Here is a 1,102,693-nt window from a genome sequence, read left to right on the forward strand (position 1 = left end):
ATTATTATTACTACAAGTTGAATTGAATTTATTCTCTGTAAGATAAATACAAAGAAACTACAAATTTGAAACTAAATGTAAAAATAACACCTGTATTACAAATAACACTAACTAGCTGCAAGATAAATCTGACAGCTGGATATTCACAGCAAAAGCCAGTCCTCTTAAATATTCTTACACCCAGCCTGCTCCCATTGTTTTCAAGTGATTTGTTAAAATCAAAGACCACTGTCTTTGTTCTTTGCTGGTCTCCTGGCTAGCCTGCACTGCGGTTGCCGTATTTATTTCCAGATGACAATACTCTTTTCATGGGTGAAGTTATGACAATTAAGGTGGTATTGCTAGTTCTGATTTAGAGCAGTAGTATAGGAAAATGCAAAAATAGGAGTCCTAAAGACAAGATATAATACCATGCTTTCTAAAAGCACACTCCTTTATGCATCTGCATGCATATAACACATAATCTGTATACTATGTAATAAAAAGTGACACTGACATTCTTAAGCAACTTGGCATAAGAAAGATATTCCCTTGTATTTAAATAGCAAATTTAAATTTGCAATAATCGTCCTTCCCCCAAGCAAGTTGGACAATGTAGTGTGGAAGTTATCAACACTGATTAAAAAGTAACTGATAATGTATGTCTTTCTTTATTAATTATGTCTTCCAGTTAAATGTGAGACATTTTGCTTTGGAAGAAACCTGGCAACACATCATTCAAATCTTGGACTGTATCAAGTAAAAGCTTGACACTGATGGAGATGTATTTCATATAGAGGATATAGACACTCAGAGATGCACAGATGATGGATGCTCTTACCATGCTGCATTCAGATGTATTTTCAAGAAACCAGTGAGTGAAAAGAACATGCTGGATTGAGAGGACAGTCTGCAGCAATGAAAACTAAAGAACAAACAGATGAAAGAACAACACAACCGTGAGGCTCAGAAATTAATGTGCTATGTACAGTCTAGCACACCCTTGGGAAGTGGAAGTAGAAGAAAACCCCTTTCTCTTCCATGCAACAACATTTGACTCAGCTGGCATTGTGCCATTTTTCCAACATTAGATCATAATCCGGCAGGTGCTGCATGCACAGAACTCTTAGCTGAAATGGAAGCAAATTCCATGTCAGAAGGGACAGCCTAATCATTTTAGCAGTTATATAGACTGATCACTGTATTTTTAGCAAGTGCTCTTCATTTTTTAGCAACTCAAACCCACCTTACTTTCCCAAGTATGCTGCTCTTAGTGACAACTCAGCACTAAGTTGTGCCACTAAACTCAGGAGTTTCCTTATCTGTTAACAGGAGAACCATTGACAAAACCATAAAATTGTGAAAAGCTTTATTACAATCTTTTGTATTACAATAGCCAATACTTTATTGTTTTAAAAATGAAATAAAGTGAAGCACTTTGCAATTATACAACTCTCCACTAAAACAAAATGACCTTTTGTCTAGCATATGTGTTTTACTGATATACTGTGTAATGTACTTTCATCTAGGACAAGATGATTAATTGGGAAAGAAAACCCCTGTGCATTTACATGGATCCCACGTTTCTTTAGAAAACATGCCCAAAAGAACCTTGAAACTGGACTAGACATTTATTGTATGATTGTAATAAATACAGATTTTAAAAGTGCATTATATGGCAATAACCTTTGTGAAGAATTCACTTTTACAAACTCCTCCTTATAAGGGAAGTGCTCAGTTTGAACACAGTGCAAGCAGTCAAGTTGGCCTGAGAATGTATAAGGTGGTCAGAAACTGACCTTCACCATAGGTGTGTAATACCACTACTTAATGGCTTAATCCCTTTTTCTGTCAGCTAGAATCCTTTTGATATTCACTACTGAGTATGACAGGAAAACCGATGTGCAAATTTCATCTTTCATGACAGGTGCCAGCACTCGTGTGAATGTTCAGCAGCTTAACCCAGAGATCACTCAGTTCCGTTACAAGGCAGGACTGCTCAACTTTGCACCACCAGACAACCGGGTTAGTAACAACTCGGTCAGTTCTCCAGCAGTGTATGAGCGCAATCTCCAGCAAGCCAAGAGAGGAAAGGCAAACTTGGATTAATAATACAGTGTTCAAGATTTTGCACATGCAAACACCCTGAGAGGTCATGGAAGAAAGACAATGTAAGCCAAACTCATTTCCAAGTCATTAATTATTCACCTCTCTCTGACACTGTGGTACACATGACACTAATCTTCACACTGACAACCTCAGCTTTACATAATCAGTCCCTGCCTGCAGTAACACTCATATCTGACATCTGGTAGCACATGAAAGAGTCTCTCCCAGAAGGTGGCAACAGCATCTTTCTGCCAGTAAGACAAATATGGCACTGGGCTCCAGCAACAGCCACTGTAGAGTGGTGTCAAATACCAGTCTCATAAGAGAGGAATTTTTAATGGTGTGCTGAGAGGTGATTGAGTAGTTTTGCTAATGGAAGAAATACAGTAATTGGGAAGAGAGGAGGAGGACTACAACAATACTTTAAAATCATCACTCCTATAAGCCTGACACAGAAAACAATGCAGGTGGATTGAAAGCAGACAGCACCCCTTCCTCTCTGTAGTTTGCAACTGCACCTCAGTCTCACCTGATCCTTCAGAACAATTTTAACTTAAAACTTTCCACCTCACAATGCTCCAACACAAAGTTGAAGCAGACACACAGTTAAATCTCAATGGTTTCAAACAGGACTGAATTTTCTCAGTACTGCAAGTAACTGCTCAGAAGCTCATAGGATCATCTGCATGACTTCGGTTCCTTTGCAAGCCAAATGTCAATGGAACCAGGCAGCTTCTTCACTTGAAATCCGTGCTTTGCTAAATGGTTATCACAACTGAGGAGTAACATGAAGTTGCCAGACACATGAATTTTCTTGGGGTTTCTGCACTTTCAGAATTACTCAGTAAGCTTTCTGGACTAAGAAAGACTTGGCTGTGGGTTGCTTATAAAAGTGATTTTTAAAACAACTTGTGATTTTGATGAATAAGCAGCAATCCAAAATAAGATACCCAAATAAGTGGCCTAATTTTCTTAGTACAGTCCTAAAAAGCAGCTCTTATACAACCAGTTAGTTTTGAAAGTTTGTGCTACACATATAAAGCTAAACTTTCCATGCTGTTATGAATACATATGAAAAAAAGCATTTTAACTTTTTTTTGTTTTTTACAATCTTTTACTTACTAGATTTAAGCCTGATGCCAATCTTAAGTCACACTAAAACCACAGAGTGAAAGTAGTAGAGCAAGAAGCATGGGAAGACTGCATCTAACAGTGCTCCTGTGCTCTCCCAGCTGGAGAAAGGATTCTGTTTGTGGGTCTGTGGAAGTATCAGTTTACCAAGCATCATCTTGCTTTGAAGTGCCCTCTTTGTATTGCAAAGGGTGCAGTCTTGGAGTTCAACTGGTTTATAACGAGAAACAGTTGATTAAAGAATACAAAGGTACTACTGCAACAGTACTGGGATGCTGGGGAACAAGAAGCCAGGATTCAGGGTTCTGGCATGCTATTCCAAGGCCCTGCAACCAGCTCCCTGTAGTGGCTATTCATTATATATATATCTCTCTCTATATATATATCTATCTATATATATATATATCTCCTATATTAATTTTTTGATTTATAAATTTATCAGGAACACTGGTAAAATCACCAGCATTCATACAGCACTTTAAGATCTTCAACTGCAATTGCTACACAAGTACAAAATTGTTCTAGTTTCCCTTAGTAAAAACCAGGCACACAAGGAATGGACAATTCCTGTACCACCACCTAGAGAAAAAAGCCTACTTGTGCGTCATCTGAAAGAAATGAGAACTTCCCTGTGAAGATCTGCCTTGCACACACTTCGGGAACAGTCATTCCTGCTGCCTGCTGCAAACACTGGAGATAAGAAAAGGCACCTTTTTTTTTTTTCCTAAGGGAAACAGAGGGACTAATGGCACGTTTTCATGTATGTTCTGATCATAATACTATCTAATTTCCAACCCAAATATTAACGGAAATATTCAACATGGTTACAGTCTTACTAATATACATATAAAAATACAAGTACTCCCTGAAGTGTCTGCCATGCAAGTTATGCATAAATGGAAAAGTGCCCAGACTTGGTGAGATAATATAAACAAAATTAGAAACAAAACCAGTAAAGCCACACTCCATATTTAGGAAACAGACAGTACAAAATCGTAAAATAAATCAGTTAGAAATATTCTATGAAACCTAGAATATTGCTAGTCACATGAAGTGTCTTGTTTTGCTCTCTGGTAGTCCAACAGCATCCCCTGGGACCATTCTTCACCAACTCATACACTACAAGAAATCACAGGAGCTTTCAACAAATGTAACTCAATACACATTTTGGCCTTTTTTACTTGCTGAGAAGTTTAGAACAGTTTGTCCGGGTCATTGGCTACTTCCTTGCCCTGGAGCACTTCATCAGCTTTGGCAGGTTTCAAAAAGGAGACTGTTGCCATAGGAGCAGAGCACCATGCCAAGGAAGAGAGTGCCACCAGACTACTGACAAGCTGCTCTGTGCCCACTTCCTCTGTTAGATAAAGTGGATCCAGCTCTCCTCACATTCTCTAGGCATCTTAAGGGGGTGAGTCCGGCAGGTAAGACTGTAGTTATTCCCTTTGTTGTTATCCCAGTACTCCTGGCCGTTGACTTGGTACCTTGCTGCAAACTGGACTACAGAGCACAGCTGAAGGAGAAAAGGAGGCACAGGGAGAAAGAAAGTGAAAACATCAACCTGATCCTGCCCGCTTTTCTCATGGATGCTACTGTGCCAGTGAGCACACACTTCATGGAGGCTTTTCCACTGGTTGAAGGTGTATCGCACAGATACCTGCTTCTCAAAAGCAACGTTGCGAACCTGGATGGTGCCACTGAGCCCCAAATCTGAGCTGGTCACTCGTTCAAGACACACCTGCTGCTCCTGAAGTCGGGAGGAGAAATCCATACAGTCTGCAGGCTGCTGGAAGTCAGGGACCAAACACTGCATAGTAAACTCCAAGTCTGAGCTGCTGTACCAGAGGTCTGAGTTTATGGAGAGCCTGGAAAGGACATGCAAGGGGATCGATGGATCCTCCCCGCTCTGGAAGACTTTCACTTCAGTGAGCTCCAAGCCCAAAGCATCAGCAAATCTCACCCGGTTCATACGACTCTGGCATCCAGGAACTTGACACTGCACTCCGGCTCTCTTCCTTCTTTCGGGCGACGTAGGTAAAGATCTCGCCCGGCGGCGTATGATAGGCCGTAATGCTGGATCACAGCTGGAGGAAGTGCTGCTCTGTGGCTGGGGGCTCCCCTTAGCTGGGGTATTGCTCCAAAGAATCATATTGCTACTTGTATGGATTGCAGGGGACTGTTGCTGGCCACGTCTTGGCACTTCTTCAGCCCGTAATATGTTCTGATAGAGGTCAGAGAGATAGCTGGGATTCCTGCGAGGACCATGTACCTCCATTGTTAGTTGATGACAAAAATCTGTGTTTACACAGCAGGTAATACACACTGCCTCTCTGAAGCACTTAACTTGGGAGTGGCAGCCAGGGGCAGGAAGTGTTTGAGGTACTGCATGCAGCAAGAATCAACTGAAGCAATGCAGCCTTCTGAATGAAGGGCAGAAACCTGGAAGCTCTGACAGTAGCTGAAGTGAACCAGAAGCTAGTGCACGGTACAGGTCGATGAAGGCAGTGTCACTGGCTGGTAAGCTCGAGACTGCTGTGCTGGCTGTTGGTCCCGTTGCTCAGGCTGGAAAGGGATTCAAGACTATCACCGGTGATGCTGGAGGACCTGAAGCTCTCACACAGACTGGACACCGACTGGAGGCTGTCTTGCAGGACACCAAGGGACTCCAGGCTGTCGGAGAGGCCGCTGAATGCCTGAGGGTTGCAGCGGTGCACCCCACAGCACGCCAGCCCGCTGCAGAGGAGCAGAGGGGCCTGCAGGCTGTCCTCGCACGCTCCGGCCGACCCCGCGCTCCCGCAGCAGCAGCAGCAGGGACACTCCAGGCTGTCACACTGGATGCTGGGCGAGTCGCGAGGGCTGCCGAGACTGGGGAAGGCTTGGAGGCTGTCGGGCGGGAGGGAGCCGGAGCCGGAGCCGAGACCGGTACTGCTGCAGGGGCTGTCGCGGCGGAGGCTGTCGGGTGGGGCTGTGGAGGAAGGCTCGGTACTGCAGCTGGAGGAAGAACGATCCTCGCCTGGGGACTCTACAGCCCACATCAGCTGCACAGTCCTCCCTCCGTCCCGCGGCAGGCCTCTGCTCCGGCCGAGGGCAGGGCGGCAGCACAACACCGCACCCGGGACACCCAAACACGGACCCCGCTCTCCCGCCGCTGCGCCCGCGGCAGCGAAGTCGCCCTCGGTGGCGGCGCACGCGCGGGGCCGCCCCTCCAACCCACCCACCTCCGAGCGCCTGCGCACTGCCCACGTGACGCCGCAGCGGTTGGGATGCCCTTAGCTGCCTGCCGCGGCTGAGGTGGGTGCGGGTATCGGGAAGGGAAGGAGCGGGAGGGCGGTCCTGTCCTTTAACTAACGAGCTGCCCTCGGTCGTTGTCTCCAAGCAGCGCAGTTGGGGTCAGCATCGGGAGCTGTTGGGGCATCCCGGGAGGGAGGGAGGGAGGGAGGGAGGGAGCGAGGGAGGGAGCGGAGCGGAGCGGAGCGGGGCCGGGCCCGCCTGGGCCCCGGCTGCGGCTCTGAGCCGCGGAAGCTGCCTGCAGCAGCTGCTGTCAGATCGGCCCTTCCCGGCTGGTGAGCTGCCCCTGGGCGCCGTGGGCTGAGCCCCCGGATCCTGGCCCACCGGCATGTAGCGCTGGGAGCTCGGGTGGGGGATGGCGGAGAGAGGCACTGGAGGACCAGGACAGCATCAGATGAAAACAGACACTGATGTGGTTGTAAATATATAAACACCACTGCAGTGACATGGATATAGATATATAAACATCACTGCAACAAAAACAGAGGTGCGTGAGGTGTTCGGGTGCTCATCATCTGTCAGCTGTTGCAGGTTCTGTCTGTGCCCCCCCCCCCCCCCCGGGTATGGGAATGCAGATTCTGGAAAATAAAAGAATGCTGTGAATTCTGCTCTATTTTTAGTACGAATTTACAACACTGAGAGATTTGTTCTGGAAAAGAGAGAAAAAAAACCCTGATTTGATACAAAATTTGCATATATGAATATAGGAAGAGTGCATTTTCTGGGGCAAAAAAGACAACTCCCCATGCTCCAACCGCAGGCGGCTGATCATCTATTCTTGTTAAATTAGGAGCAGAAACACCCACCACCGTTTGACTGTGATACTTGGCTCCAGTCAATACATGGAATGCTGCGCAGGAGGAACAAAATGATGATGAGCATGTTACACAATGAAAAGTAGCTCTTCCAATGCTGCTGTACTGTCAGATCTTTTCCTGTATTTTACCAACAATCCTTCAGGGACTGGCTTGTGAACCTCATGGGAAGAGCTCAGTGGTTTGTTGTTCATTTGGTAGCTGATTATATATACCTTAATGCTTTAAAATTAAATCAAGTTGGGAGGACTCACGTTGTGTTTATTTCTTCTCTAGAAGATGGTGATGTTTGCATTTGATACACTGTGTCTTACAAACCCCAAAGACTGGAGCTGTTTGAAGATGATGTAAAAATAAAGGTGGCGTTACCCTTTAGAAAGAGTAATTATGGGACCAGGCATTCAAGAATATCCCTTATTACTGCACGGAGAGAGACAGAAAAAGGAGAGCCAAATCAATGAAAGCCACAAAGGAATGGTAAAGTAAGGAAATTATTTTCTCTCTTGTTACAGAATTTGGTACATACTGTAGATTGGTTAATAAGTGTGTGGCTGAACTGCTCAGATTGTCATCCTGTCCTCTGATTCACAGCAACAGAAGCAATTCTGCAGTGTGATTGTGCAGGTCACAAGGTGACAGAGGTGACTGCATCAGTGCTGGAGGCACAAGACTCATTTTCATTCTTTTATAATCTCTTCAATCGGTGACATCGTGGGTTTTAAAACAAAATCTGGCTATACTGACATAAAAACTGCCTGACAAATTAACTAAACTGCAGTCAAACTAGACTAGACTGGGAGGGCACAGTTTGCTTATTCCAATTCTAAAATGACATTTAAAAGGTTTCCTTTATTAAAATTAGTAATATTTCTTGTTTGTAGAACAAACACTTTTTCTGATTTTTATGGAATACACTGATTTAATGATTCTTTGTGTCTCATTTAATTTGGGAAATATGTATTCTGATTTTAAGCTGTTCAGATCAGTAATGCCATTCCCTTTGCTTGCATATGTGTTTTTCTCCTACTAGTTTTTCCACAACTTCATTATAACATGAAATAGTGAATTTTGTTTGTGTTTTTGTTGTAAAATAGTATTAATATCAGAATAGACTGTATGCTCCTTGCTTGCTTCCATTCCTTAACTTCGTAGGAATAATCCTTTAAATGTTGTTGAGAGTATGCACATGAGAAAGGCAGCCAGGATGTGACTTGCAGCGGCCTTCATACAGTAACTTATAATTCTTTTTGTTAAATTGAAGTAGGACCATGTATTAGGTACTATAGAAATTAGTAGTTGCGTATGTAGTCTCTAATGTTTACTATTTGTTATTCATGAAGTTACTTGCAAATGAAGATTAAATTCTGTTATTATACCATCTGATTGAATTACTCACTTTTGCATTAGTAGTATAAAAAATAAAAAGTGACCATGGCATAGTTCTGGTGAACTTCTAAGAGTAGTTGTAATCAACTGTCTCACTTTTAAAAACTGAATTGCACTCTACACAACTTCGGTTGTGTTTCTGTTCTGATGATTGTATATGTTGCTATTTAGATGTTTTATTCTGTTTAATCCTTGCTAATTACAGTAATGGAAAAAGCCATCTGAGCACCAAAGGACTAAATAAACCAATTTTGTGTATGAAACCTTCTCCTGGAAGATTAGACAAAAATGTATCAAGTGCCATTGAAAAGGTAAATATTTTTGGTTGGATGTTTTTTGCTTACAGAAAAAGGGTACTTAGTTTATGTCAGCTTCTTAATAACGTCATATATATTTTTTTCAGATTCCGCATGACACTCAAGATGGTAACCAACCAACTATTCTTAAGAAGGGAAGAAACATTCTGGATGACAGTACGCAGCCAAAGAGGTAGTTTCATGTTAAGATTGTTTAATCTGTAGTCATTTCAAGCTGGTATATAAAATGCTTGTGTTGAAATCATGGCTTCTGTGTTTTGTCTTTGACTTCACTGACCCAGAATTCAGCATTTATGAGGACAACAAATTTATCAATATGGAAACTTATTATCCTGCCCTAGTGAGTTCTCAGGCAAAATCAGAACAAAATAAAACAAAAAGTCTGTAGCAGGCAGTGTTACCTCTGCTAGCAAATATTAATTTTACCTCATTACCAAGCTTCATTCATGTAGATCCATGGCCTTGAAGGAAGTAGCAAGACCTTTATAGACTGATATTCAAAGGCATTAATTATTCTAACAAGATATGATCTTTTCTTTAATTTAGGACCACAAGTGTTTGCACGTCACTGCACAGAGTACAAGGACCAAAGAGGAGTCTCCCAGAAAGAAGGCAGAATGAATCTTTTCTGCACAGGATCCCTCTTAGCACAAAGGACAGCACACAAGGTAGCTTCTGCAGGGTTAAAGACTTCCCAGTGCAACATTTTTACTGCAGTAAAAAAGAACAGTTGGAAAAGAATCACAAAGAACATGTTGCTGTAGCTGGTCCATGCTCTTCTAAATGGCAAGAAGCATCTGTACATGAAATGTTTCTTGATTTTGAATCAGTACAAATTATTAAAGAAGATGCTGAAGATGATAGTGCCAGTGATCTCTCTGATTCAGAAAGGATTCCCATTCCCCCATCTCCCTGCACACCACCAGAACTCATTCTCAGAGCTGAAGAAATTGATCCAGTTTGTTTGGAACACGTCCCTGATACAGGTTTTAAAGAATCAGAATATTACTACCCAGACTTCCTCCCACCCCCTTTCAACTCATGGGACTTAAAGCAACTGGCCATCTTTGTTAACGTAGAGGGTAAAACTGAACTTCGACCAAAGCCAACAGGATTTCTTCAGAAATACATTGATCGCCTTTTGCAGCTGGAATGGCTGCAGATGCAGACTGTACAGAACGAGAAAGGAAAGGCAGCCAAAGCCAGGCCACAGACTGCTCCTGGCTCTGTCCGTACCCTAAAAAGCCCTGGCAAAGGCAAAGCATTGCTCAGCCCTTTGCCTAACAAGCAGCTGGTTCCCCAAGAAAGTGTTACAAAGCTTCCCAGAAGCTATTTGGGTCACAGGGGAGATTCATACTGTGAAAAAAGTCGCCAGTTATATTCTCATGCAGGTCACTTGAAGCTTTCAGAGAGAACGGGATGTGCAATGTCTTCTCAGAGACAATCTGGAGAAGTAAGGAGCGAACTGAAAAAAAAACCAACTGCAAAGCAACAGCTTCTCAATGTGGAACCCTCCGAGAATGGTTCTAAAATTCAAAGTGTTGGTAATATCAGACCCCCTAAGCAAACCCCAGTATTTCATGGTTCAGCTGCTCCCATCAGAGGTTTAAAAGCATATGCGTGTACAAATCCAAAGAAAAATGGCAATGTCAACAGTTACGTTCCTTCAAAAAAACCAATAGGGGACAGGAAAATAAATGGCACAAAGCAAACATCGTGCAAATTCAAATGAAGAAAAAATCATCAGTAAATCTTAATGATTCTTGACTGCTACAAAGCATTTGGCCAATGCGGGGGGGGGGGTCATATTTTCTTTATAGGAAGATCCTAAGAAACTATGTTCTTGATGCATGGCTCTAAGTCAGCGCTGTTCATTCTATGATTTCAGTACATGTGATCCTAAGCCAGCAAGGCCAGCAGGAAATCCTTTTCCTGAAGGCAGGTGTCTTCCACTGGTCTTTCCTCAAAAATATTTCCAGTTGCTCAATGAAGGTAACAATAGCAGAGTATGAAAGTTTAGTGAAATATGTAATTATAGCATGTCCTATTTGCACCAGTGGAAGTCTACTGAAGTCTCTAGTGTTTCTCACACTTACCATAGTATATTTGAAACAATAGGATTCATGCTCTTCCTGAAGAGATGTGTTATTTTGTGAGACAGGTTTGATGGTGTTTTCTGATGGAAAAGGGTTCAAACTGTTTTTATAAAACAATGGAGCATGCTTATCTATGCAAAGTCAAACTGATTCTCACAGAAGATGATGAATTGGATTTTTTTGATGAATTAGATATTTTTTATAAGGATGGAGATAATGTTTTGAAATATTTTAATGAAGAAAGGATTCTTTTTAGGACAAAAAATTAATAGGGAGCAGAAAGCTTCACTAGTGACAGGTTAAGAAAACTGAATGTGTATTTTTATACCCAGGAATTTTCACTGTGTTTACAGACAGCTTTTCTTGAGAAGTTTCTTTTGTAAGCTTTGTCATTCAGAGGGAATGACCAAATTTCAAATTGTACATGGATATGTATGACTAATGCAAAGTGAGGGTGTTCCTAGAGACTCTGTGGCCTAGTTTGCAGAATGGGTAGCCTCTCAAAACATAAAAAATGGACTCTTGGGGATGAAATTAAAGGCTTTTGTTAGTTCAAGTAAAGATATATTTTGGTAGAAAAGATACCTATTTTCAGTTACCCGAGATGATTATTATTTATCCCATGGACCAGCCTACTTCAGTTAGCATAGATTCTTTTTTCAAGGTTAGTGAACAAACATGGGGAAATACCCTACAGAAATAAATGGTACAACCAGGAGCAAGTCCTGTCTTCAGACCCTCTGTTTTCTCTTGTGTCCATGAGGTACAAGAGAATACAAAGGACGGTTCAGTGACTATTCAAGTTTCAGTTCATCTGCCACAGTTTCCAATCAATCACAGCAGCTGGAGGGACATTCTTGTTAAAACTGAAATTCCAGAGGAAGTTTTGTACTTTCGTTTTAGATTGAATTACTGAGCAGCATTAACTTCACCCTCAACAACCAGAGACAGTGAATTGTTCCTGAGAAGTGATCTGAGGTCTGACAGACCGGATTTTGCAAGTGGATCCTTCACATTATGATAGAAAATGAAAAAGTAGCAAATATTAAAGAGTACATTATGTATATAGTTAAATTGCACTTCTGTTGTTGATCTCATATGGGTTTTAAGATGCTTAGCTGTTTCTATTCTTTCATTGTGCCTACCAGATGTTCAGCTTTGTAAAATTTCAAAGCATGGGTTTATATGTAGTTTAAAATGTGAGAATGTAGTAATGAGTATTTTACAGTACATAAAAACATTGCTCAGGAATAGTCAGAGAAATATTTTTAGTGGGGTTTTTTTCCTAGCCTGCTGGAGACCAAATACGAAATTTTAAATTGGTAAAGGCAACAGATGTACAGTATTATATTTCCATATTCATTATTTGTGAAGTTACAGTTAAAATGAATTGTAGTTGCATGTACATTCAGCTCTATGCAATTAAAGTGAAACAATCTCACATGCTCACAGATCAAATAAATCAGCTGTGTCAGAGGTGTGGTGAAAGTCAAAGGATGGTATTCAACACCAGCAACTGTAGAGGACCAGCACATTCCATTGTTCCTATTTCATTCTTTTGTTCCAGACTCATCATCTATTTCAGCTTTTTTTAGATGAAAGGTTCTTGCATCCAGTACTAGAATTTCAAGCTGTGGCCAAATTCTGCAAGCCTTCATTAGTCACGTTTTTGATTAACAGTAGTGACAGGTAGTAGGCCTGCTCTTGCCAGTAAGCACTACTGTAGTGCATGATTTTAGCACACTGTTCTAGAGCACTGTTACAAGCACCAAAAACAAGGTGAGCAGGCTCAGTAGTCAGAGTAGCAAGGTTTTTAAACAAATTCTGTTAGATGCAGTTAATTTAGCATGTTACAGCACTGAATATTAGTGTGTGCTAAATTTTCCTCTGAAACGTTACTCTATATTGATGCTTTCCTAGGTTATAAGGAGGGTATATAGATACAGGCAGATTTTGCATGATCACTTCTTAAAGAACAAATAAACAGTGTTGCAAGTCCGAGTTCTGGTTCATCATTAAGCTCTGACTGTGATCTGGCCAAGTAAGTTTGTCTCACATGATAATCATACAACACTAATTTTTGTTCATTAATTTGATACTTCCATAGTCGTCTTGGTTCACATACAGAAACAGCTTCTAGACTGAGCAGACATGCAAGGGTTGGATTTTATCCTGCCGCACTTTTGCTTATGTTTTAACTTGATTATGTTCTGGGCTTATAAAGAGCTCTGCTTACGAATAGGACTCTGCTTTAGGTTTCCTTCATTTTGTATTGATGGACATTATCTTTACAAGCACTTCTGAATACAGCAGAAAAGTTTATTCCATCAAATACATTCAGCTTGGAATTAAAGTACTTCCACAGGACAGTATTTGTGTGGCCATTTATATTTTTTCACTATGTTTAGCAGTATGATTGTATGTGTGTCTAAGCCTAGCATTTACAATGCTTCTTGAAGAACAATTTACTGTGATGTGAGATATTTAAAGAGTGGTTTATTTTTTTTTTCTAGATAATTTAAGGGTTTAATGTTCTGCAGTACTATACAGAACAAATATGCTCAGGTTGCATTTTAAATAAATAGCCAAATTCTATGTCAGTTATATTAGTATAAACTTTGAACAACTCTAGTGTTTTCAATGAAATTACCCGGTTACAAAGATGTGAAGAAACAGAATTTTACTCCAATATGTACAAACTGTTTTCCTTAGTAAAGTTGAACTGTATTTTTAATGCATAACTTGAAATTTAAAACATTGTTTCTCTCTTGACATGGTTCTTTTTCTCCATTACTTGCATTTCTGCAGTGAAATAATGTGATCAGTTAATGTTTTATCTCCCTTGCACCCTCTGAGACCTTGTAGCTTTCAGTTATTTACAGCGGTTCTGAAGTTTCTGCACAATGTCTCCAGGTCCTTGCTGTGTTACCAGTACAGGTATCAAGCTTCTGCAGTGACTGAGAATTTATGCACCCAAGAGGGTTATCGCTGTGTGAGCAATGCCTACAATTCTGGGAAGAGGGGCTTCACGTCTTCCCCAGGTGGAAGAGCCTTGCAAGGGAGACTCAAGTCAATCCATGCTGCTGGTTCAGTATCGATCAAGAGGTGGCCCTTTGTTAAAGCTGATAAGGCGGACCGTGTTTTTCTTCCCAAATGAGAGATTACATTTGCTGGTACAAATTCATGGGTGATAGTGCTGCTCACAGAGGTGAAAAGGCTCAGCAGTGTTCGTTCTGACAAATCTGAGTTCGGAGCAGATGGGCTGCCACAAGCAGGGAGCTCATCTCCCACTGATGCCCCTCTCTCAAGATGCTGTGGCCATAGCTCTCAGCCATGCCCCAAGTGCTGCCATGCCCCTGGTGACCCGCAGAAGAGGGGTGTGATGCTGCACGGGGTGGTTGCACTTACTTAATTGGACTAAACTGCCTTGTTTGACTCCAGACTGCTCAGTTCTGCTGTAATCCCGCTATTGCTTGTGTGCTTTCTGTATTTCATTTATTGTTGTTTGAGGTAACTTTTATCTTGTATTCGCTGTTTAAAGGATCTTGTTAGAAGTTTGAGAATGTTTTGACAGAGTTTATTCAGTCAGTATGTGATACCTTTTTTGGAGTTGATATAGTTGAAATTGCTACAGTATGAAATTCCCTTAATGTACTATTTTTTGCCTTATTTTAAAGGTATTGAGCCTTTGTTGCTCCCGTTGGCATTAGTGGGTTTTCTTCTGAAAAATAAACAGACTGCTCTGTCTAGAAAGACTGGAACTCAACTGAGAACTTGCAGCCCAGCTTTTGATATTGGTGATCATGTGTTCTTATTTATTTTAACTTTTTGTGGGTATTTTTGCCAGTAATTTCATTGGAAAGTGATCTTGTCATTCAAAGTTACTATATATTTACTATATTAAAAATGCAATACTATTTGTTACTTGTATTTTTTTCATCACCCACAAGATGGCACCTCTGAATTTTTCTTTTAGAGAACCTCTGCCTTACATTGTAGGATAGAGCTTGTGGCTCAGCACCTCTCAGCTATATTGCTGCTGATGGCCAAGCTGGGCAATTTAAGCTGTGTGATTATTTCTTCTCCGTCTGGCAGCCACTTCTGTAATGGCTGTGTTAAGGCATCATAATAGGTAAAAATAACAGGAAAAACTTACTTCTTCATATTTATACCTTCTCTTTTAAATGCACTAATCAATGAGTTTCACATTCTCTATTGTAATCTCCAGGACACTCAGAACATGATCCAAAGAACAAGACGTGCTTGCAGAGAGCCACATATCCATGCTGCTAGTATATGTGAAGAAGTATGTTTAACTTAATTTCACACACAGTGTGTTCATACATTCAGATGAGACTAATCAAGAGGAAAATTAATGGAGAGAGGAAAAAAAAGGCATTTCCTGTTGCTGAAAATCCCTTTGCTTTCCTATTCTTGTAATCCTAATATCAAGCATTACAAAACTCTTCTGTGAGCTTATCGCACAAGTATTTTACGATCAGAATGTTCTGGTTTCCCACAGGGATGAGGGCTCTGGCTGCATGGAAGACACCATCAGTCCCCCTAAGGTGCCTCTGAGAATGGTGGCTCCTTTGTCCCTCAGTACTAGGCTCAGGTCTCCTGGAAACAGGTTTCCAGGCCCTCACTAGGGATACCAGGGTGTTCGTGCCTGATGTATCACACTGGTGCGTAGTGTTGGCCATACTAATTTGATGATCCCTCACAGTAACTCAGTGTATTTTCATGAGTATTTATGTGGGTTTCGTGGTCCTGAACTGGGTTGTTCCAGGGATAGATACAATTTAATCCAACGCTGTCAAAACTGGATCAGTATGTTTCTGTGAAGCCAAATTTCCCCTAGACAACATATCAATGTTTTCTAGTTAGCCACAGCTCTCACAATGACCTTTTTTTTTGTTTGTTTGTTTTTTTTTCACAAGGTTCCTACTGGCAACAGATTTTGTCATTAAACTGAAACCTGCAGTTTAAGACAAGACATCCAGAAGGGTTTTGAGCTCTATTCTCTACAGAATGTCTGTGTTTATTGTAAAGAAAGCCTGGAGGAAATTTTGGTCTACATCAGTAGGTGACTGCCATGTGTCCTGTTCATAAGTACATCGTGACCACTAGGAAACTCTCAACCTCTGTGTTACAGCAGGCAAAGAAAATGTAAACTAGTATGTAGGAACCCAATTCCACAATCCTTAAGACAATAGTTAGGAGCTAGGATTACCTGTGTGAGTAGGCATTATAAAGTTCTGTTGTCATGTTTGGTGCAATTAATGAAAAGGAATGCAATAAATTTAGAGGAAGAAAAGTATTTAACTACTGGAAATTATAAAGAATGCCTACAGTTGGTGACTCCATGTACACTGAGAAGTAGTACTCAGAAGAAGAAACAGTCCCTGAACCAAATAAGCTGGAATGTAACTGGAGAAGGCAGCATAAGATAAATTGATGTAACAGAAAGATAATTGGACTTATTTGTATCTGAAAGAAATGTTAGTAGGTAACTTCATGCTGGTCAAACCTGAGATACTGTGTCTGGCTTCTGGGATGACCTGTACGCTAATGAGACATACTGAGTAAGACACCTTCATTACCATCATCCGGACAGTGGACAAAATACTGGGTCAGGTAAGAAATGAATGCTGAATCTCTCCTTTGTCAAGCTGGCTTTTAAGAATAGGAAAAAAGACTTGCAAAATTGGGAAGCTGTTATGGCTTCAGCTACTCTCTCAGACCACATCAAAGAAGCGTTAACAATTGTCAGCCAAGAGTATGACATGCCTGGAAGGTCCACTCTACTCTGCAGAGATGATGAAGTGATTTTGGCATATTCTGAGCAGACTTAAACGTAAGTTCTGATATTAAGGATCTTTTATTTAGTATGCAACAGAAAAAACAGGTCTACTAGGCTAGAAATTCCAAAGTTCTGTATGGAAATAAGCCAGCTGCACCAGCAAAACACTCCTTTTGCCAGTGGTCTCTTTAAATCCAAGGTTAATGATAGTACAGTGCTGTGTGGATCAGACTTGATGATCAGATCTTTAATTTCTATAGGACACAGACTCAAAGAGAAAGTGCACTTCTACTCTTAGTGTGACTGTAACCACATAAAGACCGGGGGTGTCTGCACCATCCTTGCCTTCTAGCATAAACCAGGCATTTATTTAGTGCTTGCAAGCTTGTGCTGGCATCTGGTGGCGGTTAGTATTATCACACTATTTAGATCATTATTATAAATAATAATCTAAAAGATTATTAGAAATAGATTCGGATTTATTAGAAATAGATTATTATAAATAAGAATCTAAAAGCTAAGAAATTGTTGATAGAGGACAAGATATGGTTATTCCTTTCATTCAAATAAATTTGAACTTGAATAAATTTGTATTCTCTAAATTTGTTACAAGTGACCATGATGAGAAAATTCTCCTATTTCCTCAAGTACCATTCATAAATCAGATGAAATGGTAAAGGATAGCATCAGATTTCCCCATATGGAAACCACAGATCTGTTACTTTTAAATTCTGTGGTTTGTACATGTCTGAATGTGTGCAGTTGATCTATGCTCAGTTATAGCATGATGGCTATCCGGGTTACAATATGTGAACGAGGAAAGAATAGCTCAGAAGATAGTATTCAGCCATTAGGTAAGTTATACATGCAATACAAGATGGAATTAATCACAAATCTTACTTCTGCTCTATTACAATTCTGTGCTAAAAGAAAAATGCTTTGCTTAAGGCAAGCACTAAGTCTGGTATCTAAGGTACTGGTTTTCTGTTACAAAATTTACCTAATAAATTACACTTTTGCTCAGATATTATTAACTAGTAATTCAAGGCTGGAAACTTCAACCAAGTGTGATAAAAGAAGTTGGCTGAGTGGCAGGCAGGTCAGTTTTCCTAAATGCCAGTAACAAGATCTGTTTACACAACAAATCACTACTGATAAACCATCCTTAACTTCTAATTCCAGATGGAAGGCTTCAAGTCAGGCCAGGGATGTAGCAGCACTGCTAATAACAATTTTATTGCAGACTATAACCGTATTTTGTAAGGTTCGAACTGTGCCGTGTCCTGCTATTCCTTCTGAAAATTAGAGAAGATTAAAAATAACAATAAAGTATTCTGTGTGTTTATTTTTTGTCTAAGCTTGCCTATAGCACACCACGCTTCTAAACACCAAAACAGGAGATATGATCACACCCACAGTTGCTAATGCCAGAGAAAGCTGTCTCTCTCTTGCATAGGGAAAAAAAAAAGAACTGTTTTAAGGAAAAGCTACTGTAGAGCAAATGAGGATGTTCATTGGAGGTTTTTACAATCATCTACAATGTGCCCATACAGATAGCAGCAGTCATTATCTCACTGTTCAAGAAGACCTATACACACTGAGCTAATACAGCTTCCCAGCATCACTGCAAGAGGTGCACACGACTGCAAGAACTCCTGGGTTGACCAGTCATACACGGAGCTTGCAGCAAAAGAATGGCACTTAGCAGTTGTGCTGTGTGTATCTTGCCTTTCACAACATTGTTACGTTGACCTTTGCAGCAGGTTTTTACAGCGTTTCTTTTGGCCATACCTGAAGAATACACACTCTGCTATGGTCATATCAAACCAGTACAAAATCTGTAATATATACAGTCTCAGAGCAAACAGTGATGGAAGTAGCAAATTAAACCCTTCATTTTACAGATATGGGACTGATGCACAGAAATCATAAGTCAGCTCCCATCATCAAAAAGATGCTTGCAGAATAGATCTAGATTTTCAGAATCCCCTTTTGGCATTGCAATAATTGTAGTCATATTTCCCATCAAGCCCTGTCATTTATGCAATTACCTGGACAAAAAATATTTCTCTTTTTTTCTCACTAAGCATTTGCAGTCACAAATCTGGTGATGTGGCATTTGAACTCCTGTTAATGATCACAGTTTTCATTGATCTTTTAGCTAACTACGGTAGCTGTATATACCATGGAAGTGCATAATGTGTGTTCAGTTCATTTAAATGATTGCTCTAATATTTTTTGTGCCTTTTAATAGGAATGAGTACTTTTATGTAGGAATGACAAAGCATGCTATAAACACCTAAAAACCCACTCAAGCTGCTGAAAGCTATTATGATCCCCGATGCCAAAACATGGACAGTTAATCTGCCATGCATCGACTGGGGGTGTCTGGACAACAGCAAAACTCAACAGACGACCCAGAAAGTCTAGTGTCGTAGGTATGTGTCTCCATATGACACTTACTTCTTTCACCATCTGGGCATAAGATCTGAGTTGAAAATGGAAGTGAAGGAAACCTAAACTAGTTTATTAATCTCCCATTGTCTTAAAACCTAGAAACATCTGCTTGAGACACCAGTAACTTTTAAGTGGAGTTTGGCAGAAGGGAGGCTCAGGCTGATGAGGTACACATCCACTACTAAATGGCTACAGTCATAAAGGTTTCTTTAAAGGCTTTCAAGGGACACGATTGCCAAGTAGTGAAAATGAGGTGTAAATCAGCATTTCTCACCTACATCATACATTCGCATCAATCACACTTTTAAATACACTGTTGCAGGGAGCTACTCACTAAAGGGCTCTTATGGCATCTACATGTCTACATGCATCAGTGAACCACCCACTGAGGGACCTTTCAAACGTTCACATGAAGGTTGATGTGAGGTCTCTGCCTTACCCATACCCCTTCTTGGCCAGTGCCTTGCAGCAAACCTGGGCTGAGGGACAGGACATTTGGTCAAGGTGACTTGCCACATCTCTTCCCAAGGCCCGTCTACCTGGTGCAGACAACTTGCGCATGTCCCACAAACCACACGTGAACAGCCAGGGCTCAGGGGGCAGTACCAGCACTGGTGTCAGAGGAGTGCTGTCTACACAAACACACATGTATGTTATTTGTATCCCCAACTTATGTTTTGCTCATGCATGACAGAGGGAGAGTGTAAAGCCTCTGTTTTTTTCAAGGTCTGCTTTAAACTGAGTACCTCCATGGCTTGCTGTTTTGTAAATGCTGGTGATAGGCTATAGTCTTTCAATTACCTGTTCACAGTGAGAGGTCTAATCAGGATGCCTGTGAATCCCCTTTACTGCTGGCCCCTGCTGTGCCCAAGTCAGTGGGAGACCCAGCAGCACAAATGTTTATCTCCACACAATCTTCATCTCTGTCTTTGTTTTGCCTCATTTATAAAAATCTTACTTAAAAGTAAATGGCACAAAATCAGTAAAGGGGGAATTAATCACACTGGAACCAAACTTCTGACACTGAGGTTTAAAGGAAACAAGAGATACTGATCATAGGGTAGTCTTACAGAGAGTGGATGTCAGCACGTTAGCAATAAAATCTGTCTCAGACAGAAAGCATTTTCCCTGTCTGCTCTCTCCTCTACTCTGCTGCGCAATGGCAGATCCCCCGGGATCTTTGGGCTGCCACAGAAGGAGTATAAGTTTTAATCAAATCTTTCTGTGCCAGTTTGGGGTCATTTTCTCCCTTCTGGAAGATCCATTTGTCTTGATAAGGGTATACAAGAAGTCATTTAAAGGACAAATAAATGACAAGAGATTTTATAAGTGAAGGGTAAACCACGTGCTGAGTGGGCTATAATTAGTTCCTTCTATGAATGCCCTGGGTGTTCTTGCATTTCGCAATCCTAATAATTAAATGCTTAGTAACAGAGTGTTGGATTAGGGTTTTAAAAAATCCCACAGCCCAAGCTGGAGACTTTTCTTAAGGTTTTTGGAGAGCAAGCAGGGAACAGGTATTGTAGCATTTGCGGTAGTTGCAAGTTTCTTAACTCAGTTCAAAAGCTGCTATCACCTTCAAAGAAACTGAAAGTAGGCTTTTTCTTTCTTAGCATGTGCAGATGCTGAAGACTAAGTTCACAACTATGCCATTCCAGTGTGGCTTTCCATTTTAGCCCATAATTGCACCTGGATGGGAAAGACGGTGACTGGGGAAAAGTGAGCGAAGACACATGAAAAGCCCAGGCAAGCAGATGCTGCAGCATGGCTTCCTTGGGCCACTCCTGTTCTTTACACTGCTGTTATTTCACACATTTCAAAAGTGATAGGAAGTATTCAGAATGGAAACATCCACTCTCCTCTGCTCACCCTGTTGGTGAGACACAGCGCGTTGACCTAGATCTAACAGGATACTTTCTGATGTCGAGAATAGCATCATTTACAATGTCTTCTATAATGACTTAATTGTATCCTGAGTGCACATTTCTTAGGGACCATTACATTTCTCAAAAACAGAAGGCATTTGAAAATTGTGAATATTTAATATTTTAGATGTCTGCTTTGTTTTGCTTAATGTTTATGCTAGGAGTCCACTATTTCCAGTTACCAGCATTTCTTCTGCTCTGCCTGTGTCTGCTCTCTCCTGCTGAGGATGCTGCAGTAACCGCTAGTTTGCAAGATAACCATTCTGCACTCTAGTAAATAAAGCAAGCAGATGCTGCAGAAGACAGTGGAGGCCCTTCGGCCTTTTTCCCTGTCCCCTAGACAGAGGTAATTACCCAATGTGAGATTTAGCAAGAAGGATTAAATGAGTAAATAGAATAGCAAAGATCTCCAGAAAACTCATACAACATCATCTGCTATTTGCAGGTTCTTCTACCACTGGCATCAGAACAGTAAGTGTCAAACAGCACAGTTATCTCTAGCAATGTATTATGCAACATGATTAAAATCTATTCCTTCTTTCTGGTTATTCCCAAGAGATGAAAACCCAGTCTTTTGATGAGAAAATGGGGCTCTCATTAGTAAGATATCTGTATAAAAAAAGTACTCTTTTATAAAACAAAACTTCAATAAATATCTCAGTATTGTTGAGACCACACTTACAAAGATCTTTTTTGTACAATCTACTGATTATTCACAGTAGCCAAATATGAGACATGGTTAATAATTCAGTAGGCTTTGGGTTGTTCTAAATTCTATAAAATAAAAAAGAAATTACTTCAGGGATTCAATTAGCAAATTATTTCAAGGCACTGATAATTATTAATGCTTCCTGATAAGAGGCTTTTCCTGCATAAAGACAATTCTGTAATTATCCAGAAGATGGCATAAGTAGGCCAGTTATCGGTCTTCCAATACCATGAAGTAAAACTACAGGAGGTTTATTAACACCTTATTTGAAAACAAATATAGAAATCTGTATTTCAGTAAGGTCAGTGGAGAGGAGTTCTATTTCTTAAGACATAACCCTTTCCTCATCAGCGTCATGCAAGGAAAGTACCACTTAATAGCTATATAACTGTACTGAGAAAAAGGAATGTGAGGAGGCTAATATGAAAATCTTAAGCAGATGCTTATGATTTCTATTTCTTTTTGCATTAGGCTATTTAGAAATCTTTCTATTTGTCCACTGCTTCCTGCCATGAAGAGGCAGCAACAATGGCTGCTAAGACACGTACCTCTCTATTTTTGTATCTGTATCGTACTCTGTGTAGCCCATTTCAATGTTTGCTTTTCCAATGGGTTTTATTCAAATAATTTCTAAAAGTACAGAGCACGTGGGAGAATCCATTCACACCAGCAAATGAACACTTCTGAGCACAAACTGGGGATTTATGTTTGCAACTGGTCTTCAATATGTTACTTTCCATATGAACAATTTACATATTCTGATATATATTTTAAATATTCAAACCTCTAAATCCCATAAACAGAAGAGATGCTCTGCTCACTGTGGTAACTGATACCTCAAAGATGGAAAAAAATTATGGGAGATCAGTTTCTTTCTTTTCATTCATTGTTATTAAATGACTTAATCATTGCTCAGGGAGACATCTGATAGTGCCAAAGTGTAGCTCTTGACAATATAAGTGTACTTGGGATGGGTATGACATTTGCTAACTTGAAATCTGCTGTCACACTAAGGTTATTGCCCAGAAGTGAAACCATGGTGAAATGCAATTAAACAAGCAACACTTCTTGGACCTTGGGTCAAATCTTGATTATTCAGATGCTGAAAGTGACCTTGATAGACTCTGCATTCACATCTTTTTTTCCTAGGCATTTGCAAAGTGACACAGATGTCATAATTGAAGCCTCCCCTTATGAAAGGCCAAGAGCTGAGTTAGTAGAGTTGTTACAAATGAGCCCTGAGATGCAACAGTTCAGTTATGTAGGGAGACTTGTAAACAGCAGGCAAGGCAAGCGTCACATTCCTAAGTTCTGAATCAATTCCAAGGAAATGATAAGGGTAAAACGTCCAGGATTAAAAGAGATGAGCATATTGATACAAAAGAGAAGAAAAAATATTAAACCTACCTTTTTCTGTCAGAACTGTAGAGCATCACTTCACCATCCTTCCCGATCTCCACCAAACATAACCAGAAATCTCACATTTTAAAGAAAATATCCATGGTTTTGTTTTCAAATATTTATTTTAAGAAACATCAGCTATGGCCAGGACTATCATAAAAAACGCAGCCCAGTTCAGCTTGTTGTATTGCCAAGAATGCTGCTTAGGTTAATGCAAATATCAACAACCTATTTAACTGAGTTGCATTTAGAAGAGGTATGGAGAAGAAGAGGAGATGATTGTGGAAGCTGTACCAAGTCTTCCAAAGAACATGTTACAGATTTTATATGAAAAACAGTAATTACAAATGCATCAGAAGGCACTAGCACTCACAGTTGTTCCTAGCAGAAAGTTAACATAAAGAAATGGCTTTTAGTTTAGAAATTTGAGTGTATTCTGGATCCTGAAAAGCTGCTGACACCGGCTGTAAGCGATGGAAATCCAAGAGAACCTGTCATCTCCATGTTACAGTACTGACAGCATAAAAAGTATTTTCATTTAGAAATTCATTTGAAAGCAATAGTGACAAGCGAATTCCTAATTCCATCTACAATGGAATGAATTTCTCACTCCAGTGCCTGATTCTTCTTTCTGTTATGTTAGGGAAAATCAAGAATGATTCTAGTAAAGCCAGTGTGATCAAATGGAGCAAATTGAGAGGGTAGGGCCCCATATAGTTCTTGGTCAGAGTATTCATGTCAGTGACCAGGACATTCTACTTACAGATGCTAGCATTACACAGAAGGAACCATATCTCTTGTTGGAGAGAAGACATTTTGGAAAGTATATAGTCAAGAGGAGTCAAGCTTATGGAAATTGGAAAAGGAAGCTAAAAAACTTTCCCTGTGATGCCAGAAGTTGGGAAAGCCTGGACTGCAGAATCTGGGCAACTTCTTATTCAGATACTCTTAAAAATCGTAGTATAAAACAGTACCTCTTCAAATCCAAACTGGAATGAACAAGAATAAAGAATTCTGGAGTGACTGAACATTTAAAGGTTTAATATTGTTTGTTAGTGGAGCACCGTACTGGGAAGGGTACAATGCAAACCTAGATGTAACTGCACTAGAGAGGTGCTCTGTCCCCAGAGCAATTCCATACATGGATGAGTAGTCAAACTGCAAAATCCCTCTCCAGACACAGCAATGTCTTTTTGCAAGCAAACCAGGACCTCATGTGGAACAGACAGTTCAGGTTCGCATCTCGTAACTGGAGCATTCATCTGTCATAGGAGCTGGGAAGCACTGCCAAGGCCAATAATTAGGACAAGTTTTCTTCCTTGAACATTCAGGTGGCTTATTCCAAAACAGAGTCAGAGAGCAACCTACCACTATGGTATGATGGATAATGGGGAAGTTCCGGCTCAAGTTTGAGCTGAAAACCTAAGATAATACTGCTGTGTACCCTTAGTCCTGGTACTCAAAAGAAAGTACCCCCAGCATGAGAGGAAAACCAGGAAGTTAGGTGCATCAGTGGGTTGATTGCTGATGAGCAACTCTGAAAATCACGAGATTCCTCTGTGACTCCGGGTAGGTCATTTGCAGCCAGATTTTAACAAAGTATGTCAGCACCTACCTCCACTGGAATTAATGAAAATTAGAGGTCATAAATGTGTCTGCTACTTCTCTCCATCTGTGAAATGGGGAAAGTCCTTCCTGTCTTAAAAAAATACTTCGAGAGATGATGAAGTGCTTTGACAGGACCATAATGGCAAATGTGTAAGTATCCTAAACAGAAATATGATTTTTTTCCTTAAACGATGATATGCAGATGTGCTGAACAAATATTGTCTTTAGCTTTTTCACAATATTCAGGTTTATGAGCCAAATGAAAGCCAGGCATGGATGATATTTTTAATGTGCTGAATAAATATTCATCAGGACATGCATTTTTTAAGCTAAAGATCCAATATTGCTTAGAGTCTGTGCTTTCATGTAGAGGAGCTAGTTAGATCAGGAATAAGGAGGAAAACACACCACTATGATGTTGCTGGATATTTGGTAACAATACCATTACCAGGGTGAAAAAAACATGTCCTTGACTTGAATTGAGTGTGGGGGAGTTCAACACCTCTGAAAAATTGAGATTTATTTCAGTATTTTGTTGAATGTCAATGGTTAACTTCAGGCATTCAAATAGTTCATGTAAGATACTTGGCAAACATCACAGTGATACGTTGACAGAAACAGGCAAACCCCAGACACGTCTACTGATTTAAAATCCCAAGATCTTTCAATGTAGGTGGTTTTAACATGGCAAAGAGACATCATTATAGGAAATCTTGTCTAACACTCAAAACGCAGACTACATTCTTCCTGGATTACTGCAGGAGGTGGAAGGTGTGTTTGAACAGGAGTTAGTTTTCTCTGTTTTAACAGAAGGCAATCCCTAAATCAGCAAGTGGCAATTCATAACAAATGGAACAGCAAAGTTCCCAGTTTTCCTTTTTGGCTCTCATTTGGGTCATGGAAAAGTTTAGAACCATATTCTGGGAATTAAGTATATAGAATTTAATTTGGATACCTGGAAAGTCCTCAGAAAATGTACTTCCAGGTTTTGATTTCAGTTTATCAGGAAGGCTTATGTAAAGCCAATAGCAACAGTTGTTTCTCCTTCCCCCATGACTGTTCAGTCTATGCTAGTGCAAACATTCCATCATTATATGCCTCTAAAAATGAAAAATAGGTCAAGAAATTGCAAGGTGAATGAGTTAATACATAAACCATTATCACATTCAAGTGCTATACAACTGAATATCTTCTATTTAATTATGAGGCGGTAGAGGCAGTACAGCGTGCTGACATTAATCACTACAATACTGAAATTCTGTTACTATGCTGTGGGGTTTTTAAGAGGTAACTCTTTTAAGATGTAAATTAACTTTGTCTTAGAATTTCCTTCCTCACACCTTCAGTCAAGCAGTAATCACTGTTTATAGGCATCGTGTCAAAAGGATATGTTGAGTTTCTAGAGCAACTCAGAGACCTTATTAAGCATTCCCATAATAGTTACCACTACCCTTATTTTGGCCCTGTTTTAAAGGCATGCAGTTTCCTTGCTGTCTCTTTGGACTTTCCAACAGACATTTTAATAGTCAAGGAATGTTATGCAATGACAGCTATAGAGCTTAATATCCTTTATCTAATACAAAGAATTGCAGAACAGGCATTTGTCCCTGCTGTTGGCCAGCCCAACTATCAGAACAGCAAAATGTGTCTCTAAGCTCTGTTTGCCCCTTTCTCCAGGTCACAGACCAAGTGTAGCTCTGCAGCAGAGGGAGAATCCCTTTTGTGCACATACAGATATTTATCAGAATTTGTTCTCACAAATCTACCTACAAAGACCACAGGACAAACTGGATCTTCACCCAACACTCCAGACATGTCTCCATCACAACTAACTCTTGGTTTTATGTCCTAACACTTAGACTCTTAGAGCTGGACAGAGATGCTGGAGTGGGGTGTTTTCTGGAACCAGACCAGTTCCTGAGGAAAGGGAGCTGGGAATGAAGTCTGTGAGGCTTGGATCAGACCCAGGTTAGAGATGCTGAGGAAGCAATTCTGGGCTGGGCAGAAGGTCTGCTGGATAAACGTGGTCAGGGAGTAGACAAGAGGGAAAAGCTGGAGCAGGCAATAACATCTTTTAGCTAGGAACTTGTTATTGTAAATTTATAGTAAAGCCAGCATTCCCACATAACACAAAGCTGAATTTCCCATTGAGGTAACCTGTATCAATTATCCTGATTTTGGGCACAAAATAGTCTCTGGGAGACAGACTAGATTATTCTTATGGTTAGAAAACAAATACTCTGTTGTTGTGAAGGTAATAATTTTGTGCTTTCTGACTGAAAGACTATTGTCAGTAAGTTACAGTTTTAACTCATTATAGAGCCTAAGGGAGTCAGACACTGAAATGCCATTGAACTTCATAAACAGCTGAGTGCTTACATCCTTTAGGCTCCTCTTGTAAATCCTTCATTAGATTACAAATCTGGCCTATAAACACAAAAATCTATTAGATTGAAAGAAAGGTTTGCAATAAAGTATGGATCCATCCTAAATCCTTTGTTCATGAGATGCTGATCAATATGTATTAAACATACATAGCACTGTTGTGTTAGCTCACCACTTGTAAAATCTTTTGACCTTGAACTGTTTTCATTGCTTAATTTCATTTTTTTCATTTTTTATTGCCAACTATCTGAACCAAAGCTCTCTAAAATAAAAAAAAAAAACCCACATTATTAATTCTGTGGTCATTGGCTCAGACTCTAAGCAAGATACATAAATCAGTTTCTTTTTGCTTACAAATCCCTCTTGTAGAACAGTTGCAAAGTTTTCTGTGTAGTCATTTGAAGTACATTTTCCGCTTCAAATCTCCCACTGCAGTGAAATTCAAAGGACAAGGGGCTGCCTAGGATTCCTTTCTTGAATCTTGATTTTAGTCAAATTTCAGCATTTCTGCCTTTTGATTGGAATCACTTTGTCCTGACCTCATCAGAGAAGCCATGCCTACCTCCTTTTGGCACAGAGATACCATTTTGCCGTGAAAAAATGGACTGCATGCAAAACACTATGAATTTGCATAACCTCTTTAGTAGCACTTTGTCAAGAAACCTTCCCAGTATTATTTTCTGTGGCAACAGAGCTTTTGCTAATGATAGCTCTGTCTGGTATACTACAATATCTTAAATACATTATTAAATCCAGCTTCTCCTAACAGTATTCTTCTAGTATTTGTCTTCACACAGTCACTTAAGGGCTTGTTGAACCCCCACAAAGCACATTTTCTGAGAATTACCCATGAAGTTTCTCTTGGTAAAGAATTTTTGACAGATGCCTTATCATCTCTTGTCCTTGCTTAGGTTCACTGAGATGACCATCAGAAAAATAGCTATGTTTTATTAAATATCAATACTGCCAACTGCTTCAGTACTCTCACTTTCTGATCTTAACCAAGGTTTGACCAGCGCATAACTACGGAGACTTTAGTAAAAAAATCCACCCCAGTGCCTCGGTACTGGGAAGTGTCATGGTCACAGCTTTTAGATCCCTTGAAGCTCTCCACCTCCCGTTATTAAAACACTTGCATGGCTGTGTAGGATCACTGGTGGAAGAACCATTACTTACCAAATTTCCATACCTCATATGGAGATTTCAGTCTATTTTCTATCTATTCTATGAGATGATTTACATACTGTAGGTCAGAATTAAGACATTGGCTCTGATGAAGAAGTACTTTTTTGTATTACTGCATGGTATTCTCTTTGTTCGGATGTATTCACGTTACGAGTTCTTGGAGTTCCAAGGCAGTGAGTGTACAGTAGGTGGCACTCACTGTCTAGAGGAGGTAGACAGGATCAGCACCTCTTTAATTAGAAAAAAGAAGGCAGCTTATCTTCTCACTTGCAAAATTAACAGCTCAGAATAGGTAATCACTAACTGTGGATCAATTTAATTAGTGTCCTGTCAACATCTGCAGCCACCCTTCTGATCTATATCCATATGCATATACCTGACGCATCTCTCTTACGGTTTACAAAGTGGGCATTAAGAAAAATCAGATTATCTGACAGAAGCCCTGACTGTGCTCAGAATAGGGGTCATCATTCATGTTAAGCTTATTAAACACATATATATGCTATCGATGTTGTATTATTGCTCAGACATTAAAGTCATTCTCTATTATGTCTCCCCTGTCTGAGATACTTGCAATAAATGTAGACAACACTGGAATATAAAAGGATAAAAGCCCCTTGTTCAATATAAAGTGGGTGCCATTAAGCAATCATTACTTAACAACACACTGTTGGAAACCTGTAGACAACATTTAGCAGTGCATAAGTCACTTCCCAGTTTGAGCTGCTTTTGATTTAAGATACAACTGCTTCCATATCTCAGTGATCTTTGCCTGACAACTCATAGAACTGTTGGCAAAACATATTAGAGACCAGTAATGAACTCCATTTGCTCGCACTTAACTCAACTTTCCAGGAACCTAATGGAAAAACGAAACTGTATTATGTTTTATAGATTTTGTATTTTATTTGCTAGATTAACTGATAAGCCTGGTATGAAAATGAATGCACGCAGTTGTTCTGTTAAAAGTTCTGACATAAATTGGTTTTATAAATGTTGCATACAGGGTTAGTCAGAATGGGAGTTGACAGTGATATTGAAAAGGTAGTATCACTAAAGATTAAATCAGTAGGCATAGTTTGATTTGAGAGCAATGTACATGAAGATAATATGATCCCTCACACCCCGGAATTATTTAATGAAAATCTGGATTTTCAGAAGGATTCAATCACTTTGTGTATCAAACTTAGTAAGAGCTGAATTCTATCCGCTCTAGCTGTGTTTAAGAATGCCACTAGAGCAGCTGGACATGCAGCATACTTGTCGTTGATGAGAATGTCTTTCGTGCACTGCAAACACCAAGCCTGGTAACAGTGCAACAAGCATTCTTTAAAATCCATACTAAAACCAGGAAACAATTACTTGCCATATTATTTGTCCACAGAACTTAATTCAACTTCCGCCTACTGAGGAGTAAACCAGCAGTGCAAAACGAGTTCTCAACAAACTCTTAAGGAATTTACCCTTGGGCTTCTGGGTACTCATGTGCAACCTATGACAGCTGAAGAAGAAGGAATATGGGTTCTCTAAGCTCTCTCTTCTCCTAAAGAAAGGCTTCTGTAGTATTGGAAGACCCATTCCTCTCGTTATTTATGATGTGGTTTTTTAAAGGGAAAGGTGCACCAAAGGTACAGTATGGAAGATGGGATGAGATGAAGGAGCTGCAACCTGGCTATCATACAGCACATACATCTTCTCCACAGGCATTTGGGAGCATCTTTTTCTGACTGAACGAAGCACCCAGCTGAATTGTTAGGTGGGAGAGTAATCCCCTCTGGAGACTATCCAAGTTCTGATGTTTTACACAAACCTGATTATACTGTCTGACATTATTGATGTTGACAGCAACTGTAAAGTGAATTTGGAGAGATTAAGTGTACAGAGGTATTGTCTGTAATTTTTAATAATCCTCTTCTCTTAGTTCTGAAGAAAAGGAACATGATTGTTGTGGATGTATTACTGGAATCTGCCTGTCAAAATAATGAAATTGATAAAGCTTTTATTGGGTATGTATATCATAGAAACGTTAGCATCATATATGTCCCTTGAGTGAAATATTTTACCACAGCAATAAGTGGAGAAACATCAACAGGAATACAGTATATAACAATGCTTAAAAATCCCACATATATTGACACTGATATAAAAGTAACCAGGTGAATGAGCCACATTGCAGCAAATAAATTTCAACACTTTCTATTAGCATTTAACTTTTTTTTTTCTTCATTTCAGTACTATTCTAATAGGAAATTATTAAGAAGTCTGGAATACAAATAAGTCTTTTATGTCAGGTGCAGCATTACAGAACCCATTTCCTCCCCTTAGCAAACTTGCTCATGTGAGATATTATATATCATACAGCTCTTCAGCCTGAGGCTGAAATTTTCCATGAATGAATGGCCAGTCAAAGACAAATATAAGATGAAATCTAATCAAATAATTTCAAAGTATTGTAGTCACAAAAGTATGTAACAGGCATCATAACGCGGAAGGTTTGTGTGAGTTAAAGTGGAGGTCAGTAAGGCCATGTTACTACAAAAAAAATCAACAAATCCTGGTAGTAATGATTTATTTCCAACAAGCACTAATGCTTCAGGTCAAGTATATTACTTCTGGATCTGGAATCCATAGTTTGGGAAAGCTGTTTATAAAATGCAGAGAAGCCAGAGGAGAGGGACAAAAATGGCAGTAGATGTGAACAAAACACCTGGACTGGTTTGCTGAAGCAAAGAGAAGACTGAAGGGTATGTTGCAGCGGAACTGCTCTCCCTGTCTATGGAGACTAGAACAAGAAGTGTATTATTTCACTTTCAGTAAGGGAAAATGAAAAGGGTCAGTTTTCTGGATTGCTCAAGGAAACAGTGGAATCATCATCTTTGAATAATTTAAAACACATCAGTAAGAACTGTCAAAATGCATCTGATTATCAGAAGAGAAGGATGGACTAGATAACAGGTACCCGAACTGCCAGTTGCCTGCAGTTTGCAAGGCTTAAAGGAAATCTGGAATCCCAGAGCAAAGATGACTTTTTCATGTCCTAGTGCAAAGATATTTTTCATTAATAGTGGACACAGATTAAATAGATGCTAGAAATCAGGAATTGTTGCTAGGACAGGGAACTGACAAGGGCATTCCTCTTTTTTTCATTAACTTCTTGAATGAATTTTTGTGAGCAGTGACTCAACTATTTTCTGTGGTTTTAGTGTGCACGCACATAAACCAGATCGTATATCTGCAGGAAATTTGCATGCCTGAAGATGAAGGATTTAATACCAGTGTTACACAGCATGCAATGTATGACACCGCCGCCCTACCTGCAGAATTTATGTTCCAGTTAGGGAGTCTATGATCAGGAAATTCTAAACAATGTAGGAAGAAATGAATGGGTCAGCCCTTAAATATTGGGTTAGTGACTCAAAGTCAGCCTTGGGGAGGTAGGAGACACTTTTTTCTTATCAGACACTCCTACGAAAATAAAATCAAAAGTTTGTGCTGCAGCTGTAAATTGACAAGTTAAACAGTGCAGTAGGGCTGCAGAAACGCAGGAATGGAGAGGTAACATCTCCTTCACGGCATATCATGTAGCCCAGAGGCCGCTTGGAAGAAGAACGGTGTGAAACACTTCATAGTGTTTGCAGGTGGGTTTGCTTAGAGGTTCATTTATTTTTCTTTCCTTCCAAAAATGATTAATTTCTGTCTCTTAAATGTACAACATCTGTTGCTCTTCTTGTTTCATGACATGATGGCAAAGATCTGGGCCTGTGGTCTCTGTGGGCCAGGCTGGCACTGTGATGACTCCTGGTACACACACCTCTTCTTCATGCTGAACCTGAAGAGCTGGGAAAATCAGTGCAATGCAATTGTGCTTGCCTGGCTTTGGCTACCAAGGAGGAGAGGATGCACAGGCAAATTCTGAAGCTTTCCATTCAATTAGTGAACATCCCTGCCACTGGCAACAGGAATGAACTACAGCTAGTACCAAAGAAATGCCTAAAATACTTGAAACAGTTATTCTGCCTCCGCCTCGCTATAGCAGCTGGCAACCATTAGACTGTTTGTCTCTTCTTTGTTGAACTGGCATTGCTGGGAGCAACACCAGTGGCATGACAATGATTGACAGGAAATGCTGCTTTGGGAGGCACAAATTGGGTGAAATAGGAGCAGCTGACCACAGCTCACAGGGCACTCTTCACAAAAAGTGAAGGGACTTGTAAAGAGACCTGGACTCGCTGCTGATGGGAAAAGGGCAAGGCACGAAGGCTGAACAAGAGAGGAAGAAAATGCCTATGTGAATTTGTAACAAGCTCGCATGATCAAGTCAGCTCTTTGCCATGGCAGGAAATGATGCGACTGACTATTCTGTTTGGATTAAAAAATGAGAATTACTGTGGTGCCTAAAAGTATGAGAGACTTATTTGCATGCCCTGTCATCTGGAACATGTTACCTTCCTTCCCATCCTGGGTGCTGTCACATTTTTTAAACCATGGCTCAGTTCTTTCTACCTTCTGATGGACCACTTATTTCATTATTTATCCCTGCATGGACTACATTTTCTCTTTCTCTTGGGAAAACACTATTCAGACCCCTCTGGCAATTAGAACAGCTTATTAAAAGCAGCCAAGAAAATACCTCTTAAAATCCAGTTGTTTCGATTAAAAAAGTGGACTCTCCATTGCCATGACAAATATGAATGCACAGAAACAATGTAAAATGATACCTTCATCAAGAACAAGGCTTTGAGAACACCTGTACCTCATTTTGAACACAAATCTAAATGCTAGGCTTGTTATTCTTTCTCAGTTCATTGCAAAAACATGAGCAAGCAGTTCACCCTCACTGTGGGAAGAGAGATGTATGACACAGGAGAAACCCTGCTGTTCTCCAGTACTCAAACCCCATTTTCCTCCTGTGTGGACAAGCTTTCCTTCCACAGTACCACCATCATTTCTTTATTCACTTCAGATGGTAAATGTTTTTGCAGCACATAGTGCATCTTTGTATCTGCTAACAAGGTAGCAGGACAGATGGCACACCTAAAGCGCACCGTGAGACATATGCTTTTATGCAAGTGCTTAAAGATTTCCAGTACACAGGAACGTATATTTAGTTTTTTTAGTGAGAACTTTGTATGAACGTTGGTCAGCTGGTGATCTGGCACAGCAGCTATAACAACTCACAAGACAAATTTCTAAGGTGCACATTGATACCTAACTTTTTAAGGCTTAAATTGAAACCAGCTACGCTGCTCAGTAACAGGAGGTCGACGAGATATTTGTGGTCTCGTGTTAATATTCAGAGCCCTGTGGTATGACCTGAAGAATGAAAGAATCCTGTAGATAACTGATGTACAGACAATGAAGGATGATATTTAGCCTTGCCAGATTTCAAATACCTCTTGGTAGCTGAAAAACATGAAGGGCAGAAATGCTGTAAAATGGATTTGTGGCTGAGGATGAGATAGAAAGAGAAGGGGGAAAAAAGGACAAAACAAAATAAAACCACAACAGGCTTTTGGTTGAGGAAAACATCAAAGGTAAAGGCAGTGCTATTGCTTTTGGAAATCTCTTCAGGAGCAGCATTTCATGCAGACACCTGCTGGGTGCCGTCTGCTGCTCTCTGCGTTTCTGTGGTCTCTGCCAAGGAGATTTTTGGGGAATGCTTACAGAAATGTGCAACTTGTTGATATAACATACCACAAAGTGAAAAGTTTTGTTGCTTTATTTACATCAACCTTTTCTTTGCCTGGGTCATGTTTTCCTATGGATTCACAGCACCTCTGACATTGGATTCTGAGCACTAGCAGAACCTCAGAGTGTTGCTGCAGCACAAGGAATGACCAACTACAGGTTTTCTTCACTGATTGTTAAAACAAAACTAATGCCTTTCAAAATATCCTCAATGATCTCTAGACTCTTAATGGTTTACAAGTGGGAGATACTACAAACATCAGCTAGAGCTGTTGGGTTTTCACACAGCATGAATCTAGGCTGGGTTTAGGTACCTCTCTTCCAAGCAGAAAACAGAAGCTTCTGCAGAAAATGTTGAGAACTTCTGACATCATGTGAAATATTTGACCTGGATTGTGTGCAATCAAAGTGGCAAAACTAATTTGTCTTAGATTTTCCATATGCCTAGTTTATCCTATTACTAAAACACCCCATTTCAAACTACAAATGGTTAACAAGAAATAACATATTTATAAATAAGTTCTTTATCAGTGTCTTGCTTGTGATTATTATGCAGTATTTTAAAGACAATGTGAGATCTGGGAGCCATAAATTTTTTCAGCTCCTGGATGAAATGGAGACCCTGTGCAACAGGGATGCAATCCATGAATACAAAAACTCTTTTAAATTATAAAACAAAAGCTGGCCAAGCAACCAAGCCTCCTTTTCACCTTCTTGTCAGTCCAGCTCAAGATGTAAATACCCTGAGTGAGTAATACATCCTCAGAGTGACAGCACTGGGCCATCACTCACTTGTAAAAGCCACACAAACTGTAGCTCTGATGGGCTGCAAGAGGAGAATGAAGCACTGCAGTTCTGCTGAAGGGACTGCAGCAAAATGTCATCTGAACTACAGAGGAATGGATTGTCAAAGCAGTGTAGGAGTTTTGAGTTTTCATGCAGAATGGCAGCAGAATTTGTGAGAGATGTTCAAATGCTCCAAAAGGACACAAGATGCTAATGGTCTCTTTGGCTGCTAGGCTGAGTAACAGGAGGAATACACTACTGCAAAATGGTACACAGAGGAAAAAAAAGGCCTTAAATATGAATGGCCTTCAGTGGAATGTATTAAGGTTCAGGAGGAGAAATTAAATTTATTTTCTTTTTTAATACAACTCATTGTAAAATTGCACTGAAAGACCCAACGAACCTATCCACAGCCATAGAACCTATCTGATCACAGAACAGAACATTGGGCACCTGCCTGTCACTGAAGGAACCTCTCACAGCAGTGATGAAAGTTTCTTTAAGCTGGCTTCTGCTGGAAGGATGCATCTCAGCATGACTGGTATATCACAGTCCACTGTGTAGTTTATGCTAGCCCTTTCAAAGCAGCAGAATAGACTCATAATGTCAGAGAAGATTGTCCATTAATGACTTAGATGAGCAAAAGTCAGTCAGGGGCTAAAGGATCCTCAAAACAGATCAGAGCTGAGATTGTTCTGCAGGATTTGGCTGCAGGTGCCCAACTACAAACAGTGATCAGGTTCAGATTAACCAGTTGATGCAGACATCAGAGACTGAAAGATATTTGCAGCTAGGCAGATTTCTTGTATACAGTTTTGGCATCTTAGATATCTTGCTATTTTTTTTCCTCTCTGAAAAGAGCATTATAGCTCTTCCAACAATCACAGAGCATTATCTAAACTGCCACTTACAAACCTGCTAGGCCTCTGACATTCCTTTGCACAGAACCAGCACGGCCCCTATGTCTCTTACATTTTTAGGCTCCTTTCTGCTTCACTGAATGCTCTCACCATGCTCCTCTGCCAGCCTTGTGCTCCCATTTGTCTTGCAGAGTTCGGACTTCTTACCAGAGCAGACAGCAGAACAGCTGCCTCTACAGAAATCAGATTGATGCACATGATTACATGGACTGTTAACTTTGGTTTAAAAAAATTATTTAGCTGCCAATACTCAGACACCTTCACAAACCACTTGGTGATGACACTTCTGTTCACCTTGGAAAGGACATGAAAGGAAGAACACAGTGTGACATTCTTAATAGATTGCCTAGACTTTGCTGCAGCGCTCATGCTGTATGACGAATGTCATGTCCAAGAAATACAATATTTCTACAAAACGGAAAAGATTTACTAAGGAAATAGTCTGTATGTCTGTATTATTAAAGAAATTCCACCACAAAACACAAAAATTTAACAGAAGGTGGCAAATCAGCTACTCTGCAGTGCAACACAGCTTATGATTCAAGTTTTCCACGCTTTGTACAATAGTTTTAAAGGGACAATTTTGGCAACTAGTAGGAAACGGTACATTATTATTTTATTAGGATCTGTCAGTGCACACTTGTGTAATTGGACAACAACTCTCAGAAAATTCATCAGAGAAAAGAGCCTAGCAGAAAACTATGCTTTTGCACTGGGGAAAACATCCAGAAGTCTCCAAATCTGATGAATTACTCTTAGTCAAATAGCATCCACTGGAAATTCTACCTGGCTTTGGTAGCGTTTCCTGACTGAGACCACATATCTGACAGCTTCCCTATGCTCTCAAACCTCCTGTCTAGTGTTAGAGGATTTCTGTGGGCTTCATTACTATTGCCTATCACACGTGGTAAAAATTCCACGAGGAAACAAAAAATAGTGAGCTTTAAAAAATGAACTTCAGCTTCTCATGTTTTGAGCATAGGGACCATAGGCTCAAGATTCTGAAACTTTGAAGACTAGAATTCTTTTCTTTTGGTGAAAGCTGATACCCCCCCATTGACTCACAGGATGAGGGAGAAACACCCTCCCCCCAAAAAAAGAAGAGATGAGTCTCAGTCATAGTGAGTGTTGATAACCCTGGCTATTCTTTTGAAGTGGAAGAATAATTACTCACATGGAACTAATTTTGCATAAAGAAATAAATGCATGTAAGTGAATAGATATTCTGTCAGCCAACAGAGGGGAACACATCAATGACAACCTCATAAACTTTGTTCTAGTAAGTGACTTAACAGAAGCTCAGGGATATTGCACCATAAACTCGGGGCGTCTGCAAAGAATAGCTTCTACAACGCTGGAGTCAAGCATCCTAAAAAGGTGGAATTGATGCTTTCCAAATGTGCTCCATTTTTAGCACTATCTTATTTCAAACTTGTAAGAAACAGTTCTATTTATGGAAACTTACTGATCTTCTGAAAACGGGATGCATTCATTCTCTAGCTCAGACAAAACATGCCATGTTGGAAGATAAACGTCTAGGATCTAAGAGAAAACAAACAATTGTTTTGCTGTTTGAGAACACTGTTTCTTTGTCACAGAGAGATTGAGCTCTGTGGATCTTTTTAATCCCCATGAAGAATTTTGCAAATATTTGCAAGATGTCAAAAATAATTAGACAAAAGCAGTTTCCCCATCTCTGGTATAAATAGTACGTACATTGCAGAGATCAAAGGAATTCAGTTTCTCTCTTGTAAATCTAAAAAAAAGTTTCTTTGAGGAAAAAATAGGAATCAATAATGAAGAAAAAAGAATGCAATACACTCATCTATTAGAGTAACTGATTCTATTAAAACTGTGTCAGAAATAGGTCTGCATTAAAGGCAGTTGATCTCATATATGAACATAATGAAATCCTGAGCTCCTGAGGTGTTATTGTGTGCAGTGAGGTTTGCTGATTCTTAGCAAATACCTAGAATCACTCAAGATTTGCCCACTGATTCATTTGTTCAGGGTTAATATCAGAAATGATATTTGAATGATCTTTGAAATGATGCTTGCTGCTGTGAAATATTTCAACACAAACAGAAATGATTAAAATTGCACTTCTTTCAAAACTATTTCTGTTATGGTTACAAACAGTATCTACCCAAAATGAAACTGAAAAGGGGGAATCTATCGTGTCTGTCAGCTGACTCTGTACCTTTGGCAACACTCTGTGTCTAGCCTCATGTTTGTCCTGTACAGCCAGTCAGATCCCCTCTGTTTGTGTGGGAGCACTGCATACCCTCACATGATATGACCCCATTTTAACCAAATAGCATCCTACTGTTTATCATTGCTCAACTGGATACATACCACTAAAAAAGACAAAAAAAGTCCAAGGGTCGGTAGAGCATCTAAAGTCCCTTTTACACTCTTGCTTTTACTCCTTCAGCTCACTGTCTCCTCCCTGGTCTGTCAGTTTGCCAAAACATGGTTTCTCCCCACCAAGACACGGCTGTTACAAAAGCTGACAGTACATCTGCAGTCCTCTTGTAATAAATCAAGAAACTGAGACCACACAAAGAAATGATTAAAAAATACATGCTTCACACAAATAAATACAAAGGTAATTAATATGAGAGGGGAAAAAAATTAACATACTATCTGCCTGTTAGGGCATAGTGCCTACTCACAAGTGGTGTATTCAGGGCACATATGCAGGAAAAACATTTCTTTCTTTCCCTGATCCATGTTCATATTTGTGGAAATCAAACTAAAGTAGTCCTCTGCTTAAAGTTAAGCTGGGTACATACCTAAATGTTTGCAGGAACTAGTCCTCAAACTAGAAAGAATAAGCAGCTCTTCCTACAATACATTCAAGATCTCAGCCAGGCACCTCTTGTGTAACAACACTCACCATCAAAAAGATCTCGTTATAAAATATTGAATTGCAGTGTATTTCTAGCAACACTGCTACTAACACTCTGATGTTCGTGGTCAGCATCATTGAGTATTTTCTTTGTCTCCCATGTATAGACAATCTATCAGTTTTTAATGGAACATAATCTCTCATGTTCAGAGCACTTAGATGATGCAGGGTGCCATTTAATTTCTAAGTATTCTTACAAAACATAGAAGCTTCCAAGTGCCTGCAGCACAGTATGCTAATTCAGATACTACCCATTTAAGCAACGTTAATCATACACACAATTCTCAACTCATCTTCAGTACAGGGGTGGAGATACGTCAAATCTGTCAGCATAGTAATATATTACTACATCTGTTCTACTTATTTTCTATTAACTCACCTATCACAGCAACCTTATCAAGACAGAACAGAATCAAAATATCCACGAATTCACTTTTTCTTGTCAATATCAAGTGAAAGACCCTTCAAAAGCTGTAGTTATTTGAGTAACATGGGTCTAATGTTTCTGCTTTTAAAGTACAAGAAAAGATAGCAGAAGTGAAGGGCAGAAGAGCAATAGCAAACAAAATTTGCATAGAACTCTAAAGCTTTAATAAAAGATGACACTTCATTTTATAGAAGAAATAACAAGGTGGTCTGTTGGTGGAGCTACATGACAAACTAGTAGGTTCTCAAGGCTCTAACTCTTCTAAATGTTCACTTACCTGAAACCTTCAAATACATTTTATTGCACTTTGATCATCATGCTTGCATGCACAACTGGGATATGAGGCTGTGTTTTAACTCAAGCTAGAAAATAGTTCATAGAATAAATCATAGGATGGATTGGTTGGAAGGGACCTTAAAGCTCATCCAGTTCCAACCCATCTGCCATGGGAAGAGATACCTTCCATTAGACCAGATTGTTCAAAGCCCCATCCATCCTGGCCTTGAACACTGCAGGGATGGGGCAGCCACAGCTTCTCTAGGCAACTTAATAATCCCTCATTCACAATGAAGAGATGGGCAAAAGTGGGTGAGTAAAAATTGCTGTAAGTATTCCAAAGCTCTGCAAACAACTGCTCCGCAGTCTGACAAGTCCAATTGCAAATGATTCTTCAGTACACTCTACCAGTCCAACCCAAAGCCTAGTTAGCTCTTCATTCTGTTTCTCACAGGGAACAAGAACAGGCAAATGAGGAAGAGGGTAAGACCAAGGCAAGACAAAGATGCTCCCCCAGTGCATTATCTCCACTTCCAAGAAGTGATACTGTCAACTTTTATTCCTCTGTTGCAACCTGCTGAAATTGGACAGCACACGTAAATGTTACTAGGGGTCATCAATTGATACTACAGAGGTACAATGTACTTGCATGAGCTGCATTTCCTTCGGAATGCCCCACTGAACATGCAGCTTTAGTTAATGTGGAGAAATAATCACTTCTTTGTGCTTGCTCTGTAAGAAGGGGAGAAAAAAGGGATGTTTGGGCAGAAACGGTTACAAAGTATCTGCCCAGATCTGCTGTAATCATACAAATCAAGTTCTACCTTTAATTCAAAGAAGAGAAATGTCAACTTAATGACATAACAGTATCTTAAGAACACATTGGGATTAAACAAAAGCTGGCATACTTGGCAACTCCATGCAACTACTTAGCAACATTTACAAACATTTATGGAAAATTCTCACTAGGTGCACGTATGCTCATTTCAAGTCTATTTATTTATCCACACCAGGTTGTACCTCATGCTGCTGCACTGAGTATGAGCTTGGCTCAGGCACGACAGAGAAGTAGCGCAATAATAGTAAAAAGCATGATGCTCACTACTGCCCTTAGCTCTGGCATCTTAATTTATCCTTACTTGGTGAATTTTTAAATAGTCTTGCAGACAACCTGGCACACAATTAAAGCTATTATAGTTGGTATTCCCCGTCTCCATTTTCCTCTTGTTTTTCACTACTACTTCCCTTCTCCTCACATCCTACTCCCATTTAAGTGAAATCCCTTTTCCATTTATGAATGACATTTAAATTTGAACAGAAGATGCAACCCTGCACTTATGAAGTCACTGTCTACCTCCTGTGGCATAAATACAGAAAGTCTGAAGCGCAGGTCAGCAACTAGCAGGTACTATCCAGAAGAACAGGGAGAATATTGTGATTGTGTCATAATTTGCCATGGCTTTTCTTTCTTCTGGGGAAAAGGTGAACCCTCAGTTCCTCAGCTCATGAAGACTCCTGGTGTGTTCTACCCTTTGGACACAAAGCAGGATCAGAGAAGGTTTATTTACAGCCAGCCTCACACTAATGGTGAGGAAAAGCTTCTGGAATTTCTTTCCCCCATAATTTTCTTTAAACAATTACTAATTTGTTTTATTTGAAACTTTATCTTTAAAAATGATATTAAAATTACCCATTTTCTCAGCGGAAAGTGAACAAGGGCAAGTGACATTTCCACTTCTGACAAAAAAAAAGTAAAATATTTCTGCAAAATATATTTTTGTTACAAGCAGCATTTTTTCCCCTGAAATAAACTGACCAAATCTGTTTATGCTTCTTGTATTAATGAGACGTGTTTCTAGGTGCTCATCCTGCTGGCACTATTTTGCATATTAGGCAGAGACAGCCTGAGACTTGTGTCTCGCAGTGGAAGATCTAGATCCATTATTCCTTTTGCTTATTCACAGTACCCCAGGCCTATAACAATGAATCACTTATTAAAACAATCCAGTTGAAAACTATGCACATTTTCCCACTATAGTTTCTGTGCAGTCAGGCATGGCTGTACAGAGCCATATGGCAGGACATTTGTCGTGGTTTAACCCAGCAGGCAGCTAAACACCACACAACACTTTCCTCACTCCCTGCCACAGTGGGGTGGAGGAAAGACAGTTTAATAGGATAGAAAGGGAAGGGATAATAATAATAATGATAAAAGAATTAGACTAAAGAATTAGACTATACAAAGCAAGCAATGCACAATGCAATTGCTCACCACCCACTGACTGATGCCTAGCCAGTCTTCGAGCAGTGGCCCCAGCCATCTTTCCCCCTAGTTTACATACTGGACATGACACTCTATGGTCTGCAATATCCTTCTGGACAGTTGGAATCAGCTATCCCGACTGTGACTCCTGCCAGCTTCGTATGCCCACCTGCCTCCTCACTGTTAGGGCACTATGAGAAGCTGAAGAGCTGACCCGCAACAATTAAAACATCAGTGTGTGATCAGCATTATTCTCATCCTAAATCCAAACCACAGCACTATACCAGCTACTGGAAAGAAAATTAACTCTGCCCCAGCTGAAACCAGGACAACATCTGAAAAAAATAAGTTGCTGGTTTTAAACTTTTGCAGTACATTTCTTTTAATTAAAACCATGAGAACATGAGTAGATGAACAGATGCTTTATCAAGCACTTACCAACTACCCATATCCTGGGTAGATATCAGCAAAAACCACTAGAGGTTTAGCAAGTGCTTTCTGGAGTCACTTTAAATTCATAAGTAACAGCTTGCTTTTTTTCCTTTTCTCTGCTTCACTGATTTCTAATCACTTGTCACCAAATTGTGCATCTTTATTTTTTTCTGAATAGCTGAACTCCCTACTTCAACCAAAATATTTACAGGTACTTTGTGTGAGAATTCAGGGCAACTGCATAACCTTATCTGCTCTGAGTACTGGTGATGCGCAGTTGCGTTCCTGGGAATACAGAAGATAAAAAGAGGTGCAGTTACACCATAAAGAAAACTGCTTGCTATTCGTACAGATCAGTCTCAAATAACTTTCCTGTCTAAATGAATTTGCTATTGCTGGTCTAATTATACAGGTGTCCTGTCTAGAGTTTACCTCCAATGGTAAGTTAAATGAAATGATAACTCAGTTCTAGCTCCTTATTTGGTTCCCCTCAAAACAGAACATGCCTAAGCCTAAGTGTTTTCAACTTGCATTGGTTTACCTAAGACAGGTTACTAACTAAAGGGTCATGCAGAACAACTTCTCAATCTCTTACATAAGCATTGAGGAATCAAGCAGACTAGACTTGGCCTTGCTGCATTTCAGTGAGGCTCATCTTCAGTACCTTTCATACAAACCTCATTTGAGGAAGAACACGCACACTGCATCATGCAAGCAGACTAGAGAAATAAAAGAGCACAGCAGAAGTAACAGCCTTACTTATCCCTAATATATCTAAATAGAAGTAGAAATCAGAAATCTCTGAGCTTTATATTCCATAATATTTTATTGTACATTATCATTGTTTTATAAACTCAAAGATAATAATTTTTAAAAGTGGCTACATTTCAGTACGCTTTTTCACTGATGTTTTATTTCTGGAGCTTGTCCTGCTCTGTGTGGTTGTGAGTCCTGAATCCTGTATTTTTCACTGACACTGCAGAGAATTTCCAGCCAAGACTTGTAAATCCTGACTTCATGAGGGAAGATTGTGCTCTGTCAAAGTAGCAGTCTCTAGTCTCTAAAAGATTCTGTTTCCATAGTGACATTTCTGATGTACTCTTAAACCTTTTAAAGGTGTCCTTTGGCTACTTGGGTAAGCAAAGAGAAAACTGGAAGTGTGTCATGGTCACAATCTGTTCTGACTGGGGATATTCAGCTCTGCTGAATTATCTGTGATATAATTTGAGAGCTTTAATCAGAACTCCTAAAGAGGTGGCTATGTAAATATTATGCAGCGTCAAAACTAATCACAGAATCAGATACGAACTTACACCATGGTGTTTGATCCTCCAGGGCACACTGCCCTTGCAGTATGATTTCATAGACTATAAATGATCTTTGGTGTGAAAACAAGCTCCCTGGATTCTTTCCAGTCTTCCCTTACATATTACACTTGCTGTAGAACAACTGTAATTTAGCCAAGTCTTCATAGACTTTAAATGTCTTCAGAAACCATCTTGATTTTTGATAATGAAAGAAAAAAAAAGACCCCAACACCCTGAAATTGCTTAACCACCTACTGATTGCAGCATTTGGAGCTTGCTTTAGTTCTCACCCTTTATTCAGTCAATATCTTAGCTAAGGCAAACACAAAATATAATTGTGCTGTGTTAGAATTGCTAGCACAGGACTTGTCTCTGTGCAATGGTCTTTAGCAGCATGTGATTAACTCAGAACAGTTGTAAAGTTAATCTGTCACCATGGCACATTTAAACTGTACATCAACGCAAAGTGGGATGGTACAGAACTTGTCTGCATGAGAACATGGTGCCATGAAGTTTGCACTATAATTAATACAGTTCATTTAATTGTTAGGGCTTATCACTAAATTTCTAAGAGGGACAGCAATGACACAAATAATTCAGCTATGCTATCTGCAGTATCTTCTACCTACAAGTATCATTCACTGTAGAGTTAATTCATTAATTAAACCTCACATGAACATCAATGAGAGTGGGGAAATGTGTTCAAGACCATTACTGAAACCAGGGGAGCTTAAATGGTTGACGTGATTATCTGAGATCTTTGTGGCAGAAGTGAGAGCAGAAGGCAAAAGCCATAGTTCCCAGTCCAGGTTAGCACTCCAATGAGCAAAGGCCATTTTATTCTAAATAGAGCATTCAGTTTTCAAGAATCATCAGTATAACACTGCTGAATATCATCTAAGAGATGACATACCAAATCAGGTACATCTGTTTGCACTGTAGTTTAGTCCTGGGGTTGAAAGATCATTGTGTTAAGTAAGCCTTGCAGGTCTTCAGGGAAACGGAGGTCTTCCCATTTCCATCACAGATCATGGGAAAATATTCTAAGTAACCCCATGGCTCTGCAGCAGTAATCAAAATTTTACCACAGTTTATATAAACAATGTCCTCTGAATACTTCTAATGCTACATAAAGTCTCACGAGTAACTAATACACAGAAGTTTATATTAAAAAATTACCAGCTTCCTAATTTGATTGTTTTAAAGGAACATTTAGTGATATCTCTATTTGCTGTTCTCCCATGAATAGTTACCATATGTTGGAGTTAATAGGAACATTGCATCATCTTTTATGAGTACATCAACTTATCTGCAATTAACTTTAGACTGTCTAATAAAATTCTGTGACACTGTAGCCTATAATTTATTTTCCAATGAAAGGCTCCTCTGAATGTTATTGCCTTAAGAATTCCTGTAATGACTAAAGATAAACCATTTTATTTCAGGCTGGACAGACGAACATGTCAGCAGAAAACAAAACAGGTAATAAATGAATACACAGTCAGTGAGGCAACTGAGACAGGAAACTCTCTGAAGTTCAGCCAAAACTGCATGATCTAAGAAACTCCGGAAGAGTTTAACAATAAAAAAAAGAAATTGATGGAGTTAGCAGTTTTAGCTGTGTGTTCCTTCCAGTCTCTGTAGAAGAGCTTACTGTATATGAGAAAGACAATGAAGGGCAAAGAATTTGGTGAAGAAAGATTCAGATTCTCCTGGCAATTTAATTGTGCCCACACCTTTAGTTGCAAGAGATGACAGACTGAGACACTTAATTTAGAGCTCAATCTGAATTCCTATGCATTTGGAAGTTTGTTGTTACCCAGTTGAGTTTCTCAGAAAGCCTTACCACAACCTATCAGGTTCAACCTACTTTGAATTGGAGATTCAGTGAGGACTGTAATATTTTTTGGTTCCTCCCCAGCTCAGTAGAAAGTATGCACATAGTGTTTTATTTCCCCAAACAGAACACTTATTGGGTATGGATAAATTCAGTGTTCCAGTCAGACCTTGGCCCTGCTGAAAGCATACCCGAAATCACTAATTAATGCTTGTGCAGACAAAACTGTATTTCTGGATATGGATATCAAACATGGCAAGACTCCTAATTTCCCTAAGGATATTTAGACTCTGAAAGCACAGACTGTTCTAACAGACCATTCCTCAGCACTGTTCACTGTCCAATTTAAAAATTCTCCCTTTTGCTGTAAAATTCACATTAGCCTGCCTTTTCCTGAATGTTACACATTATTTATTTAATTTAAAACTCTTGTCTTCAAAAAGAAAAGGATGAGAGAGGAGGAAAATGGAGTTCTGGAAAGGTTGATAGACAAGGATGGATTGCAGCCAAAACCTAACTGAAGAAAATCTGTCAATTCTCCATTTAAAACTAAAAGCAACTTTCCAGCTGAGGATTCATCTTCAAACAGGAGCCTAGTTCTTTAATGAAAAAGAGAGCAAAACACACTTTAAAGAACAGTCCTGAGAGACTTTTCAAACACTTTGAATTTGTCACACCAACTTGGATTAACAAATGTCATGGATGAACCTTTTGTTATAAGACAGAACATGTGCAAACTCCTCCATGATTTGGGGTTTTTGAAAATCATCTCTGCCACTGTTTATGAAGCAAGTTCATACATAAAATACCCTCCTGATCCTCACCCAGTAGCACTTTTATTTTTACTTTAGACACCAATGTCTAATTTGGAGGCAACAGAAAGAAAGGACAAAGAGAGATGAACGATGAATTCATCAGGCTCTCAAAGTGAAAACAAAATGTCAACATTATGCTGAAAGTCTGCATGTAAAAAAACCCTAAAGCAGATACATGTGTGAACCTTCCAACCATATCACTGCATGGCCATTACTACTTTGGTTCTAGAAATTGAAAAGGGATGATTCAGACAAAAATGGCTGGCACTAAACTTTCCAAATCCCCTCTTTCTGCTTTGCCAGAGCATGACTTGAAGAAAACTTCACTAGAAACTGCTCACTGATACCTTCATGTGTCTTCAAGAATGAAATTATCACCAAAATTTTGAGGAAAGTTACATCCCAAGCAGTCTTTAAATGGAAAGTAAATGTAATCTTAAAATAGCTATTACCAGAATGAAATGATGTATTATTATGTATCCTTGTAGGTAATTTAATATATTTACTTTAATAAGGCATAATAGGTTTTTGAATCAGATATATGCTTTAATAATATTTGTTAACAAAAATGTTTACAAAGTGTAGCTATTTAGAGGGAAGATATATTGGCCATAAAATTAATAGACAGTCCCTTTCCTTTGCTTTATTCAATGCAAAATGACAAAAAGAATCTTCGTTTAGTTCTTTATCTGAAATACTCTGCTATTCAACTTGGAATAATGTATCCAAATGATTTTTATACAACAATGAGCCGCATAAGCCTAGCACTAATATTTAAAAGTGATGGATGTAAACAACCTGTCCATATTTCATCCTCTTGCAATATTTATTCAGCAGAAAAAAGATGCAGGGTGGGAAGTGAACTTTACAAAGTAATTACTTTTGATCTTGACGAAATCTATTCAAAGGCCTTCAGGTAAATATCAGCTTGATGGGTGCACTGTGGTTTGCAACAGTGATGTGCCGTGCTTAATGGAACTGTGATGCATGTTGAAACTAACAGCTGGGCCAGGCAACTACAGAAAATATTTACAAAAAAACAATGTGAGCCACTTGTAAGCTGTCCACTGGCAAAGCTGCAGGAGCTGCTTTCTATTTGCCTTCGTTTCTGTGAAAGTAAAGAGAATGACTTAAAGCAACAGGGAAAAAAAAAAACCCAAACCCAAACCCCAGCAATTCTGCTTCTAAATGCAACTTATAATAGATGAAGAATATATGAATTAAAAAGACAATGATAGGGCTAGGCTCCACAATAAAGCAGTTACCACATCTAACACATGCCTGTATCTAACCCCATCGTTTTCAAAAGGGCTACTTATATGCCTGTATATGACATATGTTCAAATATTTTGAAAGATGACTTGAAGAAGTCCTCTAAAGTTACAGATACAATCATTTTATAAACAGTAAAGACGCATTGGTTTTCATATCTCCTGAGCTCCTTCCCAATACAGAAAACTAAATGCTGTTGATGTTCAGAAAATGATCAGATCTCAGCCTTTTGGGGCTGAGAAAAGTCTTTTTTACCACTAGTCCTATTAATATTTCCATTAATTTTCATGACTGTCTGCTTATGTGAGTATCTGATTGTGTATTAGGAAGAGTTTGCAAAACTTGTCAACTAGATATGGCTATTAGAAAATCATTAACTTTATACAATAGCTTCAGAATAACTAAATTTTTACAAAGATAAATGATAAATCTACATCAGAGTAACAGTTTTCTCCCTCAAAATAACTATCTTCATTTTACAAGAGAAACCAAAATCGGATAAATACTACTTTTTCATAAAGTCACAATGCATATTCTTTTTCATCTGCTGGTCCCTAGCCACGCTGGTACTGGAATGCTGCACTAGCATTCTTGGAGTGGGATATCTGGATTGTTGTAGTTATGACTAGTGGACTGAAACCCCATGTTGTGTGGTTCCATTGCAGCTGTGGCTCAGCATTCATTATGCACTTAGAGATCTTGCTGCCAAAGGAGAGCAAAATCAATCTGTCTACCTGAGGCTCATGAGAAAAAGACAAGTGTGCTGTAGGAAGCAGTTCTGATGATTTTCAGATAGGAATGGGACTGTCCAAATTTTGAAGCAGGTGCTAAAAAGCAGACCGTGCTGCAGTTACTGTTCCAGAAAGACTGACAGAAAAAACAGGACAATCTAGCAGTTCTCTGCTCCTGACATGTAGAAAGTGCTGCTTCCCTCCCCTGGCTCCCCGCAGCACAATCAGGCTCATGTTGACCTGTCTCTGGTCCTTCAGTGACCTTTAACAAGTTAACTCAGTTCGCTTAACCACCAGAAAATTATACTACTGTTTTTTTTTCCTTTTGGATTGGTTTGCTGGCTTAACTCAGTGAACATGGTCGGCTCACCAAAGTGTTAGATGGGCATCCAAGCCAGTATAAAGGAAGCACTGCTAAAGTCTGCGATTAGGAACAAAGACTATGATTAGTGAGGTTTGTGCTTTTCATGGCAGTGAGCTGTGGGAGTTCAGTCCTTGCTGTGAAGTCACACCTTCAGTGCCATTGCCACTACAGACTTAGCAGTACTTCCATTAGAAAGGCATTACCTTGGAAACTATGAGTGCCATATCCATCCAACAAACATATGATGACATTGCTACTGGATACTCCCAGTTTGAAATCACATGTGTAACACTGCTGAATGCTTTCAAATAGTACAACAATCCACATAAAGTTGGCTGCATTCTACATTTCTTTATCTAAAAGTCTGAAAAGCACATCTGGATCAGAATGAAAGGCATTCTGTAAATGTGAGTGATTACAAATTGAGGCTGTTGAGTCTGAATAAAATTTACCATGAACAACAACAGACTTTACATCTCTCTCACACATGCAAGCACATATACATGCAAAGAAAACCGAGCATAATGGAGCATTCTAAGGGGAATAATTACTGTCAAATAGGACCACAAGAAATTGAAAGCTCCATATTACAGTAAGCAACACTGGAGAAGCTAGTAGGAAATGTTTTATATGCATATTTTCCTTATTATAGTTTAAGCACACAAAAAAAGTAAATTTTGTTGCAGCAGTGTACTTTGTATGGTAGCTGTTTTACTACTGTAATGATTTTATCTCCTCATTTCTTCATAGATAAACAGCAATAAAGAAAAACTGGTCAATAAAACATTACTCCTTCATTTTTTGTGTATGTTGCCTACTCTAGGCTACATTTTCAGTGTTCCTAAATAAAAACCTTCTGATTTAATGATCTCTGTTATTTGTTGTTATGTGAGGAAACAGAGCTGAGAATTCAAGAATGAAGAGTCTTCCAGATGGAGCTTGCACATTAACATTTAATATTTATGACACGGAAAGGCCACCATACAAAAATTTATACCAGCTGAATGAAAAATAAATCCAGAAATTAGGAGTAGCTGATGCTCAGTTCCTGCTGTGGATGTTGGAGGCTGGGAAGTGAAAAGGAAAATTTGGGCTTCAAGGGAACACAAAGAGATTCACACCTGGGGTAAGAATGTTGATGAAAATATTGTTTAACAACCTGCACTGTGCCATGGTAAGGACATTTTAATGAACTAGAACATTATCACACTGACTGCTGTACAACTGTAGAAAAAACACCCATGTCCAGTAGAACAGTGGATCTAAACAGTGGATAAAGTCAATAGAAACGGACAAATGACAAAGTTTAAGGAAACAGTAAAACTGCTGTTCAATAAGAAAAGTAGAAGTCTATGTTTATTAGCTATCTGCATGCTATCTCGTATTTTGAATTCTTATTATATGTACAGATGAGATATCAAGCATTTCACTGTGATTGTACTGAGTTCCAAGCAAGGCAGACTTGTCCTGGGCCAATGCTTTATGACTTGCAAGAGATGACAGATGGGAGTATAGACCTCAAATGCCGTGTCACTGAGATACACTCATACTGAACTGAGACCTGGAGTGGATGTCTGTGGAGAAAGAGCATGGACTTTGGAAAGAATGGTCAAAAAATTCTGAAGGCATTGCAGACTTATTTATTCTAAAATCTTATTGTTTTAAACCATGATATATTATCAATCAATTCTACTAAAAACACAAACCCAAAGTTATTAGAAGAATCTCACTTCAGGTTACTGTGGAAATGAAAGTAGGTTAAAAAGTAATGGTTCCCAAGCAGTGCTCTGTGGCGGTACAAATGCAACCTGGGAGAGGGTCCTGTGGCAGAAGTCCCTGAAAGCCTTTTTTTGCCTTTGTCTCTCTCTTTCCTCCACTCTCACTTGACATTTACTTTTCTTTGGCAGCCATGTGAATGCTATAACATTTACTTCGAGCTAGCTGGAAAAAAGAAGAATGGTAGTTTACAGGATTAGACTCTGGTCTAAATTTTCTGTTTCTATTTCCATTTTCTCCAGTTTATTTGCTTTTCTATCTTACATATAATTCCAGTTTGCTCAAGTTAAGCCTTGTAAAAGAAGAAAAAGTGATGGTTTTATATACAACTTCTAAGAAGTTCTTTCCTTTGTGCAAGGGATCTGGAATAAGCCAACAAGTACAATGATGTGTCTCAGTCGTTTCTCTATACAAAAGGGAAAGGTGAAAGTGAGCGGGGAAGCAAGGAAGAACATCAGAAAATAGCAGTGTTTTGTCTAGGAGAGTCTTTAAGTAATACTCAGAGTTAATGAAAAGCAATGATACGCAATATTCATGTAAGTGATCACTGTGACTTACTACCTGGACAAGTGAAAATTCCCCTTTAACACCACAGATGAGTCCTCAGGAAAGCTTTATCTGCTATGTAAAACAGCAGACTGCAAATAACCCTAAAAGGAATTTTAGAGTGGATATAGACATATCTGTAATGAGACAGTTGCTGATCTTGTGGTCTGTTTTGCTCTTACAGCTTGAGAAATCTTCTCTCCATGCCAAAATAAATAAGTATTGGTAAGATTTTTCATCTTCTCTGTATCAAACCTGCAAATATTGAGCACTGTACATGAAACTTCCCACCTTCATGCTTTCTGCCCACAGCGGAAACAGAGAGGGGCAGTGCCTGCAAACCACTACAGGTGAAGCAGTGACAAGCCCCACAGGACACACTGCACAGAGAGGTGTGAGAATGAATGTCACAGCATGAAAAGAGCCTTTCAGTCGTGATAAGAGCATTCTGGCTTCACATGTTTTGGGGATGCTGTTAAAAGGTGAAAAACACTGTGGTAGTTAGTGTTTCCCAGCATGCAATAAATATGCATATTATCAAGGGCATAAGAACATGCAGATGATGTATACTAACTATGGATAGGAATCACCTAGGCACACAGTAACAAACCTCTGTGAGGTTTGGGAAGAATACTGGGGATCCTCTTGATCTAGAGGAAGAATGAGTGTCACAGAAGTGATAGGGATTGCAAGAGAGCCGGCAGTGGGAGGTATGAAGAGTGGGAGGGAGAGACGGAGTGAGAGAAGAAGAAAGGGAGATGGAAAGACTGTACTGTAAAATCACATAATAAGATTGATATTAATTCATAATTCCAAAAATACGCCAATATCCTTAGGTAAACACTGCAAGACAATGATCAGGAAGTCATTCTCAGCTGTCATTTTTACGACTCTGATCAAACCAGGCCAGGTTGATAATCTGGCTTTCTCTGCTGGCTCACAAGTTTGCTTTTTTCCATTTAGTATTCTCTTAAACCTTGTGTTAAAAAGGAGGGACATACATGTTTCGCCTTTAAGCTAGATTCTGAACTCCTCAAACAAGAAGGTAGAGTTTTCCCTACAGAGTCACTTTTTCAGAAGGGTAACACTTTGAAGGATAAAAAGGTTTTCTCTCTACTGGGGACGTAAGAGCTTGCGGGTAGGAGCTGCAATGTGTATGTGATCAATCAAAGCATCCCATGCCGGCCCCCAAACCAATGCTACCTTAACCTCCCTCTGGTGGACTTTCTGTCTTGAATGCTGCTTTGTTCCAGTACCATCAAAATGAGAATATGGCCTTGTGGACATGTAATCCTCTGAAAGAGGTGATTACAGTTATTGCCATTTTCACAATCTACAGCAAAGGCCACAAATTTCTGATCATCTGGTTAAAAGAGACAGATCAAATTTTTTGTCAAGAAGCAAATGCAGTAAGTGAAGATACCCTGCTAATGCCATCCTTTCTGCTATTTAGGCACCCTTAGAAAACAACTTGCCATTGCGACGGGTTACCTGGGATGACTGTAGAGGATCTGGGGAAAATCAACCACATCTGAACCTATTCGATACCCCTTCTCCTAGGGTGTACCTAAGATAACGAACTGAGCAAACTCTATTCAGAATTGGCTTCAAAATTATATAGCAAATCAATCCATAATGTAATTGCAGTCCTCTTTTCCACTCCAGTGTTGCAGTGACATCTCCAGGTTACACTGAAGTGTGTATAGGTCTGTGTACACAAAGAACATCACTTCTGGCAACTACAATAGCCTAGTGGCTGGTATGTTAGAGCACAGTGTTAGCTCAGGTCCAGGATCAATACAGAAGCATTAGTAAGTTAATACAGATAACAAAGTGGTATGATGTCCAAATATAAAGCAACCTCATTTTAAGGTAACTGACACTTTTCAAGAGATGAAAATAATCAATTACAGAAGATAATAGTAAAGCATTAAGCTGCAGTGCTGCTCCTCTGTGCAGCTCACTCTAAATCTATAGGTTATAGGTTATCTCGCAGGTCACGTCCTCCCATTTACCTGCCTAGACTCACACTTCACCATTTCAACAGTCTATTGACATGGTGCTTATCAGCTTTTTTGCCCACTTGTCAGTATCTTGCACATGGTCAACTCTGGAGTCAGAGTGGAGACTAAAGCACTGAAAATCTGAACCCAAGTAGTGTTAAACATATACTCACGGGTGGAAATAAAACTTTTTTATTTCAATATTCAAAAAAAGTTTTATTTAGGGTCAATCCAAGCAGAATCTCTCGTTCCCTCTGTTTGGCAGCTGAACCAAAGAAAAAAATCAATTATTCACAGAGCCCTAAGAGTCTTGCTTAGCCCCCAGGGAACAGTGCTCCACTAATGATTTTTTTGAGTTATTTTGGTTTTATAGCAAAAAGGCTGCATCTGAGTTGAGCCAAGAGCATTTTGTAAGGTTTGTGTGTCAGCATTACACTGCTTTTATTTTCTCTTCTCTAAAGTAAGATTGTTTGAAGCCTAATACTGTGATCATTTATTTACACATAGCCCAGAAGGAGGCAGTTCTGGTTGTTTAATATGCAATAGAGATTTCTGCAAGTGATTGTCTGTGGGTTGCGTTTTCCACATTAGACATATGCTCTAAGTTTATTGTGCAGAAAAGGATGTTGTTTTCACCATGACATTATAATTTTGTAATGAACTAATTTTCATCTTAACCTACTCATGGATGATCTATTGGTAGTGAACAGAACTGTCAGGCCCTTCTGGGTTTTCCTAGAGCTATCACTTTACAAGTACTGAGACTTGTTTTCATGCAAGCCGTGCTAGCAGAAGAATGAATATTGGAAGAGGAATAATTCACATGTTACTTCCCAAGGAAAGAAAAGCCTTTTTAAGAAACAGAATAATTTGAAGATAAGAAACTATAATGAAAAACTTTTAAAGGGTATATGGCCAATATTTCATCCACTATATACTGAAACTAAAGGAGTTGTCTTGGTTAATTTTACATGCAGAACTCAATCCCAAAGCTGCTAGTTTGGATAAGTAACACAGGCTATGAGATGCTCCTGCCACTGACAAATCCTACCATTGTACAAACTACTGAATACAATTAAGTTTAGCTGCAGAAGATACCCCATTGATAACACAGAAGAACTCTTTGCAAGGACACATTCACCTATATTTAATGTTTGGATTAATTAAGAGAAACAAAATCAGTGAAATCTTCAATAGCTTGTTAGCTGTTAAGTCACTGACTGGTATGCAGCAGCACGATTTCTAATGGATTTCATGGTTGATGAATTTGGGGATTTTTGTTCTTCTTTTCTGCAAATGGAAAAATCAAGTTTCTAGCCCTGGTGAGAGTCACAGTTCAAGAGGAAGAGCACAGGGATGGGTTATCAGGCAAGAAATAAAAAGCTGAGTTCAGAACATTAGCTCTTTGCCTGCATACTGTTCTGGGCAGGAGAACAACTACGGGTGATACATGGATTATGTATCTCTGAGAATCCACACCCATCTCTCCCCTCCAATTTGCAAGGATAACAAAAATAATCTGCAGCAAAATGAGAATTCAAACTATGTTACCTTCTTTGCTCTATATATGTCAACTCTAGAAAACAAGAAGTTGGCCAGTAACTTAAGAGTCTAACTTGAGAGTAGCTGAAAAAATGGCTTTACATTTCTGTACTGCATGCAGGTTAGTGACATAATGCAGGTTTCACTGCTGTATCATTGGTAAGATGTTCTAATTTATCTTGAATCTTTTATTCAGTGTACTTGTCTTGTGGTATTTCCAAATGCAAAAATTGTCATAGCTGATGTTGGCTAAATGCAAATTATATGCAAGCTGTTAAAACAGAGCCTTAAGGCACGCATCAGGCTGTTGAGGGTTGTACATGTTTCGTTTGGTTTGAAAGAAGGGAGCAATTATGTATGGGATTGATTCAATTTATATACTACACTTAATACAGCATAACTGATATTTTATTAGCTATTTCAAGAGTGCATCTCACTAGTGAAAACAATGTGAATTCTAATCCCAAATCTTTTCTGCTTTCAATAGAGTTCTGAGTAAATCCTTTGAAGATTATTGTAAACTCTTTTTTTGGTGGAGTTCAGCAGCCTTGTGCAAACTGGCACGCAGATAATGTGTCTAAATATCCTCCCACCATTGAGTTCACTGAGAGAGACTGGAATATTATACATTAAGAAAAAGAGCAGCTTTGTTGTTTGCAGGAAGACAGTGGAATTAACTAGCTGTTAAAGGAGTGACTGTAAGCACACTGGTCATGGACATGTAAGCCTATATGAGCATGCACACATATTTACTTTACATAATTATTTCTTGGTAAAATTATAACCTTCACATGCCATGAGAATTATGGTTTAATCCAGGAATAAGTCAGCTCCTTGCCAGACATAACCAACTGTGCTTCCTGGAACTGCAATGCTGGACGAATTCAAAACACACAGCGTCACCAGGGATCTAACAAGAAGAGAGGATCAAGGCCACAAAACAGAAATCAAGTATTGGGGCCATATATTAAAATGCTTGCAGAAGCATTTTTGGACAATGTTATAATTCTGAGGTGAAGATTTAGGTTAGTTTATGATCATTCTGATGTTATGAAAGGCCATCTCTTGAGTAATCTTTTGCTTGTTCTGTTTAACCTTTTAAATTCCATTTCACTTCATCAAAAATACTGTTTCCTTAATTTATAACCCAATTCATATCATCCCCTCCATCTCTTTCCCACTCATGTCACGCCAGACAATTATTCTGACATGTATCTGTCGAGGATCTGGTTCATTATCTCCTGAAGAACATCTTTTTCTCAAATGTCAAAACAAAAGTTAGTATGCTCAGCTGTTCTGCAGAAATTTGCAAACTAATGGACCTTTCATTCTAGAAATAAAGGCCTGTAATTGACTATTGCAATGTAGTTGGGAGGATGTGGAAGATGGATGAATGAAAGTGTCTTGTACCAACAAAAAGTAATGTTGAAAGAATGTGGGGGAAGTGCATAATTAGTTTCTGTTTTCATCAGACAAGATACTTTGCTTCCAGAAGGTCTGAACTAAAATAATTTGGGTATGTAACATTTTCAGAAGAAATTTTTAATGTTCATCTACGGCACAAGTGTGGTGAAAGATGGTTTCCGCAACGCATATCAAAAGTACAACAACTGGATGTATTTTTGACAGACTTTTCTTTACCTAAAATATTTCTGTTTTCTTGTAAGGGTAAATTATTTTAAATTATATTCAAGTGCATTCTTATGGCTTTCAGGAACAGCATCTTTCTAATTTCCTGCTCTGGTAAGCCTTTGTCATGGGATCTCCTGCCCATGAAATGAATTGTGTTGTATGCTGCTACCAGCAGGCTTGATGTATCATAGCAACAACCACTAATGTGGAAAATTCAAACAGAAAAAAGACACTTGACAAACACTGAGGTGATATTCTAGAGACCTCAGACTATTTAAGTTACCGGGACCTTCTCCTCAGTACAGAACAAGGATGTGAGCAAAAGAGGCTTCCCATAGTTGGAGAGCAGGCTAAGTGTTGGAACCTGTATATGCATGCACCAAATATCTCAATGTTCAAAGTAATTTTGGGGAATAGATAGCTAGTTAAAATTGTCTCTGTCCTTTTCTCTGTTCTGAAACTGCCCAAGCTCTATGAAGTTCAGTTTTTGAGTTTTAAAAACTTAATCCATGTTTTTCTCTTACTGTTTTGCATGTTTTTGTACTTCATTCTGAAATAAATTTGAGCACAGGTGTGCTGATGTACAGCCAAAAGGAGGAGTTTTCTGAGTTGCTTCTTATCTGTGAGGCTGAAAGAATTTCCTTTAAAATTAAAATGTCATTTCTCCTGCAGATTTCAGAAGCTCCACCCGCCTCCCCCCCCCCAAAAAAAAAAAAAAACAACCCAAAACTAAAACCCACCCCTAGCACACAAATGACTTAAATAGTGGTAGGAAACTGGCGCAGGCAGAAATGGGAATCTTGTCTCCTGTAGTGCAAAATTCTAACCACCGAACCGAATTCCTATCTGTTTTTCTCACTAATTCTGTAGATTTTATATTCCTGATAACTTTGCAGAAATTCAGAATCCATCCACCCATAAGAATGGTAGAAATGATGGGAATTTGTGACTGATGCTATCAACTAAGACAGCAAATACAGAGAGAAAAAACAGCCTTTCTTCCAAAATCCTTCCAGCCATGTCCCTTGTCATAAATGCTTCCATGCCTGATTCACAGCAGCCCAGCGATAACTAGACAGACTATAGACCACTGCTGCAAAATCCAAGAAAACGCAATGAGAGACCCTTCTCACCAGTGCACCATCTGTTCTTTCTGTGCAAGGGTATAAAATTGCTTTGTTATTTACATTTAAAAAAAAGAAAACCCAGCAAGGATCCAAATGATGGTGATTTGTGTCTATTAAGAGCTGATGTATCGTCAAGGGGATTTTCAACATAGCTAGAATACAGATGTTCAAAATGCAATCTAGAAAAAGAGAGCCCTATATGGGTCAAGAACATACTACACAGAGCAGAAAGAGTCATTAATACATTTGGCTTGTATTTCATTACAACATGCTGGTTAAATAAGCTTGCTTATGCTTCATGCCTTTTTAATTTAGTGGGGCTTCTTTCCCCATCTTACAAATGCCTTTCAGTGGATCTACTAGAGGTCAAGACTGTCAAGTGGCCTAAGGTATAATATGAGTATACTGGGACTCCTGTATTCCTTGAACTGTTTTATCTGATTTTCACTCTAAGATCTCAAGTCCTAAAAATGCCTTGAACACTGATGAAAAGAGATGCAGTTCTATTTTTTGGCTTACGAATTCTTCATCAAAGAGCCGAATGAGTTGGTCCCTTATCCTGTAGCAAATTAATTTCTCATGCTACCATCATTTTAATAAAGGAAAACAAATGTAGAATTTGACCGTTTAAATGTGAAGTCTCAGGAACATCGTGGTAAAATGAAAGCGAACACGATTTGTTCGTCAACACCTAATGTTTTGAAATAATTTATCATATAAACATTTCCTGGGAAACAAAAGCAACTTATGTGCAGGCAACTTATAAAGTGTTGCTTGTTTATCTAATAAACTACCCTGGGGCCAACAACTACATTAGCATTGCATAAACTTTCTGACTTATTCATCATCACTATTTATTATTAAAACTTTATCTGTTTCAACTTAGTGAATAGCTGCCTTGGGATACGCTGCTCAGAGCAGAAGCAACAAAATAAAGTTTATGTGATTTGCATAATATTGTACAACGGATATTAGCTTAGAACAATATGAATTCCCTGGATCATTTGCACAGCCCCTTTGGTGTTTAATGTTGGTAAATATTTAAATAACAGCAAGCCTATATAATTATGGAGATCCCTCTTCCTAATCTGCACAGATTGTACAAAATGTTGTAAATCATGTCTATTACACAGTTTTAGCTAGACTAAGAATAGGCAGATGACTGGGATATGTTTGTTACCTTTTCTGGGAATTTTATGACCCGTCATTCAACAACATGTTGGCTTACAAGCAGAACAGACACACGACAGAGCACTGTGTAGTATGTACACCACATATGACTTCAGAGGGATGATTACAGAAGGCTTTAAAAGATGAGGACCATTTTTTCATTGTTCTGTTATGGTTTTTCGTTACTACAAATTGTATGTAAATCAGTACTATTCAGGTGTATGAAAATTGTACATTTCCTCTGTATTCATTTTGTACTGTTGTCAAAAGTGCTAGATAGAATGGGCTAGGATGAGGTGTTTTTTTTTTTCACAGAATTGGGATCTTTCTTGGAAGTGAGTGTCCCTTAGTCCAACCACTGCAAATGTTCCAGGGAAAAAAATACACCAATACATCCACCAAATACTTATAAAGATCCATATACCCAGAGAAGGTAGGAAATTCATTCAGCTATGGTGCAGTCTATGGTTTCACACAGAGTGTCATACAGGCAAACTTGACACTTCAGCGGGCCTCCACGCAAGGAGAAGGGGCAGCCTGTGCAGAGCTCACTGCCTGAATCCCTCTGCATAGCCACAGACCCTGTTATTTCATTAGCTCCTAACCTGTAATCTTATGTGACTTCATTACCCTGAACAGCTCCACTGATGTCAACTGACAGGAAAAATAAAATCCTCATGGCAATTAAGCATGCATGTAAGTATTTGGAGAGCTGTCCAAGGAACATTTTGCTGTCAGTAACACATACAAATGTTTTCTTCAGATACAACTTTACTGCTCATGCTCTTGTATGCATCACTAATCATTGTGATGCATATGAAAATACAGTATGTAACCAAGTGACAAATGAGCACTTAGAGTGGAGTAAAAGATGGAGGAAAAATAAGGGGGCAGATGTTGTGCAGAAACATTTTAAATGAATAGATAAAGTATCACAATAGAAACAGGACTGTCAGCTTAGAAAGATACTAGAGGGTAGGCAGAGATCGACCATGAGACTACCAAAGACATACACAAGTCAGCATCACAAAAAGCCATAAATGAGTGGTGAAGTCTGAGGAAATCAGCATTGTCCTTCTCTAATGCCTGTAAGCCCTCCAAGTTCTCTATGTCCACAATAAACTATAGGAGATGTATTAAGGTTTGGCTAAAGGTGTAAGACAGAATGTGTCTGGGTAGTCTCACACTGTTGCACACAGTTGTGGTCAGCATATCAGAAACCAGGAAATCTGTACAACAAAATAATACTAAATTAAAAGGAGAATCAGGGGTAAGGAAGAAAAGTTGAGAACCCTCATTGGATTCTACCAGTGTTATTCAGAAAGGGAAGAAGGCTGCATAAGCTCTTTCCCCACCTCCTTCAGATCAGGCAGAAGAAAAAAGATTAAATATTGTGTTCTTCTGCCTTTTCTTTCATTTATGGCATTTTTAAACAAGAGGTGAGTCAATGAAGGGCATCACTTGGTGGTGAGATAGAGGCAGAACTAGATGGACCATGAGTGATGGCAGAGAGATGAATTAACTCTGATCTAATAGACATGGGTATTGACCAGGAGCAAATTGTATTTCTTTTGTATTGAATGGCAAAGAAAGAAATTATAAAGTAAGGAGAAGGGACTGTGACCCCAAGGTTCCACATAAAAGATAGTAAATGAAGACTAAAGTGGTCTTCTTTGGTCCTACTTAATGGGATAAAATCGAAGGTTTTTTTCTCTGACGAGAATGGTAACAAAAGGAAGAAGAAGAAATGGAGGATTTGCTGAGAAAACAATATGATTTAGTTTTCTGAGGGCTGGAGAAAGTTAGATGAAGCAGAAACAAACCCTTCTTTTCTTATTTCCAACAAAAGAAAGGCTCCAAGAATATGCCACAGTCCTTGCAGAGTGCTCTGTTTAACTGGGAAATGACTATGATGGCCTGATGAGCTGAGAAGATCAAAATCCTTTTTTTTTTTTTTTAAATAAAAAGTGTTTAAAAAGAAGGCAGGCAGACTATGGTAGCATTTGCTTTTAACTAGGAAGGCTTTTGGCTCTCAAATTTTCCAGATTTTGTGGGAAAGCTCAACATACCATGTATTATATAGGAAATTTATTTAACTTTTTGGAATATTTACTCCTCAAACAAATTAGCAGAGTTTTCTGTAAACAGGAAAAGCAGCAAATGTTGCTTTGGCAAGATCTGAAAGGAAAATGGTAGTGATTCAGAAGCATCTTTTTGTATATATGAAGACTATGGCAAGAGTTGCATGCAACACTTCTAGTCCACTGTCTCTTAAGACATTATGCAGCTTAAGAGAATCTATGAAATAGTTGTTTGGTCTCATCTTCTGACTCTTATTCTATTGACTTACTGTATACTCTTTCTATACAATCACCAAAACAACACTCATTTCATTAACCTTCCTTTCATGAACTTTCTTGAAATAAAACCAACAGTATTATGTCCTGTAAGGAATATATATTATTCATGGATGTAGATTAGAGCAGGTAAAAGAATTGGAATTCCAGAAGAGGAGCTCATTTGGCACAACATTCTTTCTGCAAACCTGCCAGGAGCAACTTCTTCAGACACAGAGACAAGTAAGAAATTACCTTCCTCAAATATTATTTGCTCAAAGTTTGTTTCTTCCCAAATACATTAGATAGAGGTTAAACATATTATTTACCTTCTCTTGGGGAAAAACTCCTAGATGCAAATTCTTCTCATTTTGGCACGCACATAACATTTGTATTCTCAAGTGAGTGAGTCTTTTTAATGTGCAATGCAGGTGATACTGCATCGTACAGGATGGATAGATGAAGAATAACCATCCTTCATTCTTGTAGCATCCACAGCAAATGTGCTCTTTAGTACCATGATAATTGAATTTAAAGAGAGTGGCCACCTAGGACCAGAAGCCTATACCATTTCTAAAGGAAGCATATTGTGGGCATTTCAAGAGTGTACTTGAGAACATAAATGGATAACCAGCAACAGAATGTTATAAATCTGTGTCAGAAGTTCTGAAATAAAGTGCACACTGTAGAAAACAAAAAAAGTGAACCTAACAGAGAATTAGTGCAGATATTTCCATCCACAGAATGCTAAAGAAATGTAGAGTTATGGGTTCTTTTTTCTGTAATAAATTTTGTTTCATATATTAATTTCCAAATTATATATGTTTTGCAACACACTTACTAAAAATTATCTTAACTGAATTTTATTTTGGAAAATTCAGTTTATGTTTGATGACAGTTTCTCAAATACCAAGGAAAATTAAAAATATATTAGAAGAAAGTGAGCTGAAAGATTTCAAGCAGAATTGATCAAGTGCTTTGGTTTTGAAATGCAAACATTCTGATTTGCTAATTAAACAAACAAAAATGCTGGTGTGGGAAATTTAAAGAAACCATTGAAGAATAGAGCTGGGATGTGAAGGATGTATAATAATGTCAGTCCAACAATATTGGCAGTGGTTTAGCTGTATCTGAATGTGAAAAAATAAGCCTGGGCTTCCGGTTCACTGTCATCCATGGCTGCATTCTGAAACACTTGGAAGGATTTGCTCTGAAAGCTGCAGGTCTGTTCTTACTGATTGGAAACACCCAGGGAATGCAAAGGGCTTACAAAGACTAGGAGGTCTGGGAAGCTAAGCTCAGATGAAACTTTGAACACTTTCATCAGACTTCAGAACAAGTGGAGAAAAAAACCCTCAAACTCATGAGCCTTTTTTTTGCAATCATCTTACTTTCTGTAAAAGTCTCAGGGTGAATTCACATGCATCCCCTGTCGTCTTTTACTGAACTTTCTTGACATATCCTTTAATGAAGGGGATATGGAGTCTGTCCTAGAGATGGCACTGTTGCATTTCTGTGATTACTGGTAGTTTGGTAATGGAAAAGTCCTAACTTGGGGACGGGGAAGAGGGGAGGGACGAAGAGAAAATTCAACATGCATCAACTGTCATGTTACAGGAGTTTTACTGTTAAGTTGATTCTATGGATCAAAATCCCCTCACCTTTTTTCCTGTCACACTCAGATAACTTTACTGGTGTATCTAAACTAAGAAAAAAGGAAATTATTATATTTGATATGATAACAAATAATGGTATTTTGCTCTTTGAAAAACGAATTTCTTGAAGTAAGTACCTTAAGTTTTATTTTTATATCAAAAAAGTAACTTTAAAAAGATTGATTTAAATACCAAAACTCTAGTAACGTTTGTTCTACTTCTTAGATATTACATTTTATTTTTATGCATGTGTGGGAGTGGGCATGTAGCTATTAGATTCCGGGAGCAATACTGACTGAGCACAGTAAACATAAGACACTGCAGAACACCAGGAGCTAAGCTTCTCACCTTGGTGGTGTCATTGTGCGGCTGACAGAACAAGCAATGCAGCATCAAAACTTAACTTCAGCTCTTAAAACCCTTAAATCCCAAACGTAACAGTTTACATTCTTGTTCCGTGAGCTGCCCAGTTTTCCAAGGTGGGAAACTCTCCTTTCAGAAGTAGATACGTACTTAGATGGCTACAAAGAAAGTCCTCTCTCTGAAAGAGGTGATATCAAAGTATTCCCATAAAACCGTCCCACCTCACACTCTGAAGTGTTTCATAGATAGGAATAGGCTGAATGATAAATAAGGATAACGAAACATGCCAGAGTCAGAAACTAGTACCTAATAGAAACAGTGGGGGAAGTCCCCAATTCCAAGCTGTTTTCTCAGAAAGAGGAAAGATCAAAACCAGATCTCTGCCTCCTGGCTTGCATGAATAAATGTGACATAGCAGACAAACAGAGCAGATTATGTGAGATCTTGCTTTTGCCTGCTTGCCTGAAATGCAACATCTGACCTTGTGGCTTGTCTATTAGTTACTTTGATAAAACTGAGTTCAATTGCAAGCTGGAAGAGATGTACTGTGAGCATGAATTGATCAGCTCAACTGTCTCAACTCAGTCAAGGTATCTGCACAGGTATAGTTATCTCAGTAAGTTTCTTTAAATAAAATGTACTATTGTAGGCTTATATTTAAAAAGGAATTCAGTGGTGAGGTGACCTTGTACAACCAAGTCAAGAATATGAATCAGTTAAGAGTATTTAAATCCTTGGAGGACACACTTTTTCTTGCTCACATATGCTTACTTTTTTTTTGCTAAATATGATTTAATGGGGCACGTACAGACTGATAGCAGCTCTCTGTCACAACTCAGTGTACAAAAATGAAATACTTGATTAACTGCTCTGCAGGACCAGATCCTCAGTTTTATACTATTTAAAAGAAATAGCTCCTGTGGAGCAAAGAGATTAATTCAAAGATTTATCAAAATAAAGTTATGAAAAATTTGTTTACAAAATTACTATGCTAGAATCATACATTGTTGGATTGTAGATTTTTTAACATATACCTAGCACGTTACACCCATACAGTGCTTTAAAAAGTGATGGCTTTGTCAACCAAGCAATAGGGGGTTTTGCCAAAAGAACTTAGAAAAATGACTGCACAAAAACTTAGTTTTTTTTTAATATGACAACAGGGTACTGTCATTAAAGCCAAAATGTATCATGAAGTAGGCAAGTATAGAAAAGCAATCTGTGTTGTCTGGCAGACAGAAATTACTCTTCTGTGTCCTTTATCTTGTGCTCATGTTGGAAAGCAGCTGCATTGCTGTATCAAATGTGGACTCCTGAAGCCTCTGAAATAGACTGTTGGGCTCTAAAATGTAACATTATTAAATATGTTCTGAATATCAAGAAGATACGCTGCCATTATAACAAAGTTTGTAATAATATGGTTCCAAGATCTTGAACAGTGTGTCCTCTCAGAAGTTCATAGAAGGTCATGGTCCTGTATGAACAGCTATTCTACACGCCATGAAAAGTGGTGCCTACATACTCTCCTTGTAGGTGGAAGAGGGAACACATGCAAACATATATTAGGGAGCTCTGTGCTCTTTCCTTCCTATGTACAGATCAACGAGTGCAACGCTTGCATTTCAGGAGGGCCTGTAGCTGAAGTTTCATACCGAATTGTGTAAGACATTGCAGCTGAAAAGACACTGTCTTTAAAGAAAAAGCAGATGAATAGCTTCAAGGCACTCTGACCCCTCTAACCTGTATGTCCCCTATTCCCCTTCATTCTGTAGGCTATTTTGTCCATAACAGATAAATGCAACCAACTTGTTAGTCCCAGGAAGCAAGGCCAATTCAAAATAGCACCTGTAAAGTTATGCATTTCTATAGCAACTAATGTTTGCTGGTGTGACCAAAGAATTCCCTTTATTATAAAAACCCTGACCAGTAGGAGGGAAATACATTACTGAAGAAATAGCCAGTTCCAGGTAGAAAGGCCAAAATTGCTCCTGGGTTCTCAACACTGGATGTGCATGCCTTTGGGTGCTTCTGCAATCCACTTAAGAACTCACACTGCATTTTTTTAATATCACCACAGGCTGCTACTTCAAGAACATGATTTTTCATAGTCTTACAAAGAATGACAGAGTAAAACCCAATGGCCATGACCGTGTGTTTTTTCTCCACTTCTTAATGTTTCAGGGATTTTTGAAAGTGGTAAATACAAAACCTTCATTATAATGGGATAAGGCATCCTGTGATTGTAAAGTTTGGGGAGCCCCTCATGGTCAAAACCCTCATTGCTTTGTTTGGACACAGTACAAACCATCCTAGTTTAGTAGCATAGGTTACAAATGATGAGCCCCAGTACTTTAGCTGTTATCAATAAGGTTTCCATGGAGTTTAACACAGTGCATAGTAAAGTCCACAGAGAATACTAGGGGTGTTTTGTGGAAGCAGTGCAGTAGAAAAATAATAGGGGAGGTGTTCTAGTTGAGTTCAGAATTGGTACAAGTCCAGTAAGAAAATCATGATGCCATAACAGGTTACTCAGTATCTCCTTGCCTCACCTGTAGCCAGGAAAATATTGCAAAGCACAGGTCCTGCCAGTTCACGCAAATGAACTGTATTGCTGCTTCTTGTAGGTTAGGAAACAGCCATTCCATTATAATTAATAATTATGCCTTACCTATTTCCTGTTCCTGCTTTACTTGGAAATAGTTTTAATTAATCTGGTTTCCTTCTTGCACTGTACCTTTTAGCAGAATTGCTAGGCAGAGTAAAAATCACGTTACAAGTGTCTCTCTAGAGACTGCTTATTTAGAAGGCACTGCATATAATGGATGTGAATAATTTTCAGCACTTTTTGGATTCAGGATTCAGGTGAAAATGGTATTTGTTAGGAAAAAGAAAAACGGACTAAAGTGTCTGCATTGTCACAATCTGACAAAGAACTGTTGATAAATTAGCTGGGCAGCACTCATCAGAATAGGCTGACCCTTGCAGATTTGGTCACAGCTTGTGTTATTCAGTCCCAGCGATCTTGGAAAATGGAGGCAGAGGTCAGAACTGGTGCTGTACATTTGAACCGACAGTAGATCCATTGCTGAACTAATGGTGGTTTGTTATAGCATGCAGTATGCAGTTAAAAACACTATTTTGTGCAAGACCCCAGGAAGTCTTACCTCATTTCAACAGGACTATGAACATACCTATGCCTTGCAGAAGATCCTGGTGTAGGTGCAAAAGCAGCAGTTAAATCAGCATGGTGTCGCTAGTGGCTAATCTGTCTTATCAAAGCTGCCATCAAGCCCCATGATTTTGATATTTGAGCTAATTTGGAGAACTGTAAGACAGAAATGCTATGCACAGCACAGATAAATACTACACTTCACAGTTCCAAGTAGTTTTGGAGCTAGGAATCCAGAGAATACAAGCCTTTGCTTCAGTTTTCATGTCAGAAATTAGTTCAGCAACCTAAATAGTGTCAAGTATTTAGTTCTGCCACACTACAGTGGCAGAACACCCCTACAGTCATGCTGAACCCTCAGTGAAAGCAGGTAAAATGTGGACTAGGAATTTCTGTGGTAACTAACTGTAGAATAGGAATGCAAATCCAATGTACTTCATGCACTCAGCTCTCTTCGAATCTAAAAACTGGTGATAAAGACAACATTCTCCACATGGCCAAAGATGTACAAAGTATTCTTGGTGAGCTAAGGTGAAGGATGAAACATTGGACAACAGACTGGAAACTGTTTATAGTGGGACGTATCATAAACACAATTTGCAAGTGTTTCAGTAGCAAATACTTTGGCCCAAATTTTCAACCGTGCTCAACTCATTAAAAATCCAGTGATACTGAGCATACTTTGCTAAAATTGATATTGTTACCAATTTGGTTTATGATATTTCCTTTGCTAATAAATTAGGTTTTAAATCTAGAAACCTAAAATGATTCCAATCTAAGTTCAAGATTCCCTAACCTTATGATAAGAAACCACATTACAAATAGGGAACAGACAGAAGAAACCCAAACCAAACCCTTCAGTGAAACAATATAGAAGTCATACGCTTACAAGGTATTCCTACAAAGAACTACTTTGTCCCTTATAAATTGCCACGAAGATTCATCATGCTCTCCTGAAATGCCCCCGTAAGAAAATGCAGTTGTAAGAGTTGCCTGGTGTGAGATACTGCTACAAATAAATTTGACATGCAAACAACTACAGCAAAATGGATTGCATCTGATAGAGAGTCAGCCTGGTCTGTAATCTGACATCTTTTATGGCTGAGAAGAACAAAAGAACAATTTTTTGTGAAAGAGTAAGATAGCTCACACAGTCAGTCTTAGGTACAGCTATTTTAAAACACCCCCAGGTACTCAGTATTCTCTTAACTGCCTGGTCACAAAGTATGGTCAGTGAACCCTAGATACTGAGGTCTAAGTCTTAAGAGCAGATCTGATAGATCTCGGTCTTAGTCTGTGTATCCTGACCTCTATTTGAGAGAATGCTCTAGAGATACCAGAGCAGCCCATTTCATTATGCAAAGTGATACCTAAGGCCTTATTTGCAATAACTTCCCAGGAATTTTAACAAGTACTTTAAAATATTTATTAAAGTGACAAATGACCTCTGACACTTGGATAGTCTTTGTTTTGGAAAGATGAACCATTATTAGATGTATAACTGTGTGTTTACGGTGAGAACTGTCTTCTTTCCCTTTTTCCAGTTAAAAAAAATAAAAAGACTACTGGTTGATTGGTTTCTTCAATGAAACATGCCAAGCCAGAAGAGATGTTGCTATACTGGATTGAGCACATCCACTCTGAAGTGTCCGGTCAGTTTAGTATGACTGCTGTAGAACCACATCTCACATTCTTCTGGAATAACCTTCGTGTATGCGCCAGGATCTTCACAGTTATCTTGTGATATTAAAATAGATCACAAACCCCTATTAAAGCATAGAATATCAACTTTAAAGAGTAACCTTAAAGATACTTTTTAGACTGAATATGGTAATTGCTTCATTTTCTGTCTCGCTACCGTTCCTTATTTTGCAGGCACAATGGGGAAATCTCTTCTGGTTTGGAGCTATTGCCCTGTTCACATGAGTAGCAAAATGCTGAGCTGCATTTCAGAAATGATCAACACTTCCGGAACTGCTCTGTTCAAGGAGCCAGGCAACAATGTCCTGTGAAACTGGCTCCTCATGACATTTCCCGTACTGGTTACAGGTGGGCAGAAAGGAGCAATGTTGTGACTTCGAGGCTTTCATTTGTAGTTAAGAGAGACAACACAGACGTTAAAAAAGAGAAAATTAAGAGGCAGCATGAAACATTAAAGAAAGCTCCAGCCTTAGCTTCAGGAGAGCTCAAATTTGCTGTGGGCTCAGCTATTACTGGCCTTCACCCATGGCTGAAGACAGCTGCCTTCTATTTCTTTTGACTATTTAGATCTACACTCTGTGATCCTGATGTGTTTCTCATTATACCTTGACCTTAGCGCAGCAAGGCAATAATCTTGGATTAATGATACAACACTATAAATAAATAATATTTAAATATTGACTCTAATTAATGAATTTAAATCAACTAATTTGAGCTCGAAAGTCCATTCCGATATTAGAGAAATGAGCAAATATTCAAACTGGTGATTTTCAAAGCTGTCTTAAGTATAAGTTCAAGGTCTAACACCAAGGAAAATACTGTATATTAAAATGTCTTACAACACATTAGATAACAGATGTTGCACATGGTCATTTATGTAAAGAAAATTTATTCAAAAAATAAGTAATGTTTTAGTATTTTAATAAGTAATATATGTTATTCCAAAAAGTAAGTAATAATCAGGCTGTTGGAATATGTTGGATGTTTGTGCAACACTTCTTACATCATGACTGTGCATTTGTTCCTGTGATTACAGGAAATTATTGAAATATGTTAGATCAATATAAAATGTTTAAAGAAAGATCAAGGAAATTCAAACCAGCACCATTCTTAAAAAAAAAGAACCCTGGAAAACCATGTATCCTCACAGAAGATTAAGCGTCTAAAAGTATAGTATATAAACCCAATATAAGTTCTTGGCATAACTTTAGAGATTTGAATTTACCTAATTCAAGCTAGATCATACTTTAAATATTTTTTCATTGTGTTCTAGCAGCCAAAAATTAATTCAATGTGTGCAAATCTGCAAGACTATTTAACAAGAAGAAGCAGAGAAATAATTCAGATGACTGTGTTTTACTGGTTATTGTGTGCACAACATAACTGTGTGCAAAATGAACAAGCATTTCTGCTTTTGGGAAAACAGAGGTCCAGATTTCTAGTCTCTGAAATTAAATCTACATACACAATAATCTGGCCTTTTTTGGCTTTGCTTCATAAGCAGAAGATCATCCAGTTCCAACTCCCCTGCCATAGGCAGGGGTGCATCAAACTAGACAGTGTTGCCAGCCTGGCCTTGAACACTGCCAGGGATGGGGCCGCCACAGCTTCTCTGGGCACCCTGTGCCAGCGCTTCACCATCCTCACACTTAAGAACTTCTTCCTTATATCTAACCTGATATATAAAGAATATGCAAGATGAAAGTAATGTCTTCATGATAAAATTCTCATTCCTCTGGCAATAAATAGAAGATACTTGGTGTTTGAACAGTATTATGCTGTGCGCTCAAGATAAACATCTGGAAGCAGGTGAGGAGAAATACTTCAAAATAACATGAAGAACATCTGGGAAAGCATTCCTGAAAGATGTTACTTATAAATATTATAGTACAATACTCCCCAGAAGCATGTTCAGCTTTTATGTAAGAAATTACATCTGTGAATGGCTTTTTCTGTCTTTTTAAATTATTATTAATAATTTCTGTTTGCTGGATTCCATAGGCATACCACACATTTGACAGTATTAGGGTTAACTTTTTGTCTTTGGTCCTTATGCAACAGGTTTTCCATTTACAAGGTTAAATTTCCCTCTGTACAAAAGAGCAGGAATATAAAAATCTCTGGAAACATTATGATTGCACTGAACTCTGACAGCTGTTCTTGCTAACTTTGCTGCTTACCAGTGCTGAGGCTTTCTACTGAGCAGAGAATTAACATTTGCTGTCACAAGCTGATTCCAGAAGTGACAGTAAGTTGCAAACTGAAAAATGTTGGCACGATTTCTCTGTATCCCTTGCACTGAAGACAGTTTATGGAATTCACTATGTGCAAAGGAGGCAGTGTTCAGTAATTAATGGCATATTTAAAGTCTGTGGCCCACATTTGCATTTCTTTCTAGAGAAGATGACAGCATCTAGGTAAAAACTAAGCAGAATTTCACACAGAATTCTGTCTCAGTTACCGCTAAGCTTGCTGTAACCGACTGAGGAATGTATTTGCCCCACTGGATTACTGAATTCCTAGAAATTAAGGTTTTCTGACTTTTGTGCTATCCTATTTATTTTTTTCCCTTTAATCAATTTTCAATTCAGAAAAAGAATCTAAAAAAGATTAGAACCTCAACTTCCAGAGGTTGGCATAAGGTGAAGAAGTGTGTAGCTCATCCTCTGCCACTTTCACTTCCTATTTTGAAATCTGCTGGTGGTGAATGAATACTATTAGTTCCCTGTGAAATTGTCAGGTTTTCAGCAGCCAATAAAGCCTTCACTTCTTTCCATCTGAATAACTGATACAGAATGAGAAGTGAAGAAGTGACTTAAGTGATCAATGCCTAGAAGTAGAGCCAAATTTGAACACTGACATGTTTGTCTTATTGTGTTTGGCTCATTGACGCAACATGATTGGATCTCTAGGTAACATTAATAACTGACGAGAGCCATCTGTTCTGCCTATAGGAAAAGGATCAGTAGTTTTGAGCCTAGCTATAACTGCTCAAAATAGCTACACAAAGCTTCTATTAAAGAAATGAGGCAGTTGTAACCCCAAAAGGCTTCATGACTGTCAGAAATGCACAGGTATCTTATACCAGTTATTCAGCCAACTTGGACCACGCTGGAAGCAACATCAGTGAAAAACCTGACTAAGACTAAATCACATCTCCTCTGCCAGTGCAGCATTTCTCTTTGCTGCAGTTATTTTAAGAATATGGAGAAACATCCTCATCATTCCCATGGAAAAAGAGGGAAGTCCAGCTTCATCTGTTTGCTCTCAGAAGACATGGTAAAGCTGTCATTTCAAATCGTATTTTAGCTAAGTGTGTGGGAGTATGTGTGAGACAGGGGAAAGATAAGAGAACTCATACTTAGGTAAGACAAAGACAAGCTTTTCTTATGCAAAACCTGTTCTTTTGTTGTTCCTACTAGTTCTGCCTCCTTCCTTCTGAAGTTTCCACTTCCTTTCACTTGTTAACACTTCTTACATCCTCAGGTAATGCACTCTGGCAAAATGCTATGCTAACCGAGATCTAAACTTTAGGACACACAGAACACATCAGTAATTTCATACAGGAAAAACATATTCAACAGGCATCCTTCAACAATAAGTAGCATTAAGTAACAGCTTCAGAAACCTTCCTGGTAGAAGGAAATAAAAACTTAACCCTAACTGACAATTCATTCCTCATAACATGGCAAGATTGATTGCTGTAGCCTATGAAATCACATTCACAGTGATATTATTTAAAGGCTCTGTGTAATTCATCGACCACCCTGTCACGCATTGTGCATGTGATGTTATATTTTGGACACACTGAAAAGTATTAGACATAAAAATTACATTGCATTATGCAGCCCAAATGTAAAAAAGTGCATTGCTTGGGACTACATGATCCAGTGAGAAAATATAAATGGGGAATTACTGGATTTTATTTTTTGCAAAGTTTTTAATTTTATTGCAGATTTATTTATCTTCATTATTACTTTCTGAATCCTTTTGTGTTTATTGGTCGCTACAGCAGATAAAGCAACTCTTACCTATGCTTTAAGATGAGGATTACGAAGACTGAAGTAGTCACTGCATACCAAAAAAGGAGATTAACATGTGGTCCAAACTGGTGTTCATTCTCCTAATTCCTGAAATTGATTTTTTCACGTGGATGTATATATATGCTTATACATACGCACACGCACACTCTCACACACATAAATATCCATTCAGCCTGACAAAACGGTTCCAGAATTACACTGAACATCAATAGTGATGTATTATTTTAAGAGATAAAGATGTGAGAACTACCTGATTTTAAACAAAAGAAAGGATAAGAAAAACATTATACACACATATAGATGCCCCCGGCCCCCATAGATTTCTTACACATAGAGAGAGCTTCTAGTTCTGTAAAACACAGAGCAGGCTTTCAGTTTCTATCATTGTAACAGAAGCCTGTCTTAGGAGTTCAGTCAAGGTGCTTCCCATGTACAGTTCAGTCTATCCAGCTAATTTCATATTCATGTCTATAATTAGAGCACTGATCATCAAAAATTTCAAGAATGGGCTTTTATTTGCATTCTGAATGTGACCACTGAGTCATGACTCTACTTGTAAATCAGTCCTGTCATGGCACTACACGACCAGGTGTAGTAGATTTTAACTTTGGCCTGTGCCAACTTTAGTGTTGGATCATTTAAACTTCCGAAATGTCTTTTCATAAGACTGACAAATTACACGCAACAAGCTTGAGGAGCGCAAGTCATGAGAGAAACACACACAAAGTTTGCAGTAAGAAAACAATGAGGCATCAGCAGACTGCAGTATGCTCCCATAAAACATCTTTGCATCACTAATTCCTTATTTCTCTTTTATAAAGGTTCCCAGCATGTGATCCATCCCTCTGGAAGAAGCCAGAAAAGAAAAGGACATTCACATTTAAATATCATAATCTCCAACTGGATTTCACTATTGCTATGTGTAAAGGGAATTAGAGACTTACTAAGGAGGCTTCAGCACGATATAAATCTCCAAAGTCTTGCCCTTTGCTCCAGCTACTTCCCTGGTTGAAGCTGAGCAGACTATAACTAATGCTGGTTTAAAAGCATCTTCAACAAATATGAGAAAATGAATTAAAAACAGGACACAGATTCCCTTGTGGTGTAGACAGATGAGCTCTTTGCATTATTTCTTATTCTTTCTAGTCTGAAAGGATTACAATAATGCTAATTTTTGTGAATCCTCATCATGGCAAGGTGAGAAGGAAGCCTATACCACAGTGGTTTATGTGGCTATAACAAAACTTTCTGCAGCTCATAAAAACAACCTAAAGATCCCATGAACAGCACAGTTGTTCATATACAGGAAACCAGCAGAAGTCCTAAAATACATAGGGAACCAGATTTACCAGGAAGTGGTAAATATCCTGGGCAACACAGGATCTGGTAAGCACATAAAACATGAATAAAATGAAACAAGAAATCATAGCTCTATGTTTTAAACAAGATACTTGCAAAACTGTGCATGCTTACAGTTTCACAAATCAGAAACTTCCAGCTGGCAACTTTACTCTGTATTAACCTTTGCTCAATATATTGCTCTTAAATGTGGCAATATGACAATAATGTTAATTAAGTGATCATGTAATTTATCTCACAGAGGTATTTCTACGGATCTACATACTAGCATGGAAGTGATATTGCATTCCTGATAGGGATGGCTTGGAAATAAATCTAAAAGCGGTATTAAATCCTTACAGAGGAATATCTCTGTTTTAGGGAGAAGAAATCTGAGATGCTCAGAAATATGAAGTTTGGGTTTGTTTTTTTTTCCAGTAAAAAGGTCCAATATGCTGACTCAGAGTGGTTAATGAACAACTAAACAGATTCAGCTTGTAATTAGGGAATACATATTTGGTGTGAGAGGGTATTTTGAAGGTAAAGTGTAGAGGAGAGAACTTTTGATTTGAAGAAGGTAACATCATGTACTGCTTAGTAAAAAAAAAAAAATAGAAGGTTTTTCTAGCTTTTCTCTTTCCTCTCATTTTCCTGTGCATGTCAAGTTGTGTGCAAGCCTACATGTATCAGCTATAATAAAATCCAGCTCTCAGAAACAGTATCAAGCTATTTAAGCATGCCTAGAAAGAAGATACAGGAATGACAAATACTGCTTTTAACAAGGTAACATATTCATATTGGCCATTAATTGGTGCAAGTAATTATATTTTTATTAAAAAAGACATACTTACATCTGCATTTCCATTGTCTCAAATTCAAGTGGCATATAAAAAGACAGAGAAATGCCTGTGTTTGGTTAAGATACATAGTTTGCTCAGCTCTTTAACAAAGTATTAAACCAGAATTTCTTACAGTTCATTGCCATACTCCTTTTTGCTCAAAAACTCATCTCAGAAGTTTTACTCCCCACATATCTTCTGGAAAAAATGCATTAGTTTAATAAAAGGAAACTACTTGAACCTTTTGTAAAGTTAAACCCATTTTCCAAAGGTTAATATTTAACATGGAATGAGTACTGAACAAACTAAGATTTTACCCCAGCCACTGATGGCCATGTGTTTAAAATCCACCTTTTCTGCATGAAGGGATGATTCTGAGTGACTGAACCCCAGGTATTCACTAGTTATTTAAGTAAATTCTTCCATCTATCTTTACTGAGCAAAGAACTGAAACACACTTACACATGAAGTCATTTTAATAGCAGACTGTTCGCAGTGGTGAATTGCTGAATTGGAGCTTTTCCCACTCATCCCAAACGATACCTTTATGCTCATGCTGATACAATTTTTATTTGAACTGAAAGAAAATACATCTCCAGGACAACTTAACTATTTATTTTGTTACAGCAAACTATGCTTCAGTGTCCACAGGAAACAAAAGCTGGACCCTACATGGAATTTCCAATACTGTAAATATTCATTGCTATGTAAGATTAATTTCTTTTCTTTGCCCATGCACACAGAGCCTTTCAAAGTACATTCAAGCACCATGTAGCTAAAAAAATTAATTTATCCTTACCTTTCCTCTTTAGACTTGGATTTATTCCCCACCCACCCCCCAAAAATGACAATTTTAATTGGACTATCTCAGCATGGATTTTTTTCTCTATTGCTGCGGCCATGCAAGTGTTTGCCTTGTGAAAAATTGTCCTACATTAATCCAACCTGAGTTTGTGCTGACTTCTTTTGTATCATGAGCTAGACTGGCATCTTAACCTGAAGAGACATGTCCTCTAAATGTGTTCTTGCTGTTGATTGTATTAAACACTGCCCTGTACCAAGAACTGAGTAACATGCTCTCAAATCCCATCGAGCTCAGCCAGCCACCCTCATAAACTTTGACAGCTTTATGAAAGAGCCTTAACTTTTCATTATCTATCTACATCAGCTGTCTTCATAAACAGGAAACTTTATCTGTAATTCCTGTATTTTACAAAATGTTTCTGGGTCCATACCAACTTGTAACATTATTTTAAAGTAAGCAGTATTTGGAAAACACAACTAAAATCCATGTTAAAAAATGCCTCTTTGCAGCATTAGAGAGTTTCTGAAGTTTGTGATTGCCTGTAACTGAAGGATCAAGAAATTGGGCTGTAATCTGTATTCCTGGAGTTCACAGCCCTGTCTGTGCCTGTGTACCTGATTTAGCAGCTGACCAGTAAAACAGTTTCCTTTGTCTAGAACTGTACTTTCCCATTTCTGAAAGCACATGCTAGCAAAAAGCCCTAATTAAAGCTTCAGGAAAACTACCTGCACATCTCACACTAGACAGTCTGTGACTCACGTTTGAGATGTTATGATTTTGTGCAATGAAAAGCAATGGTTGCTCTAATTATGCTCTAATTGGTTCATTATTGACTGCAAAGGAAAGTGCATATGTCTGTGCATGTGCTCCTCTGACAGGTATAGGAAACACAAAAAGAGAAGAATAGAAGCACAATATTTTCAGATATTCCCAGACATACTAACCAATATATCATTCCAATACATTTCAGTTTTGAGATGAATATAAAAGCTGAACACATTCTATAGAACAGCTCCAGACAAACTGTCAGAAATAAAAGGATCTTGAATTCATAGTGCTTAATATATGATCACATCTCCAAGTACAGTAACTCAGAAGTGGGAGGGTACTAAGGGAATGTTAAATGTAGAGCATTATATATTACTATAATTTCTTTCTTTCCCAAGAAAAGAAATATTTTTCCTCACACAGCCTTAATTTAGCTGGCCTGTCAAGGCCTGCTTTCTGCAGTGTCACGATGAAAGACACTGATGGGGGCCAGCAAAGGCAGTTTCAACTATTACTGTATAAATGCTAATGAATCTCCTCCAATAAAAGACCCCAGCAAGCTCCCTCGTCTAGACCCTCCTTTATAACATCCATAAATTATCTGTTTGCTTGTGCTGAATCTCAGAACATTTTGGGATCCGCTGAAGCCACCGTAAGGACTGACACTGATTGAACATGGTGCTGTAGCAGTCCTTAATGACCAGATCCTGCTATGAATCCATGCTTGTAAACTGGATCTGCATTAAGCTCCATGGACTCCATATGAGCTCAGCAGTTTGTTTGTGCAGAGCCCAAGTAATGATAGTGGATCTATGGTGAAATGGAGGTGTGAGTTCAGCTTGGACTGTGCATACCCACCCTAGCTAACACACTTAAAGGTCACCCCTAGGCCTAGGGCGGGAGCCAGATGTTGGGAGGCAACAAAATTCCCTTGACGCTGCTACGTGTTTGTCTGTGTCAGAGCACCAAGAAGCAAGGCAAACCCAAACAGCTTTAGGCATAATCCATTTGGGTCTGTGCTGTGGTGGCAACCACTGTCACTGTGCGGGGACTAAGCATCATCAGTGAATGCCACCAACTATCTTTCCATTTCCACAGAAACCAATAATCTAGCTCTCCATGGTCTCTGTCTCACTTTCCATATTACTCCTACTGGGTGAAAGTCCATGTCTCAACCTGCCACATGATAGGCATGCTAGGGCCTTAGCTCCTCTGGGGTTCTTAATCCAATTTTGCCTATGCTGCTGAGAAAACCTGAGCCTGCTTGGTGCGGTTTGCAGTTCTAATACACTGAAAACTCTGCCTTTGTCTTCAGTTGTCATTACACAAATGTATTATCAGATTATGCTACAATCACACCTTTCTTTTTCAGAGGAGACACATCTCGATGTTTTTCCTCTCATATTGCATGAGACATTTTGACCATCCTAATTAAGCAGCTCCCTTATAGTAGTCACACATTGCCACAGTGCAAAGCAGTTTTAAGCTCTTCTACAAATAAAACAGTTTATCATAATTAACTGCACAATGGGATAGAGCTCCCTAAAGACAGCTATAAATATTGCTTCCCTGCTACTGACAGGCTGGCAATGAGGATTTGCCACTAGGCAAATGAAGCATCTATTTTTTACTACCTCAAGTAGCGAAGTGGGCTAACCAGAGTAGTAATTGCAATGATCGTACTCTTCACCTATTGATTCAATTGTGCAGAGAAATATGCAGTGACATCACTTGAGAGTGGTCTCTGCTGAGCGGGATCAGTGGTGATGCAGGAAGGACTGGAATGTTAATAAACTTGCAGTAAAAACAGCCTATTTATGCCTCATCAATCACCATCTCCACAGATACCAGAAATGTGCTGAAACAATTTCCATTGAAAGACCAGGTTTAATTAACTCTCGCCCTCACTCAACACAGTAAAAAAACGTGCCTGATTCAAACTGCTCTAAATGTGCTTTCTTATGCCTGCAAAGTGGTTCAATTTAGCAGTGCGCATGTCTCAGGTGGCTCATGCAGACCGGTGTTTCTCAGCTGAGAGCCCCACAAGAAGGAATCAGAAGGGTCAGGAAGCTTTGAAAATTTTACTGTAATCTAAATCAAAGGAAATCATGTTCATCCACTCCCTTTACATCTTTACACTTCAAGGTCAAGGATTTTCTGTAAACTTTTTCAGACGCACATAGAAAAAAAGATGCAGGATTATGCTTGCCACAGAACCACTTTAGGTCTCCCATGGTAAATGTAAAGAGTGCAATGAAAAATGCAATGAGGAAAATGGACAGACCATGGGATCAGGGGTGCTCCATCAATGTGTAGCATAACAGCTATTTTCAGCAGGAACTATTTCAAACTAGATCTCTCTGACCTTTGACACCTTCCTTTTCAGATGAAACTCTAAACTCCTACAGGATCTGGATGCAATGAGTACTTCTGAAAATAAGGTCCAGTGTGCTCAGACCTAGAGTGAACTTCCCTAAAAGGTAACTTTGAAAGAATAAGAAATTTTGTGATGCAGAATAGTAAACTGAGACAACCAGGAAAATGGACTGACAGACAGTGAAAGAGGCAGGAGGCTGAGCCTGGTCACAAACCATAGTGATGTTTTACCTCCAAGAAGGAAAGCACTAAAAACCAAATAAAATCTTAAGAATAGGAAAGCCATCGGCTCAACATAAATCATGTGTTCACTGATTCAGATCCTTTTCTTATTTTCATGCCACAACCCGTAATCCCTGGTGTCAAGAATCTCATCTAATTCTTTCATTTACATCCTGATGCTCCTTGAATATATTCTCTGACATTGTTACGCAGGGGTGCAGGCTCATTACTTGCTACATGAACCTGCTCTATATAGTTTGCATTTGACTCCTGATTTTGTAAGCCTTCAGATTAAGCCCTCTTATTGTTAGGCTCTTTTGGATCACCTTTATCAAGATTTTTATTTCTTCCTTGAGTTATTACTTTATTAAATTTGTATCTTTAATAAAGTCTTCTTTCCCCATGACAATAAACTTATCATGAATAAACTTTTCTCACAACTTTTGCAATTTTCCAAGCCCTTATTTTCTTGCTGAAATCTGACAGATTTCTACTTCAGATGCGTTATTTCTTTAGTGTACAAAGGAAACTAAAAATTCTAAACTGAAAGTATGAGTTGTGGGTGAAAATGTTACCGTTAGCATATTGTGTTCTAGGATTTACACATGATATCTGGCCTGTTACTGAAATGCCTGTGCTAGATTAGGGGCAACTACGTCTATGACAATGCGATTCCAATTCTCATTGATTATAACACTTGCATAAGCAAAAGCCAGCTCCTCGGTTATGATTTGCTTATGTATGCTTAGTGCAGAGTCCTTGTAACAGACTAGTATTTGTGCTGACAATGGCTTCATTTAGGTTGTGATAAAATAGAACAAAGCAACATCCTGAAATCTTCCTTACTTCCCCTACTAAATAATGAACTAGGGCTTTGTTTTGATTTATTCCTACTCTTTAGCAGCATCGAGTCGCACAATACAGCTTGGCTGCTGTGTTGGGAGGGGTGGTTCCTGATCAACCCAGGGGAGCAGGCAAAGATAGCCTTCTTTAAATTGCAAGCTTTAGTTCTTCAGAGCATAAAATCCATCTAAGGTCATAGAAGCAACACTTGCAGTGCTGAAGACTCCATTATCTTTTGGCTAGTTTCCCATCAGACTTGCAAGTTAACCTCTCAAGTATAAGCTAGTTGGAAATCGCCCATGAAGTCATCCAGACTGGTACCTCACATCTCTGTATTACTCCTTCAAGTACTCTTGAGAGTGTGTTGTCCAGACCTAGACCTAGTGTCTTTAATTAGTTCTGTGCCAAAGTATCTGTGTTCAATGGAGATGCCTAGCAGACAGCACTCCCTCCATTCCACTTCTATTTTAATGGTTTCATTACAGATGGATGTCCACAGTGATAGCCTGGTTACACATTACAGAACAGCTGATCTACTGAAGCGCTGCTGGGTTTGATTTGTGTCCCTGTTGCACTGTACCACGTTACAACACTTAAAAATCCCTGTTATGCTGGGCCACACAGCGAGTTGATGTGATATAATGTGGCATGACACTGTATAAGCAAATTAATAGCTTAATAACATGACACCTGGTGTCCGCAATTACAGTGGCCACTGCTCATAAGTTTGGCTCCTGGAAAAGGCAGGGATAATGAATTATTCATCAACTGCTCTGATCATCAGATAATTCAGAACTCACACCTCCTTTGGCCTTCAATAAGCCTTTTCACTGTTATTTATAATCATCCTTTTGCTTTGTAAAATAGATGCTAAGTAATTGATAAATATCTCTGCCATTTCCTGAATAAACTGAAGATACTGAAAAATACCTACTAATATATTTGCAATGTATTCATTTTTTCATGTTTGAATTAAGCTACAAGAAAGAAAAGGAGTGAATATTACTAAACAAGAAACCAAAAGGCCCTGATCAGTGTAAAAGTAATGCCTTGACCAAGCAAAATACTGATTTGTTGACATCAGTATTTCTTATATGTCAGTAATGGTATTATTGCATTCTAAATATTAATAAAAATTGCAGTGGCTCTTAGTCACAAATGGGATGAAATGTTAATGCCATCTGCTTTAAATTTCTGTAGCTCTTACTTGGTTGTTTAAACTAATACATAAGATTGAGATAAGGCCACTACCTGCTAGATATCCAGTTCCCACAGTGATTTATCAGGACCAGTTTTGCTATGCATATTAGACCAAAATACACTAATAAAAAAAAACCTCAGTCAAGGAACACTGCATGGGGAGTCTCCTAAAAGTTAGAGACAATTTTTTTCCAGCTCACTCTAGCTGTTTCTATGCTAATCTTTGATGCTATTGTGCCTCCTACTATATATCGTAAGCACATGTGCAGCTCAATGGAGATCTTGGGTAACAACAGGGATTGAAACACTACCTGCTGTGCTGAAAACACATCTTTGCCTTTTGAAAATCATATTCCTTCTGCCTTTAGTCTACACAGAATACATATAAGCCAGCTACAATGCATTAAAAATGCAGGTTTTCAGCTTTCTTTCCTTCTTTAAATTCCAAATTTAAGCAGCTATTTGAGTCGTACTGTTTTCAAAGTTACTGACCATCTAGAGCCCCCTCCATTTTGCTGTGAATATTTAATTCTTTGACATTGTTTTTGACTGAAGAGTCAAATTTTTAGCACTCAAGTTTCTAAATATTTGTCCAATTCTACTGGTCATGACCTGTCCTGAGTCTAATTTGCAATATAAACCTTCATTCAAAATCCATGGAAGCATAAGATAACGTTTTCATTGAGTTCTGTAAGCTCTGGATTAAGGCTATTGTGTAACATGATTTAAGTCATTTAACAATTCATAAGTTTCAGCCCATAAGAACTTTGATCAATGCAGGTCTGACTATAAGAAGTTCTGAGCAATTCTTGCTTGCTTCAAAATCAATAGGGGGCACAGCAGTTCTCAATCTCTGCTAATTTGATCCACAAGCAAGAGCTTAAGAATTTGACCCTACAGGCAGAACTTTTCCTACATAATCAATATGCAAGACAACAGTCATATCCAATATAGCTCTGCTGCCCTAAACCTGCTTAAAAATTGTATCAGTGTCTGTGCTGTAGATAACCTCAGGGTTTGTGGAAGTTCAGGAAAACAGGTGGAATTATTAAGTATAAGAAATGGTTTTCAGAAATGATACAATGGAGCCTTACATGAATAGGAAATTTCTGCAGTAGTGACCTATAAATTACTGTATAATCATATCTTCCTAAAGAAAATAGCACTCATTACTGTGTGTCTGTGGCTTGTTTATTCTGGTACCAGAATCAATAATGTCTTATCAAGCCTAGTAGAAAAAGGCAGGAATTTCCAGGACCCATAGCTGAGCTCTTTTCAGGGTGACAGCATTTGCTCTTTGATATGACAAAGTAATAAGGTTCTCTGCATTGATGCAAATGCATTCCTAAAGGTCACCTTAAGTTTAAAGAAAGCATCATGAGGAAAATCTGATTTCTCAGTGCTGATTCAATAGCACAATGTGTTAGCACTTTCACGATGTGCTAGCACTTTTTGGGAGACTTTGCCACTGGCACTTGCTATTTTTATCTACCCACCAGGCAGCTCAGCAAACCCAAGAAACAATTTAACTTTGTTCATTCTTCTCCCTTGTGTATATAATAATATAGGAAGAAGAAATAAGGGGAAAACATAAAATGATCATTAAAAATGTATGAGAAGAGTAGGGATAGAAGAATTATGGGTAAATGGACTATATCCTCATTGGCACATGACATGTTTCTTTTACTTTGCTGTAGAATAAACAGAATATTAACTATTTGCTCTGATTAAAGTGCATTATGTTGTTGCACTGGAGGAACAACAGAGGAATAAATTCTGAATAGAAGCTGCTGCTTCTCCCTTGCTCCAGGGGGAAGGGAATTCTGTATCTTTTGTTCTGCAACCTACCTTCATTCTGTGCTAACTCAGTTGTTACCTAGCACATTAGGGGGAGCTATGACTCTCCACTTAACTGCCTGCCTGCTCTTTACTTGCCAATGAAAGGTACCAAGAGGAATACAGAATGGTGTTTGGGATCTTCCACGTATGCAAGTGTTTGGTAGTTTACTGAGCTGATCTTGAAAAGATCACCATGTTTTGCCACTGACTTCTATGTTATTTTACAGAAAATTACTATTCTAATTCTAATATTACCACTGAAGTTTTTTTGCTAGAAAAGTACATAGGTACAAAGCATGCAGCTTCAACTGCACAACAGTTCTGCTGTCATCTATATGATTACCAGTGTCTTTTAAATGGTTTGTTGCATTACATGCTAAGGTTATAATCACCGATCAAAAAGGGATTTGAAATAGCCATCCCAGACTACACTACTCAATCCTTCTGGAATTGGACATCCACATCAAGCCTTAGTGTGCAATATTTTGTTCAAGTTCACATCTGAGCTCATTTCATGACTGTTTTCTCATATAGATAAGCGGAATTCACAAAGGAATTGAGGCAATGCTCTAATAGAATTAGGATATATGTAACTTAACAGCCTTTACACACCTTTATGGGAAAGAGGAAATTAAGGATGCCTTTAATATGATACCATTGAAAATTCAGGTACCTACATCTATCTTAGCATAGGAAACTTGACAAAATTTAGAAAGATCAATTTGCATCTCAAGTATCTCTCTGAAAGACATGGTCACCAAATGGCAACTATTTTGCTTTCTTTGCTTGTTTGCTGTGGGACTCTTGAATACAACTACTACCGTTCTCCTAATCTGATGTATAGCAGTTCAGGCACAAACTCTAAGCCAGGGAACTTTTCTAGTTCAATCTGTGCTACAACCACATGAACATATTTAACACTTACCCAGCATTTAGTTCTACAAAGTGACCTTGCCAATGCTGTTTCAGTGGTGTTCAGACAACACCAATATTACAAAGTAAAATGATAGCTCATGGAATACACTGGTAGCTTCTGAAGGCATTCACAAGAGCACTGAAACAATAGAGCATCGCCATAGAGAACCACCACAAAAAAAAACCAAACAACCCCATTTAAGGCTTCTGAACTGCAGAGCTGTAATTCCAGAATGATACTGAAACAACAGATGGTTTGACAAACATTTTCCAGAAGTGCAGTTAGCTGACGAAGCACATTTCTTCCCTCTCCCCTCCCACTACAACTTTACTGTCTTCTGGTCAATGTGAAAATAGCTAATAGCAGTACTCCACAGGAGAGCCCCTAAACAATACACCACATGCCAACACATTTATAAGGTGTGTTCATAATAAAGCTGCCATAAGCCTCCTTTTCTGCAAGTGAAGTAAGGGTCCACCTTCCTGTACTTCAGACCACACAGTATTAGGGCACCGCAAAGCCTTCCAACCAGTACATGGCCACCAGTACACACAGACTGCAAAAATGTTCTGTGTGGAGGAACTTATGCCCAAGCCGAGATCTCAGGAAAAGTTTCCAGGCATGCAGCAGTAGGATACAGAGCATTTCTGCTTTAGGTAGTAACCAGATGCCAGCAGTAGTTTGTCTCAGAAATAACTGACCAGAAAGGCTCAGTGCTAACCCTCTCTGGAGTATTCTACAAAGAGGAAATCACCCCAATCTTTACACATTTGTTATACTTATTTTTCAAGGAACAGCAAGAAGACACATAGGAGGGAAGAAGAGATGTTGCTTAGCAATGAGATGCTCATAGCATGGTTGATTTTTAATAGCTTTTGCTAAATATACACATACAAAACTGAGATAAAACCACCTCAAGTACAATGGAAAAGTAAAATTGTGTTCCTAAGAATGGAATTACTTAGGCCAAAAATGCCATTTCTGTCCATATGCAGTATCCAACAAAGTAAATACTAGGGGAAAGAGTGTAAGAAAAGCAGCAAGTATGAAAAAGGGTCATTTCTATGGTATTCTCTCCTACTTGTGACAGCAATTTCAGGACTTGCTGAGCCACGAAGCATATTCATACCATTACTGTATCCTCATGCAAGTATCCTCCATTAATTCACAGTGCAGTTATAGTAAGTGCTACAGATGATGCTTCCTTTTTTTTTTGGTGTGTTAAAAGTGCTTTCTGATGATCTTGTCCCCTGGCTCCTTCATTGTTGTTTATTCATCTTTTCCTAACTGGTAGTCCAGATACTGTCCTCTGACAAACTATTTCATCTGAATCCTTTTGGGGCTCAGGATTTGGGAATAGCCACACACTGGGCATGCAGAGAGGAAGGAAGCATGCCAGAGCATCTCCAGGGCAGATGCTTGGCTGCGATCTCCAGCTGCAAGACTGCTGTGCGGCAGCACCACTGGTAAATAGGAATTCCAAAGCTAAGATCCATCCACCAGATCTCCCAGCAGAATAACATGCAAAGATTTCCTGTCCAGCCCTTCACTTGCAAGTATATATTCAAATACTTAAGAAATACATAGATTTGACACCTAGAATTTGCTAAAAGACTGGAAGATCCTACCAGAAGATCCTGTCAGTTGCAAAGTATTTAAGAATGTCAGGTTTGGCAACCTGACAAAAGCATCTATATACCTGCAAAATTTTCTCTTTTCTGTAAAATTAAACAAAGTACTTATTTTTTACTTAAATGCATGAAAAATTAATTTATATTGAAATATCAGTGAAGATTTGGTTCTAGCTTGTAAACTTATTTTCTGAAACAAGGTGGGTTTTTTTGTTTTGACTTCTTTTTTTTATCTTAAAGTCAATAGAACTTACAAAACCCTAAGTTCATTACTTGTAATATGTTCCATAATATTCTTTTCTGCTAAGATTCACTAATATTCACGCTGATGAAAGAAAATTTTATCTACTTTTTCTGCCTAATTAAAATGTGCAGAATGCACAAAAAAATGAAGAAATAATCAAGCATATTTTTCTGGTTCTTTTTTTGCTGGAATAACATTTTCAGAAGAGGTCCTTCTTGTTTTTATGCTATTAATAATCCTCCATTTTCAAAATCATCAATGTCTGCACAATTATAAGACTGTAATTTCAATTACTGGAGTATGAACAAGTGGGATGAAAGCATGAGTTATGAGGGAGAAACACTGCTTTTTCTTCAACATTTCACTATTAAATCACGAAACTAACAATCTGTGAGCGGTAAATGGACTTATTTCTAAACAGAACATTGGGTAAAATTAGATTACACAGGCAAGTAATTTCTGAAGGTAAGCAGATTTGAAGTGCTATCAGGTGGATGGTCAAGTTGCACAGCTGGTGTTCTTATCAGAGATTCTAAGCACTAGCAAAGAAGAGATGCTCACGTGAACACACAGTACTTCAGTATTTTGGCTACTACTCTACTGTGATTTTCACCACATCTTTTGGCCTCTATAATGGAAAGGTGGGAGGTGAAATCTCTTCTTGGATTAGCAAAAGGCACTGTTACAAGTTAAGTCTGATTGAAAATAGCCTTCTAGACACTTAAACATCTTTTCTGCAAACAACAAATAGTTGCCACCATGTGAAGCACAACTGTACACCAGCCATTGTAGCTGACTTGCCATGCAAGTTGAGGATTTTCCAAAAGCTTGAAGTAGGAAACACAAAGGGCCTGTGCACAGATTAATGATGACAAAAGTGTCTGCCTAATGGGAGAAAGAGGAGAAAAGCGAAAGAAACAGTTAAAACAAAACACACCACCCAGATCCACCTTGGTTGGAGTTATTTATGGACTGGAAAGAGTGGGACTATGAGAAACTGACTCTAACTCAGTCCTGAACTGCTGAGGGAAAATGGGTTTTCATTGCACTTTGGAAGGACAAAGCACAGCATCTGTGAGACTCCTGTTCCACTGCTCTCTTTCTCTCAGCCGACAGAAAATGTTTTGTCTGAGATCTCTTAAGGAAGAGAATCACAGATCTCCAGAACTGTAGGAGCCCAGGACAATATAAGAAGTGATAAAAATATTTTATTTTCTTTACGTAACCCAATTTAGTTTCATAAAGATCTACAATACAGCCAAGCTACAGCACACGGTTTGCTAGTACTGGTTTACCTGCATTTGCTGCAGCAGCTTCTGAAAAAGAGACCAGTTTTATTTCGGAGTGCAATGAGCTATACACTCTCATAATCAAGCTCTTTCAAAGGCAAACAACTTCTGTGGGCAATTTATGAACAGATAATTTGAATAGCAGCTACATCTCAGACTTAGGTTCTGCAACTATTACAGATCTTAAACAAAAAAAAACCAACCTAAAAGGTAATGACAACCACTCCTGGCTGTAAGAGTCTGCCATCAGCAACTAGAAATATTTACTGGAACACATGCGATTTATAGTATCAAATCTTAAAGACTGAGCTATACTGGAGTAGCGTGAGTATTCCAGGAATGGGAAAAGATTTGACTGTTTCTGGAACTGCTGCTTTTGACATCAGAGGAGTACTAATTTCAGCAGGAAAAATGCTCTGAATATGATTCTTTCAAAACAGGTAAGTCACCGGTAAAACTATATTTCAGTCAGGCACAAAATGACAACATACAGTGCACAGAAACTGATGACACCAATTATCTCACAGCTTATTTTACTGAAGCAAGCATGACAAAACACATCAGCCATGAAGTGGTAATGCAAAAAGTTTTAACAGGTCTTTCAAAGACCTCTGAGACAAGTTTCCCAGCATAGCAGTTAGATTGATTATGGCATCAGTACTAATAACCTGCTCAAAAAAGAGGGTCTGTCTTCTTAGAAATAGGGCAAAAAGGTAAAAAATATATTAGGTACTTTCTATAGATGGATGTCATGGTTTAATCCCAGCTGGCAGCAAAGTACCACACAGCCACTTGCTCACTCATTTGCCCTGGACATACATTACAATAAATATTGTCTTGCACCCAAAAGACAGTATGCATCTGGCACTGAATTAAGTGGATGATATTCCTGGTTTTGAAGGTATGTTTGTCTTCTATTCCTAGTATGGTTAAAAAAAAATCTAGTTCTAAATAGCGTGAGTTATTTTAGTGCCAGCTTCCATTTTAACAATATCAAGAACCCAATAAGAAAAGTTACGGGGGGGGAAGCTACTGTGAATTTGGTTTAAGAGGAAACATCACTATTTTTAATCCCTCATCCTAACAACAAAACTTTGCATGTATTAAAATGAAAACTGCAGCTTTGCAAAACTGAGCTTACAACTTCCAGCCTTCTAAATTCTGCTTCTTCTTGTGCAGTGTTAATTATCATATAGGAGACAGATAATTAAGCCATAGAAATCAGTGCATTTCCACCTCCCATCCCCTTTTGGTTAAAAATGTAAGAAAAACACAGCAAATGAGATTTTGTCTCAAGTGTTTTCCCCCTGCTATTAAAGATACTTCTCTAAAAGCAGCACTTGCTGGCTTTTTGCTATTAATAATCCTCTATTTGTGACATCAGCCCATCCCCACAGCAACACACAGTGTTTCAGCTACTGGCTTAGATCCTCTGGCTGGTTTTAATGAGAAGATGGACTAAAATCATGGAAAGCTGCATCCATCTTATACTTGAGGATGGAAATTTGGCTAGTCTGTGTTTTTCATGAGTAGGTCAGTGTTTCTTTAGTAAGAGGAGTGTTCACCTATTTAATGGAGCAAATCTACATAAAAGTTTACTGATATTGTAGCCGTTTGCACTCACATAGAATCATAAAATCATAGAATAGTTAAGGTTGGAAAGGACCTTAAGATCATCCAGTTCCAACCCCCCTAAACACTAAACCATATCACTCAAGGCCTCGTCCAACCTGGCCTTGAACACTGCCAGGGATGGAGCATTCACAACCTCCCTGGGCAACCCATTCCAGTGCCTCACCACCAAAACAGGAAAGAATTTCCTCCTTATATCCAGTCTAAACTTCCCCTGTTTAAGTTTTAACCCGTTACCCCTTGTCCTATCACTACAGTCCCTAATGAAGAGTCTCTCCCCAGCATCCCTATAGGCCCCCATGAGTAGACATTAGTTGGATCAGCCCTATCATTTGCTAGTTCGTGCTAAATATAGTCTGGTAGTAGCAATGGGGAGAGGATTGATGTGCCTAAGTGGAAATTCAGACAGCCTGTCATGTGCAAACCTATTATGTTCTGGACAAACCTATCTCTCAGACAAAAAAGAAAAAGGAGGAATAAAAAAGAACAAACCCCTGTGTGATATTTAGACTATTTTCATGCTGCCACTGTTAAAATCTCTGAAATACTGTGTTCAGGAGTTCTCATTAACATGGATTTTAATGGAAGATATTTGTCTGAGCAACTAAGTCATTTACGCTTACATAAGGCTGCCATTTACAACAAGTATAATGGCATCTTTGAGCTTTTTAATTAAAAATTAATTAGGAGATTTAAGAACAAACTCATTGGGGGTTACTGTACAATAACATGTTTACAAAATTAGGTTTGGGCTTTTTGTTAAGTGTTTCAATCAATTCTGTGTCTATTAAATATAATTACGTATGACGCTTCCTCAAAATTATAATGTAGCATTTAAAGAGCAGCTGGGAAAAGTCTGTAATTTTAACTCCAGAACTAGGGTAACCATTAAAATGCAAATAGGTGGAAACAGCAGTTTGTTGATGAAGAGAACCCTCAGCATAACCATTTTATCCATTAATCCTGAGATTACAAAGATTCCTTCTGTTTTATTACTACTTATTACTTTTGCCAGTTAGGTTTCCTAGAAGATGTCAGATCGCCTCACGAATAAGTCACTGTTCAGAATAGACGCCTGTTCTCACTACACATGATACCACATATATAAACATTCACCTCTGTACATATACATATTCTAAGAACATATTATATGGAAATGTCTGTAGTATATTGAACAGGAAAAAAAAATTGTTCAATTTTCATAATAGATTTGCCACTTTGAAAAAGAATCCAGGTATTCAACTTCTACAGTAGCTTAAATAAGTAGCTTAAATGGATCAGACTTCAGTCTTCTGCCCTGATTTAGGAAGGTATTCAACCGTTTGCTTAATTTTATTTTAAACAAGGAAAAGAAAGAATGAGCTCAGGTTTCAGAGATGTATTTCTGGCTTGGGGATTTATTTATGCTAAATCTATTTATTCCAAAGCATTAAATGGAGTTATTCTAACTCGCTACTGCTTCTGTGGGAAGTGAATTTTAGCCACTGCATTCTTTGATGGAACTACATGTATGAGCAAATAAGTAAAGTATACTTGTTTCAAATAACTTATTTCACAAATGTAGGTAAATTGAGTTTAACATCAGTTTATCCAACAGAACTAAATTAGCATAGAAGATTGAATAAGATTACAGTTTTGAATGCCAACACTGTATTGCTATCTACAGAGAGAGATTTTTCTCAAAGGTGAAGGGTAGGAGTTGTGCACAGGTAAACAAGAAGCCTGGCCCTGCAGCAACACAGCTGAAGGTACAAGCAGAAAGCAAGAAGTAACTTAAACATGCCACTTCTGTGAATGATACCAACGCAAGTGAAGTATCATTCACTGTCATACTAGCATGGGCAAGCAGAGCTTCACCCACATTGTGGCTTCAAAGCTTTCCCTCCCAGGATACAGCAGGAGGATATGTTATTCTGTGGTTCTAGTCAGCCAGTTCCTACATTGGGATTCTACTGCCAGGCACAGAAACAACCAACCAGTCCCTCTGCACATACACCCCCTTGCCATTTGATAAGAGAGGACCACATACTTAGTGTTTAGAGTGTCTGCCAAGGCTGTCTGGTCTCTGTTTTCATTGTCAGCACCACATTTACACCATTCAGCCCATTTCTGGGAATTCTTCTCTTAAAGCCAAGACAAAGTATTCTACCTTCATTGTAACCTAAAAGAAAACAAAACCCACTATTCTTACAGTTGATAAAAAAAAAAAAAGGCCCTAAACAATCTACTGAAAATCAGATGATATCATAACTTCAGATTGCTCAAGGCTGCCTATAGCGTGTACCACACAGTGTCTTAAAGCAGTGGATTAATAGGTTACTCTGTTCATCCACATATGCTCTGCTTCAAGTTAACTAATTCATCCTAACAGTAACCTTTCTGCTTTCTTTTTATGTAACTGTTTTGTGTAACTACTTGGGTTTTTTTTTTTAATGTAGGTATTAGATATGGTTTGTCAACTACTCCATCCCACTGCCATACCTTGCCAGGATACTCATTCTTTGAGAAGTTGCCTCCTTGAAGGCATTGCTCAGATTTCTGATGTGCACAAGCTAAGTGAGAGCTGTGCAGCGAACAAAGAACTTAATTACTCAACTAAACCACAAAAGGATTCATATCTCGTCTGATAAGTTTGCAACCCAGCCAAACAATTCATTAACAGACAGATGTTTCTATTAGAGGTTTCTGGGGGACCATGAATCATTATTACGCTTATAATGACAATCTTGGCTTAAGGCAACCAGCCTTAAAACTTTAGGAGTTCTAGATTCAGAAATGTCACCCAAAAGGAAGAAAACAGATTTTGCTGATAGAAATCTAAATTTAGACTGACACTATGGCAGACAAACTTGTTCAGGGAGAAAACAGAACCATAAAGAAAAAGACTTCATTTCACTGAAGTCAGTTAGAGTTTTTCCAGATTTGGCAGCATGAAACCAGAAGAGTAATATTCTGGGATTGATTCCTCCACCCCTTTTTGCTCCCAAACCCATGAATTTTCCTGAAATTCATGATTTCAAAGTGAAGATCAAGAGGCAGCATGATGGACTGGGTAGTCAGTGGATGTTAATCTATAAGGAGAAATTCTCACAAGCAGAAGTTGGCTGCTGAATTTAAAGAGAAAACACAGGGGACTGTGGAGGTCAGGGGAGATACCTGAGGACTGGAAAAAAGCAAGAAGGACAAAGAGGAGGAGGTAAGTAACTGCAGACCAGTCAGCCTCACCTGAAGGACAAGAGCACAAACTGAAATGCACGGAATTCTGTTGTTAAGCTGCGAGTTTAGTCAAACATCAGAATAGTTGCTTAGGGAAGTTATGGAGTCCCCACCCTTGGAAATATTCACCTCCTGCATGCACACAGTCCTGAACACTCTGCTCTTGTTGACCTTGCTTTGAGCAGGGTGGTTGGACTAGGTGCATTCTAGAGAGAGATAAAATTTGAGATGTAAGGTATTCTGCAGCTGTCTTTTAGACTCCCTTATTTATGAGCTCTGTTACATACTTATGAAGAGATGACTTTATCCTCTCTGAATTTAGCACAAGATAGTTCCATATTATCAGCATTTTCAATAAAGTAACAATACTGAATAACATAGTGTTGTCCAAGTATGAGCCTCTGCTTGTCTTCAGATGAAGAATCAAATTACTTCAACACTTTCATTGAACTTTAAATGGGGCAGAAATAACAGAACCACTTAAAAAAAAATTGTTCTTTAAAACAGAGCACTTTCTTCATTCTTCCTTCAGTTTAAACTCTTATTGCAGACACTTGGAGAACAGAAATAAAATGAGAGCATTTACTCAAGCCAAGAAAAATCCTCTAAAAAAGGTAAAGAAAACTCAACCAATTTTATTGATGGAGAACAGAGTCAAAGAGATTCAAAGCCATACTTGGAACCTCAAAGGACAACAGAACTGGAACACAAAATTGAATTTCTGGAAGAGTCTTGGTCCAGTGCCTTTCCAGAAGTGACTCGAGAGTCGAGGTTGAATGTACCACAAAGAATGTGGTAAAACTAAGGTGATAAATGCCAATTGGCAGAAGAAGTGGAGTGTGGGCTCCTAGCAAGCAGCCTTTTAAACATTCTCCTTACTTTAAAATTCTGTGGAGTTTGTTTATCAGGCTTGGGACGCATTAAGTAACACAAGATTTGCAGGAAATATCTTTACTGCAAAATAAATTATTTGTCTGGCAATACTGAAGCTATAAACTCCTTTAAAGGTACGAAAAAACCTACACCATAATTTCTACTGGCAGTGAAATTGTACATTACTAAAAAATATCTGTTCCTATTTTTGGTAACAACTGTATTTTTTTGTTGTCATTTTAAAAGTAAAGCCATTGTCTCCCTAACATTCAAAGAAAACAAAAACTAATTAGAAAAATAAAGATAAAATTTTCTTTTTAAAATTTTGATTCCTTTAAAAGCAAATATTTTTAAATTTGCCATTTTTACCAATTTCACTATTTTTATACAGAAAAGGCTTGTCTAAATTTTTGGAAATTTGATAAAGAAAACAAATATGAAAATCTGGAATTGCCCATGTGTGAAAATGACTTTTTTCTTCTAGCTTGTTTCCGTGCAATAGTGTTGATTTTCATCTGGCTGTCACTTCCCTGTATACTGACCTTCACATTAGGATTCTTAGTTATTCCTTTAAAATAGTTGTAAGATGACATTAGTGTGAATGGTTTACAAAACCTTGATCAAGACACAAAACAGGGTAGGTGAGAAGAATAAAGAGAAGGAAGAGGTTATGTATAGGCCCCGTGCTGTGTGAAGCAAGTACTTTTTAACTGCAGTTTCACCAGGGGATGGAGCTTGTTGTTAAACATTCCATTTTCAGTGCAGTATCTTTAAACCAAGGCTGCGCTTCTCAAGGGTACTGAGTGACTTTGCCATATAGTCAACGTAATTTGTCACACTGAAATAGCTACCATAATTAATAGTTTAATTATAATTTGTAGAACCAGGGAACAAGAAGGAAAAAAGCAAAGTTTAATAGTTTTGCTACCAAAAGGTGATGAGCTTTGGTAAGTATTCAGCTGGTACAACCTGTCATGGGAAAGTAGTCTTCTAGAACAAATCACTGCACACAGAAAATTCTATACTCTTCTTTGCTGCAATCCTGATAGTATGAGAGAGTAAGCGAAATAAATCACAAGACATCACTAATGAGAGTCAAGACTGATAATGCAACATTTACTGAACTGAATCAGACTGCAGTGGTTAAGTGGCAGACAGTAGTTATCACAAGTGTTATCATGCCCTGGGCAGGAAGCAGATGTGGCCTCCAAGTCTAATTAGACATATATTAGACTGTAAGGCAAGATTCTATCAGATGATCCAAAAATACATGCACCTACCCAGATTTGGAAATTCTAAACCACAAGGTGCACAATATATATGAAATACTAAAAACAAAGATAAAATAATATCCTCCACAAAATAAAATAAACCTTGTATTTTATTTCCCATAAGATTTTCTGGGTCCCACCATATCTTTAGCACTATAGCAGCTCCAATAAACTATTTGGAGTCAGCTGCGAAAAAGATCTTTTATGCCTTGCATTTACATTTTGGGGGCACAGAAAGAGAGAATGAATATTAGTCAGCCTAGTTAATGTTCTGAAGAAAGTGTCAGTCCCAATGAAACTTAAGACTGCCACCTAATTTTCAGCAAAGAATCTGTGCAGGAAGAATCTTATCTTTTTCTTTTCAATAGTCTGCCATAATTAAGAAGAGTTATATCCTCTTATCAAAAGCTCAGTTTTCAGAAGTAGAAGATGGATCCACAGAAATGTTTGCAGCAGCCAAAAGCTATTCATTTACTGTTATTCACAGAAGTCAAAAGCATGCTTTTATTTAATAGTGTGAAGATAAAGCTGGTTGAGAGAAAGTTATTCTTCACCTTGAATCACCAAAAAACTTTTGTGAGGGAAAAAAAAAAAAAAAAGCCTACCTAGAACAAACTTCTATCATTTGTTGAAAAAAAAACCAAAACAACCAAACCCAAAGTTTTGCTATAAAAGTCTACAGCAAGTTTCCCTCTCCCCCTGCAAATAATTTTGGTTTAAAATGTATACTTTATTTGGTGAGGAAATACTTTCTGCAAAATACAGTTATTCCATATTGCAGATTTTCCACAGGAGCAGTGGAGGTGAAGCAGCCTTGAGTAAGACCTAGCTTTATACAGAGCCAAGCACTTGCAGTCTTTTGAAATGAATATAAATAGCAGCAGAAGGCATTGACCACCTTTGAATAGCAGACTTACAGAAAAATTGATACCTGCTGAGTTGTTAACACCCATCCCATTTACCTATTTGATTTCCCAAACATGACTTCTAGGTATGTCATCATTAACGGTTTTAACAACAAGGCTACTGATGCAACATGACCTAAGTACTAAAAATGCATTCTACTTGAATATTATTTGATAGACATTTCACTTCATACAGTTCTGCTATGCACAAAACCAGTGTGAGGTTAGAGGAAGATAAGACTGAAGATTGCAGCTTCATACACATAATTCATATTTTTGTGAGTGCTTAGTAAATGGTGGTGCCACTGATGTCAATATGAGGTCAGAGCACTCGAGGCTTGTAGAACTGAACTGCCGAAACACCATCTAGCAAAGTGTATTTCCTTGAGGTTCAGATCTGAAGTGTTCAGAATTTGTTAACGGTTCTATTCCTCTGCTAAATTCCCATTGGAAGCATTTATAAGAATACAGCAGAAAACCCAACCAACAAAGCTTTAAAACCTTAATAATCAACAAGGTCTCAAGCTACATTCACACCATAATAGCAGTGCAGTTACCAAGTCATTCCATTTAGCAAATATACTGCTCAGTTCTTTCCCCTACCATTTTGAGACTGTCATCTCCTCGTTCTCATTTCTGCATACATTAGGTGAAAAATTTCAGGATGCTGTGTGAATTTCTGCCTTCTGTACTTCAAAGTAGCAGAATTAATATCTGCCTCTAGATACTGACACTCACATTGCTGACCTGCTAATATAGCCTTTTAACCACTATCTTAGTAAGAGTGACTAGGACAGGTAGTTTCAAGACAGACATACCTGGTGCTGAATATATCTGTATTGCAGCAAAACAATGAAGGATGAAGTTGGTCACCCAAAGTTCAAAGCAAGCATCCTGCGATTTGAGCTTAAAGGACTTGCTGCGTACAGATGTCAGGAATGATTTATGCTTCATCTGGATTCAATTTCTCAACTCCTGCAAAGAAGAACAATAAGGATGTATGCTAGTTACACAAATATGAGTTATACAAAAACATCTACTTCTCTGATTTAGACACATTGAAATTGTTAACAAGTAACTGCAAGGGAACGGCATATCTTGTAACAAATGGTAGTCCTTGGTATGAAATTTGCAATGAAAAGGATTATGATGAAGCCATACGCTGCAACCCAGTAAACTATTCAAAATCATGGTAAGTTATTAGGAGGAAGAACCACACAGGGCAGGCACATTTACTTGTCTTGTAGCACTTTGTTTCTGCTAGATGATGTAACACAGTTTAATCACTGTTCTTAATATACGTTTGTACCCTTTGTTAAACAAACAATTTTAATAATATTGGAGTTTTACCACTTGGAATCATTCCAATATTCCACTTTCAGACCCGATGCAGCCTAAGTGTCTGGAAAATCTATTTTTTAGGAACCAAAATATTGCTTATGCTGAATATTTAATTTCATTTTTTTATTTCCCCCTCATAATAAAAAAAGATACACACAGCATTGAAATGCACAATTTATGGGAGCACATAAAAAGAAAACATTTTCCTAGCAAGCCACTGAACTTTAATTTAGTGATGGAGGACTAGATCAAGGAATACATTTTAAAGCCATATTTCTCTTTCTCAAGATTTACATGTTTTCTTTCTGGAAGCAGCTATGGTCAGTGCAAAGCTGTTTTTTAGCTTACTACACAGAGCTGGACAGAATTCACACGACTGCTTATATTATAACCAGGATAACTTTATGTATGAACTTGAGTTATGGATGCAGAGTTTCTATAACGTTCAGTGCTTAGAAGTCACCTATTAAGACTTATTTCAGCCAGAAATATTAGACTAATGGCATTTAACTGAACTAAAGAAGACTTAAAAGAGTCTGGCTGAACCTTCTTTATACCCTCCCACTGGGCAGCTGCAGAGAGCAATAAAATCTAATTCTCCCTATTTTACGATTTTTATTTAATACTTCTTTAGAGCCACTCCATATATATGTATGAGATGAATACATGCATGATATGTAACCATTTAGGAGCCTCATTAGAGACTGGAATAAAGATGTAAACAGAACTGAAACCTCAAACTTGGGCTGAAACTAACTTCTGAAACTCTGTAGAAAAAACTTCTGGAAACTAAAACCAGTGAAGAGAAAAACAGGAACTTCACTCAGGAACAGTAAACAGACAAAAGCTTTCAATGACTATTCAGAGACTGATTCTACAATCAGTGTGCTATGTGTTCGCAGAGCATTTACTCCAGCAAATGGCTGTAAGAATGCCATGAAGTATGAGCCGTCAGGAAAATGTGATTATGCCTTGAAGATTTTGATTTGTTCTCAAAAATACCACGCGAGGCACAGTAGTTTCCAAGTTCAGGTTATCTTCCCTAAAACTTCACTATTTGATTCATTGCCTTTTCTTTGCCACTACATTATCAGAGAAATAATTATATTTTCAGCATGCCCAAAGTGACATGCACTGCCATCTGCCTTAGTGAGGTCAGATGTTATGTCAACAGAACCAAATTAAGACGTGATTTTGGAGTGGCTTACACACCTAGTCAAATTTACTTAGATGAGTCTTGATTTTTGATTAAACCTATAGAAATGAGGTGAGGGATTAATGGAAGGAAATAATTTGGATGAAGCACAGTTATCATATTAGTGAAATCTGTAGGGGGTTTTAAAACTCCTTTTCCTGTTTGAGCCCTGCAAATATTTTTTTTAATATGACTTAGGCTGGAGATGAACATGCAAGGACCTCATGTAAACAAAATTCTCATGATTTCAAAGAATCAAGAATTCCAGATCTGCAATAATACAGAAGTTTTGACAGGTGCTAATACGACTGTTTTACTGAGCTGGGGATAGAACTTTGATGAAAAGTGTAATGAATTAAGGTGGCTAGAGCAATTTGCAAGAAATAGGAAAATAAGAAACAGTTTCATGATTTCCTGGTGCTTGATGGCTTTTATTAATTTCACATCACTTTGCTGCCAACACGTAGGCTGGTACAAATTAAAGCAGTCTCATAACTATGCTAAAATGTGCTCAGTTGTAGAAAGCCACAGAAGGTTTATAGGAGGGAGATATTCCAACCAAATGGCTCTTTCAGCACACTCTCCACTTAGGCTGTTCTTATGCAGAGAGTTAAGAAAGATACTCGGGTGGGCTGTTAACACCAAATCTCAGGGGATTGAGAGAAGCATATGCTGTTTTATAGCTCTCATCATTATTGTCCAAGCTAAATGAAGAATGCAGAAGTTTCCCTTTCCACCTCTTCTCTGCAAGCACATTTCTGTCAATTGTCAGGCCAGCTACTTCTCTGAATTTTCCAAATAGATGTTTTACTGCATCAAAGGACATCATGGCTCAGTTTGCTCTGATGTACCCTTGGAATGCCACTTCACACATTCTTGGCACAAATCATTTTGTGAGCTCAGTGTATAGCATAAATAAGCTATTAAATAGATCACCCCCAGGACCACTACGACACCTTCCAATATACCATTAGGGTATATTGTGTCAATCTGCCCTGTAGAGACATTTATAAAAGGCTCTTTCACAGAGTATAATGTAATGGCTCCTTCAGGGAGTGTAAAAGTGAATAAGATTAGTCACAGTATGGAGTCTTAATAGTATGAAAAGGTGATATATATTAATACATTATGATGAATTACCATGGAGGAAAAGCAGAGAATATCTAAACATGGCTCAGTTTATGTTACATTTTGGTAAAATGATTCCACAAGCATTAATAAAATCACCCATTTTCTTACAGTGGACTAAATCCTGGGGTTTGGGGGTTGAATTTGTGTGTTTGGTGTCTTTTTTAATGATTTTTTTTTTAAATCATTTTTTAAAGTGCTATCATTTTGCTCATTTTTTTTACCTCAGTCAGAGATTAACTAAGAAACCTAGGGGAAAAAAAAACCATCATTTGTTATGTCAACCACTATTAGACTGAGTCAGGAATCACACTGAAAGTACAAAGGAAAACCACCACTTGTTTGCTGGAAAATCTTCTGGCAGTGGTCTACTTGAGAATTGAGGGACTAATGGGGGGGGGGGGGGAGGGGGAGAACTGCAGTCTAGTAATTTCAAATTAGAGTTTTTGCATGCAATTTGCAGAGAAAAATGTTTATTTTAGCCTAAAACTTGTTGCCACTGGGATGGAACCTTTTCTTAGGGAGATTATGCATGAAATTCAAGTATCATGAAAAATTTCCTTTCACAGTTTATGCAAGCCATGCACAGAAACCTACATTTTCAGGTGTTAACTTATTCATAGATATTTTTAGCTTTTCATTGGATGTAGGGGAATGTTTTCAAAGCTGCAAGCAAGGTTTGTTATAAAATCCACCCAAAAAGTATCAGTACGTACTTTTGGGGGGTTGATGCAATAAGCAACGTGCCAATATCTTTGTGTGAAAGCATGTTAGTTTGAAATACTGCACAGAATTTCTGAAACCTAGGAAGGTTGTACTTCTCTGTATGTGGCAGAGAATCTACCCTTGAAGATGCAATAAGGGAGGCGGGGGGAGAAGCAACTTCCTATACAGTAGATGAGGTTAAAACAAGTTGCTAGATGCTACCTAAAAATACTACAGACATAAGACAGATGGCAAAGGTGAGGCATCTTCCCTTTCCTTCTCAGACCCATTCTGTAACACTAAAATTCACAGTACACATTTTCACGAAGCTGAGAGATCCTACACATATTGCTAAAATAAAAGCCCTAAAAGAAGAAATGGAGACTCTCAGCAGGCAGAGTAGGTTTTGCTTGAGCAGGTTTTCTTTTAGGGTATTCCTTACTCAAGCTCACATCTGGAAAGTACATCTGTTCAGAACAGGTCTTATACAGGAGATTTCTTAAGGAGGGAGCCTAGCTTGATAGAACTAGTTTCTCTATACCTACTTCCCCATCTATAAAAGTGCAGAAAAATGACAAGATGGAACGTGAAGTAACTGCAAAAAGCATTAACAGACATTGTCCTTTCTTATACATTAGAGGAAGTACATACAGCATTTCCAAGAGACATCAGTACAGTATGCTTTAGAAAAAAAAAAATCCAGTGACAGAATTTGTAACCTCCCTACTGAGGCCATTGCTCATCTATCCTTACCATTGAAGTTTTTCTGAATGTCTGCTCCTTGCTACAATTTAAGCCCATTATTTCTTGCCATTTCCATCATGCCTGTGAAAAGCCGTTTCTCTCCTTTTTGCAACATGTAAAGGCTAAACCCATCACTTTTCAGACTAAATAATTCCAAAAACCTTTCAATCTTTCCTGTACATTTTTGGTCATTCTTGCTCCTCTCTGGCCATAGGGGAGCATACACACTTTTTTCCTTTCTGAAAACAGAGACCTAGGATGCAGTTGATAAGGGTGAAAAATGCATTTCTCCACAGCAAAATGGGAGCCCTCTACATCAGAAACACAAAGGCAGAGTATGCCCCATGGAAACTAGCAGGTTCTGCTGATCCACATCTCCTCGTAACCCACACATTGTATTTCAACCTCCCCACCCTTTTGTTCCTTGGACACAACTGCTGCCCTAACATTTTAGACCTGACCCCCAGCCTGCTTCTGAAGGCTGTGGAAGCGTGAGCTCCCCCTCTGCTTCATCTTTCTGCTGTGAAGCTCCTACCTGGCAGAGGTGTGCCAGCAGAGTATAAAGCATACTCCTCTACAGAAATCTAGGCTGTGCTTCCATCTGATATAAAATCCCATTTGAGTTGCAACAGAACCAGCAGAACCCAGTTCATATTCCTGTTCTAGTTTCTTTGCTTTGCTGGAGTGTGCAAATGTGCACAAAATGAACACACTGATGGGTCAGCTAGCCTGCTCCTGTTAACTGCTAGAGCAACTTCTGTCTATACAGTTTTTCTTACAGAAGCAGCAAAAGGCAACTTTCATATACATGTACCTGTAAACGGCTTCATGCTAATGGTTTCTAATGACTGAGTTCCAGGTGGCAAGTTAGCAATTAGGAAAAAGGACTACAGGCAAAATAGTCTTCCTCTAGCTAAACATTAATTCCTATTAAATGAAGCATTTATGTGGGACAAAATCACATGAACTTAGAAACCAGTTTAGTTACTGTGCCTTACAAAAAATGGAAAACCAAACAATACCCCATTATTTTTCTCTCAGTAATAAAACCAGTCAGATAGCCTTTACATTTCCTATAGCTACAATTAAGTTGATGGTAGTCAGGGTGAGAGATATCTCTTCCTATATTGCTACAAATTAAACAAAAATCACTTACAGAAAATTGTGAACAGAGCCCTGGAGAGCTAAAAAGCAGCTTAGTACATTTGAGAAAGTAATTTTCTGCAAGAATATTGCATGGGATAATAAACCTGCAGATAAGAACCCCATTTTAGTGCATATCTTTTGCCTCTGCTGTGTTTTTACCTCAGGATTATGGTAGTGTTTTGAGAAGATAGGAGACAAAAAAAGTAACCCCAAAGAAGATGTGCATCCTCATTACTCAGACATTGTGAGGAGGGATGACATAAAAATGCCTCTACACAATGAATGAGATACTTGGTGAAACCCTTCTTGCAGGTGTTGTCAGGTTCAATTACCTGGAGGCTCCAGCTGGAAAAATTAAAGAACTCTGGCATGAGCCCCCACCCAGGAAACCTGAGAAAACCAAATCACCTCCCCCAGGTGCCCTTGACAAGTAACACTGCTGAAAGCTCTGGCTCTGCTGATTGAGAACAAGGCATGCTGTATTGAGAAGAAAAGAAGTTTCAGATAAACTACAGATAAAAATTAGCAGTTTCCCCTAGGTAAGACCCCAGCTCCCCAGAGTATCCTGCCCACAATTCTTACCTCCCTCCTTTTCTTACACTCTAGAGTAAAGAATGAATTAACACTTACAATGTTAGTCCTTCTCTTGTCACACCTTCTCATGCAGCTTGTCTGCCAGTGCTGCCTGAACTCATCACATGTCTGGGTTAGGGACAGTATGCCAGCTAGAAGTTACCTGCTCTGATGAAACTGTCTTGCTGGAGTAAGGCCAGCGATCATGTAGGTCTAGGCTAGCTCTGTAAATCTGGCCTGAAATACAGGCAAATCCATATCTTACCTCTAAGGCATAGGCTGCTTATCAGAGAGGAGGAAACTTTGATCTGTTTCTGCTTAGGTCCGTCGAGTTTAGAGCTTGATTCCAATTATATTAAAGCTCAAAGCAAAGGCTTCAATTGTTTCAGGTGTGTAGAATCAGACTCTCTCCACTCAAGAGACACTGGCTCCAAGAATCAGGTACACACATAAGGACATTTAGAACAGGACTGGGAGAAAAGACATGATGTTTGTCTCAAAGCCACAATATAGAAAAGGATTAAGAAAGACAAGCTTCCCCTCTTCTTTCTCCATCTGACCTTTTATTTCTGCTATCTCTGCTGTGCCACATATTGATGCAGGTGATGCAGAAGTGACATGAGCCTCAGCTGTACTGGAACATTGTTTGCCTCTGTGCAGAGCATTTCTTCCTCACTCTTCAATCCTTTTCTTTTTCCTTTTCCATCTCAAGGAATCAAAGCATCAGTTTTGTATAGCAGGACTGGTGAATAAGTCCTTTGAGCTTGGAGAGTGCTTACTGTCTCAGGACAATACTATTTTGTTCTTCAAGAGGTACCCTTTTACTATGCATTTCCATAATGGCAGCAGGCAAATTGGCAGCAGTAAAGGCTCACTAGCAGAATGCTTCTCACCTGAAAAGCATACAAGAATAAATCTCACAAAAAGCATCTGCTTTTTATTCTGATGGTTTGAGTCTTGATTCAGTTGTTGTGGTTAGTGAATGGTGTAAACTTTAGTGAAATACAGTGTAGAGATAAAGCATGTGTATCCCAAATTCTATAGACAACTGGGACTGTTTAAGTTCCTGTCCAGAGTACTGTATCTTTAAGATGTTTTTCTTCCTTTTCAGGCTTCTTGTTGTTGTGTCCCTGCATATCACAAGATGATACATAAACCACACTAAACTTCCCACGTTTGGGCTTGGAAACTGGTTTTTGCCTGTTGCTAGTTTATAAAATCCGTGTAAATCTTGAGTATCTAAACAGTGCCTCTGAAAGTATAAATCTCAAAGTACTGACAGATAACATAACTGTCCCCAAGTTTCACAGAACTGAGCAGCTACACCTTCTGAAACATCTAACATACCTCACTGTGCATGCTTTTACAACTGCACTACAAAATGCTGAAGGAAGGGTATGACAATAAGAAGAGCAAATAAGTTTTAGTAACAGTGAAAGTTCAAAAGAGAAACTGTCTCACATTGGTACCAAATAATGTAATTTTACTGAAAGCAGTTTGATTTTTAAAGCAAAACCATCGATTCAATGAAAATCTAAGCTTCTGTTAAATGGTATTCCTAGTTCTTGTCGCTAAGAAAGGCTTAAAAATAGGATAATAAAACCAGAATAATCATAAAGCAAATGAACGGAATGCAGACAAAAGAGAACATATATATTAATTTAAAGTAAAGCTCAGGATCTAAGGGAAATCTGGCTGGGATCATTAGCTCATTCTAGCCATGTTGTAACTGCATGTAGCCTTGGTGTCTGCAAAGGAAACTAAAAAAGTGTGCATGAAGCAAAGCTCCAATATGGCAATAAATAATCTTGCTGGAGTTGGCACAGATTTACAACTGTATTGCACAGGGGCCTGGAAACTGAGCAAATCTTCACTATCCCAGTAATCAGAAAAATGAACAGTGAGCTAGGCTACTAGTTTCCTAGTCTGAAACACCAATACAGGAGACTTTATGCAAGTGCCATAAAGCTCCTGCACAGAGGGGCAGGAGAGTCATGCTTTGACTAAATCATGCACAATATTTAAGGGATGAATAAAAATTTGGACCTGAACAAGAACTCAGGGTTTCATTTTAGGTAATGAAAATAATTCTAATTCAATGAGCAGTAAGGTAATATAAATAAAGGGTTATGTTACAGATAGAATGCTTTTCAGAAAAAGCCTAAATATAATATCCCATGCATTAGTATACATCTGCTTTAATTTTTGTTAAATTAAATACATGCTAAATTCATCTGACTTGATCTCCTGTTTGCTTTGAGAACTCCTTGACTGATAAGAAGAATAGTCACTTTTTGCATGTCTTCTGTTTTTTATCATGGGAGTAATTTATTATGTCAGGTTACATTGTAACACATCTATTGTGTGATTCTGTGCATCAGATTGTAACTTAATAATGTAAGTCAGGAAATTCAAGATACATGTAAGGTCTTTTGTGATTTGGCAATGTCTTATCTGTCAAGCTACTGGATATCTGAGCTGAAATAGAATGACAGGGAAAGGAAGACTGTAGGACAAAGATATGGTTTCCATAATGCTCATTTAGTAGATATTATCCTGCAGATTGCTCAGGTGAAGTCATTAGTGTTCCCAGGAGCGTAGGTTAAGTCTGCCAAACACAACAGAAAACCTGTGTTGCTCCTGTTGCTGCCCACAGCTGACAGACAGCATGAGGGACTGTGTCTGGAACCAAGGTATAAAGATGTAGGATGCTGGATTATGGCATTTGCACCATTGCCTTTAGCAGGGGAACAGAAAAGAAAGGATATCTGACCAGCCATTTCTTCCCCTTTTCTACCAATACTACTTAGGTATCCCCTTCCTTCAATAGAGCACTGAATGATGTTCCTTGTAGAACAGGAGTAATAGGAATTTGATGTCCTTGTATATCCATGCAGTAGGAGGTCCACAGTCTGCCCAGAGGAAGCAGAAACCTTTCCAGAACTGGTATTTTGTTTTGTGACTGAGATGGAAACTAATAATCCACAGTCCTCTTTCTGCCTGAAATACTGGCAAGCTGTCCTAACAGAGAAACAGTAGACAGGGCAGATGTATCATCCAAGCTATTTATTTTCATTTATAGCTCAGAAATAGAACAGTAATAAACAATATGCCAGCCTTAATAGAAGAAGTGTCTGAACTTCTGCTTTCTACAGCTTCACCTCCAGGCTATGTCAGTACTGCTAGCTGCCTATATAGAGAGATGTTGCCAAAGGTACATGAGGTTTTCTTGTTGGGTCAGCATTCTCCTAATGTAGAGGTCTGGCTCAATTTTATCACCTGGTTCAGAATAGCAGAATAGATGAAAGGAAGGAAGGTGGTGGATAAACTGACAGATGGATCAGCATAACTATAAAAAAAAAAAAACCTTAAAACTATGCTTTAAGATGCTGAGAGGGAAAATATAAACTATTTCTTCTGTTGTTAATCCAGAACTTCAGGATTATACATTAGAAATTTACTGATTAAGCCCATAGTTTATCACTGAATGAATGCTGCTTGTTGATTTAGCAAATTGTAGGTAGTCAAAACTGTGGATGACACACTTGCTCTTCCAACCCTGACCAGGAAACTGGAAGTAATATGCTTACTGCAAATGAGACTCGGAAGTTCATGTGGGAATCTATTATGGAAGGACAGATTGCTGAAGAATGTTTTCTAACTGATCCAATGACTATCTGTAGAATACCTATTTAAAGAAAGCTGCATCACTAACACCAGCGATGAATCTTAAGTAAAAGACGTGTTTATAGTTACTGAACAAACGATATAGTTCTAAACAAAAGGCTTTCAAGAAAAGTACATGACAGGACCTTCTAAGAAGAGGAAATTTGTATTTTGTTCCCTGGTGGATTTTTAAAACACAGACCTGACAACTACAGATTAACTGAACTAATAGTACAGATGAATGCTGCCTATTAAAATCCTCATCATTATGTGTCAATTGATAGATACCAAAAGGAAGGATACATACATTGAACCAAAAGGAAGGATACATACACTGAACAGCTCTCATTGGAGAGTGAGCTTGATTTCATGTTTCCTAAACTTCCTTACTCTACGTTGTCTCACAGCATTATACAGCTGACACAGTTTCTGTGTCTTTCATGGTTTAAAGACATTTTTCCTAGCAGGCACTAAATCTTTATTTTTATTTATTAAAAATGTATTTTCTTTGTGTGACATATCATCATAGTTAAGTCAGCTCTAGTACATGTACCAGTCTTAATGGAAAACATGGTTATTATGCATGAGAAAATACTTTCAGAATATGATTTCATGATACCCTAAATAACATTTTGCCTACAATTTGAGAAACAGTTATTCTTGGTAGAAATTCAAATTAAGATTAGTGACCAGCATTGCCAATAAAATAAATGAATAGTTGGGGAATATCTAGATCTATCAGTGGAGTGCATGCTGTACTGAAACAGCATTATGTCCTTGCAGGTATAGAATTTTAAATCAAAGTAACATTATTATCAGTGTCTAGCTTCATGCACTTTGCTTCACAGACACTATTATGCATTGAGCAGCAATTAGTGAGTCACCAGGGATACCTTACTAGACTCTTCAGGTCAGAAAAGCTAATTAACCTTCCTCCTGTATTCTGAACAGACTAACAATAACCAGTGCCAACTCTTACCCTGCTTTTTTTGAAAAACAAAAAAAACCCAAACCAACACAACACTTTTAAAATATTGGTGGCACATTAAGAAAAATGTAAAGAAGCTCTCCTGGTAAAAACATTAAATCCACTAAAGAGGTCAAAGAGCTGGAACTGTGACCCTGGTTCCTTTGTTTATACCAGTGATTCTTTGTTTAATAGATCTTTTACAAAGCTCCATGAAGGCAATTTAATTAAGTATCCATTTACACTACAGGTAACAGCAGAAACACGGTGCTGACTGACATGTGAAAACAGCTGTATTTGCTTTGACACAGTGTGCAAATGCAATGACATTTACAATAGCTGCCCATAGAAAGAAGCAGCATCTAACCACCCCTGCAGGTAACACAAAGGGATGAAGGAATTGCATTCTGCCAATATGCAGGACGTTATGACAGGTCAGGCGGGATGATGCCACTGGAAATGATATAACTCCATGCAGTGCTGTCATTCTGTATCTGCTAGCTTAAAGGAGATAGTATTTTGGAGGGATTTACCAATAGGTCACCTGAAGTTGCCACTGTCCCCAAACAAGTGGCCAGAATATGACTTCTAAACTGACAGGAACTTCTGGTTATGTTTACTGGAGTCAAGTGGAACATACATCCTTTTTGAGTAGTTAAATTCTATGTTTAATACCTCATGTAAAGAAATACAGTGCAAAAATACATGCTTGCACAGAAGCACTTACTCCAGAGAAGCAAACCTACAGCCTGAGACTTCTTCCATACAATGCCTGTATGAATTTCTTCATGGCCTCTTCCCTTGAATTTCAGTCTGAAAATGATGACACACATACATTTTCTTCTATACCTGCTGTTCAAGCCACTTTGCAGATCTTTCATTTAACTTATGACCATAATATACAATGGTCTTCCTGATGCAAGTGGAAAACCTCCCAGCATTTCAAAAGCAATGCTGTGCCACCATAAAAGAAGACTAGCACAGAATCTCATTCTGACCATAATTTCAGTTTTTCAAATACTATGGATTTTACTTATCTTTAAAAAACAGAGACACAAGTCAAAGCAAATCTGGCAAAACTTGTCTTGGCAAGTAGCTTTCTAACAATGGGCTACTGGATGAACCTATCAATGACTGACAGGAGTTGCAATTTTCCCCTGTTTCCCGAAATGTGAAACAGGATAGGAAACCATTACATTTCACTGCAGTTACATTAACCAGATCACAGCCACAGGGTGGATTTACAAGGGTAAAGTACATAGCACATCCCTTGAGCAGGTCAGAGGATATTGTCAACAGTTTGACAAAAAAGGAAGAAGTAGTGTACATGTGGGGAATAGGTTAGAACAGGTTTTCTGCTGCATTTAAATACAGGTAAAAAGTGTTCAGATCCCAGGGAAATGTGCCAGGTGAACTTCAGGAAGAGAATCAATTTAATGTTTCCAGTGTTTCCAGTTTTGTTATGCATCAAATAGCGTAAGTCTCAGGACTTGAATTATATTAGAACAGCCTGGCATATCTGTAAAACTAATATTTCAAATTCCTGTGTGATAAATTAAAACGATTCCACTCATCATAACACAAACAACTAGCTGTTCAGAAGCCTTTGAAAAAGGACTTTCAAGATAAAATACCGGCTTGTTGTTTCTGTGTCTTTTAAAATAATACTGTAACTTCTTCACAGCTTCAGTGGTAGAAAAACATTTCATGTAAAATGTGTTTTTCTCTGACATTTCAGTGCCTTGCAAAGTGGTTTATTATGGATCTTATGGACATTTGGGTATCTAATGAAATGTCAGAAACATATTCTCTGTCATCATATGAATGAATATGAAGAGTTTGTTTGTTCATAGTCTATTTGTTATTCTTTTTCTGTTTCTCACACAAAATTATCTGTTGGAGAGTAAGTCATCAGAGACACTTAAAATTTTTAGGGGTCAGAAATCTAATTAACCTCAGCAACTGTGCTTAAAATGCTGAATAATATTAGACAAGCTCTTACAGGAATCTACCGAACCCTTCAGATTTAGAGGCACACTTGCAGCTGGTTTTTCAACTGACCTTTAATTTAACTTTCAAAACATCCATGGAAGGCATGATGTAATAAGCTAAGAATACAGGAAACAGGCTAGCATTAATTTCAGTTCGTAGCCAACACTGCAGACCTCAGTGAGAATTTGGTTTACTTCCAGGAATAGCTCTGTTATTCTGTTGTGGGCCAATGCTGTAAGCCCTGCTAAGAGCAGAGTGTGATACACCTGAGAGCTCTCAGTAAGCTGTCATAAAATGAGGTATTTGCTGGTTTTTGTATTTAATGAATGAATGAAAAGAGAAGAAGCAATGAACTCTAGAAGACTGAAGAGAAAATTAATAATCATAGTATCACAAACTGGTTTATGTTGGAAAGGACCTTAAGATCATCCAGTTCCAGCCCCCTGCCATGGGTGGGAATGTCTCACCCTCAACCCTGTCACCCAAGGCTCTGTCCAACCTGGCCTTGAACACTGCTAGGGATGGAGAGTTTGCCACTTCTTTTGGCAGCCTGTTCCAGTTCCTCACCACCCTCACAATAACGAACTTCTTATGGAAGGATTTAATTTTATTTAGGTTAGGTAGATATGAAGTAGATTTTCTGTTTTAACTGTGAAAATTTTGACCAATTTGGATAAATCCTAAATTCTGTTGCACTGCAGAATGTACAGTGGGAAAGCATTCCTTTTATTTTCTGTTTTCATCATAATTGATCGCTCTGTAATGATGACATGGGAGAATATCTATATTTTTTACTTAGCAGCATAAAAAATGGCCTCTGGTTATTGCTGCCTGGTACCAGCCTGTAGGGAAGAACATCTCAGACCCGATAAGCTGACAAACATTAAATATTGATCAAAGTGGACTGTAAGAGACCATGTGATTGTAAATTTCCCAGTAGCATAGTGAAAGAATGTTTCTTACAATTTAAGGGGAAAATGTGCAGATAGAAAACTGAGCAATGTAGATAATGCTTTTGATTCAGGAGAAAGGGATAATACTACTGATGAATGCTTGGTTTTTCTAAATACCTGACATTAGATTGAGATAACACATGCTCATGCATCAAAATGAATTATATTGCATGTGAATATAACTCATGGCTTGGGCTCAGAAATGTGTATGAACCCCAGTGTACTCAGGCAAAATGCTCAGATATTTGCTGAACTGTTATGTGGCCAGTTAAGGACATCTGGTGTAACGACCAGTCCAGATCACACATGGCACTAACTTCAAAGACAATCAATTCTCAACAGTTTATCTAAGGGACCTTTTCTGTTTTACAGATCTTTTCCTCATTATATGGTGTGAAGCAGGATTAACCCTAAGGAGAGGAAACATACGTTTCCAGACTGAAAGGCCATTCTGATGAAACTGTCCATGAGTAAAGGTTTACACAATTTACACCAAGTAGGATAACAGTGCCAACAGGTATCTCCGGCATTGCAAAACAGAGATGATCACTGTCTGATCAAACAGATCACTGATCACTGATCAAACAGAAGAAAACTATTGTAAATAACATAAAAATTGTGTCAGAGATCCTGAAAAGAAAGACCATAGTTTTCCCTACTAACATCCAAAGCCAAGAGGTCCTTCAGATCGTCTGTTTCCTATATTCTTGAAACTCCTACTGAAAATGATTTCCACATTAATCCTTCCTTTTTACTGTCTGTAATGAAGCAAAATTCATTCTAATTTATGCAGCTACACCCAGAAAAAGCATTCAAAGTCTGCTGGGAATACTTGACTAGTTTTTGTATTATTTTCACCATCACGTTCAGTAAAATTTACAGCACAGCAGAAGACTTAATTGTATTGAACATTAAAATCTTGTATATGGTATATTATAATCTGCATTGTTTTTTAAGAGATCCTTTATGATCCTTTGCTATTTGTTTGTGTATGGGGTTTTTTGTTCTCAATGGTGCAGTAATTGTCTAAGATTGACAATTTTTAGTACTTGCTATTTTTATTACAGAAGTACTGAACAAAACCCAACGGAGCTAGACATACAGTTAGGTATAATTTCATTAATTCTTTTTCCATAGCAGCAGATGAAACTGTGAAAAGTAAAATTCTAACCGAGCATCTAATTGACAAGTCACTGGAGTGTGTATTTCTGAGGACATTCAGCTGCAAAAGGTAGGAATATATTACCTAAACTCTGTTCAGATGGGAATAACCTATCTTGTACACTTTGAGCTTGCTTTATCTTTTCAGGGGTAGTTAAACCTAGGAAGTGTCAGGCATGTCGGACCTATGATCTGAGCATAGCTGAGGATCAAAGGCTCAATCAAAAGAAGCTTTCTGCAAATTTTCCTTCAAGTCTTCCACCATCACAAGCTACATTTGTTACAATTTTGCATCTACTGTCAGTGTGGACATCACACTGATACCATTACATTGCCTCTCCCTGCAGATAATTTCAGATAAAAATGTTCATTATTGAATAATTAGCAAAAGCTATTAATTGGATGTTACTAAGGAATCCTGTTCGCTGTTCCCTACTAATTCCAGATGTGGAAACAAATGTCCATAGTTTTATGAAATAAGGAAAATAGAAGTAGATAATATTGGTATGAGTGTTTAAAAAAATCAAACCTAATGCCCACATTTATGTCATTTTGTCTGTTCTGAAAGCAGTAGCTGATCTTTGCCACTGTACCAGTGCCAGGAAAAGTTGCGCTGGTAACAGGATGCTCAGGCAACAAGATTCCACTCAAGGCAAAAAGTTTAACAGGGAAATTTTACCTGTGATATTTATAGCTAAAAATCTGAGCACACACTTAACTTTAAGCATCTAAGTAGTTACCATCGATTTTAGCTCTCTCTTCTCACAACGCTGTTCATTTACCTTGCCTAGAACAAAATAAAAACTACCCATAAGAAAAATTTATTCCTCTGGTTCCAGCAGAGTTACCCATCTGCTCACGTTAAATGCCTAGTTAGGGAATAACATTGCTGGAGGAATTCTTTTATGGATTAGTGTTAGGGATCATTTTATTTTACATTTTAATTACTAAGTCGACACAAAATCTTGGGACAATGCTTGTGATATTTGGTGTTGAAACCTGATTGGGAGATATCATCAATGTAAAGGAAAAGTGGAGTATCCTACAGGACAATGTGGATGCCATTCAGAACTGGAGTAATGGAAATAGGATGAAATGTAACAGCACAACCATTCACTTAGGGTTGAATAACAAGGATTTTTGGTACCTGGCTGTATTACCTGATCACAGAGTAACTATGAACCATCAATATGGCTGTGGCAAATTCATTTCAATGGCAAATGTTAGATCAAGACATATCAGGAAAAAAATGCCTGTAGGAGTATGAACATTGAACTTATTATGAGGAAGATATTAATCATAGTTGGCCAGAACCTGGTATTTTGCCCATTCTCTTTTAAATTATTTTTGTTATTTTTCATTGAGAAAGACATTTATTAATACCTTTTGTTTGTCATAGACAGATATTTATAAAATCATTAGACTAGAATAAAGCAACAAAAAAGCTAGCAAATAAGTTTCACACATGGGTCTCACCAAGACTAATGGAAAAAACTAAAATGAATGCTACTTAACATTGCCCACTCTCAGGTTGTCAAGCCCACTGACAACTGAAAGGGCATTGTGACAGTCTTCCCTTATAACATATAAGCTGTATCCAAGCTTAGTTTGAGGAATACAGGTTGATACATATCAAGTTAAACATTAAATACCTTCACCAGAAGAAGCAATCATGATACTAATGCATGGCTGAGCCTTCAGTTCTTTATTTCAGTCTCTTTATCAGAGCACGCACGCACCCCCTGCATACACAACATTCCACACTTCCACTAGGAAATGCATTTTGAGGACAATTTTTGAGGCAGATTTCATCACTGCAGGAAAAATGATACTGGAATTGATCCAACCTGGCCAGAAAAAGATGTATTACCACATGTTGTTTCCCAGTGACATAGCGAACATCAAGTGCTGTGTACATGAAGGAAAATTATTGTGTACTGAGGAAATTATTACACTTCTGCAAATGAAAATTGCCTCCAAGAACTGCTTTTTCCAGCCATGGACTTTGAATTCTTGACTATTTAGTCTCTTATTAATACAGAGCGACGATGAAGATAGAGATCAAGTTACAAGCTTGCTCATACACGTTGAAACATTCCAAAGGAATGATAGAACCCTGATAATGATGATTCATTTTCAGTTTTGATTCACAGTATTTATTTTTTTGACCACTATTATCTGGGTGATGAACTAAGTAAAAAGCAACCTTAAGTAGCTGAAACCTGCATACTTTAAGGTACAGTCTGGGAAAATAAGGCTACAATCAAAATAATGGTGGGAAACCTATAAAGTTTAATGATACAGATTATGGGTTAGACTGTTGGACTGTAAGATTTCACTGCATATGAATGCATGTAGTACTTCATGAAAGAAAGGCCAGTAGATGGCACTCAGCAGTATGTAGCGTGCTTCAGTTCTGTCTCATCACTAAACCCTGCTATTGCTGTTCATGACCAATGCTTTTCTTTATTCATTTCTTAGCATTAGTGTTAACAAAAGCTTTACTTTTTAGTTTCATTATATATACATAGAAAACAAGCAGTCAGAAAGAACACTACTCTATATAATGGCATTACAGTTCATACCAGAAAAAGCTAGGACTACAAATAAATTACCTGTCCAGTCTTTTTTACTATACTCTCTCACTTTGAAAATTCTACTCATGACATTCTAACCTTGTGGCCTAACAAGTTAATGGGCTATAACATAACCTGAATTACCAAAGTCTTCAGATTTGTTTCAGCGATTCAGCTTTCTACAAGAGGCATTTTTATCCTCTTTTTGAATGCCATTTTTCTTTTTTAAAAATTATTTTTACATATACATAACATTGACAACATAGCAAATGTTGACTTTGATCACTAAATTGCATTACTTACTCATTCCTGTGTATTAAGATTCAAGATCAGATCATGGCTAGGGCTAGACAATTTTTTTTGTTTCTAACCATGTAAATTAGTTAGAGTTAAGAAGAGAAATACAGGTAACTTGAGTCTGTGCCATAGAAATCTACATGCCACTTCAATAACATTGGTACTGTATTCAGTGAAGAGACATTGCAGAAAGTGGACCCCCAAGGTTATATGCTTATGGGTACTACTGCATTGGAAGGTGAGTAATGATGCAATCCACGTTAGGAATAGACCATGTAGAAGACATTAAATGTAGTCTTTGAGGAGAAAAAAAAACAACCCAAAACCAAAAAACACCCACCCCAAAAGCCCAAACCAACCAACCAAAAAACCTGCAAACCCCAACCAACCAAAAAACCCAATCAATCAAAACCCCCTCAAAACCCCCAAAGAAAGCAAACCAAAACCAAACAAAACCCACTCCAACAGAAAAAAAAACACCACAGGATTTAAAGGTAAATGTTGAAGAAAAAGTAAAGAGAGTTCATTAATAGATGAGTTGAGAATGTCTACATGAAAAGTTGAAGAAAGATGTAAAGCTTACATATTGCTTTCCTAAAGGCTGCTTGGAATGCTAGCTAAATACTTTTTCCCAGTGATACCTATTAAAATGTTTACCAGTTAAAAAACAAAGGATGAAAATAAATTTGCTTTTTTTCCACACACAGGAGTGGTACACAATAGCCAAAAGAAAGCCACAGTATGCTCTGAATTTTATTGAGGAGGATCTGGATTTTCAAAAGCTGGATTCAGTGTTCTGTGTGTAATGTGATACTCTGCTTCCTGGGGCTTAATCTTGTCCCAGTGTTGCAAAGGTTATAGCAACACTAAGATCATAGTGTAGATTCCTGGCAATATTCAGTAGATCTAGCTTTAACTGAGGTCAGCAAGAGAATAGCAGTTTGTGCAGTAAATAAATACATATCCAAGGTGTGGAATATATATTTTTACTGAAGTTCATATCACCATCATCAGTGAAGAAGGACAAACATGAATCTTTCTTATTTCTGTAGTAAAGCATGCACTGCCCTGCTGCAGGGATGTACCTATACTGCCAAAGCTAAGAGACTCTGACTCAGATTAGTGAACAAAAGCCATTTTCATGATAATGAGTGACTGAAGCATCCCATCCAGTAACTGCTGGTTCCACATCGAATACAGACATATAAACCATGCAAAACACAGCTGAAATGGAGGTTTAAGTTCTTAACAAAATTATAGACATTACATGTTAAATGAGCATTCAGATTTGGAGGTCTCAGTTATAACTTTCACTTTCATATTAATTTAATTGTGAGGTATCTTTGTTCATTTCAGTGATCAATCCACAAACTGAACTGTCCGGCCAGCACAGAAGGGAATCTAAAGGACAGGGTAGCAGAAATGTAAGACATTCGTGACTATGCTGATGCAGTCACCAGCTAAGCACCATGTCAGATTGAGAAGCAGCAGGTATGGGAGTAACAACAGTAATGCAAGCCATCTTCCTGAGGGGACAGCTCCATCCCACCTAATCATATTTGCTTGACTGCTTCCAAAAGAGCTCTATTCTGCACAGGGTGTGTTTCAATTTCATTTGTCCTTCAATAGGTAACATACCTTAGCTCTCAGAATTTGTGGGACTGTGCTATCAGGTGAACTATACAAAAAAAAGTCTGACAATTGTACTTCTCTTAGTTGAATTCTTTCATAAAAGTCAAAGCAATTTTATACACTTTGGTTCTGCTATGGTTTGATTCCTGCAGGTTATAGTCAGGTAAAATAGGTAGGTACTCCCCCCTCATTAACAAATGAGTAAAGGCACTAAAATGACTTTTATTCCACAACTGAATAAAACAATTGATCTGACAGAAATCAGCTAATTTAATTACTGGAAATGCACTGCATGCAATGCATACACATAGGGTATAAAGAAGAGAGCACAATCAATAAATCATTGTACTCAATAAACAACAACAAAAAATCTTAATTGTCCAGTTAGTACTGATGGGACTATAAAAAGAAGCTGCAAACAGTGTTGGATTCCTCCAAAGTGCTTTCAGTGCATTATAACTTCTTCGAGAACTGGTTAAATGGTAGAGAAAATTACTGAGATATATTTTCTTGTTTGTAATGTCATGTAGAATGTGTAAGGAGGTGGCAGCTAGCCATGATGTTGAAAGAATTGCAATTTTCAATGCAAAATTTTGAAAGAAGTAACTGCAATTTTACAGGAAGGTTCTGAGAATCAAAACAGGGTCTGTTTAGCTAAGAAACCCAGACATCCAAACCCAGTGTGTGATTTGGCTGCCACACGTCAAAATGTCACATCTTTTCCTAGTATCAATTCACTTCATCCATTATTTTTTTCCTTCTGGAGATTTTACTTTGCCCTATGCTGTTTTGCAGAAATATTCAGAAGGGCAAGAACATCATCTCTTTTCTCTTTAGTTCTTAATGTACGTTTCAAGGTCATCAGTATTACATTGGGGTAGCATGTTTCCTGGGCTTGAATTAGGACCTCCCTTTGCTACAGTGTGCAGGCACTGCTGAAAGGACTGTCTTTACCCCAAATCACAGCAGCATGATTTAAATTTCAAAAAAGCTCTTTTTCTATGATTTGATGAGCTTCAGCATTGCTTAGTCTCTGAAGAACGATCATCTCAGGGTGTCTACAGTGGGGAAATTACAGCAAAAAATCAGCTACTGTTTTGGAAGAATGTTTGCACAGACAGGCTATAGTGGGATGCAGGATATAACAGAACAGGTGTGAGAGAGAGAGATATCTTTGCATCTTTAGAGACCAGAATTGCTAGTCTTTGTATACATATTGGAATAAATGTGAGTGAATGTCTTATGTACTCCATCCTAGTCATTTTAACTCAGAGAAATTGACTGGAAAATCAACTCGTGTAGTAAATTGGGTTAGCAGATAATAACAATGCAGATTTTAAACACGTTTCATCATTCTGAACATGCCTAGATTACAGCAACTCTGGTTTCACTCTAATTATAAATCTGCATCTTTATGTTGTGCATTGTATTCTGGACCCTGCATTCAGAATTTAATTGTCCTGTGAACTCTGTCCGAGGGAGTTAATGTGCAAATCTGTTCTTTCCTCTCTTCCTGCTTATTGCTGATAGTGCTAATGGGGGTTACAGCTCTACCTTCCATACAGTTTATGAGGTATTGTAGGAACATTCAAATAGCACCAGACCCAGCAAGGCAAAACACTAACTACTCCTATTAACTGAGACTATATATTCAAGTCTTAGAACACAAAATTAGGCACCTATGCTGATATCCACTGGGTTTTGTTGGCACAGTTTAACCTCAATGGGCCCTGGGAGAGCTCTGCACTTCTAAAATCCTACATACAGATTAAGCCTCTAAATCTCAGTAACAACGCAGTCCCACCCCATTAGAAATTGAGGTCTGCTAACAATCACCTAGATGCTGATTGCTAAATAAATAGTTGGGGTTTTGCCTCTCCTGTTGATAGACTCTATAGATCAACCTCTTCCACTGACATCAAGAGGAAGTCAAGCAGTGACTTACATGTGAGCAGTCAGACGTTTACTAAAATTCTCTTCATAACCGTTTTAGTGGGACCAATCAGTAACAAGTACACATAAAAACATCTCTATATTTTTTTAAAAAAGCAAGATATTAACAATGCTGAGCAGCAGCTGAATCGTTAACAATTTACTCAACTTTACTAAGTGGCTGTTATTTATTTTTTATTAATACAAAATTTAATCCTAGACACGTGTTACTAGCAAGTCATGGCCTAAGTTTTAATAGGTGGGTTTTAAGCCCCTGGAAGCTGCAATTTATAATAGAAATGCAGACTAACTGACATGAATAGAGCCATATAATAGAAAAGAACTATTACTGAACGACATTTTTTTTATGACTAGCTCCTTATTTCGGCAACTTTTTCTTTCAAGTATCCCTTCTGTAGTGGAGTAATTTCATATTCAGCAGTAATCTTCATGAATCCACTTGGTATTCATGTAGATGTCACATGTATTTCCACTGATTTTCCACTGCTGTTTAGGATTAGTTAATGGGTACTTAAAATAGAGTGTTACCCCTGTGGGAATAAAATAACTTCAATCTTGGTGCACGTTTCCAAGTTGAAGTATAAATGATGACATTATATTGAGCACAGCTCAGTCAGTTGTTGGCTTTTCAAATAATATGCCAACAGCCTCTTTAAAAAAAAATAGGGGGAGAGCAAGTGAAAAGATAGCCTTTTATCTGAGACAAAACCCCACTTATGAATAAAATAGTTGCTTAGTCTGTAAGTACACAGGGACAGATGCTGCTGTAAATCAGTCTGGCTGCACTGTGGTCAATGAGGCTATGATAATTTACAACTATTTGTGAGGATATGTTTTGTTCAGTTTCAGATTGGGATGGCTAGTCTACAAGCAATTATCTTTTATAGTGGGTTCAGTCATTTTACTTGTTTTCTACCTTTCTTATTAGTGTGTATTGCAGTGGCAGCAAATACACTTTACAGCCAAGAAAAATGCAATCACTCGTGATTCATTGATTAGCTATTATAATTTGAATTCAAGTATGATGAAGAATTCTTTTCAGGCAACCCAAAATAACTAAGAAGCATAAATTTATCTCCCACCACATTTTTTAATAAATAATATGTGACCAATAACTGCTAGTTTGCCACCAGCTTTTTGCTCTTCTATTGAATGGTACAGCAGAAAATTTATACATGAAATGAAGCAATTCTAATATTCCTTTCATAAAAGATTTTAAGGCTAGTTGCTTTAAGCACTGCAGATGCAGTCTTTAAATAGGTCATCATTAAACACCAGAACATTCCAACAGTTTTGTAAAGTGCTATTTGAGACATCAGTCTGAATTCTGAAATAGCCTTTTAGTTTATAGTTCAAATTCCCCAATGAATAGTCCAGCACTCATTCAGGCTTATAAAAGGAGAAATATGCTGTAACAATAGATGTCCTAGGCACTGTAGCCTTCCTGGATGTGGCCATACATGTTCTTGTGTTCTGTTCACTCAGCTAAGGTGGGTGTCTTGCCAGGCCAGAGGAAGGCCCACACCACACAGGGTGTATGGAAGATGCACAGCTTTGTTTCCAGGGGCACTGGCTTTTCAGAGCAGACAGGCACAGACAGGTAGATTTCTGATTTGGCTTTTCAACATGTACTGCAAGCCATCTCCTCCCTTAGGTTCCTATGTCTTTGAACAGAGGCATGTGTACTCTAAACTGAACGTATCTACCTTAGGTCTCTGTGACTTCCCACACTGCCGATCTTTGCTTATAAGGACCTGCCTCAGAACTGCCTTAGATGCTCCTCAGCATAACAGGGACTATGGTAGTGCTCTAGCAAAAGGGATCACCTCTTACTCAATTCCTATTCTGAGAACAAGTAAAGCAATGTTGGCTCCTACTAAAGTACCCCAAATTGCCCATGGCCTGAAAAGGCATCGCCATGCCTCTAGTACACTCTGACAACCTTCCCTTTGGCTAAATTCTGCTTTTAGTTTCCACATTAAGAGCCACTGCTGACGTGAATAAGGCGGACAGGAGGGAATATAAGGATTTATTAATGTTTTGTGCTGAATTTCAAACAATCTTAGGAGTCCGGATGCTAGATGCCCATTAAAATTAATAGGAAATGGCATCCACCAAGTCTCTGTGGTTTTGATATCTCAGCTCTAACATTCTGTTTGTTTGTTGGCTTGTTTGAAGTTTATGTACCCTGGGCTGCATACTGCTGCAAGATCTAACATTGTTTTCACTGAGACATAATAACTGCTTCTGTATTTGCACTGATCTTTTCTTTTCCATCACACTGCATACCTTGGGTCAATTCTACCCCAAGAGTTCATTTCAGACCACAAGTCTTTTAAACTGACTCTTTTTCTCTTAATAGAGCAGCCTAAGGGAAGTCATTGTCCCAGAATTTTGTTACTAGAACCCTGTCATCAGTTTACACATTTGATAGATGAAGTTATGGAGAACTGTAAGATTATTCATATTCGCACCCCTGAGAGATACGAATTATGAATTGAGACAGGAAACTTCAAAAGCTCTCCCAAGAGGCAAAATCACTTATTTTTGCTGCTGAATATAAAGAAGATTGGCTGGCAGATGTTAATATTGGCAGTTACTCTCTGACAAATTTTCTCTAGGTACGGCTAATCAATTTTTTCTGCATGGAATGAGAAATGGTGCTTGAATATTCAGATGTCTAGACATGTAAATACATTACCTTTATAAATAGATTTAAATGATTAATATCCATAAAAAAATAAACATGAAAAATGGATAAACTAGTAGTGTTGGGTGAAGATTCATGGACTATTTATATGATGGATAGCAGAATTTGTCCATACATTAGGAGGATAAAATGACCTGTACAGTTAGCATATATGTATTTATAGACAACACGGGTCTTTCTAAAAATACTCTCTTAAAATCTTTCTAGCCCTAAAGACAGTTTAAGGGCCATTATTTGAAACAATCCTGTTCAAAGGTCTCAAATGGGCAGAGGTATTACCGATGCAATAAGAATAATGCAACTTGACCCATTAACAGTGTAGAAACAGATTCTTTCTCTGTAGAGGGTCCTGCAAATACTTTACTAATTCAACATACCCAAATGGGATGATCTGAGGGCTAACGTTTTGGAGAGCGACAGAAGTGATCCCGTAATTGCAACATGATTATTTCATTCATAAATGTTCTTACTTCATGGCAATTGAGTACAATTCTCTGGAGGAAAAAAGATGAAATTTTCTCCTCCTTAGAGATTAGCTGTATCATCAGAATGACCATTCCTTGATGTGTTATTAACTGCTTTGATCTGCCCATGGGAGAAGCTTCTAACACTATCATGCATCCCCAACCAAGCTACCCTGATAGTTTTACACACCAAATCTCATCTGATTCCCATAGGTGACTCTGACAATCCCTGGCGGACTGCCACAGAGCAATTGTATTATCTCCAGGTAACACAGAAGATACTACCTGCTTTACAAACATATCTGCTCACTTAGCTATGGTAACATGATTAACCTTATTATTTCTGAATCAGTCCACTGTGGCAAATGATAAGGCACCATATGGCTTTCTGAGAATGAAAGCAACATGTCCGTGTGGTGCAAGAAATTTTTCTGGATGGGTGGGTGAATTATGTATTATGATTCATAGTTAAATACCAACCTAAAAGAAAATTCTTTCTATGGAGACTATTTAGACTGTTTTATATTTTATAAAAGGCAATGGATCAAAGAACTCTGAAGCAGCAATGTGTACTTAATGACCTATTCCTAGGAGTAAATTATGGCTGGAATTGTCAGGGTATTAAACTTAGTAGAGCAGAGCTTAAGCAACAGGGATGGAAATCTTCAAAATATAGCTCATTCTTTCACAGTGACACAATAGTAAAATAAAGGAACCTCTGACAATATGATTTATTGAAGAAACTAAACAAAATATGCTGGAGCTGCTGTGTACCAAAGTTATTTAGCTGTTCTATTACTTTTAATGAATAGCCAAGATCAGTGAATATGTTCAGCAAGATAAGGCTCAGTGCATTTCTGATAAGGAGAAAAAGGTAAAAAAAGAAACCCTGCATCAATTTTTCATTCGGAATTTTATTTATTGGGGGTTTATATATATAAAATCTCAAACAAGCAACAAAATGAAACATCCTGTTCTCACTCTGGTCCTTTCATCCATTTAGAACCAAGGTCTGTCTGGAAAAATATGTTTGTGTGATAATGTTTCAGGAAAAGGTCAGATAAAAATGAGAGTTTCAGAAATTCACAGGTGTTTGTGGTATGTTTTGCTGTCCACAAATGAGACATAAGGCTAAGACAAATCATGGCCTTTACTTGAATCAAGGGGTTAATAAAGGCATTTTACAGCCGTTTACCTGAGCAATAACCTATGGGTTAATCAATAAAGGACTATCATTTTTATTAGGGCTAAGCCTTCAGTGACTGATCAGCCCGAGTAAGTGGTCTTGCTGTCCTCAGACTGTGCTGTATAAAAAAACCACAATGGCATTCATGATCTGGCTTATTTTGCCAATTTAAACTCGTGTAGCTTCCCCACTGTTAATGAGGGTGAGGACATGACCTGCCTCTTTCCCAAAGATGGCAGGACTATATACATTTTTTTGTATGAACCTACTTGAAAGTGGAACAGCCATTTCCTTATACTATATTTCCTTCTTTTCCTGCATCCCAGGGAATTACTTGTTGCAGATGCTAGGCAGAGTACTAGAAATGAAGCATTCCCATTGCTCTTAGATGCACAGCTGCATAGGATGTTCCAAGAGCTGACTCCAAAATTATTAACAATGAAGTTTTTGGTGACAGCTGAAAAAATACATCTGTTAGAACTCATTTGGGCCTCCTAAAAATATATGTGTTTATAAACATAGTACACTAATAACAGTTTTAAAACTGTTACGAGATAGTGAATAGCACATTGATGATAAATTTAATAAACTATGACATACTATTAATTTGATGACTAAAATCATCAATGATCACAATTTTAGTCATATATAATGGCTCTCTTTTCAGACTGAAACCACACAGTTCTTCAGCTACTGTACGTTTATATAATGAAATATGGTTTTTGCACAATGTAGAAGTGACAGGTTTAGTAAACGCAACAGGAATGACAGCACTGTCAAGCTCCTTACACAGAATCATAGCAGATGCAAGTTACAAGGAAGAGTTAGAGGAAGGCACTGTAGAAACTTCATATACTTTCACAGGAATCACATTCCAGGCATACAAGGAACTACGAAGATGCTTGTGGGAAATTCTACTAAAAAAACCCTTTAAGCTGACATTGTTGGTGAAACAGAGGGGGAATATGATGACAGCATGTAAGATCTGAATAGACTTTACTAATAATTCATTAAAGAGCCTCATAAATATATAAATAGCTATGCAAGACCTAGATTAATATAGTCCTTCCTCCAAAGAGATCATTCAAGTACCTCAACTCTTCTCGCAACTGCAGTAAATGGCAAAGCTCTTATGACTTCATGACCAGGCACATAAAAGCCAAAGCCTGTTACTGTGTTTTAGAAGAGGGAAAAAACCCCAAACCCACAACCAAGGCAAAAAAAAGAATCCTTGAGAGCCAGAACACTCCAAAAAATACCTGCAACAGGCAAAAAAGAGCATGAGGTAGGCTGAGTCACATGGTCTGCATAAAGACAGATCCTAAGGATAATCTGAAAGACAGTTTAAGAGGTTACACAGTTCAGATGTTGACCAGCCTGGTACATACTGTGTACTTATAGCAGTTCTCCTCCTTTAGGACTCCAACCAACATTCTGTTGTTATTACAGAATGAATTACCTATAACTTTATAATTAATCTTAACTCTGCATTGAGAATTGACTGTCAGTTCATTAGTTAAATGGCAGATCGGAGTATTTTTTCTGCTTAGGAAAAAAAGACTGGTAAAACCAGCGAGGAAGAAATACTGTGTAATGTTAAAGATGTGTAATGGAGAGCAATTAGCTGTAGTAAAGTCCTTGCAACTCTTCAATGCAGGAACTTGAAGGATCCTACATTCTTCAGTGACTTAAAGTTCAATGCCCGTCCACAGAAGCCAGTGGTTTAAGAGGTGACAACGTTAGGAAGCTCAGCATCAAGATACTTGTCTGAGCCTGTTCTGCTTGAATGCATCTCTGTGACATGGAACATGGGACTCCACTTTCAGTAAAGAGACTCCCTAGCTTGGGGCCAGCTAGGAAGCAAACAGACAGAGAACTCAGTGAACAAGAGAACATGCAGTTTCTTGTCTTGTCATCTTTCTCTTAGAAAGGCTGACTTGACTCAAACTATTCTGTGGTTTATTTTGTTTCTTTAAGGAGCTGCATTATTTCAGATGCTCTGCAAGAGCTGTGCCAGTGCTTATTGAATGCAAAATATACAGAATATATCAGTTGGGCCACTATTTGCTTAACTAGTTCATGAGGTCTCCTTAAAATGGCCCAAGTGCAACACAGAGATGCAATGCGGCTGGCAATGTCATACAGCACTCATTTAATGGCGGTAACACATCCCTCCTCTGCAATCAGATCTGTAACAAGTGGTAGTGTGTTTGGGAGAATTTGGGGTATGTTTGCAATTTACCAGAGTATGCCCATTGCTCTGATGCTGTGATTCTTCAACTTTTTGAACCTGTTATGTCCTTTCAGCTCACGTCTTTGTACAACTGCCTGAACTGTTGCCACCAATTAATGACAGCTAATAGGTCCCTGACTACTGAGAACACTTGATGCCAGTAATTACAGCCTGTTCACACACCTCTGCCTTGTAGGAGCAGAGCTGCTGAGGACTCTGCTGAGTAACATTTTATGACCCCTTTTAGAGACTTGGGAAGGCTGTGATTGAGTATTTCAGAAAATATTGATCTGGAATTTATAAAAAAAGGTATTTAGGAGTGTGTAAAAGTTTTGTGTCCATTTATACTCCTGCATAGTATGTGGTCTGCACCACATCTTAGTTTTATATTTATGAAATGGTTTGGCATATCTAAACTATGCCTCTTTTTCCTCCTTTCTGAATGCATCAAAAATAAGCAGTGGTGTCAAATTACATCATGTCCTGTCAATGAAGAGGGAGAGGAGAGAAAACTCTACTTTACATTTCTTCACTGCTTTAAAGCCAGATCATGAACCCTGGGGTACTACTTTGTGGTTAGCAAAAAGTTTTCTTCCTACGCTGTATTTAGTTCTTGCATGATAGGATGATGCTTAAGGAAGGGCGTAGATTATAGTTTTAGTAGCCATCCTCCCCAGAACGGTAGCAGTCTCAGATGGAGTAGTAAGCAGCACTAAGTAGGTTACTGGCAGAGCTTATTTCTCCTGCTACGGCAAGGAGATATCATGTAATAGTTGAGATTGGAAGAGATCTCTGGAAGTCACTTTATCCTGCTCTGCCTGCACAAGCAGGGCCAGCTCGAGCAAGTTTCCCGGGATTGTGTCCACATAGCTTTTGAATATTTCCAGGGATGGAGATATTCACAGCCTCCCTGGGCAACCTCTTCCAGTGGTCAGTCACTTTCACAGTAACAAATTATTTCAGGATGTTAAAACAAAACCACCTGTGTTTCAGTTTGTGCCCACTGCCTCTGTTCCTACCACTGGGCACCATTGAAAAGAGCTCTGTCCCTGCTTTCAAGTATTTAGGTGCATTAATAAGGTCCCAAAACATGACAGACATAGTTTTCTGTAGCTTTCTCTCTATAAACAAAGGTGAGTCCAATAAAGAGACGTCAGGACATACTGTCATTACCCACTGCTGATTTCTCCCCTTTTCCCTGCCGTCACTTATCCTCTCCTGAACTCCAAAGAAGTGCTGTCCACCTATATCCTCTGAATAGTATGCACTGCTTTCATTCTCAGTTGCACCATTATTATATCAATATTTTTAAGAATGTTGTACAGATCATAAAATATTGCCTCTGTTTTCCCTTTCTCTGGAGATATGAACTTTCTGGGCATCAGGAAAATACTACCAATATACATTTAATTAACAGAGGTACAGGCAGGCTAATGAAAGCAGTAGGTGTCCCATTTCCAATTACCCAAACATGTTCTGCCACAGAGGGCTTTACTTCCCCACAGCAGACAGAGAGATTGGGAGTCCTGAGGCTTTTGACAACCTTTCATTGCATGCTCTTTTTCCTTCCTTGTAATTACATGCTCCAGCAGCCACAATTGCAGTGACTGTGAAGGGAAGCAGTTTCCTTCAGGGTTATATTATCCTGCCTCTGGGTTCTAATGAGAAGAGGCAAAAGAACAAAACACCTTCTCTCTTACGATACATCTCTGGTGTCCACCTCCATGTTGCTCATAAACTCTGGTGTCCAACAGTACAACTGTTCACAGAGAAAACAAATTCTTTCTCACCCTGTGCACAGGGAATTTTTTAAACCTTGGATGTAATATCTTCAGGAGACTACAGGCACTAGTTAAAACTCAGAAAGTACTCTTTGTAGAACGAGAAAGACTACAAAAGTCACTTTCAGTTAACCAGAAGAACTAACAAGTGACTCAAAGATATTCACTATAAAAAAAAGTGATCTACACTGAGGATAGATTTCTTACTGCCTCAGTGCACATAATTCATCTTCATGATTTGCAAATATGGAACTCTGGGTAATTCGAAGTACAGACTGGGCTACTTCTGATTTAAACAATTTTGGCAGATTTATGAATTGTATAGATGTAAACTTTGGAAACTGGTTCATAGGTGAAAAGGCTTTTAGGAAGTCAGGATGTTCTTGGAGAGGTCTAGTGAAATAGATTAAAATTGGAAATAATTTTCCAGCAAGGCTGCATGGAAAGTTGCCTCAGGGTGAGCAGGCTGAGCATACCTCTCCAGCAGTCTGTCAGGAGGGATAAGCTATCTTCCTTACATGGCCCTATTTTTAACAAAGAGACAACTCTATTAAGAAATCAGTAACAAGTAAATTGCCACTTGGTCATTTCTGCTTTGCACTCATGGTAACAATGATCAATGAGTTATACAAGCTCTTTAAATCAACTGTTTATGCAGAAGCTCTCTCTGTTTCAGTGGGATTGCTCTTGGGACTGGGTACCATTCAGGAAGCAGTTGGTACAATCTACCAATCTAAAATTCACTTCTTTTACTCCAGAAAAACAACCTCATATGGCTGTCTGATAAAGATGTACACAATTAAAAAATTCTAATTCCATCCAGGGGAGGGCAGAGGAATACATATATGTATCAGAGGTATGCATACACATAAACATCAACACGAAAAAGACTGAGAATCCAGCCTGGAGTCTCCCCTGAAACTCAGTTCCCACAACAGCTATCATGGGCCAGACAAGAACAATGTTCATAAGACACAGCACAAAACAGCTGTTGTGCGCTGTTTAAGCATTTGATGTGTTAAGCTCCCTAGAAGTTTATTTCTGGAACAAGGAAGAAAAAAAAGGCCAAAACCACCTTCTGGATTTATTAACATATTTCTGCTTCTTAAAAAAAGTGCAATGAGTGCCCCCAAATCTCCACCAACGTGATATAATGAAGCATGAAATGGTGTTCATGTGTTCAGAGATGAAATCTATCTCATGAAAAGCTTTTGATGGACACGAATTAACTGTTTAAGCTAAAAAGGATCAGCCTTCAAAAGTAGTTTGTACAAGTTGATTGCTCAGTAGGTTTGCCATTAAGTGCCTATTTTTAAATTCCCTGAGGATCTGTGTCACCACAGAGCAAGCATAAAATTCTTCGTTACTAATTTCTTTCTTTCGAAGAACAGACAAAAGTAATCAAATTGTTTTGTTCTCCGAAAGACAAGTAATAAATTGGGGACACATATTTTCAAATCACCAGAAGCTGAGCTTTCCCTGGCAAATTCCTGTTTTGCATTTGGACGTTATTTCTAAATCATATTTAACAAAGTGAGTTTATCAACCTGTCTGTCCTTCACTCCTTTACATACCACTTCTGTTGCTGAATAGATGCAACAGAAATCATTAGCACCTAAAGTGTTAGTATTCTTACCTCACATACCACATTTATCCATATCCTTGTTTTTTCTAACAGACTTCTATACATGATGCCTATTCTGAGGAAACTGTTTCTTTACTACTACTATTAATAATAACCTTCTTATGATATTTATTCTATAAATACCTGTGCTATTATAAATATGATGTAAAAAAATACTCCCTGAACATGTCGGTTTACAGCTTGTCTGTTTTAAACTGTCTCCATCATTCTCTAAAACCGTGGGTAAAATAGGTTGATGCTGTGCAGCAGTGAGAGGCAGGCAGCCATGACATAGCTGCAGGAACAGGCTCTTTCATTTGCAGGAGCTAAATTAACTTTTTGTGGGTCCATGTAACTTGACCATGACATCTTCTTAATCCCTACATATAGTTTACCTGTGACTGCTGCTTAATATCAGAACCAGAACCACCTTATTGTTGCTTTGTGTGCTCACTGCACAGGTTGCTATCCAGGACCTGTTAGGAGCTTGTAAATAGGCTGTGTGGTATTCTGCTGTTCTGTTCCATATTCATAGCAGTGCTTTCTACAGTGAGACAATGTAGATAGCTGTTACTCACTGTAAGAAGATAATTTTTAGCTCTAAATCAGTCACAATAAATGAACACTATCATCTACGGGGAAATGAGTTGTGGACAGAGCTGCACAGGGGCTCAGCTGCTGCAGAGGAGAGACTGTAGGAAAGTTCTACCCATAGCAAGGGAAAACGGCAGGCAAAGCGTTTTTCACAGGGACACTTATTTTCAGTGCCTCGGCAGCCTAGTACTATCTACTGCTCTGTTCAGGTTAGCAACTGAAATCACCTTTCTATTCAATTTATTTGAGCCAAAAAATACCAAAGGTCTGTTTTACAATGCATTTTCTTTTACTTTAACAAGCCTTTTGATGAATATTTTGCAATGAATTTCAACCATAAAATAAAACCTAAAGGAGTGCTACTTTCACATCATTTAGCTCACAGAGAAGGTGCTATGCAAATATTTTACACAGCTCTCCCCCCAGACTTCAGTAATAGATTTTCATGAACACAACTTGCAGGGTTTTTCCTATGGAATCTGTGAGAAGAGACACAGGAGATGAATCACAAGTATCTTCCTGGGATATCAAAATGTGGGCATTTTTCTGAAATGCATTCAATAAATTATGTGACGAACAACAGCTTGACTTGCTAAATGCAAATGAAAGTGAGTCTCAAGTTGTCTCTCATCTAATAGTCATTTACTTCAATGATGCACAAATGTGTATTTCCCACTGTACAAAATTATGGATTGACAGAAAAACTTAATAAAACAGCCTACTCTATTAAGATGTCTAGGTAGCGTCATCTGTAATAAAACTGTTGATTTGATTTCCCCTTTTCAGTAAAGATTTTATGGTATCAAAATGGCAGCCAAACTTCAGACATTTAGATCCTTAGAATAAGCAGATCCCATACCTTCTTGGTTGGAATCAAATTCATCCACTCAATGATTCCTAATATAAAGCAGCTAGAGAATCAATTCTATAAATATACTTCAAAATCTCTTCCCAGTTTATTTCCATGTATCAAAGCCTATGCCCTGCTTCAAGGGGAAATATTTTCAGAGAGAAGTCTACTTAGCGGTTATACTTAGTTTGGAGCACAAATTCTTCCTAGGGAAGGGAGGAGCTCAGGCCATTTTGTTTTAGCAGCAAGTTTTCTTACACTGTCTCCAAATTAGGTTGTCACTGAAGGCCATTACGTTCTGCAACAGGACCAATGTTCTACCCATTCCTCATTCATACAGACCAGGGGTTGATGCCTGGTCTTTAAGTAAAGTTAAATATGTGCACAACAGGAACACAATGTAGGCTACATAGGGCAAGCTACAATGAGATTTCTTTTCAGTACAGAATTGGGTAAGATTGAAACTTTTTGTTTTATTTTGCTTGAAAAATAAAACATCAACACTTTCCAATAGGCAAGTTGTTTATGTGCACATTTGGTATTTCAGTCTAGTGGAACAGAAAATCCTTGAGTTCATGCACTGCAATATAATCTTGTCTACAGTAAAACCTTCATTAGGATAGTCTTGGTCCATAGTAGATACAGAAATACAGCTTCTCAGTCAGGATGTTTGCCACAGGATTAACCATTACATGGTGAGAGATGTTTGACAGAGGATCATCAAGAATCTTCTTCAATTTCTACGCAGCAATTCATCCACAGGGTTGATTGTGATGTCTTACTTTGTTTTAGAAAGAAAATCCCCCCCTGAAATACTGCTTGCTGCTGGAGCACATGTCATCTTGTCAATGTATTCATCACCATTATCATATTCTACTAAAAGATTGGCAAATTTGTTCAGCTGTGTAAAATAGATATTATGGCATTTGACAGATGATTTCAGTACTGAAATGAATTTTTTGGGTGTGTTGTATACTTTGGCACTCCATTATGCAGCACAAGAGTGAATTTTCTCATTGTTATCAGACAAACAAGCCTTGAGAACTGCGAGTCATCAGGGAAGAATTATTCCTAAAGCCTGAAAATGGATTTTCTGAACACTGTGGTTTCAGTTCTAATTCCCTTATTATAGTATGGCTTTGGTCACTAATTGTTCATATTCCTATTCCAATTGGCTGGAAATAGGTTTAAGATTATGTCTTCCCCTCTTAACTCTCTAGAGAAGATGCTGTTTAGGGAGGATGTCTCCTAGCTCATCAACTCATTTCCATAATGGGATTATGATGCCTAATGCAGCTAATGAGGAGGAAGAAGCAAGGAGAACAGCAAAATGGTAGAGAGAAAAGCTTCTAGAGGATTAGTGCTCACAAAGAAATATCATTTCACTATTTCTCCTGTTTGAAACCTGAGAAAGAAACCCAGCCTCCTATTAACTAAAACAGTTTTTACGATTAAAATCTCACATAGCAGCTACACAGCCTTGTCAGAGCCTCAGCATCTGCAGATTATGGTTTATGCAGTGGCTGGGATGACAGCTTTCGGACACCAGAATTCAACCTTAGTCCTACTGCAGATTTCCTAGACCTCAGTTACCTCCTCTGTACTGGGCTAAACACTGCTTCCCTACCTCCCTAGGGATTTATGATGGTAAATACATTAAACAGTAAGTGGTGCACAGGCACTGTGGTGAACTGCACAGACAAAAGATGACATAAGGACAGAAAATATCCACAGCAATCCTGTGAGGTAAACTGATTTGATGGTTACTGTAGATTTGCTATTCACCACTTGTGCGAAAACTGGAATATATGACTGTAAGAAATGACTGTCAGTTCCAGGAACTTGAAATTTGGCATTCATAAACTTTTCATGGCATCACGATAACTGCTAGAGTACAGAGAGGCAACTCCCCTCTCTGTGTTTTGGCTTTTGTTGAGGCAAATGAAAATAGACTCATTTGAGGTTGGAAGATGGAGACTGGAGTCAGCAAGAGCATTACATTGCCAGCTTTGGGGTTGTCGTGGTTTAAACCCAGTCAGGTAACTCGTTTGCTCACTTCCCCCCCTTTCTTGCCCTCCCCCTGCTCTCGGAGGGACGGAGAGGAGAATCGAAAAGAATGCAACTCCCACGGGTTGAGATAAGAACAGTTTAGTAACTAAGGTATAACACAGATCACTACTGCTACCACCAGTGATAATAATGATGAAGGAAATAACAAGGGAAGAGAATACAACACCTCACCACCAGCCGACCGATAACTCGCCCCCCAAGCCCGACCAAGCACCGACCCATACCTCCTCCAACCCTGCAGTCTCCCAGCCCTTCCGGCTAACTCCCAGTTACATCCTGGGCATGACGTGCTGTGGTATGGAATACCTCTTTGGTCAGTTTGGGTCAGGTGTCCTGTCTCTGCTTCCTCCTGGCTTCCCCTCCTCCCTGGCAGAGCATGAGGCTCACAAAGTCCTTGGCCAAACCAAAACATCCTTGTTATCAGCTCTGTTCCCGAGCTGAAAGTCAAAACACTGCACTACACTAGCTACCAAGAAGGAGAAAAAATGACTGCTACTGCTGAACCCAGGACATTATCCACCCCTTATTCCATACCATTCACGTCATGCTCAGATCCCACATTTTCAATATACCATCACTCTTATCTCAGTGCACTCTTATCTTAGTGCATGGACCAGTCCCTATAAAGCTGCTGAGTCCATCTGGTCCATGATATCAGGCTCCATCTCTTGTAACAGTCTTCCAGAGCAGGAGAGACTGTGTGCAGTGTTCACACTTGTGAATAACCTGGGCAATAGTGTCCATTGCTAAGTCCACCCCTCGATCATGAGTCCATCTCTATGTTGCATCTCTGCTCTGATGGCCTAAAGTGCCATGGGCCCACCAGGCTTAAAATAATATACCCAAAGGTAAATTTTAAGTATGTGGAAGAAAGGTCCACAGATCTGATGTCTCTCTCTGAGACATTTCTTCACAAAAACTGTATCTTTTAACAACAAAGTCTTGAATACAAACCTCATGAATATTTCCTGTGAAGTAGCCTTTTTCAGAAGCAGGATGTAAGGTGGGCAGCAGCATTAACATCTTCATTTTGACGTGTTCTATTACAGAAGAAGGAAGTTATACAGAGAGCAGATGTTCAACCTGTTTGTTAGTACCTTACATTTTCCAATGCAGGGTGCTCTAGCTCAAGTGATTCTTCAATTAGTTTCAAGACAGAGTGCTCTGCTTTGTTTGGTGTTTTCAGTGTTCCAGTAATTAACGAATGTGGCAGAACATTTGTCTTAATTGCACAATGAAAGCCCCTCACAATAGTAATTGTTCTATAAAAGCCCCATAAAACAAATCTACTTGGCTTGTGCAAAAGCATCCTCCAATAAAAAATTGATGAAAAAAAAATGTAAAAAGCCCATGTTTTTACCAGGAAGCTTCTGTGTGTAAACAACTGACCTTTTCAAAGACGACAAAGAAAAAGCAATCATAACAAAAAGTGGGTAGTAGGTTAGAATGTGAACCATAATTGAGATTCAGTTAAAAATGCTTTATGGGATGTCCCCAAATCACAGTTTTGTAGTCATGAAAGTGGAAATCAAGGCAACAATGAAAAAAGAGCCAACCCTACAATATGTAGAGGTAGAAAATAAGAAAACCAATCACAAAATATATTTCAAAAATGGTTACAATAAATTTCCAAAATTACCTTAGACATATCTGGAACTCAGAAATGGTGCCAGTAATTTTCAGCTGCTTTAAGGAATGATGCATACCACAGAAACACTCACTGAGGCTGCAAGGAATGTGCAGAGACTGTCTAGTCCGATCTCTCTCATCAAAGACAGAATACTTTGAGCAAGTTACTCAGGACTATCCAGTTTGGTTGCCAATATATCCCAGCACGGACACTCTACAACCTCTCTGGGAAACCTGTTTAATTGTTTGACCAACTGTATTAAAACAGATTATTTTTTGGTTTTTAGTATTTAAATGAAATTTTGCCTATTTTGGGTTTTGTCCATGTGTCTTGTCCTTTGGGCACCACTAAGAAAAGTCTGGCTCCATGTCCTTTTCTGTCCACCTTTTTGCTTGCCCACCTAGTCCTTCCGAAAGAGCCTATATAAATCCATTATAGCCTTCTAGTTATCCGACCTATCCTATCACATGAAACTTTTTGACCCTGCTTTGGATATAGCACAGCCTTCCTGAGCTAATCTTGAAATCGTAGCTTCCTTTATTTTTCCCTTTAAAATTACAACTTCTTTTTACATATCTTCCTGTGTTGATTGCATCTAATTTTTCATGAAAGATCTATTGGCCTAGCTTTCTCTAACCTTTCCTTCTACTCAAAGACAGGAACATTAAGAGAGACAGCTGGAAGAATAGATAAATCTTGGAAAATTTCTGTTAAGAAAGAAGTATTCAGTGGAAAGAAAGGTGATAATCTTTACTTAGAAATTACCTCCTTTTATTCTGAGATGCTAGGCTGCCAGGATAAATCAGCAGAACTGCTCTGCACTTTTGTGCGATACTCTGAGGAAGGCATCCTTTTAGAGGTTTCAAAAATTAAATGAGTGCACATTTCCCACCTTCCAAATCATCACTATAACTTCCATCTGTAAACTAGGGAAAAGTGAAGAACGATATTGAACAGGAAAGATTCACTGTAATTCTTTATTGCAACTGGAATTTAAGAAATTGTCCTGAGCACACACACTCTTACACTTCACCTCAATTTTGATGTTATACCCATAGTTGCTTCCATGAATTAATTGTAGTGGCAACAGCAACAACATGCAATATTGGTTATTTTGTTTGTAATATCAACTTTTAAAATAAAATATTAAATACCTAAAATGCATTTTTAAACCCTTCTTACTAACGTGATAAAACTCATCTCATCAGCACTGAGAGGAAAAGCCCCTATAACTGGACATTAACCAAACTTCTATATTCTTTCCTCTTAACGACCATTCCTTGCATGACTAAATTTCTCATTTAAGGCAGTGGAAATAAACAAGTGGAAGCTGCCAGCTGAAAACTGGACTACATGCAGCCAAGGCCCTGTACCTGTTTCTGAGGTAGTCAGTGCCAAACAAGAAAAGATATAAAATACCTGAAGTGTATAATTATGAAAACACCTGGCTCTTTAAAATGTTTCTGTTTGAACCTTCACTGAGATTTTCTTTACAGTGTGAAATAAGTGGGAATTCAGGTCCATATATTACACATACTCCTGTTCTTTTCCCTAGGATATATGGAACCAAAACTTAAAATTGTATTTACAAAAAGCAAGAGATTCTCTCTACTTAATTCCAGGTTTTCCAATGGAACTTCACAGTTGATGATCAAAGGGCCTTTTCTATGGGCTGGGTACATAACCATGGCATTTTGCACTAGAAACTCAACATCAGGTGTTAACATTATAGTAACAGAATACAAAGACTTCGTCTCATTAAGCAATTCAGGTTCACCAGTCCAGTGGTTCAGGTTGCATGACTTGCAATGTTGAAGAAAGAGAATCACTGACAGCTAAATAGTATTCTCCAAACATAATAGAAATATATCTATTGATTACAAAATTTTAGGAAGGAATTGACACTGCACTGATCATTCTAGAAAGCTGAACTTGGTAACATACAACTAGTAACTAGATTGTGATGATATTTTTCTTCTAAGAAGTCAGATATTCTTACATTGGATTTAATGGAAAATTCCCTTTGAAATAGAGGGAGAAGTAATCAGACCTTGCTGGCAAAGATGTTCCCAGCTGAAAAGCAAGAAAGATCTGAATGTTTCATTTTTTAATCTATAAGCCTACAGTGAAAATTCTGTTGTCTAATTTCTCATATATATTTTGTCTGGGGGGGGTTCCTCAAGTTGGAGTATCTGATTTGCCAACATAAGCAACTATTACCATAAACTTAGAAAGTTGTCATAAATTAAGAATCTCATAAGTAACTTTGAAAATACAACTGATACACAAGGAAAAAATGCTATCAAAAAAAATACAGAAGTCAAGACTAATGAGTTAATGTTGTATATTAATTCTGGTATGCTGTTCTAACAGTTCCAAGTAACTTATTACTTTATTAATAAGGACAATGTAATCTTCCTTATCCCATGTTGAATGCCTATGGTTATTTTGTTCTCAAATTCAAAGTCCAAGTGATCTCTAATCTCTTTTGCAAACTAATGATACTTTTTTAGTTAGATCGCTTAATAGATCAACTTTATATTTGTAGTAATTTCATTATAAATACAGTCAAAAGTGTAATGTTTCAACTGATAGAATTGGGCGAGATTGAGGATTTCCAAAAGCTACCCTTAGGGTGAAATTTCAGAGTTGCAGAATTAAAGTGTATATCGTACTATGGAATGGTATAAGATTTTGCAACACTCATTTGAGAAGGAAAATCAAAAGATGGAAAGACACCTGAAGAGCCCATGCAGAAAAGACAGACATGGTTCTTTAAGAGATGTGAGCTATCTGAATACACACAGCAGGTCTTCTTGAGCACTCATCCAAACCAATACAAACATAATATCACTCAATGGAAAAATTACCTTAAAGAACAAACACTGATCAATCTAAGGGGAGCATTTACTTATGAATAATAGAGAAACGTGAAGAAAATAGGGTTCCTTTTGATACCATTCTGAATGCAGAGGAAAAAAAGGTTAAATTTATTTTCTAAATTATTCATTCAGAAATACCGGCTCATTCAAAAGCATTGGGGTATTTGCATGGTAGGACCTGTCGCTTATATCTGCTGACTTTTTCTGAGCTTATGCATTGTCATTTTTTAACACAGGCCCCAGCCCAGCAGTCTGATCTGTACTGCAGAGCCACTGTCCTTCCCTTGATCTTGGCGACTCCTTCATCAAGAAAAATGCTACAGCTGAAAAGATAAAATAAAACAAGCTGCAAGTATGGCCTTCCTGTTTTCACATGAAAGAATTTCTTTAGATGCAGGAAAAATAGTTATCCATTAGGTAGCTGCAAGGACTGTAACCTAAACTGCATTTGAAGTATTTTCCATGATGCTGTTGCTCATGATTAGATGTGATTTCAAAACAATTATTTAACATAATTTGCACATAGATCTATGGTAAAATCGTACCTGATTATGATAATACCTAACTATAGGTTATCAAGTGTCATGAATCATGATTAAAACGTTCAACACACAAAATCGGAGACACAAAACAGACTTTAGCTGTGATACACCTATTTATCAAGTCAATTTTCCACTTTTAAAAACCACTATACGTTACATACCAAGATTGTATACAGAGGGTGGAGATGGAATGAACAAGCTGTATTTGGAGCATGAATTATATATGTGGGTAATTTATTCAGAGTCTTTCACTCCTATAATTTTTGCTGAAAGCCTCAGAAAGCTTATGCCAAAGTTTCTCATGCTGGTTTAAAGGAGTTACCTAAAAATATTCACTGGGTGGGGAAGAGGTACATTTGCAGTTGTTATACACCCATGCATGCAGCTTCCAGCACACTGAAAAAATGTAGCTCTGAATTGTTGATTACTGACTGTACAATACACAGATAGAATTCAGTTGAGGTGCCATCAAAATTCATGAAACCACTGCATTAAATTAGGTGCATTTAAGATCAGACTGACATTCTATTTAAAACCCAGCTGAAATTCTCAGGGCAAACAGCCACAACTTTGCATTTCTTAAAATACTTTTGAAAAATTTAAATGTTGACCTGCTTCCCATGATTTTATATTTATGGCTGGTTAGAGCAACATGCTAATAACTACTTTTTCTCTTTCTTTTGGATACTGAATTATTTCTATTAAATAGTCCAAACTAACAGATTATTCCTGCATTAACTATCCAAGCCTCAGTTCTTTTGAATGTCATGAAAACAACATAATTAACAAATCCAATAGCCAAGCCCTACTGAATACCAAAGCTGTACTTAACCTTTATTTACCTTATGGTATTCTGAATGCATGTTCTTCCAGCCACTAAGTACACACTTAGTGTGCACACAAAATTCACAAAGGTTAATTCATACACATGGAGATTAACTGGTTAAAAAAAACAATGGCTATAGCTACAGATAAGATTTTTTTTTGCCTGGAACACACAGGTACTTGGTTTATGGGAGCTTTCTAGCCTAGAGTTAACTAGGACACAGAACACTACGCAAAAGCTGGGGACCCTGAAGGACTAAAATGGAGGAGATAACAGTTAATAACCCCCATACTGATTAGAAAAGAAGTGTATAGCCTGTATTAGGAAAAGCCCAGATCACAGCAACATCAGAGATGTTGGGAAGCCAGTAACAAAGGTGAAAATGGCCGAGAAATTGAACGGATGCTAGATACTGGCAACATAGCAACATCTTGCCAACATCTGCATTAAAAACACAAATTTCATAGCAAAACCTTCTTACCTTCCTTACAGCAAGATGTATCCCAGAGTGTCATGGTCTATAAATCACAAGAAGATGAAATTTTCAATCATGTTGATATATTCGTGACTTGCAGTGAAATGGGAAATTGCATCAGATACTGCCATGTTACTGGTTTTTTCCTCTACATAATGAGCTACTATAATTTGTCTCTTAAATAAACTTACTCTTATCAAGTGAGCATATTTGTGCTGGCTTGCAGTCAGCTGCTGGCCATTTAATAGTTCTTTCAATCTATAGTTCTGTTCTTCACAAACTAATCCCTAGTATGATGATATTCCAGGAGTAATGCCTATTCAGTGAGTGTGAGAGTCAACTTATGCTCTCCTCATGAGCCCTACTTTGAGCATTTGTTGGCCTTAGTGATCCATATGGTACTGTAAAGCTGTAGGCAGCGTGATTAAAATACCCTGTTTTTACCAATAACTTTACTAAAAAGCTGATTTCCAAGGAAGACAGGTGAAGAAAATGGGTAAATGATTTAAAAAGCGTTTATCACATTGTCTAGAAACAATAGCTATCGCAAAAACAGTTTTGGGCCACATAGCTGTAGTTAAAATTTGTTTGCGCACCTCACAGACCTCAAATCTAGCTGAAAGAAACAACCTATTTCAGTGTTCAGAAATCACAAGAACAACATAGTTCAGCAATAAAGGCAGCTCGTCTGTCTTTCTGTTTCAAAACTCACACATAGTCACAGCTTTAGCCAAACTTCAAACCAAGATCTGTTCACACATTAAGTCTTGCATTAATTTAAAGGCATAAGTCACAGTTCTGAAGGACAGAGAAGTATCAGCAACTGAACCTTTTCAAGTATTAGGAGAAAAATATCCCCACAACATCTGTCTGTTCCAAATCAAAATGCATGCTGTAAATTAATACTATGTGGTGGAAACTAACACCTGCCCACAATACACACCCAGACATTTGTTCCATTTTGTAACACTATCATCTAAACCCTATTTCTTTGCAAGGAAATTCTGCAAAATTTCTATCACTGCTTCTATACCACTATATTTATAACATAAATGTAAATACTGCTATATAGTATCAGCCTGGAAGGATCACAATCTGCTGCTAACAATGATAATACCTGCATCAGTATCAGTGTGGCAGGCCTTCACACAAAAAACCAAAAACATTCAGTGATATACTCAGATTAGAAGTCTACACTCTTCCATAATCAGTGGAGGAACAGAGGCACATACAGGGCAGTAGTTAGATCTCCAACAAATCCAATACTTCAGTTGAAATGAAGCATTGGGTAACAGTCTAGGGTTATGTAAACCTTTCAATGGGATGTCAGAAAGCAAATGAAGTCTGGCTGATTTCTGAAGATTAAAATTAAAGTAGGCTAGATTGATTTAAATATCTTGGCATGACGGCTCTTCTGAAATATCAATTTATTGAAAGTTGACGGAGGACAGGAATAAAACACAATTTTGTAGCTATTTTAGCTGTTGTAAGCATGTCCTGAAGTACAGTTTTGCTGAAAAGAATCTGTTTTAATATTTATAGAGATGTGTATTCAGCACTGTAGTCCCTTCCGCGACCATCAACAAATTTTTCATACTTACAAGCCTTGCAGCTTTTTCATGGCTTATTTTCACTTTTTTTCCTGTGACAGAAGGAATTAATCATAGCTCTAATGGTTCTTTGGCAACTGCTGTTTAAAAAAAAATATGCATTTGAAAAATCATTACATTTGCCTATCCAGTTTAGAGTTAAAAAAAAAAGTAAAAAGCTATTGTCTCCTAAAGTGTTTAGGAATTGAAAAAGAAAAATAGGGAAAAAGGAACAAAGCTGTCGCTTACAAAAAATGCCCAGCAATTAGTGCATTCTCTAGAGAAGTAACCTGTGTTAATACAGTGACAGCAAAGTAGACTCGTTGGGAACAGCCTGGTACTGAGATCTCAGCACAGCATCGCAATTGCCTCTGTCTAAACACAAGCAACTGTCTTGCCTTTTTAGTGCTTCAGCTTCCTGATCTGTAAAACGGGACTGACGATATTTTAACAGCCCTGAGATTTGCTGATGAATATCTCTGTGTAAAGGGCAAACATTAGTGACTTTGCTTGTGTTTAATGTTGCTTTGTTTGGATGGCACAAAATACCAATGTCCATGTTTATGTGCTCCCACTTGCTCTCCTTGCAAAATGACAGTAACTGTGTATCTAAACTTCTTCACTATCCACTAACATTAATACTGGCAGCAGTCCTCAAATAAAACTTTTTTTTCCCCAAGTCTGTTTCTAAATAATTCTATTCAAATGAATGTGAGCTAATATATTGCATTCGATTAATAGGGTTTATTGAAACCTTTACCCTAACATACCACATGAGGGAAGTGCAGATACTCGACTTCTCCCTTGGAAAATAAGCACCCAATTTTATCTAGTTAATGGATTATGAATGACATGTAATTATTTTCCCTCTGAAAATGATGTTAATTTTCAAGAGAAAAGGCACAGCAATAGAATTAGCTATTGAAATGTGATAATGTAACACTGTTTATTGGTAAAACACAACAACATTTCCTAATCTCCTGTAAATCATTTCCAATCCAATCAAAGGTGACACTGCTATATTAAATGAGAACGTGCTCTGTCCTCCAGGCACAATGCGCACAGACGAGCATTTAAATTCTTGTGTTAGCAGCTTGAATCCAAGCAGTTCAAAAATGAATCATGCTTTTGGATGAGGACTTTAACTTGAGGTGGACACCAGAACGTGGTCTTGGCCTACTGCTAAAAGACTGAAAGACGCAGGAGGTATCAGTTAAGCACACTGAAAACGTATCTATAGCAAATGAAATCCTGAGTCCTCATAACCCAATTATTAATTCATTTGGTATAGCAGAGTAGATGGCTGATGTTAAATGTTATAAAGAAAAGTTTCTGCTGACATTTCTTCTAAACATCCCCAAATCAACACGTAATTCTTTACAGAGCTGTATATGGTCCTTGATAAACCAAATCATCATGTCATGTATTCACTGGTGCCCATTTTCAAAAAGCCCACGGCTGCAAACTGTCTTAAGGTGATAGCTTAAAGGCAGGTCTGGCCATTTCTGTTACATTATTTTAATTATCTTCTAACATTACGATCTTTAGTTCTTAAATTTTATATCATAGACTGGAAACAAAATCAGACTTGATATGCTGCATTTATTGACAAAACAAGTATCTCAGGTTGTTCTGCTGAAAATGGTTATTTAATAGGTAATTTTTACCATATAACAGTATAGGTGCATCAAACGAAATAACAACGATCCAGTTTCTAGTTGAGTCCTGCTGCAAGCAATGACTGGGAATACACTGATTACCATGGTATAATGCACGTTTTCTAATTTCCTCTGTCCAATATTCATTGACTTAAACAAAACCCCAAACTCTATTTATTTCTACCAATCAATCTTCATTATTTGATTTAAACTTTTCAGTATCATTGTTTTGTAGTAATCAATTACATTTTTATGTTAAAGTTCAAGTTTGTGGATCCACCTTTCCATACAAGGAGCAGAACTCTTGACAGAAGCAAATTTATGAATGAAATCAAATTATGCGGACTTCACACATTTATGGCCTATCCGTTTTTTTCAGCGCACTCCAAAAAACCCCTAAACTTCAACTTTTATAAGGCGCATGTTTTATAGCCTACCTCATTGCAAATCTAGATGTAAAGAGGTACAGTATTGTCTTATAGAGTTTTCAACCAGAAAGACTGAAACTATGAGCTGTGAACTTTCACATTCATTTCCCTTGGAATCAACTTTCTAACACTACCTATTAGTGGCAATTACAAAACAAACTGGCAGGCTTTGCAAAGACTATGAATTGGGAAGGCAGCTGAATTCTGGTGGTGTTAAAATTGGAAGCTTACGGAAGAATGACTGCTCAAATTTGGAAAACAAACTCCAGAAGTAGCATTAAACAGCTGCTTCTCACCAACAATTACAGAAGAGGGGAGCTGGAAGTTTGCGTCACGGATGACCAGGATGCTGGTATAAAGCAGCCCTGCACTACTTCCTAAGCCATAGCCTTGGCTGTCTTTGTTAGACACTTTTCTTCTGCTTTCCTTTTTCCTACTCTGCTCTTTCTACACTTTATTTTATTTTTTTAATAAAAGTATTTTTTTCATTCCTGAACTAGGACCCTGTTTTTAAGTTCTGGAAGAAATCCACCTACTACTTTATGGAAAGAATCAATTTCACCACCTGAAGTTCCATTGCAATTGACATTGTATTGCAATAAAGTTGCTTTTCTTAAAGTCAAAGAGATAGATACCAAATTCTAGACTTTAATCTAGAAACACGGAACAGAGAAATGGGATAAAAGGAAAGGAAGGTAGAAAGATAAAAGTAAAATATGCAGGAAAAGAGAACAGAAGAGTAAATTTGGTACAGGGAGAATGCAGATTCCCTGTCTACTCTCCTTTCAAAATCATCCATGTCATAAGCCAATTCTACATGTTATCATTGCCTTTCATATCTCTCTCCTTCCTTCTTTCAACACTGCAAATCCACACACAATAAGTAATAACAATAATAATCTGAATGTAAAACACAGTATATTTCTGCAGGATGTTCAAATTTCTTGTGTATGAGCACAATCAACTGTCCAGCCCCTCACCAGAAGCTGATTATGACAGAAAGGTTTTAATGTTCTATCTTCAGTTTCCCTTATTCACTGCCATCATGATGCTATGGAACTCTCCACTAATCTTCATTTAGTGTTTTGGATAATGCACTGAAGATAAATTTTGGAAACTATTCCTTACAAATGATCACATGCAGTAACATTTCACAACAGCACAAACAGTTAGAAAACTAATTTCCTGTGAAGTACAGTATGTTTTCTTTATTAATGGTGCTCCAAGTTGTATATATTACAATTCTTAAGTCATAATTCAGAATAGTGTTCTGTTTCTTTATTTTTAGATTTCAATAAACTTGACATTATTGAAGAGTATTCATGAATTTTGCTGAAATTCAATTACTATAGCAATTGGTTCTTACACAGTGTCCTGACTGAGCCACTGGTAAAACTATGAGGATTATATATCCTCACCTCATTTCACAGGCAATAATGAAAGAGGATGAGATTAAGTTCCTCCTATCTAGGTCTTTATTTAAAGAAATAACTAGGGATTTTGGAAGATTTTCTTTCCAGTCATAGTTGTTTCTCTGCTTTCAGGAAAATGAAAACAAAAGCACTGAATGTCTAATTAGGGAAAAAAATCTCAAAGGCAATTTCTTCCTATATGAATGTTAAAGGCTTATTTTAAGCACACCAATTGAAATTAGAACTAGATGGTTCCACGTGTGATCATCTGCTTTTCAGAAGTAGGAAACACCTTTCAAAAAAACCACTATGCTCTATGTGAAAACCTTAAGGTAAAATCCTCCAGCCTCCCCTTCCCTGTTATTATAAGGTCCAACTGCACAAGGTAGGCAGGATGAGCACCAGCACTATGCAATGGGATTCACTTCCCCATTCCTTTGGAAAGAAGCAGTTTATGCCTCTGGCTAGCATACAGGGAGGCTGCTCTATGGCTGCAGGCAACTTCAATAGCTCCTTTGTGTTCCCTGAGCTTCTTGGGCCTACCCTAGAGTTTGGAATAACATTATTCGGGGCTTGGAGAGTATTTTTACCTACTAGATAATCTATGTCAGAAAATGCTTGCATTTTTTGCCATTTACTTCTTTGGTAGGCATAATAAAAACCCTTATTATTGTCCTGCATTTTTAAAGAGCTTGCAGAAATGTGTTTGAGGTATTACAGGTTGATCTGAAAATATAGAAGACAATCATGTAGATAAGTTCAGGTTAGAATACTGTCCTGTAGCAGTCATTTTCCTCCTTCTCAGCAGCTGGCGCAGTGCTGTGTTTTTGACTTTAGTCTGAGAAAAATGCTGATAACACCAATGCTTTTAGTTGTTGCTAAGTAATGTTTACTCTGATCAAGGACTTTTCAGACTCATGCTCTGCCAGTGAGGAGGGCAAGGGAAGTCAGGAGGAAGCAGAGACAGGACACCTGACCCAAACTAACCTAAGGGGTATTCCATACAGCAGCACATCATGCCCAGTACAGAAAGTGGGGGGAGTTACCCAAAAGGCCCAGTTCACTGCTCAGGTCGGGCTGGGTATCGGTCAGCAGGTGGTGAGCAACTGTATTGTGCATCACTTGTGTTTATTGTTTTCCCCTTTTAGTTTCCTATACTCTTTCCTTGTTATTTCCCTTATCATTATTATTATTGGTGATAGCAGTAGAGATTTGTGTTATACCTTAGTTACTGGACTGTTCTTATCTGAATGTGGGAGTTACATTCTTTCGATTCTCCTCCCAGTCCCTTCGGTTCATTAGTGTATGCTAAATTAGGGTGAACTTTGAACCTTGGAAATGGAAGTAGTAGTACCCTATGTAACACTTAAACTGTAAGCAGTAAGGGGACTGGAGATACCAGTGTTAGAAGAGGGCACCATCTGAGTTTACTGCTCAGTTTTTATTACTCACCCTCTTGATAACTTTCCCCTTGTTTTTTTTAAAACAGATGCATGTAATCACAAGTACATTAGTTCATTCTAGAAGGACTATTTCAAAAAAATTGTTACTCAGTATATAGAAAAATATGCCCTAAGCACTTTAGGAACAAGGTGACATGATAAAAATTAAAGGTTATTACTGGGTATAGAAAATTCAGGCCATTTTAAGGTAACCCTATAAAGAACACCAGCTAAATTTGCTGAATATTATGACCCATTTTGGCAAGGAAGAGTGACAGTCTCAGCTTTTTATCAGTGGACACCCTTGAGAAAATCCTAAACCAAAAAACTTTTGGGGAATCTTACACTGAAGTTCATGTTTACTTACATACATATTAAATAAAATCAAAAACCACTCTAACATCACAAAGCAAGTGACAGAATAGTGCCTGTTCTGAGCTACTGAAATAAATATTAATTTTTTATTTTTGACATTAGATTTCATTTTTCAGTACATGCAGGTCACAGGAGGACTGTATTAATCTCGCTGCCTCTGAATGATAACTTTACCATTAGAGTGACAGGGAACAAAAGAGCCCATTTAAAAAAAAAATCTTATTTATTATTAGGATACTCTGTAATATTTTGTCAGAACAACTTAAAATATATGAGATACTATATGGTACCAAAACTCTACGGGAAGTTCATCTTTAACAACAGATATGTGAAACATCATTTTCTGTTTTATTAAATAATGTCTATTAACTTAGCTTTATTTTACTTTAAATGGTAAAGAATGTCTGACCTTTCAAAGCCTTTCATTTGCTGCAGTTTAAGAGAACATTATAAATGCCATAAGACACTGCTGAATGGGAAACAAAAAGGATTCAAAGAAATTAAACTTTTATATGAATACAAAAGACAACTCGAGCTGGCATATGTACACACTCCTTGCTATTGTATTAGTTTTCTATCAAAAAGCTGACATTCAGGACATTCAAGAAATATGACTGCCCTTTCAGACTTAAATTTGGATTTATTTCCTTCCCATGTGATGTTTATTTGACCTTGTATTAATGTCAGACAGCAAAATCATGTTGTGATGAAAATGAAATGTTATTTGACTTTTTATTCACATATACAGCACAAATGTCATTAGAAGAGAATGATATTCTAAATTTGCCAATATCCTACAGATATTCTGAGTATTCCAATAGCTATTTGGGATCTAAAGTTTCACACCCATGACAGTTCGAAGTGGATGTTTAGGTCTTTAAATGTCAATAAACTATAATCAAATAACAAACTTCCTTGAAAGATCTCCAAATGTTTTAAAAGAAGAGGATGCACTATTAAACCATTCCATAAAGGACACCAGGAAAAATCACACAGATATATATGTAGGGGTTAAAGCGTGGCCCACTCTGTACTCTTTACTTGAAATTGCTGGAGATTTTTCATCCATTTTTAGAATTCCAGCTTCACTTATTCCATGCTGTAAGCGCTCTGCTGTTCTACGGCCAGATTTTTTGACATCCTACTACCCAGGGGGGAAGTATTTCAATAAAAACATTTATTACAATCATTGCTTTGACTCAGAAGACTTAGTCATTGTTTTTCATTTATCATTGCTTAATAAAGTCATTTATGATGCTGACACAACATTCCATTGGCATTTTTCTCTATGTTAACGTAGTCATCCCAAATACACGTACTGAAGTTTCTGTTAAGGCCACTAAGTTGTCACATAATTGATATCCACCAGCATGAAATTCAGACAGAATAAATAAAAATACAAATTTTTCAATTACCATAGAAAAATAATCCACAGGCTATTTTCAGTATTGAGTTTACCAATTTTGTCACTTAGGGAAATGAAATGCCATTCCCATATTCTGCTGGTATAGGAACTCTGCATTTCGATGGCTGGAGCAAAATAATCAAATCTGTTTGGAATTCATAATTTCTCTATGAATGGCAACATATTCATCTTTTTCTGCATTTATCCTGAACTTTGTACAGTTTCAAATGCAAGATGTGCCACTTTAAATTCTCACTGCTGCATCAGCTGGCTTGGCAACTGTTTCTTCATTTCCATCTCAGTTTGCCAGGTATTAAAGCTGAGCAAATGACAATAACCTCAACAGAATGAGTTTGAGATGGATAGCGCAGGAGGTATTAATTGCAGTTTCTTAATTTGGTATTATTTAAAGGATAATATGCAAATGTAAGCTGACATAAATTGCACATTTTGTACAGGAACTATTGGAAAGATGTGTTTAAAAACATGTTATTTCTTAAACCCCGCAGTGCATCCAGTGCTCAGATGGTATTCTGTGAGCCATTCCTTCCTTACCAGAAGTAACAATTCCAATAATTCATTAAATTATATTTTTTATATTTTTGTAATTGTGATTTTGTAATTGTAATTAATAATTGCAATTGTATTTTGTAATTATATAAAATTGTAATTTCATATATTTTTTGTATTATAATGTTTATAATTTTTATAAATTATAAACATAATACAAACTAAAGAAAACAGCATAAAAAAACCTTGTAATGTCACAGTTTGCGTAAAAAATTAACAGTGAATGACATCAGCAATTTCTTCTGTTGCTGAAAACTCTAGGTCTACTTTACTCACTTGATACTCTGCTATGAACCACATCAGGGGTTTTGCTAAAGAAATGCAGTGCTTGACATTCTGTGCTCTGTTGATCATTCACAGTTCCTCCCAGCATGCATATTAGTTATTTATAAGTGAGCATGAATATGACATATCAGTAAATTCCTGCATGACATCTGACAACCCAGCTCAGCAGAGGAGATACCTGTCAGCTAGCTCGCGCATAGTGCATAGCTCTGAATATTGTGTGTGGCATAACTTCTCAAAGTTTCTTCGCAATTCATTGCTTATTCCAACATGATGTTAATTGACACACGTTTCAGAGGCTCAGATTTTTGAAGTTAAATAGGCTACTTCTGGTCTTTTGAACAAACGTTGGTTCAGACTACTGTACAGAGCACAGATAATGTACAGAAAACAAGAATAAAAGGCCAGAAGAGCCACAGAACTGTGATCTGCTTTTGCCTATGTGTTTGAGAAAACCAGCAGATCCATTCTGTCCATTTGTTTTAGCTGAGTTCCACTTTCTCAATGCTCCTGAGAAAGGTTATAAAAATTGCCCACTGACATCAAATCTCTGAAGGTAGTCATGGCTGAACAGCTACTGAGCATCACATGTATTAACAAACAACACCCTCTGCAATTTTGTACATTAGTCAGTTAACACAGTTGGTTTGTTATACGTTGATTTGGTAATTCCATGATGGACAAATAAGGACTGAAGAAAACATGCTCTTCAGACTAAGTTTTCTGGTCCAGCTTTATTTGCAGAGTAAAGAAGGAAAGGAGTATCAGCCTGTTCCTGGTCTTATCATCTCTGTTAACTCTTGAACACACGCGCTGCCTTGCGCACAAGTCTAACAGAGAGACTGGGTTTTAAAGGATATTTTATTTGCATTTCTCATTGTTGAAAACTGTGGTGCACAACTGGAAATTTCCAGAACATTGCAGGGAAGTGATAAACCCTTGGGTTTACACTTCAGTCCTGAGAAGTGTTAGTGCTGGTCTCTTCATCTTCAGGCATACTAATTTACAGTTAATTATTCACTCATTAATTTTGAATAGAGAGAATAAAGAAAGGTAATTTAAAAAAAATTGCTGAAGAAGAAATTAAGAGACAAAGAGAGATGTTAAAAGAGCGGGAGGCAGAGATACTGAGCTACAGCAAACTAATATATCCTGAGCAACTGCCTGATCTACCAGTATATAGTTAACTCCACTGAGCAAGTTCATTTTCTTTCTACAATGAATGACACCATTTATAAGAATTTCTCTATTCAGCCTTTTAAAATTTCCTTTTACTAAATAACTCCATAACTCTGTCCTCACTGATTTTTTTCTTCTCGCACTCTTAGTTAAAACACCACTGAAGGGTGCACCGGTGCTCCCACAATGGCAGGAGACCTTCCAAGATGCTTCAGAACATATCTAGTTATAGAACAGACCCACATGGAAACATGAGCTACACATCTTTAGTATGGCTATCTAATATACTGACAAACTTCAGCTAAAGGGTACCCAAGATGACAAATTCTTCAGGCTTTGCCAAAAGGATGGATCAAATAAAAAGTGTTTTGGAAAAAACAGGCAAAGGAGCCTGAGACTGCAAATATATTTTTCTCATTGTTCACTGCCTTTTCCACTGAAGGACAGGAAAAGTTCAAAAAGAAATGTATATTAGAGAAGTAACAGATAAATTATTAAAATGGATATCTTTGAAAGAAGGGAACTTTTACCCTTAAGAGCTTCAGGATCAATTAGAATGGCTTGAGGACCTTAAAACAGTGATATCAATGTAATTATAAACATGAAAAGAAAGCCCTTTACTTACAGAGTTACTTACAGAGTTAATAACCTTGAATAATTAAGTGCATGGTAGTACAATATTTATTTAAGAAACAGGACAATGATCATGTAATAAGAGAAGTAGTGTGATATACCAAGAACTAACTTATATGATACTATAATTGACCACAGCATTCTAGGTTAGTTCTTAAAACTGGAGTCAAATAAGACACTGTCTCCAATTGAATAGGATGTGCTGATGGAAGCAATTGAATGGCTGGTGGCATCCTTGACTTCAGTGTTTGAGAGAGCAGCCTATAAGAGGCAAAGGTACTGTACAGAGATAAACTAGCAAGAACGAATGGAAAAAAGCACATTGTGTGCATGACATTAAGGTTCTAGAAGGGGTAATTCTTGTGCAAGACAGGGCTTTTATAGCATAACTGAGTCGATCTATCCAAGCTAATCTTTGCTTGGCACTTTTGCCATATTAGAACTGGCATATCACCTTGTGAGCAGGAACTGTGCCATGGTAACAGATGGGAACAGTACAGCCATCCAAAAGCCTATGTCTGAGCATCAACTGTGTTTGTTGAAGACAAGATCCCCAGCCAGCATGTCAAATTCTGCCATTCAGGATCACTCTGTGATGGAGGAATAATAGCCTCTAGCCACAAACCTAGCTAAGTTTAACTCTAGTGAGTCAGCTTAAATCATGCGGAGGTATTACTAATGAAGGGACTGCCTGCCTTTGGTTTACCCTGTAACTCTCATACAGAAAACTTCTGCATATGAGTGAAGAGCTGCACTGCATGGAGCAAAAACAAATAGGAATTTTCTTGCTATTGGAAAAAGCTGTAAGAATTTCAACAGGACAGAAACATTAAAAAAACAAAACAAAAACCAACCGCCCAAGTTATTCCTTCCTCTTTCCCCCTTCCCCAGTAACCAAAACAAGAAAAATAGATGAAGGGACACAGAAATGGGACAAATCCTTCCAGACTGATTGAATAAGGAACCAAGGGACAGAGAAGACCAAAAATATAAAGCATTGAGCCCCCTATACTCATTGCAGATGGTGCACTCTGTTTTTCTGCAGGAAGTGTTAGGAATAGTTTTAAAGAAGAAACTGAGGCACAGGGAGCTGTAGTCACTAAGGTCAACCAGCAAATACTTGTCAGGTTTGGAAAGAAAACCTGTTCCTTTGAACTCCAAGAGAATGCAGACTACCACACTGTGTCTTCCCATCTCTTTAATGAATAAAAATATGGATCTTAGCATCAGCAGTAATTAAGACATACAGCTTTTGTTGGAGCGAATTTTACTATACCATCTTACAGGAAAGCAGCTAGTAAGCATAGTTTACCTCCAATGTATCCCCATGAAAGATACTGCTGCTGGTTTTGTGTAGAAACTTGAGAATGTGCTATCTTTACAGAATTAGAGCCTTAGTTTGCATGTGTTATCTTCCAAAATGCCAGTGGGAATCATGCACTCCTTGACAGGGCGATGACTAATTCCTACTCTACTTAGGCAACACATTTCAAGATAACCTTATTGGACAACCTGACAACACATTTGTGTCATAAAATGCAAAACCAAATTTAGGCAAAACTGATTCATTTTTAACCAAAACCTGCAGCAGCCTTTCAGCTTTCCATCAAGAGTTATTTAGAACAAAAGAACCTCTTCCCTCCCCAAAAAGCATAATATGAAAATATTTTTATTCCATATCTTTAAACATCAGTTTTAAATTCCCCATTCACAAAACGTTTTTTGACGTCATTTATATTACTTATATTTTAAAGTAATAACTTAGGAAACCCATCTTTCATTTGATCTGGAAATGAATTTGTGGTTTTCACATCGGGTTCAGACCAAAAAATATCCTATTATTTTGCCCAGAAACTTGAAACAGACTTTCTACAAAAAGTATGAGAAAAAGATAGAAAGGGAGTGAAAAATAACTGACCACTAGAAAAGTCATGAAAAATTTAAACAGCTGCATGCTTTGCAAAGCTCATCACTTTACAAAATTGCAAAGCTCATCACTTTACAAAACACCTATGAAGGAATACCTAACAGAACAAATAAGTATATTTTAAAAATCAGTAGTGGTGCTCATAATGATATCCCCAGCATTAACCCTTCAATTACAAGATTATCTATTCTTTAACCATCTATTTTCCACTCAAGCTTGGCAGTTTAGAGGTAAAATGTTATTTCTGGGAAACACACACAAAAAAAATCCTCACCCCAAAAAAGCCAACTCTCACAAGTAAGTGTACTTGACACCAGGGGGCATTAGATGACCCACAAAAGAGTCTGTATTCCTCATGTAATCCACCGCACAGTCACTAAACTTCCTTTTATGTAAGATACGTTTCTACATAAAAACATAGCTGAAGCTGAATCCAAACTGGACAAAGGCTATGGGGTAGACAGAAGGTAGGACTCTGAAAAGTTTCCAGTCACAAGGAAGATTTTTCTCACTGATGGAACAATTCAACTCACAGCTAATATGTGCTCTTGGATTTCTGAAGCATCCTGAGTTTTCATTCCTTATATCCATGCATAATCAGTAACTGGTGGAGTACTCCAACAATGGAAACAAAACTGTATCTGAGCTGCTGAGAACTGTGCATTTCCAGGGGTGTTTGAAAAGCTGTACCAATTGAAAGCATATTTAATTTACACTTTCCTGGCAGATCATCCTGAAAACAGTTTAAAGAAATATAATGCATTCACAAGACAGAAGTTCTCACCATTGTTTGATAAGGAGACACCATCTTACTCTGTCTGGTATGAAATTTGTCAAGTGACAGCACTGCAGTGTAAGTGGTAATGAAACCATCTGTCCTTCAGAAACACAGATCTCAGGTTTACCAAACCCTGAAGGTAAAAGCAAATGCAGAACTTCCCCAACTCAAACACTATGCTTTATCTCCTTTCATTCTGTTTACAGAAACATAGCTAATCTAGTGAAACCCAAATGACTTCCAACTATGCACCTTTGATTCACGTTTATCCCTATTTTGCTCAATTTCCTTGATAGTTTCAGTTCAGTACTACTCCACTTACCGTTTTAAAACTGCTGCAGCAAAGCAGTCAGAGCCAAAAGTTTTAGTTAAAATTCTGTGCTGATCCAGCTTTAAAAGCCCACGTTTCAACAATCAAGGCATAGATTACAACAAAGTACTACACATACCTATTCGCCTTCCTATCCCCTAAGTTATCTTCAGTAGCCTACAGTCAGTCAAAAGAATAACTGCAACTCACACTGACATACCCAAATGAGCTTCCAGCTAGCTTTGATTTGCCCATGTGGGATGTGGTCACACATTTGGACAGCTAATCTTTATGCCTAGGAAGGAAAGTGTTAAATCTGAAATTCTCTTGGCATAAAAGGGATATTGAGATGAAAGAATAATCAATCTTTCATAAATAATATACATGGGTGGATACATTATATATTCAAAGCTATAGTCAAATGGTTGGGGAGAATGATAATTTATTCTGATGAATTTCTTCAGAATGAATCCTGAAACAGATCAAACAAAAAAGTTATAAAATAGGAATTACAGGTAATGAAGGGCTCCCTGTTGCATAGGAGATCTGCTAGCTGTTATACATAATTAAAATATATGAGGTCAGGAGTAAGCTTAAAGGTGATTATGTCAGGAATCATTTTGCTATTCTTTTATTAAACAACACTAGACCTATATTTATTTTACCAATACACGTATATACACAATATGAAATGTCTGGGATTCAAATACATATTTTAAATTACTATGTTTTGATTAAACACAGAAGCAGCAGAGTACTTTAATATTTGTTCCCTGTATCTGTAGTGGGCTTGTTCTAGGTATCTTAATTATCTGCCTTATTGCAATTTTATTCCAGGGAGCAGCATTTTATAATCTTTTGGGCAATGCTGTGACAGATACAACCAAGTTCTGTCCCCATCCCAGCCCCAGAAAGATTTTAGCCATTGTAACTTGGTCAGCTGGAACCTGATTAAACAACAGTTGCTTGGCTGAGCAGCACTCGACATTTAAAGCATCTAATCTATCTAACTTCTGCTTTAGGCACTCTTATTATTTGACTACCCATTTATCATAGAATCATAGAATGGTTTGAGTAAGCAAGGACCTTAAGATCATCTAGTTCCAACCCCCCTGCCATGGACAGGGATGCCTTACACTTGACCATGTCACCCAAGGCTCTGCCCAGCCTGGCCTTGAACAGTGCCAGGAATGGAGCATTTACGACATCGTTGGGCAGCCTGTTCCAGTGCCTCACGACCCTCACAGTAAAGAACTTCTTCCTTATATCTAACCTGAACTTCCCCTGTTTAAGTTTGAACCCATTACCCTTTGTCCTGTCACTGCAGTCCCTGATAAAGAGTCCCTCCCCAGCATCCTTGCAGGCCCCCTTTGGATACTGGAAGGCTGCTCTGAGATCTCCATAGAGCTTCTCTTCTTGAGGGTGAACAGCATACTCAGTGTGCTGCATGTCTGTACCACAAAGACTACATAAACCAATATATATATATTTACATTTATACACATAATATTGCATGTATAGTTCTGGGCTACAGGCAAGCTCATGGGCCCCTAAATATGTGCATATGACTTGGACAAAATGAAAACAGGAACACATGTTTATTTTTACAATACCTGTTCTAGTAAACAACTGAAGTTCTGACAGGGAAATCAGATGTAGATGGGTAACTGGACAGCTACCACTAACATGTAAGTCTAATTTCCTCCTAAAAGCAAAAGGAGAATACAAAAAACATACAGGTAACACTGGAAGAAACCTAATTATACCTATCTGGGGGAATTCCCCTTTGGTGGAAGGTCTTGAAAAAGTTCTTCAAAAAACAGAATTAGGAAAGAAGCCAGGAAGGCTGGATAATGGGAGATGGACAACAGAGAAAGAGGGGAACCCTAAGTAACATCCTGTTATGAAGCGCAACTGTCAGGCAAAAGCAGAGATACTGCGTGAAAGTTCCACAGACATCGGCATCAAGCCTGACAATCCTTATCCTGTGGCAAATGTTCAGATGTGTTTGAGATAACAGTGCTGTGATGATTTGTCCCATTCAGTTTCTCAGAGAAAACAAAAAGAAGGAGAAAGTTTCTAATATGCCTCCCCTTATGGCTTTCAACCCAGATTACAGCCTCTTCAAAGACTAGTACACACTCAGTTTTTCAAATAGTTTTAAAGAAAATATATAAACGGAATTTTTAGAATTTGTGCGCTTTTGTTTGACAGGCTGTCAGAAAATTAAAGTAGCAAATTCAAGAAAGGTTTTGTCTTTGTTTTCTGTTTCTTCTTTCCTTGGCATTTACTCAGAAAAGCATAAACAATTCTGTTTGTACTGGCCACATAAGGGTTTTTTTTTCTGGGGGAGAAAAAAGCAACTTCCAGGAGATAAGGAACTCTTGGATCCATTTCCAGCATGGGGGAAAAAAAAAAAAAGTAATTTGAGAATGAGCATTTGTGAGCTAGTAACTGCCTTTTCCAGGTTTACCTTTGCATGGAATTACATTTCATTTGGAAACATTTATACTTAAATGCAAGTTAGGGGAAAGACCCGTCTCTATTTCAGATCTGGGTCATGCTCTTCTGAGAGTCAACTATTTCTGCCTGAACAAAGAGAAGAAAAAGGAACACAGGCTGTTGCACCTTTGGAGGCCTTTAAATTATTCCTGAAGTTTTGGGGGCTTCTTGAGTTCTCATAGGAACGTATTGACTTCCAGCATGGTGCTGAGAGTCAGCATGAGTTCAGAGAACAAATCAGGAGCAAGTGAAGGACACGTATAATAATTGAGCAAAAGTATAAGGTAATGAAAGTGTAAGGAAATGATAGGTAAATTAGACCAGTTATTCATGACTGCAACAATTCTACAGTATTAGACATATTTTTATATTAAAAATATATGGCAGGGGGGTTGGAACTAGATGATCTTAAGGTCCTTTCCAACCCTAACTATTCTATGATTCTGTGATTCTAAATTACAAGGAAGCTGCAAGTTTTTGACTGTGTTTAAACATTTGAGGAACTTGTATTTTCCTTGTTTTTTTCAACATAGACAAAACTCTGTAGACCTAATTAAAATGGGAAAATTAATTTACTGTTTGTGGGAAAAATAGTTTACTTTTACTTCACAGCTGAAAGTCAACAAAAAGGTTCAAAGAAAATTCTTATTTGCAGTAGAACTGGTTTATATATCACATTTTTGAATCTTGATAAACTATATTTCTATGAAAGAAAGTTCCATCTTAACATGCATCCTCTTGTGCCCTATCTTGTATCAGAGGCCAGATTCAATAGATCATAAACTGCCCCATTGTAAATAAAAATCCAAAATATTTGCTACTACTTCTGTTTTGCTTACATTCATGGATTCACATTCCAACCCTTTGGAATACAAGGATAAAAAAGTGATCTCCAGCTTTTTTTTTTGAATGCCTGTATTTAAGAACTGTCACTGAACAATATTGTATCTTTTCTTAGTACTTTTGTTATTCATAATCTCATTAGGGAAAGAGGCATTTTGAAAAGCCATCAGAAATTCTGGGTCTGATTTTAACACTTTTATGACATACTCATAATGGGACCACTTGCACTGTAAGAGTATTTTCTGGTTCAAGCTAAAAACTGAATAGAACATAGCATATTTCATGGGGTACATAATCACGCTAAGGAAAGAACCCCACACTCTTCTATATCAGATGTTGGTTAGTAAAGATGTCATTGCAATCTCAGTCCATGTCCTGTTACACAGCCTGCAAAACACTAGAGCTACAGGGATTTCATAGTACAAATCCAAATGCCACGGTGACAGATAAATAGCAATATAGAATGAGGAGAACAACTACAGAAAGTATGTTTTTGACATATACTTTAAGTAGAAATGTTTCAGAAGATTTTCATGAGCTGCTCTTTAAAGGTCACATTATATCGCTGCTATTTTCTCATCATTTAATCAGGTACTGTTCCTTTTTTTTAAGGTCGCCAAATCCTAGTAATTGAGTCCCAGGGTTTTTATGTTATTAGCCAAACCAGAGAATGATTGTTTCTTTCTCAAATCACAGCGTACTAAGAAGCAGAAGTAGCTACTGTGCTGACCTAACTCTGCTTATGAGCTCTCACACTGAAAATTCCTAAGCATGTAATTCACATATTTGAGTGAAATTGTGCTTGATGCAAGACATTCAAACCCTTACTAATACAAGCAAATGCAACAAGACTTTACATGGAAGGTGTCTGGGAGACAATTCAGAGTATCTCCTAAATGCTCCTGCGGCTCTCTTTTTTTAAAAGAGATCTCTCTCAGAATGAAAAGGAGTAAACATTGATAAAACTGAAAACCGCTGTATTTTGGTGCTTTTCAGGTGTGTTTTTGCAAAGGATCAAGACCTCCAAATCCACCAGTCTTGACATCCTTCGTATCCTTGTAAAGTGATATCCACTCTAAGTCACTAAGTCTGCTTACTGCTTCTTTCTGAACCAAAACTCACTACCCCTAAGCTTAGAAGCTAAAGAAAAAAAAAGGAAAAAATCCACAGCAAACACCTGTGCCAGGCTGGCTGCTGGCACCTAAATACAGCAAACAGGTAGAACATCCCCACACAAAGTCCTGTCTCAAGCACAATCTCTGAGCACTCAGAGCCTGTTCCCTGGGCTGTGCCAGGCAGACAGCAGGTTGAACACAAAGGGCAATGAAGGTATTCATTGGAAGTTCTGCACATGCGTTTTCTTCATCTATTGCATTCTGGCAAGTCAGTGATTCTCAAGCAGGGTGCATCTGCAAGCAACATGAGTGTTTTCCTTGTGAGCATTAGAAGTGGAGCACACATGATTTCAAAGGCAGCTTTTCTGCTGTTCCCTACGTAGAGCAAGAATTCTGACCCTCTCTCCTCCCCCCCCCCCCCTTTATTCTTACTACATCTCTTGAAATTGAGAGGAAAACCGCTCAATACAGGCTTTAAGAAACTGACAGTCTGAAGCAGGATTTGGAGAACTATAAAAACCAAAACACAACCCCCAACCCCCCACCCCCCCCCAAGAGCCAAAGGTGAGTTTGTCCATCATTTGCCATAAATCCCTTCAGGTTTGAAGATCCAAGAGACCCCTCATGCTGCAGTGATTCTTCTTGCACTACACTTCACTTTGACATGCTTTGTCTTCCAGACTGATGACTACTGGCACCAAGCACCTCTGTTTTTTCAGGATTCATTTCAGAATTTACTACCATGGTTTTACATGTTATTTCTGACTTTCTCACTTTTATATTCCAAATTGATTTTTATTAAATCCTACCATGCTAGAGATTTTTGCACAAGTTCCGCATCTTCTTTCTAAATAGTCTCCAGAGATGGGAAAAGATATTTATACTGCCCTTGCTTCCCCTTACAAACTGTTTCAGTTCTTGTGTCTTTTGGGTTTGTAAGAATTTTAGGGCCCAATCCAGTTCTCAATAACAAACACGTCTGACCCCTGGATTCCAAGAACAAGCGTGGTCAGTGTCACCCTATGATGCAGCCATTATTTGTGGCTATCACAGTGTTACTCCCAATTTATTCCTAATTTACATCACAAAAGAAGCAGATTCCACAAGCTTGAAAGTCAGTTAAAAAAGACATAGTTTATTTTGTAATTAAATAGCTAGGACCTGATATCAGGTTAGAGTAGAACGCTTCTATTCTGGGACTTCCTTAACTCTGCTGCTACTTTTCCCCATTGCCTTCTACCATGTCTCCAAACACTTATCAAATTATTTTCACTCACCAACTATCAGGTAAAACTATAGCAGTTAATAGAAAGTACAGCAATGAAAGACTTCACATATTTTTCTTCCCCTAGGCTCACTTACAAAGGCACTGGAATGGTCCCAGAATGCTACAAGCTTTCAAACTCCAGACTGTCATACTTCCAATGAATGCTTGGCTGTAAATGCTACCCAAGAGGAATTTAAAGATGATGTTGCATCACTGACAGTTATAATAACTGTTTTAATTAAAGAAATATATCTTTGAAGTAAATTGATGACATTGGAGAATAAATTAAACACATGAACTCTTGCAAGCATGAAAGGGTACATTAAAAAGTAGCGATTAGTTTTTTTTTTTTTTTAGAACATCTGTTCAATGCTAAATTCATGCACCTTTGCTAAAGCTTTTTAAAATTCTCAAGTCCTCAGTGATGTCTTTATCGGTTCTTAGTTCATACTGTTGCTGGTCTTAGGGGCAAAGGAACAAAAGTGATAACCTGGTTTGATGTTCAGAATCAAGAGGAAATGCTTCTATTCTACAAGGTGAGTGCAAGAATGCAAGAATTCAAGAAATCTGAAGCCTATGTAAAAAATAGCTGAGAAGGGGTTCAGTATTCATTGAATGAAAATACTCATTTTCTGAATAGTATTTTCCTGCTAACATTTAAGAATTATTCAGAAGAACTAACACAGGTTTTTCAATAGAATGGTGATGCAATGTGCCTCAGTGAAGCAATATAGGCTAATTTATTCAGAAATATTTACAAGACGGCTTCTCTTAGAGCTCCTGTCCTACAGGTTTTGAAGTTACTGAAATGTAAAAGCTTTGTTTCTCCATTTTCTAGCCCTTGTTTTTAAGGGATATGGGTATAATCAGTATTCCATGTATATGAGTGTGAAGCCAGGAAATATTTACTGGCACAGAGTTTACAGAGAGATCTTTAACCTAGAAAAAGATTCTGGTACTCAAAGGTGTTCAAGTATTACTCTGAAACTCAATACAGACTAGTCTATAAGTCTGAGGTATCTTTAATCAATCAGTTGACAACATTACTATAGCTGGGGTGCTTGTTACAGTCATGACAGAGGTATGAAACATGAGCCATGTTTCCTTCTGTGGGTTCAATCTAAAGCTTTCATAATTTTTTTCACCTCCTTAAATCCACCAAAGTATTGAACAGAGATCTAAGCTCCAATGCACTGCCCTTTATATAAACTCCCTACTATCATTTGCTCAGTTTTATATTTAAGTTCCTCTCAACATAATTTGTGCACACTTAGGCACATAAAACTGTTTAAAAGTAGCATTTACAAAATTTTATGGCAATTCTTAGCAGGCTAATGAATTCAGCCATCTTTGGGCAGGAAGCACTGTCAGCCACAAAGTTTTTATGTGACAATCTTCGCTGCTTCAAGATAACTAGAAGGCATTTTTTTTAGCTAAATGATTCTGTGGTGCTCTCACTGATGATGTATAACTCCATTTACAGTTGTAATCTGGGTAACAAAATGAATAATCCATCATTGTAATATGAATAGTAAATTAACCCAGATAAAAGTGTTGAACATCCAATCAGAATCATTAAGTAACCAGAAGACTAAGATTGGTGAGGACACATTGGAGGCAATTATAACTAATGAATACATTAACTTCAGGCTTGAGAACAGCATGGCTGATATTCTAGTCCATCAAAATAAAATTTGATTGGGGGTGAGCAGACACAATATGGAGCAGCCTCTGAAAATAAACAGTTATCCATGAATATAATCATTTCAAAGAGAAAGCTTCCTAGCAGTGATATGCACTACATCACAGAAGACCTAGTGGATTCACTGAAGGTGCTGTGTAAATAACAGAAGACAAGTGTTAAAGAATATGCTGCAGCAAGCAAACCCATCAGTATCACAAGGGATGGGGGAGAAGAAAAGATGAAATAAGTTACAAACACATATCCATATAATCCCAAAGTTCTTAATTTTTTGTTGTGAAGATCACAGGCTATGTAATTATGCTAATTACATTAGTTAACATACAATGTAATAATATAGTAGCATCCTGATTGAAAAGTCTTAGCAGAGTCAAACTGGTTGCCCAAACCCAAAGTATTTAAATGCTTCTGTCTGTACACATAAATAGAAGAGGATCACTGAACTCATTAAAACAATTAATTCCTCCCAAACACAAACCTTTCACATGTACATTATTGCTTTGTTGGTCTACAAAAAAGTGCTTCAGATTATATCAATATCTACTTATTCACCAAGTCTGCTACTACAGTCTAAAGCCCATCAATGTAACTACTTACTTTCTATGGGAAAATAAAGTAAAATCATTTTTAAGCTTGCATATGTAGCTCTTCTACTTATTCTAAGAAGCTGTGAAATCTCTGCCTACCAGAGCGGGTAATGTTTTTTGCATCCATGACACTGCAATATTCATTGACAAACTGAAGTAAGCTCCAAATTTGGCACAACTGTTGTGCCACGTTTCCCTAGCAGACCTCCCTTCCTATGACTGTATTCTGCAGGGTGCCTAGGGTTGAAACAGTTACCTGAGCATTGCATTAAATAATTCAGCCTTCCATCCAAATAAATGTCTGGCCCTTCCACACAAGTGCAGGCAACAGTTTGTTTACATAAAAATTACTAGATTAGGATTTGAAGTAATTTTATAACAATAATATTCAGTTTTCCAGCATTTAAAAAATGAGATGCTGTTTACTTGTTTATTATTCTAGACACTATAAAACACATCACAAAGATTGAACAAACACAGGGCGAGAATTAAAGCATAAGCTTCCACTTAGAAGAGACATAGTATATCTTCATACTTACAACATCTTAACTATGAATTAATTTAGCTCCATGAAGTCACATTTGTGGTAGGTGCCAAAAATTAGACATTAAAGCATGACTAATTTTGAATACACAAGGCATTTACTGTGAATACTGGAGTCATTATTTTCACCACAAAAGTAGATGCTCAGCAGTATGAAAACTGGAAATATAACCAGTGACTACTGCAAATATTGGCTGAGGTCACCGAAGTTGCGTTATGCATTAGTGGTAGATCGTTTCCAGTCTCTAGTTCTTTCAGAATAAAAGAAACCCACACTCAAACATAAGGTTTTTGAAAGTTTTAGAATTTGGCAGCTCTCAATCATGAGTCTACTCATGCAGGAAGATCTCCTAAAATCTAGCTCATATATTGTGCCTGAACACAATGGGAAGATTTTCATAAACATTGCCATCTGATGCCTTACATCTTCCTATGGACAGCCATTAACTATGAAGTATTCAGTTGCAAAGTGCTGTCTGTGCACTACAGCAGTATTGGTTTTTTTCCCAAGACTTATTTTTTCTGCATTCTAAATGAGCTTTACAAAAGAGCCAAGCTAGAACTACCTTAATTAAGAATAACAGCGAAGGATGGATTTTACTTAACTGAAATAACGTGACAATGCCTTTCTTGTAACTGGTTACCTCTCAGTTTTTAATGGGCTGGTAGTTACTCATCTTATCCTTACGCAAACAGTACTAATAAAGTTTTAAAAAACATTGTAACTGTGGAGCTATTATTTTTGTTGTGGGCCTAATACACAAGTAATTATGTCATAAAACTGGAAAAAACTCTCAACTTGATATATTATCTTATTCTGGTTTTGACAATATGATTAAAATAGCTATGAATCTTTCTCCCCCAACAATTTACTCCAAAATAAAAGTGCTGAGTATTGCTATTTATAATCTGAGATTTCTGTGAACAAAAATGAACAGTTTATAATATGTGAGGTGGTAAAAATGTCTAGAACAAGACAGAGGGAAAAGGCATTACTAATTTGAAGATGATTACAATGTAGCTGGAGTCTTTCAGGCTTCAGATCTCCCACAGAAACAGACATCAAAATCCTTAGAAGTTGATAAGTCTCCAAATCTCCTAACACTTGAATCTTTTGATTTTTTATTTTAATATTTTATAGATGAACTCCCAAAACAAAAAAATCCAGAGACTTAGCAGATATAATCAGACACAGATGTAAACAAAACTGGTTATATGAACTGGACATTGGTTAGTGTTTTGCTTCTGTGAGGCAATTAAAATACATGTTCTGGTCCCTTCTACCTTGTTATTAAGACTCTACATTTTGATTTTCAGTTTTAGCAATTACAAAAACCTGTTAGGTTTTATAGCCTTTTCTACCACAGCAAACTGGAACACTGGTGCAAAGCACTTTTCACTTTGGCCCATCAATGCAAATACAAAGCAGAAAGAACATACCTTAGTATTTAGATATACAATCAGTCTGTACAACTGTCACAAAAATCTTGACTTGCAAATGTTATAGATGTAATATGGCAGTCACTGACAGGGACTGAATACCAGACACTAAGATGTCATTTTTATAGTCAGTTTTTCATCGTTGTAATGTTTTAAAACTGGCAACCCATGGGTTTGGTTTGTTATTTTTTTTTGTTCTCAAGCTATTACAATTATATTTTTTTATGCCTAGCCTACACACATTTCCACTGATTTTGGGTTAGCATTTTCTTCCTCTCATTATGATTAATAACTTAAAATTCCTTAGTTTTGGTAGGCTATTCTTAGTATTTTTAGATTTCCTAAAGTATGATGAACTCAGTATGACAAACCCACTACTAAAGTGCAGCTACTTGGGCCTTTTATTTTCAAATATCTCTCCATCCAAAATGAGAAAATCAAATATATTTTATAGCAGAGATCACATCAAATTAAGAAATGCACATTATCTCAGAAAAGGGTAAGAAAGCTCAACAGCTGAGCCCATCCGTCACTCATGAACAACTGTCCTATAGTTACTAAGAAATGCATTTTCTTTTCACAACCAGAATTAGTTCTGATGTGTAAGAAGGAAGCCTTACATCATGAAGCAAGCAGAATAGCATGACTCTCCTAACATTTCCCATGCTCTGAGCCATCTTTCTTATGCTAACATCCCATTTAGAGGAAAGCACTCTCCTTCCATTGTCTGCCTTCACAGCAGCTGACATTCTAGCCTTTAAATACCATTATTTCAAGTATACCATACATTCACTGCTTACTGTAAGAAAGAGTCATTCAGGTGAAGGTCTTAGCATACCAAGGTGTGTTTGCATTTTTTACACAGTGATGAGCACAGCAGACTGCTGTAGCGAAAGAAAATATAGCCACTTCAGTTCAACACTTGTATAAGCTCTACTGATGGTTGACAAACTGTTCAAGGCTGAGTTTGACTGTTAAAGGGAAGGACATAACAGATTGGAGCTATCCACAGAGACATTATTACAGCATTGAATTTGTGAAAAAAAAAGAAACAACAAAAAAACAAAAAACCCTAAAAGTTAAAAAGCCACCCTTTTTCTTGTGAAGTGAAAATGGGAAGAAGCAAGCAATGAATTTATGTCTTTAAAATACAAGGTATCAGGCACCTTATTTTCAGCAGTGATTAAGCCATTGATATCAGACTTACAGAGGGAGAGTAAATGCAATGAAAGAAAAAAATGCTTATCTAAATTCTCATTAAGGAGACATTTCTCCTATTTAAAATAATCAACTGTTTCTTATTTTTCCTCCTGCAAATTATATTAGCACTAAAATACCATTGGATTAGGTCTGCTGAGCTGTAACTGCTCATTTTCTTACATACTTATTTTGAAAACAGATGAAATATCTATGTGGTTAATACATACCACGGAGAACAACAGAGCCATATTAAAGATCAGGTGAGTCCAAGGGATACTACTATTTCCTGATATAACTCTTAAATTCAGCAACAAGCTTGGTCCCACTGTGGTTGTTAAAAAACAAAAAAAGAAAAGAGAAATATATATATATAAACTTTCCCACCTGCCAGCATTGGCTGAACTAGATGCTTTCTCTGAACACAAACCTAACTGATGCACTGGAATATGTGAGAAATGCTTCATTTAGCCTTGCGTGCCTGCCATAGGTCTCTGTGGAAAGAGTTAATCACTAGTGTTTTCCTAGTAAGTAGTCCTAGGACTAGCAGTTCTTCGTATTTTCCTAATAGTGCTCATTAGCTTCACGTGTAGACTCAACACTTGCCAGTAGTGGGTCTACTAACCCTATTCTATACGGAAAAAGGCATCATATCACCTTAATTTAAGGACAAGCACAGCTTATTTTTTATTCCTTTCAGTGCGAGAGTGGTGATATTTTCAGACTCGAGATTGATATTCTTGCAAAAAAATCAGTGATCTAGTACACCACGCAAATCTGCCCTGGGGAATTATGGACCATCATTATCCTTTGCATAAGTAACAGACCAAAGCTTTTCACTATGTAGAAAAGACAGTAGCAGCACTTAACATTTATCTTCAAACCATTGCAGGAAAACTTACTATTTATCATTTCAGATTTCTTGTAACCTCAGGATAATGTAAACACGGAAAGTTTTGCAGCTGGAATTTACTTATCTCTTTCCACTGTAAAGAAAAACATTTGATAGCAATCTTATGGAGAGTTTAAGAAAACCTGAGATAATTTGCTTTTAAAATCCCAAATTTAAAAGTAGTTTTAACTACTTTAAACTCATACCCATCCCTTTTATATATGTAATTGTGATGAGGTTTTCCTACACTTTCTTCTGTAGAATATATATTTTGATTCAAGTTTATTACTTCTCCAAAAGCAAATGCAACTCTACAGTTTCAGTTCCCATGTAGTTCTACAAAACAAATAATGTTAGGGCTTCTCAAAGGCTCCTCTCACATGTGAATTAGGCATAGAAAACCTTCACAAAAGACACACACAACTGAAGCTGCTTGCAAAGATCCGTGTAAAAAATATTTACTTCAACATCCTTGAGATCCATGATTACACACTTCAGTACAAAACAAAAAATCCAAATCCTTTTGAAGTCAATTACAAGACTTTCACAGGTTTTAGTGAAATAGAGTTTATCTAGCCTTAAGTACTATGTTCACACTGTTTTGGACTACTGAATCAGGAACACTTAGGTTGAAGCTGCACTGATGTCAATGACGGCTCTTAATTTTTCACAATTTGAACTGACCCATTTTCAATTGCGAGGAATTCATTCAGACAAATCACTGCATGAACTGCATAGCCCTTTTCATGAATCATTTTAAGATTTCCATTTAAAATGTTGCCACTTGCTGAACATCATGCAGATGTTCTACTTGGAAGGGTAATTTAAAGTACACTTGATTGTTGATGTAGAAAAGAAAATGAAAATATCTAAATAGAAATAGCTCTGTGTCTACATTTTATTCCAATCAGCCAGAAACAAACAAGAGAAAACCGTATTTGTCTTTTCTATACTCCTAATCAAACAAACTGCCTTCATTTGAGGCCTCTACTTAACCTTTTGTATTATTGCAATTTGCTGAAAATCAGAAATATCGAAACATGAAATTGAGCTTATATGTTCTTGCTTATCTAAAAGGAATGCAACATGCAGCATCAGATATTTCATGATAGTAATATTTTTCTTCTTTCTTTTTAGATTTTTGCCCTTCTGTAATTATACAACATTAATTTCTCCTCAAACAAAAAGCCAGATGTTTGCAGGCTCCGATTTCAATCTGATATTCTGCTAAAAGCATCAAGTGCAGCACTAGCTACTAATGGGTTTCTTCCTCCCATTAACCCAGATACAGGTATCCCTCCTGGAAGAAGCTGTCAGCATCCAGTTTTGAACTGTATTTTCTAAGACGACATGAACCATTAGGCCACAGTCAGGGTGTAGACTCATGCTCAAATAAACACTAAAGACACATACAGATATCTGGTGGGGATTTTTACTGTTGCGATTTGTGGGTTTGTTGTTGTTTGGTTTGATTTGTGTGTATTTGGGGGGCAGAGGGTTATGCGTTTGTTTTGGTGTATTAGTTTTGTTACAAGCCAGTTCCAGAACAGCTAAAAGGCTACTTCTGTGAACTGGTTATCTTCTTGCTATACAAGCTCCAGTGGTGTGGAGAGTGCATCTCACCACTAGGATTTGAAGTGCATTCCTTTGTCTCTCCTGCTGAAATTTTTTCTTCCTTTATAAAAAGCTGAGTTTTTAGTCCGGGACAGACTTACAGGATGCTTATATGAGACACAGATTCAAATCCTGTCTGAATCTATGTCTTGAACTCAGATTTCTCATACATTTCATAAAAGTTTTTTTTTTCTCCATGTAGCCACAAAATTTTATAGACCATATTCTTTGCCCTAAAAATGGGAAGATTTCACACAATGAAAAGATGATTTCTGCTGATAAATACCAATGGTCTTCTCAGCATGTCTGCTTCCCATAACAACAGTCCATATATTACTATATTGCCTGCTACCAAGATTACTTCAGGCATGTTAAGGGAGCTCATATGAATATGTTATCAAGACCTCACCATACAATTCTGCAGGGAAATCATACAGTTGCCATAATTTCACTTAATTTTGATGTAAGCTCCATTTTATAGAAAAGATTGCCCTGACACTGAATTAGTGCATAGTATTTAAAATCTATACAATGGAAGTAAAGCCAAGAGTGACTGACATATGCACAGGAAGTCTGCTGTCATTAGTACTAAACCGGCTAGCACCTAAACATTACAGCTAACTGTAATTTTAGTGATCTTGAAATTCCTGACTAAATTGTTATCAAAATCTGAAGAGTGACTAAATGAATCTGAAATTCTTGTAAAAATCCAAATATAACATACCAATCAAGACTTACTGCCTAAAAATACCGATCTTGTTCAGACCTGCTTATTTAACAATGCTTATCATGTTAACTAGGATTATGTTGTTCCTACAAAAACGAGGATGCTCATTAAAAGATTAAAGAGATGCCTGGGGCCAAGCCTAAATACCATACTTGAATATCAACTGACCAAGCAGGAATGGCATGAAGGCAGCTGATAAATATCATGTAAGAACTAGACTTCTCTACCAAACCTGACCAAGAACTTCAGTTTACTTTTGTCCTGGGTTCAGCAGTAGCAGTCATTTTTCTCCTTCTTAGTAGCTGGCGCAGTGCTGTGTTTTTGACTTTCAGCCTGAGAACAGTGCTGATAACACCAATGGTTTTAGCTGGTGCTCAGTAACGTTTACTCTGACCAAGGACCTTCTCATCCTCTGCCAGGGAGGAGAGGAAGCCAGGAGGAAGCCAGAAGGAAGCAGAGACAGGACACCTGACCCAAACTAGCCAAAGAGGTATTCCATACCACAGCATGTCATGCCGAGTATATGCACTGGGGGCAGTTACCCAGAAGGCCTAGATCATTGCTTGAGTTGGGCTGGGTATCTGTTGGCGAGTGGTGAGCAGTTGTATTCTCTTCCCTTGTTATTTCCCTTATCATTATTATTATTGGTGGTAGCAGCAGTGGTTTGTGTTATACCTTAGTTATTGGGCTGTTCTTATCTCAACCCGTGGGAGTTACATTTTTTCGATTCTCCTCCCCATCTCTCTGGGAGCAAGATGGGGAAGAAGAGGGTGGGAAGTAAGCAAGCGGCTGCGTGGTTCTGAGTTACCAGCTGGGCTTAAACCACAACAACTTCTATATCTCTTTTCTGCATATGTCAAAAAACAGACTTTTGTTTAGAAAGTGGCATTTCCACCACCCACTTTCTAGAGCTTTCTTATTTGGCTATTAAAAATTAAAAAAAAAATAAACAATCACATTTAATCTTACCTACTGATCTATTTCTGAAAGATGTGAGGCACGACTTTGTTAATAGCAGTTTTTTAATGATACTGCAAGAAGTTGTTTCTGCTGTACTGGCATGTATAAAAACAATGGAACGCATCAGCAATAATAGAAATCTAAGGAAACGCAACTAAATTGTGGCAGATCCAGAGCAGACTAGTGCTTCTATTCCCTTTGGATACATTTGTAATATTTAATCTAATCATCATTCAGCAGTAGATACAATTCCAGTCTACATCAAAGCAACTGAAATACTGCTTTGATGGTTTAATATTAGCTAGCAGTATAATGACAGGTGGCCACAACCACAAGATAATTTGAAACAAGCTGTAGTGTTGAAGGCACTCTAAATTCTGTGAAGCATGTTTCTTTGAATGAAGTGAGAAATTCAATTGAGACCAGACTACAGTAAATTTTGAGTATAGGTGCTTGACACACCTTCCCTATCGACATTGCCTGTAGCTGCTGCTTCAGTGAGGATATTAAACAGCAGCAAAAATACTGCTGCTTGTTTAGCATTAATTTTCTGTTAATTCAAGAGAATGAATAAAAACTGTCCTTGTAAGAATTCTACAAGACATCACAAAATTGCATTAACCCTAAGCATGGGATCTTGAGAAACTGAATTAGGATAAACATAATGTCATAGGCTGCAACGGTGTGGCCTTCATTGCCATGCCCTCACCACTGGACACATTGGATTTTCCTTACTGGATAGGAAAAATCACCAACATCCACTTGAATGAGGAAAAAAAGAAAATACTTTTTCTGCAGTTTTCTAAGTGATCCGCTTTGGAAATTCTTCAGCAAAGTCTGTTACCATAACTGTAAGATTGCCAAAACAGGAAAAGATTAATTACATGCACTAGAAGCTAAAATTAAAAGGTGCAACAAAAATTGTTCATCTACCTCAAAGTTTCACAGTAGATGAGGCTTTCAAAATATTATCGGTTTGTTATGTAAAGAAATACCTTTTTTTTATGTGGCTATACACTTTAGAAATAGTACACATTGTTTCTAAGCTTAATTTCAATGAAGATGAGAATCATTCAGTAGTAAAAGCATTATCAAAATATTCAGAAAGCCAAAATTTAGCACTCTGCTATGAAAAAGAGGCTCTGAAGTCATGAGTGGTCCTTCATGTTTCTTGCCTCAGCTTTGTAATACGGATTCTCTGCACCTCAGGTTGCACAATAGGAGCAGTCATAGCAGCATGAGCACGTTCAGGAGATTATGGGCAATGAAAAAAGATGTAATTTTACAGGGCTATTTCAGCTATCCACCTTTACTGTGCAATCCAACAGGCTACTCAAAAATCTCTCCTGAATATGGCTGGAACAGAGAGGTGGGTGAAGGCAGGTTCCCCTGCAATCCAGCCCTTCTCATTTTACTTGCACAAGGCCAGAGTTTCACATTATTTTCCACAACCTGTCTGTAAAACCTTAGTGCAACATTAAAAGCAGCGTTTTTATTAGGAAGAGATATTCCCCTATCGCTAATAGTAGCAAAATATATTTACCCTTCAAAATATGATCCGTGTAGTATTAAAACATAACTGCTTTGAAATTCAGGATGTTTCTTCAGGGAAATAGTGTAAAAACATAATGGATTAACAGGCCCTTTCATGAAGGAATAAATCAGAGCTACTCGTTATCAAAATTCTGTGAGCATTCATGTAGTAGAAAAAAAAAATTACCAAGACTAATTGGTAGAAACAAAACTGGCTCTTAAAAATCCTATAAACTGAAGTGAATCAATTTCCTACATACACTTTATCCGAACAACATGGGCATATTTGTAGAAATAAGTGTTAAAGAATATATGATCTTGGAGGGTTATGTTACTTACTGGACAGTTTTTAAGGGTGTAATAATCAACTCTGAATGATATTTAAGAAAAGAATAACTGTCTAGCAACACAATAATTTCTACAGCAGAAAAATGTAGAGAATATTTAAATTGGAATAAAGATTAAACTTCAGTTAAATGAGTTGTCTCTAAAGTTCTTAGAAGAAGTAATGACTGAAGATTCTCTGCTTTTCCGAAGTTCTTTCTTTTGTGCAAATCATGACAGACCGCTTAAAAAATTAAGGATCTTCAGATTTTTACTGCATACCACATTTGATAAAGCCCTCCTCTTAATCAGATACTTTGCATTGTAGTAATTAAGTTTTGCCAAGGAGGCTAGAAAGAGCACTAGGTATTTTTCCTCTAGTTTGATTTTGAAGCTGTGTGGTTTAACATTTAGGAAAAAAAAAACCAAAGTATGGGCTGGTTAATATAATTACATACACCAGAAACAGTTCAAAGCATTCTACTTTAAAACATACTGGTTTGAAATATATATTATCCTTTGCAATGCTGCAAAACGCAAATCTACCTTGTAGCATTTTAAATGAGTTTATTGCACTGTGCTCATATAATACTAAGAAGGGTAATAATGGAATTTAAATTTGTTTAAAACTAAAATCCCAATAAATTACGAAGTGCCACAACAGAGTGCTTTGGCATTGTTATGCTGTGAATTACATTGCTTTCAAGTTCAGGGGTTTGTGACTAATTAAGAGAACTTTAGAAATGTAGAAAGGCCAGTAACATTGCACAGGATGCTGAGGGATCACTTTTGGGTTTTTCTGCATAGTTTCAAGTTGTGGGCAATTAGTGATCTTTCTTTTCCAAGGAGACTTACATATCACTTGGAAATGCTATTACACAGCTGCTGTTTTAGAGAAAGCCTGCACCTCTCTAACCCACAGCTGGAAGGCTGTACAATACTTCGGTTAATCCTCAACTAGAAATCCTTCCTACTGGCTCCTAATGGCTATTTTTCATTTTGGTTCTGACAAACTGGAGGACAGTAATAAACTGACTTATCCAGACAATGAAAAAGTGGAATGCCAATCTTATGTGACACACACACACACACACACCCCCCCCCCCCCCCCCCGTTAGAACATAGTTCAGTAGGTACCACACTTTGGAAAGTTTTAAATTTGCAACAAGTTGTACTGTATAGAGTCTTCAGGTGGATAGCGTACTATAGATCTACATAATGTTTTAGAGTGTCTCCCTCACTCACTATAAACCCTTACTGTATTTGCTCATCAGCAACGGAAACACTGAAGTACTTGCTAGGAGAGTTACTAGCAGCACTGCTTTCTCCCAAATGACAAAAGCCTGTATGTTGGTAACTTAATGGAGCTAAGCTGTCCCACCACACAAGTGTTCTGACATTTTTGTTGTATTTTGTTTGAACCTACAGCAGAAGGAAACAGACTTTGATAATCATTTATAATCCAGTCCCACTCATGCACAAGTGATACCATCCTTACATAGCTGGTCATACCAACATACAAAGTTACCACGAAATTAGAATGAAAGCTCTGCACACAAACCAAGTTTGCAATTCCAGCCATCAAAAGAAATTCATCACATGCAACAGATCTTGAAGCACATGGTAATTTTTTCATTCTGTTTTATGTTGCTTATGCTAAGCTTAAAAGACTGCCATCATAGACCTTCAGAAACCTCTGTCTTCAGTTAAATTCTGGAGTACAGCATGAAGGTTCAAGCCAAATTTTTTCACCTTTTAAACTGCTTTACTGCAGAACATTTACGAATGAAGGTGAACCACAGGGGTTCTAAAAAGAATTGGAAAAGTTTAATTGTTACTTAAAATGACCAATTAAAATAAAGCAGTTTCCTAAAGCCTCTCTCTTCTACTACACTGATATAATTAACTGTAACCCTGTCATGTGCCCTCATTTTCAACCTGGGAACCATAACCCAGATCCCAAGCCATTATCATCTTAGACAGCTTGTAACAGGGAACTTGTTCTTATGTGAAGCCATATATTTAATTCTTTACATAGAAGTCAGGAAATTATGATGTAAAATTTACATCCCCATGTTACTGGCAGGTACTTCATACAAATCTTACACTCCACAGAAAAGCACCTCAAAACAAAACCTAAGAACCTTGAACATTAGTTGTATATTCTTCACTTAATTTTTACGAGCACTTACCAGGTTACCCTTTGTTTTGATTTCCTTCTTGAAGTCTAATTATTCCATATGTCCTTTCACATTTTCTCTGATTTGCAATTGTATTTCTCATTATCATTTTGTGAGGATGTGCTACTATTTCCTCTCCTTTCATTCTCTTTTATGTTTCACTTGTACAAAATTAATTACATTGTACCTTCAAGCATAATTTTAACAGTGTCTCCATTGCACTGTCTGCCTTTAATTAATGCTCTTCTAATGTAGGTTTTAGAGCCAAATGGTGCAATATTCTGAGCATCAAAGAAACAAAAGATCTAACAAAGCTGAAATGACAGAACCAGACAATATATTCTCATTTGAAAAATATTACTTCAAATTTATTTTAGATATTAGAACCAAAGAAGATCGTTTTTACTTTTTCCTCAATCATCACCACACTTTGTGGTAAGGCTCACTCCAATCTGGGAGTAGATCTGTAATTTATGAAATGAAATTAGTTTCTCAATTGTCTGCCTATCTATTACGACTCCTAATCCACATCTCTCTGGTATGATTTTTTGTTTTAAAGACCCAGGAATTCATGGACCTCCCCCAGCAAACATAATGCTCACACACTCAAAAAAAACTGAGGCAAGTAACACTTGAGTTCTGTCTGTCTATTCAAGAGGGCAATAGGAAAGTAATTTTCCATGGATTGGCCCATTTACATGTTTTAAAATGCACAGTGCTCTCTAACCATTGATCTAATACATATTCAGCCAGGAACTTAAGCCTGCCACAGACACTGAGGTATACAGCTGTAGTTATATAGGACTTCAGATATTTTAAACTCATTGAGATACTTGGGCTTCAGGGACATCATTTTAAACCATTGAGACACTTGGGCTTCAGGGACATCAAAGCCCAAAGCCTTTTTGTTTCTGTGTTTCTGTTAGGCAGAAAATAGTTTTTACTGAGGTCAGGATTTTTCTTATAGTGTTAAGTTTCCAAAATTCATCTTCATATTCAATTATGAACAAAATAAAGCTTTTACAACTTTCTGAACAATAAAAACCAATCTGTCAACTGTAAACAGCTATTTACTTAAATGAACTCAAGTAAGCATCAAAATCTAAGCTGCACTTTCAGCTCAATATTTAGATAAAGGTGTCGGTAGGATTGGTTAAAAATACAGATCTTTCACAGCTGCAAAACCTTTTGAGCAACAGTGCTTGTATATATGATACTGACTTTGTTATGCACAAAGGTGGTACATGGTTTTCAATAAAACCACTTTCTGGGTTTTAATAAACAGAATATCTATGAAGGAGATCATTATAGGTAATTAAAACATTAGGGATTAATTTTGTTTGATGGAGGCACTCAGTTTTAAAACAAAAGTATATGTTTCAATTTTTGTTTCATGATTTGCATTTGTGATTGAAAGGGTTCAAATTAAAATTATTTTCACTGAAAAAGGAGGGGAGTTGTCTGATAATTATTGTAATGGAATATATTTTTAATGGGGACAAAGCCTGTCCTGGGATTCACATGAACAGCTATCACAGACTTTGATCAGCACTGTATCCACACATCAAAAGACATAACTCATTCTAAAACACTTTCATTGTTTGATAAGCACTAGTCAGTTGAAATGAAGTTTGCACACTGCAGTTACCTGCCTGCATTGATCTGAATTATACAGAAGTCACTTGAAATACAAGTTTCTGGATTTCCATTTGTTTTATTTTATGAAGAAAAGCAAGCTCTGAAGCACTGTATGTAGAAAAGAATCAAATAAGATTTGTAATACAGTATGAGGTAAAGGAAACAAAACTAGGTGGGTCATATTTAGAGCCTAGCAAACTCAACAATGTCCCTTTAAGATGAAGGGATAATATGGTTAGTCAAAGTTCTACTTTTCATGGTCTCCTAATGTCAAGAGAACAGTATTTCAAAGCATGACATTACACAGGCTCAGCCTTTTCAAGAACACAAAACCTTTGATTTCAGAAACAAATGAAAGGAAAAATGTGACTCTCTGAAACAAAGCACTCCACACATATATATTTTTAGTGCCATGTGTTCAGATTAAAGGGCCATATGCCCTCACATTAGTTAATACAAGAAAAAAAAGGTATTTCGAAATCACCTTTGAAATTTCAGTTCTTAGACAGTAAATCTGAAACCGGCCAGTAGGCAGGGGCAAGAACCACATTTTGATACATTAAATACCTTAAAACACCTTTTGTATCCCAATTTTTATTTCATCCTTGAATCTTTTTCTTTGAAGTTTTAACAATGTAACATCTTTTTTTTTTTCCTCCTGCAGCTTCCTTCTAAACCCAAAAGAGGAACTTTCCATACAGTCAAAAAGATGATAGTTACTTTTCATAAGCCAAAAGATGAAAATTTTCAGCAAAAAAAAAATCAATTCAATTTAAATACCTTGCATACATTGTACATGTGAATTATACCCTCTTCCCTCTAACCTCCACTAATACTTGCTCTTCTAACAAAGGCAATAGTTATAATAGCATTATGTCATTGTGACTACAGAATATACTCTTTTTTCCTCAACATCATAGCAATGAGCACTTTTATGCAAACATACTTTGTGCTCTAAATTTCATTGTTTATTCTGTGGGATGTTTAATTTATTACTGCTTGTCCCATAATGTTCTTCAGGTAGTATTACATTCCAGCCCCAGAGCGCTCACAGAACTTGTCAAAGTGAAGATAAGGCTAAAAGCCTCACATGATACATTATCAATGCTCTCTGCTACAATCTGACAAAGTAGCCAGGTCCTCTGGACATCTGTAATCATACTGTAGTAAGGACTATAATGCTGCAGAATAGATCAAAGACAGTAGAACACCTGGTTCCAGTGCATTCTCACTGGTTAAAGATCATAGATTCATGTGTCATTACTGGAAGAACAAAGTATCATTTCAGAGGCATTCATATGGCAGACCTTCATGAAGGAGGCACAGGTAAGTAGATACTTAGATATTTAAATATTTAGAAAGTATTAAATTCATATCAGTTTTTAGATTGGAAGGCAAATATGTGGAATTTCTATACCACAAAGACAGAGCATGGGAGAGATGTTAAGCAACAAAGAAAAGGGAAATATAGGCAAGATCTTGCTTGGAAATTGTTAAAACATTGATGGAGAGCATTTTGGGTAATTATACCATTTAATTTCAGTTTATTTTAACTTAGAGTAAAAATCTTTTACCAGTTGTACCATTCCTTTTGGCAAGTGCTCAGAACTATACACACACTACATGTAATTTGCATTGATACCTTAGGTTTAGTTTCTGCATGGACAAGCTTGGACTACCAAAATTTTTTTCATCTGGCTGTTCAGACATATGGACACATTTAAATTTAGGAGCTGTATACTTAAATGGCAAGACCTGGATCTTAATATTTAATTATTTTATACAGTCAAACATCGACCCACGTTCTCCAACACTGGTGGGTTTTTTGTTTGGGTTTTTTTGAGGGCAAAGGCTTCAGTTAATCTGAGGTAAATTTGATCTAAACCAAACTATTAAATGATCTAGATTAACTGGCCTGGCTCTTTGAAGATTTTGTTAGATAGGATCATCTTGGCAAGGTATTTATCTTTTTCTGATTAACAGATACTGCTTCCACTTCAAACAGGATTTCATCTTCCACAACAAAACATCTTCCTGCTTTCTCTTCTCCATGGTGCCAACCTTTATGACTCCTTCAATACCTGTTTCCCTGTGTCTAAAAGACTGTTTTGTTTGCTTAGGCTCATTGCACTAGTCAGCTTAACTTTCTAGGTCTCCCCTCAAGCAGGGCAATACTATTAACTGTTTTTCAAGACAAACTATTTTTCAAGTATTGCTGGTATTTAAACTTCAACTATTTCAAGTACTGTTGATGTTCAAGCTTCAAAGTTATTCCTGTGCTACAAAAATTCACAGCTCTCAAACTTTGCAGTGCCCATAAGAGACCAAATGTTCTTGATTTAAGCTTGATGGAACCTGTAGCATGTCATTGGACAAAACATCCAGTTGTCATCTACCATAAAATAAGGGGCTTAAGGTGAGAAAGTACAGTAATTCTGGCAAGTATTCCAATTCAGTCTTCGTGATCAAAAATGTCACAGTACTCTTCACAACAAAACTAAATACATAGTGATTTATCAGTGGTGTGGAATATAAATTTGTCACCTTTAGTGCTACTAATTTAAATGACTTAAACACCTGAAAATCCCTTGTGTCTAGCTTAAATTACGTGTTTGCAACTTAAGCCTTTAGTGTATTATTTAAATTTGGTGAATGTTCACTTATTCCAAAGCAGAGAAGGAAATTTTAAGTCTATGAGCTGTGTTAATCATGTATGGATAAGCTACTTATGTTTGCCAAAACACTAATGATTTGTGTATTGGTTGATGATTGATGAAACACTAATGATTGATGTGTTGCATTAATCTTATTTCTACCTGTAGAAGAGGCTGATATTTCACTGGTTCTCAGTTTCTCAAACTGAGAATGAATTTTGTGCCACCACTAATAATGTAGCACTATAGGCAATCTATGCCCTCCTCACTGAAGCCATGTTCTTCATGTAGGTGTCTTATTTTCAGCATAGAAGAACTTCCTAAGGTACCAAACCCACTATAGATACGAAACAAAATTCCCAAAACATTTCCAAAGAGAAATCAAACCTCTATTTAATCACAGACTTCTGTGTGCATTTAACTGGCAGACACCTATATCTCAGACAGGTTCAAACTAAGAAAAATCAGGTAGAGATCTTATAGCTTCATTTTGAGGTGTTTTTTTTTTTAATAACCATTTTTACCTGTATTATAGCCTTATGGATATGCCTTTCAGCTTTAATTTGGGTCTGTTTCTAAAGCGTTTTGTCTATTGCAGAAACACTTCAATTTTACTACTCATTTCCTTTAGTCAAGCATGCTACAAAAAGATCTTCTTAGCCATACCAGCAGTGGTGTGAACTCTTCCCAGCACCAACTCTTTGAACAACTCTAGACTACAGTGGATTGTCTCAGACTTGCTTAACTATTGTAGCTAAAATACAACCACAGAAAGAAGCTCTCTGTCGTTTCATGTTGCAGCCACAATGCAGCACAACTGACTTTGTTGGTACTGAGTAGTGACATTATGTCACTAAATAAAAGCCAGAGGATATAGACAGCTCAGTTCATGTTGAAACACAGAGAAAGAAAAGCCAGGAGAGTCACTACTTAAGCATACCTGCATGAGTACCTGTCTACACTGTCTACTCTTACAACATGTCCATTTCAATCTGTGGAATAGGCTGCCAAAAAGTTGAAGAACTTCATAGATGTATCACTGCAAAACAACAAAGCTTCAAAATGACTGCATTAGCAAACTCAACAGAACTGAACAACTTCAGCACAACTCAAAATGCTGTGAAAGGTATATTGAGTCTTGCTGCAGTGAACAACAATTGTGACTGTGCTCTGCGTCCAGCTAAAAGGGCATCTTAAAACAACCCCTCAGCATTAATTACTTTCAGATAGTTCAGAAAACTTACAGCACTGGGGAGTTAATCTCCAACTTTCTCACATTTAGCACATGCACATAAGCTCTGCTACGCTTTCATCTTTTCCTTTACATGATAGGGGCTGATATTCTACTGCACAATTTCTAAAAGAAAAAAATAAAGGAATTTAAAAGCACCACAAAAACATGTTGGTTTTTTTTTTTCTTTTACTAAAAGCTCAACTGAGATAAAACATCTCTTTGGCTCAAAATGGAGCTGATCGATTGTTCAACAGTTGGAATTCATGCAGTCTTATTTAATGATGTGCTCTAACAGCAGCTTTTTTATGCTTCATTTCCCAATGGCAATATATGATGACCCAGAGGAAAAGCCTTGTAATGTACAATAGCATGGATTGGTGCTAAGATTTAAGGGAAAGAAAGTAGTGCCAAAATGTTAACACTTCTAAGGAATCAGACTGATGGATGGGTGGTCTGTGCAAACTAACCCCTAGTGCATACAGCACACATTCTTCTGTAGCTGCACAAACACTTGCAGTTGAAAGCAAATTTATTTCAGACACTGGGGGTTGCTCTTCAAGACTGATACTGAACAATTTTAGAGGCACGGCTGTTCACATGTGATCATCTGCAATATATTCACAGCTGTACACATCAATAAAATGCTGTTTCCACATTTGGGTGTTCATCTGAAATATTCTGACTTGCTAACTACTACAAGGATTTCAATGCAAGTATAATATCAAAGACCAGTTTATTACAAAAAGACAAGCTTCTGATACTTGTGGGAGATTTCCAGGAGTCAGTTGAATTAACCAACATTACATACAATAAAGAGTATTTCTCATAAAATCAAGACACATAAACTCTTAAAATAAGAGTGATAAAGATACACGTATTTCCAAATAAAGATTGTTTACTTTCCAAACCTATATATAAAATCAAAATCCAAATTTTGATGCTGATACCTTAAGCTAAAACAAATAACCAACAAAAATGATCTAAGGTACAATTTTTTTTAAGTGGTGCAATATATACTTAGAAATACTAGCTAGCTTAGTACACAGATACAATAAGACCTGCTCATATTGCAGCAGGTTTATATATTGAGAACTACCAAGGAACTTTAAGTTTTATTACAATGGCCAATAGCAGTATCACATGAACGATCTTCATTTTTTCTTATATCTTACGCTGTTATTCAATTGCCTTTCCTCCCTGAAATGGTATGCACCAACCATTCCTCCATCTTACATGATGCTTTGATCTCTTGATAGAAGCCAAGCATTTACTGCTGCTTGCTTATAAGGGCACACTTACTTTAACTATGTAAAATAACAGCTTTCTGCCATTAGTGAAGTGCCCTCACTTTCCTCTGCAGAAGTACAAAAGGTCTTACAGCCTTTTTAGCATTTGCTTTTCCTTCAGGCTTTCTCCTTTTTGCCCCTGCCAGCTGAAGAAAGTAGTATGCATTTTCATATCCTTGAATAAAGTAAAACTGCAACTTCCTAAATACATGTGTAATGTATTCAGTAATGAAAGATGGACAGCTTCCCTAGTCCCTATGTCATAAACGCAAACATTATATGCACTGACTTTAATGCACATCAATATGTTCATATAAATGAATAGCCCCCACAAGGAATGAGTTTTCACTATGAAACTGCAAAATTAATTATCCCTTTGATAAATCAACTATACCACATAACTAAAGTCTCACATTTTTACTAAAAGAGGGTTTTTTACTTTTTTTTTCTTTTTTAAGATGACTTCTAATTGGCTATTAGGAGAAAGATACAAATCTCCTTTGTCAGTCTTAGATTTATATAACATTCTCCCATTCTAAATCCCTCTAAAGGTATCCTCACTCAAAGTCACAGTACATTTAACTAACAGTTTCATTCCAGCCTAAGATCTAAAGGAACTAACATATTTATTAAAGCATTTTGATCCTTCAGAGACAGATTAATAAGAAGCTTGTGACAGTTCAGCATGATAAAATGAGTCAATAAACAGAAACGTGTGCTGACGTTAGATATACTGATCCACAAATAATACAATACATTTGGTTTGTCACAAAGAAAAATCACTTGAAAAAGCCATTGCCATGATTAAATACTTTCTGCTATCTCACTATTTCTATATTCTATAGAAGTTCTCCTTAGAAATTCCCTTGACAAATAAACCCAGCAAGTTTTTTATACACAAAGAAATCACAGCTTTGTATGATATCAATATGGAATAATGAGTCATCAAAGTGAAGCATGAAAAGGGTTTAAATATTGTATGGATTTTTTTGTTAAAAATAGAACACTAGATGCCAGAAGTGCTCGATGTTCATTCACATGAACAGATGTTCAGGCTTGCCTGACTAGCTGTCATTTACCTATGAATTATATTTGTATTATGCATTTGTTTTTCAGTAACAACTCAAAAATTCAACTTATTTAATGTGGTTGTCAGTAACAATAGAGGCTTTAGAGTCAGACTTCAAATATCCTTTCCTGTCCAACATCTGTTTCTATTAGAATTAGAGCCTAAAATTCTAAGTATCAATTTAGTTCTCTAATAATCTGCATAAGCAATAGTTTATCCTACACTGCTTTGTAGGTGTCATGACCTAGCAGCCAGAAGTGACCCTGCAACACAGCTCACTGATTTCTTCATCAGTATAGGCATTACCTGAGCTATCTGTACACTTTATAGTGAAAACCAAAATATGTGCATGCATAGGTCATGTGAGTCATTATGCCTAATTTTTACATATAGGACAAATGCAAGAACTAGAAAAACAAAGATTTTAGACTAAAGGGTCAGACAGTGGTGAATATTGTCCTCTTTTTGTGAGGAAAAATTCGTTTTCCTCTCTCCCTGTTCTCATATACATCTGGTACGTATCTTCTATATACACATATACACTTCACACATTTCTGCTACTAAACGTTGAATAATGGAGTCAATTGTCTTCTTATTCCCACTGTTTATACACCAGTGCTGCCAAATGACTTTCCTGATGTCCATTATGATTTATGAAGCGAGAGAACACTAAAGCAAAGTTACACTAATAAATGTGAATGGCTTCATTAGCATCAATACATATTCTAGTTTATAATACTAAAGAAGCCATACTGGTATAATTAGAAATATTTCAGAGTATTGCCTAATGAAGATAAAGGTCATTGTGAAAACTAGCAGTGATGAAATGTTTACAGTATTTATCCTGAGGTTCTAACTACTGTGCATAAAACTTAATGTAGTGTACTACATTATACACTAATGCTTAAAATAACGGCTCCTGAGATTCTGGTTCTAATGCCCCTGATTTAAATGTTAAAATCCATTTTTTCCTCAGCCATTACTTCCTACTTAGACCAAAGTCTCTCTCTTCATCCAATCCATCAGACTGTTGGGAATTTATAGATAAGAGGAACTGGAATGCATCCTGCAAAGTGGGTCATTGCTTCACACAACTAGATTCACGCTTGCTTCTCTACCATGGATGTAACGCTACCAGTTAATCATGCTACACTGAAATACTTATGTAACAAAGAAATACACCATAAACAGAAGCATCAGCAAATTAAGGAGTAAAAGAATAAATACTCAAGGTAATTAAATCCCATTAAAAAATCCAGTTTTGTTCATTAGCCAGTGTTTTTGAACTCTGAAGCAAATGCCAAATTCACAATCTGTAACTTCAACTTTTTTGCCCATCAGAGTGTTTGAAAGAGCAGATAACCTAGAAGATGCAGACCTGATGCTGGCATACAAATGAAGCTGCCTTCTTAACTGACTACAGGTGTCACAAACTAGAGCCTTTTGATTTAAAAAGCTCACCACTGTAGTCTTGTTCTAGGTGAGGGTAAGAAAAGCCAGAGTACTGTTCAGACCTTACAAAGAATGCTTACTCCACACACATGTATTACCAACTATTATAAGCACCTTTGCTACTTAAGTTTCAGTTTAGATGCATATCAACATATTCTGTCTAGGGAAATGTGCAGCTTCAAAATATAAAACTCCCACACTTTCAACAGAAAAGTTGTAGCATCAAATAATTTTTTTCTTCAGTTACAACCTGACAACAGTAGTTTAGAAAGTTTAAACTTTAGAATATTTTTAATCCAATCATTTCATACCAAGAAACATGGGTATTACATGCAGTTAGCATATGTCAATAGCAATTAAGTGACTTACCTTTCAGAAGGTGGCAAAAATTTAACTTCTGGAATTTCCTGAAACCTCCATCACCTAGGAATGGGCATAATTTGCTGTCTACATTCTCTCCTCTTGCAGTAGTCATGCAATGAGTTTCTTCATTTATAGATGTCCTAAATTTAGAAAGGAAAAGCTGCAAACTGTGGAAACTCTGAAGTGTCTTTTTGCATAACAGAAACTAGATCCTGTTCCTACATAAACTTTCTTCAAATTCGTAATTCCAATGACTAGAAATACTTGGATGTATTTTATTGTCTTCTCATGATGACATAGAAAGTTAGAGATTTTAAGTTGAGATGGTGTCTCATACTTTAAAGACAACTTTAGAAAGCTGCAAAATTGTTACCTTAACAAATTAAGAAAACAGGACACCAGTACTAATAGTATGCTAATTTATGATAATAAATGTATTTCTTTACTTATACTATTCCCTTCTCTATAATATCACAGCAGTGCACAGTGCTAATTAATACACAGCTCCAACATCCATGTTTAGCAGAGAGCGTGCTTCCCCATACATATACATTTAGGAAACAGACAGATAAAAGGTCTCGTCCGAAGTCAACTGCAGCTAATGCAAAAAGTCCTACTAGTCCCATTGGCAATTTCTCAGCTGTGCTGTACTCATAATTAAAAGCAGATGGGTGCTGAAAAGCTAGCCCTGGTAACTTACACATAACCCAGGGTCACATAATGAGTCTAAGAATGGAACTCAAATCTACTGAATTTCTACCCAGGGATTTAATCACAAAACTACTATTCTTAATTTAAAATCAAGGAGGTTTGAAGGAAATATTAGTAAGGTGCTAATTTTTCACTTCAGGGGAACATATCATTACTCAGCTGACCATCTTTTATTTTTTTATCATACCAAATAAGAACCCAAAGGTCATTGCTATTGTGTTAATTAAAGATTTTTACTCATACCTCTAAGCAATGCACTAACCTCTAAATGATACCCAGCTATAGCCTGAACAGAAATAAAACTAAAGTACAATTAGGTTCACAGGTCTGCCTATACTGTAGCTTTCTAACTGTAACCTTTCCACCCTGTTCTGTAATTAGTGAACCAGCTCACACATTCTCCAGACACACGCACTTGTGGAGAGCTCAAAGCTTCTCCACAACTCTGGAACAACCATCCCAAGAAAGTAAAGCCATTCTGAACCAGAGGAACAGCAGTACTACATACAGCACCTATCTACCTGTACCCCCTTTGTGGTACTTTTCCCCCCTCACTCTTGCTTTTAAGAAGACAAGCACAGGCTTTTTTACCTTTCAAATTTCTTACACAGGCCAATTTTCATATATTTCCTTTTATTTCATGTTCCATACTCAGTAGACTAAATCAGATAAGCTTTCCTTCTGAACACAAAGCAGCTTCCCTCACACCTCAGCTTCTTTAGAAGTGAACTGAAACAAGGATCAATACCTCCTCAAAGGAAAATGTGAGTCAGACTTACCTGAAAAACGTTAGAAATCACACACAGGACTGGACATTCAACCACCGTCTATATTGTTTCTCTGACAGTCTAAAACTAAGACTTCTAGGTCCAAATCCAAACTCCTTTATTTCTCCAGACCCTGGAGCCTGTAGCCAGGGATTCCCAAAACAGTTCTCACGGAGCAGAGGCTCACCAGAAGCCAAACACCTGACAATCTCCTCAAGGGCTCTGCCTGCCTTCCTCTCCCCACAGCAGCGTGCATCCAACCCCGCCCGGAGGCGGCACACCTCACCCAGGCACACTGCGGCCATGGAACAGTCACCTGGATCCAGGGTTGCTACCCCTCACAGGCAGAGCTGAAACTGAACCATCAAGACACAGTCAGGAGACTGTGGCTCTACAAGGACTGGCTTACTTGAGGTAACAGAATGAGGGGAAACCCCTACTAACCCGGAAACACATCCGGAGAGGCCACCTTGGCTTTATTATCTCCTCACAGCTCGTTAAGTAGTGGGTAAACAACATCAGCCGGTCTGACAAAGAAAGCAATGGAGCTTTCCCTCAAACTGAGGGAAAAGGTGCTCTGTAGGTGCTCAGTCAAACCGGAGCCACACCTGGGGGAATGCAGTCAGCCTGTCCTCACCGTCCCGAAACAACACTCCTTTACTTTCCAGTTGAGTGAAGGCTGCTGCTGCTGCTATTTTTAGTACTACCACTATCAGTAATCTCTATTCTGTTGCTAAAACTTGTTGGGGTGTGACCTCCTGCCTTTTTACGTCCTGTTTTTCCCCAATTACTGCACTATAAATCCTGGAGGGGGAGGCCAGGCTAATTTTTGCCCAGAAAGCAAAGAGCCAGCTAAAGTAAGTCTGAGTGGGTCTTCTTTCAGGGGATAGGGAGGTTGCTGGCCAGTTGCGGTTTTAGTCCATGTTCTGCTAAAACTTTTATTGAAAAAAAGTAAAAGTAAACGTATAGGTGTATTTAGTAGCACTATGCTGTGCAAAAGGCAACGCAGACGAATAGGTTTGCTGTAGCTAATGGCAGAGTGGATGCTGCCCTTGCAGTTATTTTCCTGTGATGGGAAATGCATGAGAGAGATTTAGCTGGAGTATTTTTTGTTTGTTTGTTGTTGTTCTGAGGGACAAGGGCATGTTAAATTCCTCCAGGACAGAACAAAGACTCGGAGGTGATTTTAGGGGTGCACATGTGAATACCTTTGCCAGGCTGCAAAATTTGTGTGAGCAAATGGACTCTGTCACTAGAGCAAAACCGTGGTTTATCGCCTTTTATACATCACTGGTATGAGACAATCACGCAACTGAGATGGTTTCACTGGCCATTTAGTGTTAGTTCTCTGCTCATTCTAATAGTGCTTCTCAGAAATACTTGGCCTGTTACACGCTGCACCAGGTTGTGACACTTGCCTAAAATGTACATTTGTGATCAGAAGCGCAGCACTTACGCATAATTGCTTTATGAAACCTAGCAATTAAAAAGATCTCCAACAAGCAATTCTGAGAATACATCAAGAATGTATTCTCTGGTTTTTGTTTTGTTCAGAATAAACCTTTTCTTTTCACATAGAGCTTTTAGAGTGCACTTGAGCCATACTTTCATACTGTTCTCCATAACCCGAGAGCTAGCAATATGAGGATTTTTAAATTGAAGTTGGGATTCTGAAATAATCTTAAGAGCTGAAAATGGGGGCTGTAGGAGAAATAAACATCACCAGTCTAAATCTCATGAGCATGATAACACTGAAGAGGGGTAAGCCAGCTATTTCTATGTATATGGGGTAAAAGAAGAAAGTGCAAGATGAAAATAAAAATAGAACTTTCTAGTTATTCTTTCTTTTAAACTTACTGATTAGCTAAAAAGTGGAATTAGGAAGAGAGACTATAAAGGAAGAATTGAAGCACATATTTTTATTTTGGGACATTTATGATTATCAGAATGGGCAAGAAGTGGGTTGTTGTAATCAAAAGATAGCTGGCTGTAGCAGACTATCTGGCTGCTTGCTACTGTAGTTTGACTGCTGACACTTATTGTTACCACCTTAGATACGTGCTTGTATCTCTGAGAAAACAACTTCCTTAAATAGCCCTTTCTTTGCTGTCTCCAACTGCAAATACAGTATAATAGAAATCAGATCAAAGTGTATCATGTTGTTGATGTGCCTGCCACATTAACAAAGGAATAAAAATTCTACCAAGAACTAGGAAAAAGTTGTTAAAACCGCATATGTTGTTACTTGTTTTGGTTTTGTTTTGTTGGGTTTTTGGTAAACATAGATGTTTACTGAATGGGTAGCTTTATGTAAGCTGTTCTTTCAAACCTGTCAATATGCTGTTTGGATTTATGGTAACAACTGGAAAAGCAGAAGCACTCATTCCCCAAGTGCAGGCAAAGCAGATCTCTAGCAGGCTGCTTTATTCTGTGTGGCATCTACAGTCAAGATTTTATCATCAATCAGAGCTGGTTGAAATAAGCTCTGGATAAATGAGAAAACTTTTAAAATATTAATACAGCCATCATTGCATAAGCCTTTGATTTTACAAAACTGGCTCTTGATAATACTGCTTTCTGAGGAAACCACTGCAGATCCAGGCCAGTTATCTTAGCCTAAGATAATAATTTTTATATGGCTGAAAGTACTGCCCAAATAGCACTTAGACAAAACAATTTTATTGATCTTTGTTTAGAAATCATCCACTTTCGTCCATCTGTGAATTAACAGCAGTTGTGCAAAATGTAAGGTCGTTTTGAAATATTGAAGGTTCTATATTTTTTTTTTAAATAATCAAAAAACAGATGTTTCATTCTATGTGCTTCCAGATCAGCTACTGGAAAGTAACTTGAATCTTGATAGGGTGTCCTGAGGCAGATTCCTGCCAAGGCTGAGGGCAGTAAATGAGAACTGTCTGAGCAGCCTGAAGACAGGTCTTCCAAAACAGTTCGCTGCTTTTTGTTTGATTTTCTATAATTGCCTAAACAAATTATGAGGTTGTTGGCTCACCTGAATATAAAATTAGAATGTTAAGGGGCATCAGATATTTTTTGTGTGAATTTTAATTATTTAATGCTTTCAAGGTACTCTAAGAGGCTTTGGTATTTCTGTTGCAGTATTTTAAATGCTGAATTATTTTACTTGTACTGATTATGTAACTGTTTATAGGAGTGATATATCGAGACAAACACTGAAGCACTGAAGCATAACATGATTTAAATTTTACTTGACACAGTAGATATCTTTTTTTAACTCAGTGTTTTTGTTATTAATTTGATAATTTTCTATACTTGAACAATGTGATTTGCTATAAGTCAAGACTAAATTTTCTTGGTATGGGATTAAAAACTAAATGATACTTCTGGTGGTGGCTGTAGTGCTACACTGATGGCACTAGTTGATTTTGTGTTATTTCACTGTTAAAAGTGGATTGAAGAAGAAAAGTCTTGATGTTTTGCCAAGGCAACTTCATTTCTCCTGGCTTTTACACCTTTTCAGAGTGATTTCTAATAAGAGAACTACACCACACAAGATGTTTCACACTTAGGAACCAGCATACATCATAATAGGCTTTGCCTGTGTAAACTTGCATCTGATAAATGCAAATAACCCTCCTTTTCAAACACTAACACGAGCCAAAAGTCAACTTGGTGATCTGATGAGGTACTGACAAACTCTCATCCTAACCTGACATTTGTCACATTGAAGTAGAAACAATTATTAATAATTTTCCTTTCATTAGGAGCACTACAATGAAATGTCAACGACTTTAAACGTGTAGCAGAAGTGTACAAATTAATTTTGATTTTCTGAAGTGTAATTATTTTTATAAGTACCACACTATGTAATCACTTTGGGCGCTATTACTTGTGCAATCAATAATACTTAAATGTACTTTGCTGTTTTCAAACATTGTTTCCTAAGGTCAGCCCTTACTGATATGGATGTTTTAGTGGAAAAATGTAAGGAATCATTTTCCAACTGGTCAAAGATGTCGGGAAATTTTAAAAATTCATTTATGCATATTTCCGGTTTTCATTTGTTCACCAAAATGGGGCGTTTGACATACATACAGTTCTGAGATGAAGAAAGGCTGTGATGATTTACGTGGCAAGTCCATTTTTGTGCACTGGATGGCAGCATGAGCTCTTTCTCATTCCCGTGCACCTCCTGGGGCTCATCCTACTTCGAAAGCAGCCTGAGTGCAAACTTACTTATATTCCCTTGAGTCGGGCAGTCAGGCCAGATTTGGCCTCACATTAGCCAGATGAATGGCTGATAATCATCTAGAGAAGTACATCGTTCCCACAAGCTTAGTCAGTTCTCAAGTGCCAGCATTTGTGATAATTCACAAGCTTGTAGTGCTTGAATACAGAAAGACCACAAGAAGATATATCTTGATGGAAAGTTACTTTTCTGCTTTGTGGCTTAAGACCTATGCAGTTTTAGCTGACATTCTGATAGGTACACATCCATGATTGCCAATTCAGAACATTAATAGCAGCTACCCATACAGGCAGTATTCAGGTTGGTTTCTGGCCCTTAAAGGATCCATTTTCTAATGTAGCTTGAATGGCTCCTGGAGTCTTTTGCTGTAACCCAGCTTTCAATCCTAATTTAACTTCATCTGAAGAATTATATCAATCACCTATCTGTATTGGAAGATATCACTTAGAAACAGAGCTGGTGTAAACAGACCTAGGGATGGACGAATGTACTTAAACTATTTAAATTGCAGATCTCCCCATTAAAATTGAAAAAAATCAAAATATTAATTTCCTCTCTGATTATGAAAATATCCATTAACATTAAGGAGGAAAAGGAGGAAAATTGACTTTATGGCATGAGGAAAACAAAGCCAAAAAATGTACAAAGTCACAGTCAACAGTAACATATCTTGACATCTGTTGCTAAATGTCATTAATAATAGTATTTTAGCCATTTATAGTAACAATTCAAGAATGCAGCAGATAAAGCATTTTGGGGCTAACTTATTTAGAGGCTGAATATGCTAAAATCCAGAATAACATTAGCATAGAAGAAACAGTACACACTTTTACTTAGTGTTTCTAGTTTTCTTTCTGAAGATATCTGCATTTGTAATCTATATGGAAGAAAAGCTCCCTCAGTACATTGTGGGCAAGTTTTTATGCTCTTTAGAAGTGAAGTTTTAACACACATTGTAGGGGGAATGTAGTTAGAAATCGAGGAACTGCATGTGAGAATGTACTTACTTAGTAACTGTGCCTGAAAATTCCTGTTTGAATAATTCACTTTGGCTAACTTTGTGTACTATCTATCTATCTATCTATCTATCTATCTATCTATCTATCTATCTATCTATCTATCTATCTCAGATTTTGGTATCCTGAAATTTTGCTTGATTCCTGGGACAACTGAAACATTAAATTCTTTGCAAATACTCTACAGTCCACAATTTCTAGGCCATTATATTGGAACTGTGTAACTGGACTAGCTGCCAGGAAGCCATGTGAGTTTTGCTCTGCTTGAAACTGAGCTACTCTGCAAGAATGCCTGAATTTTGATGATGCAGCAAAGTATTTGTTATTTATTTTATTGGAATTCTCAACTAAATGCAAAGTACATACATTAGTCTGCTTACACCTCTATTTGACGTCATTACCAAAGAAAGCTGCTGATGCTTTTAGACAAGTACGTTTTAAGGTCTCAGTATCAGCATATGACTTTGTTGGTATTCAGGTTTTGTGTATTTTACTGTCATTCAAGTAATCAGCACTATATGCCAGTGACTTGGAAGTAAAAGAAATAATAGCAATTTGAAAACCCCTACCAGACTTGACCAGCTACACTCCACAGTCTTTGTTCATCATCAGTTCCATTGGAGCCTCTGACATACACAGCAGTGCTTTCCATGCCTGTTCTTGTTTCTCTGGAAGAAAATCTCCTGCAAGATAGACAGGCACAGGCTCAGCTGTTCTGAAACATACACGCAGCTATAAGGTCTTTTGTTTCTCTTCCAGTAAGAGGCAAACACAGAATTTGCTTTAAGTAGACAATTTTTATTAAATAAAAACAAACCCCCCAGAACTAAACGTCTTGCTGTTTTGAAATTGCTGGGTAATAATTTCATTCAGTTGTGTGCATCTTTAGTTGAGTTACTGTAAATGTGTTGGAAATACTGAAGTAGATAAAAATCTTAACTTCCATTTTGCCAGAAATACTGTTCTAATGAATTACAGCTTAATTTTCACAGCTCATCAGGTCTGGTTAGCTATAATGAATATACAGGATTGTGAGTAATTATCTCAGCTTAACTAGGTGGCATCTGGAAGTTGCACTATAATTCCGATTGGATTTTTCATTTTCTTTGGATTTTGGTTTTTATTGCATGAGCCAAAGCACTCAAGATTAAAGAAAGAGGGTGATATGCTCCTTCTTCTAGGAAGCAACAATATAATTGTCTCTTCTTACATGGATTTTATCTGTTTACTTGCCAACAAGTGACTGTGTGAACCGAAATGTTTCATGTACTGAAATGTAGTTTCAGGATAATAGCACTAATTAGTGAGTAAAACCAGGAACAGTTAACACTGGTCTGCCTACAGTCCACCAGACCACTCTGGAGAAGATGTCTGAACCATGGCCTGTAGATTAAACATAAATATTTTGTGACCTGCTAGAATACATCCTAAATCTTGCAAAATAACTGTGGGATTTTTTTTGATTTTTTTTTTTTTTTTCCCCACAGAATATTGTATTTGAAAGGTAGGATCACTAAGTCAAAATTGGAAAAGAAGAAAAAAGATAAGCAGGCCTTGTCAGCTGCAATTACATCTTCTAGTCACTGAAATGTAATATAATTCAATGTCTGTGTTAGCATTCAGCATCGTTAATTCATGGGTGAGTAATTTAGTTGATTTCTCAATGAGAAATTGAATTTGATGTGACTCAGCAGGAAAATCAGTGTATTCTATAACTGAATGGAAAATAGTTGCGTTATTATTTGCAGTGGGCTTGATGTAACAAGCCTTTATTACTTGTGTCATGAAGACACTTAGTGGTTTGACAAGTATTACATTTATTTCAGATAATGAAGCACAATAAAATGTACTTCTTTGCTTTAGGAGCTGCATCACAGTACCTTGCTTGTCTTACTCTGGCCTAGCATGCATTTTGCTCACAGCAGAAAATGTCTTCTGCATGGTGTGACTGCAACACTTTACAACGGGCAGCTCATTTCTGATGCAAGCATCCTTCCAAGAAAAAGGTGAGGTTCAGCTTTGTCTCATCCAAGTACAAGATGAAGAAACCAGCCTTCCAAGGCAATAGGCTTTTGGGGCACTTAATGACTAAATAAGTGTCTATAGTCAACATCAAAGCTTAAATATGAGGACTTTTGAAAAATATTTCATTCTACCATTCTATACCTTTTTTTAATGTATTTGTTTTTATTTTTTGTTTTTTTTTTTTTGTCAGGCCAAAGATAGCTCCTCTAAAATCAATGGTATCAGGTAATACTTAAATTCCTTGACATCACTTTCTCTAGGATCTCTTTTAGAATAAGTCCACAGAAGGTCTCTGAGCCTCCAGTGGTTTGGAAGTGATGTGGCTACAAGAGTGTTTTACATATGTATTTCTCTTCATGAGCAGGTGTTAAATCCCAACTGTAATCCAAAACTATTTCCTACTCGGGTCACCCCATCAGAAGATAGCTTGCTGGCCTTTGCAGAAGCAATTCTATGGTTGGAGCAACCACTGCTTTAGAATTACAATGCTTAGAAACGTGTGAGAACTTGAACAAATGTAGGAAGGCAATGGCTAAGAAAGCAGTGGAAAGGCTTGTATGAGTTGAAAGTCTGGATGTACCTATGCTTTTAAGCTAATGTCTTTTTCCTCTTGAACTATGTTTGTAGGATTGTGGACATATGTATTTTAAGGAAAGTCTTAACTGGTTATATAAGTAGATTTGTCCATTTAACACTAACCATTCTATGATCTATGATTTGTCTTGTCAAAGGATTTTGTACTCCAAATGCAGCTTTCGTAGGCTGGATAGTTAGGCAATTCTCTAAACAAAAAAACTTGTAGTACGTTCCCATAAATTTAGTTTTTCCCTAATATCCAAGTGTGTGTTACTGTTTGGAATGCCAGGCTCTCCCCTGTGAAATGCATGATTGTAAACCCTAGTGAAAAATATACTTAACTCCAGGGCAAATATCATAGCAAACAGATAATGTGTGACAGCTCTGCAGCTTTTGCAAAGGTGTGCAAGTAGCAGATGATTATCAATAACATTACAAGAAGTCTTTTGAATGTACAGGTGTCTGCCTTTTTAATTTGTCAAATGCTTTAAAAAGGATGCTAAAACCTGATTCAGACATAAAAGCAGCTGCATTCTTTTGAACAGGGATTAGAAAGCAAATAATTAATCATACATACCTGGGGATTTATGTAAGCAGCTGCTTAAATAAGAATCATAAACCTAAAAATGCAATCTCTCCACCTACTTTGCATTCTCTTACATTAAAAAAAAAAAAAGGTGTGGATTTGTTTTGTAGATAGTACTTGACATCAAAGAAAAATGCTAAAATATTCTCCTGGTACCTCATAAAAATAAAAATATTCTTAACAAACATGCTACACTGTTTTTAACTAGGTGGTAAATGCTTTACAAATGCTGGGGCTGTAAATCTGTAGTGCTGATTAGATAAATAAGACTGGGAGTAACTGTAGACCTTCTACAGCAATGAGGTTTACTTTCCATTCACTAGCAAGCTGGAAATTTGCGTGAGTGTCACAAAGAAAAGATTTGCTGGCTTGAACAGGGTTCTAATGTATGGGAAGTGTAGGAAACAGACTGGTTTTGACTTCAAGCCAGTGAAACCAAGTTGATTTCACGGTTACGTTTTCAAATCTGCACATCAAACCAAAATCAAAAGGTCTGGATCTGAGGGAAGTGAAAGAGAAAAACAATTTTTTGCATGAACAGCTACCAGATGAGATCACAAAAATGTCCCATACCTTTAGTGTTTAGTGCCGCTTCCTACCACATACTGGAAGAATGGTCTATACTTTTTGCTCAGCTGAGTGAGTTTCTAGAAGTTCATGGCTTGAAGCAAATTCCATGGGATAAAAGTGTTTTTTATGAATAAGGATATGTCATTCTGCCCAGATTTCTAGGATTCGAGGGACCAGTGCTTTACATACCAGTTTATTCAACTCGGACTGAGGTCCCAGAGCTATAATAAGTTTAAGCTTACAGCAATAATGCTACCTGTAGTAATACATTTGAGCATGAGCATTCAAACTCCTGAAAAGAAAACCTGACTCACTTTTGTTGAAAGTTTAGCTCACTGAATGCCTGTTACATCTCCTTTCAAACATATGCTTCATAACTCTTTTACTTTCTTTGCACTTCTCTGCCAGTTAGACACTAGAGACATAAGCAGAAGGAAGATGGGGTGCCTTGCCATCTACTCTGAGGGCTCCCAGCACATTCATGCTCTACTGTGCTCTTTCTCTTTCTTCTGTCAGCGACTTAAAATTGCTGTTTGCCTTTCCTGAGCAACATTTTAATCTTGTTGCTACCTTGTCACTTTTTCATGTATTGCAGCCTTGCCTTTTTTTTTTTGTGCTGAGCTTGTTTTCATGGGTTCCTTCTTCAGCATCTCTGCTGATGAAATTGAACACGTGGGTTTTTACATTCAACAGCTAGAAGAGGAGAGCTGATCCCAGCCTCCAGAGAATTCCCTCAGTGCCCCCTACATTGAAAGGCTTTAAATGTTTCTCTCCTTTGAATGTGTCATGCTGCTGACAGTAATGCTTTTGTAGTGCCTATAGCTGACTTTATCTTGTTCTAAGAACTGACAGTGCCCCTAGAATACTTGAATACTTTTAAAAGGAGAACTTTTTTGGATAAATTCTTCCACTTTTTTTTTTTTCCCCAAATTGCAACTTCTGAATATTTTCCTTGAATAGCTGATTACAATGGAACTTTTAATCCTGTACCTTGATAAAACAGCCTCTTTCAGGTAAACAGGCCTGTATAGGGTAGACATTCTGCAATTGTCTACTTTAATAAGTAGACATTAAAGTAGTGCTTTAACTAAAGATTAAAAATGGACTATGACAGTTCTGGTTTTTAATGCCTTTATGTGATTCTCAGCTTACAAAATCAGTGGGGTTAAAGTGCCACAGGATTCTGTCCTGTGGATCCACACAAATTTTAAGGTGACTTGTAATCTTCTCTTTCTCCTCTAAAGTTGTGAATTTTCATGTCATCTCATCAGATGCTAAGCAAGTCAAGGGTTCATCCTACCATCAGAGATGAAAGATTCAGTGGAAAGATTTGCATTGAAACCTTTGTAGTGATTGCTTGTGACTCACTGCAGTTCATTGAGCCGCTTCTTAAACTTCACAACTGTAAAACTATTTTTAAGCTTGTCACTTGGAAACAAGTCTACATGAGAAGGAAAAGGGAGCATTTTCTACAGCAGTCTGGTATATAACAGCTATTGAGAGGAGCAGAATGCTGCAACTGCTGTGAAAGACTCCAGTAAGTGTTTTCCAGCAGTCATTAAGTCTTGCATCTCAAGAGCTGCCATATAAAGTAGTAACTACCACTACTGCTCTGAACTTGGTTGATGAACAGCAGTTTGCCTTGCAGCCATTTAAGCTTTTACACACACTGGTACATGTACCTGAGCTGCTCTGATCTATATTGTTTTCCCAACCTGGAAAACCCATTTGGAATTGTAGCACTTCATGATCAAGCATGTGAAGAGCAAATAAATGGGGCACATCTTGATTCTGTCGGTACTAGAGGGTATTCATAAACCAACTGCGTACTGAAAGGACGAAAATGAATATTTGAGAATTGAATACTGCACTGAAGCATAAATTCTTGTATTTTATAGAGGAGCTAACAGGTGGTGCTTTTAATCCAACTCAAATTAACCCATGTTCAATAATTTTTGTACTCAAATTGACTCTAACAAATGCTGCTTAATTATGCATTCTTGGAAAGATGCTTTATGTTGGGCCTCAAATTGGAATTTGGCTTCAACTATAGTTATCTTTCTGCAGCAGTTTTAGTACGTAATGAAGTAAGGAATTCAGGATATAAAGAATATTTGAAGTAACTTGGAGTCCAGCTGTAGTTGTCTACATAGTGACAACAGTGTAATTGTCACATTTCCCAACAATGGAAATTAAACCCCCTATCTTTATAAAAAAGCTGTTCATGCCAAAGAATGTTCTCACAAAAAGGAAATAAAAACAGAGGCATTCATTAAATCTGTAGCTTGTCTCAGGAAAACATGAATACAGGAGTCAGTCTGAAGTAGAAAAAAGAAGGGCACATGCACAGGTCACCAGTAATCTTTAATACCTTTCGTCTGTCTCATTTTGAAGTGAAAACAACCAAAACAGTTGAAAGAAAGGTCCACCCAATTCATGTTAATGACTATCTCTTTCCTTCCCCTGATTAGTACTTGGAATACTTTTCCCTATTGATGTGCTATGCGCTTTTGTTTGTGCATATCTTGTTATTCTGCTCTGAAGCAAAAGTGTTCCTGCAGGATGATCAAATATAACTTTGCTGTGCAGTTTGAAGGAACTTTGAAACTGATTTTCTGCTCACACTGTTGTTATAAAGAACTATTTCTGTACTTCACAATTAGAAAAATGCTAGATGGAGTATTTTTCTTACACCACAAACTGGAATAATACTGCAGGAGTGAATTAGCGTTAGTTCTAATCTTGCTTGGAACAAAAAAAATCAGTCACTGATGTGAGACATCAGTGAGATTGTTCACATGAATAATGAAAACTTAAGGGGTTTAATACTTGCAAGGCTGATCAGTAATGCAGAGTTAGGGCCCCAGTCCCTGCAGCCTGTGCTGAAAATCCTAGTCTCTACTCAGGAGTTTTGGAGCAGTTTAGATATCAGTCTTGTGAATGTTCTATCTCTCACGTTGCAGTGGGCTTCTGGTGAAAGCAGAAATTTGAGCTTGAGGAGCAAGCAAGGTTTCCTCTGAGAGAATTTCAGCTGAGTCATCCTTGGAACCAGCTGAATGCTCATATCGCTGCCACCGCAGCTCTGGGACTCAGGAAAAGGCAATGCTTTCTCTTGAGCAGCCACTGTTGTCTCCTGAAGTATGTAACTTCTGGTGCTCAAGTATACAGAATTTTTGGGTTTCAGTCCTTAAAATGGGGAAGCTGTCTGCCATTTAAACCAGCTTGTTAGACACATCTTACTTTACAAGAAAATTCTTTAGTGCAGGAACCTGAAGGATGTTTGGGAAACCGAAGACAAGAATGAACTGAAACCTAACAGTTCCAACTTCCTCCTGATACTTAGCATATGTGAGATTTGTATTCTGATTCAAATATTGAAATGCAGTGAAACATTACTGTTTTAAAGAAGCACTCACTGAAGACCTCATGAAAGGTCATGAATTGTTAGCTTGAAGAATAGCATCAAAACAGAAGCCTGGATTTGCTTGTCATATCTTCTTACATTTTCTTGGCATATTTCTATACAGAAAGGTAGGCAAAACCTTCCTTCTGTCAAGGCATGTTGGTAGGCAATGAAAAAATAAGATCCTGGGTGATATTTAGGGGTTGTGGTAGGTAGATAACTAGATTGTGAAAAAGTAGGGAATGCAGATCACAAATCTGTAGGAACCCATGCTTCCTTATATTTGTATATATAAGCTCTTGCATTTGTATATGCTTATTTATGAATATAAAATAATGATGTACATGAAGAATATATTCATGAAGAAAACTCAAGTGACAATTTAGTTTACTGTCATAGGAAAACTGAGGTAGAAGGGAGTATAGAAATCAGTCACATAGTGTGTGTGCATCAGTCGGCAGCCTTCCAGTACCTAAAGGGGCTGACATGAAAGCTGGAGAGGGACTTTTTACAGGGACATATTGACATAGGAAAAGGAGGGATGGCTTTAAACTGACAGAGGAGAGATTGAGATTAGATACTAAGAAAAAATTCTTCTCTGTGAGGGTGGTTGGACACTAGCATGGGTTGTCCAGAGAAGCTGTGGCTGCCCCATCGCTGGCAGTGTTCAAGGCCAGGTTGGATGTGACTTGAAGCAAGCTGGTCTAGGGGAAGGTGTCCCTACCTGTGGCAGGGGGTTGGAACTGGATGAGCTTTAAGGTGCCTTCCAACACAAAACCTTTCTATGGTTCTTCTAGTAACTGTGAAAAAAGAGTACTTAAGGAAAACAAACCTTTCTGGGAAATGAGGCCGACCACAGCTTTCTCCTGTTGTTCCTGTGAACAGCTAGTAGTAAATACTACCCAAGCCACCTTGCCTCCGTAATGTGCTATAGTGTACAGTGCAGAAGTTTGGTTTTTAGAGCTCATTAATTGTTCAGCACATGCTGTTAATTACCAGGCAGTATGGGTCACTGAAGTCAGAACCTGACTCCTAAATGAGTTTTCCAAAAATCTGTTCTGTTCATTGGAGGTCAAATTGATAGCCGCTGAGAAGGAATATCAATTCTGCATATCATTCTATAAAGGTGCAATTATAACTAAAGAAAAAAAAAACCAACCATCCTCTCTCCCTCTGCTGTAGATATTTTAAATGTGGAATTGAAAACTCTCAAGTAACTGCTGTTTCTTAACAAGATGTCATAACAGCAGGAGAAGAAATGAAAAAACCCGGCAAAATCAGGATGTTTCTCAGTATCTTGTGCATCTATGAATAGAAATATAATGGTCTAAGCATATGCTTTGAAAAGCTTAAAAATTTATGACCAAACTTTTTTCTAAGTACATTATCTATTATAGCAGGTAGTTATGGACAAACTTCATCTTTGGAAGGGAACAATAGAAGGAATTGGTATCCACATTTAGATGCTCTATGAAGATGTATTCTTGCATCTTCATAATTCTAAGAAAGCCAACTTTTCTTCTAATTTGTAATGCTTGAATGCTTAGGAAAAGCCAGCAGTAATTCCCAAGTACTTTTTGCTGCTGGATATCTGGCAAAAATCACCCTTTCTTTGAAACTAATAGTCTAGAAAAAATTATACTGAAATGGTCTCATCATTTTTACAAATAACAGATGCTATCAGGAGTTAAGGTATGCTCATATCCAATTTGGCCATGAGTATAAAGTTGAAACCTATTTAGAACATTTGAAATTAGAACATTTTTCTGTGTATACCATAAGGTCACATAAATTTGAGTGAAGCTGCTGGTAAAATCAAATTATGAGCTAGAAATGTTATATAAACGTAGTCTGATACTAAATCATATACCTCATATATACCATAATTTTTTGAAAGTTCTATTTGTGAGCTTTCAATAATAAGTAGAATATAGTGGAACTTTTAGGAGCAGTTTTATTTTATCACTTGCAATATATATTTAACATAAACATGTGAGTTGTCTTTGGAAAAGGTATTGATTTAGACAGATTTAAACTTTTACTTCTGAGCCTTTCTTCCAAGGCTGTTGTCTTTAATATGTATATGTACTTATTGCTTCTCAGATGCAATATCCCAGTTGCATCCATTTCTCAAGCTCTGAAATTACACGGTCCTTAGTAAAAGAATGGAAGTATGTCATGTCACATCAGGCAGAAAAAAATGCATGCAGAAATAGTACTTCTGTCATTTAGACCTCCACTGAACAGCCTCATTGAGGACAGATTTAAAGCAATTCTGTGAATTGGGGGGTGGGGGTGTGTGTGGGGAAGTGTCAAAACCAGCATGCAAATAACCAAAACTGACTTTTGAGGTAAAAGGCATGTCATTTTCAGGTACTTAATTCTCATGTGATATGAAGTGCCACACTTCTGAAGTTAAATAATAAAGGCAAAAATTAACCCAGAAATTTTTCCTTTGGATAACAATTCTTTAATTTTTAATTGACTTAGGGACAGTTTTGTACCAAAGGGAGGTTTTTGAAACATTTATGGACAACTATTGGCTAATTTCTATATACCTGGTGGTTTTGCTGCTGCTATGAAATGAAATGCAAAACAGACATGTAGACATTTCATAACATCTGAAAGTTAGAAGGCATTGCTACTACATAACAAGATGTCTAGAAAATCACTGCTCATAACTAATGTTAAACTTTCATACATCTTGAGTCCCAATAGAATCATCAAATCCCAGTCTGGAAGGGATCTAATACAACCTTTCTAGGCAAAGTATGACTTAGACTACATGTCCCAGCACCCTCTCCAGCTGAATCTTAATGTCCAATGCTGGGGAGTCCACAACATTATTCCAATGGCTGATGATTCTCATTGTGAATAACCAATAGTTTGGTTACATTTTTTTAGACTAGTAATTTGATCTGAGATGAAAAGATATGAGACTCTTGCTCTGGTTCTCTTTCACTTTAAAACATTTACATATTAGGTGTTCAGAACTGTAAGCTTCCTCCTTTAAAACATAGAGCAAATATTGGCCAAAAAAAACCCTGTACTTAATTTGAGAGTAACTGAAGATGTACTTTCTTTTGATGTTTTTAATCTTAATTTCTGAACAGGTTTACAGTAACTGTAAAATATTTCTTGTATTATATGTTCATGTGTCCTACTCTGAAATTCATCAGAATAACTTGAAAGTCATTGGTTGAATTCAAGCAGGCTTTTAAATAATGCCCACAGTTTGTATCCTAGCTCTTCTCAATTTTGAATTTTAATCTTTAAATGCTGTGATGGACTGAATGTGCAGTCCTGAGATTTCAGAGCTTCTTCACCAGGCACTTCTTTTGGATATTTTAAATGATTTTGATCCTCCAGCACCGAGGGATCAGAATCCTTCAAATTTGAGCTGTGCTCTTTGGGAGAAGAAAAACTCATAACTTTTTTCTTTTACTTTTAGAATACTGTGAGAGAAGAACTAAGTGTTTTGAAATCCTGGCTCTGTCTTTAAAGAAGAGTTGAGAGGGCTATGGAACTTGATTGTTAACCTTAATGAGGTAACTGAGTACTGTTAAGGAGACAACAAAATTCTGTATTTTCTTAACCAGCTACAATCCATTATTTCAAGTCAATCGTTCCTGACCAATACCTGATTTATATATTTTTTTCTCAGTGTTATTTATAAGTTCTTATTCTTACTGTTGTCTTTAGTAATTGTTTGACCATATAGGAAGTAATGGTAGGTTTAGCAAAATACAAGTTCCAGGAAACTTATTTACATAACTAGATCTTGCTCACTTAAATTTTATGGTCCTTTGTACTTAGGTTAAGTGGCTTAGTCAAATCTATCTCCTACCTTCAGAAGGTTAAAACGCATGTTTAATAACTATTTATGCTTCTCTTTTCGAAGATGAGTTCCTTGAAAAAATATGTTGCATTTTAAATGGTCATCTGATAGCCATGGTGCTGCTTATCATCCAAACTCTATTTGTTAAGAATAAGCTGAAAAAATCCTGAGAATACTTGGGAAGTATGGTGAGTGGCACTGATTCTGCACTGCTGCAATAGTTTTGCCAGAACTGTAGGGAATCCTGCAAACACATGGAGTGCTCAGCTCAACAAACTTGAGCAGTCAGTAATGGCAGCCTTGAACTGACACAGATGTTTCAAAAGTCAAAAATTCCCTGTGAAACTGCCATATGGTAACATCAAGGTCTTAGAAATATATGGTTTCTCCAATTTGTTTTTAAGCATCTTATTGCTTTCAGAGGGCTGCAGGAAAAACAAATAGTAAGAGAGAGTGTGAGACCTGCTGTTAATTTCCTTCCAAGTTTGCAAACAAAACCCGCAGACTTATGCAATACACCAACGTACACAAGGTGACAAGTATTTGTATGCTTTGTAATTTGTATGTGTATTTTAACACTGATGAGGTTTGCCCGTATCTGAAACTTCTTTCCCTGTAGTGAGTTGCAGGACAATATTCTACTCTTCTACCACAATTCACTTCAAATTTATCCTGAGTTTCTGCTGAAGATTATAAATGTCCAGCTCAAATTTCAGGAAACCCTTTTCAGCTGAATTCTTGCACTGAGGAAAGTATCTCTGTATTTTGCTTCAGGTTTTTTTAGCCATCTATTATATATATTTTACAAAAGATGCTCCAAGGCCATCTTTAACCTCTTTCTCCTTTCACACTCTAGCTCCTGCACAGCAGGTAAGGGCTTTTTAAATGCATTCTATTAACTGTGGAAAAGTAATTCCTGACAAGGCTTTATGCATTCCATTTCTGTTCACGTAAATGGCTTGCAGTATTTTCACACTTTTCAGTATCAACAGTTACTGGTTTATGATGCATTTTTGAAAGTGAGCTGGGAATATTTGACTGGATTGGTCACTTATGTTGCATGTTGTGGTTTTATTCCAATTAGAACTAGGATAACGGTGTGAAATTCCCACAGAAAAGCCGCTCCATGTTTGCAGTTTGAATGCTTTCTAGCCCATCCAAAACTATTCCTCCTATATCTGTTCACTGGAGTTGTTCTGAGAAATTAACACTGGAGGTGGGAGACCAAATGAAACGCATGTTTAAAGTTCTACAAGTATTTTGTTATCCATTCCGGTCTAGCTGTATAGCAACTTCTCTACCACAAAGCAAACAGCATTTCTCAGAGGAAAATGAAACTAAGGAATTAGGAATAAGAGTTCTGTTTAATGAGCTACTAAGTATAGACATACATGCTTACTACTATAGGCTCCTACTTCTTATCTTGCAATAACTGGTGGTGGTGTTCCTAAAGGTTTAAGTTCAGGAGTCATTAAATGACTATGAATCATACCTCTGTTTCCAAGGAAATATCTGGCTGTGATGGCTGCAGAGGAAAATATGAATCTCCTCATACCCTGAAGTTAAAATAACAACCAAACAGGCCCTTAAAAAACAGGTGAAGAGAGATTAAAAGCACAAACTTTGAATTTTGATAGTTTTAAAAATATAAAATGGCTTTTCAGTTCTAATTGTTTTCTAAGCGTGGGGTTTATTAATACTGCTTGTGTTTGTATGCTGAAAACCATAGTGGTTTTGAACTCTTTGAAAATGAGTCATCTGAATTCCTATGGGATGCTGCTGTATTCCCACTACTAGCATGGGATCTTGTGTTGGGAGGTATTATAGATTGGGCATTGAAAAGGATTAAAGGGCTTAGAATTCTTGGTGTTCGTATAATCTAACTTGAGTAAATGCAGTTGCTCTATAACTATTGCACGTCTTCCTTTCTTTAATTTTAAAACATATTTTCCAGCAGTAAATATGCTGTCCTTCAGAGGCATTATTCTGTCTTTTGTCCACATCTTGTTTGTTGTGTACTTGAAAAATTTCTTTAAAACTCAATCCTTTTTATTCTTTTTTTGCCTTATTGTGTTTAAAATTCCTGTGAACCTCAGCCTGTCACTTGCCTGTTCCTCAAGGACTGTTATTTTCATACCTTCAGCTTTTCCTGTTTTTCCTTCACCTTTGCATCATTACTTTCCTAAAGTGCTTGCTCTGGGCCAGCGTATAGTCTGGGAACACACGTAACTCTTGAGAGTATGTTGTGTAGAAATACTTTCCTGGGACTAACACAATTCAAACCAGCATGATTGATAAACATTGAAAGAGCACTGTTTTCAGATAATGCCTAACAAAAAAGGTTACAGGCTAAAGGTTGAAGGCTAAAATGAATAATATCCCCCAAACCTCCTCCTGTAACGTACATGAAGAGATTGGAGATTGAGTACGGGTGCACTGTGATGAACTGAGTCATTCCAGTGGTATTTAGCTTTAGAGGTTATGATCCAAAGGTCATTGACTGGACAAGAGGAAATAGCTTTTCTGGGAACATCTGAAATAGTTTGAAAAATCAGATGTACTTTTGGGAGCAGAGACCCTGGTTCAGGTCATCTTAGAGGATTTTTATATTTTTAAAGGCATCCTTTGTCTGCTTTGGAAATAATCAGTGTCTAATTTGGGGGATACAGGAAGGATGTGGGGTGTGGCATTGCTCTTTGAAGACTTTCCTTCAGTATCAGGATCCCAAACTGCTCCCTGGGTTTTTCAAAACTGTACTATATGAATGTACCTAGGCTGTAAATTTGACTCTTTATTTTGCTCTCAGGCCCTGGTCTAGTGCTAACTTACATCTAGACTTCCCAAGCAACTAATTCTTTCTCAGTTGAACCTAGGCATGGCACAATGGATAAGAAGCCTCTCAAACTGGTAAACTGCAAGCGTTCTAATTGAAAACCATGCAAAAAATAGCATGCCTTGAGGCCTCAGGAGCAGCATCTGGGTTTGAGAGAGCACCTAGCCAAATCCCCTGTGATATGAATGTGGCCAGGCTATCCCGAATGTGCTAGCCCTGGTCTAGACATTTGCCAGATTATATATGCAGATTCATAGGTCAGCTTGTCCCCATAGAAAAACCAAAGGGCTGAAGTTATTGCTGAGAATATAAAGGATGCTGCTTTGCTGCACTCTAGCAAAATAATACAAATTGGACACAAAGAAGTCTATGAAATGCCACATGCTGAACAAATAGCCACAATCCGTATTTTATGATGTGTTTAAATTGAAAGATTAATTTAGCTTTACATTAAGTTGCTTTAATGTGAAAATAAAAGAAGCCTTTATCGCTGTTTTACAGGCTACAATGCTATTTTGGGTTTTGTATAGTTAGATCAGTAGAGTATGTATAGAGAAAAATAAAATATGTGGTCTTTAGATCTGTACATACAGAAATGAGGGCTGGATACCCCGTGATTTGCTTCATAAAAGACAGCTATTTTCAGACCTCAGCTCAGAGCACTAGTATGTGTGGAAACAGTAAAGGAGAAGGAAACTGATTAATGGCAGGTCAGTTGTGAAGCCTGTGGCCTTAAATAACAATTTGGGTAGTACTGTTCATATAGTAGTGACCAATGCATTGCCAATAGCTGAATTTGAGCTGCGTATTATCTTGTGAAGGGGGTAAGATATAACTAATGTAGATAAATCCGGGTGAAGTTACAGTTCCTTTTTTTCCCCAAAGTAAATAAAAGCAGAAACCCAAATGAAACCAAATGAACTTCCCAGTGGATGACAAATAAAATGGAAGCTGGAATTAATATTGTAGATAGTTTAGGATTTCTTGGTAGAATAATTTCAGTTTGTAGAGGGATGTGAGTATGTGTAAGACACAAACCTGTTTATTTTCTAGAAAACCAAAATCACCTCAGTTTAGTAGCATTGGCAGCATCTTAAAGTGTGAAAGTAATTGTTTAAGAATTCAGAAAATACCCAGTTGTACATAACAGAGGTGATTTTAGTAATATGGGAATTGAGTTGCATGTTTGTGTGTGTCTACATTTTTTGAAACCAGCACTTCAAGTAAATAAATTTGGTAGTCAAAATAAACTTTGAAATGAATGTTCGTTAATTATACAATTAAACAATGCTAACATTGTTTAACTAAAGGTAAATGGAATACTGCCCTACGTAATAAATTTTCTAGATTTTTTTTCACTGTAAACATAATTTTGGGGAGTATTGCCCCCTAAAATTAGTTTTTGTTAGGTTTTATTTCCTCATCAGTCACTCCAGAGTGGAGATTTAATCCTGCAAAATATGGCTCTATAGTATTGCTGTTGCTGCAAATTAACAGATATTAAAAGAGGGCTTCTGTTTGCTGTAGTTGAAGATTTCTGATGCTTTGTGATTATGCATATTTCAATAACCAGGCTGGGTTCATGGCCACCTTTGGGTGAAGCTTAAGTGTCAGGAGTCAGTCAGGTGTCAGCAGAAGTCTTTATCTTGGCTGCTCATGTTAGTTCTGCTATATTGACAGAAAAGGTGATGGCCTGGGGTAGAGGAACGTGTGATATTTGTCTCCTTGTCTTAAAGTGCTTCATAAAGAGGATATTCCTTGCTTACTCTAGGTCTGTCTTATGGAAATCTAGCCAACCGTTACTGATATTCCTGTCACTTAAAGTTTAAAAAGTCCAAAAATGTAGGTTACATTATCTTATTCTGAAAACACATTGCATTCACATGAATAAATTTGATTAATTCAGTGTAAATGTTAACAATGGCCAAACCCAAACTCTGCTATTTAAAGATTTGTCAGAGAAATCCACTAGCAGATTTGGAAAGAGGAGGCTGAACAAACAGTGTCTGTGGTGTATTTTAATGCAACTGAAAACTGCTGATGATTTGCATTATGGTTTTCTAAAATAATTTTAACAAACTTCTAAATACGTCAGGTCGTTGTAATGATCAAAATTGCAAATGTGTGTGAAATCTTTTGAAATCTAATAATGTTAAAATACACTAAGAATATAGTGTACTGTAGAAAACTATATCTGAAGATCTGTTCTATCATGATACAGCAGACCACAAGTCAATCAGAGGTCTTAGAACCTTCCAACAACCAAATATTTTCTGATGGGCACCTTTTAATGCAGTGATGCAACAAGGAAGTGCATGTGGTAGTAAGTTAAAGTGTATAGAAAATACTAGACTTCATTCTTCCTGTATGAGCATTCAGGAATAAAGACAAATGTTACTTGCAATACTCAGGTTAGCCAGACTTTTAGCAATATGTTCAGGTTTTGAGTCATCTGGAAGGTAGATTTGGGAAAAGCTGGTTTTACACTATGAACATCTGAAGTGTCTGAAGAACAGCTCTCAAGCTGATGAGATTGTAGCTAGCACAGGGTTATTCATATGATGAGGACTCCTTAAAAAAGGATAATCAATAAAATAGCTCCTTTCTGTAACTTAAAGGAAAATGAAAAGATGAGCGTGATTCTGTGATGCTGCTTTAAAGAATGTCACCCTCCAGCACTTACTCCATTTTATTAAGTCTGATGAAGTGGTCAGAATTGAAAGAACATAAATACAGTTTTTTAATCTAAGGTTTACATACATAGTTTTGAATTAGTATGATACTGAGGTTTGAACAATTTTAGGTTGGAAATGTTACTATACTGCCTCATGGGATTTGAAAATTATGTTGAAAATAAACCACACTGAATTCTGTGAAAGGGCAGTAAAGCTGATAAAACCATAATAAACCCCAGCCCTCTTCAGTGTTTTGTCTGTCACCCTTAAGAAAACTATGGATTCAAGATCCAAATTCAGTAGCAGTTTTGAAAAGAAGCAGCTTTGCATCTCCACTCCCAAACCAAGTGGAAAGATGCCCAAGTTCGGTTTGCTACCGGGGGCCAGAAGCTGTACTTTAGCCTACCTTATACACTTTGACCTGTAGTTTTGTTAGATCTATCTGTGAGTAGCCTTTTCCTGTTATTAGCTTCCCAATAGCTACTTGTTCCTGTTTTGTTTTGTGTTATTAAAAAAATACTCTGCATACATTCAGGATACTGTTTTCAAATGTGACTTGTAAAAAATGTAGGAACGCCTTCAGATCCTAGAAGTTGAATATTTTACATGAAAATGTCTCTGGACATCTTTTTAATAGGGTGGCACAGTACTAGCAAAAAGGCGCTAGTCCCTCATGCATTGCAGTCTTTGAGGATGACAAGTATATAGTGGCTTTTAGTATATCTTCAGTGTATTCCCAGCTCTCTTAAAGGATTGTTGCATCATGAAGGATATTTTTTCACTGAAACAATAGTGAATGACTTTCAGCACTGAAATGAAGAGAGACACTTCTAAGGTAGATCTGCTCAAAGGCAAAAAAACCCAAAGCAATTTCCCTGCTCATAGAGAGTTCTGTTAGCATTTTGCATTCTTTAGAACATACAAAAGCTAAATTGCCGTCAAAGATAATTGATGTCATCACAGGAGTGTTGAAGGCCAAAAGATGGTTGAAAAATTTGACAGGCTTTTTGTTAGTACCTTTAAGGTTACAGTGTTTGAAAGGAAAGCAGACATTGTCATCCTGCACAAGGAACATGTTCTTCATTGGAGTGTGGTAGCAGTGAAATCAGGTTTATATTCACCAGGAGATATATATATATATATATATATATATAGATATATATAGATATATATATATGTATATATATATATATATATATGTGCATGTGTGTGCGTGTGTGTGTGCTTGATAATTGGGGCTGTAACTACAAAGTTGTCAATGAACTTTGCCTTTCTGGCAAGTTTGAGGCTGGAAAAAAAAAAAGATGTAAAAAAGAAAAAGGCATAAAGTCTTAGCTTAACAACTAAAAACAAACCTAAAACTCTACCTTGTTGTGTGTTCATAGCACGTGCTGCATGCACGAGCCATACAGCCTGAGAATTATTATCGGTTTACCGCCTTCACATATGAACAGCTTCTTGCGATCATTATCCAAGCTTGTAGGATGCAGTCAGCTGTCCAATAAAAACAGGATAAGAAAACCCACATCTTTCACTAGATAATTTCACTGTATGCTTTAAGTACTCTGTAGGAGAAAGGCTCAATATACAGAGGCTTTGGACAGCTGGTGGCTTATCTGAAACTTTTCTAAAGAGTTGGTAAGAGTGCAGAATGGGAGTGTAAAAATCTGTGAATATGCCAAGGAATGCAACAGAATTTAACAGAAAACTGCCCAATTATGGACCTATATTTGTATGGCATGAGTTTTCTATGTATCAGTTTTCCTCTGTTCAGAAATAGTGGAATAGCTAAACCAGCTAAATCCTCAACTTGCAAAAGTGAGTGTTCCTTCTTAAATTCTACAGTGAATAAAGTGAATTCCAAATTTCATGTGAAGTTGTTACTTATTCATTTTGATTCTTTTTTTATTATTGAATATTATACTCTTATTCAGCAAACATTTTTGTTCCTAAGCTATTCTGTTGTGCATAACATCTGAAGTATTTCAGTATAGCATATAAAAGTTTTCTGAATAGTGGTATTCTAAATGTTCTCATGCTACAGTGCATCATGCTGAGTGCTCTCTTCAGATAAAGGTTACAGACCTAAGATTTCTATACACTGCTATTCAGCAGAAACTTTTCAGGGCATGAAAAAGTTTTTGCTAACTTTTCTTTACTCCTGTGGAGATGCAGAGAGCTGAAACAGCCTTGAAATACAGAATTTTCCATTCTCTTTCTCGAATGGCAGCTCAGTTTACATGCATTGCAACACCTTGAACTGTTTTCAGTTTGTTGAAATGGACATACCATTATTCTAAAGCCCCACTTGTAAAAAGTGTGATTCAGGAAGTTGCCTTTACAGAAAACTTGTTTGCTCTTCTCCTGATGTTTAGGCTATGTAGTAATTTAGTCTGGAGAGTGAGAACTGATGCCAAGCTGATCACAACACAAGGGTATGAAAACTGGGGGCTCCATGTGAACATTCAGGACAGTTTGAAAACTAATTACTATTAAAATGCCTTTTTCAGAAGGGCATAATTCCAAAGCTTAAGATTGGGATACAAAAGTGATGATTACATCATGCATGACAGGCTATTGACAGAAACCCCTACAACTTCTTCACTAGACCATTGAGTTCTGTTTGGCAATACAATCTTGATTTAAATACTGGTTAAAGTACTGAAACCAATGGGTTGAACACTAACAGATATTTAAGCCCAGTCAAGCATGTTTTTTGCCAATTCTAGAAGTCTGCTTATTGTGTTAATTTCCATCTCTAAATACAGGGAGATGCTCTACAGTTAAGTGTGTTTTATCTGCATTATGTGCCACAGTGAGCTGGGTGGTTCTATGTTAGAAAACAAAAGAAGTGAAGATGGTGGGTGTGAACTTTATTTCAGATGACTCCCTGTAAAGACTTCCATCTGTCTGTTAGAGCTGTCAGCCTGTTTTTTTTTCTGACAGTTGACTACATGAGTTTCCCTTGTTTCAGGCAGATCCGGAATCTCTTCCCAGCTCACAAAGTACCAACAAACTATAAAAATAGATGGATTTGCATGGTTTTGTTGTGCTAGAACATTGTCCAGAGATGAACAGAGGAGGTTTCTCCTGCAGGAGAAGTGATAGTCTGTTCATATCAAGAATGGACAAGTAGCATTGCAGGCTGTTCTGCAAATGAACATATGATGTCAAAGATGGAATATAATCTTAGATACTTCCTTTTTGAACCCCTCCATATTCTGAGGTAGGATTATTCTTTGGAAGCATCTTTGTTTCCAATCTTTGCAGAGCTCTGCCTTCATTGGCTTGATCTGACTATTGTCTGAAATCAAATGGGAGCTAACTTCATAGCAGTTGAGCACATGAAGTATCTGGGTGCTGAACCTAATAGATACTGAGATATGAACACAGGTTGAGCTGAGTACTGTGCTAATGTGACTTCCATAGCTTCTGGGTCAGAGCTGACTCCTATCCAGGCACCTTTAGTCACGTCCAAAGGCATGTATGCAGAATACACCTTGAAGACATCCTAAAAGATATTAGGGCAAGCAAAGTACTTATTTCCCTTTATTTGTTTTCTGGACCAAATAAATCATTTGCATGGATTTGCCTGTTTATACTGATTGATAAAAATTTACTTGACCAACCAAGATCATGTAGATTGGGGTACCAAAAATTAAAGACCTTGTACCTTTCATCACATGGTAGAGATATAGTTTTGCATTACCCTGTGCAGATAAATAGAATGAACACGAATGAACATTTGCTTTGTATTGAAAGATGAAGCTTCTTGGTTTATTTACAAAATAGTATATCTGCAAAAAATCAAGAGCTGCAAGGATCCAGTTAACTCAATGAAACATCAATTTGTGTGTCATGAAGTAGTCACAGAGAGGAAGGTAAAAGTTATGTTTAGAAAGGCTGAACTGGTAAAGTCTTGCAGAGTCACAGCTCGAAAACTGGGTGATGTAGATCTCATTAACATCAGCAACTTAAAACCATTCGTGATGATGAATAAAACTGATGCGAACTTCACACCACCAGGAGATCCTAGCCTTTTTCCTAAATGAAGCTATGAAGAGATGTTATACCATGTGAAGTGGATTTCCCATGTATGGAACACTGTCTTAAACAAGTGCTTTACAGCAGGGAGCTCTTATCCAACACCAGTGAAGATTTCCCTGGTGGAATGGCTGATAAAGTGAAAGCCATTGCACTTGCTCACTGTTTCCAGTGTGCTGAAAGTCTTTACTGCGCACATGCATTGATTTTTTTTTTTTTTAATTTTCTTTTTTTTTTAAGAAAGGAATCAATAACAGCTGCTAAAAACTTCAGATATTTGCTGAAGAACTGGATAGTTTGTGTTGGTGGAGATACTGCTCAGAGCTCAAAATTACCTGGCTAAGTAACATCTAGCAAAGTATTTATTGATAGCTGACAGGTCAGTGTGAAAAGTTGTTTTGTCTGGTTAATATAAACAAGACTAACCCATAATGACTTTTTCTTTTGTCACTCCCTTGAATGACAAATTATTTTCACTTACAATTTGAAGAATAATTCCCTAACCCTGCTGACCTCTACAGGCATTCTTCCACATAAGGAGTATTCTACAGTGCTCCCCATTCTCTTCCATTCCCCACATCCAAATATTGTATGTCATGTTATCAGCATTGCTGAGAAAATACAGCAGTTGTTCTCAGCTATGCTCTACACATTTCTGAATGGAAAGGCAAATAATACAGTGCAGGAAAGTACTAAAACCTACCTGTTAGAACCTACCTCTCTTAGAACAGAGTATCTGGAGTACTAAAAGGTATGATTGTAAAACAAATCAGTCATGATGATATAGGCAGAATGAAACAGAGTAAAATAAATCAATAAGATGGTTCAGCCACAATGGTTGTCGTTTGGGTTTTGGACGCATTGAAGCAATCTTTAAAATCAAACCCAAACCAAAAACTCTAACCCACCAACTACTGCTGCTTGAGGAGCTGCCTCTACCCCTGCCATACAGTGGCAGCTGCATTCAGGAGGTTAAAACTCACAGTTTTGAGAGGCAGATCTGAGTAGCATTTTCCATACTAATGGCTGGTAGCAACATTCTACATAGCCTGAAAATCCACTCATAAACTGAAAGATTCCTTAGCAGTGATCACTTTGGAGAGAGGAACTTTTTTTATATGTTTACTTGATTCTTATGACTTTGGGTTGACTTTGTGCATGACTGTGAACCTTGTCTGCACAAGGAAGGTGCTGGATTTCCAAAGTCAAAAGTTTCTTATTGTCCTTCTTGTTTCTGAAACTTTAGGTATAGCACTTAATACTTCCAAGTGGTTTTCTTGGTTTGTTTTTATTTTTATTTTTTTTTAACAACTAGGAGTACATCAATTAGGAAAAAAAAAAAAAAAAGAAGAAAAAAAGGCAGCAAATTTACATAGTAGCCTCATTTCTTTATCTGTTACTGTAGGAAGGATAATGAATACCTTGGAGGGAGGGGAGGCAAATTAAACATTCTGGCAGCAGGAGGTGGCAGGGTTGTAATCTTTGGTACGTATTTTTTTACATATTTTACACTTTACAGCTTGTCAGTGCCAGTAAAAATTTGCAGTATATGCTGTAGGAGACAAAAATTATGGCATTAATATGTTTAAGATACTGAATTTACATAGTTACCCAATTTGTGTGCCTAAGGCATCTTGCTAACTGCAAACAACACAGCAGTTACATGGAAGTTTGCTTATGCAGTTGCATGTCAAATTATATTTAAAAGTGAAGTGTGTTTTTCAGAATGTTTAATGCAGGTTAATTGCTTACTGCACATGAAAACAGGCTTCAAGTCAAAGGAAATAAATGACCAGAGAAGCAGAGGGAAAGGATTCTAAAGAAAGGCAGCAGAAGTGAGACATCTGTCCCTGTTCTGAAAAGCTGTGTGGGGTTATCAGCACCGAAGTAAGAACAGAAGTTAGGAGCTCATTACATCTGAATGGGTAATGTGGAGTCATTGGGGTTGGAAGCAATGCATAAAAGTGGTCTCCCATGACCTGCCATTGATTCTGATCTCTAGAAAACAGATTTGGGAAAAAGAAAAAAGGAATTAAGTGGGTTTTTTTTGAGGCAAGAAGTAATTAGTAGAGGAAAATAAAATACAGCTTTGAAACCAAAGGAAGAGGAAAAGAGGAATTGTAGCAATTTTCTAGGAGTGATGGGCAGATTTATAAATACAAGGGTCAGAGTGGGGGAGACAGATTAAACTAAAGATCGCCCTTCAACAAAACATGTTTTTGCAGTCTTTTACTCCTTCATAAAGAAAGAAGAAATACCAGGTTTTTCCCAAACATTTAAGCCTTTGTCTTGTGCCACTGTTCATGGAATAAACCACCCCATTAAACATTCCCATATTCTTATCCTTTTTTGTGGTTTTAAAAAATGGCTATTTCATATGCTCATGCATTACGCTGAAGATAAAATAGACCATACATGATCTGAAATAATAGGATTTGTCTTCCACTATAGTGTAAACCTTGTGCTTGAAGAAACTACAGGGACAGTGATACTTGCAGATTCTTCAGTTTTTAAATATTTAATTTTATCCTTGCAGTTTGTTAATTTCAAAAACCTTACAATGCACTTTATTATTTTAATTACAGAATGCTACTGTTCTGATTTATGTTATGGATTTGTCACATTATTTGCTGGTTCTAATGTCCCTGATAAAGGACAGGTATCGCTAATTTAGACTCTGCCTTTTTCTTTAGGTAAAAAGTCTAGTTTTACCTGTCTTTTGTTTTGCTAAAAACCACAAAATGGTTACAGTGGATCTTGGTGAACCTTTACTGTCCTCAGATAAAGTATTTTTTGTTTTTCTGTCTTTTTATTAAAAAAAAAAACAACACAACACAACAAAAACAAGAAAAAAACAACCCAGAAAAAACCAGACACAAAGAACAGGATTTATATGCTTTACAATTTTTTAAGGGCAATATGACTTATTTTAAAATGCTGGTATAGATTTATGTCATAAAACATCTTAATTTGCTGTTGGCCTGTATATTTCACAAACCTCTTCAAATACAGCTTGGAGATCAGCAAAGAACTACAACCTAGAATGTGGAGGCACAATTTGATCCACAGTGACACTTTTGGTCATTACTAGGCAGTTAGAGCCTTGTTAAAAGGTTCTTTCTGGTCCTTCAGTGTTTGAGTTGCATAGGCTCATTAAGTTACTATACCACTAAAAACAACAAAACTAAGCTCTGTTTCAGTTTATACCATTTAAAACTCCACCTAGAATGACCACTGTTTAGAAAGCTTGAGTTATTAAAATCCCAGGATTTTTGACCCATAATATTGTCGGTTAAAAGATTTCTCCAAGGACAGTAAAATATAGTGTATAATTTGGCTGATATTTCATAATCCTTGTTGTGAAGCATCTGTTACTGGTCCATTTAAAACAACATCTAGGAGTGAATGTGAAAATTAGTCTACTTTGTTAGGTTGTTGCTCTGAAATTCGAAGTAGTTGTCTATTATTTTGTGTTACGGAGATCTGTTATTTGCCTAAGTACAAGACTGACCTCTTTGCATTATGACATCCTTTTCTCAGTTGTCTAAAGCCTGGGCAAGTCATCCCACTCTGCCTTGAAGCTGCAATGTATTGCAACCTGTTTATAAACATGTCAGGTATAACTGGTGTAAATCCCAGAACAACTTTTTTTTCCCTACTTAATTGGTTAAAGGAAAGTTGCAATAGAGATACAGAAACTTCATTCTAAATGGCAAAAATATTCTATTTGATTTCCAGCACAATGCAAAAAGCAACGCCTATGCATTTTGAACAGAAAATGGGGCTTGACAATGCAATATGTATATGTATCTCATAAATACTTCATCAGTAGGTATGATTTCAGAATCAACTGATTTTAATGGGGCATGTTTTGTTGTTTTTTCTTAATATAGTTGCCATAGTTGAACAGATATATCGGGTCTAATGAAGACCAGAGCACAACAGAATAATATAATTCTTACTAGCAGTAAGATGTGGCTTTCATCGATACTCAAAAAATCATAAAAACGAAGCTTTATAATAAGAACTTTGTTAAACTTAGACAGAAATGATGATGTTTTTGATACTGAATTCAATTCCTCTTGAAAGTGGGAAAAATTATTTTGCATATTGTACAAGGAAGATACTTCTAAAAAGTATTTAAATATCTTTCTGGCTAAACCTTTCTGGTTGGCCAGGTTGGACAGGGCTTTGAGCAACCTCGTTTGGTGGAAGATGTCCCTGCCTGTTGCAGGGGGGTTGGAACTAGATGAGCTTTAAGGTCACTTTCAACCCTAACCTTTCTAGGATTCTTGTAGTAACAGTGTAAAAGGAGTATTTAAACCAACCCTTTCTGGAAATTTCCTTTAAAATATACTAAAACATCTTTGGAAAAGAAAATGAAGGTAAAAAGCAACATTGAATTTAAAAGACTAATAATTTATAATTCCAGTTCACAGAACAGAATAACAAACAAGTAATCAATTGGCAATTTCCCTCAGCAGTTGCCTATTTTGTGTTATCTAAGATAGTGCTGCATACACTTATTTGGTTTTTCAAGACAGGCAAAATCAGATGTTTTTGTTGTTTCCCTCTGTTGCTGAATCTTAATCATTCAGGCTTAGCATTTATTTGATCAGGCCTTTGTTACATTCTAAATTCAATTTCAAACATAATTTTGATTTCTTTTTTTCATTTCAACAATAGTAGTCCTCAGGTGTTTTTATTTCAAGTGAAGTCCTCTCAGTCCATCTCTTCACTGTTAGTCTTTGACCTACCATGAGAACTCTCCACAGTCATGACAGCAGTGAGGTTGTTTTTTGTCTTCCTGCACAAAATGAATCTTAAGTCATCAGCCATTTTTCAACAGAATCTCAGCTTTTATTCATAAATAACCAAGTTACCAAAATACAAAGCTTAAACTGAAACACAGAAGGTGCAATTATTCTAAGAGTCCTTTTCCTTTCTGCCTGCCTTTCATATTTCTTTCATATAAGCCTATCAGGTGCTTCTCCGAGTAAGAGTTGTGAACTCAGCAGGAAATGGAGACCAAAATATAAAATAAGTGATTGGAATCAAGTTACTGGGCATGAAAGTTCACTTGGACATTTGCAGGAACATAAATTTCAAACAGATAACAGCTGGTGTTTCAATAAATCTTTGAACTGCTCAAAGATAAGTTACTAACAGTTAAGACCAATGTTGCTGTTGACTAATAGAATTATACACTACTCCATACTGCCTCATGAGGGCGCACAGTGGGTGCAATAAGCTGCTTGTGAAACTTTACTAGGGCTTTTTATTCAGGTATCTGTTAGGGCCTGTGGTGTTTTACTGTTCCTTAAGTTGTCAATATTTATCTTCTCAAGCTTGGTCTGCATAGCAGGGAAAGGAGCTAATGTTCATAATAGACCAGAGTTGTGGTTAGGGCTTTTAATAACTGTAAAATAAATAATGGCTTTCACCCTGAAGTAAACCTATCCAGCAGGGCACTCCGAAGGAGCCATTGGTTGTTAAACTCTTATGCCTATTTTGCTTGGAAGAGACTGCTACTTTCACAAGGGTGCTCCCTCTCAAGCAGCCACTCTATGCTAGCAGAATTAAATTAGTTCTAATGAGCAGCAGATGAAAAGTTACATATATCATTGACTGTCTCAAGCCATCCAATTCTCACCCCAACTCTGCACATGTTAACATGTGGATAATGACATTTTCTCTGGGTTCAAGTCTTTCATTATCAAGATTAACCTTCATTTTATTCTTCATTCTAATATTGTATCTTCAATGATAAGTCTTCTTCAGGGATCTCTTGTAATTTCCTTAACCCTCAATTTAGTAAATGCTGCTTATTCATGCTCTATTCATTTCTTTTAAGGGTATCTATTCTTACCTAGAATTACCAAGGAAACTGCCACCTTTGGCTTAAAAGACATCCCCAGAGCTTGGAAGAGCACTGTTATTAGATGGAAGAGTGAAAATTATATTTTAATTCCCTTCATCAATTACATTAATTTATGTGAACTCTTTTGCTTAATGTATCCTTTAAATTAGAAAATTTAAATAGAACTGCTTTTCACTACTAATTTCCTAATAAGTAAGTGTATACTGACCTCTTTTAAAAAATGATTAAAGGTTGGAAGTAGAGTCCCTGGATCCCCAGATCTTGTAACAAAGGTCAGGAATACATCCCACCCTGTATCAATTATTATTTTAGTTATTTTACCATGAAATACCAGTCCAGTGCTGCTTCTCTTCTCACTTTATAGGCAGGACAATGATAGCACTTAACAAGAGAATAAGAAGTAATTATCTGGGAGTTCCTTCTCCCTTTGCTATATAAAGGAACATTGCCGCTTCCTGACCCCCAGCTGGAAAAAGCATTTGTCCTTTGATTAAAAAATAAAGAAAATCAACGACGAATCATCAGTTAATGCCATTTAAAATCCAGATAATAAATCAAATATACTAAATATGATTAATTAAAAACCGTAGGTGAGTAGAAATAGAGTGTATAAACTATTATAATGTTCTCAAGTTTTTCAGACATTTCATCTTCCTTATTAACATAGTTGTTTAAAATGTGGTAGCATAGTGAGACCAGCCAGGTGTCAGGCCCTCATTTCACTGAACTCTGTCCTTGTGTTTAAGGAACAAAGAGATTATAATGTAATGAACAGTGAAAGATGACTAATGGACACAAAGACCCAGGGGAAAGCAAAGAAGATTAAAGAGATCAAGGTATTGTAGGAACTTGATGGCAAGTTGGTCATTGGAGCATGTTTGTAGTATTTTATAAAGGGGAAATCTTTCTTCTCATGGCTTAATTGTAAATCATAATCTTTTATGCAAAGCAAAAGCAGAAACTAGTGTATTTAGGAATATTACCACTTAACTCCTTTCTTCTAATCCAGGCCCTGGCTGTGTCCTTGGGTTTATTGCTTCATCTGTCTTATACAATTCTCATGCTGTTTCTAGAGAACACTCTGGCAAAGCTTAGGGAACATCATTTGAAAATAGTGTCAGAAGTGACTTTTAAATTACTTTCTATATGCAGAGTATAGAAAGATGTTTTAACATCCCCTTGAACCCAGTTTTCTCTTTTTTCACTCATTTTTCTTGGTTTTGTTAAACTCTCTTGGTTTTATTAAACTAAAATTCATTTGGTCTTTAGCAAATCTCGATGCTCCAAATGTTTTGTGGAGGGGAGAAATGCATTTACATCTTTGTAATAACATTAAAAGAAGCAAGAGAAGGCTGCGTGGAGACCTCATAGCAACCTTCTAGTATCTGAAGGGGGCCTACAAGAATGCTGGGGAGGGACTTTTTGTTAGGGACTGTAGCAACAGGACAAGGCGGACTGGGTTCGAACTTAAACAGGGGAAGTTTAGGTTAGTTATAAAGAAGTTCTTTACTGTGAGAGTGATGCTTCACTGGAACAGGTTGCCCAAGGATGTTGTGAATGCTCCATCCCTGGCAGTGTTCAAGGCCCAGCTGGACAGAGTCTTGAGTGACATGGTTTAGTGCGAGGTGTTCCTACCCATGGCAGGGGGGTTGGAACTGGATGATGTTATGAGTCTAAGAGAAGTGACAAACCTCCCATTAGGTGTTATGATTAATACCTATCGCTTCTGCAACTGCACTTAGCTATTAATTTTTCTATTGTACTTCTTTTGCCAATCCTCCACTGGAGTGAGATCATCTACACCTGCACCCACAGAGGGAGCATAATGAAGTTATAGACATTCTCTTTCCAATTAAATAAGGAGTAACAGGTGTGTTATACAGATGGAACTTGGATTTTGTTACCTATAAGCATAAGAACTGTCTTAAGTTTAAGACAAGACTATTTTTCACAGCCTAATCTAAGCTACAGCCCACTTGAATGAATCATGGAACTACTTACTAGTGTTGAGAAAGGGCAGGAGTGACAAGTAATTGCAGCAATTTATTTTCTTTTGCTGATAATGCAGTAGCTAAGGACTAGGTGAAAATACTGTAGCCATCCAGGAACAAAAAATAAAACTTAAGTATGTGGTTAGAGAAGGTCTTAGGCAGTTACATTTTGCCATTGACTTTCTTTCATTGCTCATGAGTCACTTTGCTCCTAAAATGTTTCCTTTTCCATTGGCTTTGTAGTGCTAAACTGTACAAGTAGGGGGTGCAAAGATGAGGTTCAGAGTACCAAACAAAGGGGAATACTTGCATATATGTCTTTAATACTAGCCCTGACAGGATTAAAAATGAAACTGCTTCTGCACAGCTATTGTGAGCTACATTAATTTAAAAACAAAGCTTTCTTTAATCACAAGTAAAAGCCTTGTGTAAAGATTTACTGGAAAATAACATTCTAATAGTACAGTGGATACTAAAATCCTGATAGGACCTTAGTTCCTAATTTATTCAGTGGGTTGTCACTAACCTGTAGCTGCATGTGGAATTTATGATGTAACAAAGTTTTTACAAAAGATCTTAAAGTTGATTCTCTGGTTCAAAACATACAGAAAAGGGAGTGGAGAAACATCTTCCCCCACCTCTCCAGCCTCTCTTTATATTTATGTGGATGGTACCTTAGGGAGTTTACAGTTTAAAGCCCAGGATCTTGCTTTCTGCTGATCAGATTGTCCATGAGATCTCTCTTGGTTTGCTTCCTATCAGAAATATTCTAGAAACTGTCTGGGTTAGTCTGTAAAAATAAATTCTCCAAGAGCTCAGCTTTAAAGTTTGTAGCTCTGGGTCTTCTACTGTCCCACCAGGGTACTATTAACAGCATCAGAACTTTCACGGGTGCATTTGTCCCTCTCAGACACCAAGAGAAAGTGCCCTGAAGCTTTGTATTAGATACTCTGTACTGTAGAACCTGGAAGGGTAAGACACAGTGTGATCTGATGGAAGATGGATCAGAACACATGAGAAGAATATACTGTCAATATGTATTAGGGATGAAGAAACCAGATTACTTTTGTCTAATTTTATCTCCATCAAATGATTTTTTTATTTAATGAGAAGCAAGAGCCTGAAATGCATATTTACAGCTACAACTCCATTAACTTCCCTAGAAACAAGTTTAAACCTTAATCTTAAATAAATGGAATTAAGGCACCTGGGTCATGCTCATCAGCTTAGAAAGGCCATTAATCAAAAGCTTGAGTTTGGTTTCAGCAAAATAATCACCTGGTACTTGAAATTCCTGAAACAGGGCAAGTGAAATCTGACAGAAATTAAACTGTGATCTGGTAAAGAATTGTGTTAAATGCTTTACTGATTGTAACAGCTGAGCTTCTTGTAAAGTCCTTCAGTTCGCAGATGTCCCATTTAAGTTAAGTGGTGAGTACTTCTCATCTCTGGGGCTGTTTGCTCTGATTCCATCAGGTGGATTGGGAGGCTGGTGTGGGTACTCAGCACTTGGCTGGCAGCGTTGTGCCAGCAGTTGAGTGAGCCTATGTCCTGATGCAAACAGATCACAAATTCTTTAAGGTAATGAAACTATCCACTTTTGTAGGGTTTTTCTAAATCCTGTAATGCTAGTAGGGCTAAGCAATTATGTGTACTGTTGTCTTAGAAACCTTTTTTTCCCCTCACAAATCTGTTTTGTCTGTCATTCAAAGATACTAGCAATGACCTTCATTTTCTGTGTGTGTATTAGGAGATCTTACTGTTTATGTCTGCCCCTCAGCTTTCCCAGCATTCAGGTTAACCTATTAAATAGTCTTCTGAATATAACAAATACCTGCTGTATCAGTATCTCAACTTGGTATTCCTTATATCAGATATCCTCAAAAGCAATATCCCATCCCTTCGGATCACAATTCTCCCATTATACTTCCATTTCCTTTATTGGTGCTATCTTCAGAATCTTTTTTTGCACCTCCTGCTTAATTTTTTTTTCCTATTTTTTATCAGATTCTTGTTCCACCAAGAAGGGGATTTTTTTTTTTCTTTTTAGGTTTTTTGTTTGATGGGTTTTATTTGTACTTCTCATGCTGTCTTAATTTTAAAGATAACAATTAATTCAAGAATGAGAAGTTTCACTGGGTCTATATTATTCCATGGTATTTCTGAGTTAATCTATAGTTTAAAGTAATTTTGGAGAACAGAGTCTTTGTTTTGCTTTAGTGCTGCCTTCTAGAATTTTGTGTGCAAATTTTTCAAAATAAAGGCTATTTCTCTAAAACTCTTAGGAATAAGTTTACTCAGGTTTTCATGGTGGGGGGTTGTGTTGGTGTTTGGGATTTGCAAAATCATGTAAGGGAAAAGTCAGCAAGAACATTCTGAATAATGAATGCAATATCTATTTTTGAAGGGCATAGCCAGGATATTTTTCTTAACTGAAGGCAGACAAAAAACTCACTATCTGAGCCAGTGGGTGGAGGTCAGAACAACATCTGCTTTATCCAAGAGCCTTTTACAGCTTGCTGTTGTTCAGTGAATCAATTGAGCATGTAATAAGAGGAGCTCCAATATAGACAAGATGCATAGACCATATTGATTAGAGCCTGAGTAAATCTGGCCATGGAGCATGTGCAGAGGCTGACTGTACCTTGAGCAATTTAATGCCTGTGGAACACATATTAGCAGCAGCTTTCCTAAAATGTATAGGTATTAAAACCAGGTTGTAAAGTCTTGAGTTAACAAATGATGTTGTTTATCTCAGATTATTGTAAATCTGCTGGTGTGGAAGATCTGTATTTCCCTAACTAGTTGAACATGTAATTCTTGCAGTCTTATTAGATACTTCTATTTTACAGCATGTCATATATGGGGAAATATTCATTCTCTGGAATGTTAAATGATGTGAATTGCAGTAGAACTTGGATTTATCATGGTGAAAGTAATTCATAAATGCTCTTTTTTGCACCCAAACTGAATGTGTGTCCAGTATATAATTTATTTTTTGTTCCTGTACTTGTTCTCTGTTTAGGTGTTGTTGGAAGGAATGATGAATTGCAAGTTATGGAAAATATTTTGGGCAGCTGGTATTAAACTGACCATGTGCTCAGAGATTCTGAGCAGAATTAATTGCCTCATAGTTTTGCATTGCTGTTTGAGCATTACAAGCCTTTGTAGAGAAAATTACTTCTTTAAAGACAATAAACAAATTTGGTAATCCATGTATTTTTTTTTTCTGTAAAATCTTTATTTCCTTAATAATTTATTTTAGAAACCCTTTTACTTTTTGAGGCAACTTAAGGCACCTTTTCCCTATATTGAGAAATACCGTGTGTTTTTGTACAGAATTGACTAGTTAAACATTGTATCTCATTTGGCATCAATATGGAGTACCTGTGTCAAATTGTGTTGTAAGCAATAGTTAACAATAACAAAATCAGTATTTGAGCTAGCTGAAAAAAAACCCACTTGATTCTTTCAGTGAAGTTTTGGTTTTGATTCTGTTTCTGCACAGCTTATCATTTAAAATTCCTTTGTGGTTAGGGTAATGCTGCCAGGTAAACCTTACAGCTGAACATCATAGTCAAAAATGTGACAGAGCTGCAGGCCAGCCTGTTTTAAGATAACTGGATGAATTTGATTTGCTGTTTTAGAAGTTCAACTCTAGCTGGCAGTATCTCTACAGTCTTGGATATTAATCTTGGCTTTATTGGTTAAGTCTTGTGAGTGTCCCTTTGAGGAACTCACATTACTAGTATGGGGTTTAGTGTGCTCCCACTTGATATTAGTCCTCCTTCTAAGTCCCAAGCAAGAAGTTAGAACCAACTTGGCTTATTTTATTGCATTGTATATTCTGTTGAAACAACAGGGGCTTGGGGTGGACTGGAGGAAGGCATGTTACTACCTTAAGGTTGCATTAAGAAAAGTGAGGTGTAATTTTTAAATCTGATTACATGGACAGCTAGCTTCAGAAGCCATTTAACCCCCAAAATTGTTTCTCTTTTGCAGTTTCAGAAAACCAGTTTTAGCAAGGATCCTGTTAATTTTAGTTACAGAAATGTAAGGAAAGGTGCACACAGACTAAAGTTATTAAAGCGTAACTATGTATGAGTGCATGGTGCAAAAGCACTGGCAAATAGAACATGGAAATTTCTGATTTTTTTTTTTTTTTTTTAGTAACTTTTTACAAAATTGCCTAGGAAACAAACCTTGTAAACTGGAGCACTTAGGAAACCAATATCAAATAGCTAACACTTCAGAACTGGCTGGGTCTGGCAGAAGTGTGGATCTTGAAAGGGATTTCCTAGTGTGATTTTAACAAATACTGAAATATCAGAAACTTGCTGATTATTTTTCCAGAACACTGCTTTTGGCATAAATCCTCTAGAATATTTTAAATCTGTATCTTGTGCTGCTGGTGTTTAAAACAGATTTTTCTATTAGCTTTTTTGGGGGGGTCTGCCTTGTACCCTATATAACTTATCCAGCTTAGGGGACACAGGTGTTATAGGTACAATTTTAAAGCCTCATGTAATCTTTGCAAGGCAACACAGAGAAGCCTTTTCTTGTTACTGTCAGTGGAGCCAGAAAAAGAGAACCTCAGTCTGAGGTTTTTCCTTCTCGGGGGAAGATACCAGCTTCCACACCATGCACTGGATGCTCTTCAGCTTCCTGCTGCCAACATGGCAAAGCATGTTAGCTTTGACTGTAAAGATTAATTTATGGGAAATTAATTATGAAGCAGTTGTTCTGGGCAAGCAGTGTCTAATTCAAAGCCCATTTAATTAGTAGCAGGTTTTCTTTCATCTTTGAACCTGATGACTACAGATGGAAATGGGAGAAGGTAAATGCACCACTGATCCCCTCTTGTGTTCCTCTGGAGAGATAAATGAAAGCAACTGATAGAGGCAGTGCACAGTGCACCTAATTTGTACAAGGAGTTTGTGCAGAGCATGGCCAGTCTAGAATTTTTAGTCAATACCAGTTGCAGGTCTCTTGGGATCATCTCTGCAGCACCATGACTTCCAGTAAAGCTGCCTCATCACAGCCTCCTAGGTGCCAGTTCTGGAATGAGTTTTTAATCTTGTAATTTTCTGTGTGACTGCAATAGGTTCTTGTTACTTAGAATTAAACGATCAGTTGCCAAATGCATGTATCTCTAGCTAAACCCAAACACTGTAGAACTGAAAAATTAATTTTCCCTAATGACCACAATAAATGCTGTATGTTTTCCTGTTAAGGTATCTATAAAATGGGAGTGGCATAATACTCTTCGTTTCCTGAACACACACTTGTATGAATATCTTTCTCAGAATTACTTGTGCTCTATCATGAGAAGTGCTTTTGCTAAAAGGAAACAAGATTAGGTTTTAAATATTGAAATTTTTACCAAATTTTAAATATTGAAACATGACTTAATTAGCCCATTTTAGAGGCTGTTGTAATGGAATGATTTTTTTTTTTCCTCTGTATAAGTGCTTAATTTGGGTGAAGGGTTTTGAATGAAATCGGAAAGCAGTACCAGATATTTTATTGGAACTCAAAGAAAACTTCACCAGTGTCTAGTATGTGTTGTAGGCTTTCATTTTGAGTGACTATTTAGGTTCTTTTAAGGCTGACCCTGAACCGTAGCTACCTAATTCCATGAAAAAAGTTTTACCCATCCAAAAGGCAAGGAGACAAAGCATGAGAGGAACTAGTTCCTCTCTCTGGTGCAGCAGAGGTGAAGCAAGGGCTCAACCCAGGGTCTCTCACAAATTCAATCTGTTCAAAGGCTATCGCTGCTGCATATTTCAGGTCTTTGACTGCACCATAGCATTTATCTCTGCAATTGCAGTGTTCCTCATTATACCCTCTTTGATGTATAATTTCTGCATAATCTCAAGTTTGAGAACAGTCATTGCTGTCAGTAATTGTTCTATAAGGGCCACTTCAAGCTGGATAGAAATGGGATTTCTGCCTTCTGAAATTACTCTAGGTTTGTGTTTCTGGATGTTGCATATCTGATGTCATTATCTCAGTGCCATACCGTGATGTTTTCCTATCTCGTCCCTCTTATTGCCCCTCCTTCTCAGGTTAAAAAAGCCCAAGGTTCTGGCTTTCTATGTGTACCTTTTTTTTTTTTGTTTTGATTTGTATTAATTGAAGCAAGTTGAAGTTGGAATGTCACATACATGCCAGAAATCTATATGTTTAATACAGCAGTTGCAAACAAAACATCTGAGGGCACTAGAACATTACCAGGTGTGATGTATACTTCACATCTATATCTAAGTAGAAAAACAAAAATTTAAGCTCTAGCATATAATCGAGTTGTCAGGCTGTTGCCTTCTACTTCACATTTTTAGGATATGATGCAAATGAGCTTTTAAAATCTATTTGAATTTGTCAACACTGTTAATGAAAACGTTAATGCCTTGTTAGCTGTCGACTAATGATAGTGGAGGGTTTCATTCCTTACTTAATGGAGGTACTGAATGTAAGAACTCATGATTTATGGCCTGCAAATAAAATAACAGAGTAAGCTTTTCTGATCAGAGAACTCCCCAAGCTTACCTCATAACTGTGCTATACTGCAAAGGTGTGATATTGATGAATAGTTTTATGACTCATTTGGTAAGATCTATGAAGGCAGTTACTTCATAAGGTGGCATTTTATCACAGTTGCTTTTGACCTGCTGCAGTTGACACATTGATTGGAGCTAGTCAGGGGAAGCAAAAGCCAGACGCTTAGTGAATACTAGTGGAAGTGCTGGTATTTGTGTCTTTCTTATTTTTTCTAAAGACTATTTCTGATGCTGTGCCAATGACTGCTTTATGTATGCCTAATTATTCTGTTATTAGAGGAGGTTTTGTCGTTCTGTTTGGAGTGGCAGAGTCAGTTTATTATTAGCAGATGCTGTTTTCCCTGCATTTTGGTTGTGTTTGTTTTTTTTTTTTTTCTCCTCCAGGCCTGCTTTAGCAGTGCCTTCTGGATTTTTGATTGAAGAAATTGAACTTTGAATCTATACGCTTTCATGCATCATTTACTTAGTTTGCAGAACTCTGCTCGCTCAATTCAAATTCAGAGCTGAGAAGTAGATTTGTGTGAGGACTTCTTTCGCAAATAATATAGGTTTTAAATGCTGTTCTGTGGATGTAATTTGTGACTATTGGAAGATGAGCAATTTATACTACGTGTTCTGTTTGCTTTCAGAACTGCATCATACAAACTGAAGCATTTTTTGACTTTCATGCACTGAGGAATTCTTTTGGTCAGTGTTTGTACTTTGTTTTTAACAGTCAGTGATTGATTAGTTAACACCATGTATGTATGTGTAGCTAAGACCCACTTCTCAGCTCTGCCTAGGTCCTAAGTCTATTTTTGCCTTTGAGTTGGAAGATGACTTTTTTCATTTTGACATAAGGCTTTGGAATGAGAGTTTGGTGTGTGTGGTGTTTTGGGGTTTTGTTTGGTTTGGTGGTGCTTTGGGTTTGTTTGATTTATTTTTTAGACATATATCACTGTTCTAGGCTGTCTCTGGGATATTATAGACACAATAGAGTGTAGTCACACCAAGTTCATTGCTGTTAGTGTTTTGAAAAAGAAGCTATCTGTTTTCAAGGACTGAATGAAGATTTGCTGGATATTTCTTATTTCTTGATTCTTGAAAATGTGCCCATAGCTTGCAAATGTCTAAACTAAATCTGAAGCTTGTTTCTCAGCTCTTAAAACTACTATTTGGCATAAGGGACACCTAACTCCAGAAGTTCCTTCTGTGTGGACAGGACCCGGTAGACTGGCATTCCCTTCAGGAGTGGTGTTTGTCAGGAGAAATAACTATAGATATCCAATGCATATGTCCAGAACTTTTCACTGGAATCTTTATACAAAAACAAGACCTTTCCTATTTGTACTGAGAAATAATAATTTTAAAGATGTATTAGTAAAAAGCTGAATTCTTTTCTTCACTTGTCTTTCTTTTAAGCTCCTGTGGTACTGGAGCTGTGAAATTAACAAAGCAAAAAACATGCCTGCTCATAGTAAATTGATACAGAAAACATTTGATAAAAGAACAGATTTGTCCTTTTCCCTGCTGGGTTTAGATTTCAGTTAACAAAAAGCTGTGCTGAAGTAACTGGTCATATATCAAAGAGTTTAGATCTAATAGGTCTTTGAACAGCTAGAGTAAACATACGGGAATAGAGGTTGAAAGCAGAGATGTTCTGTAACAAGAGCTGCCTTTTAAATCTTGGTCGATGTCGTGAAATAGCTGTTGATAAGCAAAAACTTGCTGTAGCTGATGACTTTATTAAGCAGCGTCTTTGCCGCACACTTTATATTGTTATGTTAAATTCTCTTGAAATACACTTCTAAATAGTCATGGACTCCTAAATAGACAATATAAAGCCCTGAATATTTTGGTTAAAACTGTGTTTTACTAATAGTCCAGACTGGGTACACAAGAGTTCCTGTGTACAGGGTTTTTTATTGTTTGGTATTGTGTGTTTGGGTTCCCAGTGCGGGGCTAGAAGCAGCAGAACTGTCACTGAATTCACTAGAATCATAGAATCATAGAATCGGTAGGGTTGGAATGGACCTTAAGATCATCTAGTTCCAACCCCCCTGCCGTGGGCAGGGACACTTTACGCTTTCAATTCTCAGCTTAAGTAGAGAAGATTTGTGAGAACACAATGTTTTTCTTCTGTTTCTTGCAAAAAACTTAAGTTTACTTTTGGTCTGGAGAATTTATTAGCTGCTGAGTATTTACTTGCCTTTCACTTTCGTCAGTGGCATTATGTCCACTATACTTTGAAAAGTGGTTGTTAACATGATTTTTATACAGTTTGTCTCAAAGATAGTTAGTTATGGAGTGGGATGCAAAATAACTGAATGGGATAAATTATAATGAAAAGAAAGGAAGTTACTGTTATAGTTATTCTTAAAAAAAAGAATAATTAAGGACAAAGCCTGAAATATTTGAATGTTCTAGAATATCAGCCTCAAATTCTTATGGTTTGAGATTTAAAAAAACATAAGGCTTCTGAGGGCAGAGGTTTACCAGTGGAGTTTATCATTAAGACAGAAGTTTTGGTTGTGAGCTCACAGATAAGGCTTAATTAGCCTGTCCCAGCACAACACATGAAAGTAAAGATAGCAAATACCATTTTATAGTTTTGTTGTTTTGTTTTGTTTTTTTTTTTTTACTTGGTATTAGATTAGCAGATTTCATAACCCCAGTGAACTCATAATTGCTGCTGGTTATTTGATTGCTTTAGAGAAAATTAGGACAGCTAAGCCTGTGCGTATTTTACTCTGTATTACTCAAATTAAGGTAAAGTCTATTTGGATTGAAAAGACATTTGTTTTTATGAGGAAATGTTACGGCTGCTTAATGCTTAGATGAGAGGTTTACTGAACATGAGCTTCTGAAGAGAGGGTAAGTGAATTCATGAAGAAAACTAAAAGCAGCAGATTACTGTAACAGCAAATTGTATTTCTTAAAGGGAAAAGCGCATGTACTTACTGATTCCTAGTGTTGCCTCAAATACCTTCTCTGAACTTTGTTTTATTATGAAACCATTTTCTTAGTACTGTGGCCAAATCTTTTTCATCATTCTTTTAAGAATTCAATTTAACCTGACCACAGTTTTAACATAATATTTTGATCAAGGACATACACACTTTATTAAACTAGATGCCATAGCATTTTATCCAATTCCAGCACTTACCTGTTCTTGCTTGTCTGATGAGACTTGTTTAAAAGAAGTGATGCTACGGGTAACCTAAGAATGCAGAGTTATTTGTGACTTCTTGTCTTCTTCACGTTCTGGTCTCAAACACGGTTTGAGTCAGACCTAGTGCTGGCTTGGAGAATGCTGTTCAGATTCACAGCTCCCTCTGAAAACTGATTCTGGATCAGGTAGTTGTTTGTTTGGTTTTGGTTTTTATGTGGACAAAATGTATTTTAAAACAATACCATATTTAGAAAAGTTTGTCATTGTCCGTGCTATATTGGCTAGTAACTGATTTTTATGCAACAGAATGGAACAAGCTCTGTATTTGCCTTCAGGTGTTATATGTGACAGAATGGTTAGAATAATGGGTAAGTCCTTCCCTGAATGCTTCTATGGTTACTGATGGAAAAGCAGGAGAGGAGTGGAGCTGTGTTCCAGTGAGTGCTGAATACACATGCAGTAGGGGAGGGGGAGGGAAAGGGCAGTGGGAAGAAGGGGTTTGAACTGCACTGTCCCTAGATCATAAAATCATAGACTAGTTAGTGTTGGAAAGAACCTTAAGATCATCTAGTTGCAACCTCCTGCCATGGCCAGGGATGCCTCACGCTAGACCATGTCACCTAAGGCTCTGTCCAACCTGGCCTTGAACACTGCCAGGGATGCGGCAGCCACAGCTTCTCTAGACAACCCATTCCAGTGCCTCAGTACCCTCACAGGGAAGAACTTCTTCCTTATATTTAACCTGAACTTCCCCTGCTTAAGTTTGAACCATTCCCCCTTGTCCTATCACTACAGTCACTGCTGAAGAGTCCCTCTCCTGCATCCTTGTAGGCCCCCTTCAGATATTGGAAGACTGCTATAGAAGACTGACCTCTACTACATTGATTCTCAACTATTTTAAAGCTGCCCTGATGTCTCTTATTTTCTGTAATGGTGGCTGGCTTTCTGGCTACTTTTGTGTTTTGGCTTCTCACATCTTTGCTCCTGTTTGCCTCTGTTTCCCAGGCTCAGTTACTCTGCGTAGTTGTAAGACTAGGAAAGTTGAAAAGAGAGGCAGATGAAATTTGCTTTAGATGCATGATACACCACCCCTTGTTTGAGAGAGCCACTGTTTGAGCATGAAAATAATCTCAAGAGAGGGCAGCTGAGCCATTTGTAAAAAGAACCTAATTTTGATGCAATCCAAGTGATAATTGGACTACTCAGGAACAGCAAAGCACCAGGTGTTTGACAGTGTTCCTGCTGAATCAGTGAAAGCAGAAGGGGCTAAGGAAGTCAAAGACTTCACAAATTAGTTGTTGGTTTAGAAGTACTGGGGCCGTGGGGGGGGGAACCCAAACTAAGAAATGAAGGCAGGCAGATGTATACTGAAATACTTTTCTGTTACCTTGCCAAGTACTTCCCTTATAAAGGCCTGTGTTTGTAAAAACATACTTTTATTATTATTATTTATAGGAGATAAAGTCAAGGTTTCCAACATCCTAGATATAGGTGAGACAAAGGCTTTCAGTTAATCTAGACAGGGTGGAGACTGTTTGAATACACACTTTTCCCTTAAATTCTAATAAAAGACTTATTGTAGAGATGCTAAAGCCTACCCACAAAGAAAGAACAAAGTATTTAATTAAATAAAAAGAAAAAACAACCAAACACCACACACAGAGCTCTGAAGTACAGTTATAGCTTTTATTTCATAGTTGTTTTTTTTAATTAAAAGTATGTTGTAAAGTTACAATTCGTCATCTACAGGTAGCAGATTTTTCTGGTTAGAGGAGAATTTCTTTACATCTGTGAGTGTTAGTTATTCCAGGTCCAAACCATTAATGGCAGGTGGGCTCAACTTCATTATTTGGGGGTATCTACAACACATTAACTATTTCAGTGAGAAGAACAAACCCCAGCTATTAGATATTGTTCTTTCCCATTTGAAAACATGACTTTTACCTCTTTAGTAACTTAATAACATGTTGTCAGCCACTCACAGAAGGACACTGCTAAACAGTAAGATGTCTAGCAGTTGATATGACAGTTGTTGATTATCATACAAAATCAATTATTCTGGTTGTTGAAGCAAAATCATTCAAGTTATGATAGTGGCAGACTGTGAAAAGAGTTTTATTTGCCATTTACTGGAAAGCAGAAGTGCAGTTAGGGTTTTGCAGTACCATTTGGAATCACAGGATGAGCAAAAGCAGAGTTTGGGGGAAGTGGAATGTGCTGGAGGCTGTCTCCTTAGTAGATCTTAAGAGTGCAATTAGATGCACACAGTCAGATGTGAAGATCAGTGGACTGCTGTCGTTTAGTCCTAGCTGAGCATCTGGACCTCTATGTAAGGCCATTGCATTATCAAGTTTTGCAGCAAGGAAACAAAGTCCATGTCTGTTCCAGCAGAGTGTACAGCAGAGAGTTTGACTTTGGGGTGTTTCTTCCAAGTTGGGAAACACAGAAGATTCTGCATTACAGAAGAATCTGCATTTCTTAGAGTCATAAAATCATTTAATTTGGAAAAGACCTTTCTGTTGCTGTTGTTTGCCAAACGTTAACTGAGCACTGCTGAGTCCAACACTAAACCATGTCGCCAGGTGCTACATATATGCATCTTCTAAATGCCTACAGGGATGGTAACTCCACTGCTTGCCTGGACAGCCTGTTCCAGCACCTTAATGTTTGCCTTGTAGTGAGGGGTCCAAAACTGAAGACAGTATTCTTCCTTGCCTCTCCTCTGCTTGATTGACTGTTATATTATGCGTTAAAAATACACACATACACAGCTAATATTTTGAAAATAGGCTTTTATGAAATCAAAGACTCTGTCAGCTGGTATCTTCTAAGTACAGCATGTTCTGAGCTGCCTGTGTTGGGTATCATCAGATTTAAAATGTATGGCAAGTAAATAGGAATATAAAACTGATGAACCAGAAAATAAAAAAGGTCACATGCTGTATTTTGTTAGCACAGGAATAAAGTACCAAAGGATGTTGAGATGTTGTCTCCTGATACAAAAATGCACCAGTCATAATGATATCACAGGAAGGCAGAGAGAAGGTTAGTCCTCTGCACTGTATTTATATTTCACTTCTGACTTGACAGCATGAGATTATTTCAGTTTTGGTCAGGGAACAGTATTAAGATCTCTTCCTTTCTTCAGAGATTTGGACACTTAACCTATTCTCACTATGCACCAGTTGCTCAAAAATACCCTGTGCCTAAAGTAATGTGGCTCACCAGATCTGACACATTGAATGCGTAGCTTTGAATGCAAAGGCTTGATCAGGTGACATAGTACAGATCTCAACCAATTTTTGTGAAGAAAGGCTTTCAAACGCTTTTATATTCCTCGGTTTATGATTATTTTTTTTTTTTCTTTTCAAATCTTGGCCTTAACTGTGGTTGGTATTGGGGTGTAGATATGAGTATAAAGGTTTCACTTTGCCTGCTTAAAGATTTAATTGGCAAATTTAGATAGGTGATCCATTACAAACACATTTATGTTTCACCCCTGAAATTCTGCCTGCACAAGCCGATTGCTTTCTCTGGTAGCCATACAAAGGTATCTTTTTATTCTGCTACTTAGGGGGAAATTTAAGCCTGTGTGATTGTACTTCTGACCATTTAAAACAATGAAACCGTGGTGCCAATAAATTAACTGGTGCTGAACTCACAGAATCCTGGACTGTCCTTGTACCCTGAGCTCAAGGACAGTGGGAGGAGAGTAGACAGCATCAGATGTCAGGAGAGCAACTTTAGAGTGCCCATGGATATGTGATGCACTCTTAGTGTAGGTGAATGTCTATGAAGTCAATGTGATGGATAGATGGCTAAATACAGTTTACCTGATATCATATGTGGACATAATTACTCAAAGCAGAAAAAGTTTTCTGTCATAAAGTAGTTTCTAAGCAAAAAATGTATTTAAATGTTTGTAAATGGGTATTAAGAATTCTTCTGGCCTTAAACACACTGGCAAGTTATTGCTGTGTGCAAACATCCTTAGTAGAGGCAATGTTTGCTTTAAAATAAAGCCTCCCACTCTGTCTTGTGAGTGGTCCAAGACTCTCTTATGCAGTAAGAGTGGTGATCTGAGGAACCAATGTATAGTCACAAACTCTGTGATGTTTTGAATTGTTGGTATTAAAAATTGTGTTGATGCAAAGCCTGTAATTATTTTCTGATTGGATCATCTCAGTGGTGCTATCCTGATACCATAGATTAATAATCAGAAGAATCCATACCCTTCACATGTCCAGTAAATACTACATTTTTGACAGGCTTTGAGATTGTATGCTTAAAAAGGAAGTGTATTTGGGGGGGTGTAGGGGGGAGGCTTTAGATGTCTGTCCTGGATTAAGTAGAAGAGCAAGAGCAAGAGTAAAGATAATTCTGCGCTAGGAAAATCTTAATCTTTTGCTAGGAATAAATTTGTTCAGGAATGGTACTGTAGGTGTGGGGAAGGTTTTGAAAAATCTACTGGAATCTAACCTAAAGCTGTGTTAAACCCTGCTTGCTATTCATTCCAATAGCAACTTGTCCACACCTCTTAGCCGCTCATCTCTGCTTAGCCATGGCACTGGGTTGGAACTAGATAATTTTTAAGGTCCAGCCCCAATACCCTCTTAAGCTATCCAGGAAATGACTAAGATTCCCATACTGCATATTCTTGTGTTTTCCTGAAATTGGGCCAAATTTGGTCCTCTTTACTGTCCTCCCTTCTTTCATGTTCCCAGTCACCCACTTATACCTACATTTCTTGCTTAGGAGAGCTTCCTAGGTCTCTTACATGTCTTATGATACCATATTCTTGTCTGAAAGAACTTTGATGAAGAAATTTGTTACTGGAAGAATAGCCCCAGCTGGGACTGGTGTTTGTTTCCTTCAAATAATATTTTACAGGAATTCAAATCACCAGGTGGGTAAGTGCAGAGATTATGGCATTTTGCCCAATTGCAGGAATAGCTTTAGGTTTAGATCCAAAGTTTATTCTGGCATAATTCCTAACTCATTTACCAGCTGGTCAGCCAAACCCTTGATTGCTGTTTTTGCAGGTGCCAAATCCATCCCTGCTGCTGGTATCTCTATTTACTTACCTTTTTAAAGGTTCAGTTGCTTTAAGTATTTTCCTCTTGGGATGTGTTACTCATTTTGCAAGAGTGGTTACTTATGATTATAGAGAGCAACAGAGCCTGATACAAAGCCTATGGAACCCTTAGGAAGGATTGTGTTATTTCAAAATAGCAGTTGGATCGGGCCCAGAGAGTGATCAGGTGAAGGTTTTGCTCTAAATACAGATCTCATATGATTCTTCTGATCTTCTTGGTTAGACTAATGTGAATTTCTCAGGAAGGTTTTTAGGGCTGGGTTTTTTATCTGACTTGCTTTTGCTGCCTTCTTTTAAAAGAAGAGTTAAAAATAAACCCAAATGATTTTATCAACTTTATTCAAACTTTAATGATTTTATACAGTGAAACTCTAAAGTATCTGAAGCTGCTTATATTTGAAATGCAAACCTCTGCAATTTGTAAACTGTCAAACTTAATACAAGATCTTAGTGTTAATAGGATTTTATTGACTTCTACCATCAGCAGAGGAAGAGGTTGATAAAGTGCCACAAAGGAAATGAAGATACAATACTCATTTTACTTGCATCTCCAGAGCTCTATAAATTTGATTGCTGAATTTATGATAATCCAGCTCTTCTGGGGAAGTGGGGAGGAGAGGATTGCTGGAAGTGACTTTGCAGAGCTGGAAAAATCAGACTTTGTGGAGAAATGAAGTGTTGGTGTCCACTTACTGTGAGAGCACACAAGAATGCACTGTTAGCTATTTCATACGGGTTTGTTGCTACACTGCCAGTTTTCCTTTCTTCTGCTCCCATAGTCAGCTTCATTTGCACAGCTATTGTTGAGTGTTGTTGATATAATTAGTGCAGTAGAATGAACAAGTACAAGACTAAGAATGTTAAGAAAGTGAACTTCATGACTTTTCTTTTTGCATGTTCACTAAAGGCAAAACCAAATATTCATAGGCTCCAAGATACGTGGCTCTTGGGATGTAGGGGTAGCTTGTAAACTGAGTTAAGTACAGCATCAAGGTCCTTGGAGATTAGGAAGAAAAATGAGGTGACTGCTACTTACCATAACACCAGTGAATTCTGTTTTCCAGAGAAAAACATGATCCCTTGCATTTTCAAACAAGATGTTCTGTATTTAAAGTGACTGTTACAAGTCTTTAGTGTTTTAACCATTCTATAAATGTGAATTTAGGGAAAATAGGTAGTTCTAATAGCTTTGAGAAAATAAAAACACTGCATCTCTAATGGTTACCAGCTACTGAGACAGTCTTATCCTGAGACCACTGAAGTCTTCAAAACAACAGTAAGAAGCAAAAGAAACAATCACCCAGTTTCAGCTGCTATAGTGTTTCCCTTTCTCTTCCCTGTCTTGAATGTTTTCATTCCTTATTTGCAACACTTGAAACCTAATTGGTGGTATTTTCAAAATCCACTTTCTTCACATCCGTGATGAATTTCTTATGGAGAAAATCTGAAAATGCTGAATTTGCTCCAGCTCAAATGTTTTTTTAATAGTAATTTGTTTACTACTTTTTGTCAGTCTTTTGGACTAATTTCTAGATCGTTTAAGTATCAGATTATAAAATTATAGAACCCAAATTATCTCAGGTTAAAGGCAATCCTTACTAAATGTTTTCTGTTCTTGTGAGATAATTCAGGGAACTTTTCACACTATCCTCATTGTTTGCTGTGGATAGAACTGCACTAAAATTCTGCTGTTTCACTGGAAATCAAAATCTGAAAAGTTTCAGAAAAACCCTTAAACATTCTGGTAGTACAACACTGTAAAGGTGTAAATGGAATTTGTAGTTTGGGCTGTTGAAGTAACTGTTGAAGTATTGTCAGATGCCTCTGAATGTGCATCCCTTTACAGGATATGGGAAGAATGAAGTTGGGATATCATAGATCGGAAAAAGAACATGAGACATTTGAAATTAACTCTGTTCTGATGGTAGTCAGCTGTATTTACAGGAATTCTTGTTTTCATAGGAAGTCCAGAAAATTGTATAATCTCTGCTGATAACAGTAGCATTTAATGATCCATTTTTTTATATCAAGATGCAAGGTTTTTTGTTTCCTGTAATTTTGTCCATAGTTCTCTCAAAGTCTCTGGCTCTTATAATTTAATGTAAATGCAGAACCATAAGCTTTCCTTTCAAATAAAGCATCCAGATGCAAAGTTTGTGAAGGAACTGTACTCTTCTGAGGTTCTTGGAGGTATGTTTACAAAGGGACTGAACTGAAAGGTGGGGCTGGCTGGCATTTGCTTTGCTTGTGTCTCCAGATTTATTCTTCCCCTAGATGTGCATCTCAGAATCTCGCTGATTGTCCAGCTCTCAAATTTGCAGGAAGTGCAGCATGATCCTCAACAATATGTGAATATATCGAGGTGTTATTACAGATGTGTACTCTTCTCCCCAGTGTGATCTAAAAGCCAGAGTGGATTTGTTGTACCAGTTTTGTTTTGTGGGATAGGTTTATTTAACAAGGCTGAGAAATTAAAAAGGCAGCAGAGCAGGCACTTGACTAACCTGATTTCTGCAAGTTCTTACAGTAATTTCCTATATTTATGAAACTTCCACAAGTGATTTCCAGTATTAGTGAAGGAAAATGTATTTTACAGAATTAGTGAAGCCCCAAAAGCTTTTTACACTTCTTCCCATTTGGAAAAAAAAACCCACAAAACCAAATCTTTTAATGTTTAGATCAAATTATGGCAGAAAAACTGCAAGACTTGAAGAGCTAAACCACAATGACTTCTTCCCTTCTTATTCATCTTGCTTAAGTACAAAACGCAAGTGGCCTAGGCAGGAACTCCAGCATTTCTTGACTGATTTTTTTCCACCTGTCACATATGCATTTTGTGACAGTTTTGCCACTTGAAGTAAAATTACTGTTTGTAAATATTGGTACAAAAAACCTGTCATACTCTTCTAGAGTAGATGAAAACTTCTAAGAAGTATCATGGCATGAAGGACTTAGATCTGCTCATACAAAATATTCCTTCAGACCCCTGAGAGGAGGGAGTGAGCTGAGTACTAAACAGAAATGCATTTTCATAACAATGAACCAAATACAGGGGATGCTGAGGGATGAATTTGAAGGTTATTTACATCATTCTAACTCTAAAGGTCTCTACATGGAGCTTTTTAGGTCTACACAAGGAACTCTACATGTTGCTGTTTTCTTGCTGTTCAAATGATATAAAACTCATATGGTAATAGAAGTGATTATCAGTTTTGAAGAACTTCGAGCAAATGACTTTAACTACTTTTGGGTCAAACACATAGATTACCAATTAGAATATTTATATAGAACTGAACTATGTTGACAGCGGTAACTTAGAGCATAGCTTAAAAAGAGAAATTAGCAAAACAACTTCTGAATATGTGTTTTTTGGCAAAAGGAAAATTTCATCCAGCAACTACCTCACACTAGGGGAAAAAACAGCAAGTCATTACTTTTTAAACATTGAGACATTAGTAGTGTTTTAACTCAAAGGAGCATCTAGTAATCAGTAAATGGAGTGCTTTCATCTTCATTGATCCTTTCTTGACAAACATCAGTTTCATCTCTCCACCTAACATTTACTGTTTGATAAAAATGGAATTAGTCCTATAATGTGGAAGACTGGTAGACTAGATTTATTAACATTGAAGATCATGTTATTGCTTATCTCTTTAGAAGCTAAAAACCACTGTCATGCTCTCCTGTACTTGCTGGACTCTGACAAAGACAAAGCAGTCCTTTTGTCAACATTGATACAGAATATGGAAGTGTGAATGGCTGAGTCCTAATGGATGACAGACTGCATTTAAGTGATACTCTTGAACAACAATAGTATAAATAACTCGCCTACATCTAATCAATAACTTGCTTGCTGTGTATGAATGTGAATTCAATGGGATATAAGAGCTACATCTTTCTGAACTTACTGTAGTCCTAGTGCCCTGGCTAATATGGTGTTTATATTTCTGTTACATTGTGTTTTAAATGTCTTTGAACGTTATAATCTAGAGGAGGGATTGGTGGATTGCTTTTGAGAGCCTGTTTCCCATTCATCTCAGTTTTTAAAACAATTGAATATTGTGATATTTTAAAATAACAGAATTCTTAACAAAGGCTACATTTTGTAATTTGACAATACATATTCCTTTGAAGGCAAGCAGTCCTTCAACCCACACATGCCTTAACATGGTGCATTGTATGTTAGATTTATTCAGGGCAGTATTTATCTTGTTATAAGCATGATTCATAACCCTGAACTTGTCTCTGAGATTTGTTTTGAGAGATATGACAATACCTGCAGGTGATACATTGTCAGATCAAACAAAAGCATGGTAATGTTTCTGCAGGCATTTAGACAATATGAACAATGACTGTTTAATGGTTATTGTGGAGAGCGCATGGTGCTGTAGCACTGCTGTCAGGTGAACAGTAAGTGACTTCTCTGGCTGACTGCAAAGGTTAAAATTCTTCTATTTTTGTTGTGTACAGTGTTTATAGGTCCTAAACAGAACAATCTTAAGTGATGAAATCCAAATTATCTGAGGGATTTTTATGATCTTCTTTCTCCAAAGTACAGTTTATAAGAACTTCACATTTTATAACTGCATTTATAATTAATATATATATCATACGCTTGCAAGGTACATCAGTATTTATCTTGAAATACACTGTGGAGTATTGTGGGGAGCTGAAAGACTTGGTAATGAATCAGTAATTTTCCTCATGTTGTTTTTTCCAAAACTGTATACAGGAAAAGCTGCTGGCATCTTCTCCAGATTATGCAAACACTGAGTTAATGTTTTTGATACTAGAAGTCATAGATTAATACTATGCATTTTCAGAGGTGTAATATTCAGCATATGTTCTTAATTATCAGTAATTTTTGATACACAGTTGGGAGTTGAAAGCCTTTGTGTTCTGCTTTGTACAGACCCATAAAGAAGGCAGTATGAATTGGAAAAAACCTTTCTATTAAATATGAAGTAAATTAAACTCTTGAAAGGCAAGATTTGCTAGCCATCTATTGGAAAGTGTGGGCTGTGAACTCTCTGAAACAATGACCTGTGTCAGGAGGGACTATTCCAGTCCTTGTTGTTTGAGTTTTGGTAAACTCTGTTGTCATGGACATTTGTCTCGACTTAAAGAACATCTGAGAGGGAAGGCTGTGAGATTTTTATGTCAGACAGTAAGCCTAGAGCGAGTATCTGCCAAGTTACTCAAGTGCACATGTATCCAGTGACTCCCACTTCTGTCACTTCCATGCAGAAAAGGCAAGAAATCTAGTAATGCTTAAGTTGTGTTATATTTGGGTTAGTGTTTCAATTTGTTTCATTTCCCTGAGCAAGATTTTAAAACAGAATATGCATATCTATATATGTATATAGATATGCATACATTGACTTTCATCTTTTTAAATAAACAATATATTGCTCTAAAATTGAAAAATAGAGTGAATCACTGTTTGGAACACACAGCTTGAATCTGATGTAATCTGTGGGTGACTGGGTTTCCTTTATGCATTCCACAGTGTTTCCATCTGAAATTGCTTGTCTGAGAAGGGAGCACTTCTGTGTCTGTTTAATCTCTTGCCAGTAAAAGATTTTGAAAGTGCTGTAATAATGTTGCTTATGTCTCTGCTCTGTTCAGGTACTCCTGTAATCTGATACCTACATAACCATTTTAGGAAATTCCATTACAAATAATAATTCCTATGTAGAAAGTACTTAATAACACCAAATTACTTGTCGTTCCTGTATTCAGCAGAGCAATTGATAGGTCATACTCAGTCATTGCTGTAACATTGGGTACTGGTATGTTTGGTAGGCCTTGTTGTTCATTTTTTGTTTGTTTTCTGGTTATTGGATGTAAAGCTGGTAGCAGTGGAATTTTAGCTAGAATCAGGGTGTTCTAGACTAACCTCATTCTTTTGTCCCCCATTCTCCCTTTGGAAAATTATGGTATTGCCAAAGTCCCAGCATTTGTTTCCTTGACTTCAAGAAGCAAAGCTGCTCGAGTAGTTTGGAGTAAGTAGTTCAATGTGAGCTGCTAAATATTTGAAGGCTTGCTTCTTAGACAGAACTCATCCAAACGTAGGTCTAAGTGCGTCAAGTAAATGGAATAAAAGACTGTTATGGAAAAAGTATTTTCTCGGTGTTTTAGATTCCCACCTTACATTCTTCCTTTTCTGATAAAAACAGAACTCAGCAGTTGTTTCCCCATCTATTCATTATCATCCCCCTGCAATCCCCTAAAATAAGCTCCGGTATATGTTTTAAATAACCTTTTTTTTTTTTTTTTTCCCATTGCATTCTGGTTGAAGTTTAAAGCTGAACTTTGTACTAAAATTGTAGTTTCATTGAATCAATAAGCTTCTGTCTGCTTTTCATCTCCAGTTCTAAAGGAAGCTTGTTTGCACTGTTTGGTTTACTTTGAATGTTAAATATCAAATCAGCTTGACATACAAAGTAAAATGTGGATGACACCTCAATGTTTCTCAAAATGCGTTTTGCATCGTTTTCTTCAAGTGGAGACACAATTATTTTAGGATCATTGTTCTTTATACATATTTGCACTTTTTTCTTGATTCAAATCTGAGAGAATGGATTACAAAGATTACAAAAGAAATCAGAAAGTTTAAAAAAGACAGTGAATTATGTCTTGGGACATGTTTCACAAAGCATGAGCTCATTTTCATGAACACATGTATATAACAACTTAAATTTCTTCTGATTACTTATTAGGGTTTGATAAAAAATGATAAAAAACTCGTTTTGAGTTCTCTTAATATACTCTGCAATTACAAACTTCTGCCAAGTCTGTTTGAACTATTTGGCTCACAGCTTGTTCATGAACTTCACTATTGGCCAGGTTGCTTTCAGAACGTGAGCTTTGAAGACTAAGTCATATGACTCTTTGTTTTGTTTTTTTTTTTCCTGTGTTTTTAAGTTTCAGTTGCACGTGGCAGAACAAAACACAGCACAACATACTGTGTAACATGCAGGACACAATGTCTTCTAATAGCAGCTCCTAGAAAAATGTTCATCAAGGTTATTTTTTTCAAGCATGGGAAGCATTTTCCTTTAATATGAAATATTGTTGTTCTAATGTTCAGAAATAAGGATTAAAGTGGTATTAAATCAGATACAGGAGTTCCATGATAATAGAAACAAATGATGTACTGTTTCACCACTTATTAAGTGGGTGGGCCCTTTCAGGTCATGCTCTTAGCATGAAAAAACTTTTCCCAAGATATTCAGGAGACTGACATTCACTGCCTTATTTCCTCTGAGGTGCCTGATTTTTGGCAATATAAAAATTAAATCAGGTAATTTAGGAGTATAATCCTTAGAACTCATGGAGCAAATCCTCTGTGTCCTAGTGGAACAAATTATACTGCCTGATTAGGATATCACTTTCTGCTCATTGAGGCTAGATGAAAAATAAATGGTTCACGTAGACAGGGGAGTGTCCCTCAAGGCAAGGAAGAGAACCCAGCTCTGCAGTCAGCTACCCGGACGTAGCTGTTTCCTTAGCTGTCTGCCTTTCTGCAGCAAGGTTAGAGATAGTGCTGAGGAGGGGCCTTTCTCATCTCTCTGGTATTCCATTTGATGCATATTTTAGAAACTCATGTAATTTACAATACTGAAGATAGCTTTCTGGCTCTCTTCATCTCTCCCCGAAATGGTGCACAGCACCAGCCCTGCTTTAGGCATTTCCCTGCCCTCCATAAACTTCAGTAGATGTTCCAGTCCCAGCTTGTTCTGTCCCATATAGTAATGTTATTTATTGCATTATTTATTGTAGCACTAAATGTCCTATCAATACCATACCTTGCAAAATAATTAATGAACTCTATGCATATGTGCTTTTCTTTCCATTTCTCCTATTTCTTCTGTGTTAGATGGGTATATTTGAGTGACAGAGCACTGGAACGGGTTGCCCAGGGGGGTTGTGGAGTCTCGTACGTTGAAGATATTCAAGGCCTGCCTGGACAAGTTCCTGTGTGGTGTACTCTAGGTTACCCTGCTCTTGCAAGGGGGGTTGGACTAGATGATCTTTTGAGGTCCCTTCCAACACTTGGGATTCTGTGATTCTGTGATATGTCACTGTGGCTTATCACTATACTTAAAAAATGTAAGAGAAACAAAAGAACACTATTGCATCTGTGTTTTTCTTTTATTTTTTAATTATATATCCTCCCAGATTTGTTCTTCTTGTTCTAATATCTTCATTCTCTGTTTTAGCCAGATCCTCATTCACCGTTCTCTTTGTCCATTTTTTATAGTTCTCCCTAAATAATCTTTTTCTATCCTTATCTCCTAATCTCTTTCTTCATCCTTTCACTGAATTGAGATTTCCTTGCCTTTAGCGTGAAGAGGGTCTAGCCTTAGCAGGCATGCTCTTGGGAATTAGAATACTAGACCAGCAAAACTTGGGTTTGGCAAGTCAGTCAGCAGACCTGATGGAATGCACACAGAGAAGGGATCTGTTGAGTGAGCAGTTGCCATGCTGACTATTACTTTTCAGAAATGTATGATAAGCTTTTTAAAGAGTAGATAAATCAACCAGCATGAATTTACAGAACATATTTTCAGCTAATTTCATAAGATCTGGTCTTAAACTGACTGTGTGTAGTAAAGCTGATTTCACATCAGTAAATCCCAATGCCAAATGTCACTGTTGGGAATCTTTACCATACCATTTCATGCTCACTAAGTTTACCAATGTAATATTAAGGGAGGAAGGCAACACCTAATGTAATGGACTAAATGTCTACTATGATCCCTGTGCTCAATAGGGGAAAGTACTGAAGAGGAACCTAAAAAATAGTAATAATTTTAACTCCTAGTTTTGCTCTGATGTGTATAACATGGAGAACTTTGACCATCCCTACTTAGCAGATGAACTCATTCAATCAAATAGTAGCATCAATTTTCCATAGGAGAGAGAATTCTTACTGTTTGGAACAGTACATGGATACAGAAAAGTGTGTTTACATGAAAATTACTTGATACGGAAAATATTCTGTCTGAAAATAATTGGAAAAGAAGGTGACTTCCTGACTGTAATTGATGGAGTTCATCCGTATTTCATGCATATTAAGTAATCTAGACCTTGGATATATTTTTGGATCTCCTTTTTGGTTCTGTGTTTTATCATACCTGCTTTGGACAGCAGCAGATGCAGTCCAGAAGCCAATGCCATTGCTTATGGCAACAGAGAATTTGGCTGTCAACTGTGATTATAATTAGTGCTAGTATACTGCTTAAACATTAAAATTATGTGAAAATATCTGATTGCACAATTTTGGGATTGCACCAAATAAAATGTTTACTTCTTCCCTCAAATTTAGCAGACTTTTTGGTTAGAAATAACCTTGTCAAAGAGAAGACAGCACAATGAGTCCTTTTACACAATTTACCTAGAAATACACCTGTAAAATGGTGAGTGGTACAATAAAGATCCTATTTAATATACCTGATACTCTGCAGAAAGTGGAGATAAGAAAGCTTGCACAGGATCCCAAACTAGAAAATGTCTTGGATGTGTTGCATCTATTTAAATAATGCTCTGCAGTCTCAGCGGCCTCCCATGAGTGAGTAAGTCTCTTTCACAAGGTTGGAGATCTACCAGCCTCAAAGCCTGCTATGAAAACTGAGAGATTATCTCAAGCTTTTTGTAGTGCATCAATCCCATTTGAATGAAAGCAGAAGCATTTTCAACAGTAATTAACCAAGGAATTTCCACTCCTTCAGTGCTTTCGAAAAAACTACCTCAAGAAATGTAAAAATGAAGCGGGCAAACTTGGTGGTTCAGAAGTGAAGCAGCAGGTGATCTGAATGCAAGATGCACGATTTCTTCCCCTGTAGTAAAAAATCTAATCAATTTCCAGGAAATGTTGAATTTAATGAGAGTCATTTATACCTACAAGAAAACTGTGGGACTCAACATGTCTGCCCATCTTTGATTATGTACTTTTGCATGTACATTTGTAGCCTACTAGTACTTTGGACACTGAACTACTAGTCAAGGAAGGTGAAGCTGATTTCTTTTGACTTCTTACTAAGGTGTCACTGAGAGATGATTTGCTAGGCTGTCAGTTCTGTAACTTTTGGCAGGCATTTGAAAATCTCCTACAAGGCTCTGATTTAATTTAGTAATAATGAGGTCACGTCAAATTAGAAAGCTGAGTATTTTGGACAATGCAGCCCAAACACTTCTGGTCCCACAGCTGACTTCACCTGGACAGTGCTGCTTCATGAGATTAGGAACACAGTGCTGTTGAAATAACTTTGGTATGGATGGGTTATTGGGCTTCACTTTGATTCCAAAAGAGCAGGAAAACTGCAAGCTATTTTGCTGAATTTTTTTATCTCCTCTTCCTTCTGGAAACTCTGATTAAAACTCTTTCTAACCGTTCCTCCCTAGAGGTCTCATTTACTACTAAAAAATTTTAACATTACTTTTTGAAATGCAAAAATATTAGCAAAACAAGCAACATTTTAACTGTTACCTGCATACATTTAACATCCACAAAAATCCTTTTTTTTTTTTTTAAGAAGGTCAAAATAATTGAAAATATATTGGTTTTAAATTATGTATGGACTGTTGAAGTGCAATACAGTCAGGGAAGAATGCTTTTTGTAAACCAGCTCCAGCTGAAATAAGCCTCCCGTATTACACCATTTATCACATGCAATTTTGAACAGTACATCTGACCCATACGGTGTTGCACACAGAAAGGCTTTCGTTCAATTGCAGTAGATCCTCTGTATTTGGAGATAGGTTTCTGGATATCCAAAATCCAGCCACAAAAGGAACTAACAGTGTTTGTGTGAGCAGCAAAGTGGAGAGGGCAATTTTGGCTACTAACATCTCCCAACCCTCTTACTCATGTGCATGCACAATTCACTTTAAATTTCTTTATGTGTTAGACGTGTAATGCAATCCAGATCAATGGAGTTGAAATATCCTGATGAGATTATACCATATATATATATATATATGAGATTATACCCTTAGACATGTAATGCAATCCAGATCAATGGAATTGAAATATTCTGATGAGATTATACCCTATATATATGAGATTATACCCTTTTATGCTGTTAGCAAAATCTAGTATAATTCAGTGCGTGTCTTTGCATGGTGGGCTGTTATCACATAATCTTCAGTATGTCTCTTAAATGTATTCTGTTTCAACACTTAAAATGTGTAGATTAAGAGGCTGTAAGGTTTAAATTTGTGGTGCAGTTTGTTGGGACTTGGAGGACACATCACTATGTTCTGGCATAGGGACCAGTGGAAGGTTACATGGTTCATGTCGGTGTCTTTATGGCCTTGCTTGTAGCTGCCATATTTTGCTAACTGCCAGGATGATGATGCATCTGTCACAGCAGATGGAATGACATAAGTGTTTTTACAGAGAAACTTAACCTTTTGTACCGTGTTTGAACTCTTTTTTGCTGTGGGGTGGAGAAGATGGGAGGGAGAGACAGCAGAAGAAATGCTCTAGTGTGTGGAGCACTGACCAGGGCTGTAGGCACCTGCCATCAAAGTTTATTCCATCATATCCATAGCAGAAATTAACCTAGGTCTTCTACTTCTGAAACAGTGTGCTAACAGTTTCAGGCACGGGTTCTGGCTCTGTCTTTCAGGTTCTATCTCAATGAATGCTTAAGTAAAGTGAAGAAGCTGCAAGTATTTGGTTTGTCTTTTCCCTCAAAGTCCTTTTTGGAATATATTGATGTAAATAATGCATTTTGTTATCTCTTAGCTCATAGAGGTACATACAGTTTGAAATATTTTTGGCTGATGCAGTGTTATTTTAAGGAGGCAATATAGTCATCATTGCATATCTGTAAATATTTCAATTTGACAAAAGTAAACATATTGTTTACTTAAAAAAATTGCTGGTCATAAATCCCTTCTCTCTCTTTCAGTTGGAATGGAAAAATGGAATGATGTTCCTACTTTTCATGCAACCAGGACTTCATAGCATAGACCTTGGGAATGTTGCAGTTGAGACAGCTTTCCTTCTGTTTTGCCAGCTAAGTTGGGCACTGTTGTTACTATGATTTAAAGTGAGCAGCTTCTGTTTCTGATGAAGAGAACTTTTCAGGCAGACTAATGCACAGATAAAGTCAAGACAAAGTGACAGAGACAGCTTGCTCCTGAGGAAAGTTAAATTTTTTTTTCTGGCTAATTTATGTGACACCTAAAGGAAAGCTGTAGAATGAAGCATTCTGTAACATTGGGTCTGGCTACAACTACCACTAATAGAAAGGGACAGTGACTTGTACACTGTCTGATGCAATTTATTATTTTATTCTGCACTACGCAGATAGAAATATGTTTTTCCTGTGTATTTTGATTTCCTGTTTCATTGGAACAGCAATGTAGAAGAACTGTCCCAGTGGCATCTTTAAATTAGCTTTTTTTTTTTTGTCTTTTTAATGAAAAATATCAGTAGCCAAGCTTGTGAACATGTATTGAAATAATTATTCTCAATTCATACTTAGAAGGGAAATTCTCATGTGCTTTATCAACTTTACCAGTTACGCTGTTTGTACACGTGCTGACTTCTTGCTGAGCAGAGCTGGTATTACTTGGATTCAGAGCAGACACTGTGCTTTCGCCGCCCCTCAAAAAGGTACAAGGGGTAACTGGAACCAAGAGGAGTGGTAAGGAGGAAAGAGAGGTTAAAATACTCCTGGTCCTTCCCAAGGGATATGGTCACTTAAAATACCAATAAACACCCTACTCCTATGTGGCCAGTCAACTTTATTTTCCCATCAATAAGGACTGTGTTCATGAGGAGCTACCTTTTAGAAATAATTTGGCTGTTAGTATGCCGTGAATAAATGGAAGGCTTGTAGAGCCACTGCAAGCCGCCCTGGAGATTTGGCTACTGCCTGACATAATGGGAACACAGCTGAGTGACAGGAGACCTCAAACATCGTTTCAGCCTCTGAGTGTAGCTGTTAAATTCATCAGCAAGAGGAGGTTTAGGCAGTATGGGCAGGCCCCATGCTGCTGGGGAAAGGAACCGCTCTATTCTGCTGCCTCTTTCCCTCCCCTTTTGGTGAGACTTCAGCAGGAATGTGGAAGAGAAAAGCCATCCAACTTGCCCAAAATAGCACTTACGCTGATAGGCCTTAGTGCTCCTATTTTACTCCTAAAACACTGCCTGCATTCATTGAAATCTGAAAATCAGAACTTGCTTGTTAACTAATTGCCCTAAAATGTCTTTAAGGGTTGTTGAACTGGGAGAAAATACTGTCCAGCAGCTAGGTAATAGCTGCATTTTTTACATAGTTTTTACATTTAAATAGAGTAAATTGTGTTAGTGTGCTGTATATTTGGGTACAGAATGCTTATTACTGACAAGAAGCTTGTGGAAGGAGATTTTATTCTTTAATGTATTTCTGGAAGTGGGATAGCAGAACGATTTTTCATTTATATTGCTTTAAGGTAGCAAAATAAGGAATTGAAACTTTTCTTACTCTGTTACTCTGATTATCTGTAATTGTGTGTGTGTTGGCATTCTCTCAGTGCACTTTTGCTGAGCTTGAGAGTAAGAACTGGAACTTGCTAGGAGCCAGGCGCTATGACAAAGCTCTCCCAAACTGATTTTCCTCAAGTGCAACCACTGAAACCTGCATTTATTCATCTAAATGCAGATTTTAACAAAATCAGCCTGGTTTTAATAATGTCGTAATTGAAGACAAAATACAGGAGCTGTTGACAATCAGATTCTAGGAAGTGTGTGCAAATACAGCACTGGTTTGTGGGATTAATACCTATTAAAACATTTCACTGCCCTTCTGGTGTTTGTGCTCACATAGATTTTTATAGCCCACTCACTAAACCAATTGTTTGTATAGCTTATGCAGGTACATACTCCTAAACCCAGAGGTGCTCAACTGGAGATATTTGAAGCAAACAAGTTTTGTTTTGCATCCCAAATGTCTAGCAGATCAATCAGCCACCTCGTGTTATTTTAGTTGCTGAAAAAACCTTCGAGGGAGCAGACCCTGAACAAATGAATTATTCAACCCGATTGATAAGAGCATATTTGACTATGCACACGTATGTGCCCTTGCAGCCACATGACTAGGAGAGCACAAGAAGAACGTCACAGGGTTTTGTATAGTTTTGCAGTTCGTAACCATATAAAAATGTGCCTTAGACTTCCATGTGCTGAGTAACTGAAATAAGAAAGCCAACCTTTCAAGCTGTGAAGGTCAATTTATTAGCATTGGTGAGCTGCTTGCACTTGCACCAGCCTGGTGCAAAATGCCACCACTCTCTGCTAGTTTTATTCTGACTCATGTAAAATGTTTGCAGGACCTCCTGAGTTGTGTCCTGTCCTGAAGGCAGGAGAGCCATGGTGGGGCTTTAGCTGGGGAACATGATGGAAGTAAACAGAGGGAACAGGATGGCTGTGATGAAGCACAAAACTGTTCCATGTGATTCTCCACTAATGTAAATCACCCGGTTTTTGCTTATATTTTCTTGGAGTAGGCTTGGGTTTTTTTGGTGCTTTTTCTTGGTGATGGGTTGTTTTTTGTTTTTGTCTTTTTGGTTTTAATAAAGTAAATCTGTTCTTGTGTAAGTCTGTTTCTTATGCTCTGGCAAAGTGGGGAATCAGATCTTGGATTCCAAATGCCTTATTCATTTAGATACCGGCCATTATGTTGTTAAGTCTCACTTTTAGAAAAGTTGGCTATTACTGACATCTTATTTTGACAGAAAAAAAAACGTTTTTTACAAGCTTTTGCAGTCAGAACATTTCAGGTTCTGGCTTTGCTCTTTATTTCTCCAGCATTCCCTCACACAAATCATGTTAGGACAGCAAACACAGGGATGTGATTTATACCTTTATTTTTTTTATGTTCTCTTAAATTAAATCTAAGCTGGTGACAAGGGGCAAACGTCTTCTTTAGAGAATCTGAATTAGGGTCATTTCCATTACAGGACCTGAAATGAAAATTGAATTCATATCACAAGACACAATCATGTTCGGAGGCCTTTCTGAACCTGGTATTGTGATTGAGTAGGAAGCAATACTTAAGTGGCTTGAAAGTAATTTTTAAGGTGGGGGGCTTTTTTTGAGGTGCAGGGTTTGCGTTGCCATCTCTCCTGTTCCCTTTCAGTTTCGACATTAGTCTCAACCTTCCCCGGCACTCAGAATGGTTTGGGGTGTGCAGTGCAGGGGGTTGTTTGCTGCTTTGTTTCCAAATCCATCCAAGGAGAGAAATTAAAGCATTGGAACTGCGCAGATGTTAGAAAAGCATTCAAATGAAATGTTCCCATCTAAGACTTTCAAGCCGGAAGTTGGAAGAGCTCAGCAGAAGGGAGGTATTTGGCTCAGAATATTTCCTGTCATTGACTGAATTGTTAAATAAAGGCTGTTATAGAATATTCATAATAGAAACCTGCATGAGGAAATTGGTGAAAACACTATTTGCTGTACTTACTTGTTACCAAATGCAGACATTCCCCCTTGGGTACCTCAGCTGGAGAAAAGGAAACATGTAAAATTGCTTGGGGAATCCATATAGTAATTTATCTGAATGTATCACCACTGTTGCTTTTAGAAACACTTTTCCCAGATGGCCTGCTCTGCCCAGGAATCACTCGGATCTATCGGGGGATTTTCCCTGGGTACAGCCAGAAACATTTTGCTTTGTTGTTGTTCACAGAAGAACGAGGAATGGAAAATGAGACTAGAACAAGCCAAAGTGCATTCCCTCCTTAGCTTAGAGACTATGATAGAGTAAAAAGATTGCTGTGGACTGTCAAGATCCCATTCGTAATTTGTAGATCTGGCAAAACAGGAAGAAGCAAAGCACAGACAGATATTTTCCTTTCTTTCTCCCCTGTATGTTGTCAATAGTGTTTTGGGCTTTTTGTTCTTTAAAATATTTATTTCCCGAGACTAACTCCTCATTTTTGTGGCATTTTTTGTTTAGTGAAGATTCTGCATTCAGAGACTAGAAATAGCAGCTTGCTTTTCCCTCTCTAAAACAGGAACAGCAAAGGCTAGGACTAATGCTATGTTCACTGCACTGGGTTTGCTCTGAGCAAGGTAGGGGTGTGCTGTAGAACTTCTAAATGTTGCATTTGCCAGCAGATGGGAGAATGTGGGGGGGGGGAAAGATAGTGTTTACAGCTCCAGTGGTTTTTAATGCTCCAGTTCCTGGAGTTACAGAATAGTGTGAGAAATTAGACTCTAATTACTAAATAATAGTATATTGGTGACAGAGGAAAGCTTGAAGTGTGTAGTGGCACTTCATCTTTTCTGTAATCCCAACTCTTTAAAATGGTCCCTTCCTTTTTATCCCAGCTGTTATTCTTTTTTATTTGGTTGTCTTGATTTTGTTTTAATTCTTGTTCTCTTTCTTTGCTTTTTAAGCAAACCTTATTGGTTTTGTTTATCCTGGCTTAGCATTTCCAGAAGAGTAAGTTTCACTCTCACCCAATTCCTCTCAGGATACTGTGACAAAGTACTGCAGTTTGCACTTGAAGGTGGAGCTCTGGGGGCTGCAGTAGGAGTAGGACAAGCTAGAAATGAGCTTATTGAATGCATATTTCTGTCATTTTTATACTTGTGAAGCAACAACCAGGGCTATAGTTTTATTGCTGCAATTTTAAAACTGACATTGTGGATATTCACGTTTCCATGAATGGTTGAGTTCTTCCAGAAACACTACTTCCCTGTTCAATCAGGAACTGCACTGTGCAGTTATAACAGACAGATGTGAATGCAGTATCTCACAGAAGCATCAACTTTAGCAAATCCACTCTAATTCCGCAGAGAAAAGAATCCTGTAACGCTTGTTACCTCTGCACTGCTGAAGACTGTTACAGTATAAATAACAGGTGAGGTAAAAAGATAGTAAGCACATGAATGAATAAGTAATATCTGTCTAACCATCTCCGGCTTGAAGGATGATCTGGAAATGTCTTTTGTTGTTTTGGGGGTTTTGTTTTAATTATTCACTTTTATTTTGTCTTAAGAAAAATTTTCAAGAGTAGGTTCTTGGCCCAATTGATGTCAGTGAGAGTTCGGCTCAGGTGCAGAGGGGTGTTTTTGGAAATCACTTCCTTCAGCAGGATATTTATATCTTTTATGCAGGGATAAAGAAGTGAAGAAACTAAACTAATTCATAAGAGAAGTTTTTAAACTCTTTTTGAACTTTCAAACGCAATAAACGCAATTGTATTTGGCTCCTATCTGGTTTTGGAGGCAAATTAACTCATCCTAAAGAGATACAAATAGGAGGATTGTTGAGTTACAGTCAAAATTCAGTTGAAAATGGTCTTACTAATGCTGCTCTGAAGAATAAATATTCAATTAATGGAAAAATAATAATACTTTTATTAAACAAAAGAGCACCAGGAAAGAGTATTGCTGAAGCCCAAGGACAAGCATAATTCTTGTACCAACAGTAATGCAGATTTTGTGACTATATAATGGATTATATTCTTTTCAATGTACATACATTAACATTAATAAGCAAGCAGAAAATGGTAGATCCATTTGCACTGCTACCCAGTATCAGCCACAAAATTCATTACATTCACACACTCTGACTCTTCTGATTCCTTCTGAAATAAATCCAAATGTTCATCACTGAAGAATGGTAGGGAATGAATTATTTTCCATTTCTGGAATGTCCACAAAAAGATCAAAATTATTTCATTTGGTAGTATAATTTACTCAACTGTTTGCAGCTTATTTTGTTCTAATTCTGTTGGTTATTTGCTGCGAAGTCGGTGCTGCAAATGCTGTTTGGTAAAGATTGATCATGTAATATTGTTCTTCTCTCCATTTCCTTATCCAATGCAAATAAGAGGAATGATTTTATGATTTGATGCACTTCCCTCAGTGAGGCATCTGGCAAAAGTGCGGCTTTTTAGGGGGAATCACCTCTCTGCAGCCAGCACAAGAGAAGTTCCATCTGTTCAAAACCTCTCTAAGGTTATGCTGGTGAACCTCTGCAATTTGGTGACCTTCATAGTTAAAAGTGAAAGATCTTAATGTGCTGTTTCCTTCATGTGAAAAATCAAATTTTTATTAATGTTGATAAATGCTGAGGTCACTCACTGATGTTTTCACAAGAAGATGAATTGTAAGATTTCACTGCTGTGCTGGAGCAGCAGGCTGTTCCGTGTGAAGTTAGCTCTGCTTCTCTGAATGTGAGATTGAAACTTGTTTCCAGCAAAGCTCTTAAAGTCTGTCGAGCCCCTTTGCTGGCCCAGGTCTGGCTTAAAACTAAACTTCTTCCTAATTATGAAGAAAGAATAGAGTTTTTGTACTTAACTACCTGCAAAAAATGTTAAGAGGTTAATAGGTAGAAGACTGTAATTATGAAGTAAAATTTTGACTTGACTGAAGCATGAGTTAACTCGAGAGTTAACTGCAGCAATAATAATTATTATATAGCATAACATTGTTTAAAATGTAAGAGATAATGAATAAAAATGTTTGGCTTGAGAAAATACCACCTATTAGCATTGCTAATAATTTGGGTCATTGTTACATTCTCTTTTGTAGAGCTGAAGTGTATTACCCCAGGTCTTCGTTTAGACTGCACAGCACAGATGGAGAGGGGTGGACAGGAAGGTGTTCTGAGGAAGGAAAGCCAAGGCTGACTGGGCTTTGTGTAGGCAGATTATCCTTGCAGAATGCACCTCTGCAGGGGATTGCCCAAAATGGGATGGAAGGATTCAGGTGAGATGTGGGCAGAATTGAGTCTGACACTTGAGATCTGTTGGCGCTTTGCTGCCAAGGCTGCCACAAGGGTATTGAAATTACTTCAGTATATCAAGCTTTTGCTACAAATCCTCATCTTACAGGTATTAAGTATGTGGGACAGTCTGGCAAAGGCAAAAACATTGTTAGCATTGAAATGACTGCAGAGTTGAAAGGGTTAATCCACATTGTTTCCACCTCCAGGAATGCTTCACATGCATACATCTCCATCAGGACAGCAATTCAGATGTTAGAATTGTTTGATAAAGCACTCAGACCAAAGGAATCTATTCCTTACAAACCATAGCTTAGAAAGGTTTCCGTGGGTTCTGTCAGCTTGGCTTTGCTCTTTTGTCTCCTAGGACTCATGATGGTGCTGCCTTCATGTGGGGAGCATTTGTTAAAATGTACAGGTTTAGGAAAGAATGCAGGTCAATGTGCAGAGATTGTAAAGTGTTTTTATTACTAGAATAAGAATTTTTGAAGTTGCTTCTGGAATACAATATGTATTTATGTTTTTGACAAGCTAAGAAATTATTTGCTGTGAATTGATAAAAGCCAGACTACCTGTGCTGTATTTTTTCTTGTAAATGCCATGTTATAATACTTTACTTGAGGGGGAGATGTATCTTTATGCATAAATCCTCTGCTCAATTACAGCTTTTAAGTATGAGATGCCATCTTAACCATGCTGAATGTTTCCTTTTAAGCACTATGGTAAGAATACAAAAACCAATATTAATCAAGTTTTCCAAACATTTGTGTGGTGCTGTTATAGAGAAAGGGGAAAAATGAAGTGAATGTTATTTTAAACACAGATAGAACATGCCTTAGAGGTTTGCATTCTGTCTTTCTGTTGTCATAATAATACAAGTGAAGCTTAATTTGGATCTTTCTCAGGGGAGTAAGCCCCCATGCTTTGAAAATTCAAAAACTAGCTTAGAAACACCATGTGCTGCACACATGGATGTAATATGAAAGGGTAGTGTAAGATACTGTCTTGGGCACATGCCTATAGCTGTAGGAGACAAAAAGCTGGTGTGGTTAATGTGTAGAGATCCATAGACCTGTTGATGAAATAGCCCCTGAATTCACTGGGTATTTCCTCTCCAAAGGTCTCTCCAAATAAGCTTCCCAGTCAGTCTAGAAACAGATGCAGAGGGTTTCTTTTTTCTGATTTTCTTTTTTTCTTCTCTCCACGTGCTATCCAGGTAGAGGGCATCAATGAATTGTTTTTCTGTTCTAGACTTTTTTGGCTCTTCCGAAGACTGTTGGAGCCATTTCGATTTTCCTCTCACGCTGTTCTCCACTCTTCATCGATTCATGTTATCCTGCAATCTATGGAAGTTATTTGGCACTGAACCCTGTATCAAACTGCCATCTACATCAAAAAGTTAAGAATCCTGAGAGAAATTTCTATCATCTCCCTCAGAATGTGGCTGACTCACCTCCATACACAGACCACCTTATACCAGAGATGCTTGACATAATTTTTTCAGGTGTACAATGCAAAATTTCATTCAAAGAAAATCCTTTTCTGCCTCTGCTCTGAGTAATGACTTCTTTCTTTCCATGCAGGGAAGTCAGCAGTGTCATGCAATTTATGGAAATACAATTGCTTGGTATTTGTTTATTTCAGTTCTTGCCAAGCCTGTGGCAGTAGCACAAAACTAATTAGTTGACATTCTTGATCAGCCAAGAGGCAAAGTTCAGTCCATTTATATCTAGTATAATATTTTGAAGAGCTTTTAAAAACCATAATTATTTTTTTTTTGTGAAGTTAAAAATAAATAGTGCCTCCTGTGAGTAGCATAGGCCAAGATACAAATGCTCTGTAGCAGAAATGTTTGTTAGTGAAAGGAATGCTCAGCTTTAATAAAATACGAGAATAGTTTACTTCTGTTTTCCTACAGAGTTGAGACAGGTACCCCCACTTCAGAACTGAAGGATACTCTGGTACAATAGAGTATATTGCCCCATCACTGAACTGAAACCAAACTCCTTGTATCTGCATTCCTTGTTCCATCAGCTTAATCTTGGTGGATATGTGAACATTTTATTTAATATGGCTGGAAGAAATATTTGATTAGAATGATTAGAATAGAGTGCAAGTAAGTCATGGAAGAGAATGTCAGTCAATTGGAGCACAGGTCATCAGAAATTCCAACTTTAGTCCTTTCAAATGAAGTCAGGAAGAGGCAAGAGTGTACCCTACGTGATCTTCATGTGCTTTATTGTAATAACTAGTTCTTAGCCTTGCAGTATCATCTTATTAACATAATTCAAATAGAAACAGGACTGTAGTAGGTTATTAATACAAAAATGTACAGGAGAATCCAATTTTTTGCCGAACTCAGAGCTTCAACAGAGCAGAATTTGAAAAACTCTGCTTGCATGTGCCAGCAATATGATAATTCTGAATCATATTAAGTAATAGAGCTGCCATCACCCAGTGGTATGTAGTAACAGCAGTCAGAAATGGGAAGGCATGTTGTGTGTCTCTTCCTAGTTGTCAATGACTATAGCAAATTCCTCAGTTCCTTAATTGCTGAAACAAATGTTGCACCAGACTTTCCATATATGCATAACTTTTATCTGGTCTCTGTATAATGAAAGCTGCATTGAATCTGTTCCAGTTACAATATTCTATTTCTTAGTCTGTTCAGAGGAACAAAAATGTACCAAATCTATTCAGTAGAATTTCTTTATAGATGTGAAAATGCCTTTCTCTTGCACTATTTCACAATGCTCTGGGGGATATCTCAGGTCCAAAGAACAAAAAGGCCAATTTGATGAGTGACTTTGAGGATTCTTCTTCAACTTCAAACAATAGTTTCTGTCCTTAAAATGAAACAAATTAAACAGCATCTTTTGGAAAAAAACTATGTGGGTATTCTCTAAGTTGAAGAGAAAGCCACATAGCCTGTTAGTTCTGCATTGCAAGGTGAAGAAAATCTTAGTAATAAGTAAGACTGGTGGTGGAATGGAGGAGAGTTCCATGTTCCTCTTGCCACAAAACTACTTGAGACTGTTCCACTGTTGTTTATCACACAGTAAACCTGATCCTGCAGTTATGAAAATGCAGAATGCATGCCAAAAGTGTTGGTAATCCTCTGCCATTGTCAATGTTGTTAGATGAGTCAGTGTCTGAAACATCCATAAGAAGAACTGCTGGTAAATGAATACAGGAATTAAGGGGCACTTCCCAGTTTTTGCGCATATAAACCACAATTTTAATCCACTGGTATGCTAAAGCTTTTCATTTATTCATATTCAAACATCAGATAAGGATTCTTTTCCCAAAATGACAGGCAATTGCTCTTTTGAGCAGTTACAGGAATTTGTGTGTAGCACTGGGGGTTTTCTCATGGTGCCAGATGCTGATGGAGAAGCAAATTGGGAAGGAGAATATAAGATCTTTAATGGGGCAGTTTCTCGTGTCAGTGAGGCATAGTGCAGTAGAGGTGCAGTACCAGCAGGTCAGGGTTGCACTTACCCAATATCTTATTTATTACTGCCATTGGCAGCTGGAAAACTGGCAACATGCAAGTCTCACTCTAGGGAAGAAATACTACAGCTGAAAGGGAGATTTTTCAGGATACTTCTATCAGGATCCTCACATCCTCTCCTTTATAATTTTCCGTAGGAATGTGGAAGGCAGTGCGGGGATTGGCACATTACAGATGCACTTTAAAACTTTACAGGTTTGAAGTCAGTGGGTGTCTTTCTACAGTTTGGGATCCATCTGTTACTATATCAAAAATTAGGAAAAGAACTTACTGGTATGATTCTGGTTTATAAGAAAAGGTGTTGAGGTTGAAACATTGTAACAGCGGATATGAAAATATTTGCAACAAAAGCAAATAATGAAAGTTTAGCTTTTGGGTTACTTAATGTTGGGGAATAGAAAAATGCTAAAAACTGAGTCTTTGAAGACAATGCATCAGATGTTCTTACAGTGAGAGACTGGACTGGAAAGACATATAAAGAGGAAGTGGGAAGGCAGAGGTTAACTTCATGTGTTTTCTTACATAAATAACAGATTTCTTTGTTTAAAATACCCACTGGTGAGCAAGGGAGAGCTCCAGAACTGGAGATGGTATAAAAAATATAATTCAAAAAGCAGCAAGTAGAAAAGATGTGAACATTCTATAAAATTTTGTGTTTTTCAAGGTTTCTATCTCTTTCTTAGCAAAAATGTGTAATTTTTAAGTGATACAAGCCTCAGGCAACAAATATTTGGTGTCAACGAATTATGCAGGATTTATACATAATTTTTAAAATTTTCTGCTATTCAGTACAAATCTTTTGTGTTACTATGGCAACCTTGATACAATCTGAAATGTATACAGTATTAGATACAAAGGGGCAAATCAGACCTGGTATCTCTCAGGGGTTGAAAGTGCTTTCTTACACATCAATATTATTCCAGAGCAAAGGGACTGACCAGTGAAATAAAGTCAACCCATCAGCCTTTTTGTCACCTTCTTCACAGCTGTATGTGGATTGCTGTGAGGAAAAAGCCACATGCACCTAGGTTTAACATTTTTGTGCCCTCAGTGTAAGGGCCAGCCGTGTCGTAGTCATGTGTTAGAGGTGAGAGCACCCTTAAACCCATGAAGTTACTCTGTCTTCAGACCTGTATAGACATTGCATGCCACTATATGTAGGTTGTGTTCCTTCATGGCTAGTCAAACATGTAAAACTAATAAGTGACTTGTCCAAATCTGCCTCAGTCAGTGGCAAGCCCAGGGCAGGAATATGGGATTTCCTGGCATCCTGTCTCGTTCTTAATCAGCTAATCAGTCCCTTTCAGTATATCCCAAGTTTTTAATGACTGTGAATCTATTTATCGCATCTAAATAAGAATGCTTTCTGTTGCAAAGCATGAATAAGGGAAGAGCAAGGTTTAGTACTAACAGTGTGCCTTCCCTGTAACACAGAACGATCCATTTTAAAATTTTGCTATTAGGAAAGGAAACATCATAAACTCCTTTAGTTCTTATTATCTGGTTTTACTTTATTTAAATGTGTTTTTTTAAGCAAGCAAAACATAAAAACTTCCCATACTGTGATTGATGACCTTTCTCATAGAATCTGTGAACAGGAACAGCAGAAGAATATTGGAGCAATTAAGAAGTTTCTGCAGAGGCTGTACACATCAAAATGACTGGGACAGGCATTCAGCTGGATCATTGCCCCTTATACCTCAACTACTGTCAAATCAACTCTAACAGCACCCATGAAGACTGTTTTAGGCACATCAGCAAAATGCCACAGTGAACTTTGAGCAGCAATTAAAGGTATAAAATATATTGGCCTTGCAGTAACTTAAGTTGAGCTCCTCAGTAACATCTGTCCAGGCACTAATATCTTACCATTTACTATTTTTCTTGCCTTACAGATATTGGCTGTGAAGATAACACTCAAATTTTTTCACACAAGCCCCAGACTTTTTAATGTGTAAAAGCTAAACTAACCATAATGACATAGAACATTTGTGTGGACACTCTCCCTTTGAAATGCTAGTTAATAATGCAAGTAATTCAATGGAATGGAAAGAAATTTAGGCCAGATGGCAATGAAATGAATAAGTCAATTGTATATTAATATCTGCTGTTCTGGAATTGTTTTAACATCTTTTTTAGTAATGCAAGACTGGAAGACACCTTCTTGGGCACTGAGATGTGCTCTTTCTTGATGATATTGTCATCTACAGCCTCTTTCCTGTACTTACCATACTGTTTTGATGCAGTGAAGTTCTTGCCCTCATTGCTTCCATTACAGGGCTATCCTAAAAAAACATTGGCTTTAATCCTTAGAATGTTTTTAATAGAGCCCTAGAATAGCTGACTGAGAGAAGCCTCTGGAGGTTATCTGCTTGAGACCTCGTTTGGAGCAGGGCTAGCACGGAACAGGCTGCTCAGGGCCCTGCCCATCAAGTTTTTAATATCTCCAGGGATGAATATTCTTTCCATTGAAATCTGAAAATGTCAGTGCCAAAACTGTGCTCTAGCTTGAATAGGTCATCTTGTTGTCCAGAGCTTGTACCTTCATTTAATTTATAAAATAAAACCGTATTACTTCTCAGCTTTCATTTTTGTAAGAGGAGGATTCCCTCTTTCCACCTTGTCTCTATATTTGTTTTCATTTTTTCAGTCACTGACAACCAGCTCACTTCCAGATAATACCTGAAGAGTTTTAAAGTTAACTTCTTTGTATTTTGTGTTCTTGTGTCTTGTCTCTGACCTTATGGTGGCATCTCGTACATCACTGGTAACGTATGAATTCAGCCCAGTTACAGTTTGGGTAGTTCTGCCATGAACAATGCAGAACTTTGATTTTTCTCATTCTGAATGTAGTCTCTGGATAAATGCTTCTGTTTTGAGGATGCAAGGTGAATCGGTGATATTTTTCCAGGTAGCTACCCCTGCAGCTACTCCAGTATAAAGCAGTATATAACACCTTAAGCCAAAAAGTTTTATTTGTTTTCTTCTTTGTGGATTGAGATGTGGTTTGTTTTTGTAAAAAATGATATTTATTTGGACTGACAAGGTAAGAAACTTTCCAGGATCTTCTCATGTTCTTTGGTGCTGATATATTCTGTAAACTGAGATTTGAAGATACATTTTTCAAGGGGATGGAGTATTTCAGCCTAAAAAGGAGTTGGTGATACATATTATGCATAAAAGGGTTTCAGAAAAAGTTAAATAGCATCAAGTGGGTACTGGTAATGTATTTTAAAATCAGTTTGTTTTTTCTTCTTTTTGTCCCCTTACGACACTCCTACTTTCCTTTTAAATTTTATGGTTTCTCCTGTAAGTACAAGAATTGTTTCACTATATTTGAGTGGTTTCTAAAGCAGGCAAAATGACCAATCCCCATTTAATGAAGAGAAACATGAATTTCAGTTTATTTGTGCTCTTTAAATCCTCTTCTTCTCAAGCTAAAGTCTAATTGCAATTTATGAAAGAATGTTCTCTGAGTGTAGACAGAAGCCTGAAGCGGCAGGAAAGAAAAATAAACTCTGGGCTATAGAAAGCACAGTCTAGAAAGATCTTTGCTAGCTAAGTTATTAGCCAATTGAGGCAATCATGAGTGTCCTTGTTTCTGCAACCACATAGGAAAGCCACAATATGGACGAGGGACAGTTTTTCTTGAGGGAATGGTAAATGCAGAATTTGAATCAATGCTCACTGATGTCAAGGGCCAGAGAAGTGAGATGCAAATAGAACTGGCTATTGACTGGGTGACAGTGCTGCTGCTATCATTATGCATGTGATAACTGTACCATGATACTAGCAATGTTGTACATTTCTGTGCAATCCATACTGCTTGTTTTCAACTTAGTCTTTGTGATTGACCTCTTCTTTCTCTAAGGAGCTACAACCACAGGGCTTTTTTTTTGGCTGTTGATGCAGGTACCTCTCAGTAAATGTCTAGGTTGAATGTGAAACATTATTTATCTGCTAAATGAGGGAGCTTTCTTTCCAAGAGATAGCCTGTTTCTTTTCTGAATGCATACAATATAAAAGTGTGTGCCATTATTAATAAATAAGGCATTGGGTAGGCTTTGTCTGGAAGTCTTATTGAAAGTAGCTATTACTATCCAGTAACTTGAGGAACGCATAATTGCCTTTGGGATATTGAAGCATGGAATAATTAGAGTGCAAGTTTGAGAAAACAGTGTTGTAACTCCAGAGAAGGATGATTTGCCACAACTGACTAATTTTTAGGCTTAATTTTTTTCCTGATTTATCCATGAATACTGCACAATTAAGTGTTTCAGAATACAAATGAATTATCAATTGTTTTGTGTAGAGATGTTTCAAAACCATGCTAATGCCAGTTATCTAAAATCAATGGTGGTTGACTCTGCCCTTCAGTTTTCTGATATTGCTATTTAGGATTTTAAGATTATTGTGGGCAAACTAGTCAGTAAACAAATTGACTGCTATTGAAAAGAAATCTTGTGTGGCAATGCTAAGTTCAGATGCAGCATCCGTTGTCTCATTAGAATTGAGCATCTCTCAATTCTGTCAAGCTTTAATCTTTTCACAGAAAGTGTAATTGGGCTATAGCTAGTTACAAACAGGAAAGTTTGTCTGGCTGCTTAGTCTGGCTACTGCTAGGGAAGACTGGAGCAAATGAGCTTTTGTGATTATGAAACCTTCAGTGCCTGCTTGTATGCTTCCTCTTTCAGTAGAGAAAGGGAGAGCTGGACTTAGTTTTGCCCTTAGTTCTGTTTCCTTCCATCTCCAGGTCTATTTGCTGTAGGGTCAATCGTTTACAGCTGTGGAAAGTATGGGAGGAAGAGTCTTTTTTTCTGTATTGTTTTTCAATCACATCTGTATACTTCTCTGTACATGCGAAACATATATTTACTAGGAAATGTGTGGACTGAAGATAAGGGCTTCTAAAGGTGTCATTAAAGCAATCTGCAAAAGCTACAGTGAGAACTTCTACCCAGGCCCTTCAGTATTATCTGATTGATAATCCCAGTACATCTTAATCTGTCACAACTTTAAGAGTAAATCTGTTATCTTGCCTGGAAAACAGATAATAGAGTTATAGGACAAGAGAGGATTTTTTTTTTTTTTTAGTTTGCAAATTCTCAAACTGAAAATCTTTCAGCAACGTGTACTTGCTCTTCAAATCTCATCTTGTCTCACATGTGTGAATGTTACAATTGGCAATCCAGAGCTCTTTATATGTTAGGAACTGTGCATAAAAATTAATTCAAGCAAAATGTAATTTATAAGAATAATAACATACTTTCCAAATGTTTCCTGTGTTAATCATGGTGAAGACAGTTACTATAGTACCACTGCTAGATTTTATTGTAAATAAAGTAATTCAGTGGTACATGTTCTCTTCAGAGTGTTACTGTTTGTTTAAAAGAAGTGAAGGATGCCAGTAGGAGATGGTAAGACAACCTTTTGTTTTCTGTTGAGTGAATTCTATGCTTAGTAACATTTTGATACAAAAGCAATAGAGCAGTGTTTATTTTCAGGAAAAGGTTCTGAACTTTGCTATTTGTCAATGGATATTTCTAGAATTTATGTACATATAAGAAGCAAAAAGAGTAAAGCATGTGTACCAAGTTTTCTGCCAAAATAAATAGTAGACCCAGTACAAATAGTTCACCTAAGTTATTAACTGTGTGGTAAATAAACACATTGAAGTTTGCTTACTACTGTTTACTCAAGGCATTTTGCTGCCATGAGGCTGGATATACCACTGAGACTTCCAATTAAATGTCACTGAGGAGCCTGTGAAAAGGTTTGACTCCAAAAACGCACACAGGAGTCATTGGGCAGTTTTATTGGTAAATGTGGTTGCAACTTGATTACAAATTTCCAAAACCAGATTCCTGATATATTAAAAAGGGTTCAGAATAGTTTGTGCATACCAGTCTTGAAGGATGTGTTAAGGCCTTTGTAGCACCTTTATAGCAGCAAACACACCCTCCTTACTAAACAGGTACTTCCATAGGTGAAAACTTTACTCACTGAGTTGCTTGAGATGAGAATAACATTCATGATGTAGCTGCCATGCCCTAGATTCTTATAATCCAGAGGGATTCTACTTCAGTTAGGTTTTGCTCTTTTTCTGTTGGTCCATCTCCAGCCTTCTGTGTTAATTGCCTTCATTCTGTTTTTCCTGCTGGATGTTGCATTGATATATCTGCTTTCATGCTTTGGACCATCATTTAATTCAGCCTGTCATTTACATTACTACTGAGTTAAGTAAAACCTTTTATTCAATGTCTACTATCAGCTTTTTCTTATAGTTGAATTGTTAATAAGTTATTGTCAATAAACTAGATCCAGAGGTATTTGTCGGTGTATTAAAGGAATTTTTACATGACTGAAGAAACTCCAATCAATTTCTTACTAATCTCTAATCTGGCACACAATGAAGTTGTGGTCAAAACAGAGATGAAACACCTTGACCTGGCTCTTCAGGCACCTGGAAGAACTCGGAAGCAGATGGGAGCTGGCATAAGAGGATAGGTGGGGAGTCTCCCTATGGAGAGGAAGGGTTGAAGAACTCTGCAAAACCAGCTTTCAGCCAGTGGTTGAGACAGAGCTTCTGGCAGGATATAGCATCCAGCATAAGTATAGGTGTGTTAGATTTTAGCACAAGCCCGGCTAGGTAGAAGATTTTCCTCCATCCAGTGAGTTATCTTCGCATATGTTGTTTTTCTGTAGTTTTTATATAAACCATTTTGTAAAATTTACAGATTTGAAATGGAGGCAAAAGGTGAAGTTGACCTTATTTCCAGGTTAATAAAGCTGTCTGCCGAGGTTTTGGTCCAGACTCTTGAAATGTTAAAATTCACCTTATTTGTTAATGAGTAGCATCACAGCCTTTGTTTTCTTTCCCATTGTGTGCAGTGTTCATTAGAGCAAAGTAGGAGAAAGCAATAAAAACACAAGTGGCCTTTTTGGCACCTGGGTTACATGTGAAAAAGAACTGCTAAATCATTTCAACTCCAAGTGTTAATTACTTTGCTGCACATTGGCACATTAAATGTGTAGCAAAAATATATTTCTTTTTAGGTGCTGTTTGTGTATGATGTAGTTTGCCAAGTGTATCTTGTTGAATTTTGTGAGTTTTCTTTTTGTAGTCAAATTTTATTTAATTTCATGTACCAGGTGTCTCTAGTGGAAATGTGTGTCTTGAACTGAGCCCTTAATGCTTGCTTAATTTCAGTATGTGAAGAAGAGCTTTCACAAAATCCAACTGGAAGAATTCTTTAGGTCAGGTGAAGTCTTTTAATTCATAGGAAAAGTATCTCTTAGTGTGGAAATTCCTGAAAGCCATTTTACGAGGATGCAGGAGCAATCCTGCTTCATACTGAAGTGGGAACTTAGAACTGATTGTCAGATTCAAGTTTGTGTGACTGCAGCATCTCATTATATGTATGTGTGTGTATGTGTATGTATATGTGTATATATATATATATTACATAATTCCTAACAGTGATCCTATATAAGGTCCTGTCTTGTACCTTACTTATTGTCTAGCCTTTGTAGAGCCTTAATTTTCCTTCTGGATAAAATCAAAGCTGGATCTTTTCATTCCTGTAATAATGCAATTCACATCTGTATGAAATATCTCTTAAGGCTCATGTGACATAAGAGGCAATCACAGCTAAAAGAAAATGGATAGACTGTAAAACGGCTCCTAGAAGAAAAGTAATTTTCTGAGATTCATGAATTGCTCTCTAATTCACAAATAATGCAGTATGTATTTAGGTTGCTATAAAGAGTAATTACTGAATACGGAGTTCAGAATTCATAATAAAGCAAAAGCATATCTGGAATTGTTGAGTAAAGATGAACTATAAAAATACATACTTCTAATATTTAACTACTTCTCTTCATAAATCGCTTGCTAATAAATGCAAAACAAAGGGCATCAGAAGAAAAATCACTTTTTTAAGGAAAATAACTTTCAAAACCACTTTTGTCCATCATAAATTCTTCTGCAAATAGTGGGTACAAAAGTCTGTTTTATGTATTGAAAAAAAAAAACCAATCTTCAAACTGCTTTTCCTTCTCTCTCTTCTGTTGTCAATTAGAAACAAGAATCAACAAAACTGGATAGATGGAAGATAGACTGTTAGTCCAGTCTTGATATAACTTAATAGTGAAAACTTCATTAGATTCCTTAAATATGAAGGCACCTGCAGAATTGTTAACAGACTTATTGCAACAAGGTTAAGATGGAACAAAGGCTCTTGGAAAGCTACTGTGTTATAAGATCCAGCTAGTACAGCTCTTCAGAAGTGAGATTCTGTGTGTACCAAAAGCCTACAAGAAAAACACAGGCCTATATATAATTCTGGCTGCTAGCAGATGTGATTGTAAAGCCCTGGTTCAGTTCTGTTTTAAAGCAGCTTTGGAATTCGTCTTGTCATTGTGGTTTAAGCCCAGATGGTAACTAAGAACCATGAAGCCATTTGCTCACTTCCCCTTTTTGTCCCACTCTGGGTGGGAGGGAAGGGTGTAAACAGCATGGGTTGAAATAAGAACAGTCCAGGAGAGTATAATATAAAAGTATGACTAATAATAATAATGTTAAAGGAGATAACAAGGGGAGATAATAGAAAACTAAAAAGGGAGAGAAAACCAAATCACTAAACACAAGCGATGCACAATACAATTGCTCTACACCCACTGACTAATGCCTGACCTGAGCAGTGGTCTGGCTCCTCCGGGTGACTGATTCTAGTTTATGGAATGACGTTTAGGGCATGACGTACTGTGGTATGGAATACCTCTTTGGCTAGTTTGGGTCCAGTGTCCTGTCTCTGCTGCCTCCTGGCTTCTTGTGCCTCTCCTCACTAGCAGAGCATGAGACTGAAAAGTCCCTGATCAGAGTAAGTGCTACTCAGCAACAGCTAAAACGTCAGTGTGTTATCAGTATTTTTCTCAAATAAAGCTGAAACACAGCACTGCACCAGCTACTAGGAAGGAGAAAAATAACTGCTACAGCTGAACCCAGGACGGTCATGAAAATTGTTTTATTTAGGCAGAAAGCACATGGAAACTCAGTCTCAAGTGTTTGAAGAGAGCTTCTAAACTGAGCTTTGATCATTGATTTTACTGGCATTGAAGTTAATACAAGCTTCATTGGAAGCTGAAACACCTGTGCTTTCATCCACAAAATATAGCGCAGAAGAAGAAACGCTGCTAGTGTTAAACATCACTGGAAAATGCAGAGGAGCAGAAACATTGTTCAAATGTAAAATACTAAGACAAAATAGTTACATTTTATCAAAACTGGGGTTTAAAATTAAGCTGTTCTGATATTTAAATATTTAGCTACCCACAAGAATATTTTGACTACTCAAAGTTGCTTAGTTGTCAGTAATTATTTACTAACCTTATCCTTCAGGGTTGATAGACATACTTGTGTCCTAGTGTCCAAAACACTCTGCCTCTACCAGAGCAATATACTTCCAGATATAGCTAAGACAAAATGCCTTTGAAAAGTCTCAGAGAGATAGGATGTTTCGCTGGGACATGGGGAGCATGAAAAGATCAAGTATTCTCTGCTGTATTTTGATGAGTCAGCTCATTTGGCAGCTGATGATTCTTGGTACAATTGGTTTTTTTCATGATAACCTACTGACGGTCTCAATGGTGGTTTTATTCCAATGAGGACTAGAGGACTGAGCCCCTATCAACAGCCTCTATTACTGTTGACTCTGAGTTTGCTTAATCTACACAGGTGTTATCAAAGCATATTTTCCCAATTTTTTATTTTCAATATCCTTGATAGGACCCTCTGTGTCTGATGTAAGAGTGCGTAAGTTTTTGTTATTGGGGGCAGGAATTTTTGAAACTCAGTCTTGTTGTTACTGCTCCAACAGCTTTTGTGATGGTCAGTATTGCATGGGTGGAGTAACACAGCCATTTTCCAGACCCCATCAAGAGCACAAGGACACACGGAGTGAGTGGAAATAATAGCAGTGACCATCTGTGTTCTTTGTTGTTGTCAGTGTAGAGTCAGTGAACCTGTTCAGTCTTGTGAGCCTGATATGCATCATGGCAACAGAAGAACGATTATAAGCAATGCAAGTCAAACAATATCAATGATGTATAGAAATGAAAGGAATTCTCTGTTTCTGAACCCCAAAGATAACCTTTAAATAGCTGTTGGTAGCTGTATTTTCAGGACTCTAAATTCTTCATGTTTCCCTGTCTATTCTATCTCTAGGGATGAAGCCAGGAGAAGAAATATCTGTGGAAGCTCAGTGCAGGCAGTATTAGCAAAGTTCTAGAGAGGTAAGTGGCTTTGAATTCCTTATTAAACTTGCTAGATTGTAGTGAGACTAAAGCTAAATGTTAAGGCCACAAAGACAGGGTTAGGAAAAGTAGAGGCTGTTTGTCAGAATAACTGCAGTATTCAACAAAGTATGCTTAAAAATATGTAATCATAGGTCTGGCTTTCTTTTGGCTGCTTCCTGTATTTCAGAAAAATTTAGGTTAGAAACCAACGCTGTAGCTTCTGATCCTGAATGAATCATGGTATTCAGGAAGTTACAGAAGGGTGAATTAAAAGTTGGCATCTTTTGAAATCTGTAAGTTTTGATTCCTGGTTGACAGTAGCATCTCAAGTCCATGTTAAAGCTAGAGTAACATTTAGGATCAGGAACAGTAGAACTAACAGCCTGGATGACTGCTAGAAGAGAGAATTTTTGGGAAGCAAAACCTAGCACCAGGAATTTTAAATTACTTGATCTTAGGTTTTGGGTTATGATAGGGTCTTAAATTGGTAATATGTGGAGTCAGGAATAGCAAGGACAACATAAAGTGAATGTTACAGTATTTGTCATATTCCAAAGAAGTTAACTGAGGATTGGTAATGGATGGTTTCCTATTGCTTATTCTTATGAGTTAGTTGTAGTAGGCTCTTGTAACTTCATTGGAGTTTCTGAGTATCTTTGAAAGTTCTCAGTTGGAAAACAAATGTGTACAGTGTTGATAGTTGACAGGTACAAATTCAACTGGCTGAAGCCGTTTTCTCTTTAGACAATTGCTGATTTTTTGAGCTTGTATTTGTTACAAAAGGACACTTCGAGTTATGACCTCTCTCCTGGATGGTTTGTTTTTTAAACCAGTGACAAAGTTGCATATCCGGAGATTGCCGTTTCTCATATGCTCTTAGAGCCAAATTTTGTATCAAAAGTTTTGTATATTGGCTTTCAGTCTTATTTGTAGATTCCCAGTAGCATCCTCTAGCCATTTTCATTGGTTTCACTTAGAAGCTTCCTCAAAGTCATGGCTTTTTGCAGGACATATTTTCAAGACAGAGTTTCTAAGAAGTAGTAGTAGAAAGTATAAAATTCAAATCAACTGACTGCTGACTACATGGCCACTTAATAAAGAACTGTTCAGAGTTTATGTGAATCTTGTGGTGTTGTCAATAGATTATTATTTATTGTGATGCCACCTGAATCCTATGATGTTGAGGTACCCCCACATCACAGATTGTTCTTATCTCTTGACTGTTTAATTGGCACATCTTAAATTATGTTATGCAGATGTGACAACTTGAAATGTTTTGTACAAGAACGGATGCCCTGTTGCACAAAAACATGATACAGTTTTTCCATTTAAGGAGTCATTTAAGAGCTTAAATGGTGTTATTCTCTTAGGCTTTTCTTTTCCAAAGGAAGTGGCACCAGTGGATGTCTCCAAATGTTTTTGAAATTCAGTATGAGTATGTGTTTTCCTATCAAAATATCAAATATTGGAAAACAAGTGTGACAATTTCTGCTTCCTAGTAACTGGAATAAGCATTGGATGTGAAATTTCCTTAAGACATACAGGGCTGGTTTTAAAAGGAAAAGCTTATTCGCAAATAAACTGTTTACAGTATGTAATGAAATGAATAATATAATTCTTGTGGAAGGTGGACTTTTTAGCTGCCTCTTTCACAGAAGGTAAAGAGAAACATTAAAAATACATTTGCCACTGATAGGTTGAATTCATTTTAGCTGGCATAAATAGGACAGATGAGCTATTCAAATGTCTGATGAGCACTATATTATGAAATATTTATCACCTTCTCATGGTCATTGCATGAGAGACCAATAATTTGTTTTCTCTCAGCACTGGTATTTTGTGGCGCTTATAATAAATTATACATTGCAAGCTTACATCCTTCACCCTTTTTCTATTTACCTATCTAGTCTGAGATCTCATTCATCAAAATGTAGCTGCCTCTGGGACAAAAATGAGGCTACAAATTCATGTATTCTAAAAAATCATGGAATTTATAATGCATAATGGTACTGGGGGCAAAATGGATAGAGAGTATCATACCAAACAGCTGACCTTTAAAGGGAGGAAATGGAAAGAGCAGAATATTTAGAGAAGTATAAATATATGTATAGGCAGATGTTCACCTTGGTCGTGCTGTCTGCTGATTTTGATTTAGGATAACACCTCTGAACAATCAAAGCTGTTCAGATTTTTGCTTATTACCAAGCTTAAGCCAGTGTCATGGATTTAGTTCTTATTATGACCACTGAATTCCCTAAAGTGTTCTATGTTGGAGTACTAGAAATTGTCTTTTATTTGCTTTGCATTGATGCAGAGGATTTAATGAAGGAAATATTAGGATGAAATGAAAAATAGCATTCCCAAATGATAGTTTTTAGCATTAAAGACCCTATATCTAAATACTGTAAAGACAAGAAGATGTATTTCAAAAAGTAAAAACTTGGTTCTGGGATTGCTTTAAAATATTAAGATAATTGGGACCCTTTAAATCTCAAACATCATTCTTTTTCAATGTGGGGGAGAAATAATCCTCTTATTTGTATTGCCAAATTTTAGTCAGGGTCCCCTGTTTTTCATTCTCAAGAATTCCTGCTTAGGACATTAAAGCAGAACTGTGCTCCTGCACAAGAAATGGTGATGTTGTCTTGAGCTGTTCTGTGTTAGATAGTGAGTGTTTTTGTCTTTCTTGCTGCTTCCAACCAGAAATCATTTGGCCTCAGTGTAGAGATAAGTCCACCCATTGCCTTTGTCGGCTTCATCAACACTCTGATTTAGTTTCCTGAACAAGTTCATTATTCACTGCTCAAAAAGTCTTTAGAGATTTATCATTTCTGCAAAGTGCATAAGCCTGTAAATTAATTTCTCATAACAAAATCATTCAAAATGATCACTCTACAGGATTTTTAAATGACCTTCTACTTGGATGTTATAGGGAAAATAAACCTGGAGCCTTTCTCAATCAATCCAGTTGAAATACTGTATACATTTTGACCATAGAGTCCCCTGGTAAGGTACGGTTTTGGAGTTTGTGTTGCCCAGAAATGTGTGAAATTTATTAATTTATTTTTTAATGAGAAACTTAAGCATGTTAATTCTTGTGTCTATGGAACATAGTGTTTCACTTTAACAGTGTAGGGATCAAGATTGCAGGTCTTTGAAAGCTGCACTTGTATTTTAGGAATCTCAGAACTTTTAAAGGCACAGTAGACTTTATTTGCTGATCCCCCATTTTAACACTTTAACAGGACCAAATTTTAGTTCCATAATTTCAAGTGCTCTTAAGGGGGCTGAAGCACCTCTCGTATGAAGACAGGCTAAGTTGGGGCTGTTCAGCCTGGAGAAGAGAAGGCTGCATGGAGACCTCATAGCAGCCTTCCAGTATCTGAACAGGACCTATAAGGATGCTGGAGAAGGGACTGTAGTGATAGGACAATGGGTAAGGGTTTAAACTTCAACAGGGGAAGTTCAGAGTAGATATAAGGAAGAAGTTCTTTACTGTGAGGGTGCTGAGGCACTGAACAGGTTGTCTGAAGAAGTGGTAAATGCTCCATCCCTGGCAGTGTTCAAGGCCAGGTTGGACAGAGCCTTGGGTTTCAGTCTAGTGTGAGGTGTTCCTGCCCATGGCAGGAGGGGTGGAACTGGGTGATCTTAAGGTCCTTTCCAGCCCTAACTGTTCTATGATTCTGAGCATGTGCTGATAAATCAGTGTGTGTTAGGTCTGGTAGCAGCAGTGTAGCTCTGTCTTGCTCTTGTGACATCCATAGAAATTCCAGATACCACATAGTCTCCATAGCTCTAGCGTAGCCACAAGCTGGCAATTAGATGCCCCGATGATACCTGTTAAGTCGGAGAACATTGAAATATTAACTGTGTAGTTAAGGTAAACAGACAGAGATCATTGCTATCTGGAATTTGATTTTAAGAAGGTGTGTTTATACGGATATTAAAAACAATTTGCTTGATGCAGGATTTTCCCATTTCCAGGAGAAGGCGGCTTTCAGGTTTGCAGTACCTAATCTACTGGTGTTGTCTCCAATTTACCATTTGTCCATCATAACCCTGTGGTCCCACGGGTATAATTTGCCATTGTATAGATTTTTATTATTCTTTTCTTGGAATCATTCTCAGCATTTCCACTGAACAAAGGTTTGGTTCCTTTCATGAAAATGATGCTGGAAACATATTATGCCAAGAAATATTCCTTCTGACTGTACAGAAAGATTTTCTTACTGCTAATTCCAGAGTGTAGTGACAGTTGCATGAAGATTTTTAGATGTAAGTCTATTCTTAGGAAGAGAGAAAAGGAAAAAAATTACAAAAGTAAAAGTTGTTAGTCCCGCATTGGTAAAAGCTGTTAGTCCTGCATCGGGATCCCTGCGTACTGAGTACTGTGTAAACACAGGGAAAGCATGTGTGTTCTTTGCATATTTTATTAGTACATAATTTAGAATTGATTTAATAACTTTCAAGGAGTTAGTGAGATCATTTGTTGCAAACAAATTATCCAGTAAAACAGTCTTTTCCCTTTAATTGTTTTTGTTTGTATATACACATGCAGATAAATACATATAGACATAACTGCTAAATGTGTTTGCTATTTCTGTACGCAAATTATGCTATCAGCTGGTTTTAGAATTGCTCTGTTTGCAGTTGATGATGTAAGGATGGAATTAGGTACAAAAGAGGAGCTTCACTGTCACTGACTTTCAACACTGACTTGCCCTTTGTGCTCTCAAAAGCTTTCCCTTTCTCTATTCTGCTGTTGTTTCTATAATCAATTACTTCTGCCTGAATTACAATGTGGGTTGTTTTTTTGTTTGGAGCTTTTTTTTTTTGTTTGTTTTATTTTTGCTTGTGATTTGCTTGTTTTTTTCAGGTGAATAATAAATTATGAATAATGGGTAATCACTTCTTCGTAAGGAAAATTTATGGAGTTAATGATGAAAGCTTTTGGACTTCATGAGGAAACCTGAGGTAATGTTGGCCTCATCTAAAAGAGCAGGACTATTTGGTACAAGAATGTGCTCATGAACAACTTTAGCATTCATGCAATGCCATTTTATTATTACTGTTGTTATAATTGTAATATTTTGATTAATGTTATGATAGTAATCTGTATAAATTAAAAGAATTTAATCATATTCTAGAAGAACAGTTATGTTCTCATACTTCAGTCTTTCCACACTGCACAAGGATGGCATGAAAAGGCATACTTTTGGTCTTATAGCAATTTTTTTCCTCAGTCTAGATAAGATAACTTAGTTGCATAAAACAGTTTTCAGCTTTGTCATGGGAATGACATCCAAAGGTATAATAATGCTTCCAAGAAACAAATGTGAACTAAAGCATTCTCTCAGCCAATTTAAAAACTTGACAAAAGGAAGGGAATACAAGTTGACAAATAAAGCCAGATATTTGTGTATCAAAAGGTACCAATATACAACAAGGGTATTTACACCTTCAGTGATTCTAGGAGTAAGCGTGGAAAGATTGTTAAATTATTTTCAGTAAAATGTTCTGTTAAAAATCAAGGCAAATAATTTGTAAGACTTCTTTCAAACTTGTGGGCAACCTGTTTAGATAAAAAATACCCTAGTTTCTCAGTCAAATTCTGACTTCAAGTTCTTTATTTCACAACTGTCCACTCTCTTCTTGTTCTTGCAGACTACTTTAAATATATATTTCACTATAAGATTACTCAGTCACTTTCTGACTCTTTTTAGGAGCTGATTTGCTGGGAGAGGGAGGGCTATAGGGGAATTCCAATCTGCGGTTCGAATTGTTCTATGCAGCTCATGGCTTTATTTGAGTGACAACTAGCTTGCTGTCTCCACTATAAAGCATATCTTCAGGATTATGCAGTCTTGACAGACTCCAGTTGCCACAATGCTCACTACTTCACAGGCACTTACCTAGGCTGGTCCTTAAATTTGTATTTATAACATAGTCACTCTGTCTGAAGGGGTAAACACTCTACTTAAATACAGCCTAGTAGGCTTTCCCTTTTTACTCAGGTTACAGTGATGGAGGAGCCTTAGAGTTTGTTGTCTGGTCTGATAAAATGGTTGGAAGGGGCATGGCTACTTGAACTTTCTTATTAATCCAAACAAAAATACCAAACTGGCTGAATTTGTATTTAAGGCCATATAAACTGAACTATGTATCTTACGCACAAACCCCTGTTTTACTTAATACTTGTTACTGAGCTATGGACTCTCTGATATCCAGCAAATATTTATGCTTGTTTCTGCTGGTATAGAAGTTCCAAGTTCTGTTTGTTCTGCAAATCCATAGGCCTCGTGGGGCTGGTGGTGGAGCTGTTAACAACTCAGCAGATGTGAGATTACACAGAATACTGCTCCATACTTGAGATTTTAGAGGACATGATGATGCTTTGATCAATAAAGACTGAACGTGGACGTGAGCAAAGACTCCTGAAGGACAGACTGTTTTCAAAGTGTATTTCTAATTTTACATATTTCATATATAAGTAGGAAGGCTTTTTTGCTAATGGACTTGATTGTCATCATGTGGATAGTGCTTAGTCCTACTTTAAGGAGAATGTACTGCAACAGTGAAGCAGAACAAAAGACGCTCTTCTACCATGCAGTGTAGGCTGTCTGTTAGTGAATTCAGTCTTTCATTTTGTTAATAAAAATGTTTAAATACCCACCCTCCCCCCCCCACCTTAAGTGATCATGAACCTCAAAAAAGAGCAACAGAAAGCCAAAATACTCAAGAGAAAGCTAAACATCTTCTTTTCAGGAGTACATATGAGAGAGTATGATAAAATGAGTTTTGTGAGATGCTACCTATATGCTAGCTTAACATTTTTATACAAAAAGTGCTTTTAATTGAAAACTCTTCCTGATTTCTCTGAAAGGACTATAGTTATAGTAGAATTAATATTAAATTTTTCTAGTTATAATTGATTACTCTTGTTCTGAAGCTTGAAATTTGCCAGACTGTTTTTTTAGTCTATTTTCTTTAATGTCCTTTACTAACAGGTGTATGTGATGAATGCTAAAGTTTATTTTGGGATGAACCCATCTAGCCAGTCATTTCCAAGAACAGTTAATTATTATCGTGTTGTTTGTATTGAAAACATTAAAACTCAAATAGTTCAAAAGCATAAGCAGGCACAAAGCAAAGCCTGTTATGGTACTGTTTACCAACAGATTTATAATTACAAAAAAAATTAAGCATGAAACAGAACACTTTTCATTTTCTGCCTTAATAGTATGAAATATTTGATGTTTCTTTACAGATTACTCTGGAAAAGCTTTGAAAGTGAATAATTCTGAAGGTTGTCATGGTATTTTAGCAGGACCCAAACATATCGCCTTTAAAACACCCGTGTCCTTTTTCCTACAGATAATCTGAATGCCCAAGGAAAGGAGAGAGGCTATTCCAGAACTCAGCCCTCCAATCACAATAATTATAATACATAAAATAATTTCATGAGGAATAATACATAATGCCAGTGTTTCTCTCTCATAAATGCCTTTATTTAAAGCTGTAATACAAAACTATGGAATACCTTAAAGAGTGTATGAGTTACACACTGTTTGAATTTGAAGGCTATATCTAAATGCCTCTAGTCCCATGTATCTACAGTTCTGATAAAGAAATTCAGATTATTCTCAGTTCATCTCTCTGTCTTTACATAAGCAATGCTGTCTGTGCAGGATATATCATAGGAGATTCTGCTTTCATTCATCAGTGCTCTTAAATGAAATTTGTTAGTGTGTATGAGAAATATCATCAACTTTTAGGAACTAGATATTCCCTTGAAAAGCAGTAACTGTTTTCCTTTTTTGTCTTTTATACCTTTGCATTTGAAGAGGAGATTTAGTAAACATCCTTTCCAAAGCTTATCCTTGGCAGCTGATCCTTGGGAACTGATTTGTAGAATAGTTTTAAAAACCCCACAGCAGTTGTTTGAGCCTTCTGTTGAGGGGAGCATGCAGCCTTTCCAGTCTCTCAGGGCATAGAACACCTTCTGGAAGCTGCCTCTTCAGGTATAGCAAACCATTTTCTTGTGTTCATGGCTATTGTCTGTGTTGTTCATCCCCACAAAGAGCAGATTATCTTCATGGAGCAATTATGCAGTGTAAGTAACTGCTGTATACATCTGACATATATCAATATCAATAGCTGATTGCAGTCAGAAGCCTCCTGAAGGCCAAATCCTTGTCTTCCTAAATGGAGGAGGATGTCTGCACTCTGTGTTCTGCACATGGCTGTTATAGCAGGAGGGTCATTTATGTAAGTAATGCCTGAGCTGGTGTCAAGGAATCGACTGCAGGGAAGGTGAAGATCTCAGTGGGAGGTTTGTGTTTGTAAATAGCTTACCTATGTGCTGTAAAGAATTTCTTTCTCCTTAGTTTTGGACAAACCAAGCACATATGTTTCACACTGGAGAAGTCTGGCTGTTTTCCCTGTTTCTGACATCTCCTGATTTTTCATTTTCCAGTATGCATTCCAAATTCAGGAAAATTATGAATATTCAAGAATTAATCCCCTGCTAAACAGTAAGGTTTTAAGAGCTTAAAATGCAGTTGTTTTGTTTGGTTGTTTGGTTTGGTTTTTTTTTCAACAGAGCCATATTTGCAGTAAGTGTCCCCAGATTCCTTACAAAGGAATCTTTTCTCAAAGTTAGGCTATACTACCTGAGGATCTTGTTCAGCCTTTACTCATTCTGTGCTCTGGTAAACACTGTTTTTTCAGTGGTGTTTTTGCTTATGTAAGAGTCTAAACATTTGCCTTCAGGACTGGTGGAAATTTTCAAATGCAGGGTTTGGAGCAGTGGCTGGTGACAGCAGCATCCATGAGCTCAGTGTGAAGTCTCTGTGATTTCTTCTGTGCTGCTCTTGTGCTTGACAAAGGCTCCTTGTAAACAATTATAAAGATATATTCCTCCCTCTGTGTGCCTTCAATCTCTCCTTTGCTACAGGAAACTCAACAATAACAAGGCTTGCTGCATTGTGGTCTCCTGCCCTTGCTAATGCTGGGGTTTTGTTTCCTTGGACTCTAGTGTTCATCTGTATGTCTTTTTTTTTACTGTTTTGTACTTTGATTGCAAGATCCTTGGCCTGAGAGTCAATTTGTTCTGTTTGCACAGCACCTGGCACCATTGGGACCAGATCCATTATGGCATTGTTGTAGTTTAGATAGGAATAGCCAGTTGGTAGCTATTGTGAGAACTTCGTCTTTGTTTTATTTCTTGGAGTCTTTGGGATTTATGTGTCTCGTTATCAGGGTTAAGTTGCCCTAGTCAGTCTTTGGAGCTTAGTAACTTTTTCTTTTGTTAAAAGTAGATTTCCTGTGAGGATTCATTCCTGTACTCGCTACCACAGTGATAGAACAGAAGGTTGTAAATCAGGCTGATTTGAGTGTAAATTATTCAGAGTTTTTCTCTTCACTGTATAAGATTCCCAGCAGAATATGACTACTCCATGAGCTACTCCTGATTATTTGAGTTCCAAAACTATATGTAGTTTCTTTACAAACCAAATTAAAAAGAATATATTTGATTTGGTCCTTGCTCTCAAGAAAGAAAGGTGCATTGAATGATTAGCATGCAGTGGGAGCCTTGTTGTTGAGCTAATGAATTCAAAAGATTTTGAACCATAACTTACAATACATAAAGTTAGATGATTCTCTACCGTTGTAATCTTTTTAGTGGGTTCAGTACAGTAGAACTTTACATGTGAGTTGTTGCTGGCTTTGTAATTGAAATACTGACTTTATTAAGAAGATTTGCCTGAATAAAGGTTACTCATACATAAAAGTCTGTAGAATCTGTCTTGGTTTTTCTGGAGGTGAGGCTTGACTGGGAGAGAAATAAGGGCCTGGTGCTTTGTTTACTTATGATTATCTGAAGTGGGGCTGCCTGTAATTAGTGGATAGACAGACAAGAGTTAGTTTAATAGTCATTGCTTCCTAGGTAGGAAAGGGTTTGTGTTGCTTTCTTCTCATGTACTTTATAAACTAAATACATTAGCTCATAAAGATCTGACTAGATGATTTTAAGAAGATCATAAAGTGAACAAAAAGCATGTGCTAACCAAGAATGGAATTTGCTGGAATATTCTGGATTCAAAGGTATAAAAATTTCAAGTTATATTTTAAAATACATTTTTTCATAAAGAAAAAATAAAGCATCTCATAATATTTTAGAATTTTCATATTTTTTAAAAAATTGATCCTATATAGCTTATTCCAGTTTGTCCTTCAGACAATTAGATTTGAAATTGGATGCTCAGAGATATTCAGGAATACAATTGAAAATGAATGTAACAAGGATTTCCATAATAGCTATGAATTTCCTTTGTGGGATTTTTGACTACTGAATCTCAAACATCTGTATGCCAAGCTGCTACATGTGAGTTAGAGTAAGCAACTTTATGCTCTCTAACAGTTTTAATGAATAAGATCTGAACAATATGGAATCTGACAACCAGTCATTCTGAAAATTACATTTATCTATAGTGGTAAATTCTCCTTCTGGAGTAACTCAGGAACTTTTTCAACATCTAAAATTCAAGAATGAAACGACGAGTGTGCGTGAGCTGAAAACCAGCAATTTATGTATTACCGTGAGCAGTGTGCAAAATCTCTACAAGGGCTGTCACTAATACCTTGAATAAAAGGTGATTTCATAACTTCAACCCAAAGGATAATAGAGATGATTTTGTCTCCTCATTTTGTGCTGAACCTAGGCTTTTATTTTGTGAAGTTGACTGTGTCTAAGCAGTCTCAATGCCTTTCATAGGAGTTGCACTGTCTACAGTCAAATTCTAACAAAAGTAAATTCTCTGTCACCAGACTAGATTTTGTTTGACACTTTAGGCAAGCACAGATTTGTAGATCCCATGGTTTGAGTCAGTAGTTTTCAACTAGTTTAGGTAGAAATGTGTATTAGGCAAACTCTGTTTCCCCAGAGATACTGACTTTTTAGCTGCAAAGGGAAAGGGTTAAAATCACAAAAAAATGCAACGAGGCAGTAAGAAGGTTTCTTGTGCTCTTTTCCTTCTGTGTATTCAGCTCAAGTGCTGCAGTTGTGGTGAGCAGCACTGAATGTGTCCATCCTCAGACATGTCTCTAGGAAAAGAGTAAATCTGAGGTGTAAAGATCTATACTTCCTGTGCAAAAAAAAAAAGTGATTGTTAAGTGTTTCAGCACATGGTAGAAATCTTGCTGGAAGCTGCAGTGACAAAAAGTGTAATTCCAGGTGGGAGAGGCAGGAAGAAGGACCATCAGACCTCACTTACTTGAAAAGTATAAGCAGGGTCCGTTGGCCAAGGTGGTCTGCAGTGTTATGTCTGACGTGAAGTTATTTTTCACTAGGGCAGCCTTTCATTCATTGTCCTGCTGCCACAGCCTTCCCTTTATCCCATCCCTCTTTTCACTGCTGTGCTCTACATTCAGTTCTCTCTTTCCCTCTTTCCTTTCCAACTCCAGTGCTACTGAAAGGTTCTTCCCCCTCAGTATTCCTACACTCCCCACAACCTTGTATGTATATTTAACATTACTTCAACTGAAAGATTTAAAACATCTAATTTTACACATAGTTAGCTCCGTAACTTATTTTGGAGGCTCCTCTTTTTCTCCTTTTCCTTACTAAATAGCTTTTGTTAAGCACATTTATTATAGCTTTTCTTTGACTGGACATTCAACAAATTAGTCTAAATGAAAACAGGTAGGCTGAAAGGATGGGTGGGATTGTATTTAAGATATTGAAGTAGGATTCAGGAAATGATATTCAGTTCCCAGCCTTGCCACTCACTCGGTGTGTGTGTGTGTGTGTGTGTGTCCTTGAATGTGGTAATTTAATCTCTTTCTGCCTTATTCATGAGGCAGAATTAATTGTAGTGTTGTTTTCCCATTTAAAAGCTCCTTTTTCTATTTTTTCCTATAAATATTTAGATTGGAAAAAATGTGCAGCATTTAACACAATACATTCATGATAGCGGATTACTGTTCAAGTAAAGGAAATGAATCAAAATAATTTTAGTCTGTACACCTTAGTATATAGAGTAAATTTTAGTATGTATATTTTACACATTGTCTAGCAAAATGGGTTCTAGTCTTGAGATATATTCCTAATAAAAATAGAAACTAATAACTGATTTGGTCGTACGGCTTTCTGTGGCATATTGTAGTGGTATTGTTAGAGCTCCATATGATACATTGAAAGAAAACATGCTGTAGGAAAGAAAAAGTTAATTTCTTTTGGTAACTTGGTAAACCATTGCAAGTTAATGCTGAAGGTGTTGTGGTATATGTGATCTGACACAGTGTGGAACCTCAATGCATTTAACTGTTTTGCCTTAGGTGAAATCTAAGCCTTCAGGAAATAAACAGAAGGTCAACTTGATAGACTAAATAACTAGTCCATTAAGGAAATACACATCGTGCACTCTATTGGTAACTTATCTGGAAAAGTCAAAGTAGAAACTGTACTTGGGAATGCAGTCCCTGGACTTAGAGGTGATGGGGATTGTTGATTCTGTTGCTGCTTCCATATCTGCCCCCCCCATGGGAAACTTGCTCTGAATGACTGTGTTTTTTGTTGCTCACTTACCAAATAATGCTGGTATGGGAGCAGCCTAGCTGTCTTTGGAACAAGTTATCTAGTTGCTTGGGCAGTAGTTTCTTGGGATCTTGAAGGAGTTAAGGCTTACTCAGTACCTGAATACAAGGTTTCTAAGCAGATTGGAGTGACAATTCATTTTCTGCTACTCAGAAATATTCAGAAAAGTATTACACTTTGAGTGTTGAGTGATACAAAGGATGATACGAGAGAGAAACAAGCAGAGATTAGGAGTGCTTGTGCCAACTTCTTTATATGAAGAAAGATTGGATTGTGTTAGCTCTGAGAGGTCCCTGATTCAAAGTGACTTACTCTGACCCAAACATGTTGCTGAAATCTGTTTCAGTCTGATGCAGATTTGTCTGGTCTCCATGATAGTAGGCACCGTCTCTGTTGGATGAGTCAGGCTTGCTTTGCAAAGGCAGCTCCATTCAGATGTCATGTGAATTGTATTGCCGCTCTTTGATTTTACGATTCAATATAAGATCTGTCCAAACCTATGCATATGCTTTCAGTTTGTGTTTCCAATAGGAAACTCCAAGTCATCTTCTAGCAACTAGATTGGGACTACTGCCAGAAGATGGGAGGAACAGGAAAGTGCTCTGTTTGAAAAATGGAACCTAAATTTCTCATTTAAAAACTAAGCAACAACATGGAAGTAAAATAGTCAGACTGAAAAGTATACAACTAAACACTTGATTGAGTCAGATGCAAATGTTTTCAATAAACATTTATATCTCTAAATTATTTATTTCTTATTTTAGTACAGATGTATGCTTTTGGGGATAGGGTGTTGAGCTAAATCATTTTAAAAGTGATTGCCAAGAGGGTAACTGAATGTTTCCTTAATGAATGCATGCATGGTGCTATATCATTGCTATGATTATAGGCATGGTGTGACAGGAATTTAAGTTACTTCTCCTCCCCAGACTTATGTCCTCAACTTATTTCCCATTATATTCAAGGCACCTGTTTTTTCCTGTTGGGAATGTAAAGTGTTCACTGAAATCATAAGAGGAACTACAGGAATATGTGAAAAGTAGTCACCTCTTATGATTTTAATAATTCTGTAGCATTTATTAAATTATATGTTGAATCACTTTATGATATTGATGGCATAATTTAAAATGACAGGAATAAAGGAACGTGATTTTTAATGTCATGACTTGAATTGTCACAGAAAAGGAAGGTTGAACTTAATTCAGCCAAATGGCTTACTAAGAAGTCCTGGTACATAAAAAAAAATGAGATTTACCTTTTTCTGAGATCACATAGCTCAAGCTTTGATTTTTCTTTTAGATGAGATAAACTGACTGAAGATGAAAATATTGTTTTAATTTTGATCTTCATATTACACTGTAGCAAATAAATACCAGTTTTTAAGAGGGAACATGTAAAATACGGTAGCTTGCAGCAGAAGAGTGCTAGGTGCAGATGTTTGCCTGTCGTGTTCTATTTTGAGTTGAGTATCTGCTAAAAAAGAGTTATATTCTCTTTTTAACTAAAAAAAAATAGTGGGAATTTATTTCCATATCTTCTATTTTAATTGTTGCATAGAAAGTCAGCAGAACAGGTTTGGAAGAAAACATTTATCTTTTTCCAGAAGAGATCATATGGAAGCATTACTTGTTTTCAAAATAAGCATGCATTGATTCGACTTTAAAATGTTGTCCCACTTTACCCTCTATTTTTTTGGCTCAGTTTAATACAGACTGCTTCAGTGCCATGTCTATATGTAATGCAGATAACAACAGGGAGAGTTATCAGCTAACCATGACACCCCTCTTTTGTCTCTTCTGTTATGTTACCGAATATTGGCCTGGGAGGGTATAATCTGTGTCAGTCTGGGCGAGTCAAACCTGAGGATTTTAGTTTGCTTTCTAGATCTAGAAAGCAGTGTGTTCTGTGATGAAATAAACCACTAAATCAGAGTAGGAAACCACTAAATCAGTTGTTGTGTCTCCTTTGTTCAATTACTTGATTTTTCATGTTATTGACACTTCTGGTTTTAGCGAAGTATCAAGGATTTTTGGAATTATTTGGTCAGCAGGATTTTTATCACAGTCTAGGAGTCCATTTTTTATTATCAGGTTATCTTGATTTAAGTAGAATGAGAACTGCATGTTCCCTAATATCAGTAGAAGGCACAAACATGATATTAGGGGTGATACATAACCCATGGGCACCATGGCCACATGCATACTGTTCAGCTGGCATTTAAAGATAATTTATTAACCAGCATTTTTCCCCAGCCCAGTTTGATAATAAATGGAGTTCATTTCTATTTGGCAAACTCTGAACAGACCTAGTATGTTAGTAGTGTATCAAACAAATCCAATGTCAGAGTGACTGTTTATGAAAGCAGTAGTTATTCTAGTACAGTTACTGGCAAAAAAAAACATATACACGGGTGACATCCCTTATCTGGAATGAAAGAATGTGAAACACAGGCCAAAGTTTAATTTTCTGTGGAAACTCATTTAGAAAACAGCAGTATCTATTTTACCATACACTGTTCCCTAAAGAACAGTAACACAGGGAATACAGAGCAGCCATCTAAGTAGAACTCTTTTTACTAATTACTAGTTTTCTTTTAATGGAAAAATCCATTAAGAATGAAATGTAAAATATCTTCATGGATGCACGTTACCAAAAGAAAGTACTGTTTAAAAATAAAATACCCTGTATGCTTAAACCAAGGAAAAGTGATTGGGGATTTTAAGAGCATACGTAATTCACACATTGCAGGGTATGAACAATATTTTTTTCCAATAGATAAAATACTAAATAATGGGGAAAGTAACTACTATGTGGAAATAATAATTAGAAATATATTTAAAAAGTGAAAAAAATAGCTTGAGGCAGGGAGAAGTGTTTCTAAATGACTACGTAAAGCTTCTGGATCACAAAGAGCCTGAACTCATTTGGAAAGTATTTCTGCTGTGACTCTGTCTGTGACTATCATGGTTTCAAAAGGCACTGTTGGCTGCAAATATCAAGTACTAAATAACTGATTTTTGTTTCAGAAGTTTGTTACCTGCCATAGAAAATCACTTGTCACTCTGGGTTACAGGTCTTGATATTGTCTCAGAGTCAATTTATGCATCAGGAGAATTACACCACAGCCCCTTATTTTAGAATGATCCATCATTTTCTTAAGCAGACTATTGCTTTTAGAGGAGTTTATCCTATCAGATGGCTTTTTTTTTCTAATTATACAAGTACATTGATGAGAAGTAAATTACCATCTGAGAAACTGGCTGGTGTGTGTGATACTGGACTATGGCTGGATGCCGTTTGGATTTCTATATCATCTTTTTAAGAGCAGTGCCAAGAGCTAATGACTGTGATTTGATCCCACATTAGCAGAGCTCTTGTTATTGAAAGGATTCATCATGCATAGAAATTATCTGTGCTTCAGCTAGAGGCCATATTCTATGCTCTCAGTATTCGGCATGGAACCCATGCTGTCTTCATTTCTACTCACTTACCCATGAAACAAATGACAGAAGGGAAGGGACAAATGCAGCCTATGTGTCATTTTCCCTCTGTGCCTCCTCTCCACCCAGATCAATAGAAGAATGGAAGGAGCAATGAACACTCCTACTAAATGTAAAACTAAAGAAAAACAGCGAAGCTTGAAGTGACCTTTTCGGTTTTCTGCTTTTCAAAAAGGCACACACACAAAAAAAAAGAGAAAACCAAAACAAAGCCCCAAACCCAAAGCCCAGGAGTAATAAGCTCCAAGCAGCTTAACATCACCCTGCTTTCCAGGACCACTGTGTATTTGGTAGAGCTTGTTATTAACAAGGGAATTGTTGCTTCCTGACAGTTGAGGAAATCCTGGTAAAGTTCTAATAACCACTTACTGTTTGAGGAGTGAGGTTTCCCATGAGAGACCAACTTCCATTGCTATGTCCCTTGCTATTCCCGCTGCTAAAGGGAAGTCTCACTTGGTGAAGACAGTGAGCAAGAGCATTTCTTCTGTAGGAGCAGGATAAATAGATCATGTCACAAAAAAGCATCAGCACCCCCCAGGCATAGGTCCTTAACAGCTACAGGATCCAATATGTGACTGTAAGGTTGGTATTGATTGAAGCTGCTGTAAGCACCATCAGTAACCTAGAGTCTCCCTTTGGAACTCTGTACTATAGGTTGCATTAGATACAATATAGGTTTTTTATTTTCTGTGGAGCTTAGGAATTGTAAGAAATGAAATGTTAATATTTGTTTCCTTCAGAGGAGCTTAAAAAGGTGGTTTGGTACAACTTCAAGACCAAATTCATCAGGAAATATTGTACTCAATTTATATATATGAAAATTTGTACCTTACTTTATTTTTAGCAGTGTGGGATAAGCTCAGAGTCAGCCTGAAACTAAGAAGATGTATATTTAAATGTAGCAAAGTTCATTTTAAAGTAAGTTGAGATGTTGGCAAAGCTGCACTACACTGAATGAAATGCAGTTTGAGTCAATACGTTTGCTAAAGAATTGCCAGGTTTTAAGTGTAGATGCAAAGTCCTATTGCCTTATTAAGTCACCCTCTAATTTATGACACCCTTGCATATACCCATGGTGCTGCTAGTGTAATGTTTGCTGCTAGAAGCAAAGAAAACCAAAGTCCTTGGACCTTTGAAAGTGCTGTCATTTTTCTCCTTCTTTAAATTAACCACCAACATTGTATTAGAGTCTACATGGTTTACATTAATCCAGTAACAGAACATATTCTATTCCCGTGTAAGAATAGTTTTAAGTATAGCTGCCTCTGGTAATAACTGGTGATTTTTAGTGTTTTCCACTGAATATCAAGAGAGTTTCTATCTTCATTTAGTTGACAGGTGGGCTTATATTTTAATTGAATCCAGTCATTCATGACTCGAAACAAATGCCTTTGTGATAAAGCAAGACTAATCAGAAAGTAGGAGGTTTAGTCCACTGTGTATGTCATGGATAAGGAAAGCTTACTTTTTTTTTTGGTGCCATTTTTCCTATAATCTAATAACTTCCATACACTGAATTCTGAAAATCTTTCCCCTAAGCAGGAGCATATTTGAGCTTATTACTCTTGCTTATTTCTTCTTATTATTACTTACTTCTTGCTTTCAGTAATTGCACTTAACTGCCAAAGCAAGCCCTTGCTCACATGAATAATTACTTCTATCCAACTAAATCTTGTTACCACGTTATCAACATTAATTTTTTCCCTTAGAAATGTTTAGGTTAATGTTTTCCCTTTGCTCTGGAAGCCATACTTCTCTGGAGAGCTCCCTATTACATTGCCATACATTAGATACTCTCTGGACCCTGCAGCTTCTGGCATGAGCCTCAAAATAATATCCAGGAGATCCTTAATAACAGATTATGCAGAAAGGAAGTGTTTTTGAACATTGGCATTTGGTACCCATTGTAGACTACGGGTATTGTTAGGGTTGTCCTCTATATGCAGGAGAGAAACTCATTATGATTTCTGAGATATGACAGTGCAGTAAGAAATGAGAGGCTTTGAGGTGTCGCTGCTGTTGTGTTCATGTTTTGCGTGCTTTGTACCTAAGAACTGTAGTAAAAAAAAATCCCGTCTTTTCTCCTTACATCTTGCTTTCTCAGGAGAAGACAAAGACCACAGATGCCTGTGAAAGAGCTTGAATAACCCAGGAGACACTATTTCTTAAGATGCAATACAGCAGTGTTGATATTCAGCTGTCCAATTCAAGCTGTCATTGTTTTTGTAGATCCATTACTGGAGATTTTAAGGAGGACTGTAAAGGGAAAGAAGTGCCTTTCCAGCTGTTTACTGATCATCATGATTAGGTGAGCAGCATGGGAGTAAACAATGGGTCTTTTGAAACTTTACTGTTGGACTCCTGAAGGTTTGCTTCATTAGCACTCTACTCATGGTGTCAGCCAAGGCTTCTCACTCCAGCCTACTTTTTCATGGAAAGTCATGTCTCTTTATTTTTCATTCTAATGAAAAATCACTTTATGTACAGATGCCCAAGCATTTTTATGATATTTAGATTGTTAACGAAAGCCTCCTGCTATTCAGGTACTGGGATTCCTTCCCTGCTGCTTTATTCCCTTCACTTCCATTTCTTTTTCTGTTTTCCATTCTGTACATTTGCAAGAATTGAAGAATGACAGAAATGCCATTGATACATCATCTCAGTGGAGAGAAAAGAAAATAAGAAGGAAATCTGGATGTTATTCACTTTATGTATATAGTCTTTTAAAAAGAGAGCATAAGGACATAAGAGAAAAAAAAAAAGAAAATCTGAAATTTGGAGACTTCCTACCCCCCCAAGCTGTATCTTTTCAGCTAAGTTTATTTCCTTTATTATGTGTAGAGCTGAACTTCAGGAGAAAAGAGTATTTCTAAGTTGGCATCCATGGTATCTTCAGCTTTGATGAACAGAAGTACTTGCTTGCCCCATTAAGCAAAGCCCCATGGAGTTTGCATTTATTCAGTGACTTGTTAAATAGGGACATATTTTGCTGTAGGGGCTTGAGAGTTTCCTTTCTAGAAGAGCAAAAAGGACATTATCATCAGTAGGTTCTTTTTGCACCTTGTGATAAATGAAACATGCTGCACAGCAGGGAAGGAAAGGGACTGATGTTTAAAGGATAATTTCTATTTATGGAGACTTTTTTCTCAAGACATATCTGTAAGCATTAGCACACAAACTCATCCTGGGTATAGTCTAGAAACATTTCGGGGATGCAAAAGCACAGGGCCAGAAATATTGTCAGATATTTGTTAAAACGTACCTATTTCTATTACAGGTCCTTGTCTTCTGATAATTGTGATCAGAAATTGAAGGCAAGTGGATGTTTCAGTATTGTCCTTCTATTCACAAAGATTTAGTCAGAGGCTGTTTGCCAATCTGGTAAGACAATGGGATACAGAAGTATGAGGGAGGAAGAAAAAAGAAATCAGAAACTGAACCACCACACAACCCCTCAACGACAGCAAAACACAAATTAACCCACCATCTCCCTTCTAATTTGTCCTTCTGGGCTCGTACCGCTCTCCAGAACAAGGGTGCCTCACACTGTGTATTTGTATAGCACTGGGGTACAGTGGGGCTTCAATTTCTGGTAGGAATTTTAGGTGCTCTTATGTAAATTATAGCAAATAATGTATTATTTAATATTGATATTTTCTATTAGGTCTTACTGCCAAATTCCAGGACATTTGAGAATAATGTCATGAGGTTTCTCACTGTAAAAAAGAAACATAAAATACATGATAAGTTATAGAGCAGCAACCCAGCTACTATTTAACCTTTTGGTCTGGGCACCTTCTAGAAAGGCAGACTCTATGGAACTATTTCCATGTTACAGGATTATGGCTGAGAACATGCCATAAATCATGATGTTCCAGATGCGAGTCTGGTAGGTAGTAAAGTTAGCCAAATGAAAGTGCACCTCCTCCTCATGCAAAGCAGCATCCTCTTGTAAGTCATTAGAAGGTTTGTGATTTACAGTCAGCTTATACGAACATTTATTGGGTCTTTCAAATAGAATTACAATAGTGATGCTTGGAACAGATTGACTTGCATGGGACCACAAGTCTTACACTGCCACAAGCTGTTGTTCACTTCTGTGTTATAATTCTTTGGAGACAGTTTACTTAAAGTTCTTGAAGCCAACTGTCATGCGTCTGAGCCCTAGAAGCGAGAGGAATGCAAATCCTAGCACATGATGGAATCTGGAAACTGTGAAAATAAGGTCACTGTAGGTTTACTAACAGCCACAGCCTATGAGATGTCCCAGACTTTTCAGAACCATATGTACTAATTATTTTTATATACAGAATTTCTTCCCAGATCTACCTGGGGCCAGATTCACTTTGCACCTACCATTTTTAGATAATATGAAGGACAGCTACAAGAAAGATGTACATGTAAATTAAACGCCTCTTATTTAAAATGAAGGTTCAGTACCTTGAGACAGTGTTGCAAATACTGTCTATATTACAAATACTGGTTCATTGTATCGTACGTAATTTGAGAGTATGCCCATGTTGCAGTGAGAGGTGTGATACATCACAAGCAGGGAGACCTGCCTAGCTTTTATCTAGCAACTGTGGAGTTGCTGTGACAGCCTGGATTTCAGAGTGGACTGTTCAAGGGTGTCAGTGATGCATCCTGGACAGAAACTGAAAGAACAAGCCATCAGTGAGGTCTATACTGTTGCAGCTTCATTGATTTCTGGTACTCTAGGTATACTGAAGATAATTCAGGTATGAACTATCTGTGTGGCACTCTGCTTGTATAGCAGCACACTATATACTAAATAGAATGGTAGCTTGTCATATGGAAATAATGGTTATTATTCAGCATATCTCCTCTATGAAGATATTCAAGGCAGTGTCTCTACCCTTATGAGCTATTCATCTAATTCTTTCCTGAGGCTGTGAGTCATGGCACATCAGATTTCGGTTTAAAATTCAGAACCAACTGTGCTAATATCATATAGTGTCTTTCTGGCAAACACTGCAAATTCTCAGAACACACATCTGCAATTCTAAACATGCTAGAGACTTGGGTTACAAAGTTTAGTTTAGAAGCAAGCTGCCAATATACACAAAAAAGTTACTGCATCACAAAAACTATCAGCCAGTTACTGAGATGATTGCTGCCTGAATACAAGCTAAAAGCCTTGATGCTTACAGGTCCAACTGCCTTTTCAGGTAACTGTGGTTTTTTGCTTACATTCCAACAACTCTTTCAAAATAAGCCTTTTCCCGCACCCTGTGATCTCACCAGGGCATCACAAAGACTTTACATTACATATTCTACTATATATAGTCTCCATGGTAAAAAAAAATAATCCTCGTGGATTTAAATATTCTGCTCCAGAGCTGCTCAGAGGAAAGACATAGGGACGGTTCCCTGTTAAAAATTGCAGGTATTCAGCACACATAAGGCATAGTCAAAGAGGAGAGAGAAGGTGTTTGTGTCCTACTGCTGGATGGCAAGATTACAATAAGCATGTGGATATGGAAGAGATGTAGCAGGTTTCTGAACCTCTGCCCCTGAAGTACTTGGGGAGGTAACTGTTTAGCGTCTCCATTACCTGGGCTGTTGCACTTTGTGGAAACAATTAATATTCATCAAAGATGTGAAGGTGGGATCAATAATATTTGAAGGAAACCACTGAAAGTTTAGACAACTTGGCAAATGTTCACCATGTTTGGCACTATTGTGAAAACAATTCAAAGTGTAAAAACAGTTCTGAATCGGGACCCTAATAATTGGGAATTCAAATAAATCCGTGATGCTGAAAGGTAACTTCTTCCTGCACTGAATATAATGTAAAGTCCATGACCTGCTGCTGGAAACGTGCAACAGTTTGGCTGATGGAATGACCCTGGGCCTCCAGTGACCTATTATTTCCTTATCTCTGAAGCAGGATAGAGTTATTTAAGATGTAATATCTATCAAGCTTATGTATGCATGCTTGCACATTATGTGTATAATGTGTTAGTGCTTTTTCCATGTTCCAATTTAAAGGACTGTTTTTTTCAAGTTCTAATTTTATTGATGCAAAGCAAGATATACACGGTAAGTCATAACAGGATAACCATATGCCACTCAATCATTTGATTTACATTAAGGAAACAGCATTAGGGTTTTCTGAAAGCTGTCATTTTGGAATGCCTAAGCTAACAGCTAAGGCATTCTTATCACGTAGTGAAGTTCCTGAGCCTGGAGTATTTCATCAATGACACTTCAACTGAGGAATTTTAAAAATATGCTGATTTGTTTGAAGGGGAAAAAAAAAATGGTTTAAAAATATCTGCAAAAAATGGTTAGAAGAAATGTCAAAATTGATATTTTGGCTTTTCTGAACACAGAAGTTTAGGTACATTTCCTGAGAATGTATTGGGGGCAGGTGATGGGGAGGGGTGTTTAGGGGAAGAAAAAAAAGTATGCAATTATAGATGTTACACTACTGTACATGTCCAAAATGGGGTTAGTTTTGGAGAGGGGTCAAGATCTGCTGATGCGTCTCTTCTGTTTCATATCCAAAGCAGCAGCATAAGTGGAATGGATGCAATCATTTTGTAGGTCCATTCCAATGACTGCTTGGTCCTTTATCGACACTTCCGGCTTTGAGATGCAATGAGTATCTGTTTAGCCACTGAAATATCAGCTACTTAGCTGCTGCTCCGAGCAATGGTGGCGAGTTGCTTCCTATCCAGCTAATTCAGAAAGGAAAGTATCCCACTCTTACCTCCAATGCATGCAATCAGATGGAAGATATCTGAGTTGTTTGTACTGAATTCTTTTAAACCTTCCATATCACACAGATCTGGATTTGTCTCCTTTCTGTCATCCCTGGCTTCCTTACCCTTGGTCTGGGTAACACCGGGTTACAGAGCATTGTAGGCAGGGATTTCAGTTAACAAAAGCAAGGTAGGTAGGATGTGCTTCTGCTCCTTTCCTAGTCCTTAAAGACCTTAAGTGTTGTTTTGGCCCATTATTCAATGTTGCAACAAGACTTAGGTTTCTTATTGCGGTTTTTCCTAATGAAGTTCTGGCCCCAGGCCCCTCAAGCAGCGTATTCAGCTTATGGTTGAGTCTCCAGGAGTTGGAATCCTTTAGCCAGAGGAAAGTCTTTCAGAAACAATGCTGTAGGGGATGTAGAAATATTGGTGAGTCAGTTAACTATATAATAAGAAAGGAATAGGCACAGCAACATCTTTTATATGGAGCGCTCACCTGGGAATCAGGAGACCTAAATTTAAATCCCAGGTCTGTCTCTGCACCCTTATGTAATGTTATGTAGTCACTTAAATTTTGTGTGTCTTAGTTCTGCATTAGTAAAATGGAGGTAATGTGCAATAACAAGGAGGTTTAAAATAGATAAAGATGGGGAGACAGTCAGAAACCACGGGAGAAGGGGCCTGTACACGGCGCACAAACAGACATATATATCATCATTATAGATTTTTCCCTCACAGCCCAGCAAGGTGGCTCTTTACATGTATAATCCCCATGGTAAAAATCATCCTAGTGAATTAGACATTTGTGTGCTGTGCCGAGAAATGTTTCTTATGTGAGAAATCTCTACCTAAATAGGAATGCTCTGGAGACACTTAAAGTACAAATAAAAAATGGTGATGTCAACTGCTGTGTGTCTTTTAAGCAAGAGAAATGTTACTTTTTTCACATTGCCTCAGTCTTTCTCCTGATTTAACTGCCAAAAAGTCCTCTGATCGCAACAGTGCTCTTGTATAGCTTGACCTGCTGTGCCGATCCTAAGTACTGCAATATATTTTAAGGTGGAATGAGATGTGAGCATTTTAAATTAGGTTATGTACCTTAAGGTGGCAGTTGCTGCTTCCAGGCACAATTAGAGTAATGAAATGAAAGCTGATTTAATGGTTACAGTAAAAGAAAGAAAATAGCAAGGTCTGGCCAGACCAGTTTTTATTCAAGTTTCTATTAGGAAAGAATGGAGCTCATAAAAGTAATAACAGGCTGGAAATCGTAATATTATATCATGGTAAAGATTGGGTATATTTTTGCTGAGAATTTTGTAAAAATAAATTCTTTTTTATATTTATAATCAGCACCAGAAATCTATTTCGGATTGTGTTCCCACATAGTGAGGCTGGCTCACATTTATCTGAGCTGTATTTGGTCAATTAAGACGTAACAGGATCTAGAGATACACATTTGAAAATATTTTGGTGGACTATTTGCCTATCCTGTCATCTTTGATCTGTGGCAAGAGGGATTTACTTTTCTTTCTTAATACACATGTCCCACATAGCTTGTGGTATTTTGGTGCCTTTTCCTTGTTGCCCTTGCTGCTCCCTGTAGCCCTCAACGAAACAAAAACATTCTCTTTAGAGCTCTCCTGTCAGGATTTAGGCTGCCAGTGTGCTGAGACTACTGACTAAATTGCTGACCAAAGCTGTGTCACGGTTTCCTTGAACTGTCCCTGGACTTGTCTGTTGTTTGACATCTTCAGTTATAAACCTTTTGGTCAAGGACTCTGATTTATTTTCTTTGCACAGTGTGTCAAGGCCATAGACTGCAAGTTAGACACTGTTGGTTTTTTTTTTTCACAGTCGTGCAAATAGGAAATGTCTGAGGCAGGACAAAGCCATGCAGGTCAATACTTTCAAATCAGTGTTTATGACCATAAGTAAAATTCCATAAATAAATTAGCTTTAACTCATGAAATGGGTTCTTGTATGTGCTAGGATGCATCTTGCACCCTGCATGCTCTCAAAAAATATAACCATGTCACTTCATGCCCAGATACTGCCTCTACTGAACTGTGTAGTTTGAAATCTAAATGGGCACTTGAACTTTAGTCCTGATTTTGTTCAAGTCAAACAGCGTAATTCCACATGCTTTCTGATAATTATTTTTATTACCATGCTAATTTTTCTCCCATCAAAGAATGAATTTTGCCAGTGTTCCACTGGGACAATAATTAGAAAGAAACCAAATGGATTTGTAATTATTTTATTCCTGGTTAATAGAATTTCTCTAGCCCTAATAGTTATGTAACTTGCAGTTACTGTGATCTCAACTCTATTGAGTTTAATGGGAGTTTTTCCAGTCTCTTTGAGTTTTGGACCAGGTCCTCAGCAGAGTTTTGTCTGGTTTTGGCAATTAAGACATGATCTGAGTTAATTTGTGTCACCAGGAGGCAAGGTTTGGAACTGATCCTTATCTGTCTGCTTTCAAGTTTCTTCCTGAACTTTGAACAACCGTTATTGAAAATGCAAGTCATGATAGCATATTAAATATTAAAACCAGTTTAAGATTTAATCCCAATTTATAGTGCAGCTTTGTCTAATTTACTGCATATTACACAATTTCCTTTACAGATAACTTTTAGTATGCTATATAAATAATAAATCAACCTCTCATGATTCTCAATTGTTCCAATATGGTTTTATATTAAACTTACATTTGCCATCGTTTAAATGTTGCTAGACCAATTTATTTTATTTTCTACTTTTTTGTCTTTTACCTATTCAGCCCACATGTTAGTTCTTTTATAAGATTCTTTTTTGTTGCACGTTCTAGCTAGAAAATTACAAGCATTTAAAGTTCTTTGTTGTTGTACCTTTTACAGCAAAATAGAAACAACCTTAGCATGCATTAATGACAAAGCAAAAACATAGGTTCAGTAGGTTATAGTTCATCTCTAATCAGTGACAGTATCTCTGGTGTCATTGTGTTCTGTGATCTGTCTATACAATCAACTGAGAGCCTGAGATCCTCATCTTGTTAATATTTCTGCAGGTGTTTATGTTTGGTATTAAGCATCTGCAGCTAGCGACGTTACTTTGCCTTAGTTTCAAGACTTCAGGGTTTTATAACTGCCCAGCTTTCAGTTGAAAGTTAAACATGTTTAACTAATTCACTTAGGCACTTAAAAATTTGATGTAGTAGCTATGACCTGTGAAATATCACCAGCAATGTTCTTTGTTTTTTGCCCTTTGTGGTGTGAAATGATTTTCTGAGGTACCTGCCCTTTCGTCCCACAGCTGGAAGGTGGGCCCACTATTGGCAAGCATGAGCAGGAGAGCAAAGAGGAAGGTTGAGAAACATAGGGAATACCACTCCTTCCCTCTCCCTCCAGAAAAAAGAAAGTGGGGAGGGGAAACATAAGCATTAAAGAAGCATTATCAGGTTCTATGATGCGGACGCAATCGATAGGGCTGAGCGCAGGTGAGAGTGGCTCTATCTGTTGGCTGTCTTCCTCCTTCTCATTCTCTCTTAATTTTTTTTTCCATAAGAGTCACGTCTGCTGTGAGTGATGTATGGTGGGTTTAATTGCAGCCTCAGGCCAACTCTGTCTTTGGTGTTTTTTCAGCATACATGCAGACTGTTGATATTTATTTCATATTGTATATGACAAGTGAGGCTTTTCTAATGTTTTCACTGTAACCATTAATGGCAAGATTTCATTAGGTGGGTTCTGCCAAATGCTTTTTTTCTAAAGACATGAAGGAATCTGGTTTTAGAGGCTTTTTTATAAAGGGTAAGAAAAAGATTTAAAAGATTTTTTTTTTTCCCAAAATTTTATGGGTCGATAGATGAGTAAATCAGGAATTATTTAACTCATCTTAATTTCCACATGATGTGAACAAAATGGTAAATAGGGAAATAAGCACAATAAAGACAGAGTTTGAGTTCTAAGAATGTTTGATTGAAGATAGAGAGAAAACCATTGTCTTTAGGGCAAAAGAAAAAAATATAATTAAAACTTGCTTTTCTTCCAAATCAATTGAAAAAATTCTGAAAGCAGTAGTGGTAATGTATTAGTGTAAAGGGGTTACAGCGTGTGGGTAACCTAGAGACCAAAATTTGAGACATAAAGGAAGTCAACAAGAAATAATGATGTGTTTAAGGCTCAACATCTCAATATTTTAGGTTTTATTCCCTTCCACTGACATTATATACATAATTTTTTTATTTTAAGCACTCCTGCAACCTTACTTTAAATTTGGAGGAGGGAAGATCTTTAATATTGAATGCCAACTATTCTGATAAACTCCTGCCTTTGATAATTACTATCTATAAACTTTCACTCCGATCTGCAGGAATTCATAAGTAGAATCTATATGAGAAATGTGACCTGCTTATAGTATCAAGTCCTTGTGCCTAACTTCTGCAGTGTTTCTGCCTGACATCCAAATGGAATTAGGATTCAGAATCATGAGGTTTAGCAATCTTCTCCATTGAACAAAAACCATGTAGTCAGGGAGAGCACCTGCTTCTCACCTTAAAGTAAGGACAGTATTTAATTAACAGAAGAATCTGCAATTCTGAGATGTGTTGTGGGGATTGTAAAGGGCTTAATGATTCAGAAAACCTGGCCTAAATCATATCTATTTGTTTAAAAGAATAAAAATAGAAAATCTTAGTCTTTCATACCTCACCATCACCTAAGAAATGTGACAAGCTTGTTTTCTGTGTGCAAGAACTTGGTGGAGCTCAAAGCATTCCAAAGGTCCTACTTTTGCCTATTTTGTCCTAAAACCATGAAATTGTTGCAGAACCTCCTGGGTGAGGAAACCTTTGTGAGAAAGAGGTTCAAATGAGACTGCCATTGATTTTGGCTGTCTGACCATCATGAGGTGAGCCTCAGTTCAAGGTGACAAGCTCTTTAGAGGTGAAAAAACAAGTGGCAAGAGTTGAGATAGTTTTAGACAGTGCCAGGGTGCTGAGGAATGGTCCAAGAAAGCTGTGATAGCAGCGGGCTTTGGCACACTAAACCAGAGCAGAAAGCACAGGTCAAGACACTGAAGTGGGGCGATATAAAGCTGTGTTCTAGAGGGCAGTAGCAAGAAAGATAGAGGTAAGGCATACCTCCAAAAATAAAAGAAATGAGGGGCCACAGAATTAGGAGGATTGAAGTCCTACTAATGAAACTTTAGCTTTTGTGTTTGCTAAAATTTACATAGTAACGTGTCTGACTCCTATGGGGAGCTATGGATTGAAACACTTCAAACCCCAAAAAAAGCATGTGGTTGTCACTGATGTCCTTCTCTCCTGTTATCAGGATTATAGCAAAAGTGCTTGGTTCTAGGGTGGGACCTGTGAAGAAGAAAAGTTTTCTTATTCCAAAAATGTCATGGAGAGCTTGGGAGGAAAAATTAAGCAGGCAGCATTCTCTTACAGTGGCTTTTGGAGGTGTTGTTGTACCCAGTGCCTAGGAGAGATCTGGTTTAGGCCATTTATCATTTACAGCACAGAGTGCATTGTGAGCACACTAAGAGCAACCGCAGAGGGATGATACATGAGCTATAGCTTCTTCTGTAAGCCTTCACTTTGAACTCTTATTTTATCACTGTTCATTTTATATTCTGTTAAAATGGGAAAGGAGTCTTTCCTTGCTCTTCTCCATTACTCTGAGCATATCTTGAACATAAAAGGAGAGAGCTGAGTACTTTCAGGTACTTCACCATCCTTCTCCATCATGCTGTGTTCTCTGCTGGAACTGCCAAAGGGAATGGGGAGCAGTGGCACTTCACCCTACCTGATACCATTTGGTAGAAGGAAGCTGTAGGAGAGGGCTAATGAGGAAGAGGGTCAAGAAACCTGATGCTTTAGAGGAAGCTCTCAAGGCAGAGCCAACAGCAGACCAGTAGGTGGAGTAGGGGGAGAAATAAATTTCCTGATTTGAGGAGGGGAGAGGCAGGGGTCTGTCATCTTTAATGGCTGTCTTCATGTTCAAAACACATTCCTGAAGCTTATAAGCAAATGACTAGTGCATTTGACAGTTGGTTTACAGTAACTGGAAGACTAATATGTCTGCAACAGTTTGTGGCACTTTTAATTTTCTCTCTTTCAGAAGAGTCAATGTATAAAACCCAATGAGAATATTACAGACAAAAAAGAAGAGATTTTAAGCAATTCTATTGACTGAAAAAAAAAATTTTTGATAGGTTTTGTGCTGGATTGTTGATTATTTAACCAGTAAATACGGCTTAGTGAATTTAAGGGTTTTAGACCTAAAGAAGTTTATTCAAGCAAGCACTGAGTTATCAGCATTGCTTCCAGCACAAATCTGAAACACAGCCCCATAGCAAGTACTGTGAAGAAAAATAATGCTATCCCAGCCAAAACCAGCACAAGCAATTCATGGGTAGCTGGAGCAGCTTTTTCTACGTATTAGGCAATGCAGTAGTAAAAAGATCACCAGTACTGTTTTCAGTGCTGATTATGATCTTGTCAAAGAAACTGATTTGAACTAGTCTTTGCTGTGGTTTGGCTTTTCAATATTTAAATACAATTCTGATATTTCAAGAAGAAGCCTAGCCTTCTAAGTAGTATCTGCAATTAACGCCCACAGCAGATACAAAAGGGTGTAAAAATGCCCTTTCAGACCTAGTGGCTGTGTTTAACAAGGAGCTGTAACTATAACCTTTGTTAGATGTCTTTTAGTAGGATATAAAGTTCAGTCTCCTGCTAGTCCTTCAGAGCATCATAATGTCATTACAGAAGACACCAAGTGGCTGGCAGTGCCAGCTTTAAGAGAAGTAAAAAACCAAGGCCCTGAGCACCTCTGGTCATTATAATTCTGATGGAAGCTTGTTTTTGTTGGAGAAGCAGTTATGAGCTGGTGTGCTGGCAGATTTCCAGCTTGGGTCAGTTACATTCAGCAAAAGTTTCCCTGTGTAGAAAAGCCAGTAATTGCTTTATAATGTGAGCAGTTGCTCTGCTGTGGAGGTGACCGTTGCTTCTGTGATGAGTGAAGTTTTACAGTAACTGATGTTATATAAAGTCAGTTTTAGATGGAATGAATGAAATGTATCATCTCTCTGTATAACTATCTTTCAATTACGGACTCTGTAATTGCCCTATAGCTTCTGGTTATTATGAATAAAACAGCAAGGCCAAACTAGTTTCTGGGAAGTAGTAAGTGTTGCTGCCATTTATGGTCTAGATTTTGGTTTTACCATTTTAAGTTTATGAATATTCTTCCTCCTTTTTAGTAGTTGAAGTACTAAAATGACTGGTATTGCTACAACTATTACCCTTAAAAGTGAAAAGATTTTTATAGCTGAATTAATAGCAATTTTGGGGGCAGCTCTCTTCCAGGAACACATCCTCCCCTTTACAAAGAAGTTTCTCTGTATCATAGACTTCTATCTTTATTATGTAAATCTAAATATTTTCTAAATCATTGGCTAGCATTGCACCAAGTTTATTTATCTTTCTGCGGACTTTTAAAATATCGGTGGAATTGTGGTTTCTGTGAGTATTTCATGCTCAGTTCTTCAGGCCGCCTTTCCAGTTGATCTGCAAATTGATCAATAATTTTGATGCACTAGAGTAGGAGCCAACTGCAGCAAAATCACAGAGCTAAATTCTGCTTTTGTATCAGCATAAACTGGGTGAGTGCTGATCATGCTTATCTGAAATCAGCTTAGTTTGGCAGTTCTCAATAGCAGGGTGTAGGATGAGTGGCCAGATTTTATAATAAATGCAGGCTTGGACTATGCGTTCTTCAGAAGATAGCACTTTTGGTCTCTGGAGAGGTTTTTTTGAAGGAATATTTTGTTACTGTCTTGAATCAGGGATATTTTAGGGTTAGATACAAAGCTAGCTGTAGAAGCGCTACACTGGCGTTTGTATTTGCATATATAACCCCCTCTGCAATGTAAAAAGGATCAGGGTATCAGATTCAGTGTGTAACAAAAGAAATAAAACTTATTTGTCATAAAAATTTGATCTTCTTGTCTGGGGGCTCAGTAAGTGTCTCTATAATGTGTACAGCAACATCTACATAATCAGAGGGTTGAACGTCTGCAGATTTTGTTGTAGTGTCAGCATAATATTTGGATCTGTAATTTTGGAATCTAGATCTCCAGATTCCTGTTACTCGATGTTGGCTTTTCTTTCATACTTGCTTAGCCTAGGCCTGTTGTTTAATTCCTACAAAAATTTGCTTGCTATGTAGCATTCTAGCATCAGCTGGCGAAGCTGACCTGTTCTCTGTGGATTACCAGCCTCAGAGTTACCAAAGCGTTTGTGGGACTTACCCAGCGACATCATTGAATCTCTGCAGTAACCATAGGAGGTATTCAAGCCACAGGAAAGTTAGCATGAACACACTTGTAGAAGCTTTCAAGCAGCAACCCACAGTGTGATTGCCTCTGATCATTCTGAAAGAAACTTTGTTCAAGATTTTTCAAAGGCTGAACATTGATCGAATATATTATTTGTGATGCAGAGCAAGTGTTTACATCATGATGCCCAGAGGAAAACTGAACTGCAGTTAGATTTCCTTTAATGTCTTTGCTATATTTTCAGCCTTAAAAATACATATGGGCATAGACTTTTTTTATATGGGTAAGCTGTGGTCTTATTTAAAACCTGTTGGTTTACACTGGCTTTGTTTGTGTCCCTTTATAAGTAAATTAACCATTAAAAATTGGGAATAGTATTGTAGTATTCCAGGATAATTCCAGTCACGCAGAAAACCAGTGGACACAAATATTATATAAGAGCAGTGTTATGGTTTCCCATCAGCTTTATGCAAGTTATTGTTTCTTATATGTTGTAGTGGATGTACTAATCAAGCCCACTCATTTAGTTTCCTGTCCTCCTTCTCTCGTGTCTCTTGCTCAATGACTATAATTAAGGTGTTCTGCCTGAGAGGAAATGAATAGATTTGAATAATAGCCAACAAAGCATTTATAATGTGTCCCAGACTTTTGAACCACATACATTTTTGGAGATGCTTGCACCTAGCATTTTGGTTTTTACTAATGCTCTTATTTAAGCTGTTTATTATATTAGCCATCACTGTACAAATGACCTATAATGTACATTATACACTGACCATTAAATACAAAAATATTTGCCTTTAAAACAAAAACAACACTGGGAAAATAATTTATGATAAAAATGTTCTTCAGTTGTGGTAGGAAAATAACACAATCTAACAAATGAGAGCTGCTTCCAGACAAATTCCAGTTACAAGGTTTTGTTGGTTTTTTTTTTAAGCAATGAAATACAGTTCTAAAAGGGATGGTATCATGCATGTTTATTGGTTGCAATTAAAAGTGATGACCCAGATGACTTGATGATGCAGCTTCCAAAGTATCTAGAGATGCCACAGATTCTTCAGAGATTCTTGCAGAGCGGAAGCATGTGCAAATTAAATTGAGGTATCGACATGCTGTGGGAATAATTCTTGACTGTGGATATAGAGCATGGATGACCAATATGGTCCCTCTTAGCTGTAACCCTACATCTGGTATTTTGTAGCTATTTCTACAGCTGGTAGCCTGCTTATCCAATGGTGTAACTTAAAGCAGCCTTAAGGGTGCTCTCATCTGCACCAGCTGTATTTGGGATAGTCAGAGTTTAGCAGTATACCAGAGGATTCCTTGGAAGGTCCTTCTGAGCTGTAGACCAAGAGGGCTTTGGCACAGACCTGATGTGGTTGACTCCCAGCTGCTCAGATTTCCTGATCAGACACTGGAACAGGTTGCACAGAGAGGTCACGGAGTCTCCATGCTTGGATATCCTCAGAATCTGATTAGACATAATCCTGGACATCCTACCCTAGTTCCTCTGTTTGAGTAGGGAGTGGGATTAGATCATCTCCAAAAACATCTTTCAACCTCAGCCGCTCTGTGTGTGATTCTTTCTGATACTCATCTGTTTTTTCTGCCTGTTAACAGTAAACAAGGCTTGGTTGGTTTGTTTATTTTAAATGCAAGGTCACGGTTCAGGATTCTGCCCATTTGGAGGTGGAACATCATATGTAAAGATTCTTCTGTAGGTTTTCCGTTGTGCCAATCCTATCCCAAGACTGGGTTTTGGAAGTAGACTCTACCTCTATGCAAATGTACGTTCAAATACACCCTTTGTTTTAAGGTGCTTCAGGTAGGGGTAATGTTAAGGGTATCTTGTTAACATATAGGCACATTTGCTACTCATGGAGGCAATAATGAAGTGTAGCTCCTGGTAGCTATTGTCTGAGGCAGGATATATGCAGAAAATGCTGGGCCAGCAAGGTACAGGGCTGGAAACCAGGTTTGTTTTTCTTACTCTGCCTTCAAGAATTCTCAAGAGATTTCTCTTGAAACGTTTGTGGTTTTATATTGGACTAATAATTTGTAGAGCATTGCTTCACAGTGAGCAAGAGGACAAAAAGAAAAGCAAAATTGTTGTTGTACATTAATCTTATTTTTTCAACTTTACACATTTTTCTTATCAAGTATTCACACTTTGCTTCAAGTGAAGAACAGTATGATGAATTCGGTTTTGTTTTGTTTCTGTATAACATAGCAGTTACCCTGCAGTGAGAATCAGCATCTCTGGATCACTTGATAGCTGTAAGTGCATTCATTTGAATTTTACCATCGATCTGTTCTACCCTCTGACTCACTCTTGTACTGCTTAATTTCTAACATACTGCTTATACTTCAAAGAATGTTGGCTTTGTTTCCGCTGCCCACCTTAATCCTTTTCTAATGAATAAGTTCAGAGCAAAACACTGCTTGTATGGATCAATATTCTAGTAGTAATTTTGCAAGCAGACAAAATCGTATGTTTCTGAAGGGTAAACTGATGAAACGTTTATTAGCAGAGATGGAGTACAATCCCTTTTGCTGTGAATTTGAGAGCATGTGCCAATATACCTGTATCGCTTGAATAAAATATGGATCATTGTGAATAGATAAAAACCTGAAGTACTTTAAACAGTCTTGTCTTATTGTGCAGCTAGACATGGAATTGAGGTCCTTAACTCTATCCAAATGTTAAAATTATTCATGTCCTGCCATACTTTTCTGCAAAATAGTCTCTCAGCTGTAGTTCAAAGCCTGCACAGAGGCAGTGTAGGCACCGTCCCAGGCACTCCAACACTGGCAGAGGATGCAACCAGCTTACAGTGTGAGTGCACACAAGGAAAGGTGTTTGAGGGGCAGTGGTGAGTGCAGCCCCTGACTGCACAGCCTCACTTAGTTTGTGGTGGAGCTCTCCAGACCAGTCTGTCTTGTTGCTGTGAGGGTAGATCCACCTATGATAACTCAGCAGCTTGGCACAGGAAGGTACCTGTAATACTTCACAGTCAGTAAGTGTTCAGCCTGATGCTGTGCTAAAAGAAGACCTGCTCCCCTCTGCAAGATGTGCCTATTTGTCTGTGCAGGAGATGGGAGGGATTGATGGTGAGGTCATCTTCACCTCCTCACTATCAGCCTGCTGCTGGGACAGGAGCAGTCCCCAAGACTGACAGAGAATGTGCAGTTCTCTTCTCCCTAGGGAAAACCCCCTTTTCACAGCCCTTAGAATCATAGAATCGTTAGGGTTGGAAAGGACCTTAAGTTCATCTAGTTCCAACCCCCCTGCCGTGGGCAGGGACACCATACGCTAAATCATATCACCCAAGGCCTCGTCCAACCTGGCCTTCCGCTTCAGGAACAGTAATTCCGTGTGCCAAGGAGGCTGAGGGGTAATGCTGTCAGCTGTATGATGTTAAGACTCTGCTGTGGTGAAATACTCAATGACTAGTTTGCAGCAATTACAGAAGTAAGCAAATGCCTCATGTGAACCTCCAGCAGTTGGCTGAATGTTTTGCATGATAGATGTCAGGGTCATTTGCAGGTTCTGGTGTCATCGGGCGCCTTTAAGAAGACATCCCTGCGCTTGCTTGAGGTGGCGGAAGCAGCCAAGGTCTTCTCAGATTTTCTTCCTGTGACACCATGAACTTTCTTTACCTCACCCATGTACGACATGCATAGGATTTGGAGCAAAGAATCTGTTTTGAGGAAGCTACATGGGTGAACTTTTAGCCCTAAAATCAAAACAATTATCTAACCAGCTGGGATAAAATGTGGTTTGTGTTTGACCTAACTTCATTTTAGACAATATGCTAATTCTCCTCTGTAGCTGGCAGTCACATTTGTCTGTGTGCTAGCTTTTAATAGAGTTGTGGCCTTTGTGCTGTGAGCTATCCTTAGATTGAGTGCCGACATTTGTAGGATTCCCTTGGGCAATTGGATACACTCACAGGGTAGAACACTTACTATTTAACTTAATCAAAGGAGCTTGCAGAAAACCTTTGCTTTTCTTTTATTGTGCAAGTAGAATTTGAAAATCTAACAGTGCTCAGACTGTTTCTCAAAGAGAAAAAATAAGGAAAAAAAGAAAAGTGGCCTGACCTCTCATTATTCTGCAACACTTTGTTCTTTTGCAGGGCACAGGTTCTGTTGTTTTTCTCCTCTCATGCTTAGAGGCAAAACTGAGATGTGGAGGGGGCCTGAGAGCTGTTCTGAAACTGAGTCATAAATGCAAATGAATAAGAACACAGTTAATCTTAGTGAGAAACAAATGTAAATATTGTGCAAAGAGATCTGTGGCATTGGAGTGTATACATCAGGCTATCAAGGCATCGTGTAGTTATTTCATTTATTCCAACTTCTTTAAATCCTGTGAACAGCTGTCCCTTTATTTTTAAAAGCTATTTTAATGTGGCAAGGGTGTTTTTAGATTAATCTGCTACAATACTCCTTTTGTCTCCTTGTCACAATTCCAGCTTTAAAATATTAATCCGAGCTAACAAAGAGAATTTTTGATGTATTCTAAAATCCTGAATGCAATGTATAATTTAAAAATAAAAACACTTTATTGGGTTATGTTCATATTCAGATTCTGATATGTTTGGCTTGAGTTAGGCTCCTACTTGGAGATAGTTTTGCAGAAATAAATACTTATTGGGCATTAACAGTCTCCCTAAATGCAGCTGCTTTCTAGAGTGTGTGAAGTGCAGTTCCCATGCCTAGTCTATAGAGGTGCTGAATCTTTGCATTCCCATACTAATAGTTTAAACTCTTACCCCAGTCAATAGAGGTTCCTATTCTAAGCTGAAGGTTTCACAGTCAATTCCTGTCCTGATGAAAATCCTCAGGTTATGTTCTCCTCCCTACCCAGGGTCTACATAACTTAAACACTCTTCAGACCCAAATTCAGAAACTTTAGTACCAGCAATATTTGTATAAAGATGCCAAGTGGATAGAAAAGCACTGATTAGTGATTATTATTTTTTTTAATGTTTGTATTTTTTTTTATACTAGTGAATATTTCATTAACTGAAAGTCACGGAGTCCTGCTGAGGCTATACATTATCCTGGTTAAATGCTAGAAAGGGGTGGAATAATTTCTGAATCTCAAAGTTTTAGAAACTTCGTATATATGTGTGTGTGTGTGTGTGTATTTATAAAAAAGGATATGAGGAAGAAGTTCTTTACTGTGTGGGTGGTGAGGCACTGGCACAGAATGCCCAAGGAAGTGGTAAATGCTCCATCCCTGGCAGTGTTCAGGGCCAGGTTGAACAAAGCCTTGGGCAATGTGGTTTAGTGTGAGGCGTCCCTGCCTATGGCAGGGGGGTTTGAACTAGGTGATCTTTCTTTTCTTTGGGTCCTTTCCAATGCAAACAATTCCATGATTTTATGATTCAGGATATCCCAGTTCTGGTAAGTGTTATGTACTTATGTGATTTCATAAGGCGTGTTATAAAGAAATAAATAAAAAGCAATACATATAATATACATCAAAATTTAGGTTTTTTTGCAGGTATACAAAAAACTTTTTCTATTATTTGTCAATTCATCTCTTGGTAATTAAAGAAGAGTATTTTACAGTCAAAGGATTTCAGAAACAATTTGTGCTGCCATTTTCATGTTTTCAAAATGACAGCAATTAAAAACTTAAGCAAAAGCAGTACTATGGAATTTCTCTCTGTTACCGATCTTGACTCCACTGGTCTGGTATTTTTTTTGGGAGGAAAAGAAACAAAAAGGAAACTGTGTGTTGGGATTAGCTATTTGTAGCATTTACCATTGTAATTGTTCTTCAAATGGCTAATGTAGGGTAGGTCACAGGAGACTTATTACAGGGGATGGTTTCCAGTGGTAGAGCTGCATTCTGTGATTAGTAGAGGAACTCTGCTCTTACAGGATTTGCAGAATAATCCAAATTCTAGCCATGGGGTAAAGCTAGCCAGTATGAGCTTTTGTTGCCTGCACCGCTAGGAACTGGATTTTCAGTTACAATAGTGCAGTGTGATGATGGCTGGGGTGGCTTCTTTAGGTTGTACTGTGAACAAGCTCCTCTTGCCACACTTCCAAGGTGTGGTTTTTTGTGTCTTCTGCTCTACATATGGTCTATTAAGCCTGCTGCTTCTGGGCTAATAAGGGACCAAAATACATTGTCTAGAAAGCTAGACTAGAAAGACATGGAAAGAAATGTGACAAAATAAAACTCCATGGTGGAGATCTGATATCTCACTTGAGATACTAGACTGATAACTCTGTGAAATTAGTGTTTTGCTGAACTTTGTGGAAGCTGGGGACCATAACACAGTCAGAAGAGACGGTTAGGATATAAATGACTTTTCTGCTTATGTATAAACACACAGTTGAAAGAGTTTTAATTCTACTGTGGCCAAAGTGGTTCAGGAAAACATCATTTCAGTTTTCAGCATTTATATCTGATATAGTTTGTGCCAGACTGTCTCTGCCTCAAAGGTTCCTCTGACTTATTTGGCCTTTAAGCCAGAATAGTTTGTACCAGGCAATGTTTGATCTCTCTTGTTTTCCATTGCTGTAATATTCGTCAGGAAAAGCCTGTTTGAGCTATTTATGCCTTTCTTACAAAATGATAATCAGGATCTGCAGGAACAGACAGACTCAATGCCCTTCTGGTCCCTGTAAAGGTATTATGATAGAGGCCAGCTAACTGAATTAGGGTTTGAGCTTTTCTGGCCCTGATGAATATAGCTCAGAAGAATCCACTGCAGTTCACACTCGGCTAAAAACACTCCTATGTTCACACTTGGTATCCCAACTTCTGTGAGGCTGATTAAATTAGAATCTTGACTCTGTTATTCATTACACACCTCAGATACTGCTTGGCTACTTTGCCACGGCCTCATGCTACCTGGCTGCTGTCAGTTTGGGGAACTAGCCAGCTCATCCCAAGCTGAGTGAGAAGGAACTGAACTGAACTGTTGGTTTGCAGAGACTCTGTTACTGCTTTCTGTGTGATGTTTGTATGCTTCCCTCAGAAGGTGCTTGCCTTTGAACTGAAATGTTTTGAATAGGCTGGAGATAGCACGTGCATTTAAGCCACTTCTCACAACAAAAATTTCTGTGCAACTGTAGTGGACAGAGATGTGATGTGGAAGGAGGAGCAGGAGGCGAGCACTCTGTAAAGCATCACCTAAAGCAGGCCTTTCCAGCTCATTGGAGCTCTATTTGCTGCATGCTCATGAGAGTACTGGAACAACAGATAGCTCTGAGTGTGTAGGAAAGAAAAAGACAGCTGTTGTGCTGTCTTCAAATAAATGAAACCTGATTGCTAGGTTGGTTGCCCTTCTCCAGTTATTAGAATGACCATCTGGGAAGTCAGTAACAATTAGTCATTGTTTGGTCAGATAGTGCCAGGAATCAGCTGCCTAAAAGGACTTGCAAATAAGCTGAGGCTTGGAACTGATTTCCAGGACAGAGTGTGCATCTCTGAACATGAGCGAATACTTTTATCCTCTAAGATAAGAATATGTGAAGAACCATAGCTTTTAATTATGAGCTCTGACCCTTCTTCCTGTAATTTATTTTCCTTTTCTATTTTTGCTTGTCAAAATAACCATTCTCATCTTATACCCTCTTGTAAAGCCGAAGGTCCCGACTTCTACTGGACCCAAGTATGTTGCTACTTCATGGAAGACAGGAGGCAGAACAGGGTTGTTGTCCTGTACACTTCGTGTTTTATGCATTTCTCTTACACACCAGTACACCTCAGGGTTTGGAAGCAGTAACCAGAGAAGCTGGAAGAGCAGCAATGAGGGAAATATGACCGATCTATGGGTACCTGGAGCCAATTGCATTTGCAAGAATAAATTCATTTATAGGTACGAGTAGTGCATTAAGATTTCCAAGGCCTCTTCCCCAGCAGACATGACTGTTCTGACTTCCTGCAGGAAGGGAGTCTGGTGGGTCTGCACGTAGTATACTAATTATCTCCTAACAAACACGCCAACTGCTTGGGAACTGCAAATCTGCTCACTGGCTACCAGACGCCAGTGCATTCTACACGGGTTCAGAATGTCAAAGGCTTTTGTGCTCATGTCTGATAAAACTGTTTGCTTTCTAATGAGGTAAATTAACAAATTTGAAATCATTCCTTATAGCAAAAAATTGCTGTGCAGCCAGCTGCAGCACTGTGACCTCTGTTGCTTGCTCTAGATGTTGAAGTCAATTAAAAAACAAAAGGGAAATGTAGATATACACAGCCTATTTTTTTTAATCCTTTTAATAGTATTGATTTTTATTTTATTTCATTTCTGTTTGGACTTAAAGTGACCTTACATTGATTTTGTTTGTTATCTTGTTTCAAGTGCCCTTTTGTTGTTGATATGATTTTGGTTGCTTACACTTGTGTGCATACACAAAGGTGTGTGTCTATTTTCAGTTCTGTTACAGTTCTTACCTCCTTTCTTTTCTTGTATCACTGTGTTGGATGTTATGTCCATTTTATCTTCACTTTAATCTCTCCCCTGTGCCCTGTAAATTACAAGCTTTTGGTAATATCTTGTTGCAAGTAGTTCCCTGGTTTGATGTTTTTTTTCCCCTTTCCCCACAATAGGAAACTTAATAGAAAAAAGTTTGTTAGAAGTTTTTCATTCTAGACTGTAATCACAATTCACACTATACTGTAGTTACTAAGCACAATATTCTATACCCTCACTGAAACACTATAAATTATTCAGTTTTAAACTTAGAGGTCAGCATTAAAATTGGGGTTAGGTAAATGAGTAGTAAATTTCTTTAGATAAAAATTCAAAATGTACCACCTAGATAAATTTCTCAATATCTACATTAGCATTGATTTAATATGTTCACTGGTAAAGGTTTGAGAACCTCTGTGCAAGTACCAGCTGATGACTTCAAAGGAGGTGAATGCAGCGATCAAGTGTACTTTCAGTGCCTGTTTTAATACAATCAAGTGTATGAGGTGAAAGTAAGAAATACAGTTCAGATCTGAAGAGTATAAAGAAAGTGAAGTAACTGAAGTGTTCAAGGCAAAAAAGCATTTTTAATCTATACAGCAGGTTTCAAGGTTAGTCAAGTGTGCCATTTCATTTATTCCAAGGTGCCTATTGCTTAGATTTTAATACTGATTGTGCACTATGATAGATTATTGTTAATATGAAATGTTTTGGATAAAATGAATAGTTAATAGTATCACTTTTTAAGTGCTGTTGAACGCAGTCTTGAAAATGGAATTAATTTGAACCTCATCAAACTTTTCTGAGTAGGCTGAGTGGCAACAGGGAAAAGAAGAGTGGAAATTGAAATGTTTGTTGACACCCCCTAAAAAACAAGTATTGCACTATTACAGCCTTTAGTTAAACCCAGAAATGTGAAGTTGAGCCTTATTCTCATCTGTAGAAACAGGGGAGGGTTGTGTGATATTCAAAGATATATGCTTTGGTACAAAGAGAATACATGGCCTGTGGACAGGCATTATTTCATTGCTGGTAACTCATCACATTTACTCTCCTTTTGTGTTACAAGTAGAAGTGTATTGCCAAAATCAGCACACTGAAGGTTAGTAAAGACAGTTCTTAGATGTTATTGCAGTTCTGTTCTCCCACAGTACTTTATTTTCCAGAAAAAAAGCAGTATGAAGAACTGTAAAAGTAACAGATAAAATAGGTGATCTTTCAAAAGCAGTCTCAATGGTATCTCAACTGGTCTAGTGACTTCAAGAAATTACATTTCATTTCCAGTTCAGTTCCTAAAAAATCCTCTTTTTTTTTTTTCTTCCCATGGGAGACGGAATGTTCTTATAGTGCCTTAAACACCTTAGAAGATGCCATTTCCTGCTGCAAATGAGACTGCACTACATACCTGTCACAACCTCATCTCCTCCATATCCCGTGAGCCCCTCAATACTGCATTGCCACAAAGGAACTGGCTTGGGATCTTGGCTCCTGGCTGGCAAAAGCTCTGAGGTCTTTTAGGTGCAGAGACACCAAACATCTGGAGGACAGAAGGGGAAAAATTGTGAGGAAATTGCCAGTAAGAGAAGGGATCTCCCAGAGAGCAAGGCATTGCCATTGTTTTGTGTTCAGTTTTCTTGCAGATGCATATTCTGGTCATACCAAGCAGTGTTTAAAAAGATGGTGATTTTTGTGCAAGAGCGCTCTGATGAACCCCAACACCCTGCAGCTGCTGTTCCTCACCTTCTGCCTCCCTGATGGAGGAGGAAGTGATGAGCAAAAGGTGGCTCTGTGGGATCTGGCTGTAGGGAGAGGAGGTGAAACATCTGAGCAGCAAAGAATGCAGCCCTTCAAGTTTGGTATCAGGATATTGTCTCAGCAGTTCACAACTTGAGGCAACTTATTTTGCTGCTGTCCCAGTACAGTGCCTAATTTTTCTTGGCAAAATAAATGATTGAGGGAGTGAAACTCCTGAAGATATGTTGGTTTTTTTTTGTCTGTTAAAATGCTGGTTTTAGGGGAATTTAGCTACGTAAAAGCCTTATTTAAACCAGTGACGATTTTCTGTGTGATAAAGTGTGATAATTCTTTCAAAACCAAACCCCAGCAGCAGAGGTGGTTCACTTCTTAGTGAAAGGTATTACATGATGTGTGCTGTGTTATTGCAAGTACCTACAAAAGGCTCCTTTATCTTTCCTCGGGCTCAGCAATCCCCTTGGGTTGCAGAATAACAGCAATCAAGTCACCTGTCTGGGCCAGTTCCCTGTTTGTTGGCTTTCTGAAATTCTTTTCGTGTATGAACCATTCAGTGGTACTTGATGCCATCAGAAGTCTGGTTTAGGAGTGTGTCGAAGTAAATAATTGCATTGAAGCATCGAAGCTGCTGCCTGTTTCCTCTTTAAACCTGCATGCTGGCCACATCTGCTCCTCCTGGATGAGCACAGGAATCGTAATGAAGAAGTGCAGCGGGAGGCAGAGCGCTGCCTCTTGGCGACACAGCAAAATAGGAGTCTGCTTTTCATGTTCAGATTCAGCTCGGGCTATTAATGTGCTCTCAGGCCAAGATATATAAATGGCACAGAGCAAACTGCTGGCAACAGGGTTCTTTTTTTAAAACAACCTTTCTAATATTTAGTCATGCTGAAATGACTAAGTTTTAAAAAGTGTTGAACTTATGGTCTTTTGACCAGGTTAAAAAAAACCCGGAAAATTGGCCAGCTTGCTCTCCTGACCACTAATTCAGCTGCCAGAACAGAAAGCAGTGGGTGTTAAACAATTTGAAAGCCTAGCCCAGACTTCTGAAGAGTAATTTAATGTCAAGGGGGTTCTTAGGAGTAGATTTTTCTTGCACAACTTAGATGTCTCTGTGAATCAAATTTTAGTGATTTAAGAAGAAGGAGTTCTCCGATGCAGTGTTCCTATAAGAACAATAAAAAGATGCCATTTTTGGCACAAAATGGCAAGGAAAACTATGTTAGTTTGGGTTAGTTTTTTGTTTTTGTTTTTTTTTTAGTACCTGTTATTCCTGACTTTTATTTGCCAGCATGTTCCTGATGTTTCTTTCTTTGCTCTTCTCTCTCCTTAGTGATGCCCCTGGGGCAAAGAATATAAGGTGCACAGCACCTAAAATCATACTGTGAAATAGAAATTAGCCTCATTTGTCTGTGAGCCTTTTCCCCTTAAATTTAATTCAGGGGATTCAGAGAAGTAGCTTTTGTAAAAACAGACTGCGTGAACATTTTCTGTGAGAGAAGATGAGTGCCATATTACAGTTTAGCCTGACCCTCTTGGCTTGACATCTCCATTCTCCCTAAATGCTTCCTTTTGCCATCTATCTTCAAAGAGCCAAGGGGAAACCTTGTCTCATTTGAAGTCAGTGGTAAAACCCCCATTGCCTCATATAACATCAAGATTTCACCCTAGGAACATTTCAGCTGTTAGAGTTTGAAGCAGTTATAGACAGAGAGATGCAGCTTCCTGAAATTACAGAACAAGAAGCCATCCAGCCATCAGTCTGACCTGGAAAGATTCTTACAGCTTCTTCTTAAGTTTATCTAAAAATTATACCATGCCTGCTGTAAGGTTCAATTCTTTTGCATTTGTGATATTGCTTTGCATGGAGTGGTTCTCGGGTACCATGGCAACCATGTTTTCTAATCTGATTTTAAATTTTTACACTGCAATGCATTAAATATTGGTACATTTTCTAGTTTTTGATTTACAGGTGGGAGTAAAGTTAGGGATAGCAGTTTAAAAGTCATATGATGCTTTAGAATTCAATGCTCGCTTTTTTAGATCATATATGGAAAATGGTTTCTTATGTCTTATGAAAAGTAAGTGTTGATTGGTTAATTACAGATGTGTAGATTATGGCTGGCATTTGAGGTCCTAATAGCAAGTAGTATTTCTAGATGCAATGTAGGACATTTTCCACTGAGCCCATGTAGGTAATGGAAAATACAATTGCTTCCTGTTTATCTACAGGTAGAGTACCTATCTGTAAATATCTGTCAAATTCTAACTCTTACTGAACACATTTAGTGTCTTAGCAGTGTGCAGGTAACTGGTAACTGTATTGTGTTAAGAATGATTCTGAAAGATCTGTTAAAATTCATAAAAATTGCTCTTTTTCCAAGAAAGCTAAAGATAACACTTAGATTTTAACCTTATATTGTGTCATACTCCTAATATAATCTCTAAGTCATTAGGTTTCCAGAAATGTTCTATGAAAAAAATCCCATTGTGCTTAAATGATTGTACATGTGAAAGGTGTCGTGGTCAGTAGGAAGCCTCTATTATCAATTGAATTAAGTTGCATGGAGCACATTCTGCAATTCAGATATGCAAGAATGTCTCTGAAAGATGTCAAGCACAATTCATCTCAACATTTGACCTGATGCCTATTACACCTATCTGCAGTGGAATCACACTCTGTGCTACTATACAAACTTTGAATTTTGCTTTACTTGAGTTTTCTAATTGGAAAAATTGTGGGTTTAGGTGGAGGGAGGACACAAAGAAACTCTTTGCACGAGGAGAAATAAAAGAACAGAAATAATACATCCATTAACTTTTAACTAGGCATGCATGACTTGCTATTTTGACCGAGCAGCCCTCCTGTGAACCTTATTCTTATCTCTGCATTATGCCTGATACCTTAATAAAAGTAGAGTCAGTATCACAAAGAGATAGAGGGAAGTAAGCTTCCTGTTTCAAAAATCAGTGAGCAAGAAGCCTGATATAGGAAGGGAAATCAGAGCAAACTACGCTGTCAAAATTCCAAATAGCCTTTGTGTGTGAGGTATGTAGAAACTCCGTTAATAAGGGAATGATTTTAGGTGGTATTTGATCTCAGTCGTATCTGGAGAGCTTTTGATGGATGTAAGAAAGTAGGGGTGCATGTGTGAATTGGCAATGGTCGCTTGTGTTTCTACTGGATTAGATTTTCATTGGTTTCACGCATACAAAGACAGTTGGCAGATGACAGATGTGTGTGATTTGCACTAGTGTGTAGATGACATGGAGAAGTAATAAAATCCCTAGCAGTCTCTGGTCTGTATATCGTTACTGCATGGTATACATAAACATTTTTGCTATAAGCTGTATCTCTTTTTTTCTTTTTCTTTATTGGTTTTTGAAGGTAGTGCGTTTTATTTCTCAGAAGTACATTTGCCTAAGCTATTACGTTCATAAAAGTTATTTGTTTCAGTTTTTTAGCTGGCACATTGCATTGTGCAAAGTCACTTTGGATTGTGTCACTCCTGGTGAATTGTATCATGCTGTAAAGCAAGACTGATGCAACCTGACATCACATGCCACAATGTGATTTTTCAGCTAAAATTCTGAGCTAATTTGTTTTTCTCAAAGCTGTACATTCCTAAACCTCAGACTTTTGGTGAAGAGGGAAGCAACTTTGAATAAATTGCATTCATTAGAAGTCAGTATTACTAAGGGAGAAAACAAAGTTGTTTTTTTGTCACTAGTTTCCTTTGTCTGCAACTGCCTTCTGAATTTCACGTTAGTTACTTCAACTTCATGTGAGCTACACATCTGCAAGCCCAGAAGTAAATACACTGAAACTAATGATTTGTGACTGTTAAAGGAGGGCAACTGATATGAAATGCAAGTCCAAAGAACGAAGCAGTAAAATCCACATTTTGCAAGCAAGAATTACTGCAATTCAATTTTGCAGAAATCTTATTTAAAGTAAACAGAAGCTTAAGTTGTTCAGAGAATACTGAGAAAGTAGGTGCATACTTATTTTCTTTGTACTTAAATAGCTCTTAACATGAATATCAGAAAAAGTGGATGTCTATTTCTAAATTCTGAAATACTGTAGCAAATTGAAATTACTTATCAAGCTAAATTGTCATCCATTCTAAAAATTTACCATGAATATTACTGAAAATCTTAGTTCAAAGAGCAGTGACAGTAAAAGACTGTGTGTACTTCTCAGAGGTTTTTATTTATAACTGTTGCATCAACTTAATACTTACACGTTTGTCCAAAAATGAGAATATACAGCAACAGAAAATCATGGAATATGGTGGTGGTTTGGGGGGGGGGGGGGGAGAATGAGCTAATTGATATACAGTGAGCTAAAGAGCTAGGTCACAAACAGGGCATTGTGGGAAAACAGAGCTTCCATTACAGTAACAAGAAATAAGGAAAGTTTTGCATCTATTTGCATTAAGTTATATTTTTGGTTAGTGTTAGAAAAGGATGTATGACTTTGGCTTTCTATTTTATTCTTTTTCATGCTGCTATAACTGGGCAAAGTTACCTCTGAAATCATGACATTTTAAATGATTGAATAAATAAATTCAGATAGTTTTCCACATTACCTAATTTGTGTTGGATATAGAGACAAATGTGTTTCCTCTTTGTCATGGCAGCTTTCCTCCAGATCTCAGTAGATTAATATATGGGATCCACAGTGCTTAGTTTTCTGGAATCTTTCTGTGTGTGAGAGAGAAACTTCTATAAAACTTTGAAACCTGAAGCAATAACAAAGCATTGTCAAGTACTAGGAGGCAAGTAATTTTAATACCAGCCAAATGTAAGCATTGTGATTATTGAGTGCTGGTAGATGTAAATAGCATCAACATTCTTCACTGTTCCCCCTTCTGCTGCAGAAGGATTAAACTCCATAGCAGGATGTGCTTTAAAAGTTACTTTCACAGATTTTAATCAAACTAAATAGGTTATCACATTAGAAATGGGCTGACACAAGTTTACAAGGGACAAATGTATCGTGTCTCCTATGTGTTCCCTTGGCAGTGACTTCTGGAGCTGCCACGAGCAAGGGGAGAAGTAAGGAAAAGGAAATTCTCTGAAGATGACTTGTTAGCTGGTTTGCACATTTGTTCTAGGATTGCTCTTTTTAATTTCAGATGGTTCCAAAATAGGCATTATTATACATCAAATGTGTTTGGTTTAATGATTATAAAAGTACAGGAAGTTTAGAATACCTGCCATCTAAAATTCTCAAGATGGTATGAATTTAGGGGGTAACAGTGTAGATGTAGCTTTCCTTCAAAAGAACCCAAACAAAACCAGAAAACCCCACCTTTGTCTATATGCAGACTTTTGTAAATGTGAAATAATCACATTTGATACTGCTACACATTACACTTTAGATATAATTATCAAAAATGTTAATCTACAAAAAACACTGGTACATATAAGCAATCTAATAATGAAGAATTGAATTGTGGTACAAAAGTCGGGATGTACGGGCTTTCTTAGGGAAAGTCCTTGATTTTAGTGAATTTTATAGTGGTTGTTGGAGTATATGTCTGTATTTATAGATCATTATAAAGACAACACATTTTTTCATTAATATATTAATGCTTAAAATGTTTGCAGTCATAATAAATATTATGGTTTACACATATGAAAGACTGTGGGTGAAGCCTTTAAAAGGACAGATATTTCTTTTTGTGGTAAAGGATCCTTTTTCTTGTATCTTTCTCTGCCTCTCACCCATTAACAGTTTCTGCTGTAACCATGTGTTTTTCTTGTATGCAAAATTTTGATTATGCACTATAGTTTATGTTCTTCTGAAGTCAGATTAAAAAAGTATGCTCAATCTTAAAACACAGTTTATGCAGCAGCCAGCTCTGTTACTAACAGCTTAAGATACTCCACAAGTGTGAGTATATTGAAAGGAAAAATTCAAGTTATTTGAATGTTAGCAGTTTTACTCTCCTTCAGAAGATGTCATAATGCCATAATACCAATTAACAACTGAATGTGGAATTTGCTTTATGGCTTATGTAGAAAGAATCTGCTTGCAGTTTGATATAGGATTATTAGCTGGGGCTATATCAGCATTCATTTTGTTTTGCTTCAACAACTCCACAGTTCAGTCTCTGGTATGTCAGCAAATATGACAGCTTTCACAAATATGCTAGGTTTAAGATAAGATACCTGGTTTCAGATCTGTTAATAGTCGGGTGTTGGAATTTTAAATAGTTCAATTTCTAGTAAAGCAGATGTTTTTTGAAACTATTTGCATTTACTCCAAAACGACAGATTTCCTGCAAAGATTTTCTTGCCTCAGAAAAAATCCCCACAATTCAGTTTATTAGAGTCCCACTTAGAAGCAAAAGTTTGGTTTTTTTGCCTTGTATTTCCACTCGGAAGATCTATCACTAAAATTGCTACTTCAAATGTACCCTCTGAGAAATCAATAGCAAATCAAGTGAGATACAGTGAGATTTGTTGATGTAACCAAGTGAAGCTGCCAAAATCTCCATGAATAAGTTGTTGGCTATCAGGATGGCGGCAGAGATCTATCTAGCTGTGGTGGTATTCGGGCTGACTTGAGACCTCCACCTTTATCATTTGGTAGTATGAGTGCTACCTCAATAGCTAGTTCCCTGGGTTACTGTGTGCTGTATCTACTCATATTTAATGAGATTCAGGCCAACCATGTGAAGTACCACATAAGAATATTTTCATCTTGTGCTATATATAGCTCATATTTGTGGAATTATTTCATGCTTGGATAGGGTGATATGGATCAGATGAAAAAAAGACCCGCTTTCTACTGGATCATCTTCATGGATTTGGTGGCCTGCAGTGAAATGAATTGCTAGAAGCTGGGGAAGTAGTAAGTGCAAGAAAATCACGGTGGTGTAATTCAGAATATTTGCTCGCTGAGTTGATATGCTCACTAGAGAAACCAAGAATGAAGCTGACAGGAAAAAAAGATGTTTTCTGTAGTCATTTCAGAGCAGTGAACTAATATGCCAGTCTATGGCAGGATCTCTAAGATCAATGAAGTACTTCAGCAGCAGTTGGGTGGGAGAAGGCTTTTCTTGGCATGTTAGTGCTATGCCTGTCCGCTGTGACTGGTGAATTTTGTAGGCAGTATTTAATTAGTGCTGTAGTTCATTTAATAGAGGTTTACTATTCTTGTAACTTTGTAGCTGTCAGTTGTCAGCGTAAATCTGCATATTTTCTTAATGTGAGGAAATATGTGCATTTATCTTATTGAGATTTCAGTCTCCTGTATCTCAATGTACTTGTTCAGATAAAGGATAAATGCAAGAATGAACACTTTCCTGTAATGAGGTAACCTATACATTAAACATAGCGAAATATCTGAGAGATAACTAGTACGTATTTTCCAAAAATTGTTCTTTTCAGAACTTTGAAATAATATCAGTTCTGATAAATGGAACATGATAACTCATCTTTGCATCTAGCTAATATGTTTGTTGGTCTCCTGTGAAAATAGCCGATACTCCACAGAGGGCAAGTGCTTTGAAGTGCTGTGATCCTTTCACTAACATCACAAATCATCTCAGAAATGCAAACACCCCTAAGAAGATAAAACTCTTAACTGGGGCACAGTCATAGTACATGACTGTTAGCTTTGTATGAGTGAAGTCTGTCTGACAGCATCACCTGATTCAGCCTCATCAAGTGTCAGACCTCTTCAGGCATGAAAAAAAGATGCATTTAGAGTCTTCTGAACATAAATACTTTTTTTCTTTTCTACAGTGTTCACTCACACCAAATAGAAGATCTTATGATAGCTTTTATGCTTTAAAATGTTTGACATCACAGACAAAACATAAAGTTTGTGGATGAAGTACAGCACCTGCATACTATAGTTCGGGTTCATTTCTTGCAATAGTGTTTCTTTGCTGTCTCCAGCAAATTACTTGGTCTTTCTGTATATACATATTTTTAATAAAATTAATTATTAGTGTATTAAAAAGAAGTAAACTTTCCAATATCCTTACGTTTCGTGTATCTCCATGAATTTCTGGTTAAGTAAGAAATGCAATGTGAAACATGGAATGTAAAAGAATTATTAATTTAGTGTGTGGCTACCTAAATATCTTATTCACTTGTATTTCCCATTATCTTGGTGCATGAGAACTTCCAATTTCTTATTGATCACTGAAAGGCATTTATTCTTTTCCTTATCATTTTGGTACCAGCGCTGGAATGAAGAGTACACTCTTTCACCCTGTGTGTATCTCAAAAAAAAACTGCCAAACCTCAACATGTCAAGGTGCAGGAGCATGAGTTTAAGTGCCTCAGCACGATGCTTTACAAGTTTTCAGTACTCACAGATGAAGAATGCGTGGTAATTAGTAGTCTCTTTTGAAAATCCTCTTAATTCTGCATAAAATGCAAATACAGTACATGCAGCATTCTTAAAAGACAATACAACTGAAGACACAGGTGAGGGAAGGATGAGAAAACCATACTTAATCTGCTAATACCTAGATTAACTCTGAAAGGCATCTCTCCTTGTATCTAGCTTCTGATGTACGCCTCATTAGAGAGTCTGTCTTCCTGCATCCCTGTATGCATCAGAGCAAAGCCATCGTCGACAGTCCAGTCAGACTTAATGTCTTCTCCCTCCAATGTATGCAACTTGCCACTCCCCTACATAAGAAACAATTTCTCACTTACTTGAGGGCCGCATGACATTTTGTTAGATCAAAGTGTTCTCACGTACTTGAGTGGTGAAGCAAGGCTTCAACAGGAGGGAAGTTTCTCCTTGCTTCCCTTGGTGATTCAGTGAGTGTGTTTCAGCATTAGGTGTCTATTCATGGAATTGTGTATTTATATTTACATTACATCCATGTAATTTTACATTACAATTATTTATAGATCTGTCTGTGTATGAGAAGGATGGTGATTGTTCACTTTGAAATTACACTGGGCTAGTGTGAATACAGCAATTCCAATCTTCCTAAGGTCTAATAATAATATATATCAGCTCTTAAAAATCTGAACAGATGAAAACTGGAAACCATCATTATTCCTTACGAAGGTGCAATGAAATAATGTTGTCTTTCAGCCTTTGTGTTTTTTGTATCCTGCCAAGGTTAAACAGAAAAAGAAGCTGGAAAATACACTGGGAATATCAAACCAGTAGAAAAGAGATAGTCATCCTTTTGTGTTTTTGTTTTTTTTCTGAGTTGGGACAGATTGACTGTTTAATAATAACCTTTATTTTCTTATAAAAAGTGTTCAGGAACTATGGAAACTATTTCTCATAATCTTGTTTTTTCTTTTCCCTTTGTTTTTATTGGCAGGCTTCTAATTTCTTAACTGGAAAATGGTCAACATTTCTTAACATAATATTTGAAACAAACGCACATAATTTTATTAAGTTTGGATAAATGGGCTTAATCATTATTTTTTCTCTTCAAAGCTAATTAGAAAGGGGTTTATAGAAGTTTATACTGACCATGTGCCTTTGATAGTCAAAGTCTGAATACAGTTTATGTTCTTCCCCTTGCATTCATGGCAATGCTGTGGTATCCTGACACCTGTTCTTTCAGGTGTTGGGGTACCAGGGAAAGCTATCCTGATCTCTCCCTGTTCCCACTCTTTTGAGGGAGGTTGCTACTGTGTCCTGAGGACTGCTGGAAGTTATACTCTTTCCTTTGCCCTCTTGAATCAAAGCTATAAAGTGAGTCTTGTTGGGTGGCAGCCCTTAGAGTCGTGTTGGGATACTTAGTTTTGCCAGTTATCAGGGTATTTGTAGATGATAATTTTGTGTGGGCATCCCCAGCTGACTGCAAGAACACTTTTACTGAAAACCAAAATGCAACCTAAATCATCACAGATCCATTTTTTACTGTTAGGTCTCAGACACTTCATGATCTGCTGATACACGAATATGCTTTCTTACGTTTCTCTCTTCAGACATACTCTTCCTTATGTCACTGACACTGTGAAGTTTGTTTAATTTTTCTACAGGCTTAATGTCCTACTTTGTCCTTTTATTGCATTTCAGTAGACTCTTACCCTGACACAGTGACTTAAGGAGAGATAGCAAAAGTTCTCTATCTTTAATAAACGGCACTTAGGTGTCATTGCCTCAGCTCCAAAGTGTGTGACCATAGAAGGTGAGGTTGTAAATGTCAGATTAAAACCAAAGACAAGTCAGTTGCAGTTGAACTATATTACAAAAAGAGGGCAGTCTGTGTGCTTTTTCTAGAATGGAGAATGCCTGTATTCCTGAAACTGGCTTTTTAATCTAATTTGCTTTCTTTCTGGCATTAAAAAAGTTAAGACCAGTGCCAAAATATTGCTTATAACAAACCTGTGCACCAAGCTTCCATTATATCTACTTTAGAATAAGCCATCTCTAGCCTTTTGGAATTGCATCTCCTCATCAATGATTACAGATATTTAAGGAACATGTTTCCTGGCTAAGATACAGCTTCATTGAATTTGCCTACCCTTGGAACTGAGGATGTGGATTCAGCACTTGCATAGCTAGCAACCTGCCACATACTCATAAATCAGGTCATTTCCATTCAGATGTTAATATTTGAACCAGTAATTCATGTGCAGATGGAGTTGTAACTTGTACCCCCAAAATAAAGCCTTTCATTTGAAAATGTGCATTTTAAATGTGAGCACTTATTCTTTAGCGTATCTCATCTATCACTGGTCATATATAGGGAAAAGGAGATAAAAAAATGGGAAGGGCACTGCAAATTTTTAGATCAATTCTGAATACTGCAGCAGACAGGTTTAGGTGAAGAATATAAAAATCTGTAATTCTGCAGGGTATTAATATGGGTAGATGCTGTTCATACCTAAATTCTGGGTGAAGTTTGTTTTCTTACAAAATGATCTTTTTTTGGCTTCTTGAATTGTCTGTTCTGGAGTATATAATTAGTCCATCTTGGTAGCTGCTTTGTTCAGCTTTTGGGAACTTATCCAGCACTGATTTAGACATCTGTGTGATCTGATACAGTGAATATTTCCATTGAAGCCAAAGGGAAATACTAGCATTTTATAAAATAAGGCACAGGCACGGACCTTTTGAAGTTTGCGGTTGTGGTCCCTGAGATGATTTCCAGCTTCAGCAGGATCATTGATTTCAGTCTGGTGTATTTCTATGTTGTATCTCCCAAATTATTTGCTGTGAATATATTAGGCATATTATTTGAGTTATAAACAACTCTGCTGGCTGTTCCCTATTAGTGCATTTGTAATATAGTAGTAGTTATTCCTGGGCTCCTTATAAATATGTGCTATCACATCAGAAAGATGAAAGGTTGTCAGGGGTTTTGCATTGTCATCTTAACCCTGCCACAGATAATGGCTGTTGAACTGTACTCATTTCCACAGCTGAATCTGCAGTTATAGTGTACCCCTGGAGAGCTTCAGCATCTGGGTTTGAGACGGACACTAGTACAGAATGGTAATAACCTTTTGTGTGGTCACACAATCACACGTACTTTTATATCTGTGTGCACACAAACTTCTTTAGTTTGTGTGAAGCTTCACAGAAGCATGTTGTATTAAATAACTTGATAAAGAAAGGGTGGTTGTTTGCTTATTTTATGCTGCAGTGGTTGCATTTAATGATTCCTTTACTGGGAGAAAGATTTTGCCACCTTCTGGGAAATTACTTGTATTTAAGACATGGAGACCTGAAGATACCAGTAGCACCTTTCAAACATAATGAGAGCAGCATGGTTATAGTTACAGCTGAAAAATGCATAAAGGCTGTTTGAATTCTCTGGGACTATTATGTTTCCATGAATAACAGTGGAAGGTCTGTGTTTCTCAAACATTAAAACTCAGAGGACCTGCTATACTTTAAAAAGTATATTGCAGAAAGAGTCAGAGAACTGCAGGTGATGTTAGCGTGCTGGCAACTGTACTTTCTATTTGTAAGCTGAAATTCAAATGTTCATTTATTGCTTGAATTTTCTCCCATGATTTAAACTTTTTTGTGGGATTTATTAAAATAAATAAATAAAAAAGGCTTTGCAGATTGATTTTAATTTCTTAGAGGATGTCATTGGGCTCCAGACAAGTGATACTGGTGCAATTTGCTTTTTCTCTGTGGTTTTACAGTTCTGTAGAAAATCATTAGTTGCTGTTTTTTGCTTAAAATACAAACTGAAGCCATACCAGCCAGGCACGGGATTTGTTTCCACCTCTTCTGGGATAAGCAGTAATGTGTTTGTGGTCTGAGCTGCATTAGCTACCAGATTCTCTGGTACACCAAGCGTCCTCAAATTCTGTTGACACCAAAGATTTTAAATCTCCCTGCGCCTTCCTGTATCCAACCCTGGATTTTTAAGACTCTTTGTAGACCCCAGTATATCCCTCTGTTTGATGACTGCTCCTAATAACTTGCTAAAAACTTGTAGCAGATACTGTGAGTGAAAGCACTAGAGACAGAAAAAGGATGCTTAAAATCCACCTGTCTTACCCTTTCAGTTGTGAGATAAACGGCAGTTGCAGTGAAACCTTCACAAAAGCTGCAGCTTAATGAGAATCCATCAGGTAGACCTGCTTACTAACGTACAGCCCTTCAAGGAGAAAGGTGGGAATAGACTGAGTAACAACCATGGCATAAGCGTGCGCCTGGTAGAAGATAAAAAAGAAAGCCTGAGTGCAAGATTTCTTAGACTCCACAAGTAAGAAGGCCGGCATGCTGGCAGGAAAAATACAACTTGTTATACTGATTTTGTTCACAAAGGCCATTCAGTTAATTTAACACTGCAAAAAAGTTGTAGCAGGAAGAAAAACAACCACAGAACACAATGAGAGTTCTTATTTTGCTGAGGCAAAGGCATTAAGGTTGGATCCTGATCTTCATATAAAAATAGGCCAATGTGGTATAATCTGTTTGGTATTATCCATGTACTTCAAAAGAATTAAATGTTGTGGGTTTTTTTTTTACAGGAAAATAATGTAGCAGAAAAAAAAGAGACAATTTAGTGACAGTAGCAAAAGACTTAATGTCACCAGCTGATAGGTAAATTTCTGCTTGGAATCAGTCCTTGTGAAAATGTTTAACATAGAATCATAGAATCATAGAATAGTTAGGGTTGGAAAGGACCTTAAGATCATCTAGTTCCAACCCCCCTGCCATGGGCAGAGACACCTCACACTAAACCATTTCACCCAAGGCTTCATCCAACCTGGCCTTGAACACTGCCAGGGATGGAGCATCACCCCTTGTCCTGTCACTACAGTCCCTAATGAAGAGTCCCTCCCCAGCATCCCTATAGGCCCCCTTCAGATACTGGAAGGCTGCTATGAGGTCTCCACGCAGCCTTCTCTTCTCCAGGCTGAACAGCCCCAACTTTCTCAGCCTGTCTTCATACAGGAGGTGCTCCAGCCCCTGATCATCCTCATGGCCTCCCCGGGACTTGTTCCAACAGTTCCATGTCCTTTTTATGTTGAGGACACCAGAACTGCACACAATGCTCCAGGTGAGGTCTCACAAGAGCAGAGCAGAGGGGCAGGATCACCTCCTTGGACCTGCTGGTCACGCTCCTTTTGATGCAGCCCAGGATACGGTTGCTTTCTGGGCTGCGAGCGCACACTGAAGCCGGCTCATGTTCATTTTCTCATTAACCAACACCCCCAAGTCCTTCTCCTTGGGCTGCTCTGAATCTCTTCTCTGCCCGCCCTGTAGCTGTGCCTGGGATTGCTCCGACCCAGGTGTAGGACCTTGCACTTGGCATGGTTAAACTTCATGAGGTTGGCATCAGCCCACTTCACAAGCGTGTCAAGGTCCCTGTAGATGGCATAACACCAATATGTGGAAAGTTCCTCAATGAAGGCTTTTACTGCATGGTTCCTCTATCTACTAAGTGATAATCATGAGATGCACAATATTGGAAGGTTATAATTGAAAATGTCTTTGGATCATCACTGGTGGCAAAACTTGTTTGAGAGTTATCAGATTAATCTAATAATGCCTATAAGGAAAGCATGAAACTGCTTTAGAGACAATGCTGTGATTACCTCTCTTCTCTTCCTTTCCCTACAAAAAAAAAAAAAAAAAGATAAATATAAACATATTCTCAGTTTGTTTCATGGTAGATTAGGAAATAAGCCACCATACGTGCTAAACATTTAAGAATGAGACTCAAATTTCTGAAACAGAGGAGGCAAAATATTGTATGTTAGCAGATATTTAAAACATCTCATTGCTTGAAACAAGATTAATGCATAAACAAGTATGTTTCTTAAGGTTATTAAGCATCTTGCTACATTTCCCCTCTGGTATTCTTGGGGTATGATTTATGAGAATCAGTTGTAATTTGGGCTGTGTCCACCATTGGTGTTTTCAAGCTGAGACATCTCAAGAAACTGATTTTTAAAAGGCTGGTCCATGTCTGATGACTATGGGTTTGTCCTCAGCTGTTTTTCTTTTCTACTTTATCTTTCTAGAGAATCCATTCAAAACATATTCTTATGTCAGACAGCAGATCTCTTGAGAAGTTTATTGCCTGGTCCTGCCTGTGGGAACCCTTTCTTGTGCCCCTTCTCACCATCTTCCTCCCTCTTCCAATTTTACTGTTTTTTCTGTCTCACATTCACTAAAAAAAATTAAAGCATTTCTGAAATGTCACAAACCAGGCTTCAGAGCTATGTATTAGTCTGGAATTTATCTCAAAATAACAGATTGGAACACAAAGCCTTCCTAAGCATATGAAGTCCAATGCAAAACTTTTTGACTTTATGCATAGTTTGAAATCCAGTCAAAGATGGTGTTCAGCATGGATATTTCCTCACAGGTTTAAATAACAGACGGTTTGTTTCCCTTTGTTTTATTCTTGTTCTTCTTAATGCCTTGAATTATCAGCTGTAAGTTACCTACTTTGCTGTAATCTCTTCGAGTTTATAGTTAGGTAACCCAGCTGTGCCTCTGCATTCCCGAAGTCTGTACATTTGAATGTTCCTGATTAGCTAGGATTTGTTTAGGGTTTTTTAATTAAAAATTAGTTATTTCTCTCTTTTCTGAGAACCAAGGGCCTCAGTAGAGCACTATCCTGAAATGTCTACAGAAGCCCTATAAACATTTGAGTCCTCAGGCCATATCCTTCAGTCAGCATGAGCTCTTCCAACAGTTTTTCCCAGGATATACGTCTGGCTATCTAGCACTCTCTGATGATGATAGGGCAAAAAGGCATGCCAATTGGTCAGATTCAGGAAGGATTTTATCTTATGTTTCAGGCATGTCTATGATCCCTGTTAGGCAATCACCTGGATCTTACAAATGTCAGCTATTTAGGGGTCCAGCTGTCCTATCATAATTCTCCTGGCTGCTGTTCTATTGCTGAAAATTAATACAGCACAAAAGGCAACTGGGGGTATCGTTCAGTGGGTATCAACAACCTTTCCTAGCTAATCCTTCCTCTGAGCTGAGCCATAAAAACTCCATCTCCAGTTTGACCTTTTCTTTTGCAAGAATACAATAGGCTAAATTGTACTATTTTGTCCCTGTCCAGTATAGTGCTGGTACCTTTTGTCAAAGGGAGCCCACAAAAATGTTCCTCTTTAGCTTGTAATAAATCCTCTGTCCCTTGGATGTGTGTACTTGCAGACAAGGCAGCAGGAGAGGAAAGACTTCAGTATATCTATCCTGTCCTTTCCATTCACCTTTAAACAGAAATTTTCCCTGATGTTAAGATGCAGCCCTGGAGACAAAAATCTATAAATGTGCTTGGAGAGAGGGATTTGTGCATGTTTTTGAAAAGTATGCAGAAAGAAACTTAATAGTGTTGACCTAAAACTGCTCCCTCTAAGACTAGGATTTTTATTGTTGAATTCAGTAAGTATTGATTTAAACTGAAGCCAAATCTGGCTTAGAATTTCATTTCATCGTGTAGATTTAGCTGGACTGACTGTGAGAGCTGTGTTGTGGATGCTTTGTCTCTCCAGAATACATGCTTCAAGTGACTTACATTCCAAAGACAAACAACAAGTATTTATTAAAAGCCCTGGTGTTATCTGTAAAAACTAGTGGGTTTCCCCTTATGTAGCTATCATTCCGTCAGAGCTAAAGACAGCTAAAAGCTGCCCAGAGTGCCAGGGTCATTCACGTACAGGGTTGTACTCTCTGGGGTACAACAGGGTTTGTCCCATGCACGACACAAAGCACACTTCAACAGACAAGAGTGCATCAGTGTGGCCACTTTCGCCTGGAGGATCTTCAGAGTCAATTTTACTCAGCAGTGTAGATGGTCCAAGAAAATGTGCCTCCTATTTGAGTTCTGACTGATGGTAGGAAGATTCGAAGACTATTTGCTGGCCACTTTTTCAGGCGCGCACATTGATTTAAAGCCTTCCTTGTCACTTCTATTTTGGAATATCATTGCCCTCAGAGTGGGGTGGGGTTCTTTGGTTTTTTTTTCATAGATTCACATCACAGAACCAAGAATAGAACCCATGTTTGTTGAACCGTGGAATAAAATTTATATCCATTTGAGGAGCTAATATAGCAAGGTCATGAGAGTCCCATGAGATATCTTGAGTGTATCCCTCAATCACACGGAAATTAATAGATGACTTTTGAACAACTTGGACAAAGTGACTGGGCTTGATGGAGTCAGAGACATGCCTTGAGGGATGGGGAAATTCGCAGTTAGTATGAGTAAGCTTTTCTAGCCAAGGAGGAAAGATGACAGTTGAAAGATTTGTCTTTATGAGCATGTCATATGATCTCAATAAATATACTGGTGTCTCAGCTGGGTGAGATGAAAGGATCAAAATAATTCAGCTAATGCCCTTCTTCTGTGTCCTGGGTAAGGTGTAGCAGTTATTTTTCTTAGTAGCTGGTGCAGTACTCTGTGTTGGCTTTAGTCTGAGAACAATGCTGATAACACACCAATGTGAACCTAAGATTGTAATGCTTATTGGTAAGTAGTCACATTTGCCACTGATGCTTTAAAATAAAATCAAGACAAACATTCCTGTCCAGTAGAACTTACAATGCAAATTAATTATATTTTTCAGTAACAGATCAAGGGAATCATAGTGGAAAGGTTAGCATAGTATAGAGAAATGGAGGTTTAATATGCAGGCAGATATCCTAGATGCTAGAGAGCACAAAAGTTATTGATGGGAGTGATGCAAAGAATGCCCAGTTTTAGAATATTATCAGCCAGGAATCAATCAGATAAAATTTCTTATGAAATATCTGTGTATTTGAGTGAATTTCTTCTTAGATATGACATTTTTTGAAGTGCACCAAGGTTCCCTTTCAGATTACAAAGGAGTATATTAAGGAGCCATCACTTTATTTGAAAAGATACACATTAGAAATACCAACATATTGGAGAAATATTGCTTCTTGAGCTAATTTTGCAGCCTGCTTAACTGTACTCTGCCTTAGCATAGTCCTGTATGAAGTGCAGCTCTGCTTCCAAGTATGTCCTGATTCTCTGTAGATAGTGGAAACACTTCTCTAAGCAAAAGACCTTGATGGAATTGATCTTGCTTTTCTCCTGAACTGAAATGTATGGTTAAGGTGTAAAGACTATTGCACGAAGATTAAATAATCAATTTTGCATATGAATTATGTTGTTCCATTTTTACAATGGCTGTGCTAATCTTTTTCATATTTATATGGAAGACGTTTGTTTTGGCTTTAATCTACATTTTCTGTGGACTTTGGCCTATTTAATATTTAAACATCTGAAGAAGAAATAGTCCATTCAAACTAATTGATAATTTAAGCAGTTTGGGCCTGAAAAATAAACTGAAGCTAGCGAGCATTTTTCAGCTTTTTCATACCCACTATTTCATCTCAAATCTTAATTACAGAAGACCTCATCACAGAACACCCTTAGAGTAAGTCAATTAATTTTATACAGTAGCCTAAAAACTACGCAGCTTATTGAATGAGGGTGTTTGCCACTGCTAAAAACTTGCACATATATCTGTCATCTTGGCCGTGATAAATCTAAGGCCTCCAGTATTTCCATTGTCTTACAATGCCACCAGTAAATGACTTGTCACTCAACAAAGAAGCAAATTTACAAAATAGAAAAAATAAAATGTAATTATCTCAATATACTTGTACTTCAAGTAATGATTTTCACAAAGATCTGTACTTCTCTAGTGCAATAACTACATCAGTTGAACAGGAATTTGTCACTGAATGAATAAGAAGAATAGAGATGATACCTGAAATTTTAAGGAAAACTCTTGAAAGTTGTAGGGTGGTAATAATGCAAGTGGAGAAGTGTTTCCAATATGAAAATTAGAGAGGAGACTGAAAAACAACAGCCTAATCAAATTTTTTGCTATGATGATAATCCAGGAAATTTCAACTTGGGGGTCTTGACACAAATTTAACAGCTTTGACCCCATCTAATTAAAATGTCATGTCACGTAACTGAGGCTGACAATAGAGTATGTCTGGTTTGAACTCTCTGAGCTCTGGCCCCTTCTCACGCTGAATGCTCTGAATGGATTCCACCTTACTGTTCAGAAAATATCTCTGAACTATATATACTGTGTAACCCTTCTTGTGGCTCCTCTGTAGGAAGGAACAAGGGAATCTACAAAGACAAGCTCCAAGCCCTCTAAATATTGCAGAGCTGCTGCTTCATAAGAACCTAGAGATTTTTGCAGAACCTAGAGATTTTGGGGGTATTTGGGAGCAGATGGTGGATCAGTGTTCAAAATGAACCATTGAGTGAGGAATGAGACCATGAAAGCAGTTCAGCATTGCTGCTGACTCAGTCACAGCCCAAAATTATACCCCCTTGCCCCCAGTATCTTTGTCTAGTCACTACTATGAACATTTGTCTTCTGGCTTTGTGATAACCATGGTAGCAAATACTGTTGATATGGAAGAAGCTAATTTCACCCATATCTGTTCTTGCAGATATTTTTTACTGTTTCTATAATAAACACAACTATATGCCTACACACTCTCACATATGTATATTTTAATTAATTCCTGCTCCTGAGTTTAATTACATGCTATTCTATCTGCAGATAGCGGCTGATAATGCAGAGATAAATTGATACTTTGTCAGGGTATTCAAACGTCCTTAGGAAATTGTAAATCAATTGGCACACAATGTGAGGTTTATGACTCAGCCATTCCTACCAGATTATGAAGTGAACGATACATATACCTCTCTCTAGGCTTGAGTATGTTAATGATTAACTGGGAATATTTTTTGAGTGATTTGTTACATTAAAAAGCACTAAAATTACTTATGCCAATAAGTATGTTATAGTTAAACTCTATATATTATTTAAACAGTTTGGTTACTGTTAGTGTGATTTATAAATGCAATATAAAAATGCTCAGATTTTTCACTGGTTATATTATTAGTCTCTTGATAAAAATTTCTTGCTTTTCTTCCATCTCAAGGGAACTTAATTTAAATATGAAGAATGGAAAAAAGCCCACTTCTAGAAATCTAAAGTAATCATGTCTTTAAGGCAGAGAAACCTTAGATTGAATTTGGAGTTAGTAAAAAAGAATGAAATGGTAACAAATTGTCTTATAACTGACGTGCGATAAAATGTTTTGCATGTTTGATGCAGCATTTGTGTTTTGAAGGTTGGATGTGTATCTCAGTAAAATATATTTATGAAGATGGGTAGTAGTTGATAATTAGTAAAAAAGGTATAAATTGGTAAACCTGAGGGAGAAAGAGTCTTGAAGTTATTTGCAGTATTTTCCAGTCACAGATTCCAGTAACGCTGAATTGAAAGTGCAAATACATGAGGATGGGAAAGTAGAATTATGAGGTTTTTGAATAAACAAAGATTTGAGGACACTTTATAGCGGGGAAATTGTTCAAACCTGTTGTTGTAAAGGAAAGGGAGGCATTAGGTTAACTTACTTACGTACTATCTTACTGGAAATGGTGCACCTAAAATTCAGGCTAGTGCATGTCCTCATTTCTTTTGATCTTTAGCATCTCAATTTCTACAGATTTAACATAGTAAACTGAATTACTGAGATTATCAGTAGGTCAACTTGAGATATATCCTTCCCAAGAGGTAAAAATGTTTTGCTAAAAGCAGACTTATATGGTTATTTCACTGTTCCTTAAATCTGGCATGCCATACGAAAAAAGAGGAGTCTGATTGGTGCTCCCATGTGTGGATGTACTAAACCAAACGTCAATAGTACTTTAAAGAAAGCACAAGAAAATACCCAATGGGTTAATTAGAAAAGTTCTATAGCAGGATTCAAATTAGGCTCAATGGGTCATGGAGAAATAGTTTTTATTTATCCAAAACCAGAAGTGGGATTCAAATCTTGATTGTGAGATTCAAGTAAGTTTTCAGGCTGCAAAGAAATGACATATTGTGAATAATTTAGGAAGGTCACTGACTGTTCTGACAGTTGCCTTGAATTTCCTCTGCAGTCCTGCTGTCTGATACACTGGCTTTAGTTTACAAACATTATTGGCACTTTGGCAGCCTAAGTTTGCTTCTTTCCTCCTTCTCGCTTTCCAAGATGTCTTATGCTTTTGTGAAGGTTTGGCACATGTCCACTGTCCAACAATCACAGATGCTACCCATGTATTTCCACTGCTGGCTAATAAAATCGCTCAGTACTATAACCTGGGTGTTTATGAAGGTTTAGCAGCTACTGCAGAGGTTGTATTGTCCCTTGCTCAGAGCTGGAAATTCGATATCCTGTTCCTCCTTTATTTTGCCTTCATTTCCTTATTTCCAAAAGACACAGAATTTGTTAGGCAAATGCTTGATAAATGAAAGTTAGTAATCATTATTAATAAGCCTTCTGTATATGCAAATTCTAAAACGACAGCATATCTTCTAATATAATTAACTAGTTCTATTTGTGCTATTGTGGATAAGGTTGTGTCAGCCTTCTTATCCAGTAAACATTTTTGTGGAGCTCAAACCCCAGGAAACAGATGAATTTATGGCAGAGCTCTGGATCTATATAGTTATGTAACGACTGAATATTTCATTAAATGTTTAAAAGATGTTTCTATTTTTCCTTAGAAGAGGTTAAAAGAATATTTTGTTTAATAATTTATCAAGATGTTCCTTCTCTAACAGAAAAATATCTGAGCCTATTAAAAATAGAGTATTTGACCATTATTTTTTAGCAGCTATTAGTATATTGCAAAAGGCTGAAGTAGTAAATGATTGTTACACTGGAGGTCATACAGTTATTTTATATACAGAGAAAATATTCTGTAACCTATTCACAGTGTTTTTCCTTAAACATTTATCCTCACTGAATGCAAAATCCAAACATCAGTCTCTTGCTGTTGCTTCATTCCAGCAGCCTCAGGATCTGTAACCTCTCTCTGCATTTTCCAATTGTAAATCATGTCATTTAATCTTGAATAACTGAACAGTGAAGTCAGTGTTCTTCATTAGCATACCAGAGACCTTGTGATGACGATGATTTGTGCAGCAGCGGTTTCAGATGAGCTATTGAGGATCCCTAGTGAGATCCCGTCAGGGGGAATTACTCTTATTGAAGAGCCTAATTCAATACCTGCTCCACTCACCTAAGATTTGTCTGTTCAAAAAAGTGTAAATGTGCTCTGGTGGTCCAGAAGCATGAGGTTTCCCAGCAGAGGGTCAGGTTCCTGTCCTCCCATCTTTGATTACACAGTTGTCTTAGGAAAACTGTACAATAAAATGTGCTGAATTACTTGAGGTTTGCCTTCAGAAGTTACTGGAATATCTGACAAAAAGCATCTCTCGTTTCCTTCAGCACGTGTGTTACCCTCCTTTGAGACAGCTATGCCAGGATCAAGCAGGGCATTTTGGAAGCAGGAGATAATTCTGGGTGTCGCAGATGATGTGCCGGGATGGGAGGCTCCATCCTGAGGGAAGTGGAGGAAGAGGAGGGCTGGCATAAGCCAGCACTGCTCAGGGAAGTTCCAGCACCAATATTCATGGTGATGGATGGAGAAGCTTTCTAAAGACTGGATGGGACCAAGCACGGTTTTCTGAACCCAGGTCCTGAAGTGAGTTTCCCTACAAGGATAGAGCTGATGAGATTACTGCTTACAAATTCCTTTTATCTCTCTTCTGGTTTACTTTTTAATTTTCTCTATTTAAGAAGTGTAATCATGCCAGTTTGCATTCTGAAAACAGGCTTTAGTTTGCTAGAAATAAGGAAACAATCTAGATGGATCCAGCTCAAAGCTCTGGCTTACACTGGGAAGTAGCAGTGGCAGGAATGCTTCAGGAGCTGTAGCCAAAGCCTTTGTGATTTGGATAATCGGGAAGAACCATGCTCAGTTTTTAAAAACATTTTTTGCTGACATGATTTTCATTCAAAAATAATTATTTTGTTTGGCTTCAAACATTCCACGGGCCACTACGGATTTCTTTTGTGGCTCTTGGCAAAGGGTAAAGAATCTAAGTTTGTGGCCAGAGAAGAAGGAAATACAGTTTTAAGTGAATTTATTTCTCGCTAAAATAAATCTTCCCAGTTCTTGTCACTTACATGGAATTCACTCCCTCACCTTTTCTTTTCACAGAAAGACACCTCTTACAGCCTTTATAAAAATACACAGATCGATGCTGTTTTCAGAACAGTTAATTTTTTTCAGCTGATGTGCCACTCTGAAAGATGCCATCTCGGATGTGATTAAACAAAGGAGACAAACATGCTACAGTACATTAAGCTTGAGCCAGTCTTTGGGGATTTGTTGAGTGACAGTGAAAAAAAATTCAGCAAATCACGTTGGGATTTGGGATGCTGGTAATTCTACATGTTGCTTTGGGTTGTTTTCATCAGTTGTTTTGTGCACTTGTGGTCCTTTTTGTTTTTGAAGCTCGTTATATTTATAAAGTAGTGTAGCAAACAGGCTGTATTAGTGCCTGATTAGTGCAAATAAATAACCATATGTTTGTGATGAGTCCTCTGGCTACTTGCCATGTCCAAATTATAGTGAACAGCCAATGCCATGCAAGCTACCACATGGTCCCTGCTCTAAATGCCTCAGATTAGTTTGATCACTTAGTGCATGGCTTTTGATAAAATATAGTACAGGAAATAAAAAATACAGTAGTGGTAAATTCTTCTTGATTTAATTATTAACTTCACATCCCTCAGTTCTAATGTGGTTCAGGAGAATTCCTGGTTTGACTTTTATTTTAAGTTGCTAGACATTTTTCCATTCATTTCAAACAGTAAAAATATTGACTATAATGTTAAATGTAAACATCTAAAGTTAAAGGTAAATGTTAGTAAAGTTAAATGTTAGTGGGAGTAGCCATCAGAAGAGAGAGGGATGGGGTGGGAAGAAACCAATAAATAATTGCCATTTTTGCTCTTAAATTCATCAAAACTTTGTCAGCAACCATAAAATTAATAGACAATAAAAAGAAGAAACCTTGGTCTAGGGTGATTTCATTATGCTCAAGACTTGCTGTGGGTGTATTTTCCTAGTTAATCCAAATCTCATAGGAAGTAGTCTGTTTTAGTGATGGAGAATTAATGTTGTCTTTAATTGGAAGACAAATTGACCTTCAGAGCTTTAATTTTGGGTTAGATGTGGGGATAGGAATCATCCTGTAACAGTTCAACAAGTTCAGTAGCTGAAAACAGAGTAAGCCAACCTGTAAACTGTGTATATGCAATTATAACGTAGTTTCTGGTTGGTAAAACAACCTGAAGTCAAATAGATCAGTGGTTTATCACTGTGGAAGAAAATAGGCCAGGCCGTGAATGCACCCAAAGAAGCATAGATCTGGTTTTGAGGATTTTAAGTCCAAAAACATATACAGATGACTCCATGGCATCAGCAACAAGATTTTCTGGGGATGCTACCTGAATTGTTGATGGTTCAATTTTCTTCTTGATTAAGGAAGTCTAGGTTTTAAATGTGCATTTAGTAAGCAAACCTTCATATCTGTCATAACCCTTCAATTACAATGGACTGTAAATATGAAAATGTAGAAAAAAATGTACGTCATCTGCATTTACAGTATTTCCATACAATTTGTTTCCTCCTATCTTCTAACGTCATTAATGCATAAAGCTTAGAAAAAGCTGTAACAGCAGCAGGTTCTGCTGTATTCACCTTGAACTTCTTTTAGTCTGATTCTCAGCCTGAATCTGTACTCAGTTTCATACCTAATTTACACAAGCAGTGTTACTGTCAGCACCTAACTATTTATGCCTGTGATCTTCAGCTTAGGTATGCCTGCGCAGAGTAAATGATGGCTTGCATTTGCATATTTTGCCAAACTTTGTGAGGGAAAGCAAAACTCTGTTACACAAATGGACAAAAAAGTGCAACATATTACGTTGCTAAGGCCATGTGTTGGCAGATCTAAGAACCAAATCCACATCTTCAGAGCACTCTTCCTTCACCAAGTGGCCATCTTTTCTTTCCAGTAACATTCTGCAAACGTGGACTATTTTGAGTATCTAGATCTGGCAGCACTTTACATCCTCTGCATTTTAGATTGTTCTACCCTTAGTACTTATCAGCTACGTGTCTCAGCTCCCTAAATCGTCATTCCCGAGGGTGTGCTACATGATCTGCCTGAGGCGGTAATTGCACAAATTATGATACCATGATGTCTCAGGGCAACAGGCAATAGCTGTAATCAGTGTGTAATACAATACTGATGCTTTCTTTCTGTTGAGTGAGGATCAGTCTTCAGAGTGAATAGGATAGAGTTTTCTGTCTAGATTTCATGGATCCCATTTACCAAATCTCAAGTGAGAGGCAACAGTTACACCTGTGTTTCCAACCCACATCTTCAATGCCTATAAATAACTGGTGGAAAGTCAGCAGTCCAAATTTTCCTATTGTTCTTTGAAAATGTTTGTTTGGTGAAGCAGCTTTAATATTTTTAGCTGAATTCCAAGTCGTTAATGATGAAATCTGCTATAGAAGAGTAGCAGGTTTTTGTGTACTCTTCCGATTAATACCCAAGATGCTGTTCTGCTAGCAAGCATTACTCCTTTCTTCCTTCTTTGAAAGACCTGGAAGAGAGCATTGTGTGTCTCTATTCTCTCTGCACACTGGACGCTATCCTAATTTATATCTCTGCTGATGCCAGTTCTGTGCTGAGTCTCAAGAACACAGCATATTGAACCAAGCATTTTGTTGTACATGCCGGCTTCAATGCTGTGAGTAAGAATGTTTCCTTTGCAGTGGAAAATAATTTAAGACAGTTCATTCAAAATGCCCGGTTGTACAATTCTAGTCCTTCTGCAGCCCCTACAAACCCAGATGCAGGTATTTTGCTGCTGGCTGATTTACTGAGATCCCTCAGATTTTCCACATCCTGCAGAACAAATAGTTTCTCAGCTCAAGCTCACGATTCTCTAGAATCAGGGTGCCTGTTCATCTCTGCTAAAAACCAGTGGGAGATGTCTCCATGCTTTGGTAATGTTGAAGAAGCCTGAGTTAGAAGATTTCTGTCCAGAAAATCTTCGCAAGCTGGCATGATTAATTTTTAGGTTGTTATACAAATAATTTCTTGTATGTGGGTTTTGTTTGGCATGATGCTTTAAAAAATGTCCAGTACAATGGTCTTTATGGCTGTATATTACCCCTTGAAATACTGTGCCGGAAACACTGGTGGGTTTAAACCTATAGTAATTGCAGTTTTCAACATGGCTGTAACTGTTTCTTGAGCATGGAAAATTATATAACAATGAGACCTCTAGAATGATGCCTGACTTCGTTCCACTGTTATTAAGTGATGGTTCATTTCTACAGAATGGTTTGTTCAATTTTACTCCATATTAGAGAAGATCAATGAAATAATATGATATTTGACTAAAAGTGACATCTGGAGTTGTACAGTAATGTTTGCTTTTCTTAACAAACTGACTTTTGCAAAAAGACTTTGATCCTTTCCTTGTATACACAGACTTTGAGGAGTCCATGCCTCTGAGGTACTTCAAAGTATAGCCTGGTGACATTATGGTTTAATAAATATATAGCTTTCCACTTTCACTTCCACTGACAAAATGCTCTTTTCAGATTTCCTTTACCAAACTTTTAGTATGCCTTTCAGCACCGAACTGGCCTGTAGCTGCTCCCTTAACAAGAAAATTTGTTCTCCTAATTCCAGCCGCGCTGTCTCGCAGGCATCAATTCATCACTTAAATTTGTCCTAAGTGCATTAAATAGAACACTGAAATTGTTCTTGTCAAATAATCTTTAAGAAGTATAGTATGACTCTGCTACATCCTTGGATTCTGCTCTAACATTCTATACTGTCAAAATAGAGAAGACATTACCCTCCTCCCCAGTAAAAATTCTTTAAGCCATTAAATTACATTATCATTTATAGATATTTTTATCTGCTGTATTTGCATGGCTATAGTTATGGATCTGTCAGTATTTTCACTATAAACCCCTATTTCCAGGGATTTAGGCAGTAACTCTGCCTTAATAATTTGCCCCAGGCTAAAGCTTAAAATGCAAAGTCTCAGGCTGAGAATAGTACTTTTTTTTTTTTCTCCATTTTGAAAAGCAAATCATTTTGCCTGGTCTTCAGTATGGGAACTGCAGTTGTGCCTGCAGGGAAGAGCTCCTGGAAGGGGGCCGAGGGTGTTCCCCCGGGCAGAGGATGAGCCTGCTTGGCTGTACAGGGATGGTTCAAGAGAAATCTTTCCTAACCCTCATCAAAAATAAAGGGGTGTCTATGCAACAGTCCAAAGATGGACTGCATCTTACACAGATGAATGCCAGCTAGATTTAAATGAGGTAGTAGCAGCAGCTCTGGCAATGTAGAGCTCAGCACAGGGGTTTTGGGTGTTGGGTTTTTTTAAAGCAGCATTCCCAGATTGCTTTTGCTGCAACTGCTAAACCTTGGCTCTGCTTTGGTATTTAAGTGGAAGCTATCCCCATCACTTGCCAGCTGCCATGGTAACAGTCTTGCCCTAGTATTGGAAAATCAGTGCTATCACCCCAAAATTATGACAGTGTCTTTGAAATGAAGAGCTTCGGGGTCTCTCTTTTTGGGGGGCTGGCTTTATCTGGCATCAGCTTTTAAGCCTTTCAGTCATTTCAGGCTTAATTTGAAAACATGCTTTCAATCTTTTTGATGTGTAAGAAGCTGGTTTTATTTATTGTTATAATTAATAAATGAACTTTGGACTAATCAGATGATTCTAGAGCTGTGGTTTTAACAAAAATGCAGAAAAAAAGTATTGCAGGGCTTGAAATGAAATTGTTGAGTTGTAAATTGGCAGAGATTATTTCAGTGCTTTCTGACACTTTACACATACTTACTGTTTAATTTCTCTCCATCTCCTTCACCGCATTTTCTCTCTCTTACAAAGTGCCACAGACACAAGAGCCTAAATTTCAGTTCATCACCAAAGAAATAAAATGGAGGGGGGAATAAATTGATCATAAAAAGAGAAAGCAGCCATTATTTGCCTGATAATTTCTGGTAATCAGCAATAATGAGAACAGAAATAGGGAAAGTTCTTGCTAATTACATCATTTTTTTGTATGCAAAATGTTAATGTTTTCATGAGAGGCAGCAACCATTCAGGGGAAGAAAAGGATGCATTTCCTTAGAATATTTGCTGCAGGTGGCTGTTGTTTAAAGAGGTTTCTTTCTTTGTATAGCTCATGTTAATGAATTAAAATGGGCTGCTGTGATATCTAACTGATCCGGAATTGCAAAGATTTTTGGAAAAAAAGATAATTTGCTGTGAAGTTTAAAAAATGGGAGTGAAGGTAATGAAACAACTGTGAGAAATAAGGAAATAAGATTAGAATTGACCTTGCTGCTATGAAGATTCCTCTCAGCTCTTGTGGAGTGGGAGGGGAAAAATCAAAGATGTTAACCTTATTCTCTTTTTTCCCTTGCCTGCAGAAGGCCTCTTGGCACATACATCACTTCTAATCTTATTTCTCTTTCTTGTATATATTGCATTAACCTCAGTTTGCGTTTGGCTTGTTTTCTGCCTTTAAAAAATGATGTGTGGGGAGCTGTACCTTCCGTTTGGCAGTCTCCAGTGATTTGGATCTTAATTTTCACCAACAAATAATTTGGTTGGAGGGCAGGTCAAGTGGCCTCCTGGCTAACAGAAAATTGGTTTTGAAAATGCACCATATGCATCTCTTGACAAAAAAGCGTCTTGCCGGTACCCGCCTAAGAGGCAAGGAAGTCAGGCATCAGACTTCTCCAGATACAAAGATGGTACCTGTGGCCTCTGGTATGAATTAGTTTCCAGGTTAGCTTGAGCTCTAGCACCATATATTGTGTCTTGCCATGTTTTATGACTCCTTGGAGCATAAAAACATTGTTTTAGAGAGATACATACTGGTTTTAGAACTGTGCTGTGGCTGGCAAAGACTTTGCATTTTGCAAGTAGATGCAACAGCAGTTGTTTGGGAAGTGGCTCATTGTGCAGGCCTTTTAGAGACATTTGTCTTGTCTCTGTAGTCACTGCTGCTGTTGAATAATCTGCTGGTTCTCCAGGGTTTTGTTGTTAATTCTGCTTAAGATTAAGTCCTGCGGAACTAAAGAACCCAAACTATAGAATCATAGAATAATTAGGGTTGGAAAGGACCTTAAGATCATCTAGTTCCAACCCCCCTGCCTTGGGCAGGGACACCTTACAGGGACACCTTACACTAAATCATATCACCCAAGGCCTCGTCCAACCTGGCTTTGAACACTGCCAGGGTTGGAGCATTCACAACCTCCCTGGGCAACCCATTCCAGTGCCTCACCACCCTAATAGGAAAGAATTTCCTCCTTATATCCAATCTAAACTTCCCCTGTTTAAGTTTTAACCTGTTACCCCTTGTCCTATCACTACAGTCCCTAATGAAGAGTCCCTCCCCAGCATCCCTATAGGCCCCCTTCAGATACTGGAAGGCTGCTATGAGGTCTCCACGCAGCCTTCTCTTCTCCAGGCTGAACAGCCCCAACTTTCTCAGCCTGTCTTCATACAGGAGGTGCTCCAGTCCCCTGATCATCCTCGTGGCCTCCTCTGGACTTGTTCCAACAGTTCCATGTCCTTTTTATATTGAGGACACCAGAACTGCACACAATGCTCCAGGTGGGGTCTCACAAGAGCAGAGCAGAGGGGCAGGATCACCTCCTTCAACCTGCTGGTCACGCTCCTTTTGATGCAGCCCAGGATACGGTTGGCTTTCTGGGCTGCGAGCGCACACTGAATCTGGCTCATGTTCATTTTCTCATCAACCAACACCCCCAAGTCCTTCTGCTTGGGCTGCTCTGAATCTCTTCTCTGCCCAACCTGTAGCTGTGCCTGGGATTGCTCCGACCCAGGTGTAGGACCTTGCACTTGGCATGGTTAAACTTCATGAGGTTGGCATCAGCCCACCTCACAAGCGTGTCAAGGTCCCTCTGGATGTCATTCCTTCCCTCCAGCGTATCAACCAAACCACACAGCTTGGTGTCATCGGCAAACTTGCTGAGGGCGCACTCAATCCCACTGTCCATGTCAGCGATGAAGATGTTGAACAAGACCGGTCCCAACACCGATCCCTGAGGGATGCCACATGTTACTGGTCTCCAGCCGGACATTGAGCCATGATATGATTCTGTGGTTCTATTTTCAACTTTTTTTATTCTTCTGGGAGACATCAAAACTCTCTTTAGTTAAAGGTTTAGTTAAAGGTGGCAGTGTACATACCTGCTTACATCATTTTGGGGTTTAGCCAGTCCTTTTCTTTCAAAGTTATATGAGAAAAATGTGGTCTTCTCCTGCAAGGCCTTCATAGAGAGATAAAGCACTTGTTTTGTAGTAAAGATACGGTAACATCTGCAGATGTCTTAAAGGGCAGGATGGGAAGCTTATTTGCAATATTTCAAGAAGGTCAAAATGCATTATGAATTAAATTCAGTAGCTGTAAATTTCTGCGTTCATGTGCATGCATGCTTCCACAGTGGTGACTTCATTAGCCAGCCATCAAAGAGAGCTGTGACTCATGCTCTGGTAGTATTTAGCTGCATTGCAGATACACATATTAAATATGGCTTAATTTATCTTTAATTGGCAATTAGGAAGAGAAGTTTTAAAGTAGTTGGTTTCCACTTTTTTTACCTTCTATGCAATACTAGACTGTAGTGATGGTTATTGTAAAGTAGGTTGAAGTAGCAGAACAGGAAATGCATAAAGAACTTTGACTTTATGAAACAACCTATTTCTTCCCCCTCCTCCATAACATGCACACATACTCTTCTTTAAAAAATATAATAAAAATAGAGATATTGTTTACCACCATAAAAGTAAAGACTGAAGTTTGATCATAAAATGCACTTCTGCATCAAGAAACCTGGCAGGAGAAATCAATAAAAAAGAATTGCTTGTCTTTTTTTTTTTTTCCAAAATAATACTCAGAGAAAATATGATAACACATCTTGAAGGCAGGTCAGGAAGGGCAAGTTTAACTGAACAGAGGCATTGCATGAACAAAGTGTGTGACTAATCCATATATTCCTTTATTGTCTAGGCACTCTCTTCCCTTCTCTGTTGGAACAAATTCAAGCAAAACATCTTTTAACATTTTGTTACATATTAGACTTCTCTGCATCCAGTTCTTCTTGAATTAGCAAGATTTCGGTGGCATGCAAAAATGTGGCAAGTTTAAGAAAGTTTATTTCTACTGTCACATGCTTGAACTCCTATCCATGTGCTAGGTGAGATTTACTCTAATGGTCAGAGCCTCATATGTCAGTGATGATCACATATGATGTGCTGTTCCACTGGTACTGGCTATGGATGTTCAAGGAGAGGAGAGGTCACTGGATTTCAATGATTTTTGTTGTCATTGTTCGTAGGGGTGCCGGTAAAGTGGTTGGTGCTGTTGTCCCTTACAACCGAATTACATCGTTGTTTCATCAACTAGCTTGTGCATTGTCAGTTCTACACTGTATCCCCTGGGTTCTCACCTTCAGTGCTGCCAGCGGTCCTGTGTCTGAGCTTGCTAGTGTCAGTCTACCGACAGTCATTACAGATGAATCCAAGCCAGCTATCTGAACATCCTTTGCAGGCAATTAGAGACAATGATGTATGCTGTTAATGAGTGTCCTCTATTGGAACATGGTAGCTTCTGTAACAGTGAGGCAGCTGTAGCTTGGTTTGCGAGTGTTCATAGGATAGCTTTGACTGCTACGTGGGAAATGACTGCAAGTGACAAAATACCCAAAGGTAGACTTGCATTAAATTTTGTAGTAGATTTAGGTTTTGTTAAGACCAATTGTATGCAAGAGATATTTTTCTTTTTTTTGTAGTTGCATATTTTTGGCATTTATGTGACACAAGAATGCAAATTGGGATGGAGCATGCAAACATGGCTGAGTTCCGCTTTTGCTGTGCTCGCCAAATTCATCACCACTCTCTTTCTGTTGGCTTCACAATCATTGCTTGAGAAACAATTGCTTCTTCCTCTGGAAACAGGTATATTAGTAGAAGCTCCAGGCTCTATGCAGTATATGATGTTGGAAGTTTAATTTAGACTTGGAGAAATGAAAAACTGTGAAAGAAAATTTGTGGGGTTTTTATATATTGCAAGGCACTAAACTATATTAACTTTATGCGATGACTTTTGTTCAGTCTACAGATTCATTCTGTGGAATTGGCAACACTGAAGCTATACGAAGTTATAAAAAGGCATAAAATATTCTTTATAATAAATGTGGTCACCTTAGCACATCAAATTTCCCAGGGTAATGATTAACTATTTGTGTTCTTTAGCATTTCTTTATTTTAACAGACTAGGACTCTGTTCCTCTAGGTGCTAAGTCCTTTTAATAACTATGCAGCTATTTTACATATACCATAAATATACTAAACCCATGGTGGTTTGGCTTTTTTTTTTCTTTTCAGGGCAATATGCCTTTGGCATTCTGTAACTCTTGTGCCTCAACAATATGTTATGATTCTCTTCTTGACAACTAGGAGCTAGGATATAGAGAAAGGAAAGGTCTACCACAATGTATGTGACTGCCCCCTTAAAGCCAAAGTATTATCCCCTGAATGCTGGGGCAGCACGCTGACTACAAGACCGTTTTTCCCCCAGTGGATAACAGTAGGCAGATTTCTAATGGCTCCTGGGCAATAGGGTCAAGAATACAAAGATAATGAAGATTTTCTGTAATGGTGGTAAACAGATATTTATTTTACTTTTAAATTTCAGTGAGGATTAAGCACTGTAAGAATCATGGAAGCCTGCAGAGCTTTAATTACTCAGCACTGGAAAAAGCTTAGTTTTGCTGAATAGAGTCTTTCATGATTTAGTATGTTTTTGATACGCCCTTGGAACACCACTCACAGAAAACAAACAGACAAAAACAAAACTGCAAAGTTTTAATACACCTGCAGTGAGTTTTAATGAGATTCCATAAAAGCACTGTGAACATGTCCTAAAATTAGCTAAAATATTCCGTATGTGATCCTGATATTTTAATTAAAACACCACTGAAAGGAATCAGTTTGGGATTTTATAGGACTACTGAAAAGTAACTGCAGACACAAATTCTTAGAGGAACAAGAAAATAACTGAGAGAATTGCTTGTCAATATGTTAGCAAAAATGTGTGATATTAACACATTCCTGTAGTCTGCATTAGCTGTTTTGAATGAGGTAGGTTCAGTTCTGCATTGCATTTGTGACTCTTTTTCCAACTATTATTCAGTCTATTGTGCCATTTCACAGAACAGGCCACAGGGGTTGGTCATTAACTCCTTAAAGATTAATCTTTCTGTTAGCAAAGAGAACAGAAACAGAAATATTATAAAAGTACAGCACACTTTTGAACTGAAAAATAGACTTAAGATTTATTTGGCTCTCGATTGTCAGTTTCATATTTTTAAAGGTTGATTTCAGCTGTTCCTTGGAATTTGAATTTCATCCCGTATCGTTGTATGATCAGTTGATGAAATCATTGAGGAAAAAAAATTAATGAACCAGCCTTTCAGAATTGTGCATCTGCAGATCTGAAAAGCTTAAAGTGCAGTTCTAAGCAGCAAAACAATAGCTAAACTGAAAGGGAGGGCCCTTCTTGAAACAAAATTAAATGACTTTATAGATACCATTATTTTTGAAGAAATAATCTTTTCTACTGAAAAGGAAGTCTTATCAGAGGTATAGGACATGCTACTTATGACAAAAGATTGGAAGGCAATTTAACATTTCCCCAAAGGGCATATGCCAGTATATTCCAGACCTCTGAAAACTGGGGTACACTGTGGGGCGTTTAATTATAGACCAAAGTTTTATCAATCTGAAAGGAATGGAAAGTAGCAGACTAAGTGTAAAGCTGCAAAGAAAGTTCAGTGTTTTAATACCCAAAGAGAAGTCTTTTTTTTTTTTTTTTTCTCAAGACCAGCTGCAAGACCACTGATAAGAAGTACAGGGGAAAGGCAGTCTTTAGGCTACATGCTCCATTATCTCTGGATGAAGATGCCCTCGATTATGGATGGGTGTTATATCCACCTCTATCTCAACATAAGGAAGCTGCTTTTCAGAATTATTTTAGACTGTATAATGACTGAACATGCATTTTCAATGAGGGGTTTTTTTCCCCTGTTCTGCTAGCAAGTATTAGTTACAAAGAAGTAATGTCTTTGAAGGAGGACTGATATCTTACCTCTATAAGAAAGTGTAGGAACACCTATCTCAAAAACCTCTTCAACTTCCCCAACCACAAAACTCACCTACAGCATATGAAAATGCTACAAGTCATTCTCCACAGCCTGTAAGTGGATATTGCCTTATCTCTGCAATTCACCATGGCTACACTACCAGAAACCATGCCAGGATTCCTTGCCAGGGTGAGCAAGGCAATCAGCACAGATGGGAACCGAGCCCCAGTGCCCTCTGGCGTGAGACACCACCTTGTCATGAGGTAGTGTTGTTTTTTGCACACTGGCCCTTGCCATGTTCAACACATTATATGTTTCAACATCATTTACTTGTTCTGGATTCCCTTCTAGAGGTCATTGAATGCATCCCCTTGTTCTGGATTCCCTTCTAGAGGTCATTGAATGCAAATGTTCATTATATCATGAGCAAGGTCATGATATAATGAACAGGATTTGTTCTTTAACTGAACTTCCATCTCTGTACTCAGACCATTTTCTTTCTGGTCAGCAATTAATTCATGATTATGCCGTCTGACTGGAGAAACATCCAGAAACCAGATTTTCCATAAACTTGGTACCAAGGCTCTACAGACGAAACCAAACCTAAAATTTCTTTACGTTACTGTTATTATGCATGTTAATGAACCCAGAACATCTATGTGTGTTGATTTTTAAGGTTTTATTCACCTTGAGATGTGTGTCCTTTGGGGTCAAAAGAGATAATGTCTCTCATTTAAGAGTTGTCTCCTGGTGAAACTCTGCTCTTCTCTTTGAGTAGCCTTCCACAGATTCAGCTTTGCCCCCTTGAGAGCCACATGGCTCAAAGCCACAGACGATAACATCAGGTGGAGTCCATCAGGCATGCCTTGATGTCATTACTCTGGAGGGAGTGGTGGTGTCTTTTCAGAGTGACATGGCAGCCCACCGAGAGCCATCCAGATTTACCTTAAATGAACCTGCACACTGAGGACATTTAAAAATAAATGTGTATCAGCTTCCTCATCTCTCCAAAAAGCAAATATCCCTAAGGGACATCCAGTGGCTTTTTTGCTTTTTATCCTCTTGTTCCCTTTCCATTCCATGTCCAGGGTTTTATTTTCTGCCTGTCCTACCGTCTCTTAACACTTTTCTCATTTCTAATTTGCTTGTCCCTTTCTCCCCATTCCCTCCTCCCTACTCAGCTAACTCCTGGCATCCTCCTTTCCCTCGGGTTGCTGCTGCTGAGTCCTTGCTAACGTGCTCACAGACCCCTCCATCCCTCTGCTACAAACTTGAAGATGAAGGAAGTGACAGTCAGAGCAGACGGCTGGAGTTTGTCTGACATGACAGTTTTCCCCTGTGCCAAAGATTAGTACTGCCGCTATAGTAGTGCAGCCACATATAAAATACAGCCATAGTGTTTTCCTGAAATATGCCCTATATAAATTCCAGTCCTTGGGTAAGAGAAAAGTTGACTGGGTTTGATATCATCTTTTTTTCATGAACGTACACAATCTATATATATACTTTTTATATCTAAGCTTCCTTCTAGCCTTCACAGTCTAAGCAGCAGTTTATAAGCTCAAAGAGAATTACACATATTCAGCTTTTAAAACCTGGCTGATACTCTATGTTAATTGACAAATGATGACAGGAATACGTGTATCTCTATTTAGCACAACCAGACGTAGCTATGAGTGTTTAATCAGGAAAATGAGCTAAATTTCATAGAATCATAGAATCATTTAGGTTGGGAAAAATCTTTAAATTCGTCAAGTCCGACTGTTAAATTTGTCTTTACAGGAAAAATGTTTCATTTATTGCTCTCTAAAAGTGCTGAGTGAGCCACAATATTAAAAATTCAAGATAACCTGGATTTTATTTGTCACTGCCTTATTTTGGGAATCTTATTTAACCCTTAGGTTGCTTAGTTTGCATATACGCAAAGGGTTTAATAGCTTATTTCTCACTCAAATTGGAAATATTAACAGTTGGCTGCTGCATGGAGACTACCAAATAAAAAATACCATATAGATATAGTCGTAACTGCAACTGACTGGTTTCAAAAAAAATGGATAGCTATATGTATAATAATATCCAGTTCCACTAGATCATTTTATATATACAAGGCATATCAACCCTCCCGTTTAAAACAACTAGTTTTCTTTGCCTTTCACAAAGGAGAATTTGCAATTCCTAAATATGAATATAGGAAAAACTACACTTTTTCATTCCTAAATATGAAAAAAACTTCAACACTTTCTATTGCAGCACCTACTGTTGCCCACTGCTTAGAGCAGTCTAGCTTATGCTTGGCAGTATTATGTTATTTGGTATGGCTTCTCATGTTCCAGTTCTAGGAAGCAGGATTTGGTTATACCCTCAATGACTATAATATAAAGCAGCACATTAGCGGCTTTATTTTACTTCTTTTACAGAATTCAATCACATGGTCAAATTGCAATCTGCCCCCTTTAATAGGTTTTGAAAATCTGGACCTAAATCTCAAAGCCACATAATAGGTGGAAGTTTTCACTTGAGATCATAAAAATTTGTCGCAATTATTTTGGTCAAATTTGTGGCTTTCCTGTCCCAGTCTTAAATTTCCTGGGCCTGTCATGGCTGATCTAAATTAATAACTAAAATACTAAAGCTTCATTGCCATAAAAGGTTTTTCTGTTTCCCAGATGATAAGAATGTTATGACATGTATTGATATACCAAGGTGGCGGTCGTCACTGAAAGATGGATCTCCCCATTTATTTTTTGTCCTTTTGCTATTATTGTATTTATTGAGAACATGTCAGAACAATTGGCACAGAACCTTGAGATGTTGATAAACTGATAGACTGTGCATATATTTGAAGCGGTAGTTGATCAATGTATATTAACTAAGGTTATTTGGACAGGGAAATGTAATACTTTCTACATCTCCTCATGGAAATAAATTTAATAGTCTATCTCAGCTCCCATGTGTTACTCAGTAATCGCCTTCAGATTCTGCCCCCCCCCCCCCCCCCATTAATTACAGCCTTTTAGATGTTGAACGCAGTCTCTGTCATGGGGACATGCAGTCAGAGTACTGCTCAGATAAATTCTTCTTTGAACAATGCAGCCTTACATGCAGATTATTTCTAAGCAGATTTTTTCCTCTGTGTCACGCTCGTTTTAATGTGTATTTGGAGAATCTAGAATTTATTCCAAGCTAGTTTATAACTACATTAAAGGAGAGGAAGAAAGCGCCAGAAGGAAGATTTCATCCAGTGTAAGCTCACAGCTATTCAGGATTATTCCCTTGTTTTTGTCAGATTTTTATAGTCTTCATTGTGATTTAAGCAGGAAAGTGTGCAGGATTTCTTCTGTGTTATTTTCTCTTTTGTATGTGTGTGCTTCTTTGCTCATTGTTCATTTACAATGCTTGTTTAGTGAACACACAACAGTGGCAACATTCAGTAGCAATGAAAGACCTTAATTGTCGTCATGCAAGACAACAACAAACATAAACAATTCTATGTGAATTATGTTACAGCAGAGAATATAACTGAAGAATAATGAGGAAGCAAACAGAAAATACGTGCTGGAGGGGAAAACTGGAGACAGGCCAGATTGCAGATTTCTGTAGTACCTCTTTTCTGAGGCCATATACCAGCCATGCTACAAATATATCCAAGAGCTGGAATTAACTGCTTAAGAAGGTCATGTTAATGGGGATAATTTTAAAGCATCAGAAGCTGTGCTGTTTGTATTTCAACACCAGTAAAAGAGCTATCATTTGGAGGGATACTGTAGTATATCCACTAAAGTAAATGTTCATGCAGACAGCTCCTGACAGGCATGAATATGTGGTATGCATAAATAAATAAATACTGTGTAACAGTATTCTTATGGAAATCACCATATTGCAGAGAATACTTTTTACAAAAATATTCAAGGTATCAAAAGCACATCACCCACTGTGCTGCTTAGTTTCTTCTAGGATATTTGGTGGCACACTTAAAGATTTAATGCTGTCAGGGGGCCAAAGTCCTGGTATCAAAGTGACTGAGTCCATCTATCAGCTTTTGACCATCAAAGGTAATTTTTCACTTTATTATCAAGTTACAGGCCTGAATTTAATTTAGACTTCTTGTGTGATCAAGTTTATTCAGCGTGGGCTTCAGTTAATGAATGGACCAGGATTATGGAACTGATTCACACAGAAATTAGATTTGATCAAACCTAAATTATTATTTCAAATTGAAAAATATTTTCTTCAGCCTTGCATTCTCACGGAGCAGCTCCTAACTGATTAGCTTTTATTGTTACATAAATGATAACATAATAAATGTCGGCAGGTAGGGAGGAACCTCCTGATTGTTTCAAACATTGCAGAATGGATGGTGAGTGTGAATCAGAAGAACTCTCCCTTAAAAACTATGAAGACTTTATGATGCATTCCACTATCACTTCCAACTTTATTTGGAAATTAGTAATATTTGATTTCCTGTTTCACGTTAAAAATGTAATCTGATTTTCCATTTAAATATAGAATTAAACTTGGTCCCCCCTCGTCGTATTTGGGGGAGGGGTTTGGTTTGGTTTTGATGTGGTCAGACTAATTTATTTATTAAAGTTCCATTATAGTACTTTTTTCACTAAATTGCATAGAGTTTTGCTCCTGCTAACAGTTTAATGATAAAATGCCCCTCTTCCCTTGCCTCCTCTTTCTCCCTGTTAAATGCTTTTTATTTAAAGAACTCACAAACAATTACATTTGTTTGAGAGCTATGAGAACAAAGTTTAATTCTCAGCTGTACTATGTGATCCCTTTATGACACTGAATAAGTCAGGCTCTCTGTATACTGCTCTCTACCTAAAAAAAAGCAGATAATAACACTTTCTTAACTGGCAAATCTTAACAATGAAGGTATTAAAGGTTATGTGTACTTGTGCTGAGGTATAGCCAGAACTTTTAAATAGATACAATTTCTGAGGTAGGTTGAGAGCCGTTTCCTTCCTTTTCTCTTATTGCTAACCTCTGAAAAATCTTTTTTCTTGCTCCCTTTCAAATGTGTGTGTTTTCAGAATCTGCTGCAAGTGTCACAGCTGATCACAGGGATCAGAGACCCAATTATGAAATTGTCTGATTTTTAGATACTTCAGAACTAGGATTCTAGGGTCACTTTTTAGCTATTTAGTCTCCATCTGAGGGAAGTCTGTGCAGATGGGCATTATGTTGGAATTCAGTAACCTGATACTTTGGTTCTCTTTCAGTAACTCTTTTGGTACCTCTTTGAAGATAGAGAGGAGATGCTAAGTTCATTAGTATTTACCTTCCTACAAACCTCTCTAGCAATGACTTTCCTTTGGTTATTAAGGTAGGTAATTTTTGTTTTTACCTTTTAAGCTACATTCAGGTCATCTGGCTTGCTAGTAATTTGGATACCAACAAAGTGGGTCTGTCTCACAGCCAGAGCTTGACAGGCTGCTCTAAGTCCTTCCACTCGGTTGTTGGCCTGTTACGTTATTTCCCCTAGTAATGGTGTAAGAGCTGATAACAACCTGCATACCTAAAAATAGATGAAGTGAACAGGCCTTAGAATCTGTAGCTGGTATTTTATCATTGTGGCTTCCTCTGCCATCACATGGGGCAATGCAATAGATTAAAATAACTAAGAGCCATTTTTATGCAAAGAAGTATAAAATGTCATTCAGTATTACAGTATCCATTTCTGCTGTGGACAGCCCTAACGCTTCCTACAGCCGCTTTCCTAGCACAGCTAATTCCAAAGACTGTCAGAAATAAAACTCTTGCAGGTGACCAAATTTATCCGGTAGGGAGACACAAATCTATTAAATGGGGAGAGATGTGGCCCTCCATCTGTGTTCATGTGTTCAGTTCTAAGATAAGCGTGTGGCGTCTGATCTTTTATGTTCCTTACAACACCTACTTCAGCTTTCACCCCAAGTCAGCTAGTGAGTAAAAGGATAAAATCTGCCTTGCCATCTTATACTTTCTTCATAGCCATGGGCTAGTTTTTGTTGTTACGAGCAGTATTCATGCATATAATGAATATACAGTAGATTTGATGAGCTGGAGCCTTCTGTTTCGTTTGCTGTTTCAGTGAGTTGTTCTGTTGCAAGAAAATGTTTCCTTGTTTTGACAGAATGTGTGTTACTACCACCGATTTAACATGCCTCTCCCCAAAAATATATCGTATGATAGAATTACTTCATGGAAAGCCAAGTGGCAGTGTTTAACAAGTTAAAAGGTATGGAACTGTGTTGTCACTCATTTAACAGTTTGCCTGAGCTACATTGTTAATCTCTGGATAAAACCCAATGAGTGCTTCTCATCAGCTTTATCATTCTGATAATGATCAGATAGGAGAACTAGAGGTGTAAAACTAAATAGCTGTATTACAGACCTCAACTTAAATCAGATAGAAGGGCTGGTTTAGTTGTTAAAATATCTCACATCCTTATTCTTCCTGTAATGCCATGAGAGCATTTCGGGCTGCTTAGGTCACTGCCATCACTCTGGTCAGATGGGAAGCACACTTGCTAATGTCTCCAGTGCAGTCTCTGAAGCAGAGGATGTAGCCAGCGACATGGAAAGGAAGAGTTGGATTTTAGCTACTATGGTAGAACAGGTTTTTCAAACATTTTTATACACTTCTCAGGCACTGGAAAGGCTTCACTGAGCTCTTGATAGGCTGAGTTTATAGGTATTGCTAGTTGCAAAAGCTTTGTACTTTCTTTAAACTTGCCTTTTTGCCTCTTGGAAATGCATTGATATCTCTGGTAACTGTCAGACACTTTAGTTTTAGTATAGTGATCATGGGAGGGGGTGAACTAAAAGTGTACAGCGTGTATTTTATCATGAGAAATAATTAGAGGGTAAGAGAGTTGGGCTGTCATCATTTTTTATGCTGTGTTGAAGCAAAATGAATTGCTAGAGAATGAAGAAAAAGTAATATATAGAGGGCCTTGTAGTTTGTGTATTTTTGGTACCTTTGCCTCAGATTCACTAGGCCCAAGTGCCTCACTTCATCTTTTCTCCTCTCATTTCAATTGTTTTGGAAGTGCCAAGAGCATCTTGTTTGATTTAATAAATGTTTTGTCAATCACAGGCAGATTGTTTGCACAGTTCCAGTTCACTTAGGTATGTGTTTATGAAGTATAAGCCTGATAGTTATGATTTTTCTTCATATTCTCTTGTGTTTTGTATTTTTGTAGAGCAGAAAAGAAACATTATATTGTGATAGAGCTGGGATGGTGGCTGACTCACTTCCCTTTTCATCTCCTGAGCTGCAATTTTCTGGTGTTTCAGTTTTGTTCAAGTTTGGCAAAGACAGTGTGGTTATGCACTTCACACTTTGTACTCCTGAGGTAATATTATGGATCTTGGCTCTGCCAGGAATTTGGATTCAGCACTACCCTGGGCTGAATATTTGAGGTGTCAGAAGTGTTTGAAGGGTGGCAGGATGGTCATTTCATCTCATAAAAGTGTATGTGAAAACTAATGGCATAAAATAGAGGACAGAGGCAAGTAGTGCTTCATTAAGGGTGGACAAATATGCTTTCAAAAGAGTAACTGCTTTCCAGAGGGATAAAACAGCAAGTTGCTGAGCAATCTGGCTAGAATCCAGAAAGCATCTAATTGTGTACTTAGTTTTAAATATTCAAACACTGCTTTAGTTTTACAGGGAAAATCATGTGTGTAAAGTAAAACAGATTAAACTTGTCACAAAATTAAGCTGTAAGGCTTGATCTATTTCACTGATTTTTCCCCCATGGCTTCCAAGTCATGCTTCCGCCTTGGAGTGATGCTGTATTTCATAGCACACATCTTCACAGCTGTGTATAACCCTCAGTTTCAGATGGCTCTTGTTGAGGAGGCTTCAGGACATTCACATAAAGCATCCCCAGAATTAAGTTTACAAACACTAAAATAGTAATAGAATGCTGTTTTCTCTGACAACAAATCAGTTCTCTGTCCTTCTCAGGGTAGCAGGTTTCAACTTTTCGTTGCAGGGAACACAGGCAGTAGGAGAAAGATTTTGTTGTAAGTGAATATGTACATTAGCAGTTAGCTGCTTTATGATGGCTAGGAAAATGCACAGAAAAGTTTTGGATAGTTTTAAAACAGAAAAGTTTTAAGATGAGTTCAGGAAAATGTTTCTGAAAGACCTTAAGGCCAGATCCTAATTAGCGAATGACAAAAATTGTTCAGAAAATAAGACTAGTACTGTAAGAATCTTGCCATAGTCAAAGACTACCATCAGCAAAGATGCCTAATTATCCACTGCACTCCCTTGTGGAGTTATATAAGTATAAAGGGCATTGAAATGAGAGCTACCCTGAAAGCCTTTGGCCTGAAAAGCAGGAGCAGTGAAAGATGATTTAACAATGAAAACAGTTTGAAACTAGCTGCGTCTTTTCAGTAACTTCTTTTTTAAGCACTTCATAAGTAACAAAAATGATAAACAATGAAAAAATGTGAGGGCTGGAGTCTCTTCTCTTTTACATGAATTTAATTATGTTTCACTGTTCCATCCCTGATTTTCATTAATGCTAGCAAGGCTGAAATCAAGGTTTACTGTTTCTTAAGCTGCTCAGTACAAATCCATGTGATTCTTTCAAAACAACAGGAGCAAAGAAATCTATGGGTGATATAATACAGCCCCTGAACTTTGATCTTAATCAAGGCAATCTAGAAAGAAACAGTAATGTCATAACTCTTTCAAAGCTTGCAACACTGGAAAATAAAACTGCTATCAGAAACCTATTCAGGGAACATTGAGAAATCTCTACAGTACTGTGCCATATGTTGTGTATACTAAAGAGAAAAACTGATTTTTACTTGTACCTGCAGCTCCCACCAATTATAGCGAGAGTTGTTGGCTCCCTGTGTGTTGTCATTGACACAGATGGATAAAAACAGATACAGAGCGTAAGATAGAGAATATTATAACTCCAAGCTCTCATGCTGCACCATAGACATGGTTTGAATTCCCTTATTCCTTTTTAGCTTGGAAAGTTCTCTGAGAAATAGCCTTACTGATTAGGGTCTGTGTAAACTAAAACTTCAAGCCTTTGTGTTAGGTTCAGGCTTGAAGGCACAGCAGAAAGAAGTGATCCCCTGGGGCTACGAGACACTTAGCACAGGTCATAAGTTATTCCCACAGGTGCATGCCCTGTTCATTATGGATCAAGCAATTTTGTTTCATTGAGATGACCAATTAATGACAATGGTATTGATGTGCCCACCATGAAAGGGTCTTGCTTGTGCTGGGGTTGCACTGGTTGAAATAACAAAACAATTCCTTTGTCCCTACTCCTCCACAGTCCTCATATCCCACATTGGCATACATGAAGCCAGCCTGACGAAGAACAAACGCTTGGCCCGAGTGCTGCCAGGTCGCAGGCAGCACAGCCAGAGTTGTTGTGCTGGTATGCACGTTCAGAGCACTCCCTCGCTGAGGCAGTGATAGCACACGCTCCTCACCAGTGGGGTATCGCTGCACGTGTTTGTGGCAGCAGTGATGGCAGCAGGCTCCAGCTGGAAAGTCCTCATGTCAATCATTGGCGAATTCAATGCTGTTGCTTGGTTACAGTTTGTATTCCCAGCTGCATTGGAAAGTGCTCTGAAAGAAGGATAGCTTCAGCCTGACAAGAATTACAGGAGAGGCAGGCCACAGGTTCCGTTTTAGAAACCAAATACACAAATAGTCCTCCCTTTGCAGTCGGCATTGTGATTTGAATGGGCTTCTTGCAGTATAAGAAGTGAAGTTGTAAGGTAACAGAAATGAGCTGCTGAGGTTTTGTGTCAACAGCAATCCCCTCCACCTCCAAACTGGGAGCTAGTTTTAAATATAATTAATAAAACAACAAAACCAACCTTCTGGAAGCAGCTAAGGAATAGGTGTAGATTTGAGTGACCAGTGGCTCTTCTAAAAGCAGGTTTTAGTCAATCCAGATGCTGTCATGTATTTCTAGAAGTTCTGTGAATGAGAACCTTGTGACTTGGATCTTATTTGCCCCTTTGTTTTTGGTAGGGTTTCACATGATAATTATCACAAGCAAAAAGCTCAGGAAAGCAAAACAGGATTCACATCAGTAGCTGTACTTGCAGTGCCAAAAAATCACATTCCTGATAGACTAACCTGCAAAAATAAGTGATTTTGAAATTACAAGAATTATCTCCATGTCTCCACAACCATAGGAGATTTTTCTAATTTTACAGCCAGTTTTAAGGTTTTTGTTAGTTTCAGTTTCTCTTACGTTTTCTATTCATCACAATTGAAAAATAATGTTTAATGGCCTTTTTGAATCTTGCTAATGAAGTCTTTAAACTGTGTAACAACCATCCTAAATAGAAGTGAAATTATTACTTTAAATTTGCAAACACAATGATCCTGATAGGTATGAAGGCAGGTAATATTACGTGCATGTGGTGCAAGTCTTTGTTACTAAGTCGTACCTTTGAATCACAGGCTGTGGGAGATGAAGGGTGTAATGCTCTGAGAAGCAATTTTCCAAAGCACATGCTTTCAGTTTAAAAACATTTTATTAAGTGCTATCTGGAGTCAGTGATCAGAAGAGCATGAAAGAGTGCATGCGGACAAAATGCTTGCAAAAAGTAGGTAAGATTGTGGTAACTGAGTGATTCCTCCACTCTGAAGTCCTAAAGTTTCTGTTCCATGCAAATCTGCAGGTCAGTCCACAGATCTAGAAAGCAGACATAGAAACAGCACATGCAATATAAAATAAGAAGTGACAATCAGAGACATCCTGTGCTTTGGGGGAGAGCTCAGATGACACCCAAAACCTTTTGCCACCCTTGTAAAGATAATGTGAGTACTGTTGTAGTATTAATAAAATTGTAGCTATCTAAAGCAATTAGCTCATAAACAAAGTGGAAATTATATGCCAGTGTTTCAACTTAAAAATCCATTGTTGGAGATCAGAACTAGTTCTTAATGATTTAGAAAACAGGAGTAAAACCACCCAAAATTCATGATGCATGTAATTTGCCATGCATAGTTTGACACGCTCCCACTAATTGCTACATGTTCTCTGCAGAACAAATACCAGCTTCGGTGGTGCTGAAGATGTAGGGTTCCTTCTGTTTGTAAGGGGCCTTCTAGGTGTCATTCATAAATTGCTGCTCAGCCACTGGGAACTGGCTCGGGGTGATACTGCCGGGTTCTCTCTGCTTCCATTAGCTTCAGCTGGAGTAGAGGTGATTCAGACTGTACTAGATCAGGCTTTTTTGTCTGCAGGGCAGGAGGGCTGCTTCTCACTGAGAGTCCACCTATGTTTCTTCTCCAGGCAAATGTCATGTCTGTGAAGGAAAACTCCATTACCTATGCATATTTACATATATTGGCTATACATGAAGTTACAAACCCAAAGTAATTTCTATACTAGGATGCACCTACATGTTTTATTTCTTTATTTATACTGCACTAGGCAAAACAGAAAAATCAGTGCTTCCCATGAGACATTTTTAACATAATCAAGGACGCTGGGATCTTTATCAAATTAGCTTAGACATTCTGCTGATTCCTCTCCCCTCCATGTAGTTTTGAGTGATTATAACACATCTATGCCATTGACAGCTGTCTCATTATCTTTAAATGACAGTCCCTGGACTTATTTACTGAAATAGTTAGGTTAAAAATGAATTTTGAGGCTTAACTGTTGCTTGGTTGAAACTAATGTTTATCAGTGTTCTTTGCATTTGAGCTGACCAAGGGAAGATTGGAAGAGGCAATAACTGTGGTGATCCTGCCCAATGCAGCATAATTGCAGGGTCAGACTTAACATGTTTTATCTCAGTTTGTTCATAAAGCTGAAAATGCTTTTAGGAGTCCACAGGAGTGCTTCAGTGTGGCAGCTGACCTGCCAACTGGTAGAGATGAAAAGGCCATCCCAGCCCGTACGCCTCAAGAGCACTTAACAAAAAATCCCTTTTTTGTGTGTGCATGTATGTGTGGATATTTTTATGCACTGGAAAATCAGTTTCCATGAAGAGTACTCAGAGAAAACTGTATATAATAAAGTTTCAAGCATTAAAACATACATAGAGACACCAACCCTCCAATGATCTGAGTTCTCTGAAGTTCTCTCTTTCATTCTGTCCACTGACAATGCCATAGTGTTATGAGATAAAAGGAAAAAGAGGGGGTGAGAGGTGGTGGGTTACCCAGGGCATTTAAGGACGAATTCTAAAATAAATTTCTTCCCTGTCCCCCTGTCCCCCCCCCCATCAGACAATTGTTTAATGAAAAGATCTGAGGGCAGATGAAACACGTCACAAAGGAAGAGATCTGCTGAAGTCTGTTACCCATCTTTTTTATAAAAAGACTGAAACCCAAAATAAGTGTATGATTTGTCAGAGATCATGGAAGCAGAAATTTGCAGGGGCAGAAAAAAGCAGTCTTTGTAATGAAAAATTAACTTTCTTTGGAGTTTTTGAACTGCAGATGTGGGGAAGGTGGCAGTACAACATGAGAAAGTGGGCTTGCAAGTATGTTCTAAAGGAATCGCAAAGGTAGAGCTTTCTGACATCTTCTGTGATGCACACATGTATAGGTATGTATTGCTTATGGCAATATATAGATATGCAGATATAAATTCATGTTGCTTGTGCACATATTCTCATTACTAGTGAGTTTTGCTTCTGCAGCACAGTCTGTGATTTCTATTCGTAGGAGTTTTACTTTCCATGCTTACATGTTTCAATAAGAAGAGCTGAGCCTCTGGCAGTGATGCTGTTGACCTCTCCTCTGAGAGCTATGCAAAATGTTGAACTTGGGCTTCTTGGTGGTTAAGTAAAACCAGACAGGGCTACTGGGCATTAGCAATAATGTATCAGGGAAAGAAGGTCCAGTTGCTGTGCCAGAATCTGATTTAGATAATGTCTTTTGTGTGTGAAGACTGCAGACTTGTAGATCTCTTCAGTAAGTGAGCATGGGGAATGCTCTGTGTGTTGGGCAATGCTTGAAGTGCCAAGTTTCTGTGATGGTGTCTATCAGTGCAAGTAAGCTGGGAAGTCAAGGATTTGGGCCTCTCTGAATTGTTTCCTTTAGGAAAAGCAATTAGTTATTGATTATCAGTGATGTTCATATATTTACTGATTATTAATTATTAATAGATCAGGTATTGCTTTGACACAATTTTTTTCTTTTTGACAAATAAGCAGTATCCTTTTCCACACTCATTGCTAATGTCTCTATGTAGCAAAACAACAACCTTGTGTTTTCCTGTGGTGCACAATATTGCAGCTGTGCATCTTTCTATCTAGAATCACTTACTCTGTTTTAGAGAAGTAATTATTATTTGAGGTTGCCAGAAATAACCACAAAGCGAACAGCATCTACCCCTTCTGTTAGATTGAAAGTGGTTGCAGTCACCTTCTCCTGAATTATTGAGATAAGAGGTCACAAGTAACAAATGCAATAAAACCTCATTTGCTTCAGGGCTATTAGCACATTTTGGAGATAATTATATAATTTTTCACATATTCCTGGTGATTTACTTCAGTTGCACAATCATCAATTTGAACTTCAGCAATGGAATATTATAGTGATTTCTGCTTGTTTTCCTTGTTTCTATAGTAATAATGGTAATTATTAATAAACAAAACACTTTGTTCTGATAAATCATGTTAGGAGAGCCTCTGAAATAAAAAGCAATTCTAAAAGAGCACAGTCACTCGACACATTACCCAGTTCAGTTTCTAAATGGTACCATATCCTCTAGTCTGTTAGCAGACAGAGTTGTAACAGCCCTCATCTCCCTTTAGAACCAATGCCATCAGTGGAGCTACACTGGTTTGCATCACTTAAAGATATCACTAGCATGTTTTAAATACATTGGAAAAATTACTTAACCTATATAATTCCACGTGCTTTCACTGTGTATTGATATTAGAGGTCTATTATTCCAAGTCTAGGGGTGTTAGAGCTCCAGGTAAAACCCATTTAGTGGAGATAAAGATTTAAAAGTGGACATGATTTTTTTCAGTTTGTTTTATTTAACATAAGCTGTTCTATGTATTCCTGTTACTGGGAAAATAGAAACCTGCTAGTTAAGTGTCTCTAAAAGTCAGTAACATTTATTAGAAGCCGGTGACTGTGTAAATTAGGTATTGGCACACATCTTGCTTATGAGCTAGAATTAGAAAGGTGTGCTAGATTGGCTCAGTGGTGTGGTCAAAGCTACAACTTCTTCAGCTATCTTGAGCTGGCTCTTAATCTCCATCAGGTTACTCATTTTGGTGACCAGACTTCTTTATCCACTTGTCCAACAGATCTAAACAAGGACTTATTTCTTTTTCAGAAGAGTGTATCCCACAGCGTAGCCTCTGATTTTTTTACCATCAGCTTTAGCTCTGCTGTTTGTGTTGTCATGGCTGCTCACTAGAAGAGCTGTGTTTTTCTTGCTGTCTTTCCTGGAGGACAACTATATTATGGGAGGTCTACAGGACTGCTTTTTTAAGTCCATAGAAATTAGGGGTTAAATCTCAAGAGGTACAGTTATGTTCTGGAGTCAAGTCCATAACATTACTGATAAATTTCCTGGTATACCGGTGTAAATTGGTGCCTGAATTCAGTGTTTAATTTGCATGGTTTATTGGACTAAACAAGGTCCTGCAAACACGGGAAGCAGATTTAGCTGCATCAGTAACAGAATTGTGAATTGTTTTGATTACAGAATCATTTATAGCTGCTTACACAACGTCAAGGACCCTGATACTAAATTACAAAGTTTGTTAATCAGGCTGGTAAGCAGCAAAGCTTTTTCCCTAGAAACTCTTGTAGGTTTAAGTGAATTCATTGATATAAAGCTTCTCTGCCAAATTCTCAGCTGTAGAATCTAGTTCTGCTGAAGAGAATGAATCTGTGCCAGTTTACAGTGTCTGAGTGCCCACGAGTCCATTTCCAGATTCATGGTTTGACTATAATTGTATTTTAACAAGTAAGACAAAATAAGGAAGGATGCATTATGTGGCATTTTCTTCTACTTCATTAACATGATCCCAGAATAATGGAAATAGGGGGAAAAAATATCACTTACTTAGGCAGCTTCCAAAATTGCAGTTCTGCAAAAAGAAGGGAAGTGAATATTTTAAAACATTGGTAAATTGTCAGGCAAAGTAGCATACATGGAAGAAGAAATGCAAACGGGCATATCTGCACATCTTCACCAATTAATCTGTATTTGTGGGCAATATTCATGCATAACTGCTTTGGTAATATGTGCAAAGGCTTCTGTTTGCATAGTCAGCTGTGTGGTCTGGCAAAAAATTGTGTGGGGTTTGGGTAAGTTTTGCTTTGCATTATGCTCACTTGACTGTACTTAACTGTGCACACATCAAAAACCTTTCTCTTCTATCTAATAGAAAAATGACTTTGAAAGATACATAGTCATCTTTCTTGGATTTATATGAAGATGAAGATAATGTCAAGCAGTTTGGTATATTCACTTATGAATAATTCATCCAGCTGCGCAGACTTATTTTTTATTATTATTATTAATTATGTGTGTATAGCTGGAAAAGACAGGAAGGCTGTAACCGCTGCCTCATGAGAGATGCTTGAAGTTAAGGATTTGGTTAGACCAAGATGTGTGATATGAGAAAAGGAAGATAGACAGTGATAAATAGATCAGAGGACACAAAGGCTTTAATAATGTTGATGGGGAGAAATATCGTTTGTTTGAGATGATAGCCTTGGGAGCACAGGCTACTACTAGCTCCTTTGCTTTCTGTGAGCTAAAGATATTCAGAGTAGGCATTAGGGCACAACTGGCTTTCATATGCAAAACAATCTTGGTATGGATATCAGATCTGAATTACACAAGCATGTTAGGAAAAAGGGCAAGAACTGGTGTCCAGTTTAGATGAGATATCCAGAAAAATGTGTGTGGGTCCAGAAGCTGCCCTATATGAAAACCTGGGCTACAGCGTTCTTGATATCATGTTATTTTATATTCTGAAAAAAAAAACAAACCCAGATGTTTGGAAGCAGAAAGCAAAGATGCAAAGAGGAGCTTCACAGCAGTAAGCTACTCTGACAATATTTCGCCTTCATATTCCCCATGTAGTTCAGAGATGTCACAAAAACCTGATCCAAACTACATCAAATGTAATGTTTGTAATTTATTTCTAGTTGAGCTCCAAGAAAAACTTTACATTTCATGACAGAACTGAGTAAAGCCTTAATAACAATTAATCTCCACAGAGATAGTTGTAATACCTATTTGCTGTGTTTAGACTTTAAGGAAAATGTAAGGAAATAAGCTGAACTTAGTGCTGGTGAAAAGTTATTAACCTGGAATTCTTCACTGTGTGGTAAAAAAGTAATATAGGAGTTGCCCTTGAGAATCTTAATTTAGTTTTTTTTTTATTATAATGAGTAAGAATAATTGAAAACCTTTGCAAATGGAACTAAAACTCAACAAAATATTTCAATATGATTTTGTCACTTTTCACCCACCTTTAATACTATCCTAGGCATGTCCCTTATGTACAATACTGTTACGATAATACCAATTGTATGAAATAACATGGACCCTGCTTCAACCTCACTTGAGTGCAGACTGATGATCTGGAGGACGTGAAAGATACAGCTTGATAGCGCAGACTGCTGCTCAGGAAAGGCTCTTATGGTTGGTCACTTGTGACCACAAGTTAGACTTGAACACTCAAAAGTTAATTCACTCACTCTTTCTTCCACTTCAGTTCAGTAAGGCTGGCAACCAGCTATTCAGTTACTCCAACACTCTCAAGTGTAGTGACACCAGCAGAATTTACACATGACCCACTTCTGCGCTGTAATGTTCTCTCCTCTGCAAGGACACCCAAAGACTCTGCTTTGGACAGAGGCACCTCTCCTTATGCATACAGATGGCAAAAATATCTGTGCCTGGGTTAAATAAGTTTTTAGACAAGTGAATGTGAGTTGTTATTGACTAGACCCTATGCTATGTTTTTCAGGCTTATGGAAAAAATATTTAATGCTGTCTATCGCAGTCATTATAAGGATTGGCTAAAATCAGTTGTAGTTCTCTAGGTTCTGTATTTAAATTTCATTGTGCATTCCAAATTCAGTAACTCTGTGCTCTGAAGAGGTTGCAGCTTTTCTTTACCACCACCCTTTCTCTTTTAGTCATATTTGTGAAATTGAAATTTAGCACTCAGTGTCCAAAAAAGTCTTTGATTTTCCCTTTTTATAAGGAACGTTTAATATTTAGCCTTGTGACAGAAAATGTTCCAGCTACTAAATGTGTGAAAGCTTACAAGTTGCCTCGATCTATCAATAGGAAAAATAATAGTTTTGCTTCTCAGCAATCTAGGTGTTGCAACCATCTCCAGATTCATTAAAGCATACCGTGGAAATAATTTTCCAGTGGGAGATATAATGAATGAGCCAGGCATTTTTACAACATGCAGGAAGCCATAAATTTTTAGAGATCTTTTATTATTATTTCTATGCTGTAAGTCATATTTTGCTGTATGTCATAAAGGTCTGAAGAGTTAGAATGCTTTGTAATTACTCGGAAAAAAGATTGACTCATTACACCTTAAATCCAGATAACAAAAGGAATGCAGTGTTTGTTCAGGATGTTTACTAGTTGTGCTTATTCCAATGGGCCTTGGCCAAGGGCAAACGGGTTTAAAACTGGAGCTGTGTAAAACTTCCTTTGCTGTTTGAGTGCACACAAACAATAACAGGATTCAACTGAAAGTGATGGCTGATGGGATTCAAGGTGAAAATGTCCTTAGTAAGGATGTATTTTATATAATAAAGCATCCATCTTTTGTTCTGTTATAAAGCTCTGAAGTTTTTGCTCTGGATACATGGTCACTAACTTTTTTCTGCAGAAATCTTTACATATATTGCACTAGTACACTAAATATAAAGTGTATCCTCCTAAAAAATTATAAAGCATTAATTTCAGTGCTGTTCCGTAATTAATTTTCTAGCCAATAAAGTACCATAGAGTTACTCCTGTGCAAAATATACAGAATAAGAAGGGTTTGTGAGAATAGTCCTTCGTCACCACTGGGTCACCACTGGTTGATATGGTGTATACCACTGGGTTGTGTGATACAGGTCTTGGTCCAACCTTGATGAAGTAAGTATGAAATAGAGGGGAACGTACCTCATAGCAGTAACAGAAGATAGCCACCTACCAAACATCCATAAAGTGCTGCAGATGTTAATTCAATGCTACTGGTGAAAGGCTCTGAGGTTGGGTAGTCCCTTTGATTGCCCCCTCCTGCTGACTGTGGCCACATGAAACTCTCTTCTGTCTTCTTGTAGTGTGTGGTAGGTTTCTGCATCTGCTTGGATGTGATCTGGACCCCTTTTGGGTTTAGATCCTTACATGTAAACCAGAGAAGGTTTAGTGCTCTTCACTGCAGATTAATCTATTCAGTGCACTAAATTTAGGAGCTGTATTATCAAAAAGTCTGCTTGCAGTTGTTGTGTGGGTGAGGAAGAGCAGTACATACAGATAATAGGCAGAGCTGTGGCATTTCTGAGGATGTACTAGTTTGAGACTGAATGGGATAGCAGACACGTTGTACTTCTCCTAAATGTCATTTTCCTTAGAACACATTTGTATGATTTTGTGCAGCCTCTAAGGTATTTGTTTAAATCTGCATGAAAGTCTGAATGTGTTGACTTTTGTTTTCAAGGCACTGTTATCTTTTTTGGAAGCTTTAGTCTTGCTGAGAAGTATTACTTTAAAAATCAAAGTGAAATTTCAGAGCCAGAGTGAAACCTTCCTTATAAGCAAGTTTGGAAAATAGGAGGCAAATCAGTTGTTTGTTAAAGGTGGTTCATTACATCTTGTTCATGACCCCTTATAATTCCCCACCTCCAGTAAACATCATTTTTAAGCTCTCATTTCTTTAAAAAAAAAAGACGTGAAATAATTGTAATGATATCATCAAACAAGTCACAGAAATTTTAAGTCCAGCTGAAGAAGAGGGTGGGATACTGCCATGCTTTATGTCAGAGTAACTGTTGTAAACACCTAATGAGCTGATCTGCTCTTCAGTAGAAGGGTTTGAGAACAGCAGGAAGCTTCTCTCTGAGAAATTACAGCATTAAGGCCTTGGAGTGTAGCAAAATGGAAATGAGCCCATCTTTAAACACTTTGTTAATGTGTGTTGGTACAAATGAGCCACCGAGCACCTTATTCCACCTTCACATCTGAAGCTTGGAAACTTATTTCCCATACTTTACAACCAAAAGAAAGAAAGATCTTTGTGTTGCAACATGTAATTTCTGCCAGTCAAGGATGAGACAGTCTGATCAGCCAAGATGTTTCCCCAGATGTCTGGATTTTGCTTTATCTGCTGAAGAATAAAGCAGTGGTGGCATAGGAAGAAGCAGCAAGGATATTTAAAGCACATTTAAAAAAACATTCTAGTGAAAAATCCTTACCCAAAACTGCTCTATCTCCTCATCTGATGAAAGAATCATGTCATGCCACTGAAGTACAATTGTTCCTGGGAATGAGGGAGAATTGCAGGATCAGCGAGTTTGCATGGTGGGTCCTAGAATGCTGTAGGATATTGCTACCCTCATGCAGCATTTCTCATTCCATATTTCAAATGAACTCTTTCCGTCACTTTAGTAATTTCTTTTTTTCTTTGAAAACCGCCACATTCTTAAAATTACAAGGTTAGAATGATGGGTTTGTCTAAGGGCCCTGATAAGGATTTTTTTGGCAATAATAATGTAGCTGTGCACATCTGTATAGCTGTCTACTTATGGCACAAAAAGCTATCATTATATGTGATGGAACATCAAACAACTATTTCATTAATGGTCCTATTATGAGAAAGTACAGTGACATTAGAATACAAGCATCTTGTTACTATAGATACCTGATTTCCCTGTAACGCTCATGTTTTTATAAACTTACATATATCTCTGTGTTTTATATATAAGTATGTATAAATGTATATGTATATACATTTCTCTCTCCTTCAAGAAGGAAGATCTTCCATTTTCAATTGTTTAGCATACTTTAGTAGGCATCATTATTCAAAGGACACTAGAAAAGCTGTATTTGAACGCCTTGAATTAAATGAAAGAGTTGTAATTGCAAATGCTCAAGAAAATAATTTTGTTATTCACCTTATCTAACAGCCAACAAATTCACTAAAGACTTTCTGACTTGTCTGGTCTATCGTGCACATTTGCACTATAATGTGCATGTTGAGAGCAGGGGTTTGAGGGTGATCGGGTTTGGGTGTGATCGCTTTAGCTGAGGCACAGAAAATTGTTTGAAATGTGCTGGAAAATGAAAGATGAAAGCTGTGAGTAATTACCATTCTTTTCCTTAGTTGTGCTCAGATAATATGTATTCAAAGCATTTCACAAGCGGTAATTGGCTCTCACAATCTGTATGAGCTACAGAAACACGGGAATAATGCTTTCCTGACCATGTGGCGAAAAAAAAGTGACAGGAACTACATAATTTGCCTGAAAAGGGGGGGGAGGGGGGAAGTGGGGTGTCACACGGGTAAATCACTGGTGAGATGAGATTTTTAGCCCTGCTTATGTGCTTTAATCACTGGACCTTCTGCCTCAGGGAAGACAAGACTACTGATGGGTTTAGACATGCATTACTGCAACGCTAGTTTGGATTTTTCTTGTGGGTTGATTGGTTTGTTGGTTTATGAATATTTTGAAGATGCCATTATCTTTAAAGATAAAAGCATATTGCCAAGTACCAGCACGATACATATTGATATAAAAAAATGCTGCCTTCAGTAAGTCAGTTGGACCGGGCTTTATTCATTATCTTTGTAACAGCTCAATCAGCTTTAACAGAGGAGAATTTGTCATCCATCTAGTGAGAAAGGTGTATAGTCCAATTTGTCTATGATTTCATATATATTTACTGGAATCCTGAGTCTTTGAAGCTTATGCTTTGTATTTTTTCTTCTGTGTTTTCCAAAACTTGTTACACAAGTGGTGCGGCAACTCGGAAGATGAAATACAGGCACTTTGCACAGCTGATGTCTGAAGCAAGCAGGAATTTAAGTTCTCTGCATTCCTCTGACCTTGAAGTCATTTTGTTCTTGCACTGTCAGTTGAAGTATAGTCTGTGAGACACTGAGCGTCTCTGGCAAGCTCTCTCCACTTCACTAGAGGTAGTGCTTGGCAGGATTAGCCCTCTCACTGAATTCTTCTTGTGAAAAATTCTATCAGCGTCTGAACGCACACATGTAGGATCTCAGAAAACTTCTTCACTTCAGCCATGGGAAGGAAGCAGCAGCAGAAGCTCTGTAGACATTATCAAAGCAGCTCATTTCCTTTTGAACATAGCGTGATTGTGATGAGTTGCGTAGTAGTTTTGTGATAAAAGCAAAAATGTTTTAGTAATACAACTGTTACGAAGTTCCTTGGGGAGTATTGCTGCATAGTAGTGCAGGACACAATTGCAAGTCTGTTTTTCATTCAAGTGGGTATGTGACAGAACAGAGAGAAAATCGTGGCATATCCTTAAATTCAAACCTTTATTCTTACTACTTAAAATTTGTGGCTTTAATGCAACCATGTCATCTCACTCTGATTTAAAACCATTTCCTTTCAGAAGAAATACAAGATATCAAAAATTACAAGTGACTGCTATTCTTCATAGCCTATACTTTATCCCAAAGTAAGACAAGGAAAGGGCTGTGTGTCAAATATTCTGTCATACATTTACAAAAACTGTAACTAATTTGTTTATGATTAATTATGCCTTCATGTTCTCTATCACTGCTGAAATTTGGAGACCTGGAAAATGAGAGACAGAGCATCACTTTACTTCAAATTTTGGATGCTAAGATTAAAGTCAAGGGGTTTTCTTACTGAGATTTTCTTATACTCCCATCTAAATGCTACTGCTTCACACAAAACTGGGTTCTCTTTGGATTAATATATTTGAAAATTAAGTTGATTTATAACCAATTTTCTCCTCATTTAAACAGCGACCTGCAAGTGTGTCTCCAGGGATCAAGCAGGATTAGAGAAATTATGTGTTGTTTGAGTTGTTCACTGAAGCAGAATCCCTCACAAACATGTGCATATGGTGCTTGGCGCTCTAGGGATCAGCTTAATGCATTTACCTTGTTGTATAGTTTTCTTCTCATCTTGAACTTGTGTGTTGTCCTGACTAGGAATTAAAAACCCCAGCAAGACATTACTAATTTGATGGCTACAGGAATAATATATTCCTTTTTATTCTCTTATTCAAGTCACAGCACTGAAAGCACATATTATGCTAATGCTGAATGCATCTGTTTGTATACCCTGGTCAGCTGCTTAAGGACAGTTGGCAATTTCCCACCTCAGAATCAGAGGAAACTGGGCAGCAAAAATATCCTCCCTAAAGCTTTGAATTAATAGGATTGTTTTCCCTTACAGTCAATGTTAAAATGTAGGCTAAATATGGAAACCATGGCCATATGTCATCTGAGAATGAGACAAAAAGAAGAAATGAAAACCGGAGTTTGCTCCCTGGCAGCAGAATTGATGGGACATTATTTCCTATAGTTTGGTCCCCTGTTGTCCACTTAAGTAATTTCTGTCCCTCTAGCATTTTAAGTCTGTTGATTACCATTGGGCAAACCCATGTGTAAATGTAACACCTGTCATTTGCTCTGCAGAAGCTTCCTGTGCAGATGCACTTACCTTTAGTAACATCTTGCTCTGTGGTACATGACCCATAAACGGGATCTTAGATTTGTTGGGAAATGGTAGCAGTGAAATTACAAGACTTAAAAAACATGTCAATATGATTTCTCAAATGATCTAATCAGCTTTAGTGGTATTGCTGTTTCTGCTGCTAGGTAATTCCCCAGTCATCCCTTGTTCAATATGTTCCTCCATACCACCTTTAAGAAGGGGTTGCCTTGATGCGGCTGGGTTTGCATAATTGCTGCATGTATTCTGAACACACTGGATGGCTTGCTGTGTATAATCACAGTGGGAAGTTCACTTGCTGCTTGGCTACCTGAAGTGATAATGCATGCCCCAAAAAATGAGTTTAATGAAAATGTTTAGGATATCAAATTCAGAATCAGAGATGCTTAGAAAAGCACATACCCATGGAGTAAGGGCAGCATAATGCACTAAGCTGTTATAGAAAAGGTCAAGGTTTAGAATTTCTCTCCTAAGTTTCATAAGGAACAAATTAAAAATAACTAGAAAAAAAAAGTCTTTAAGATAGCAGCTCTATTTTTTTTTGCTTATTCCAAAGCTGTAAGAAGCTTGCTTTAAATATTGAATACGCTGTTTAATTAATATAATGAAAAGGTTTAAAACATTGCAAAATGAGTACACTTATTTAAAGTAAGTATGCAAATGTCAGGCCTATGAACCATGTAGAAACATTTCATTCCAAGGTGTGTGGTGGGTTTATGCATTAGCAGGTTACATTTAGTAATAATACACACAAAATATGTCTGTGAAGCAAATGGAGTTTTATTATCTCACAACTGATTGTGAGTGATTGTATGGAGCCATTGATGAGACAAGTTGAGAAGTTAAGGTGTCCATAGATCTCAAACTGTTGTGGAGAGCAACAGTGAGACTTGATTCCCAGCTCTGTGTTACCTATAAGGATCTGATGGTTCTGCCAGCTCTGGATCAAGCTGCTTTATGACGCCTCTTCAGGTTAAAATAAGGAGATTTACAATCTCCACCAAAAAAGCTAACACAGATGTGCTCTGCCATGGAAAACTTATTGCAGTCAAGTGACTCACCAGTGCCTTCTGCTGTTTCTAATGTGCTTTGCTAATTATTTCAAGATGCAAGAAGATAAGAGGAAATGGGGACTGACACACTTTGTAGTTGGACTGAATTTCTGAATGAAGCTAGGAAAGGAGATGAGAGCCAGAGTTTAATGAGGGGAAAGTTAGAAAACAAAAAAGAATTAGAACTGGCTGCATAAGGTTAAGTTTTGTCTCAAAGCTGAAGATTGAAACCTGAATGAGGAGACTCATTAGGCTTTGAATAGGTCATGTCCTGCTCTCTGCAAAAAGAACAGTAATATTCTCTGGTGCTCCTGTGGAAGAATGGGGACGGAAAGAAATTCATAGACAATGAAATAATCGGGAGAAAGGAGGCATTGTAATGTTTCTAAATTTCAGAAGCTACTGTTACTCAGGACAAAAGCCAGGGAAGAGGAGAAAAGGACTCAAACCCCAAGAAATTTGAAGGTTTTATTTCAGGCCTCAAACTGTGATTTCACTATTTTTTAAATTGCCAAATTTTAAATGATTGGTTTCTAAGATCTGGTGCATCTCATGCCTTTCCCTCTCACCAGTGTGTCGTATTGCAGATGTGCAGGCAAAATGCATGCGCACCCAAAGAAGCATATGCTGAAGAGACAGGGACTTCTGAACAAAACGCCAGATTGAGCTGGGCCAACACCAAGGCATGTGGCATCAGGAGGCAGAACTCCCTGCGGGGTGAGCTCCACACTGGCTCTTGATGCATCCTCACAGAGACAAAGCTAAAGCTCTGGTCAGGGTGGGCGCAGTTTGGGGTTCCTGAGTCATGGCCCTGTTCTCCGAGCACATCAAACCCTGTTTGGCATAAAATAGAAAACATTTCCTCAGAGATTCCCAGGAGCAGGCAGGTAAGAAGCAGTGCTCTTGGCTCCACATCCCTGTTAGCTGCATACAAGGGATTGCAAAGGACATGGTTACATGTGCTCTTTGTATTTTCTTTAATTAAAGTCAAGTTATACTATAAAAAAAAAAAGATGAGATTGTTAAAGGACGTAACATCAGTGTTTTCTTGTCAATCCTATGGTCTGCAGTGCATTCTTGAGGAGGCAGAAGACGTTAAAGCTAGTAAAAAGTGAGCTAGTTTGCACCAGATGGGAATTCAGTTCTAAGAAATGAGGTTTAAAATGCTATTACTTCTATAAGTTTCGGTGGAGCTTGGAGTCTGCTCATTTTTATTCCTTATCTTAACCACTGCAAAAAAGGGGAGAATTAAGGGGAACACTCCCAACCTGAAATGCTTCCATTTTTCATTCAGTATTGTGGTCTGCATTTATCTGATGACAGATGTTAGTTTCACTGTAGTTCAATCCTTTTTTTTTCCCTGTACAGATGTGATTTGCTAGATCATAAATCAGTCACCACTTTTGGAACTTCAACTAACAGATGTCTTCTTTACAGATTTTAATATAAACACTGTTAACCCACAGATTCTTTTTGAGAAAATGCCAGTTGCATATAGGAATGCCAGTTGGCATGAATGTAACGTGAACATTTGACATATTAATAGATTTTTTTCTGAGTGAAATTGATTTATTTTTTATAGAGAAGGCATGGCTGCTTTAGTTCTCCATTAGAGCCCCAGCTTGCAATATCTGTTTGCTTGCAGTGATGTCATTAACTAGAAAACAGATGCACTCATGAGCATCAGAAATCAATCATAGCTGTTGGCACTTTAATAAACAGCTGCCTTCTTAAATGGTTTGGAATAAACACTGATCATCACCAGCTCTCTTTGAAGGAAGAGCAGTAGGTTATAAAACTGCTGATTAGAGGAGGGGAAAACCTTGAAATTATAAACTCAGTGGTTGAAAACCTCTGATTGAGTTATTTTAGACTGTCAAAAGATTTACAGTAGAAAATACTTGCAAGATACTGGCTGCACTGTGGAATATGTGTCATATGGCACTGAAATGGTGCCTGATATATTCACATGAACTTTCTTCTCCAGAAATAGATTTTATGTAGGGGAGTCAATTGTGCTAATAAGTCATTTCTCCAACTTGAGCCCAGCAGAATCTTATTGCTTCGTTGAGCAGTGCAGAAGAAATTTGTTTAAAGATACCAAATTCCTTCCCTTGCTCTCAGATGCAAACCAAGAGAAAATGTGTTATCCTTCTTCTTTTCAGGAAGTGCTTCTACATTCAGGGCCTTTTTCTGACCTGGGCCAAAGGATTTAGCTTTGAGATAGCAGCTGCAGTTCACAGAAAGTGCTTGGAAAGAGGAGACCAAACAGTGGCCCAGTGAAATAGCACATAACATTTCTCATACGGTGCTCAGATTAGCTTCAACTCTACCTTGCTAAGTAGCTTATCAACGGAAGAGATGTAAGAATAATGCTACAGCAAATGCTTCATATGGCTTAGTGACAAAAAAGGAAAGATATGTTACAATATATACTGCTGTGGCTGGTAATCTGCTTGTTCTGGTTTCTGATGATGATGGTTGTGCTAGGTAAAACCTGCCCCGTCTATAGCTTCTGGGAATTTTGTGTATGTTGTATTGTTCAATCGGGTCATAATCTGAACCTTTCACAGTGTCAGTGGACCACGCTTGGTGTAACTCCTGGTATTGTTGAAGGAGGTTGCTTGTATGTCTTTGTCATGGTACTGTGAAAATGTCTGCAAAACAGATTACGGCTTAAAAAAGGAGTTTGTCTGCAACCCAGGTTGTAAGCTGTGTGAGGCATAGCCACAGGTTTGTCATGGCCCTTTTGTGCAGTGCTTTGCACTTTGGGGTTGTAATCTATGGCTACAGCTTTTGGGAAGTAATACAGATGAGGATAAAGATAAAATGCCATTCATGAAAGTCTTACTGGATCCTTCAGAAATGTTACTTATCTCACTCAGAGCACCCATACATAGTGAGTCCATGCTGCACTCTATTATGAAAAATGCCAACTCCAGTGCAGTTACAAACACTATTTGAAATCATATTCTTCAGTTCCAGGCTGCCATATTATTTATATTAGGTCCTGTTTCCAAATGGCTTGCAGAGGTCTATTGAACAAATATTCAGTGGAATCAACGTCAGAACCTGTCCTTTTCCCCTGGGGCCCTATTCTCTCTCTGCTCCCTGTCCCTGAGAATTTCACTGTCTCCTTCTTCATTCTGTGTCACACAACCTCTGCCAGAGGGACTTTTTCTCTCAGATCTAATGTTTCATACTGCTGTAGTCCGTGACAGCCAGGAAAAGGAGAGACTTGCTGTATACATCTTGCTGTATTGAGCAGAGCCAGTGCAGAATGAGTTTCCAGAGATTTTAGGTATCAAACCTTAACAAGTTTTTTATTGGTCATGTGCAAACTGAGATTTTAGGGGATGGCATTTGGCAGAATATGAGCAGATTTGGAAAACATATTCCTGCTTTTTTTTCTGGAGTGCTAATACCTTATTCAACCAGTATTCAGGAAAACAAACCCCAAAAAATTAGAACAAACCAAACCAGTTATTAAGGCTTATTAATCTAACGTGAAGAAGGAATATCCCAGAAAAGCTTCCCTCTCACCCCCCGTTTCTCACATTTAGTGTAATAAAGGAGCATTATTTCTGTCAGTAAGACTTGTCTAACTACAGTGCTAGTGGTGATGTTCTTCTCCTGGGAGGACATTTACACTTTGATTTCTGCATAGGAAGAACCCTGGGACCTATAACTGCTTGACTGAGTGCACAAATCTCGTAGTTATGTATATGCACACTGTGATGTCTTTTGCCTGTAGCTAATTTTGTGGACAACATCAGGCAAGCATGAACAAACCAAGGAGAACTTTTCCCATTGCAAACTTTTCCCACAGGGAGAGCAATGCCTCACTGCCTTACTCTGGGAATTTCTGGCATAGCTTACTAATGCCCATGACAGCAGCTGACATGCGGTGGATGACAAACAAATGCTTTGCTTCTTTACTGAATATTTAAGTATTTTAAATCCCACTCCACCTTCCTTACAAAAAATGTCATGTGAATGCTTTGTCTTTCAAGTTTTGTCTCTGTAAGTGTTTAATGGCTGGCTGCGATATCTGTTCTTGTGGGTATTGTCATCATGGCTGAGTGGTGTACGCCTCATTTACTCTCCAAGAACTTTTCAGTATATCTTAAAAATCCACTTAAGATCATGGTACATAGTTTCTAGGTTTCATTAGCTGCAATACAAAAGAAGCTTATGCTCCTTTTTTGTTGCTGCTCGGACCTTTATATTCACTAAAAGAAGCTCTCCAGGAAATGAGCAGTGTAGGGAGCTTACATTGAATTCCGTTATTAACTTGGCTGTGTGGTGTCATAAAAGATATAATTCACTGCTGCCTCAGATGAAAAATAATTTCAAAGGGAAGTTCCTCTTGCTGACTTCTTCGGGTCTGCTTGTGGAAATCAGGACTCTGAATTTCACCTAGCTCAGAAGAACAGAAAATAAATGACCTAGCTTTTACCTTGGCCTTGCACCCAGATTACCAGAATAATAAGTTTGCTTTACTGGTTGTGACTATAGATATGATTTCTCCATAATTTAATTTTTTTCATTGTTAAACTGAATGACATACTTAGAGAATTGTATCTCTATGGTATATTTTTGATAGCTCTAGATTTATGTTGTCTTTTATGACATGACTCTCTAAACTCGAAGGTGTCCACAAGGTAGTTCTTAAATCCAGGACGAGGTGCAGACATACCTGTATGCTGAAGCATTCATGGGAGGCAGAAAGTATTTTATGCTTAGTGTTGCTTTTGTGTCACCAATCTGGTTTTAAACCTATTATCTTGCAAGGAAGAGCATGTTTCCAAAAACCATTCCTTATCCCTAGTCCTAGAACTAGGACTATTTTTTTTTTAGAATCCACATTAATATCCTAATGTTAACATAGGAATAATTAACTGTCATTTTGGACTGAGTAAGGCAGTATTCTTCCCTAGATTTCATGCAGAATGGGGATAAGACTGTGATGTGGAAGACTGAGGAAAAAAATCTCCTTTTAATGTAGTGAATTTCAGAAGAGTTCGATTTCACAGAAACTTCTATGCATGAGCAGTCCAGTGCACTCCGTGAAGTGAGAAGTGAAATTCCAGTAGTTCATTGGCACTTTCACTTGGAATTGCCACTATGCCCTTTGCCACTGCTCACATGCAGCCTTAGATACTAATGTGCTTCAAGAGAAAAAGCAGAGTAAGATAGAGAAGGATTGACATAATACAGTAGCTTCTCTTTCACCCACTGCCTGCTATTCCATAACCTCCCTTCATGCCTTTGAAAATGTTTTTACTAAAATTTGGCCTGAAACCTAACAACTTTTTAACCTTGGAAAGTCCATTCAGATTTCATTACTTCTAGCTTGTGTAATAAACTAGGATGAATCCTTGTGCTTGAGGAAACTTTGGATCTGAGCTCTCACTTTGTGGCTCAGTTCTCCTTCCCTTTTTATTTATTTATGTATAATTTGATTGGTAAGCAGGGAAAGCACAGAATATAACGAGCTGGTGCAGGTGATTGCCCCACATTTACCTCTGGTACATGTAAGTGTTTGTGAAATTTTCATTCATGACTGAAACAGGCAAGCTTATCTTTCTATCCTAATCAGACCCAGAAGCAGGCGTCCTTTATTAAGTCTCCCTTCTAACACTGAACCTATAGTCAATTCGTGATGTGTATATAACAGAATCTGGGGATTTGCAAATGATTTAATTACACCATTACAGCCTAAAGTTATTTCTCATCTTTTCTAACATATATTACCTGCATCACTCCTGGTTTTTAAGCCATCAACTTGAGGCAGAGAAGTGGTTGAAGAAGCATGTGTAAATTAAAAATCAGTTCTGTTGTTACACAAAGTGCAGCACTTTAATCAGACTGTATAGACTGCTGTAAGATGCTGCATAGCTAATTCATAGTGGGAAGCCGATGGGTGTCAAGTAGCAGTGCATCATGGATACCTCTTTCATTGACTCACCAGCTGTGCATGAAATTTTACTTTTGTTAAGTGAAAATTTATCTTACCAGCATCATTTTGTTATGATACACACATCGGTAGGTAAATGTTCTGCATGGCTAATTAATTTCTCTAAAGAGCATGTATTGCACGGTATGTAAATGACAGAGAGACCGTACTGAATTTTTTACACCCTTTTCTTTGAAAGAGCTTGAAGCTTTCTTTTCAAATCAGATTTTCTTAACATTGGTTTAAAATGTGCACAGTAACTGTATTTCCTTCTTAGTCTTGATTTTTAACTCCAGCCTTTTACTTCTTACACATCACTGGATGTGCCTGCGCATAAAAGAGGGTGAGTACCTGTTACATGTGTTCATCACTTAGAAGGCCAGCAACTTACTGCTCTCTTTACAAACTGAGTGTCGTTGTGATCCACATTAAGAAGGAAGCATATTGCATGCGACTGAAAAGAGAATCTCAGAAATCAGGCCAACAGCTTCACACTGTGAATATTACAATTTCACAAGCCAAATCCAGGTCCAAATGGTCAATAAGAACAGAAATCTCAGTACCCATCTACAGCATTCTGCATAATCTATTCTAACAGCAGGCATAACATTTTAGACGAATTACTAAAAAGCCTAGGTAGTTCTTACAGGCTGTGTTGACCTGCATCAAAGCAGCCAAACTCCCAGATTCATGATCGTGCCTGAGAACAGTTTGATGTGCTGTAACTTATGAAGAAAAATAAGACTAATGATAATTAAGCTGCCATCCCTCTAAATCAATGAGAAATCATCAGAGCTGTGTCTTTTCTCATTCTTCCCACAGGAGAAAGTGGCATGCTTGATATCAAAAGAGCACTTTAAACTTAGCAGGGTGGCTTTGTTCACTCTTCACTCTTTTTCACAGTCCTATCCCTCCAAAGGGAGCAGTGTTGTGGGGTTTTTTTGCACCCATTTCTTTTTCTTTTTTACTACCCTTCTCTCTAACTTTGACTTTTCTGGCACTCCAGTGCATGTGATCCTGTCCCAACACTCTCCAATGTGCAAACTGTGGACAGTGAGGCGTCTGCCATCAAAGCAAACAGGTTCCCTTACTTCACACTATGATACTGTGTTTTCTGGCTACAAAGCTCCCCGTAGTTTGGTAGACAGGAGCACACATCCTGCACTCCGTGGCTCGTCTTCAAAGTTATGTCTGTTGTTCCAAGAGCCTTTTAAGATGGTTCCTCAAAATATTTTTTTTAAACCTTGATACCTAATGATCATGAGGTGATTGCACACAGCAAATGTACTCACCAAAGTACAATGTGGGGAAAGAGAGAAGGCTGGGTTTGTGTCCTTTGTACTTTGAGCCAATTCCTGGGCCAGGAAAGGGATTTTGGTGGGGAAATGAACTATTTCCCAGTAACTCAGATCATCTGAAGCAGCTACTCCTCTTTTAAATATACAGTTCTGGGCTTAATTATACCTTATTTTAGCCTCCTCTTCACCTTTTGGCACTGACGTAAAGTGGGAGGAAGAATTTACTACTGCTAGAGCTTATTATTAACATCACTGCTCTTTCTCACAAAGGATAACAATGCAGAGTATGTGATGAGATTCTCGTGTGATGTAAACCAGCATAAGATTAGTGAAGTCAGTAAAGGTGTGACAATTTGCACCTGCAGAAGGACTACTACATTAGTCCATTTATGGTTGCAAGTTAATGAGCTTCAGAATCATAAACATAACGGCGTCTGCAATGTGAGCATCAGTGACAACCATCCACAGCCAAGTGATGCAGACCCTGGTATGGGAGAAGACGTGCAGTCCTGTTAGGGAATTACCTCTTTGGTATAACTGAAACTTTCACTGCCAGCCCTGAAATTTGGCAAATCTAGTTACACTTGGGGGTTGCTTTCTCCCCCCCGTATATAGAATAGTTCAGCTTCTACTGAAATTTTGAATAGTGGAGTTTTTTGGCTGGTGACTAGCCTAACTGAGCAGTGCTGCAGCATTACAGGTTTCATTTTCATGAATGAAATTTTTGTTTGAAAACAGTGGCTTGAAATACACTTTGACTGGGAAAACATTGCTCAACCTTATTCACTGCAAGCCTGTCTTTGGCAGACATTCACATGGCTTAGGTTCATTTTAAGAAATCCTGGTCTGCGCTGGCAACTTACTGTGATTTTACACAGTTCTGAGCAGAATAACTTGGGGTGTTTTATCTCTCCTCCTCTCTCCCTGAGATAATGCAATTTCCATAGAGCCCTCAGGGATTTAGGCACCCAGTTTGCCCAGCCTCAGTTCAAAGTTCTTTCCAGGTGGAATACTCCAAACAAGTGAAATCAATACCGGCACTTCTTAGACACCTGCAGCTCATTTTCTCTTAGGAACTGCTCACCACAGTAGCACAGAGAATGTAATTACATGTAACTTTTTTCTATTATTTTTCTATTAAGGGATTTCTTAATGAAAAAAATCCCACTTTTTTTTTTTAATAACGAATGAACAGAGAGATGTCTAAGCATCAAGAGGGTTTTAATTAGAAATGCTACCTGTAAGTACATCTAAACAGTCGGTAGCAACCATGGAACACTTCTAATTATAATCATCATTTTGTTTTTCTCTCAGGTAGCTTAGCTTATTAATTACTTTAAAAAAATCAAGTCTATCATTCAATACTACTGTGCAATATAAAATTCAAATTAGACTGATATCACTACCAAAATATTATGAGCTGATTTATATTAGTGGTATTCCAGACACACCAGTATCAGTAAGCTATTGTCTATAAGTAAATCGGATGTTATAGTCCAAATCTTTTAGTTCCCCAAGTTTATCTGTGCATACCAGGTTTGTATTTGTCTTTTGCAGATATGTCTCAATTGCCCTGTCTGGATTTCCATATCTATGTATCAACTGCATGAAAAGCCTTTTAGTATATGTGTGTGTCACTGTAAATATACAGAGGTTGGGTAACCATGTTTCTCACTGAGTGCACAACAGTGATTCTTCATGCACCAGTCTGTCTGTCCCTGCTGATTTACAGATCCAAGGAGTGTAGGACTGTTGGCTATAGGCTGTTTCAGGATATGTGAATAGAAAACAGCCTTGACAGACAAATCAGCTGGCAGGAAGCAGTCTGGCCTTTGAGAGAGTATGTAGAGCAAAAATCAAAGTAATGAGAGCAAATGAAGAGGCTGTGAAAGTTCATTTCCTGAAGAGGATGCCTTCTCTAATTTCACCTTTACTAGGCAAACCTTATGTATCTATTGCACACAGGAAAGATGGAAGAACTGAGAAATATGGTTGTCTTAAAGAATGGCCAGCTCATCATCAGCTGGGACATGGTCCTTGAGTAGGCAGGGGCCCGAAGCAGAAGAAGCATCTCAGTGTCTTCTTCTTGCCAATAGAATCCCTTGTAAATGCGGATTATTATTTCTAGTTGGCAAGAGGAGCAAAATATTATATGATCTTGGATTAGTTCCTGCATTTTGCTGTGTATTAGCAGTATACCTTCTCTGCTGAAAAGGGAGCTCTGGTGTCTGGCGTGGCCATATTAATTTCTCTGATGGCAGTGAGAAAGTGTGCTCTGGGATGATCGATTTAGTCAATGCAAGTAGCTTGAAGTTCTTTTTTCTTCTGTATTTGATCTTTACAGAACAAAATACCTTCATGTATGTGAGCTTTCCATGCCACACTTAGGAGAAATTGTGCACTAGGGTATCGATAACGCTAAAGTGCTGTTCATGGTAGGAAGCACAGTACAGCACTATCAGCCTTTGCTTTTCAAAACTGTGATGGGATGTTTGTTAAAGTCAGTCAATAGTGAAAGCAACTCCAGGTCAGGAGTAAGACTGGCACTGAATTTAATTCAATTTTAGTGGTATGGAGGGGGTGAATGGTGTGTTTTGCAATTGGTCCATGAAGCTTTATATTAAGTATGTGTACTTCTGGATTTTCACCTGTTTTATAATTACTTCTGTTTGCAGAAGCAGTCTGCAGCAGGACACATTTTGTCAGGGCAGTGAGCTCAGGACATGACAAGCAGTAAAGGATTCTTCTCCTTCTTAGAAATTATATCCTCACGTGGACAGTCTCTCATGGGGATGAACTTGAATTCCAAAATTGCGTTGGCTGAAGGAAGTCTCAGTTCAGCCTCCTAAAAATACGGCTCCTACGTATTTGCTTTACTTTGCTCCTTTATCTCCCATTGACTTAAATGAGGTCGCAATAGAAAACTGCTCTGTATAAGACCTTGACAAAACCACTGCTTTGAGAAAGAAGCAAGCTGCTTACAAAGATGTGCTGAAAAATGGGACTGAACAAAGCTTCCCACCACTTTGCTCACTATTATCTCCATCCTAGTCACCACACTCATGGAGGAGCCTTACAACCCCTTTGCATCTGGTTGCTTTGGATGGTTTGATACATGTTGTGGGTGGGGGGTGAGGCTTTCCTTTCTTGGTGGTATCACAGAGAACCATTATTGAGGATTTGATGTGAGAGAGAGCAGAGATGTTAAGGAGCCAAACCTCCCTTCCAAGGGTAACTATGTGCTGTCTCTTCTTTTTGCTGTGCTATATTCAGTCCCGTCTTCATGTAAATGTGTTATCTGGATGTCTGTTCAATGAGTCCATTATCTGTACAGAAAGCATCTTTGCTTTCAAGTTAAATATTTTCAAAAAGCAGTGCTCCTTCTGGCGCTTTACTCTTGTTCATTTAGTTCCATGAAGAAAACTAAGCATGAAAAGTCACTCTCCTTCAAGTGACTGCATTGGAATAATTCTGTGCTAGTTTTTCTTAAAGGGGAAAGGAATGCAGCACCTTGACCCCATGTTTAGCTCTGCCATCTTTTCTCCAGCTTTGTAAATGTTTATCTACTTGTTTGTTCAACAACAGCTTATTTTCCACTGTAAACAAAGACCTGTGTTTTCCAGTGTTAATTTGACAGTGTACGGTGTTGGCAACATCGCACTAATATGTGGTGGTAATTGTTAAAAGGTATATTGAGCAGCAAATCTATATTAAGCTTAGTAAGAATGATGCAGCAATAACAACATCAATTGACTCACTGGCTAGATGCAGGTCAGAATTGCTTGACTTGGAGTCCTCCGACTCTGCAAGCCTCAGTAAATCATATACAGGTGATGTGTTGAGTAGATTTGAGCCCTGAAGTGTCTAAAAGGAGAATTTGTCTCTGGAATTTCTGTTCTGATTTATATGCAATGGGGCAACCGGACAAATCTGTCCTCGTAAGTACAAAAAATCAAAGTACCAATTTGGTTAGGTTCACAAGAACAGCTTCAGAGATGCTGTATTTTGTAAGTTTAGCTTACTGTTCTGCAATTTATGTCTAAAATGAAGTCATTGTGGTATCAGAAACCTCTCAGAAGTAAACCCATGGTTTACTTGTTAATGACAAATTCAGCTGGCATCTACGTTTATTGAAAACCCATCAGAGTTTATGTGGCGGACGGAATGCTTGTGCTTGAATAAGCCAGGATAAAAATTACGAGTAAGGCTGAATCTTAAAGAGAAATGAGGGCTCATACTTGGAGTAAGAATGTTCTGAGATACTTTCTGTTTTCAACTGCTTGAAATAAGTATCCTATTACAGAGGGGAAGTTATTGTAAACTTCCTCCAATACAGGGTATATAATCCGTATGTCATGGAGGAGATAAACTGTATATAGCTTTATTTTATAGTCCTGGTTGTGTGTTGCTATCTTCTGGGAGGGAGGGTGGAAAGGGTTGTTTCTCAAGTCCTTTAGTCTTTAAAAATGTCAGAATGTGTTGCAGTGCTGTATAGTATGTACAACTTTTTCTCTCTGTGATCCAGAAATGATTGCATTGTGAAATGCTAAAAGCTTCAGAATAACTGGAGGTATTTTAAGAAGTATGAAGAAGTACTGAAATATGTTATGCCTTAGAGGATTTTATATTGGGGTTTATTTGCAAGAATGAGGTTGATAAATTCCGTCATTCATTTGCAAATGATATACCTAGTAAGTATCTGGATTGCACCTGAAGAAGTGAAACATTGCTCACTTTCTCCTCTTCTGCTCGGGACTGTGCATCACATAGTAGTGGTTAAAAAGCCAGCTGCTAAAGTTGGCATTTTCTGCCAGCAAGAAGCAGCTTCTCTGCACTAGTGTCTGGTGTGTTTACACATCGCTGCCTTCTACTGCAAGGCATCAGAGCATCACAGCTGTTTCAGAACTGCAGCCAAAATCTAAGGGGTCTTTTTCAAGTGTTTAGATGTCTGTAGTTTTAGTAATTAGAAGAACCAGGATCTATATATGGGTTTACTGCCAACACAAAGTTCAGCAGTTCAAAGTTCATCAAGAAATATCTTTTCATGTTAATAAGAGTTTTGTGATAAATGCTAGTGTGTTGAGGTTTTTACCTCAAAATATCTTGACAACTCATAAGTCTGAAAGACTATGGGGTTTTATTATAAATATTAATTTGGTTATCTGCCAGTGGGACTTAGCACAGACCCAGAATATGTCATTCTTCATGGGTTTTACGTTCGGCAAGAATATGTGTGCTGTCAGAAGACATTTATACAGTGCATACTGTGTTCTGGTAATGGCCAACTCATTTTAATAGTATATGAGTTGTGCTTGACAAAAACTGCAGGATTGAGTTGACTTTGAATTGTCATTTCCCCTCAATTGCTCAAACCCTCCCACCCCACCCCCAAAATATACTTAAATGATTAAAATGACTGCCTAGACACAGCTGTTAATAAAATATTAATGAAATCAGATTAAATCAGACCCGTTATAGTTTAAGCATTAATATTCCCTTATTGAAACTCTGGTACAAAGTTGTGGATTCCAGATGTCCTCCAGGGAGGGGTTGTGGTAGAACTGAAACCTACACATTGATGGAAACCAGCCTATGAAAGGATGTGTAAGATCTGTTAAGGTTCATCCGTAGTTTGCTCTGCACTGATGTCTTCATGCAGGAAGCAGTTTATAGATGGTAAAGACCCCAGGGTCAGGGGGTATTCTGAAAGAGAAAGTTGAATCATTGTATTAAGTGTTGGTTATGTGTGTTTCCTAAGTCAAGCTTGTCTAACAGGACTTTATCAGATATTTGGGACTTTAGCCATGAATGAGAACACGCGTCTGAATTGTTAGCCCTGCTCATGGTACATGTAACATCTCTGCAGTCCTCCTGCTCTGTCATTTCTGCCACTTGTTCTCTTCTGTCCCTGGACAGGGAAATTTGCACAAAGCTGTTTTCCCGTTACTGTACTGACGTTTTTGCTTTTCTAGCTTAAAACTGAGCTCAAACTGTGACTATAACTTCTGGCCTTCCTGAAGGGAACATTACTGCCTGCATGTACCTGTGGACATCACTCGACATTTTAGGCATGTGGCAGCAGATCCAGAGCTGCCCTGAGAATGTGTCTCCATGGGGCTGGATAGGATGGGCAGGTCACTCCCCTGCTGTCGTGTACAAGCCTGCCTGTAAGGTGAGACTTGGAGAAACGGAGAGGATTAACCAGGGTTTTCTCCTGGAGAGGATCATGGCCTCTCCTTTCTCTCCAGGTGGGAAGACACATGGAAAGTAACACCAGTGGTGTATCTATGGATTATCTTACTTTGGGGATTTTTGTGGGATGGTCTTAGCACCTTTAAAGACTGCTACTACTGAATCACAGCCTTCTGCAATTTGTATTTCAACTCCTTAAAATGCACTAAAACTCTCACTGGAGTTTCAGTTACTAACCTTCAACTATTTGTATGTTGGTAACCTGTCCCCTTTTTGTCACTGCTTTTCCATATGGCACATATCCATTTCATTCAACCTGACTACCTGGAATAAGCAGTGTGTCCACTTCATCATTTTTATTGCTCTCTTCAGTAGTGTCTCTAGCTTATCAATGTACCTTCCATAAAGGTAAAGCCCTAAAATATATATATATATATATATACACATCAACCTTGAGCTGAGTTTGTGTAACTGGGAGTTAATCACTTCCATGGTCTAATTCACTCCTTTCAGGTGCTGAATACCTTCTTATAGGTGCTAATGCCCTCAGTTTCTACCAAGTGAGTAAAAAGTTCTCAACTCACAAAATTTAGTTTTCTGTGTCTAGAATTAAAATATCTTATCCATTTCTACATGGAAGGATTGTGCTTCTCACTCGTTTTCAATCTTTCTGTGTCCTCCTATTACAGTGCTTCCCTCTGATTTTTTAATCTGACATTTTTTATTTCATTTTTGTTTGTAGAATTTTGTTTTCTTCCCCCCACCCCAGTTCCTGGGAAAAAGCCTGAATAAAATAGAAATTGCCCTTGATTTCTGCCCATCTTTAAAAAATGTATTTACGATAAGTTTACTATCTATTGTAAGAGTGGCAATTTCCAGAGCCTAGCCAGTTATTCTCTGTAGATAAACCCTAATTTGACTGGGACAATAGTGAATAAGATATCGTATCATGAATATAGTTGTTGCTTTCATCAGCTGTGTTATCTAACAAAGCAGACAGAAACATGTCAGACAACTTTATGTACTAAGGACTCAGAAAGATAAGTAGAGTGTGATTCACCATCACCAAATGACAAAGGTCAGATTAGCAAAAAGCCTTAACTTCCTTCTGCAAGACATCAGCAAAAAAACAGTCCTTGGCTGTGTGTGACCAGAGAAGGAGCTTGTGTGTTACTTTCCTGCATTATGTGTATTTATTGCTGTAATGCTTTTATGGGTGTTCTGCTATTTCATGAAAGTGATGTACTCTGTCTTCCACTCACAGCAGTAATTCAATATAGATCTAATTCTTTTAAAGAAAGAAGAGGCTTAAAATTCTGTCCCATAGATCCACATTAAAAAAAATGTGCATGTTGCATATGTATATAGTACAAAGCACTCCTTCACGTATGCGAGATGTGCACATACTGAGTAGATGTACAGTGAGGCTGAATGACAGTAGCTCCAGCTTTCATGTTCAGGAATACACAACTGGCAACCAAAACTCCACACATACCACTTCGACAACTTGCGTTCCCCCTGCCAAAAAAATTTGGTTACAGTGACCCAGAAATCAGAGGAGAGGAGAAAAGGAGGCATGGCATCAGGTGAACAAAAGAGCTTTGAAAAAACCTTACAGCTGGAGTACTTTTGTTAGAGCACTGCATCAATACATTATTTCATCTAAGGTACCACCATGATCTATAATATCACAACAACAACATAGAGTGATGAGTCTGGTAATCTTTGCATCTGACTTTGATCATGAAGTGCTGGCTGCCTGGAAGAGCTGAATCACTGAATTGATTAATTTATTTGTAGGAAGGTTATGGCTGGATTTCTTTAATCCTTTCTAACTTCTAGTTTGTAGAGGAAATATTAGTTCAGGTTCTAATCCGATCATGAGGATACTCCTTTCAGGTTGGACCCTTATTAGGCTTAATGTCACTAAATAAGATGATAGGGAAACGAAGTAATATGCCATAAATTGCCTCTGCTTCTTTGACAATACATGTTGTACTTGCCTGGGCTTACACACAGTTCTGAAACATTACTTTATCTGTGAGACATGGGAATATTACCAGGGAATGATTCATAGCATTAGATATTGCCCTCCTCTTCCAAAACATCATCTCTGTTACACTGTTTTGTTCTTTTTCGTTTGTCGCATTACTGTGACTTGTGAGCAGAGTTCCAGAGGCAATGTATTGCATACAGGAGTTGTTATAGAACATTAAGTCCATCTCATAATTAAATGCTCTATCTATTTTCTTGTAAACAATAAGACCATAAAAGAGGTAATAGAAAAAAAATGATGTCCCAAGCGTAATGACTTATCCAAAATATGGCCAAAAGAACACAGTATTATAGCATGCTGGAAGTGCCAAGTCCTTTGCCTTTGTCCTTAACCCAGTGGAGTAAAGTCAGTATCATCCATGGGCTTTTGAACACGACAGATCATCTCTTCATGGGTTTTGAGCATCGCATAGCAAAGATTCCCCAGCTAATGAAAGAAAAAATGCATTTCTCCAGATACAAAAATACTTTAAAAAGGGAGTATTGTAATCAGTTTAAAAGCTAGACCTGAAGTAGTATTAGATTTTCCTTATGTTTAATTAAGTCTAATTAAACAATGCAGACATCTTCCTGTCACCTGTGGTGTGATTATGTTAAATATTTAATGCTTGTGAAGGATTAGGCTGCACATCTAATCTATATCTAGCAATCTGTTCTCTCTCTGGAGTATTTTTTATTTAGTTCTGCTTTTGTATAATGAGTTGCATTTCAAAGGAAATTGTTAAATACTTTGGGAAGGGGGACATGTCAGGCTGCACTGTTTGGAGAGGGGAATATTGCTAACTAGGCTTGCAATAGGCTGTAGTGCACTGCCAAGGTGGTGCAGCAGGGATAGTATACTCTGCCTTTCTGCAAAGAGAAGGAAGCATCAAACCTTTCTGTTTGTCTTAGGAGCTTCACTATGCCTTTCTTCCACAGCAGAGCCAAATGATTCAGGACCTTGAAAATCAGAACACAGGGTTCACATTGAAAATATCCCTTGCAGCATGCACACATTTCAAGGTTGCACATTTCTTAGACTTGTTTTCCCAAGGGGCTGTCAACTGTGTAATAGAAATATATATTTGTACATCTCTCCCCTTCTGAGCCCCCTCCTCCTCCTTAATCTTTGCACTGCTTCTGAAACACAAGAATGCATTTATATATGTATGGTCACCTCTCAGAAGAACCCCTTTAAATGTAAGGCCAAGATGTTTTTCTGGGAGCAACTGCTGTAAAAGTTGGGTGTGTGCATCTCATCCTAATAATCATCTTCTGTAATGAAAACAATGGAAAAAATATATATCCAGCTATTCAATCAAAATGGGTTAAATATATCCTTATTCATGCTATAATAAGCACATAAAATACTTCTCTGGCAGATTATTTGCATTACCCATTATTTGCATCTAAGGACAAAAGACAAATTCACATAATTATTTTTCAATTGGTTGGGTCTGTGTCTGTGTAATCATTTTTCACAGTGTATGAAGCCCTTTCTCAATAGACCATAACAGTAATAGCTATTTCTTATTTACAACTCCAGGAGAAGATCCAGCAACCAGATTTTATTATGCAGAGTGAACTTTTCAAAATTAAATTAGCAGAGCTAATGTGGTGGCCCATAGTAAACTAATTAGTTGTTAGACTGTTGGCAGAGACAGCATCAACTCTTTCAGACCTCCTCACAAACTTCTTTAAAACTACAAGCAAAGGTTTTCTATTGCATTTTGGTTAAGCATGAAAATCTACATCCTCTTTAGTCAAAATGAGAAGGTAATGTTATATGAAGCAGCTAAGGGGCAGAGAAAATAGCCCCCCAAAACATGCTGATCAAAAGGAAAGCTCAGTCAGATGGATAAGAGGTTTTCGTTACTACCATTTAAGTAGCTTCAACATTGGTAACTTTATGATCTCTAGGTAAGCCCATATGCTTCTATCTACAAAAACATTTAACATTCAAGGGGGTTTTAGGAAATGGAGCTCAGTAGGGTAACCTGAATCATACAATAATGCTCAAACAGATGAACACACCCACTGATGTGGTGCTGGGGGGGAGCTATGACTTGAATAATGTCTTCCTGGCACCTATTGAGAGGCTGATCATGTATATTCAACAGCTTAACTGGCTTTTCAGAAGTAACTTTGCACTTATGTAAAATTAATAGGGTATTCATTATGAAATCCATGCAGCGTCTTATTAAAAGTGCTCTGTCATTGAAAGTAGAAGGTGGAGGCTTTTTAAACTGGGGTTTTGTTGCCCTCTAGTGAATGAGGTCAGCATTATGCGTGTGAAATTATTTTGATCACTGCATAATTAATGTGTTCTGAATTGGTACAAAAGTGCAGCCAAATTGCATCCTGTTCCCACTTGAATTAGTTACACTGTGGATTCTGTTTCTTACGGTGTGTTGCTTCCTTGACTGAGCTTTTTTTTTTGTTATTCCTGCAATAAGAATGCATGATTGTGTGGGTATCATGATAAGGCAAGGAAGCCAGAGACAAGGAATAAATCAAGTAAATGGATCTGCAGCACAGTAGCTTTAATACATTGGTATATACTTAATATGTCTCCTGAAAAGAATGTCTAATTATACTGTCATGGCACAAAATGCATTTTCAATAGTGATAAATTATGCCATCATTTACTTTCTGAGAACATGCTGAGATTTATGAAGGATTACTACAAAATTATCATGCCAGGATAAAAAAAGCCAAATGCAGTTATCATTGGGATCAGGAAAGAAAGAAAGGGTGGGGGGAGGAAAGCCCAACACCCTTCAGTAGCAAGAAGGCTAGCAGAATTGATAAAATGTTCTGCGGCATGAAAATATGCCACTATGGAATGAAATTCTGCTTTACATTGTGCTCTTTTTCTGACTTTGTAGCTCACTGGAGTATATTTTGGGGGCTTACATGAGGACGTTGTTCCCATCCTGTGTATAGCTGGAAGCCACAAGGCTTAATTCTTCAGTGACTAGAACTTGACATTTTTGCTTATCTGGTATAAAACCAGTGGGAAGTGGTATCAGGTCCCAGAACAGGACATTATAAAATATGAATAAACTTAGTGGCCTTTACAGAAAACAGCTGGCAACTCCACTTGAACTGATCAAGAGTGCGCATATAGGGGCTGCTGTTACTGAACGTGTATTCTTTACCTGTGACTCAAAATCTGTATTCTAAAAGTTTTCCATTTTTTTAATCTTTGTTGCTCATTTTTTAAAGAAAATTCATTCTGCACCCCTACCTGCAGGGTCAGCAAGTGGGTGATCAAGACCCTCATCTCCTTCATTTTCAGAGAGAGCAACTCTTCCGTACAGGGGGTGCTCTTCCTCATGCTTTTTTCTACATCACCTACAATCCAAAAATAAGGAAATTCTTTTCCTCCCTCCATACATTCTTCTACCACTTCTTTTCTGAGCTCATGTTTCCCTCACACAAAGGTATCTATTATGGGCTTGATTCTGAACTTTTTTTTTTTTTTTTTTTTAGATTTTTCTTCTCTTTGTTCTAATGGGATTGGGAACAAGATATGTGTTTTCCTGGTAAAGGCAGCACAGTCCTGTATATGATTAGAGAATACAGAGTTGAAACAACAGCTATTAAGGATGAAGGTAGCCCACAATGGGACTGGCTAACCTGGAGAGGTCAATTAGGTGTTCAGATAAGGTTCAGAGAACAACAACCAAGTCCTTCATTGACCACTCTGGAAGAAAAACACAACTTAGAACCAAAAAGACACCTGGAATGTTACGGTGTTTGCTGCACTCTGTGAAAAACAGAGCAGTTAAAGATGAATATTCTCCAAAATAGAAGATAGGAGATAAGGGAAAAAGTATTGCTTTCCAGGGCACTAAGGTATATACAAAAAAGGGCATCAATTCTGAATTTTCCACATAGACCAAGCTTTGCTGTCAGCCTGGTAAAAGCAGTGTGGACTCCCCAGGCGACTCCCAGTTTCCTGTGCAAGGTAATGGTGATCTGACATGGAACCTGTCGTGAGAATTTTCCTTGAGCAGATAATTCAGGGTAATGTCAAGACATCTGTAAAAACATCTAATCAGATTTTTTGAGAGTGCGTGAAAGGGATCCTAGTTTTAATGTAGATCATTGTGATTTATAATTAGTATGTACTCAGACTGCTCCTGACAGAGTGGATGGGGATGGATAGTTGGGAGAAATGGGGCATATCCAGAAGAAGTCAAATATACTTGGTACTACACAGCACTGCCCAAGCAATCTCACTGAATTAAAAAAGCCTTCCCAATAAAAGAGGATATCATTTAGTATAATGACATTAGCTAGCACAAGTAATCCATTTACAAACCAAAATACTTAAACAAAATACAACTAGAACTCCTAAGTGTATGAGATGCTTGTTAAATGTCCCAAAGCTAATGCACGCAGCAAGGCAACCTGTCTTTCAGTATTTTCATTGTCTGCTGCTGTATGAGAGATTTCCAGCAAATCCTCTGTGGTCCCATTCTAATTTTCCACCTATTGGCTGTTTTTATGTGCTCAGCTATTCCCTGGAACGGCATTTTCAGTGCTGTCACATGATAATAGGAGTTACAGAATATTTGCTATACAGTTCATAGCCAATAATGTCACTATCTCTCTTTGTTCTGCAGCATATGTGATCTAAAACCAGCAATGTGAAATAAAAATGCATATATTTTTGGATGAGATGTTAGAACATGGGAACAGATTCTGATCTTCACTGTGCTGCTGTAGGTGTGAGGTGACAGTATTGACTTTGGTGCAATTCAGTGACATTTTGTTAAGCATAACTGTGTTTAGTTCAGGCACATTTTATCAGCTTGCCTTGATTTATGCAGCATATTCTCATAACCTGTAGCACCTAGCACTGAATTGCCTTTCAACATTTTAGCTCTATTTAACTGCTACATTTCCTTAAGAACGTGATTGGCAGTTGTTCTCATTAGTCTAAGTTAGCAAACACAAATCAATCTCTTGTTCCAAGCAGACTCTTAATTTTTTAGGAAGTTTTCCCCTCTAGTTATTAGCAAGTACTCTTGGCCATAGTAAAATTATCAGCTTTGGTGTATTTTATGAAGATATTTACATTCATCTTCTTCGTGCTTTACATTTGCTCCCTAACAATTTTTTTTACATGTGAAACTTTGGTAAGTATTGCTGGCTTCTTGTCTGAGGCTACGCCCTCTCTGGAAAAATGCTATAAGTAAGGGAGGATGCCATTGGAAAGTCCTAGTTGTTGTTTGTGACATTTTATTTTACGCTTATGCTTAAATTAAAAATAAAAAAGGAAAATATTGCAAATGTTCCAGTGAAGGTTGAGAGTTTCCTAAATATGTGGCAACTGCTTCAAGGGACTTTTGCTGTCAACAAAATGGCAGGAAGAACAGATCCACGATGATATTTCCTTCTTTCCTTTCTCTGTTTATTAAATACAGAGGAGATAATTGCTTTGGTTTGTTCACAGCTGGCAGTAGATAATAAGTTTTCATTAGACATGTAGACCACTGACATACTTACTCAGCTTCTCCAATTTCATCAGATATAGTCTCGGCTGGTTTTTGAATGTTTGATATGAAGCCTCCTTTTGGTCCCAGTAAGCACATTCAGTATTCTTGTAATTGAAGGCCATGAATAAAATTTTGGTTTGGTGGAATGAAGTATTTTAAGAGCTGGGTATTTTCCCCCTCTATTGATTAATGAAAGCACGAGTGGACTGAATTTCAGAGCCCAAGATCCATGGGGACAGGAGAAGTGATCTGATCCACTGGTCACTGTAGGAACTTGTGTCATGAGATGAGAGTATATCTAAGACTACAAAATTAGATAAGATCTAAAAATCTATGGGGCTTTTTAACATTTCTGCACAATCCTGGCTTTGAAAGATAAAGTGATCCTGAATGCTTCCACATTTGCTAATCTTCACTTTCAGCTTTTTAAAAAATTAATCTTTTTTCTTTAGATTAATGAATCATATTTATTAAATTGAATGCAATTTGTGCAGACCAAATATTAGCTGTAGCACAAAATGACCTACTGAGCTCAAAGTCTGCAAGAAAAAAGGAAAACAGCTGTGATAATAAGATCTGGCTTCACTTACAACACATGTGCAACATGAATCACTGCAAAGATTGCTTGTTTCTATTACTGAATGGGCTCAAAAGAGGACATTGCCAACCATATATACATGTGCGTTTGCAAATGGCTTTCCATACAATGAGTAATTAAGGAAGTCATATCTCACTGTGTTGTTTCCACCACCCGTGTAGCACTTCTTTTCAACCCTAGCTCAAAAATATCATCTCATCATCAATGACCTACAATTTATTTTCCATCTTTGGCTGGTGGGAATAATGGAGTAAGAATCTGGGTTTGCTTAATCTATTCAGGCATTATGGTCCCAATTACTGTTGTGTATTCTTATCATACACCTATAGAGCCTGTTGAAATCTTGTCATTGTAATACTGGAGTGAGCAGATCTAATCTGATGCTTCAGAGTAAAATTTAGTTTTGATTCATTGCTTAGGAAGCTGCATGGAGAAATTGTAAAAGTTGAGGTGAAATGGTTTTAAGCAGGTGAAGACTCAAGATTAACTACATAGAGTTGAAAAGTGTTTGATTTCAACTATAGTTATGGATTTGACAGAAAGAACAACTCTTGTGCTTTCCTAGGTCAGTGGGATTATTCTGGTCTGAGCCAGTGCAACTTGGAAGCAAAATTTTGCCTAAAAATGAATTATCTTGACTGAAAATAGACAATATTCAGATTTTCACACCCCAACCCTATCAAGAAAGTTTTATCTGGGAGGCTGTGGGAAAGATTATCATTGGTAAAAAAGAATAACATTCGAGGACTTCACTTAAGAATAGATACAAATTTGAGGGGGGAAATAGGTTACTTTTTGTACGGTAATATTTAAACATTTTCTCAGGAGGCTCTGATACTCAGATTCTTTAGAAGCTGTAGCACATAAATGAAGAAAATGGATGATTGTTGTCATCTCTTCAAACCTCTAATGCTTCCTTCATTAAACTCCATGCAAAATCTGGACTGTTCGTTCATGTAGAAGTCCTTTCCTTTTTGCAGTCCTCTTTTCTATTTGGTCTTCCTTCTTATTAGTGATTCTGGGGTTATTTTATACCTTGTGCACATTTTTTCTTGTTAAAAATACAGAAGTAAAGATTGTTCTTCACTGTTTTGGAGTAAATCCAGAATTAATGCTGTCATAGAGCTTCCTTCATTTTTGTAATGCTATATATCAGTGCTCTGAGCCATTAGTCCCTGCGTAACATAAAATTTAACTTCTAGACAAGCAAAATATTTCAGTGAAATGTTTTTCCATTTTTTCTCATTAATCAAAACACCACGTTTCACAGAAACACAAGCTCTGATCGTTCTCTTTGTGAAAAACTGAAAATGGATTGTTACAAAATGTGAATCTCTGGAACCTGAATGACATGTTTCAACTACCCACAAATCAGATTCTTGTTCCCAATAAACTTATTTTCTGGTTTTGTTTTGTTTAATTATAAAAACCTAAAGCTTGTCAAAATCTCAGAATGACACACACAACAGAAAATCAGATTGCTGCCCACTTCTGTTAGTTTCTATAATAGTCTTCAACTACAAGGAGGAAAAATGAGGCATTAGGAACACAACTGTTTTGATGACAAGATGCATCTGAACTTCTTATTTTCTGACAAATAAGAATATCTTTATTTTCCCTTTGCTGCTTTCCAGTTTTCTGACAGTTATTTCTCTGCCTTCTCCAGCACCAACAGAAATGAAAATATAAACCTTGATTTAAAAACTGCAAATACTTTTCTGTGGCTACATCGTGCACACACATGCTGGCTATATTTTCTATATGGTGCCAATTAAAAAATACATGTATCAAGGCTTAGGATTTTATCTGATCATGGCTTGATGGATATTTCTAATAAGAAGGTGAGCATTTTTCAGAAGCACTTTTTTCTCCCTCGGAGTAGTAGCAGGTTGTCGAGTTTCTTACTTGACAGCTAAGGGTGGCATTCACTCGAACAGGATCATCAAAACCAACTTTGACAGAACAGACTTCAAAAATAATGTGCGTCAGTTTTTACTCTGTCAGTGTAAATGCATATCCTCCAGTACTGGTTTCCATTTGTTTTATCTGGAATGTCTAAGACTAATGAATAAATCATAGTCCTGTATACATGCATGTATGCATATGTATGTGTGTATATGTATAATTCATGCCATAAATATCCATTTTGGTCTGGCACATATATAAAGGTGGAGGTGTGCTATGCAGACACTGGTCTTTGCTTGACCTAGATGATTAATCAAGATTCAGATGCAGCAGATTATTTCACTTAGCAAGAAAAATAGATGAATGCAGGTTATGTTGATGCATTCTTTTTGTTTACCCCACAAAGAACTTGCCGTGTTCACGGTCACCACTGGAAAGTTCTTTTGCTTATCACTCCTGGCTCTTTCCAGGCATTAATTGGCCCCAAATTGCTCATTAAGATTTCTTAGTCCGCCAGTTCTTTTGAGCTGTATGTGATGTTTCCTTCTGCCTTTTCTCTTTGGTTCTCTTGTCACATAAATCTTCATAAACAAGAGTCATTGCCTTCCCTTCCATGTGTCTCTGTTTAGAAGAGTGGCACTAGCCAGGGTCTTGATTTTATTTCAAGTTTCTGGCTCCATACAGGGGCATATATTGTTGACATATTCCCTTTTATTTATAAAATACATTTGAAGAACAAAACAAGACATATTTTGCTTGGAGCTCCATTTATTGGGCAGATTTTACACCACCTTACTTCAGTAATATTTAACCTGCTTGTGACTTTGAACATAAAATTGATAACTTCAGCATATGATTTAGCTTCTCTAGTTGCAATATCCTCATATGGCCTTCAGCCTTCCCTCTCTGTTCTATCATTCTTCTCTCCACAGGATAAGAGGTGGTCTTTGTTTTATAAATCACTGTGCAAATCCCATTGTTAATTTGCAAACTATAATTTACATAGTGCAACAGAATTTGCAAACTATAATTTACATAGTGCAACTCTTCGGTATAGAAGCAACTGGAGAAAATCTGCAATATTGTTTGGAAATCGGCCTACAGGATTATGGGGTGCAAAGTCTGGTTTTCTGTGTCATTTCCAGAAAAAGAAGATGATTTAGATCTCATTGATGTATAATTAGTACCCAATAAGTAATATCTTCATTGGACAAGAAGAAAGGGATGGAAAATGGTCCTCGAGAGAAAGGTCTCTGACTAGAGCTGTTGGCATCAGCATGAGTTGCTATTGGGTTTTAGTAGATAAGATACACTTAGTATCTACATAGTAGATATTATCTAGTAGATAAGATACACTTAGTATCTACATAGTAGATATTCTCGGCAGTTATCCGAGAATACAGTCAATGTCGGTATGCTGGGGCTCCCAATACACTAATTACTCTATTTAACACAAAGAGATTTGTGAAATAGTATTTGGAGAGTAAAATCAAGCTGTGTAATCTCTAGGCTGTGGGATTCCTACAAATGCTGAGTCCTGGATCAAGTGCTTTCCACATGAGAATAAATGACAAATTACTTTCCTATTTTCTTCTTTCTTCATTATATTTGAAATGTAGGATGTCTGTCAAACATTTTCAGTCTACTTGTTCTCCCCTAAACATAGCTAATTTATGACAATCAGAAAGGGCCAAGTCTAACACGCCTTTAGCGTATTCTAGGACACTTGCTTTTCAAATTATATCTGACTAATTCCAGGTATTGAACACTACTGGTGACTATATGATGGGAGATTTTTTGTTTAAATGCACTCAAGCAGATTGTAAGGGAAGACAAAGGAAATGCATTTATTGAAGATGGCTTTTATATTTCTGCTCGGGAACCAAAGAAGAACTTGAATTTTCAGGAGGGTTGAATAGCTGCTGAGTTTTTGACAACTGGGCCATACCTGGATGAGCAGGTCTCTACAGAAACATGGCCCTTCTGCCAGGTTCTGACTGGAACCTGATTCTTTTAAACAGGAAGCCAGTCGTGGTTGCTAGGAATTTTGTCTGAACCCTGGGAATTCAAGGTTTTTTCCCCCATGCCTGCAGAGGCACAGTAGATCACTGTGGAGTCTGCATACCCTGCAGTCGCAGCATGTGCACTTCTGGTCAGTTCACCTGCACTGAGTTACATACTGCCACCTCCAAGCTGCCCCAGATCCCTAAGGGAGGAAGTTTATGTACCTTTATATTAGTCAGTGGTTGCATACATCTGACTTATGTTTAGGCTGCCTGTGGTTGCAAAATGGAAAGTTCTGTAGAAGGACATGAAGACAAATCGCTTTCAAATGATTCCTAACCTCACCTTTTCCTAAAGATACTTTGTGTTGTTACTGACTACTAATGTCATTGTCTGGCCTTCTTCAATCATATTTGCTATTAGTCAGGGCTGTTAAGCCCCACTATGTCTTTGTATCTGTTGGCCCTGGCTGGCTATAAATATCACTGTTGTGTATTGCCACTGAAAGCTGTGTAAATCATTCTCCAAGTCAGTCAGTTGTGAGAGCTGTTTGCTCTGAAATCCAGCACTCACCGTGGCTTTCAAAGGGCACGTGCAAGTTAAAGCAGGGTAAATAGAAAAGATCTGCACCAAGACGAGCAGTGAGTTTCTGTGGTGAATTGCCCTATGAAGAAAAGGATCACCTGCTGGATCCAGAATTCAATACAGTCATCTGATGTTTCCCTATATACTGTGACTTTTAGACCACGTTCCTAGAAATGCTTCTGCCTCAGGCAATTGCCGTATTGTCCCTCTAGGATCGGAGGGAGGCATGCTCAAGTCCAAAGTGATTTCATTACCACCACACCTAGCCTCTCATCTGAGTCAGAAGTATGATTAATTCAAATTATGTAACTGATTAGCAAGGTGTGTGTTTATATGAAAGATATTAGATTGAAAATACAGAAGGGGCCTAATTTGTGATTTGAAGATCTGAGTTCGTCCAGCTCAACAGGAAGGATGTTCCACCCAGTGTGGGGTGCTGAAGGGTGGTTAAGATGGGAGCAGTCACTGTAGAGCAGGGCAGTGGCTTTGTTTGCTGTTTGGACTGGTGATAGAGGCACTTAGAGGTTCCAAAGGAACATTTGCATTTCCCAGTCAGCTGTGGGCAAACAGAGGTCAGGTCAGGAAAATGCAAAACTCATTTCTATTGGCATTGGGGGGGGGAGAAACAAGAGGAAGAGATCAATACTCACATAACACTAAACCCTCCCTCTGCTTTCTTTTGCACAAACCACCCCGGTTTCACGTATCAGAGTGTGAATGTAGTGCAAGCTAAGTGCTGTGCACTGGCTCTGTGCCTGCCGTGTAGTGTGAGCAACTCCACTTCAGCCTGTGTCCAAGATGTCCAACTGGAGAGCTGGCAGGGACTGCTGAGCGTGCAGTGAATTCATCCCAGGCTACACATGCTTAGACAAGCTGCCCAGAGGTTACTGGTAACATTTCAGAGATGAGACTGGGTTTCAGTCTGGTTTTTTTGTTTGCCTGTTTTTTTGCTTTTGAGGGAGGAAAAGTAGGTTTACGTTATGGTCCCAGACTGGGTAAGTTTAGAGTTGTTTGACAAATCTGATATATTGCTTGCAAAGTTTGTGAAACACCAAACTGCAAGAGACTGGAATATCTGCAGTAACAAGAAGCAAAACAAGACAGACTGAGCGACTAGGGTGTTAAATAAAGTCACAACAAACCTGTCACAGGTTTTCTGATAAGCTTTGGAAGAACACCTGACAAGTCACATTAATAGCAGCAATTATTGTTGGATTAAATTAGCACTTTGAATGCAAAGGCACTATTACTTTGCCTTGCTGTCTACCTAAGAAACAATGTTTTGGTCACTGTATCCTACTTTGTGAAAGCTGCTGAGCAATTTTATTTTCATATTAATTTATGATGGTCCTTTTCTATGGGGAGATGATTTTATTTTGACAAAGTGCAGTAGCACTCAAGAACTCCTAATATTTAATATATAGAGAAGGTCATGAATTCATATCCACGCTGGGGCAAATATTAGAGTATATATGCCAGAGATGAATGGCACTTGTGTTATGCTACACTGCTAAGGAAGACAGTAAATCATAAGAAGTTACTTCTCACCTTGCTGAAGTTGTAAAATGGATATAACATTTCTTTATATTGAAAGATCCAATTAGGAATGGGGAAGGCCAGGTTGTACAGAGCAGGGCTTCCCAAAGGCTGGAATTACCTCTCCAGGGTAACTGAGACCTTTTGGGACATGGAGAACAAAGTGAAAATCAGTAAATACCTGGCTGTCCATCACTGTTTTTCTGCACTGTCATCATGAACTTTCTTCTTGACATCTGATTAAGTAAAAAGAGAGATTGCATTGGCACCCCTGTTAATGCAGGGGTTTGTGCTGCTCTTATTCCAGTGCCAGCCCATGGTGCAGAACTGCTGAGGCAGTCCATGGGAAATGCTGTGAAATTACTCTTGGGGAATACATCAGGGTTTTCAGGATCCTTTTTTTCCTTTGTTCTTCCTTTGTTCCTATGTTCTTCTCCGTTACCTCATATTGCTGTAAGATTTGACAGGTAAATCTTAGGCAGCAGCACAGCTGACCAGCATGTTTCAGTAAGTGTGAAGGGGAATATTTGGGTATGGTGTGGCTTGGCCTCTTTGCCTCCCAGCCTAGGAAAAAGCAACCTTTGCCGTCAGTTGCTTCTAAATGAAACTGCTTTGCTCCAGGGGAACTCAGCACTCCCTGCAGTCCTGAGAACTGGTAAATAGCAAAGCTATATTTATTATATTTGGAAAAACTGGAGTGGGCTTAAGTGTAAAGGCCAATTAAGTGTACAGAGGAGAGAGGAACAAAATGTTCGGGACAAACAAGCTGGAGAAACTGTCACACGTGAAAAGGAAGTGATGGACAGGTTTTTATTAGGAGGTGAGGTTTTGGATGGGGTTGGCTGGCTCTCCAGCCAAAGTCTTCAATTTTTATCTTTTGACCAATAAACAGATCACACAATGACCTTAAACAGGTATTTAAAGAAACACAGTGATTTTATATGCTTTCCTTCTTTCTTTTTTTACTGACTCCTTCCTTCATTTGGAGTCCTTTATGTCTTTGCCATCTTCTCTTTTCTGTCTGCTCTTTTTCACCATATTGTTTGGATATTTCATACATAAAAGCAGCTAGAGGATTAAGGAGACCTTGATGCTGCTAGGTTACCTGTTCTGTGAATACTGATAGCAGAGCGATCACTCCTTGCACCTTAATTTCACTACCTGGAAGAGGGGGATACAAATATTTAACCCATTCTTATTAAACATGTTTAAGTCTTCTGCTGGGAAAACCATTATATCAGACCCTTCACTTGACTGCCCTGCCCTAATGTTGAAGACAGTTAAGGAAGCATTTTACCATCACTCGCTTTTGAGGGACATCAGACATTTAACGTTAGCTTAAGATAATTACATGGCTTTGTGATAAGAATATTTCAGATTAGACAAACAATCTAGTGTACACGACTAATTACTAGTTGGCACACCTCCATTTTGCCAACACTTTGGCTGAGTTGAGGGAAACGTCCTGAAGCTTGTTCTAGCTACCTACGATTGCATTAATTTCTTTTGTTTTATGTCATGAACTTGATATTTTTTTGTTGCATTTTTTATTTAGTTTGCAGGGTATTCACTTGTGTTTAAAACGAGCAGACTGTTCAATCCCTCTTGCACCTTTAGCAACAATCTTCCTTTTACAACATTCAAAATACTGTAGTGACCTTAACATAAAATGTTTCCACAGGCTTGGAGAACAACATCCAAGCTCTCATTTGCATATTACCATCTTTATTTGCTGAAACAAGTGGGAACTAAAGGAAGCTACCTCTACAGGCAGTCTGTGTCACCAGCTGCAATGCACCTCTGGATAGTTTATAAGCAAATTCTTCAGGATTGCTCCTATATTGTTTTAGGGGTTTTATCCTGCATTGGGATCCATGCTTGATAATGTGTGAAAAAATAACAGACTCCCTGATAATATATCTATCTTTAGCAAATTATTTAAATTCATTTTGTTGTGGCATAGAATGGCATAGAGGTGTAGAGAATACTAACCAGTGGGGAGGACTGGTCTCTGGGAGAGTCAGTTTGCCTTGTTTGGCGCAAGCATATATCATTCAGCAGTGAAATGTGTAGTAGCTACAACATTAACTGATTGGAGAGTTAATAACTTTGATGCAAGGAAATTAACGAAAGAAAATGGATGGCATTTCTAATAGCAGTTAAGGGGCATAATTGTTCTATCTAACAACTGATTGAATAATGTCAAGCAATATCAACATCAAAAAGAAGGTAAACGGCAAACAAGTAAATGAAACAATGATAGCTTTTAGGGTTGTAATATTTGATTGGGAAATAAACGAGCCTGGCATTAGGTAAGGACTTGTCTACATGGAGAAATTCATCAATGTAACTACATTTGTATAATTATACCTTTCAAAGCACATAAGCCGAACAAAGAAAATGCAGTCACTGCAGAGTAAGATTCTCCACATGGGGAGTTATACAGCTCTAACTTCAGTGTCATATTATACTGGTATGGTTACAGCAGTAAATTTGCCCATGAAGACAAGCCCTAAATCATTTGAGGGTCCACTGCCACATGGTGAACCATGTTGCTGTTCAGGCTGTAACATATAATGCAATAAAGTGGTAAATATCTTTTAAATGCAATCAGTTTTATAACACACGAAACACCCCCCCCCCCCCCCCCATATTTTACTATGGCACATTTTCCAATTGTGATAATACATTGTTTAATACTCGTTCACCTGCCTGCTAGGAAGAAAAATAAGGATCTGTTGTTCCTACACCTTAATTAATTTGATAAATAGTATCTTGGTGACATTTGAATAAAAAGTTAATTCAAAGCTTTGTGTTTGCAAAGAGTCAGTAATTTCCATGACTCAAGTCAAATTTGAAACCCAGTTGACTGAGAAGGAAAAATTCATTTCCCATCCAAGGGCTTGAGGTGATTTGAGGTGCAGCAGTGAGTCAAGAGAAATAGCCAGCCTTATGTCCACCTGCCTGATTCTTGGCTTCTGAGAAAACCACTGACACACACTACAGCAACAACAAATGCGAACAGTTCCACCTTCCAGCTGTACATCTGTGTGTTTCTGTATGTTCCGGACCTCTTGGAGAAATTGTGTTGCAATTTTCACTGATGTCCTGGGTTCAGCAGTAGCAGTCATTTTTTTCTCCTTCTTAGTAGCTGGCGCAGTGCTGTGGTTTTGACTTTCAGCCTGGGAATGGTGCTGATAGCACCGATGTTTTTAGTTACTGCTCAAATGTTTGGTCTGGCCAAGGACTTTCTGAGCCTCATGATCTGCCAGGGAGGAGGGGAAGCCGGGAGGAAGCAGAGACAGGACACCTGACCCAAACTGACCAAAGAGGTATTCCATACCACAGCACCTCATGCCCAGGAGGTAACTGGGAGTTACCCAGAAGGGCTGGTAGTCTGCAGGGTTGGAGGAGGTATCGGTGGGTGCTAGGTTGGGCTGGGGGGGCGAATTATTGGTCGGTGAGTGGTGAGATGTTGTATTCTCTTCCCTTGTTATTTCCTTTCTCATTATTATTGGTGGTAGCAGTAGTGATTTGTGTTATACCTTAGTTACTGGGATGTCCTTATCTCAACCCATGGGAGTTGCATTCTTTTTGATTCTCCTCTCCATTCCTCTCTGAGTAGGGGGAGGTAAAGAAGGGGGAGAGTGAGTGGACGAGCTGCCTGACTGGTTTTAAACCATGACAACTGAGTACCCAAGAATGCCTCTAGAAAGTCTGCATCCAGCATGCCCCTGGAAGCAGTTTCCGTGGATGCTGGCAAGCAGCTGTACGTGTAAGCCTGCATTTTGTTTTTGCATCTGCATATATTACAGCCTCAACTTAAAGGAGCCTGAAGACAGTATGGCGTGTAGAATATTTTATCATTTTAACATGTTTATCTACTCTGTGGCCTTTTTAAAAATCACAGTAAATGTATAAAGATTATAGGTGTTCATGTATGCTGTACTTTACAAGAAGAAAATCAATTTTTCATTCCTCTGTGGCAGCTTGCAATACAACTGGAATATTACCTGAACCAAGTAAACAGAATTATCTTCTAACCTGAATAAGAAAAATGTAGCAGAAAGTCTTTACCTCTTTATTTTCAACTTTTATTATCTAAGTTTTATTGTGATTTAAAAGAAAGAAGGGAGGGAAAGATGAGCCAAATGCAGAATTGTTATGAAAGAAGCTCTAAAATGAGCCCCGTGAAGGCCTGTGAAAGGTTCAGAATGGAAATTATTTTCAGTTTAAATTACTTTTGCAGGACTAGAATGTGGCATTCAGGAAGCTTCTGTGTAAAGTCCATTCTTTCTTCTTCTACCTTTTTCCCTTTGTTAGTTTGCATCTATATGAATTGCCTATGGCCCAGGCTGGAAAATATCTGTCTTACAACTTCACCCCAATGTGTTTGCTCCTAGAGTATCTGAGCATTTGACATATTAAGAATTTATCTTTTATAAACACTCTTAAAATATTATATTATTATTATTCTTATATTACAGATATAAATTCTTCAAGGTCACATTAAAAGAAGTGGGAATCAGATGTTTGTCACAGGCCATTCTTTTCCTTGTGTGCTTATAACAGATGTCTATTTACAGATTGATAGATATCTATTTGTAGACATATATTAGCTCTTGTTTTAAATAGTCAACTGTATATAATGCTCCCTACTTCCTACCCCTACATGCTTCTTAAAGGTGTCGCATCTTGTTTCAACACTTGGTGCATTGTTTCAAATGTCAGCCACATCTTACTGACAGCTACAAAGAGAAGGATAACTCTCCTTGTGACATGTCAATACGTTCTGGTGTTTAGAAGTAAGAATTCTAATTCTTTTTCTATTAGATATACTGTAAATACTGTATCAGAATTAATGGAACGGTTAGTGTAACGGAACAACGTATGTCAGTGGAGTGTTTTACTCCAGAGATTTTCTATATTATGTCTATAACTCAGATTTCTGAGGAATATTCATCTCCTGCAATAACACAACTGGTCAATTATCCAGAGCTGCGTATGGAAACAACAAATAAAAAATGCATTCCTGCTGTGATCACATGACTTGAACAATTACAGTTTCTCTCTTCTGAATGTATAAGTAGAAATGTCTTTAGTGTCTTCAAAATTTATATTTTGCAGTCTTTTGTACCTTATTCTCCCTTACAAAATCCAATTATAGAACTTGACTTTATGAGCTTTTTCCTGCTTTAGTGAAGTCCAAGGACTAATTTATTCCTAAAGAGAAAAAATGTGGGTTTAATTTTTCAGGATATATTGCAGAAAATAAAAAAAAGAGATGACATGCTGAATCTATACATACAATTAAAAAGCAGTTCATGTTGCTTTCTGTGTGGAGTGGTACATGGCATTTTACAAACAGGGTAAATGATTGTCATGCATAGTGTCCATCAGCTACCCTGGAAACTGCTCTGTACTCTTACATTTACAGACTTAGAAGTAACTGATGTCTGGTTTATGTATCCAAAATTGCATCCTTTAACACCTTTTTTGTCTTTTATACTTCCAGATTTGACTTTAAGAATGTTAGAACAATATTATTTTCCTATATTTCTAGATTATGTTTTCACCTCCTAGAGCTTTTATTGTTTCATCTTTTTCTTGGATATAGGTCTGGATTGAGGTGAAGATGATAATAATTGTGAAAAAATGAAATTACTTCAAAGAACCTCAGGTTATTTCTCTTTTGAAATAGTCCAGATAATTTACTTTATTCTAAACTCTTTAATATGTTTCTTGAATCGGCAGAAGTTTATTGTGTGAACTTGTTAGTTGCCAGTGATCTTTCCTGGAAAATGGATAGCATCTGGTTTATGGTGAGACTGATCTTGTCATGTTTTTTAAGGATGCCATCTGCTTTCCAGTGCTCCAAAGGGGACTGTGGTGTCCAGCGGGATTTTTATCATATGCTTGTTTCCTTTTCTGAACATCTGAATATTTTAGAGAGCAACTAAAGGCATAATTCTTTCTCCTAAACAGTATACTTCTTTATTCATTAAAATCACCTGGAAGTATTGTTCAGCAAATAGAGGTTAAAGTTATAAATGCTTCATTTCTGTATTTAATAACAGATATTTAGTGTCTACCCATCAAAAGCAATTTTTGGTAAAGTCGTTGTAAACATATTAAATTAAGCAAACAGAGGACCCATTTTCTGAAAATGGGAGCTTTGTATTTAGTCTCCTAAAAATTGCTCACCAAAATGCTCTCAGAAATGCCTTTTAATATCACCAATCACATCTACATTTTAAAAAGAACAAACAAAATCTAGCTTTATTCAACTGTGAATTCTATTGACCTGATTGAGCAACTTCTGTTCCTGTGAAAATCCATCACTTGCATGCTAATTACAATGAAACCCTTTCGTCAGGATCACAACGGGGTACGGGTGAGGATTCTACTGACATTTTATTTCCTTTCAGTCTAACTAACATCATTTCAGACACAAGCAGTAAAGCACATGCTCAAGTTTAAGCATGAGCTTTAGTGTTTTGTTGAATTAGAAATTTGGCAGCTAGTGGGAATACTAATGTGAGTGAAATCATATAGGCGCTTATGGCTAGAAAGAGCCGAACCATAGAAATAATAGAACAGTAAAATATAATCATTTCCCTCATCTGAGGTCACATTCTGTGTTTCAGAACCAAAACAAGAGGACTGTTTCCAATCCTAAAAAAAAATACTCATTTCCACATTGTGTAGAGGCCTTGCTGTGATTACTGCTTTAATGCAGTATTTTATTGTGGAAGATGTGAGGCAGTGGCTGAAGTACCTGAGTGGATTGTTAGCATGGCTATTTCCTTAACAAGGCTGTAAAATTACTGGACCATTCTCATGTCAATTTTCTTTGTTTTACTCTACATTCAGCATGTGGCAGATATCATTCCCAGACTGAATTTTTTGTTGCATGTGAAAGAAGCACAACATGAGGGATAGCCAAGCAAATGCAGTAACGAATGCAACTTTATTGATGAGTAGCAGCATCTGGTGTTCCATGGCATCAGGCTGCACTCCCCATGCATAATCATAGGAAATGCCACCCCAGCTCATGTTGAAGAACTTTTTGAAAATAAATAACTCACATATCTGCCTTCTTTTAGGAAACTCACCTATACTACATCATATGTAATGGTATATACAGTATATTCAAAGTTTTAACTTCTTCATCCATATGCACCTCACGTCTTTTGTAGATTTCCACATTTTATGTATGTAGATGCACACTCTTGTATAGAAGGTGTTAAATACACTTACTTTCATACTTTGTTAAAAAGCCAGCATTTTGCTGCATACCTTAGAATACAAGATATTGAGTAATACTTAATTCTTTCTTGTTGAACAGAATGGAATTATATCCGGACGCTTGGTTCAAGCTTAACTGCAATACAGTGAATTTTAAGCTCTATTTCAACCATTGTGAATAAAGGGCATTATTCTTATTAAGGTTTGACTTTATCACATAATGCCAATAAATGTTGTTTGGTCCTTATTTTTTATTACAGGTGTTAAGCAGGTGATTAAGAAGTTAAGCAAGATATATACCTGTTTAGTGACATTCTGTCAACAAGTGCTACAGAACACAGAGGTCCTGGCTGAATACTGTTCCTTTTAACTTTTCAGGTCATGCCACTCCTGTCTGTCAGACAAACACAATAGGAATTACTCAATTTAACACCATTTCAGTTCTAATTGAATTCCATTTGCTAAATCCTGAATAAATACATTACAACTGCTGCTTTGGTCAAACAGAGAGAAATAGCCATCTTTTAATGACTCCCCTGTGGATTTAATGCCTATTCTATCTGTTAGAATAATGATTCCTACATCGCTGGAATATATTTAAAGGATAATAGTTACTTAAACATGCCAAGTCTTTATACAGCAGATAAGTATTTTTAATTTGCATTTATGAAATCAAAAAGAGGGCTAGAATAACTAGTTACCAATTTGTCTGTTTTCCAAATTAACTTGGTATCAGAGAAAAGCTACAGGATTAGGAAAGGGTTTTATGTTTGCTTTTAATATCAACCTTAGGAGAGGAACAAGGACTCCATCAAGGATGAGGATTCGTGTCACTAAGTACAGATAACTACCATTCAAATGCACACACCACTTATCACTCCTGATGGTCTACTGGGAAAGTATATCACCTACAAGTGATTCACTTTTGTGGGCAGCAGATATATGGAAAAGCTTAAATGAATAAGTGCTCTCAGGAGGATCACAGATTCAAAGGTATTTGGTCCATTATAGGGACCTTAACTTAGGTGAAATGAATCCCCCTTAAGACTATAAATGAGAAGTCCATTTGTTGAAATTAGGAGGCTCACCATGGAAAGAAGCTGAATGCCTTATGACATACAAGTTTAAGGGAAAGGGGGGAGTGAAATTGTCTCACTTGAAAGAAGAAAAAACAAAACAAAAATTGGAATCTTCCATTTGCTTCAGACTGGTTGAATATCTCAATTTGAAATATTACCAGTTTTTTTCTTTCTGCTTTCTTTCTGCTGCTGCTGCTGTTGCTCACAGACCAGTGGTCAGGCATTCTGGATACTGCGCTTCCCAAAAGCCTGCTCTGAACAAAGCAGAAGACTTGAACCCACATGTCACTGTACAGAGGTCAATGTCGTTGTTGGGACATGGTAGTTTTGTGAATGGTCACCTAAGTCCTACTTTTTTCCTTTTTTTAATCAGCCCAAGTTATTTGACAAATTTGACTCCAAATGCTGAATAACTTCAGTTCTAATTGACTTTTTTGAATAAACTATTCATAGCCTCCCACTCGCTCTGCCTCCAAAATTCCATCTTTAGTGCAGATCTTGTGCAACAATGTAGAACATGAGAAAGGGAGAATCTGATATAAATGATGTACTTTGCAGAACTTCTTTTAAATGCAATGTTGAGCATAATGGTCTCAAAATAATGGTTGCAAAAACATACCAATGCTAGATTATTTTTAAAGGCTGTGTTCCAATTAAATCCATTGAAGCTTGAGTTAGAAGTTGCAGGTTGAAGATTCATAGAGGACTTGAATGACTCTCACTACAGAAATGTAGTTCATGTCTTTGAATGAACGTGGTCTAATATGTGGTTTAAGTACCACACACAAGAAATGCCAGTTTGTGCTGTGCAGCAGGGTTTCTGTGTGAGCCCTGCTCCCGTAACCTCTCCCACCCAATTAGCCAACTGATGATAGATATTTGGGTCTTGGTAGCAACATTTTTATGAGGAAGCTCTTTGCCCTTTCTGCTGAGGTAGAGGCTAACTATCAACAATAGAGTTCAAAGGCTCATGTTCTGTTTTGTCTCAGAAAGTTGCCTCAGACATAAAATAAGTAGAATGAACACTGAGATTGAGTGTTCCCTTATCAACCAGAAGAGAGAAGTTACCTCTCCTGCTACCTCCAGGCATGTTTCTTTTTCTTCTTCACCACTTCCTCTTTTCTCTATGCAATCTTCCAAACATTCAAAAATTCCTTTGATTTTTATTTTACCCTGAAGAATTTTTAATGTTTTACTGATGTTCTGAATGCAGATCACTAAGAGACTGTAATTCACACAGAAATTAGCTAATAGGTAGCTATGGCAAAAGTATCATGTACCACAAAATAGATTTTATGTCTTTAAAATTGTTTGATCTGTTGTGATTCATTCTGTTTTGGAGTTTCTGGTCAGTCCTTTCCAGATAAAAGTTTAAAGGTGTGCAGGTGGCAGAGTGGCTCCTGCTTCCTTTTCCTGTGGACAGTTTGCTCACAAGTCCTTCTCCACTACCAAAGGAGAGTTGTTTTAAAATATAGTCACAACAGTGTTACAGGAAGTTGTATTCTTTACGCCCTAGCTTTCAGTAAATATGCACCCTGTGGAGCATTGTCACTAAGGTAACCCACTATGGATGATGAAAACATACTGAGTTCAGGATTTTTAACAAGTAAAGGAATTCAGCAAGTTCAAGTTGGATGAAAGGATGATATATTGAGCCACTGATGACTGCCAAGACACCAGAATGCTTATTCATTACTTTAACTTTTGCTGACTTTACGATCTCTGGGGACTGTCTGCATGCTTCCCACCTACAACCTTGACCTTCTTAGTATGTTTGTAGCCCCTTCTCTCTTAATCTGACCTGATTCAGAGGTCCATGACTGCTCTCAAGACTGTACCAGCAATGGTATGCTAAATATCCCCATTTAGGATGGTGTCATTGAGGAATTCACAGGGGTCACCTTACTTATTGCCACCCTTAAGATGATACTTCTTGCCTTCAGGTTTAATATTAACTGAGTTGATGACACTAAGTGATTCTCTCTCCCCCTGCCTTATCCCCCCGTCCCCTTCAGTTATTTTGATATACTTATGAATCACCTCACCAAATATGACAAATAACCTACTCCAAGATAAAGGATCAAAACCTACAAGCTTCTGTGTTTGTCGCATTTCCACACCTGATGGTGTTTCCACACCTGATGGTATTTCCATTGTGTTCCATAAGGGAATAAAAAAACCTGCAGTGATTTTGCTTCTTCAAGCGTTCAACACTGAATGAGGTATCTAGGATCATCTGGCCACACCACTGGACCTTTTGAATATTATGTCTGAATGATGACAATGTATTTTTTGAAGAACTGTCAAGAGATAAGTATATGGGCAGGTGTTCAGAGGACCCCCTTTAAAGTTGTCTAGTTTTGTTTCTTGTGTTCCTAGACCTTAAAAATCAGTAAGAATTATTTGCAGATGTGGCTAATTGTGATGATAGGATGTTTTATTCCTTTTCTTTACCCTTTTTTTTCTTTATCCTTCTCTCATCTTCTGTTTTCCTTTTCCCTTTCCCTTTCCTTTTCTCTTTTTTTTTCTTTCTCTTTTTTTTTCCTCTTCTTTTTCTGTTTTCTTTTGTCCTCTCTGCTTTTCTCTTCTCTTTTCTTTTCCCAGGGTGACCTTAAACTAATCTAATCTATGTAGATAAAAAAACCCCATCTTCTACCTAATGAAAAGATAAACCCACACTGATTTGAGGTGTATGATACACTGTTATGTGCTTACAAACCAAAATGTATTGGCAGCAGCCCAAAAGTGTCTTAGAAGATACACAGAAATAAGATAGACAGGTAGAAACAATTATTGATCAAGACCTTTTGTACTATGAGCTAAAGTTAATAACATTTTATATCAAAATCAAGTGTGGATCCTTGGGGTGAGAGATGTATTCTGAATATGTTTGCTCATACTTTGCTATGTGCAGTCTTGTCGGGAAGCAGTTCAAACTCCGTAGCATGGGAGCAGAGACATGGAAGATCACAAGAACTTTGGAAACATAAGTGCTAATCAGTCATTATTTGTTCTTTTTAAGTTAATGTGGCTACATGTTGCCAAACACAACTAGATTGGATTTATTTCTTTTGGGTTTTAGTTGCAATTCCTTTGTACACAGAACAACTATTTCAGGTAAGAACATCCAGACCATTATATTTGCAATATACATTTTAATTATGCTGTTTAATTTGAAAGAACAAATGTAGTGTGTGCTCACAGTGTAAAATGAAGAGCCTCAGTTAAGAATGGGCTAGGAAAACAATGTGTAAAGCTAGTATTTTGCAGAACAAAGCTGTGTTTCAGTTGTATACACAATTACAGCTGCCATATTTGCAAATCTGGAGAGCTGCAGGTATAAGTCTACTTGGACAATGTGTATTTTGTTATCCATTTTGTGTATGCAGTCAGAATATGTGAATGTGAAAGCTTAGGAGTATGAGTACCTGGCTGACTTGAACAACCACATCCAGTCTTATGCAACTGGTGGGCAGAGGAAGCTTGAGATTTTATTCTGGATTTGGTCATTAGTTAATGGGACAAATAGTCTGTCTCTTCTGCTGTCAGGCATGACAGAAGAGGCATAAACTGTCCTCAGGTCCTTAGTGATTATCTCAAATGGGGTACAAACACTTACAAGTATGGATCCAGGCTAGCCAGCTTGCCAGCTTTCCTTCCCATGGCTTGTAGTGGTGAAGACCATCAGCGTTAAGAACAGGAAGATCAGACAAGCACAGAAAGGAGGACATGGGGGACACCGTGATGCTCGTACTAAAATACAGCTTTAGCTTGTGGCTAGAGAACAAAGAAACAAACTGGAGAGATTCCAAAGTTTCCCTCTTGTTGCTGAGTGCAGCATAATCTTGATGTAGAAGAAAATCTAGTTCACTGAAGATGCCGTACTGTAAGATTGGTCTAAAGGAAGGTTTTCCATGAATATTTTGGGTCTAGTCTCTGCCAACTAAAATAGCTTTGCTCCAGACTGAGACAACTGTGAAGAAGGGAAAAAAGCCCCAAGCGTTCTGGCTACATTTATACATTGCCACTTTGGACCAAGCTAGCAATACTCCAGGTTTAGGTGTTAGGAATTGTCTGTAACTCTGAACTAACACGTTCATGGTGGGAGGTTTGAAAACAAATTCCAAAGTTGCCATCAGTCACTCACTGCTTGAAGGTATATTTGTGCTTTTGCAGGTGTCATCTCTCTAGCTTCAAATTAAGGACAGTGTATCTCTTGGTTTGACCAACTGTAGTCATGTTGTTCCTGTGCAGACAGGTACACGACACTGTTTCTTTAATGTGCAATTACGAGTGGGATGGGTTTCTTTTCAACCAGAATTATTTTCTTCTTTCCATTTCCTACCCCGCAAAAACATGTTGTATAATATTTTATTTCTTTTCTTCTTGCATGCTTTGCTGATTATACTGTAAGTACAGGCCTTACTCTTTTCTTTCTGTTCCATTTGAAAAAGAGTGCTTAAAGATGGTATTACCTTTAGGAAAGATATCTGACAGAAGAAATTTCTATTCTCCCAACAGCACTCAAGGCTAAGTTTGTTTTGATTGAACGATCTTCAGATTTTTTTTTTCCCTTATATAATATAAAAGAATAGCTTTCCTTCAAAGGAAAAATGATGTCTGAAGTCTCTCTCATACTTTGGAAGTTCCCTCCAACACTGTAAAGAATATTTTTTGTTTCAGAACACAAAAGGAAATGAAGACGTTCTCGGTTTCCCAGGTGTCTGATCTGCATAACTGGAAACTCAGAGACAAATAGCCCTTGGTAAAGAATCCAAAAGTATCTAAGTAAAATAGGATTCAACTCTTGGAGCAAATTGGAAGAGAGTGGATTACTAAGACATATACATTTGAAAAATGTGCTTTTTACTTTTTTCCTCTATAATCCTCCTCAGAATTGGTGATGGCACCACCCGTCATTTCCTAAAAGGCATTTTAAAAATAGACTAACATCAGGTATTACATGAACTTCAAAAGACCAAAAAAATGCCATGAATCTCCCCAGGTAGGGCAGCTTTCAGTCTTCCAAAAGGTTCCAAAACACTGTGGTGAACTATAGTTAACATTCATGTTGAAATAGCCTCATTTTTTATATTAGAGATGCAGCTTTCATGCTTTGGAATTTTGAAGCATCTTCCTGGCATTTCATCTCTCCTGCATCATTTCTGAGCCTGAATTCTTCCTCACCTCATCAGACAAGAGAAATCAGATACAGCACCTTTCATCACCCTGAGCTGCTCCCACAGTTATTGACTGAGGCATTTGGCAGTCTGATTCTAGATCATTACTGTAACAACATATCTTCCTCCATTTACAGGTGGGAATGTACATCTACTCTCCCAGTGTTCTCGGCTGAACAAAGTCCTCTGGGATAAGCGAGACCAGAAGGTACAAAAGTAGCAGACAGACCCCAGAAGGAAGCCCTCCTCTGCTTTGCAATTGCCAAAGCATGATTTACTGCTGTTACTACAGTTTGATGAGGCAGAGCTAATTGCAGTAGGGATCCTACTACGACGTCTTGCAGGAACAGAGGCAATAAGCTCCATATGAGAAGGTGGCCTCTTGTAGGAGATCTTAGCAGTAGCATGTCCAGGTTCTCATATATGGTTTTACCAAGTTAATGGGCACTGCTGCCTTTTTTGTAGGTAAGTAAAGCGAAATTCTCAGGCTTCAGCTTCTTTTTCCACTATAAAGTTTTTACAGAGACAGTCTGACTTACGACCTTGGATATTAGAAAAGATTACATGCATACACACTTGCTTAATTTGCATGTGTCTCTGAACATTTGAGCTTACATACACTGAAGATGCACAGTGCCTCTTCTCCTGAGCATCTTTGTAATATGGGATGCTGACATTACCTAGCCATAAGTTTCTAGTAAGTATTTGTCATGAAGCTGTGGCAATTACTGAAATGACTGTGCATTTACACTATTGATTGTTGACCCACCAAAATAAAATTACATTTGGCTTCAGAGAATGCATTTACTGTACCTGAATATCACTTTGCTCTCTGCTGAGACTTATCAGCAAAAAAATGCAGTTAGCGAGCTGTTAATATTTTTCTTCTTAGTCGAAAAACATCTCATTAGAGAGACAAGAAAAAAATCACATTGAGATGCAGATATGTAAATGCCATTTCATGTTTGTGTCTTTGGAGTTTTATTTCTAAGAGTTAAGCTACATACAGACACCACTGAAGTAACAAGAGGAGTGGTGTTTTTAGGATAGTTCTGGCATGTCCATGAGCCAGGAAGGCACAGAAGGAAAAGGGATTGACAGTAGCTGCAGATGGGCTAAAAGGATGAGTGGAAATTTGGATAGGGTAGTCTCTTGCATGTTGGACTGAAGTCACCGACTCTGTCTTATCTGTGTAGCACTGACAATTTATAAGGCTGGGAAACTTGAGGGGCATAATTTTGTTCAAGATAATCATCACTGGCGCCTGCAATTTTTCTGTGTGTTATCTGTAGTTAGTCCTGCAGGCACCTATTTCTTGAAAGCAGATGCAAATCTTCAGCGTTAATAATTGTATGTATGCAGTCAGGTTCTCTGCTGAAAATCTGGCTCTGTGTTCCTAAGTTGGTAGCACAAAGGAAGCACCATTTAACTTGAGTTGTGACTTAAGAAGCCACTTTAGGAACACAAAAGGCAAGAAACCAAGGGGAAAAATTGTGTTTCTGTTGTCATTGACTTCAGAGCTCTTTTTGCCCATGAAGTAAATGCTGATTACTGCTGATTACTGCTGATTATTCAGTGGGAGGCGTCCCTGCCCATAACAGGGGGTTTGGAACTAGATGATCTTAAGGTCCTTTCCAACCCTAACTATTCTATGATTCTATGTAGAAAAGTTGTAAGTATTCCTCATACAGAGAAGTTCTGACGGGTTGGTAAATGCAGACCGCCTTGTACCAGTCATTATAAAAGGAAATTGTATACAGAGTCAATAAGTTTGGCAAATAAGCTGGTATCTTGAGTGCTTGTAATACAGTAGGATTTTTTAAATGTGACATATCTGAATCCAATAGAATTCAGGAGTTAGTCATAACCCTCCACACACACACATTGTTATCACCTGCTACACAGAACCAGTGCTCACAAAATGCTGTACATGAGCATTTACGTTTGAGTCAGTTGAAACAGAGGGTTTGATTCTTCTTTATGTTGTGACTATTTAGTACCAGTCCAACCATCTTAGAATGAGGAGGAAAGCTCAAATTCCTCTTTGCATATCCTCTCTGGCATAATGCTGAATGCTTCCTTGATTATTTACAGATGGCTATAGTATAACCATTTCATCATATTGTGAGAGATGCACATAGCTTGTCATATAGAACTGTAGACACTTAGCAGCTTCAAATCATTTTCCCTTGTGGTTAATATAATGATTCCTGTTGATTTCAATGAGCACTGGGCAGGGCCACTAGCACAGTTTTTCCCCATATGTGTTCAAATGAATGTTTCTTGCCAATATTTTCAGGTTTATTGTAGCTTCCTTCTGCCTCAGGCAAGGAAAAACAACAGGACACAATGACAGCACATTATTGGAAGTAGCATGATAAATTCTAAATAGATATAATTAGCATGTGACCCAAAAGAGACCTGCATATAATTAATACTGAAATATGGTGCATGCATTATATAGGAAAACATATTGTGTATTCAGAGTGGATCGTTTGGAGAATGGAGGTTGTCTCTAAGTGGCTTGTCAGTTTTCCATTTTAATCGGAACTGAAATTTCTGCACTTGAAGAAATAGAGAACAATCATTAAAAACACTTGGACTTTAGAAATGACACCACCTGCTTCCTTTCCCTCTTTTTTTTGTTGTGACAGTGGGCAAAAATCTTTAAATCTACAACTGGGGAAATGTGCACTAATGGGGAAACAGACCTCTGAGGAGCTAGCAGATTGACAGGCTGTTCAGGAGCATGAGGCTTTTCAGCAAATAACTTTCACTTACCTAGTAGTTTTTGGTAGATTATGTCATATCCAGAAGTCCATACTTATTTGAACCAAGCAAAGTGAATGAATAACACATACATAATGAGCATCCATGAAACAGGGAAGAAACATCTCCGATATGAGGTGAAGATGAAGAGGGGTAAAGCCACCAGTGAGCTGTGAATGTGTTGCCTTCTGAGTGACATTCAGTTCAGATCACACAGCAGCTCATTATGCAGTCTGTTTATACCAGAGGGAAACAAATATAAAAGTTAGTCCTTTATATTTAACATTGGATGCAAAGACTTAAAGGGAACTGAAAGACTTCATTAGGGAATGTGATATCACCCTTTGTGTTTTGCCAGGTCTTATTTTGAGTAAAATGAGTAATTTTAGTGGGGTTTTAAAAGACTTTATATCAAATATTTAACTAACATTTATTCTGTAACTTTGGAAGCTGAAGCTTTGGATCCAGGATATATTTTTTTAGTGAATAAATATAAACCAGATGTTAAGCAGAGGCAATAAATTTCTTCTTAATTGTAACTCTAGATATGCCCTTCTCACCAAAACACATTTATTTTTCTCTGTAGCTTTAATTTTCAGCTCTGTAACTGACACAGTCCACTGTGAAGCTGTATTTTTGGTTTTGTTAGTTCTTCCAATTACATTTTTGCACTGAGATAAATGCAAGCTCATAGTCACATTTCCCAGTAGTACTCTTCACAAACAGACTATGTCGTGGCTTAGAAGTTGCAAATTCAATATTTTGGATTTTGTGGCAATCCTGTCTGCTGAGGTTGTTATGACAGAAGGTATCTGACATTTTTGTTCTTAAAATCTCGTATGTGTGATTGTATAATAGACTAAAGGATGGCTGGTGTCTGCAGGCAGACTATCTTGCTTTGTGACCTCGCTAGAAAACTTCATTAGTTAAATGAAGTTTGATTTGAAGCAGAGCTGAATAAAAGCTCTTTAAGATAAACCCAGATTGCAGTGGGAAGTGCTGTCAGTCAGCCACAGTCTAGCACTTTTCTGTGAGTTAGTGCTTGGAAGTGATGTGTCTCTGGGTTTTGAACCATTGCCCAACATAAAATGGAGCTTTCGAAGTGTGAGTTCATTAAAGATAGCATAACAGTGTTCACAGAAGTGGCATAATTGGACCTAATAGTTTGTTTCACCGTGTTTCATGTGTTCTAAGTGTTTGCATCAATTAATAATTATTCTGCATTATTTCTTTTTTCTTTGCTAAATAGTTGTTTAATATTATGGTTGAAAACAGTGAAACTCTTCCCTAATCTGTGATTTCCAAGCAATTAGTTCTGGGCAATGGGTTGCCCATGAAAACTCCTGACATGTCTCATGGCCAGAAGAAATAAAAGGATAAAGCAAACTGAAGTTATTATAGAACAAATTATAGACTTCTGCACAATATTGCTCAGTATTGTTGCCTCTTGGCAAACAAAGCTTTGGATGGCTATCCTAGAAAAAAGCCAAACTGCCTCATGTTTGCTTTATTTACATTAAGTGCTATTAGAATGAATCTGGTTCAGATTTAGGAGACTGCAGAAGAGGTTAAAGAGAGGTCTAAGAGGAAAAAAAATGGAGAAAGAAATGTTCATTGTGCTGATCATAATGATATTTGAATTTCTCTTGAAATGTGTATTAATTGAGTATTGAAGCTGCTTGAATCTCCACATGTTCATGCTTTTCATTATATGAAAATTATATGACAAAGTGAAAAATTTTTTATAATTGCTGCAGAATGTTTTATTAGCTTTATTTCCAGGACTGTCCTGTTACATTAGTCAGTGCTAGTAGCAAACTGTTCATCTTTGGTAGACAATGCACAACATGAATCTTCAGACCTCTGTGAAGACAGGCCTGTTAATACATGAGGGGAAATGTTTCCTAGACCAGAGTATCATCCACGGAAGAATTGCTGAGCAGTTTTTCATGCTGCTTTGATAAGCAATTAAGCAAAGACAATTATAATTCAATCAAATCATATTGAGATCAATAGAACCACTAAACTGGACTACTGAACTGCATGACTGGAGAACACTACTCCTGAAGACCATCAAACTTCTGGCAATACTATGCTCTTAATTCCAAAAACTGTGTGGCTACTGCAAATCACTTACAAAATGTACTGTTAAACTAAAGGCACAGCGGCCTCTAGTTTCCCTGACTTCTCAAGCCATTTAAATAGTCCACTCCGTTTTCTTTTGCTGTTAAACTGTAAGCTCCAAATAAGGATCTCTGTCAGCCATACTGAAAGTGTTTTTATTTTACCCTTTTCAAAGAGTGAATACCATTTTTAAGCTGTTAGGAAGCACTAGTTGTATACAAAATAATGCTTCTGATGGTAAAATTGGCAGTGACACGTAGTAATTCCTTCATCGACTGTCAGACCCGTCATGCTGCAGAAAGGTAGGTCAGTTGAATTGGTTATTAACTTCTATTAAAAAATAAGCATTTAGTGTTTGTTTCCACAAAATAAAAAATAGGAATGACTGCATCATTTATCTGTGGGAAGTGAATAATGTCCTTATCCTTTTTAGCCGATTAATAAACTGTGATCCCTAGAACAGTAATTTCAGGATCGTGCCATTATTTGCTAATTCCTCATTTCTTCATTTCCTAAGAAAATATTAAAATTGCAGTTGGCCACAGCAGGACAGGCCCATGCATCACTGGAGCAACCAGTAATTTATGATGCATTTGGAACTCTATATTAACATTTCAGACTGTAATGAAGTTTCAGATTGAACAAGGTCAGGCCTGATTGTATGATTAAATAACTTGAAATTGTTATTAAAAGTTTGCATTTCTCCAGCTTTTCAGCATGACTATTTTACTTTGGGGCACTCCATTAATCAAACCCACACAAGCTTTGTTGGGTCATGTTCGTTCCATCACCTATTTATGTAGCCGTAAGTCATCAGGTTAAACAAGCTGCAGAGGGGTTATAAAGTTTTTGCAAGTTGGTGTTTTTTGCTTTTCCTTCAAACCTGGAAATTTAATATATATCAGTTGTTGTGGCCAGGTCTTTTTCGTGCTTGGGCCATCACACTGTGAAAGCGAATGACTTAGACCTCAACCAGGTATGGGTATCTTTTGAATAGTTATTCTTCTGTTATGCTTCCGACTAATCTTCCCTTTTTACCAAGTTTTCAAGATACAAAGGTGTGTGCCTGGTGTACATTGGGAGCTCCAGTCCTCATTAATCCTCTTTATGGCACATCCAGTGCTTCAGAATGGTGGATCTATCCTAATGCCACCTCACAGCGCTGCAACCCCTGTTTGCACATGGAGAGAAGCAAACTACTGAGCTGAGAGAATGGATCTGAGATTTCTCTGGGCTTCTGAGATAGAGTGGCTGGTTAAACTTGGGTCTCCTAAATCTCTTGCTTGAACCTAATCAGTATTTGGGAAAAAAATGTAGGAATATTTTGCATGTTAATGAAGTGCTGTTTGTAATGGATGACACAAATATGGGGTTTGAGCACGTTTTTTTTTCCTGTGATTCAGACATTAGTCTCTACAGCCCCTTAAACATAAACTGGGGTACAATATATTAATACTTCATGTATTTTTAATTGAATAACATCGTTATGGAGTTTGCTGCTTGCAAATCCCCACTAATATCCACATTTCTCCTGTAGAAATCTGTGAAACTGAATCTCTCCTGCAAAATTACACTAAGCCATCTTTAGCATCCTGCTACTTAGCAAGGACCTTTGGTCCTTGTTTCTCACCTCTTTTCCTCAGCTACAGCACTTGTCAGTTTGTATTATGCATACTTGTAAGTAATAGAAAATGAAAAAAGATATTATCCAGGTAGAAGGGCATGGAAGTTTTACAAAGTGAGCTTTGAATAATACCAAATGATAAATAAAGTGTTAGATTTATAAATGTATATATGCATTTTTTTTTTTTTTTTGCATATATATTTATATATATATATATATATATAAAATATTGTTATCATTTCCTCTTCCAGTAGCAGCTAAGCTCCAATACTGGAATATATAACAGAAGTTCTACTGTTGATCTCAACTGTGTTGGGTCATGCCAAGAGGATAAAATAAAAACCAACTGTCACGTATGTTTTGTTCCCTGAATTTACATTCTTTTGCCTTGGTGGTAGAGCTGGCCATCCTCTTTGGGAAGTCAAAGCATCTAATGAGGAGAGATGCTTAAGTGAACACTATTGTTCAAGTCAGTCCTGAAGCTGAGAAGAAAGATGGGAAGGCTGCATGCAAAAAATAGAGCAGCTCTGACTCTTCCCAGAAAGCTTGTCAAGGAAAAAAAAGATGTTCAGAGCTGGTATTTTTGCACTACATATTCAACATTCACAACAAACTCAGAATGCCAAAAACCACGGATTTTAATTGGAATGAAATGAAATGTGGAGCTTTGCATGCTGAATGGCGGGTTCTGTGCCCTGTTTCCTCTCTTTGTAAGGGAAATCAAGGTTAACCGCAGCAATCAGATAGGGATTCCTTTTGTGTAATTGAATTTTTGATGGCTTTAATCCACCTACCAATGGTTTATTACATAAAAGCATGTCAGGGAGCAGAAAGGGAATGTCTGGAGAGTTCAGCAATACAGAGCCAACAGAACGGTTCCAGGTGCTGTGAAGAGGAGCAGACTTCCAGCTCTTGTCACTGTCATTGCAGACCAAATACTCTGTCCCCAAGTCCCAAGGAAAATACCAGTGCTGTGACACACCAGCCACAGCTGAGGTGCATTTGCTGTAGTTCTGGATCTACAAGTTTTGTTCTGCTTTTAACACTGAACTGTGAAATAATAAATGTGCATTTGCAGACTTTATCTGTGGGCCTTGCCAGAGATATGTCATCTGATTGTGCATGTAGGTAGCATTTAACATAATCTGCCCTGGCACATTCATAAGATAAGACAAAAATAATATTTTATCACCATGCAGTAACAGCCTCTTATCAAACTCCAAAGTCTTAATTAGGGATTTCTCTCCAGGTCCCCACTTGTCTGATGACCATATAAATATCTCAATTAGATAATTAATATAGTCCATACTGCATGATAGTATACAGCAATTTAAAGCAGTGAGCTCAACAGAAACATTTCTGTTTTATATTGGTAGGAATTCAGCTAAATATGGGAATCTACAAGTTCCTCTTCTGATACTGATTCTATTTTTTAACTTTTTAGAATGCTATTGTAGAATGCTATTGTCTCCGTTCTTCATACACTCTGAGAGATGACAGGATATTGGGTTGTTTATGATGCTTGGCCTGAATGTCATTTTATATTTTATTTCAAGTTTTAATCGATTTTTGGTCTGTAGTGTGCAGATCAATATGCATACAAGATGTACACATTCTAGAGTGGGAAGACCTACCCAGGGCTTCATTTATATTCCAAATCTATTACCCCTATTTTTCTTAGCTAGAAGCTTCTTGCAGATTTAAACAGGAGCTTTCAAGTTCTTTATCCATTTCTACCACTATAGGAATTCTGCCTAATATTTAAACAAGTTTTTAGTGAATGAGACTAACACTGAGAGGTAATATCTTAGTCTGTAAGTCATACAAAGCCATTAAGTTTCCAGAATTTTCCCTTGCTTGTTCTTTAGATATAAGGTGTTGTATTTGTGGGGTTTTTTTCCAAGTAATGACCAAAGATAAAATGGCCCATGAAAGCATTCACAGTCTGAGGTGCTTGTGTCTTCTAACCTCCTTGCAGATTCAGTCTGGAACAAGGTGGACCAGCCGTATGGGAAAGAGTATTACATTAATTTCCCAGTAAAAGACAGCTGGATAGATGAGAGCGTTGCTTTGGAACATCTCCATGTTTCCTCTTGGGTAGTGGTAGCAGAGTCTGACCCAGGCTATGCATAGCCAGTACAAAACTCTAGAGATATAAACTGAACATTGTCATCCTTTGAACTTAACATACTCAGAGACGTCGATGTCAGAAACCAGAGTTAATTGTGTGTGGCAAGATCCGAGGCCAAATTTACAGGTAATCTAACATAAAGAAAATTAATACCAGAAAGCCAATAAAAATTGAAAACTCATCTGAAGAACTGAGGTTGCTGCTACTGAGTTTGTAGCATCTGCTTAGAGATACAACAGTAAGACTTCATCAGCTTAGAAAGTCTGCTTGTGGTTGGATTTATCCTGATCAAAAAGCCTACTAAAGAAAAAGAAGGAATTACAGGAACAGTAGGAAAAGCACAGAGACAAGGAAGCTGGCCTGATGCCACAACGCAGTGCTGGCCTCGGGAACATGAATTCTAACGCTTGGAAAATACGGTAATGGCACGCATCACAAAAATGACATTACTGATGAAACATATTGGTTAAATCTTGGGGAACCTGAAGTTGACTGCAGAGGGGCTGATGATCTGCTCTATGTTTATGATGGTGAAGCCATTGATCAACAAAAACTTGGCAGAGGAATTTTGGACCACTATGAATTTATTTGTAAATGTGTAACGGGCTGTCTAAAAATGTGAAACATTTAAAAAATTCTGAAATACTATTTTAACTAATTCAGAAATTTGATTCAGAAAATGATTTTTGAGTTTTTGTGGTTTCCTTGTTTGGGGTAGCTTATTATTTTACTATGTCAAAAGCTTAGTATGGATGGAGAATAATTCCTACGATCACCTAACATTTACGTGTTCTATTGTTGCTTTATGCAAAGTCCTGATTTGCCAGTGCTTTTGGTGGTGCATGGGAGAGGAGGAAATTTCAGAGGTATCACTCTGGTTTTGGATCTGGGTCTGACCCTGTCTGTGACACTTAAATTTTGCATTTCTGCTGCTCTCTCCAGAGCTCACTTTGGACAGCTACTGCTTCTTATTATGTGTTTGCATCTAGCTATTGTTTGGGGCTCAGAAATTATGCTACAATGTACATAAAGTTACTTTGGGTGTTGCATTTTCTGTAAAATTGAAAAGGGTTCCTTCTGTTAAGACTTTACGTGCTTTTTTTCACCTGTTATACTCCTTTTTATCAGATTTTCTGGTATCAAACTGATTTACCTATGATACTTCTTTCTCTCCTGAGAAATTCACGTCTGTCTCTAGCATCTGTCTCTAGCTTCGTTCAAAAACAGTGGTGGGGAGATCATTAATTTTATGGCTATATTTGTATCATTGAGTCTCTGTCAATAAATCATTTCTGATTTTCAAGAACCTGCAGCCTCTACCTACAATAACTTTCAGAAGCAGAGCTAATGCGGAGCAGCTAAAAATAATCATGTGGAACAAAAATGAAAAAATACAGAGAAGTCAATGTTGTGAGTTAACACTGACATATTTTTACCAGAAAAGGACCAAAGAATCAGCAAAGCATCAGCTTGTTTCAGCAAAATTTATAGTAGTAATCAGTTCCTGTACAGCTTTGATACCCTTTCAGCTTTTGACTCTTGATTTAAATCACTTCTGTGGGAATATTGTGAATAAAGCAGCACCCTGCACACAAGTACAGTTCACAAAAGGCACTAATCCTCTCCCCAGAAGTTCCACCTCTTTTTTTTTGTAAAGGCATTTTGCTCAGCACAGCAACTCACATAGGCAGATATTCACTGGGTTTCAGTGTGAGGTAATGTGTTAAGGTCCTTAGATTGGATAAATAATGCTGACTCCTAGAGTGTGTCTGGGCCTGGCTGTAGACACACCATCTACATGGGTTTCCAAGTACAGAGTACTGAATTCATTCCATGATGAGCTGAGAAATGCACCAACAGACCAGGTGGGATCCTGAAATGTGATTTATATTTATATTCATATTCACTGCTCTATCCCTTCTTCTCATCCTTTGTTTTCTAGGACAGACAAGTGGCAGAACAAAGGAATAAGCTGCTTCAGAGACTGTGGTTAAACAAATTCCTCCTCCTTCAATAAAACAGAAGAAAAGCTTTGTGATTCCTGAACTCAGTGTCTCCATTCCTGGGACAGTGCAGTTGTGACCTCTAATCCCTCCCCAGGATGTATTGCTGCAGCCTCAACTGAGAGGCAACATGTATGTACAGTTGCTTGGGGCAAGAACTCGCATGGGTGTCAAAATGTCAGAACAGTTCCTCTGCCGCCTGCATTTACACTTCTGGGACTGAGGAGAGCAGAAGTTGCAAGCTTGCATTCTCCTTCCAAATTTCCATCCTATTTTTAAATCGCATCTTTTTGGAGGGTGGGAGGGAGTAAATCAAGATGTAGATATATACTCCAGAAAGAACATGTTCTACATTATTTTTTTTTTCAGTTGATATAAAATAAGACATTTCTTTTAAAAACAAGATTTACTATTTCTGGAATAATTGCAAGTATTTATTCAAACCAAGGCTTTTTTCCTTCATTGTCATTTGGTAAGTATTTCAGGTTCTAACACCCAAAAACTCGGAGAAAACAATACTAGTTAATTAAAAGGGAACAAAAGTAAGCCAGATAAAGCTTTTACAAAATTAGAACTGTTTTCTGTAACCCTCCACTTCAGATGCTGTATGCCAGGGCTCAATCTTTGGATTTCTTTAATCATTTGGATTGCCCTGTTCTTCCTCCTGAATTATCCAGTGGTGCAGAAGGATTACATCAGCATAATGGACACAATGTTAAGTGTCTACATCAGTATAGTCAGCTTGACAGTGTTCTGATTTATTCCTTCTTGAAAAGTGTGGCATCATAAAGATGCTGTACTGTATATAGCACCACTTAGTGGCAGAAGGCTATTTCAAATTCCCCCTTCTGAAATCTAATCTGAGGAACTTTGTTCCAAGTGAGACCAAACCAATACATCCATTTTCCCTGCTTCCTGACTTTGCACGTTCAGAGTCCCCCAGTGCTGCTATGAGTCTCCCTCTCCAGCACAATAGCACTCTGGCTCTGAGCAGAACAATCACAGCATACCCCTTCTCTGTCTCTTTTCTCCACTCCACTCATGCGTGTTCCTCGTTTGGCTGTGCCCACGGAGATAGACAAGTATCTTTTGCCTGTGTTAGTGGCTGACCTCAAGTTATGTGTTGTGTGTAAATCGAAAGGTGCTACCCTAACTGCTGTTATACTTGGTTATCAACACAATGAACAGAAAATAGGAAAACATCACAAAGCAGGCTGAGGGTGAATCCCTGCTTTCAGTAGCCAGAGCAATACCAAAACGACTCAGACAGGTATTTTTCTTTGCACAACACTAATGTCAGGGTTGTTCATCGTGTGATAGTGAAAATAGTGAAAGTAGTTCATTGTAGTGAATTTTAGCAGTGTTAGCAGAAGTTTCTGGCTTTGGGGATATAAAGAGAACTACTCTGTTTAGGGATAAAGGAACCTGTAATAACATCAGTGCTTGGAAAAATTAAAACAGATGGATACTTCCTTCCTCACCAAAACTCACTGAACCTTCCAAAGGGATATTGTGCTGTCATACTACAGCCCCTGCTTGCATGGGAAGAAAGGGTGCTTCATCAAGAAACATAAAGTAAAATCTGCTGTTTATAACACATATTGGACAAGCAACAGCAGGCTGCAACCTTCAGCTTTAATTTTAATGACACTATCTCATGTGCCATTGCAGTAATTTTGGTTTTTTTCTGAGTGTTTCTTTACAGTACTTATAGAAATGGCTCTTTTCAAGCCATAGATTAGCACATTATGGCTATAAGTGAATGGGAAAACAGTAATGGTAGAGACAATACGTTCCATTCTTATTGTAAAGTTCCTCACAAGCATTTGCAGTTTCTTTCCGGTGCCCTATCAGCTGTATTCTGATCGTGTGCTCTGCATCAGTTATTCCAACACAGTACTGAGAACCAATTTTTTCAATCAGTTGTGTCCAAAATGCATATGCAATCTCACATCTGAGTTGTGTGTACAATTACTGAGATTCCATGCGTGCATTGGGTAATTTCTCACATAAATGCACTTAATTAGTCATCTGTGCATGAGCTTTCCTATTTGCATACATACTTAGGGCAATTTTGCATGCAAATTAAGCACTTTATATATATATATGTAAAAGTTTGACTCTCATCATGTTTACTAAACAGAAGCTTATGTTAGATCTGGAAGAAAATAATTAAGTTGTCCGACAGCACACAATACAATGTGGTAGCTTGCATATGGGTTATTATAGTGTCCACATCCTGCTGAGGTTTTCACAGAAAGGTTATTAGATTTATCTCTCATAAAATACTTGAGGATCAGCTGTGTAAATGACCAATCTGTTGAAATATCCGGATAGGTGAAGTACGGGTTATGCAATTCTGCCCATAACTTGCACCAGATATAATTTGTATTTGTTGTTGAAACCTTATAATAAAAATGTCCCATCTCAATCCTGTGCTTCTTCTGAGGCTACAATAAAACTTGCTAGGTGATTTTGACATTTCGTATTGATGGATTAGTACAATCATTGTACAGTCATATACAATATGCTTTATTAAACCACAAGTCTGCCTGTAACTCACAATGGAAGATGGTGTAGGAATATCTCCCTTAGTATTTCTCTCTCAGAGAGACCAAAACCACACATTATCCATTGTCTGTCAGAGTTACTTTTTTAGCTGGGGGTTACCCAGTCTTGTAGGTACCGATATTTTTAGTGCCTACACACATCCTAGACACAGTGAGAGCCTGACTTAAAAGCATGTGTGCGGTTTGGAACAGATTAGATGATGTGAGACCACAGGATCTATTGGTCGGAGTTAACAGGATAACTACAGATAATCTCGTTAGATGAATGCATGAACTTGAAAAATAATTCTTTGGAGTTCAGATATTTCTGGACACTGCCAAAAGGCAGCAGTTACTCTGTACACAGAACTCCTGGGGCTTGCACAAGAACCCCACCAACACCAAAAAATAGCACATATCACTTGAACAGTAGAGTCAGGTCACAACCACCAATGGCAGTTAGCAAAGTTTTTTACCTTGTGACTCTTCTTTTCTGTTTATGTGTGTGTGGAGGACTTTGGGTTTTATTATTTTTAGCCTGCAATCACTCTGTATTATTCAGCTTACCGTGTATACCACATTCCTAAATAGTTCCCTTTCTTTTATCTCTAGGCTTTATTTCACTTAGGCATGTAATATTAGTAGTAGAACTCCTCCACACCATATTATTATCCTTATTTATAGCTAAATCATAGTGATTCAGATATTCAGATAAATTTCACATACATCTGTAACTTGGCTGAAGTTTCATGGAGACAAACATTAAATTTGTCACTGCCTTTTTAAACTGGAAATGAATTTCTTCAAGTGTGTGATATTTTGTCATGAAGTAATCTCTTACAAAAGCCCATCTCTTCCTCTCTCTCCAAGTTTTCTTTTCTCATCTTTTCAGCTCTCCTATTCAAATCCATAAGCTGTCAAATCTGTCACTTGTAAAGTGTTTTGTCTTCCAGGTGGGTTTTGACCAAAGATGCTGACAGCTCCAGAAAATGACTTCATACTAAATAGGTAACCGGGGCTTTCTCTGAGGAGTTCTGCCTCAGCATTTAGCATGCACACACACACCTTTAGAGTATCTGCTGTGGTGCTAAAACTGTTGGATATATGCAGGAGGAAAGAATATTTGGGAGGCATACAAAAAAGTTGGATGCCACAAAAGGCAGAGAGAGCTCAGAATAAAACTTCTATTTATGCTTTAACAATCTGTGCAGAAGAAAACATGTACTTGTTTTTTCTGATGAAGAAAAAAAAGAACATGTATTGTCAGTAATATAACAAAGCCCGATCAGGACCTCACATTTTTGATAGCTAGAAGAGTGATCATTTACTAATATTTCTGCTTGTGTCAGTGTAACTTATTTTGAGATGTGGGCTGGAATAAGTTATATCAATATGAACATTTTAGTGTCGGTAGAGCCATGTTCACCAAAAGGGGAAAGGCAGGCAATGGTGAAGTGATGAGGAGAATTGCTGCTATGAACATTAAAACCAGCGAAAGCTGCAAGTCTGAAAAATCCCCATTTTCCTTTGGCAGTCCCTGTAGAAGCCTGTTAATTATGTTGATATGCATTTGGAGTGTTCTGATGTGTGATGAGTAAAAATTACAGAGCTGTAAGGATTCCTAGGGTAGACCCTGACCCTTCCCCTGGTACCTTGTTGCATCTGTGAGTATATGCAGTGGTACGGGAGATCACAGGGAAAGCACTTGTCAGAAAATCCTCCTCAGCTGCTGAGGAGGGTGCTTGGAGAGGGTGGGGAGGAAATCACTTGGTTTATATCACTTCAATAAGGTTCTTCTCAGATTGCTGTTACAGCGTAAAGCCTGGTGTGAATGCAACCATTTTTAGATGATGACTACTTTAGGTAACTCTTTGTTTCTGAGGTGATGACACAATCACGCTTAAACACATGCTTGTATGAAGAGTGCCTTAAAATCAGTGAGTTTGTGGAGGCTTTGGGGAAATTGGGAATCTGTGGCCTTCCTCTCACTTGTAAGAGGGAGGGCACGATGGCTGTTAATTATTGGTTTTGCTAAACCTGTGGGGTTTCATTGTTCCCGTGATCTGAAGCATTGCATCACAGAGTGGCTGCCTGCTGTGCCTGGCATCTCTTGGAGTATATTCTCATGGTGACGTTTTGTCTGAGGCACCCATGTTTGCCCATCAACCAGAGAGGTCATATTCTGAAGCTGTTACAAGGGGAATATTGACATAAATAGGCACATAAAATAGGTATCTTCTGAGAACAAACCTAATTCTGCTTTAGTTTTTTTTTTTTAATACCAACTGCAGTCCATTGTAATGACACAGACCTGTGAAACCTCTCAGTCAACTTTTGCCTTTTTTTCTCCATTTTTGCAGGAATAGAATATTTTAATAATAAAAAAGTAGAAACCTTACTGTTTTGCATAGCTCAATTTTGGTTTACAATATTTTAATAAGAGTTACGTTAATATAAGGTGTGTTATCTCACCTAAGGTGAGAGACAAAGAATTGGGATTTTAAAATTGATTTTAATATAGCCATTGCTGGCATGCTGCCATAAATGCTTGCATAGTTCAGGGAGGACACCACAGTGTGTCTCATAATTGGAGGTCAGACTACACTAAAGTTGGCCTCCCTTGGTCAGTGTAATTAACTGAGCACGAAGGTTTTGTATAGGGCCTCTGAAGCTGTATTTTCCTCATTGCCATTCACATTACGAACTCAGAAAGAGAATCAATAGGATCCACAATGTACTTGATCAGTAGATAGTGTAAAAGAGAGAAAGTTCAAATTCCTTGGCACTGCAGAAAGCAGGCGCTGTCTGGCAGGACTGAAAATGTGACTTCAAAAATCATGTTTAACCAGGAAGGTAGATGTATCATTCTCACCATTCCAGCACACAGGTAGCACATGCAGGGTAGTACAGAATCAGTTTAGATTAAAGCATATTCTGTTCCCATTCAATGCTGCTTTTTCCTGTGGATTTGTTCTTCAAGTCACTTTCTCCTCTGCAACTCATCATTTTGTCTTTAGATTTTGTACTGGAGCCAGGTCATAGGTAATCCAGAATTTTGAGTTGTGCCCAACCATTTGTGTAGTTGCAGTAATTTGCTGCTGCTTAAAAAAAGTTACATAAATGTACCAAAGTCTGCCTTTTACTGTTATTATTTTCCCTCTATGGTTGTGACCTTCCTACACAGGAGCATCCTTTGTTTCCTGTGTTGGTTTCTGCCTGGGTCTGGTAGATGCTTAGGTCTTTCCCTGATCATTAATTTCTCTTAAACTTTGACTTATCTTTCACTTTGGTTCCGTCTTGTCCCATCTTCCCTACACATCATAAAAAGATCCCAAACATGAATGAAATCTGAAAGCATTTCCCAGTAATTTCAGTTCTGAACTACTGACATAAATGTATTATTTGCTGTTATCTATCACTGCAGAGCCATCATTATTTGTCTGGTTCTGTCCTTTGTTACTACTTTTGACGCAAATCAAAACTAGTAATAATGACTCTTGAAATCACCGACCAGCTCATGTTCTCCTATTTAAGAAGCAAGAACTGTCATGTCATACAGAAGAAACCTGAAGTGTGTTCTGCACACTGTATTAATTTAATTTCTCCTTACTTATCTGAGATTTTAGTAAAACAACTTTTTATCCTTAGCATCTAGGCTATAACTATTTACTTGAGTTCAGAGAAACATTCAGTTATCAGAGGATTAAACAGGTTAAACCACTGGGAATATTTCCCAAATAAGGAATTCAGATATCAGCCCTAAGCTAGGAAGGCAAAAGCCTCTTGAGACTTTGTTTTCTCACCTCCTGTCCATTTAATTTGTTATTCCCATGCTTTCATATATTTGATGGCTGCTTGACAATTCTATTGTATGTTGTACTGTCCCTTAGTGATCACACCTCCCTCTCTCTCATTTCCTATCTGTGGTCACACAGCTCACATCTGATACTCATCTCCACCACTAAGGGTTCTATTGTCCCCTTGATATGTACGCACAACTCCCACTGCTGTCAACAGGAATTACATGTGTGCCTCAAGGAGAGAAAAATCCCCTGTGTACTCTACGCTCCTCATTATCTTGGCACAGTCAGTTCTGTAGATGTCTTGTCTATGAGCCTTTTATTCTCTTGAGTGTTGTGCAGTATAGCAAGTTGGCTCTTAGGATCAGCAGTTTTGCTCTTGAGGTGTTTAGCAAGTTGATTTACTGTGCATGTGTATGCTCTTCAACGTCTTCATCCAGCCAAATCCACATCTTGCAGCATTCATATGTTAGACAGTAGAGCTTCCTATTTTCTTTTTATGCAGGAATACCAATTCATAGTCTCCCAGCAGACTCAAGGCAAAGTGAGAGTCTGAAGCTAATCCTCCCAAATAACATATGTTCAGGCCCAGCTCAGACCTGTATGCTTAAATGCAACGGTTTGTGAAAAATTCAATAGGTACAAAAATGTAAATGGCATATTTTAATTTTTCTTAAAGATCCAAAGGAAGATATTTTATAAGCACTCCATGTCAAGTGCTTCCAAACAAGGAAGTAGTTGAAATAGTAGCTGATCAGTTAGCAGAACTTTAATTCCTTCCAAAATTAATTGGAGTGTCAAGAGTTGAAGGAAAATGGTAGAGTGAAAACAAGCACATATGTAAACCACTGATTTCCACTGTGTGAACATTGGATTTGTGTTCTCTTCTGGTCCTTCTGGAAACACGTCAGCTTGTAAAAGTACCCGGTGTTATTGGAAGCATATCTGGAAGCGTACTCACAGATACCACAGCTTAGAAAAGAGGGATGGCAAACTAATTTGGGAATAAAATCAATTTCCCATCAGATTAGAAATCAACTGTAAACATGTTGAAGAATTCTGCGTTTTTTTTTCACTACTGCTCTGCCTTTTCTTCACAATCTGTTGTGGTGTCAGACTTATTTTGACAATACTTGCAGAACTTGTCATATTAGCAAAGTCATCAAACAGAGCCAGCACATGCACAGCAACAGCTGTAGTTCAGCAAGAGTCAAAGGAACTGGCCATAGGTATTCGCAAGGAAACAGCCACACTGTACTTTCACAAATCCAAAATATCCCCAGAAGTCTCCAGAGTACTTGTAGTTTCATTTAAATAGCAACAACTGCAGCTGCCCTTCAACCTGGCACAATTTACTCCAAACTTTGAAATTTAGGATAAAAATAAAGGGAACAAATGTAGATTTTATATATACAGATAAGGATTTATTTTTGCTATGATGGTGTCACTCGATTATTTCTGCCTTTGTGAAAGTGCTTCACAAAAAAGGGTATATGCTAAATTCAGTGCAATGATGGGATTTACTTAATGTTATGTAACAAACTCAGAAATACTTGTTTAAAAACAGAATAAACCCCATAATCCAGTAAGACTGTAAATTGGTGGAGTAGGAACAATCTTTTCATTATTCGTGTCTACAGAGCGTAACACAATGAGGTCTCAGTTCTTCGCTAACATCTCTAGGTGTTAGCACAATGCTATTAAATCTACTCAGTAGCAAAAGATGCCGTCAGTGGATTTATGTGTCTCGTTCCTTTGGAAATGTGTGAATATAACAGAATAGTTTAATGGCCAGATTTTTCAGCTGCAATGTCTGATTTTGCACGTACATCAGATAGAATGCATCTATTTATGCAAATTGCTGTTGGATTTATATGCACAAAATATACATGCCTGAGAACTCCTATTTGTGGCATTGAGCTGTATTCAGAAAGGAAAAAACTCATGTTTGGATGCCAGGGCCACGCTGTAGGAAAATAGCAGGAGCCATACTTAGCACTCAGAACCACTGCTTTCCATTTTCAGTTGTCTGTGAAAATGAAACTGACCTTAAGTTTCACTTTCCAGCCCTGTTTTGATCTGCCTTTATCTTTACACCAGAAAACCTCTAGTTTAGTGCAATTAGCTTTATCTGTTACTGATGTGAACACGGACTAGGCCTGACATGTCGGTTTTCCTCTAAATAAAGAAGGTCCAGGCACACACACAGGCTCATGTACGCAGCTGAGGAGCTAGTTCTGGCACTACCCATTTTTGTACCTGATCCCAAAACTGACATTCACCCAAATCATTCTCTTCTGAGGACACCACCTGCTGTACCATCCGCTGTTTCTGCCCAGGGTTTAGCTAACCCATGGGCAGAGTTAACCCCCGGAACAGCCTGGGGAACAGTTCTTACCTGCCAACCCCCAAGTCCTTGTGGCATCCTAGGGGTTTTCCCAGGACCATGTTTTCCCAGGTACCCCACGGCTGCCCTGCCAGGCCTCACCCTCCCAACAAGGTGATACCCAGCGAAGACCTCTGCAGCCTGGGGTGATGGGGGTGTGATTCCCCCTGGTGTCATTTTTTCCTCTCTCCAAATATCTTGGTTTTTCTACCAAAATCGATGTTTTTTCCTCCCCAGCACATTATTTTTTCCCTGTAGATGTGCTGCTCCCCACATGCCACCTTCCCCTCACAGCCCAGGCTATCCTCTTCTCGCTGGACTCATCCATCATCCCCCATAGATGTCTCTCCTGCGGACATGCTAGCTTTTCCTCACTGCACACGCTCGTTTCCCACCTGGACACGCTACATCTGTCACTCACGGGTACATCTTTCCCTGGATATATTAGCTTTCCCTGCGGACATCACTTTCCCTCAGTGGGTACATCCCTCACGCGGATATTCTGTTTCCTTCCCCTGGCCGTTTCCCTGGCTCTCTGCACAGGTACCTTTGTTCTGTGCGCATTCTCCTGCCCGCCGCCCCGCGTTCTCATGTGCGCTGCGAGGGGCGCACCGACACCCGCCCCCCGCCGGCCCCTCCGCGGCGGGGCGGTGCCTGTCGCTTTAAGGCGGCGCGTGCCCGCGCGGTCGGTGGGCGGGGCGTGGGGGCCGCGCGCGGCGGGCGCTTCACCTGCAGCCCAGAGCGGGCAGCGAGCGGCGGCGGGAGCGGGGCGGCAGCGGCTCCGCGGCCCCGGCTCTGCGCAGCGCGGCTCGGCTGCACCGCCACAGCCCGCGCGGCTGGGCCGGCCGGGGCCATGAGGGCCGGCTCGTGGGTGCTGCTGGCGCTGCTCGCGCTGCTCCTTCCCGTCCGGGGCTCGGTGGCAGCGGTAAGTGGGGCTGCACCGCGGGGATGGGGTATGGGGGGAAGCAGCGCTCAACGGCTCCGCGCCCAGCGGAGCTTCCGCTGCCTCTCCGCGCCCTCCGCCTATACCCGCTGCAACTTCGGGGTCCGTGCGGCCGGGGTGCGGGAGCGTGAGAGTGAGTGAGCGGGAGCGGTGCCCCCGCAGCTTCCCGCCGCCTTCGCCGCTTCTTCCTTGTTTTTATCCTCTTTGCGGTTCGAAGTCACTGGGTTTTAACGCCGTCGGTCGCGTTGCATCTGGTGCCTCCGCCGCGCCGGTAGAAACTTGCCCTCCGCGGTGCGCGGCTACCGGTAAACTTCGCTGTAGCGGTGCGTCCCGGTGCCGCCGCTCCCGCGGAGCCTCCGCGCCCCAGCGCCGCCGCGCAGCCCTGCCCGCTCTCCGCCGGCCGCCCCTCCGCTGCCGCCGCACCGGCAACTTTTGTCTTCACGAGCCCGTAAACACCGAGTGGGCCTGATCCGCGCTGGCGACAGCGGCCTGAAAAGTTTGGGGTTTTCAGGGTGTCCCCCCCACAAATTAAGGGCTGTCCGCGGAACATCAGCAGGTGGCGGAAAGCGTGGCTGCAGCGGTACTGGGTGAGGGGGGCGGCTGCTGTGTTCCATGCTGGGCTGGCCGCGGGAACAAGAGCCGCTTATTTTCGTCCCTGAATCCCCCTGTGCCAAGTTGAATCCGTGGTGTCCCGAGTGCAAGCCCTCGGGAGGCTGGCGGCTGGGCAGAAGCAGCCCCGGTGCGCTCGCAGCTAGCGAGCACCGTTTCAATAACTGGGCGATTTCCGATCCAGAGCCTGTTATCTTCAGTCAGACCTTTTGAAATATTTCTCAATGGCAACATCTTGCCAGCGACGGTTAGAGTCCACAGAGCCGCCGCTTCCCTGCGCTTCCCATGCAGTAGCTGGCATCCGTCTCCCGAGCGTGATTTCTAGCAGAGTACGTTGGCTTGCTTTCTGCTTACTAAGCTCTTCCGAAAAGGACCCTCCGCTCCTCTTCCCTTCTGCCTCTCTCCGTAATGCAGCATCATCTGTGTCCAGGAGTGTTTCGGGGACCCCGGGGGAGCCGTTCTCGTCTCTTCGGGAAGGCAGGAGCACGCCTGGAGTTGCACTTCATTGGGGAAGTGACTCTCCCGTTCCCTTGGCTTCGGCTGCGGGGACTGGAGGAGTCGGAGGTGCAGCCTGCATCTCTAAGCGATGCTCTGGTTTAGCCCTGCCGGCAGTCCGGGAGTGTTAGAAATCCCTTGCCACCGGCACTTGCTTGTACATAAGGCACCTGGCCCTTCTTAGGCATAAATCACTGCCTTATATGCCTTCAGTGAGTTGGGGTCTGCATCATTCCTTGTAGGGGAATGAGTACCTCATTCCAAGGAGCCTGGAATGCCATGACAGGACTAACCTGTCTGTGTGGCAGGAGCTGGTTCCCTGCTAGGCAGTCCAAAGTTACAGGGGATTGTTTAGCTGGGTGCTTCCCCCGGGTCCTGGCAGGTTGTGTGTGGGGCTGTGCCATTCAGTAACGATGTTGTATTTTTCATTGGGCATCCCCTCCCCAGTGCTGGACAGGCGCAGAGCCTGGAGGGTCGCAGAGGCAGCAGCTGGCAGAAGGGGAAGGACGGGGGCTTTAGGTGGTCATAAGTTCCTGAGGCTGCTGGGAGCTGGGATTTTATTCCTCCTGGGGTTTGCCCAGATTCTTGGTAGCAAAACTCAGTGATTTGGGTGTTGCAACATCAGGCCTTTGCGTGGCTTCTGTATGAGTGCTAGCCTTGATGAATTGCCGCTCTTTGTTTCATCCCCTCTTCTGACAGTGCCCAGTATCCCAGCCTTCCTACAAACAATGCTCTCTTGTAGTCAGGCAACTATGTGCTGGCCCGTTTTATTTCTGCAGTTACAGTATGGATCCGCTCCAAGAGATAGGCACTTCAGCACAAGCAGTTTCTACTTGTACACTACTTTACTGTTCAGGTTTGCCTGTGCCTAAACACCTAGTCATCGGGTGCAAAATGTTTTCCCAAGTGACAGAAGTCATGGTGTGTGTCTTCCTCATTTTGTTTTTGCAGGCACACAATGGGGATCTTACAGTTAGACCCACATGCAAGCCTGGCTTTTCAGAAGAAGACTACACAGCATTCGTCTCCCAAAGCATCATGGAAGGGCAGAAGTTACTCAAAGGTAAGTGGAATAAAAAGCTTAATAGGTTCTGCAATAACTGTGTTTTCAGGAGGTGAAAGGAGGTTTAAAGATGCTGGTTTTGATGGTGAAATTGTCTGCAGAATTATGTTTGTAGGAGGATGAAACACTAAGTGGTTTACCTGAGTGTGGTTTTGAATACAGATGGATCGTTCAAAGTCTGTGTGCTGTCTGCTTCAGGTAGATTGTTTGCCTATAATATGCGAGGTCATCATTTCACTTCTAAGTCTCCCACTCCCACCCTGTCTGAAGAAACTCTACATTTGATATTTTAGAAAGTATTTTATGTATGAAATTCAAAGATCCTTAAATTATCTCTGCTTTGAAATGCATGATAAAGCAGACGTTGTTGTTGGAGATGTGGTAAACAAGCCTACAGACATTCTGTTCACAAATGTGGCATTCATTTTCATTACTGCCCCACTGACAACATGAAAACACAGACAAAAAGAAGCTACCAATTAGCTTTATAGTAATTGCTGGATTATAACCACTTCTGTGATTGTAAACTCTAAGACATCCTCATAATCCAAATAACAATAGATTATCCTGTGTATTGATGTCTCTCCCTTTCAAGTTAAAAATAATTAAACTTTATATTTGCATCATACAGAAAATCGTTGTTTTACTCCAAGGTAATTTGTGAAGATCAAAATGCTTCCCCCAGCCAAAGCGCCCCCCTTGAGTTAAATCACTAACCATTGGTGGATGCTACGGCAGTTCACTTGGTATGTTGTGGAAGCTGGGGAGCACATCAGGACTTGATGCTCTACTCAAGGGTTTATAAGCCTTTGCTACTTTCTTCCGAGTACATTTACTCACGTGCGTATGTCTCTGCCAGAAAACTGGGATTTCTGTCTTCCTCCAGAGCAAACACCTGCTCAGTCACTTTGATTTTTCTTGAAGGAGAGAAAGATTTGACAGTGTTCTTTCTGGCTTCAACAGAATCCAGGACTGGACATTTTTTCTCTACATGAGTTGGCAGTCAGTTTTGTTTCTGAGCCCAGTTGTCTTAGTTTTGCTGTTCAGGAATTCTCTTGACTGGCCTGGCACCAATTAGTAAACGTTGGGGAGTTTCTATTTAAAGATAACCAAACAAGGATTTTAAATAGACAAGCCCAAGAATATAGCAACGCTCAAAGAGAACCAAGCACCACTTGTTTACATATTTAGTATCAGTTTTTCCCAAACTTATACACTGTAAGGCTGTGTAGGTCAGTCTGTAAATAGTAAATTTCATAGTAAATTTCATGCTTTTCAGCTTCGGAAATTGTTTGATAGACATTGTCCTCCAAATACTGTAGGAAGTCTTGTCATTAATGTGTTTGCTCAGAGGAGTATTTTTTGCAGTCTAGTGCTTGACAAACTGTGCTGCGTGTTTATGTAGGTGGACAATAGGGATGGAGCAGAAGGTCTGTTCAGGGGAGTTAGCTGGCAGTGACTTCGAAGACAGCACAGTGGCTGTCATTTCATTTCAGTTTTAACTGATAATTTTTTAAATATGAAATTATATTTAGATAGGCTGTCAAGTTGATTTGAATGAAAATATATTTCTATTTAATTTTATGCTTTAGGGGCCAGCTGTAGTTTTACATTAGTCATGGCAAACCTGCCTCTGATTTAGGGCTGCACTGGCCCTCGGGATATTGTGTATGCATGCGCCACTTGTAAGATTCATGTCCTGATAACGCTGTCATGAGTTATGCCATTTGTAAACATTTTGTCAACTGGAGAAAGGGAAAAAAAAAGCAAATGCTGTGTTTGATAATGAATAAACACCTTTTAATCTACAGTTAAATACATGCTGTGGTTTATCATAGGAAAAAAAGATATCCAATTAATTTGTACAGTAATGGAGGAGAAAATTCTTCTTCATGCTTGTGTTCTTTATATATACTCTAGCATGTAAAATTGGTAGTTTTCCAGTTGAGGTTTAATTTTACTTCCTCACACTTGATGTGTCTGAAGCATAAAATGTTTATCTCTTTCTTCCATCTGGGTGAAGTATTGTACAATAGTTCAGACCAAAAATGGGTTCAGATTGCTTAGTGTATCAAATTTGATAGATTGACATATGTACTGTTTCACACCATCTTACCACGCAAAGCTCTGCTGCCAGCTACCACCATCTTACTCATCAGCATTCAGTAATTCATTTTCAGGCCAAATGGGACTGTTTGCCTAAAAAAAAGTAGGTAGGAATTCACCTGTTGGTGCTTTCATGGAACTGGGGAGGATAAAGTATGTGTGTGTGTGTAGTTCAGATGGCTCTGAGGAGATCCCAGTGATGCTGTGTAGTCCTCACTTGGTCCTGAGCAAGGACTGCTTAAAGGTTTGTTCATCAGAAATCGGGTGATACGCGAACCTTGGCATAGTGGTGATCTTCAGCCAGCACTGGGAAGTTTAGATGTTACTTGGTTCGGGAATAAGTGGTGTGGCAATAAACCCAACGTTTCCCTTTTAAGCTTTGTATCCAGCTCTCAAAAGTATGCAAGGTTACGAATGTATCAAAATGAAAGTGCTTGTAGTATTCTAGGTTTGAGTCAAGTTAAACAGATAATGACTGCTTATAATTGACTCATTCCAATGGAAATAGCTTAGCTTTAATTTGACAACAAAAGCTTTTACAGAGTCATTGTTTTATTATAAGTATGCCATAAGCTATTAACTACTACTTTGTGGTTCATCTTATTTGCCTGAGTCAGCTCTCTAACGTCCTCAAAACACAGATTCTACCAGGAGCTATTTGTTACACAGTAATTAACTTGTTTATGATAAATGGATGGGAGAAATGTCACGGCATTTTGTTTTATGTATAAATGAAAAGCATCTGCATTCTAAAAATTTCATGTTAATTAGACTTAAAATAGTTTTCTCCAGTAGTGCCACAAATACCACATAGCTGCCAACGCTGTAGCCTTCTGATGGGGTATTAACTGAGTTGATTTGTGGAGCCAATGCCCACTTTGGAATTTGGTCTTTGTTTTTTGTTTGCAGGATAATAAACTTAGTCTTGATCACTGATGCATACTGCTGGTTAAAATAGGATCGTTAACTGTTTTCTTCAGCCTGAGGAAAAATCTCAAAGCCTGCAGTATGTTGGAGGACAGTTACCGCACGGGTATCTTTCTCTTTGCTAATCATTAATGTTAACATTGGTCCTAAGGGGTGGGAAGCAATGACATGCAGTACTGCACTGAAGGCAGTTCAGCAGTGCCTCAGGGGATCTGATCCCTGAGTATTAACTCAGGTGTATGGGAATGATGATGAGTATTGGCCTCTTGGGGAAGGAGATAAATAAGGAGTAGGATGCTGAAAGTGACATGTAATATGATATAAGGGGAGCTGACACTCTTGATACTGGCTTTATGCCCTTTTCATTTTTTGTGAGGTTTTTGAAGATTGTAACTTAAGAAAACACCATTTTTCAAAATTAGAAATTCCAGTTTTATTGCTATACTGTGCGACCGTGGCAACTGGTAGTGGGTGGAATGACATCACGGTGTTAAACATCTTCTTTTCCCAGCATCGTACCATCCCGGCTGTAGCAGGTCACCTCTCAAAAATACAGCTATACAAAACAACTTGGAGCTTCCCCCGTGATCAGCAGACAACGTAAGCAGTTGGGATGTACAGCCCCTTCTTTGTTTTAATGTGCGTCTCTTCCTCTGCAGTGATTCATGTTTCTGCTGCCCATCCTAAATAGTGCCTGTATGTAGCAGGAGAACTTCACTTGTGTGGGCAGTTACGTTTGGGTAGAAGCGTGTGGAAGCAGAGTTTATTTTCATAGGGGAAGATGAATAAACGGTGCCAGCATGTTCTGCTTTAAGCAAGTGTATGAAACCAGAGGTAGCCAAGCTACATGCAAATGTATAAAAATGTAGTTGCTTCATAGTAAGATTTTTACTAGCGTTGGTTTTGGTTAAAAAAAGTGTGTGTGTGTATATATATATATAAAAAACTTCATGGAAATATCTGGGGTTTCATTCACAAGAATTCAGTGTGGAGGTCATCTCTTACAAACTTTTTAGAGGTAGGATGTTCCTGATGGTGAGAGCTTTTTATTCTTCCCACCTGAGGTTTCCAAGGCTTCATCTTTTTCAGCCCTCATTATCTCCAATAGGAGGGCTGCAAATACTGTTTTGAAAATATAGAACATATAGATTAAAAAAAAAACCAAACCCAGATTCCCAGTTCTTCGTGGGGTGGTGTAGAAGCAAACAATAAATAAAAATGCCGGAAGGGTAAGGGGAGAACATGACCAAGCTGTTGTGAACTAGGTTTGAGTCTGGTTGCTAGTAACTCATGGAATAGTAAATGTAGGGTTATACTCTACCTCCTTTTGCAGGTAGATGCACTGCATTCTTGTGGTTGAGATAATCTAGGAAACTGAATGTGGAGTGTTTGAGTGAAATGTACAAACAGCCTCCACTTGAAAAGAAAAAAATAGTACAGCTCCAAAATACTGTTGCATCCGTGAAAACTGGCCTCTGAAAGCACGAGACAAAGCTTTCAGGAGGAATGCCAACAGCTTTGCAAAGTGTCCAGGGGGAAGCGGCTTGCCTCTGCCGTGACGAACTTGGCAAGCGTGTATCTGAAGTGTTGAGTGGCCCCAGAATGTGAAGTGGTTAATGGGGATGCTCTGCCTGTTTCTACATCTGGCTTCCCACTTCTCCTGGATCTACAGTTCAAAAAATGCATAGGTACCCAGCTGCTGTTAACTTTGCTCAGAGCTTGGTGCAGGTCAGTTTCTACCTCTGAAGCATGCTCAGGGGGATGCTCCATCCTGCGGCAGTAGGAAGTGCAGGGTGTCTGCAGTGCTGCCTGTGCAGCTGGTCATGCCTCTGTCTTCTGAGTGATCCTTGGGGTGTTATACAGATGCTCTTTTGGAAGCAAAGACAGTGAGGGATATTGGGATTTGTTCTGGTGTTTGGTGGGCCTTTTGAGCACCTCTTGAGGGTTGCATGGTCCTCATAGCAGTACAGAAGCTCTGCTGCAGTCTGCTGAAATATCCAGTGCCTTCTCTGAGCTGCTCCAAGTTTAAAAGGCAGAGACTTTTCCATTCATGCTTTCATTATTTTCTCGTCTGTGATTCTGCATGAAAAGCAGTAACTGAAGTTATCGTACACGTAATTAGCTTCGCAGTTCCCTAATAAAGTCTGAAAGTAGGCAAAAGTCCACTGGGAACCTAGAACTCTTTCCGTAACCTTTCTTCATTCCTTTCTTAGAGGAAAAAGAGTCAGGCAGACGTCAGCTTTCTATGTTAAACTTGTACATGCTCCAGTGAAGTTGCCTCTCAGAAAACGCATCACACATTCCACAGGACAACTTCTTTTAAAAGCAGTTTCTCTTGATGGGCACACTGTAAATCAAAACCCTAAGTTCAATCGAGAGTTCCAGGGGAGACTCCAGAAAGAGCTCGTGCAGATTGCGGCGCTGCCGATGCATATTTATTTTTAATGTTATTCTTCAGATCTAACTTCTGACACAAAAATGATGTTTAAGATGACATTTTTATCTAAATAAAACTGCAGTTAATGAGACTGGAGTAGTCAATAATGCTCTATAGAGTTAATCCCCTTACACTGTTTAATAACTGTATATATTGCTTTCTAGATCAGAGCTTTGAACCAAATTCCTCAAACCCCAGTAAAATTACTCTTTTCTGCATTCTGGGAGCTAACTGATTTTTATCTGAATAAATCTGCTTCTCCAACAGCAGTCTGGAAGTTTCTCCCTTTTTTTTTTTTTGAGGGATTTGTCAAAGAATTGTGCTGCTTCAAATTAGGCACTCCAAATAAATAGATATTAAGGAAGAAAATGAAATAACAATTTCTAATTCATTAATTTCTTTATGGTTAGGCTTTTAGGAAATGAGCCATGTTAGGAATAGTAGCAATTTGTTGTTTATTGTGAAATACCTGTTATTTTGAACTCCAGACCAATGTTAGGTCCGTAAGGTTACAAAATGTCAATTTTAAAGTCACTTCTTCGTTCAGAAACTGACTGTTGCTGGCAGAGTTCCGAAGCTCTGATCTCGCAGAGCAGATGCTGAAAGCATTCTGGACGTTATGGTTTTTTTTGCATGTGGCAATTGAAACTTATTTTTTCTAGCAGTGAAGTATTTTCTTGCTCTATTTTCACTGACCTAATGCCGGTTCTCATTGTCTAATTTCATTGATACTTATGTGCAAGCCTCCTTCTGCCTTAGTTTCTACCCTGGAAATGAGCATGAGGCTTTTCTAGAGGTCGCTTATTTCATTGCAGACTAAAGCTGGTGAATACTTAGTTCACCATGTGCATAGCTTATAATATTTTAGTAATATAGATAATACTTAAGTTTTATTTGAAGGGCAAGAAGAGATTAAAACTACAGAGGATAGGATTTTGTTGGAAATCTGCTTCTTAATATTTTTTTTGTATAATGAATTTGAGTAACATAGGGAAAGAAGTGTCTTCCTGTTTGATTTGAGGTCACCGGTATATTCAGAGTTAGTGCCATTCCTGTATAAAACTTAATTTTATTTTTAAATGGAAATATCAAGAACTAAGAGCAGAGAGTGGTGTTTGAAAATAAAGACCAGTATTTGCTTTGGGAAACTCCAGTTTTGAATGGCTAGACAAGAGCCAGACTCTTCGGTGGTGCACAGAGAAAGGGAAAAATGAGATGGGCATAAACTGAAATGCAGCTCATTGCACTTAAATGCGAGAAGACGTGTTCAGTGTGAGGGTTGTCAGACACTGGAGGAGGTTGCCCAGAGATGTTGTGGAGTCTCCATCCTTGGAGATGCTCAGAACCCAACTTGGCACAGACCTGAGCGTGCTCTGGCTGACCATGTGCTGAGCAGGGACTTGGATGAGATGATCTGCAGAGGCACTGTCCAGCCCCTGCTGCACTCTGATTCTGTGTAAAGCTTTACAGGTGAATGTATGAAAAGGCAGAGGGATGAACTGAGCTTTTCTGCAAATACCGATCAAATAGCTTTAAATAAAAACATTGCAACGGCCTGCAAAAAAACCCAGAAATAATGATCCTTACAGGGAAATTGTATTTCTTTAACTTCTTGGAAGCATAACCTCCAAAGAGAGAATAATTGAAACACCAGGGACCAGCATTCTGCTGTTTGCTTCCATTAATGTCCAGACTTAACTTAGGCATAGTTTGTCTCCTGGCATATGGAAGTGTTACATTTTAAATTCAAAAAGCTCTTGGTTTCCTCTTTATTTTTAGTAGAATAAAAGGAGAACATATGGACTTTCTGTTTTCCCAAAATATTTGTCATTAGAACTGGCTACTTCGCTTCATTCAGCAGAATCTTCCCCTGGAGAGTTTTCTGTAATACAAAAAAAGAGTTGAGTTGAACAAGATTTTATTTTTTTTTTTTTTTGCCAGAGGCTTCCTGATTTTTTTTTTTCTTGCTTATATTCATTGTCCCTAATTTATTTATTAATTTTGAATTGCAGTCGCACAGGGGGAGAGAAGTGGCAAATGTTCTGGCATATGGGCTGCTCTGTCATTGCAAGCAGTGGCGTAGCCGCTCTTGCTGCCCAGTGCCTCATGACCCCAGGCTTCAGCATCCCTCTTTGCCAGCCTGTTCAGATTCCTGCCTTCTGCTCCCTTCCAATACGAAATTGTAATTATGTTTTGCTTTGCCCTCGCTGCTTTCCTGCCACTGTTCCTCAGCACTTGCCAGCGTTTTGTAATAGAGAGCCAGTGGCAGTAATTCAACACTCGGCTATACTGTGCAATAGCTTCTGCTCGGAGGGGTCACATAAACTACAACCTATTAACATTAGCATGGTAATAGCAGCCACTATGTGGAACACACAGTGGGGATGTTGGAAGCTCCTCCAAGGGCCTTGAAGATATGTATGGGCCACCCATGAAGGAGAAAAGAAAAAAATAAATGGCCTTTCTGCTTTGAAATGAGCCAGTCTGTGCGTTTCCTTGATACCCAGAAGCACTGCAATCATTAAGGCTATTACCATGCTTATTATAAATCACGGTTTTGTAGCGGTTCATAGGTTAGTCACAAAAATTACTTTCAGTCTAAAATTTTGTTACGTGGAGCTTGTCTAGTATAATTCCAATCCTTATTAAACAGAATTGTCTTTAAAAATTATGAATATAGCAATTATACAAAGATAGTGTTTCAGAAATTGTTCTGTACAAAGCTATGTATGAGCTAGCTCTGTCAGTTCATGTCTAAAGAATTGTCAAACGTGGGTCAGTGAAACAAACATTTGTTACTTCACCATGTATCAGGAAAAGCATATTGGGTTTATTGGCATATGAAATGAAAGCATCAAGAAACAAGCTTGTGAAGATGTTACAGTCAGAATGGTTGCACTTGAGAAACTGCAAATCGAGATTAGTTTACAACGTAAAATTTAATAACCTGTTTGCTCCTGGTACAGTCAGTGGTGATTAATAGGTACCTCTATTGATATCAACCCTGAGTGTTTGATCAACCTGCTCCGTAGGTGCTTCTGGCCATAGATTCTTCTTTCTTTCTTTTTTTTTTTGTCCCACGAAGTCTTGCTGATTTTCCTGAGAGCTCTTTGTGCCATTACCTGGACCATCCCCTTACAGTCTGTTTACTGGTTCTTTGTGAACTCATATTAAAATGGGGCTGGAGGAAGTTGAGGATGCCTCCTCAAGGCATGAGCAGCTCCTTTGTATCAGGCTTTTTCCCAGTTGTGGTCCTGGAGCTTCAGTCATAGGGACCACAGTTAATATATAATGTTCCCTTTCCTTCCTTCGTGTTTAAGCTGAAGAGCCCTTGATGTAATCTAAACCTGCTGCTATTTGTGTTATTTGTCATAGACACAGAGAACAGTTGTTGCCTTTTCTTTGTTTTTTTTCAGTGTCTGTAGGCTGAACTGCTCATCTGTTCCCTTTCATGTGTTGTGCCTGGGCCCCTTTCTCTGAGCCCTTACATTTGCTACTAGCTTGATGCCCCGAGTCGATGTGACTATACCAGCCAAGTCTCGCAGCACTGAACAGACAAGGATTACTTTGCCTGTTTTGCAGGCAATACTTCAGTTGATTTATCTAATGTGATGACTGCTTTTTTTCCCCCTTCTTAACAGTATGACACTGTTGACTCATGTTCAGCTTGGGATCCAGTATAACCTCCCACTGAGGAACTGCCAGCTACCCAGTCATTTTCCATATGTGGAGTTGGTTAATCCTGGTGAATTGGGTTGCCTTGCTCTTCTTCTATTGAATTATATATATAATATATATATAAATTTAAATGTATATATAAATATGCTTTATCAGCCTGATCTGACTTGCTAAGGTTGGTTTGAATTAAAATCTTGACTTCCAGCAGAGTTTCAGTTGCATCCTGCTTTTGTATCATTTGCAGATGTAACAAGCATATGCTACATTCCTGTATCTGTTCTGTTAGTAAAAACATCGAACAAAACCAGTTCAGAACAAACTGTCACAGAGTCCCTGTGACAGAGCCTTCTGTTTTGACCATGAACCATTAAAACTTATTCTCTGGGTAAAGTTATTGAAGTAACTAAAATTTAAATAGCGGTTTGTAATCTGAGCCTTTTGTACCTTGATGCTGTGGATCTGGGATCTGTAGGAACACAAATCCAGACATCTCCAGTTGTCAGTAATTTTCCTGGCTTTTATGAGAGTTGCATATATTGGGATCCTTGAATTTTCACTGTCTGGAAACATTCCAGATTAAAAACTTAAGAGAGGTTCATGCTGTTGCTGTTGGAGCAGAAGGACTCCTTCAGTTCTCTGACCAGTGTTGGATACGCTGAATTTGGAGGGGGTTTTAAATGCCCCAACTCATCTGCTGGCCAGCACCAGAGGTCTGTTTCCAGGCTACAGGACTTGCTTTTCAGGCTGGCCTCCCCCAGGACTCGAGTGAGGTCTGCTCAGTAAAAGGCTTTTATTGAAGGAGCTGTTACTAATCCCAACATGAGCTGAAAGAACAGGATTAATTTAAGGCTAAGTAGCAGATGGGAGTGTTGTACCTATATGTGAAGTGTGGACTCTTTGGTGTAGTCTGTTTTCACTGTACTCATCGTTGGGGATTTTGACCTTTGCTGTATCCCATTTCCCATCCTGTGATCTGTCTAATCTTGTAGTGTGTTGAGAGCAAGTTGTTCGCTCTATGCAATACACTTAGGTCATGCACTGCCTGTTTTTGTCGTATCTGTGTTATTCATAAAGCTTTTTAGATGGCCTAGCTCACACTTAAGTATTTTACTGTTTAGTATCTCCGTTCAATTTTCCCCATCATGCTGGCGTGTTTTTGGTAACTGAAGACATCCAGATGCAAGCTGATCTCTGTGTTAGAGGAAGAGACTCCCTCTGCCGATAAGACCTGATTCTGGAGCATCTCAGTTCAGGCAGTGGAAGAGAGCAGGACTGGTGGAATTCTGGTATTTCCCCCTCAGTGAAAGTGCTTCCCTGGAAAATAGGGAAAAGTCATCCTTTCAGGACCTTTATTCCTTGCTACATGTCTTTCAGAAGCCTAATTATTGCTGGCTGGTTGCTTAGCTCCCCTGAGAAGAGAAGGTTTATACAATTACACATGAAAGGCAACTGTTTTGCTCATCTCCAGAAACTTTAAATGTTTTTATTTTGTGCCTGAATTATTTGGGTGAATTATATTTTCATTTATTTTTCATGGGCTTTTGAACACCTTTCAGTTGACTCAATGCCCTCTTTTGCCTTTGATCCTCTGAGGAGGATAAAGAAGTGTGGGTAAACAGCATTTAAAAAGAAAAAAAGATTTTCATGTTGTTTGGGTTTTTCTTTTCCTGGGGAGAGAAGGGATTAGTTGAGGAGGAAGAAAAATGTGTATCTGGTTGCTTGGACAAAGGAAAAACTATAGGTCATGGCAAGATTTGGTATGATGAAGTCTTCAAAGGTGGCAATTATCAAAAATATTTGGATTGCAGCCAAAGATTTTCCTATACTGTGTTCAAACTACAAGAAGAGACCCTCAGACCCTCATTAGAAGAAGCTCAGTGATCTCTAGGTCACTAAACTCTTGATGCTTGTTCAAGGAGCTGAGTAGAAGTTTGGTTAGTCCTGTGCAAAGTTTACTGAAAGACATTTTTTGACTCTTTTTTGGTTTTGCCTAGAGTTTGGGATATAAGAGAAATTGAAAGTTAGAAGGCTGGTTGTTATAGCGTGTTGGCTGGTTGTTATAGCCTGTTATAGCAAGCTACTCTAAATGTACTGGATGGTTCTGATAGCTCCTGACTAGAAGAAGGCTAGGGGAGGTTTAGATTGGATATTAGGAAAAAATTCCTCACCAAAAGTGTTGTCAAGCACTGGAACAGGCTGCTCAGGGAAATGGTGGAGCCCCCATCTCTGGAGGTGTTTAAAAGATGTGCAGATGTGGTGCTTGGGGACGGTGGTGCACTTGGCAGTGCTGGGTTATTGATTTCACTCTGTGATCTTAAAGGTCTTTTCCAACCTAAACAATGCTATGATTTTTGTGAAACCCATGTAGAAGGGTTGTGTGGCACAGTGGTCAGTTAAGAAATACTGGGAGACATCTTGTATTAGACATAAAATAGAGGTTTAATCCCATGTTGATCACTGAATACCTGTTGCATGAGGTATTCCTTCTTTGCAGGAATTTCTGAGAGTTATGAGTTAACTGTGGAGTTTTGCCAAAGCTCAGAGCAGATGATGCATTTTACTGGAATGAATTTTCCTAGTATTTTCAATAAAATAAAGTTTTATTTTCCCTTTCTGCTGTGAATTGAGGTATAATGTTTGCTGTATCCTGTTAAATAGCAGCAGAACTTAGCAATAGTGGCACAGCTGGTTTTACTTTTGTAATAATATAGCAGGTTTCATTGCCTGGGAAGACGTGATGATGAAGCAAAGTTCTGTTAATGCAGCGGGAGTGTCCTTTGGCAATGCCACTGTAAGACGGAGAGTTTAATGTCTGTGGAGTGGGGCTCCTTCTAGAAAAAATCCAGATAATTGAAATAGGAGTGGGTGGGAAGAAGAGATGGACATGGGAGAGTGGAATGCTGAGTGCCTGTAGGGTTGGGTACTCCACAAAACTGGCTGGGCCACGGTTCATACTGGGTTTGGACAACTCCAGAAGTGGTGTGTATTGTGGAGACCTAAAGAGGAGACAGCATTTCTGCAACAGCTTCTTAATATAGAAGTGATTTTTCAACCTTTCATCTGTATTGGGGTCCCCTGTGAAGAGTCTGTCATTGCAATAGATCTGTCCTCCCCTCCATTTGGAAATATTTGTAGGGAATTGCACACTGAGAAACCTACTGGTCTTGGGAGAGCTGTCCTGAAAAAGAAGAAAGGGAAAAAAAAAAAGACAAAAAGCTCAAGGTTATATACCAAAATCAGTAACTTGCTCAGAAGAAGATAATACCTGGTGAATGTCAATTAAGTACTTTCCCAGCTAATAAATAGCTTAGGAGGTATAAAATTTAATACTCCTAGAATTGCAGAAGCCTTTGAAGAACACTTAAATTGGACTCGCTGGAAGCAGGAGATTTAATACTGACCTGTTTGGAGGTGATTACTGAAAAAAATATGATGGAGTGACACTACTTCTTGAGTACAGTCTTTTGGGCTTCAGCTTTTTTTAGGTAGCTTGTGAAACAGTTTATTTTTAAGTTCTTGTGAAACACATTAGCCAAACTGCACTAGTAGCCAGTGTCTTATTTATAAGGTAATTCTAAGTGTTTCTGAAGGCTCAGCGGCTTGGGAGCGGGTTACTCCGCCACAGGAATAGTATAACTATCAACTCCACATAGTTTTTCATATGGCTATGCCTGAAGGTTCTGCTTACTTTCAGTCTCAAAAACATGTATCTGTTGCCCATTTAAGGACCTCAAGCACTAGAATAATTTTCAATTTCCTTCTTCTATAGGGAAGAAGCTCTTTACTGTGAGGGTGGTGAGGCAGTGGCGCAGATTGCCCAAAGAAATGGTAAATGCTCCATCCCTGGCAATGTTCAAGGCCAGGTTGGAGAGAGCCTTGGGCAACGTGGTTTAGTGTGAGGTGTCCTGCCCATGGCAGGGGTTGGAACTGGATGATCTTAAGAACCTTTTCAACCCAAACCATTTTATGATTCTATGCATTACCCATCATGGTCTCACCTGTGGGAAACAAATGAGAGATGTGCACACTGTGTTTTGGTCGAAGTCTCCTCTTTTGAGAGGAGAGCAGATAAACAACAGAAACTGCTCAGAAGCCACCGTGCTGTGATGTAGTAGTTATGAGTTTATTTGGAAATCAGAGCAATCCACACTTTGCCCCAGTTGGTTTCCTTCCTGTTGAGCAGTGCCCCCTGTTTTGTCCAGATGTGTGGTTTTTCCTAATCCCAGTGGCAGTCGTTTTTTTTTGGCACTTACAGTTAGGAGAAAAAAAAATGAAGTTAAGTAATACATGGCATTTGTTTTGGCCCTAGTCATGACTCATAAATAGGAGCAACATCTGTGCTGATAGTTTTTCGTGATACATAACCAGATTGAGTGAACAAAGTTTTCATGTATTGCTCTTCTTTTGCCATTGTTATATTTATGGAGCTCCAGTGTTGAGTGAAATTAAATGCTTATGTATAGATGAAGATTTATATACATCTTGTGAATTTTAATTTAGCCACCCTATCTTTTTAAACTAAAAATGGCTTGTTGCCTTTCCCTGAGCCTTACAAAACTTTTTCAAGATCCTTCCCCATTCTCACTCTGTTGAAGACTCATGCTGCTGCCAAGTCTACACCAGTCTTTAACAGACAATAGTGAAACTTCCAGTGGATGTAAATCCTTATAATCCTGAAATGATGTAAATCAGTGCAACTCCTGAAGTCATTGGGACTATTCTGACTTACATCTACTGAAAATTTGGCACATAATATTCCTGCTGGTCTTTTCTTTTGCCCAATAGTTGCTCTACATGGAGTTGGCACTGCAGACAAAGTGCTCTCTTACTAGCTGTCAGAGGGTGGCACGGCTTCCAGCACTGCTGATTCAGCACAGCAAAGGCCATTTTCCTGATTTCTTTGTGCGCTAGATTAAATTACTCTGCAGGCTGGACCTGAGCCACAGGCCATAGTTTTACAGCCTTATAACATGGTATCCTAGCCCATGGCATCCGAGAGGTCTGGCTGCGCATGAAGCTCTTCTGCTTTGCTGTAAAGGATTTTTAGATTTGGCGATCTGTCTCTTTATAAGCTAATGCCAGCAGCACTGAAAATATTTTGATTGTCTAGTTGAGACATAATAAAATGGGATTCTGTTAATTGCAGGAAGGGATATCACGGGGATCAGGGTAGTATGAAAACTCCACTGTGTGTGTTTGTCATGGCAACGTTTCTTTAGATTTGCCTTATGGAATTGCAGGGTAACAAATAATGAATTCAAATTTTTAATGAATATAACACAACAGTAGCACCAGGGAGACGTCCTGTCTGAGTTCTGGGGGTTGTGCCATGAGAGCTGTGTGAGTGACTTACCAAAATGTTGGGAAATCCATTTTGTTTTGTGTCTCGGTATATGGACATTTCTTGTCTAGTCTGAGTGGGTTTGGAATTGAACCAAGGGGGTGAAGCAGTGGGATGCACTTTGTGGTGAGCTTTGTCTTGCTCACATCCTACAGAGCTGAGAAGTGGGATGTCTGTGACTACTATAATAGGCACATGGGTAAAGGCAAAAGCATGTTTTCTGTTCACTGACAGCTACTGGCTTTGTGTGTTAAAAAAACATAGCCAGCTCTGCTTGTGCTCTCCAGTTGGACTTCACTATTGCAGCTCATAACTTTCTTTGGACATGTGCAGTTGATGGTCTGATTTTCCCTTTCCCCTCCTATGCTCATGAATGGAGACAGTGATACTGTTAATGAGGGGAAAAAAGGTCGAATAGATCAAAGAGTAAAAGCCATCTTCATGCTTCCAGCATGAAGAACGATCCTGTGTAAACCAGGTGTTCCAGTGAAGTGAAGACCATGCTTAAAGAATTTTCACAGTAAGTTTAGAAGTTTCATTCCATCTCTTCTCCCTCATGTCTAATCACATTATCTCACTGTAAGGGCTTTCTTTATATCAGAAGGAGAGGCAGCCCATACATGTGGTTATCGTTGAGTTGCCTTATTGCTTTTCAGCTTTATCTCTCTGGTTTAAAAATAAGTAAATAAATAAATGAGTGCCACCAGCCAAAACCTCCTGGTTTTAATACAAAGAAGGATATATTTTTACAATTAAAAAGTATTACTGAATCAGACATTTTTCTGACAGTAATTCCTAGGGTGTGATACAGAGGTGAAGTTAATGTTGCTAGTTTCAATGCCAACATGAAAATTGGCAAATCGGGAAAGTTCTTTCAGAGCAGTTTATTCTAGTTTCTGAGCCCTAGTTCAGTCTCATGGTATCAGGCAGCACTGCCAAGCAGAGGGTTTATCTATTGATTTCTGAATGTATTGTGCTGTTAATCTAAAACTTCATTCCCCAGTGGAATTTCTCTTCAGAAAGCTCTAGCCAAGCTCAAGAAAGTTATTTGATTTGGGAAGTTTGAAAGAATAATAAAAGAAGGGTTGATGCCATTGGATTTTCATGAGCTTGGTCTTCTAGTAAAATAGACAGGCTTCCGTGATGGTTTGGTTCATTATTTGGGAGGAAAGCAGAACATGGAGATCACTTAAGTTTTACTGGCTGAGAATTTGCAATTATGAAACTGTCCAGAAGAAAGTTATGAGAAGAATTTTGGTGATACAACAAAATATAAAAACTAATGGGTTAGTGCGGCTTTGTCTTGTCATAAATTTATTGCTTTAATTCTTGGCTATTTGGCCTTTTCTGCAGATTTTTCAATGGTAAAATTTAGTGCTAGAAATGAATGAATGCAGTTTCCCAAAAAAAGAAATGTGGCAAGGGAATTGCACTATATATACTGAGGGACTTTGCCCCTCAGATGCTTCCAGCGTCCTTCAAATATTAAAGGAAAAGTTTAAACCTTTTAAAAGACCTACAGCAGGAGAGTAGATGGTGCTTTATGGACATTCTAGTTATTAAAATGGTCATTACTTTTTCTAAGAACTTAATACAGGAATAAACAATATGTATTACAATAAAAAAATGCCAAAAGGCACTTTTTGCTGTTGAGTGGACTGGTATTTCTTCAGCTGTTGTCTGTAGTGCAGGAGCTAAGGAAGGAAGAGGATGAGATTCAACTGGTAGTGAAATGAAAAAAAACCAACCCTGAGATATTTTTGCCTTTTCAAGACTACAGTCCTGGCTTGCTAAAGTCAATTGCCTTTAACTTCACAGTGCCCGTGACTGATCCAATAATAGGTTTATACTGTTTCATTAGGATGTTGTCCAATTAAATCAAGGAAAGTGGACTTGTGTCTAAGAAGAGATTCCTTGTCAATGTTCCTTGTCTTGGGAGCACTGTAGTTTGTTAGAGATTATGGTTATTACTTCCTTGGGTTTAGAGGTTTGCTTGTTGCTCTTACTTATGGAAAAAAATGCAGCTCTCTGGAGGTATGTAATTTACCTGAGGCATTATTTTATTGCATACCCATGTGGGAAGCTGGAAATTCGAACTGTGCATGAAGAATTGGCTGGGTATGGGGCAAAATGTTGTAACAACTATGCAGTTAGTCTTTGTCAGTGGCATTTACAGTTTCTTTGGTCCTTGTGGTGAGTAACCTAGCAGAATTTATTGGTGAATCGTTAATTTGCTGAAAGAGGCTGTTTTTCTTGAGTAGGCAGAAACTACATCTCATTCAATGTCTCAGATTTACTTTAAATGAAAGGCCAAATCCAGATTTGACTTCCTTGTCTTCCCGAGCTCCAGTTTAAGCACTGGGTGAATAGGACATGCAGGATTTGGCCGAGTGAAATGTTCGGAGTAATGTAATATACTGGACCTGGGGTAAAGGCCTACTAGCTTTCAAGACTGTGCTAAAGATCCAAGTTTTTGAAACAGATAGGAAACAAATGATTTTTTTTTTTCTACTTTTTGTCTTTTTAATCCCCCATGTAGAAATAAATGCTTTAGAATATCTGAAACGTCCACCAGTATCACTTCACTACTGAGAATTGGGTAGCTGTGTAAAATTATATTGACCTGAGGGGATCAAAATATAGAAGTGGCTGTGTGCTTAACTGTGCAGGAATCAAACTGTTTTACTGATAACATTTTATTGATTCATCCTCTCTCGGTGTTACAAGTAGCCTGAAGCTTTGCAAAATGAGCTGGCAATGTTTTTGTGTTGTGGACGTTGCAGCATTGCAGCTCTTCATAGGTATTGAAATTTTATATGTAGGCTGAGAGCTCACGTAATTATTGTGATTTGTAATGACTGTGACTGCAGATGGGGCTTCCCAGAGGTTTCATTTCAAGCCAGATAACTAGTAATTCCTCTTTTCTGTTTAAGAATCTGTTGTCCGGCCTTTTCTCTGCAGCTGCTGAGGTTTCTCTCTGAAAAGCTGAAATGTATCTCTGCCTTAATGAAGATGCGTAAAATGATTGAAATTGCCTTAACAAGGCAGCGCTCTTCTACGGTAGCAAGGAAAATGTGTCTTGCTGTTCACAAGGGATACTTTGTCCTTTTCATACAGGAACCATGGTTTTTTAATGATATTATAAAAATAATAACAATAATAAAAAAAAATCCTTCTTATGGCAAAAGCTGTGAGAAAATTAATGGCTTAAAAAACCACAATGGCAGATTGTGAGTTTAACCTGCGTGTGTTGACTAATTAAATTCTTTTGAAGGAGCTAATTTCATGTATTTTATTTAATTAAGGCTTACTTAAGATTTTAATGATGCGGGTCTTTTCTCTTCAGTAGAATGCCATATTGACTCCTGACATATTTTTACACAGGCTTCATTCTGCCATGAACAACAGTAGTCGCAAATAGGAGCGCTTGATAAAGTATCATTAAATTAGCTTATTGTAGTTGCAGATTTTATTATGCTACTTCACTGGGATATGAATTGATTGCGTTGCACTCGCTGTTTTTTAAAGGTGCAGCATTGTTATTGATTATGCTACTTTATCTCAAGTGTTTCATCAGCCTGCTGGCAGGCTCATTCCCTCTACAATTTTAGAAAGTACTAGCCTTTGTGTTTTCTTTCTGTGTATTTCATCCGTGTGCATGTCTTTTTTCCTATTGTAAAGACACGGACAGATACTGTGTTTCGTGTTCACCGTGCCCTTGTGCACAGCTGCTCTCCTCCATCCTGGGGCTTTGGTTGCTCACATAGGAAGATGAAATGGTTGGGGTCCCTCTCAGAAGTGCTGTTGAATGGTCTGTTGTCCTGGGCTGATTTCCAAGGAATCAGATTTACCAATGCTGAGGGCAAGATCAATTCTGCTCAAATTTTATGGCATATGCTTTGGAACAGGGGTTTTATCTATGCAGTCGGTGTGATTGTTTGTAAGGCAACGTGTGTCACAAATGAAGTTGGAAAAACAGGAGCCTACATCTTGGGTAGTCCGAGCTTTCATATATTTTTCCACATTAACTTGAATAGTGGATTTCTTCTATAAATCTTAGAATATGCAGACCTACTTCAATACTAAGTGTATTGGAAATGGATTGCTGTCAAGGCTTGTCCATCTAATTAAATTCCCTTATTAGCACTGAAGCTGCAGTCTTCCAGAGAAGACATTAGATGAATAAACTTTCCAACTTATCTGGGTTAAAAATAGGTGGCCTTTCATCAAATGCTAAGCCGAAAGTCTAACAACAACGTATGTAAGTGTTGCTCTAGTCTCCCTTTTTGTGTGATCTGTGGTAATTCAATATATTCCTTAAATATAAATTGATATTCCAGCTGTCTATGAAATATTTTCAGACTTCAATTATCACACAGGCTTGGTGCTGTGAGGGCTCCATCACCTTATGCTTCAGGCTGATGGCATTCCAGCAGTGATCTTTTATATGTTAATAAAGTTTACCATGATTCACTTTGACATATGCTCAGCCAATGTAAGAAACTTCTTGTCATAAAGTCCCATTGATCCACAGGGGTTGCTTGTGCTTTGTCGTAGTGATTGTTGTCCCCTAAATAGAAAAGGGAATAACAAGAGTTTGATGGGAGAACCAAAATACTCAAATCTGAGTGAGAACACTGATGTATTTTCTAACAGGTGGGGGACTTGCCATTGGAGGGAGCCACCAAGTGAAATGAAATATGCTTTGACCCTTGAGCTTTGCAGATGAGGTTAGAGTGACTGCCAGCAGATGTACTTTAGCCATGTATAATCAATTGACCCCATGGAATGTGTGTTGCAGGTGAGAACATCCAGGGGTACTGCAGGCCTTTGGCTTCAGGAACATAAGGGGCCTTTCTTCTGGGAGATCAGGGATGTTGCAGGTGTGAATACCTTGTTTTCTTGTATAAAGGCAAGAGAAAACTGTCCTTATGGCAGAAGAAAGGTCTGCACTAGTTCAGGGTTGGTAATGAAGAGTATCATCATAATACTGAGCAGGAGATGTTTAAAAACTGCCAGAAGTCTCAAGAAACAAGATATTTATGCTAATTAGACTATTTGCTTGTCATCTTTATTCACTACTTTAAACAACAAAAAACCCTCAAGTGAAATCAAAGGGTGGTAGAACATGTTTCTTCAATCTCCTTGATCAAAGCTAATGGAAGGAGGGGAATACTGCTTGTAACTATTTCCTCAAATAGAGATTCAAGATGCATTCTCTATTGTAGCATGAGGACTTTTATATAGTCTAGGTGGTGGAAAAGTGCTGATTAACATCTTTCAGGTATTAGGTAGACATCCTGCTCCTTTTCAGGTATACGTGTGAGCACTTAGTATTATTATTATTTTTTTAAGGTTGTGACAGAAATGAATGATTTCACATAATAAAACCCCACGTGTGTCTTGTTTATATTCTTACACATTGATTAATACTGGTTCAGCGTGTCCTGGTCTTCTTCTGTAATTACCTCTTAACTTTCTCTTAGATTGCAAGTAATCTTTGAGATGGAGATTACAATTTTCCTGACCTGAGTTTATAAAGTGTCCAGCATAGTGGGGTCCTGGCCATGTGTGGGGTCTCCTAGCTTACATCTTGTAGGGAATAATTAATAAAACAAATAGGAGATGCCTTTGGGTATCTCCTGCTCAGATACTGTTTTACAGCAGGGTGGTAAATCTGTCCAGATTTGTTTTTTTATTATTATTATTATTTTATTATTTATTTATATTTTTGGTGGTGATTGTCTTTAAGGTCATGTTTTTTTCAGGAACATGAAGCAGAAGAAAGGCAGTTGGTAGTTTTGAATAATTGAGAAAGGGGGCTCTTCAATGTTGATCATCTGTGTATGGGAGAAAGTAATAGAAGAGAAATGGACCTAGGGAGGAGGCAGTAATCGTATGCATGGACCCTTAGGGATAGACTACCTGAGTGACATTGCAGAATTTGGCTTGTCTGGTGCTGTAGCACTGAAAGTTTTGTGTCTTATTGTGCAGTCTGGAAGGAGGACTAGAAAATGCCACAGAAAACAGAAAGAAGCCTGCCATAATTGTGACACAAGATAATCAGGAAATAATATAGTACAGTGCAGGAGCTCATATGCTGTCAGCCACTGATGTACATCTTACTCCATTCTCAGCTTAATAACTTGCACTGAAAATCTTTAGTCAGAAATCAGCTGATTTCTTTGTTTCTTTTCATTCTGCTCCTCCTAGATAAGGGAATGAAAGGATTACTCCATAGTTGTGTAATTCAAATGTCAATAATCTGGCTCATTACAGAAACCAGCGCAGCCTACGCGAAAGAACAAAGCATCAGCATGATACCCCATCTGATCACCTACCCAGGCAGCTCTTAACAAACTCAGGAACCCCACCAGCCTGAAGGATTTCCTGCTACTTGAATTCCTCACCTGTGCTTCTGTAGCCGACTTGTTTTGAATTCTCAAGTCACAGATGGTGTGTCGTTTCTGCACAGGTCACTTTGAAGGATTGTTTAAATCTGTGTCCTTTAGTCCCTTTCTCCAGCTGTGTCAGTTGTCATGTTTATTTCTAGATAAACAGGTGAAGTCATTTGGAAGAAAAGTGGGCCCAGTGTCCTAAGTAAGTAAGAATGTATTTACTAATCCATAAAGAATAAAGAGGAAATTTCAAAGTTGGATGCTCTGAGTGGTAACGGCCTGGCCAAAACTTCATTTCTTTTTTAGCCCTGTCTGTTGAAACTTTTCTCCAGTAAAACGTCAGTTAAATGTCTTTAAATTCACTTCTACTCAAAGGCATGCCTAAAAGCATGAGAGAGACCAAGAAGGGATGAGGGGAGGAAACGGGAGAACTCTGTGAAGGGTCTGCTGGGTTTCAGTAATAGTTGAATTTACGATGTTAACTTTTTTCAGCAGTTGACGTGCTGTGACCTTAAGGGAAGCTCTTGCAGACTGAGCATTCACTCTTCTGGGAGAAGTTACGTGTTTTGTGCATGCCTGTTTTACTGCCATGTATGGGTCCCGCTGAATTGGGAGGCCAAGGGCAGTGGCTAAAGGTCGGATTTAAGGGTGAGAGTTACAAGATGGCACTTCTGAGGAGTAAGGTTCTAAAAAGAAACACATCAGTGTCTAAAGCTTTTTAACAGCACCCTGTAAGGTTTGGTTCAGAAAACGTTTTAAAACTGTAAAATAAAAACGACAAAGAAAAAAAGGGAAAAAGGATGTGTTTGCCTGCTTGCATGCAAGTGGCCCTGAATAGCTGATGGCTTCATTTTTACTTATTTATGGGCAGATTATAGAGGTGCATCTGTTCCTCCTCTGTGTACAGTCAGGCGTCTCAAGCTTTTAAGATATTTTTTGACATTCTTTGAAGATTTAAAGCCAGGTGGAGGATCAGTTAGAATTCCAGATATCCTCAACTTTCAAAATAATGCTCCTGCCTGAAAATCCTTCTTGCTTTTGTTCCCAACTGTAATGAGGCACAGCCTAAACATTGTAATAACTGAGGCAGGAAAAAGGGAAAAAAATCCAACCCAACAAGTTACAAGAAGAAAATCTTTTTGCATGTTTACAGTAAAGCCAAAATATTTGTGCTGTGTTTATTTAACTTAGATGCTACTTATTGGTTTATTCCAGTCATGTCATTTTTGTAAGATGACACATCCCTGAGCATTTAAGTCAGATCCCAGAACAGGAAACACTTAGCTGGTCTCAAGCTTTTATTATTATTACAAGTTGTTTATACTGCTCTCAGTAAAGAGGGCAAATAGCCGCAGATAAAGTTCTTTGCCTGATGTTAATTGTGAGAGCAAGTAGGTGCCTTTAGATCGCAAACAGTCTGATTTGCATGTGCAATCAGGAAGCTAGGTATCCTGTAGCTAGCCTTTCTACATCTTAATTGTGTCTGTAGGATGGTGTCTGCAGATTGGGAAGCTTTGCTTTAAAGATCCCACCCCTAGAAGTGAAGAACAGGTAAGCTGTCTCAATGGGGAGTTTTGTTTGCTTTGCTTTTTTTCCTCTGAATTCAGTCACTCAATCAAGTAAATATATATACACCCTGTCAAAGTATAGCCTGAGGAATCTGACACTGGCCATCGGTTAGTGGATTTTGCTTAGTAATTGCTTCATCTATTCAATACTATTGAAAATACCCTTGAGCAGAATATAGCTGCAGGGAACAACACTCTAAAGCAGCAACCTAATTAATGAATCTCATTGCCACTTAGACGAGCATTATACACTTGGCCTTGTTGTCAGTATAGATCTGTTCCTACAACGTTATATGTTTGTCCAGAAAACTGGTGTGATTATTAGAAAACTGAATAAAGTGGGCTCGGGAGGCTGGTGTGTTAGGGTCCGTGAGGGCAGTGGATTGTACTCGCAGTATGCAGTATGCAGTTGCATTCCTGACGTTGTATGTGTCACCAACATCTTGTGGCTGTGTGGAACACTAAATATGAATACTCTTCACTTTTATCTCGGTAGCTGTGGCCAGAATTATTCACTGCATTTAAATCGAGTGAAAACAGGGTAACCATAGCTGGAGTCTGAAAGCAAGTAAATTGTTTTCACATAATAAATGGGAGAGCAAAACAGAAGTAGGTTGTTTTTTTTTTCTTTCTATTTAATATTTAAAAACCCACAAGCTTTTGTGTGTATTCAGTGAGCACCTGGGTTTTGTAATCTGGATGGCGGGATGGAGTGTTTGTCTCCAGTTGAGTAAATCGGACAGTGATACCTGCTGGGGAGCACATTTATCCTTTGGAATTAGCCACAACACCTTTCAGTGCTGATCAGTCATTTTTAAGTCAGTGAGCATCTGGGTTGGTCATTAGGCAGCATAGAAATCAAGTAGGGCCAGTGACAGTGTGTTAGGTGGAGAGGATCGAAATACATGAATTTTACTGATTTATTGTCCTGTACATCCAGCATCCGTACAGGCAGGTCTTAAAGCTGTGTGAGAACCCAGTGGAAGTTCTTTTCTGCTCGTGCATGTCTCCTGAATCAAGAAGGAATCCTCCAGTAAAAAGAGATGGCAATTTTCTGAGGTTCAGAATTCCAAACTTTGGTAAAGCAGCTAGCTAATTAATAAAGCATAAATTGTTGGTATTATTATGTGGAGTGGTGCTGAAGATCCATTATTTTATTTAGTGTATTTGTCTTAAAGTGATTACATTACTAATTACAAGGCTCACTACTCTGTTTAACGGAAGTCCAAATAATTATAATTTGTTTGCAGTTCCCACCCTGCATATTTTCATGCAACAAGACAAATATTTTGTGGAGTGATTGATCTTGTGCTTTTCTTTTTGACTGTTTAGGAAAATGGAAAGTTTAATTTTTGTTCTAAAGTAAGTATTTCCAATTTTGCCACTCTTGTTCTGACAGAACCTTGGTAAAGTTGAAGAAACTTGAGGATAAGGCCACAGGAGGGATGACTGACTCTCAGGGTTGGAACCAAGTATGTTCCTGATAAAGTCCATAACAAAATGCCTTTTTGTTTTTGCATAATTTATTTTGTTTTTTAAAGAAGTAGATTGAAGTTCTCAATCCCGGATAATCTTGAAGCAAGAGAAACCCTCCAGCCTTGGAAGCAATTTGGGAGCTTAGGTCTTTACTCTTACAGGAGTAATTTGAAGGACAAAATTCTTCACAGGCTTTTCAATGAATGCTCAATTTATGGCTCTTTGGACTCAACAGCAGGCATTTAAAAACCTACATGAATGTGGGACATCAAAAGAATGTGTTATTTAATGTTAGGAAAAAAGTTGTCAAGCTCTTATAAACGACTCGGCAAACTGAAGCTAAACTACCTAAGTCACTCTGATAACTGGAGCTGTACTTCAGAAAACGAGAAGTCAACGTTATGAAGTTATCTCCTTGTTTTATAGGGAATGTGGGGAAGGGGAGCTGTGCCTCTAAATCTGCTTGTAAGTTTGCTGAAGTTTAGGTAGCAAAAACACATTCTTTGAAAAACTACCTAGGAGAAAAAATGCACAATCTCAAACTTCGATAATAGTTCCTGAAAATAGCTGGGCTGCCAGAATGTCAGTATTTGAAATAAGAAGATTGCTAAGGGGAAATGGCAAGTAATAAGGGGCCTAAAGACTCATGAAAAGCCTGCAGCTTCATTTTAGTTTGAGGGAGAGAAAATTGCTTAGTGCTACTTACAACATCTTTCATTCAAAGATCTCAAAGCTTGCTGAACCAAACATAATTCTTTGAAGAGAGGTGTAGACTAATGATCACTTTACTCATCATTGAAATGCAGCCGTCTCTGTGCAGGAGCATACTGACTACTTGGCAGCAGGCATCAATGCTACCTTGTAGTTCAGTGCATGAAGAGCTAAAAAGCAGTTGGGAAGAGGTTGGGGCAATAGAATGCGCTGAGATGCCATCAGTTAAGTCTCGGCACTACCATGCTTTTAATTTATGAGAAAATAGTAATAAAAGATCAAGGAGTGCAGATGAGGTTATTTCCTCTCTCCTGACATTCATGTTTATTATTATGCCAAATGTTTCCTTTATTGGGAAGAAAATGGGGCAGCCAAGATTCTTAATATTAAAAGACTTTAGTGGAACTGTTAAAATTCCATCCTGTTCAAAACTTTGATGCCAGCTGGCTGTATTATCTCTATAATTTTCTTCTTCAGTGCATACAGAACTGCATTAGTTGGTCACTTACCAACAGACTTGAAAGACCACTACCGTTTAGCTAGAAAAATAACTGGGATGTTTTATGAGGGAGAAAAATGGATTGAATTGTTTTTTTGCTTTTCGATGATGATAGTAGTAGTCTTTATCTCCCACCCCCACTCTTCCCATGAAGACGGGAACTCCCGATTTTATTTTCAGTAGTGTGAATACAAAAAGTTCATCCTCAACTGAGATGCATAAATATAACCCCTTTTACTATGCAAGTAATAATTGAACTTGTAATTCTCTTAAGAGCTGTTAAATGCATGAACAAGTCATGAGAGAGCATTTGTCATGGTTATTTCAAATACAGACCTTGCTTCAGAGTTCATAATCTGCAGAAGGAACCTTTGTGTGCAGAGTTCTTCACAGCACTGGGGTTTGGTGAAGGGGGAAGAACTGAGAACACCATTAACCTGAATACTTTCTCTGAGTCTTGGAAAGTCCTTGCAAGCAAAATATTATTTGATCACTGCTGATAATGTATTGCAGGCATTTAAGCAGCATAAGTGTGTTTATGCTGAGCTTTCTGAACCAGAAGGATAAAGAAACTTCCTAATGAACCTCCTGGAGAGCCAACCCTGGCGCTGGGTCTAACACTGTTTTTTTTTATCTGATACCAGACTGCTCTAAATAGGTCTGCAAGCAGCTCCGACAGTTTGTGCTATTTAATAAATCTAATCTGTAAAACGGGTCACGTAGAAAACCTAAAAACTTTTCTTCTAATTACAGTAAGATTTTATTGAATGCACATTATACACATAGATCATCATACTTATTAAAAAAAGACTATTAAGATTTAACAGTTCAAGATTTTTACAGGCAATGGGAACAGTGGAAGCCTAATGCTTTCGGAGAATCATATCTGCATTAGCAAGATAAAGGACAATTTAGGAAGATTACAAAAGCAATGATTTAGAGTACAACATAAAAATCTGCTGAGAACTAATTCGCAATGCCAGCTGCTGCTAAGCTTCTTAATCTTTATCTAGTTCAATTAAAATCTGAATGTTTGGGATTTCATTAACAACTGGGGACTTGGAAATTACATGCACTTTTACACTGTATTCAACTGCTTATGCACATTATTGGAAGTTGCCCGAAATGTCTTCAGGTAGACTTGAGATATAATTAAAACTTAAGTACTTAAAGGATAATGCAGAGGTAAAAGAGGATTATTTTACTTTTTCTGTCAGATCCAATTGACAAAAAAAAAAAATAAAAAGGAAAATCTTGCACAAGTTAGAATGAGTTGCAAACCAGTAAGAATTTTAATGCAAGTGATATTTATGGACGATTGTGCAATCAGACGTGCAGATCAAACAGCTTCACTGGAGGGTGGAGTGAATTGGATATTGTAATTGTGCCCTGCACTGGTTGTATTTTCTTTGTGGAAAAACCACTTCACATCTATCGCTCACTTCTGTGCTGATGTAACCACGCTGCTATCAATTAATTATGCGTTTCAAAGAATCTGCAAGTAGGCCTTTCTAAAATTAACCTAAGCAAAGTGATGAACAAGCTTTTAATCACTTAATACTGTGTATAAAAAATAGTTTCTTTCCATTAATTCCGCAAGAATAATTCTTCTAAAAGTTTTTCAGAAATAGAAAAGCACTTTCTTTTCCCTTCCTTATTGTTTTTCTTCTGTTTCCCATGAAACATTTGACCATCGTTGGCTGCTGAATTAAAAAAGCCAAATAAAATGTGTCAGTGTTTAGCCTTATGTTTTGAGGCTGTCATTGAAAAGGTTGAATATTTGGTCATTTGATGGTGTGCAAGAACACTGACTTTTTTTTTTCCTATCTAATGGATTTGTCATGCTGGCTGTATTTCCAGAGTGAGCAGGGATGCTGGGGAAGTCCCTTTGAGCAGGGTTACATGGGGCTGGGGCCAGCACAGTGGAATCTGCCAGTTAAGCTCTGGGTCAGATTCTCAGCTGGTTTAAGTTTTCAACGTTTCAAACTGGAATGGGTTTCTTTCTCTTTAATTATTCAGTTCTAATGATCTTAGGTGCCACTACAGGATGTGGAGGTAAGGCTATTTTGGGCACCAGTGAGGGTATTCAAGGTGGTGATGTTTCTTTTGGAAATGTTGAAAAGATGTAGTACTGTGGGATAATTGGTACAAGACTTAGAGACAGACCGGCCGGGTTTAAATGGTGTGTTTTGACCAAGTTAACTTTAAAAATGATACAGTGATACAGTGATAAAAAGAAATTATTCAGTAGTGAAATTTCTTAACACACTTCCTTTGTCATAGGGAATTAAGGTGCTATTCTTAGCCAAAGAAAACAGTGAGGTTTTGTCTGCCTGGCTACTTGATCTTTGTTTTTTCTTTTCCCTTTATTTAAAAACATCGTGTTAGCAAAGCCAACCAGTGCTACCCAGTGTGTAGGGTTACTGCCAGATACAATTTTCAAAACCAAAATACTATCTATTTTTTCCCCTGCTCCCTACCTCCATCATGATTTTTTGTCTGTGATTGGGTTGCTCCAGGCAATGGAGAATGCAAGAAAAATAAGTGAATTTTGACTTCAGTGTACTTTGGCCAAGAGGCTAGCTAATGCATAATAAAGGGAAACCTATTTACAGAAACAAGTATATGATGGTTTTCTTCCTCTTGCATGTTTGGATTTTGGTTTTTGAATAGTGATGTCTTATATATTATTTAATAAGATCAATTGTCATTTCAGAATTCAAAGTAGGCCTTTTGCATTCTCTTTAAAAACTGAAGTAAAAGTGTCTAGATTGCAAGAGTTAGTCTCGAAAAATCAATTACATTATTGTACATATAGTACAATTACAACTGTACAAGATGTACAATTGCATGTTGTATGTAGGCTATGCAGGGCTATCTTACACTGCAAAGGGAATCTCACAAATGATTTTCCAAACTGGATTGCTAGGACTAGGGCTACGGGAGGCAGGGGAGAGCAGAGTAACCAAGCAGTGATGCCTGAAGGTGTTATCAGTGCATACAGGAGATTTTTAGTTGTGATAAATCATTCCTGCTGCTCAACCCTGCTCCCACTTAGAGCAGTCGTTGGGAGCAGGATGGAGTTGTCCTTTTGTGTGGAGCTGATCCTGGGACTTCAATAAATTGAAATCTGGCTATAACCTTCCTCATGTGTGGGTGCTAAGCCCAGTGAGGTGTATAGTATTTCAGCTTCAGAGATATTAATTTCCCATGCTATGTGCTGGGATAGGTGTCCTCAAAAGATCAGAAAATCTGCTCTTTCCTCTGCCTCTAGAATGCATTGAGTATTTAGAGGTATTTCTTTAGGGTTTTATTCTCTGATCTTAAAATGGATCAGCCATTTTGTAGGTAGCCCAGAATGACAACTGGGACATAGGCGTTTGCTGCTTGGATTTAGATCTTTTCAGAAACGTGGGGGCTGTTACCAAAGATTAAAATAAGCTTCCTTCTTTTTTTCTTGCAAAGAGAAAACTGAAATAAATAAAATGAAGAATATTGATATTTCACAAATGGAAACAGTAAATGTGTCGCTAGGGAGATGAGTGGGAGTTGAGAGCAAAGATAACTACAGATATGATAAGTATCTGTACGTTTGGCTTCAGATATGAAAATCTGTGCCACAGATTATCCTTCAGGAGTAATAAATACACATTATCTGTAATTATTCTTGAACTTCATAAACCTTACTTTAATAACATACTTTGCATCATTTTTTTTTCTGAGATCTTTTATTTTTATGGCACTGTCAGGCTTTTTAATTTTAATTCCAAGAAAATTGCTCCAGCTGTTTATGGATTTTGTTTTAGCTTCCATTTCTGTCATGCTCTTGAAAGCTGATGAACTGTCCCCCTTCTGCTCTCTTGCTTTGGAGAGGTCTGGTAGCAGGTTGGAGTGTTCTTGTGTCTGAGCTACCCTCAGATGATTGTTTTTAAATGATTTTTTTTCTTTTTAAAGAAGATCACAGGCAATGAAATTTGCAACTTCTATGATCCTACAGCAGGAGCCCATTCTCTTTTGGGTATATCCCCTTTAGCAGAGTGGCAGTTGTGGAGAGCTGACTTAGTGCCCAGTTTCTCTTTGTGGTGATGTGGTGACAGTCGCAATTGGACTTCTCAAAGAAACTGAAACCTTCCTTGAGTTAATACAAGAGGCCATCAGACCTGGTGATGAGTAAAGGTGTGCTCCCAAGAGCTGCATTAGTGTTGCATTAAGCTTGATTTGAATCTTACCTGTGTGAAAATAATGGAGAAATAGTGTTCCTGAACAAGAGTGGAATTCCATGTCTGGATAAAATGGGGCTGCTTCAGGTAGGAGAGGAAATCTGAAAATAAAAAAACCTCATTGGGCTTGAGTGAGTAGAAAAAGTACTTTTATATGTGAATGTATGTGGGAGACTTGTCTTGGTATAAATCTCATGCAAGAGTTTGCCTGTAAATTTGGCAATGTAAGCAATATTTAATGTTTTTAACTTGAATCTTCTTACAAATAGTCTCGATTTTTAAAATATGGTGTTAAACAGGCAAAATATTAGTGTTAAAATAAAAACATTAGTGTTAAATGAAATGTGTTTATCAATGGACGCAGTAGAGTGGCATGTGTGTTACCAGCACCCCCATGGTTGCACGTTGAGCTAGGATCAGCATGGATATTGAAACTGTTATTGTTTTTTTTCTGCTGTTATAAGTATGATCACATTTCATGGTGTCCTGAGGTCTTAAAAAAATCAAGAACCAGCAGTAAGCAGAATTTCAAGTGCAGCTTTTCTGAAGAACAGAAATGAAATATAGATCAGTGCACTCCTGCATACCTGATGACATGTTAACTGTATGTTATGAGATAAAGCTGAAGTTGAATTTTAGACCAGTTACTCTGAGTACGCAGTTTTATTTCCTAATGGCAATGAAGTATTCAAACTTCTCCCATTTCCATCAGTGTAGTCCTTTCCCAGCTCCTGATGATGTGAGGTACACAACTGTGGGCAGCAGGCCGCATCTGCTCAAGTAAAACTGGCTATGTGAGGGACTCTCAAGGGAACCAGAACATGAATTTTAGTGGAAATGTCAATTATTTCACTTTTTCAGGAAAAAGAGTCAATTTTCAGGTTCATGTATGTCACCATGTTCCCCTTTTCTAAACATTGTTTAAAAAAGTATTTTAAAGTAAATTTTAGGGTGAAAAGTAAATCCAAGCCTGTTAAAGCCCATTCTCTAGCCTCAACTTGAATGATTCTGAGTAACTTCTGATCAATTCCTTGAATGGAATATTTTTTTTTTTCTTCATGCCGTTTTCATTTCAAATTTTGCATTTACTAATGGCACATCTTTACTGTATCTGAAGATTGCCATCTGCTGGTATATAAGAGCTTTGGGGTCTGCTGTTAGTAAATTTGAATTGAATTGGTTATTTTCTCAGTTGATTTTTCTGGCGGCATTATGCTTCATAGGACAGGGAAAATAGTAGGGAAATAAGGAAGTAGGGAAAACATTAACAGCATTTACTTTATCATACCAAACACTGTGCAATTTCGGCTTAATTAAAAGCCCATGATAACAAGATACTGATGCTTCCCACGTGAATGAGCTTTCCAGTCCTCCAAATGAAGCCATGTTCATATATCTATTCTATAAGAACAGAAGAACATGTTATTAAAAGGTTAAGATGTATATTTTCCCTAAGCATTTGGAGTGATCCTGAGATGTAATGGTTAGGTAGCTCAATAAACTAGCAGGATAGAATTTAATAGTGTAAATTGCAAAAGCATGGGAGATGCCTCTCCCTCCTCAAGTAAATTTATAGTTAACACTAAAATTCATTAGGTTTCTAGACCCTGATTCCTCCCAGCACAAGGATCACTGGAGGAACATACTTTCTCCCCACCAGATGAGAAGGGGCTGATGTAACCTGCACCAAGCATTGAGCAGGCAAGGAGCATTTAATCTTCTCCTCTAAGCTTCAATATTGATATGTACCTGGAACCTCCATCATCTCAGAAATTTGGGGCAGCTGTGGGATGGGAAGGTGGCTGCTCTGCACTGATTGCAGGTGGGTGACCTGTTTTTAAGGAGGCCAGTGGGTGCTGGGAATCTGTGCTTGCTGTGAAGAGCTGAGGAGCTAGTCTGCACATTTGGCAGGGGTTGTGGCTTTCAAGCAGGTGAGAACATCTGTAAGTCAAAATGAGAGCATCCATAAGACAGTCAAAACTATGTTTTTTTTTTTCTGTCTAGTTTGTAGTTATTTCTTAATGACGTGGTGCTGAGCTTGCTGCATCTTCTGTATCTTACTTTTAGGTGTCAGTTTCCTGTGAGGAAGTACTCGAGTGCCTAGCATGGGGCTTTGTTTTCTTTCCCAGGGACCTAGTACCTAAAGCTTAGCTTTAACTTACCCTGTCCTGCTGCGTGTGATCTCCGTGGAGTATCACAGCTATGTAACTAAGCTTTTGAAGTCATTTGCAAAGGGCTGTGCTGTTCTCTTGGTCAAGAAAGAGTATTTTCAGCTGTGGCTGGTCTATTCTTGCTTGAAGCGGTGCTTACCACATAGGCACTAGTAGCAAGTAGGTGATACTGTGAATATGAACATACTGTTGCTTCTTCCACTGTTACGAAGCATGCAAAAAATTGCATTGCTCTGTTAAAGTGGCTTGTATCTTAGGGGTAAGGCACAGATAATGTGATGAGCTAGCTGTTGCTGTACTATAACTATTCAAGCTTTTATTGAATTGGAAACTAAGTATATGTAAAATTTCTGTTGACTTCCTGAGATGTTAACTAAAGCATGTTCACACACGTTATTGTTGAGTTTCTATCTGCTATTCTGATTTTATTTAGGAGTTTGCTGTGTTTTGTGTATTAGCAGTCATCTTGTCCAAATATCCGATGTTTCTCTTTGATGTGAGAGGTCTTGTCTGCAGAAAAGAGTGAAAATAATGGTGACACAACACAATGCGTGTTTACATGAAAAGGTGTGTTCTAAGGTTCTTTTGTATGAACTTCATAAAGTGTATTTATTTGAGAGATTCAGCTGTTGGCACTGTGCTTTGATTTTTTGGCTAGCTACAGAGTTGTCAGTTACGCTGTATGTGTTTACTGTTAATTATAAATAGTCTTGTTGGCTTTTTAAGGCAAGCAGGCTTTCCACCATTTGCTCACATAAGCCAGGTTTGTACATCGCTGGTGCATAACTATTTTGAATGTAGAAGAGTGGGGAGGTTTATCAAGAGGCCATAAGGTATGAGCTTACAACCTGGAGCGATGTTGACTGTAAAGATAATTAGGTACATAGAATAAAAAAAGAAAATCATCCCATCGAGTAGATTGAGGGCGTTTTTGCTATGCACCAGCTTGTGCAAACACCGGATTTATGTGAACATGCTCCAGACTGGAGTGTTCAGTGCACAAGGGCAGTGTGAACCAAGCCATCCAACCAGGTGCATGTTGTTTCTTCTCCCTACTAGAGAGAACATTTACCTCAGGTTGTTTCATTTACCCCTCATTAGATAAATATTGACTTTTTCAATTCTTTAAGGAGAAGCACGCTCTGAGACATAAGTACTGATTCGCACCTTCTGTAAGCATCTCTACAAAGTAAATACATGTTTACAATAAAAAATGGAGTACCCCATTAATGTGGTGATTGATTGACATGAAAAAGCAGTTCTGTGATGGATGAGACAAATGGCTCATGATAGCTCTGAGGAAACGAAGTCTAAACCGTCCTTGTCATTACAGATTTTTCAGTGGTTCTTTTTTATTATAAGCAGTCAATTTACTTCCAATTATAACATGAGCTATAGTGAATCTTGCTGTGGTGGTTAATCAGAGATCAACAGGCATAAATCACAGTAGACAAGACTTGGCTATTAAGAGATGGACCATTCATTAACAAAAGCAATTGCATCATTCTGGTCTCTTCCATGGCACGCATAAGTCTCATTTCCTTTAAGATGTTCACAGTACTCGTGTTGGCCTGTAATACGTTTCAGTATCGTTAGATGTGGCGTGAAAATTCCCCTGCCTACGTGACTTAGAGAAAGTGGCTTGAAGTTTCTCAGCTGCTGTGTTGTGGTTTAAGTACAGTCAGTAACACACACAGCCACTTGCTAGCTCCCCCTCCTTCCCCCCCCCCCCCCGAGAGATGGGGAGGAGAATCGAAAGAATGTAACTCCCACAGGTTGAGATAAGAACAGCCCAGTAACTAAGGTATAACATAAATCACTGCTGCTACCACCAATAATGATAAGGGAAATAACAAGGGAAGAGAATATGATACCACCTGTTGATACCCAGCCTGGCTGATCAGTGAACTAGCCCTTCTGGGTAACTCCCAGTTACATCCTGGGCATGACGTGCTGTGGTATGGAATATCTCTTTGGCTAGTTTGGGTCAGGTGTCCTATCTCTGCTTCCTCCCGGCTTCCCCTCCTCCCTGACAGAGCATGAGGCTCACAAAGTCCTTGGTCAGACAAAACATTTGAGCAGTAACTGAAAACATTGGTGGTATCAGCGCTGTTCCCAGGCTGAAAGTCAAAAACACAGCACTGCACCAGTTACTAAGAAGGAGAAAAATGACTGCTATTGCTGAACCCAGGACATGCTGATTTGCCAAAAATTCCTTTCAAAATGCATATCACAAATTATTCAGGCATACACTTGTTCTGTGCATAAGTATGTTAAAAGGCTGTGAGATGAGAGCCTTAAATTGAGAGAGATTTTACCTTTTTTTCTGTATAGTGGTAATATCTGGCCCTTGGAGTGGCCTGAGCCCAGATATAGCAAAAACTTCATGCAGATGATTTCAAACATGTGAATTGCTGTTGCTCTTTTTAATTAATAATTATTTCTCTTATTTCTTTTTTTTTTTTCTTCTAATGGTTGGGATGATTTTGCATGCAGTCAGCCCAGTTGTACTCCTGTCTGCTGGGTAGTTCTAAGTAGTGGTGACAAAACAGAGTTTTTACTTGAAGTGAGACTGAATAAATCTTTGGTGGGTGTATGAATAAATCTTTGGTGAGTGAATAAATCTTTGGTGGGTAGGAGGAAGGGCAGAAAGAGGAAAGAGAACTCATCAGCTCCTCAGCTTCTTTTTGCAGGTATTCCCTTTTGATTAAATATGCTGCATCTTTTGAAGAAATAAATCACTGTGTTTGCTAAAGGTAGAGCAGGCTGCTGTTGGTGATGATGATTTACCAGGGTAGTCATGTCATTGATGGATTCCAATATTTGTTAGCAAATAAGCTTGTTAACAAATGAAACATGAGACTGTAACTTCAGTATTTCCCCGATTTGTTCACCGGTGTGTGAAAAGGGATTGATGAAATGCCCATTCCAATCCATGAGAGTCTGTGGTTCTGGTGGACTTTGGAAGAGGATTAAAACTGTTTACAGCTTTTTGGTTAAGTTTACTTACAGTAAAGTGTGCTTAAAGCTAATTGTAGGGTTTTCAAACCCTTCAGTTAGCTGAGTGATGATCATACTTATAAACATGACCTTAATTACAAACAAAAGAGGTGGGGAAGGGGGAGCTGCTTGGTCTCAAATGCTTTGCCTCTCTTCCTAAGAGCAGAAGCACTTCTCTCAAATATAAGTTTTCTTGCTGTGTTTTGCTGCCTCAATAGCTCCTTATCTGTGAACTGGTAAAAAATGAGTCTGTGTCATGGATCATCTACCATTTGTGTTTTGATTTGCATTCCAGAATATGGCTTATATCTGATATAATGGGTTCTTCCTTTATTGTGGCATCTGTCCTTGGCTACACACGATTACCTCCTTGCAGGCTCTTACTGTGTGGGGGTCTGACGCTCGCCCTGAGCACCCCCTTTTTGTGGGTCTATAAATTACATGTGTGACCTCAGGAGGTTTTTGTGCAATTCTTTCATGTGTGGCAGAGATGATAAATCTTCCTTGTCTCACTGTGGCATTTTGTGGATAAATCCATACATGGCTCTGTGGGGCAGCCGTCAAATAACCTGCTTGCTGGTGTTGCTGCTGGTAAATAAGCCTGGAAATGTCCATCTGTGGGTTTAATTCTGTTCGGCGTTTCTGTGTGAATGTCTGCTTGGTGAAAGCATTCAGAAGACTGTTCTTATGTATCTTTACCTGAACATCTGTGGCTTAAACAAAGGAAACAAAAGTTCAAATGACTCCTTTTAGAATTTGGAACTGTATTGTATCTTTGTAGCAGGTTATCCAGCCTTGTTCCTTTTACTGGGGGGATAGAAAAGTTGATTAACTACAGTATTGATGACCCTCCCATCCCTGAATCTAGGATGTGATTGGATAAGTCTATATTTATGCAATATATTGGTTTTATATGAAAATAACTCGACCTCAGTGGCTGTGGTCCCCTTCGGTCTCTGTTGTTGTCTGGAGGACATCATAATGAGAACATCATTTCAATCAGTGCAATCAGACAAAGAGATTCTGTTGCAAACTCAGGGAATATTGTGTCCCAGATGGGAACAGCAAATTTAATTACTGACAATGGAATGAGTACAGAATGTTTCTGCATGCACAGTTCTGGACAATGCACTGCTTCGAACCGCTTGCAACTTGATTTTTTGCAGTGTTGTGCTGGGAAGAGTTAGTGGATGGTAATCCCCTAAACTGAGGATGAGTGTGTGTTACAGAAAAGCTGGTGAAATGCTAATGAATTCGTTGAGTGAAGTCTGCAAAATAGCTAAACATCTAAAGAGCAAATATCAAGCACTGATATTTATGTAGAGATAGTACAGAGGACAGAAAAACTGTTTGTCTTGGAGAGGCCCAGGAAAGCATTCTTTTTTTTTTAGTAGGGAGACGTTATTTTAGGTGGCTGCCTTACCCTGAGAACATTCCTCTGTGGTGGTGCTGCGGTTCTTCCTCTGTAGGAAGAGGGCAAAGGTGTGTAAATTGGGAGTTGCTGAACAAATATTGCAGATGCAAAATAAACCAGAAGTTGATGACAAGCTCTAATTCTTCTTGGACTTGCTGAACAGCTGCCTGTTGCCATCCCAGTGTGCTGGAGGTAATGACCTTCTGGATGCTTTCTCATAAAACAGTGAAGAGCTGACTTTATCATCCTTAAAGCAGATTACCTTTGAAAAAAAATGCTTTACAAATACCAAGGGGTGCTCTTCAGATAGGCATATTTTCTATTATAAAGTCTTGAATATTTTTCTACCATTAAGTGAGAGTGTTTTCCCAATTCAGTGAGGTATACGGGAATAGTTCATATGGAGAAAGCAGGGCGTTTTCTGTCTAGATCTGTCTAGAAGACCTGTGTCATGAGATGGGTTTCTTTTAAGTTGTCTTAAAGAAGGTCTAGTAAATTAAGATTTTTGGATTTGGTTTTTTGTTGTCTTTTTTGGGGGGGGGGGGGGGGGGGGGGGGGGGGGTGCTTTTGGCTGGAGGGGGGGCGGCGGGAATCACCTTTTGCATCACGTTTCTTTACCTACTGTGATCTTGGGTAAAGATGTTGTGTAAGTCTAGCAGTGCCTTGCATGTTTGTGTCTCAGGCTCTATGTGGTGATGGCAAGATGACAGCAATAACACAGTGTGACCGAGGCTGTGGTTTTACAGGAGGGAAATAGAGATATTTCCCCATCAGTCAGAATACCCAGTGTCCGGACATGTGTTGGGTTGTTGTCTTGTGGCTCAGCCCCATGATGGTGTGGATTCTGGTATGCAAGCTCTGTTCTCAGTACTTCTGTTCATCTGTTTATGTTAATACCGGGTAACAACGAAAACACTAGGCTTGGCCCCAGTATACTACCGTGGGCTTCCTGCTGACTTGTTTATGCCTTCTCATCCCACAGGTTTGTCTGTTGTCATAGTTCCCATGTTCTTTCCCTTTTTGAAAGCAGGACAGGAGGTCTCTATGGAGACAGGCATCAGTTCCACTCTGTGCACTAAACTGTAGGGGTTGCTGTAAGAGCAGAGCTGCAAACACATTCTGTCCCCTGTGGAAGCCAAAAACGCTGCCACGCTGACATCTCCAATCCCCAGTGTCTCTGGGAATTAACATTTCAAGGTCACAACAGCTTCGCTGTAACAACACTGCGTGCTATTACCTTCATTGGATCAGTAATGTGGTAACAGGAGCATCATCCCTGCACAGTACAACTTCAGCTTCCAGGTTTTTTTTCATGAACTGCATAAAAGACACCAAACTGTGCCAATGTGTCTTTAGAAGTAGGACACATGAATTTCATCAGAAATGAAAGTTGATGGTAGGTCTCAGTAAATCATTGTGACATGGGCAAAAAGCTTTTTAGAGCTGCTATTGTCACAGAGAAGGAAGTTCAAGAGTTGTCTTAGCTGGTGTGTGTATGTAGGTACTCGAACTTGTACCCAGAGGAGCTGTGTTGCTGAGCAGTGTTGTGTAAAAGATGTGACTTGAGTCTCCAAAACCCTCTGAGCAGCAAATGGCTGGAGGCAGGGAGGTATCCGTCTCACCTGCTGTCTTTGGGGTTGAACGTTGTTGTTGTCATCAGCTGTATGACGGAGATGAAAGGAAATGCTGTCAGGTTTGCCTCAAACAACTTTAATTCGTGTAATGACGAGGAATGTGTTATGGGTGTAATTTTCAGAAGTGTCCAAGCAACTCAGGAACCAAAATCCATCAACAGTGCAATCACTGAAGTTCAGGTTCCTCTATCACTGACTATGTAAAGTGTTACTCTGTCATAGTTCCGGTTTGTGCCTAGCTGCATCTGAAATTGAACCAAGGACATGGAGATGTGCGTGTGCATATATATATGTATGTCTGCCCAGCTACCTTTTGTGTGTGCTTATCTGTAATCAGACAGCTATATAGGATGAGCCTTTGCTCGCAAGGCAGATAAAAAAGGAAATCATAACTGAACCTGCTCTGAGAATTGAAGGGTTGAAATGGGTAGGATGAGTAGAATCTGAAAACTCCACCAGATGAGGAATGAGAGTTAGATGATGTTGTGTTTCATTTTTCCCTCCTGGAGGGGACAGTACTGATCTTGCATGAGGTTTATTTCAGGGTCCTGCATGGATTGGTGGTCCTGACATGATGCTGATAGAAGTGTCATCTCTTGTTAGTTTATAGCATATGCTATGAATAATAATTGCACTTTATAGCAAATTTCCTGGATAACACACATAATTAGCTAAGTGTAATTTCAGTAGGACATTGGCTAAGTGTGTTTAAAGGAGTGTTTAAAATATCCGTGATTGAAAGGTGACATAGTATTTTGTTCAGTGTTGTGATCCCAATTAAAAAAAGTACTGTAGGATCTAGTGTCACATGAAGCCCACACAGCTTGTAAATGCAGATCAGTAGTTTGCCTGAAGGACGGCATCTGAATGTTGTCTGTCTGGAGTGATGGTCCGCATCCTGCCACTAGTAGCACACAGCTGTGTAGCGTCATGCCACATCTAGAGATAGAGCAGAGAGATTGACGGTTCAGTATTGGTTATGAAATAAAGGTCAAGTTCTGCTGTCTGGTAAATGTGCTTTCTGTTAACCTCCTTGTATGCCATGAAATTAAGATTAATTCAGATAAAGCCATCAAGGATTATATTGGTGGGGGTTGGTGTAATGATTCCAAGCTGGTGCATAGTTTACAAGAGGGAGTAGTCCCTTGGGCTGCTGGCAAGAGAGAAAATACCCCTTTTAGTACTGTAATTTCTTCTGTGCATTTGCTGGTTGGGTTCTGTCGGCTCCTTAGGCACAGGTGGTTGGGTCCGCCTCAGTGTAGGAGTTTTATCAGGTTAATGTGAGGTCTCCAGGAGCTCAGCTTCCTGGAATATTTTCACATATAATCTAACTTAGGTCTTCAAGGCTCTTTTAACCAGTACAGGGGGGGGGGGGGGGAGTTTCCAGAGGCATTTGTTCTATCTCAAGATAGGTGTTCAATGTAGGACATCCTCTGGGACTGTCTATTGGAAGGGCTCATTGGCTGTATCCACTGTGAATGGGTTTTATTGTATTTCTCTATACAGGGTATGACTGTTCCTTCATCACTGATGAAACGTTACTCAGAACATAATGATTGCTTAAGACAGTGACTTTGTCCTGCATATGGTATTGAAGAAGTGTCAGAATATTGTACTTACCATGGGTGGGAAAAATGAATAATAAGTCTTCTGACTTACTGACATACTTCTGTTCTGTAGTAATTTATATCTATGAGCAAAAGTAGATCGGAGGAAATAAGAATAGGCACCAAATCAAATAACAAAATTTTGAAAAGGTCAAATTAATATATTTTTACAGCTATCTTTCACACACTGCACGAGGCATTAAAATTCTAAGTTCTCGTGAGAATGGATTATAATGAGAACAGGAACCGGCACATTATAAATCCACTCTCCTGGCAATAATTTAACTAGAACAGTAACTGGTACAAATGTAATTCATTAATTCATTTTTATGACAATTTAAAGATGAAATCTGGTTGTTATCATGTGGCCTTCATATGCCATATCTGGGGCATTTTTTTTGTAGCTACAGAGTCAAAGAATTGAGACTAAGATACATTATAATAACAGGTGGTTATAAACCTCTTTGGAGTCTACCTTATCAGAATTGCTGCCTTTTATAAATTTCTTTCACTTTAGATTGGGTTGAAAGAGTATTTATAAAGTAGTTTTGATTTGTGTCTGTTTAGGACAGATGGCTAACTTAACCGGTCTGATCTCAGTTTCTTATTGGACCCCATCCAGTGGTCTTTGCTAGTCTGATATCTGAATGCAGCATTTCCCCAAACCTTCAAGTGCAATAACAAAGTAATTAAGACTGCTTTAAATTGTAAATGTCCATTTAAAAGTGTGAATTTTTGGTAATGACATTGGTGGAGCTTTCGTTATTTTGCATTTTCAGTTGCACTGACAGTGAAGACTGACACCAGTATCATAGAATCATAGAAAGGCTTGGGTTGGAAAGCACCTTAAGATCATCCAGTTCAAACCCTCTGCCATGGGCAGGGATGCCTCACACTAGACCATGTCACCCAATGCTCTATCCAGCCTGGGCTTGAACACTGCCAGGGATGGAGCATTCACAACTTCCTTGGGCAACCTCTTCCAGCACCTCACCACCCTCACAGTAAAGAACTTCTTCCTTATATCCAACCTGAACTTCCCCTGTTTAAGTCTGAACCTCTTACCCTTTGTCCTATCGCCACAGTCTCTGATGAAGAGTCCTCCAGCTTTGTAGGCCCTTCAGATACTGGAAGCTGCTTTGAGCTCTCCATGCAGACTTCTCTTCTCCAGGCTGAACAGCCCCAACTTTCTCAGCCTGTCTTCATACGGGAGCCCCCTTATCCTCGTGCCCTCCTCTGGACTTGCTCCAACAGTTCCGTGTCCTTCTTATGTTGAGGATACCAGAACTGCACACAGTGCTACAAGTGAGGTCTCGCAAGAGCAGAGTAGAGCGGCAGCACACTGCTGGCTTACGTTCAGTTTCTCTTCAGCCAACACCCCCAAGTCCTTCTCCTTGGGCTGCTCTGAATCTCTTCTCTACCCAACCTGTAGCTGTGCCTGGGATTGCTCCGACCCAGGTGTAGGAGTATTGCTTGTTATTAATAGATGCTTGTGATTGGGGAAAACCCTGGAACAATTTAAAAACAAAAATCTGTATTTTAGTTTGTAGTGCTTAGATATGGGCAAACCTTGGCTCTGCTGCAGTCAGCAACAGAACTCCTTACTGATTGTAGCTGGATTGTTATTTATGCTAAAATAGGTAGAAGAGATGACATTATAAAATCCATGTTAATTTTATCTCTCTGCTGCACCTTCCCCAGAAGTACCAAACATGTTTCCCTATCCATAGTTCATACTCTTGCCATTCTGACCGTGTTGGGTATGCTGCCTCTTGTGCATCAGCCGCTACTTCACTATAACAGGCTTTTGTGGCTTCTTCACCATGGGATGTGTGGCTTAATCTTAATGAAGATGTCCATATGAGCTCCCATCTGAAGAGCTGCCACTAGAGAGTTTTTTAACACCTAACTCATGTGTACCAACTGATGGGTGCTTCCAGTGTCTCCATTAATGTTATCAATGTTTAGAGGCATTAATGATGATCGTAATCATGGCTTTAATAGAAGATTGTTCGGGTAGTAGTAAAGACCTGTGTACATGCTGGTAGGGTGTTTTTTACAAGAATTGCTTTAAAAATTGATTTACCAGAGAATAATAGATGTAGTTTTAATAATTAAACTGTAGACACTAATAGATTTTTTTCTTGTAAACAACAATGTGTTTTCATGAAATGTTGCTTTATTGTGCCCTTTGGAAATGTAGGTTCTTCACATTGTCTAGCCATATATTTACTGTTAATCTCATCAGTGAAAAGTCTATTTAGACCACAGAATTTTGTGAGTTTTATATCCAAACTCTCTTTTTTCCTTCCCGTTCTATAACACTTGTTAAACTGCAGGTTTTCTATTTTAAAGATCTTCCTAAGTACCAGATTGTTGAGTTCTTGCAAAAAAATAAAATAAAAAATCAGAAAGGAAGCCTTGCAATAAGCAAAACCACGATCTTAACGTGTCCTGTATGATGGTATTAAAATTCTGAGTAGAAGGGATAGATTATTTCCTATAAGCCCCGAACTAATGGAACAGTAGCTGTAAATTCCACACAAATCTGTTGTATTTAGGGGATGTTTTGTGAAGCCTCAAAATGAGGTATAGACTGGTTAAAATGAGGGAATAAATGTATTTATGTAGAAAAATAATTTTATGCACAAACCTGTCCCTGTAGCTGTGTCCCAGCAGTGTACACTGCAGAAAGGCAGAGTAACATGTGGTCTTGCTTGGGTCTCTGGGCAGTATTTTGGAGGAAGTGTGGCAGAAGAGGTTTACAGACCTGTGTGAACACGACTAAAACTTCTGCTCTAGGCTATCTGGGAAAATGCGGTGTGATGATATGATGTGTGGACTAAAATACTCTTAATTTATGCTGCTAGAAAGTGGAGGGGAGAGGGAGTATCTGTGGTTCCACCTATACACCTATTTATTAAGATAAATTAGTATAATAGCAGCCTGGTGATGGACTTTAGATCAGCACACCAGCTGCACACCTGGAGGGTTTTCTGGTGAGCACCAGTAATTCAGTATACATGTGGGTCTTTGATTTGCCTTGAAGAAACAACAGTAGCCCTTGAATCAAGCCTGATCCATGATCTATGTGCAGCTTTCCTGAAGGTGATGTGTTTTGCCTTGGATTTCTGCTTCTACAGAGTAGTGCCAGTTTACAAGATGGTGGTATTTTTAATTTAGGTTTTACAGCCCAGAGCTGGTTTAACTGCATGGGCATTACACTGTATCATGGTGCTTCCTAATGCTGTTTCCTTTCTACTATCAACATAACTCCATTGAAATTCAGCTTTTTAGATGGAAAAAGTGAGAAATGGCTTAGAATGGTTGATTTTTTTTTTTTTTTTTTTTTTTTTTAGCTTACTGAGACTCTGGGAGTCCTTAGCTCCAAATACTAGGAAGGTCACTTAGTTCTTCTGAGCTGGAGGTGACTCAAATGGTCCAGATAGAGAAACTGCTAACAGTGGAATAGCGTGAACTGCCCAGTAAAATCTCTTGTTGTTGTTCTGCTATTTTAATTGCTATATGAACTTTAGACTATTTCTTGTGCCTCAGAAGAGGGATGCAAGGTTTAGTTCTGTCACATGCAGAAAAGAGATAGGAAACGCTTGAGTTTTCACTCCAACTTCAAAAGATCTTACAAGGCAGCGGGAATTTTTGCCATGGTAAATCTCCCATAGGTTTCCCCAGGACAAACAAATAATCTGTATTTTGATATAATGACTGAGATTGCTGTTGAGTGAAACTAGAAAGGTGAAGTGTGTTGACAAGTCATGGGGCTGTATTGTTCAGCCTGAGTATAACCTGAAAATGACAAGTACAGCTTCTGAGAATTTGAATATGTGACTGAATTTGACAGGTAATGAAGCCAATTAGTCAACTAGCAACTTAAATGCTTGGTTTTATATACTGAATAAGAACCAGCAGGTCAATTGTAATGTAAAAATGCACATTTTATTTTAGCTTTCTGTTTTTAGGATTAAGCCGTGTGTTCAGCATAACAAGAAAAGAGCAATAACCTTTTGATTTGATGATATACACCTTTTATGTAAACCCATGAAAAGTGATTACTGGTATCTTGAGGAAACAGCACCTTAGGGAGATTACTAGGCAAGGCAAACAGCTGGAACACATAATCTCCTGAAAGTCTGATTGTCTGTGGATCACCATGTCTACCCCAGGGAGCTGTAAGTGGTACTTTTTAATTCTTCAAAACAATAAATTCTTTGAAAATTTTGACTTTAAAATTGTTAGTAACCATGAAATTTGACCATGTGTGAAGCCACATCTTTAAACAGAAAATCCTAGTTTAGGACTCTATGGAACTTGTCTCATATTTACATACAAAAACATCTCTTACTTTCTTGGCATCTAAGATTAATTATTCCATCAGTTTAACTGAAGTTTAATTTAACTGGAGGAATACATATATCTAATCTATTTGACAGTTGGTGTTTTTTTTTCCCAAGTTAATTTAAAAGAAATTTAACTGCATTTTTCACTGAAAGAGGTCTGGCTTTGTGGGTATGTGCATTGATTTAATTAGATAAGCTTTAAAAAAAAAAAGGGACAATTTCAGTGAAGATAGAGCGACTCTATTTTTCTCTTCTAGGGTACAATTCTCTTGAGAAATGTTCCTGTCTCTCCACTGATGTGGTAGTTTTGCCCTCGTTGTCACTACTGTGTGTTAGTGTTTGAAAGGCTGCAGGCCATGTGGCTTTCCTACTGGTCTAGTCTATGCACGTTCACTTAAATGACGAAGCATGATCTATGCCTTAAAAGAGATGTTAGATAGTTCTTAAAATCCTACCTTAATCATCCTTTTTTGTGTTTTAGCTTCTTACTATTAAGGTAAAATATCCAGACCACTTCTAGCACATCCAGTGATCTGAAATAATACATGTTTTGAAAATGATACTAAGCCTTAGTGCCCAAAGCTCTGTCCTGTGATTGTTCCTAGTGATGCAGTAGGGTGTTGCTTATGCTGAGGGAGTGTTTCTCTTGGTGCTGATCAGAGTATCAGGCTCCTAGGAGGTGACACAGTATAATGAAACTAAAATCATTATTTTCAGCCAAGCATCCTGCTCCCTGTTGGCTTGTTAGCCCTGATGTTGTGTGGTGCACTGCTGACTCCGGAAGTGTTTCAGAGAGGGTTTGTCATCTATTCGGATACCTGCTAGACATGTCTGCATGGTGTGTTTGTGTCTCTCAGCTCTTCCAGAACACTGATTTTTTTCTTTTTCCAGAAGTTTTTTTCACATCCTGGCAAAATTCTAGTGCCTTCTGCTTGGTCTGGATCTCAGGTGGAACCATCTGGGGGGTACCTGGAGAAAAAGGTGTTTGAGCTTCTATTGTTAAAATGCCACTTTGAGAGCCTTGCAGGAGGGTGTTCCATTATCTCTGCAGCTAGAGGTGCTACCGAAATCTTCAAAGCCAGCTGTTGGACTTAACAATATAATTTTCACCTGAAACTTTTTGTTCTAGCAGGTGATAATGATTAGGAATTGGGTATTAAAAATCTGCTTTTTTCCCCAGGATGAGGTTTTAGCCAGGCATCAACACGGTCAGAATGACTGTAGCTCAGTGCTGCTTTCTCTCATTTAAATGCCCTGTTGCAAGCACCTGCATCATTCTTGAAATGTCATCATAAAGCTTGTCAAACAATTTGTCCCTCAAAGTCAGATTCCAGGTGATCTAAGTGTACAATTTGCATGTTAATTTAAATGTGTGAGCTGGTTTGGGGTTACACCCACTGGTTTGGTGAAAGCTTTGAGAAAAGTTTTCAGACAATGAAGATGAGTGATTAACAGGCATTGTGGAAGGCAAACATCCACACCTTCTTGTCAGTCTTGGGAGTGCCTTAGGAAGCCTCAGTTCCAGGAGGGTGGTTAAGTCTTTGAGCATTTACATTATCAGCAGTAGAACTGTCATATCATGGAATGGTTTGGGTTGGAAAGGACCCCAGGATCATCAAGCTCCAACCCCCCTGCCATGGGCAGGGACACCTCACACTAAACCATGTCACCCAAGTCTCTGTCCAACCTGGCCTTGAACACTGCCAGGGATGGAGCATTCACAGCCTCCCTGGGCAACCCATTCCAGTGCCTCACCACCCTGACAGTAAAGAACTTCTTCCTTATATCTAACCTAAACTTTCTCTGTTTAAGTTTAAACCCATTACCCCATGTTCCATCACTACAATCCCTGATGAAGAGTCCCTCTCCAGCATCATTGTAGGCCCCCTTTAGATACTTCAAGGCTGCAATGAGGTCTCCATGCAATATCCTTAAAGGTAAGTATGTGTCTAAGCCCATTCTTCACGAATAGCTCTTGGAGCTCTGTTGGAGGGCAGGGCAGACCAGCATTTCCAAGTAGTCATCATGTTTATATGATCAGTAAGCTTGGGCTAGTCCTTGTTGAAAATGCAGTTTTGTTGTGTGTGACTCAACCTTTTTCTGGCTGGTGGAATTATCAGTTACTTCAGAAAATGGTGAGCTTTCTTTATATTTAAATTTCCTCTGATTACGTATCCCTGAGTAGAGTCAACAGTTGAGATTCGTCACGTGTCTTTCTGTAAGTCTGTCTTGTATTAATTATGCCTAACCATACTGTGAAGTTAAAATGGATTTGCAGGTGAGGTAAAGGGTATCACTTGTGTACCACTGTGTACCAGAATGCTTTTTTTCTTAAACAGTTTATTTCCATCCTGTATTGGTGGGGGATGGATTGTTTGGCCTAATTGTTCTTTATTACCTCTCATTTCTCTAGTTTTATCATAGCTCGATATTAAAAGTCATAATGGGCAGAAACTTCACATGCCAGCTGCTAGACTGCACGTAAATTCTACTTTGGGACCAATACTTTTCGCTCATCTTAAATTTTATTAATGATTTTTTAAAAAAAACTTCATTATTCTTGTTTTTAAGTGTTTCTCATTTCTTTTCCAAATAAATCTGCTGTGTGATGCTCCAGTGAGTCATTACAGGATATTGGAGGAATTCTGAGGGTAGAGAAGGACAGACGTGTAACCTCAACGGGAGGGATGGGTGGTAGTGATGGTTTAATGACAGTAACACATGCAGAATTTTAATAAGCTTCCTCTAGGTTTAGTATGTTTAGTATCTCAAGCAACAGTAATTCATATAGCATTGTGTTGAAATAGTGCCTCAGAGCCTCACTGCTGAGCACAAAACAAACCCCTAGAAAGACGTATAGTCTCTGGACTAAAGAAGCATTAATCCAGCCTTTCAGATGTCACGTGGAGACCAACAGATGGAAGACAGAAGAAAAGGAGCCAAAGCTGGAATGAGTGAATTGGTGTTGATAGGTTTTAATTTTTAAATATTGATAGATAATTGCTACACTCACTTTACAGGAGGATTCAGTCCTCCTTTTTGGTGATACCTGAGAAACTAGATTTGCCGAGCTTGGCTTCTTTGATATTTTGATGCTGAGAGTCATGAGAGAACACTTAAAAGAATGGAATTGTCATGAGTTCCAGCTTTACTAATGTTCCAGTTCCTTTCATGCTGTTTCTTGCTTTGGAAGGTCTGTAAAAATAAAGTAGAGGTGGGGGGATAGAAATGTCTCAGAGGAACACTGAGCAGCTGCACTCCCTTTACAAGGATCTGCAATCCTACTGAGACCTGAGATCATAGAATAACTGGAGTTGTATTGGACCTTGAAGATTATCTCACGGCACCCCTGCTCAGTGATACAGGCAGTGGCTAAACTGAAGCTGTTTCACAGGTTTGGCATGGTTGTGTTATAGAGCTTCTTCAGGGTAAAGTAAGCAGGGTCTGCTCTCCTGTTCTTCCATGCACACCATTTCTGTGTTGATTCTAGGTTGCCTGCGTAGTTCAAATCTGTTGTTAATGCACACAATAACAGTATGGATTGCAGACATAGATGGTATGCATCTTTTATGTACACCCTTTCTAAAACTGAGTAGGATAATGACGATGAATGTCTGTGCTGTTGTGAGAAGTGCCTGAAGTTTTATGTAAGTGTGGGAAGCTGGATGTTTTCTGTTTCATCTGAGAGTGTAAAACCTGCATGGGAGAAGGAGGGTCAGATTATGTCTCAGCTGGAGTAATAATGTGAGTTCAGTTGTGGCTGAGTTGCAGTAGGATACCAGTTTTCCAGTGTGCAGTACTGCCCTTTTGTCATGCTTTGTAAAGATGTCCTTTTTGCTTATTGCTGACAGTGTACTGATGTGCCTGTCTCAGTTTATCTGAATTCTGCCACAGCTCTCCAGAGCCTCTCAGTTGGTGCTGAACTATCCAAGGGCTTTGGGTAGACTCAGCACCAGTGTTTTTACAGGTGGTGTGTGGGCTTAGAGGGATTGTGCCCCTGCTCCAGGCACAGCAATGCCTGTGCACGGTAAGTTCTGCAGCCAGGGTGGCATGGCTCACATAAGCTGTTGCTCTCTTCCTGCTTGCATTGGCCATCCCAGTCTGAGTCATCACATTGCTTTCCCTTCAGCAGAGGCACTTGAGGTGGTTTTGGAAGAAGTACTGATCTAGTTCAGTCTCACTCACTTGCTTAGTTCATGCAGTAAGATCTTGGTCTTGGCTAAAAGAAATATTAGGTGATAACGATTGATAAAAAGATGCATACGTTGTCTGTGCCCTACTTGGCAAAAGCCTGGGGGATTAGTGTTAACGTACGTGTGTGTGCATGTGTGTACGTATGTATATACACACATATACATATGCGTATGTATATATTTAGTTACTATAGCCTTATTTAAGGAAAAGCATTTATGGAATTTACCTGCAGAAATTGTCCTAGGCAGAGTTTCTTGCAAAATGTTAAATACCAGCTGTGAGCAGCTTTGTATTTCTCCAGTCAGGATCACAGCAGTGATTTGCCTTAAAAACTAATGTTTGTTTTTTTATGACTGTGTTTGGGGAGGAATAATCCTGGTCAGGCTGCTCCAGGCTTCTCCTCTTGCTTTCCTCTTTGCTTTACGGATGGAAAGGCAGTGAAGATGATTGCTGTGCATAAGGAGCTCCATGCTTCTGTATTCTTTAAACAAAAATTCATGCCCTTATGCTAAATGGAGCTGCATCAGCAGCTTTCTTGGTTAAATAACCAGTAGGCTGTTTTATGTTTTTATTTAGAGATGGGAATGAAGGAATTCTGGAATCAGGTTAGTAAACACTTGTGGTCTGGCAATTAGGAAATTGATTTGGGGCCTAATTCAGTATAACATAGTCCATCTTTTGCCAGGACTGTAAATATCTCCTTATTGCTTAGATCTACAATATCCTTAATAGGAAGCCTGGTCATTTGTAAGAAATCAACAGTACATGTGGTAGGCTCATCTGTTTGTCTTGCTGTCTTTTTTTGTAATGTTCATTTGGAGCTAAAGTAACTTGGTGCAGATAAAAAAAGAGCAAATGGTAATGGGCTTGAAGCTGAGAGCTCTTAGCTTTTAACAGTCAAGCCCTCAAAGTGGAGGATTTGGAGCTAAAGAGACTTTACTTGTGGGTTAGAGATCCTTTGTTCTGTGCCTGGCTCGTTCTTGTGTTTGGCTTGATTTTCCTACAGCAGTAGATGGCAAGTTGCTTGCAAAGTAAAGATACTTAATTCTAGGGTCTTCAGCTCATAAAATGTTTTTGCAAATGCAAAGCAGCTCTCACTGGAGGCCCTTTGGCACCCATGGCAGTGCCAGGATTTTGGATTAGTGCCAGTCCTGCATTTCAGTCTGAAAAATTGTTTTAGCTTTCAGAGAGCCTGCTGATTGTGAGAGCAGTCCATATCACTTAAACTGCTTGTACCAGGTGCCCTGGGCCTCCTGAATTCCCAGAACCTGTGTGTTTCACTTGAGGTTTGCAGCATAACTTTCCAGTGATTTCATGAGAAAAGGAGTAAAACTGAATTGTAATAAGAATTGAAATATGTATACCAAAAAGATCATATGTTGATTATGTACAGTGGATTTCCATCAGATTTGAATGTAGGCAAAGCTTCTTGCTGGAGGCAAGCAGGATCTCAGTGAATTACAAAATGAACGTTTAAACCCTTGGCTTTTGAAACCTGTGGTAAGCAACAGAGGAAGAGGTATGAATTGTATGAAAATACAAGCACAAGCTTTATTGTTTTGGGGCAGGACTGACATTTGTAGCATCTTCTTAGGCCTTTAAGGAGAATCAGTCTTGCTAGGGAAGGAAGGGCAGCCTCAGGCTCCTGGTGAAGTCAGTTTTGCTTGACTGAGGGAAGGGTCCCTCTTGGTCAAGCAGCAGTAAATGAAGTGATGGCTCCCTGTTCCTGTGTAGCCCCTTCACTCATCCTGACGGCACTGTGGGCAGCATTAAAACAGATATATGTTACAGCCTTAAAGGCTGGCACCAGTGCCCTTCATGTGCTAGATGTGAGGAAGATACGTTTTTACAAAAGGGTGCTGAGGTGCTGGAGCAGGGTGCCCAGAGAAGCTGTGGCTGCCCCATCCCTGGCAGTGTTCAAGGGCAGGTTGGACACCGGGACTTGGAGCAGCCTGCTCTAGGGGAACGTGTCCCTGTGACCTTTAAAGGTCCCTTCCAACCCAAACCATTCTATGATTCTGTGGTTTGCAGAAAGCACATCCCAACTCCCTAAATGCAAATATAGAGATACGTGTATTTGGAGAGGAGTTAAGAGTAAGGGGTTTTCTTCATAACATTTGACACTCCTTCCCCTCACACGTAACAAAGACGAGGAACAGCACAGGATGTGACTCCCATGTCTGTGTGCTGCCTAAATATAAATATCTGTGAGAAACTGCACAAGGATGCTTTCATGGCAGTTGTCAGAGACATTTAAAAGGCATTAGACCTTTTAAGTTTTTCCTTCTAATAATGCATATTTAGTGAGACTTTAAAGCTGTTAGCTATTAATTATAGAACCTAAAAATACAATTATGTTCAGTCAAGTAGGTATCGGCACTTCGTTGTATGCAAAGGTATGTTCTCTGTCTAGCTTTTGTGACATAGCTTGCTACTTTACATTTCCTTTATAAATACAAGAAATAGGTTTTTAATGGTGACAGCTGGTGATGAAGCAGACATGCCCTTGGGAGTTGTAAGCAGGCTGAGAATATTAACACTAATGAGTTAAAGGGATAGATTAATAGATAATTGTCCTGATACTCCGATAATGTATGATAAAATTAGATAACCATAAATTTAGTTTTGTTGTAGACATCAATATTGTTCTGAGGCTAGAAAATCAAGTGTGGAAATAGAGGGTTAGTGTTTGCATTAATAAAAATGCAGACCATTGTACTGTGCTAGTGTTGTTGCTGTTTTCTGCAGATAAGAAATCGCTTTCCTCTTTAAATTCGTTTATACTACCAAGGGTTACTTTTTCAGATTGGAAATAAATAGGGTTATATTTTTACAGCTAAAATAAATGTTTCTGCCGTTGAAATAAATGACTTATTCCAACAATAGAAAGCTGATTATACTATTGATAAAAGAGGCTGTCAGTCAAATAATTCTCATTTATGTATTCAGAAGTCTTAACTAATAGTGCAATGAAAAAAGCTCTAGTGGCTTTATTAAATTTTTACTTTTCAGGGTAATTTTTTTTTTCTTTATAGTTAGAAATCATCTTCTGTTTGAAGCTTGTGGTCATTTCTCTGAGAAAAGTGTTAGGGTAGATTGAGGAGGCTTAGAGTCTTTGGTTTGGTTACTCTGTTTTGTTGGTAGCTTGGTTTGTTTTTTTCATCACCCAGATTACTCAGTGTCCTGGGTTCAGCAGTAGGAGTCATGTTTCTCCTCCTTGGTAGCTGGTGTAGTGCAGTGTTTTGACTTTCGGCTCGGGAACAGAGCTGATAGAGATGTTTTGGTTTGGCCAAGGACTTTGTGAGCCTCATGCTCTGCCAGGGAGGAGGGGAAGCCGGGAGGAAGCAGAGACAGGACACCTGACCCAAACTGACCAAAGAGGTATTCCATACCACAGCACGTCATGCCCAGGATGTAACTGGGAGTTAGCCGGAAGGGCTGGGGAAACTGCAGGGTTGGAGGAGGTATCGGTCGGTGCTTGGTCAGGCTGAGGGGGGGCAAGTTATTGGTCGGCTGGTGCTGAGGTGTTGTATTCTCTTCCCTTGTTATTTCCTCTATCATTATTATTATTGGTGGTAGCAGTAGTGATTTGTGTTATACCTTAGTTACTAAACTGTTCTTATCTCAACCCGTGGGAGTTGCATTCTTTTCGATTCTCCTCTCCGTCCCTCCGGGAGCAGGGGGAGGGCACGAAAGGGGAGGAAGTGAGTGAACGAGTTACCTGACTGGGTTTAAACCACGACACTCAGGTAGAGGGGGTCTGTTTTGTGGGGCCTAGTTCCAGTCTTTGTGGGTCTATTTCTTTGGGAGAAATCGTGTCTTCAGAAGACAGCTTGGCAGTACCCTTGTGCTTCAGTGAGACCTGGCCTGGTTACCAATCCTTAGTTATCTGTCTGCAGACTCCACAGACCATCCACCTTGGTTCACTTTGCCTTCAAACACTGCTAGATAGCAGACACTGCTCTTGCTCTTCTCCTTCTGGCTGAAGGATTTCTCTCCTCTGGCATTAGCCATAAGAAGTTAGACACATAGCTGGTGTTATTTGATGAGCTCCCTCTTTGGTCAGCTGGGAGAGGGAGAAATGTCCTCAACATTGCCTGTCCTCTCCTGGTAGGGAAATCTAAATGCTTTTTTGTTTACATGTGTCTTTGGTCATGGAGGCTGTTTTAGGTAGGCTGTGTAGTCTCAAGACTTGCACAAAGTCACATAAGAAATATCTGGTACACCAGTGTCCTGCGCTTTATTGGCTATGTATCACTGATTCCCAGCCAGTGGACCTTTGCTTTGCCATTGACTGAGCCAGGAGGATGACCACTGAGCAGCCCTGCCCCCGAATCTTTCCTGAAGGGCAGCATCAAAAAGATTCAAGTTCTCCCTTTGTCTTTCCTGCTTTCTTCCTGGAAATTTCCTCATGCTCCAGGTTTCTCATGAAGACCCTTCCAAGCCTTTTAACCCAGCAAGTCCTGTGCAAAGTAGTTACGGCATGGGGAGTGGGAAGGTGAACTAGACTGAGTTCCTTTCCAGATATAAGGCCAAGTTTTCTGGATGTTGATGAGAATGGGACTGGAGCCTTTCCCAGCTCTTCAGCAGAGCATGCTGTTAACCTCATGAGGGGTATCACAGCGCCAGGGACGGCAGTGGGTGAGATTTTGGGCTTGTCTTGTATAGATTTGATTGCTTTTCCCAGCTAGCTTTTACTGTAAGAAATGTGAGAAAATAAGAGCAGAGAAATATAGAGAAATTTGATAGGGAAGAGGATAAAGAGCTCAAGAATGAATTCCGAGTCCACCTGTGTGTGTGTGTACATGCTTTTATTTCTAATAAAGCACTGACATTCCTCAAAGTGCTCTGATTTGATAGCTCTGAGTGCCCTAATGATAATTACATTTACACTAAATGTGGAGCAGCATCAATACTGATATACAAATAATTTAAATCTGCCAGCCAGCTGTCTTAGCTAATCAAATGGAGATTGCCCCCTGTCTCAGGCAGTAAACACAGAAGAATTCATCTTCTTTAAGCAAGAGCTTAAGAAGGTGAATGTGGTGGCCATTCCATTAAAGGTGTCCTTCTAGGAAAAAGGATGTAAAGAGGAGCAAGCAGGCTTTGTCTGCAGCCTGAAGAAAGCTGTGCTGACTTGCACCAGCCTTGGGTTCCAGAGCATCACTGTGTAACTGAGCACAAATGATTAAACATGTAGAAATTTTTATAGTGACTCAATTTCTTCAGCTCTTAAACAGGAGCATCTCCAGTTCCATCCCTTGGTGCAGTCATACTCAAACCAGCAAAATTTACTTGCTATTGTTTTTGGAAGGAAAACCAGCTTTAACCTTGAGGTGCTGAAACAGCAAATCAGATACTGTGTTCAGGTAAAGATCTGTGACCTGTAACAGGTGTGGGGGGCTGCAGCATTGACCTGCTTTTACTTCACAGCACAGAGTAGAGGGAACCTTGCTGAGTGCTAATTAATTGTTGCTTTCATGCAAAATAATTTTTACCTTCAAATAGCCTTGAAAAGAGTTCTCCAAGTTTTTTCACCTAGGAAAAGTAGGTGTTCAATTACAGCCCAATAAAATGGGATCTAATTCCAAGGACTGAGCTCTAAAATGATGGATTTTGAACTCAAATAGCTTTTCTACTATTTAAGAAGCCATACTTATCATAGAATCATAGAATAGTTAGGGTTGGAAAGGAGCTTAAGATCATTCAATTCCAACCCCCCTGCCATGGGCAGGGACACCTCACACTAAACCATGTCACCCAAGGCTCTGTCCAACCTGGCCTTGAACGTTGCCAGGGATGGAGCATTCACAGCTTCCCTGGGCAACCCATTCCAGTGCCTCACCACCCTTACAGTAAAGAATTTCTTCCTTATATCCAGTCTGAACTTCCCCTGTTTAAGTTTTAACCTGTTACCCCTTGTCCTATCACTACAGTCTCTAATGAAGAGTCCCTCTCCAGCATCCTTATAAGCCACTTTCAGATACTGGAAGGCTGCTATGAGGTCTCCGCGCAGCCTTCTCTTCTCCAGGCTCAACAGCCCCAATTTTCTCAGCCTGTCTTCATAATTTAAAAGTAATCCTGTCTGCTTCAATGCATTATTGTGAAGGATTTGGTGTATGTTGTGTTTTTGTTTTTTTTTTTTTTTTTGTGAGGCCTCATTTTTTACTATGGAAGTACCTCCTTTTTAAGATAATATTTGGTCTTTTGGGGCTCTGCATGCAGTGTTTTTACTGAGATGTTGCTGTCATTTGACCTTGTGTCATCAACTTACATGGGCTTGTTCCTCATGCCCATGTGCAGAGTGGGATGGGTGCGGTGCTCAAGAACGAGGAGAAGATGAGGAAGCAACTGCCAAGCTGGGCAAGAGGAGCTGGATGGGACTTGGGTCTTCCTAGCCACCCTGCACACATGGTGTTTGGGCAAGCTCATCTGTAGATGTGAAGGTGCCCAAGCACATCCTGTATAGCCCTGGTAACACAATTCCACCCTGAGTATGGGATGCCCCACTTGCCTCAAAGCATGTGCCATAGGTAGTTGTGTGGGGATACCTCCACTGGCATTTGTTCATCTCATTGCACAGTGCGCTTCATCCTGAGAAACCGAGGCAGTTTTGAACAAAAGCAGCCACCTGCTCCAAATACATAAATGAGTCTCTTTGATACATAGTGTAAAATACAGCAGAGCACGGGGGAGATTTTCAAGGAGTGTTTATTATGGTGACAGGTAGAACTGAATGAATAAAAGCCTCAGTTGGCTCTTGGTGCTGGAAGGTCCTCTTTCGTGATTATAGTCATGATGATAAAGCAATTAAAAGCTAGTGCACATATATTTTCCATGTCTGTGAGGCTTCTGGAATAATTATATAATAAAAAAAGCCATTAAAGAACAATAATGTTATTAGTGCATCAATTGGAAGAAATACGCAGCTTGGATGCTAAGTGTAGAAAACAACAGAAGTCCAAAATATGCTGCAGTGTTCAGGACAGGACATGTGCGACTGGGTGGTGCTGCCAAGCTCTCTGCAGATTCCTAACAAGTAGCAATTCCCTAATTGTGCATGGTACCTTGAGATGTGTTGCATAAATTAGAATAGAAAAGCATCGAAGTGCAGCTTTTGTGCTGTGTGTTTACAAGATCATTAATTTTTAGGACATGTTAAGGTGTGAGCCCTTCTCAGCGTAGATCCAGTCCAGTCTCTTGAAACAGGTTTGGGATCCTGTGAGCAAGAAATGTCTCCTAGTACATCACCCAGACCATTCAGCCAGGCCATTCAGCTCTGGCCCTGTTGGCACACAGAGGGGATAGGGTTTTTCTTCCTGGACCAGTCAAGTATCTTTCACCGTAGAGCTTGAAGCTCAGTTCATAGGAAAGCAAAGAGGGAGTTTTGAGTAAGGATTTAATTTCTGTTGTCAATACTGAGCGTGATGTGCGCTAGTGTCAGCTATTCTGGCTGAACTATAGCCAGTTGGAGGTACACTGATTGATTTAGAGTTGTCTAACCTTGAAGCAAGGAAGACCTTGATGCATAGAGTTCGCTAACTTATCCTGAAAACATAGGGGAAGCTAGTGAGTCAAGTTGAATGTGAAATAAAGTTGATGAATTCATGGATATTAGGGTCAAAAGGGTGAACTAGATTCCATTTGACTTTTCTGAGTACCTTTGTAGCACATCGGGGAATGTGTCACCTGCTTATTCCTCTATGAAGTCTAATAACTATTTAATGCATAAAGGTGCTACAGTAATGCCTGTGTCTGTCACTGATTGAAATACTCAGTTACATTCCCACAAATATTTTTTGAGTGGAACAATTTATTCTCTTTTTCTTAACCTTATCCTGGAAAACGGGCACTTTGAAGAAGGGAAAATTGTCAACAAATAAATGCGCAAATAAAAATGAAGTTGTTATTAAAATTAAATGCAAATAGGTAAATAGTGTTTTCCCATATGTAGTTTTCCATTAACAAAATGGTAGGTGAAATCTGTTTGTGTAAAATATTTTGATTTATGAAGGTTGTATTTTGAGGGAGAAATTTAAATTATAATTGTACTGAGCTTAATGGAGTCAAGCCCCAGAATATGGGTTAAAAAAAAAGTTATGATTTCCATGATTTTCAGAGAAAATTTATTTTCCATAGGAGCTCTCTTTTTCCTACCCACATCTGGGTAGGAAAAGGTTTGAACTTGGATCAGTTGCTTTTCATTCATATACTGGTTTCTTTGGTAGATCCATACAATATCAGCTCCTTTAGAGATTTGTACCTTTTAAGTATTTGTAACCAATCTATCTGAGAAGAGATGGCAAATAGCAACGTGTTACATCTTTACATTTAAATGGATTTGTATTGATTGTAAATAATGTAAAATACTGCTGGAAACAAACACTGATGTCTCCCAGTATGGAGCTAGAAACAGAGACATGTTCTGTGCCTGTTAATTTATGTGTAAGACACTCTGAGGCACCAAAATATTTGCATCTCCAACTAGCTAAATCCTTTCTGCTGTGAATCCTTTTAGTGTAGTTAAATCTAACCTCCATGTTTGGCTTAGTCCATCAAAAAACACAAGACACCTGAAGTGACGATCCCTGTGTCCTGGCTGGTGCTGTCTCTTTTAGTAAAACCACCTGCAAGATTAAACCTTGCAAAGATGTGGGGATACATTCCCAGAGTGCAAAGCCTATTTTATTCCAAATTCTGTGTGGATGTGTGTTTCTGTTTCTAGACCTTGTACATTCAGTCACTGGCACAATCCCATCTTGCATCTACGAAGATGTGCTGTGTCATTAATGAATGACATCAAGGCTGGTTTAGTCCCATCGGTCCATGGTCTAGCTCATCATTTTTGAATACTTCAAGGTTTAGGTTAAGATGGCAGACCTAGGAGTCCTAATTCCATTTAATCATAGATAAAAGAGTTCTTGTTAAATAACTTGCATCATATTCCCTCTTTCTGGATAATTAATTTGCTCTGAAGGACAAGCAGTGTTGATGAAAGCATTGTAGAGGTAGAACCATTTAAGTAACAGCTGAAACTAGTAATTTAATAGATCTGCAAAGTATCAAATATATGTAAAGATCCATGAGAAGGAAAAATGTTCAAAAAATCCCTTTTCTGGTTTGATTCTTGAGACCGTGGGTTGATGGTGGCCTGGGTCACTGCTTGCTCAATATCACCATGCTTTTGTATGAGAGGAGGGCACACCAGATTGTGATAGCTGGTAAATGAATCTGAACAGATGCACAGGAGGTCAGGCAGCAACTCCCAGCCTTAAATTCCAGATCACCTCTGGAGGCTTAATAGTACCCTGCCTGAAAGGGGCAAAACACTTAGAAAGGAGGTCAGGTATGCACTAAAGCTGAAACATAATAGTTTTGCTTGTAATCTTTTTGAAGTTAGAGTTTTAAAATCTATTACAAGAAAAGGCAACAGATTACAGCTGTAGGTTTGTTGTATGTTTTGTTTTTGTGACTCAAAGTACCTTTTTAGAAGCACTTATTTTAAGAAGAAACAAACTGACATCTAAGTGAGTGTATGTTTATTTCTTTGAAATTTATTTAGATGTCCAAGCGTAACATGAATAAAAACACCGTGCAAAAAAGACTTCATAGAAGTAGGATGATCTGCAGTTAATCAGCCCCAGCAGCACAGACCGTTTGGTCTGGGGGGAAAGCAGCACTGAGCTGACTTTGCTTGGTTGGTCACAGTATTACCCTACCTTCTGCTGCATGTGGTTTGCCATTGAAATGGAGAGATGATGGAGACTGTGGTGTCCCAAATCCAGCAAATTTATTGTCTAAGGGTAGGTGTTACAGATAGGTTAGAGAAGCTCCAGCCCAGCCTCTGTGGGAGGACAATAAGCCCCGTGTGGGTTGGGAGTAGGGGTGGATTCTCTAGCTTGGGTTTACAACAAGCAAGGCAACACCATCTTTATTTAGACAGTGCTTACTCTCACATGTAACGAGCCTTTTAATTAGGTTTTCACAATGTGACAAAAAGTCTCTCATCAAAATATTTATAGTTCGTTTTTGATTTCAGTCTTCATCACATGTATAAAACAAAATTTGTCATCTGAGGTTGCATCTGGCAGGTTGGTAAGTGTTAGCGCGTGAATCGAGTGTGACTATTTTGGGATTGGGAAGTTAGATGTAGTATCGATGTGTCCAAGGAAGGATGTGACTAAAGCAAGGATGGTGAATTTAGGCTGTGTTTTTTCTTAAGTCTTTACTCATGGCAACAAATTTAATCACAGCTTATCCAGCTGTTTTTCCAGAGTTTGATTAGAGTTGATAGGTACGGGTGTCCATGGGAGCCCACCGCCCTGGTAATTCATAGAAGACAGTTGTGGAAATTAGACATTTGAGATGGGCTCAGGTCTTAAGGCAATGAGAACACAGGTGCACAAAGTTTCTTCCATCTTATTGTGCTTGCAGTGCTCTGGTGACAGGGAAAATGTGGAAGTCATAGCTGTTTATGATTTGAAGTCTTGCTTGTTTTAATCTGGTGGTGACAGTCAGCAGAGGGAAGGGGCAAAGAAGTCTGCTATGCACCTAAGCTGGGAGCAGCCCACTGGGACCTGTTCTTGGGCTCCCCAGTTCCTGGAGTCCCACTTGGGCAACTGGACCCATAGTAAGTAGCTGAAAAAAAACTTTATAAACCAGAAGCCTCTGAGAGTTCTGCTTTTGGGGAAGACCTGATTCACAGCTTCTTCCCTTTGGAATTCTCCCAGAGCTGTTTCACATCATGCAATGGAGCAGTCGAAACTGCATAATTTGTTTTCATTTTGATGGAGATGTTTGCCAGTGTTTCTGCTTTTTAATTTTTCTAGCTTTATTTGTAAACCCTCGCAGGCTCTTTTTCTTCTTTTTTTCCCCACTGCAACTCTTTTAAGATGATTTATTTGATCTGTTGTCTTATCTAAGATTATGGATAATTACTCAATAAAGAACTTTATCTGAGGCCTTTTCTCTCTTCCACCCCTCCCCCCCCCTTAAGTATCATCTCACGGGGTGAAATTTCTTCTTCTTTTGATTTTGCTCCATCACAACTGAGCTTTCATCAAGATATGTCTTGGAATCTGAAGGGAGCAGTTAGTGTAAAATGAAGCCTTTAGATTTTTTTTCCTTTCCTTTTTATGCTAGTGATGGAGCATATGGGAAAGAAAATAGCATTAAATCTTCTTCTCCAAAAGGAAAAGCACTAAGGATCTGGCCACTGCAGGAGAGGTTTGAGGTGCATGCTTCATTTACTACTTTGTGTAGAAATAACAAAGAATTTACTTTAGTCCCCTTGGTGCTCGCACAACCTAATGTGCTGTAGGTGCAGAGAAAGCAATGAGCCCACTGTTACCGTACAGCAGCAAGATGGGAATTAAGGTGGTTTAAAGACAAACGTTTCCTTAATAATCTCATTGTATAGACCCAGTTCCTTTCCGGTTTAGGTTTCCCTTTTCTGAAAAAGGGGCCTTTGTGCTGTGTACCAGTAACTTTATTTGAACAAAGCATAAAATGGGGCCCAGAGCAGAAATTTCACTTAATAATTCAGAAATGTAAAGAAAAAATAAGGGGGGAGAAATCCAAAAGGAGCAACAGAAAAAGTCCTGCACAGGAGATCTTTCAGGAGTATTTCTTTTAACAAGGAAAAAGGAGAGGGGGGAATGTCAGGGAGCTGAAGGCGGATTTCACTCGGAATTAGTGAACTAGTTCTGTTTAGGAAGGACAAATACTGGAATGCTGCTTAGCCTAAACTAAATTTTGGATTTGAGACTGTACAATTTTCATACATGATTAGCTTCTTGGTAAAGTCTTAAACATTAAAAGCCCCCAGAGGGGGTTTCCCATATTGCAGACTGGGGGAAAACCTTTAAGAGTCCAATCTAAACCTGCAGTTAATGCCTCAGAATACTGAAATGCACAGTGTGGCTCGTGGCCATTTGTGTGGCACTGTGGTGGTGTGTCACAGAATGCAGTGCTGTCCCTAAAGTACTGAGACTAGATGAAAAGGCTGATTGAAAGGCAGAGGGTTCTGTGTGCACGCATCTTGTTATATTGACAAGCAGAATAATATTGAAAAGCACTGGAGCGTTCAGTTGAGTTTGCAGAAAAATATCTGGGTCTGTACAGATGGACTGTCTGCAATTTGGGCTTTGTGCTTGCAAATGAAGTGGGCACATCTATTCTTCAGGTTGTTTTTATGCTGGGTGGTTTGTTTAGGCATTAGAAATGCCAAGTAAACAACTTGCTGCTCTCCCACCCCTGCCCCAAGAACCAAACCAGCTGGTGTGATTTTTATGAGGCATCTATTCAGACTCTGGAAACAGCAAGCAGAGAAAAATGGATTTGTCTATATCCCGTTGAGAAGAGAGAACGGTAGAAATAGGGGAAATTTAATTAAAAAGAAAAGGTCAAGTGATTCAGCTCTCCTCCTGCCATGTTGCCTAGGCTGAAGTATTTTGGGTTGAGGTGTGTCTTGGGGGGAGGAAACTTGTTCAATTCACATGTTGAACATAATAATGAAATTATTTTAGAACTTCAGTTCATTGTCTAGTCTAGAAATATTCTGTAAAATAGTAATCTAAGTCTTATTTTGTGTTCTGGCAGTTCTGAGTAGGCAGTGTTGCATAAAGAGCTTTTCAGCCTGTTTTAAGCAAAGCCTGAGTGCCCCTTGTCTCTCTCCTCTCTTATTGACTTCCTAGTAATTTTTCAGCCTGCTGCCCAATTTCACTATCCAGTCCAGATTTTGCTGCCAAGAAGTACAAGAGTCAAAGATAATAAAGTTCCTGCAAGGATTATAGGTGGGCATATGAGGAAAAAATCTTCTACCAGAGGGAGAAATCTGTGATGCACGTTATACCTGATTTGACACCAGAGCATTTAGGCAGCAGGCAAAACCTTATAAATGCTTTAACTGCGGGGAAGCTCTTCTCTAAGCTTATGGCTAACCATGGGGAAGCCAGGCTTTGTTAGTGCTGGTATCTCCAGATCTACTTGTTTCATTAGTGGTGAGGAAAATACGCTGCTAAGTGGATTGCCTGGGCTTTCATAGATGTGATCCTCAGGCCTCCTGTGTGCCTTGTTCTTTGGTTGCATGAACAAAGTGCCTTTTTTTTTTGCCTTCAGCAAAAATGAAAGCGTTTCCTTGACTTGAGAAAACATTTTTGTTTTAACAGCTCTTAAAAATAATGTCTTGGCACTTCATATGTAGGTTCTGCAATGCAAAATATGTAAACGGTGAACTTCAGTTTGGTCTTGGCACAGCAATGCTGTGGTTTTTACCATCAGCTGAACCTTCTCCCAGGGCTGCCCTCTAATCCTGTAATGACAATGCACTTAATTTATATGAAGTTGTTTCTCTGAAGTTTTCACACAATTTAATCACCTAAATAGATGTTTTCTTGTGAGGGGATATTGAGGTAGACTTTTAGTCTTGCTCAGTCCTTTCTTGTGATATTAGCACTTAGTTAATTGTCATTGTATTGCAGTACAAAAATAAAGGTGATGAATGATATGAACAGAAAAAGCAGAGAGGTGTTTTGGTATTTAAATTGTAAAGGAGTTTTTCTATAATAGGATAATGATTGCTGTCAGCTGACAATCAGTTCATTAGTCAGAGCACTTTGTCATTCCTGTCAGCCTGCCTTCCTTCAAATTTTCCATTTTCCTTACAATATATTAGGAGAAGGTCCTGTTTACTGAGGTCTCCAGCATTCCCTGAGGTCCTGGAGCTAATCCCAAATGAAGTCCCAACAGCAAATATTGAAAGTTGTGGATTTTTCCAGTTTGACTGAAACAAGTTTCAGCATAAAGATTTGCAAACCTAAATATTTCTTAAATGTGTGTTTATAGAGTAGGACATAGAGAATAGAGGATCACGCATCATGGGGAGTACCTTTATGATAATGATGGGGGGAGAGGAGTTAGCAGATCTTGGGACGGGATACCTGGCAAACAGAGGCCAGTCGGCATGCAGTCCGTCCCTAATGCTGACCTTCCCCTGATCAGATATTCTGAAGCACATGTTGTGACCAGTGAATGAAAAAATCTGCTTCAGATTTAAACTTAACCAAATTAAAGAGAGTGTAAATTTAAAGGTGGCTTCTGAGAGAAGATTGCCTCTTTAATTGTACCCATTTTGGCAAGTAAAATCTGTGTTTGCCTGTTTAGCCTAGTTTGAGAGATCCTTTCACTCCCTTATGTGAAAATGAAATTCCATCCCAAAAGTTCTGTGGACCATTGTATTGCGGTTTCCAAATTAGATGCTGAAATTGCTAACTCCATTTTGCATTTGGTGGCCGATGTCTTTTTCTTGGCTAGATTGTAATTTAAATCTTCACATGTTCGGTCTTTGTGACCCTTTGCAATGAGAAGGTCCAATGTCAGAGGCCTGGTTTCTTGAAGTATTTGCAAAACTCTTTTATGAATTTCAAGCCCTGCACTTCATGAAGCTTCCTGGGGTCATCTTTGGCTCTGAGAATTTCTCACTTGTGACCACTGGAATCTTTTTCCTGCGCTGTAATTTCATGATTAACTTGTGGTTTAGCTCTGCTGGAAGATAAGAGTTGGGCTCTGGAGGCATCGAGACTGAGCATCAGATGTGACAAGCCACACCAGTAACCTGCCCAAGCTCTATAAAGGCAGCATAATTTGCTTATTGTATTCTTGAAGAAAAACGAAGATACGATTATTTTTTCACCAAAGGATAACTTGCATCTGACATAAGAGCTTCTTCTGATTTAACTGTAAAATGTGTGGCCAAAGACAATACAGTCTGCGAGCCATTAAAGTGACAGCTTTGTCGTCTTGAAAACTGCTTAATAAAATGATTATGGAAAGAAAAGGCACGGTGTGTACTCCACCTGAATTCTGATGACACCCTGCAGTTTCTGTTGTGACGGCAGCGGTGGCAGCCGACGCAGACGCTGTTCCGCGTGATTGTTAGCGGCAGGAAGCTGGTATTTTCATTTATCTGCATGCCACAAGCGTTCCACACCTGCACGAGCTTGTTCAATAACTGAAAATTAGTTAAAGCCAGCTGTTGGGGTGAGGAAAGGCACTTTGTCAGGCTTCAGTTATTTTTGTTGTGCTATGGTGGGAGCTTTCTTCAGGGGTCTGAGGCAGCTGCTGAGAAGGTACGTCAAGCCCAAAAGATGTTCAGCGTGAATGCCTAGAAGATGGGGGTGGTTTTCAAGGAAGGGAAAATATGCTGCCTTTGTGGAGCTGTGTGCTCTGTATTTAAATACAGGTATCTTGATTACCTGTGCTTAGCCGTGGGAGTTACAATGGCACAGGCACTGCTGATTTGAAGTAAGATTTCCATTTATGTTTGATGAGGGCACAAGGGATTTCTGTTACCTGAGAAAGTGGCCAGAGTGTTCTACCAGGCATCAGTGACCCGGAGCTGTGCAGGTGACCTGGGTAAGCCAGCCCACTTCCAACACAACTGCTCTTTGCTTTCTTTTGCTCCCTATGGGAATTTGGCTGCTTAGGTCTAAGAAGAGAAGTGTTTAATATTGATCAAGGTGAGCTAAAGGGAAGGATCTTCATGTGGTTTCTGTTAGGAGGGGGATCTGCAGATGTGTGTTTAGAGGGTTTCAGTTGCATTTCAGTGTAGAGGGGTTGGGAACCCCTTTTCCCTGGGAAGCACAGTGCTTTCCTCCTCACTGTGTTTCTAGGGGTAAAAAAGGATTTCCATGGGCTTTCTTCAGGGATTTCCAAATTCCTTCCTGGATTTGCACAGGCCACGTCCAGGTTTTGGTTTTTTTTTTTTTTTTGGTGTGGTGGGTTTTGTTTTGTATTTTTCCCCTCCCATTTTCTTTTTTTCCCTACCTCTCCTTTCAGCTTTGTCTGGCTCTGGCACAGCAGGACAGTAACTCCTTCCATCTCTTGTGGGTAGTGGGATTGCTGATGCGTGTTGGCATTTTGGGTCTGGTGAGCACAACCAAGTGTGGCTCTTCAGGCTACTTTGTATGAAGAGTAGGAACCTGCTGTGGATCGTCATGGCATTCCTTATTGATCTGACTTTGCTTTCAGCTAATTGCTGCTTCCCAGATAGTGCAGTTGGGCCCCTGACTAATCAACGTAGTTTTTTGATGACCATTATTTTTTTTCCTCACATTTCAAGCATGGTTGGAGGTTGAAGCAACTCGTATTGAATGGTGAAAGCAAGGCTTCAAATAAGCTCCAGAACTGTTGATTGCATTGATTTTGAACCTTTTAATACCAGTTTACCATAAACACAATGAAAGTTTTCCTTTTTACTTAACATTAAGTCCTTCAATTAGAGGACAAAATTTATTTACATGTAACTTACTGCACAGCAAGCTGTGCTGGAGTTAATATTGTATTAAACTTGTAACTGTTTCATTAACTGTATTAAAAGTCCCATAATCGGGGCATGGAAGTTTGATATCTATCTTAATATCATTGGGTTTCAGCTCTGTTTACAGCTGAATTGGCATTGCAGGAATAAACCACATTGCTGTTTGAGCAGGTATTCTTACTTCGTAGTATGCAGACCTTCTAATTGCCCTCATTGCTGAAAATTACTTTCTATTGAATTTCAGGAAGTGATAGCTGCTGAAGCATGTAATCGGTTTAGGATGTGTTCTGCAAACGTGAGTCCAAGGCCCCTGTTGTGGCAGCTGCTGTACCACCTTTGTGTTTTGCCATGTGTTGTAGAGATAGGGACAGAGGGAGTACTGAGGAAAGAAGATGATGTTTGACTGGGTCAGCAAGCTTCGCGTCTGCATTTGATGAATAATTAGGTGACGTTAATGTTATTGTAATAGCTGAGATGACTCTTCTGCTGTGAGTTCTGCCTTTGAATGAAGGTAAACACCTATTTATCCTGCGGCAGCATTGAACTCCGTTTTATCTCCCCGAAAATTACTTCTTGGAATGAAATTTCTAGTGCTGAGTCACACTTCCTGAGCTTTTTTTTTCCTATATGAATTTGGACATTAAATTGTATTTGGCTTATTGGAGCATGCTGTGTATGCTTTAAAAGTAAATCCTCCCTCCCCACCTGCTGTCAGCCAGCAGGTGCTTTCCAGTCGAATCGGACTGTCAGAGCTGTTGTTTTCTGTGAAGCTTGGAAACTGGACGTTGACAGGGTTCCTGATAGTACTCAAGTCTGGATTTATGCTTCTGACCTCTCATAAGGAACACGGGATGCTGGGGTACTTTGGTTCAGTTTCCTTGCATTGTAACAGAAGTGTTGGCTCCTTTCTGGATGTTTTGGCATCCTGAGAGTTCAAGCTCTGCTCTTACAGAATCCTCTGGGGTACAAACCTCCTGAATTTGGTTGATGGCTGGTAGCAAGGCTATGGTAGCACCATCACTGTGCAGCATAATGACATCCAATAAAACTGAGAGTTCCTGCAGAAATAGCCCATGATAAAAATAATTGTGTGAATCCTTTCTAGGAAATAGCTTACAAAGGGATGTAAATAATTGTCTAGAAATACCTTATGACTCTGAGAGACTCAGGAGAGTAAGCAGTGGTGACTGGAAAGGCACACTGATAACTTTTTTCAGGCCACTTTGAGTAGGTGCCATATGATAAAACTTGCTGGATTTTGAACTTGATACAATACCAAACTTGGGACACTGTAGGGAATATACACTCAGTTAATCTTTATTTACTCCTTATTCCTTTTTTTGTCTTTGGCATTGAATATGTAGGAGTTCTGGGAGCTGGTGTTCAAAGAATCTCTCAGTTTTTCCTCATGGATTTCATGCAGCCTGGCTGTGAATGTTGGCTGATGCCACTGTCACCATCTCCCACATGGTGTCCTGGCTGAGCGCTTTCCTGGGTCACTTCCCCTCTGCTTCTGGTGCTTGTGGGGTGCAAGCAGAAGGGGTCAGCAATTCACATGCACTATTGAGAGCAGCTTAGCAGCAAATCCCACTGTAGTATACTTACTGGGGCTGGGAAGGAAAAATGTGGCTTTCTCTTGGTTTCAACCAGAAGTCCAGTCTGTGTTCTCAGTCATTGCATCAGGATTTGCGCCTTTTAGAAGAGCAAGAAAAATTTGCTATCACTTGCTCATTCCAGCTGACCAAGGGGATATTCCAAGACTCTTCATTAGGGACTGTAGTGACAGGACAAGGAGTAACGGGTTAAAACTTAAACAGGGGAAGTTTAGATTGATATAAGGAGGAAATTCTTTCCTGTTAGGGTGATGAGGCACTGGAATGGCTTCCCCAGGGAAGCTGTGAATGCTCCATCCCTGGCAGTGTTCAAGACCAGGTTGGAGGAGGCCTTGGGTGAGATGGCTTAGTGTGAGGTGTCCCTGTCTGTGGCAGGGGTGTTGGAACTGGATGATCTTAAGGTCCTTTCCAACCCTAACTATTCTATGATTCTATATGACATCATGCTCAGTACATAAAGCTAGGGGAAGAAGGAGGAAAGGACATTCGGGATGATGGTGTCTATCTTCCCAACTCGCCATTAGGTGAGATGGAGCCCAGCTTTCCTGGAGGTGGCTGAACACCTGCCTTCCTGTGGGAAGTGGTGAATGAATTCCTTGTTTTGCTTTGCTTGCATGTTTGGTTTTGCTTTACCTATTAAACTGCCTTTATCTTCACCCATGAGTTTTCTTATTTTTCCTCTCATTCACTGCCCCATCCACTGTAGGGCACCGAGTCAGTGGCTGTTTGGGGTTCAGCCGCTGGCCAGGGTTAAACCACAAGATGCTGTTAAGATTGTTAATTTCTTTCCTTCATTGCTGCTATTCCAACCTCTGCCAGTTGTAAAAGTTCAGTTTAATACTAGATGCAGGAAAATAACCTCCAAAAATGCTTTTACAATCTCTGGAGGAAATAGGGGCTTTATTTTATATATAAACATTGCATAAATGTGTGCATTGCCACTGCAAGTACCACCTGTAGTTAAATGGCTGCTGTTTCTGCAGAGAATCAGAAAAGCTCTATTTTCCAATTACAAATGGGAAAATCCACAGGGTGATATTGGAATAATTGACAGGCAGCCATGCATGAGTAATCCTGCACTTCCAAATGTAAATAACAAGTGCTTTGCAACAGTTAGAATAAAGATTTTTATATTTATTGAAATTAATCCAAAATTCAGAGCTGTGTCTGTACCCAGCAAAGAAATAAATGATCATTAAATAAAATCCACAGCCTTGTCTATGCTGCACAGAACTTGTGTACCAGCCTTTTAAAAAAAAAATCATTGTTAGAGTAATTGCTTTTCTTTCTGCTTTAGCATATAATGGCTCCAACATCACAGTTTCAAATGGGAAGAAAAATGTGCTATAAGTGACTTTACTTAAGTAATTACATGGTTAGGCGCGTAATTTAAATGAAATGGTTTGATTTGTTAATAAGCTATTTAAATTAATGGGGGGGGAAGAAGGTACTCCAGCAGTTCATCTTACACCCCTGCAGTTGAGCATGGTATATTACACATTCCTGCTGTTTAACATAGAATACAGTGTTTCATGTGGCAATGGATTTTGGGGGAGTATATGCCACCAATAAAAACCCAAGAAGAGACATTAAACCCCCAATAAGATGTATTTCTCTTCCTCACAAAAATAAATCAATGGTAGGAAATCACACTGCACGGGCATAGTTTCATTTTGTTTACTTTTATACAAATCTGGCTATGGCAGGTGAATTTGTTGTGAGCTCGCACAGACTAATTTGATGTTGTCCTAGAAAGATGTACACTTGAATATTTAACAAAAGCAACAATGCAAGTGAATAGATGACACTGAAAGTATTACTTTTGCATAATTTATGTTCAGTAGTGCTGATATCAGGCTTCACTTCATCACTTGCTTGCACAGAGTGCTAGATGTTTCAAATCTCATTAAGCTATTTATTCACTGTAATGAATGATTTTAATGTACTGTATTAGGGTTATGCCACACTGCACTGTTCAAAAATATGCCTTACTGTACATATTAATGTTTGCAGCCAAATTAATACTTCCATTATTACCTGAATGGTTGAGTGGACACTATTCATACATTAATTATTGTTGTCTTTGCTTTATCCCACTCCCTTGCTTAAGTTTATAGTGCCATATTCCCCGATAGAGATGTAATAATCTTGCCATCTCTGTTTTTGCATGCAAAGCCTAATTTCAGAGGCTGGTAATCATGTTACTCGGTTGTCCTTAGATCCATGAAGTGTGTGGTATTTCCCCACATGCTGTCAGAGATACATCAGGTTTTAAGGTAATAGGTATATACCCTGCAGCCCCTGCTAACTTCCCTTCCAAAATCCTTTGTGTTGTTTTTTGTGCCCAACAAAGACATGCAGTAATACTCCATTGCACCACCAACAAGCAATTTAAAGTTCTTCTATAATAAATCTGATTGTATTTTCCTATTAAATGCATTTTTAAAACATACTAATTGCCAAGTGCCGATATTATAGGTGGCTGGTGTCGTTTCAGACCTTACTGTTAACATAGCAAAGGGTAGATGTCAGCTGTTACAACTGTACAAACTGCAAATTATATATGTTCACTTAATATGGTTTAATAAATAATGTCTTTTGAAATAACTGTCTTTTCCCTGGAGTTTTTTTATTCCTGGTTCTTCATTATCCACTCGGTGCTTGTGGATAGAAAGGGGGAGGGGGGGAAGAAATTTAAAAGCTGCATTTTACTGAAAAATGATTGTGGAAAGTTTAGTAAAATGGGCGTCAGATAATGAAAGACTGATTGTGGTCCTAAGACACTGAATGATTTTGATGGCAAAGACTTCTTAAGAAGTCCAGCAAAATCAGGAAACAAAAAACAAAGCAGCAGCTTGGATGGTAGCTAATTTCACTGCCCAGAATGTTCATTACCCAAAATCCTGGTTTCTGTCAGGGTATTTAGAATTAGTAGTGGTAGCTTTTAGCCTTAAATGAATGCTTTAGGTATCTTCATATAATACCTGTGTCTTATAACAATATAAGAATAATGAAGGTTTTTCTTCAGAAGTTCTGTTTCCTGTCATTAGAAAGCAGAACAGCTCTTCAGTGTGAGCGGAGAAGGTGTGATGTGTTATTCAATAGCTGTACAAGAAGTAAACATTTATTTTGTTTGAAGGCCAAAATCTCTAGTGGTTTCCAGCACCCTTATTTAAGTACTTTATATTTAATTTTTTTTTTAACTGTCAATGCTGAGAAATGCTACAACGCTCACTGTTGTGCTTAGTAAGGGGGAGCTGAGAGGGTTTCAAGTAGGGACAGATCTGTGAGAAGTGGGACTTGAGGCTCCTGGATGTTGCTAAGCTTGAGCAGAGGGGCCTTCAAGGCACCAACACTGTTGAATGCAATATTTCTGAGGGCCATGATGGAGGATCTCAAACTGACCAAATGTCTCCCTGCGCCTGTGATCAGTCATTGATGCAGTTAGTGTTTGAGCAGGCAGACTCTGTCAATGGCTTATCTTCAGCACCTATTTCCTAGGTCATAGTCTGACATTCAGATATAGGGACTTTGCTTTCGTCTAGAGTAACTGGAGGGGGTTACAGGACAGAGTAAAAAGAGAGATATAATTTGTTTGGAGCTACAACTGCTATAAATTATCAGAAAACATTCCTGGAGAATACAAGGAAAACCTTAGAGGTTCACAGGCTCCTTAGCTTAAGTTTAAATTCTTGGAGTATATGAGAGTGTAGGTGGTGCTTAACACTGTTGGGTTGAAATCAGGTCCGTCTTCCATCTCTGTGGGTGGAACCTCCTGTTTTGGTCAAGGAGGCCCTTGCAAGTCCCTCCAACTAGGAAAGGATGGGGGAATTTCTGTCCCTAAAAGTATGTCAAAATTTGGGGCCAGAGATGTAGGTGGGCTGAGGTCAGTGTTTTCTAATATGGTGGTACCTATGTGTCTAAAAGGTTAAAATACAATTAAACGCTTTCTGCCCCCAGGTTTCTCCTGACTTGTGAGCACTGTGCTGCTTAAAGGCATTAGTGAAGTTCTCAGACTCCTGACAGGTTACCGGATCAGGCTCTGTGGGAGTTTAGCCTGTGCACAGCATTAGCATGCTGCTGAGCAAGCTGAAAGAATTCCTAGCGATCCCAACTTTGGGCTAGGTTTTCTCCTAGTTGACAGAATGTCAGTGAGCCAGGGAAGAAATTTAAAGGGGTTATCTTCTCAAGATATTAAGCTCTTCCCAGCTGACAGCTTTGTTGCAAAGGTCAGGTAGGAGGAACAAGAAAGAGGCCCTGTGATCCAAAGATGGACTGACAGATATGATTTCTTTTCCCTTTACTGAATAATAATGTCAGTGGTTGTGTCCCATTACTCCTACGAGAATGGAAACTTCCATCTGAAATTGGAAGAAATGGAATTTACTCGGTAAAGATATAGATTATTTTTTTTAATCATGTTGTTTTGTTGTTGTTCACAACTGCTCTTTAAGGTAGCTCAAGTGCAAGCCAGCATGGGGGTTTGGCCTGAGCAATGAAATCCAAATTAGCTCAGGATATGGCATAGAAGCAACGTGAATGGAAGCACTGAGCTTAATTTTTTTCTCCAGTGATGAATCTCCTGGGTCGCCAACCTCACAGTCCACAAACAAAGGGGTTTGTTTAGCTCAACTCAGGAGATGCCAAGTGCTACAGGTGTTATCTGTTTGATTCACTCTGTGTTTGAAGGGAAATCACAAGTACAGTTTTCCTGTGTATATCTTCTCCCTAGTTGCATGGTTGTAATAACAGTGGGATCCTTTTTTTAGTGTCATTTTCCATCTAATTCGTTTCACTTTGGTCTGTTGCTACATACACAGCAGAAAGGTCATCTTGCCTATTGTGCTCTACTTTTGATGGCACTGGCTCCATTTTGACAAAGCTATATCATCAGCTACAATCAGCAGCTTTCTAATGTAATTAAAGAGAAGAAAATCCTTAGGAAAACTGCGCCGAATGTGCACAATTATTTCGGGTAGTGTTATGCTCAGTGAAGATAATTGGCAAGTTGGAAATAGCATTTTTTTTCAGCTATATGTGGAATGTCTAGTACAGTATGGCTATTACAGCAAATACATTAAGTATTAAAGCTTTCATATCAACAGCTCTGTCCGCTGAGTAATGGCATCAGGAAAGAGGGAATAGGCTGGGTTAGAGGCTGTTGGCCCTATGGCTTAGGGGAAACCTCCCGGTTTCTCTTTTCCAGTCCGGAGATGTATCCATAAAACTGGGAAAGCAGTTCGACGCATCAGAAGATAACATAAGAATTAGGTATATGTAAGAACCATATTTACTTACTTTAAACTTCATTTGTTCCTATTTCCTAGTGCTCTGAGTGGCAAGTGTTGAGGAGCCTGACTTTAATACTGAACATGAATGAGGCTTATGGGTTATGTCTGGTGGTGATAATTCATTTGGTGACTGGAGCAGCTGAGCTGAAAACAAACTCATGCTATAGAGAGTGCTTATAAGAGAATAATTGATTAAAAAATGCTATTAAATACAGTGTGTCACTGTTCTTGAAAGACCCTATATAAACATTGGAATTGTCTATCTAGTGGAAATAACAGAGAAAGGTTAAGTAGAAGAGTGGGTCTTGTAATAAATTCTGAGACCAAGGAACTATGGATAGGTGAAAAACTCCTGACTTTTTGTTCTTCCTCCTTCCCCAAGAACTTTTTGCTAACTGTGTAAGTGTATGAGATCTCAGCCTTTGAGAAATCTGTACTCTCCTTATCTGGAGGAAACCTGAAGTATTTTGTGCAGTTTTAATTGATTTTATCTAGCTATTACACCCCAAGGACTGATCCCCATTTCCTTGACACCAGTGATCTAATTGAAACATGAGTGCAGAAGAAGGATAAGACTAAGCCATTGCTGTGCTTAAGTCATTAAATGGTCTCATTTGTGCCTTTCTTTCCCCAAGGAGGACAAGCCCAGCCTGCACACCTTTGATGGCTCCAATTTGTTTCCTCATACATCTACCCCTAAAAATGGAGTGGGGAAGGGGAGAGAGCTGATGGGTGTGAGGACCTCTGTGGTAGGTCCTGGAGTGCATAAAAGTTGGGGAGCTCACATGCAGCTGGGTTTCTGAAAGAGCTGTCGTTGGGACACCCATAGTGCAGACCGGAAAGCGTAGGAGGTGAAGACACCTCACACCTTGACACCCTCACATGCAGCTTTGATCAGCATCATTTAAAAAGCTGTTGGCAAAAACTGTTTTAAAGCCCTTGAGGATGACTCCTGATGAAGCTTGCATTGGTGGTGAAGAGATTGTTCTACCTCCTCTTGCCAAAGCAGGTACGGATCAGGGGGAATGCCAAATAAATGGGCTCTCCTGATTTAAGAGCATCATCCAGGAGACAGGTTGAGTATTGAGCTAGGTTCATGTTGGTGAACATTTTACATTTATGTGGTTTTATATCTAAAACGCTAGTTGCAGTTGTGTTACCTCCTAGAACGGTAAACATCCCAAAAGTGCTGTAGAGATGCTAGTTGTACCTTGGCTAGTTGTGGCAGTTTGCAAGCAAAGGTGTTTCTGATGGAGCAGCTCATGCAAACAGACAAGAACCAATGTCATTTAAAGAGGGAGAAGGTGCAGAGAAGGTTTATTGAAGGGAAAATTGAAAGTCTAAGTGCTTTGCTTTGGTACCTGCAGACCATATTAAACCTGACAAGAGCAGCTGATGAAGGTGTTGGTGCGTGGCCCCACAGGCTTGTTGACAGAGCACTGCTGGGAATAACAACAGTTTTCTGGTGGTGACTGATGAGGCACAACACTTCTGTCACTCCCTGTAGTGGACCAGAATGACAACCTCCTGTATCCCATAGAAATGGTTAAACGTCTTTATCAGACTAAGGAGAAATTTAGGAAGCAGTGAAATGAGTTCTCCGTAACCCTGAGTGCTTTTCATAAATGCTTTCAGTACCAATGATGTGTATGGCTTGAGAGATGCCATACGTCACCTTTCCAGTGCACGGCATTGTATTTATGTAGTTAGGTCTCCTTCAGATATTTTGTATAAGAAGAATATGTGCTGGCTTTAAACGTTTTTCCCCTCATTTTTTTGAGGGGTGAGCCTAGTAAGTTGGACTATAGTGAAAGGTGAAATATGATGTTTCTTATAGATACAGAGCTAAAGCAAGTAGAATGTTATTTGGTACTCGTCGAGTTAGATACTTCTCATGAGAAGGATCCTTTCATAACTCTCACAGTACATCCAGGCTGCTGTTTGAAGCTATTAGGGATGTTTTACTAAGGCATGCTTCTGGGAATGGAAAGAAATGTGGCATGAAAGAGGTTAAATCAATATACAGATTTTCAGAAATGTATTTCAAAGAGAATTGCAGCAGTTGATTTTCTCCATTTTTCAGGGAGGTAATGAAAAATAAATGGGAAGACTACTTAGTACTTCATGTCTGATAACTCGGGGAGCATATATACAAAAATGTAGTCAATTCTGATAGCATTTAAGGAACTATGTATTTATGAAGGCAACGTGGATGGTGTCCTTCGATGTGCTGCCTAAAACGGGGGGGGTGTGTGTGACTGTGGTAACCTATATATGTTGAGTTTTGTTTCTATGATATTCTCATGCCACTGACCAAAGCCCCCTCATGCTTCGAGGCCATTTTCTCTGATATGCCATCTTGATCCCAGGAGATGGTGTAGACAGAGGATTGGGTGCTGTTCCTGAACAACTGCAGGTGGATACTCTTTATAGTGCTAACTGAAAATGCTTTGAAAGTAGAGGTAATTGACAGCCCACGTTTGTAATATGGTTTATTGCCTCCTACCTTTTCACTACTTGACTTTGTGATTTTTTTGCATTCTCTTGATGCATTTGTTCTGGATGAATGCTAACAGGAATAATTAGACTTACAGGTCTTATTTGTGAGCGATAGTACTGTGAGAGCGGCTCTGCTTGCATAAATAGTGTCAGAAAGGGATGTGGGCGCACTGAAGACAGTGGCAAATTCCTGTTGATTGCACTGTGACAGTGATTTTGCCCAGCTGCTGGAGCCTTCAATCCATCCAAAGCCATGAAATAATGGAGTATATTCAGTGTACATGTGCCAGGATCTTGCAGAAATGCGGAACCAGTTCAGCTGCTTGATTATTTTTTATTGCATTCAAAATATGAATTCTATGTATTTTTGAATGTAACTTTAGTGTTCCTGTAGATGATGCACCTATTTGTTTATTCTAGCTATGTTATTTTATATGCATAATGCATTAATACACAGTAATTAGATAGGTCTTCACTTTGAGATCTGTCACAAATTCTTTAGTGATGTGAAAATTCAATTAATTAAGTAATCTTCTGAAATCTTAACCTCCATAGTGACTAAAGGAAACCTTGCTGAGAGCTGGAACGTTTTATAGATAGCGCTATTTATCCAAAGTTCTATTATTAGCCTAGAAAGAAGGGCTTACCATGTATTTTTATTAAAAATGACAATGTAGTTAACATCTTTAATGGAAGCTAACCATTGTGATACAAATTTAGAAACCCTGACACCTTATTTTATAGAAATGAAGTCCCCTAGTATATTAAAATTAACATTTTTAAATAACAAAAAGTGATATAGTCTGCTGGAGTAGGGCTAAATTTATCTTATGATTGTACTTGTCATGGCCTTGAGTATTTATTGAGTAGTTTTAAAAGTTCATTAAACTCAAGAGATTAAATATTGCCCCGAGCAGTGCTCCATAAAAGAAAAAATATAGTGCTATTACTTGGTAAAATGTTGTGCTATGTTGTTAATTTAAGTCCCCTGAGTTCTCATCTTCTGATTCAAAGACATTTCCTCATGCTGTTGAATTTGACATTTTCAAAGGCTCTTGGATGTGGTCATCCTATGCTGCTGTGAGTAAAAGAGCTGTGAGGGGAGTTCTCTGCTGCAGCACCTGTTGGCAGAGTTCACCGTGAGGTACCATTGGCAGTGTCGGCCACCAAAGCATTGCTGCTACCTTTAGTCCTTTCTCCAAGAATACATATTTGAGGCCTTCCGACAGCATTGTATTTCAGATTCTCAAACTGAAAATGTGTGGGGCACCCGTGTAATGTGGTTTTAAATAACATAGGTAGTGTTGCATGTGATCACAGGGCAATCTAGTAAGAGCATCTTGTGGCAGAATTGATGTGCCTCCTATGATGGCTTTCAAATAAATTTCAGTGGAGTCATAAACTGAATAATTTTTAAACAGTTTAACATCTCTTTTTTGTTATACTTATGCAAAGTGACTTGTTTTTTAACATACACCTTTGGATACCTAGGTGGCTCTATGGGTAGTCTAGAAATCAGCCTTACAGCTGAGATTTGCTTATTTACTGGTGTGTGTTTGCTGTGGCAGGTGCTTCATATTTTCTGTGCTCTTGAATTTTCAGCACTGCTTTCTCCTTATGCAGGTGGCTGAGGGCTTTCTGTAATTATTATTTTTAAACCTCAAGATCTGTGTGTGTAGAAGTGAGCTAGGTAGATGTTTTTCCAATTATGTATGTTTGTATAACAGGCATGCCTGGGGACCTACCGTTTACACATTACACACACGTCAGTCAGGGAGTGTGTGTAAATCAAGGATTGATTTGAAAATTAAACTTGCTGGCCCTGTAGCAAAAATCTAAGTTTACAGTGACAAAATTATAACAGGGAATTAGAGAGAACCTCTCCTAAAATCAAATCAAGCTCTTGTTTTGCAGCAAAGAATTAGATTGCAGTTTGTTTCATCACAAAACTCACTAGACCAGTGAATTAAACTATCACTTGTCTTGCAAAAATAGTTGCTTTTGGACTGTTTGAAAGTGGCCATTCTTTGCCCAGGTTTTCCCTTTTTGTTACCAAATCAAAGTTTTGCATTAGCATCAGTAGCAGCTGCTGCTATTAAATTTGTAGTCTCGGATTTGTTAACTTAATTTACTGCTGGGCTTAATTATGAAATTTAACCTATTACTGATCTGTCTAATAATGGTATGTATCTTGGGACAACCTGACTGCATCAGAGCAAGTCCTGAGCGAGTTTCCTTATGCAGGAGTTACACAGTATACTGGAGTTGTATACCTGAGCCTTTGGGTCAGACACTGAACATCTCTTCACTATTATTGCTTCAGTCCAAAAGGATTCCTTATCCTAATGAGTGATTCTCTCAGGCTGTGGTAAACTTCTGTGACCATGTTTCAGCGGTAAAGTAAGAACTATGAAGTCCTGTGAAAACTGAAAATACAGTGGAAGTACAGTGACGTGTTTCCACTAAAGATTTTCTTCTGTATGTTTGCAGTACAGTAACACTTCCTATGTGCCTAAGTTTGATTTTGTTGAACTGAAGATCCTTGCTGGAAGTAAACTTTTGTTATACATTTGAGTACAAATCTCCCTGAGATCTCACATCTAAGAGGCATGTTAAATTTGATTTTAGTGTTGTTGATACGTAAACAGCCACACAGTATTGTTTACATATACCCAAGGCTCATGGGAGAGAGACCAGGACTTCTGGAAATGCCGGTGTGATTTTGGAAGGTGTGTTCCTTGTGTTGCATTTGTAGTGGTGCAGGTAAAGCTGGTGTCCTGGGTTCAGCAGCAGCAGTCATTTTTTCTCCTTGGTGGCTGGTGCAGTGCTGTGTTTTTGATTTTTGGCCTGGGAACAGTGCTGATAACACCGATGGTTTTTAGTTGCTGCTCAAATGTTTGGTCTGGCCGAGGACTTTGAGTCTCATGCTCTGCCAGGGAGGAGGGGAAGCCGGGAGGAAGCGGAGACAGGACACCTGACCCAAAGTGACCAAAGAGGTATTCTATACCACAGCACGTCATGCCCGGGGGGGGTAAATGAGAGTTACCCGGAAGGGCTAGGACTGTGGGGTTGAACTAGATATCGGTCGGTGCTTGGTCGAGCTGGGGGGGCGAGTTATTGGTTGGCAGGTGGTGAGGTGTTGTATTCTCTTCCCTTGTTATTTCCTTTGTCATTATTATTATTGGTGGTAGCAGTAGTGATTTGTGTTATACCTTAGTTACTAAACTGTTCTTATCTCAACCCGTGGGAGTTGCATTCTTTTGATTCTCCTTCCCATCCCTCTGGGAGCAAGGGGAGGGCAAAAAAGGGGGGGAGTGAGAGAGTGACTGCATGATTTATGGTTGACTTTGTTTCAACCACGACAGCCGGATACTGAACTTCTTAGAGGTGTTTACAGGGAAAAGCTGCACACCAGACTTCAGTGTGGATAGAATCAAATTCTTTCTCTTGACAGGGTGAGATCTTTAGTGCTTGCATGTCTCAGCTTCTCTATTTTTCAGGTTTGTGGTATTTAAGTCCACAAGTCAGTGATGTGGTGACCATGGGCCTCTGTTGGCATTTGCATTTAAGTCTGTATGTCCTTCTTAGCAGACACTGGTCAAGCCTGTATGGCTGTTTTCTCATGGCTCAGATGGATTTTTGTCTCTTGTTCCCTTACACAGCTCCTGTGAGAGTGCCCTGAAATCTTTCTCTTTTTTTGAGGAATGTTTCTGAGGTAGAAAGGTGACTTGTTATTGCTTTTTGTTGTTTCTTAGTTTTGTTTGTAGGGCAGTAAAGCTGCTTCTCACATCCTTTTGTTGGTCTTGGTCATGGATGGCTGGGATGGATGGGACAGTAATGGACAGGAGAAGAGGATGTGGGGTTCGGAGAGGGGCACTGCATTGTTATAGCTTCTGAGAGTGTCTGTCTTCTTGGGGTCATCTTAAAAAAAAAAAACAACCAAACCAACCCCCTCAAAACACAAACACATTAAAAAATTTCAAAACAACAAGCCACAAAATCCCCAAAGCAAAACAAATAAACACAAATAAATAAACAAACCTAAACACTGAATTTAAGTCATTAGTCCAGAACACTCTGCTGGGCCTTCACCCATGTGCTGGTTTAGACCTGATGATTTTAAAGGAAATTTGACCAGAATCTAGTTTATCATGTAATGAGGATGCTGAAGGAACTTGATCTGTGCTCTCAACGTAATGCTCCGTAGCATCGCAGAAGCCACATGGAATTAGATTTACAGCCCTTTCTGTTTGCCAAAACAGTGATTGAAATTTTCTTTAGAATCATGAGCTTTGCCACTGTGCAGGACAGAAAAAAATAACATATGGTTCATCTTTTGCCATTACAGACATTTAATGCCTCCTTCTCTGATCAAAATGTATTTAGTAATTAAAGGAGTTATGTGGACTATTCCATTTATCAGCCAATTGCTCTTTTCTTGTTACTAATGCATTTGTTTGAACCGCAAACATGTTTTTCAGTTGTGGGGAGATGTGTCTCCTGTATGTACAAATAAACATGAGCTTTAGCCTTTAGCAAGATATTTCAAAAGGGTGATATATACATGTTAAACTTACTGAGTTTTGCAGAAAAATGACAAAAAAAAAATCGCATGATGTATCGCCATTAATATGCAAGGGATGTGTGTATGAGAGAGATGTAGCTCTTCCATGGCCAGCTAATAAAAGAAGATGTTTGACCATTTGAGTTTTAACTTTCTGTGCACCTCACAGGCCTTAAATAGCTCTCGGAGAATCTGAGAGATGTGCAAGAAATATGATAACTTGTTGAAAATGAAGCATTTCGCAGATACTTGCTGCTGTTGCTGAAGCTTTAACCTTAGTGAAAGCATATTTAGAGGCTTATCCAGCTTCCCAGCAGAGTATCCAGGCTGTTCTCTCTTATGCTCGCATCCGTAAGGCAATGGGGCTGTTGGTGCTACAAGAGTCCTCATCAATATCAACGGGAGTGTTAGACGTTGATCATGACTGTGCACGTCTTGTATCCCGTGGATGTGCTGCCAGTCATTAACACTGTGTTTTGTACAACTCTGGATAACAGATTGCTGTCTTTTTAGATTTTGACTATGTGTTGGTCAGCATTTGAGTATGCTGTGCCAGAATCAAGGTCGGTCATATCTGACAATCACTTTCAGTGTGCAGTGCAGTTTTATGTTGTAGCAGCTTTTGTCCTTGGAAATGGTTGAGAGAGAATTTACGCTTTGAAGCACAGGGGAACTGAGGCTTTTATCAAAGTAGAAGAGTTGTTTGTGTATCACTGCTGGCTTTTTTATTAGCTTATACTACAGCCAGGTGGCTTTATAGAAATGGTCAAAAATCAGTTATATTCAGTGATAAATTTTGCTGTGGTGAAATCCAAGTTTTAAATGGTAGTTACGATTTGACGGTGTGCTCACCGCAAAATAGTGAGGTGTGAGTTTCAACCTGACAGGGTATAAGATTGGAACCCTGTTGAAACAAACAGCTAGTTTACGCTGTTATTCTGTGATTTACATAACTTTTCAGGTGATAATTTATTTTCACAAGTAACTCCTCACAGGGTGTGGCGAGTTCTGAAACTCCAATCTACGTACAGGTTTAAATCTTCAACTTCTCATCTGGTTTTGATGCGTTAAGCAAATTATTTTTGATAGCGTTTTTAATTAATCTAGCTTATGTTAATTGGAGCATTAAGGAGCTGTGGTTGCACTATGTCATGGTTTAAGCCTAGCCGGCAACGAGAACCATGCAGCCGCTCTCTTACTCTGCCCCCTTCTCCTGGAGGGATGGGGAGGAGAATCGAAAGAATGTAACTCCCACGGGTTGAGATAAGAACAGCCCAGTAACTAAGGTATAACACAAACCACTGCTGCTGCCACCAATAATAATAATGATAAGGGAAATAACAAGGGAAGAGAATACAACCGCTCACCACCTGCTGACCGATACCCAGCCCTACACAAGCAATGATCTAGCCCTTCTGGGTAACTGCCTCCAGTTTCTATACAGGGCATGATGTGCTGCGGTCTCAAATACCTCTTTGGCTAGTTTGGGTCAGGTGTCCTGCCTCTGCTTCCTCCTGTCTTCCCTTCCTCCCTGACAGATCATGAGACTCAGAAAGTCCTTGGTCAGACTAAACATTACTGAGCAACAACTAAAAACATCAGTGTTATCAGGCTGAGAGTCAAATACACAGCATTGCACCAGCTACTAAGAAGGAGAAAAATGACTGCTGCTGCTGAACCCAGGACACAGTACTGACAGTTTTAAGTTCAGATAGACAGAGCTCCAGTATTTGAAGCTGAAAGACTGGTTTAAAATTCGATACAAGACTATAAGTTCACACAACTATAATTTTAGTTTTTTTCAGGCTCTCATTTGTTTTCCTGTAACGTCTTTTTTGCCTCAAATATGTTAACATAGGCAAATGTGATTTAATCAGCTCTCATATTAATGTAATAAATAAGTCCCCTTACCAGGAAGTGACTTTTCATAAAGTTTCAGATTATTGTACAGTGCTTCTCTTAAGTAATGCTTACATGACCTTGGCTATTGGTTTTGCTTTTTAAGTAAAATCTGAAAACTACAGTAGGCAACCCTGAGAAAATATGAAGATCTTCATACATTGTTTCAATAATTTCTTGAAATATGTAAATGACAACCACAGTAGATTAAAATGATAAGGATATATACTACTATCACTTACTATTGACCATAAAGCTTACAGAGTTGTGACAAATACCAAGCTGTTTAAAATTGTCAGCCTGAAAATGCAAAAGTACTTGCTGGTTTCCCTTTTTCCTGTTTCCACTAATTTGACTGAATTTACTGTTTAGAAGTAAGAAAGTTCCATTTTACTTTGAAAAGTGAGTTTTCCTTCCCCCCTGCCAGAGGCAGTAACATTGCAGTTGCTGAGCATCCTTAATAATGCCATCTTTGAAGATGAAGGTAATTCACTTAATTTTCACAGTCGGCACACTCTGTCACAGTGGTGGGTTGCTGTCACATTTCAACATCAGAAAAATGCTGCTTAGCATTTCAGAAATGACCAGTGACATTAAAACTGTGTATAGCACCTGGCATGGAGGTAATTCTTTGAAACTTAATTGTAATTATGATGGTTGCGAAAAAGCTACATGATGATTCTTGATGATGATTGCACAGGGAAATGGTAATGCTGTCAGGTGTGGGATGGCTTGAAGGATTTGCTGGTTTATGTTTTTCCTCCAGATTTGTAGTTTCACTGTTAATGTATAATATCTCTAGTGCCTCGTGTATATAGTACATTTGAGAGAGCTACACATGTAGTCAGAGATCGCAGTGTTTCAGAACATAGTGTGTAATATATTGTGGATGCGTGAGATTTTTTTTTGAGAAGGGAACTTGTGTATTGGGTTTATGAGTTGAAGTCAGTAGACCCAGTTCAGCTCAAGTGTGTGCATAGCTTTCTGCATTGATATATACATATTTATCATAGAATCCCAGACTGGTTGGAGTTGGAAGGGATCTTAAAGATCATATAGTTCCAACCCCCCCACCTTCCACTAGACCAGGTTGCTCAAAACCCCGTTTGACCTGGCCTGTCTGTGTGTGTGTACATATATATATATATGGTATTAAGGGAATGGTTACCTTAAGGAAGGAGAGGGTGTCTCGAATTTTATTATAAAATCATTTTACTGGAGAGAAGTCTTCGAAGCCCAAATACGTTGACTGAGCAGTTTGGCTGATGAAGCAACCCTGGTGTAAACTCAATGGACCAGAGTAGAAGCAGTTGTGTTTGGAAAAGTGGTTGAAAGAAGGGAGTTTTGTGAGGCATTTGGAGGGTAAAAACGAGCTTGTAGCACCAAGCATCAGGGACGGCTTTCCCTAAAATGCTGCCTTCTTTGAAGCAGGCATCAAATGAAGACATGCGGCAAGCTCTGAGGGAGCAACATACCCTGAACACACAGCGTGTGGGAGAAGGGAGGGAGCCGAAGAGTGTGCTGTGGGCAGGATGGACCAGATTGGAGAATCCAAAACTTGCTATGGGTGAAGCTCACGTGTAGCCGGAGATATGGGAAGCAGCAGGTGGATGGATGCACAAAGATCAGAGGTGCAAGAGGGTTGCTGAAGGCAGGGAGGGATGTGGGCTTGAGGAATTGCTCCTTGGCATTGCCTGTGGGTAAGATTAACCACCTGTATAAACACTTTACACCACCCAGGCCCACACTTTATTTATTTTTTCTTTCAAAGGATGGGTTCTAGCAACATTATGTAGGAAGAAGCAGCATGAGCTGGCAGCACCGTTTCCACTGCAAAACTGTTAAACAAATAAGTGTTACAGAAGTAAACCTGTGAGAAATGAAACATCTTTGTACTTTACTGAGCCAATTAAAAAAAAAATCAGGGAACCCTTCCTACATGTATTAGAAATCTGTTTTAAAATCTGTTAAGTGGATATTTTCAGTTGAAGGAAGTTATGTTGCTGTAATGTTTTCTCATTCGTTTCATCTCAAATATGTGAAACCTGCTGTTTCCTAAATAAGTAAAAGCAGATGGAGCAGCCTCGGTGATAGGTTTTGCTGAACACTTCAGCTCTGTTAGTTCAATTCTCACTTACTTAATGCTATTACATTGAGATCTACTTGAAGGTCACAGTGTGGAATGTTTCACAAATATACCGTTGACTGGAAAAGTCAGTGAAATACATAAAAATAGCATTTATCTAATCTGGTTTATTCTCTTCAGTATCTTTTACGCCAAAGGATTAATTTGTCCAAATCATAACATACTACATCAGAGTTGTGCCAACCTCAAAATAAAAAACAAACAAACAAACTAAAACTCATGAGTCAGTCTCCAGATGTTTGTGAGATTGGTGGGGAGGGAGCTCTGTTTTCAAGTTCTTTATTTGTTCCTTGGTTTCGAGAACTTCAGATGTGCAGTAATTTAATGTTTTAAAGCTTTTGTAGTGCACCTCACAAAGGTTTCTATTTAGTCTAAAGGAAGACTTTTTCAGTAACCTCTCATTTTCAGGATCTAGAAGTAAAAAGAAATGTTTCAGGGCTTGTGATGTCACTGGTAAGCGATTCTCATAACCACAAAGTGAATTCTGTGTGCTTTTGGTTTTGACAGCTCTCAAAGTGAGGTTGGGTAATCATTTATTGGCATGTCAAGGTTAAGCAGTGCATTTCTAGTCATGCACATTATGATTTGTACAAATTAAGGCTTTGACCTTTTGATTTTCTTTTCCTTCAGAGAGGGATTGCCAATAAAAGTGTTGAAAAGAGTACTGTAGAGGAAATAGGTAAGAAGGGACGGTTTCCAAATAGAATTCAGTCTGGAACTTGTGTTCATCAGTCTTTGTAAGGATATCAAATCCATATGCTGTAATCCTGGCTATGCATTCTCATTGCTTCCAGTAGGTAAGGATTTCATTCTGGGGTGCTGCTAGAGTATTTTGAGCTTTGATGGAAATAGCAAGTACTGCCTAATATTCATGATATGGTGAATGAAATTAACATGTAGGGTAAAGAATTTTCCTTAGTATGTCTGCTTTTCAGGTACAGAAATTAAATTAATCCTGAATTTGTGTGCTGAGAAAATCTCCTTTGAGTTACATAAATTTCTTCACATTATTAACAACACTGAACATGAGTAGTAAAAATATCAACCCTAAAATTTGTCTTCCTCATGGAATTTGTTTTGCCATCTGGTAGTTGTGAATGAGAGAGAAACTTTTCATTCCTGCTGAGAGAACTGTGAAGGCTCCCCCCATCCTCCTTTCCACATTTTGATTAAATCCAGTAGTTTCCATGAAAAAGAAAATAGCAAATGGTCAAGATGAGACCTGGCATCTATTAGCAGGACATGACTTTATCTCCAGATGCACAGAGCAGCAGGAGTGGAGGGCACGATGCTGTTCTTGGTCGCATTTGTTGTAAGGGCTCCATCTCATTTCTGCACACAATGCCCATGGAGCTAATATATTTAAGAATAGTGGAGCAACTTGCATTTTCTTAATGAGACTCATGATAGTCAGCGTTGCGGGTCTTTTGGAAATGTTAGTGTAATAGAAGCTTTCTGTGATGCATATTGCATCTTCTTGTCTGCCTTAAAGGCTCTCTGGCAGATGGACTACAAGGAAAATGGTTTAAATGGGGACATGGGTTCAAAATAACTAGCCATTTAATTGCTCTCTTTCAAAATCATCGTGTATCCTGAAGGTTTTACCACTAGTTAATGTTGCATTTACAGTTCTTAAGTTGTTCATTATAGAAACACATTCAAGAGCCTTTTCTGAAGGGAACTGGCTTGAGCATTCCCAAGATACTGTAAGCTGCGAGGCACAACTTTTTGGTTGGTTTGAAGCAAGGTACTAAGTGGTTTGCAAAGAATTTTAATTGATTCCAGTTGCAGTTAGTTTTCAGCTTGCCAATGTTGAGGTGAAGCTTGTTTAGCATGGGGCAAAATATCTCTGTATTTTTCATCCTGACGTACAGGATTTTTATCCTCTGGTGTAAATTAGCCTGAAGCCACTGACTGCAGTGGAACTGTGGCGATTTATGCCACTTGACCTCCTCTTTTTGCTGCCTTACACACAGAACACAAAGGGATTACTGACTATTGAGTGCCTGCAGAATCAGGCCCTTCAAAACAAATTAGTCACATCTCTGTCCAAGCAAATTGCAATAAAACAAGAAATAGGAGCAGTGCTTTTAGAATAATTCTGAACATAAATTTTTTTACTGTGGTTCTTTTCAAAGGAACTAAAATGTGGTCTCTTACAGATAAATATAAATGAGCAGACCAGTGAATTTGGATGAAATCATACCTTTTTAAAGATGCAAATTGAAAATTAAGCCTCAAAACAATAGAATCCTCCTGGGCCTTTCAGGAAGGATTGTATATTGCTCATCAGACTCTGCTGCCAGGTTGCAGATTTTCTTTTGCAGTGAATTCCATGGGAGGGCTGCTTGGGCTCGTTTTTATGATGAAAAGAGAAAGATCTATTTAAAATTATGTGTAGCATTTCTCACAATCTGGATCATCTGTTTTAGGAAGGATATTCTTTTATGGAGAGTGTTAGATTTCCCATGGTTTGCCTGGGCCTCTGCATTAAAACCAGCACTTTTGTGTGAATGTTCATACTGGTAAGGGAGAATCTCATCTTTTTCCTCAGTTTGGGCCCACAACTACGGCAGATCATTTTTTCCCATCCCATTTTAAAGCAGTTTCCTTTCCATTTTTCTCTTATCTCCAGTCTTTTCTTTCTCATTTTCTTCCGAGGCAGACTTTTCCCAGCTACTCTGTGATGTCTTCTGACCACAATCATTCAACTTGGAATTATGTCCCCAGACTGAAAATATAGAAGGGGAAGAATCTGTTGAGGAATTATTCCAAGCAAAGTATAGCTATAATGAAAGATGTTAAAATTAAGCAGTTTACCCAACTGGTAAACTCCAAGTGCAAGAAGGACTGGTTAAAATGTGAGAAATTTCCTCTTTACTAAGTTATGGCCTTCTAAGTTAGGAGGAAAATGCTGCAGTCTGGTTCACTCTGATGGGGACAGAGTAGGGCTTTTAGGAGGTATTTTGCAGTGCTGTCGTCCTGTTTCTGCTATTGACTGCTGCTTTTTATGGGATATGAATACTGGACAAATATGGGAATGATGATAACAGTTGGTTTACAAACATAATTCCTAAGGGTAAGCTGGAAATGTCTCACATGCGTCCTGTTGCCTATTGGGTATGTCTGAAAAGAATCTCAGACTTTAATGTTTTCAGTGGTTGGTCTTTACATAATATTGCTGTTAAAATAAGGTGCGTAGAAAGAGTATGTTTTGGGTTTGTACAGTATAAAAAGAAATCACAGTTATTAGTACAAAGCAGCTGTTGATCACAGGAAAAGAAGCTTCAAGAGGAAAGTATAATTCTGATTATGGAGGAAATATTTCCATTACTTCTACTGCTGTATTCAGAAAATTCTCCTGCTTGTGGATAGCTTCAGTTGATGCAGATTAGGTTGAACATGCAGTTTTACTGGACAACTCTGGAGCAAAGTCAATAGTTAATAATGCAGAGATTTGTTATGTTCAGAAAAGCATTCAGGACATCTTTAATTCAGCTGTTATAGATGTTGTTCATTGGTAGTTTGACAGCCTGAGCCTCTTATTTCTAGCTTCAGTTTAGGCACTGGTTATAGTAATTCTTGTTGTGTAGCCACAATATTAATAAGCCTATGACTATAAGTACAGCAGGAAGCTGACACACAGAGGAAATAGGGGAAGAAATGGTTTGTGAGTGTGACTTTGCATATGTTTTCAGTTCACTAGGAATTTATTTTAACTTGCAAATTTTCAAGCAAGTGGTGTTACTCACTAAGAAGGAGACTGGACCCTGCATTATAAATCAGCTTTTTCGTCAATAGTTGCATGCTTCAGACCACCTTCAAAACATGTTTGAGCTTTTTGCCTTTTTCCTTTCCCTGTAACTCACTTTTCACTTCACTGCGAACCCCAGCCTGTCTTTGCATCTGTGCTGTATCTGAGTGGAAGGAAAGCTCATTTGTGTGAAACTGCGCTGTAGCCTTTTGTGTTAGCCCTGCTTGTGAGAATGAGGTCAGAGGGTTGGTTGACTCGTGGGTGCACCCAGTCAATCATAGCAAGTTCCCTTGGCCTAGTGAGCCTGCGATGAATGGAAGCAGGGTCCAGTCACACTTCAGGTGGATTCATTTCCACAAGACTGTTTAGTTGCTTAAATATTCCAGTTTAAATTTTCAATGCAGATAATACGCTGCGATTAGAATTTAATTCCAAAGACAAACTAGAGAGCATACCTTGGCATGCCTCTTGTATAGAAAGTTTAATTCATATTGTTGGGAAAGTGAAGCACTAGGTAAATGAGATGTGAGTAATAACTTGCAGATTGCCAGAGAAGTGTATATCTAGGCATTTTAAAAGTAATGGTAATGTTCCACCAGCTCCTGAGACATATATCAAAGATTCATAGATTTTAAGGCTAGAAGGCACCGTTAGATCATCAATTCTGACAGCCTGCATAACAAGCTAAAAACTTTTCCAGTAATTGCATCAAACATACACAAAAATATAAAAGAAAACAATTTTGATTAAATGGCAAGAAATGTGCTCATTGAAGGTATTGCCATTTCTCCAGGCTTCAGTTTGCAGAAGTTTTGTTTGCTTGCATGATACAAATTGGATCTGCTGCCTGGCTCATCCAGCGATACCTGAATTTTGATTCCTTGTTTCATCATTTATAGCCTTTAGGTGGATTAGATATTTTTATATATGAAAAAGTTGTTTCACATGCAGTTGATTGAAACCTGAAGGGGAGAAGAATGAACCAAGCAGCTGAAGCTATCTAACATGCCAGGTCTGGAGACTTCTGAACTTTGCCTGGTTCACTGTGTGGTTTCTGCTAAGCATCACAAAGCGCCCAAAGCTTTTTGTAAGCAACAATTAAAAAATAATTCTAAATAAGAAACTCATCACATTTTTAGTATCAGTGGTCTGCTTGGTTTTGGAGCCAATTCCATTATTTCCTGCAGTTTAGATTCAGTTCGAGCTCTTTGTATGAATTATAACTTGTGCCAACCTCGCCTTTTTTGCCTGTTGCCACACCCTGAGTGATTTGATTTGATTTGATTTTGTTTGCTACTGAATTATGCCTTTATACAGACTCTGGGAATGGTATGCATATGGATCACTTAAAATAAATCTGTATATAGAAAATATAGATTGCCAAGTAGGCAAAACATAAAGATGTCTGTGTACGCATAATTTCTTAGTGTTGCTGTGCACCACACTTACCCAGGATTAAGAGCTATCTTCCCTGCAAAACATACGTCCCGACAGGAAAACCACCTGCATTAATTTCATTTTCAGCTGTCACTGCAATGTATCTTCACTGCCTGTCAGGGTTCATATAAATGGCTGATGTTGCATCTGAAGATAACACGTTGTACTGGGAGGAAATATACTGTATGAACTCGATGCTGTAAATAGTGTTATTTAGCTTCTCTGAACTCCATCTGCTCAGCTATTCTCAGTGAAAGTATCTAAGGCTACTTGGGTACTCACCTGGCTTTAACCATAGTTAAAAGGTGAGTTTAATACCTGACAGCTGTCAGATAGAAGGCATATCAAATTTCCAATTTCACAGAGGGCATTTTACAAAGTGCTTTATGTTGCTAGTAGTGGTGTGCTGATGGTTGCGATGAGTTGGTGTAGTGATAAAATCATTCAATGATGCGTTTGTCAACTGTGTCAAGGTAATAGAAATGACTAGAGCATCATCTCTTGCAGTTTATGCTTTGAAAGAGCTGAACTATTCCATAAACATGCTTGAATTTCAAATTATTATATCTGAGGAACACAGTTTTCTTCTTCAGAACCTTTAGTAGTCTCTGCAGTTTAATATAGGTACCGTTTCCATTACTCTGTCCCGTTTGGTCGGTAGCATGCAGTCTCCTTCCTCCTTCCTCTCTCCTGCCAGCTTTGTTTCTGTATGTTTGACATAATTGTTCAGGCAAGATATACTGCAGATGGGTTGTAGAGAGCTCACATTAGAATAAAGTGAACAATGATACTCATTAAAATCACTTACTGATGCGGATGTGGTGATTCACTTGAAAATGCTCATCGTTTCTTGGTTAAGTGATCGTGTTGAAGTTTTCCTCAGCAATATTTAATAGTCCATTAAAGACTTTGAAATATGGCTTTTCTGAGAAACTGTAGATGGAAATATGCTCTTGCTCTTTGTGCTGATTGATGCCAACTTGACCAGCATCCACAGCTGAAAAAAGTTACAGCAGCAATTGAGAGGCGTGTTTCTGCCAACCGCATTTTTAACCATGGTGGCACAGGGGTTATTCACAGAAGATCTAAATTTACTAGAGGCCACTTAAATTCTGACCAGGGCTTGTTTACACTTCTCTTCATAAGGAGACTTTAAGGGCTTAATTGTTTTCCTTAATCACCAAAGCTTATCTGTGCGAGGACATGGAAGCAGCCATTGATATCTTCATTGCAAGGTTGGACCTATCTCTCAGAAGACAAATTCGGGGTGGTGTAGTTCTGACTGGGTCTGGTTTGGTTTTGGCGCTGGTTAGAGGAGTACTGTTTTATGAGGGTTTTTTTAAACAAGTAATTTAATGCAGTAAGTCGTGATTGCCTTCATCTTAAATGGATTTTATGCATTAATGGCTTCTATTATATATGAAATTTGTTGGACTTCCTCTTTTTCTTGGTAGCATCATGGTCTTTATTTTGGATTGGTGTCCTCTGTCTGCACCTGCCTTCTCACATCATTGCTCATTCTCTTCTTTGTAGTTCTGAATGGAAGGACTAGCAAACATCTCCAGATTTTAAAACAAAATTAAACCAAAAATATCAAAAAAAGATCCCACCCAGACATACATTAATAGTTGCTTATTTTTGGAATTTGGAAGAGGTTTCCTATCCTATTCCTGATGAATCTGGAGCAGCACTTGAGAATTACAGCAAGAGCTGTAACAATCCCACCAGAGAGAAGATATCACAAAGGAAGGAAATAGTCATTTTATTACAAACAGCAGGTGGTTAACTTAGAGTAGCAAGCAATGCCAAATGTCTGAGTTTGCAGTAAGTACAAGGGTTGGAAAACATCTTATCATGGGGTAGCAGAGGTAGAATCAAAGATGCAGGTAACAACGATGATAAATATTCAGGGCAGATGCAGCTCTTGCCGAGACATAGATCATAATCAAAGAGGTAGATATAAATCTTTCCTGTTTACTTAAATTCCCTGCTAGGCCAGCAGTTCCTCTCCCATTCAGGAGCATTAGTGACATGTTTCACAGTCCTGGGTTTTTTTTTTATTTCTCACTAACAGGCTAATGTTCAAAGCTTTATGAAGGTATTAGGTGCCCTTTTCTAGTTTCCTTGCTGGCACCTCTCCGCTTCCTGGTGGTGGGGTTGGTTGGATTCACAATGCCAATAGCTTTGGAGCCCTGTGTGTGTGCTGTGCTATCTGTGCATTAATGTGGACAACTCCAAGTCCTGTGTCGGATCATCTGAATAATCATTCTGTTCCTTTGAATGCGCTGCCTGGAGCCGCTGACACCCTCCTGAAAGGTTCTTGCTGCTCAGGAAGTTAAAACGTGGTTTAAAATGGATAAAGTGCTGTCCTGGGTGGGGGGGCTGGCATACATGCATATTCTTTGATAATTGATTTAATCAGAAAATTAGGTGTGTGTTAAACATCATTAGTACAGGATATTTTTATTTTTTTTTAAGAAAAAGAACCCAAAGCCTATTTTAAGCAGCTATAACAGCTGTGCCTTCCGAAGTTTGAATTCTAACACACCCTGAGGCATATTAAAAAAGGTCCATGTTCTTCATGGATGGGGTCATTGAAGAAGCATGGGAACAAGCTGTCAGTTGCGGCATACAGGGAACTGTTTGTTCCTGTTCATTTTCAGTGGCTGAATGCTGCTGCTTCATGTTTTCTCTGACAGTGCCTTTGTCATGCTGCCTCGCAGAGGTGGAGGGCACACAAACCATCTTAGTACTTCAGACCCATTCAAAGACTCGTGTCTCATTGCTGTTGCCATCATTTTGCAAAGGTTATAATTCAGGCATCTCGGATCCCTGCTGTGTGACTGTGAGAGGGGATGGGTTGAGGAGAACCATCTGTGCTGTGGCAATGGTGGTGTCTTCTCTTAGTCTCAACATCTCATGAATGGATCTACAGGAGATTTGTGCATTTTTTTGTTGCTCCAGATAATCTGTGCAAGTGACCAAATGCATCACGGGAGCTGCAGATGCTGTAATAGCTCTTGTGGTGATAAACTTGGCAGAGTTCTTGTGAGGGCTCTGAAGCTCAGAGGTGGGTGGAGGTTTTGGTCATGGCCAATCATAAATTGGTGGGGATTATGGCTTTTGCCATATCTTATCGCTAGGTGAAAGCTGTAATTGTTGGGTGGGATTTGTTCTCTGCTTGGGTCCACAGATGGCACTGCAGTTGTGTTTGGCTCACCCTGGGATTCATTGTTTTTATGTGAAGTTTTATACCTGTGTTTGAGGCAACCATGGCGCTAGTATGCTGGAGAGAAATGACTTTAACTTTGCTTTGTTTCCATCTTAGCATCAGTTCCAGCCTTCAGTTGCATGTTGGAAATTCAGATGCTGCAATCATTTTGCCAGATATAAAGATCTCATCTGATCGGGAAGGCAAGAGCTTCATTTATAGTCTCAAAGTGTTAGCATGCTTTGGGAGTAAGTATGAAATCAGAGGATAGCTTTCTGGCACCGTCAGAGTAATCTGGTTGGAACTGCTACTCATCTTCTGGGGTCAGTATGCTAAAGAGATGCAACTGGTGAGAAGAGGAAAAAAAAGTGGTTACTTGCAGCTGCGACCAGGTGTGCAGCACCCTGTCTGTAAGGATGCTCTGGCTTAGTTGAGGGTAGGTAAGGAGCTGCCTTCCCTCCTTTACGAATGAAGCACAAGCATGCAGGAATTGGGAAAAGGGTGTTACATCTGTGAAATTAAACTGTTCCAAGTATCTATAATGGAATGCATGAATTGGTTTAAATGGAGTGACAGGAGAAAGATAAGAGTTTTGACAGCATTGCTGTAGTATGAGGCAAGGTTTTGAGCATCTGAAAACCAGATTCTTCTGCCTATTGTCAGTCTAGAGTTCCAGGTAGCCTTGTAGGGGAAAAAGTGGGGGGAGAAGGCAAAAATAAAAGCCCAGTATGTAAAGATGTAATGTTATAAACAGGCTTCTTACACAGATGGTGGCTTGCTCTTAGTGTATGCATGGCTTTCATCTCCTCTTAGAGGCAGCTCCAGTTAATGTTGATATAAAACTGCCTGTTAATTGGAGTACATGGAGATAATGGTAGGAATAATCTCTAAGTAAACTCTTAAAAGCTCTGGAAAAAGGGTATTTAAAAAAAAAAAAAATCTCTCCCCAAAACCTGAGTTTGCACTCTGCTTTGAAGATAGACTCATCAGTGTGCAAAGCAGACTTCTGCCTCCAGGCCATTTATAGTGCCGAAGCTTGTGAAGCTAAAACAGTTTGATGTGTAATTGCAGGAGGAAATGGAAAACCTGCTGAGCATGGCAGGATATAGTGCCTTATCACCCTTTATGTGCATCCAGTGCTTGCTGAAATTGCCAGCGGATCCGCAACATCGACAGAACGGTGACATTTTTCATGGGCCGCCGTGTTCTGAATCAACACTGCAACAGTGCGATTAGAGTAGGTAAAGTAGGGGGAACAATCAAAGAGTTGCATGTGACAGATCAGGTTTTAGTCATTCGGTGCTCCTTATTGCCTGCTGTCTTGTGTGATATGCAAAACAGCTTCTCCAGACGCATTACACCTTCACATTACCTGAAAATTGAATTTTATTTGGTGGCTTGCATATAATTTATAGCACTCTTCGAATGCACTTCAGTTCTCATTTAGCTAAAAGTGTGTTCTTTATTTCCTACTGGCAGGGAAACAGAGAAATAAAACTGAATATTCAGCACCACTTACAGTATATAAGAATCCAGGCTATTGAAGTTTAAAGCTGCTTGGGTACATTATTGACAAGAACTGTCTATTCTGGAGTTAAGCACAAGATGCATTTGATTCCCAGAGGTGGTATCTCTCCATAGTAATTAATCAGGGAAAATGCACTGACTCTGAATAGCAGTGCTTGAAGTCATAGGCCACTATTAGCACTCAAAATGTAAATGGAAATTGAACGTACCGTATGAGGAGAAATAGGGGTCCAGGAACTTGGGATCCAGCCTTGCAGGGTCAGGGAGGAGAAAGGTTTTTTTTTTTTAATTATTCAAATGGAGTACTACTCCCGTTGAGCATTCCACAGTGGGGAAGAATGTGCTGTAAAATAATTTTCTGCTTGTATTTTTTTGTGTGTAGTATCTGCTGTTGGAATCTACACTCGGACCAACACGCGTCCATCTGTACACTCGAAAACATGTAGTGCTTGTAATGCAGTATCCCTGCATCAACAAGCTACTTAAGTATGGAAGAACTGTCAGTGAAAATTCTTTTGGAATATAAAATAAACATTTATAACTCAGAGTTAGGGCTTACATTTATTTCCCTTCCCCCTTAAAGCACAATGCAATGGGCTGTAAAAGATCCTGGGAAGTTTACTCTGGGAGCAGAATCTTAATTGAGTATTGGGATCCATGGAAAAGCTGGCCAAAAGGCAAAAGAAGTCATTGGAAACAAAGGTAGATAGCAAACTGTTAGAGAAGTAGCAAAATTTGTGGCTGGCACAAAGGCAAATCATGGATGAAAAAGTAAATGGCCCTGCATCTCTTTTGCACCAACCATCTCCGTGCACCAACATTGTAACCTCTTTTGTATGGAGGTACAGGTTTCCAGTTTGTGGTGGCGGGTGACACAGCTCATGTTGATTTATGCAGCCTTCAGAGAACATCAAAGACAAAGATGCATCAAATATCTTGTCATGTCTTTAGGTCCAATTTAAATTGCTTCATGACAAATATAGCAATATTGATGTTACTGTGTTTTACAACCAGGGTTCACAGTAGAGATACCCCTCATTTGCAGTGCTGCGTCGTCCAAATTTTGACTAAGGGAGCCTGTGTTTTACCTGATGCTTTCTCAGCTCTCTTGCAGCTATTTTTCTTTTAATCATGTGGGTTCCTTCTTACAGTTCTCATTTTCATAAGTTGAATCTACAGAACTCATGTTTGTTTTTTTTTGTGCATGTTGTTTTTATGTGTTCTGAGCATGATTTATATAGCAGGTCATTTGCTGCAACCAACCATTTATTTCAATCTTGTCCTTACAGTCTGATCTTTCAAATAAACTCAATTTAGTTTTATTCTTCAAGAAAAAATTCATCTTATCTAATCAGCTCTCAAATTTGATAGTTTGAGAAAAAGGAAACTGCTTAAATACTGTTTTCTGGCAAAACTTTTGCTGTGTAGGACAACTACTAACAGCAGTGGGAATTTCCAAGTCTAATTGCAGATGTTATTATCAGCTGTGAAATTCATGTTGCTTGTGGGGAATTTAACTATACAAATGTATGTTTTAAATTGAAGCAAACCCCCAAACCCAACAAAACAATCTCGAAACGCATGGAGTGGAATTCATTCTCACTTCTGTGGTTCTTTTTATTGCAAGGGCCAGTTGCAAAGGTGTATCTTGGAGATGATTTCTACTGGCCATACCTACTTATAGATTGGCCCTATCTACTTCTAAACATTTATCTTGTAATATGGAAAGAAATACTTAAATGTAGCATGTTCTGGGCTCACCCTGGATTTTGAATTTTCTGTCACTTGTTTTCTGTATCTTTCTCGTCACTATTAAGGCTGTCCTCCTTCAGAAAAACACAACTTTCAGTAGAGAGCAATCTTGCAGTGTGAGCTGAGAATCTTAGCTGGGGGCTTGAAGGAGGAAGAATTGCCAGATATCTTAAAGATTGTGAATCGTAGGAGAGGAATCCTGCTTCCAGTGAGGCATTCAATTAATTTTCCTTTCCTGAATGCAGATGAAGCAGCTTTCCTTTCATCTGATAGACTCAAAGGCTTCTGATTTTTGGCAACACTTTCTACTGATATTTATTTAGCAAAACTACTGCTCCAGCAATACCAGATAATGTTCTTTGCATTCTTAATCTGAGCTATTGAGCAGTTTGCTGGTTTGATGTGTTTTTTGACTTGTAACTCTTTAAAAAAAGTCCTCTATAAGCATGTATTGCTGTGCATAGCAAAGACTGTATGGTTTGTGAAGGAAAGCAGGGTAACCTGAACAACAGCTGTTCCAGAATTCTCTTCTGGGATATATACTATCATAAATCAAAAATAAAAGGACTGATAATATAGCATATATTAATATCATGTATTAATAGCACTCTCAATCAGGTCTGTACATACCAAGATATCTGCAAATGCAGGAGTTAAACCTTTCACCTCTCAAACAATACCAGCTAAAAAACTTCTTGCAAAAAGTCTTCAATGTAAGATTTATATATACAGCAATAACAGGGCAAGACACTACTGGTGATGTGTTTTTAATGTCTTTGAGCCATAATGTGTGAATATCTTTCCCTTGTAATTATTTTGTTAGGTCTTTACACCTTAGTTGTAACCTTAAGTGAGCTTTCCTTAGCAAATGAATGACAGAGCTGTTTTACGTATAGACTCTCTTTGGCATTGCTCTGGGGTGTTTTACTACAAAACATTGATTTGATAAATATGGTGGTGGATTTTTTTCTCTTATCATGAGGACAAATGCAGTTACTATGTAGGCTTGAACAGCATCAACACAGATCTCATCTTTGCAGGGTAGAGTTGATTTTTGTGGCTTTGTGGAAACATAACCTTTGCTTCGGTGGGATAACAAGAATCAAAGAGTTTTATCCCATTTCCAGCTGTGAGTGACTCCTTGCACTTTATCTTGATAAAACACTTTGTGAACAAAAAAAAATTGAAATAGAAGTTAATGTTAGCAGAGGAAAAACAGCAGCAACACCATCCTGAACATGCTCAAATCTTGATTACAGTGCTGTGAAAAGTTGGTAAATTATTAATGAATTTCAGTCTTCACTGACGAGCAAGCAGCTTTCCTCATGCCTATTTAAGGCTCAGATCTAGCACTTTTAATAAATGCACTTTAGCAGCTCTCAATTTCTTAAATAACACACTTTAAATTATGCATTTCATTAGAAATACTGATTTATTATTTTCTTTTTTTACATTTAGAGTTGCATTTTTTGTCGTCTCTTTGCTATATATGTGAAGTAAACAACAGTAAACCACAATCAGTCCATCAGAAGTGATGAGAATATGTATCCCCCGTGCTGATGGTATGGAGTTTCCTTTACAACAGAGTCATGCTTTCTCCTAAATTTTAGTTTTATAGACTAGGTTTTGTTCTCCTTGAAAGTACATTATAAATCAATCAGATGCATTTTACAGTAAAAGGAAACCATGTGTAAAGTACTCTTTGCAACTTTTCAAGTGTTCAGTAAAATGTAGAAGTCTTCCAAAATGGCATGCTTGGAGTAAGAGACACTTGGCTTTTCAGTGATGCTGTCTTCTGATTACTGCATATCATCTCCTATGCAAAATTTATTGCAGATCTGGGTATCTTTATTTTAATAAGATCCTGAGAATGTTTATAGGAGTGAGCTGTCCTGTGCAGTAAGTGAAGGCAATACTTGCCTGAGAATTGATTGATATATGTGGAAAAGCAGATATAAAAATCAGTTACTGCAAAAATATTCTGGGTGAAATCATAACTCATTGGGGTGAGTGGGAATTTTGCTGTTGAGCTCAAATGAACTGATGATGCTTTCGCTGTTCATGAGCACAGTAGAATCCTCAGATGCTCACACAATGGAAGTATATTGGCCAAAGGACTCTTCCAAGATCATGCAACACTACAGACCCCATCTTTAGAAAGAAGCCTTGAGCATGTAGCGGACTGTAAGGGAGGGATGTTTCTGGTTTTGTAATTACCTCCTTCTACGCAGAAATAGAGAAAAATTGTGAGCAGGCTTTGGAGGAGCTTGGGGCTCCTCAGGGATCTGCCTGTTGGCATTATGGGTGATCAGTATGTTTGACCTTGGCACTGGTTTTAAGGATCTTATCCAAGGTTTGTGGTTACCCCACCAGGAAGGAATCCTGGTCAGGCAGAGCTGCTTACCTTAGGGACACTCACTCAGACTGCAGTGTTTGGTACCTGGTGGTGAGCTCTCTGTGCTCTGAAGACATGCACTGATCAATGAGTCTCATGCAGATGTTTTTCCTCTTGCTCATAGATGTACCTCCTCTTCCATGTGGTTAACAGCTCTGCCCCTCATACTTGAGTACAATCTCCAAGGCTATACAAGGTCTGACTCTGGTTCTTATTTAGCTGAATAAGAAACAAAATTGATTTTCTTGTTCTTACTGTATTTGAAATATGATGTGGATGCCCTCAACAGGAGAAGAAATAAAATCAGGCACTAGAAAAATTAAAACAGCTAAATGAAGTTAAAATCCCAAATCACAAGAAAATACTTTGATTGGTATTTCTTACTTTGCTGTAATGGATTTATTTGAATTATCAATAAATCCATCACATCAAAAAGTGTTTATTTAAAGGAAATATTTACAGCAGTGTTTTTTTTTAGGAATCGTATAATCCAAAATGAAAATAAGAATCTCTTTTAGCTGTGTGGTTAGAGGCATTTTGGCAACATTAGAATGTTATATTTAGTTTCAGCCAGGTGATGCATTGCCTTGCTGTCTGGAGGCTCAAGCTTTCTCTGAATGCTTGACCTTTTTCTAATAAACATCTGCTCTATAAAAAGCCTGTGTTGTTCTGTTTTCTTTTGCATTATCATAAAAGGATACAAGTAGAGGAGATGAGGAGGCAGGACCTGGAAACATTTGGAGCCACAACTCTTTCAGTGACATTAATGACATTGGGAAGCAATTAAACTATCTATCTCCCATGTTATTTATTCAGTCTTTCTTACGGGGAAGTGTGGTCTATTAGGATATGCCTCCAGGTGGGTACCTATCCTGTGCATGTTGACTTCTGTCTGGTAGGTGGAGGACACTCTGGACATCCACATGCTTTTATTTTGTGATGGGGACTTGGAGTTTCTGTTTTAACGCAAATAATTACCATTCTACTACAGTTTCATTGTATCTCTCTCAAAAGAGAAAGAGAGAAAGTGCAGAATCCCTTAATCTGAAGCGCATTCCTACTCGTGTGGTTCTGAAGCCACTAGCTTCAGTGGGAGAATGATCTTATCTTCAGAGTGAGGAGACCATGGAGGAATGCTGCATTATGTGTGAAGTACTCCACTAGAAAGGGAACCCCTTTTCCTGGAGCTGTTTGGTGAAAAAGAAACTTCTTTTCATAAAGTTTTCAGGCATATTCTTCCAGGGGAAGAGAAAAGTTGCTTTTTTTGTGGAAAAACCCTAAACTTTGAGACGCTTTTAATGCTTCTTGGGTGAAGCCTTGTATTTCAGTAAAACCCACTTGTCTGGCTGTAGTTGAATATTATTTTCTTACGTGCACGTGACTTCATGGTGAATACAGACACATTCCTGTGCCTTCCCTGTTGCCTCAGAAGTCTGTATGTGTCCTGGGATTAGCTTTACAATGGAAAACAAGAGGTCAGCATCAGTGGAAGAGGCTGGGTGATTGTACATACGCGCACAGATGCTGTGTCAGTGGCAGGACAAGGCATATTTAGGGTTTTGCTGTGCAGTAACACAAAGTAACTGCATATGGAAAGCAAGTTAAAGACACTGCATGTCTCTCATTAGCTTTATTTCCAAAGATGCTTCATTATTGGAATAATCTTCTTCAGACAATAGCCATGCTGTGTTTGTCTCTGATGATCTCTTGGAAGCGTTAGTACAGTTTTAAGGATAGGACAAGGGGTAATGGGTTAAAGCTTAAACAGGGGAAGTTTAGATTGGATATAAGGAAGAAATTCCCTACTGTAAGGGTAGTGAGGCACTGGAATGGGCTGTCCAGGGAAGTTGTGAATGTTTCATCCCTGGCGGTGTTCAAGGCCAGGTTGGACAGAGCCTTGGGTGAAATGGTTTAGTGTGAGGTGTCCCTGACCATGGCAGGGGGGTTGGAACTGGATGATCTTAAGGTCCTTTCCAGCCCTAACTGATCAGGTGTAATCTGCTGCTTGGTGCTCGGACCTGCATAACTGTTACTGAACACTGATTCAGAAGTGACAGGCTTCATAAGTACTGGTTGTGAAGGAGCTTCAAGGAGCCATTGTTCTTTCAATTTAATACATTTAAACATTTAAATCCTAAAGCTAGGACTGCAGGCTCATTTTAATTATACCTTTAGTCTTTTGGAAATACTTTCCTGCTGATGATCACACAGCTGTCACATATACATTACCTTTAGTCAGAATACATGACAGTGCTTTCCTATTAGCTGTCATTGTTTTACAAGGAAAACTGAACACTACTAGAGCAGACATTAATTTCAAAAGATGACACTGCTGGCAAAGTTATTAAAATAAAAATATCTGAAGACTCAAGTTCATTTGATTCATAGCAAAAATCTGCTCTAACGTCTCTTGGTAGTTGAGGTGACTGGCTTTTTTTGATTGTCTTAGGGAGGTGCCTGCAGTCCTGTCTGTCTGATCCGTCTCCATCAGGCTAAAGAACAATACATGAAGTAGACGTTGATGTGTTATTCCTCCTTTGCAAATCATATTTGTCAGCAAGATAAATAATATTGCTGCTCTATTACCTGTAGTACCAGTTGTGAAATCTCAAATATCTTGGCTATCTTTACTTGCCGATCTTGATTCTCTGCCATTAGTTACCAAGCTCAAGGTTAAATATGAAACACTGAAGAAACCCTCAAAAGCATTAACTGGGTTGGTTAAAAATGTATGGAAGCACTGTGTTTCCAGCATTGGGCTCCTTGCTGAGGAATAATTATCAATAATGGTAGGAAAAGAGTGATTTGTGTCATAGAAAATTGATGATGCTTTATTCCCCCTTTGAAGTCACTGATATGCATCAAAAAGCTGAAGGGCAAGTCCAGATCTTCCTAGCTTTACTTTTCCTCTCCATTTCCGCCTTCCCCATTCCTCTTCAGTGCAGTGACTCTCACCATAGGGGTGTCTGTGCTGTCCTTCCCTACCTGGTCTTGAGCACGCAGACCCACACCCTGCTTTTGCTGTCACAGGTGTTGAGGCAGCTCTGCAATCTTCTGTCTGTGCCAGTGCAGCTGAGTCCTATGGGAGTGAGTGTGCTTTGCGCTGTGAGTTAAAATAGTGGTTCTGAAAATGGATTCCTTTGGGAGAATTCCTGGTAGGATGGTTTTGGTTTAGTGTCTAACTCATTCACTGGCTTCTAAGCTGCAGCTACAGTTTACTTTTAAGACTGAAACACCTACTTGTCGTTACAGGTAACTGTAATTCCAGTTACATCGACTACTTTGGGTGCTTTTTGAATTTTTTCCCTGGGAGAGACTGCAGGAGGCAGTGCTGGGTTCTGACATAGCAGTGATGTTATTTGTTTTTCATAGATATTCTCTTATTTCTTATGAGAGATAACACAAAATAGAAAATCAAGAGTCTTACACACAAAGGCAAGATGGAGTTATTTGCCATTTACTGTCCAGCTAGGTACAGTTCCTTATGTGTGCCTCAGTTGTCTCATCACCTGAAATATATAATATGATTTTATTTTTCATTTTTGTTTGCCACGTTGGCTTGGAAATAAATGCAGTGTGTTTTCTGAGAGCTCCAGAAGTGTTTCAAAAAGGGCAAACTAAATTGATTTAATCACAGATATTGTTAAAGGCTCTTTTTAAATGGAATGTGCTGTGATTGCTGCTGCTAACAGCAGATTTTCGTTGAAGTTGTTATTCAAAGAGAATATGCATGTCCTGAGAATGAACTGCAGAGTAAAACATAATAAACCCAATAACAAACAAGTCATAGGAGGAAAAGCTTATTTGTATGAGAATAGTTTGTATAACACCACTGGAGCATCTGAAACAGTTTTCCTGCCCCTGTATGACAAATTTATTAGGAAACAAACTTTCAGAGTCCTAGTAGTTTAAGTATGGTGGAGAGAGGAGAGAATGACTTTTCCTAAAAGCCACTAAGTTCAACCTGAAATATGCAGGTACCTGGTATTTTGCTGTGAATGTGACACATGGAGTCATTGTCACTAATAGCTTATTAAGAAGACCAGAAAAGTTGGGGCTGGGAGTTGTGGGTGGTGATGGATTACTTTATGACAGTGTTGTGTTTATGGCTTACAATCCTGTGCAAGTAAAAGGTGTTAATGTTGGCAGTGCTCTTCAGGGAGTTTCCACACAAAAGCAGATGTGCGCCAAGAGGAAGAAAGGGTGGATTTAGCAGAGGTTGTGTTTGATGACAACAGGTAAATGCTATCACACTGGAAGAAAAGGAAATAATTAAAGCTTTTAATATTCTATTATACAAGTTTTCACTTTAGCTTCATTAAGGCAGCAGTGTGAAAAGACAAGATAGCGCGGGCTGAGGTGGTTTTCCTGGGATGCCACAGGAAGAAGAATATATACACAAATTCGAGGGATCCTTTTCTTAAAAGTTAACACTGGGTGGTTTGTGGGCATAAAGTCAAAGTGAGCCAGAAAAGATGTTTGGAGGATAGCCAGCGTTTAAACATTTTTAGCCAACTGTCTGAAGTGAAGGTGCAGCACAGGTGGCTAACAGAAACCCATGATTGAAAGCCTGCTGGAGACTCTAGCCTTTATTCAGCATAGACAATCAAGGGGGTGATTTAATTTGAGCATGAAATGATGGAGTAGCAATTAATAAATAGAGTGGATACTGTAGATTCATGCAGTGTAGGTATTTCTGCTGATCCTTATTATCAGTTCAAGTAGATTCTGATGTCTTTTCAGATCTTTGTATACAAATAAAAATGTTTCAGGAATGGTGCTCTTGGAGGGGTAGCGTATATGGCTGTGAGCAGCTTCTTATGATGTTTAAATGCTAGCGTGAACTTGAGGTGCATTCAGAACTGTAGGAGTCAGTTATAAGGGCTCTTCATTGGTAGAATCATTATTCTTTTCATGGTCTTCAATTAAAAAAAAAAAAAGAAACCAAACACCTACAGTGTAAAATTAAGGAATTTTCTATTCAAGTGAAGGTATGGAAATCACTGGTTATTTCTCTGGGCTTAATTTTCATAACTGCTGAGATGGGAGCCTTAGCAGGTGTTACAGGGCAGAGCAAGTACAGTGCATTTTCATTTTATGTTCTTACAAAGCATGTGTATCAAAATTGACATCTGCTTCTTGCATGCAGATTCATTTTTCTGGTGGAAACACTTGCATACAAAATGAAGACTTCTGTCATGGTGCATACTCTGAATTGTCTAATAGCCATAAACCTGCAAGCATTGAATCTTGCCCGGGCAGTGCTGGTGCAAATTTTAATATGGTGATTTTCTTCTGACATTTGTTTTGGTTTTGTTTTCCTGCGGTGATGCTAGCTCTTGTGTTAGTACACTGAAATCTGTGTTGGATGTTCACGTTGTCTTCTGTATTACGTAAATGTCCATATATCTGCAAATGTCCATCGAATTCTGAGTCTGTATTAAGCAAGAAAATGAAGATAATGCAAATGAAACTTTGAGAATTAGCCATGTCAATTTATAATAAATGACTAAATGCCACAAAGAAATCAAGAAGTACAACCTATTTAGCGAAAACCTATATTAAGTGTATTAAAATATGCAGTGCAATTAAAATACCACTTTAACATGAGAGAATTGTAGTGATTTATATCTTACACATCTAGGGCAAGATTCTCACTTGGGTAGTAACCCAGGAAGCTCACTCAGATACCTAACCTTCCACTGAAATAGATCTCATGTTTTGATCTGGTAAGGATGCTTTGATGTAAAGGAGAGTGGAATGACAGATTCGTGTTCTGGTGTTTTCTTGTTCTGTGTTGGTGCAATTCCTGGATGCCCATGTAATACATCAGCTTCTTACAATCTGACGACAGGCAGATGAAAATGAGGTAGAATCTTCCTTAATGTAGCTGAGTTGAAGCATCTTACTTCTGAATTATAATCCCTCTGGCATTCTAGAATTGAAGGCTTCTGCTCTGGCTGCTAGTTTTGCTGAATCGTGCAACGCCTATGTGATGTACACTAGTGGTTGTGAGGGACTGAGGTAGATCTTTTGACCTAAGGCAAATAGAATTTAATCTCTGGTCCTTGGAGGTTTCCTTTATAGTTCGATTGGCTTCTGTGTTCCCAGTGACTGTGCTTAATGATTGTTGGAAAATTGGCTTACCTTATTAATGTGTGCCAAGTGACTTGGATGTAGTATGTCTGCAAATACCCAGGGGTGATTTTCTCTGATGTATAAAGCTGGTCTTTCACAGCCTGGAAAAGAAAAGGAAAAAAGTACTTTGCTTCACATATTCCTGTCTTTCCAAAATTTCTTGACATTAATTATGGCAGCTGCTTTTGCAACTGTTGATAAAGTCCTGACCAACTAAGGGCTTGCGTAGATGATCAGCTTTTTGCACTGACAGTGATCATGTTAACTTGAATAGGTAAAATAGCAGTATAGAAAGTTAGTACTGGTACCAGTTTTGAAGTCATTTGATGCTTGCATTTGGACTTCCCTACTCATTCGATTGTAACCTGGGGATGCAAATTCAGTTGCTTTTGCAGCAAATTTTAGTGAGTGGGTCCGCAGGAGGGAGATTATGTGCTTGGAAAATATGTTCCTTTCAATTGGGATGGAAGAATAGGAACTTTTTATGTGCATCTATAATTTTGCAGAGTCTCCAAGCTTAGGGTAGTTAAACTTGTAATATACAGCTAGTTGTTGCTTTTATGCACATGTATTGAGCTAAAATCTGATCACCAAAATATGAGACAAATTGCTTTTCATTGCCAATAAAATGACTGGGAAGACATTATATGACTGATCATTGTGTTTTAATGTGGAACGCCTTCCTTCAAATTCTGTAGAGGGTCAGTTCTCATCTCTGTTATCCCACTGCAGACTCTGCAGAGGAAAATGCCTTAAATGAGTTTACTGAAGGCAGAGTTTGTAGGCTGGTAACAGTGATGGATTCTGCACTAAACAATTAGTCAGTGCCACCATTCACTTTTCTGTCTTCATCCAAGACTCTCTTATGTCTTTCCAGAGGTTAACAACATCTCAGATCATTTCTTTTATCCCCAACAAGGTGTGAGCCACGGGAGCTGTCTTCATGGGAAACAGGGCATTTTTATTCAAATAATCATGCAGCCTTACTCTACATGAAAGCAAAGGCTTATGCAAGGCTGGGATTTCTTTGGTAATGACTGCTACATAATAGAGCCACCTGGTGATTTGTGTGTTGCATTACTCGGTAGGAAACTTGAGCTCAGAAGCTACTTTAGGGCTCCGTCTGACAGGGACCACACTGGGCAGGTATGTTCAGCTCATTTGCTTCGTCTCCGAGTGAGGTCATGCTGACCAAGCAGCACTCTGAATTTTTCTCACCTGCTGGCAGATGTAAGCAGCAGCAAGGAAGAAGCATTCCCCAAGAAACCGTTTGCAGTAGATGCATACTGAAAGCTGGCAAATTATGGAAATGAACAGTCAGAGCAATAGCAGCATGTGTATTTTCCATGTATTGCCTGGCAGGAAGGTTATTACATCTAATACTGTTTATTAAACTGCTGTATGGGTTCTGTTGTCTGTTGTATTTCTTCATACAGTGAAAGGGTACAGTAATGAACACAGCTGCCTATGAATAAATGCATTCAAATTGTATTATCTGGTTTTCGTTAGAGGCTGGATTTTGGTACTTGATAATCTGCATGCATTTCTTTCCAGAGTTCATATCTCTAAATATGAGACTTAATTATTCTGCTTATCTTATGTCATCAATTGGATGCTCACCCTTCATGTAGAAGGCACCACAATCACTATGCCTTATGCTGAGAACACTCTGCAGAGAGCACAGTGGACATAAAAAGAAGAACAAGAGCAACTTTACGAATTTATACCAGCTAGAATCAGACTTAGAAAGCAAACCTGAGAAGGGAGTGGCTTTTTAGTACTGTGAACATGCTCTTAGGACCAAACTAGCTTTGCTTTGTTAAAACCCCACACCTTTCTGCTAGTACATCTGGTCAAATTATGCTAAATATGCAAAGTTGTGTAAATATAGTAAGAATATTTTTGCACTCTTTTTCATAAGTGAATCTTCTTTTTCTTCTTCTTTCCTTCTTTGATGTCTTGAAAATCTTGAAAGAGGAAAAGTCTCTTGGGCACTATGGGACTATATCTCTTTGGGAGTTTGGGAACAGGATACCAAAGTGCTTGCTCCCTGCAAGGGGATGAGATGGATTTAGGTCCTGTACTTATTCACATGTCCTGTGCCAGCCTGGACAAATAGCTTGGTCTCACGTTCATCCTGTAAATGAAGGATAACTTTTCTTTTTACAAGAGGATATCTAGCAATAAAATGAGAAGTATTTGTAAGCATTCAGCTATTCGTCATGGGACCTGTGGATGCTCTTAGAATAAACACCTGTGGTGCTTCCCAAAGTTGTGCTTTCTGTTCTCTATGGGAATAATCCCCAGAGGAGTGAAACTGTCAGGATTTACCCAACTTGCAGGAACTTTTAAATAATTAGAGTATTTTCCAGCATTCCTTTATGCCATAACCAGGGGATAGAATGGAGCATGCAAAATTTACCACAGCTGAATTAACAGGAAAGGAGGTTGTTATATTTAACTGTGCATTTTTCTGTAATTAAAAGGGTTTCATAGAGAGAATGTTCCTTCTCAAGGAGAAAATCTCTTAATTGGCAGTTATGTGGGGTTAATAAACTACTTACAGTAGAGAGGGAGAAACTCTGTGTGTGTGTGTGTGCAAGAAACCCCAAACCCATATTGAGTGCCAGAACTCGGCAAATCCATTATCGGAAAGAGCTTTAACCAAAAACTGATGAGATCAGCCTGGTTCTCAGAGCAGGCACTTCCCAACAGGAATGCTTGGAAAGAGCGGGGATGCTGCGGATGAGAACAGTTGACTGCGAAATGCACACTGAAGGGGAGCCAGTCATATTAAGGAGGACATAAGTGCCAAAATCTTAAATAAGTAAAAGGCAAGGGGTACGAATTGGGAAGGAGATGGTAGATCTGATTCTTTTCTTTTTTTTTTTAAGTGCTACTGTGGGGAAATTGGAACAATCTCAGTTTGTGTTATTTCTGCATTTGTGAGGTTGTTCACTTAACCTGTGCGGTGACCTGGAATACTCAGTGCCACCGAGACAGAAAGAGTAACTGAGAGACTTGTGATTTCAAGGAGGAATTTTATTGAACAGCAGCAGATTTACTTTCCACTTCAATAGTAAGCGATAAGAGAGGAATTATTCAACATGCTTTCTTATTCTGGCCCTGGGAGGTGATGTAAGTTTTGAGGGCACAGAACACAGTATCTTATATCACGAAAGTAGAATCTATTTCAAAATTAACATAAGTGCTGTGTTTCATAGACATGTTTAAGTTTTTCTAGCGTTCCTCTGAAGTTTTTAAGTCATGGTAATGCCTTTTGATGAGACATTTGGACAAGAGAAGAATGCTGAAGTGATCAAGAGGTGAAATGTGAAATTTACTTAGAAATTTCAGAGGGCAATGGTTTTGGCAGTAAGCATAAACACTGGTTATGATGTGTCAGTCTGTATCAGACCCTGCTCTTCCTATCTTTCCATAGGCAGATGCTGCTTTTTTCACTTTATGGATTTGTTAAGGGTTTTGATCTGCCTTTCTGGCACCCTCAGGCTTCCCATCCACCTGACCAAAAAAATGCATGTCATACAGAGTTCACCTTTTCCTATTAGATTAAGCACTCCTGGGTGGTCAGCTGGAAGCTTCCCCCCCCCCCCTCCTTTTTTTTTGTGGGTGGTGGGGCAGGTGGGAAGGAGGGGCAGGAGGCTGAATAGACTTGATGCTTGGAATTTGACTTCATAGCTGGTAAGCACCAAGGAAAGAAGTAGAACAGACTGTTACAACAAGGCGAGCCATTTGACATAATAAAAAGGCTGATTTGAACAAAACATACAAACCTAAAACTGCTGCTTATGCACCAGGGAGTCTCCACTGGATATTCTGTGTCCATATGACTGATAGTTTGTGTTCTGTGTAGTGTTGTGCATGCAGGAGAGAGTTTAGGTCAAATTTTAAAATACAAATCAGCTTTCTGCAATTCAGGATTGAATTCATACAGTGCTTCTGATTGTGCGCTCAGCGATGCAGCATGATGAAAACCTTTTCTTATAGAACAGTGCCGTGGTTAATAGACCTTTAGAAAGACACTCAAATATCGCTGTGATTTAGCCAATTTGCTGGTTGAAAGGAGGAAATCAGGTAATCTCTTTTTGGCAGATCTCTTCTAGATTGCATGCTGACATCACTGGTGAAATTTGTGAGGATACAATTTATATTGTTTTAATGAACTCTTGGCTCAAATTCCTACTTGGTTCACCAGGCTCCAGTCTGCATTCTGTATGCATGTGTAGCTTAGGCAGGAGGGATGACATCAGTTACACCAGATAGGCACCTTCTGATTGTCAGGAGTTGTTAGCCTGTGTTTGAAGATGTGTGAGCAGCCTTAATATGTCAGTATTTTCTAAAAGGATGTTTTCAGATTTTCAGAACGAGAAAATTTTACAGGTTGATAGTTTTTGTCTTTTGGCTGTTAAGTAGGTTGAACCTTTTTCTGTTCCTACAGCGTTCTCATACCAGTGCTAATAAGACATTTTATCTGGTATTGCTAGGTACATCTTCCCTTTGTAGAGAACCCCCTGAACGCTGTCTTGCCTGGGGCATCTTTTCCTTTGCATGCAAACTCAGAGATTGGCAATAGTATGTGTTAAACATGCATCTTATCTGTCCATCTACCCACCCTTCTTTCCAGTTTCTGAAACGCTAAAGGTACACATTCTTTGTTAACTCAAAAATGCATAACATTTTGAATGTGTGTATATATATATGAAAATATATATTTGTATGCTCAGCATAGAAGTGAACTATTTTATAAGACATAGATATTTTGTTTCGAAGCTCTGTGAGTCCTGAGTGCTGCTTTGCCAACTGTTGAAGAATTAGCTGACCTAGGAAAAACAAGTGCCAGGGTTTGGGTACAGGGAGTCAAATTTGAGCCTTATAGAGCAAAACAGAACAATACCATACAGTGCATACCACTTTATAACTACCTGTGAGAAACCACACTTAGTATGAATTAAACAATACTTTAGAAATGTCTTATATTTAGTTCTGTAGTGCATAATGCTTGCAAAGATTAATTGGCTTGTGTAATACTAGAAGCTGTAGTCTTCAATTTATCTACTACTCTGAGTTAGCACAAGAGCTGCAAGATGTTCGTAACAACTTTGTGAACAATCTGATGGCTAATTTGAATGCCTCAACCATCAAAAGTAGTACAGGATAACTGGGTTGAATCAGGAATCTCTCTAGAGCAGAACAGGATAGTGAAACTAAACTAGGTTGGGTAGTTTAACGATGTAAATTTTCATCCAGCAGAAAGAGTTCTTACCAAACAAGTTTTATTAAAAAACAAAGTCCCCAACTTCAGAAACTTGGGAACACAGCGGAGAAGAATGTTACTTTCATCCAGGTCATGCATTTTTACGTTTTTTCCCTATTTAATGTGCTAAAGCCTGGAGATGTAGAATTTGGTGCATGTTTTGGGCAAGTCTTTGGAGTTAGTATAGGTCTTCAAAACACAAGGGGTTTGGTTTCAGTGTTAGGTTTTTCTTCTTTAACACTCCTTTACATCTAAAGGCTGGGATGCAAATCCCCACTGAAAGCCAAAAGAAACTTTGATCATAGGCACTGAATGTTGGCCAGGGGTATTTGCTGTGAGCGTTCTCTTTGCAGAGCATCGAAATGAATGCCCAAGAAGAATATTCAGGGGACAGGCTTTTTTCTATTTTATTTAAATGGGATAACCCAGCATACTAGCCTCCACATTCTAATACCTGAAGTTAAAAGTTAATGTATATGTATGCAATACACTGGGGTGCTCTCCTATCCACTTACTAATACAGCTGAGAACAGAGTGCTGGCAGGTACCTCTGCTGGATTGAGGACCTTCCTAAAGTAGGACAAAAATTCTCCTTTTTCTTCAAAAAGAGTTCTCAGCTTCTCATTACTCATTGTGCTGCTTTAAGTTAGGGCAGTGCTTTTGACCTGCTTACTTTCACCATAATGCATAAAGCTCACACTACAACACAACTTTATGCTGCTGCAATAGCTGGGTGACTTGCTCCCAGTTTAAAACCTGACTCTTCCTGGCTGATTCCAGTGGGATTTCTGAGCTAGGACAGCATTGGGAATAGGCCTGTGGGCAGTTCATTGGTAGGTGAATTTTTACAAAAGGCTTTGTAAATAGTGTATATGTCTGGATTCTTTTTTCCCAAACGTAAATGGCAAGAAGTATTGGGTTTGCCCATGTATTATAAAGGAATAGGTGATTTTCACTGAGTTACATGTATTTCTCTACCAAGAGAAGCATTATTCAAAGATGAATGAGGGTATGAAGCCAAAGACACTAAGTACAGCATGCAATACTCATTCAGGTAATGAGACAGGATGAGAACAAAGCTAAAGGTTTCCAGAGCTGCCCAGGCATGAATGCTGCTATCAAAGTGTCCAGGTATGACTGCCTTTGAGCTAACATTGGTGCAGATCTGGTGGAACTGACAGCCATTTAATAGGAAGCAATCTTGTTTGATTCTGCGTAGCTATTTTTTGTCTTAAAGTAATTTAGAAAAGAATTATGTGAGTAACAAGTACGCACTTAACAGGGGTTAACACGACCTCAAAGACATGGGTCAGTGCTTGTATCTACAAGCTCAAAAGAAACTTGAACTGGCGCTGTGCATGTGAGAAGCATATAAAAATTCCTAATATAAGCCAGGGATTAAAAATTACTGTTATTTAGGCTTTGGTCAACTTTGGAGTTAGTTGTTTGTTTGTTTGCTCTAAAGAGACGTGTCTTCTTAATCAAGAAGTGCCATGAGTACTGAACTGATGTTCTGCTCTGAATGGGGCATCTATTCCTAGTTTCTTCTAGGCAGAAAGTCACCTGCTGCAGTTGATGCAATACACATGCCTAATTCTACACTGTCTGCAAATCTATACTTAAAGGCACCTTTAGACAACGCTTTTTATAGTGAAAAGGACTTAACTGGGCAAAATGTGCTAATCTTGCCTGAACCAGGGGAATGACTTTATTTTTCCACCATTCTCATGCCATCATTATGATCTAGTATTTTCCCTCCATAGATGAGAACAGTAGCCTTGCCTCTGACCTCCATTAATGCGTATCATAAAAACTGCCTCTATAATATGCTCCTCGGGAAGATCTCATTCCCTTGCAGCCTGTTCTTTGGATGGTCATTCAGGGGAATGTTATAGATTCCCATGAAACTTACCAAATGGATGTGATAACCCGACTGTCAAAAGACAGGGTGCATGAGCCATTATGGAGCATATATTGAACAGTCTGTTTTTATTATATAAACTCCTTAAAATAATATTAGTAAGAAAATAGTTGGATGAAGCCAAACACTGCTGGGCCCTCTTGTGATAGGCAAAACATGCAACTATCAGAGCTGGGGTCTGGGAAAAAGGAAGCTTTGATCGTAAGCGGTAAAGGATCGAGAAGTTCATGTGTCCTGAGTTTCTTGCGGTGCAGGTCCATCCCCAAGTACGCTAAAGAAGGAAATCAGAACAGAAATGCTGTTTGCATGGTGCGACATATCTTCATAACTGCATGTATTTAAAGTGATTTACACAGCTTGTTTCTACTTCCAACTGCATGATTTTGTAGCTATTTGCATATACTTTAATATTGCAGAACTTTACGGAGCAGTGAAACAAGTAGCAAGTAGGTACTGAGCAGCACCTGATGGGAAATGCAGATAAGGGGTCCGGGCTGTACAGACATTCAAAAATAAGAATCTGAATTTTCCCATCAGCTGCTTTGTGTGCTGTGTAGAAGATTTCCTGTTGTTGCTCTTTTAGTATTTTTCACCAATGTGATGTCAATTAATCCTAGCTATATATAGCCTTCAGAAATCACTTTATAAGCTGTCTCTGAGTTTCTCCTGGATTTTGTAATATGAGAAATATAGTCTTTCTTTCACAGAAATGTTATGAAACAACTTTTAATTTTTATTTTTTTTTAATACAGCAGTTAAAAATGTATAAGACACCTCTATGTTACTTTGGCGTGATTTATTTTGTGAGAACAGAAAATGCAATATGAGTAATGAATCAGGGATTGTATTGACCAGACTGTCACTGTGATGACCTATTAAAACTTACTATGCTTTATCATTCTCATAAATTGGATTCAAAATCCATACATAGCTAAGGATATAGTTACTAAATGTTGTGCAAGTAATACTCATATACATGAACAGCTGATGTGTTGGAGTTCACAGAACTGTGGAGTAGTTGAGGCTGGAAGTCACCTAAAACACCCCTGTGTTATCAGGACTGTTTTCAGCACAAATCCTGACCAGAGCTCAATACTATCTACTGTGAAGAAAATGAACTCTATCTCAGCCCAAACCAGCACAGTGCCCATCACCCCCTGCTCTGTCACTGGGCAGCCTCGGCTGGGGGACAGTCATGATGCAGCTTGCGATGCTGAGAATCCATGGGAGTTCTGAGAACAGCACTGGCATCTTTTAGCTGTACTTTGCTGGTTCCACTTCCTTAATCCATTATTTCCTCCAGACAGTTCTAGTCATAGACTAGTTACATTTAATGGCCTGGGCTGTCAATATTGAGTATCCAAACACTAGTAATAGTAACTTTTTCACTAAGCTCTGCATTTCTTGGAGAAGATTTTCTATTGTGGCAGAAGTGCCGGGCATGGAAAATCCTGCTTTGGTAAGTCAGAATGAAGTTACTGTGGAGTAAATCCCATTTAATGCTTTGAAACGTAAGAGCACATTCCTATTTTGATACATACAGACAATAAATCTGGTCTCATGAAGCTGTTATCTGTCTAAGAATAGCAAAGTATAAAGAGAAAGAAAATGAATTCATACTGCATATATATTTAAGTGGTAGCCCTTTCTGATATCCAGGATCTTTTTTCCTTTACAGTGTAATGACTTCTCACAATTTAACAATAATGGGTTATTATTCCACGAGGCCAGCAATATTTCTTGTAGCTCATGAAATACTGATTTGTTATGTTCGTTTTTCCTTTCATATGCTTGCTTTACAATTTGACCCAGAAAATGTGGGGCAAGAGCACTGTCCCCTTCGGTATCTTGAATGCACTGGCACATTTTTTGGTTGTTATTAGTAATGTAAGCAGCACCTTTTGCTTAGCTGTGCCCAAATGTTTGTTATTCATCTGAATATGAAATTTCTTCTTTATTAAAGCTCTTGATAGCTCTTGTCATGGTTGTGTCCAAGCTCAGTAACAAGCATGGTGGACTCCATGGCATGTGCTGCCTCAGAACACAGGGGAGCTCAAGCCTGGCATTGGGCTCAAGTGCTGAGCTTGATTTTGGCACCATCTGGAATTTGCATTGTGCTTGTGATAGCCTTCAGCTAAGGCAGTATTTTCATCCTTGAAAGCAACAATCAAGCTAGCTGCTGATTTTTCAAAAGCACTTGAAAAACTTACTTGTCCCATGTTTAAATGGCCATTATCGGAGCGAGTTGACTGCCTTACTAGGTATTTAAAAGTCCTGCAAAAAAAGATGCTAAGTAGTTTAAGGTTACAAACACTTGCATGCTGATATTTTAGAATCGTAAATTCATAGAATAGTTTGGATTGGAAGGGACCCTAAAGATCGTCTAGTTCCAACTCCCTGCCTGTTTTGATATCCTGCTTGCTGAGATCTTCGTAGGTCTTTTCTCTTGGGCTCTGCTTTATATAGTTAATGTAGAAAGAACACAAAAGAAAAGATTTCACAAAATTAATATCTCATATTAACAGTAGGGTAGGGATGTGTTGTCCTCCATGGCATCATCTGCCGCTGACAGTCAAGCGGTTCTAATTACTTTAATGACTCCCATAGGTCCCCTCTGTAACTGCTGGATGATGCCTGAGGACACTCTTCATAGGTGGGAGAATAAAGCCGGGGAGCAACCAGAGAGTGAACTGCTCTTTTTGCAGGCAAAAAAAATGTTTTACTGAAGGTCTGTGGAGTTATTAGGACAGACACTTTATGGGTGGAGACCTCACAGTAGCTTTCCAATACTTAAAGGGAGCTTATAAGGGTGCCAGAGGAGGACCCTTTGCTAGGGACTGTAATGATAGGACAAGGGATAATGGGCTTAGATTTAAACAGGGGAAGTTCAGGTTGGATATAAGGCAGTTCTTTACTGTAAGGGTGGTGAGGCACTGGAATGGGTTGCCCAGAGAAGTGGTAAATGCTCCATCCCTGGCAGTGTCCAAGGCCAGGTTGGACAGAGCCTTGGGTGACATGGTTTAGTGTGAGGTGTCCCTGCCCATTGCAGGGGGATTGGAACTGGATGATCTTAAGGTCCTTTCCAGCCCAAACCATTCTATGATTCTAGGGAATGCTTCTATCTCCAAATTACTTTGGATCTCAGAATCTCTGCCGTTTTCTGTTCATTTTTTGTGTGTGTGTATATATATAAGTATATATTTTAATCAACTCTGATTTCCTCAGAGTATTTTTTTTTTGGTGGAATTAGGCTGTAAATTTTCCTGTCAAACTATATGAAGCATCTGTGTAGTTACTAGTATTAATTTTTCATCCCATTTTTATATGGTGAACTTGAAACACCTGAGATTATTTGATCATTCCATTCGGTGGGGGGAAGATTGGCAGGTTTTCTTGGAATCACAAGTACTGAGTTTTGACTTTCTCCTTTTTTGAAGTCTTTGGCAGTGCTCACTTTCTTGAGATGCACTTCCATAATGGAATTGTACATTATTATTGGTGTTCTTAGATACAAAAGAAATTCGATACCTTCGGGGCTATAAATATCATTGATTCACTCCAAATAGAAAAAGATACTGCAATATTCTTTAGATTATTAAGACTTTTCAATTTACTCTCTGCTGGGGAAGAGTTATGAATTTGGTAATCATCATGCCCTAGGTAACTTAGGTTAAGCAATCAAACCCTCTCTTTAAAGCATAATTATGATTGTTTGCAACATCTAATGCCGCCTTTTTTTATTTTTCAAATATTATTTTTTAATGCCTTGAGCACTTTCTGTTTTCTGTTTCAAAGAACTGCTCCTGTAGCCTTTACAATAGAGGAAAGTCTTAGTAGCTGCACGGCAGAATGCGTTTCTCACCTGTAGAGCTTTCACGGAATTATTGAGCACTTCAAGATGTTGTAGTAGGAATCCAAGCTTGCAGTAAATGGATTTCTTTTTCCCTCCTGAATGACTAGTATGAAAAAAATCTCAGTCTTGTCCATATGGATTTCAGTTTCTTGACCAGCTTGTTTTAAGTGCTAGGTTGAATCTTATGCAATTGATAGTTGTTTTAATAAGTGATAGAAAAGCATGTGAGGCAGAAATCGAAAAGTCATGTGGGTGTTTATACATCAGTCAGTAATATATTTGGAGATACAATAAGGGAAGAGTTTTATCTGTGCATGCACATAAATTCTGTGTAAAATCTAAGTTGTCAGTATTAAAAGAGTTTCATTTTTAAATTGACCTACACTTCTACAAGTTGTAATGGAAATGGGTGGCCTTGCAGAATGTTCAGAGTCAAGAGCTGCACTGGTGACATGCTGGTACCTTTGAAGTCAGTGGTAAGATTTGTTTTGAATTTTATGGGGACAAAAGTGCAGCTATGAAGAAGCCTGGTCAGTTTGTGACTCCAGATATGCTGCTGTCCACCACTCATGTATCCAAGTCAGATAAACCACAAAAGTCCTGCTGTATTTTATTAAATTTCTTAAACTGATGCTTGTGAAGACTGAGCAGCAGGGAGCTCTCTAGCTAGAATTGGTGGGGTCGACTGCTTTCCATCACATCTGCTGTATGACCAGCAATACCATTAAAATCAAATAATCTTCCATAAGGAGAAGCTGAAAAACAACAGTTGTGAGATGTGTGCTGTAAAACCACCAGCCTTGTTTGCTTTAAGAAGTTCCAGAAAGCTTTTCTGTAATGAGTGTGAAGCACAAGTTAAAACACAATAAATGGTGTGTGGATATTGACATTCAGGAGAAAAACAGCTTAAAAGTTAAAACCCAGGAGGAAGACAGCTCTGCTCCCATGGGAGCATTCGTAGTGGGGTTTAATGTACTGCGACTCCTGCACATTGACTGCACACCATTAGGTGATTTCCCTCAACTTTCATGAATGTCCTTAACTTGATGTGCCTTTAGTCCTGCTCTTGTTGCTGCCTGCAGACATATGGCCGTGTCTATCATGGACAGACCTTACTCTACAGGCACTGTGCCATGTCCCCCTTACATGTCAGTCATTTAATCAACCTTTCAAATCGTCTCTTCAGCCCCAGTTAGAAAGGGCAAAGTCCTGTGGCCTGTTTCAATTTTTAAAATGAGAAAATGATGTTCATCACTGACTCTTCTTTTCCTGTAGCGTGATGTGTCTCAGAGCCCTTTTATCTGCCGGACCTGATGCGCGTGGTGATGCCTTTACTACACTAACACACACTTTTCAGCAGCACTGTTCCTAGTTTAGGCTGACTAGGTTAGAAGAAGATCATCCAGAATGTGATGATGATGATTCAGTGTTTATGGATTTTATCCACTGTGGGCTAAATACATTCTTTGCAGGATATCTGGGGTTTGAGAGGGACAGTGAAAATGCTCTGCTTTATTTTTAATGGATTTAGTAATTCTCAGTAGAAACAGTATCTTTAGTTTTCTTGGTACAGGCATTTATAGCAGAATATTCTATGCTATAAAGGCATTTAATTGCCTGTCTGATGTGCCTACTGTACATCAAAATCTGCTGTTTAATTGCGAGTATGAAACTGTGACTGCACAAAGGATCAATTTTTGATTTCCTAAGGTATTTAATGTGTTACAAATAGGAAAATAAGCCTGCAGTCAAGAATTTTATTTCCTGTTTTAAAGTAGTTGTCAAAGTTATGAAAATATTTATGCAGGAACTAGTGCTTCGGTTGCGTGGGTATATAGAAAATTGTGAACCTGTGGACTTTAATGGTGGAGAATGAAGGTTTCCCCCCTCCGCCCCACGAGATCTACCAGCTTTAGACACATTTTTCAATTAATTCAATAGAAAGCATGAGACATCAACACCATCTCATAACAGGCATCTAATTCAGGCGTCTATTGCAAACCCGAGTTCTTTAGCTAGTCCATTAAGTTTCCAGAGGACTCCTACTCGTCATTCAGGGGCTGCAGTAGTTAAGTGTAAGCTTGGTCTACACCTCTAAACTCACATCCTGTAGGAAGGTGTGAATAATCCTGTGTGATTGAAGCTACCTCTTCAGGCTTTGTGTCCACATGGAAATATAAGTTAACGTTAGCATTTTAGCTGACGGTTGCTGTTGCCAAACCCAGGACAGCTGCAGATAAAATAAATGTTGTTCTAGAGCAGAATAGTGAAATCTGAAAACCATATTTCGTATGTGACAGTCTGTTTTATTAAACTGAGGGCTACATTATCATGGGATTTTGCAGGAAATTTGCATGTGCTACACTAAGAATTAATTTGCTGCTAGGTTTGGGTACAGAGCAATTTCATAATTATTAATAAACATTGGGGGGAAAAATTGATTAGTAAGTGCTTTATGATCTAATTTTGAAGGAGGATGAAATCCTTTGCTCATTTTAGTTGTACTGTTTCTGTTGATAGGAATCTGTGGATGATTATCAGCCAGCATAGAGCTAGAACAGGATAGAATTGGTTTGACCTGGAGCAGCAGGAGTCAACTGCAGAGTGAACTGTCAGAAGGTACTAGAAAGTGTTCAGCAACATTTGTGACTATCCAGAAAAGAAAGTGTATATATTTATCCAATTAAAACTCCAGAAATAAACAAGCACTTTAGACACAATCTAATTATCTGGTTGGAACTTCTCCAGGATGCTAGGAGTTGAAAGCCCTTGAGTTAAAGGTATCCACAGGGAATTAATAGCAGAGTGTGGGAAGTTCAAGTCTGCATGGCCAGTGTGGGGTGCTGGGCAGCACTGACAGCACCCACTGCAACGAACTTCTGCTTTATCCTGCTTTATGCATGAAACATAATTAAAATAATCTTGACTTACCATTATTTTAAGTGTCATTAATGGCACCATTTGAGACAATGAGATGAAATAGTATCTAATTTTTCTGGTTAATATTGGCCTTTTAATTCCTCTTGTATCCAAGCCTGTTCCTACATAAAATAACTCTTGAGGAGGATGGTGCTGCAATACAAGGTATCACAGCTTTGGATGCTTCATACTCAGATCTTTAAGGAGGAAAGATTCTTTCTTTAAATTTTCTTTTTGAGCTTCTCTGTGAGGGCAGCCTCTGCAGTAGAAAGTCCTGGTTTTAAGAAATAATAGGAGATAAGGTAATACTACCGTGTTTGTAAATGTTTTTTTCACAGGCTGGTTCTTTGCAGTTATAGCTGTCTCCCAAAGAGCAGCTCAATTATAGAGTATAAACTGGCAAGATTAATTTTTAATGTAATAACTCTGGCAAGGGTTTTACTCTTTAGCAGTGAAGTGAGCACCTGTGGACTCGGGGGATGCCACAGCAACACAGTTTTAAAATGTGGTTCTTCCCCTCCTTCCTGAAAAACAAGGGGAATAGTTTAATTCTAAGAATCAGAGGTTGGGGGGGGGGGTTGTGTTTAATGATCTTGAGGCATTTTCTTTTTTTGCCTCTCAAGTTGTTTGGTTTGGCTGACATGCACAAGTGTGTGCTTCTTGGGGCTACTGAATTAGAGCACTGATAGCAATCCCAGATGCCGGCAGGTGAGTTTGTGTGCTGTGGTCACCAAACATAATTCTGACTTCTCTGAGTAGTGGTGTGGTTTCCAAATGAATTGGCATATTGTTCCCAAGCGTTTTTTCTTCACAGCTGATGATGACTTGAAGTTTCTGATGCAAAATCTAATCTGCATTTTTGGGGGTTTGGCGAATGAGACACAAGCTGCCTTCCTTCCTGCTCCAGCCCTGTTGTGTGCCCTGTGGCTTGGTCATCAGTGCGAACATTTAGTTGCTTACCTTGCTCTTCTTGATGCCATGTTTCTGTCTGATACTTGTTGGACTAGGAAGAACCCTGAATGCATTCCTGTGTATATGCCTCATAATAAAAGTGTGTATGCTCCAGGAACCGAGGTTCAGAAAGTCCCAGTGAGGCACTAGTAAACCTAGATGTTGCAATCCCAGTCAGCCCAGGCTGTTACCGCTTTAAACACAGAGCTGTGTGGCTTGGCCATATGCTGCAGAGCCTAACTTGGCATTAATATCTGATAGATGTGAACAAAGTGTGTAGTATTGTATCTGTAGTATAGTCAAAACCAGGCTTCTATATATCTATGCGTGTAATGAAGCTATGTGGTATACAGCAGAGACTTTATGATGGCTTAGGCAGGATGATCTTTATCCATAGGGATAAATTCCTTTTTACCAATTATAAAAAAAAAGAGATAAATACTGTGTTTTGCTTTAACAGTTCCTAAGAGTAATGTCATTCTTTCGGTTGGTTGCTCAACTGTTAAGGTGATACTGGGGATATTGAACAAGACTGAAGGAAGTGCTAGCAGAGGATTAGCCAGGTGAGCTTAATAACTGAGCATTTCATATTTGGGTGGGAACGGGAGTTCACAGCTCTTTTAGGAGAAACAACTAAACTAGATTTTATTGAGAGATTAATCTGTGCCAGTGCTTATGTCCTGCAAGGTTTCCTGTCATCATGGAGACCAATTCTTAGCGGACCCAGTTCTGGAAGCTCTGTCTGGTCTTTCAGCCGCCTGGGTGGCTGTGGTTTCCCTTAATGTTAGGAAATGGTCTTTTGCTCTGCCAGAGACAGAAAGAGCCAAGTGCCATCCATTTTGTCATGCCTCAGGCACGGGGTGTTTCTGGGTGTGCTGCAAAGCATGGATGTGATTAACGAGGAGACGCCATGGCGATGGTGTCAGGGATAGCTTGAGATCCTCACTGTGGTCCTTAGGGAACTGATTTCTGCAGACCATGCAGAGTTACTCCAAGAGAGCATGGTTGTTTGGTGGCCTAAGGGAGCAACTCCTTTTCACTATTTATCTGCCTCTTTCATTTACTAACAAGCTGCTGCAATACTGCACTTTACTGCTTTATACTCAGAAGGAAACTAGTACATGCATCCAGTGTCTGCTCTACAAGCCTGTCCTTCATGAAGGGGATCCATCATTCAGTTTCCCTCTGTCTGATTAAACAGCCCAACGGTGCTGGTGTTGGAAGGGGAAAGAAAATGAGCCTTGTCTTTTTCTCCTCTTAAGAAAAACTGTTAAATACTTAAATGCAAGCTATATTTTTTTTCATCTCCCTGAGAAATGCCTCAGGGCAAGGTTACAGTAATTGTATGTTATGTTGCCCTGCTGTACAAAGTCCCATTATAATTTGGCTCGGTTTTGCAGCATTTATCTCAGGAGGATCAGTTGGAGTAGCTATTGCAGAATGTCAGTGTGGGATTACAAAGGGATCTGCTATGTGCGCACATTTGTTAGGAGGATGTCTTCAAGGTGTAGTGGTAAAGATTGCTGTGGGTTTTTTGACTGACAGGTGGAGGTTTTTTCCCTTTTTTGCTCCCATTTTTTTAATAGACATTGAAAAATTAATAATTCTTTAGACAAAAAGGATTTTTTTTTTTGGGGGGGGGTTAGGTAGAAAATTGTGGTCTTTTAGCTGTCACATATTATTCTCTGGAGGAGTGCACAGTGCATGGCACTGATACCAAATGATGCTGCACTTCTTTCCTCATTGCTCTTATCCCTGTTTTTCTTTGTACCTGCTAATTCTGGTCCACCTGACCTATTTCTGACCAAAAGTCTTTATCCGATTCAGGAACAAGTTAGTCAGGCTTTATGTGTAAAATGTCAGTTCTTACAATGTAGTGAAATGATCCTGAGCTCATTTGTTATCTTCCTCAGAAGATGAAAGTGCATCGCTGCTCAAATGGGGCCCTTTTTTTAGACTTTACCCTGTCTTGGTGTATAGGTTTTCCTTTGGGGACTGCAGATCTTTCATGACAGACACAAATCCCAAGTACTTTGTTTCTTAATGCTTGCTTAAGTCTTTACCATTACAGAATGGGAATTTAAGGAGTTGGAATTGGTTTAATATCTATTTGTTTTCCCTTAAGTCACTGCAGGTGTGGAGAATGGGTTAGTTTATGCTTTGTTTCCTGGCAGGAACATATTTTCAATACAATCCACACATCTCTGTATGTCCTCATCATTTCAATTGTGCTCCACAACCCTTGAGACATGGGAGCAGAATCACAGAGTGGTTTGGGTTGGAAGGGACCTTAAAGCTCATCCAGTTCCAACCTCTACTACAGGCAGGGACACCTTCCACTAGAGCAGGTTGCTCCAAGCCCCTGTGTCCAACCTGGCCTTGAACCCTGCCAGGGATGGGGCAGCCACAGCTTCTCTGGGCACCAAGTACTAGTGCCTCACCACCTTTATAGTAAAGAATTTCCTCTTAATAGATAACCTAAATCTCCCCTCTGTCAATTTAAAGCCATTCCCCCTTGTCCTATCGCTACACATCTTTGTAAGAAGTCGATCATTCCCTGTGACCCTGACCGCATTTGTTGCCATCAATTCATTTCATTTCAGAGAATGATTCCCTTTTGTCTGAGAATGAGGTGCCTGAAAGTTTTGCTTTCCCCTGGTGCTTTTATCACCTATTTCAGATGCCAGAACATCTTTATAGCTGCATCACATACTGTTCTGTACTTCTCATCTGAGCTGGGTCCTTTAATGGAAGGACAGCTTGAAAAATGTGGAGCACAAACACTGGTTTTAGATGTTATTCCAGCTGGTGGGAGTTAACTCTTATATTCTTCTCTCCTGCCCTCTTTTATCCCAGCAGCTGGAAGCAGCCAAACTTTCTTAACATGCATCATCCAAGTTGTTGCAGTTGTTAAAAAAGAGATTGTGTGTTTCAAGGTGTACAGGCAGCAGTGTTGCCTAGAAGCTCCCTTTTAGCAAAAATAAGAAATTCTGTGAACATGGGATGCATTAAAAATTTAAAATGCAACTAGCATATTTCATATTGTTCGTGCATCAAGGAGTAACCTGAGCCTTTGCTGGGGGATTGTTTTTATCCTACACAGCTGATGTGCTGTGTGTGCCCGAAGTCCAAATGCTTTCCTGTCCCTGCCTGTTAAACTTCACTGTGCTGCTTTAGCACTCCACCCCAAACTGACTGCTCCTCTCGTCCCATGGGTAATCTTGCACACAAATCCTTAAGCAAGTTTTCAGTCTGACAAGCTTGAGTTTCAGAGAGGTGTTCAGCACCATTTATATTGCTGTTGGACTGTAAACTCTGCTCAGATGTTTATCGCTGGAGTTTTCAGACCACGTCCACTCTGTTCCACACAACTTGTTTTCTTGATGGGGCTTGTCTCAATCTAACTTCATGCATAGCAGCTTCTCTGCTGGACAAGGATGTGTTTGCTTTTCTTGCTTATGAGTCTGTGGCCAAGCCCTGTTGGAGAAGAAAGAGCCGAGTCCTCTTTATAAAACTAGGAAGATGGGGCAAAATACCAAGAACAGGGTTTTTTTTTTTTCTCTACAAAACACACCTGCTTGCGCTTGCTTTTGACACTGCTACCCTCTGACCATTACTTTGGTATCTTTTCTCACTTCTGACAGCCTCAGTGATGTTTACAGAAAGTTAAGTCTTTGATGACCACGTTGGCCATCATTTGGTGGATGGGTTGAAGCCATTCAGAGAAGAGACAAACTCTGCTCTTTCATTGTAAGACAGTGTTGTGTGGTTCGGCTTTCTGCATTAGGGAGGCACAGATGTTGGAGCACAACAGCAATGCCAGGAGAGGGGTCCAGAAAAAGTTGACCTGAGGGAACCAAAGGGCTGGGCAAAGGAGGTTGTGGCTGGTGTGGAAGTGAGGGTGGGATGGGGATAAAACAAGCATGGAGCAAGAGGAGGCTGGACTGATGAGGAGATAAGCGTAGGGCCAATTTCTGGGTGAAGGACAAGGGAGGAGATAACTACCAAAGCCAAATGAAATGTGCAAATGAATTAAACAATGGAACTGTTCTTTGGATTTGCAAATTTTTAGCTGATTCCAGTCTCTGTTTCCTCTAACTACACATTTTGTAGCTCTACAGAGTGTGAGGTTGCTCCTGAGGGACCTACGGGCTGCTCCTAATGAATTACAGGCCTGCTAGATCTCCTGGTTTGTTTAATTTTCTTTTATTAGGTGAACTTCCTTTGGTTTTGTGCAGTGGGTGGAATGAATTTTTTCACTGTGCACAGAGCATTATTTTATAAACTCTAAGAGGACTGGAGTATGGAGTGTCGAAGCTCTGCATAAGTCTTGCATTTGAATTCTTGTGACTTCTTCACAAATGTATCGTTTTTCATTTTCACCTTTATGGGTGTTGCTTTCTGTATGAAATGCAGAATAACCAGCTGCTAAGTGAGTTTCAAATGGAGCTTTTAATTTTCTTCTGAGGAAATAGCATGGGCTGTGGTGGCAATAGATCATCTGTATAGGAGGTAAATCTATTTTTTATGAGTTTGGCGTTTTGATGGTAAGTGCCAAAATGATGTAAAAATAAATATACATATTGCAGACAATTAGTTCTGAGACTTTTTTTTTTTTAATTCTATTAAGCTTTTAACTGCTTTGTGGGCAGAGATGAAGAGATGCTTGCATCAAGGTGGATTGTATTGGGTATCCAAGAACGGTTGTAGCCAACGTGAGAGCAGGTTTTGCAAATATTTATCTCACTGATCCAGCTGTAAACCCGTCCTGTCACTTCAACCTCTTCCTAAGACCAGTCAGTCATCCCCAGCATGCTCTGGAGTCCTTTTCTTGGTTGTTTTTCTGTTTTTGTTTTTTTTTTTTGTTTTCACTGAAGGAGACAGTGGATACAGTGGTTGTGGGTCCTGAGTCCTCTGTAGTGCAGCATGAAAACTAGTGAATGCGTAGCTGGGTCTAGATGTGGCTGTACAGGCTGTGGTCACCGGCTCTGAATAGAGAGCCATCACGTTAAAAGAATAAAGGCTGAAATACACTTGTTAAAACCTCTGCAAAATTTTAAACATTGCTTGGATGCAAAGCTGAAGCAAAGCTTCTCTAGGTGATGCTATTTCATGCAAGTGCCCCTCTCTGATTTGTTCTTTGTAATGTTTTTTATTTGCCAAATAATGAAAAAATTTATTGCCTAGGTTGAAAATTAGATTTCTGATAGGATATACCGGGGTAATAAAGGGAAAGAGAATGTAAGGGTTCTTCCGTGATAATTAAAAATTATAAACTCATTACTTAAACTTGCTTTCTGAATTACAAAGAGAATTAAAGTGCTTGTTTCAGAGCAGAATCCTTGTAGCATTCCTTCATTAAAATTCTGTATTGTCAAAATGGATAAAAATGCATATACAATGACTAATTTTGTTCAAACCTTGCCTATGCTTTGGGCCTTATCTCTCTTCACAACAAAGCTCACCTTGAAGGGACTGAAATAATGATATATATTTGCTGAGCTGGAAAAAGAAAGAAGAATCTACTTTTTGCAATCTCTGTTCTTTCCCCTCAAGATACTGAGAAGGAAAAGACCTGTGGGGTACTAAAGCTCTCATGTACCATAAAGTGGTATTATAATGAAAAGTATTACTTTTTATGGCATCTCTACAGTATTGGGAAAAGGCATTTTTCTATAAATGTTAATCTTTAATCTTTATAAATTGCACTCTGTGAGACTGGAAGGTCTGTAAAGCGTTTGTCCCGAAGGCTTAGAAGGATAAAAATAGTATTGCAGACTTTCTCTTTTTCCTTTTTTCCTTTAACTTAGAAATATTAGCCTGTTTGGAAGAGAAATGCATGGGAGTGATATAAGCCGTTAGAATTCCCTTCCAGGTAGCCTGTAAGCTGATGTTCAACTTTCGTGTCTGCTTGAGTCCAGTTTTGTCACTGGGACTTAAATCTGTGCTAAAATTCAGTCTGGAATAGGAGGATTAATGAATGCAAGCCACAAATGCTGAGCTCCTCTCCCAGATTTCTACCAGCTCTGATTACAAAGTACTTCAGGCATATGAAACAAATTCAGCAGTAAATTAAAACGGTTTTATATATTTTCTGCCTATGAGATTCTTCCCTGTTCTTCTTACCGGTGAATTTCATGTTTTCTGCTTTACCTCATTATGCTCAGCCTTTGCTCTGGGAGGTGGAGCTGGTGTTTTACAATGACTGAATTGGGTTACACCCTGAATTTGAACCTTAATATTTAGGTTTTACTTTGATATCGGCTTTCCTAGTGTTGTATGCATTTGTAAAAGTCTGGACTTGGGGCTTGCCTTACCAGCTGGTGTACAAGGAGCTGATTAAACCTAAATTGGGAGTATTAACAAATCCCTGCTGAAAGTTGTGATAAGCATCAGCAATTTCCAGTTTTGTTGAACTTTTTAAACTTACTTAGCCATTCTGAAAAATGTGCTTTAATGGTGTATTAATGCTTGCTATCTGTTTATCGATGAAACCTTCCTGCAATGAAGTATTTATGATATGTAATTTTAATCTATAATGAAATTCTGTCTGCCGCGATCTCATCATTTAAAAAGCAAAACTTTTCCAGAAGTTTTAGCTCTGCCTCATATGTCCTTTATTGTACTTTTTTTCTTTTTCTTGTTTTTCTCTAGGTAAGTGTCTCCATTCTGAAACTGCTGGGAAGTTCTCTGAATGCTGGAAAGTTGGATGCCTGTTGAACAAGTGCAGCTCCTGTGTCCTTAATTTTTGGTAAAATCTGTCAAAAAAGATTTTCAGTGCTTTCTAAGTTTATCAGAACGTTTTTATCTCCATGTAATTTTGTGTGTCGTCAATGGGTGTTGGTGGGCTCCAGAAGGAGGAAGTAGACTCATGTGCAAAATAGGATTTTAATTTATATTGACGTTTGAAGCTGGCTATAGGTGAAGACTTTATGGAGTAAAACCAAGAATCAACTCCAGCAGGAAGTCCACTGTTGAAACATGTGTGGGGTTTTACACGTTGCGACGGTGGTGTTGACTTCAAGTCACATGAATTGTTAAATTGCGTGTGAGTGTGCAGGCAGGCGGAAACAATCCGGTGCTTGTTCATCTCAGTGGATCTTTGATGATCCCACAAAAATATTACTGGGTTAATACCTATAATTTTAACGTTCACAGTGTTTTGAGCCTTTCCCAAATTCTTCTCTTTCCCCTGAGATGAAGGTTTTTACTTGCATCCAGGTCTCAAAAGCTTAAAGTCCTGGTACTCTGCTTTCACTTCTGAACCCAGATATCTGAGGTTTCAGAGCAAAGCCAATTGCACTTTGTTAGTTTCTGACTCGAGTGGCTGAACTGCATCTTGCTTCAAGATTGAAATAATGGGGTGGGGGTAAAAGGGTTTTGTTTTGTTTTTTCATCTAAGGTTAAGAGGTAAATGCACCGCTCAATGCAGATGTAAATTGTAATTGTGGCTTTATGATGTATGCATTAGACTAATGACCTGAATTGATACTACAAATATAATTACATTGATTCTTTACTGATGGCTATAAACAATGACATTTCCCTTGATCTTTGAATAGAGCTAGTTACAAAACACATGCTCCACTTTTATATTCACACACTGCATTCTCATCACTTTTGTCTCTTACTCCCCAAGGGCTTGATTTAGAAGAAGTGTCTGATTTAATGGAAAAAATGATGAAACAACACAGACAGCAGTTCAGAGCGTTTCTAATGTAAAAGAAGGTGTTTCTTTTTGATTACGTTCCTCAGATTTCATTGCTTATGTTTTAATATTTTGCTTAAGAAAAATATGAAGCCAGGCTACTTTTTAAATTATTTTGATACATGTATCTGCTTTCATTGATCTCAGAAATGACTATTACTGAAGTAAGTGCTACTGCTCTGATCTGATTTAACAAATCATGCTCCAAACTTCCCATCAGGTTACCAGACTGGAAAGAGCTTTTATTTGAATGGGCAGAAATTAGACACGGGATCCTCAGACGCTGCAGTTTTTACTAGTGGCAAATATATGTCATAAAAATAAGATCTAAACATTAGGAAAATTGGTTGGTATTACTGTATGTAATGTAGCCTCGTGGCTTCATTTCACAAATGCTGCAGACGCACCTCCAAGTGCTGCCTGATGTTCTTCCAGGTAGATATTGAGAAAAAATGCTCACAAATAAGCATTTAAAAATATGTAGGTTTGTTCAAAAATAACGCTCCTTTAAATTTACTTCTGTTGACTTCTCTTATTCCTTAGTCTGCGCTGCTGAGTTGTGGTCGTATCTCTGGAAATGGCTCCTGATTTCTCTCTCACATCCTCAGAATCATCATCCTGAGGATATTGTGAAATGAGACCAAAGTAATTGTAACTGAGATTGCTAAATACGCTGTCAGTGCTAAGATTGTAAGTGTGATTGTTCTGGCAGTATGCTGTGATCAAGTCACCATGTTGTTTACCCTTACTTGGAGAGGAGTTTTTCTGGAATCTTATTTTAGTAAGCTACAAAAGGAATAATCATAATGTCTTGTTTAAGGAGACAAATGCTTCTGACTGCTTAAACACAGAACAGCTTTGTGTATGGCTCTTGAAGCACTAGTCAAGGCAGTTTTCAATCTCACAAGAAAGATGCCAGTAATAACATAATATTAAAATATTTTTAACATCTCCCCTTTGCAGGAGTTGCCCAGTTGACTTTGAAGAGGCACAGGCGATGAAGCTGGTGTCTGTGCGTAATCTGGTTTATGCATAAAGAAGTAAGAAATAATGAAAGTGTTTTCCAAAAAAATCTGGACTAGCATTTGCCAGTGTCTCTCGTTAGAAGATTGCAGAGTAAGCCAGAGCTGCCTTGATTGTAATAACTGTCTTTCGGATAATACAGCATTATATTAGAACTTTACAGTTGTTTTATAAGTAGATTTGCTGTGGTTTTGATTCCTAGCAGAAGCCAAGCAAAAGTGGCTTACACTGTTGACCATAACAAAGGAGTTCTTCCCAGTCTTTCTTTGTTTTAGCTGCTGCTTTTAGAAAGTCTCAGGTAGCTGTGGGGCAGATGTCTTGATCTTGTGTCAGGGAAAAGGGAGCCAGGGAAGACCTCAGGAAAGCTGGACATCTCTGGTTTTAGCAGGCTGTGAGCAGTGAGCTGAGATGTTTACTAGCATTTCTCCTCCTGTGTATTAGTCCAGAGGAGCGCTGTGTGCTCTCCAGGCACAAATATACTCTGAAATGTTTCATGGCCGTTCATCTGGGACACACGTCCAGTGATACTTGCTGTTCCTGTGATTTTGTAACTGGTTGAGGAGCGCTTTGGCATTTCTGTACTGGCAAAACTGTTCAAAGCAGTGATTGCTTGGACGTTTGGGAACGTTACAGATTTGCATTCCTTGACTCTGCTTGCTTTTGTTTCAGACCCTCCTGCTGGTGATGGTGCTTTCGATTTCAGGCATTACCAGGGCTTGGCTCGATGTGGTTTGACTGCATCGACTCTGTAACCTCCCACACCCTGCGTTGTGTGAACTCTGCACATTTCTCACTGATCCAAGTACAGCACGTTATGGCCCCTAGAAATAGAACTGTGTCTCTTCTTATCACGCTCAAGTGGCCCATTTTTGTAGTTCCAGAGATGCTCCATTCAAGCGTTGCATGTGCACCATGAGGGCAAGCTGGTTTGATACAGAAGGTCTTGTAACTACATTTCTGGTTTAAGTGTAGCATAAATCAGCCACAGCGCAACACTGTTCAGTCCAGGCTGAAGAGACAAGTGTCATAAGATTCATGTGGCAGGAAGAAAAAAATCTGTGTAGGTGGGCCCACTGCATGTTGATGTGTGTTGGTTTGGGGTGTAGGGGTTGAGGTGGACAGACTGCTGTTACATGAGTAAACACAGCCCTTTTGTCCTCAAAGACCTTGCAGACACCACCTTGCTTTAGTCTTTACCCTGTCTGATACCTGCTCTCCTGGTTTTGTTTGGTTATTGTAGAATCATAGAATCGTTAGGGTTGGAAAGGACCTAAAGATCATCCAGTTCCAACCCCCCTGCCATGGGCAGGGACACCTCACACTAAACCATGTCACCCAAGGCTCTGTCCAACCTGGTCTTGAACACTGCCAGGGATGGAGCATTCACAGCTTCCCTGGGCAACCCCCTTCCAGTGCCTCACCACCCTTACAGTAAAGAACTTCTTCCTTATATCCAATCTAAACTTCCCCTCTTTAAGTTTTAACCCATTACCCCTTGTCCATTATACCAAGTTAGCTGAAGAGAGATCGGCATATTTCAGTATAAAGGCCTTAAATTAGGGGGAAAATGCATAGTCTCATTTCTGTTTCAGGTGGAACACTGGCTTGTCTTGCTTTGGATTGCAGTACAGAAGATACTGCTGTTGCTTTAAATACCTGGAGCAGTTATCACTGGGGGTTTAATATTGCTTATGATATTACTTTACTGTGATTAGCACAGTGATATGTTCCATAACCTCTGGGCTCTTTCTTTGAAATGCATTTCCATTTTAGAAGTATAATAATATGACCATACTAAAAGGAAAATTTTGAAGTTCAAAAGTCACAGATGCTGAGTATCTCTAATGGCACATGTAACACTATGCTGCCACATTGTGCAAAATGTGCGTTAAACATGCATCTCTCCCTAATTGAATAGAAGCTGTTGTTTTCCATATTGTGTAAAAATACTACCCTTACACATGTGTCAGTTCAAAGGAGCTTTCATAGAGGCAGTTATTTGAATTAGCTGATCAGAAAGCGCTAGGAATGTACCTGGATGTTTAAAGCATCTGTATAAATTGTGTGTCAAATACATTTTTCAGTTACACCAGTATGTGTGAGGTTGGGCAATTGATTCATTTGGTGGAAATATTCAGCTCTTTCAGCATTCACAGAATACTTTTCCTCAGTGAATTGTTACGCACAAGAATACCTGCATTAAAGGATGCTAGGAAGGCTGTTAAGAGTGCGCAGACCTTAAGAAATCCTCAAATTAAGATTGTCTGTGCAACCTTTATTTGCATCTTGAGGTCATCTGCATTACAATAAGGCCTTTATATGGTCTAATGCTATTTTTGCACAACATCCTAGCCTCATTCAGTCCACAGAAAGTAGGATGCTTGGTAAAAGAGAGGCTATTAAGTATTTTGTTTTCATTAATCAATGTATCCCCTATGCCTTATTTCTGATCATAATTCAAACCATGTTCTGAAGAGAATTATTAATTTCCTTTTTGGCTCCTCTGTAGTGCTCATCCTTTTAGTATTTGAGTGATTCTTAAGCACTTGGGAGTTTCTTTTCTTGAATTAAAACTCCTTGTGAGGTAAGGGAGTTCAAGTTATGCCTCACACTGTAGGATTGAATTGGCCAACAAGATTAGGTCAAACCTACCCATTAATTTCAGGTGTTCAATATAAGATGGCTTGGATCTGTTTTTTTCAGCCTACTTAGCAATGTACAGTGCTTTACACAACCAAATTGCAGCTCACACTGAGTCCATTTGCAGCTGTGAATATTTAGTTCCTGCACTTAAGATAATGAAATCATAGACAGCAGTGGAAAGATTGTGTTCCTTCATACAAGCAAACACTGATGAAGGTGAGCAAGGACTCCACTGGCAGGGGCTTCTTAGTTAGGCATTTCCTGGAGACCACTTGGTTGGACTCTGCAGTCTTTAGCCACCAGCTCCCTGCCCATTTCATCCTCTCCCCCATGTACCTGTGAACATCCTTTCCCTTCTCTAGCCTCTGCCCCATCACAGTCTTGTCCTCCCCACCTCTGACACCCCTTTAGTCTTTCTTTGCCTGACTTCTTGCCTTGCCTTGACCCATTCTATCTTTCATGTCAGCCATTCATGTTTTCCCCTGGAGACCTGACCTGCTATCTATGTAATACCGAACAGCTATATACAGAGAAGCTTTTTGCTGATTGTGTGGGAACTGAGATTCCAGCTTTCACAGTACTAGAAAAAGGTTCTGTCTCATGTTCAAAGCCTACTGTGTTAAACCCCCAGTCATTACTCAAAACTATGCCGATACTACATCCTTTAAATAAAGATTGCCAGACTGTTTTAGTGCATACAGACATTTTTCCATGTTTATTGATCTTGAAACCAGATGACCTGTTTCAGTTGGAGCTTTCAACCTGGGACAGGCAGTTGGAAAGACATATCCTGGTGAGCCAGCTAATGCTTTGGTTAAAAACAGCTGCGAAATAGGATTTTACAAAAGAAAGAGTAGTAGTCAAGTTGAAATGCATCTGAAAGGTACCACATGCATGAGACATGAAGTAAAGCTTTGGATCATAGGAGCATTTTTTTTTAAATCATTTATATTGCACAAAACCCCCACTCTGATAACCTGATGTGAGTTAATGATGACAGCAGTTACTCAGTACACAGTAGTTGATATGAAAATTGAATATAATCATTGTCTTTTCTTTCTTATGTGTGATAAAGGCTATGATGTTTGCTGTCAGAATGACAATACTGATTGGGTTTCGTGAGAGTTTCAGCTGATGAAGTGTTGTATCTAACTCAAAAGGCAGCCCAGCATAAAATGCCAGTTTCTATTTCCCATCCTAATGGAAAACATACTTGCTTTCTCAATCCTATCTTGCTTTTATTCAACAAATGAGACAGTCACACCTGTAATAGATTAGAATTGATCATATGTGGTTCGTACACCACTGTTAGCCCTTAAGGCATCATTATTTTGTCATCTTCTGCATTGTGTGATGCATTGTTCCTAGGTTTTCAGGAACACCTGTAGCATTCATTATTCTCCTATGTCTGGCAATTCAACACGCTAAGAATGTGAAAGGTAAACGAGGCAGGAAGCCATTATAAAAGGTGGTTTTGTTAATTGGTGATTGCTGCAGTGGGAATGGTTATCTTTGTTTTGCCACAGAAAAGCTGTACATTTTTATTCTGTAAATGGGTTGATACAAATGAAGCAGAGTGATAAAGTTCTGGGCTGGAATTCTTTTTGCCTACCTACCGTATGTATAAAAAAATAAACTAATATGCATGTGTATGTATGGTGTATAGATATGAAAAGAACAAAAGGCCCTCTCCCTGAGTTTCTCTGGGGTTTTAAGTCTTGAGATGCATCTCTGTAGTGAATGGAAATTCTTTTTCCATTCACTTCATTTTTTTTCCCTGTTCACTTCACTGGGTTCTAGACAGGGGCTTGTGAAGCGATTTCATAAATTAGAGATAAAATGAGGACATGCAGTATTTCCATGTTCTCAGAATATCTTCTGTGACTGTAGCTATTCCATGCTACTTGGGGACCTGTTCCAGTTTTAACGGTTTCCAGAAGTACCACGGGCAGAGAAGGTATTAAAAAGAATTACAGACTTCTGCAAAGATTGACAAAATAAAGCTGATGGGATTTTCTCTTTCCTTGAAGACTGGGTTAAGTAATAATACCTCTGTGTGGTGTTCAGAACTACCATTAATTTTAATCAAGCAGGGATAAGTACTTTTCCCTTTCTGCTTGGGACGCGATAATGCTGAGAAATAGTGTCAGAAAGACATTGTTCTTGGATTCAGGGAAGAGGCTGTGCAGGTCCCTACAGGCTGTTGGGGGGTGGGTGGGTGTTGCACTGAGCAGAGGTTGTGGGGATGGAGATGGATGCATTAAAATCTCTTCTGGTGGTGTTTCTAGGAGAGGAGGAGGAGAGGTGGGGAAGCTCATAAATACAAACCCCATCTTGTCCATGCAGGGCAGTGCTGGAGCCTCTGGTAGCCAGATGCTGGCAAAACTATTTCTCAGTATGTGTGTTTAACAAGACTTCCTTGGGTTTCTGGTCTGCAGGGGAAGAGGAGACAGACTAGTGGTTACTGTAAAAGTTCTGTATTTCTCTCTCATAAAGTGAGCTGTAACTGTAAGATCTGAAGAAGAAAGGAATCCTATTTTCAATTCCATGATTTTCCATTATCATCACTGCATAAAGTTAAATGCCAAATGCACTGGTACAGCAGCAGCAACTGAACATTTAATTCATGTAAACTGGGAAAGTATATTAATTCTAGCATTAACTTTCAAATATTGCCCTTTAAATTCTTATTAATGGATGAATGCATTCATAAATATTTTATAAGCACAAAAAACACACACGGAAAGATGCTGGAGAATGGTGGTCTCCTAGTGAAGCATCAAGTTGGATTCAAAACTTCAACTTTACTTAAAGGTCTTATTGTGCAAGTATGCCAGAGTCCTGTGAATGCTTTCTTATTAGCCCTATGAACTGGGTGAATTCACCCATGGTGATGAATTTCCACTTGAAATGAAATTCAAGCAACTTCTGAATAGCAGCCCATATACTTCATCTCCTCCGTACTCACTGGGTTAATTGAGGTAGATATCACCTGGTAAAAAAAGTCTTCAGAAGAACCATGTGCCGATGTTCTTAATAGTATTCAAAGAGACAGAATCTATCACCTTAAGGACATTGATACTACGATAAATTGGAAAGAACTATTTCCACATCTCTCATGTATATTGTATATAATGAGTCTCTGGGATGTCTCCACGCTGCTGATATGCAGCCTGCAGCAAAGTAGATACAGCTCGTTTCATCTTGATTTCAGACTGCAGCAGTTGACTTCTGGGGCTCAGAAGCTTAGCAGCAAACCAAATAATGCCCTTCACAGGCAATGACTTTTCTGGGCTTCATCGGCCGTCCAGAGCTGGATGATCCCAAGCTGTTTTCGTGCCTCAGAGCTTTGCAAGGGTGCTTGGCACTGTTGAAGACCGTTACGTAGTTGAATCAGTTCCTTGGACTTTCAGATAAAGTCTGACTTTAGTGCTCCTGCAGCACTGTGGTTTCTGCTCAGAAAGTATTTCAGAGTGAATGAATTCTGACCGTTCCCCAGTGCGACTGCAGGTGACATTTTTTCCTCTCATTTTCTCCATGTCTCTTCCAAAATCTCCCATCACGCTACTGTGGCTGCCGTGGTAGTGTTTGCCTTCGTACAGAGGCACTGCATGAAGAATCCCTTGGTGGGATTGGTTTTGGTGCATTGAATGTCAGAATTAAGACTGTAAAAATTAGGGTGAGTCAGTTCAATTGACCGAGCTTTATCCAAGCTATACAAGTCCAATTGCAATAATAGGCTTCATTCTGAACAGAGCAGAGAGGAATGAGAGGTTTCATAACAGGGTTCACTAAAATGTACATTACTACTGTATTACTTACATTATGACCCAGTTCTGCTATTGTGAGCCTTATGGAAGATAAAATAGGCCATCAGATGGAGATAAATCAATGGAAGTAAAATTGAATGTGTTTATAATCATTTTAAGATTTTTATATGAGGAGAAGATTAATTAAATAGACAAAAGTAATTTTCAAAAGAGCCTTTTTAATACTAATTCTCAGATAAAAGGGTAAATGGAGAAATATATTAGGAAGCTTGTAAGTGCAGCCTAAAAGTGCTTGTTAGTAGTTGCTTGTATGAGCAGCAGAACAACAGCAAAAGGTCAGGGCAGTGCTGGGACCTTGGCTTTTCTCACAGTTTGGCCCCAAACTACATTACTTCTCTGTGCCCTGCTTAACCCAGGTGGGCAGGAAAAGTGCTTACCCCTGCAGCTGCTCTGAAGCTCGGTTGGTTGGTGTTACAGAATGTTAAAATGATAGAATCATAGAGCTATTGGGTTGGAAGGGACCTTAAAGCTCATCCAGTTCCAACCTCCTGCCACAGGCAGGGACACTTTCCACTAGACCAGCTTGCTCCAAGCCCCATCCAACCTGGGCTTGACAGGCTTTGTCCTGACACTGCTGTGTCGATTACAAGTGCAAATTTATCGTGAAAGGGGAGAATACTACAGGACAAAAATCTGTTTGGTGGCTGTTCTCAGAAATGCACCATATGCATTACCATCTTTGTATTGCTTTGGGTGCTTTTCCCCTGTGTGAGCATGTCAGGAGAGCAGCGAGCATTCACTAACCTACCGGTGCATGGCCCTGAGAGCATTTTTGTGCAAGAGATTCTCACCTTGAAGTAATGAATGGTTTGGCCCACATGGAAACCCTGGCAAAGGTTTTTAAAGCAGCAGGTGCTTCATGCAAAACCCCAAAGAGCATCACCTGTCTGTGTGGGCCACGTCAAGAGGCACATCTGTAATACAGACCCTGTTCTCCATGCACTTGTGATGGGATTGTGCTGCCTCACATTGTTTCTTACTCTGTTAAGCCATTTATTATGTCACTAAATAAAGAGGTGGCACAAATATATTTTACCCTTTACTTTATAAGTCCCTTTGCTTACATAAAGTTAATGATTCTGTACAGTTGGAAGCAAAATTTCAGCCTCTGTTTCACTTCAGGGGGTGCAGCAGTGGTCACACACAAATGCTGCGCCATGAGGTTTGACATGCAGTGATGGTATAGAACAGTGCAGGGAGATGGCAATGATTTCTTCTTTATGCTCCAGCCTTTCCCTCTGTTTGCTCCTCTCTTACTGCTTCCACTCTACCCACACACATAATTTCACAAAAAAATTCTCATGAATAAAATGACTTCCATTGAAGTCAGTGTGGTTTTGCAGATAAATCTTCAGGCAAAGTCTTGCCATCAGACTCTATATTGCAATAACAAAGCAAAGCATTGGAAACATGATGATTCATAACAATAGAACATCATTATCTCGATGTGCAGTAATACCTGTATATTCTATCTCAGCTTCAAGGTGTTTTTTTGAAATTGAAGTCCTGATCAGTTCACTCACGTTGCAATTTTTGTGTCAGCCAGAATCCCCCAAACTTAAACAAATGTACCATGTACCAATGCATAGGGATTGCTGTAACTTCTTCCTTCCTAGTCCATTTGTCTACCAGTGCCAATTGTTGGTAGCATTTTCTTGAGCTTTAGATATTTGTCATGCAGGTATAATTGAGCTGCGTGCCTCAGGTAGAGATGTCACGGGCACTGAAATTTCATGGACACATCTACAATGATTCAGCTGCTTCAGAGCCAAGTAAGACTGCCTGGCTGCTACACATCACTGAATTTCATATTGCTGTTACCAGTAAAAAGAAATGAAAACTCCACCATTATTCACAATTACAAATAAATGGACTATAATTGCATTTGACCTTCCCACACCCCTCCCCTCTTGAAAGGAAGGCAAGCAGGGGGCCTTTTTCCTTTCTTTTTCCTACTAAGCAGTTAGGAATGGATATATGCTATTTGAAAGTTTCCAGATTGTGCTTGCACTTAGGAGATGTGAAGTGTGCTGGAATGGAAGCTCACCCATCCAACATGGGAGCGGGTTATGGGGATCTGAAAATCATGTAAGAATGACAGGTGGAAAAAATTCTGTAGTCCAGAGAAGATGGGGTTTGGAGCATGATGTGAACTTGTATGGGCAACAGCATTGTTGCTGTTATTTTATATGACATTTCCATACAGACCTTGTTTTGTCGTTGTTTATTGTCTGTTTTATGTATATAGTTTTCTTGCTACAAAAGAAAAAAGTAATGTACTTCCATGCTTAAATGTAGCAATGGTGACAGTTTTCCATATACTGTTCATGAAGTCATTTGAACATTTGTATGTTAAAGTATCTGCTGTGTCAAAGGACTGTTTGTCCTCAGCTTGTCATCTTGGACATCTTTCCTTGGAAAATTAAACAGTCCTACTACTGTGCTTAAAAATAAACAGATACTTAATCTCCATAATTCTCCATGATTTGATGATATAAACTAGAATATGTGGTACACATAACTAGAAACATGAAATAGTGGATTTCCTGATTATTTAAAATGGTGCTGCTTTCTGGAGGGAGGAAAGCTAAAGTGAATAGTGTTAAGAAACAGCTTTACAAGTGTTCATTTAAAATTTAGATGAATTCACCTTGGCCATGATTGCATCACTTTGCTCTTTGCTTTCTGCATGCATTTGGGCAGTCAGCTTTTACTGCTGAAATTCAAAACCAAGCTGCATTTGTCACAGTGTGAAATCAGCTTCAGAGGCTGTAGAAGAAGAGAGAAAGCATAACTAATTGAATTTTAGGCATTTTGCAGAATGGAGGTGGGGACAGGAAGCAGGGGGCATTGATGCTCAGGCCCTGCTCCTGTAGTAAACACTGGGGGAAGTCAGTGGCTGCTTGTGTAGTCACTTGCTATAGGAGCTGGTATCAAGGTACATCCAATGGTGACTCTTAGGAGCAGGAGATGCTAAAAGTTGAGAAGCTTCTACACTCGGGAGTTGGTTGTCTGCACTCTATAGGTTTTCCAGAGTCCCAGGCCTGCAGCTTTTGAGTGGTTGCCCCCGTCTTATCCTTGAAGACTGTGCTTGTGCTGTGGCACGGAGTGGAAAATATCTCTTCCAGGGAGTGGGAGAAAAGTGTTTCCTGTACAGCACTAACAAGAATATGATGCATTCAGCTGTGTGTATTGTGTGTGTGTGTGTGTAAATAAGATTGAAATAATAATGACTTTGTAGAAGGATAAGAAAAACACCCTTTCACTGCAAGCAGCTAAATTTGCAGTGCCTGCTGTTGTTAGACATTAAGCTGTTTGTCCCCAGTTAGCATTTACATAATATGCGATCTTACTGTTTTCTACATCTTTATGACTTTTTCTAATAAAAGAATTCTGCTGTTGTGCTGGCTATGAGGAAAGATGTCAAACTGTTCATAGAGTCTAAACAAAGGGCTTCTTACTTAGCTTTGTGTTTTCATTGTATACATATTATTGCTGTGCAACTTCTGCTGTGGCAGTATGGGACTTTGCCGAAACAAGATCTTTCCATTATTTAGAAACTGTAGCTCTGGATTACAGTCATGGGGAAGTGCAGGAAAGAGTATTTAGTTTTCCCAAGAAGGGCTGGTTGAAACTTTGATTCATGCAGAAAGAAAGTAATATGCTTCATAGTTGAAAGGTGTAAGGGAAAGCGCTGTCACCTGCCGTTGCAGTCACTGAAGATTATTTTCGTTTTTTTTAATATCATACCCAGGTGTGTCTATCTTTCAATGAAATGGTTAGCATAAATCTGCCATGTGCATTGGTATTTCTTTTTTATTAGCTTTTATTTAATTGGGTAAAAGGTAATCTGTTTTTATTAATTGAATTGCTCTCCCTCCTCCCTGTGTCAGAGGCAAAGCTTCCCTTGGAATTTGTCTTGGAGGGGAGAAAACAAGCAAACAAAACTCAGAAAACACTGGTATACCTGAAAGCTGAGAGCTTTCTGTGTCTTTCCCCCGTTTTCCTTGCTGCTGTCCTTAATAGCTGCTTTAATTGACTCTCTGGGAGACTGCTGCCTCTATAATCTGCTTCAGCACTCCCTTTCTCTCCAGTAAACCCCTGTCCTCATGTGTGTTTAGTCTCTCAGAATATGAACATCGCTTTGAGTGTTGAGCTGACTCTTGAAGAGCCACCAGCTGGAAGGATGTTCTGGCCTTTCCTCATGGATTGTAGCCCCACGAGCTCTCATGGGTTGTACTGAGGTGACTCTGAGCGTGTTATGTCTGGGTATATCCCTGAGCCTCGCTAAATACACTGAACAGGAACTGATGCCTGTTCAAAACTGCTGCTGATAAACTTAAGAAGAATTTGTAGTACCAGCTATATTCATAAGGAACTAGCTTTGGGATGATAATCTTCAAGTTCGTCCATTGCCTGCACTGAGCTATTACAAACCATTCAGGAGTGACTGCTACCACTGATGGAATTTTCAGGGTAGCCATCACTTCTGAGAGGAAGTGAAGAAGATTTGAATTCTAGCAGTGGTTTATTGCCTTCTGTAGAGGGAAGTAAATATTGATACAGAATGCTTATTTACTGATCAAGGGTAGTGTCAGCAGAATTAAGGTGTGTACTTTTCATTACAGAAGAAATAGAAGCAATTGATAGAGTTCAGAGTGATGTATGAGACAGTGTAATTCAACCCTTCATGGGTTTTTTTATTTTCTTTTCCTCTCCTCTTGAGAGGTGTGACTGGGCAGTGATATGTAATAAATCTCCCTAAAATCTGTTGATTCTCAATACCTGAAGGGGACCAGCAAGAAACCTGGAGAGGCACATTTTACAACTGCATATAGTGACAGCACGAGGGGGGATGGCTTTAAACTGACAGAGGGGAGATTTAGATTAGCTATTAAGAGTACTGTAAGAATAGTAAGGCCCTGGCACAGAGAAGCTGTGGCTGCCCCATCCCTGGCAGTTTTCAAGGCCAGGTTGGACGCAGGGGCTTGGAGCAAGCTGCTCTAGTGGAAGGTGTCCCTGCCCATGCCACGGGGGTGGAACTGGATGAGCTTTAAGGTCCCTTCCAGCCCCAAACCATTCTAGGATTCTGTGACTCTATGTAGTGTTTAACAAATGCCAAGTGCTGTGTCAGTGGAGAGTCCTCTTCTGCAGCATCATGTTGATAATGTTTCTCTAATGTGAGGACCCCTAAAGGGCTGTGGTTGTGGTAATCCTCCTTCACTTAGGCAGCATCACCTCTTCAGTGGGCTTCAAAGGCTGCTGACCTGGCCAAAATGCCCTTCTGCCTTGGATTACATGCAGGTATGGCCTTTTCCCTAAGCCAGGGTCATGGATAATATTGGGCAGAACTGGGAGCAGAGCCTGGATCCTCCTGCTCGCCGCAGTTTCCCCCTGCCCAGGCAGTGAGGTTTCACATTGGTTTTGGGGAGCACTTCAGTGTTAGCAGGGGGTGCTGCACATATGTGGCAGGCTGAGGAACAGACACCCTGCAGCATAGGGAAAAAAATAAAGAGAAGGAATTAGTGTAACTTTACTACTACCCTGCTAGTAATTGCTGCTGGATCAATGCCTTGTATTAGCAGGACTCTGCTACAAGGGGAGTTTCAGCAGCATTGCAGTGTAGGCGCTTCCACTGGGGATTAGCACAGTCATAAATGTAGGAGAGCTTAAAAAAGGAGTAGCAGGGGAAAAGTATTCTATATCTGTTAATTATAAACCACAGATTGTACTCGCGGAAACAGTGTGGGGAATGAATACCTGCTATTGTCCTATTTCCAGCAGCACTTCAGACTATGAAAACTGATTTTATTTTAAAAGGCTATTTTATTTTCAGTATTACTTCACTCAGCTTGATCTGGGGAAGGTTCACCTTCTAGAAATCAGGTGTAAAACAATGCTTCTGACTGAGTGCTCTTAGTAGTAATAGTGTTATTTCTACGGTGATACCCAGTAATTAAAATCAGGGTTTTATTGTGCTGAGTACAGAGAAAACACAGGCAAAACCAGACTGATAACCTCAAATTTCTTACATTGTTAAGAGCTGAACAGTGCAATTGTCCATCTAAAGAAGACTATCAGGGGTTGCTCAGACTTTTACTTTCTCCATGTAACAACAAGAATATAAATAAGTAGAAGTCAATACCTATGGATGGGAGTGGAAGGAACAGCAGTGAAGATGATGCACTAAAAAGCTTTTAATTCTGTTAAAAATAACACAGCACTGTTATTTCCCTTCTCTGCTGCCTTTCACCAGCAAAGTTCTGTTTTCAGTCAGAATTTCAAAGACACTTCCTTTTCCAACAACCCAGCCTCCAAAACTGGGCTGGCAATTAATTGTATTTGTACATTTTGAGGCTTAAAGGCTGATATTAAGCATCTGCTCCGTTACTATTTAGCTACCAAAACAGCTACATTGTAGTGCTGAACACTTTATTAGTGTTTGCTCAGAGTACGTGAAGAGGAGGTTTGATAGCCTAGAAATTTTAAATGCTAATTTGTCATCACAGATTGTTTACCTTTTTATTATTACTATTGATGTTTTAAGAGCATTTTATGTAGGCATAAAAGAGAGAGATTTATCACACATGCTCCTGCTTGGCCCTAGCCCATAGTCACTGTAGTAGTTGACTGTCAAGAGCTGGGTGATTCACAAATTGAGATATCGACAGAATTTTATGCAACATTTTTCAGTTGCACCTTTGACATGGTTTTAAATAGCGCAGCCTTTCCAAATTTCCTAAAAACAAGTTTCTAGCGAATCATCCACCTAGATGACTCGTTTTCTGCAAAATTGAAATCGCTTACGTGCTTATGTTGGTGACTAACTGCAAAATTATCAAATGATGTGTTTTAATCCAATTACATTCTTACTAGAGTGAAACTTGCCTAACACTTCACATGCATTCAGCCAGGGCTATTGGTTTCTGGCATGAATTTTATGTTAGGAGCTCAACAGCATTTAAAGGCTTGTCAAGTTATGTGTTAATACTTGCTTGAGGTCTCAAAGACAACCCTAACTAAAAACACTGTGTGATTGACTTAATATGTACACTAAAGGAAATTATTAGCAGTACCAATGTATTACAGAATTATTGTAATACAACTCCTGTGATATCTGTGTGTAAATACTTAGAAGGGATGTGCGGCTTGAGAGAGAAAATTCATAGTAGTGGCAAGATTTAATAGGTTTAAATAAAGTTTTAGAATAGAGGAACCTAAGAGTGAAGCACTGAGTTTTACAGCCTTGTTTAAGAGATGTGCAGCTGTACAGGGTGCATGAACATTAAAAATTGTAGGATGCTCTGTAAGGGCTTCTGGTTATACATCTGTGTGATCAAAAACCCTTTCCAGAAATGTAAAATCTAATTATGTCACATTACTTTTTAAACAGCTCAGTGTATGCACATGCTATGCCCTTATTTGCAGTTAAGGATTCTTGATGCCTTCCACTGTAAGACTTTTTCAGTTGCCTGTAGCTTTGACAAGTGAAAAGAAATGATTCACGTATTTTGCATGGTGTGTGCCTGTGTGTCCCAGGTAGTTTGGGAAAGCTTCAGTCATGGTGGTCTAGACATACTCAACAACACGCTTTGGTGCAAAGCCATCCTGGTTTTTCAAGCTTGCATGATATATGTGCAGTTTTTCAGGTCTAGCGTAATGCTAGTGTGGGAACTTGACATTTGGCACAAGCTTGGAGGCTGCAAAGGGTGGTTTATTTCTTACAGAAGTTGTAACCAGATTTTCTTGGACTTTGAAAAAAGATTTGCTTGAACATGATCAGTAGAGCTGGGTTAAGCCATGGGTTTACTCATAAACACCAGATGCAGAGGTCTTGCCTTTGCTGGATTTTGCTGTCATTTCTTTGGTGTCGACACAAGTGCATGTGTAGCTGTGGTATTGAAAAGTAACCCAGGGAAAACCCCCAAACCCAGACCATGTTAGTTTTGAACTGAGTCCTTAGACCTCGCCGATGGGAAGGGAAGGAACGAGGGACTACAGGAGCAAGAGAGAGGAGACAGAGCCTGCCCTTCCAGTAGAAGCCAAAATTTAGATAAAAAGAAAGATAGCTCACCCCTCCTGCCCTCTGCTGCATGGTCTGCAACGAGAGGACACCATCCTTTCTCCATCATCTGTGTGATGAGATTGCTCTAGGGAGTTCCCCCTTGAGGGCAGCCATAAACCCTATAAAGATCAAAACATAGTGGGTGCTCTGCAGAGGATTCCTTAGCACAAATACATATCTGCTCCAGATTCTTCTGTATGTGCCCTTTACATTATGAGCTTGAAATACCTGAAAGAATTATAATGAAGAAGAGCTAATTATAAAGCAGGTAATAAAATAGCTTATTCAGGTGATGCTGTTTTATTACCATCTCATTATGATTAAATAATTCCTATTAAGTTCTGGATCAAAGAGAAATATCTCACATGAGAGTTTACAGAGTAGTTTAATGGAGTCTATTTATTGTATAATCCCAGGGTGAGTATTGGCTTTTATACTGTCATATTAACCTATTGTGACAGTTCTATGCAGTGCTCCTTTATGAACACTGGAGAGTATAAAGGGGGAATTTTCTCCTTCCTTCCTTTCTTTTTTTTTTACATTGCTGTCCAGCAGGCTGCAGAAGGGTTACTTTGCTGGAATATTTTGATCCTGAGCTTCTCTGCCTTTAAACTAACCATGAGGCTGTCTTAAGGCTCAGATTAAGAAAAAGCTCTGGGTAGCTTTTCGTGTTGTTTGTGCTGGTATTTGGAAGGATATGAGGCACAGGTTCTGCCCATGTAGGAGAGAGGGAGCATTGACTTTACAAATAAAATCCCTGCAGATGTGCATGATGAGCTCTTGGCACTTTAATTGTATTTGGAGGGTTAGTGGGGTTTTGGGTGTGGGTTGGCTTTTGTTTGTCTGTTTTGGGAGGGGGTTATGTGTGTGTGTGTTTTTCTGTTGGTTTTTTTAAGTGGTGTGTTTTGGGGTTGACGGCTGCTAAGAAATAGCCGCAAACAAAAGTAACAAGTTAGAATCCTAAACAGAAATCACTGCAAAGGTATAACCCAGATTAAGCAGAAACAGGAGCTTTCCCAGGTACATTTACACCCTGATGTGCCACATGCCAGGGATCCATTTCCTCTGCCAGGGGCATTATTTATTTGACAGCTTGATAACTTAAGGTGAAGAGTGTCCCATGCAGTGCCACAGCCAGTGTCATCCTGGGGTGATGCTGCTGGCTGCTGTGGTTCACCACCTGCAATCAAATAACTTGAGTGTACTTAAGGGATTCGGGAAGATTTCAGCTTGCTTTGTCACGGAGCAGCAAGTTGACCCTCAGGATTCCCCTGTGATAAATGGTGTTTTAACCTTCCGGTTCTTGGAACAACATGACTGTAAGACAATGGCCTTTATCTCATTTAAGGTATTAAATTCTGTAGTAAATGTCTTAACTTAGTGTTAGAAAAGAGTGATATAGATATGTGTAAGATAATCGGCAGTTTACAAAGAACTCGGGAGTTGTGTGTGTTGTTTTTCATTTCAAGTCACTGAAATGGTTTTGAGTGGAGCTGACTCATGATGTTTGACTACTTCAGGCTGAAATGCTGGAACCAATATCATGTGATGGATATGAACCATCTTCAAATGAAGGAGATCTATTGAAATACTTGGCGCAAGCATTTTGCAGTCATCTTGATTATTGGAAATGTTTGTACACATTTTTAATGCAGAATTTCAAATGTGTGTACAATTTGCTCTGTTTGGTTCATAAGCTGAGAAACAAATATGTTTTAATGGAAAAAACTTTTAATGTATTTGCTCTGTAGATGAATTTGTTTGGGAATAGATCTTGCCTTGATGTTTATACTTCCTGTTTCTGAAGATCTGGTTTCTCTTATTCCTGAGGGAGGAAAGGAATTATTCACTCATTTCCTTTCATTTCTTTTTTTTTTTTTAATTTAAGATTGCAGCAAGGAGATTGTTTAACTGCACTCAATTTATTCTCAGTACAAATTATTGTCTTTCATCCTGTGTATGGCAGTTACAGCTTACTGCTTTGGAGTTACCCAAACCTGGTAGCAAAAACAGCTAGGCAAAGGTTTGCAGGTGTAACCCTTGCTGCAGTGCTGTTCTCTTCACACTACATGTGCCAGCCACGTTTGTGCGCACGGTGGCTTGACCTGCATGTGCACCTCCTTTGATGAGGTTGCACTAATTAGGGACAGGGCTCTGTGAGCTGTGGGGAAGTACAGCATGCCACAAGGAGATCCTGGTTTGAGCAGAAGTCCTGCGTTGCTGTTGGATGGGCTTCTTCAGAGCAGAGCCAGCTGGAATGTGGTACTGTGGTTCACAGTTAATCTTATAAACAGGGCATAAAATTAAAAATGAAGCCAGGCAGAGTTTCCACACTGAAACGTTTCCAAGCTGTGATTGTACAACTCACATTTGAAAAACTGCATTGTAACTGCAGCTACACAGGGAAGGCTACTGAAGGTCTACAGGCTCCATCTTCAAGACCAACCCTAGCTCCTCCTGTTAGAAGAAACGCATCACTTTGACTCAGGGTTTAATTATGGAGTGATGCAGGTTTGGTGTGAATGTGTTCAAGTCACATGTAGTTTCCTTGAGATCTTGCCATGGAGCAAGCCTCTTGGAAGGTGTGTCGATAAGGAAAAAAAAAGAGCTTTTCTTCTGTGTGTCCATGTCCTTGTTTTGGGGCAATACTTGCTGGAGGGTTGTTTGGGAAGTGTTCTGCATTCAAGAAAAGGTTTGGAACATGGTGATTACTTAGTCCTATTTTGGATGAAGCTTTGCTTCATTCAGGAATTCTCATCATTCTTACCTGGAGCAAGTGTGTTTGCCCCAGACTCTGTGTGAGAAGGAAGCCTTTCTCGTTAAATGAAAAGAGACTGGGATCACTGAATATTGCAGGTTTTGCTTTGGGTACCCAAAGCTGGAAGTTGTTTAGTCAGTGCTGAGGTCCCCAAAATATGGGCTGTGCTGAGCGCCCCTTTGTAAATTCATCCCTTCACCTTCCTTTGCTGGAGCTTCAGAGCCATAAAAGCATAACTGCACTTCTTTACCTCCCAAGGGTGTTGAGGGAATGAGTGTTTCTCAATGCTACTGAGCGGTACTGTGAGGAGTGAACATTAGGGTGACCAGGGGGAGTGGGATACCTGGCACCATGCAGGAGGGAGCCTGTAGAAAGCTAAACCACAAACTGTTGGGAGAAAGGATGAAGGTGAAACTCCTGCCAAATGAGATGAGGAGGACCAGAGAGTCCCCATGACTTGGCAGGGACTGAGGTTAATACTTGCTGAATAGAGCTGGAAATTGGACGTGGTAACTTACTTCCCCTAGCATCACTCAGGGAAGCACTTTTTTTTAAAGGAGGATTTAGATAAAATTGCTTATTAGTAAAGTGAGGATTATCCAGGATTTTAAAGTTTGTTCTTATCTCTGGTGTTATTCAAGTGTGCAAACTCGAGGATGTTTCAGTCCATCATGGATCTTCAGCTGTAAAAAGCAACAGACAGCCTTACTGGACTGAAACCTGTCTGTAGCTTGAGGGCTTTTACAGCTGTGGAAGATTCATGATAGACCAGGAAGAAAAAGGGTGACAGAATTTGTAAAGAAAAGTGTAAAATTGTAAGCCAGAGCATCTTTCTTTGATTCTTTTTTCTCTTTTCTTTTCTTTTCTTTTTTCTTTCCTTTTCTCTTTTCTTTTCTCTTTTCTCTCAGCATCAAATGGATTATTGCAATTTCAAAGTGCATGATTGAAATAGGCTTTTTTATAATTTGAACATTTTCATCTCCCTTGAAGTGTCTTCTCCCCACACCCTCTTTTGCCATCATCTGTCACTGTGTGTACTTGACATCAAAAAGACCTTCACTGAAAAGTCTTGGTGCTGCTGCTGCTGTTTTGCCTTGCAGTTGCTTGGAGCTTTGCCCCACACTGAAATAAAGGTTGGGATGAAGGGGAGGGGCCCTTGTTTCCCTCCTGAGTAACTTCATAGCTGCTTGTATCATGTGGCAGCACTTCAGAGGTGTGAGTCCATCAGGCAGTTTCTGGTGCCCATCTGTAGAGGTGTTGGACTTGGACGTGGCTAGAAGTCACCTGTGATGGAACTTAAAATGGGGTCCATTAAATGGTGCAGTGGTCTTTACTATTGGGTTTATGGGCCAATGCTGCATTTGTGTTGTGCCCCGAGCAAATTCAGCTGGTGATCCCTTTCTGCCTACAAATTTGGCTGCATGAATAATCTATTTTCCAAGTAAATCCAAAAGCAGAAATATGTATCTGTTTGGATTGATATGCTTTGAAAGATTATTTTTCTACCACTCCATCTCTCTTTCTCCTCATTTGAAATCATAGAATCTTAGAATGGTTTGGATTGGAAGGGACCATCCAGTTCCAACCCTTGGCACCACCCCTACAAGACAAGGGGAGAGGGACAAAAATGAAGCTTCCTCAGACAAACCTTCTATCTGCCCTGGTACAGGATAGTGCATTTCAGGCAGTTATGGGAGAAGCTGTGAAACATTAAACTCAAGAGGCAGAGCTATGGAAGCATGTTGTGCTGAAATGATCTCTTTATCCTCACCTGCGAGCCGAATTCAAGCTATGCAAGCTGCCACCTCACCTTCTTCCTGTAAGACATGAGCTCAACTCTCTCATGTCCTTGAAGATCATCCTGATTTCCACATCAGTGAAGATCTGGGAGGAGGAGATGGTGCTTGCAGCTCCTCCTGCTGCCGCTGTTCTGCTTAGATCAAATAATCACATACTTGCCGGAGAGGCTCTGGCGCCTGGGTGTGCCAGCTGCCGGGTGTGTTTCATTCGGGCACACATCTCAATGGGTTGAGCACCTCATCCTGGAGCTGTTCCACTCTACCCTGAATACTGAGCTGTGAATTCAGCCGTGTTTAAGGGGCAGAGTTCCCATTTGCTCAAATGTTTTCACTTGTACCAGTGACATATTCGGGCTCACATCCCCTGTCTGGTGGGAGAGTGCAGGAGTTAACAGTTCTCTCTAAAATGATGTGATGTGCAGAGTGATGCTATTTTAGCCTTGGCAGCAAAGCAAGCTGAAAAGTTAGGAAAGGTAATCCTAGGAAAAGGAAAAAAAGGGAGTGTGGTCTAAGGCTGTAGCTCTTACTGCTACAGCTGCTGTTGCAGTAAAAGCTGTTATTGCTGCTCACTGCCCGTCTTTCTCCTAGGGGAAGAGCGTGTTGTATGACTGTCCTTTAATGCATCCTCCTTGTAGAAAACCTCTTTCTCACTCCCACCCGCTTACCTCACACTTCTGCTTCTTGTCTCTCCCTCTTTCCTTAAGAACAACATAGTTGGTGGCAAAACCATTGCTGTCTTGGCTGTGTTGTTAGTGCCCTTCCACACATGGGTAATTTCTGCTTCATTCTATTCCATTTTTGAGTAGGCATCTTGCAGGGTAGGAAAGAAATCTCCATTTTTCAAGGTAGAAAAATAAGGGTGAATTTCTTTCTTTCATATGGCATAACCCAACAAGTGAATATTACACTGCCACTGTCAGCTGTTCAGATAGCTCTGCTCCATACATGACACTTTTAAAAGGAGAATTTTATAGAAGGATGATTTGAATTCTCTTTCTGTGCTTCCAAAAGACAGAGCAAGCTTAAATTTTTGCTTTTTTCAAAACCTCAGAATAGACTTAGATTGATTTAAATCCAGTCTGTTTCACATAAAAAATACACAAAGGAGTGGAGGCTGTTGGTTTTCTGTTTGTTTGGTGGTGGTTTTAATTATTGGTTTATTTTGTGTTTCGGCATTATCATCCTGTTTCTACTTCCAGCTGGTAATGCTGATTTAATTTTTTTGTTAGGAGAAGTTTATATTTCATATTACATGCAAGTGTATTTGCACTGTGCTAATGTAATGTCTCTCTGTGGATTAGAAACATTATTTAGATTGTTATTCAAGGAAATGGTAGGTAGCGGGAATGAACATCCTGTCGTCTCTTATGGCTGAATGAGCTGTGCATCCCCAAAGAAAACTACAGCAGGAATAAAGATAAAAGTATAAGCTGAATAGGAGATAAAATATAGTAAAAAATGGAGAAGAAAGGGACTAGGCTGCTGATGTCAGAGTGACAAAACTTAGGCTCAGCAAAGGTGAGAAATGAGTTTATGGCTTTGTGAACATAATCTAGGTCTCTAGAGGCAACTACATGGGATTGAGATTAGTTTTTTTTATTATTACTACTTCTACTACTTGTACTACTATTAAATCTTGCATTTTACTCTCAAATTCATTTCCTTTCCCCATGTGTTTATTCATTAAGGAAGAGTATCTGTAAAATGCCGTGTTCTCTGAAGATGAGCTCCAGAATTTTATTATATTAATGAAGCTCGTATGTGACCTCTGTATTTAGTTCTTTGTGGTGCACCTTCCTGTGTCCTGGAAACTGATCAGGATCTTGAAATAGTAATATTGTTCCACTTGCTTCAAATCTGAATTCTTCAGCTCTCTGCAGCGGTAATGACGTTACATGCTCATGTGCCTAAATTTGACAGTGTAAGGCTACAATTCCGCAAAGCTTAAGCTTATACTTAACTTTAATCATGTACTTGGCCCCACTTCTATGCAGCTAAGCGTTTTGACGTGTGCTTTTGTCCCATTAATACTGATGAGGTTTAGGCATATGCGTCAAAATACTTTTAATGCATGGAAATTCAGCTATCAGTGAAATAGTGATTTAAGGAAAAAGCAGTGCCTTTAAGGCAAAAAAGGGCACAAACAAGTAGCAAACCCCATTGGTCCTTATATACTTATCATTGCAAAGATTGAAATTAATTCCTCTGTCTTTCTACTTTTAATTGGTATTTGGATGCTTTATAAATTGGGAGCCTGTTGTAATTTAGCAGGGGAAGTGCTGACCATCAGCAGGCACTTGGATTATGAACAGATGTTACTGTGCTGATAGGAGAGTTTGCCTTTTAGTCTGGCTTTTTAGCACTGGAAATTAGGGTCCCCTTTCGAGGCAGGACTAGCCAACAAAATGCAAGTGCTACCAGGTGAAGGTCACCAGCACACACAGCAGTGTCCAGCAGCATAACTTCGCTGAGCATTCAAAATCTGAAACAATAAATAAAGTGTTCTCTTGGCAAGGGTGGTCCCATGTCTTTTGTATTCCTAGGAGGTAGCAGTTGCTATGGCAACTCCTCATTTACTTGCTTTTTTCCTTCCCCCCCCCCCCCCCCCCCGCCGATAATGATATTAAGCAGCATGTAAAGGCTGCTAGCTGGTGCAGGGCTGTGCTGCTGTCCTGGAGCTGCAGTAAACTCTGTACCCTTCGTTCTGAAAACACTTCCCTTCCTGTGTTTGTGTGCTGTCCTCTCATCACTATGAACTGGCTGGTCATGTAGTCCAAAGCACTACTGAACTGTACAGTGATCCTGTGTATGTGACTGTGTTTATGTAGCCCTTCCCAGAGGCAGCCACAGCACATGCTTGTTTCTTTTGTGTGCTTGGTCCAAGAGTAAGAGCATTGCTGTTGGAGGTGTTCTTGGAGATGGACCTTCTATACCCCTGCTAGCTGCTCGCTGTCTGCGGGGCTGGTGAATCTTGCACAGCCCCGCTGGGAATTGGTGCTGGGAGGAGAATCTGAGGTTCTAATAGGAATCTGAGAAAGGTGGAGCTGAGCTGGAAAATCTGTAAGCTGAGCCTACATTTCTACATCACCAGATTTGTTAAGGCTATGCCTCAGCATTGTAGCTTAGTGCGTGCTCCCTCTAGGGACTTCCCATTTGAATACATTAAAGAAAACAAGGCAAACCAGCCAACATCCCCTGCTCCTGCTTTGGTCCAGAAAGTAAACCTTCTGACTTAAGTATGTTGCATTTGCTCAGCAGCATGTCTCAGCACTGCTTGTGAATGCTGGACTGTAAGTAGAAGTGTAGGTTTATGAGAGAAGAGCATGGTTTTGTCTGCAACTTCTAGGAGACTCCATGTCATGGAGCTGACATCTTTTCAGCGTATCATTTACATGATACATTTACATTTGATGATCATTTACATTGGTCTGTCTGTTTGGATTTTTTTTTCAAGTATGGCCATACCCTAGATTTTACAGTGCAAGTGACGTGCAGTGTACTGCAGCCAGGGCTCTCCGTCACATCCCCAATTCATAAACTGAGGTTGGTCCCATTCCTGGGCTCCTGCCTCTGTGCTCAGGGGGAGGAGGTTCAGGCAAGAACCTCCCAGTGCTGGAGCCCATGGAAGGAGTCTCTTCTCCATAAGATGCCATTAGTGGATCGTCCAACAGGACCCAAACTCCTTCCCAGTTTTGGGGGTGGACTGGTGGCAGGGGCTTTACTTCTCATTTGGAAGGTGTTTGCTCTTGGTAAATATTCTACAAGTTGATATAATCTGAGCTGTACAGTTGGTTCTCCCTTGTCTATGGGTGCAAGTACCCATTACCACAGTATGATGGGTGTAAAATAATTTTATATATTCTCCGTTTCACGGCCAAGTCAGCAACCTTAATTGCTTTGGCAGTGTTCCAATAACACTGGAATTGAATGGCGTCAGTGTTATCACACTGACTTCCAGTTGCATGTAGCTGTAGTCAGACAAACAGGATATTCACTTTAAAGCTTTTTACTCATCTCTTGAAAGCCATTTTGTCGCTGTGCATCAGCTGCCATGAGTAATTTCTCTTTCAAAAAGAAAGTATAAGCGGGAGTGTACAAAGGGGGATTTGACCGTTTTACTTGCACCAAATATCTTCCTAATTGTGTATACCCAAATACCTTTATAGTTTAAAAAGTTGTAGTTTCAGACTGAAAGCCTGTCAAGGGAGATAAAAAAAAGGGCTTGTGAATTTTTACCTGCTCATCAGAGTCTGACAATTATTAGAGAGCTATTTATAATCTGCTTGGGGTTTTATTTAGTATCAAGTTGACTGATATAAAAATGGGTATTTCTGATTGTAAAGTTTCTCGCAGCAAGTTTTAACAGGCAAAGATGATGCTAATTTCATCAGTGTCAGATTCTTTAGTTACTTTCACAGCAATGATACATTACCCTCATGACAGTGGAAACACAGCACTATTCTCTTTAATTTTAGTGATAAAAATAAATTGTAAAACATTTGATTTGTTGTTGGTAAGAAAAACAGCTCAGATATTTTAGTGAATGGCCTACTTACAGCTAAATGGCAGAATAATGCTAGGCTGAAATAATTTCTTAAACACTGTGTCATTACAAGTAATCTTGGAAGTGTAAATTGGCCTTTTGTAATGTTTATTTCAGCTGAACTACAGAAATGGTACTTCCTTTTACCCTAATCCTGTTACATTAGAGGCACAAACATAAACTCATTTGTCGTAGCATGCAGTGCGAATTTTTTACAACTGCTTGAATTATGCTAAGCGATCCCGTGCAGTCTGAGGAGCACCAGCAGAGGTTTTGACCTTGCTTCTTTTTGCAATCAGCAAAGTTAAAATTAAAATATCAAGAGAAACAATTTCTGTGGCAAAACTGTAGAAGTTAATAGAGTTGAATCTACTTTTGCGTTCATGTTCCTGTGGAGTCAGTTCTAGCCGCATTGTATTTCTGAAGCACATAAAAAAAAAAGGAATCCACTTCTTTTTTGATATCTTTGATGTAACAGATAAAACAGAAAAGCTTTAAATTGAATTTCTTAAGTGAATATTTAATTTGCATTTAATGCAGCAGATACTGTATGTTAATCAAATTGAAGATTATTATTAAAAATATTTGTAAAGGATGAATTCTGTTTGCAACAGTTGTTGCTAGATGTATTTAGAAGTGCTGTATAGTACAAGCAAGGGGACAAATTCTGTGCTGGTTTCTGCCCCAGCCAGTTTACTTTGACTTAGTAGAAGCATGGTTGAATTTTCTTGGTTGACATTGTTTCAGTTTCTTTTAAATGAAATGGATGGGTTGCTTACAGGCGGATACTCCTCAAAACGGGCATGGGCATGAGCAGTTTGTCTAGGCAATGAAAGTGCTTCTTTCTCTGTAGTCATTATTTGGGGAATTTAGGTGCACTGAGTTGGTTGGGTATTAGGCTGAATACCTGCCTGTCTGCCCGACCCACATGTGGGGATCTTCAGGGCTGCAAATCACTGAGCAGTGCGATCAGCCCACGGTGGAACTCACCCCTTCAAATACTTCCATATGTGGGATGATCTGTTTGTTTTTACAGTGTTAGTTCTCCTGATGAAACACAGGGAATGGCTATTTAATACTCTTCTCCATCCCATAGTCTAGTGTGTGACCAGATGCAAAACACATGCAGTGTTGTCAGCCTTGAATAGTAAAGGAGAATAAATTTTAGATTATAGATAACAATCTCTCTTTTATGCCATTGAGGTAAAATAATACTGGGCTAAAACATGCCAAGCTGCCAGTGATAGTTGCAACAGAATATTCAAAGGAAAAGGTTTTAAGAAGACTGGGTAATCTGATAATATGTATTTTTAAGGATATATGCAGAAAAGGAAATTGTACTTGTCACCATTTGGATCAATACTTTCAAAAAATCATAATAAATGCTACTTACTGCTACTAAGTAGAGCATAATTAGTATTAAGTAAACCAATATTAAAATGTATGCTATGCTTTAAACTGTTTGGCTGTATTAGCATTTAAATACCCTATTGTGTATTTGCTATTTCTTCCCTTCTTATAAAACTGTATTCTCCAGAGTTCAAAATGATTAATTTCCTTTAGAATACGTACAGTGCAAGGATTTAACAATTCCTTGTATTTAATAATTGCCTGGTAGCCAGGCTTATTATTTCGCATAAGCACTTGGGTACAGAGTCATCCAATATTAGGTCAATCATGCTAATAGCAGGATCTGCATAGCACTTCCCTTCTCCTGGCCCGTGGCTGCGGAGCGCCTGGCTGGGGAGGATGAGAACAACTTCCACTGCACAAGCATGGTATGAATTCATTTCACATGTCATCCTTCATTTTCTGCCTACGAGAACAATTGACAGCTGGATCAGGGGCTTGACATGTCTTCAGAGAGTTTCGCCCTCCTTGGCATTTGCAGACAATTGTACAGCTCTGTCGGACAAACAAAACCTTTTCCTTTTTCCTTTTTTTTTTCTTTTCCCTAGCAAACTGACTTCCCCTTCTCTTGCTCTTGCTTACAAGCAGCTATTCTCTGCCGTGCACAAGGGGCATCAACCACCAACATTCATTTTTACCCAGACTCCAGCTTTAGCCCTTGCAGTGTGATGAAGGGGTGTCCCGGTTTCAGCTTAGACCATGACAAGGGGGTTCCCTCCACCATGATAATTAATCAAAGGATTTATGGAAAGTCCTGTATAACTCTTGGAAATTATATTCCCTCTTTGTTTCCCCCTCATATAATCTAACCTTTTTTTCCCTCCTGCAACTGTGAATAAGTTATTAAATACGTGGCAGCTGAGCTGGTAGAGTGTTTTACATCCTACTTGCAGGGCTAGCTGTGAATATGATAAGTGTGCTTGTCTGAAAGATGGAGCTAAAAAGGAAAATCCTCCAAAAAAAAGGTGATGAGGCAACTTTTCTTTTAGCAGAGGGTGTTGAGAAAACCTGGTAATAAAAATGAACGTTGAGTTTGGGGGCTCGAGGGCAGTATATTGTAGCTACAGGCTGTTTTAGCAAGCAGCTTTGTCATCTCCGTATCGTTTTCCCTGAGGTGAAAATAGAGCGATTGGAGCTGCCCTAGCTGCTGAGACCTGGCACCTCTTGGTACCACACAGGGCTGAGTGTCCTCTCTGACTGCCTCAGAGTAGGGGCTGCCTTTATCCATGTTGTAGCTCTGTGCAATGAGAAAGGGCCTTTAAACTCATTTTACAGGAAGGAAACTGTGGCCTTGTTGTGGTTTCAGCTGGGATAGATTTAATTGTCTTTTTAGTAGCTGGTACAGTGCTGTGTTTTGGATTTAGGATGAGGATAATGATGATGCAGAGATGTTTTAGTTGTTGCTGAGCAATGCTTGCACAGAGTCAAGGACTCTCTACTCCTTACACCACGCACCAGCAAGGAGGCTGGGGGTGCACAAGGAGCTGAGAGGGGATACAGCTGGAACAGCAGACCCCAACTGACCCAAGGGATATTCCAGCCCATAGGGCAGCATGCTGAACAAAAAGCATGGGGAGAATTGGCCAAGGGGTGACCCACTGCTTGGGGACTGGCTGAACATCAGTCAGTGAGTGGTGAGCAATTGCATTGTGCATCACTTGCTTTGTGTATCCTTCTATCATTATTACTATTACTTTCCATTCCTTTTCCATTTTATTAAACTCTCTTCTGTCAACTGATTCTCTTCCCTATCCCACTGAATGGCTGGGTGGTGTTCACTGCCTGTCAGGTTAAGCCGTAATGGGCCTGTTAAGGGATCAACATGGAAAGCCTGAAATATCACAGACTGGTTTGTGTTGGAAGGGACCTTAAAGCTCATCCAGTTCCAATGTCTGCCACAGGCAGGGACACCTTCCACTAGAGCAGGATGCTCCAAGCCCCTGTGTCCAACCTGGCCTTGAACACTGCCAGGGATGGGGCAGCCACAGCTTCTCTGGGCACCCTGTGCCAGCGCCTCAGTACCTTTACAGAGAATATGGCTCCATTGTCACAGTTCTTGCACCACAAGGCCAGCTTAGTGCATCTTCTATAACTCAGCTCGTCAGCGGGAGAAAAAATCCCGTGTAGGTTCTGTTGTAAAAGCTTCCTCGCACTCACGTCCTTTATGGAAGTTCTCCTCGGTTGCCCCTCTCCTCAAGGTCCCTTCTGAGGTGGCAGTATCCGCTGTCAACACTGACCTCAAGGTTCCTGCCTTGGCAGCGGCTCCGTTACTGCTGTGAGGCAGGAGTGGGAAAGGGGTCCTTTGGCTTGGAATAGAGGCAGACGTATCAGTGGAGGCGTGCAGGGCTGTTCTGGCAGGAGGCAGAGGGTCAGCTGTGCCCCTTCCCAAATGCCTGCTGAAGAGTGGGAGCCAGGCCTGCCATCTGAGCTAAAACACTGTGGTCTTGTTTTGACAAACCTGCCAGTGGACATGGAGAAGAAATTAACCGTAACAGCCTCTGTTTGCTATGTAGGCTTTGCTCTGGTTAAAGTTTGAAGAGGGAAATATTTCCTCATCCCTGCTATTTCTAGGGGCGGGAAGAGAGTTGTTTCCCCACCTAAATAAAAGTGTGAGTCAGCTTTTTAGCTGAACACAATTAGTAATATATTTTAGGAACAGTTTTAGAGCTCAGCATTTTTAAAAAGACACTAAAATCCATCTTTTCTTTGATCCAGATGCATGAGCACTTAAAAAGACAATTAGGGATGGGATTTTAGAAGAAGGCATGAGCTTAATAAAGCCACAAATTAATGAAGGTATCCAATCAAGCAATTTTTTAAAGGATGGCAGGTGTGAGTTAGGGTGCTTCTGCTTCATGATGCCACAGGTCAGCCTCTTCTTGTGCACTGGGCAATTCATTTGTGCCCTTGAATTCTTCACCTCTTCTGAGGTGAGAGGCAGAAGACACCGCAAGGGAAATCACTGCTCCCCTTCTCAGAGGTTTTTTTCTTTGACCTGTTGTCTCCACAGGCCTCCAGGCATAAGTGATTTTATATTAATGTTCCCCTGAACGACTGAATAATGAAGTTGTGAGTCTGCACCTTTTAAGGCGATATCATTCCTGTGCAGTTGTCTGGAAAACGGGACTTCTGCCTCACCCACATGGGATTGTCAGGGACCACTCAGACCTGTGGTATCCTGAAGATGCTGCCCAGAAGGGACATCAGAGTCAGGGTCTCAAAACACCCTGGTAAACAGCGACATTATTGAGGGCTGTAAATGAGTGTGAAAATGTTTTGCTCCTGTTTCCTGAGAGGTTTTTCTTCCTCACCTGCAACCTGAACAAACCTCCTGCCCTGCTACAGGGTATTCGCTGTTGTTACGGATTTGAGACTCCCTGCTCCGATAAGCCTCTGAGTTTGACTTTCTGGACTGAACGTGTAGCCACCCATGGCCTTGCAGTACTGTTTTGTTTTTCATAAATGTAGGATTTCTAGCCCCTGTCAGTCTGTGCTGCTCAGAGATGGATAGCCTTGAGCAAGACTGCTGTTTGCTCTGGGTGTAGTATTGATAGGTGCTTAAAGAAGCACTGTGCATCCTTCTTTATCAAGAGGATTGCATCTCTGATAAGGAAAGGAACAATAGGAGTTGGATTGATATTTGATTTGAATGAGAGGGATTTCTTAGATCTCTCAGTCTAGGGAGGAGATGAGAGATAAGCCTTACAGAAGAATTGCATATGGTTTCTGAAATACCCAACAAAACTTTATTCTCCCTGTAGGCTCCTCAGCCCTATATCTTGTGTGGATAAAATTGCCATCAAATCTGTCTGCGCTCTTTCTGCTTTCAGAAAACATGTCACCAAGGTGAAGATTTAAATCAGGCTTTTAAATTCTAGTGGTAGTGGTAAAAATACATTTCACTACAGCACATTAATTGGTGAATTACAATTAATTTCCTGTAGAAGCACGTATTATGTTCTCAATAATACCACATGACACGCCGTAATCAGTATTGTTACGGTGAATTCTGAATTAATTATTAATGTCTTGCTGCTTATTTTAATGCCTCTGCTTGGGTCATTTGCATCTCTGGAAGGAAACCAGTGTTACATTCCATGCCATTGTGCATTTACTTTTGCTGTGATCACAACTGTTAGCTGAGGTTTGTTTAAGTAGAGTCCGACATTGTCCTTTATGGAAGAACAGGTTTTCCGCAGCCCATGGTCCTTCATACCCTGTTGAGCATGCCAGTGGGTGCCTACTTGTGGCAAAGGACTCTTCTAAACGTAGTGAGACCACCAGAATACTGTGTGCTTCCCTGGGTTCACCACTGACCTGGGGTTTATGTGAGCTGTTGGGTGTGATGGGGAAGGGTGGTGACCCCTTTTGACTGTGCGCAGTATACAGTGCCCTTATTGAACTGTTCATAAAACAGGTTTACTTGTGCTTGCAATGAATAGTAAGGGGAGGAGAGCAAAATGGCCAGAAAACACGAAAGCTAGAAGTAGGTGTGTAGTGGCTTTGATAATCCACCCTGATTTACAGCAGCTGAAGATCATACCCAGTCTCTTATAGGCAGTGGATAAAGATGGAGGCAAGAAATTATTATCATCTATCAGAAATACTCACTATTTTTGTGGTTTAATGGGACATGTGCATATTTTCTGTGTATCAAGTAGTTGATATGAGGGTTACTTACCTGTCTTTCCTTGAAATGTTTTCATTCAAATTGGGTTCCTCTTCCTCTCCACCTTATTTACCCTAACAAGTGAAATACTGATGAAGCATTCCGTATTATAACATAAAGTTGTTTTTCACTCCCCTTTTTCTTATGTATTTTCTGCGCAGGGTCTTTTGATTAAATACAAGAAGCGAGAGAAAGCTTAACAAAGGCAGTGGCTTCCTTCAAAGTGACCTGGATTGTGGGAGCCTTTAAAGTGGAAAATATACAGAGTATTCACTCAAGTGTATAGCAACTTAGGAAATATTTTAAAGACCATAAGGCTTGGTACCATATAAATAAAAATATTGGGGGTCATGTTCACCCAGCAAGCTGATACTTGTAGTAATGAATAAATACAAATATGAAGTTGGGGCGGTGGAGTGGTTAAATGTTAAGATTTGTGTGTGGTTTATAAATGGAGCTGGCTTTTTGAAGCAAGAGGAGGTCATACTGTATTAGTTTAATAGCAAGCAAGGTACAAGGTTTATTCAAGAACGTTATGTCCAAATGAGTCTTGAGGAATACTAAATCAGGCTGAGCTCTGATAAGCTAACTTTAAATGTGAGAAGTTTAATTATGTGTGATATGGCTTGGATTCTAACTGTTAGAACAACATAGCATTTGAATAAGGAAAGAAAATATATGCCTTATAAAACAACAGATAGGATCATTTCATAAATTAGCCATTGATTTTATGACATACACACTATAAACTTATGATGTTAATCGTTGTTAAGCATAATGAATAAAAGGCAGTGGTCTCTAGCACATGCTTAGGGAGCACTAGAAGTCTGATTCTTCCCTGATAAACGCTTTCTGTGATCAATGAAAGACCATGTGCGCTTTCTTCAAATATTTTGTATTGATGATGATCCTTTGTCATAAACCACTGTAAAATCCCAGTATCTGATTTCATTTGTTACTGCTAATTCTGGTAGTTTTTCAAAGATATTTTGAAGGTAGTAAATGGATAAAAGTATAAATAGATAAAATATATATTGGATATAAATATGTATTGGACTATTAAGGACACATTAATACAAAAAGCAGAAAATACCCTGTTTATAAGTAACCAAAAATCTATTTTGATATCAAGATAGAAATCCATCTTTGTGCCACAAGTCTCAAACTAGCAATAGCTTTTGTATTTTGCTGCTGCTGCAGCAACCCAGTTTATTGATGCAGAATCAGGTGCAGCTCCTGCACAGAGTTAGTCCCCAGTGTTCTTCAACTCAGGGTCTAGAGACTCAAAGTTCTCATTACCTTTCTAACCTTTGGTAGCAACATCAGCATATGAGGCAAACCCAGTATATTTTAATTATGTATGCTTTCAGCATGACAGTGTTCTCTTCTGTGGTCTGACATGACATGAAGCAGTGCTATGTTGTGTGACATGGTCATGAACCGTTAAACCTGAGCAGGATCTCAAATTATAGGCAGGAATTAGTATGAGGATTTTTATAAATCTTCAAAGCATATCTGTATATATGTGAAAATAGGACTATAATGTTGATCCAGAATGCATTGATGTTTCAAAAGGAATATACCTCAGCCTTCATAGTTTACCACATTGATAGGAGTTTCAGCCACAACAACTAGTTTGGGCTTGAGGTGAATTCATATTCACATATTTTAAGGGGAAAACCAACCAAGCAATCCAGACCAAGCTTCCAAACCCAGCCATTTCCAGCCAATTTCTGTCTTTTCCCAATCTCAGGTGAGCTACAGAGACGTGTTGACATTTGAATCCCCACCTCCTGATTAGCAGGCTTTGCTCTCCAGCCCATCTTCCGACCAGGAAGAGATGTCTGTGGCAAGGCCATATTCCAGGAGAAAGGCTTGTTCTGATGCAAAGCCGATGTGCCAGGCTCCATGGGAGACAGAGGAATGCTGTGGAACCACTGAACTCTGAACCTTTCAGCTTGGGCTTGCAGGAGGTGACATCGCTATAGCTATTAATCCCTGGCTTTAAGATTACTGCTTGCAATAGGGAAACCACTTCCATGTTCTCAACAGATGGCAAATGTTTTCATCTACTTTTTTTGTTAAGTAGGTTTTATCTGTAACAGGTTTTTTTATATTATTTCTACCAAGTTTTCTTGGATGCAAATACTGTGTTTTTATTTCGCTGTGGTTCTCACTTGGCTATAAAATTCATCTTAAATAATGTGGGTTATGCTTGTTTTAATTTTCCACTATAATTTTAACACTGGCAGCTTAAAGTATATTTATGATGCAATCCAGTGTTGGAAAATGAGCTGTAATATACATTATACTCAGTTTCCAACAATGTAAAAGTATCTTTGCAGTTATATACTAAGCAATAACTGTCCTTAGGGGCTAAAAAAGCACAAGCAGTTTACTTTGCTTCTTAAAGTTAATCATCACAATTCAAATGTAAACTTAAAAAGCATTAACTGCTGCAATAAAATGTAAGGAGTATTTTGTGGTTTAAAACCACGAAAGATAATACAAAACATTTTATTGCAAAGGGAACTTTGTATTACCTTTTGGAGAAATACCCTGTAATAATTGATGATCACGTTCTTGTGTTGGCCACTTATAAAGTGGCAGAATATAGGATTAGATGCAGTGAACTGCACCATTCTGTCTGAGTAGCTAGCCTAGGAGGAGACTACTGAATTCCTAGTTCTCATCCAAGTGACTTGTTACTTTTTGTGCTCTTTGTCCTGTGTCTTATCTCCAATCTATTGAGAACACAAATTTCACTGTTATGGTTTGGTTGTTGTGGGTTTTTTTCATTTATTTATGTAAGCTTAATTTGAAAGTAGAAAGAAAAGAGCATAAATACGAAACAGAACAGAGATTTCACTTACCTTTGTGCTTCCAACCAATGTATGAATTTCTAGAGCCGCTAGTAGAAATCAGCTGGCCAAATGCCCATACAGCACTTACAGTGTTGGGCAGCCTCCTCTGACTTGTTTCCTGCATGATTCATGCCTCTTTCCTTGGTATAAATAATTTGAATTCTCCTTCTTTCCAAGAGAGGTTGTGTCTTCAGAATGGACTCAATCTTTAAGTGAGGAAATACCAGTATTAAGATAAGTGGCCTTTAGATGGGGACCAGTAAATTGTGTGTCACAAAATACTTTATTCTGGGAAAGTTCTGCGCAGATCAACTGTGACAAGAGTAAAATAGGATCTGCAGGTTGGCTAAAATATATTTAAAATAGTGTATGAGACAAGGAAGGAAATAATCTTTCTCATTAAATGATCCCAGCAAGTAGGATGGCATTGTTAGTGTGGTGAAAGGGATATTTCCCATTGTTAAGTATATTCGTATGACATGAAATGTGTGAGGCTAAAAGCAATTTATATGTAACTTACGGAATAATTGATATTGATTTGGAATGAAGAATGCTATAATCTTGTTTTTGAAAGATTCATACAACTTGCAATTATATGAAAACTTTATTCTATCACACCTTCCCTGCAGCAACAGACTATAAAGATTGATTATACATTAAAAACAATATTTGGGTGGAAAAAATACATCACACAGGTTTTCAACTATCTCTTCTCTAGCTGTTTTTGCTTTCTCCTTCTTGATGTGCAAGCAAGAATGTTTCCAAGAGGGGCCACAAGCATACTTAGACTCTGGTAGCGTAATAATACCTAACACTTAGATAGCAGTTTACACAATTGCAGCACTGTACAACTGAATGAATTCATTTTCAAAGCACCTTCGAAAGAAGGACTCTTTTGAATATTGCATATGAAAAGGGGATTAATGAACAATTGTATTTGTAACTTATTTTCCATTTTCCAGGAATACTTGTTCAAACAGGTTCCTGCTTACAAGGTGGCTCATGAATAAGAGAAACGTTTGTAAACACTCAAGCAAAATACACTGTATGCTCAAGCGTTTGCATCAGTAGAATTTGATTGCTTTGAAATCTCTCCCAGAGATTAGGGAACAAAAGCAAATCCTACTTCAAAAGGTTACCAACACATAGTTCGAGGTATAAATGGTCTATACTCAAAGTATTAATTCTGGCAAGTAGCATATATTGGCAGCTTTGGCTGGTGTTTGGTAGTGCGTGGACATACCTACTTTATATGCTGTAGCTTGTGCTTTATAATTTCCTCTGTTGTTCACTGCACTAAAAAAACCTGCCCCCAACACACAGATAATGCTGTGATTTTGCTTGAAAAACTTACCTTCAGAATATGAAAGAGAAACAAGTAACAGCTGTTTTCATTTCTGCAGCAAACTAGAGGTAACAGTTCTAGGAGAGGCATCCTTTGTATCTTGCTGTTTTGTGGGTTCTTGTTCAGCAGCCTGACGGTGGAACTGAGCCATCATCGGTGCTGTTTGCCGTGCTGGTGCTGCATAAAACAGCAAGAAAATGCAGCACAGTAACATTCTGGAAAGCTGCAGAGTCTGGTAGGAGTAGCTGTTGTCCACTCTGTGTGCAGTAAGTGTTGGTGGCTGTTTCAGGAAGTTTTCTGGATGTGTAGACAAGCACTGTTTGAGGCTTCTCCTGCGAACAAAAGTCCCTGCTTAGGGCTGTCTGTTAGAAGAAACAAAGAAAAATGATTCCTTTAATGTTCTGCAAACTTCAAGAAAGAAGCACAGCACTACTCCAATTAGCACACCATATAAGGCTTTCATCTCTCTCCATTTCAGTGCACATACTTTCTTTTACTACCGCAATGTATTTGTCCATGAAGGATTTTGATTTATCTTTTGGAGTTCTTTTCAATCGCTTCCAAATTTTCCATACATCTGGCACTTGGTAGGAGTTCCTATGCAATAGGTGTGAGTAGACCTAAAGTCTGAAATCCAGCCAGCCATCTCCCATGCTTGGTCCATTAATTATAGGAAAAGTCCTCATTAGGGGCTCACGTGTTAAACAGTTCATTTGAATGTGTGTAGTAGACTTGCTTCTTGTGCAGTGCTTGCATACATTTTTATTTGTGGGGAAACCTGCACAGAAATGTGGCGGCTTTACTCCACAGCAATCTTCTGGCTGGAGCTGGATTTTTGGTTAATTGTCGTTGTTGCTGGGGTAGTGCAAGTTTCTGGGTAATTATTGGATAAAACATGACATTAGCTATTGCCATGGAATGTGACAGCTGCTTTGGGACACCTATACCAACAGTGGGTGGAAACAGACTTGGTGTGCAGGAGGCATTGCCCATGTGTTGAGGAGGATGAGGGTTATTTAATAACTGACGCAAAAAGAAGTCAAACCCAAAGTAAATATGGAAGGTTTCCAGTGTCTCCAAGATTGCAAGGAAGAATAAATTTCTTAGAAAGCCTAAACTGAGAATGTGCTCAGGAATTGTGCTTTTCTCAAGGCTTCAAACCACGTGTGTGCTTCTCCTGCTATTGCAACATGTTGTCTATTAAATCTCATCGATACCTTTCCAAAGAAATCCTGCTGACCAGTTGTTGTAATTGTACTGTAACAATTACTTGAAGCTACAGTACCAAATACTTAAAGACACTTTGAGTCCTAAGTGTAGTTAAGAAGCTGTTCATCAGTGAATGCTCTATTTTCCTAGTTTAGGACTCAAAGCAATGAGTTTTATCATGGCCAATATATTCTGGTTATATCGTAGGGTATAATATTAAACTATAGTTTGTCTATGATGTATAATATTTTTTTTCTAGTTTTCTGAACATTCCTGAATTTTGTTCCTTAGCGGAGGTGATGAAGGGTATCCATGCTGAAGTGATTAAGTGGGCCAGGTTTAGAACCTGAGCCTCAGAGATCTATTAGCCACACAGAAACAATGCTGTAATCAGAGGAGCAATTCTGCCATCATGGTAATTGCAAACAGATTTCAAGATGCAACCACAAAATAGTTCTCAAGGCAGGTTAGATGGTTTCTATTGTTTTTTTCAAATGTGCTTCTGTCACGTGAGGATACATTCCTGATTTTGATTTTTTAGAATTCTCGCTCTTTCATGTTTCATTGTGTTAAATTCCTGAGGAGTTTTGTCTTTTAAATTCAAACAATGTATTGGCTTGAAAATAAATGCCTGAGTGTCAAAATAATCAATGAAATAATATTGAAATAATATTGAATAAGGCAAACATTACTATAAACAGGAAACAGTGAAACCTTGATCATTCCAGTTCTGCATCTGTAAATTCACGGTGAGGCTGTATGTACATTAACACTTACGTGCATGTAAGTGTTTGCAGGGTTGAGATCTGACTTAATACTGTCACAAAAGTGCATAATTAAATGCATACAGAAATTAAAACACATATGAGAAAGTAGACTAAAGTGGAATTGAGTAAACAAGACTTAAAAGTGTTCCCAAACTAATACTATTGTATAATGCTTTATTGAAAACTGTTAGGAACCTATTTTTGTATATGTAATACTGTATCTAAGCAACACGTACCCATTCTTTATAGGATATTGTAATCAGAGGGAATAAGATTGTCTTATTTGAAAGTCTGAAATAGCTTGATACATTATCCTTTCTTTTTCAACTCCCTGAAACAAGGTGACTGCAAACAGTTCCTTGTTATTACGGCGTAGGTGGTTTTGAAGACATTTAAGACAGGAGTTGAGACCATAGTTCTCATTCTGAGACTTTCCAGATCACCTTCAGCAACTTACTTCCATCTACTTTTTTAGTTCTTCTTTTCCTCTGCTGTACGGACCCAGGGTTGGAAGGCATGGCTTCCAATGGTTTGTTTATATGGTATGTGCTGTATGCATGGCTCTAGTCCTTGGAGTACTTCTTGCTGTATTGTACTAGTATAAAAAAAAGTGTTTGAAATTACTGTTGTACTGGAATAAATCTTAGCTTTGTTCCTTCATCGCATTTACTAGCAAAAAGTAGGTTTGGCCTTGGCCTAGGATAGAAGGGTTTCCTTCTATGGCAGCAAAACCCTACTGAAATTGGGAAAACCTCAGTTCAAAAGCAATACAGACGCATTGCTTAGAAAGACTTGGTCCTCATGTTTTAGTAAAAATATGCACTATTCAGAGAGTTCAGACCTACAGGGATCATGTCTTGTTTGTGTGTGTGTAAACTCCATGATCGTTGGGTCAGTGCAAAAACTCACCTTCAAACCACATCAGGAGAAAGAAAAAAAGCACCATGCGCAGCAGTAGCCCCAATACCCTGCTCCTGAAATGCCTGTGTTTCTACAAACCCGCCAGCTTTTTGACAGTTTCATCTTGCCATTCTCTTTTCTTTGTTTCTTTTTTGTAGTTGTTGTTAGAACAGCAATAAACCTATGGAAAGTGATGGCTGTTGTTGTGCTGCTCTGAGGTTTGAAAAATGTGAGTTGGCTTAAACGCAGTTGTGGGGACTCCGTTCTTGCAGCGCTGGGATGGTCTGGGTTTTAGTAATTCTCTTCCAACCACCTCTGTGTGCCCTCCATTTTCTTCACAAGTCTATACTGAGTGACCCAAAGCCAAAAGTGGTATTGTAGCACCAGTCAGTGAATTCTCAGGGACATAAATTTTATATCAGGCAAGCTCTGGGTACGCTGTAGAGAGGTCTGAACGTGTACAGTAACATTCTGCAGCGAGTCACCTGTCTACAGTGGTCAGCAAACTGCTGTCCCAGGAGTGACTGTAAGGCAGCCTTTGGATGAGCTTGTTTGGCAGCCTGCTGACCTCAGGCTCCAGTACTCATCTCTGATCAGTAACCATCTGCTCAATACAACCCAAACGCCTAAGCACTTTTCTAACTGTCAGGGATGACCTGGAGAAACTCAGGGGGGAAATAAAACTATCAGCCACTGATTGGAATACTGATAGCAATCATTTAGTGTGGTGCTGCAGGAAACCAAATTATGCCTGCACTCCCTGCCTCACTGCCCAGCAATATTGTCAATTTGAAGTTAAATCTTCTTGATCAATCTGGGCTCAATTTTGCCACCTTTTATTGTCTTGAATTGTGCTTCCTAATAGGAATAGTCTCATGTAATCCCATGGAATGCATCACTCTATCAGAAAGTGAAGTTAAAGGATGTGATGCTTTACAAGCAGTTTGTGTGTTTTCCTTACTTGGACTAGGCTCTGATCTGTGTTTTTATGCAAGTCTGGAGTCATTCTTCAGAGTGAAAGGTATTGTGGTAGTTTCACTGTGGTACAAACATGCAAAGAAGTTGGGTCATTGGAAATCTTTGTATATGGAGGAGAGATTTGGTTTGACTTGTCGAACTCTTCAGTTTGCCATGGAGGCAAAGCACAGAGTTACTCATCTTCAGGTAGGTAACACACTTTTTGGTTGTGGCATGCTTAAACCTGTAGAAGTCAAACACCTATGATGGGAATCCTTTGTCAGTCAGCATCAGCTAGTCTACAAAATTTCCTCAACATCTGTTCAGTCATTGCCATATTAAATCTGAGGTACCACTAATGCCTGCATGTCAAAAGAAAGATCTGTATCTTAGATGCCCTAATTGAGTTTTAAATGTTATTTTATTACCTAGGTCACAGGACACATAGAGAAATAAAGTTGTTTGTGAAAACTCAGAGCCAAATACTGCAGTCCTCTCTTGGTGTTTGCTCTGGGAAAACTGGCTGGCTCCTGCTGCATTTGAAGTCAGCAACAAAGTGTTTGGCCTCATGTGGAAAGGGTTGGTGATAATCTCTTGACACCCATAATGCAGTATCATGGTGATGCCAGCCCACCATGGAGCCAACACATCATGGTTTTCTGTACCTATAGGTAGAGATAGGTCTTCCTGACCCTCTTTCTGATGCCCTGTGTGGGTTGCTCTGCCAGTGCTCTGCACTGTCTGCAGAAGTCAGGTAGCATATGTGACAGGTTTAATAAGATATTAAAAGGCTTAAAAAGAAAAACAATATGACAGATTTGCATGCAGGAGCTTCTTTTGCTTGGAGTGCCATATCTGGAACTTTCCTCCCAGTGGGCAAAGGCTGTGCAGGAATAGACTTTAATATTGGTGATGTGAAAGATACTGAAGTGTATTCCTAGGCTGAATGTGTTGGCAAGTAGTGATCAAGAGCTCTGTAGCCTATCTTGAATCAAAGCACTCTATTTCTTACAGATGAGTCCTGCGTAGGAGTGCGTTTCTGTCCATGTTCAGTTTTTGGAAAATTCAAATGGATTCGTCATGCTAAAAAGGTCACAGGAAGGAATTGACATGCTGGAAAGAAGGTTTAAAAATAAAATGTATAGATATAAAGGAATTTCTTTTCTGGCTCCTTATTTTAGGCATGGATCTTTGACATGAAGTTGGCTTATGGGTTTATAGAGATTGACTTATAACCATGCCATTTTACTGTGTCATCTTATTTTCTTGTTGTATTGATGCACTGATTACTGATCACATGGGGAATAGTTTCTCTTTCCTGCTAAAGAGTCTCCTTGCAGCTTGAGCAATCACTCATACCTTGACATTTATTCCAAGATGCACTTAATGCCTATTTTTGTACATATATGTGGGTCCTCTTTAGTCTGACTAGTCCTATTAATACTGAAAAGGGCATGAACACCTTGTTCAAATGGACTGTCTCGGGAGTAAAGCTGAAGGATGGACTGTTTTTTTCTGGATATTTGGTGATGACTAAAAATTTACTGTAAACTGCTTGGCAAGTGAATGTGTGAGAAGGTGCATTAGACAGAATCAAAATGGTGAGGAGAGATGCAGTGAGCAGAAGCAGGGAGACTTCTGTGAGGGAGGTCCGGCACTGAGCTCAATTCTAAAGGGAGTATGTGGTGGGATTAGCAACAACTGAATTGGACCTGGCAGGTGTTTTCATGCAGGACCGCTCAGTTTCTCCATTCTGGTGCTGTCTGGTGGCCCCACTCCGTGATTCAGCTCCTGAGTGGGACTGACCAAGCCAGCTCCCTTAGCAAGTCTCAGGTAACCTGAGCTGTGGCTGTGCTCAGATCCTGCCTGGGCTCGTGGCCAGGGGTGTTTGGATGTCAGTCGGCAGTGCTTCAGAAGGGCAGATGGAGCACAGCTCTCATGCCTTTGTGTTTCCGTTGCCGCTTGTAGCACAGTCAGAGCATGGTGTACCTGGCTCCAGTTTCCCACGTGCAGAGGAGCAGTCCACTCATATCTCGTTGGGGCTTTGCCTGGAGACACGACCTGGCTCTGCTCCCAGCTCTGTCTAGCTTTCTCTGGTGTGCATCAGCCAAGGACTTGGCAGAGGGTGATGCCAAGTCAGCACCCTTATTGCTGGGGTTGGAAGATGCTGGCCCGCATATTGTGTTGCAGCAGTGCCTTCCTCCCTGCCCTGCTCTGAGGTCGCTGTGCCTGGCTTGAGTTCCACAGTGCTTGGACTTGACACTGGGCAGTGAGTCTCTGCAGCCACAAACTGAGCAGCTGGAACTTAATCACTCCAGCTATCCTTGATTAAGCCTCTGAATAGCCCTATCCGCTAGCCAAGTTACTGTTAGCCCAGTCCTACAGATGGTGAAACTGAGACACAAGGAGGTTAAGTAACTTGCCCAAGGCTGTGCAGTGAGTGGTGACAGATCTAGGATTGGAGCCTGTGAGTTCTTGGCTCGCAGTGGCTCCCGCGGTTTGCTGGACCATGCTGCCCAGCAGCTCGCTCTGGTCATGCATGCTGCTTGCATCAGAGCTCTCCCAGCCAGAAAATCTTGTCTCCCATCTCCAGGGGAAAGTCTGTCATCCTTTCAGCACAATCACATCATTGAAGGTTTGGTTAGTTTTGGCTTCTTTTTCATTTATTGATTTTGTTTTAACTGTTAACATCAGCTCCTCAGATGATTCCCCCGATCCTCCCAGGGTCACCAGCTGATCATGCTTTATAATCTATGCATTACCTGAAGAGTCAATGGGTGTGGAATATCTGTCATTGTTCACACAGTGTTTGAAAGCCTGCTCTGCATCATGCCCTTAATGTGAAATCACAGGCCAGCAGAAGAGCAGCTCTTTTTATATACTTTATGCTTGTATAAGATATATATATAAGCTCAGTAAACAGGTGCTTTGCAAATGGTGCGTGGTGCATCAGTATCATCATAGGAGATACTGACACAAATATTGGTCTTACACAAGAAGCTGCTATTTTTCAAAGATACTTTGTGCTGAAAAGGTCACCTCTTCCTGTTACAGGCAGTTGTGTTTTTCACCAGTTAAATTCCTGACTCACTGCAGAGCAGTTCTTCCTCTGCCATTCCAGAGGAGGCTCCATCAGCTTCCTGATGCTTTCCCCAATCCCATCATACCACATCTCTCCACAGCATGAGACCCCAGAATGTAGCATCCTCTGCTTTGCATGGAAACCCTGGTGGTTCCCCCAGCCAGCTGCACACCCTGTCTCAGTACACAGTTGATGAGGATGCCAAGGGAACCTGCGCTATCTGCAGTGTGCAGCCTCTACAGTGCTGCTCCGGCCGTGTTTTCTGTAAGGTCTCAGCTACTGAAGTTCTATAACTCTCAGCTAGATTAGGATCTGCCCCACACTTGTATCGGATGCCTTGGGCAGTGCAGTTTGAGGACGATGACGTGCACCCCTCAAACACTGGCATGCGAGAGGCACCATTTGTCCCTCAGATTTCACATTGGGAAGCTGCTTGTTCATGTGATAATCTCCTAAGGGCTAAAAAAAAAACCAACAAGGGTAATAAAATTGGCTGTGTGATTGTAATGCCATGGGTGGATGACAGAGAGCAGAACACAGCTCCTGGCTCCAGGCTTTCACTGCAAACTCTGCGTTGGATTGTTTAAATATTTTTTCCCTTTCATGCTGCATGTTGTGCATCTCCACACTTCCAGCTTCCTGCCACTATGGCAATATGAAATGTCAAAAGAGAAAGATTATTCCTGCAGTTTCTCTACTCCAACTGGAAGCAGTCAGTGCCAGAAGTGTTAAGGCAAATGCCTGTTGTGACTAGGCTGCCAGCTTTGTTTTGCTGGCCCAAAAGGTCCAGGTAGGTTGAGTAAGCTTTGGATGAGAACCCATGCTTCTGGCGCTTATCTGAACTGAACAGCCAAACTGTTCAAGATCTGCCCATCGCTTCTTGAGACCAGATGTAAACCCATATTGTGCTTTCAGCAACGGAGAGAAAACTGGCATGCTTGTTTATGCATACTTAACAGCTATGGGGATATTAATTACTATTATTTAGCGGTATTCTACTATTAGAACACAACTTTAAAATGATTATTTCTGATTATTTTCATCTACTTCATTCTGTATTCACTTGATCAGGGCTAAGTAAATAATTCAGATATTTTCCTTTGAGAAATTCTTTAATAAAGACTTAGATCACAAAATCCTTAGAGTTCATTCCATATCTGAAATTCTTTGTAGAAGTCTTTCATGCATCATTCTGGGGTTTTGCTTTCTTCTAGGACTGTAATTATCACCAAATCTTGTGCTGTTGGATTTCTGTATTATCCTGTGCTTTGGTTTCCTTTTCTGTGCTTGACTGTTACACGATTAGCCAGCACAGTATAAACTGAAACTTAGAATTGAATACACAGCTGGAAATTATTTACAAGCTCAAAATCTGTTGCTGTCTTATTCCTCAATGTTAGTTACAAAACTGGAATGCTTGAGTGTTTCTAGGAAGTGACAAAAGCTTTGTAAATATCGTTGAACTGAACCTGAATCTTAGATTTCAAATCCAAGGAACCTGCTTCCCCTCCATCTCTCTCTAATTTCTACTGAAGTCCAGATTTACAGAGGCCTTGAGTTTATCTGTAAATCTGATTGTATTTACCCTGCTGTTGTTTCTTGTGGTAACAATCCATGAATATATTTTTGTGCCAGCAATATGTGGATACCCATCACTTTGTTGATGGGGAGCACGACAACAGTTCAGAGCACAGAGGGGTTCAGTGCTTCAGAGCACAACAACAGTTCAGAGCACAGGAAGGAGAAGGTGAGAGGTGGGGATAATTCTGCCCTTCAGGAGGTAGAAGTGCAGCTCTGTTTCCTGCTTTCAATCTATGGAAGTTCCTTTGCTGTATAATCTCAGTGTGTAATAACACAGCCATGACAAGGGGACCAATCATATTTTCTCTCCTAAAAATAAATACATAAACAAATAAAAATCCCTGTCTAAAAGCTTGAGATGGAAGGAAATACAATATCGAACAGAATTAATTTCAAACCTCCAGTATGCTTCAGGCGTTTTAGGACAAAGAATTGCTTTGTTCTGGGTGGGACTTCAGGGAAACAGTGGCCATCATTTGTCCTTGTCACCACTTGGACTGAAGTTTAGAGGGTCTGAAAGTGTTTTGAGAAGGAAAGTGGTACTATTGCTGGTTTGGCAGAGCAGTAAAAGGAATACTCAAATTAAAAGGTGCGAATGGCATTTTTATAGCTCCATTCACATGCAGAATTTAAGCAACAAATGCACCCGGTATTGTAAGCCTGCTTTGGTCTGAAATTATTCACTCTGATTTATATTCTTTAATTAAAGGCTTTTAAGATTTAATTATATTGGGAAAATATCATTGGTGCTTAGGTCAGTTTATGGCACAGGAAATGGTCTTATTTTTGTTTTCTAAGCTGTGATTGCAAAACAGAGCTTCAGAATCTCCCTGGGTGGGCAAACTTCCCAAAACATTAGGTGCGCACAATTGTGCATGCACTTCCACAGCTTGCACAGCAACCCAGTTCCTGCACTTACCTGCTTTGCATGCATAATGACATTAATTACTTGGGCAAGCTAGCTATGCATTATGCATATTTTTACAATCATTGGTTGTACTGTACGCTTGTAAATATAACTGAGCTTTTTCTAACTGTACTATATAATGTAATGAGAAAATTATCTGTGGAGTGGTAAAGTGGTGCCTTCTATATTGCCAGGAAGGATTTCCAGCATGCAGCAGTTCTAGCTGTGAACATATCTGATTAAATTACATGAGTTTAGAATGAAAGTTGAATCAGTAAAAAGTGTTTTCATCATCTTACTGAAGGCCAGAATTTTCAAGCTGGGTGTTCAGCATTCTGGACCAGTTTTTCAGTTCATCGTAGTCTCCCCAAATAATATAAATGAAAGACTGCATAAAATTGATACATGCTTAACAATTAAAAGTCCGACTGATGGCACTCAGATTATACAGTACATATTTAGCTTCCAGGAGATGGATGTATTCTGCAAGTCCACTTAGCTTTTTATCTCAGATTCTTGGATACAAGCCTACCTTTCCAGAACTCTCAACACAAAACTATCTCACAGGTTGTCTCTATCTGCCTGCCAAAAACTGTTGAAGCAGAAAGGGGAAAAGATGAAGACTGCAAAGAATTCACACTTCTGTCACTCAGATATACCAGTGACTATATTTTCTTTTCCTGGCACTGTTATTTTTCATACCTTTGGTACCATTGTTCCTTGCTGGTCTCCAGTTTTTGTCTTGATTAAGTATGCGGTTTGGATATTGGTACAGGACTTTTTCATCTGTTAGATGATGTCACAATTTCCGGGCACTGCATATGTTGCCTTCCTAGGTAGCACTTAGCAATGTTTGGATTCCCATCTGTTACCTCAATTTGGCACATTGTGCCTGCACTTTAAACTCTAAAATGTTATAACACTGTTTCCTATGTCTCTGGGTGCCAGGTGGATTGGAGCCATTCCTCGAAGGATGCGTATGTGTGGTGTAAAGGAGTAAATAACTTGGAATAGGCATTTGTCTTTGCTGTGAAGGACTGGGAGTGTCATTGTTCAATACCCAGCACAACCCAAGCCAGCTACTTCCCAGAGTAATACTTCAGCTTCATGTTAATTATTTACTGAGACGATGACAGCTACTTGGACACTGTGATTGTGTTTATTTCGGTAAACTGCACATGTCTCTCTTAGCAGAGGTACTTTCCCATTACTGCATCTTAGGGGAAGTACACGGCCATGTTAAACAGGTAAACTACCCCCAGTTTATCTGCTTGTTTGATAATCTGTTCCCCAGCTGGCTTGTTGTATATGTCAATGCTCCATGTAAAGGTAGTGAGAACGACATCCCTCTTTGTCTTTGCATCCTGTCTGTCAGCTCATTACTTACCTGGCAAAGCTTTGAAACAGTTCTCCTCTCTGTCTCTCAAGCCATCTTTGCCATCTCCCTTTCTGTATGTGTCTTCTGAGCTTGTTAAAACATACAAGCTATCATTCTTCTTTTTTTTCACCCTTTTTCCCCAATTTGGGTGGAGGGTTGGGCCAGATGATGTGCCAAAGTCCCTTCCAACCTAAATTGTTCAATAGCAGTCTTTGCTTGTGCTTTTCTTGCCTCCCAATATGGGTACCTAGTGGGCAACTTAGCAGCTTGTATGAAACCATAAATGCTGGAGTGGTGAATTCAAAAGCACGTATTTTAATTGTTTTACACAAAAATGATGAAATTCCCTCAAAATAACTTCACTAACAGGGATCTAAATACTCAGTTCTGTCTGTATTTCCTCAGAATGTAACTCCCTGATGTTTTGGTATACATGAGAATTGGGTTAAAAGAGCTTGAAAATGGAGGAAATTATAAACTGGTTTGTAGAGAGTGCAAATATTACAGTACTAACCCATGTCCAACACATTATTTTTAGTGTAAGACATTTCACATCACTTTGCATTGGAGATTTGATGTGACAGTGTTAGTAAACTTAAGAAGAAGAAAAAGCCATTTTTTTCTGGGAAAATACTGCTTGAAATCCTGTGGTCTAAAAGCGAAGGATAGGGACTGGGAGAGTGGCACCTGCAGGGGCTGGCATTTCCCATATGATCCCTATAAAAAGATATTAGGTAACAAGATGGTACATCTAACCAAACCCCTCAAAATCATCTTAAAATTTAGCAGTCACCGCCTGAGAAGCCCAAGGGATTTAAGCACAAAGAACAGTAGAATAAAGCAGAATCCTATTAATGGAAAGGGCAGCAGGGCTGGCAAAATAGAGTGTTGTTAGGTTTGCCCTAGTCTTTCACATGTCTCCTGATGGCAGGGTGGTGGCTCCAACCTGAAGGGCCTGGCAATTAAAAAACCAGGTCTATCTGCACCAAGCAGGGAGAAACAGCAAGAAATAAGAACAAGACACATCCTATCAGGCATCACGGTGTAATAGCAAATACGCTGCCACTGTATGCTACTGCAGTGCCAGGTCCTGGTCCAGAGACAGGAGGCATATGCTTAGAAATTAATCTCTTATCTTTGCTCTGTTGCAGTGCATGAATTTCATAAAAGGCAGGTTCTGAGGATGATCTTTTCACATATTTTGTCTGAATTTTCTTACTTTTAAATAGCGTTGGTGAATGAGCTGCTGAGCAGACCTTGATGCTGACAATAAGGTTGTTTACGGGACAGAATCAGGGGCAGGCCAAAAAGGCAGAGCCTGTTACAGACCACTCAACCAGGATGAAGAAGCAGATGGAATGCTATATAAGCAGCTGGGAGAAGTGTAACAATTGCTAGCTTTGTTCTCACTGGGGGACTTCAACTTACCAGATATCCACTGGAAAGAACATCAGTGGAGAGGAAACAGTCTAGGAGTGTGTGGAAGAGAACGTTCTGATGCATCTGGTGAGTGACCCAGCTAGGGATGGCTCCCACTGGACCTGCTGTTTGTGAACAGAGAAGGACTGGTGGGTGATGTGATGGTTGGAGGTTGTCGTGTGCAAAGCAGTCACAAAATAACAGAATTTCTGATCTCACAGAAATCAGCAGAACCGCTACCGTGGTCTTCTGGAGAGCAGACTTTGGCCTGTTTAGTAGCCTGTTTAATGAGTTCTTTCGGAGGCAGTCCTGAATGGCAGAGGAATCCAGGAAGACTGGACACTCTGCAAGAAGGAAATCTTCATGTCACAGAAGCAGACCATACCCATGTGCCCAAAGATGACAGGCCTGGCTGAGCAGAGAGCTTTGGCTGGAACTCAGGGGAAGAAGAGTTTATGACCTGTGAAGGAAGGGACAGGCAACTCAGGAGGATTGCAAGGGTGCTGCAAGTAAATGCAGGGAGAAAATTAGAAGGGCCAAAACCCAACGAGAGCTTAATCCCTACTGCTGTAAAAGACAACACAGACTGTTGCTATATAAACACATTAGTAACAGAAGTAGGGCCAAGGAGAACTTCCATCCTTCATTGGATGCAGGGGAAACGTTGTGACAATGAGGAAAAGCCTGAAGTACTTAATGCCTTCTTTGCTTCACTCTTTCATAATAAGACCAGTTGTTCTCAGAGTACCCAGCCCCCTGAGCTGGAAGGCATGGATGGGGAGCAGAATAAGGACACACACACAATCATCCAAGGGGAAATGTCACTGGCCTGCTACACCACTGAAACACGTGTCTGAGGGGCTGGATGGGATCCACCCAGGGGTAATTATGGAGCTGGTGGAAGTGCTCACTAAGCCACTTTCCATCCTTTATCAATGGTCCTGGCTAATCGGGGAGGTCTCAGTTAACTGGAGGTTAGCAAATGTGGTGCCCATCTACAAGACAGGCCAGAAGGATGATGGAGGGAACTGCAGACCCGTCAGTCTGACCTTTCAGGTATTTGCTTGGAGTCTAAGTGATTACTTCCTGCATTCCAGATCATGATTGAAATACAGCACTGAGAAATTGAAATGATTTGGTTTTCAGCATTTGGTGAGTTTCATTTTTTCTAGGATTTGCCCAGCAGTAGCTGTCACCAAAACCAGGGAATAAATGCTTGATTGAATTGAAAAACTTACAATTTGGGCAACAATTGAATTGTTGTCATCCTGTCTTGTTTTATCTAAATGGTAATTACTTTCTTCAAGTAACTTTGTGAGTAGGAAACGCTATATGTTTCTAAAACAGATCTAAGAAATGGGCATGCACATGATAGTAAAGAAAACCTGTTACAGTTTACAAGAAACAATCTTTTCCTAAACAGTTGCAAAGGAGAACTGGCTTCACTGTTGAGAAAGTGCCTGTTATTAGCTAGAGAAGAGGCCAATTTATCCACTGGTTTGCCATCTCTTACTTTGCCCATGAAATATACCAATTGCTGTTCTCCTAAATTCTTTTGAACGTTTTCCATGATCAGCTTTTTAAGTCAAAGAAATGTGTTAAGCATAGTCATCCAAAGCTAAATCCTGCTGTTTCAGAGGAGAACTTTCCCATTTATTCTTGACTAGTTAGTTGTTTTCTTTAGCCTAACCAGACATGTGCTTCTTGCTATATGTGAGGAAAAGGTTTCCAACAAGAAGACACAAAGAGATTTGAAGGTGGCCAAAAACGTGACGAGCTTGAAATATGACTTGCTTGTCCCTTAGCTGATTTCTTGTGAGAAAAGCAGTGCTACTCTCTGAATGATAAAACTGCAGAGTTGGAAAAATTAATCAGAGGATACGAGATTTTGGGGGCACCTGGCTGAGTATATAGAGGACAAAGTTTTGAAATCAGCATCCACTGAAAATCAGTATTTTTTTAAAATTAGGCTTCTGAAGATACAGAATTAGTAACTACAAGCTAGCCCGAGATTTTTGTTTTTCTAATGGTATTCTTTTCTGTGTAACTGCTTCTGACTTCCCCCTGACCTGCAGTTTTAGGTACAGCGTTTGCCTAGAAGCAGTTCAGGTTCTTTCTCGGGTATGTGCTGTACGTTTTGAAACCGCTGAGCAAAATTTAACCCTACGGTAAATTCCTAAAAGTAAAATTGCCCCGTATGAGATGAGTGAGGTTTAGAATGCGTCTTAGTGAGATAAATAAATGCCAAGAAGAGAATGAGATGCAAGACCAGGAAGTGTGCTTGTGCCTAGTTTTCCAAGGATGTGCATGACCTACTTCTAAATGTACTGCAAACCGTGGCTTATTCCAAGAGGTTTTTTTCTTGTGGATTGCTTTTCTGTAGCACATAGGCAAATAAATTGTCAAATGCCCAGGCCAGAGAAGTGCTGTGAATGCAGTCACATAATTAGTTTAAGAGCACTCGTTAAAGCAAGTCAGTGAGTTCCTTAGGAACCATGGACCTAATCCTCAGAATCCTGAGCTGCTGTAGCATCCTGTCTTACCTACCCTCCATCTGGGAGGGGAACCACCTGCAAAAATGGTGTCTGAGCTTTCATAAAGGTTGTGGGCAATAAGAAGCATCACTTAAAAGTAAAAGGGTTGTCTAAAGTGATAGAATGTCTTAGGGACTGCAAGTGGTTTCAAGCCCTCTCTCTCTTACTTAGATCAGGTTAAATTCACTTTCTACCTTTAAGTAAGTAGAAACTGAGTTTTAATTGTGGCTGCCTACGGGTCAGCTGCAGCTGGGGCTAGTGATTGATTGGGTCCTCCACAGCAAGCTGAAATGAACACAGGACAGTCAGCAGGAGTAAATTCAGGCCAATTAGTTCCCAGTGCTATCGGCAATGCTATGGGAAATCCATTTTTTTATCAGTAAGACTGCAGCTTGCATCAGCAGTCTCCATTCCTCATAAGCAGATCATTGACTTATAAATTCTTCTGGTATCTTTGGGATGTTTTTATCCTCCAGCCTATTGCATGCACTAAATTCGAGGGGACATATCACTAGCTGTAGCAGTGGCAAGGCTAATATTTTCTTTTGGAATATTGTGTTATATGTTAGCTGAAACAGCAAATGCATTTTTACGGTGTGTTTTGCTGTCACAGAATTGCACATAAGAAAGGGAACATGTTCCTACTAGCAGCCTGTGTTTCTCCTGATTTAATGGGGTAAATAATCAAGGTTTCTGAAGCTGGGCTGAAAATCATGCTACGTATTGCAATTCATTTAGAAAGCAATAAGGCTTAGTAAATCAAGGCAATTGATTAAGCATCTATCCTAAATTATAACAGAGCAGATCTTCATGTGGTGTCACTGGTAATGTGTTTTTAAGATTGAGTATGCATTGTTGTGTCCTTCAATTTAATTATGTACTGGTGCATAAGGAATATGTCTGGGGCTCACTGCTGAAAATTGTCCTTACCAGATACGGGGCACAAGTCCAACTAATCGCTGGGATTAGTATCGGCCAAAACTGACTGTTGAACTTCTGGCACATTATCCCATGCCATTCATTGCATGTTTAATGTCCTGTCTCTGCTGGGAAGTTGGCCTCATTCTGCAGGTATTCTGTGGCAGTCAGTCATGCCAAGTATATGAGGTAACTCACCACCACTTAGACTGCCTGTCTGAAGACCATAATGATTTCAGCAAAAGTTTTGCTGGCCCATGTAACCCTTCTGATCTTCACTCAAAATGTAAATGTTTTTGTTTATTCGGTACTTTAGGCGTTCTTGATCTCTTCAGAAATGCGTGTTTGCCTTGTCTTTCTGAAAGTTTTGTCAAAAAGAAAATCAGCTAGAAAAGGAGCAAGGAAGTATGGATTGATGGTTACACTTGTAAAGCATGAGAAATCTGTGGGATTTAATGGCACAGGAAAATCAAAGCCTCCTTGGTCTAGAGAACTTTTAGAGCAGAGTAAATAATGGGGTGAAAACCATTTTAGCACATCAATGCATTTCATAATACATGCAGAGAAACTAGGTGCATGGCATGTACGCTCCAATACATCAGCATTCACATGCTGTTATGTATTTTTGAGTTACTGCTGCATAAATGGTTAATATCAAAGTGATGAGAGGTGTATTTAATGTTTGGTCAGAGAACGTGTTTAATGAATGTGCATTTGTGTTTTCTAGGGAAGCTGAGACTTGGGGGCCAGCACAATGATGTGACTTTGGGCAAGAGTCTTGTAACAGCTGCTCAAATTATAGGAAAAGATCTGATCCCTTTCCTCATCTGCCTGTTCAAGTGCATAGGCTTTTATTTGCTCTGACAGCTCCATCATTTATTATCTGTGCCATATTTTATTTATTTTTTTTTTACTGTAAAATGGTGCTATTTCCCCATGATCAGCCAAGTGTTTTGTTAGGACTGTCTTTCATCAAATACATGTACACTGTCAAACACAGTGGGTCTGATCCAAGCTGGAATGCAATCATTTTGCTGCAAACAATAAGATACACAGTAAGATTTATCCCTTTAATGAAAAGAAATCAACAGTTTAAGAGAAGTAAATGCACCTTCTTGCATCATCACGGGACATTTATATTCTAAACAGCGATAGGTGGGTATTTGAAGTAAAAAGGTATTTTATCCTTACTATCAATCACTGTCAATTGGAGGTAGGTGACATTTCCTGTAGGTTGGATTAAAGCAAGGACAAGCAGAAAGGAGTTGAGGTTTTCTTCCAGAGTGTATAGGTTAGACATGTTTGCATTCACAAATCCTTTAAACAAGGTGCTTCTTGCTCCAGTGTTTTCAAGATGTTCTGCAGTGTAATGATTTGCCTTAGGTTACTCCAATTACTGTTTTAACGCAACAAAGTGATAGCAGTAAGCACTAGTTATTTGTGTCCCTAGCAGGGTTCCACAGATTCCACAGGATATCTGACATGTTTGTTGCCAGGGTATTTGGTTTTGAATGAACTGTGAAGGTTCACCCCTTCTCTATTACCTTTTATCCCATCATGATGAATCTAGAGCTTCAGACCATATGGAAGGACCCTGGGAGTTAAATTCAAGTAGAGAGGATGTTTTAAGTATGTGGCTGTTCTGGAACTAATTCATGCTTTAATACTTAGCTTTTATCACAAATCGTCGTGTAAAAACAGTGAATAAGATGTTAACAAGAGACTTTGTCGTGTTTCCCAGATCTCCTGGTGATATCTCAATTCAGGCATTTTAATTTGGGTGGGTTTCCTTCGTGATACAAATGTAAGGCAGAGGAGGAAGGGCAGATTTTTGTTCACTGCCTGGGAAAAATGTTTTTCTTGGAAGAGTGTTAATGTGGGAGCAGCATTCATCTTAGGTCCTGCTTAAGTGCTCTTTTGGGTCAAGTAGTGTGTAGGCTGTGTCAGCTCTGTAAGCACAGGTAGATATTTTATCTCAATGCTTTTAAAAAGTGGCTGGTTGACATTTGGCTCTGGAGATACATTTTTATTTATCCAGATGTCCTGGATATTTTAATGGCCAGGGTGGCTTCCCTGTGGTGTCTGTGCTGCTGAATAACTACAGATACAAGAACCTAATTGCTGTATTTTCTCTGGCATAGCCCACACCTTGGATAACCTATTTAACAGTGCTGGTGCTTTGGAACAAGCAGTGATGTCATCCACGTTCTCAGGTAACCAGACCAAATGAGAGATAGAGGAACTACTACAGGAAAGGGCAAGCAGTGTGTGATGAGGAAGTAGAAGGCTATTGGAAGCAAGGAGGCTCTGTGATAAAGTCCCTGTTGTCACCTACCGTGCTGCTGGGTTGAACTGGGGCTGTGGTGTCAACAGGGCAGATAACCCAGGGCACATGCATGAACACATGGTGCTTTTTGTGCCTCTTGTTTTCTTAGCCTTTTTATTAAGATTGAATAATACTTAGGTGCTTCTCCTAGGCATTGTCACTATTTTTTCTTAGCTAGATTTAAATGAAAGTACAGTACATGAAAGTTTCAGATCACTAAAGTAATATCCATGCAAGTATAGCTTGGCTCTGCTTCCCATCATAGTGTCTCTGAAATGGAAGCATAATGCTAATTTTCCATGCACTCGTCTGCTTCCCTCATAGGCATACCCCTTGCATTTTAGTCATCCCAAGTCCAACAATGCCAACGTGTATTTTTTGTGAAATAAAATGGCTAATTAGATCACACAAACTTTCAGAATGTAAGAAATAAAACTGTAAAACAAGCAGCTGTGCACTTGAGGTTCATCCAGCCCCTTTTGCGCAAGTTACGTTTTGATCAGCATGACGACAGGGAGTTCATGGCAGTCACCTTCTCTAGGATCCAGCCTCAGTGACATTCTTGAGGAACTGCCTTCTCTAAGCAAATTGAGCATTTAACTTTGTTGGGCAGGTCCCAGCTGTAGGAGTTTTTCTGTAGCACTTTCTTGTAGCCATCAGTACAAATTCACCTCTCTGTACTAAGCCAAATAATGTCCCTTTCAGAAACTGTATAACGGTCATGTGTCTGAAGGAACATACCACGCAAAAGGAGAATATGGAGCTTATTTCTCCTTAAAATGGGAAGGAAAAATGCTGCCACCTTTTCTTGTGGAAGTTTCCCATTAAGAACTGATTTGCAAGGAAGAAAATGAATGTCTTCCGTTGACTGAGGAAGTGAAGTGCGTATCCCTTCCTGCTGTATTCTGATTAAATAATTCTGTATTAAATAACTCTTTGCCTAACAAACAATGAGTTCTCATCATTATTCCTGCATTCACACTAATGCTGAATAGTGCCTTGACCTCCAAAAATGCCTGTATACTCCAAAGCCAAAGGGGATAAAGCCCATATGAGGAAGCTTTCTCCATGCTAGCTGTTGGCATTGAAAGAACTATGGACCACAGTCAGTGTTACATGCTCTGTTGGCCCAGACCATTGAGCCAGGAGGGATTTCTCATGAATAGGTGTGCTGGCAAGAGAGCTTAGAGCTAAGCAGCTCCCATATTCAACTGGCCTAGGATTAGACACAGCCGTGCAGCAGCATGGTGCTTGGCTGGCCTCAAACATCAGTGGGAGTGTCTTTGCACAGCCCCACCACCACAAATACATGGGAAGTTACTTAAAATGGTCTCAGCATATGCTGCCTGAGCCCAGCATTTCTTTCTTCCTTTCCAGATATTTATGTCCTTTGCTGAAAAATGATTTCTGTTCTTAGAGTTTACATCATCAGTATTTGCATTTGTTTTTAAAGCTATTAAAAAAAACAAGTAGAAAAGGAATATTAACACACACAAGCAGTTACTTTACTGAGAGGGGTAAAATAACTTGAAAGATCCAATTATTAGTCTCAGGATTTGACTTAATCTTTTAAAACAACTTGGCTTCTGAAATTGAGTGGATAGCAGCAATAATTAGAGAATTCTTAGATTCACAGTGCAATCAACAAGTCGTTTGTGCAGACTTCCTTACCGTTTTGAACGGTTTTAGAAGGACAGAAAAGTATGTGTTTAAGGAGATACGTGTATAATATTATGTGTTTGTGATTAATGTTTGTTGATCTCCAGACTTCATAGAAACAAACAAGTTTCTCTGATCTGTTTCTTCTTTTGAGGCTGCGTACTTTTGTTTCTGACGTGGAATATCCCCCTGTGTTTTGCAGCTGTTATTTTTTTTATGGTGTATTTATTTCTATTCACTGATGATGCGGTACTCTGAGACTTATGCATGTGAACTGCTCCTGAAAGCACTCTGTGCTCAGAAGTCCTACTGAAATCAATATGAGAATAAAGAACAAATACTTGCCAATTTGAGCTCTGGGTGCTTACAGATACAGCTGTAGTGCAGAAAAGATTCTAAAAGCTCAAACATATCTGCTTTTATAGTTCTACAGAAATATGCCATACTGTGGGGATAAAATCTAAACCTCAGCGTAACTGTCTCAGGTAGGTAATTAATATTATCATCATCGTATTACGGATGGCAAAAAAATGGCACCAGAGGAGCTTTAGTTTTCCCAAGGCAAAAAGGCACATTCAGAGCTGATGCTGAAATTCAGGTTGGCTTGATCTCTGCTCCTCTTTGCTGAGCTCTCTAGAGCCAGTGCCTGAGCAGATGCTGTACTTAATTTTCATGTTCTCTTTCACTTGAGTGAGGAGCGCAGTTGCTTCTCATCTTTCTACCTTGTTAGTGAGAAGTGAGAGATATTTCCACTGGGCAGTTCAATTTGTTCGAAATCTGAACTGCCATTTTTCTCTTCCTTGACTTCACAAGCAGCCTGCGTGTTCTTCTGCTCTTTTAAAAGGGGGTTGGCCTGAAGTGCATGGACATTTTAGACTTGGCAGGGGAAAAAACTTCAGTTTGACTCATCACAGGTAGTTTGGAGATATGAAGTTTTCTTCAGAAATTACAACCTTTCCTGAGCCTTTCATTTAAAATAAAATGAGAGGAACGTGCAGTGTTAGTGCAATACTCATCATCCTGGCTACCCTACTGGCCACAGGTATGTGAGCATCCTGGGGCTGTGGCAAGGTCTTTGCAATTCATGATGGTTTGTCCTGGGAACATCTGTAGTCCATGGGAATAGTGTCATCAATGCTCCTGGCACTGCTGGTTGTTCTGCTCGTGTCTGCCCCAGCCCAGTGGGGCCTGCAGGACTGGTTGTGTGTGCTGCTAGACACATGCTGTTGAAATAAATACAAAGCCTAGATAGTCTGATCATAAAACAGAAAATTGCTGTCCCAGTAAGAGCATGGTCCTTCCCCATTCTTGCTGTCTGGAGGGGTGCTGCTGTTGGAACAGCAGGTAAGAAAAAACTAGAGGCAAATATTAAACTCATGTTAGGAAAAATAAGGGCAAGAGGCAGAAGTTGATTTTCCATAGATTTCACACTGAGACAGTCTCGAATAGAATGTATTTCTCAGTATGTTAGGACTAATAAGTGCATTTAGTTATTTATACAGAAGAGCTGAGAGTGGTTCACAAAGAAGAATAAACATTAAATTACCATAATTCTTCTTTCTTTACAATAAAATGCATAAAGGAGCTCTAAGAGCCTAGGATAAAAAAAAATAAAAAAAACCCTAGAAAATTTTTAGCTCAAATGAGAGCAAGGAATTTTTTTTCCTAAGCAAAGCTTTCAGAGAAAATGCTATTTAATATTTAAGCCTTGAAAAGCAAATGCATTCCTTTGTCATGGTCAATTCAGCATACAAATAATACTCAGCTTTTACTGTGAAAATGTCCGCTCTAAGTTACGTTAGGGATTTTGGCTTGGGGTACAGTGTCATAAGGCCACAGTTTAATTGGAGTTTTGTCTAAGGCAAGGGACTCCCGTGCTGGAATTTATCTTCAGCCTGAGAGATGGTTGTTTCATATAGTCAGTATTCCAACATTTATTTCAATCTTAGCCTTCATTTCTGTTATTGACCCAGGGAAAGGGTATCTACAGGCACTGAGCACTTCTGCTTGTCCACTGACATACTTGTCCATGTGTCCAGATCAATAGAAAGGCTCTCCTGAATGTTAAAGACAGCAGGCTGGAACTTTAGGTTCTATTCCACAATAGAAGAGGGCAAGGAATACAGATTATTGGTGATGGATTGGAGAGCTCCCTAATGAGCACTTTGGTGGAAGGGGTACTTTGAAGCCAGAAGTGGAATAGTACAGTCCACATTAATTTATGCAAGCTGTACTGTTCAAGAGAACACAAATGGACAAATGAACCTACTTTGAAAGATTTTCTTTTCTGTTTTTGAATAATCCCTTGATGTGTTGGAGAAAAGGAAACAAGCAAATAATGTGTTTTAATTCAGTGAATGTTGTACAGGAAGGACAGGCTGTGATCTGATTCACCTTAAAGAAATATGCAGAAATATCCACCACTGCCCTCATTAAGCATTAGTCCACCCATTAGGCAATATTTTGAGTTGAGGGTGGGAGAATATATTGTATGAATGCAGTTAAATAAGTATCATGTGCTATCATTATTTTTTGTTGTTTGTACAGCTCCTTGCACAGTGGGGATATGAGTTGGCCTCATTAGTGGTGTTGCGATAGAAATAATAAGTCATGCTAATCAAAGAGTTTTAAAGTAGAAGGAACAACAAACTTGCAGAATGCTGATTTATTCTTTGTTTTCATTATATTTTTAAATGCACAGTAAGCTGAAGGTATTTGAGTCTTTTAATCATAAAGCATTGTCAAGACAACCAGGGTAATGTGTATCATCTCTGATGACTGCTTTTAATTGTGGAGGGGGGGGGGGGGGGGGGGGGGGAGAAATCAAGAACACCCTCTCCTTCAGGAGAACAGACAATAGTACTAGCAGAATAGTTAAAAATATTTTAAGTTGATTTTTTTTTTTCACTGTTTTGGAGACATTAGACAGGCTTCTTCTGCACTGTGCAGGCTTCAAGAGAATGAGAATAACAGGAACTCATTTAAATTCCAAATGCATCCCTGTCTGTGTAACCAGCTTGTTGTTGTACTCTGCAGAATTGTTCGATGTGGATTAATACCGTTGACTAAATTTACAGAGTGCAGGGGGGGAAAGACTGAACTTTGCTTTGGGGTCTGGATTTCCTCTGTTTCCTGAAAGGAGGGCAATAGGTGCAGCTTATTTGTGCATAGAAGGAAAAACTAAAAAAAAAAGAAAATAAAAATTAAAAACCGCTGCCTATTTGCTAAGGGCAGAGAGAGGGCACAGTTTTGCTTTAAGTGATATCGCCACATTTAGCTACTGGAGGAGCAAGTGCTTGAGAAAAACCACATGGTGCTCAAAGCTTGCTCTTCCTATTAGAAAAAAAATAAATCTGTCCATGCTCAGCAGTCAAGATGGAACATTAATTAATGCAATGCCTAAATCACTAGGAACAAAACTGAAATTAATCCCTTAAATATGCTATTTTTATTCCAAGTCTCTCTTCCCAACTTGCATTTACGTGTTTCTCTGTCTCTGATAAAAGTGGAGCAAATGTATAAATGTTGGCAGCATGAAGACCTCCTCGTAATCCTCTTTCTCTCAGGGGACAGGAAAGCAGTGAGCCTCAGTTTCTTTTCAAATGAGCTTCAGAAAGAGTTGTTTCACAAGGGCTCCAGTGCTAGTGAGGGAGTGTTTGCCCATTCAACAGTTACAGCTGGGCTTTGTGTGTTAGTCGGGAAACTTCTGCAAACTTGGCCAGTCAGATGATGTGGTGAGCCAGAACGGTGCAGCATTACCAGCAAAGTGATGGACACAGCTGATCCTAGAGTAAATAGACTACAAAGAGTAGGTGGGACTTTATGAACACTGGGCATATCTGCTAATTACTTTAATTTCTTATTGCTCACTGGTTCCAGATCAATTAAGAGGAGGTGATGGTAATTACTGTCTGGGATGGAGACTATATAATTCCTTCTGGGTTGCAAGGAAAGGTGAAATAGTGAAACTGAAGGCACCCCGAAGGAAAAGCTTTTCTGCAGCGTCTAATTAGTCTGCGGAGCTCACTGAAACAGTATCATTGGGAAGTTTCCAAAACCTATTTGGCTGGAGCAGTGGCAACAGGGAAGAGTAGCAAAGAGTTCTAAGCAGGTGAATTGTTGAAGCCTGGTTTTGTGCTGGGTCATCTCTTGGAGCTGCCTGCTCCAGAGCCCATACTGCGACAGCAGCGCTGGATGTGGCTGAGCCTTCATGAGGACCCTGTCCTGGGGGATTGCTGGGAATATGGTAGGAGCTGAGCTCACACTGCAGCTTTCCCTGGTGGAGTTACTAATGCAGTTTCTCTCCAGCTGCCTGTTATTTTCCTTTTCTGAAACTTGTGGAAAATGAAGTTCTCAAGATCTCTGTCTTTCTGGCAAATTGAGCTGAAGTGGGATAAAAGCTTCTGAAGTTACTTGAAGGGGAGTGAGCAAGGGTGGCACACAGACATAGAGATTCTTAAATACTGTTTCCTAGAGAGATGAGGCTACAGCACCAAATAGTCATAGCTCAAGGGAAAGACATAATTTCCTGCTCTGGTAAATCTGTGAATTGTACTTGGTGGTCAGCAGACAGTTGCTGGATTACTCTATGACTGCCAGCCACTGACTATTTTGAACCTAGATCCAAATTAGATGTTTTGAAAGGATGTCACAGACATGATAACAACAGATATTACTGTAGTGCCTTGATCCTGTATGACAGTTTCTATTGCCTATTAATAATATTCCTGGTAAATCAAAAATTGAAAGGGGTAAGAGAAATAGAGGGAGAAGCCATGAAGCAATGATGTTTACCCAAGCCATGATAACAGTGCCCTGATGCACTCCCTCCACCAGAAAAGCCTTTCATAAAACAGAAATCCCCAAATACAATTTTAGCCCTCAACTTGTTTTGTTTTTTGGAGTGCAAGGCTCTTCCCATCTTTACAGTTCTCCTGCTGCAATATTACTTTCATGACTGTTAACTCCAGCTCTCATGCTTTGTGATCTGCTGGTAGGAGTGAGAAGTAATTTGTTTTGAAAAGAAAAGCAATGTAAATGTGTCATCTCTAGGTTGTCTCAGAGCTGATCTGTAGCGTGGAAGCCATGAGAACTTGAGAATTGCTTTGGGTTTTGGTGCTTCCCATGTCAAATCTGATTCTTGCTCATTCTCTCCTCAACTTAATTGTTTCAACAACTTTTTCTCCTCCTGTAGTAGAGTGCAAGTTTTGCCCATCAGTTCCACAGCCACTTCCAGTTTGCTGCAGATGCAGTTCTGGTTACACAAGCATCTGGGAAAGCTCTAGGACTGCACAATTCTTCTTCTAGCACCTTTGCTCTAAGGGCCATTTCAACACTGTAGATTATCTTTTGACTTGCTGATGGACCAGATCTCTATGAATGTGGGAAAAGTCTCTACAGATCAGTGGCTAAGGTTGCCCTGTTTGTTTTCCTTCTGGGTGACAGCAGTCATTCCTCAATGATTGTGGCAGTACTTCTTCCTAAGCTTGCTATTCAGCAACCTTTTTTTCCTGCATTTTTTTTGCTTCTGTTTCACAGTTGCTTCCAACTAAAAACTTTCTCTGTCATCTTTCTTGCCAAAATGAAATTCTGTCTTGTTGTATTTACATGTTTAATGCCATGAAGGAAGGACAGACTTTCAGCTTCTGCACTGTCTTGGAAGGAAAGGAGACCAGCCTAATGGTCATTTAATGAGCTCTTCCCAGCAGATGGTAATATGCCCAGAAATAATGTGGCAGAAACACAGTTTTAATGAATAAAGGATGTGGAACAGGTTTTATTATAATTTTCAATTTGCTTTTGAGTTGAGCAAGCTGCATGAATATCCAAAGACATTTCTCTCCATTTGTCAACAGATGAATGCCCTCTGAATTGTTAAGGGCAACATTTTGTGAGCAGAGAGATGTTAGCCCCAGGCGTCTTGTCTAAATTGCAATTTGGGTAATTGTTTCACCTGCCTAAATTCCCCCTGTAGTTTCTGTTGGATGCAGAGCTCTTCTTTGCTTCTGCCCTGCACTGCTGTGCAGTCGTACTATCTACTATTAAACAGCTGCTGCCCATAAGTAGCTGAAACATTTTGGGATCCTCTGGGATGAATAGCACTGTAGAAATATAAAGTGATACCATTATCATGTTTGAAGTAAGATTTAATATAAGCAAACGATTGTTTCGGTAGATGGTGCTCAGCTGAGTTATAGCAGCTCAGAGGCTCTGGGGAAGCAGTGGAATACCAGCAATCCTTCCCACATATTACTGTGTATATGAGTTTTCAAAGAGGGGAGCAAGGAGAGAAAGCTTTTTCACCCTTCCAGCTGATGAAGGGAATAATGCCTCCAAGGCACTGGAAGCAGTGAGCCAGCTGCTGCTACCAAAAGCAGAGCATACAGAGGTGGTCTCAGGCTAGTACATATCCATATCCTGCTCACCAACAGGAGGCGAGTCATGAAGACATATATTTTTTCTGTCTCTGGAGAGGGGTTCATTACTACCTTCTCTGTTTTCAATGTGATAGAAAAGCATGCTATGAAGGGAGCGTATCAGGTTAATGTTTTCTGTATACCAAGTTACCTGGTACATTTTTCAGGTTGTGGTGTAAGTGGTGGGAAGGAACCGTTCCCTGGCTGCTCTCGTAGGTCAGTTTTCATAGGTGCTATTGAGTCATTGCACTGCTCTGCTGCAGTAACAACCTGGCAAGTTGGCTTCCAGACACCAGCTTCTCTTATTTCTCGAAATACGTCTGCACACAAAAGTTCAAAATGTCACTTAATTTTCACTAATGAGGGGGAAGTGTGTTGTAATCTATGGACAGGGATTTGCTTAATGTGTACAGCCAGTCATGCTGGACAACACCCAAGCTTTGCAAATTAAACATTCTTTTCAATAAATATCCATTTTGCTCACAGCATGCTCGGTTTAATACAGTAGGTGCCGTTAAAAACGTTCCATTTAGTGACAGAATCCTTAATGTTTTTAATGGTATTTTTGATAATTCCCTACTCCAAGCATTAGTGAGGATGCAAATTCCATCAGTAATGGCAAAGAGAAAGTTATTAGAGCTTTGAGCTGTACATTGAATAAATAGGTCATTTCTAGGTATTACAGGGAAAAGAGAAAACACTAAATATATAGCCAGGACAGTGGAGATGGAGGTAGCTATTTTGCCATGGCACAGCCACATATGCCTCCTGCCCCAGAGATGTGACCTGCTGGAGTCAAACCTCATGCACCTTCTGTCTGAGGAACGGATGTAGCATGATCCTAGAGATCCTGGCTGTAACTGTGACTGTGGACTCATTACCCAAAGGATTTGAGAGGATCCCGTGCAAGAATGTAGCCTATTCAACTTCACTAAAATATTTTTATTGAATAAATGCAGTATTTAAAAGATTACCCTCTGTGTTTCTGATGGAAACCTCTACTTCAAACAGCTCCTTTTTTGTTGCTTACAGGAACACCAGGAGAATCGCTAGATTTACCATCTCATTATCGCCTTCGTGGGGATGCTTCTTTTCTATTAGTGTTTTTATGTTGCTTGGCTGAAAAATGAGAAATAAGTATATAGAGGCCTCTGAACAAAAGAAACCATGAGATGGATTCTCAGCTCAAGTCTGGTATTTAGCTGTGATTGTAATCAGTGGAGCTGTGTTGATTGACATCACCAGAGAATCTGGGCAGGACTCTGGTGGCTGCTGTGGCTTATCATCGACTCCGGAAAGCTTCTGTTTCTGAACGTCTCTGATTTTTAGTATTAAATGCTCTACAAGGTGCACACCACTTCCTGATGTGTCATCTTTTGAGTCACTAAGAAACCTCTCTAATAATGCCGAGTTGTCTCATCATAACAGAAGTTCAGAGCAAAACATTACAGGTTTAGTGTCCTAAAGCACCCCTTTCTACATGAAACTTGTATTATGCAGTCCGTGCCCCATTTATCACAGGGGAGTGCTTAAATTCCTCAGTATCAGCCTCCAAATGAGGTGACAAAGTCAGAAGCCTGTTCTCTCCAGGCATCCTGTGTAGTTGGTGCAGACAAAGATGCTGTTTCTGTGGATGATTCACCAACTTTCAGGTGAGCCTCTCTTTTTCCTGTATAGAGGAGCACAGACAGATGTCTGCAGTGGAAGGAGTCACTCCCAGGGTGCATTACAGGCTTCTTTTCTTGTCTCTTATCCAGCACAGCTTCTGCTGGTGCTGATGCTTTTAAGAATCCTTAATGTTTAATCTAGTGGTGTTCTATTGTGATTTGTCACTGGGAGGTCACAGCCTCTTTCATCTAATTATTTTCTGCTGATAATTACTACTTATATTTTATGCTTGCTGTTTTATGCAACCACATAGGGATAGGGTCCTACAATGTTAAGCAAAATGCAAACCATAATAAGAAAATGGTGCCTACATGAAAAATTTGTAGCCATAGTATGAGGTATGATCCATCATTGTGTAACAGGCAGGGGACTGGAGCACCTCCCATATGAAGACAGGCTGAGAAAGTTGATGCTGTTCAGCCTGGAGAAGAGAAGCTGTGTGGAGACCTCATAGCAGCCTTCCAGTATCTGAAGGGGGCTATAGGGATGCTGGGGAGGGACTCTTCATTAGGGACTGTAGTGATAGGATAAGGGGTAACGGGTTAAAACTTAAACAGGGGAAATTTAGATTGGATATAAGGAGGAAATTCTTTCCTGTTAGGGTGATGAGGCACTGGAATGGGTTGCCCAGGGAGGTTGTGAATGCTCCATCCCTGGCAGTGTTCAAGACCAGGTTGGAGAAGGCCTTGGGTGAGATGGTTTAGTGTGAGGTGTCCCTGCCCATGGCAGGGGGGGTGGAACTAGATGATCTTGAGGTCCTTTCCAACCCTAACATTCTATTCTATGATGATTACATATGATGGGCAGGATGCAGCCTCCAACTCTCAATTCTGAAACCAGAGCAAATGCTTACACCCATTATAAAGATGTGTGGACAGCAGCGAGCACTGAAACAATGCCATTTCAACTGAAAATGGGACAGTAGGTGTTAGTTTGATGTCTCAGGGAGGTAAAACCTTTGCTGTGAAAAATGAAAAAGAAAGGTTGATTAGGGTTCATTTTTAAGCTGATTTCTTTTTTGATCGGTCAGTAAAAGAGGGGTGTGTATGTCGGATTTATCTGCAAAGGAAGGCTCACAGTATGCTTCTACACTATTTATTGTTCATACAGAAAAACGTAACTTAGTGATGGTAGTGAAATAGCAAATTAAAGGTGAAATTGGTAAGGTATCTTTAAAAACACAATAAAGATTAAAGACTGCTTATTAACCTGTTTGTCATTTTCATTGCAGAAAATTTAAGCCTGCCTGCAGTTCACCACCTCACCCAAACAACACGTTTAATTCCTGCTTCAGGAAGTGCCATTTATTTATAAACCAGAAACAGGTTGGCAGGGTGGTCCTTGTTCCTTAATCTTGCTTTCGAAGTGTTGGGGGTAAATATATGAAGTATTCTGAATCAAATCATCATTTTCTAGGAGTTCCAACTGTCATTTCTGTAGTGAGCAAAGAACCAGGAGAATGAGGGGAAAATACCAGTTAATTAGTAGTTGAAATCACCAGAAACATCTTGCAGACTCAAGGCAGTGCAGTGATTGGTGAAAGCTTACAGCTGCAAATATTTTGGTGTATATATTTGTGTATATATGTATCTGTAGATAGCTTCCTTTTTCAAATAATGCCGCCTTCTCCTCCTCTTTTCATCACTTCAAAACATCATAAAATACATCCAAAACTTGTCCTTATGCAAGGTTAGTCCCATTACTGACTTGAGATGGGGCTGTGATTCTCCACCATTGCTCTTTTATGTTGGCAGTACCTCACCAGTCCTTCCAGCTTTATTTTCCTCCTATGTGATGGAGCTCATTTTCTCTGCACTCTGATGCACCCCATGCTGCAGGAAATGCCAGGCATGTGACAGTAGCCAGGTCTTTTTTCTTCAGTGTGATACGAATAAAATGGAGGGAGAAACAGGAAAGCTTCTCAAACAGAAAAAGCAGCCACTGACTTACTGCCTTTTGAGGGTGTGAGCGGGGCCTTCCTGAGGATTTCTGTGGGCTTCAGGAAATCCAGCACCGCCTTTAATCTGGCTGTTTGATTACAGTTACCAAGGCAAGCCTTTTAACTCCACTTTCCCGCAAACAGGACTTTTCTTGGCCTTTCACTACAGCGTTTGTTTCAGCAGTGTCTTTCCATTACCTACTATCAGAACAGACTGTTTTAAAGAGCTGGAAACCTCATTCTCAAGTTAAAAGGGAATTTCAGATGATTTTACTGGTGCTAAAATTTGGCAGAGTTTCATGGGCTAGGATAATGAAAGGAATCGATGTCTGTAGTCAATAGGTCATCTGCCCATTTCTCCCTGTTGGACAACGAAACCATCACAGAGTGGCTCTGGTGAGCTTCAGCATAACATCATGCTCCCAGGCCTGTGTGATAGAGAATATAAAACAAATAGTTGAGGCAGAAGTACTGTACTGGTCTCAGCATGATGTGTCAGTGTGCCAGAAATCCTGTTTCAGTGCTCCTCAGAGCTTTTTGCTCTAATACCACCTTTAAACAAAGAGATTCCCCATTATTTTTTGTCTCCTCACAAGGCTCGGCTGACCTCCAACTTGCCGCTAACAAGGCTGCTGTTTCTCTCAAGGGGCTCAGCCTACCTTGACTGTTCTGGCTGGAATAATTCTTCAGTCTCTTTCCCAAACCCTGTTTGCTTTGAATTGTCCCCTGTAGCTCTGAACTCTGGTGTTTTGATCCATTTGATCCAACAGCATCAAGGCAAGTGTTTTAGGTGAGGCATGTGTTGGTGAATACCGTGTATAGCTGCCTAAAGATGCTTAAATGGATGTTTGCCTTCTGGCTGCCTCGGGTTTTTTATGATATCTCAAGAGGTTATGAAATGCTCCTAAGTTGATATTGGGAAATGTTGTGAAACAGGGAATGTTGAGAGGAAGCTGCTGTGAGATGGTGGGTAGAAAACATTCCGTGCTCAACAAAAATAGCCTGTTTTCTGTGATTCTGTCCATAACAAGAACACTGGAAGCGTGTATTCTCATTTGTCCTTGCTGTACAGCTTGATGTGGTGGTTAAATATAAGAAATAGGTATGCCCTGTGCATTAACAGTTTACATAATTAATTTTGCTACTTATGGCTCTGAGCATAATTTCAAGAGGAATAGAGGTAAGCCCCATATAGCAGTTTGAAATAGAAATCAAGTGGTTTATGCAGTGGTGCGTATTGACAAAGGGCTGGGCTTTGCTCTGCCATCGCAAGGCTTGAGCAGGAGTGCATGGCAACTTGCTCTTCATGTACCTGGAAAGTGAAGTGGAGACACAGGTCAGGGCTGTTTGCCCATCTTACCTGGTTTATTAATTTGCCAGCTCAAAGAACTACCATGAGGCGGCAGCTGTCCAAGTTACAAGCTAATGTGTGGAATTTGAAACCAGTGGGAATGTGGCAGTTAGTTTAAGTAGGAGAAGCAATTTTCTTGTTGTAGGATTAAATATAGAAGCAGTGCAGTGTTTTCATGTTATTTTATTTATTGACAACTTCTTAAAAAGCTCACTTTGAATTTTAATGGTCATTTTAGAGCTATTAGGTCATCAAGTAGTTAATGGTTTAAAGGCTTTTAAAAACTGTTTAGAGGTTTTTAGACTAAATATTGCAGTATGTGAGTTAACAAGTTGCCTTGCTTTAAAAATGTAGCATTTCCAATTCATTTTTGACATGCTTGGGGCTACTCCAAGTCTTGATACTGAGAAGGAACCAACTACGATATTAGGCTTTAATATTTTATGATGAGAGTCAAGCTGTTTACAAGGTGTGTAGGAAAAGTGGATTACATTTTGTCACAGTGCAGGTTTTCACTCAGAGTTAGGCACAGGACTATAATGGGGCAGGTTTAGCTCCTCCCCACCAGAAAAAATATAATGCGACTGTCAAAAATGAAAGAATTTATTGCCGATGTTGAATAAATTGAAGACTGTTCCCAGGAGAACAAGCTGATTTTCGGTTCTGATCCAGCAAAATGCCACTTTCTGGCCTGCCCTCCTTGTTCCCAGTCCTGCTAATGTGTAAACCTGGAGTGGGGTGAAGGCTGAATTCAAGCTCTTTGATGGCTGGTAAATCCTTGCAGCTGATTTGGCTGTCATGGCCGTTTTGTGCAGAGCAAATGCAACTTGACCATAGATTATGCTAATTAATAGTCATTGAAACATGTCGATAAGGTTGTGATTTGTCCAGTATTAATTGCTTTAAGGGTGCTAGATGCACACTTCCAGCTGGATCCCAGAAATGTCAATTCTGTTTATCAAACGGATGGTTTTAAGTAATTTGTGTATGTTTTCTTCAGGCTACCCCAGAGCCTTATATTCATTCCTCCCCAAACAAATTAATCCTTTCAATATTTACCTATATATACTAATTATGCATAGTTCTTTTTTTAACCTTAGTGTTTCTTAGGATTTGGTTTTCCTTTAATTGTTTCTTAGATGAATTTTTAGCTGGATTTTAATATGTTCATGAAATAGAAGAATGATGGCTTAATATTTTTTTCCCCTTTCTAATAAAAGGTGACCATTCAAAACTGAACTGCCTTAGTGACTGCAGAACTGTTATTACACAGGGTGTGAATTACAGCAAAAGGACTGTAAAAACGCAGTAGAATTTCAGGCTTTGATACTAAGGATTCATCTCAGATCTCCGAGATTATAAAGGTGTTAAATGACTTTCTTTCTGTGCTTTTCTAATATTTCAGATTTCATAGTAACATCGCTGTCGAGATCTATTTGACATTCTGTAACACTTTCTCAAACAACAGCCTGTCTCTTCTCCTGACAGAGAGCATGCTTTGAATGAAAGTTCATTAGTCTATTGAAACATCTCAGTTAATTGCTAAGCTAGTACCCAGAATTGTCAAGTTCATATTTCCATCTGTGCCTCATGCATAGCAATAAAGAAATTTTTTTTGGACAGGTTAATTTGCCTAAAATACCATGTAGTCAATCAGAGTAACAAAGTTGTTGATGGGAGCATCTGTCAAACTGGAGCTTTCATCCGAGCTGTCCCTCTTTGCTAGACGAACATCTCTGGCTTCCATGAGTTGGCAGAAATACAGCAAACAATAACAGCAGCTGCACTAGAATAATGTTATTCCGATGCTAAACACCAAACAGCTGGGTGTTGCATTGGTAAGAATGGTTTATGGTTCAGCTTCTTATGAAAATAAAATCCAGTCATTCAGATATAGCATTGTTTTAATATTTAATTTGGATTGTTTATATTATTTGCATTTTGTTAATTTTGCATTTCATATAATTTGCTTGAAAATAGCGCTTTCTTGGAGATTGTTATGTACATGGGCGTGCATGAAGATTCCCAGTACATGGTGCTTTTCTTTAAAAAACAAAACAAAGCCAAATTAAATGTGTGTGAAAAGCAAATTAGATGTATAAACTGAAATTATTGAAATGAGTTAGGAACTTGCATTGAGATTTCCAAGGCATGCACTACATGGCCCACAGTGTGCCTTTAATTTTCTGACAATCAGAAAGATCATTTAACAATTAGGTTCCAATCTTCTACTGCATTTCTCTCATTATTGGTAGTGCATAACAGTGACTACGTCCACTGTTAAATACATGGAACACATCGATGTAAATGGAGAGAAAAATACAGTAACTCGCTTTCCTACAAATATCATTTTTCATGCTCTAGGAGACGAGCTCAAAACTCAAGTAATTCCAGTCAAATCAGTGGATTTAGCCCAGATTCGCTTAAGTGTGAAAGAAGGTAAAATCTGACCAGTGACATCCAGAGGTGCAGAGCATAAAAGGCATGAGATTAGAGTTACAGTATCCAAAAATAAGTTTTCGTCTAGTTTTCACTAATTCTGAGAGAACAGAGGTTCCTTGAAAGGTTTCCTTGCAGATGCCTCTTTTATTGCTGATGACTATAAACATGTGTGCAAGCTGCGTGACTGATGAAGGTACTTCGGTGCGTGAGTGCTTGTTTATGGGCACACCTGCATTCTGCCACAAAATTTAGGATCTTGGAGAACTGAATTATGACTGAAGTGATAAAATTTCTAAATTCAGTACTGATGATTTGACTCCATGTGCAGCACGCCACTGTCATCTGCGCAGTAAGAGTTTTAAGTGGAATTAGGTCTTTGTAGGTACTTGTCCATTTTTAGTAAGCACATGGGATATTCTCTGCAGATGAAAAGTGGTAGATCTAATAAGATTTATAATGTGTCTTAAAAGTGCACATGCATTTGGGGTACAGGTAAACAAGGTAGGGATCAGTTGCCTTCATTTAAGTCAGAAGAAACTTCACTTAAATAGGACCAAGCTTTCACCCAATATCTAAGTAGATTTTTATATCATAGAGCCACTTTGGAAGCATACAGGAGACCATGAGGTCTTTGTTGCAGGGCGGTACAGTGCCAGCACATTAAGGCCAAATTGCTGCAATGGTAAATATGTGGAGTGTGCGATTAGAGGCGAGACAGCATTTGTAGAGGAGGGAAGGCTACTCTCTTTTCTAGGTTGGGTTTTTCTTTTTTCTCCCTAAAAATAAAAGGTACTATTTCCAATTGCTCTCCTGCTCCTCCCCGCCATACCGAGGAAGCAGCTCTCTCCTGCAGCTGCACAGCCAAGCTCCCTACCCCTGTCCGTCTATTTTAGCAGCACGATGGGATGACAGCCAGCTGGTGTGCAGGTTGGAGAGTGCTATTTGACAGAGAAGGGTTGTCACACAGTACCAGATAACGGATACTGAAGCTTTCCACAGGATTATATAACTTTTGAGGACACTTTTATGAGTAAAAGTCTCCAATGTGGGGCGGTTTCTGTTGTTGTTGAAAAGCACCAGCTACCTGTGCTGGGTATTCACCAGGCATGTGAGAGAGCAGCAGGGAAGGGCCGTGAGTTTGTATGTCCTATCCCTCACACCTAAGCATGGACTATTAGACTGTTGGAAGCACTACATGCTTTTTTTAATGCAAGTATGTGAAATGTTTGAGGCTCACCCCAAGGCAGAAAGAAAAAACATCACAATTCTCTGTATGGGAGAGTTTCCTGAGCATTTGTGGGTTTTAATCTCTGTGATACAGTTCGAGGCTTGACACTGCAAATTAACAATACTTATCCAACTAAGATGTTGCAGGCTGTTTATTTGCAAAGCACTTTTAACATCCTCTTCTAAAAGATGGTGGAAGTGTACCCAGCATTAATACTATTTTGGTTCTTCCTTGAAAAACCATCATTCCTCCTCCTGAATACATTTACTTCTCAATCATGGCTGGGTTCCCTGGCAACTTCCTCAGTGAAGTCAAACATATGTGTGTTAGAGAGAGAGTCTGCTGAAGGGGAGAGTGTTACAAAGCTTTTCCATAGGATACAGAGTCCCTTGTCATTGCCTCATCCTGATGTTTGGCAGTGGGTGGAAGCAGAGAGAGGACAAGGTGGGTGAAGATAAATTTCTGGAACATTTGATTGCATTCACCCCATCCACACTGTTCTGTTTCTCTCTAGGCCTTTTAGGTGAGGAGGGGCAGCACTTGGCAAGGGGAGATTTGAGCAGTAAGAAAAGTCCATCAATTTTGGATGAACATAAGTCTATCAGCTGCTCTGTATTCTGTCAGGCTGTGGCAGAGACCTTGCCTTGCCTTATTAATGTCATATCAATATGTCTTATTAATAATGATAGAACCACTCGATACCATCCAAAAAAGAATATGGTAAGATCAGCTCTGATAAGGGGCCAGGGCACGGAGAATTTTTTTCTGAATACAGACACCCATACCAATGTAGAGATAGGCTTCTCTCTCTCCTTTTTTCTTCTTCAGAGTTTGTGTTCTTAGCAAAGTGAAAAGAGGTTGTGCAGGAAGCCTCTCCTATTTTCATTGACCTGAAACTGTGACTTTTGCCCTTGGAATTGATCTGAGTGTCTGTGAATCCACAGATGTTTTCAGGCAGGTAGTCAATGCATATAGTTCTGAAAGTTTACCCTCATTTGCCCCAATTAGTGTACCTTGTCATTGGAATCAATCTTGTCCTGAGAACCATGTCCTTATTGAAAATCTTGCCAATAAAACTGTGGCTTCATTGTCAGCAGATCGGTTGGGTTTGGGGTGGTGGTGGTGGTGTTGTGCTTGGGGGATTTTGTTGTTGTTTTTATTTCTTCAAATTTACAGCTTCAGAGTAGAGCTTTGTAGGTGGGGTGGGTTTCTGCAAAGCTTTACAGAGGTCACTCTAGTGCCAGGCTAGAAATCTGGATGCTAAGTATCAGGACGTGCCCCAACTAAGAAGTAAGTAATGCTGAAGTCAATTTGTAACCGGAGAAGAATTCATCCCAGCAGTGTTTTCTACTTACTGTATCACCCATCTTCATAAATCCAGAGTTGGAAGTGGTTACTTCCAGTTTACTGTATGAAAGAGGGTGGCTCCAGATTGTACCATTTTTTGTTCTTGTTTAGCTCATTGGAAGTTGCTGGTTTAGATGAAGGATGAGCTGGAGGCAGTTAAGAATCTTTCTGTGTGACTTGCATAAGTTGAGTCCAGTCATGATTACTTATTTAAAAATAGAATAACTGACCAGCTGTTAATGGCCACCTTTTGAAGGGAAGGCTTGATCCTGTGTTAACTTTACATTCCTGGAGGACAGTTGTCATGAAACCAACATAATGTGTTGCTAATGATTACTTTATTGAGCCTATCAGCTCCCTGGGAGCCATTAAGCTGGAGGACCATCTGCTGCTATCAGTCCATGCTTGCTAGTCCTGTGGTTTGACCTGTGGGTGATGTGCAGGGGGTTTGGGAAGGCGTGGGCTTGTGCTGTTTGCCCTAGTAAACTCTCAGCCACAACTGCTGAAGCAATGCTAAAGATCATCAAGTGAGATCAGTTCTGAATTTGCAGGAATCCAGAAACAGCCATTTACGGAGGCTTAGTGGGATTGTTAAGTCTGTGATCAGCACCAGGAGCTAAAGAATGCTGAAGAGAAAACAATTTCCCAGGCAAGAGGAATAACAGGAGATTTATTAGAAGTTGCTGCAGTATTCTCATTGAACCAGCCATGCTGTCTTAATTATCTCCTTTTAGCAGATGAACTGCAGCATGGAGTCTGGATGTGCAGAGCCCTTGGTGCCTCACAGGACATGCAGAGGTTAACGCAGCCTGAGGCCCCAAGGGACTGGTAGGGCACCAAGTGACTTTCAACAGATCAGAAGCTGTAGGATTTTACCCAGTGACTCTCTTGCTCCTGTAACATCTATGCAGTTAAAATGCTCCTTCCAGACAGGCAGCTAGTCATGATTTGAAAGCAGTGAGATGTGGAGCATGCCCCTCCTTTTGACCCTTTGTTCCATCTCGTAAGTGCCTTTGCTGTAAAGAAAGTTGAACCCTACAGCTTATTTTCTGCCTTTACTCTGTGACCATTAATTCTTGCTATTTCGTTGGTGGGTGGAGTTCCTTTGTATTTTTGCCTTTTGGTTGTACAGAAACCTTGAAATGTGATTGTTCCAAGCCCAAAGATCTCACAAATACATATCAGAAAGCTTGCCTGCTTTTATTCTGCGTGTCAGTTGGTCTAATAAAACACATTACCTCTTCCTATAATTCATGACAACCTAACCTAAAAACCATTAGGGCTGTGAGAACACACCGCCATGTAGAGTTCTTACGTTGCATCTTACCCCTGCACTGTTTTGAGTATGTGTATAGTTTGGCTTCTCTTATTTCTGCCTGTGAGCTCATGAACTTTGTGGCATTATAGATTATGTCATATAAGAACGACAGTTTTATTGGCTTTCATTGTCCACTGTGGAAGCATTGCAGATTTGATTCTGAATTAATATTTATTGTGTTTTTAAATTTCTTCGTATTCCTTGACATAACTTGCTATCTGTCAGACTTAGCTTTGCTGGCTACAATCAATTTATTATTCATAAATTCTCTGTTTTGACAGCAGTAGACTGGATTCAATTACTGCCAAAAGGCCCAGTCATACTAGGCTGCAGTGCTAGAAAATAAATCGCTCAGTGATGTGATCTGTCTTAGTGAACGTTAAGTGATGCTTTGATAATTATATAGACATACGTATGCTGGAAAAGGGAAAAAATACAAAAGCTTTGGGAACTTTTTTTGTTAGCCCCTGTGGAAAGCAGCAGAGAACAGTGGAAGAAGATAAATTGACAGATTGTTATTAGCTGAGGCATCGTGTAAAGTCAGCAAAGGCCCTATTGCTCTGGCCCCGCTGTGTGTGCCGCTGGAGGGTGGACCGCAGCAGAAGACTGAAGACTGCAGCAATACATGGAGCAGCAGACAAAATTAACACCATCATTTAGCTTTATTTGTTACAGTTTTAAGTGAGCTGGAAGATAAAAATGTTTAAAATAAGCCCTCCGAGAGAGACTGTGCTGGAGAATGCCAGAATCTTCATATTTCCAAATGACAGAACCATACCTCCTCTATTATTTTCATGGAGAAAAAGGAAGAAGCGAAGACCAGTCCAGGTTATTTTTCAGGCTGACAGGTGAGGGGATTAACTGTAGGAGTTTTGAAAGCTGCACAGGGTGTCTGTCAGAAGACAGCAAGTTTTGCTGACAGCATCAGTTTTCCGCACATGGGCACGCACGTATCCTGTACACTGAGGCAGTGACTGAAAGCTGGCTTCCTTCTTCAGACTACATTTCCCTTCCAGGATAAAAACACTTTCTTACTGAAATAAGACCCTGCAGACACTGTGGGTAAAAAAATCTATTTCGCCCTAAGGTTTTCATTGTGTTCTTTTGTGAGAACGGGTTTTTGTCATTGCTGCTTTCCCTGTTCAGAGCTGCCTGTGGGATTAAAGCAGATACAGGAGGAGGACAGAGGAAATCTCCTTGCTCTGTCACATGGTCAGGCTTTTTTCTAGAGCAAGAGAAATTTGGCACTGTTCTGTCTTTTCACCATGTGAAAATACATGGGTTCAGATCCTGAAATGTGCCCAATGGTAATAACAAAGGATGGAGGGATCCTTAGGGGAAGCCGAATTCCAGTTTTGAGTGGGAGTTGGGGGATTTTAGAAGAACCCTTTTGCAAATGGTGGGATCTGTTGTGGGAGAAGCTCTCTTGGAAGTGCAGTTATTCCTGAGTGTTTGAAACAGTGACAGAAATTGGAACTCCAGGGAGCTGAATTCTTTTGAAGGTCAAGTCCTAAGTCTTTCAGATAACAATTTCATGTAATACCTTGAGGAAAAAAACTCAGTTTTCATTACAGTCAGCTAATTCACCTCACCAACTTACAGCAGTTGGCTCAGAAAATGATACTAACTATGCTCAGCTCTTCTAATAGTATTTTTCATGAGTAGATGCTGAGGCAATGAGGCATTTCAGGAAGTCAATATCATTGCAGTTATTTTATGCTCAGAGAAACTGAGGCAGAAAGGTCATTCAGTAACCCACTGGTAGAGCTGTGGATACAGCCCAGCCCTGCACTCTTTGAGCTCTTTTAACTGTTCACTCCTTGTAATTGTGAGAGAGATTCTTTTAGGAAGTATTTTTATCTTTCATGAATGCCAGCAAAATCAAAGCAAGAGACTCCAGTGACAGCTCTCCTCTTCCGTGCTCTCTCTCACATGCATTCCTTTTCATTTCTGTTTCACTGTTTTGCTTTTCTTCAGCAGGGATTAAGGAAAACATTCAAAAAACTGAGGAAAAGGTGAAGGAGAGAAAATAAAAAATCCCTGCATGAGCAAAGGATTTCTAGTGCAGGAATTGGAGGGAAACATACTGATGCTGTAGCTAATCAATGTATTATTTTTGTCAGGATATGAATCCCAAGGCGGGGCAGGGGGGGGGTTTGGTTTTGATGCCTGTGCTCAGAGCAGTGGCTAACCTATTTAATTCAGAATAGGACATTACAGTATCCACAACCTTCTGAACTTCCTGTAGCAGTTACTGATATAGGTATAATAATGGATTTCACACCACCACATATACTTCCTTCTGTATTTACTTCTGCTTGCTCATGCAGACATGCATAAGCACAACTAAGTTAACGTCATCTTTAATTTCTGTGTTGTCGTGGTTTAAGCCCAGCCTGTCACTCAGAAACCACGCAGCCGCTCGCTCACTCCCCACCTTTCCTCCCCCGGCTCCCGGAGGGATGGGGAGGAGAATGGAAAGAATGTAACTCCCATGGGTTGAGATAAGAACAGCCCAGTAACTAAGGTATAACACAAATCACTGCTGCTGCCACCAGTAATATTAATGATAAGGGAAATAATAAGGGAAGAGAATACAACCGCTCACCACCTGCCGACCAATACCCATCCCGGCCTCAGCAATGATCTAGCCCGTCTGGGTAATTGCCTCCAGTTCATATACTGGGCATGACGTGCTGTGGTATGGAATACCTCTTTGGTCAGTTTGGGTCAGGTGTCCTGTCTCTGCTTCCTCCCGGCTTCCCCTCCTCTCTGGCAGAGCATGAGATTTAGAAAGTCCTTGGTCAGAGTAAACATTAGTGAGCAACAGCTAAACCCATCGGTGTTAGCAGAGCTGTTCCCAGGCTGAAAGTCAAAAGCACAGCACTGCACCAGCTACTAAGAAGGAGAAAAATGACTGCTGCTGCTGAACCCAGGACATCTGTGTTTTTGTAATGAAAGTGGTCATTCTTGCGTTTTTTACCTATTCACCTATTGCAGCTGCATTTTCCTCCCTTCCTGTGATCAGCCCCTCTCTGGGACTTTCCTCTGCCACCCCCATTGATGGTATTATAGCTCCTTGCAACCTCACTGGGGCATGTTGCATGACCATGAGCAGCTTTTTGGTTGGGCTTTTATGACTTCCTGGGGTCAGTGAAGGTTTTTTTCTGATACCTTCTGTTACCTGTGATACAGCTTGCCAAATTATTAAATGACTGATCAGTTGTTTTTCTTCAGTAATGTATTCTGACCATTAGAATATTGGGGGGGCGGGGGGCAAAAAATATACTATTCAATTAATATCAATTGCCAGCTCTTCTTAGAATTGTGTCATAAAATTCTGCTATAACTACCTTACCTTGGGGCAAAAAACAGATGTCTTCCATACAAATGTTTCTTATAATGAAAGAGGAAATGGTGGAAAGTGGTGAAGGAGAAAAGCAGAAACAAATCACCCTGCTGTATATTTCCTTTATTAACTACCATTCTGTGAGATAGCAGTGGGTGTTTAAACAGCCATTGTTCTCCTTGTTACTGATTAACATTAGTCTCTAATACAGCTGGAGTTGAATTAATTGCCACTAAACTGACTTTTTTCCCCATTCCTATCCTAGCTTGGCTCCAGTATAAATAGGACTTCAGCACTTCATTTTTTAGTTACCTGGTCTAATATACATTTCAAATTCTCCATGCATAGTTTGGTCTCTATCTGCATCCCTTCCTTTTAAAGTGATTATCCTCTTATTTCAAACAATGAGTTCTCCAAATAATAAAATGGTTCTAGGAGAAACTAAAGTAGAATGTGAGTGGAATTGAAAACAGAAAATAACTTCTTCCTCGAGTCACACCATCATTTGTAAACCTCAAGAAAAGGAAGGGCCAGACATACTTTTGGGGATGTAGGAGGAGAAACTGTCTGCTTGGCTAGACAAAATGGCATTTACAGTGGACCAAATGGGGCTGAAATATACTAAATAATCATGCTGAGACAATGAGACATGGGCAATAGAACTTGTTTCCCCAGAAAATGATCTGGAAATGTATGAGTAGACTATTTTTTGCTTCTTTTCCTTACTTTTCTTCCATTTCTTATTTCTTTCTCTCTCCATCAAAATCAAATCTTCCACTAGAGAAGAGGAAGATCTAGAGAATATCTTTCTTCTGATTTTGTTAAGAAAAAAAAAAAAAAGGGTTTTATTGACTATTTCTTAAAATAGTGGACATACAGAAACTACCTTTGAACACATGGGAGAACCCAGCCTAACAATAAGCTCATGATAGCTCTGACCAGGCTCTTATTCCTGGTTGGTGGTTAAAAGAAACAGTGGTTTGAGATTTCTGCTGTGAGGACAGTGTGCAGCTACATTTGTGTATTTCATAGCAGGAATGTCAAAAGGCACGACATTGGTGGTTAGTTGTCTGCTTCACCAGTCCTTAGAAGCCTCAGCTCAACATACCCATCACAACAGAAAAAGAATAATAGCTGAGGAGAAGCTGTTGTTGCTCTAGGAGGGGGTCAAGTGTCAGAGAATCTGGAGGAGAACAGTATGGATTGAGGGCACAGTGAGCATTGAGGGACTGCAGATAAGCTTTGGATGCTCAGTAATGATACTGATTTTTCAGTACCCTGGCTCACTAGGTACCTCTGCAATCACTGGTGTCTTTTCCTGAATGACCTGCATGCTTGAGCATCGCAGATAGTGAACATGTCTTCTTCCTTTCTTTGAAACAATACATTGCCTCCTGAGACTGGGAAGAAAGCAGCAACCCAAAGCTTAGTTCTGTAAGGGTTGAATATTCCAGAAGGATCTTTACATTGCACTAGATATGTCTTCAGTATCCCAGTAGGAGAACCACTTTTGCACGCTCAACTTTTCCCTCTCACATTCTCCAGCTAACTGAAATGCTACTGCAGCTTCCACTTCCTTTTGTATATTCAGTTGTAACCCAAATTTCATGCTGTCTTTGGTCATCCACTTTACTACCTACCAAAGCAGTTTCTCAGACTTTATGATAAGGAAATCATCATCAGTGTAAATTTGATTGCAACATCTGCACTCCCCCCTTTACCCCTCTCCCCATCGCTGACACCATCACGTCTGGCTCCACTGATAGTGAAGCAAAAAAAAAAAGAAGAAACCAGCAAGAATGGATATTGCTGTAAAAAAAAAAAAAAAAAAACCACCAAAAAACCCAACAAAAAACATACGTATATGTACATACAGCACGTACCCAAGTAAAAATACTGCAGTCTATGAGATTTGGACACCATTTGTGGGGTTCATCAAAAGCAATGAACTAAATATGCTAGAACAATAATGATTTATTATCTGCCTACATGACCCCTAGCTAACATAATCAATACATTTATGATCCAGACTCTGTAGAGTCTCTAAATTATGTGTTCTGTGGCATCCTACTCTAGCAGTAGCAAAGGCAATTACTCAACAGGCTGTTGATAATACCCTCTGGTAATTTAACATCTTATGTCTCATTGAATTAATTGATTTCCTTTATTGGCTGTATGTATAATTTGTGGTGTTTCATTATTTTTTCTCTCTCTCTGTTAGTGAATACTTCATGCTTTTCCAGTGTGCTATAGTAAAAAAAAAAAAGAATACGCTTATTGAAGTGTTCAGGTCTTGAAGGGCAAAGAATGGGATATTATTTCATAACATATCATGATGAATTTATAAATAATAATCCTAATTGTGTCTCACGCATGAAGTAGCTGCTGAGATATCAGGGCAAGCACAAGTACTCTGGCTTCCACCTTAGCTATGCTGCAGGTTGAGAACTGCAAAATATCTGCATTTCAAAGGGGTGCTGTGCCTCCCATGCAATGGAGAAGTGCCCATCTATAGCATTTTTCTCCATGAGGTGGTTAGTGGGACTTTGCCAGCTAAAGAGATGGTGGAGCATGTGCACCAGGCTGTATCTGCTAATTGCTGTGAACTTGTTTGCAGATTGTTGCCAACCTGCCATGGGTAAGGAGCAGTTCTTGCCAATTGTTGTTTGCTAACTCTACCTCATTCCCTTCATCTGCTATACCTCCACCCTCAAAGCTCCTGTAATGCCACCCTGCCAGGCTTTTTATGTAGATTTCATTTGAGAAAATGATATTTTCAAAATGCATCTTTCTAATTGTGTTCAAAACCACACAAACCTGCTTTGTGTGATTTTTCATCTTCAAAGAAATTTGTAGCGCTAGCTGATAAATATTATGCTACAGTTAATATATCAAAGCATAATGTGGTCTGAAACAGAATTGCTAGGTCATCCATCTGTGTCACATGAAAAGAACTGTTTTCCTGGTTTAGTTTGCTATTTGCCTCTTTACCAAACTAAAGGAAATAACTTTGTAGTGCCTCTTCAAAGAGATGTTAGATTGTTTCTCCTTCCTCATTTTCTTCCCTTCATAGGGATTTGGAATAGTTTTAAAGCATCAGAAACCTGTTGTATTTGGAGAAGGTTTCATAAGCTGACCATAATCTTTACTCTGTTAGCAGCTGTTAGGTCGGTTGTTTTACCAAAGCTAATGTCAATCCCTTTGGAAGCAAATGACTTTCTGGAAAAAATGGTGGTATGTTACCAGGTTGACCACGTTAAGGGGAGGTGCTGGCTGAAGAGGCCTCTGTTTTTCAGTTTCACATGAACTCAGCCCTGTCCCTTTAGACATTTGCTGAACATTGGTAAAAGAATATTACCTTATATATGAAAATTAGGAAATGGCAAGGTCACAAAATAATCAGAGGGAGCAGTGCATCTGAAAGACCAGCATTTCTGATTTGTGCTTTTGCAGCCCATTAGATGTCTGACTCTAATCAGACACATGAGAAAACTCTAAAGGCACCTGGTGATTAAAGCCACCTTTTCAAAGATAGACTCAAAAAAAAATACACACAGCAATTAGCTTAGTAAATTGGCTTGCTTCCTGAAACATATTAATTCTTTCTTAATTATTTAAAGTGACTTCTTTTTAGTTTATAAAGATAAAGAATTTTGGTGATCTTACACTCTGTGTCCTCAGACTCTGAATGAAGGGCAAATTTAAAGCCATGAAACCCATGCTGACATGTGAACAGCTGCCAGATATGGCTCTGAACAGCTTTTAGAAATGGAGATAATCTAGTGCCCTCACCCACTATGTCAGCCTGGTGGAGTTTACAGTGACCCATACTCGTATCTCTATTTAAATCCATAATCTGATATTCTTGAAATATGGTCTGGAGTTTTGAAAGAAAAACACTAGCTGCCATTTTTAATTACTGTACTTGAGAAAGCCTCCAAATTTCAGCTATCATAGCCTTCTATTGAACTATCATACTCTTAAGGATCATTACAAGCAATTCCATAATCCATCTTGAAGCCTCTAGTTTGAAGGATAAATTATAAACAAGGAGGTTTGGTCACAGACACAGAGCAAATATGAGAAGGGAGAGCTTGAAAACAAGCAGAGGGAGATAGAGTTTGAACTGGTTTGAACTGAATAGAGTTTTGGGAGGCAGATAGAGTTTGAACTGTTTCTCTTTCGTCTAAAACCTCAGCTCTCAGCAGATCATCTTTTGGTCTGATAACTCCCAAAAACCTGAAGGGCAAAGAGTTCTTGGCCCTTCAGAAAGCGCAAGCACAGCTGGTGAAGGACTTGCCGTTAGAATAGGTACTACCTTATCACAAGCTAAGTGATTTGTGCCTGTGGTAACAGATAACAAAATGGATTTGGTAGCCAGGAATCTTGTCTTGGACTCATTCCAGTTGTTGTCTTACATACATTTCTCTTTGTCCTGGGTTCAGCTCTAACAGTCATTTTTCTCCTTCTTAGTAGCCGGTGCAGTGCTGTGTTTTTGACACTAGCCTGAGAACAGCGCTGATAACACCGATGGTTTTAGTTGTTGCTCAGTAATGTTTACTCTGACCAAGGACTTTGTGAGTCTCATGCTCTTCAGTGAGGAGGGGCACAGACAGCAGGGAGGGAGCAGAGACAGGACACCTGACCCAAACTAACCAAAGGGGTATTCCATACCACAGCACGTTATGCCCAGTATAGAAACTGGGGGGAGTTACCTGGAAGGCCAGGATCACTGCTTGGGTCAGGCTGAGTATCGGTTAGCAGGTGGTGAGCAATTGTATTGTGCATCACTTGTGTTTATTGTTTTCTTTTCCCCTTTTAGTTTTATATTCTTTCCCCTTGTTATTTCCCTTATCATTATTATTAGTGGTGGCAGCAGCAGTGGTTTGTGTTATACTGGACTGTTCTCATCTAAGCTGCTGGGATTTATATTCTTTCTAGTCTCCTCCCCATCCCTCTGGGAGAGGTGGGGAAGAAGGGGGGAGAGTGAGTGAGTGGCCACATGGTTCTGAGTTACTGGCTGGGCTTAAACCACGACACTCTTCTATCTGATGAAAAGTGTTGTACTCATTTTTATTTCCTTATTATGCCAAGGATTAAACTTTGAGAGCAACGGCTGGTTGCATTCACCAGGAATTCTTTAACTATAAAATTATGTTCATGATAATGGATCAATTAAAGTCAAGGGGACTACTTACATGAGTAAATGCTAATTAACAAAACTGAGGCTCTAATGAAGAGGACATGATAACATTGCAGATTGATCCTGAATATTAAACATACTTTGCTCAGCAGCAGTAGAGGTGTTTACTCTACAGTATACCAGCACTTTATTGAACTTCTGGTTGTAAATAAATGCTTTGGGTTGGCTTTCTAATTGGTAAATGTTCTGTACTTTTAGACTCAAGTGCTATCTTGAGAAGTTAGAATGCATATGTGCTAAACGTGCTCTTAAGTCAGTGCTGGTATGTAGCTTGGTGATTTCTGATACCGTCTAACTATATCAACCTGTGATGTTGCTGTTACAGGTAGGTGGCTTTTCTGCAGTAAAGGTTTAAGATATTTCTTGCCCAAAATATAAAATAAAAAAGTTCCTAATCATATAAAGATGGGACATCCATTATCACGTGGGAGAGAGTCTTTAGAACAGCTTGGTAGCTGGATTTTCACATTAATTTCTTTTCCTGTTCATGGAAATTCTACTTTCATCACCAAGTGAACTTGGTGCTGATTAATTAAATATGAACTATTGATTAATGTATGAAGAACAGTGAAAGCTGTGGCTACAAGACTGGTCTATTTTCAGAGACTTTTCTGTATTTTAACTAATGTCTTCTAAATATTTCATAGTTCAGGACTGAATTAGCAGAAATAAACAACCCCTTTAAGGGAGATAAGAGGTGGTCCCAGCAATGTGTCTTTGCAACAGGGTTGTGTACAAATAAGAGCTTAAATGGGGATGAAGCCTGGCTGCCCTGTGGTGCAGTACCCTGGCCGTGATTCCCATCCTGACTTGGAGATGGACAAAGTGTTGCAGTATGGCTTTCCTCAGCTCAACAGGCAGGGATTTCCTGCTGGCACCAAGAAAAGCTGGGTATTCAGGGAATAACGCCTTTGACCTGAGCAGGAGTTGGATACATCTTTTGCCTAGCATCCTCTCTTAGGTCTGTTGGGGCAGAATTGAGGTAGATGAAGGTAGGATAGGCAGCAGAAACAAGAAATGCTCAGGAGGGGAGAAGATGAACACTAACATGTCTCTGTCACCATCTGCTGAGTGTCTCCTCTGGTCTTACTCCTTTGCAGTCCTCTGATCCTCTTCCATCCTTTACATTTCATTTCCATGTTTTTTCTCAAATGTGGATAGGGGTGGTACACCTAGCAGGTCTTTGTTGGCTGAACCTTCTTTCTGTCTGCTGCTGACACCACCTGAATCTGGGCTTGTCCTGACCGAAAGCTTAGTTGAAAAGGCAAGCATGAAACCAAAGTGATTGAAGTGCCTGGGCATGCCCCTGGCATAGAATTCTTTCACGTGCATCTAGTGGGAGAGAGTAGAAATGTTAGATGAGTAGAAATACTAGATGCAAGCCCATTTCAAGATGTTCAAACCAGTAAACATAGAATTCCATTGATGTTTGATGAAGGTCACCACAAAAAGGCTTTTCCTAAAGAAGGTCTTTGAAATTGAAGTGACGGACAGATGTCAAGATGATTTGCTAAGTGTGAGATGAAAAATTGATAGCAAAGAAATTATTTAAATCATGTACGGGATGTGATTTTGCCCAACCATGAAGAATACGTGTCTTTTATAGATGGGTTGGAGTGTTATCAATCATATGTGGCATACGTTATTTGTGCATAACTGCATGGCTTTCACCCAATATTCAGTAATAAAGGTTCTGCACATGTTTATCACATCATTTGATCCCAGCCTCATCTGTCATTAAGACATAATATATTAAATGTAACAAGTTTCTGCTGTCCATCTAGTTATAACTTACTAGTATCTCCATTATAATCTCTAATTGCCCTAATACCAATCTACAGAAAGCTGAACTTCACTCTCCAAGATAATCCTATTCCAGCACTCTCAGGGAACGACAGCTTTGGATCAAAAAGGAAATATCTAGATTTGAGCAGGGATTTCCAAGGTAATAAATGCACTATGATGTTTTGTTGGTTTGTGTGGTACAGTGCCTTTGATGCATGGCCTGTCATGTCGCTTCCTATATTCAGTCTTTCAGATCTTCATAAGCCTGATGGGTAATTTCAGGGATGGGATGAATAGTGGAACATTGGCTGGTTAGCTTGCAGGGCTCTGTAGTTCTAATTAGGATCTCAGACGTGTCTTGGTGACCTTCAGTCTGCTTGTAAGTGTTGTGTGAAGAAGCACAGTCAGGTGGGGTCAGGATAGACAGGTTGTACTCTGACATACTAAATATCAGTTCATTAAAACAAAATGGCATTAGAAGAACTTGGGGGGTTTAAAAAGATGATTTGTAAGTTGTGTTACTGAATGAACTAAGGATAGGGGGTCTAAGCCATGATCTACTGAAGTCAAGAATATCTGGACATTTTAATTATGCTTAAAGAAAGAAAAATCATTGTTAATCACTACAGACAGTGATAGGGGTGCCTGTTTTTCTGATGATGATGTTCTTTGTGTTTCACAGTAAAGCACCTATGCATTTTTTCAAGGAAATCTCAGTAGTAGCTGAACTTACATACTTCAGATTGGATACAAGGAAGAAGTTCTTTACTGTCAGGGTGGTGAGGCACTGGAATGGGTTGCCCAAAGAAGTTGTGAATGCTCCATCCCTGGCGTTGTTCAAGGCCTGGTTGGAGAGAGCCTTGGGTGACATGGTTTAGTGTGAGGTGTCCCTGCCCATGGCAGGGGGATTGGAACTAGATGACCTTAAGGTCCTTTCCAACCCTAACTATTCTATGATTCCACGATTCTGTGATTTTACAGCATTTTTGGGAATTACAATACAAACTTTTTTCACTTTCTGGGAATGCACTGTCTAACAAGTATCCTTTTCCATTTTCCATTATTTTTGCAATAGCATTTATAAAAAAAGTAAATTAAGATATTTAAACACAACACACTGAAAACATTTGTTCATGCCTGCTGGCTGGATTCCAATTTGTGTAATTAAATCTTGCAGTCTGTTACCTAAATACTTCCCACAGTTTCTACCCAGTGCAGGCTCTTTCCTTAGTTTCTAGCCTCAGCTAGTTTTACTGTTGCTTTACACTGCAGCACAGCTGCCACATTGCATCACAAGGATGGCTGCATTTCTTTGGGGAAAAATGACTTTCATATATAAATAATTGTTAAAGTGCTTTGGAAACCTCCCTGGGGTGAAGAGCACTGCTGAAAAATAATAAGCCTTACAAATACATTATTAATATTGATCTTATTGGCCGTGTTCAAACCAAGGGACAGGGAGGTTAGTCTTACAGTCTGTATCACACCCTGGGACTCAGTAAAGTTGGGGGTGAGACCAAGCTCTGTCCAAACCTCCTCTATGGGATTGGGTATCCCTTTGTGCCCTTTGGACTTCTTTGTTCTGTGGCTTATTCAATACATATTTTTAGGCTTTTCAGAACAAGGGCTTTTTGTTAGTGTGGGTGGAAGATTTTCTGTTTGTGCTGTTGAGGTGGAAACCATGAAGAAAGGCTGGAAGGAGCAACCAGAAAGTCCTGATATGTGGATTCCAGTTTACACTACCCCTTTTTGTCACTACCCTTTACAAATGAAGTTAGATACACTGCATAGTTTCTAATTTAGAAAAAGTTCTTACTGTTGCACAAAGGATCACCCAGCAGAGTAGTTTGTTCTGTGTTGATTTTCTGTTCCAGAATGTAGGCATTTAAGCTCTGTCCACCACCAGCTTTTTTATCCTTCTTCACCCCTTACCTGGTCCCTTGCAACCTTGGAAAGCAAGTTGTAATGCATGGGAATGTGCAGAAAATAATTCCCATACAGTAGAGCAGTTACTTACATCTGTCCTTTAGTTTGAGTGAAGTCCTTCACTTTATGCTCAGATTAACCACTGTTCCAAATGGATTTGATGTTATCTCTCTTTTATTGATGTGAATTATTTATAGCAGAACTGTTGAATCATCAAAATGTGATGCCTGAGACTATTATTTATGCTAAGATATTAATCCCATGTTCCTATTAAGATTTATCCCTCTGTTCTTTCTGGATTCCTGAATTAAATTTAATTATTCCATCTTCCTCTTTTGCAATTGAAGTGCTGCGGGGTTTGCATAGTACAAGTATTATATTGTGGGTGACTGTGCTGAGGTCAACCACAAAATCTGTCTTTCCTGCTTTTACCAGAAGGTGTGGATTTGAATTTGTATCACAACCAAAAGTAGCTCATGGTTAGTGCCAGGGTTAACCTCCTCTATACATGGTGTATTTCTGCATGTGTGGATGCAATATTTGGATTGATCCAGATAGAGACTTTCACATTTACTGCTCCCCAAAGGGTGAGAGAGCCCAAGTGGTAACACAGGTGCCCTGCAGTTTTGCTGCTCGCCGGGTTGCTTCTTCCTGAACCCTCTATTTGTGGCTCTTTTCTCTTCCAGTCCTCCTCCTGCAGGATAAAGCCTCCGGAGGTAGATGGAGGTGGCAGGTTTTTCTCTCCATCTCACAGTTCCATGTTTATTTTATGAGTAGCTTCTTGGAACAAGTGTTTCCTTTCTTCCTTCTGTTTTTCTTTTGCTCAGCAAGGAAAAATATGCCGTTGGGTCTGGTGTGCAGAAATCCATGTGCAGCCTGGAGGTAGCATCCACAGCCTACATTGTATCAGCTGAGGGGAAGGGTGTTTGGAGATGTGCCTGGGGCAGAAACATGGGCTGAGCATGTTTCAGGAAATCCCAGCAGCATGTCTGATGAAGGAGTGTAAGCATTATGGGACCATCACAAAGGCAAGTGCCAAACTGGTTCTCTCTGGTAGCCTGGAGGATCTTGTAACTCCAGGGTAAAATGTGGGTGCTTTTATTTTCCTGCATTTTCTTCCCATCATCAGAGGCCAGCAGGAGTGAGGACATGGGTCTGTGATGTCTCTCCCTCACTTTGGGAAGGAAGAGTAATAAAACACAAGCGGTCCCTGTGCTGATCCCCTCACATCTGCACCGTCCTCCTGCCTTTGTTCAGCTCCGTCTAAGTCACAGGGCTCCTGCACTCAGAGGGTCTGCAGGTTATGGCACTGCATTTCTTTTTGTGCAGCTACAGCTGTTTGCCACAAGCACTTTTGCAGATGATTTTAGGACCTTTGGTAATAATTATTGTTTTCTTCCAGGCATTTCTGCATCTTTGTATTCCAGTCAGAACCCCCATCTCTTGAGCTCTTGGGAATGGTGCTCTGGCAGAGAGATCCCTCTGGCTTTATTAGACTCAGATTTATACAGTGCTTCTGTCTTGAATAATTCAAGACAGGACCCAAACCAGGGCTGTGGATAATAGCCACCCATAAATGTAGGGCAACCCAGGTGTACAAGTTTGCAGCCGTGGTTCTAGTTCATCTCTGGCCTTTATCTACATATCTGATAAAAATAAAAACCCAAAACATTTGGATTTAAGTACAAAACAACTCTCAAGAATTCTTCCTCTGGATTCCATGAGTATTCACATACAAGGATGTGGAAAACCTTTTGGTTCCTCGGGAAGCACACATCCAAAACAGGAGTAGGGCCTTTTGTTTCTGAGTGTTGTCTAACTTCTGATGTATGATTGCCTTTCATTTGTTCTGAGAACAGAACTTAAATTGTCTTCCTCCAGGGTGGCAGGGTTAAACAGCTTCTGATACCACGTGATGGGATATAACAGTACTGCCAGCCAGTAAAGTGCAGCCCACTTTAAATCATTCCTAATGATTTAAGGAGGGAAGAATGTCACCCAGAAGAACCATTTCTGCATTTCAAAAGATATTTTATGATATTTTCCTGTGAATGATGTGCTGGATGCAAGCCCTTGATCTTCAAATCATTGTTGTCTTTTCAGTGATAAATGGCAAAGTTCTGCTATGTTTGAGTGTAAGCACAAGTATTCCTGTGTGGTGCTTGGCATTGCTGGAGTGATGGATTCCCTTCACTCCCAGAAAACACGTAACTCTTCATTTAAATAATTATGCAGAATATGCAGGTAGTCATATATTCTTTTTTAAGACCTTGACCATTTGAAGCGTGGTGCAGCACTGAGGTTAGATTAGCATTACTGTTGCCAGTGGGGCTTCCTTCCGTTACAGTCATGGCAGTTAGATTTGGGTTTTTATTTGCCTTTTTTTCTTTGATTCAGATCCAGGATGCAGCTTATTTGCATTGTCATATGCAAATAAAAATAATATTTAAAACATATAGTACTTTACATATTCAAAACACTGTGGAAACATTTGCAGTCGTTCTCACAACACCCTGGTGAAGTAGGTAAATATTGTACTTATTACTTTAATGCAGTTTTGCGTGGGAGATAACATATTGCAGCACTGCCGATGCAAAACAAGCATTAGACCTCCAAAACAGAGAATGATGTGAAGAGACTTGACACGTTCAATGTTATTTGTATCTTAGTTTTAGAGCTTTCAGAAATTACTTTTTCAAGTTTTCTTGACAGTGAGGACTACTGAAAACCCCTTTCTTTTAATGAGCCATGAAAGGATGTCACGTTTCCTGAGGCTGGAGTCCCTCATAAAGCCAGCAATATTTCACAAGACTTCCAGGCAGAGACTGTATCTTGTGCCACTGAAGTTGGTACAGATATTGTCACTGAATTCAGTAGGATTTGTGTAACTCCTGGGTAGAGTTGACAAAATTTCAGGGGCTGGTCATGGTAAAAATACCAGGTTTCATGGTTTGCCATAGGTGAATAAAAGAATCCTATTTAAACTATGTGTGGAGATTAAAATTCCTGGACAAAATGAGAAGAAGAAGTGGTAACATTCTGCCTGACACAGTGGTATTTGTGGGACTTTGGCTGGCCCCAGGCAATTGCCTGCTGTTGGTGTGTGGATCTAGGTGTTTGGGAGCAGTGAGTGAGGAGGCTGCAGCCTTACCTCCAGTGGTCCATTATGTTTCTGTAGCTGACAAACCTGTTGCTGTAAACTTCTATTCAGGTGGAGAGGTCAAATAGTGTTAGAATTAATGTGCTGATTGAGTGGGAATTAAGCTTACAGATGTGCAATACACAGCATGATGTGCCCTATAAAAGGGCATCTGGTGGTGGCTGGAGAGGTGGCTCGAACTCTCTGCAACTGCTTCTCAGCCTGAGCTGCTCTGTGCCAGGTTTCCTCATTTTTACTGAAGGAAGGATAGCCTTCTTGGAGGGAATTACACTGAGATTCCTAGCAAAAGTTGGGGAATTTGACAGTGTAACACTTGCATTCATCTAACTGGGTTTCCATTTCTACCAGGAAAGAATAAATGAAATAACATTTGGTCCGTTTATGCACTGCTGTCAGGAAGTGAGTGACCACAGAAGGAAACCAGACATCCTGTAATCCGTGGTACATAGGAACCCTTTATTAAAAAGGAAGATATTTATCCATGATGTTACCCTCTTGTATTTATAGGGATTTGAAGGCATACATCTAGTTATTGGTACTAATGAGCTTAACAGAGTCTTTAAAGTGTTTTCTAAATCAACTAGACAGAGCTCACCCCAGCTGTCCTTGAGGCAGCTTTATTCTTTTTTCTTCCTTTTCTAAATAGATGATTAAATTTCTGTCTCTAAGGTATTTACGTGATCTCCAATACTGAGTACTGATCTTCACTACATCTCCTGGAATATAGATGGCACAGGTAGGAAATGCCTGATTGAAGGAGCGGGGAATTGAGACCTACTCTGATATATTGAAATATCTAAGCAAGGATCCATCCTACTGCAGTTATTACTGTCTTGTAACATTCATGTGGCTATATTCAGAGGCAGATGGGCCTTCCCTCCTGTGCAACACTCTAAAAGTAATTTAAGCTTATGAAACAAAACCAATATTCCACAATTATTAAGAGTTTATCATTTACTTTGTGTAATTCCACTCATCGCAGAGGATTTCAGCAGCGATGCAAAATTGTGGCGATTCAAATGATGCCACGCTCATATTATCAGTTTTAGCAGACTTAATCTTTTGCTTCTCTAATACTTATCTGATGCTGTAAATGTGAGGTGCGCCTTTCTACAGAATTTGTTCATCACTAGGATAAGTAAATGCAAAAAAAATTGTCTTATGGTGCAAGGTCTTTCAGCTCCATCTACAGCAGAGAATGTAATTATGTTCATATCCTTGATCAGGGGACCCCTCCCATTGCTGCAGTCCGTGTAACATTGGGATTTAGCATTTAAAACTATATTTGTGTAACTGATATATTAGACAAAGGAAATCATGCAGTAACTGGATTGCCATTCTACTTTTAGCTCAGCATGCTTGTTGAATAAGGGCCAAACTTACTCGTTTCCTGGCGTTTCCTTTATTGTAGCCTGAGGAGCAGTGAATATCTGTGTGCAGTTGGAGATTTCTAGCATTTCACTTCACTGAATTCTCTGTTCCCTGTTGGTTCGTACAGACTGTCAACCATTTGTATTTCTGGGTTGGAACTAATCAGACCCATCTGGTCTTGCTGACAGTGTGAGCCAGGAGAATAGCTTTGCATCATGATACAAGATCCTGGAACTTGGGACATGGAGAAATTTACTGCCTTGCCTAGTCCTGTTTTTAATAAACCGAATTGTGCATAGTGCAGCTCATTTTCTCCTTTGTTGTTTTTTTTTAATCAAAGAAGGTAATTATCTGTCAGCACACAAATATATAAATGCTAAGCAATCCGTAGATTAAAACATTTCCTTCTTGCTTAACCTGTAAGTGGTTCTTTGCATTCGTACTGGATGGAGAATTTTGTGCTGGAATGAGTCTGTCAGCCAAAGAATAAATTAGAAACCAGACAAAGAATAATGATTGTCTTTTCAGTGCTTCTTAATATCAGCTCGTAAATGAAGGTTGGTAGTGTAAGCGCTTGTGTCGTCTCACCTGTGTTGGAAAGAGCACCCAGGCAGCTCCTACGTTAGCCAAAGAATGCCAAATCAGAGGCAGTGCGAGGTACTAATGCTTCATATTGTATGAAATGTGCATACCTGTGAGTGTTTGAATTCTGTATTAATTGTGTGGTAGGGAAATCAAAGTTTGTATTGATTTTGGGACTGGGGGAGGGATTGGGGAGGATTATCTGAATAATTGTATTATTCACCTTTCTGCTGGAAAATTAAAGGGGATAGTGCAAAGAGCACTACTGAGAGAGATAAATGAGCTGCTTCATTCCAGAATGAACCCTCGCCTCAGAAAAGTGTTGATATTAAGTGCCTAAATTCCTTCTGTACTTAGTAGAGTTATCTGCATAAAATATCCTTTAAATTCAAGACTGACTTCCATCAGCCCTGTAATGATAACAGAGGATGATTGTGCTCCCATTTTACTTCAGTGGGTGTACACAAATACTCCTATTGCATAAGATTAATAAATCGCTAAGGGTGTGTTTTGTGATTATTTAGGATGGATTCCACTTCAGCAGCTCCAAACCTTGCAGCCTTGTTCAGAGCAGTAAAATAAAGCTGTATGATCAAGAGAGACATTGCTGTGCTTTGAGTGAACATGCTGAACAAGAAGGAAATCTGTAACTGAACTTTTACCAGGACCTTTGCCAATGCAGTATTAAAGGTACATAATTTTATATAGCCTGTGATATGCCTTCTCACATATCGTGAGGCAGAAATGCTGTGCTAAAGGACTTAGAGGCTGTGCTAGAGGACTTAGAGACTACCTAAAAACATGGAAGCTACAACAAAGCTTTGCAGGATCCAGAGATGCATTTGTGCCCATACTCCATCGTGGCCTTGCAGTGCAGTTTGAGGCAGTTTTGGCATTGGTGGATTTGGTTTGGTGATGTTAGTGCTTTTTATTGATAAACTTGAAAAACAGAAAGTTTAAAAGTCCAAAATCTGAGTCACCAGCAGACAGAAAACCTAACCTGACAGCAGAGGGGAAGGAAAAGACAAGGGAGCAGGGAAGGAAGGTGAGCAAAAACCTCAAGGTATCATGCTAGTCTGGCATGGAAATAAGAATCAAGAGCACCAGTGGCAGCTATAAAAGTACCTTACAAGGAATTTCTCAGTCTTTCTTCAACCCCAAAGTCTGTTACAAAATGTGAAGAATATTTCTTCATGCTGTAGGAAGGGGTGAAAAGAAGGTGTTATATGGGTAAACAACAGCACTGGTGGAAACAGGGTGATGAAGGAAGAACTTAGGCTTTTGCAAAAGCTTTTTGGCAAGAATGCATCTCTGAAGATTTCCTGTGGTTAGCATATCCCATTTTCATCATCCTAGAGAGGAAAAGGTCCTCAGGCTAAACCCTCAAGCTACTTCTAAACATCTTGCAAGGTTTTCACTTTGTTTTCTGAGTCCTGTCTCAAATAAGCTCCTACTCGAGCCAATAGAAATTTGCTTTAGTCCTAACACTATAAAAACTGAGTAAGCACTTTGAGATTTGCCCCATTGATTTTGCCAAGTTTTGGTTGAGTGAGAACTTAATAAAGATTTTGGATTGTGAAGATAAAGAACTGACTTTTGACACCTCGAGTCAATTTCTTGCCCGTCATTTTACAGATTACCTCCCACTGAGTTCAGCAGGAGCATGTCAGTGCAAGGGCTGAGTCAGGATCCAGCCCCCGGTCCAGTGCCAAGAGTCGATGTCTGCTTCTTTTAATCTGCCCATTGAGTGAGGATTTCAAAACTTCAGGGAAGAAATAGCCCCTGTTTCTGTGAGAAGTTCGATCATGGGGCAGGGGTTGTGCTGGCTCCAGGCCACAGAAAGTTAAAAGGAGTCAAAGCAGAGGGAGGGATGGGGAGGACATTTGGTCCCTAGAGTGAAAGAGTATTGTATGGCCACAGATCAACCCATGTGCATCAGCAGAGGAGAGTGGCAGAGTAGTTGCTGTAGTTAGAGGTGCGATGCTTAAATTAAATCCCAGCATGTAGAAGGAAGAGGGTTAGGTGGAGGTTATATCTGTGTTGATGATGATCAGAAGGTAACAGGAAGGTGAGTTGAGTGCCTTGCCATGACAAGGAGTGTTCACCATACTGATTTGCATCATCAGCTACAAAAATGGGTCCACATTTGGAGACCAGAATGTTGGAGACCAACATTCTCTATAACTCAAGCTAAGGATTGCAACCTTGAAGGGATTCAGCTCAGTGTTTTTTTTTCTGTGTTACTGAAGGCTGTCTGAGTGGGGTCCCTGCGGTGGGTTACACGCTATCTGTGGGGTATTTGTGGCTCTCCTGCTTCAAAGGCGTCGCATCCCCCAGCAGTGTATTGCTCTCCATATCCCTGTATTGCACAATATAGATCCTTCAAAACTCCCAGACAACTTCCTCCAAACTAGAGGAGCACCAAGGAAGCAGCCACTCATGCTGTAACTATCCCTCCTTCCTTCAAAGGCAGAAATCAGACTGGTTTTATATGGCTTCCAGAGTTGCTGTCATTATTATTCTTACTTTTCTATTATTTTCTTTCATATCTTTTTAAAATCACTCATACCTACCCATTTGAGCACATTCTTGATGTATCCAGGATATTTGCTGGAAGACTCCCATCTGAGTTTGGCAGGACATTATGTAGCATTTGTAAAAGTTCTCATACATAGAAAATACATTTAGGAAGTGTGGAAGATCTTTAATTTTGATGGGGGGTGCATTTCTTTGTAAAGCTTCTGATAAAGACTAATAAATGAACAAGAGTTTGTTTAGAAACAAGAATTTTGTTTCTTGAGTTACATAAGCATGACACAGTCTCTTAAACATTTTAAATCAATTTTCTTTGCACTCCTAGAATTCAAAAAACACAAAATGGATTCCTTTCAAGTTTCCTGTATGCCAACATTCAGCCCAGAGGGATTTTGTGTGTGTCTGTGGTTTAAAATAGGGTTTTATAATGAAAAGCCTGGCAGATCCTTTGCTATACTGTCACTAGGTACAATACTCTAATATACAGTATGAGATTAACTTGGATTTTAATAAAGCATCTTGAACAGAATAAAGGCAGCATTTAGAAAGTATTAGTTGAAATCTCTGTTAATTTGGTTTGACCCAATGTTAAAAGAGGTGTTATGTGAATAAACAACAGCACTGGTGGAAACAGGGCGCTGAAGGAAGAACTTTCCATGGTTCAGGCAGGTAACAAGCTGTGATATAGGGAGGTTTGGCTTTTCAAATGGTTAAGTATTTCACTGCTCTGTTCCTTACAAAAGTTGATTCCTTTTGAAGATGTAGCTCCTCTGTCAGCTTCTCAGAATTATAAAAGTGTGCTGCGGTTCTTGATGTAACATATCCCTTCTTCCCAGTTTCCTCCTTTAAAAGAAAAAAGTTTGCTCAACTTTGGCTTTCCCTTGTTTCCACCTGCATATGTGTGATCGCTGCTGTTGTGCATGTTGGATTACTGAAGGATTTAAAATTGTTCATGATTAGAAAGTTTATATATGTGTGTTATATGCATTCTGGTTGCACGCATTGGCACACACGTATGAACATATAAATCTGCCTAGATGTAGATGTTTGTTTATGTACCTTTGTATTATATATCTAATGTATCTAGGACTGGCCATTGGCAAGGATAAGATGCAGTTCACAGCAGGACCTTCGATCTGATCCAGAATATTAAATCTTACGGGACATAAAGCTTGATAGGCTTTGTGAGAGCCCTGATTACTTAGGTGAGAAAGATGGCCAGAGCTGGATTAGTAAAGAGTATAAACCTTCATTCTTTTGGAGCAAGCTCTAATTAAGGAAGTAATGAACAACATCCTTGTGCTGGTAATATCTTCTGTAGCTCACTGCTGGGAGGTTGTTAGATTGGCTCTGCAACTGGGGAGGAGGTTCTAGACCATTGGCCTCATCTCGAATGCCATTTTCTATCTTACAGTTCACATGAGGCACTCAGATATAAGCTGCATTAACATTACTACAGAATAACTTCATACAGAGTTATTTCAGCTTTATCAAAACCAGAATCTAGTGCATACTTGGTAGAACAGGAGTGCATGTGTGAAATACTGTACACCATAACCTTTGTGTTGCAAATATGTTACAGCCATTGGGCACTGAAGTGATTAAATGTGCACTGAATTGATCTTTATTCTTTTATGGTTGCTGTAAAATGCAGAGCCCTTTTTCCATGTTTCAGCTAGAATAGTTGTATACCATGGATGTCTGATCTCTGCTGCACATCCGCATTGACTTTGGAAGTGGAAGCCATAACATGTAATCTTTGTCTTGAAGGCAAATACTAGCTAATTTAGCCAGATATAATCTACCCCTAGATGTCTGCCTTACTCACCACTGAAGCAGTGCCTTTAAAAGGCTTCTTAAAATAAGCACAAATTTTAAATCGCATGTTTAACTCACAGTGAAATAACTAGTATTTAACTTGAGCGTTGGTTTCCCTGTGCCATGCACTGCTGATTTACTGAACCTGGACAAAGTAATTCCCATCAGCATTGATTGAGAATGTCCAGGTTTTGCCTTTCAATTAATTGTGAAACAATCTGTTGTCAGCATTCCCAGCAGATAGTGAGACTTTGCCATTCAGAGCTAATGTGGATGAATGTGGATGTACTTAGACACCAGGAAGAAAGGTTGTAATGAAATTCAGGCTGAACTGCACTGGACAAAAAGGGCAGAGAGGAGAGAAAAAAGAACAATCACATTGAGATCCTGGATAAATAAGAGACGGGTTGATGAATCGTCCAATTCAAGCAAGCAGCATGGCTGCTGGGCTCGGAGGGACTCAGCATGAGGAGTGAATAACTCAACATCTCTCAGTGACCAAAGTCCATCTGAGCCCCATAAATGAGCCGGGCTGGGGGAAGGGGAGTGGTGGAAAGGGAGAGCTAAGAGCTGCTTTCCTGAGCTGTCACAGGATGCTGGCACATTCACACGTTCCTCAGCTTCCAGGTGCTCATCTGTGATAAGGACATAGCAGCAGCAGCAAAAGCTTCCAAACCAGATAATGTTCACTTAGCTCCATCATCATCATATCTCTTAGGTTAATGTTTGTTTCTAACTGCTCCTCCCTCAGAGTGCATCAAAAGGTGTTGTAGATGCCGATCAGTGAAAACATCCTTTGGTGTTGATTGCTGATGTGTGGAAATGTGTAAGACCCAGAAAGGTGCTGTGTTTGATGCAGGCAGTATGTGTGCCTGTATGTCCCTCCCTGTCTGTCGTTAGGCAGACATGTGGACATGTTTCGCACTCATTCAGCTGTCTAAAAGGATTCAGTTCCCCAAGGACACAAGCAGGTGCCTGGTGGGATTTGCAAAATGCCAAAACCAGGTGGCTCCTTAAACCTGGTGAAGTGAGTTTGATTGGGTACATAATTCACTCATTATAAGGCACTGAGCTGAGTCTTTGGGCCAGCAAAATGCTCTTTGAAAATCTGACCCCCCCCAGATCATCTAAAATCTGACTTAACTGCACATAGGAAATGACTAAGATTTAGCCCTGAAGACATTCAAGGCCAGGCTGGTTATGGTTCTGGGCAACCTGATCTGGTTCAAGATGTCCCTGCTCATTGTAGGGGGTTGGACTTTGATGACATTTGAAAGTCCTTCCAACCCAAACCATTCTGTGAGTCAATGTTTCTATGTGCGCTGCATGATGCAGATATTGCACAAGTTTGCTTTGTGGTATTTTTCCCCTTAGTAACTTTAGAAGTCATTTTCCTTGTGTATTTTTAATGCCACAGGGCTTGTGCCAGCTAAGAAATTAGCAGAAAGCCATGCAGTCTATCCATCCTTGTTGGGGGTTTTGTTGGGTTCTTTTCTCCTCACATTGTATATTGAATCCCATAATTAAGACTAATCTTTTAAATGCCTTTGTAGAAGAGGAGCACAGCAGGCACAGAATGGACTTTTTATTAAAATTAAGAAAAGAAATTAAATTTGTACATAACATAATTGCTGAACATAGACTTAATAATTAAAATTACTTCTGTAAGCATGTTCTTAGGGGTATTGAATAAATAAAATTGCAATTTGCTGGTAGATCAATATTTCTATTCACAACAAAAATTTGTAATTTAAGAGCAACAGTTCTTCCATCATAGGCTATGAAATTCAGTGGATTATGTCCAGCATGTTAACGGCAACAAAAATAATGAAGAATCACCAGCAGTTGTAGAGAACGGTATATTTATAGTTATATCTGGGCAGAAGAAACTGTCAAGTAGAGGATACTATTCAAATACTAAGGTGTATTAGCAGTGTTACTGTTTGTAGATGCCAGTTTGGGGGACTTAGATACAGCTCTTATTTTAAGCACTTGCTTATCTGCTGTCCTGGCTCTAACTAGCGACCTGTGCTGAATGAATGTGCCAGTGTTTTTTATAACCGTGAAAATGATGCTATTTAGAGCTATCAAGGGAATGGTGCTATAAATAAGCATTAATTTGGGTTTTCTAGCCTCCCCAATTTAGCATTTAACAACCCAGTTTTAATAACCAATAAAACTGCTTTGGCTTTTTATTGATACCGATCACTCCTAGCTTGTGTTTTAATATTATGGAAGAATTTAAAAAATATTTTTATCTCTCTTTTGTCTGTAGCTTTACTTAAAAATTGAGTCCAGATTTTAATCTCCTTAAGAAGACATGAATGTTCAAAAGAGAGATTGGGTGATTTCCCTCTTGGGTGGTACAAGTTGATTATCCTGCTGATTGCCATTTCTCCCTGTTAAATGGTTTTAGTGACTACCTAGGAGCGGGTATGTCCCAGATGTAGCTTCTTAGCAGATGATGAATGCGTTTTATCACATGCCCTTGGTAGGGGCTTATACAGTCTGGAAGGATTCACAGTAATACCTCAAGATTACTCTGAGCACACATACACAATAGCATACCAGCTTATGTTTATTATTCATCTTTCATGAAGCATGTGTAGCCAAGAAGAGCAAAGTTGTGTTATGATTCACTGGGGTCATTTAACATCAGATGTGTCCGAGACCTTTGAGTGTATGATGTTAAGGCCATGCTGCTACTATGAGCAAAGATTACATTGTTAACTGATGCAGTCTGCTGGCATGTGTCATTTTTCCCTTTTTCCCCTTGACTTCTGTTTTTGTTTTTTTTTTATTTATTTTTAATTCCCTCTGAATCCTCCAAGATTATGGAAGTTTACAATGAGCTTTATTTTAGGATGGAAAAGCTAGTATCAACAGTGGGGCAACTTGATAAAGAACGATTGTGCTAAGCAATCATAGAATCATGGAAAGATTTGGGTTGGAAAGGACATTGAAGCTCATCCAGCTCCAGCCCTCTGCCATACCCCCCATGCCCAGCTTCTTTAGGCACCCTGTGCCAGCACCTCACCACCCTCACAGGGAAGAGCTTCTGCCTAAAATCTCAATATCCCCTCTGTCAGGTTAAAGCCATTCCCCCTTGTCCTATCCCAGCATGTCCTTGTAAAAAGTCTGTTTCCAGCTTTCTTGTTGGCTCCTTTAGGCATTGTAAGGCTGCTATAAAGTCTCTTTTTGCTCAGTGACATAGCTTTGGAAAATGCAGGGATCTGCAGGATGCTCTGGGTAACTTTTGACACTGGGGATTGAATTCAGGAAAGCTTGGTCAGACCTTTATGATATGCTCAAGTCCTGTTGCCAGCTTGGTTCTGGACTTACGGGCTGGCACAAATGAATTCTATAGGGATGAGCCTGCCCATGTTTCACAGTTTTCCTGAAAGGACGAGGAGGAGGAGAAGAAAGAAAGAATATGGCCAATAATTGTGGTTACATTAACTAGATTACTAAAATCAAGCACGTTGTTAGTATCCCATCTGGATTGGGCCATTGTGCGCTGTGCTTTGCAGTTCAAACTTCAAGAATGATACTGGAGCTCTGTGGAGACCATAAGGGCTAATTGCTGCAGTGTGGTTAAAGATTAGGAAAAGATCCAGTTGTGAGGCTGTCTCACCGTGTTTCTCTACCATGTTTACAGTAGGGTGCCCTTGGTTTTGCTGGGATGAGGCCCCAAAGTTAGTGAAGTTACAATTACCACTTTACATCTCTTAATGATTAAATGTGTGAAATGGAACTTCACCAGAGGAAGATTAAAGAGTGTGTCTCTTTATCTTCCTGCGGTGAATGTCTGCCATGGCGTTTATGTGTTCTGCAGTACTGCCTGGGAAGCTTTCCCTTTCTTCTGTACGCTTGATATTTTCTCTTTTCTTCAAAAACCTCCAGCAATAGGCAAGCAAAGAAGGAGGCTTCTCAGCCCTGATCCCCTTCCCCTACCAGCACACTGAAGGACTTTAACGAAAATAACTTTTGGAGTGACCAATGTGGAACGGGATGTGACATCAGAGCATAAACAAAATGTATAAATTTATGCAGGATGCAATACTACAGCTGGAATAAAAGATTCAGATGCCTCTTTTTTTTTGACACATTGCATTGTAAGGTCACAAACCCGGCTGGATATGCAACCTGAGGAATGAAAATGTCTCAGTTGGTGTAAACTGGTTTTAACCCCCTCAGTATTTCAAGATAAATAGCATTAACTTAAAGGAAGCCAATTTTTTGGTTTTCTGTTCGGCCTCCCTGCTTCCTGTAGAGCATTTTAAATCTTAGGGGCCTGAGCCAGCCACAAATTAGGGAATAATGGTGGTATCAGCAAGGTTGTTTCATGGTGTTGATCTCTTAAAATTAGAAGAACTCTTGGTGAGGCACCAGGAGCTTGCTTTCTTTTTTTCTTCTTCTTCCTTGCCAGCTTTTCATTGTATTCATTTTAAAATTCTTCAATGAAAACGGGCATGGTAAGATCAAAATCAGTGCTGTGAAAAAAGCGAGCTTTTACAATTCACTCCTTTTTTTCTCTTGTACCAGGTAAGAAAAGATATCCTTGCAATTTTCACCTCATATGAAATGTCAGATCTAATATTTCATATAAGTCTCTATGTCTTTGTTAAGGTCTCATTATCTCGTGAACATGTGGACCAAGTCCAAAAGAATTATATCTTTAATATTTGTCTATCAGTCTTATGTCCTTTCTGCTTCTAACAGAGTTGAGACAGGGAGGGTTTGTTAGTGCAGGGGTTACTTCATTAGTTTGATTCGACATGTCTTGGATTCACAGTGCTTTCAAGAGACATCATGAAATAAATTCAGAATGTGTTATGGGGATGCCCACAGAGCAAATAACATGGGCAAATTACCTCACAGCTAAAGGGAAAATAAAAATCACGTATCTACTGCAGACAATATGACAAAATAGAGCAAAATGCAGGGAGGGAAATCTCCTGTAAATACTGCAGATTCATATTCATGTGTTTTACATTAAGGCAGTGGAACCCATATAAAACTGCACTCATTAAAATAAAACGGTTCTAACAAAACAAGTAGCTAAGTGCTGTGGAAGCAAACGGAAGCCTGAAAAGCACTGTTCCCTCAAAGAATAATCTTCTTGCATAACTTAGAGTGGCTCTTAATTATTTGCACCACTCCAGCAAGCAGAGCAGTGGTGAACCTGGTAATACATGGCACTGTTTAAGGTTTAAGTGTTACACATGTGGCAGCAACAGCGTTTTAAGTGAGAGAGGGCACCTTTGTGAATCTTACTATGTGTAATTAATTTGGAAGTTCTCCCATACGTAGGTAGCTGTTTTGAAAAGGTATCCATATGGATTAGTGTGATAAGCAGTGGGTATTAGGTTGGATGAAGCAGCTCCCAAAATCAGTTGGTTTTAATAATATGTATCTGTTGATTTTAATGTGTATGTGCGCATGTGTGTGTATTTTGAAAGGAATTTGTGGAATTGTTTCTGGAAGGATGGTTGTAGGTTTCCCTAGTTTAGAGAAACTGACAGTGAGCTTGACGTTTGAGAAATGCTATCCTGTAATGGTAAGACTGTAATATTTTATTACAGGTCTGACAAATTGGAAGCGTAATGAGGTTTATAAAGATGTTACTGTTGACTTCAACAGCAGCAAGATTGGGTCTTCAGAAGATTATGTGGGAATAATCTCTATGGATAGCTCATTTACAAACATGAGTAGATCATTTAGACTCATGGGACATGTTTATTATTCACATATAAGTGATTAATATTCAAGCATAAGGGAATTTATTCCTCTTAGTTGTTTGCTTTATAGGAACTGACCTTTTTCTCCCATCCAAAAGCCCCCTTCCCACATGTCCTGGCAGAAGTTACACCTGCAGTACAGTAGGGTACAGAGGCTTCATCTGACAAAGGGAAGGATTTTTTGACAGGAGGCAACTTGTCCATTTAGACCTGTTAGACACGTTATTTCCTGCCTAAACAGATGCATTTGAGGAGTTTGGAATGCAAGTTAGATATGGGCCTTATTAATTATATATGAGTAAACATACAATTCTAGCTGAAATTGTGTTCCCATTCCTTTCATTTATTTTGTGATTGAAAAAACTCCAAACCAAAGTAAGAAATCATTATCTAGAGCAAGGTTGACTCTTCCTATTGCAGGCACTAAGCATTCATGTATTAGAAAGCATGTATTTAAATATTCAGTTAAAACTAGGCATCATTTTACTGTAAATAATGTTAAAATTGACGGAAAATGAATAGTGTTTAACTACATGCAAATAATGAAGCATGGCTTTCGGGGCAAAAATTGCGTTTGGGGCCTCACTTTGGAAAGCAGCTTTTTTTAGTTATATCTTCTAAATGACGGAATCTCAGGAGGAAGAGCATCAGGCACCCCAACTGCTGGTGTTTTAAAAAAACTCTCCAAAGACTTCGTTCCTTAGAATTCAAATGTTAAAATACTGCACTCATTAGTATAGGGAGTAGTTATGTGTACGCTAGCATGTATACATATACTGTAATTAGGGGGTTTATTTGATCTTTTATGTATTGGATGAAAGTAGTATGAGGAAAAGAGTCATCTCAAAAAATATTCCACTTCTGCTGTGATTGCTCCTCTGATGGTGCTCACAGGGATTTTCTGAACCTCCTGCTAGAGCTGAGGCGGCGATGGCCCTTGGTGAGATCTTGCAGGCATGCAGAGCTACTTCTGCAAGTGTTTGTGATGGGGCTGGCAACAATATTCTCCTCAGTTCCCAGTGGGGTTCTTGTTTCTTCCTCTTTCTCACCAGGGAGAAAGGAAGAACCAGTAATTCCTTTGCAGCAGAATCCCTAGCATATATCTGATGGGGCAGATGCCACCCACCAGGGGATGGAATGTCTCTCATTTGCTTTTGTAGACTGAATATTCCTGGGAGAACATTCGCTGAAATGACTTAGGGTTTTGCTGTTAAAACTAGGAAGGGCTTTTCCACTGAATGGAAGAGACTGCTCTGCATTTTTACTTCTGTCTTCCATGCTTTGGGTTTTGATAACATCCTTCTGATTAGGCTGCCATTCTGCTTTTTACTACTTTATATAAGGAGGGAAACAAAAAGTCAGTGTCGATCTAGGCTCAAAATGTTTACCTGTGCCTCAACCCTGCCTCCACCTGTTCTGAAAACAGATTATTTGCAAACCCTCACTTTGCAGGTGCAAGAAAAAAAAACAACAAGAAATCTGCTCACATTCTGAAGTCCTTTAAATAGCCTCACACCTACATGCCCCAGAATTCTCTCCTGGGTTCGTATGACACGTGCTTTCTGCTGCTGTTTATGCCTATTTTGGGGTTCCTGCGTGTGCAAACATGGGTGCGGGTGTATGCATGCTGATGCCGAAAAGTAGAAATCCATCCCTTCTTCGGAATAAACTTTGTCATTCCAGTATATTCTGTGGTTTTATATTCAGTGTAATTGGGAGATGAGTTTATCTTTTGTCCTATTTCACGGCAATGTCCCATTGACATAAGTGGTATCAAACTGTGGCCCTTGATTTAGGTCATCCGCATTTCCACTAGTTGTATGTGGGAAGAATGTGCCTTCCTGTATAATAATCACAGATTCTCTGTGCAGATGTTACATTGTCATTCTTGCAGGCATATCTTTTGTTCTGTAATACGCACTGGAAGGGGGGATATAATTTAATGTGAATTACCTACAAATTGTATACAGTGCCAGCAAGTAGCTCTTTGCAGTACCTAGTATGAGTTTCCTCTCACTGACAAACTGAACAATGTGTCTTCTCTGAAATTTCAGAATAAAGTATTAAATCTGATGCAGTAGAATACAGATAAATTGTGAGGTGCAAAATATATTAGACAATTTCTCTATCTTCCTCCCTCCCTGCACATTTATATATATATATATATATATGCATTCTGATGTTAATTGAACATAATCGATAAATCGGCACCTGAGTATCGCTTAAAATTTCGGTGCAAGCCCTTAAACGGAGAAGACCCATTTGCAAACATTACTTAGTTGCTGTTTGTCTTATGCCAGGCATAATGTGCAAGGCCTTGGCAAAAATATTGTTTGCCCATGAATATACAGCAGCTGAATTCTCGGTATACATGACAATGCATGCATGAAAGGATTTAAAACTGTTAAAACTGAAGCAATAGTTACATAAAAAGAGGCAGGTTATTCTTCCATTAAAGCATGTGGTGAACTTGTAAATTTTGGAAAGCTGGTGAAAGAATGGACTTTAATATAATCAGATTTGTCATCCTGTCCCTACTGCGGTATAAAGGAATTACTGGAGCTGAAAGTGTTCTTGTCATAGGTACACACCGGCTGCAAAATGGCTTTCAGTGCTGCTGCTTCCCCCCAGGCTGCCTCCTGTAAGTGGCTGATGTGCTCGTAGCTGCAGCTTGATCTTGACTTGATCTTGGATAGAGTTGAGAGCAAGAGCTGTGTCTGCTGTCCTGGTGGTAAGACATGGTTTTGGGACTTGTGAGAGCAAGAAAAGGGCTTGGAGCAACCTGGTCTAGTGGAAGGTGTCCCTGCACATAGCAGGGGCTTGGAACTAGGTGAGCTTTAAGATCCCTTCCAGCCCAAACCAGTCAAGGACACAGCTAAATTGCTCTTCATGCTCTGCCCATGCTTTCTGCTGCACAAATGGGCAAGAGGTTAATGGTGGTCCCCTGGGATCTCTGTTAATGTATGTTATGTGAAGTCATACATAATGCATGGACATGGCACTGGAAAGTCAAGAGTTTGAAAGGGTGATTCTGAAGACCAGGCATTGCGTAGCTGAGTGACCAGGGGCCATGGTGAAGAGCCCCTTTTGGATGGGCTAAAATCAGTGTCACAGGACATGAGTTCACAAACCATGGCCCTGGCTAGGGCAAGAGTGCTGCTCAAAACTCATCTCTTGCAGGTGAGTTAAATGTGCTACTGCCCCTGCATTTAGTGCTGCTGCCTTGGGTCAGCACTTCCATGCATCCAGGTGTTTGCTATCTGGAGACTACCAAAACGTTGCTGAGGGGTAGAGAACAAAATGGAGATTTTCGAATCATTACCTGTCAAATCTGAAATGAATTTCATGGACCAAGGGAAAGCCTTTAGGGCTTTTTCTGAATTTCCAAGGCTAGCTGCAAATAATGACAGTGTTAAGAACTCAAAAAAGGTCACAATCATATTTTATATTAGCAAGTGTTAGGTAGCATAAATGCAGTGGTTGGAGCCACCTTCCCCCATAAATAATATATACAAACAGAAAACTAGGGGAGACAAGAGGTCTGTGTTATTCCTGCTAACATGCAGCTGTATCATTTTAATGGAAAAAAATACATACAGAAAGTACAGAAAATGTTGAATACTTTTTCAGGCTGCTCTTGAGAAACCCAGTGTCTTTATACAAAGACGGGGATGACAGCTCAGAGTACATTAAAGTGAATAGAGTTCCCAAGTCATTCAGCAGTGGCAGAAATTCACTTAATCTCAGTATGATATGAGGCAATTTTTTTTTCTTCCCACCAGCGTGATTGTCTGGGTCCGTATGTGTGCTCTTGCTCTCTCTGCTTCCCTCCCCTGCTCGGGTGGGGTGTTTGTGTGTGCACCCACACCACTTCTGACATTTGGGATGCTAAGAAGCGTTACCATTGATTTCATTTGCACTATTCAAAGCTACAAGTTTAAAATAGCTTTCAAAAATAATACAAATAGACTGTTATGAAGGGCTTGTATTTATCATTCCCCAAACCACAAAAAAAAAAAAAAGAGGATGAAGACAGTCTCATCTCCTTAATTTTATTTTATTAAGTCCCTGGTAGACTCATAGAATGATTTGGGTTAGAACAGACTTCTAAAGCTCATCTAGTTCCAAGCCCCTGCCATGGACAGGGACACCTTCTACTAGACCAGATTGCTCCAAGCCCTGTCCAACCTGGCCTTGAACACAAATTGCTGATAAAAGTAGCTGATAGAAGCATAGCATGGATAATACGTGCTTAGTGGTTGAAGTAGGAGTTCAAAATGATTGTGAAGCCTGTCAGCTAAGATGAGCCCTAAAAATCTTTTCCTTCTAGCTATAGGACCTGGAAAGCTACTGAAAAGAATGGACATTTGTAGCTTCTTCATGATTTTTTTCAACCCCACTAAGAGATGTGGAACCTCATGAGATGCCATTGCAGGCAGACATTATCCTGCCTTTAAAATTCTGCTTAATCTTGAATGTAAAATCTTCGGCTGTCCTATTTGCATTTGCAGAAAGCCAGCTGGAATAAATTCAACTCTGTTACCATAAAAATATGTAGGCAAAGCTTCTCTCCAATAGTTTTCTTGCCCCACTTCTCTAAATCAAACCTTGGTGATCCATAAAATTGGAGAGAGGCAAAAACTGAATTTAGGAGTTAGCTGTAGAACAAGGGAGCTTGGGGCTGATGTTTTAAATGGCTTTGGGTAGCGATCCGACCTCTGTAATTGCGCCTGCACCAGGTTGTCCACTCTGGTTTATGTATTTTGGGTATCCAGGTGTGGTTTTGCCTGCTGGACCCATACAGGCAAATAGCAGTTACAGATACTGAAGCAGGTGCAAGTACAAAACATGCAATGATTAATTTGTAGGATGCCCCTATAATTTCATGCACATTAAGCCAGTTATGCAAAGCAGTTTCAGTACAGCCTTTACATTTGGAAGCACAGATTTTGCACATTCAAGTCACTCAGTGAAAATAAAGCTCATAGCTGTTTGTGCAGATTAGCATTTGAATATCAACCTACCCAGTTTGGGGGGCAGAAAGGGAAATATCCCATATGGTTAGACACAAAAGTAATTCTGGGTGGCTATTTTTAAAACCCCAGTGTCAGTAAGTTATTTTTGAAACAAAGTATTTCTATTTTAGTGGATAACTAAACTGCATTTATGTTCTGTTGAACAATATTCAGTATCCTGCAGAATTCATTTGCCAATTACTTTTAAACATCAGCAATTCCATAAACCAGCATTAGAGGAATTTGAAAGAGGGCTCCATGCAGAAATGATCTGATCCAGCAACATCAGTGTTATGGTTGGGGGGTGGAGGGGTGCTCCCAGGTGGAAATAAGACCAGTATGTTCTCAAATTGTCATTTTATACATTTTTTTAATTATTATTTTTTTGCCAAGATGCAGGAGAGCTGTTCCAGTTTTTACTGAAGGAGTAAGAATTTTCACAAAACTCCTGTAGATCTACAAACTGTTCATAAATTTATTGACAGTTGGCAGCCCTGCTGTGTGTGCTGTACTGTTACATATCTGCGTTCTTCACATCTGCTTTGTCGGGGTATGAGACAGGGAGTCAAAAGTAGCTTAAGGAGGCTTAGCAGTGTCTGTAAATAAAATGGGGGGAAAGCTTTATTTTTCCCTTCCTCCAAGATTTTCCTTTTTTTTTTTTAACGTGAAAGGATTTTAATGAAATTCTTAAGTCTTAAGAGCAGCAAGTGCAAAACAAAGAGCTATAGCTCCTGTGTTTCCTGTGATTAATTCCCTCAGACATGAAGTGAAGGAGTGGAACAGAGCATCTTCCAAATGCTGAAAGCAAAGTCTTCATTACCAGGAGTATCATTCTCCTGCTACTGCTTTTACTGTTGATTGAAATAGGTAATATCAGTGCTAGGATCCTTCTGTTAACAGGCGATATCTCGATTATAGTAGTATTCTGGCTGCTTTTTGTCATCTTCTATAAAAAGGCTACCAGTCACGTAGAGCAGGAAAGCTCAGAATATCAATGTATTTCCAAATCTTTCATTTTACAAGAGAAACAGGCTGCTTTGGTTCTCTGCAAAGTTATCTTGCACAGAGCCAAGCCCAGGGCTGCTCCTGCAGTTGCTGGGCTGTGATGCATTGCACTGTGGATTCTGCTGACCACACTGTATAAATCGCGCCCCTCCTGCCCAGTCTTGCAAAGTCAAATTTAACTGGTAAAATTGAAGTACAGTGTCTGGGGCTTAGTGAAGCAAGGCAAATCCTTTCTATAAGCTATAGAGGTGACCTTTTAAACCACCTCCCACACCAAGCCTCCTACTTTTATTTTTGACACTAAATATAAACCATAAGAAGGGCTAGCAAGAGGGCTGTAATACGTGTGCTCTGCTTGTGGCTTTTACAAGAATTTTAAGCAAAACTAGGCATCTCTCCTGTTTGTGGTTTGACACAGTTAGAGGGACTTTGGTGCCATGACAAATGACAGTATTAACTCAACACCCTAATTCAGGTGAACAGAGCCATTGGCCAGATTTGATCCTTCCATAGGCAATGGGTAAGCACAGTGACAGAGCTGCTGAATCAGACGGTAGTTTAAACATCTACTTCATTTTAATTGAGCCTAAGAAGTATTTTTAGGGAATGTTTAAAGTACAAAGGAAAACTTTGTTTAAAAATAGATTTTTGACAATGCAAAATAGGTTAGTGCTTCCTTTGAGGCAAACAAACAACCTACTTAAGAATTAAAAATTTCCAAGCAAATGATTTGGAAATACTTCTTTCTTGAAGGATGATCAAAGTAAAGTCTTGACAGGTAGCATTTATCACAGGTAGTACCTTCTGCTCAGTAAGTACTTGATGAAGCAAAAAGGAAAATTAAAATGGTGGTTCATAGCTACATGAGTATCTATGGTACTTCAAGCAGAAAAAGACTCCCTTTAGGAAGAGCTTCAGCTTGTACAGAAGCTGCAACTCTGTTTAGAAACTATGGCTTTGTCATTGCATAACTGGATTTCTGTTTAGAAGAAACAGAAATGGAGAAGAGGTGTTGAATTGCTCTTTCAGCCTACCCTGCAGAACAAGATTGGTTGGCCACTCTTGTGCGTTTATCAGGATGCTGGTCCTTTGAAATGTTCCACATGGTGGGACTGTAGCCTTGCTTCTGCAGCATCATCCCATAATCTTATGCAAAGTACTTGAGTGCTTAATTTTCAGCCTGGAAATGGACCAAGTGAAGTGAATAAGGATTAGTTAGGGTCTGAGGAGAAAACTTCCAAAGGCGTAGAGGACAGTGAGGGCATCTAATTATTTTCAAAGCCATAGGAAGTCAAGCACCGAGTACACACATTCAGAGACTGTAAATCTTTCCATAAAGCAAAAATCAGGCATTGAAGTGTTGGCCTGCATTAAGAGAAAGAAGTCTCTCTATGAAGAATTCCTCCTCTGTCTTAATATTCAGCCTTAATTTCTCTTCATGAATTTAATTCTTCCTCTCCTGGGTGTAGTAGCTGACACCCTTCTAACTCAATATTCACTTTATTCTTTCTTACTTTCCTTGAGGTCAGGCTTTGAAACCAGTGTTTTGTGCTGTAGGCAGTGAAATTATTTTCTTTTCCTCCAACCTCCCCCAAGAAAACCAACCAACCAACCAACCAAAAAAAACACAAGGATTTTTAACAGAAAAAATTTGTTTCCTTCTTCTTTAACTTGATTTAGATGTCAGGACATTCCTTGTTCACAGAATAACGCTTCTTCATTTTAATTGCTTAGAAGCAGAAATTTTGACAGTGAACATGGAGATAACGTGGTAGCTGAGGTCCTGTTGAGAATGCAAAGAAGGGGCCTAGGTTGTGCTTTTAAATAGTTCGGAATTGTCATTGTGCTTAGAATTTTAAACACCTTTTCAGGAAGAGTTACGGTGCCGTCGCAACAGATTTCAGATCTTGCTCATAATGTAGTCAGTCTAATACTTCTTGAGTGGGTAGAACGTGTACAGTTAATTACCCCCCATATGAAAAGAACAGCCATGTCAAAATTTAGTGAGCATTGTAAGTGGTTATGAAATGTACCTGCAGCATGTGGAAGGCATCCAAATAAATCCTCTTTCAGCTTTTCATATCCACAATTCTAGATTTATGGGCATCCTTTCATGTGCATGAAGGACAGGATCTCAGAGTAAGGAATGCTGATTCTCTTTTCCTGCTGAGGAGCGGTCCTTCTCTGTTTTTTACTGAGCAGCTGATTTTTAAAATAGATAGACTAAATGGGGAAAAGGTTTATTAAGCATCTAACCAGTCACAGCCCCACCCCAAATACAGCAAGAATATACAGCCTGAGGGAGCTCCAGCCTAATGGATCCAACTTAATTTATTTAAAGACATTTTTAGTTGCTTGTCCATCCTTCACAGCAAAATGCCTTCAGTCAGCAGTATTCCCTTCAGTGTAAGTACAGAGCTGCCTGCTGCTGGGATCCCATGGGAACCTACGATGCAGAAGGCACACGTTTCTTGGGTACCTATGCCTACAGCTGATGTCAAACCTTTAAAATATTTAGGAAGGTACAAGTTCAGATTGTGAATAGGAGCATAACCCATGCAATGCTTTTAGTAGTTTTTGTTGGAGGTTGCAAGACTTTGCAGGGAAGGCGTTCAGGCTGTTGTCTGCACTCAAATACCCCAGCTTGCACTTGCAGTAAAATGAAGCCTTTGAGACAGCTTTTTTCTTTTGCAGATGTAGATACTACAAGCCACCTGATTGTCAGCAGTGGTGAGCAATCACAGCTTCCATTCATCTTTTTCAGAGCCTCAGTGCTTGCTACTGTTGGAAATAAGGCCACTTGTGCTGAGGTGCCTAACTTTCTGAAAGTGAGGTTGAAATTGTGTTGCCTTGAAATTACAGTGATTTGCCTTCTTGAAGATGACTGAGCCAATGTAAGACACTCATTGACTGTGGAGTGTTGAGTTGTTCCTGGAAGGCTTTGCAGGTGACTTTAGGGGATTCAGCTGCTTTTCTCTGCATTAGATGTGTGCTTCGTGTTTATCTTTGATGTTGATGCACTGGTCAAATCTTGACTATTTTCTTTGAGCAAATGAAATGCCATCCTTGCTGTGTCCCTCTTGATCGAAACGAGTAAGAAAGGAAGAGTTAATGCATTCTTAGTGTTCTCCCAGCAGGAGAACAGGTTCCTTGCTCTAGCACATTTGTGGAGTTGCTCCGGTTCATGCTGTTTGCAGACAACCTAACTTCTTGCTTATGTTCTGGGCATACTGATGTTACAAAATGTGTTTCCATTGGTGACAGATACCAACAGCCAATCTTGTTTCAGTAATGCTGGCTTCTACAAATACAGTGGGATATCACTCAGCTGTGGAGGTATATGGCTTTTACATTTAGTGCTGTATTGTTTAAGAATGAACACATGCAAACCAGACATAATCTGGCATGGAGATGAACCCAGTTCTTCGTGACAGATATCTACAGACTTTTGGCTTTCTGAAGGCTTGGGACTTGTAGATTTCTTTTACCAGTCTTTAATCTTCAGCCTATCGTGAGCTAGGAACCCTTCAGGGGACAGAGGACATTCCTTCATGTTTGCTCATAAGTACAGATCAGACACTTCCCTCAGTACTTGGAAACCCTTCTTTATCTGATTCCTCATAGGAAAAGTTCCGTTCTTAAGGTTTTCTTCAACAAGAGTCCTTACCAAAGCCACGTTTTACAACTGTTTGTTGTAGCCTTCTTTGAGTCATTTGAAGGACTGAGTGTTACACAAATGCTGCAGGGAAGTTCTGGATCAGGTTATGGCCATATATATATGTGTGTGTGTGTTTAAAAAGATGCTATCCCTGTTTATGACATAAATCATGTGTCATGTGTCTTTAAATCAAGTCCATAGACTAACCTTGACTGAAACCATGTATGGAAGCAAAGCCTCTGGTCAGAAACCCTTCTGCTGACAGGGCCTTGAGCAACCTGGTCTAGTGGAAGGTGTTCCTGCCCATGGCAAGGGGTTGGAACCAGGTGATCTTAAGGTCCCTTCCAACCCAAACCAGTCTGTAATTCTGTAAGGGTGTGTTTTTTGCAACAAGGTGCTTGCACGGGGGCACAGATTCAAATGGCTTCAGGCTTTTCGGCTCCTGATTACCGGTTGCTGGGTCTGCAGAGACACCTCGCTAATTGGAAACATGAGGTGCAAGAACTCAAGTGGAATTTAGACTGTCTAAATCCAGGCTCAAGTGCTTTCATTTTGCATTTTTTTCGGATATGTAGTGGAAAAGTAAATTGATGGTACCGTGTGAAATAGCACAATTGCTTTTTAATTACTTGTCTAAATGGGAAACAATTACGGGAGTGTATGCAGGAGCCTGAACAAATGTTTAAATAGCAACTGACAAACAATTTTGGTTTTGTCCGGTATTTTTTCCAGAACATTCAGTCTGCTTTGAGAGACAACTGCAGTGAGAGATGAAGACCTTTAAACGTCTTGCTGTAGCATGCAGGAGTGAGATTTCCAGTGCTTGGAATCTGTGTTAGGCACTGAGCAGATGATTCAGACAATTTTCCAAATGAAAGATAGTGAGAGGCACTTGAAATTACCTAATGCCATGCCGTTTGCCTGTTGAGATCTCTGCCTTTGTACACATTATCTCCTCAGGCTGTAAAAGGTTGGATGTTGTCTCTCTTTTGTACTTCACAACGCGAGACTCTGCATTCAGTAAGGTAAAAACGCCTACATATCTCAGATACATGTATATCATCTATTGTGACCTTTAGCAATCTGAATGCACCTAATTACCTAGTTCTAGTTTGCCATGCTTGCCTTGCTTCTCTTCTTCCAGGGTCCTCTTTCCCTCAACTTTTTGAATCCCATGCAAGTAACCTGTATGGAAGTTAGCTTAATAACATTATTGAGATATAGAATCCCCACTGACAGCAAGTGCTGATATGTACAAATGTATGTAAATAAGCTGAATGTTGTGAGTGTTTGAGAAACAACCATAATCCAAAAGTACCCTTCTCTTTAAGGCTATCAAAGGGCTCTACTTCAGGTTTGCTGCGAGTAAAGACAATTCCCACTTGCTTAAGCAGGTTGTGTATCAAGGCATAGACTTGGTGTTTTTTTTTATATACTCACTAGACCAACAACACAAAGTGACTGAAGAAAGTCTAAAAAAGAAAGTATTAGAGGAGAAGGAAATGAAATGCCGCTAAAGAAAATTGATTTTGTTTCATCAAATACTTTTTGAAGTTATGAAGTTGCAGTATTTATCTTAGAAGTACTTATTTTCTGCATGGATTTCGGAGCTATAAAAATATACATTCTTCTTTGTCAATGTTTTTTCCTAAAAGAGCTCTGTTTAGATAGCTGGACATGCACTAATCCCTTTTTATTCTACAAAAAGGAAACACAATTATTTGAGTTCTTATGAACTCAAACAATTTGTTTAAATGTATTTTATGCCAAATCTGCATACAGAGCTGGGAAGCTCTTGGGGTGATTCATATGGACTTCAGAAGCCCAAGCATTCAAGTGGTACAAAGGACAAGAAGTATGAAAAATCATACATAATTTCTAGGTTTGGTATAAGCCTATAGATTTTTACTTGGATATTGCTTTGTGTTTGGGTGATAGCCTGAAAAGGGTTATAAACTCTGCCTGTCCCTGAGCTATCTGCCTGTCCTGTCATGCTGACATTTACCATATGCTGTAGCAAAGAGTTCATTGCCACAAGATGTCACTGACACTAAGAATTTAGTGAGGATCTTCAACAGGAAATACGGCATTTAAATGGCTGAGAAGCTTTCACAGTTTCAAAGCATCATACTTGATAACTAAGAGACGCTGCTTGGACCTGAACTGATCCTGGGGTCAGGATAAATTGCTCAATTTTCCCACTGCCTTCCCCTGGTTTTCCTCTGACCAGGTAGGGTGCAGCATGCTGGGAGAGATGGCTTCCAGGTTTGATCCTGTGCAGTGACTCCTCTGACATCCCATTTCCAGTTTGTTTTAGTCAGCAACTGGTGATTGCCAGATCCTCAGCCTGTCAGATGGAAGTGACAATAATTACTTGTTTCCCAGGGATGGTGAAATGCTTAATTGCCTTAAATTGTAGTCTTGAGGTGAAAATACTTGGAAACAAAGCATCATTGGGAATACTCTATTGCTGTTAAACCAGCAGCGTTACCCATCATTAATATATCCACCACATTCTGGAAAGAAGTTAATATGAAAGAGAACTGAATTAACAAACATTTCTAAATTCTAAATATTAACTTTCTAAATAGTGGGTCTGTACTGTGTTCCCTGTGAGCTTTGTGGTTAGTCATACCAAAAGACAAGGCAGTAGCTGGTCTGGCTGTGGTGTGGCAGAGTTTAGAGAGGGATGAATACCCAAGCTTCTGTGCTGAACATCCACACTGCCTCTGATGTCCACACTAGAGCTGCTGGGGTGGTCTAGTGGAGATGTTTTCAAGATTTCTCTGACTCACAATCGCAGGAATACATGGATTGTACATGGGATCACCCCGTAACCCCAGATCTCCTAACATTTGCTAAGGAGAGCATCAATATCCTTAGGGTGGGAGGCTGAGAGAAATGGTTCACCTGGTGCCATGGGGCAGATCAGTGGCAGAGGTAGAAAAGATGGTCCTTGCTCCGTGCCAAGTGTTCCAGGTCCAGCTGCCTTTGTGTGTGCTGACTGACTTTGGTACGGGGAGGCTGCAAATACTGATTAACTTCAGGAGAGGTTTTTTTGCCTCCTCCAGATAGTGAGAGATTTTTCCTTATGGAAACTGTCCTTTGTCAGTAGGTGTGTACCGAGCTGGAAATTGCCGTACGCATTTTCCAACATATATACAGATTTATTAATGCGGATATACTGCATTTCGGTATTCTCACTGAATTGAGGGCAGACTGAGCCTCAGGCAGGAGCACAGGAAGAATGGAAAGATTTCTTCTGGAAGAAATTTTGAAATTTCACCCTCAAAAAAGAAATGAAAATTTCTCATGTGACTTTGTGCCTAGAAAAATTCCAACTGGAAATACTTCAATATTCCTTTGGCAAGATTTTGTTTCAATGCCATGGCAACTTTATCACAGGGCATTTATACTTCAGGGTCTTTTCTGAATTTTTCAAGTGGGCTTTACCTATTGTGGTAATGTGAGTACTTCCTCAGGGAAATAATGGAACTGAATCTCCTGTATAACGTACTGTGATGGTAGCCACTGGAAGGTTAATAGGAAACTGCACATGGCACTTCCAGCAAGTTATAACTTTTTGATTGAAATTTGTAATGTGTCAGAAGAGAGCCTTCTCTGAGAGTTAAATTTTGCAGAGGAAACTCTAGCACTTCTAAGCATGTCTACTAAGCAAACGAGCAGTGAATCAAAAACATAACACAGTATCAAGTACAGCGTTGTGAAACATTCCCCAGCATCCCGAGGTCTGTCTGACATCCTTGCCTGTGGGGCTCTCCATTTCAAAGGCACTGCCAGGAGTCTCCTGTGGTCTTTACAGAGAAGAGTTTACCTCTAGAAGTAAACCTTCGATATGCTGTGTTTATCCAGATGGGTAGTGGGTCAGGGCGAGATGTGCAAAATCACATTCGAGATGAAGCCAGGTCTCCCCGTGATTGCCAGCTGGCCCTCTGTTGAGAAATGTCCCTAATTCCCATAATAGTGTGCCTATTTCATGGTACTTTAAAGTGAGAGCTCTCAAGTGGCCGGCCACATAAGCAGCTTTCACATAAACACTTCAGTTCTGCTTCACCGAAAATGGCTTAGGTGCTGATACGTGAAGCTACACGGTTTGACATGCCAGAGAGAGCTGTTTAGTTTGTGTGCTACAATTAAATTGTCTCAGACAAGACTCACAAGGTACACATGTACCATATAGGTTCCTTTCTAATAGTACTCCTCAATGATCTCCTGTTTTGTCCTCTCAGGGTAAGATCTGCCTTGTTACGCCCCCTCCCTATTTACCCTACTATTTGGGTGGAACAAGAACTAGACTCATAGAATCATAGAATCACAGAATGGTTTGGGTTGGAAAGGACCTAAAGATCATCCAGTTCCAACCCCCTGCCATGGGCAGGGACACCTCACATTAGACCATATCACCCAAAGGCTCTGTCCATCCTGGCCTTGGACACTGCCAGGGATGGAGCATTTACCACTTGTTTGGGCAACCTGTTCCAGGCCCTCACCACCCTCACAGTAAAGAGGGTGGTAAATATAATATTCTTCCTTACATCTGACCCAAACTTTCCCTCTTCTAGTTTCAACCCATTACCCCTCGTCCTGTCAGTACAGTCTCTGGTGAAGAGTCTCTCCCCAGCATCTTTGTAGGCTCCCTTCAGATGCTGAAAGCTGCTATGAGGTCTCCACGCAGCCTTCTCTTCTTCAGACTGAAGAGCCCCAGCTTTCTCAGCCTGTCTTCATATGGGATGTGCTCCAGCCCCTGACCATCCTCGTGGTCCTCTTCTGGACTTGCTCCATGTCCTTCTTATGTTGAGGAAACCCCACGTGGTGTCTGCACACAGTACTCTAAGTGGGTCTCATGAGAGCAGAATAGAAGGGCAGGATCACTGTTGGCATGAGCATTACCTGCTGAGCACATTCATTTAAGCTCTGCTTTGTGATAAGGTATGTGTGCAAATGTGGAGGTAGAAATCCCTGCACAGCTGTGCGTCCATAGACTGCTCATTTAGGGCAGCTCTTTGTGCGAATGGCAGTTAGATGCACAGAACAGTTGTTCTGGCACTCACACGCTGAGTGTATGTGAGCATCTGCCATTATGTTTGTACATTAGTCAAATTCTTGTTTGGATGCTTGATCTTTGTAAGATGGAGTATTTGAAGACTTATTATGGAGGCCTAAAGCTTACAGAGGTTTTACTTACAAGACATTTTGTAGACTGTTCTTTCTACTTTCTCTAGGGCTAAGTCAAGCCTTATTTGTTCAAAACTCCAATTCCAGACATCTATGGACTTAATAAGTCAGAGGGATGTGTATAGAGAGGTCTCATTCTTCACTTCTCATGTACCATGCATGGATTGGTCTGAGCCTCTTGTATCCTGGTCATGGCAGAAAATGTAAGTATTGTCATTTAGGTGATAATTAGACATTGACTTATCAGGTGCTTTCGGTCACTTAAAGTGTTCTTTCCAACTGGTGTGGTTTTGTCTGGTTGGTATCCCTGAAATGCCATTCTTCCTTCCTCATGATCCCAGCCAGCTGTAAGTATGGCAAAGCTCTATCCTGAAGAGCTTGCCTGAGCAGGTGGTTGTACTCAGACTTATGTGCCTTCTTTTTCAAGCTAGTGGTGAGCAATAGATTTAGGGTCCCTATGGCTCATTTCCAAATTCCTGGCAGTGGAATTCCCAGGGGAGGCTTGTTTCTGGCATGCATGCCTCCCCATTGACTAGTGCACATTTGACACTGTTAGCCCACTGATTATTCTTGTCCTGGGACCTGAAAATTGTGAAGGGAAGATAGGAATGAAGACAGGGTGTTTTTCAGCAAAGACTTGGAGATCATTTTTCTCCTGGTACTGCCACAGCACAGCTAGAGGGCTTGAGCTGTCAGTCAGCTTGCACAGTGGGACAGGACATATTTGTTGGAGAACCTGCTGTCCGCGGTTTATTCCCTGTATCTTCCATGTGCTGTAGGGCATAGCTCAGAGACACTGCCAGAACTTCTCCTCTGCCAGATTTTTCCAAAGCAGATGGGTTGGGAAGAGTGTATATGTTAAGATATTGGCAGTGGGTACTTAACACTAAGCTGTTAGAGTTTGTGGCTGAATTTTATTACTGAGAGAGGTCCCCTAGTAAAGTGTATGTGGTTTAGGATTTTACATGTGTATGAAATCATGGTGCAGATATTTTTACGTGTCAATAAATGTGGACAGTCAGATTGTTTTACCACGGGAAAACAAGGCATGGACATTAGTGAGAGTGGGATGCTGAGCCTGTGCTTCTGTTTCACAAGCATGAATGGAGTCTGAGGAACATTTTTGGATAAGTTTGATTCATTCATGCTTTCATGTGAATGAATCAAAGAACATCTTTCTACGTCTCTCCTGCATGAGCTCAGGTAGACATAGAGTTGGTGCAGCCACTTTCCTACCAGCTTGATTTGAAATTCAGCAGGCTCTATTATTGTAGCAGATCATTGCAGGTTCATGTCATCATCTAGTGCAGTGCTTGGTAAGCGGTCAGGATTTAACCAGCATATCTACATAATGTAGGAATATTTGCAGACTACAAAGATCAATAAAGCTTAAATGGCATTCAATTATTTTATTATGGGTACCACTTACAGTATACGTCTTGAAAGAGAGTGCTTGGTGTCTTCAAGATATTTTCTTCTTTGGCTTTTTGTTCCTCATAGAATTACACCAGAAGACCCCATCCAGAGCATAGGTTTGACTTTATTATGAAATGCAGTATTTCAGCTATTAGTGGAGTATTTAGTATGTTCTGCTATGAAGCAAAGTTTTCTCATATGAATGCTGATAGAAGTACAGAATAGTTTAACAGTAATAACAGATTGGAGGATCATCACCAGAAGTGATTGATCATCCCTTGTCAAAATGAATTTCATATCATGCACTTTCTGCCCAGGGATTTTTAGGTGTTTGTGAGGGGTAAAAAATATTATTCTGTTTCATTTTATTATTTTCTTGTTGCTGTTGGCAAATGCCTAACCTGCTGTCTGTTTCTGCTGTGTTAGGTTGCAGAGGGAGAAAAATAAATAGTGAATCTTAAGAAAGAACCCAATCTTTTATTAATAGGGAAGGGATTAAAAGCACGCAAAAATCCATATTTTCATTAAGTGTTTCATGAAGTGTCCTTGTTTTGTAGAAACATTATTAAAATACTTGTCAGAGAACCAGGTTCTTGCAGACTGAGCTATTCCTGCTAAATACCAAAGTATTTGAGCACGAGGAGAAGAGCAGTCGTAAAAATCACCCACTGAGTTTATTTCTTGAGGCGACTGGGGCTTTTGCCTTGCAGCATCACTCGTGACACCACGGTGGCTGTGCCAACTAGTGAGGAAGGATATTTTCTGTAAGGAAAACCAGCATACCTAAAGCAAACAAACAGAGCTGAACTAACTTCACAGACAGCTTTTTAAAGACTCCTTTTGTTGGCTGGGAAATACAGTGGGAACATCCGTTCCATGCTGGAGCCGAGCGTATTCACTAAAGTATTTTACCACCCAACTTCTCAGTACTTTAAAGGCAAGATTAATGAGCACTTTATCCAGCGCATATGAGCTGCCTATCAAGAATATTTTCAACAGTGCACCAGTGATACACTGCAGATAGTGCTGACAGAAGCTAAAGTGAAATGTCATACTTTCAGATCTGACGCTGTGTGCAGTTGGAAGAGGGCCTGTACTGCCTTCAGAGACTGACAGCTAAATCCTTCATTCTTTCAGCTTCCAACATATGGCATGAAGTAGGGTGTGAAAGAAAAATTTCTTTGGATAGGTGCAGAAAATATGTGCAACATTTTTACTGGTTGGCTGCATAAAAAAGATCAAAACAGACGTGTTTTCCAAGAGAAGGAATTTAAGGCTTTGAAACTTGTACATCCAGATTGCCCGTGTTAATGATGGGTACCTGCTTTGAGGAATTAATAGAATTCTCCACAAGCCTAGCAATGATGCTTGAGAGGAAATGGGTCAGTGGCGCCACGAGAGTTCCCCGTCTGCCCTCAGTTGCCTTGTGATATAGTTATTGTTAAAATAGAGTTGGAGAGCTCCAAATATGACTCATCTTCTCTTTACATAAGCAGGAGGTGTCCATGATGCCATACTGGTCTCTCTGTAAGCATAACACTATATGGCTATGTGTATGTGTAGCATATACTCCTGAGTTATTTCGGGATGGGACAGACTATGAAGCAAAACAGTCACTTTTAATCATTTATTACCCTGATACAACCCTGTCAAAAATTTGATATGTGCTTAGTAGTATGTTGCTTAAAAGATTTCGTCTTTGCAGCTGAAGCCAAATGCTTCATATAGGTGGGTGTTTTAGCCAGATAGAAGATAAATATCAAGCTTGATTAACACAAAGTAAACAGATGTTCTCTGATGCCAATATTGCTAAAAACGATATTAATAACTGTATATATTAGAATCAGTGAAATTTACTCTCTCAGGAGATCTGAGCTATCGTGGGTTTACAGGCAAAGTAACCAGGCAGACAAGGAAACCAGTACAGTATGTGATGATAATATAGAGAACATGAAAATATGGAATTTGGGAATGAAAAAAAAAAGCACTTTTATATTGTCCTTTGATAAGAATTAAGACAAAAAGAAAACCTACTCATCAAATATGTCCCCTTTTTCAAGCCTCCTGCCTTATCCATCTCTCCCTGGCCATCTGTAGTCTGTTCTCTTAATTTTGTATTCAGTAGGGCAGGACTGACTCTTAGCTCTGCCTTTGCGCTGTCCCCCAGATAACAGTTCCCTTACCCTGTGGTATGGCATGTGATAATGGTACAAAAGATTTTGGTTGTTTCTGGTATGCAATTTTAGTAAAAATTCTCTGACACGTATTTTCAAGTATTTATTTAAACTGCCTCAAATTTTACCCAGAACAAGTTCAATATGTAGCATTTCCTTTTCACCTGCAAGTTGGTCACAGAAGCCCCCAGTGGGAGTATTCCCAATAAAACATGCAAATGTAAGAGGTCTCATTTTGGTGAGTGTGGAAGTCAGATGCCTCTTGGAAGTAGGATTGCTATTTAAAATGTCATATTCTGAAAGCATGGCTAGAAGATTTCACAGAATATTGGAAAGTGATTATATTTATACCTTTGCCACAAAAACACTGTTCTGTGCTGTTGCATATTCTTATTACAATACAAGATAACAGTGATGTGTTTGAATTTTAATGTGAAATGTGGGCATCTAGGACACAAGTTGACCTTCTTCGTATTTTGTGTTAACTGCCTGCACGTTCCACACTTCCACAAAGGTTACTCGGGCTGCAAACAGAGGCACATGGCCCAGGCAAACAGAATACTGATAAGCTCAGCTCAGGGCATCCTATTGCCATGCTTCAGAAAATGTGTAGTATACTTGAAGTCTTACATCTTCATGCAGTTATACATATTGCAGTGCAAACAGATCTAGCCCCCAAAGTTATATAGTTGTGCCATGGATAGCAATAAGACTGGGAACAGGCATAAAGTTAACTTGCTTTCATTATGGCTCTGAGATTTATTTGGCTTTTCTCCTGGACTCCTACCTTTCCAGCAATGGAAGAAGTTTGAATACTGAATATTCCAACAAACCGTTTGCATTTTAAAACCATCTTCAGATTTATTAAGGTGGCATCTCTGCAGGATAAAACCTACTTTAGAGGCTAATAATAATAGCAATAATTTATATAAAGAGCTGCTTTCTAACACAGGCAATTCTAAAGGATTCCATAAATGTGTTTCACCTTGGTCTTGTAGCACTGCTTGTACGAAAAGATAGACCATCTATCAATAGAGACACTGCTTTAAATTGCCAGCTTTAGGGACAAATATGGGTTTTTTTCTCTCCTCCCCTCTGCAAAAGTAGCTCTCCCCTGGGGCCATGATATGTACGGATCATAGACTGTGCTTTAGGCAAGCATCCATTTTCCCAGTAGAGACAGGATTGACCAAGAAATGCAGCTTCTGTGGGGATTTCTGGAGCCCTGGCCCTGTGGGAACTCTGCTCCAGGAGAGAGGCAGGGAATGGAGGTGGTGCAATTTACTGCAATGTAAATTGGGAATAATGCCAGTGAAATCCATGAATGTGCTACTATTTAAGATAAGACTGAAATTAGACTCCAGTTGCATTTATAGGTATGTCCCCTATTAGCAGACACCTTTGAGTGTATTCTTTTTTTTATTTCTCCTTTTTGGTTACAAACCACCTCATTTATGTATAGGTGATTCACATTATTTCTCTACTTAGCACTTTATGAGCAAATGAAACTGCCTGCAAAGTTGCCAGTTAGCTCCAGCCGAGCTTGGAAGCCGGCCTGCCAGAGCCAGCTATAATTCCACATTGGCAGCCACCACCATAGGGGGCTAACCCAGCACCAGCTTTCAGTCCCTGCTGATCCTGGCTGGCTCTCTCACTGGGTGAATCAAGTAGGAAAATATTCCATCCCAGCATCATTTTTTTGCAAGCTGATCCCTATGCTGATGTTTAGTTGAACAATTCAGGGGTGCAGAGGAAGAGGCAAGTATCAATCCAGTGTAGATTCAATGAAAGTATTTTAGTGACAGTGGAAGAGAGACCTGACTGGAAAGCTTTCTTTTCCATCCTTACTGGCACTGGAGGAGACTGGAGATCTCCAAGAGACATGCCACAATGACAAACTGACCTTTCACAGAATCATAGCATGGTTTGGGTTAGAAGGGACCTTAAAGCTCCTCCAGCTCCAACCCCTGCCACGGGCAGGGACACCTTCCACTAGAGCAGCTTGCTCCAAGCCCCTGTGTCCAACCTGGCCTTGAACACTGCCAGGGATGGGACAGCCACAGCTTCTCTGGGCACCCTGTGCCAGCGCCTCAGCACCCTCACAGGGAAGTATTTACTTCTCTGTTCCTCGAAGTATCTTAATATTAACAGCTTTAAGGGAGGCTGGATGCTGAGCCCTGATGGAAGCCATGCGAGATGTAAAAGCACCATAAGTACAGTGTGGTGCAGTTCACTGAGTTTTGCAGTTTGTGCATTTGCCAGTGTACAGCAGTGAGAAGTTAGCGGCGCATACTGCTTTTATTCTTTTAAAAAAAATAATCTTTTCAGTGTTAAAGGAACCACAGAAACAACAAAAAGACCATGAAGGAGGTTGGTGAGCAGGTCTGAGAAAAGCCCAGGAAGTGATTACTGCTGGCCATAGTCTTCATAGTACTCTAGGCATTAATTACATGATTGCCTTGTACTTCTTGTTTTCCTTTTGAGGAACTGGGTCACGGTCTATCTGCATGCACAGATACTGTGATTTGGATACCAGTTCTGCCGACTGTAGTTCCAGTTCCATGCAAAACATCATTAGAACATGAAGATTTCTTAGAAGGACACCCAGAGTCTCAGAAAATGGAATAATATATGGACCACAGGATTAAGTTACTTTATCAAGTATTCAAGCATCCTTTGTCATGCCTCTAGATAGGTTGGGACTAATATTATACCTCTAAACAAGTAATGCAGGGAAGTATTACTGCAGTCTAACTACAGAATTAGTTTTGCTTATTAAACAGGTTGCTGATAAAATATCTCCATGTTACAGAACTTAGTAGATGCCCCAGTTTTCCAGTTATTCAAACTGAGCTCATGGGGTATAGGTTAACGTTACTGCTTCTGTCCTTTGGTTTGCTAGATTTCAGGATGCTCCAAGCAATTTGGCTTCCTGAAAACTGGAAACTGGAGAGACCAAAGTGCTTCTCTAAAAGAGATGCAGCTGATGTGCTTGCAAGGTTGTGACCCTGCCTAGAAAGTGGGAAAAGCAGCTTTTTATTCACTTTTCTTACTTAGCTGTAACTTTAAGAACTAGTGTAACAAATAATTAAAGCTAGAATTTTCAAAAGATGCTAAGCCAATTAGACTCAAAATACAATAGAAAGTCAAGGTAAGTTAGGCTTCTAATTCCCTTAGGGTCTAATTTCCAACAAAGTCCAGGAGATTATATTAAGCCTATTAATGCAATATGAAATTGTAAGTGTTTTATAAGAAGTTATCTTGTGTAGCTATCAGTTTACTTCAACTGGGCAATGCTGATTCTTTTCAATAAGGGGAAAAGACAAGCAAAAGGAAAGTAGTAGAAAGTGCCTGGCAGTTAAATCTGTTTGGCAATAGGGAGGAGGTTTAGTCATAGTCCTTTGGAAGAGATCTCATATGAAAGTAGTTTATTATGGCCATAATGGCTAAAAGTAATTTGTAGTTTTTCATAGTCCTGGGTTGCTCTGAGGGCTGGAGAACCTCTCAACCTGCTTTACATGTCTCTGGGATCTCTCTGTTGTGCTGTCATGGGGTGGGGGCAAAGATCTTGTCCTTGACACCATACCATTATTGTCTTTTGAATCCCAATGTCAGCGAGCAACATGTGGAGCATAAAATTTAAGGCACCTCTCTGGAGTTTTGGAGTCTCAGAAACAAGATGCATGGCATAATGGAGTAACATGTTGTTAGGTGTCAGCTGATCTTTGATCACTGTTTATTTCTATCTCCTTACCTCATGGCATAAGCAAAGCAATTTGGGTGAGCTGAGACCATGGTTCTTGACCCATGTCACAGACAATGCAGGGGACAGCCAGGCAGCATGTCCAAGGTGGCTGTGCTGGATCTAGTATCAGCACCTTACAGGTGACCTGCCTGTGTGCCGCAGCTCTCATGTGCCCTGACCATTGCCCACATGCAAGTCTGCTGCTGCATGTGCTGATGTGCTCCAGAATCTACAGGCTTTAGTGAATGTATCTGCATTTCATGTGTGTGGCAGTCACCAAAGAGCTTAGCTAACGTGTTTAGTTTGTTAACCTGATGAAAGCCTCACTGAAAGCCAAAGTGCTCAACCCCATCATACGAAGATGATGCCCACCGGTTTAGTCCGGTGCACTTGGAGAAAAATGATGTTTAATACAGTATTCTTTAATGTTTCTAAAATATGTCCTTTTTTTTTCCTTGTAACCACAGAAATCTGAAACCATCACTCTGTATTTTCTCATAGCATAGAGAGCGGCATTCAAACATAATCACTTCTTATGTCAGAGCTTTAATTATATGATTTCCACTTCTAAAATTAAGCATGCAAGTACCAATAATAATAAAAAGTGTTCTGGGTAACTCTAAAATTACTTCTGCTGGCAAACAGATTAGTGTATTCTTTGTTCAATTTTGGGAAATATTTTCCATAGAACAGTTAAGGCTGAAGAATGTCATCTGTAATTTTGTTCCTAAAGTTGGGGGTGTGCCTGTATTTAAACATCCTGTGACTTTAGTCTCAAAATGGTATGTAATTGTGCATGTGCTAAAAGTGCTAATGTTTTCATTCCGACACACGGATACAGACATGGATTGCAAATGAGAGTTACGTCTTGCATCGTTTTAGCTCTGGATGTAGAATCAGCATCTGTTTCTCAGGGAAAAATGCTGACAACTTAAATTCCTTTCTGATAGGAAAGCACAAATGCAGTGGAGCACTGGGTATGATTCGCACTGCAATATCCCTGTGGTCTCGTTGTCATTTAGGCAACTTGTGTGTGTACTATGGGAAACTGAATTTGTGTATGTAATGCATACGAGAAACTGAATTTGCTTTCCAAAATCTTCTTTAAAACTCTTCCTCCAAATAGGGGATTGGGGATTTGGGAAAAATTGGTGACAACTTCCAAAGTTCCTGTGACTGGAGATGACCTATTTTGGTTCTGCAGACATCAGAGAGTCACTGCAGGGACAGTCTATCTAAATCCAGAAGGGCTTCATACAAACTATTCTCTTCACCCAGATGAAGTTGCAGGATGAAGAGCTTTTGTTTGTATTTCTCTGTAACGAGAGAAGTAAAGATGAGAATTTAATGAAGCTGGATATAAATTGCATGAGAGGTGTGGACACCACCATCCTTGAGTTTGCTGGCGTAACAGCTTTATCAAGTGCTTATGACTGTTTTCTGGTTTTGTATTTTACTTTTAACTTGGTAGGCATTCAGATTTTGCAGTTAATTATTCCAGTGTACATGAAACTCTTGCACTGAGTGGATTTTTGCTGTTGAAATTAAACAGGGAAACAAAACAACTGTTGGTAATTAGACATATTTCATGTATCTGTGTATGCATCTTAAAACAACAAAAACTGTCTATGTTTGCACTGGAGCCTTGGATTTGATAGCATTCAGTAAATCTAATTACAGGCTACAGGAGATTGCAAAAGTCCCTGAATGTTTATGTACAGTTTTACCATTTTTCCCCAAAGTGCTTTGATGGATTTTGCAATTAATCTTCAGATTCATTTGATTGAAATTTAGAATTCTTGGGTTACATCTGTCACTGGTCGTGTGGAGCAGGTTTACCCTACAGCAGTTACTATTGTGTGTCCTTTGCATACATATGGTTTTTCTTACGTACCAGTAATATTTCACATATAAGTTTCAAATGAGAATGGAATCAAAGAAATGGAGCTTTCTTAAGTCCCAGAAGATTTTGAGTACTGCAGGCATTGTTGAGGTGCTGAAGATAACAAGAGAACAAAGAAATCCAATTAAAATAACATTTCTTTTCAACATCCTTTCTTACCTTTTTTTCTGTGAAATACACAATCCAGTTAATTTCCTACTTCAACAGCAGCATCCATAAAATCTGAGGCACTTTAGTCAGTGCTGGGGTGTCCTTTTTGTAGAGAGGGAGTTTTTTTTCTAGATGAAGCCCTGGAAAACTCTTATCTTTGGGTTTGCTTTGAACTCGGGCTTTGTTTGTCTTTGCTGGCTGTTGTTGCTAACCCCAGCTCTATGTGGAAGAAAAAAAAATGCAAAAGAATATACCCCAAGAGAAATCAGCCTTCAAAGTCCTGTGGCTTCTCCTCTGCTGGTCTGGAGATGCAGAACACAAGTCAATAGAGGAGCTGGACTTCTCTCTGTCTGGATTTCTTGAACATATGGAATCTCTTTTTTTGGTACAGTTTGGCCAAAAAAAAAGTTCTCCAGCAACTTGCTTTTTAAGCAGCTTATTAAATCTGGATGCTTGCACTTTACCTGCTCATTTCACATCAGGACTTGCAGCATTCTCCCACATGAATACTTGAAACCCTGTTAAACAGCACGGCTGGGATTTCATTGCCTGATATTCCTGCTTGCAACCAGAAGAGCACAATTGCTGCTTAGCACCCTGGCAGTGCCAGTCTGCTCATTTCTTCCTAAATTGTAGCACATCCCGTGGGCCCGTGCTGCTGCTCGGAGCTGGAGGGCTCTTTGCTTCGGTCGGGTACCACTGGGCCCTAAGGGCAACTCTTCTTCCAGACTCTGCCTTCCCACACATGTGATTTTCTTGTTCCAGTTTGTTCCTGGTCCTGCCACCATCTCTTTACTGAATTTTTCACAAAAGCCCTGTCCCGTTGGCTCCTGGCAGACAAAGCTTTTCCCTTCTTTGCCTGACTTCAGCTGCATCCCCCAGCGCCCAGGGGAACAGGGAACAGTCGAGGGGGTCATGGCATGCTCTGATAGCAAACTTCTGATGATCACATCACCACCACAGCTACCCGACAGACTGGCACAGCAGGTGAACAGATTTGTTCGCGAGGATTACCTTTGTTTCTTGCACAGGTAATTCCTGGAGTGACCTTCTGCATTTGAACACATTGTAGAAGGGCACTCGCGAGGTGATCCCAGCAGTGTCTTTATGAATCTTAGCAGTACATGACAGACAGCACTTAGCAGAAACAGCAAGCAGCAAGTGGCCTTTGAGACACTGCAAAAGGGATACTTTGACACGTTATCAGTCAGCGAGGGGAAGTCGCTTGGGAGTTGCTTTTGTATCACTGCAGGGGAGTACAAGGAGCTGCTGAATAAAAAGTGGATTTAATCAGACTTACTTGGTGAGATCCTTTCACCTCACCCTTCTGATTGTATCTTCGAAGTGAGGAGCTAGTTAATTTTGAAGATAAAAACAGAGAATCTCCTTACTGAGATTTAAATTAGGTTAATGACTAGTGATATGGCTAAAGGGTATAATTTACAAAACACAAATCCCTTATGCAAAAGTGTGTGTGTGTGGTGTTCAGTATCACACATGGAAATCCCTTAATTTTGATTTGAGACATTTAAAGCCAAAAATCAACCACAAAAATCTTAATAGCATTTCCAGAACCGAAAAACATGCCACTTGAGTCTGTATTTTTCTCTTTGAAGGGCGATTCTGCCTTTGAGCAGGCAGAACTCCTGCCTGGATGTTTCCTCCTTCCTTTCCTCCCCAGGTTAATACCTGGACTGTGAGAAGGGCTGAGCCTGTATTTCCAAAGAAGGCTGGGGTCAGAGGCTTAGATGTTCCCTTCTCATAGCTGAAACCTGATTTGTAAGGATGGAACCTTCTTTGAATCATCTAATGAAGTTAGCAGGTTTACCGCAAGGTTTGAGTCACTGGGGGCTGACCATCTGTCTGCATGTGTTGTAATGGGAATGGAGCATCTCTGATATGATGCCCTTAGTTATTTTTTACCTGTGTTTCAGCAGAAACTGCTGAGATGCTGGTCTCTCTTGGCAGTCTGGCCTCGTGTGTCTGCACTGGGCTTTTACAGCACTGCTTGGTACCAGAAGATACTGAAAAAAATGATGCACATATAGATCCCTTGTTATGATAGCAATATCCAGCTTAAACCATAATGCAGGATAATTGTATTCAGCCAAGCACATCTTCATGCAGTTGGTACACCCCAAAATAATAATATATTCCAAAACATTAGGAAAGAGGGGAGCAGCAAAGGAGTGATATGCTGAACCCCCAGCCTCAGCACTTTTTTCTCTTCTGCGTGCCAGTCACTCAATTGCATGTTTCTTCAGCTCTCCTTGCCTCCTGTCCATGCCTTCCAAATGACACTTTTGTTGAGTAAATGGGAATGAAATGAAGTGTGTGGAACTGAGGGAAAGAAGATGGGGGACTTCGAGCTCTGTGTGGTAATACAGCGAGTAGGGTTTTGCTTGACTACTGGTGAAGTGGCAACATCAGCTGCTCTTGTGTCCAGCAGTGTGGGCAGAAAAGAGATCACAGAAAAAGGAAAGTGCAGGAGCACCCAGAGCATGTTTCCTTAAACCTTCCATGCCTCCTGCTCAGCCCAAATAAACTTGTCACCTTTAATCTGCGCAAGCACAGGTGAGCTGTCACACAGAAGGGTAGAAAAGGAAGTACGGTGCAGAAGGGACACGAAACTTTACACAGTTTTTTTGGGGGGGTAGTATGGGAATTCTTCATCTCTTTGGCACGTAAAACGATGTAGAAACTAAATCATGTTTCTGTGCTCTCGTGGTCAGCTGCAGTGACTGCCTGCTCAGACTTGCAGGAGAGCATCGCTCAGATGGGTTCTGATGGGCAGCACGGTGCTGAAATGAACATCAGTTTCCCATTAGAACCAAATGTTTCCTGGTGTCTCTACAAGCTGTGGTGTGTGTGAAATGAAAACCTCTGGCATTTATGAGGTTCTTTACAGTGTAGGAGCAAACATTTACTCTTAGTGTCTTAATTTCATATGGCCATTTTACTTGCTGGGTGCGTTCAGTGACATCCTTACAGAACAGGAGTGACATTAAAGCACCACACTGAATTGCTGGTAATTTGTATAACAGAACTCATTCTTTTCTTATCATTTACCATTTTATGAACATGACATTGTGAACAGATTTGACTTCAAAGTACAATTAGGAAATAGCAGTGCATGCAGGCTTTTCCCAGTCATCTCAGAGTGAAGTTATGCTACTTCCTATCCAGTGGAAGTCTGGAATAAAACATTTTAAAATAAATTAATTAGGAGATGCTGCAGCTTAAATGAGCACAGCAGTAATAATAAAGGTGAGTACTCTCAAAGATTTAACAGAGCGGGTTGTACATTTGCACCATGCAAATGCAATCAGAGGAAGGAATATAGGAAGTATTTCAGGAATAGAAATGAAAATGAGTCAGTTGAAAGAAGCAAGGTTTATAGAAGAAACGATACCAAGTCATTAGACTGTAACCTCACCTGTGTCCCTAAGAAAGTTAGGAAATGGATGAGGAAGAATTGCTGTTGTAAGTTGGGCCTCCCCTGTTCACACTTGTAATCTTAACCATCTGTAACAGATAAATCACTGAATGCTTTCTAAAGACAGTAGGTGAGCCAGTATAACAGTAGCCCAAATCAGAAACTACAAATGAAGTACAGGATGGATTTTAAATCAATGCAACCACCAAATTGTGTTGGGAGTGGGGATTACTCAATTAAAAAATGCTTTCAGTGTCTGCTGCCTGTTCCCTCATGCAGTTTTCCTGGTTTCAAGTCAAATGTAAATAGAGATAGGCCTTTGCTGGTATTAAAACATGTAATAGGTAAGTGAGTAAGGACTGTGTTATCTTTATATTTGTAGCTACGGGAGTTCGTGCTAGGATTGCAAGGTGAGCACAGGATATGTTACCAATTTTAATCTTCTCTAGGTAGCAGGCTGCTTGGGGCATGGCAGTTGTGGTCAGGATCTTGCACTGTACACCTGGGGTCTTCAGGTTCACTCCCCACTTTTTGGAGGCTGAGGAATATGAGTTCTGCACCCTCAGTGTGTTTGAATGTCTTCAGGGGATGTTATACAGAAATCGTGTCCTGGATGATGATCATTCTTACTGTTTTCCCTCTAAGGCACTTAGATACTAGCTGTTCCTCATCAGATGCTAAGGGCATCCCTTCCCCTCCTGCCAGAAGACCCCAGGCATGCAGCACTGCGTGTGCAAGGACACAATACAGCTAACCACTAAACTTGGATTGAAAAGATCTGGAAAGTCTTATCCTGTCATCAAACCATGTATCATTTCAGGGTGCAGTTCCTACTGCCGTTACGTGTAGATGAGCTGTGAGACTTGATCATGCACCAATGCTTGTTAGTGGAAATGAGAACTGGATAAAATTGATGTTTTAGCCAGGTATGTTCCAATGTGCTTTAAAATCTTCAGAATTAATCAGTGAATTGTCAGAGAGCTTCAGACTCGCTGTTTTTTTAATAACATTTTTTATTACTTGCTAATTATAAGGTAGAGACGTGTGAGGCACCTCTAGTATTATAGTTCCTTAAGTCAATTGGAGCAGAAGGTCACAATAAATTGCAAAGTTATTAAGTGTGTAGTTTGCTGGAGACATAATGCTTATCATTATAAAGCATGGGAATACAGATACTGTTTTTTTTAATGTCCACAGATGGCACAAGCTAATTATTCTCATTTGTATAGCACCTTACACCTCTGTAGGTTTTTTTTCAGAATGTTGAAAAACAGATGATCACGTCTGTTTCTGTAGCTGTGTGAGAGTTTTTCATTAACAAGATCAGGCAGGACCATCTGTGTGTTCTAGTAAAAAGTTTACCACCAACAGTGAATTCAAAACTTTCAAACAATGGATGAATGCATAATTTGTCATGTGTAGATACAGTGCGTTGGCTAACAGCCCGTGCAGCTTAGTCACAGGTCCCTGAATGCATTTCTTCTGTCTTGCAAGGAAAAAATGCCGATCACATTCTGCGTTGGATTATTGACCGAGCGAGGTGTTTAGGTTTGTGCCTTTTATGTAGGTACATGTGTTCACCTGGACCACCTGCAGGTACCTCATTCAGTATTGTCAGGGGAGAGGAATGACCCCAAAGGATGCTGGCTTCAGAGAAGCAGCTTTCTCTCCCCTCTGTCTGTGGAGATGTAGGAGGTAGCCAGGAAGCTACGAAGGGAAGCTGCAAAGCTAGTTTTACATCATAGCTTGTGTGCTGTCTCCTCTCCTGTATTGAGCCCAGCAGAAGGACAGGCAGCTCCATGTACACCTTGCTGAAAAAATGCTGCACAGTGTAACTTCAACCTAAAGCAAAATCTGTCTGGGACATGGTAATGTTGAATACAGCTGATGATGGAATCAAATAGCGTATGGGAGTTAATTGTCTGCTCACTGTGATTCTTCAAGAGTGTTGTCCCCGTCCTTTCACACTTCCCATGCAATTTCACACTGCCCCAGCATTTTCACGCTCCCCAGCTGCCTCTCCCACTTCCCTTTGCTTGGGTTCAGCACAAAGAAGCAAAGTGCTTGGAGGCAGGCAACCTTGTAACTGCTTCGTGCAGGCCCTAGTGCAGTACAGATCCATTCTGTACCACTGTAACTGACCCCAAAGTGTGGCAAATGCCCCACAAAGCAAGCAGCCTGTGAGGCAAGCCCCTTGCATCCCCAGTCCAGAGCTCTGCAAAAGGGATGGGTCGTAGTGTGGGTAGATAGTGCTCAGCATGGGAAGTTGTTTGGAAGGGACAATAAACATGGAAAACAGACGGAGGCAGAGATGTCTGCGTATTTTAATTGTATTTCATCACTTGTAATTTCAGTGTGCTGGGCACAGCCTGGAGTGTTGGATGGATGCTTGACAAATACTCAGGAAATCAGTGATTTGTAACCCTGTTCATACCAACTTTTCCAGTGTAATCTCTGGCTTGTGCGTCTCCCTTGTGAAGTTGTCAGCAGTTGCTCAGAGGCTCTATGGCTTGTTAGCTATAGATGTATATGGCTTGTTAGAGGTAGAAATGCATCTTGTCTTTCCAAGGGAAGCATTAATAATTCCACATTGCAAATTAAGGGGTTCATTTAAGTCTCTCCCAGCATTCCCATGAAAAATTGTGGCTTACACACATGCGTCCTCAGCCAGTCTTGTTTTCACTAGAACACACCAATTTGAGAGATTTCATCTCAGAGTGTGGCTCTTTAATGAGAGGGTACCTTTGTGTCCTGTGTAATTAGTGTACTTTGGAGTCAGCTCAGGTGGGGTTTTCAATAGCTCAGTGCTTGTGCTGCTCTCAGGTTTAGTTTTATTGAGAAACTTAAAGCTTACCCCAGACTAAAATGGGTAGTTTCCAACATCCCAGTAGCCAGTGGGAAAACAAAGGTTCAGGTTGCTTGGAGTGTTTCATGGTTTGGCAACTGTCAGCTGGGTTTTCTTGGGTGAACCATGTAACTTTTCTCCTTCTCAGGTTCCCGGTTTTGCAGAGGGGGAATGGTGATGTTTTTATACCATAAAGAAGCTTTTTTGGATTTTAATTAATGACTGGCATGTTTTGATGTTCAGGGAAGAAGTCTTACCTGAATTACTGGTTTGTGAGATTATTCGGTTTAGAATGGCGTGTGAAGAATCCCTTCACATATATTTCATCTTCTCTTCGTATCCTTCATCTTCCTTGTTCATATGTCCCAATGTAACTATAAAATGTTCCCTTAGAGAATAAAAATTGTAAGCAGACTCTTTTAAGCCTTGCTTGAAATTTGGGGAAGAGGGGGTTCCTTTTGTCACTTCTTTTGTTACTTTATTTGTACCGTAATGGTATTTGGCAGCTGCAGTTGTCGACACCATTGTAGTAGAAGATGTACAAAATACACGCAAAAAACTTGATCCTTGCCCTTGTGGGTTTGCCATTCCAGTGTAAGATGGGACACGTTTGATGAATTGGGATGGACAGATGGGGTGAGTCCTCAGAAACAGAGACAGCAGTTTCTGCACGAGAGGCAGCCATCCAGCATGCCTAGCCGCTATCAGGGCTTCTTTTATCTGCCCTGACAAAAGAGGATGTTTTAAGGAGGAAAATGTGAAGGTGCCATTGCTACTGGCTCACCAGGAGTCCTTCCAATATGATAGAGCAGCAAGGGAGAAATGAAAAAGCTACTTGGTTGAGAACAAGAGGAGCAAATGCCAAGGCTGTGGTGGCATAGGAGGGGGGAGAAGCATTTGAGGGGTCAGACACTGATGTCCTGCTTTGTGTGATGGAGAAAGGGGACCCAGGGATGTGCAAGAAAACAAAGCAGCATGGTGGAAGGGACAGCCAGGAGATGTGATCCTCACTGGGGGCTTGGAGCTGGGCTTGAGGAGGTTGAGATTGCATTTATGAAGATGAGAGGGGCAAGGGAAGCGGGGGGTGAAGCTCTACAAGCAGTGTTAATTGGTGTATTTTTATTATTCCAGTCCTATTTTTGTTGTAAATATAGTTGGTTGTAATCCATTTTGATAATCCAGCACCCAACCCACACCCCAGTGGTGGAATGATTCATTTCTTGGCTGGCACATAGTTTTGTTATAAGAAGATAACCTTCTAAAAATAATAAGTAGCACAGTTAGGTACAATATTCTCCAGCCATGGAGTTCATTTTCAGATTCTGCCATATTTGAAAAAAAAAAAAAAAAAAAGTTAAACCTTCAGGGTATAATAATTCCTCCTACAATTCAGGGATTTCAGATCCATATACAAAATGTTCTTTGCTGCACACTTTTTTTACTTACCCTCTGTGTATGTGTTTTTAATGATAGGCATGCTTCCAAGTAGTACCCAGCTTCCTGCTTTCTCACTAAAAGCAAGGGCTAAAGACAGATCAAGTGTTATGGTGAGAAGATGTGTCACAGATAGAAAAGAAATCCAGAGAAAACCTATCCTAGTTTGATACTTACTCTTTCTGTTACAACCTGAAAGGTGTAATTAACTAAAGCATCATTCCTGTAGTTATCCAAAGGTGTAGTTGAGAAAAAATTTGCAGACTGTGTTCTTTTGTATTTAAAATTAATTAAATAGAAGTTATTTATTCATGCCATTATCCTCACTAAAAGAAAGACCTCTGGTTACTTTTAACCAAGGTTCCCAGCCTTAAATAGTTATGCTGTAAAATGATCAATAGCCTGGTAATGAGCGAACTCTCTCCACCATAGGAGGTGAGAATATTGCTATGGGTGTGCTCACTTTAACTCAGTACTGTGGGATGATAAACTACCTTTTAATAGAATATTAACATTAATCTAAACAAGATGAGTGGAGCAAAGCATTGTACCAATAAGCTTGCTCAATTAAAACAGATGGTCTTCCATGCTGCATTCCATTATGTTAATAAAGCCTCCCTTGCATACCCACACACTTGCATGTGCTCGCGTGAGCTCTCCTCTTCTGGTTGCAAGCACTGTGGTACATATAAATTTGCTTAGCTTTGTGCTGTAGTGCTTATTTTATCATCTTTTACTCTGAGAGCTCTTCAGAATTTCATATTTTTCAAATTATTTCTGAATGATTAACACAAGATCTTTACATTTTCTTCTAATTACGCGTCTGTCATTAATCTTCGCTATTTCTTTTGCCCCAAGCATTTTAGAGAAGGTGGAGATTGATACGATTCAGCAATTAGAATCGGCTGTAAGCATGATTAAGGCTGTCTAGAATCAGGGGAGAAGAAAAAATCCAGGACTGCAGCAATACTGATGTGTAGTCTTAGGCAAAATTAATGATCAAACCTTGCATCCTAGTATCTTAATGTTGTCTCAGGCAAAATGGCTTTACGTTTGGAAGTAAAGCACAGTCACAGTCTAATCACTGTTTTTCCCCCAGACAAGCTTTTACTGTTCATTACTAGAAGAAACAGAGTTTTGTTGCTTCAATAATGATTTTTTTTTTTTTCCAGGCCTGAAACACAGCAAGAGTCACATGTATGAGGAGGCTCTAAGCTTCATAGAATTTTTTTTTATTCCTTGCTTTAAAAAAGCATCTTAAGGAGCAATTCATCTCTAATGCAATCCTTTCAGCCCAAGTCAGCTAAATTGAAAGGTGGCGTAAACAGACATGAATTCACCTCATGTGCCCACACCCTGCCTTGCTACTAAAAATGGAAGAGAATAAGTCAGTATTCTATCTATTTAGAGCTAAGTAGAATAAATCACTAAATATTGTTTAGCTTAAGTTTTAAGGCTCAGAGGTTCCAGGATGTAGCAATAGAATAACAGTTTCTGCTTTCTCTTTCGCTTATCCTTAGCATACTCTTTGCAGACTTGATCAACTTTCGGTCATCATTCACCATTCAAAAAGTGTCAGAAAACTGCCAAAATTCACTACTAATGGAGATAAACCCTGCTCAGGAGGCTGCAATGTAGCTGCCTACCAGCCCTTTGGATGCCGGTTGTTTAGAGCAGCCCTAAGAATGCTATGTGTTGGTTGGGTTTTCTCTGTTCCCTTGTAGACTAGGTAGAGTTTCAAAAGATGAAGTGATGGTGTTTGTTTGCCAAGCTGACTTCCTCAGTATCATTGGGTGCAGCTGAGGACCTTTATCCTTCAGTCTTCCCTTTAGATATAAAAGTGAAAACCATATAGCAGCATATAATGCTAAATGGAACCAAGATTTTCAAGACTGGCACCACCAAGCTTTGGGGCAAGAGGTTAAGGAGGGCACAAGCACTTTCTGTGGCTCTTCTGTGGGATGTTGAGTAGTGGGTGAATAAAGTTCATTAATCCCTTAGTTGTTTTCCTGCTTTCTTTGAAATATTTGGCACTGCTTTATTTGAAGCTCCCTTTTAAATCAAAATGCCCCAAGTGCTTTTCCTGTACCCAGAAACCGAGAGGTGACTTTGGAAAGGAAATGAACTGTCACTAAAAGAATGGCCATGTGTCTGCTCTGTGTTTCAGGTGTGAATAACTTCGGGGGAAATACTCTCTTGAAAGCTACTCTGCCTGGTAGATTTCAATTTGGATTTGGGAAACAAGATTATAGGGTGAACAGAGGTTACTAAGTATGGATGGTCACTGGAGACTGATTGATGGATATATGTACACCACTGCTCAGTCCACTGTGACCTAAATGTAAATGAAGTTTAACGTAAAATTATGTATGATTGACAATTTGTTAACTAAGGTCTAAAGCCAGCTAATATGCTGATAGGAGTGTTGGCTTTTCATTTCTCAGGTTCCATGGCTGGCTTTTCCATAAACCAGAGGCTGAGGTGTAGTTTGTAACTCAGAAATATCAGCTTTGCACTAAAGATAAATGAGCAGTAAATCACAGGAGAAAGGAGGAGGTGTTTTAGGAGTGAAAGGCTGTTTCAGAGGATAAGCTTTCTACCCTTAAAGCTCATAGAGTTTGCAAGATAAGGGTTAGCTCATGAAGAAATATCTATTTGGTTCCTAGTAATAGGGAATGCAGAGGCTTGGTGCAAGTCGTCAATCATTGTCAAAAACAAGCAGTGCCACACAAGGACAAGAGCTGTGTGAAGTGAGCTGCAGAGCAGCATCTCACTGATTTCCCTAGCACCAACGGAGCATAGCTGAACGGGATATTGGTCCTTTGCTGCTTAAGCAGCCAGAAATAACAGGGTAGAGAACTAACATATAATATCAGTGCTCCACAGGGGCGTTCTGTAGCACAAATACCCAAGGAGAAGGGCTGCATAAACACATGACAGTGGTTTTAAGCAAGACAGTCTGTATTTTTCTTTACGAAACTACTGGTTGGGGGATCTTCTCCAGGTGGTGGCATTCCTCCCTGCTACCTTCTCATTTTACAGTGTCAAACCCTTTGGTGCTCAAGGAAATAAGCAGCTGTCAAGCCAAGCATGCTGCAGATAGGTGTCACAGAGGTATCCGGGCTGCCTTCACACGCCTAGCCTTGAACACAAAAATAATCAAGGCCACATATTCCAGTAGTGAAATACAGGATATTTTTAAAATCCCAGGACCCTGATGTTTCATACAGACAAGATAAAGTTGTTCATGTATCATGGAGCATGAATCTGAAGGGCTCATTGAAGTTCATATCCACTTTTGGACAATTTTCAGTAATAAATTCAGATGACAGAATGTGGACTTTTGCTAGTATTTACCTGCAAGAAAAAGAAATTCCTTGGTTGTTTTGGCAACCACATTCCAAACAGTGATATGTCCTTAGCACCAGACTACTTGTCAGAAACTTTTGGGGATTAGAGTAATGAAAGGAACAACTGGGTGAGCAATAAGACCTCTCTTCAGACAAATTGAGGGGAGTGACTGGTGAAATTTTAAAGGCATTTTATTTTTACAGAGCAGAAACAGTTTCATGTTGGAGCTGTAAAGGATTCCTGATGGGTAGTTCCTCTTTTCTTTCCTGGTTTTTCTTGTTACTTCTTCTGTTTGCCCAGTGGACTGAGTTGTTCATATTTCTTGTAAAGGCCAGAAATGTCATTAAAACTGTATCAATTATGGACTGAATGGTAGTTTTCTTGTTTCTTATTTCAACTTTTTCCAAGTTTTTTATTTAAAAAAAAAAAAAAAGGTAGAAGATGGTTAATTTTAGTAGACATTTTGGGGAATGTTTTGGTTGATTGATTCAGGTATAGCTCCTGGTAATAGATATGAAATTTCTGGTTGTTGTACTTCATATTGTCACTGCAGGTATGGAACAGGAGGGAAATTTAGGACAGGCAAAATTCTTCATAAATCCTGTGCCAAAATCCAACATATAATCTGTTACTGGGTCAATTCACTCCTGATATTGTAGACCCTAAGGGCAAAAAAGAAGCAAAATTTCCCTTGTAGGCTACGCCAATAGTATGAGCCATCCCTATGCATAAATATTTTATTGGTTTAATGAAGTCTGTTCATGCAAGCAGATTTTATAGAATATCCTGCTTTTCCTATAAAGGGAGTCTGTTTTTTTGTTGGTTTGTTATTGGATGGTTGCTGGGCGTGTTTTCTTTCCTTATCAGATAGTGGAAAAGTAACGTGATTAATGAACAACTTGACTGATTTGGTAAAAGCTGAGATAAACAAGTGTCCATTCTTCCTCTCTTTGCATATTAGCTTAAATTAAGACTTGATGAATAATTAAATAGTAAGAATTAAAACTTGTGGTCATAGCAGTGCAGTTTAAATCAATGTGTACATGTTCTGTGAAAAGATTTATTTTAGGAGTTGGAATAAACCTGAAGGTGGAATTTCATCATGTTACTAAGGAAGTGTTTACACTGAGCTACACATTACTGGCAGCAGTAGCTGACAGTCCTTACTGAGGCCCGGTCTTGGAAGAACCTGCAAATGTGTGATTAAAAGTGTTGAAATGGTGCTACCCTTGTTAGTAACACTAAGAGCCAACTTGGTGTCCTCCTGTGGTCAGTGCCAACTGCTCCCTTCATATCTGTAAGGAGAGCATGAGTCTCCAGCTCAGGTGTCTTCATCACTCTGTGGTACCTATTGGTGACTTGGGATCGATGTGTGTTTAGGTTGTTTTACACAGTCTGTAGTTTGTAAAAGAAATGAGAATCAAGGTTTGGTAGGGCTTTCTTTGCTGCCATTCATCACGCTCATTTAACCTTTAAAATACATCAGCCAGTCGATGTTTCTTTTTCAACCGATCAATATATAAATAAATAAATAATTAAATGACAACCTCATAGCTGACTTTTATGTCTTCGAATGGCCTGACTTTTTGATGTCAGCTTGAAACTCTCACAATTGAGCTGATGTGAAAGGAGAGCAGACAGCATGATGATGGGCAGTATTGAGAAAACCTGAAATATGTTATATTTTAATCATGTTTCCTCTAGGAATCACTTGAGAATGACAAGTAGTGGATGTCAGTGTGGATTTGAAAGAAGAAAAGGTATCTGTTTACATGCAAAACTTTTTAATTACCAAACAGTTACAGAGACAAGGAATATCTTACATTCATATTACTCCACCAACAGGGTTTATTGGTGAGCAGAGGAGGGTTCAGCACACAAGTCTTGCTGTGTGCTGACATTGGGGTGAGGGAATATCAGCTATCAGCTTGTTCTGCTTTCCAGTTTCAGCAATTCAGACATCTGTAGCAACTTCTGTTTTCCATCATACTCCCAGAAATTCTGTGCCGTGAGTAGGACAGGACTTCTACGTAAGTGCTTGGACCTAAGCTGCCCAGTCAGTGCATGGGGCTTAGGGAGAGGAGAGCTGCTGCTCCTTGTGGAGGGTGTTTGTGTAGGACCACTAAACATTTTCAGAAGACTCAATCATTTATAGAAACGTTATGACATTTCCAGAAATGGATTTTAGTCTTTTTGGGAAAAAGGTTGGTTGGGTTTGTCACGTCCTTGTTTTTTACAGAATTAGCTTTGATGGATGAAGTGGTGGCAGAGAGTTTTGAGGTTTGCAAGCAGTGTTTGCTTATTGCATTGTATGTTCTTTTATGGTGGTAGCTGTTCAACCATACAGATTAAAAAGTCACTTCTAAGTCAACTTTTAAAGATCAAGAGGTTCATCAGAAAAAAACGTAGGCAAGAAACGTCTCAGTATGAAAGCTTCCAACTATTGCATTCCTGATTATGTTTGTCTTACCCAGGGGACAAAGAGTGCTTCATTCTTCAGGCACAGCCTAGATCTGTTTCGTCTGCTGAGGACGCGCCACCATAGAGAGGTGCTTTAGAAAATCAACACCTGACCATTGAAACTGGCTCAGCATGCCTCAGACAGCCCCCGGAGACAGGCAGAACGGTGCAGTAATGATTGAGTTTTATTTGTAACCAGACTAGTTAATATGATGAGTAATATTTAGTTATTGTAATAAGAAGCTATTTCTTCAGCACCCTATTCAGGAAATCAGGTAAAGGCTTGCTTGCTAATCAGTGGTTTCAGTAGTGCTTTTGCTTCCTAAAAAATCAGCAGGCAGATTTCCTTAATAAAGGCCATACGAGTATTTTTAAGCATATTTTTGTACTGTTTTTAGAGAGGGCTTTTGGTTGGCAGTTAGTAGCATAGAAAAACATCTAAATGGGTAAAACAAATACAAATGTAACTCAGAATTAAAATCCAAGGGGAAAGAAGACATGCAATAAATCAGAGTTGGTATGAACCAGATGTATATTTTGGCCAGTGGTGGAACTCCATGTGGCTCTCGGAGATCAGGCTGATGCTTTGTGGACAATAAAATATGCTTTTCTAACAGCATCTGCTTGCCTGCATGTCTTGTGCCAGAGCTCACACACCTCTGTCATTTGCCACTGTTCAGCTTAGAGGTGGCCTCCTTTTAGCCTTCTGCAGTTGGGTAGTTTATGCAGCTTGGTAGTTTTAAATAGCTTTAAAATGGAGGAAGAAAGGATTTGTTTTCTGTGAGAGAGACTGCAGAGGTAGTGGGATGCTGCTGTGAAGTATCACGTCCTGCTTCAAAGGGATGTGCCATTGTTGCAAGCGTTTCGTAAAAACAGTTCTGTTTTAAAAACAAAGTAAAAAAACCCACGTGGTATATCAAGGCTGATGGTATCTGCACTCAGGGGCAATTTGATCATAACCCTCTTTGTATCTGTCTCTTACTCTGCCTGAAGTTCCTCGCCTTAAAATGAATTTGTTCCTGAGACTACTCACTGGGGTAATCTAAACTGGTCTTTGCTATCAGCTACACGTGTATAATGACATTTTACTGCTTGTCTTATCCAGCATGTCTGAGGAATCCTACTGCTAATTGTTGTCTTATCAGCTGCCCACGCAGCCCTGGGGGAAGATGTGGATCCAGGGCTCATACAGCGAGCGTGGGAGACGTATCCCTCCTGTGGGAGCTTCTGCTTCCCAGTCCCCTCTCAATATGTGTGGGGAAACAGAGGCCAAGGTGGGCTCTGAGTGACCAACAGCTCTGCACACAGGATGCTACCGATAGGTAGTAAATTGTAAATTATACTGCAGCAAGTCAGTGTTTTCCTTTTGGATTCTGGGTTTTGTGTGCTTTTGGAAAGCATTTGGCAGCCGCAGCAAGTATGTTTACAAAAAGAGCAGAACTGGTAAAGTTCAGGTTCGTGTTTGGATTCAGCCCCAGCAAACTGAAGCTGAAGCTGTGCCAGACGTTTGAAGCTGCCAGACGACAGTTCATCTCAAACAGAAAGCTGAAGAGGGGGAAAGAAATTTGTCAAATGTATTCCATGTGGAATTTCAGGCAATTTAATTTGATTCACTACACTCTGAAATGTCTTGGACTTCCCTATTGTTTCTTTGCTTTAACACTAAATTTGATACCTTCTGGGATCGTCGGTGCTTTGTGCTGCATTTGTCACGTTCTCTAATTTACTGGCTTTAGTCTCTCTCTCTGTTTTAATTGACGGTGCTGAGCCCTGCCAGAAGCACTCTGTTAAATTTAAGATTGCTGGTTGAATCCTGAGTTAATTCTTCAGGCGAGGAGAGTGCTGCCTTTCTTTTGGAGACCACTGTAGTAAGGGGCAGAGGGGGGTGAGCATGAAAGAGGACAGGGAAAATTACAGTAAGCTTCATTCCTATCTGTGTTGGAAGCATCAACAGCTACACCATGGCTGCCGGGATGCAGTTGTCAGGATATGGCCCATTCAAGAATGGCTGCAGGGGCAAGTAGCTTCATTTTTATTCAGTGATGACCAACATCAGAGAGCAAGGAGCTGGGTTTTATTGTGGGTTTGCTTTTCCAGTTAATTTCCTGCTCTGTGGCTGAATTTCCTGTGAGTTCAGTGGACGCTGAGGCCCAGCCCTGTGGCAGGATGCTATGGCTCTGCAACAATGCAGCTTTGCCATCTCTCAACTTGCCTAGTATTTATTACCCACTCAAGTGCAGCTTGAGCATTGAGGCCACTTTTTCTTCTGCTCCCTCCGACCAAGTGCCAGAAACAGAACCCAGAGCCTCCATCCGAAAATAAAATTCTCTGAATTTGTCTAAATATCAAAGCAATTGAGACCACCAGGTACCAAGCTGGTTTATTCTACCCAATTTTAATTTCTCTCGAAGCCTCAAGACTTGTGTAGGTTCTAGCTGAAGGTAAGGGCTGCAGCTGCTTTTTGTGCAGGCAGATGAGCTTCTGTGCGCAGAAGCTGCAAGTTAAATATAGCTACTCTGCCTTGATTCCTCCTGCCCCTCTACTCTGCTCTTGTGAGACCTCACCTGGAGCATTGTGTGCAGTTCTGGTGTCCTCAACATAAAAAGGACATGGAACTGTTGGAACAAGTCCAGAGGAGGCCACAAGGATGATCAGGGGACTGGAGCACCTCCCGTATGAAGACAGGCTGAGAAAGTTGAGGCTGTTCAGCCTGGAGAAGAGAAGGCTGCGTGGAGACCTCATAGCAGCCTTCCAGTATCTGAAGGGGGCCTATAGGGATGCTGGGGAGGGACTCTTCATTAGGGACTGTAGTGATAGGATAAGGGGTAACGGGTTAAAACTTAAACAGGGGAAGTTTAGATTGGATAAAATGAGGAAATTCTTTACTGTAAGGGTGGTGAGGCACTGGAATGGGTTGTCCAGGGAGATTGTGAATGCTCCATCCCTGGCAGTGTTCAAGACCAGGTTGGACAAGGCCTTGGGTGAGATGGTTTAGTGTGAGGTGTCCCTGCCCATGGCAGGGGGGTTGGAACTGGATGATCTTGAGGTCCTTTCCAACCCTAACTATTCTATAATTCTGTGATTCTATAGGTAACAGAATTTTCCATTTCTAATATTCTTTCTTGAAACACCGTTTCATTTACTGGATTGTGATTTCACTTTCTGGACCAATGCACGTTTGCTCCTGAGCCAGGCTGAGGAAGACGAGAACAGTCAAGCCCAAAGTTGTCAGTGTTTACACACAAATCAAGTCCATGAAGTGTTCCCTGCCTTTACTGGTGTGTCTTGATTTTTTTCCCCATGACAGGTGCAGTCTCTGTTTCAAGGTGTTGAGAGTTTGTTTGTTTTGAAGAGTGTGAGGAGAAAGGAGCCTGAGGCTATCTGACACGGCTGCAGTTGGAGCATCTCTTTCAACTTTTCCTAGCCTGAAAATGTGAAAATGGCCTGTGCTCGCTTTTTTTCCCCCCTCCCTACAGTTTTCCTGCAGCTCCCCGTGTCTCTCAAATGCAGTTCTGGCAAGTTGAAAAGAGATCTGTCGAAGAGAGGAAGAAGCCCCAGGGCCGGGAGGTCACCACTGGTGAGGCAGCAGGAGCTGGCAGAGTGGCTGCGGTTGTGCAGGAGCTGTGTGTGCTTGCCTGCTTCCCACCTCTGCTCTGGATGTTCCCAGTACCTACAGGGGCAGGCTCTCTGCTCTGCCCAGGAGTGCTGGGGAGAAGGTGCTTGGTACAGCAGAGCCAGGGTTTCCCTCAAATACAGCCCCAGCCTCCCGATAGCTTCTCTCAGAGATGCTCCAGCCAACAGATAAGATGGGAGCAGCTGTTGTAATCTAGAGATTGCCCTGCAATTACATAAACTCCTCCCTTTATCCCATTAAGCTACCCTACAATCTTCAGTTTTTCCTCAAGAAAAAGTGTTTAAAATCTTCTCCAGTGTAGGTAGGTTGGCAAACATGAGAGTGTTGTGGAAATCATTAGTGCTAAGGCTAAAACCTCCAAATGAAGTGCCCTGGGATTTATTTAATCTGTGCTGTAGTAATAATAATTAATGCACATCCTACTGCAGGTAACTGCCACAACTTGCACTTCCCTCTGAAGCTGAGAAACTCATTGATTAATCTATGGGGTCAATCAGTCCATCTTGTTTGGAGAGTTAATCATAGAAAGCCTGTGCACCAGACTAAGGGCGAAACAGGTTTATTTACTGCTGCTTAATCAGAGAACCCAAACTCTCCTGTAGAGTGGTGAGAGGTTTGTTGCTACTTACCCTTTAATTGCAAAATGATCTCATTAGTGCCATGGTGAATGTCAGTACTGTCCTACAGGTGCATGGAATTTAAAGAACAAAGGACAAAAATGGTTGCCTGTGAAATCTGAGCATTGGCCAAAAAGTGTGGTGCTATTGGTATCTGCAAGATTGCGCAAACCAAGCTTCTCTTTATTAGCCTGTTAATGAAAAGCTAAGCTAAAACATGAGGTCCACATCCCAGTAGCTTTTGGTCAACCTTACTGTTAAGAACAGAGGACTGTCATAGTAAAACTACTGTGAAAGGATTTTTATCCAAGGATAAAGATGTCTATTGAAAACAAGAATGGAAGCCAACGGCATAATTACCATGCCATTCACTGAAGAAGAGGGTAGTCTTCTGGGTTATCCCAGCTCAGAGTGCTTCTTTGCAGGGGACTTCAGATCGTATTCATGTCCTTCTTACTGGCCTCTGGCATCAGTCCCTGGCTCATTGTAGTTAATTTCTGAAACGTCTCACTAGGGTAGAGGGATCCCAAATAGGCAGTGAAACCACGATTAAAGCACTTGTTACCAATGCAGATGCTGGAAACCCAGAGGTGAGGTTGCAGACCCATGGACAAGCCCTTAGGATAAAAATGTGGAAAACAGTGAAAAAGATCTCAAACATGGGGTGCTAATAGATGCAAGTTCATGCACCTGTGCTGAAGAAAAGGCTTGAATGGGAGTTCCACATCATGCAAATCCAATTCAAACTCACTGCCCTTTGAAATCTGGGTTGTATCTCTCTGCCTTTGTCATAGGAAGCTTCTAGCTTGGGATTTAGAAAACCGGGAATGAAAGGACTACTCTTATCCCAGTGCTAAATACCAGGAAGAGAATAGAGGAGAATATTCCCTTTACTAATACTTGTTTCTGATCAGATAAAAATAAGTGACAGTGTAGGAAGAATCCCTCTTCTAACTGCCAGAACATGTCGATTTATCAAATTTTTCCACTGTTGCTCTTTTTTGAGCTAGCCTCAGAGCTGACAGTGTATGTTTTACAGTGCAGCAAGGTAGATTGATTGATCCTAAATAGAAAAGCCTTTGGGGTCTCAAGCTGATGTTTTAGCTTTGGAAAAAAAACCAAGCAAAGCATGTTAATGTGGAGAAAGGAGCCTGGTTTAATTGGACCAACTCCTGGCTTGCTGAAAATTAATGGCTGGCTGGCTGTTGCCAGAGTGATTCATCTTTTCTATCATGTTCTACAGTCCTTCTCTCCAGGGGTCTGTACTCCCCTCCAATTCCAATACCAAAAGTGAAATGCACTTCCTTATTTTTACTTACTTAAAAACATGTATTTTAGTTGGATTGCCTTCCAGTAAATGAAAAATAGCACTGGTGGGAATATGAAGGAGGCAAGGCAGTGTCTGGGAACTGGGTTTTGTTTACCGTAGGGCTGGGTTTTGTTTCGTTTGAATGGGATTTAGATCTTTTTTTAATGTACTCTTAACTCCTCATTGTTACTGGCTGACTGTACAGATGACAGAATGACTTTCTAAAGGATCCTGATTTCACTGTGTTGAACTGTATTGTTCCTTTTCTTTTCATCTGGCCACAGAAACAGAAACCCTGTGTAAGCAAGAGCTGTTACAAGTGAATATAAAGCTGGAGATGTTGAAAGCATTTAGGTGACTCTGGAAATGAAAAGATGAATTTTCCTTGTAGCTTTATCAAGTCCACAAAAATATTTTATTTATTTTGAATAAGTGCCTTGTGCATGACAAGGCTTGCCATTTTCCCCATGAAACCTATTGGAAGCAGTCCTGGCTTTGTGAAAGCAAAACAGCCGGTGAGCAAACATGAGGCGGTTAGGAGTTCAGTAGTGTGTGCCCAAAACCTACATGGGTAATCTGATCATGGAGGGGGAATGACCCTTGGAATTTAAAGTGGGGAAACCCAAAATGTATTTTTAAATGTAAAATACTTTTATATGCCATTTGGTGTCTACCTGAATTCCTGCTGGAGGTGGATTGCTGCTCGTTTGCTGATTCAGAGCAATCTCCGGTTGACTAGCACATGGAGTCCTTCTGAGCAAGCATATAGTAGATTACTAATGCCATGAATGTTGTGTTATTGCATATTCTATATAGGAGGATTCACTGTAAATCCAGATTACAAGAAGATAAAGAAAGATTTTGTTTAACATGATTACATATGGTAAATCGTCATGGTAATTTATTATTAGTCCAGTAAGACAAATATTAGCAGTCATAGCTCAGAGATCATAAATAATGCACTGGGAAATTTGATGTAATGTTCCACATTGACCTGAGATATGGAAAACTGGGAAAATTGCAGCAGATTTCTGTACCAGTGATTGCAAGAAAATACCGTTAAGAACATGCTGAACCATGCTAACTATTTTCAGCAGATGACAGACTGGGGGCAGTTCATTACTTCTCCTAATTCATTCATTATTTTGGGGATAATCAATGCTTTGTGAAGCTGAGGGTGTGGGCAGGCCTGCTTTCATGCGCATCCGTATACCAACCCAAGTACATCCATTCATCTCCAACACTTTTTTGTATCAAAGCATTTTCTTAAACTGTATACTCTTAAACTTGATCACTAGGGATGTGTTTATTAGACTCTGAAGGAGCCGTTTGAATTGCTGGTTTTTACCTTTTACCAGTAGAGTTTGGTTCTCCCTCAGTGTTATAAATAATAAATAAAGACACCGGGAGTTTATTAGTGTAATATTTTTTTTATGGGGACACGCTTGAAAATGTAAACTGTAAAATTAGTAACAGGAGGATGAAAATTACACGTTGTTTCTACCAGATTTTGCAGGAGTCATTTTTTCCTATTCACGTGGGGTTGGTTTTTTTTTGTTGTACAGCAAGAGAAGGGCTCTGAGTGTTTTATTACCTGCAAGAAACAAATCTGGTTGTGTATTGTACCACACTGGGGGATTTACTGTAAGCAGGAATGGGACAGAAATAGGATTTTGGACTTATATGTAGCATTGTGTGTAATGGCTCAAGTCAGTTTTTGTTTCCACTAAACACTGGAACAGCAACATTTCTGGATTCTTTCTGAGTGCTCAGTAGCCTGTAGTAGCTGGATACATTCGTCCTTTTAGCACAAGAGGAAAATAATCTTTTTGTAGACAAGATATTTTAGTCACAGAACTCCACCATGTGTTTGCATTTGCTCACAGGACTCCCATTTTACAAAATGATTGCAATAGTAAGTTGTGTGATATTCCTTAATTTTTTAACCCAGTGCTAATTTGGAAATGCACCAGTAGTTTGTAGGAATCAGAATCTGCCTCTATTTGCTTTTTGACGTGCCTGTAACAGTCTATTTTCCCCATTTAATATTTTTTTTCTTGTTAACTTGCATGTGGGTGATGGAGATGGCATCACCTGGCAGTTTGAATAAGAAGCAGGGAGGCTGAATTTCAGGATTCAGATCCCAGCTTTGCTAGGGATTTCCAGTGTGGCCATGGGGAATTCACTGACTGCAGGTCATTCCCACTAGTGTGAAACAGTTTTCTCATGGAATCGCAGAGGAATTGCATGAACATAAAGAAAGATGCTCAATAATGTGGCTGTGTAAAAGTACTGCATACTTACTTAATGAAGCTTCCCAATGAGGCAAGCGCATCTTGGTTCACGTTATCACTTAATGGAGGAATTAGTTTGGGACGATCCAATGCAGTCATAGGGTGTCCAGGTATATGTACCTTCCCTTGGCTAACCGAGTGGTTTCGTGCCTGTGCATAGGCAACAGGTTCCTATCCACTAAGGAGCTGGGTTTTTTGATTTCCGATGTGGTGCATGCAGGGGAATGCTGGCCAGTGAAGATGGATGAGTGCAGACATAAGGAGCGTTGGGGCAGAAGTGCCAGGGCAGGATTACAAGGGATTTGCTAAAGATCGCACAAAAGGGACATTTCCATACGTGCTCAGGACTCTGCAGGTTACCCAAACATCTGAAATTTCCAGAGCTTGCAGTTAAGCTGACCTCATCCTAACGGCGTTCACAGAAGTGGTGCAAGGGGTGGATTTGGCAGCTTAGGTTTATCACAGCCGCGCCAGAGTGAAGGGAGCTGTTCAAGAGACACAACTTGAAAAGTGGATAGGATCCCACTGTAAAGAGTGGTGAATGTTCGCTGCTTTGAAGTTCATTGGGAAAGAAACATCTTTGCAGCTTTAATCCCCAAAACCACAGTGAAAAACTTGAGTCCTGAAGGGACCCATATCCTGAACCAAGGGATGATGTCCCGCCAGGGGGTATATCCTAATAAATAAGTATTATCCCTCCTGCTTTTCTGGCCCTGTGCAGCTTGCCAGAGGGAGCACTTTTTAATGGACTAGGAGAAGTTAAAGGAGAATCCAGAAGGGTAAGGCTTAAAGCGAATTCTGTGGTTTATACCATTTATAGTACTATTAAATTCAATATATGTCTCAGACATTTGGGGGGCAAGGAAGTTCAGTGTATTCACACATCTTTCAAGATCCTTGCTTGATCATTTGACTCTGTCCAGCTAGCTGAACAAGCTAAATAATAAAAGGGAACAATGCAAAACTTGTTGGATTTTTTTCCACCCTGTGTCTTTTTTGAAGAATGAAGAAAAATACCATTTTTTTTTCCCCTCAGATGCCCAGCAGTTTGCTGCAGACTCCTGCAGCTTTTCCGCCCATCACTCAATACCTGTTTCAACATATCATTTTGTCTTACTTCCTGCTTTGATAGCAAAGCAATTAAAAATGATGAGGGTAAAGGGTTAAACCTAAAAGCCCGCTAATGAGGGTGCCTTCTTGGTTTTCTTTTCATCAGGCATTTGATGCTGTTTTCAGCATAAGCTTTAGATAAGCATCACTGAACATTTTTCCAGCACATGTTAAAAAAAAAAGTGGGGTTTTTACCATCCTGCAGAAATGATAGATGCGTGGCTCCACTGTTTATCTGAAACCCTAATTACGGATGCTGCAGCTTTTGAATGTTAAATTCATGCAGTGTTCTTTAGACTTCAGGCTGGTCAAAGAAAGATGGATTTGTGTCCACAGAGAGTTCTAAGTCTAGGAAACAGAGCCAATATTTGTTTGCTTATTTATTAAATTATTTTAAAGTCAGGAGTTGTATCAGCTGCAAATTACGCAGACTTGGAGCTTTCCAAAGGAGAAAAAGGAAAAGAGAAAGTTTTCTGCCACTCAATGAAAATTTAATTTCTGTTTCCATGAGAGCAAAGAGTAGAGGTAAGGGGTGGAATTTGAAAGTACAGAGATCTCTTTTCCTTGAGCTATGTTATTTATTATAGAACAATAGCTTGATTTTTTTTTTTCCCCAAACCTGTACTCATATATATGTGATATTTTTCCAAAGATATATTTATTATGTACATATATATGATGTGTGTATGTACATATAGACATATATATACAGCAGTGCACCTCAGTAGTTACACAACATCCCAAGGACTCATTTTCAGAGTACAGCAAGGAGGATGAGCACTGACTGGTTTCCTAATGAGAGTCCTTGCAGCCATGTGATGAGTGTGAACAGTTCAGCTATACTGTGTTACAGATGTGTTTTCTATGTTGTGTACAAACAGTGCCTACAACACCAGCTCCACCTGACAGCCGTGAGCGTGGTGATCTTTAAACTTCAGCCCTGATGAGTTTCTGGATCATTTCCCCTGTGTGGTTGACATCTTCTGCAAAGCCACTCTAGTGACCCATGGCCTGTTGCTGCTGTTCAGGAAGGAAACGCTGTGGACTCCCTATGTCCTTGAAGCTTTTTTGTGCCTGCAGCTCCTAAGGACTCTTCAAAGAGATGCTGGCTGTGTCAATTCATTGCTGAGCATCCCTCCACCTGTGCTACCTGTGCAGAGCAGTGTGCAGCAGAGACGGTGCTTGTTTTAAAAACTCAGACAATTCCTCTCAGGATTTTCTCTGTCTCCAGTCAAGTTTGTTTTAAACTAATGGAAGTAATTAGCGAGTCACAGAGGGACTTTGTCTGAGAGGTAGCCATTTTTAGATAATGGAGCATAAAAGTCGACACAGTGACATATGACACCAGAGCAGCATATTGGAGCCACGTGCTGTGTCTGAAGCAGATGTTTAAGTACTTTGAATACTGAAATCACTACATACACTTATAGGAAGGGATTTATTCTTTTTTTCCCCCCTCTCAGACTGCTAGTACACTGTAGGGCTTTCTTTTAATCTCGGTAAAATCAAAGTAAGCTCTGAATTGTTTTTAATGTGCAATCATTATCACGCCTTTCTTCAGATATCTCTTTGTATGTGATCTTTGGGTACTGCTGGAGGTATAAATGGAACTTGCTTTTTAAATTGCCATTACACAGCAGAGGAGTGCAATAACACACCATGCGATGTTCTTTCTAACATCTCTGGCAGTGTTCAAGGCTGGGTTGGACGGGGACTTGGATGACATGGTGTAGAGAGGCATCCCTGCCCATGGCAGGGAGCTGGAACTGGATGATCTTAAGATCCTTTCCAACCCAAACCATTCTGTGATTCTATGGTGTGGAGCTGAAAATAAATAATGTATTAGCAGCAAAGCACTTGATGTGCTCACACACATTTATTGTAGCTGTGAACGCACGGGAGATTCACAGAAGTTCCTGAGAGATGAAGGTCTCGCAGTAGGGTGGTGTCTGGGAGTGTGGGGTTTCTCCATTAGCAGCACCAGCCACCCCGTGGGTCTCTGAGGCAATCCTGGTTTCTCTGGGTATGCAGCGTTGGTTCTTGTAGGTGCCACCAAACCATGTGTGTGTTTAACCTCATTCAGTGCTTTCATGAGTCTTTATTTTTTGGACTAGCCTAAAAACTGTGTCCTCAATGTTAAAGCAAGCAGGGCCTGGCTTGGGTCTGAGAACTGGCCTGTGGGATTGCCCACATGGTTGTATTGATGGTGGCACCACAGAGTTTCGGAGTTAGCATTGACCCCCAGCAGCCCTTTGGCAAGTGAAAGCTCATTTGGGGAAATAAGAAATTTTGGCTGTCAGGAGGTGAGCTGTTGTGTGCTGGTTGACCTCAAGGCCAGAGCCTTGGCTGGGAGTCCTCAGCACCAGCTAGATTTGGGTGGGATGGCTCCCATGCTGCATGGCACCTGGCACCTTGAGAAGGGCCTGAGCCCTAAATAAATATGTAGCATAGAAAGCCTTTGTAAGATGTATGCTTATGATATGATCATAGTTATTGAGAGGTGCAGTTTAGTGAAGAAGGGAATGGATTTTCCCTTCCTCCACTGCAGCATGCTCCTCATTTCTCCGTATTGTGATGGCACGGGAAGATTTAGCAGGAGGACGGGTTGAGCAGTTTCCTGGCTGCTTTTTCCTTTTGCCTGTGCCATCCCTTGGCTATTTTTACTCAAATCCAGGTTATTCCCTGATTGGGCTCAAAGCAGCGCTGCAGAAGCAGTCAGCTGTGGTATGGGAAAGGGGGCCGGTTGGGGTTAAGCTGACTCAGGAGCGACACTCTCCTGGATTGCCACTGCATCCCTTCTCCTCCCACCACAGCCAGTCTAGGTAGGATTCATCTGACTTAGTTTGTCTTGTGCAAAAATTAAGCATCAGCCCTGGGCCAGCAGGTTTTCCTTATCTTGGGGCAGGCTGGGAGGCATCACTGCTGAGCACTCAGAAGCCACAGCATGACAGCCCCAGTAGCAATCCAAGCTGGAAAGCTATATATCCATTCTCACTCTCTTGAGATGTTTTTACGGGCACAATATGTTTTCCTTCACCACATGTGTGTTCCACCCCGTGTATTACTCCAATGGCAGAAAGTGTTTTGTTTCCTGTGTGATTAGCTGCAGGTTCCATTTCCATCAGATTTGTCAATTTTGTCATATAGTAGCTTTTTTCAGCCTAATGTATGTGACATGTTTCATAATGCCAATAAAAACAGTTTTCAAACCAGGCTGTGAAAGAATTTGACCAAAAAAATCACCGAAAATACCAGCAGCTGGGGAGCTTTGATCTGACAAGTGGAGGCTTTTAAATGACACATTGTGGTTTGTGAAGCAAAGTTTTATGGTTCCTCCTTGCCGTAGCTGTAAGGTGTGGAGGGGTTGCCTAAGGTGGGATTGTATCTGTAACCTGGGGGGGGGGGGGGCTGGTTCCAACAGCAGATGCATTCTGCAAAACGATTTTAATTTTTTTCTTTATTTAATTTTCCTTTTGGTTTTATATTTCTGATAATGGAATTGTTATGGGCTTTTGAATTTCAGTTAAGAATGTACAAATAGGCTATCTGGTAAGTAGGTTATTGAAGGGTTAGGGAAATGGAGAACATTCCGTGCAAAAAAATACCCACAGTGTGGGTAATAGACTCCAGTCGAATTTAAAAGATAATGGCAGCAAGGGAGAAATCCACTTGTAGAAATGGGGAACAGCTGTGTTTGAGACCTAATGAAACTGTATCAAATACTTTAAAAATGGCTTACAACTTCTTCCCTGGGGAATGGAGATAAAGCACAAGAGCGCTTCTGAAAGGTCGAAGAAACAGTTAAATCATTTCCTTGATGGTTATTAGAGATATAGAAGACATCAGTGAAAATTAAATGTCTGAAACTTGTATTTGATTGCTTTCCTTATCACGCCAATCTCACACGTTTCTTCCATCTCTTACTCTCTGTTCTAGTAAAATTTAATAACTGTGCCAGTAACAAGGGAGTTCAGTATGAAACCAACAGCCTGGACTTCAAGGTGAGGGCAGATGGGACCATGTATGCTGCCCACCAGGTGCAAATGCCCTTGAAGCAGCGGATCCTGATGGTGACCGCATGGGATCCACAGACCCTGGGCAGATGGGATGCGATTGTCAGGCTTCTGGTGGCAGAGAAGTCACAGCACAATGGACACAAGGTAAGAAGCTTTCAAAGCTTTCTTTCACTCTTTCTTTGCCTGTGTCCCTCAAACCTTTAGAAGTTACATGAGGCGTTGGATTGTGCTCCCTGGCTTGTGCATCCCAAAGAAGTATCCAGGTCAAAGATACCATGAGCATAAAATTTCTTGCAAATGACCCTTGAGTCTCTCTGACAGATATTATTTAAAGTCACCAGTGAGAAAAGTGGATTTTAAGTTCATACTTTAGTATTTTTAAGTGACTGCTTGGCTCTCTTATGTACTACAGGTTATATACCTTGGGTTTGCATCTCATTCTTTTGACTTGAAATAAAACCTGCAAAAGAAGGGTGCCTGCCTCTCTCCAGTGTCAGTCAGCCATCTTCTTGATGGTTAAGTTCAGATTTCTTTTGTGGCAGCTTAGACCTGGAGGCGCACAGAGGCTCCTGCTGCTGTGCTGAGCATCTCCCTGGTTTTTGCCATCATTGCTTTCTCTCTGCGAGCCATCTGCATGGCCCTGCAGCTCCAGGGTGGGGGGGCTTCCAGAGAGGAGATTTGGGGTTGTTCTGTTCCAGTGCAGCAAGGACAGGGAGCGTTGCTGCTGCCTGATAAGGGACATATGCTCAACATGGAGCATGGGCCAGCTGGGCAGGGAAGCAGAACATGGCACCACAGTGCCAAACGTTCCCTCCATTCAGTGCCAGCATCTTCCCTTTCCCAGAGCTGATGAGTGATTAGCCAGGACCCTTCAGTATTTCAGACACAGGGTTGCAGGTGCTTTCTTTTATCCTTAGTTTCATATATGTAGCTGAAGAGCAGGAAAGATTTGCCCCTGCCTGGCAATCTGAGAGCAGTATTGCTTCAGTTAAGCACAGTGGTGGGCTACACGTGCCATTGTAAATGGGAAGTGCTCCAGGAAGACACATTTCTTCTGGTCTGCTCCTTGAGTAGCTATCTCTGTCCCACCTCTTCCATATCATCTCTGGCAGCAGCAGTTCACCTTTTCATTTTCTCCTCCTTCCTTTTCAGTGTTAGTCTGGGCTGAAGATTCTGTACTACACTGACTAAACGCAGTTACATTGTCTGGTGCTTACTCAGAAAAAAGACCAGTTCTGTGATGGTTGGGCAGTTACATTTAAGCAGGATTTGGCAGGAAATTGATTTTGAAGAGCCTGATTTATTGCTGGATCTTGAAGACCTGCAAAGCAAGAATGGAGGTGTGTGTCCTGGCTAACAGCCATGACTAGTTCAGGGACAGGCAAGGTCACTTGGCCATGACCGTAATTGGGATTAATAAGCCACAGTGAGTGTCAAAATAGCAAGACTCGATTCTCCTTTCTGCTTTTCTGCAGTGCTTGGGCAGAGAGGGCAGAGCAAGAAAGGATGGGGAAAGAGGGAGAGACTTTCTGTGCCATATTATCAGAATGCGGCCATGTGTGTCTGTGCCATTTGGGAAGACTTTTGCCACATGTGAGACAAGAAGGAAAAGACTTAGAGAAACTTAAATCTACCAGTAGCCCCGTGGGCTGACCTCTCAGGTTTTGAATGGCTCAGGGTCATATAAACACACTTCTGCTGCTCTTCAGTAAGTCTCTGGCTTTTGTAAGATATAATTAAGCCCTGTATGTTATGTCAACTGAATTTAGCATTTACTAACCAAAGAAATACCGCTTTCTTCTAAAAGTAATTAAATATTGCAGGAACAAAGTAAGATCTCTTATCTACCGCTTTAAATTCCTCCTCAGTGTAGCAAAATGAAAACTGAATAATCACACAGTTCTGTTTCAGTAAAATAGTTGGTTGGAAATTGAGCTAACGTTAACGTAAGCTGAACTCTTCTTCTGTTGAAAATAGGAAGAACTAAGCTTTTTAAAATTCATATCTTTCCTTTCTAAAAGCCTTATTAGTGTATAGTTTCAGGCTGGAAAAATATGGAAAACAAGACTAATGACAAGGTCATAAGCAGTTTAGTTTTGGGTCCCTATGGCAGGCGTCTGACGTGTTTTATTTAAATGCTTCTGCTTTCCACAAGCAAAATAATCCTTTGTTTACTAAAGAAATAAATGTGGTTATGAGATTACTTTAAAAATAATAGTGTTTATGCTAAAAAAAAAGCATCAAAACCTAACAATATCCAGTTCAACACGTTTCAGACCATGACCCTTATATAGTCATGGCTTTTACTAGAAACGGATTTCACATTTGGTTTTGTATAGTGTAATATGATTCAATACGTAGTTTTTAAAAAGGCATTTTAGAGTATTGTGTTATATTCAGGATGTGTAGACAGCAAATATGGGAGAGAAGGGTGGAGGTGATGTGGGAGAGGGATTGAGAGGGAGAGAGACCATCTCTCTGTTTTGGCACATATCTCCATTTCCATTTCACTTTGTAAATTTATGACTGATTTTGTGAAAATGCCCAACAGTTCCCAGCCGTTAAAAATAATTGGCATGAAATTTGCCTTAGTGCACCTGCTGATCCCTGTCAGCACAAACAAGTCCTTTGCCTTGCTCAGCATCCTCTGTGTTCCTGTAGGCTTCTCCATGACTGATGGCCCTCAGCTAGAGCAGCCCCACTGTGTGCTACCCCTCTGAATCCCCTCTGAAAGGATAAATCAGAATCTTGTTCCTTATTATCCATGGATTAAAGCTTCATGAGAAAATGATTAGCTCTCCTGGAATAGCAATTATTAGACATTTGGTTTATTATGAAGGTTAATACAGAATAAATGTTATAGAAGTCAACATTGTTGGGATACTGGCTGAGGTCCTGGGGGACCAGAAGTGAGGTCCCTGCTCTGCTGCAAATTCCTGGTGCATTCTGGGGGGAGCAAACCCAGTCTCCTGTAGCCTGCCTGCAAAGTGGAGTCAGCGGTCTATTTCCCAGGAGGGCACAGAGGACAAACCCCTCAATACATGAGCCTCTGGATTTGTGATCCTTTATCATCGCATTGTGTAAGACTGGAAATGTCCGTAATGGGCTGGGAGAGCTTCGGTGGTGGCCAGCATGCTTTCAGGGCGGCAGATGAGTTCAGGGTGGTTCCTGTGGGGATATCAACATTGCTGTCATTGCAAAATCAGAGGGTTTGGTGTCGATACCTGCACATGAGCTCCCACAACTGTGCTGTTACTCTCACACAAGCTGACATTTTAATGGTGAGTGACCCAGTAGGACAACAGCTTCCTGTCCTTCATAGTGTTGGCCTTATAAATGTGCTAACTGCTAAAGGTGACTGTATAACCGGGGCAGACCTGCACATTTTCAGTGGTAACCTCTGTAATGAAGGAAGTCTAACTGCTATGTTAAGGTTTCATGCTAGTAGGAGGAAATGATAGCAAAGTAGGTAAATATTCTTTGAATGTATTTTATGATACATGAAGCATACAGTTTTCCCTCCTCCCCAGCAAGCACTTGAACATAAACTTTTTTTCCTGGTTAATACAAGTGATGTTAGTAACTCTGGGAACTTTTTTTGTTCAGTCTTGCAGGAAACCTGATAGCAATTCAATTAGAAAATGCAAATGAGGTCACATATTTCCCACAGGAGTGCTGAATTACCCCAGAGGAAACTGAGTGATATTCTGGCATAACAATAAATACTGAAGATAAAATTTCTTGTACTGTTCTTGTCTGGCTGCCTGTTGTTGCAATTGAAAGTATCAGTTGGACCTGTGGGTATAATTTGGAAAGAAGAAGAGAAAGAAAAGAAAAAAGGTTTTTTTATGAAATAACATAAAGCCCCTGTAGCTTGTGTCAGTATTTATGAAAGATAATCTTGAGTGAGATAATGTTCCAGACAAAAACAAAGTAAAGCCAGGCTTTACTTATCTGGAATTAGCAGTGCAATGTCTTCTTTTCGAAGAGCACATGCTGTTATTTTGAACAACTGGATATTGATTTAACCACAAGTCTAAAAATGAAGATTCTGTTTGTGAACAGTGACATTGATGAAGATTTTGGTCTTCAGAATGTCCTCTGCCTCTTAGTTGCAGAAACTCAAGTCTTCCTAAGTACTTGGATAGGTATATACCTATTTGTACTATAGTCTGAGCTCCTCCACATCACTCCTCACTAACAAATGTCCTCTGCTCCCTGTGTTGGCTCTTCCCATCTGAAGTTCTGGCCCACTCTTTCATATTGATCTTTTCTTTATTTTTCAGGGCTTGTATGTGTCTAAGTGGGTTAAGGCATATCTGACAAGTTTTCTTATTTATTTATCTATTTTCTGTAGTTCCCGTCTTGTGAGTTAAAACCAGGATCATAGAAATACAGCATAGAAAGGAATTCACAGCAAAAGAGCTTGGAGATACAGGGTATATTCAGCACATGTAGGATGTCAGTCATCTGCTGCCAGTGACTTATTTTAGAAAAAAACACATTCTTTTCTTTGAATCATGTTTATGTCAACTGAAGTTTCTCATTGTCTTAGTTTCTGAAATCCTGAACATTGAAGTATGTTAATTCTTGCGATGTTAAATCACTGGGAATTGTGCAATTAACATCTTGCAAATATGTGGATATGCAGTTACTGTTTAAAACACTTGCAGCTACTGTCAGAAATCAATCCTTGCTTAAGTTCAGCTTCTGTTTTATTACATCTCATTTTATTTTGGGCTTCTTTCATAACCCAGGTATGAGTCCACAGCCATACAATATGAATGTGAAAAGGCTGATTCTTACAGCCAGAGTTGTTTTTTTTTTATTTAAAGCCTTTAAATAATCATCTCTGACATTTTACCTGGCTGAGATTTTAAATTCCAGTACAGCCTTTTATTGCTGATCACAAATACAAAGGTCTCTGGGCAAGGAAAGGCTTATTCAGCACTGATCTTGTTTATGACCTCGGTTATTGTGCTAGCCAGGATGCTCTCTCCACACAAGGCCTGGGAGCAATGAAGATGTAGCTTTCCATTGATGGAAGAAAATGACAGCTGAAGTGCAAGCTGCGCTTCCCGGGCTCCTGGTCCTCCTGATGCTCTCAAGTGGGTGCACCTGGAAGAAACAGGAAAAAGAGCCACTGCATTTGTTCCCTTTCCTTCGTTCCCCTGCATTGGGATGAGATATTACATATGTCATCAGGGGGATGGAGTTCACCCCATCAACCTGTGTTATCCCTGGAGAGGAGCTGAAGAATTGAGACTGTATTTGTCATCCTGCCTTTTTTTGCCCATATTTATACACATAAGTACTGGGTCATTATTCTGGGGCTGTCCTGTTTGACTACCTCTGGGGGGATCCAAGACAGTAGCTAAGCCCAGTAAAACAGGAGCCGGCATCAGTTTTATTTCTGTATCCTCATCAGTGAAACAAGGCCTTAACTGATCACAGTCAGTGAGAGTAGATACAGAGCTTTCTGTTTCCTTTAGGTAGCTTGTGAGACATTGTTTTGGGGTATAACAAATCAGATCAGTGGAGAAGATGAGAAAGCTGATGACTAATAAATTAATATCATATAATTACCAGTGAGACTGCTGATGTTAATTGTGGGAGTCTAATGAAGATGTTTCAAGTGAACTTGTCTGACCTCATGCTTAAGTGAATTTGAGCATCTAGCATTTAATCATCACATGAGATGAAAGTGATGTTTGTGAAAACACATGAAATACTTGGCCTGATTTTCAGGTGTGTTGAATCACATTGCCTTGCAGTGAAGCCAAGATAAGATCTGACATACAGGTGCTCATTGCCTTGGAAAATCAGCCCACTATAGGAAGTTTCCAAGCACTGCACTTGCTGCATTTAGTTCTTTAATAGTCAGCATCTTACCAAGGGTCAGGCTCAAAGCTGTACTAGAAAGATCATCTGTAAGTGAAATTCACTCCGGATCTGTCTTGCTTCACACAAAAGGAAGTCCTGAGGATTGAACTGCCTATGTGGAAATAAGCTTTTTTTCTGATAAAACAAAACCCTTGGACTGCTGCGTACTGCCTGCCTGTGATGTGTGCCTTGCCCTTGTGAGATCAAAGCCTTTGACCTCTGGTTTCATGTTCTTTGTTGTTAACTGCTGAAGTCTGACTGCCACTTCCAAAACATATTTCGGACTGAATTTCCTAGAGAAACCTTTACTACTGTGGTTATCCACTGACAGTTGTGTCTAAACATGAGTTCGAGTGAAGACAAAAATTGCTTCATGCAGGTACATCCATTAAAATAAACCTTTTTATTAGGGGCTGTGAGTGTCCACCTATCTTTTTCTGTAGCCTAGCAAGCTGAGACAGCTTGGTAGTTAGAAGCTCGGGGTGAAGAAGGGCTTTGGTTCCTTCCAGCTTCTGAAGGCCATGTCCTTGCTTGCTGGATGTTGTTTGAGTGAGGAGGGCCAGGCAGAGGCAGATGGCCTCAGCTGCCTGTCATTGCCACCAGTGAAGAGCAGGTATTTCAGACACTCTCTCCAGCCAGTGACACATTTAAACACACACTTAAATGTCATCATGCAAATGGAGATAAATTGAATGTGTTCACATGTTCAAGTTTAAGCATTTGCTTAGGTGCACTCTAGAATTGGGGAATTAAAAGAAGAACAGCCTTTTCTCAAGAGCCTCTTGAAATAACCAAAGGATAACTTGAAAGGGCAAACTCACACACAAGCACTGGGGAGAGAAGTACTAGAATGAATTACTTTGCTTTGTGCTAAAGTAGCAGTGGTGCTTGTGATCTCTTAAATCTCTTATGATCTTTTTCCTTGCAAACATTATGAAGAGAGGGAATGTTTTTACATTTGATTCATTATGATTATTTTAATTCATCTATCTTCTGAACCTCATGGCTTTAGAAAAATAAAATGAGATTAGAATTTTTCACAGGCTTGTTAAGGGGTGGATTTGCTCCCGCTCCTTTCTGTGATGAAGAACAGTTGTAGTAGGCAGAGTTCTAGAAGCAAAAGAAATGTGTTTTGGAACAATTTTTCGCATCACTTCTTAGAAGTTTTATCTAGAAGGAAGAACTCGGCTTGCTAGCCCAGATACTGCACACATTTTTCTCAAAAAAATACGTGAAGAATGAGAGAAGTAGTATCAAGCTGGGGTAGTGGGGTTTACTATATAGTATATGACAAGATCTATTACCTTTATTGCTGTCCTATAGATATTGGAAAAGGTAATAACTATGTAGTATTCTGTAATTCAATAGCCATGCTCTTGAGAAGTACTTGTAGTTCTGAAGCCATTGTGTTTCTTCTTCCAATTATGAGAATGACATTAACTTGACAATAGAAGTGTCTTCTTGTAAACACTAGAAGGTAAAGTGCAACAGTAATTTAGATGTTTCTTAAACAATCCTACCTAAGAAGCACTGTGAGATTAGATCTTAGAAAGGGAATGTGAAAAGGTCAAGTTGATGTTCGGCACTATACAAGCAAACAGTCTCATCAGAACTTTTCGTGTTGGGATAAGATGTTCAAGCCTTAAAATGAGAAAGTGCATCGAGAGCTGTGCTTTGCGGATGATGTCATCTTCTCCTGTTCATTGAAGGCTCTTGTGATAATCAGAGCCTGACAATGACAAGAAAGGTATAACAGGTGCTTGAAACCTGTGGGAACCATAAAAGATTCCACCAAAGGCCAATGGATTTCTTATGTACCTGCTTTGGTATGTGATTCTTCCACAGAATGGAAGAGGGAGAGCATCATTTGAAATCTTGAAAGCAGTGCATGGTCCAGCAGGGACCTCTGATCATCACTGCAGCATGCATACCACAGAATGAGTTTCAACACAGCTCTGCCTCTCCACCCCAGCCAAAACTTCCCTTGCCTTAGAGGCATCTTTCACATTTTCTGTCTGCTCAGTAATGAATGTGAGCGTGCTGTTCTGCTAGTACTAAAGCAAAGCGTATTGAGATGTGCCCGTGCCTTAGCAGATTTCAACTTAAAACAGTGATAATTCACCGAACGTTTAGGCAAAAAGAAGGTGTGGGTGAGTTCAGGCGATTTCTGAATCTCAGTTAAATTGCACTGGGAAATCAGTTTCTTCTGTCCCAGTGGGTCTCATGGTCAGCAGCCACCTGAAAAGCCATGTTCTGCCTCAAGGGGCAAGCTGCAGTCATGGCTTATTCGGGCCATGAACCTTGTTAGTTTTTCTGATCAAAGTGAATAAATTATATTTGTTTTTCTTTTAAATGATAGTTTTCTATGGCAGCTTTAGCAGATGTCTCTTTAATCTGGAGTCCAGTCTTTAGTTACAGTTGCCCACTAAGGGTCTTGCTGCATCTTTTGCAAAGAAAGGATGTTCTTCCGCCTGAGCTACAAGCCAGAGTGTTGTGTTCTCTATTTGAAAATCCCCTGGTTTTACCTGTTATTCTTCTTCAGCTTTTTCCTTGCTTTGCATCCTTATAGCACAAAGGAACATTTTTATTCCTCAGTCACACTGATCACACTGTATTGGTTGGATAAAATTGTCCAAAGCCTGCAAAGCCAGCCAGGTACCCAACAACCTCAGATTTGCATGCATGCCTCATTTTTCAGCTCTCGAGGAAGAGAGCACATAAAGGCAGTTGCTCGGCTTTCACACAGACTCCTTGAGAGCAACAGGCCTTTGGCATGGCTGATGCATGTGTGTGCATTTTACGTTGGCTCATTCTCCTCCTCTGGGGGCAGTAACTCTGTGAGATTTTAGGCAAACTTTTTCTTCCCCGTCAGCTAATGTGTTCTGGAAGCTCATGCACATGCCAAATCTGACAATTTTTCTTACTAATTGACTCTAATGTGAACTGCTCTATGCAGCCCCACTGCTAGCTGATAAAAAAAAGTAATGAATTTTTGCTTAACTAGCTGATTTAATTAAAATGTTTTATACTGTACTTGTATGGTTTCTATAAATGGAGAGGTAATTTTGTTTAATGAGTTCCTAACCAAACATACCATTCCTGGCTGTACATAGCTAGATTTGATAAAGGTCACAAACACTGAGATTCCACTGTTTGCTCTTGTAAGTCGTGATGATCAAACAGCTTGTTTTGGCACTTGAAATATCCTGTCAGGATTGGTTCCCTCTATTCTGTTTATACGAGAAATTATTAGTATAGTTTTAGAAGCAGTGGGGGCTCTTCTCTGTATCTGAACACTGTTCATTATCTTTAAAGTGGAAATCTACTGCCAGAAACACGTCCCATTGTCGATTAGTGGCTTCTCTGCAAACACATTAATTTAATGCCCCTGCTGAAGAACTGTGCACATTGGAACATCTTGCTGCTAAAACACTAGTTTTCAGAGCACTTTGACACAAATCACTCATGAACAGCAATTTATGCCATGATGGTAATGGGACGTGACATGAAGCTATCTTTGATTAAATTTACCACAGCTTACAACTATTAGTAAATAGAGCTAATTCAGCTAGTCATAACAGATTTCTAGAAGGTGGATAAGGAGAAAAACAGATTATGGATTCCTAACCTGTGCAGTTCCTAAAGAATACCTTCACATAGAATGGCTGTAAGAAATGAAAGTCTAAAACAAAAAGTCTGATCTTAAAACTACTTTCTTCCTGTCTACAACGTTGTCAAATTCAGCAATGACCTAAATAAAAAAGAATCAATTACCCTAACGTAAATACATTTGCTGTTTGTTCTCCAGCCCTTTCATTATACTGTTCGAGAACACAAAATGAAATATCTCTCTCTGCTAAAAGATCAAAACCTGGGAAATAGTGCATTTTGGGAAAAAAGGGCTCATTCGTCCTCCACTGCCATCCCTGATATCAGCAAAATGTTGTCTCCTTAGAACAGAATTCATGCAAATGTTTATTTTGCAGCATTCTCATGTTCCTTTTGTTAAAGAACTAAGCTATATTTTCATTGTCTTATTTTCTGTTTGGTAAATACCATTTTCTCCTGTCTTTTCCACAGCTACCATGGAAACAAGCAAAAATGTTTCAGGTTAAATATTTTTGAATAGATTTTTTTTTCCTTTGTACCATGGTACCAGTTTTCAAAATGGGTATTGATATAGGTGATGAAGGGAAAATTGTTTGAGCAATGGGCTAAAGGTGGCTTTGTATCCCCTTGTATCAATGAAAATCTATTAAAAACAAGTTGGCTCAGTTAAACCTTAGGTGTGACACTAGAAACAAAGCAAGCCAAGTATTATTTCTTTTCTGAAAAATGTCTAGTGGGAGGTGTTAAAGAGATTATGAAAATAATAAGATGGGCTTATAAATAAGACACGGGTTAAATCGTAAATAATTTTGATACTTTGGAAATAAAAGCCTTATTACCTCTCCTCGAGTTGCAAGTACTTTTTACTCCAAGTGCAAGTATAATATATTTTAGTGCTAAATCTAGACCATTTTGTTTTGCAGGTTGAGCCTTATAAAATTAATAATCTCCAACAAATGTACCCTAAGATGCACTGTTATTTATATGCAGAGAATGGTGGTTTATTTACCCAAACATTAGAGTGATCCAAAATGTTCAGCTAAGCAGGAACACAAAGTATGATATTATATTATGTAAATGGATTTGTGATACGCTCTGCTGGATAATAACTTCCAGATGTCTCTGTAGCCAGAGGCTGACGGATATCAAAGGCAGGTTGGCTGGGAAGGGAGACGTGCCAGCTGGCGAGACTGGCTACTGCTAAGTGTAGCGGAAGGTGAAAGCTGGTATTTCTTCACACTCACTGGTTTTATTTGGGGACTAGTGAAAATTCAGTGACTTGCATGAGCAGGATAGGGCTTGAGGGGCTATAGGGGTCCCGAGTGTCCTATTCTTTCAGTGAATTATTTTTTGACCTCTTCTGTGAGTAAGGATTGAGTTTGGTCCGAGTCTCCCAGCAAATGAAAGGCTGACAAGCCATGGACTAACACTGGCTAGCTGGATAGTTATTCTGACTTATCTTTTATTGCCAGTGCTAAATGCAGGCAAGGAATTTTCCTGAGGTCTCAGTGCCATGGCATAAATACAGTTAGCTCGAGAACCATACAACCTCACCAGTTTGGCGTAAGATTTCCTAAATCTGTTTTACTTTAAAGTCTGACAGTCCCTAAGGGTTTAGCTATGTACCCCCTTCCAAATGCAGCAGGTTGTATTCACCGTCATTAAATGCAGTGCTGGACTGAAAAGGAACTGGAAATTACTCCTATAAGATGCTAATGAAGTTACTGACATAGACTTTGAGAAAGCCCTACATCTTCTGTGGAGCAACCTTTAAAAGTAGAATCTTTGCATAATCCTTGCAGATGAGACTATGCCTCCTTCAACCTCACATTGCTATCTGAAAGCTTGACCTGTCATCTCAGTGAAAGGTTTCTGGTTGACTTTAGTATGGTTTTTAGTTGACTCTAACTGATAGTCCCAGAAAACCTGAAAGAGTGGCAAGGCAATTGTAGGGTAGATTCTACCCCGCTGTACTGCTGTTAATCCTCAGCTCATCAGTCTTGATCAAACTTGAGGAGGATGGTTTCTGAGAGACTTCCCCTGTCCTACAACTGCCCGATATTGTACAAATATTGTAGTTTAGCTTTTCAGAGATAGGAGCATTTTGTTAGCCGAAGATCCAATGGCCGCATTATAATTTGCCCATATTGGCATTGTGCAGACATAAATTGCAGTTACGGGCCCGTTGGAGGGGACACTGGACAACTCAAGGGCAAGTTTCCAGAATGTAGGCTTTAAATGATACAGCTAGCATGTTAAGCCATAAAAAATTCTGCCCTAATATGAATACTAAGGTATCAGGTTATACTGAATCCAAACTTTCATAACAAATTTACATCCCAGCATGGTGTTTTCTCCTGTTGTTTCAATTCATCATATGCTTTGTAATCACCTTTTCTCCTTGAACTTGAAGGTTTTCATCTGTTCTTGTTTTCTTTTCTGGCTTATCAATGTCCTAAACTAATAGACAGGCATAATTACTGAATTACCTGATATTTTATATCCTCATTTAATTGTCTGTGAATTGCCAAAGACCATACTCACATGTTCCATGTTTGGTGTTTGGTCCTTTTGTAATGAATTACAAATGTCACTGTGTAATTTTCAGAATGGAGAGTGGGTTTAATTTATTTATTATCTCCATTATTAATAATGGAGTGTAATTTAACATACTGGGCATGTGATTCATAGACTGGGTTCTCTTTTGCTGCAAATGTCCATCATCCTTTGATCATATGTAAGAGGTGATGGCACCTCAGAAGAGCAAGTGGATCGAAACTGCCCTAAAGCAGTAGCACTAGAGGTGCTTGATTTGATTGTGAGAAGAACTTTGGACAGATTTTGTTCCGATGACACTACAAAAGGTAGAGTAATATATAATCTTTTGAAAATGTCTGTCTGAGATTGTGGAAAACATATGGCCAGTAAGGCCATGAAAGAAGGAGCAGTTGTTCTCTCAGTGAAAGCTGTTATTCAGCAAAAACAGAATTGGAAGTTGTATTTTGTAATTAATTTAATTTGGTGTCGCATTCTGCTTTTGAGTTGAACTTGAGATCCTTCCAAAGTCAGAAGTACAGGAGTATTTTCTGGGGCTCACGGTCAGTCATTGCTGTTATTCCAGAGATGTTCTTGGATGTTTCAGTCAGAGATCTGAATAGTGCTGGCATTTATACTCACCAGACTTTGTTACCGCATTTGTCTCACAGCTTTTAAACAGCAGAAAACATGTACAACGTATTTAAACAACACCAGAGAAATTAAGGTCATGAGAATGCATTGTCAACAAATGAAGATAAAAAAGAGCTGTTGTTTCAAAGAAAAAATTGTTGTTGCAAGACGCTTTTGAAATTCTACATACCAAATTCAGAGTCATGTTGATGATTTATTCTAATGTAGGAAAACATCATCAAGAGTGACAAGCAAGCTAGTCACTGTCTAGTCACCTGCCAGCAAGTATTTCAGAAAGACTAAAAAGGCTGGTACTGCCTTGCTGAGCTGACACTAATTATTTCAGTATACATGGAGCTTTGGGATTTGTGTTAATTCTCAAGTCTGTCTTTAGTTCAGACTCATTCCACTGTGTAAACTCAGCAGAGCACAAATTATTTGACCATCCTTTCATAATCTGTCCCCACGCTCACTTCCCAATTACACAAACTGATCCAAATACCTGCTCTCAAAGGATCCCCATTTGGGAATCACAAGCCAATTAAAAAAAAAAAAGGGGGATATTCACTTTTTTGTGTCACTCATGTCTGGTATTCCTGTTCCATGTTGGCGTTCATTTCTGGGTCTCTATAACATTGTTTTCATCAGTGTTCAGAAAAGATGTCTTTCTGGTGATAGAACCCTTTTTAGATGAAAACTTTATCGGATATAGCATATTGCGTCCTGTAGGAAGGATGAAGTCAACAGTGCCTACCAATATACTGAATATCCCAGAAAATCTCCTACTGCCACATCATGACGCTGTTTCCTTGTTCATTATACATTTAAGTGAGCATGTTTTAGGAAAAACATCTAAATACTGAATAGTGGTGTACTGATCTTGCAGGGGCTTAGTGACAATGCCTGTTGAAGGTGTTTATACAGCAAAGCACAAAACAGAAATCAACTTGGTGGTGAGAGTGCGAGAGGGTTTGAAAAACGCGTTTCTGTGTGTGACTGGAAAAGACTGTTGTTGTGTATTCTGTGGAAATTCAGTTCTGGACCTGGCTCGCTTTTAAGGTCTGCAGGAAAAAAAACAGCTGCATTTTTGCACAAATGCTTCCAGCGATTGCAGCCAGTGGATGTCTGCCCTCCACAGCTAACAAGGATCGGAGTCGTGATCAAGCTGTGAGAATGGCCTCCTGGCTGTGATGCCTATCTCTCAGCATCCAGAAGGTCCATGCAGCTTTGAGGCCATCACTCAGTTCCATATACTGTTTAGTTTTCATATACTGTATAGTTTTGAGGTAACTGCCTACTTCATTGCACTTCCAGTTCAAGAATTGAAATGTGCTAATGGATGGATTCACATCAAACCATAAACAGTAAAGTAATGACTCCCACTGAAATCAGTGTGTACAGATAACTGCTTGCAAGTGTGCAGGGTGTTTCAGTTCCTACATTTGAAGTAAGAGGAAAATTGATTGTTGTCTAAAATTGCAGGAGCCTCAGAAAATACTTTGATGTTTTTTCCTACTGTGTCCTGTTTTTTTGGGGACATTGGCTTTTGGGTTGTTGGGGGGGGGGGGCAAGAAAAATAGCTGAAAATTGTGAATTTCAGAGAATAGTTATTCCCACTGGATCTTGCCTCAAATTAAGAGAATGTGACTTGCAGTGTTTCTGATTTATGAAAGTTTAAACATTTTCTGGTGGGAGTGCAGGTCACCATATGGCAAAAAAAGCTTGTCTTTGTTAGTTATCTTTTCTGCAGACTTAACACAAGTAATGCCTGGAATCCTAGAAGCCACAGAATATTTAAGTATTAAGACTGGTTAACCTCTGAAGAGCCTCTGCAAATCCACAGTTCATTGATGTATCATTTTGTGAGGCTGAAGTCTTCTAATAAAGAAGCAGACTCCTTAAGTCCAAACCATGGCCCCACAACAAACATTTTAATGTGCAACAATGAAATATGCCATGGGCAGAATCTGTAGTTTAAAAAAACCTTAACACAGAGGGACTCAAAAGTGCCCCAACTAATGCCAGTTGTTACCGAATGAGGTATGTTACTTCGCAGCTTGTGTAGGAGCATGTGTAGTTGGAATCTGTGTTCAAAACCCAGCTCTTACAAGAAGGTCATTTGTCATGAAGCACTGTTACCTTAGTTAACTTAAGTTACTTGATTCACCTTTGCAGCCATAGAGCTGACTTTCTGGTTGTGGTTTGGCAGGATACACCTGCAGAACCACAAACAGGGTTACTGTGTCATAGAATAGCAGAATAGTTAGGGTTGGAAAGGACCTTAAGATCATCTACTTCCAACCCCCCTGCCATGGGCAGGGATGCCTCACATCATGTCACCCAAGGCTCTGCACAACCTGGCCTTGAACACTGCCATGGATGGAGCATTTACTCCCTCCTCTGGGTAACTCTGTACTATGAAACTGGACCCATGATATAGGCCGTAAAGGAATTCTCTTTCTTTGCATTCTGGTAGGCTTCATTTATTAGAAATTTGGAAACCTCTTTAGTCCAATGTGTTGCTGCATCTCCCTGAGGCTGGTGCAATGAAGACAATATATTCTGGGAGGCATCTTGATTCGAGGGTGACAGCTCCATATATTTGTGAGAATGAAGTGGCAGCAGAGTTGCCGGTAGAGCATGTTTTGTCTTTGTGATGCAGAAATACATCACGTTTATAACAATAACTTTCACAGTTTCATGTGACCATTTGTAAGCAGGAAAGCACCACTGTTGGGAACGAGGTCTTAAGGAGCGAGAAAGACACTAACTGGCCTTGCTGTCTTGTTTCCAAACAGCCAAAAGGAAGGAAGACTGTGCCTGGAGAACCAGCGCAGCAGCAAAGCGACACTCTGCTCCCCTGGCGCCAGCATCAGAGCTCGAATGGCCTGCGGCGGCAGAAGCGAGACTGGGTCATCCCACCCATCAATGTGCCGGAGAACTCCAGGGGACCCTTCCCGCAGCAGCTGGTTCGGGTAAGCTGAAAGCAGAAACAGACATAACGATAGTGGTAATCTTGCAGTGGGTCTAGTGACGGAGTAAGTGCAGTGCAAGCTCCAAGTCCTTGCCGTGGGAGGTCTGGCTCGAAGCACAGGCTCTCTGCTGTTCATCCCTTGCGCAGGAAAAGTTGCCTTTTGCAGACTGCTGAAACGCTTCTTTTCCAAAGCAACGTGTCCCAGTTTTCCCTCCCGCAGCTGAACAGCAGCCTAATCGCCTCCTTCCAGCCAGTCCCTCAAGAGACGCTGGCATTGCTGCCAAGATGGCACTTTGCCCATGCTCTCATCCAAAAAACGGCTGCAGGTGGAAAGCTGGGTTTGGTGGCACCCAGCGAGGAGGGGGTGCTGTATGCCATCCCTTCCATCTCAGAGCCGGGGTACAGATACGTGGCGGGGCTGGAGGAGGTTGGCTGCCTGCCGCTGCTGCAGATGGATCCCTCATCCTCTGTATGTTACCAGTTTCTTTCTTTACGAGCATGATCTCCAAGATCAAGCTTACCCATGTGGTTTTCTGTAATGATTATTGAATGACAGGAAAAGAAGAAGGGAAAAGGTGCCGCTGACAGACACTTTTGGTTGATACATTATTGCTGTTGAAAAGTGTTAGCAAAATACAAATACACGCTGCTATTCCTCTTGTGAGTGCTGGTTTCAGGTTTTGGAGCAGTAGAAAGATTAGCTATCCCTGGCAGACTTTTTCAGCTTCCCTTGGAAGAAAATGGCAAGTGATAAAATTGCAGAACTTATTTTGAGCAACAGTAGCGTGCCATTGGCATCCCTTCTCAGGAGTTCACCTAGTCATCTTGAAACAGTGCCTGGATTCAGACAAGTTGTCCTCATTACCTGTTTCACACTGATTATCTGATACTCTTCTGCACAGCCCATGTCTGGGAGGAAGAAAGGAGCTGTCTGAGTCCTTTGGAAGTTCAGGTGAAGCTTGCAACTACTCATGCAATGACTGAAAAAGCGTGTTCCCAATTCATCAAGTATTTGGCAAACCAGTTGTTGGCATCGTTTCTTTGTGCAATTAGGGAATTAGGACGAGGAATAAAAAGGTAGCAGGTGGTAAATTTTTTTTATGCCTGTCCTGGAAAACCAGGGAGGGAAGCCAAGGAGTCTTTGTGTGGTCAGCAGAGCTGGCTATGGAGTGACCCATTAGTGTGTTGTCCTGTGAAGTTGAAGAAATGTCTGAAGAGAAGACTAACTCTATGCGTCAAAAATATCTTACTAAATCAGATTAATAATTTAGATTAATTCCTGAATTCCTGTGAAAAATAAGGAGAGTACTTGTAAATGAACCCATGCCCTCTCCCACTCTGCTGATTTCTTTTGAGCTTTGACTAGGCAGTGAGAGGACAAGTTGGCACAAGCTTACCATGACCGATTTATTGATTTATAAGGACTGAAATCTCTGTGACACTTTTTCCCCCTACAGTCTGGAGATGAAACAGAAGGACTCAAGAATACAGAAATCCAGTATTAATGAAGGTGACAAATAATAAATTTTATATAGGTACAGAAGAATTTATATTCATCACTTAAGCTACAAGTAACCTTGGAAAGATAACCTAGCTGATATAAACACAGAGCTCCCACACTTTCAGTAGTAGATTCCATTGCAGTTTTTAAATACAGATGCTAGAGGAAACACTAAAAATTAAGTAAAATATGGGGTGGGAAAGAAAGAAATTACTTACAAAGGGCTGCTTTCCTTTTCACCTGACATACAGCAGGGAAGATCCTACAAAGAGGGCAACTTCATTAAGCGTGAGACCCCTGATGTTTCAGGCTTGGGTTGAGTTTTTGCTCATCTGCAGCATCTGGTCCATGTGCTGGCCCCTGAACATGAAGCTTGGGTGATTCCTAGCAGGAGTTACAGCTTCCCCTGTTAGACTTTTCTCTTTAATTATCCAGAATAGGGTAAATCAACGTCTTCAAAGACCAGCACTGTCTGACTATTTCCATCCACATAATCTTCAGATTGCCCTGCAGCATTCTGCTGTCTCCTAGATCTAGGTAACAGTTTTGATCTGATTTCCCATGCTTTTGCTCACTGGGTGCTGAGTATTTTTGCGTCCATCTGCTCACAAACTGGAGCTAGAAGTGCACATGTGAAGTTACAGTTCAGATCCATTTGAACAGAATGAAGTCTGTCAGTTTTCTCTGCTACTTTATATAAAGCATTCAAACCCAGTGCTAGTTCCTGGACACTGAGCTTTTCTTTGTCCAGAGAGCCATGCTTTAGCTTACATTTTATAGGTGTAGCTAATGGAAACCAGTCCCTCTATTATGTTATCTTTGGTTCTGGTTAACCCCAAGGGCAGGGAGGGATGGCATGAAAAATCTGAATGCTGAAAACCCCAGAGCCCTACCAGAGCTACATTTTCTTAGTACCACTTGCTGTTTGCTTTTTTATAGGTTAGACTACTTTGAAATGCATAGGCAAATCTTTCACTTTCCCTCCTACTCCTGCTTCCTATTGTGAAGGTAAAAATTCCATTTTATGGAATTTGATTAGTTACTTGTCAGTATTTTTAGCAAGGCTGTACCTGAGTGAAGTTTAAATCATAGCAAAGGTGAATGCAGCTTGATGGGAGCTACATACCTCAAAAGCTGAACCTGTCTGGTTCAGCTGGGATCAACTATAATTCTCTGCTCATTAAACCATTTCATTCTGATAAAATACATTAAATGAGAAAGTGTTTAGAAAGAAAAAGAAAAAAGGAAGATGTCAAAACATTATCCCTGCCAAAAAAAAAATCGTCTGTTAATTACAGGGTTTTTTCTTTCAAAGGAACATCCGTGTCTGTTCATATGCATCAACCCTCACTAACTAGGAAATGTATTTCAGTAAGATAATATGTAAAAAATAATAATAGGAATTTCTGATTAGGTTTGGCTGTTGAAAATATTTTCTTATTCGTCAAAGAGTTTAAATAAACACCTGATGTGTATAAGCTAAAAAGGAATTTTTATTGCTATGAAAATGTTTTGCAAATACTGGTTTTGTCTTTGAGCTGAGAAAACAGTTACGAAATTTTATTGATATATGCTTACTTATTTTGTAAACATTTATGAAGTTCTCGGGTTTAATTTCATTGTGCTTCACTTCTACCTTTGTATTAGGAATAATATTTTACATGCTGTGAAATATTTTACTGTAGTGAGGATAATTTCGTTACTAATTGTCAGCTAGTCTCATTATTACAACTCTGAGGTCCATAAAAATTCCTATTAAAAATACAAAACCAATATGAAATCCCCCTCCTCCTCCAAGCAAATGACTCACGCAGGCACACTTATCAACTAAGATAATATATTAAATAGTTGTGCCCTTGCTGAGTACCTTCTATTTTCTGACTCATCCATTTTAGCTACATGTGTAGCTAATTCTTAATTATCTATCTTCTAATTATCTGTTAGATAATCTTGTATTTTATCTTCTTTTGCACTTCAGAAAGTATCTGCATGAAAAGCATTAGTTTAAAAGACCACCAGTCTTGTGCAGGACCCGTCTATGGTTAGATAATCGTGTATGAACCACTGCAACCGTATTCACCTTTACTGATGCTCCAAACTTCCGACTTTATCTCCAGGACTTTTCCACAGCTCTTATGAATCGCATGTCTCTAACTCAATCCGCATAGACCCTAATTTTTCTATCTTGCTTTTATTAAACTTTAAACTGAAAAATGTGATATTTGCTCATTAGACCTCTTATTATAAACAGCTTGTTCATTATCATTACACCAGCAGTGAAATCCACTGAGGGTGACCGAGACAGGATCTCGGTGCTCTTACAAACTGCCTTGATTGCATGCTACAGGCACAGCATGCTCTCTCATATCCGAGCACTGGTAATCTCAGGCACAAGAATGCTAGAAGTTATCTAATGTGTGTAACAGGGAATAAGAAGGAAGGATGCATTTTATGTAAATTTAATCAGAAAGTCCTGAAGTGGTCTGGAAAATTGGTAGAATATAATATACCTGAAGACTCTTGCATTGCTTCTTAGCAGAGGTGTTGATTGGTTGGGTTTCATACTGCATGATGCATGTTGATGGAGCAGCCAGATCTTATTAGTGCACTAGACAGCCCTACGGTGGACTCATGGGTGGGTTTGGCGCATGTAAAGCTCTACAGTGAAATTGGGTACTTAATATGAAAAAGGTTGATAGCACACTCTAGACCTCCACAGCCTATTTGTGTGCTGTAGGACCCAGGTCCTTCCTTCCTGGCACAGGAAATAAAAGTAGTGAAACAGTTCTCCAAAAGACTAAAATCCCAGAGTTACACTGAGCTGTGAAATCCCCACTGACTTGGACCATCAGTCCTCAATATTGCTATTTCAGCTCATCAGGGCTATTTCAGCATGTGCCTTTGCACTGTTTTGCATAGTTTTATTGTAGGAAATCCCTCATGCCTCCTCGATCAACCACATTGCTTACTGCTGTGAAATTGGCAGTTCAGAATCCTTTCACTCCCAGCTGCAAGACAGATGGCATCTGTCTGTAGTGAGAGAAGCTTGAGAAAAGGCCTTGCAAATGCTTCCCAGAGGACATCAGACCTTACTTTTCCTGAGAGACATGGACAGGCTTGATTACAAATAGGCATAGATCTTCCTTGTTCTTCCTAGATCTTCCTAGTTCTGGCTCTCAGTAGGTCTTGTCTTTGGTACCCCTGTGAGCATCACAAGCTGAAATTGAGAAATTGGGTGATTTGGTCATTATTGTGACAGACAGGGATAGGAAAGAGCAAGCCAAGAGAGTGGAGAGGAAACAGGACAGCATGCAAGTTGTGTCACTCTGTAGAGGCACAGCCTTTCTTTGAAAGCTGGGTAAAGAGTGTAAATTATAGCAGCTCTTGGCTCTTGACTGTGTTTTCACGCCACAAACCAACCTGATACCAAAGAGAGAAAGATTAGCAGGAAAATGATTCATTAAGCATTTGTGTTGCCATGGTCTTGGCTCTGGTATTGATCTGTCCTCTGTGTGTGTGTTACCAAACAAGGGCTTGGCACATTTGGAATGAACGGAGAAAGGGAAATACAACACATGGCTACTTTCTTGACACATCCATTGAAATTTCTTCTAAACATATAGTTTAAAGCAGGTTCCTAAACATATACCACACTATATATATTCCTCGAACAACATTCATTCTCCCTGGTGTGTGAAGATGTCAGTCTTTATCTCCAGCATTTCACAGAAATAGAAGGCCAGATCCTGAAGTAAAGTCTCCTCTCTGCCGAAGTTGGTGGGGCTACACCAGTGAATACCATTTGGGTATCTGGGTCAAAGAAAGCAGATGCCCAGTGCCTTATGGTCTTTACAGGCATGCACACATCCAGCATTATGGATTGAAAAGTGCAGCTACAGCATAAATGCTCCATTTAAAATTCTCTTACAACAGCATTTGAGCCTATACTGTAATTATACATATTGTATTTCCTTGTATTCAGACCCATGGGGAATTTATATTGTCCTTGCTAAAGCCAGAGGGACTGAAGGAAAGCAGTCATTTAATGATTCAGCTGTCTTGGGCTCTATGATTTAATCAATCATATGAAAGAAATTTTTAGACTCTTTGTGTTTAGAGTTCTCTTGTCTGAGCAGAAAATGTTCCCTTTTTGAATTGCTTTAATAGCTGTATTTATGCAGCTGAAAGTTCCTTAAGAAATGAAAGTAAAATCAAATTGCTGAGAATGCCTAGATAATTTATCGGAGAATATTCAATTAGAATATATTAATATTTTAGATTTCCATCATTAATTTAATATTCAGAGATTTAATTTAGTCGTTGAATTGCTGTAGTGCCATGCGTGGGTAGGTTGTTAGGCTGAGTGCTTAAAACACCTGCCACAAATGGGTGAATCTCACTTTGATTCCCAAGAGCACAAATGCCTTTCTACTGACATAAGTCTTGCAGCAAAAAACTCAGACACTAAATCTTGCCTGTGCTCTGCATTTTTCCATAATTGCAGAATGGAATAATACAATCTTCCAACAGAAATAAACGCAAGAGCCTTATTTATTTATGCATTCAAATCCAGACTGAAGGGGAATTTGGTGCTTTGCGGGTCTGAGTTTGTCAGTGTGTTACTGAAGAATTTCATTTTGCCAGCCAAGCCTTGTTACTTGCTCAAGGAGAACCACAGTAAGTGAGGTTGGGATTTTAAGGTGATTGACACTTCGCAGACAAATATCAAGGACTTCCATTGCACAGTTCAGCTAAAAATACTGCCCTTGGGATTTTGCCATTTTCCAGGATGCTTTGGGAATAGTAACATGAATGGAAAAAAGCCCGCTAAATAATAAAGAAACACTAAATCATAAAATGCCATTTGATTTGGAAGTGATACATTTCCATCAAACACTGTGTCCCAACTGCATGAAAGAAATAGAACCAATTTTTAATTTTCCACTCAGCATAAAACCTGAGATTCTCAGAAGCCACTCGCAGCAATGAGACTGCTTCCACTCTGATGGAGAAGCATCTGCATGATATTTCAGAAGCCTCAGAATTCATTGGTAGTGTTTCTGATTTTCTCCATGGTTAAGCAGAATCTCAGGATGTTGCTTTTTTAGTCGATTGTGGTATGGGTTAAAGTTGGGTTGGGGTCCAGGTGCATCATTACAGGATCAGTGCTTGTGCTTGACACTTGGTGTCTTAAAACTTACACCCATGTACGTGGGTGATTAGTTATTGTGGGTACAAATCCTGGTCAGATATGTGCTAATAGATTCCTGAAAAGGAAAGCCATCACATAGCTACCAATTTTGCAAGCATGAAAAACTGAGAAGTTTTCAAGAATGAAGGACAGCAAAATCTGGGGTGTAGTGAGTCAAGCCAAGAGCATACAGGGATAACAGACCTTTGGTCTGACCTTATGTCAGATGTTTTAAACTGTTTTGCAGTCATTCAGCATCCCTGCAAGGCGGTGGGGTGGGATATACTAGCAGGTATTTGTGACCCTACCACCAACTGCTACTTGTTAAATACATATTGCAAGTTAGAATCATAGAATTGTTTAGGTTGGAAAAAACCTTTAAGGTCATCGAGTCCAAACATCTTTGCTTAGGTATTTTGTCATACAGGATCTGATCTTTTCAGCCTGTTTCCCTAGCTGGGGATTGTCTTCTGTTCACAAATAAGAAACCGAGGCAGGAAAGATGAGTGACTTTGTTCAAGACCACAGAGCTGTTGCCATGGCCATGAACAGCACTCTCCAGTATCAGCGTCTGGGCCTGTCTTTGGCTTATTTGAAGAATATCATAATGGACTTGAATTTGATGGAGTATTCAGAAATCTTTTGTTGATGGCTCTATTCAGTCACTTCATTTCCTGTCTGGGTTCAGCTGCTACATCTGCACATTGGGTCTGCTAATGTACAGGCTTATTTTCAGAATGATGCAAGGGTGCTTGTCTGCCGTGACCCAGGGACTAAGCAGCAGCTCCTTTTCTCTGCTGGGTCTCAGTCTATTCCTCCACCACCACCCCCGTCCAGCCCTTACATTTTAGCTCCTGCTCCAAGTTCACCTCGGGAGCAGGAAAAGTGGGAAGCACAGAAGGATAAGTACCCCCCGCCTTGAACTGTCGTACCAGGCATACTGCAAAATAGTTCATCAATCACTCCAAGGAGTATTTAGCTGTAATACCCCATTGCACATATTGCAACATATCATTACATCCCCATCCTCTCCAGAAAGTGAGATAACTGTAATAGCCGTTCAGTATGGCTGTCATTATGTATAAAGGCAAAGACAGGAAGGCATAGTCAGAGCTAATGTACACAGCTCATGAAAGCTATTGAAAATCTGTAAAGACAAGAGTGTACATGAAAACAGTAGGTTAATTTGCTAGGAAAAAAAAAAAAGCTTTGGTTTTGCTCATGCCTTTTCCAAAGAAAAACAGTAATAATGAAAAAAGCTGAGACAGGAGCAAAGAATTTGCAACCTGTGTCTTTGCTGCAGTAGCTCATCATTTAACATTCATCACCCACATTAGTAATAGGTTACTGTGGGACTTGGCTTCATGATGAGTTGAAATGGAGTCCCAAAGACATAGTGGCACTGTGGGGGTGTGAGTTTGGATTTGCAGAATGATGGTGCAGATATAACCTTGACAGCTAGGCTGTTGCTGAAATTCACTCTATCAGGTTGGAGTGAGATAGGAAGCAAAAAACCCATCCACGCTTTTTAATTCCTTACTATTGCGTATGTTCTTGCTAGTCTGCACCACTGAAGAATCAAATTCAGCACCTTGGAATTTCAGATGTCAGCTTTTAAAATTTTAGACAATTTACTCTTGGGATAATTTTAAGCTTTCACTGCTGCAGTTAATTGTTTTATTTATAGCTGCTGAGATTTTCACTGATAAAGGTGTCACTGTCTAAATCCTTTCTCAGCTGTCTCTAACTCAGACTGATGAGAGCTGTAAGCCTTAGATGATGGGGCAGCAAAGAAAGGAAGTGCAGTAGTTTACCACAGCTTTGTTAAAGGGCCCATTTCTTTGCAGTTTCTTCTTTTCCATAGCTCTTACCACATTTTTAATAACATTCATATTTGTTGTTAACTTCCTTAATTTTCCTCCTATTTGAACAGTAAGACAACTTAAAAACAAACAAACAAAACCTTAGATTCTATTAAGGAAAACATTTTGCCCAAGGCAGTTTGGGTATCTGCAGATGGTACTGAATGTTTTGGCCCTTGTTCAGCCAAACAGAGATTTAAGTACGTGCCTAAATTTCAGCCTTTAAGTAGCTCCAGTGGCACTTCTGAGTCTATTTAGTGTCTGGAAACTAAGGACACGAATAGTGCCATGCTGAATATAGACCAAGCATTCAGCATTATGCAGTACCAAAATCTCTGGCCATGCTTACAGTTTTTCTTCTTAGATTCTCTATTTTACTTACATTTCTTTTCATGTACTGGAAGCATGCAGAGACCACACTTCCAGATGTGCATACACATCCAAGCTTTTGCATATGTCATGCAAGCATACTCCTTTTTTTCCTAACCAAGCCAGCCAAGCAGAGCTTGGTTTCAGGACCAGGTTGGACGGGACTTGGAGTCAACCTGCTCTAGTGGAAAGTGTCCTTGCCTGTGGCAGGGTGTTGGAACTGGATGAGTTTGAAGATCCCTTCAACACAAACCAGTGTAGGATTCTGTGAATATCTTTTCCCTTCACAAACTAACAGAAACTCAGGCACCCCCTAAAAGCCCCTGCAGCAGCTGGGCAGGGTGAGCTCACCCTTTAAGAGGGACGGGGATTTGACCGCAGGTGCAGGTGGTTTTGACATCTTCTCCATGGGAAAGTGAGATGTGTTTGACTGCAGCAGACCCTGGCTGTAGGTATTCTGTGGAAGAAGCCTCTAGGAGGAGTAGGGGTTCATGCTTCATGAAGGATGAGAGAGACATGCTGGCAAAGGACTTCAAGGTGAGTGACTTTTTGGAGCATGGTTCAGGGCTCAGCTAAAAGTAGCTGGAAAGCAAAACAAAAGAAACTGCTCTTGCTCAAGTGTCCTGTGTAGAAGAGAGCAAGCTAGCAAAAGCTTGAAAATGAGGATTTGGTGTGGATTGTGGTGTCATTTCATATCAGTGGAGGGCTGCTGGGCATGGTGAGTCTGTGCAGTGCGTGTGGCTGGGCTTCATCACTAGTTCATTCCTGGATGCTGATGGGCAAGTGAGAAGAGAGCAGCTGAGGGTAAGGACTCAGCAAAGGCTGTTGTGCCAGTAAGGTGATGGCTTAGAAAACTTTTATATTGCACGTGTAAGGGGTTTCTTCCCTGCCTCAGGTCTGTGCATGGTTTCTGGGAGATATATATGTGTGTGTGTATGTATATATGCATATGCATATATATGGGGTACAGCTGGAAAAGAAGTCATGCAGAGTATTCAACCTTGTCATAATGAGCCATCTGGGTGTAACCTCCTTTGCAAAGCTTTACCTGATTAATTCCACTTTGGAGACTGGGTTTTGGAGGCTAAGCCTCAGTCTCTGTGACTCAAGATACAGCCCCCTAAACTAAAAGTCTCTAGGGGAAATATTAGACCCTTAAATGCCATAGTGCTGGGACAGTTTATCTTCCTAACTCCTTTCACTCGTAATATCCACTCATTTTAAACAAAACATTACTTGACCTTAATGAGGTTTTTGCATCTGTGCTTGGTTTTATAGCCCTTTTGAGGTGTTTTGTCATTGACATCTCCCTTTGTGCTTTGAGGGTTTGTGATCTATAACATTTGTTTAAGCAAAGAGGCTAATTTTATTGTTGTAAGAAGTGGGGCAGTTTAAGGAAGGAGAAAGGTCATGTGGGCTTGTTGTTTCTGTCCAAAATGTCCAGAAAATGAAAGGCACACACTGTGTTGTGAAAAGATTGAGCATAAGGTCTGTGGTTTGCCCCCTTAGAGAACTGGCAACCTATGGTCCTCCAGCAGCCCCCTCTTGGCTAATGAAACTGCTCTGGAGAAAGATACAGAGCTGCAGTGCCCCTGTAACTATGGGACTTAGAAGAATTCAGTGGAAATGGCCAATTTGCTGTATTTCCAAGTCACTGTGAAAAGTGTGGCAGCTAAAAGGCAGTATTCCTGACCACATTAAGCTGCTCGGAGTTATTTCTGAAGTAGTATCACTGGAAGCGTGATAGTAGAGAGAGGGAAAGAAGTTAAGATTAAGAATCTGCACTAAAAAGTGTTCCTAGTTAATCTACAGCTCTCTGAAGGGATTTCTGTGAGTTGGAAAACAAAACTAAATGTTTGGCCATCTTACATTTTCAATGGTGTGGCTTGCAGTGAAGTGATGATACAATTTACTTACCAGTAAGTGGCATTCAACTGCATCTAATGAAAAGAAATTAGAAGAATCAGACATCATCAGAGAGTAACTCTTTTATGGAATATTATAGCAGTTATTATTTGAAAGCAAAGGATTGAGAAGCAAGGTGGCAGTTTTCTGTCAGTGATGGGGAATGTACCCTCTAATGTCTCCACGGAAAAAAAAAGCTGCACCAAAGCATTCCCATTCAGCTTGATGGCAGAAACACTGTTCGTTAGCATCTGTTTTTGCAGGGAAACTCCTGTTAAGAGAGGAATTAAAGTATTGGTGGAAGCATTTCTAACAACTGTCTGAGTTTACCAAATATTTTTCAGACAATGTTATGTTTATGGCACAGACTTTTGTATGCTAAAGGAAAAGGCAATTCAAAATGTATGAAACACCTGCTGTCTTTTGAGCACCTAAGGGAGAGGATGACACAATGTATATGGATTTCTGAAGTCATTAAAAGAAAAATAACTTTTTGTTATTCCTTTTGAACCACAACGCATGATATCTGCAAATATTAAAACATTTTCTTATCATTTTTTAATTAGACATGAATACAAAATTCGACATTGGGTTGAATACAACATGCCATTAGGAAATCGGCTCTTTTCCTTCTCTTTCTGTATCTATCCAGTTGTTAAATGTCCCCCTCCCTTCCCTTTTTTTTTAACCTCTTGTTCTTAATGAGACTTCCTCCTTCTCCCTATGACTCTTTATGTAAGCAACCTTGGCTCTTGATTAATCAGTAATTAGGGAAGGAGTCGTACTGATTTCAAGTCTCTAGTATCGTACTCTTCAGCTGAAATTCAGAACTAAAATCTAAAGGAAAGTCATAATGTCAGTATTATGCTATGTCTAACCATATGATGACAAAATCACATCAGAGTCAGACCAGGCAATATCTGTTTATGCAGACACAAATCTGTCCTGCTTGATATCGAGTGTAATATAATCATAATTCATTCCCACAGCTGCTTTCCACACACATTCCCCATTATTGCCTGCCTTTTTCGTGATCAGCATTCAATATTTCACCTTAAACTTTACTATGCCATCTGTCATCTTATCTGACGCATACTGTTTCACTTCATGTTTGCTGAGCAGTTAGGGCCTAATTCAAAGTTTAATGAGCCCTCATTAACCTCTGTGAGCTTTGGATCAATCCCTTGTAGTCTAATATGGTAATAATGCCAGGGTATTATGGAGTTAAAAGCTCTCATACAGTGGTCTGAGGATAAAGTCACTGCAGGCGTGCTGCTTAATGGGGTATTAATTGGATAGAGGGTATTCATAAGTACTGAGCACTGAGTGTGTATGTTGTTGGAAGAAGAGAATAAATGCTGGATGGCATGATCTTAAAGGAAGGAAAACTTGAGTTTCCTTTTGCCTCGGTCTTTACTGTGTGTTATACTGATTCTACACTATGCATCAGACATTTGGGGAGTTAATGCAGACCGGTGTGAGTTTTGTGGCCCAGGTTAGTGGGTGCTGTCGGTCACAATTCATCCTCCCTCTTGTACGCCTGTTCTGAAGTTCTGCCTGCTTTGACTCCATCAAAATTGCTCTTCAAGAAACAAATTATTTGCAAAAAGGTGGTAGCATTGGAAAGGATTCATCAAAGGGAGCTGCTAATTACACACAACAGCTTCTTTATTTCCCTTTTTCTTGTCTGGGATACGGTGCTTTCAACACATCATTTAGAGGAACCTAAAATGTCTAGTCTGAGCTCTTGATGCCAGTAAATCTCCCATAAGCGAGCCATTGAGGCTGGCTTGTGTTTAGGTGGACTACTTAGAAGATTCCCTTGAGGCTGTGCTGACAGAAGACCTACCCCAAGGCATGTCAAAGCAGCCCATATGAAATATTTTGTAATGTTTTCTCCTTTTTACCCTATCCAGATTTTAAAGAAATTTTAATTCTTGGAGGTGCTGTGTTTATTAAAAGCCACAAACGGGAGCTGTTGGGGCCAGGGGTAGAGGAGGCTGCTCACAGCAGGGCTGTGCCTGGTCCTGCTCTCCAGACCCCTTCTGCCTTTGTTTCCTTTCCATCTGCCCTTTACAGCCCTGACCCATTCAACATGCCAATGACCCGACCAGAGGCAGAGCTGGACTCTGGCTGCAGACACTGCATAGGCTCAGCCTGCCTGACTCCAGTCTCAGCACTTACCCGTGTTGCCCAGATTGCCTGTCTCAAAGATAAGAGCCCTGCTGTGCCTTGCAGGGGATTTGTGAAGACAAACACGTTTCTGTATTTCTTTGTGTCAGGAGCAGTGCGGTGATAGAAGCTACATCTCTACCTCGGGCAGTGTACAGGGAAGGATCAGGCATAGCAAAGAATTAAACCCTGTTGATTTAGATTCCCATATGGCCCAATGGGAGTTAGATACCTGGGTGCCTTGGCAAATCCTGCCTTTAAAGTGTGGATCGTCATAGCTTAGGACCATTTTCTGTTTCTTCTCTGCTGTGTCAGGAGATAGGCCCTTATAAAAAAGAAAGACAGAAAATGTGCATGGCCCTCCTTGACTTTTTATGCTGTTTCAGATCTTTAAAGGTAAAAACACATGAAGGAAAGAGCACAGCAGTGTGGGAACATCCACAGGGCAGGAGTGAACCTCAGCCTGGGGCTGTGGAGCTTTCCTGATGCCGTCCCAGTTCCTACCCATAATGCAGAATAAGGAAGACTGTGGACTCAGATGCCGACCTCTGAGTTGTAACAATACATGTGGACAGGGATAATCCACTGTTGGTCCTCAAACCTGCTCGGGCCTGAGGGAGAGAACACCTCATTCAAAGCTGGTGGAAATGGCCAAACTACCCTGTGAAAGAGGGCGAGGGCTGTTAGTTCTGCCTGTCCCAGTGACATGGGTCCCACCTTCTCACTGGTCTGACTCTAGCAGACGTTGCTGGCTTTCATCAGGGAAGGAGGACTGGTTCCTTTCATTTATTTATCCTAGATATTCCCTGCACTTCTTGCTTTTTCCTTTCCTTCTGTGAAGCCACAGATGTACCAAGTCCTGTGTTCCTCCACACAGCCAAGTGCTTTTCCCTTTGGGCTGCTGCTCAGTCACTTTTTCTCCATATAGGGAATTAAAAAAGAGCAGTCACATATGTAACCATTATAGAAATATTTTTCTGGAAACTCCCAATACATGTTAACTCCAGAAGATGGCCCAGTTCTGTCTTGCCCTTAAACAAAAGGCTGCGTAGTAGTTGTCTCTATACTGCTTGTGCCAGCCTGCAGTTCTCAGCACCAGTTCTTGCCTATCCCAATCCCATATGTGTGAACGTGTATGCTACAAAGAACTAGGAAGTTCTGCTTGATTTGGGTGCTGTCTTCTTTATTCGTTGCTTGATGAAGCAGCTGCTAAAATAAGCCTTCCCTTTGAGTTCTGTAATGCCCTTCTCTCCCCTCCGGAACCTGCTTTCTGTGTGTCTTGATGTTCCCAGTGCTCCCTTTAGACTTGTCTCTTCTCCCTCCATTTTGGGTCTTATCTACTTGTGCCTTCACATTTTAATTTTGCTGTCATGTGTTCCTGGGAACTTTTCCCCATGTGTTTTCCCATCTTGGATGGTACCCACACTGCTGCTCTGCTACACATAAACCCTAGAAACTGTGAGGCCAACTCTAGTTCTTGCACCTTCAGTCTCCAATCCTACATCATTCCCAACCTTTCTCCTCAGGCACAGGAATAAGGAATATTTAAAAAAAAAGCTAAAAAAATTAATTTATAAAAAAAAGGTAAATTTGCAGTGACTCCAGGGATTAAGAATGTAAATACAAGGCAATTGGTGACGAAACCCAGAGCACTCCACTCTTGTCTCTCCTTGGACTTAGCTACCAGTTAAATGTCACCACTCCAGTTTTCTTGAAAGGCTGCTGTGTTTTCTCACAGCACAGTGTGGATGCTAGTGTGGATATTTTACAACTGGGGATATTGCTTTAAGGGTTGAATTAAAGTGTGGGAGATTTAATGAATCTTTTTCATTCAGTCTCTGTGGCTGGGCTTTTTTTATTTATAATTATAGATCTGTCTGATTGAGAAAGATGTTTATCCATTCAATTTGATGATGAATGATCAAGAAGAAAGTATGGACAGGATGCTTTTAGAGGCTTTCAGCCCTGTAGTTTTAGCCACTTATGCTGATAGCTCACGCTGGAAGATGGAATGTGAATCAGAGAAAACATGGGAAATAATAGGAGGAAAATGCAGACTCCATTTCTGATGAGTTATATTAAACCCAAAGATCTTCCACTTCATAGAGATATTATTGAAGTTTTATGCAGCTTTTGAGATTATGACAAGCTGAACAACTTGTTCTGGCTTGATGCTCAAGCTCCATATGGTACTACTTCAGCAATTTGATGTGATATTATGAATAAGAGTGCCTGAGTAGTGAAATGTTTGGGGTTTTTTGTATCATATTGGCCTTCTGCAGTAGATGTTAAAAATTAATTCTATTTAGAGTAAGGAAAGGGGGGAAAGAAACCAGACCTGTGGGTTGGTCAGGTGTGAAACCAGTTGCTGTTTCAATGACAGCAACCAAATGGAAATGAATTTGTGGTGATTAAGAGATTAGTTGCTGACAGAATGCCTTGGACACGTGGGCACAACCCGTGTTCTACAGGCCCTGTTCTCCTTTTAAGTGTTCTCTGGTACAGCACTAATACTGTCTTTGAGGAAAAATATCTTTATATGTTAGTTTCTATGTTCAGGACTAGTGGTCTGCAAATAATAATTGTTATGCAAGTGGAAATTAATTTATGTGTGTAAAAATAGAATTTTAGGACAAATATGTAATCTCAGAGAAGTATATTAAAGTAATAGCAAAAGATAATAAAATCTCAATGTACTTCTGTAGAAGGGCCATCACTATTCCTTACGTTACTTTTCTGCTAGTTATAGGAAGTTCCTTCCTTGCATTGTGTTGCTAAAAGCAGTTCATGGATAGCAGAATGCGATTGCTGAAATTTGGAGGATGAAGTAACATGAAGTCTGGTACAATTCATATGTAATGATCTCTGTTAGTGTGTTAAATTGTGTAGATGCTGCAAAGTGCTCTTCTAAATACATGCATCAAACAAGGATGGATTTGAAATAATCCCTTGTGTAAAACATGTATCTGGACATAGCCATGGTGAATGGAGAAGAAATGTTGGCACATGGCTGTTCAAGGTCCTTGTGAGCTGGAACTGTCAGTGCTGGTGTGCCAAGAGGGGACAGGACCGGTCCCCCAATCCAGAATTGCTATGAGGGGAAGAGGTGGTGCCCGAGCTGTCTGAGGATCCATAGCTTTATTCTCTTTCCTATAGCTGAAAGTCTTGAGCTGCTGTGAGAGACTGAGGCTTTGGCCCAGCAGCTTAGAGGATGTCAGTATTGGGTAATTTTACCAATTCTCTGTTAAATGTACTTTAAAATGGACAAAAAAGATCATTTCCCACTCTGCCCGGAGTAGAGACCCTAGAGATGTGTGTCAGGCACTGGCTAAAGACAGATGAGCCTGCGACTGTTGCTGTTGCTCTTGAAATACTTGCTCCAAAGCAAGAGAAAAGTCTCCTGACTCTTGGGGTGTAAAGGAGGATTTTTTTACACATGCACCAAGATTGTGGTCTCTGTGCCAGCTGCAAGGGAAGGAAGGTCTGTCCTGTGGACAGCAGGACTGGTACTCCTCCAAGGTGGAGGTTGGCAGCTAGAACCAACTTTACCTGCAGCAGAAGGTGGCTGCTGGGGCCCAAACCTGTGGATCTCTGTAGCTGTGGCTTCATGGAGCCTGCCCTAATGTAGGTGCTGTTCTTTGTAGTGTGTTTTAGTTTCCTCAATATGCAGTTAATAAATAATAAATGTCCTTTTAGTGGGGGGGGGAGGTGGGGAAGGGGTTTAAAAAGAATAAGGATAGCTGAGACCAAAGTTTCCAGTTTTTGCATATGAAACTCACTTGGGTGTGAACTTTGCACAAAGGCTGCATGAGGAGGAGGGAAATGTGGCCAGGGAGCATGAAGATGATGGGTTAGATTGATGCAGAGCTGATCACCTGAGTGTTTGTGATGCTGGAATAACAGGTTGTACTGAATGCATGCCTTGAAAATTTGACCCCATTTCTTAGTCTGAATTAGGCGAGTTTTAAGGGACAAATGCTGCTTCGAACACACCCTGTTAATAGGGAAAAATGTCTGGGTTTTTTTCTTTTTTAATAATTTTGCAACAGTAATTTTGGGATTTGTCATGTCTGGATGTTTCCCTGAATTTCTTTTTTCCAAACGACATTTGGTTCAGAATAGAGCTTTAGTTTATAACATCTTGGTTTTCTGCTCTTGAGGATTTATTTTTTTCTTGTTCTTAATATATTCCCAGTTGGAGTTTAGTTTCTGAAAAAAATATTCTGAATTTCTGCAGTGATTTTTAGCAGTTGCACCCTTTTGTGCATCATTCTGCCACAGTGTGAACATTTTAACCTTTTCTTAATTATTAGCATTTCCATTCCTGCTGTTCATTAATCTACACTGGGCACGGACCATGATGTGTCACCCAAGGATGCTGCTGCAGCAGCCACTCAGCTCTTGCTCTGTGGAAACCCATGGGGCAGCTACCGCTTCCCTTTTGAAGTCTGAACTTAAAACTGATTTATTTCAGAATGGGTAGGTTGGCTGCTTGTCCTGGTGAGTTATCTCCTTTTGGTAAGCTACTTGAAGTGCTAGATAGGCTAAAATGTTGTAAATCCAAGTTGCTGTTACCGCTTTTCAGTATTAAACAATGCAGAGCATATTTGTAATACAAATACACAAAAACCAATTGCAGCTGAATTATGGCTGACACGTGGTAAAATGTAAAACAGCAAACTGATAGAAATTAAGCAGTAAATTATCCAGCAAGGTTGAGGTCCAGCCCCACTTCCCGTGGCTCCAGTTCTAACTGTAAAATGTGGCTGAGTCTGTAGCTTTAGCTACCTGGGTTTTGTTCTCAGATATTTAGTAGTACATGCTCTCAGACTTCTATTCACAACTGAATTGCGGGCAGAAATGTTGTTGATGCTCAGAGAAGTCTAAATGACTTGGCAAAAGTCAGGGTATATTTGAGAACTGAACAGTCTCTCAAATGCCTCAGCGTAATTCCCATGTCCCCTTTTTTTGCATTTGCTCTGGAGTTGTTAAGATACTGCTGGTGGTAACTGGAAACCAGAGCTGATAGATGTTTCTACAAAGCTGAGTTTTAAAAGTAAAATTCAGCCAAACTGAGATTTATTTTGATTATTCACTTTCTATACTATCATCAGCATTATATGTTTAGTAATGAACAAAGGCAGTGGTTCTCAAAATATGACTGTATTTGAACTGAAATTAAGATTCCAATTTTTATGTAGGTTTAGTTCTTCATTAATTTTCTGCAGATAAAGAAAAAGCCCACTTTCTAAATAGCTTTTATTTAGAATACACCTCGGTTGTGTTCCTGAATTGTAGTTCTCACAATTATTCAGAGCCAGGTTTCTAAACTATTTGTACTGAAAATGTATTGGTGAGAGTAGAGTATTACTATTTTTTCAAGTCTAGTACTGGGCAAACTGTGCTGGTTTTGATGTTAATGGTGAAGCTTCATTTTCACTTCTTCAATCTGCATCATGTCTAAAATAGTACTGCAAAACTAACCAGGAACATCACTGCATAAAAGCTGAGCAAACTGGAGTATGCCTTAGAGACAGTGATTTTCCCCCGTTCCAATCATCATGGTTTCAGTTTTCATACTTTACTTTTTAATACTTTACCAGTTGCACAGAAGCATGTATTCCCTACCACCGTCCAAAGATTTTCGTCCAATCTCATAACTTTGTCCCATTCCCTCCTGCATGGAAACAGTGAAAACTGTATTTGAATCCAAACAGTCTTTAATTTCCCTAAGCTAAGATCTATCTGCAGCCAAGCCATATTTGAACAGCTTGCTGCGTTCACGGCTTCACTGTGTTTTGAACATGTTGCCTTGTTTGGATGGCAGGAGGTTAGGAGAAGATGGCACCGCTCGAATACGTGCCCTCTTCAGAGAGGTGCTGGTTGACCCTTGACTCCTTGTTTTCATGTCTGATGAGGAGTGCTGTTGTACATACACAATTATATTGGCTGTGTGGTAGGAAAGAAAAATTACTTTAAAAATTCTTAGTAATTGGAAAAAAGGAAGAAAAGAATATTGCAAAAACAGTCTGCTTACTTTGGTGCGTGCTGATGCTGCACCTGCCAGCAAGCACTAGCAGGGCTTAGTTCACTTGATTAGACATTACTCAGGGGAGATTTTGGGCCAAGTTTCCAGTCCTGCCAGTAGTTTTTCTCCAGTTCATTAATTAGAAGCTCTACCTGTTTACATAATGATGTGCTGGGAGAGCCTTTTTTCAGTGCGTTGCCATATTAAATGTCACGATGCTCTCTTGATCACATTAGAAATGTCTGACCAGAAAGTCTCCAGCATTTCAGGACACTGCGTGTGACCCATGGAAGCGGGTAGTTGATGGTGGTGCTATTGAAAAGTCAGTCCAGGCATATTTTCTGTGGTATAATTTCTCAAAGCTCAACTATTTGAAAGTCAAAAGATTTAATGCTTTTATGCATGCAGTGATTAAATTTAAACTTGTGTTCTCAAATGAGATGTTCTAATTCAGTTTTGCTTAGAAATAGATAACTGTAATTTGATTACAAGTCAGGGTAGCTGAGAATAAGCAGTATTGGTGTCAGCCTATCTGATGACGGGGACTGGTCCTGTGCAGGATTATACAAAGTTGGTATGAAGTTGGCATCAACATGTGTAACATTTTGGCAGCTCCCTGCCAGAATAGTGCAGGTGATCTGGTGTATGACAGCGTGCCAGACAGGCAGCTCAAGCAGAAGCATGGGTGTTTTTCAGGCAGGAGCTGCACAACAAGCAAGCTTCGTTGCAGGATACACACCTTTCTACTTCAGCCACTGCCAGCCGTGTACATAAACTAGTGCAAATCCCAGTGTGAAGTCCCTCCAAACTGTTTAGCCTCATAGGGTCTCTAACCAGTTTGTAATAAATGTGGAGATGCCAGGTTTACCTTCGTTTTAAGAGTGGCCGTGATGGGGTTTGTATCTACTTGGCCTTTTCTGACAACTGAGTATTGACATCCACAGAAGTAAGCACATTTGATGGTACATACGAAGTGAAATCACAGCTTGCACTAGGGTTCTGGTAACAAGTTCATATAGGTACATGTAGATTTCTGTAACATTGGTTGGAGAAAGATATAGGGCTGCTAGCGGGAAATATATTTAGGTGTGTCTTTTTCTTTCTTTTTATCAGGGACCTGTCTCTATTGTGATGTGATTGGTGATTAATTTCTGTGGATACTAGTATTTAAAAGGATTTTCCCTCGTCTTTCCTTTAATGCCTTTTTGCTGAATGTATGCTTCAGTTCGTTCTGTTCTAGACTGAGATTTGTTGAAAGGGATGGGGAAGAAGGTTTATATTTCCCTTTCTGGCAGCCTGAGCTATATGTGGTTTACGTAAATTCTTCTTTCAGCATAGAATATTTAAAGGCAAAAACTCCCTTTTGTGTCTGTAGAAGGGTAAAATCAAGCTTCTCCTGTAGAGCGTTTCAAAGCAATTCATTAGAAACGAGCATTTTATATTCACATGCCTTAACCAGAATTCGTTTTGAAGAGTCTTGAAGGCAGTGACGAATAGAAGGGTTTTATAATGTGTAACTTGGTGAACTGCTAGCATTCGGCAGAGAGACATTCTTTGTGCAAAGCTAAAAATGTCATAGGCTAGAATGAAGCAATAGTAAAAAGTAAAATTCTGAGATTTCCCTTTAAAAATATGCTTCGAGCATTCACAATAGAGCTGTGCTCTTAAAGCAGTCAGATCTATCCCCTACAGATTAATTAGTAGTACAATGCTTGATTTTGAAAAGGAGAAGATGGTAAAGGTGGCGGTATTGAAAAACTTGCCAGATGTCTTGAAAATACACAGAGATGAACCAGCAAGAGCACTCTGCAAGGCAGCAGAAGGGTGGTTCACAGCTGCACAAATCCTTCTGCAGTGGAAGATTTGTGCAGCTCTGGACCATCCTTCTGCTGCTTACCCGCCCTGGAAGAGGTGGAATCAACCCTTTTGGGTTCAGCACATTGTTTCCCTCTGGCATGCAGCCACTGCTCAGCTCTTCCTTATCCACTCAGGACTCTAAATAAATGAATGGTTCCTTTGGGTCAGGGGATTGTAATATCCCTTGGCCATCACAGCAGATCTGTATGGGTGAGAGATCAAAACCCAGCCTGTACTCCACCCTCTGCCATCCTGAGAAAACAGGTCACATTTGATCCTGGAACACATTACTATTAAACGTTTCTGTTACTCCAGAGGAAAGGAACATTGTCAAACCAGATAGCTCAGCTTTGTGGAGCATTTAATGTGCTCTTACAGTGACCTCATGTGGAACAAAACAGACACCTTGGTGCCCTACTCCAGGGAGGGAAGGCTTCTCATCAATACCTCTCCTCTGGCATGGCTCTGCCTGATAGTCCAGCACTTTTCCCTACTCGGGGAAGGAGAGGTGGATTCCTTTCCATCTGGGTGAACTCTCACCTTTAGAAAAAAGCCTCCATTTATTGTTTCAGAGCCACAAGCTGCTTGGTGAGTGCATGTCTGAGAGGCCAGATCTAGCACTTGCTTTCAGCAGCTCAAGTACCCAACCTTGTTCTTTGCATAATGGTTTTAATAAATGTTATATCAGTTTTAATATCATGGGTATTTCATTTACAAGGTGATGATGTGTTTTGTAGAGCATGCAGTGCGTTTCATTTAGCAGTTACATGCACTGAGGGATGCATTGAATAAAATATTACTTTAAAATGAAATTATTTTTTTATTCCATATACAGGCTCTCCAGGTTGATGCATATTACATCTGATTCAAATGGTGATGTAACTTCTGTAGCCTAGTTCTTCATGCGGTGTAATTTTTTCCATTGTGTTGTCCAGTGAATTTTATGAGTATTATTTGTTAATATGTTCATTTTTATGCTATTCAAATAAGAAAGCAAGCGATTCCAACACAGTAGCTTATCATGCTGTGAAATTAGATTTTGAGAGCAGGCTTTAAAGGGAAATAGTCTGCTTAGCCTTTGTGAGAGTGTCTGTAGCTCTGGTGTGGTTCCTTGGGAGATGGTGCGGCAGCAGCTCCTCAAAAGCAACACCCAGCCAACCTCTGAGGAGGCACTCATTAGTGCAAGGGCTCCTTTGTTCAGCAGAGCCACCACTTGGAAGATCCAGGTATGGGGACAAGGCAATGGGGAGATCTTGGGTCACATAAGACAGATGAGTGCTTTGAGCAGTGCTGGCTGGAGGCAGGACAGGAGCAAGCACAGATTCCCTCTTCACATGAATGGAGCTGAGGACGTCCTCCTGCTGGCTGAGGCCATGAGGACTCTTGTATAAGGGCTTCAGCCTTCCCACAGTAATACATACATCACACCGGTAGCCTTCCATATCTGGGATGCACTAAACAGTACTGTCAGCTAGCTGAGGGCTTTCCTTTTGTCTTCTATCTTCTGCCTTGTTTGAGAGCGTGTAGAAAGAGAAATCAAGGCATTCAGCCACTGTGCTTTGTGAGTCACTCATGTTGAGTCGCTTTGAAGACATAGAAAGGGGGGAAAAAGCCCTTTCTGGGCTTCCTTTGGCTGTGCTGCAGCGCTCCGGCAGTGTGCTGCTGAAGGAGTCCACAAGACCTCTCAAGTAGCTCCAGGCACAGTTTCTAAGCCCTTGAAAGTTTCATTGCTGTGTTGCATGATATGTTCTCCAACAGAATAAAATATATCCGTTTAATGTTTTAAACATGTGCAACACTAACTAGCTAGAGCAAAGGGGGCAACAGCTAGCATGGGTGAGGCAGCCAGCATCCCAACCTGCTCCTGATTCTCGCCAACCAGTTATGAACCACTGGAATCTGCAGTCCTGTCGCTTGCTGCTGTCATGTAGGATGGGGAGAGGAAAGCAGAGGGAAGGGAAGGCGTTTGGGGAGCTGAAGCCACCAGCCCTGTGCTTCCCGCTTGCCCCTGTACAAAAGGAAGAGAGGATTCTGCTGCTGTGGAGTAAAGGTTTTATTGGCCTGAAGTCAAGATGATCAGAAGAGCGAACTCATCCTGCAGGTCCTAGTTCATCAATTTTCTGTCCAGAAGATGGTCCTTCCCTCCTTAGAATCCTGATCATTGTTCAGGTGGAGTAGAAACCGGCCCAATCTGCATACTGGGAGGCAAAAGACTGTGTTTGGGGTAGGGCAGCAGATCTGAAGGCAAGATCCGAGTTCCATTCACATCCATGGCTGGGTCTGTGCAAGAGACAAAACTGAAGCTTGGGTGGAGGATCTCAGGGCTTCGATCTGGGTGAGTGTAAAGTCCAGATAAGCCTCACAGATTTCCACAATTTTTATATAATTCAGTGGGAGAAACCACCAAGACTCCACAAACTGAAGTCATCCCCACTGTGTCCTGAAATTACCGCTGGGACCCAGGAGGTGACAAAAGGCTCCTCTTGGCAAAGAGACAGCATCTCTGATTTCAAACACAAAACTGTTATCTGAATAGTAGTAGATTGCCTTAAGCAGATGATACCTCTTCATGTCCGTGCAGTGTGATTTCTGTTGCCGTGTGAATGAGCATGTGACACAGCAGCAGGTGTTCAGCAAGTTTTAAGCAGATCATTAGTTGCTTTGTAAATCGGCCTCGTCTGATGAAGTGAAGGGATGGAGGAGGGCGTTTAACCTGCTGGCTGGAAAGCTGATCTCAGTGAAGCTGTGTAAGAGTTGCATCTTCTGATAATTGCATTAATTATATTCTGAAGGATTTCTTATTTTCTTTGTATTTAAATCAGGTAGAACTTTACTTTCTTCCCCCCATTCCATTTTCCCCCTTTTTGCAAGCAGGACTGCTTATCTAATCAGCCACTAGTGTTTTCTCTGACAGTCTCACAGCTGTAGTGACACTGTCTCAGTCACATCAAACAAGTAAATTACTTTCATTCACAGCACCTTTTGTCTGATCAAATAGGTAATTACTATGTGAAATTAAAAGCTTCTTTAACAAAAAAGTTCTATATTGTTTCTGACTGACAGAAGTGATACAAAGAGAAACTGCTGTGATTCAAACACCACGGTGGCACCAGCCCCATCTTGGAAGCAATCAAAGGCATTATTTATACACACTCCACTCACTGAGTGAAAATACAAACCAGGCAGAGTCAGACTGTCAGTCTGCCTTTTATCTTTGCTACCCCCCAGAATTCTCCCCTCTTTTTTAAAGGAGAATATCAGTTTATGCAAATAGTAAATATGATGGAAAGATCCAGATATTTGAAATGTATTAGTATGATCAGTGAAGTTCCCACTACCAGGGAGCAGGGTGCTGTCTCTGATTGCTGCATGATAACAGGCTAATTCATGCTGTGGCTTTTGGGACTTGCAGTGTTGATTTTCTTGAAGCAGAAAGCAAAACAAAAGCACCTCTTTGAAAATGAATTTCAATATTTATCCCCAGCATCTCTTCTTCGAGGCAACATTTCATCCTCTGTTCCCCCTCTTTCTTTTAATCACATCCTCTCTCCACTGGTGAGCATCATTCTCTGCTCTTTGCATTTTACCTCTGGGAGAAGTAGATTTATCACCAAGGTGCTTTCAATCCAACTTTCACAAAGGACTGATGATAAAAAATTGAATTGATACAGTTTTTTTGAATGCTTTTGCTTAGTGAGGGCCACAGGGTTACTGCAGCCAGGAGAACTAATCACGGGGCCTGGTTCTGCAGCATCATCCTGTGCAACGAAGGTAAAGAGAAAGGTAAACATAAAGTAAATATGCCTGTTTGTCTATCAGTTATTAGTGGTACATGGCTGCCAGGGACTGAGTCAAGGTCGTGTTTGAGCAGGTATCTGTGACAAGAGATGGAGTTCTGAATTATGCCAACAGGGAGATACAGTATATTTGCACTTGCCTTGCCCGTGTCGTAGGCCAAGCGGGTAAACTTTCAGTGTAATCTGCTTGCTTTTCCCCTCAGTGCTTTCCAGGGAAACTTGAATTTATGGACCTGGTTTTGAACTAGGGGATATGATGTGCTGAGATTAGTTCCTGTGCATGGATGCTCCTGCAAGGGCATCTCACAGGTTCAGGCTGGGGCTGCACAGCCAGCTCTGGTACCTGCACTGAGTAAGACTGTAATCATGGAGCTGCTCCTCTTGACTCCAGTGATATTAGTCACAGAACTGTGTATTAACCCGACACACTCTCTGAACCCAGGTGTTTACAAATATGTAAGGAATACTAACAGCAATGTGCTACAATGCTCTATGTGCTTGAGAAGAGGATATGCTTTGTACCTGTGCTGGATACACCTGATCAAGTTCTAGAGGTGAGATGAAAGCACAAAGTTTCTCGGCAGCAATCACAGATCTGGGAAAGAATAGATTCCTCTCATCTGCTGAAGTAGCACAGAACAACCTAAAAGCCAGTACTGTACAGTACTGGCAGGAATTACTGGCCACAGACCACACTGGATCAAACTGTGGGTCATAAATCCAACTGGTTCACAGACTCATTTGCCATTCTCCAAGCCTGCGTCTTCCATGCCCTCCACTCTTCACTGCAGTGTCCCCACCGAGCACGGTTAAGTGTGTAGTTCTATTAGAAGCAGGGTTGCTTGTGGAAGATCAAATGGCAATTCTAGCTAAAAATAGGATTTTTCCTCATCTGCCTCTAGCCAGGAATAGGAGACAAATCCTTTCTCTGTGGCCCATGCTGTACATGAGGTTATTCATTAGGACTGGTCGGGAGCTCAAATTAGAACACAGCTGCCAGTCGTTGGGTAGTCCATCATGCAGAAAGCAGACCACTTCGTGGCTTCCATGATTGTGTGGGATTCAAATTAACCTCAAGAGGCTATTTTTAACCTACGCATCACCAAATGGCTTGAGTAGAGGAGAGTGAGCTCCTTGCTCTAGAGAGTCCTGCCTGCTCCCGCCATACCTGGCAGAACTAACCTCTGGGGATCTTGCAGACCATGCCTTCTCACCAGCCCTGAGTGGGAGCAGGATTTGGAAGGGAAGGCAAAGTGGGATTTTGTTATTCAGTTATATAGGGTTTCTTAAGCTTTTGAGAGTCAATTCAATCAGCTAGATAGAATGTATGCAAAAATACGTGCTTGATGTTGAAATGCCTCTAAAGCCTGGGAAGAATCACAGTGTGTGGATGTGAGCTTTCTCTATTCTTGCATGGGGTTTATTGTAGCCAAGATTTAGCAGCATGGGATATTGCTACCTGTAAATGGAAGATACTGCTTTTGCTCGTTGACAAAGCCGCCTGTGGTGTTTGCAGGTCTGTAGGAAATGTAGGCTAAAAAGCTTAAGGGAAAGATGTCTAGCAGACTGCTGAATGGGTATCAGAAAAAAAATTGTAAGAAATACAGAAAACAGAAAACTACATAAAATGACTTTATAATGTCCATTTAATGACGGTTTAATAGCTAAAAAGGCCATAGGAAATAAAGACAGCAATACACTTCACTTAACGTAGCAGCGGAGATCCCATTTGCATAGCTTCTGGTGTCAGAGCTTAGCCCGTTACCAGGAAGTGTGCACTCCAGCAATGGAAAGTTTGATTTCTAACCTTAAAGATACAATCTGTTTTCTTGGATTTGTTTCAAACTCTGCATTGCCAGCTGCATAAAATACCACTAAGCTTTTGCACAAAGAGACATTTATAATCACTTTACCCTGTAGCAGAAAAAAATGTCTCTATTTAGACACTCATTTTGAGTTCATACACACATTAAGGACAAACTTTAGATCTTAATGAGGTGTAGGAGGGCTTTTTCTCCTTTAGTTCTGTTTTGTGTTCTCTCATAGATCATACTGTATTTCAGAGCATTAGGAAAAGAGATGCTGAATCTTTAATGTGATGTGAAACAAAAGAAAAATTCTGAAATGCAACAGAGATGAACTTCAGAATTGTAATCTCTTTAAATCCTGATCCAGCTCTCACTGAAGTCAATGGAAAGTCTTTGATTGATTTCAGCTTCTAAAGCTCAGTGGGTTATGTTGGTTTTTGTCTTGTTAGTATAACAACTTGCACTGCCTTCTTTGGAATTTTCTTTGAGTAAGTTTATAAATATAAAAGCCTTCCAAAAGCCACTTTAATAATGTAATAAAAATGCAGTGGTTGTGCTTAGTGCTGATGGGAGGTAGCAGTTTATAAGGAAAGGGTTAAATGGAAACCTTCTCTGCCTTTCCTACTCCCTCCTGAATCATTTCATCCCACCACACCATTTCTGTTCACCACTGGGAGTACTTGCCTGTCCAAAGTGCACACCTGATCCAAACATAAATGGTTCAGACATGCCACGCTCTATGTGCCCAGCCCCTCAGTGCTGTACCAGCTCCCCATGTGCTGCACATGAAACAGGTATCCTCATAGTACGTCCCTGCATCTCTGTGTCCTTGGTTCCACCACAGCAAGATTTTCCCAAGCTTCTGAATTTGTCTTTGTTTCATAAGAGGAAGAAAATACAACAGCTTCACCATGTTTACTTTGGGGAAGCCCAGTTGGATGAAAGCATCATTTTTTGTAATAGGAAAGGACATGCTGTTTGGGGATTTTTCTTTTTTTAGTTTGAATTTCCTTCTCTCTCTGGTGAGAAGTGACCAATGAGCTGTCATGGTTTAAGCGCAGCCAGTAACTCAGAACCACACAGCTGCTTGCTCACTCCTCAACCCTTTCTTCCCCCTCCTGCTTCCAGAGGGATGGGGAGGAGAATCAAAAGAATGTAACTCTCACGGGTTGAGGTAAGAACAGCCCAGTAACTAAGGTATAACACAAACCACTGCTGCTACCATCAGTAATAATAATGATAAGGGAAATAACAAGGGAAGAGAATACAACCACTCACCACCCGCTGACCGATACCCAGCCCAACCCAAGCAGCCATTTAGTCCTTCTGGGTAACTGCCCCCAGTTTATATCCTGAGCATGACGTGCTGTGGTATGGAATACCTCTTTGGTTAGTTTGGGTCAGGTGTCCTGTCTCTGCTTCCTCCCAGCTTTTCCTCTTCCCTGGCAGAGCATGAGACTCAGAAAGTCCTTGGTCGGAGTAAACATTACTATTACTACTGTGGACACTTTCCTGTTAGGAAAATGCTGTAACTGTGGAATATTTTCGTTTCACAAAAGCTCACCTTTCAGCAGAGATACCAGTTGTGAAAAGCATGTACATAATTTTGTGTTAAAGTGCAGATCTGATCAATTTTATTAGACTATCTAGAGCATGAACATAAATATTAACCAAGGGCTCTGTATAATTCAATATTTACTTGTCAGCCTGTGTTCCCTTGGCCAGTGTTTGTAGCTGCATACTAAAGGTTTAGGTTCTTTCTAGAATTCTGTACTTCAGACCTGATTACTAAAAAATAGAAATCTCAACCCTTTATTTGCATCTGAGCAATTTGGCTGTGGTTTTTGTGTGGCTGGTTGGCTTTGATTCTTGTTAAGTGTTTGCAAGTAAGAAGAGAATAAAGAATGTGAACAAAAAGCTTTTAAGGATATATCCTGCTGGAAAGCAACGTAGACGTCATGACCATGAAGGAAGAAACTAGTACAGGAGCATTTGTGTATGGCACTTTTTACTTCTGCAGATCTTCTTATCTTAAATACAATTTGTTATCGTGTTTCACAACAGATTTTACTGCTGGTGGTAGAAATAGAAAATTTATGTACCTGACACTTGTGTGCAGAAGTTAATATCTGAATGGGAAGAGTAGTCAACTCTCACACTGTGCTATATCAAGCTTACTAGATATGTTAGGAAAATCAGTCAAATCCTATTCTAGCTGGTTTATTTAGTAATGAGCCTTTTCAAATAAAAATAGGCCTTTCTGATAACCATGAGAGAATTCATATTAAATTAGTACCCAGTTAGGATCCACTATGACTCTGGTCCATTTGAGAAATGCCACCAACTTCCCTGGTCTTAGAGCAGTTGTAGAAGTGGAAAATGTTGGAATTTGCTGTGTGAAAACTATGTTCTTATTGAACATAAGGGAACATTTGGTAAAATAAATAAATTATTAAGATGTGTTACTGTGCTGTGCAATGCTGAATAGAAGACATTAACTTCCCAGCTAATGTGCGGACTTGTGTTTTTTGTTCTTGTATGTCCCCAGATGTAGGGGCTGTTTTAAGTATGTGACTGGCAGATGACCCTGGTTGCTAGAGCGTGAAATTAAGTATTGTTGTTTGTGATATGTACTGGGCAGCTGATGGTAGATGTTGATTTGATGAATACCAAGATATGCTATAGCATGTAAAGTGCACAGCAGAAAACAACATGCAGAGAGTAACGTGGAAGGATTTATTGTTTACACCGGGGAGGCTCCCAGGTGATGTTCCCCAAAGGAGCTCTTCATGAAAGAGCCACTGGCCAGCTCACCTGGCCTGGATCACAGGGAACTGGGGAGCATGGAAAACAACATGGCCACTTTTTATTCATGTGTAAGTTCAAGTGCACAGAGCACAAGCCTGTAGAAGATGTTTAACCTTTGTCTCAAGTCTTTTCCATCTTGACCCTGGCACTGATTTGCTTTTACATTTTAAGAAGATGACTTCAGCCTCTTGGTCAGTTTTGCCTATAGAAGGGCAATTCATCCTCTTTTGAAAAGAATTTTAGGTTTGGTTAAAGAATAAATCTCTTAAGGGTTTTGGGGGTGTCTACAAGTATCTGCTTCCTGCTGTAAGGAGGTAGCAGCTACCTGCTGTATCCTTACAGCTAAGCTGTATCCTTACTGCTGTAAGGATACCAAGTCAGAGCCAGCTCAGAGCTTCCCAACATTGTTGGAAGGAGGGAACGGAGCTGGGATGAGGGTGGAGAGCCCAGGAGGTGCTGCGTTGTGTTCCTGCGGGGAAAGATGGATGCAGATGGAAATGGTTGCCCTGGGCTTTGGCATTGCCATTTTGCAATTTTATGAGGTTTTTTTGTCTCTTTTGTGATACCAGTGGCAGCAGCCAGACTGGTTTTCCAGGTCTTAGAAATAGCTAAATGAGGCTAAAGGGAACAGAGTTGGTTTTGTCACAGCTTCACAAACTGGCTTCCCCACATAGCAGCCTTCTGCTCAGAGCCAGCCCTGTATAAAACTGTCACAGGAATTTCATCTCCTTTCATATAATGTAGATGCAGATCAGTTCAATTGCCCAAACTGAATCTTTTTTAGATGGCCCAGAGGTCACGGAGAGGAAACCATGGCCCGTAACGTGCACTTGATATTTCCACTGTTTCCAGCATGCAAGCAAACGTGGTTGCTGTGGGATCTGTAACAAGCTTTGTGTTTTGCAGTGTTTCAGGTTATGCTCAGATGTCCACCTTGAGCAGAGTATTGCACGATCCCAGTGCCACGAAGAAGGATTGAGCTAAATAGTTGTTGCCAGGAAGGGACCCAAGAGCCCCAAGGTCAGCGCAGATCTGAGCGCTGCCCGAGAACACTGATAGCTCAGCAGTGCTCTAGGGGGATGTCCTTGGTTTAGACCTGGTCAGAGAAGTAGTTTCCCTATCAAAAAAAAAAGAAAAGTGAAGGGAAAAAAAGTGTTCTCTCCTGAGAGAGAGGAAACCTTGCTGGGGTCATGCTGTGTCTACCACATCCCCTGCAGTACGGCTCTGTAGAAGCTCAGGTCGCACTTACGGATAATCAGTCCTTGCATCCTGGCAAATGATCTCTTGCCTGACTGATTACTCAAATGTGTAATGCCTGAATCAAATCGGGATTTGAACATTCTACCCCTCTGGTTTCATGAGAAAGGAGGAGTGTTCCTCCGTGTCTGCTCACCGGGGTAAGAGGCAGTGGTAGTTTTGGGCTGACCTCTTGTCTACAGAACATTTCTCTCCAAGTGGGAATCTTGGGGAGAAGGGAATGGTCTGCTGCCTGCAAGGCACATGAAAAGGAAAACTCTAACTCTGTGCACTGTGGTCACTCAAATCTTGTTTAGAAAGGGCATAATATCTTTACAAAACACGTTTGAAGTGTTGAAGCTGCTCATAATTAAGACCTTCATGAATTTATAACACTGTATGCTCCAGCAATGCAAAAGGCTTCTACACTTGAGTGATGAGATTTTGATAAAATAGGATTTAAATATTCTATTACCAGAAATGTTACATTAAATGATGAGGAGGCATTCAAATACTGCCTGACTTTCACCATGTGACTGTGAACTACATTATGCTTGGGTCAATTAGGCTATTTTAAACCCAAGGCTTGCTTGCATTAATCCTTTTCATAAAAAGCCAGTGTTCCCTCTGAATTTCACCGTTTCTCTCCTATGGCCTTCCCCTAATACACAGCAATGTGCTAGCAGATCCTGCAGGGTCTGCTTTTTTCCTTTCCTTTGTACTATGGTATGAGTTACAGTGCATGAGCATTGGGAATGGGGTTAGCCTTGATCCAACTTGAAATAAGTTCCTCCAGATAGATTCTCAGCTTCTACATGAATCTCCCTCCTGTCTCCAGCTGCCCCAAGGTAAACTTGTCTTACATTTGTCCGTTCCCAGTTCATGCTTGGCACTGCAGGGCTCCAGCATGCTTGAGGTGGAAGATGGGTGCTTTTAAGGGGTGTACAGAGGCTAAACATTTAGGAAGGTTGCAGACAAAGCAGCTTTGTCCATGTCTGGTTGGCCATTTCTCAGAGCAGAGGGAATGGCTATTCTGAGTATTTATTTCCTATATTGTGGCTAAAAGCTTAATAAAGATCAAATGGGATTGTGTGGTAAGATAGAGGGGAATTTACTGCACCCTTATTATTTGCACACACACTCTACAAGGAGTATTTCACTGTGAAAGTGGAGTCAGATGTTGCCCACTGTGACATTTCTAATGCTAATACCACCCTTGGGAGAGATAGGGGGAAATAGCCACAAAGTGGGAGGGGGAGTAGGAGGGAATTGGGACACAGTGGTGTTCTGGATGAAGCTGGAGCAAAGCCTTGCCCCAGAATTTATGGTTGTGGTCCAGGTGATCAGTAAATCATTACATTTGAGTTGACTAATCTCATATGTCTATGTGCTAAGTTTTTTTAGCAGTTGATGGGCTTTTTCTTTTCTTTTTATACTCTAGTGGTCTCTAGAGCAAAGCCAGCCCACCTGTAAGTCACTGGCATGCTATAATAATGATGGTCAATCTTACTGCTTTGTCATGACCAGCAGTTGACCTGGTCCCTCTCATAAACCAGGTGATTTCAATGATTCAGTATTAAACCACAATCACTTTAGTGGATCCAAGAAGGGATAAATCCTGTAATATTAAACTCTTAGTCAAATATTCTGAAATGAACTGAGGCCACATAATTCCTAATCTTTTTTCATTTTTCAACATGAAAAACCCTACAGGACCTTAAGGATCACTTGGCTATCCTCCACTCAGTGATGTTTTATGGCACAGTTGGTGTACAAAGGCATTGGATCAGAATCAAGCCAGAATGAAATTTAAGCTTAAGAAACTTTGTTCTCAGTTTTGATTGTCAAGGCTGCTAATCCTAAATTATCATGAGAAAACATGTAAAGAAGAGATATAAAGACATCAGAGTAGCTGAGCTTTCAAATGGAAAGTCGTCAGACCTGCAGTCTGCACCCTCTTTGCTTGCTAGAAATGGGACCTTATAATTGCATTGAGATCAGGCGTAATTCTGTTTACCTAAACCTGCCATCAATTTTTTCATTTACCGAAGTCTTAAGAAAGCCATTTCTGTGGGCGATTGCAGGAAAACAAACAGAAAATTGTATAAATCATCTACAAGCCCCACACACAAATCAATTCTTGGGGCAACCTGTATCTTTTCTCAATGTTTTCTCACATCTGGTTGTTGCAAGTGGTCTGCATAGCATGAATACCAAAATCTATAATGATCCTACAAGTTCTGATACCGAAGTTGAAAAGCAGAAGTGTGTGGCTCCCCAATGAAATCCAGGCAAACAAGCAGCGAGGGGGAAGGTGCAAATAACATAAAGAGAGGGTGCAAAAGCGTGGGAAAAAATGGGTAACATTTTTATATTCTTTTTCACCTTTCACATTGACATCTCAAGTAATTGTCGGGGATGGACTTTTGCTGGCTCCTATTTAAGGAGCACTTAAAGGTCATGCAGTTTGGCCAGGCAAGATTAGCCATCTTTACAGGCTAAAAAAAATCAATTTTCAGACAACATCATGGCTTGCATTTAGACACAACTTATTCCAATTACATGTTTTAAAAGAGTCATAATGCATAGAGTGCAAATTGATAATACAAACTTGTTAAAGGTTGTTCCATTCTTACAGGAATGAAAAGAACATTGAGTCCTCCAGTTTGCAGAATTGAGTCTGCTCATGTGCATTTATTCAAGAAGCCTGCTTCCTTGTCTGTCACTGCTTCTCTTTAAAAGCATCCCATACAGGCAAAATAAACATCCCCCCAAAAAAAACTCTTAAATCACTAATCCTGGATTCTCTGTATTTGTGTGTGTGGTCATGAACAGGCAGCAACAGTAAATACAAGTTTTCATCCCCATTAGCATCTAGATGTGTAATTATTATTGTTTGTATTATAGCTAACAACAAATGTCATCCCGATTGCTAAAAATAAGAAGGTTACCAGTAGGTCTCCTGAAAGTTCAAACATTTCATCAAATGGTTTTGTGTTAGGTATGTAACTATGCTGGTGGTAATATAGTGTAATGGTAATATAATAGAAGCTACAAATAACATTTTATGAGTGTTTTGTTCTCTGTACTACTGGCCTGAATGGTTTCCCTTACAAGCCAAGCAGAAGGTGTTTTATAACGGTGTCTTAAAACCTTCTAATTAGCAGCAGTTTTAAGATACACACTTCTTGGCAATCTTTTGGAGATCGATTGAGAATAACTGTAGCAGACGTTAAATCTTCTTCCTGGAAAGATTATCCTAAATCTTTTTCTAATTCCCTTGTCCCAAGGCACCATGACTGGAGATTTCCTAACAAAACATTGCTTTGCTGGCTGCCCTGTCTTGTAGGTCATGCACTCTAAACCACCACATCCCACGTGCTTTTTTGCATGGGTTTCAACAAACCCATTTTCTTACCACACCCCAGGAGCTGTTGAACCACCATGTTTAAGCACCCAATTAAAGAAATCTGTGCAGTAGGCGGTACTCCAGTTCATTTGCAATACTTCTTTTTTTTTTCATCCAGAAGAAAATTTCCACATGTATTCACATTCCATGTGGGATCTTTTAACTCTGTGATTTATCATGTCTCCTCCAAATCCGTCACCGAGATCATCGTATGCATTTACAGAGGCAGCAAAGTTGTAGATGGAACTCATTTTAGGATGACATTTTAGTCCCTGTTTTCTAAGGCAGTTTTTTGCCATGATTTAGTACTTATGTGCATAAGATATAGTGAAGTGTCATATTTGATGTCCTCAGTGTTTCTTTTCCTCCTTTCTATGCTGATTGGTATAATTTATATGGACGTTTTAAACCCCCTACTGTGTGTAGTCTACTTGGAATGCACATATAATTACCAGCCCATCTTCCAGCTTTGTTTGGCTATGTGGAAGTGTTTTTAAATGTATTTTAGTTTTGCCAGTGGATATACACCTACACACTTACACGCACATTTTGTGTGCATGGTTGCTCAGTCTTTATAACACATTGTGCATCATTGATAAGGCCTTCTGGAGGAGTGAACAAAATGTCTTAAAGGTAACAATATTCTGAAGCACAATGTGTGGAAGGGAGAATTGTTTTCTCTTCTTGCTAGGCTAGCCGTATGTCTCAAAGGAGACAGGCTAATCTGAATGGGATTCAGGTTTCTGTTGCTTAAGGGGTGGTTTTTTTTCTCTAGTTTGTTAGAGGAAAAAATGTCTTAGAAATTATGTTCTTAAGCTCACTAGCAGCTACGTGTTCTCATCCTGATGAGCTGGTGAGACATCCTAAGAACAAATACTCTGTTTGGTCAGGATTCAGGCAACTTCATCACCCATTACATCTTTTGGGGTGCAGAATTGGAGGAATAACTGCAAGTGCCTCACATTGTGCAGCGAATCATTCCTCTAAAGCAAGCATCAAAATGTAAATAAAATAATAAAATACAACAGGGTTGATTATTGACAGGGTCTCAAATGTATCCATTGGCTTTGGAGCTTTGGTATCAGTACATATTAATAATGTAATCTGTGCTTCTAAAACTCAGGGTCTGCTTGTGAAAATGGGGTTCATAGCATGTAAACAGTCAAACCTCTTCAGCTTCCTCCTACCTAAAAAAAGAAAAAGCTTAAAAGCTAAGGAGTTGGTGTCCTTCAGAATCTACTTGCAGCACTAGTTTATTGAGGATCGATATACAAATGTTGGAGCTCTAGTTCTGTGTTTCAGGGTTACTCATTTTCTCAGCTGATAGTACATCAGCCTTTAATCCCCCCAAGTGGCTTTCCCTGTTGCATAAACTGCCAAATTTGCATTTGTTTTGAAGAGGTTGTTTGCGCACAGAGGTTTCAAAAGCTGGAGAATCAAAATGTAGCCACTAGTCTCTAGATATTATGAATTCCGTAAGTTTGTTATGCCTCTGTGGAGACTAATAAGCAAACTGATTTCATTTGCAATGTAGTGTACAGTTCCCATAAAGACCCCGTGCTCCAAGGAGCTATTGCTTCAGCCAGTGCATCTGCATTGCCCATAGGGTCTCTCTGGGATAAAGAGCAGCCCAAAGCTCTCAGTAGTCTCTCTCCCTCCCTCCTGTTATTTTCCTTCCTGTAACAGGAATTTGATAGCAACATCTGCCCTTCTAGCATGGGAGAGAAGCGTGCACCTGTATGGAAACACAAGACAGATGAATGATCATGTCTTAGTTCCTTTTCATAAAGATGCAAAAACAAATGTTAGTCATCAAGACCATCAAGTTGCTGCGGACGCTCCCTGGAGTACGTGTTCTCTAAAGCCGCACAAAATCTGCTTTGGCAGTTTGTGAAACATGTCATCTGGTTTCCATATGTTTCCTTTCCAAATTCACAGCAATGTCAGAAAATTTACAGTTGCTTCTCAGCGCAGAGGGCCCAGGTCCCCCTGGTGAAATTCCTTTTCCAGCATGGCTTAAATTCACACATTTCCTCCAAGAAGCCAAGTGCTTTTAATGGCATGTGGGTCTGTGAATTGTTTTATTCCACATTGTAATGTTGCTTGCTGCAGAGAGGACATGTTGTACATCACTGCATTGCATGCAGGTAAACATTTTAGTCTGATTTTCATCCAATGTTTGATTATTTTTTTCTTATGACAAGAACAGAACACATTAGGAAGGGAACACTGTGTTTTCCCTGTTGAAGCTCTCCCTGCTTTGCTTCATCTTCCTCTGTTGTGTTTGTTGCATTCTGGTGTTAAACTGGTGTCCTTAGACATCTCAAACATGCATATTTATGTTGTTTTGACCTTTCCATTCATTGCTGGCAGACACTCACTGTCAGCCATTTGAGTTAGTAAAGAGGAGGGAGTAAAATCTGAGGTCTGTTTGCCAGTCAGATATATCAGGTTGTATTACCTGATTTAGGATTACCTTGTAAAAACACTTAGAGGATGTGTATGTGTGTCTGTATATATATATATACATATATACAACCTTGATAATGTTTTCCAGCAGCAGCGTGACATAGCTCTGACCTGTGCAGATGGGTTTGTGCTCCTGGTTGCAGATGTGGCTGGGAAGGTGCCTTGGATAACCAAAGGATGCTTATAATAGTTCCCATTAGATAAAATGCTCCACATGTGCTTTATGCGGTGGGCAGAGGCTGGGGGTGTGATAATGTGACATTATTTTCCTCCTTTTTAATAGGGGAGTAGTCAGCATTACTTTGAATCCTCATTAGAATTCAAAGAGCCTGAGCATCACCAACACTTTTAGGATTAGAATTTGTTAATTAATTTAATCCTCTCCCCTTCTTCATCCTCGCGGATTCTGCGGCAGCAGATGGTAAATCCTTAAGACTTCAGTAGGAATAAAGGGTTAAAATCCCAAAGCCTGGATCAGGTGGGATTGCAAAAAGTGCATGAACAATTCTCAGTGTCTGTCTTATGGTTTGCCAGCTTCTTGGGAACAAACTGCTGAAGGGCAAAGCAGGCAGAGTCCCTGGCTATTAGCAGTATTCAGTTACAGTAGATAAGATTTGGGGCTATGTTTCCTGAGCATGTCACTGTCATAATTTACTTGTTTGTTACAACTGTTTTCCAAAATCACAGGATTGTTCCCTAATGTGTTGGTGAATACTGTGGTTACTATTCTATCTGCAGTAAAGGGCATCTCAGGGCCTGGAAAATCACTCATGTAATAAAACCACTGCCATTTTATCATTTTAATAGAATAACAGTTTTGTGTAACGCTGCAAATATTACTCTCCAATAGATGGTGGTGGCAGTAACAATGGAAGACAGTCACTCTTACAGCAAAAAATTATTACCTTGTTTAGATTATAAGATGAAATTTTTACTGTCACATTAAAATGAAAATGAAGTGAAGACCAATAAAACAAAGAAGGGCCCTGTCCAAGCAGAAGTTCTGGGGAACTGCCAGCCATCATGGGGGGCACTCATCCAAGGAAGCCATGCTGAGAGGTCTCCAACTGTTTTTACATGGAGAAATTCAGTTGCCCAATATGCTATGCCAATCGAGGATCACTTCTTGAAATGTTCTTAGGGTATAGCAGTAAAAGGGAGGAACGCAGAGGAAGCCTCAAGCTCTCTCCTGTTGCATCATTGGGAATAAGTGTGAAAAATAGGAAGGATCGGGTCTTTTGAAATGCTCTTCCTGTGTAACAGTCAAACCCTTTGGGGGATCAATGCACCTCTCGCTGATTTGAATCAATACTAGAGCAACCTGCTAAAATAGGAATATGGCATGAAACAACTGGGTTGTAGGAGAACAACTCAGCCATAACGCATCCCTGGCTCCTGCAGTGCTGTGGGGTTTATCACTCATCTCTGGGTCTGCCAGGAATGGCTGTAAAATTCAAGAGGGGGCTGCCCCCTCAGTCCCTTGTCTTTAACTGCCACTAAGAGGAGATGGGCAGGATTCTGCTCAGTGAATGAGCACTGACACTGCAGCCTGCTTATTTAAAATCAAATCTTTGACTGCTTCCTGAAGGTCAGTGCAAATTAAATTGTTCCTTGTGGTCCTTGAGATATAAACCACCATTTTTGGCATCATTATTCTCTTGCTGCTCATGTTTCTCTCTTTCATTATTTGCACCCTGTTTGGTGTCTGCTGTTGATATATCCTATTTGTCTGATTCTCATTAATAGCTTTCCTGTACTGGCACATAGAGATTTTACACTACAGTCTGCAGATACAATGAGATCTTTCTGCCTTATCATATAGTTGTGACTGATCTCTTTCTCATCTCTTCTTCCTAATATTTCCCTGCCACAGTGTCAGACAAATGTATAGTATGGTTCAGTATTAGACTGACATTATAATTTTGCTCCATGAACCCATTTTAGTGTTATATCAGCCTTACAAATGGGGTCAGATCAACAGAGAGAGCACGGTTAGTAAGGTGGGGTTTTGGAGAGCTGCTCACGAGTTCACTGTCAGCTCAAGGCAGGCTGATCATTGTGAGGCATCTGAACGTCTGGAAATCAGACAACTGATCTTTGGTGTGATTTGGATTTAGCCCTGTTTCTTGAGAAAGTCTACCCAATTGTTTTTAACCTTTCAGTTGATAGAAGCAAACTGTACAGAAGGGTAACATTTGTTCTTGGGGATATCATAAAAATGGGTTGATGGATGGAGGACTCTCTCTGGGGTAAAGAGAACCATGTGAGCTCAAAGCTCTCGCCATAGCTCTGTGATGGCTTCAGTCTGAGGATAACACCATTTCTTACCCCTGATGAATACCATGCGATGGTCAGTCCCCAGGAGCAAAGCAGGTTTGGTTTTGAAATGCTGGCTTCTACAGTTTAGTTCTTAATGTGTTGCCTAGATGGGCAGAGTCTAAAAAACACTATTTATGTCTTTGGGCTGATATCCTCCAGTGTTTAGGATATCACAGTTAGCTCACTAGTCGGTAGAGAATGGTATTTGTGTCTATAACCTATGTTAGCATCAGTGGTATGAGAGGTAAAGTCCCAAACTGAGGCTTTATTAATAGTTCTTAAAAGAGCAGGACAGGTTAGTATTCTTGCTGAAAGGCCTTGGTAAGTTCAAGGTAAATGCTTCAGAGTACAACACAATACTCTCTACTAACTCCATTTGGCATATCTCCCAGGACATCCCAATCAATGCAGAATGAGGGCTACCAAGCATTGGTGAGAGCTGCGTATGTAATGTATATGCATATATACCCTGAATAAATCACTGTAAACAGTGCTGAAGCAGATAGACAATTCGGTACCAGAAAGCAATTGGCAGGGACCTGCTGCAGAATTCCCAGCTCTCCCAGGATCAGACAGCAGTGCCCCATTTCGTCCACCGGGAGACTGCAAAAAGACAGAGCAAGCCGGTAGCTCTGGGATGTAGTCGGTGAATGCAGCTTCAGAATAACAGAGCTCCTTTATCTGCTCAGAGCTTGTTCTATCATCAGTGCTTGTGGGAGCCAGAGTTCCGGTGGCACAGTCACGGAGTACATCAGCACAGCACAGGGCAGCAGCAGGCGGGGATGGCCATGGTGACTGTGAGCAGCCTGGAAAGCCTGCACAGCACAGGTCAGTGCCCTACAGAGCTCCCAGCCCCAGTCCAGAAGCAGTACAGCTTCATTAGTGTGGCACTCTGCCCTGGCTAATAGACCCAAAATCTCAGCAGGACCAATTAGTGAGGGCAGCCTTAGATACACAGCTTCTGGTTCTGGCGCTAGCTCACTGTGCCCTGTGGACATGGCATCTAGTGTTAGTGTTACACACCGAGTGGCCAGGCTGTGCCACCACATGTACCTGACCCCTTGGTGTTTCCTCGAACGTGGCCTTTCCTGAAGACTGGCTCCCTTTTTCCCATTGCACTCCTCATGCCCAGTGATCCCACGAGGGCAGGGAGCAGTACAAACACCACGTGCCACGGCCCAGCAGTAATTCTTGATCCTCAGGTGTGTCCCAGCTGGTGGAATAAGACACAACTTGCCTATCCCAGCATAAAGGGAATGATATAGTCTCTTATTTATAGCCTCTTTTTTAATGGCTTTGTTCTGCTAATTCCTTAAATGCAGTATTTTTCACATGAAAGGTTTCTTTCTGACTTCCATTGGCATTTGTCAGGTTCTTGGGGCAGAGGGCAAAATTGAGAACCTGTGGTGGGGAGTGCAGTTCCATTGATGTCAGCAGAAATTTGCCTACTCGCATCAGTCCTGAATTTAGCCCATAGTGGTTCTTTTGTAGCATCCAAAAGCTTTGTGTGTGTCTGAACTGAATGTCCATGCTGGAAGATCAGAGTGTGTCTGGGACAATTGGCATGTGGGTAATTGGTATGTTTCTGTGAGAGAAAATGGTTCATGATCCTTATAAAGGAAAATAAAATAATGTTATTCCCCACTGACATATTAAGTGAATTGATAGTGTTTGAAAAGGCAGGTATTAAATCTGGAAGCAGCATGAGCGTTATGAAGTAGCTAGCAGTTTTATCCTAGCCATTTAAAATTCCTATCATTCAGCTCTCACTGATTTGAAAGTCACACATTTATTTTAGATTGTAGCCATGAATTTCTTGGGAATTACCTGACATGAAAGCATGGAAGAGTCACTTGATAGGAACTGACAAGACAATATCAAAGAAAACATCCTGATACACTTAATCCAGTTGCAAGTGACTTAATGAAAGTGTTTTCATTAGTAGCATTTTGCTATTAGGAAAACTATTAAGTTAGATAAGAACTCCAGGTGTCCTGTAGGGCAATAATCTAAAGCATCCTCAGACTGATTTCAGAATTCAAATGGATTAGGTCTCTTGCTCTCTTTATATATATATGTGTGTATACATATATGTATATGTAGTTTAATCATGAACATGAACTGTCTGGCTCTTCATTTCCTTGCTGTGCTGTTAATGTGAAAAGTGTGACACAAACATCTAGCATGTCAGGGAAAGGAGAGCACCTGGGACCACACCAGTAGGTGGATTAGAAGACAGGACTGATTGTTTTTACCTTTGGACTGTACCTGTCCTGTTCTGCCTGGGCTTAATGGTCCCAGCCTTCATGATCACTAGAAATTCACCAGCTGATCCAAGCTTTGAATTACTACAGAATGAAAGTGCAGAAGATGAAGCAAACAAGAAGGAAGCCAGATGCACTTGACATTATCTCACAGCACCACTGCTCCGATGTAGATGACCAGATGTTTCAGAGCATGGGGATCTCTGGTTTTCTTTTGACTGTCCTGGTGTCCTGACATGATGTCAGGTTGCAGAGATGTTCTGGCTCTTGCTGCTAGGAGCTGCATCCTCCCATTACTCCACCAGATGACTTGAAAACTGTGACCCTCTTCCCATGTGAGTGATACCCAACACCATCAAACACACAGGCTGTCAAAGCCAGCTGTTGCCCTGAGGAAAGGACAGTGCAGTGCCAAAGGGAGGGGGCACATACTGCTCAAGCCACAGATTCTTCTTCTGAGGACGCAAGATGTTCTTGCGGGCCTGGGAGTTGATGGTGCAGCAGATTTGGTCCAGGTAATACAGCACTTAATAGCTGTGAAGAGCTCACATGTGCTTAGTTAAAGCAAGCTGGAGACCTCAGTGCTGGCTCGGTGTTGCTCTCCAGTAAGAAGCAGGGAGAAGCAGGACAGGAGAAGGATGGATGTGTTTGTCTTCCCTCGGCTGAAAGAAGGAAAAATAGTTCTGGGTTGAGGCTTTTTTTGTGTTGGCTCTAACTTTATGGTCAGCATCTGTTGTTGATGAGCAGTGGGAGCTCTGATGTGCTGACCAGCTCTTTTTGTAATGCTTTAAATAACCAGAAAGGCACACAAAGTAATAAAAAGAGGAGATGTGAATCCATATTAAAGGCATTAATAACTCGAACAGAAGTCTCTATTTAAATAATGTTTTGAAACACACTGTCAAATGTTGTTTATTGTGTGGGGTTTGTAACCCAGCCTTGTTTTCCCCTGAAGACCTAGGGACTGGAATGTGCCAAGTCACACAAGTGCAGTTCTACATCCAAGAAATTTTCATTAAAATTCCCAGGAGATAGTGGTTCTCTTCTGTCATGACTGTCAGTGGAAACCTTAAGACCCTTGTGCAAGTAAAGATTTAATTGCTAGGGCAATGGATGTTTATTCTCTTACAGAACTTCTTATGGATGTGTTTCTGTGTCAGGACTAAATTGGGAATAGGATTGAACAGTCTGCATGCTTCGCATCAGAGATCCTGGGTGTTTGTGTACCTTATAGCCTTTCTAAAAAATTATTCTGTATTTGCAAAAAGGTTCAGTTTAAAGAATGAGCAAACGCTTCCAAAGCATCTGCTAACTCCTTTCTTACAAACAGAATTCTTTATTAAGCTGATCTTTTTTTTATTTAATAGCATTTTCCAGAAAAAACAAATTCGAATGCTTCTGTGCTGTGGATATTTGGCATCACCAAGATCGCCCTGCATAAATAGGTGTTTTGAAAGAATCTGCTCTGACAAAGGAGCCTATGACTTCATAAGTGCTAATTGTATATTCTAGGTTTCATTTCAGTTCTGTCACTAAAACAGTCTTTGTCTGTGTGCCTTCACATCACTCCTGTCTCTGCAGTACCCAGGAACCTCATGAGAAGACAATGTGGAAGTAGACTTTTCTTAATCAAATCCATCTACCAGTTTCCAAGGGAAACATACCATTTCCCCCATGCTTATTTTCGTACTTTCACACATCATACACACAGGAACACTTTTGCTAATTTAAGAATTATGACAATTCACCCCTTCTTTCCTTCACACTACAGCAGCAATACAGTTTGAGTCACATCAGTAGCATTCCCGCTGACCAAGATTATAGCTCAGCAGGAAAACAAGTCATTCCAAATTGTCTCCTGGCATAAACATTTTGGATCGTTTTTGTATTACAACTGAAAGGGGAAAAATTTGGGTCTCAGACTTTTTTTGTGCTTGTCATGTGAAAAAAGACAGAGCTTTTATTTTTTACAGTGAACATTCCTTTTGCTCCTTTTTTACTGCTTTAGAAGTAGCAACTTTTAAGGGGAAAAGAAATACTCTGTTTTAGTATGCTGTTATTACACATGCATCTGTGGATTAAAGGCTCCCTAGGCACCTATTGATACAATAGACCGTAACAGCTCCTTTGGAGTCATGTCAAACTGTTACAATCAACCCTGTCAGTGATCCACGCTTAATAGAACATTAAGAGATGCTTGAACCATATCTTTCAGTCCCAGTCATGGTTATCTGAAGCAACATGGAGGTGAATGCTCTTTGGCCAGTGCTGCAGTTGCACACCCTGCCTGAGATGACCCCTGAGGTGACACTTAGATGGAAGCAATGTGAAGAAAAGTGGTAAACAACATCTCCCTTGGTTGAACATTGCAGTTTTAAATGGCAGCATAGCTGCAGAAAGAGCTGCCAACAGCTCCTGCTGTGCTCTGCATTTGTACTTCTGAAAGGGTTTTTATAAAGGGTTTGTCTAGAAAGCCTAGGCTTTTGGTGGACAATGTTCTGAATCGTTTTCTACCAAATGACCTGGTGATCAGGGCTCTGGTAGCTAGATGTTTGTTGGATGTTTGCATTCCTCTCTTGTTGCTAATGGTGGTGTTGGGGTCTTCATCTATCCATCAAAATAGAAAAAAAACTAAACGGGCAGATTCTCGTACTTATTCTGATACATTTGTGGTCTCCAAGGATGCTGGAGAGGGACTCTTCATCAGGGATTGTAGTGGTAGGACAAGGAATAATAGGTTCAAACTTAAACAGGGGAAGTTTAGGTTGGATATAAGGAAGAAGTTCTTTGCTGTGAGGGTGGTGAGGCACTGGAACAGGGTGCCCAAGGAAATTGTGAATGCTTCATCCCTGGCATTCAAGGCCAGGTTGGACAGAGCCTTGAGTGACATGGTCTAGTGTGAGGCATCCCTGCCCATGGCAGGAGGGTTAGAACCGGATGATCTTAAGGTTCTTTCCAACTCAAACCATTCTATGATTATAAAAATCTAAAATGTCCAATTGGATGTTGACAGAAGAAGGAAATAGACAGGATGGAACATTTAAATCCAGAATCCTTATTCTTGTAATTACTGCCTCAAATTTTCTCAACTATTGTGTGATCAAGAAAGTCAGTACAGCCTCCACTGCCAGTCAAGCACAGCACAAGTGACTTCAAGTGGGATTTATCTGTTTACCGGCTAAACCTCTTGGATGCATGAAAGCTGGGGAAATGTAATGCTGGAGTTGACAAAAATATGGTGCTGCTGGTTCCTACAAGCTATTTGAAGTGCTCTTTCAGTTTAGCTTCTTTAATAGGAAAAAAAGAAAAGTAATTTCTTCCACAGACTCAACACTTAATTTTACCAGCTCTGGGAAGAACCTAATATTGTGAAGGTCAGTGAACTCATGAGCCCCACTATTCAGGCCTATTTCTTCCCTTATAAAATTTAAAAGAAGAAATCCTTTTTATCCCTCTTAGGTCTTAAGATTTGTGGGTTTAATGGATAGCTTCCATAGCTGTTGGTAGAGCTAATATACCTGTTTGTTGGTCTCTGGTACCCATGGCTGGCCACACTTGCTCTTATCAGACTCTGTTTTGCTGGTAGCTTTGCTGGATTTTGACTATTTGAGATGTTTGTTGTTTGTCTCAGGCAGAATAGTTTCAGAAAGCTTCAGCTAAAACAGTTCTTTCATCTCATGCAATTAGGGTTAGACTAAAATACATTTTCTCATTTGATGGTTGTTTTCTGTGCTACAGGCTGTTCTACAGCTCTTTGAAGTCAATGGAAATCTGTCCATTAACTTCAGTAGGCTCTAGTTTGTCCCTAATCGATAGTAATTTGATTAAAATAGCTCTGAATGTTCCAGATCCCAGTGGACATTGCAGTTGTCCCTTAGGTTGTAATAGCCCCCAGCTTTTCTGTACACGGTCAACCCTGTTTGCCAGCATAAGGGAGAGTGTAAGGGGATGTGAATCTCACAGTTACCGCTCTTCTTGCTAAATCACAGTGGACAGGCTTGCAATAAATTAAGCCCACACTGTGGGATGTGGATTCTGGTGACTGAATCATTCCACAGCCTGCTTTCTGCAAGCTGCAGGGTTATCCTGATGCAGAATGGGGAGGAGACAGTATCTTCTTTGCTTTCCCTTTTCTCTTTCTCCTTCCAGCCAACAGGCAGACAGGGTTTGTAACACTTCTTGCGACCGCAAGACACAGGCCAAGAAAAATATCATAATGTTTCATTGTATGAGTTTTCCTGTTGCTCTGGAGCATTCTTTGTGTTTAGACCATAATCCTTTAAAAATTGGAGTGTCTTTTCTTGCCTCTACCCACCTTGAAACAGCTTCTTCCCTGGAAAGTGGTGTTGATCTTCAGTGGCAGAAAGGGCACCTGGGGTGGTTCATCCATCCTCCCCTCTGAAGCTGAATCACCAGCATTGTTTTCCCAGCTTGGTCTGTCCACATTATGGATATCTGTGTGGTCTTTCTGCTGCCTGCTCAAGTATAGCCAGTGAAACCTTTCCATACAAACCTTCTGAGCCTTTCAGGGAATTCAAATCAGGTGGTCAAAGATGCTTTTGGTCTGATTTCTTGTTTATTTACCATCACCCTGAAGTTTGGAGCTGAAATGCTGGCATTTCTCAGTAAGGGCTATCTGAATGAATGCTCACAATCTCCCATTACTGCTTACCCCATGCCAGTGCACCAGTTTCTTTTCTCAACTCCTGTGTCTTCTAAACTCAGTGTAGAAGTGAGAGGAAAAAAGCAGCAATGAAGCTCTGCATTGAAATTGAAGTTCACAGTCTCACACAGATGCACAGAGTCTTCCAAATCAAAGAGAATTGATGAGCCTTGCACAGGCAGGTGCCCCAGCTCAATCACAACCTAAATAATCCTGAAATTAAGATCAGAGCTTATCACTGCAGTTGCTGCCATATGTAGCCACTTTCTGGCTCTGCCTCCTATGCTGAGGCAGGGAGTTGGGTGCATGAAAGCACCAACCCACAGAGTGATGGGAGCCCTGGCACAGAAGCAACTGGGCAGCAGGAGCACTTCTCCACTGCAGGGAAGGCAAATTCTGGAGTCCTGGAGACTTGGGATCAAAAAGGCGTGGAGATGACAAGTGTGGCATGTCACAGCGCACCTCCTGCTAGGGTGATTCAGGGCACGGTGTGGACAACCTCACATGCTACCTCCTAATTAAAGGGAAAATGCTGTCCCCCAGTAGTGGCCTCGAACCAAAAGGGATGAGCTACAGCAGGGAGTCATCCTTGGAATAAAGAGATGGGCAAGAGCACAAATGCCTGGGAATGGGGCCATGAAGGGAATGAATAAGATGCCCTTCCAAAGCTACTCTTTCTTTGTTAGTCTTATTAAAAAATACATAAAAATGAGCTGCAACTGTTATGCTCAACACAGCATTTTGAAGGTTCTCATGGTTTTCAAGCATACCCCGCTAAGCACAAACTATGATTCATTTGGAATTTGCTAATTAATACTGGCATGATATTGTCTCCTGCTGTTGCCCAACTTCTTGCTTGAGAAAACTTTTTCTTTTTAAAGAAGAAAGAAAATATTTTCTCTTGGAACAGTAAGGTGCCTCTTCAGATGTGAAGTCTGCCAAGACAGAACAGGAAGGGGGTGAAATAGGGGGAATTTTGCCTTTGCTTTCATTGAGTTCCTTTATCATCAGTAGCACAACCTGACTCTTTAGTAAGGTGGTGACCAGAAATAACTTTGCAAGAAATGCTAGCTCGTCTCTCATCCCTATCTTTAAGTATGAAAAAGCTGGGAAAGAATAAATCGTTATTTAAACTCTGGATATTGCAGCAGGCAAAATGATTTGGCTTTTTTTATTTCTCTCTGTAAACTAATGGATGTGGAATCTTTCAAAAAGTAAACTGACTCCTCTTAATAAAGCTCTGCATATAGATATTTAGCAGCTAAGCACTAAATCCGTGGAATAGGGGAAAAGTGCAGAAGTAGTGGATTAATATAAAAAGGATGCTTTTTCCCCTTCAAAGCCTCCTTAAGTGCTGACTGATGGAATAAACCCTGGAAACTTTCTCTCTGCTAATTGTCATGTTCCTTGGCTTGCATCCCATTTGATGTCCATCATCCTCTGCAATTGAAGAAGTTTCACATAAGAGCTCTCTTCCACTGTTTACAGGCATACCATGTAGTTTATTCAAACCCAGGGATAGTTCAGAGGGTCAGGAAATCTTCCTTCTGCTTCGTATTAAGAAGAAAAAAAGAAAAGTCCTGAAGATTTAGGGTTTGAAGAAACATTCCCCTGCATACATCCAGCTTCTCAAAGGCACAAGAGCCAACTTTCAGCTTTTCTAGAGATAAATGTGAAGCCATATCCCACTCTAATCACCACAAAAATCCTGGGTCAGCTTGTCAGGCAGTGGGAATCAGTGTAAAGCCACTGAACTTAAACATGCTGATTTACGCTAACTTGAAGACCAAGGCATGGCTTATAAAGCATCACGTGGTTTTGGTATGTGACAGACTGTTTTCTTTTCATTTCCTCTGATTAGGAAAGGATACTGTGTGAAATAATAATAACGTGTTCCTTTTTAGCATCACCTTTTGAGTCTGTGTGAGATTGATAGAGGAAGATGACCTGCAATTCCATCTTAGTTAAATGCTGAAAGTCAGCAGTTCATAATTCTTTCACTGGTGGATTATTTTCAACCCTCCCTGTTCCCATAGGACCTATTCCCTGTGTTATTATCAACTTTTTTAAATTGAAAGTATTATGAAGGCAATTTCCTGCCACCAGTGACTTTCACAGCCCTTTCTCAGGGCCCTGCAGCCTGAGAACAACCCATCAGCAATGGAGGATCGCATGGAGTGCCCTGAATTACAAAAAAAAAAAAAAACAAACCCAAAATGTCCCAAAAAATGCTCTATAAGAAATGGTTTTCATTGACTCCCTGCTGATGGTTATTGGGGACCATCATGTTTCAGGTCTGCTCCTGCTGTCATCAGTGTCCGGCAAGGCTTTAAGATGATGAGGGTAGTGGATGGGATGGCTCTGTGAGATCTGGAGGGCGTATTTCTGACTTACAGTTGAACTATAAAGTCTGATATGACAGTGGATACAGTGAACAGATAAAGAGCACGAGAAAACACAGAAATGTTGTAAGAGCTCAGTTTTGATTTGTGTGTCAAAAGAGCAAACTGGGACAGGGTTTCCCGGCTTTGTTCCTGGAGGGTTGCTTGCAGGAGTGAGGGCCAGGGTGGGCGCTGCACAGTGAAGCTATCTGCAATGCAACACCTTTGCTTTCAGTTTCTGTTAAATAAAAATCTTGTCCAAAGCTCATCAGAGGCTACAAACAACCTGTTGCTGCGCTGTGGGAAGTCAGGGCCAGATTTTCTGCATATTCATAGTAAGATGTGCAGCAAGCCTAGAAATAATTTGACTTGGGTTTCAGGTGCTTTGGCAGGAACACAATTGCACTGATGATCTGGCCCCAGTTTGCAAGGGTTGAGTATCTTGAAATGTGTTATTGATGCTGTAAAATGCACAAAGGAAATAACATTTCCTTCCAGTCTCTTTTACTTACTGTAATCGTGTGTGTTAGTTGTAGCTGTACTTGACTGAGAGTGAAAGTGGCAGCGGAAGTGTGATTTGGGGTTGGTAATACCCCTTTAAATAAAGCCCAGCGTACAGATTTCTGTACTTCCTACCTTATTTGGCTGTTCTCAGAGATTGCTGCTGGTCCTTATTCTCAGTTTTGCCAGAGATATCTCTATTGCAGTGTGGAAAACAAGCAGAGGGTTGGACAGGTTCTCTGTGCTTGCAGTCTTTCTCTATTTTACTCCTCCAGCTGCAATTGATAGAGGCAGTGGTGTGAAACAAACATTGCTCCCATAAATAACTGCTGCCTGTTAGATCTGCAGGTAACATGAAGCTCAGGGGTTGTAGAGGGGCATTGGTGGCAAATTAGAGGTGCATGTAATGGAGAAATAGATAGGTGATGGACAGACACATGCCATTTCCTCTCATGGGTCGCCTTGCCAAAGCAGTGATATGGGTATTGGGCAGCTCTGGTTAAGAAATGGAGTTAGTCCCTGCCAGTTGCATTTACAGTGCTTTGCTAATCTATTTTTTCAGACAGCACAAATAGTGTATTTCATTGTGCTGCCTTATTGATCAGAGGAAAGATTCAATTTGACAGCAGTTTCAGAAAAGCCTTCAAGTTGTCCAAGATGTGGTGGAATTATTAACTACCCTAAGCCGACATATGGTCATTTAGTGTTTAATGTTTGCCCTGACATGTTGAGGAGTCATCGTGCCAAGCTACCAGCTGATGCCCAGAATTTTATAGATACATAAATAATAGCTGAAATAGTTTTCTGGAGTCATGTTTAGATTTAAACAGCCTTTTATATGTTGTGTGTTATAGTTAAACTTTCTTCAGCACGGTGGCAGGAGCTGGAACCCCGCTGCATTGCCCACTACAGTTGGAATAAATGAATAGGATTTTGCAGCTTTTTGCAGCTGTATTTGTACAACTTCATCTTGAAATAATTCTAATTTCTGTGCCTAGGCTTATAATTTTTTCAAGCGTGTTACACAGTTGGCTGTACATAATTATGTCTTACAGCCATAAGCACTGACAATCTGCTTACCTAAACTATTCTGCTCTCAACTTGTCATTTCACTGATGATGAAGGAATTGTATGTAATTCATCAGATCAGAAATTAAATTATCAATTAATAATACTGCAAAAGAATTCAACAAGGAATTCAGTGTGTCTGTCAGAGTATCTGCAATTAAAAAGGCAGTTGAGCATTAGCATCCATGATGAGTGAGACTGGACCCCTCCACCCTTGTTCACCAAGTCCACCAAGCTGCAGGTCTGCACCTCAGCTGCTTTTTCAGGCATCTGTGCTTTGCTCCTTCTGCAAGCAGAAGTGCCACCATGCACACAATTGTTACTGGGGTTTTTGGAGGCTCGTGGTTGTGTCCATGCTCATGACTCTTGAGGACTGCTGCTGGCTTTGGGGAGTTAAATTCAGAAACTGAGTGTGCTGTAAATAGAAGTGAGATGTAAAAATGCTCTAAAAACTGTCAGAAAATACTTTTTTTAATGTATGGTGCCATGTGCTCAAGCAGAGCTGTCTGCCTCTTGTGTTAAAAGCATGTGGACAGGAAGCACATCAATAACTCATGTGAATAAGTTTAATGTGGATTCAAGTCAAAGTAAGCAGGGTCTTGGATCTAACCTGCATAGAAGTATAGTTAATGAGAGAGAAAACATGCCAAAAAAAAAAAAATCAGCCCTGTGAATTCGTTCCAAAGGAGCAGATTCAGCCAGGTTTGATGTTTCCTAGAAGGTGATCTCCCATCCCTAGTGCTCAAAGCAGAATTGCTGGGTGTTTGAGAACACTCATGGCAGAGGGAAAAATACCTCTGCAAAGTGGAGCTGCAGCTGCTGGGAGGACCCTTAGCAAAGCCACTGAGCTGCAGGAAAAAGAGACGGGATGCTGGGGCAGAGGAGAGCTGGCTGGGAGAGGAATTAGAGAGGCTCGGCACTTGGAAGTGGTGGGACAGAGTTTGGACACCACAGAAAAGCTATAGACGATCCGGTATTTTGTCTGCATAACATATGAGGATGAGTCCTAGGACCAAAGTCATCTCACTGGCATCATAGAATCATAGGACATCTTAAGTTTAAAGGGACCCGTAAGGATCATCAAGTCTAGACCTACACTGATGTCCATTAGCATTGCTTCTGCAAGTGCATAGGGGGAACTTCATTTTCTGCTTCCTCACACTTGGTGTTTCCCTCTTCTGACCATTGAAATAACTTCTATATATTCTGTGTCATGTAATCTACCCTACAGAACAAATGAATGGGTTTGCTTTTCCTGTAATTAAACTTACAAGAGAGACTTTGAGAACTGCAGAGCTTTTAAATCCTGCTTTGCAAGCATCCCAAAGTAGTGTCTCAAACAGGAGCCTCAGCAGATTTTGTTCTCCAAAATATACACATTAGAGGGTTTTACTATTTTTCCTATTGTTAGCTATAGGTCCAAAAGCTTAATTTTATGCTGAGACTGGCATTCGCAATCATGCCACAGCACCACTTCTCCATGATCAGTAATATATGTGTTCTGCAAAATGTGAATTCAGTGCATGGCTGTACATGATTGGGAAAACCAGAGCTCATTACAAAGCAAAGGTCATACTAAGACCAATTATATCCCTTAAGTCTGGGAAAAACAAGTGTGTTTGTCCCTACTGAATACTTTTTCCCTGTGTCTGAGCTCACTGTCCTACCAAGAGGAACGCTGCTTGTGTTAAATTGCTATCTGGTGTTGTACAAAGATTGTTATGCACTTGTTCTTCTGCTGTGCAGCTTAATTTTTAAATGCCATGGACCACGTTTTCAGCTGAAATAAATCAGCGTGCCTCTGCTTGAAGCCAGTGAGTCTACACTGATTTGTACTCGCTGAGTGCTTCAATCATTAGTTACAGTGATCAGGTTACTCCTGTGTAGGTCAGTATCTGCTGCCCTTGTTTATCCTCTGCCCTGAGCATTCAGGTTTCGTGCCCAGTTTTATCCAGAAAGGTGCTGGATTCTCTTTGCCAGGCTGGCTTTGTGGCAGATGTGGTGTAAGGCTTTAGGGCAGACACACTTCAAACGGAAACAAGGACAAAGCCCTGCTACCATGATGTATTTTTCTTGACTTCATCTTTGTTTATGCATAACCATAGCAGACAGCAGTAGGGTCAGCTTTAAGAAGGTGCTGCAAGATTGTGCCCTATGTAAGGATAACAGCATGTAGCCCTTCATAAATAGATTATGATCTTCTCTTACATGTCATGACTTCTCTAACACAGGAATAAGAACAGTGTGATTTGAACTCTCAGAGGTATTTGCTTTGACTTTGCCATGGAGCATCCTTGATAGCAGAGGAAGGCTCATGCATCTGCTTCAAATTCCAGTTAGTTAATATCAGCCCCTTGCATCTTGCACAGGGTGAACCAGTATCAGTTCTTCAGGGCCAAAATTCACCTGATAGCAGCACATGCAACTCCACTGGGATGCCTTCAGTCACTACACTGAAGAATCTGCTCTCTTGTAAGAGAGATAAGAGGAAGAGTAGTAAAAATTAGTTTTGTTGCTTCTGTTATCAGTGTGCTGACAGTGATAAGACACTGGCAGTCGTGTGGCAGTATTCTTTTGGTCCATAATAATCGTCTCTTTCCATCAGAGCTGCTCTTCTCCCTTTCACTCACCTTGCTGCAGGCTGAAGCATTTCCACAGTGGAGTACTTAAAAACTGAACCAGCTGCAAAAGGCCTAAAGAAAGGCACATGTTGCTTTAGAAATCAGTCTGCCGTATGAATTACCATTAAATGTGGAAGGTCCATGAGCACCGGCCAGTTCCTGATACAGGCACATTAGCTTCTTGACCTTCGTAATAGTAGGTAATGAAAAATACTTAATTATTTAAACATGAAGAGCATGCCACAATAGTTCGTTTTCGCTGTAAAGGCAGAGACCTGGCAGGGCTGCTCTTGTCTTAACTACTGTTGGTCCCAGGTCACCACTTGGAAACTTTGGTCTGGCTGGAGAGTTGCACAGCTGCCAGACTGGCCCTATGAATCTTGCAGACCTCGGTCTTGGTGTGTCCAGACAACTCATGCTACAGCAAAAATCCTTTGCTGTTTCAGCAGGTAGGAAAGCAAAGCTAAACTGCAGCAGATCCCGAGCCTGCTTTCACTGCTGAGCACCAGGTATCCTGTGCTTGTAGCATTTCATCTGATCATGTGTGAAATATGGCTCCCTTAGGCAATTGTTATTTTGCTTTTATTCCAAGCAGAGTAATGGTAGTTTTGAATTGGACCATGAGTCTGTCAAGTTCATTTTCATCCTGTACTTATGCATGGAGTCACACATGGTTACTGGCCAGAATTGCAGGCAGAAGTTCTTCTATCCCACTGCATTAGGGTCTCCGTATTGAACCTGATTTATACGCTCCTGTTCTCCATCTGTTCGATGTTACATTTTTGTCCAGGTGGAGCAGAAAACCGCTGGTAGACAATTGAGAAAAACCTGGAAGGGAGAGAAGAAGTGAGGACTATCAAAGCTACCGACAGGCATAGGGGAAAGCTCCAGAGAGATGTACCCATGTGGACATAATTGGCCTGAAGGGAGCTGCTGCATTGGAGAGCAGCCCTTGGACAGAGGGAGACGCATGAAAGCCAAAGGACCTGTGAAGCACTGGAAGCTTTCAGCAACTGAACATTTGGTGAAATGCCTTAGCCAAGCTCTCATAGGGTCAGTGCAGAGAAAGCAAACTCCTCCTCGTAAGAAGCAGGAGAGCTGGATGGTCAACCTTCTCCTCTGCAGGCAGCAGAACGTGAGCTGAGCATGAAAGAGAGGTTCTTCTCTTCGGGGTTCAGACATTTTGCTCATTTCTTTTTTGTTCAGACATCAGTTTCATTTCTTTCTCTAATGCAGGCTGTACAGTTAATTACACCAAGAACTTAAATGACAGCTTAAATCCCTCTGACATACTAGATTTACTCTAGTTTATCATCAAAATAAATGCATTATAAATCACTTTGCACAGATTACATCTGGAGCAGAGGAAGCTTTAACTTGAGAGACATCCGGCTATTGGGACAAAGAGAACATTTTTGCAGTTTGGACTTGGATTTTAAAGAAGAGGAAGAAATTTAAGCCCTTGCATCGTAGTAATGATAGTAGCTAAATGCTGTTTGTAACTGCAGGCAGAATGGCATTCATTGCAGTGACTCTCATCTACGTAAAAATTAGACAGCTAGTCTAAGTGTAATCCTTGGTTCTTCCTCTACAGTATGTGGCAAGAGAAAAACACTCGTTCCAGGAAATTTAATGTGTACTTAAGCATTCAAGACAGGAGGATGGATTTTAATCTGGAAAGGCTTTCTTGGCTTCTGTTTATCTGGCTATCTTAGACCAGATACAAAGTTATTAGAAAGTTATATATGAGATGAAACTAGTCCCTTTTGAGGGAAGAAAGAAATCCACAATTACAAATGTGCATTTCCATCTGTTCTTTCTTTGCCAATAGAGACCTTTTCCTAACTTAACCTTGTTTGCAGATACCACTGCCATGGAAAACTTGGCTCAATCGATAGTTGTTTTGTCCAGTAGAGGATCAAGACTTGCAGGCTGCTAAGACTGGTGTTGTAGATAACGGAAATAGCTACATACTGAAAATTATAGCTGCCTTGACAAGTCAAAGCATCTTATTTGCAAGGTGCAGAATAGATGGTTTTCTCTAAAGACAGCTGACTTGTTTTAGAGCATCTTCTGTTTTCTTTTTCCTTTTCTTTCCAGGAAGTACCTTGAGATCATTGGCCAGTTTGATAAAATGGGACAGAAGTTAATAAATACCACCCTAACCTGGTTGGGTCTACAAATGTGTCTTAATTTTTCTCTGTCCATTTGACTTTTGCATTTATTTATTGAAACCATATGTGATTCTTTAAGCAGCACACAGTCATTTGTTTGGAAATACAGGGCTAGAGATGTGTCTCTTTCCTGGCTTCTGAAACAATTGTGAAATAAGAGTTAGGAACTTTTATACAAATGAGTCTTAAACATATTGCAGAATCAGTTAAAAATAAATGAAGTCCTTAGCAAGGATTTCAATAAGCAGTAAGAGTAGCTGAATTAAAGTATTTCCACTAAAATTAATGAGCCAATCCTGGAATGCTTAGACTGACTCTTAAGTGTGCTCTTTTAAAGACTTTGAATATGTTTGCCTGTCTGAATTTCTATGGAGCATTTTGAATGCATGACAGATTATAGTCTTCAATTATTTTAATTTGGTTTTCTTAATGGGCAAAATAGCTAAGAGCTTAATAATAAAAGTTACTTAGTGCTTATCATTTACATTATTTTATGTGTTCATTAATAATTATAATGGGTTTTATAAAACAAAAAAAATCAAGTCTAAGTCTCCCCAGGCCATGATAGTTCAAATGTTGCATAGGATTTTATGGGAGATCTGGAAAACTAAGTGTTTTTTGAAGGGCATTCTTAACTCCATATGTTATACAGCAATCTGGAGAACTTCAAATGAAATTTATATTCTAGTTTGTTCTGTGGATAAGAAATGCAACAGTGTGTAAATGGCTTGCAATGCTTGCTCAAGATACATTCCTAGGCACTTACATACACTGTCACACAGTGATGGGCAGAACCCGGACCATGTGAAATCCTCTCTGTATAGTTTGTTAGGTAAAGAAATACTGTTGTTACAGTCCCATCTTCTCTTCTGTAGGCTCTGATGTCCTTGTTTGCTCAACCTGTCATTACCCACTCAGTCTCCCTAGGCTTCCAGACATTTCCTTCACTGATATCTAAGCAATCTCCATTGGGCCACTTTACCTGTGTAATCTATGGACTTGCTGGCGGCCTCCAATCTGCTGACTGTATTGCTTTCCATAGTCTGCATTGCCTCTGCTCCTGGCACAGGAGAGTTAGAGATCTTTGGTGGTTCTTATTTGCTAGGATAAGAGGGCTTGTAAATTCAAAGCCCAGCAGTGGGAAATGGAAGTGCTAGGAGCACCTGAAAGGTATGGATCAACAGGAGCAAAACAGAATGATAAAATCTGGTTCCTCAGAGGAACTCATCAACTGAAACTTTGCTTTCCAGTAGAACTTGTGCAAACAGCTTAGCTACCCAGTAAATCCTGTGGAGATGCAAGAACCATAAGGTTTTACCTGTAAAAGCGGGATGCAGCCCTGTGTCAGAAGCACAGGCTGATTTTCAAGTCCATCCAAATGTGGCATTGCTACAAAGGAGAAAGCCAGCTCTGGAGGGCTTAGCCCTGTATTACTTCAAGAGTTGCAGTGTTCATTTTCACACATTTTAGTTATTATATCAGAATATGCAGTGGGAAATGCCCATCTGTGAAGTCACACTGATTTCTCCTGCTCCTGGGATTACTCTAAAGAACTGAGAGTTTGAGTCAGACTCCTGGTGTTTTGGTTCCGAGCTGCAGATGTTGACTGCAGCCTTTGTGCTCTGTCGTGGATGGTGCATCGATGCTTTGAGCTCAGGCTTCTCTACAGCCCCCCACTTCACTGTTGGGCTGTAAGGCCGCTGTGTCCCTGCTTGCCACAGACAAGGGGAGATCTGGCAATTCAAGTTGAGTGCCCGGCTCTGCTGCAGGTGCCCTCTGTGGCTTTGGTGGCCAGTCCTGCAGTTCCCAGATGGTCCATTTATATGTTGTCAGTGTATGTGAGAATACTTAGCATCCCTCCTGCCTGGAAAATTTCACCTGTTTTCAGGAGATAGGATCAGGGGGTCACACCTTCCACTATAAATTGCCTTTTGATCTGGGACACTTTCCCTCGTCAGTGTAAAATCCACTCAAAGCTCTGTCCCAGAGGTGGTTTTAAGAGAATAAAAGCAGCTTTACAAGCAAATTCCTCTTACAACAGTCATCAGCCATCATCATTTATCCTGCACACCATACACAGTGTTGTACCATGCCTGGCTCAAGGGTCCAAGGATTCTTCAAGTAAAAAATGTATAAATGTATCTAAGGAAAACTGTTCTTCTGCCATCTGTTCTGAAACCCAGAACCCTGCATACCTCTTGTCTGCTTTCTAAAAGGAAAGAAAAACGAATTTAAAAAAGCATGTCTATTTTGCCCATGTAATGTGGGTACGATACCATCTTCTCACTTCCCGGACATAAAGGAAGGAAAATACAACTCTGCTCAACCAGAAAATTCTCCAACCAGTAATTCTTTTCTCCTGATCTAGTGAGCTCCTGGGGAATTGCAAGGGGGAGGGGGGGTATTCTTAATATTACTATTATTATGGTAAACTGCTCCAGGAATGGTTTCAACAAAAGAAGTAAACCTTACGTTGTATTCAGATAATGTACTTAACTTCTCAACAAGATTTACTAAATTGCGCGCTGGGAATTATGCAAATGAAACATTTGGTCAAAATGTTGCAGGATTACTGGGGGGGGGGGGGGGAAAAGAAAAAACACCTTTTTTTAAAAAAATCTCATTAAGAGTGCTAAAATTGCATGTTCTAATATCAAACACATGTGCCTTTGTGTGATGAATATCTCACTGGTAGTAATATGTTCTATTACGTTCCCTGCTCCATTGTCAGTGGTCTTTGCAACTTTCGGTGACAAGTGCTACTCCTTATATTTTTTTTCTGAACACTTCACATTGTTGTATTCTTACTGGAAGTGGAATTAAGTACAGGCAACGGGCAAATCATTGTAGTATGATGGCAATTAACAGCAAATAATGAGCCATTGCTGAATATTTGCAACATATTTCTGCCTGTCTTTGTTTTACTCAATGCAGTATAATTAGCTCATGGATTTTTCTTAGTATGACTGGGAAAGTTGTGTGGGTCTTATGATATAATTCATTTCCTAGATCTGTAATGATTTACATACAGACAGCTTAGACCCTATTAATGCTAATAAAAGTGCTGCAAGGACATCCTGTAGCATACACTTTATTAAATTGTACATAGCTTTCTTAGAGAGCTTCTGTTTATTTGCATTTCCTGAAAATAAAATATAGTGCCTTTAGCACTGAATATTTAAATCCAGCCTCCTTTTCCCTGTTCCTGTCCCTCTCTATGCATTTCTAATGCTTCTATCACAATGGGATCCGAGTACTATATGCAACAGGAAATAGAGCAGAAAAATGTCCATGAAGAAGTAAGTGGCTCTCCCCTTCTGTGATTCAGGTTAAAACTGCTTACATTTTAGTTCCTTGAAAAGAAACTGGTGTGCTGTTTGGTGCTTGTGCTCATTACAGCCACAGTTAAGCCAGGCTGGGGCTTGGGGCTGGCAAGACCCTCCCGTCTCCTGTGCTTCAGTGAGCAAAAAGGCAGGAAAAGTGCAGAGACCTTGGGTTTGGTTTTCTTCTCTTTTTCTTCCACCTTTGTTAAGGAAAAACTTTGTTAAGGATGGAGGGCTGGTTTTATCCTAACATGTTACAGGTCCTTTCGAGCTGTGCAGACACACAGCGATAGACAGACCCACAACTGTGTCCCCCATGTTACGGTTTCTAAGATGGGAACCCCACACTGGCTCAAACCTGGAGGTCCAGCAGTGGCTTCCTACATTTTCACTTACCTTAGGCCTAGCTACAAGTGTGTTCAGGGTGGGTTATAACTTGAACTCCCTGACTTGAGCTATGCATTTGCCGCAGACATTCACTGAATTCAACTTTCAGGCCTTTCCTCCTGGCAGGTTGAAAGCTGACTTTCTGAAATGGGGGCTGTGGACTTCAGTTGTTGACCTGTTGTTGCCATCGTTAAAGCACAGTTGTACAAGCAAAGTTTGATTTTAATACACTCTTAGTCACCCACAGATTTGCTAATGAAAATTGGATTTGTTCATGTCTACTTGGGTCCCTATTACAGATATCCCCTGGGCCCCACAAAAACCTGTATAAACCATTGTGTGCATCATGAGGGCACTTTCACAGTGTCCCCAGTACCTCTTTTAAGTGATTATACCAGTGTAAGTCCAGTCTGTTTTTCTTGGTACTAACAGCCTAACAAGGAGTGAATCCTGTAGAGAAGAGACAGATGAAACTGTCTCCATTCCCTGACCTTCAGCTCCAGAAGTGTAGGTGCAGCACGAATCAATCCTGGCAGTGTCTAGTAATAACTGACATTATTAGCTGTTAACAGGAACAGACTATTTGGTGGAGGCAGTACAAAGAACACAGTGGACAAACTTGGTAATGATCAGGACAAAGGCATCAAAGGAGATTCGCAAGCCAGGGGACCTGATATTATTCTGCACCAACACATTCAGTATCTTGTCAGCCTCCCGCATCAGGAGAGGAAGAAATAGCTGTAGGTCACATATAGAAGGAGTGCAAGAGCAGCCCACAGTCCCATCCCAATTCCTTTGCCCAACAAAGCAAAGCCTCCTCTTCTCTTGGGAAATGACCTTCACTCCCCAAACTGGGGCTGTTTGGGGATTGCACGAGTCTCCTGCATCACACTGAGGCCACTCGGACTCCTCCAAGCTGCTGTAGCAGAGATGCTAACATGCAAGGTTTCTATTATCTTCCCACTACTTTGTTGTATTCATAGACCCATTGGGGAAAAATTTATGCACGTCGCTTTTACACTGCCAAGACAGTTTGTGATGGTGCGGGGGGTGGTAATTTATTTGTACCTTGCACTTTCAGGAATAGTCATGCTGTTGCAAGAACTTCTTTCAGCATTTGATCAGAAAATTAAATTTGGGTTTAAAGAGATAGTCGGGGTTGCTAGGACAACGTATTAACCTCCCTGTTTTATTTTCTGCGCTCTGTATCCAAGGTTCATGTAACTCATCATGCTGCATTCCGTTTGTGGTGGTGTTCTCAAAGTATGGGAGGGAAGGGGTTTCAAAAGCAATGTGCCAAGCACACATTTCCTCAACAAATAGCCACAGGAAGTGGTACCATCCCACTGACATTCCTGGCCTTGTCAAGCCAGCAGATTTGGACAAAGAGGGAGCGAACAGCCCCAGTTCTCCAAATTTCATGGGCATATTTATGTGCAGTCACAGGGACTGAGAAAGAGGATGTGGGATCTTGCAGACAGCATTTTCGGAAGTGATTAATGCCTGGGAGGCTCCGGGTATGGCTGAACAGTTTGGACACTTTAAGGTGCCTGAGGTTTCAAGAACATCTAAACAGCATTTTTTTTGTGCATATAGGTTCTTCCCCATGCTAAGACAAAGAGTCAGAATTTCAGTGGTTCCTAGAAAATCGTCATGAATAAAATAAGAGAAAAATAATTGAAAATATGTAGAATATACTTTTCCTGGCTTTTCACCAATTCTTTGCCATACAGCTCACTTGTCAAAATTGACAGCAGCATTACATTTATGCAGCTTTCAGGCTCAGATCTTTAAAGTTGTTTAAACATCCATATGGCTTTTGTCCCAAAGTTATCGATTGCTGTCTTTGTTATTTCATCCAGATTCGTTCCGATAAGGACAAAGAGATCCATATCAGATACAGCATCACTGGAGTGGGAGCCGACCAGCCACCAATGGAAGTCTTCAGCATTGACCCTGTGTCTGGCAGGATGTATGTGACTCGCCCGATGGACAGAGAAGAAAGAGCTTCCTACCATGTAAGCATAAAACTGGGTTCACAAGCTCACAGTGAAACTGTAGCAGCATTGCTGGGGTCAAGGAGGGACACGCAGCTTTGAGAAGACTGGGGGTTTTGTTCAACGTCAGAGCCCAGATCGCAGTTTGGACGGGCTCCCTGTTTCAGCAGACCTGAGGAGCTGACTGCACAGGGGTGCCTGGGCTTAACTGACAGTGCGAGTCTCTGTCTCACTCTGCTGGAGCAATTGTGTGTGTGTATGGAGACGCTGGCTTTGTTTCTGCTTTCTGTTAATGTAACCTGCTAAATCAGCCAAACCAGTGCAAATTGGCATTAAACTGATGTGCTTTTCAGACAGAGGCATTTCTTTAAAGTGGTGCAACTTCACACTGTTTTTTAAATCCATGCAAGTTTATGTGCAGACCAAAACCCCCAAAACGATGAGAAGCCGGTCTCTGTGTTAGTATGCCTTGAGAAAATATTAATTTAAGAATCATTTACTGCAGTTAAACAGGCAATAATTGATATAGTCATTTTTCATTTTAAATCACTTGGAGTTGTTCAGGCAGTATGATGGGGGTGTGTCAGATAGGTTTTTAAATATGCAGATAGGCTAATATTAAATATGAGGAAATTAATTAAGATTAATTACACTTAAAAGTGGCACCTCATGCTAGTTCATAAAATGCTCTACCTGCAGAATATTTAGAGTGTAATTGGCCGTTATGTTTTGATATAAATCCTAGCCCCTATATTGCACAGCATAATTGCACAGCAGGTACAGTCCTGCAGATTGCTAAAAAATATGTTGTACTTTGCATGCTAGCCCTGCAAAATCTCAAGCACTTCCTGCATCTCCGCTTTAGTTCTCTCCTGGAGTGGTTGTGAAAGGTTGTTTCATGTATTGCTTTGTATCAGCATTAGCCACATCTGTCTATCTAGCCACAACGGCATCATAATAGCCCTTCCCTGGGATGTTCTAATGTCAGTGAAGAGGTGCGGGTCACTTCCAGTGACACCATATTCCTAACTGCACCGTCAGAGATGCACATTCTGACAGCTTTATCATGTATCCAGTTAACCGTGTTGACACTGCTCCTGGACTGTGGTGGAAGGATAAAGAAAATAGATTACCTCTTTAGTTGGGTGGAAAAAGAGATTTCCCCTGGGTAAAAGAAGATCTGAAGGAAAATTATCTTCTGTGAGCAAGAACAATTATTTTGCTTGTTGTGCCTAGGAAAATATGAAGAGAGGTTGTTTTGAAAAAGGAATGTTTGAGATACAGCGTGTGTCATCTCAGCACTGTTGATATTATTTCAGCAGTGCCAGGTTATTATAACAGTGTAGTCAGTAATACAATACTCAAGTTAACACTTCTGATGGAGCCACTGTGATTTCTACTGTGAGACACTCTCAGTCAAAAACATAAGATGAAAAAGATACTGTCCTCCATAATAACAAATCATGTGTTCCCTAATAACAAACTTAACCTTGTGGTTATAGTGAATTCAGTAAACTTAATTCTTGCCTTGGCAAGGGTGGCTGGATAAGTGTGCCTCATATGCACTGCAGGACTTCCAGTCTTTTCTATTCCTTACAGAAACCTTGAACCAGTGACATCCATATGTAAATAAGCATATTCACTCCCTGAAGGTTACAGGAAAACGTAGCTTATAAAGTAACTGATAAGTATGTTGTGAGACCTTATAGACAGGACTAGTGAGTGATAGAGCATTTTATTAGCAGAACAGTAGAAGGTGATGGGGAACATTTTAAGCCATGGCTGTAAACAACCTTTAGATCCTTCAGCCTCAGTAGCAATGGATTGATGATTTATTGAACCAGCAACTGTTTATTTGAAAACCCTTTATAAAGCATTTATAAATATACCATGCACAAAACAGTGACTCCCTAGTGCAGAAATTTAGAATAGCAATGAACCGTCCTAGAGACCGGAAAAATTAGGCCAGCTTCCAGAAAGAAGATAGTGTCCAAAGTGTTGGTTGTTGCAAGTTTTGGAAAGGTAAGGAAATTATGCCACTTCATAGCTGAGTATCTAACTGAAAGGAAAGACAAACTGGGAACCAGACTTATACGGAGTAATGGAAGACAAGTGATTGAGGTGTAGGCTTGGATGTGAACTGTAGAGCTTGGCCATTCATAAATTGGTTTCACATCCACTGTGGGAGATTTCTTTACCTTGGATTAGAAGCCTAACTCTTCAGCTGGGGTAGAGGATGTCAGTGGAGCTGTCCTTTTACCCGATAAGACATGAGCTTCTTGTCTGATACGGGCCTGCTCTTTTTGCTGAAGATAGATGCGTCTGTAGAGCTTCAGTTTTTCTTCAGTCCTAACCAGAATGAAGTCTTCCCAGCATCTCTGTCACTGTGTTGTCCTTGCTGTTTTCATTCCCAGGTAATCTAAAAACTAATTATAAAAAAAAAAAAAAGAATTTGCAAGTGTTTGTGAGGCTACATACAAAGAGTTCTGTTTCATTAACTCCCACATCTTCAACACATATTTTCTTATGCATAATTATCTGTATTGCTCCAGGACTACCATTCTTAAAATGCTAGTGTTTTAACTCTCCCTGCCTTTAGCAAGCCATTTGTCTGATGAAATTTACCTTTTTCCCTAAGGTGAAGCAGATTTATTCTAATTGGATCAGGAGTTCTGTAGCAGAACTTCCCCTGTTTTCAAGATCATTTTTGAACTTTTAGGGAGGATCATTCCAAGCACGATCTATGCAGAGATGTATATGCCTCTGGGACTTGCAGTGCCTTCCCAGGTGCCGTGTGTGCTGGCATTCCTGCATTAACCTCCCAGCACAATTGGCAGTGGGAGCAATCACAAATTCAACTGTATTTTAGCCTCATCTGTTTTCTCGGCTGCACTACAGACTGAGTACAAACTCCCCAGGGACCTTGCAGGCATCCCAGATGCAGCGTCAGCTGCAAGTATGAGCAAAGAGAAATGAGAAGGGCTTTGCAGCCATTTGCCCAACACCATGGTGTGGTGCAGAACTGCACGTGTTGCACTGAGGGATGCTGTGGGAGCTGCTCCAGCATCTTTAGTGTCTGGGGACACAGCCTTGGGGCATGCTTCCAGCACAAGCATGAGCTTGCTCACCCCCATCCTGCTGCCATCTCACTGCAGCAGGCATGTGTTGTTGCATTTCCCATTGTAGCCAGCCCTTAATGTTTATTGCATGCCAAATAAGTTTCAGCAGGTAGTAATATTTAATATGCATGAGTTCTCTTGGCCTTACTTAGCTGTGTTCCCAAAATCCCGTTTGTGCTGCTGACAGAGTTAGTGACTCTGAATGTCTTTTCTGATCTAGACACCAGCTTCATATTAAGCTGCATTTAGTCCTGGCAAGTAAAAGGCATAGTAAATTGGCAGGTTAGTTTTCCAAGACTTTCTTCAAGCTCCATTTTCAGAAGACATCAACATAAACGTGTCAGTACGGTACTCATGTAATGTCCATTATGGGGAAAGTTTGAAGCAAATCCTAATCCAGTCCCAGACACGTGTATGCCTTCAGCATCAGACTGATGAAATACCATCTCAGTAATGGCTGGAGAAGGAGGGTAATAGGCTGTTTGAAGTGCAAGAAGACAAAAAAGTTTACTAGAAATTAAGAGATACAAGAATTAATTCCAGAATTTTGAACCCGGTTCTAGTGAGTAATGCCAGCCATATGTGTCACAATACTCTAATTTGAACTTTTAATCACAATTAAGAGCACACAAATTAGGTATGACATTGTATGTTTATTGTCTTAGAGGCTCTGTCACTGATTGATAGTGTATATTTGTATTAGTAGTATTAGTGCTGAAGTAACACTCATATTTAACACAATTCACTGTGTTGACTTTGACTAACTACCTTCAGATACCACCAACCTCCAGTGTAATCAATAATCATGATACTGAATCATTTCTATGCCAACAGCTATGTTTATACTGGAAACTTCAGTACAAAAACCTCAGACTCCTGTGGTGTAGCTACTGCTGAATATGATAGCAATGATTGTCATACTTTTAAGCAATATTTGTTGAATCAGGTCAAGCAGCTCCTTGGCTGGTGTAAGCTCAGCAATGCACCAGCTAGAGATTAACCAGCTACTTGTATTTTTCAGAATCCCCTGCAAGGTATTTAATTTCATTTTGTGTATTCTTTCTCTACTCCTGTCATGTTCTCCCTCTTGGGGACAATGTAAATATTTCAAACCAACTTTATAAATGCTTCCTATGTTTCCAGCTAGACACCAGCTTCCACTTAAATACTTGTGCATGACCTGTGTCTGGCACATGTCCCATGGCCCAGGCTGTGCTCACCAGCCTTTACACTCGTCGTTTTTCCAACTCTAAGTGATGCGTGTGTCTGACGGAGCAGAGCCATCACTTTTTGTGCCTTCATATGCATCTGCTTTTCATCCCATCCATCATTACCACCCAAACACCCTCTTGGTCACAGGCATGGGCCATGGAGTACCACAAACTCAAACTGTCCCTTGCACAAATGAGCCCTGTCTCAACATCTGAAGAATGACTCCAGAACAAAGTGTGTTGTCCAGTTTGAGGATGCCCCATTAATTTAAAGAGTACAGCGGGAGAACAGGGGAGAAGGTGAATTAAGGAAGGGAAATCATAGAATCACAGAATGGCTTAGGTTGGAAGGGATCTTAAAAATCATCTGGTTCCAACCACCCTGCCATGGGCAGGGACACCTGTATGTATCATCCCAAATGTAACATCTGATCTGCCTTGGAGATAGAACTAGTTTCCTAGTGGACAGATTGCTCCGCTGGAGTCCCTCCTTTTTTTCTCTCTCTGCTGGGAATGGTCTCTAATGAGGAATTGTCTCTAACAAGGAAGGGCTCCCGTTGAGCCGAGTTGAGATTCAACCATCTGGCTCAAGCCTCTCTTCTCCCTCTGGTGCAATTGGCGCTGCCCGCAGAGGAGCAACGTGTTGTGGAAGGATAGGGAGGCATTGGCACATGAGAGTTGCTAAAATACCAATAGAGAAAATTCATGCCAGCAAGCACAAGAGATAAAACAAAGAAAAGTTCATTGATATCAGTCAGAAAAGGAGCAGCAGGAGAGGGCAGAGGGTATGCAGAAAGGACGGCAGAAACACCTGCGTTGGAGGGCAGGGAAGTGCAGCTATGTACACCCAGGTACCAGCACAGTGCAGGAGGTGAAGGCGCAGGGTCTGCTGGCTGGGCCTGGGGAGTGGGCACCATCCTCCTGGCTGCCCAAAAGCCTTTAGTGAGGACACCAGTGCCTGTGTGCCCAGGCACTGTCCTCCCCTGGAGCTCAACCTACGTGCTGTGTTGGGGACCGAGGTGACACTTGTGCATGTCACCGCAGGTTTGATGAGATTCTTCATTTTGCTTATTGAATCTTTTTTTCCTTGACTGCAGGCAGCAATGCGTTTGCGGGTACATGTGCTTGGGCAAGTGCAACAAGCAGATAGATGTGCATTGCTGAGAAACCCCTTACTCCTGGAGCTTTCAAACAAAAGCTTTCAAATGTAATTAAAAATTTGCAGGGGGAGAGTCAGATCTGAGGGGGGAGATACCAGCTTTGCTCTCCGCTTTATCTCTGAATGGAACCGTTCCTGCTGCTGGAAATGCAGCAAGAGAGAGCCCTGTGCTGCCTCAGTTTGAAGATAATAACTTTAATTTTAGCTCCGAATTCCTTTTTTTTCTTTTTTTTTTTCAAAGGCAGTCTGACCTCTGACTGGTAAAGTTACTGAATTGCTCCATCTGACGTGATGAGGGGTAGCTCAACAGGTGAGAGCTGAAGCAGTTTGTATGCAGGCAAGAAATGCAGGTATTAAGAGCAGTACAGGTCGTGAAATACAAATTATGTATCCTGTATAGAAAACAAAGCCAGACTTCTTCGTCTTTAAAGAAAAAGTGATGCTTAACTTCCTTTTAAAAAGCAGTGTTTTTCTCCTGGCTCATTTCACATGGAGGTTTGTTCTCTTTGCTTGATTAAATGTTAATCCAGCCCACCCTAAGAGTGTGCAGTTTCTTTTGTTAAGCTCTGGACTTCTGAACACCGTAGATGAAGGAGAGAGTGGCATCAATCACAGGCACAGCAAGAGCGGAAGACGGAAACCAGTGCTAATGCAATTAGCACATTTATTTGTCATGCATCAGAGGAGCTGAAGCCCTCCTTGGCACAGGAGCTCCGACTCCCGGCAGCAGCCCGATGGACCAGGTTGCTGCTGGGAGGGACCAGAGGCCTTGATCCCTCTGGAGGCAGGAGCTGGTGTGTCCTCTGTGCCTCAGCCCCGCTCATCCAGCCAGCCCTTGCACCAAGCTAACATCCTCTGAAGTCTTCACCTTTCCTCCCGCCAGCCTTGCAGGATGTCACCCTACTGTCCCCAATTGAGGTGGCAGTGCGGAGGCTCAGCAACACTCACAGGTGCTGAAGTGACAAAGAATGACAAATGAAATCTGCAGTGCTCACATCGGGTGATGCCTCTCGGCTGCCCAGCCATAGCCAGAGGCCATGCAGCCCTTTCCTCGCTTGTCTGAGCTGTTCTCTGCAGCCGACATCCTCAGCTCCATTCAGTGCACTCCATTTACAGTCGCCATCTGTTCCCTTTAATGAGAGAGCTATCAATTTTTTTCACCTGATTACTGATTGTTCCAGACTATTGTTGATTGCTTTGTTTTATTAATTACTCATTTTGACATGCTGTATCTGTCCCTTTTGTTCCGAAAACAGATGCTCTTGTTTTCGAGCATCATTACTGATGGTTATTGCTAATAAGATAAAGCCGCAGCTCCAGTTTAACTGAGGGGCTTAACACTGTGGCTCCAGTTATTCTAGTGTTTCGTCACTGGATATTTTAGTCAAGCCTGAGAAAAATATTTCTTTTTTAGTGCCACAGGGGCTCACATCATTTGAAGGAAAGGGACTTTTCTGTGTTCTTTGATGCATAGAGCAATGGGGTCCATAGCTGTTGCTGTTCCAAGAGACTGTGATTAAGCAATCAACAATACTAATGTCATTGTGAAATCACTTACTCATCCCTGTTATTGTGGTTATGAAAGGCTGCAGGTTCCCATAAGAAACTTCTCAAGTCAAACTCATTTCCTCAGTGTGTTTGGAACTAAGCAGAAGTTGCTTTTCAGCTTGTCAGACAAGGTTCATCACGTCTTAAAAATGAAAATGTAGTGGTCTATTAGCAGCTGGGGAGGTAACAGCACTGCACCAGTTGAAAGAGTTTCCACTAACAGCTGCTATTTTAAAATACTGTCTCAGTATTGTGTTAATCCTTGGAAAAACTGTCTGTGTGTGGAGTCAAAATGGAAGCCATGTCATTGCTTTCTGCTGGAATTAGATACTCAGTTCAATTTTGAGGAAGTATTTATGAGGTGAAGTCAATTCTTGCAAAACATGGTCTCATTCTGCAACAAATCCGATTGCTGATACTGTGCTTTCACTGTGCTTATTCCCAGCTCCGGGCTCATGCGGTGGATATGAATGGAAACAAGGTGGAGAATCCTATTGACCTGTACATCTATGTGATTGATATGAATGACAACAGACCAGAGTTTATAAACCAAGTCTATAATGGATCTGTTGATGAAGGCTCTAAACCAGGTACAGTTGAAAAAAAGTCTTAAAAGTTTCACAGCCATTCCAACATGAATCTGGTGTGGTGGCTTCACCTCCTCTTGAGATAGAGGGAATGCAGGAGAGGTTTGCTGTTGCTAGCTCTTTGTTGAAGGCTGTTGGAGGTGAGAACAATCTAGCTAGTGTATCTATCTTTCTCTAGATGCAGAGAAAGTGCAGACTGGGGTAAGAGTGAACCTGGATCCTGGTGGTTCCTTCCTAGATGTGGAATTTGCAAAAGCAGCAGTTTTGTAGAATAATGCTCTGTGTTGCCATTCTCACGTGTTCAGGGTTGTTAGTTTAACTAGAAAGTGCTGACAGCCAACCTGGCAGTGGCCGTTCCCTGACCTTGTGCCTGAAATGCTGAGTATCTGCCTCTATGATACTTAATCTCGTCATTTGCTAACTCAGTATCTGGTATCCACTCCAAAGAGGTCTCTGTGAAGGTGTGAAGATAATCCTTTCTTATCTGGGGCCAGATGGAAACCTGTTGAAGTGGGAATGTTCCCACTGAAATAGTTGATTCACCCTCCACCCTGTGGACTTTCTTATGGAGGCAGAAATGGGGGAAAACAATTTGTGGGTGAAAAATTAGTGAGGGAGTAAGCTATATGCAGAATACAAGTGATGATTTTTACATGACCATGTTTATATTCTTGGAAAAATACAGTTATAAGGGTCTTTCATGTTTTCTTTTCAACTATATTGTTGATTTATTATTTAAGTGCAGTGTAACCTTGCAGTTTCCAATATTGGTAGCAGGGTTGTTTTAGCTTATTGCTAAGCATAAGTAATCTGAGCATATTCATTCTCAGAACATAAATTATACTGTGAAAACTGTCAGCAGTACAATTGGAAGCCTCCTGAAATCAGAGGCAGATTTTTCCAAGGTAGATTTTATCCTCAGTTGTTTGTTGGCTGAGGGGGTTGAACCCCGTCTGACATTATTTGGTGTCAGCAAACATTTATCACGGCTTCTCCCTCGCCTGAGGTGTCATAGGAAAGTCTCTGGGGGCCACTGGTTGTAATCAGGTGATTACAGGCATGATTGATTGTCTTTCAGCACTGTGAGGAATGGGCTACTGTGATGGCATGCAGTGGGAACAGAGCGTGATCTTATTTTTGAGGAAATAATAGGTACAGCTCCGTTCCTGATGTGCTTTGAGTGGTGATGTACTGGCTTCGAAGTGCTGATCCTGGTCCTGCCCAGCACAGGGGATGTGAGAAGTCCCTGAGCTGATGCTTCTGTTGACATCTACCTAGAGGGTTTTCTGGCTTTTGTTTGAAGGCCACTTAGGGGCATATCAGGGTTTGAAGACTGATACAACACTTCCATAACAAATCATATTTCTTACATCTTATTCTAGGACAGATCAATATTCAAAGTGTTCCCAAATGTTCTAACTAGCTCTGCTCATTTGTGTGAAAGAAGCAGTAAATTGATTGCATCCTCTTCTTGTCTGAAATCTAGATAAGCCTTTGTGCTATTAAATCAAAGTAGGATAATTTTGCCTACAAAATACTTCTGCCTCTTGCTTCTATCAGTGATTTTTGGTGTTTTGTATCTCAGGCTGGAGTGCCTGCCTTTAAGGCAGGCAGGTAGAAAGCAATCTGGTTTTATTCAAAAGCAATTACATTTGTCTTTGATGTGTTTGTTGGGTCTTGGGTTTTTTTTCCGTCTTTCCTGCTTAATCGCTGTTCTTTTAAAGGTTTATATTAGTATTGAATTGCTGTTCTTAGCTTCTGTAGATCCTCATGGGAATTCGGGTATCTGAGGCCCTCATTCCATGTACTTAGCAATAAACACGATGCTGTGTCTTTGAGAAAGTGATGGAGAGGTCACAGAGTTTCTGTGGAGGTCTGCATGCTCCTCCTTTGCCACAGAGTTCCGTATCCCTGTTCCGTATAGAGACAAGCCTAGACAATGTATTCAGCTAAGCGTAGATCTTGCAGAGATTTGGAAACATTTTTATAGTTCAGGATGCTTCAGAGGACTATAGTAACGAAGGAGGTGCCACACCAGCCGTTGCCAGAATAAAAATATGCAGCCAGAATTCATGATTATTTGTGGCACTGGTCGACAAATGAAAGACATTGCATATTCCTGGAGGTAACGGCAAAATGTGTTCAATATTGATTCAACAGTATGTTATATATGTCTATGCATCTATAAATATGTATATGCATATGTGTGTATATCCATGTATAAAGTACAAATTTGCTTTAAGCAAACTAAAAAAATCTTATATGTTCAGCATTCATTTTCCACTGTTCATTGCTACTCAACTGTGCCTGAGGACTAAAAATGCTTCCCTGGATATCCTGTACAATTGTTATTTCTCACATCTTCCATATGCCCATTTATAATGGCTGCGATTAAAAATGCAGTGTTACTCGATTACCACAGTATCTGCAAGGTTCTTCATAATTTTGCACACCTCTGATGAGAAAAGTAGTGTGTTAGAGTATCCCAGATAAGTGCTGACTCTGAGGGCAGCTAATGTGAGCAGCCAGTGATTGGGTGAAGTCAGTAGGAATTTTGCCCAGATTTAAAAAAAAAAAAAAGAAAAGAAAACTGGGACATACGGAGCTGAAGCTCTACCCATGGAAATTTTGAAGAACAAGACCATCAGAAATATGCTGTTGAGCACAGACTAAGCAGGGTGCAGTGACCTTGAGCTGTGGGGAAAGCCCTGTAAAGCTTTAGCAGGATCAATAGAACAGATACCATTCAAAGTGAACAGGAAGGGCTCAGTGGTGCTGTCAGAGCACACCCCAGGGTAGAGGGCAAAGCACCTGGAGTGCAGGCAGGGCTATGTCTCTGAGGATGCTGCAGTACCAGAGTCAGCGTGGTCCCCTTGTAGCAGCCAGGATGCTGTGAGCTGACTGAGAGCACTGTGCCTCATCTCTGACCCTTGTAGGACAGCTGCAAATTGTTCCTGGCCATGGCAGGGGATGCAGGGTGGCCAAGGAAGATGTGACCTACTGACTCAACACTGAATAAGCCAAAAGGAGGTAGAGTGAACCAAGAAAATGCGGACGCAGGAAGGATGTGTACTCCAACCTGTGGCACAGTGTGATCCTGCTGGGCATTTAGCCTCCCACAGAAGAAGCAAGTTTGCTTTAGCCTGAAAGACAAATATCCTCCAAAAGGGATTGTCCAAGAGCTGTAAGAATTGGCAGCAAGGTGAAGAGACTCATTTGAGACAGTTTGATGGAGTTTAAGTGAAGGGGTTCCCAGACTGCAAAGTACTCAGGCTGCCTGGGTTTCCAAAGAGTGTGCTCTTTGCAGTGTGCAAGTCACCTTGAAGCAACCCTTGACAGGAATAGAAAAGAAATCATCAAGTATTATTAATTAAAATAGGTTGTTGTTGCTGGTTAAGATTATAATAACTTAACTGAAATAGTGTCTTACACCATGGCCTAGTGTTCTTGAAATCAGAAGCTCATTCTTCGTGGAGTAAAGTCCTCTGTAGTGCAAACACTTGTGTCAAAGCCTGGCCCCTGTACATCTTCAAATGTGTGCTGGCTCTTAAACTGAATTGCATTTCTTTCTCCTTTTCTGACACTCTCTGGAAAACATTTTAATGCACTTCTAGCTTATCTAGCCTAAGGTCATGCAGCTGGACAATTTAAATGTGCAAATGCAGACCCTTCCAAAAATGCAGAACAGGAATAGTGATGCAGGGTTTTCTTTTCCAAAAGACCATCTTTCTTCCTTTACTCTCTCCCTCCACGAGCTGTTTTGATTTAACACGACACTGTTTGAAAGTGTATCTTAAAAGACCGTGTTTTACTCATATTGAATAATGTTCTGCCTCTTTGAACTTTGCCTCTATATGAAGAACACAGCCAACTTTTAAAAATGCAGCTGCAAGCTCGAGCTGAAATCCCCCTGGTCCCTCTGGCAGCCTTAATCAGCAGAGTTCTCCTGGAGCTGCAGAACTTGCCTTTCAAGCACCGATAAAGCGGGATGTGTTGCACGGCTTCGCTGCCCAGCGCTGCCTGCCCTGAGAGGATTCTGCTGCCTTTTCAAAGCCCACGTCTCTGAGCTGCAGTGTGCAAGCTCCACCACCTTACAGCAGAAAGGAGCTGGGGCCTGGGGTCTACAACACCAATTACTGCTTGCTGTAAGCCCAGCCCTGCACTTGTACCTCTGAGCTTGCAGCATCCCAGGGGTGTCTGTGGGGAGTGCTGTTTCAGAAGAAATTCTACAGGTTTTGCTCAATAAGATGGAATGAAAATGCTTAGATGTAAAAGAAAAAAGGGGAATTTAATCACAAAACAAAACCATGATCGAGAGAAGTTGTTTTCTTCACTGCAGAAGCTTAGTTTTGATATAATCACCACAAAATGTACCTTATGGTAGAATGTGGATGTCTCACTTAACTGAAGCATTCAGTTCTGAAAAGGTCAATGTGAAATGCACTGCAGCGACTCGAGTGCTTTGCTCTGAGTTGTATCTATTTTGTTTTAACAGAAAGATTGTCAGAAATTAACACATCTCTCCAAAATAATTTGTTCTTGTCAGACTGGCCTTTTCCATTCCCATTCATCCTTTCCACTTCACTAACTTTCTGAATACATCTTTCAAGTCAAAAGCGGGAGTCCAAGTAGCTTCTTTTAAAATAGAGTTTCATCCAGCTCTTTCTTCCTCATGTTGCTGTGTAGGATAGTTTCCTCCTGCCACCCTCCCTGGGAGTGGTGTGAATGATGCTAAGTATGGACAGTCCTCCAAAACAAAGGAATATTAGTATTTCTTACATGAGGAATGATGTCATTTAAAATCTCCCAATCTCCTCCTGATTTCATGGAACTCTGATACAATAATTGTTGATGGCATGCCATGTGAAAAATGGAATAGCTGGGAGCCAAATCTATATGTGGCAAATTAAGTTTAAAGAAATCTCATAAAAATAAGCACTATATAAAAACCCAAGGATTTCAAAAGCCGATTATTCTACTAGTGTCCCAGTTTGTTTATTTTATTTCCGTGCCAGCAGAGATTCCCTCAGAGATTAGCACCATGGACTAATGCACAGATGGGGCCAGAAACTTGAAAGTCATCTGAATATTAAGAATTTAAATCTTTAGCCTCAGTGATTTGAATGGAAAGCCAATTATGAGGCTGAATTAGTTTTCAAATTAAACTGCAATTTAAGGCTTGTGAAATTAATCTTTTAAGGCATATAGTTGCATTTGTATATACATTCATGTGGAGAATTTGTATTCTGCTGTTCTGGCTTGTTCCTCTTCTCCATCCTGACAGTACAATTCAGAAAGAGATGACTTGTGTCCTGCAGGTTGCTCTTTCAGCGAAGGAACAGAGCAAGTGTTGCTGGGTGGCAGGGGAGGAAATGAAAGCAGCAGTGCTGGAGATCTGAAGAGAAGATGCTCCGTCTTTAAAAATTAATAGGACGCTGAGTGAAAACCCCTTTCTTCCAGTAAAAACCATTCCAAAACCACCATAGTGCTGCTCATAATTAAAACATTAAACATTCTTACACCAGCTGGAGGCAAATTAATTTGAGCAGTTAGGGAGGACCTAATTCAACAGAGCACCTGAGCAGGTTGGCGGACCTCGGCTGACTTGGCTGCTGGCACAGGGCATCCAGGGTGTTGATAGCACTAGAACCTAGAAATAATCCCAATGCCCTGTGCTTCAGAGGGATTATGTAAAGTTAAAATGGTAAAATCTTCAAGAGCCAGAGCAGTTTTCAACAGATTCTGCCAGTTATCCCAGAGCTCTTCACATGTTGAGTGCATTGCTTCTGAGTTCATCACAAGCCCAAATACACCCACCAATGCGGTGGCATCTTCTGCAGCTTGGGTAGGTGCCATTCTTATCCTTGCAGTTTATCTACTGTTAGAAATGGCTTTGTCCAACCCATGTATTCTCTCACACATTACACACAGACTTTAGATGCACAGTATTCTTTTTTAAGTTCTTTTGCTCAGCCAAGAACAATGTTAAGATAAGGAATTCTTTCTGCAGCCGCATGTGTTAGTGCTTTCCATTTTGTTTCAAGGTGAGTGGTTATGAAATCTGTGCTCTTAATTTTCTTTTCAGAAGCATCCGGTCCCAAGAGCAAGGAAGTGAATTATAGGGCTGTAGGTGAGGAAAAAATGCAAATCCCCATGCTGATGTTTTTTTCCTCCAGAAGAAACGGCCAAACTGATATAAAGAAAAAAATGTGGAAGCATGTTTTGAGGCCATGCTAGAAGGGAGTTACAACAGTCCGCTGTCTGCCGCCTTTTAACCAGCAGTTACAAATGCCATAGTATGATATATATTACAGTATTCACATTACTTTACATTACATTATAATATATTTATTATATTACATTGTATTGTTAAAATTCAAGGATTAGATTCAGGCCTTGTGGACAATGCGTTAAGTCTAAGGTTTTGCAGCTGGGTCTGTATGAATTCACTAGTTCCATACACCTTCAGTTAAGCATGAAACCCAGCCACGCTTTCAAGCACAGTTCTGTGGTGGTTTTCCGGATATCTTATCCTGAGGTACACCTTCCCTATATTCTGAATTTGACTCTGGGAATCAAGAGGATTCATCTGCAGGAGCTGAGCTGAGCTGAGGCTCATTGATTTATGCAGTCAAAACTACTTGCTCAGAGGCTGAATGTTTTACATGTTATTTCTCTGCAACATGTGAAGTCTCAGTAGGTTGCAGACTGCTCTACAAGAGTTATCTCCAAATCTAGCCATGCCCACATGCATGCTGCATTCAGTGCATCCATTCATTTCCTCTCCAGAGCTATTTATTTCATTTCTATCAATAAGAGGGTATTATTTCAGTTTTGGGTGACAGCAACCTCTTCAACTTTCTCAGTCACCTCTCCAGACTGCTTGCTGTCTTTATTCTCATTAGGATGGCTCTTGCCTTGTTGAAGGCTGAGAATCTGATGTCTCCACTAGTTAGGAAGTGGCATCCTTTATGAATTAGGTTAGCTGCTTGAAAGGTCAAAATTTGCCAATAATTACAAAATAATGGTGGAAGAGAATGACAGTAGATCTCTCTTAGGACTGAAGGAATACCATTCAGAAGGAGAGTGCTGTTTCTGTTTAGTTTTCTATCTACAGCATGTGGGGTGCAATTTAAGTGTACGATACAGTTTCCCACAGCCTCCTCTTAGAGAAACTGATTTGTTACGGTCTAGATGAGTGGTCTGTGCAGTGGGTGGGGAGCTGGCTGATAGGGCACATGCTGCAGGTGGTGGTGAATAGCTCTTTCTCCAGCTGGGAACCTGACACTAGTGGGGTCTCCCAGGGATCGATACTGAGCTCAGTGCTGTTCAATATCATCTTTAGTGATCTACATGATGGGATCAAGTGTACCCTGACCAAGTTTGCTGCTAATACCATTTTTCATTTGAAGCTCTCAACAAGGAGTACATGAAAGTGCTTCAAATCACCCACTACGTTTTGTTTTTTTTTAACTTGAGGATACAGATTAGTTTGCGGAGATGTTTTAGTCTTTAACACTACAGCAGTTCTCCAAACACCGTTCTCAAAATCGTACTTACTGGCAAGATAAATTCACCCATAGGGAGCTCTGTGCTGTGCCATCCAGACTGCTACTGGTACCCCAGGTAGGGCAAATAAAACCAACTTGGGATGGCTCATCAGCATTGCAGTCTGCATACCTGAAGACAGCCCCCTCCTGGCCCTCACCTCAAATCCCACATTGTAATGGAAGAATCTTATTAGTTTTATCGATCAATTAAAAAAAAAATCATAGCACAAGCACACCTCAGCATGTTTATGGGTAAGAAGGATCATATTTTGCATAGGGAAGCTATATACAAGTGGTCATGTGTGTAGTTGTACTCTGAAGGCTTGTTTAGGATCCCATCATGCTTCTCATTGCACCTTAGTTTTGACACCTTTGCTTTTCTAGTGTTCTGCTTTTCTGTCCCTGAGATTTATTGCGATGAATGAAATCACTTAAAGAGTGAAGTGTTCCTATCGTGAGTAGGGGCATGAGATTCCCATCCCCTGTGGGGAGAAAAAATAATGTCAGGAAACACTTCCGAGTGGAAAAAATTATTTTCAGGAAATGTTGTGAATTTTACACCACTTTTCAGTATTTAATCTTCCCATCAGCAGTTACCGTCTTCTCTCTATCTGGCATCAGATGCAGAGTATTCACTAAGTCAGCTTTCCAATTTGGGGTGAAAAAAAATTAGGAGTTAGGGGAGGTTTCCATTAGTACTAAGACATTATTAACATGGGTTAATGAAGACCTAATGTAATATGGCCATCACCACATGTCTGCATATAATGATTCAATCCTTTTCTAAGGGGAAATGATTAAATTAAGTAGCTTGTAGGTCAAAATTAGACTGAGAAGGTTAACCAACCTTTAATGATTCTGCAACCATTTACCAGCCATTAAAAAACATAAACTGTAAGATAAAGCTGAGTAGAGAATTAGTATTATCAGTAAAAACTGGATGAAGTTTTAGCTTTTTCTGTTTCTATCATGAGTAAACTGAGGATTGTGCATTTTTGTAATGATCTGTGGTATAAAGGGCAAAGTGAAAGGGTTTTTTATCTCTTTTTTTAATTGTTATTTTGACTCCTGACAAGTGCCCATTAGCTCTTTTTTTAAGCATGCATTAAATCTTACTAATGGATATCAAACCAGCTTAGAAAAATTGTAATTATAAAGCAATTGAAACACAGACTTTGGGAGCAAAACTAAGATACTGTTTGTATGCCTTAAAGCCATAAAAGCTCAGTCTTTTCAAAGAAGTGAAGTTGCATAGATGGGAGAGCAGAGCTTGCAGACAACGTGATGTGAATTAGCACTCCTCAGCATGCTTGGAGACTGTCTGAGCTGATTCTCAGATTCCAGAGTGATTGGGGGGGGGGGGGGAACATTTGTTTACAAATGTGTGCTTATCTACTTACACATACACAGCACAACTATCTTGTTTTGCTTGGTTTTACTCAACATGTACAGTTGGAATGAGATATAGCAAACCTAACAAAACTTTCTTGCAGCTTTTTCCAAATAGATGCAATCAATTTTAAAATTGATAATTTTTACCTCTATATTCAGTTTTGTTTATCTCCCTTTGCTTCCATCCCCCCAGGTTCTGTAAGGAATTATTTTGCCTATCATGTAGAAAGCTTAATTGATCTAAAGGGAATATTTTCCATAAGGGGTGCTTTCAAGCATCTCTCTCATGTGTCTTGTCCTTTGTTAGATTGAAACAAAAACAGCTCATTTGATAAAATAACATCTAGGAGATGGCAGTCTCTGGGAAATCAAAGGGAACACGTGAAGTTGCAAATTCTTGGGGTCTTGCCTTTTTTTGATAGATCTCCTTCATCATGCCGTACATTAATTTTAACTCAGGTGATATATGAACTTGGTGCATTAGTTAATGAAAGCTAATGCACAGTAATCTTGTCATCACTAGCTGTGCATGATAATTCAGTCTGTTTCTCGGAAGAGCTGTTCAACATGCAACAAATTTGATTTAATATTGACATGATGTACTAGGTTAGGTATTTTATTTAACAGACTGTGTGCCTTATTTAATGAGAAGTGGTTTCTTTCAACAGGTTATCTACCTGACTTAGTAGGCCAGGTGTGTAGTTTAATACAGTTATATCAAACACTGTCTGGACTGGGTATTCATTATGTGATTACACTGCACAGACGGGGGCAAATTCCTGAGTTTTGGCTCTTGGTGCATTCACTTAATGTTATCAGCGTGCTTGAGAGTAAGCCCTTCAGAGCGGAAGAGTAAAGCTAATGCTTCTCTCATGCACTGAAAGCGTAAAGCCCCTTCTGCCCCATTTGTGCACTTCTCTTGTGACTTCATCACCACTGACAAGGTCTGGCCCAAAAATCATAGAATCAAAGAACAGTTTGGGTTGGAAGGGATCTTAAAAATCATCTAGTTCCAACTCCCCTGCTATGGGCAGGGTCAACTTGGCAAAGTACAGTGTGGGGGTCTTGAATGGGAGGAGTTTGCCTAGTGTTTCTGGTCTGTAGTGACTGCTTCCAGTCTCTGTTTGGGTAGGAAATAGCAATTAAAGGTGGGGTGGTTAATGCTTTGATTTCCACAAAACACATACACACATTCTGTGGGCCAGGTTGGGCAGTTTGTGCTTTTTCATTGAAACCCTAACAGTGCCATCCTCAGTCCTCAAGCGAGTAAGAACTGTTCTTCTGTCAGTGTATATTTGCCTAATTTGTGTAGTAATAGGGGCTGGGTATGAGAATGTATTTCCTTTATTTTAATATGAAGTATATGAAGATATATCCCCATGCATAGAACACAAAACCATAATTTTATTTACTTTTGTAGCAGGTAAATCATCACCAAACATCTTAGTGTAGTGGGAGACTTTATATAGCACCCAGAAGATGTTTGAGACTGTAGCAGTATATATCCACATTGCTCTACTGAATACTCTTGTGCATAGATATATGTTTATGTCATTCGCTGCAGCACACAGGTACCTAGATGTTATCTGCTGCTTAAAGACAGCCTAAAGGTACAGAAAACTGGGTGGAATGTAGATGGTGATGTAGGTTGCACCGGCACCATGGAGCAGACCTGAGGAGTGGTACCCTTGGTTTGGGTAACAGGAGATGCCATCATGCTCTTATCCTTCGGTCAGCCTTCCAGGTGGGAAATGTGTATGCATAGGAATAAGAAGGGATATATCAGCCACCACCCAGACTGTACAGAGGAAGAAACAATTTGAGCTGATTTACAGCAGACTGTGGTGAGACAAGCAGCCCGAGGGAGAGCTGGGGAAGGAAGAGGCTGCTGCAGTTCCATCATGTGCTACAGAGTGCTGCGGCCACACAGGATCCTTTGCAAAGGCCATTTTATTAAGTTATGAGTTAGTAATTAATGCCAGATTCCTCTCTATTTCCTCTGTGGTTGGGTTTCATAATCAAAATTAAAGGTATGAGTTAGGGAGCAGATTGCTTCTTGAAGTACAGCTCCCTGGTGCTTAGTTCATGACCTTAGAGACATTTGTCCAGTCCCATCTCCCTTTATGGGTATGTAGGTCAAATGCTGTTGAAATAGTTCTCTTTTTCTAGAGCAGATGTGCTCAGTCCAATGCTACACTGCAGGGAAGAAGCAACAAGGTTAGGGAAAGAGTGAAGGAGACCAACTGTGCACTCCATCTACAGGATAGCTGCTGTCAGCTCACCCTATGCCCACCACAGCTGCAGCCTGTTGGGTTCCCCAGCCAAGTTGGGAACATACCATCTTGCACTTTCCTAGTTTATTTTGGAAGCTACAGTGCAGTCTGAGAGATCCCAGATGAAGACGAACCATAACTGTGGGATGCCCTTGTGTGAACCTAGTAGCCCAAATAACTTTCCTTTTTGAGGTGTTTCTTGCACAAGAAGTGAATCATGAAATACCACCTCTTTCTTGGAATATGTCCAAAGGCTGCACATGTCCTAAAATAGATTCTGTTTTCTTCTTCCACTTCTGTTTTCATTAGCCCCAGGTTTTGACATTCTGTTCAGAGATATTTTCACGGTATAGAATGCATTCTGATAACAGAAACTCCAAATCAAACATCTCATTCAGCATATTTCCTATTTAAATTTCTCCTGTACATTTCCCCTGTACTTATCTAAGGGCTGGCTTCTTTATTTGTATCACTTGTCTCATGATAACTGGTTTTGCAAAAAAAAAAAAAAGGCGGAAAAAGAATGTTTTAAGAAAGAGGAGAAAATTCCTTGCTTCTGCAGCCTTCTTTCAAGTCAGTGTGCCTTCCCTCTCCTGAAGTTTATTGATCGGAAAAATGTTCAAGTTGTTGAATAGTTTGTTTTCATTTCACAAATGCGAATCCAGATTATTGCGGAAAGATAGGAATGTATTCATCATTAGAATTTGCTTTACACATTCATTTATTTTTTAATCTATAATTCTTATTGAACTAGGAAAACTCACAGGAACACGTATCACCACAGAGAACAAAAAGAGCCTGATTGAGCCAAAAGGAAGGAGATCAGCAAAGCACTTTGCACAGTGCAAAATACAAATTTATGAGGCCACTTCTTGCTAATACTGAGAAATGTTGTTTTCCCAAAGTTGGGGAAGATACTGGGGGGGGTTTCTACATACCACAGGGCTTAAAAACACTCAGCTGGGGTACAGAATTTGGGCATGTCGGAGCCATTGGTAGATCTGCCTGTGTAGAGCATAGAGTATGTTTTTAAGCTCTCTTGCGAACAGATGCAAACTCTCCAGCTCTCTGCTTTCTCTGAACTGGAAGCTCAGTAGCTTTGTGACAAGCTGGGGATCTGGGCTAATTAGATGAGACACGATGCAGTGTTAATGTAGCCACATGTCCTCGAGTGTGCCAGTGGCTCGCATCTAACCAAGTAAGCAGAACAAACTTAGCTCTTTCTGCAGAACAGCACGTGGCTCTGTCTTGAATCAGCTCAGGTTCTTGTTGGGACCACTTTGCATCCCTCCAGCACAGCACGCTCCTAAGTTGTTTCATCTGCTCAGAGTTCCCGAATGAGCAGTGTTCAGACAGTTCCTTCTATCTCTCCCTGGCTGCTGTTGGGTTTGGTGGTTACTAAGCGAGGTTATGTCTGGTTTCACTGTCTCTCTCTGCCTCCCATTCCTCCTTTCAGGTCTCATATCATTAGGTTCAGCCACTGTTGCAGATTCCTTTTTGTAAGCAGTATGTGTCTGCCCTTTTAGTCATTCTCTCCTACCAGTATAGCAAGTGTAAAGCTGGGCCCTATGAGCTCTGGGGGGTCACAGGACCATGCAGCTGCAGGAGTCCATCCAATCAAGTAAGATCTTTTACCCTCATAATGATAATTTCCCACTCTAACACAACACCCTGCTGCCAAACTCCAGTAATAACGAGCCTGTCAGTGCATCAGTGCACTCCCAACAGTATCTAGAAAGTAGGGATTTTTTTTTTCAAGCAAATTGAGACACTGGTGATTAGCAAGAAACAAACCAATGATTCAATGCATCGCTGGCCACACACACCAGATCATTGATTTTCTGTCCTGCTGGGCAGCAGCTGTTCCATTTGCTCTGCAGATATACTTTTTTCCTCCTCCAGAAAGGGCTAGAAGGATGGATGTTTCTCCAAGAACTGGAAGCAGCAGGCAGTTGCTTCCTGCGCTGGGCATGATGGGGTCCTTCTGAAGCTGCTAAGAAATCTGATGGTTATTAAACTCTATGTCTGAATGCATATGAATGCAGTGATTTGATGGAAAGAAATCTCCTGTAAGAAACTATAAAATTGCAGGACAAAAAATGCTGCCCTAAAACTTACAATCACTGAAAGAATTAGAAGTTTACCATAGATAACCTGATATGACTTCTCACTATATACCAGTTGTGTGTAATCAGTATCCTTACAGATCATCTAGTCTCAGCAGTGTTGCTATTTTCATAATCCTCACCTTGCCTAGCTGGCTGCATTGAAATGGGATGTCTACTCCATAGTATTTCTGAGTTAAATGCATGACCGTGAGTCAATGGACCGCAATCTGCTCTGCAATGAGATAGTCCTGATGTTTCATCTTCTCTTGTTCCAAGGTACCTACGTGATGACGGTGACAGCAAATGATGCAGATGACAGTACTACAGCAAACGGGATGGTAAGATACCGCATTGTGACGCAGACCCCACAGAGCCCATCGCAAAATATGTTTACAATTAACAGCGAGACGGGCGACATTGTCACTGTGGCTGCTGGGCTTGACAGAGAGGTGAGTTTAAAAGCCATCCTACTGGGTTTCCTATTGTTGAGGGTTACCGACTTGCAAAGCCCAAATCCTGTTTTGAATACTAAGCCTCTAAAAGTTTGTGTTGTGACATGGAGATTGCGGTCTTTGCTTCTGCAGCAGCTGTGGGGCATCCTGGCTTTGATGTGGTATTTTTGTCTGAATCCATATCCAGTCGATGAAACCCTGGGAGAATCTTCAAACTCATGAAGCTGATATTTTTCTTGCGTAAATTTGTACAACTCAAAGATGTAGAAAATATTCCAGAAGGAGCAAGAGGATGAGTAAATTGGCATTTGTTCTTCTATTGCGGGACAAAGTGCCAGACATCGATAGCCCTTTCTAGACCTATCTTGCTTAGTTCTTGTGTATTACCTTGGGAAGGAGTTACACAGCCTATACTCAACGCATTTTGCATGTGTCATGATCTTTGTGTCATTTCCAAACTAGGAGAATGCCTTCCAGTGATTTTGGTTTTGCGTGAAGCTCTGCTTTTAATGCCTCTTCTTCCCAGTGTTTTAGAATGTACAGCTTTTCCAAATGCAGGAGAAATTTCATTTTTACTGATAAAAACACGCTCTGTCAGTGGATGATTCTCAGAGCTCTGCCTTCTCTAGTTGTGAGTATAGCTCAGGGACAAAGCAGTTATACCTCACACGTTAAATAAAAATCAATGTAGCATCAGTGATGGGTTGGAGTGTCTGGGGAAGAAGGGGACGCAGATCAATGGGTGTGAAGGGAGAGAATCCCAGAACTGAAATTCTTCTCCACTGGCCTGTGTGGTTCATAGAGTGTTGCCTGTCCAATGCAATTAGTAGATCTTGATCAACTAAATGATGGGAAGGACCATTTGTTCATTAAGCAAACAGCCACATGGCCATGAAGCAGATACAAAAGTGACAACTTGCATAGTCTTAGGTTTAGATATTTTAAGTTCGAGCAGTCCCCAGAGGTAAGAAGTCCAGTGAAATCCATTCTGAGAGAGCCCTGTGTGTGGCATTCCTGGGAGAATGCACCAGAAACTGGTTTTGTTCTCCTTTCTCTCCCTTCCTCCCTCATGACTGATGGCAGGGACGGCATGAGCAGGATGCCCAACATGCAGGCTGATGCCTGGGTTTCCTGCCTGGGACACCCAGCTCAGAAGGGTGAAAACTTCCAGCACCTCAGAGGGGGTTTTTTGGCTTCAGAGCAGCACAGCAGCTTTGGGATGAATCCCAAATGCTGCTGCAGAGCCACTGCTGAGAGGGGATAAAAGCTCTGGCAGCAGCTCAGCAGCAAGCAGTGGGACCAGCATGGGATGGGGCTGCTGGCTGGGAGTGATGTGGATCTGGGTCTTGCCCGAGGCACAGTTTCAGGGCAAGCCAACCCAGGGGGAGGCACTGTGTGAAACAGCTTTCCAAGGAGAAGGTCAGGTGAGTGAAGAGCATTCCAGATGTGAAGACAAGAAGGAGAGCTGGAGGAGCACCAGAGCCTGTTCCTTCCCACCTGATGTGGCAGGCTTTGCTAGCACAACCTGGGGCGGATTTGACCTTTCTCTGCTCTTTTTATGTAGCGAACCAGAAAGTCAGCTGAATCTTAAGCAGGTGGATTATCCTAGGCAGGGCTGAAGCCTGCAGCGTGCTTGTAGTCAAAGAGGAGAAATAAGTGCTGCGGAGATTGCTGGCAGCCCTCAGGGAGATGGACAGTGGCAGGGTACTCAGAGGAAAGATCTGAATTCTGGCAGGGAAGTGCTGATTTTATGGAAACGACAGAAGTATTGTTGCCCCCTTGACATCAGTGGGGGCCAGCATTTTGAGGTAGGGCTTTATGGGCAGAGAAAGGTTGTTGGTTTGTATTTATTTCAGAGACATTGATTGAGATAGCTTAGTGGGAGAGAGGTTTCAATCTTAGTAAATCAGCTGAAAAAAAAAGAGGAAGGGATAATTAAGGGGGAAAGGATAAGCAAAACATCATCTTTTTCCAGTTTTGTCTTGCTGCATCTGAAGTATTCTAAAAACTTGCAGGGGAACCATATGCTTCATGTTAGTTCCCCTATTGCATTGGGTCTGGGAAATCAAGGCAAGCTGGCACTTCGTATATGGAAATAGAGCGTTGAGTGTCCCAAGCTGGTGCCAGGTTGGGCAAGGGACACTTGGATGAAGGCAGAACAACCAGCTCTGGGCACAATCCTGGAGCTGCCCTCAAGCTACGAGACATGCTTATTCCCAGCACTCTGTGCTGCCTTGCAGGATTACATCTGGAATTGGCAAAAGTTTCTGGTTTATGAACATAAAATTGTGTTAAGTCTAAATTGAAAAATGTGTTTAAGCACTCCCGTAACTGTAGCACAGATTGGGACTTTTTGTTTTTGTTTGTTTTTCCTGGAATCTGGAGAAGGCTATTAGAGGAGTAAATTTGGTTTTGCTGCTGACATTTTCTTGTTGTTAGGAAAAGGAGCTGAAGAGCAGTACTTGGAATGCAGATTTGTGTAAATTAAAATGTTAACAAATCTGACCTATTCAGCTGAAACTGCTACAACCGAGATGAATTCCCTGGATACCAGTTATTTCTCCAAATGCCTATTGACACATTTATTAGTGCCTATGACACTATTATGTTAAGCTGTGTTGAAACAGAACCAGGTTTTCAGTCTCCATTGGACCCTTCTGCCTTGCCTCCTGCAATGCAAAGGTGCCTCAAAGCAGGCATGAAAATAACTGTCAAAGCTGTTCTGTATCTGAGACAGGTCTGTGTTCCAGATCCAGCATTTGTCTTTCAGAGGGGAGAAAAGTCACTTCAGAACTAGTATTTCTAGCTCAACCTTTCTGTTGCATGCCTGATACTCTCAGCATCTCTACTTAAATATTTATAGAATCATAGAACATTTAGTGTTGGAAAGGATTTTGAGATCATCCAGTTCCAACCCCCGGCCATGGGCTGGGACACCTCACACTAGGCCATGTTGCCCAAGGCTCTGTTACTGGTTTCTTACGTTACTTGCAATTCATGAGGTGTCCAAGAAACTGGATATGCTCCAGCTTGCTTTGTGTCATGAGAAGTGTTTTGGTTAACCTGCGAGGAACCTATTTTAAGACAAATTCATGTAGTTTGCTGCGGTTTCTAAACCCTCATTTCCACCAACCAAGGAGGAAATTAAAAACTCAGCCTCTCAAATTGTGCTGATCTCTCTAAATGTCTCTGACACTGAAAATAACAAAATCAAAAGCCAAGGTGTTATAATAGTGATGGCTTTAAAGTTATCTTATCTGGTTCCCATTAATCTGGATGTAAATATGGTTACAATGCATGGTATCTATTCACTCATTATGACTCTGCTTAATTGAATGGATCCCCAAGGAAGATAGAGATAATTGGACTGCACTTCATGAAAATTATTAAAGGAGGACAGTTTAGCAACAGCCTGATTTAAGCTCCTGGATGCCTAAGGGTGAGAAATGCCAAAGGCGGAACAAAGGAACGTGCATCCCTTGAACTAATAGAGAAAAAGACAGGGATTTAGAGTATGCCAGAGGTTCAAAGGTGAATTCAGGCAGCCAGGCTTAGCTGAAAATGTTAAAAGCAGATACTTGCTCTAATACAGGGAAATGTAGGAAATCTGTAGCTGATTTAATGAAGCTAGGAGGGAAAGATCAAATAGTGCTAAGAGCACAGAATGTGTGGATTAGTAGGGAAGGCTGTGAGCACATGAGATGAACAAGTTGTAACAAAGTTCAGGGGATAGGAGAGGACCATACTAGCTTATTGAATTTGTGGCAGGCTGCTGCAGAAATGGGTGGTACTACTCGGAGGTGCTGCCTAACTCATAGCTTAATTTAGCAGTGCATCTGAATTCCATGTCATAGCTTGCTTTTTTCGGTGGGAAGAAGATCGTAAGAGGTAACAAAGAGTCACCTGTCCCCAGCTGGGGCTCAGAAGCAGGCAGAACATTCATATTTCTGTTTCTATATTCTTCTATATATTTCTATATATATTTCATTCTATTTCTATATATTTCATTCTGTTCATTTCTATATTCATTTCTGTGTTCATTCATATTTATCCACTCTAAGTAACATTTCTCCTTACACCCATGCAAAAGGGACCACATCTGTTCTGTGTGTTAGCTCATTTTGTCTGCTACTGCTTACCCTGGTGTCCCAGGCAGGCTTCGAGCCCAGACTGTCAGTCTGACAGTAAGGTCCTGGGGCAGAAATTCAACCCCATCAGCTCTTTTGATTTCTCTGGTGGCAGAATATCTGTCTCAGTAGTACAGTAAACCTGCACTGGGGCTATAGTATTGACAATATCAGCCTCTGAAGAGCTTCCCCTAAATATTTTATGAACACAGACTTTGAGCAAGCAGGAGGAAGAAAAAAGCAATGAGAGGAAGGGAGCTGGCTGATCCCACACTCTGCTGCCAGGCCAGTAGATGTTGAGACAGCTCAAATGTCGTGCAAGCTTATTTGAGATAATACGTGGTGCTTGTAGTATAATGTCGCTAACTTTTTGAAATCTCATTGGGGAAGGAGTCCCTTCCCAGCACATTCATCTCGTGTTGAAGGAATGAAGAAAGTCAGGCTCGGAGTTGTTTCTTCCTAATTTCTCTATGTTTATATTTCTTTTAAAAGTGATTGGCTCTCAGCTGCTGCAAATGCTTTTAAAAATACATGAAATCCGATTCTATGATTACTGCACTTGGCTTTCCAAAAACGTGATGTTGCTACTCTTTCTCAAGTGAGTGAAAGATAAAAGGGAGAGCCTGCCAACAGCTGAGTTAGTGGCTTATTTTATTTATGAATGAAATGGCAGGATTTTTGTGGGGAAAAGGAAAAGTTCTTATTAGCAGAGACAGTTGATTTCTTTTCCAACACTGGTTTTGGAGCAACTCAACTTTTCTCATAGAACATACTTTTGAAATGTTACATTAAAAAAACACAAACAAACAGTATTCTGCTCCTCCAAAAACTGAGCAAGGATTGGGTTTTACCATCAGTAGTAACTATTTGGGGTACTTTTATCTCCAGGTCATTGCAGCAGCTTTCCAAAGCTTTGTTCCTTCATTTCAAATGTTGGCTGAGAGTAAACAAGGCATTGCACTGGTGATAGGAATTAGTTTGGCCATTAAGATTGCTATAATTTATCCTTTGTGAAACAGTTCTATAGACAGCAATCCACTAGTTTGAGATCACCTGAATACAGTGGGTTTAATCTGGGTTTGTCTCTTCCATCCAGTTGATAATCTAAGAATACATACTCTAAAGTGTAGCCAACAGGTAACACAGGCTGAGCCTTGCTTATATACTTGCTTATATACTTATAATACCTTACTTCTTATACCTTTCTTATATGCTCTATACATACTCTACTAAATGTAGCCAACAAGTACTGCAGGCTGAGATTTGCTTTTTGTAGCAGGAAACTTTCCTCTGACAGAGTAGTCCAGCAGCTTTCAATCCTTTTTCCAGCCCTGGAATATAACAAAAAGAATGTATTATGTCCTAAATTATCATTGCCTACGTTAATTATTTCCCTTCACTGAATATCAGTGTGATGTTCTGCAGACCTGTGCCACCTCCTCTGAGCAGGGCTGGAGGAACATCTGCTGCAGCATGAGGCTGAAGAATCTTGACACGATGTGAGTAATAGATGAGTGAATCTGTGCAGATTATCAGTCCTGTATGTGTACAGACAAAACACAAAAAATGAGAGAAAGTGACATCTAAATTGCTTAACTGCATCCTAAAAGTTTCCCATTTTCCACACTTAAATTAGCCATCTCCAAAGAGCAGTGAGGGCTAATGCAAAAAATTGGTAAGAGGATGTCACCTTGTGACAGGCATAATCTAGTGTGCACCATGTTTGTTATTTGTATCTGTTACAGGAGTTCTTCAAAGTGAGAGGAATTATGGTTTTCATGTTTTCTCCATTATTTTTTCAGAAAAGAACTAAACCAAGGTAGTTAGATTCTGCTGAGCCGCAAATATCTTGCTTTTAAAGATGAAGTTCCCACATCACTGCATTAAAACATGCAAAAGAATGCATCCATAGCTGGAACTCACAGGAGGAGAATGAGAGTGAGAGATTAGTGATTATTTTGCCAGTGAGGCACATCCATTTCTATGAATTTGGACCCCAAGCTACTGTATTTAGCCTCCAAACTCACAGGCTCTCAAAGTGTTTTCCAGTGACTGAAATGGTGGACTTTAACAGAGTTCTAAGGATAAGTGGCTTTTCCAGTTCTCACAGCATTCAAACAATGGTTATAAGTCTGTGGAGCTTGTCTTCAAGCCAGACATAAACTACCAGAGCCTTAACAGGAATGTGCAGGTAAAATACTGTAGAATTCTCTGAGCAGCAGGTCAGGCTCTGATCCCCTTGTCCCTTCTAGCCTTGGGCTTAATATATTGGACAGTTTCCCTTTGCTATTGAGAAGCAGCTTGCCCCAGTGCTGTCATACAGCAGGCTCTGCCTTCGTTGGCTGCCACGTGCCATACCAGAGATTTGTGGAGCACAGAGTCACTCTAGGGGATGAAAGCCACTCTATAAATGTCATTTATCACTGAATACTGTGTTATTCCTGATACCTTATAATTCTTCAGGTCCATGTAACAGAAATATAAATACTAAAGCTTCATATATTAATATGCCTGAAATCGTTACTTAAAGATAAAACTACTTAAATTATTCAGTTATAAAATTATCCCATTTCCACAGCAGCATATCCTGTCAAAGGAAGAGCTGATTAGCCATAAACTGAATTTAGCCAGTAGATTTATGGTTGATTCTCATTTACATTTCCACATTGTATGTAGGACTGATTTGAGCTCGCTCCATCATTCCAGCATGCATTTCATTTTCTTATTACAGACAAAAAATGACCTTTTTCAGCAAATTATGGTGAGGAGCACTGCCACTCATCAGTGAAGAAGGTTCATTTTATTAAGCTCATTTAGTGCCTGTGGAAATGCATCATGCACACAATGGAGGGCCACTTGTAGTACTTCGAGATACCAGAAGCTAGTAGATGGGGAGAGCTTGAATCTGCTCTGAGTGCTCTTGGTCCAGCATTGCTTAATGGATTCCTCAGTAGCCCAAGTTGCAGGATGAGAAAGATGTGAATGAAGCCTCATTGTAGAAATGCTGTTGTTTGTTTTAAGTGAGGGGCATTTCATCAGTGTTTCTGAAGCCTTGTTACAGTACCTGAAAAGAATATGTCTTCCCGTTTGTGTTTCTCAAATAGCAGTGGCTGTGTGTCTTTCTGCTGGGTGTTTCCAGAATCCTCTGTACCTTCCAGTCTTCTGCATGATTGCTGCAACTTTCTAAATATGATGCTGCCAATCAGGTGTTGGAGCCTGTGTGTATGGAAATGGTTTGGGTTTTTTCATTATTTTTCCTAGATAAAAACCTGCTATCTAGGTAGACCAGTGAAATCAATAGAGCAAGGGCTCCAAGGCACGGGCCTTGGAAGATGATAGCTTTAGTATGTGCTTCACTAAAACAAAAAAGATGATTTGGAGATGATAGGAGAAACTTCTAAAGAATCATAGACTGGTTTAGATTGAGAGGGAGCATAAAGCTCATCCAGTTCCAGCCCTCTCCCACAGACAGGGACACTGTCCACTAGACCAGGTTCTTCAAAACACCATCCAAACTGGCCTTGAACAAAAGGGCTTTCAAAAAAAAAGAGGCCAGTAAATAATTTGGAATGTGTGGAAGTTCTGTGAGTAGATAGGAAAATAACCGGAGTATTTACCTCCAAAAATAATTCACCAGCGAGATGATCAGGACGCAAATATAATGGGCTGGAGACCAACTGGTTATACAAATTGTGATGATCTGTTGGCACCATTTGAATGTGAGTTTGTGTAAGCTCAGTCTCACTGAGATTTCATCCACACATATTCACTCATTATTGTCCCTGTGCTTAGACACTAATGTCCCTGTCATCACTGTGGGGTTTAGGAAGTTAATAACATTGACAAGCAAAGATAAACGCTAATGAAGGACATAAGCACAGCAAACACTTATTTAATCATACCGCCTGGACAGGCAGAGCACACTGTATGTTTGCCCATATTGTTAATCCTTGACCAATAGATATGTGGCATTTAATCCTTGAAACCTCTGCTTTTGGCAAAGGAGCAATTTGCATGCCCTGGAAAAACATGGTAGAGCAGACCCAGTTTGGTTAAGCAAGCTGCTCAGTCTGATAGTTTCTGTGAAACCTTATCAGGCTCTTCCATTTATTTCAATCTATGCAACATAAACCCTTTGGGATTCAGAAATTCATGGTAAACCTGTCACCAAGATAAGTGGTCCTACCCATATTGTTAATGCTAATTTTGGACTTCTCTTCAGTAATTCTTTGCCTTGTTGCTGGCATTGCCAAAGTGCCTTGATCGTGACCAGTACATGTTATGTCTTCTTCTCCACTCTTGCCCTTCGAAGGAGGCGAGTGTCATAGTTGTTTGTGAGGGCTGAGGAATAACTCATGATTTTGTGGCCATGCTGATCCTCTTGAGAAGTTGGTTTCACATTTGGAGACCAGTTGCTGAAGAGGCTTCATCTTTCCTGATGAGGATGATAATCCCTGTGCTCCAGTGAAACACAGTTGTTAGAGGAGCTGACAGGGAGCCCACCTCAGCACCAGAGCACTTCTCTCCAGTAGGTATCTGACAAGGTGATCTGCCACAGACAGCTTGCATTTGTCTTGGCACTGGTCCTGTCCTGTCATTCCCCATCAAATTGTTTTTAATAACAAGGATCAGCCAGAGTGCTACTTTTATCATTCTGGTTGCTCTATGAAGTTTTTCAGCTTGAGTCCCTATGTGTGTCCTTTCTGAAGATGCAGACAGACGGATGCTCTAACCGTAGAACAGAGAGAACCAGTGCATAGAAGTAAACCTACAGCCAGCTTACATCTCCCATGGAGCTGATTCCAAGAATGAGTCCTGCCCTTTGGCTGAAACAAAGAGTTTCCTCATGTTCAGACAGTGCATATAATGCTATTTACTGCCCTGCCAGAGTAGCTCCCAGTTTGTTTTTTTAATTCTTTTTCCATTTGATTTTGAGATTGTACTGATTCAGATGTTAATCTGTAATAACTTCTTACTCATATTTGGGCATGCTATTGAAAAGCTGCATGATTCGGGGTTGACCTACTCACCCCCAAACTGGATAAAACTAACCTTTGAGTGTAATTGGATCCAGTTATAGAGTCTGAGAGAGAATAGGACTGATACCCAACCTAATCAGTCCTGTTTTTTGAAATCTGGAAATCTTCAGAGCCTCTCCTATAAGAAAATCCCACCTGTAATAATAGTCTATAGACCCTTTACTTTCTTCACAGACATTTTAGTATGTTCAGAGAGTTCTGGTAGAGTCTGGTTGCATTTGTTTCAAGTTGCTCCTGAAATCCCACCTCTGACTACAGTAGGTTGGTTTATACATTATTCAATAGTAAAATCCCAGCTGAATAGGGTGGAGGAAAAAAAAAGTTAAGTATCGGAGTGGAAAGCTCACCAGGTCCTTAGCATAATCTCTCTGGTTCAGACCTGCATTTCTTTTTCCATTTGAGCTTGTCTTACAGTGGAGAAGAGTGTATCATTCCAATTTCAGATAGAAGACTACCTGCTCAGCTCAGGCAGATTTAAAGTTTTATTTCCAGTACATCACATACTTTCCAACAGCACCTTCCCCTCTCTAAAGGGATTATTGTCTAAATCTGTAGCAGGTCAAGTGAAATAATTAAGCAGAAGCTGGCTCCACTAATTAACTTATCCACAGACCATTGTCTGTTATTAGCATTTTATAGAGAGGCTCCGTTAACTCTTTCTTCCTACACTACTACTATCTTTTTAATAACACAGCTAATTTCTATAAGCATCTTGGGCTACATTTCTTAGCAAAATCTTACCATCAACACATCTGCCAGAGCATGAATGAGTTTACAGGATGTTTCAGTCTGCAGCAATAACTTGTCTTAAAAGAGCCTAAGAAAAAGGCATCTTAACTGTCAGGAGACCAGGTATAGAGGCTTGTATTCTGAAAGTATTCTTAAAATGGGAAGTTATTGGTAGAAACAATGGAGTGACTATTACGTGCTTTGTAAAATACAGTTAAAATGGAGGTACATCTAGTATCTTTATAGTACATCTCATCTGAGCACTTGACCAGTGCCAGAATCATGGAGTATATAGATGCTGAGGATGTAGCACTTACAAAAAGGCAGAAATTTGTGCACAGGGACAAAAATGTGGGAGTTTGCTATTCCGTGCCACAAATGCTGTCTTATTCCTTGAGTTTTGTACTAATTAGTATCCAAAAAGATGGCAGAAGGTGCTCTTTGAAGGGGTGAGCTCATCTTGTTAGACACTTCCAAGCATCACTAGGCGGGCTATAAATAATCACAACATCAGGTGCTGAGGTCTGGGATATTCTCCATTCACTCCAGTTTGAGAGAGGGTGTCTTGGATGAGGCCAGCACGGTGTCATGTGCTGGAAGGAAGGAGCTGTGTGTTCTTTTTCCCAGCACTGCACATTAAAGCAACGAGGAGCTTGTAGTAGCAGAACAGTGAGGCAGTTTGTTCTTTTGTCATGGTAACCTCACTGGGTTTTCTCCCAGTTTTTAGGCTAAATATTTTCCTTTCATTGCTGTTCTGTTATTCCATTAAAAAAAAAAATAAAGTGGAAGAAATCCTCATTAAGTAGAGTATGTGTCAGTACAATCATGTTTTATTCAAGCTATTCATTTTTTGCACTTACAATGCATTCTGTTCCAAATGCCTTTCCAAAAAAGAAAATGTAGCTTTCAGTTAAAGTAAACAGGTCACATACTGAGTGACCTCAAATCTGATGGCTAAAATTTAGAAGGGGAGCTAATTGAATAAAAATGCAGTGACTCATATTATCCAGGCATTCAATCAGATGGCCCTTCCAGTCTTAATTTATACAGATCTCTGAAAAACAGGTTGCCGTTTTGCTTCATACTAACATGGAATTTATCTCAGTTCATGAGAAAGGATCTTGTTTAAATGCTTAAAAGTTTGGGCAGATGCTCAAAGGCCGTTCCTATTGCCTGAGGATAGGAAGCAGGGTTTGTAAGTCAGCAGCGAGTGACTCTTGTAGAGTCAGTAAAGCTTTTCTAGTAAATAGTTGCTTTTCTAAAGGGAACTGATACCACCCAAGCAAGAATATGCCAAATAAAATGCCTACTTCGGAAGTGTTGCTTTCACCTTTTGAAGGTGAATTTCAGAGAAATAAGGGCAGCAGCATCCTTCTCTCTGCAAATCCCTTTGCTTTGCTTGAATCAGAGTGGAGCTGGTCCAGCTGTAGAGATCTGCAGTGTCTGAAATACAATACAATATATTGTATGTGTTTTGCTCACAGGGGAACTTGTACTGAGGTGAACTGAAGTAGCAGATGAGAGGATACTCCAAGCATTATTCATTCTGGAAGTGGTTTGTTTTGGAGATGTATATGCTTCTGCAATTATTTTAGCCATTAAACTTCAGCCCTGAAAATGCTTTCATCTTGGCTGATTCGTGGCCATGGCAATGCAGAGGAGTGTGATGGGAAATGTGTTATTAGATTTGTGAATTATGTGCATTTTTCCCCCTTTAATGTTTGATATTGGAAGACATGATGTTTGACAGAAAACATAATGAACAGTATTTGTTTGTAAATCAGCAGCTAGATGTGGTTTGAATGAATGCATATTTGAGCATAAAGAGAAAATCTGGAGAGGTTACCAGTACTCCTTACTACTGGCAAATCTGCCCTACAGATGGGAAGGGAGGCAGCTTCCAGTGGCTTATTCCGGAGATGCACTGAATGACTGTGTGACCTCAACAGATCCCCCATTTGCAAAGCAGTCACTGCCCTGACCGCAGCACATACAGACAAACCGATTTTCCATGAGCAAACTTCACTAGTGTTAGGAAAACAGCTCAAAGACCAGGGCAACCTGCAGGAGGCTGGATGGATCTTTGGGTTGATGGTAGCTCCTTTGGCCATGGCAACATTGCTGTGAACCCCCAAACTGGAGAGCTGGAGAATCTCTTGGCTATATGCATTGGAGTAGAAATTGAAGCACCAGCAATCGCTTATGTAGATGATCCTGATTAGGCAGGAAATGCCCCACAGAAGTTTCCCACCCCCAGATTGGGACAAAATAATGAATTTTTTAAATTGTAATTACCTATCAGAAAATAAAAAAAAAAATGGAGAGAATCAACATTTTTGTTTTAATAGCTGCAGAAATGTCACATTGATATTGGTCTGCTAAAATGATGTTTGACATTTTAAAAGATCAATTTTTCTCAAAGTTCTCTCAAACCATTAAAACAATTTTAAAAGGGACTATTTTGCCATGTAAAAATGAATTCCAAGTGAGGGAGACTTTTTGAATGTCCTTCCTTGGGAGCAGTTTCACTCTTGGCATCTCCTGATGAAAAACCACTTTGTCATAATTCTCCACCAGTTTTCATCCTCAGGCCTCTTCAGCTGTCTATATGGTTTCTGCCACTACTGTCATCCTACCATATCAAAATGGGTATTTAGGGATGTTCTTCTGAAAACTAATTCCACTGTTTGCAGTAAGAGCCTATTAATGTAACTCAGAGTGACCATTGCCTGCAGTATTAGCATCTTCAAAGGCTGACTGACAGATTTGAGAAATGGATTTCGCATTATTGTGCTGACCCCAGATGCTATATCACAACAGGTTTAGAGAGGAGCACAGGCATGGTGCTTTTCTTACAACATCCATAGGAAGTAAGATAAGCTAAATGACATACTTAATAAGCAGATGTGCAGGGGAGCATTGAGGGAAAACACATCAAAACATCTTGCAAAAACTCATTTAAAGTTACATAAATTATTGTTTGCATTTTCACATGCAGTTATTTTCAAATCTAACCAGCTGTATGTGTTTGGAGTGGCCCTAAATAAATACATCATTACATAAACACAGAATTTGTTTAGGGATTTTTTTTCCAGTGAGGTCCAGGCCCTGCTGGCTTCGCAGTATTGCACAGACTGTGAGAAGGAGGTGTCTGAATTTCGATGGGACATTTTGACACTGAAGTTCCCATTCTTACTATGTTTGGTATTTTTAAATTGTATGGTGACAGCTACCTTAAAAGAAGATGGAGAAAATAGTATGGTACATTTTTTGTTAGAAGGATTTGAATGCAGGTAAAAAGCCCAAGCAGGTAACTGCATTTCATGTAACATTTTTCACCCCATTTTGGTACAGCAAGCCAACATCTGGAGCATGCTAATGCACTGTCCTGGTGTTTTGCAGCCATAGTTCCCAGCAGCATCTTGGTTCGCCGCTTATTTGGGAAGCCAGATGATTGCTGTTCAAGGTGAGGGCTGTGTCATGATCCGCGGTGATAACGCTGCAAGCCCTCTGTCACCGTGTTATCATCTCACAGGATGCAATTACCTGATAAACAGTGAGGTTCTCCATAGTTCTGCATTGGTTTTACAGTGCTGCAAGTCCAGACCTCGAAGTTCAATCCAGCATTCAAAAGTCCTTAAGTACCATTGACGTGTTCTCCAGTGGGTCCCTGGGTTTTATAAATAAGAAAATAAGCAAAGTAACTCAAGGTGCAGAGAAGCTCATCTGCACCTTCTCTGATCCAGACCACAGTAAAATGTGAAAGAATTATCTGAAAGACATGGTGTTTTTTATTGAAGAAATAATCACAGAGTCACTTATCAGAATCAGGAAACCTGCTTTATCCTTTGTTGCATTATAAATAAGAATTATATTTGTTCTTGGGAAACAAGCCTGAAGTACACTGGAACACGTTATTGCGAGTGATGCACAGGGAGAGACTGAATAAATGCTGTCTGCCTGTTCCATTAGGTGATTTTGTTTCTTACATTTCTCTACCTTCCTTACCAGGAATGTGTTCTTTTATCATTTCAGAGGTGCAGCCTGACCAATTACAGGGTCACTCATTGCAGGGTCTCAGTTCAAAGCTGACTGAAGAGAGGATGCTGACTGCCAGGCGAGGAGTGTGGTGTTGGGGTGGAGGCAGGGGCTGGGGTCTCCAGCTGTGCCCTGACTTGCTCACAGCCGAGGTGGGCTCTCCCGCTGCTGGGGGAGCCTGTAATGATGTGGAAGAAGGGAGAAGGGGAAATGTCTGTCCTGAAGCCTTCTGCCTCTCCATGAACGTGGAGATACAAGTGAGAACAAGAGAGGATAAAACCAAAAGGGGAGGAAGGGACATTTGCAGGGATGGAAGATTAAGGAGATTGGTGCAAAGGGGTTTCTGCAGTTACTATTTTTTATCCTTTTTCCACTCTTCTCGGCAAAGGCTATAAGCTCTGAATCAAAGGGATACAGAAAATGCTATCCTAGATGGTACAACCTGCATAGCTCAGCATCTTCTCATGCTACAGGCATCTGTCAGAGCTTCAGGCACAGGCTCTTGGAGCTGTGTGTTTGGTGGTTATGTCTCGTGTTAGGTGATTAGATGTAAAATTACACAGCATCCTCCTGACTTGGAACATAAAACCCATTTCCGTGCTCTGTCTTGACTGTTCATACATATCTTAGCAGAAGCTGTTGCAGACACCAGCTTTCAAACCTTTCAAATTAAATGTTGGCGCCGGAGTCATTGTCAGCACGAGCATCCTGCTCTTTGTGCTTTCCCTGGTGCTGGGGAGCGGTTCTGCACCCCCCAGAGCTCGCTGATGAGCAGCTCATCTGGGAGCAGTTTCGAAGGAGATCTTTGACTTTCTTTGGCTTCCCAGAGGAATTCGTAATTATTTCCTCCTTTATCATAGAGTGCAGCTGGAGGCTTCAGCTCCATTAGAATTGCCCTGGTAATTTCACAGTGTGAAATTTACAGCAAACTGGGGACATTAACGTTAAATAAATTTATGCAACAGCAACCCTCACCCAAGTCATTAAAAGTGTGTGCAATTTTTAATGGATGCTTCAGCATGGCATTTGATAAGTTGGTTCATTTCTTTTCCCAGTCTGTTAAGTATACGTATACACACACACATAAATTTTCCTGCCAGAGGTATTGGTAAAAGCTGGCGATGGCCTCGAATGTCACCTCCTTGCAACCACTTTAAATATGGCTTTAATCCCAAGCACGGTGGAATGAAGAGAGACTGCTGCTGAAGAGTGGCTTTGTGCGTGTGTATGTGCGAGAGTGGGGGTCTGTGCAACTAAAATAATCCAATTGAACTATGTAGCGATTCTGAATTACGTCTATTTGAAAAGACAGGATATCATAAAGACTGCTAATATGGTGGAAAATTGTATTAAGCTGAGACAAGGCAAAGTTGATTATGTGGTAGACTAGTGCAGATGTGCCTGTCGCTAGTCGTTTATGCATATTGATTGATCTTAAATATAACAAAGCAGAGGATGGGAATGGTGTTTGTATGGTTATTGATTTCATTTCAGCTCCTTGGCCTGTCATCATAAGCTTTCAGATCCAACTACCTGGACTGATACAACTCCTGATCAGAAAGCTTGATAAGGAAACAGGCATGAGGCTGATGTCCTAGCCAAAGAAAACATGCCAGTTATGTCTTTTTAGAAGCAGGCTGTTGCACTTATTTCATGCAGATATTCAGGAACGTGCCAGCTCTTTGTAGCTTAGTGGAGCCTGAGTGTAAAGTTCATCGGAAGGCTGCAGCTGGGCTTCAGGAGGCTTTGGGTTTCAGCTGGCTTTGGGTTACCCGAAGACTTGGGGGATGTTACTGCTCTGGGCACTGCATTAAACAGTCTCAGAGCACTCACAGAGTCAATTTGCTGCATGATCTGCTTTTGTTCAGTTTGCTAAAAGGAGGATTCTTGGTTTCTTAGTTGATTGAGTCTGGTTTTTACAAACCTGTACAAGCAGAACTGTTGTTTCACCACCTCTCCCACGTTCCAAGCAGTGAAGCTGTAAACAGGAGGTTTTTTTCTTTGGTTGCTCTCTCATCCCTCCTGAGTCTTTATTATTAAGAAGGTATCTTCAGTACTGCAGTGCCCAGAGCTAGTGATCCTTGCCACCAGGAAGCCTGGCTTCCAAGGGCTCTGTAACTCTGCTGGCATCATTTGCGTGAAGCTTGAAACGTGACATGGGAGTCAGATAAGATGCTGGTTTTCTAATAAACAAAGTATTTAGGAGTAGAGAGAATTAGACCATAAGCAATTAATAAAATGGATGTGTTGCAGTTTGCTCTGGGAATTTCCTAATATGCCAATCCCAAGGGTTTATACAAATGTTTGGCCATCTCCACCTAGCTTGACTGCAGCCTGAGCTCTGTGCAGGTGAAGTCTGCCGACACAGGTGAGTTGTCATGATTATAGTTTAGTTCTGAAGCAGAAATGGATAAGCATGTTGAATTGAGTGCATATCATTTACTTTGATTAATGTTTGAGCAAAGGTGAAGGAACTCTGTCTGTGATTGTAGACATCAAAGACAATATATTGAAATGCAGTTATAATGTACACATCATTTATCAAATTCCTGCCCAATAATGCCAGCATTTGCTGCACGGAAAATACAGTTTGATGGATTACCTGCTTCTCACCATCTTTCCGAAGGCCAAGGAAGGCAAGCACAGAATTACTGCAGAAATGTCAGACTCGGGCTCTTTCAGGCTGGGGAGAGGGACTGAAACAAAAACCCACAGGGCATTCAGCAGAATACTAAGCAGGATGAGAATTTTAGGGGGCTTACAGTCCTCAAAGGAAACAAGTTTCTTTGTTTCCTGCTCTTATCAAGAGCAGGAGCAACCCACCTACTACAGGCAGAGCGTGTGTCACCTTTTGCAGAATTTGGCCTGTTTTAGTGCCTGCTCTTGAGATGCTGCTGATCTATAAAAAGCACATTTTTACATCTAAAGCAGCAGTGATCTGGACTTGGATCTGTAACAGCCCGTTCTTGCCTGGGATCTAAAAAAAAATAAAAAATTGCTTTGAAATACGAATTTCAAATTAAAACCAGGAAGAAATAAACAGCAGAAAATACTTTTATTTTTTGCTGAGCTTCTATTGAGTTCCTGCTTCCTGTTTTGACAGTGTAAGTTATACTTGGGCAGGAAAAAAAGGAAGCCCACAAACGTAATTGCAACCATGTCTAATTAGGCAGAGCTATGTAAATTTAGTGTTTCTACATGATTATAAATGTCAGGAGAGCCTTAGATAAGACATGAGAGTTTTGAGTATCTCTTGTGTACCTAGTCTAAAATGTCCTTATTGCTAATCCTATTCATCTGGAGTTGCTTCCTAATTAGAATATTTATGGGCTAATAAGGAGGTGAACAAGACACTCGAGTTCTGTTCCAAAGGTGAGAGCAGGAATTCATTAGACTCAGCGTCTCTGTTTTGATTGCTGTACAATGTAATTAACATTGTGCTAGACAATCATTTTAGATTTACCTTAACAACAAATATTTAAGAAGGTTCCTGTTGTTCTGGCTTTGATCGAGATCTGCTGAACCCAGCAGCGGTTACATCATCAGCTTTGAGAGATGGTGAGCTTCCTGGATAGTTTATTCCTATTTTATTTTGCAAACTGGCTTGACCTCTGTGTGAGAGTTACTGACGTGTCTGAGGTTTGTGCACACTAGCTAAAAGTGTTGGGTTTGCATATTTTATGGATTCATATTTTTTAAATTTTATATCACTAAGACCTATTTTATAGGAAACGCTTATTTTGGTGGGTTTTTTCCCAGAATTTTCAGTTGCATGTCTATGTCCAGTGACTGGTGTAAAAAAGCATTTTTAAAGTTAGGTATAGTTTAGCTGGTTTTAGTTTATACTGCCATGAAAGCATAGTGACTGGCTAACATTCAGTGTCTGGCTCTGATTTTAATTCTTGAAGGCACTGTCCCAGCAGGAGCCTGCTGAGCCCAGGACAGCAGCAGCAGGGGAAATGCTTCCTGCACCCAGACTGGGATAGTACCAGCACAATCCCATGAATTCCACCCCACTGGGTTGTAGACCTTTATGATCATCCACTGTGTGAGGACTTGGGTGCTTCCCTTGCAAGATCTAGTCATTGCTTTTTGCCCTTGAGGGAAAGTCCAGTCCTTGCCCAACCTTCCAGCCCAAGAGGTGGGTCATGGAAGACATCTTCCAGCCTTCTTCCTGCTGCACCCTCTGTGGCTTTTGCAAGACGTTTCTTACTTCTTGCTGCCAAATCTCCCATTTTGAAGGGTCCCTGAGCATAGCCTAAGGGAAGCTGGGGTGCAGTTCCCCATGCCTCAGAGCTATTTCCTCTCGGATTTTAGAGAGGACCAAGGCACAGAGTTTCTGTTCTCCCTCTCCCCGTCTCCCTTTACATGAAGCCCTACTTCTGTCAGCAAACCATGTCAAAGTTCTGCAAAGCAATGTCCATAATAAATACAAATGCTAAATTATTCTCCAATTTTTGCCAGTGTGGATCCAGTCTCTTACTCCTTTTCAAGTGTAAGCTGCTTAAAGCAAAACCTGAGGGTCTTGGTTTCCTTTCTTTGCTTTCCTTCACATACTGAGAAATGAACCTGTCAGCTGAAAAAACAATGTTCTGTGTCTTTAAAGGTGTTATCAGAAAAGTTGTTAAGATGGCAAGTCACGTTGCTTCAAGCCTTCTCTGTAAATTACAGTTAGGTACGAGAATCTCATAGATAATGATAAATATAGCAACATTCTACTGCTGATGGAAATCATTATCAGCCATTATCAACTTTAATTAATATATTCACATTATTCAAATCCAGGTAGAAAATGTTCTTTGGCATCAAGTCTAGAGCAGTACAGTTCATGGCTATTCTGCAGCTTGAAAAGCAGCTGGCAACAGGGAAGCAACTCCAAGGAAACATTTTGTTTAGCCTCAGGGTCCAGCGCATTGTACGTCCTGCAGATCTCACCCATTTTCCATGCCTGTGTACAAGGGCTGTAAGATCTCATGTTTCCAAGGGACATTTCTCTCCTCGGTGCACTGCTTCCACATCAGAACAGCTTTCTGCTGTTTGTGGCATCTCTGTTGTCTCCGTAGCAACCAGGGCAGTGCTGGGGAATACACAGTTGAAGATGCTATAGGAATGAGCACTCCTAGCAAATGTTCTTTGCTATGAAAAATGACTGAAAACAAACAGAAAATATGGGCTAAATAAACCTCTGCTAGTTCTAAATGGAATACTTCTTGAAAATTTCCATTAGACCTTAGCAGCTCTTTAAATAAATAACCATTATGTCCCCTTCCATCTGAGGAGTTCCATCTGTTGATTTGGTTTGTTTGCTTTCTCCCCTTCTATAAAAATACCGAGGCCCAGTTCTGCACACACAGACCCAGGGAGCAGCACCAGGCACATGGGGTTGAGCACCCCCTTCCCCTTGGAAAAGAATCTTAACAATAGCATCAGGCAAATATACAGACCCTCCCAAACCCCACCTGGCACTCCAAAAGCATGAAACCCTGAATCCTCACCTGCTGTGTGCCTCTGGGGCATCGCAGGCGGCCTGTTTATCCACCACAGCATTCCAAGAGAGAGGGGAAGACTTTTACAACAGACATTCCCGGTTGATCCACTGTGCTAAACCCTGCCCCCACGCTGCTGAGGACAGGAGTGTCCATTTTATACACACAATAAAACAAATAGAAAACTGCCTGAAGAGATGCTCCTGCATCCATCTCACCTATTTGGTACCCACTTCAGCCTGCTCACAGCATGCCAGACCCCTGGTACAAGCTCACGCTGTCTCACAATAATACCTAGATAATAAATAACTCCCACAGATATGCACCTTCCAGTGTTCAGACCAGAGGAATGTGCCCAGCCAGGGTGGTTTTTTCTGTTTCAAATGGAGAGGTGAAAGTGGGATCTCTGTGAAATATATTCTGTTTTCCATTTCTACCCCTTCAAAGTGGCAGGGCTGAATGCATGGGGAGCAAGGTCTGTCCTCTAAATCAATGACTCCATGGGCTAATGGTTTAGTTAGAGACCTTAAAGACTCAAAGTGAGGACCTGCTGCAGCTGGTTTGAGTTAACACTTTGTTTCTGCTGTCAGATAATACATTTCTAAACCAGGATTATTCTGATATTTGCTATGAGAAAAGAGAAATAAAAAATCTATACAGCTCCCATTAACCAAGAGTGAGGTAAACAGTTAGTGGGATGAGATAAAACCTTTTCACCTCTGGGACACAAATGTGAGTGCAACTTAGGATAAAATTAAGTACATTTCATGATCTCACTTTATTCCCCACAGGGAGTTAATCCATCTCACAAAAATCTTGACACATACTTATCACAGCCTCCAGCTTCTTAGGAGAAACCAAGGATTAGAGTTCTAAATGTCCTCACATCCTGCCTGAAGAGGATGGTCACACAAAGTCCACATGGAGCCTGGTCTTACAGCCTTGCTTCTTGTTTGCAAAGTGCATCACCTTCTAGTCCTTCTACTTTCACAGCACAGTTTTCTGAGAAGTGGAGGAATAAAGCAACACACGTAACATTTACTCAGTGTAAGTTTGGACACCACCTCCAGAACCTGAGATAAGAAGGTCTACAGAAGCTTAACATTATATACTGCTGTAGGAGTAGGATAAATACTTTCTTATCCAAAAGTTCAAGTCTCACCAGCATTTAGAAGAGCATTAAGCTTATGATCTCATCAGCCCTTCTAAATCTGCTACAAGGATAACATGTTAAACTGGATTCTGACGAAAATACTGGTGCAGTTTTGGGGGTGTTTCCCTTGTGTCATATGGGAAGCTGATATTATAGAGCACAGGACCACAGACATGGTTTCATTTGAATTCAACATCATGACCAAAGTAAATATGCTTAGTTTTGAGAGATTCTTCATGCCACAATATGCCCTTTCTTTTCTAATTGTGAGAAAGCATCAGTACTAGAATAAGGACTGTTGTTTTCAACTAATATAGCCTGGACAAATCACAGCTAGCATGTGGTCACCTGAAATGGGATCAGGTACCACAGGCTTACTGCAGGTGAAGGGGAGCATGGAAACAGATCCTGTGGAGGAAATAAGGCACTCAAGGCACTGCAAATCCATACCCCAGCTTGTCTCTGAATAATTTTGTCTTAATTCCTCTGCCTGTTCTCCATTTGAGAAATAGGGGTAATTCCCAGCCCACAAAAGTTTAATGAATATGAATTTGTCAATATTTATGCCTACAAAGAAAATAAAATATGCTGGCATTATTTATAGCATTTCAGTAAGTTCATCAGAGCAGCATCATGTATGATCAGGCCATGGGTTAACAAGGATTAATTATCTTGGCAGAATTATGCTTTGCAATTTTTCATTTCAGTCTGTTACTTTTAAGTATTTTGTAATGCAGGATACTAAATTCAGGGTCATTTTCCTTCTTATGTGAAATTCAGTCCTTCTGTACGTAAATGTTTTCTAAGGGTAAACATAGCTAGAACTGGAGAGAACTGAAATACTGAAACTCCCTCTTGCAGCTAATAGCCAAGAAACTGCTATATTCCTCCAATTTTATAACCGCAAGAATTGCATTTCATCACATAAAGGTGGTTGACAAGTTCTTCTTTCATCCCTTCTGGCAATTTGAAGTTAATTCCGTGTTACAGGAACCTGGGAGGTTGTCGAGGGGGTTTCAGTGGTGCTCACTCCTTTATATAAAGTTTCCCTTGGTAAGGTAGAACCTGCTCCTGGTCACTTAAAGGCCTTTGACACTTGCAAAGATCCCTTAGATGACAAAAAGCATACAAATTAAATGCTGCTTGATTAAGGCTCTGATCTAAGAAAATTAAATTCTGCCTTCAATTATTGAAATGGCTCGTGGCTACTGCTCCAGCCTCATTTTACAGGCGGTCCCAAGAAAGGGCCCAAGTTGCTCTGACAAAGGTCACCCTGTACAGTTGGGAAATCTTACGATTATCAGAAATTCTTCTTGGTTGACCCCCTCCTCTTTGAAATTAATAAACATGGCATTTACATTTCCCACTTTGAATATTAATATGCTTCTTCTGGAGCACTTTCTACAAAACTACTCTGACCAGACCTTCTCCTCCTGTTGCTGACATGAGCAATTTGTTTCCTGGATGATGATTGCTCTCTTTGTAGTCTCACCTGGACATACAGTGATTCTGCTAACGGAGATCTGATTAAAGCTGACAGGCCCAGTATGGGAAGGAAAACATCCCTGCTCATCACAGCGAATTCTCACAGTGGCACTCTGCCAGCCTGGCTTCTCAGTGATTTACTTTATCAGCAGTTTTTCAGTTTATCATGAAGTCATTCATTCCTGTTCCTCACTTCCCCACTGTTATCTCTCGTCTGAAGCCTTCTGAGCAGGCACTATATTGAGTTGTACAGGTCTTTACTCTCCAAAGCAGAAAACACATATGCTGGAGGATGGTGAAGTCCCACTGAAGCTGGGCTTCTGTCAAGTTGGCATCACTTCCTTCAAAAGGCATTTGCAATGCTTCTGAGTGACCAGAAGTTGTGTTTCATGCCTCATTGCAGTGTCTCTCAGCTGAGTCTTTGAGTGCAATTGAACCCAAAAGATGCAGACATCATCACCAAAACTAAGTTTGAGAGTCAAAGTTTGGAGAGGAGGGCAATGGAGGAGGCAGGCAGGACTTTTTGCTGTATATCCCATGTTGCTCGATGCCCGGTGCTGGTCTAGCAGACCAAACATTAGTGGTGCATACAAGGCATAGTACCCGTGATGGCTTTTGAATGAGGGGTTGGTCTTCCAGCCAAGTCTACACTGACTTAACCTGGCCAGTTGATCGTGTTTGTAGTATTTGTGTACAGCACCTGGAAGAGCATAGCCAGGGAAACAAAGCAATTTGCTGGTTTTGACAGAAGCCCCCATTAGTATTTCTAACTTCACAACCAAATTGAGTTTCTTTTCCAGTAACTCTGTCAATCACACTCTCAGCAGATCGACACAACATGACCCTATCCATACTGGGTAACACAGCTTTTAAGTGAAATACAATAGGGAGATTCTTGCATTGCTCTCTTCTCAGTTATTTGACTATTCTCCACTAACCTTTTAGTCTGCTAAATCTAAATTAGTGTCTTTTCTGACTATACCCTGCTCCTTCACTGTTTGGATGTTTCCTTCAATTTATAATGGTGAAGGCATAGATGATACACAGGTAGCAAAGACTTAGCCAAGCTATTTTCTTAACATAATTCCTATCAATGGATAACAAGTGACACCAAGTTAGTTTATTTCATCTAGGCCATACAGTCAACACAGTACAGATTCCCAGGACTTGTATTGTGCTCCTGACTGCCATTAATTTTAAAATCCAGGATCTTTGTGCTGTACTCACCATGTGTATATGCATAGGATTAGAGGAAATGGTTTGCATATATTATGTTGAATATATTACATTGATTTTTTTTTAATTGCTGCATTGGTAGGATTTAGAAAAACTCATGCTCCTAAGAATAAAAAAGAAGTCTGACTATAGCAATGGTGTCGTGAGTGTGGAATTTCAAGCCTATCTGCAAAAATGAGTCCAAGTATAAATAATGAGCAATATTATGAATATTTATTCACCTACACTGATCTTCTTGATGATCTTTTTCAAGCTTCCAGCTCGACAGAGCTTAAAGAAGAAGGCAGTTTTACCTGAATTGTGAAAGGCTTTTCTTCCTCTTTTTAATCAAGCGAGATATACCAGAAAACAAATCAGGCTGATGAAAACAGAAGTCAGACTTACAAGAAAAAGAGCTGTAACAGCTAAATGGCTTAAAGCACAGAAAGTAGGAAAACAGCATGTGGGGCTAATGATGGGTGGTTTTCAGGTTTCAGAATATATTAAGGCATTCTCCCTGTTTATTAAATTGCTCTGGCAGCATTTGACAGCAAAGGTTTTGTGGATTATAAGAGTGCAATGGACATAACTAGGATTTTTTTTTTCTCCTCAAGCCTGGCCTTTGGGTAATCACCAAGAAGTTACTCACTGTAGGAAGAATTTAGTTTGCGCAAATCCAATGAAGGTCATTTTTTCACTTTAAGAGTTGTTTCTCAGATTGCTATTTACTTTCCCTTCTCTGTGGTCTGCCTGGGGTTTTTGGACTTTTTCTGTCTCTCAACACTCATTCCTTTTGTCAGAGAGTGGCAGACACAGCCTGGAAGCAGCATCAATTTAGTGCTGGCATATTTACCAAAGGGCACCTCTCAGCAGCAATGGCTGCTGTGTGACCACCTAGGCATTGAACTATAGCTCATCTCTTCCTGCCCAAGGAAAGCAAATGTAATTTCATGGTTTTACAAAAATTGCCTCAGCCAAATGTTAGAAGGCTTATTCCGCAGGCCCCCTTTTAAGTGCTTTGCTAGATGACCTGGCATCTTTGGGGCATAAAGCCTGCAAAGCCTTGATGGGAATTGAGAGCAGCATCTGATGGGTCAGAGTTGCTTCTTGATTCTGCAAAGATGCCGAAGAATGACAACTTCTGCACCAGTACCCAGTGCAGATGCCACCAGAGGGGAGGGTGCTGGAGATGGGTACTTCTGCAGCCCTCCTCATCAGAGTGGCTGAATGCTTCAGCAAGCTAATGGATTTTTATTCTCACGATATCACTGTGAGATAAGAAAGTGGTTTAATTTCATCTTGAAGTGTTATTTTCAATTTCTTAGAGGCACGGAAAAAATTAAATGACCTACTAAAGGTCACCTGGGGAGTGTTTGGGAAATGCAGACAAAATCCAGGTCTTCTGAACTGCAGCCCGCAGCCTTAATCACAACCCTGCTCTGTTTTGGCACCCACTCGGTGGCTGTAGTCAGAATCAAAATACATTGTACAATATATTTGTCATATCTCTTTTTCTTTTAAATGAAATGTATTTGTAGCTCATACCAGCTCACTGCCACCCCCTTGCATGCCTAGAAGTGGGGACAATCAGAAGCATGTAATTCATTTCCCTCCTGCTTCCTTGTGGACTTTGTCTAATCTGCAGTTGGTATCACTGAAGAGTGAGGTGTAACCCATTTCTAATGATTCTGTGGTTCTAATTTTGGCCTTAGATGAGAGAACCTATGAGAGGCTTATTAACTGTCAGTCTTTCTAAACAGCAAAGTTGATACTATCCAAGGACAGAGACACTGTTACAGCAGAGTTCTGACAATAATTTTGATAGTAATTCCATTAATAATTTTGAAGTCAGCCCATAGCACCTGAAGAGCTTCAGTAGGCGGTGCATGGAAAAAATCTATAAGGTTCCTCAGTGGCAGCATCAGAATGTGAAACATTTTAAGACTAGAAAAGAAATGCTTCAGAACATTGGCCTCTTTTTGATGGTGTTTTTCTTTTCATATGTATCTTCTGAAGACAGCCCAGTCCTTTTTTTCTGTTTGCTCCAGGCTTGGTGTTCTTTTTGTCAGAAAAAACACCCCAACCCAAAATATCCCAACAAATGTTATGTTCATGTTATAAAACTTCCTGAAACTGGAAAATACTACCACAGCCTGAAGTATTGAAGTCCTGTTTACGTTTTGAATGAGCTATAGGGAATGAGGACAATTTTAAAGCACTATTTCAGATACGAAAACAATTCTTTGGGCTTAACATTTCTTTAAGCAACTACATTCAGGTTTTGACAAATGTCTGTGCTCAAACATAAGCTAAAAGATTTTGTGACCTCTAATCCCCCCCCTCTGCAACTTGAAATCTAGAACACGTTTCAGGTTAAACAGCCCCAACTTTGCTATTAACCTTGTATACAGCATACTTCAAACCATGTTGCTGCTGCGTGTGCTGGCCAGCTGGGGTTCAGAGCGTGGTAAACTTTCTGCATGGTGCCTTTGGGTCAGTTGACTATTTTAGTGGATGTTTTTTCCAGTGGGTGCCTTTCCTCAGGCAGAAGTTGCTGCATTGGCATTCTTCATGTGTTCCACCACAGTGGGGTTTCAGCTTGGGTGTTTCTTCAAAATCTTGGTAGCTCAGTGTCTGATCCCTCAGGAATAAAACTCACTATAAAAAATACAGAATACAGATATCTCTCTATATGTGTATGTCATATGAATGTGGTTGCTGCATATCACACTCAAAAGCATCTCTGTTCTTGTTGAATACAGCCCTTCCTATGCACAGCATTGCTAGCACTAGCATTAAGAAACTCATGAGAGTGATCCACCAGGATCCTTGGTCATTGTTACCGTTTTTTCTGCTGGGGGGGGTCTGGTTTTGTTTCTGGGCTTTTTAGTGTTGGAGTGTTTATTTCTAAGCTTCACTTTCTATCCCTGACAACCAGCAGATCGCTTTCTGAGATGAGAGTCTCAGTCAGTAACACAGCTCCTGGAGCTGGCTGTTCACAACTCCCTGGCTCTCACAATGAAATTAGGCAGATGAGCAATTCAGTTTGGTTCACTTTTCTGTCCTGTATGTCCCGGGGCACACAGCCAGGGTGGTGGAAGGCTTGCACTGTGACTGCTAGGGTCTGCTCTGTACCCAGCATGGCCTTTGGAAAGGTTTCCACTTCCACCACTTTCCCTGCCTGAATAACAGAAAAAAAGGCAACTAGGGGCAACAGTCACTGAACTGCTTGGTCTCACACTACTGAAAGGCCAAACAGTGACTCCTGAAAGGCTTTCCAACATTCTTTGATGTTATAACCTCTTTGTGATGAAAAGATCATATTCGCTTTCTTCCTGGTGACTTTTAGAGCACTTCCTCATGCTTTCATACAAAAGTTCAGTTCACTATTGCTGGGTGTTGTAGCCACCACCAGAAGCTATTTTGCTTTCAGAAGCTGCTACAGAGAAGAGAAAATAGCTGCTGAGCTGGAGCAGGTCCCGTTTACACCTGCATGGGAGATTAAACACCCACCCTTGGAAAGGCTGGAAGAGTTGATGTGTCTGCTGGTCCTGAATGGGTTAAAATGTGTAAATTGTAACACATTAAAATACTATCTGAAAGTGGAGTAGCTTTAAAGAGAAATAGATTACTTATATAAGGTGGGTTACAAGTCTCAGGTGCTCTGGGAAAGTGTTAAAGAGTTCAATTGATGGTCATTAATCAGGCTGCCAGATGAAAAGCTATTACAGACTGATTGTCAATATAGATGCAGTGCCAGATGCCAATCCTGGGGTTGGCTTGTGGCCACTGAACCTTTATTTGTTTCAGAGAGACTTGGCATATGTTAAGCTGGTTTCTGAAGGTTTGTGGAACAGCCCTTTCAGCCTGGTGGTGTGGGTGAAGACACCCAGTGAGTCAGAGCAAGCCCTAGAAGTGCTCTTCAGACTCCTTGGTAAATATTTTCCTCCTTTCTGAGTCATGCACACAGTGATGATGGCAGAGGGTTAGCATGAGATGTCATCCTCTCCTGCCTCCTCTGTAGCTTCCAGTTAAGTATAGCACGCATGAGAGTGGAGTGTGTGTGAGCTGGGGATGGTCTTCAGCATGCTTCAACCCTTGAGAACAGCAGCGAAACATCTCCCATGGGTGTTTGGTTGGTGTGTGCCAGCTTCCCTGGCCTCCAGCTCTCTGTGCAATGCTGAAATGCTTTGGTGTGAGCTGCTGGGCTTAGTTTTAATGGCATGGGAGAGCTGGGAATGTGCTTCGAGGTGTGGTTTGGGGAGCTGTGGGTGGTGAAGTGAGGCCTTTCCTGAGCTGAAGGCATCCGTCAATATCTGGATGAAAGGCAGGTTTGCTCAGATGGTAGCAGGAATTCAGGGGGTCTGACCTGCATGTCAAAGCCTGAGATGTTTCACATTGACACCTTTGCTAAGGAAGAAAGCCAGCTTAACTAACACCTCCTGTTTGCAGGAGGTGAGCTGTCCTTTGCTAGAGTCAGACCAAGGCACTGCCCCAGGAGCAATGCAATCACAGGTACCTCATAAAATCTAATATGCCAGATCACCACAGATGGGAAACACTATGCAGTGCTATAAGAAAAGTCAATATAACCCTAGCCAGATGGAGAAGATAAACCTGTTTGCTTCACTGTTCATGACTGTGCAGCACTAAGCACAGTTAGTTTAAAAATTGGGGTCTCCTCCCTTGTTCCAACCCTGCCCTAGCAGAAGCACGAACGCCTCTGATAGTAGCTGGTCCTGTATAGAGGTTGAGATGGAGCAAAACTGTGTCTTTTTAACTCAGGCAGCAGCAGTTTGTGCATTAAGATTCACAGACCCAGGGTTTGATGTCTGCCAAGGATGCTGCATACATGACATAATGCTGTGCTGTGTGTAAGAAATGAAAAGGTCAAGTTATATCAAAGGCTCTGCTTGACTCTGGCACATGGCTGAAGCTCACTCACCACCGCCGCTGTCTCTGAGGGGGAGCTGGGAAAGGTGTCGGGTGCTCTGGTTGTTCTGTGAAAGCTGCCTTCTGCACTGAGCATTCCTCTGGAAATCTGTGTTTGTATTTAGCTATGGCTAAGTAGGGAGTATTAAGGGATAAATGCTTTAAAAGATCCGCTTGTGAGCTTTGTTTAAATGAGGGCTAGTTAGATCTTCTGGGAGAAGTCTAGTGAATGTTTGGGGGGAGTTTGTTTGTTTGTTTTCAGATCAGCTTTCCTGGCTCTAGTACAATATTTATTACTTCTGTGTTCACTGTCAACAGTCTCGTACCAAAGAAAGTAAGCATCAAAACCTCAGTAGCATGTAAAGAAACGGTTTAGAAAACATCCAGAACATCCTATATTCTTCCCATTGGCATTGCAAGAGTGAGGGGAGATGCAGAAACACATAAATACAAAGAAGATGGGAGGATAACCATGGGAGGAAATAGGATTTAGATTTTCTATCTCCTTCACCAATAGATTCCTACTCCGTACATCCTGCAGCAACATCCTGGTAATCCTATTTGCTTTACCAGACACAATGTTAAAATTAGCTAGTCAGACATTTTCAGGAAGTGGTAATTAATTGGACAATATTTGTACAGAGCTTTGAAAATGTAGGTCCTAATTTTGCAAACCTTTTGTCCGTAATGCAGATTAATTTAATCACATAATTACTGCGTTTCTGGACTTCAGCATGCAGTTACCCAGCTCCTGTGTGATTTATAATAATTGCATGTGTAAACCAGGAACAGCCACATTCCTAAAAACACTGTGTTTGCACATTTGAAAATTGAGATCACAGCACTTCATTACTAGAACTTCATTTTGAAATACTTTGTTCTTTTTAGACTCTCTCTCTGGATATGATTTACTTTTGTTTATTACCTCTCTTGGCAAGACCATGCTCAGCTCAGCCAGGGATTTGTCTTTCGTGCCAGCCTGTCTCTTGATGGGAAGAGCCTCCTGCAATAACTGTAATTTTCTTTGAGACACCTTCTCCTTTGTGTGGATAGAATGGGCTGGTTCACTGGTATCAATCAGTGTTAAGTCTTAACCCATTTTCACACAGACGTGTTGTGGTGTTTGTACTGAAAGGGGTTTTATTCTTTTTCTTCCTAAAAAGTTTTTTGTACACAGTGAATGCTGAGCAATCCAAGCTCTGATTTAGCTCAATTTGTCATAAATTCTACCTAGACCAAAAGGATTTTATCCCTAATTTAATGTATTCTTTTGAACATTTTTGCTCCTCAGACCCTGTATTAGATTGCTCCAGCATCTCACTCCTTCAGTGGTGAAGGACCTACTAATTTCCAGACTAATTTTATTCATGGCCGGTTTAGACCCATTTGTTCTTGTGTCAACATTGTCCTCTAGTTTAAATTGCTCCTTTGACTTCCTAGTGTTTATCCTCCTGATGTATTTATAGTCAGCAATCATATCTGCTATCAGCCTTCATTTGGCTAGACTAAACAAGCCAAGCTCTTTCAGGCTCTTCTCCTGTGATGGGCTCTTCACTGCCAGCATCTGGTCAGATCTGGGTTGCTTAGCAGCGAATACAGGGGACCTGGACTGTGCACAGCATCCTGATGAGGCCTTAGTCTTGGCACAGGGAATTAATATTGCCTTATCTTCAAAGCTGATACTGCAGACTATGGATTCACCAGAAGTACGTGTGACCTGCTCAGCAGCAGGGAGCTGGTGGGACATGATGCCAGTCCTCCTTGCTTGTGTCTGATAAACCAGCTTCCAGAAGAGTTTTCTTGCTAGTCCCTTGCTGCGTGTTCTTGTATTTTGTACACATCTAGTTTCTATTATTTGACAGGTTACTTTTCTTCCAACCTGTTACTTCTTCCTGTACAAGGCACTTCTTTTTCCACCAAGCTTTTGATCAACTTCCTATTAATCAGCTTAACTGATTTCTTCAACTCATTCCCATCTTCTGGAATTTAGCCAATGTATTTCTTTGTGGCAGTGTATCAGATGATTGACAGAAGAGCAGACAGATTAGACCTGCCACACTTTCTTTAATTATTCTGTCCTTCCTAATTTTTTCCTTCAAGGGCCCTTCTTAGCTTTTAGGTCAGACTAAAAGCTCTGCACTTATCAAGATGGGGATTAAGCAGCACATTTACATTCTTCTAGTGTGACAGTTGGTTAGATTTATTAAAAATACTGTCCACTGGGCCTCCCAGGGTCTTCACTGTGGCTGGGTTTTTAGCCTGGACCCCTTGGGACAGAGGCTCGTTTCTTTAGTTCCACAGCATCACCATCAGAGGAAACATACAGTAACCATTTCCTTTCTCTGGGTTAGGACCATTTTATGTTACTGCAATGCTGTTGTTTCTGCCCTGTGCTATCTAAAGTGTCATCTTTGTAAAGAAAGAGAATATAAAAATTATTCTGTATGATTAAAATGCCATCAAGAAAATGTCTCTTGTGCTTGGGGGCATGTGGCTGCCTATTTTGTTTTTTAATAGTTGTAACAATACTAATAATATTAGGACAACAAACTAAGATGCCCCTGGAGATGTTGTGACAAATTGGAAGGACATGTTGAAATTGATTGAATAGTTCAATAAAATGAGCTTAATGCACAAGAGCAAAAAGGTTAGCTACAGGAAAAAAACAAAAGAAATCGCTAAGTTTTTATCTGCTGGGGCCAATCTCACTGGAGATTGAATTAGTTATAAACTAAAACTAAATACTTAAAAGCACCACTCTTGCATGCCCGCACAGGAGCCTTTCAGAGCTGGACATGAGTGCCAATTGAGTGCCTAAAGGTCTGACAAATCTCAAGACTACTTTATTTGGTGGACTTGGCAGTCTTAGGTTTACAGTTGAACTCGATGGTCTCAGAAGTCTTTTTGACCTAAATGTTTCCGTGGTTTACATGTCTATGATTTACATATCTGTGTTTTGTACAACTTTATGTACAATCAAGGCCATTCTCCATGACAGATTGCACTTTTGCTCTAAACACAAGCTGTGTGTTCAGCAGATGGAAATCAGTGCAACTTTGGTGATGTCTCTTAAGTTTGCACCACCAGCTCACCTCTCATATGTCCCTGATTGCTGCAGCTGCCTCCAGCATCCTGAGAGGTACAGCACCTATCTGAGATGTGTGCATTCCCCTAAAAATTCTACCTGATCACTCCATCCATTTGAGATCTCCTATAATTCCTTGTATTTTCACACTAGGATTGGGCTTGCATGCGTGCAATGCTCCTTTGCCATCCTTCCTTTCATCCCATCCTTATGCTCTTTGTGGCTGGTATATTTGTACATCACTAAATTCTGGACATTTTCTTTTTTGGCATTGTATTATGTGATTGATAAAATCTTTCTTTTAACTTTAATTTATCATTCTGAATTTGTGTGGGGTTTTATTAACACTGCTGTGATGCTCAAGGAAAGGTGTTTTATTAAATAAAAGAACCTTATTGTAAACCTGAGATTAATAAGACAGTGTCTGTGAGTGTGCACACACACAGATGTGTGTGTCATCGGAGTATGTGTAATCTAATAAGCAGTAAAATTGTGAAGTTAACAAAGCTTTTAAATGAGACTTTCTAGTCCCTTACCCCCTCTTGTATGAGAGAATACATTTTTGCAGGGGATGCTTTGGTTGAGAAGTGAATAAAGGAGCTGAAGGCGGTGGGAGTTTAGAGGCTGGGTCATGGTATGAAAAAGTGCAGTGCAGACAGAGTGTGACCTTACCCACAGTCTGCAGCTTGTTTTCAGAGTTCAGATAACGCTGTCACGAGCTGTGGAATCACTTCTGGCACAGAAGCAGAGCTGCCTTTGCCATCCCCTTTCCGGAGGCGCACTGCCGTGATGGTCCCAGCTCGCTCCGGTGGACACATCCGTGAGCTGTGAAATAGAAAACCACCAAAAAGCAGGGGAAAAAATCCTAAAACAGAACCACCCCTGTCAATGAAAGCTGTTTAATCCTCTCTCAGCTGATGGGAAGGAAGGAACATATTTTTTTCCTGCAGTTGCTGCTGAAGTACTGAAGCTTTTACAATAATGAACGTGTTACAGCTGTGCCATCACATCCGAAACGCTGGGAATTACGTGTCTCCATCTCACTGCGGTGAGCAACGTTAGAGATGGCTTTGCCATCTAAATGCACTGTTGAAATGGTATCTCTCATGTGGGCCTCTGACCTGATTTTCTCATTTATGTGGGATCTGATTGCTCCTGGTTTTGTTTTCTTTTTTTAAACATTTTCCCCCCTCTTCTAAGATTTAAACCTAATTTGTCTCACAAGGGTTTGGCCTGTTAGAGAATACTTCTGTCAGCCTCCCATGTTGACTGTAAAAGAGAATACGAAAGGAAAAGCGAAATATGAAATAGAAATTACACTCACTAGTAAGGACATTTCTGTTTTTCAGTTACCCAGTGCTTTACGAATGTAGTAGTGAACAGCAACCCTTTGTGTGAGGAAAACCAAAGGCTAACAATAGTTTCTCCCTCATGTTCTATTGTACAAGGTGGCAAGAGATAATGGAAGTGCATTTCCATAATATATTCCAGTTGCAAGTTGCTGATGGATCCCTGTATGTGATGGGTTGTCAATTTAGCAGGTTAATATCTGTCAGTTAAGTCCTGGAATCAAGGTAAAGTTGAAATTCAGATCTCTGTTATTCTAGCAACTTGGAAGAATTATAGTATTAAGCCAATTACAGCACCTCAAGAATGTCTATATAGGAGTGGAGAGACCTAATAGACCTGATTCTTGTCTTTGGAGATTTCAAAGGACGTTTGACATTTTATCCAGGCTTGTAACATCGGCACAGGAAAGGAGCAGCCCTCGAGAGCCTAAGCTGTGTTCTGAGAGCAGGAACAATCCAGCATCGAGGCAGTCTGTCCTCACAGCAAAGTCCCTCCACTTGGCTTTGCAAAAAACTTTTCCTGCATAACGTTGTGCCTCGGTTTGGTTCTTCACACCCTTCAGGCTCTCTGATGTGCCCTCAGATCTGCTTGCTCCTTGCACCCCAGCTCACATCTGTAATTACACCTTAAACCTTAAGGAAGAGAGTGTAATGTGTAGTTTTGCCCTGAGTCACACTGATTTTGTTGTATCCCTTCCTGGTTCTTGGCACATCACTCTGCCTGTATTTCAGGAGAGGATCTTTGCTTTCATACCCACCTGGGAAGTGGTCTGCATACCCTGAGCAAGACACAAGTAGGCATCAATAGTAAATTCTGCTGATCCAAATGAAACGGTTCTTGTTGAGGCCAGTCTTAAAGATGAGAAGGCTTTTTGTGGAGTGGGCAGATATTCCAAAGTAGAGACATCCTAGGGAGATGTACACACATGCAAGCTCAGATGCCCTCCTCTGTTTTATTCAGGTCTGTTTTCCAGTCACATTGACACAGTGTCTTTTAGAAGATCTTTAATGGGTGATTTTTATGGCTGGCTCTGTAAGGCTTTTTCCTTTAAGAACCAGGTTGCTTGGGGTGCTCAGGAATTTGCATCGGTTCTGCTGAACTTCTCTTTATTGCACTGAATATTTTATTTTTTTATTTTTGTTTTTCATACTGGACTAAAATTCTCCTTATTTACCAAGATTGTGTTAAGGATTGAAACATGGGGAGTATTTTAAGTATCAGAATGCTTCGTGGGCATCGAACTGTGTGAGCAGAACGAGCTGGAGAGCTGCCACGTAATGTTGCTGTCAATTTGGGGAGTGTAATGTTCTTAGTGATGTTTTCGATGAAAACACATTAGCAAAATTTTTACTGGTTTTCAGAAGGCAGAAACTAATGTTGCTGAAAATGCTTAAAAACTAACAGAAATGTCTGTTTTGACCACGGAATTTTGCCCGTAAGATGTTTATTTTCCCATAAAGTGGGTGCTATCCACCAATCTCTGTAAAAATACCTTCAAAAACCCAGACAATAATATCTGGGGTTTTTTTACTAAGATCTGGAATCTGATTAACTTCTTAGTGTGCGTAAAGATTGCACTTGTACGTGGAAAATAAACTAAAGCATTTTACAGGAAGCATTTTTATTTCTAATCTTTTTCTTTTCATTTTCCAGAAAGTTCAGCAGTATATAGTCATTGTTCAAGCCACAGATATGGAAGGAAATCTTAACTACGGTCTCTCAAACACAGCAACAGCAATCATTACAGTGACAGATGTGAATGACAACCCACCCGAATTCACTACAAGCACTGTAAGTATTGATACATCAGCACCATGATGCATGGACACATAATGCTTGTAATTCATGGATGTTTATATCCTTCATCTCTCTTAGCTGGTTTGGCAGATAGGAAGAATGTGATAGATAACCGTGGAACAAAGACTTTCAGGCGGAAAAAGGGGGGGGGAAGATAAGAATGATTCATGAACTAGCAAAACAATTTGGTGACCAGTTTTGCTAAGGGAGTAAAGAAGCTGAAATAACGTGGTAAACAGAGGATGTCCAAATACACCAAAGAGGATACAGTTGTTACACAACAACTGGCTATAGGCATATCAGAGTTATTATTACTTGTAGTGAAATCCTGAGCAGTAAGAGATATTTTAGGTTTACTATCTTGAATATGATTTCAAGGAAGCAGTAAATATTCTATATGGTAACAGGTATCCAGTAAAATCTGTACTTCATTGACAGCTCTAACAGATGTATCTGTGTGTGCTGGCAGTAAATGCGTAGACATTCTTCAGTACATCTGGTTTTAATCAGTTAAAGGTCTTTCTTATATTAGCACAGTATTTCTTTATTATGTCCTCATCTGCTCCCAGTTGCTATTACTGGGGGACAATGGGGAAAAAATAGACTGCAAATGACAGCTTTTTAAAGCTGGTTGAGGTAAAAATGAAGAGTTGGAAGTTGAAATGATAGGCTCTGGTTCTTTCCAGCCTTCTGATAAGACACAGACCATCTGAAATGTGCATAGCATGTAGACCTCTACTGCTCTGAGGTTTCTAAAATTGCTAATAAATGAGAAATCCACTGTCTATATTCATATGAGGGTCTACAAGGAGCAATAAATGATGTATCTTAAACTGATACCAAATCTTTAAAAATATGGCAAGTCTGACTGTGTAGTGCTCAAGTCACTGAGCATCCTTTGAGGAATCCTTTTGTTCTTTGTATTATTCTGAATTTTCATTCCACCTTAGAGGGTCTGCAAATACTTATTAACAAAATACTGAAATTTCCCCTTACAAACTATAAATACGTAGCAGAACTCAAGGCAGTCATGCAGAGCCCAGTTTATGCCACCATGGACTCAGGTGTGCCCTGTGCCAGCTGTGGAGTCTGGGTCCTTCCCTCCCATTGCTATTGGGTCCTGTGCTCATGGATGCGATGTGCTCAGCTCCTGAGCAGTGCCAGAATTTTCTGACTAAGTGACTAGATTCCACTAAGTTCTTCCTGAACCAGAGAAAAACGGGGACCCAGCTGTTTTTCAGATCTGGGTGTCTATCTGCAGCCTGTGCATAGGGTGGGTTGACATGCTCTTTATACCTGTCATAGTGAACACACCGAGCTTTGTGTTGAAAAGTTATCGTTGAATATCTTCTTAAGTATGATGCATACAGTTGTGAAGAGCCCTAAAAATCTGATAGAAGTCTTGGGGCGTGTGCTCCTTTCTCCTTCCAGCATGGGATTGTTCTCTGGGAAGTTTTGTAGCGTCCAGTGTTAGAGCTTTGTGTCTCTCAGGCCATGGGACTCTTCACCACAGCAATAAGCATACTCCAGCTTCCTAGTGTTTGCAGGGGGACCTTATTCTGCCAGGTAAATACTACTTTAACTTGCATTTGAGTGAAAAAGGAATGACATCTAGTGGCCATGTCATTCAAGCACAGGTTGTTCCAGATGACCCAGGTTGCCTGATCTTTTCCAAGCACAAGTCCGGAGCTGAGGCTTTGGGTAGCAGGATGAGTGTGTCGGGGTAGTCACACCTGCACATCAGTACCTTCTGGTAGGCAGTGTCCCTCCCGATGTGATGAATTTTAATGCCTTTCCAAAACACTTTCCAAAGCTGAATCTGATGCAGGTGAGATAATGGAAATTTCCTTTAAGGTGAATCCCGAGTATTTAATGTCTCTGAGTGTTACACGTGGAAGGAATAAAAACCATTAAGAGAATTACCCATAGGATTGTGTTAAATGGATTAGAAAACGCTACTCTTCCTCTAAGCAGGGTTGATGTGTAGCATTATTTATCTAATTTCAATCATTGAGGATTTTTCGAGAACCAAAGGGCTTTATACAGTAGAACATGAGACTTTATAAAGATTTGAAAACTAGTGGTGTTTTACAGTTATATTTTCTGATTCTGTGGAAACAAATATCTTTGATATATTCCCTGGTATAGGCAGGATGTATTTCACATGAGTATGAAAGTATAATATGGTTTTCCCCTGACTGACAGAGAGAACAGTATCAGGCTGTCTCTATAAATCTGAGCTGAATCTCCTCGCTGTCCTCAAATAGGCTGATCTGCATTTTAGCACCTCTAAAAACCAGCAGAAATCTCTTTGCAGGAAATCCACAGCTCCTCAGAGGGTAAGAAAGCCCATGGTCTCTTTTAAGACTGGGGACTGTTTGGAGAGACATGGGATATCTATATTTTGAATACTTGTGTATTGAGATGCTGTTGTAAAAACAAAATAGGCTGAATAACTGAAACTGTGGTTTGCTCTTGGAAAGCTGCCAGACGAAAGGAACTCGAGGAACCGTATTCAGCATAGACACATACAAAGGCCCACCCTGTAGTGCTCCTAAATTACCTGTCATTCACCCAGGGTGGGTTTAGACTTAATCGTTTCTGGGTAAGAATGTAGCTCAGGCGGACACTGCATCATGCTGGTGTCACAGCTCATGGATTCAGCAGCAGGAATTAATGTTGCTGCATAAAATTTAACAACAGGACGGGAGAGAAGAAAACAGCCACTGGGATGGCCAAGGAAGTCAGGTCACGTCTGCAGCTGAGCACACTGTGCAGGGGGAGAAGAGACCTGCATGCACAGACCATGTGAAAGTTTAGACACAGGCACACAAGTGACAAAATGCCACATTGACAGGGTAACCAGTGGAGGTGTCTTAGCTAATGGACATCCAAAATACCAGATGGGCTGTGATCAAGTGTAGTGCTAGATAACAAGTGGAAAAAGAGCAATAAAGTGACACAGAAGGTCCTTAAGTGTACAAGTAGAAGATACTCCAGTAAAACTCCAGAAAGATTGCTTGCTTACATGAAAATAGTAAGATTGATGTGGATTTCACACCCTCTAGAACATCACTGGAAAGGCTGGGGGAAGATCCTGCACAACAGCAGGGGACGAAACAGCCCCAACTGAAATTATACCGGGAGGTGGGAGGAATCACAGTCTCGAAGTGAAAGCAATTTTAAACTAAAGCCAACTGTTAACTTGAGTGCAGTCTCCATCAGCAAGGGGCATTGACCAGTCCTGGAAGTCACAACCAGGACTACCTGCGTTGAACTGTGAGGTGCTGGGGCACGGTGAGGGTGATCTCCTGTAATCCTTTCCAGCTCTGTTTATTGTGATGGTGAATGTTTTCTTACCTGTGATGCTTTCTGGCCATGCTGAAAAGCATCAGAGAGCTAACAGTGAGGAAATCTCTCTCTTTCACGAGAGATCCATGAGTCCCAGATCAGAAAGCAATCAAATCTGCATCAGGAGAGTGGAGCATCCTGTGAAACACTGTTAGCATCATAGGCTGCTATTCTGGGCAATTGTAATGATTTAGTCCAGGACCGTGACCCAGAGAACACTGTTGTGGACAGCTAAGGGATTTCAACGTGCTCTTTGCATTGTGTTCTTCGTGTGACATTGTTGCTTACTGGTGTAACATAGTGACATTTTGACAGGGCTGTGTTACAACAGCTTTGTAGGAAGCTTTATTGGGGAAACCGGCTCCATTCCTCTTACAAGATAATGGAACTGGTATCAGTGTGTCCTCCCTTATACAGAGCCCTTGTTCCTCCTAACAGGGTCATGCCCTCTGACGTGTTTTAATTATGTGGAAATTCCTCAGCCTCCCTTCAAATATTTATCTCTCATGTGCAGGCGAGTTGCATTCTCTCCGTGTTAATACAGATCTGTAGCTGAGCCTCTGGCCAGATGCTCATCTCAGATACAGGGGGGCGCAGTGAAATTAGTATTTCAGAGATTAAAAGTCAGCTGAGACAATGCTGGATAGTGTCGGGTGAGATTTTGTGTAATGTGGGAGCATCTTTTTTGCTCACAGAAGGAATGCCTTTAATTCCAGTGAACTCGTATCAGGTAGGATGCTTTTTCCAGGCTGACCCATGATACTGTTAATGGCCATCCAGGGGTTTCCACTTTACCTAAGGAAATTCATAATCAGAGGGGAGGAGAAGTGAAAGAAATCCATGCCTACACTTGGCTCATACAAAGTCTATTTTTATCGTATTCAATCAGGAACAATCAGGCGCCGAGAGGAGACGCAGATGAATTTGCATGATCAGACTTCTGTGTCTTAAATGTTAATTAAAAGTTATTTTAAATTTGCCTACTGTGCAGAACTTGTTTTTATAGTAGCCTGTGTAAGGGAAATATTATTTTGCAGGGCTGAAGTGCTTGTGATTAGTTGAGGTTGTGGGTTCTTGGGAAAACCTGCCTGGCAATCAACATCTCCTTTAAAAAAACAGAAAAGGAAAGAAAGGAAGGGGAAAAAAGAATCTGGGTTATTGAAGTTCTTTAAGCTCCTGAGCCTTAGGAGGTCTTATTTAAAGCTACTTTAAAATTTGCCCTTTGGCACTGCTTTGAGAATCTCCTCTTCCAAGGCTGAATCCAGTGGAGTATGTTTTAAAGAGGCAGCTCTAGGACCACATCCCCTTCACCACGCTGCTTCACTGGCTAATCTGGGCACTGAATTACATTAGGAACAGCTCTAAAGGTTTAAGAATGGACTACTGGGCAGGGGTGGATGCTTCCCAGCTCACAGTGCCCAGGCAGCATTGACTCTTGCTGGCCTGGCAAAAACAATCTGATCAAAGGCTGGCTGTGAGCTCAAAGCAGAGCACCTGGTACAGAATAACACCCTGTGTACATAGAGGCTCATATTCTAGCAGAAGAGCATGTATAGCTGGGTAAGATTAACCTAGTTACGAAGTGGATTTCACTAGTCATTGGAGGAGCAAGTACTTGTTGCAGGTACATTAGAAAAATCAGTTCTTGCCACTTTTTAACTGGGCTGTTTAATTGCGTCAGATCAGACTCGTCTCTGGCTCCTACAGTAACTCTGAGTTAGTAACCAGGCTTGTACTGGGCTGAATCAGCCAGCAGTGAAATCTGCAGTTGAAGAGCTTGTGGCTTCATGGGCAAAATGCCATGGAGACCCAGGTTAAATGAGCTTTCTGGTTTTGGCGTTGCACTGCCAAAAATGCCTGACCTTTGTCTGACAGGTATTCTGGCTGCACTGAGTACCATGGAAAATGCTGCTGAGCCCACACTGGGAAATGCTTTGAAATTTGAAAGTGAAGCAGGCTCTCAGTGCAGTACTGCCATGCTAGTGTTGGCCCTTACCATAGCTCTTCTTTCTCTCATGTTGTTGTTTCCTTCCCATTTTCTCTCCCATCTCCACCCTGATACGCTAGTGCATATTGTTTGGTGAAGCTGAACAAGCCAAGCTCCTCCAGCCCCTTGTTACATTACAGCTTTCTGTTCCCCTGCTCATCTTGCTGACCCTGCTGTGCTCCAGGCTCTGCTCAGATATCTTTCTTCTGACCCAATTTGTATATAGTAATCCAGATAAGATTTTTTTCAGTGTCTTGAACAAGAATTCTAATATTTCTTAGAATCAAATATGCCTTTTTCACAGCTGTGGCATAATGCTGGCTGAGTCCTCCTGCTCTGTGAATTTGCCAAGACTGTGGAAGAGCAAGCAAGCATAAATCAAAATTGTACTCCTTGTTCTGCATGCATTTCTTATGATGTCAGTTGTTTGAGGACAAAAGTATAGCTGTGCATTACCTAATGCAAGAGCAATGCTATCCAGAGCTGCAGAAATAGCTGGTGTGAGCTGTAAGAATGTGACTTTGCAAGTGGCAAACTTGGGGTGAAGCTTCACCTCACCTTTGGCCCCACAGCTGAATCCTGCTGAGCTCTGGTTTCAATGGAGAGTTCAAAAATAGCAAAGCAGCAGAGAAAACCCTCAGCTTTTCCTTCAGGCTGCAAGATACCGACTTCCGAATGAGTGCGAAGCAAAGATGTAAATAGGTCTAGTTTGGAGAAAGGATGTTTAATGGAGGTAGGAAACCAAAACTGCAAACCAAGTCAGCCTGACAGCGGTTTGGGATTTCCTAAGCACATTTATAGCCAGATGTATCCAGAAGCATTCAGTACATGTGAGCATTATGAGAAATCCCTTTTACATGCATGCTTATGTTTTACAAATTAATCTTATGCTGTGAAGGGAGAATCCAGCAGGAGCAGGATTTCAGTGGGACTTCCTGCAGACTGCAAAAAAGGACCAGGATGCCTTCAAAGGGCTTCCTGAAACGTGGTCTTACCACACTGATCCAGGAAAAAAGAACAGTAGGAGTGGGTAGCTAACCATCCCCCAGGACCAGGACACATGTCCAGGCCTGGAAAAATCAAGGTCTTAAATTTTCAGCCCAATTTCTGTATGCAGTTGCCCATTCAGATCTCACAGTCCCCATCATTACGTCTGTGCCATTCAGAAAGTCTACAGTGGCATTTGAATATAGATTAGCCTGGATGATGTGGTATTATAAAATCATCAAAATTACGCCCTTTGCATAATTTAGAGGCGTTTGTCATAAGAGGCAGAAATCGAGTTGAACAGCGTAGGCCAGAGCTGGCAAGGGGAAAGACCTAATATTGTGGTGAGCAAATGTACAGGACTGGGCTCCTCTACAAACTCGGGAGCTCTGACCAGTCCTGAAGACGGGCTTTATCGTTAGAAATCAGTTGTGCTTTCATGGGAAATCCCAGGTGACTGTGTTCACTTGCAATATTCCAAGCTCAGGCAAACTACACAGGGAAGCTTGGGTTTTTTACAGAGCTGTCATCGTGTAACTGAAATAAATTGTTATATTCGAGTGAATCACATATGCCCAGTAGCATGTGGGCACATGAGCATCTACTTAATAATGTGTGTATTTCAATTAAATGTATAGTTGGTGGAGTCTTAAAAACTACATATCAGTTTGGTGTTTCTAAATAAGAACTGGGTGTTTATAAATTGAAATGGGCTTTCTGCCTCTCACTGCAGCTCCTGATGAAAACCTTTCTCATGAGCAATGAATTAGACTAAGGATGTTAGGTCAAGAGGTAGCATTAACAAACAGAGGGAGCACAAGCAAAAACTATTCTTTCTTCTCATCCTGTTGCAGCTTTGCCCAGAACTTGCCATGCAAATGCCAGGAGCTTTACTGCCCCAGATATAGCCGTGGTTAGGGAAGTATTTACGTCTTGATAGAGGTTACTTACATCATCTGAATCAAACTGACCTTTGGAGATGGATCTCTACCTAAGTGCAAAGCCTGCCCAGCAGAGCTTCAGAACTGTGCTGCCCACACAGTTTTGATTCTGATAAGGAATGAGTGAGCTCCCAATTCGGGGTGCAGATCTTTTGTGAGCAGTGTGGCTCTTCCCAAGCACAGCATCTTTAAGTGCCTGGAGGCCCTTTCAATGCCGTGCTATGGAAAACAAGACACGCTGCATGCTCTCCTGTGGATACTCAACTTTTGCTCTTTATTTTGTCACCTCTTTCATCTGAAATGAAAGATATTTCTCAGTTTATGGGAAAACAAAAATTCCTCATGTCTTAATAAAAAGAGCATCAGCCCCTTCTGTGATTTCTGCTAAGTCTTTACACCAGTGTAGCACAAGACAGAAAGGATGAAATGCCTTTGAGCCTACTTAGTGTAGTCTGCAAGATGGATAGAGAGATATAAAGATGTATACCTACAACTACACAAATACAGATAAGCATATAGCTAGATTCAAAGCATAGATAGATACTGATATAAGGCAGGCAGTCATCAATAATATCGAAGTCTCTACTCCCACATAAATTGTGTCTTATATGAATTATTCCATTACATAGTGTGGGTATATATGCATTCATATAAAAAATTGTGGTCTCCTTGATATAAGTCTCTTACTAATAGACCCCATTAATCAAAACCTAAATTTACAGTGGCTTTTGTTTTGTTTATTTCCTTTCAGAGCATTCATTTTCAAATTATCACCAAATTGATCATGTACAGTGCTTTAAACCTACTGCCATTCAGTGAAACAGTTCTGGTTCCTCACCATCACACTGAGCTTTAGTTATTAAGGCACAGTTCAAGGCTCTGCTTAGCCTGATTCTGTCCTGAACCTAATTGGAATCAGCTAGATTCTTCCTTGTAAATGGGTCAGTCACAGAGAAAAGACATCAAATGTAATCTTGAGATTGGAAAAAAAAGAAATAAAATAAATAAAAAGAGAGAAAAGGAAAAAAAAAAAAAAGGATAATTTTGTTTCTCTTCACTGCTACCTGCCTGGTGGTTAAAAGAAGGATTAAAATGAGGTCATTAAACTTTCCTTGGAGACGAAACCCAGACCTCAGTGGTAATATGATTAATCAAATATAAAAGTGAAGCTACTCTGAATGAATAACTCATTTTTATAAAATATCTAATTACTGAAATGTCGTCTGCAGCAGAAAAAGAAGGGGGGGGGGGAATTAATTGCAATAACAATTCAAGAAGATAAAGTTTTTCTGAATTAGGTCTACACAAGAAGCTAAATTGAGTTGATTAAGTAATTTTGGTTTCAGGAACACCCTTGATGGAAGTTAGAAGTAATGAATTTTTCAGACTTTGGAGTTTAAAATTGCCAAAGACCAGTGATTTACCAAATGGGACTGATAGTTTCATTACAGATTCCAGTTTTCTGTCGCAAAAAAAATAAGAAAGGGAATAGGAAAAAATACTCTATTGGTGTCTCTCAGATTGAACACGTGTACTGCTCAATGTAAAATCAAGAGTAATATAACCTCTTCTCTCCATGCTAGAGAGCACAATCTCAGCCTGTTAGAGCTACAGCACCACAAAAGAGGTAGAGCCCACACTGTTGCTCATGCCCTGCTTCTCAGTACCTAAGTAGTAGAAATCCAGGATTTAAGAGCACAGCCTCTGCCTCTGTACCTTATAAATTATTAACCCACCATAATGTACAGCAGGATGCTTTTCTTTCTTTACAGTGCTTTCAGGTAGCTGTCGTTGATGGCGTTGAGAGGCATGTGTCTATCCATCATCAGCATCATAGTGATAGGTGATAATTTGTTATGACATTTGATTGTCCAGCCTGCTGTTTTGCTGGTTTATGCAGTCAGGTTCATATTACCAAAACACAGATGATACCTGTACAATGCTGAGGCCACCCCTGTCCCATGTGGTACGACGGCACCTATCAGCTATCACTTGCTATAACCCATTAGTCATCAGATGTTTCATTTGCAACAGCTGGCAGTGCTGTATCTCCTGGTACGATGTCTCATTTAGCAGGGACTTCTCTCCTTCTACTTCCCTGTTTAATATGTATGAGATCTGGAGGGAGAAGCTGTAGACCACATCGTCAGACTGTGCCTTCAGTAGTGCTGTGGAGGAATTGTCTAGAGAGAAGGAGATGCCAGGGCACACGTGAGATACGTGCGTGCAATGAGGTGTGACACAGCCAGGTGTCACTGACAAAATCTCTGTAGTCAAAAGAAGTAAACATGTACAGAGAAATATCCTTCCTACTCTGGGATGTGCTGTGATGGAGACCACTGTGGTCTCTACCACCTGCTGCATGTGTGTGGGTTAGACACCATTCCCATAATCCCTGGTGTGTCAGTCAAGATAAAATTTCAAGGAGAAATCAGACACTAATGCTCTTGTATCTCATGTACCTACCCATGCCAGCATTTCTTATCTAGCATTTATCCACCTGTAGCATTTCTCTCAAATTTTAATGATTTTGTATAGATTGTGGGCCTCTTCCTACTTTGGGATTTGTATTAAATATCCTAATTCTCCTCTTGAGGCCAGACCTGGCCTTGGAGGGCCCAGTTCAGTTGCCTGACTGTGGGCACCCAGCACCATCCAGGACATCCACACAACCCTGGCAGGTACATCTCCACATCTGCCAGATGTCCCGGGCAAATACGCATTTGTAGTGGATTATTTCATTATCTTAAAAATACACAGCATCTTGGGCACTGATGTGAGGCTGAGACATTTAAATGCATTTTGTAACTCCACTACAGGAAGGCACTGAAATAAATCCCCTTCTGAAGTTGGCTAACTTCCTTGGGTCGGCAGGATTTTAATTCTTCAATATTCTGTTGCCTTAAAAATAGTTGCTTCCAGGGGATGTCATTTTAAGAGGATATATATCTGGAATTTCATTAAGCACATTTAACTTATGAAATCTTTAGTGACATGCTGGGGGGAGGGAGGGAAGAGATTTAGCAAAGGATTTGGTAGTGCTGTGAGTTTTCTCTTATCAAGTATTTCAAACTGTCCAGGATGTCTTAGCACTTCCCAGTTGTAGAAGAAAGGGTCAGAACACAGAGAACAGGCAGAGCTAAAATCATAGAGAATGGTTAAAAGGTTTCTGAAAGGGGTTTTGAGTATGGTAGAGTTTTTCGAACCATTCAGCTTAATGCAGTAATATGCCAAAAAATAACAGAGAAGAAATGTTTCCCTTCCCACACTTACAAGTATACAGGGAGTCCTTCACTTCAACCCAGTATTCTCCCATTTCTCACTGCATCTCTCTTCTCTGCTACATGCACTTTGACTTTCTTGCTGTAAACAAGAAGAAGCCTCTTTCTCATGGCAAGTCTGATGAATTGCACAGCATTTAATTTAGTCTTCATTCTGTGCTCTGAATTACTGTAAGCAAGCAGGGATGCATTTTCCTGTAGTACCAGATTTTGGTCTAGTTGAAGATGTCCCTGCTCACGACTAGATGACCTTTAAAGGTCCCTTCCAACCCAAAGTATTCTACAATTCTGTGATTCTGGGGAGTACATCAGAAGGGGGGGTTGGAAGGGCAGGTTTCCTCTCTGCTCACTTCAGAGCAGTGCTGCAGCTGAATCATCTGGGTTTAGCCCTTCAGCAACCCCTGCAATGTGGAGGCATGTCCCGCACTTATTCCCTTCCTGTAGAAACCACAGCACAGGGGTGCAGGTGGGAGCACACAGATCTTTCTTTACTCTCACCCCACCAATGAACATTGCCATTACATTTTATATAGCAGTAAGGAGATGAAAATTGATCATCAAGGCACCAGCTCATAATATCCCATCTTTAAACCATGGTAGCAGTACTTTTAGAATAAAACACGCTTCGGTGACTTTCTCCTACAAAGATGCTCTGTCTAGTCAATATAAACAATAACCCTGTTTATGACCAAACCCTGAGGGTTTTTCAGCACCTGATTATTGTGTTCAAATCTAGTCATAAAGAAAAAAATCCCCTTGTGTGCTAATTCTGAGACTAATCTGGAAACAACAGAGATTTCAGTTGCAGGGCAGAGGTTTGCACAGGAGTCAGTGTGCAGACTGGCTGAGCTGTGCTTCATGGGAAGCTTGTTAAAATTCTTAATACCGGGATTATAGCACACAAAAAAAAATTCAGTTTCAGTCCTCTTAAAATTCCCCCTTTCCCAAATATGTGTCTTCAGATCCCAAAGGCACACGAACAGCTTTTATATGCCTTAAAATCTAGGGGGAGGGGGAAAACTTAATTAAAAACTCATTATGAGGAGTGGGCAGTTAATAAGAAAATCCTAAACCAGAATTATCAGCTTAAGGCCCTTCTTTATGAAATGTTATTGCAGGTGCCTGAATTAAAACGTCCTCTTCTGTGCACATTTCACCAAGAAATACAGAGTCAGAGCTGTGAAGTGTGTTTTGCTCGCTTAGGAGCTGAACTCTGTCGAGCGGTTTTTGTCAATCTGGTTTACATGTAAATGAGGAAAACTGTTTTCAGAGTTTTGTTCAAAACAGGGGCGTTATTTGGTACTTTGTAGTGTGAGGATGGAGAAAGAAATGTGAGGCTTGACGTGCCATCAAATAAATTCCATCCACTTTTAAGGAAGGTAGTTATTTTGGAGAGTAAGTGCGAACAAGGCAGTCTGCATGTTGGGAAGCTCTCCTCCTGCCACGCTGGGTGATGCACAAGATGCTAGCACTGCTTTGGCAATTTAAAGTCACCGTATCTAAACCACAGTTGGCCTTTGAGATGGTGGGAGCTTCACAAATGGTTCGTTTGGCCTGTTTTTCCCCAGCTGTACACACCTGTTCATGTTCCCCAGTTGAAGCCAACGTGGTGCAGAGCTTGGGGAGGAGCTGGTGATCGAGCTCATCATCTCCAGTGCATGAATCTCTGCCAGCATTCCCTTCTGGGAGCTTTTCCATCTCAGTAGCTCAGCAGGGATCATAGGGCTACATGGCAATGCACTAGGGAGATCAATAGACTAATCCAGGCTGAACTAATGGATTTATCAAGTAGCACATGAATTAATGATGTTTTCAGGATCCTGCCCCAAAACAGGCGGCAAAGGGCAGGACATGGTTCCAACCCCAGTTCTGCAATTACATGGGCAAGTCCCTTAGCCTTTAGCTCTGCAGCTGAAGGGAAGCATAGGGCTGTCAGCCACTGTAAAGTGATAATGTATCTGTGCAAAACTGGTATGTTGTATAAATATATATATATTATTAAGAATGAGGCTTTGTAGGCAGTTCCAGCTGTTTTAAAATCTATGCCTCTATTTAAAAGATAGCATTACTAATTACACGTGACAATCCAGTAGTCTGCCGAAAGTTATCAGCTACCTTTTCCTGCTGTTCATTTTGAAAGCAAGAAACAAAGGTGTGTTAGACAAGAGAGCAAATGAAATGTTCAGAGGATTCTTGTCTAAAACTGGAAAATAAAAGGCCTTGCTATCAGATCAGAATTTTAACATAGACTGTTTCCACTGGCTCCCGACATAAAATCTTTTATTGTTGAGTATAACCATTGTTAAAGGTCACTGTTGCAAAGGCCATATTATTTAGACGAGATGAGATCCCATTTTGGATAAATTCACAATTTTAGTTCCTAACAAGGAGATAGTATCAGGATTTGAATGTACAAGAGTGCCAGGTTACAGATTAAAGGCTTTTGTGTTCTGGAAACCACACTATGCCAGATTTCATGAGTTTCAGCGAGACGTGCAAGTCCCCAAAGTCAAGTAGGTTGATTAAAGTTGTTCTTTATAGCCTTTGAAATGAAGATAAAGTACTACTTTCCTACATGGGGTTAATGCAGAGTACTTTTTTTCTTGACAAGGCTATATGCCTTTCCAAGGGCATAATTTTAATCTCTTTTTTAAACCTTTCGTATGAACATTGTAAAAAGCTCCTTTGTGTTGTAATGCATTTTTACAAAATATCTAAATTCTATGCAAAGTTCAAACCTCATTTCATAAGATATATTTATCTGGCAATGATTATCTTGCAGCAGTATAGTGTCCTGTGTCATCAGTTCTGTGGCATCTTTTCATGCTGTCACAAGAATGTAACATCTGATAATGAAAAAAAAAAAACAGTGCTCATTGTCAGACATGCAAACTTCTTTTTTTACCTTTAATATCCTTTTACTATTATGTGCTCTTGTCTCTGAACTCCTGGCAAGTACTCGAAGTGTCTTTGAACCAAGGCGAAACCTGCACGTTCCTTCCTCACACGAGAGAGTTTGAAATCAGACCATTTTCTTCTGCTGCTTCTGAAAAAAAAAAAAGGGTCTTGCTTTCTTGTCCTCTGTTCCTGTTTTGTCTTCATATTCAAAGAGGACATCTGGTAATTTAATCAAATCTAGTCATTATTTGAAGTCTTGAAATAGCAACACAAGTCAAGACAAAGCATGAAGCCCATGGCTATGATCAGGTGCAGGAACGTGATGGAGATTTTCTACACCCTGTCATAAGATCAGATTCAGAAGTGAAAAACTTCAGGTCCTGCTGTTGTTTTTCAAACTCATCCAGCAGAAGTGGAACCAGTGCATTGAGACCACGCTGAGCATCACCCAGCGTTCCTGTAGACACTCCCAATAAACAAGTGGGTGCACCGGCTCCACCGCACCATGGAGCTGTGAGAACTGCTTTGCAGGTAGGTGACGCATTTTAGTAGCACAAACCACTGACGATGAAGGCAGAACTTCCAACGCATCCTTTAAAAGTTGGTGAGCTAATTGCCATGTGTTTTTCTCCACTCGGCTGGGCAAGGCCGACTCCTGCCTGTCCGCAACGAGCTGGTGCCTGCAGCCCAAGCAATTCATTTCTGAATGAGCATCATGACAGCTGGGCCTCGTACCAATGGAGCAAAACTGTGAGCTGGCAAGAGTGCAGTGGCCACTTAGTAGAGAACATTTTGGGAAGCATTTGCCACATGTCATATAACTAGTCTGAAGTATAAGCATACATGGATGCACTGTGGAGTAGATCCAAGTGAACGTGAAGTTGAAGCAGGGACACTGCAGTGCAGGGCATGTTGTGGGCATGAGATAAAAAAAACCAGCAGTTAAAAGGTTTACAGAGGGGTTGCTGTTGGTGCAATGCCATGGGCTGCCTCAGAAAAAGTGAGTACTTAGTTCCTGTTGGTACTTAGAAGCTGGCACTTAGAAGGTGATGGTCATCTGCTATGAAGACAGGCTGAGAGAGCTGGGCTTGTTCAGTCTGGAGAGGAGAAGACTCTGGGGAGACCTTAGAGCAGCTTCTGGTGATTAAAGGGGCTGACAAGAAACCTGGAGAGGGGCTTTTGACAAGGGCATGTAGGGACAGGGCAAGGGGAAATGGCTATAATCTGAATGATGGTAGTCTTAGTGTAAGCATCTTATCTAAGGACTGTGAGGGTGGTGAGACACTGGCACAGGCTGCCCAGAGAAGCTGTGGCTGCCTCATGCCTGGCAGTGTTCAAGGCCAGGTTGGACAGGGCTTGGAGCAACCTGCTCTGGTGGGAGGTGTCCCTGCCCATGGCAGGGTTAGGGGCTAGATGAGCTTTAAGGTCCCTTCCATCCAGACCATTCTATGATTCTATGATCATTCAATGAGTGAGTATTTCTTTAATAAAATGTGATAAACAAGTGAGCATCTCAAATCTGATTTGCCAAATAGGTAGACTTTATACAGATCTTGGGGAGATTCAAGTGAGCTTGTGGTCTCTACTGCACAATGACAATGGTGAAGAGAGAACCTGGAGGTCACTATTTGACTGCCACAGAAGCTGATGGCCAAGTCTGACCCATACAGTGTAGAGGGGTAGGATAACTTGCATCCTAGCACAGTCGTCTGTACAGCAAATGATATTGGAAATTAAAGGTCAGAGAATTGATAGTAAGGCTTAAGAAAACAGCAATTAGGCTGCTAGGAAGAAAAGCTAAATTACAAGTAGTAGGAATAGGGGGGATTTGGGGGGAGGAGGATTATTGATCTAAATATCAACTTGGCAGATACACAGAGTACAATCTAGAGGTTTTTTACACCTCTGGGCTTATTCAGCCCTCACAATAAAAAATGCAGGCCTATAAAGATGGAATAAGAAGCAATCAATTAGGATGGCATTTGCCTGTTTCCGCGCTGCGGCTAGGCAGGCCCATCACAATTAATGATTTATTAGGAGATTTTAATCTTTTTTTTTCCCATTTTACACAGATTGCAGCAACCAGACTGCAGTTGTTTATTAATTTCCCTGCTATTCAAGTGTCTCTGTTAAATATCATGCAGAAAAGGTAAGCAGTTGGCTCGCATGCCAGCACTTAGATAGCAGGAGTATGCCCTTAAGCATACTTGTGCCTGCTCCCAGTGTTTGCTGGTTTTCCTGGCTGCACCTCACCTCATATCCAGAACTTGCTGCATAACAGGGTGGCCTGGCCGCAGAAAGCAGTTGGAGATGGGACACCTCACGCCACTTGCTCACGAGTGCTCTCATTTCAGTTTCTTTCAACTTAGGGGACCTAGAGAGAAGATGCAGCACTTTGCAGCAGTTGTAGCTGTCAGGGTAAGGGCTCAGAGTCTAATAAGAGGACTGAGATGCCCTTATTCTTCTGCATTAATCTATATCTATAGGTCATAAAACACTATTTCTCTAGGCAATTCAGCCTCCATAAACCACTTCTGCCTGTAACAAATGTTGTGTCATCATTAGCAAATGTTGGAGACAACACAAAAATCTTTCCTGCAGATGTTTATGTGATGAAGTCTGTGCTCTCACAGCTTTTCAGCAAAACCAGCTAGAAAATAAAGCAAGAACATTGGAAAAAAAGGAATTCCCTTTAGAAGAAAGCCTGGATAATTATCTTTGTATTCATCCATTTCCATGCCACACCTCCCTAGGAGTGGGTGCGGTGAGCTAATTGGTTTTACTCTGCTGTGCATGGCTTCACCGCTCAGACTTCAGATTTATTGCACAAAGTCAAGCCATTGTGTCAATTCATCATTTGTCCCCTACATCAATCCCTTTCTCCTCCGGAGTGATATTTGTCTGCATGTTTATATGCTGTCAGGTACCAAGTGAGATGAAAGAAAACTCTGGGCTTAACCAATTTTAGTATAATCTGATTCAACCCGAAAGTCAGAATGAATTATTACCTTTCCAGCAAGACATGACTTCAGAAAGGCCAGCTGCAGAGGAATGAGAGAAGGACATATGCCAGCACAGGCTTTTATGGGAGGGTGTCTTGGGTTCAGCTGTAGCAGTCATTTTTATCCTCTTAGTAGCTGGTGCAGTGCTCTGGTTTCAACTTTAGTATGAGAACAACGCTGATAACACACTGATGTTTTTAGTTGTTGCAAAGTAATGCTTACTCCGATCAAGGACTTTTCAGTCTCGTGCTCTGCCAGTGAGGAGGGGCATGAAAAGCTGGGAGGGAGCAGAGACAGGACCCCTGACCCAAACTAACCAAAGGGGTATTCCATACCACAGCAGGTATAGAAACTGGGGGGGGAGGTACCCAGAAGGCCCAGATCACTGCTCAGGTCAGGCTGGGGATCAGTCAGTGGGTGGTGAGCAATTGTATTGTGCATCACTTGGTTTTATTGTTTTCTTTTCCTTTTCCCCTTTTAGTTTTATATTCTCTCTGCTTGTTATTTCCCTTATCATTATTATTATTGATGGCAGCAGCAGTGGTTTGTGTTATACCTTAGTTACTGGACTGTTTTTATCTTAACCCATGGGATTTACATTCTTTCAATTCTCCTCCCCATCTCTCCTGGAGTGGGGGGAAAGAAAGGGGAAATGAGTGTGTGGCTGCATGGTTCTGAGTTACCAGCTGGGCTTAAACCATGACAGAGGGGAAAGAAAAAGACCCTATGGAATTTAAGGATTTAGGAACATACCAGGTTTAGAACAAATCCTTGTCTGAGAAGGGAGGTGAAGTGTGTAATGATCAGCCGTAGAAATCCCTCTGAATCGTCTTTAAAAAGGCACTCTGGAAATTAAAGTCTTCAAATGCAACAACTGAAAGTGAAGCTAAGTGAAATACAGGGGAATATGAGTAAATGCTACAGGTGTAGGTCAAGCACTGCTTTATCAATCTTATGTTTACTCCAGCAGCTCCTCCATTGCCCATTGTTTTACCTTGTTTAGATAGGTATGCTTCTCCTTATTTCAAAATCAGTTGTAATCTTATGAAAGAGAACTTACAGCACAGGGAGTGAAATAGTGAAAGATGCCATTGTTCATTATACTAAATTACTCCTGGGTAGGGAGGGAATGACATTAAAGAAGTGTGGGTAGCTTTGAGCTGCCATCCTTCCTTTAGTAGGTGTAATTTAATGTCATTAGTTAATTTTTATTAAAGGTAAAGACAATTGTGGACAACACACATTACAGCATTTACTTATAAGAATGATAGTGGGGGAATGTTAGAGGGAGAAAAAGCAGGCTCCAGTTTGGATTCCCAATAGGTGATGAAAATTGTTCTTCATGGTGTATCTCACCAAGATCTTTTTAACCTGAAGAGTTTTGGATAGCTCCTTTGATTCCAGTGAAGGTAATCTGTTCTCATCAGAAAAACATTTGTCTTTATAAGCGTAATTAATAGACAGTATCCACCCTCAGTGCTGCATAGGACTGACCATTCCCTAACTATACCTAATAGGCATCCTGGATTGCTCAGGATATGGGAAGCACTGTGGGTTTCACACTGATAAAAAAGCTCTATATGCTGTTGGGATCTTTATCCAGGCTTTATATTGAGATGTGCTTGTGTATTATAATTTTTGATATATTTTAAAAATGTCTTGTAAACTGTCTTGGGTTGTGACCTGCTGATGGTGTTCAGCAGCCTGTAGGACTGGCTCTATTCAGTGTCTTAAATACAACTGGTAGCTTTCTCTTGATGAGTTAATTCTGTTTGGTTCTGCAAGGCCTACGTTAGTAGTAATGGACAAAGAAATGTGGTCCTAGGCCAAAGGATTTGAGACAACAGCACATAGCACTTAACACCTTTGAAATTACAGTACAATAGCTTGATGTTAGTAGTGCAGCAACTTCCTAAAAGAGACAGGGGCTCATCAGCTTGTCAACCCTGGCATGCCATATGACATTAATTTAATGTAATGGCAATAACTAGTGGGGATTTAGCAGGAGACAATCCTGCTTAACTAATCTCCTTCAGTTCTTTGTAGCAGGTTTCAGACAAGATTGGTAATAGGAGTGCACATATGACATAATCTAATGGATTTTTCAAGAGGCTTTTGATGAATTTCCATATGATATTTCCCCTGCTTTAGCTGTGTGCCACAGAGATTCCAAATTGAGCAAGAAAATGGGTAAAAAATGAGTGAAATCATGGCAAATAAAGAGAGAAGAAGAGCTGTAGTGTGTACTGGAATTAGAATTATCCTGCAGCTTCCCACTGTTCTTGCCCACCACTCAGCATGGCTGGAGAAAGATGCCATCTGCATTCACTAATGAAAACTTGTTTAGGACAGGTGCATAACAGAAGAGAGGGCAAAATGCCACTCAGGATACCACTAAAGGGCAAATTTAAATTTCCATTAACATGAGGCAGATTGAATATTTTTGCTGTCAGTGGTAGAATAATATATACTAAATATAAGCACAAATAACTGAAAGACTCCAGTGGATGGGTATGTGGTACGAGTGGAAAGGGAGTCTTGTGCTAACAAAGGAATGATTTATTATCATTTACATAACCTGGCATTTGTGCACACCAAAGGCCAGGTTTCCAGTAGTGCTCTGCTCCTGCAGTTTGGGGCAAGGATTTCAGCTGCAGACTCAGAGCCAGCCGCTCCCATCATTTACCCAGTGTTTAATTTGCCATATGTCAATCAGAGTGTTCATTCACAAGTGCTGCTAATAGGCGATGCTGAGAGATGAGGACAGTTGAAAATCTGGGAATGTGTCTTACTGGCAGCCCCAAACACTGGAAGTATTCACAGGCCAGGATCCCTGATCAGCCGTATGATAAATCAAGGGCTGGAAAGCAGGAGAATGCAGCTAATGCATCAGGATACGCCTGAGTGGGACATGCTCCATGAAAATCAGTGCTAAATGAGAGAATTAAGCACCAGGAAAGGCTGTGGCAAAATCCCAAGAAACACTTCAAATAATGAGACAAAATCAAATCAAGGGCAAGAAAGAAAGAAAATTAAGTAAAATCACTGAAAAGCAACAAAATGCCATCAATGAAATCTGAGTGAGGCAAAATACCTCAGGTTAAAGGGACATAGTCATCCTTAAAAATGCACATTTTAGTCTGCCATTTTTAGATGCTGTTGACAATTAACTGTCTGATTACTGGAACTGAACAACAAAAGCATTTTTTGTTCATTTCTTTCAAGCATTTACCCAATCTTGGGCAATGGTTTGGTGATAGAGGTTTTTCCTCCCTGGGGTGGAGAGGTGAAACTAGGCTTTGAATGGTTTGGAAAAAATAGGAAAACCCGATGTGAGAAAGGGGTGTGTGGACCCCATTGGTCCTCTTCATGAGACTGATTTCCCAGTCAGCGTGCTGATGGAGAGGAGAGGAGAGGTAGCTGTGAGGAAAGCTCCCATCATGACAGCTCCTGTCTTTTGTTTGCAGTATTCAGGAGAAGTTCCTGAGAACAGAGTGGAGGTGGTGGTGGCAAATCTGACAGTGATGGACCGGGACCAGCCTCACTCCCCCAACTGGAATGCCATCTACCGCATCATCAGCGGAGACCCCTCGGGCCATTTCACTATCCGGACAGACCCAGTCACCAACGAAGGCATGGTAACCGTTGTGAAGGTAAGCGGGACAACAAAGGAAATCCAGATTTGTCTGGATTTCTCTAGGCTAGCTAAGGCTACAGGAATTGCCAGAAGCCTGCAGTTATTTCATGGCTTCTCTACCCTGAAATGAAAGCACTCAAATCTGCTGTTTCCCATCTCTGCCCATGCAGGAGTCCTGAATACTTTTACTTCAACCATATGCTGCTGGTTCTGCGTTTTCCAACTCAGCCCAGCTCTCACCCTAAGCTTTCATGAAGCTGAAGGCTCTTCCCAGCCTCTGAGCCCAACCTCAGTGTCCTGCTTCTCCTTAGCTTTTTGAGCACTGCAAGGGGGAATGGCTCCTGGTCTGTGCTGCCCTGCCCTGCCTGGTGAGGTTAGGGCAGAGGCTGCACCTTCTCCTTCTTGGGCCAGAAAACTCCCCATTAGCTGTGAATCAGGGGGTAGTGTTTCACAGCAGGGAATCAGTCAAGTGATCCTCTGAGAAAGCAGGGAGTGCAGGAGAGATTTTCGGAGGAATGCATTTCCTGGCAACAGAAAGAAAGGAGAGATTTTCCTCCGAGTTGCTTGGCAGAAAAAACTTGGAGAAATTTTCCTAGTATGAAGCGATAAACACACAGTGTGGGGCATATCCTCAGCTCAGAATAGCTCCTCACAAGTGAAATACATTCCCTAGATCAGCAGAGGATCTTGTTGAAAGACTGTGAAATAAGACTGTTAAATATCCATCATCCCTTCTTTCCTCCATCTATTGCTTTCAGCATTAGGAGAGCTTGAGCCCTCAAGATACCTGCAGCAAGTATCAAATTCTGTTTCCCTCCTTGCCTCCAAAGAACATGACTTTATCCTTATCTGAGCATTCTCTTCCCTTTCAGTTACTGAGGCCAGCAACCCAGGCAGTGAATGTTTTTGCAGTCACTACACACAGCCAGAACATAACCAGAACCATTCAGAGTTCACTGAATCTCTTCCCGGATAAGATGGCTGTGGATGCTCCCTCTGACTACCAAAAAAAAACAGAGGCACCACAAATAGGCTGCTGGGGTCTTTAAGAGCTCGCATGACATGCACTGTGCACTGCATCTGGAAAACATAATACACGTTGAGATGCATAAAGCCTGCATCGTGTGATAAGTCTGGCCTTCTCTAACAGAAAGTTTTAATCAACAACATAGGATGAAACACTAATGTTTAAAGAGCAATGTGATTTAAAAACAGCTCTGTGGTGCAAAAAAAAGAGCCCTGCTCCCTTGTAGCTAATAACTGGCAGTCATTCTTAATACACATAGCTTGGGTATTAGGAAAAATGACATCAGTGAAATGCCAGTGAGGTTACGCTGGTAGGAACGTGTGAGCTTGTCCTGCTCTCTGACCCCCGAGCTATGTGTGTGTGTCTGCAGATGCCACTTTGCTGAAACTTTAAGGGAAACATCATCTACCTGCTAGATGATATTTCATCAGGGTCCTTTTATTTGCCACTCTTTATTGCTTTGAAATGATAGTTGACAGCCTTACCTGGTGCAAGGTTACAAAACCTCTTCAAGCTTAGCAGTGGTCCTGGACACCCATGTGTATGGATGCATATGTGCATGTAAGTGTACACATATCCATATATATATATATATATATATATTGCTTAAACAGAAAACATTCAACAAAGTAAAATGCAAGAATTTAACTTCCAGAAGCATCAGCAGCCAGTCTGAAATTGAAGTGCAATGTTTTCACTGGGAGCAGGGGAGGGCCCCTTAATCTAGTAGAGTGTCAGGACTGTAGTTTAAAGGCAGATCAGAATGAACAACAGGGGATTTACATGATCATCACTTCTACACAAGGACTTCTGCATAATGAGCCATCCCTTATTCAGAACTTGCAGGGAAAAAGCAGGAAGGATTTGCCAAGACACCACTGATGCTGGTGTTGCCTTTCCACTGCTGTGTAACCCACCGTGATCACAATGCAGAGAACCACAGGAAAATCCACCATTGTCAAGCTGAGCTCAAAGCTTGAAATTGCATTAAATGTCTTCACTTTATATCCTCACCTGATCCTCCTGGGCACCCCGAGTTTCCTACCCTTATCAACCCAGGAGGCTTTCTAGTGTATTTTCAGCAAGGAGAATGAGTGAAATTGCTTGTGATTAAATTTTCATGGTGAAGAAGGGAAGACTCTTAGGATTCCACCTTCCTCTTTGAAATATTTTGTTCTCTGTTAATAAGTGAACATGCTTAAAGATTTGGGGAACGTATGCACATCAGAGTGGGTGGCTGATCAGAGCGTGTTCTTCGTGGTGTTGGAGCAGACTCTTGCTGGTTTGATCACTGATGTAGATTGAAAACCCAGGTAAAAAATTAAGTCAGGTAATGAACCTTTTATTTACAGACCTTACATGGGTGGTTTTTTATGTGGCTCTTTGAAGCTGCTCATTGTAACTCCCCACTCCTACAAGCAAAGGGGTTTGCATCTGAGCTATGGCAGTCACAGAAAAGTGCAGAGAAGGATGTTTTGTGAAGAATCCCACCCCTTCACCAGTAGTTTCGGGGTCAGAAATGAAGGGCCAAAAATGTTTCCAAACCAAGAAGCCTCTTGGAGTTCAGATGATGCCCTTGGCAGGCAGGGCATTTTTGTATCCACCCTTGGCAAAACCCCAGCTCCAGTCAGTCACCAAAAGTGTAGTATTTCCTTCTTCTGTTCATGCCTTTCCAAACCATTTTCATAACTGCAAGACCCTGATCTTCAAAGAAAGCCTCGATCAAGGGGAGAGAGAAACTTCCCACTCAGATGAGACACCGCAGAGTCTGAAGACAATCTCCCAGAGCAGCAGTGGCTGCCCTGTGGCAGCCAGCTAAGTAAAATGGTATTATAAACTCTGCATGCATCAGAGCTCTGAATTTCTAATGGAGATACTTCCGAGGCTTCAGTTATTATTTGCCTCAACAATAACATAAAAAAAATTTGTTCACTTTAGTTAAAAATACCTTGAGAAAAGGAGGACACCTGGCTTCACTCTGCTGCAGCCAGGTCAGAGGCGCTATTGAAAGAGGAGGATGTGCAGCATCTCCAAGGGGATGTTTCAGAGCAGTTGGGCCAGATCAGATGCTGAACATCCATCAAGGGGTATCTGCAAAGGTGCTACTTTTTAATTTCATGTTATGTAGTGGCTCTATGGGGTTTTTTAGGATCCTGCTGTCATAGAATCATAGAATCATTTAGGTTAGAAGATCATCAAGTCTAACTGTTAACCCAGCACTGCCAAGTCCACCACTAAACCATGTCCCTAAAACCATGGACTGATGAATATGTAGCATTTTCAGTGAGATGCATTAAAATGTAAGGGTTAGTGCAGTGTGAAGAGCAGAGAGTGCTCTGTGCACCATTAGGGAGGCAGTTTTAGGGAGCAGAAGTATGAACTGTTGTGGTAGAAATTGCTTAAAATGGTGCAAAAGAAGTTTTGCTTAGGGCTGGACTGTGTCTGGCTGCAAGGGGCTTCTGTCCCACTAGGGACAATAGCACAAACACTGCCGTGAAGGCACCAACTCTTGATTTTACCTTGTACTTTTGACAACAAAGTATGTGAAAGGGGACTCGGACATGGAAGAGGAGGCAGATGGTCTCTCTCTTGCAGACTGAAATGCTGTGGGCACCACCACCATGTGCCAGCAAGGTTAGCAAACAGGCCAGCACAAAAAGAAATAGATAAATAAGACTAGAGAAATATAAATTACAGGGTTGTGAAAAGAAATTGAGGAAATGCATTAGTCAAGTGGTTTCAAAGCCTTGAATAAGGTTTAAATGGGATCCTTTACCATGCGTCTTGTTTGAATGCAGGACAAGTCTGTGAGTCAGTGCTGGTGGGTGTACTGGGAATCTTTATGCTTCCTTTTATTTATTAAATGTTGGCCCTGCCTGTCAGGAAACCATTTAGCAATAGGAACATTTGCACTCCAATCGAATAGAGATTCCAATGTTTTACCTTTTGCCCCTGAAATTTGTTTCTCCCATGTAGCCTCCTATGATTTGATTTCTCTCCTGACAATACTGGGGTTTAAACAGAACACAGAAGCCAGATCTTGCTGATGTAAATCAGTACAGCTCTACTGAAATCAATGTGACTGTGGTATTTTACACCAGGAAGAGTCCACTTTGCAGACTCAGCACTGGAGAAAGGATTAAGGAGAATGGTTACACTTCTACATTTATAAATCACTGCAAAGCATTTTTTAACAAGCAGAGGTGTGATCCTGCATAACTCAAGCCTCCCTGGCAGATGATTAGTGACTTCCCTCATAGTAATTAGTGGGATGGTTTAGAAATTATTATTATACTGTGGTTCAGTCAGTTGTGCCAGCAAAGGCTTTGCACTCCTTCTGGCTCCTGAGACACACCGTCTGTATGTTTCTGTTGAGAAGAGACCTGTGGCCACCCAACAGCAAATCACATCTGTAGGAGTGTGCAGGCAGCCTCAGGAGATCACAAGGTGTCTTGCAAGAGGACAAGAGGTCTCAGTGGAAGGATGGCCTGATTAAACCAGACCAGGCCTTCTTCACTGCAGCTCCACCTTTGCTTATAAACTCACTTAAGAGGAAGAATGAAGAGCACTTCAAGCTCATGAGTCCTCATAGACTAACACAGTTACTTAGTCAGCAGCTTTAAATGCTAATAGCATTGTTAAGTACCTGTCCAGTCCCTCTTAATGGGCTCCACCTGTTGCAATTAGAGCAGCACTTGGTGGATTTGTTTATTCACTGCTCAGCTAACACTGTTCTTTTTTGGAAACCACTTAGCACTGGAACAAAACAGAGGGCAAATCCTCCCTGCTGTTTGCAATTTTTATTTTGTGGGGCTTTTTAACTATTTGACCCAAATACTAGAGGGTCAAATCCTCCACTGGATTGAAGCTGGTATGGGTTTACACCTTCAAACAAACTGAGCTCACAGGAGGGAACAAGTTGGGGCAGTGACTTTGATATCATCTGCCTTCTAAATCTTGCAGCTTTCAGCCAGAAAGTAGAATGTATTCTGTGCCTGGCTCTATGCTTGCTTGTTTGTTTTAGGCAGTCGATTACGAGATGAACAGAGCTTTCATGCTGACAGTGATGGTATCAAACCAAGCTCCCCTGGCCAGTGGCATCCAGATGTCCTTCCAGTCGACCGCAGGAGTCACCATTTCAGTCACAGATGTCAACGAAGCACCGTATTTCCCAACGAACCACAAGCTGATCAGGCTGGAGGAGGGGGTGCCTACGGGGACGGTCCTGACAACGTTTTCAGCAGTGGATCCTGATCGCTTCATGCAGCAGGCAGTAAGGTGTGAGACCGGGCAGCCAATGAGTTCATGTACAGGTGGGGGATTGCAGCTGCAGACCTTTGGAGAGCAAAGCAGCTGGAAGCTAATTCACAAACTGATGTGAGATGAGTAAAATGCTTGGCAGGGATTGGCACCCTCAGTCGAGTGCCTGCAGAGCATCCTGCAGGCTTGTGAACTCGCCAGCCGCCCTGCTCCAGGTAAGCCAGAGTGGCTGGGTGCAGGAGGGCAGGCAGAGTTGGACCCCACATTACTGGCCTGCAGAGGGGCAGTTGGCAGCTTCAAGTGCAAGCAGTCAATAGCAAGGGGTCTCTGCGTGGTTACAGAGCCACAGAGGTCAGGGCTGCATTCTACTAAATGTTTTGATTCTACCTTGTCAAGAATGCTTTGACCTATGTTGTTTGTGCACTTTATAAACACAGAGGTGTAGAAAAAGACAGCTTTGTTATTTTCTTTTTACGGGGGGGGCGGGGGGGAACTGAGGCACAGAAGGGGCTGAGAGCTAGATTTCCAAAGGGAATTACTGGGATTTTTAATCATGTCTTGTGTTGCTTCCGGAGGATTTAGGTTCTGCCTGGCTTAAAAAGCATAGTACAGAGGAGCTGTCAGCCCATTCAGAGCAAGGCTGGCTCGGTTACAAATAGCTGCTGAACAGGCTTTTAAGATGTCATACAATTAAATATTGCCTGAGCAGTCAAACACGTATTCACACACCACTGGCACTTGGTCTTTATCCGACTAATGCCAGTCCAAATAAAGCACCCCAGCAGCCCTTGCCTGCTCTGCAGTGAATGGGATTTGTTCTCACCTTCCCTTTCCCTTCAGACCAGCTGCCAAACGTATCCTCTTCAGTAGTTGCCTTCCCTATGAATGGGATGCAGCTGGAAAAATTTTAGCCTTGTAAAAGTTAGATGTTTGATGGGAGCAGTTCAAGACCAAATTTAGTCTGTGCCACAACCAGGAGGCTGTCGCTCCTTGGGGTTTTTTTGTCCCTCCTGGCGAACTGGAGTCTGAATCCATTGTTCAGGACCCCAGCTCATACACCTTCCCACCAGGAGCTGCACTGGGTAAAAGTGTGTGTGTGAATGAGAGTCCTTGTGACACCTTTTCCAGATACTTCAGCTTCCATCTGCACAGATGGGAAACGCATTTCCTGCTCTTGGCTCCTTTTGCACGCACAGAAGTTTGTTTCTTTTTTACTCTGTCTGTAAGGACCGCAGTATGTTTGGCAGAACCCAAGTATACAACATGAGCGCATCCAAGGCCACTTAAACTTACATCAGTTGTGACATTTCGTGTCAGGAAGAGTTTGAAATATTTCACCTGGCACAGAGCTGTCTGGTCTAGAATATGATAGTTTACTCACTGCCTTCTCTTGTTGTCTTTAGACAGGTATTGTGACTTCTGAGGAGAGAGACCATCCTCACTAACAAGCCAGTTCTTCTTACATTCTTTTTGAAATACTGGCCTTTGAAGGGTCTTTATTTCCCCCATGTCTGTACCAAGGCTGGTTTTCAGAGGAGAGGACAGCTCATTTCTGACTGAATACTCCCTCTAACCCAGAGATGAATGATCTGTAATCCAAAGGAGCATCTGCCATTTCTGGGAGAAGGACCGGCTCTGCTAAACTGTTCCTGTCATCACACAGAGCAAGTGCAGGGTTCTGTAAGACTTTCTGTGAACATGAGCAGCCAATTACTTGAGTTGTTTTTCCCTAAGGTTTCCAGAACACACATTTTGTGTATCCACCAGCACTTTGTTTCCAAACCCAAGTACAATCCCTCTTACCCCCTTTTTATCAGGGACAGCCCAGTGCTGAGGCTTGGCAAAAAGCAGTGAGGCATTGTTGGGGTCCTGTCTTTGTGAGCTATGCAAAGGATATATTGTTTTTTCTTCCCAGCTGGCATTGGTGAGTTAGAGGAAAAAGATACTGAAACAGCTAAGCCTACAGATCCATGATAAGCACTTCTCAGAGCTGATCCAGCTGCTAGAGCCTTGCATACAGTTTTCAGTCTCTAAACAGTCTTTGATGAAATGGAGTTTTTAGAAACAGAAGAAAAGGAAGCAGAAGCATCTCCAGTAAGCCACAGGAGAGCTTGGCATGACCAACGTCACACCTCAAGTTATCCTCATTAGCCGCAGACACATTCACAAAGTCAGCTTTGAGGCTGGATGCCTGGTCATGTAGGAGAGAAAGGGCAGGGGACTCACAGCAGTGATATTAAAAAGAAATGAAAACATCCCAAAGAGTCTAGCTCCATGAAATGTAATTCTTTCCTTTGGCAGGGGCTCGTGCAGCTGTGTGTTGCTTTCCTGCTCCCATGGATTGATGCAGCTCAAGTTTCACTTTGAGTTTCAGCTTCGAACAGCCCATTTCTGGAAATGGGCATTCACCAGAAGCCTTCCCTCCTGCCTGTGTATCCAACTACACAAATTTATGGAAAACTATCGGCAGGTCTGAGTTACCCATGGAATAAGCTCAGTTTTGGTTTGTTTATTTCAGTAATCTGGCCATTTACTAGCTTCCGGTTTAGGTAATAAGGGTCCAGCTCCACTCAAACTGTTGTTCTAGTAAGTAAGAATAAAATAAAACCAAGAAAACAAGCAAGTGAGAAAGGTAAACAGAACATGGAAAAAGTTTGCCCAAAACAAACCCTGTTCATATCTGGCTGTGCACGACATGAACAGATTTGGTCTGTGAGTTGACTGAGTCGATGGGATATGAATCTACCCTTGGGTTCTTCCAGCCCCAGGGCATGATGGGGACTGCTGAGGGGACCCCTTTGTTGCAGCTGTCTCCAACCCTCACACATGCATAGGATCACCTTACCTGCTATTTCAGGAACATACGAAAATGCTTCAGGAAAGCAGGCCTGGGTCCATGCCTCAATACCGCTGGGAGTTCCCATTATAGTCACCCCGAGGCAGATGCTGCTAAAGATAGGATTCTGATAGAAAAGAGTGGCCTGGAAACTGCCATTTTTCCAGTGTGGTATTTCCCAAACTGTTATTTATTAGCGAAGGGCAGGAAACAAGAATAAAAACAAAAGGCTTTAGAGAAAGAGCTATTTTAGGAAAGGCAGCATTGAGAGAACGAGAGAGCAGGAATCCATCCTCTAATTCAGGCATACAAGTGCAGTGGTCATCACAGACCCCATTTCTCCCTGGCTGCAGAGACCTCAGGCTACGTCCACTCCCAGCAGCAGGAAGCTGCCATGTAAGTGGCACTTAGTAAAAACCAAAGCCTTTAAAATGAAAGAAATAAAAAAATTGAGTAATTGTAGAGGTCAAAACCCAGATACTCAATTAGCATTTTGTTTGTCAACAAAACCAGTTATCAAAGCTCCTTTGAATCATGGGTCAGGAGTCTAGAAAAACCTTATTTCAAGCAGTATTAAGGATATGTCCGTGAAAAGACTGCCGTGTATTTATTTCCTTTCTCTGTAGATACTCTAAGCTGTCAGATCCTGCAAACTGGCTGAACATTAATGCCACAAATGGTCAGATCACTACTGCTGCTGTCCTTGATCGAGAGTCAGACTACATTAAGAATAATGTCTACGAGGCCACATTCTTGGCGGCTGACAACGGTGAGCCCAAGCTTCACATTGTTCATGCTTCAATAAGACTCTAATGTGATGCATTAAGAGAAATGATGCCCTGACAGAGTTGTCAGTATAAGTTATCTTTTTCCCAGGTTTTTATGGTCAAAAATGTGAAAGTGGGACGGGAAATTGCTGGAGTAAATTAAATGTGCACAGTATACAGAGAGTGTTATTAAGGGAAGGGGAGGACAAATGGAAAATCGATTTGGGGAGTTCAGTATAGCCTGAACTTAAAAAAATGTCAAAGGGATGCGCTCTCCAAGGGCTGCTGAACACACTGGTCCTGCTGATCATCCCAAAGGCACTGAGCAGAGCATTCCAGAAACCTTCCTTCAGGAAATCAGAAATAATTGTAGGGGATGGCAGGCGGGTATTAAAAATAAGCCGATGATCCATTGAACTGCTGTGGCTTTCATGAGAGGTGTCTGTTTGTGGGTCTGTCATCGAGGCTGATTTCTCTCTGTCCACCACCATTTGTGAAATGTCCCACCACCATCAGAGCATCTGGATGCAGGTGGACCAAAGCCACTGAGGCCAGTACAGATATTCTCATGGAGAAGTCCCACTAAGGTTTGCTCTTCACTATTCATTTAAGGTCACGCAGTGCTTTCAGTCAAATTAACACTGTGAACCTCAGCACTGGCCTCACTTAAGGGCACACAGTCCATTGCTGCTGCCCTGGATTTTTCTTCCTAATTCTGATTAGGAGGAGTTGATGATTCTTTTGCTAATGATAGCAGAATGTGGCTGTGCTGGTATTTCATTCATCAGTTCCCCCACTTGGAAAAGGCTTTGTGGAGGGCCCAGTAGTTTCCCTGGGCAAGAAGAGGGTCTTCCTCCCCTTCTGCCACCCTCACCTTCCCCCTGCAAGGTGCTGAGCACTCACATCAAACCACAGCCATGCTTCAGCAGCAAAATTAAGTCTAGGCTTGGCTGTGAGCACCTAATTATATTGCTCATACTCTGTAGGTTCTTTCAGGGCAGTGTGTGTTAGCTCTTGTCATCCCTCAGGCTGAAGGGTGCCATTATGAGCAGTTACGGTGGTGCTTGCAGGGCTAATGAAAACTTGCTCCCTCTGGGGTTTCAGGCTTCACTTCAGTCGTTGCATCCAGGGTCACAGGGGCAAAGCAAACTCAGTGCTCAATAGCAGCACCAAAAAGCAAGTTTTGCACTTTCTTTGTGCCATGAGTGGTGGGACTTAGCCCCATCCTAAGCTTCCACTTTGCAGCCAGGGCAGCAGAATTCAAAATAGTCTCAAGGGGGTACAGCAGCATTCATCTGCAAGACCACAAAACAGATCAAATAAGTTGGTCAAGGCTATTCACAAAAGCAGTGGTAGAACTTGAACCCATCAAACTAATCCTCACCATCTGACCTTGCAAATCCCAGGCACTTAGTACAATGTGATTAGGAGTTAACCCCTTTCCTTGGCTTCAGTGCTGACACTGCAATGCATCAGCACTTCCACATCCATCATTCAGCAGCTCAGAAAGTAAGGACATACATAAATCTCTGTATTTTGAAAAATTAATCCATCACTCATATATTGCAGCCATTAAAATGCACATAAAGCAATACCTTATTTAAAATTCTGTCTAGAGTGCTTAGGATAACAGCTAAAGTTTCATCGAGGCTAATAGACTCTTTCCACATTTCTCTAAAGTTCCAGGCTCTCCAGCATCATGTACTCATTAAGGAAAGGCTTTGCCTCAAGGGTTTTGGTGGAGCTTTTTGTTCCTTTCTTGAAGAAGCAGCAGCATCTTGTTTTCTAGAAGTTCTTTTTGCTGTTTTCAGTATATGATAAAGAAGAAGTTCAGCCAAGTACTTCTTGGACCTGCTTTCTTTCTCTCCCTGGGCTACAGTGCAGATACTTAAGAAAAGTCTTTTCTGCAGTGAAAAGGGAGGGAGGAAAAGGGGAGTCAGTTCGTTTCATTTCTTCTAAGACTGCCCCAGAACTGCACTCAGGAGCACAAAGAACCAAACTACCAGGACCCAGAGCCCGGTGATACCAAATAACCCTACAAAACTGCATTTCCATGTGCAGCAGTTGCAGGTTATGTCAGCCACATGCCAGTTAGCACCTCTCGGGACTGCTAGTTCCCGTTCAGTCTATCTCAGAGGTTAGAATGTGAGCCTTGCGTTCATCCCAGGAGATACTCTGGTCAATGTGAAAACAGGGGAACCACTTTCCTTGGTCCCAAAAGTCAGTTTTCACATTCAGCCCCAACATCCCGTCTGTCTCTCCAGAAACTTTCAAGGCTGATCAAAGACACTGTTTTAGAGGGAGACTTACCCCATGCTTACTAGATGAAAGGATGAGATCAATGATTGAAGAGCTTATGTCGGAACCATGAAAGAAGGATTTTCAGGGCTCCTTCAGAGTTTTCAAGGCTCCTTTGAAAAATGGAGCAGAAACGAGAAAGGAATGTAGGAGGGAAAGTCTATAGCAGCAGAAGTAACACTCGGAAGCCTAGTGGGGAAGTAGTTTGTGTAGCATTCCATCCAGCACTGGGAGGAAGAGCTAAAACTGAAAATACAAAGTCAATAAAGAGTACTTTGGCATTGCGGGGAAGGCTGCTGTCTCTAGCCAGGGCAGGTATCACTTTGTGTAAGTGGTTGTTAGTCAGACAGATGTGGCTTTTCATCAGGAAGGGACTGGAGGACTGAGGCTGCTGTGCTGCAGCATCCCTGCTGTTTGTGACAAATGTAGGGAGGATGAAGAACTGTATGTTGGGACATGCTGCTGCTGCCATGGGCTAATGATGATGGTTAGCTCATAGCTTTGAGCAGGGACCTTTCACCACTGAAGCTAGGGCTAACTGTGCGATGGGCTTTGTTTGCAGCAGTGTAATAGTCTGCGAATCTAAATACTGGCTAGCAAGTGCTACAGTAAATGCTGACCAACAGGTTACACTACTTACCTTTTTTCCCCTCCAAGCCACCTTCTTCCTCTTGTTAGCTATCTTTCTAATGGTTATTCATCTTCAAAACAGCCAGTACCAAAATTTGCACTAGCAACTTGACGTCACCTCCTTGTACTTTTGGAGTTTGACTAAGGACATTGCTGTAGGCTACAGATCTGCAGAACTCAACCTCAGTGTTCTGCAGGAGTGAAAAACAGCAACATTAGGAGGCTTGGGGAACTTTTAATAACACCTCTTAAAGCAAAGGACCATGAAAGTGCAGTATGTCCCTAATAAGGTCCAAGGAGGGAGGGTGAAAATCCTGGTTTATTGAAATTGGATGGCAGAGAGAGGGCTGTTGTCAATCCCACTGCTTCTCAAGTGATGGTCATTGGTCCATGCTTGGCTCTGCCTCTCGCGCTCAGGTATACCCCCCGCAAGCGGCACTGGCACTCTGCAGATCTACCTAATCGACATCAACGATAATGCTCCTGAGCTCCTGCCAAAAGAGGCACAGATCTGTGAAAAGCCAAACCTGAATGTCATCAACATAACAGCCGCGGATGCTGACATCGATCCAAACGTCGGGCCCTTTGTCTTCGAGCTGCCAAGTGTGCCATCTGCGGTGAGGAAGAACTGGACCATAACACGGCTGAATGGTAAATGGGGCAGGCAATCCTGAGGACATTTGGACTCTGATTCACTAATGAGGCCACATGCGGTTTCAAACTTCCAAACTTTCCCACTTTTTTATCTGATTTTTATTTTTTAAAGCACATTATGGCTGACATTATAGACAAGATAGTTAATCAGAAATGATTTGTATCAGACCTGCAGCATAACTCTAAAAGCCTTGGCACTTGGCTTTTTTTTAATGCAGTTCATAATTATGAACAGTTATCAGTAGCGAACAGAATATAAATCATCCATAATGGCCAAGGGGAAAAAAGCTATTATCAGTCTTCCTTATGTTCCTCCAGTGTAATTGTCATAAGCCACAATCAGGATCAATGTTCATTTCTCTGCCCATAATTGCATAAAGGCAGCCTTTTAATTTACTATGGAACCAGGAGGGCCAGGTAAGTGTGAAGATTACCAGCATGTGAAGGATTTTTATATTGCAGTGTGTAACCATAATTGTTCCTCTTATTGGTAGTTTCAGCAAAGGATGGAAAATATCAGGGAGCCACTGGCTGCTTTTGGCTTCAAAGCTGGTCCCTCTCACTGAGATCTTGCACCTTCTGCCAGGCTAGGGGCAATGGCTCGTTCCCTCACAGCTCGGGGCTCAGTCCCACAGCCCTTGTGTCTCCATGGGAGGGAACGCAAGAGGGATTGCTTGATTGAGTATGTCATCAGCAGGCAATGGGCTTCCCAAAAATCCTGATGAGGGATGGTGGGTGAGCAGAAACCCTCCACAGCGGCAGCCCAGACCCAGGGAGTATCATCCATGCCTTACTATTTGCATTTCATGCTGTTTTAAACACTTGCAACCAGATTTGCAAATGGCATCAAGGTAGGTTAGTGCAGCAGTGCGAACACAGTATTTTACAAGGCACAGGCTGATTGTTGACCCAATTGTTAGGGCAGAAGTCTGAAACTGTCCTGCCCAGGTGTGCTGTTGATAGCCTCTTCTTCAGGACTCAGAAGACTGCTGTAGCAGAGGAGCCCTGCATCTACAAGTGCAGATGCAAGGCTCTACCAGTGTCTGTCGTCTGTCTGTCTGTCTGTCTTGGTCTCTCTAGGCGATTATGCCCAGCTCAGTTTACGAATCACATACCTGGAAGCAGGTGTGTATGACGTGCCAATCATTGTGACGGACTCGGGAAACCCCCCCTTGTACAACACGTCCATCATCAAAGTGAAGGTGTGCCCGTGCGACGAGAACGGTGACTGCACCACCATTGGGGCAGTGGCTGCAGCAGGGCTGGGCACAGGTGCCATCATTGCCATCTTGATCTGCATCATTATTTTACTCAGTAAGTATTACAAGGCTCACGCTGCTGGGAAACGTGATGTTTCCCATCCCATTCCCTTTTGTCCCACTGCTATACATGGTGTTTTTCCAGAGCCTTGAGAGCTCCATGCAGGGGACAGTGCCTTGAGCTTTGGGCTGCAGGGATTGGTTCACACATCTGCTTTTGAAGCTCCTTCAATGCAGCATCAGTAGAATGAGCTGGTGCACTCTCTGCATACATCAGGCTTTTCTTTCTAGGACTTCCAGTAGCTTTACAAACATAGTGACACCTGACAACATCTTGTAGGTAGTGAGTGCAGGACCAGGTTGAAGGACTTGTCCAAAATCCTGGGGCAGATAGCCCCATACCTCTCAGGTTCCTAGCTGGCTGTGGATATACTGGTTCCCAGTACCTGATGCACTGGTTGTGAGAGTCTGGTTGGTCCCTAGCCAAGCCAGTGCATAGCTGTAGCTTTTTGGTTGTTCAGAGCAAAAGATCATGGTGGATGATGAGTGCTTTAAGAGGAAGGATCCCCAGTTTGTCAGGAGCATTGGAGAGCTGGCAGTGTATCATGGAGAAGGGCTGGCCATCACTTTGCTCGAGGCAAAGCCATCCCTTTAGCCCAGCAACGCTGTTAGTTCTGAGCTTCCATGAGCATTACCAATAACCATGTGTGCACACACTTAAAAATAAAAATGATATCATTATAACTTCAAGCAGGAGTTGGCACAGTAGGAATAGATAAAAATGAGCGTTGAAATGAACAATGAGGTAAATATTCATCAAGGAACACAGGATGAAACCATAGGATTCCCATTAAAGCTAATGGGAGTTATGGTGCTAAATCACATTTAATATTTACCCCCAGTGTGTTTAAACAGAGAGCAGACAGAGCGACGTATGCTACAAATGTCTTCTAATGTGGATATGATGTGGTACATTAAGAGAATGGGTCATCTTTGGGCAAACATCCACCCTCCTGGGCCAGAGATAGGAATATATTGTCGTATAATTGATTTACTGTATTGGTCTGGAGAACAAGCCAGAACACCGTGTTTGTGGCCATGCAGTCCTGTTCCTCCTCCAGCTCATCTGAGCCAGTGGAAGCATCCCTGTGCCTAGCCACGATGCACAATTCCTGTCCTTTGCTGAGTGAGGATTCCCAGTGCCAAAATGTTCCAGGCTGCTCCCTTCAGCAAGGGCATTTGTTGTGAACACACCACAGTTGTACACCCAGAAGAAAATGTGGTATTCCTCAGTCCCACCACGTTTAGTACTCTGGGATATGCAGGAGTGCTGTACTGGAAGCCACAAAGGTGATTTAAACACAGGGCTCTCCTTTTGGTGGTCTTGCATGAATCCGCTGCTAAAATACAATCTAAAAAGTTGAAAATCCCATGGACTGAAATTAACTTTAGCTGAAGGACATTTGATTTAAGAGATTCCTTTTTTCATTTTCAGATACATTATCCCATTTTAAATTATGGGTTTTATTACAAAAGCTTATTTTTACATTCATTGTCATTCTAATTGACTTCTTTTTATCTTCAAGAGCTGCAAAAGCACTGTATCAGTGATGAAAAATGTAATATGTGATGAACAGTTTTCCATTTACATCCTTCCGTGTTTTGCCTCCTTTCTATCTGTTTTACATCGTGACCTCTGAACAATATCCTGGAAAAAGGCAGATGCAGGGTTTTTTATGCTATTTGTCCATTTTTGAGTCAGCAGGTCAAAGTTTGATGGCTTTAAAAGAAAGAAGCAGCAAGAGAACAGATCTAAGGTTGCTCAGGTGAGGGAAGTTTCTGCCTTTACCTTTGCTCAAAGGTGTTTTTTTTTCCCAATACCTGATGTATTAGCTGCACAAATAATACATTTAGGAAAGCAATGCAATAAAAAATTGTGAAGGGTGAAGACAATAGATTTCAAGGAAAGCTACATGCAGAGTGAAAATGGGTCTAACAGCAGTAATAGCACTTCCCATTCTGCAGAGTGAATAAAAGGAAGGAGAGTGCACTACATCCACTATTGACACTTTGAAGGTCCCTTCTTTTCCAAGGTAGCTGTAAAGGCATTAATGGCACGGAAAAAAACTACAACTGCATGAAAAAGTAGCATTAAAAAAAAAGGGGGGGGGGGGGGAGAAGATAAACCCTAGTAACCATTATAATATTGTCTTTGTGGACTAGGCAGGTATCTTGTTGTGAGAGACTTGAAAAGGATCAAGGAGAAAAGGACTTCAATAGTCGGCTAAACAGCTGAGGTTTTATATTGCAGATAAGAGTTACATTTTCTTCCCTTTTCTTTATTCTGCCTTGAATAGATCCAGGATAAGCATTAAAGAGATGCTGAAGTATCTGAAAACAATTCTGTTAGCTGGCAGGCCAGGATGGCAGCCAGTTGGCACACAATGGCAGTAATTAGCTGTCCAGTCCTCTTCCACTCACTTCACTGAATTCCTGTTGGGTATAAACACTTTGGTGCTGGGAGGAAGAACTCAGATCCTCCTCCACACCTCCTCACAAAGTGGGGCTGCAGGCTGAGCTGCTCGCCCATTTCCCCAGGGTCTGGTCTCTTCTCTATCCTTACCCTCCATGAAGCAACACCCGGGCTCAGCAGACAGGTAAAGGGAAAGAAAATGTGGTTGCTTGTGCAGCTAAAAAATACAAAGAACGGTTGGGATCTTACGTCCTGCCTGGATTCATTTGTGTTGGATGCATTAGTTTGGCATGGTCAAGAGCTGACCCAGATGAAACAAACCTGGGCCACGCGTTCTCACCTCCACTGTCCATCCATGTCTCCATTCTCCAGCAGATTGCCTCTGTCACAGCTTGGTGTGGCTTGCATGGAGAATGGAGGGGGAAGCAGACACTAGGAGGTGTGACTGCATCAGCTGCTCAGGCTTAATTTCTATTCTGATGGCATTATTTGCAGCTACTGAGTATGAGAATGAAAACGAGCGTATTAACAGGTTCTTGAAGAAGACAAGGTCTGGTTTCCTTATGTTAGTGGAGGCTTAGGTTCCCAGAGCACAGGTAAATCACAAGGAGTACACAACCTCTGAGATGTGAGTGGACTTGTGAAGGATGAGGTTGTGGAGCAGGGAGTCAGCATTCCCTTTGGGTAAAGTTGCTTAAGTTGGGAAAATCTTCTCATGACTGAAGAACTGTTCCTCTCTCACTGTTAATTGTGCTGAAAGAGATTTGCCAGGTCCTGGCATGTAAATGCTGATGCCTGAGGAGGTTGGCTGTGTGCTACCAGATCTGCTCTTTCTTGTTCTGCAAAGCTAGCCCTGCTCTCTGAAAGGATTTCAAATGATCTTAGAGTTGCTTTGCAAGTCAATGGCCAAATGTGTATGCTAATGTCCTGGCTAATGTGGTCTTGGAAGTATAGAAAGCCTTCCTCCTGTAGCAAAGAAAAGTATGAAGGAGTCCAAATCCAATTACAGGACCCAGTGTTACACAGCCTCCACAAACCAGTCTTTCTTGGCCAACTGCAAACAACAAAATGACTCCTATGACCACGGCTTGTGACCTGAATGGGCATTGCTGTATCACACTGAGGGAAGAGCTGCTTGTGCACAAGATGTGGGCCACCTGTACCTGTTTGCTTCTCAGCACCTCTGCAGCTGTCTTCCCCCACCTTTTTTTTTGTGCCCATGAATGAAATAAAGGTGGAAATCTAATCCTGAAAATTCAGGATTTAGATCAAATCTTTTCAGAAAGCTGCAGGTTTCACACTTCCTGTTTGCTTTCCGTTTGATGGTGTGGTTTACATCTGATAAAAGTCAGCCGCATCAGCACTGGAAAAGGAAAAAAAACATTAAGGAAATGTTTGTGGTGGAGGCCTGTCACAGCATTCACTGAGCTCTCCCTTATGAAGCAGACTATGCAATAAGAGAAAATTCCATTCCTCTTACTAGCAGCCAGTGAGGTTCTCCATAGTGGAAGAGGGCAGGTGAGGCTCTGGGCCACGCCACCACACTCTGGCCCATGCAGCCTGGGCTTGTGCCATGTGAGGCTGCAGCTCACCCAGCTTCTTCCCTATTACAGCCATGGTTCTGCTGTTCGTGGTGTGGATGAAGCGCCGGGAGAAGGAGCGCCACACCAAGCAGCTCCTGATTGACCCCGAGGACGATGTCAGGGACAATATCCTGAAGTACGATGAAGAAGGAGGTGGAGAGGAAGACCAGGTGAGAAGAGCCTGTGGGTTGTGGCCAAGGAGCAGCTGTGCAATCTGTACTCTCAAAAAGGCAGAAATTTTCACTAAATTACTTGCAAAGGGTTGTGTTCCCCTTGTTTATTCCCAAGCAGCTTTCTTGGCTTCCCTAGTGTGGCATGGACGTCAGTGAGAGCCAGTGGAGGTCCAGGGGATTCAGCATGTCACTGGGACACTGGCATTGGAGCAGGACTGTGCCAGGAGTCTGATGCCAAGTGGATTTGTCTATGCCCTAGTCAACTTCCTGGGGAGGGACAAAAAAATCAATCCACTCCACTCGTATTCAAACAGTATTTACATTATTTCAGTCATTAAATTTGTGTATTTTACCATTCCCCATTAGAGATCTTATAAAACCCAGCCAGCAGCTACCACTCTCCCCAGAACCGTGGCTGCAGGCACTTGCCTTGGCTTGCTTGAACCTAGAGCTTCTGTGGGATTTCCCTGCATTTACTTAATCGTCTCTAATGCTTCTTTAATTTCTTTTAATTTCTGAATGTAGTTTGTGAGAAGTGTCTGAATACATTTGGGGATTTTCTTTTCCACTGTGAAGCATACGGTGGCAAAGCTTTGCTTGGTGATGGAGCCCTAAGCCACAGTCTGCCTGAATGCATCAGCTTTTCTGTGGTGGCTTCTTCTTACAGACACCGATGCTGATGTTGCATGAAAACTTCCCTTGCCTGCACTCCTGGGATGTGCTTTCCCTCTGCTAGGGATGTAGTTCAACTAAAATAGCAAAGTTTGGTTGCTCATGGTCAAGACACCGGGGTTTTTATTCCTGCCTAAGCAAAGAGCCTGTGACACTCTCAAATATAATGTTCACACAAATTATGTGGCTCTGAATCATGTAATGGCTGTATTCTTGCTTGCTTCAGCCCTAAGGTCATGGTTGAGGGTGGTCCCGGTGGCATCCACAGGCAAGCAGATGAGCCTGGCAAGAGCCACCTCGGGGAGCCAACACAGGGACTTTGTCCAAAACTTGAGAAGTTCCAATTGCACAGAAAAATCCTTGCAATTGGCATTTCTTTTTTCTTGTCGCTGACAAGTTATTTATAAATATTGCTCCTGGAGATTCAATCATCCCCATCTGAGCACAAGAATAGTTTCACCGGTAGAACAAAGTGCTGCTATAAGCATTCAAACCAGCTGAAGTATCTGGTTTCAGGCAACTACATTGTAGGCTTAAATATTTTAGAAAGGATTCATTAAAAATAACAGCAAAGGAAAAGCAGCAAAACACCATTACCTACATGAATACATTTTTAATGAAATATTACCTGGTTCTCCTTCCTTGGTAGAAACCTATTCTGTTGGGATTTTTCATGAGCAGAAAGAACATAATTACTTTGAAAGGCCTACATGCATAAATGCAATGTGCATTTTAATGTTTTTACCTCTGTAGAAATGTAATTGCAATAATATGTCTACCAGCAATGTCTGTACATTATATATTTCATCAAAAGCTAGATGTATCCCTGTGCACATGCAAACAAAAGACAATTTTTTATCCCGAAGATTTAGACGACACGTGAAATAGTCACGAAGTTTTTAAATATTTGATTTTACTCATGTTTTAAGATACACTCTTAGGAGGTCAATTTTATGAGCTACTCAGAGGTCAAGTTCATCTGTAATTTAGATAGAGGGGCTGCATACTTGCTGATCAGATTTGCCATTGAACTTCAGCTGAAACAGGATTAGACCTCTCACATTGTTTGTACATTGGGTGAGCAGATGATCGGAACGAAAAGCTCTTCGTTTCACTCTGTGCCTTTCCATTTTTCACAGGATTATGATTTAAGCCAGCTCCAGCAGCCAGAGACCATGGATCATGTTCTGAACAAGACACCTGGAGTCAGAAGGGTGGATGAAAGACCTATTGGTGCTGAACCGCAGTATCCTATAAGACCAGTAATCCCACATCCAGGGGATATTGGTGACTTTATTAATGAGGTATGTTCTGTAGGGTGTCTTGTGTCACATATTAAAAGCTTGAGCAGCCAGCTAAGATCAGCTATGCAACATTCTCCTGGCTGGATAGACCAAGTGATGCTATTACTCACATGAGAAGTCAGGTGCAAACTAGGGGAATAAGCGGTATGAGCAAAGGACACAGGACTTGGCCTAATAAAGGCGTTGAGCCTGTAAAAAGCCAAAGCGCAAGGCAAAAAGCCAAATATTCCTCATCTGTGGATCTCACAAACGCCATGCTTTTCAGCATCCGGGCAGTAGAACCTGATCCCAGTCTCCTTTGGATTACTGGGAGTATTGCAGCTGCTGAAGTAAAAGCTTTATCTGGATGCAGACAAAGGAGTGTCATCATCATAGGGAGGTGGTGGCAAGGCAGCTGCATGGGTTCCCCGGAGACAAAGGACCCATTTGGGACTCCTGGACTTGTAATTATTTCACCAGTCTGTGCCTTCCTAGTAAGTTCTATTTGGTCTAAAGCCTCAAAGAGTTTACAGAACAGAGAGATTCATCCCAGATGAGAGAGGGTTTCTTTATTTTATGTTAGATTACTGCTCCTTTATCTGCTTGTACAAATATCTATCCGTTTAGTGTTTCTTATCTTGTTTTTAGTTTTGGGTGATTGAGTAGTTACAAACCAATCAATGCATTATTTCCTCCGAGACAAAACACACCATTCATTTCCTAAGTTAGAAAAACAAGTGTTATAGCGATTTAATTCTGTTATTATATCCACTTCCTGCTGTGCTTTTTTTCTTATTTTTATCATTAAAATTTCTTCTTCCTTTGCTCCTGCCCATCCTTCACACACATATTTACATACATCTATGTGCGTAAAGGCTGGCTCTTACACATGTTCCAGCTGCTGTTTGCTGCAGTAAAACCTGCTCCATCTCCCCATGCTGAGACTGGGGTTTTGGAAGGTATGAATGCAGAACGTTTTGCTTTATTGCAGGTCTATTCCACCAGGCTTTTCCTGATGCTGGGCTGCAGCAAAGCAATTCTTTTCCTTCATATCCCAAGGCCATTTCCATGTCCTGCCTACACTGCTGCCCACAACACACAGGACCAGCAATGCTTCCCAACCCTCTGCCCAAAATTCCATACCCCAAGTCTCTCTTAATTGCAGAGTTTTGCTAGGATTGATGTTTGGATTTTTTTTCTAAAGGAATCCAAATCATCAAAATTAAAATAATGGTTATTGGTCGGGTGCTGGTCATTCTTTCACTGGCCAAGCTGGAAATCTTAACAGGCAACCCCAGAAACTACATGCTGTCCAGGACTGAAAGCTTTCCAGTTCCAAACTTGGATGCTTGGAAGTAACTCCCCTCCTGCTCCATCCAGGTCTTTTACAGTGGTACTGGGAGTTAGTGGGTTTCTGCTGGGGGCATCCAGGAGGGCTCAACCAGGGGGGGCACCCAAACATAGGGAACCTGCAGAACCCTCATTTTTGTACCATTGTCATTTCTCTTTTCCCCATCGTCTTTTAGCTTTGCTATAGGGATCCCAAACATCCCACCAGCCCAGATCCTTACCCAAACACCCTTCCTTAGAATCATAGAATGATTTGGGTTGGAAAGGACCTTAAGATCATCCAGTTTCAACCCCCTGCCATGGGCAGGGGCACCTCCCACTAAACCATCTCACCCAAGGCTCTGTCCAACCTGGCCTTGGACACTACCAGGGATGGAGCATTTACCACTTCTTTGGGCACTTCTTAGCACCATCACCCTAACACCTATGGTGGGTATTGACAGCCTGTGTTTGCTCCCCCAGGGTCTGCGGGCGGCTGACAATGACCCCACAGCACCTCCTTATGATTCCCTGCTGGTGTTTGACTACGAGGGCAGTGGCTCCACTGCCGGCTCCGTCAGCTCCCTGAACTCCTCTAGCTCCGGGGACCAGGACTACGACTACCTTAACGACTGGGGGCCCAGGTTCAAGAAACTGGCAGACATGTACGGGGGAGGCGAGGAAGATTAAACTGACCTCACGTTATTTAAAAACAAATATAAGAAGAAGACAGAAAAGAATATTAAGAAAAAAAAAAGAAAAAAACATAGAAAAAACAAACCCACAGACGACAACATTAACAAAAAGAGCCGATGCAGAAGCAAGAACTGTACAGATGTGGCAGCTTTTTTAATTAATATCCCCTGCTGACTGTGTTGTTATTTTTAGTGGTGACATAGGAGGTTTCTTTTCTTTTTTTCCCCTTTTTTTTTTTTCCTTTCCAATGTTATTTTTTAGAATATTGAGCTGTCTCGCATGAACACTTGTCTCTGCTGCAGGTTTTTTTTGTTCTTTTGGTTTGGTTTTTTAATGTCAGCTGGGATATTGCTCGTTTACCTGCTTTATGACTAAAGAGAGTGAAAGGCACTCTGTCTTAACTTGAATTTCTTAGAACAGAAGCACTGTTTTTAAAATATATATATATATATATATTTGAAAGTGCCTTTTGGTGCATGTATCAGATTCCCTTCAATCTCAGGAGTGATGAAAACAAACATACAACCATCCTGGGCAGCACTCCCTGTGACCTTAAGCCAGTTCTAGCTGGGAAGGATTTAACAGAAAGGAACTCTGGAGATTGGTTTTTGTTTTTGTTTTTGTTCCTTTTTTTTTCCTCTTTTTTTTCTTTTTTTGCCTCTTTTTTGGAGGGGGTGACTCGTTCTGGGTGGAAACGGATGGGGGGTTCGGGGAGGGGGAAGATGTTTTGAGTCAAAACCTGAACAGCCATCTTTAAGCCTCAGCAGGTGGTGAACTAGTCATCATGTTGTATATAATTCAGTGTTATCAGATGCAAAATACCGACTGGGGGCTCTGTCGTCACCTGGTCACACTCAATGTAGCTGCATAGAACTATAGCGTTGATAAAGCCTTTGGTTATTGCAACAGAAATTTCCGACAGCCCTTGCCTAAACCCTACAAAGTAAATCGTGACATGACCAAAGGCCCAGTTGTTTGTTTTTATGCTATCGGTGTGTGTTGGCTCCCATGACCTCTGGAGTGATGTAAATACCAGCTGGGTTAGGTGGTGGTGTCCTGCAACCCCAGGGATTCCTGCTAGCAGGAAAGCCAATGCTGTTTTCCTGGTGGAAGCAGGGGTTTGTGCAGTGGCTCTGCTCGAGGCTGAGGCAGCGCAAAGGGCAGGAGCAGTTTATCAGCACTTTTGCCATCCGTAAGTATGAAGTTAGTCTAGTATAATATTAATGCCTTGGAGCATTAGTAGCCAAAGCTCAAGAATATCGTGTAACTCAGCTAATGTGTGTCCTTTCTATTCGATGGGTAGGTGCTGCTATCTGTAGTAAATGTGTTTTTTTGGAGGAGAAGTGCAACGAGGGCCTATTAAGTACCTTGTGGTTAATATGCTCAAGCATTGCCAAGTAAGCAAGAGGTTTTGCAGCATCCAGGCATAATTCAACATCAGTATTATAAATGGTAGCATACTACCTAGTTTATATGTAGGGTCAGTTTAACCAATAACGAATAGTTATTAGCTTTTTTATTACATTTTTCCTTTACTGATTTGGACTAGTGGGTTTATGTCTAATGTTTGTAAAATGATTTAGACTGCATGGATGTGTAATATAAACCACATTTAATGGATTATGAGCCACTTAATTAATGTGCTATGAAATCTTGGATTACCTGTGTTTTATATTCTGCAGACGATTTTGCAGTGGGTTCGCTAAAACTTGTAAAAGTGCTTAGATATATTTTCATTTAAATCCAAGAATGTGCACAATATTGGAAGGTGATTATCCAGGGGATAATCATGCTTTTTTTTGATATCTCTATTAATTCTCAAGTTCAATGCTAAGAGTTTAAAGGGGGGTGGGAGGGAAGTGAGAATGAGAGGACGAGAGCTTGCGGTGATGAGTGGACGTCGTTTCAGAGGGTATACTAGGCTGCAAGATCGTCTCTATAGATTTTTGAAATGCTCCTGGTGCATTTTATATTTCATTGTATCATATTTTCTATAAAATGCAATTTCTGTAAATTAATGAGCATTTGAAATGTGTCTTGTATGAAGTGGAATGTGGTAAAAGTCTGCCCGAGGGGACTCCAACATTACCGGTATGTAAATAACTACCAAGGATGCGATCCTTCTTTTTGTCCTGGTCGGTCAGTCAATGGGACAGTTTGTCCTTTCAGAACTCTCTCATCCAAGTTCTTGAGGAAGCAGGAGGTGATGGCTTGGGCCTCAGGAGAGGGATGGCGCTGATGGCAGCAGCAAGGCAAGGATATTGTGCCACACAGCACGTGCCTCAGCCAGGATGAAGTGCAGTGCCTGGTAAACTGCCGGCACCTGATGCCTTCCCAAATTCCTGTTCCATAGTTGAGAACTCAGTTGCTTGTGTGACCATTATGAAAGTCTTAGTTTGCTTCTGCCACGTTCTGTCCACCTCCTCCTGGCCACCCTCAGCAAACTTCACAGCCCTTGTCCTCAGCCGGCTGGCGTGGGTGGGCTGCATTGCCTTGAGCCACTGCTGTCTACCTACGGGCAGGCTTGATTCTTCCCCTTTCTTTCCGAAAAGCCACAGGCTGGAGTATTTCACCATCTGGGCTTTGCACCCCCACAGAAGCTGCCCGGTCACAGCAGACGTAGTGAATAATAAAAACGCACTTAGTGTTTCTTGCTGATGACTACCCGCCAGTGTTTTGTGTCCATCACCATAACCTCATCTCCAGCTCAAGAGAAGGACCCGGATCGATGGCTGAGGTGATGCTGATGGTTCTCCATCCATTGGGTTGCTGCTGCTGCCTGCCAGCTCCACGTGGCTCCTAGGATGCTCATGTGGATCCCATGATGCCAGCTGGGTCTCTGCTGCAAGCCAAGCTGTGCTATCTACCTGATACCATTTACCCAAGAGCAGTAGCAAAGTCCCTGCTCCAGAGCATTTGGTGCCTGCTCTCTGCTGCGGCTTTGGCTGAGGTGATGGATTTCAGGTAGGGAAGGGAACGGCAGCAGTATGGGATGGCTGCTGTGGGGCTGGAGGCTGGAGGGGCCGGTCAGCATCGCCCCACTGTCACCCACGGGGATGTGCCATGCAGTGACAGGAACCACTTGGCCATGAAGGAGACATCAGACATCAGCTTGTCTAAACATTTTGGGCTTTTAAGAACATTTATACAACTTAAGTCAAACAAAATGGATTGAGTGACTAAAAATAAATCAACCTATTTCCATTTTTTTTAAATCAGCAGATATTTTTTCTGCAGCCTTTGCAATCCAGCCATTCCAACTCCACAAGCCCATAAATCAAACCAACTAGTTTATTGTCCTTTGAGCCAGTTCTGCTCAGTCTCCCTCTGCAGGACTTCCTCCTCCTCTTCCTCTCCCTTGTCCTCCTCCTCCTCCCTCCATCACTTAGCTTTACAACCCCACAAGTAAACAGCAGCATCAGACCCCTTTCTTCACAGTGGGAACAGCAGAAGGTAAGCGAGGAACACATCAAGCAATGACAATAGATCACTGCTTGCAAATATTTTTGCTTGTTAATACTAATTATTATTATTATAATCCAGCTAAGAAAATTTACATTAATCCAAAGGACCCTATTGAAAAGGTGACTGTGTCAGTGCTGTCCCCCCACTCTGATCCTCATTCGCCATTGCCATTCACCGCTGGAGGTGACAGTGGCTTACAAGGAGCCAGGCTGGGGAAACGGCAGCTCTGAAGGTACAATTCAAGCCACGGAAGTGGTTAATGCATTGAGACCAGAATGCTTGCTCTCCAACTAATCTAAACTAAAGCATTAAAAATTAAAGAAGCTGTGCCCTCACATGCAAGTCCCCACTCTGCACACCATGCAGTGGTGGGGAAGGACTTGATTTCAGGCAGGTGGAAGGGAGCCCATTCCCAAAATGCCACTGTCACCGCCATAGCCCATAGCAGTGCCAGGGGACACCACAAGAGCTCTCTATGCTAAGGGATGGGGACAGTGAACTGCCAGGGTGTTGAAGCACACTGGACACCTCCTAGGCGTGAAAACTGCACATCAGCAAGCCAAGGACCACTCGGGTCCAGTGCTGGCAGAGATTGGCCCACACCTCGGTGCAGCCTATTTGTTATGTAGCCTGTAAACAGGGAAAAGCATCAGTGATGGAAATGCTTTGCAAGGCAAAGAGGATACTCAGCAGGTAATTAATGACAGTGAATCACAGTGAAACAGGCAAATCTGTTGTAGGTGTCCTATGTGCTAGTCATAGTTTGGCTTCTGGGTTTGCATTTTTCCATATTTCATATTTATTTCCTTTCATGTTGGACCAGGCAATGCTATTGGTGGATGTAAGGTGCTGGTTGGGAGTTCACTCACCTGCAGCTGAGCCACTTTGAGCCTCTCTCATACTGGTTTTAGGGGTAGTTGTGTCCAAATACAGCCTCCAGGAATAATTGGGACTCTAGGCTGTATCATCTGCAACTGCTTTGCATAGGGTAGATGGTCAGGAATTGGAGAACAGCATTGGTCAGTGCAGGGTCTGTACAACACAATATGCCAAGATTGCAACTTCGTTTAGTCTCAGAAAAAAACAAAGGTAAAATATGGGACTTTTATTGTGATGTCTTGGAGCTTTTCATTGTAAGTGTGGAAAAAAAAGGGGGAGGGGGGGAATGCTGTATAACACGGAATGCGTATGTTTAAAACAGCAGCTAGACAACGTAGGTGTCTCCCACACAAAGTTAACTTGGTTCCATGGGGAAAATAAAAGTTCTTTCCAGTACACACCGACCCCGTGAGCAATTGCTCACACCCTGTGTACATAATGTAGTTAGTGCTTGAAGCTACAAATCAAATAGAGGCAAAAAGCAACAAGAACATATAGATGTGTAACTGGAGCACTTTCTCTTCCTTCAATTCTGATTTTGCATGTTTCCTTTTCCGATGGAGAAGCTGTGTAGCAGCCCGCATGACTGTGGTTGTTCTCAAGGAAGACTTCTGCTGTTCCGCTGTATTCACGCTGAAGCGCAAAAGCAGTCTGCATCCGTTAACCCAGTTCAAAAACCTTTTTTTGTAACCGTCAACAGCACAAATCTTTTGTATTGTCGTTTGTACCATTTTTGTACCAAAAACAAAAGAGGAAAAAAAGAAAAAAAAAAAAAGGAAGAAAGTCAATGTTTTCAGTGTGTTTTTAGTGCCACTGCAATCTTGGTTTCCAAACTGAGTGACGGGTTTGCTGATTTATTGTGTATCAAAGCTGAACTGGTGCACTGACGTCTGGCTTCAGTGTAATAAAAATAAAGTCCCCCTTTTGAATAGTCTCACTTGCTTTTTTAGTTTGTTTATTATTTTCATGTTTCTTATTTCCTTTTCCTTCCCCACATGCCCATCCCAGCTCATTCATCGCTAATGGCACACTTACATACCCTTGCAGTGACTGGTAAACGGTAGCCTGGTGGCAGGTGTGGGTCTTACATGTGCAGACACCAGTGGGAGTTTGAGAGGTCTCAGGTGCTTCTGTGTGTGTCTTTAATTCCTTACAGCAAGAAATATGTCTTGCCCCCAGCCTTTGTCGTTTCAAGCAGCAATTCCTCCCACACCCCCATGCAGACATGTCTGTGCTGCACTGAACTGCTGGTGCACATCAGTTGGGTGGCGATTTTACTCCTGCAACACAATATCTTAGTGTGTTAGCGCAATTCAGGCACATTCTAGGGTCTTTACTAGCACATTGGTAGTCCTCGTGGCTGCTGCACCAGGACATTCAGCCCCTTCCCCTGCCCGCTGCCCTGCAGCTCTGCATGTGAGCTGCAGCACTCCCAAGAGCAGCCAGCCCTTTTACTGCCAGGAATGGTTCAAAAACATTTAGGGAATGACCCAGCACTCTGGGCCAGCTGATGCCCAGAGGAGGAGGCCCGAGCTGGCTGCTCCCAGTTGTATTTGTCCATCTTCTCTGCACATGCAGGAGCAAAGCCATGCAATTAGCACTGGCAGCAGCACTCACATCCTCCTGCATGGCCTGAGCGGCTGGTTGGGTTCCCATCACCCTCACCCCAACAGCAACCCACATGAGTAGTGAGAGATTTCAGCAGGTCCTGGAGCTGAGCAGGGGCCAGGGAGGACACACAGTTCCAGCAGGGCATGGAGCTATTCCAGCCGAGCGCGAGGAAAAGCAATGCTGTCTCATTTTTAATAAACATTAAGATGAATGTAAATCCTGTACACGGCAATTTCCTTCCCCCCGGAGTCAGCTAAGAATATTTTATTGCTAGTTTTGCTAATTCTCAAGCTGTTCTTTTTCTTAGAATCATCTTTAACTACTGAATAATGCAAGACTCTTGCATCACAAATATTAGTTTCTGCTATCTACCTGTGGAAGTCTGGGCCCTCATCATCACATTATTAGGCTCTTACCTGCCTGTAGAAATTCTTGTTCCTCAAATGATTTAGCTGCATGCTTAACTTTGACTGTTGTGGATACTTTTACTAAGCTGATGGAAACAGCCACCCTCCCCTAAATCCATGGACTTCTGTACCAAAATTAAAAATAATAACAATTACTATCACAGTTATTATAGCTGCTTGGGTTGGCTAGGTTTTCTTCTCTCAAGTCAAAGGCAGATGCCATAATTTGCAGTAGAATTTGGCTCAGATCAAACCAATGCACACGGGGATTACGTTTTTTTCCTTCATTAACTAAATAACTGAACTTTACTTTGTTGTCCAGACTAAAGCCTTTGCATTACCGACACCATTTCCCACACATATATACATCTTTTTAAAGACAGCAGGGGTTTTTTTTACAAAACCAGAGTTAAGCAGTTTTAGGTAACACAAAAAAGACCAAGCAAAACTTTCTACGCAATGCTATACTATTGTCAAAACAGAGGAAGCATTGGGTTTTTATTAACCCCTGATGAAGCTGTCTCGTGTGCAAATTTCATTCCATCTATAAAAAACAATTTGCACAGCTGTAACTACTGGTGCCCAGAGGTCCTGTGTGTGAGCAGGAGAGTGCTCCAGCTGAGAACATGCCCAGCTTCCTTTCTGCCCAGTGCTGGTGTGTACTGGTGCTAACAGGAGCCTTGAGACTGAGCTGTGGCTTCTTTTGTTGTTGTTGTAATAGTAATAGCATTAATGGTATTAATAGTACTATTAGTAATAGTAAAAATATTAATTGTGAAGAAGACCTCATGGACGGCTGTACTGTGCAGCAATCACTCTCCCTCTTCCAAGCAGGGTCAAAAGTGCTTCAAAGGACCAAGATGTGTGTGGGACAGACAGGGGACACTGGAACACATAGACAACTGTGGGAACTGCGTGTCCAGCTGAGTTCTTTGACCAGTTACCTTGAAAATACTCCCAGCACTTCTCCTTCCAGCCACAGCAGCACCATGCCATAAACACTCATGAGCCAGAGCAGCAGCATCCCTCATAATCCCAGTGTAAACGGAAAGGCACCTAGGACAAGGGTACCCAAAGACGCCCAAAGGGACCAGCACTCACATGGGTGCTGCACTCTGTTCAGATGAAAGCAGAGATGTTTGAGGTGTTATTTAAGATATTCTCCTTTCCCACCTGGGCAGATCCTGGGCACGGGGGGACAGAATTAATGAGACATTAAAGATGTGCAGGTCACTGCAGAGCAGGGATGGCACTGCATGTCAAGGGGAGGGTGGTCAGATGTTCCCATCCGGAACAATGGAGCCTGAGAGCTGGGACCAGACCAGTTCCTGAGCAGGGACTGAGCCACAGGCACACCAGGGCCTTCGCAGCATTGTTTCACACCAGCAAATGCTTTCTCCTGAGAGAGCTGTGGGATTTTCCCCCCTCCCCTCTCAATGATTAAGGTACAGCTTCTCCACTCTCGTCTCAGCACCACAGCACAATCCATCTCCCTGCTCGTCCCCTGCCCCCCCCCCCCTTCCCCACCTTCTTCCTTTAATGAGAATATTCTTTTTTAGGCTCTTTTTTTTTGCTGCAATGCTCTTCTGCAAGTGGGGAGGTAGCAGCAGGGGGTGGCTGTGGGGAGTGGCAGGGTGTCCCTGCAGTGGGCACACGAGGGCTGGGCTGCAATCTAGCACACCTCCAACCCGGCGACAAGGGCCCTGTGCCATAACAAGGGCTGAAAAGTAAGTGCAATGCAACCTCCTGGATACTCCTGGGTTCTTTCTGCAAGGCCATGGCTTGGTGGTAGGTTTGCCTTCCCTGCCATTGCCCACTCAGCCCCCTCTTGATGGAGATAAGAGGAGCGGGAAAAAGGATGCCTCGGTCAACATCTTTCATCCACCTTTTTAATCCGGCCTAACCCAAATGACCCCAAAGCTTTTCTGAAATGCCTGGGGGCTTTGGTGAACTGTGTTCAGTTGACAGGGTTAGAAGGGAAAACTTTGCTTCAAGTAACACCATGGGTTTGCATTAATTAGTGACCCAGTTGCTTTAGGAAGGGTCGTTTCCACCTGCAGCAAAAGGGAACCTGCCCCTCTCTAGCTAACAGGGAGAAGCAGGATCTACCTTTAAATCTGGTAATAAAGATATCAAAGAATCATCACCTAACACCAAGCAGCTGTTAAACTGAGCTGGGCAGCAGGGCACGATGCTCAGGCTGAGAGATCAGAGGGCAAGGATGAAGAGCTGGGCTGGCCAGTCTGGCCACCATCAGTTCAAAGTACTTCAAACCTCTCTTGGTTTGAAGAATTAGTGCAGCCCCTCTGGTTTATGCTTATCCTGGCTCCGGTTTAGCCTCCAAACACTTGCAAATGTTTGCAAACATAAATCAATGGGTTAACGCTTGCCCCAGAAGAAGTTTTCCTCTGAGAGATTAAAATCTCTCTATCTGTGCTGGAAGCTGCCAGAAGTGGATTGTCAAACATCCCTGGGAGGCTGCAGAAGGAATAAGGCAGAATCGGGTCTCTGTCAATATTTCCATTCTTAATAAACCAGATTTATAATATCTGAGGCTGCATGGAAGCTTTATCACTGAGCACCTAATGGCCATGCCATTAACCTGTGCTATCTATAGCTGAACTCATTACTTTATGAAGTACTTGGAGTTACCTTGGAGTACAAAAGGTAACATAACTAATCCTGGTCTGTGAAAACCATATTGATTGGAATGTAACCACCAGGAAATGTGAGAGCATTTATAGTCCTCTGCAAAAATGCAGTTTGAGCGCTTGTTGCTCTGCACACAATACCCAGCCCTTTGCATCAGGGGTTTAACATCCCATCATCAACCTCTGTGGCGCAAGCAAGGTGGGGATGAGGTGTCCTGCCATATCCCACACAGCTTTCCCCAGGTGAATGTACGGGGTGGGATAAAATCCAGTGCCAGACACTGCTGAAGATGTCTTGTGCTGGTGAGACCATGATGTTGGTGCTGTGTAAGTGCTTCAGGTTTGGTCAAAGGCGAAGGCTTTGCTGATTAGTTAAAGATGTTGGATACTTTTCGTATCCTTGGTTTACAGCCTGAGCTTTCCAGAGTGCACACTGTCTTGCAAATGCCTATGCTGAAGTTGCTAAGGCAGTCACTCATCACCCAGTTTTTACAGCTGGGGTACCAATAAGTGCAAAGCAGATATATATGTCTATATATCTATGTGAAGACTCACTGGCCTGTGCCATCTGTTTCCCAGCTGAGGTCCCTGCCAAACATTTATCATCATGAATCTCCTTTCACATCACACCTCGAGAAGGAGCAAATACGTTGCTTTAATATAGTGCTATTGATCCCAAGAGCTTAAAACAATAACCATCGCATAATCAGAATTCACTTTTTTTCTGGGAACTGAGTTGCTTTTCGCATTTTGTAGGGACAGAAAGAAATTCAGCATCTTGAGAAAAAGGAACACAAGAGGCTGGGGAGGCGAGGATGTAAGAATTCAGCTCTACAAACTGCCCCGAATCCCAGACCTCAGGCAAAAAACAAAGTACTTCAAGGAGGAAATACATCACATTACTATAGTACTGCATGAAATATTTACCTTTTGAGTACATTACCAAAGTGGTTTCTTTTGATGTTACGTTTGTGCCCTTGTAAAAGACATGCAGCCAACAGCAAATACCCATCCCAGAACAAGCACACATCGCTGCAGTGCAGTGGCCGTGCTGGCTCTGGGGACCCGGGACAAGGCTGACATGAAATCTCCATTACCTCAGCTCCCCAGGAGGATCTGCCCAAGCGAGATGCCACCACTACCATGTGCTGTGCATCACCCCAGCTACCAGCCCTGCCTGAAATAATCTCCTAAGTACACCAGAGCAGGAAAACATGCATGTACAGGAGACTTCTGTTACCTAAATGCCTCTGATCAGAAGTATTGTCATCTTCCCTTGTCTTAACGCAAGGAAGCGTACAAATAGAAAGCATGGCTTTACCACAGGTATTTAGCCATCTGCAATTAGGCAGTGCCTCGCTTCCAAACCTTATCATAAATAGAAGAGGAACAACCTTTTCCTTGCTCAAAATGCTTCACTAAATATTTCACTGAGCATCTTGGGTTTCCATTTGTCCTGCTTCAGCTTGCTGCTTGTCGCCCCTCTTTGTCCTTACACTTTGCACAAGGACCTTGGTGGCACTGATGCAATTGCATGCGCAGCAGAAGGGGGGACCCACTCAACTTCCCGTTTTGCAAAGAAAGCACTGTTTCAGTTCAGCAACCTTTTCACAAACAAGTACATTAGAACACAAGCCCAAAACAGCCTTAAAAAAACCTTTTCAGCCAGACTTAGCAAATAAACAATAAAGTGAGACTACAGATAAATGCAAGTTATGTCCAGTCACTGCTGGAGCCGTGGCCATGCCACCCCTCTGCAGATGGAAACTCAGTCCCCTTCATCTGGGCTTCCTCCTTCTTGGGAGAGGCTGCAGTAAACCTACAGACTTCAGTCAAGGCAGAAGAAGTCTTTTTTTAGGAGAAACTCTCCATTTCATTACCTCAGGACAGCACAGATGAGCAGCCAAAGGGCCAAGGCCAAGCTCAGCCTGCCTTCTGCAGGAGTGTGTATCAGGGCAGGATCCTCAAGGATCACTTTTCTCAAAGCATCCTAATAAGCGTGGCTGAATAATGCTGAGGCTCCTTTTGGGGCTAAGCATGGAGCAGAGGGCAACGCTGGGTCTTCTCCAGAAAGGAGTTGTCTTTTTAACAGGGTTTCTAAGAAAAAGCACGCCTGTGATGCCGGCATTCTCTTTCCTGCTTCCCTCATTGATGAGGAGCAGCTAAATTAAACACAGCCAGAAAGAGAATTAAGTCCGTGTACTTTTTGTGACAAATAAGGGACCAAAGAAGAGCTTCGTCAGCTCAGACACTTCATTCAAGGAGCAGATAAACAAGAATTTATATAGGCAAAAAGGTGTCTCCATGGCAGAGACCTTAAACATGCCCTGAGCAAGGATAGACCCTCCGAGAGGTTTTACAGCCAGCTACAAGGAACCACAAGGAACCCGATGTCTCTTTGCATTGGCACTGGTGACACAACTTGTCTCCTAAGAGGTTACCATTCAGCATCCCACCACAGCCTGGAGCCACTGATGGACAAATAACCCTTTTTCCTTGCAAGTGAGACATGGTGGCTTTGGGTGAACAGAGGAGCAGTGTTGGACCCCAGGGTGAAGGGCTCAGCAGGACAGGGAGCAGGGCAGGACCCAGCCCTGTCCCCAGGCTGTGAGAGGGCTGCAAGGCTGTGGTCCAGGGTGTTTCAAATGCCTGAAAATCATCCCTTGGGCTGTGTCCTAGTTATTAATAGGAACTTATTCTTGAAAGTCCCAGTGGGGATTGGAGCCCTGATATGCTAAATCCTACACTAACACACATTAACAGCCCCCAGACGGGGCCTGCTTCTCAAGTTGTGATTTAAAGTCCACGCAGAGGTGGCAAGTTGGAAGTAATCCCTCCCCGGAAATGTGCTGTAGACCTTAAAATATGCATTGCCATCTCTCTCTTATTTTGTTATGGGTTTTTGTACCTTTTCCTAGAGTGAGTTCTGGCCTAGGCAAGGTGATGCCAAGGCACCCACGGTACACACTTGGCAGCTGGTAAAGTAATCTCTCTGCCCAAGAAATTCGGTTTCATGATGAAGACAAAGAGTCCGGCCTGGCTAGGTGATCCCATGCAGGCTGCCCCCTCCCAGGACAGCCTAATGCTGCTGACTGCAGACAGAGGGTCTTTCGCACTGATTGCATTATAATTTAATCCAGCCTTCAGCGATTTTAGTGCTCAATATTGTTGTTATTTTACACCTCAGCAGAAGTTCATGAGGAACAAAATGAGGTTGCAATACTCTAGGGGGAAGCTGGCAAGAGTCACAAATCCATCTTTGTGGAAACAGATTTAAGCTTAGGTCCAAATAATTAGTTCTTTACCCAGGCCTTAAGCTAAGGAGACAGTGAGTTCTTCTGCAGAGGCTGCAGAGCAACTTCCTGGGAAGCTCTGTTAGGCTCACAGGTTTTTTGCACACTCATTTGTATAGCAGAGGCTCAGCTCATGGTCAGGAGCTGGAGCATGGAGCGATGGTGTGGGCAGGATGACACAGTGCTCCTGCCTGCGCTGCCAGGAGGAGCTTTTGCACAGGCACCAGCGAGACCTCAGGCTCTACACTGAAACTTATCTGGAGAAAAAGGGGTTTTTCCCACCTTGTTGCGATGCCGCCAGCTTCCTGCTGCTGAAGCACAGGGGATGCTTGCTGCAGAAAGTGCAGCTGGATGGGAGGAGGGAAGATGCACACATGGGGAGCTGGTTTAGACCCAGCCGGTAACTCGGTGCCACAGAACCGCTCGCTCACCTTGAGCTGCTAACTATTAACTTTAGTTAATAACTAAAATGAAGTAAAACATAGTGATAATAAAAAGAATACCAACAATGACCATAATAATAATAGGAAGAAGCAAGAGAAGAAATGACAGCTCAGGAAACACAACTGATGCACAACACAATTGATCACCACCTGTCAACTGATACCCAGCCCAACCTGAGCAGCAATAGGCTCCTCCCAGCCAACTCCCCCCAGTTTTTTATACTGGGCATGATGAGCTGTGGTATGGAATACCCTTTTGGCTAGTTTGGGTCAGGTGTCCTGTCTCTGCTCCCTCCCGGCTTCTTGTGCCCCTCCTCACTGGCAAAGCATGAGACTGAAAAGTCCTTGATTGGAATAAGCATTACTTAGCAACAACTAAAAACATCAGTGTGTTAACAATCAGTATTGTTCTCAGATAAAGCTGAAACACAGCACTGCAGCAGCTACCAGGACAAAAAATTACTGTTATGGCTGAAACCAGGACAGGAGGCCCAACTGCATTCCCAGCAGCAGATCCCTGACTTTGGAAACTCAGTGATGAATCAACGATGTCTTAAACACCTCTAAGCAAAGACACAGTTAAGAAAAGCCTCTTGTTGGTGCAAACAGCACGAAAGAACCAGGAGACAGTGAGTGAAGTGATCCCTGTTCTCCCATGGGTTGCTCCCTGCTCTCCCTTGGCACCTGGATAATATCTTTGTGGACGAGTCCGTGATGCAGAGCTGCTGTAGACCAGTGAAATGCTGGGCTTTAACTGGGATTTAGCTTATTGCCACAGCATCCCCCTTCCACACATAACCAAAGCAAAAGTAGGGCTGAAGGATCCCCCATGCATCAGCCTTAGTAACAGGCATGTGCTCAGAAAAGATCAATTTTCATCATTGCTCTCTTCTGTGACAACAGTGACTGAAGCTCTGCAGGGAAGGAGAACACAGTGAAATAGTGCCAGGGAAGGAAAGGATGAAGGAAAACACCCCATGAAGGCACCCAAAGGAGAGGAAATCAGCCCGAAGAACAGAAAGTTAGCTACATAAATTTCTCAAGCTCACAAGGCAGGATAAAGCTCAACCCTCCCCTAGGCAAAGAGTAAAAGGATAAAACCAGTCCCATTACACTGAGCCACTTAAAGCCATTTGAAAGATACCGGCGGTTCCTATGAATTCGATGGCTGCTGCACGGGTAAGAATTCCCCCCCTGCATTTACTGAACTTTATTCCAGGAGCATGTGCTGTGGGATTTCAGCTTATGAGGCTTTTTCCCACATTTTTCCCTCTGCCCAGGAGTCCTGATGTTTTGCAGGTAGCTCCTGCACAAAAGGAAGAGCTGGAGCTGTGCAGAGCTCCTGCTGTACTGCACACACCTCAGAGAGTGCCTGGTGTTGGCCCAGCTTTAAGACCAGCCCTTTGGTCTTGAGCATCGAGCCCTGCATCACCATGCAGGAGACATGGGCTGAATTTGTCTCTCTGCACCCCAAATCCCAGGGAAGATCCCAGCTCCCCTGTAGCTGAAAAATCAAGAGACCCCAGAAGTTCCCGTTTGCTTCCCACCACTCCTCACTTCCAAGAGGGATATATCCCACCAGCACCCACCACCCTGCTCCCTCCACAGACCTCCTCTTGGAGGCTTTCTGAAAGGCTGGAAGGTAAATCCTTCAATCCACACACAAGCTTTAACTCCTCCTTTGCCCGCAGGGAGCTCAAAACCACCATGCTCACCATTCAGTGCCAGGAGTGGTGTGCCACAGAGACCTGGCAAACTTGGCTAATGCATCATCTCAAGCAGAGCAGGATGGGGACCTGGGGGCAGAGGCTCTGGAGCTGGCATGCAAACCCCTGGGAAAGGGGCCTCTGCTGAGGGCTGAGCACACTCAGTGTATGCTATTGCAATACAAGTAGTTGTTAAATACAGTTTTCTTTTACATGACGTTACTGACTCAGTAAGGTCTGATAAATTAATGCCAATCTGCGGCTACGAGTTCAAGCAGTTGCAAGTGAATTTGGGGTTTGGACATGCACTGCCAACTGCTATTGTTCCCAATGCAACAGCTAGGTGGGAAACAGAAATAAAATGAAACGCGAGCAAATGCTGTGGAGCCAGCACCACCCTGTGGCGCCTGAGCCATCCCTAATTCCTCCCTCCCGGGTTTCACCGCCTGTGCTCCAGAAAATGTGCTTTGTGGCAGCTCAGGGCATTGCCCCTCTGGTGCCTGTTCATCCCCAGCAATGATGGAGAGGCCCTTTGAGCCCGCTACCACTGAACACCGTCTCTTTGGTGCTGTGTATTTCACGGCGCTGCTCTGGTTTGAGATGTTACACCTTCCTCTTCACCACTCTCCCTCAGGCACCAAACCTCCTCTCAGGCATGAGAGCAAAGAGGACTGACCTCCCCTTGGATAGCACTACTCACAGTTCAGCTCACATGGCTTTTCTCCACAGGTTGCGTTTTCTCCATTGCTGGGGCACATTTCACAGCTTTTCTGTCCTCTCTGAGCCCAAATCCCTTTCAGGTGAGGAAAAGAAACCAGCTAAATGAGACCTTCATATTGCTGGTGTCAGTGTCTGCAGGAGATGCTCCATCCCTGTCACTGTTCAAGGCCAGGTTGGACAGAGTCTTGGGTGACATGGTGCATGGTATCCCTGTCCTGCATGGCAGGGGGTTGGAACTGGATGATCTTAAGGGCTTTTCCAACCCTAAGTGTTCAATGGTTCTATGACCCTCAGGCCCAGGAGGGCAGTTCCAGTCCATGCAGCTTCTCCTAGCCTCAGACAAACATTGCAATGATGTATTTCCTGATCCAGCCCTGGGAACATGGCCAGGGTGTCCAAATCCAGCAGGACCAGTAGCTACCATGGTGTGCTGGGGCTGTGCTGGGGCACCAGGGTGATGGGTACCATGCAGGAGGGGCAGCAGCTCTGACCTCACTGCGCCACTCGCCCCGAGGCTCTGTTTTCTGCCACGCAATGGTGCAACACTTCCTCTTCCTGTGGTGAATTCTGCAGCTTGCAACAAGCGCTGGTGAGGCCACGGAGCTCGGGAGCACCCCCTTCACCCTGCTCAGCAGTGCACCCTCCAGGAAGGTGAGGGGCCCTGGGGACGTTTGTCTGGGGTCTCTTTCCTGGCTGCAGGGCTTGGGGAGCTCCTGGCGATGTCCTTTGGGGCAGAGGCAGCGGCAGTGGCTTGTGGTTGATGGCACTGGGCCGGGGAACCCCAAGGTAAGGGTGCTTGTGGGCATGGGGCAGGGGGAAGAGGTGTTTCAGCTGTCATGGGGCTGTGGGTCCCACCCATGGAGCATGGGCTGCACATGGGCACAGAGAGGGACATGGGCTGCTCAGCCCTGTCTGGCAGAGCTCTGCCCTCCCAAAGGATGGTGTCTGTGAAGAGCTTCATGAAATATTCACTGTGCTGCCTGAGTCCCCTGGCTTAATGGAGCTGCTGGCGCCGGCCATGCAGCCTCCAGCAGAGAGGGCACTGGGGCCTTCAAGGTCCCCCCCAAGCCTGCGGGTGAGGAGGTGACATTTCACAGCTGCTTCCTGCTCGGGAGCACCCATGTCTGTGTTCCTGGTGCAGTGGTGATAACTTGTTTGAGCTTCTCTTCAAGAAGAGCTGGTGGTTCAGTTGTGTTTTGGAAGGGCAGCTTGCAGCACGACCTGCTGTGGTGACCCAGGATCATCTGACCGCTCCTCACCATCTCCTGCTTCTGCTCCTTGCTTGGGCACCTGGAGCAGCAGCTTTGCTGTCAGGTGTGTGTCCAGTGGCTCCTGTTTGAGTGCGGTTGGTTGGACGCCACGGCAAGCAGGTACCTCTGAGCTGCAGGACCCGCGGCACCCAGGCGACTGGGGGGAGCAGAGGGTAAAGGCAGGAGTGGGTTTCTCTCCCTCAGCTTCCCCAGTAGAGAGGGGACACCCTTCCTGCTTCTTCATCTCTCCCCAGAATGGAGGCTGTTCTCACATCCCTTCTCGTCAAGCTTTCTTTAGCCCACAGGAGGCAGGTCCTGAGAGGCTGAGCACTTTGTGAACTCCCTGAGGACAAGAACACCTTTTTCAGTCTGACTTTAGGTTTACTTAAGTGTTTTTAGATGGAGAACAGAAATGTCGCATAATTACAGTATTTAAGACAGGTTCATGCATACACTCGGTACCTCCTGCTCCTGCCTCCTGGCAATGGTTCAGCGCCCTCGAAGCTGCAAATCCCCAGGCTGAGGAGGAGGTGATTTGCCACCAGTGCAGTCACAGTGGGGAGGCCAAGGGGCTTCTGTGTGCAGAAGCTGCTCCCTGGTGCTGGTGTGCATGGGAGAAGGTGGCAGGGCTTTACAGAAGAGGAGCTGCTTCATGGGCAGAGGGCTGCTGCTCTGGAGGGGTTTGGCTGGTGATAGGGGTGATGTTGCTTTGCTGCTTGCTCAGGGGTCAATCTGCAGACCCTAAAAGTGTCATAGGCAAAGAGCAGCTCCTTGTACAGTATGTGCCACCAGCCAGCCCTGCCCAGACTAGGTAACTATGGCAGTGCCAGAAGCAGAGCACAGCAATAAAGCTGTTCGTTTGAAAAGGAAATGAGAACCAGACTAATTCAGGTCTCCTGCAGTACTGGTGAGCAGCCAATGGATGTCCCGGGAGGCTGGGCAGGGAGGATGGGTGGGAAGGGGTCCATCCAGTGGTGCTGCTGCCACTGGTCCCTGTGACATCTCACTGCAGATGGTGTGAGGATGCTGTGCCAGAGGCGCATGCAGGTGGTGCTGGCCCTGTGCTTGCTGCTGGTCCTGTGGCAATGCTTCCAAGCCCCCAGGGGTGGCATCAGCCCCTTCCCTCAGGCTCCTTCCCACCTTGGCGCCCCTGCTGCCTACTGCACCACCAGCACCAACAGCTCCACATGGTTCAATGCCCGCTACAACACGACCATGCGGCCTCTGCTGACAGGCACAGCCCATGAGCTCTCCTCCGACGTGGTTCAGTGGTGGCTGGTAAGTAGGGGCACAGATGGGAGATAGGGGCTCTCCCTGGGTCTGCCTGTGATGGGCAGGACCAAGATTAAAAGCAGGGACAGTGGGTGCAAGGATTCACTATGCCCCCACACCATCTCAGAGCTGTCCTGCACCCTTTTCCTAACATCCCATTGGGTTTTTCTGTGCCTTTCCCAGGGCTCTGCTGGGAGGAGCAGGGCTCCCCCCACTTTCTGGCACTGGCCAGGGGCTGATGCTACTTGTCTCTGCCTTTTGCCCTGCAGACACTGCAGGGTCCCTCAAGGGGTGTCCAGCTTCAGGCCATACTTTGGCAGCTCTTCACTGTGCTCCCAGCTCCAACCGGCAGCATGTGGGACCCGAATCACTGCAGGACTTGTGCGGTGGTGGGGAACTCCGGATGGCTGAAGGGCTCCGGCCATGGGCTGCGGATTGATGCGCACGACTGGGTGCTGAGGTGGGTGACCTGAAGGGTTTGGGCTCTCCCTGTCTCCCCAGGACACGGCATGCCCCAGCCTCCAGCCATCCTGCATCACCCATGTCCCCTCTTTGCTGCTGGCCAGGGTGACCTGGTGTCCTTGTCTGGTGGGACTGGCAGCCTGGGACCAGAGTGGCATGCACCTTTGCTTTAGGATGTGCCTTCCTGTTGTCCTCCAGGATGAACAGGGCAAAGATTGCTGGCTTTGAGCTGGATGTTGGCATGAGAACAACCCATCACTTCATGTACCCAGAGAGCGCAGTGGACCTTGAGCCTGGCGTCCACCTCGTCCTCGTCCCCTTCAAGCCACTGGACCTGCAGTGGGTGGCCAGCACCTTCTCCACTGGAGAGCTCACACAGTGCGTTGGCCTTGGGGGACAGCACGTACTGTGCTGGAGCCCCTGGGGATGGTGTGGGGTGGTCCTGGAGACCCTGGTGCCTCAGTGGGGCACCATGGTCCTGGTGAGACCAAAAGGCCCCTGGGTGAGAGTCCTTGCATCCCTCTGTACTGCAGTTTGTGGGCATGGGTGGGATGGTGGCTGTCCCCACTGGAGGACAGCCTCCAAAGCAGGCCCCAGCAGCAGGAGTGCTCCTGCTCACTGCTGTCCTCTGGCTCTTGCAGCACATACATGAGAGTGAAACAGTTCATCAAAGCAGACAGAAACAAGGTAAGGGCTCCAGCTCCTATGGGGCACTCAGAGCTGCCTGGGCAAAGCCCAGGCTTGGTTTTCAGCTGGATGTGGGCAGAGCCAGTGAGCAGGAGCCGCACTGGTGGCAGGGGCTGGCTGTCAGGTCACAGCAGGATGAGCACCTGATGGCTCCCCCACTCCCCACTCAGGTGCTGATCCTGAGCCCAGCTTTCCTCAAGTACATCCATGACAACTGGACGCAGCACCACGGGCGATACCCCTCCACCGGCTTCATAGCCCTGCTCTTCGCCCTGCATGCCTGCCAGCAGGTGAGTGCACCTGCAGGGCCGGGCACTGCTGTGGGGCAACCATTGCCTGTGTGTGTGTGCTCCAGCCCAGGGCCCTGCAGCTCTTCCTGCCATGTGCAGGTCTCCGTGTTTGGCTTCGGAGCAGACACCAAAGGGAACTGGCACCACTACTGGGAGAAAAACCGCTGGTCTGGAGCCTTCCGCAGGACAAGGGTCCATGACGCTGACATCGAATTCAGCCTTATCGAGAGACTGGCAGCTGAAGGCAGGATTTTATTCCACAGATGATGCATTTCCAAAAGACTGAAGCCAGGCTGTTAGTGCAGGAACTGGCAGCTCTCCCCGCTCTTTAGCTTGCTTGCACTGGCCCCATCAGCTGGGCACTGTGGGTGCCACGCTCCCATGTCACGAGATGTTGCACACGGCTGGACACAGCTCTGCCCGTTCTGGTTGGAAGAGAAGGAGAGACATGAAGCTGGAAGTGCATGTGGAACCTATGAGCTGCTGTGCGCACCCCTGCAGTGGCTACAAAGCCACTGGTGACAGCAGTGGTGGTGGCTGTCTGCACGATGAAGCTTTTGGGGGACGTTCGTAGTTGTTCTTTAGGCAATATTTTTATAACTAAGGAAAAAACTCTGAAGCTCAATCAAAGAATAAGAAAGGAAGAGAAGTCAAGCAAGCTGTCTGAAGACAGCAGAATCAAGTGCAGTTTAACTGATCTTTGAACAAATTTTGAAAACACAGGTCAATCTATTATTATTTGCTCTATTACTGAGCTATTACTGCTTTGGGAAAACAGCACAATCTGCCTCAGCTTCATCTGCAGAACAAGACTGCAGACCCTGGAGACAGCTCCCCAGTGGAGGTTTTCTCCTCCAGAGCAGGGTTAGCAGGATGTATTTTCCCTTCATTCAATCACAAACATGAACACCCTTGACTCAAACTCAGCTCTTCCACAGCTATGAGTCACCTTGGTCTTTCAGTCTATTAAAATCACCACATTTTAATAGAATCTCTCCTACACATAAGCTCTTTAATACCAGAAGCCTGTATTACTTATTAGCTTCAATGATTTTTTAATCTCCATTTCTGTGTCTTCTGTTCCTCTTCTCTGTCATACCCAGTTTCCCACACTGAGTCCAAGTCTTGCACTTACCTACCCCTCACCTTCCCTGTTTTCTCTCAGTCCTAAGCTGTGCGGTGTGCTCAACACCTTCCTGAGCTTTACAAGCAGTTAGTTTTCTTATGAAAGACAAGTGATAGGTGGTAACCGTTTAACTGCGGGTTAAACTCTTGCTGCATTATTTCCATTCATCTTCCTCCTCCTGATAAAAAGGTTTAGGTACCAAGCTGTGTGCTTTGCTGTGGGACTGAAGCTGTTCAGGTCATTTTTTGTTCCTCATGTGCCTTTTCTCACACTGTGATATTATATAATCCTAACCCCATGGATTTATTAAATATCCTTGTTTCAAATGTAAAACAAAAACTACTTTCAAATTAATTATAGAATAGCTTTTAACTTGCATTATCTGATCCTAGGCCCACCACAGTGTGCACTATGGCACCAACCGCTTGGACCACGTTAATAACAAAGCTGGGATTTAAGAGCAATGATTCTGGTTTACTCCAAAATGAGGCAGGAATCCACAGTATTTCATTTCTCCAAATTTATCCCACTATAACTTCACAGACCAAGCACTTTACTCACTTGTGTAAGTAAGTCATTAAAAAGACAAAAACCCCAACCATCATGATAACTACAGACTTTGCCACAACACAAGTGTGTTTTTAAATGAAAATTTCAAATAGTACCAACATTAGTTCGAATCAGTTATTCTTCCAAATGCTTTACCAAAACACACAGAGAATGGGCTTTATTTCAAAATATAAACAGAGGGGAAGTGAAAAACACAGAGTTAAAAATCAATTAAAACTCCAGCTGTTTTTTTGCTGAAACATCAACTTGCATCTTTCCTAAGAGCAATCTGGAGCAACTGCAATGCCCCACAGTACAGTAAGGACATCCCAAGTGCTATGTCTCACCATGTTGCCCCAGGACAGCTAGAAGGAATACAGCACATTGGCACAGAGGGCTGGCATACAGCATCAGCACTCAGAAACATTTCTAAGAAAGCTTAAAAGCTAGATGGTGTTGCTAGAAAGCTTATTTGGTGGCAACTTTAATCCATTCCAGGTCTCATGACAATACAGTACATTATTCCTGGAGGCAAACAGAATGCAGTATCTCCAGCATCTCTTTCAGGAAGGAGGGTGGAACTGGATGAACATGGACTGACACAAAAGGGGTTTTACAGTAGGGTCTGCACAGCCAGACATGATGGCTAATCTTTATAGCAGCAAGGTTCAAGCAGTTCCATCTACCTATTAATGCCAAACAAAGAATGATGGGACAGGAACCTAAGCGTGGTCAGGGCCATCTGGAAATTCAAAGCCTCTTCTCCTGTGCACTCAGATCACTCGTGTTTCAAAAAACCCGTTTAGTTCTCCTCAGAGGTTTTTCTGTGGGGTCATTGCTTATTTATGTTGTCTTCCCAAGTTCAATTTTCTTCTGGATGGCACGTGCTGAGTGATAGATCAAGGAGTCAATGAGTCCTGCAACTAAAAGGAAAAAACAAATGGATCAAGCCAGACAACCCTCAAAGAGAGAACAACTACCACAGAAATCAAACACAAACCCTTCTGTCAGTGGAAAGGAATTCCAGCTCCTCCAGATAGAAAACAGCTGTTGCTGCTCAGAATAAGGTGCTCATCTCATGAGGACAGAGAAGATCCAGCTGGCAGGACAGAGGTGATCTCCAAAAACAGATCTCTCTCACAGAGGTAAAAATGAGAAAGGCCGCGTCATGTGTTTACTGATGAGTGAGAACAGCTTGGAGAGGAAGCTGATGCTGAGCTTTATGCAATGTCATTGCCCTGACCCTCCTTGTCAAGGGCATGGTTCCCATTTCTCATTTCACAGTAACCTGAACAGTAAGCTGCTCTACCTGACGCTGCCCTTGATGGATGCCCTTTACCAGAAACCACAATGTTTACTCACCAAGGACACAAAGCAAAATAAATCATGCTTTAGCTCTTTCTGCCGTATTCTCCCCAAATCTCTCCAGCACTGAAGGAGACTATTAATTCAATGCTTGTTTGGGACCACAGAAAAGCTCAGAATGGGTCTCCTGCACCACAAACTCCAGACTACCCTGCATCCATTGAGGTGGCTTTCACAGGACAGGAACCTGAGCTCCTACCTGTAAATATGCCTCCAACGATGGCACAAACTCCCGTGAGAAAGTGTGTGAAGGACCTAGAATGAGGAAAACAATTTGAACAACCAGCAGGAGCTCAGATACTGTCAAATAAGTAATAATTAGCTTATAAAAACCAATTCATAATCACAATAATGTTCATCATAGCACATAAGTATGCATTATATAGATATTAATAGATAACAATTAACAGATTTAACAAATAACCCCTATGGCCTACAGAATGGAGTTTATCACTGATACTTTTACTGAGTGGCACTGGGCAGCATTAGACCACTGTGCCCTAATGAGCTCAACAGTAACACTTGGAGGCAAGTACTGAATTTATAAACCTTTTAATCCCCAAGCTTTTATCCAGTCCTATCCAGACAGAATGCACAGCAGACTTCTGTAACTCAAACTAAATCCCTAAGCATCTCTTAATATACTTTAAGGTACAGTCATTGGCTGTCTCTTATTCTTCCATTCCCCTGTAACTACATGCCTGTGATTAATGGAGGAGCTGAAGAAAAGAAAGGTTCCACACTGACTATGACACGTAGAAAAGCTATAGCAAATGCAGACTAAGTAACCAGGTTGGAGTTGTTGGTGCTGGTAAGATGGGTATGCTATACAAATCTAGCCTTCACACTGAAAAAAAGACTTTGAGGAAATCAGTTTGATCCAAGAACCACTGTATCAGACTTCTGCTCACTGCTCCAATTTCCATCTTCATCTAGATACTGGATTAAAATGCTTCAGATACTATCAGAAAACCCCCTACCCCTTCCAGCTGCTCACCTGGAGAAGAAGGACATTTGAGAGTGCCTCTTCCTCTCCACTGACTGGGAAGGGGCTCGGATGGCTTCCAGGCATTTGCATGGTCATGTCTAAGCAAGGATGGAGTTTTAAGCTATGCAAAAAGATGAAATCAATGGAGAATGAATGAAATAGATGTCTCTTACCTGTGTTTCTCTGTCAGCTTCACCATCATGGGTGAAAGCTCATAGAGCACAAATACGCCAGGCAGGCCCTGGTCTCCTAGTAGCCCATTGGCTATTTTCTCATGCCGTGTAACTGAAAACTGGTTAGTCCTTACCACCTAGCAGGAGGCAAACACAGCAAACATTGTTTAGTCAACAGGGGATAGGAAAGGCTACTATTAGGCTACTAAACCATGTAATAGGTGAACCATATCAAAGTAGCCCTGCCCACTCACTTGTGGGGGCCTTGACATGTGGTTACAAAGGGTCTTAAACAGCACCATCAGGATCAGGTCTATTACTACAGGCTAGTCATTAAAGCCGCAGCTAGCCAAAAGACAAGCGATGCATTTGTCCCAGACTGGACTGGCAGGTAATGGCATAAGCTGTCCCTCTCAACCTCAACCCAAGAACAAATCATCCTATACCAAGATATATACCTAAGCATGTTTCAAGAGATCGCACTTCAGTGAGAAAGCCGTATGTACTCAAGAGTGAGGAAATAGTACAAAAAGTCAGGAGAGTGCCAGAGCTGCAGAAGGACACAGTTTCTTCACCTCAGCCTGGTATCTCCTCAGTAATGATTTTATCCTACCTGTTTCAAAAGAAGGACATATCCTGAAAGCAGGGCTGGAAAATCTACCCACCCTCTTTTGAAGGCTAAAGGAGTTTTTAAATTGGAGATAAGCTGATCTTGGGTTATTCCCCGAGGAATATTTTTAGGATTTCCTTACTGCTTTGACTTCTCTCAAGTATACATTATGGGATTCATGAGGAAACGATGAAAACACATGATCATTTTGAACTAGGTGGGACTGAGAAGGCTGAAATATGCTTCATCACTGCTGTGACATTACAGGTAATATTACACCACAGACACTGTTATTCTTGCAAGGGTGGTGATATGAAGAAAGTCAAGCAGATTGTGTTGCTTGCTAAAACAATAGGGAAAAAGGTACTTACTTCACCATCTACTTTCATATACACCGTGGGAACCACTTTGACAAAATACTGAAACATCATGGAAGCTATAAGCAAAGACAGAGAGACACAGTTAATAACCATGGAAGAGCCAGAAAGCTTAACTGACAGTTTAGGTAGACACAACCTGGGTTCGTTCAACTCGTCACAGAACATCCTTCCGCACAAGAGCTCCTGGGGGTTTTCAAGGACATTAATGTTACTGGCTGACATGAGTTTTTCTTTTGCCAAAGTGAATCTCATTCCTGTCCCAACCAAAACCAAAACTACAAGCATTCTGACCTTGACTAAATGGAAAACTTTCTACAAACCAGTTACTTTGCTATTGTTTTACCACTACAACTTCTTGAAAATTTTTATTCTGGCACACAAAATCCTTTATATTTAATGTCATAACATCATCAAGGAATTATTCCTCATTAGTCCTAATTCCTCAAGGATTTGCCAACAGGTTCTCTGAGGCCCAGGTTGGAAAGCTTCAGCCTACAGAGAGAATTTTACCAGCCAGCTATATATTCTCTCTCACAGAGTTTGTTACTCCACAAAAAACCTGTGGCACCACAACGGTATCAAGGATTATGACACCTTTTCATTTTTCTGTATTTTATTTTAAGTACCATCCTTTGATTTGGGTTAAAGAATTAAAATTGATGGTGGAAAATTTAAAGGAATGGATTCAGGGAGGATTAACAATCCTACCACTGCTTTAAAGCAAACAACTTCTTTCTCCAATTTGAGTATATACCAGCACCCCAAGTACCTCCAAACACAGATTTTGCAGACTTCAGTGGATCTAAACAAGTAACTGATGTCTGCAGTGGTTTATGAAGTGGAAAAGGCACATGAACAGGCTTCTGTAAAAAAAAACAAGATAACAGTTTGGGCAGCAGCAGCATGAAGAGAGAATTGCCTTTCCTTCTCCAGCCAGCAAACTGGAGCCATCTAGAAAGATCAGCAATATTTCAACCTCACTGCTGCTGTTCAGCTGTTACTGGTGGGTAGATGAAGGTCAGGGCAGATACCACAGCTCTCCAGCAACTACCAATTAGGCCTTTTTTCTCTATGCATCTTCTGGTTATCTCCTACTGCCCATAGCTAGACAGGACTGATGCAGGCATCTAATAATGATGTGCTATACCTGCTGTTGGGCATCTATGAACACTGAAAAGAGAGATCTTTCAGAAAGCTCACAGAATCAAAACACATTGGCAGATTTGTTCCAGATGAATGGAGGCAGAAAGAGCACAAGGTGCAGTTCACATTTTGTACAATAGTGTCAAGGTTTTTGTTAAGGACTGGGAACTTTCCTCCTTATTAATACAGCCATTTAAAAGGAGATTTCTCTCAGCTCACTTTTACCTTGATGTGCAGTGACGTCTGTCCCATCCAAAGGGTTCACAATGCCTGGATAATCCCTTCCAAAGGAGAGATGTTTGATATAGTGCGTCATATTGATCTGAAATGGAAATGCCAGTAACTCAACTGCACAGCATGCAAGGTGCAAGGTAAGGGGCCTAAATCAATTATTTGTGTATTTTTCTGAGCACGGCTCTGGAACAGACAGGTCCTCCCTTACTCTGTGTGTCCAGACAGTAAATTCCAAAGCACTTGCTAATCTTTTTTATTCATGGGAGACTCCGAGATTGGAATTTCTCCTTTTCCTGCTGGAAATCGCCAGATGCAGATGCCCTTCCTACCCACCTATAGGGAAGGCTCTCCCACCCATTCCTCTGCCAGCCCCTGCCATAGTTGCAGCATGCTGTCAGCTGCCTCGTGGCATAGGCATGGGTATCACCTGCTTTCCTCCCAGCACAAGATCAACTCCAATAGATCCAGAAACAGTTGTGAAACTGTCAACCTTAGAAAGCCAGGAAGCACAAATTAAGGACCAAGGCAGTCTCAGGTGGAGGGGAAGAGACTTGCCAGGTAACATGCACATGTCCCAGAATGTACTTCAGAGCCCTGTGTGAAACCTTCCCAGGTACTGCTGACACTCATAAAGCCAAATCCGGACGGGATCAGAACACTATGATCTCAATGGAACAAAGGGGGAGGTAACCAGAAGGAAAACAGACGAAGAAAACTAGAACACTATCTTGGCAACACTTGATCTCAATGGAGCAAAGGGGGGGAAAACCAGAAGGAAAACAGACGAAGAAAACTAGAACACTATCTTGGCAACACTTACATTATCAAGTCCGAAGCTCTGCAGATCATGAACTGTAACAGAAAAATAGTGTAACAATATAGCTCACACTGTGGTAACAAGCAGATTTATTTACCTTATTCTAGCTTATAAGGGAGCTCCTCTCATGTCCATCGTGATCTAAAACAGCAAGAAAATCGCCTGGGTTTTTCTCTTGCTTGCAGTAGGGCATGTGACAGATGAAACCACTGCAATTCCCCTCCTGACAGAGACTAGCCACTGCTACAGTGAGGGAAAGGAACTTTAATTTCGGGTTACTTCAAATTAAGTATTTCAGTCCTCACCTGACTGTATTCTTAATCTAGGGCAAAAACAAGATCTCAGGGGCAAGCCAAGAAAACTGCACTGTTACCTCAGTCACCACCTGACATGCATAGCTCCTCACTACTGTAAAACACAGAGGCGCAACAGATCTGAACTAACAACTGAGCAGAACATGAGACTTAACATCAGATGCAACTGCCCTAAAGAAATCATCGTCATTTTGGGGACTCCCAGCACTCTGCCTATCAGCCTTGCTACTGCTGCCTGGAGAACACACTGGGAAAGGAAAAGTCTTTGTGGGGATGGCCTGAACCGGAAATTTGTCAAGCACTGGTGTGGCCAAGGGGACTGTCACCGATGCTAGGGCTTGTGGAATTTGGCCTGCCCTGCATACAACAGTATGACAACACCAGCAGCGGCACGCATCCCCAGAAGGGATCTAGCAAAGATACAGGCAATGGAAGGCAACGGATATCTTTCGGTTGGCTACTTATATCTGACTTCATGCAACACCAAAAGCATCAATCTCAGGGTGAAAATATAACTTACAACTTGATTTCAGTATTGCTCCTACCAGGTTTAGCCAAAGTCACACAATGACCTTAAAGTAGCCAGAGGCCATGGCACATTTTACCAGGTAAATTCACACTTGGGAAGTGAGACCTCACCTTGCACCTTAGAAAAGAAAACACACTTCAAAATCATAGGCTATTATTCTGGGAGCTGATGCAGTCAGATCACCAAGTGCTGCTCCTTTAAAGGGCTTCCGATATACAGCCTAGCACAAGACAGGCTACAAAGCTAAAGAACTGATTGGAACTCACCTCTCCTTTAAAACATTCACTTAACGTAAGTATGCTGTCAACTCAATCTTTTTTCCATTAACATCTTTCAATAAAATACCAGAAGCTTTACTTCTATTCCTATAAAACCCCCACTAAACCCAAAGAGATATGCATGCAAAACTGAGAATACATAGTTACGAAAGGAAATGCAAAACAGAAATACACAGTTAGGAAATACCAAGCCTGAATGATACTTCTCCTAATGATTTGGGAGAGGCCCTTGCATGTCACAGTTAAAATATTCAATGCTCAGAAACTAAGGCTGCAATCACTGGGATTAAGGCAACGGCTGTACATTACAAAGAGCTCAGATCTGCAGTGGCTTCAGACAGTCCTGTTGCTGTCTCTGGCAAGCAGGCAAACCACTATCACTAGAGCACAGTGGTTTCTGTGCCTGAGCTGCAGCTGGAGCAAAGAACTAATTTGGCTTTAAAAAAGAAACTCCAACAAAAAATACGGAAACAGGTGTGAAATGGTGGGCAGGGAAAGGGAAGAAGGGAGAAGTGGCCTTGGGATTATGCTGTGCTGGTTTTCTGCAACAGCCTGCTTCACGCTGCAGTACTGTTTGCACTTAAGAGTGCACTTAGAGTCTTAACCTTAAGAGACTTGTAGGCTAGGACTGGAGACTGTTATTCCTGAAGAAACATCAAAACACACTTCTTCCTTCCTGTAACTGCAGGTTAAGTGCCTAGCTAGACAAAATAAAGAGACCTGTAAAACACCTCAAGTTTGTCAAGAAGTCTGTCTGGCTTTTATAAATTAGTTTTCTTCACTCTTTTAGGAACAAAGTTTTAAGAACTGCTGTCTGAAGAGTTCTCCCCCATTTCTGAGCTGAAAAACCACAAAGCCTCCTCAGACTCCAAAATGCAGTCCTTTAATTGTAAAACAGGTTAACAGCACTTAAGGCCACTCAGAACCCTTGTCAATAAACACACAAAGACTGCAAGAAACCCAAGACACAGCTACTCAAACACAGTGCCCCAAGGTGAGCTGAGAAACCAATTTGTAAACTGGGAATTAATTTTCTACAGGAAAATACCTCACAGGAAGAGGATGCATGGCATAACGATGCATTGCGAAGAGGGGACTGGGGCAACCAGCAACACAGAAAATGTTGCAGCCAGGGGAGGGAGCGAGCAAATTCAAAAGCCTGAGCCTTTTACCAGATGTTCCTGAGTTGAAATGCTACATCTCAGCCTGGAATGATTACCCTTAAAAAAATCCAGTGGCTAACAAACACATGGAAAACCAAGTATTCTGAGATTAGCATGAATTCCCAGGAGAAATTCTCTAGTCTGCTGTAATAAGATTCAGTGAGATCATTACCCCATCTGACTTCAAAAGACAGAAGTCTCTCCCACTTGCCACCATGTCCCCCTCAATTACATTATCTGCACAGAGCAACTATTAATCTGCCAACACTTAATCTCCAATACTCATATATTCAAATTGATTAAGACAAAGATCCTCAACCTTTTCAACCTGCTGCCCTCATTTACCACAGAAGATGACCTGGGATGCCTCTCCTTTTAGCTTGAAGGAAATCTTCTCAACTCCCAGCCTAGAGCAATAGCTCCTCTCAAAGGAGATTCATGGGCACAGCAAATAACTGAAATTACATTAGCTCTGTAGTAAGTTTTGGAGGGGACAAAAAACAGAAGATACAGCAACACTTACTCTCAACAGCGTGCACTGCAAAAATGAGCAGAGTAGGAGAGAAAAGAGAAACATTCAGATCCTTTCAATAAAATGATACAGAGATTCAAATAGAGCAGCATTTAAAAGGTGTACCAAAATGGAGAAGAGTAACAGCTTTGCTGCTGTGCTTTCTAGGCAAATGACTCCCTAGCTAGCCAAAGGACTGATACAGGGACAAGCAACCATTTATAGTGTGACAGAAAAATAAAACTGCAGGAATTAACCACCAAAAGGAAAAATACAGTGGGATGCCCATATATGTTAAGTGAGCACCAAAGCAGCATGCCAGAGGACAATGCTGTTTACAGTTAACATTCTTTTTCAGTCTTAAGATAACAGAAAGGTCATTTTAGGAGCAATTAAAGCTATCCAGAAGTGCACTCCAGATTCACAACATCAAAGTTCAAAGCTGGGTAACAAGTTTTTGTCCTCAATCAGTCCTGCGCTTCTTTCATCACACCTGATGCACAGACAAGGCAGCAAACTATGAGGTTGCTGTTGCTCATTCCATTGCAATATCCCAACAAAGGCAAATACCTGGAAGGATGGAGGGCAGGGGAAGCGCATGTTTGGATGGCATAGCTCAAAGGAGGTGAAGTAACCTCCATTTTTGTCTGTTTAGGAAGACCATTCACGTGTATTCAATACCATGCATGACAAACCAATAACTGTCATAGACTTACACCTCCTCACATTTGGGCCTCTGAATTCTTCACCCAGCAATTTCAACCCCCTTTGCCACATGCTATACCCCTGGTGGTGCTTCTACAACAGCATGGGTTTTGGTTTGGAGGAGTATGAAAAATACAGAGAGCCTCCAAATGGCTGCCTGAAAAAGGCTAGGCATTCCAAACAACTCCTATGACTTGAGTTCTGGTGGATTATAGTGCAGTGACAAATGGAAACATCGCATCTGTGGTCTCCAAAACATGTAACTTGAAAACAGTTCCACAGCAATGGGTGAGACTTTGCATCCTTCAGCACCAAGACAATGAAACGCCTAAAGGAGCTTACCAGCGTAAAAAGAAAAGTCCTGAGCAATGCCAAGGATGAAATAAGAATCTCACCCTCCAGTATCCAGTTTGGGGATGAAAATGATTTATTCCCTGGCAGACACCACTTTGGGTCAGAAGTCAGAATGAGCTCACACAAACACCCTCTGTGGAAGGAATAATGCACAGGTGATCTACCAAGGGATCTGGATCTCCTCCACACCAAAATAGTGCCCTTGACTGATGGGGATTGAGTATCACACTATTTGATGGGCAGAAGAGCTCAGATGAGGGTAGAAGGCCTGTGCAATGGTAGCAGCCCCACAACAAGTAGGGCTCCAGGAAAGGAACAGAGAAAGAGGCTGCAGTGTCTGCAGAAAAAAAGAATTTATGCCACTTGCTCTTGATTACCAGTGAGAAGATACCAAGGGACCTAAAAAATGGCACCCAGTCTTCAGCCAAAGACTGTAGGTCCTTTTGACATTCAGCATTCAAAACATGAAATGTGATGTCACACTTCAAAAACCTGATTAAGGTAACTGCAAACATTCTATTAAACCACAGATATTTTCTATCAAGCTCCTGCTAAGGATATAAGGGAGCAAAGTTCCTCTCACTATAAGAGAAGATCATGTTCATGACCACCTGAGGAACCTGAACATTGCATTTTGTCTATGGGACCTGACAAATTGCAACCCAGTATCCTGAGGGAATTGGCTTGTATAGTTGCCTCACCGTTGTGCCTGGGAAAGTCACGGATCAGATCTTCGTAAAAGCTATGTTAAGGCACATAAGGACAGGGAAGTGATTTGAGACAGCCGGCATAGCTTCACCAAGGGCAAGTCCTGCTTGCCCACACTAGTTACCTTCTACAATGGAGTGACTGTATCAGCAGAAAAGGGGAGAGCTACTGATGTTGCCTATTTGGACTACTGTAAAGCCTCTGACACAGTCCCCGCAACATCCTTCTAACTTGGAGAGAGATATGAATTTGGAGTGTGGACTATTCCGTGGATGAGGAACTGGTCAGATGGTCACATCCAGAGGGTGTGACCTTTTAATAGGACCTGAAGCTACAGCACAAGAGGTAATGGTTTTTAAACTAGAAGAGGGTAGATTCAGACTAGATACAAGGAATAAGGTCAGTGAAACACTAGTACAAGTTGCCCAGAACAGTGGTAGATGCCCCATCCCTGGAAACATTCAAGGCCAGGCTGTACAGGGCTGTGAGCAACCTGACCTACTTGAAGATGACCCAGGTCCTTTCAAGCGGGGCTGGACTAGATGACCTTTAAAGGACTCTTCCAGTCCAAATCATTCTATGAATATATAAGCTACTGCTATTCTGGACACTGTGTGTGTATGTACATGTATACTTGAAGAGTCCTTTGTAACTTAAATTTTACTCTAAAAGTTCTGAATTGCTTTAAAATTCTCCTGAGGCATTCTCCAAAATATTCCTTCCAGAGATACTGATACTCAGGTCCTGGACTGAACACCTTCTTTGAGACTGGTTTACAGCAGAGCAGCTAAGTTTTATGGAACAAATGAGACTGTTTCAGAGCAGTCTCTCATTCTCCTCCAAGTTCTTCCCCACACATGTGGCAGCACCTCCAGAAACCACTTTTCTCTCTGTCCATGCTGGTTCTAAACCTGTCTTACAACAATTCAACAACATCCTCCCCACTGAAGCAGTCCTTTACTATTATGGAGAGCAATGCAAAGATACTGTGACCCCATGGCAGGGGGGTTGGAATTAGATGATCTTTAAGGTCCTTTCCAACCCAACCAGTTTATGATTCTGCGTTCAAAGAAATTCAAAGAAAAAGGTCAGGTACACTTGGAGCTAAAGGCCAATAAACAGGGAAAGAAAATACTTCACCATGTACATGAGACTGTTGGAAACTCTTTCCTGGTGCGAAGTGAAAATTTCCAGCTACCTGCAAGAAAAAATAATCTTTCATTAAAAGGTCTGAATCTATATAAATATAAATACATACTGATACTGAAAATAACTGGTTTATGCAAATTATGTTGGCGGACATAAAAAATGAGAAGGAGGAGGAATTTACTGGGAGGGAACTGACTGTTGCTGCAGGAAAAACAAGATGGTATCACAAAACAGGGGTTGAGAGAGTAACTGTGAGGAGAGTGAGCAGTTAATACAATAAGCAGCAGTGATCCAATGTACACAGCCACAATAAGAAGCTTCATGCAAAAATAAAGCACTAAACTAAACCCCTGCTGGCAGGTTGTTGGTTTCTGTTATCTCCAGCATCCACCAGTGACCTCTGTTTTAAGACTAGTAGGGTAGTTGGGAACACCCAACCTCAGAGAAGCTGTCTCTCCGCCCAGAAACCTCAGCAACATGACTCACTAGCCAGACAGTAGGAAAAGCTAAGCTTCTCCAGCCAGCATGCTTCCCACTAGCCCACACAACCAACCACAGGATTAGCCCCTTTCCTGACTCTCCTACTGAACCCATTCACAGGCACAAGCACCTGCTGAGCCCAGGGTTATTACATTCCAGGCCTGGGAACACCTACAGCTGGAGAAGGAGAGGAACTTTGCCTTTTCAGAGTCTTCACCATCATGAAGCAGGTTCACAGCAAAACCCATGTCTCACCTTGTTGACCTCTAGGAAACCATACACTTGGCAGCCCTCGTTCTTCTGCTCTTGCATTTTCTGGCTAAACCCTTCCCTCTTGCACTGCTCTATGGTATCCGGGTTCTTGAAGGCCCAGCCTCGCCGCCTGTAGGCTTCTCTGACATCATCACAAGTGTTACAACACCTGCAAAAGCACAAACACCATCTTCCCATCTTTATCACTTTGAATCCTTGGCGGATTCTTCTTCAACGACGCAATAAAGGAAACATCAGGGACCAGATCTTGAGATGTGCCCAGTGTTCCTAAAGGATCTCGAGCTTCTTGATGTACTGAGATGTTGGCATGAGGATGCAAGCTGGTTTAATGCAGTGCTTGAGTCTGAAGAGGGCTTTGCCTGTCCAGTGAGACAGCCAAGTCACTCCTTAACAAAGAAATGTGCTAAAAAAACATCACTGTCCCATGGCTCTCAGCAGTTTGCACTTCCCCATGTGAAAAAAGCATCTGCCTGCTTCTACTCCCCCTTTGCTCTCTTTTCTAGGCTAACACTGTCAAAATGGGCAGAAAGGTTAATGGCAAACTTTCTTCATTACCTTTCTACCACTGGATAACACCGTAGTCACAGTAAAAACCAGGTTTCTTACTTGGTTCTACTGTCTGGACACAAAATAACTCCAGAAAGGATACAGTTTGCTGAGATACAAGTTTTGTGCTACTGCGAAGTCTGGGCAGCTTGCTCTGCCCTTAAACAGGCATGTAGAAGAATTAGACAACATAACTCTGCATGTTCTTCACAAGGAAGAGTGCAGCTTCCAAAGGCGTAACAAAAGCCACAACAATTCTCACCATTCTCTGAACACATGCCCAATACGATTTAATTCCATTGACTTTCACAGACATTTAGAAAACAAATGCAACATAACAGCATGAAGTCAAGTCATTAGAGGATACAAAAAGGTGTAGACGTTACCGAATGTCCTCTGACTCTGCCCCATAACAGCTCTCGCAGCGATCAGCATCCAATGAATTTGGATCAAACAGTTTTTCTTCTTCTTTCCCCAGCTCTAAGACAAAAGAGGATTCAGAGTGATGAGGCGGGTCTAGAAAGGGTATCCTGTACTCTTGTCCTGCTCAAGTGAGCGACATAAATCAACAAATTTACGCTGTTACACAGAACCACACTAGCTCCTACAAAAGGAGCTGATGCTTGCAAAGGAAACGCTTGGACAGCATTACTGTTAGATGGCAACACCTGGCCACTGTTGTGTCTGGTTTTAATTGAAGGCCAAAGGTGAGTCCTAATATGCAAATAACACAGAGGAGAGTTTTCTATAACCGGGGACCACATACTACAACTTCTAACTGATAAACCAACTAAAATACATTTATCAGGTGTGCACTAACATGAACAATGCAATAAGGTGCAAGTTTAGGCTTAAGTTTAGGCTCAAGTGTCCAGTCACTGGAGCCTTCCCTGAAGAGAGGATCCCTCCTCCAACCAGGTCATCCCATTTGTCAGCCCACTGTGACTTAAAGACACAACCACAGCCCCGGTTTGCCAGAACAGCTGCTGGACTTCTCATTGTAAAAGACCGTTAACTCAGCAGCTGAAATACATCCACGAGTCCTTGTCGTAATTTCAGAGGGACCAGGCACAGATTTGCCTCGCACAAGCAGCAAGTACAACTGGAGTTTGTCTGATCTGCCACTTTAACAGAGTGGTGTGCTACAAACTCTGCAAGACTCTGAGGTATTTAAATACTCCTCAGCTGTCACCTGTTCTCCAAACAGGCACACAGTGATGGGAAGACTACGAGAGCACCCATCCAAGCAAGGCAGAACAGCATCTCACCATGTCTCTCCGCCTCTGGAGTCACACGCTTGCCAGCTTTATCCAAACGTTGCTTAAACAGATTGTGCTCTACATCCAGCTGCTGCTCTCCTGCTACATCCATGGCATCGATGCTCAGGTCTGAAACCAACAAGCAAGGAAAGCAGTTGATGACCACACATTTGTTATGGCCTGTGCCAGGCTGAGGAACCATTCAACCAGTGAAAAGACAATCTTTCACCAAGGGGGACAAAAGTGTGCCAGACTGACAGCCTCTCTGCACAAAACAGCAGAGCCTTCCAGCCTCTCTTGCCTTCTAACACCCTTTCAGATGTGAGGAAGGCAAAACCAGTAATATATCTTGGCTGGTCAGAAGGAAGTCAGACTCGCTACATCAAGCCCAGGGAACTGCCCAAAGGAATTGCTACAAGAGAACAAGCAGCAGGGCATTACAGCCAGAAGAGAAGCACAAAAATCACAGAAAAGTTTTGCCTCCTTAAGTAACTCCCAAAGGAGGCTCTTGAGGTTTCCAACATCACCGCAGCCACATCCCGAGTCCCAAGTGAACTTGGCAACAGTTTTTTCAGTATGACTGATCTCTGTGACCAACTACAACACCATACACAAGTGTAAAGGGGATTTGTGCATGTTATCCTCATTTATAATCCAGACAAATAGAACTGCCTCACTGGAAGTACTGCTTTAAGTGTCCCTCCTGGCTGCAATAACGGTGCAACCACAGGGATCACCAGCTTCTCCCTGCCCAAGCAGCAGCACAGTGCTCTGAAGCACCAGGCACAATGGACCTCCAGGCAAGGAGCAAAATCATTCCCACTACTGAGAAGTCTGACTCACAAGCACAGGGCATATGTGGAAAAATAACATCGAGATTGATCTTCAGTTTATCTCCCCTCGATTTGTCCACGTACAATTCTGGATGAACCTAGGAGCAAAGGAAAAACACAGAGCCCTGTTCCACTTGGCAGCAAATCAAAGGGCCTCTTTCCCTCCACCGCTCTGGCCCAGGAGCTGATGTTTAAGAGGTGGGATTTGGGAGACACGCGAGCTGCTGCCTCCTGCACCAACCAAGCGCTTGCCACTGCAGAGACTCTTACAACAGCTCCTGCTTTGGGAACCTCAGCGCTGGAGGGGGGGGGGGGGCACGGTGGGTCCTGCTCGCTCTCTTTGCACTGCCTGTGGCCGGCGCAAGCAGCGGGAGAGGCTTTGAGACATTCATCAGAGGAGGCCACAAGACAACCTCTGCGACAGCGGCTCTCGGGAAGGGAGGGAGGGAGGGAGGGAAGACGCGAAACCCCCGGTGGGTGAAGGGGCGGCCAGGCAGGCCCGCAGGAGACGGCGGGGAACGGCAGCCGCAGGGCCGCCTCTCCGCGGCTACGGGGCAGCCCCGCCAGGAGACCCGCCTCCCACCGCCGCTACTCACCTCCTTCGTGAGGTAGTACTGCAGCTCCGAGAAGAACAGCACCACCATGATGAGCCCGCTGACCACCGTCACTGTCGGCGAGACGAGAACCGCCGTCAGCCCCGACGCGGCCCGCACGCACCCTACGGGCCGCCCGCCTCGGCCCGGGCCCGCGCTCACCGGTCCCCCACCGCTCACCCAGCGCGCCGCCACACGTCTTCACCCGAAAGTCTTCCAGGGTCTTCGGGAAGGCATCGAACCGCTTCAGCCGCCACAACGACTCCATGGCGCGGCCCGGAAACAAACTCGCCTTCCGGGCCGGGGCCGCCCCTGCCCCGGCTCCGCCCCGACGGGCAGCGCGGCCTGGAGCAGGCGGGGATGGGCAGGGTGTTACCGGATGCTCCGGGGAGGGGAGGGAAGGGCTGAGTTTCGCTGTCCCTTCGTACGCTCCTGCCTCTGCTGCCAACGGGCCCGAGCCTCTGAGAGACAGCGGGACAGGGCCCGAGGCCGAGGCCCGGCGGCTTTCACGCGACACCCTCCTGCCCATCACCCGTCCGTCGCCGCCGCCTCTGGAGGCTGCGGGGCTCGTTCCTAACGCCCCTTGAAGAAAATCCGAGCAGCCACAGAGCTGAAGCACATCCCCTCGGGAGAGCATCAGCGCGCCCTGTGCTGGAGCTGCGAGGGAGGGAGGGAGGGAGGGAAGGAAGAACCCCACTTTCTTGCCGCACTTTCCATCGCTGCCGGGTGTGCGTTCCCGGCATCATTTTGATAACGCTTCCATTGCCCTGCTTCCTCAAGGGAATGGCTGGGAACTCCAGAGGCTAAAGCGTGCAGCAGCTCGCAATGGTTTACTGTGAGGATGGAGGCACGGACCCCGAGGTAGAGCGCAAGCTGGATCGGTTAAAGCCTCTTTGGTATGGAGGACGATGGTTGAAGTATAAACACGGGGAGGCCTGGCAGATTGACTATATCACACTGCCACCAACCCGCCAAGGCAAGCGCCATGTGCTTACCGTGGTGGAAGCAACCACCCGGTGGCTGGAAACATACGCTGTGCCCCATGCCACTGCCCGGAACACTATCCTGGGCCTTGAGAAACAGATTTTGTGGCGACACGGCACCCCAGAGAGAATTGAGTCAGACAATGGGACTCATTTCCGGAATAACCTTCTAGATCTTTGGGCCAAAGAGCATGGCATTGAGTGGGTATATCACATCCCCTACCATGCACTAGCTTCCGGGAAAATCGAAGGGTACAGTGGGCTGTTAAAAACTACACTGAGAGCAATGGGTGGGGGAACTTTCAAGCATTGGGATACACACTTACCAAAGGCCACCTGGTTGGTCAACACCAGAGGATCTGTCAACAGGGCTGGCCCAGCCCAGTCAGAACTTTTACATATTGTAGAGGGGGACAAAGTTCCCATGGTGCATATGAAGAATTTGCTGGGGAAGACAGTCTGGGTTATTCCCGCTTCAGGTAAAGGCAAACCCACTCGTGGGATTGCTTTTGCTCAGGGACCTGGATATACTTGGTGGGTAATGCGGGAAGATGGGAAAGTCCGATGTATACCTCAAGGGGATTTGATTTTAGGGGAAAACAGCCAGTGAACTCAATTGTATGCTGTTGCCCGCTGTGTAATACTTCTGTAGCCCATCAACTAGATGTCTTCAGGTCACCAGCGACTGGCCCTGACTTCCCGCCAACCATCATCCCAACAGAGAATGAACTTTGATAGAACCTGATGAGTTCTGCAGTAAAGGAACGACCAGCATCAGCAGGCAACGATCCAATACTGCACACAGCCTTTCCTGCCCTGAAAGATTGTTACAAGAGATGGAACATGACATCATGGCCCGAATGGACTCGGCAGCATTATAGGGATTGGTCCATGCACTAAGAAAATGATCTCTTTCTCTTGGTCTGTGTGTATATGTATGTTGTCCTGGGTTCAGCAGTAGCAGTCATTTTTCTCCTTGGTAGCTGGTGCAGTGCAGTGTTTTGACTTTCAGCCTGGGAACAGAGCTGATAACAATGATGTTTTGGTTTGGCCAAGGACTTTGTGAGCCTCATGCTCTGCCAGGGAGGAGGGGAAGGCGGGAGGAAGCAGAGACGGGACGCCTGACCCAAGCTAGCCAAAGAGGTATTCCATACCGCAGCACGTCATGCCCAGGATGTAACTGGGAGTTAGCCGGAAGGGCTGAGACTGCGGGGTTGGAGGAGGTATGGGTCGGGGCTTGGTCGGGCTGGGGGTGAGTTACCGGTTGGCTGGTGGTGAGGTGACGTATTGTCTCCCCTTGTTATTTCCTTTATCATTGTTATTATTGGTAGTAGCAGTAGTGATCTGTGTTATACCTTAGTTACTGTTTTTATCTCAACCCGTGGGAGTTGCATTCTTTTCGATTCTCCTCTCCGTCCCTCCAGGAGTAGGGGGAGGGAAAGAAGGGGGGAGTGAGTGAACGAGTTACCTGACTGGGTTTAAACCACGAGAGATGTATATACATCTGGGAGAGCGATGGTATATTGAAAATGTGGGATCTGAGCATGACGAGAATGGTATGGAATAAGGGGTGGATAATGTCCTGGGTTCAGCAGTAGCAGTCATTTTTCTCCTTCTTGGTAGCTGGTGCAGTGCTGTGTTTTGACTTCCAGCCTGGGAACAGTGCTGATAATACCGATGTTTTTGGTTGTTGCTAAGTGATGTTTACCCTGACCAAGGACTTTGTGAGGCTCATGCTCTGCCAGGGAGGAGGGGAAGGCGGGAGGAAGCAGAGATGGGATGCCTGACCCAGACTAGCCAAAGAGCTATTCCATACCACAGCTCGTCATGCCCAGGGTGTAACTGGGAGTTACCCGGAAGGACACGGGGTCTTCTGGGTGGGACTCGTTTCTCAGCGGGTGGTATTGTATTCTCTTCCCTTGTTATTTTCTCTTCCCATTGTTGTCGGTGGCGGTAGCGGTGGTGATTTGTGTTGTACATGGGTTGCTGGACTGTTCTTGTCTCAACCCGTGGGAGTTGCACTCTTTTGATCCTCCTCCCCGTTCCTCCGGGAGCAGGGAAGGGGAGAGCCCCGGGGAGGGGGGGGGGGGGGGGGGGGGGGGGGGGCGGCAGTGGGCCTCACTTGCTTCCACCCCGGCACCACTCACTGGGAGTGAGCGAACAAGCTGTCTGGCTAGGGTTTAAACAACGACAGCCTGTTCAGGGCGCTGGCTGGCAGAATACCTTGGGAAACATTACTGAAGGACAAAGGGGTCCAGGAAGGCTGGATCCTCTTCAAGACTTAAAGCCTCAAGGCATAGGAGCAGGCGGTCCCTATGTGCCACAAATCAACCAGCGGGGGAGAAACAAGCCTGGCTCAACAGGGAGATGTTGCTGGAACTCAGGGAAGAAGAGGCTTTATCCCCTGTGGAAGAAGGGACTGTCACCCCAGGAGAAGTACAGGGATGTTGTTAGGTCTGTAGGGAGAAAAGTAGAAAGGCACAGATGGAAACTAAATCTGGCCACTGCCATAAAAGCTAATGAAAAGTACTTTTACAAATACATTAGCAATGAAAGGAGGGCCAAGGAGAACCTCCATTCTCTGTTGGATACTAGGGGCAACCTAGTGACTGAGGATGGGAGAAAGGCTGTGGTGGTTAATGCTGCCTTTGCCTCAGGCTTAATAGTCACACCAGCCATCCTCAGGGTACTCGCTTCCCTGAGCCGGATGGCAGTGATGAAGAGCTGACTGGAGTCCCCATAACGCAGGAAGAAATGGTTAGCGACCTCCTGCTCCTCTTAGATGTACACAAATCTGTGGGTCAGGAGTACCCACGGGAGCTGGCAGAGGAGCTTGCCAAGCCACTCTCCATCATCTGTCAGCAGTCCTGGTCCAGTGGGCAGGTCCCAAAGGACTGGAGACTGGCCAGCGAGGCACCCCTCTATAAAAAAGGGCAGGAAGGAAAACCACTTGCTTCTCCATACTGAATGACTGCAGAATGTCTTCTATTAAGAAACAAAAAAGGAAAGTCAGGAGTCCCTGCCCACATGTAAACTACTTCTAAATGTCAAGAGAACAAATCCACCCCTCTGTCCCACAGCAGTAAAAGACGACGATTCTGGGAAGGATAGAGGACAGGAACCATGTGGTGCTACAGCTGCTCAGGAAGTGAGAGCTTTCTGGCTCCTCCCCTGGTTCTGCAAGTCAGGTCATTGATGCCTGCAGCGTGCATAGGACTCCTCCTGTAAAGAAAACACAAGGATTTCTTTTTGGTCTCCAGTTTGGCCAGGACCATGGTCTATATTTGACTTATACTAGGTCTGTATTCAACTTCTAGTAGGTCTGTACTGGGGGGCTGCTGCCCCTGGGATGTGTCAGAGCCTCCTCCCACCAACTAAGCCTCTGTTCTCACCTAGAAGCAGGCGTCTTGTGTGGTGAGGCTTGGAGAAGGAAGATCCACTTGCACCTGGAAGAGACTGATCACAGTGGAGCCTCATCAGTTTCCTCCATTGACATTCCACCTGCACGTTTCTAGGAGAATGGGTCACAGAAACCTGCCACCAAACAACGAGCGAAAGGGCCTCTCGGGCGAAAATGTTGGGCTCAAAAAGCACTCAGTGTAGACTACGGACAAGAAAGAGCAAGATGAAATACTTCCTGACACTGGACTCCTGAGAGTCCAGTATGTGTGTATAGGGACAGCAGGGTAAGAAGGGTGGTACTGGAGTTAATGTGCATTTGTGAAGGCAAATGAGGTGCCAGAAGAGAAGGAAAACACAAAAGGGTGTGTCCGAGGGGAGAGCGGGATAGGGAAGGGAACAAGCAGAGGACCCCAAACTGCTGTCTGTGGAGACGTGTGGTGCTCCAGAAGACTGTGAGGCTTAGCGTGGGCAGGGAAAGCCTGTTTCACCTCCTCAAGAGACTTCTTGAGTTCAGCATTGAATTCCTTCAGCTCAGTGTTGGCAAGTTTCAGCCTTGCAACTTCTTGCTGCAAACTTTCCAGCTGTTGCAACAGGAGCTTCTTCTCCAAGAGCCACGATTGCTGCACTCCTTCTGCAATAGCCTGCTGGGTATTCAGAGAGGAGGTTACGTGAGCTGGTGCCACACAAAGGTTAGAACGTGCTAAGTCCCTTCTTCCCCTCCAGCCCAACACAACAAAATCTCTTCCCAGGGGCCCTCCTCCACATCACCTTGGAGAAATCCACACGCATTTTCTTTCAACCATTTTTGGCACATGCCAAGTCCTAACCACAACATGTTGGCCAAGGTTGCTTAGACAGGAGAGGGCCAAGTACCCACCCCCAACTTTTGGACTTGAGTTCATTTGAACAACAAGCTCTGTAGTTCTTTCAGTACCTGTGGGCTTGACAGAAACCATTCTAGCAGGTGAATGGGCTCTGGCCGGAGCTATGCAGACAGGCAAGCCTGCTAGCTGCAGTCGTGGCCTCTTTTGGCCAAGCAGGTCATAGTTTGATGGGACCATCCAAACCTTTGTTGAACTGAATCTGTGGCTGCATTTACTGTCCCAGCATAGTCCTGTGACTTTTCATGTGCCTTCAAGTTTCTTGACGGGAAACATCATTAGAATCCTTTATAGATGTTTTACTTGACTGATGAGCGGTCACAGTGCCTACCTGGTGATGAAACCTGTCTGTGTCTCTCTTCTTCACTACTTTCTCAAGCAGATCACCACACAGCGATGACATGTTACTTTCCTCTGTCTGCTTGAGGAACTTCAAATTGTTCTCCTTCAGTCTCTGTCTCATTTTCTCAAGATTCTGCTCTAGAGTCCTGGCCTGTTTGCCTGCTAACTCCTTCTGCTTTTGAAGGTCCTGTACATGTCTTTGTAAAGACATTATCTCCTTCTCTCGGGTGCCTAGAGAAGACTCCGTGTGTTGTAGTTTTTGCTGTATGGTTTTAATCATCACCACTGCCTCGTTCTTTTGCTGTTGAAGCTTCAAGACAGTCTCCTCCAGAGCCCTTATCTTCTTTTCTCTCTTTTTCAGAGTCCGTTCTGTTGCTTGCAGTTTTTCTTGCTCAGCTCCGTGCTGCTTCTCCTTTTCCTTGCATGCCTCACATTGCTTTCTAAGGGATACAGTTTCTTGATCTTTTTCCTTTAGTGCCACTTCAACTGCCACTTCAAGCAGAATTTTCTTGTGCTGTTCAGAGTCTTTTTCTTGGTTTTGGAAGGTCTCAATCACTTCCTTCTGAGATTCGATCACAAAATCCTTTTCTTTCAGTTCTGCCTTAGCGTATTCTAAGTCTTTGCGCAAGACATTCATCTGTTCTTCTGTTTTCTCCTCATAGCTCCTTGTTTGTTGCCTTTGGATGGCTAGGAGTCTGTCCTTTTCTTTTAAGGTTTTTAAGGTCTGTTCCACATGCTCACGGAGAGCCCTTAACAGCATTTCCGTGGCCTCTCCGGCTTCCTGGTTTTGCTTTTGTAGTGACTCCGGGTTTTGATCCGTTACGTCATTGATAACCTGGCTGGGAGCAGTTTCATGCATTTCTCTCTGCTTTTCCGGCGTTCTTGTCTGTTCCTGGCACAACGTTTCTCCCTCCCTCTCTGACAGCATGGTGATCATGTAAGTGAGAGTCTCCTGCAAAGCTTTTGCCTTCGCTGCTTGCAGCCTGTCCCGTTCATGCTGTAAAACAGGGAGAAAAAGGTTCAATAATTCCATCTGTATGTGTTTGGTTTTCATACGAGATTTCAACTCCTGCTCCGGTGGCAGTCAGGGGCTGCCTGCTCTCTCCCTGCCTCTCGGGATCCTGCAGACCTTTCCTGTGCCACCCTTCTCATTCTTTCCCAGCTTACTCAGCCAGGCCCAGCTTCCTTTCTTTCCTTGTCTGAACCCCTTCTAGCTCTTGTTTGTTCTTTTGGGGATGAGCTACCAAGGACTACAGCCAGGACTTAAAGGGCAGACTAACCATGATTTAAGCACGGCATGATGATGTTCTCTCTATTAGGGGGGAAGGGAAGAGAGAACAAGCCTGACGTTTCATTTCACTACTTGGTTTCTGCCTTTTTTTTTTTTTAATATCTCTACTGTGCAGTGTTTTCATGGTTCCATCCTCTAGAAGCCCACTGTGCCCTCTTGGAGGAATAATGCTCACATCAGACTGTCATTTTGTGTTTGAAGTCAGGACTAGTTTTCGCCTTGCAACGCTGACGTAAGACATGGCCACAAACAAAGTACCAGGAACAAGGGGACTGTTCCATATACTTCAAGCCCAAGGATACTTCCTCTATCAGCCATGAAAGAACGAAAGGAAGGAACAAAGTTTGCTTGGCTGCAGTCCCCAGCACTGTTAGGAGTCTTCTTCATGGTAGGCAGGAGTCTGGTAAGATCCCACTTCTTTGGTACCATGCCTTGGGGACCACCCAGCCTTTTGTTGAACTGAATCTGTGGCTGCATTTACTGTTCCAGCATAGTCCTATGACTTTTCATGTGCCTTCAAGTACAAGCCATTGGCTCTGCTGCCTGGCCTAGCAAGATGTGGCCTATGAGAGGGGCCTGCTGCCAGTTCTCACGCTCAGGCTATTACTCTTCTAAAGCCAAGCCACAAAGCTTGCTTGAAGAAGTCAGAAGCATATTGTTTCCTACCAGGGCTTGCAGGAGCTTGTTTACTTCCACTTCGTGATCAGTTTCCAGAAGCTTGAGAGTCTCGTCATGCTGCTGTTCTGCCTGCGAGAGCTGTTCTGCCATGGTCTTCCTTTCCTGCTGCATGAGATATCTCTCAGCTTCCAGCTTCCATCTAAGGCACTTCACTTCCCCTGCAAACGCAACAAATGGGAGGATTCAGAGTCTACGCAAGGGGTTCTGGCCTTACTAACCTAAAGCCATTTGAAGGTCAGTGGAGGAGGGAACTCTTTCCAGCTCCTTCACTTAGAAGCACTGCAGAAAGCCCGCTGGCCACGGGGGTCAAGGGAAGCAAAGCACATGAGGCTCTCACCTTGTATCAGTTCATTGGCCTGTGTGACTGTTTGAAGTTGGATTTCCAGCTGGCTCTTGGTGATCTCCAACTGCAGTATGTGCCGCTGAGCCTCAGATAGGCTGTTCTCCAGGGTCTCGTTCACTGACCTTCAAGTTGTGAATACAGAGAGAAATGAGTTTCTTGCTCCTGACACCCACAGGAAGTCACTCCAGTAAGAAGTGCCCTCCAGATTTTCAGCATGAGCCTCTAGACCTGAATTCTGAACATCCTGTGTCGAACGACTTACTAAGGAGAGGTCTATGTTCAAACACACAAACCAAGAAACCAAAACCAGAAAGAAGCTTCCGGTTTCAGTAAAGATCTCTATGGATGAGTTATTACTCAATGCAGAGCCAAGGTACCAGATACTGAAGAATTATATTGGCTTGCTTTGGACTTCACACAGGAATGTGCAAGGGGGCATAAACATGAGCCGAAGGCTCAGGAGACTTTTGTTAGCTGTAGCTGTCAGAAAAATAACGTTCAAATCACAGTGTACTCCTTGCTTATGTTTTTTTTTTTTTTCTCAAGATTCTTCCATTTTCTGTCCATGGAAGGTGAAAATATCTGCAAAGCACACAGGATGCAATAAATCCTCAAGTAACGATTCCCACCTCTGTAATTACAGACCTTCAGTACCATCCTGCCTAGGGTCTCCTCCCTGCCTTTACCTGGCCTGTGTCAGCTGCTCTGAAAGGCCTTGTCTGTCCTGCTCCAAGGCTGACAGTTGCACCTCTAGGGCAGCCACCTTGCGCACCAGCAATTCCTTCTTGCTGGACATCCTGGCCAGAGTGTGCACTTGGCCAGAGGACTCTTGGAGCAGCTGCTCCAGATCAAGCTTGGTCGAATCTTGCTGGTGGTAAACCTGAAAACAGAGCAAAATACAGTTGTGTGCAGAGGCAGCGGTGCAACTTCTGAAGCAGTGGGCTGAGTAATAACTCCTGTACTGGGGGCTGAAAGTTTCAGGGCCTCTGCTGAGTAGTGCTCTAATACCCTGGGCTGGCAAAAGGCACTGGCACCATTAATGTGAAAGTGATGGGTAAAGCCATACTGGGTTGCCTGGGACAGAAGACAACTGAGAGAAGTGCACAACGGCTCTGCAAGCCATCAACACGTTTCCAAGAAGTAACCAAAGCCTTGCGACCTCCAGCACTACCAAGCGTCTCCTTGACAAAACCACGGCAGAATCCATCAGATGCAGCTTCACTGAGCCAAGCAGCCAAATGCCCACCCAGAGAGCTCTGGGACTTGTATCCTCTGTAGGAGGTCTGGCTTGGACAGGAAAATCCTCGACTTCAAGGAGCAGCTCCGCATCCCCTGTGTGTCTCTGACGTGCTCCCAGTTCAGCTCTCCCAATCGCAACGTGGTGGGGATCAACTACCCAAAGAGCCTGTGTGCTCTGACCACCATTTTTCAAGGAGAAGAACATTTTCCCTGCCTTCAGCTGCCAGAAACAGCACCTGGGATGATCTGGCTGTCACATCTCCCTCTCCCATAAGGTGACTGTACCTTCTTCAGTGCCTCCGTAAGCTCATGATCGTCCTGCATCAGCTGATTCCTGTGAAGGAGCAATTTCTCCAATTAAGTTTTTCCTGTGAAAACGTTCTCCTTTCTAAAACTAAGATACAAGCTATGTCCAAGATACGGCAGTTGGAATGATTTCCAACAGCTTTCTATGTACACTTAAAGAATGTGGGAATTTTCTGATTAGAGCTGCAGCACTCTTTGCCAGGAGCTGTGCTGTGTGTCAGTAGGGAGCCAGACCTGCCCAGGTGCTCCCTTCACCTTTCTATGCTACTCATGATAAGCGTGCCAAAGTTGTTATCTTTATGGTGGGCCTCCTTAAGCCCAGCAGTGCTCAGCCCTGCCCAGAGAAAGCTTTAAAACTCACAGGTGCCCATGGTCACGATGCACTCTCTCCAGTGCCTGCTGCTGCTCCACCTTTTCCTTCAGCTGCAGTTCAGTCTTATGCTGAGGCAGACTGCAAGTTTCTTGCTTCTGTGTTAGATTTTGCTGTAGGTCCTCCTTGATTTTCCTAAGCTTGGCACAGTCACTGCAGAGACAAGGCTTAGTCAGCAGAGAAAGAGAAAAAGCAGCAGAGCACACAGCTGGGGAGACTGGCAAGGCAGCGAACGCGAATGGCAAAGCTAGAAAGAAACCAGCTCAGCTGGCTAAGGAAAGGGAAAGTTTCAAGCTAACTGAGGCATTAGCAGCTGAGCCTGTTCCATTATTAGAAGGTTTTGCTGCAGGTCATCCTTGATTTTCCTAAGCTTGGCACAGTCACGGCAGAGACAAGGCTTAGTCAGAAGAATGAAGAGGCCTGAACAGTCACGAATCCCATTTTCATCATGCCAGGATGGAGCTGTGGGCAGCACAGTAAGGAAAAATTTCCTCTTCCCCTCACAAGATAACTGAAGAGGGAAGATGTAAGGAAGGCAGGCATTTGCCTTCATTCACTGAGAAGCAGTGGCTAGGAAAGGGCACCTAAAGAACAAGCACTCCGAGAATCAGCATGTCGAGAGGGAGGACTCTTGTATTCCAACAGCACGCTGAATCTCCTGGTCCTGCCTCAGCATTCACAGTAGAGCATGAAAAGCTGTGACAGAGGGATGCTAAAGTGCCAAACAGGCATACACGAGGTAGGGCAGGTGATTTCTTTGCCCGTAACACCTCTGAACTCTTAGAATTGGGAGCAGATTGCTTCTAGAACACAGGAAGAGGAGGAAACACTCACCTTCTGGGTGCATCTGTCAGAGCCTGCAGGTGCTGCTGCTCCCTGGATGACCTGCATTCCTCCTCCAATTGCTCAAGTCTTTGATGCAGCCTCTTGCACTCCTCTTCCTGCTGTCTGCACTTGTGCTGCAGCATGCTGATGGTGTCCTTGGCATAAAGCTTTTCTCCTAGGGCCTGCAAGCGATAGGTAGGCAGGGGAGGAGCATAAACAAGCAATCTAGAGCCATTCTTCACTGCAGTGAGCAGGGAAGATGGCTCCAGATACGTGCGAGAAGAAGCAAGCAGAGAGAAGGCCAAAGGTCTGATGATGTGGTGGAGGTCTGTTGCAGAATGACTCTAAGAGCAGAACCATAGAGTTCTGGAGGACTGTGCAAGCAAGGCAGGGGGTGGCCCCCACAGGTGGCCAGAGACCGGACCTGGGAGGAGAATGTGGAGGAAGCTGTGTGGGGGCTAACCAATACTGTTGTGCCAAGAAGGAGTGGCTGAATACCACTCCTATATATGTGTGAACTGTGTCACAAATAAAGGAGAAGTTGCTTATCACCCATATTGGGTTGGCTTGTCTGCTTCTCCTCGCCGCTTACAGAGGTCAAGGAGAAAAAACAGCAGAGCACAGAGTTGATGAGACTGGCAAGGCAGTGCAAGACCAAGAATGGGAAGGCTAGAAAGAAACCAGCTCATTCTTCTCCAAAGACAACCACAGAACGGAACAGGCAGTGTAGCCCTGTCCTGAGACCTGGGTCAAGCTTTACTGCTTCAGCAATAAAGCACGCTTTCACGCTGACAGAGAGCAGATTTAGATTAGACATTAGGAAGAAGTTCTACCCTGTGACCATGGTGAGGCCCTGACGCAGGTTGCCCAGAGAAGCTTGGACAGGGCTTCTAGTGGAAGGTGTCCCTGCTCGTGGCAGGGGTTGGAACTGGAGGAGCTTTAAGGTCCCTTCTAACACAAACCACTCTGGGATTCTAAGATCCTTGATGGGATTTTTCTGGCCTGCCGTCTTTAGTTGGCAGCCCGCACGCTCACCCCTCGTACTTCCAGCTGCTTCTCTAACGCTTCGCACTGCTTCCAGTACTTCAGTACCTGGATAGGTACATGGAGTGAGGGGGAGCTTGTACCAGACACGGCTCCTTCTGCAGCAGCTTTTCCCCACGCCCCAGCACTGCCCATTTCCCCCCCTGCACAGGTCCCTCCTCGCCGCCGCTCGACCCCTCCCGCGCTTCCAGCCCCTGCTCGGTACCGCACGACGGCGCTCGCAGCCCCGCGTGTGCGCGGAGGTGCGGGACAGGCGGAGCGGGCGGCTCCACAGGCGGCAGCGGCGGGGCCAGCAGCGTGCCTGGGCTGCCCCCCGCTCTCACCTTCGCCGTCGGGTGCCGCACCACCTCGTCTCCACAGCGCTGCTCCTCCTCCAAGCTCTGCAGCCGCCGCTGCGTGGCCTGGCCCTGGGCCGCCATCGACGCGGGGCTCCTCCTGCCCGCACCGGCAGCCGGGCGCGCTCGGACACTGACCCTGGGGTCGCTGCTCGCTACTCTCTCGCTTATCGCTCGCTGCGGTGTTGCCGCTGTCAGAGCCGCCCACAGCTCTGCCGAGGCGCTGTTACGCCGCGCTATAGAACGCGCTGCACTAGGCACCGGCCCCGACGCAGTTGAGGGGCTATTGTGTCGAAAGCGGGCTCGCTCCCCCGACGCCGCACACGCTCGAGATGCTCTTTAACTCCTCTTTGCGCAGCGGTGGGTGCCACGTGCAGTTCCTCAGGGCCAGCACACCCTCAGTCTGCCAGCTATCCCCTTTGATGCATGTCGAACAGGGACAAGCGGTGTATCGCAGTATCACAGTATGCTAGAGATCGGAAGGGACCTCAAAAGATCACCTAGTCCAATCCCCCTGCCGGAGCAGGAACACCTAGATAAGGTTACACAGGAACGTGTCCAGGCGAGTTTTGAATGTCCCCAGGGAAGGAGACTCCACGACCTCCCTGGGCAGCCTGTTCCAGTGTTCCGTCACCCTCACTGAGAAGAAGTTTCTTCCCTGTAAGGGACAGGCTGGAGCTGCACATACAGGCTCTTATTCTGGCTTTGTCTAAAGACACAGGAAGGAAAGCAAGCTTGTCAGGAAACATTGGTTTTTCCAAACTCCAGATGCTCATGAAGAAATGCAACAAACATGTACAGAAAAGTGGGCTCAGACCCCTTTCCTTTGCCCAGACTAGTCTGTAGGGGGATTCACTCACTCAAATGCCACCCATTTTACTGGGAGATGACTAGGAGTTTGTGGTAGCTTCAGTCACAGCTGGGCCTCGGCCTGCATCCTGGTTAGACATGACCAAGAGGTGCCTGATGAACCGAGAGCTGTGCTGCAAGCAGGTGCCAGCAGGTGGTATGCTCACAGCAGAGCAGACCTGTTGAACTCCCTGACAGAGGCTGTTGTAAATACAGCAGGTCTAGATGGGGTCAGGAGGAGGCTCTGGAAGTTCTCACCAGCTGGAAAAGGGAGGGATCCTGGGGATCCTGAGCCTGGGGAGGGATCATGCAAGCCTACCCCTCTCAGGCTTTCTTCTCTGGCTGTGCTCTCACAGGCACTGTTACATACAGGACACTAGCCCACACATGTAAGCCATGCAGCTGCCCTCACATGACCAGTGTTTTCCCACTTCTCCATTTACAGGGACTCCAAAACTCACTTATGGACAGTTTGATAAGTACAGCGCAGTTCTCGCTTCTTTTTTGGACTGACAGCAGAAAATAGGCATTCAACAGCAAAACCAACAGAACAGCTTGCATTTCCCACTAGGAGCTCAAACTTCTGCCTATGAATGCCACATGAGTAGGAGCTCAAATCTAGTACGGAAAGCAAGCACATATCGATGGAATTATTGAACCTTTTCCTCTCTTCTGGTTTGCAGCATGAACAGGACAGGCTGCAAGCAGTTAAAGAAACACTGGCATAGGAGAAAAATCTTCTTCAGGTATCAGTGACAGCCTCTGAAACCCCCGCAAATACAGCAACAGGCAGGAATACTGCCTCGAGCAAGAGCTGCAAACAACACTGTCTGCCTTAAAAATTAAAAATGAGGAAGTGGAAATGCAGAGGGAGAAAATGCAGATGCTGCAGAAAGAGGCAGTACAGGCAAAAGCCTTGCAGCAGTCTCTCACTCGTGACTGCCAACCTGTCAGAGTAGGAGGGACAAATGAAGCTGTACTGGGAACAGATGAGAATGCTGGAAAAGCAGACAGAAACGCGTGAAACTGCTCTCAGTCAGGTTATTAAGGGATTTAACAGAGAAAACCAGAAGATGGCATCCCAGGAAAAAAAGACACAAGACCTGGAAAAGCAGTGAGAACTGCTGGGAACTTGTGTTGGCAAGGTCAGCAAAGAGCTGGAGGAGAGAGACCAGGAGATCAAATTCCAGTAGGTGGTGGAGCCACCCAGCCGCTTGCTGGGACCTTGACAGTAATTCCCTCTGGAGATCGAGTCTGACATGGTGCTTAAGACGGAAACAGACACTTGGAGACCTTATGGAGCAGTACTTCAGGAAGTTAGGAAAAGTTGAGGCAGCGTAAAATGGGGCACTCACCCAGCAGCAGTGCTATATGTGGAAGGGCATCATGTTTATAGATTTTAGGTTTTGTCTCATTTGACAGGAATTTATAGCTCTAAATAAACCTCCCTCCTCATCTTCTGATCAATAAGCTCGAGGTCAGTCAGCCATTTCATACAAAGCAGGTTTTCAGACCTCATTCCCTATCCCCTGTTTTGCAATCACTGCTTCACAAGATGCTATCCCCAGTCCTCGGTATTTTGGCTTTTGCCTAGATTTTTAACGATCCTTCAGCTATGTTAAAATACATGAAGCTGAATGCATCTCAGTTGAGGCTTCCACTGTATTTGGGACGATTATCTAGACAGTTTTCATAGTCAAGAGAGAAACGCAAGATACAAACTAGAACTGTAGAAAGTCACACTTAACAATGATCTGGCAAATCAGATCAGTCAGCTGATCGGAGCTAGCCTAGCTAGAGCCGCAGCCGGCACACTTCAGCGACCACGAGGGTCAACGGAGATTAGGAAAATCAGAGGGGATAGCGCAGAGACATCGCGATTCGCGACATCTCCCGATCCCCGAAGCCCCAGCAGCCCTTGCGAGAGAGGGGCTGACGTGGCGGGGGGCTGACCACCAGGCGCAGGGAGGAACAAGCAGGTCGTGTTGCTGACCCTGTTGCTGGTGTCCGACTGCTGACCAATATGGTCGCCTCCAGACAGAGAGCTTGCAGTAAGAAGACTGCAGCAACTCAGACAGAGACCCCGTCCCAAACCGTGGCTGTTCAGGTCTCTGGGTGCAGGGAGTGCCAGAGCCTGCTGCTGCCGGGGGAGGGAGGACAGCATTCCACCTGCGGGAGGTGTGAGCAGGTAGAAGATCTGCTTAGCCTGGTGGCAAAACTTAAGGGGGAGGTTGAGACGCTGAGGACCATCAGGGAGTGTGAAAGGGAGATCGACTGGTGGAGTAACTCCCTGGCGTGCCAGTCGGAACGGTTCCAGGGAGATACCCCCCGAAAGGGGAAGGACCCCCTGCCTTCTCACACAGAGGGGGATGGCCCGAGACACCCCCTGCCCTGTAGCTGTTGCGCAGAGGTAGGGGACCAAAAAGACGACGAGGGTTGGAAGCGAGTTCCAGTTCGGCGTCGTGGGAAACCCTCCCCCCTTCCTGCCCTGCTTCCCCAGGTGTCCCTCCGTAATAGGTTCCAGGCCCTGGATCTTGAAGGAGAGGTAGGTGAGGATGTGGTGCAAGGCCAGCCCACAAGGCCACACAGGAAAAGGGGGTCGACTTTGCACCTCAAGACTGCCTCTGATAAGAAAGAAAGAAGGGTCATTGTAGTAGGCGATTCCCTTCTGAGAGGAACAGAGGGCCCGATATGCAGAGTTGACCCTCATCATAGGGAAGTGTGTAGTCTGCCTGGAGCCCAGATCAGGGATATCACCAGGGCGCTCCCCAACCTGGTGCACCCGACAGACTACTACCCGCTGCTGGTCTTCCAGACAGGTGGGGGGGAAGCTGCTTCCCGCAGTCTGAGGGGGATGAAGAAAGACTACAGGGCCTTGGGGCGGATGGTCAAAGAGTCTGGGGCTCAGGTGATCTTCTCCTCACTCCTTCCATCTTCCACTGATGATGTGGGAAGGAATGGGGAGATTCAGTCCATAAACGATTGGCTTCGAGACTGGTGCTGCAGGCAGGGCTTTGGATTCTTTGATAACGGCTGGTTTTATAGGGCACCAGTCTGGACAATGACGTGAGAAAGGTTTGTCTCACAGAGGCAAAAGGATGCTGGGGCACGAATTAGCAGGGCTCATTTGGAGAGCTTTAAACTAGATTCGAAGGGGGATGGGCTTGTAGCTGGGCTTGCCCCAGTGGGGCAGCACTCCAGAACTGATGAAGACTGGGAGGCCTCCTATAATCCTAGGGTGAAATCGGTGTGCTCAGCTCGCTCCCTGGAATGTCTGTACACCAATGCGCGCAGCATGGGAAATAAGCAGGAGGAGTTGGAAACCTGTGTTAAGTCAGGAGACTGTGATCTGGTGCCAATTACAGAGACGTGCTGGGACAGCTCACATGACTGGAATATAGTCATGGAGGGCTATGTCCTTTTCAGGAAAGACAGGCCAGCCAGGAGGGGTGGTGGGCTTGCTCTTTATGTGCGGGAGCAACTACAATGCACCGAGTTCTGTCCAGGGACAGATGACGAGCGAGTTGAGAGTCTGTGGGTGAGAATTAAGGGTCAGGCTGGCAGGGGCGATACTGTTGTGGGTGTCTGTTACAGACCACCAGATCAGGGTGAGGAAGTTGCCGAGGCCTTCTACAGGCAGCTGAGAGCGGCCTCACAGTCACGGGCCGTGGTCGTCGTGGGGGATTTTAACTTCCCTGATGTTTGCTGGAAGGACCACTCGGCAACCCAGCCACAGTCCTGGCGAGAAGGGTCAAGGACAGCAAAAAGAGCTTTTTCAAATACATGGCAGATAAAACTAACACCAGAGGCAATGTAGGCCCACTGATGAATGGGATGGGTGCCCGGGTGACAGAAGATACAGAGATGGCAGAGTTACTGAATGCCTTCTTTGTCTCTGTCTACTTTGCTGCAGGCAGTCCTGAAGAGCCCTGTACCCCTGAGACCTTAGATGAAGTCAGGTCGACGGAGTGGTTTGCCTTAGTCGATGAGGAATGGGTTAGAGACCAGTTGAGCAATCTGGACATCCATAAACCCATGGGTCCAGATGGGATGCACCCGCGGGTGTTGAGGGAACTGGCGGAAGTCATTGCTAGACCACTCTCCATCATCTTTACTGAGTCTTGGGAAACGGGAGAGGTGCCTGAGGACTGGAGGAAAGCAAATGTCACTCCAGTCTTCAAAAAGGGCAAGAAGGAGGACCCGGGTAACTATAGACCGGTCAGCCTCACCTCCATCCCTGGGAAAGTGATGGAACACCTTATCCTCGGTGCCATCTTAAGGCATATCAAGGATAAGAGGGTTATGAGGGGCAGTCAACATGGCTTCACCAAGGGGAAATCATGCTTGACCAATCTCTTAGCCTTTTATGAGGAAATAACACGGTGGATGGATGGTGGCAGAGCGGTGGATGTGGTCTACCCTGACTTCAGCAAAGCATTTGACACAGTCTCCCACAGCATCCTCACAGCTAAAATGAGGAAGTGTGGTCTGGATGATCAGGTAGTGAGGTGGACTGCGAACTGGCTGAAGGAGACAAGCCAGAGAGTTGTAGTCTATGGGGCTGAGTCTAGTTGGAGGCCTGTAACTAGTGGAGTGCCTCAAGGGTCAGTACTGGGACCGGTATTATTTAATATATTCATCAACGATTTAGATGAGGGAATTGAGTGTACTATCAGCAGGTTTGCTGACGACACTGAGCTGGGAGGAGTGGCTGACACGCCAGAAGGCTGTGCTGCCATCCAGCGAGACCTGGACAGGCTGGAGAGTTGGGCAGGGAATAACTTGATGAAATATTACAAGGGAAAGTGTAGAGTCCTGCATCTGGGCAGGAACAACCCCAGGTTCCAGTATAGGTTGGGGAACGACCTGTTAGCAGTGTAGGGGAGAGGGACCTGGGGGTTCTAGAGGACGACAGGGTGACCGCTCACCCAGCGCGCCGCCACACGTCTTCACCCGAAAGTCTTCCAGGGTCTTCAGGAAGGCATCGAACCGCTTCAGCCGCCACAACGACTCCATGGCGCGGCCCGGAAACAAACTCGCCTTCCGGGCCGGGGCCGCCCCTGCCCCGGCTCCGCCCCGACGGGCAGCGCGGCCTGGAGCAGGCGGGGATGGGCAGGGTGTTACCGGATGCTCCGGGGAGGGGAGGGAAGGGAAGGGCTGAGTTTCGCTGCCCCCTCGTACGCTCCTGCCTCTGCTGCCAACGGGCCCGAGCCTCTGAGGGGCACCCGAGAGACAGCGGGACAGGGCCCGAGGCCGAGGCCCGGCGGCTTTCACGCGACACCCTCCTGCCCATCACCCGTCCGTCGCCGCCGCCTCTGGAGGCTGCGGGGCTCGTTCCTAACGCCCCTTGAAGAAAATCCGAGCAGCCACAGAGCTGAAGCACATCCCCTCGGGAGAGCATCAGCGCGCCCTGTGCTGGAGCTGCGAGGGAGGGAGGGAAGGAAGAACCCCACTTTCTTGCCGCACTTTCCATCGCTGCCGGGTGTGCGTTCCCGGCCTCATTTTGATAACGCTTCCATTGCCCTGCTTCCTCAAGGGAATGGCTGGGAACTCCAGAGGCTAAAGCAGTGGTTTACTGTGAGGATGGAGGCACGGACCCCGAGGTAGAGCGCAAGCTGGATCGTTTATTGCAAAGATTACACGATATTTGTATGCTTCCAAGCAATCAGCCAAGCACATCTGTCTTTGCCTTGTGGTTACATCAGGTGAAAGGCCTGTCTGATTTTCTTATCGACATCCTCTTTCCAGTTCCAACGTCCTTGTTCCTTGCCAGTTCCAACATCTTCCAAGTACCAGTCAGGGACCGGTCACTCTTAATTGCCTACTGTAGTTCCTCCTTCCCATGGTCTCTGACAGTTTCGATACATTCCACCCCCCACAGCTTACTTGTGCAAGCAAAAATCTAGCACAGTCTTTCCCCAAGCTACGTATTTACCTACCGCTTGCTTCTGCCAGCTGAGCAAGCGCAGAACGTCTCGTATTAAAAATCATGAGAAAATTCCAAACCCTCCACCTTACACTCCCAGAGGGATGACCTTGGCCTGTGTCCTGGGTTCAGCAGTAGCAGTCATTTTTCTCCTTCTTGGTAGCTGGTGCAGTGCTGTGTTTTGACTTCCAGCCTGGGAACAGAGCTCATAATACCGATGGTTTTGGTTGTTGCTAAGTGATGTTTACCCTGACCAAGGACTTTGTGAGGCTCATGCTCTGCCAGGGAGGAGGGGAAGCTGGGAGGAAGCAGAGACGGGGCACCTGACCCAAGCTAGCCAAAGAGGTATTCCATACCACAGCACGTCACGCCCAGGGCGGGGGTAACTGGGAGTTTCCCGGAAGGACACGGGGTCTTCTGGGTCGGACTCATTTCTTGGCCGGTGGTATTGTATTCTCTTCCCTTGTTATTCTCTCTTACCATTGTTGTCGGTGGTGGTAGCGGTGGTGATTTGTGTTGTACATGGGTTGCTGGACTGTTCTTGTCTCAACCCGTGGGAGTTGCACTCTTTTGATCCTCCTCCCCGTTCCTCGGGGAGCGGGGAAGGGGAGAGCCCCGGGTGGGCGGGCGCTTGATTGCTCTCAGCCCAGCACCACTCACTGGGAGTGAGTGAACAAGCTGTCTGGCTAGGGTTTAAACCACGACAGTTTTTTTTGGCGCCCAACGTGGGGCACGAGGGGTTGAGATAACAACAGATCTGACCAGATCCGTAGTCACTCGTCACAATACTGATTCATGGATGGTGGCAAATGCCCTGTGGGGGTGGTTGAAGCAATGGAAGCAGAGCAACTGGCAACGCAGAGGTAAACCCATCTGGGCTGCTGCACTGTGGAAAGATATTGCTGCCTGGGTGCAGAACCTGGTGGTGAAGGTACGTCATGTAGATGCCCATGTACCCAAGAGTCGGGCCACTGAGGAACACCAGAACAACCAACAAGTGGATAAAGCGGCTAAGATTGAAGTGGCTCAGATGGACTTAGATTGGCAACATAAAGGTGAATTATTTTTGGCCCGGTGGGCCCATGACACTTCAGACCATCAGGGCAGAGATGCAACATACAGATGGGCCCGTGATCGAGGGGTGGACTTAACAATGGACACTATTGCCCAGGTTATTCATGAGTGTGAAACATGTGCTGCAATTAAACAAGCCAAGCGGTTAAAGCCTCTTTGGTATGGAGGACTATGGTTGAAGTATAAACACGGGGAGGCCTGGCAGATTACCTGTATCACACTGCCACCAACCCGCCAAGGCAAGCGCCATGTGCTTACCGTGGTGGAAGCAACCACCCGGTGGCTGGAAACATACGCTGTGCCCCATGCCACTGCCCGGAACACTATCCTGGGCCTTGAGAAACAGATTTTGTGGCGACACGGCACCCCAGAGAGAATTGAGTCAGACAATGGGACTCATTTCCGGAATAACCTTCTAGATCTTTGGGCCAAAGAGCATGGCATTGAGTGGGTATATCACATCCCCTACCATGCACTAGCTTCCGGGAAAATCGAAGGGTACAGTGGGCTGTTAAAAACTACACTGAGAGCAATGGGTGGGGGAACTTCCAAGTATTGGGATACACACTTACCAAAGGCCACCTGGTTGGTCAACACCAGAGGATCTGTCAACAGGGCTGGCCCAGCCCAGTCAGAACTTTTACATATTGTAGAGGGGGACAAAGTTCCCGTGGTGCATATGAAGAATTTGCTGGGGAAGACAGTCTGGGTTATTCCCGCTTCAGGTAAAGGCAAACCCACTCGTGGGATTGCTTTTGCTCAGGGACCTGGATATACTTGGTGGGTAATGCGGGAAGATGGGAAAGTCCGATGTATACCTCAAGGGGATTTGATTTTAGGGGAAAACAGCCAGTGAACTCAATTGTATGCTGTTGCCCGCTGTGTAATACTTCTGTAGCCCATCAACTAGATGTCTTCAGGTCACCAGCGACTGGCCCTGACTTCCCGCCAACCATCATCCCAACAGAGAATGAACTTTGATAGAACCTGATGAGTTCTGCAGTAAAGGAACGACCAGCATCAGCAGGCAACGATCCAATACTGCACACAGCCTTTCCTGCCCTGAAAGATTGTTACAAGAGATGGAACATGACATCATGGCCCGAATGGACTCGGCAGCATTATAGGGATTGGTCCATGCACTAAGAAAATGATCTCTTTCTCTTGGTCTGTGTGTATATGTATGTTGTCCTGGGTTCAGCAGTAGCAGTCATTTTTCTCCTTGGTAGCTGGTGCAGTGCAGTGTTTTGACTTTCAGCCTGGGAACAGAGCTGATAACAATGATGTTTTGGTTTGGCCAAGGACTTTGTGAGCCTCATGCTCTGCCAGGGAGGAGGGGAAGGCGGGAGGAAGCAGAGACGGGACGCCTGACCCAAGCTAGCCAAAGAGGTATTCCATACCGCAGCACGTCATGCCCAGGATGTAACTGGGAGTTAGCCGGAAGGGCTGAGACTGCGGGGTTGGAGGAGGTATGGGTCGGGGCTTGGTCGGGCTGGGGGGGGTGAGTTACCGGTTGGCTGGTGGTGAGGTGACGTATTGTCTCCCCTTGTTATTTCCTTTATCATTGTTATTATTGGTAGTAGCAGTAGTGATCTGTGTTATACCTTAGTTACTGTTTTTATCTCAACCCGTGGGAGTTGCATTCTTTTCGATTCTCCTCTCCGTCCCTCCAGGAGTAGGGGGAGGGAAAGAAGGGGGGAGTGAGTGAACGAGTTACCTGACTGGGTTTAAACCACGAGAGATGTATATACATCTGGGAGAGCGATGGTATATTGAAAATGTGGGATCTGAGCATGACGAGAATGGTATGGAATAAGGGGTGGATAATGTCCTGGGTTCAGCAGTAGCAGTCATTTTTCTCCTTCTTGGTAGCTGGTGCAGTGCTGTGTTTTGACTTCCAGCCTGGGAACAGTGCTGATAATACCGATGTTTTTGGTTGTTGCTAAGTGATGTTTACCCTGACCAAGGACTTTGTGAGGCTCATGCTCTGCCAGGGAGGAGGGGAAGGCGGGAGGAAGCAGAGATGGGATGCCTGACCCAGACTAGCCAAAGAGCTATTCCATACCACAGCTCGTCATGCCCAGGGTGTAACTGGGAGTTACCCGGAAGGACACGGGGTCTTCTGGGTGGGACTCGTTTCTCAGCGGGTGGTATTGTATTCTCTTCCCTTGTTATTTTCTCTTCCCATTGTTGTCGGTGGCGGTAGCGGTGGTGATTTGTGTTGTACATGGGTTGCTGGACTGTTCTTGTCTCAACCCGTGGGAGTTGCACTCTTTTGATCCTCCTCCCCGTTCCTCCGGGAGCAGGGAAGGGGAGAGCCCCGGGGGGGGGGGGGGGGGGGGGGGCAGTGGGCCTCACTTGCTTCCACCCCGGCACCACTCACTGGGAGTGAGCGAACAAGCTGTCTGGCTAGGGTTTAAACAACGACAGCCTGTTCAGGGCGCTGGCTGGCAGAATACCTTGGGAAACATTACTGAAGGACAAAGGGGTCCAGGAAGGCTGGATCCTCTTCAAGACTTAAAGCCTCAAGGCATAGGAGCAGGCGGTCCCTATGTGCCACAAATCAACCAGCGGGGGAGAAACAAGCCTGGCTCAACAGGGAGATGTTGCTGGAACTCAGGGAAGAAGAGGCTTTATCCCCTGTGGAAGAAGGGACTGTCACCCCAGGAGAAGTACAGGGATGTTGTTAGGTCTGTAGGGAGAAAAGTAGAAAGGCACAGATGGAAACTAAATCTGGCCACTGCCATAAAAGCTAATGAAAAGTACTTTTACAAATACATTAGCAATGAAAGGAGGGCCAAGGAGAACCTCCATTCTCTGTTGGATACTAGGGGCAACCTAGTGACTGAGGATGGGAGAAAGGCTGTGGTGGTTAATGCTGCCTTTGCCTCAGGCTTAATAGTCACACCAGCCATCCTCAGGGTACTCGCTTCCCTGAGCCGGATGGCAGTGATGAAGAGCTGACTGGAGTCCCCATAACGCAGGAAGAAATGGTTAGCGACCTCCTGCTCCTCTTAGATGTACACAAATCTGTGGGTCAGGAGTACCCACGGGAGCTGGCAGAGGAGCTTGCCAAGCCACTCTCCATCATCTGTCAGCAGTCCTGGTCCAGTGGGCAGGTCCCAAAGGACTGGAGACTGGCCAGCGAGGCACCCCTCTATAAAAAAGGGCAGGAAGGAAAACCACTTGCTTCTCCATACTGAATGACTGCAGAATGTCTTCTATTAAGAAACAAAAAAGGAAAGTCAGGAGTCCCTGCCCACATGTAAACTACTTCTAAATGTCAAGAGAACAAATCCACCCCTCTGTCCCACAGCAGTAAAAGACGACGATTCTGGGAAGGATAGAGGACAGGAACCATGTGGTGCTACAGCTGCTCAGGAAGTGAGAGCTTTCTGGCTCCTCCCCTGGTTCTGCAAGTCAGGTCATTGATGCCTGCAGCGTGCATAGGACTCCTCCTGTAAAGAAAACACAAGGATTTCTTTTTGGTCTCCAGTTTGGCCAGGACCATGGTCTATATTTGACTTATACTAGGTCTGTATTCAACTTCTAGTAGGTCTGTACTGGGGGGCTGCTGCCCCTGGGATGTGTCAGAGCCTCCTCCCACCAACTAAGCCTCTGTTCTCACCTAGAAGCAGGCGTCTTGTGTGGTGAGGCTTGGAGAAGGAAGATCCACTTGCACCTGGAAGAGACTGATCACAGTGGAGCCTCATCAGTTTCCTCCATTGACATTCCACCTGCACGTTTCTAGGAGAATGGGTCACAGAAACCTGCCACCAAACAACGAGCGAAAGGGCCTCTCGGGCGAAAATGTTGGGCTCAAAAAGCACTCAGTGTAGACTACGGACAAGAAAGAGCAAGATGAAATACTTCCTGACACTGGACTCCTGAGAGTCCAGTATGTGTGTATAGGGACAGCAGGGTAAGAAGGGTGGTACTGGAGTTAATGTGCATTTGTGAAGGCAAATGAGGTGCCAGAAGAGAAGGAAAACACAAAAGGGTGTGTCCGAGGGGAGAGCGGGATAGGGAAGGGAACAAGCAGAGGACCCCAAACTGCTGTCTGTGGAGACGTGTGGTGCTCCAGAAGACTGTGAGGCTTAGCGTGGGCAGGGAAAGCCTGTTTCACCTCCTCAAGAGACTTCTTGAGTTCAGCATTGAATTCCTTCAGCTCAGTGTTGGCAAGTTTCAGCCTTGCAACTTCTTGCTGCAAACTTTCCAGCTGTTGCAACAGGAGCTTCTTCTCCAAGAGCCACGATTGCTGCACTCCTTCTGCAATAGCCTGCTGGGTATTCAGAGAGGAGGTTACGTGAGCTGGTGCCACACAAAGGTTAGAACGTGCTAAGTCCCTTCTTCCCCTCCAGCCCAACACAACAAAATCTCTTCCCAGGGGCCCTCCTCCACATCACCTTGGAGAAATCCACACGCATTTTCTTTCAACCATTTTTGGCACATGCCAAGTCCTAACCACAACATGTTGGCCAAGGTTGCTTAGACAGGAGAGGGCCAAGTACCCACCCCCAACTTTTGGACTTGAGTTCATTTGAACAACAAGCTCTGTAGTTCTTTCAGTACCTGTGGGCTTGACAGAAACCATTCTAGCAGGTGAATGGGCTCTGGCCGGAGCTATGCAGACAGGCAAGCCTGCTAGCTGCAGTCGTGGCCTCTTTTGGCCAAGCAGGTCATAGTTTGATGGGACCATCCAAACCTTTGTTGAACTGAATCTGTGGCTGCATTTACTGTCCCAGCATAGTCCTGTGACTTTTCATGTGCCTTCAAGTTTCTTGACGGGAAACATCATTAGAATCCTTTATAGATGTTTTACTTGACTGATGAGCGGTCACAGTGCCTACCTGGTGATGAAACCTGTCTGTGTCTCTCTTCTTCACTACTTTCTCAAGCAGATCACCACACAGCGATGACATGTTACTTTCCTCTGTCTGCTTGAGGAACTTCAAATTGTTCTCCTTCAGTCTCTGTCTCATTTTCTCAAGATTCTGCTCTAGAGTCCTGGCCTGTTTGCCTGCTAACTCCTTCTGCTTTTGAAGGTCCTGTACATGTCTTTGTAAAGACATTATCTCCTTCTCTCGGGTGCCTAGAGAAGACTCCGTGTGTTGTAGTTTTTGCTGTATGGTTTTAATCATCACCACTGCCTCGTTCTTTTGCTGTTGAAGCTTCAAGACAGTCTCCTCCAGAGCCCTTATCTTCTTTTCTCTCTTTTTCAGAGTCCGTTCTGTTGCTTGCAGTTTTTCTTGCTCAGCTCCGTGCTGCTTCTCCTTTTCCTTGCATGCCTCACATTGCTTTCTAAGGGATACAGTTTCTTGATCTTTTTCCTTTAGTGCCACTTCAACTGCCACTTCAAGCAGAATTTTCTTGTGCTGTTCAGAGTCTTTTTCTTGGTTTTGGAAGGTCTCAATCACTTCCTTCTGAGATTCGATCACAAAATCCTTTTCTTTCAGTTCTGCCTTAGCGTATTCTAAGTCTTTGCGCAAGACATTCATCTGTTCTTCTGTTTTCTCCTCATAGCTCCTTGTTTGTTGCCTTTGGATGGCTAGGAGTCTGTCCTTTTCTTTTAAGGTTTTTAAGGTCTGTTCCACATGCTCACGGAGAGCCCTTAACAGCATTTCCGTGGCCTCTCCGGCTTCCTGGTTTTGCTTTTGTAGTGACTCCGGGTTTTGATCCGTTACGTCATTGATAACCTGGCTGGGAGCAGTTTCATGCATTTCTCTCTGCTTTTCCGGCGTTCTTGTCTGTTCCTGGCACAACGTTTCTCCCTCCCTCTCTGACAGCATGGTGATCATGTAAGTGAGAGTCTCCTGCAAAGCTTTTGCCTTCGCTGCTTGCAGCCTGTCCCGTTCATGCTGTAAAACAGGGAGAAAAAGGTTCAATAATTCCATCTGTATGTGTTTGGTTTTCATACGAGATTTCAACTCCTGCTCCGGTGGCAGTCAGGGGCTGCCTGCTCTCTCCCTGCCTCTCGGGATCCTGCAGACCTTTCCTGTGCCACCCTTCTCATTCTTTCCCAGCTTACTCAGCCAGGCCCAGCTTCCTTTCTTTCCTTGTCTGAACCCCTTCTAGCTCTTGTTTGTTCTTTTGGGGATGAGCTACCAAGGACTACAGCCAGGACTTAAAGGGCAGACTAACCATGATTTAAGCACGGCATGATGATGTTCTCTCTATTAGGGGGGAAGGGAAGAGAGAACAAGCCTGACGTTTCATTTCACTACTTGGTTTCTGCCTTTTTTTTTTTTTTAATATCTCTACTGTGCAGTGTTTTCATGGTTCCATCCTCTAGAAGCCCACTGTGCCCTCTTGGAGGAATAATGCTCACATCAGACTGTCATTTTGTGTTTGAAGTCAGGACTAGTTTTCGCCTTGCAACGCTGACGTAAGACATGGCCACAAACAAAGTACCAGGAACAAGGGGACTGTTCCATATACTTCAAGCCCAAGGATACTTCCTCTATCAGCCATGAAAGAACGAAAGGAAGGAACAAAGTTTGCTTGGCTGCAGTCCCCAGCACTGTTAGGAGTCTTCTTCACGGTAGGCAGGAGTCTGGTAAGATCCCACTTCTTTGGTACCATGCCTTGGGGACCACCCAGCCTTTTGTTGAACTGAATCTGTGGCTGCATTTACTGTTCCAGCATAGTCCTATGACTTTTCATGTGCCTTCAAGTACAAGCCATTGGCTCTGCTGCCTGGCCTAGCAAGATGTGGCCTATGAGAGGGGCCTGCTGCCAGTTCTCACGCTCAGGCTATTACTCTTCTAAAGCCAAGCCACAAAGCTTGCTTGAAGAAGTCAGAAGCATATTGTTTCCTACCAGGGCTTGCAGGAGCTTGTTTACTTCCACTTCGTGATCAGTTTCCAGAAGCTTGAGAGTCTCGTCATGCTGCTGTTCTGCCTGCGAGAGCTGTTCTGCCATGGTCTTCCTTTCCTGCTGCATGAGATATCTCTCAGCTTCCAGCTTCCATCTAAGGCACTTCACTTCCCCTGCAAACGCAACAAATGGGAGGATTCAGAGTCTACGCAAGGGGTTCTGGCCTTACTAACCTAAAGCCATTTGAAGGTCAGTGGAGGAGGGAACTCTTTCCAGCTCCTTCACTTAGAAGCACTGCAGAAAGCCCGCTGGCCACGGGGGTCAAGGGAAGCAAAGCACATGAGGCTCTCACCTTGTATCAGTTCATTGGCCTGTGTGACTGTTTGAAGTTGGATTTCCAGCTGGCTCTTGGTGATCTCCAACTGCAGTATGTGCCGCTGAGCCTCAGATAGGCTGTTCTCCAGGGTCTCGTTCACTGACCTTCAAGTTGTGAATACAGAGAGAAATGAGTTTCTTGCTCCTGACACCCACAGGAAGTCACTCCAGTAAGAAGTGCCCTCCAGATTTTCAGCATGAGCCTCTAGACCTGAATTCTGAACATCCTGTGTCGAACGACTTACTAAGGAGAGGTCTATGTTCAAACACACAAACCAAGAAACCAAAACCAGAAAGAAGCTTCCGGTTTCAGTAAAGATCTCTATGGATGAGTTATTACTCAATGCAGAGCCAAGGTACCAGATACTGAAGAATTATATTGGCTTGCTTTGGACTTCACACAGGAATGTGCAAGGGGGCATAAACATGAGCCGAAGGCTCAGGAGACTTTTGTTAGCTGTAGCTGTCAGAAAAATAACGTTCAAATCACAGTGTACTCCTTGCTTATGTTTTTTTTTTTTTCTCAAGATTCTTCCATTTTCTGTCCATGGAAGGTGAAAATATCTGCAAAGCACACAGGATGCAATAAATCCTCAAGTAACGATTCCCACCTCTGTAATTACAGACCTTCAGTACCATCCTGCCTAGGGTCTCCTCCCTGCCTTTACCTGGCCTGTGTCAGCTGCTCTGAAAGGCCTTGTCTGTCCTGCTCCAAGGCTGACAGTTGCACCTCTAGGGCAGCCACCTTGCGCACCAGCAATTCCTTCTTGCTGGACATCCTGGCCAGAGTGTGCACTTGGCCAGAGGACTCTTGGAGCAGCTGCTCCAGATCAAGCTTGGTCGAATCTTGCTGGTGGTAAACCTGAAAACAGAGCAAAATACAGTTGTGTGCAGAGGCAGCGGTGCAACTTCTGAAGCAGTGGGCTGAGTAATAACTCCTGTACTGGGGGCTGAAAGTTTCAGGGCCTCTGCTGAGTAGTGCTCTAATACCCTGGGCTGGCAAAAGGCACTGGCACCATTAATGTGAAAGTGATGGGTAAAGCCATACTGGGTTGCCTGGGACAGAAGACAACTGAGAGAAGTGCACAACGGCTCTGCAAGCCATCAACACGTTTCCAAGAAGTAACCAAAGCCTTGCGACCTCCAGCACTACCAAGCGTCTCCTTGACAAAACCACGGCAGAATCCATCAGATGCAGCTTCACTGAGCCAAGCAGCCAAATGCCCACCCAGAGAGCTCTGGGACTTGTATCCTCTGTAGGAGGTCTGGCTTGGACAGGAAAATCCTCGACTTCAAGGAGCAGCTCCGCATCCCCTGTGTGTCTCTGACGTGCTCCCAGTTCAGCTCTCCCAATCGCAACGTGGTGGGGATCAACTACCCAAAGAGCCTGTGTGCTCTGACCACCATTTTTCAAGGAGAAGAACATTTTCCCTGCCTTCAGCTGCCAGAAACAGCACCTGGGATGATCTGGCTGTCACATCTCCCTCTCCCATAAGGTGACTGTACCTTCTTCAGTGCCTCCGTAAGCTCATGATCGTCCTGCATCAGCTGATTCCTGTGAAGGAGCAATTTCTCCAATTAAGTTTTTCCTGTGAAAACGTTCTCCTTTCTAAAACTAAGATACAAGCTATGTCCAAGATACGGCAGTTGGAATGATTTCCAACAGCTTTCTATGTACACTTAAAGAATGTGGGAATTTTCTGATTAGAGCTGCAGCACTCTTTGCCAGGAGCTGTGCTGTGTGTCAGTAGGGAGCCAGACCTGCCCAGGTGCTCCCTTCACCTTTCTATGCTACTCATGATAAGCGTGCCAAAGTTGTTATCTTTATGGTGGGCCTCCTTAAGCCCAGCAGTGCTCAGCCCTGCCCAGAGAAAGCTTTAAAACTCACAGGTGCCCATGGTCACGATGCACTCTCTCCAGTGCCTGCTGCTGCTCCACCTTTTCCTTCAGCTGCAGTTCAGTCTTATGCTGAGGCAGACTGCAAGTTTCTTGCTTCTGTGTTAGATTTTGCTGTAGGTCCTCCTTGATTTTCCTAAGCTTGGCACAGTCACTGCAGAGACAAGGCTTAGTCAGCAGAGAAAGAGAAAAAGCAGCAGAGCACACAGCTGGGGAGACTGGCAAGGCAGCGAACGCGAATGGCAAAGCTAGAAAGAAACCAGCTCAGCTGGCTAAGGAAAGGGAAAGTTTCAAGCTAACTGAGGCATTAGCAGCTGAGCCTGTTCCATTATTAGAAGGTTTTGCTGCAGGTCATCCTTGATTTTCCTAAGCTTGGCACAGTCACGGCAGAGACAAGGCTTAGTCAGAAGAATGAAGAGGCCTGAACAGTCACGAATCCCATTTTCATCATGCCAGGATGGAGCTGTGGGCAGCACAGTAAGGAAAAATTTCCTCTTCCCCTCACAAGATAACTGAAGAGGGAAGATGTAAGGAAGGCAGGCATTTGCCTTCATTCACTGAGAAGCAGTGGCTAGGAAAGGGCACCTAAAGAACAAGCACTCCGAGAATCAGCATGTCGAGAGGGAGGACTCTTGTATTCCAACAGCACGCTGAATCTCCTGGTCCTGCCTCAGCATTCACAGTAGAGCATGAAAAGCTGTGACAGAGGGATGCTAAAGTGCCAAACAGGCATACACGAGGTAGGGCAGGTGATTTCTTTGCCCGTAACACCTCTGAACTCTTAGAATTGGGAGCAGATTGCTTCTAGAACACAGGAAGAGGAGGAAACACTCACCTTCTGGGTGCATCTGTCAGAGCCTGCAGGTGCTGCTGCTCCCTGGATGACCTGCATTCCTCCTCCAATTGCTCAAGTCTTTGATGCAGCCTCTTGCACTCCTCTTCCTGCTGTCTGCACTTGTGCTGCAGCATGCTGATGGTGTCCTTGGCATAAAGCTTTTCTCCTAGGGCCTGCAAGCGATAGGTAGGCAGGGGAGGAGCATAAACAAGCAATCTAGAGCCATTCTTCACTGCAGTGAGCAGGGAAGATGGCTCCAGATACGTGCGAGAAGAAGCAAGCAGAGAGAAGGCCAAAGGTCTGATGATGTGGTGGAGGTCTGTTGCAGAATGACTCTAAGAGCAGAACCATAGAGTTCTGGAGGACTGTGCAAGCAAGGCAGGGGGTGGCCCCCACAGGTGGCCGGAGACCGGACCTGGGAGGAGAATGTGGAGGAAGCTGTGGGGGCTAACCAATACTGTTGTGCCAAGAAGGAGTGGCTGAATACCACTCCTATATATGTGTGAACTGCGTCACAAATAAAGGAGAAGTTGCTTATCACCCATATTGGGTTGGCTTGTCTGCTTCTCCTCGCCGCTTACAGAGGTCAAGGAGAAAAAACAGCAGAGCACAGAGTTGATGAGACTGGCAAGGCAGTGCAAGACCAAGAATGGGAAGGCTAGAAAGAAACCAGCTCATTCTTCTCCAAAGACAACCACAGAACGGAACAGGCAGTGTAGCCCTGTCCTGAGACCTGGGTCAAGCTTTACTGCTTCAGCAATAAAGCACGCTTTCACGCTGACAGAGAGCAGATTTAGATTAGACATTAGGAAGAAGTTCTACCCTGTGACCATGGTGAGGCCCTGACGCAGGTTGCCCAGAGAAGCTTGGACAGGGCTTCTAGTGGAAGGTGTCCCTGCTCGTGGCAGGGGTTGGAACTGGAGGAGCTTTAAGGTCCCTTCTAACACAAACCACTCTGGGATTCTAAGATCCTTGATGGGATTTTTCTGGCCTGCCGTCTTTAGTTGGCAGCCCGCACGCTCACCCCTCGTACTTCCAGCTGCTTCTCTAACGCTTCGCACTGCTTCCAGTACTTCAGTACCTGGATAGGTACATGGAGTGAGGGGGAGCTTGTACCAGACACGGCTCCTTCTGCAGCAGCTTTTCCCCACGCCCCAGCACTGCCCATTTCCCCCCCTGCACAGGTCCCTCCTCGCCGCCGCTCGACCCCTCCCGCGCTTCCAGCCCCTGCTCGGTACCGCACGACGGCGCTCGCAGCCCCGCGTGTGCACGGAGGTGCGGGACAGGCGGAGCGGGCGGCTCCACAGGCGGCAGCGGCGGGGCCAGCAGCGTGCCTGGGCTGCCCCCCGCTCTCACCTTCGCCGTCGGGTGCCGCACCACCTCGTCTCCACAGCGCTGCTCCTCCTCCAAGCTCTGCAGCCGCCGCTGCGTGGCCTGGCCCTGGGCCGCCATCGACGCGGGGCTCCTCCTGCCCGCACCGGCAGCCGGGCGCGCTCGGACACTGACCCTGGGGTCGCTGCTCGCTACTCTCTCGCTTATCGCTCGCTGCGGTGTTGCCGCTGTCAGAGCCGCCCACAGCTCTGCCGAGGCGCTGTTACGCCGCGCTATAGAACGCGCTGCACTAGGCACCGGCCCCGACGCAGTTGAGGGGCTATTGTGTCGAAAGCGGGCTCGCTCCCCCGACGCCGCACACGCTCGAGATGCTCTTTAACTCCTCTTTGCGCAGCGGTGGGTGCCACGTGCAGTTCCTCAGGGCCAGCACACCCTCAGTCTGCCAGCTATCCCCTTTGATGCATGTCGAACAGGGACAAGCGGTGTATCGCAGTATCACAGTATGCTAGAGATCGGAAGGGACCTCAAAAGATCACCTAGTCCAATCCCCCTGCCGGAGCAGGAACACCTAGATAAGGTTACACAGGAACGTGTCCAGGCGAGTTTTGAATGTCCCCAGGGAAGGAGACTCCACGACCTCCCTGGGCAGCCTGTTCCAGTGTTCCGTCACCCTCACTGAGAAGAAGTTTCTTCCCTGTAAGGGACAGGCTGGAGCTGCACATACAGGCTCTTATTCTGGCTTTGTCTAAAGACACAGGAAGGAAAGCAAGCTTGTCAGGAAACATTGGTTTTTCCAAACTCCAGATGCTCATGAAGAAATGCAACAAACATGTACAGAAAAGTGGGCTCAGACCCCTTTCCTTTGCCCAGACTAGTCTGTAGGGGGATTCACTCACTCAAATGCCACCCATTTTACTGGGAGATGACTAGGAGTTTGTGGTAGCTTCAGTCACAGCTGGGCCACGGCCTGCATCCTGGTTAGACATGACCAAGAGGTGCCTGATGAACCGAGAGCTGTGCTGCAAGCAGGTGCCAGCAGGTGGTATGCTCACAGCAGAGCAGACCTGTTGAACTCCCTGACAGAGGCTGTTGTAAATACAGCAGGTCTAGATGGGGTCAGGAGGAGGCTCTGGAAGTTCTCACCAGCTGGAAAAGGGAGGGATCCTGGGGATCCTGAGCCTGGGGAGGGATCATGCAAGCCTACCCCTCTCAGGCTTTCTTCTCTGGCTGTGCTCTCACAGGCACTGTTACATACAGGACACTAGCCCACACATGTAAGCCATGCAGCTGCCCTCACATGACCAGTGTTTTCCCACTTCTCCATTTACAGGGACTCCAAAACTCACTTATGGACAGTTTGATAAGTACAGCGCAGTTCTCGCTTCTTTTTTTGGACTGACAGCAGAAAATAGGCATTCAACAGCAAAACCAACAGAACAGCTTGCATTTCCCACTAGGAGCTCAAACTTCTGCCTATGAATGCCACATGAGTAGGAGCTCAAATCTAGTACGGAAAGCAAGCACATATCGATGGAATTATTGAACCTTTTCCTCTCTTCTGGTTTGCAGCATGAACAGGACAGGCTGCAAGCAGTTAAAGAAACACTGGCATAGGAGAAAAATCTTCTTCAGGTATCAGTGACAGCCTCTGAAACCCCCGCAAATACAGCAACAGGCAGGAATACTGCCTCGAGCAAGAGCTGCAAACAACACTGTCTGCCTTAAAAATTAAAAATGAGGAAGTGGAAATGCAGAGGGAGAAAATGCAGATGCTGCAGAAAGAGGCAGTACAGGCAAAAGCCTTGCAGCAGTCTCTCACTCGTGACTGCCAACCTGTCAGAGTAGGAGGGACAAATGAAGCTGTACTGGGAACAGATGAGAATGCTGGAAAAGCAGACAGAAACGCGTGAAACTGCTCTCAGTCAGGTTATTAAGGGATTTAACAGAGAAAACCAGAAGATGGCATCCCAGGAAAAAAAGACACAAGACCTGGAAAAGCAGTGAGAACTGCTGGGAACTTGTGTTGGCAAGGTCAGCAAAGAGCTGGAGGAGAGAGACCAGGAGATCAAATTCCAGTAGGTGGTGGAGCCACCCAGCCGCTTGCTGGGACCTTGACAGTAATTCCCTCTGGAGATCGAGTCTGACATGGTGCTTAAGACGGAAACAGACACTTGGAGACCTTATGGAGCAGTACTTCAGGAAGTTAGGAAAAGTTGAGGCAGCGTAAAATGGGGCACTCACCCAGCAGCAGTGCTATATGTGGAAGGGCATCATGTTTATAGATTTTAGGTTTTGTCTCATTTGACAGGAATTTATAGCTCTAAATAAACCTCCCTCCTCATCTTCTGATCAATAAGCTCGAGGTCAGTCAGCCATTTCATACAAAGCAGGTTTTCAGACCTCATTCCCTATCCCCTGTTTTGCAATCACTGCTTCACAAGATGCTATCCCCAGTCCTCGGTATTTTGGCTTTTGCCTAGATTTTTAACGATCCTTCAGCTATGTTAAAATACATGAAGCTGAATGCATCTCAGTTGAGGCTTCCACTGTATTTGGGACGATTATCTAGACAGTTTTCATAGTCAAGAGAGAAACGCAAGATACAAACTAGAACTGTAGAAAGTCACACTTAACAATGATCTGGCAAATCCTTCATCTCCTTGCATCAACTTGCAGCTACGTGCAAGGGAAAATGTTTTCCACACAAACCAGGGTTCAGGACTCCCTGCAATTGTCTGTTTGGAAAGTGCCACAGCTCCTGTAGGCATAATCTTAGGATCTGGAGAACAGAGTGCAATGCACTCCCAAGGAGCAGGGACCCAGGTAGTCCTTCCCTTTCAAATCCCTACGCACACTGTGTGAGGAGCTGCATTTACAGAATGGGCCAAGAAGGACAAGTGGGCTGTGTGAAACAAGTCTGATAGAGTGATGGAGCTCTCAAAGATATTAAATTCTTGCAAGTGTTGTGAAACCTGGAAGCTGGGTAGATGAAAAGTGGGAACTCAACATTTAGCTGGTTTTGTGGCCTACTGCCAAGTTAGTCAATACCCCCATAGGGCAGAACCAGACATGGCTCACTGCCTTTTGCCGATCAGGAAGGTGGGCAATATGCAAGGATAAAAGGATGGCATGTCTGGGAGGGACACAGCATGGAGTCGTTATAACTCAGTGAAAAGATGCTTTATTTTGATGGGAATATCAAAACTACAACTGACATGAGAGGAAGGACCATTAGATCACAATCAGGAGGAGTGGCTTTTGGATCTACCTTATTTGTGAAATATGTGAAATCACCAAACTCTTCTATCCTTCAGTTTCCCCATCAAAACAAGGTAAAGCATTCAGAGCTCCTCATGTAGAAAGGGCTGCAGGTTATTTAGGAAAGTAATCTGGTGTTTCTGATACTAGTCAGGTTGGGCAATGCTTCAGCGTGCACAAATCACGCTAAAAAGTCTTGTGTCTTTTCCGTTTTTCTTGTCTCAGAAATAAAAACATCAGTGCAGGATGAGAGAAGGGTCCCATTAATGCCTGTCAATCCACCCCAATGCCTCATTTCCCAAAGGCTCATCGAGAACAACAGATCAAATTTGCAGCTTGTGAAAGACCCGCTTGCTCTACGCTCTTCTATGGCAAAAGCAGCAGGACAGCCTTGACACCTCAGTACCACCAGCTTCAACCACCAGCCCTCTTGTGCTGTGGGGTAGGCAGCTCTTGACAATTTTACACCTAGTTTAAAACAAAGGCCAGTGTTCAGCAGCCTCTGGAGGACAGGCTGTGTTGGGGGGCTGGACGTGGAGGCTGTTGCCTGCAGGGTGCACTGCCGCCCCATGCTCACTGCCCATCCCGCCGGGCATCCCCAACCTCCTCCTCCAGCTGGGCCTACATGGATTTTCTCTTAAAGCATAGCAATAAATATGCCAAAATACACGGACTGCAGGCACGGCCGTGTGCTGTTTGTGACAAATTAAACTTAACTGAGCGCCGCGTTACCAGCTCAGCCCTTCAGTCACCAGAGGACAAAGTGAAGCCACTGTTACAGCTCTCTGGAAAAAGAACAAGCTGAATTATACTGGAATATTTTAATGTATGTGTCCAGGGGACTGTGTGACAGATCTCAGCTGTTGATCTTGCAGTTTGTTCTGTTTAAATGTGAAGTTCATCGAAGGCTAAGGTAGAGGTCGTATTGCCACTTGAAAAGGCATCCTCTGGAGTGTTGAGCCTGTGGAGCTGTTTCACATGAGGCAAAGTATGACTCATGCTAATGAAAAGGGTAAAGAAGATTTTTTTAAAGAAATATATCGCAGTTAAATTAGTTCAGACAGCATGACATCAGAGAGTAATTAAATAGGTTTGTTGGAATTCCGTTTCCAATTCCTGAGTTCAGGTTTGTAAAAGATTTCTGAGCACCTGCAGGTCTCTGTGTGTGAAATATTTTCACTGGAAAGGATTCAAAATGTTAAAAAAACCTTTTAACACAGAGGCAGCATTACGCCATTCTTCCTTCTTGGAAAAAAAAGCCCTTGGATTTAAACAGGACTCCTTCAAGTTTTCAGTCAGTTTTACAGAAGAAAACGAGGTGGTAAACTTTCTCTTTTCAAGAACAAGTTCTTTATAGCTGCTCACTGAAATCAGGGGAGACCGTGTCTGAATACATGAGCACTTCCACTATGGGACTGGATACAAGTATTGAACAACAGGATTTGAAATGTTTTCATCTCAAACGAAAACCATTTTTGCTGACTTTGGTTTTTAATTTCTTTCATGTTTTCTTCTGCCAAACTGGAGGAACCTTTTCTGATTTTTTCTTTAGTGGCATTCAGAGGAAGACCAGAGGATGAAAATCCTGCATTTTCTCACTTTACTGCTTTGGCATTTGACTTGGCTGTCTCTGGATCTAGTTCCTGGAGCACTGAGTAATTCTGAAATAGGCCAGAGTAATCCAGGATCTAAACTAGGTTTTTTAAAAGCAGAAGGAAAAGAGAGGAATCCCTCAGCACGGGCAGGTTCACTGAGGACTGCAAGCCATGGATATAGTACTGGGACCTCAAAGGCTAGGACTAAAAGCAGTGCTGTTCAGGCTGGAGCTCTGCTGGCCAAGAATGATGAATCAAAGAAGGTTCTCTCAAGAACAGCAGCCACGGAGGGCAAGGTAGGACATCTCCCCAGCAGACCTGCTGGAGTAAGGACAGTGACTCCAAAGGTTCAGAATCTTAGCAGCAAGGTGGCTTTGAAAAAACCTGGCACAAGCAGTACTGACACTGATGCTTTCAAAACCAAAAAGACTAAAGAGCCTGTAACCCAGAGGGAAGCCAAGGAAACTTTCCGACATCCCCCTATAACGCCACATGAATACATGCTCTCTTTGTACAGGACTCTCTCAGATGCAGAAAGAAAAGGTGTTAATGGAAGTGTAAAACTGGAGGCTGGACTTGCCAATACAATAACCAGCTTTATTGACAAAGGACAAGGTAAGAAAGGAGCTCGTGTGTATGTGTTTATACAGAGAGAGGAATATGAGTGTGTTTATACATGTGGAGAGTTTTAGAAAATAATCATCCTTCTTTAAAGTCAGATAGCTCTTTCTAATGGAAATCGTACAACTTTGCTGCAGATTTTGTCCTCCTGCCTTATCTTGGAAAATGCAGTTAGAGGTAGAGCTCGATGGCTTGTGTGGCAGCCAAACAAAACATTTAGAAAATATTTTAGATGCATATTGTTGAAAACCAATCCATCTTTGCATACTTAGGTGTTTAAAAACCTTTTACATTTATATCCTATTTACTCTGCATAACTAACTCCTGGAAGCTGCTAACATTAGATTTATTGTAAGTATGTCTAAAAACACAGGATATACTAAGAACAGGACTACTTTGTGAAGAAAACCCACAGGTTCCAGTATTGATGGGTCAGCCTGATTTGTTCAAGGTAGAATTGTGAGGCACTACACAGGCGTCATTATAGCGTAGGGTGGGTGTATCTGTACTAGCTTGAAGCTCATGCTTTCAGGTGCCACCAGCCTTCTCTCCACCAAAGCCCACAGCTGAGCACAGACTAACAGGAGTTGCAACTTCTGGGACTCCACAATTGGGGTTCAACATTCAAGCTTCTTTTGAAACTCGGACTAGTGTCTGCCTTCACACCAGAAATAACCAGGCTCCCAAAGAATTATGTTCACCTCACCACTGTGGTTGGGGAGCCCCACGTTGCTTCCAGTAAGAGTTTTGTCGTGTATTTAAGGAAGCAACACAGGCTACAGCTGATAAGGTGGATGGTGATGGAAACTCAGCCAGGAATGGATTTGTTTGCCATTCAATTATGAATAGCTTGTTTTCTGGGAAGGGATGATACACTTCTCACAGGTACTGCATTCAGGTTTCTGGCTCACCAATGGAAGGCATTGTTAATGCGCCATCACTAAAACGTTGGCTCAGCTGTGTTCCTTGTTAGTGCTGCTCCAGAGCTTGAGCAAGCAAATGTACCATCAGGTTAAAGGGAGGTGTGTTTCTCTGCCCAGTTTGAAGAAGTTGTGAATCATGTGGAGTTAAGTTAATACAGCAGTTATCCTTGTGTCTGGCAGTTCCTAGGGGATGTTGGGTTTAAAGGACTTATTCACTATTGTATCGTCTAAGGGTAGATTTGCTCATGCTTGGAACCAGTATGAGGCCTAGGCACCACTGAAGCTCTGTTCCAGTAATTTAAGTGGGATGGAAGTGGTGAATAGGCCCAGTGAGTGCTCAGCCCTGGAAAAGGACTATTTTTCAATTGGTCAATTGCTACTTTGAAGCTAGGAAAGATGGTGAAAGAAATGAGATTTCTACTAAAAAACCTCAGAAACTCATTTCCCTCTTGAGTCACTGAATTCTTCTGGGTCCCTGCACAAAGCTGGCTCCTTAGACCAAAACTGCTCTTTCTGTTTGGTGGGCTGATAATGGAAACTTCTAGGCTTGTGAGCAAGCTTTAGGAAAACCATTAAGAAATGAGTAACTGATGCTGATCTATGCTTGATATGCATTTAAACACGTGTGTGCTTTGCTTTTTTTAGACGAGCGAGCGCCAACTGTAAGAAAACAAAAATACATTTTTGACATCAGTGCATTAGAAAAAGATGGTTTGCTGGGAGCAGAGCTTCGAATATTGAGGAAAAAGCCCTCTGAAACATGGAAGCCTCATTCTTCTGGAAAAACTTCCCAAGTGAAATTATTCAGTTGCTCTACAAACAGACAAGGAGCAACCCTCCTGGACTCTCGGACTGTCAGTATCACAGATACACCAAAGTGGGAAGTGTTTGACATCTGGAAACTTTTCAGGAACTTTAAAAACTTTGTTAACTTGTGTTTTGAACTGGAAACTTTTGACAGGGGGAGAGCTGTTGATCTCAGGAGTGTGGGATTTAACAGAACAGGAAGACAGGTCAATGAAAAGGCTCTCTTCTTGGTATTTGGGAGGACAAAAAAAAGAGACTTATTCTTCAATGAAATCAAAGCTAGATCTGGCCAAGATGACAAAACTGTTTATGAGTACTTGTTCAATCAGAGGCGGAAGAGAAGAGCTCCTCTAGCAACACGCCAAGGGAAGAGGCCCACTAAGAATCTGAAGGCAAGGTGTAGCAGAAAAGCCCTCCATGTGAATTTTAAGGATATGGGCTGGGATGACTGGATAATAGCCCCACTAGAGTATGAAGCATATCACTGCGAAGGGCTTTGTGAATTTCCCCTTCGATCCCATCTGGAGCCCACCAACCATGCAGTGATCCAAACATTAATGAACTCAATGGACCCAGAATCGACTCCCCCGACTTGCTGTGTCCCAACCAGGCTGAGTCCTATTAGCATTCTTTTCATTGACTCTGCAAACAACGTGGTCTACAAGCAGTATGAGGACATGGTAGTGGAGTCATGTGGCTGTAGGTAGCAGAACAGTTGCTCACATGGATATGTCATGAAAGATAATATGACACATTGAACATACACTCTCCTCAAGCAAGGTTAACTAGATTTCATACCTTTAGGGGAAGTATGTTTACAAGGATGTAGCAATAAATCCAGTGCTTCTATATGTCTCTCCACCATGGACATATTTCAGTAGCGTTTGGATGCTGGCATGTAGCTTGACATAAGGCTTGTGTTGGCAACATGAGACTGGCTCTAACTGAAGTCCATGATAGAGAAGATTATACCTCCACACCTCTAGACTGCCTTGACACTAAAAGCAGTACATATGGTATCAGTGAGCTGTGGATATGACCTGTTTGATTCCTTGAACAATGTTTTTGAGACTGGATTTATGTCTGAGTCCCACATGCTTTGTCCATTAAGAAATGTAAGAAAAGAGTCTTGATGTCTGCAAGAAAAGGTTGTGTTCTGGTGTGCTCCCATCTTGGTGTAAATAGTTACACTGTAATATTATTTCTTTCTGAGCTCTTGAAACTACACATATATAAAAAAGGAGTCATTAGAGATGTTTAGTTTTAAGTTTTACATGGAGATAGATGATGCCAGAGGTATTTACTTCCATGTATATTTTCCTCCAAGCTACGTATCTTTCTTAAGTATCCACCTTTCCATTGTTATGTTATATATTACTATGTATAAGGTCCAAGTTGTTCTCAAATGCTCATAGTAAAATTGTTCCATTATGGCGTAAGATGTAATAAATTATTGACACAGTGCTACATTGTATCTAGCTGTTCAACTCTGCGTAATTATAATGCTATTAAGAAATTGGTTTTAATGTTTTTGTACAATAAATACAGGTGAAAGGGACTTTTCAGCGCAGCAGGATACCAGTGGTATGCAAAACATGTCCATGTATTTTGCTGCCACTGACAGAAAGAAACTGTGGAAACATTGGAAGAAAGGTCTGAAAGTATGGCATGGTTGACCTGGTGGGGAATGATGCTATCACTCAATATATCTGGGGCAAAAATGAGATATGCAGATGATTACAAAAAGGCTCTGGTATTCTTTTATTCAACCCTCCAAGGACCGTGTGTTTGCCTATCCCCTTTATCTATTCTACAGATGGATTATTAATTTATTGTGGGATTGCTCTGTGTATGTTTCCACCTACAAAATGAGGTTAAACTGTGGACAGGACATAAGAACCATCAGAAATTATTGATGTAGCTTCTCAATAGTATAAAATATAAATCTAAGGTTTCATATTGTTCATCAGAGCTTAAACCATCAAGTAACACAAACTCCCATCTGCACAGCATCACTGCTGGGGGTAATGGCAGGGAACTGGATATGGCCCAGGGGTCCTCCTGGTCAGTACGCCAGACTGGACCTGCTCTGGCTCACACTAGCAGCAAACCATCCTAAATTCCTGGTCAACAGCCGTAAAGAGTGATAAAAAGTTCTGCCCTTCCTCCTGCACTCTCTAGGTGGCTGAGCATTTAACCAGCTTGAAATACCTGCTTAAGCAGCCTTGCTGCCAGACAAATGGGGCTCCCCTGTGTGGGCAGACCTTGTCAGGTACCACATGGTGACACTGAACAAGCACTGCAGAGAGTTTTCTGTAATTTCTCTGTAATAGGTTAGCACAGTGATTTCTACCTGCAGGAATTGATGTTCCTTGGTTCAGGCCACGTGGTAAGACAAAACAATGTGGGTCAGAATGCTGTACCTAACAGGAGGGTGAATCACTAAGTAGCAAGTTAACAGGCATGTGAAATGCACTTGAAGCTATTTTGTAACATGTGCATGAGACGTTACGGTATTTTATGGATGTATTTTGTGGCTCGAGGCTATCCTCATGGCCCCTCTATCTCCCTTCAGGACTCTCAGCATGTCCTGCTCTTCCTTGTCCGGATAGTCTTAGTTCAGGACCAAGAGTTACTGTCCCTGCACTAACTGCTTATTACCAGCCAGCCTCATATGACTTTCAAAACAAAAAGGAGTTTTTAACTCTAAGTTTTACCACAGGTTATTCAGATATGATTTACCATTGCTACAGCAGGAGAGAAAACATTCTCCTGACAACTCCACAACCAGGAGACCATCTCAGAGTCTTTTTTTGCCCATTCTGTTCAAGCATTTCTTTTCTTGCTCCTGCTTGTTTTCTAGGTGACTGGCTTGCAGCTTTTAAGGATCCTTTCTCTAGCACAGACCACAGCTACCTTCTAGAGAGGTTGTCTAGATGACCATGAGCAAGGGTTGTCTCCTTTCTTCCTTGCATGAAAGACTGCTGCTCCCCACACATGTGCCTGTTTGCACATTCCCAGCAAAGCCCTTGCTTTTGCGTATGACAGACACAGCTGTGCCAGGCCATTTATTCAGCACACAGGCACATTCCTCAGTGGCTCAGGTATCAGTTTAAAATAGCACATACTGCCTATTTATGTTCACTTGAAGCAAATCTAAATAGTCTTAACAGACAAGTTAATTCCTGGGATTATAACTGCCTGCAAAGGGCAGTTTGCTTCAGTTCCAGCTGGATCCGTGAGATCCTGCGGCAGCTTTGGAGGAAGGTAGCATTGGTGTTACACACAATGCGTGATGGTTTGGAAACCCAAGGAGAAATGCTACACACTTCACATGCAGAGCTGTGGATCAGCCTGAGGATCCTGGTGAGGCTGGTCATGATAAAAGGTTTTAAAAACCTAGTAAATATCTCTTGGATGTTCTTGTTTCCTGTCCTAGTATGAGTTTCTTAATACATGAATAAAGCAAGATAAAAATTCAGGTAAATGTTAATTAAATTGAGTATGTATCAGCATCTACATGGAAAATAATCCCCAAACTAAAATTTTGCAATTATCCCAAAGCAAATAACATGAACTGAGGAAAAATTAGAAGAAATACTGACATTCTGAAGTGTTAAAAATCATCCTTTGGTGATGTTTCAAAATGCAAAATTCTGCTAGGTAGTAGTTACATCTTGAAGGGAGAAGAAAAAAGGAAAACAAACCCCACACTAGTTGGTCTTTAACATCAATTTAGACAAATTTGAAACTACAGACACTAAAATGCTAGAATTATAATAGTTTATAACTGCATCAAAGTTGCCAGATATTGTGTTTGGCCTAACCAGAAATAATTTCAACCCAAGCGGTCAGGTTAGGAGGTAACATGACATTCACTTTGTTTAGTTGGTAGCTCAGAGGTGGTGACATTCAGACAGGATGGTCATGGAACTACTAAAGTTTGGTCTAGCACAAAGTGAAGAGTTTCTAATGGTGGGCATGGGATTAGGGAGTTTTTCCACTTTTGACTCTCAGTTGAATACCCTTGCTTTGTGACACTGTTTCTAAACCGGGGCTGTGATGTCCAGAGTATCCTTTGCATTTACATTACTGAACTTGTGCAGTAACTCCGGCAGTTCCAGCTCAATGCAATTTTACTCTGGAGTGGTCTACTGACTTTTGCCATGGTGTAAATGTATGAATGAAGCTTATAGGTGCTTCACTGGTATATTGTTTGAGCCATTGGGATCATCTGGCACAGATCTCTGTCTCCAATTAATTTTAAGATACTTACTGAATGGTTATGATCACTTGAATTTACAGCATGGAAGACAGTGACCACTTACTGCTTTTCTCAAAGCAGTTTCTGTTCTTCTTAATTCACCTAAAATTTAAAATATCCATTCAATTTCTACTCACAAACCACTGCAAGTATTGTCAAGACTTTACATGAAAATCTGCAGTTTCAGTATCTGTTGTGAGAACAGAAACATGTATCTTCCCAAGATATGAGAGTGGTGACCATTACAAACATTCGTTATCACTGATAAGCACAATCCAGGTGGACTTCCCTCTACCCTCATTCCTCCCTGAGAACAGAGGTTTAGGTTTAGGGCATGGTCTGGGGCTGACACACAGCAAAGAAACTGGAAAGAAGCAGAGGACCTTGAAATTGCAGAAGTTTGGCACTATTTCTTTAGCCTGGTCATTATATAATGTGCAAAGATAGACACCCTAAATTATTATGGCTTTCTTCCCATGGGTGAACGGGTGTTAGTAACTGGATGGTAGAAACGCAAAGAAACCTGAGCTGTAAAGCAATGCAGGTTAAAAGTTCAGCTTTCCACCTTTATGATGGCAGGTTTCACTCTCTCACTGAGAATGCCTCATTTGTATTTACTTTTTAGGGTCATTATCTGTCCCACGAGAGTCTTTGTGAAGGACCAAATTTCAAATAAACAGTACACTGTAAGACAGGTATGTGTGGATAATTTTTGTTGTATTTGGCTAAAATATGGGTACTAAGCTCAATAGGTAAACATAAAAGTATGCCATTGAAAACAATGCATTCCCATTAGTGTTTGAATATGTGCCTAAACTCCATGTACACTTTTACATGGTTATGTCATTTCCTGTGTAAAATGGGCTTGTTTATACAGCAGCCATATGAAAGATGCAGTAACCCGCTATGTGGGCTATTTGAAGCTTTCTTTAAGAAACATAAAAACCCCTTGACCCTTGTATAATAAAAGGTGTTAAAAGATACTGCTTTTATAACATCTTTGCCAAGACTAATAAGAATGTACAAAGCAAACAAGTTGGGTTTTTTTTTTCACTCCATAGTCCTGTTCAATCACGTGTTATTTTATGAATTTACTGTTGCTGTTGGGTAGTAAAATGATATTTAAAAATAAAATTGCCTGAGATTTCATTGTTTCTCGACAAATTTAATAAACAAGGAAATCTAAACGTTTTTGGAAAACCAGTAAAACCAGTGCAATAAGTGCACTTTGCTGAGTGCTCAGAAGACCCGTTTGTTCTATCATTCCAAGTTCACTGATGCCCCTGCTTTGCTGGGGTTTCTTTTCAGAACTAGTTTCAACTTTCTGCAGTCATTTGGCTAGCTGAAGTCATGCAAATGGATTCAGTTTTCCCTGATGTCATTTTGAAAGGCACAGCTGTCAAGAAAAAATTACTCTGTTAATAATAACAGTGATTAATTGGCTGGAGGACAGAAAATGCTCTTTTCACGGGTTTTTCTCTAAGTCTGTTTGCTATAATATCTTATGCCAGGCTTTGCCATCCAGGAATCCAGGCTGAGCAGACTCTGCCCACTGTACTGCCAGAGAAATGCCATTAAAATGAGGGTATTGGTCCTGCACGTTCAGTTACCGTCTGCCTGCTTTTTAAAGATCCCATTTACCATGGCAGAAAGTCAGAAATAAGCCTTTTATTGATAAAACCAGACACATTTTAGTTTGCTCAGGCAAATGGCTTAAAAATATTAATCTTTCTCCAGAAATATTGAAAGAGAAACACAACTTGGCTCCTCCACAGGCTTAGAGAAGGGGTTGTATATCTTCATGGGAGCTCTCTTTTCTGCAAAGGTGCAATAAGACTCATAAAGTTTAGATGGCAAAGAAGTCATTAACTCATATGGTTAGTGATCAGATTACAGGAACCCAGCCAGGGAGGATAAAAAGCTAACGGTAGCGCAGGGAGAAGCACATGCCGCAGGAGGAGGTGCTCTAAAGAAACACTTGAGGGCATACGGCTTGGGAGAAAGGACACAGGGAGAAGTGGCTTTCAGGAGGATGCAGACAGGCAACCCCACAGCAGTGGAGCACAGCAGGAGCTGAGGACGTGGTGAAAGACTGAATAGTAAGACACTCTACAGTTGCTCCTGGAACCAGGACAGAATGCAGGAGCAACTGCAGAATGAATGCACACCCAAATGAAACGAGATGGGTTAGGTGGGAATAGAAGTGTCTACATGCCTACTAGGAAAAAAACCTTTTCTGAGAGTTTGGTGTGAAGGAAATCTTCCTTCCTTCCACTTGCCTGTCCTCATGCTAATGGCTTTCAGAGCTTTACTCAGACCTTTGGCCTAGAAGGTGCTGAAGGCTTAGAACAAGAGCAGGCTGCTGAAGCCCAGCAGAGGCAAGTAGTTTCTGACAGTGGCATTGAACAACCAGAAACAGTAGTAGCTTTAGCACAACACTGTCTGTGGCCATCTGTTCTCAGCAAAAGAGCTGAGAAACCTGAATCTGGATGCTGAGGCACTATCATCTGTGAGATTTTCAGGTGGATGATGAATTTCACTGCTGGGCCACAGGCAGACAAGCAGTCTGTCTTCTCCAAGCCATGTGCAGCCTGAGGTTAAAAAGGCCGATCATGCAGATCTGGACAGTTACATCAAGTGCTAAACTTTGGCATTTTGGTGCTTTTTGCACTTTCAGAGCACTGAAGTGGCTTCCCAGAGAGTTGGAGGGAAGAGGCAGGCTCTGGGAGAGCAAACTGAAGGGGCACCAGGCACAGTGCCTCCCACTGTGCACTGTGTTGGGGCTGCTACTTGGGAAAGCGCCATTCCTGCCTGCACACTCCAACATGAAGCCAGATAGTGTGTAAAGGAGGGCAAGCACACCTTGCAGAGAGTGCACCCTTCAGGGACTAGGTGATCTGACCTAGATTTCTAATCTAAATGACACAGAGGAAGGACTTGTGCTAAATGCTTCCACATTCAACCTTTTACACCAGTTCCTTAGGCCATCAGCTGAATTGCAGGCAGCCTAATATTTTAGGTACATTGTGAGGACAGCTGCTGGATGAATTCTACAGGCAAGAAATACCAAGTGCAAGGAGGGAGAGAGGAGGGAAAGAAAGGAGTTGAGCAATTGTCGGCTGCATATCTAATACTCGGGCTCTAGGCATGCATCCAAATAGATACTCTAGCACATTAAGTGTGTTTGCAAGATATCACTGACAGTAGTGATGATACATGTCACAGTATTTTTACAGATCCCTGCACTATAGCCTGGTGCCCAGGCTACGTCAAGGCTGAGATGTTTGAACATCTAGTGCCTACAGTCCATGCACTTTCACTAAATAGCATCTATACTGGAATTTAAACCCACTTGGTGTGGGTTGGTGATGGAAAATGAATCTCAGATGTATGCTATTTCTACACTAGAGAAATGGGACAAGTTTATTGATGACTTTATTTTTTTTTTCCTATAGAATAATGTTGTGTGAATAATATTTGATCAATGAGTTCCAGAAAATGTAAGCTGGAATCTTTCTAAGGCATAGAAACTTTAAAAGCAGCTTGATTCTACGGAGTTCTAAGAAAAATTACCTGCTATTTATCTCAAAGCACAGTGGAGCTATCTGTCTCCCAAAACATTCTCATGGTTTTGGTAAGAGAAAAAGTCATAAGAAATAATTCACTTCTTGCAACAGTAATGAAATATTCCCCATGCCAGTAAGATAAGAAAGTGATGAGGAGCATTTGCTGGCATCGGAGTTTTAAAACATTTAACCTGCACCAGTAAGACTCCTGATTTTTAATAAATCTTGGAATTCTGGGGAAATTCCAGAGGTTTGAGAGACTCAGGAGAAAAGGAATTTAATTCAGTACTATAAAGGGTCACTCTGCTGACCCGGCAATTATAAGCAAATTATGGGACTGTTGATACTGACTGAATCTTACACTGTGATTGAAGGATGGAGTTGAATTCATAGGCACTAAGGGCAAGAAGAACAATTAAGAGCATTTAGCCTGATGAGTCCTGCTTACCCTAGGTAAAAAATTATACCTTGGAGTTCCTGAAATGTCAGCTCAGTTTTTACAGCAATCAAGGCAGCAAACACGACTGGGAGAGAAATGGAAAACAAATGAGAAAACAATATGCAGGCACTCCAGGGATTTACACCACTCTTGGACACTTTGTGGTACCTTTGGAGAAGGGCAATGAGAACAACTGGAAGTATGAAACAGCTTCTGTGAGGGGAGTAATTAGACTGGAGTTCTTCAGTGAAAGCTGACTGGGGAGAGAAGGAAAAGTGATGAGAGCTAAGAATGTGAATTGGGAGCAAGTTTTCTCCCTAACAAAGAATCACAATGCACCAAATGGAACCGGTTCAGGACAGGTTTGAAAAAAGCAGAATGGTACCGATTCCCACAGTACAGCCCAGCTGCAGAACTCCTGGCCACATCCTGCTTTGGATGCTAAAAGTCTACATATGTTTAAAAAAAAATAATAAGTTCATGGAAGAAAAATCCATGAAAAGCTGCTGCTCTTGACTCCATAGGACTTTCTGAGCCACTGGTAGCTGGAAGCTGAGAAGCTGTGCCAGGAAAACCTCACTGCACATTTGTCCTGTCGTTTTCTTTTTAGGTATCTGCTGTTGCCTATAGGAATTGGGCTAGATGGATCCATGGTCTGACTTGGCAAAACCATTCTCATGTTCTGTAGGAAGCCCAAAACTTGCAGGGGACTAGTACAGTGGGACCTCCTGGCTTAACCCATTGAGCAGCACTTACCAAGGCTTTGGCCACTGTCCTGAAGAGAAGCATGGCTTTCTGATGTGGTCTCACTTTTCCCACCTGATTTTTTTTTAAAGGAAACCTATTTTTAAAGTTCCTTGGAATTAAATGACACTATGTAATAGCTGGGTCTTATGTATTTGGAAAGAGAAATCCAGGATTGATTTAAAGACCGAAAGTTTTAAAAGCTCACCACATTCAGCTCTAAGCTAATTCTGTGAATATTAACACTTCATTTTTTAATAAGCAGCTATTTCTACCTACTGTCCAGTTTCCACTTTGAATCAGTGAATTGGCTTCTTTGTCTGCTACATGAAAGAACTTCTCCCATGGGCATTGTTCTACCTTGTAGAGACTGATGAATATTTTTCCTTTATTTTCTATGGAATAGGTAGATCGTTGGTTGTGCTTTTGCTGTACACCTTCCTTAACAGATTTTTTCTTCTTGTGCTTTTTTTTCTTTACACTCTCACTTCTATGAGTATTTTTTGTAGCATGAACACCAGAACTCATGTAATGTTGCAGTAACAGACTCATCAATGACACAGAGACACTACTAACTCTGTACTTTTACTACATTTTAACCTTCATTATAGTTCAGAGTTCGCTTTCCCTCTCAGCCACATCATTAGGAGTTCAAACTCAGCCTTCTATTATGAGCAACACTGCTTTTCCATAATCACTGCTTTCTAATGAAAAACTTTCAATTTTATAAGTTCTTGACTCATAGTTGAAAATCCTTGTTTACAGCTGAGTTAAAAAGCGGCCCAGTCCACTAAAAGGTTCCAGCTTGACAAGATTTAGATCATTCCTGTTGCTCATTGTGAAGTAAGTTACTTTGCTTTTTAGGGCGAGGCATTGAGACAAGTAGAGGCGCAACCTCATGAGCCCTGTCAGACTGAGAGGCAGAGATGTGTGTCCCAGGCTGGAGGACTGACCACCTGGCTGTGACTCCAGGAGGAGAGAGCTCTTCAAGAAGAAATAAAAGAAAGACACTGACAGCAGTCTGTACTTCTTGAATGTTGAAGTGCTGGGCTTTGAGAACTGGGCAAAGGACTGACAGACCCTCTGCTGCTCACACATACTCACTAAAACCTTTTCTCTTAGGACATTCTCCAGACACCAAGAGGATGTGAAGATCAAGATGTGCTCTCTTTGGCATGGATTTAAGGCTTGAAAGCTGCTCTGGAGCAGATGCTTGAATCATACAGATTTTGTTCTGCTGCCAGTCCCAAGAAGCACATCCTTTTTGATCACTGAAGCAGGTTTGCTCCTCTTACTGTGAGTCCATAGGGCACCTCTGTAACATGCTTGTAACCACTTATTCCTGGCCAGAGGGTACATGGCATGCAGAAGTTCTCCGTGGTGCCCTGCTCTCCCCGCACACTGTTGGATGTCTTGAGGAGGTTTTAATTCTGGACATTGGGATGATTTTCCAGTGGTCTCCAGTACAAATATATGGAAGCTCCACAGCAGTGCTCACTTCCCTGGCCCAGCATGAGTGGTGTGAGGCTCGTTGAGGACTACAGGGCAGCTTCCGCTCCCCAGTCTCTGAGAAGTTGTTGAGAGTGCACAGCTGGACACAGCTCCTTTAAATGAGGCTGGGCCTTTTACTTGTTATTTTCAGGATGTGGGCAATACATTGACACTGCATGAGCCATCCTGTTGATCCCTCAAGGATTCTTCAGAACAGCAGGAGCCTCTTCCTGCCACAGTAGAGGGCCACTACTCTGCCCTATCCCAGCATATGGCCAACTCCTGTGGCTCTTGTTGGGAGCCATGTGAAGGGAAAGAAGAGAGAATGACTGCTGGAAGGTGGTGGGATGAGGAATGATGGGGACGTTTCTTGGTGAAAATTGTTCAGTCCTTGCTAGAAGGGACTGACAGCATGCCGCTGGTAGATTATCCCAATAGCCAAACCTTGCCCCATATTATATGGTTTTCATCACAAACATAAATACATTTGGTATAAAACAGAAGGTCAGGAAGGTTTAAGACATGGTATATGAGAAAACATTTTCCAGATTTCAGCTTCCTCCGAGGTAATATGCAAGTGTAATTAAAACAGAACCTGGAAATATAGAGTACAGTACCCTATTGAAAGTGTGTTGTATGAGCTGAACTCCCTTCATTGATAGTTTTCCAAAACACACAGCTGCAATAATCTTTATCCAGGAGAAGGGAATAAATTAAGTCTGAACACCTCTGCATATAGTACAGTACAGTGTATAGCACTGCACCCCATATAACCTCTTAGCGGTAATGGAAAGCTGAAGGAGGCACAAGTGGAAAACCTCTCTGACCAGCAAACATTTTTTTCTTCAGACAGCATACAGATGGGAAGAAAAGCTCATGAAGTAGAGGTGGCTTAAGCACTGGGATGTCTTGTTTCTGAAGTGATCTGCTCCAGGCGCTGGGACTCTGCAATGGCAGGGTGCCAAAGCACACTCCAGGTTTGACAGGTGTGGAGGGAAACGTCCTGGGCTTGCCCCAGCAAACACTGGGCACTGATGGCAAGCTCAAGTGAACAAACAGGAGTTTATCGTAGTTAACAGTAGCAGCAGCCACTAGGATACAGAAGCTCAGAAAAAGTAATCAAGTCCTATTTCTGCTTCCCCTGCACAGTTCAGTCACGGAGTTCAGGCTTTGCTTGCTAGATTTCACCAAACTCAGTGAGGTGTGGCACTGAGGAGCCTGGTTCTGCTTCATGTCTGCTTTTACTCCTGCAGCACTGGTGCAGGAGAGGGATAACTCCCTCCTGGAGACTAGAGAAAGGACCACTTTTCACCCCTAGCCAAGGAATTCCAGATCAGGAAATTGATCTCCATACTTGCCAAATCTGTCAAGGTCCATCATGCATTGTAAAGATTGTACTTGTATTGACAAATTACCTTATTTTCATATTTTTAAATAGCATTTATCCTGGGGAACCACAGTAGCAAATGTATGCACACTGACACCTCAAACTGAGCATTCAGTTTTATGGAGAGGACTAAACATCTGTAGGTTGCTAAAAATATAATTAGCCTCCATTAGAAATCCTTTTCCAGCTTGTTACGTCACCCTAAGGCTGGACTTGATCTCAAAGTGTCCAAATGCACTCTGTATGCAAAGGAGAAAAATTCTGCGAAAGTGAAGTATATATAAACTACCAGTTCAACCTTAGAAATGCCATTTGCCTTCATCACCCAGCCAGAGCTAAAAATCCAGCGGAACTTGAGTTTCCCCATGCGGTCAGATGGCCCCTCACTGCATTTCTGGAACTCGGAGTTCTCGGAGTTCTGTTAAGAGCAGTGCAGGGACATCCTTCTGGAAGAAGACAATCCACATGTACCAGGGCTCCAAGGGTCTGGTATCACTGATCTATGCTTCAAGTCCTAAAAGGGAGCAGTAGACAGGATGTAGTGTGAGACCTGCACTGGCTCTCTGGGTACATACAAGGCCCTTTCAGAACCTGGAGCACCAGGAAAGTCTGCTGCAAAGACACTCAAATAGCTGCAGAAGCCAGCTGGCAGTCGTGTAGTATTGGCACTGAACCAGAGTTAACAAGACCTGCTGGACCTGAGCTGAGCATTTCAACTGGGTTTCTCTTTATCATGATCTCCAGAGTGTCCTGGAATACCCATATGGACTATTTTTCCTCTTGTTATCTGGAGTGCCCCAGCCCTGCTTGTCCCAGGTAACATGGACAGATCCTGTTTCCCCATACGATTTTGAGATTTCTTTAGACTTTTCTTTTGCAGAAGCAGGAGCAGGTGGTTAAGAAGGAAAATTGATATGATTTTCAATCTGCACTTAGATAGGAATTCTAGACTGAGTAGAGGAAAGACTGAAGTTAAAAGATCTGTACTTTTGCCATAGTCTAAAGTATGTTTGTTTCTCAGAAGGAGGGAGCTCTCCCCAGAAGGTGTTGGGCTAAGAAGTGCCTTATCAAGTTGATTTTAATTCTTCATGAATGAGAAGAGGAAAATATGAGAAGTTGTTATGGGGTTTTATATATTTAGAGTATTTCAAAATGGTTGATTAACCTGCATAGGTACATTTAAAAATATAAACCCACAGGCCAGCGTAAAAGTGATCAGTGTGTTTTTCAGTGTGAAAATGGGAAAAGCATGTTCTGTGATAATTCTGAAATAAAATTGAGATAGGAAATTACAAGGACAGGAACATCAAATACTTGTAAATGCCTTTGTTTAAAAGGTAGCTACCATTCCTTGTTAATTAAGTCAAAAAAAGAACTAGAAGTATAGTAATGATTACTGAGCCAGCTTGGGAGAGGTTAAATGCATATGTAATTTCAGGAGCACAACAGCCAAGGACCTCTGTGCAATGGAAGTCTTTTGAAAGTGGTCAAAAATACACAGATTAAAAACATACACAGAAAATGTGTTTCCTGGTGAGTTACACACAGAAAGTCTGACTGCAGAGTGGTATGCACAGAACATCAGGAGGAAATGTGGCAAGTAAAACATACCAGAGGAGGTCATAGAGGTGCCTGCCTCTGAAGTCTGAACAGTGGAAAATTCAGGACAGATTTAACCTGGAGGTTCCAGTTTGACAGATCAGGCAGTTCTCACTGTGCTAAATTCTTGGGTGTAGCCCTTTGTCTTTTCAGTACTGTATTGCTCACTCTGAAAGACATAAGTATTCCTCAAGGCAGAGATAAGCAGAGGGGACACAGGACCTGGATTGCTGGCTCACCATACCGTGTCTCGTATTTTTGACAAAATAGTCTCCATGTGCCCATTTGTGCTTCTTATTTCTGATGGCACTACAAGAGGATACTTAAAAAAATCCAAAACAATCAAAACCGTTTAATTCTTTTTTATTCTGAGGAAATATGTGTATATCCATTAACCGGGTGAAAAAACAAGTAATATGGTAAAAGTTATATACGAAAAATCTTGCAGAGCTGTGATAGGAAACCTCATCTCCGGAACATCCAGCCAAGTTTCTCCTCATCTCTACAATGCTTCTCACAGCAAACAGCCTGAGGCTGATTTCTTAAAGTATTAGCCATACTCTGCTCTTTCTAGTACATTTAGGAACTTGACATTAAAGGGAGAAGAATGGGACTCACACTTAGCATCTTTATGTTAAGAATGAGAAAACTTTCACAGTGAAAGATTGGAACAAGCTTCAAATGGAAGCTGGGACCCCCTTTACCAAAATTTTTAGGTGCAGGTCAGGGAAACATGCACCAGATGTTTCTCAGTATGTTTAGTACTGGAAGTGGAGGATGGTCTAGATGATCTTTTTAGCTGCACACCTACAGGATTTGCAGATGTCTGTAATTAACTATGCCAATCAAGGAATAATGTAACAACCCAGAAGCAAGTTTCAGTCTCTACCATAGCCTAGAACACAGCAAATCATGTATGCGTCCTAGTCCACCTGGAACATTTTGACGCCATTTCTTCATGTAAAAATGACAGTTTCTCAAAACTGAAGTTTCAGGGTAGATAAATACACAGATTTGAAAAGGTACAATTCTGAGACCAGCATGGAATTGCTGGGCAAAATACGGAGCCTTTGTCCCACTCTCCCCATGGAGAACAGCCAGTGACCTAGGCTGGGGTACTTCTGTGCAATACTATCAATCTTCAGGTTTTGCCCTGGTTAAGATTTAGGGATTTTAATCTGAATTTTTCATACTGAGGGTGGCCATCACAATTATGATTGAGGGGCCTATGCTTCTCTTCATATCTTTCATGAAGTTCAAGTCCTGCACCTGGGACAGGGCAATCAAGCACAACTACAGGCTGGTCAGAGACTTGATGGAGCAGCCCTGAGAAGACGGACTTCTGGGTGCTGATTGATAAGAAGCTCCCCATGACCCAGCTTCAGTGTGTGCTTGAGCCCAGAACCCGTGTGCTGGGCTGCACCCCCAGAGCATGAGCAGCAGCTCAGGGAGGGGATCCTGCCCCTCTGCTGTGCTCTGGGGAGACCCCCCTGCAGCCCTGATCCAGCTCTGGAGCAACAGCACAAGAGGGACCTGGAGCTGTTGGAGCGAGGCCAGAGGAGGCCATGATCAGAGGGATGAAACACCTCTCCTATGGAGGCGGAGGAGTCATAGGTAAGACAGTCATTTTCTCCAACTGAAAGGTGTCAAAATCCTCCTGTGGAGGATTAGGTGACGCAAACCCAGGTGAGTGTCAGAAACTGGCACTCAGCATACTTATACATGCAGCTCTGAGTTAGAAAGTGTCCGCTATGGTGGACAGGCTATTGCACACCTCCGTAAGACTCCCTCTGCTACTGACAGAAGTCTTTTCTCTGTGCAAATACACACTGTAGGGTTCTTGAGCTTCACCACTTTTAATGACTTTAACTCACTAATGGCAAAGAGAAGGCTCCAGAAAGGTGCAATCATTCTCCATCGCCTTCTCACGAAAGATTTGCTTTTAACAATGGCATTTAATATTGCTTTGAGTCTAATACACAGAGGACAGCTAGCCAAACAGAAAGTAGCAGTTAGCTTTAACTTTCCTCCCTAGAACCAGCCGCAGGCTCAAGAACGAAATTAAATGTAGCATGTCCCTGACAGAGATCTACAGTTCCCTGTGTTGCTCGGCATCTAGCCCCACATCAGAACAACTTGTTCACTTAAACACATCAGGTTTTCAGTTAAACCTATTTCAGCAGATAGCTGTGGTGAGTCAGAACATCTTGCAAAGGCTGACTGGAAGCACAGGGTTCAGGGGTGCCTGTGGAAAAGAAGTCCAAGCAGATGATTCCATTGGCCCCCTGAGGCCTGATATTTAAGAACACATGAAAGATTTCTAAGGACTACTGTTGGAGTTTCAGGGCCATTAAAGTGGCTGCTACTGCCCTCTTGGGAAGCTGACATCCCAGTAAATATGCTGGGAAAGAGAGAAGTAGAATATTATAGTTCCCCAAGCCCTTTAAGCCAGCAGAGTAGTTCTGCTCTCTTCCCCAGCAGCTCTTGCTCACATCTACACCAGCCTTGTGCGTACCAGGACTAACATTTGTGAGGTGATATGGATGTGATCCAGATTAAGACCAACATGGCAAAACAAGCCAGCTCCTTATAACCTGCTGCGTTGCTGCTCAGGTTCATTCTGTGGCCTCATGAAAGCAGGTGCCAGCAGAAGGAAGGAGCAGGGAATAGAGAGCAGCAGCTGGGGTTGCTCCTGGCAGCAGGGTGCTGACTCCAGAGCCTGTGGGGCACCGGCACGAGGGGCTCTGCCATGTTCTCTTTATGCTGCTGCTGTGAAATCTGCACGGTGGCACCCGTGCGGGCTCACAGCGATGCCATCTGCTTGGGGCAACCAGAATGGCCAGGTCAAAGCCAGGGTAAACCACCGCTGCCCTCTGCTGCCGCCACAGATTCTCATGGGTCTATCCTTTGAGGAGAGGACTGGCCATGGCGGGCAGCACGGCTCTGCCACCGCTCCCGGTCCCGAACCGAGCTCCAACCCATGTCCAACACCGAGCTCCCTCGAGCGGCCTCCCTCCGCGCAACCACTCTCCCCTCAGCCGCGCGCCCCTCCCCGCGCATGCGCAGCCGGCCGGCGGAAGGGGTCGCGCCGGCGGAAGCGGCGGGAGGCTCCATGGCGGCGCTGGTGCGGGCCGTGGTGAGTGCTGCCGGCCGGGGTCGCCTCTTCCGCCGTGAGGATGAGCGGCGGGCGCGTCCCTGCGCGAGGTCCCAGCGCCACGGCTCCTGCAGCGCCCGGCGCTGCTCCGCGTGGTCCCGCCGCGCCCTGACCCAGCCGGCGCGTTAAGGACGAGGCTGTCCGGCGGAGTGAGGACACCCGCTGTGTGTGGGGGGGAGTGGGAGGGGAGGGGGGGGCGACGGCACCAGCGGCTCTTCCCGCCCTTCGACAGAGCTCTGTGGTGAAATAGGGGGACCAGCTTGTCCTTCAGAGTTTGAGTTTATATAAGAATCGTGAAGTGCGTTAGTACTCCTCATCGGGGCTTGAGAATTTGGCTTTTTTTTCCAGTCTGGTACTTCCCTTGTCGCCTGTGTGTCCTGTGGCTTGTGGATTGCCATTAAGAGATTCCCCTCTGACTTCAGAGGTGTTTGGTAACAAGGTTAATGTAAAGATTATGATTTCTGTGCTAAGTGCATTTGTGTGCATTTTGCCCTTTCTGTTAGCCTTTCAGGTCTTTGTAGCTGAGTGCCACTTTAAGTATATAGCCTAGAAAGAAGTTTCTGCCAGGGTCTGATATTCCATCACGACACAAATACAGGGCTGTCTTGGTGGGTACAGATCTGTCAGGAAGATGAAAGGCGTTTAGTCAGTCCCCACTTAGGAAATCAATTCACTAAGGTCTTGGAACTGATGTCTGGGGGTGTGGGTTTTACAGGCATGCTGTGTCCTGTCCTTTGAGCAGTCAACCTGAAGGCAGCTAAGGGCAAACCTGCCTGAGAGCAACCCAGATGCAGTGAGGTGGATTTCCTGCTTTCTTCTGTTCTGACTCTCTTCTCGCTCATGTCTTTGCACTGTTGTCTACCATTGTCTCCTCCAGCGTTTTTCTTGTCTACTATGCTCCAAATGCTGGAGCAGTAGAGCTGTGGCAGCACGGGTGGGTTCAGCTGTCTGCAGAGCTGTACCCCCAGCGTGCAGTTTGCAATGAGAACCTGCTTGCAGAAGGTGAAGGACTTGCCTCTTAGGCTTACCTGTCCCTGGGTAACTCCTCTTCCAGCTGCTTCTGGCATTCATCTGGCAAACTAAGTCCTCAGGAGCTTGCAGCATATGGTACAGTCATGATTATTGTCCAAACATTTCAGCTCCACTAGTTTTTACTGCCGTTATCATTAAAGTGTTATCATTAAAGCTGTTCTTTACCTAAGAAGAGATCTTGATGAATAGCTTGATTGGAACCTAGGGCTTTCTTAATGGTTGCCAGAAGGATTTAGACGACCATAGTGATATCGTTTCATCTGTATCTTGACAAGGCAGCTGGCTGCAGGAGGTGCTTGCACTCTGTGGGCTGTTCCTGAGTAATCTTGTTCAGGTTATGCTCAGTACCTTCTGCTGTTGTCTTTTCTTTATTACTTGTTTCTCACACCTCACCTTTTAAATGTGAATATGCTTATTTTATATTTTCATGTCTCTGTCCAGTTTTGTTGCAGTAGTGCTTTTCAACAGCTATAAACTCCACATATTAAAGCTCTAACACATAGTGCAACCTAGGCATGTTTTCCTTCATATTACAGAGAAAAAGCTTCAAAAAATTGTCAGATGCCTTGGAATCTTGTAACAATTATTTATTAAAAATGCTGTCTTTTCTTTCTCACTTAAGTGTTTGTTAAACTCGTTATATATGAGCCCTGGATTACCTCAAGAAGTACTTTGTGGTACACAGCTGAAATGTCTTTTTTGGATGAATTGTATCATTTTCATAATTTCATTTGCTGGGTAGTAGTGTTACGGAGAGAGAAACAGCAGCAACTTAGTATTGCTACAGTAGAAGTGGAAAGGTAGTAGCTAATCACATTTGCTACGGCAGGGCATCTGTCCCCTCGCGGTTATTAAAAGCCCAATTCAATTTGTTGAATGGATTAGAAGTGCCCCTCTACGAGGTGTTGAGGAGACAGTACTGAGGGACAGTAGTGACTCTGCAGGTACAGGAAGCAGAAAACAGGAACTCAAGTTGGCTTTATATCTGTTCCTCCTAATCTTTGGTCACATCTGCTAGTCTCATAGTTATCCTTTCACTGGGCACCAGTAAGAAGAGTTTGAGTATTTATACAAATTAATGAGATTTCACTGGAGTCTTCTCAAAGCTAAGCTTTATGTTGGATGCTTCAGTCTCTTTAATCATCTTTGTGGCAAATTGAAAATGAAGCTGTTTTTAGTAGAAAGAAGCATATCCATTCTGATAATGTATACATTATTTCCAGTGTTAATGTAGAATATGTATGATGGAGGCAAAATCATACTAACTTGAATACTGCACAAAATGAAAGGTGCAAAGACAGTGAAGTCAAAGAAAACCCTGCCTCTTTTCCATATGATCTGACATTTTCATTGCAGAAAATTATTATCTTCACTGACATTTATTGGGACAATATATGCTTTTGAAATACTGAAATTCTTAGCTGTGCCTGAGAAAAGTAAGACAAAGATGCATAAAAGCTAAGAGTTAGATTAGGGGGTTTTATAGACCACTCAGTCAATTGAAGAATTCTACTTAAGCATTTGAATTTATTCTGTATAATAAAACTTGTGGTGTAGTGTTATGATGTAGACAGCCCACCTTTTCTTTTGACTGCTCTGGCTTTGCCATCAAACTTGGGTTGTGTGCTTGTACTGCAGGCAAGATTCTTTTAAAACCAAAATTTATGCTGCTTTCAAGCACAAGTTGGGAGTTTCATCTGAGGATTGTGGTATAAATGAATAAAAGTTGTGGAAGCAGAAGGACAGTTCAATGTTTTCTGGGTGTTAGGGTCCTTTTCTTCATTGCCGATCTCTGTTGCAGAGCTGCCAGACGGGAGTAACTCAATGGACAGCAGCATGCAGCGGATTACTGCAGGCAGCCACAGTCCAAGGCCAGTGTAGACAGATGCTCTACAGTACTTTCCAGGTAGGATATCAGAGTATGTTAAAGTATGTAAAAAAAATGGGATAAGTTTAAATCAGTAAAAAACCTCATGATTTTGTTGTTTGTTGTTTTTTTTAAAATAAAGAGGCTTCCAAAAGTGATGTCTTCACTGTCTGTGTATTGCCAAAGTATCAAGGCAACTTAAAAGCTTTCTGGTGCTAAGAGTGTGAGCTCCCACTCTTCAATAAACAGTTGTCATCATTCCAGTCTTTTAATGGATCAAAATGGTCTGTTGTGGGTAGATTAAATGTGGAACTCCAAATGTAGGTCATTTTTCCAAAGCAGCTGTTACAAGCTAGTCATGATGGCATGTAATTTCCAGCACTTTATTTAATAGAACATCTCCACTATACAGCAGTGTTGGACTTTTTAGTGCTGATGGTGTATTTACCTGGCACAGCACAGCATTAAGTAGTGCTGTCAGTGGGAAGTACAGCTTTGCAGTTTTGCTTCCAGTTGCATAACAGGATGCATGGTGTTAGATTGTGTCTACCCATATAAAATTAACTAGAACATCTTGTAAGAGCAGTTAATAATGAGGGGAGAACTGTGTAGGAAATGGGAGTAGATGCAGGCTCTCTGAACAAATGATGGTGTACAGTTGGTGTTTCCTTCTTGCATACAATGAAATGAGAGATTAAGCCTTTTTTTATCTTCATGTGTATTACAACTTGTATCATAGAGCCATGACTTACAGAATTAGAAGCTTGCCTGTGAGCTTTGTGGCTTGGATGTCTTTTCTCAGATAAGACTTCCAATCCTGGGAAAATTGGCTGTGATTTTGTGACACACCATACTGTTAAAGCACCAGTTCCATATCAAGTAGCATAAGGTGTGGGGAATGGGGAGGGAAATGAGCAGCTGTGAAGTTCATTGATAAAGTTGGCCTCACTCTGAGCTACCAGTAGATTCAGTAGACTTCTGGGATGACTGCTCTGATGAAACCAGTATATTTACTTTGTCTGAATTTATTGATAACAAGTTTTGCTGTTAATCTGGCTGTGCTGGGAGGCTATGATAAGTGTTCTATTCAGTGTGCAGCTTCTTACCTAGAGATCCCATTCACTCCTACTTGATAGTTTTGTGCGGTAGCTCTAAGATACAAATTATATGAAGATCAGGTATGAGACCATCTAAGAAGATGCACAAGCCCATAGGACCTGATGGGATGCATCCACAGGTCCTGAGGAAACTGGCAGATGAAATGGCCAAGCCATTATCCATCATATTTGAGAAGTTGTGGCAGTCTGGTGAAGTTCATGCTGACTGGAAAGGGAGAAGTATAGCCCCCATTTTTAAAAGGGAACTACAGAACGGCCAGTCTTACCTCAATGCCTGGTAAAATCATGGAGCAGTTCCTCCTGGAAACTATGCTAAGGCACATGGAAAATAAGGGGGTGCCTTAAAGGGGCTGACAGGTGTTCTCTAGTCGATTCCATCAGTATGGAGTGTTCTCCAATCAATTCCATCAGTACATTTACAAACCTTACAAAATGTGTGTTGTGGAGCATTAATCATGGAGAACCATTTTGTTTGCAACAGTTATGATAAGAAATTTGTGGATTTTTTTAATATTTTCAGGATTAGACTAAGCTGTAATTCCCTTAGAAACAAACCAAAGGAACTGAGGGTAATTGGTGTAAAGTTGTGTCAATGGTCTCTTCCTCTTTTTTCTTTGTTTTTTTTTTTTTCTGTTTTCATTGATCATTTTGCTAGAGACACAGGCCTGGCCAGTTCCCACTATCTGAATCCTGTGGTGGATTGAATCAAGCCAATGGAGCCATTACACAGCAAAGCAGATCATTCTCCAGTACACATAAGGTTAGAAGAGTTTGAGGTTTTTGTTGTCTGTGCTATTGTCATTGTGCTAGGGGTTTCACAGATACTGCTACAAAACACTTTTCAAGTCATGTATGAGATGTTTCAACTTTTATATAAAATGTTTTAGTGTAGTGTGAGCAATGGATCCAGTCATTTGAGAAGTGCTTTCTGTTCCTCTCCAGAAAATGAAGTGCTAGCACAGTGAGATGCAGTTACAGTTGGGTTATCTGGGGTGAAGATTCCAATGAGTCTTCATTCATTCAAAGAAGCCTGAGGGCTTCTTTGCAATGAGAAAAAAACTAAGTTAAGGAGAGGAGTTATTGAGGTGGGGGCAGATGTGCCTTTCTTTAAAAAGGGAGACACAAAAGCTGCCCCATACGTGAAGTGACAAAATGTTTCCTGCTTCTTTTGCTTGGGAATAATGTGTGATGCACAGTTTTGCTGTCTGCTAAACATTGAAAATCATCATACGATCTACTACTACTAATTAATTATTATGTAATAATTTATTTACTGTTCATATGTACAGTTTTGTTAATTCGTGGTCTCTGCGTGTCTTACATTTATTGTCTTTTGTCTTGGAACAGAAGTTTTCTGGAGCATGAATCATCTCCATAAGATCAGTTTAGTACTTAATCCAAGGGAGTTGGTGTCTTTCAACTAGTAAATATCCTGATCCTGCTCTTGTTAACTCAGTGTGAGGGAAATGGCAAAATGGAATGCCGAGAAATGAGAGGACAGGAGGAAAAAAGAAAGTTAGGGATGGATGGGTAAAGCTTGCATAGAAATCACACTCCCAGTATGCTGCGTGCCTGATGGGGTATTTTGCTGTTGTAGAGTTAGAGGTAAATACTGAGAAATAGTTTTAAATAGTTATTTTGATATGGATAGACAAAATGAAGGAAAGCAAGGAGATGTATGGAAGGAAAGAACTCCTGCCTGCTTGTGCCCCCCTTCTTGTACCTGCACAACCATCATTTGCAGAGCAGATCCGGGAGAGTAATGGATGACAAGGTGGTCTAACAAGGTCTAACAAGCCAGGAATGACATGAAGGGAGTCTAGTCAGACTTGCAGAATAATGAAAAAAGAATCATGGCATTTCTTCGAAAAGGGAATCTAGAATGGGAGCCATATTTTGGAAAGCAGGTTTCTGTATTATTTGAGTCTGAGCTTCCAGTGGGATGCTTTTGTCAAAAGAGTTGTGCAGTGTTTGCATTCATAAACAGAAGAATATCACATAGGAGAAACAGTGTAATATTTTTCAGAGAAGACCTAAATATCTGTTTGTTTTGTTGAACAAAGAAAGGAAGCAAAGCCCCTAAAATTCTCTATTAAACTTGTAACTTTTCTGACTAAACTGATTTCTCGGGTTTAATTGCTAAGACTGAAATATGTGATATTTTGCTTTTACAGCATCTTTCTGCAAAAGATTCTGTGCAGACATCTGAAGAGAAAGTGGGCACTTTCACCAGGATAATAGAAGCATTGGGTTTCACGGGACCACTGAAGTATAGCAGATGGGTAAAGTATTCAGTTAATAATTCTTTTGGTTGTTTGATGCTTTCAGAGTTCTAAAAAGCAAACAAAAATGCCCCCACTTTTTTCTTAATGATAGGAGCAATACTTAATAGAGCAGTTCTTCTAATTGTTACCTGTGTAAATTCTTTTTTTGTGATGTGAGGAATAATAATCCATAGCTTGAACCTGCCTTGATGTATGCATTGCCATCATTAACTTAAGTAGGAATATTGTATTTGGTTTCTAGTATCTAACACCTTCTTGAATTTCTTCACATATTTATCACTTCATTTTGTACCAGAGAACACAATGACAGCCTTGCTGTTGAAGTTAAACACTCAGAGAGGCCATCATCTTCTCTGTAATAGTGACCAACTGGAGTTAACCTAGAAATAATTTAATTTCAGGAAAAGCATATTGCGATACTTGTCTCATGTGCTCCTCCAGCCCACAGCAGTTGTCTTTCAGGACTTTCTGCATGAAACTGGGCATTTTTCTTTAATATCTATCTATCTATCTATCTATCTATCTATCTATCTATCTATCTATCTATCTACTTGTCCAGATGCACTTCGAACTCTTGTAAGTTTATAGCACCCATAGCATTCAGTGTTAGGGAGTTCCACAGCTTGAGTCCCCACCAAGGGAAGAGGTACAGTAGCTATCAGTTGGTGCCTTTTAATTTTGTACTTGAAGATCATAGTGATTACTCTTCCCTTGGAGTGTATGTTCACATTTCCCTTCCACTGATGATTTTATAGACTTGTATATTCCATAGTGTCTTTAAACTAAGGAAACTTAGTCTAACTTGTTTCTGTTCCTGAGACTCTTTCATGTTTTGATTTTTGTTGCCCTTCTCAGATACTCTTTCAGTACCCGTATTTCTGTGACAGGAGGGTCTCCCAGACAAACAGTAGTGAGCTATGTTCTCATTGCTGTTCGAGTCACTGGTCAGTAGTAGCTGACTGGGGCACTTACACATAGGTCCTTCTCTTTCATGGTCTTTAAATAGTCCTTTCATAAGGCAGTTCTTAACATTGACTAAACTTACGAGTTCTGCAAGAGACACCTTGAGTTCCTTATGCAAAAGGGAAAGACAGGAGTTGAAATTCATTATTTCTTGGCTCTGAACTAAGGCACAGTATAAAGGAGTGAGAGAAGAAGACTGAAAGAAAGGCTGACCCTAACTGTGCAGGAATTAAAACCTGTAAGGTGCTTTCAGTATCTGCAAGACAGAGTGGACCTCTGAAATGCTGAGATGCTGATTGCATCTCACTCCTTACAAAGAAAATATAAAGATAACTGACATTTAAGGGGTTTAGGGATTTGCTTTTAATCAGGTGATGCTAAACCTCATGAGAGAGCAGTTTCTCTCCCGTGTGCTTGCATACATACTGTTGTAATAAAGTTTCTTGTTAGCTCGAAGTGTTGATTCAGAGTTCTCCTTAATTGCTACTCTTTACTGCCTGCTTTTGGCTGGGGAGCTTGGATTTGGAGGGAGTTATTTTGTGGTTAGGGCCCAAGAGACGTGAGTTCATTTTTGGCCCTGCCAGTGCTCTCTATAAGATCTTAGGGAAGTTTCTTAATATTTCTCTGCTTTTTTTTCCATTTTCTCCCTTCCCCCACACCTATTCTACACCCTAAAGCTTCCATGATTAAATTTCACCAGTTTCTCCAGTATTACCCCCTTTACTTAAGGGCTGCATTGCAGGGACTGTTCTTTACAATATGTTTTTAATGTCTAGTAATGCCTGGTCTGGGGCAGTGGCTTTCACTGGGGAGATCTCTACTCCCAGGCCAGACAGCATTTCCTTTATAAAGGAATCCTTCAGAACTCCAGCAAGCAGTGTGAATTATTTTTACTGCAAGAAGTTTAGATGTAGACTTGATTTGTGACAGAAACCTGAGATTATTGAATAAGAAAAATAATGAGTCCTCTGTTGCCACATCAGGAGACCAGTAGAAACTTCCTTATTTTTCTTTTGGTTGACGGGGACACAAGGAATTACCTTTGTAATTTGAACTGCCATTTGGTAGGCAAGAGTGCTCATCCCTGTAGTACAGTGAGCACTGAGGTGAGCCCTTGTGGACGTCATGCCCTGAGAAGAAAACAACCAACCCAGGAATGAGGGACAGCTATTAAGATCCTTGCTGTCAGTTATTGTGCTCTTTGAAGCTTCAGAATGTGTATCTTGGTTATAGATGATGCTCTGGAAGTGTTTGTGGTGCAGTGGTAGGCCAAGAACAAAATTAGAAGTGCCAGAGCACCTGGCTATACCTCATGTCGTTCATCACTTGGAATTCCTTGGTTACTTGCGAAGCTTAGTTGGTCAATTTTCATTTTCATAGGAAAAAAAAAAGATGTTTTTAGGACATGTCTGGTATGTTAACTTCTTTAAGATTTAAAACTTAAATTACACAAAACTCTGAGTGTTATACGTCAGTTAAGGTTGTTGGAGGAAACCAGGAATTATGATTTGGAGTCTCTGTAAGGAAAGACATTGGATTTATTTTTCTGTAATGATAGAAGACAGGCTGAGAAAGTTGGGGCTGTTCAGCCTGGAACAGAGAAGCTGCGTGGAGACCTCATAGCAGCTTCTAGTATCTAAAGGGGGTTACAAGGATGCTGGAGAGGGACTCTTCATCAAGGACTGTAGCGACAGGACAAAGGGGTGATGGGTTTAAACTGAAACAGGGGAGATTTAGGTTAGCTATAAGGAAGAAGTTCTTTACTGTGAGGGGGCTGAGGCACTGGAATAGGCTGCCCAGAGAAGTGATTAAGTGCTCCATCACTGGCAGTGTTCAAGGCCAGGCTGGACAGAGCCTTGGGTGGCATGGTCTAGTGTGAGGTGTTCCTGCCCATGGAAGGGGTTGGAACTAGATGATCTTAAGGTCCTTTCCGACCCAAACCATTTGCTGATTCTGTTACATTATACTAGATTTGAAGGGTATTAAAGAAGCCTGTCAAGAATTTGGTTTTGCTTTAAGGCAAGTTTGATTCTGTTTGTGTCATTTCTGGCTGATACCATAGTTTAATGTGCTCCTGAAAACCTCAAGTGACTGTGATTCTCAGGAGAAAGCTTTTCAGCAAATGCTAGTTTATGTATTTAACAAACCCAGTAGTGTTCATGATGAATACTTGAAGTATTGTTTTTTCTTTCTCTTTAGAAGATTAAGGTGGCAGCTTTGCGCATGTACACATGCTGTGTGGAGAAAACTGACTATGAGGAATTTTTTAACAGTAAGTAGTGGGCTTGCTGGAATTTAGAGAACTTCTGATTAAAATTCATTATAGACATTTCTATCAATCAATACGACAGCAAAAAAGACTTGTCAGCCCGTAACAGTGCATGGTCAACTAGAAGCTAAGGGTACTACAGCATCACCTTGAGCTCTGAACTGTCAAAGGTTCAAGGGCAGACTCTGGGATTGTTACATTTTTGCCTGCTGCAATGGAGAACAAGAGCAAGGGTGGGATAGGTAAAACCCAGAATATCCTAGACCTTGAAGGGTCTTGCCTCTTTTCTTACCGGGGTGGGATAAACTACGAATCCAAGTATCTCTTTCTTTTTTACTGGGGTCATATGAACTCTGTGTCCTACCCTGTCCCATGACCAGTTGCGAGAAGGTCCAGTATAACTCAGATGCAGGTGTGAAATCATTCCTATCCTGATGCACAACTTTATTTATGATAGTTAGATCACAGTGTCTTACCTGTCTCTATTATGGATGGGGCAGGTTTGCCTGGAACTTAAGAGACTTTCTATGTTTTACTGATCATGACAGCATTAAACCAAGACACATTTCTTGACTGTATAGAGAGTATGACTGGAAGAAACACAAGTCCCTCCTTTAAGTATATAGGCATGGATTTGATGGATGGACTACTCGGTGAGTGCTTGCTGCTGCAAGATTTTCCAATGGTTTTCAGAAGGTTTTCCAAAACTGTGATGTGGTTTCAGTGGTTGCAGGAGTGAGGGAGCTCTGTGAGCAGCAGGAGTCATCATTAGTGATCAAAAAAGGAGAATCTCATTTCCCAGCTGTGTGCCCTCCCAGGCTTTCTCAGATAAGTTCTCTTCTATTTGTCATATTTGCCTCTCAAATAGAGGCTTTGCTATTTTTAACTGGTGTTTCACTATCTCTGCTTAAGAGATAGTGCAAAGAGGTATAAATGTTGCCCTAGATTAAAATATAAAGGAATTTCAAAAAATATCTGTGAAAACATCCTGGCACAGATTTTCAGGCTCAAGACTGGTGAAATAACTTCAGTTGTATTCTTAATATTGCCATACTGTTTTAAAGAGAAAATTCCCAGAGCTTCCCCTCACTTTCCATGTATCACAAACAGCAGGCAGCCTTTCCTTCAAGTTTCACCATTTTCTCCAGAACTACTTGTATTTTTGCTCTGTAGTACAAATTGTAGCCAGTCCATCTCTGAATTTACACTGAGGAGAGCATAGGTTTGCATTGGCTTGAGGCTGTTGTTAGGCAAGGAACAACATCACTTGTTTTGCTGAGATTGACAGTGTGTTGGTGTTCTAAGAACACACACAGTGTCTGTGGTTGTGATTCCAAAGAAATCATTGCTTTCAGAGGAAAACAGATATAAGAAGTTTCTGTTAGTTCTGTGTAGTTAGAGCTGCAGTTGTCTAGGAGGTGAGCTCTAAAATTCAACAGGCATGTGATCCATGTACAAAAAATAATTCCCCTAAAAACACAGATTATGTGATGAATTGATTTTGTCAATATAGAAGCTTTAGATTGTGGTTCCATGAGCAGCTGAGTCAAAGTAGTGGCCAAAGAGAAAATGTTCACTTCTCCATCTTCCTCTACCTATTTTCTGGACTGGACAATTATGTCCTCCGGTGAACTGAAAGAAAATGGCCCAGTTTTGTACTAAGTTATTCTTTCAGTGTGTTAGTGAATGTAAGCGACACATGGAAGGGTCTGGTGGACAACAGCTGTGGCATAAAGTGGTGAGGGGAGCATGGCCTTTCATATGGCTCCTAGCAGGGCTACCAAGCAGCTTGAGAGGGCTGGAGTTTACCTCCAGGGCTCTGAATTCCTCTGTCTCCTTTAGCCCATCAGGTGCCTTACAGGCACTTTGCTCTCTGCTGTGCACAGGGGAACACTGACATAGTGCACCTGAGCTGTTTTTTTACAGGAAGTGGAGATATTAACCCATTGCGTCCTTCTTAAAATTGTGGTAGTGACAAAGATGATCTGTCATGAAAGAAAGTCCACGTACAAGTTTTGTATCCCTTACCTGATGAATTTTAAGGTCAGAATATGGCTGGAGGAAGAGGTATGTCCTCACAATCCTGAGCATTCATGTCTCTTACTGTATGCAGACATGTGAACAGGATGTGTTCTGTGCACAGATTTATTCCCCAGCTGATAATAGTTATAGTCATTTCATAGGTAGCTTTATCATCAGATATTTTTTTCTGTATCTAACTGTATTTTGGAAGAAATAGCTTTCTGTTTCATTGTAGGATGGCTCTTTTTCCCCAGTTAGTTTCCCAGAATAAGGTGTTCCAACCCCCCAGATTTTATAATTACATTCCTTCTAAAAAGCTTCGTGCTTTAAAAGAGCCATCCCACCTTTAAATTTACACTGTAGACAGTCTAAATATAGAGGCTAAAAAATGAATTATAAAAATAGAAGTTGGAAGAAAAAATTCTTCCCTCCTGGATACTGAATAGGGCTTTAAAAACTTTCAGTAGTAGAGGTGTGAACTTTGCTTTCCACTGAAAAGTGATTTCTGTGGTGGGAGACTGATACATGGCAACTTCTACTTCAGAAACCTCTATTGAACTAAGTGCTTTACTCTGAATCTTGCCTCTGGAACCTTCATTTAATGAAATGGTTTGAATAATGAAAGCATTGTGTACTCTTGCCCTAGTTAGAGACGTCTTGGCATGCCTTTAGGCCAAAGTAGTCATTTCTAGGCACATGAATATTTCTAATAGGGATGGGAGAGCCAAATGGGGAGAAGGGTGAGGGAAACCTGTGTTTCCAAACATAGACTGTCTTAGAGGTGGCATAGGTGATGTATGAACACTGATGCTGAAGCTTGGCACCTCCTGGGCACTGATGGAGTAATCTCTCTGGGGAGGGATGAATAGTGATGGTTTGCTTGGTGGTTCTGGTGGTTGCCTGACGGTATAAAAAGAAAGAGGCTGTGAAAAGTTTTGCTTCATGATCCAGGTGAATCTCTTTGGTAAGACTTGAGAGACAAGAAGTATAGGAGTCGGGAAGGGAATATATTCAATGCAGAAAAGATAAGGTTGACTTCCTAGGGGCACATCTGACTGGAGAGTCTATTTCTGAATACTCTGACCTTCATACAGCTAAGTCCAGAAGACAAGAGCAGGTGCTGGGTAGGCCAAGGTGATTAAGATCCTTTGCATTAGGTACTCCTCTTAAAAACTTACTCAGGAAACAAATGTAGAGGTGATTTCCTAGGAGGTAGGTTTGAGATTGGCAGGAACAGAAGGACTTGATGGGCATGAGGAAGACGAATATGGTTTCTGTGCCACATAACCTAAATCTTTAGCCTCACATACTAATGGCAGATGTAGATCCATAGTGTGAATGTGCATGTGGACTAACCATCCCTGGAACACCCAGTGGCTCTCAGAGTAGAACTAAATCTGGAAACAGAAATTGTTGCTATGGTTGGTTGGTGGTTTAAATCCTCATGTAGAACAGCTAGAGGCAAGGTATGCTCAGGGTGCTGTAGGTTGTACAGCCATGTAGTAAATCAGAATGGAAGATTAGGAGCAAAGACCCAGCCAGTACATGTTAGAGTATAAGAATGGAGCAGAGCATCCATTGATAATTCGCTATTATTCTCTACTGCTTTGGGACTTCTTGAGCTAGAAGCCATGTTTGTTTAATTCTCCAGTCCCAAATATTGTCTAAGTGAGATCAAAACACACAAAATCTTTGGCATCTACAGCATCCTGTGGCTGTGTTTTCTGGAGCTTAAGCACAAGTCTGACAGTAAATGATGTTTGCTTCTGATATGTACGTACTGTATAGTGTCAAAAATGAAATATTAAAATTTATTTAGGTTTTGGGGTAGTGAATTTCTCTTGGGTGCAAAACGCGATGAAATTCATATTAATATTTGGCTTTGGTTTTGTGTTTTTTTTCCCCCCTCTCCTCAAGGGTGCCAAATGCCTGACACTTTGAATTCATGGTTTCTAGTAGCCCAGCTTCATGTCTGGTAAGTGAAAAATAATCTAGTAGTATAACTGCTGTCAGGAAAAAGAGTGATATGTACCTTAACGGGAGGAAAAGTGGGCTCCATGGTTCCTGATAATAGTGGTCATATTCAAATTACTCATTCCTGAATTTTAGCAGATCTCTACTAAAGAACAAAGTGAGCCATACAGAAGCTAACATCTCAAAAGTCCTCAGGAGTGGAATGATTTCTGCCATAAGTTTTCTGAAAGCCTTCTCAGCCCATGTGGAAAAACCTTAGTCGGGTGTTTTAGGAAAAGTTTAAACTTAAATTTATGTAAAATTTGTGGTGATTGAAATTGCTGCTCATCAGAAGCATTTAACAAATTATAGCACTGGCATTTATTCCTGCACCTCTGAAACGTACATGCAGGTTGGTGAATGCCAACTTGCCTACCTATAAAAGTATTTAACACCTTAAACATGAAGTTTTTTCCTTTTTTTTATTTGTGAAAATAGTAGCCAAAAAAATCAGGTTTTCAGCTAGCATTACATCCTTGTAAAGGTCAGAGGGATGCACAAGGGAGTAGAGTAATTTTTGTGAAGTGCCAGATCTTTCAGGAGACTGAAGTCCATAGACTTGGGTTCAGCTATCCAAAGGCTGAAAGGAAGTTTGTACTGAAATAGCTGCGCTTAAGCAGAGGCTCCTTATTTCCTTGTCTCCTTTTTTCCCCTTTCCCTCCTTTTTATTTCCTTTCTCCTCTGTATGTTGAAAGATGGGACAGCTCATTTCACTAAAGAATGAATAAATTAGCAGAACTGTTGACATTATAATCAGTTAGCGATGTGGAATGAAGCAAGGAAGACCCTCAAAATTGGCAGATTGTGTACTTCTTCCTGTTCCATGTGGGAAAAAGGCTTTAAAAAGTTAATAAATAAGGTAATTGTTCATATTGATATTTGGAAAATGACTAAAATAAATACTCAAACCCAAACTTTTAAGTATCTGGGGGGAAAACAGGGAGGGATAACATGAATATGCAAAGAACACCCTGGGTTTTTATTCACATAGTCATGATTTTGCATAGACAGGAAAATATACCCTGTGATACACAGCATCAAGAAGTATAATACGGCAGCACACCTAAACTGCATGGCACTGAGCCACCTCGCAGCAGTTGACAGAGTGGTGTCAGCTACCACTTCTGGTGTTAAATCAGTCTGCTGGCACTGTGGGAATACCAACAGGAGCAATTGTAGCAGAGGCTGTTATGGGAAGCTGCTAGATCTCATCTGAGATGGGTCAACTTAGAGAAGCTCCTGTTCCTTTTCAGGCATCCTTTCATATGGTTTTCTTCTAACATAATCTCGCTGCATAACTGCATAAATTACCCAACCCAGCAAATTTCAGGTAGATTTCCAAAGATAGTTTGGAATAATTTTGCTTTCATGGTTTGATGAAGATGAGTCAGTATTTGACTAAGCTACAGAACAGATTCTGTAGTGAAACAATAAAATGTTTCACACTGTGGTGATCAAGTTGAAAGGTTTATAGTTTTTAGAGTCTGTGTCTTTTAAACCTCAGACAGCAGGTGTAGTAACAAACTACCAAATTCTCAAATAAACTGCAATATTCCATGATCTCACCCATGGTGCTGCAGAACAGCTCTGTGACAGCACTGTGCATCCAAACACAGCTGCCTTTTAGGCTTCACGGGTAGCAGGCATTACTCTGAACACCGCTTCAGCCCTGCTCATCAGTGACCAATTGTTAGCTGTTGGTCTGTGCACTGCTCTCCTCCTGCTGCACCACCACTGAAGGCAGACTGGATAGGAACCAGTATTGATGCTGGGAGGAGAGGAGTTTTTCTTGCCAAGCCACTCTTACTTTCCTCCCCCACATCCCTCCGAGCTTGCATATTCAGCAAGAGAAGTATAAAAATGCTTTTCTTAGCCCCAGATTAATCTCTTAAACTTGAGTCATTTTGACCTGTTAAAAGAGTGGATAAAAATTTGGAGCAGAGTAACTCTTACTAATTAACTTTTTCATGCAGCTCAGTTACGAAAATGCACGAGAGGAACAAAGGTTTTGAAATGGCTGGAAGTAAAACACAAGTTTTACGCTCTTTATCCATTTATTTTGTGGACTGATAACTGGACAGCTGTTCTCTGAGTTCTGGAGCACTGTTTTAGGAGGAAGCATTGTTGTCTTTCTAGGAGCAAGTTGAGGATTAATTTCCTGATACCATCCTAGTTGTACTGGATTGCTGGGACAGTGGTGCTACTGGACAGGTACCAAGTCATCACCGCCACAATATAAACCTTGGGAATCCTTACACAGCTTTGTTTGCTACAGTCTTCTCTGACTGCCGACCTTCTCTACCCAGAGTGTCTCAGTCATTCTACAGTTGAGTATCACTGGGTCTACTTACTATGTCCCAGTCCCTCTCTCCTGTCTTCTGACCTCATTCCCCCTGGCTTGTGTTGGAGCCCTAGCTGTCTCTTTTATGGCCGGTGTCATTTTCAGCAGTTCTCCATCTAGAAATCAGATTCTGGTCTGTGGGCTTTTCTTCTTTCAATTTGGGTATTTCGGTTGAATGGCCCTTGTATGGGACTTCAGTGTATGGTTCTAACAGAAAAAATAATATAGGGCTAATGCAGTTTTTGTTACCTTCAGCTTTTTTTGTCTCTGACCCATAACTGGCAAGAAGTTTTGCTTTCTTTGCAGGTTAAAAAATATCTTCCCTTTACTAATCAGTAGACAAGATAGAATCCGTCATAAAGACTGGCATCTGTCCTTTTACAGGTCAGCTCAACAGACAAGCTTCAAGCATTTGATTCTCCCTCTTGAGCTGGCATTCTCAGATCACTAGATACTTCTAATGGCTGTAGGGAGGCCCAGATCTTATGTGCACTGAAGAAATGAACAGATTAGAAAAAAATCATCGTTTTTATGTGCTGACTCTGGTGGCACATTCACTGTTGTTAGTATTCAACTCCTTCAGAGTGGCCCCTAGCAGTTTTGCTCTGTTGTTTTCACGTAAGCTGTGAGAAGAATTTCCTGTGAGCAGTTTCCCACCTGTAGCATGTCTCTGTGCAAAGGAGTGATTTCTTCCAGCTCCTTCCCACCTGTAGCATGTCTCTGTGCAAAGGAGTGATTTCTTCCAGCTCCAGTGTTTGAGCATCACCTTGTCTACAGTCAGTGGTGAACAGGCAGTTCTGACTCAAACCCCAGGAGTTAGTGAGGTGGAGAAGGTGGACCTGGGGGCGGAATGGGGCTGGTCTCCTGACTCATGGAAGGATTAACTGCTATTTCAGTTCATGCTGTTTACGGATGTTGTAAAAGAAGCCAAATACGATTTCATATTTATTTTTTTAACAGAACAGCAGCAATGAAGTTCAAGTGGCTTTAATGCTTAAAAAAGGAAACCAACTCAACCTGGTATTCTCATTAGGGTCTCACAATGCACTTACTAACTTGTGAGTTCTTGTAGGATGTACTGTGTGTAGGGGTTTTGCCAAGTGGTTGGATGTGCATCCAAAGGCCCTTGTAGTTGAAATAATTTAGGACATTGCTAATGTGAATTTAGGTGAAGTCTGTAACTTTCTTAAGCTTTCACACCTTGGCTAGTTCAGGCTCTTACAGCACTTTAGTGTACCAAGCTGAATTACAGCTGGCTTGTAGCCTAGGATTAGACAAGGCGTTTGTTCCTGCTCCAAAGAGTGATGTGTTATTAAGGCTGAGGAATTTAGGTTGCAGTACTGTTAACTAGATTACAGTACTGTCAGCAAGAATAGTCTGCTGTCACTCTTCTGGCTGCATTGGCCAAAATCCAGCAGGTACAAGCAGATCTCTAAGTGCAGAATAGAAAAGTTTGTGATAGTTTATTTAAATAAATGAATCTATATGTATTTTTTTTCCTGATCACAGTACCACATACTGTAAGGAGAATCTTAAATGAGTTGAAATATATTTAATTTACTCTTTACATTTGAATTAAAACTAGAAAGTATGAACTTGGTGTTTGTGTTCTTGCAGGATGTGTCTGGTCCGAATGAAGCAGGAGGGTCGCACGGGAAAATACATGTGTCGCTATATAGTTCACTGCATGTGGGAGGATGTGGAGCAGCGTGGTAAGGTGATGGGGGTAAGTCATCTTTGGTGTTGATAATCTTGATGGTTCACATCTTTCAGTAATTCTGTAACTTTGCATGTTTTAGAATAATGCCAAAGAGTCAACCTGTAGCTGCTTTATTTCTCTATTAGCTTAAGCTGATACATGTAGCCCTTACTCCTGAACATGCATTCTTGCAGCTCTACTGCCTGTTGTCTTGAGCCATTGACCTTGTTTCTTAAACTGCACTGGCCTGGATGAAGATACTGATTTCTCTGAAAGTAACTAATTTTCCATGTGGTTTGCCATATGATTGCAGAAATGAATGCTGCTATAACAGAAGGGGCATTTGTGGACAGGAATAATGCATCAGCTGAGGTAGGGAGAAAAATGGTGCCAAATGTATAACTGTAAATTAAGTAATTCCAGCAGACCTTTGAGTTTCCTCTGTGTATAGGATGATGAGTAAAAGGAAAGTTAAGGGACAAGGTTTTATTGTAACATTATTGTAACTAGTCATTAGTTTAGTTTTCATTTTGAATTTGTAGTATCCCTGGTCTTTGTCATTGAAAGAAGCATCTTGAGGAGAACAGGTCCAAGGTTCATTCGCAAGTTTGAAGGAAGTGCAAGGTTGGGGGTTTTTGGCCCAGTCTGAGAAGGGTTATGCTAGCAAGTTGTAATGGTCATTTCTGGCCTTAAAGTCTCTAGGTGTGTTTCTTCAGCCTTGTGCTGATGATAGTATTCAGAGAAGACAGTGCAGAGTCAGGAAGAAAATTAACTCTGCCAGCCAAAACCAGGACAAAGTAGGAGATAGTTGATGATTTTCATAGCCCCAGTATCACAGTGGTGACAGGAGACCTGGTACAGGTCTCTTGAGGATGCTTTGGTAAACTTCAAGGGAAAAAAAGATAGTGCTTTGCAGTCAGTTCTTTGTAAAGGGAAGCCCAGGGTTTCCATTTCTGCAAACTAAATCTTCCATTGCTCCCTAAAATTCCCCAAAGAGTAAAAACAACCCCAAACACCAGTGTCCTTATGTTTTTATCCAGTCTGGCACCTCAAATGTAAGTATATGCATATTATAATGACAGGGTCGCTGTATGATGCAACTGCAAGGAGATCTTAAGTTGTTTGAATGCCATTCATTCTTTGCCTTGGCAGGTTAGACATCTTTTCAGTTTATCCTTGAATTTCAATTTCACAATCTTTGTTTGTAATAACAAGCATGCTTAGTTTGCAATAGTATAATTCCTGTAATATACTTTGGACAGTAACCTAGTGTTCACATAGCTTTTATGTGGCAATAGCTGAGGCTTAAAAGAAATATGTCCACATTTAAAGGCTTGATCTCAAAACCAGTTACACCTGTGTGTATATTTAATATAGTTTAGCTGCACAGAGGCCCATTGATTACAATAAGACTCCTTGTGAGAGAATGTGAACTCCTGAGGTAACAGCAAACTAGACTGGGCACTAAGGGTGTGTATGAAAGTATAGTGACCTTTCCGAGACTGTAAACTTGGAAATGAGGACTGTTCCCATTGTGTTTGGCAGGCACAGGGCTTTCAGAATCTTAGTGATATTTTTTTCATCTTTTAATTATTCCTAATCTTTCAGTTATTATTTCTGTCAAGATGAATGAACTTTTTTGTCTCTTTAGTAGTATTTATTGTATGTTAATATACTGATGTTTGAACAGGTTAGCTGTTCCCTCGCTCCTTATCACTGCTTTATTCTCCCTCCTTGATATTAGTGATCCTGGCTTAATACACCACTTCACACAGGCTTCTGCATGGACAGTTCCTGTTCCTTCCATCCTTATTCAATCTTCTTCACTTACTTCCTTCACCTTCACATAGATGTGAGATAAGAGTTCAAACAGGGTATATCTCAGGTTTAGCAGTTGCATGGAGTTTTAAGTGATAAGTAAAGGACAGTTACCCTCGGTGTTAGGTTCTACTTACTAATCTTGATGTATTTGTCAGTGTTCAAGGCCAGGTTGGATCTGGTCTAGCGGTAGGTGTCCCTGCCTATTGCAGGGGTTGGAACTGGATGACTTAGGGTTCTTTCCAGCCTTGGCCATTCTATGATTCTGTAATGCTATTTGTCACTAATGGTTCTGTTAAAATGAAGCTGAAGTAATGAGAAAGGGTTTGGGGGCTGATCGAGGTATATGTGTATTTATTTTCAGTAATTTAGTCCTGCAGTCAGTATATATTCTACCTCCAAAAGAAGACATATAAATATATCCAGTTAAGAATAATAGATAAAAAGATGACATTAATATTCCTCTGTTAATGCTTTCAAATTTCAGAATCTGAGCTTTTCTCAGAAGTAAGTTAAATGGAAAGAAACTTTACTAAATACTATTAGGGCTCTAAGTTATCATCTGCATAGCACCTAAGAGGCTAGGAAATGCCACTCCCTGCTATTTTCTCATGCAAGGTATCAAAGGTCAATATTTAACTCTGATTGGTACATTCCTGTATTGTGCTATAAGTGACAGAGCACCTGTATGGATGCAGTTAGTTTAACTTGTTGACAAACCTGCAGTTCTTCAGCTCGTTTCCATATCTAGCAACAACTCCAATGCTTGATGCAGAAAATGGATACTATATTTCTGAATTGATACTGATGGTTTATTAAAATATACCATCTGCTCTTGAATACACAAGTTCATTGGAGCCGAAAGTGACAGAATGTGAAGCATTTTAACTACTCATTTACATCAGCTCCAGCTCCAAAGGGAGTTTGTATTATTTCAAAACCTGGTTGTTAAAAGTGCTGAGATCTAAATCTTAGCTACAAAGTTTTGGGACCTGTTAGCCTGAGCTCCTTCAGCACTCCTGAATGTCGGCAAGAGTCAGAAACCCAAACTTGACACAGCTGTAAAAACACAGCGAGAGCCTGTGGCCTCAGCAAATTCTACTGGTGCAGGCATATTTCAGATATAAATTTTACTCTGCTGTCCCTAGTACTAATGAAGTCAGTTTCTTTGGGTGGGTTTGCAGCCAGGTGTGTCCAGTTCTGTGGCTAACCAGTGCTCTTTACTTAATTTTTCCACTAGTGACATTTCTATCAAACTTTAAAAACAAACAGAAAAATTGGCTTGGTGCAATGGCTCAAAGTGTTAATAGTAACATTAGGCTGGGTAAAAGACTTCCTTTGGATCCTACTTTGCCAGAGATCTCCACCTCGTGGCTTGCAGGGCATGGATTTGTACTGTGCAAACTGGCAGCTGCCTCATCACTTTGTGAAGGGAATTCACTTAGAAATTGCTGCTATTTGTCTTCCTAACAGAGTTCTTCAACTTGAGTATTAACCTCACTGACCTGAGTATTGTGTTTTAGTAACTGTGTACATAAAAGCACTTGCTACAAGTTTAAGTGTATTTTAATACCCTTAACTGAAGCTGCAGAGTTGAGCACAGAGACTTGAAGGTGCTGGACTACGCTGGAACAAGATTTGAGCCAATAATGGGACAGTGTAGATATAAGGTTAAAAAGGACAACCAACCCCAACCTAACCAAACACCAAAAACCAGCACCCCTTCCCCACCCCCCTCCTCCTCCTCCAAGAACCCCATTCTAATACTCCTGGGTGCAAATCCAGTGCTGTCTTAGAAAGATCCATTGGGCTTTATTCAAATACTTCTAAATTGTTGTAGGCTCATTTTCACAGTGTTATTCTTGTGTTTTGTGGTATTCATGGTCTAGGGAGAGGCATCCCTGCCCGTGGCAGGGGTGTTGGAACTAGATTATCTTAAGGTCCTTTCCAGCCCAAACCAGTCTGTGATTCTGCTTCTGAAATGAGTATGTTTTTTTCAGTGCAAAAGAACAATTCATTTTGCAACCATACATGTTCTAAAAGCTGCAAAAGAGATAAGAACTCTGTCAAACCCAGAGTGCCAAACCTGGTTTAATTTATCTTAATCTCACTTCCCTGTGCTCCCACCGGACCACTTAGACCCCTGCCCCCTTTTTTTCCAGGAACACATCTAGGTGTCTTTTGAATTTGTTTATTGGCTCTGGTGTGTATAGCACAATACAGTCTTTGTTATACTTTTAGCTAGAGCTGTTTATATACAGTGACCCGTAATTTGCTCAGTTACATTGGTGAACATCTGAAGTAATGCCATCAGAACCAATAATGTGGTTCACATCAGTGTAATCAAGAGCAGAATTGAGCTCTGTGAACTTAAACACCATTTTCTTTCTTCACAGTTGGAAGACTTCAGGGGATTAAAAAATGCCATTTTACCTTACAGTAGCTACAGAACTTCCTAGCCTTGTTATAGCGCAGTTTAAGCTATTCTTATGTAGACACTTTTAACTAAAGACTCAGAAATCAGAGTGAGACAAGGGAAATTGTTGAATGGCTTTAGAAGATGAGATGGCAGGATGTAAATTTTAAAATAGAACTTGATCTTTGAACGACCTGAACTATTGCAGTTGCTTCACCTGCGGTGGGAAGCTGCTGTACTTGAATACTGGGGGGGAAGGAGGTCCTTTTCAGGCCTGTATCTAAATTCTGATGGGAAGCACAGAGTCAATTTGGGGTGCACAGGACAGAAACTGCATTATCATGGGAGAGATGGCAGTCTTCAAGGCCAGGTTAGACAGAGCCTTGGGTAACATGGTCTAGGGTGAGATGTCTCTGCCCATGGCAGAGGGTTGGAACTAGATGATCTTAAAGTCCTTTCCAGCCCAAATCATTCCATGATTCTAAGGCTCTGAGCTGGGGCAAATGGAGAGCGTGTGCAGTGTTCTGGCAGTGCAGTGAGGGGGGAGTTGAGATGGACGGAATGTACTGAAGCAAAACATTATGGAGGAGGTAGTGATTTTGTTTGAGGAAACCAATTGGGATATAAGAGGATAGTGTTTAGTACAGTTGAAAAGGGTTTTAAAAACCCTATAAAACTTAAAGAGGAAAAGTTTTAGTGTCAAATGATTTATGTATCTTTGGAAATGTATAATTTGGACATCCTTAAGGAGAAAAATGATACGAATTTTTAAATTACTATTTAGAAAACATTTTGTGTAAAATCTCACCAGTTTCTAGTGTTCTGTTTTTTAGAAAAGAAGCAAAACTTTCTGAAGTAGAGATACAAAAATGTTGCATGTGGTTTTGTGTCTTTTTTGTTTGTTTGTTTGCTTACTGGGATACCAGATGTTGTATGATTTGTTTTAACTGAACTTAGTGTTTTATGAACAGCACAAAAGAAATAATTTGTCAACCCTTGATCCTTTCTCAAAGAGCTCAAAAGCTCCCAGCAAGTTTCCAGTATTTTGCCATTTCATAAATGAATAATGTCAGGTACTGTTCCAGAGTAAATTGGATGCATTTGATTCTGGAAATCTTAATAATTTAAATATGCAGGAAAATACATGTGTATAGGATGTTACCTTGAAATACCCTGACCATGATAATGTCTGGAATAAACAGGATGCATGGTGATGCAAATTCAGCCTTCCCGGGGCATGGTTTGAAATAGGGGTCTCTCTCATGTTATTTTCATGTAGTTGTTCTAGAACCAGCACCCACGGAAATTACACCACCTGGCTGTATGAAATACAGGCATGTTTGGGATCTGCCAAGGATGCCTACTGTTGAAATCAAGGTATAATATATGCTTGGGTTCTTTTCAGCTGGCCTGCCCCAGTTTTCTGTCGAGTCTGGCATTAAAAAATCCATTTAAATTTCCCAGATGTGTTGGATCCTGTTACTGTAAGGTCGTATCCTTGGTCTGCTTTGTGCCTGCAAGAAGTACACTGGAAGCTCCCTTATAGCACCTTGTCTAGAAATCTCTTTCTCGTTAATCCCCACGTTCATGTGAGACCTGTGGGACTCGCATGCCAAAGTCGATTTTACCATGCAGTGCCTGTAGGTGTTAAGAGCTGCCCTGTGTCCTTCAAACTCTCCAGAGCATAGTGTAGTTTCCAAAATTCAGATGTTAAACAATGAAATTACTGCATAATTTTTATGTTGACAGTATAGAGATGGTGTGGGAAACGGGGAAATGATCCTTAGGGAACCCACTGCAGGCTCCAGGCTCAGTGAGAATGGGTAGCATTGATGTTGTCACACGTGTTTCTTTGGTTATCACTTATGATCCAGTTTCTGATTTGCCTGCAGACAGTTAGGGTTAAGTTACATGTTGTTATGCTACATATTTTCGACTTCTACATTATCAGCTTGCCATCCTTTTGGAGTCTGCCCCAGAATTCCTCAAACGAGCTCAGCTGGTCTGCTTGGCTAAGCCTTTTGAGACTCTTGGGAGCAAGGTATCTCAGGTTGTGGTTGTAGTTCTTTCTTGACAACTCCAAGCTGCTGTAGTGAAAACATGAATGCACTTTTAAGCTCCTTTGTAAATACCGAGAAAAGACCAAGGCCAGATTCTTTTCTAAGTCAGAGTAATCAAACCATTGTGAGGTTCTGAGTTGTTCCCAATACATTTTAATCATACTGTTGCTTGTGCTTTTCACTGCTGGTAGAGTGTCACTGATATCTTTCACTTCCTCTTCAGGAGTGAATAATTCAACTCTTTTTTATGGCTTTGGTGCCTGCCTGTCTTGGAAGTCAACAGCATAAGCATCAGTTAAGGTTCTGATACAATGCAGGGGTGCTGTGGGGGTTTATTTGGTACTTGGGATCTCCTCTCTTTATTTTGAGGAAGGATGAATAAGCTTGTTTCATTGCTTTTGTTTCCAAGAACAAAATGTGAGTGCAGCTTTACAGGCTAAATTGTGATTGTTCCCAGGAAAGAGGCACAGTGTGCAAGACAAAATCATTTCTCTCTTTCCTCTGTGACAGCCAAGGCGTTCAGGCTAATAGGTTCTTCATCAAGGTTATATGTGTAAAGCTATGGTATTTAGTAATGAGTCTTGTTCTCTCTTAGTCCTGCTGCCTGGTTAGAAGAGCATGAATAAATGATAATGATCAGGAAGTGCAAATGCAATGCATTCAATGATTCCAGTGCTCACTTTCATGCTTGCCTGCTTTCATTTCTTTTACTAGTTCAGTATAAGCAGCAGCATGTGATCCTTTTGTACACATCTAGGCAAGCCACTGTGTTCTTCTGTTTTCCATTGTGATTTAGGAATCTCAATAGATTCTTTCTATTCCCTTGTCTGTTGTTGTGTCTTCCTCTTCTGTTTGTAGTCATGCGGAGCACTTGCTGTATCTCTGCCTGTATTAACTTGTTAATTATCATTTCACTTCTCTAGGAACTTGAATGTTGTTGTTTCTGTATTCAAAGGGCAGGAAATAATACAGAAGGTTAAAAGATTTGACCAAAATAGCAGCATACCTGGTCTTAGAGATTGTTATTTGTTGCTAGCAAACCATACATCACGCTTATTTGTAAGTTGCTCAGATGGCCTTCACAAGTACGTGAAAAGGGAGACTCGGCTACCGGTGTAGATCTCAAGAATGGAAGATGGGGTCAATACAGCCTTGATACATGTGAAATGAGCAACACTGGTCTGAATTGGTTTTCACATGACTTGGGTGTGGACTCCATAACAGCAAATACATGTGCTAGGTAACAGAAGGCTGGCAGGCGTGTGAATCACCAGTGGTTTTAGGGGCTGTCACCTGAACTATACAGTCATTTGTCTCCTTCATTCTGGAAGTGCTGGCAATTCCTTCTGGCTGTGGATGCTATTTGAAGACTTCATTTTTTAAAAGTGAGGAAATGGCAGAGACCCTGTAATTGCTGGAATTCCATGACTAAAGCCCCAGAGGACAGAGCCATGAGGAGCTCGAAATAATGTGTCTCATTGAGAGCATCTTAAATTTGCCCTTTTGTATTTCCTGGTGTATTATGTACTTGCAAGGGGGAAGATAGCCCATATGTAGGCTTAGTCTGTGCTATTTGGGAAACAGTGTGTAAGGAAATTTTGGGCTTCTTAAACTCCTTGCCTGTGCTTTTAGTATCTTCTGGAAGTTTATTTATTCACAGCAGCATCAAGTCTGAATGAAACACAGAAGTAAGATGGAAAAGTCCCAGTATCTTACCATGCAGCTTTTTCATGCTTTGCTTTCCTCCTTTGCCTTTTACTTGAGGGCAGAACTAGGGTAGAGAAATAATTCTTGCTCGCTTCTGAAAGGTCACAGTAATAAAGAAACTCTTGTTAACATCAGAGTATATGGCAGGCAGGAGTTTTCACAGTCTGGCATTGTTTATTTTACCAGCAATTTGGAACCTTCTGCACTCTTAAAATATTGGCAAGAAAATATTTAACTGTTAACTATTCTGTGGCATGTGTGTGTTTGAAGCCCTGGGGAGGAGGAGTGCTTGGGGAAATCGGGGTTTTCTCAGTTTCTGATTGAAACCAGAAGGTGCAGAATATTGGTAGAAGGTGAAAGCAATGTGACTTCAAATTAGAATTCTACCCAAATGTGGAACTGATGGGAGAATGTCACACAGGTCATGTAGGAACAGGGCTCCGCTAGGAAATAGTGGCAAGTCTGATGGAGCAAACACAAATCAGCCAGTCTGCGAGGCACTGCAGGAATGAGTGTGAAAGTGAGATAGTAAGAGTGAGGATTTGCATTTATCCTGGTCTTATTCACTGGAGAAAAGTTGTAGCAGGGCTAGGTGTTAGCATCAGGGATTAGGCTGGCTGATTGCAATGGAGTTGCTGATGGACTCTAGCAATTGTCACTTCATTTTGAAATGAAATAGCCTTTTTTGTGGAGAATTTTTAGGAGAGGAGATGTGGCTTGCTTTTTTGGATGGGTGACTTGCTGTTCCTATCCAACAGAAACTTATTCTGGTCCCAGATTCTTGAAGAAGGAATTTTTAAATGATTTTTTTTTTTTTTCCCTAGGGGGAGGATGGTCTGTTTGGTATGAGCAGGATCATTCTTGCTCTTATTTTTACATAAAATGTAGCCTCTTCCCCTGAGGTTACTAAAAGCTATGGTAAAGGTAGCAGTGTTCTTTATTTGCATTAGCATAGTTCAGGTGAAATTCCTACCAGGTCAGAGAAGTGACCTGATGACTGGTACCCAGGGTCATCTGAGGAGCTGTGGCTGTCTTGCTGTAAGTCAGGGCAGGAAGAAATACACGGGGAGAAGAGATACCAGTCAGAATCTGCAAAGACCAGCAAGAAGTGAACAAAACGGAACATTTTCTCATGTCAGATGAAGATCCAGTGTCCTATTTCTACCAATGACCAGAGATATTTGGGAAAAAGTGTAAGAAGCAGGACTGTGGATCAATATTGTCCATTTTCTTGCCATTCACTAACGAGTCACATGAGAGTTGTGTGGGGACCATCATATTTAGTATCTACTAACAGAATCCTCTTATGAATGTGCCTTTTTTACCCATTTCATATTTTTTGCTCTTTAATGTCCTGTGGCAATGACTTCTGGCACTTCATTGTGTTGTATGAGAAAGTACTTTTATTTTTAAAGTATTATTTGATCATTTCACCAGCTTGTTTTCTACATATGTTTTTTATAAGAAACAGTGAGCAATAATTCATTACTTACCTGCTTGATGCCACTCATGATTTTACCTCTCCGTCATCTTCCTCCTCATTTTTTTTGTGAATATAACTAGTGTTTCCTCATGTGTCTCATTGCCTTCACATCTTCTCTGTGTTTTCAATTTATTTTGGATGTGTTCTGAGGTTAAAAGTAATAAATATCTACAGCATTTTATATGTGAGGACTCAAGGGATTTATGGCAGAATAGGGTTCCTCTTTTGTTCTATATTCCTTTTATAATAATTCCTAAAATGTATTAGGCTTTGTTCACTGCTACTTGTTGATCTGTATCTCTTTTAAGATCCATTTCTAGAATTGTAGCTGCTAAATGTGTGCACATTGTTCTAGTGTGTAGTGGTACCTTCATCAGCACTGGGTATTACTGGCCATCAGTATCTGTTGTTGTTCTTTTCATGTATTATTATATTTTCTACTGATTTGTACTTACCTGGTTCTGCTGAAATACTTTTCAAAGTGGATACCACCTTTCATGGCTTTGCAGTCCTATTAAATGTTATCTAATATGTTTTGTTTCATTTAATGCTTTATGATCCCAGGGATTTTGTTGCTCTTGACTTCTGTTAAGTTAGCTGAAGTCTTTCTATGGGCAGATCATATCACAGGGCACATGATGCGCTCAGAATCCTGAGGTGATGGAGTAGTGTGTATTCGCTGCCTCAGCCAGTGAAAAAAATGAGCCCCCAGATGGAACTAGCAGGAGGCAGTTTCAGAAGAAACAAAGAGGAGATGGTTCTCATTGTGGGTAGCAGACCAGGGTACTTGCTGAAGCATGTTGTGGATGCAGAAAGTTCACTGGACAAGTTGCTTGACATGGAAACCTGTTGAAGGTTACTGTGGAAATAAAAATCAAGTGTTGAGGGTTGTCCTGGGCTCAACTTGGTTGGGAGAATACTTGGAGGAAGCATCAATCAGCTTGTAGTCTTTATACTTTTCAGTGTACCTGCCTACTGTTGAAGGCAAGATGCCATGTTTGGTGGACCCTTGGTCTGATCCAATGCAGTGTTTCTTGTGTGTGACTCTTCCTGACAGTTACTGAGGTTTCTCTCAGTAGAGAGATGGAGTTTTACAGGATTTGTCTAAGTGCTCATGGTGAATATCTACCTTAATCTTTTATCTTCACTGCTGTCAAGTGCCTCTTTTAAATTTGGTTGTGTGACTTCCTTTCAGTTTGTCAGCCTGAATTCTTGATTCTGGTGTGTTTAGAAACACGGCCATGATCAGTTTTAGGCATTTAGCAAGTAGTATTTTAGAGAAGCATTGCAGGAAAACTCTCCTACAGCAGCTCACTCTTACAGAGAGTCAGCAGGACTCGGTGGAGAGCTCAGAGGTTTGATGACTTTTCCTTGATCTTTCTCTTGAGAGGTTGTCAATGGACTCTGCCAGTCACATACTACAGAGAAAGATATATTTAATACAGTGAGGATTGTGCTGGGATCTACTCTGAATCTCTTACCTGTTCCCATGGCAGAGTTTCAAAATTAACAGACTACAAGATAGAAACCTGTCTCATTTCCTTGATACTAGCCAACTGAGGGTGACCATCTGGTTCTGCTGGAATACGTAGCTAATGTTGTATAACTTGCTTTTGTCTGCTTCAAAGAAACATGCTCTAAGGAGTGTTATTGATGATTATGCAGTTGTTACGAAAGCAACAGAGCTTGCAGAAATTTCATGTTGCTTTTATGGATTGAAGATTACAGCAGGAACTGGTTCTGATGCAGTCTAACATGTAGTTTTCGTCTGGGTTAATACTATGTCTGAAGAAGACTTTAAAGCCAATTCTCTGAATTTAATTCTCTACTGAGAGGCATTACAGAATTACTTACTTTGAATTAGAAAATTAGAGAATTTATCAGAAAAGTTAATATTCTAAGGTAGATGGGGACTCACCACTGTAGCCAGTTTGCAGACAACTGAGGAACAGAGTGATTAATAAGACTAAAAAATGAAGGTTGGAAAAATAATCTCTGCAGTATCTTTGTTGTTTCCCAACTCTGAGGTTGCCTGAAGGAGCTCTCCTTTTTGGCACTTTGCTACAGAGATATTTTTAATCTGTTTTATTAATTTAATCTTTTTGATCCTAGCTACAGTAATAATTATGTTATTGGAGGAAATAAAAGGGCTCTATGCAGGTTTTCCCATTTAACGTCATGTGCATTTATTAAGAGGGCAGCGAACCCTTTAAAAGCCCATATATAGCCACATGTGGTTATATATTATTTATAACTAACACAAACTATATATTAGAAGTCATTCTTTCCAAATGCAGCTTGAGAGAAGGTGGTTAAAGAAGCCTAAATGTTTGAGGAGTGATATTTTTTATAATGAAAGATTTGTCCTGTATCTCCTTTGGGAAGTTCTGCTGATACTGAATTCTCCAGAAAGCAAAACCAGTGTCAGTAGGAGCCGTTGATGGTTATGGCAGCATGGCTAACAGAAGTCCTCAGAGTGGACTCAGTCATAACAAGTGTACTCTTACCTGTGTACCTCCTTTTGCACATGAGATGGATTAATTTTTACTGTGTCAGCATAAAACGCTACTTTGCTATTACAACTTCAGCCACTCCAGGGGTGCGCTGATGATGTAGTATCAGTGTGCCTAATGCAAGCATAACCTTAAAGACTCTAATCTTAATGTGCAAAGATGATTGTGCTGACACATCTGCTGTGTACAGGTACAGGAGCAATTACATTGTACAAAAGAGGTTTTTTATTCTTGCAGGAATGGTATAATGAGAATGAGGGGGTGGAAACTTAAGCCAGAAAATTCAAATCCAAAATGAGAGGCACATGTTCAACTGTGAGGGTGATATGCTTTAGCCAAACACAATTTACTGAGCATAGTACAGAGGGAACTCAGTGAAATGTAATGGTCTGTGATATGCAGAGGGTCAGGTTCTATGATCTAATCATTTCTTCTGGTTGAAATCTCTTCATAAAAAAATCTAGTTCAACCATAACTTATGGCCTAAAGAGAGGAATTGCTGCATGAAATTCAATGACTAGCGCTTGTACAAGGTGCAGTTGGAAGTGCCCCTTCTGCCTTTATGGATGGATTAATGTGTTAAAGTAGCTTAAGGGTGTAACACATGTTGGCAAAAGCTATAACAGAAAAAACCTCCTGTTAAAGTGTTTTCAAATAGTGTAGCCCGTGGACATCACAGCTATGTCTACACTAGCATTTAGTGTGGTCTGTCAGGAGCACATTTGTTGAGTGAAGCAGTTGATGATCCAATGTCCCTGCTCCACAGGGGTGATCTTTTACTCTGTGCTGGTTCTAAGCTGATCCCATGGGCTGGATGCCTCTTTGGAGATAGAATGCATTAGGGCAATGTTTTGCAATGCGTGCATGCTGAGACTTCTCTGCAGTATAAGCCAAAGCACAGGACGTGAGGGTAAGGAGGAGATTCATTACGAAAGAATACTCTTGATGCATCGAGAGGCATTGATATTGATTAATCCTATAGCAGTTTTCACTTTAAAGGCTGTGCCGATAGATATTTTCCAACATTTTTTCCAACGTATTTTTCAGCAGTGTGCTCTTACTTTCTTAGAAATTCCTAGAATACCCCATCCCTGGAGAGGGGCTTTGGACAAGGGCCTGTAGGGACAGGGAATGGCTTTAACCTGCCAGAGGGGAGATTGAGATGAGCTCTTAGGCAGAAGTTCTTCCCTGTGAGGGTGCTGAGGCGCTGGCACAGGGTGCCCAGAGAAGCTGTGGCTGCCCCATCTGTGGCAGTGTTCAAGGCCAGGTTGGACACAGGGGCTTGGAGCAAGCTGCTCCAGTGGAAGGTGTCCCTGACCATGGCAGGGCTTGAAACTCTATGAGCTTTAAGGTCCCTTGCAACCCAAACCACTCTGTGATTTTATGATTTTGTTAGAATCGAACCCTTAACTGATACTTGATACTGTAAATTGTCTGATACAGCAGAAGTCTCACCAGTTGGCTGTCAGATGATGTGTATTGAAGTCATTGAGGCTGAAGATGAGGTTTCTTAGTTTGGCATTATAATGCAAGTGCAGTAATCATGTGCTGTAGTTGTCTTGCAGCAGAATGGGGCGTCATGGAGTCTTTCAGTGAAAAGTTGTGACATGTAGAAGGAAGCTAGGTTAGCTGTACATTCCCTTTTTCAAAAGGTCTTATAAATGTGAGATGTGCCAAAAATGTATTCATTGTTTTGAGCTAAGATAGTTCTGTGTGTCAATTTAGGAGATGGTATATACATTTATTCTGGTGACAGCTCCACAATGGGTTGTTCCAAAGAAGGCAAAAGGGCTCACTGCCTAGAAGAGCTCCAGATGTTACTGATTGTGGTGATGTTAGCAGTTAGTTGCTTGGAATTGTTTAGCAGGTTTTTTTCTTAGTAACAAATGGTGGAAGAGTCAGCAGAGTCAGAACCAACCAGATCCTGACCCTTGCCAGTGGTAAAAACATGAACAAGCTTGAAGAGAGGAATCATTTGCAATAAATGCTGATTTAGATTTACTCATTTGCCCTGTTTTATCAACAATTTTTTCCTACAATGTTTGTGTTTAACCACTGCTGGTTGTATTCTTCAGAAATTGCAATATTCCTTTAAATGTAATTTTATTGCCTAAGATAGTGCTTCATCCCCAAAGTCATATTTTCTATTTTAAACTGGTTGTCTTTTAAGATGTATTTATTGCCATGTTTGTTTAACTTGGTTATCTCCTTCATCAGTCTATTTCTTGCTAACTTAAAGCTGCTCTTAGCTTTTAGTACAGAAAGCTGCTTCCCTGGGGATGTATAGTCCAGGACTTGTCTCTGTAATGGGACTATTTGTTTTCTTTGCCCCTTGCAGTTGCCTGCTGTAACATTTGTAGTATGTGTTAAGTAATCCTTGAGGTAACATTTTTATTATGTCATAAAAAGTGCGTGGCAAATATATAATAACTCATGGAATTTGTTTGTTTAAAATGGAAGGATAATTTATTGAGTGTGTTACATGAGACCTGCTCCCCCTTATTAGAGCTGTAGAAGTGCAGCTTATTTAGAAGTACGTTCTGTTGAGAAAAACCACGATCTCTGACATGCAGAGAAAGTTTGAGCATGGTCGGGTAGAAATGACATCATAGTTTATGTACTCCATAAAAATTTAATTAAGTCATTACAGAAGTTGCAGTCATCATTTAACCCTCTGATTTCTTATGGTTAGTTCTTTTTTTTCAACAGGCCGTAATAACAAGTCTCCAAATCTTGAGAGCCTGTAAAATAGCTGCATGAATTTTAATAGTTTATATTAATGGAAAAATATGAGTAACTGACATAAAAGGAATTTTCCTTGTGTTTGCACTATATGCATTTCTATAAAAATCGACAGATGAAAAAAGTCAGTGGTTTAATGGAAGGCTATTTGAACGGGAGACTTGCTAGAGTGGCAAAAACTCGAAAAGCTGTTGCATAATTACAAAGGTGAGTACTGTTAAGGACACTAAGAAGATGTTTAGGACATATGGTTCTTGCTTTTGTAAGTGTGACAAGCTGTGCACCAAAGACAGCAAGGATTATTCCGTACAGATCTGATGTCCTACCCCGTATTTCTGTTTGCTGTTTTCTTTTTTGTAAAACCCCTCTCGAAGATGCAGTCTCGTATGTGAGTGGTGTGCAGGTATGGAGATAATTACCCTTGCCTTTTGAAGAGCATAGAATCACAGTGGTTTCGGTTTGAAGGGACCTTAAAGCTCATGCCACGGGCAGGGACACCTTCCACTAGAGCAGGTTGCTCCAAGCCCTGTCCAACCTGGCCCTGAGCACTGCCATGGATAGGGCAGCCACAGCTTCTCTGGGCAACCCATGCCAGTATTTTATCATGCTCACAGGGTGAGCTTCTTAGTATCTAACCTGTATGCAAGATTTGTAGAAAAGAAATGCTTAGTATTTCTTAGATCTCTCCCAAGAGTCAATATAAAGAAGCAGCTTTACCTGTCGATGCCCTCAGGAGAGGAGCTGTTTATTAAATCTTTTTTGTGGATCAAATTAAAAAGTACAGGCAAAAGGACTAAATAGTACATATGAGGGAGATGCATGTGAGGTATTTCAGCCATCACTTTCGACCAAGCTGTTGATCTCTCTTGGTTCTGGCTTAAGCTCCCAGGGGGTCAGTTCTGCAAGCTAATGGGTGGCTTAGGCCAAACCAGCAAATATTTAAGCAGCTGTTAAACTGAGTTAAAAGTCAGTGTGGAACTTGACTGAGTCATGCTTACAGCATAAGCAGAAGTACCTGAATCATCGCACACTCTGAAAGAAATTTAGTCATAGTAAAAAACTAGTACATCTGAGCTTCTAGTGAAATGCTGTAGAAACAGAATTCATGTCATTCCTGAATGAGGAAATCAGTATTGACAAGTGAGGAAGGAGTGGTGGTAGGGATGGTGCCTTCACCTTCAGTGTTACAGGACTTTCTCTGTGATAGCACATCCAGCTCTGGAGTCCATGCTTTAGAGGAAAAGTGAAACCCCTCTGAGTTTCTAAGAATGAATCAAGGTCTGCAAGGTCTGCTCAATAGTTGAAGTACAGAGGAGTCTTCATTATCTTAGCCTGTGCTGCCACTGAAAGGACAGCCTTGCCTTTGCTCCTTCCCCAGCTGCAGTTTTTCTCTGCTCATGTAGTTACGTGTCAGTGCTGTTGGCTGAGGGGTTTTCTGCCATTCGTACATCCATAGTAACACTGACTTTCATGAAGTACCGAACTAACAGAGCTGTATTGTGTCTTGTTCTAAAATGTTTGACTGCACTAACATTGTTCCTTACAGCCAAATCCTAACCTGTGTGGGCCAAGACATTGTTTCTTGACTGCTCAGAATGAAACTGATACTATTTTGTCATCACCTCCTCTTTAGAGCCTATATAGATGGTTTTCTGGTTTATTTTTCAGATTAACTCTGTTGTTCTAAAGCAAGATATGAGAAGTATGGTAGAAAATTTCTATGCAGCTCTGTTTGGATATGATGAGGTAAGATGTTTTCAGAGAATGTGCAAGAACAAGTAGACCATCTAATTCACAATTGAATTAGATGGGCAATGCTCAGATGAAATACTGAATTACTGAATACTCAGATGGGCAAAACATTTGCCATACATATCTTTGGAGAAACGTTATGTTATGGAAGCAGACTTCAGAGTTACTGTGATCATCTTACACCTTGAATTAAAGTGCTTTTAAGAAGAAAGAAAGCAAGCTCATGACAAATTGATTTAAATAGTGGGACATGGAAAGAAGGATGTTCTTTATACTGCTTCACTGTCACTGCTTGACCATCAGTAGATCATTTCCTCCCTCTGAATCCTGTTGATCTCAGCTATGCTTTCAAAGCAAAGAGAGTATTTACAGCGAGTCTCTAAGAGAGGGTATTTTTAGGAAGCATCTCATAATATGGGAGGCAAAACCACCATTGTGACAAGTGTCTGCAGAGCTTTCAAGAAGATAATACATCATCTCTTTTAGTAGTTATTTATTTCTCTTGTGAGTGTTGCTCTTCAGATGGTCTTATTCACATGTGAAATTATTTTTATTGCTTGCATTATTAGTATCTTATAAACTTTGTAGAGTCGTGGATAGTGTAATGGATGCAAGTCTTTAGTTTTAAGCATAGCCAAGATTTGTCTGCCTGTGTCTGTCATCTTTTCTCTTTTTGTTGACACTCTTTGGATAAAAAATGTCTAATTAAAGAAATGTTGACAGTTTTTATTTTTAACTGAACGTTTAAAATCCTCTCTCGCTTTGGCAAATGTGTCAGCAAAAGAGTGGATAGATGAGACTATGGTGATAACACCACATAACCTAAAAAGACAGTAAAAGTGGGAGGGAATTTAGACAAAAAGTGCTCATGGGTGTGATTCTTGTATAAGCCAAATTTAATACTAGATTTAACTGGAAAAGTCTAGGTAGTTCTTGACCTGGAGGGCTTCTTTCTCATGTAGAATGCAAAATAGAAAAGCAAGGCAAAATAGCTAAGTCCTGAGTATGTTTCTGTGTCCTTCAGTTTTTCTTTTCCAAGTGCCATGATCTTCACCCAGTTCTGTGAGGTGGTGCTGTCTGCTCTGTAAGCCCAAAATTGTTAAGGTTAAGTTTTCATGACATAGAAATGTACATTAGAAAAATACACTAGGAGTACCCTGGCCCAGTTTGTTTTCCAAATTAACTTGCCAGAATATCTGTTACAGGCTGCTCTGTAAATTAATTTAAGGCTGGGATTGCTCTTCCTTTCTGGGAATGAGTGATGTTGATGCCTTTTCATATGTACAGCCCATAGCAGCTGTGGGCTTCGGGACAACTAATATTGTCAGTTGCCAAGTAGAGTAATGGGGTTGTCTTGTGTTGCCTCTTCACATGCAGTTTTTAATCTCCCTCCATGTTTTCTTTAGGGAATCTTGTCTGATGATCATGTTCTGGCAGCAGCTCTTTGGAGAAACCTCTTTAACAAGAACTGTGAGGACCCTCGGCATCTGGAGTTGCTTGTAGAGTACGTGCGCAAACAGGTACGCTGCAGTTCACAGTGCAACTTCTCTACATTCTCCTGGTTAGAATATTAACTATTTTTATTGCTTGCATACTGTGTAGCTCAGTTCTCATAACTGATCTTTATATTCAGTGATTATTTTTAAGGAGAAAAAATATAAAAATACAAACCCAGGCTGATATTTATTGCATTTTGATGAAAAACGTCTGCAGAGAAATACAGGGAATATTAAAAGCAATCTTGCTTATATTTTTCTGGACTTGTGCTGTGGAGGGTTTGACAAAATATGTCAGAAATGGGCTGCAACTTGCAGAGTTATAATTGATGTTGCAGAGTTGGGATCCTCTTCATAATGAAATGGCATGCAGAGTTTGAAAGACTTCTGATGATATTTGTGGGAAATAAGTAAAAGAGGTTTTGTTTTCCAGAGTTATTACCTGGAAGAATCTCTACCAAGTAGTGTTTGACCTCTCAACCCTTGGGAGGTTTGTGAACCAGGTTTCTAGGAAATGTGGTAGGAGTGGGTACCAAGTAGGTACCAAAGACAGAAAAGGGCTGAGAGAGGTTCTGGAGGAAGAGTGTAGGCTGTTGGACAGGGGAATGAAGACCAGAACCTTCACACGAATGTTCTCTTTAGTGTTTCCAATGCTATATTCAGATAGAGATTTGAAAAGAAAATATTTCAGTGTGTGTCTGAGAAAATGGTATGGGAAGTAAAGGGTTGAACTTCGTAAGGGATGCTTTTGGAATGCCAGAGGGCTTCTCAGGAGGTTCAGTCAACATAATGCTTAAGGTTGCTGATGGTTAACATCAGTGAGGTGAAGGAAAGTTTAAAAGTGAAGATTGGCAGGGAGCAAACGTAAAATTGTGTACTTTAGGACAGTTTGCTGCCAAATGGGAATTTCTTGCACTTCTGTACGGGCAAACAAAGAATAGGACAGAAGCTGTCAGAAGTTCAGTAGGAAACAGTGATCATGCACGTGAATGTGGCACACTGGGGAAGAATCAGCACTGCTTCTTGTGAATACAGATCATTCCTGTAGACAACTCTAAAGTGGTGCACTTCAGAAAAACATTCCCAGCTTTATGTATATATTGATGAGCTGTGAACTGTCTGTTACCACACAGGAATGAGTCCTTGAGATTGCAATTATCAAAATGTCAGCACAGCATTCTGTAGTGTTTAAAAAAAAGAAGTGAAGCAAATGCTCAGAATTACTTAGAAAGGAATAGAGAGTAAAATAGTGTTTTCATGCCACTTCTTAAATGATCAGATAGTACCCTTGTAATCTTGAATAATGTGTATGGATTGGGTTCTGACCATGAAAACTGAGATGAGGAAGGCTAAGAGAAGAGCAGTAAGGAGGACATGAAATAGCTTCTCCATTAGCAGTGAATAGGATTCCCTGCCTAAAAAACAGCTGAGGAAGAATATGAGCCAGCTTTGGGAACTCTTGAAGGCATGTGAAAGGTGAGCAAGGAAAGGCTGTTTACTGATACAGGAATGTAGAGACATAACATTGCCATGGGTTATTTGGAATGCTCCAGTGGCATGTGGGTTCCAAAGCCACTGGCAAGGGCTATGGAAGATTAACCTGTACACAGCTATTAAATCCACAACAACCACTTCAGGCTCAAAATTCCTGAACTAACAGATTTTGAGAGGAAGGACAAATAAACAAGGAGAATAACATTGTATGCATGAATTGTACTTAACTGGGGAATCTGATGACTGTCCGAAACAGGATATAGTGCTTAGGTGGCTATTTGGTCTGACCCGCTGTGACCATCAGTGTATTCCTTCCTCTGTTGAGAAACTCCTTGTCAGATTATCTTTGGTTCCCAGTCAGCATTGTGTACCAGGTCTTTCCCATAGCTTCTTGCTGAACCTGTCTTCAACAGCAGCTATTAGGGGTTACCAGAGAAGACTATAGTAACAGGGCAAGCATCTGTACTTGGAGGGTCAGCTCTCCTGGCAACCAGTGTTCACAGACTTCCTGAGCCAGAGATGGTGGTTTTATCATTTACTATCTCTCAATGGACTTCCTCTCCTTTCCCCCTTTACAGTGTCCTGTGGCAGTAAGTTAACCCTGTGTTGTGTGACAAGAGGGGTCTCTTTATTTTGTTTACATTGCACCTTGAAATTTAATTTGATCCCAGGTATTTCTTGTATTGCAAGAATGAGCATTCATTCCATGTTCCCTCCACCTCTTGGGCTTTCATATTACAAATCTCAAGCGTTCCCTGCTGGTCAGGCTTCTTTTTTTCTATCATGCAAAGCCTCAGTCTGTGTGAAACCACTTCTATAAGAGCACTCCAGGTAGATGATGGTACTATCAGTGTGTCACCTGAATTAAGTGCTGGGGAGATAAAATGACTCATGTTAGCTTTGAGTGGCTTCTCTTTGTCCTGTTGCCAAACTTTCAGAAGAAGCATTAGGTAAGGTATTAGTGGAAGACCTTACGCAGTTAACTCAAGTGGATCTGCAGATGCTTATCTCAGCCTTTCCCTAACTCTTAAGACTGAAATATATTAAATTATCTTTTCAGGTCTCACACAAATGACAAAGCATGTTAAAATCTCCTTTTTGTGCTTCATTTCTGGAGCCTGTTTGTGTAGCACTTAAGGGGTGATGGGGCATCTTGCACTAACTCCTTGTCCTTGCAGGTGCAGCACCTGGATGCGCTGAGCGGGGAGGACCTGCTGCTGACGGGTGAGGTGAGCTGGCGGCCACTTGTGGAGAGCAACGCCCGCAGCATCCTCAAGCCCCTTTCCCCTGTTTACAATGATGAAGGACTCTGAGTGCCTGACATCGCTATCAGATTGTCAGATCAGCTTGGGAAGCATGCTTGAAATGGGACTGGGCTGAGGCTGTGGAGTCAGGAGGAAAATCTGCTGTTGGAAAAGCAGTATTTAATTAGATATCCTACCCATGGTGCCTCAGTACCAGACCGGACAGCCATGCTTTTCTGACTGTTCACCTGCAAATAAATGCTAGTTCATTTGAGAACCTCTGTCCGTTTTATGGCACTGAGTGGTCCTTGCTGACAAACTGAAAGACCTGCCTTCTGTCTTTAGGAAACCAGGTATTTTACCATGACTTAGAATTATCTTAAGAAGACATTTCTGTCTTCTTTAAGAAGACAGTTCTGTCCTTTGCCATGTTTGGAAGCTGCTACCTAGAGGCACAATAGTGTTCCTCTGCTCACTGAATGGTTGTGAATGCAAGTCTGAGCTTTGCATATTAGATTTTAATGTATTTTAAAACCCTGATATCAAGATGGAGTGTTCCATTTTTGCTTTAGTGGAGTTAAGAGTTGCTTTAAAAGATTCTGAGTGGTTTTCTGTGAAAACCCTTTTTAGGAACTCTCTGCTGTGTTGCACAAGGGTAGGAGGATGCAAAGAATAATGCACAGTCCTGGTAATCCTCTGTGACTCCAGCCATCTTAATGAGAATAAAATCCAAACCGGGGCTGAGCTGTCACTAAAAAGCTCCTTAGAGTAATTGGTATTTCAGTCTGCCTTGCTGATATTTCCATATTCTTTTTAGAGTTGTGGTCTACGAATTTCTTTATGAAAAGAACATGCCTGGTTTTGTCCATGGTTCTCAATGGGACAGGACTATGATATCTTCCATCCCAAGTCTGGTCCAGAGAGTTTTAGCAAGACCTATCAACCCCAGTTGATCTGGCTGTGCAGGCAGCTTATGCCAGCATAGTAATTATAGGAGCAAGAGCTCCAATGATGAAATGGGCAGGGGCTGAGGTGTGCTGAGTAGGTGGATGGTTTACCAGGCTACTTCCAGGTCAGGGACAAAAGTTTTCATTTCTCTCCTCTCTAAACCCCTAGTCAATAATAAATGTCACTCTGGGTAAAACTGATGTGTGTGTGTTTTCTATGTGCACTTCTGATAAGCCCTATAATATCAGGACTTATCCCTAATAAAACTATTAAACAAAAGTCCAAGGTGATAATCCTCAATTTGTGAAATTAATCCTTAGTTTGTGATTCCGTAATGTGGTGAAAGCATGACTGTGCCTGGCTGTGACTGTTCTTCCTTCTGAAGCTGCTTGCTTCATATTGTGTGTTTTGGGGAATATCTGACATCCCTTCTCTGTACAAAAAGCAGTGGGATGCAGAATACAGGCTCCCAAACGCTGCCTTGCATTTTTTGTTTTTTTTTAAAATCTTCTCTTAGGGAGCCTTCTGTGTATAAAAAAGGCATTTTGTTCCCTTCTTTTTTTTTCCAAGGCGAACTTCCTCAGTTTAACTTGTTATAAAATGAGTCATGTAAAGAAACCCTCTCTGTGTGAGGTGTATCCCTTCTCTGTGAAAACATTACAGACCAAACAACTTGCTTGCAGTTTATTTAAGATGCTTTTGTTGAAAGCTGAGCTAAGCAGAGAAACTTCTTATGTGTGAAGTATTATACAGTGTGTGTGAGATAATAACACCTTGTAATTCATTACAGCTGGGTTGTATTTACATAAAAGAAGGCTGAGCTGTGTAGGAATTTGCTGATTAATTTATTTTTAATGAGAGTGAAGTATACCAAGTACCAAAATAAACTTTACTTTGTGTATCTTACTGCTCCTGAAATAGGTGGAAAAATTAATGGTAGATATTTTGGCTCAAAGCTACATACATTAATTCATATACAAAACAGTTATTTAAACTTTAACCCCTTTCCTGCTATGTAATTTAAACCTGGAGTCGTTATCCATGCCATGGGAATGCAGGGAGTCCACCACCATCCAACCTGTTGCTGTGTGCAGGTCAGTGGTTGTGTCATATCTGTGGTGCTGATGCTGTGAAGTCAGCACGCTGGGAGAATTGGTGGCACCACTAGTCTGGATATGACAGTCCCATTGTACTATGAATATGGGACAGCCACATGGTCAAAATGGAGCCCTTTCCTATGTTTATGAGCAGGAGGCTCCAGAAATCATGGTGCCAGATTGACATCTGCTTTTGCCCTTTTTATTAATCTGAGAATAAAGACCTATAATCATGGCTCTGCTTGTTCCATGAAATGCCTTCAACCACCCCACAGTGACAGAGCTGAGCCAGCAGTCGGGATGTGTTTTGGACAGAAATGTGTGGGGCCTGTTAAAAGAATAAGGCAGAAACTGTCCATGAATTAAAACAGTAATCTGTTAAGAGAGGAAAAATACACTGGAGACTACTTAGGGCAAGGGAGGACTTTGCTTCCCAGCCATTAGTTACCTGGAAACAGGATTTGGATGTAGAATATGACCCCCCTTACCCTTGAGAGGTGTGTGCCAATAGGCTCAGAACATGCCATTACCAATATCTTTATATAAGACATCTTTACAACCAGAATTTAGAGTCCTTGAGAGACGATACATTTCCAGTAGCAAAATGTGCACCTTGCAAGCAGCAATGATTTCCTGTTAAAAGTGATTGCTGCATACAGCACTGCTCCCACTGCGGCAGAGCACAGGAGTGTTTAACCAAACATTGCAGAGCCCACCTTTACCTGTGTTCAAGGTTTTACAGAAAGAATGACTGAAGGTGTGTTTGTTATGGTCAGTTTTGTGTTTATGCTCCTGGCGTTCCTGAAAACAGTCTTGGAGCATCAGTTTGGGAACTCTTACTGTATTTTGTGTGAATATATGCAGTAAGGAGCCATGGTGAGCACTTTATCATGCAGCCTGGTCTCCTATCTCACATGTGGAAATTGGACATTGCTTTATGATTCCAAAGGGCTTGCTCCCCCAACTTTCCCAGGTGTCTTAAAAACAAGAGACATGAGCCTCTGGGAAGCACCCATTATTTCAGCTAGATCTTGGCTTTCTTGTGTCTGTGAGCAGAAAAGAAGGGTCAGTGCTCAATGTCTTCCCTTCCTTCTCTGCTGTCTTGCACCAGAGGGAGAGTAGATGTTAGATTTTTCCCACAGGGTCAAACTTGGGAAGTCTCTTGCTTCAGACTGATGTTCTGAGACATTTGGAGGCTGGGAGGAGTCATCTGATCCCCTTCAATGCCTACAGTGTATTTTAGGTAGTTAAATGTCTTTCTGTGTCATCTCTGCTTGGGTGTTCACACTGCCTTTTGGTATTTATATCTAATGTGTTTCTCCTGCTTCTTCAAACAGCTGAAGTGCTAAGAGCACAGGCATTCACAATGAGCTTCACGTTTTCTGTACTGTCCAGGTGCATAAGCCCTATTAAAGTGCTGTTACCACTTCCCACATTTCTGCCTCCCACCCTCACCTTCCACAAAGTGAAGTTTTTAGTCATGCTTCCACCACACCAAGCCCTCAGGTCAGAACTGCTACTCCTGACATAGCAGTTGGACTTGACCACTGACCTGCCTTGCTTGCCCTGCCTTTGGCTGGCAAACAAGGTAAGCAGAAACTGGAGGCTGAGGAAGAGCAATTTTCCAACCAGAGCTTTAAATGGACTAGAGTGAATGAAGAATAGCAAAGCTGTGGGAGGAGAAGCATCATCTGGAAGGGGATGGTGACTGGTTCTGCAGTCATTGTCCCTGTGATGTATGCCACTGCATGACACCCCTGAGGAGCAGTGGGAGCCATACCATGACTCGCTGTGACCTACTCATGTTTTTCCATTTGCCTGCTTCCAAAAGCCTGCAGAGGGGGTCTTTTAGAAATTCAGATCAACATAGATCTACTGCAGGCAACTTCTAGCTTTTCTGTTGTACCAGCTTAATCTTGCAGAAGTGGTCTCCATCCAGAGATGTGCTGAAGTACTGCCTGGGCATTTGGAGGAATTTGCTGATCCCCTCTACAGCTGCGCTGAGCAATTGGTTGCCCATCTTGAGCTCCAAAACTGGACTGTGTGTGTTTCCTTCCAGGAAGATGAAAATACCAGTGTTGGGAGTCTTAAATGTTTGTTAACACCTGGAAATTACTGAGTGTCTTTCTAACTCTTCTGCCTATAGAGTTGTGCCATGAATACATTTGTTGTGATGTTCTCCAGCTTTTCAGGCCCCAGTGCAGGTGTTTGTGGTTTTAACCTAGTACATGGGGAGGTAGGGTAGGGGTTTATGATGCTGGTGGCAGCTAATTTCTTAGTAGATATTCTGCTGTATAAGCTACTGCCCTTCCCATCTGCCTCTTCACATTTGCCCCCCTTTGTCTCACCTCTGTTGTCTTCTTGTATAATAAATAAACTCTAATTGAGACTTTTTTTTCTTTTCCACAAGACCCTGTGCTGAATTTGTGCCCTGTGCTTCCTGCTGAACAGTGCTGCATCAAGCTTGACTTTGGTGTCTGAAGGCTTGGTTAACACCTCTCCCAGGAGCATGGGTGATGGTACTCCTACCACTCTGCAGCATGCCTTGGGGAGCAATATCACCATCTTTTGGGCATATTGTGTCTGCACAGCCTGGCCCACAGCACTGCTTGTCTTTTTGAGAAGGTCTGAGAAGTCAAGGAGAGGGCAGAAGCTTACACAGGAATCTGGGAAAGTTGGCAAGAACATAGCAAAGACCCTGAGGCTCCTCATGAGTGAATGGGGGGCTCTGCTGCTTAGGCAGTTGTGCTGGGCTTGTGAAGTATCCCTCTCTTCTCTGCCTGCAAAAGGAGAGTCACCTGCTGGTGCTGGGGGCTGCCTGGCCTCCTGCACTGTGATGGGGCAGTTGCATATTAATATCTATATTGATTCTTCTCAGACTCCTCTGGTGAGCTTTTTATAACTGCTGCCCTTTCTTCAGGTGTTTAGGGCTGTCCTGTGCATCCTCCATGTGTTATTCCTGAAGTTGCTGAACATGTTAAGGGAGTACTTGTTTTGCTTACAGTCATTCAACCTGCCTAACAGCTTGCTCTGCTCATTTGTGGGACAGAAGAGATGTTTGGGCCTCTTCCTTCCACTGGGAATGCAGAGCAGGAGCTCACGCTAGCATGATTCCCCCTTCTGCTGTTACATTTCAGTGGCTGCTCCAGCTAGGATGTGCTGGGAGCCGACAGGGAGTTTAGGACAAATTGCAGTGGATATTCTTGAGGGATGTGGGGCACACTAGTGTAAACAATTTCCTGCATGCAAGTGCAGGAACCAGGAATCTTGACTGTCCTGTTCTTGTCTTGTGCAGGTATGTTCATGTAGGAGGACCCCACAACATGTTGCTGAGACTGGATCCTGGTGGTGGTGGTGTGCTGCTGCAGCTCTTCCAGGAGGTAATAGCTCCTTCATACGTACTTAGGAAGCAAGGAGTCTTGCACATGCAAAGCCTTCATTAATGAGTACCTGACCGACAGAGAGTGAGCTGAGCTCCTTCATTCCTCATCCCACCTCCAGCCTTCTGGGCTGCTCCACATCCTGTCAAAGCCAGGTATCATATTAGGATATTCTCATCCCACATCCCTCTCTTCATGCCCTGTTCCTCTGGTGACTAGACCCATTGATGTTACAATACCCATTCTATTTCTGTATGTTTCCTTTGGAAGGAAAGAAGGAAGAGGTGTCAAAGTGTTTTTTCACATGTTCAGTACAGGGCAGCAGCTTAGGCAAGAGGCACACTGTGGTCCTTCTCATGACATCTCTGAAGCCGCACCCTGAGCAGCTCAGGGCTGGACCTCAAAAGTGCCACTAGGGTGACTCCATGGCCACATGTTGGCTACCCTACATGACCTGTGCGGAAGGAAGAGCAGCAACTGGAAAGAACTGACATGCTGGGCACACCAATGAGCAGGGAGCCAGCGGAGGAGGTAGGGTTGTCTACTTTCCCTCTGCCAACACTGGCAGTTAGATCATGTGGCCTGTAGCTGGCAACTGGTATCCAGTGCCCTCCTTCAGCTGAGCGGGTGCAAAGCCCTCTCCTGATTTGGAAGTCTTAAACCATAACAAATTCGTATGCTGCTGCTGTGTTGAGAAGGATGATTCTGTAATGCTGTGGTCAGGAACCTTGGACAGAAATCTGGGAGACTTGACCGCACAGCTCTGTCTCGGAGTCCAGTGCTGACACAGACCTCTGGACAGTAACTAAAATTTGGACTTTTCTCCTCTAGCTGCACTTGCTGTTTATATCTGGCCAGTGAGTTCTGCACAGTGGAACACTGATATGCAAATGCCTTCCAGAAATGCCTGTGAAATAAGTGTGTTTGAGCACCATGATGTTTTGTGATGGAAGATGTGGATTTCAGTCTGCAATAAAGAGCAGGGGGAAAGCAAATCTGGCTCCTTGTATTCCCAGGTGAGTGCTGTCAAAGAACTGCTCTATCATGAAGCAAGTTACCAGGCTCCCTTCCATTTCTGCTTGAAGAGGAAGCAGCAGGTACATTTATCTAAAGGCTAGGCAAGGTGTTTGTGTTTGAGCTCCAAGAACATCTGTAGTGGGACACAAGAACGAAGCATTGCCTAATGCTTGGGTCCCGACAGAGCTATATCTCAGCTATACTCAGCGAGAGTATAGCAGCCTGGGGATTGCCTTGAAAGTGGGACTTGGTGTGTGTGTGTTCAGCCAGAGGGAATTTTCCCCTTGTCTTTCTCTGCTGATTGCAGAAGGTGTGTAGGCAACACTTTCCAGATAAGATCCTTGCTTTTAGCTGGCAAAAATTGGCTGATGTGATTCCCACATCCTGTGGTGGCCAATCAGCCTGTGGAGTGCCAATTACAGACATTTATCTCTTTCCCAGACAGCAGGGGCAGGATACCTCTCATCTAATTTTAGATGTCTGCGTGGTAAACCTCTGTCACTGAATGTCAGCCTCAGCTCTCCTACTTGGTGGAGGAGATCGGCACATTTCATCTGACCTGCTTCAGATGTCTGCTGCAGGGTGAGGTAACTGACTCCCCAGAAATCATTGCCTCTCCCCACCACCAACTGAAGGAGCCCAGCCTGACAAGCTGGGCTGGGGATGTTTACATCCTATGTGCTTTCATATGCTGAAGTCCATGATAAATTACCGCAGGGAGAGTAGATCATTACCAAATTGCAGCTGGTGACAGTGGTAATACCTTTACTTTACAGAATCAGCAGCAGTTGTTCATCTGGCAGAAAACACACATTTGGTGACTGTGCTAACATACACATTCTTTTCAGTGGAGTAGGAAGGCAAAAAGTAGGGTGATGTCACCCTTCTTTTATGTTATCACCAAGGTGATGTTATCACCCTGGCAAAGCAGCTCCAGAAAACGACCCATCATGTTATAGCTGCTTCTGTTTTTTTTTTCCCCAAACTCCCCCCCATTATGTTTGGCTGTTCACATCCCATTTTAAGTTAATGTTATTCCTTAGTTTCGTCCCATGTCTGTTGTCACTGCTGGCTTTGTGCCTGCCTGCTGCATTGCAGCACAGTTCTTACATCTTCTGGCTAAAACTTGTGTTCTTGCAGTTTGCACAGTCCTGGTAACAGTTAGTTCTGACTTCATGGATCTAAAGGCTAGACAGATAATCTAAACTAATCGTCCCACTCCAGTTCATGGATAGTGATAATCCCTTGGGGACATGATTCATCCCAGTTGACTCGAAACTTGGTGTCTGAATGTGCTGGTTCACACTTATGCATGGCTGTCTCTGCATTGACTGCAGCCCAGTCTGAGAGCAGACACTTAGCTTTTAGATGACTTAATTTAGGCTGCATGAATTTAATTCACAGGGGTTTTGTAACTTGTAGATAAAAGGCTGGCTGATTAGATCAACTATCCAGCCAGTTCTTCATTCTCTGGTTAGCCTCTGTGGAGTTTAGTAGCTCGAGGTTTAGTGAGCTGGTTGGGGTGGGAGAGGTCCACCTATCAGTGTGGGGACTCTGATGTGCCTCCTTTGCACAGGTTTTCATGTGCTGTATTCTGTTCTGGGTAGTGTGTTCGTAGCACAGCATTTTAAATCCTATATTTACATCTGCCTGTATTGTTTCTCAGAGGATAGCTTCATGATGCTTTTGGGAAGGTGGAGTTAACCATTCCCAGAATGCACAGCATGTGGACAGCATCATAATTCTCATAGCATCAGGTTCCTCAGTTTGAATGCCTCTTTCTTGAAGGATTTCCAGGGAGATGCTAAAAAACCACATGAGCTATTGCTCTTGTAGCTAGGGGTATCTAACAACATGAGCTGTCACTTACTGTGATCCTGTGATATCAAAAAAGATGTTGTTTTGGCTTCTCTGCCAGATGCCAAGCAGAGCTTGGGCTAAGAAATGCTGAGGAGTGTTAGCTATGGCTCAGGGATGAGTAAGTTTCTTGGCCAAGTCTGATTACCCACTTGGGATATTTGTACTTCATTATAACTGACACTGAGAATCATGTTTGATTTGGAACAAATTTCATGCAGGAACAAGTTTCAGCATCTGCATTTCCACTGTGAGCACAGTGAGGGACAAAACAGGTTAGAGCCTGCTTGGCCAAGGGTGGGGACCTCTCAGTAGGGAAGGGGAGGGCAGCACATGAATCAGTTACAAGGAAAGGGAAGGAGTAGGTTGAAGAGCTGAACTTCCTCCCTTGCAAAAGGGATACTCTAAGTACCAAGTGTCAGGTGTGTGTCTGAGGAAGCCAAGGAGGGAGCTGGGGAAAGGTAGCTCCTCCCACAGCGTGGGAGGCTGTACCTGGTAATTAACTCCCAAGCAGAGGAGTGGAGCTCATGCTGAGTCCTGAAGGAGCCTGTTGGCAGGACCTCAGGAGTGCAAGAGGGCCAGAAAGGACATGGAACCAGACAGGGGACTAATCCAGCTGGAGAGGCACTTCCTAGCAGCAACTGCTCCAGTCATGTTCAACTACCTAGCAGTAGAGGTGAGACCACAGTTCCACCGCAGCTATGGGGGACAGCAAGGGGTGTCTGGGCCACTGAAGACCCGCCTGGAGCAGCTGAAGAAGCCGTGGTGGAGGGAACCCACCCCACTGGTGCTCCAGCACAGTGAAACAGCCAGGCTTGCTATAGATGCCTTTCTTGAGCAGGGGGAGCGTGGCTACCTGAATGCCATCACTGAGGAACGGGAGCTGCCTTTTCTTTCCACACTGGACATGGAATATATGAGCCATCAGAGAAATCAAAGCTTTCCAGATCCCAAGGCAGTGAAAAACAAAGATGCTGACCCTGGTGATGCGGACACTGGAGACAGGTCCTCCCTCAACTCTGAACTAACATCTGGCACCTACTTTCCACTGATGTCTGATGTGCACCCTCCAGAGCTGGAGCTGGGCTGGCCAGGGATGCCCTTCCTCACAGTTTCTGGCCAGACTCAAGCAACTGTGATTTTCCAAAGAAACAAAGCCAACAGCATTAAGGATTTGCTCAGGTCTCTGATCAGCCGGGCACGGACGGTATGTATAGAGCTGTGTCCCTTGAGTGGGGTCTTGTATCACAGCACCCATGTCCTGGTGGCTGGTCCCACAGCTGTACACCCCACTCTCCAAGCTGTTGCTGCTCTCTAGATGCCTGACATGACGTGATTACTTTTTTTGCTAGCAGATCTGTAACTGTTCCTGCTCCTTTCCTTTCCTGTAATTTTTTTATGCCTGGGATTTCATGCCGTACAGGCAGTGCCCTTTAAGGTACATTGCACTGTATTTGTGGGCATGCGGAGCATGGTATCCAAGCCTGGAATGAGTGAGTGGCAGGGTGTGCAGCATTAATGCTTAGCTGTCCTCAGCTGGCAAATGTGCACCAGCCAGCCCTTCTGCCCTCTGCCAAGGAGCTGGCATAGCCAGGGCTTTTCCCGACCCCCGGACAAGCAGGATAAGAGGATACCACAGGTGAGTTGCTGTGAGAGAACGTAGGACCTGAGTTAATTTGTGGGACTGAAAGCCTGTGGTTTGAAGTAGGTTAGAATACATCATCATGTCTTCGAGACTTGATGTCTATGGTTCTCTCTGAGCATGAGTAAGATCAGCCCGTTTTACCTCATTGCACAATTTCTGCTGGGTAGAGATTGCCAACCCTTGGATGTAATAAAAACTGGACAATTACAATATTTACCTACCAAGCACAATCCTGGGGTGAATTTACTCACTAAATTATGCTCCTTTTTTCCTTTTCCTTTGCCACTATACTGTGTACTAAAGCAGCAGCTCAGACAATTGTCTCTCGGGCACATTTTTAGTTTTTATTGTCTTTGTCTTCTTTATGTTTCTTTTCATCTGTCCCATGTTAGTTTTCTTTTGTAGTATTTCATTTCAATAGCATGACGATACTGAGTAAGCTTTTAGTGCAAAGTTCACTTTTAACCAGTCAGCTTCTAGCCGATTTCTCTTATCACTCCTGTAGCTTCTTATTTAGCTTTACAGACACTCCTTACATTCATTGCTGCCTAGTGCAGAAAGAGGGAGATAAAGAATTGTTAAGGCTGGAGTTCAGCTGTATCAAGAGCACAAGCAGTTTCCAGGCAGGCTGACCCAAAGCGCTGTCTTCTTATCTTCCATCACCATCTGCAGAGTTGGGCAAAGTTACATTGTCCCCAGCAAATAAATGTGGGGCCATGCAGCAGCTCAGGTTGTGTGCAGCATCATAACATCATCAAAGAACCACAGAGCATTGAAATTTGGGTGTGAGATGAGGTAAAGGGGGATATCTTTTTTTGTTTGTTTGTCCCAGAGAAGACTGTTTTGCCATGTAAGCAACTGCTCCATTGTAAGCAGCGATTGCTTAAAGCCTGAACTTCCATTGCATCTTTATAGGCAAATACAGGAAGTTTTCTCCAGGAAGTAAGTGACAAAAAGCTCTGTTTGTTCTTGCAGGCAGCTGAATTATGATACTTTAAATGATCTGAAAAGTCCTGTGACACTTACTGCATCCTTTTCAGCAATGAGGATTAAGACATAGTCATGGCAGAATGCACAAAATAAACGGCTACTAAGACATGTTCCCTTGTCACTTAGCACGTGTCCCGGATCTCTGACGGTATTGTGATCCTTTAAACCACATGAAAAACATCTTGCTGCTTTCTCAGTCCACAAGAACTTCTCTATTGCTGCAGGGAGGTTGCCCAGGCAGTAGGTGCCTTATTGTACTTTACGTATGTTTTGAGTTTTACCTTTTTTTGCTTGGCTTGAAAAAGCACTAACAGCCCTTTGTATTCAAGTTGGAGATTTTCACAGTGGTTTTGACTGTTGTGTTATGTGTGAGAATGAGTTTTCACCCATCTTACTGGTGTTTTACTGGCTTCTAGGTTACCAGCTCTGGCCAGTGCTTCACATGATTAAGTTTATGATTGACAGCAGTTCCAGGTCATTCACAACCCCAGTTACACATCTTTAAGTAGTTACTGAGTCATTTTGCCCATCAAACCATCCAAAAGGACGTTACCTATATGTCCTTTAATGATAAAAGTGCAACCAGAGGTTAAAACATCCTTTTGCTTGAAGTTCCAGTAGCAGCTGTGCAGAGAACTCCTTGCTTTTCAACTTCAAGTATTTTCTCCTCTAAACTTTTATGCTCTCATTATGTATCCCTCCTTTAGAATGTTTCTCCTCCTGTGTGCTTACAGCTGACATGGATGGTGGATATGGTGCTGGTGGGATGTGGGAAAGAAGTTGAGATCCTGAATGTTTTACCTGGCTCCTGTAAACAGGAAGGTGTGTGTGTGGAAATGCTTGCTGTTTTCTCCTGTACAGTCATAGAGAACGTCATCAGCTGACATATTTTGCAACAGCATATTTGTACTGACAAATCAGCAAAAACGGCATTTGTTTTATTGGTACCTTTTGCTGGTGCAATTTGTCTTTCTGCTTTGCTGTATTTAACCAGCTCTCTTTGAAGATGCATTTTGAGATTTGAGCTTTTCTCTTTGCAGACATTAAGAAGATGTAGCACGGCCACACCTTAGCCTTCATTTGATAATACTATTACAATTTTAGTTTAGTTGAATGAGTTCCAGTCTGGTTCAAACTGTCCATGCTGCTTCTTTCACCCCTCTTGTACAACTCTGACGCTGGCTGCACATCTCCATTTACATGCAGTGGTAGAAGGGTCCCTTATGGCCCCCAGAGAAGCAATGTATTGTTTCAAATGGCAATGCTACGGTAATGACCAAAGCCACACTGCTATTGGCAAATACCAGTAAAACCAGCTGTGCTGGTTAGAAACCAGACAGGTGGCAACCCCAGTGGGGTGCTGTAAGTGCTGTAATTCCCAAGGTGGTGACTGCAGTAATTGTTGAATTGTGACTTTTCAGAAGTGGATTTAGAAATGCCATGGTTTAACCCTACAATGGCAAGGTGTGAATCTTCCAGAGCCTGTGGGGCAGCAGTGTCTTTGCAATGTCCTGACCCCCCAAGGCTGTGCCATGGGCTTGGAGGTTATGATTAGCATGGAGAGGAAGGAACTGGGATGCTCTGAGCCTTGCAGGTCCCACCACTGAAACCGAGGGGCTGGAGGCACTGGACATAAGTTGCTTAGATTTGTAAGGCCAAATTGACTTAAATGCCCAAGTCTTTTAAATGTGAGACACAAGCTGACAGGAGCCTGAATTGTAGGTGGTACTTAGGTACCTCCTTCCACTGCTTTCCAAAGCTGTTGGAAATGATCTTTGAGGCTTTCCACCTCGCTTTTATGACAGTATGTTATTAGAAGGCTTCAGGGAGTAGACTTCCAAATTCTTCTTGCCCCAGAACTTCTTGGCTTTGGGGTTGAGCTGATGTGACTATAAAAACAGCCTGCTTTGTTTACTGAGAGAATGTGGTGATCTGAGTGGTCCTTATGCTTGTCTTGTTTAGAATGAGCAGCCCCATCATGGATGTCTGCATCTCCACCATGTGAGGCTGCAGCAGGACGCAACCTCCCCTTTCTCCCTGCTGCAAACTGCAGTGCTCATGGGCTTGCCAGCCCACCTGCCTGGTGTTGGCTATGGGTGCTTGCTAGCACCACCATGAGCAGCTCTACCCAAATCCCTCTTTGAGGAGGCCATGAAAAGAGTGCAGCTTGCTGCTGAGTGAAGCCCTGCTCTGGCACACACGGGTCTATCTGCAGTGCTCCACCCAGCTTGCACAAGCTGGCGTCCTGCTGCCCGGGCGCACGCTGACGCCGGCTCCAGGAGGTGCAGGTCTGCCTGCACCCAGCCCAGGGCACTGGGTGCCACCAGTGACTGTGCCACATGCTGCCATGCACACCTATGGCCTACTCAGCCCTGTCCCTTACACAGCGTGTGCTGTAGACTGGCAGTGCTGGACTGGGGTAAGGAACAGCACTCAACCCTGCCAAAGCATCTGAGCACTGGTAGAGAAAAGCAAGGTGGTGTGGACCTTCTGTCTCTGTTAGGTACAAGCAGTGCCTCAAGCACTGAGGATGAAGGAGCATCTTGACTCATTATACTGACTTCCCAAGGCAAATTTAGATTGTCTCCAGGCCAAGCCTGCCTCAGACCGAAGCTTGAGATGAACTGGAATATTGTGAGGCAAGTGTGGCCGAGAGGGACTTGCCCGAGGCCTTACACATGGTTTGGGCTATAGTTTTTTCTTGGTGCTTCATCATTAAGAGGATAGGTGGCCCATCAAAGTCATTTGGCTAAATTGCCTTTGGTCTTTGGTGGAAAGCCAGTGTGGAAAGACGTGGTGAAGTTCTGTTCTGCTTTCTGTTGGGTGTCAGTGGTACCTAATGCCAATAGCCCAGCAGCAACATTAATTTGGGAAGTTGGAAATACTTCTCAGTGCTTTCAGAGCTCTCCCAGGGCTGACGCTCCTGTCCTTGCCAGATGGATGCATTTCAGGAGGAGAGAAGAGTTTACGAGAGCCTTGTAAGACATCTGGCAAGACAATAGTGAGAGCTACATAAGAGGTGCCCTTTGGAGTCAGGCTCTGAAGCATGTGTCTCCCAGGGCCAGGGTGAGAGGGTGGAGATGTGGTTTTGACCTGGACGGTAGGAGTCATTTTTAGTTCTTGATGACAGCTTTTTTCCCATGTGGATGCCTGGGATCACACCAGCCTCCAGGAAGGTTCTTGCCCCAGCTGTGCTGCAGTGGGATGGGGCTGGAGATCTGCAAGATGCTGAGGACTAATGACAGTGTGCAAGGCATCATCACAGAGATTGTCTCTGGGGACAAATTGGATAGAGCCAAGAAACCTTGTCCATCTGCAGAAGGGATAAATCCCAAAGGGAGCAGGAAGCAACCTGTTGGCATGGCTGCCCTCCTCTGCCATGGCTTGGTGCAGTCTCTCTATGTGTGTGAAGGCAGAGCAGGGCTGAGAGGAGCCAGCTTGCCAAGCAAGAGACTGGGCAGGAGAGCAAGGTGATCCCAATGGGGCCCTGTTCTGCCCATGGCATTTGCCTCCACTCAGCACTTAGGCTGTGGTTATGAGCCTGAAAAGAGGCAGTTCATTAATGAAAACAGAGTAGGAAAGCCATTGGGCAGTGGGTGATCTGGGGCCAGCATGCCAGTCTGGAGCAGAGACATGAGCTTGTCCGCACACCCAAGGACAGTGACACTTGGAGCTCCTCTACTCTTCTGAAACTATTCCAGTTCAGACCCATTCACACATAAAAGTCAGCCTCACTGCTGTCCTCTGCATTAACTCTTTGAAGAGGAGCAGCTGAGCAGAAGTGGCAGAGGAAAGCTCACCTTACATTGTCTGTTCCATAGGGTGATTTGAACTATGGAGAATTGCATTCATGGGTGTGCTCTAACACAGGCAGAGGAGGTGTTTGAAAACAGGATTCCTACCTCCTCATGGGGCATGCAGTGAGCAGCACAACAAACTCTGTCATGCATTTTGTGCTCCAGGTGTAGTGTAGGGCATGACCATTGAGTAGCAGGGCAAAAAGGCCATTGGATCTTCACTCCAAAACTGGGTGCTTTTTAGACCATCTTTATTTGGGCATCCTCTATGAAACTCAAAACCAGTTATGTGCACAACTTACAAGTACTGAACAGTTACCTTATTAACTACCAAGCTATGGCAAAGACTGAGACTGAAGTACTTTGTCAGTAGTTCCATTACTTTTTCGGCTTTTGAAATGCAGCTGGCCTGTTGGTAAATCCTTCACTACTTTACCTTTCTCAGTCCCCCAGTGTGTTGCCTTCTTCCATGAGTTCTCAGTGTTAACTGTTAGTGGTTCAAGGTCTAAGTCACCGGGTGGCTCTGCAAGTAACCTCAGGTGAAGTGTGCCAGGTCTGGCAAATTGTCCAGCTCAGAAAGTGCCCTTCTGCCTGTTCCTTCCTTCTCCAAGATGTCCCCTGATTCCTGTCATGAATAGTGATGGCCAACAGATGGATCTTTGAAGAAGGCCATGGCTTTCTTCAGTCTCATTCTTTAAAGGACCGGCAGTTCTCTATGATTTTTTTTTTCTTCCTTTTCAAAACCCCTCCCTTGGAGACCTTTTCTGGCAAATCTTCAGTTTCTGTATTCTTTTAAATAACGTTAGTGTTATTCTTTCTTCCTGCCGTTGGGTTTCATAACCATAGCTTGCATCCTGAGCTGTGTTAATAGGAGTGCTGCCAGCAGGAGAGGGAAGGGATCTTTCCCACACACATGATTCTACAGTTTTGTCTGTTTGCCCCTAGGACATAATCTTGGAACATGGACATGCACATACTTGATCAAAATACCTTCTTCCTTACCTGGCAGTGTGTCCTTCTTGAAGAAATACTTCTTTATATGAATATGGTAGTCATCTGTGGAGTCACTCATACCGACTGAATAATGATTTTGGTCAGTCTCAGCTCTTCCATTCCTATGCTGTATTTCTGTGCTTAAGGCCATACATGCTTGTTGCATCAGTGATACTCGGTCTGTGCACAGGCATTACCCTTTCAGCTATTTCTTTCTGTGAGTGACCGATGAGACAGGAGGTAGCTGCATGAGGAATGTCTTCATAGTTATTAAAAGTGATTTTATCTGCCATGGTGGGGTGAGGGCTGTTAAACACAAAGATCTAGAAGCAGTCTCCAGTCATGTGACCACAGATGCTCAGTAACTTGGGAGGTTTGAATACTTAATTCATAGTTTAAAGCACCGTTCACTTGGGCATGAGATTTCAACAGCCTTTTACCTCTTTTCCCCTGGCTAGGTGATAGCAATTGTGATGGATCTGTTTACAGACATGGAAATACTGTGTGACCTGCTGGAGGCCTCGAGCAGACGGCATGTCCCTGTTTACCTGATTCTGGATGAAGAGTACTTGAAGCATTTTGTGGAAATGTGCAATAAGATGGCTCTTACTCAGGACAACTTCCCAGTAAGTTCTCATTTATCATACCCAGTGTGTGACTAAGTCTTGGAATCAGTAAAACCCAGGTACCCTTACTCAGTTGAAAAAAATCACTTTTTTAAAAACCCCATGTTAAGATGTGCTTTTAGGCTTTGCGTTTAGGCTCATGGGTTCATGAGGGATTTGTGAAGAGCCTGATTCTCCACTCAGTAGGGTGTCCATCATCAATCGTGGGTGGTGCCCAGAGCACACAAACAATAAAAATGAGTGTGCCAGTGTGACAAGCTCTCTTGGGAGCTTGCAGACTCAGAAATGCACCCCAGTGTCTTGCTGCTCCTCATACAGTCTTTCTGGCTACCACCTATCAAGGAAGTTGGGTTTTTGTTGTCACTTGTTAGTCATAGAATCCCAGACTGGTTTGGGTTGGAAGGGACCTTAAAGTTTGCCCAGCTCCAACCCCTGCCACAGGCAGGTACCCCTTCCACTAGAGCAGCTTGCTCCAAGCCCCTGTGTCCAACCTGGCCTTGAACACTGCCAGGGATGGGACAGCCACAGCTTCTCTGGGCACCCTGTGCTAGTGCCTCACCACTATTTACAGGGAAAAGTTTCTTCTTAAGATCTCATCTTGGTCTCCCCTATGGCAGGTTAAAACCATTCCCCTTTGTCCTGTCTGTAAATGTTGTAAAATATTTTAGTTTTACAACATTCAAAATAGATGCAGACATTTAAGACATTAGTAAAATGTCTTAATTTGCCCTAATTTTTAACCTGTCTGCACAAAGATTAATTTAGAGATGCTTCCTTTTTCCCTCATGTTGGCAATGCTCTTCTCACAAGTCAGACTCATTTTATCCTGCCTCTTCAAACGGCAACTGTTAGGAAAAAATGCTTCATGTTGGTGCGTGTTTTCTTTCATAAACAACTGCATCACTGAAGTCACCTGGTGGATCCAGAGAAATTCCATCTCTCCGAGATTTATTATATTTGCTTCTCATCCAAGAGCCTGGCTATTGTTTTTAATTAAAATTAGAATGAGTTTACATCCATGGAGATGTCTCTTTGTTAGACCTGATGTCATGTCTTGTGCTTGAATGGCTAATCACAGAATCCTAAGGGTTGGAAGGGACCTCAAAAGATCATCTAGTCCAACCCTCCTGCAAGAGCAGGGTAACCTAGAGTACATCACACAGGAACTTGTCCAGGCGGGCCTTGCATATCTCCAACGTAGGAGACTCCACAACCCCCCTGGGCAACCTGTTCCAGTGCTCTGTCACTCTCACAGTAAAGAAATTTGTCCTGATGTTCCCATGGAACCTCCTATGCTCCAGTTTATGCCCATTGCCCCTTGTCCTATCACGGACATCACTGAAAAAAACCTCTGTCCATCATCCTGACACTCACCCTTTACACATTTGTAAACATTGATGAGGTCACCCCTCAGCCTCCTCTTCTCCAAGCTAAAGAGTCCCAGCTCCCTCAGCCTCTCCTCGTAAGAGAGATGTTCCATTCCCTCAATCATCTTTGTAGCTCTGCGCTGGACTCTTTCAAGTAATTCCCTTCCTTCTTGAACTGAGGGGCCCAGAACTGGACACAATATTCCACATGCAGCCTCACCAAGGCAGGGTAGAGGGGGAGGAGAACCTCTCTTGACCTACTAACCACCGCCCTTCTAATACACCCCAGGATGCCATTGGCCTTCTTGGCCACAAGGGCACATTGCTGGCTCATGGTCATCCTCCTATCCACCAGGACCCCCAGGTCCCCTTCCCCTTCACTACTGTCCAGCAGGTCAGCCCCCAACCTGTACTGGTACATGGGGTTGTTCTTCCCCAGATGCAAGACTCTACACTTGCCCTTGTTGAATTCCATCAAGTTCCTCTCCGCCCACCTCTCCAGCCTGTCCAGGTCTCACTGAATGGCGAGACAGCCCTCTGGTGTGTCAGCCACTCCTCCCAGTTCAGTATCATCAGCAAACTTGCTGAGGGTACATTCAGTTCCCTCATCCAGGTCGTTGATGAAAATATTAAACAGCACTGGTCCCAGCACCGACCCCTGAGGGACTCCACTAGTCACAGACCTCCAGCTACATTCTGCCTCATTGACCACAACTCTCTGCCTTCTTCCTTCCAACCTAATGAGCACTTGCCTCCGCCATTGGGTGACTCAGGTCTCATTGTGAAGTGCCTCATAAGCTGATGCATCTCATACATGCTTGATACATACATACATTAACATACATGCTTGATATCCACATCTAAGTGGAATGAGTGTTTGTGTTTTATTCCTGGCTCTGACTTGTGACAGGATGTGATGGTAAATCTCCATTTGGAATAATTGGTGACAATCTGTAGTTTAATGGGGAGTTTGGAGCAATGGTCCCTCCAGCATCTTACTTCTAAGAACATTCTGTAAGCCCACTGGTGTCAAATCCTGGTGCTGAGCATCAGCAAATCCCATAGTGGGAGCATTGGCAGCAGTCACAGTGGGGGACTTCACTGTCTTAACTGGGTTTGTTTTCAAGTGGCCATCTGCTGAACCTAAAACTACTGTCTGAATCAAGTGGGAGTGGTACCTGGCAGTCTGACTGTCCTGCAAGACTGCTGGATTCTCATATTGTTTGAACATTCCAGAGCCTGGATTGCCAAGAGGGTGAAAAGGATGGAAAAAATAAGCCAGGTATCAGAAACTCATCCAGCCTTGGAAAGAAGAGAGAAGAACAGAGGGAGACTGTGATGACAAATATGGATATAAAAAATAGGGATTAAAAAAAAGGATTAAAATCGAAAACCTATAATATATAGGATATATTAAAATATTCATAAACTTTAAAAAAATTAAAGCATAAGAATTATGATTTTAAAATACTTATAAAATACATATAAAATAAGGATATCTCTTATTTGAAGTGGGTTTAACTACTTTGAGGGGGAGAGGAACCTCTTCCCAGTGAGTCTTCTCACTTGTCTCCCTGGAGTCTTCTCTTCTCCAGGCTAAACAACTCTACTCTCTCAGCCTTTCCTCATAGGAGCTGTTTCCAGGAAGCCCACCTCCTGCCCACAGGGCCTCTTATGGGAAGAGGGAAGCCATCAGGAATGGAGTCACCTGCCGCAGGGTGACTGCCTCCTGCTCCTCACCCCTGAGGCACAACTAGCACACCATGAGCCTCACGTGAGGCCAGACTGGGCGAGCCGGTCCCTGACCATGTACCTGCAGCCTGGGGAGCCCACACATGCTCAGCCTACCCTGGAGGGGGAGAAGGGGACACAGTGATGCCCAGGAGCAGCTCCTGGAGAGGTGGCAGGGAATGGGTCTGCACCCTGCAGGGAACATCTGTAGGCAAATCACAGTTATTCTTGCTTGTCTGTCTGCAGCACTGGCTGTTACAAGCTGCTGTGCCTGGCCCAACTGAAATCTGCTGCATGCTGGAGGGGACACTGTCAGCTCCAGCAGGAGCACCCATGGGCAGCAACCACCTCTGCCAAGAGGCAAAACAGCCCCATCAGCATGTGCTGCCTGTACCAACTGCCACAGGTCTGTCTTCTGCAGGGCTGATGATAGGCAGGGATGAGCTGCCCACAAAGAGATCTGCTGGGACAAAGTGGTGACAGTCTGTGACAACCCCTGGTGTGCCAGAGCCACAGTGGATGGCAGGGGACCTGGCAGGCCAGCTAGGTGCAGCCTTAAGAATGTCCATTTACATATGAGATGTATTGTGTGGCTCTTCATCGTAGAGATCAGGCTAGTAACTGTTTCCAGTAACTGTTCTCCTCTTTGCCTTCCCCAGCTGAGGTGCAAATAACTTCTATTATGGGCAAAAAACCTCACATTACAAAAAAGGCTCCTGATGGATACTGAGCCTTATTTCCCATTCTGCACTGGGCAGTTGGTTTTACAGGCAAAAGTTGTGTCCGATAAGTTCTCTGCAGTCTTTAATGAGATGAAGTTTGATTCACTTGAGTATAGCAGCTGAAAATTCTAATACCATTTTTAAATGTACTGATGAAAGTCAATTCTTAAAACGTAGATGTACCTTTCTGTAAATCTTTTATTGAGTGATGTTGTGCTGTCACCACATAAAATCAGAACAGTACATTCAATTGGCTAGTTCATAGCATATAACATGTTCATAGCACATAACAACTGGCTAGTTCTTATGGGTCAAACGTTAGTTTAAATGCAGAGCCATCAGTTAGGGTGGTTAGTTGAATATTATCAGTAATCTGGAAGAAACCATACTCTTACATACTTCAGAAATTATCTGTAGGTTCATAGGATTCCCCAGATTGTTCTCAAATCAGCATTTGCACCTACATAGAACTTGTTAATACTTGCTGGTATTTTAATTTTATAGAAGCAGACAGTGCGACAAAATATTTGGTATGCAGAAGCCAAGAAATACAGCCTTGCTGCATTCTGCCTCTGGGAGCAGAGCTCCTGTTTGAGAGACTCCATCAGTGATGCATAAAGGAACATTTCAGTTTGGTTCAATACACGTGCCTTGACCAACTCTGCTCTCTTTGGTTTCAGAACATGCGCATAAGATGTCTGAGTGGAGACATGTATTACAGCAAAGCAGGCAAGAAATTTGCAGGCCAGGTTCTGGAGAAGTTTATCCTGATTGATTGTGACCAAGTTCTTGCTGGTACATACAGGTAATTAAGTATAGTGACTACTGTGACAAAGACTGGTGACACTGAGAAGGTGTTGATTACCGAAATACTGAATAATGCAGCTTTTATTTTCTTTTCTCCATGGTAATGGTACACTGGTTTTCCTCTTCATTTTCCTTTAAAAATGTAAGGTTTCATTTTGATGCTTTACCTTCTTCTACTCCATTCTTACTTACATCTTACTTACTTACTTACGTCTTACTTACTTACGTCTTACTTACGTCTTACTTACTTACATCTTCTACTCTTACCTTGCAGTTTAGCTTTCAGATAACATTAACTGCTTGTCTGCCAGCATTGACATCTCTGTCTGTGAGTATTGCTTCATTTCTTAAAGATGAAAAAATGCTCTGCCAGGTCAGATGATGCTCCACCTAGCCTAGATTCTGTCTCCTGCTGATGCTGTTTAGGAAGAGCAGCCCAAACTGCTATGTGTGGCCCATCCCTCTTGTCCTCCCACAGCACGTGTAACCATTGCATACATCTCTACTTACTTCCTTCAGTACCTCTTCTGTTCCTCTTGTCTGTGAATTTGTCCTAACTCGTCTGTTCTAAACCAATCTCCTACTAATTTAATGAAGTGCCCTGTTTCTAGAGCCGCGGATTGGTTAAACAGCTGTCCTACGTTCAGTTAAGTCATCACTTTCACAATTTTCCAAGCCTTCATCTTATCTGCTCTCATTGTCTTTTTCTTACCTAAAGTGAAGACCTCGGCCTTTTCGGTTCCTCCTCAGCAGCTGCATCCCTCAGCCATTTTACTTAACCTTTCTCTGCAGCCTCTCTAAGCTCACTATGTCCTTCTTGAGATGCAGAGACCAGAGCTGCATGCAGCCCCCAAGATATAGCTGCACCAGGGTGTTACAGAGCATCAAAATAGTGCTCTCTGCTTTGATAGTATCACCCTTGCTGACAGTGCACAACACCCATTGCATTTTTTAGCTACTATTGCACATTGAAGTGATGATTTCAGAGAATTGCTGCTGATGATTCTGAGTTCCTTCCTTAGCTGTTCCAGGTTCAGCATCTGTCCTGGTTTTGGCTGGGATAGAGTTAATTTCCTTCCTAGTAGCTGGTGTAGTGCTGTGTTTTGGCTTTAGTCTGAGAACCATGCTGATAACACACCAGTGTGTGTGTTGTTGCTCAGTAGCACACACCCTGATCAAGGACTTTTCAGTCTCGTGCTCTACCAGTGAGGAGGGCACAAGAAGCCAGAAGGGAGCAGAGACAGAACACCTCACCCAAACTAGCTAAAGGGGTATTCCATACTATAGAACATTACTACTACTATTATTATTATTATTTATTTCAATTATTAAACTGTTCTTAACTCACAAGTTTTAGCTTTATTTTCCAATTCTCCTCCCCATCTCATCATGGGGGAAGATGAGTGGAGGGAGGAAGTGAGCAGCTATGTGGTACTTACTTTCTGGCTGGGGTTAAGCCATGACAGCATCACACATTTTTTGCTATGGGTACACCACATTTTCCTACACTGAAGTTCAATTGCCACATATTTGTCCACTTGCTCAGTTCTGTGAGGATTTCCTCTGCTGGATTTCCTCACCTTCAGTGAGGTGCTGAATGACCTAAAGGAACTGAGATCCTCTGCAAACCTGCTCCCCTCCATGCCTGGGGTCACTGACAGAATCGAAACCAGTCCCAGCACCAGTCTCTGGCTCCTCACTGCTGACTCTTACCCATGCTGAAAAATTACTATAAAGCCCTACATACCCTTTGCATCCTGTGCTTTCACCAGCTCTGGGTCTGTAACATGACCTTTCTTCCATGTCCATGGCAACTTAGTTTCTTAAAACACTGTGGTGTAGAACCTTGTCAAAGGCTGTTTGAACACCCCAAATTACGTATTTGGCTGGTCCCTTTATCCATGTGCTCACTGGCTCGCTCTCCAAACTCCAGCAGGTCTGTGAGGCAGGGCTTGCCTTTACAGTAGCTCTGTGGACCTTTTCCAGAGGCTGTGCTGCTCCATGCCATCAGTAACCTTGTTCTTCACAGCACTCTCTGCCATGGCCCAGGGTGGAGGTCAGCTCCAGTGGTCAGCCTTCCCCAGTCAGCCCTTTTTGACGAATTGCTGCATTTTTACACAATTACCTTTCTTGAAATTGAATATCCACAAGCTGCATTTATTTAGATTGCTCTTTCTCACTAGAGTGTTAAAATCGTGTTGTAATCATTATTACAAATGGGCTCTTCCACTTACACCTCTGGAACCAAGTCTAATGCATCATTCCAGACCACATCCTGAATAACATCTTTTCTTGTGGTTCAAACAATTTAGGGTGGTTAATTCTGGCAAGTAATGATTTTATTGCTTCCAAAAAGTTTTTCTCCACAGCTCATCCCAGTGAAGCATTAACCTAGTATGCGTATGAGTGGATGAAATCTCCCACTATTACTGTCTGTCCTAACTTCAGTTTCTGTAATCTCAGTGTTGTCTGACCAGCACCACTGATCAGAGGGTGGGGAGTACTGTTCTTGTACTATATTTGTATTAGTAGACTCTGAGTTTTCCACCTACACATCTTCCCCACAGCGTTTTCACGCTGGTACATATCATGTTATCCTTCGCAAACAGTGCAGCTCCCCAGAAGACAGTTCTGATATTTCTGGGTATTTGGTGCCTTGGCAATACTTTATTCTCCTTCTACCAGGTCTCCTTGAACACTGTGCTCCCTCTCCCTCTCTTTTCCATCTCCCAGCCAACACATGCTGGACCCTTGATCTGCCAATGTCTTCATCAGTGTTATAGCTCCAACCTGCACCTTCTCCTCTGCTTCTGACTTCATCTCCAAGTGTGAAGTTTTCACCTTATCAAACGCTGGCAATGAAAAATGGAAGTACCAAGTTGAAACTGGGTGTGTAGAGTCTCTATATAGGCAGTGTGGAGAGCAGTGTCTGGCAGCATTTTGACCATCCTAAGACCTGTATCTAAGAACAATGAAGTGAATTACTGTCTGGAAACATCTGTCCATTTCCAATGACTGCAGGGGGTGGGGATTAGATAACTGAGACCACTCATTTCTGAATGGCTAAAACTGAACGTGTGACAGCTGGATTGAAGCCTATTCAGTAATTTCACATGCAGGAGAACTTCCAAACCTTTAAGCATAATGTCTATCTTTTGTGAGACAAATTGACCACAACTGCATGAAGTGGTAAAGATATCCCCACCCACTACACTGCAGCATTGTAGTGTAATGGTGACTTCTGCCTCTTCCTCTGTCCCTGTTCTGGCAGGTTCTAGTCTGCTTCTGCCCTTTAGACTTATGCTAAACATTCAAGTGACCTTTTTTTAACTGCCCATGGGAACCCTGACCTCTTTTCTAAATGTTAATATCTGAGAACTCATCAATATACAGAGACCATCAGGGTTTTTGCACCAGTTTGAATTTACTGACATTGATTTTTGTCTATTATCTGTCACTTACCCACCCCCTATCATAAGATCCTCTTGCAGCTTCTGATTATCTCGTTTTCTTCTGACCAGCCATGATAATTTTGTCAAGAGCTCTGACATGGACTGTTTCTACCACTTTCCAGGATGTTTCTGAACATGCTGAACAGCAGCAATCCCAGCACAAAACTTGCAGGATTCCAGTGGGTAATTTAAAACTATTTCTAGCATTTGTATCCCATTTTTAGTCAACTGTTACTTCTCACAAAGACCTTCCTTTGTACTCCAGGATCACTTAATTTTTCTAAGAGTCTTTGCTGAACGACTGTGTCAAAGCCTCTTTAAAAACTCAAGCATCCAGCATCAGGCAGCTCACATGAATCTGTGTGCTTGCTGCCTCCTTCAGAGAACTGAGAGAGGCTTTTGAGGCATGGCTTCCTTCCACAAAAACATGCTGAGTCTTCAGCAGTATGATTATAGTTATTTATGCATCTAATCATTTTCCTCTCCATTTGCTTCTACCAGTTTGTTCAGTATGGAAATAAGCCTGGCTGGTTTGTAGTTTTCCAGGAGCTCTTTAAAAGGTTTACATTTACTACTTTCCATTCCTCTGGTACTATGTTCAATTTTAAATTATAGGTTATTCCCTGGTTAATAATTGGAAAATTGCTGACTTCCAGTTTTTGAGGGCTGTTTACTTTAATATTTTCCTTTAATGCAACTTTTAACTACGGTGACTTTTTGGATGTTTTAAAATATTTTTATTTTGATAGGTACATTTTCTCAGAGCCTCTAATATAGCATCTTCAAACAACCTTCATGATGCCTCAGGCATTTAACCTTTTTGGTTACTCTTTGAAATCTCCTTTTAATAGTATTCCTCACTTTCTCTTTTAAGTTAAGTATTAATGTTGTGGATTATTTCAGTCCTGAAAGAATATTGGATATGGGTACGTCATGGTCATTTTTTTGCCAAGTGGCCTTTCCCTTCTGAACTTGTAATGTTATTTCTCCTTTTGCTGGTTTTCTGGTTAGTTTCTTCAAAAAGCAGTCATTTATAGTGTCTATACTGCAGTTTCTTCAGCTCTTCTAGTAATGGCCCCTATTCAACATGGCTATAACTGAATGCCCCTTCAGTCCTCTGCTTTCTGCCTTAGCCACTTAGCACTTCCTTAGCATGGCATAGTTACCATTAGCACTCTGCTCAGAAAGATCACAGCCCTAATGCTGTGTTTTTCCTATTTGGGAGTGGAATTTTAATCCAACAGGAATATGTTTCATTTGTTTTGATATATATGTTGATATAATTGTGCCATTGCCCCAGCAACATATCCTCTATTTGTCCTTTCTGTATAGTTTCTACCCTTGCAGTTATACTGTTCCTTGATTTTCTTCTACCCAGTAAATTTCTGAGATGCCTCCTGTGTCAGAGTCATCATTTCAATTCAGGTATTTCACAACATCTGCCTGTTTCTTTAGCTCATAAGTTTTGAGTTGCCTTAGAGGAGATGAAATTTCTCAGCTCTAAATGTAAGATAGTCAAAGTATCGGTGTGTGTCCTGCACGGACAGAGGGAAGGAGCTCATTGTTTGCTGTATTGTACTGAAAGAAACTCAGTATTTGGGGTTGAAGCCGACACAGTTCTGAAACTGAGAAATGAGAAAGTTGAGGGTCATAAAAGCTCTGCACCCGGCTTCAGTACAGAGGAAAAAAAACTAAATACATAAATGTTTGGCAATGGACAGGTAAAGCAGCATGGGTCTGAAGCTGGTGGAGGCTTGGAATTTCTTTAGATGAGACGTGCGCATACTCTCAAGTGTCCAAGTCCCGAGCAAGAGGAAAGAGTTTTTAAGAGCGAGTTCCAGATCTAACTTGAGTGGTCACCTCAAGAAAGAAATTATAACTAAGCAGAAAGTGAGTGCATAAGGAATGGAAAGCCTAAGTGTATCAGCAAGGAAACCCCAGGCAGGTGTGTGTAGCAATAAAGTGAGCATTGCCAGGAAAAAAGTTACACATAATCTTTAGAGTGCACCAAAGCAAAGAGGAGGAAGTCCTCATGTGTATAGAGAAAAAGTGAATCCAGAAGAAAGAGAGGGCATCCTGCTGTAAGGGTGAATAAGAAGTAGGAGATAACTAAGATGGGATACCCAAATTAACTGAATATATTGCACTGTTTCTAATCAAAATGAGGAGTGGAAATGATTTCAAGTGCTATGGAAGCAAGCTTAAGCTTGTAAGTAAGCTCTTTAAAGAGCTTACTATAATAAAGTCACATTATTGTATTTTTATTCATGAAAAAGGCACTTGAAACTAAAGGTCTAGTAATGAGTGTTACGTACGATCTACATTTAGCAGTGAGCAAAAATGATGCACAGAAGTTTGTATCGGCGTACAGAAAGAAGAGAATACCTTTGACAGCCAAAGTGAGAGAACAGCAATGAAAGTGAGCAAGAGAAACTACTGAAAGAATTAAAACCCTTTCTGCTGCAAAGTTTGGAAATAGCTGCAGCAGAGAGGCTGGGTGTGAAGAACTGGAGTCGCCTGTACAGCACAGCATAGAAAGGCCACTGCAACCCTGGACCCTACTGGGGCTTTACAGAGGGGTCCGCAGAAGAACTAATCCTGTTGTTGAAGCCACTGCTGAGCCTGGTCTCTAACCGGGATACCGCAGGGTGCTCCTGCCATCGGTGCTTGACCCCAGGCAGAGCCCTGGGGCAGGGGTGCTGCGGCAGGATGGGCAGGGGGAGGTGATGTTGCACCTCCATCTCCTGGCCAAAAGCTGAGCTGCACGAGTTCCTGAGGGTTCCTGCTCCAGGAGCGGCTTGGAAGTAAGGCAGGAACCTTGGCATAGGGGATAGGGTTCCTATCCTCCTGCCATCCTTCCATGGACTCCTGTAATTTGTGCCCCAGGGTGATTCAGAACTGGGTATGGGATCTCTTGTGTGCAGCAGTTTGTTATGGAAAAAGTAATGGCAGGAAAATCCTGCCACTTTTAGAAACTCTCAGGAACTTGTAGCATCTACAGTGGCCTGCAGCAAGGAGCTCCACAGCTTGCCTGTGTGTTGTGTTGTGCAACAAAGTACCTCTTCTTGTCTGTATTGAATCCGTAACCTGTTAAATTCATTCAATGCTTCATTTTTATACCAGGAGAGGTAAAGAATAAACATTCCCTGGTATTTCTGCCTTGCTATGTATGGAGAAAAAGACCTTTATCAGTTTGTACTGATGGGAATAGCCACAGCTGGCAAGGTCACATCGTCCTGTCACAGATACCTACACTATGGCAAGGAGGAGGGCTGTACCAGTGAGGGGATTTGGATGACTGCTTCCAGGTCCTGCTGTGGCAGAGTGGGCAGGCCCCTTTTGGACCAGCATGGGAAACTGGAACACAGTGATGCCTGGGCTGGGGAAGGAGCCATAGGATAATCAGGGACAGTCTGAAAGCCAGGGGAGTGTACTGCTGGATCTGAGGGTGCTCCCCTTACAGGGGAAGGGGCTGTTCGTACGGATGAGAGGATGTGGCTGGGTGTTTTTGTCTCATGCATTTCTGTAGGGAGGCAGTACTTGGGGCAGAGGGTGTGTGGAGAAGACAGAAGGTGGAAGTTACTTTGTCCAAGGAGTAAAGGGAAACCTAAGCAAGACCTGTTGTTTACTTCCTGCTAAGGTGAGGCCAGAGGCCTTGATGGGTAGCTGTTGTGATGTTCCTGCTGGACCATCTGTGTCTGAGACATGAGACCTCCTCTCCAGAACGAGGAGGACAAACATGACCCCTTGCACAGCTCCATTTCCAGGTTTGCTGGCAGCAGTGGTGCCCGGCTGGGTGAAGAGGGGTGGCTGGCATTATCTAACCAGAGTCCTTTCACAGTCCACAGCAGTGTGAGGGGTGCGCATCTGCCCCTCCATAGGAGAGGTGCTCAGCCCCTGAGTACATCCATGGGTTTGAGGAGTTCAAGAGAACACAAGTGTGTGTGTGAGTGGAGTAGGTGCTGAGAAGGGACACATCTAAGCACTGTGCATTGCAAGTGCAGCGTGCTTGTGTAGAAGGGTAATAGCTGTGAGCAACGTGGACAGGAACAACCAGTGCTCCTGGAAGCCAGGCAGTGCCCTGGGATAGACGCCTTTGACAGTGTCAGTACAGGCTGCATGCAGTCTCCCCTGTCTGGGCTCTTGGATTTCTTCAAAGAACTCTCACAGCTTGGAGAGAGATAACTTTCCTTTGCAAAAGTCACCTTTCCTATCGTACCATATGTACCTATATAGCCATAAATTGTGTTCTTTAGAAGAGTGTCTACTAATTTGTGCTGTGCAGTTATGAGACTTAATGGTCTGGAACATTAAAACAATTATAGCACTTTAGCAACCTTCCACACTTCTGATAACCAATGCACTTTCAAGTGACAGCAACACATCCTGGTTAGTAGCTGAGCTATTTCATCCTTGCATTCCTTTGGTGCTCTTGGGTTAAGGTTACCTGGTCCTGCCAATTCGTTACTTACTGTCTGCTTTGTTGATGTTTTCTAATCTCTTCTACAGAGATTTCAACATGAGACTGATCCTCCCTTATGTTCTGTATAAAAGTAGGTTCAGGGCAGGGATAATCCCAAGCTCCTGTACAATAAACACTGGCGTAGAGGAATTGTTTGAGTGCTCCTATTACACATGTTCTAGCCCCACAAAGAACTGAGTATTATTTCTTATGCCTTTTGCAATGTGTGACCCAACCTTTTTGAAAGATGGGCTTTCCAGTCTTAATAGGTTCTCTTCTGTCACTTAGCCATCCCAGCTATTTTCTATTTGGTTTTCTGTCATATCTCTCTGTGAAGTTGTATTCACTTGCATTGAGGCTCCAGTATGGTACCTCTGGACACTCCTCATGCCATCTGCAAAGGTTCTTCACTCTTTTACTACTTCATTCTTACTTGATTTACCTGGTTTGATATTAAGCAGAAGAGTATTGAGCTTTTCATTTTATGTTGCTCTTTGGGGGATGTGTATGCTGAGTGTAAGTATACTACGTTCTTCATAGCAACATTATGAACTGTAGCAACTGCATACTATTTAGGAACAAGCCAAGAGCTGGTTTTCCTACTAAAAGTTCCCAAATAGCTGTCTTGTGAAGTAAATATTGGTAAGGTCTCAAAACATAATGCCAGTATCTTGTCCTGAAATGACATTTACTTGAGAATGATGTATCCTCCATTACAATTGCTCTCCTGTAGTTTCTGTGATTTCACCCTGCTCTTGTCAAAGTCTGTATCTTGCTTTAGCAGCTGATAATGCAGCCCTACACTGGTACTTTCCTCTGTGAAGGTTGTTTTATTTAACACAATTAGTCTGCTAGTCTGGTTTAACTATAGCAAGAATAAAAGAAGCAGCTGGTGACTGGGGTGACCAGGAGCCTGGGGAGCCTACTCTGTAAGATGAGCTTCCCTATTTGATCTAGGAAAATGAAGATTGGGAGGAGAAATGTGGTTATTATCTGTAGATGTGGCGGGGTTTTTTAATTAAGTTACAGTTTTGGCACAAACAACAGGTAGAGTTAAACAGATAAAATATGCAGAGTGGCAATTAGTGAAAGTTCTTCCCCAGCTGGGACAAAACCCAATTTGTCTTAAGGTAGAATATAACAAGCTCTGAGAAAAGATCCCAAGGCATTGTACTGCAAGAGGAGGGACTGGACTGGCTGAGCAAGGGACTGGTAAACTTCTAACACCATGCACCTCTGAGCTGGATGCCATGGAAAAGGTGGAAAGAGTCTAGGGAATCTCGCAGCAATATGTATGGAAAACAGCATCAGCTTTCCTGTCCTGATGTATTCCTGTGGGGCTCGGAAGACCTCTGCTCCCCTAAATCTCCATTCCTCACCCTCCTGCCTGCATAAGTGGCTCCTTCAACTCCATCACATGTTGCAGATGTTAAGGACATGAGAATATTGCTCCTGCCAAGGCAAGGGTGGAGAGCAGGAGACCAGGCATGCCTTGGTATCCACCTAACAGTCTCCTTGTCCTCTGTGGAAGGAATGGGTGCAGTGCAGTGTGCTAGCCAGATGCTGAGCTAGAAAGTCTGCAATACAAATTGGGCAGAAAGAGCCCTTAAGTGCCCTGTGCTTTGTATCTCATTTTCCCACCACCACGCCACCTCCAGACAGTTGGAGCTTTCCTTGGCACAGCCTGCTTGGTACAGGCAGCAACCCCTGCCCACAGTTAGCTGGTACTGAGTGGGGAATGGGAAACTGTGGATCCTTGCTTATGGGCAGAGAGTGCTGGCAAGAGGGAGCTGGAGAATAAAAGGCTCAAAACGTGCTGCTGTGCTTTTTAGGCAGGGACCCGTTGCTGCTCTGCATCTTTCATGAGGCTAAGGAAAACCAGCTGTTATTTCTTGATCACTGTTAATGTTTTTATACAGTTCATTACATCACCAAGCTGAAATTAAATGACCATTTTAGGGTTGTTCTTCAGTAATTACGTAATGAGTACATTAATTTATACAAGTAATCTCAGACTTGCACACTTCAGGGAATGTTTTAATGATAAAAATGGGGTAGCAATACATCACTCCAGTGTTAAAATCAGTGCTAAGTACCTTGGCACTCTCTGAACTAAGGTTACATGTGTTTTCTTTTCCTTTATTCACAGTTTCACCTGGCTTTGCAGTCAAGTCCACACTGGCCTGGTGACCCACTTCAGGGGTCAGATTGTTGCAGAGTTTGAGAAGGAATTCCGGTACTTGTATGCAGAGTCCAGAGCAGTGACCAGCTTCTGTGTGCCAGATCCTGAAACATGCCCCTCCTCTCAGAACACCTCAAAAGTTGTGAGCTCCCTTTTAAAACCCCCACAGGTGAATGATTTTGAAACCACGAGCCCCTCCAGCAGCCTTTCCAATGTAAGCATCAGAAGCATAAAAGTGTCTCCCTTTCTGAAAAACTCCAACTGCAATGTGCAGCTGGAAAAGCAAGATTCAAGCTCAGATTCTGGTAATAATAAGGGGAAGGAAGATGCACCTCTGAAGCCCACTTGCCCTAAGCAGCAAGGAGAACCACCAGATTCACCAAATAGTCCTCCAAATAAATCCACCCCTGCTTTGTATCACAAATCAAATCTCATGACAGCAAGGACATTCCTGCCACCAGAACTTTCCCCTGCCCTGACCTCCAATAAACCTTGTTATCAAGGGGACAATACAGCTAACAGCAGCCACTGCTCCCCACCAACACACGAGCAGTCCCTGCAGTCCCTTTCAGAGGGTGCCAGTAGCAATGGGACAAGCATGAAGCAGAAAGGGCTTGGTGCTGCCCCCGAGGAACCAACAGCAGAGAACAACACCACATTTTATGGGCTGGAAAGAAGACAGAGTCCTGGACAAGGAAATTTGGACCTGCTCTCCCCATACAACCAGCCAAAACGAGATAAAAAGCCAGGAGTTCCTTGCTATGATAAACTCACTGAGGACATGCTGATGGAAAAGAACAGTGCATATGGGGCCGAGAAAAGAATGACTCTTGGGCACAGTAAGCTGGATCTGATCACCAAGTACAATAAGTTAAAATCAAAACACATACACAGTCGGTTCGAACTCTGACCTGGGTCTTGAGGTGTCCTTTGGTCTTATTTTCAAGTGGTTGCTTTTCCCCACCAATCATCATATCTGGAGCTTGAAATCAAAATATGGGTGGCAAATTAGTCTTGTTCATGTTCAAAGGGGTCTGTGGTGGTTTTGATTATAAGCAGATGACTGATTTAGGTGAGATTAGCAAGTACAGTTCAAATTTTCAATTACAAGATCATGGCAGGAGACAGAAAATGGCACAAACATAATCCACACTTCTGTGTTCTTTCTACTCATTTCAGAAAGAACCATTTCCCCAAAAACTTGCAGTAAAACCATTGCCATGGCTGGAAATGGTTTGGCCGCTGTGGTCTTCAGGGTGAACCCAGGTTCTCTTTGTACAGAGCAATTTCTCTCCCTGTATCCCTGTACTGAAAATGAGATCGCCAAAGGCAGGGGAACATTAAAAATAAAGGAGCTGTTATGTTGGAAAGAGCTGTGTTGGGTCCCTTGAGGAAGTTGAGCACCCCAAGCATGGCCAGCACCCTCTATGCTGCGCCGTGCTGGGAGGATGTGGGTGTTGTGTCTGGGCACATGGCTGGCATCTGCATGTGGTCGACATTGGCACGCAAGTGCTGTCTGCACATGGATGGTGTCTGCACATGGATGGTGTCTGCTCCTGGTCATTTGTGAGAACAGGAAGCAGCTGACACAGGTTGTGCCTGGACACGGGTGGCCCTTAGACTCATAGGATCATGGAATCAACTTGGGAAAGCCCTTTAAGCTCATCCAGTCCAACCATTCCCCAGCACTGCCAAGGCCACCACAAACCCATGGCACTGAGGCCTCATCTCCACGGTGTGTGAACACTTGCAGGGACAGTGACTCCAGCCCTGCCCTGGGCAGCCTGTTCCAGTGCCTGAGCACCCTTTGGTGTTCCTCATCTCCATCTAAACCTCCCCTGCTGCAGCTTGAGGCCGTTTCCTCTTGTCCCATCCCTTGTTCCGTGGGAGCAGAGCCCAGCCCCTCCTGGCTCCATCCTCCTGTCAGGCAGTTGTAGGGAGCGAATCAGTGCTGAGACACTTGGGTGTCATCTGCACGTGGGTGACAGCTGCAAGTGGGTGCTGTTGTGCACTGATGGTGTCAGCTCAAAGGTGATGCTTGGGCACAGGTCACGCGGGGGCAGGGACGGTGTGCACACGTGGGTGGTACCTGGACACGGTTGTGTCTGCACACAGGGGCTGGTGGCCCACAGTGTAGTGTCACAGAACCATTAGGGCTGGAATGCTGATCTGGAGATCACCAGGTCCAACCCCCTGCCAAGGCAGAGCCATTGTGAGCAGGTCACACAGAGTAAACAGGCCCAGCTCCCGCAATCCCTGCTCATCAGGGAGATGCTCCAGACCCCTGAGCATCCCTGTGGCCTCCACCGGACCCTCTCCGCCGCCCTGTGCCTGTGGTGGCACCGCCGGGCACTCCGCAGCCCGCTGGGACCTGCCATGGCCCGCGGGGACAAGCGCGGCGCGGCGGACCCGGGGACAGACCCCCTCGCACTGGGGCCGGTAGCGGGCGCTGTGCGCGCCGCCGGCGGAAGCGGAAGTCGCGGCGCCGCGTGCTTCCGGCCCAGGGTGAGGCTCCCGTTCCGTTCCTGTTCCCGTTCCCGTTCCCGCTCCCGCTCCCGCTCCCGTTCCCTCCATGGCGGTCCGCGCCAGCTTCGAGAACAACAACGAGCTGGGCTGCTTCGCCAAGCTGACCAACGCGTACTGCCTCGTGGCCATCGGCGGCTCCGAGAACTTCTACAGGTGAGGGAGCGGCGCGGCGCGCCCGGCCCGGCTCCGCGCCCCCGCTGACGGCGCTTTCTCGTTGCAGCGTGTTCGAGGGGGAGCTGTTCGGGACCATCCCGGTGGTGCACGCCTCCATCGCCGGCTGCCGCATCATCGGCAGGATGTGTGTGGGTACGTGACGGGGCGGCCCGCGGGGCCACAGGACAGCGGCGGAATCGGGAGGACGAGCCCGGGCGGGGGGGGTCTGCAGCGGGCCGCGCCCGTCAGCCTGAAGGGTGGAAGCTGCGGGTGCCCCGTCCCGAGCAGTGTTCAAGGCCAGCTTGGAGCAGCCTGCGGTAGTGGAAGGTGTCCCCGCCCGTGGCAGGGGTTGGAGCTGGGTGAGCTTTAAGGTCCCTTCCAGCCCAAACCAAGCTGGGATTCTGTCTTCATGGGTGGGAAGAGGGGTGAAAATGGAAAAAGAACTCTCTCGGTGACAAGGGACTTCGGGGGAAGGGGGTTCACCTCTTGGGCCTTGGAGATGGGTGAAAACTACGTGCAAGTTTTGCAGTAAGCGGGAGTTCTGTTTCTCTCAAGATTAATGCTGCAGTGCCAGCGCCGGGATGGGGGGGCATTAACAGAAGGAAAAGGTGGAAAGAAGCCTTTTGTCTGTCTCCGGCGAGGAGGACCCCATTCAGTCAGACAAGCTTCCTTCTTGAGTTTTGTTTCTGTGAAAAGAATGGCTTTGTCCATCCCATCTTGCTGCTTTGCAACAGAGAAGGAATGCAGACAAGCAGCATCTGTACATTTTGGGGGGCAGTTGGCATCTATAGGGGAAATTCCTGTTAAAGTGTTTCATTGAGAACCTCGGGCTTCCTTTACTTCTGTTGAAAAAGAGCAGTGATTAAAGGTGCCATTCACCCGTTTGTATGAGCTAAGTCTGTGCTTCATCCTGGTTTGCTCTTACCAGTGAAGCTGTTCTTTCTAAAGGGAAATGTTATTTCTCTTGGGCTGCATTCTGGGCTTGGGAGGAGTGGATGGAGCAAGGGTAGTTCAAGCCATGGTGTGACTGGTGGGAAAGCAGGACCCTGGGGAACGTTCTTTTTTTCCTTTGTTTTGTTTTTTTTTTTTGGTGTCATTGTAGGAAACAGACATGGACTCTTGGTCCCAAGCAGCACAACAGACCAAGAGCTCCAGCACATCCGCAATAGCCTGCCAGATTCCGTACGAATCCAACGGGTGGAGGAGCGTCTCTCAGCACTGGGCAATGTCACTACCTGCAATGACTATGTCGCTCTTGTTCACCCAGATCTTGACAGGGTAAATGGCTCTATAATGCTTTTAAATTCATAGCAGGTACATGTGAAATGATTGCCACGGTGCAGTTTGGGTTTGGAGCTGTTTAGGATTGCTGTGTGTAGCATGGGGACTAGAACTGTGCTCACAGCTGAGCTGCTGTCATGGAGTGAGCTGCATTGTGTTTCCTTTCTTCTCAACAGAGAAATCTTAGTTGGACTTTGGACTTCTGACTTGCTTTCAGTTGCTTCTTATATTTCTTTATTGGAGCACTGTGTGCAGTTCTGGTGTCCTCAACATAAGAAGGACATGGAGCTGTTGGAGAAAATCCAGAGGAGCCACAAGAATAATCAGGGGCTGGAGCACCTCCCATATGAAGACAGGCTGAGAACATTGGGAGTGTTCAGTCTGGAAAAGAGAAGCTGCTTGGAGACCTCAGAGCAGCTTCTGGTGTCTGAAGGGGGTACAAGAATGCTGGGGAGGGACTCTTCATCATGGACTGTATTGATAGGACAGGGGGTGATGGGTTCAAACTGGAACAGGGGAAGTTAAGGTTAGATATAAGAAGCTCTTTACTGTGAGGGTGGTGAGGCACTGGCACAGGTTGCCCAAAGAAGTGATAAATGCTTCATCCCTGGCAGTGTCCCAGGTTGGAGCAACCTGGTCTAGTGTGAGGTATCCCTGCCTGTGGCAGGGGATTGTAACTGTATGAGCTTCAAGTGTTTTCCAGCCTAAACCATTCTGTAATGATTTGTGGCTGTGGACCCTGCCCCAAGCATAGTGTGTGCCCTCTTGTTCTGCATGCTGCAGTGAACGCACTTTGTAGAAGGGAAGAAGCAGGATGTGGAAGCGTATTGTCAGGTGCACTTCACTTTGTGTGTGTGAAATAGAATGGATAAGAGATTGTGCATGTGTGTGATGAAGAGAGCATAAAGAAGAGTTCAGTCAGGACTATAGCAGTAGTAGTTACAAGCTACTGCTGAGCTTGCTGAAATTCATAATAGTTGAAAGAGCCTGTGGATGTGGTGGTGTGCAGGTTTACAAAGGGGTGGAAGGAAAATGGAAGCTTCTTGTGTGAAAGTTTAAGGACAGAGGAGGCAAAGTTGCTGCTACTTTATGTTTGAGAACTGATGTCTTCATAGCATTAGAGAGAAGGGTATTGTGTGACTGCAGGTAGTGAAGGTCCTTACAGTGCTTTCAGTTTGTGCTAAAGGAATGGGACTTGGTGTTCAGATTGCAAAGTTAAAAAAAAGGAGGGAAAGTAATGGTCTTTGCAGTGTATTATGTTTTAACTAAGTGTAAAAAGTAAGGGAAGCTAGCCAGAGAGGGATGGATCAAAATAATTCCCTGTGAAATGCTGCAGTGGAAGGAAGTCCTTACACAGAAGGATAAGAGAACTTTGTCCCAGTGGTTGGGGAGGCTGAGTAAGTGTTTTGTAATGATTGGGTTGGAAGGGGTTGTGGAAGCATCAGCAGGAGCCCAGCTGTGGTTGTAGGAATAGCTTGACTTCAAATTCTACAATACCATTTTGCTGAACTTTATCCTGTCTTTCTGTTTGCAGGAGACAGAGGAGATCTTGGCAGATGTACTGAAGGTAGAGGTTTTCAGACAAACGGTAGCAGATCAGGTGCTGGTAGGAAGTTACTGCGTTTTTAGTAACCAAGGAGGAATTGTGCACCCCAGAACTTCAATTGATGATCAGGATGAGCTGTCTTCATTGCTCCAGGTCCCACTCGTGGTAAGGCATTTTGGGTTTGTATTTTCTCTTGCCATTCCCTTCCAGCCCAGTTCTCAGTTTTAATGTTTCTACATCTCGTGGGCTCCCAGCTGCTGTTTGCAGAGCTGTTCCAAGTGAGAGATAAGGAGAGACAACTTAAACAGAGCAAGTCTTCAGAGACATTTTCTATACGTTTTCTGAGTCTGAATAAACTGCTTAACACCTTTAAGTTTGCTTCTGAAACATTGCTCTGCTGGGATTATGTAGGTTGTGCTGACGGATTTGTACAGAATGTGTGTGGTTTGGCCAAAGGCAGTGTTTAAATAATTAAGTAATAAAACCTTTTGCCTGCTCACTTTGATTTGTGAATTCCACAATTCCTGTGCCTTTATGCTTCCTTCTTGTTAGATTTTATTTCACTGAATTTTACAGTTTGCTCTCCAGAGATAAAAAAGTTTAATGGACAACCTTTAATCTGAAATCTTTCTAACGTTTATGGCAGAAGCTTTAGTCTTTGCAGGAGCATGAGTTGAAGACTTGTAGTGATGATGTATAAGGGAACGTGCTGCTGTCAGCACACCCTGGTAAGTCTTGTGCTTTGTTTTGCCAGGCTGGAACAGTGAATCGTGGCAGCGAGGTCATTGCAGCAGGGATGGTTGTCAACGACTGGTGTGCCTTCTGTGGGCTGGATACAACCAGCACTGAGCTCTCGGTCATTGAGAGTATCTTCAGGCTGAATGAAGCTCAGCCAAGTACCATTGCTACCAACATGAGAGATTCCTTGATTGACAGGTGAGCAAGACCCAGGTCTGTATAGCCAGGGTCAAAACAGGCAAGATTTTACTATAAAACTGGATGGTTTAATAACTGATTTATCTTCTTTTTTGCAACTTTTTTATTATTTTTATTTTGTTGTTTCACTTCCTCTTCCCTTTCATGGGGTTACTGACCACAGTTACCTTGTTGCAGAGGGGTTTGTTTCCTTGCAGCTGCTGAGCCTGCTTAGTCCTGTATGGAAAGTGTAGAGGAGTTTATTGCAGTCAGAATACTTCTTGTGTGAACAATATCCATTCCGACTTCTGGATACCACCTGTTTTTTTCTAGCTCTTCAGTATTTGGCTATGACATGAATGGACTTTTTTTAAACAAATGTTGTTTTAAAAGTTAAAATGCCAGTGACTTTGCCTGACATCTCGGCTTTTGATTGTTGTAACCCCTAATGTTTGCTACAAATGCCTACTACAACTACTTCTGGAGCTAAAAACGCTCTGGAGATTGCCTGCTGCTGCTTTGAATCTTTTTAATTTAAGGCTGCTGCCCTAATTACTGGGGTTTTTAAGCCTTTTTGTCAAAAGCTTTACCCAAGTTAGTTACCTTTTAATGGGAGGCAGGTTTTCTTGTTTCCTTCCTGCAGTCCTGTAGGACCTTCCCTGTTCATTGATGCATGCAGATTCTTTGACAGGATTTAGGCATGTGTATAGATGAATGTGCTCTGCATGCTTCATTTGGGCTTTCCTCTGATTACAACTCTTGGAATCATTGCTGTAGTGCTGGAGTGTGTTCTTGAACTAATTGGGCCATTGTAACTTAGTGGCTGAGTTCTCACTTATTGTAAAAGTGTGTGGGAATGGTTTATGGCCTAAGGAAAGTCTAAGGAATTCCTCAAATGAAGAACCCCTTGGGAGAGCTCTTTGCTGCCCCTGTACAGTTGCTGTATAAAGGCTGGATGTCTCTGAGCATAACAGAGCCATAATTAAACTTGCTCTGAGCTTCTGATAACTATCCAGACCAGCATGAATGCACATCTTGCCTTTGCCAGCTTGACTAGCTTGTTCTTGGGGCTGGCTGTGAGCAACACTAGGTCTGCTTCCCACTTACATGTTCTAGGAAGGGAAATTTGTACTGGGCCTTTGTAACTGGGGAACTGACTGTATTGGTGTTTTGAAATGCCTTTTGCACTCTCTGGCACTTACCGACTAAATCTCCTTTCCGTTTTCTCTTTCTAGCTTGACATGAGCAGTGTCAGTTTCTACTTTCCAGAAAGCTCCTAAGGAGTGAAGTGTCAAGCTGCACTTTGGATTACAGACATCCAGACCTTCTGATGTTGTTTCTGGAGGCCTGGCCCAAGGAAAAGGCTACAAACCCAATCTTTTGTAGTGTTTTGTAAACTGTCACCTGACAAATAACATGCATAAGTTATGAATAAGGAATGCTCTCTATCCCTTTGCTGGCATTTTCCAGTTCTTCAGCTGTGCTTTCTCGTGTTGTGATGCTGACTGTACCCTTCACGTGAGCCTGCTATATTTACCCCTGTGGCTCTTGGATATTGATCACTAGAGATTGTTTTGCCTTTAAATAATCCCATGTCAGTGTTGTCCCACACAGCACTCTAGTTCAGCACACATGGCACTGCCCTCTCTTTCCACACTCTTGCCAAAGAGCAGTGGTTTTGCTGTATGTAGACTTAAAATCCCCTTGTATGTCCAGTGCCAAGAACACAGTAATTTATGTGCCACGAAATAGTCCAGAGTCATCCCCTGCTCTCTTGCTCTGACCTGCAGCTGTTCCCCCATGGGTAGTGATGCTGAAAAGATCAGCTCTCGTTAAAACTGGACTTTCTCAGGGACAGTCCAGGGACTTCTGACAGCAGCAGTGTGTGACTGCCCCTGGAACAGTGGTGGTTCATCTGTTGTCTGGTGGTACGTGTGCTGCTGCTGAGGCACCTGCAAGAGAGCTCAGACAAGCACGATAGCCAGTGGGCTTCAGTTTGTTCTACAGGAGATAGCCACCTATGCTGGGAAACTTAGAAATCATCAAATCAAAACCACCCCATCTTGCGTTATCTCAAGAGTATCTTGACTCTCTCAAGAGTTATCTCAAGTAGCTTGAGACAAAGGTTAAGTAACACGGTTCTAACCAGTTACACCATTCAGTCAGATGTTGCAGATTTGGGAGTTTGGTGGTTGAGAACTCTGCCCTTGCAGGGGTGTGATGATGACAAAAAGGAGCTGTAAGTACTGGTTTCAAGTAGAAGATAGTAATTTGCTTCTAAACAGCTGCTGGTCACTTATCTCTTACTTCAGTTGTTTCTGCTTGGCTGCTAGAGGTGTACTGGAAGCATAGAAATCATAGAGTCATAGAATAGTTAGGGTTGGAAAAGACCTTAAGATCATCCAGTTCCAACCCCCCTGCCATGGGCAGGGACACCTCACACCAAACCATCTCACCCAAGGCCTCATCCAACCTGGTCTTGAACGCCGCCACCAGGGATGGAGCATTCACAACCTCTGGGCAACCCCTTCCAATGCCTCAGCACCCTTGCAGTAAAGAACTTCCTCCTTAGATCCAATCTAAACTTCCCCTGTTTAAGTTTGAACCCGTTACCCCTTGTCCTGTCACTGCAGTCCCTAATGAAGAGTCCCTCCCCAGCATCCCATTTCCCATCATGAGGCTATGGTTACTGTCGGGTTCTCTTGAGTGCAGGTCTGAAGGCAGCGTGGGCAGTTTTTTGTTTGGTGCTTCAGGCTTTGTAGAAGATATTGACTAAACTTTCATTTTTGTTTATTTTTTCATTTTGCCTGGATGTTTAGGGAAGGGTTTTTAAGTCTTGATTAAAGGTTGCTCCTTAAATAAAGATTGCTACAGGATCTTCTCTGGTCATAGCAGTCCTGTCTTGGATGGTAATTGAGCCAGGGATGCCATTTCCAGAGATCTCCCCTTCCTTCTGCCACTGGGGAAGCCTGTAAGCAGCTCATAGCTTCTTGCTTCTTACAGTCAGCAATTGGTGTTTATGTCAGCTTTGATATAGTGAACTTGGCACTGGCTCCAGGTCTACTCTTAGCATGTCTCAGTATTTAGAGTGGTTTCTGTAAGCTAAAACTCCCAAAGAAGCCGGTGCAAAGGAGTGAGATTTTCATTCCCATGGGAGCCTGCCTTGCAGTGTTAGAGCTGGCAGGTGCAGGATGAGACCATGAGGACAACTGTGAAACAGTAAGGGAGGAATGAGAGCTCAAGAACAGCAGTTACAAAAGGCAGACCCTTAGCATGACACAACCTGAGGCACTTGGAGCACTGTGCAGTGTATGTGCGTGTATGTGCTTATATGTGCTTTATCTCAGAGTCCACACTCTCCAGTGGAGATGCCAAAGGTGGTGGTAAGGAATGGTTAATAAAACCAAGGTGTTTGTCTGCAGTGCTGGGAGTTGCTCCCATGGGGTCTCAGGGTTCTTAAAAAGGAGATTGCTGAGCTAAGAGCCTGTGGTTTATATGCAACAGGTATCTACCAACTTTGCTATCAGGCTGTGGCAGCCAGCATTTGATCTCAGGTGTTACAGAGGGTTGCTGGAATTGGCTGAGGAACTACAGCTGTGCTGGACAAGAAAGTCTGGTACTATGAGAAAGACTGGAATCAAGCCCTGGGATGAGTGTGACAGGATAGAGAAGAGTTGTGCAGAGGTTTTGAGGGAGGAGTGAACATAATCACAGCTCAAGATTCAGTGCGGAAGGCACAGGGTGTGTAGCTTTGGCTGCCATAGTTTAAAAGTGTTTGTCAGGATCCCTCACTCAAGCTTTTGTGAACCTGAGTCCTCATGGTGTGAGATGGGAGATAGATCTCCTTGAGGTTTAATGACTAAATAAATGACTAGGTAAATTAGGAACAACTAATCCCTCTCACAGTGGAGAACCATCTCTGTTCTGACTGTAGTGATTGCATTTCCCAGTGTGTTTCTAACTTACCTGGAAAATGAGCCTATTTTACTGGTGATGCAATTATTTAAAGTAGTCAAAAATGGACATAGAGGAGTAGAATGTTGAGTGCAGGGTAGTGCATGTCGAGGGCTGCTCGTTGTAGGGGCTGCCACTGCTGCACTCATAGTAAATGTGTGCCAGGACTCCCTTGTGGCTGCACAAGTGGCCTGTGCTGCAGGGTGCTGTGTCCCTGCCAGGAGCACAGTGACAAGAGCCTCTTGCTGCCAGGTTAGAGTTGACAAAGCAGTGCTGTGCCCTGCTCCCCTGCGGTGGCAATATGTCCTGGAGCTGTGCTTCTGCACAGAACTGGAACATGGGCACCCGTCCACGGAGGCGCTAGTGGGAAGCAGACCCAGTCGATCCTCTGCCAATAGTTGCTGTGTTTCTGTAGCATAAACCAGGATCCCAGCAAAGAGCTCAGGGGTGGGAATATTTAGGCACTATTCCTTACATCAATATTGATGTTTGGGCCTGGAGCCGAGTCATCCCTGGACTGCCAAGGGGCTGATTTTGACAAAAGTGAGACGATAGCAGTGTGAGGTGGGTCAATTGCTCACCTGCCTGCCCCAGCCTCCCAGCACTTGTAACCGTACAGGGCTGTTCCTCAGCCCCTTAAACACTTACACACACACTGTGGCTTTACAGGAGGAGCCCCTCATGAACCAGACAGAAAAGGCACCAAGCTGCTTATCCAGTTCTTTGGAGCAGCAGTTCCTCGGGGCAGGCTGGGTTTGGCAGTGCAGGGCAGGCAGCTTGCCTTGCTGCAGCGGGGAGCCTGGCTCTGCAGAACACCACAGAGCCCACAGGAAACAGCTCCACTTGCTGCAGCCCTGGGTGTTGTGCTGTGGGTACCACTTGTAACTGAGCAAAAATCTACCCCTGGGCAGGAGGAAAGCCCGAAACAAACCAAACCAGACATTCCTCTAGGTTGTAATAACGTTTGTTTTTTAATGATGGCTGTTGGAAGTTGCTCAAAGGTTTGGGCTGTCACAGTCCCAGAAGAGATGGCAGCGTACAGATGAGTTGGATGTGCCATGTGGCTGTGGCATTCAGTGTGCATTCTACCACATACATAGTACACATAGCAACGACGGAGTAGCACGTGTGGGGGGGTGTCTAATTAGTAGCTCCGATTTCATTTGGTCCTTTGCACTCCTTCACCCATCATGAGACATTGTCACTTTTTTCACTAAAATTCAAAGTTTTGCATCTATAGCTCCTCACTTAGTTTGTAATACGTTTGTAATTCTAGTTTTTAATGTATAAACACAATAAACAGCTTGGCTATGGAAATCAAGTTATGAAGGACAAAATACAGTTTGAAACCACGTTATGCAGTCCTAATGGGCTTCACTAGAAGTCTCTTGTCTATCCTGCTTCACCATAGCAATAGTTGAGCACTAGGTGGAAATTCAGAATGCTAATGATTTTTCTGCTTCTTCATTCCTCATCATTGGAATTAGGAACATTTTGAGCATGTCTGTCATGCCTGGGGTGTTTTTCACAGCTGCCATTCTAAAGCTGCACCTTTGCTACACTAACTGGACATTCTGTGCATTGCACTGCTTGCACTCAATTCAATTGGAGGCAGAGGGCTCATGCTAATCACCTTCCAGAGAGCATGAAAAGCAGTTCCTGTGCTTAAAGGAATGGCACTTCCATGCAGGTCTGAACTTCCCCATTACACTGCACTTCAAGAAACTTTTCCTCCCCTCTTTAACATGGTGGAAGTACCAATATCAACAACAAAATGACCAAATTTGTGGCTAGGACACAACATCCTAAACCAGTCACAACTGTAAGAGGGATAAGCAGAAGGTACAGTTGTAGAAGAGACTTGTGAGGACTTGCTAGCCAAAAGTTCAGGTATTTATCTAGCTTTTACCTGGGTTTTATGTCTCTGCCAAATGTGGCTAGTGCTGACCTTGTTCTGCTGCAGGGCACGCTGCCTTTGGGCCTTGCCATACACTTGCCTGTGAAGAAGTGAGCAAAAACCAGAAGTTTTGAAGGTATATGTTTGTGACATCTACAGGGATTGGATTTAGTTTTACAAACAAGCCTAATTCTCACTGTATTTTGACTAGCTCAGCAAAACATCATGATCCCACTCCAAACAAACATTTCCATTCTCCTGAAACCCAACATACAAATTCCACAATCTAGTTACACATGCCACGTAACAACAATTCATCTTTTCCCAGCATTGTAACAGGGGCAGAGTGCAGGGTACATCTATACATGTTTGTCAGTGTATCTGCAACCGTTGGTTCATTGTTTCTTGCTGATGGGAGCTTAAAAGAACATCATGTGACATTTAAATATTATTACTTTCATGAATGGCTCCCAACACAAAATCATGAATTCCCATGATTTAGACCCAATTACTTTGTCTTCAGATTGTCCCAGTTTAGGGCTTGATGTTGCCAGGTGGCTGGTTTGGTGCTTCTTGAGCTTCTGCTCCGCACTCCTTTACCTCTTCAAGTGCTTAGTGGTTCCTCATGCACTGTGCTGAGTGGCAGCATTGCTTAGTTATGAATGTACAAAACATCTGACCAGCAGGTATTGGAAAATCATATCCAGGTCATTCCCTGGATTTTGTAATAAACTAAGATCTTTTAGAATGGTTCAGCATCAGAATGTCTTCTGCTTATCGATACTGAATTGTTCCTGTTCATAGAATTCATGATCTTCATTCATTATGAGACAGCTATTAAAAAAATGGTTCTGTTCAGAGGTGGTTTGGCTACACTGGAGAATGCTGGGTTTAACAGGGAGCACTGGTGCAGGGAACTGAAGGAAGTTTCCCAGGTCAGTTGAAACCTGTCTTGAAGACTCTGATGTTAGCAGAGTGAGCCTGTGGAGGATGGCACACCAAGACTGACACGCGACTGAGGCAGTAAGAAGGAAAGAGGCTCCACACTGCAAGGCTGCCTGTAGCTTTTCCAGTTTTCCTGCTTATTTCAGTCCCAGGCTGTCCAAAACTTGTTGTCACTGAAGTAGTTTTGTTTGTAGGCTTTATTTCTTCTTTTTTTTGTTTTTTTGTTTTTCTTTTTTTTGTCCATAGTCCTTACCAGTTCCATGAGTTGAAAACGTGCAGCGGGCTGTGTCATACCCATTCCTGGACAGGTCTTTTGTAATACACAACATTTTGCTGCACCTCTTTGTTTTTAAACTGGAAGATTGTGTATACCAAGACAAGGATACACAGAGACAAAATGCAAGGGATCACGACTGCGATTGCATTTACAGTGCTAGGCACATCGTTTATTGTCACCATAATGTCCACGTCGTCGTGGGGGAGGCGTCTGTCTTTGCTTCGTTCAACATCCTTCTGGTTACAGCCCATCCAGTCTTTGAGGATTGATCTGGGGTAGCCTGGCTCCACAGTCAGCTGCTGGTTATCAAACTTCCAGTATTCCTTCCCTTTGTAGAAGTAGGTATAAACTAGGAGACAAAACAGAGAGGATTTCTCACCACACCATTTCCAGCTGGGTAAGCTGTGCTTGTGTGAGGACACACAGACAGCCTGGAAGGCTTCAGATGGCTGCCTGCACTGATAAAACACAGCCAGGTTTGGGGATTTTGGATTCCAGAGCACCCCAAAACCACTGAACGGTGAAGGTGGTTTTGGAGCTGGGATTTAAAGGAGAAGCCATAACCCTGGCTTGTGGGTGCAATGCTGCTCACAGAGCATTCATTATTCCCCCTGGCCAAGACAAGCTGTGAATACAAAAACCCCAACTAACTTTAAAGTATGTTCTGCAGTGAGTTATTTTTCACTAAAGCATCTGTCAATATGAAATAAGACTGAATGAGTCCTTTTGGCCACAGAATCCAGAAGATGCGGCATTTGTTAAGAAGCACTCTTGTGCTACTGCTAATAAAAGGCTGATGGTTTACGCTATGCGTTGCCTGAAGTGCCCAGATGTCTCCTTTTCTAATCCCTCTCAAGTGATTAGGAAAAAAAAAAGGCAAATGGAACAGTGGTGGAAGTGTTGGGTCTCCTGCATCCATCCTCCAGCTCAGCTCTCAGTGCACTCCTCCAACCCAGCCACACAGCCCCAGATTTAAACATAGCCTCAATGGCACAAGCCCCTTCTATAAGTTCTTTCCCCAACTGGAAGAGGAGGAAGGAATCTTCAAATCAGAGAAAGAAATGTGCTGGAAGGAGCCTCTGGAGGTCCAACCCCCTGCTCAGAGAATGGCTGCAGAGTACATCAGGCAGGATGGAGCCTGTAACAGTGACTAAGCTACAGGCAAGAAACTAGGAGGAAAATGTAAGATACAGCATCACTGTAATCACAGCCCAGGAAAACTCAGGTAGGGGCTGTTGTGGCAGCAAAACTCGAACAATTCCGCTTCCCAGCCCCAGAAACAGCATTAGGATAACACAGTTTAGCAGCTGAGGAGGTACATGGGTTAGGGTGAGGTTTAGGGAGGCTCTCAGACTGTCAGTGCCTGCAGTGCCACTGTGACCCTAGGACATCTGAGACCTGATTCCTATTTCACACACCTCAAATCCAGCCACCCAGCTCCCAGGGTAGACAAGCTATCCCAGCTCTAACAGGAGTAATGACTGCAGATACATACAGCCTTCTTTGCTGATAAAAGCTCCCTGTGGAGCCTGAGGGATTCCTCTCCACACGGTGATGGGCTTTGGGTATCCCGGGTCCGTTGCTCTCTTGTCCTCGTTGTACCTCCAGTACCTGTCTCCTTTGAAGAAGTAGGTTTTGCCGACGGGCTCCCAGCGCAGGGCCGTGTCGATGCCCTCCCGGGGCAGGCAGCTCCCCAGCTCCACCAGACTGTGTGGGTAGCCCGGCTCTGCTGTCACTTCTTTGAAGACCCAGTATTTATCTCCTGGAGGTGAATGGGGACACAAACAACAAACAGATTTGCCTAATTAGTAGCTGAATGAGCTAAATGTAGAATAGCCACAATGAAGCACAGCGTGTGAGGACTTCCAGCCTTAAGTGTATTATGTGAAAAATCTGCTCCTCCTCTTCATTTTGAACCTGAAACCTCCTGATTCCATTTGCTGCTTCTCAGCTCTTGTTTTGGAAGGGATGTTAAAAAACCTTTTCCCATTTACCTTCTCTAGACCAGTCATTTCAGAGACTTCCTTCACACCCTGTCTTTGTCATTCCTCATAGAGGCTGAGGAGCTCCTTGCAGGATGTCAACCCACACTTTTTGATCATTTCTGTTGTCTTTCTCTGGGCCACCTCAAGTTTTAATACAGTCTTTGAGCTGAGGGATTGAAGCTGAAGACATAAATGGGGAAGACAAAGTACTGTGGTTTTGTACAGAGCCACTCCTCCTTGCTTACAACTTCCTCTCAGGTTACAGGACCCTGTTCAGATACTGTCACAATGCAAGGAGCTAATGTGGGGCCCAGCGTAAGGTTGGACATTTTGTCTCTTTAGGAGACAGCTGTCCAGAAATGTAGTTTGGGCATGTCCTGTACCTGGAGAGGCCTTAATGCCTCGCCAAAACATGTTCAAGGAAATAGGCAGGAGACTCCAGACTATCCTGCCTATCACTCCCTGGGTAATAGGAGCTATTTCTTGTCATCATATGGAAGCCAACTTCCACTAATCAATATTAGCTTTACACAGAGATTGTCCTGGCAAGGCCAGCCCATGCTAAACTATATTTTAAGAATTAATGGCTGCTTGAAGTGTCCCCGTGGAAAAGGACAAGGCTGCAGCGTACCTCTCTTCCCCATCTTCATGCCGCAAGGGTGTGATGTGGGGCAGACGAGGGAGGCTGGTACTGAAATGTACTGTACCTTTGAAGAACACGAATTTGCCATCAGAGCGCTCATAGGCTGCATCAATCTTTGCGGGGAGGCCCTTCCAGAACTGCTCGATTTGCATGGGATAACCCTCCTGCACCCGGTTGTTGCGCAGCCGCCAGAACCAGCGATCCTGAGAAAACCAGAAGCCTCTTCAGACTGAGTGTTTCTATCTTGCAGTCAAACCAGGCTGAGCATCCAGCACCAAGCATTGCTAATCCCTGCCCAGGCCCCACAACCATTAAAGGCAGAAGTCCCGGTTCAGGTGACAGCTCCAACCCAGCCCAACACTGCCTCCAGTGAGGAAAGTGCTCCATGAAGATGGCAGCCAAAAGGGTGAGAAGTTGATTGCTGGTGCTGTGAGAAAGGGTGGAAAGAAGGAGAGGAAAAAGGAGCAGGGGGAAGCAAGTGCACAGTTATAAGTGTTATGAACTCGCCTGTGAGTGACCTCTCTGCATGCCTCGTCACTGAGGTGCCACGTGTCCTGGTACAACTGGTGCTCTGCCATCAGATCCCAGGAGAGCCACACAGCCCTAACATTACTTGGGACTGTGTGAAGCACACAATCCAAAGGCACAAAGGAGTTATTAAAAACCCTTTGAGATCATCAGTTAAAGCCACAATGGATGCTCAAGGATGAGTAAGAGCAGGACAGGGCCTGTGAGGCTTCTTGCAGATACTGTCCCAGCCTTCAACTACTTTCAATTCAGGCTGTTTCTCCAACTGACGTGGTCTGTCTGTTTCATGACCTTCAACATATCCCTCTCCACATTCACACCACTGGGCAGAGTGAAAGCCACCAGTATTTCCATGTTCGAGGCACTCCAATGTGGGTTATTGAACAAAGCCTCTCCTTCCTCCCTGCCTGTATTTTACAAGCAAGGTTGACTCAAACTCCCCAGGTAAGCTGAGTGCTCCCTGAAGGCCCAGGTTCCACACATGCCATCTCTGGAGGCAATGAGGCTCAGTCTCTGGTTAGATACTGGTATTCTTTTCTGGCTTTACAGGCGCCTCCTCTCTGAGCCTGATGGTGTCTGAATTCTCTGCCAGTGCGTCTAGTTCACATTCTGGTGCACAGGCTGCCTGGGTGTTTTGGGAATCCCATTAAGCACTGTTTCCAAATGTTACAGAGCCAATCTATTTGTCCTTTTAACATTGCTCTTTCAGCAGCCTCACAGGAACAGAGCTATTTCCACAGACATTTCAAATCTTACTACCTTGTACTTCTATTAATCTTTTCCAGCAATAAATCTAAAGACAGACTCATGGGTAAGCAGGAATTCTTAGTACCTTGAAAACAAACATTTCTCCTCTAAAGAGAGCCACGGTGTTAAAGTTGCCATCACAGATGTTTGGTTTCGAGCCAGGAGGAGACGGCCTATCACCCAGAGGAGGACTAGGAGGTCTTGGTTGTCTCTCGTGTTTCCTTTCCGAAGTAGAGTGAATTCTGCGAACAGGAAGAGTTGGTAAAGGCCTGGTTGGCTCCAAGGGCTCAACAGGAGGACCTAGAAGTGAAAAGAAAAATGTTCAGCAAAGCGGAAACATTTGGATTTTCCGTGCTTCCCTTGTAGCTTTCAAAAGGCAACGGGCTGGATGAAGAGCATGGCGAGGAATTTACACACTCCTTATGCAGAGCTCATTCCCTAGAAATGGGGAACAGAACAAGATGCATCCACATGTGAAATATGTCCCAAAACAGATGAGCAATAAGAACTGAAGAAGAGCCAGTACGTTTCTGTAGGTCTTCCCAAGGAGGCTGGAGCTAAAAGGAAGGAGCAGCCACACCAATCATGTTCCCAACTGAAATGAAAGGTTATAAATAACCCTTGAATAGAAACCTTTAGTAGACCATTAAAAAAACCCAAACAACCCAAACATACACACACAAAAAACCAAACCACCAGAAAACATCCCAAACCAAAACCCAAGCAAAAACGGGAAAAAGTCAGGGTGTGAAGCCAATGCTACCATCTAAGGGGAACTACAAGGGAATTCAGAAATAAGAAAGCAATTCCTTTACTGCAGTTTAGTCACTAATCTTTGCTTTCAGAACACTATGGGAACTGATAAACAGCTTTGATAAAGGACCATGTTCTGACTCACACGTTGCCCTTTGATCCTTACCCAGCTCAGCTTTGGGACCTGGCAAGGCTGAAGGATATAAAGAGTAATAACAACACAAGTGACTTGAAGCAGAGCTCTGTTTTTAAACCAACTCTGCCACAGGATGGTTTCACCAAGTTAGTGATAAAATCTGGACCAGATTTCTTGCTGCTTCTCAGAGAAGGTCACAGGTTAATATGGCACTAAGCAGAAGGCTACTGGAAGCAAGAGATTTTACCATGTTTTATGTCTGAACTAATCAAATGGGATTTGATTGTTTATTTGCATGGATTATTGTTTCAATACTGTGTAGTTCTCATCCCCCTCCATTCTTAGCTGTTCTGTGCCCAGTATCTTAGCAGACCATAAAGATCTTCTAAATAAAATTCCCAAATTGTGATATTGCTCCTGCTGGTGATCTCTGAACCTTCCCCAGATGGTGTCCACCAAAGGTCTGCAGACACTGCCTATCACAGGAGCAGCAGTGTCGGACCCCTTGTTAGCCAGGCAACATGGATGCATCTACACTGGTGTCTCAGTTCAGCTCAGGAGTGTTCTTTTGCATGCTCCATCATTTGCAATTGCTGTGCTTTGATTCACACTGCAGTTCATGAAATGCATTCTTTTTGGACAAAGCTAAACTTGAAGATGCACTTCTGGAGCACTTCTGCAGCTGCAAACAGACATCACAGGGCACAGCCAGAGCTAATTCACAGTAACCACCCCCTTCCTGAATAGAGCGGGCGTCAAGTCCTCAGCATTCTATTTACTTAACACCATCCCTAAATGCTGTTTTATCTACAGATGTGCTAGTATCATTCTTGCTAGCAGCCACAGACATCATTTGATAATACAGCAATAGGCAACTCATTGTGGTGAGAAGCACATGGGCTGTGCTAAGGCATCTCCTCCAGCAAGCAGCAGGCTAGCTGGTACTACTGATTAAGGTTGGAAAGCTCTATGGAAGTAGGACTGAGTTGGTACAGTGGGATAGGCTGCAGAGGAAAGGATGGGAATGGGGAAAGAGGTCCCAGACAGATCTTACACAAAGAAAGACAGGGTTCTGGTTTGCTCAGATGGGATGTGGGAGCAGTGTCCAGCTCCTGCTTTAAGAAATTAAAGGAGTAAGAAACTGGTACCTGCTCTGGCTGCCAAAAATGGCACTTGGTGCCAGTTACAGTTCTTGAATAAATGAAGTCTGAAAAGCAGCAATTAACATACTTGAAGGTAGGAAATACTTGCATTAAGGAAAGGTAAGTCTTGACTGGGACCTAAGCAAGGAAGCAATAAGCAATGACTTACTGCACACTACAGGTCTCATTAAACAGCATGATCCTTTTACTCTTGTGCTGCCAATCACAAGGCTTTGAGTGGATGTGTTTGTAAGTAACATTGAAAAAAATCTATTACAAGTCCTACATGACAGGATTCCCCTGCCAACAGACTGACACAAGGATCACCTTTCTAAAAGGCATGTTGCTACAGAAGCACAAGAGCAGTGCTGTTCATTCCCTCCCCTTTGCAAGATGCTAACGCCATGCACTGACCAACTCAGAGACACATTTCTGTTGCCACACATGGATCAGAAAAGCCTCTTTGGTGGTCAGCTTAATTGACAGTGCAGCAACTCCATCAGACAGCTGTTTGGTAGTATACATAAGACAGCCACCAGTTCCAGCACAAGAGAGATTGCTGTGTTGTGAGAGGCAGCCAGAAGCAAATTCACATCACGATTGCAAGGAGGATTTCAAGGAGCATTATTGCCTTTAAACAGAGTGAGATGTACAGCGATCTGCAATGCAGAGAGGCACACCTGCTGTTAGAGGGGATTGTCTGGGAGGGACCCAAAAAGTCACTGTGTGTCACAGATTCAAACTGCTTGCTGGAAAGGCAGAGCACGAAAGGGACTGACTGCCAATTCAGGGCAGTTCTGCTTCTCAGACACAGCAAACAGATACTCAAATCAATAGCAGCTCTGGATTTCCAGAAATAACAACCCCGAAACTCCACACTTTGAGAAGAGAGCAATGAGAAAGTTGTATAGTGCTTCAACTCTCTCATCCAGCTTATATGCCCAAAGTCTGTCACAGCCTTCTGTAGAGAAGAGGAAAGTTAAAATAGCACCTGCAACCTAAGGGACTGATGTAAAAGCTTTAATTAGCCCCAAGATGCCACTGGAACAGAATGCAGTAAACTTGCAAGGCAGAAGCACTTGTACACACTGTGGTCAGGATGGTGCAGGTCAGCAATGATTCAGGGGAAGTGGAGATTGGCATTAAATGAAACGTTTCCTAGAACAGTGGACAAATTAGGACCAACAACAGAAGCTGGGCCACCCTATGTGCTCACTGCTTGCAATGGCCAAACCAGTGTTGGTGCACTGCTCTGAAGGAGGCTCCCAGTACTGACAGGGCTTCCCAAACATTCTGCAGCTGGTACTGCAGCTTGCTCGGATCCTGACTTCATCATTTCCGTAAAAATATTTCTCTTACTGTCTTTCTCTGCAAGCCATGGATTTTCCCCTGCTATCTTTCACTTCTCTTCTTGGTTTTATGCATCCTGGGCCTTCTAATTTCTCCTGACTGAAGTCCTATCTCCTCTTGTGGTTATACAGATTGCATTTTAATTTTTAATTGCTGCCTTCACTTTGTCACTGAGTTAGGGTGGACTAACAGATAAATGCGGAAGGTAATCCTACAGTTATGCACGTGCAAAGAGCAGAGGAGCACATACACAACAGGAAAATCCTTGGGTCCAAGTGCTAGGCAGGCAGAAGTTAGTCTACAGTTAGCGGTATGGAAAGCGGAAGCACAGCCTGTCCACTTGCTGAAGAAAGATGCTATCTTGTAAGACCTAAACCACTTCAGAGCACAACCTGGCATGAAAGCAGAAAGAACAGACCCTATACAGCTTGGCACTCATTACTATTTCCAGACTCTCATCACAGTAACCTGCCTCTGAAACAGATGGCTAAAGGCAGGATATAACAGATTTCTAAGCAGCAGAGATGACCATGTGAACAAAGAGTTACTTGAGAGATGATAGCACCTTGGTATTTATTACAGGAACTGATTACACCCACCACTGACATAACTACCCAAGCAAATCACACACAAATCACAGCCTCTGTCACTGTATTTCCAAGCAACTTCAAAGAAGCAAGTCAGAGCAAATCTCACCGAGAAAAAAATTAAATGAGAGAGGCTATTGCATGGATTTGCAACTGGGCCTGAAGCCAGCCACCTTGTTACTGCATGTCATCCCAGCACCGGAGCCAAACCCACCCCCAGGGCTAAGCCTGCAGCCACTTCCACACGGGAAGCAGGTAAGAAACCTCACGGAGCTGGAAACTCTACATGTTGGAGGAAGAAACTCGCTGGACTTTAAGACACTGTGTGAAGAAGAAGATTTTCTTCCTCTCTATCACAACCAAGGCAAAGAATGTCAGAAAGTTTTTGGGTCACAGCAGATCACCTTCAGAGTGTGACTTCCGCCACTGGCACTTAGCCTCCTCCCTTCATGCTTCCTCGGTCGCAGAACATCTGAATACCAAGGTGACCTGTGAAGATAACACAGAGAGAGGAGGCATTTAGGAGACACTGTGTCGATAGTTGAGGACAAAATATAATCGTACTGTCCTCCTGCCTATGGACAGAGTGTTCCCTCAACTGCACAACACCTGCCTGGAGGCTCAGCACCCTGCATGGCTCAGCATCCATCACAGCCAGTCCTGCCTGAGCGGGGAAGCTCTCCAAGCCTGCCAGTGCAGGGGATGCCCTTTGTTTCAGACCAGGAGGGATAACATTCCACCTGCAAACAAAGGCTCATCTTTATCTTCTCGCTATTCACTCCAAGAATAAAACTACTATCCAGACTACAGGCAGGCACTTAGGCTTCTGAATAACAAGGAGGGGTTTTTTGGTTGTCAAAGGCTGAGCTGCCTGCATGTTTCTGTGGGATGGTATCAGCTGTCCAGGTACACAGGAAAGGCTCCTCATTTTCAAACCAAAATGTATGATCCAAAGGAGCCAGGGAGGGTAAGAGAAACCCACCTGGCTGTTCCCAAGGGAGGGTGGTCCCTGTTCATATTAGATGAGCTCAGGGACAAGAGACAGTCCATCCACAACAGCTGAGCTCAGGAAGGACTCATTTCCTTTGCTCACTTGGTAAACCTGTCCACAGGGTACTTTGCACTGCTGGGGTTAGACTTCAGCAGTGAAATGAGCTGGCTATTTCAGAAGGTTTGGGTAGCCTTGCCACAGTGCTCTGCAGTCTGCAGAACAAGTCCCAGCACCCACAGCATACCCAATGGTTGGACAGCTGAGGTCCTTGTAATCATCAGTGGGTGGCAGGAAGGCTTTCTTGAGCCCTTCTCGATAGATGTTCTCTGAATGACCAGCTGCCACCCAGGTGACAAGAGCGTTCACCTGGGAGACCAGCGCCCATTGCAGAGCCCTCCAGGCATCAGGTGGACTCCAAGGACAGCACCAGAAATCAGGCGGTTACTCCCTGCCTGTTCCTTGAAGGAACAGGAATGGAGACCTGGCATACAGCAGGTGAGACTCAGTGGACACACAGAGGTGGACGCTGGTATTTCCTGCTGAGTCCAACAGGACAGACAGTTGGACAGGAAGAAAGATGCAAATGAAGGGATGCAACATGGAGAGAGTCTGGTATCTCTGGAATACGCCAGGGATGTGGCACGGGGGCAGATACCTCCAGCTCTGTTACTGCCATGCATTTTCCTTCCCCTGCCCTCCTACAAGCACAGCACCATAAGGCATGGATCCAAAAGTCTTCTATAGATAAGGCCTTGGAGGTTATTCTATCCTCTTCCCATGTTCATGAGGACATTTTAAGAAAATGGGCCTATATCTAACATTTCCAGGTCCTGCACAACAGCAAAGCTTGCTCTGATGGCCCCATCCACAATGTGTCACCACGTGGAGCATTTTGCATAGTCTTTCTGTTGTTTCATCACAAGCCATCTCTACACATACCTGTAGGTTACAAAGATTTGGGACTGCTCTACGGGCAGCCACTAGGAAAAGGTGAGGAAGGCTGAGAGCTGTGCTTGCTGCACAGGAGTAAAGAGGCTGGCAGACGGTGCTGTTTGCTCATGGACACTGTACCCTGCTGATCCCCTGTTCCTGGATGTCAGAGCTGGTGCTGTCTAGCTCCTTGGCCAGGGGCTGGGGTAGTTTCATGACAACCCTGGACCTCAGCCCTCATGGGATGCAGCGTGTACACTGGCTGGGAGCTGTTCTCGAGCTGAAAAGACGTGTAAGGTTGCCATGTCATCAGTGAGATTTGAGATGACTCAGACCCTTAAGGTTGTCTCCAGGCTTAACGATTTGGTCTATCTTTGAGTTGTTAGCAGACCTCTCCTTTGTGACCTCAGGCTCTGAAAGGGCCTTGAAGGTAATGGCCTGGTTTACCAGCTCCAAGCATCCATCTGGACATGAACTTTTCCTGCACATCATGTCAGCCCCTCTGCTCCCCAGGCACAATGTCCGAAGAGTCACTCCTAACATGACAGGGTGCTCCACAGCCTGCTGCTAAACAGTACTTAGAGCAGGATGTACTTAGAACAGGAGAACCAGTGCTGAAGGATGATCAGTTCAGGCTATGTGACAAGACCATGGCTTGTTTCCTCTCTCCATCTGCACTGTAGCTGCATGCTGCCCTGACTTCAATACTAGCAAAATTAAAAGAGGCAGTCACCTTGATAGGATATCCTATACAATATTCCTTCCTGGGCATGTCACTTGTGACATGGATATTAAGTACAGTGGGAGATATCCCTCTGAAACACATGTAAAGGACAGTCATGCTACTTCCCTCAGGCTACAAGAAGCATTTTGCAGAAGATGGGACTACTGCTCACTTGCCTTACAGTCCACTGTGTCACACACAGTGAGCTGCTGGGCTTTTCTTCCTTAGCTCATAATTGGAAATAACATTTTAAACACTGACCTTACACTAACCAGCATGAAGCACAAACAAGAGTTCGCATTACCTACTACCTGTTTAGGTGAGTCTGGAGATAAAGCCAGCAGAAAATAACTGCATTCAATAAACTGCTGTATGACAGATTTTGACATATTTCTTTTCTAATGTACAGACACAGATACAATGTAAAAAACCAATTTGAAATGCATCACTCTCAAAAGAAGGAGATAAAATGGACTTCAGCTTTAGTAGAGCCTCTGTTGTTTGTTCTAGCAACTTTGGAGGAATGAAAAACTGGAAGTTTTAGTTGAATTTATTTTTTAGTAAGGGTGCTACAGGCAAGGCAGTGGCTCTGGCTCTATGACTTATTTTGCATAGTGGGGTCCTAAATAATATATATTGAGCAGAGGCTGCTGCACTGCAGAGAATGTCAAAGCAGCAAGAAAGCAGGAGGTTTTGATATTTGGAGAGGTGCTCTGGTAGATGGGCTTTTGGCAATCCCAAGGCAAAACAAAGCAGATTGGCACTGTGGAAATAAAACACATTAGCTCAATGTTCCTGCTAAAGCTACAAGAAGGATATTTCAGCTGTCCCTTCTCAGTTGTAAGAAGCCCAGATGAAAAGATCCATTCTCGTATCTCCAATTCCAGGGAGAAATATAACCTGCTTTTTCCATCTTTTCTTTGTGAACCATAAGAGTAAAATCTAGTTTTAAACTAGCCTTTAGGTTTGGACTGTAGCTCTACGCTAAGGACCAAAATCTTTACGTAGGGAATCAAAGCTCCTAATGCAGAAGCTACTCCTTCTTCTCCCTGCAGGACTACTTTTCTCTACAACCACTAACATCATCCTCAATCTACTCCAGTCCAAAGGACTTAGAGAAGAGCTTTGTGTGATTCCATGATAGTCAACAAATTAATTCCTAGTTACCACCTGCACTAGGTAGTAATTCATTCATACTGCTTTTTTCAAGCTGAGTTAAAACTAAGTATATTCTATTGCATACAGAGAATCTGTATGTGATTCTATGATTCTGTGATCCTATGTGGCTAAAGTTAAATGTCACTACATAAGTGAAACATAAACGGAGCTGCAGTGGTGGTGCTGCCAAGCGGCAGGCAGAATGGTACTGGGCCAGTGCTCTCACAAAGTGTCAGGGCCCTGAGCACACTATGAGGTCTCAATGGCCCTGACCAGCATCACCCAGTACCTCAACTGGTACTGGAGCTCCACTTGAGCTCAGCCTGGGGGAGTGCTGGTCCCCAGCTCAGCCATAGCTGAATACTGGCTTCAAACACAAACGTGAAACAGCATGGCTGTCAGTTCCTCATTTGCTCCCTTTCCAAAAGGTGTCTGAAACCAGAGAAACCAGCAGCTGATTGCAGCTGCACTGTCAGCAATAAATTTAGATTATTTTTTTTTCTTCCTGATTAGTCAAAGTTCACAGGAACTACATCAACATTTCAAACCAGAAACAGCATAAAGACACTTCAGCAGCTTTCAAAAATCAGTATTTTGAAAGGTATATTATTTAACGAAAAATGTAATACTTACTACCCCAGCACTTTCCTTCAAAACCATCCAGAGTCTCTGTTATCCTGGGTATTTGAGTATGTACTATGTTAAAGAATGCATAATTAAATGATACCATAGGACAATTGCCATGCAACTTCATCCTGGTAATGAACAATAAAGAGAAATCTTCAGCTGTACTAACGGGAAGAGATAGCTCCCACTGAGTGCACTTAAAGTAATCTTACTTTACATGTTGGACCTTACTTGGGTATCTGTCTTACACTGAGGATGAACGGCATTCTACAAATGCTTGGGTTTTCCCCATTGTCCAGACAGGAGTCAGAGAAACCAGCCCAGAAAGAGATTTATTTTCTTTAGGCATTTACATTTGAACAAATGAATCTCACTCCAGCCACAAAAAAAAACCACCCAAAACGACCAACAACAAAACCCAAACCAAACCAAACCCCCAGACTCAAGCAGTTGACAGTTTAGACCTCTGAAGTCTTGCTTTACTGCTTAGAGCCTTACAGGTCTTGGCACAAATCCTAGACAAGTAATTTAAAATGCACTGACAGATCACTGATGTAAACCTTGACTAGCGCCAGGTCTGCCACTGATCCCAGCAGGAATCCCTTTCCCACTGACAACCACCTTATAAGGGGGTTTCTAGGTCCAATTCATACAATACATGCTCAACTGATACTCGGAGCTAATACTTGACTCCACATGTCAAGTAGCTGCAGATGTTGCCCAGCTACGTAGCATAGTTGTTCTATGCTACATTTATTAACCTCTTAGTCAGATTTGTACTTTCCTCAAAGAATGAAATCAGGGATGTTTGACAAAACCTGTTTTCCATGGGCTGCCACAGACTGCATCCATTAGTATCTTCTAGCTCAGCCTCCCCTTCACTGTGGCTCCTAAAAACCTGCATTCCCCTCTGCTCCCAGAGTCTCCCTGAGCCAAGAAGTCTCTCAAAGTCCCTGTCCCCACACCCTGGTATCCATGATCCCATCATACGATAGCACATCGTCTCCAGCCCCCTGCTTTTCTCTATGCCTTCTTTCCTCTCTTTACCTTGAGCCCATATCTTTGTGGCACATGTACAACAATGTTCAGCTGGAGATTAAAAGCATTCCCTAATTCCCTACCTTGTATATATGGAGGAAAAAAAAAAAAGAGTGCACAAACACTTTTTACCTTGATGTTCCATGTTCCTTGCATTTCTCCCCTCTATTTGCACTGGCTGTTCCTAATGGACTTACTTTGGGTACAGCAATTGCTTGATTTTCCCTTTCTAATGCTCCTTGATATTGAGGACATGGTGAGGGATGGAGCAGCAGCAAGATCACAGAGGTGTGGTTATCCTGACTTGTGGAAAGATATTGCCATTGGGAGAGTTCTCCAACATTTGGCTATGGATCAAGGGCTTTAAAAAGTTCCTCACTCAGCTACAGCAGGAAACCCAGCCCACCAGCTACAAGCATTTCGCAGGTCTCCTGTCTGTGTAACATACTCACTGAACTCAAGCTCATTGTAAATAGATTACTGGGTAGCATTGCTCACCATAGATTTTCTGAATTCCTTGGAGGTCATCCTGGGGCAGTTTGAAGTTGTGTGTTTCCATATACTGGTAGAAAGGAGCCATGATAGCACTGGGATCATTGGAGTGTTCCAGACCTAGCGCATGTCCCAGCTCATGAACTGCAACCAGAAAGAGATCATTCCCTGTGGAAGGAAGGCACAGCCAGGTTAGTCCAAAGCCTGATGCAATCCCAAGCCCACTCACTCATAAAGCAAGAAGCTTTATGAGTGCTTTGCTATCCTATTGCACAGTAGGTCACGGTGCCAGGGCCAGCTCCTGCAGATGATTTTAGTCCTGAAAGTATGCGCAGCTTTTACAGTCATTGTCACAGTATGGGCCGGGGGCTACTAGCCCATGACCACGAGCATCCTCAGACCAGGCAAAACAGGCAACTGCCTGGAGTGAAAGAGTAACTGTAGACTCTTCTGTAGAGAGCTTACAGAAAATGGCCAACAAAACTGGCTGCTCCAACACCACTGCCTCTGAGTGCTGCCAGAGAGATGAGCACACTGCTGCTCTTCAATTCAACACGGGGTCATGGTGGGAAGGGAGCTTTGCTCTGATCAGAGCCATGCTCTGATCCGATCTGAACCACCAAATCCTAAGGGAAATCTGTAAGGCACCTAGCAAGGTGGAAGGAAGGCTAGAGAAGACCAGGAGTAACACCCACCGTAGAATGTGTAGTACCTGTGACAACCCCATCTCCTCTAGCACATGCTCCTCAACATGCTTTTACTTTGCTGGACTTCTGGCACTGCCATGTCTGTGGGAGGAGGCGAGCACAGGTAGCATAATCCTGCAGAAGTCAGAGCCACATAGGGGAAGGTTGGGTTGGATCCCAATGGCAGAGGGGAAAAGAAGAAAGGAGGAAAGAAGGGACGTGCTCTGGGGAATAAAATAGAAAGGGCTGAGGAGCCCTGTCTGGCCCAGAAGCTGGTGGAAGTGCAAAGCAGGGGTACCTTCAACTGGATGTTACAGGCATACACTCCTCTTCAATGCCATGGATCTGGGACCCTCATCTCCTTGATCTAGTGTGGTCCCTGGATGTCTTACTTCATGAGGGCACCTTGACATGGGAGGTGACACAGGCAATGCTGTGTGAGGGATGAAGACACAGCCAACAAGGACAGATGTAAGAGTCTCCCCATGTCAGTAAAATGCCTGAGCCCTCAATTCTGCCTGAATTGGGCTTCTCTGCTTCTTTTACCAAGGCAAACCCAAGACACAGGAGAAAACAGTTGGCAGTGGCAGCTCAGGAGCTGCTTTGCAGCATCTCCAGTGTGTCTCCAAACTGCACCTATCTTAGAGGTACCAAAGTTCAGTTTTGTGTACACAGCTGAGCAATTCTTAGGACAGGAGTTATAACAGCAATTCACATACAACTATCTCTACTTTTTAAATACTTATCTCTTTACTATTACCCACAAAAACATGACTATACGTAGGTTCAGGTCTGCAAGTCTCCTCAACAGGGTGCTTTGCCAGCATCTCAAGATACCTAAAGTCAGTAACAAACAGTGCTCAATTGGTCATAGGCTCCACACAAACATGATTAAATTGTTTAAATATCTGAGTTGAAGGGTGTAAATACCTGCATATGCAAGTTATGTTAAAATATACAAATGCATTTCAAGTACATGTCCAAATACACGTCGCAAACTATAAGTGGGCTAAAATTTAGCCATAAATGTATTAAAATTCTAGAATTTCTGTATTTGGGAAATCCAAATGGGGACTTCCTTATTTTTTCTCATCTGGTGCTGAAAACTTTGGTGCATGCAGATCAAGTAAATAAAAGTGTCCAACAGCATAGTATAAGATGCATCAAGCATGAAGCTCCTCTGATTCTCAAAGCTGTGGCTGCTTCTCATTTCAAGCACTTGCTGAAAGGCAGTAGAAGGCAGTAGCAGATACAGCTCCCTCTCCTTCTTCCCCCTGCCCTGATCAAAAATGTCTCACCACTGTGTCAGCTCCTCATCTTTTTTTGTTCTAGTCTTATCCCAAACATACCCATCGTTCTCTTCCTTCCAGCTTGCCTATGTGCTCATGTCATCTGACTTCTCCACCCTACTATATACAGGGTCCCAAGTCTGAAAGCAGTTCAGTCATTCTCAGGGTGTAAGTGGACAGCATACATTTCATGGGAAGAGGAGACAGGAGAAAAAAAATCCAAGACCCTTTTGTAAGCACAGAATGCTCGAACACCCACCTCTAGATTTACCATCCTATTTCTCTTGAGGGGTCACTTCCCTGCAGAGGTCAGAAACACCTGGTTTTATTGCAACAACACAGAGAACACTGTAGTCAGATAAACAGATTTATGTGTATTTATGTCATATACTGCATCTCTCATGCTTCTTCAATTTTCATCTTCAGATGAAAAAATGGCTGTTAAATCAGGAAACAGATATCTTGAGAGAGGTTTTCTTTGTGAAATTGCTAGCACATGCCTTCATGTACAGTTTCATTCATTTTAATTATGAAAATCCATATACATACCTTTTCCTTACTTTACTAAGTCAATGCATTAACAGGATACTCAACTGCCATTCAACTCACTCCAACACCTATCATTTACAGTAATAGATCACAGCAATACTGTTATAGCAACGTTGTAATATTACTACCAATATTTATCCCTGAGCACAACACATGTAAATATAGCTGCAACGAGTGTAGGTAGACTCTTGTAGAGCACCTAACACAGTGGATTGTAAATCCAGGACAAAGCCTCTAAGACCATAGAAGTACCCATAATACTGCATATCTGATTAATAATAGAAAAGCAACTCTGAATCTCTGATCTTTGTCATATTAGTTCTATACTTTATTAACTGTATCATCATGCTAACACATCTATGTATTGCAGTTTACTCAGACATAACTAAAAAGACATATGAAGGTTAAATTTTGAGATTTTATTAAAGAATATACTGAAGAAGTCAGATCATTGGCTGTGACAATAGCAGGCCTAGGGTAATTACAGAAAAGATGGTGTGAACTAAGCATGCTTTAAATATACTAAAACAATTCCTTCCTCTCCAACAGCCACGTAGAGGTAATTGTTTTCCAAGCACAACTTAAAGAAGCTTTAGGGCTACTCTAAGCTATGCCTTGGTTCTTGCATCTTCACACCTCATAGGTCTGAATCATCAAACAGAAGAACATCTGATTTGTCTGTACTCCTCCATTCACCTCCAAAACATGCTCTGCTCAAGAAAAGCTTTTCAATCTTCTGAAGACCCTGAAGAAGTGGTGATAGTGCTCTTCCATTTGTTTGCATTCGAATGAGATGTGGAAAACAGCTTTTCTACCTATAAAAGAAGAAAATACATGTCAAGAAATACAGATTTCATTTTATTCATAAATGGTTGTTGTTGTAAATGTAGTAACTGGTACAATGCCTCTTACAGACTTCATGAAAACTCTTAAAAGTGCTTTAAGAAGGCTCACCGGAGAAAGAAGAATGAGTGATATGCACTCTTAACAGAAATTGGACCACAGCCGCATTAACAAATTGATCTCCATGAGATCAAGTGACTACAAAAGGACAAAGACCTCCAGAACCCCATTCCGTTACCAATCACCATCAAAGATGGGTAGTTCGCCTTACCGTCCTCAAAAAGACAGTGTGCAAACTAGACCTGCTAATCGTGTTACAGACCTGATTCACACTGCAAGCTGTGCTTTATCTGCCATGGCTATGAATATGAGGGCTATCTGCTGCAGAAATTCACAAGAAAAATATAAAGCATTTTTCTGGAATGGTGAGACCAAAACTGTCTGAACGATGTGGAGGCAAAAGTGGGCAGCCAGAGAGAGGGGAAGTCGTGACTGCTTCAGCTGGCTCAGCAGCCTGACATTCAGTGGAGTAAGAGTGTACTGTTGAAAAATGTTCCCCTATCTTTCACAAGTGTAGGTTGTAATTCACTAACAATTCAATATCAAAGAATTTCCAATCCCAAAATGAAAACTCATATTCGCCTGTATTAGCATATCATTCCCTAATTTGGTAGAGCAGATGGTAAAGACAAGAAAATTCTCATAAAACTATGAAAAATGTAGCTATGACTTTCATTCCATCACTCTTGAAAAGAACTTATCCTGGTGGCTTTGTTTTAAAAGTATTTAAATACAGCAGGGTCTACAGACAGAATTTAATGCTTGACCCAGATGTGGTGTAACCCAAAGGTAACCACAAAAAAGATTTGGAAACTGTTTGAAAGCTGGCCCAGTGTGTTCCAAACAGGTCCTGGCATAGGCAGCACGGATACAAACCACTCTGCACTACTTGGGATTCTTTTTTGCCAGTCCAGTTGCAATCATATTTATCTCCTGGTGTCGGCAACAGAGAAAGTGATGTTCTGGAAGCTCTGAGAATTGCCCTTTGCCAGAAAGAGGGTGTTTTCTATCTAGAAAAGGAGACTTCCTGTCTTTGTTCTCCCCTGACACAGAAGGTTCCTCATGAGGCTGTAAAGACTAAATAGGACTGAGAACTAAGATAACTGGGATGGATGAGATATCCCCCCCTCAAAGTGGTATTCTCGGTGGATTTAGGTAGAGAACGCAAATTAAACTGTCTGCAAATCTGCACTTTTTTTCTCTCCTATTTCTGAAGAAACTGAGTTTAAACAACTCCCAAGTTTGCTGCTCTGCTGCATTTTGGCTTGCTTCACATCCTCTATTTCTGCTTTAAAAAGGAAGACAGGAAGGCTCACCTTGATTCTCCTGACTTGCACTTTAACCGTTGGGTTTTTTTCTTCTTTTTTTAAGGAAATGACACATAATTTTGATCCTTACTGGTTCTTCCCTATGAATCTCAGAATATCTTATTCTCTGTGGAAAAATGTAAAATATTTTACTTTGATTATACAGAAATCAACAGGATTCCAAGTACCTACAGAACTGTCTTCACACTCTGTGTACTACATGATTACTGACAAAAGCAGTAATTTTCTGCATAAAACACTCTGAACATCAGGAGTAGTTACAAGTCCATTGCTTTGAAAATGGAATTTACAGCTGTTCCTTATTAATGAATTTCAGCAATTTATTAATGAATCAACAACCAGCACTGCCAATCCTGCAAAAGGTAAAAATCCAGACTGCCCCAGCACAGCCCTACTGTAATGTCACTTCTAGGTTTGTATAATGACAGCACAACAAAGAAAGCACTACTTACAGAGGTGATGTCCAGTAATGAAGGGTAAGAATTTGAAGCCGGGAGCCTTTCACATGTGCTGGTGGCTTGTCTCTTCACTATACTTTTGTAGAGAATTTTAATTTGCAAGTTCTCCATTTACAGCCTTCTATGTTGGGATTGATATGGCAGGGACGTAAGCTCAAAGTGTTGCCGATTTAAGCCGCCTGATTTGATTTCTTTTTACTGTGGTTGAAGCCATGTAGTGGTGACTGAAATCAAACATGGTCCTGAAACCATGTATCTATTTGCTTGCTCAAATTTGGTTCAACATTAGCATATAGAGTTTAGAGAACTCTGTCTTATGGGAACAAGTCTCTTTGAGCAGTTACAGGAAGAAACCAACGTTTCATGTATGATTCCTGTAACATACAATGTTAAGTAGATATGTTCTGGAGACTACCAAACTGATCTTCAATGAACAAAAGGAATGACCAACAGCATGCTCTGGTGAAGTGTCATAAAAAGGCCAGATAAAATAAACTGAAATTTTAATACAATTTATGCCCCACTTGACTTCCACCATCTGTACAGAAGTCTTTCAGGCAACAGGTCTTCTGCATTAAAGGAGACGTGAGTAACTTCAAAGCAGCTCAGATTTTTGCTCTGAAAAATACTGATGCTCATTATCAACAAGAGTGTCAGTAGCCTGAAAAATAATGCTAGATTCAAAATGCCATTTGTTAGAGCAAAACTTTTTAGCTGTGGAGATGTTCTGTACCTGAGAAATCAGAGAAAGAAAATTAAAAATGTATTTAACAGCCAAATAGCACAAATATTATATGTGCACTACACTGAGAGTACACACACTCTGTCAAATTACTCTTTATATTGTTACTTTATAGATTGCCTTTGCTGCCCCCAGCATTTCCACAGAAAATGAACATGAAAAAAAAGTGGTAAAGTAAGCAAGAAATGAGACAGAAAGCAAGGCAAAATTCAGAGGAAACAGGAATTAATCCAAGAGGAAAGACTGCCAAGTTCTGGCAATAAGCTATGGTATAGGGGTTGAGGGGAGCGTACCTTCTTGAAACATTCATTGTACCTTCTTGAAACATTCACTGTACCTGACAAATCAGGTAAGTGCATTGCAAGCAGATAGTAGAGACTCAACCTAGAAAAGTGGATACCAATACAAATCTGAAAGAAAAAAAGGGACAGCTGGATACTCTTCATTCCTTAGTCCCCTCCCTCTACCTGAAACATCACGACTGTAATAACACAGGCACAGGCTTTGCTGCCTACAGCAAGCAACGTCTACCAGCAGCGGTGAGTCTTGAGATGGACAGATTAAAGTTTGCTTGGCTATTTCTATGGCACATTTCAAGTAAAAATAAAAACCCAAGACTTGGAGAAAGTAGAGCAAAAACTTCTGGTGTCCCTTCTGGTAATACAAGCAATTTGGATACTGAGACTGCCTGCACTGATATGTAACTCCATGACCAAACGCTGTGCCACTTGGCCTGTGAGCAGCTGCACACAGGTACACACAATGTACCACTGAAAGACAGTGACTCCAAAAATGGCTTCAGTTGTCTCCAAGTGCTCATACATTGAAGCCTAATAAGCCAGAGCCACTGCTGCTACAAGTCTTGGAAAAGCTAAAGGTGGAGAGCTGCTTTTATTTCTACTGAGGAGCTCCTTCCAGGACAAACACGAGGTAAGTCCCTGCAGCTGTGACCATGCCAGTAGCTCCTTAGTGTGCAGTTGCATAGATGATTTACCTCTAGCTGTAAAACCACACTCCTTTTTTAGTGGCATCCTCTTTGCCATATCACCTTCCAAATTCCAGTATTCTGCTTCATGCTTCCAGCTGCTCCCATTGACATTCTCATTTGAAAACTCAACAAATGAATTCCATATCCCACGATCTCAGTTGATAAGGACTGCTCCAGGAGTTCAACTTCCTACCTTGTTTTGCACATCCCCATTAAAATATTATCTAAATTAACCTTCCACAGCTTGCCTATGGAAATGTCAGACAAGGCAGTACAATTAAGATCATAAATCAACAATTATGAATTGAAGGCACAGCATTACTTGGCTAAAGGAACTGAATCCATGTAACTAATATCCAGGGAGAAGGAAACTTTGCATTCACTTTGAAAGCCTACACAGGTTCATTCTTCACAGCAGAAGATAACAGAAATGTTGGTGCCACGGGCCCCTAACTACTATGGTCTCAGAGAGACAACCAACAGAATCATAGCTATCATGATTATACTAATAATTTTAAGGGACATGGTAATGGTCATGCTGTCCACAAGAGGCAAAATCAGTGTAATAATAACGATCATGCAGAATGATGAACATATAAATCCCAACTACCCAGTAGCTGGCGCGATAAAATTGCTAATGAACCCTAGTGGGTTACCACAAGGTATCTTTACAAGGTAGAAGCTTTCATCAACAAGATATATCCCATTCTCCATGTACAAATCAGTTTTCATAGAAAGATCTGTTCAAATCATTCTTCCTTTTTTCTGACAGAGAGAGGCTTCATGTGCTATCTTTCATTTTTATCCATGTAATAAACTGCACTGATGGTGAAGACTCCAGAACAGATCTTCTGTGGGGTGGTAGCTGCACCCAAACATGGACCTACTGAAATTCTACAGTAACACAGTAGGACAAATGCAGACCTACAAAAGCAAAGCTTTAGATCTTACTGGTCTGTAATGAAAGTCTATGGACTAAACAGATCAGCCAAATATTGAGGACTTATGGTGTCAGTTTGAGCATCCTGCTCTGCTGACCAGAGATTTACATTTACAATTGTTGCAAGGCGGAAAGCTTTGAGGCAGACTATTCATATTTCCCCTTCAACTGATACACATTCTTGTCAGGAATGGAATGTTTCACATGGTTATATTTTACAGGTTGATACAAAGATACCAGCGTTACTTCATGGCTATTTTAAGGTTTCTATAATCATTGAATGGATGCTGAAAGGCCAAAACAGTTCCTTTTCTGCACGTGAATAAATGAGAGCTTTCCTACTGATCTACTGATAGGATATTTTTGTTCTTCCATTCAGCAATTTCTTCAGTTCCAGACTGAACATCTCCATAGCCCCAAAATATCTATCATAAGGACAAGCAAAACCTTGATTTGAAGAGCTACTTCCCATTAAAAAAGGCAACACTGTCCTCACTAATACCTTATTGCAATGGAAAAAAGGCAGTGAACAGACCACAGTGCAGGAAACCTCTGACAGAGAAGAAACTCTTTAAGACCTGCTAACAGCATTTCACATAAAACACATCGGAGGTGAGAACCTTGAGCTAGTAGGAGCTCCAATGACAAGGAATAGTGAAACAGAAGGAAAAGCCCTCCTAAAAGGGCCTGGATCATCCAATGAGGAGACAGGACATTTTCACATTTGCATACCAAGGCTAAGAACACAGGCAAAACCAAATTCCTTGCATTTAACATGCACATCTATAATGCTCTAACTGCAGGCTTATCCTGTGATCCTCAACACAGGACATTCCCTATCATCAGCACTCTCCCAGGTGAACAGAACAAATATGATCCCACCATTCTCAACATCCTCACTGGTGACTTTTAAAAGAGGTTTCCAGTAACTCTGATGCCCAGTTTATGTAGCGCAGTTATTTGAAAATACACAAATGACATTTATCTTCCCAAATGGCAATTTCAACTCTTCTATCAATTTTCACACTCAGAGTGCCCACCAACCCGGCAAATACCAATTACATGCATTTTGAGGACACTACACATGACAGTCACTCAGCACACCAGAGAAGTACATCATGTTTTTGAAAGAGTCCCATGGATACTGCATAAGTAGCTCTTATAAAAACAGATTGATCTGCTCTCAAACAACATCCTAAAAACTATTAAAAATAACTCAAAAAAGTGATAATCATAGAATTGTAGAATAATCTGTTAGAACATTCTACCCAGTAGAAAGTTTTCCCCAGAGCCATCCCTACCACTCTTTAAGCTGCCTCCCAACCTTGCTAATCATCAGAAGGAAGCTTTCTGTGTGGAAAAAGAAAAAAACTTGTACAACTTGTCAAAACCTTCCTGTAATGACCTTGCTTCTATCCCAGATACCAGCACTCCCAGGTCTCATACATGAGCGTACCTGGGAAGTCATATCCAGCACACAAGCCACCCTCACATCCCATAGTTGAGATCAAGTAACTACTGAGACCAGACTGAACTCAACAGACCACTGATACAGCACAAACACACCCAACTGCTGCAAAAGCAGTTCTCACAAGGTAAATCACTTGGTCTTTGATTGCCAGTTCTGAGCCTCAAGAGAAACCCACAAACTGCCCTCCAGCCACAAACCTAGGAATGAAAATTAGTTAACATTCAAGATAGCAAGACACTGCTTCTCTGCCACACCATAACCTCCCACACTCTCCACACTTCCCCCCTTCACATCCCATAGGCTGTAACCTCTCTTTGCCTATGTTTAAACATGCCAGGAAACATTACTTCTCTTAACCTGAGAAGACAAATATAACATTTATGCTTTCCTACAAATTAGCATTCCCACGTTGAACTTGACAGCTCCATTTCCTTTCAAAGATGCTCTAATAGATACTGAGGGATCTTCTCAACGTACATTCCTTTCTGAAAGCAAGCTGTCACTTTTAGGTCAGGCCTGAAGGTGGCTTGCATGCTTGAAAGCTTTTCTCCTCAAACTACACGGCTGGCCTAATCAAAGACATTACCCCTGCATATGTCCTTAGAGGTCATGGCCACAACAACACTATTACGTTTTTATACAGTTTAAAAATTAAGCCAGATTTACACTTCAAGTGCACTTCTAACCCTTATAAAATGTTTCAAATTGTGATTTTGAGTTCCTAAAGTTTTAAAGCCACATTATCCTTCCCAGATCATTAAAACTGTAGAAACTGGAGTGATAGTTCATGAGGCCACTGTAAAACTCTGGTTTTCCAGCTTAAATTTTACAAGTCATCACTATTCTCAACCAAAGGTTTGAAAAGAGATTAGAAAGTGCTCATTGCCATTAGAGAGAAAGATAAAGCTAGGAAGATGCAGAAACTCTTCATTGCTTAATATGGTAAGAACAGTTGTCCTTAAGGAAGAACAGTCTTCCTTAACAAACCAGCCAGCCCAAACCTCTGGTGGACAAATTATGACCATACTCGGACTGTAAGGAAACAAACATGGATCAAAAGGACTTGACATTCAAATGTCTTCACTCCCTTAACCTTCTATTCACCATTACAACCAACTCTAATTGCTCTTGTTAATTATTCCATGAGTTACAGCATTTACACTCTCTTGTTCACCTTTTGCCTCCCAGAGCCATGGTTTCTGTAGCAACTATGGTCCAAATCTTGAGAGATGTAAAAAGCCATCAGACACACACTCCTGTTCACTCCTCAACATCACACATGTGCAGAGAGGCATGCAGAGTCACAAACTTACTAATAAAGTTCTTGACCCATTTAAGATAGAATACATGTTTTAGAAAACACCTGAACCATTGTACAGGAGGTGAAAGCTCCACTACCCAAGTATTTTCTAGTTGAATGCCTGTCAGTGTGTCTACACTGAACTTATCCCTGTTTTGAAAAACGACCTGTACTCTTACCATCATGATTAGAATTCCCCAGGGTCCACGGCTCATCTGAATCGAAGTGAGTGTCTCCTCCTATTCCAGGTCCAGGAAAGTAAGCATGAGCTAGGAATCCACCTTCTCCATCAAATGGAGAACTGTCTCCATGGAAACCAGAAGCAAAAAATATCATAATATCTGCCTCCTTTCTGTCATTTTTAATTTCATGGTAAGGGACCTCTTCAAAGGTAAGTGGTGTCACTCTCTGCCACACATCAAATGCCTGACGAATGGCTCTCCTTGTATCGATCTCTCCAACTTTGGGGGTATAGTTGTGTACACTGTGTGAATGAGAAAGAAGGGCTATTTAAATTTGCAGAATACATTACAGGCTTAATATAATTCCAACAAATAGCCACATCTACACATTTCCAAAGGGTCTTTATTTTTACAGACACTGCTTTGTGCACAAAAAGTTTTGCTGTTACAAATAAGTTTTGTTACCAACAGAACAACAATTCTGATCTGAAGTCTACATTTATTAGTAAGAATCTTCTCAATACCTGGGTTGATCTTGCATTGCCTCCTAAAAACCTAACAAACTTTCAAATCCTGGTGCAGACAGCCAAGTAACCTAGTTTAAAAATGTAAATTACTTCAAATTTGTCTGAAATAATCATGCTAAAATGGAACCCAGTGTATGAATGAGCTTTAAGGTCTCTTCCAACCCAAACCATTCTGTGATTCTATGAATATGAAATATCTGCCATGGAAACAACTTTCAGTCTTTAATGAAACTGTCTCAACTTACTATAATGATTGACAGATGAAGACAGCGTAATACATTCAGTGGTGAAACAGAACATCTATCACTTGACTGGCACACTACAAATACTGAGAGTGGGAAGTTAAACAACTAGCAGTTTGACAATGGCAGAAGTGAAGCCATCTGCCAACCTGCTTCCTGAGGTAATGCGTATGCTGAAGATATGCTTTATTTATATGATTATACACCAGTTTTCCCTAGAATAGGTTCTAACCTAGAATAGGTTAGAAGCAGGATCTAACTCTCAGATCTCCACATACACAAGGAGCACCCTTACAATTTAAGGGAATGATTATTGGAAGAAGCTTTGAACAAGTCCCTCCTCCAAGTCTCTTGAGTCCCCAACTGTTACTTGAAGAATTCTCTTCCTCCTTGCTCATAGCTCTTGGCAGAAGCAATAGAGTGCCCTGGGCCCTGATTCTCTTTCCCTTCACACCACCATATCTCTTCCTACACATTCTGGCACCTTTCCCATGCTGGTCACTCATATTTCTCCCTCTTCACCACATACTTCCTTTCTGTCTTAGCCCTGCTCACCCGTATCTTCTCCTTAATGTCTACACTCCTCAGTTTTACTCTTCTGCAAACTCCTTTCCCTCCTCCAAAAACAAAATAAAAGGCTACACTTTCAACCGGGGGAGGGGGGTGTGTAATTTTATTTAAGTTATATTCTTACTGTCAGAAACTTCCATTGGTATCATTCAGCAATTGCCTTTCAAATGCTAAAGGTCTAAATGACAAACAAAACACATCTCTGGGAAACAACCCTCACTACATAACACTCACTTGATACCTGTAGCCCACTTCAGCATACTGCCTCAGCAGACCTAAGTCTAGACAAAAGCAAGAGTTGTACCACAGGAGCAAAAGTAAAACCTCTGCAAAAATACATATTCAGGAATAAGTCGCAAATTATTAGAGGGAGAAAGTATCACACCTTTAGACAATGATGTTCCTTCTGCATTAATGGGGTGTTGAAGACTCATAAGCTATGAGCTAGATCCTTTGATTGCTAAGGGAACAGAACGGTGCTTACTAGGACTTTCCTGCCAAAATTACACAGTGGGTGACTGGGATTTAGGCATCTTTACTGATCAATTATTTTCTAATTGAGAACAGACTCTGCAGTTACCCCAGCGCTGTGAAAGTGTTCCCCTCCACCATGTTGTCAGAATGAAAGCCTCAACTAGGTGTTACAGGGAAACTCCAGGATTTAAAAGTACGCACCAAATTTGCATAGCAAAGTAGTACAGAACATTTTTTCCCCCAAACAAAAAGAGTCAGGGAGTGGACTATACCTGTAGGTTATATGCTTCTGCCTCCACTTTTGTCCAGTTAGCGCATACCGCTTTTTCCTCCGGCTACGGCGGAGGTGGGGATGGTCTGGAACTCCACATCGAGGCTTTTTCATCCACCTGCAAGGGAAAAGAAGGAAAGAAAAAGCAAGTTAACAAGGAGTCTGGATGAGAGACTCAAAAGAATTCAGGGGTGACTGGAAGACCTCTGAGGGATGGCCAATGCAGACACCAGAAGGGCTCAGTCTTCCCTCTCTCGGGTTTACCCTCTCTGCACAGAGCTGTACACCCCACCTCTACTGGCAATCCACACACCTCAGCATACCAAAAGGAATTAATTTTTCCTTTTGGAAACCAGATCAGGAAACCACATACCAGATCAGGTGGCTTTTATGCTTAACAAGAGCTTAATGATGATAATGCCACAAAAGAGATGCAGATTAAAACTGCATGTGTGTGTGCACTGGGATCAAACTCACCTATCACCTCCTCTATCCTCTATTCATTAAAGTGCTCCTGCCACAGCAAGAAACCCTTCAATTCATAACTTTCTAGATAAGACTGAACAACCGCTAACACAACCCTCCCAGACAAGACTAAGGCTTTCACCTGTAACAACCAGAACAGATTGACCACAGCACACATTCTGTTAGATCTTTCCACACAACCCTTAACTCTTCTGATGTCACTCATGATGTAGGAAACTCTTGCCTCTATGGCCAGGTAGACTGGAAGAGCAAAGAATGCTGTCCCTTGCACAGGGATCCATGCACTATTATCAGACATGTCAGGTCTTCTCTCCTACCTCCTTTACCTCCAGCCTTAACAGACCTTTTACTTATTTCTTGCACCAGCTGGAGGGAGTCAAACACTGGCACAGGTTGTCCAGAGAACTGGTAGAACCTCCATCCTTGGAGGTATTCCAAACCCTATTAGACGTGGTCCTTGGCAACTTGCTCTAGCTGTCTCTGTTTGAGCAGGGGATTGAAGCAGATGGTCTCAAGAGGTCCCTTCCAACCTGAACGGTTTTCTGACAAGGAGAAACAGGCTGTACCCCAGAATACTATCCCACTTGCTGGTGTGGGCACACTCTAGAGAAGGCAGAAGTGGCTTATAGAGGAACCAATCTGCCCACCACTGCATGTGGCAGCAGGGGAAAAAGGAAACGGGGACAGGAACAGAGGAACTACAGTCTCCAAGGTTCCAGCACAGCAACCTTCTGTCCCAGCCACATTCTTTAGGATTCTGCAATGCAGCCCAGCACAGGACACCAGAGTCCAGGAATAACACAAGCAGTCTCCGACCACAGCTCTCTGGCACTGCCCTTAGCCTTCTGTGTGGCTGCTGCTGAGGACATTGCCACTGCCATTCCTCAGGCATTTTATGCATTTGATCCACTCACTCAGATGGCAAAGACAAGTGTCCACTGTGACACAACACCTTAAGAACACACTGCAGGCATGGGATGCAAAAATGTGCTGCTGCCAGGTCACGCAAGAAGAGCACTGTAGCCCATCCTGGCAGATTTCTCACACAGGACACCAAATTCTCACCACTCTCCTCAGCAGGACCTCCCGCACACCCCTGGCCACTCAGGGACCAACTTTTGGCCCTCAAATGCAGACACTCCTCCATCAAACACAGCACTCCAACAGCACGCAGTCCATGTGTGCTCACATGTCTGTGCCTAAACAATGTGCATCTCTATCAAAATTAACAGCCTCACACTTTCAGGAAGGGGATGTCTTCCTTTCACCAGTAAAGGCTTTACAAAACTTCTTTCTGGGACACCTTTTAAATAAAAACCAAAGAGACATTTTGCTTTGTACAGCCTCACAAGAACATGCTTTCACAGCACACATACCCGCTCCCAGTTCAGCTGACCTTTCCTTGGTACACTTCCTATATGTAAAAACTACAGGCACTTACAAATCTCAGTGCAGTCATCTTCTCCCCACCAAGAGCAGAGCAAATGAGAGCTATTATACATATTGTACTGTACCTGACAAGAGCCCAAGCTGTGTATGTGAAGCTGGCATGGATCTTCCCCACTTACAGGAGCTTACATTTATGAGTACAGTATGTCTTTCAGAAATCTAAGCAACCTGCAGAAATCAGATCTGTCTTGCCCACACAACTGCTGCCACCTTCAAAGAAAAGTGGTACATCTAAGGTTTGCTTTTAGAAAAGCCATATTAATTCAACTTCACTACACTGTTTTTTCCAAGTGTCCTTTATTTGTGTTCTTTTGCGTTGCTTCTACCACTTTGCTAGAGAGAGATGTCAGGCTTACTGTAGCTTGTAACCTCCTAGGTATTTCCTGTCAAGCTGAGAATGTTTCTCTGGATCAGTTCCCTGATTCAACTTACTTCCCAGACACACGGGCCCATGTCTAATCATGGGCCAGGGTACAAGTCCAGCCATCTCTTCTTTTCTCAGTAGGGCAGATCTATGGCAAAATAATCACAAAGCTGTAGCTTGCTGCCACTGATCTCCTTTAGCTGAGGTTTTTGAGAGCCATTCTCTATTGAGCAGTTTGGATAACCCTTTCTGTGTTCCAGGGCATTTATCAAAACACATCACATCAGAAACAACACCACAATTACTTGAAGCAGGATTCAGACTTCAACTTAAGGTTACTCTCTGTCCTGCATTCTGAGGCGAGGGACCCACACAACAGGCTCAAGACAAGGCACATTACACTTCCAACACAAGACTATTTCTTGATTCCCTCCAGGGCCATGAGATTGATTAAAATGAACACAACAGTAACCACTTCTGTTAGGTGCCAATGTGCCTTCTTTCCCAGCACACTCACAGGACTATATCGTTGCCTAGCTGCTGAGCAAAATTACAACTCAACCTAAGAGTTGCAGGCAGACACAAAGTTTCTTGAGGCACTGTCAGTTGCAGGGTATGAGGAGGGCACGTTACACACTGTCATCCACTCTCCTTACAGAAAACTATATAACTCAACCTCCTACCTCAAGGCAGCCTTGCTGCCAAATGGACCTCCACCCAACCTTCCTTTTGGGTACCAGTAAAGAACACCAATGGTGATGGTCCTTCCCATTTCCCACTCCTACTGGCAGCACCTGCATGGTAACTTTCATACACTTGGTTACCCATCTTGGAGGAAAGAACAAGCTTGGGGTTTGGAGGCATGTGGGGAAGGGATGAAGAGCTTTAGTTTAGTAAACAGAGCATGCAGAACCCATTCCCTAACAAATAAACCACAGAAAATAGTAACTTCACACTCTGATTCTAAAGTGACTTTCAAGGTAGCGCTTATGGCACTGACAGAAGTGACAAAAATTTGTGATTGCAATTACCAAAACTTGTAACAGAGACTGAAATAAGAGTTTAGCAAATGTCTGAGTAATTCAGAGCTCTCAGAGCCAGCCTGGAAAGCACACTTGCATCTGGCTGCACCTGAGGTTTCAAGCCTTTGGAGACTTGAGTTTCAGAAGAGGGGAACCATCTTCCCCAATCAGCCTTTGGGTGTTCATGCATCAATCAACCCCTGCCCACGTACAAATTCACTAAAACATGGGCAACACCTTCCTTTCCTCCAGAAAAATACTTTTGCTTACTAAAGCAGGGGTTCCCACATGCAGTTTGCTCCCTTCCCCTGTCACTCACAGGGTAGCAGAAGCAGCTCCCTAACTTTCCAAACTAGCACCCCAGTATCATAGCCCCTTCTTCCCCCATCCCCTTCCAACTCATAAGCATCCTGACTGCTAGCTTCTACACACCAACTGCGGATATACAACCTTGCTTTCTGGCTCTGCTTCAGCATTCACTTACAAACCATGTTACTGATGGCAGAGATATCAGATGGAAAATCCCCACCTTTAAAACGCATCTCATTTTCAACTCATTTGAACAGCAAAACAACAGGATTTTCTCTATCCCTCAAGGGAGAAAAAGGAGCTTTTCTTGTGATCTAAAAGAGAGAACATTACATTCACTGGAGAGGCACTCCCAGTCCAGGATGATCCTTTTCTGCCTAATTTGCTCATTTATCCTGTTTCTTCCTCTTGTAGTCTGGAAGGCATAAAATCAAACCCCTTTGTTCTTCACACTATTCAGTTACTTTGTGCCCCCTTCTTTTTTTTTTACCATGTCCCTTTTGCCATCAGAGTGCCACAATGGGAGAGATTAAGAAGTAGAGAGGGCACACTCCAAAAAGGGTTTGCTAATGCAGTAAGAAAATGGCAAAAGAAAAACTCTCAGGCAGGGCTAAGCATGTTCTATTATTTGTATATTCTTTTTTTTTGCTCACTATGAGATGCTTCTTTCCCCCAGAAAACTTTAGTAAGACCATACCTGCATCCTCCTTTAGTCAACAGATGCTCCCCTAGTCCAGACCAACAGCCAACATATTCAATCAGTACAGAACACCCAGGCAATCAGATGACAAGAAGCCAGTGCAGTAGCAGCAACAAACACTGCTCCATGCCCGAACACCACATGCACACCACACTTCACAATTATACATCAAAGAGAAGACTAAAGGCAACTGCTTTCAAAGAACAAAGTCCCTCCAGCCCTGGTGATTTAGACCAATGCTTCCATCCACAACTACATAGCTTCCACAACTACAACCATCCACAGCTACATAGTCTTGACTATCATCACCAGACTACAACAACTCACTTCAGCTCAGACTACAGATCGCCACAAATAGCATCTATGTAGATCCACAACTCCAGTTATTTAAGAACTATATTAAAAGCCATTTCTGGAGCCAGATTTGCACCTAAATCTGGACAGAGATGAAAATGAATTAAATACTTGGTGTTCTTTGCTTTCAGAAGCTCATAGATTCATGCTTTGCCTATGCATCAGCAATGGACATCTATGTACAAAAGAACAACATTTAACAAGAACTTCCCCTCCCACTCCCAAACAGTAGCATTGGCAAAGAGAAGAGGTGTTTTCATTAGGGACACCTTTTCAAAATCAACATTTCTCTTGCTGAGCCAGTCAAATCTATCTCTTTTGAGGACTTCTCACAGCTGGAATAATTACCCAGGGAATACGACAATGTGTTAAGAAAGGGAAAGACAAAATTATCCTATGTTAATCTTACTCAATAGTTGTCTGGTCCAAAACTCCTGTTACTGGGATCCCATAAAACTGTTGCATAGTGGCAACTGCAGACTGCACAGCTTTGCCCGACTGCAAGGCTGACATTTGGCTGTCAGATGGAAGTAAGTAGCCGTAAGTTTTTAACCAGCCCTGAAAAAGAAAGAAACAGATGGTAAGATGCCACGGAAAGTTTTCAACTTAACAGATCAGAACATCTCCTCAAATGAAAAAGTGATGAACTAGCCCAAAAAATTCAACTACCTCTCTTTTTTTATGGCTAGGTTTGGTAATAACATCTGATCCCCAGGAAGGGCCGAAGACCCAGCTTAACATCAGCTGTCCTGGCAGACAGTGCAGACCTGCCAGTTAAAATGGCATCATCCCTCCTGAGTAACTGGGGCAGACTTAGGTCTTTGGGGCAACAGAAATGCCCAAGATGCTCGGTCCTTGTTCCAAAGGCTTCTTATGCACCCTGCCACCTTGCATCACAAGATGGCAAGGTGACATCTCACTTCCCACTGCAGCATGCTCCCACTAACACTCTGCCCACCACCTACTGCTGCCTCTGGACCATCGCTCCAAGCAAACAGCTTAACAGGCCTGGGCGATCCCCACAAACATAGCTTCAGCTTTACCCTTGTACGGAGAACAGGAGAATTACTTACATAAAAACCCCACACACCACCACCACCAGAAAACAACCCCAAAACAAACAACCCACGCGCAGAAAGCTTGCAGGGACTCTGTTTGGATGGACTTTTCCTCTTGTAACAGCAGACAGCCAGCAAACTGTCAGAATAGGAAAACAGCCAACTCTTCTCAAGGAGCTTTGTCCCTTTTCCCTGCCTCCTCCCCAAAACCCAGCCTTAGATAAAACCACGTCAAACTTGTCAAAACGCATTTTCAAAGACACACATGAATTCAGGATTTTTTTCCCCTCTCCTCTTCCCTCCCTCTCACTTTGATATTACAAGAAAGAGGAACATCACCTTTAAGTGGAAGTGTAATAAAATCTGAACGAAGGCTTGCTTTCACAAACCTTTCACCATAACTTTGCTCACATACACCCCAGTGTTGTGCTTCTTTCTTCTGGTCAGGGCTCCACCCCTCCAAGTCAATTCTTAGATGAGGATTACTATGAGATGGACCATGAGGACAATCCATCTGACCCACAGGACACAGCCCTCAACACACAAGCACTGATGGATCACATTGGCAGCCTGAATACTTGGAGCAAAGGAGAGAGAAGAGACATCTTCTCTTAACCTAACATAGCAGCGGGAAAGCAGCTCAAGTCAGGAGGAGCACAAGAGGGAGAACAATCCCCATTTCACTGTGGCAACAAGAAGATAACAGAATCCATTGGGAACAGAGAAATGCCCTGTTTCCAAAGCAGAGAATGAAGGTGTATGACAGCATCTGGGCTGCATATGTTAAAGTTCACCAACTAAATAGCCATACAGAGTATTCAACACAGGTGAAGCCAAGCTACAAAACTGCTTGGAGACTGGACACGTGCTACCACTGCCCTGGCATCTCGCGTTGGCCTTTGACAAACAGTATGCTGGAACTCTCGGACCTTTGGTCTGACCAAAATACACTGTCCTTGAGCAGCAAGGGCAGAGCACGCCACCCAAAACGCTACCCAAACTAAACAACCAGACCGGCTCTGCGCGGGGCTACCCTCGCGTATCCCCTTTTCCTCCCCGCCAGACTCGGACGGGGTAGCGGGCAGCGGAAAAGGGCCCCGCGATGCCCTCACTGCCACGAAGCTCCTTCCCCCTGGAGGCGATGCCCAAGAGCACCCGGAGGGGCCCGGCTCCCTTCGCCTGCCCGCCCCATCCTGACCAGGAGCAGGCAGAAGAACTGCCGGCTCCTGCGGCCGCACAACGCAGTCCGGCAACTCCGGAGGGCCCGCAGGAGATGCCCGAAGGCTTCCGGCGGGCTGCACCAGGCGCGGCGAAGGGGCTGGAGCCGGGCGCGGAGACCCGGGGAGCCACTGCCCGCCCAGCTTTGCAGCCCGGCCCCGGGCCACCACAGCGCACAGCCCGGCTCTCGGCTTCCACCCAGCCCGGTCCCAGCTGCGGCACCACCGGCATCCCTCCCCACCGAGCCGCGCAGCGCCTCTCTCTCTCAGCCCCCGCCGGACCCCGGCCCCGACCCCGCTTCCAGCCCTACCCGTCCGGTGCTGGTGTCGGCGGCGGCGCGGAGCAGCATGCAGAGCAGCGGCAGCAGGGAGCCCGCCGCAGCCAGGCCCCGGCGCCGCCTCGGCGCCATGGCAGCGCGGCGGGGCTCCGGCCAACGCTCCGGCCCAGCGGCGCGGGCGGCGGCTGCGCGGGGCAGGCGGAAGCGGAAGGCAAGAGCCGCTGAAACGCCGCTTCCTCCGCCGGGCCGGGGCAGGGCAGGGATGCTCTGCTGGGGAGCTTCGCCCGGCGGCGGGGCCGGGGGTGCCCGCGCTTCCCCTCGAGAAGGGAGCGGAGCCGCGCGCCAGCGGCCCCAGCGCTCCGTCCCTCAGGGAGGGCTCGCGGCAGCACCAGGGTAGAGCCGGAGGGACGAGGCGTTTCTCCGTGCGCCTCTTCCCTCACGACGAGGCTGTTCCCTGCTCCCTGGCAGGGCGGGCTCTGGCCGCGGCCTGGGGCTCTCCAGAGGTGTGGAAGCGCAGGAGGGCGGCTGCGTGCAGCTCACACCGAGCCTGCGGGGAAGGGGAGGAGCGGGGCTGGCAGTCTGCTGGACAGGGCTCCTGCCCTGCAGCCGTGCCTGTCTGGAAGGAGCTAGCGTGCTCCTGAGACGTGAACCCGGGGGTTTCTGTGCTGCCTCAGAGACCCGGGGACTTCGTCACGCTCCGTTTCTCTCAGTTTCCCTCGGGACCACGAATGGCACCTCGTGGTGGCACTGAAGTCTGGGGGTAGCAGAAGCCCAGCCCAGCCTCATTTTGTTCAGAGGGTGTGAGGGAGCATCCGCAGCCTGCATTGCCACACGTGCTTAATAAACTGTTTTATCAGGACTTTGGGGGGGGGGGGGGAGATGCTGTGCCACCAAGCACATTTCTTGCGCTGTCATTAACTTGGTCATGCTGAGACCAGGAGTTTGAATTCCCGTCTGCGTGGAAGGGAATCCTGGAGCTTGGCGCCACAGCCAGCCTGGCACACGGGCGGTTTGGCTGCACATACGAGCTGTGCAGCACGTGTCAGTGCACCGGGGACGTGCTCAGACCTGGAGGAGTTCCTGTGCTGGAATCCCGGGCCAGAAGGTGCTGGTCCTCCCCCACAGAAACACTGGGGATGTTGGGGTTTAGAGGTTCAGCCAGTTCTTCATCCAGTGCAGCGCGCACCTGCTCATGTCACAGTCAGACATGAAGGATCGCCAGCAGGATGCTCTGAGGAACAGTATCAAAAGCCTTACTGAAATCCAGAAAAACATTCTCCCCCATCCTCAGGGATAACGCAAAGCCTCGGAGTTGTTGTTGGAACAGCAACATCTAATTGCAACTTACTCAAGTCAGCCAGATGTGGTAGCTCAGGAGCATGTTTCCTGCATCTGCGTGACTGCTGATGCAGCAGTCCTACTTGAAAGGAGTGAAAAAAACAAGTGCTTGGACATCCTGTGATGGTACAATTTATACAGGGAATGTCACCACAGCATAGCTCATCGCCATGAGCTGATTCTCCTAATGATGGCAAACATCATTACACCCTTAAGCAGTGTAATACACTGAACCCTTTTGTTATTCTACTCCCTTATCTAGGTGTTCCTGCTCCGGCAGGGGAATTGGACTAGATGATCTTTTGAGGTCCCTTCCAATCTCTAGCATACTGTGATACTGGGGCAAGAAACTCCGTATCACGATTGTGTAGTAACCTGTGAAGCTGAAAAGGCTTGAGGAGATTTAACAGATGTGCCATTTCTAGATTCCAAGCTGGAACTATATGTAGATGGGTCTTTGTATTATCTGAACAGCAATTTTTATGGGTTATTCAATAACTACAGTGAATGGAGTAGTGGAGGCTCCACACTCAGGCTGAAATGGAGTGCCCAAGCAGTGGAATTAATTGCATTGACAAAGGCCTGTCAGCTGGCCAAAGAAATGGTTGATTCTCGATATGCATTTGAAGTATGCCATGCTACTGGGCAGTAATGAAAGCTGTGTGGGTTTATACTTCTAGTGAAACATGAAATGCTTCTCAAAATACTGAACTGTTAAAAGCCTTACAATTCCAGAGAAACTTGCTATCATTCATCAGCTCATACCAGCAGGAGGACAAAAGAAGAGATAAGGGATAGTCTCACAGATACTGCCACTAAAGCTGCAGCACCACAGCTGTATTAACCACAGACACCTACCAGTGCAATCTAGTGTTGCCTGCTCCAGAAAACATACGTTTGACTCTTCCTGCTGAAGAAATTGACTCTACGAAGAGGTATGAAGTAACCAAAGTTTTGCAGGGAGTATGGAAATCAGGTATTGAAAACTTTCCTATTTTACCCAATTTTCACAGCAAAAATGCATCACCATGTAGTGCATTTTGGGACTGCTGCACTACCCAGACAGTGCTACAGACTGGTTCACCAGGAATTTATGCTGCAGCCAAATAAGTACCTGTGTCCTGCAGCCACTATTTAGCCTTCATGAATATTTAATAAAGACCTCAGCAAACAAGAAAGCTGTTTCCCTGTGAAACACGCATTTTATTAGGAAATAAAGATGTGGCTGGGTGTATTTTACAGGTTCAGAAATTATTAAAATCCAGTCAGGACCAGGCACAGCTGAGGTACTGAAACCAGTACCTCTAGAAGGGGCTCTGCACCCCTCCAATCCAGGGAATGAGTGTCCAGGGGAAAGTACACAAAACAAAATATAACTTCTTTCCTTGGGAGGAGGCACCATTTCTGTTATTGCTAACCTTTCTCAGCAGTGAATATGAAGGAAAAATCAACTTGACTCCATCACTCCCACCTAAAAGCTGCAGTCAGACTAGAAGTGGGAACCAGGAAACCTTCCTGCCACCAAGGGAACATCCACCACCGCAGAGACTGACTCACCCGCAGCTGGGAACTTACACAGAACCAGTGGGTTGGCTGTGAAACCACTGATCTTGCATAAGGATTCAACAACAGCAGTGTGGAAAGTACTCTCATACTTATGAGTTGCCCATGGACTGTAAGGGCTGGGAATTGAAAATGCCAATGTGTCTTTAAAAATAAGAGAACTGTGGAAATGGACAATTCAGATCTTTGGGCATAGCAGTTGACGTCATCTACCTGGACTTGTGCAAAGCATTTGACAGTGTCCCAGTGACATCCTTGTCTCTAAACTGGAGGGATGTAAATCTGATGGATGGACCATTGGTGGATAAAGAACTGGCTGGGTGGCTGCATACAAAGAGTTGTGGTCAACAGCTCGATGTCCAGTTAAAGACCAATAACGAGTGGCATCCCTCAGGGATCGGTGTTGGGACCAATCTTGTTCAACATCTTCGTCGCTGACATGGACAGTGGGATTGAGTGCACCCTCAGCAAGTTTGCCGATGACACCGAGCTGTGTGGTTCGGTTGATATGCTGGAGGGAAGGAATGCCATCCAGAGGGACCTTGACACGCTTGTGAGGTGGGCTGATGCCAACCTCATGAGGTTTAACCGTAAGAAGTGCAAGGTCCTACACTTGGATCGGAGCAATCCCAGGCACAGCTACAGGTTGGGCAGAGAAGAGATTCAGAGCAGCCCTGCGGGGAAGGACTTGGGGGTGTTGGTCAATAACAAATTGAACATAAGCCAGCAGTGTGCACTCCCAGCCCAGAAACCAACCGTATCCTGGGCTGCATCAAAAGGAGCGTGACCAGCAGGTCGAAGGAGGTGATCCTACCCCTCTACTCCACTCTCATGAGAGCTCACCTGGAGTATTGTGTGCAGTTCTGGTGTCCTCAACATAAAAAGGACATGGAACTGTTGTTGGAACAAGTCCAGAGGAGGGCACAAGGATAATGAGGGGACTGGAGCACCTCTCATATGAAGACAGGCTGAGAAAGTTGGGGCTGTTCAGCCTGGAGAGGAGAAGGCTGCGTGGAGACCTCATAGCAGCCTTCCAGTATCTGAAGGGGGCCTACAAGGATGCTGGGGAGGGACTCTTCATTAGGGACTGTAGTGACAGGACAAGGGGTAACAGGTTCAAACTTAAAGAGGGGAAATTTAGATTGGATATAAGGAAGAAATTCTTTACTGTAAGGGTGGGAGGCACTAGAATGGGTTGCCCAAAGAAGTGATAAATGCTTCATCCTTGGCAGTGTTCAAGACCAGGTTGGACGGAGTCTTGGGTGACAATGGTCTAGTGTGTGGTGGCCCTGCCCATGGCAGGGGGTTGTAACTGGATGATCTTAAAAGGTCCTTTGCAACCCTAATTATTTTATGATTCTATGATTCACACTGTGTGAAAACCAGGCTTCCTAGAGCTGGGCACATCCCTCCACTAGCCCTACGGCAAAGCTTGCAAACCAAGACAAAAATGCTGTCTCCTTCTCACCTCCCTAGTTCAGATTCCCTGTAAAGTGTGGATGAAGGCTTTGGAAGGGAGGGAATGAGTCTGATAGTGCAGAGAAAATGCCTAGACACAGTGTGGCCCCACTTGAATGAAGGGAGGCACCAGCAAACACTTAGGAGGAAACTACTGAAAGCACAAGAGTGTCAGGTCTGTGTGTTGTCTGGTGGAGCTGCCCAGGGTCTCTACACATATTCTGCATGGTGCTGCTGAACTCTGGAGATGGTGCTCTGGATGTTTTGTGGTCACAAGACAGCAGCAGTGGTTGTGTTTGGCCCTTGTTCTAACACCGGCAACTCTGCTCCATTGCTTTCAGGCTCTGCTCTACTATAGGGAACAGTCCTTTCTTGCTGTGCCTTGGGAAATAGCTCTGGGATGGCTGCTTCTTAGAGAATTATTTCCTGGGACTATCCAGGATTTCTGCATATTTGCAGCCAGGGTCTTGTTCAACCTGAGAAGCTCCAGAGGATTCCCAAGTTGCAGCACGCATCATCTATGTCTCCAGTGAGCTTTTCAAGAGGCACCTGTAACAGTGTCCTGTTAGAAGCTGCTGTTCCCCCTTCTCCCAATATTTCTTCGATGCACTTGCCCAGATCTTGGCATCAATTGAATCCTGTAGTTCAGTTTTGAACTGCTCACCTCTCCCCTCCATCCCAGTGCACTCGGTGCATCTGCCCTTCAGGCACCAGCAGTGAAGCAGTGCTCCATAGCTCCTTCCAAGAGCTGTCCAGGGGCTGTGACCCCATACTGACTCTGCTCACTCCAAAAGCAGTGTGTGCAGTCACTGCAGACGGTCTTCCCAGCACTCAGCTTTATAGAGAAGTCACCCACTGGGCCATCACAGCGTTGCCATGTTGCTGCACTGGGCCATCTCGTGCCACTTTCTACATTATCACATCACCACGTTCTGTGGCCTGGCTGCTGGCCACTGACAGCATCTCATCATTCCCTCCTGGTGGTGGGCAGCAAGTACAAGGGTGAGGAAGTTGGGTCCTGAGCTAACAGGGGGTACCTCACCGTATCTGACCACTGATTGGATTCAAGTAGGGTGCAAATGGAGCCCCTTGGGCAGCCATTTGGAGCTGCTCCTCCTCGGAGCAGTGGGTCTGTTGTTGGGGATGCCATCGAAGGGAACCCCTGGAGGCTGAGAGCCCTCCCTTGTTAGGTGAATGTGCACTTTGGATCACTGGCCATAAACTTCACGAATCAGCAGAATAGTGATGAATCCATGTGACATCCCGGATCTGTAGGTGATGTCAGTGGAGCTTTAACTGAGTTTGAACCATAAATGTCATTTGGCCTCAGTTTATAGTTTCTGTGACATTTAAATTGGTGTGGTCGGGAGGATGTCTATGCAGGAATTGTTAGTGAGGCAGGGATGTACCCCTTCTCCCCTGGGTGTGGTTTGACCTGCTCCTGGTCATAGAATCAAATAAAGCTGCAGGTGTGGTTGTGCTGGTAAAAAGATCCCCAAATCCACTTGCGTCTTCATCACTCTTAGCTGATCCTGGGGACATTAACATGGACAAACAAGATGAGAACAGAATATTCCTACAAGACACGACTTGAATTTATGTTTATTTTATATATATATATTTATATATATACCTTTGTATAGATTAAACCGGGTGGGATTTTATCATATACATTTTTTTGGTATAATACATGAGAAACAGGAAGAGGACCATAGCAAATATAAATCAGTACATTCCTTGAATGACCTCTTTGCCACACAGAGAATGAAAAATTGCATGCAATGGGCAGACAGAGAGAAATCAGTTTTATTAAAAACAAAACCCCAAAGACAATCTAGGTACAACTGTCAACAGAGGAGCAGCACTATATATGGCAAACCTGTATAAATTAAAAGTAAGTTCCACTCTGACATCTACTATGCTTTAAAGTGCAATGAAGCCTGATTTATTTACCTACAGAATACAGGAAAGATTACCCCCCTCTCCCCATTCCAATCTATCCCTAAAAAAAACCCAAAACCAAACCACAAACGAGAAAACAATAAAATAAATCTAAAGGATATACATTATCCACAGTCCTATAGAGATGCCTACATCTACTCAGTAGCACCAAGAATCTGATATGGGTGTAATTAAATCAATTAAAACTGGGGAGCAATGGGAATATCTTTTGCTGCTTTTGCAGACCTCCTGCCCTTCATTAGTGTCTTGGAGGGGAGGTGGCTCCTCTCCCTGTGCTGGAAGCCAAGGGGACAGTGTCCTGTCCTCTCTCCATCCCTGGCTGAGCTGTCTTGGCAGCAGGCTACAAACACAGACACACACACAGAGCACAGTGAGAGCAGCTGCAGGTTACACCAAGGGGATGTGATGGGAAGCTAGGCCGCACGTGTGCACACACAAGTGTCTGCACGTGGGTGCACGTGTGTGGAGGGAGCGGGACTGATCTATACAGAGGTGAAGGGTTGTGCGAGTCCAACACATGCCACGAGCCTCTTTGGTGAGAGGGTGATGGGAAGGGGAGAGAGGGAGAGAAAGGGACTCAGCACAGTCCTCCTCTTGCCAGCGTCTGGTTGTGTCGTCTTCCAAGGCCGGGGGCCTGTATGCCACAGTTCATCCGTCTCCACGTGCCACCTCTCAGCAGGCTTCAGTAACCAAAGGTCTCCTGGGAAGCATAGACCATGTAGAGGAAGCCGTCCTCATCCTTCTCTTGCTCGTAGATCTCCGAGATGGGGGTAGACACACTCACCATGCTGTGCTGGTTCACCAGCAGGAAGAAAGCCTGGGTGGGATTCAGCTGCAAGCGACGCCTGTGGGGGCAAGGGCAGGAGGGCTGGGGTCAAGCCACAGCATGTTCTGCTTCCCCCCCTAGCAACACTGTTCACATGGGGCCAGGCCTGCAGAGCTGCGACCTTCTCCACAGGCTCAGGACATGGTGTTCATTGCCCAGCTGAGCTGGTTGGGGCTCCAAGGCCTCCAGAGGCATGACTCTGCAAACCCCTTTCTCCAAGTGCTACTGACAAGGGCAAAGCAGGCAGGTGTGTTCCATAAGGATATGGAGGCACCCCTGCCCATGGAAGAGGCATTGGAACTAGATGACCTTAAGGTCCTTTCCAACCCAAATCATGCTAGTATTGTGTGATTCTATAAACAAAGGGGATTGGAGGTCACAGTCCTTCACTAGATGCTAAGAACCTGTCTCCCCCCCCACCCCAAACAGTGTGTACCACAACACAAGGCTCCTATGGTTGTCATGTCCCCATCTAACCCTCAGCAGCTGCCTCTGCTTCATTCTCACCCCACACCCTGCGTTCAGGACCCGTGGGCAAGGGCAGGTTCACAGCACACCAGCTGCAGCCACCGCACTCACCGGATTATTTTGACCAATTCACTCATGTTGACATGGTCTGGGACAAGGAACTTGGTCTTGTCCAACACTGGCAGCTGTTTCTCCCCTTTATAGCGTTCGATGATGACCTGGGGGGAAAGTCAATGGTAGGGTCAGCCACAGTTCACAGCACCCCAAGCACCGGCCTCAAGGTCAAGCACAAATCAAACTACACAAATGGGAAAGCTGAGGTGAGGCCCCGCTTTGCTTCGCCCTCCCAGGGAAACATAACAGAAGGACACAAGCAGTGCCCGTCAGCCTGGCTGCAGACAGCTCTTCAGCAAAAAGTCATCTCTGCTTGAGCCAGACGGTGGAAAGCATCCAGGATAAGTGAACTAAAGCACCAATTGCGCTGGCTGCCTGAGAAACAGCTGGTATTAGTGCATTGATTGGGCTGCCTCCCTGACATGCAGGAGATACGGCAGAGGAGTGAGGTTTATTTTAGCATCACTTTCAGACTGACCAAAACCATAAGTTTTGCTGGCTTGAGCTAAGGACTGAACTCATGGTGCACAGATGGAGACATTTTCCTTCCCTTTTTCAACCACAGCTCTGGGCTGCTGCTGTTCAGCATCAACCTGCTTGCTCAGGAAGAGCTGTGGATATTCCCAAAGGATATTCTGAGGTTTTAGTTTATAATATTTGTTATAATAGCTTATAATATTTACAGTTTTTAGAAATCACTGTGAAGCCACCCAAGGCTTTCCTTCAGAAAGGGGGACTTTGGATTTTGCCAGTCCCGCTCCTTACTTTCACACTGCAGTGTGCACACTCATGGACTCCACAAGAAATGAACTTTGTGGTGAGCTTCCAGGGCACATCAGCACACTGCCACCACGGGGAGAGCCCAGCTTGTCCTCCCCTATAGGAGGTCTTGCCTGGGAAAGCTTTTACCACATTCTGAAAGGGCTAAACAATGGTTTCTGTTCAGTTCTCCTGCTATTATAATTAATTAATTTCTTCTGTTAAGGAGTCTGCTGGCAGCTACAATTGCCATTCTAAACCAGCCTGGAAATGTACTATTTTTATTCCAAGGAATAAGGTGGCAGGCAGTTAAAATAAGTAATGATATCACTTATAAAGCTCAATCCATTCCATTACAGTGATACTCTGACTCACATCTCTCCAATAGAATCAATACCTACTTATTTTCTCCACAGAAAGACATTTGTATCCTAATCAGTTCGTTGTCCTCTCGGAGTTGAGACTCAACATTATTTTTCACTATAAACAGTTCTATAAATCATCTTCCCCGGTCTTTTCCAAAAATATATGGGAGACTGCAAATGCCTTTGGACAATGAGGGACGAGCCGCATGCAGGGACACGATCCCCACAAGATGGCTCTGTGGAGCCGAAAGGATCAGGAGAACCTCTGAGAACACGGACTGCCCTTTCCATTCATCATCTGTGACACACACCAGCCTCTACCAGCAGCCGCAGCGTAACTCCTGCGAAGCCAAATCCGACACTGGCTGGGATGCTGTGGTACCACCGGTGAGCTGGGAATGCCTGAGGAGTCCCCTGGAGCGCTGGGATGGGCACAGCTACACCGCAGGCAGCTCCCGGGTGAGTGGGGGCTGCGAGGCACCTGGGTGAGAGCTCTGCACCCAACGCCTCTGTGGAGCCCATCCTGGACAAAGCTCATGCAAGGGGAACCCAGGAGCCCGATGGCCAGGCAAGGAGCATATGAAAGCACCCAGGAGTCCACCGATGTATTCTCACATTGGACATGTCTCCTCTTGATACTGAGCAGGAATGCCAGAGAAAAAGACCAGGGAAAGCCAAGTATTGCTCCTTCAGCCCCTGTGCAAGACCGGGAGCTGATGAAAGAATGATTTTCTGCAACAGGTTATAGCATGCATTAGGATGCCCCTCACCAACCTGCTAACATCCCGTCCTCCCTGCAGAAGAAGGGTAAAGACAAAGAGAAGCAGAACCATCCTATTGTATTTCATTTGTCTTGCTTGGACATACGAATATTTTGGCTCTAAGGGGATGAACAGTCCCAAGGGGCTGGACACTCACAGCAGCCACATACACGGGCCCTGCTCTGGCCACTGAGAAACAGAGGCACAAAAGGGCAGCTCTGCAGCAACCTTTCCACACAGAGAGAGCCCTGTACGGTGGGGCTATGCCTCACTTCTCACTTCCATCTACCAGGAACAGAAGCAGACATCTCTCATTACCGGCCAGGTCCATCCACACAGGAAAGCCTCTCAATTAGTCCAAGAATGGGCCGAGAAGGATGTCCTGGCTGTTAAAGCAGCAGCTGCCTTGTGTCCTGAACAGACAGAAGGCCTCTCATGTAAAACAGCTCCAGGAGTTTCTGTTTCCAAGAACATGAGCTGCTATTTGGGTAACCAGCTATGGGAACAGGTGGCCAATGGACAAAACGTTCTTGTCCAGCTTGGAGGGAAATGCATGATCAAATGCTAATATTACATCCCTGTGGCCATAGGGCTTACATACAAAGCCACCTCTCCTCCTGCTTCGTGTTCCAAGCTGCTGCCTCATGCGAAAGGGTCACTCCGTGTGGGACACTGCTCTTGGTGTGGTGAGACCCCACCACAGGTCTCTGCAGAAACAACATGAGCTGGGCACCAGTGGAAAGGCTCAGGGCAGAGCCTTCAGTCCTGATCCCATCACAGAGGGGGCTTCAGCAGCATTTATAAACTGAACTCCTGTTCTGGAGCCAGTCTGAAGAGGTAGAAAATGATTTTGGTAGGCAGTGGGGCTAGATCTAGCAGCCTAAGAGAGGTAAGGCTGCCATCACCCCATGCCCCCAGGTTCAACCAGCAGCAAGGCACAGAATGCATTCCCAGTAGGCACATGCATGCAAATGCATGTGTGTAACACATACATACACATGGCCAGCCACAGAGATCACCACAGATGTGCAGAGCGCTCACACAACCACAGAGAGCACCAATAGTTCCATCCTGTCCCTCTCCAGCTGAGCGGGGTGAAGGTCCTTTAATGGCAATATCGACAGTAACCCTGTCCAAAAGGTGCTCTGGTCATGTCAGCCCTGGACACGGGGTCTAACAGCTCGCCAGAAGAGCCCCTCGCAGGAGCCCAGAGAGGGCTGTCCCACCAGCTCTCTCCCAACACGTGTGTGTGGTACAGCCCCTTCCTCAGCGGGCTCTGGAGACAGGACACAGATGCTCTTCCCTGGGCACAAAGCCAGGCCACTCACACTGCAAATCACCCTGGCCCTCTGTCACAGCAAAAAGGGTTCTGAGTGGAAACTGGAGATGCAGGGTGACGGCAGCAGCTGCAGCACAGCTTGCTGTGCTTTCTGCAGCAATAAGGGTGTGACCTGGGCCATCTTCTCCCCAGCTCCCTCTGGGCTGTGGGCTCAAACCCCTTTGCCAATTCCAAGTGCCTCCTTGAACCAAGACCTTCCTACAGGCAAGTTGCTGCACTGAACTGCTCAGACCCACAACTATGCCCTGCACCGTGTTGCAGTATGAGGCTTTGCTCAGGCCAAGCACTGAAAGCAACATACAGTGGACTCACAGGAACTTTGCTATGTAAAAGAGAAGAGACAGCATCAGACTTGATGTCAGGGTCTACCTGAGACCAGGCCTTTAGAGGTACCAGTGACACAAACACAGCTGGAGCCCCCAGGAGCCACTGAACAAAGAGGTTACTGGGAGGGCTCAGGTCTCTGCCATGGGTAATCCTACACGCACACAGCTCCTCAGACAGCCACACCAGTGGATGGACCCTGATGACACAGAAGCCTTCTCCTAGGGCATGCGGTGGTTGACCCCAACACAAAGAGCAGCAGCCCAGCTCAATTCTCCCACCATCGTTCAGCCAGGCTGGTAAAATTCTGCATGCTGATGCAGAGCTCTGGCTCCTCCTGTTCATTTCCCAGGCAATACACATTTGTGTAGAGGCATTTGATATATGTGTGCATATTTTATGTACAACTTATTTCTAGCCTGTCTTTATTGCTAGAACTTCAGGCATTGTGATTAGATCTGCCACAACTCCGGAGAAATGCAGACCTAGTCTGATGCCATGAAATCCACGTTAAAAGCAGTGATCAGTAAGTGTGCAGATGATATGGCATACTGGTACTCACTGTGCTGCAAAGGTCAGCTCTGCCGAGCTGACAGCACATGGAAAAGAAGGAAGAGAAAGAATTCTTTTTGCTAGATGCTGTGCTAGAATCAAAAGAAAACCAGGAATGGGCTAGTGTGTGCTAAGAGTACTTTTAGACATTAAGCCTTGAAGGCTAAATATTGATTGTATGCAATTCTAATCCAAAGCTGAGGGAGCTGAATTAGGGACATATCCCACTTTTTGGTCATACATGCTATGGTATTGCAAATACTAACTCAAGCAATTCCCAAGTATATTATTTCACTAAGTTCTTCATCTTCTCAGGAAGAGAAACAAATACTAATACTTAGCTAGGACACCACAAGCACACTCACAGCCAAAGAACAAGACAGCATATTAAGTCTGACATGGACAGGAAGAACTGGAGTCAATTCATGGAGTCTTCATGGAGCACATGTCAATAACAGGTAATGGGAAAGTACAGAAAGTGTGTGACTGTTGGTTGTGGTGTGAATTATTCTAACAGGGTCTCTGCTTTCAGTATAGCAAAGATCATCTCATACATCTTTCTCTGGGCAGATGCAGACAAATCCTTACCAGGTTATCCAGGAAAAGCCAAGTAGCTACTACAGAAAACAAACAAAACCCAACCCGCACAAAGCTGTATTAGCTTGGAAGGAGATTTGAGATCAGCTCAGCTCCTTGCCTCTAGGGCAGGTGTGAAGCGTAGGAGAAAGGCTGCACTTTGCATTGCTCAGAATGCAGCTGGCATGCGCCAGGCATGGGAGGCTTATGGAGCATCCCGTATTGATTCTGCGGAACAAGGCTTTGTAACCTCTGTGGCTGGCTGGTGGAGGCAATCCAGCAGCAGCACAGAGGGGTCATGAGAACAAAGGCTAACACAGAACAGTGGGAACAACTTACCGGGATTTTGTTGGGATGCTGCTCTCGGATCTGCTGCACTTCTTTACAACGATCCGCTGGAGAGAAAGAAGCGAAGAAGCAGAGTTAGAAACATGTGGCTGTGCACGCTCAGGCAAACCCAGGGTGACCACCCTGCAAACCACAGACAAAGAGGGACACTGCTAAAGAAATGCACATTCTGCTCATGAGGCCTTTTCTGACCAGTCTGCAGCAGGGAGATGGTCAGGAGATGTCAGCTTCAGTGATCAGACCTTAATGGCTTCCTACCACCCCAGTCACCTCCCAAGGCAGGGACGTACTACCCTGCCCAGTAAAACTGGGCAACACACATGGAAACCAAATGACTGAAGTGAGCCCACAAAGATAACAAAACTGTATTCTTACATCTGCCTTAAGTGAATGCAGCTCATGGCCATCAGTGCTGGGCAGCAGCACAGCTTCAGGGGCTCAGCTCTGGAAGTTCAGGCTCTGTGTCTCCTGGCTGCTTCCCCAGAGGAGAGGAGTCTCTAACTGGGGCTGGGTTTTAGCCATTTCCTTCTGCCCTTTGTACACTTCCAAGCACTATCTGGCACAATGCCTCAGTCCAAAAGAGATACACCTTGCCAAGGAGGGCTCCTTCACTATCACAGACCTACAACAGCTACTGGCCTGACAGAAAGTACTTCTAGACCTGTTGTGGAAACAGGAAATGAAACTTAAGCAAGGAGATGACCCAGGTACTAAAAGATCGTTTTTCCTGCAGTTGCTCTTACACTTCCCAACCCATTTTCCTCTGGAGTTCATCTGACACACACAACAGGCAGCACATAAAAGCCTGTATGCTCTTTGAGCTTACAGGAGAAATTCAAATGCCCCCCTGATTGTTTTATCAGAGGGCCCTCCACTTACCACAATCCAAAGCAGCAGGAAAGAGAGGACAAATCCCTGCCAGGACCAGCTATGTCTGTGTGTGCTCCTCCTGCGACACTACAGACCTATGCTCCTCCTTTGCATTACCATTACCCTGGGAAGTGCTTCACAGCCCACAACAGCTCATCTGAAGCACCCTGGGGAAGCAGTTTCATGGATCACAGCAGGTAAAGCCAAGGGTGAAGGCCAACAACTAAGGACCACCTCGAAATGCAAGATCTGGGTCTTGCAGGATCTGTGTCTTGCAGGATCTGTGATGGGATCCTCCTGTCACTAGCACAGCACCCTCTTCAAGCCTGACCCCCCTGAACTGCTTCACACAGCCCCAGTTCCTCAAACCTACCAGGACAGGGCAGGATAAGTGAATGTGTTTGAGTGCGTTTTTTCCCCACAAACATTAAGCATTTCTTCTCTAACCACTTGCTAAAATCCTATTTTTTATAAATGGAAATTGTTTAGATGCTACTTCGGGAACACATTGGAGTGTCTTTTGGGACACAACTACAAAGTCACCAGATCACAGAGGCTTTTAAGTACTTAATTATCTTTTTAAGAGAATGAAGGGAAATCATCTCTCTGCTAGGAATTGCCACACTTTTCTGCTGTAGGACTCCATGGGCTAGCAAGACAAAGCAAGATTATTTGGATTTGATGGAAAATTCAGGCATTTTTTGTTTGGGGTTTTGTGACTGAAGATGTAGTTCCCCATGTTTTCTTTTCATCATATCCAGTGCTCCAGGGCACCCAGATTTATCCTTGTCGAGGCCATTTTCCCCGGAGGTCCGAAATCAGCAAGGAGTTAGGCAGCAATCGGCATTGCATGTGACACTGGTACAGCAATGGCTGAAGGACACAGTGACAGAAAACATCAAGCACACAAGCAACGAACACACAGGACAGCATCTGACGGGCTGGAGATCCAGAGCACGAGTGGACAACACTTGCCAGCATAAGCACTTTAGGCTCAGACTTGCTGGGTATTAACAGAGCCTGCAGAAAGCTGTGTCCTCATGGCTGGAGGGTCCGTGCTCCAGTATCCACCCTATCCTGTGCCATATCTGGTAAGATGGCCATCTGGCCTCTGGCTGTCTGGTAAGATGGCCATGTGGATGAACCCCCCAGACATCATGCATTTCCCTGTAGGGTCACAGAACTTTTTGTATATAATTATGAGAAGGGTCTGAGAAGCAATTTGCTGAAGGTAAGTTGTCAGCCTTTGCATGTTACGATGGCTAGTGATATACATAACCTCAGAGCACCCAAGTGGTCTCGGCTGCATGCACCAAAAGGCAGCCTGATACCCCACCTTGCCCCCTGGAAGCACCACCAACTCCAGCTCAAGGGTTTCTTCCAGGTCTCACTGCCTCTACACTCAGCAGAAATCAAGGGCAGCAGCCACGAGTGACAAAGCTCTCAACCAGCCCCAAGTCCCCTGACCCACTCTTTAAGACCTGCCATGTGCCCAGGACCTGGTCCCTCAGGTCAGATGTGTGCAGAGCTTTTGCCCTGAGGACTGATCTGCAGCTTACCACAAGGTAATGACAGCTGGTGCCACTTTACTCAAAGGCTGCAGGATCCCTTCAGCAGGTATGTGTGATTGCAGCTACAAGCAGCTAAGCTCTTCTTCCTCTGCCCAGGGGATGCCTATTTCAGAAACTTCATTCTTGAAGGCAGCTGGGATCAACCCCAAGATCCAGGCAGAAGTTTCCAGGCCATTGGAAGTTCTGCTGAGGAGCACGCTCAGTCCCATCCTCCAGCCTTTGGGTGGAGGTCCAACCAGACAGGCTTGGGAACCAAGAGAATCTGTCCTGCCTCAAATGCTGCACAAGGGTAATTTCTGTGCACACCACAGTTCAGGTGCTAGAGATCTCCTGCAAGAAGTAGGTGATGGTCACCCACAACCTCCTCAGCTGGGAGTGGGACCTAGAGGTTGGTCCTCTGTCTCACATCTTCAACATCAAGTAGCAAAGAATGGCTATAAATACCACCTTTAATGTCATGTATCTGTAGTCTAAGTCACAGGAATAAAGAACCATTAAAGGGGGCTCAAGAGAGACATGGTGGAGATGCCAGCCTGGCACCCAGGCTCATGCCACGTACAGCACTGCAGGCAGGTTGCTCGCAAATTACAACTGTGCTATTTGAGGTTAAGACTTTCCCCCTTCCTGTAGCACCTGGCCACAGTTAATCCTAAGCCTATATGTAAAGGGACCCACAACTGTTTGTACAACCCAGTCCCTATCTGCATTTTTCTCTTTGGCCCCTCCTTGCTAAACACCTGACTGCAGCAGCTCAGGGCCTCCAAGCAGGATGGCACAGAGGAGCTGAGGCAGGATTCCAGACCTGCACACAGGGGGAATAGCACTGTGCCTGCTCCACATCTGCTGCGAGAGAAGCTGGGCTTCTCCCCACTGCCGGGATGTGAGAGCTCAAGATGGCAGCAAGATAAAAACCACACCCTTTCCATTAGTTATTCCTAGCAAAAATTCACTGCTGGGGCCTATGAAAGACAGGAGTATTTTTGTAGCATTACATATGCCACAGAAATTGCCTGTTTCTCCTCCAACTGCTGTTTCAACCGTTAAGTACCCACAGCAAAGCTTGCAAATTGCCCAAAACACCAGAATCTCAGCTGTTTTTCTTAACTGAGGTCCTTCCCAAGCTGTTCACCCAAAGACGTGGGCACACCATGTATCCCATGGCAATGAGGGATGGGCTGGTTATGGCAGTTAAGAACAGCAGAAAATTTTAAGCCAGACTTCCAAACATGAACCACTTTATCAGCAGCGTCCATTAATGCGTGCTATGGGAGAGTGCTGTGCTGGGTGCTGTGCACACACAGGACACAAGGACAGCCCTGGATGCAAAACAGTTTAATCAGACAAAAAGTACAGATGGTGGAACAGAAGGAAAACACATGGCAAGTTCTCCAGCAATGCAGTTGTGATGGACAGCATTTTTCAGGAGACACTGGACAAACACTGGTACTGCCCCGGGGCAGCAGATGGACTCTACAACCAGCCCTGTTGCCTGTGACCAACAGGAATGCTGTTAAGAAAACACCATGAAGAAAAAAAATACCACCTGGAAAGGTCATCAATGTGCTACCAGGTCAACAGCTCCTGAGCTGAGCAAGAGCTGTGTGAAAAGCAAAGAGCAGAAATTCACCAAGCCAGCTACTGCCTCTCCCTGTGGTCCGTCCCACGACTCACGGTCCAGCCCTCCATGGCATGAAGGGAGTGTGCAGATTTCCCTGCCACTGACAGCAGGCCGCCAGCCCTGTCGCTTTCTCACTGCCCTCCACAAGACGCTGGCAGCCAGCTTAGGGGTGGAACCACCTTGGATCTGAAGCAGATGCAAAAATGAACATAGTTCTTCAAGAAGCTGCTGTGGTCTGTCCCAGGGCAGAGGGCTGCTGGAACCTGGTCCTCTCTCCAGGGGAGTTTCTGTGAGGAGGAACTGGATGGTTTGAAATCAGGGCATGTCTGGGATGAGCTGGCAACTGCTGAAGACACAGGGAAGTTATGCAGGTCATTCCAGATGCACATCCATAAATACTTCTGTGGTGTCACACCACCCTAAGGCCCACACCTCACCACCAGGAAGTGCACCCTGTGTATGCGTCCATGGCTCACACCACAGCTGACCTGACCTGTCCTTGCCCAATGCTGGAGGGCTGGTTGGCAGGCCTGTGGCGCTGCAGGAGGAACAGGAGGAGACTCCGCATCCAGGAAAGGAGGGCAGAGCTCAGGAGGCCAGCTGTGTCCTGTCAAGGCTGTCCTTGCTGCTAAGAAAAGGCTGTTGTCTCAGGCTACGCAGGACAGCAGCAGTGCAGAAACCTGACTGTGATTCTGATCATTGGTTGTATTTTAGTTCTTCTGTCTGCAAAGAAGAGAGGGCTCTGGACAGGATGAACGACCTGGGAACAAATCTACACTGGTTTGAACTTCGTCTCTGATACAAAGTGTGTCCCTGCAACGTGGCGTAGGTAGAGCCTGGTGCTCTGCTGTCACAGGAAGGTATGAACATGAACGTGGAGCAACTGATGAGGTCTGCAGGACTATGCCTTTGTTGTTACAACTTCATTACAAGATGCTTGATGTCTGGCAGGGTTTCTGAATACCCAGCTCCTAGAGCCCTGAGAGTGCAGAGGGATCTCAGCAGTGGTTATTTGTGTATCCCAATCTTCCTGCCTGCTTGACAACGGATTTTAAAAGACAAACAGGAACCACTTTCATTTTTTTTTTTTTCAGTTTCAAAATATATCTGAATATAATTGAACCTGACTCCAGGAATGACTATTTGTATCCGGCAAATCCATGATAAGGGCTCAGCTCGTGACCAAGCAGAGCTGCACAACAACCATGAAGTCTAAATTCATGTCAAGACACACACACTCTGGATGCACAGTACCATGTCACCCCTGCCGGAGGCCATGCAGGATGAGCAGTGGGCCTCCAGCATTCAAACAGCTTTAAAGAGGGCTTTCAACTCACTACACCTCCTGAGCATGGGAGGCAAATGGGCAATGCCGTCTGTGCCATGTTTGGATGGCATACTGAGTACTTACATCAGAGTTCCAGATAAGGAATGGGTTTATTTTGCTCAGTGTTTAATCACAGTTCACTAGCCTTGGAAAAAGAACAGGAAGTTCCCTCTGCATGAGCCTCTGGAGATTGTCCTCTGAGGGCTTCCCTCTAGCTTTTGGTTGACCTTTTCTTCTGTCTTGACAACCTTTGCAATTATAAGCCTCTAAGACAGGAGAGATGCACTCCAATTTCTCAGAACTACTCACAACACTTCAAATTGCTCAAAGAAGTGGCACTCCTGACAGAACTGTGTTTTAAAATGCAGAACACCACGTGTGCATGCACAAAGAGAGTTCGCACAGCCCAGGACATCGCTATTTGTGCACAAACAGGCCTGGACATGCACAGATCTGCAGAGTCTATTTGGAGAGATGTGCCAGACACAAGAGTCTTCGACTTACTCCTTTATTGTCTCTCACAGGATATTTCCAAACTGCCTTCTGAAGACAAAAGGCAACAAACGACTGCAGGACCAGAGTCAAGAGTCTTTATGCACTGCAGGTCAACCACAGAACACCACCCAAGAAGGTGACACCTCCCAGGGGACTCTGGGTCTGGCCAAGGAAGGAACATAGAAGCCAGTGGAGGTGACTTGTCTGTGGCTCATGGCTACCCGATGACAGGCAGCCAAGACTCCAGATTCATCAGTCTCCACCTGCCTGGCTCAAGGGGACATCTGAAGTTCTTGTAGCGAAGAATTAAGTAAAAGCAAAGGACACGCAGGTTTTGTTATCCTGGCTGCCAGTCAGTTTTGTTATATAAAAGAATAATAATTAAAAACCCCAGTATTTGTGGTCTCCGTGTCTAGCTGGCATTAGCTCTGGATGTTTGTGCAGTTCTTCTCATACCAGCATTTTCTTCAACACTGATAATTAACCACACATCAAAACACGTCACAGAATGTTCTCAGTAATTAATACAAGACAGGCAGCTAAGCATCAACTTGCAGCAGCAGCCTCACTTCAAGGAAGCCCAGCTCTTAAAGCACAACTGCTAGAGCATGACTGCTGCAAGCACAGAGTCTGAGGACAAACTGACTGATTAACCAACCTCACATCAGGACACTTTTCCAAGCCACCAACAAGCAAAACTGTTATGACAAGCACAGGATGGTGTGTGAGACATGACAACTCAGCCACTGCTGGTCTTTCAACTCATAAACACAGCTTACACAAAGGTGAGTCCCCAGAGAAGGAAGCACTCTTCCCCAAAGCTAAGAGGAGAATTCAGCTCCACACACTGCCATCATCTAGTGCTGCCTTTCCTCTACAGAGAGGTGGCTTCCCAGAACTAAATGCAGATCTCCCAGAGTGCTGAGCCTGGGATGAGAATACTCAGCCCAGAGAGGGTAAGGTTAAACCTCTAAGTTTGTCACCAAGCCAAGGCTCCAGCTGCCCAACCCGACACAGCGTATGTGTCTCACTGCAAGTGCCTCCATTTCAGCAGGATGCTGGGGCACAAGGCCAGCTGACACTCAGTGAGCCAACTGGTCTAGGTTTAAGGTCCATGGCTGTCACCACACTGGCTGAACACTGCGCTGAAAACAAAGCTTGAAGCCTCTTGTCAGCCTTGCAACAGGGAGCAGCCAATTCAAAACAACCCCTTCAAGAGCAGTGGGAGGCGCGAGCACTGCCTAACACTCCTGAGGACTCACGTCTTTACAGGAAGCACAATGGTGGTGTCAGGCTGCTGCATGATCGTTGCAGCCAGGACACCCTGTTCCTCTGACACAAACCACAGCTTTGTTCTGGGAATTGTTCTGGGTTCCTACGAAGGATCTGACTACACAGAAGACAGCCACCTCAGTGGCTACAGCCAGGCCCACCACATGAATGCTGAGGGTTACTGCTGGATTTTATACCCCTATGCACCCAGACCAAAGATGCTCTGCTACAGACATGCCCAAGACAGAACCAGGTCACAGAGCATCACCTTGTCACCACTAACAGCACTCCAAATCACAGGAGAGGTCAGCTCTCGGTGCTCTCCACACACGGCTGGCTCAAAGCCCTGGTGTTTCCCAGCAGTCCCTTTTTCACATCCTCAATGATGAATTTTATTCAGGATACACCCAAGGCAAAGCAGATGAACAAGCAGAAGGAGACAATGGAAAAAGAAACCCCCAAAATACAAAATGGGGGAAAACATGCACTGAGGAAAGTAGAATCTTCAGTACGGGGTGGCAGAACAAGACCTAAGCAAGCCACTTGCTGTGAACCTGGAGCCTGGGTGCCTTTTAGTAAAGCACCACATTCCTGACTGCCTTTTGTCTGGTTGTTTTTAGAACCGCTCCACTTCTGTAAAGTTTTGAAGCCTTAAAAATCAAGGCCTGCTGAGGGTACAGCGTCACTGCTGATGTTTTCCATCAGCCCTCTCCAACTGCATCGTAAACAATCACTTCCTGCCCCTGTTGTGTAATGATCTGAAGACAAAAACAAGCTGTATTTACTTTCTCCGACTGAGCAACTCCAGCCCTGACCCAAAGCAAGTGTGGGCGCCAGGCCTCCTCCTCCTCCCCCTCCCTCCTGGCTGAGCTCTGCAGACCAGTCAGCTGAGAGAGCAAAAGGGCAGAGGAAAGTACACAGAAACAAGGAGCACTTGCAGTTGCCGGCACCAAACTCCCTCACCCCCTCCTTCCCTCCCAGGCTATTTTAATCCTGCTTTCTTTCAACTACTCTGAGCCTTGGATTTTGTTTTCCTTCTGGCTCATATGAAGCCTGGGCAACCTGCAAAGATAAACCAGGTTCCTCCTGACCATAATAAGCTGATTCTCACCAGTTTAACAGCAGGTAGTTACTAAGGGTCACTAAGGACTTACTAGGACTCTACTTCTTTTAATATATAGCTCAAGAGAACAAAGCAGGGTCCAAACAAGCGTCCCAGGGCACCCAGACTTCCCTTGTTTGTGCACGTTCCCTTGGCTCAGTTGCTGTGGCAGGAGAAGGCTGCATAAGCATTCAAGGCCTGGAAGGTTGTGCCAATAAATTACCAAATATTTACAGTTTCCAAGAGAGCAACGAGGGGTTGGGTCAGCAGGAAAAAGCTCCAGTTTTAAAGCTAACATGGGAAGCACGCCCTCACCTGCCTTTGGACAGCATCGGACACAAATCAAGGCCTCATCTGGCATGAATACACCGATTTCAGCATTATTCAGGCAGTAAAGCTCAACCAATAGCCCCCTTGGGATGTAACTTGCCAGAAACATGAACCTTTCCCAATGCCAGCTGGCAAAGGTCAGGTGAAACAGCAGTTGATGTTTCATCTGATTTCATTATCGGATCTGGCAATCCAATCTGGGAACTTATGTGGTCACCGTCTTGTCGGTTTGAGTTTTCATTTTGAGTTTCCCCACCATGTACTTTAACAAAGGGATGGGTGTGACGGAAGCCTTCATTCTTTTGGTGTCAAGAACAACGAGAGAGGGTGTATCAAATTCTTGAAACAATAACTACTCTAAGCTTAAGGAGATGGGGGGGATGGAAGGTAATTTTTGAAGAGGTCATCGTGCTCTGACAGTCCAAAGTGTACAGACTGGAGCTAGGGCAGGAGTGAAACAAGAATCGCAGAAGGTTTGGGCTGGAAGTGGCCTTAAATACCACCTAGATCTAAAATTATTTACGTC

General features: G+C 40.9%; 12 protein-coding genes and 3 long non-coding RNA genes across 25 annotated transcripts; 9 read left to right on the forward strand and 6 right to left on the reverse strand.

The window, feature by feature from the left end:
- Positions 1-3,635: 3,635 nt before the first annotated feature.
- Positions 3,636-5,574, reverse strand: PPP1R3D (protein phosphatase 1 regulatory subunit 3D). The gene has a single exon (XM_057406387.1). It carries the CDS (start codon positions 5,489-5,491, stop codon positions 4,577-4,579), a length of 915 nt encoding a protein of 304 aa, XP_057262370.1. The 5' UTR covers positions 5,492-5,574; the 3' UTR covers positions 3,636-4,576.
- Positions 5,575-6,407: 833 nt separating this feature from the next.
- On the forward strand, positions 6,408-10,816 carry FAM217B (family with sequence similarity 217 member B). 5 transcript variants are annotated; one of them, XM_057406390.1, is made up of 5 exons: positions 6,408-6,517; positions 7,596-7,801; positions 8,911-9,016; positions 9,109-9,194; positions 9,569-10,816. In XM_057406390.1, exons 2-5 carry the CDS (start codon positions 7,707-7,709, stop codon positions 10,752-10,754), a joined length of 1,473 nt encoding a protein of 490 aa, XP_057262373.1. In that variant the 5' UTR covers positions 6,408-6,517; positions 7,596-7,706; the 3' UTR covers positions 10,755-10,816. The 5 variants fall into 5 exon arrangements, with proteins under 5 accessions (XP_057262373.1, XP_057262375.1, XP_057262372.1 ...); XM_057406392.1 differs by lacking the exon at positions 6,408-6,517 and adding an exon at positions 6,736-6,779; XM_057406389.1 differs by lacking the exon at positions 6,408-6,517 and adding an exon at positions 7,225-7,500.
- Positions 10,817-257,573: 246,757 nt separating this feature from the next.
- LOC130597663 (uncharacterized) lies at positions 257,574-412,699 on the forward strand. Its single transcript, XR_008971841.1, has 3 exons — positions 257,574-257,721; positions 261,329-261,396; positions 411,786-412,699. It is a non-coding gene; the product is annotated as an uncharacterized LOC130597663 (long non-coding RNA).
- Positions 412,700-421,431: 8,732 nt separating this feature from the next.
- Positions 421,432-873,124, forward strand: LOC130597664 (cadherin-4). 4 transcript variants are annotated; one of them, XM_057406394.1, is made up of 16 exons: positions 421,432-421,506; positions 423,580-423,691; positions 699,052-699,275; positions 714,590-714,766; positions 774,741-774,896; positions 782,358-782,502; positions 796,099-796,271; positions 830,567-830,704; positions 850,625-850,810; positions 855,846-856,099; positions 859,544-859,686; positions 863,030-863,263; positions 864,347-864,580; positions 868,612-868,751; positions 870,566-870,730; positions 872,522-873,124. In XM_057406394.1, exons 1-16 carry the CDS (start codon positions 421,435-421,437, stop codon positions 872,726-872,728), a joined length of 2,760 nt encoding a protein of 919 aa, XP_057262377.1. In that variant the 5' UTR covers positions 421,432-421,434; the 3' UTR covers positions 872,729-873,124. The 4 variants fall into 4 exon arrangements, with proteins under 4 accessions (XP_057262377.1, XP_057262379.1, XP_057262378.1 ...); XM_057406396.1 differs by lacking the exons at positions 421,432-421,506; positions 423,580-423,691 and adding an exon at positions 581,199-581,311; XM_057406395.1 differs by lacking the exons at positions 421,432-421,506; positions 423,580-423,691 and adding an exon at positions 586,580-586,652.
- Positions 873,125-877,593: 4,469 nt separating this feature from the next.
- LOC130597665 (uncharacterized) lies at positions 877,594-888,102 on the reverse strand. The gene is made up of 2 exons (XR_008971842.1): positions 887,890-888,102; positions 877,594-877,711 (listed from the first exon to the last, which is right to left on the reverse strand). It is a non-coding gene; the product is annotated as an uncharacterized LOC130597665 (long non-coding RNA).
- Positions 888,103-889,088: 986 nt separating this feature from the next.
- On the forward strand, positions 889,089-892,224 carry LOC130597666 (CMP-N-acetylneuraminate-beta-galactosamide-alpha-2,3-sialyltransferase 2-like). Its single transcript, XM_057406399.1, has 6 exons — positions 889,089-890,437; positions 890,701-890,891; positions 891,092-891,271; positions 891,535-891,580; positions 891,751-891,870; positions 891,970-892,224. The coding sequence occupies exons 1-6, from the start codon at positions 890,183-890,185 to the stop codon at positions 892,135-892,137; spliced, it is 960 nt and encodes a 319-aa protein (XP_057262382.1). The 5' UTR covers positions 889,089-890,182; the 3' UTR covers positions 892,138-892,224.
- Positions 892,225-893,693: 1,469 nt separating this feature from the next.
- On the reverse strand, positions 893,694-909,308 carry ERGIC3 (ERGIC and golgi 3). 2 transcript variants are annotated; one of them, XM_057406400.1, is made up of 14 exons: positions 909,131-909,308; positions 908,954-909,024; positions 908,368-908,455; positions 907,534-907,653; positions 906,652-906,745; positions 905,702-905,867; positions 904,958-905,015; positions 902,063-902,077; positions 899,259-899,290; positions 898,430-898,526; positions 897,053-897,117; positions 896,072-896,208; positions 895,110-895,165; positions 893,694-894,468 (listed from the first exon to the last, which is right to left on the reverse strand). In XM_057406400.1, exons 1-14 carry the CDS (start codon positions 909,216-909,218, stop codon positions 894,389-894,391), a joined length of 1,167 nt encoding a protein of 388 aa, XP_057262383.1. In that variant the 5' UTR covers positions 909,219-909,308; the 3' UTR covers positions 893,694-894,388. The 2 variants fall into 2 exon arrangements, with proteins under 2 accessions (XP_057262383.1, XP_057262384.1); XM_057406401.1 differs by lacking the exon at positions 902,063-902,077 and having other exon boundaries at positions 909,131-909,307.
- Positions 909,309-916,754: 7,446 nt separating this feature from the next.
- Positions 916,755-917,728, reverse strand: CEP250 (centrosomal protein 250). Its single transcript, XM_057406402.1, has 2 exons — positions 917,557-917,728; positions 916,755-916,992 (listed from the first exon to the last, which is right to left on the reverse strand). Exons 1-2 carry the CDS (start codon positions 917,664-917,666, stop codon positions 916,794-916,796), a joined length of 309 nt encoding a protein of 102 aa, XP_057262385.1. The 5' UTR covers positions 917,667-917,728; the 3' UTR covers positions 916,755-916,793.
- A 26,367-nt stretch (positions 917,729-944,095) lies between these two features.
- On the forward strand, positions 944,096-948,282 carry GDF5 (growth differentiation factor 5). Its single transcript, XM_057406413.1, has 2 exons — positions 944,096-945,560; positions 947,135-948,282. Exons 1-2 carry the CDS (start codon positions 944,927-944,929, stop codon positions 948,001-948,003), a joined length of 1,503 nt encoding a protein of 500 aa, XP_057262396.1. The 5' UTR covers positions 944,096-944,926; the 3' UTR covers positions 948,004-948,282.
- A 15,553-nt stretch (positions 948,283-963,835) lies between these two features.
- Positions 963,836-1,002,555, forward strand: LOC130597670 (ubiquinol-cytochrome-c reductase complex assembly factor 1). 2 transcript variants are annotated; one of them, XM_057406403.1, is made up of 10 exons: positions 963,836-963,922; positions 966,774-966,878; positions 968,613-968,717; positions 970,132-970,251; positions 973,405-973,477; positions 977,414-977,471; positions 981,468-981,576; positions 997,957-998,034; positions 999,447-999,560; positions 1,002,209-1,002,555. In XM_057406403.1, exons 1-10 carry the CDS (start codon positions 963,845-963,847, stop codon positions 1,002,341-1,002,343), a joined length of 975 nt encoding a protein of 324 aa, XP_057262386.1. In that variant the 5' UTR covers positions 963,836-963,844; the 3' UTR covers positions 1,002,344-1,002,555. The 2 variants fall into 2 exon arrangements, with proteins under 2 accessions (XP_057262386.1, XP_057262387.1); XM_057406404.1 differs by having other exon boundaries at positions 970,132-970,239.
- Positions 1,002,556-1,006,777: 4,222 nt separating this feature from the next.
- Positions 1,006,778-1,009,255, forward strand: LOC130597672 (uncharacterized). Its single transcript, XR_008971843.1, has 3 exons — positions 1,006,778-1,007,699; positions 1,008,012-1,008,230; positions 1,008,531-1,009,255. It is a non-coding gene; the product is annotated as an uncharacterized LOC130597672 (long non-coding RNA).
- A 641-nt stretch (positions 1,009,256-1,009,896) lies between these two features.
- On the forward strand, positions 1,009,897-1,034,279 carry FAM83C (family with sequence similarity 83 member C). The gene is made up of 4 exons (XM_057406406.1): positions 1,009,897-1,011,780; positions 1,018,457-1,018,624; positions 1,023,125-1,023,249; positions 1,033,315-1,034,279. Exons 1-4 carry the CDS (start codon positions 1,011,163-1,011,165, stop codon positions 1,034,255-1,034,257), a joined length of 1,854 nt encoding a protein of 617 aa, XP_057262389.1. The 5' UTR covers positions 1,009,897-1,011,162; the 3' UTR covers positions 1,034,258-1,034,279.
- Positions 1,034,280-1,035,881: 1,602 nt separating this feature from the next.
- EIF6 (eukaryotic translation initiation factor 6) lies at positions 1,035,882-1,041,578 on the forward strand. The gene is made up of 6 exons (XM_057406407.1): positions 1,035,882-1,036,026; positions 1,036,094-1,036,179; positions 1,037,129-1,037,304; positions 1,038,842-1,039,018; positions 1,039,608-1,039,789; positions 1,041,004-1,041,578. Exons 1-6 carry the CDS (start codon positions 1,035,920-1,035,922, stop codon positions 1,041,011-1,041,013), a joined length of 738 nt encoding a protein of 245 aa, XP_057262390.1. The 5' UTR covers positions 1,035,882-1,035,919; the 3' UTR covers positions 1,041,014-1,041,578.
- A 3,092-nt stretch (positions 1,041,579-1,044,670) lies between these two features.
- Positions 1,044,671-1,081,003, reverse strand: MMP24 (matrix metallopeptidase 24). Of its 2 annotated transcripts, XM_057406408.1 has the most exons (9): positions 1,080,863-1,081,003; positions 1,078,686-1,078,834; positions 1,073,594-1,073,710; positions 1,071,506-1,071,810; positions 1,060,679-1,060,840; positions 1,050,830-1,051,044; positions 1,049,534-1,049,672; positions 1,048,337-1,048,603; positions 1,044,671-1,047,190 (listed from the first exon to the last, which is right to left on the reverse strand). In XM_057406408.1, exons 1-9 carry the CDS (start codon positions 1,080,959-1,080,961, stop codon positions 1,046,853-1,046,855), a joined length of 1,791 nt encoding a protein of 596 aa, XP_057262391.1. In that variant the 5' UTR covers positions 1,080,962-1,081,003; the 3' UTR covers positions 1,044,671-1,046,852. The 2 variants fall into 2 exon arrangements, with proteins under 2 accessions (XP_057262391.1, XP_057262392.1); XM_057406409.1 differs by lacking the exon at positions 1,060,679-1,060,840.
- Positions 1,081,004-1,086,778: 5,775 nt separating this feature from the next.
- Positions 1,086,779-1,093,629, reverse strand: MAP1LC3A (microtubule associated protein 1 light chain 3 alpha; the record flags this gene model as incomplete). Its single annotated transcript, XM_057406411.1, has 3 exons — positions 1,086,779-1,087,995; positions 1,088,556-1,088,662; positions 1,093,574-1,093,629. Coding segments are annotated over 3 exons (326 nt in total), but the record flags the coding sequence as incomplete, so codon positions are not given.
- Positions 1,093,630-1,102,693: the final 9,064 nt, after the last annotated feature.

This window comes from Pezoporus wallicus, unplaced genomic scaffold, assembly GCF_028554395.1.
Source record: "Pezoporus wallicus isolate ANWC-B61680 ecotype Strahan unplaced genomic scaffold, APGP_CSIRO_Pwel_v1 contig_6783, whole genome shotgun sequence".
Classification (NCBI taxonomy): Eukaryota; Metazoa; Chordata; class Aves; order Psittaciformes; family Psittacidae; genus Pezoporus; species Pezoporus wallicus.

Excerpts from the sequence above, each read along its gene's own strand:
- PPP1R3D (XM_057406387.1), bottom strand. The coding sequence starts at position 5,491 with ATGGAGGTACATGGTCCTCGCAGGAATCCCAGCTATCTCTCTGACCTC.
- FAM217B (XM_057406390.1), top strand. The coding sequence starts at position 7,707 with ATGGGACCAGGCATTCAAGAATATCCCTTATTACTGCACGGAGAGAGA. Across the intron at positions 9,017-9,108 it reads TATCAAGTGCCATTGAAAAG|ATTCCGCATGACACTCAAGA; the intron begins GTAAATATTTTT and ends TATTTTTTTCAG. Across the intron at positions 9,195-9,568 it reads GACAGTACGCAGCCAAAGAG|GACCACAAGTGTTTGCACGT; the intron begins GTAGTTTCATGT and ends TCTTTAATTTAG.
- LOC130597664 (XM_057406394.1), top strand. The coding sequence starts at position 421,435 with ATGAGGGCCGGCTCGTGGGTGCTGCTGGCGCTGCTCGCGCTGCTCCTT. Across the intron at positions 782,503-796,098 it reads TGATGAAGGCTCTAAACCAG|GTACCTACGTGATGACGGTG; the intron begins GTACAGTTGAAA and ends TCTTGTTCCAAG. Across the intron at positions 870,731-872,521 it reads TTGGTGACTTTATTAATGAG|GGTCTGCGGGCGGCTGACAA; the intron begins GTATGTTCTGTA and ends TTGCTCCCCCAG.
- LOC130597666 (XM_057406399.1), top strand. The coding sequence starts at position 890,183 with ATGCTGTGCCAGAGGCGCATGCAGGTGGTGCTGGCCCTGTGCTTGCTG. Across the intron at positions 890,438-890,700 it reads ACGTGGTTCAGTGGTGGCTG|ACACTGCAGGGTCCCTCAAG; the intron begins GTAAGTAGGGGC and ends TTTGCCCTGCAG. Across the intron at positions 890,892-891,091 it reads GCGCACGACTGGGTGCTGAG|GATGAACAGGGCAAAGATTG; the intron begins GTGGGTGACCTG and ends GTTGTCCTCCAG.
- ERGIC3 (XM_057406400.1), bottom strand. The coding sequence starts at position 909,218 with ATGGAGTCGTTGTGGCGGCTGAAGCGGTTCGATGCCTTCCCGAAGACC. Across the intron at positions 909,025-909,130 it reads GACGTGTGGCGGCGCGCTGG|TGACGGTGGTCAGCGGGCTC; the intron begins GTGAGCGGTGGG and ends TCTCGCCGACAG. Across the intron at positions 906,746-907,533 it reads TCCAGAGGCGGAGAGACATG|AGCTGGGGAAAGAAGAAGAA; the intron begins GTGAGATGCTGT and ends CTTTTGTCTTAG.
- CEP250 (XM_057406402.1), bottom strand. The coding sequence starts at position 917,666 with ATGTCCAGCAAGAAGGAATTGCTGGTGCGCAAGGTGGCTGCCCTAGAG. Across the intron at positions 916,993-917,556 it reads GAGCAGCTGACACAGGCCAG|GTCAGTGAACGAGACCCTGG; the intron begins GTAAAGGCAGGG and ends CACAACTTGAAG.
- GDF5 (XM_057406413.1), top strand. The coding sequence starts at position 944,927 with ATGAAAATCCTGCATTTTCTCACTTTACTGCTTTGGCATTTGACTTGG. Across the intron at positions 945,561-947,134 it reads CTTTATTGACAAAGGACAAG|ACGAGCGAGCGCCAACTGTA; the intron begins GTAAGAAAGGAG and ends TGCTTTTTTTAG.
- LOC130597670 (XM_057406403.1), top strand. The coding sequence starts at position 963,845 with ATGCGCAGCCGGCCGGCGGAAGGGGTCGCGCCGGCGGAAGCGGCGGGA. Across the intron at positions 968,718-970,131 it reads CATTCTCCAGTACACATAAG|CATCTTTCTGCAAAAGATTC; the intron begins GTTAGAAGAGTT and ends TTGCTTTTACAG. Across the intron at positions 973,478-977,413 it reads CTATGAGGAATTTTTTAACA|GGTGCCAAATGCCTGACACT; the intron begins GTAAGTAGTGGG and ends CCTCTCCTCAAG.
- FAM83C (XM_057406406.1), top strand. The coding sequence starts at position 1,011,163 with ATGGAACCAGACAGGGGACTAATCCAGCTGGAGAGGCACTTCCTAGCA. Across the intron at positions 1,011,781-1,018,456 it reads TGATCAGCCGGGCACGGACG|GTGATAGCAATTGTGATGGA; the intron begins GTATGTATAGAG and ends TCCCCTGGCTAG. Across the intron at positions 1,023,250-1,033,314 it reads GTTCTTGCTGGTACATACAG|TTTCACCTGGCTTTGCAGTC; the intron begins GTAATTAAGTAT and ends CTTTATTCACAG.
- EIF6 (XM_057406407.1), top strand. The coding sequence starts at position 1,035,920 with ATGGCGGTCCGCGCCAGCTTCGAGAACAACAACGAGCTGGGCTGCTTC. Across the intron at positions 1,036,180-1,037,128 it reads CATCGGCAGGATGTGTGTGG|GAAACAGACATGGACTCTTG; the intron begins GTACGTGACGGG and ends GTGTCATTGTAG. Across the intron at positions 1,039,019-1,039,607 it reads TGCTCCAGGTCCCACTCGTG|GCTGGAACAGTGAATCGTGG; the intron begins GTAAGGCATTTT and ends TTGTTTTGCCAG.
- MMP24 (XM_057406408.1), bottom strand. The coding sequence starts at position 1,080,961 with ATGGCGCCGAGGCGGCGCCGGGGCCTGGCTGCGGCGGGCTCCCTGCTG. Across the intron at positions 1,051,045-1,060,678 it reads AGGAATTCAGAAAATCTATG|GTCCTCCTGTTGAGCCCTTG; the intron begins GTGAGCAATGCT and ends TTTCACTTCTAG. Across the intron at positions 1,048,604-1,049,533 it reads CAAATTCGTGTTCTTCAAAG|GAGATAAATACTGGGTCTTC; the intron begins GTACAGTACATT and ends ATTCACCTCCAG.